Raw genomic sequence first — 1,118,045 nt, 5'->3', positions numbered from 1 at the left:
GCAAACTGAGAATTTTTCTTTGTGTATTGAACATAGCAATGATTAATACTGACGAATATAAACAATGGAAAAAAATATTACTTTCAAGATATTTCTTGTAAAGTTTAAAACATATATAGATACATTTCATAGCCTTTCTTCGTCATTCCACTACATACTTTTATTGAAAATAAGTAGTTGCTAGAAGTCATTATGATATATCTCCAACCCAGTCACTCTCTTTCTCATGCTACTTTAGCTTACCCTTTTAGCATGAAAACAATAAACTAACAAAACACTTTTAAAATGTTTTCATAATAAAAGAATGCGAGCATGTAGCCTAAGGTAATTTCTGCATATATGCATCCACTCTAAAAAACTGATCATATTTGGCTAAAAATACTTTTAGCATTATCTTTTGAATAATATATATTTGAAACATTAGATTTAATATTGTTCTAGATTTGTCAAAATGTTAGTCACCTGTATTTGAAGAGTTAGAGATGTTATTCTCTATGAAATACAAACGCTTCAGTTTCTTACATGTTATTTGCCACCTTTAAGCATAGAAGTGTTTCTCACTGAAATCCATCTGGGGAAAAACATCACTCCATTAAGGTGTGTCCCACAATGCCCTCTGATTCTGCCTGTTATTCTCAGTTAACTACAGGTGATCTAATCACTTTCTTCTACTCCTTTAACGATATTTTTTTCTTCTATGTCTAACATTTCCCTTCTATTTCACAGATGCTGACTAATCTTTTCTCCAGTGAATGGAGAAACACATCCAGTCAAAGGAAAACAGATATCCCAAAGTTTTTTGTTTGTTTGTTTGTTTGTTTTTCCAGGGGTGGAGGAAGTCCCAAAGTTTTTTGTTTGGTTGGTTGGTTTTTATTTTTGTTTTTCAGGCATGTGGGGAAGACACTTGCTCAAATATAAATGCAAATAAAAGTCTTTGCATGCTGAAGGTTGCCTATTTTTCCAACTGTATAAATTATTTTTTTTTCTGCACAAGCCTCACATCACCACCAATCAGTATTTTTCTGATTGTAGTAGAGCTCTCTGACAATGAGGGAATGGGAAAGCCAGAAAACAAAGCTGAGGACAAAACAACCTATTCTGAATTTCTGAATTCAAAGATTAAGAATTTCTGTCTTGCTATTTTCTTTCATACCTTATTTTTTTAGATGAGAGATTAATACTGTGGCCATGATGAAAAAGACTTCCATGTATATTCAGGTAAGACACAAGGAGGAAGCTTTGCAAACTCTACTAGAAATTTCTGATGGAGGAAAAAAAATGTTTGTTTTTTTTTTTTTGTTTGTTTGTTTTTTTATCATGTTCAGAATGTACAAAATATCCACCATGGGGGAAATAACTTTCCTACTGCTTTCATCGGTCTCTTGAGATTAGCTTTGTGACTCAGCGCAGAGTTGCAAAACAAAGAACCAAGCACTCCCTGAACATAATGCATGTATGAGTCACCTGCAAAACTAAAGAAAAAAAAGTGGAAGCAGATGACAACCTCAGCTGAACTGGAGCAGTGTTTTGGCCACTGCATTTCCTAAATCTCCTTCAAATATTCAAATTTGTGAAACCAAGTATGTGTTCTATTTGTTATGATCTGTTAGGATTTTTGATGTTTTATTTTTATTGTTATTTTACAGATAAGAAGGAATTTCTAGCCACGTAGTCAAAAAAAAAAAAATAATCACATCTTAAGCTTAATTTTCAATCTTATGGAAAAGTTGCAGCTGCTTACGTAAATAATGTGTTCAATTTTAGTTCAAGAAGTTCAAATGTGCGGGTGTAAATCCTACAGAAACTTTTAAATCACAAAGATGCATCTTTCTAGGAATTTGGCTTTTACTTTTCCTCTATAAAGCTCCTGGCAGCTCAGCTCCAGATTGGTTTTGGGTTTTAAAACCCAGTATGTTCAGAGTAGTTTTGTAGACACGTAGAACCTCGGCAGGCTTACTCTCCTTCCCCTGATCAAAACAAGCCAAATGCACTGTGTCTTGTCCAGTAAAGTTTTCAACAATTTCAAGGACATTTAAGCAAACTCTCCGGGCAACTAGTTCAGTTGTCCAAATACCCTAAGGGTGAAGAAGTATTCCCTAGTACCCAATTCAAATTTCCCATGTTTCGACTTGCACAGATCACCTCTCATCTTATCACTGTGCTCCTCTGAGAAGTATTTGCCTCCATTTTCTCTACACCTATGCCATACCATGTAGTAGTAGACAGCAACAAGATCTGTGAGACTTCCCTCCCTAAGGATGAAAAAAACAGTCTCCCAGCCTCTCCTTGTCCTCCAGGTGTGTCAGACCACTAATCACCCTGGTGTTCTTGTGTTCTTCCACTGCACTCACTCCACTAGGCCATGTCTTTCCAGTACTGGGCAGTCCAAAAACTGGACACACTGTTCCAAGTGTGATCTCAGAAGGGGAATGATCCCCACCCTTTATCTGTCTGTTGTCCATGCTTGTGCCGGTGTAGCCCAAGATGCACTTGGCCTTCCTTGCAGCAAGGGTACACTGCTGACACACATCTAATTTTTTGTCCACCTAGCCCCTGATAGGAGCAGTTACGGATGTAACCTGACCATCATGAGAAAACAGACATAAAACGACTGCTAAAAACTGTCAGGTGAAAATGCCCTTCAGCCTGGGAAATTAGTCTGGGAACTAGGCCTGGAAATTTGGCCTTTGCTGCCTGGGAACTTGGCTTGGGAACCAGAGGCCTCTTTGAAGGGTGCAGGTGGTGCCTTTGAAGTGCAGCTGGACACCTCAAACAGGGAGGAGCCAGCAGCACATGCGCACTGGTGTGTAGCTGGTGTGTCAGGGCCTGGGACCTCTGCACCAACTATTGTCAGTTTGCAAGATCACGCACTTACCATGGTGTCCACTAGGCAGAGAGCTCACTCCAAAAAGATTGTGGCGACCCAGACAGAGGTCTGCCCAGAGACATGGCTGTTCAGGCCTCTGGCTGTAGGGAGTGCCTGAGCCTGCCACTGCCAAGGGAGGGCAGTGGGGAGACCGCCTGTTCTCAGGGGGAAGGTCTGCTCACCGGTGGTGGCTGAGCTCAAGGAGGAGGTGGAAAGACTAAGGAGCATCAGGGTGTGTAAGCAGGAGATTGATTGGTGGAGTAACTCCCTGGCGAGCCAGAGAGAAGGGCACTGGTGGGATGACCCCTAGAGGGTGATGGAGCCCTTGCCCTGGCACTGTTGGGCAGATGGAAGAGACCAAAAAGACGAGGCGGGTTGGAAGTGAGCCCCAGTTCAGCGTCGCAGGCAACCCCCCTCCCTACCTACCCTGCTTCCCCAGGTGCCCCTCTGTAATAGGTTTGAGGTCCTGGATCTTGAAGGAGAGGTAGGCAAGGATTGTGGTCAAAGGCCAACCTATGAGGTCTCATCAGAAGAAGCAGTCAACACCATGCCTCAAGACTGCCTCCGGAAAGGAAGGAAGGAAGGAAGGAAGGAAGGAAGGAAGGAAGGAAGGAAGGAAGGAAGGAAGGAAGGAAGGAAGGAAGGAAGGAAGGAAGGAAGGAAGGAAGGAAGGAAGGAAGGAAGGAAGGAAGGAAGGAAGGAAGGAAGGAAGGAAGGAAGGAAGGAAGGAAGGAAGGAAGGAAGGAAGGAAGGAAGGAAGGAAGGAAGGAAGGAAGGAAGGAAGGTAATTGTAGTAGGAGATTCCCTTCTGAGAGGAACAAAGGGCCAGATGTGCAAAGTTGACCCTCATCATAGGGAAGTCTGCAGTCTACCTGGAGCCCGGATTAGGGATATCACCAGGACACTCCCCAGCCTGGTGTGCTCAACAGGCTACTACCCACTACTGATCTTCTGGGCAGGTGGGGAGGAAGCTGCATTCCATAGTCTGAGGGGAATAAAGAAAGCCTTCAAGGCCTTGGGACGGTTGGTGAAAGAGTCTGGGACACAAGTTATTTTCTCTTCCCTTCTTCCATTCTGGGATGATGACATGGAATGGAAGAGAAGGATCCGGTCTAAATGCTTGGCTATGTGATTGGTGCTACAGGCAAGGCTTTGGATTCTTTGATAATGGCTGGTTTTATAAGACTCCAAGCCTGACAGTAATATGCAGGAAAGGTTTATCTCACAGGGGCAAAAGGGTTCTGAGAAATCAATTAGCAGGATTCATTTGGAAAGCTTTAAACTAGATTCAAAGGGGGATGGGGTTGTAGCTGGGCTTGCACCAGTGGGGCAGTGCTCTAGCAGTGATGAAGACTGGGAGACCTCCCACCCCCCTAGGGTGAAATCGGCATGCTCAGCTTGCTCTCTGAAGTGCCTGTACACCAATGCACGGGGAACAAGCAGGAGAAGTTAGAAATCCATGTTTGGTCTGGAGATTATGATCTGGTGGCAATTACAGAGACATGGTGGGACGGCTCACATGACTGGAATGTGGTCATGGGTGGGTATGCCCTGCTCAGGAAAGACAGGCCAGCAAGGTGAGATGGTGGAGTTGCTCTTTACATGAGAGAACAACTACATTGTATCGAGCACTGTCCAGGGGTGGATGAGGAGTGAGTTGAGAGTCTGTGGGTGACAATTAAGTGACAGTCTGGCATGGGGAATTCTGTTGTGGGTGTCTGTTACCAGCCACCAGATCAGGATGAGGAAGTTGACGAGGCCTTCTACAGGCAGCTGATAGCAGCCTCGCAATCACAAGCCTTGATTATTGTGGGGGATTTCAACTACCCTGACATTTGCTGGAAGGCCTACTCAGCCAGCCATCCGCAGTCCAGGAGGTTCCTCCAGTGTACTGATGATCACTTCCTGGTGCAAATGGTGGATGTGCCAACTAGGAGAGGAGCGCTGCTGGATCTTGTCCTCACTAACAGGAGGAGCTGGTTTAAGTGATGAAAGTTGAGGGCAGCCTTGCTTGCAGTGTCCATGAGATGGAGGAGTACAGGATCTCATGTGGCAGGAACAGAATACTGAGCAGAATCGCAACCCTGGACTTCAGTATGGAGGACTTTGGCCTTTTCAAGCAATCGCTAGGGGAAATCCCATGGGACAAGGTAATTGAAGGAAAAGGTTTAGCAGTGTGGCCAGCAGGTCTAAGGAGGTGATTGTCCCCCTGTACTCGGCTCTGGTGAGGCCGCACCTCGAGTACTGTGTTCAGTTTTGGGCCCCTCGCTACAAGAAGGACATGGAGGTGCTCGAGAGAGTCCAGAGAAGGGCAACGAAGCTGGTGAGGGGTCTGGAGAACAAGTCTTACGAGGAGCCGCTGAGGGAGCTGGGGTTGTTCAGCCTGGAGAAGAGGAGGCTCAGGGGAGACCTCATCGCTCTCTATAGGTACCTTAAAGGAGGCTGTAGAGAGGTGGGGGTTGGTCTATTCTCCCACGTGCCTGGTGACAGGACGAGGGGGAATGGGCTAAAGTTGCGCCAGGGGAGGTTTAGGTTGGATGTTAGGAAGAACTTCTTTACCGAAAGGGTTGTTAGGCATTGGAATGGGCTGCCCAGGGAAGTGGTTGAGTCGCTATCCCTGGAGGTCTTTAAAAGACGTTTAGATGTAGCCCTTAGTGAAGTGGTTTAGTGGAGGACTTGTTAGTGTTAGGGCAGAGGTTGGACTAGATGATCTTGGAGGTCTCTTTCAACCTAGATGATTCTGTGATTCTGTGAACATTTTTATAAATTTAAACTTGACTTGATCTATTCTGTATTCATCTTACAAATAAAGTGTGTTTCTGTATTATGCTATATTTCTCTTCATTAAATATAAATTGTTTTTAAGTTGACTGATTCACATTTAGGTGACTCTAGACATTTAGACACTGAAGTTAACGGAGAGACATCCAGCCCATCCAAAGGTGAAATTCTGGCTCGTCATAGATGTCACCCATATGATAAGATGACCTGCACTTTGGAGGTATCTACTCCTTTCTATGTAAAATAAGTTCCAAATGGTTATTAGAAATGTGTATGTCTCTTTTCTCTTCACCTAATTTAGAGATGATTCTCAGCCTGTGACTGTTGAAGATGTGCTTGTACAGGTTCCCCAACCGAGCTCTTTTACTCCGGGGTCACTGTCATATCCAATTTTAAGCCTCATCTCATGTTTTAAGCCTCATCTTACCTGCAGCTGTAGCTATTTCCAAGACCATAAGTCTGTTCTAAGCTACTAATCTTTTAGTAGTGTGTGTGTGTGGGGGGGGGGGGGGTTGTTGTTTTTTTTCTGTTTGGTAGGTTGGTCGGTTTTGTTTTTTTTGTTGTTGTTTTTGTTTGTTTGTTTGGTTGTTGTTTTTTTTTTGTTGTTTGTTTGTTTGTTTTTGCTGTTTTCTTTTAGGATGGGTCTTGTTGAGGAAATGAAGCCAGGAAACCAAACCATTGTCACTCATTTCTTACTTCTGGGGTTTACCCTACATGGCAAGATGCAGCTCCTATTTTTCATAATGATTTCCATCACGTTCCTGTGCATCGTTATAGGTAACTCTTAATTGCAGAGATCACAACCATTGACTCTGTCCTACACAATTCCATGTACTACTTCCCAATGAATCTTGCCTTGACAGAAACCTACTACAGCTTAAGCACTGTGCCCAAGATGCTCTTGATTCTGCTGATGGAGAGAAAAATTACTTGCTTCACAGCCTGTGCCCTGCAACTCGGTTGTGCTATACTTTTTGTCACTTGTGTTTCCTCTCAGGTGCAATGGCTTATGATCGGCAAGTGTCAATATGCCACCCTCTGCATTAGTTCACCATGATGAACAGGGATCTCTGCTTCAGGATGGCTGTTGGGTCTTGGCTTACTGGTGTACCTGTTGCTCTGGTCTTCACCATATGGCTGTTTACCTTACCCTTCTATGGGACAAACAACATTGATCATTTTTTTTGTGATGTTTCTCCTATGTTGAAGTTGGTGTGAGCAGATACAGCCTTGTTTAAACTACTGATTTTTATTGCTACTGTCATGGTAGCGATGGTTCCCTTTTCACTGATAGTTATTTCTTACCTTCACATTATCCATGCTGTTCTACAGACAACCTCAGCTCTGGGCCAGAGGCGGGCCTTTTCCACCCATGCAGCTCACCCATTGGTAGTAACTCTTTTCTACAGCACAGCTGGCATCATTCACCTGCGACCTAAGTCCAGCCTCTCACCCAATATGAAGAAAATGGTTGCCCTCTCTTACACAGTTGTCACCCCCATGCTTAACCCCATAATCTACAGCTTGAGGAATCAGAAACTTAAGCAAAGCCTGAGAAGATGCATTGACAAAAGGCTGCTTAGGAAGCAGACAGCCATCTTTTCTCCGTCCAGGTGATGCATTCTTTGTATCTGTGCAGGAAATAAGTGTTTCCCTAGGAAAAATTCTTAAGGAAATTTTTAGTTAAGTGTCTTTCAAAAAGATCTGTGCTATTTTAGCAATACTTTACTGTTAAATCCATTCAATATCAAGCCTTTTTTTACTCAGCATATCAAAATAAATTATCGTGATCGTACCTCTGGTCTTGTAAACAACTAAGTAAACCTGACTAAGAATAGGAATATTCAAAAAGTGGATATCTTCATTATAAAGTTATAATCATCCCCCATCATTATAACTTATGTCCATAAATTTGAAAAGCCACTACCTTAAAAAAAGTTTTCCTCCTCAATCAAAGGAAAAGTGATAGCCTGGAAATTTTTCCCATTAAAAAAATAAAAATAAAAGGGGGAGTTGAAATGAGTTGAGAAACAAGTTAGTACCTTATGATTGCAAGACAGAAACTGTCTCCTGGAATTCTCCTTCCCACTGATTGGAGAGACTGGGTTCAAGTCTAGACTTGATTTGATTTTCTTTCTCTCAGAACAAAGTTCTCTTTTGCAACTAGCAAGTAACTTGCCCTGTTTAAAACAGAAACGATAAACTGAAACATTGCCAGCTATCTGCAGTAGCTTTGTTTTAATTATTTCCCTTTTCATGTAGGCTGAAAGAAAGTTACGTGAGGGGATTGTTTAACTCATTGAACTTGATACTTTCTGTCTGAATCTTGTTCTGGCTTGCCAGAAGGAGTGTTCATTAAAGTGAAATATGGTTTGTGCTTTTATTTTCTCTCTGCTTATTTCTAAGTTCCACACAAATTCTGGTGTTGCTTATATCTGAGCAGCATAGTCTCCTTCAATTTGTGTGATTAATACCTAATTTACATCTACTTCTCTTTGACCAGAAGTAACATTTTTCCCTAGAGCCATTCAGCTTTTTACATCACAGAATGATCTGTTCATCTAACCATCCAAATTTAGGCTTTCCGCATCTCTCTTCCCACAGAAGTGTCTTATCCTCGGTTTATTTTGTGGCAGAAACCCCATATGTATCCGTCTAGGCACATAGCAATTCAGCTTGAGACACAGTCTAAAAAGCTTGGTTTTTCCCATCACTCATAATGAGTTGCTCTTTTTCTTTTCTTTTTTTTAAAGCAGTAAGGCAGGTTGAGGAAGTGTGAACAAAAAGGAATAGTTCATCATCTACTCGAAGCCAAGCCCCAACAGGCAAGGCAATCCTCCTTCCTTAACTGCAATCACAGAGAACACAGCTGCACAGCACAGTGCCACCCACATAGTCTCTTTTCAGCTCCCCTTCTTTCCACACCATTGAATTATAAGCAAACAGTACTTTATTCATTGATTATATTACAATTTAATGCTTAAAATTTCTACTGTTTGGAAAAAGACAAGGAAGGAAATCAATAATGCATGACAGAATTAATTGTCTTGGGACTGGGGAATGTGTCTGAACTGTTCATTCCTCTTTTCCTATTGCATTTAATTACTTATATGACGACCATGACTAGAAATGTCCTCACCACTGTTCTGGTTTTGTTATGCTCTCATTCACTGGGAATCTTGACTTAGTTCTTGAAGGCCTGCTCTAGTTCTCTACCATCCTGCCCAAGACCGTAGCTGCCTTGATCACTGCAGACATCCCATTGTATTTTCCTCTCAGTTCAGGCAAGGCAAGTCCTTTAAGTCTTATATTCATCCTCAGGTCAGAGAAAGAACATAGGAAGAACAAAATATTTCAACCCTCCTGAAAATACCAGGAAAATCTCTAATTTCAACTAGCAGTAATACAAGCTCATGAAAGTTCCCTTGTGTGGGCTACAATTATAGCCATGCTAGAGTAAGCAGCTTGGCAATGACCTTAAGGGGTTATCTAGTCTATTCACCTGCTCATTTTTGTGTTTCCTGACAAGTCAGATCACTCCCCATTTTAATTTGGGCTATGATCACTTGCTGTCACTCATCCTGAAACAAAATCTTATGGCTTGTTCATATCCATTTAATGTTTTAAAATTAACCTTTTATTTAAAATATACATATCAGCCCAAATCTAAAAGAAAAAAAATATGTTTGGAAATTAAAAATATTAAAAAATAATGAACATCAATATCTCTCTTGAACTTTAATCCATTAATTTTGTTGCCCAGAATGATTTTCTAAAACTTACCAGAATCTTACAAATATTCCCTATGCTTGTATAATTATATTTTTCATTTGTTGAAAGAAAAATATCTCTGTGTACATGATACATTTGTATTCTTAATACTTTATCTGGCTAAATATCAACTGAATTTTCTTCTGCCTTTTTCTCTATTTATAAAAATGTCTATTTGCCTGCCTATCTATTAAACATTTTTTTCCATCATATTGATATTTGTACTACCTAATATTTGTCTGTTTAATTCTTGTGCATGTATCATCTCTAATTCCCATCTCTAATCTTCTCTCTGTCATATTAGGGTGTTAATATCTATGTATTGATTCATGTGTCTTCTGTCTAGCAATGCAGACAGGGTTCATTTTGTTCATATATCTTACAATCAATGTTGTAAAATGGTATTCCATTTTGATAATTCTATAGTAATCATGAGTTTTGGTACAGACGTATTTTTTCATCCCAGCTGAGTGTGCAGGTGATTATACAGAACAGCACTGGAGGGAATTGGAGCTGTTACAGCCTTTGCAATGCAGTGTTGTTTCTGCTATGGAAGGAGATGTCAACAGGGACATCCCTGATAACATCATGTCTTCTGAGAGATACAGCTGAAGGCACACAGTCCACAAGATGCTTGACCATAAATATGTTTAGGTTAATTTTGACAGTGTCAGCCCGTGCTGGAACTGTACATTTATTAAGTTCATTTGGAACCTATTAATTCAATGTCATTAGGCTTAAATATAAAACAAGAAATGCACTGTTGTGTCATGTGCCTATTTAAAACCTCAAGTCTAGAAAAACTCTTCATCAAATATGATTTCTCCTATTAGCTCTCTAATGATGGTACAAAAAATTGAGGGGGGGAGGCGGGGGGGGACACTTATTATTTGCTTGGTTTAATAAGCCATTAGGTAATATTTACAGAGTGTGAAGGGCAAACACAGGAGTAAAGTTTCCTGAAGTTTTAATGGGGCCTTCTGAGGCTGTTAGAGATAGAGCTGTTGCAGGAGATCCAAATGGCCCTCCAGGGAGGAGCTGATTAGAGCAGAAAAACAGAGCATGGTTACAGGTAAAGAAAGGAAGGAAAAAATGCTTTCATGAAGCAGCCCCTGTGAGGTGTCCTGTCAAAGAAAGGAGCAAGGATGCTCAACTTTTGCAGCCCTTGCCTGCCTGAGGTTTCTTTCTGATCAGCATGGAGCATGAAAAGGAGATTGCCTCTGCACTCCCAGGATCCTGGAGGGTGCAGAGGCAGCACAGTAAAGGTGTCTGAGCAAAGATCTCTTCCTGCTTGCCCTGCTTCTGCAGGAAAAAAGCAGCCAAGGGTCTGTGAAAGGGACATACCTCCCTGTCACAGTATGGCCCAATGATGCTCCTCTTCAACTACAATCACTGTGACTCCTGTCCCATATCTCCTACACCCACACAGCTGGTATCCGTCTGGCCTACACATCACTGCTATCCCAGCTGTGGGACTACCCTCCTCCCCTGTGCTCCCCCGCCTCAAGCACTGCTGCTCAGTCCTAAAACAGAGCCCTCAGACTCAGTTTTCCCGATACACCTCTAGCCTAACCTGCAGGCCCCCAGCAGTCCAGCCTCACAGAGATGGTAGCCAGATTCTCCACATAGAGCTTTGCCTGCCCCAGGCCAATTTCCCACCCCATCAGACCCCATTATTTCAGTGGTGCTTTGTAGACTGCCCCTGCAACCCCTAAACTTCCACTTGCCACAGACCATTTCCCTAGCTTTCCAGAAATGGATGGCTAGACCATCTTCTCCTAGGTGATGTGGTATCACCCTATAACAACTTTCAGGTCCCAGTTGTCTCATTCCTACCACCCAGCTCCACTCAGCTCCCATTTTGCATCATACCCTCTTCCCCATCCCAAAGCCTTGACCAATTCCCTGAAATACTGCCCACCCAGATCCACCCACCTCAGAGGTGCCCAGCTTACCGAGTGTTCCTCAATGATCTGCCATCACAATTCTACATGGGTCCCCAATGGGATGTTCAATTCACCTCTGGAAATGACTCTTTCAAAGGGCCATTGTAAACATTTTATTTGTCTGAGACCAGGTTATGAGTTCCACTCCACTAGAAAGTGTTGTTTTCAGAGCAAAATGCATACATGTTATGATGTGGGTGCTCAAAAAATGCAGTTCCAGGCCTCTCTCACTGTCTAAAAGTAATGTCTGCCCACAATGTCTTTGGGCCTGGATTCACAAATCTTAGGGATGCATGCATCAAATAACAACCTCTGAGACAAGTGAAATCTGATCTATTTCACCACAGAACGACAGGCGAGGTTCAGGTTGGGTATCAGGAAAAGATTCTTCACCAAGAGGGCAGCTGGGCAATGGAACAGGCTCCCCAGGGCAGTGGTCATGGCACAGAGCCTGCCAGAGTTCAATAAGTATTTGGACAATGCTCTCAGACATGTGATCTGACTTTTTTTTTAATGGTCCTTTGGGGACCCAGGTATTGGACTCAATAATTCTTGTGGGTCCCTTCCAACTCTGATATTCTATGATTCTATAAAGGCACAGCTTGCAAATCATAAACAGAAAAGAGGATGGAGTATTTGAAGTTAGGCTGATTTTTAACTCATCTTTTGCAGACAATAAATATGTCTTAGCTGAGAAAGCTCAGAATCTGCAGACAGTTCAGAAAAGACATCTCAGACCAGTATTAAATCTCTGGTGGGAGGTTTAATGGGAAGGAAGGAAGGAAGGAAGGAAGGAAGGAAGGAAGGAAGGAAGGAAGGAAGGAAGGAAGGAAGGAAGGAAGGAAGGAAGGAAGGAAGGAAGGAAGGAAGGAAGGAAGGAAGGAAGGAAGGAAGGAAGGAAGGAAGGAAGGAAGGAAGGAAGGAAGGAAGGAAGGAAGGAAGGAAGGAAGGAAGGAAGGAAGGAAGGAAGGAAAAAAGAGAGAGAAAGAGAAAGAAAGAGAGAGAAAGAGAAAGAAAGAGAGAGAAAGAAAGAAAGAGAGAGAGAGAGAGAGAAAGAGAGAGAGAGAAAGAAAGGAAGGAAGAAAGAAAGGAAGGAAGGAAGAAAGGAAGGAAGGAAGGAAGGAAGGAAGGAAGGAAGGAAGGAAGGAAGGAAGGAAGGAAGGAAGGAAGGAAGGAAGGAAGGAAGGAAGGAAGGAAGGAAGGAAGGAAGGAAGGAAGGAAGGAAGGAAAGCAGAGTTGACAAAATACGACCAGTGGTAGTGTTGTAGTCCTGGAATTGTATCCTGGGGACTCATAAAAGACAGCTGTGGTCACCTGCAGGCGCATATAAATCCTAAGATCATAAAACAGCCCAGGTTGCAAAGCACCTCAGAAGGTTCATCATCAGGTCTAACCTTTCATGGGAAAAGGGAGCCTAGAAGTGATTATCTAGCACCTTGTCAAATTGCATCTTGAAAATCTCCAGTGACAGGGATTCTACCACCTCCCTGTTGTTGTTCCAGTATTGATTGTTCTCACTGTGAAAAATTTCTTTCATATCAAGACAAAACCTCTCCCAGTGCAGCTCGTGCAGCACTGTTGTTCTCGTCTTCTGTTATGTGGCTTCTTGTGAAAAGAGAGCTTTCATCCACTTTGTAGCCTTCCTTTAAGTACTGGAATACTATGATGAGGTCCTCCCTAAGTCTTCTATTCTCCAGGGTGAAAAGACCTAACTCAGAATCACAGAACTCCTTCAGTCTTTATTTATAGGGCAGGTTTTCCAGCCCTCTGATCATCTTCATGGTCCTCCTTTGGATCTTCTTCAGTCTGTCTGCATCTTTTCTGAACTGTGGGAACCAGAACTAGATGCAGTGCTCCCAGTGCAGCCTGACAATTGCTGAGTGGAATGATCGCATTTCTGTCTCTGCTAGCAATGCCCGTTTGGATGCAGCCCAGGATCTAATTTGCCTTTGCTGCTGGATCAGCATGCTGCTGACTCATACTCAGTTTGCTGTCCATCAGGACCCCCAGGTCCCTTTCAGAAAAGGTGTATGGGGCTCTTTGATCATGTTATCCCAGATGCAGGATCTTACACGTCTTTGTTAAAATTCTTACAATGTTTGGTGTCTGATATCTGAATATCCTCCAGGAACACTTCTCCATCGGCTTCTAGACAGACAGCTTACCCCAAGGACAGTATTCCTGCTTTGTTAATGAACATGCTAGGCCAAGCAGACAGGACACTGTTTTCTAGAATCATCTAACTCATACTGTTAGCAACTCCCTTGGGACCATCTTCTTCAGGAAACAGGAAAACCTGGTCTCTGACTCCTCATCTGATATCTTCATCCTGATTGCAAAGGCTTGGACTGCTCCAAAATCCTCACCAGCCCACCTAAGACATATCATTATGGATATTTTTCTAAAAGTTTTCTGTGACATCAATTATCTTTCTTCATTTCTTCTTTTCTTCTTCTTTTTTTTTTTTTTAATTTTCTTATTTAGAAAGTTTCACAATATCCAGATTTCAGCAGGAAACAGCCTTCTCCTCCCCAATAAAAAAGAATTCTTAAGATGTAGATTTCAAATTTCCAACACATACAGTAAAATCACACCTTTCTATTTCATCAGTTCTATTCATATTTCTTAACTTAAACAGGAGTATCAATTCAGATTGCATGACCATTAAATTCCACAATAAATATTTCAGTTAAACAATTTCTGATTTTGCTGTCTATTTATACCTTGATTAGTACTTTTGTCTCTGTTGTCAGAGGAAAACATTTCAGAAAAGTGAGAAAGAAATATGTCACATTCATAGGATATTAGCTTCTCTCCCATCTAAAATCCAAATTGTATCTTCCCAGGTTAAAGCTTTGTTAGAAAAATAGTACTATTCTGGCATCTATAATTATTCCCAAAACACACATGGTTGAAGGGTGAGATAAGCAGAAGGAATGGGATTCTAAGGCAATGTACAGCATATATTGGATTATATGAAAGAAATTTTAGCAAATGAAATGAGGATGTTATTATTAGAGAAGATTATTTCAGATTTCTATTTAAGGATGGGATGAATCACACCTAAGAAGTGAGAATGTCTTTGTATAAAGGGAGTCTTTGTATTTGCACTTATTTACACCGGAGAACTCCAGGGTTAGTTATGCCCTTCTGCCCAAGCTGTGTTTACCACCATTTGCATAAGGCTGCCTAGTGTAGATGAAAGTGCAGTAGCTCCTATGCCTTCTCCATGAGATTGACTCTGCCCTTTATCTTCTGTGGAATGAATAACAGCAGTTCTGAAGATCCCTGCACACTTATGAGTTTTTATCATAGCAGCAGAAGCTAACATGAGATGAACCAAGATGTTGTCACTGTTATTTCAGTAAACTGCAAAATTCACAGAGGTCTGCTTACAGAAGCTGCTACTGCAGGTGATGCCAGATTCTGAATTTCAGCATCCACCATCTACCCTTGCAATGCAGATAAGAGACATTCTGCACCAGCTTGCTTGGAAACCACATTTCTCTCTCTGTTTCAGTCCACAAACACAATAAAAGTACATTTGCAAAGTATCTGAGCAGATTTTTGATCTTCACATGTCTACATGCAACATCTTTCTGCTTGTAGAACCTGCCTCTTCAACCACACCATCCTAGCACAAGCTTAGGAAACAGAGAGGGAAATTAAAGAACATTTAAATGTCTCAGGACTGAAGGCAGGTTAAGGCAGGCCTCACTCAGTGTTAAGGCAGATTGGTTTGCGCTGAGGAATTCAGATACACGCGAAAGCAAAGCTATCTAAATTAACGAAAAAGATCTAACAGTGAGCTGTGTTTCAGACAGCAATGGGAACCAACATGCAAACTTGAAAAACAGTGCCGTAGTTGGTATTCACAAAAAGCTACGAGAAACTATTGAATAAATACAAGTTTGAGCAGCAGTAAGGGCACGGCTTGTCTGTTCCAGAGGGAACTAGTTGCAAAGAAATGGACAAGTTGAATCCTGTATATGTACCCAAAGGTTTGGTATTTAATCTAGACAGTTCTGTATTGTTTAACTAAAGATAATGAGCAGCAACAATAAAATAGGAAACTATTTTGAGGATTCATTACACTCACTTCCAGGTTTAAAATCAATGTGAAAATCAGGGCTTTCGGATATTTTTGCACATGATTCTGTCTGCAGTTGCTTGTCAGTTCTTATAAGCTACCTGAAAGTTACAACGGGATCAATCTTTCTTGAGGCATGTCTATTGCTTACCAAGAGAATGAGAGGGGAAGTCTAGTTGACTAATTTGGAAGGTTTATTTAATTTGATGGGGATATCTGTGGCATAGGTGTCTGTATCTGACCCTTAGCTCCCTTTTTTTTGGACTAGATAAAATCAGTACAGAGAGCACAACCTGGTATTAGATTCATCTCCTCCTAGAGAAGACATAATTTAGTCATTTAATTTCATCCTAAAAGTACCTTTTTCTGGCTGTTGTATATTAAGGGAACCAAAAGCTGAAGTGTAAGTGTCTTACTGATATTGGATTAATTTACTGCATTCTTAAACATAAAAATTGGATATGCAGGCTCTGAGCTAGTCATCCTAGTTTCCTTTACAGTCAGTAGTTATGAAGAGTAGTTTGATATGAAGAGCAAACTAGTACTTTTCCAGAGAAGACTCTTCATCACCACTAGTCATAAAAGGAGCCAAGGGAATGAGCTCGGGGTCTGAACTTCTACATATAAAACTAGGTCGTATGAACCCTATTTTCAGCCACCTTTTTGTCAACACTGGAAAACAATGCATTCGATCATCTTACACCACTTTACTTATATAATCACATGCAGGAGAGGTGTTTGTGGCATTCCACTGACTTCTGAGGAGCCTTTGCATTCCTGGCATAGGTACAGCTCTTCTTGCTTAGTTGGCTAACCATAGTAGAAAAGGTGGCCACCCCTGGCCACACACCTGTAGTGTGCAGCTTCCTCCTGATCCCCAAGTAATTGGTGAAGGGACAGTGGCACTACTGATGGGTTTGAATGTTCCCTTCTTGGCAAAGCCTATTTTTTTCCATGACCTTCAAGTTAACCCAATCTATTGTGGTGAGAGCAGACAGACCTTTAATTTTCAGGTCCCTTTCTATCTGAAAGAATAGAGTCACTAAATAGAGTCACAGGCACAAATGTCTTTATCATTTTTGACCCCGGGGAAGTATTGCCAAGGTGCTAAAGGTGCCTCCTCAGGAAGTGGTACCCAACACCTGGACAGGTAGAGCAGGCTAGCTCTCACCCACACTGCCACAAGTTCCTTCTGGCATGAGAAGCACTCAGACATCCAAGACATGTTCACAAGGCAGGGAAAAATGACCTGTGCCTTATGAGGGATCTACGTGCTTTCAGAGCAGTAGGTGTAGTACAGCTAGGCATCCCAACAGCACCTAAAGGACACCATATCTCTGCATTCAGGCAGCTGAATCCTGTCCTTCATACACACACCACATAGCATTTGGCCCAGGTCATCTTTTGTGTCATACAACACATTTTTAATTCTTGCGGCTTTTGACTTCTAAGTAAATGATATAATTTAAAAACATGACAAAGAAGTTTTCAGTTTAATCAAAATTGTTTAGTTTTAAATAAACTTGTTTAGTTTTACAGTTTTTTGTAATAAACTTATTTCAGTTTAACCAAAAACATATATGTATTTCAAACCACCACTCAGCTCCACTTGTGACTGGGCAAATCATCACATCAATGACCATATGCTTGTTGAAGAAATTACCTCCAATATTTTATATTTTTATAGTCCAGTGCCCGCCATCGTCACCATGTAGATCACCAGCAAGAGAAGGAAGAGAGGAGCCTGAAGGTCAGGGAAACTGCCAAATCCCAGGAGCATGAATTCTGTAAAGTTGGTTTGATTTTGTTTTCCTATAACTGATACCATGCTGAAGCTTGGGTAAAGCAAATATTGAAATGTAACGTAAAAAATTTAAAAACTGTTTTCCATGCATGTATGTAAAGATAGACACACCATTCAAATCAATCTTTGGATCCAATCTCTATATCCTAGTAGCATATTTAAAATTCCAACTCTTAAAATGTTTTGGCAATGTGAAAAAAAATCCAAATAATCTTTCCTCAGTTTCAATAATAGTTGATAAGCCTCAGGGACATGACTGTTTTCTTCTTCTCTGAGAAATATGGACGAATACATGTTATTTTTTGTCTCTGTGTTCTGGCTTATTTCACTGTCTTGTAGGAACAAACCCCAAGTCCTATTTTCTGTGCTCTGGATATGCTTTTATGTACTTACAGTCCTTTGCAGATAACCCAGCTATGCTAATACAGGGCAAGTTATTACAAACTACTTACATCTGACCTGTGGTTTTAGCTTGAAGTCACATCACCAGTTTCCCAAACAGCCAATCTTCACACAAGCTTTCTTAAATTCTGAAACTTGAGTGACCCAGTTGGTTTCCCAGGGTAGGGAAATAATAAGCTTAGGAAAGGACTGTCTCACATTACATATATGGAATTTATTCAGTTTTCTCAATGCCTCATCATTTACAAATTACTGTGTCTTACAGATAAAGATGTAATTGGCATAATAAAATCATGTCTTTTAATAAAATCATGGCCTCAGGGGGCCTGTGTTGAGTGGTGTACTTCAGGGGTCTGTCCTTGGACTGGTACTGTTTAATATCTTTATTAATGACGTAGACAGTGGGATCAAGTGTGCACCCTCAGCAAATTTTCACATGACACCAAGCTGAGTGGTGTAGTCGCTACAATAGAAGGAAGGGATGCCATCCAACATGACATGGACAAGCTAGAGAATTGTCCCACGTGAACCTAATGAGGTTCAACAAGTCCAAGTGCAAGGTGCTGCACATGAGCTGCGGCAATCCCAAACGTGAGTACAGACTGGGAGAAGAACTCATTGAGAGCAGTCCTGCAGAGAAGGACTTGGGGGTTATGGTGGATGAAAAGCTCAACATGAGCCAGCAGTGCGTGCCTGCAGCCCCGAAGGGCATCTGCGTCCTGGGCTGCATCAAAAGAGGAGTGGGCAGCAGGTTGAGGGGGGTGATTGTGCCCCTCTGCTCTGCCCTTCTGAGGCCCCACTTGGAGCACTGTGTCCAGGTGTGGGGCCCCCAGCACAAGAAGCTTGTGGATCTGTTAGAATAGGCCCAGAGGAGGGACACAAAGATGATCAAGGCACCTCTCCTACGAAGAAAGGCTGAGAGAGGTGGGGCTGATCAGCCTGCACCTCATTGCAAACTTTCAGTACTTGAAGGGGTCTTATAAAAAAGATGGAGAGGGACTCTTAGCTCAATGAACTAATGACAGGACAAGGGGGAATTGTTTTTAACTAAAAGAGAGGAGATTTAGATTAGAGATTAGGAGGAAGTTTCTCACTCAGAGGGTGGTGAGGCACTGGCACAGGTTGCCCATAGAGGTTGTGGATGCCCCATCCCTGGAGGTGTTCAAGACCAGGTTAGCAACCTCATCTAGTGGGTGGCATCCCTGCCTAAGGCAGGGGGGTTGGAATTAGATGATTTTTGAGGTCCCTTCCAACCCAGGCCATTCTATGATTCTGTGATATCTTCTTGTCAGCCTGCTTGTCTTTTTTTTTTTTTTTCATTTGATACAGCTGAAACTCAGTACAGAATAAGATGAAACTCAATTTATAGTGGATAGACCAGTTCTTTAGTAATGTTAAGTTCTAGATTACTCTTAGTTCTTATATCTGTGGTGTAGATGCCTATATCAAAGGTAGTTGTCTGGTCTTCCTCAATTGCAAATGAAGAGAGTGAGAAAAATTTGTTTGAAAGTCGTTCATCTGATCTATTTTATATGTCTGCCTTATATGTCTGGGTAATATATATCATCAGAGTTCCTAATTCAAGAACTCAGTGACATCTATCTGTCACATAAATAGGTCAAATTAACCAGGCCCAGAAATGTCTATATCACTTAATTTACTATAATGTCTATCCAGAAAGCTAATTAATATTTATACATCTGTAACAAAAACTCTGCATGACCCTCAGTGCCAGCTACTGCAGTTAGGTCAAGGCAGGGCAGGCACCCCAGCCTGTGGTGTCAGCTGCTGGAGCGAGTGAGGATGTCTCGGCAGCAGTCACTGATGGGACTTCTGTGTGTGTGTGCAAGTGGAATTGGTGCCATCTGCTGGAGCACGTGGGGATCCTAACATCAGGAATTGGTGGGGCCAGAGCTCTCCGGATCTGAAAGGGTCCTACAGACTTTGAGCATGGAGTGCCAGTTGCTGGGAGGGAACTGTGTGAGTGGACTGGCTGCCAGCAACTGGAGCCAGACAAGGGGCACCTTTGCCCTATGGTGCCCGCTGCTAGAGTGACCGAGGTCTTAGCATCAGTAGTTGGAGTGAATGTGAGTCTTTTACTCCCAGCCATGGGGCGGGAGTGGTGTTTGTTCCCAAAGCAGCTACTCAGGGCACTGGTGTGAGCACAGACTCCTCACTAGTGGCTGGAACAGGGCCGCAGGTCACAGCCCGTGTGCCTGCTGCCTGCTGCTGGCAGACTGAGTGTCTGTATCTTCCCCAACCTTGTATGCGTGGTGTGTGTGTGTGTATTCACTAGCAAACTTTAAGCTGGACCAGCCAGCAAGTAGGGGGGGCCTTGCGTCTGGGTAGGGGTCTGTACTGGTACACTCAGAGGGACTCGGGGACATGGTGTGCCTGAGGGACAGCTGTGTGAGTGTGTGCATCTGCAGCGAACTTAAAGCTGGGCTGGCCAGCGAGAAGGTGACATGTGGGTAAAGGGGCCCAGGAGTATGGGCAGGGCTGCTGAGTGGTCAGAGGGGCCGTGCCAGGTACTCAAAGGATCTGCAAATGCATGTGTGCGTGAACTTGGAGAGTGCTCTGTGTGTGCCTTCACTAGTTAGTGAACTTCTATCTCTACCAGCCAGAGGGGGAAGGGTCTTGACTCTTGGTGTCTACATTTACGAGAGTCCTGTGTGTTGTTGAAGGCAGCCCTTCCGACCTGTCATGTCAGTGTCCTGTGTCTATCTGGTGTTTCTGTGTGGATCTGGGACACAACATTCAGCTTTGCTACCAGCTGAACCCGAAAAGGGGAAAGTGGCAGCCACATCCCCCAGCCTGGGCAGAGAGCTCAGGGTGTCCGCGCACCAGGGTGGGCATCAGGGGCTGGGCAGAAAAAGTCCTGGGACAGGACAACTGGAGGAGTCCGCCATCTTCAAATTGCTCTATATCTCCCTTAACAAACTTATTGCTTCTGTGCATTTAAGATTAAAAAATAATAACTTTCATTAATTTAAATTGTTCTTTGTCTGCTGCAATACCAAGGGAGGTGTTTTGTCTTCTGAGTATACTTGGTAATGAAGCCAGAGAGGAGTTGCGATCTCAGAAAGCAATATAAGATAAAATGTAGTTCAAAACAGCGAAACCTCACTGTCTCTTCAGGATCCTACATGAAACTGTTTACAGACTTGAAGTGTTGCCCAAAAGGCAGAAGAAGGTATCCCAGTATCTGAACTCACGAACAAAGGCGTCATATCAGAAGCTCTAGATGGCTTCTCATGAAAATTGAGGTATATGGGTATTTTCTGGACTTTTTGGTAACAAAAACTGTCAAAAAATGGTGTTAATATAGATGGCTCAAGAAAAAATAATTTGATTTTAAAGGGCAGAATAGCATGCATCTAAAAACTCTAGATATTTGTAATGCATACAATGTCTGAGCCATATTTATTTTATATATATATATAATTAAATATTTTTATATTTACATATTATTTAGGACTGACTGAGATGTAAGAGAGATATTACTTCCAAAGGATGAACAAAAAGAACATCTGAGAGTTCTCTTTCCTATTCATAGATTATAAGGGAAATTTAAATGGTTTTCTCAGCTGCTGTTTTGTCATACAGATGTTTGCAGAAATAACACAAGAGTTTTTCTTGATCATTCAGTAAAATGCCTTGTAAGAAGACAGATTTTTTTGCTCTGAAAAAGAATATTTTTTAAAGAAACAAAGTAGTTGCACACTTTGGAAAAGGGAGGTGCTACCCATAGCAGAGGACAATCAGGTTATAGAGTACTTCAGTAAGCTGAACCCACCGAAGCCCATGGGACTGGATGCAGTGGAGGGTGCTGAGAGAAGTGGCTGATGTCATTACCAGATTACTATTTGTCGTCTTTGACAGGTCAAGGTCATTGGGGGAGTTTCCCAGTGACAGAAAAAAAAAATAAAAAAAAAAATGTGTCCATCTTCAAGTAAGCCAAGAAGCCAAGAAGGAAGATCTGAGGAATGTCAGTTTCACCTCAGGCCCAAGGGAAGAATATGAAGCAAATCTTCCTGGAAGCCATGTCCAAGAAAATGAAGGGAAAGAAGGAATTTGTTAATGCACAGATTTACCAAAAATAAGTCATGCCTGACCATCACACTGACATGACTGGCTCAGAGTGGGTGTGATAGTGATGAGATGACTGACTACAGGGGAAAGTGGTAGATGTCATTTAATGACTTCAACAATTCTTGACACTATAGCCTTGTAGCCAAATTGGGAAGATAGGAACTGGATGAAAAAACTAATTGGTGAGTGAAAAAAAAAAATGTTTGGACCATCAAGCTTTCACAGGTACATTCAACAATATGAGTCTAGGTGGTAGCTGGCTCTAAGAGGCATTCTTCATGGACTGATACTGAGACTAATGCTTCTTCACATCTCCGTCAGTGACTGGGAAGATGTGATGGAGGAGAACATCCTTGGGAGTTTCCAGATGCCAGCAATTTGGGAATAGGGGAAAAGGTCCATACACAGGAATGTCATGAAGATAAATGCCAAGTCATGGCCCTGGCACAAATGATGAATCAGATTGGCATTGACAGTCTGGGGAGTAGTTCTGCAGAAAGGGATGTGTGAGTCCTGGCGTATGGCAAACTGAGCGTCAGCCAGCAGGGTATCCCTGCAGTGGAGAGGAATAACCACCTAGCCACCTGTGTTAGCAAGAGCCAGCCAGCTGGTCAAGGGAAGCACCCATTCCCCTCTGCTTTGCATGTGTGAGGCCACCTGTGGAGAAAGATGTCCCATTTTGGAGTCCCTCAGTACATGAAAGAGATGGATAATTTGAAGAGAGTTCAAAATAGGGCCACTAAAATGATCAGAGGGAACACAGGTCAAGATGGTAACATCCTGAAAGGGATTGTGTTGTATAAGAATGCAGATTTATAACTCCAGTTTACTGTGAAGAAACATAAGAAGGTCAAACAGTGCTGATGATCAAAGTGCATGTCAGAGGGTGCCTTAAGTTCAAGCTGTCAGGTAGGATCTTTCTCAGCTAATATTGCTTTCTGCAGTTCCTGTAGCTGCTCCTTTCTGTGCTAATAAACAGAGAACAATAAGCACTCCCAGATAGGGAAACCAATGAAAATAATGGGACTCAATGAAAAATACAGTATAGGTTTCTGACTTGCTATTGTAGCTGGTATAAACAGAAAAAGTACTTCAAATGTTTATCTTGAATATGGTTATCTACATTTCAATTAGCTAAATAAGGACTGATAGATTGCAGATTAACTGAAAGAGGAAAGTTTCTTAGAATACTGAATTCATAAACAACTGACAGTAGAGCTGAATAAAGAGCAATGATAGATTTTAAAAAAAAAAAAAAAAGGCTAGCAGGTCATCATTGTTTTATATTTTAGCAGTGACGAGACCAAAAGTATGCATTCTGTCCACTCTTCAAGCTATCAAAAGTATGGCTGTATCATCAACAATTTTATTGTCCTTTATTTATTTGAAATTTAGTTATGCATATATATGTATGTATGTGTGAAAATAAGGGAAAATATTTTTTCCAAAAGTAAAGCAGAGAATTTAATTAGATTTCAGTTCAGTAGGAAACAAACTCACATTTCACAAACAGAAAATAAAATACATGAACTACTGATGAAAACATGTCTGAGAAAATACTGGTTGAATTGATGTAGATGTGGCAATATTTTAGCTTAATTAAAAAGGGAAGTAGGAAAACAGCAAAGAAAATCCTAGCTCTTCTGCAATTAAGCACACGTTTTTTCTTATTACCTTATTTTTATGATATTTTACTTTTTTTAGTGTGCTTCTCAAAATGTTATATGCCCATCTATATTTGTTCATCCCACTTAGTTTATGGAACAGATTTCAGACACACTCAGTATTTTATCTTCATCCCTATAAAGATTTTTCTTCTTCATGTCTTTCTTATTGGCTGATACAGGCTGGGTTGTTCTTTCACATGGAAGCAGACGAAGAACTGGGTCTCAAAAACCAGACATACTTCACCTTGCAGGGGTTCTCGCACCTCGCCACTCTTCAGGTCTTCCTCTTTGAGGGAATCCTCCTGATGTTCCTAATCACAATGACAGGGAACTTTCTCATCATTTTAGTTGCAACCACTGACCCTGCCTTGCATACCCCCATGTACTATTTTCTCAAAAACCTGGCTTTAATTGAAATTTGCTTTACATTGAACATAGTACCCAAGATGCTTGTGGATTTGCTCTTGGAGAGAAAGGTCATCTCCTTTTCTGCTTGTGCCCTGCAACTTTACTTTGTCATATTCTTTGTCACTTCTGAGTGTTTCCTCTTAGGTGCCATGGCATATGATCGATATGTGGCTATATGCCATCCCTTGCACTACACCACCACAATGAACAGGAGAGTGTGTCTTCATATGGTCATAGCATGCTGGATTGCTGGTATTCCACTTTCTGTAGGACTCACTGGCTGGCTGTTTAGCTACCCCTTTTGTGGCTCAAAGGAGATTAAGCATTTCTTTTGCGATATTGCTCCTGTTCTAGATCTGGTCTGTTCAGACACATACTTATTCGAGCTTCTTGCGTTCATCGCCACTGTTGTAATTGTTTTGATTCCATTTGTCTTGATAGCAGCGTCTTACATCCAGATAATCCATGCCATCCTCCAAATGCCATCTTCTGAAGGAAGGCGGAAGGCTTTCTTCACCTGCATTGCTCACCTGGTGGTGGTGACGCTGTTCTACTGCACAACTGGCTTGATACATTTAAAGCCAAAGTCCAGACTCTTGGTAAAGAGCAGGAAACTGGTGGCTCTTTCTTATACAGTAGTAACTCCTATGCTGAACCCAATCATCTACAGCTTACGAAACAAAGAGGTAAAGCATGCTCTGAGAAAGACGTTTGGAAAGAGACAGTTCAGCAAGATGGATCTGCCCAGATAGACTCACTTATTTTCTAAAAATTGTTCGCACTTGAAAGGATAAAATCAAAGAATGAATGTTTTCCTCAAAGTCTATAAGGAGTTTGGACATTTTATCTTTTTTTTTTTTTTTTTTTAATACTGAGAAATATACATTCTCTATGTACTGAATAAATACTATGTTTAATGTAACTGTCCAAAACATTACAGAGACTACAGAAATAAGCCATTAATTCATTATATTAATTACAATATGTTTAGGCCTCTCGCCCTTTTTCTACACACTGTTCAGCTTTAAAGCGTATATAAAATAAATCACTGTCATAAGAACACATGACTCCAAAATACGTAAACCTAATGGGTAGCAAAGTACCATCAAAGTCAGAAAACAAAATTGCATATTTTTAGGAAGAATATGCCAAAAGATTGCTTGTCCCATGGACATAATTTACTTCCAACAGAGAGTAAAAATGAAGTAGAGAGATTCAGATGACTGGATATATGGCTGGGATTCAGTTCAAGATTATGATATCTGACTGTAGATGTCTATAGGTAAGTCAGCACCTACACCCCCATCAAAGTCAATGACAATCTAATCAGCACAATCGTCAGCATTTAAGGAGTGATTTGGTTGAACAGCTGAAAGAAACTTGATTTGGTTGCTTGAAGACAGATATCTAGCAGTGCTATAAAAGTCCTACATCATCCTGTTTTGCTTCTAGTGCAAAACAGTGTGACTTTCCCATAAGTCTGTGATATATCTGCCAGTCCAAATGTAGCAGATAACCCTGGGGATTTCAGGCAGCCAAGGAGGTTTCAGATCACGCCTATATTGCAGCATAGTTAAGGAATGCTTAAGCACTGTGGTGTAACCCAAAAGGACTCCAGGACACTCCAGAAGAGTGTCAAGAAACTGAATCCAGTGTCCATGGCCCTTTAGCCCTTTGGGGGGCCGGGGGGAGGATGACACACGACTGTGGTATTTCTCTGACGGCATGGGAGGTGGTTAGGGATCCTGCTGCATGAGATCTTAGAATCACTCAGTGGCTGAGGTTGGAAGGGACCTCTTAAGGTCATCTGATTCAACCCACCTGCTTAAGCAGGGTCACCTATAGCTGCTTGCCCAGGACCATGTCCAGATGGCTTTTGAGAATCCCCATGGTGATCCCACAGGCAATCAGAAGCGAGTATTGCTGTGTCACAGAGTTGCAAACCAACACCAGGAAGAATTACTCCAGAACAGCTCACAACCATATCAGAGAGCAAATGATGGTGCAACTCCCGCCCCGTCTGTGCAGTGTGGGAATATGGTTATGAAGAAAAACAGCATTTTGGGGTGCAGCAGTGGAGTGATAAAGCAGAGGCACCTCCAGGAAGACTTGTCTTAAAGAGGACCCCTTGAGAAGGAGGACTTCCCTGGGCTGTTAGGCTGTGCAATGGGAAGGACAAGGCTATAGATGCAAGGGTGTCTGCAGATGACTTGCCTGTGTGTCAAAATATTGGAGGAACACCCTGGCAAAGTGATTGGTGGAAGATACACTGGGCAGGGCCTCACCATGGCTTAGATCCTGCGCTTGAGGCAAGAAACTTGTGGTTTCCTGTGGGCCTTTAAGAGACCATCTCCCACAAGGGCTTTAACAGCTCTGTCTGACATCAGGCCCTGCCGTTGGGAAGGCACTGCAGAGGGTTGAAGGACTGCTGACACTGGACACTTGGGTTGCAAATGTGAGTTCATGCCTCTTTTCTGCATCCTTGTCTCCATGTTGCCTGGACTCGACAGTCTGAGGGTAAAGGAGCAGAGGGAGTATTAGGAAATGCCCAAAGAAAGAAAGGAAGCTTAGGAGAACAGAAATTATCTATTGAGGTGTCTGCATAGGTAAGCAGGCATCAGGATGTGTCCTATAAAACATTATTTTCTCTGAATTGGAGAGATATGGATTTGAAGGGTGGACCGTTTGGTGGGTAAGAAACTGGCTGGATGGCCACTTCCAGAGAGTTGTGGTCAATGGCTTTGTGTCCAAGTGGAGATCAGTGATGAATGGTGTTCCTCGGAGATCTGTACTGGGACTTGTGCTGTTTAATATCATTATTAGTGACATAGACAATGGGATCGAGTGCACCCCTCAGCATGTTTGCAGACAACACCAAGATGAGTGGTGCAGTTGACATGACAGAAGGAAGGGAGGCCATCCAGAGGGACCTGGACAGGCTTGAGAAGTGGGCCCATGTGAACCTCAACAAGTTTAACAAGTCAAAGTGCAAGGTGCTACACCTGGGTTAGGCAATCCCAAACATCAGTACAGACTGAAAGACGAATGGATTGAGAGCAACCCTGTGGAGATGGACTTGAGAGTACTGTAGATGAAAAATTGGACATGAGCTGGCAGTGCATACTAGCAAAAAGCCACTGGTGTCCTGGGCTGCATAACAACAAGCATGGCCAGAAGGTCAAAGGAGGGGATTCTCCCCCACTGCTCTGCTCTCGTGACACCCCACCTGGAGTACTGCGCTCAGCTCTGGGGTCCCCAGCACAAGAAAGACATGGACCTGTTCAAGCAGGTCCAGAGCAAGGCCACAAAAATGATCAGAAGGATGGAGCTCCTCTCCTGCAATGAAAGGCTGAGAGAGTTGGGTTTGTTCAACTTGGAGAAGAGAAGGCTCTGGGGAGACCATTCAATATTTAAAGGGGAGCTGTAAGAAATATGGGGAGAGACTTTTTACAAGGGCATGTAGTGATAGAACAAGGGATAACAATTATTAAGATAAAAGGGGGTAGATTTAGATTAGATGTTAGGAAGAAACTCTTCACTCAGAGGGTGGTGAGGCACAACAGGTTGTCCAGGTAAGCTGTAGATGCCCCATCCCTGGAAGCGTTCAAGACCAGGTTGGATGGGGCCTTGGGCAGCCTGATCTAGTAAGAGATGTCCCTGCCAATGGCAAAGGGTTGGACTAGATGATCGTTAAAGGTCCCTTCCCACCCAAAGAGTTCTATGATTCTGTACTTTGTACTGAACAGCCACATGTTTGAGCAGGGACATTTGGGGAGAAATGAGTTTTAGATATGGAACTGGCATGGGTGCATGGGGAGGGGATGGACAGGCGAGAGGAGAAATTACATGAAAAGTGTGGAAATTTCCCACATTTTAAACAGGAAATCCAGGTCCTTTCACTTCACCAAGTGTTTTCCCATGATGTGTGTCCATCTTCTGTCAATCTTGAACAGAAAAAAAATGCAAACGTCTGCTATATAGTGACTCAAATCTAAGATGAGGGATGCTGCTCCAGCAAGTGGCAGAAGTGTGGAGTACCGGCAAATGCAGGCACTTTCTTGTGGGGAAGAGGCAGAGCAAACGGTGTGGCTCTAAGGGAAGGATATGGGCAAGGGCTCCAGGAGCCAGCAGGCTCCCCCATGAGTGAGAAGAGCATATAGACACAGGCTGAGACAGAATAGCCCCTAGATGAGTGGAGGGACCCCAGGAGCTTTAAAGTCCCATCTCATCCTCAAAGCAGGGTCAGCTCTTGGGATCAGACCACATTATTCTTGGATTCGTACATCCAGATCCTGAAAGGAGAGGCACTACACTACCTTCCTGCAAAACCTGCTCCCTGCTTGACTGTCCTCAGGGTCAAAATGTTTGCCTTTATACACAGTCTGTACCTGTTTCTCCAGTGACACAGGTCTTGGACTTAGACATGACACAAACATGAGAGGTCCCACTCTCTGAGCATGGCCCTGGTGCATAGCCAGTACTTACATACACCCACAGGGACAAGGTCCAGAGTCTCACCAGCCAGGCAGCAAGTGCCCCATGAGCCAGAGTTGCTAGTACACATATCAAGCCCTTCTTAAGTGCTTGGCTGGCCTCCTTGGGTGATGAAGGTGAAGCATTTGTGAGATGGTATGTGGCAGCTGGTTGGCCCAGAGCCCTTCTAGTCTTTCTAGGTCCTGCACATCCAAGTAGTTTAAGCAGGCAGACCCAGAGGACATAGATGTGACTTGTGAAGGGTCTATCTTTGGCTCCAGAAAAAAGTCTGTTACCCCGCTGACCAGATGCTAGCAACCAAGTGCAGCACTGAAATTACACAAGGTGCCTGATCATCTTGATAGAGTCGGCAACCTTTGGGTCTGTCATCCCAGGAGACAAAAAGAGGAAATGGATTAACCAGAAGATCTGTGTACCACAGATGTTGTATAGCATTAACCCCCCCACAAGGTCCCCTCCACTTCCTTGCATACATTGGAAATGACCTGTGAGAGCAAGGAGGGAGGAAGCTGGGCAGTCATTGCCAAAAACCCACCACAAGGCCAAACAGGCTTCATACCAGGGGAGCCATGTGGGCAAGAGTCCCAGCTTCTCCTTCAGTATGAGGAGCCAAACTGCAGCACTGTTGAGGTGTCTTCCTTCTGCACACATGGAGCTGTTGTGAATACACTGATATGCTTTAAGGTAGATACAAGGTGTGTGATGTGCTGAGTAGTCCAGGTTTGTTGTTCTCTTTTGTATGTATGTGGTGGTTTGTTTGGTTTTTGGGGGGACGGGGGAAGGTTGTTGTTGTTGTTGTTGTTGTTGTTTTTCCAAAAACAATTAAACAGTTAACTCTTCAAACTGCCATTTCTGCAAAACCAAAATTTGTGAGAAACTTTGAGCAACCTGGTCTAGTGGAAAGTATCCCTGCCCCTGGTAGGGGGGTTGAAATTAGATGATCTTTAAGGTCCCTTTATATCCAAACCATTCTTTGATTCTTTAACATTCTGCGTAAGATAATTAACTTCTTTCCTAAATCCTGTGCAAAGGCAGTAGGAGCCAACACTGGGATGGCAGTTAACACCAGGCTGTCCGGAAAACAGGCGAAGATCACTGACAGGCATTTTTGCTGTTCACCTTTGGCAACATGCCAGGGGACTTTGATCCCAATCCCCAGGAGACGTTCAAGGTTGTTACTCACAGAAGATGGGGCAGCCACGCATTTGTCCGTACTCGCCCGGTTTTGAAAGCCAGCGGGGCTGTTATGTCGGCTCGCACCGCTGGGTGGCTGTGCTGCTGGGGTGAGAGCACCACGCTGCGCACTGAGCCCCACGGCACTACACCGCTGCAGCATCCCCCACCCCGTGGGGGCGCCCCCCGGGCTGTGCAGCGAAAGCAGCAACAGCTAGGGAAAGGTGGATATGCAACTCCAACAGAAAATAATTGCGGGAGCAGAGTGGCGCAGCGGAAGCGTGCTGGGCCCATAACCCAGAGGTCGATGGATCGAAACCATCCTCTGCTATACGTTTTGTACCGGTGTATTAATTGCCAGGATGACAGGAGGAGCTGTCCCCCCCCACCAGCATCTTATGCGAAAAAGGCAGAACCCGGGAAAGGCCCAATAGAGGCGCCGAAAAACCCGCTGGCCGACAGGGCCGGTTAGCTCAGTTGGTTAGAGCGTGGTGCTAATAACGCCAAGGTCGCGGGTTCGATCCCCGTACGGGCCAGAAATCAGTTTTCTTTCCTCTTTTTTCCTCTCCCGGTCTCGTTTGCGTTCGGCCAGCAGCTGATACGGATAGAAAATGCACCGGAAGGGCCAGCAGCAGCACCGTGCAACACAGGACGCGTGGGGAAAGCAGCTCAGGGTGACAGTTCTAAATAAAAAAAAAGAAAAAAGAAAAAAAATAATACACACACACAAATCCACCACTTAATAGAAAAAATCGTGTAATAATAACAATAATAATAATAACATAATTAAATAAAAAAATCTAATATGGAAACAAAGAGAAAAGCTACCACTAGCAGAGGATGGTTTCGATCCATCGACCTCTGGGTTATGGGCCCAGCACGCTTCCGCTGCGCCACTCTGCTGGTCGGTTTCAAATTTCTTCCCCAGTCCTTTATATACATACCGATAAGTCCCGTTTTTTTTGTGTTCTTTTCAGCCTTTGAGGATGTTCTTACATTCCTTGGGGGATGTTCCCCAGGAGAACTTTGTCCCTCATTTTCACTCAGGTCTCTCACTAGTCTTCTGAAGGTTTTCATTCATATTTGAAAAAGACAATGTTCACTGCATACTAAAGCCAACAGCGCTCATACAAGCAGCGGAAAAATGTCAAAAATCGCTTTGTACAGAAAGCGACTAATCAGTGTGCAACACATATACCCGATTAAGTACCAAATACTGTCAAAATGAAAAAAAGCAATGGTGACTCTGAAAAATATATGATCACCATCACCATGTCATCATCACAGCCTGCTGCACTGGAGGTGAGACCCAGGCAACTGCAGTGCTTCTTGTGCCAACTGCCCTCTGGATAAGTTTCCCTTCCTAAGTCAAGAGGGTCAGGTGAGCTTTAGTAGTTCCTCCAAAACATCCCAGATCTGGGTCTCCAGCAAGCAGCACACTCCTCTAGACAACAGGTCAAGCTGTCCCCCACAGCACGGAGTCACTGTGCCTCACCTGCGCAAAAGCTTTGAAGAAAAGGGATATAAAAGAATGCACTGCACACTTTTTTCATCTTGATAGCATGGAAAGGAGAACAGGAGAGTCTACTCAGGAAAACTGGACATCAGGAGAGGAAAAGTGATGATCCACAAGACTGAGGAGAATGCAGTAGGAGGATGTTGTAGTCACCTGGAAGCAGGTGGGTAGGTACAACACGGGAGGTACCCTGAGCTGCAGCAGGATAAACAGAAAAAATGCAGACACGGAACTAAAGAGAGAGGAGGCGGTGACCCTGCAGGCAAAGCCTCTGTTGTTAGGTACTGTTTATTCTCAAAGAAGGTCAATGTACTTCACAGAGTTTGAGTCATATCTCAAGCCTGCTCACTTGTATTCCATGGAAAAAGCAGCCCTTCATCTGCTCTCTTTTGGCAGCAAATTCAACTAGGATAACCAATACATTTGCCTCTACTAGGCAGCATGGTTCAGTTTCAGATATTTTTTCCTGGGGGTGTGAGGGTGGGAATAGGTGCACTTTCTTGCAAGATCACAGCAGGAAAAACCCAGACTTTGCCAATGATGAAAAAGCTCATAAACTCTCACTTAGATGTCCTTCAAAGCGTACTACTGCAAGATATTAACTAATTCACTCCCATTTCTAACTCCTACCCTTGAAAAGTTCTGATCTCCACAGATGGGTTGCAGACTCATGACTTCCACAGCTAGTTCTCCAGCAGGGCTTTTCATACACATACCAACACTAGCAAAACCCCGTAACTGTGCTGGACTGACAGATAGTCCAAAATATTCATGAGATCTCCATGACTCTTGGAAATGTTATCTATCCCCCACCAAGAATGGAAGCAATTTCTCCTAATCAGTGAAGCAGACTTCACTAACAGCTCCTGAGCTACTTAGGCCATAGCAAGTACCCCCACTGCCTGCATAGGCCCTGGAATGATGAATGACAACACTTAACACTAATAAATCCACTTACCTGTTTTAGCTACTTGCATGCACCTTACTGTAAAGTGATGAAGCTATTTTCCCCCTTTGTTTGGCACAATGCCCTCATTTAACCTAGCTCATTAGGCAAAGGGTTCTGTATCTTTAAAAAATGAATAATCACTTTACCATCGATAGAAAAACTAAATGTTACATGACTACGCTACGTGAGGGGTCAAAGTGGTTTTCAGATTAAAATGCTAAAACTCACCTGAGCATGCACATGAAGTGAATAGGGCAACCATCAGTTACAGTACAAGAACATACCCCCATCAGACAGTGAGGTTTCCACTGCAAGCTACAATCGTTGTACGGCTCTTCCTTTAACAATATATGACCTAGCTCAGCACTTACCTCATCTCTTAATTCAGCCAAACAGATTTTCTGCTGCTGAAACTAGAGCAAATATACCAAGCTGAGTTTTGGGGAAGGAATCAGTGAGATGCATTGGTTTATAAGATGAGTCATAACCTGCCTGGAGCAACCTGAGCATTACTTCAGGTCTTCTTAGGCTTCCCACCTCTTTCTCCATCCACCTTCAGGTAGTCTTAGAAGACTGCACTGCTGTCCTGCTTTCAGCTAGGATAGAGTTAATTTTCCTCCTTGTAGCTGGTGTGGTGCTGTGTTTTAGATTTAGGATGAGAATAATGTTGATAACATGCCTGATGTTTTAAGTGTTGCAGAGGCGTGCTTACACTGAGTCAAAGAGTTTTCAGCTTCTCATACAGCCCTGCCAGCAGGCAGGCTGGCGGTGCACCAGGAGCCGGGAAGGGAAAGAACGAGGACAGCTGACCCAAAACCAGCCAAAGGGATAGTGCATGCCATATGACATGATGCTGAGCAATCAATATGGGGTGGCTGGCCGGGGGAGGGAGGGGAACACCACTGCTCAGGGAATGGCATTGATCGGTCAGTGGGTGGTGAACAACCGTATTGTGCAGCACTTGTTTTGTACATATTTATTTTCTGTCCTATTAAACTCTCTTTATTTCAACCCATAAGCTTTTTACTTTTCTTCCCCCTTATTCTCCCTCCCATCCCACTGCAGGTGGGAGAGGGGCGAGCAAATGGCTGCGTAGTGCTGTGCTGCCTGCTGGGTTAAACCACAGCAGTTGCCAGCAGAATTTTTGGAAATAAGAAACAAAAGCTATGTTCCATGTGTTAAAAATCATGTTTGCCAGATTAATACACACAACACAATTTTTCAAGCACAGTTTATATACATCTTCAAGCATCAAAATACATCAGTGCCAAGGTCTTAGTTACTGTTGCCTCCACTGCTCTTCCCAGATGCTCCTGCTTTCTGCAGCCGGCTTGCACTTGGTTGCCGAGGCATCCTCTGGGCAGATCCTTCCCTGCTGCTCCTTTCTGCTATAACCTGGGTCCCGCTGACAGCAGAACTGGTTTTATTTCTCCCTGAATGAATGAAATACATACATTAGTGTCAGCCCTGTGTCACCCATACAGCATTTAAGCTGCAACTGTTTAAGAAATCATGCTAAAGGCAAAATTGTATTAGATGTCGCAAATGTATCCAGCATCCAACACAGAAAGCAAGTTCGTGAAATCAGGGCCACAAGAACAAAATAAGTTGCAATAGGAGCATTATTAGTTTTAATATACAAAGTAACCAGCCACTTTGTTCTTTAAATACCTGCTTTCATTTGGCACAGGAATACCAGCACCGCAAACAGCAATTCAAAAACATGAAGAGCACCTAACACCTCAAGGCTGGGATAAGTGAACTGATGCGCCATCGCCCACCTCCTTCTAAAGCCTGCAGTCAGTGTCAGATCAGAAAACCTCCTACTCATGTCACTTGCAATTTGACGAGCAAGTTTGGGTTTCCTATCATTTTCTGGGGTATCCGGGAATTCAGACGCCTACACAAAATCAGTTACTCTCAGATTTTCTTGGTGGGTTCAGAAGATAACAGAGCTGCCCTTCTGTAGGTGCAGCTGACCATCTCTACAATGCAATATGACAGCAGAGACAACAATGGGTAGAAAGGTACAAGTTGAAGGAAGCAAGGGGCATACAGTCCACCCTGCCAGATTCAGCCACAGGAGAAAGACTGACAGACCAAGATGTGCTGCAAACAAGTGACTGCAAGGGAAAAGTGAGGAAGACTGATGTTTCCTGGCAGAGAGAATTACTTCAGATGAGAAGTAATACTTGCATTAGGAAAGATAAAAATAAAGAACAAGGAAATTATGTAGAAGGGCTCAAGATAGTCACAGCTTTTATTAAAGATAGCAAGCACCAAGATGCACCACTAAACATGAATATAGTAAGGAGCAAACAAAACACAAGAAATCCAGTGAGCTGTTTTTCCCTGAGTATCTATAGTTACATGCATGCAATTAAAATGGAGAGCGACATTTTAGCAATCACGTCAGAGCAAATTGCAGAATACCAATAGCTACTCCCCACACGAGAGTCTCCATGGCCATCTGGATCACCTTGGATCTGTGCTGCCAGCAGGGCACACACTGGAGATATGTCTGTTTTGCTTACTGAACTGACCCGTCTCTCCTTGGAGTAACTGTCTGAAAACAGCACTCCCATCAATACTACAAACTAATGCCTCACATTACTGGAAGGACAACCTGTAAACTTCTAGATAAGAGTATGTGGCCCTTTCACATCTGTAAAATTTGACAAACTAGGGTAGAAAAAGAAATACATTCACTTATCCCAGCCAAATCAGGTGTTCTTAAAAAAAAATCTATTATTGTAAACCACACTAGTGATCTGCCAACAGTCATCAGCCCAAGCCAGCCAATCAGCCTTGCAATTTTTCTTTGTAAAGCTCAAGCTTGTAAGCACTTAAGCAGTTTTACTAATGCAAGTGCTGTCTATGAAAACAAACAAATTGCGCAAAGGCAATACACGATCTCACAGTATTTAAGAGAAAAGTCTCTTAACATCTCAAACAAAGCATTAGAGTTCACCATGATGCTTTTAGCAGTCCAGTACATCTCTATATGAGTGTTCTCCTCTTCCTCACATGCATATATCAAGTAAGAGTGCAGGTTCCCAGCCTGTGTATGATAACTCTAACCATGTGCGCATACAAACAACTGTACCGTTAAGTGCTACCAGGAGTCAGGTCCTTGATCTTCTGACCTAGCTGAAATGACTTGGGGAGAAAGATTCACTCTGTAAAGAAAAGCTATGCTCAGATAAAACATGCCCTCCATCTTCATAGCCTTGAAATCACACTAAAACAAACCAGTTACTTCCAACAGCAGAAAAATCACCTGTATTTTTGAAAGCATCATCTCTAGGCCTGTGCACTGGACAAGAGCAGCTCATCAAGTCTGCAGGAACAGACATGGTTTGTGAACTTCCACTATCAGGAGTATAAGGGTCCACTAGTGCAAAGCACAAAAAGTTTACCCTCTGCAATTCAAGCACTACAGAATTGTGGATTCCACTGCCATTTACGTCGCTGACACAAGATGCCCTTATCTCAAAGGTGTCTGGCTGTTCCAGAACAACTGTAGCCCAAGTAGTTACGGATGCAAGAGTCAAGTCAAGAGATTTCTCCAATAACCTCTCTGCCCAAAGACGACCCCAGAAGCAGCAGTTACATGTGCGCCTCCTCAAGAACCTTACATAGTTTGAGAGGAATGGATGTGTGTGCACTGTCTACCTCTGACCGCTAGTTCTCTTTGCTTTTAAAAGACCAGTGCAAGTTGTGCATAGGCTGCTCACTGAACACATTAATGCCAAACACCTCTAACAAAAATGCAATAAAAAATCCTACAGCTACCTCTAGGAGACCACCACCACTCCAAACTTTCACCAGATACCAAGAGAGGAGCCTGCAGGGCAAGAAGAGAGAGTCTTAAGAGGTAGAGGGAAGAAACACTCTCTTTGATTATAGCAGGAAGCAAGTGAAGACCAAACAAACTTAGGAAAGGAACCCCAAATATGCTTTCAGAATTGGAAATATAAAGTTCTTCTCCTACAGTCTACTCTCTCCTCAATCTTCTGTACCTTCCTCAGGGGATCCTTTCCCACTTCTGAGCAGTAACAGGAACTGCAAAATTTCTTCCCTCTGGCATGAAAAAGAGGGAGAAGCCATCAGGCGCTGCTGTGAGTACCTTTATTTGTAATGCAGTCAGGGAGGATTAGCATGTCAGGGCTGCAACAATCTCTAACACCTCCTTTACAGCGTATGGGCAATGACTATGGGCTAGAGTAGATTTAAATTCTCCACAGTCCTGCTCCTGTTTCTGTCTCTCAGTAGGGCTTACATTAGGCACAGGAAGCCAGCTGGCCTTCCAAGATGAACAAAGACTCAAGTCTGGATGAAAAAAACAGCTTGTAAGATTGGAATCTTGCAATTGTGACGTGGTTACCAGAAGGACTAAACTTTTGCCCACCCACTGGTGGCTGGCACAGCAATGGGACTTTTTTCATGATTAGGAAATGATGAAATTTGAAATCAAATCTCAGCCGCAGCTAGACCTCACTCTTCAAAGCACTTATGGCTCTCATTCTCAGTCCTTCACCACACAAACTGGCAGGTTCTCAAGGCCTCCAAAGCTGTCGAGGTATTTGTAACAGCTCATACACAACAAGGCACACTGGCTAAAACATCATCCCAGCTAACGCAGCCTCGCTGAGAAGACACAGTCAGGAGGCCAGGTACAACTGGCAAAAGGTGCTTCAACAAATCTATCCAACTAGTTCTGAAACAGAGGAAGGGGAAAAATAAGTTTTCAAATGCAGAAAAGTCATTTTCTAAGACCTTCAGTATGCATTAAGACAAATGGAGCAATGGATCATTATTTGAACACACACTTTCTCTCTTTCACACTTACATGTGAAAGTACATGGTTTCACACTTACCTGACAAGAAGAATGTGTAGAAGGAAGAGAACACAAAGTAATCTGCGACCTACACAGGCCCCCAATTCACCTGCACAGAACTTATAACCTCTCTTCTCTAACATGCCTGTTCACTTGAAACAGGTTAGGTATTCAACTTCATTACTAGCACTACAAAAACAAGCTGAAATTAACATAAATCCCAGATCCTATTCAATAACTTCCAGGGAATACAATCTGACAGTGTTTCCTATTGAACCGTAGCCTGTTCTAAAGCCTCTAGCTTCTGTAATGGACACAAACCACACATTTGTAGCCAAATCATTCGGTAAGTGTCCTGAGGCGTGCAAACACCTCAGTTTTACACACTGGGTAAGAACCCTCAAAAAGAGATGTCTGAAGGAAGGTTAAGGCACAAAGCAGTCTCCCTCTACACCCCAAGTCTGACAGACCTCTGTACTGGGTCTCTTCCGAGGCAACTCTGTGAACAGGTCTGAAACCATACCGTTCCCATCTGTTTCCCATTTTGCTGACCTTCATCACCACACATGGAAGAGTCATTTCCTCCACTTCTCTTGGACATAGATTATAGAAAGAACATGGAGAAAACATTACTTGTTTTTCCTCAGAGCACTTTATTCAGTCAAGATTTCCTGGGCGTTTTTTGGTTGGTTGAGGGGGGAGAAAAAGAATGATTTGCTGCTCATGATGAACTCACATCTCATTACTTTGCCAAAGTCAAATGACAAGTCTGGCATTTAGAGTATTCCTCTAAATCCCATTTCTTTGTCAATTTTTGCCTCACACAGACAGAGTGTCAAAAAGAAAAAGAGCTTGGAAGCAATCCCCAGAAGGTATACTAAAAGTTATCCCAGCACAGTGATAGCTAGCTCACAGTACAGCAGAGAGTTAGCTCAAGTATCCAGCACAGAGAAAGCCTTACGGCTTTAGGTAAGGCTGTAAACCTCCTGCACAGGAAACCTGACAGAAGGGACATCTACACTGACCAGAGATGACCAATGCTCTTTGCTACCTGTTCATGTTGGCAGCATGGTCAATGCCACAAGTCCTGGCTTTAATCATCCACGCGCATTAACTTCCCGATCCATGACCATCACACCCAGAGCATATGTAAAAACATTACACAGGACAACCCGGGCTGCTCTAGGGATCCCAATATTTCAGGGAACTCAATTTTACAACAGTGTTTCCCACTGAAACATAGTCTGTTCAAAAGCTGCTACCTTCTGCAATGGACACTGCCATGCATTTGTAACTAAATTATTTGCTAAGTTGATATCAAGCTCCCACTACATGCATAGCACTGCAAATAATATAGGACACCTAAAAAAAATTACATCCCTGGAAATGCCTTTTTCCCTTTAAAAAAAGATACTCAGATGGGAAGGAATATGTTATAGACTTCTCCCCCAAAACACAGTAGTGCATGCTGAGTCACAGCATCCAATACAGATTTTTCCCACTCACAAGATTCAATAAAATGACAAATATAAAGTCTACACTTCAGTTTTGAGAGCACATTATTTCCACAAAAATATTTTGCTCTAGGTAGTGAAGCCACCTATTCTTTCAAGACTAGGTCTACATCAGATTTAGAGTGTTGCAGCCAACAGCCTAGACTTTCTGTAAGTTACTTGCAGGACAAGGAAAAGAAAATAAAAGCTTTGTGTTCTGTTTCTGCAACTAAGGATAACCACTTCACTGTCATCTGCATTTTGGTCATACGAAGATTTGGTAGCTCCCTGGTAGAGAAGAGGAACTACATTTTTTAACCAGCCAAGAAAGCAAAAAGCTGAGAAGTTTCTTAATCATTTCTTAATCAGGAAAGCATTCTATCTCCTGCACAGACTAGGAGATTGCACTGGTGCCATGCAGCCTGAAAAAATCCATAAACCAGGTGAGAGCACAATGAAAAGCAAGCTTATGTTAACAAATCATTTGGTACAAAAAAATAGTTGGGGCAAAGCCCTGGAAAGTAACTTTATGGAAAGCATTTGGGCTGGAGAGTGGGAAAACATGGAAAAAATAGTGGAAGTAAAAAGAGGAAGACCGTCAAAGAATATTCACTAGTCTAGGAAAAAAAAAAAGAGCAGGGCATTGACAAATGCATGTTAATAGAGGGGTAGAAAACTGCAGAAAAATCACCAGCGGCTTGAGGGTGAGGTGAGCTGACGGGAAAAGCAAGCATGGAACAATACATAAAGCCATATTTAAGTACACAACAGCAAATTATACAAATGCCTAGTCTAAACTAAACCCTACACCACTGTCCTAATGGGTGTGCACAACTCTCCCTTGCATTTATGGGAAGAAATTGCCCAAAGAGCATCCCTTCCTTTTAAAATAAGCTCTTTCTCTCCCAAATCAATTATTTCAATTATTGCGATGACCAGTTTGGAATGCAGCTTGCATGAAGCTGTATCTAGCTAAGTATGCCAGATGGATGGTCTAACAGTCAAACAGTAATTTTGAGGCAGTTATGAATTGTTACCAACAAACACCTCTGTGCCACTGTTATATTCTATGGAAAACATAACATAAAGTCATTTCTATGATCCCCTGCTGCTTAAGAGCCTTAGCTGTAAAAAAGCTGAAATAACTACAGGGGTGAGGGGAGGAAAGCGATGTGCTTTCTTACCCCTACCCCCAGCAATGCTTATCAGAGTAAGTCTTTTTTTTTTTTTAACTGCTTTAAAAAACCTCCCTGTATCACGATGAGCTGAGAAGCTTAAGCCGATATCTCACTGTTACTGATAAAACTTGAAGGAAGCAGACTCAGCTGATGTATAGTGAGACCTGGATTACTTCAGCCACTTGTCTGTCTTCTGACAAAGGAGGAAGCACAGGAGAAAGAGCAAATATGCAGAGCTGAACGACACTGTGCAAAGCAGCTGGGCAAGCTTATGTACAACAATTGCTGTTCTCTGCCTCAGCGCAAGGAGCTCTGGCTACTTCAGCAGACAAGTCCCAGCTATGCAGAGGAGGCATCTCTCATCTCCAAACGCCTTGTCCTGCGCAGAAGCCACACCATCCTCTTCTTAAAAATAAGCAGCATCTTCCAACAAGAGATGGCAGGGCCAACAGCAGATACAGCTTTGGTTCCCCTTCCCCACGGCAGCTCCTGAAGGAAAAGAAGGCAAGGCAAACCAAAAACCCCTGCAGAACGGATCCAGCCCAGAGGACACCCCCGGTCACCCTGTTAACACTTACCCCAACTCCTGAACTGAGGCACTGATGATGGACTGCGTTCAGAACCAGAAAGTTCAGTGAATGAGTAAGCCTGATTCCTCCTCCTCTTCAGTCTGAGCTAACTACTTGCTTCTCCAATTTAAGGAGAGAAAATTAGCCTGAAGATACATTGATTTTAAAGGGATTTGTATGTCAGCAACACCCCTTCCTCTAAGGACTTCAGTAAAACAAGCTGCTGCCTTGACATGCAGATAGTTCAAATCCTAACACAGCCTCATGTGGTCAAGGGAAACACAGACAAGGCTGGCACTGATGGTCCAGTTCTGCTTTACTGCATTACCAGATCCCACAAACCGAAACCTCTGGAAGTCTGTTTTCACAACCTTCGACCGTGAATCCTACACATCTTCCTCCAACACTCCATGCACATTGCTCCAGGTGCCTACACCGCACTGTGGTACCAGACATAAGACAGCCAGAATCGTACAAAATTGCAGTTAAGGTGGCACAAGACTGTTAGCTTGCACTTGAAGACCATCTTCGGTCAGGCTAGGCACTCCACTAACACAGCCCCTCCTTGACTGAGTCACAGCAAGCACAAACATCTCCCTTCTGAGAGGGGACAGAAATAAATCCTCACAAGGACGTCTAGAAAAAAAAAAAAAACATGCTCTTCTCAATGTTAATGAGATCTCACTGGCACTTCTTATACTCACAGAAGTGAGGATGCAGGAGTAAGATTGTGATAAAACACTATCAGATGTAAAGTTCTGCCCAAAGAATTTCCAGAGATTTAGCTTTCAGTGGTGAATTTATTCACAAGGGCATTAGTCGCTGGTCATCATCAGGAGGTGCTGGGTGATGACAAAGTCACTTAGGCTGACAAACTAAAACGAGAAATCTTCATTTAAAGTTAGCTACTGCTACGAGCCCTAATGCAGCAAAACCTTCCAGAAAATTAAATAAAATAAAAAACACACCTGACACAACTGGGAAGACCAAACCTTCTGGCAAGCACAGCACTGCCCATCAGCATTGGGCCAGGGATGAATGTGTTGGGAGAGGAGGCCAAAGCTCTCCTCTACCATCAGTACTAAGCACCAGCTCAGTGAAAATCCAAGGCCAGCATTCTCTGCAGGTACCTGCGAGAACATTAAAACTGTGGCTTAATGGGGGTGATCCTCCTGTCTCAGTAAGCCACATACGATCCAGTGATCACAGTGCATTACGTAGTCCTGAAGACATGTGTTAGACTCATGAAACGAAGCAGAAATGTGAAATAAAGCACAAAAGCCCAAACTAACAACGTATTTACCATAAGCAACATAGAGCTAGGCTCATCTTTCTCTGATTTTCGCTACACTTCACCCTCAGTTCAGACAGCTCGTCACAATGTCCTCAAGGGTTTCAACGTGGTAATTTTAAAGAGAAACTACAGACATTAAGGACTGGCAGCACCAGGGGCCTGAGACAGTAAGAATGCAGTCAGGCTTGGGCATGTCTTGGACCAGGAGATGCTCTGCTTAAAGATGCAGAACGAACATCTTGGACTGATAACGGGAAAACTGATTTAAGACCCCAAGACGGATGTTAAGTCCTAGAAACTCAGGCTCTTTAATGTATTTGCACTACCTCTAGCTGTAGAAGGCAACTGCTGAGGGCAGATCAACTCTGCCATAGGGTTTCTGACTTCCTCTTGAGGAATTTAATGCTCATTAACAGAGGAGTCACCATCTAACCATTTCAAACTGGAGCTGGCCTACAACTAGCTAGAAGTAGCTCATGGCAGTGGCCCAGTATTAGAAGAAGCTGGTTTTTTTTGTTTTTTTACAGGAAGTACTACGTACTAAAGTACTAAACAGCATTATGAGAGAAGAAAAGCTACTCCATATTAGCAGACAAACAGGAACAAACATCACCCAAAGTTCCTTCATAGTTTGCAGGGCCCGTCACACCTGAAGCACCAAACTAGAACAAGAGAGCAGGATTTAAAGCATCTTTTGTTCGGAATTGCTACTCTCTTATTTTGAGACATTTCCTCTCAATGTGGCAAGGAACAGCAATCTGCTGCTTTCTTAAAATATCCAAGTGCTGTGCCCCTCTCACTTTGCTCCAGAAAAATAGCCAGGTGTCTTCTTTTTCCTCTGTGCATCTTTAAAAATCTCATACGCAAGTCTGTTCTCTTTACCACTCACATCCTCTCACCAGGAAACTTTTAATCAAGAACACCTCTTTCAGCAAGAAAGAGGAACCATCAGGTCCTGGGAGTCCAGGACACCTATCTGCACACCCAAATTCCAGTTAAGGCTTTAGTAAACTTCCTCAGCATCCATGCTACCCCCAGCTGCTCAATGAGGTGAACTGCACCCATTTACCATGTGGAAATACACACTAGAAGTAGCACGCTCTGCTACTGCGAAGGTGCATAATCAGTCTTACCCTGAAACCGACTGCTTGAAGATATTCAAGTGAATCTTGCCTTTCAGATCTGCTCTCTGTAGGACGCGCCATCAGGTACACAGGCCTGCAAGCACAGCCAGCTGCTGTACAGAATAAGCACTCCCTATCACCAACGCAGTCTCGGCAGTGAGACTAGACTAAGCTGCAGTACGATATCATGACAGGAGAACCTTACTTGCCCTCAGCCTTACTTATTACCTACACTGACAGCCAAGGTTTTCTTTTTTCCATCGTTCTGTGTTCCCAACACAGTGGCTGCTGGCAAAAGTTTTCTTTTTCAGTTTTACTACAGAATTCTTCACGGGTCAACATATACTCATCAGCTACAGTGAAGTTTTCGCCCTGGAACACTGAGAAGAAGGGAGAACAGAACATAACAATAAAATTCAGCTTGACCTCATCCATCTCTACACTCCCACTGAGCAACCACCAAACCCCCATGCAATCCTGAGGTGTGAAGCAAACCTATCTTTCAGCGTAGTTTTGTTCTTGGCAACTACGCAAATCATCCATGAAACCACGCTGTTTTGGCCATTACCCCTTTTTACTACGTTACTAAGCTCAGAAGAAGTGAGAGCTCTCCTGCGCACTGAATTTAAGCTTAGTGACAGCAGACATTTTAGTTAAGCCTTTCGAACCTTTTACAAGTAACCCACAGATGTGTCACACTACCAGCCAAAAGCCACTTCGGAAAGTAGAGGGAATAAAGTTTTATTAGAATTGGCTTGGAAAAAATATGGCACAGCTTCAGGGCTACATTTGTTACTGACCTCTGAGGTCAGAGCAGTAAGAATAATTATATTCCAAAGCAGTCACTGCTATAGTTGACAGCCCCACCCAGCCTCCCCTTTCCATTTCACATTCCCACGAAAAAAAACATTCATTCGGGCACAGGAACCCGACGGGTGAGCAGCACAAGCTGCTGTGCTACCACACGTGGATGGAGCAGATGAAGCACCACAGCTCCTGTTTTCAGTGATTCCTAGCATACCAGAAACTCGTGTTTCTGTGAGCTAAATACAAAATCGAAACAGCGTTATGCAGCATTACATATTCGGGGGGTTAGGCTGCTTGGAAGCCTCAGAGGAGCGAGGCAGGCCGCCAGCCTACGCAGGTAGGAAACCCAGCGCGAGTCACCTCAGCGACCCCTTCCTTTTCCTGACACCCCGCGCCGCTCCCGCTCCTCGCGAGCTGCTCCCTCCGCGGAGGGAGCGAAGCACGGGTAAAACACCGGGCTGCGACAGCGCCCGCGGGGCTCCGCTCGGGCCGGGAGGCGCGGCCGGGCCCCGCCGCCTCACACGGAGCGGGCGCCGCGGGCCTCCCGCGGAGGAGGCGGCCCCCGGGGCCCGGCCGCGCCGCCGGGCCGCGCCGCCAGCAGCCGCAGGCCCTGCCGCCCGGCCCTCACCCCGCGCCCCGGGGCCGCCGGCGGCCCGATCGGGCGAGCCCCCGGCGCCGAGCCCGCGGCGCGGCCGGCGGGCGGCGCGGAGACGCAGCGGGGCAGCGGGCGGCAGCAGGCGGCGGGCGGGCGGACGCCGGCGGGCCGCGGAAGCCGCAGGGCGGAGGCGAAGGCGAGCGGCTCCTCCAGGGGCTCTGGGCGGGAGAGACACAGAGAGGTCAGGGCCCGCCGCCGCCGCCCCCCGCCCGGCCCCCGCCCGCCTGCCCGCCGCCTACCTCGGCCGTCGGCGGGGAGCGGCGCCGGCGCGGCGGGGGCTCCGCTCTCGGTGCCCGCCGGCAGCCGCTGCCCGGCGCACATGGACTTGAGCACCTGGAAGACGGCGAGCGGCGCCACGTTCATGCGCAGCAGGTCCAGCAGCACCCTGCGGGGCGGCCGTCAGCGGGGGGCTCCGGGGAGGCTCCGGGGGGAGGGGGGGGGAGCTCCGCCGCGCCCCGCGCCGCCCGCCCCGCGCCGCCGCTCACTTGAACACCTCCGGGTCCAGCCCGCTGCCCGCCGCCTGCGCCAGCTCGAACAGCTCCGCCTCCTCCGCGCTCAGCACCTTCCGCCGCGGCCGCGCCGCCGCCGCCACCTTGCCCAGCGTCGCTCCCGACATGGCGGCCCCGTGCCGCCGCCTCGCCGCGCCCCTCCCGGCCCGGCACCGCCCCGCGGCCCCGCCGCCCGCGGCCGGCAGGGGGCAGCCGCGCCTCAGCCCCCGGCCCCGCGGCGGCCTCCCCGGCGGCGGAGGCTCGGCGGGGTTCTCTGGGCCCACGGTTCCCCTCGTCCCCCCTGTGGTGAAGAGCTGGAGGGCTTTGGTGGGCCGTGGCCTCGCGGCGGCGGTCACGAGTGCGAGCCCTGTGAGGTGCCCACCTGCGGGCACGCGCCCGAGGGAGGCAGCCCCCTGGGACGCCCCCGTGGCCGAATTTCTTGCCGTGTTTTTTTTCTTGAGCCACCTGGATCCTGCGCTGTGGGGGCCGGCTCGGGGTGCTGGTTTTACTCCCCTCACCCCGGACAAGGGCTGCGGGGGGCAGGCCTATGGGTGAAGGGAGCACTTTGGGCCCCAGGCAGGGCAGCAGACCGGGGTGTGTGGAAGGAGCCGTGCAGCCACGTGTGCCAGCTGCCCCAGGGGGCTGAATATCGATAACTGGCCGCATTCACACACCTGGCTGTCCACCTTTGCAGGGCTCCAGTGCCTCTAACGTGCTTCAGTTCCCAAGCCAGCAGGGAGCATCTGGCTTCGTGTGAGGAAGCAAATTGGAAATTTGGGTCTTGAGTTGCGAGGAGACGTCAAGCTGAGATTGAAATTCTTCTATCTAAATGGAAATCAGCATCGCCTCCGCCATCAGGGGAGATCGCCTACCCCACTCCCCCCACCTCCGTGCAGGCGGAGACCGCAGACAGACCAGCTGCACGGATGAACGGATGGCAGAGCTGGAGCGAGGGCACGATGCAGGGATGTCACCCCCAGGCACCACCGCAGGAGACCCCAGCCCATCCCTGCAGTAAGCCACAGGCGATGTACGCTGCTGCTTCGCACCCCAAGAAAGCTGCAACTGTGCAAAAATCAGCACCCGCCACAGGGTGACCTGACCGTGTGTCCTTACAGGCGTTCAGCCTCAGTAACAGACAGATATTTACTGTAGCTGCCAAGACAGGAACAAGACGTATGATGATAAAAAAAGGACCTTGCTGCTAATGGCCCTGAGCGGGACCAGCCCAGCGGGGACAATTATCACAGCACTGATAACGGGAGCAGCAGCTGCCAGTGTGAATTACCATGCTGTCTGTGGACCAGCAGCGCCACAGCTGCAAAGCATGAGGTAGCCCTGAACGATGGACTTCTGGAAGGGCCTTCAGCTGAGTGGGGCAGTTTGGGGTCTGTGTTGGTGAGAAGACTGGGTGACGTCCTCGTGCTTACTCTCTTGCCTGCTCAGGTATATGATGTGCAGGAAGCACTGTGGGAATGGCTGGAAGTCAAATGCAAGGGCAAGAGCCCTCACTGTGTAGGTGATGCACTCCCCAGCCCTTCCTGATCCCACCTGGACTACTTCCAATGTGGCATCTGAGTGCTCAGCTACAAGTCACAGCAGAACAGGGCAGGATGCTTTTTAGCTCAACCCTCTGGGGGAAAAAAAACAAAAAACAAAAAACAAAAAAAAAAAAAAAAAAAAAAAAAAAAACCAACCTTCCCTGCAACAAATTGGAGCTGAAAGCTCTCCCTGCATGCTCTGGCTGCCAGTACCACAGCCAGGGGTGAAAACCTTCCCAGGGCAAGTGATGGGAGATCCTGCCTCTCCCATGTTTCCCTCATGGGCTGTCGTAGGTCGTAGCTGTGGGTCACAACTTCCTCACTTTCCTTGGTGTAAGCCTGGATAGGCATGTTCTGCAATTTTTTTTTTGAGCGACAGCAGTCTCCTCTGGGCTGTTGGACATGTCGCATGGTCTCCTCTGCTCTCTGAAGCACTTCTGGTGTCTCTGATAGGACAGTTTTCCCCTTTTGCTCTACCAAGCCAACAGGTCTGTAGAGGAAGTCATTGGCAGCCCACAAACATCCTCTGGAAAGCCTTCAGTTCCTGGAGCTGCAATCTGAGTGGCACCTGAAGCTCTGGTCAAATGACGCCTGCTGGACATTTGCCCCCCAGAGACACCCTCCACTACCTCTGGCAGGACTTTTAACACCCTTGCAGCCCATGGTTTCCAGAGCAGGCCATCAGCCAGGGCAGCCAAGGGTGGTGGTGCAAGGCTGCATCTCAGCCCTTGTAAGACACAGTTATGAGAGGGGCAGGGCAGATGGTCATGGGCAGAGACGTCTCAGACAGCCCATGTGTGTGGAAGGAAAAGGGAATTGCGTGCAGCACAGAGCCCCCAGACTTTACCATAAATTGCTAGCTGGAAGTGTGGGGGGGGGGGTGCTCAGATGTCAGGACACGGTGATAGTGCTTGCACACACAGAGAAAGTAGCACTGCACTGCGCCTGCACAGGGATTGCACAGCACATGCATGGGAAACCAGGACCCGTCACTAACACACGTGATAAATTTGGATGTCATGAACACATGGAGGCCACACCACACCACATGGAGTGGCTTCCCATCGCACACGCTGTAAATCTGAGACTGCCCTGTGCACAAGTGGCAAATCAGGCAGACTGTTCCCCTTGGAGAGAGGCAGTGGCATGTGCGAGCAGCAAGTCAAGGTACTCTGCATGAGGCAAAGAGGTGGAAGACCCTGCCCCGTAAATCAGCACATACTCTATGCATGGTCAGAGAGCGCGCGCTGAGCACAGGCACTAGAACCAGACGTGCTGTGAATGTGCAGAGAGGTAGCCCTTAATGCGTGCAGTAAATCAGGACATGCTGTGCATGCGCAGAGAAGCCATAATGCTGCATATGGGCAGTAAATCACAGTGCACTGTACCTGCACAGCAAGCCCACCCCGAACATGAACAGTGAGAGAGGACACGCATGTGCAGAGCCATCGGTCCCACACAGACACAAATCAGGACTTGCTGTGCGCTGCCATTTAACAGAGAAAAAATCAGTATGCATAAATTTATCCTGGAAATGAAAGACTTGTAGCTGTGCAGGTCATCAGGCTGAACAAGATGTGATGGAGAGAGTGCCTGAGGCACAACCACCAGATGAGGACACACTTCAAATGCATGAGATGAGGCTCAACCAGGAGGTGCTGTGTGAGAGCAAGGAGGAAAGGAGCAAGGTCATCTCACTGTGAAAGAAGGATCAGATTTAGGATTACCTGGATAGAGCTCAAATAGCAAAGAAATTGAGCTAATGTGCCTCCCACATCCAGAATAGGGAAAAGGGAGACTAAAACATATATAGGCTTTCGTAACCTTGTGAGGCTCTGACCCGTGTTTTGAAGGAAATCCTTCAAGATAGGAAGGCAAATGGAAACAGAATTTCTCACAGATACATTGCGTCAGTTTAATATAATGATTTTTCTTTCATAATTGACTTCTTAGACAAGAAGATGCAGCATGTTTAGGCTGGTTGGAGTTAAGGAAAGTTTGATTTGCCACTCAGTAGGAACCAGTTTCCAGTGATGGAAGTGATGGTTATGGTTACAGCAGAGGAACCAGCTAATTAAATAAATGATGGGTTGTATTAACAGTAGTGTCTCCGAGCAGAGATATTTCTAGCACTTCTTCTCCACCCCCCCGTCTCAGAGCGACCCCACTAATACGAACAGCAAACAGTTCAGGGGTGAGTGACGGTGAGTTTTCGGGAGGGACACAGCTGCATCAGTAGCAAGGCACCGGGAAGATCTCACCTAAAAGATCTGCCCAAGCATGCTGTTTGGAGACATCCCTCCAAAATTGTGCAAGGAAAAGGGCGGAACTCATCACAAGCGGAGACTGAAAATGAGGTGGAGGCATCCAAGCACAGATATTTTTCAACAGTTTTTAAACAGCACCAGGAGCAAGTAGCTGCTTTGAGATGATGCTGGGGAAGTTCGCCAAAAGGACCGAGCAAGGGTGGTCTCTGAATTGTGAGCTGAAACTTGCCCCTTGTGTCAAATACGTTGGTCTCCACAAGATTTGAAAGGAGGCATTCAGCTGGGCCATGTGCGTGCCATATGCATGTGTGTGCTACGTATGTGCTACACCGCACGTTTTGCTGGTAGCCTGCAGGGATCGGGAACAATTTTCTCCACTTTGCTATAAACTTTGGCAGCGGAGCTTCGGGGTTATTTGATCCTCCTCCTGCAGCACTGGAGACTGCTGTGGCTGGAAACAGAATACCGGGCACTGTTTTCAGAGACATTCAAGTGATGCAGGCGTTGCTGGGAGGGCTGGGGTTTAAACTATTCACTAGACTTGGGTTTAAAGGGGCTTTTCCAGGCCAGGGGAGCCGGGAGGGGGGATGGATGATGGACAACTCCCTACACCCATCTGAGGGTTTTACCCAGCCCTGCAAGGGCCGGTTATTGGTGAGGCGTTCAGGAGCCCTGATGGCTCATGCTGGGAAGGGTGATGAAACCCAGGCAAGGCTTGGTGCTAACCAGTGTGCTTCGTTCCCAGCAGGTGGGAGATGTTAGGGGTTGTAATGGAGTTTCAGCAAACACACTCCAGCTTCCAAGGAGGGCAGGCTCAAATTCTGCCCTGAATCAGCTTTTCACCCCTCCGCGCTGCCTTCCTTCTGCAAGACTGTCTTCTGGCCAGTGGGGTTTTGTGCAGGAGTGAGCGCAGCCCTGAGCTGGCCCAAAACCAGGCGGAGCAGCACAGGGCTCGGGGGCTGTGCCAGCTCTGACCCGACCACCGTGCAAGAGCATGCTCCCAGCAGCACTAATCCAATTACAAAACAAACTTCTTTCATTATCAGGGCCTGCAGCATGCTAAAACAGCTTGGCGATTATGGAGGGCTTAGCAAGGGACTAGAGATCAGGTGATGAATGACAGAGCTGTTTCACTGACAGGGAGCAGGGATGGGGAACAGAGGCAGCTGGGAGGGCATGGGGGATTGCTGGGACAAGTGGGGTGGGAATTGCTACAAAGGAAGGTCTTTGCTCCACCTTCATGCCCTCAGTGGGGTTAATCTCAGAGCCACATCAGGCTTCTCAGGCCTTTGTCCACCCTGGGCATGAGCATACTCATGAATGGGAATCCCCTGTCATCTCTCTAGCCCTGTTACACGCCTGTCCCACTTTTATTTCCAAACAACACTCATTTCAGCCACAGGAGAGCAAATGTAGCACTAAAGTACCAGTTGAAGAGGGATTCAGTCCATCGAAATTTTCTGGGGAGCCCCTGAAGTTCAGCTCCCATCACAGAGGATGCAACACGTTGGCCAGACCCAGAGTTAAGTCCAGAGCAACGTACTTCCCGTGGGAATCCCCAAGTCAGACTCAAAATGTACAGGACCTGCATGGATCTGCTTGATTTGAGCAGCTCAGGTCCATCCGCTGACCCGACGTCAAGCTGCGGGCTGGCTCTTTGCTACGTCTCTGTGTTCTGCATGCCCTTCCCTGCAGAATCTCCTCTGCTGTGTGAGGGGCAGCCAGCTGGGCTGAGGTGCTGTCCTCACGTCGCAGTGAACGGGAAGCCCTCTTTATGCCTGCTGCCCAGTACCTTCTGGGAATGCTGTGAAGAGGGGCAAAAGCCTAGCTGGGCCTAGGGAAGTTCTGCTTCTCTCCAAAATATCCTTTGACTCTGGCCTGACCTCAAGGCTAACCCTGCTTGGAAGGTACAGTACAGAGGTGTGGCCTGCAGAGGGTCACTGGGGTGGCAAGGGCTGGAGAACATGATGTACAAGGAGATGCTAGAAAAGCTGGGCTTCTTTAACAAGAAGAAAAGAGGGCTGAGGAAGGATGTAATTTCCATTCCCAACTACCCATAGCGGTGTGGTAAGGAAGACGGAGTGAGTCGCATCTCAGAGGTACCCAGCCAAAAGACGAGAGGCAACAGCACCAACTGCATTAGAGACAGTAGCTGGACTCAAGCAAAAGAAAAAAGTTTCTGCTCTTCCCATTCCCGGGTCCTGGGAGGCCAATTTGCTGAGCCTTCACCTCCACAGCATCAGGAGTAGGTGCCAGCCCCCATTTGAGCTGCTTCCTTGCCTGATGTGAAATACTGGGGTGGTTGTACAGGTCAACTCCTTCCCTGCAGCTCAGGGAGGCATCCCCAGCATCCCCCTTCAGCGCAACAGGCCAAACGCTACAGGCAAAATCCTCCACCGTGATCAGCCTTTTGAAGCAAGAACCAGAAGTCCCCGGGGGCAAATGATGGCGGGGGGAGTGCCAGGACCTACACGCCCGTGAGTGTCCATTGAACACCAGTCCAGTCACACCTTGTCCCTTGTTTAAACCAGCTCCAGAGAAATAATCGCAGAAGTTGCCGTGCGCTTGGCAGGGACACCCCCAAGACACAGCCAGGCTGCGGGGGTGGGATTTCACCATCAGGCTGTTTGCTCTTTGCCACCATTTCTCGAGAAAAAAAAAAAAAAAAAAAAAAAAGAAAACCACATGGCGAGGCTCTCCTGTGCCTTTGTTCCCTGGGTGCACAGAGTCAGGTGGCCTCTGCTTTCCTTGCCACAGTCATAGAGGGCAATCCCCCCGGGGACAAGCACTGCGCTGGGGCCATCAGCACACAGCGGGGCCCCTTGACACCTTTTAAATGCAACAAGGGCATCTAAGAGCATCTCTGCAAATGTATTCCTGCACCTCCAGCCTTTTCCGTGGGCTCTGGTGCTCGCCAGCCCCCGCAGAGGCAGGGCCAGGAGAAAAAACCCTCTAGCCAAAACTCCATCCCCACTGGAAAAGGCTGGGGAGAGGCAGCAGGGGCTGCCAGCAGCCAAGCACTGCTGGAAGCAGACACCGAGCGCTTGATGAGCTCAAACCGCAGCCTTTTAGGGAGCGGGGGAGGCTGAACATCCGGGAACAAACCACCACAGCTTCTGCAGGCTCCAGGGAGCACGCCAGCCTCGCGCAATGCCCCGAGAGCGGCCCAAAACTGCGACGGGACAGCAATCCCCCAGCTACAGGCCGAGTCCTGAAAACCCCAGAGCCCACACTAAGTCCCCATGGTTCCACAGACCATCTCCATACCCCCAGCAAACCAGCAGGGGCAGTTATTTCTTGGGAGCAGGCGATGGGGAGGGCGATCGTTTCTCACACAACCACTCGGCAGGGCACCAACAGCCCCAGCGCTTCGCTCTGCCGATGCTCAGCAGACAAAAAATGTTTTGCTGGTCCAGCAGCGGACTTGCCCCAGCCAGCCCCTCTGTTGCATGTGGCAGGGCCACTCTAGGGAGAGGAGGGGAAAGGGAACGCATTGTCAGGGTCATCGTGGAGGAGCTGAGCTTATCACGAAGCCCAGATGGGAAGATATGTGCACGGGCATGGTAGCAAGCAACCACCAGGACCAAGGTTAAAAGGCAAAGTATGCAGCAACTGCTGCAGAGCACCAGATGTAACTTCAGCCATAGGAAGAGGAGGAACAAACCAGCCCAGAGACAAGGTGCCAGGAAGATGAAGAACAGGACTGGAGCTACTAAATGCCCAGAGAACAGACCTGTGAAATTCAGGTGTTTTGCCTAATTACAAGGGGTGAAACAAAACGAGGAGGCAAAAGATCCCAAAGAGCATCCCTCTCTGCAGAGCATAACAGTTACGTCCAAAAATCAGCTCATTGCTGCCCACAAAGGACCTCAAAGACGTTGCCAGGACAAGACCAGTGGCGTCCCTGGTCCCCCACGTACGAGAGTAAGCTGGTTGGACCACTCAGGTGCATGGGCCTCTGTGTGTGAGCGAGTGAAAAAAACCCAAGTAATTTTGCTTAATAGAATCCCCCTCCCTGCGGTTTTGCATGGCATAGTGCGACACTGATCCCCCGCCCAGGTGGTGGGGCAAGGGCACAGGGACACCACGGAGCAGGAGACGACCATGCACCGCTTTATTAGGCAGTGGTGCTGCACGTGCGGCCGAGACCGGTCACTATATACATTTGGCAAACGATGGCAGTGAGTACCAGTACCGAGCACCTGCCCCCCGGGCCTCACTCATACCCCATGCCCCCGCCGGGGACAGCACCAGCCTCCTCTCGTGTGGGCACAGGGCTGTCCTCTCCCTCACAGGACGTGGGCAGAACCAGGCACCCTCAGGACACACCTTGGGATGCTTTCTCCCCCTTTTCCTGCACCTTGCTCCCCCCAGGTCCTCTCCATGGCCCCAGTTCCAGTCCTTGCTTCCCAAGCTCTTCCCGGAGGGGGCGAGGGCAGCAGGCGGCCAACCCTGCTCAGCTCCTCGTGCTGGGCCCCCCTGCCATCATCCCAGCAGGCAAACCAGCACACAGGAACCACCGTACGAGGGAGCTGGATGAGGGGTCCAGCTGCTGCGACCCCCGATAGCACCGTCCGTGCCCAGCTCGCTGATCCAGAGCCCATCCTCGGCACCGCAGCGCTCGGCCCTGCAGACGGGCCAGCTTTGGGTCCACCCAGCCTCCAGCCCGGCTTGTGCAGGCTGAGGACTATAGGGTGCGGATAGCCACCGGGTAAAGCAAGGACATGTGCTCGGCCCCCTTGATGGGCAGCTTGCGGCTGGCATAGTGATGAATGATCTCCGGCACGCTGTCGAACGGTGGGCTGTGCTGACCCAGCACGTACTTGTTCTCTTGGGTCCGGGACAGTTTCATGTGCATGAAGCCCTGGCTGCTCCTGCAAGGAGAGATGAAGGCAAGGTTAGGGGGGGACAGCTGGCCCCCACCCCCCCACCAGCTCCTTCCCCTGAGCTGGGCAGCCCATCCCTGCAGCCGCAGGGTGACGCAGAGGCAGCGTTTTAACCCTTTAACCTGTGGCAAAACCCCTTTTACAACCACCCTGGCTCACACAGCAGCTGTGCCAGGAGGAGCTGGACTGCTGCACTGGCCAGCCTTACTGTGGCAAAGCAAGATTTTCTCCTTTGGGCAGTGGCCAGCCACGCAACCCACCCCCCCCCCCACCCGGCCCCCCCAGCTCCACACCACCACTGCAGGATCCATAAAACCTGCTCAGCGTAGCGAGGCCATTTCCCGGCACAGCACGGGCACCGAGCCATGCGCGGCTGCGCAGGCAGATACTGCCACGAGCGCTGATTCCAAGTGACGGGCTAATGGCCCTGTTGCTATTAATTTGCGTCTCCGAGGAGAGCCACAGCCTGTCTGCAGCGTCTGGAATGCACATTACGGCAAAATATTGATGACTTAAAAGCAGACAGGACCTCATCAGCAATGCTGAGCCGCTTCCAGCTCCGCGCAGGCCAGTCCCATCCCCCCGGCAGGAGATGGTGCCCGTAATGGACAGAGCGGCTGCATTAGCAGAATGGGTTTGCAATCCATTTAGGAGCTGATCAGCAGGGAGCCGGACCCCTGGGGACAGCAGAGGAAGCGGCACGGCGGCTCCCTGCCAGGGACCAGGCTCGGGGGGCTGCCGTGCTGCTGGGAGCGCCCTGGCTGCAGACCCGGGGGGTCCTGCACCCCAGCAGTGGAGCTGTGGGGGTTGCACCGCACACAGCCCCCCCGGCAGCGTGCACACACGGCAGGGACGCACCGCTAACCGGCACACGGCTGCCCGCAGGTGCTGCACCCCGTAGGAGTCCAGTGCAGGATTAGTGCCAGGTCCAGAGCAGGAAAAGAGGTAAAGCAGGCTGGGTTTTGCCCAAATCACTCTCTGGGTCTCCGCACCATGGCTTCAGCCCCTCTCGTGGAGGCACGAGCCACGGGGCAATCGTCCTCCGGGCATTTAAGGCAGTACAGCCCTGCCCGTGACAGGCAGCACGGGGTGGCCCAGCCAGGCCTGTCACGGCAGGGTTAAACCTCCCAACTACCTGACATGCTCCTGCTGCTCTCTTTTGTGCACATTTTCCTTTAAGGCAGCACAAAAGGACTGGAGGTCAGCACTGAGCTCTCCTTTCAGACCATCTCCTCAGCTGCTCCTCCTTCCTCAAGAAAAAAAGAGTTCGGAAAAAAAAAAAAAAAAGAGATGCAGGCAACCAGCTTACAGCTATATAAAAAGCATCCCTAGGGATTTTCCTTGAAAAGGCTCTATAGAGATAGGCAGTGCAGTAAAAATCATGTTCCTGAGGCTGTGTGCTCTCTGCAAGCATGGCTGGTGGACGTCACCTGAGCAGCTCTTGGATGGGATGCAGTCTCCTGCGGGCAGAAGCACACTGCTGCAAAGCCACATCCTACCCACCCACACCATTTGAGAAGAGGACTTGGCCATTTTTGCCATGAGGCTAAGGATGGGTAGGAAGAACTGGAGGGGGGGAGGGGGAGGAAAAAAAAAAAGGATGACTGGCTTGTAGAGGTAATGAAAAGGGAGAAATGTGCAGTATTGGTGCTTTCCACACTGGAAAGGGAGGAAGCTCCACCAACCCCAACACCACCTCTCAAACACAACTCACTGGCCACTAGAAGCTGTTGCTTCGAAGGAGCTCACAATCCAAGGCAAGAAAAAATGACTGAGAAAATTAAAACGTCAGTAAAAATTCTAACAAATACATGAAAACAGGGAGCTCTTCCAAAAAGCTTGACGTCTGATCTAAAAGCTACAACTGCAGAAGGAAGAATGATTTTTTTTCAGCTAAACATCTGCCCTACTTTGGTGCTGAAGGCAGCAGTAAAGCGTAAAAACTAGAGAGATGGAGCAATCTAATTCACAATTGTGGCACTGGGAAATAAATGGGGGAGGCTGAAATCGCCAGGGAGAAATGCAGGTACAGAGACCACTGGGAAAACTTAAAGTATATTGAGAAAAGCATAGGGATATGTGGGCTGCTGTTGGGCAGAGATGACTGAAGTGCTCAATAAATACTTTTTTCATGCTTGCCAGGAAGAGAGCTAATATACTCATCCTGCAGAAGGGCAAGAAGGTATTTCCTAATCCATCATCATTTGCTGGACAAGAACAGCTTTGTTTTGGGGGAGTTCAGGCTGCCCCAGTACTCCCAAAAGAGCTGAGCAAGTTGCTCTGGGCACATACCTCAATGCTTCATGCAGTTTTGGCTCTCAGGGAAGCTGCAAAACTCAGGGAAGGTGCTAAGATTACCCTCCAAAACCCAAGCAGAAACCAAGCTGTGCTGTGGGGGGTGAGGATTCCCTGCTGAGAAACCAAAGCAGCGCAATGCCCTCTCTACCACGTGGTTGAGTGAAAGCTTCGATGGTTATGTGGGCTGGGGAGGAAGGGATGGGTACCCACATTTTCATAAATAATGGCATTGTACAGACTTTATTTTCTCATAAAACTCAGCTACGAATGGAGGGAAGCAAAAAGCCAGAGCTGGAAGCTGTAATCAGACACATTCAAGTGAGTAATAAGGCCCATCATTTTATCCGTCTGAGGGATTACTAGCACTGCCAAGGGAAAAGCAGCCTGCCTCCAGCTCTGCAAGTCTTCCCGAGAGATGCTTCTGCCAGACACCAAACCAAATGTCAAAAGCCCGTGCCATCCCACAAAGAAATGCAGAAACTGCCCCACAGTTGTGTCCAAGCCACCCCCTCTCCCCACGGCACAGGCCCCCACTCACGTGGGCACCCCAGCACAAAGCCATGCGCCCACCCACAGGTGCCAAGCACCCACAGCGCTGGGGGCACAGGCACGCCGGCAGCCAGTTCGTGTGTGCCCCCGCAGAGTGCAGCTGGATGCATGTGAAACAGCACCATACGGGTACAAATCCAGATGTGAGCCACCACCCAAAGCCTAAGGCTCACCTTCTGCACCACCTAGCCACCTCTGGTGGCTGAGCGCAGCCTACAGGGAGCCTGCAACCATCCACCCAGGCAGAATATTTCTGGGCTGGGCTTGCTGCAGGCAATCACCTTATTCTGGGTGCCCTCGGCCAGGTGTTTACGCTCAGTGCCACACGGCAGTGCCACCTGCGCTGCACGTACGAGAGCAGCACGGCCCCGAAGGTGCGCCCGCCCTGCAGCTCACCCGGACTCACTCACTTCAAGGAGAGGGAGAAGTCGTTCTTGCTGGTCTCACTGTTGCGCACCAAGTAGCTCGCCTCCTTGCAGAGCCTCAGCAGCGTCTCTGCATCCGTCCGGCTGATGGCCCCGTGGTACCAGCTGCAGGCAGGAGTGGGACCAGCTGTGTGCACACCCTGGGCACGACAGAGCCTGCACAGGCTGAGCCCCGGGCAGCAGCGATGCCGGCCGCAGTGCTGGGGGTAAAGGATGCGGGTGGCAACACCGGGGCTGGGGGACAAAGGGCTGCTGGGCTCACAGCGGGGCAGCCTGGGGGATGCGGAGGGCACAAGGGGACAGCAGGACTCAGAGGAGGGCAGAAGGGAGAAGCAGCAGGTGGGAAAAGCATGGTGCTAGGGTAGAAGGCAAGGGCAAGAAGCAGGTCTGCCACCCTGCAGCATCACAACGTGGACAGGGGGAGGGCAGGCAGGACTCACCACTGGCTCTCCAGGGGCAGGGCAGGGTCAATCCTCTCTCCAAGGAAGGGGCCAGGCTCCGCACTCAGCGTCTTGGTGCTCTTGAGGCTGCTGGTGCCGTGTCTGAGGCCAGCCCTGGCCTTCTCCTCCCTGCAGGGCGAGGTGCGGCCATACCCCAGCCCCTCCGATGGCCCTGCAAGACAGACGGACGTCACAGCGGCCGTGGGGACAGGCTGACGGGCTGGACTAATTATAAACCCACCATGCTGCCAGCTTTCCCCACACAGCAGGGGGCTGTGGAGGTGGCCAGAAATGTCACATCACTGGGTCCCCTCTCAGTGCCCTGATGCCCTGCTCTAAATAAGGGGCAGGGCAGCTCCCAGTGGCACCTGGGGATGCTTAAGTGTGCATCCACATCAAGTCAGGACTTGGTGCAGACTGGGCTCCTGAGCCCCTAGATATATTTTTCAGGGAGGTTTCATAAACACAGAGAGGTGTGGCTAATGTAACAAGAGATTCAGTGGCTGCGGCATACAATTAGGCATTTCCATCAAGAGAATTAGTACTGAGAGGCTCTCCAATCTTGCATAAAAAAAGAGGAGTGGGAAAGATGGAGCTTAAAGGAGAGGCAGGCAGTTTGAAAACAAGGGACACATTTCCACCTCTGTTGCGGTGGAAAAAAAAATCCCTGGAGGGGAAGGGAGACGTTTCCTCTGAGAGATGCCTCCCTGACACCACCCTGCACACCGACGAACCGCAGTGGTCCAGCGCACGCCGCCCAGCAAGGGATTAACTGAGATGTGCCCTGGGGACCCAGCCTCCCACTGAATGTTATTTCCGTGCAGGATGATTTCAGCATTAATAATATTGTTTCTCCCTCCTCCAGAGAGTTCATTATTGCTCCCCTGCAAGGAGAGCCCCCTCGCACAAATTACTTATCGATCTGTCAGAACTGCCCTGATGCAAAGCTGCCGGTGGCTGCTGCCGCAGAGGCACAGACAGCCTGGGGGTGGCCGAGCTCCAGGACAAGCGGGACCCCGGCCCAAGGGATGCCCTGGCTGCTTGGTGGGCGTGTTTGGCATGGTTTTGTCAGCTCTCCACAACCTCCACAGCTTAGCACGGCTTAAATTCCCCCAGGAGTTGCTCAGGGCCGAAGTGCCCAGCATTACGGCTAGGCAAGCCGTGCCTCTGCAGAGGTTGGCTCTTGCCCATAACAGCCAGACTTCAATTTCAACTCATCACCTTAAAAAATTGGGACAATCGTTAAAAAGGCAGACAATCAAAACACTGAAGTGTTTGCTGGCTGCACAAAGTCATCATATTGGAGGCTCAGAAGAAATACATTGCACCTGTCAGAGAGCAGCAGAAGCATGCACATGATTAAACAGGATATTAAAAACAAGCCCCTAGGAGTAAGAAGACATCCTTCAAGAAGTTCAATTCAGCCCCAGACAGGCAAAGTAGAGAATAACACAAAACTCTGGCAAGATAAACTTAACACAACAAAGCAAATCAAAATAAAAACGAGAATTTGTGTTGCTAAAGCCAGGAAAAATGACAAACTGATGTGTTCATCAAGAGCAGGGTGCGTGTCAGAGTGACTGTGAGGATAAAAAATGATGGGGTAAGAGCAGAGGCTGTATAGCACAGAAATTAATTCTTCATGACGCCTGCATTTATTGTACAAAGAGGAGCAGGAAGTTTCCATTAGACCTTTCTTTTTTGGGGATTACTTCAGCCTGTAGCATCCCTAAGAGAACATTTGGGACAGTACCGGGACATGGCGCTGGCAGATCAGCCGCACTGCTCGGGGGCATCCCTACAGCATGCAGCAAAATCAGCAGTCACGTGCAACCTCGTGCTCAAACCCACCTGGGAACTTAGCAAAAGCCATACAATTTTTTTTACGAAGCTCTGCAGGGACCTGGGTAATTGCAGATAAGGAAATCAGACATCTGCACCTGGCACGTCGCAGCGCCTATCAGGAGCAGTGTTAGTGACGCACAGGCGGCACGGCACACCGGGGCAGAGCCGTCGGTTTGCAGAACAGAGTCACGTCTCACAGATCCATCCCAGTTCTCCGCAAGAGCGGTGGCACGTGAACAAGGCCAGCCCTGAAAGCCCGGGTGGGTTTTTGACAGAAGCCCCTTACCTGACGCTGTTAGGAAAAAAAACCACTAATCTACCACGGCGTAAGAGCAAGGTCCTTAAAAAATTAATAATGGGTCAAAAGAGAAGCAGCAGTCATTGATTTTCATAAGCGAGACAACCAGCAGAGTCCAAGGGGTACTCGCCAGGGGCTCTGCCTTTCAGTGTATGCAAAAAGGGCTCCGCTACAAGGCGAACCTGAGACGACAAAGTGTGCCTTGGGAGATATAGCTGTTCAGGCCAGCAAAAGCGAGAGCCAGGAATCCAAAGGGATCCCCTGCCATTGAGCAGCAAGGCAATAAAGAAAGCAGATGAAACAGAGCAGTGCTAAATGATGAAGTGATGCACTTGGGGAAAAAAACAACCCCAAACTTCAATGGTTGGATCTGAATTAGTGGTTATCATGCCTGTAAGTGACCTGGGTATTAAGAGTCACAAGAAAACATCAGCTAAATGCTCAGCAGTTGTCAAAAAAAGTAAAAGCAGCCATCAGATGGGAATTTGGAGGCAAAGAAGAGAGAACAAAGCAGACAATAATAGCTCTGCCACCGAATAATCCCCTGGTGCAGCTCAACTACCATGTGCAAGGAGGTATCAGGTAACCGGAGGAGGCACAGAAGAGGCAAGGACAAAGGTCTGGCATCCTGCGCAGGACAAGCAAGGGGCCAGGAGGAGCTGGGGAAAGGTGGAGGAGAAGAAAGAGGAAGAGGAGGAGGAGGAGGGTGGATCTGCACTGCTCAGCACAGAGCCGGCAGCATCCATCCACAGGCAGCCCTGCCAGGTCCAGACAAGCTCCAGCGTGGCAGTGTCCCAGTGCTGGCAGGCAGCAGGGCAGGGTTGTGGCGGGCACTGGCCACAGCCCACCCCGGACACCCCACTGTCATGCAAGACCCACCGTTGGCGTCTTCGTAGTTCTGCTGGCCGTGCTGCGGGGGGCCGGGGGCACCAGCCTCACCGTCCGGGGGCGTTTCACCACTGTCGAGCTGTCCCACCGGCGGTGGCCACGGCAGGTCTTTAATGACCTTGATTTCAACTGGATAAGGGGAGGGATGAAGGTGGGGAGGGTGGAAAGAGAGAGAGAAAGAGAGAGAGAGAGAGAGAGAAAGAGAGGGCTTAGAAAAAAAAAGTCAGCAACACCAAGCCCAGGGAGAAGGACAGCAGCTGGGAGGGTGAAGATCTAAGGTCTGAATTCCCAGGGGCCCTATGCCAGCCAAGGCTTGCTGGGACACACACAGGGGTACCCAGTACCCCAGCAGAGCTCCCGGGGACAGCCAGGCCACCCGAGGACAAGCTGCTGTCCATGACCGTGGGGCTGCAGGCAGGCTGCGGCAGCGGCAGAGAAGGGGGTGCAGACTCTGCTCGCCATGGATTAGCCTCATGCCAGTACCAGGTGCCCATCAGGGGGCTCGCAGAGGGGCCAGCAGAGAGCTCCCAGCTTCTCAGGAAAGGAGAAACACTCCAGAAGCCATAGCAGGACCTGCTCTGGAGCTGGGAGAAAACAGACTGCAGGTCCATGGCACCGCAACCTGCTTCACCACGTGCAAATTTCCTCCAGACTCAGAGCAAACCTGGAGCAGCCCGGGCAGAACCCACGCATGGGGCAGGCCCATGAGCACACCTCCTCCACCCAGGGGCATCAAGCGAATCTGCAGCGCACACCCCTCCACGCAAACCCAGCCCAGTGATTCACAGCAGAGCCCAAGAAGCTGAAATCTTGGCACAACTGTGCTGGGACCCAGGTCCTGGCCTCCCATAGGCACAACCAGACACTGCAGCGTCCGGTCTGGCACAAGCATTCACCCAAAAGGTGAGGAGTCACTCCCAAGCCCGAATCTCCACACCTCTTCACCGCCATCCCCGCGCAGCGCCAACAAACACTGTCTCGAGCGCCTTGTGCTTGCTGGCAGCAGTGCGGACAGACAATGCTGCAATTAAAATGCATCCTAGATATGAGCGTGGCAATTAGCCAGTGCTGGCGGAGGAGCCAGCGCTAATGCACAGCATGGATTTCCTCATTAACAAACACAAACACAATCGATCCTGCAGCACGGATAAATAGGTCAGGAGGCTGGACGTTTGCGCGGCCAAAGGCTCCTGGGGGGGGTGCCCAGCTCCTGTCCATACAAAGGGAGTCCCGAAGGAGGAGGGCTCTGCCTGAGCTGAGGATGGAGCCCCAGCCCTGCAATTTGGGGTGGGAGACGGAGGTCAGCTTGCACCAGAGGTGCAGATCAGACAGTAAGGGGAACAGCAACCGGAGATGAGCAGCGGACAGGCTGCCGAGGCAGCTCCCTCACCACTCCCCCCAGCCTGGCTCCCACCAGCCCTGCTGAAGAAAAGTAGCCACTGCGAGTCAAGGAGCGCTCCCCGAGCCATGGAAACGGGGAGGCTGACGCTGCCAATCCGACAAGGATAAAGGCACACCAAGGACCCATCTTCCCCCTTGCAAAACACTACACAACTACCGCTGCCTCCATCCTGGCTCACCTGCGAAGGCTTTGGAGATCCTCTCCTTCTTCCACTCCCAGGGCTGGTCGTACTCCTCTGGAGGCCGCTCGTCATCCTCAGGCAGCCGGGACTCCCTGGGCCTGGGGCAGGCGGGGCGGTCGCTGTCTGCCTCCAGCCCTCCGGTCACGGGCTCATAGGGAGTGTCGTAGAGGTGCAGCGGCCGGGACGGAGCCTCCCGCAGGCCCTTCTGGCGGATCTCTAGCGGAAGAGGGAAGGGACCACAAACTTTTCACCTGGCCATGCTCCCCAAGGGCTGAGTTTCACCCAAGGGCAACACAGGGAGCATTGGTGATGGAGCAGACCCCAAACCTCCAGCAGGTGCCTTAAACAAGCAGCAAAGCTGCTGGGTCCTAAGCGGTCCCCAGCACCAGGATGCCTTCTCTCCCCACGTTGCAGTGTCTCCCTGCAAAGCGGGGTCCATGGGGACAGACCGTCCCAGGAAATAAGTCCCCACAAGCAGCACGGCTGCTTTTCTCCCCTGAACATCCAGTGTGACTGGTTTAATAAAATGCCCTTCCCTTGAGCAAAACTGAAGCCTCTCTGCAGACACGAGACTCTTTGTCGCTTGCTGATTTTTCCAAAAAAGCAACAGTCTCCTCCAAAAGCCATGTGAGCTTTCCAGAAACCATTTGCTCCAGGAAAACCACGGGACTACAAAGCAGAGCCAGAGCCTGGAGCAGACACGCCAGCACAGCGGCCCTGCATGCGCTGCAGCAGTAAGAGCAATGCCTTTGGGAGCGTGTGCTCTCACCTCGCCTGCTTTCAAGCCATAAATGAGACCGCTGGGGACCCTGCTGCTGCAGCAGACAACGGCACGCTCTGGACCCATCATAACCGAATTAAACAGCTCCCACATCCGTCTTGTTTTATGCCAGATGCATCGAATGTCATGTCTCTCCTGGCTTAGCCTCACGGGCAGCACCGCAAGCAGAAGTATCGAGGTGCCTTTAATGCTTGGGTAGCCTTCACAAGTGCTCTGGCTATGGCCAGCCCATCCCACAAGCATGAACCTGTGAAAATTTGGCTGCAAAGTAGCTGTTGCACCACTGCAGCAATCACACAGGTTTGCCAGCCAGCCCTCAGAAGCCTTGTCTGGGCGACCTGGTGCCACCTCAAGCTGTAAGGAACAGAGCATAGTGGCCACCAAATTCACAGAGCAGCAAGGACCCAAGCCGCAACGAGCACAGTGGCCTTTGCGCAAAGCTTTCCACCTTACCAGCCATCATCTTCTGGGCTTCGTATGGCTCCATATATCCATCATTCTCCGTCACCTTCTCCAGCCCTGCCTGGCTACCAGCCACCTGTGCAGCGTCAAAGGGGTCTGCATAGTCCTCCAGGACAGCCAGCTGGAAAAGGGGAGGAAAGCAAAAGTTTAGGGGGGGGGGGGGTAGGGACCAGCTGAATCCCCTTTGAATACCACACCTCACCACCAGCTCTGCTAGGAGAAGCCAGAGAGGCACCCGGGACCCCAAGCCCCAAAGGGAAGGGGGACGGATGTGCCTTCACGCCACAAGTCCTGGGAGAGGGAGTGAAGCAAGCAGGAGCCCAGGATCGCCAGCGCAACCACGGTAAAGAGCACCAGCACCGGGGGCCTGGGACAGGGCTGCTGCCACCCCTTGCTTGCCCCTTTCGTATCCTCTTTTGGAACAAGGGCGCTGAGTGGGCTTCGCAGCACCAGAGCCCTGCCGAGCAGGTGCTGGCAGCCGGCAGCTTTCCAGGCACCCGCGCAAGGCTCTCAGCGGTGGAAACGCTCCAGCCTTTGTCCCGAAAGCTGGGCCGGAGCCAAGCAGAGCAGAAGGCGGCCCAGCCTCCTCCGTTAGCAGCGGCTTGGCACCAGCAAAGCCGCCAGCACCTGAACGGATGCCCCAGCAAGGTCCTCTCCGAAGGCACTGACATCAGCTCCCCACGCACAGCCGCATTTTCTCGTCCAAAGCAGGCCAGATCCCAGTACAGGGGTGTCAGCTGGCACAACTGGGAGCTTGCTGGTTATTTTCCAGGGCTCCTGCAGGCTCCTTTGGAGACATTCCTTAACAAAAGGGCTAAGAACAGCCTGCAGCTTCGTCTCCATCCCTCTCCCAGGACCCTGCAGCATCTCCACACATGCCAAGTGATGTCGGACGGGCTCCTCCATGCAACCAGGAGTCAGCAGAAAACAGCACCAAGAGCCTCTCAGGTACAGTATCTCAAGGAAAACAAAAACCAAACAAAACAAAAAAAACACCAAGGTTTGTCCTTACGAGCAACAGAGACACAACCCTGTGGCAGACAGGAGGGATGACCTGGAGCTCGGTCCCCACCCGTCCCCAGAGCCACGCTCCTGCCCCAGCATCTCAGCGGCTTCCCGGCAGGAGCGCTCCCATCACACAACGCCGTAGCCCTTTACAAGCCAGGAGCTGCACGTGCCACCTCGAGCCCCAGCATCTGGGACTAAAATAGGGCCAAGGAGATATTTCTGGATGGGTCTGAGCACACCCAAGCATCTTGTCTGTTGCCAGCTCACCTGCCATGCTGGGACATCCAGTAAGGTTTGTTGACCACAAAGCTGGCTCTGCTGAGCTTCCGCAGCACGAACCTGAGCACAGTGTGGCAGCAGCCAAAACCCATCCTGGTCTCGGTCCCCACAAGCCCAGTGTCACTGCACCCTGCTGCCCCGGGCAGAGCCAGCGGTACTGACCTGGGCAGCTTGCAAATTAATCTCAGGCTCCCATAATCCGTTTAAAACAAAACCCCTCTTCCTCCTTCCTGTGAAAAGCATCTGACAATAGCCTCGAGCAACAAAACACAGCAGGAAAAGGGGACAGGAACTGGAGCTGTAAACACCTCCCTGCTGCCTGGAGCCTTTGCATCTCTCCAGGCTGCGGGAGGAAAGAGGCAGCTCCTCTATCACCTACCTGCCTCCTCTGGCGGGCTGTGGGCTTCCCGGGCAGCTCTCGCTCACCCCAGGGCAGCTCTCCCAGCCCAGCCCTGCCACAATGAGGCACAAACAGCAGAGCGTCATCCCCCGAGCAAAGACGGCCAGCCCCAGGGCTTGCAGACACCCTGGATGGATGCACGGCGAGGGTTCGGATGTGGTAGCGAGACAATGCCCACGCTGCTCAGCACTGGTGTGAAAGCAGCAGCAGCAGATGTCTGCTCAGAGCATCAGCTTCTCTGGATAAGATGGAAAGAGCAAAACGTCTGCAGGCAGGGCCCAGTGCCAGCATGCCACGTCGGGGCTCCAGGAACAGCCAGGAAATCTGCTGTGGCTGCTTTTGCCTCCCTCAGCCAAGGGTGATGTAGGCTCACGGGGCCCCATGGGACCCAGGGGCAATACCGAGCCCAAGGGCTGCAGCCTTTTGCTCACCACCACTGGGGCAAAACCGCCCAGGGAAATCTGAGCTGCCAGTGGCTTTTGCAGCCGCTCGTCTGCTCGAGCTGCCCTCCCTCCCCAGCATGGGCTAGGGGCGTCAGCATGAAACCCGAATGCAAGCCGGCGCTGCTGCTGAAATCCTGGTTTGTGTTAATGCCTGCCTTTGAGAAGCCCCTCAAAGAGCTGTTTTCTGGACACCCTCACCCTCTGCAAGGCAGACAGGGGCTCAGCCTGCTAGTCGGATGCTGCCTGGGCGATACTGAGCAGGTTGGTGCCCGCCACTCCAAAGAGCATCCCGCAGGCTGAGCACACGTCCTGGAAAGCCGCAAAAACCCAGCCACTGCTGCAAGGACTTCTGCAGAGCACAGCCCGGAGCCGGTGACAGCTCATCTGCACAAGCACCAGTGCCGAGGGAGGCACGAACACGCAGACACGCACCCCGACATGCACAGGGGCAGGGGCTTGCCGTGCCAGGCACGCCGACAAGGAGCGACCCAGCGCCCACGTTTGCCTGGTTCTGTGCCTTCAGAGACACCGTGCTCAGCGCTCGCCCTTTACAAAGGGCTCTCCCAGCTCCGAGGTGGCTGCAGGGCTGTGAATGCAGCAGGCTGATCCTCCCGGGGTCAGGAAGGGGCTGCCTGCTCGTTCCTCCTGTCCTCAGCCAAACCCGCCTGCATTAAAACCTGCCACAAAGCCTATTTCCTAGATGTGTTTTACTAGATAGACAGACACCTGGCTTGCTGCTGGCACCAGTCCTGGACCCTCCCTCTCCTACCCCATGAACAGAGCAGCTTCAGACAAGACAGGGCGCCAGCACAGCAGCTTTGCAGCCAAGAGGCTCCTCCGCACGCAGTGTTCGCTCTTCCAAACAGGAGGAAAGCCCCTTCTGCACCCCCTGGGTGCCTGGGTCTGGCTCCCTGGGGAGGGAGGGACACACTCCAGGTCTAGAGGACTGTGGGGCCCGATCCAAAGCATCTCTGCTGAGAGCCCAAGCGTCCTAAAACTGGGCGTTTTGCTTGCAGGGGGCTGCAGAGATGCTCTGGAGCAATCAGATGGCCCTGTGCAGGTGGGATGTGGTCTGCTGGGCTTCGGTCAGGCACAGAACTAATGGCCCAGGTCAGGTGCTTGAGTCGCCAGGCTCCCTGGGTTTGGTGTTTTTTCTTGCCACGCTGGCTTTATTCCTCCACTACCTCAAAGATACCTCTTAGTAAGAGTCGAGCCCACAGGGCACTCAGAACGTAAACACTTTCATATCTGAACTGGTCAGGCACTACGGCAAAGAGGCAAGGCATGGAAAAGCTGAGAAGGGAACTGCGAACCACACACAGGAGCAGGCACACTCAGGGTGCAACACCAAGCAAGTGGCAACGCAGCGCAGGCACCGAGGAGGGGAGCACTGCACACCCAGCGCTGAGAGCGAGGCAGGGCTCCTGGAGGACGAACTGCAGCAACCACGCAGTTGCTGACTGTATCCCAATGCACTGGCACGTGGGGCCGAATTAAGGTTGCCTGGGAAACTGCATCTTTGACATTTCCTAATCCGAGCGCCGGACATCATGAACGGTGCGGGGCTCCAGAGCAAGAAGCCCCGATGCACATTTGCTCCCTCCCATACATGGGCTGAAGCCTTTGCTGTGTTTGAAACAATTTTGGTGCAAAGGGCATGCCTGACCTGCAAAGCCAGCACCACGGGACGGCTCTTGGTGCAGAGCAATCCTTTGGAGAACAGCTGGGCAAATCAGCACCTGGACCCCCCGACACGTCCTCTCTGTGCCCACGAGTACGTTTCATGCATTAATCTGCCACGGCAACACACACCCAGATCCCCGCTGCCGCACTGAGGCTAGTCTCACTCTATTATTTATGCCCACTGTATGAAAGGAAAACAAACCAAAATTAAAGGTAAGGGCCGGGTTCTAGTGTTAAAAGTGTTTTTACGCAGCACACCAGGGAACGGGACAGACAGCAGCTCTCCATGAGAGAGATCGTGGCTCAGACACCGAAATCCCAGGGCAGACCTGAGGCTCTGCACTACCTCACCTACAAACGCCCTACCTGCCACTGCCTTTTGCCATAACAAGACGCTCCACTTCATACAGAGGTCTGTCTCCAGCCAGAGGACACCTGGGCAGATCCTTCACTTTATAAACAAGTGGCTGGAGATGCGTGTGTTTGTAGTTCCCTAGGAAGTCCCCGTGTTTCACACCGGAGGCACTCTGAGTTCTAATTTAACCCAGTTCATTCTCTCCTTTGGGTGCAAGATTTCCCCAGTTTTACCCCCAGGACCTTTTCCCAAAGGTATCACCTTGCCGCTCAGCTTTTAGTGGGTGCCAAAGCCACACTTTTAGGTAAACCAAAAGCCGGCTGTCCAAGAAGGGTCGGATTCCCCGCCTGAGGAGCCGGACACGCTGCACCCAGGGCACAGGAGGAGGAGGGAGCCCGGGGCAGACAGCACAGCATCTTGCAGGATGACTCAGTTCGGGGAGGTTCTCTCAGGAAAGACACACGCCCAGGAGCTTCCTGGCCAGCCATTCCCACACCCCACGGTACTGACCCTGCCCTCTGAGCACAAACGTTGCATCTGGAGCCCCAGACTTAGGGTCTGACCCTAATCACACTGCGACTGAACGCTGGCAAACCGCAGGCAACTGGCAGCACCCGAAGCCACGCACCCCTGCGCCGCACAACCTCGTCCCCATCGTCACTGGCGTGCAGCAGCTCGAAGAGGAGAGGCAGATCCTGAGGAAGAGTAAGGTGTCACTGAGCAGGACAGGCTCCCAGTGCTCTGCAAAGGGCCTGGCCTGCAGCCAGCAGCACGGGGCCAACTGCAAGAGCCACCGGCTGGTCCCGACACGCATGACACAAAGCAACACTCCAGCAAGGCTCCGGCCTCGACATGGGTAAAGCCACATGTGGAGCAACAGCGCAGAGAAACAACCCCAACCCCAAGCGCGTCGTGCCCGGGGCTGAGGCACGGTGTCCCCACGCTCTCATGAAGGAGGTCCCTTCACTGAGAACAGGCTGAACCTCACCCGCGTGCATCAAGGGGAGCCCTGGTGACACCGTTTCTTGTGTCTTTTCCAAATGCGGCATGGAAGACATCTCAAGGGTCCCCCTTGCACAGGCGAGTGGTATCAGCCCTCTGTCTGCTGCTGGAGGGGAAGGACTGCTGAAGGACCCCTGCTGGTCCCCGCCACCTCCAGCAAGCTTTTGTGATGGGAAGGGAGCTACCGCAGAGCTCACCCTAAGCACGTCCCCACGAGATGCTGCAAACCCCACGTACCGCAGCACGACCTGATGACAGCAAATCACATAGCACGTACTCATGGCCGGGGCAGGAGGGATGCTGCTGCCAAGACATTCCTGCCCCTTCAGTTCTCCAGAGAGGGAAGGCACGGCACTACACAGGCACAGGGCTCCCAGGGAATGTGGTCCCCCTGCCTCAATGCAGCACCTGTGGCACAACCCACACTGCCTCAGCCTGCCCACACAGCCACGAGCCAGTGGCTGCTCCTTCCTCTTCCGTCCCTCCTTGTCCTTCCCGCTTGGAAGGGCGGCACATTTTATTAGCGTGCTTTTCAGTGTAACTCTTAACAAAAAACCTCTCTGCTCCAGCAGAGCCTTGCCTGTACCTATAATTAAACTTCGCCCTTCACCTTCGACATGACCACAACTCAGGACCCACACGCGAGCGCTTTTTGGAGTCCCGCTTCCCACTGCGGACATGGAACAGAGCTGGGAACAGGGCCCACCACCTCCTTCTGAGAGCGGGAGCACCGAGCCTGCCACAACCCCATTTTGGCATAAAGAGCTCATCAGGGTTCTCTCCCAGCCCTGACGTGCCTTCCCTGCTCCAGGACACTTTGATGTTGTGTCACCAAGAGCAAGTATCCAGCAAGCACCCTCCATCCCCCTGGACCACCTCCGGAAAGGACCACCGTGAGCATCACGCCCTTGCCGGGGCCAGGGAATCCTCCCACCACCCAGCCCAACTTCAACGCCAGCAGATGGGAGCCAGAAAGGGTGCCCAAGCCCAGCAGAAGCGCTCCACGTGGTGAACACTCCCCTGCTCCTCCAGGGAAATTGTTTCAATGACTAGCTGCGTGCCCTATCAAATATTCCTACCTTATTTCTGTCTCAACCGGCCTTTGGAGCTCTGCCTTTGTCCATCACCTACCGAAGCCCTGAAGAATTAGAAACCTCCTCCCCTCAGAGGCACGCATGAGACTGGGAGATAACCTAATCACGGTCTGCCACAGATACAACAAAGGGTCTTCTTCAGCCTCCCACTGTTAGCTGGGCTTCCCCAGATGCCTCCCAGCTCTTGGCTCTTCACTGAGCTTTCCAGCTTCACCCCCGTGCTCTGATGCCCAGGGAGCCCGAGCCAGGCGCGGCTGGACTGGCCAGCAGTCCCTACTCCACACAGTTCCTGCTCGGCCCTTCACATACCAAAGCCCACGTCCCTCCAAGAAGTGCAGCCTTCCCCTGGTCCCTTTCAAAATCATCTAGGTGCCAGGAGCCTGCCTCAGCAAAACAAACCCCTGCAACAGCACCTTCAGTGCCCTCTGCCAGCACCCTCCTCCTCTTCCTCCTCCACTGCCTGCAGCAGGGAACTTGGAGGACCTGAAGGAGGACCAGGGAACTGAACGGGCCCCTCTGGAAACCTCCCAGCGGCGCTTGCTCATTAAGAGCAACTTTCAAAGATCCGCCAGCTACAAGTTCTTCATCTGCGTAAAATACTCCCGAGCGGATTTTGCTCGGTGTGTGTTTCCTCAGCACGTCAGGCAACGCCAAGCCCGAGTCTGTGATTATTGTATCAACAATTCCCTCCATCAGCCAGATCTGCAATCTCGTCAAGTTCACTTGACAAGCCCCATCTTGCAGGCTGCGGCGCTGACGGGCGCTAATGAGCCCTCCTGCCTTTATTTGCGCAGTCCCCGTATCAGCCTCTCCGCGAGGAGGCCCAGTGCCCACGGCCGCGGCCCCTCGGGGTTTGCCCCTCGGCAGGGTCCCGGTGCCACACGGCTCCTGCCTCCCGCAGGAAGCCTCTCCCCGCTCCCGTCCCCTGCCCGGCGAGGACTTTTCTGGCCTCCTCGCCAGCCTGCCTGCCGCAGCGGCCCCGCTCCTGGAGTGGGAGGCACGGGCAGCACCCAGCGCTGCTCTCACCCCGAGAAGGCAGCTCTGAGGCGTCAGACAAAGAGGCACGGGCGCCTCCTGACAAAGCAGCTCCGAGGAGCCCGGCTGCAGCTGGCACAGCCTGGGCAGGCCCTGGCAGGCTCACCGAGGAGATCCGCGCCGCCACACGCGGGGCAGGAGGAGGCCCAGGGCGGCCGGTCCGACCGTCACGGGCCTCTGGAGATGTCCCGAGCTGCGTGGGGCCTCCCTGGGCCGGGAGGTCGTCGCCTCCGCGGAGCAACAAGCACCGGGCTGCAAAGAGGGAGCAAAAGGGGGCAGGCAGCAGGAGGCCGTGTGAGGGGCCAGCAGGGCCTGAGCCCGCACACCCAGCGCTGTACCTGCGGCGGGGAGCCCCGGGAGCAGCCCCCGTGCTGCTGCTGCTGCCGGCCGGCACGTCGCAGGGCAGGAGCCCCCCGGGGGCTGGCTGCTGCAGGGGGCACAGCCCGCTCCTGCCCGCCCCCGCGGACCCGCGGCCGGGCCACTCACCTCCTGCGGCGGCTCGTCGGGCGGCTCGGGGCCGGCGGGGGGCGAGCCGGGGGCGGCGGGGGGAGGCGTCGGGCTGGCGGGCGCCTTCTCGGCCGCCTCCACCTTGATGAGCCGGTGCTTGGGCGAGACGTAGCGGGGCCCGTCGGGGGCGGCGCTCGGCGGCGCCCCGCTGTAGGGGTCCTCGAAGTCGCGCTCCTTCTGCAGGCGGTACGCGGCCACGATGTCGGGCTGGGCCGCGGCCAGCGGCTCGGCGGCGCCCCCCGGCGGCGGGGGCGGCTGAGGCGGCCCGGCGCGGTAGTCGGGCTTGGGCGGCGCGGGCGGCGCGGGCTTGGCGCTGCGGAAGCCGAGGTGCTCGCGGAGCCAGCGGGCCATGGTGCCCACGCACTGCGGGGCCCCGCCGGCACCGCCGCCTGCCCCGGCCCCGGCCCCGGCCCCGGCCCCGGCCCCGGCCCCGGCGCCGCGCTCCGAGCCGGCCGCCGCTCCGCTCAGCAGCATCGGCACTGGCGGACTGAGCGCGGCGGCGGAGCCCGGGCCGGGCGGGGGGGAGAGCGGGGGAGGCGGCCGAGGGAGGCGGCCAGTGCCACCTGCCGGAGCCGCGGCGCCGGCTGCTCCGAGCGGGGCGCCGAGCTGCGCGCCCGGCTCCCCCCCGCTCCCCCGGCGCCCGGCCCGGCTTCCCCCCGCGCCCGGCCCGCCTCCCCCGGGGCCCGCCCCGCTCCCCCTGCGCCCGGGCCCGCCCTCCGCGGCGCCCGGCCCGGGCCCGCCCCGCTCCCCTCAGCCCCGCTCGGCTCCGCGCAGCCGGAACGGCCTCGCTCGGCGCCGCGGGGCTCCCCCGGGGCCCGGCCCCGTCGCTCCCTCGGCGCGCTCCGGGCTGCCCCGGAGCGAGTCCCGCAAGCCTCGCAGCCGGGCCCGGGCCCGCCGGGCTCGCCGGGGTGGCTGCCGGCGAGAGATGGCAGCAGCAGAGGGGCAGGGGCCGAGGCCCCGGGCCGCGTGCTGGGGCCGGGGCGTGCGGGGCTGGGCTGCGCGGGGAGGCGGCGAGCGGCGGGCCGCGGCTGCCCGCACACATCACCAGCCCTGCTCGCCCGCGGACCCAGGACCAGCTGTTTCCCCGTGGCCGCCTACCCCTCGGTAGCAGCTCCCAGCCCCGTCCCCGGACCTCCGCCCCTGAATCCTCCCCGCACCCCTTCCCCAACACCCACTGTCCCCACAGACTGCCACTGCTGCGGCTCGTCCCCGAGCCTCAGACGGGGACACAGCTCAGCAGCCGTGGTTAGAAGTAAATGAGAAATTTCATAGTGGGGAATACGGGACGCAAAAGACTTCAGGAGGAGAAAAACTGCCAGGAACAGAGCGAATACCAAGGCAGCATTTACACTAGCGGCAGCGAACTGAATCCTGGCAGATGGAGATGATGGAATTGTTATTAAAGTGCAGAAAAGGCAGAGGTTCTCAATAAATCTGTCCGGCCGGCATTTGGAAGGAAGCAGGATGCAGGGCTTGATGGCACATGAGAGTGAGAGTACTTCCACGGACTGTCAGGAGCCGAGGAGAACGTTCAGCAACATGTTAGCGATGGCTCTCGTTAAATCCTCAGGCCTGGAAAACACACGCTCTGCATCCCCTGAGAGGTGACCAAGGAGGGGTCTAGCTCTCTGTGATGTCTTTTTTTTTTTTTTTTTTAAATGACTGCCATACTGGAGGAATTGCAGAGGTCTTTCCCTCCCGTCCCGTGCCGTCACATCCCTCCCATCGCTCCCTTCTTGGTGAGGCAGCTGCATTGTGGCTGTGCTAGGAGTGGAAGAAGGTCTGCAGTCTGAGCACACCTATGGCTCCAGCACCTCCTCACCATATGCTGGGGCTGTTTTTCTTCCAAATACCTTTTGGCAGGTGGGCACCTGGCACAAGGTAGGCCCGCTCTCATGTCTCGGCCCTGTGGGGCATCCTGCTTTCACCTGAGGCTTCAGCAGAGCCTGAAGGGGCATCAAGGAGGAATATCCCAGGACACAGCTGAGCCTTCAGATTTGAGCACGATGTTATCTTCCCTTTCCTAAGGGAAGAGGCCAAACCGCCCATACAGCAACACAGGGCAGCAGGGTGAATGGACCATAGCTGGGGTGAGAGCCCCCTTGGGAGACATCTTTGTGCTTGGAGAGATTCAAAGGGCAGCCAGGGGCTGACCAAGTGAACTTTTTACACCCCACAAGGCTCAGCACAGGCATGTGCTGCTCATATCTTTTCTGCAGTTGCAATGAGACACTAGCGACATCTCTCCATTCACAGCAGTGCATTTCAGGTCTGAAGAAGCAGCGACAGATTTCTGCATTCGCACTGCCAAAGCCGAGCTCCATCTGCGTCTCTCGCTGCAGCTGGTGTTGCTCCAATCCCCAACTGTTAATATCCGTCGTCTCTGATGCATGTTGGAACTCGGGCTTGATGCCTGCACCGTAGAGGCTGGCTCTGGCGCCACATCCGTGGCCCTGATGCCGTTCTGCCTGCAAGTCCCCACGGCCGGGCGCATTGCCGTGACAGATGGCTGTCACGTAGCATTGCTCGTGTGGGGACTGGCAGATGGGAGAGGACCAGGGAGCACGCTTGCGTGCCAGACTCAACATTTCATCTGCTTTCCCGTGCAGTCGTGGCGAGTGGCCCCCAGCGGGATGCTTGTGCTGCCCTCGGCCCACTTAGCCCCAGGGAAGGATGGCAGTGGGGCCACTATTTGCAGCTGGGAGGAGAAAAAGCCCTGGCTGTGCGGAAGTGATTTTTGGCCCACTTACAGGCTGCATGAATGGGTGAGACAGAAGGCTGCCTGCGGTGACCTGTATGGACCTCAGGGAAGGATGTCCACCCGCAGGAGCTCTGCTCCCAGCCTCCATCTTGCACCATCTACCTCCATCTCAGGAGGGTCCAGGAGCTCTTCTCTGTTGTCATTGGGCTGGAGTTCACAGCATGGCCCTCTCTCCTGGGTAAACACTTCCCAGGCAGGTTGGAGCATAAGCCAGGAAGAAAAAGCCAGGCAAAGTCTTCCAGGCTCCTTCCAGCCCTGTGGAGAGCTGCATGTGTCCTCAGCCCTCGTCCGTCCTCCTGGGTGGTGTGAGGAGCTGCTTCAGCCACTCTGAGTGCTACTTGGGCTCACCCACAGCTGGGGATGGGAGCCCTTTTTGGCTCCCCAGGGCAAGAACAAGACACGGGACCCTCCCGGGAGTCAAGGAGGGCCCCGGCTGCATGGCCCCAGTAAACCTTCCCTTCCAGTTTAGTCCTGGCCTGCACGGACGCAGCTCAGCATGCCCCAGGCTCTACAGCCAGCAGAGGCCTGGGTTTGGTGCCCCACTCATGACTCTGGATTTTGGTGACTCAGGTGACGTCTCTGCTCCTGCATGCTCTGGAGGAGGTGCCAGAAGAAGATTCACCCACAAATGATGTGGGGGCTGAATTTGGCATTTGACACTCACTAACTACCATGTCGCTTGAGTCAGGCACTGGGTCAGCCGCTACCCCTGACACCAGTATCTCCCCTGGCTTGCAGGGAAGTGTGCAGCCCCTTGAATCTTCAGGTGCTTCTTCAGCAGCTTTGAATAAAAACCACCCAGCCTCCTCCGGGTGCTTAGAAATGCCTGTAGCATCTCCAGCCCCTTCTCTCCGTGGGAGCACCCCACACAAACCAAGATGGACCAAGAGGATCCTACAGCTGCTGGCCATGCACAGCTTTCCCTGAGGTCTGGGCAAAGCAAGGGACATGAGGACTGGGAGGTGAAGACTGTGACGCTAAAAATGCTTCCAAGGAGGCGGCCAGGGAGCCACAGACTGATAAATGACACATCTGTTCTCTGCAAATGAACAAAAACTGGCATAAGGAGTAGGAAACTGGCATCGTTAGGGGACAGATGGATAAATATGACATACTGGGAAGGAGTCAGCACAGCTCTTTTAAAGGGAGTTTCTTTCTTCCAAAGCTAGTGGCTTTCATGGAAAAAGCAGTGGGCACCTGAGGGAGATCCAACTGAGAGGTCACCTGCATTTCTACAAGCTGATTGTTTGATGAGAAATCAGTGGAGAAGTGACAAAATCTGCTAGTATTATTGAATTATTCTGGATACTGTGGATGAGTGCTAAGAATTGCAGGAGGACTTTTAAGAGCCTGAGCAACCTGGCAACTAAACAAGATGAAAGCCAGTGCCAGTGAAGTGACACACATGGAGAAACCAACCCTGGCCTCAGTGTCTAAAGTGATGGATTCTGAGACCAGAAGCTGACAGCTGTGAAAACGTACCCTCAGCAATCAGCAGAGGCCAGAACTGCAAAACTTCTCAATCAAAACTGATAGGAAAGGTTACAAAAAGGTAGAGACAACATCAGAGGTACCACCATCCTCTGGGGCAGTCCCAGGTACCCATGCTCAAGCGCTGTGTGTGGTCTTGGTCCCCCCATCCCAAGGACACAGCAGAACAGGAAAATGTGCAGAGAAGGGTGACAGGATGAACAAAGGTTTCTGCACGTGGGGTGTGTGATGGACTGGGACTTTGGCATGGAAAAGAGATGAGCAGGAGCACAGGGCAGAGAGCTGCACGGCTTGGCTGAGTGGGGAGAGAGCGGTAGTTGAGAGAGAAGCATGAGGAGGAGACTGTGCGGAGTGAGCCTCCCTCCGTGGGCTGCTGCAGATGCTACGTGGTTTAGGAACAAGACCAGACACATCCACAGAAAGAAATCCTTCAAATCCTGTGGTGGTTTTACTCGGGTGGGCGGCCGAGCTCCACCACAACTGCTCTCTCACTCCCCCTCCTCAAAGAGGAACAGCGAGAAAATACAATGAAAAGGGCTCAAGGGTTGAGATAAGGATGAGGAGATCGCGCAGTAATTATCGTGACAGGCCAAACAGGATCAGCATAGGGAGATAGTAAGATTTATTGCCTATTACTAACAAGCTAGAGAAGCGAGAAACAAAGGAAAGAAACCAAAAGCACCTTCCCCCCCATCCACCCTCTTCTACCTCCTCCCCCCGAGCGGCGCAGGGGAACGGGGGAATAGGAGTTATGGTCAGTCTATGGCGCTTCTTCTCCGCCGCTCCTTCTCGGTCACTCTCGTCCCCTGTGCCGTGGGGTCCCTCCCACGGGATGCAGTCCTTGCTGAACTGATCCAGCGTGGGCTTCCCACAGGCAGCAGCTCTTCAAGAACTGCTCCAGATATGGGTCCGTACCACGGGGTCCAACCATCAGGAGCGAACTGCTCCAACCTGGATCCCCCATGGGCAGCAGCTCCTGCCAGGTCACCTGCTCCTGCGTGGTCTCCTCTCCACGGGCTGCAGCTCTGGCCCGGAATCTGCTCCGGCAGGGGTCTTCCACAGGCCGCAGCCTCCGTCGGTGCAGGTCCACCTGCTCCACCGTGGTCTCCTCCACAGGCTGCAGCGTGGAACCCTGCTCCACCGTGGTACTCCATGGGCTGCAGGGGGACAGCCTGCTTCACCATGGTCCTCGCCACAGGCCGCAGGGGACTTCTGCTCCGGCGCCTGGAGCACCTCTCCCCCTCCTTCTTCGCTGACCTTGGCGCCTGCAAGGCTGTTCCTCACCCCTCTCACTCTCCCAGCTGCTCTGTGGCACAGCGTGTTGTTTTTTTTTTTCCCCTGTCTTAAATATGCTCTCACAGAGGTGCAAAACAACCTCACTTATTGGCTCAGCTCTGGTCAGCAGTGGGGCCCTTACCAAACAGGGGGCAGCTTCTAGATCCTTCTCACAGAAGCCACCCCTATGGCCCCCTGCTACCAAAACCTTGCCATGTAAACCCACTACAAATCCACAGAAAGAAAGTCTTTGTATTTAGAGTAGAGATTTTAGCATAGATATGATTTAGACAAGACTATTTAAAAGGTCCACTGACTTATTGTGTGAGGTCAAAACTGTTGTTTGCAGTACTGGAAATGTAAGATGTCTTCTTCCTTTCTCTCTCCCCTTTACCCATTCTAAATTTGCCCCCACCTCCCCCCAAACTGACATGATATATTTATAACTGACATGTATTTCTGTCTGGTGATCTTCTGAAACTTGGAAAGAGTCCAGGAGGGCCACTGACTCAGCCTTAAGAATTGGTTGGAAACAGAAGTGCTGAGGTACTCATAGGCCAACTCCGATTCTTACCCCTTCCAAAGAGTGTTTATCAATATGGTAATAGGTGCTTTATATATATAAATATAAACATATATGTATATATTGCTTTAAATTATTAAATTTAAATTATTAAGGGTGCCCAGGGAGGGCAGGGAGCAGGCTGGCACAGAAGGGATGCTCTGCACAAGGTGCTCTGCAGCCTCTGCTCGCCCCAGCGCGCTGCACTGAGTTTCACAGGGGTGGCGAGAGCCCAAACCGAGCGATTTGCTTGGAGGAGGCAATGGAGAACAGGGGCCCGTGCCAAGTCTTTTATATGATGTGACATTTTTCTCCTCCCAAGCATCATTAAGTAGGACATCTCTGCATCTACAAGTGATGCAGACCCAGATAAGTAAGAGTGTTTGGGCCGCTTGGTTGCTGTGTCCAGACAGGCTGGATATGCCCAAAGCATGCTTGTTTACCAAGTGGGGCAAATTCTGGCAGATATTTTTTGCAGCTCCCCAACCTTTCTGTCAAATAAATTGTTATGCAGTTGATAATGTAATTGAAACTATGCTAATTGACCAAAAGAAGAGTCGACAACTTGTTGACAGACATCTGCCAGTGAAATACATTGGTCTAGCCCCAGCGGCACCAAGCGCCTTCTCTGCCTCTGCTCTCAGCTCTGACAGCCCCCTGCACGTCCATGGCCGTGAGCATCACAATCGCTCTTTGGTGTGATCCGTTATTTCATTAACACTTGACAAGGTGTGGAGAGCCGTGGGGAGCTTCATTTCCACAAATCCAGGCGCTGCACCCTGGAAACTGGCCAACAAGAAAGCTGGGTGACAGAGACGAGAGAAAAATGACTTCAGGACTTACGCACGGTGTGAGAAATGCCTCTCTCACCAACAAATGCCAGGTACGGGATCGAGGGAAATTTCCAAACATCCACTGTGCAAACTCTTTGGGCTTATTTTTTTTCCCCCCTTTAAAATGACTGTGCATGGGCTCAAGCCCCTGAGAACTGCAGCCACATTTGGTGCTCTTGGGGATGGGGAGCCAAGCCACAGGGCCTCTCTGCAGCTGCCTTTGGTATTTCCCCAGCAAAACCAGGCTCGTGGCAGGGAAACCTCATGCCAGATGCTGGCTTGGTGGCAACAACCATGTAATATTATGCAGATATCATGGCCTCATCCAGCTACCCGCTTTCACGCTCCCCAGCCAGGCTGACTCTTTTAGGGCTCCAAGTCACAGCACAAATTCACCCCCTTCAGCACCGGGTCCTGAGGGCCAGTGGGGAGGGCAGGGAGGAACATCTGCATCTGTGGGGCTTGGCCTTGCAAGGGCACAGCAGCCTCCAAGTGGGATGAGATACCCAAATTCCTCTCCTGAACAAACAAAGCAAGCTGGGACCAGCTGGGAGAGTGCAGATCTGAGCCTGATAGCAAGCAGTAAAGTGGAATTGATTGGAGCCGCCTGCACTCATCGATCTGAGGCAGGGCAAACTAAGGAGCCAAGCATCTGCAGGTCAATCAAAGTGACGTGCCGCTTGGAGGCCAGTGCTCGGGGGCTGGCAGGGGACCTGTGCACCCCAGGAAAGTGTTAATGGCGGGTTTGATTAATCCAGCTGCAATGGCCATGCTCACAGGACTGAGTCCTTCCCCAGACAGATGCTCTCGCTGGCTTTACATCGCCTAGGGGCTGTGAACCACCCTGGTATCCCCCCTGTATCTCTTAAAAGGGCTGTCATCAGCCAGCAGGAGGATGGGAATGGTGCACAGGAAAAAAACAGGGGCCATTCCCCCATACAGGTGGTTTTGCCACCAGCCCGGCCCCGCGTCTCCAAAAGGGGTAGGAGGTAGAAAATGAAGGTGAATTCAGAGGGGAGTGCAAGTGGTGAGGAGAGGAGGACTGGGCGGGCTGCCTGGCGGTGCTGCCTGCCTGTTTTCTGCCCACTCAGCATCACAAAGAAGGGTTGAGAGGTGGCTGTGTGCAGGCTGTAAATCCCTGCTGCGGGAGGAGGCTCCGCTTGTGGTGCAGACAAAGGCAGAGCGAGAGCTCAGGCTGGCAGCTGGAGCCAGGCAGGGCAGATGCAGACACGTGGCAGCATTTATGCGGGGCTGTGGGGCGGCTCGCCTTCCCCTGCGATGCTGTCATCACATCCCAGCTCCCGCTGGAGGCTGGACCCACCGTGAAAGGGCTCAAGGAGCTTTGTGCTCCCTGCAGGTCAGAAGCAACAGCCCTGGGGAATCCCTACTCCATGCATTTTGGGGACCATTTGCCTTGATTTCTGGAGATCGGAGCCAAGGAAGGAGATCCCAGACAGAGCAAAGCACAAAATCAGTCTGATGTAGCCTGTTTGCCTGCCCTATGTAGCATGGTTAAACTGGAAAAAGGTCTTTTTAGTCAGGGCTTGGAAGAACCAGGAGAACATCTCATGCACTGTTGTGGGCTCATAAAGCCTCTCAAGAGACCCACAGCTGAAAATTCCTATCAAGAAGAGCTTGAGTCCTTCTCCTTCAGTTCTCAGCACACATCTTAGAGCTAAAAGGAAATGGGGAGTTGGACGGTGGGGACAGAACCACGTCAGGTTGTTTGTACCGCTCACACATCTCACAGACGTGCTTTCCTTCACCTCCCAAATCCCACCTTAACCTTTGCCTTCAAAATCATCCCAGACCTTTCTTCTTGCTGCTGCACCCTGCAAATTTTAAGCTGCATTTATGGCCTATGAGTACGATGGTGATGGCCTGCATCAGTGCATGGTTCTATATCACCAGGACAGGCTGGAGTTCCTCCTCACAGCACTGGCCATCCCTCCTGCTTCCCCGGGCACCGGCACCATTCCTGGGGATGTTTTGGGGATCTGAGGCAGGCTCAGGACTGAAAGAGGCAGCGGTGGGGAAGGCTCTGCCTCCCTGAGGGGGGGAAAGCAGGTGGGGGGCTGCCCCAGTGAGGGAACAGCTGGAGAGGCCGCTGTAGGGGCAGAGCGGCTGAGACAGCCGCACGGTGATGAATTGCTCTTGTCCCTGTGCCAGCTGGAAGATTTATGTTTGTGCCACGGAGTGGCAATGTCTGGGCCTGGCAGTGCTCTGCCTGGCTGCACCAGCATTTCGACATTGAAGGCACCTCTAAAATCCTTTCAAACACAGCCCACAGGCATCAGATGGCGTGGAGGAAAGCCACCGAGGGACACAGAGGATGGGTAGAGCTCAGGAGCCTGCCTGGAGCAAGCATGCTGCCCAGGTGCTGAGCAGAGGCCAAAGGGACCGGGTCACCCAGCAGATGGACAGTCCCCCCATACCACGCGCCCCTTTTCCCCTACATGCCTTGGCAGGTCCAAACCACCCAGGGAGATCAGCAACATCCTGTGGACAAAACTACACAGTAAAAAACCTGTTGGGGTCCTGAAAACCCGGCATGATTTCTTTAGGAGTGCTCACATCCAAATCCCACTGGGGAAGGCATCCCATGAGCCGGAAGCTGTGCTGGGACAGCCCCACCACTGCCAGTGACGGGTGGCAGCAGCTTCACACCTCCTTATCCACACCTGCCAGGCCCTGACTTATCTCCACATCCACTCGCCACCTCCCTGATCACTTCCATGTTTGGCTGATTCCTCCTTATCACCACAGTGTTTATCTTGGTGGTGTCTGTTCCAGCAGCTGAGATCATTGTTATTCTGACAGCCAAGCATCCGAAGCATGAGCCCCGCCACCTCCTTCCTGCCTGCAGAGAAACCAGCACCATGCACACCGAGTGTGCAGCACCCAGCGTGCAGCCGGGCGAACGCCCAGCTCAGGCTGAGAATCAGGATCAAGACCTTGGTGGACACCACGCTCAGGGAGGAATCCCCTGCTCGCTGCGTGCATCGCTGGAGGTCCTCCATCCCCACCAGGCACAGACAGCATGTCCTGCCAGAGATGCTCTGCATCTCCACACCATCCCACCTTCTCTTTTGGTTGCTTCTTCCCCACCACAGCCGCGCTGGTCCAACACAGCAATTGCCCAGGGCCACGTGTGTCAGCAGGCCAGTGACGCAGTGGAGCCAAGCTTGTCCTGTCCCTGTGACAAACCCAGCTCAGTGACATTGTGCCACCACCAGCTGGGTGTGGAAGAAGGCACAAGAGGCCAGGCACAGAACAGGACAAGGACTTCTCCCTCCACTATCCCATGCCTTGAGTTTCAGGGGTTGTGATGACCCCACCTCCACCGCTCAGTGACGCCTGTCCTGTCTTTGTATCTTCGTGTCTCCGTGGGGCCGACGACAGCGTTAAACTCGCCAGTCATGAGAGCAGACACACACACCTCTCACCAGGCATGCTGCACCCACTCCAGGCCCAGCATGAGGACACAGATGGCGACAAGGTTGGCCACAGATGAGCAGGAGCACCCCTGTAGCCCTGCGGGAGGGGTGGACCGGGACCCTTTGGGTGCAGACAAGGGAAGGTGAAAGGCAGCGCTGGGGCAGGAGGCGGCCAACAGCCACCCAGACACGCGGGGCATTCAGAGATACCACCAGAGAGCCCCTCATCCACCAGCTCCCGGGTTTGGTGTTGTGGAGACGCAGCGGTTCCCACTGCCACTGAGGGACCAGCACATACACCAGGGCCTGGGGCACGTTAACAGCAGAGGCTGAGGAAAGAAGGAGATGGACGTGGGCAAAGGGGGGCCGGAAAAGGCCCGTTCCATCTCCCTTCACACCTCCGAGCTCTTTTGGTGTGCAGGCACGGAGCGAGAGGAGCGCCTCCTCCGACGCAGAGCTCCTTTGTTGGGAGCCTTGGTTTTATCAAATCCAACCAGAACTAGATGGTTGTCACGAACGTGACAACGCTGTGACGGACCCCAGCACCGCCACCGCCACCGGCCCACACGGCGCTGAGGGCACGGCCGCGCGGGGCGCGCAGGCGCACACGGCCCAGCGGAGGAAGGGGCCTCCCCCTTCCCCCCCCCCGCGTCGCCATGGCAACGCCTCTCGGCCCGCCCCGCCGTGAGCTCAGCGCCCCCTGCGCTTAACAGCGCGCCCGGCGAGCTCGGCGCCCAGAGCCCCGGTAGCGCGCCGTGATCGTATAGTGGTTAGTACTCTGCGTTGTGGCCGCAGCAACCTCGGTTCGAATCCGAGTCACGGCATCGCCCAGGCGGTACCACGGCACACGGGCTCTCTTTTTTTTTCCCTCATTCCGCTCACTTCCCCACACGTTCCAGCGCGCCCTTCGCGTTCGCCTTTTACACTTTCGCCCCGCTTTTTGCACGATTTTCGCTCGTTCCCCCCGCCGCCACCGCTACCCCCGCCGGCTCCCTCCGCCGCCTCGCCGGGGGCTGCGGGGCCGGGCCGAGGCCGGGGAAGGCGCCCGGGGGCCCTGCCGCAGCTGCCGGGCACGGCCGGGGACCGGAGCCAGGCCCCCCGCCGGCCCCCGAGGCCGCGCCACCGCCGCGGGGCTCCCCATAGCGAAAATCGCGTGAACCGCGCGGGACGGGCGTGCAAGGCGCGACGGGGGCGATGCGATTAGGGGCGCGCTGGCGCATGTTGAAAGCAGAGGAATGAGAAAAAAGAAAAAAAAAGAAAATTTCGGAGCCCGTGTGCCGTGGTACCGCCGAGGCGATGCCGTGACTCGGATTCGAACCGAGGTTGCTGCGGCCACAACGCAGAGTACTAACCACTATACGATCACGGCGCGCTACCGGGGCTCTGGGCGCCGAGCTCGCCGGGCGCGCTGTTAAGCGCGGGGGGGGCGGGGCCGGGGGCCCCCTGCGGGCAGCGCCTGCGGGCCCGGCTCCCTGCGGCCCGTGCCCGGGAGGTGCAAAACCCCCGCCGCTGCCGCTCGGGGCTGACCACGGCAGCGGGCACTCGGCGCAGCGGGGCGATGCCGGCGCCGTGCGTGCCCGCGGGGGCGCACCCTGCAACGTCGTGCCTTGAAAAGTTGTTTCCAAGCCAGGCTTTGGCCGTCCACCCTGCGTCCTCCCGCCGCCTAACGCGACTTCGCGCCGCCGCATCCCTCTGCCTAGCACCCTTTTAGAATTTTTTTCCCGGCGTTTCTTCTTCCAGCTCGCTTCCTGCAAAGCTCCCTGCTGGGACGGGAGCACCGCAGGGGTTTGGCCGCAGGGTGCTGCCGTGGCTGCCCCGCCGCGCTCCTCCGAGCACCCTCGCGGCTGACGGGTGCAGCCAGGGCCGGGTGCCAGGGCGTGAGCCCGGGAGGAGCCGAGCTATCGCTATGGGTTGACCCAGCTCTTTGGACTGAGCTGTTAATCCGTAACCGCACGGCACCAGGCCGGAGCTGCGGGGCTGGCGGGTGAGCGCTGGGGCCCGGTGGGCACGGGGACTGGGGTGGGGGACATGGACGAGGGCCCTACGCGTGGCTGTGCTGTCCCACGGCCGGGCGGGGACCACGGGGGGCACCATGTCCCCACACAGGGGGCACAGGGGGCATGGGAGGGGGGTGTTGATTGTCTGCCTGCCCACCCGGCACCACTCCCAGGGAGGAGGGCGGCCAAGGCGGCCTTGGCAAAATAAAAGGCAGCAGAGCCACTGGGGGAGGGGAGTGGGCACTGGAACCCCCCTGCCTCAGGGTACAAGTGCCTGCGGCTCTGGGGGGAGCTGGGAGCACTGGGGAAACCCCGAGGGGGTCCCCAGAACCTGGGACTGGGAGGTGCTGTCGGGGTCCCTGGGCTGGAGGGGGCCTGCTGTCCGTGATGGAGCCCGATTCTTGCGCCGTGGGAAGCGAGATGTGAGCCTGGCCTCTCCGCCTTGTCCTTGCTGTCCTGACACACACACCTCCAGAGCAAGGACTCCTCGCCATTCCCTCTGTCCTCACGCAAAGGTGCTCCTGCAGTCACCCGCTGCCTTCTCTGTGACTTCTCTGCTCTCTGCACTTCCCCTGTTCTTCTCCAGGTAGAGATAGCGGGAGGGTGCCCAAACGAGATGCTGCAAGGAGCCCTGCACTGGTGGGAACACTGGTTCTTCTAGCTTTGCTGGACCAGTTCTCCCGGTACAATCCTCCTTTAGGACTAGTCCCCATGCAAATCACAGTTTACTCCTACCCATCACTCCTGTGCTGTACTAGTTACCATCAGGAAAAGACCTTCCTTATCCTCGTCTGAAGGACACGGGTGCTCCAAGAGCTCTTGATGGGACATGCGACCACTCTTATTTTTCGCAAACCCCCACAACATTTTTGCAAACATCTTCTCCACCTTGGAGGAGGGGTGCTAGCTCTTCCTGCAGCATTGCTGGGGTCTAATCCTCTCCTGTAATTCTTCGGAAGCATGGAAGAGCAAGGACCCTCCCATAGTTACAGGAGAACAAGCAAGCCAGCGCACCAGCCCCATGGCTTGAGGACACCACGGGATGGTCTGGTGCTTTGTTGGAGCAGGAGATGCTCTGAATGCTAACTACAAAGGGTGTTCTCCTCAGAGACCCCAAACTGTCATCAGGGGTCAGATATTTGTCCCTCCCAGAACTGATTCCAGCTTTCTCTCCCCGGCCAGATGGTCCCTCATCGTGCTGTTTCTCTAATGCAGTGAAGCAATGGCGCACCAGGAGATGGAAGAAAACCAGATATCCCTGGACAACTTTGAGAAGGGCATAGACAACCCAGCTTTCGAATCCCTGGTAACCCCCCTCCCCTTCCCCTCCCACAGGGCCACAGGAGCAGCTTGGGGTGCTCCAGCTAACAATGTTTTCCAGGGTGAGGAGAGACTCCATGAGGACCATGATGGTCCGCATGGTGGGAGCAAGGAGGAAAGGCGAGGAGAAGGGAAAGGGAGAGTCTCCTCATACTGCAGGTAGGATAACCCCTGTAGATTCGTGCATGTAAAGTATTTCCAGTGGTCATAGCAAGTCCGAAATTGGGCTGATCTTCAGGATAAATGGTGTGTGACTCTCCCCAGGAAGGCTCTGCAGCCAGCATCCAAGGCAAAGCGCTTCTGCAAGGCTCATGCCAAGGTACTGCGGATGGTCTTCTGGGGGATCCTTGGAGCAGGTGAGGACTTCCCAGCACTGAGACCCCATCTCCACATCCCCTGGGCTGGCTGTGCCCCCAGCCTCTGAGCACCAGGCACCACTGCTCACATGGAGGTTGTGTCTATGCTCACCAGCCCCATTGTCCAAGTCGCCCTCACCCCGCTGCTCCTGTCCATGAGAGCTACCTGCACCTCACTGTCCTCCCCTTTCTCCACTTACACAAAGAGTTTGCTCTGCCTCTTCTCACTCCGTGTGCACCCAGACAGCTGAGATGCTGTCACCAAGGAGCCTGGCTGCTCAGGTGGTGCTACCTAAATCCTCCCCACGCATAAACGAGAGCCTCAAGGGTGGCCAGGGAAGGATGTTTTGAGGAAACAGACCTCACTGTTTGCCACAGTTAGTATTGTGAATCCCTATGGTTCTGATGTTTTTGACCCCCTACGTGCCTTCTCCAGCCTACCTGTGCTACCTGATTGCGGCCTGTTGGCTCAACTTCCAGCGAGCCCTTGCCTTGCTCATCATAACTGCTGTGGTTGTCTTCTTCATCTTATGGAGCCTCTTCAAGAAGTACTGTGGGGCAAAGGTATTGCTGCTCCTCAGCCCCGTTCAGAAATGCTTCCAAAAGTCCTGGCCATGGCTGAAATGGTGAGTGAGGAAGAGACAGGGCCGCATCTCCCCAGAGCCTGGGTCCCCTATCCTGTGGTCGTCCGGCCAGAGCGGGGCAGGCGTGACCGATAGCTGGTGGCACTGGGCATGTGCCCTGGTGTTGTGCAGGCACCTCATGGGTGATGAGGCACGGCCCTGCCACGTAAAAGCCATGGCAGAAATGGCTTGCCGCCACCTCTCTACCTCAGTAGCCTGACGGCTAGTTGTACCCTTCATTTGCATCTGAGCCCCAGGTTTCATCAGATGCATGTCCCGTAGGGTGACATCTCCCGCACAATTAGCTCCTGCCTTCATGGGGACTTCCTCTCTGTGACAGTCTGGGATTTACTTTGCAGGCTGCTGAGCGTGGTCCTCCTGGGCGGCCTGGTCACGTGGCTGGCTTTGGACACCGCCAGAAATCCAGAGCAGCTCATCTCATTAGCTGGCTTCTGCTTTATTTTGCTGTTTCTGTTCATCTTCTCCAAGCACCACAGCGCAGTATGTGTTTCAGGTGTGGCATGGCCTCACAAGAGGTGGCCACCCAGCACTGAGAGCTGAGGAGGATGTGGGGAACAAATGCTTCTTTCCCATTATCATCCCCTGATGGCCCATGGCTGGAGCAGGGGAGAAGTCCACAGGCTCCCTGGAGGACACAAAAACCCAGCAGGGCCCCTGGGCAGAGCTGGTCACAGCCTGGGAAGCAGAGCCCAGGCTGGATGGCTGGAGCCCCAAAGCCACCATACTGCTCTCCTGCCTGCTGCTCAACCCAGGGCTCCCCCGTGGTACCCCCATCCTGTTTTCCACCATGTCTTTCGTACTGGGGCAGACCCAGAGACCCAGAACCAGACCCGTACCTGAGCTTCAGGTGCCTGTGGGTGGAGGGGCAGAAGTGATTGAAGTCCCAGGGGTTTCCAACCCTGCCCTTTTCAATGTTTTGGGCAATCCCTCCATCCCCTTCCTCCAAAGTGTTAGTGAACAGGCAGTTTTGCTCTAGGGGGTCTGTACTACCACAAGAAGGTCTCCACTGCTCTTCTCCTCCCTGGCAAGCCTGGAAGGTTACATTTCACCAGCCATTTCCTGACTCCTACCAACTTGTCTCCTTCCTCTATCACCAACCTGGTTTCTGAGGGGATTTCTGCCAAATAGCATCCCCATGACCATCACCCAAGAGCCACTGAAAGGGCAGGAAGCCAGAGAGGTAAGTCTGTAGGCTTTGGTAACACTTTGGTCCTCATTCTACTCTTGGTCCCCAGGTGTCCTGGAGAGCTGTTTTCTGGGGTCTTGCCTTGGAATTCTTAATTGGACTCTTCATCCTCCGAACAACCCCTGGCATCCAAGCTTTCCAGTGGCTGGGTGACCAGATCCAGGTACTGTTTCTGCTCACCCCATCCCATGCTTAAGCCCTCCAGGTAGCTCCCCTTGCGACCAGTAAGTAGAGCTGAGCGTGGCATGGGCTGGAGGAGTGGCAGGGAATGCACGCCAGCATTCTTAATGAGACTGGAGAAAAGCCAGCTCTTTCCTGGTTCTGTGGCACAGCCCAGGCCCTTTGGCACAGTGTCCCTTGCAGGCTGGAGTAGTGCCCCGTGCCTCAGGGACACCCCACCACTATCCCCAGCTTAGGTTTCACAGGGTCTTTATCTGCTGGGGCAATGAATCTAGCTGTGGGATTGCGGGGGCAGTCACCTGCTGGGCAGAAGACAGACGTCAGGGGAAGAGCTCATGGAGATCTCCCTCTTACCATACGACATCCCCAATTGCAGATCTTCCTGGGCTACACCAAAGCTGGCTCCGTCTTTGTCTTTGGGAACACGCTCGTTGAAGAAGTCTTTGCCTTTCAGGTCAGCTTGGGGAATGGGATGTGGGGAGGGAGAGGCAGAGCCTGGTTTTCTTCTGGCCTTGTCCAGAGCTCAGCCAGCTCAAGGATGGGTCTCCCTTAGCTTTGTTCCCACCCATGGACCTCCTCAGAGCCATGGGGAATTTATACTGGTCCCTGTCTCTCCTGCTGGCCTGGCCCAGTGTTGTGGCACCCCAATAGCGTGGGCTGGATATGCAACACCATGCTATGCCCAGCCCATGTGGCAGGGGAGCCTGGTCCCCAAGTGTACTTAGATGCGCTTTAATCCTGCACCCTGGTGTCTCGTTTGCAGACTCTGCCCATCGTTGTTTTCTTCAGCTGTGTGATGTCCATCCTCTATTACCTCGGTGCCATGCAGTGGCTCATCCTGAAGGTAGGGCCTCGTGTCTAGCTCTGTGATGGTGGTGGAAAGGAGAAGGAGCTGGTGGTTTCTGCAGCCACAATGAAAAGTTGATGGATATCCCTGGAAAATTGGGATGGTGCTAATTTGGTTTGACTTGTCCTGCTAAAATGATAGACACAGGACCCCTTTTTTGTGCACATCTTCCTGAGAAAGCCCAGCCCTGGTGTTGATGATGCTAGTTGGTCTTTGGGCACTTCTGGAGATCACCACCATGCAGCTTGGCAAGGGCAGGCTGGAGGACCAAACAGTGCTCTGCTTCACAGGGTGGGTGGTAGGGTGTCAGGAGCCTTTGGGAACACAGTGGCCTTGTCTTTCCCCAGATCTCCTGGCTGCTTCAGATCTCAATGGGCACCACCCCTACTGAGACCCTGAGCGTGGCGGGGAACATTTTTGTGGGACAGGTAAGGCTCTGGGCAGGAGATGTAGCTCCTCAATCCTTGCAGCTGAGCCTGCCCCAGAGGAAAGGTCTTCTCCTCCCTTCCCAGCAGACCTACAGCCCTGCATGATGACAACAGAGGCTTTTCTTTCACACAGACCGAAGCCCCACTGCTCATCCGCCCGTACCTTGCGGACATGACCTATTCAGAAATTCATGCTGTGATGACTGGGGGCTTTTCCACCATTGCAGGCAGCGTGATGGGAGCCTATATATCCTTTGGGGTGAGTGCATGGGCAGATATAAGCCACGTTTTCCCTGCTCAGGGGTCCTGACATGCCAGAACTGCCCTCAGATTGTGGGGGAAAAAGACCCACTGTGGTCCTCTTCCATAGGGGGCAAGGGGCCTCCATGCCCAGTCTCACCTCACCTCTGCTGGCCTCGCCAAAACCCCAGAGCTCTGCTAGGGACCCTCCCACAGCAATCAGGGTAAATCTTCTCATTGAATCAGGGAATAATTTAGCCTGGAAGACCCCTTTGGAGGTCTCTGGTCCACCCTCTTGCCCAGACTGGGTAATGGCAAAGCCCGAGCAGGATGCTCATCCAGGTTATCATCACCCCCCCACACCTCTCCTGTCTGCCCCACAGATGCCCCAATTCACTGGGAACAATTTTTTCCTTATGTCCAGCAGGAATTTCCCCACTGCATCCTGTACTGTGCTTCTCACCCTTTCACCAGGCACCTCTGAGAAGTGTCTTCCCTTCAGCCCCCTTTTAAGTACATGGGAACTGCAGCTCCCACCTGCTCGGCTCTCTTTTCTCCCAGCCTAACAAGCCCAGCTCCTCCAGCATCTCCTTGGCTGTCCTGTGCCGCAGCCCTCTGGGAATGCTCTCACCAGTTCATCGTTGTCTCAGAGATGGACGTGGTGCCCAGATGTGGCCTCATCAGTGCTCCATAATGGGGAATAAACCTTCCCCTTGACCTTCTGGCTGAGCTACTGCTATTTAAACATTAATTAGGCTCCTTAAGGAGGGAGCCAAGGGTGAAAGGACAGAGAAATGAGAAATTGCCACGCAGAGGGCAGGGGAGGGGTGAGACAAGGCTGTTACGGTAATACGCTGCTCCTGCTGGGAGCTTGGCTGTTCGTCGGGGGTAGAAGTTCACAATGTTGCACAACTTATGGCTCTGATAATGATAGAAAGGGACAGGGAGGGGACAAAAATCATCAAGGTTAAGTCAGACAACAACAGATTAACATCTCTGAGGTTATGATTGCTGCGGCTCCAGCAATGTCTCCATCCAGACCTACACACCTTCAATGGCCAAGATGGGAAATGCAGAGACATTTTCCGACCCTGAGCAAACAGAGAGCCCTGCACTGCTCCAGGTGTTGCTGGCCCTTGCTGGCCATGTCCTGGGGCAGCCCTGTGCAGCCTTGCACGGAGGTGCAGCGCCTGAGCCCACGGTCTGCCTGTTGCAGATAGACGCAGCATCGCTGATTGCGGCCTCCGTGATGGCTGCACCCTGTGCCCTCGCTATGTCCAAACTGGTCTACCCTGAGGTGGAAGAGTCCAAGTTCAAGGGCAAAGAAAGCATCCACATCTCCGGCGGGTGAGTGGGAGCAGAGGGATGGGGCAGTGGGGTCGCACACATCCTGCCACAGCAGGGAAGTTGCGGGAGTAATTCGGGTATCGCAGGTGGCAGAAGGTTGGGAGACCCTGTGGCGTGCAGACAGCGCAGTACATCCACAGAGCAAGACCAACCTTACACTGGAGATGCCTGGCCACGTGAGCCTGTCTGGGTCTTTTTTCTCCCAGGGAAGAGCAGAACATCCTGGAAGCTGCTAGCAGCGGGGCTGCTGCCTCGGTGGGGCTCGTGGCCAACATCGCGGCCAACCTCATCGCCTTCTTGGCGGTGCTGGAGTTCATCAACGCTGCCTTACTCTGGTTTGGGGAGATGGTGAACATCAAAGGCCTCTCCTTTCAGGTATCCCCAAACCCCCTGCCCATCCCCACCTTTGCCCGCTGCCTCAGTAGACTGCTGAGACCCCTCCTTGCCTAGCGTTCACCTTGCTGGTGCTTGGCAAATGCTGGCGGCGGGTGCCCAAGCTGGGGGCTACGCAGAGGCTCAGCTCTGCGTTGCTCCCTCCTGGCGCGCTCTTCCCAGATGATCTGCTCCTACGTCCTCATGCCCGTGGCCTTTCTCATGGGGGCAGACTGGGCAGACTCACCAGTGGTGGCCGAGCTCCTGGGGATCAAGATCTTCCTGAACGAGTTCGTGGCATACCAGCAGCTGGCCACATACAAGAAGAATCGGCTGGAAGGCCTGGAGGAGTGGAACGGGGGCCAGAAGCAGTGGATATCTGTGAGGGCAACTGCCACCCCGCCGGGCACAGGGCAGTGATGGAGCCAGCTGAAACGGGGCACGGGGCCTGGCATGGGGGGTGATGGTTAGGGGGATGGGAGGACACCTACAGCCAACTAGACTTGAACGTCCACTCGCTACTGGGTTCGGGGTCATCCTGAAGGACCCACTGAAGTCACGTCCCACTGGTTCTGCTCTCCAGCAGGGCAGATCATGATGCTGTAGGGCCTCCCCCATGGTGCCAGCCCGACCTCTTCCACAGGCAGGCTGTCCCTCCCTTACCTCCTTGCTGCCAAAAAAAAAGCTGAAGTAGAAAGGATTGGGATGGGGACTTATCTCCATCCCGGCTAGCTGGGCTGGGAGCTACAACACAGTGCCCAGCACAGGGTGCTGTGGGGCTGCTGCTGGGCTGAGGTGACTGTCACCTGCCTTTGTGCCCTCCAGGAGCGTGCCGAGACCATCACCACCTTTGCACTCTGTGGATTCGCCAACCTCAGCTCCATCGGGATCATGCTGGGAGGCCTGAGTGAGTGTGACCCACGTCCTGGGGGCTTGGGCATGGGGCAATGGGACCTGTGGGCGGGAGGAGTTTGCTGCCTTCAAGCCTCAGCGTTCAGTCTCTGATAGCACGCAGCTAAGGAATGGGACTTACATGAGATACAGATGATTTTGCAGCGTACCATGGGCAAGGTCACCTGCACATCCCACAAGCTGAGGTGTCGCCATGAACAGAGGTTCAAAGTTCAAAGTTCAAAGCAAGGAACAGAGACTCCAGCCCAAAGGGCTCTGATTGATCCCTCACGGGTGCAGGGCGGGCACGGCACTCTGCCAACACCCCCCACCACAGGCTGGGCAGACAGGCTGGGCCATGGCCAGGACCACCAAACACGATGTTACACCAGCGTGGTCGGGCAGGGCACTGGATGGCAGAGCCAGATGGGGACCTGGGACATGTCTCCTCTGTGTCCCTGACTGGGGCCAGAAGCAGAGCAAGGATCCGACTTGCCCTATTCTCTGCTTTGTCCCCGCAGCCTCCCTTGTTCCCCACCGTAAGGGCGACTTTGCCTCCGTTGTGCTGCGAGCGCTGCTCACCGGCATCTGCGTCTCCATGCTCAACTCCTGCCTGGCAGGTAGGTTCCTGGGGAGAACGGGCGAAGGGCTGAACACCCCTACGAATGCTGGTGCAGGTGTAGGAAGGCTGGCTGCCGCCCCCACGGCTCTGACAGGGCCTCCAAACCCTCTGCTCTCTCCCCCCTGCGGCAGTTTGTCAGCATCCCCCAAATCCCATTGCTCTGCTGGGGCTCCTCACCCTCATCTGGGCTGCAACTGGGATATTTCAAGGGTGGATTTTGAGGCACTGTGAGGAGCTCCCGCTGCTGCAGCCAGCTGGGAGGATGTGGTGCATGGGGCTGGGTGTGCAAGCTTGGGCAGGGTGTGGGATTTGAGTGTGTGGTCCCTCAGAGACCAAACCACGAGGCCTTGTCCCGCAGGCCTCATGTACATGCCAAAGGAGGTGAGCGACTGCGTGACCTTCCTCAGCACCGCCAACTTCACCTCTACCAGCTACCCCATATACACGTGCTGCAAGCAACTCTTTGCTAGGTGGGTGTGTGGCCAGGCCCTGGGAAGGGTCTGGAGCTATGTGGTCTTGCCTGGGGACCCGTGTGCATGGGGGTGGCAGACAGGGCTGGGATGGGGCTGGCTCGTGTAGCTCGCCCGCACATCCCATCTCCTTCACCCTCAGGCAGCTGGGCACAGTGGGCACCCAGCAAGCCAGCTCTCTGGCTCTCTCATCTGGGAGGATGAGGAGCCCGGCATGAGCCTCTGAACCATCAGTTTTGGGATGGGGGTGGTAGGGTGGCTCTAGGCCTGACCGTGCCTCTCTCTCCTTTCAGCACGGTGCTGGAGAACGGGACACTCTCCTTCACTGGAGTCTGGGATGGCCAGGCGGAGAGCATGCGATGCCTGACGCAGTGCTGCGGGCACTACAACCACACATCCTGCACATGGTGAACTCTGAAACTCACAGGCTGCTGCCGGCTCGAAGAGACATCGGGGTCTGCACGGGCGGGCCCAGAGGCACGAAAAAAACCAGCATGGATACGTGTGTCTGGTCTTCTCCACTCCAGTGATGAAAGACAGCACCATGCACCTTGCAACCAGCAGCCCTGGGTGTTGGCCCCTGGACACAGGGGAACTGCTCCAAAATAAACCTCAGGCTGTACGTACCCATGACTGAAGCTCCCCATGGCTGTTTTTTGCTGCAAACCTTGCAAGCCGAGCCTCCACCAGGTGCCAGCTTCAGGGCCCAGGCCCAGCCCCAGCCCCAGCCCCTCTCCTCTCCCCACAACAGGCGTAGATGGGGTAAAGCTGTCAGCTGAAGCTGCTTCCTTCCCCAGACACAAGCCTCCCCGTCCCGCCGTGCTTGGGTTCATCTTTTCCATAGCGACCACAGCGCCGGGGAACAGGCCAGTCCTTCTCACTTTATTGCACTCGAGCACACCCATTTGCCAAGGCGGCCATGTATGTACACCATTATTTTACAATGATCTGACGACAGCACCAGGGCACTGGAGCACACCTCACTCCCGGCCCAGCCCCTTCCCTCCTCTGCCAGGCTGCAGCGAGTCACCGTTTCAGATGCCACCACCCTCGCCATGCTTAGGTGTGGCACTGCTGTCACCCAGCACGCCTCTCCAAAGCCCTAGGGAAGGTGATGGGGTGAGACGAAGGAGGCTTGTCCCACTGTGGGGAGCTTTACTTCGCAGCAGGAGCACCGCTGCCCACTCGTCGATGCCTCCCACCACGGCCAGAGCACACGGCCGTGGGGCCCAGAACTGGCCTCTGTCTGGCACCAGGGCAGCAGGGACAGGGGCAGACACTGCCACTGGGGTAACTGCGCCAAGCGGGGGTGACGCTAACCACACGCGGCCAGCATTGCCCGCTCCTGGGCGCCCCATGTGAGGTAGAGCATCCTTACCTGTAGCAGCACCACCGCCCTCAGCATCCACCCGGCCAGGGAGGCCAGGAGAGGGGTGCAACTCTGGCCCCATGCAGCTGCTGGCACTGACACCAGCACCCTGTCACGGGGCTGGCCTGCACCCCAGAGCCCCAAGCAATAGCAGCAGGCAAGCACAAGTGCTGCAGCTCACCGCTAAACCCCACTGCAGCAAAACAATTTAAATCAGCATGCAAAGGACCAGTCAGGCTCTGGTTTGGTTCACACCCCTGACACCGAGCACTGTCTGGGCTTCACGGAGGACATGAAGAGGGACAGGAGTGGTGACACGTGCTGGGGGAGCAGAAAAGAGCTGGGAGCCAGGAGGAGAGCCCATACTCCTGCTCAGCTCAGGGGAGCGCTGGGGCACCGCCAGGAATGAGGCACGGTATAGGCAAAGCCTGAGGCAGCTGGTCTGACGGCCCATGTCTTGAATGCACCAGTTCAAGCAAGCCAAATGGAAAGAGGCAGGAGTGGAAAGCAAGTCCCAGTGCAGGGGTGTGCACGGCCCCACGCAGCTTCTACAGAGCGGTCTGTGAGAGGGGGCCCACGGGTGGGTGCCACAATGCCCACAGCTGTGCCGGCCCTGCTGCGAAGCCAGTCGAGTGGCTTGCGCTAGCACACACCACACAACACAAACGTGACGAGCCGGGGCAGGAGCAAAGGGATGAGAGCAGCTGCAGCACGCAGTTGCACGCTGCCCTCCGGCTGCTTGGGCTGGTGGGCGGAGCGGGGGTCCCCACGGCCGCAGCTCCGACTACTGCGGGCAACCAGACCCGCTGCCCTCTCCAGACCTGAGTTTGGAGGCTGCTTGGGCCTCCCCTGCTTCCACTGCTCTCCGGGAGCTCCTGGGGCTCACAGTAGCCTTCCGGGTGCCCTGGGGACTCGCCATCCCCTTCTTCGGAAGCTGGGGGCTGGACTGGGTTGATTTCCTGCCTGTGGAGGGGCTCTTGGAGCCCTTGGGTTTGGCCGGCTCCAGAGTCTTCAGGCCCAGGATGCTGCAGTAATGGTTGCACTGGTGAGTGGCTGCGAATTGCTCCAACAGGGAGGGGAAGCAGCTTTCCTTCAGCCCCTGGTACCTGCCAACACAGACACACTCAGCCTCACCTCGTGCTCGGAGACGTCCCACCGGATGGCAAGGATGGAGCCCGGCCACGCTTACTATCGTGCCCCACACCAGAAGCGGAGCTGGGGACAGCCTGAGGCCACCCCATGCCACCATCTGGAGGGTCACTCACCCTTTGAGGTTGGTAGCTATCCGCACGTTGGTCATCTTCCAGCCAACTCCTGCAATGAAAGGGAGGACAACCAGTTCCTGCCCAGGCAAGGATGGGCACTGGAGCCAAGGGCAGCTCATCACCCTTGAAGCAGGGCTCCAAGGCACATAGGGAAACAGTCAGGAGGGCAAGGCTGGGGCTAGTTCTCCTCCTTTTGCAAGCCCATGAGTGGTGAAGGGCCACGGGAATTGGGTGGGAATATCCCTTTACCTTCCATGTCAGTCACAAGGATGTTTCCATTCGTCCACTGGTATACCCAATGCTGGAAGGCACAGCATTTGAGCACAATCTCTGAGGTGCCTCGTGCCACCAAGCTGCCATCTCTCTCGGTGACACAGTACTGCTCACAGGGCCCACCCAGATCCTCCTCCATTGTGGCGTAAGGGATGTTGTTAGCCGGTCGGTAGATCAGGTACAGAGGAATTATCCTGTGTGGTAACACGCAGCTGGGGTAAGCACCAGCTTTCCCAGCTCAGCAAATGGAGATCCACACATCAGTCTCTGGCTTTTGCCTTCCCCCAAAATGTCTCCTGCTTGAGAGCAGGAGAAGTTGCTGCCCTCTGGTATGTCCCCAGTGCCCCATGGAGAACCCTCCCACCATCTCCCAAGAAGCTCTGCCCCACTGTCAAGCCCAAGGGGCTGCAGCACCCTACTTACTCAGGCACTGCTCCAAAATCAGGGACGGCTCGTGCCTCAGCAGCAAAGATCTTGCAGTACTCACGGCTAGAGTTCTGGATTTTACATTCCTGGAGATTCAAGCAGGAGAGTCAGGGCCCTGTCCCTCCTTGTGCCAACCAGCCTGCAACAAAGCCCTGGGACCCCCCTCCCGGGAAAGCATCCCTTGGGCCCGCTCCCAGTTGTTCCCCTGTCCCAGCAGTCAAAGGACAAGTGTCAGGAAAGCTCTGAGCAGCTCTGCGTTGCTCAGAGAGAAGGGCTGAAGCCCACAGGGATATGGCTTGACCCATCCAAAGCATTCAAAAACTGGAAGGAAATAAAGAAGGCAGGCATAGAGCTGGGGACCGTGGTGCCAACAGATGGGGAAAAAGTGGGGTATCCCCACAAGAGTGCCAGCCTGCAGTGCCCACCTGTATGGTGATATCATAGTTCTTCTCGATGAGGCTGTTCTCATTCTTGGTCCCAAAGACAATAAAATTGTGCACTTTGATGACGCAGGTGTGGCCGGACTCGAAGACGGGCTCTAGGCCGTAGATGGCTCTGGCACGGCAGGCTTTGCGCAGGAAGCCAGCACCCACTTCCATGTCCTCACTCACCACACGCCCGAAGAACTTATCCCCCCAGTAGCCTGCGTCAGCCAAGCCCTTCGCAAACACCATGGGCGTCATCTCGATCTCCTCTCCAACTGGTGGAGGGAAGAGCTGGTGAGAAGGGACAACGCAGGCACGTCCTGCCCACACCACAGCAAGGTGGGGTGGTGGGGGCAGCAGCTTGTCAGCACATCACCCTTACCTTCGATCTCTTCCCGCAAGATAAATCCTGACAGCACTGGAGGAGACACAAAGCAGGAGAGGAGTCAGGGTTCACCCAGGATCCCATCCTTCCTCAGGGCCCACGCACTTCCACACGGAGGGATGGCAAGGAGGAAGGCACGAACTGCTCACAAAGCAGCACGTGGAGGCAGATGCACCTTGCCAAGGTGGCTTGCAGGGCTCCTGCTCTGCAGCCCAGCACCAAACCCTCCCTGTGGCTCGCCGTGCCACCCCACCGCACACCCCGGCAGCTGTAAGAGCCCACCAGGCTGCTGAAGGCTCCTCACCTTCTGGGCTGAGCGGGAAATCAGTGGAGTCAGTGCCGTACTCATTGCTGATCACACAGCGGTAGACCCCGCAGTCCTTCTGGGATGCCTGCACGATGGCCAAGGCTGCCTGGCCCTCATCGCCAGCACTGGAAGAAATCAGAGCAAGGTGTCAGCCTCATGCAGTGCACGGGGACACCTGGAGCCCCGTCACCAGCCAGGGTGCTGCGGTGGGCACCGTGCTGACCTTGGAGGGCAGGCAGAGGGCTGGAAAGGAAGCCAGCCTGTGGGCATGCAGGAAGGCAGGAGCATCCTAGCTGCTCCCCTGGCACCTCACGGCATCAGGAGGCTTGCCCTTCATACTCACGGACGTGCACATCTCCCAGGCAAGCCCTGCAAACTCTGGCCAGGGTTGGGCTACATGCTGATAAAGGTGGTTGCCTCTGAGTGTGGCTAGGTCAGGGCTGTATCTGGCTAATAAATGCTTGTCTGGATGAGATAGCTGGAAGCCAAACACAGAGGTGTCCAGCTTCCTGCCACGTTTTCAGCCATTCAGGAGTGAGGGCAGACACTACTCCCCACCCTGCAACCTCTCCCTTTCCAAGGAACCAATAAAACATGAACCTGCAGAACCAAGCTTTGGGCTGGCATCCCCTGGCCAAGGTGGCAGCACACCGGGCAGACTGGTCCCCACAAGAACCAAAAGCCCATTTCTGCCTTGCATGGCCAGCGTGAACTGGCAAGGGATAACAGGTTGCAGAGGAAGGAGGTGAGACGTTCATCCCGAGACCCACGGCTGAGCTGGCCACACTGTTCAGCTAGAAGGAAACGGACACTCCTAGTCCATCTGCCTCAGCTCAAGTATCTGCTGCAGGACATTACTGGTGCCCCAGAAGCATCTCGTTCTGACTGCCCATTTTAAAGGATCCTCACTCACATGACTCTTAGAGGCATCAGGCAAATCTCATCCAATGTGGATGATGTTCTCACACAAGCGAGAGCTCACCTGGGCTTGAGCACAAGCTGTTCTCCATAACACACCCAAAGGAGCATCCCAGATACAAGCCACACAGAAGTTCTTTTCCTGTGCAAGGGCAGTGGCAAGGGGTAGGGAGAGCAAAACCAGAGCTACTTTTTTCTCCTTTGGTGCTTGCCAGTGTTGGTTGCATGGAAGTGCAGTGTGCAGGCCCTCCCAGCACAGCTACCAGCCCTCCCCTCCCCTGTATCACTTGGGGTCCCAGTTCTGTAGTTTGCTCCCAGCTTTCAAGCTCTGAGATGGGCACAACACTTTCCCTGCCCTCTCCAAGGTCTGGATCAGCCCCTGCCCTCCCCTGGGCTCCGTGACTCAAAGCATCAGCCCTTGAGCCAGACTCTAGATGAAGCATCAGTAGGACAAGTAGGGCAGCAGTTCCCTGTCCGAGCAATCCTCCCTCCCAGGGCACTGAGCAAATAAAGTTCACAACGTACCGTGCCATGCAACGAGCTTCCCATGCAGCCTTAAGAAAAGGGGCACCTTTACCGCAGTAAACACAATGGCCAGAGCTGGATTTAACACATAAACCCAGGGCTATGCACAAGGACTACAATGAAGTGGAGCTGGCAGGTTACCTCCTTTGTGCTTCTGCTACAGGGATCTCGTCCTTGTACCACATCAGCTTAGAATCACTCAAAATATTGAAGAACTGGCACCAAAGTTTCAGGTTTCCTGATGCATCGGAAAATTGTTCAGCCCTGATCTTACGAATCACCTGTGGAGCTAAGGACAGGGTGCAAAGAGATTGATGGTGAGACACACAATGCTGGCTGCAGCTCTGGGGACAGGCCAGCCTACCCCAGTGCTGCTGCATCGGACTTAGGTGGTGGGTATCACAAGTACATCAGCACAGCGTCGCCTGGTACAACGTTGCTTTCCCAGAGAAGGTCTCGGAGCTCTAAATATGATGGGATGTAAGTGGTACAAATGTTCTCAACGGCACAGCACTGCAATGCCTAGTGGGGCTCAGCCAGAGGCAAAGCAGAAGAACACTAGGCAATGTAGGAGGAAACATTTATCTACTAAGGTGGGTATTCAGTAAGGTTACCCTTACTTTTGCAAGAACTGGATTTTAGAGGTCTTTTCCAACCTAAGTGATTCTATGATTCTAAGAGTGCTGATTTCAGTGAGGCTATCAGCTGGCTCCTGCAAGCACCTCAACACCAGGATTAAGCCTTTTCTAAGTCATTGCCACCAGGGAACACATCAGCATGGACCACAGAGGCGGAAGAGGCGTGTGCACCCTGCTTACACCCACTGGAGCCCTGACCAGCACGAGGCACCATGAGGAAAGGGCATGCTGGCCAAGAACAAGAGAGTTAGTTCTGTCATTCCCTTGGGTTGGGAAGTCCATGCTGTGGACACAGCCAGTCTCAGCGCTACTCTCTCTGGCCTTCCTCTGCCTCCTCTGTGCTAACCGCGGCAGGGAACGGTGGCAGCAGATGTGCTTGTGCATCTCTTGTGCTCGGGCAGATGAGCATCTGGCCCATCTTACCCAGCTACATCTGACTTTGCAAATACTTGGAGCACACTTTGGGCTTTCATGCGGACAAAAGACAATGTTGAAAACCCTGCAAATGCACAAAACTCACATGGCCCCAGGTGGCTCTCACCAGCTTGGTTGGCCAGGCTCCCTTCATAGGCAACAGGGAAATGTGCTTCATGGGGATTACCTCTTTCCTTACCTTTAAACGGGTTATTTGCTTTCTTGGATTCTGCTGGCTGCCCTTCCAGCTTAGCATCTTCAGGGACTTCGGGATCATTGCTGCTGTCACCTGTGGGTTCATCATACAGCTTAGGAACCTCCAACGTGGCCATCTTCCTCATGAGGGTTGGCGAGCGTTGCTCTGCTGGAGGGGATGGAGCCTGGGCAGGTGTCTGCAACAGGGCTGCGTTCTTTCTGGATTGCCGCGGTGAAACAGTAGGGCTTCTTGCATGCCCTTGGCTCTCCGGGGTTGCCTCCTCTTCCTCCCCAGCTTGCTTCGTTTTTGGCAGGTATATTTTGCGACGGGCCCCAGAAGCAAGCTCCTCTGGTGTGGCACAAGGTAGCGCAACCAAAGGGTCACTAGGGCTCTCTTTCTCAGGGCTCACTGGAGGCAAGTTGGGAGCATTATTAGGAGGCTGTCCCGCTCCTGCTGCTGGCACGCTGCCCACCACGATGGATGGCACAGAGAGCTGGGATGACCCCTCTGCTTCGGGAGCCACCTTTGTACGTCTCTTTGGTGGCACAGGCCTGCAAGCCAGCATCTCTTTGCTGGTAACAAATTCCTCATGAATCAGGCCTGTGATCCGCCTGGTTGTCCTGGGTGTCAGAGGCAAATTCTCTGCTGTCTGGAAGAGCTGGTTGTTTTGTACCTTTTCCAAAACTCTCCTTGAGGTGCGGGGGCTCAGGCCTGCAATGCCTATCTCTGGGAGCGCAGCTTCCTCTGCAGTGGGCTGCTCCTCATCCCTGGGCTCAGCATCTTCTTTTGTGTCACTGTTGCTGCTATCTGACATTTTTAAAAGCAGCAGGAGGTAGCTCTTCAAGGAGGAAACAAGGTTTTTGTGCTGCATCTTCTCCTCCAAAGTCATTTCCTGAGGTTTCTCGGGGCTTGGTAGGACCAGTGGTGCTTGTGGCTGAACCTCAGTGCCTCTTTCAAAAGTGCCCGAAGGTGCTGCTGGCTCCTGGTTTGGAGCTGCAGCTGTTTGCTCTGCTCCTTCCTTCCTCTGAGGTACTACAGGCACCTGTTTGGCACTCTCCTCCCCTGAAGCACTGGCTGGAAACTCTTCCTGTGGGGCAGATCCATCTGCCTTTTTGGTTTCCGTGGCTTTGCTCGCAGGAGGCAGCAGCTGGGCTCCAGACGGGGCCTCCCCTGCAGCAGACTCCTTCCCCTGACTGCTGTGAGCTGCAGGCAGTGCCTCCTGTGCCGCCAACGTCCCCGCTGCAAGAGTGGGGACTGGCTCTTCTTTGGCCACTTGTACTAAAGCAGGAGCTGGTGTTTCAGCCTCCTGAAGCCCCAGAGGTGTTCCTCCCACCACAGGGGACGACTCTTCCTTGGCCACTCGTACTGAAGCAGGAGCTGGCGTTTCAGCCTCCTGAAGCCCCAGAGGTGTCCCTCCCACCACAGGGGACGACTCTTCCTTGGCCACTTGTACTGAAGCAGGAGCTGGTGTTTCAGCCTCCCGAAGCCCCAGACGTGTCCCTCCCACCACAGGGGATGACTCTGCTACACTGCTCCCTCTTGCCTCTGCGCAGGGCTCACTCCCAGATGTCTCTAAGCCTGCCTCTTTGCTCTTCCCATCCTTTACCATCACCTGATGTGCATTTTGCTCAGGAGGAGTATTTTCTCCAGGCTCTGGAGGACTCAGTTTCTTTGGCAATGGCTCTTTATTACCTTGGCTCTTGACATTTTGATTTGACAGTCCTTGTTGGGCCTCTCTGCCCTCAAGAGTATGGGAATGTCCTTCTGACTGTTTCCTAGAGGGAGGATGCTCCTTGTGGGGCTGTGTGTGGTCTGCTGGTGGTGGCTTTGGTGGCTCCCGAGGCCTCAGCCTGGGGTTCGTCCTTTTTCCAGACCCCCTGGTCTCCTGGCAAACTGGAGTCTCCTTCTTGGGCTCCTCTAACTTGTTGGCTTGCTGACCGGTATCTACTGTTGGGCCAGACACTGGATGTTTTAGGTCACTAGCAGACTGTCCCACTGCTCCTGCAACCTAGTCGAAGAAGAAAAAGGGAAACATTATTTTACTGTCTGGGTCTGCTCCGTGGTGCTTATGGTCCATCTGTACCATGCAGCACTGCCCAGCCTCTGCTCGAATCCTGAATCTTAACTCTGCAAACCTGGTATTGCTGGTACTCACTCATCCAGGGCCTTGCTGCTTCGCCATCGTCCCATGGTAGTGAGCCCCACAGCACCCTGTCACACTGCACAAAGTGGTTTTTCATTGTCAGCTCCAACTCTGCTGCCTTTCAACACACAGCAGTACAACCAAGAGGCAGGAGATCTGCTTCTCGAAAACACTCAGTGGCTTTAAATATAAGCTCCTTCAACACAGCACTTGTCCAAGGAGCAACGCTTTCCCGTTTTCAACAGCTAAGACCTTGTATAAAATTCATGCTCTTTTTTAAGTCAGTACTACCCTGACACTATATCTGCAATCTCCACTCTGAGATGGGGCGATTGGCATGTCACACAGTATCTGGATGAGGCCGCCTAAATGATTTATAGCGAAATTGTACACCCTGACGTTATCTGTGCTATTTGACCATCCTGTTTCTTTGACATTCGGGAAGCTCAAATGTTTCCGACTGCAGCTGCACACTAGCAGACATTTCAGCAAGCTGCCCACTGCGATGGCTGAGCTTTATCCCGAGGAGATCTGGTGAACTCTTCCAGCCAAGGGACACTACCTGTTTCTGTAGGATAAGGCTCAGGGGAGGTAGCGATACCGCCGATATATGCTGTGCCTGTTTGGTGCTCAGCTAGCAGCTTCAGGACAAAAGCATGGGAATGGGGCAGTCATACAACAGCTTCCCCATCCCCTATATATAGACCTGCCTGTCCTCCCCATCTCTGCAGAGGATGTCCTGCCTGCAGAGGATGAGAGCTGCTCAAGTTTTTCTCCTGAAGGAGTTTTAAGCCTCCAAAATGAGGTCCATGGGTAAAGAGGGTTGTGGCACTTCATACTTAGGACTGCAGTTTTTGGTCCTCAGTGGCACAGAAAGGGATGGGGATGGTCACTGCACAGCCCCAGTCCGTCTGTTCAAATGCAAAGAGTGCGAAGGATCACGGCACACAGAGGAAGCTTGGGGAAAACAAGGTTCACAGATGGACGCTCAGAGTGAGCTCTGTGCCACAGTGCTGCCAAGGGAGGCAACTCTTTGGCTGAAGAGGAGTTGGGGCTTGGGGGCACAGGAACTAAAGCTCATTCGGAAGAGCTTGCTGGGGGCTTTTTAGAAAAGCACCTCTCCTAAAGTAACTGTGAAACACCTAAACTAGGGGCATATAAAAGAAATACGATAAAAACACCATTTTCAAAATTATACAAGAACTACTGCAAGGGTGATTTTCATTCAAACCCAGTTTTACCTCTGCCCTTGTGCATGTGGATGTTCAGAACCTGGCTAGTGGCTGACGTTTTATAAAGTTCTTCTGCTACAGATAAATCCAGCTCAAAGAGAAGTGAGCACAAGGACCAGATAGGTCCCAAGACCAGGAAAACACTGCTAAGGCTCTGTCTGGCTTGCGGGAAAGATTTAAAAAATAAAATAAAAAGCAATCTTTGTCCTGGAGAGCATAAGTATTCTCAAACACACTTGGAGTCAGCTACAAAGGATTTTAAAATGGCTTATTTGCTCACACAAAAGCCTCAGTACTTCCCCCAGCAACACTAACTAGCTGAAGCATTCAAATTCAAATCAAAAGCTTTTTGTCTGCTCAAAAAGCACACTAGCTGTCAAGTTACAGGTTTCCTCTGTGAGTGGGTTTTTGAAGAGGAAAATACCTTGATGTATTGTCAAAAGCTGAGGGATGACAGCCTGGCTGCCATACACAAAGTTCCACCCTCCTTAAGAGCAAGGGGCAGAATAATGCAGGAGAGAGAGAAAAAGAATTGCTTTTCCATGGGCTTACACACACAGCAATAATTAATGCAGCAATGTGTGATGCTGATGGGTTAAAGTGGGCTTCACTGCTTTAAGCCCCGGACCCAGACGCTCAATTCACTGCATAAAGCAGCATATTTCTGAGAATAAAAAGTGCTCCTATCTATGGTTAAAGAAATCTAGAAGAGGAAGAAAGGATTTTTTTTTTACTGGAGCAGCCGGCAGTCCCACTTTCCATACCATGGATGTCCCCACATCCAGACGTATTGCGTTACCTACTGAGGGAGACGTGCTACACCCGGAGTGCATCGCCCGATAGCCTTGGTCTGTACTGAGAGTGTGCACCTACCCTTGCTCAGATGCCAGATCCTGATGGCATCTGCAAATTGGACTCAGAGAACCCTTTACCACAGGAGGCTTCATCCAATTTAAAAAAGAACACAAAACAAACAAACAAACAAAAAACTGGTAGCTTCCAGTCTAATATTTTCATGGAAAATGCTTCAGGTTAAGTGGTTAAGTGACAAAAATAGAAGTTGACTAAAAGACGTAGTGAGGGTCAGGAGCAGGTGCGGTGCTCTGGCTCTGCATGGCCACCACAATGAGTCTTGCAAGAGAGTTTTTCCAACAGGGGAGAGCCAAAAAATAGCCCAGATCTACTGTATACATGTTGCACTGTAAACAAAATTCAATGCCCTGCCCGGCACAGCTCACGTGGCATACCTGGCACGCTGCGCTCATTTGCATGGGGGGCTCATTAAACGCCGGCTGAAGCTCAGGCTCAATTGCTAAACTGAACAGATGTCATCAGTCTCACGTACACACAAGGCATCCACCCCCAGCTAAAAATAGCCATTCACAGCTCCCTGCTTAACTGATTTGGAAGCATTCTGCATGAGGTCAGGCTGCCGATTAAACCGGAGAGCTCGCAGCACGCCCCGGGCCGCTCGCCGACCAGCTGTCCAGCCGCAGGGCCTGACGTACATCTCTCCTCGCCACCTCGTCTGACATTTATTCGGAGATGGGGTGCTCAGCTGGAAGCTCTGCCACTTGGGCACACAAAGCCCAGACAGTTTCCTGGGTGTTTTTGCTGGAGGAGACCTGCGAAGCTGCAGCAGCAGCTCCCTTGGGGTGCACACAGCCTCCCAGGGCTGGTGCTGCACCACAACCACGTTGGCTGAGATCTGTTCTAGTTACCTCTGGACCGACGGCTTTATGTCCCTCCGACTTCTGTGCTGTGTGCTGGCTCTTCCTTCCCTCAGGTGGTGCAGGTCCTGCCTTTGACACCTTTGAGGATGGTGAAGCACCCTCTGTCTGCCTGCTGACACCCGCGGGCTGCAGGGCAGCCTCTCTCGCAGCCTCTTCCTTGGCTCCTGCCTCCTCCTTCTCTGCTGCTGCTTTCACTTGATTATCAAAATACATCTCTTTCAAAGAGAAGTGCACATCACCATTAATTTTAGCATCCTGATTCACAGCTTTCCCAGACTCTTTGATCTTTGGAATATTTTCCACTTCTTGATCATTTGCCACCCTCAGATGTGCATTCCTGCGTAAGGGGACGGGAGGGGCAAACCTTGGATTTGCTGAGGGTTTTGTCCTGTCTCTCCCACTTTCCTCTCGCTTTGAAACTTCCTGCTTTGCTGCTGGAGCATCCTCCACTTTCTTCTTCTTTTTAGCTGCGGAGTCTTTGGCCATTGGCTTAGCCACTAGGTCTTCCACTGTCTCGTAGATGTACGCAAGAAAGCCATTCCCATTCTCTTCTGCACTTTCCAAACAGGCATCTCCATTGGTGGTTACCTCTGCTTTCAAAGGTGCTACCAGTTTGTTTGGTAAGCCAGTCATCTTGTTTACTGACTGTTCCTTCAACTCAGCCTCGTGGAATCTGGACTGAGAATCACCGACATGCACTTTTGCTGCATCCTCTTTCTCCCATAGAGAGGCTCCCGACCGGAGATTCAGATCCCTGGCCAGCCTCCGCTTTCTCTGGAGCCGATCGGGGCTCATTCCCTGCACATTCTCCACCTCCACATTCTCTTTCCCTCGTTTCTTGCTCTGTTCTATCTCTCGCAGTTTTTCTTCAGCTTTTCTCTTAATTTTGGCAAACCACTTCTGATGGATTTTGAACTCCGTCATGGTTCCCACTTCCAGCACGCCTGAGCAGGACACGATGCCTTTGTTATTTCTAGCTGAGGCCTGGTAAATGCCTGCATCTTCCTCTCGGCACCTGGAAACCAAAAGCTCTGCATGAGACCTGCCCGTCCTCCCCAAGCACTACAGCTGCGTACACACACATGCCCTCTCCCACTTCTTGCCACAGAGGGGCCAGAAGATGCAGATGTTGGCCCAAGGTGCCTGCGGTAGGTCTGGAGGCCTGGGGCTGGCCTCTGTCCCTGGGCTCTGCCTGCTCTCAGCACTAACAGATAAGCAACCCGGATGTAAACCAGTGCCCAGTTCCCTTTGGGCTTTAACTCTGGTAACAGAGGGCTGAGATGAAGGAGGAACGGCCAGCACCATGCTTCCTGACTGTTCTCAGCCACATTCTTCCACAAGATCTTCTCCTCTCAGCTTTTCACAGACTAACTTTGCTTCTTACATTCCTGCTCTTCCTCTATCCTGCTGCCTTACCAGAGCCTTCTCACCTAACTTTGCAGGCGCAAGTACACGCACACCTCTGCCTTCACCCCCTGGAACTCCTGGCCCACGGAGCTCCCCGCTCCTGCAAGAACTGAGCCACGTGGAAACCTGGAGCGGCAGAAAAGCCCACGCTGGAATCACAAGGATCGCAGGACTATCAGCAATACAGGTCTCTGTCTGACATCCCAAATCCAGGACTCAAGCTGCAACAGGTCTCTGCTTGCTGAGGACATGATGCCCCTGGCTCTCCAGAAACACAGTCCTTGCCTAAAGTTAAAGGAAGCTGGTAGCCTGGGCTGAATAAAGGAGGCCCTCGACTCTTTCAGTGCAATGCCAAAGCAGCCCTTCCTTTCCCTGTCCTCTCAGTGGAAGCTAGGAAAGGCCCTCCTGGGGCAGGGCTACAGCCCTTTTCCCTCTTTTGTCTTTGCTCAGGACACTTGTATGAACTGCTTCTGTCCTTATTCTGCCTGATCCCTGAACCATCATCATCATCCTGGATGTAGCCAGTGCTTTCCCTTCGCTCACCTCGGGTTAGTCCTAACACTCTGCTCCCGTCTCTTGCAGCAACAGCACGCACTGTTACAGCACTGGAAGTCTCCAGGGAGGGGAATTTCTCCCGACCTTCCTCTTGCTTCCAGCATGGCTGCTGTCCCTGGATGCAGTAATGGACTCATCCTGATGTGATCTGGGAGTCATCAGAGTGAAGAGCTGACTGGGAAGGGTTGGCTGGGAACACTGCAATGGGGAGCACTGGCACTGGGGGGATCACTGCTGACAGCCAGCTTCTCCAAGTCACGAAAACATGCTCCCACCAGCAAATCCAACTACTCTCCAGCTTCCTTACTCACTTGTACAGCTGCAGGGTGTGGCGATTTCCATGGCGGAAAATCTCATACTTAGGTAAGCCACAGTAGCGGTCCATCTCTTCATCATCCTTGTACCATGTCACCTCTGGCTGCGGGTACCCTGCGGAGGAGACAGATGGACATCAGCGTGAGGAACACTGCAACCAGCCGCACAGCAAGTCTGCTCTTGCGGGGACAAGGAATCATCAGCAAAACAAAACGCTCTGGCAGAACAGGATATGTGTTATTCTGGGCTCACCGCATTCTTTAAATCACACAGCAGAAAAAGTATTGTGAGTGGAAAACAGATGGGCTTATCCAAGTCCTTTATCACTCCTAGGAATAGGTCTATTTTTGAGAAAAAAATCCCAACACTTCATTCCTGAACAGAGGAGAGCGAATCACATGGCCATCTCCTGTAACACTGGCTGGGAGCAGAAGGTGAGCGCACTGTCGCTTTTAGGTGAAGAGGCATGTTTTGATGAGATTAAGGCTAAGGTTAGAAAACAGGCATTCGCCCCTCCATGAAGCCCTCAACATTTTGCTAAGTGTCACAGCCTGTAAACTGATCCAAAAGTTTCCATTGAACAGAAGCAACCTTGATTGCATCACAGCCAGCTTGGTGTCCTACAAATGTCACTTGACAACAGATGTCACCTGCCTTTTCCGTAGAATGACATCATGACGTGTGTGACTGGCTGGCCAGCGAGCTGGGCGCTCGGCCACCTTCCCCACCGCACTCGGCGGTGGTGGATCAGCCGGGGTGAGCACACAGACCAGAGCTGGCCACAGCCAGCGCCTCCCACCCACCGCAGCGCTAGCTCGGAACAGGAGCAGCGCATTTTTCAGGGGAAAACTGCTTGAGCAAGTGGCCACCATTCATTCCTGGACGCTTCCCAATGGCTAGCCCACAGATTTCAGGGCTGGCCAGGCCCCTTTTAATCTCCAGGGTGAGAAGCCTCCTGTTTGCACCAGCCAGAAGAGCCGTGAACCTGCAGCAATGCCTGAGCCCAGCTTACGTCTGTTCCCATAAAGAAGGTCCCATAGCAGGAGCAAAAAGTGGGAGCAAAGACTCATCAGCATGCATTGGCTCTGGTGTTGGCTGACTCAAAATGCCTTCGACCAGACAGAGCTAAACCAGGATGTACCAAATCTCCTCCCCATTTATCATTTGTTTTCCTCACCATCCGCTTTCCAACACACTCCCTGCTCCCATCCCCTCGCTCATCAGGGCTCTCCACCATCTTCTGGCCTTTCCTAGGACTTATCCTGCTCCGACCAGAACAAGGCTGGGGAAGTACTCTCGGAGGAGTTTTCCTTTCCTGCTCTGCTATCAGATGAGAACGACAGCCACCCCTGTGACCCAGTCATTCCCACAGCCCAGATTTTACTCTGTTTTCTTCCTTTCCTCACTGAGGTCTCTCACCCTGCACTGCCTCTGGCATCCCTTTTCACCCTCACTGCCCTTAGATCTCTCACACCCTTCGCTGCCTCATTCACCCTCCACTGCTGCCATTTGGTTTGTGTTCATTAGTGCTCCCTCCTCTTCTGCAGGGAGCCAAGTCATGACTTTCTCCCCGAAGCCCTTCATGCAAAGCTCTCCCCTTGACCCTCACATACGTGTGGTTGAAGTGAACGAACCCTAAACTGCTAACCGCAGGAAGCCACAAGAGTATCCTAGCAAAGGAATCACCACGGATTGACCCTGCTGCTTATATTTTCCATAAATATTAGCTACTGACTACACTTGGCAGCAGGGCTGTGGACCGAACGAGCCCATGGTGGTTTCTTTCCTTTCTGTTCCAGGGACAAGGAACAAAATAGTTTTCATACACAGTTCACACTTCATCCGGGGCAATCCTACCCTTGCCAAGGGCTGTCTTGCACACAAGACTTTCAGGGCCCCGCCCCGGCTATTAGCACAGCTAGCTGGCAGGTAGATTTTCCTAATATTGTGTGAACAGCCACCACAGCACTTCATTCTGGGAACTGCAAACGTATCATTTCCAAGAAGTCCTGTGATGTCCCCCCGTGGCCTCTGCATCTGATTCCCATTCCCAGCTGACATCTGCCGGAAAGAACTATAATTTCTATAGCTGCACCGTGCCTCGATGAAAGGCTTTTCCTTCTGTTAAGCCTGAACTCTCTCTGGCTCATTACACTTGCATACACAAGGCTACCTGCTCCCCACCAGGAGCTACCACCGTGCCAGCCCGCAAAGCGAGGGACCAGCCCCCACTGAACACCCCAGCTGGCAGCAAAATGGAGCTACGGGCAAGCACTGGTTGGAAACCCGCAGGCTGAAAGGCTTCCCAACCCCACACACAGCCCAGTCGAGCGTTTGGGAACAGCAGAGCCCAGCTGCCTGCCTGTGACTGCCAGCCGTCCCTCCCCAGGGGCTGTAACAGGAGTCAAGCAGGGGATGGTGAGATGGGCACGCCAGGGAGCCTAATCCTGCCTGGGGAGGGGAGCCGCTGCTGGCATTGCAGGCACAGGCATCCATCTTCTGTCAGACAAGCTAATAAATTTAGGGTAGGCTTTGCCCCCGGTAGGTGCTTTGCACCACTGGTCATGCCGGCAGCTACAGCATCCATCCACAGCGCGGCGGCGGCTGCAAACGGCCCCTTTCAAGACAGAGCAGCCATTCACAAACCAGGCACTCTCCCTCCCCAAGCCTGTCCCTCTCGCAGCCCCCATGCAGCTGGTGCTCAGAGGGATTTGCCAGCAGCTGGTCTGCTGCGTTCACCAGCGAGCGCCCGAAATTTACAGACAGAAAGGTGCCACACATTCCTGGGGAGGAGGGCAGGCTCCCGCCGCGTTCCCCGGGTGTCTTCAGGCCCAGCAAAAGCTTTTGGGAAGTGTGTCTTCCGGCGGCATTGCTCCAGCGTGACAGCCAGGCACTGCACTGCACGGCCTGGAAGACCTTCTAAGCAGGGATTTTTCATGGAGAAATTGCCAAGTTTAGATCAAACGCTCTTTTTCCTGAAGCTGTTAAAGTCTGGGAAGCCTTCAAAGCTTTTGTGACCTTATCCAAAACAGCTCTTGAATCAGCCATCCAAAATCACTCAGAGAGTATGTTTAAAGCAATTTTTTATTATTATTTTACAGGGCAGAGGAGGGGGGAGTTAAGCTTCTGAAACTTGGGAAGGTGAAAAGAGTTCGGAAACAATTGCACATAATCTTGGTTTTCTGTTTCTGCTCTACACAAGCTATTTGAGGGCTTCAGGCAGTTTGGAGAGGAAAAGTCACACTAAGACCTGGCCCTTTCTGGCTTCATGAATTTAAAGATCCCCACCACCCCTACCCAAGGCTAGGAGACTTCCAGTAATGCTGACAGGGGGACAGACGCTCGCCAAAAGAAGTACCTCTCCATGCCCCCGGTCTGTGAGTGCCACTTGCTCCCCATTCTTCTCTCTTGCTGGCTGTCCCAAACCCAGGCATTGCATCTCCCACCTCTGCTTGTTACCTACCCCTTCCTCAGACCCACCCGTCCACCCCTCTTCACAGCCCCCATGTCTCTCCACACATCCTTGATCCAAGCACTTTCCTCTCATGAGACAGAAGTTTCCCTAGGAGGGCTCCCACAGATGCAACAAGCTGAAATCCTTGATGCTCGTTCCGTCCCCCATCCACTGCACTGCCCGCTCGCTCCACCTCCAGCCCCCTTCCCCCAGCTGCAGGCAGGGCCCTTTCCTCCCCATAGCTCTGTGATGAAACCGCACCGATTCTGGGCACTTTGCTTTGTTTCCATCCCCTCCGGGGATGGGCCACCCTGCACAAGTGCCACAGTGCAGATGGCAGCGTTGATCCAGCATCTGCAGAGCGTGGGTGAGTTACCAGGCCGGGCACTTGTTCAGCACAAGCACTGACCCACGGAACAAGTCACAGGAATGAGCTCCCGAGCCATTGATTTGGGCAGCAAGGTCAGAGGGGTAGAACCTGCTTAAGGAGGGCTGAAATGGCGCTGCAAGTGTAAGCTGGCACTCCCTAGTACTGACGTAACGGCCTTGGCTGGAGGCAGTCACTGCCTCACTCCCTAACAAGCGGTTACAGACCCAGGCCCCCTCATCCGAGCCCCTACACTTCATCAGCATGCATCGCCCTTCCCTATACAGAGTATAACTGAAAAGTTGTAAAATCCTTGTAGCACTACATTCAGTAAAGGGCACTCTCTAAAGAGAAGAGCCCAATGGCTACTGATAGGAAAGGATCTGCAGGATGAGGCCCCTGAGGTCTTGAAGTCCAGCCAGACCCACCAAGGAAACCACTTGGTGCAGAGAAGTAGGGCGCGCTCTGCTCTGTAAGAAATCACGCAAGAAAAGGAAGCGTTGCTGTTCCCTTTATTCTCAGAGAATAAAGGCTGAACTCATTTTGTCTAAAAAAATTAGAATATGTCATAACTGATGCACGATTTGACCCAAAACAATCAAGTCAGACTTATTAGGCGCTCTGGTAGTAGGCAGAACAGTGCTGGAGGAAAGGAGGGGTTGTGTGACCACCCAAGAGCATCAGGAAGTCTGCCCCAGACTTATTTTCTTGCTTGCAGCTCCCAGCAAATTTGGAGGCTGATTCTTCAAACACTGCCTTCCTAGGACGTGACCAGCGAGTCTCTGGTATTCACAGATGTGGGACTGCCCTGGAACTTGTTATCAGTCAAGAAGCAGCAAAAAAATATGAAGATGTTATTGTAGGTCATGTATCTGTGTATGGGGCTTGAGAGTCACAACAGGAGCAGCTGACAGTCTGCCCTTTGCCTCCTGTAGGGCTATGAACCAAAGTGTCCCTGGACTCCAGCCACAGCAGTGGGACTGAGCTGTTTCCACACTGGTCACTGGCCAGGGATGCAATCGCCACTTCCTTTCTCCCTGTAGTATCTCCCAGCTGAATGTAAACATCATAGCAGGGGAGATACCTGAACTCCTGATTAGACTTTACAACAGGAGTTTGATTTCCACCTCATGCCCCTCTGTCCCAAAGAGATCCCAAGATGAGCAGCCCACATGCAAGACGTTCGAAGTGGAACAGGTGGTCCAAGCTGCTTAAGGGCTATTCTGTGAAAATTCCTAACTGGGGAAGGGCGTCTCTTCATTTAAATGCATAAAGATGCTCCCCAGTCTAATTTACTAGGTGTAAAAATACTGCAATAGGTTACATGCTGAAGGTGTTCATTTGATGCTTTCCTTCACTTTATTAGGAAGTGAGACAAGTATCGGGTCAAGTTTTCAACTTGGTGTAACACGTCAGGTTGTGCTACACAGCATCAGCAGGTCAGCCAAAGCAGGAAGGCAGCCTCCTGCCTACAGACAGCAAGGGCAGACCACAGGAAAGGCTATAGACAGGAGAAAGACCATGTCTGTCTGTAGATGTACTTCCGTTTGGTACAAGCAGATGCTGTTATTCCTTGGCAGCATGTTTCCTGCACAGTGAAGAGTTTCTCCAGCATCTCTCCTGGAATAGCTGGAGAGGATATGGACGTGGCCTTTAGAAGGCTGACTGAAGTACCTCTCCCCTCTCCTAAAATCACACCCAGACTGTTGTCCTCAAATGCGCAGTGCACTTCCTACCCTGACAGCCAACTTCCAGTATAACTACAACTGAACTAGAGCTCAGCTGCACACATGCACCTCTCACCTTAGCAGGGCCCACATGGAGCTGAAAGTATCATCTGGACTTCAGAAGAAACAAGGCTTGTTAGAGGCAACTGTCCTCTGCAAAATGCAGCTGGTGGAGACTTAAGCCAGGACTAGGCATTTTAAAAAGGGACAAGAAATCCTGAAAGGTAAAGCAGTGCTATTGCATGTCTCTACAGGAAGCAGGCATGCCCTGGGTTCGCACACCTCCCCACTTTCAGGCAAGAATGAGGAGAGAACTGTGTCTGCTATTACTCAGGATTTCATAACGCATCCAAACATCACTCAGCTTTTGACCTGTGATACTCTTGGCTTGCAAAATGGTGAGTTACATGCCACTGCACAATATGTAAAGCTTCTCCTTTTAAATAACTTCAATCGGAAAGCTCTTGTAATGAAGCACTGAAGGGCATGGCTTGGAGGCATCCCTAGCAGCCCAGTTTTACCACAGAAGCAGGAAGTGGTCTATTAAAGTTAAGCATTAATGAAGTAAATGTACCAGTTGTAGCCTTGCAAGTTCAGAAAGTCAGACCTGTAAAACAAGTGTATCATATGAGAAGAGCCAAGAATTCAAAGCAGGCGTCTTTCAGAGAAGTGCTTCAGTATGCTCTTCTTTGTATACAGCTTATTTACAGCATCGTTATAATGGCAAACTAGATCCCCTAAATCTTAAGCAAGTTGTGGTACTTGTGACTAAGAGGCTCACTGGAGATAACCTCCTCCTTCCAGAACTTGCAAGCTTGTTCTCTCCCTGAGTAACCTGTCTGAATAAGTAACATATGCAATACCAGGAAGGATCAGTGTCATAAACAGATAAATACTATGAAAAAAAAGAAAAGGTTTTAGCATCCCTATATTTAAAAGACAAAAGCTCACCATCAAAGGAGTTGCGTGCCTTTATACCAGTGCGTTGCCATGCCCCATCACCATAATACCCTCTTTTTTCAGTCTCCCCCTTTTCCCCTCTTATTGGCCTAAACCGTTCCTGCTCAGGGTTAGATTTAAGCTCACTGGGTAGAAACTGGTCTTTATTTCAGACATTGACAGATATACACATTTGTCACCAATGCAAATTTACAGCCAGCAACCAGAGCTGAAGGTGGCTCCAGTATAACAGATTTAGTCTTTAGAACTGCACATTCCTAAGTTATGGAGTCCAGGATTGGGAAAGAAGCAGAGATTAGGAAGATAAAACGTCACTGGCCCAAGAAGTAATCATCATATTACATTTTCTGGTCTTTAATCTGCTCTGCTTAAGATGTTACGTTATGCCTTTGCTTCTTTATAAGCTCAAGTGTTTCCCCACCTTCCCCCCTTAAATTAAAGCTGAAATCATCTGCAATCACCATGCAATTGCTGAATCTTTACTTGGCAGCCTGACAACATTGCGCTTGTTATGTGCTGCCTTGTTATCACTTGCTCTAGAGTTTAACTAGCGCAAGTCCAGCAAGTGAGGCAGGACCAGGTTATTCACTGAAGACGCTGTTACCTGTCACTATGCACGTGAATCTAGCATCAGAGTCCTCGGACACAGAACGGGATTTGATAGTGGTTTCAAATAGTGGCTGGGTTTCCTCCGTCAGCTGAGAAATGATTGCGCAGAAGGTGCTCCTGGAAGATTCAAGAAGCATTTCTTAGAGATCAAAGTACTGGAAAGAAATCAAAGGGTCCCCTACCTATCTCATCTCAGAAATATGTCTGTGCTGTGTTCTTGCTATCAATGCCCTCCTTCCCTCCCATCATCCCTACAGTAGGCTTTTTACAAGTCAAGAGGCATGGTATTTGACTGTTTTTTCACTGCTAAGATGATTCTGTCAATTTAAAGTGTCATTTGGGAGACAACCCCTTTGTATATGAAGCTATCAGGGTAATGAATGTCAAGAATCATTTTAGTTCTGGATTATACTTGAGCATTTCTTTGATCAGCCAGCAGGCTCAAACTAAGACACTAACAAAGTTAGCTTCACAGTCCTGATACTGCACTATCAGCGTTTCAAGCGTTGTGCTCTATACTGGGATTTTATTTCATTTGTGAAGATTTTATATGGCAGTTTCAGGCCAAGTGTGAACTGAACGTGGCTCCTGAACATGTGGCACTTGAACCTGGCTCGCACCCTTCTGAGCTCAGGAATTATATCCAAAGCTGACACCTGCTGCTGCGGGTAGGCACTCATGCTATGTACTCCATGAGTCCATGCACTGCCCCCGAAGTTCAGGCTGGGACAAGCAAGTAGCCAGAACCACCCAAATAGCCAGTACCATCTGTGAAGCTCATGAAAATGAACCATAGATTCTCCAGTCATTTAAATACTATTCAGGGGTGGCACTAAATCAATGTATTCCTACAGCCAACCCTGTTGGAGCATCACCAAGAGAGGCTCCAGAAGATTTGGTCTTCCTTAAAAAAGGAAAAGAATTTAATTCCGACTTGGATCTTCATTTGGATAGTACTCTGGCTCTCTTGGAAGGGAAGAACTTCTTTCATTTTCTCCTCTGCAATTAACACACTACATGTTTACACTGTAAGAGAGGACCCCAAGTTCTCAAGCACCAGGACCTTAGGAGAAACAGCAAGTATTGTAATGTAACTGGTACCCAGCAGCTCTACTTACATCATTTTCAGCAGTGGAAGACACATTCCTTAAACAAATGATCAGCTTCTAAAGACATGCAAGAGGTGGAACAAACCCCCAGACCATTCCTGACACAGCTCCACCACGAGCAGAAGGGCTCTCAGCACGTAGTGAGGGCTCCATGAGGAAGACCCCAGCCTCACAAGCAGCCCCCAGCTCGCAGGCAGGATGCTGGCACTGTTGCTACTCATGCTCTACCTGCTGGGGAAGCAGTCTGCTTCAGGAGAAAACAAAATCCACACTTAGCATGAACCCGGCAAGGGCAGGTGCGCTGACAGGCACTGCAGCATGGAATGAGTTGCACGCACGGCTGGAGGTGCCAGGAGAGCTCCAGCCACAGCAACTGCTTGTTTCATCCACCCAGAAAACTTACCTGGAGGTTGCAGTGCTGCGATTTTCACTCTGGCTTCCCACCAGCATCAGTTTATGAGAGATGCAGGGAGATGAATCCCTGAGCAGCAAACAGCTGGTGTGCCGCGTGAGCCTCACCCAGCTCCCAGGCACTTTGCGTTGGGCGAGGGGAAGGGAAGGGGGCAGCAGCTAGGGCTGTTGCAAACTTGACTCATCTATTGAGCAAGGGTTATGAGCATTGGCTATATCCAAACACACTTGTGGGACAGATGGTAAAAAGCCGATGCCACAGCTTGGACTCCTTTCTGCAGAAATCAATGGTCCCCAAAGACTGGTCCTGGCAAGCAACTCTCTACCCAACCACGTGGCCACAAAAGGGCTGTGGATGCCAAAGCAGAGAAACCTTTCCATACCCCAAACCCAGGAGAAAAATAACTCCCATTTCCAAAGAGCAAGGCAGAAAATCCAGTGCCAAGGCAGTTACTGTTGGGGTTTGATGGCCTTTTCATTAAGGATCCCTATCCCTAGACCAGTAAATGCCTTTTTAGATCCACATAATGAAGTTAAAATGTCCCAAGCATCAATGACCATTTCATACACCAGCAAGAGAGCAACAGGATCAGCATCTTAAAAAATAAAAGGTGATGTGCACACACATAGTGACACACTCAGGACCAAGTTTAATCCCAGTAGCACGCCACTGCAGCACTGCGAGTAAGCCTGGTCCTTTCAGTGCAAATCCCAGAGTCAGGAGAAATACAGCAAAGGCTACTGAATGCTCTAGGAAAGCAGCATCACCAGAAGCTGGGGACTCCACAGGCACAGCAGATGAATCAGACGAGACTTGCCCAATGCTCACTTGGCAGAGAGCCCTGGAAAGTCTCTTTAATCTTTCAAAGAAACCATTGTATTAGTCACAGGCGGATTTTAGAGACTGCAGCACTGTGGGGCTCTCAGCTGACTCATTCCAGCTGCAACGAGACTTGTCCAATTCAAATTGCTTTCTAAACCAGTAATTCAGAGCATTCAAGAAATCTGATACAAGGCAGCAGCCACTCTTCCTCTGAGCCTTCCTGAAGCGGCACCTTTGCTGCAGAAAAAGCCCTGTAGACTAGGAATAGGACACCAGCAATTCAGTAGCCTTTTTACATTAAAGAGGGATTTCCATACAAAAGTAGCCTGCAGGAAAACAAGATCTGAGAAGTGTTTTCTTCTTCACCAGTTTTCTTTTCCTGACCTTTTGGTTAACAATCCCACAGCTACAGGGGTGTTCTGGAGAGGCCTTTCCATCCACAGTCAATCCTCTACCTGCTTCTGCAGCAAACCAGGAATGCCCACTGACTTCCAAATGTGCTCTTTTGCTAAAGTTCCACTGTGCAAGTGCATTTCATGGCAGAGTCCAAATGAAAGAGGATCCTCATGATAAGGCAGAGGGTGATGGGGAAAGAAGAAAATTCCTTCTTTGAAAGCGTCAGGGCAGGAACATCTAATTTTTAAGGTCTCTGTATGGAAGTCTCGCTTTAATATCAAGAAGTAGCTGAACAAACTGTACACCCATCCTTTGGCTAGGGAATATGAATATTTCTTGCACCTTACCGCAGGAATTACAATGAACATTCACTTTGCTGTCTGCAGTTCAGGCAAGTATTAGGGATGCATTCATGCAGGATAAAACTGTTAGACCACTCCAGGGCTCTCTTTAATTAGTACTAAAGCATTACAGATTAATCGTGTGCAGCCAGATCCAGCAAAGTGTTTGGTCAGAGAAGTTTAATGCAATGTAGTTTTACCTTCCTAAACTGGAGAGAGAGAATCTGCTGCTTGATAAGCTAAGCAAAAAACAGCATAAAAACCATTAGACAAAAAAGCATGGAAAGGAGCTGAAATAAACCGTTACAGAGACGTATTAATGTGAGTTGTTTTGCACAGGTCATAGTTCCTATTAAAAGAAGGTACAGCTGCCTTACTCAGGCTGACTGCCAGGACGAGCAAGCCACATTGTAAATTGAAATCAAAGGCTGTAAAAATGAAACATTCATTAACTGCAGAGAATAAGTGTAAGGACATTTATACAAGTAGGTTTCCAAGAAGCAGCACCTGAGCCTTCCATGCACCATCTGCAGCGTTGTGCTCGAAGCAGGCAGCTCCACCCAGGAGATATTCAGTTAAATGGCCCTCAAGAGTACAGCCTGCTGCAAACCCGCTTGCCTGCCCGCAAGCAGGTGGCCTGAGCTGGTCACCTCCGTGCTTCCACGGACAGAGGTACCAGAGTTTTGGAGAAGCTGAAAATGCTCCGGTCACTATACACTGCTTTCTGGTTTGTCAGCCAAGTCACTAATGGCTGGCCAAAAAAAAAAAAAAACAACAAAAAAATAAAATTAAAAACAAAACATTAAAATAAAATACAGACTTTTCAGGAATCTACAGGTTTTGTCTTCTTTGCAGGAAGATTGTATAAAATCAGCCATTTCAGGGAACAAAATCCAACACCAAACCCTACACAAGAGGCACCCAGGTGAGTTACTTACCAACAGCCACCAGCTCTCCCAGAGGAGTGTCTTCAGGGGCTCACATCCACAGCCAAATACCCACACTGTCATTTTGTGGCAGCAGCAGCCCTTGCGGGCTGTAGGAAATAAACTCAGCACAGACCCACAGCAGCCAGGAGTGGTTCATCAGACTGTGCCCTGAGTCCATCTACATAAGAATCAGAAGTCTAAAGCTAGGTACCAGCTAGTCTGCAGCATGCAAGCTCACTGACTTAATCACACTGAGATATATGATCGTTATGTCTACTACAACCTCGCCATATGGCCTCAGAGGTGACTGGAGTGGGGACATGCCCTGTGGGCTGTAAGGCATCACATTCCCACACTGGTACATGCAGATGGATCAGACCTTATCAGCCTGGGACACTGGAGCAGTACTGAGCAGCCAAACTGCTGGGCTTTATGATGATGGACAGCATAAAGAGCTAAGAAAGGTGAACACTTCCAGGTCTCCTACCCAAATTACCACATCTGGGCTCTGCACAACTCCCAGTTGCACGGAAGCCAGCAGAACTCAGTCTTGTCCTAAAAATGACTACAGAGGGCCTCTGAGAACTGCTACTGCCAACCCTGCAGCACTTCCACCTGTGGTTGAAGTACTTCCATGCAAATAACAACTAAAAAAGTAGTTCAGCTTAAAGGCCCTGCACTTTAATTGCATGCATAGAGACATTTACTAGAAGAACAGCCTTCTGAAGAGCTCACTGAAGCCTTTTGCTCAGATCAGGGGAGCAAGGACAGATCAGACAGAAGAAGTTTTAGGCAGCCACTCAGGAGCGGCTCTAACCCAACAAACACGGGTGGCACTTGCCCTTTCAGCAGCAGCTTCACCCTCCCCACCCCCAGCCACATGATCCTGATCCTTCCCAGTGCCAACACGGCTGTTCCTGCCACCAGAGGATGAGTGGATCAGGAGCCATCTGGCTGGAAAAAGCATCAAACACTAACCAGAACAGGTCGATGATCAGCTGCCTGATCCACCTTGCATGCGGTGGGTTGGTCCATGGGAGAAGTCCAAGGAACTTCAGCCTTTGGCTTTTGCAGTTGAGCTCCAGCACCTGGGGCATCTCTCTGAGCTCCAAGCCCTTTCCAGCACTTCAAGGCATGCCCTGGCAGTACCTGCCTTACTGACCAGCACATCGCTTTGCCTTCACCACTCCTACCCAGCCCAACGCTTTAGGAGAGCTCCAATTCCTCTTTGAGCCGCTTTCCAACAGTAAAGGAACCCAAAAGTGTTTTGCATACCCACTAAAAGGGAAACCATCTCCTTTTGACCTCCAGAAATATAAAGGACACAGGCATTGCTTGAGGAGCCAGGAGATCCTAAAATGCTTGCTGGAGAGTGCTATCATAAGCAGAAGCAGCGTTTCAATCATGCTTTCTTGCATAAGACCAACGGGGAGGTGCCTTGTCTCCAACGTAAAGCGAATCATTCAAAAGGCAAGAGTCAGAACGAAGGGTGCCTGTGACACAACCCCCTTCTGCTCACGTACGTGATCAAGCAGTGAACACAGTCAGCACTTTTAATTCCCAGCGTACAGCACACAGCCCAGGCTTTATTCACTGCATGTCCTGAAACATTATGCTAAATATTGGACTGATGGTCTCTTGAGGAGCCTTGATGCTATCAAAAAAAAGAAAGACACCACCATTAAGAGCACAGGCATTGACTAAAGTTTAACCTCAGTACGCTAAGGAACTAAGCAAATTTTTCTTTTTTCTTTTTTAACAGACTGGAGATTTAAGCCCAGAGAGAGTAAGATCAAATTCTAAAAGCTCCAGCTACAACAGCCCTGCCTGCAGGCAGCTGGCATTTCACTTCATTTTAATTAAGTTTACAGCATACCCACACAGAGCTGCACCAGCATAACTACATAAGAGTCTAAACCAAACCTATTAACTTGGAAATGCGGGACTCCTGTGCAAGGCACGACAGATGCCCCAGCACGCCTAGCTTGATACGCCTTGGGATTGGGCTGTCCGTATCCTCAGCTCTCCAGAGACTTGTTAGTGTACACAGCGCAGGATTCTGCTAATTAAATGCAGCATCTACAGCGGATGTGTCTCCTCTGAGCAAGCTTGAGGGATGTAGGATGAAGGCAGCAGTTTAGCTTATCCTGAGTCTAAAGCAGATGAATCAAGGTCTAAAGGCACTGGTTTCTCTCCACTGGAGAAAGGGGGTTCTGGATGCTTAGGTTGGAGAGGTCTGCTCCATGCATGTCCAACACTGGTGGGAGGAAAGTCTGCAGGCATCTCATCTCTGAGGTAAGGGACAGCTTGGTAAAAGCTAGCCCCAAAAGTACAGGTTTGGTTATCAACCGCTGTTGCACCAGCCCATGAGAATTACAACCCGCTGCTCAGCCTCAGCTCTTCTTAAATTTCCTTTCATCAGATGCTTCCAAACTTCTTTGGACGTTTATCATCCTTTTATAGGTTTTAGCCCTTCACCTGCTTGTAATTTCCTTCAGAAATGAAGACGGTCTCCCCCATTTTTCATGCACTTGCCGAATTTCAGTCTTGCTGCAAGGGCAGGAGGTAGAACCGTCAACACCACTCACTTCCTAATCACTAAAAATATTGCTCAAATTGATGCCCTACTCTGGTACATCACCCCACTAGGAAGGACAGGTTAATTCCTTTAAAAACAGACTTTAAATCCAGTATCTTTTCTAATCCCTCTCATGCACTCACTGCACAAAATCCTCATTTCTCTATTTCTTTATCTGGGGGTGAAGAAAGCATTCGCCTTCCAGCTCAGGTCCTCATATGGAAGTCAACAGGAGCTCATGAGACGCTGCAATATGCCTTGCAGTAGCTCCATCCACACATGGACATGGACTCGATCTGCTCGAGCTGCAACAGTCACTCATACATTTCAGTGCTCTTCCACAGCACAAAGACTGAGCTGCACTAGCTGTCCAGTGCAGCACTGGAACAGAGAAATGCATCAATGACAGCAAGCCCAAGACCTCCGAGTTATGTTTTGAAGGAAATAGCATTGCAGAAAACTCTGCAGAAGAACCCACGGAGAACGGGGCAGAACACCCCCAGGACAGAGGGACTGCCCTGACCGTCCCGTGCAGATGCTCCCTCCCACCGCCCCTCTGACCCGTGATATTACTGGGCATGTTTTGCACATGCAGTCTCCTAAGGATAAGATTTCACATGAACTTCTCTGCCTCCAAGGTTAATACTACTTGAGACAAACACAAGCCACTCTGAGCATTTTCTCAGCTGTCAGTAGCCAAGCATTTTTGATTTTTGAAAGACGACAATGAAGCTTTCATGTACATGTGGTTATGCTTAAGGCTTCTTTCCTGCCATGTGTCCCGCTTCTTATCAAGCACTTCATGCACACACGGAAAAAGTGTGTTTGTGTTTCATACACCGTGGCAGTAATTATCAGCTATCTTGTGATAAACTAGCTGTGAGTGCTGTGGAGTTGTACAAGACACGTTGTTATTTTACAGACTGGAAAATGGATGTATTGAGTCTTTACTTGTCAAGGTCACAGAACAAATCGATGTGAGAGCTGGAGAAATATGGTATTTTTCTGCAAGTAATTTGCTCCGAGACAAATGAACATGGACTGGAATGTTACAATTCAGAGCTAGATTTCATTAACAGGGAAGGTGGAAAACAATAAATTGAGTTACATGTTCCTGTATCAACCGCTGTAACACTCAGAAGATGCTGTGTATTTTAACTCACAAGTATCACTGCCTTTATTATCCAAATTAACTAGTAGCTAGAAGAAAGACATCAAGAAACAAGAAAGAACAAAAGGCTCTTCTATCTCCCCCTTCTCAGACCAGCTGATGCTATAAGACATGAGAGACAGACTGTGAAATAACAGCCTCATTCATCCAAGCCCTTCCTTCCCTAGCTGAGACAGGGCGAGGATGGAGCAGATTTTAATTTCTGCTCCCGGAATCTGCCTCTGTTTTGGAGGAGACAACGCAACCTCCCTCTACGCAATGAAAGGGGATTGCAGGTCTGGGAAACGTCTCCATTTACGAGGTTTCTGAAGAATAGCGAAGTTCATACCTGTGATATATTTTAAATTTGAGCAGTGCTCTTGAAGGACACTGTTTGTTCAGCTCCACATCTTGATCTTTCAGCTTCGGTTATCGCCTTATCAGTCTACACAACCAACTTTACCTAACTTTCTAACAGATGAGGACAGGACACCTTAGAAAGGACTGAAGAAAACACAGCTTGGGATTATTATTCATAGCATACAGCTGTCAAGGAGCCCACTCAAACCAGGCATGACCGCACATACAGTCGTACCTATAGGAAAGTGACATCTCTACTCTCAGGAGCCTACAGACTGGAGATCAGCCCATTGATGCCTTCATTTTTGTCTTTTGAGCAAGTATTGGATGAGCTTCCTTCAAAATCTGGGACACTTCCATTAGACAAGAGATGCACCAAATTCTCCCCGAAGCCACAGTTGGTTTCCTGTCAGGAATTTATACAGATCATTGCCAAGAGCGAGGTCTCACAAGAAGTTACAGATGCCCAGCTGCTGAAGAGGGAATTCCTCTGAACTAAGAAAGCTAGCCATGCTTTTCAGGAGCTAAGCAGCCCTGCATTTTCAGCTCACTTTATTATACTAACAGCTCTTTTCACCTTAATTTGTTATTATGTGCAAAGCAAGAGATAGAAGATAGGGAACCGTTCTTAGCCAGAAAAGCCAGGTGCATAGAAAAATGATGGCAAGGCACTCTGTTAAACTCATCTGCCACCACAGCCAGAAACGGCTGTCCAAGAAAAGATCAGAGGGAATGTCACTATACTCTATAAATATCTGCATATGACGAAGCTATGACAGCAGGAAGATATTTAAGCAAGGAGGCAATGCTTTAACAAGACCTAGTAGCAGACATCTGCGCTAGATGAGAGGTACTGATCGTTTCCAAGAGAAGGGTTGGCCTAGCACTCAAATGAAGCCTTTGTCATAAGTTTTTACAAAAAAAAAAAAAAAGTATCTCTCCGCACTAGATGTCTTCCAAAGTCAGCTATTTCTTACAAAAAGGACACTAATAGAGACTTTTTGAAGTTATGGCCCATGAATGCAGCTAAGGCAGATCCTGGACAGGACTGGCAGCTTTTCCTCTCACTTTGTAAAGTAATTATAGCCCAGTGCTTTAAGACATAAGAGTTTAAAAAACGACAAAAACAAAACCACTTGGTGACTGCAAGGGCAAGGTAAGTCACCATACCTGCTGCTCCTCATTGTCCGTTATCAGATAAATTAAAAGACAGAGGAGAGCCAGTAATTTATGGTCTCTGAACTGTCTGTTCAAACGGAAAGACTCCTCTTAAAGACCAGTTCTCAACTGCACAAAAGGTAAATATCCTGGATACTCTCTTTAATAAAGGGATGATATTCTTTATCATGGGGTGCATGAGGCACAGCATTGCTGGTCGGTCAAGGGCAGTGATTTTCCTGCTCTGCACTGGTGCGGCCTCACCTTGAGAGCTGTGTGCAGTTTGAGGTGCCACAAAATAAGAAGGACATAAGCCTATTAGAGAGTGCCCAAAAGAGCGCAACAAAGATGGTGAAGGGTCTGGAGGGCGAGATGTATGAGGAGCAGCTGAAGTCACTTGGTTTGTTCAGCCCAGAGAAGAGGAGGCTAAAGGGAGGCCTCGTGGCGGCCTGCAGCCCCCTCACGAGGGGAGCGGAGGGGCAGGCGCTGAGCTCTGCTCTCTGGGGACAGCGACAGGACCCGAGGGGACGGCATGGAGCTGGGACAGGGGAGGGTCAGGCTGGGTGTCAGGAAGAGGTTCTTCACAGAGAGGGTGGTCAGGCACTGGTCAAGGCATTGAGTGTGCTGGGGTTCAAGAAGCATTTGGACAACACTCAGACACGTGGTCTGATTTTTGCATGGTCCTGTGTGGAGCCAGGAGTTAGACTTCACGATCCTTGTGGGTCTTCCAACTCAGGACAGTCCATGAATATACAGTCAGTCATTCTCAACACCTCTGTTCTTCTGAATTCTATAGCATCACCCCAATGATTTCTCTAAGTTAAAAAATGGAAAAAGCACATACCAGTTTCCAAACAGGAATTCTTCAATTTACACATCACTTTCCTACTATGGGCTTAGGGAGGCCAACTAAGACCATCCAGACTATTCTCTACATGGCTCATTAATGCAAGTATGCTGGTGAAACTTTTTCATGTGTTGTCCCAAAGTACGGGTTCCTAACCTCAGTTTATTTTCACGAAGATTTCCTCATCTGCAGGTACCTCTGTCATGTTACTAGTCTCTCTAGTAATTTCCATTGGGAATTGGTGATGAGAGCATGCAAGTATTTCAGCTAAACACTCCACAAATACATACAGAGACAGCAATAGAGAAGCCTGAAAAAACCCACATACTTTCTTTGGATCATTGTATCCATTTCTGCTTTCCAACCACCAAAACAGCCTCCCACTGCAATTCTGTGTCTGTATCACTTGTCCCATGCTTGTCAGCTTCAAACCCACCAAATTCAAATACATTCTGCATTAAAGAAAACTGCTGAATGTTATCTGCTGTTCTGCACATCACTCATCTTGCTTTTCAAGTTCTCCCAGGCAAGCTCTCCAGATGTTCCTGGATTTAATTAAATTCATAATTGCTTTCTGAAAGCCTCCTCGCTACATCATTCCCACTCACTCGCTTTCCAGAATTGTTATGATACATTATTTAATTACAGGACAAAAAGCCCCACTTCATTCAAACCCTTGCCCTGCATCATAGACAGCGATGCAGTTTCACAGCAAGTTTCCACACAGCCTCGCTCAAATCTTCTGCACTTGCAGACATACTCTAGGCTGTGCAGGGAGCAAGACTTCTATATTACTCCTCCCCTGTTCATTAGCGGAAACTGGAAGATGTCACAAATACAGGGAAAGGTCAGTTTTGCTATTTAGCAAATATCTATTCACTGCTTCTTACAACAGAAGGGGCAGCCACTGAAGTTAAATGGCAAAATGAAATTACCTTGCCATAGGCTTCGATGACCAAGTACTTGAATGGGTTGAAAAAGGAATTGAACAATTTGTGGAAAATGAATCCACTGCCAATTTAATCTTTGCAGTACAGTGTCACTTTTTCTGCAAAAGCATAAGACTCCTACGAATAGAAACGGGTACAGCCAACACACAGTGCTAGCATGGCAAGATCAAGGTGTTCAGGGCTAGGAGCTTTGCGGTCACAGAGCAGTATTGCTGTGCTTGAGCAGCAGAGTCAACACATCCAGGAGATGCCAGGCTCACCCACATCACATCACTCTGCATCTTCCTCAGTGGCCTCGAGCAAAATTTCTGGGATCTGGGCAAGCCAGCTGGGAACACTGGAAGTATTAGTTGAGGACTGCTGAACCCTTCCTTATGGCTAAACAGATTAAAGCTGCAATTTGAACATATTGGGGGGGGGGGGAAGGGTGAATAGAGAATCAAGCTCTAGGCAATCAAAAGTCCTCAACATCTTACTAAAGACTCTCTACCTTTAATCTGTAGAATGGAGGTACTGGACTCAATTACACATTTCCTTTGCAACATTAAGCATGGTCTGAGGTCACAGGTTGGTTGTGAATGCTGCATGTGTATTTCTTGGTACTGAAGACGCTGGGGTACACAGCCAGATTGCAATTAGATTGCACACTACAATACAAGCACAAAGGAACTGAATTAAGGCAACTTAACTTTGGCATTACCCCAGCTTTAACATCTGACTGCCAGGCAGCATGTTTCCGTCTCTTTTGGTGCTGTATTTATTTTCACAAATCTCAGATTATTTCAGGCACCAACCCTTGACATGCTGGAAATGCATTATTTATAAATCGTCAATAAGGAAGATGCACACTCAATTCAAGAGCTTACGGGTTGAAGAGTGCTCATAGCAAATTCAAAGTAATTTAAAGGCTTTATTTTGAACAACTAATGCTGTAACCAACACCTTCGCCTTCACTGGCATGTTGCCTTGTATTCACTAACCTCAACCGGTCTGAGTTAACAACATGTTTATCATACCTTCTCCCCTGAGAACAAAGCCTCATTCCTACCACAGACCTCCTGCCTGAGGCCATTTCTAACCCAGGAATGTAGTTCTCGTCACTGCTCAGCCCATATCTACATAGTAGAAATGCCTTTTTGGCAATAAGATAAGGCACCCGCACAGCGGGCCCCTTGCATGGAGTCTGGTGTAGATAACACAAGCAGTTTCACTACTATGAAGCCAGAAAGGGCAGGGCAGTATCCTGTAGGCAAGTTTAACCTCGAATATTCTGAGGTTTAAAAAAAAAAAAAAGAGGAAGAAGAAGAAGAAAGACAGAAGCTTGTGTCTGTCAGGATTTCTCAGCATGAAAGTCAACTCAGCCCTGTTATAAAAAGATGCACGATGCTGACAACCCCTGCCCCAGCAACAGCCACGGAAATACACCCCCGTCTTCAGGGAAGCGAGGAGCCAGCCCTCCTGCAGCGAGCACGCACCACATCGCTTTTGAGAACCCGAGAGCGTCCCATCGCTCCAGCTCGCCTCTGCTATCCTGCTCTAACCCTGGAAGGGCCTCCGGGGGCAGGCAGACACGGCGCTTCCAGTTTCGTGCGCTGCCTTCGCCTTCAGGAGCGCCAGGCAGCCTCCAGCCGCTCGCCACCCGGGTGTGCCCCGCCGTGCGGCCCTGGCTCCGGGCTGGACAGCCGCCCGCTGCCCGGGACACCAGCCCGGCCTTCCGCCCCCGGCACAGCGCTGGCGGCAGCCCTTCTGCTCCACCTTTTAACACAGCTTGATTTCACCTCCCCAGCTCCCGCGTCTCTTTATCCAGTCATTTTGGTTCTCCACCGTCCTTGGAAGTTTGTCCGTAGGCAGCACCGCCCTGCCCAGCGCTTAGGGGGCAAACAGGAGAGGTGCCAGCCCTGGGGGTGCCCCCGCCACCACACTCGTCCCCGTCCCCGCGGCCGCCCCGGGCGCTCCCTGGCTTCGGGTGGCGGCGAGCCCATGGCTAACGGCCCCGGCGCGGGGCGAGCAGAGCCCCTCAGCTCCCCGCGGCACCCCGGGCTCGCCGCCCCCGGCAGGGCCCCGCCGCCCCCGGCCGCCCTCACCTGTTCTGGGGCCGGATGCTGAGCAGGTAGCTGCGCCGGTTGGGCCGAGAGGCCCAGGCCGCGTTTTCCGCCTCCTCCGCGCCCTCGACGCTGCCCGGCCGAAGCGGCGGCGACAGCCTCCCGTTGCCCGCGTACGAGTTGCTGAGGGCCCGGCGCGGCGAGCCCATGGCGGCGGCCGGGCTCCGGCTGCCCCTGCCCGGCGCCGCCGCCGCTGCCGGCCCTGTCAATCACGGCCGGCATTTATAGCCGCCCCGCACATGGCGCTGTCAGTCGGGCGGCGGAGCCGTGACGCGGCCCCGGGCTCCCCCCCGCCAGCCCCGGGTCCCTCGGCGTGAGGTGGCCCGGCCCCGGCCCCCCTCCACCCCTCCTCCCCCTCTGGGGACGAAACACGCGACGTTCGAGCGTTGGTTTTGTTAATCGTAACTCCCTCCCTGCCCCCAACGCGTTGGTCAGTTTGGGGGTTTGGGGTTTCTCAAAGGTAGCTGAGGGTCGGCTGCAAAACGCCTTGTTGCTTCAAAGGCACGATCGTTGTGCCGTGGCTGGCAGCGCTGTGCGCTGCGATCGTTGCGGTCACGTCCTGGTGGCGGTCCCAGGAGCGTTTCACGCTTTGGCAGCTGTTTTTCCCTTGGGTTCCCAAGGTGCTGGTATTTATTCGGTCTCCCTGAAGAGGACAGCGTGAAACAGGGCTGTAAGAGGTGGGTACACGTCACAAAAGATTAGTGAGAGTGATTTAATACCAGATGAAAACATAACCCATAATAGAATTGAATTTCCTCTTGTTCCACCTTCATCTTGCCTGTCAAGCGGTTGTATTGAGCGCCGCAGGCACGTCGCTGGTGACACTGCGGCTCTGCGGAGCGGGATTGACGGATAGAACAGCTTGGCTGTGCATCGGCGGTCTGCCCACGGCTGTGTGCCTGGAGTCTGCAAGAAGAAAACAACAGCAGGCATTGCTGCAAAAGAGACGAGATCGTGGCAGAGAGGTCCAGACTGGGAAAGACAACAGGCTTTGAGCCGATCCCTGCCTGGGCAGGAGAGAGAATGAACGTGACAACAAGCAGCGAGGCAGGTGAGGGCTGCGTGGGTCACTCGGTGCAGGACATCCCCAGCTCCTCATCCCCAGCAAACATTGTGGTTTGGAAGGTGACCTCTGATAGGGACTGGCACGACTGTGTGCGTCAACTATACACCCGGATCCCTCCAGGACCTGAGCTCATGCACTCAGCGTGCCAGGAGCTGGCACCTGCACCCTTTTTTTCCCATTGCCTCCTGCTGAGACATGCACACATGCAGGCGGGTCTCTGATACATCTACCTACAGTTCATCTGGGCATCACAGACACAAATCCTTATTACCCAGAGTGTGACTTACTATTGGCACTCAGTCCCCTGCACACAACCACACAGAATAGAGAGCCCCTCAGCCAGATGAATAGTTGGAAAAGGAGTTTATTTAGAAGCCAGGCTGGACTGCACTAATGAGGCACAGGGCATGGCCAGACAAGCATACTGACCACTCTGCTTTAGGTGCAAACAGCCCCTTTTGTTCTCTTACTACCCTGTGTTTTCCCACACTTGTGCTTCCCCAGACCACCCTGATTTCCTCCCTTCCTCCACCTTTAGTTCCTCCCCTAAGCATCCCACATGAAGTCTTGCACAGTTCCCACATGTTTTTCCCTTGCATTCCCTGATGAGCCTCTTACCTCTCAGCATGACTGGTGCCACCCCCAGGCCATGGGGTTGGCGACTGTCCTGGGACAGCCCTGGAAGGAACCAGGCTGGGGTCCCCTGGCTGGTTTATTCAGACAGAAACGTTCCTGCTCTGTTATCCTGTTCTGGAGTCCCATGGATAGTTTACTTCTCCCCAGGTTTATGATGGAAACACAGTATCAGTGTGCGTGGCACATGGAAGGGAGAAGTCAACAGGCCCCGATCAGCCAGGAACCCCAGAAAGGACACTAAAAACAGCAAAGGTGCTGGGTGACACCTGGACACGAAGCCACAACACAGATGTGCAGCAACAGCAGGTTGATATAACTCAGTCTGGACCTCAGATGCTTTTTTTCACTGGTATATCAAACCTTGAGCCAAGTGGAAAGGGAGGTTACAGCTTGAGCCAGATATGCATGTGGAGAAACTGATGGCCCCCAACGAAGTTATCAAGCCCAGCAGATGCCCAAGCCTGCTTAGAGGGGAGGGTGCTGACATCTGTGGGCCAAGGTGGGGGGAGAAGGTTGCAAGGAGTACTAGGGGAATCCAGACATGCAGTCTAGTAGAGCAGCACTTGCAGACAACACCAGATCCAAAGCCAGGACCCCCGGGTGAATTTTTCTCTCATATAAGGTTTCTTGGATCCTGTTAACTTGTCAGAGTCAGTGTATACTGGGTCAACAATTTTTTTTTAAGCTTACAGAAGTTATAATCTGGTCCGACGCAACCCAGATCTGGATACATCCAGTTGTTTTCTAGTGGCCTGAACAGAGTTGCAGTTCTCCACTCAAGCCGTGGTGAAAAACATTTCTTAGCTCAGATCTCAGCACAATCTTGCATTTGGGCAGTGTTTTGGAAGGAGCCTTGTGTCATTTCAGGTGTAGGTACTGGAGTTTGCTTATTGCAGATCTCTGTAACAGGTGATTGTGCTATCAAGCATGTAAATAGCTGGATGTGTGACACCAGAGAGCATACTTGGTCTTGGCAAATGCAAAGGAGATGGACCCCATCAGACTTTTGGATTTGTTCCTAGGAAATATGGGGAGAAAGGGTGGTCTGAGAGGGCTGACTGAAGATCTCACCAGGCAGTAAAATAACAGATGAAAGCCCGTGATGACAAATGTAACATGATTCATAGAGGAAGCAATGACAGGCATTTTCCATAGGCAGTGGTGGGGTCTGCATGGGCTAATGCCACTCAGGAAGAATCCATCTCAAACAGAATATAGCAGACCTGAAAAGAAAAGGGAAAAAAAATCCAAACCAAACCAAAACCAAAACCAATCAACCAACCAAACAAACAAAAAACACAACTCACAGCAGGGCAGGAAGGATGATCAGAGACCAGAACTGGCTGCCACTTGGAGAATACCTGCATAGGCTGGGGCTCCTCAGCCTGGAAGGAACAACTGAGGTGTATATGACAGAGGTACGCACAGTCCCGAGGGACAGGGAGAGAGTGTCTATCAAAATAAGTTCATGGGCATCAAGTGAAGTTAGCAGGAGGTAAAGTCAGTAAAAGAGAGGTGCTTCCTTACACACCTTGGCGTTAAGCTGCTTCCATACATTGCTCTGGTTGCTGAATGTTAGTGAGCTTAAAAAAAAATAGGACAAATCTGTGGAAGGCAAATCTCTTGAGATTTCCTCAGGACAAAGATACTAGCTTTGCTTTAAAAAGCTTAAAGAAGTGTTCAAGCTATGAGAAGAAGAAGAATATGAAAGAAGAAGAATATGAAAGAAGAATATTTGCTGTGTGCGTGCACCAACCTCACACCCTATGCTGTGCTTCAGCTGCTGCCCAACGTGACAGGCAGGATGCTAGGCTGGGAGGCCCAATGTGTCATTCTCCTGTCCCCATTTCTTTTTCTGAAAGGAGGACTTTCAGGTCCCACAGCTTCAGGAAACCTGAACTTAAGTCCCATGATATGAATTACGTATGTCATTTCACCATGCCATCACGCTGAGCCCTATCTTTTGGGGTGTTGCCCTGATAGAAAAGACACTCGCCTTGAGAATGGTGTGCAGAAGAGGTGAGTCTTTGTGTTGGGGCTGAAACTGTGTCCAGTTTCAGACTCTTCAATATAGGAAAGACATTGATATATTGGATTGAGTCCAGTGAAGACCACCAAGACAATTAAGGGATCTCAGGCACATGCCATACAAGGAGAGCCTGAGGGAACTAGGCTTACATCTTAATCAGAGGTCTAAATGGAGACCTTCTTGCTGTGTTCAGTACCTCATGGGTGGGCACAGACCAAACGGAGCCAGCCACTTCCCAGAGGTCCAGAGTGATAGACTGAGAGGCAACAAAGACAAGCTGCAAGGAGGAAAATTCAGATTAGATGTTAAGGAAAAATAAATAAATAAATTGCCCCGTGAGTAGGATCAAACAATGCAACAGGGGCCAAGAGGTAAGCGATCTCCATCCTTGGAGATAGTTAAATGTGGATGGAACAAGATGCTGGGCGACAGATACAGGTCCTGCTTGGAGTGAGGGGCTGAATCAGAGACCCGGAGGTGCTCCTTCTCACCCCAGTTACACTGTGGTTGTGCACCTCACCCCACTAGCAAACGGAAACCTGGGTGGCAGGAGCAGGTTTAGCACCTACCAACTTAAGTGCGGTGGGATGAATCCTGCTGCAGTGTTTGAGCCTTCCCCTAGACACATGGTGAATGTATATTTTTCTGCCCTTTCAGGCACTGTATGGTTCCTGTGCCAGTTACCCTGCTGAGACAGAGCTTTCTCTTACAGCATTTGCTCTCTAGTCATTCTGTTTGCAGAGTGACAGTGCCCTCTGCTCCTGTCTCCATTTGGAAACTCGCTCTCGCAGCATTTAGTTTTTGAAGTCTAAGCCAGTCAGCCACAAGGCTTCAAGCCTTGTTAGCAAAGCTTTCGTCCTCTGCCTGCAAATCCAGCGCTGACTCACAGCAAGCGTCACAGATGTTTTCTCACTCCTCTCACACAGTATATCCTTCCCTTTCTCATCCTGCACACATACACATGGGTTCCTCCCTTTCTAAAATAACAGGCTTCTTCCTGCTCTCCAGCACAATGTCAACAAACTACCACCATTGGCATGCAGAAAAAAACATATTCTTGACCAAATATTCATGCAGAATGTGCCGTGGCAGGGCTTTTAATGACCCAAGGACAAGCAGAACAGACTAGGCATATAATAGAGGATGTTAGCCTTGAAACCCAAAGAAGCGATCTATGGCGAATGCAGCAACCTCTAGCTGATTGAAAAGACACTGCATCAATCAGAAGTGTCATCTTTAGCTCACGGAAAGTGTTCAGGTTAATTTAATGATCACTTTTGTTAGCTACCTGTGCTGTATTTATGTTGACTCTGCATGAGATGTGACAGAGCTACTGGAACACGTTCAGACAGAACCTTCATTTGCAATACATTAATATCTGTATTTTAAACATGTAGGGTATATTTCTAAATATATGTGGAGGGAGAACATCCTTCTTCCATCCACCAATTCTGTTGGTTTTAGCTTTTTCCTACAAACTGCATCCCCATCCTTTTGAAGAGAAAAGCAGCAGGAAGAGTCACATCCCTGGAGAGGCATGGCTCAGCTTTGCTCCTTCCCCAGGTAAGCACATGGTGGTGGTCCCCCCTTGTGCCCAGGCTCCTCCTGCACACCCTCTCTCCATCCCTTTTCTCTCAGCCATAACAGCTTCCCCCTGCCATCCAGACATCCATCTGCATCCTTCCATACTGCTAGTGAAGGTACTTGTGGCAAGAGCTGAGGGAGAGACCCAGTGGGAATTTGTCTGCTGGTGGGAATTTGTCCACGCTGGTCCTGAGCCCAGACTTGTTTCATCCCCATTGGTTTTGTGTCACATTCCCTGCCTGGTCACATCGGAGAGCAACAAGTTTGTTGGGAATTACAGCCCCCCTCTTCTCCCTGTGTTCTCTCCATTCACAATTACACAGAGCTCAGGTTCAGCTCCAGCTCCTTTCCACTTGGTCTGGTCTTTTGAAAGGTGGTGAGTTTTGGTTTAATGAGTCTGTTCTTACAGACGCCACTCCAGACCTCACATTGCCTTCATCATGCTTCACGTACCATCTCTAACACCACAGCATCGTTCTGCAAGGGAGAGCAACTAACCACGACTTGGTTGTGCCATAGGGCCATGTAGCAAAATTAAATGTAACGAAATATAATGATGGCGAATCCTTTTTATTTCATTGTTCTGGACACATTTGCAGCCTCACCTGAGATACTGGCGGCAGAGGAGATTCTGCCTTTTGTCCTAACTGTGTAAATAAAAATCACAGCACAGCGATAACAATCGGTACATTCTGCTTCTCCAAGTACAGCCTGCATCCGAGTGTAATTCATTTCATTAAGCTGTAGCTCTAGAAGGGCTCGAAGGATCTCTCATCCTGCTATAAAGGACTGTTTGCGATAGAAATCCGACAGGCACAAGTGTTCTGGTCTCAGAAGGCCTCTCTGAAATTAACTCCTAAATCAATTGGCTGCTTTATTAATGAATCCTCAGACCCATTTCCATGGCCAAGGAGGGAGATTTCAGGAACCAGGGGAGCAATTTCACATTTTTCCTTCACCAGAAAGGTTAAGTTTGGGCTTTGAGTAGAAAATCAAATAACTCGGAGACTATGAATAGGGCCAGTTCCCAGCCCAGGCTCCAGAGCTCACAGCACCGGCCCTGCGGGGCTGGGCTGTGGGGCCAGGCTGTTCCCAGTTGTCCCCATCTGTCGGCTTTCTGCCCTGTCCTGAAGGGTCTTGTGCAACCTCCGGGCGGGCTGGCCCAGCGACACTTCCCCTAGAGCCCTCGTGATACCCAGCCCAGGCGGCGGGGGATTTCTCGGCGGAAACAGCCTGGCAGGTTGTCGTCAGCGCGGGCTGGGTCTCGCCCCACTTCTCCCAGCTGAAGGAGCAGGGACAGCACATCTGGGGTTCCACCATGAGACCCCGGGCTGTGGCCTCGGGGACAGAGGTGGGGCCGGCCGGCCGTGGGGATGAGGGGAGGGGGGCTGTGAGGACAGCGATGAGGGTGGTCGTGGGGATGGTGGCGAGGGAGGCGGTGGGGATGGGGGTGGAAGCGAGAGTGGGGATGAAGATGAAAGCAAGGGTTGGCGTAGGGACGGGTGAAGACACCCATGGGGACAACGGTGAGGGCTTGTGTGGGGATGGGGACGAAGACAACTGAGGGGACGCGATACGGCCAACTGAGGGGTTGGGGATGAGGACACCTGAATGGATGGGGCAAGGACAACTGAGGGGACGGGCTGAGGACACCCACGGGGACAGGGCTGCGGACACCCGTGGGGACAGGCTGCGGGTACCCGTGGGCGCAGGGTGACAATAGCCGTGGGCAGCCCGGGGCCCGGCTGGTGGCGCCTCCCGCCGCTGCCCCCGACGGAGCGGCCCCGGCCCGGGCCGAGAGGCGGCCCCGGCCCCGGCCCCGGCCCCGGCCCCGGCCCCGGCCCCGGCCCCGGCCCCGGCCCCGGCCCCGGGCGGAGCCGCTGGGCGCCGTTTCGCTTTCGGAGCGGGGCTGCGGGGCGGGCCCGGCGGCGCGGAAGTGCGGCAGCTGGGGCCCGGCAGGGCCTTCCCCGGGCGGCGGGGCCGGCGGCAGGTGAGTCCGGGGCCGCGTCCCCGGGCCCAGGCCCGCGGGCACCGGGCCTGCGGCACCGCGGTCTAAGCCCGGAGGGGGAGACACCCGGGTGGCCCCCGGAGGAGCTCGGGGGCCGCGGCGGGGCGAGCCCCGGTGAGCGCCTCCGCCTCTCCGCAGGGCCCGCGGGAGCCCGGCCGGCCCGGGGAGCCTGAGCCCGGCGCTGCCCCCCGAGGACGGCGGCTCCTCGGAGGCCACCATGCCGGCAGGTGAGAGCCCCGCACCGCGGCCCGGCCCGGCCCGGGGAGGCCGCCGCCGAGGGGAGCGGGGAGAGCGGGCGGCTCGGGCTCCGCCACGCCGCCCGGGGCCGGGCCGGGGGCCGGGGGCCGCCTCACGACCTCGTGCCGCTGCTTCTCCCCTCCGCAGGTGCTCGGCGGGGCGAGGAGCCGCCTGCGAGGCCGGCGGCTGCTGAGGGCGGCCGGGGCAGGTGCGGTGCGGGGGACAAGGCGTCGGTAGAGCGATGCAGACAGGTGAGCGGTGTTGGGCTGGGTGACCCTGGCGGCGCCCTTGCAGCTCGGGGTGTTGTGCAGTTCTCAGCGAGCCGCGCCGGCAGGGAGCCACCAGCACGTCGGCGGCAGTGGCGCTGGGGTCGCGGGTTGGCGCTTGGGCAGGCCGGGTGAGCTGCGCCCAAGAAACGCCTGCGATGCCGCCCATCCAGCTGCGGCACAAACCGTGCACCGCAGGGTGCCCCTGCCTGCGTTTAAGCTCCCAGAAGCCACTTTTAAAACAGTGTGGCAACCCACGGGGGGGTCAAGCATGCTCATTTTCCAAAACCTCCCTTCCTTGGTAGGATGGGCCCTGTCTGCACTGGGGGCCTCACCCCTATTGTGAGTGGTCGAGCACCGTGGGTTATGCTGGAGTGTTTCTCCTCTGAAGGAGAAGGAGTGACGCTTGCAATGCCTCCCGGGTTGTGTCCATGCTCCTGTTGCAAACTCACACCTCTTTCTTCGTAGCCATTGTGATCACCGAGCAGCCGGTCTCCGTCTCTGTCCCCGTTGGTTATTCCTTCACGCTGCGGTGCAGAGCCGAGGCTCGTACATCACTACAGTACCAGTGGTTTTGTCAGCGCCAGGTAATGCTGTGAGCAGAGATTACCCCAGTTCTTGTTTCGGGCTTGCTCCCTGCCCTGCGGCATGGTGGAGATAGCCCTCTGTGGGTAGACTGGGTGGGAAGCAGGAGGCTAGAAGAGAAAAGAGGAGAGGGGACAGGATGCGGTTACATGACCATGCTAAGGGCTTCAGTAGGTGCCATGGGGAGTGCTGTAGAAAACATCCTTCTCCCTGTATCCCTGTGGCTGGAGGAGGTGACAGAACCAGGGATCCCTGCTTTTCCTGCTTTTAGCAGGAGCCTGCTGGTCCCTTCTGCTCCCAGCAGTGAGTGGCAACTCGCTGCCCACCGCCTGTGTTTTCCCTTTAGTCTGTCTGCTGCCAGATTCCTGGTGCTACCAAGCAAGACTTGCCCATCACTGCACAGCAGACCCAACTCTACACCTGCAGAATCAATGATCTCTACAGAAATGCCGTCTTCTCTGACTGGGTGAAGGTGGAGGTTCATCCGTGTGTTGCCAGAGGTACTAACATGTCTTGCAGCTTTTCTCTGTTTTCTGCTTTGCACAGATATTGCCAGACATCACTACAGTGGTCCTCTGTGGTTCCTGGGACAGTGCGTCCTCCCAGCTTGAAAAGCACTATACAGAAAGATCACCCCAGTGATGTGAGCCTGCAGGTCTTAGCCAGACTACTGTGTCCATGCTGTGGGTATTTCAGGTCCCTGTCGTGATCCCAGTAACCCCAGCTGTATTTACCTGCTCCTCCTGTTGATCACTCGCCATGGGTTTACCGGAGGGAGGTTATACTGGGTGTGTGTTGTTTTGCATTGGACAGAGGGACTGTAAGAGGCAATCTGGCAAAAATACCTCTGGGTGTTGACTGCACCCTTGACAGGAAAGGGTGAGCATCACCAGGAGCCAGGGCATGTTTGGGACTGGGAAGCAAGAGGCAGTGCTTTGGTGTGTCATGTTCTGTAGTGGGTGTTGCTCTCAAGGATTCCCTGCAGAAGGGTGCAGCGGTGATGCTGCAACTACAGCCACCCCATGGGATGGCATCTCTTGGTGCGGATGGAAAAAGGTTCACTGCTCTGGCAATGCACACAGACTGCAGGATACAAAAATACCCTTGTTTTCTCTTCTCATGGATGGGGAACCAATTTTGTGTTCCTGCTTCATAGGATTGCTCCCTCAGCTCTGGCAAGGAGAACCGGTCATCATCCTCAACCCCACTGAGCAGAAGGTGGAAGTTGGGAAGCCACTACTGCTGCAGTGTGCTGCCATGGGGGTCCCAGCCCCCAGCTACCAGTGGTACTGCAATGGGAACGTGCTGGAACACCAGAAGAAAAAAAGGCTCTGGGTAATGTTACCTTGGGACGGTTCAGAAACTTTGGCTACTGGGCTGGGTGATGGGAGAAGCCCGATGGGACGGTGAGTGTGAGAGGGCTTCAGAAGCCTTGGAGAGACTGCTGAAAATTCTATGCTGTTGTCATCCTTGATATGACAGGTCACAGTCCTTAAGCCTGGCTCTTACCTGCGTGTAAAGGCTCAGGCATGCTTTGATCTGTGCCATCAGGTGAATGCGGTCAGAAAGCAGTCTCTTCTTGCCTGTCCTCCCCCTCTCTTCAGCCCTTGAGAAACAACCTCACGCTCAGCCGTGTTTCCCTGCAGTCCACAGATTACTCCTGTTGCTTTGATAGCCCTGACTGAAGGACTATGGTTGAAGAGGGAATACATTTTATGGGCTTCTTCCAAAGCTGTGGATGTTTCTGTAAGAAATAAGAGATTGATGCCTTGTGCTGGCATTGAGGGCTCTCAGCAGGCCTCTTGTGCTTTTTTGCAGTGGCACAAGAACAGCTATTGTATGTACGTGCAGGGGGCTGCGGGTGTAAAGTGATGGAGCTGCAGGAACAGTGTCTGCCTGCAGGAAAGATGGAAGGAAAAGTGGTTAGTTACAACAGGAAAGAGTCAGGGAGTCAGAAAAAGGTCGGGTTTTGTGGTCAGTCACTGGCTGAATGTGCTGTCTAGTCGGTGCTGTCTTCTGTGCAAGAAAGGCAGACTTCCTCCTGGGGCATCACTTAAAGCATGGTAAAGGAGCCAAGCTCTTCTTAGGTGGTGTTACGAGGGACAGTGGCCTCAAACAGAACTTTTCCCAGGGAAGTTCAGCGTGGGGACTAGGAATAGATTCTTCACTTTGGGGTGGGTGCAGTGGTGGAGCCTGTACACAGAGAGGCCACAAGATCTCTGTCATTAGAGGTTTTTAAGACTTGTCTAGACAGAGCCACAGCTGCTTTGACCCGCTTGTGCCTTTAGTTCCTCTCTGAGCAGGAGGCTAGGCTGGGCTGGAGAACTGCAGAGGTCCTTGCCAGCCAGAACTGCTGGCATTCTTGTCCTGCTTCAGGCGGGACGGATATGAATGAGAAACTTGCTAGAAGAGAGCAATGGGCATGATGGATATCTAGAAAATGCCACCTAAGAGGAAAAACAGGCAACCTTCTGAAGTTGGCCATGTGCTGTCCTGCTAGTGTGGTTCATGGGGCAGAGTATGGCTATGACACAGCGTTTCAGGGCTGCTGGATAAAGAAAAGAGGGCATCAGGGCAGAGCATTCTTGCTCTCTAGAAGCTGGGGTTTGCAGCAGACCTTAGCGTGTGGCCTTGCTGAGCTTCTTAGAAAGACAAAAGTCATGGAAAAGCAATCTTAGATATCTTTCTGAGGCAATAAATGAGGTTGCAGGAAGCAGCAAAAAAAATATATTTTATTCCCAAAACAAGGGTGCATTTGGCAGATACTGTTGAGAGGATGCAAACTGTCACCATAAATAATGAGATTTAACTTTTGATCTGTCTAGATCACCCACGCCAAAGTCAGTGACTCCGGCACGTACCTCTGCTGTGCCTCCAATAGCCACGGAGAGCACTGGACCAACGCAGTGGACATTCACATAGGTGAGCAGAGCCAACCCACATCTGCTTTGCTGCAAATCATCTTCTAGCTTGAGAAGTAGTTAAGAGGACTTCAGTGCTCTTGTCTGGAAATGCCAGGCCGCCAGGCCGGTGGACAAGGAGGCCAGTGCCAGGGTGTTACCCTGGGGCTCACTTTGTTCAGGGGAAGCTGGGCTGAGGGGTGTGGGATTAGGAGAAGTAGGGTGCATGGCTTTGCCACTCACACCTTTCTCCAGCTTGAACAGACTTTTAGTAACACAAAAAAATACCATTGGTTTTAAATAACACTGATGTGGGGAGCTGAACATAAGACACTTCAGAGTGGAGAGGCAGCGTGGGGCTCTGCAGAAACACGGGAGTGTCCTGGCAGTCCTGTGGCAGCTGTCACGGGAGCAGCCTGCAGAGCACAGTTTCACACCCTGGATATACTGGGTGATCTCAGCAGAGCTGCGTAAACCCTACTGAGCTGGGAATGCAGGCATCGGCCTGCCCCATGATAAATGGGATTACTTGATAACGGGGTTCAGATTTGGCGAGGGAAGTGGCAACTGTAAAAGAAAAAAAGCAGCATTCTGTCTGCCTGGCTGTACTGTGGCTTGGGACGCTGCTGGGTCCTGCAGATGGTAGGAAAACAGCCACATTAGGCTGCACTCTCAGATGCTCACTGCAGTTTTTCTTGCCCTGCCGAGGTGCGGGTTTAGTAGATCTCTCAACAAATTGCAATGGAGTCCTTCCTTAAAACTAATGCACAGCCTTGCCAAGACAAAGTGATGTGCTCAGACACATGGAGCTGGAGAGGATGGTGTTTATTTCAGGAAGGTTCAGGCCCATCAGGCTGGCAGCCTGGGGCTGATGCAGCGCGTGCTGTGTGACCTGATGGATCCTGGGGAGAAGATGGATCCCCGGAGCCTCGGGCATGCTCCACCTCCAGTGTGATGGCTGCTTTGGCCATCTGCCTTTGCAGTGAGTCAGGAATAGCTTTGTGGGCTCTTTACTCCATCTAGAGATTTTTCTATGCTATAAACTTCTCATCTGGCCTTACAGTCTGTCTTTAAAACCTCTCCAGGGAGCAAACTGGTCCTGTATAATCAGAGAGTGTTGTGTACTCTCCCTGCCTTCTTGCGTCTGGCAAAACAGCACCCAGGAGTAACAGTCAGCATGAAAGGGACATCAGACTGGGTTGGGTTCAAAATGCTATGCCTGAGTAGCTTTAAAATGCAACAGGTGGCTCTGTCAGAGGCAGAAAAGGACAAATAAGCTTGTTCTGATAGATTTCCCTGGAGCATTACCAGCACCGTCATCACTGTGTGTTCAGGTCTTCCAGACTCAGAAGATTTATGCAATTAAAAATATGCTCTTTCTTCATTTAGAGCCTGTAGGGTTTCAGGCTTTTCTCCTGTGCTGGATTTTTTTTTTTAATAGGGAAATCTGGAGCTGTCAGGGTAACGATGGTTTTCAGAGACTGCATGCTGGGAGCATTGAGGGGTGGGATTCCTGCATGGATGCCCCACAGGCACACCAGCACCCACAAAGCGCAGTGCTTGGACAGGGGAGCTGATGAAGCTCATGAAAGTGAGTCACATTTTGGGGTGGCCTTCCTGAGCTGGAACTGCTGAAAGGCAGGAAAAGACAAACCAGGGTGTTGAAGGTGCTGGGAATATTATCACCACCAAGAGCAAACAGCCAGCTTCCTTCCCGCTTGTGGGGAGCAGCTCTCACTTCTGAAGCTTATGTTGACTGAGTTTCTTCCTGGAGTCATCCTGTTTCCTTTGCTTTCGCTGCAGCGAAGGAGCATCTTGGCATCTTGGGAAGCACAGCAGTCCAGGCAGGGCTGATCCAAGCAGCACAGATGTCCTGATAGGCACCAGCTCCTCCACGGTGGCTCTCCTGCCTGCCCCTTCTCTCAGCTTTGCTTCCTGGCTACTCACACACAGGCACCCTCCTTCCCTGCATGCCCTACCTTTCAACTCTAACCACTTGCTGTTCCTGTTTGCTGCTGACACGGGGTTTCAGGTACCTCCCAAAGGCCAGCTCAGGCAGGCTCCTGAAATCAGCAGACAAGTGTCTTTAAGGTTACCAAGCAGGCAGTGAAAAACTTGCCCAAGGAGCAGCCTGTTTTACTTCTACAGATGCGGATGAGATGCAGATGCACCGCATGATCCAGCTTTGCATTGCCAGGGGCCATGGGAACAGGTTTCAGACCTGTTGTAGGGGCTGGCACTGGGATGCTGAGTGCTGAGCACTGGCTTATTGTTCCCCTCTTTCTTTTCCAGGTTCCTGTCGTTCAGAGAAGTTTTTTGGTGAGTACTGTCATCATTTCTTCCTAAGCAATTATTCCCTGAATTAAAAGGCAAGCTCCAGGGTGCATGGGAGGGCAGGGCATAGGGGTGCTTTTCTTGCAGAGGCCATTTCAAGCCTTTATGGCCACTTTGTCACAGGCTCCACTGGCTCTGTGCTTTCTGGATCAGAGCTGTGAGGCACAGGATGAGAGTCTTTTTCCCTGCCAAGACCTGATCAGTCTCAGCCAGTGGAGTAAGATTATTCCTAATGAGTAACCCAATCTCAACCTCTGCACTTGCCAAATGACTTTATGAAGTCTGGGTCACACAACGCCTTTTCCCTTCTTTTAAATACCTCCTTGGACCAGAGCAAAGCTCCTTCTCCCACAGCTGCTGAAAGCCAATCTGATTTTCCTACAGGGGAAGCTGGGGGCTGAAGTGAAAGCAAGAGGCTTGGCTTTCCCTCCTTCAGCCCTGTGGGGGGAAAGGACCTCTGGCTCAGAGCTTCCCCCTCCCAGGGGCCGCCAGCATGCGTAACAGTCACAGTAGGGCTGGTGCCAAATAGCCTCAGTAGTGCAGATCCTCCTCCACTCCTGCGGTTTTGCTTTCCACATGGAAACTTCTCAGGTCTTTCTTTCAAAATGATGCCTTGCATGTTTTGTCAAAGCGTTCAGAAAGCTGAGTGCTTTCTGGAGGGCATTCCAGGCTCGTGACAGGGTAAGGTCTAACCTTCCTGCCTAAAACTGAGAAAAATTTCCCGTCCTCACACCAACCGAAGGAAGTGAGACCTTGCCACTTGCTGTGTGCTTACAGCTTTTTCACTTGGTGTTTCTGTTAGCTACAGGCAAGATAGCACTTTTAGTGGGCAACAATCGCTACCAGCATCATCCAAACCTGATGGCTCCCGTCACAGACGTGTTTGAGCTGAGTGTTCTTCTGAAGCAGCTGGGCTTCCAAGTTGTCTCTCTTCTGGACCTGAACAAGGCTGAGATGGTGACAGCAGTCAGTCGGTTCCTGCAGCTCCTGGGAAAAGGAGTCTATGGTAAGGCATCCGTTTATGTACATGTAGCAGTGGTTGATACAAGGGAGGAGCAAAAAAAATAAAAAAATAAAAAAAATTACCTTTTCTCTTCAGGTAAACGTTTTGTCTAGGTTACAGGCAAGCAGAACAGGTTTTTCACTGTCACATGGCTACCCTTTGGCTCAATTAGCACGGGTTTCTGCTGATGTTTTGGGGAGTCAGTGCTTCCAATTGTGAATGGGAGAGGGTGTTTTAAAATTCAGGAGGTTGTTGATTGCCCCACCTGGTCCTTTGCCAGGACAGGAGCTCCTGTTGATCTGTCATGGCTACAGCTGGCCACAATTTGCTTGTTTCTCATTCCTCGTGGTCCAGTTTGAGCCTCTGACAGCCTTTTTGCAGAAGCACATATTCCCAGCTGCAGATGGCTTTGGGGCTGGGCTTCAATGGGAAGTGTTCCTTAAACATAAAACCAGAGAGCAGATCTTGTGGGTCTTAAAGCAGGTGTTCAGATTTTGGTGGTGAAAGTAGCTTCCTTTAGGTTTCTAAGGGTCTTCCAGCCTGATGGATACCCTCAAAACACCTGGCAGATGTTTTTTTTTTTTTCTTTGAAACCTCAGCATGAGGCACAGCCTGCTTTGGAAAGTGCTTATCGTCACCACCCTCTCAGCTGCATGGTGAACCAGGGTATTGAGACAGCAAAAGTCAACACAGGCCAACTCCAGCACTCGGTGTGAGGTTGGGAGGTTGTGCAATGGACAGGGACAAGGCCACAGATGGAAACATTGCAAAGCTACCTTGTTCCGGGAGGCACTGACTCACTCAGGGAGGCTGAGCTGGCAGGGAAAGGCATCATGCAGTTCTTGCTGCTCCAGCCGTGTGTCATCTGATGACAGCGTATTCCTATGACTTCACCTGCAGCTTCCTTTTGTGATTGCTGTCTGAAATCCCCTTGCATCTGAGGCTTTGCCTCTCCTGGGCCAGTGTCCTCCCTGGGGAGGTGCTGTGCTTTTTCCACGTCTGTGTAAGGCACTGCCATTCCTACCTGCTATCTTTAGCACACAAGGACCAAACGGCATTTTTTTCCATGACAATTCCCCTGTTTTCGTAAGCAATGGAGAAGAAAAAGATTTGGAAATGGCAAACCTTTCATGCTGTCATGCCTTATTTAAACTTCCAGTGCTTTTCTGCATTTGTGGCCATTGATCCTTCCTGGCAAAATTGATTTTGTGCACTGGCAAGGAAAACATTAACAGCTGAGTTACTGAACCTTGATAATCCTCAAGTGTTTGCTAGGCATAGCCTGCTTCAAATAGTAGTTTTCTTTACAGCTTTCTAAGCTGAGTGGTCTGCTATTATTCTGAGGCAGTGAACCTTGGCACAGGCTGGTCCCAGCCCTGTATTTGAGTGGAAGACTCTTGCAGTAGTTGGGTGGCATCCAGGCTTAGGGTGGGGTGTTGGGTCAGTCTGCCTGCTGATTGCCCCAGGGCTTCTCCACCTGAACTGTGCTGCATCTCGCTGTGATGCATCTTCCAGTAGTTTTTCAGCTGTTTTCTTGCATGAGATTAAAAAAACAGGTGAAGCACAAATCCTTTAAATTAACTTGTCTTGTTAATGCATATTTACAAGGAAGCCAACAACTCCTCCTAAACCCTATATGCCCATTTTTCAAGGCACTAGCTCCAGGATAAACACCTAGAACTGATTGAGAAGTTCAGGTTTCATGCAACTTGTACGTGCTGGATGATGGTAGTGAGGCTGCAGTTCCAGTCACAATCTAGGTAGCCTGTTAAAACTTCAAAGATCCCAGGGGTGCCCACGTGGGAACCGGTCCTGTACATCCATGTGGGTGTGCTGGACGTGCACCTGCACAGAGACATCTCAGTGCCTCCACCTGTGGGTGTTTTCTTTTTTGGAGACTCCCAAGCATGGAGCCCCCCACTTCTCCACATTCCCTTTTCAGGGCAGACTTCCTCCTGGGAAGTCTTTCCTGACCCTCTGGAGCTGAGGTTGCCCTGTGTTGTATGGCCTGTGCCGATGAGGAGAGCTGGGCTTTGCTGTCTCTTTAATTGCTCCTACAGCAGTTGCAGGCTCTTGTTAGACCCTCCCTTCACCTCCACGTCACCATCCCACCCCATCTCTCCCTGCTTTCTTCCCAGGCCCTGGACCCCAGCATCTCAGTAGCTCCCACTGTCCTTTTTCTAGCTTCTCCACCTTCTTCTTGAACTGAAGTCCCTAAAACTGGACACAGGACCTAAGTGGGGTCTCCTTAGGGCCAAGGAGAGTGCCAAGAACTTCCCTTGCCCTGCTGGTCCTGCATGTCCTAACATAGCTCTGTTCCCAGGTGCTGGCTCATCTTTAGCAGGGTGTCTGCTGTGACCCCAGGTCCTTATCTCCAGCATCGCTGTTCGATCAGCGCTCAGCCCCGGACAAAGCACTGCCTGGGGTTACCTGGACTTTGCTGGACTTTGTACTCTTATGTTATTGAGCCTCATCCGAGATTTCTCCATCGCAGAACAAAACCAGGCTTCGTTGTTAGGCACAGAGGTATCATATGTCTGGATGTTGGAGGTGATTCAAAGGCTTCTCTAATTCACTACATGGAGGTGGTGGCTCATCTGGCTGCTTTTCCTCCAGACCTCCTCTTAGAAATGATGATTTTGAAGGCCCCAGACATCCCCTGAATAGTCTAATTATATAGTCCTCAGATAAACAAGGAATCTCCCTAGTGGTTATTTCAAGCGTCCTAAAAAGTCCTGAGTCAAAAAAATGATGTCGGAAATGCAATAAGAGCAGAAAGTTACAAGTGAAATACTAGGAATAAGCTGTCATGCGTTAATTAAGCAGCATGCTGACATTTCCTGTATTATAAGCGGTGCCTGGAGCTTCCCCTTTTTAATTTGGTACTCGGAAGCTTGTCTCTGATCAGCAGTTTTGACTCACAAGATGTGGGAAGAGCACTGAAATGTGTCTCGGGGAAAACAAAACAAAACAAAAAAACAAACAAATGAAAAAATACCTTTTCCCCCTCTAGGCAAAATGTTGATGTTCCTGTTCAGGAAGAGAGATTAAGTCTAGGAAAGATTTGCAGCAAGGTTGTTCAGCTGATATAAAGAACCTGTCTTTCTGTTTGAACTTAAGTCTTTGTGGTTTATGTAGCACAGGGAGCGTTCAACAGTGTATTCAGGGTGCAAAATAGGACCCCCAAAGTTAGGGGACTTAATGATTTAATGATCCCTTATGGGCTTTTCTGTAATATTTCAGGTTTTTCCAAGTGTCAGTGACACTGTCAGGTAAAGGATGTCATCACCTCCATTTTATGTACAGAAATGGAGGCAGACAGACAAAAGCCAGAAGTGCTTGACTACTTTAGAGTCCAAGCCTGAAATGCCTGCATCTGATTTTTCCAGAATGCTTCCCATTTTATACTCTTTTTTGGAGTAGGCTTCTGTGGCTTTGATTTGTGAGTTATGAAAGTTTTAAACTTCTGCAAGTCAGAGCCCTCTGTCTCTGGCTGGCAATCCATAAGAAGAGGAACCCAAACCTTGTGGGCACCTGTGAAAACATCTATTTGAGTAACTTTCCATTGTACTCTGAGAATGGAAACCCCTGATGACTTTAGGCCTCCATACGATGAGATCATGCTTTCAGTCCTTCAGCTCCTGCCCCACTCATTGCATCCCTTCCAGCATCAGAGATCAAAGTGAATTTCCTGCAGACTACAGGGGCAGGAAGAGGGGAAGGAAAATAGAGGAGAGGTTACTTAATGAAGCGTGGGCTTTGGCAGGGAATCTGACTTACGAATTTCTCTTACTTTTGCCTCTTAGCTGCTTGTTCCCGTTTCTGACCTCTCATTCTTCACTGTCCTTCAATTGCGGTAGTGCAACTGTTTGCGTCACCTCATGGAGCTATTTTTAGCAGATTTCAGTTCCCCAAGTTGCCTTTCGACAGCATCCCACAAGCAGTTTTATCAGTGCTGGGAAGGGGTAGACAGCCACTGCGCAGCTTCCTTTTGGGAAGCTACAGCCCACCCGGGGGTCCCTGGGCAGAAGGAGAGCTCATCCCTGAGCACGTGTGCAGGGGCTGGAGAAGCACCAGCTTTGGCTGTGTCACTTTCCTCAGTGCTGGCTTTCCAAGCTGGATGTTCCCATGTTGCTGTCTCTTGTAAAGGTAGAAACCATTGTTATGTTTCATATGCTCAAGAGTAAAACTCAAAACCGAAATTCACATTGGATGTTGGACTTCCCACCAATGTCTGGATGAGTCCTGACTCCTCTCCCACCTTACAGGGCTGGTATCTGGTTTGAGATTGTTGAAGCACATGGTTCACATGGTCTGGACATCTGGAGAACTCATCTCTCTCTGTCTTTCTGAATCTCATTTTTCACTGGCTCATAGTTGTATAAATACAGGCAGACTTTTGAAACCACAGGAATGTTTCCCGTCACCTAAGCTGTTGATTGTCTCTCCTCCAAAACTAGGAAGCTGAGGTGTTTCTTATTTAAAAGGTTGTTAATGTGTTGTAGCACAAATGATTACAGTTTAGCTAATGTATACCCGGTGACTTTGGTGTCTCCTGAAGAACTGCTGGAAACCACAAGTACAGGAGAGCTTCTTGGGGCTACTGTCAGCTCTGCTGAAGAGAATGGATTTGAAAAAAGTTGAGACTGTGAGGTCAACATGGCTTAAGTTTTCCATTTGTAAGTGCTACTGGTGTAAGTCTGTCCCACGCCAGTATCCCTTCAGCGCAGGAGGTGGAAGATGGCCATGGGAAGCTGGTTACAGGCCTACAGGTTTGCACCGTGACTCATCCTCTCCTCTCCTCGTTTCCAGCTATATTCTACTACGCTGGGCATGGCTATGAACATCTGGGGAGGAACTACATGGTCCCCATTGATGCTCCACAACCGTATGCCCCTGAGAACTGCATCAGCGTGCAGAGGATCCTCCAGAAGATGCAGCAGCAGCAGACGGCCCTGAACCTCATCCTGCTGGACACCTGCAGAAAATGGTAGGGTGCTCTTCCCCCTTCCTCAGTGGGACAGGCAGATTGTGGCATCTCGAGGGCTTGGGGAAACAGCTGCCAGCCTCATCCCCCCTTCAGCAATGGGCTCCTGCACAGCCACATGAGATGTTTGTCCTCTGTTGCACTGCTGAGGCCTCTGTGAAAGGTTATCCGTCTGTGTCATAAAATCAGTAAGGCTGTCAGGTCTTGCAGGGTCTCATGGGAAGCACAGTCAGTCACGTGCTAGATGCAGTTTTGTAAGCATCAGATCCTGCCTGAGACGTGCTGGAGAGAAGGGGGATGAAAAAGCCTGACAAATACAGGCTATTCAGGCAAGTCAACTGCAGTCTGCAAAGGGCTGGCTCTACTTCGGCATAAAGCGCTAGCTGAAACGCAGCGTAGCTATAGTACAGATTGGCCTTTTATGTCTCAGCCACCTGCACTGACCCACCCGACCAGGCAGGCTGTAGCAGTGTCCCCATGTCATCTCACTGAGTTGCCCCACATGCTCAGCCTGGGGCCATTTAGCTCATCTCTTTCTCTCGGCTGTGTTTTTGTTAACATCTCAGTAAGAAGAGCGCAACACAATGTGGAAAATATCTTAAGCCATGCCACTTGATTTTACTGGCCTTAAAGGCTTCTGAACTCGTCGTGTGAAGTGGGACCAAGGCTGCTGCTGAGGTCGGGAATCAGCTTTTTTCTTCTCATTGTAGAAAACCTATCATCCTGCCTTGGCCGGCAGATCTCCATGGTGCATCTTGCGGGCTGCAGAAAGTTACTACTTGCCCATTTCCAACAAAGGTAGTTAGGCTTAGCTAGTAGAAGCTGTGATCGTTTCATTTATTTGGGGCTCCTGAGGTGGATTTACAGGACAGGAAGGACCTGGAGGTCAAAGGCAGAAAATTCTCCCTCTTCCTTCTGCGGTTCCTGCACTGAGCAATGGAAAGACAGTAAAGATTTTGATGGCACTGTCCCAAAAGAACCGCTAGCCCCTGGAAAGACATTAGATCTTTGACATCTTTTAGCTGCAGAGGTGGGAACACTTGCTTTGAATTGCTGGCAAGCTGGTTGCACTGGGACTTATCCTGCATTTTGCAGCTCTGAGTTGCCAACATTGATAGAGCTTGCTGTCCCGTGATACACGCCCCAAAAGCCCCATAGCGAAGCATCCCTCTCCTCCTGCTGTCTCACTGCTACTGCCAGCACACAGCGGGAGCAGAGCGCCTTGATTCCCTGCCCCGTGCTGCTGAGAGCCCTTGCTGAGGGGCACTGCTGAATCATCAGCGCAGCTCCTGCCAAATCTGAGGGCGGAGGTTAGGCCAGGAACTCACCCAAATGTCAAATGCTCCACCTGGAAAGAGCAGGGCAGTACTGCACTGGGATTTCTAACACAAACAGCGATAATCCATGAAGTGGCTTTAGAGCTGATACCTCCGTCCTTGGTGTTGCTGGCTGTTTATGTGCTCCGTGAATTCTTCCGGCGCTTTGGGAAAAGGATGCGATGTGAGATCTGCTGTGATGTTTAAGCGTGGCTATGTGGCTGTTTTTCTCTCTTCCTCCCCCAATCTCACACTTCTTTTCTACCCTTTCCCACAGCAAGTGCAGCACTTAGTGCAGAAGGTGTTATCCCTGGGCTCACAGGGGTTTGCTGCAGAAGCTCTCTGCTGGGCTTAAGAAGTCACTGCTTCAGCTCAGCAAAGCATCTGGATTTCATAAATGCATGTGTTTATATCACTCAGTAAAACAGGGCTCACAGGGCCTCCTTTCCCAACGCCCTTTTGGTTAAACTGATGTTGTGAATTGCAGATAGCTGTTGTCTTTTGGTGGCTTGCCCAGCTGTCCGTGAAGCAGGAGGAGCTGTGTGTGTGCTAAGAGGGATCTCACGCGGAGTATCTCTTCGCCCCATATGTCGGCATCAGAAATGCCAAGGCGATGAGAAATGCATATTCCTTTGCCAAGTGGTGGCAGATGTTCAGCTTCAGCACAGGACGAACCAGGAACAAGGAGCCTATGTGTAACCTAGTACATTTATGTGTTCGTTTTGGGTGGATGCGATTGCCTCTTCCAGGAATTCCCTGATTTATGAAGGTTTCTAGAGTGTGCTGCTTAGGATAGGAGGAGGACACCGTCTTCTGTCTGGGGTGCAGATCAGAACTGGGTTGTGTGAGAAGTGCTGTATGAATGAGCCTCTACTGGGGCCTGAGGCAGGAGGGAGCGCTGCCACCTTCTCTGATGTCAGACATCTTCCTGTGTTTAGTCATGGTTTGGAAAAACTTTGTCTTCTCATGGGGCAGGGAACCATGGCCAGAACTTCTGCTGCATGCACCAGCTGCATCTGGAGCTGTGGATGCCTGCTGATGCCATCACAAAAGATTTGCATCAGCTTTTGTCTGTGCAGCCTCGGGTGGATGTCCCCAGCATGTGGACAACAGGCTTATTTTGGGATGTGATGTCTCATTTCTTCTTCGACCTGGCATCCCAGATTTCTATATTCATTTAGGAGCACCTGGGAGGCAGATAAATCTCTCCATTCAGTGTTCATATTTAGAAGTGTATCTCCTTTTCAACATTTTCTCTTTTGATCATCTTTAGAAAACTTATACAAGCCAGATGAATAGTGCCATTGAACATCTTCTACAGGCTGTGCTACCAGTAGTAGGTAACTCACTGGCTGCTGGCAATACAATGATCCCTTCTGCTCGCCTTAGCGTGCCAGCTTCAGCCCCAGCAAGCTATGCTGGAATTGAATAACACCAAATAATGCCATCTCTGTGCCTGGCTTTTATCCCTGTGCGATTGGGAACAGCTCCAAATCACTGGTGTAGACCTCCTACCTCAGAAGCAACCAGTGCTTGTGCTCTCCAATATGTCTTGATTTGGGCGAGCTCCTAGGTAAGGCTTGCCAAGGGTGCTACCAGGACATCTGTTTTGGTGGAAACCAGGACTATCACTTCAGATATAACTGATTTTGAAAATAACAGGCCTGTGCTCACCCTGGTGTCAGAACCAATACTGGGCTTCCAGCTGTACTGATCCCATCTCTCAGTGAGACCTGGCCATGTATTAGCTTTGGTTTCTTGGGGCAGAAGGTATGTGTGTGGGCTGGAAGAGAGCTGTGGAGCACCCCAGAACCCTGAGGCAGGCAGTCAAGCCATAGCCACAAGCTGTGCTTCGGTGCGCACCTCCAAGTCCTTCAGAGACAGCAGTCCCTTGCGCCATGGTAAGCCCACGCATTCTCTGCAGTGTGCTGCTGCTTGAATTTGTGAAAAACTAGCCTCAGAAGGGAGGAGGCATGGTTGCACCCACAGCTCTGGGCTCACTTGCAGGATAGAGAGCAGTTACCAGTGTAGATAGGTCAGAGGTGGCCCTATCTGCTCGTTTTCCCATGGTTTGGGTTCTTAGGACTCCTAGGTTTAGTTTCAGTTGCTGCCCAAGTAACATGAGTATATTTGACATGGGTGTTAATATTATTGCCAACCACAGGAGGTGGATTTTGTGGAGCACACTGGCTCTCCCCTCCAGGCACACACTGTTGCTCTCAATACTGACTGGTACTTTCATCTCCTCTTACAGGTACAACTTAGAGTGTGCCCTCTCCCAGGTACAGCCGCTGGAGCCCTGGGGCAATATTGTGTATGGCTACGCCACGTAAGTGTATTTTGCTGTGCCCACACTGTGACACAGGCTCAAATACTGGCAGGAGCTGGCACTGTCCCAGCTATTTTCATACCTTCATGCCTGGGGGCTTTGGAGGCTTGAGACTGCATTTCTCATGTTTTCTCTGGCTCTTACCCTTATCTCTAGCATTTCCCGTTTGAACACTTCTTCTCTTCCTCCTGACATTGCTAGTGGTAGCCTGTTTATCAGTTACAGGTTACCTGTGAAGCTCCTGTCATCTGTCCTTCTAGACCTGAGCCTGATTCCCAAGGCATGTGTGCCATGAGCAGGTCACCAGAAGCCTCCCGAGATGAAGATGAGCATTGCCTACTGTTCTGGTGCTAGCCTTAGAGGCTGCTCAGCTGCTGTCACATAGCTAGGCTGACAAAAGAAGTTGTGCTCTTTTCTCCTGTCCCCTTTCACTACTTTTTCCCATCCCGTGCCCTTCTCATCCTCTCTGGGGCTAATGTCAAGCACTTGGCAGTATTGCTTGAGGAGCTAACTCAGACTCAGCCAACAAACCCTGATTCACCCCCAGGACTTCCTCCCCATTGCAGAAGGGTAAAGATGAATCATTACCCTTGCAGGAGTGAAGATGCGGAAGCCTATGAGTTGCAGGATGGGGAGTTCAGCTCTGGGATCTTCATGAAATATTTGAAGAAACATATTTTGCAGGAGAAGAAGGTTACACACATGCTGGAGGATGTGTTAGAAGGTAAAGGAGTGCTTTTAACCCGAGTTAGAAACCATTCATTTCAGCAGCAGGGATGAGAAGAGAGATCAGCAGAAGCCAAGTCCCAGCAAGGGGGACAGGGAGGATGAACACCCACACCCCCCCTGCCCCCAAAATCAAGTTGTGGGCCATGCCCCATGGAAGGTTTTAGTAACCTGGCAGTGGGACCAGGATGCTAATGTAGTGTCTGAAAGGCAGGGTGGCAAGTAAGGAACCTGGAGTGACCCTTGTGCCTCTAAATTGTCTCCTCCAGACATCGGCCGGGATCCCTTGGTCACTGGGAAGCAGGTGATGGAGATAAAACACACTCTGAAGGAAGCCCGCTCTCTGACAGACCCCATCCGTCCCTTGGGAGCAGCCGTGGAGCGCTGGGGATGTGGCCACGGTGAGCTGTGCAGGGATGGAGGGAGCAGGGGGGTCGCTGTGCCCCTCAGAGGCGCCTCTCTGCAGGGAGGCGGCAGTGGGATCACTGGAGGAACTGAATGCTGACCCCACTCTGCTTTCCCATGCAGAGCCACCGAGAGAAACAGTGACGTTCCCCTGTGGGGCGCGGGCAGAGCTCCGCTTCCAACACCTTTTCTCCAATGTGATGTCTGTCTGCGCCAAGCTGCAGGACCCCCCGGCCCATGTCGCTGATGCCCACCTCATGCTCCGCCAGCCCACCGTGAGTCTTGAATGGGGAGATGCTGGTCCCGTTCCCCTTGATTCCCACTGGGGCAGGAGAGGGAAAGGGGGTTATGGTGAGCCCGACGAGTCCCAGGGGCTGGAAAAGGCTGAACCCATGTGAAATAGGATCCCCTCCACTGTTACTGCTGACACCACCTCCCTGCAAGAGCTTTGTGCTCTTTAAATGCTCCTTCCACACGTCAGTGGCTGGCAGACTGCCTGCCTTGCTCCTAATGCATTGTGAAAAGGATTTAGTGCCAGTTTCAATGCCTTTAACCAGTTACTCCTCAGACTGATTTCTGGCCTGCCTGATTAAATTATTGCATTTAATCTGATTGAGATGAAGAGCCTGTCTGTTTTCTGTGTTTGGAAGCAGGTCTGGCTTTCTGAATGATCCCGTCTTAACCCGCTGTGCTAAAAGATCTCAACGCAATGATATATTCTCATGGACTTGTTCCCTGTTGAGCTATACCAGCTTCCTCATACCACTTCTTACACCTTTCCTAACAGACCGTGCTCACAGCGTGGTCTTTTCCAGTGGCCTCCACGCTATTGCTAAGGATTTAATTCTCTTGCTGATCCTTTTTGCTAACAATCTTCCTCATTTTTCTGTAGTCCCTTTGCTGAAGCGTAGCATGACTGTGGTGGATCTTTTGGCCCTTGCTGCTCATGGAGGGATGCTGCCCCTAAGTACGTTGTGGTCACTGATGCGGAGCAGTGCGTCCAGCGGGAGGTTTGGAGCCTGATCCTGCCCCTTACAAAACCAGATCATCGTTTCCCCTTGTGAACTCCCAAAACACACCTGAAAATTTTCTGTATGGGTGCGTGTATCCATGCCACAGCAGCACTTGTGGGAAAAGGGAGACCCATCTGCTTGCTCCTGTGTCCCAGACTAGTGCAAGAGGGATTAGGGAGACAAAAAAGGGACCCAGGACCCAGGAGTGGTAGGATCCTGTGTCCCCGTCCTGCTCCATGGCGGTGCTAGCCTACACTGACCTCCAGTGGTGTCTGCTGACATGGCAGCACATCCTCACGCGGTTGCAGTTCATCGGGCACCCTAGCCATCCACAGTGAGGCCACCCACACTCACCCTTGGGACCAACCCAGAGATTCAGGGGTGTCTGTAGGAGGGCACCGGGCTCCTTTGGGGATCTGGGCGCTCTGGCTGCATCCTTGCTTGCCAGGGACACTGAGAGGAGCCAGAGGACTGTGAGCCACACTGCTGAGATGCAGGAGCTGGAGGCTGAAGGCAGGCAAACGCAGGCGTGATGTGAGGTGTATGTTTTAAGCCCTGGGAAATGAGTCCAGGGAGCCGTTTGGCTGAGGAGATGGCAGTTTTTATAACATTTGCCATATTCTGACTATCAAAGCGACTTCAGCAGAGAGCCTGGGCTTGATGTAGGGCTTGTCAGAGATAATTATGATGGGCTTTTCCAACATTGTTTCATTTTCTTTAATTGTCCAGTGGTAGTGTTCTTTCCTGTCCCTTGTCTTGCATTTTCACTGTCCTCAGAGAGAGAAGCTATTTTAGTACATAGTTGGAAATGAGTGATGCTGAGAGCTAAGGCATTCCATTTTTTTTTCCTCTGTACTGTTTAAATGCCTACTTTTTTAAACTTTTATGTTGAATCTCCATATTTTCAAGTCAAGTCACTTGATCTGGAGCTGTTTGACCTAATGGTCTCCCCATTCACCTTCTCCCCATATTACTTAGAGTACCTGAATCTCTGGGCGCACCAAAACTCTGGCCTTGCCAATTCCGGGACATCATCCTCATTAAATAATACATTCCATCATGGGGAAACATTTGTCTGTAATTATGAATGGAATATAAATATTAATTCAGAAAATCCTTTTCTCCATTTCCTGACTCCTACCCAGCCAGAAATGATAAAGGAGACTAATGGAAGGAAATACTTGCCTGTGTGCATTGTAATTAGATTGTGGAAGTCATTGGCGCAGGAGGCTACAGAGGCTGGGAATTTAGCAGAGTGCATATACTTGTGGATAACAAGTTGCTGTCGGCAGAGAAGCTCTGAGTCTCGTATGTCAAGGCTTTAATTGATCCCTTGAGACTAGGTCACTCCTTGCCCAGATGAATGTCTTGAAGGTCACCAGGCTCAAGAGCTATTTTCTGTGAGACACAGTCCTGGAGAGATGAGAGGTCCAGCAGAGCTGGTGGGTTTTTTTTGTTGCTGTTTTTTTTTTTTTTTCCCCTCCTGTAAGCTCAGGAATCCCAATGAGCAGGCAAAGGCAGCAGGAAGCCTGCATGGATGTGCCAGGGGCTCCTAACTGAGCTCAGACATGACAAGCAGGAATGCGAGAGGTAGAAGGAAGGGCAGATGGCACAGGAGGACTGTAGAGACATGGATTCAGGGATGGGGTTAGGAAAGCCAAAGCCTGTCTGGAATTGAATCTGGTGGCAGCAAGAAGGGCTTCTACATCAGCAAAAGAAGGCAAGTAAAATACAGGCCCCTGCTAAATGGGGCACAGACCCTGGTGACACAGGACATGGTAAAGGACAAGGTACTCTGTACCTTCTTTGCCTCAGTCTTTACTGTTCAGAGCGGCCTTCAGGACTCCCAGACACCAGAGGGGAACTCTGGGGCAAGGAGAACTTTCCCCTGGTGGAGGAGAATCAGATCATGGAGCACTTAAAGAAACTAGGACATAAACCATGCCACGAGTGCTAAAGGATTTGCCAGATGTCACTGCGAGGCCACTGTCAGCTCATGGTGGTCAATGGAAGTTCCTGAGGCTTGGAAGAAAGCCAGCATCCCTCCTGTCTTTTAGAAGGGCAAGAGTAAAGATCTGGGAAGGTGATGGAGCAAATAATCCTGGAAGCCATTTCCAAACACAGTAAGGACAAGGTATACAACTGGAATCAGCCAGTGTGGACTACGGTGTGGACTACCAAGGGGAAGCCATGCCTGATAACCTGATAGCCTTTGTCGAAAGGCTTTTAACAGTCTCTCACATAACTTCCTCATAGACGTGCTGAGATAACGCTGATGAGATAACAGACTAGATAAGTGGACGGTGAAGTAGATTGAAAACAGACTCAATTGCCAGGTTCAAGAGGTTGTGAGTGCCCAGCCCAGCCCAGCCCAGGGACATGCTGTGGACACCCAGCTGGGAAGCAGCCTGGTGGAGAAGGCCCTGGGGATCCAAGGTGAGCAGGAGCCAGCAGGAGGAGGGAGGGGATCCTGCCCCTCTGCTCAGAACTGGGGAGGCCACGCCAGGAGCACTGGGTCCGGTGCTGGGCTCCTCACCAGAAGAGAGCAACAGGCGTACTTCAGGGAGTCCAAGGAAGGACACGGGGAAGCTGATGCCTGGAGCATCTCTGCTGTGAGGAGAGGCTGAGAGAGCTGGGGCTGCTCGGCCTGGAGAAGGGGAGGCTCAGGGGGCGCTCACCAATGTCCGTAACCACCCACGGGCAGGGTGCGGAGAGGTTGGAGCCAGGCGCTTGTCAGCGGTGCCAGTGCCAGGAGCAGAGGCACTGGGCACAAGCTGGAGCATGGGGGGCTCCACTTAAACTTCACAGAAAACCTTTCTACTCTCATACTCTCAGGGTGATTGAATATGTTTCTTCTGGAAAACCAGGGCTGTGGCATTACTTTCTGTTTTCATTAATGACATCAGTGATGTGCCATAGCATGAGCTTATTTAATGTGCAGATCCCGTAACATGGGAAGCACTGCAATGTGCTAAAAAAACAGGGTTGGATTTTAGAAAGATTTGGATAAGCTGGAGATGCAATCTGACAGCAAGGCTGTTACTTGGCAGGTGCAAGGTCCTGCACATAGGCAGAAGCAAGCATGAGAATAAGCATGGGATGGGAAATGACTCAGTTGCTCTGGTCAGTCCACAATGATTGGTGCAACCAAAGCAGGGCAGAAAACTCTGCCAAGAGCTCCCAGGTTTGTGTCCTCTCTGGCTCTCCTCAGTGTTGCTGAGGCTGGAGCACTGGGTCCTTGTTTGGGTCCATTTGCTCCCCCGGTCTGTGCCAGAGAGAAACAGCACATCTGATCTGGATGTTCAACGCTAAGGAATGGCTTTGTCCCGTTCAGGGAGGCTGCGTGGTTCTCTCCATCCCAGATTCCTGGTGCTGCTTGGCTTTTCACGCACCAAGTTTTAACTTGCATTGGAGTATTGTATTCCTGCTAGTCACATCTGCAATATTTGCTTTTTTCTTAGGTTGAAAAAAAGGGTAGCCCCGCTGCAAGGGGCTTGAAAATGCAGAACAATAGATGTTCAGGAGAAGAGTCCCGTGCATTAGAACAGATCTGAGCATCCCTGCCCTGCTAGTGTGAACCAAATTGCGATGTTAATCGCCAAGGATTCACGGTGTCCACAAAGGCTGGTAATGCAATTGCAAAAGTAGGCACTTAGAAGTCATCTGATCCACAGCACATCTGTGGCTGCAAGGAGAAAGAAGGGAACATGGCCCAACCCCAGCTCCAACAGGCTGATGGATCCCAGAGGAGGCACTCTGGGACAGAGGTTGTGGATGTGGGGATGCGCTGGGGAAGGCAGGGCTGCAGAAGCCAAAACCCGCTTGTGGAGACAACAAAGACGCAGCTGTGGAGAAGGCTGGAGGAGAATGACACATCAGAGACCACGTATGGGGAGGAGAGGAGACTAGTGGTGGGTGACTGAGGAGGAATTCTGGCCATGAACTGGATTATTTTTCTCTTAGTTATTCGGATGTTGTAGATATTATGAAGTCTAGCAAGGTTCAAAGATAACTTTGGCACCTTCGTAACAGTCCAGAGATGCTACTGAAAGCACAGGCACAACCTTTAACTCGAAAAGTTGGTGATTTTCCCATGGCAGGAGGCTGGCAGGGTAGGCTTACCCAAGGCAGGGCTGACTGCATGCTTGCCCTGTCCTTCCATTGCAGTGCAATGTCAGCAGCATCAGGTGAGGTGAAGCTGGCTGGGTGTGGTAGGAGCACTCTGCTCCTTTTTGCGGTCCTCCTGCTGAAGCCCTGCATTGGTGGCTTCCAGGCTGATCTGCTTTGTCCCTCTGTTTGGTCTCCAGGTTTAGCTTAACCCGGCTGCTGAGCGCAGCACAGCAGTGGCTCAGTTGAGGGAGCTCGGAGCAGATACCTGATGCGATGAGCCAAAGAAGGAGAGGGCAGGAGAGGGCAGTGTTCATTTGCAGAAGGTGCTCTGCATTGCAGTCTGTCTTCTGTTTCAGACTCAGTTCATGCTGGCTGAAGGAACCACGATGAGGCTCCCTGAGCAGGAGAGCTGTTCCATCCCCCTATGAGCTGTGTCCTCCCTTTGTTGGCACAGCCATCCCCCTTTTTGCAACTCCATTTGCTGCCCTGATCTCTCCTAAACACCCTCCAGTTTATCTTTATCTTTCCAGTAATGAGTAGCCAAGTGCAGAGATGGGATTTGGCTTTGCTTTGTCCAGAGATAAATGCTGTTTCTTCAGCCTGCCTCTGGTCGACCTGCTGGATCAGCAACAGACAGATGATGGACTGTTTACTCCTGTTCTGCCAGCCTTGCAGGCAAAGGTGACTCTGATGCCTGTAGATCCCAGCCAGCATTTGGGATCCAGCGTTTTTGCTTCCACCCCCAGTATTCTGGCCAGAAACAAATTGCTTTGGCCTTTTGCAGGCAGCGGTTCAGGGGAGGCTCCAAGAGACGATGGTTTCTGAAGAGGATCTCATAGAGAGGGAGCTGTTCTAGAAAAGTTTGAGTAATTAGGCAAGAATTGACAGTTCTGTAGATGGCAGGGGCTAGCTCAGCACCCAGCACAGCTCAGAGCTTCCTCCAGATCTGCCTTCAGAAAACTCCTTCCTCCCTCCTCGACACACCCCTTACACTACAGGTGGTTGTGATACGGGCTGTTGCTGCTATCTATACTGCTGGAAATCCCATTACACCACAGATTTCCTGTTGCTGCCCTCTGGGGATGTTTGGCTAGGTTTTCCCATTGATATACACAAGGCAAGTGTGTAAAATCTCTGTATTTCTGCTGTTTGCACTCTAGTACTTCCATTAGGGTACGCAGCATTGCCACTAGCCCAGGTGGCAAGGGCACAGGCCAGCCCCGGTCCCTGCTGTGTAGAGAAGCAGCATGTTTGATGGGCAGTTGTTCCTCCAGGCCTAAGCTGACACTGAAATTTCCTTACATTTCCTTTGTCTTTCTGACCCAGGAGGTGGATGATGTGGCCAACCTGGAGGAGAGCCGCCCGGACCAAGTGGAATCTCTGCTCGCATCTGTTTGCAAGCAGGAGGAGCAGGACTGCATCTTCCAGCTCTGTGGACTACAGAAAATTCAGGTAGAGGGCTGCGATGTGCAAATCTCTGCTGTTCCCTTTCCCCCTCACACAACTGGTACTCCCCATCCCCACTGGCTGTGCCCCTCTGACCATGCATCTCTTGGCTCCATGCAGAAAGTGGCCGGCATCTGGGCTGAGACCCTCCTGTGTTGCAGTGTAATGCCCATATTGATGTTAGAGGAGCTTGTTGGTCTCTAGGCCACAAAAGCTGACTTCTTTCTCTTGGTTTATCCTGTCCTTCTGTGCTGTCTGGCCAGGGAGGCTGTTCCTTGCCTGTAGCAACCTCGCAGAGGTCAGGACTAGCCCAAATGTTTTGGATGAAGGATATCTCACTAAGCGTTGTGCTTGCCTGAGAGATGGGCACATAGGCTGGCCAGGAGCTTGAGCAGCAGGAGAGTTTATCCCCTGCTGTCAGTGATACTACCAAACCTGAGCCAAACTGTGCCTCTCTGGCACACTTCAAAAGACTCTCAAACTATTTAAAGACCATGAGAAGGCAGAATTGCTAGTTGCCTGCCTTGTCTCTTCCAACAGATTCTGTCTTTGCAAATAGCAGCATGCACCTGGTTTCTCCCTTATTTTTTTCTCCCTCTACCACCCAGCCAGGGGATCTTGCCAGGTGCTTATCTGCTCTGCTCCATGCAGGCTCACCCTGAACATTGCTCTCGAGCTGCTGTGTGGATCTGCCTGTAGCGAGCTCTGTTTGCTGAGTACAGTACGTGCCTCGGCATATGGCAGCTCTTTCAGCCCTTGATTGTTCCTGGAGCTCTTTTCTTGAACCCTTCCCAAGCTGTTAAATGCAGACATGAGAGCTGGACCCTGTGTTGCCTGCCAGGCACACAGGAAAAATCTCCTTGCTGCATGATACATTTCCCTGCTTTGTACAGCCAGGCATCTCAGGCACAGCCCCACGCTAGGGTTTCACGTTCAGGGATTTGGCTGCCATGAAACTGCTATTTTCTGTTTTTTTTTCACCCTATTTTATAGAGATCTAAAGTAGTGCTAGACTGCAAATGGATCCCTGCAGAGCATTGCTGTTTTAAACTCTCATTTTTCACTCTGTGATGTGTGTTTTATATAAATGATTCATATCCCTGCCCTTGCATGCCTCCCTCTGTGTGCGCAGTGCCGTACTGTGGCCAGGACGGACATCATGACCAGGACAGAAACATGGCCTTCCTTGTGTGGGTGCAGTTTGCCTGGGCGCAGTCCCTGTCCCCTCCTGCTCCCCTGCACCAGCGCCCTGGGGTGACGCTCTCCTGCACTGATGAGGTCTTAAGTGAGGTGGCCTGATCTCAGGAGAAGTCCTGAAATCCAGAAACCATGGCTCAGGCCCTCGAATGCCACAAGTGTATGTAACAGCTCATCTTCTGTGGCAGCAGCATTGCTCCAGCACACCACAGCATGGGGCTGTGAGCCTGCAGAACAGCCAGCAGAGTCCGTCAGGATTTTTGACTGAGCAAAAAAGCTCTGTTTCAAGTCTTGGTCTCCGATTCACCTTGTGTCCTTTGCTCTCCCCTTCTAGGTGGATGTGGCCCTGCAGTTGGATTTGCATTACACCCAGCTGAGCACAAAGAAAAGGACTTGTGAAAGCCTTCAGAAAATCCTCCCAAAATCTCTGCTGGGGCAGTTTTTCAGCCAGAGGAACTATGCCCAGCCAAAGTACCAGAACACTCCCGCCTGGGCAGACCCGAAGGGGCAGCAGGCATCCTTGAGGACAGGTGCTGGCCACAGCTTGCCCAGCAGCAACCCCTCCAACTCCAGCAGCGAGCCGGAGGAGAATGACGAGAGCAGCCTGAGCGAGCTCTGCTCAGCACTGCTGCGGGCTGGCCCCGGGCAGGACCATCCGTGACCCTGCAGGCTGGCGTGCGCAGCTGAGGGGTGGCTGCCTTGTAGAGGCAGCAGTTATTCAAGTGCTGAACGCGGCAGAATTTATCTGCTTCCCAGCCTCAGCGATCACCCTGTCCAAATGAGGCCAAGGCTGCTTTTTTGGAAAGGCTTCTCCCATCTGGTCCTGAAGCCTGCTGGAAACGACCCCTGTCCCACACGAGGCTGTAGGCATCACCAAGGAGTCACCATCACATCTGGCGGAGGACCCGGCCACCCGACAAGTCATAACATTGCCAGGCAGAACCCAACCGTGCTCACAGTCAAGGGCACGGGATGGTGTTTTCTGCGAATCAGAGTTCGCGAAGCAAGTGCCTGAAAGCAAGCGTTGCAGCATTAATTGTGTTGAGAAACCCACAAACACTACAGTCCTGCACTACAGCAGAGGCACCATCTCAAAGCCCACAACTGCTGTTACTGCTTGTGCCAAGGACACAAGGAATGACCAAGGGACCCAGATAAAACTGTGTGAATATGTAAGCTTTCCCCTGGGGTTTCCCACTGGGGGTTTCCTTCCTTGCAAGTCCTGCTTGTGTCCAAGCAGGTTTTAAATTATGTGTTTATATATTTCTACAGAATGTATTTATACTTGAGGCAAGAAAAGTGCTTGCTAGGAAAAGGAGGCTCAGATGTCCTGTCGGGTGCATGTTTACAGTGGAGGCTGGTTTTCCATCAGTAGTAGCCCCTGGGCAGGTAAATTTCTGCATGCCCCTTGTAGCATGTTACATTGGGGCATAAAAGGGTGTTAAATTCTGCGTGGTCCTGAGTTCCTCTCAGATGCAGAATCTCTACATGTGGGAGATGGAAAAGACCAGGACGGAGAAGGAAGAACCTCAAAAATAGTTATTACTGCAACTGGTTTTTTGTTTGTTTGTTTGTTTTGTTTTGTAAGTGCCTGTCTCAGTGTGCATGCACTGTGGGCAGCCTGAAGCACTACTTTCTGTGGAGAACCAGCCGTCCAGGGAGGAACACAGGTGAGGAGGCCCAGCCTGAGTGGTTGCAGTCTCCTCCCTGCCTGCTTCTCTAGTTTTTCTTTAATAAGGGCCTGGGAGGACAATCAAAAAGCACACGGAGGCCAGTGACCCCAGTGAGGTGTGGCTTCTCCATCCCTGGAGACAGTCCCCTCCGGACTGGAGAAGGTGCTGCTGAACTGATGGAAGTTGGCCTTGCTTGGAGCAGGGAGCTCTACCAGAGAGCTCCAGACAACCCTTCTGGCAATTGTGAACCTGTGGCAGAAGGAATTTGGAGCTCAAAGACTTCTTGAGAAGTCAAGGATGGTGGGGTGAGATGGGGAGAGTGCCTGAGCTCTCTCTGCTGTCTTGTTCTAAAAGAGGGATGGGGAGAACATTTTCTGAGTTTTGGTTCTTCCTCAGCAGTGAAGATAACAGCATATCAGTGTACAGTGGGGACTGCCTATTGCAGCATGGAAAAATATGAAATGCTTCTTCCAGATAAACCATCCTACAAATGCTGGAAGCCTGTCCAAAGAGAACAGAGGAGGCTTTTATTCTCCTCACAGTGAGTAGAGCCAAGGGAAAGAAGAGAGGCCCCATCTGGCTGAAGTCTAGAAAGTCTTCTAGGAAAAAAAAGTAAAGCTCAAAAAAAATAAATAAATTACAGGATGAAGTTTAAATAAGATGGACTGATAGAGAAACTAAACCAGAAAATAATAAACTAACTGAGGGGAGAACCAAAGATTAAATCAACACCAGCAGAAATTTAAGACAGGTCAGTGGGAATTGCTATGGAGCCATTTAGGAGGAGTATGGTACTCAGAAGGAGGGATTATACACACCCTTCTATACTGGTGGGGCAAAGCGTGTCTCTGGCTCGTGTAATTATGGCAGATGTCATCTCATGTGAATGTAAATCTCATTCAAAGCAAGGCTGTTTATTTTTTCTAAATAAAACACTTGGTGTTTTTGAATGCATAGTTTCATGTGGCTCTAAGTTAATGGTCTTTGTTTTTCCCTCTACGTGCCAGGGTGTGATGTGTGATTTAATCTTGCCCTAATGCTTTTTATGCTTTGAACTGTGTCTTCTAGGATTTTATGCATGAGGACTGCTTCCTTTAGGTAACTGTGTACTGAAGTGTGGATTTAGCAAGTGGATCAAATGCCATTAGATAGGATAAAATAATGTCAGATGAAATGCAGAGATAATGTCAGCATTCGTCGTGAATTATCCACCTCCTTTGTAAAGGGTGGCCCTCAGGTGGCAGAGCCAGGCTTAGCAGGCCTCCTGTCCTGGTGCCAACTCTAGGACGGGGACTTGTCTCTCTCAGCAACTCTCCTGCTGATTCCAGGAGACCCTGCAGCCAAGCCCAGCCCTACCACCATGTTTCCACGTGCCTCAGTTGACAGTGTGTTACTGCAAGCACTTGCAAAGCTGAATTGCAGAGGTGGAGTTTGCGTCCTGGACCTCTGACTATGACAGCCTGCTCCCCTGCCGCCAGTTGTGTCAGCGATCAGCCTCTGCAACTGGAAGATCCTTCCCATCTGCCCGTTTTTGTCTACAATGTGAGCTGAACATTATTAGCCTGTTCTTCAGTCTTGCCAGCACTCTGCATTCACCCTCGAGGAGGTCCTGCATCTGCTTCACCCAGAGGTCAGGGTCATCCCCAGCCAGCTTGATGGTCACTCCCATGCAGGCCTGGATTCATTGTAGGAAAAGGTGAAGCTGTTTCTGTATTCCTACCGTACTGTACCCTACCGTACACATGAAATGCTGTGGTGGGATAAATGTTTAGCGCCAGTAAGTTTTCCCTTCAATCTGTGGTTCCGTCACCGTCGTCCTCTGCTTATCCTGATCCTGGCCCAGCACCGACCCTGCGGCCTGTGGCCATTCCTCTTACTGCATCCCTTTCTCACCTGACAGCACATATCCCACCCACCTTTCTGTGTCATTTCAGGTTATCCCTGCACCCCCATCAGTTTTGAGTAGATTTCCATGCCTGTTTGTACATTTTCTGAAGTAGTTGGTGATGCCTCCAAGCTTAGAGACCTGGAACTTTGATGCTATCCCACTGCATTTCTTTACGGGGTCAAAGCTTGGGCAGATCCTATGGCTGAGCAGTACGGGTGGGCTCACCTGTCTATCTAATTCACACCACCTTTACTGAGAAAACCACCCCATTACTTAGTCTGTTTCTCTGAGGACTACGAGACCCACTGAAGGCTGGGCTCCCTCATGAGCTGCACAGCTACAGGCAAGGTGGGACCCCAAATCAGCTCCAATTACGTTCCCTCTCTGCCTCCATACCTCCATATAACCATGGCCACCACCCTCTGCCTGGGGCTGTTCCTTGGCCAGTTCATGCCCAGGGGCTAAGAACAACAACTCGAGCGTAGCATTTTGAAGCATTTAAGTAGGTAATAAAGCTGACTTCCCTTTGCCAAAGTCTACTATGCTTTTTTAACTAGTGAACTGAAGCTTTAAACAGTCATTAAACTCCGATGAAAATAGCATCATCTAAACGTTCAGTAATTTGGGGGTTAATTTTCACTTTTTTTCCTCTCTCTTCTTACAAATGTGTTGAAGGGAAGGACCTTGCTCAACAGCCTGATGTGCTCGTCCTGTGCTACACGGTTTGTCTGGGATCAGTTCTCAGGTTTTTTTCTGCTGATGTTTGGCAGTTCCTGACAAAACAAGGCAGATGCACCCAAATAGGGTGAGAAAACAAGGCAGTAAAAAGCAGGGAAATGCCATTTTGTCTGTTTTATTTAGTTGCTGGAAAATCACTGGCCCAGCACGCAGTTGAGAATTGTGTTTTGTGTGGGCTGGCATATATACCCGAACCTGGCGTGCTTCCATAGGCAGCAGATTCTTCAAGGTTTGGTCTCAGCTGGCTTTTTTGTGAATGAAGCAATGAAAGGGTGGATTTGTCCCAGATCAGCCACTCTCCAGACTCAGCCGGAGAGCTAAGTGTAAGGCAGCTCTCTCTGCACCTGAAGAACTGATCATGCCTGTAAACTCCCAAGTTAGGGATAAGAAGAGAGCAGAAGCAATGGGTTCGTGTCTCAGGACAGGGACACCAGCTATTCTTGTCTGGTGGCACGAGCTGCTGCTGCCATGTGCTGGCAATGGGAGCTGCCTCTGAAAGAGCTGCATCTGATCACCAGCTCTCTTCATCCAGATGAACGTATCATTCCCGGTAGCTTTGGGCCTTCCATATCAGCAGCTCTACGGAGCATGTCCCCATGCCAAACAGATCTTCCTGGCACCTTTGGGTAGCTGAGACATCAGCACGCCACACCACCGGGGCATTAATGCCACGTACCCAAGAAGCAGCGTGGAGGTGGGGCAGAACGTGGGTTGTTTCTGGGTTAGAACAGCCCCTCACCGGCTGCCAATCCCGCCTGGATTCATCCCCGTTTGCTCTGGGTAAGAGCTGTTTCCTACTGGACTCATCAAAACTGCACAGGAGAGAGCCTGGGATCCACTGATGCCTATCTGTGAACATTCCCGTCCCCTGTAGTGCATAGGCAGGTTCTTCTCATTCTTACCTATCAACAGTGTGCAACAGAGGGACAGAAATGCCTCCACCAGCTCCTGGGTCACCTCTCAGCACAGTCATCTTAGTGGGACCAGAAACGACAAGCTCACATCCCAGCTGTGTTCACCTGCGGTTGAGTTCTGCAGCCTATCCAGTAAGAAACAGTGATACTTAGGTGACTGCTTATAACTTCAACAGCCCAGCTGACCAGGAGGATTTGCAAGCTGTGCTGTGTCTTGGGTAGGACACAGAAAAATGGCCAGCATGTATGCTGTCAGCATAAAGTGAAAATAATAAGCATACCTTATAGAGTGGTAAATATTGTGCAGATGAGACTGATGGATCACAGGACGATAGAACATCCCGTGTTGGAAGGGACCCCTGGGATCACCCAGTCCAACTCCTGGTTCCACACAGGATCACCCAATAATCAAACCACATTTTTGAGAGCACTGAAAGTTGCATGGACTTACCAAAGTGGCTTCAGCACAGGGGGAAATGTATCCTTCGTGCAGAGCGGCTGCTCGTTGTTTGCTTTCCCAGGGTGACGCTGCCAACGTGCAGGTCTGCGTGGTGGCAGGGCACCAAGGGAGCAGCCCAAAGCAGCTCCTGGGAGCTGAGGGAAAGCCCTAGACGGGGTCGCAAAACGTCTGCCATGCAGCAGTGTGTCAGCACACCTGGGGCACTGGCTAAAGCATAATGACCCCTCAAGAGCCATTTCTAGGGAGAGAAATATCTATATGGAGGAATGTTGAGCTGTTTCACTTACCTGCTCATTTATCTCCCACCATAGACCCTGTTAACTGTTGCTTATAGCTTTCAAACTGTTGAGCTGAAATTTTGTGTGTCATGGGCCAACCTCAGGCTGTTTTCTGCCCTTTCCCACCGTTATGCAAGCTTGAGAATTTTTTCTTTTACTCCAGCCTCCTGCTATGCAGGCAACCCAGTCGGTCTGGGCCTTGACAGCACCTTATGGAAAGGATGCATGTAGTGTAGCAGAACATACGGAAGCACGTATTAACGAACTGCAAGACTTGAAAATGCCTGGTTAGTCCTCTTTCCCTAGTTTTTGGAAGCAGCTCCTCATGTAGCCAGGAAGGATCCCGAAGGCATTAGCTAGTCATTCCTTCCCAGGGAAAGGAGTTTCCAAAAGGACAGTTTATCATTTTCTTTAGTGGTGACGGTCCCTTTCTTGTAGACAAGGATTGAATAAGATAATGACATGATCTCGTAGAGGAACTTCTCTATTTCTAAAGCGCTCATGCTTAACATTTCTAAAGCACTGTCATAGTTCGTGACTTCTGAAATAGGAGGCAGTGGCAGTCGACTTCCTATAGGCACAGCAGGACCATACACAAGATGGTAATCAAAGACAGCAGACTCAGGACTAGCAGGGAGCTCTTGAATCGTTGGATTCGGGTGGTGCTCTCAAAGGCAGCATGTCCCAGATGGCCTTTATCCATCATGCCTTGCACATGCTGACACCCACGGCTGTGTTCTCCTCTCTCCCAACGCTGGCAATCATCCTGCTTTGAACAGGAGGTTGGACTAGGTCCCTTCCAACCAACGCTTCTGTGATTCTCCTACCAGATCATATGTCCAAAAGAGTATACATGTTCTGGGTGACTCCGAACAGCAGGCAGGCTGGGAGATGCAAGACTGTGAAATATCCCTGCTGCCTGTCCAAAAGGCAAACAAGGACATCGGTTCAGCTCAACTGGTTCTGAAACTTTGTTTCAAAATAAAATAAAAAATAAATAAAAATAAAAATAAAAATAAAAATAAAAATAAAATAAAAATAAAAATAAAAATAAAAATAAAAATAAAAATAAAATAAAAATAAAAATAAAAATAAAAATAAAAATAAAAATAAAAATAAAAATAAAAATAAAAATAAAAATAGATCAGATCTAGAAGACAAGGGAAAGGTGGTGAAACAGCTCATTTGAAAATGTGAGATGGTTCAGATTCAGTCATTCCAGGCAACCTCAAGAAGCAGATTGTTCAGTAATGAAGCCAGGAGGATGGTTTTAAGTAAAGGGTGAGTGAAGTCATCCACCATGAAGGCAATAAACCCAAGACTGCTCAAATTAAAAGGGCTGATCTGCATTCAGCAAGCTATCCTTCTGCAGAGCGCTGGCATGCCTCTTTGGAAAGCAAAGGCAGGGGCAGGTTTGGTGGCATGGTAAAGCCTGCATACTAAGACTTCATCAATGGTGATAAAATTATTGATAGCACAGCCTCCTCACATGGTCACAGAGCTCTCTCCTCTATCAAAGATTATTTCAGTGACTGCTTTGCCATTGTTACTAATCGCTTGAAATTGGGTCTGTGACATCATGTGGCAGTGAAGAGAAAAGCATATCACTGAACAAATGAGACTCCTTGAAATGCTTGAAGCTGCTTCTTATCTTCACAGCTTGGATAACCTTTTGCATAGTAATCAACAATTTCAAATGTATTGGTCATATCAGCTCCTCAAAGAGATGGAAGACTCTCTTTGAAATTACAGACCAGACTTCATATATGCGAGAAGCACTGACGCGGTGTCACACAGTAACGATGAGCTAATGTCTCTTTGATAAAGCTGTCTTCACCAAGTTTGATTTTCTTGCCATGGTGTCAGGAATAGTTGACGAGACAGACGTGTTATTAAGTGGTAAAAATAAACAGATGGAAGAGGCAAGTGAGAGATTTCAGCTATGACTTTCCAGAATGTTTCAGCAAAGAATAACCTAATTTCCATTCCCTACTGGAGATGAAAGATACGAGGTACTTGCCCAAGCGTTGTGCGGTCGCAGATCTCGTGCACCAGTGGGGCCAACTTGCACCCGCTGTAATGCCTCTGCTTGAAGGTAAAGCAGTTGATGGAGCAGTTGGTGGGCCCAGAGAAGGGGTGCTGGTCCTGACCTGCTGCTACCCTTGGAGGCAAAGCCATCATTGTGAAGAGTGTTGCTGGACGTTCAGGTGTGTGCCTGGGTTCCTGCTGGGCATCACCACCTATTTCTGAGCCCCCCCACCTCTGTGCCCTGCCTCTTTTCTCATCCTCCCCCATCTGCAGCGCATCTTCTCCACAGCTTTCCATTTCGTCTCACCCTTCCCACCGTCGAGGACGCAGCAGTTTGGGCAGGGCTGTCGGACCGTACCTAACCAGGGGAAGGGCAGATCACAGGCAGGCTGAGCACTTCTCTTCCCCTGGGGTTGCAGCGGCTGGAGCACCACCTCATGCAGGGATGTGACGCTGGCACAGTGCTACGTGGTGACAGTGTGAGCTTGGACGAGCCTGCCTCTGAATCTGGGTCCTTGCCACAGACGGGCTTGAGGGAAATCCTTTTTTTCTATGGGGTCTGTAGAGGAGGGCTGTTGAGCCCCGACCTGGGCAATACATTACTGGAAAAGTAGAGGGCAGCTTCTGCCATGTCACTGCAGAGCTGCAGCTATCTCCAGCCTGCCTGTCGGATCCATCTGTGTTGCTTAATATCAATTATAAAATATTAAATCAGATAAATACCTTTGGCCTTTCTGGATGATAAGAAAATACATTGTTCTCCCTCCTCAAATGCTGTTGTTTTCACTGGAAATGCTAATGGGATTATATAAAGGTTATTTCAGCCTCCTCTCAAGACTGGAGACATGGCAAAACAGTCACAATGCCCTTTGTTTGTGCCTTTTTAATGACTGCTTTTATCTCCAGGTATAAGGCCTATGTGTCTTCTCAGGTGCTCACTTGCAGAGTCCTAGGGCTGAGTATGGGGGGGAACATCATGGAGAAGATAAACGTATCTGCACTGTCACGTTAGAGATCTGGAGGAGAGCTGGCGGAGCAGAGAGTCCTGGGCGTCTGGCAAGGGTTTGATGTGTATGCCTAGATGCCCTGGGTTACATGCCCTTCTGCATTTTTCATTACGAGCATCTGGGAGCTCGCACCCATGGGCCCGGCGTGCTCCTGCGGTACGTCTGCGCACCGGTGTCCGCACGTGCAGCCTGGGGCTCCGTCTCCTGGACTGCTTTCTTGGAGGCTTCTGTCTGTGAGCCTGTGCTAGGATGCACGCATGAGCGCACGCGGCTCTTGCGATGAGCAAGTAGCGCGGCACGGTCCCCGCGTGCGACCTCCAGTCTAGACGGGCCTTCACCACAGCGTGCAGAAGCGACAGGCTGAGTAAGAAGCGTAGCTCATGAGCCAGAGACAGCTGCAGAAGTAACTGTGGAGTGCCCTCCACTCTGTTCCCTGGGAGGGTGCTTCCAGATGCATAGTTTCCTCCATTTTTTTTTGTTTTTGCTTTTCTGCCCAGGCCTTTGATTTTTACCAATTCACTCCCTTACATCCCAAAAGCATCCCAGTGACATGCGGAGGGCTTGTGATGGCCTGGTAGCTGTGTTGCTTTCCAGAGAGCAGCAGTGTACCAACAGACTGTCAGAATTTGGGTGGTCCTGTGCGAAGCCAGGGGTTGGACTCGATGACCCTTCTGGGTCCCTTCCAACTCAGGACATTCTACAATTCTGCGATAATTTCCAACACCAGAAATGTCAGGAAATAATCTCTTCTCACTGGAGAACCCCCTCAGCCCTGCCTCTGTGTGGGCTGATGAATGCATTCCTGTAGGCTGGCACTGTCGTGAGGGATGGGGTCACAAACCTCGTAGGCATCAGGCTCTGAGCAAGCGGCTGCCACTCTGTCAGCAGCCTCTCTTTGAGCGGGAGGTTGGCCTGGGGACCTCCAGAGTGGCCTTCCACCCTGGGTCCTTCGAGGAATCTAGAAAAATTGCTGCAAAATTATGCTTGGCTATGGTCTCCTGCCTTTGTATGCTCTCCTGGAAGAGATGAAGACAAGATAAAACCGGGTATGTGGCCAAGGCAAGGACACCATTCCCTGCCCATACCACCTAAAACTTCATGTTGCTCTGGGTCTTTCACGGTAGTCAGTGGCAGATGGGCTTGTGCTGATACCCTGGGGGTTGCCGGAGCCATAGGATGGGGATCCACATTTTTCCTAAAAAATTCTTTTATTGGTTCCCTTGGTGTAGGCGGTGGGAGGAAGATGGTAGTTTGGGAACAATTGTTCTAAGTGTAACTTTATTGTGTTAACAGATCAGATTGAGAGGAATAAGAGGTCCTGGAGAGCAGGGGGGCACATTAGGTAGGACAGCCAGGATGACATCTTTCAAAGAGAAAGAGAAGTGGCTGTCGCTGTGTGTTGCAAAGAGCAACATTTGCTCGTTTAGCAAAGAGCATGGGCAGCAAAACGGGTGCATTCCTGGGTTCAACGGAGATACGAATTGTAAATGCTGTTGCTAAAAGTTGTAATTCTCTCTTTCGAAGTTATTTTGTTGGTGTCCCTGGAGGATCATGCCTGAGAGGTCAGAGACGGCGCAGAGCAGATGCTTTGGGAGGACAGACCACTTGCTGCCGATGGGGGGTTTCTGATGCACGTTGGCTATGCAAATTCAGATAATAGGTTTGGTTTTCTCACCTAATTTCTCACCTAACTTCAGTGAGACCGTTTGAATCCTCCCAGACTGGAGAATCACACAGCAGGGGAAGCCCACAGTTTGATCGTACCCTAACAGGCCGTGATCTTGGCCACGTCTGCAGAGGTGCATGGACAGTATTTGCGTGCTTCTGTGTGACTGCTGCTCCCCACCAGGCTGTTTTGGATGATCGTCTTGGTGTGTTTGAAGGGAGAGGAGGGAAAAGGCTTCAGAAGGCAGACAGCCCTTGCCAAGTTATGTCCTTAAACCACCACCGCTCCTGCTAAATTAATACCTTCATTCCCTATGCTGCTTCCCAAAGCCCCACTGCTGCTGAGTTGCTCTCATCCTTTCTTTTCCTATACATCTTTCAATAGAGTCTCCCCGGCACCTGTGTTAATTAAAGAAAGCCTGAAATCTAATTATTAACTCAACATTTCCAGTCTTGAGAACATCCTTTCAATTGCATTGCTGACATAACAGAGCCACTGAATTCCCTCCCAAGACTGCTGAGACCCACAAGATCACAAGGAGCAGCAAGATGGACCAAGCTCCAGCCAGCTCCCTGGAGCAGCACTGTGGGCAGGGAGCAACCCCACCCAGGGCTCAGATTTCAGTGAATTTTGGGTGCCCATGCACCGTCAACTCTTCTGTGCATCTTGCTCGTGAAACGGTAGGGTCAAAGCTAGAAGCTTCACATGAGAGGTGAGATCTCATCTGGAGGTCCAGTCTTGGCACTGTTTTGGGACAGCGCTACTGAGGATGTGATAGAGAACACCAAGAAGAATGCTGGAGAATGCACTCCATGAGGAAAAATGGAAGGATCTTGGTTTTTCAGATAAAGAGAAAATTCATGGAAGGCATAAAATCGATCCCTCCAAGTGGTCTGCATGCTTATTCTGTCAGACTTTAAAGTACCTCAGGTGATGGATGCTTACCACTCAGTGAGACAGAGCAAGAGCCTGTTTAACGCTCTTGCCTTTGACGTCAGCGCAGGCAACGCACCTCAACTCCTCCAGCTGGAAATCAGCAAACGCATTGCAATCCCACAGCATGTCAGCAGGCTCGGGAGGCTTCCTTTCAAGTGGCTGAATCAAAAGGACTGTCTCAGACACCAGCGGTCCCCACGCAACCCGCAGAAGTGCTTGTCCTGAAGTGCTTGCATAGCGTGCACCCCTTTTTGCTGGCACTGACTCTGCAGGGCCTGACCCAAAACAGGCCTAAGCCTGGCTGCAGAGCAATGCATTGCTCCTGCTCCCTGCCCTGGTGACCACTGTGGAGAAATGCAGAAGGGTAGGTCTGAAAAGAGACCACCATCCACTCCAGACCCTCCTCACCATGCTTTGAGTACAGGCGTGTTTTGGCCATGACGAATGGGTGCTGATCCTGGACATGGGACCTACCAGATCAACCCCCTCTACCTCCCACCTTTGAAAAGTGCCTTAAATCTGGGGGTTGTAGGAAACTGTGATGCTAACAGTGGTGTTAGAGGGCAAAGCACTGATGCTCAGAAAGGACTCCGTGCAGCCTGGGAGGAGATGCCCCAAGGAAAGGGGATACAGGAATGGAAAGGACAGTCACCAGGATCGCTTTCAGCTCAGTTCTTCACCTGCAGCAATGCGACACGGCAAGATGCTCCAGGGGAAGACTTGAGAAATCTCCACCTCCCGCACAGGCCAATTCATTTATTGCCTGTTTCCTTCCTACCTCAAAGCCATAGGTTATAATTTTGCCCTGTCTACCCCACTGTAATTTTACTCTTTGACTTTATCAATGTTTTAATGAGTTCTACTTGGCCCTTTCATTGGAAAAGGTGTTTTTTTTTTTGTTTGTTTTGTTTTTTTTCCTGTAATTCAGCAATGAAATAAGGCAGCTTATTCATTCCTGGCTCCTCTCCACAATTTTCTCTTGCAGGAAACACTTCTGCTTCCAGGTAGACTGCAATAAGAGTGCTTAGCACAGCTCTCTGCTGCGCTGGAATGAGTCAATGTGAGTTCAACCTTTGGAAAATTGTTTCTTGAAGGCCAGAGACATTTGTTTGTCCTACCCTTAAATGTCTTTCACTGACATATCACAGCAACCACAGCCCATCACTTAGCACCCTGAGTGACAGCACAGCGTAACTGATGGCCCAGCGGATGCCTAACAGGATAAAAAAGAACATGAAATACTCTAATGTCCACAGTTAATGGGGTCAAAGGAGGCCTATTGTAGACAACTATATCTTCAGATGACTTTTGACTATGCTAGTACAATGCTTTCTTATCATCAGAGTTCCTAGTGTTTTTAAGGCATTAAATATATAAAACAAAACAGAACAAAACAAAACAAAATAAAATAAAATAAAATAAAATTAAAAAAATAAAAAATAAAAGTCACCACAACAAATCCTGCAATTGTTCTTATTTTTTTCTTTCTGAAAAACCTGTTTGTCACAGCCCCTTTTAGTTTCCTATCTTTCTTCATTTTCCTACCAAAGCTTGGTTTGAGCAAAAAATACTCAGCCTCCTGCACCTCTTATGAGATGCTGTGTACTCATTCACAGTGTTATTTTTTTCTTTCTTCTTTCATAATGGACTTGTAAACAGACAAGATAGCTTCTATTGTTAAACAAAGCAGCGAAAGCCTCCAGGACAGGAGACACACCACCAGTAATCTCACTTAAAATCAGGTTTGAATTTAAGGACAAAGCAAAACGAGAATGGAAAGATATGGAGGATAAATTCCCAAGGTCCTTCTCTCCCTAGGGACTGCAAAACCAAAGGTCTGGAGAAGAAGGAGGAGAAAGCCACTGACAAGCGAAGATCAACTTTTAGGAAACAGATTTTGCATCTCACATGCAAGTACTGCAGGGCTGATAGGGGTTGCTGAAGGCTGCGACCTCTCCAGGGATGTAATTATTGCTGCTTAACACCAGCCTTCTGCTCGAGGTTTTTCTCGGTAAGGCCTACGGAGGAGCTCCGAGCCTCATGCTGGGCTGCCCCGAGCTGACACAGCTCTGCCCTGCCACAGCACGTGGGGCTGGCGGTGCCGAACCCAGCAGCATTACAGGCAGGGCAGAAGGGGTCTCCATCCACGGGGATCTTCCAAAAATGTCTGGAGGCGGCCCTGGACAGGGAAGCAGGGGTTAGACCCAGGGGTGCCCCCAACCTCAACCATGCTGTGATCCTGCGATTCCATGAGAGATCGAGCACGGAGGATTTCTGCCTCCCGTGGGATTCCTAGAAACTGGCAATGCTTGGAGAGTAAGAAGAGGCTGAAGGTGTTGTATTGCCCAGCTACAAATCCTCTTGGCTGCTTTCATCCCTAGCTACGAGGAGAAGCCCCTGCCTCAGACGGGGAGCGGTTTTACATCCAGCCGTGCTACGTGTGGGACGAGGCCTTGGTGTGGGCACAAAGCTGCCCAGCACAGTACGGCTGGAGGTCAAACTGCTCAGGTGCCTGCCAGTCCCTGGTGAGGAAAATCCCACACCAGCAGCACGGAGTGTCCCCACGTCTGCACCTACATTGCTCTCTCCTGCTTGTGAGTGTGCAAAGCAACTTTTTGAGCTTTCTTGTCAATGTTTTTCTAGGTACAACTGCACTAAAAATGCCGCGGGCATGCTACGGGCAATTTAGGACAGGGAGCCCTTGCAGAATTATTCTTTTTGCATTTTTTCAAGCTTTGGTTAAACTTTTCGGCAAAGCTCAGGAGAGTTTCCAGGAGCGACGTGGGCTGCAGCTTCTGATGCTGCTGGTCTGGCCTTCCTGCCCCAGCAGCTCCCACTAGGGCTGGTTCCCACCTGGGTGCCAGTGCCCCACTCCTCATTTTTGCCCACATGACCACTTGTGGGACTACATGAAAGATGATGGGGGAAGTAGTGAAGTTTAATTTCTTCCCCAAAGAGGTTTATAACGTCTGGATCAGCTCTCTTGTCCGCAGAGTGGTCCAGCTGCCATCACATTGTTCCACTGGGGGCACAGAGGTGAGAACAGCTCAAGCCAGCCTTGTCGCCAGGTCATTCTGCACCCGGATCACATTCAGCAATCAGGTGCAGAGCCCCACAAGCAGTTGTGTCAGCACCACTGAGGCAAAGCCACCCAGAGCACAGGGCTTTGCACTGTCTCTGCTGTCAGCAGGGAGGATTGTGCAAGGGACTTTGCCTGCCCAGGCCTTGGAGCATGTCCGTACTGCACCGGAGCCTGCAGCTCTCATGGGTGAAGAAGGCTGTCTGGATGTTATTCCTCCAGTTTTCTAGCTGAGTAGTAAAACGTGTTTGCTATTGCGCCAGTGATAGCTGGTACAGGAAAGTTGCACAAAGCCATTCCAGCAGCCCTTGACTACAACCTCCTCGTGAAAAATCAGCCAGTCTCACCACATCTCCAACCCCAGTAAATGGGAATCAGAAGAACGGCAGGGCACAAAACAGTACTTCTCTAATCCCAAAATCTAAGGGGGAGAACCCGAATTAGGGTTCTCACTGCAATTCGTAAACTCCCAGGGATACAGAGGTTTGCTCTGTGTGATTTGATGCAGGAATGGATCTGGAGCAAGGGCAAGATTTTCCGTGTTGGTGGTTGATCAGTGGTTATACGGGGCACTCTTTGTTGAGGAGTCATGTTGGCTTGTTGGTGTACACGCCAAGAAGCCAAAGGGAGAAAAATCTGTTTGGGGCATGCCCTTGGAGTCGCGGAGACCAAAAAGCCAGAGTGAAAGGTGTAAATGGTTTTAAATGCATAGAGATGACATCTGTATAATTAATTACCTTGATTTAAGTTACACTGATTTTTTTTGTGTGTGTGCGTGTAGACAATGCCGAAGGCTACGCTGTTATCTTAGAGAAATGTTTGTGTCTGGGGATTCGTTCTCACCCTGCCAATAATAAACCTTCCCTGGAGTTTCTGAAACATTAATTACAATTTTGTAACACGCAAGTTTTGCAACCAGCTCAAGGTAATTCTCTATAACACCACACTCTGACAGAAACAAATTAATCGCTGATTTGAAAAATGACAGTTGCCTAGGCATGAGTGCTCAAGACTTTGTTATGTTTGTTATGAATAAATAAAATGGGTCTCACCGTGCTTGCCAGCCCGCTTGCCTACATACGCACACGCACACCCTCTGACACAGCTTGCACCTGGGAAGAGCCCACCTCCCCCAGCCAAGTGCAAGCTCGAACAACCTCAAGCAGGAGAAAAAGTTGAAAGCGAGGCTCTCAGACAGCTGGACATCACTTGCAAGAGTGTTTCCTTTCTCTGCCCAAAAAACTGGGATGGATAGCTGCTTGACTTGTCAGCTCACCTTGGCCAAGTGGATGGAGTGGAGAGCAGTAAAAACCCCATTCTGAATCCTCCTCCTCATCCTGCTCCTAAAGCCAGCTCATGCTGTAGTGGGAAGCGTGATTCCCTTGGGCAGGAGCTGCCTGTTACAGGCCCATCCAGGTCCAGCAGAGCACAGGTCCCATCCAGGTCCACCAGAGCACAGCTGTGCCCACGGAAGCTGCTGTTTGCAGCATCTTTTAATCTTTTTGAGTTTCTGCTGTCATGTGGAGAGGAATTAGCCTCTCAGCCAGGCACTCTATGGCTGCCTTTCCTCCTCATCCATTTGGGATGGAGCTAAATTCCCATTGGCATTATATTTCTTAATTAGCACAATCACTCAAATTACAGTGGCTTCCCTGCAAGCCACAACGTGTTCAGGACTGTGGCAGCTCTTCATACATTGTATAAGAAATGTCAGCTATCTTAGTAGTTATAGCTTACAGCTCCCAAGTAGCTTTTTATAGAGAAAAAGACGTGCTAAAAATATAGGTACCAGTCGTGATATTGAAACTCTTTTCTTAGTGCAACTTCCTTTGCCCTTTCATTAGTTTCAAGGGACTGACTGTCACCTCCAAAAGGAGAAAGGTGATAACACCGATTCAGAAATGAAGGAAGAGAAGCGGTGAGTGTACACATATATATGTCTACATATAATATATATACACGTCTATATATAATATATGTATATATATTACCCACTGGACTGGGGACAAGGAAAACAAAGTTACTTAACTGAATGAGAAACAAATGCAATATGAACAGTACTGTACATGCAGTACGCGATATAGATGGTAAGGTTGTCGTGTCACAAGGAAGACAAACAATAATTATTTCTGGCTTTTATTTACAACAGAAGGAGAATGGCACAGTCACACCTTAACACAAAATGCTTCACAGATTCAGACTTGTTGAGGTTGGAGGCAAATCTGGAAGTCATCTGGCTGAATCTCCCTGCTCAAGCTGCGTGACTCAAGAGCATGCCCAGGACCACGTCCAGGCAGCTTTTGAAGATCCCCACGGATGGAGACCCCACAGGCTCTCTGGGCAGCCTGTGCCAGTGCTCCATCACCTGCACAGCACAGGAGTGCTTCCTGATGTTCAGATGGAGCCTTCCGAGCTCCAGCTTGTGCCCAGTGCCTCTGCTCCTGGCACTGGCACCGCTGACAAGCGCCTGGCTCCAACCTCTCCGCACCCTGCCCGTGGGTGGTTACGGACGTTGGTGAGCGCCCCCTGAGCCTCCTCTTCTCCAGGCCGAGCAGCCCCAGCTCTCTCAGCCTCTCCTCACAGCGGAGATGCTCCAGGCCCTTCAGCTTCCCCGTGTCCTTCCTTGGACTCTCTGAAGGTTGGATATTAGGAAGAACTTCTTTACTGAAAGGGCTGTTAGGCATTGGAATGGGCTGCCCAGGGAAGTGGTTGAGTCACCATCCCTGGAGGTCTCTAAAAGACGTTTAGATGTAGAGCTTAGTGACGTGGTTTAGTGGAGGGCTTGTTAGTGTTAGGTCAGAGGTTGGACTGGGTGACCTTGGAGGTCTCTTCCAGCCTCGATGATTCTGTGAAGTACGCCTGTTGCTCTCTTCTGGTGAGGAGCCCAGCACCGGACCCAGCGCTCCAGGTGTGGGCTAACTGGTGCTTCCGAATCTATCCGTAACTACAGAAAACATTGAGCACAAGCCATTACAATAAACTCTTTTTTTTTTTTTTTAACTGTAGGATTTAATAACGAGTACCCCAAAGTGTTAGCAGTTAAGGAAGTCACTGAGCAATTAAAATCAATAGTCAATAAATCCTAACGACTTGGGCAAGCTCCATAGGATCAGGGGAAAAACCCACCCCTGTACTCACATTTGTGAAAAGCAAGTGGGAGGATGTGAAGTCTAGACCCACTAACCTAACAAGAACCATAAATAAAACTATGTAAATGTCGGTTTGGGGTAGGACAAGGAAAAAAATAAGGAATTAATTAGGTGCTAATGAGCAGCCTGCCGTTCTAGAAGCCGGGTTTTGGCGAGCGAACGTTAACAACGGAGGCACGGAGCGCCTCGAAGCGGGGCCTGCTGCCTGGGGGGGGGGGGGGGGGAGCCGGGCACGGAGCGGGGCCTCCCGGTGCCAGGCAGGGCCCGCCCCGGCCGAGGCCCCGTCCCCGCGGGCCCGGCCCGGCCGCGGCGCCTCAGGCGGGGCGGCGGCGGCGGCGGGGCCCGGCAGCGGCGCGGGGCCGGGAGAGGGGGGGTGGGGGGGGCGGTCTCGCCGTGCCCCGTCCCGGCCCCGCCCCGCCCCCGGCCCCGCCCGCCGCCGCCGCCGCCATGTTGCGGCCGTTGGTGCCCGGTGCGGGGTGAGGCCTGCGCGGGGCCCCGGCGGCGGCGGTGGCCCGCGGAGGAGCCGCCTGCGTGGGTGAGTGCCGCCCGGCCGCGCCGGGGCCCGCCCCTCCCGCTCGCCCTCCGCCCTCCCCGCGGGTGCCTCCCGCCGCCGCCGCTGCTGCCGCCCCGCGGGCAGGGCGGGCGGCCCCGCCGCCGGCAGCCGGAGCCCTGCGCTCTCGGCGCTCCGGGCCGCCCCGCTCCGCTCCGCCCGCCCCGGGAGCGGCGGCGGCGGGAGGCTCCCGGCCGGCCTCCGCGGCCCGGCCCCGGCGAGCAAACTTCGGCGGGGCTCGCCCACGTGCGGGGCCGCGGGGCTGGGCCGCGGCGGGGCTGACAGCGCGGCGGCGGCGGCCGGGGCCGGGCCGGGGTCGAGCGAGCGGGCGGGCGGGCGGGCGGGCGGCCGCCGCCTGCCCTTTGTGTCGGGCGGGCCGCGCGGGGAGCGGGCGCTGCCGGGGGCGGCGGGGCCGGGGCCTGAGCGCTGCCCCCCGCTGCCCCCCGCGGGCTCGGCCCCGCGTCCCCTCGCGGGGCTGCTCAAAGTTGGGTGCGTGCGAAGGCGCTGCCCCCGCTGCCGGCTGCGCGGCGGTGCCCCCGGCCGGAGCCTCCCGCCGGCCGGCGGAGTTTGCCGCGCTTCAGCCTCCCCAAACGCGCTCCCTCCTGACAGCCCCTGGCCGGCTGCGCTCCTCGGCAGGCTGGGGCTGCCTCCGCCGCTGCCAGCTGGCGTGTGCTCCCCACGCTTCCCCGCTCCTGACATCCCAGCCTTCCCCAGGCGCTCCCCTGGCGAGCAGTCCCGGCCTGCCTCCGCACCCCCTCCAGGAAAAGCCTGCTTTTTCTGGGCCCGGAGTCGCACCGGGAGCCGCCGCTGGCGGATGTTTTCCGTTGTACCTAACTGTTGTCTTGCGGATTTATGAATATTTATTGTTTGAAGACGCCTAGCCTCGTGTAATTGCATTTTCATTCTCTCATATTAGGTGGCAATCTTGAACTTCCTCCTTGAGCAGCATGTTACACGCTGGTTTGAAGTCTGCAGAGGAGCCGCTGCGGATCTCCCAAAGTCCGCAGGAATAACGCTGCTGCTGAAAGGTTCGTATATACTGCGTGTGTGGGAGACGCCGGTACTGAGGTACCTCTGCGGAGTTGGGAAGCTGAAGCCAGAGCAGAAGGCCCTAGGCTTTGCCATAGCGCCTGCAGCAAGTTCATGGGTTTTGGGGATGGCATGGAGACATCTAGGTTCCCTGCCTCCTGGAGAAACATGCTGTTCTGCGGTTGGCTTTGCAAAGTGAAATACATGTATTTTACTCTGTGAGTCCTTGTTCTCTCCGTATGTTACTGATCTAACCCCTTGCTTTGCAAGTCTCAACCTCCATGTCTTTTATAGGCAAGTAGAGAGAGAAACTTGGCTTCAGAGCTTTGTTTCTAAGGCAAGTCTTCAGCAGTGGAAGGATGGAGTAAGGATGGAAGTCCTTATTTTCTGCTTTCCTCACAAGCCAGTTCGTGGAAAGTTTGGGCAGAATTTCTTCAATATACTTGTCCCGTTTGTTATCTAAGAGCAGAAATAAGTGGTGTTTAATCAGAGTTTTAAATTTATGTCACTTAAAATCTCTTCCATTGGCAAGATGCGTATGCGGTCTTCTCTAGAATTTGTGTCCAACTTTGCTTTTCTTAAGGAATTGTAGCTTTGACAAGTTTAAGATGCAGTTTTGTGTAGAAATGTTTGAATAGAGGCCTCTTCTCATAATAGCAAAGAGCATAAACCGGTCTTTTATAGGCCTGAAGACGTACACGAAATCTGAAAATGCAGGGTTTCTTCCAAGAAAAGCTTATTTTGTAATGCTGCGGATACCTTGGATTTATTTTGCCTTGCGTTTTAAAATACGCATCCAGAGAAGTGGATAGGTGTTTGGCGGTGAGAAGAGAAGGGTCGAGTGATTGGCAAGCTGATTTTTCTGTATATAAAACTTGGGCGTTCCAGGTTATGGAACAAAATGTCTTCCTCGCGTAGGGATTTGTGTGCCAGAAATCTCAGCAGCTGAACGATGCCTAGCTCCTGCCCAACTGGCACAAGTTTTCCCACCCGAAGGAAAGGGAGGTTTCAGGTCTGCGCTCCTTGCCAACTGTAATAATCTGTGATGTTTCTAAACTCATTATCAAGTGCTGGTGATTTGAAGCATATGGGTAATCCTCTGGGCTTTGGGGACTTGACTCAAAGCACCGTTGCCCTACCTTCCTGTGGGATGGGACTTGTAAATTACTGCAGAGCCCTGTCTGGACATTCACATTTGTGGTTTAATTTAAGAATGAGAACAAGTTTAAGCTAAACCACAGCGAGCCACTTTTAAGCCAAGTAAATCTCCACAGAAGTGTGTTGGAGTAGATTAACCAAAGCAACACCTCCAGGGCTTGTCTGTAGGCACAACTGAACTAACGCTCAAAGACCAGCATGCCCTGTTGTTCTGTGCTGCGGTGATTTCTCCTGGCCCAGCTCTAGAAATAGAAATGCTGGTTCCCTGTACCAGCAGTCTGGCAGGAAGAGTTGTGTTTTGTTTGCTTTTTAAATGTGGCGTTTGATGAACTTTTTTAACCCGGTCACAAATAATGAAAACAGCCTTCAATTAGCAGCTCCCAGCCTGTTGGGGGAGGTGTCAAACAGCTACTTTCTCTCCCTCATCCCGGGGTGCTTATTCCTCCCTGCCTGCACCTCTGCTTTCTGCTCTTCCCCCTTCTTTTGGGCTCTTGCCACTCCTTCCGTCTCTCTCACTTGCTGCTGGCTTTGGCAGTGCGGATGCAGCCCAAGTCAAGTGAGTGTGGCGGGACTGACTTTGCCTGTGGGTGCTCCTTGCCAAGCAGGAACTGGTGCTCTGCAAGCTTACTTGGTGCTCTTTGGGCCTTTTCCTCCCCTCATACATCAGGTTGCGTAAACGTGGCTTTCAAATGAAACGTGTTAAGATGATGGCTCATTAAAAGCTTGGGAAGTCTATTTATTTCACCAACGTTTTGGTTAAATGTGGGGGCAAACCCAGTATTCCGCACAGTAGTGAGCATAAATGTTCAAGCAATTCTGTGCTGTCAGTTTTCATCATGCATCTCATCAGAGCTTTATTATTGCTGTCGTAGGTCTCTGTGGCTAGTGTCTAAGCCCCGCTCCCTTCTGGAGGGCTTGTGAAGAGAACTGGCTGGGAACGTCGCTTCTTGTTACGATCCGGATGCGATCCTTTACTTTGTCTTTGGGCAGTTTTGGCCTGGTGGCATCATTACCTAATTAAGGATTGCCCCCTGTTTCAAATAACCCCCGCTTGGTTTACAGTGCTTTGAGCTGCTGTACTGAAATATTTACTGAAGACTTGTATTATTTAAATTGCCCTGCGTAGGGTAGAGAGTCATCTCAGTTTTCAGGCCTATTTCTCTTTGCCTGCCTGTTTACCTCTAGCTTTTCTTCCCTGAAGGAGGACTGAATTCTTCAGATTATTAGCTCTCAAAAAAAAAAAAAAGGCAGTAATGTACTTCTGAATCTTTTCAGTTGAAGTTCATGATGACAGTTGTTCTTGGAGCAATGAGGTATCAGGTTGAGAGAACGTCTTCCACATGGGCTCGGTGACGTTTAAAAGGTTGCGTTTGGACCAGAGGTGAAGGGGATGCTATCTCCCACTGCTTTGCTTGCAACACCAGGAGCAGCTCTGCAGACAGCCTGGAGAGGAGAGGTGGTGTTGCAGGACTGTAGATGAACAGCTCCTGTCATTTGTCATCTGCCTCTGCGGCTTGAGCAGGATGGGAACTGAGCTTTCGCTGATTGTCCAGGAGCAGTTCAGGTAGAAGAGGTTCCTTCCCCATGTTGCCCTCCAAAGCAGCACGGCAGAAGGGGTGAAGATGACACAAACTGAGAACTGACGCTAGTGGGAGACCCTCGGTGTGGTGAAAATTGCCTGGTGGCCGCAGTTTGAACGAATACTGGTCATTGATGGGCCTGGAGGAGCCAGAGCGAGTTTCCCTCTCCCTAGAGAGCTTGCTTGGCCTGAATACCTTTGTGCCAAGCAAGCTGTGCTTAAAAAAAGTGGATCCCACAGGGTGAATATCTTTGTGTGTAAACAGTCAATCTTGGAGTAGTTGAAATGGAAGTTGAAAGTGTCTGCAGCGGATGTTTCTAGCCTTTGTACCATGCTGCGTTCGTGTTTTGGGTAGTTGTGTTTTTTGTCACATAAGACTCATTTGCATCAACATCTTACAAAGTTTGTCCTTGAGAGAAATACACCTACCGCATTAAAGGTTAAATTTATTGGGAGCGATGCTCAATTCGTTGTTATAAATCCGGTCGCATTCAGAGCACTGAACCATCACGATTACAGATGCACAAATAGCGTAATACACCCTTAATCTAGTCGTGTTCCATGAGCTACCGCAGCCACGCTTGAAGAGTTTGGTCATGTTCAGTGAGAACTACCATGGCTAGATTAACAAGTAGTGCAATTTATTAAAGCAACAGACGCACAGGTTCTTTGGATTGCTGGTGATAAATTCACTGTCTGCAAAGCACGTGCAAATACCGAGAGTATGAGTAACACTGCCTGGCTACAAACGCATGAAAAGATATAAAGTGACTCTGTAGAGATTTCTAAGTTTCCCAGGGAGGTACTTGGCATAACCCAGGGAGGTGTGGTTACACCTTGGAGGCAGGTAGCTTTTGGGATGGAGGTGTGTTTTGGTATTGTAATGGACAAAGTTTATCAAAAGGACAGCATTTTGTCAAAACTATGGCAGGCTGTTGGCCCAGGGTAGCAAATATGCAGCTTATCGGTTCCGATGTACCTTCAAGTTCCCATCTTATCACAGAGCCTGGCTACGGCATCTCCACTCCACTCCACCCTCTGTACATTTCCTCTTAGAGTCAGCATACCAGGTTCCTCTGGTGTGGTCAACATCTAAAGTTAGAGGCCTAGGGAACTTCTGTGGAATGCAGCTACACTCTGCCCTGGAGGCTTCTTCAGTGATGTACCTTTTCTTTAAAATGTGAATATAAGTTTAATTTCTAAGTCACCTCTGGCAATTATTCCATAACAACTGACAACGTATTTTGCTTTTAATTGTAGCTTTCATCATGGGGGACATGAAAACCCCAGACTTTGATGACCTCTTGGCTGCTTTTGACATCCCTGATCCGACAAGCCTTGATGCCAAGGAGACCATCCCGTCAGCTGGGGAGGAGAACGAGAATCACCTGAAGTCATCGGGAATCTGTATAGATGAAAATGTGTCCTTGTCCCACTCTTTGCCTCCCTCTGATGCTCCTGTCGTGAGTGTAATAGTGAAGAACACAAGTCGCCAGGAGTCCTTTGAAGCAGAAAAGGAGGGAAATCACCTGGGGACTGGTCTGCTACACAACGGGTTTCGTGGGTCTGATCTGCCATCAGAGGCTCATGCTTTAGTGCATAATTATGGGAAGTTTGAGTCGACTTTTATTAATGGTGATAGCTCAAGAAGTTACTCTGAAAAATTGGACCAGTCCAAATCAGAGCCTTTGCCAACATTCAGTCAGTTTAGCCCAATTTCCAGCCCTGAACCAGAGGATGCATTCAAAGAGAACAGTATTGGTGATAAACTGAAACATGCCCAAACTCCGTATTTTCCACCACCTTCCATGTATATACCAACAGGAGCTTCAGTACTAGATCATTTTAGGAAGGTACCAGAGCCTGAATTAAGCATGTTTGATCAATACTGTAAAAAGGATCAAAAGATGGAGATCCACTTCCAGCCAGATAGTAGGCTGGAAATGAGCAGGAGAGACCAAGACAAAGCAGCAGAGAGGTTTGTGGAGTCAGGCAAGGACTTGGTAGATACTAATAGCTTCCTTGGAGAAGGCTTGGTGTTTGGAGATCTCCCTCACAATAATTTAGGAGAAGATAAAGGGTCTGTGCCCGATCTGAACATGTCTTCGTCAGTACCACCTCGCCAGAGGTTAAAGCCAACTCATTCAAAGTTGTCATCCTGCGTGGCTGCGTTAGTAGCTCTTCAGGCCAAAAAGGTTGCCTGTATTCCAAAAGGCGATCAGCCGAATCTTACAAAGGAACCTGGTCCTTTTAAAGATGGGACAAAGGGAAGTCCAAAAATGCCCAAGTCGCCAAAGAGTCCGCGAAGCCCCTTAGAGGTGGTGAGGAAGGCCAGCAAGCAGCCCGAGAGTCCTCGAAGCGTGTGCAGCGACAGCAGTGGGAAAGGCTCGCCTTCCATGGCAGCCGGCTCTCCACCAGCTATTCCCAAAGTTAGAATAAAGACTATCAAGACATCCTCTGGTGAAATCAAAAGAACTGTAACTAGAATTTTGCCAGAAAACGATGAGCTGGGTAAATCGTTAGAAGAGTCACCTGCAGAAACCTCATCCGCTGAAGAGTTTATCAAATCCTTCCCTTCCCCTGACACTAGCGCAGTTATGGAAAGCGAGGCTAGCAAGAACTCAGCCAAAAATGGGGCTGCTTTGGCTATCCAGCTGTCAAACATAGCGAGTCCTTACACAGATAGTATGAAAACAGATCTTGCTGGAAACAGCACATCTGCCGTGTCTTTATCTCCACTGCCAAACTGCAGCGGCGGTGCCATAAAAGTAGGTATCACTGGGCAGCAGCTGAGCAAGAGACAGCAGCAGAGTATCGTGGTGCAGCCATCCAGCGTGACCACCTCCAGCCTTCTTCCCAAAGCTGTGCACTTGGCAAATCTCAATTTAGTTCCGCACAGTGTTGCTGCGTCTGTTACGGCGAAGTCATCAGCGCAGAGGCGGAATCAGCCTCAGGTGACTCAAATGTCTGTGCCGCTGGTGCATCAAGTAAAGAAAGCTGCTCCTGTCATTGTGGAGGCATTTAACAAAGTACTGCACAGTGCCAATCCGGTGCCAATATATACTCCAAACCTTAGCCCTCCACCTGACACCAGTATTAATTTACCTGCCTCTGGGTACTGTTGCCTGGAATGTGGGGATTCGTTTGCCTTAGAGAAAAGCCTGACTCAACACTATAGTAGGCGAAGCGTTCACATTGAAGTCATGTGCACTCAGTGTTCAACTATGCTACTTTTTTTTAATAAGTGTAGCTTGCTTAAACATGCAAGAGATCATAAGAGCAAAGGATTTATCATGCAGTGTTCTCAGCTGTTGATGAAACCAATTTCCTTAGACCAAATGTTTTCACCTTCTACAAGCTCTTCAGCATCTTCGGCTCCTCAGACTTTGCACTCGCCCTCTCCTTCACGTAAACCCAATGCTACTTCAGGAAACGGGGTAGGAATTTCTACTAACACTCAGCCCGCTTTGCCTCTGTACACGGACCCATTGCGACTAATCCGTCAAGGACTTAAGTGTTTAGAATGTAACAAGCAGGCGCAGGATTACGTTGCTTTAGCGGCTCATTACCAGAGAACCTCAGAAGATAATGAGAGACTGGTAAGTCATCATTTTAATGTTATTAGTTAAATCTGAGTTTAAAGACACTGTCCTCTAGGAAAAAAGTAGGTGTCATAGTGGCAAATGAGTTGCTTTGTTTAAGTAAAAAGTGCTTGCAGGGAACGTTTGGGATATGTGTGGACCCGGATGTGTGCATCTGAAGGGATGTCTTAGCGTTGCTTGCTTACCTTCTTTTTACCCTTTGCCAGTAAAAAGTGGGTAGTGTCTTTAATTATGGGGATGACAAGAAAAGAGCTGGAGGGAGACTACGGAGATCTTCGAGCATCAAAGAAAGATGGTGTTGGAGATCAGAGATCACCAGCAAGCACATCAAGTGCTGAGCAGTGCCTTGAACAGGTTTTTGTGCTCTAGGCTTGGGTACAGGAAATCTGACAGAGCTTAATTTTACCTTTCCTAGAACGTGTGCCAAAATCTCTGCATTATACTTTGAAACTTTTGGTGCTGTTTTTTTTTTTTTTTTTTTACTTTTAGACTGGTAAAGCGTATATTGGGATGGAACTAGCTGAGAGGCTAGCAGCCTCTACTGATGAATAGGAAGGGGATGCTCTTCATTACATACTATGACGATACGCTTTGGTGTGTGTGTGTAGGGGTTTTTGTTGTGGTTGCTGTTTGTTTTTAATTTTAGAGGATATGGTCAATCCCACTTAACTATGAACCACCCTGAAGTTGAACAGGAGGAGGAATCCTTTTTGCTTGTTTCTTTGCGTGAAATGAAAGCTTTCCACATGCATCTGGCTGCCAGCTCCACTCCCAGTGCTCTCCTCCATGAGCTCTGTGAATGAAGACACCATGCCACCAAGTGACCTTTTGGGGTTTGACCACCGTTTTCTGCCATGGCCATTGTGGTGTCTGCATGCTCCAGAGCCTCCCTTTACTTGTTAAATGTCTACCAGGAACATTGAGGTTACTAGCATGGGCATACAGTGGCCCCGTTTCGATGCTTTATCTTTCTCTTAAATTCATCAGCAGCAAAAAATAGATTATGGCTGAATGGTTTTGTCATGAAAAATAGCAAGGCCAGAAGGGATTGACGTGGCCACATAATCACATTTCTTACCTGAGGCAGACCAGTAAGCACTGCACTCTTATCAACACCATAACTTGGTTTTGAACTATAATACATTTCTAGGAAATGTCAGCAGTCTGGAATGAAAAGCCTTCAGGTGCGGGGATACAGTGAGTGCTCCTAAGTGAGCTAAAATGTTAATCAGTGGCATTAAAAATGTATTTCCTATTTTTGTTGTGGGATTATCAATTCAAGAGCTCCTTAAAGAGAGAACAAATGGCTGATAGTATTTTTAGACTGTAATCAAATAATTTATTCTGTAACTTAACCAAGAAAAGTTTATGCCTCTCACTTTGAGTTAGGTTTGTTAGATGTGAGATCTTTTTTTTGAAGTGCTTTTCTGAATATAATTGTTGAAAAACTAGAAAAAGAGGGAACATGAGAGCTTGCAAAGCCCTCTCCTCCCTATTTGGTCTTCCCCTGCTTACACTCGAAGGGGTGCATTCATCCTCTCTGCAGTGTTGTGTTGGGAGTCCCTTTTCAGCGCATCTCCTGTCATCGCTCCCCATTACCCCCTGGTGCCCTGTTCCCTTCCCAGAATCACAGAATCATTCAGGTTGGAAAAGGTCTGTGAGATCACCAGGTCCAACCTTGAGCCTAGTACTGACGAGTCCACCAATAACCCATGCGGTGAAGTTCTCCGTCTACGTGTTTCTTGAAGACCTCAACGGGTGGTCACTCAGCCACTTCCCTGGGCAGCCTGTTCCAGAGCTGCACAGCCCTTTCAGTAAAGACATTTCTCCTTATATCCAACCTAAACCAACCTATCCAACAGAACATCCGTTTCAGCAAGACTGTTAACGTTTCTAAAGGAAAAAAGGACTTGGGCCTGTATGCCCATTACTGTTTGTGTCCAGATTTAGCAGTAGCTCGTGGAAGACGTCCCTCTGCCTTGTAGCAGTCCCCAAGGTATTTTGTGTCACTGGACTGAGAGCTGAAAGTGTTAGTGAAATTAGCTGGTCTTGGAGGGGGCCCATGCAGGAGGTGGGTGGCACACTCAACTGCTCTAAGTCATCACGGCGAAAAGGTGCCGACATGGTGTGCTTGGGGCAGGAAGGAGCTGAAGGCTTTACATTTCATGGAATGGTTTGGGTTGGGAGCGACCCTAGCGGTCATCTAATTCCAGCCCCCTTGGGCAGGGATACCACCAGCTCTGCATTTATTTGAGATTGCTACTCTTACATAGATCAGAAAAAAAAGAGGAACGTTGGTAGGAGCAGGAGATGACCTAACAACTAGTTTCACAAACACTTTCTTAGGTGGTAGAAGCAGCCACAAAATACTCCTGAGATATTTTCTCCCCTCTTGCAGGTAATGTAGAAGCCTAAATTGGACATAATTTCCATATTGTATGCTCCAGTGAATTCAGCACATAGTTGTGTGCCTGTGCTTGATCTGGAGCATGCTCCTGTTGTGGGACAATGCCAACAGGCAGAGGTGGTATAAAGAGTTGTGGACAACCTCAGACATGAACCACAACCCCATGTCTCAAGAGACTAATTATCTAGTATTTGTTGTAATTTTAAGCATTTGAGCAAAAACTCTTGTGTACTACTTTTGTCCCTGACGTTCTTCTCAGTGCACTGAGAAGTTGATTTAGAAACAGCTGTCTTTGGGATGGAGAAACATTGTCATCGTTTCTTAAAGCTAGCAGAAATCGCACTATAGTGTTTTGGATTTTTTTGGTGTTTTTCAATATCTTGCTCCGTGCCTTCCTCAGGATGCGTGGAGAAGAGCTTGTGTCTGAATTCTGGGACTGAGTATCTTGATATTTTCAAAGTAAAGTTGTGGCTTGGCTTACATATTCTAAAGAGCTTCAAGAAACAGAAAAAAAAATCCCTTTAACTTTGGTTGTAGCAGAGCAGGTCCCCATTGTGTTATTGCCTGAAGGTTATCATTAGTGATTATTCAGGTACCTGGTTCCAGATTATCCCAAGAAAGGGAATTCTTGGGAAAGGTCAGTGGCTGAAGACAAAGGGTGGCAGTGGCATATTTGCTGTTCCCAGGTCTGTACTAAAGGATGGTGACCTCTGACAAATGGAAAGTAAGCTGGGTTGATATTTGATTGGTGTTCTTTACAGCTCTTGTGTTAAATGACACTAAATTTGGATTATTAACTATGACACGTGCCAATCTAATGTTTGCATAACCTGAGAAACAAGAAAATAAAAAGCTTTCTAGCTTGGTATGGAACAAGAATGTCACCTTGTTTGGAAGGCAGGGAAGATGTCTTATCCAACAGGGCTGTTCAAGAAAAGAAGTAGAAAGCTAATTTTTTCAGTACGATACTTTCCAGTCACCCAGTTCCACGCTACAGTGAAATAACCGAAGGACAAGTGAGCTGCAGCGAGAGGCAGGAATGATCGCATTGGAGAGGGGACACAGCTTAAGCTGGCTTCGCTCCATGAGAAAACTTATCCTGTATTGATACTTAAGGCTTCTCACTTTAATTGGAATTTCTTACCGCGACTTTTTGAATTACTTAGACATCTTCATGTTTCTTGTATCTGTTCAAAAGGAAAGTAAGGCAAATGGTTTGTTCGTTCCTGCCAGTGGTTTGGAAAATACCGTGTCTTATCTTTCTGAATGGCCTTGGGTAAAGTCCGTATTAATGGGACTGATAACAGGTAAATGAGTTTCCTAGGTGAGGCCAAAATGTGAATGACATAGGTGGATCCTGGTTGTTTTGGGGAAGGGAAGAGGAATGTGGATGTGGTCCGGACAGTGGGGAAAGGAGGAGATTGGGAGCAACTATGAGGATGAGAAGGCGATGATGCTGCATTGAGAAGGTGGAGCGGAAAGACCTTTAGAGAAATGATTGAGAGCTTGACTGTAATATTACATTTTGGGCTTTCAGTGGCTACATGGTTGCAGTTACTCCAAGTACAGCAGGGAAATCCTACTGGACTTAGTTTCATATAGAATATGCGTAAGACGAAGGCAGCTAAATACCAAGGTGGGCTCTCCGGCTTTTAGTGAGGATATAGGATTACGAGCTATGAGTTAATCCATTTCAGAAATAGAAAGAACAGGACTTACTGGATGTGTGCTTTAAGTGGATCGTATTAATGGATCTCAGTTATTTTTACCTTTTTTTTTTTTTTGGAGACTTGTGAGGCCATTTTTGCAATCGTCACTTGATAGGATTTATTTACTCCTCCTCTGTTGCAGAAGCACAAGAAGAAAACAGTATGCGAACTTGAATATCTGGTAGGTTGGATTTTGATCACAGGGGATGCTGTGCTGCATGCAGGTATTACGTTTATCCAGTTGTTCAAAAAGTGGAAGCAGATGTTTCTTGTAACTTCAGGTCTGTTTGGTCTGACTATGGCAGTGTTATGTTCTAGAGCAAGTTGTTTGTTTTTTTTGGGGGGGTGTGATTAAATAGTTGCTAGATTATGCCAAATTAATCTGATATGCGTGTTCTACAATTTATTTTTGGATTGGAGAAATAGGTAGATCCTAATTGTCCAGGTGTTCAGTGAAATGGCTGACAAGAGTGCTGTGTGGGGAACGGCTGTACTGAAGAAGTAAAGTTAAGAGGTTGGAGCAGAACCAGGTAAAAAAGGAGGGCACTGCAACTGGGGACAGGTTGCCTGTAGGACTCCCCTAGGGGTGGCTTTATCCAGCTCAAACACCCTAGTTGATGGTCGTATTAAGGACCTTGGAGGCTGAATGTGCTGGTAAAACTTGTGGGACCAACAGAGTAAGAAGTCATCAGGGGGAAAACTGGATGTTTTACAGGAGGACCTAGGTGGTCATGAAGACTGCATAGGAATCGGAAGAAGCAATTGAAAATCAGGATATGTGTTTGGTCACAGGAAGGCTCTGAACAATCGATCTGTGCAAGGGATTTGAGTTAACCTGCAGTACCAGCCAGGGTCTTGTTAATGCTCCCTGTCGCTGCTAGCAATTACTTACCAGGAGAAACATGTATTGTTCCACGTTTATCAGGGAGAAACTGGAATAAATGAAGACTGAACGACTGGGGAAATGGAAAGATGATGTTATGAGGGGAAATTAAAAGACCTTTATGAGTTTAGCTTGGCAAAGAACTGAAACATTACAATGGGTCTCCTTCAGTACCGCACAAGACACAATATTAAAGGTGAGGGTAGTGGCACTTTCTTCCAGAAATCAAATCTTCAAAAATGAAGTGTTGCCCCTCAGGGATCACCCTCTGTAGTTTGTCAGCATCAGACAGTTCTTGTAGCCTTTTCGGAACTGAGCTCAAATTCCAGATGAACAAAAACCATGCAGATCCTCATGCTTTCATTATAGGTCTGCTTTTCCTCACAAAGTGAGAGTGTGTGAGGCTGCTCTGTGTTCACTATGATGTTTACAGAGTGGAGCTTTTTAAACCTACAGGCAACGTTGATGTGAGAACAGGCTCAGATAGATTTACATGGAAAATTGGGAGATGGTTTGTCATCATCAGAGGAATGAATTCTGGAAAAGGTTTCCCATAGAAGTAACGAACAAAGGATACAAACTGGTTTTGAGACAGAGCTTATTTGTTTTTTTGGCAAGGACAGAACAGTGCACAATAATGTGCAAGAATTCAAAGTACTTTCTGACCCTCTTGGGCATAATTGTCCATCTACTAGTAACCAGAGAGATTTCCTATTTCATTTTGTCTTTTTTGATACCATCCAAAATCCACAGAGGTAGCTAAGACTTGAAATACAACACGTAAACTAAGGACCTCTGAATTTTCCTCCACCTCTGTGCTTTTGTTCTTCCCCCTCTCTTTCTTCTTCTGTTGTTCTTTATTTGTCCAATAAGATTTTTTCAGTGAGACATGACGTATCCTGTTTATGCACCACCTACACTAGAGTTACTTAAAAGCAATTTTATGGCTGCCTTTTCTGTTTCTTCTTCCTTCCCCCTCTTAAATCAATGTTTTATAATTTATTGGCTAAAACTTGCCAGAAGCTAGTAGGACCACATGCTGCACTGGTAATCTCCCAGCAGTAAAGTAGCAAGTAAGAAAGCAGCTATATCTCTGCTTTTTTTTTCCTTTTTTCTTTTTTTTTTTCCTGCATTTTCATGTTTTAATTTGGAAAACAAGAAGATCGAAAATCAATAAAAATTCTCATGGCCCTGGAGAGTACTGCTTTCTTCCTCTCCCAAACCAACTGCGATTAATGCAGTTCCTAGGTACCAGCAAAGGCTGATTTTGTTTTGTTTTTGTATGGAGGTTTTCCCTCTGGATTTTATGGAAGCAAAGGGTTGGAGGATGTTATGGTGAAAGCACATTGAGGGAATGAAGCTGCAGGCAGGGATTGCTGGGAGCGCAGACAAAGAGATGAGCGGCAGGATAGGAGCCAGAGCCCATACCCTGAGGCCAGAACAGCGCGTTGGTGCGATGAGGAGGAGGAGAGGCTGGGGAGGAAGGAGGTTAGGGTGCAGCTCTATGGTCCGCTTAAATCAGCGTGTGGGCTGCTGCCACACAGGGTGACAATCCCACCCTCGTTTGGTCTCCCAGCCCTGGCAGCCCCACAGCCCCCAGGGGACGGAGGTCAGCACGGAGGAAGGGGCACGCAGGGGAACCAGCACGAGGGCAAGGAGGGGATCGGAGGCAGAGTGTGTCCCCAGCAGGATGGTGCGTGGAAGCTGTGAGGCTGGAAGCTGATGGCTTCTGGCACCAAGATGGAAGGCTCCTTCTCCCTCGTTGTTCCTCCATATGGGCCCCAGTGACGCTGACAGAGCGCCGGGGGCAGAAGGGCCGGGTGGTGGTGGTGGTCTCAAATCCTGCTGGTGCAGGGAAGGGTGCGAGGAGGAGGAGGTGTCCTTCTGAAGTGCCTGTGCACCAGCGCACGCAGCACGGGGAGAATACACGAGGAATTGCAGGTGTGCGTGCAGTCGCGGGGCTGTGATCCCGTGGGGATCATGGAGGTACGGTAGGATGGCCTGCGTGACTGGATTGCTGCATCAGAGGGATACAGGTGCTGTGGGAAGAACAGGCTGTGAAGGGAAAGAGTTCTCCTTTGTGTGAGAGAGCAGCTGGAACGTGCGGAGCTCTTCCTGGTGATGGGTAACTGAGAGCTTGTGGCTTAGGATGAGAGAGAAGATGAGTAAGGATGACATGGTAATGGATATCTGCTACAGGTTGGCTGTACGGGAAGAACAGGCAGGCGAGGCCCTGTACAGGCAGCTGGTAGCAGCCTCGCGCTCACAGGACCGGGTCCTCATGGGGGACTGCAGCCACCTAACATCTGCAGCGCTGGAGGGCATAAGCAGTCCAGGAGACCCCTGGACAGCGTCAGTGACAACCTCCTGACCCAAGTGAAAGGGGTTCCAACAAATGGCTTCTTGGAAGTGTGAAGGTCAAAAGCAGCCTTGGCTGCGGTGTCCATGAGATTGTGGAGCTCAGGATTCTGAGGGCAGGGAGAAGTGTGAAGAAGCAGCTTACAAATCTGCACTTCAGGGGAGCAGACTTAGGCCTCGTTAGGATCTGCTTGAAAGAGTCACAAAATTGTTCGGGTTGAAGGCACCTCGGGGTCCATCTGCTCCAACCCCTGCTCAAGCAGGGACACCTGGAACAAGTTGCCCAGGACCACGTCCAGATGGCTTTTGAAGATCTCCAGGGAGGGAGACCACAACCTCTCTGGGCAGCCCGTGCCAGTGCTCTGTCACCCACACAGTAAAAAAGCACTTCCTGATGTTCAGATGTAAGCTTCTGTGTTCCAGTTTGTGCCCAGTGCCTCTTGTCCTGGCACGGGGCACCACAGAGAAGAGCCTGCCTCAGTCCTCTTTACACCCTCCCTTCAGCTATGTACAGACATTGGTAAAGCTCCCCCTGACCACCACTTCTCCAGGCCGAGCAGTCCCAGCCTCTCCTCACAGGAGAGGTGCTCAGTCCCTTTGTCATCTCCATGGCCCTTTGCTGGACTCCCTCCAGTCTGTCCAGGTCTCCCTTGTGTTGAGGAGCCCAGCACGGGACCTGGCGCTCCCCGCATGGCCTCCCCAGAGCTGAGCAGGGCAGGATCCGTCCCCTGCCTCCAGCCCAGACTGCTGCTCGCCGCCTTCCCGGCAAGGCGCGCTGCTGGCTCGTGCTTGGCCAAGCTGATGGCCTTCTGTCGTGGTAGATGAGGGGGAAGCAGTGTATGCTGTCCAGCTTGACTTCGGTGCAGCTGTTGTTGCTGTCCTCTTCAGGAACCTCCTAGAAAAGCTGTGAAGTATGGGCTGGATGAGCAAACAGTGCTGCGGGCTGAAAGCTGGTTGTGTAGCCAGGCCTGGAGGGGTGGTGTGCAAGTACAAAGTCTAGCTGGAGGCCAGTTACTTACTAGCAGTGTGCAAGGGTTAGTGCTGGGTCCAGGCCTGTTGAACAGCTTCATTAATGGTCTGGGTGATGGGGTACGTTGTACCCTAAGCACCTTTGCAGGTGCCACCAAACCGGGAGGAGTGGCTGGTGCACCAGAGGGTCATGCTGCCATCCAGGGGGACCTGGGCAGGCTGGAGATGTGGGCTGGCAGGAATCCGATGAGGTTCACCAAGGAGAAGTGCGAAGTCCTGCCCTGGGGAGCACCCCCAAAACCCAGCCCCAGGACATGCTGGGGCACCCAGCTGGGAAGCAGCCCAGCACAGAAGGCCCGGGGGGGAGTCCTGAGGAACACCAAGGTGACCGTGAACCAGCAACGTGCCCAAGGAGTAAAATGTTGTCCTGGGCTGTGTCAGGCACAGCACTGCAGGTGGAGGGAGGGGACCCTACGCACCTTCCTTCTGTGGCAAGGGCTGGGATCTTGTAGTTGGGATTAACAAATATTTGGCTGGTGAAGTAGGAAGGGAGTCAGTGAAAAAGCAAAGTGGTGAAGATCACAGCAAAAATGGTGCGTGATCTGTCTTTGCTAGGACACAAAGCACAAGGAAATGCAGGGTGAAAAGAAAGAAGCAGAGCTGAGAGACTAGATGGGCATCAACCGATGGATGGGCGGAAATCTGCCCTGCAGGGTGGAGGGCAAGCAGAGGGCTTTAACATTACTGTCATAAGAAAGGAGAAGGAAAAGTGCCATGCAGTCTTAAGGGACGTACTGGTGACTTGAAAGTGGGGATGTGAAAGCCCAGTGTCATCCAGTGAGGGATTATTTTAGCAACTGGGAGTTCAGGTTTCGAGTCGCAATGCGAGAGGCAGAGTGGTTGGTTGGTGGCTCAGAAGAAAAGATGTGGAAACTGAAATTCTTAAAATTATGGCTGACATCAGGAGAAAAGTTCTGCAGACTGAGAGGGTTCAGAATTAAGTTTATTTGATGCAGCATTGTCTATACATGGGATACTGGTGTGAAATTTTGCATTGAAATTCCACTGTTTCCTACAGCTGTCAATTCCTAGATCTACACATTTTTCTGCAAGTGCAAAAATGTGTTTTGTGGTTATCGAAGAGCCTTAACTTCCAGGGAATCAGGTGTTACTTGAATGCCTTAGATGACTGGGGCTTAACCACCCTGGTGTCTTGGGAATATTTAGGGGTGTGTGTGTGGAGGGGTCAGTCTTGGTGGGGGTGTGAGAAGGACGCTGGGTTTGGGAGCGTTGGGCGGTGGACGAGGTGCAGGAGCACTGATGAGAGTGAACAGGGGAGGTGGGATGCAACGAAGAAGAGCAGACGTGCGGTGGAGAGGGGGAGTGAGCCAGAGCGAGCAGAAGAGGGGATAGATGGAAAAGTTCCGCATTGAATTGTAATTAAGTCCTTTAGGCTGACGGCCAAGCAGGTTCCCGTGGCGGCATTGGCCCTCTAGGCTGACACGTTAAAACAGGCAGCTATAACCAAGGAAACAGAAGTATCTTTGTACTCCCTGAGAGTATGGAGTTAATTAGGTTAAAAATGTCCATGTTAGGGCTGGACTTGCATGTTCCTTCACCAAAACTTGAATGCATTGGTCTTAGGATATCACTTTGGTTCCAGATTTTTCTTTTAATTAATAACTTTAGGTTTCTCGTGTAGCTTTTCAGATCTTTAAGTTGAACGTGCTAATGAAATGATACCTATTCATTTAAAGAAAGCCTGGGGGAAGGATACAGCTTAGCTATCACAAAGACTGCAGAAGAAATTCTCTGCTGGCCACTTCTGCTCGCATAGGTAAAATTTTGTGTAGCAACATTATAAACTTGAAACCATCCAAGTGAAAAATCACCCTGCAGGCGTCTGGTTTGCTCAGAGACGTTGACTGCAGGGTGGGCTGGGAAAAAGCTGTGCCCGCGGGAGGTGTGGAGCTGAAGGTGAGGGCTGGAGCTGCAGGCTGCCGGAGCCAGCGTGCCACACAGCACCGCACAGCCGTGCCGAAGGATGCAGGCTGCTGGCGTTCAGCCCAGTGAGGCAGTAAGTGAAAGCTAATGCAAAGTTAACGGTTAACTCTAAGTGGTAATTCCCTTCTATTTTTTTTTTTTATAGCAGAAACATCCTGCTAATCTACATTGCGCTGCTCAAACTGCCTGCGGTCCCTTGGCTGCCAGAAGTATTGGTTGTCCCTTCAGTTCTGCTAAAGCAGAAAAAATAAAAGCTATTGAAAGGCTGGATTTGGGAAGGACTGGGGCTTTGGGGCACCTCTGGTGGGGGATTTTTGGTATGAATATGTAAAGGACAAGTGCTCTTTAAAACACTTGTGTTCCAAAAATACCAGTTCTCTTCCCCTCTAACTGTTTCACTCTGAGTCCTTAATGATTTTTTTTTTTAACGTAGAGGTTGTTAGCCTTATGAAATTTTTCCTCTTTTGTAGCTGAGGTTCCATGCCTTGCAGTCAGCATGACCCCATGTTTCCAGCTGAAGCTACACAGTGGTCATGTCAAGGAGTCTGGGGGCTTCTCATTAAATAGATGTGAATTTTGTCGGCATCGTTTAACTTTCTATAGCAGCAAAGAGGGTCTGAACCTAATGTGAAGTGTCTTTGCTTGCACTGAAGCTGGCTCCCTTTCGGTTTGTGTCAGGAGTAGTGAAAGCGAAGGGTTTAGTGCCCCAGGTTCAGCCTCCAGTGGGGCGTTAATGGGATCGTGCCCTGGCTGGTTACAGACAAAGCCTGTAACCGTCGGGAAAATTGCCCGCCGGGATTTTGCGGCGATGCCTGTGTGTGAGAAGGGAGATTGCTCTGACTTTCTGATCCGGTGTGCTGTGCACAGCTGGGCTAGAAGAAAACATGCTTGTAAACGGATCAAATGTGAGGCAGAGTCATTTAGTCAATTGTTTTAATGAAGCAGAAGGGTCAATGACGCTGTCTCTATGCAGGCACTTCCCACAGCAAAACTGGGCTTTATCTTTGAATTTCCTGATTCACAAATACCTTTGTGGCTTCAGGATTGCAGTTAGCACTCTGAAAGAGTTGGTCTAGTATGGTTTTTTTTTCAACCTTAACTCTACTTCAGTGAGTATTTGGTGGTTTTTTTCCCTTCTGAAGATGTTAATAAATAGAAATGGGAATAAAATTAAGTATTCTGAAGTGTGTGAGCTTCTGAGCATTTTTCTGTGTGTGTGATTGTGACTTCTGAAAGAAAAGCCCGAATGCTGTGTGGCAGGCGAACCAGAATTAAATAAAACTTGTAATAAATAACTCTTGATTAAAGTGTAGGTTATGGGAGTATACGAGAAACGCAGACATTACACAACTCAAAATCATATCCTGGTAACACGCTTTAGAAATAACTGACTAATGAATGTCTCAAATTGCTGCCAGACTTCTTTGAAAAGTCATGGAAAACTAGGAGAGAGATAAAAATGTGACATCTGGAACCAAGTTAAAATTTCTCGTGCAAAGCAGAAGCGTTGCAAAAGAAAACGCCACTTGGGCTCCAAGATAAAGCCTTGGGGATGTGGGGAGCTGAAACGGGGCTGCCCCTTTGCCCCTGAGAAATGCGGCTGCTCCTGGTCTGAAACAGATGGGTGCGTGCTCCTGCACTGCCTCTGGGCAGCTGAATGGCAGGATTTCTGGGCTCAAGTCTTTTGCAGGCCTTAAGGAAAGGATGAGAATAAGCTTAAAGGTATTAGTTACTGGTTTTATTTTCCTCCACTGAACCTTTTTCAGCTCTGCTGTATACCTTGGAGTGAAGGAGGTGACCCCGATTCATACAGAAGTGAACTGTGGGAATTATGTACAGGGGGGAGATGTTTTCTGTCTCATTCCATGCTGTTTTTTTGCTTTTTTTAGTTCAATCCTGACATATTTTTTTTTTCTGATTGCTGCAGAACACTGTGCTGATGTTTTCTCAGGAGTGTCTCCTTCCTGTAGTGGCAATGCTCAGCTTGCAGACTGTCACTACGTGTGTAAAGCTAAGACTGCTTTTTCCCATGTAGCTCACTTTGATTCGATAGCCAAATGTAACCTGCCATGTGCTTACCTGGATACTCAGTCCTGTGTGGTCTTTTTGCAGTTTTTTGTGGCCAGTTCTTATTTGTAATACTCTGAGTTAACCAGGATATCATCAGCATTCTTTGCCATTTTACTGTTTGTTCCCTTTCCCAGATATTTTGCGAATATTTTGAAGAGCCCAAATTCCAGCAGACCTTTCCTAGAGCCCTTCCTCCATGAAAGAGCTGTTTCTTTCTGTCTTCTGACCAGTGATTTATCAATGCATAAGTCGTCTTTGTTTATGCCCTAGCAGCTAGTTCCCTTGAAAGCCTTTGGAGAAGGGTGTTGCAAAACTCTCTTTGGAAATCCAGGTAGATTGACCCATCTGGAGTTCACATCTTCCTTACCCTTGTGGTTTTGGAGCCCTTTGGAGAACTTGGATGAAGCAGGGAGGGAGAGGCCGTGTTGACTTTTCCCAAGTACTGTACAAGTAACGCTGGTTAAAGATGACAGTTTTCATTATTCTTACTAATTTGTCCGTGACTCATTGCTCTTCATTTTGTCTGTTTGCTCCGTAAATTCTCGTCTCTTCCATGAGACAATCTGAACTCGGAGGCTTGTTGTTTTTTTGTTTTGTCCCCACTCCGCAGCATGGTGTCAGTGTGGGAATCCTTCCAGCTTCTGCCACGGCATTCGTAGACGCAATAAATTCATTTCTCCTTATCCTCACCAGACTCTTGCTTTTTATTCCCCTATCATGCATGTGCACTCTCTGGCAGCCTTCCTGCTCTTGCAGGGTCTGAAGAAGATAACCATTAGCGTTGATGCCTCTTGCTAGCTGGCCCTCAAACATTTCTATCCTATGTCAGCATATTTTGGGTCGTTGACAGCCTTTCACGTAGTGGGGAAGCTCACTGCTTCTGGGTGTAGCCTGCGCATCCCCAGGCAGCACTGCCCGACACAAAGCCCATTAAACGCTGCAGGCAGAAGGGTGACTGGGGCACGTTTCGGATCAAGCACAAGCACTCTAGGCAGTGAAGATTCAGGTTTTTCTGTGTGTTGGTTGCCCAGAGGCCAAGGGAGCCTTTAGGGGTGCAAGATAGGGCATGTCGGGATGCAAGAGGTGAGCCCCAAACTGTCTCTTTGCTGCCTTAAAATCAAAATTTAATCAGCCTTGACAAGGCAGTTTTGGGGATTTGTGGAGAAGGTATTTCTCGCTACAACATGAGGGCAAAGGTGCTTTCTACTTGTGTTTGTGCTGAGTCTGCTTTAAATACTAGGTGGGATCAAAGTTGAAGAGTCCTAACAGCACCAAAAAGTGGCATTTCCCACTGCAAATCGAAACCCAGTTAAAAAAAATTCTGTAAAAGACAATAAAGAAAGCTGAGACTGCCCTGAACATCAGTTTCTACTTGTAGCTCTTCTTTGGTGATTTGAGAGTGCTTTGGAGAATTTAAAGTTGAGCTCAGAAGTTAAAATATTCCTTGCCTAGAAGTCCTGGGGGTATTTTAATTTCCCATTTTCTCATTGCCACTTGTATTTAACGGGTTCAGACCATGGCTGAGTAGTGCTGTTGTTCCTTGCTGAAATTAGGGCATTTTGGGAAGGGCTAAAATACCCTTGAATGTGGTTTAGGTTTGGGTGTCTGCGTGGGGATTCTACAATATAGTTCCTTCCAGCTGTTCTTCTCTTTCCTATGAAAATCTTTTCTGCTTTAAATTTATTTTGTAACATCTCAAATCATGTCTTTTGGATAGTTTGGCAATTTCTGAAGTTTCGTCCTTCCTCGAGGGCCTAATTTTTTATTCCCCCCTCCCCCTCCAAAAAAAAAAATAATCCTTTTTGGATTTGTTGTAGCTTTGCGTTTTATTATAAATGATGTTTTCTGATACCTGCAGTACTTCTGACAATTCCCTAATAGGCACTAGGTACTGGAGCATCAGAGATGTTCCATGAAGTACCAACGCTGTAGAAAACGTAGCTGACCCTCGCGGCATTTGGTTTTATTTTCCTTTTTGTCAGATTTAGGGGATTCTCTCCCAGGTTTCTACCCTGGTTGCCAGCGGTGAAGTCTGAAGGACTTAGGCTGGTCCACCTATGTGTGCACATGCTATATTAAAAGCTTCACTTGGCCACGAAGACATACTCCCTTCTTCAGAGCCTTCTTTAACTGGAGTGGAAGAAATGATGCAGTTAAATTATCCAATTTGATAATCCATAATTAGCTGCTTGCTGTAGCTCATTCTTAAGCTGGAGTTAGGAGCAGAAGAACAATTTTGCATGTGTTTATTAACGAAAGAAGAGAGTTTAAGCTCCTAGAGGGCTCAGATCGGAAGGTAGGTATCTATTATGGCTGTTCATATGTACATACTGTTATGGTACCGAACTTTATGTATCACATAAACGATGCTTGTTCTGCAGATCTGTATTGCTATGAAGTGTGGCCCTTCTAACAGCAGGAAGAAAAAATTGGATTTCATAAGAGGCACAGAAACAGGGAGAAAAAGCGTCTTTGCATCATTTCCAATACAAGGTTATCAAGAAGCACCTGTAAGGATGTCACAGCACACGTGGCTCGTGTTCTTTAAAAGTTCAGATTTGGTCCAGTTAGAAGAAATTTTGCAGGAGACCTAGATGTGGTTTTGGTAGGGAAGGCACGTCAGCACTGCGCTGCGTTCAGTGGTAAGCATTCTGAGCCAGTGTGTAGGGGAGTTCGTCTGCGTTTTTGGTGACTTTGGTGCAGGACGTGGGCATGTTGAGGAAAGTGCTTTCCTTCTCAAACGTCGTAATGCTGAAATGAGGGCAGTGACTGCGCAAGTTTTCAGAGCTAAGAGCTGAAAGTTTTTGTTTTCTTTTTATAGAAGAAAAAAGGAAAATAAATCATAGAGGGTGTGGTTTTAGAATGGATACACACACTTGAAATGGCTAATTAGAGAAGTTGTTTGGTTTGTTGTGGAAAAAGATGACAAAGGCAGGCCAAAGTGTGTCGTAGAGCTAATGCCAGGTAGGTAGGGGAACGTGCTGGAGCTTCCCCTAAACCTGAAAGATTTCTAGGATGAATTAGGGGGAGGGAAAGCAAATAGAGAATAAATAAATAACATAACATAACCTTTCTTCCATCAGACTTGCCAAGTGTGCCAGATGATGCTGCCCAACCAGTGCAGCTACTGCGCTCACCAGAGGATCCACGCTCACAAGTCCCCGTACTGCTGCCCGGAGTGCGGGGCCGTCTGCCGCTCTGCCTATTTCCAGACTCACGTCAAAGAGAACTGCCTGCATTACTCCCGCAAAGTCGGATTCAGGTTTGTGCAAGCTCCAGAAGGTCTGCACCGGGGCGGCAAGAGGGAGGGGGACGTTGGATTTAGGTCTTTGGAAACGTGTCTTGCTTGTGGCAGAAACAAAAGGGGATGTGTCACAGGACCACGTGGTTCTCTATGGGGCGAAACACATTTGGAACGGGAAATGACTAAAAGAATTTAAGGGGAGGTTTCTGAGCACAGAAATGATTTTGAGGCAGCTTTAAGTTGAAAGATGCTTGTATTAACTTCAAGTTGCAGGCGGTCCTCTCAGGATTGATATTTACAGCAAAAAGATTGCAGAACTTAATCCTCTAAATCTCTTTAAGGGTAGAACTTATATATATGTCAGTTGTAATGGACTGAGGGATATGTGCCTTCACAGGAAAGGCACAGATTATTTTACTGTACGTCCCTAAAACTTGGCAAATGCCTCTCATGAGCTGAGAGAAATGGAGGAAGGCTCCCAAGGTGGTGTGTGTGTGTGCTCGTGCTGTCCTTTTTCCAGCCAAATTGATTGCTTTAATAAAAGACATTACTTTTCCCTACAAGCCTTTCCTGCTCTGTATGTGTAGATCACCTCAGCTGCAATACGGCTCATGCTGAGATGCAGATGATTTGCTCAGGAGATGAATGATGGACTAGGTGACCTTTCAAGATTCCTTAAAGTCCTGTTTTTTCTCCGATTACTGTTAAATACTATGAAATGTAGAGTGCGTAGGGGCAATTTCTGCTCTTGGAGCTGTTCTTTTAAAATTACAAATTCAGGAAGCTTCCACTGTGTGGCTTCTTCTAAAATCACACTTAAGTTTTCAAGGGTGTTTTCTTTCGACCATGAAGACGAGACATATCCAACTGATTCTGAATTTAATTATAAACAGTTTTTTTTTAATGTGGGATCTGATCTGAGGGTGCACAGCCCACAATGAAGAATTAATTCCATTGCAAATTAAATGGCTCTGATACTGAGGCTGTTTGAAAAATGAATTAATTTGTGACAAGGAGGAAGGAAGAATGCTGGAAAAAACAAACAAACAAACTTTTCCCTGAGATGGAAAAATGTGAATGGGAGTAGATGTCAGAAGACTAGCTGTGGTTTTAATGTAGTTGTTCGTACCTCACTGGCACTTGAGAATCCCAAATTCAGGCATAGCTTCGTTGTGCTGAGCCACTTGCGTAGCATCCCCATCTCTGGAAATGCCCTACTCAGTAACGGGTCACAGGGTTACTCTGGCCTGAGCTTGCTCTTTTAGCAAGGATCCAGTGCTGGTCCTTTCTCTTCTGTTTCCAGTTAATGGGCTCACAGTCAACAGCAACCAACAGCAGAGGTTGCTCCTGATTCTTGTGTGACCTTGCATTTTTTTTAAACATTATTCATTCCAGATGTATACAGTAATATCTTTATGATGCCTCCTTAATGCTTGTCAGCAACGCCAGCTTCCATCCATCTACAGATGTCATAAGCAAATATCTGCTTTCTGTGCTAGGGACAGTAATGAAGATCTAAAACAAGACAGAGCTCAAGAATGGTACTTACGGTGTTTGAGCTTTAACCGGTTTCTCTAGAAGTTAAATTTCTTTAACTTCCCCAATTTGTATCTTCTGAAGTTCATCTTTGAAAACTGAATCCACTAAGTAGATGAACATCTGGCTGTGCCATCCTTGTTACCCTTCCTGTCCCTGCTGCGGGGTTGATGTCATTGCCATTGCTGAAAACAGAAGAAATAAATTCAAGTTGTAGAACGGTATCTAGATAATCCGTGGCATCTGTCCTATGGTCACGTAGGGACTTTTGTTCTTTCTTTTTGTTTTTGTTACTTGCAGAACTGCAAAGCCAAGGATTTCTTTTAAATCCTCTCCAGGGTCAGTTCAACTTTTTGCTGCTTCACAATATATATCTATTTTTCCTGAATTTCTGATACGTATGTTTGGTTTTGTTTTTCTGATCGGTCCTTGTTCTGTCTTCTTTTCTGCTGATATCCCAATGCATCCAATGAAGTTTGGAGTAGGGTTGTTTGAATTTGAGTTTTAGGTGTGGATTACATTGAAGATGAGAAAGGTCTTCTGCAGTTTAACGTTAAAATTAACAAGACTGTCCTAAATGCTGCTTTCCACTTGGCTCCAAGTGTCACCTCCCCCCCTTTCCAAGCACTGTCCAGCTGTCCCCACAGATGTGGCACCATGTAGTACCCGTTTTCCTTCTCGGTACCACCGGGAGTGTTCAGGGGCTGGATGATGACAGCGTAGGAAATATTCAGAAGGTTAAAACAACATCTTGTAGCCTTATCTCCTCTCGCAGGATTCTTTCCAAGACTTGTACGCCACCCTTCCTTGCCCTGAGGCTATCCTGGAGTCTTTTCTTGCAAGCTATTCCCCCGTGCTTGGGATATGATAGCAGAATTTGTAATTTACAGAAATTACATGGCAAGCCTCAGACATCCTCCATCCACTTTGCTCTGCTAATTAGTTTACTTTATCAAAGTTTGTCCTTCTGGCACTGGGATTCTTGATTACAAAGTGGCTTTTGTTTAAACTTCCATGTACTGTAAATTAAATTAACTTGTGATCATTTGACCCCAAGTTAGAACTTATTTCATCCCTAATTCTTTGTGAAGTCTTCAGTGCTTGCCAAAACCGAACGTACTGCAGAACCATTTCTTGTTGATTTGGGAAGTGTTTCTAGAAGAAGCCTGTTGAATATTCCTGGGTGTACCAGCTAGAGCTTACTGGCAGGATTAGTGCTTTTTCTCCCATTTATACTTGGAAATTTATTCTTCCATAATAACAGGGTTCTTGGTGTTACTATAATAGAAGTCTCTCTCCCTGGCTCACATGATTGAGGATCAGGCTCGAAGGCAGAACTACCCGAGCAGAATATTTTCATGTTTTTCCACGGACGATACCAGCTGTTGTCACCGCTTCCCTCTCTAAATTCCAGAAAAGAGTGTTTCTGTGTGTATTTTGGGGGGAGAGGGTTCGACTCCTCTGGGCTGGCTTCTGCCTAAGGATCTTTTGAAGTACAACTTCAAAGCGCAGACTGGTTTCCTAAGCGCTGTCGGGAGGCTCATTTGGAGGGAAGGATAATCTAGCGGCTTGTTTGTTTTTGATACGGGCTTGGAGCTCTTCCAGTTGCTAGATAGCTGGGGTCCATCTGCGGCGGTGCCGCTGGTGTGGCGTTTGTGCCGCGGCACTGCTGAACGCACGAACGCTGACAGCACCACGGGCAAACGGCAAACCTCAGAACGAAGGAAAAAAACATTCATAAAGCAGCTTAACTCCAGCCTCGCTGGAGGAAATTACCCCTTACGTGCCTTTCGCATCCCACCAGCACAAGAGTTGGCCCCACACGCGCCCAGCTGGGCTCCTCACGGGAAAGTTCCTTCGTTGCTGCAGTCAGGACGTGCAGCGTTTGGCTCGAGCAGAGCTCTGCTGCTGCTCGTTTTCACTGAATCTTCTTAGCAGCAGCTATTCTGGCCACGGGGATGGTGACCCCTGCAGCTGGTGCAGGCGAGGGCAGGTGCCTGCATCCTCGTGTGCCCCTGAAGTGTCGGCATGTGGCTTCCCAGCAGCAGGGTGGGTGCTCGGGAGGAGCGCTGAAGCCTAAATATAGTGCGGCTGCAGGCAGTTGTTGCTATCTCGGGGCAGGCCTGTCACAGGAGCGTGCTGGGTGACCCTGGCCCTCCTCCTGGCCCCAGGGCTTTGTTTTAGGCTGCCGAGAAGAATCCTCTGGCTCCACCTGCAACCTCTGCTTCTTCGTCGCAGTCCTCCCAGAGCGTCCCCCCAGCTCCCAGACAAGCAATATCCAGGCAGCACCTGGGTCTTAATGATTTTAATGAGCCTAATCAGTTTCTGTTGCTGTTTTCAGTACCTTTGCTGTTGCTGTCATCATTTGCTGTTGCTTAGTGTCATATGAGAAAAGCAATTGTGCAGGGTTACTGAAGATTTCTTAGCTGAATAATCTTTGTGTGTGAGTGTGCTGGGGATTAACTTTGTTTATGATGCTTGTTACTACCTGGAGACCTCATCAGATACTTCTACTTCAGTTCTTCATGTGCACCTGTAACACAATTGGCTTTCAGAGATACAGGACTGCATTTTGCTGTACCACGTCTTCCTTTGTTCTTTCCACATCATTGTAGTCTCTGAAGGCTTCTTTTATAGATGCGCTCACTTGCCAATTTGTAAGATCTGCCCAGCTTGTGAATTCCTGTATCGTATTCCTCCTTGATTCTTCTGTGCTGTTACTGAAGAGACTAAACGAGGACCTGCCATAGCCTGGTGCTTGCCTCCCTCTGTGCTGCTTTCCCTTGGTGTGTGCCTTTTGGAAGCAGTATTTCAGCTGTAACTCAGCTTCTTCTTCATGTGTCCCCCAGGTGCATCCATTGTGGCGTTGTCTTCATGACCCTCGCATTGCTGAAAGTGCACATTCATGAGAAACACTGCGAAGTCTTCCACAAGTGTTCTTTTTGCCCAATGGCCTTCAAGTCAGCGGACAGCACCACGGCTCACATGACCAGCCAGCACCCAGGAGAGCCTCACAAGACGACTCAGTGAGTATTTTGTTATTATCTGTTCTTTTCCTTTGCTGGCTAGTTCCAGAACTCCCCCTTTCCATCCCATTTTTTTCCTTTTTTTTGGTTTCTGTCCTCATATCAGAAGAAGGGCTGCCACTTTGTCTGCAGGCAGAGGTTTGATCCTAACAACAGCGTGCTCTCCTTGATACGAATGCAGTCTGCTCGGGTAGGGGGAGAGGAGTTTGGGCTCCGGGTTTTGTTTACATCTGTAAAAAGATCTTAATTGTTACGCTTTGTCCAGCAGGAGTCAGAGTGGCACCTCGTGGTAGATGGCTCCAGGGTAACTGCTGAATCTGGCACTCAAAGGGAAGAGAAAGCTGTGCCATGCAGCATTGCCGCAAAAAATCACTGGAGAGAAACCTCCTGTTTTTTCCACTCTGTATCAAGCCCTGAGCTAGTGCCAAAAATGTGTAAGGGAGGAACCATGGAAAGGGAGGATTGAAAGTAATGTGTAGCTAGTATACTTTTTGAGTCTGCTCCCCTCCGTCTGCGCTTAGTGACACAAACGTGTAGGTAGTTATGCATAAAAGTAAACTTATTTTTAGCAAGCTGTGGTATGTGCCTGGGGCATTTTGTAATTCTTCCCAGTTGAGTTAATGGTTTGGTGGTCCACGTGGGTGTGTGTTGACAATACGTTGAGAGCGCAGCCCTCATTAGAAGCCCATCCCTTTTTGAAGTTAACTTGCTGAGATAACTTCTTCCGCTGTCTTCTCAAGATAACTAACGAAGAGAGAGTGAGTTTTCTTTTTTAAATTGTTCCAGGGTGATCTACAAATGTTCTTGTGAGACTGTCTTTAACAAGAAGAAGCTGCTCCAAGAGCACTTTCAGCAGAATACCAACAAGTTGTTAGTGGGCGTGTTTAAGTGTCCGCAGTGTCAGCTGGTGTATATGCAGAAACAGCAGTTAATGCAGCATGTTAAGGTAGGTAACTCCCACCACTTACTGATATGAGGTCCTAGTTTTTGAGTTCACGGAGAGTTTGTGTCAACTGTTAAAGGAAATTGGTTGAAGAAGCGGAAGGTTCTTGAGCAATAGTGGAAAAATAGACTGCAAAAATTTACAGTATTATCTGGATACATCAGTTGAGCAATTAGTTGGTAATATTGCAGGCAGTTACTCTCATCTATATCTAATTTAGCTTTGTGACAAAGGCTTACTTTCTACAGGTAAATCTTTTTGATTGTTCAAGTATTCTATATTAAAGCCAAGGAAGTGATTAAATTTGGTAGGAAGCTTTATCTTTGCTTGGGAGGCAGGGAGAAGTGTTCTCTGCTCATGGTATTGCTGGATTTATATAAGAAAAGCTGGATCTCCCCTTTCTGATACTCAGAAAAAAAGAAGAGCTTTGGCTCTTTGGCCACTTCCCCAGCTGCTCCACTTGCCTGCAAAATCACAGCAGATCACGAGATGGGAATGACCAAGGCAGAAATAATTGCCCTGGAGTTGCCACCCATTGGGATTAGGGTCCCCTGCCCTATGTGTCCCTGCTGGCACCGCTCCATGGCAGGCCCAGCACAGCATGGCATGCTTAAGGAGATGGTCTGAAGAGTGATAGGTCTGGGTCAGCCCAAAAACTTGGTGGAAGTGGTGGTCCAGAGAGTGCTCCAAACCTGCACTCCCACAGTAGTAGCTCATATTGCAATAAGCAATGCAGTATGAGCAAAATTTCACTGCCATTCCTAGTTCGGTTATACTGGTGGGTGAAGTTGCTACGCCACTGTCCATCATATTTGATAAGTTGTGGCAGTCCAGTGAAGTTCCAGGTGGCTGGAAGAGGGAGACATAACACCCATTTTTAAAACGGGACAAAAGGAAGATCCAGGAACTACACGCCAGTCAGTCTCACCTCTGTGCCCAGCAAGACCATGAAGCAGATCCTCTTGGAAACCATGCTAAGGAACATGGAAAACAGGTGATTCATGACAGCCAACATGGCTTCACTAAGTGCAAATCATGCCTGACAAATCTGGTGGCCTTCTACAGCAGGGTTACAGCATTGGTGGATAAGGGAAGAGCAACTGACATCATCTACCTGGACTTGTGTAAAGCATTTGGCACTGTCCCCCATGATATCCTTGTCTCTAAATTGGAGAGACATGGGTTTGATGGACGGACCATTCTGTGGGTAAGGAACTGGCTGGATGGTTGCACTCAAGAGTTGTGGTCAACAGCTCAGTGTCCAGGTGGAGACCGGTGATGTTCCTCAGAGATTGGTATTGGGACCAGTGCTGTTTAACATCTTTGTTGGTGATGTGGACAGTGCACCCTCAGCAGATTTGCTGATGAAACCAAGCTGTGTGGTGTGGTCGACGTGCTGGAGGGAAGGGATGCTATCCAGAGGGACCTGGGCAGGCGTGAGAGCCGGGCCTGTGCAAACCTCTTGAGGTTCAACATGGCCAAGTGCAAGGTTCTGCACGGGGACTGGGGCAAACCCAAGCACAAACGCAGGCTGGGCAGAGCATGGATCAAGAGCAGCCCTGAGGAGAAGGACCTGGGGGGGTGTTGGTTGATGGGAAGCTCAACATGAGCCAGCAACGTGCGCTTGCAGCCCAGAAGGCCAACCACATCCTGGGCTGCAACAATAGCAGTGTGGCCAGCAGGGTGAGGGAGGGGATGGTCCCCCTCTTCTCTGCTCTCGTGAGACCCCACCCGGAGTCCTGTATTCAGCTCTGGGACACCCAGTGTAAGGGCATGGACCTATTGGTGCAAGTCAGAGGAGGCCACGAGCGTGGTCAGAGGCTGGAGCCACTCTGCTGTGGAGCCAGGCTAAGGGAGTTGGGGGTGCTCGGCCCGAAGAAAAGAAGGCCCTGGGGAGACCTCGCAGCGTCCTGTCAGTGCCTGAAGGGGCTGCAGGAGAGATGGGGGGGACTCTTTGTTGGGGGTGTAGGGATAAGACAAGGGGTAAAGGCTTTAAACTGCAAGAGGCTAGATTTAGATTAGATATAAGGAAGAAATTCTTCACTCGGAGGGCGGTGAGGCCCTGGCCCAGGCTGCCCAGAGAAGCTGTGGGTGCCCCATCCCTGGCAGTGCCCAAGGCCAGGCTGGGTGGGATTTGGGCAGCCTGGGCTGGTGGGAGGGGTCCCTGCCCACGGAATAGGGATGGAACCAGATGGTCTTTGAGTCCCTTCCAACCCAAAACGTTGTGTGATTCTATGATACGTGTATGAAAAGCATGTTATTGCCCATTTGGTGGTGATTTTTAGCAGGATGCATATGAGGGCTTGCAGAATCGATTATTCCGTGAACGTCAGCACCATGTTTTCCTGTTGTTTAAGTCAGTATATTTCTGTGCACAGTATCTAACAACACTGGAGTGAAAATCCTCTTGGAAGACTTGCTGGTGTCATTCTGAAGAAAGAGCTTGCAAAGTCTTATTTCCCTTTGATTTGAAAAAACAGTGACTTTTTTTTTTTTTAATTCGTGACTTTGTTTATACTTGCACTTAAAAAAGCCAGAAGATTCATTAGCTCACTCCTAAAAGAGAAAAACATTCAAAACTACTACTTTGCTCTCTCCCCCTTTGCCTTTAACGTGCAAATCTGGAAAGTCTTTGCATGTGTTAATGAATTAAAACTTGAAGCCCTCTTGTAAGTTGATGATTGCTAATCTTCCTGTATTATAGCTGGGAAAACAGAGTTGAGATTAAGGCTGGGACCTTCAAAGAGGCATTCAGCCCCAATGCTGATGGCTGGGTTTGAGCTGAAGTACTCGGCTTGTTGCAGCTCATTTGCAGATGCCAGGGACCTGCCTGCAGCAGTTTGTGCACCAGCACCCTGACATCGACAGTACAAAACTTGTAAAACCATTTTAACCACCGGGCTGTATTTGGCCATCAACATGTCTTTGAGATTTTAATTGAAAAAGGCTTTTTGGCTGTGGCAGGGTAGCAATTGCATTAACCCATCACTTCTCCTATTTGATCCCAGTCCTTTATGCAGTATAGCGTTTGTAGGAGTTGTTGTCTGATTTGTGCCCACATGAAAAACAAAGAAACCGTGTGCCTTCTCATCTTTCCTGACTTTCCGTTGTTAAAGCATAAAAGAGGAGTTGGAAGGTCTGGGTCCTGTTATTGATTCTGCAATGAAGTCAGTTCACTTTTCTGTGCTCCCTTCTTTTTCCTCCAGTGGTGTAATAATAGGAGGAATGGAATAATGGGTGCTAATGTACTCCTTGCTCATAAAACACTCCTGAGAGTTCCAGATGGGGATAAAGGTGAAGTGTTCATGTTACCCTAAATAGCTGGCCATGCTGCGGAGCAGCTGCCATTGCCCTGCGATTGCGTGAAGGAGCTTCTGCGGACAGCAGCTGGATCAGGTGCAAAGCACAGTCTTCTCAGATGAGATTTTGTGTTTTGAAGTGTGTTCGGTGTCTAACCCAAGGAAAGACTTCCAAAGGCCTGGGGCCTTCGTGTGTTGAAACCTTACCCGTTGTTAATTACTGTGCACAATTAAACCTCTAAATTATCCTTTTGTGTGGATGAACTGTTGTTGTTCCTAGGGGAATTTCTTGAGGTTTCTTTGGTATGTTGCTATTTTATTTCCTTTTGCTTTCCCACAGCTCTTCAATTCTGGATTATTTTCTTTATGTTCAATTTTCTTTGTTAAAATAACTTTTTGGGGGACAGGGATTTTGGCCTGTTGAACAACCAAAGAGCCTGAAAACATATTCCATATAAGGCTGGTTTCTGGCTTTGTGCTTGCTTTTATTTGTCAAGAGCAAAGTTTTGAACTGTGAAAATGTAAATAGCAGTAGGCATTGTGGAATTAAAGAAAATAGGGTTGGAGAAACTGAGAGGTTGTCTCTTCCCTTCCCCTGAGCAAAGATCAAGCAGCTTTGCAGCCCCCAAGATAACAGCAAACATTTCACTCAGCATTTACCAAAGCAATGTGTTTTTAGAGCTTAGGCTCTTGAAATAATGACAATTAGCATTTCTCTCTCATTACATCTTCCCTTTTTAACCAGAGTTCCCAGAGCTCATCCAAAATGTTAAACAGACAGCACCAAGGAGCTGCTGTTGTCACGCAGGAAACATAAATAGAAGCTTCATGTTTCTTGGGAAAATCTCTTGTTGGGGAAAATACTGCAGCCAGCTTCAAGGGGAAGTGGGACAATATACAACAGTAAGACATTAACATAGCGTTTGGAGGGGGGCTTAAATTATTTATTTAGATAATAGGTGTTAGTTATTTATAGATAAAGGTGTATAATACAAATTATATATTAATGCTATGTTTGATTTGATTTTTTTTGTTATCCAGGGTGTTCATGGAGTCCCCCAGAATCCTGAGGAGCTTTTAAGCTTTCGCCAGAAGTCTGAGAAGTCATCAAGGAACCAGGTTCATAACCTACCAAAGGAGCTGTCAGTAGCCAACGGGACTTCCCACTTGTCTCTGCCGAGGAAGGACATGAGGATGGGAGGACACAATCCCGAATCCAAGTCCAGACTGAGAAGAACTGGTTGGACTTGCAAGGAGTGTTCACAGTGGATTCCTGATCGGGAAACCTACGTGTCCCACATGAAGAGAAGTCATGGAAGGGTAAGGACTCTTATGAAACACTTCAGCTAGGTAACACAAAATTCTTAGCAACACAGACTGATAATCATTAATATTTGAGGCAAAAAGAAACTGATAATCTGTTTGCCAGCTCACTGAGGAATAAGAACAGAGCCAGAAGAAAAAATCGATGTAGCCTGTTGTAAGCATACTTTCTGTCCTTGATCATATACTCTACAACCTGTGTGCCTTATTGTTTTTTTTTGTTCCTTCTCCCATTACATCTAATGCCAGGCTTCGTTGTTTGGGTAAGTGGATGGAAAGTCGTGTCTTCTCCAGTTGCTGGTTCAACAGTCTGGTCTAAACAAAGCTGCAGAAGGACACACAGTTCCTCTCTAGTGACACCATATTATTTGGTAGATATCACAGTACATCTAATTGGGGAAGACTTCTGTAACAGATACATGCAGTGTGCAGAGGTGTCATTATAGGAACCATAAATCTCAATTTTGTTGGTTTTATCCAGCTCAGGCCTTGTGTTGCCTTGACCTAGTTCTGTCAAGTTAATTCTTAACTTGCTTGCAGAACACAGGCCAAGATGTCGTGTGCACCAGATTTCGTAGTACTTTGGCATCAGGACATCTTGTTTGGTGTACTGAGTCACCCTGTTTTGAGTCCCATGAGCAGAGGCTGTCAAAATCTGGATCATTGTCTTTGATTCCTTCTAGCTTGACTGGGGGAATGGAATGCTAGGTTGTCCACCTGACAAATATCAAGAGAAGAAGATTAGGGTAGGTTGAGAGTGCCATTTGAATTGTATAGGTGTAGGAGATTTGCCAAATATTTCAGTTCAATAAATACATGTATTTATTTAAAAAGTCTAAGGAGATTTTAAATGGAATGCACACAGGTTATATGAAGGACTGTAGGAAAAGGAGGAGGAGGCTAGCTACAAGGCAGAGTTGTGTGGGAAAACATGGGTATCATAAATGGATGACGAGCAATATTGTGCGATGCTCTCTAACATCCTGCCCTTTTGTTTTTCTGAGTTAGGAGGAGAGGGAAGGGTAGACTTGGCAGATTTGTACTTCGCACTGGGGTCTTGCCTTTTTCTGGGTGAGAAAGGACCTTCCCCTGAATTAATTCTGCAGAGTCCTGTAGTGAAATGAGCCCACAGCAGAAACATCTAATGCAATTCCCATTTAAAAATAATAATAATAAAAAATCAAGCATATGCTTTAACTAATCCTGGTTTTTATAATTAACCAACTGTTGGGCTGAGTAAGTGAAACCCCAAAATATCAATTACCTTTATCAGTGTAAGAGGAATATTTTGCACCTGAGAGGTAAGGTCCAGATGTACAGCATGGGAAAGTTAGAATCCGGTCAGTACCTTTTGTCTCCCTGTTACTAAAAGGTATTTCTGTTCTTCTGCTAGGCTGTGAAGAGGTATCCCTGTCGACAGTGTGAACGCTCATTTAATGCCTCCAACAGTCTGCGTAGACACATCCGCAATAATCATGACACAGCAAAGAAAGTTTACACTTGCTGGTACGTACTGAATACCACGTTTCAAATTTCTACTCAATGGCAGGCTAATCTTTCAAGTCCAGAGCCATTTGTAATAGATCGTGTCTGCTCCTATCTACTCCAGGATAGAAATTACTGAGAGAGAATGAGAAGACTATTTTAAACATGAGAGACTTGGTGGCTAAAATAAGTCCTTGGTTTGGACTGCATAATACCTTTTGGAAACTTAGGGTAAGGTTTGATTTGAGAGCTGCAGGTGCAAAATGAGAATTAAGTTGCATGGCCTTGTGGAACAGCTGATAAAATCTGGGGCCAATCCTTTGCTGCTTTGTGGCTTGTGTAATTGTGCGTCACTCTTGTGCCTTCCCCTTGGAAAAAAGGTGTGTAAACTGCTAATGAATCAGGGCACTAGGTCTTGCCACCACTTTGCACAGGCAGAACTGACTGCACAAACTGCAGGGCAGTGGAGAATTAAGCTTCCTGGGTTTGTTTCAGCAGATGCACCTCAAAATTGGAAAATGGATTTGGAGACTTCAGATGAGCTATGTGAATCAGCAGTGAATGAAAGTTGTTGCCGGTGAACATATTTTAACTGTGAATACAATGTCAGTTAAGGACAGAGCCCAGTGGTTACAAAACTGCCTCTGCAACTGTTCTCATCTACTGTTGCAGAATAAGTCATACAGTGAGCAATCATGCAGACTTGATTCCTGTCTCAGGTTCTCAGATATACTTCTAAAAAAACACAGAATTAAAGCACATTTGTGTATGAAAGGAAGTTTGCAGTGATGTAGGGTAGGGGATTTTTTTTAACTAAAATTTTGGCTTAATGCAAGTGTTTCTGAAGAGTGTGCTATAGCTTTACTGCACTTAAATTACTAAAAGCCTATTCTGAAGAGTACATCTCTCATGTACTCTATGTCTATGGACTGAATAGTGAGCCACAGTAGCTTTTTAAAAATGGATGAAGTATTGGCATCACCACAGGGCCTGATAGGAGTAAATTCCCAACTCATTTTCCGGCCAGGACTTCTAAATTTTCCATTTCTTGTAACTGCGCTGTGACTTGCAACCTCTGGAGGAAATAAAACATTGGCTCCCAGTATTCCCCGTATTCATTCTGCCTTAAGTTTGTGGACGATGGTCTTTGGAGTCTTTGGAGATGGTCTTTTTGTGCACTTGGTTTGTATAAATCTATTCTCTCTGGATCGGTTGTTTTTAAAGTGGGGTGTATCAGAATCAAAATGAACATGAGGCCTAGCCGGGAAGGATTTGTGTACAAATAACAACCTGGGGTGTGCCAACCTACTAGATTAGATGCGTTAACTTGTACAGACCCTAGAATCCAGTTTTTCTGTTACTTCTCAGCATGCAGTTGTGGATCCATAGTTTACCCAAGGGTTTGTGGTCATCCTATATTTACAGCAGACACAGCTACAAATTCAAGTGAATTGTGGTTGTATTTAATTCTCAAGTTTGTAGTTGCTCCTTCTCAAAATCTGCTGATGAAGTCATAATTGGACAGTGGTGGTGCCCTCTTTAATTGTTCTAGCGGAAGACTTACTGAAATCATAGCACCCTTCACATTAGGTCTCTTCCTTGAAGATCTTATGCCAGAGTCTCCAACAGCTGCTCTTTATTTGGATCCAAGGTCTTCTGGATGGTCTTCCCTTTGTCAGCTAGTTGACCTCAGTGCATCTCATTACCGAGCCTCTGTGGACATGTTCCTCCCTATCTACTTACCCTGTCTTTGTCTGCCCTTGGTGTCTCCTCCAGCTGCCTTCATGCCTGTGTGCCTTAGACCTGAGAACAGCCTCTACACCAGGAGATGCGGAAGACTCTCCGTCCCTTGGGTCTTTTCCAAAACCTGTTTCTGAACTGGTTCAATCCCTTTTAGGTTGTGCAGAGTGCTGTTATAAAACTCACCTTCATTACTACCACTTGTGATTCCTTCATCTCTTTGAATTCCTCTTTGGCTCCTTTCTGCACTCTGTAACGCATCACGTCTCTGCTGCTGCTTTCCTTTTTGCTTGAGTGCTGTTGTTTTTCTTTTTCCTACCAAGAACTTTGTATCAGTCCTGGTGCCTTAACTTCACATCATCCTCTACTCCTAAATTTCCACATGAAGGCCAGAAGTATGAGTGAAATTTGTTATTGAATCCATTAGTCAAGTATTTCTGAGACTCCGGTGTGCTGTCTTGTAGTTGCCCTCTCATTGCTAACATTTCAAGCTGTGATTTCCCCTTCTCCCGTGGCCATGCTTAGGCCTCTGCCTTCTGTTAACTTTGTAGGGAGAAATCAGTGCTGGAGGATTTGATTAAATACCCTCATGCAAAGTTTGTCACTGGAATAATTAGGAAAGCATCTTTTAGCAACTTTTCCCAGCTTTTAGCATCTTTTCCAATGAAAAGAATTCCAAACTAAAACAAATTGCAAAATATTCTGATGTTTTATGTATTTTCTTTCATAATGCACTTGGTTATTGTTATCGGAACTTGCTCTTATTTTCCAAGTCTTAAGTACAAACTGTCTGGAACGCTTGATTTTTCAACTTGTTTGGTTTTGATAAATGCCACTTAATAACCTCTTGTCTTGCCTTCATGAGGGAGAAGAATTCCATCATTATTAAATATTGATTTATCATCCAAACAGTTCCTGTTAAAAAACGGAAATATTCAGTGAGCACTTCTGTATTTTCATATTGTTAATGACAGTTGTTTAATTTCCATTCAGTAGAGAAGCTGGAAGATCAGTAGGAATCGTCTTCTTGTCTGCTGTTAAAAATGTCTTTGTTGCCCAGAGACACTTAATCTCCGATGTGCTGCTTTTCATCCCCTGCTGCCTACGTTTCAAGTGCAATTTGTGCATTTCAGAGAAGTCTGATGTTACTTGCCTCATTGCTCGGGTCAATGCATAGCTTACGGACCTTCCCTATGTCGTGCTGGCAGTCTGCAGAAGAGCACAAAGTCCATCCTGGGTGTCCCAGCTGCTAACGGAGTACTACTCTGCGTGCTTGACCATGCTGCAGAGGGGTGGTTTATGTGCCTGCGAGACCTGGCACTTACTTGCAGTAGACCTTGGTCACCCAGGAGGGCCGGTGAATAGCTGGCTCAACCCTTCCACATCTCCTTTTGAAATGTCACCGTGGTTTCTGGCACCTCTTGAAGCCATCCAAGTTTTAAGGTGCGATTACGCATAAATGATGCATTTGTGAGTGTTCCTGACTAGATTCTTGTTATCAAGGCTGGAAGTGCAGGGGTTTTGTAAGAATTTTTAAGTGTGCTGTGATAAATATTGTCTTGTGGATGCGGTGCTGCACTGGTGCGTGGGAATTCTGGGTGCAGGCCTGGTTCTGCTGCAAGGCTCCTCTGTGTTCCACAGGTCATGAGGTCTCTCAACTGAGAGCTGTTCTTCTCCCATTCTTTTTCCATCTTGATTATTTACCTTGTGCTTGTGTGGCATGTATCACAGTGGGCCTGATCTCCACTCATCCCTGTATTTATTAAGTACTGTACTGTAAATAATGTGTGTCCTACTTTCGTTCTCATTCATACTTCCTGTGGTAAACTCTAAACTGTTCTAGATTTCTGTCAGGGATAACATTGTATTATTAAAACGGTGATTTGCTGCCTCTTTTGGTAATCTAATAGTACATTACTCACCAGCTTCTGTCTTCAACGACACCTCTTAGTTTGGCACATAACGAAGAGCTGTTAGGATGAAATGAACAGTTGGGCATCTCCCTTAATAAATTTTCTTCCTTTTTTGTTTCCAAGGTACTGCACAGATGAAAATCAGACATTTCCTCAGCCATTCATGCTGGAGAATCACATCAGCCTCATGCATGGCATCAAAAACCCAGACTTATCCCAGATGGCCAAAGCAAAAGCTCCAGAGAGAGACGCAGCAGAAGTAACTGATATTTTTGTTAAAAAAAATAAGCGTACCTGGCGAGCAGCTGTCCACTTGGGGTGTTGTGTCGAGCTGCAGCCTTGCGGCAGTAAAGCCCTCTCACGTCCATTGGGCAGATTGCCCTCCTCTTCTGTAAACTCCATACAGTTTGTTGCTATCTAGAAGTGTTGTGATTTGAAATGAAAGCGCAGCTGAGCTGTGGCAGCACCAGGGCAATGTATTTTGCATTTTTTGATTATTTTTGAATGTGTGGCCCTGTCTCTAACTGACCTTTTTCCAGGCTGCTTTGTAACCAGAGCTAATTTAGGTCTGTTTTTACACTCATTTTCCCTTGCCATGGTGTTGTTTTGTTTAGATGTATGCGCATGGTACATTTTTCTGCTTTCTCCCTTGTTTTTTTTTTTTTACTATATGTTACCGTATGGTGTTCCTCCTAAGTAGGACTATGCAATTTTTTTTTCAGCAAATGTTCAACTGATTTTATTTTGTGTTGATTTGGAGTGGAGGATTCCCTGACTGGGTTTCTTTGTTCCATTTACTTTAAAAATAGGAAGTAGGTTTTCCTTATTACTGCTGTTTGTCATTCATCAGTACCATAGCACAGAGGGACTGCAACCAAGACTGAGTCCCCTCTGTATTTATGCTGTATTTGTATTGTGGTCACAGGCATAGTGAAAGGGAAACCTGGAATTCACTTCCATGAGCTGGTGGCTGCTTTCTCCAAGCAGAGCTGATGTGTCTAGGGCAGTTTGCTTCGTACAGCTCTAGCTGTGTCTGCAAATACAAGCCTAAGTGTGTGCAAAACAAAGACTGCACAATCCTGCTGGATAAGGAGATAACAAAATCACATGAAGGGACATATGCGAGCGAGCCATCCTCGTGGGAGGAAAAGCACGCTGCGGGATTATAAGGCAGAGGGGATGAGTTAATGAGAGATGGCACAAAGAAAAAGCCTGAGTAGAGGGGAAAATGTTCAAGTTCACCTTCCCATCATGTTTCTGCCCAGCCAGCCCCTCCCAGAGCTCCCATCTCACTTTGCAGGACAGCAGCTGAGATCCTGTGTGTTGGGATGAAGGATGGACTAGGCATTGCAGTAACCCCGAGGTGTTTAGGTGTTGTTAGGGAAGACAATGCAAGAAGAGCCCATAGGCATGCCATTATTTAGTTAGTAACAAAATACATACATATATTCGCCCTCATATGTTTTCAAATGCATGTGTGGAGTTCAGCAGTCTAAGACACTTATTCTTACATGGTTTCGAACAATAATGTAATTTTTTCCATCTTACTTTTTAAGGCAAGATCTCCAAAGAGGATGGCAACGGATGAGCTGGGTCAGGCAGAGACCACTGCAGGTTCAGACGCGCCATCAGCCAAAAAACTGAAAGCGCATTGGAAATGTGCTAAATGCGGATTTGCAACAGACATCAGTACTGAGTTTCAGGAACACATACCTCAGCACAAGACAGACAGCTCCACGTATCAGTGCTTGTTCTGCGGCTTGTGTTACACGTCTCACATCTCTCTGAACAGACACCTCTTCATCGTTCACAAAGTAAAAGATGAGGAGGAAGAGGAGGAGGAGGAGGAAGAAGAGGAGGAGGAGCAGGAGGAGGAAGAAGAGGAAAGGGCGAAGTTACAAGCAGAGATGAATGAGAACGGACATGAGGGGTATAATGGCGAGATGAACACTACGGTGGAAGAAAACCTGAAATGCAAAGAGTGCAAAACTGACTCAGCTCTTTGTGAACACAGGCAGACGTGTGGTGTGGAGGGTCCTAATAGCACCTCTCAGAACAATCATTCAAAGTCTCTTAAGACTTAAAAACAAAAACAAAATGAAACAAAAACCCTTTTGGTCTGTTGGGGTTTTTTGTTCGGGGGTTTTTACTTAAAATACTGGGTGGGGATGGGGCAAATCATTGAAATATTCTGTTGATTTCTCGGGATGGACATTGCTTTCCGTTAACTTCCATTTGTAAGGGAAATTTAAAAAAGAAAAAACCCTGCCATTTCATCCTAAGCACTAACTCTCTGCCAGATCAGAGAGGTGAAAAGGGAAAGCAGGGCGAGAATCCTCGCTGGAGCTTGTCCAGCTCCTGAGGATCAAGGAGCACTTTCTGCAGTTGCAGTTTCCTAAAGATGAGCTCTCCTCCTTTGAGCGTGCACTGCCTCAGCCTCTGCCCAGAGCCCCTGCCTTGCCTTCCCTGTCTCGCTTTCTTTCTTCTCCTATTTATGACTTATTTTTCTCTTCCCATCCTGCCTTTTTTTACTCATTTTAATTCATAATGCTGTCTCAGCAGAACACACTCATCAGGACCGCACTGGCCCATCTGAGATCGTCTGTGTTCTGCAGGACAGGCTCAAGCTGTACTCCAGCTTCCGTTTATTTTACTGCCCTAATAACAATCTTATTTTCTGAAAGGTAATTTAATGAAATGTCACAAATCTTACTCGCCCTGAAGGAGAGTTTCGCAGTCGCTGTCATCCTGTGCGAGAGTGGGTGGGTATGGCACTTTGCCTCTGCGCCTGGGAGGTGCAGTGGGGACGGGGTGTTGTGGTCCCCGGAGCAGAAAATCTCCCCCCCCCCAGGGCTGTCCGTGACCGCGGTGTCTCTGGGTGGCTGAGGTGCCCGCGTCCTGGCGGGGTTCAGTGGGGAGAGGTCCCCGGAGAGGTGCTGGCAGAGCCGGGCTGCCCCCGCTGCCACCTCACCCTTGGGCTCACGCCCCTTCCGTAGCGCTTCTCCCCCCAGCTCGGTGTCATCCATTTCTTCGGAGGCGTTTATTTCCCCGTGGTCATATTGACTTTGCCCCTGCTGTTCCCTCGCTCGTCCCCCCGGCACACACATGCTTCGTGTAATATAGTTATCTCCTGTACCATTTTTTATGTTGAGCCAGAATCCTGCTCGTTATTGTTTACTATGACAATGTTTAAATAATTTAAGAACTATTTATCTTATTGCATTCGAATTGCTCACTTTCTTGTCTCAATGTGTTTTGATACGAACAGTTTGGACTCTTTGTATTTTTTGATACTGTGTACATTAGCCTAGGGAATGTTTTACGAGGTAGCCTACGTAGAGTAACGATAGCGGGGGGCACTCCCAAGCCATCACATAATCTATTTAATCCGCAGCGGCGTTTGTGCCTTGCTACGATGTTTACTTCAAAGTATTTCAAATAAAAGCATCCAACAGTGCCCGCCCGCGCTCCGTGCTTGCTTGGTGGCGGCGGGGGGGGCGCCGGGGGCGACGAAGGGAGCCGAGGGGCGGGCGGCGGCCGCCTCCTGCCCCGTCCCCGCCTCCTCCGGTGGGGCCCCGGGGCCGCCCCTGTCTCCTCCCCGCGGCGGGGCGGGATCGGAAGCGGCGGGGGGAAGCGGGGGGAAGCGGAAGAGGCGCGGGGCCCGGCGTGGTGCGGCGATGCTGTCGCTGGACTTTCTGGACGATGTGCGGCGCATGAACCGGCGGCAGGTGCGGGGCGCGGCGGGGCCGGGCGGGGGGCGCCGGCAGGGCCCGGGCTGACCGCGCCGCCCCTTGTTGCCTTCCCCCTCCCTCCCCCCCAGCTCTACTACCAGGTGCTGAACTTCGGCATGATCGTCTCGTCCGCGCTCATGATCTGGAAGGGGCTGATGGTGGTGACGGGCAGCGAGAGCCCCATCGTGGTGGTGCTCAGGTACAGCCGCGGGCCTGCCGCGGGCGGCGGCCTGGGCGGGGGGGTCGGCGTGGTGGTGGTCACGGTCATGGTCGTGGTCATGGTCATGGTGGGGGTGATGGTCGTGGCCACGGAGATAGCCACGGTCATTCGTGGTTGTGGACATGGGCATGGTCATGACGGTGGTCACAGTCACGGTCGTTCATGGTTGTGGTCGTGGGCACGGTCACGGTCATGGTCGTGGTGGTGGTCATGGCCATGGCCATGGGCACAGTCATGGTCCTGCTCAGGGTGGTTGTGGTTGTGGTTGTGGTCATGGTCGTGGTGGTGGTGCTCCAGGCTCTCCAGCCCCGCTGGAGGACATTATCTAGAGACACAGGGCAGCAGCAGACCCTGCCTGCAGCCCAGCTGCCGGGCCCTGGCTGCGCAAGAGCCTCTCTAAGAGGGAAGAAGAAGTAATACCCGAAGGGAGGCTGCAGAGAGGTTGGTGTCAGGATCTTCTCGGTGGTGCCCAGTGTCAGGACCTTTCAACGTCAGGAAGCACTCCTGTGCTGTGTGAGTCACTGAGCGCTGGCACAGTTGCCCAGAGAGACTGTGGAGTCTCTTTCCTTGGATCTTCAAACCCACCTGGGCATGGACCTGGGCGACCTGCTCTTGGTGTCCCTGCTTGAGCAGGGTTTGGACCAGATGGCCTCCAGAAGTCCCTTCCAACCTCAGCCGTTCTGTGGAGTAGGTAGGCAGAATGTGTTGCCTGATGTAAGAATAACATCTTACTTTTCTGCTTCTGTCAGCTGGCAAACGTGTGTTACGGGGGTAATCCTGAGGAAGGGGACACAGAAGAAACTGGAGGACTTCAAAGAAATACGTCAGGAGCTCCACCCAGCCGCTTCTGCCGAATCTTGGGGAAAAACACTCGGCAGCGTGGGTGAAGGCAGACGTGGGGAAGGAAGGCCTTGGAGCAGGGGGCCTGGCACCAGTGACAGAGCTGCTGCTTGGGGCATCACCGCTGTATGAAAGCGGAGTTTGTGGCGGAGCTCGCCTTCTCAACGAGGCTAATGGCTGGCAGTCCCCCGGTACAGGCTGTAGCAGCAGGACATCACAGTGCAGTTACCTCCTGCCTGTCTCTCTTGTTGCTGCTACATGAATAGTTGAAGTATGTGACGAGTCTGGATTAATGTAAAAAGAGGTTGAAATCTTTGAGATGCCAGGAAACAAACTCTTACAGTGAGGAGGAGTTTATCTTTGAATGGGAACTGGCTTGCTGCTAAAATACCCAGTGAGCGTTATTAGTGTTACGTTGCATCCTCACAAGTATCCACTAACTGTCCTTTCACGGCTGCTCATTTTTTTCCCTGGTCTTCTCGCGATCTGTAGTAGTGCCAGGAAAAGGGGAGCTGTAGCCGTGCCCTCATATACGTGTGGCTGAAAATAAAGGATATCACCGTCAGTGGATGTGTTTCAGATGTTGCACATTGCCTCACAAAAGCATGATGCCGTGGGTACTACCACTGTTATTCGTGTCCTCCTGCTTACTGGGACAAATTCCCGTTGCTGGAGTTCTCAGGCAGCCGTTGGGTGCTGGCACTGTCAGGCGCTGCGTGCGTATTGCACAGGTCATGTTCTGTAGCTGCCTTGGCCTTTCGGTGCATTTCTACATCAGCATTAATTGCAGCGTGCTATTTAGTAAGACTCATACAAATTAAAGGAAGTGGCACTCCTGATGGATCTGTGAAGTTCAGGGGAGACGTTCCGCCCTGCACCTCCCAGTGAGTAAGACAGGGGCCGTTATGTCACATCCCTTCTTCGGCGATGCGATCTTATCTTCTGAAGAGCAGCTCCTGCACTGTCTTGTGATAAAACAGAAATACACGCGGTACTTAAAGTTCATCATTTCCTTTTGTGCTGCGTTATTTATTTGGAATTAAGAAGGTTAAGTATTTTGTAACAGTTGCCATTTACAAGACAGGAGAAAAATAACTTGAATAGCAGTGCCTGGGATGAGACGTTAAGCGAAGTGATGAATCACAATAATGAATTTTTAGCACACCTGTCTGTTTGTTCCAGATGGGAATATAAATGCCGGTATGTTTTCAGTGCTTTGCTCACAAAGACCGTGTATCTACCTGTAAAAAAGTAAAATTTAAAATGCTACCCACCACTGTAGTGCTGCCAGTGTAGCACTACGAGCTGAGAGCTCAGAAGCAGAGTTGCTGCTGCTTGTCGTCAGCCCAGCTGTTACGAAGAGAGCAGAAGGCTTTTCCTGTTTGGTATGTTCTTAACACTGACTTCTGGCAGTGCTCTTTTCCTAACAAGTCTAAGTTAAGGACATTGCAAGATCTTTCTTAAAAAACTATGAACTCCAAAGCCTGATTCTGAGTGTTTAAATATTGCTCAATTGCTTCTCTTCTCTTTTGCAGTGGAAGCATGGAGCCTGCGTTTCATAGAGGAGATCTCCTGTTTCTAACAAACCGAATTGAAGATCCAATCAGAGTGGGAGAAATCGTGGTCTTTAGGATAGAAGGAAGGGAAATTCCTATAGTCCATCGTGTCCTGAAAATTCATGAGAAGTATGTCAAAATTTGCTGGCTTTTATTGCAGTTATCCAATTAATTGTATTTTTCCTCATCTCCCTGGCTAAATGAACGGTGAAAGTTCAGTAACGGACATCCTGCTGTCGGAAGTAACATCGAAGTTTCAGACAGACCAAATCTAGCCTCTTTGGTTTCCTTATGAAGGTCAGCTGGCAGAATTCACAAGCTGGGGAGTCTGTACTAGTATCCCGAGCTCCCTGTGTCACTTAATGTCTCCTGTGCCATGGTTTCCACCCCAAATTGCTGTGTTGTCTCCTCTAGGTGTAGCAGGGTTTGTATGTGTGAAGTGACTCTTGTTTGTAGAGGTAGAACTTTATGGAAGAAGGGCATTTTGTGTGTAGCATATACTACTATTTCAAAACTTGTTTTTTTGGTCCAGGTTCCTGCTCTCATACAGGCGCAGAGTGTTTCTGTAGGAATTTTTGCATTGCTATGCTTAGGGCCTCTAGATGCGCTGCACTATCTGTGTACTCTTCATTCTCAACATGTTTAGCAGGGTGCATGTCTGAAGGGCTGAAACAATGTCATTCGGGTTTGGTTTTCCAAGCAAGGCTTTCTCTGCAGTTGTAGGCCTTCAAGGGCAGTCCACGGGGATATGAGCCAGCCCCATGAGGGATTCGGGTGAAAACTAAACCTTGAACCAAATCCCTCTTTCTTCAAGCAAGCTCTGAGAAGAGGGCAACAACTGGATGGCATCCCAGCACCTGCTTCTGCTGAGTAAATGCCTGCTGCATTATGAATGGACTGGAGCTGTACCAGGGCTCAGAGATCTGTTCATAGATTTAGTGAATCACCTGAATCATGTGTAAAGGTGGCATTTGAGGGTTGCTGTAGACAAATGAGGTTGATGGGATGGGGAGGTTCTGTTCCCCCAAGCATTTGTAGCATTCACAGCTACTGGGACGTGCAGACCACTTGTCTGACCCAATTTCAAGCTCAAACAGCTTCATGCATGTAAATAGTTCAGTTTAAATCTTGGCTAAGAGAGGGTGACATCTTCCCCAGTTGACAGAACAGATTGCTGTACCGAGTTGTTCTGCACCCAAAATTTGCAATGATGGTTTAGTCAGTTTTCAAAGTACTGGTTTTAATACCATTAATTTAAAAATCAAAATAAGCTCATTGTGTGTGGTAAATCTGGTATCTAACGCTGCACATGCGCTTTTTGAGATGTCTTGGGAACGCTTTTAAGTGAAACACTACTTTCCTTCTCCCCTGTTACATACAAAAGCCTCATCTGGGCTCCAGTGTCACTGCTTGGACTGATGATTCAAGAGGCGAGAAAAGTCAGGGTCCTCTCTCTGCTCTCAGTGTATGGGAAGGAGGAGCAGAAACCTACACGTGGTGTGACAGTTTGTCTCCATATAATTGCCACCTTTCTTTTTTGCCTGGCTTTATCTCAGCACTAGGTCTTAAGGTATCCAGCATCTCTTTTTTTTTTTTTTTTATTAAAATGTAACAGGACCATAGTAGCAGTCCTAGATTTTGTGAAATCAAGCCATTCTCCTGTATTTTTCCTTTCATTTTAAAATAAGACAAACCCAAAACTAATCCTTGGGTTAGTAAAGATAAAACTGAAAAACGAGTACTGTGACCTGAAGCTGGGCATCGAAAGCAGCTCATACTCTGAGGTATCAGTTGCTTCTCTCACTAATTGAAGAATATTTTTCTAGTGAGAATTTGGAATTCAAGAGTGTCCTCGGAGTAGGCAGAGTCCAGTTTCTTTCTGTAGTCATGGACAGTACGAAAACTGTGAAAAGTCTATGTGAAACCTAACGGGAGTGTCAAAATGAAGGAAAACAGGACAACCCTGTTGCCCGTGATTTTACAGCAACTTGGGTTCCAGTTCACATCAGTATTGTTTCAGTGCAAAAATGTTTTTTACTTGCTAGCCTTTTCTTCATGTTCAGAGTGAAATGGGGTTCATTCTTTATCACTAAGCACAGAGTCTGCCAAGTTATGTACTTAGTGGTTTTGGTGCAGGAAAGCCAGACCAGCTTTCACTTCACCTTTCGGACAGCAGAGCAACTCTACTGAGAGATTCTCACACTGGTTTGTGATACAGCATTGAATTTCAGTAAGATGTTGTGCTCCTTCACCATTAGTCTTCAGAACTGAAACTACATTATCTGCACCTTTGGGTATCTTCATCTTCTTCCAGACTGTATCTATAAGCTGCTAGGGTTTTTGCTGTCCCCACACTGTGAGCCAGATGTGCTTTGAAGAGAGATCTGTCCTGTTTTTTTCCTCCTCTTTTTCCCTTCCAAGCTTCTCATATCAAGTAACACAGATTGGTATTTGGACGTGATGAAAACGGTAGGAGCTCTGAAGGTCTGCCTGCTTTCCCGTGCTGTATTTGATCTGTTGTTTCTGTGAGGAAGCCGACAGAATCGAGCAACAGGAACGCTGCCGCTCAGCATCTGCCTTCGGGTGACACAGGGAGATGACGGGCCAGCTGATCCCTGAGCGGTGGCACAAGCTGCTGCGTCAAAACAAGCATTGCCAGGTGTCCAGCAAACAGGATGGAAATGCCTGTGGAAGTGTGCTCTAGCTTTACACACCATGCTTTGCATAACAGCAGCTGTTTCCGGGTCAGAGCAAAGGTTTGTCTACCACTGGATCCTATTTCTGACAAGCTAACTAATTCACCTAAGGACGAACTGAAAACTGGAGAGTGTGCAGTGGCAATTTCCCTGCTTTCTGCAAATTACGGTTTCAAGCAAGAAGTGATAGATCTGTATTAATGGCCCCACTTACTCCTTTACGTGGGATATCTAGTCACTTTTTGAACTGATGTAATTTTTTGCCATCCAGACTATCCCACCACAGAGACGTGGTTTAGTTTGCACTGCGTTAGTTATGCATTGTACTTTCTCTCACTTGTTTTAACTTGTTACCTCTGAGTTTTGTTTGATGTCCTGTAGGTGTTGTATCAGAAGAGGCAGTGAAAAGCTGCTTGATAGTTGCTCATTTAAATTGGACTACCACCATATCTCTCATCAGTCCTGTCTGTTCCAGGCTGAAGAGTCCTGGTCTGTTGCTTCTTGTATGGAAATGGTTCCAGACCTCGTTAACTATTTCTGAACCTTTGCCAGTTTTCCTCTCCATTTCAGAAAAGGATGTAGGGGGTTCAGAACTACACAGAGCATTCAAGATGCAGGCACATCGTGAGTTCATACAGTATCATAATGGTATTGTTTGTTTTGTTCTGTCCCCCTTTCTTAATAATTTCTAAGCTTCAGCTTGCTTCTGACTGCTGCTGAGTAGAGCTATATCCTTGAACCCCAGAATCACATTTTGGATGGTAGTGCAGAGCCCAGAGTCCAACATATGTATATAAAACACAAGAAGCATCAACATGAGAGAGGTCAAAAGCAAAGAGACAATAGCTACACCTTCACTAGAAATGGCTCATCCTGCTGGTTCTGTTCTTAAACTCTGCAGGAAGGCTTGGCTGGGGCCAGAATTCACTCTTCCATTGCATTTTTTTCCCTCAAACAATCTTCTTTCCTCTGCACTCAAGAGTTTCCCTCTTTCATTCTACTCAAACATCGAGAACACAATTGCTTTGATATCTTTGTGTTAGTCTCAACATGCTTGCTCTAAAACAGCTCGTGAAAAGTTCTTTTTCTCTGACTTATCTGTCCATCCTATCTTTGCTAGGCAAAACGGTGACATCAAATTTTTGACAAAGGGAGACAATAATGCTGTTGATGACAGAGGGCTGTACAAACGAGGGCAACATTGGCTGGAGAAAAAGGACGTAGTAGGAAGAGCAAGAGGGTAAGTGAAATTGAGGAAGTTGCAGCTTTTTGCATTGCTCTTCCCCAACGCCGGCTGTTAATCTCCCTCTCTCGCTGAACTCACCCTGCTGGGTTTTTGTGACCATTTCAAAAGGTACCAGTGAGAGTTAAGATGAAGGTAATTCAGTTCTGAGCTTGTTTAAGTGAAGGCATCAAGCTGTGAGCTGCATCCTGAGATTTTGACATTGAGTGGACACCAGTGCAAAGGCAGTGCATGCTCAGGCATTAAGGCACGATGAGAATTTTATCAAAATTATTTTGCAAGTCAGAGTCTTTCCAGGGAAGCGAAATCCAAATTTCTAATGTGGAATCCCCTGTGTGAAAGATAAGGTTCTCAAGTGGTACCAGTTATCATCAGTTGATGGAGGCCCGAGAGCCTGCTTGCTCAGTATTTCTTTCGTCCTTCTCATAGGAGGAAACAACCACCTGTTTCTAATCTCCATGGCTTGCTTGGTCTTTTCTTCTAAGAATTGTCCTTTTTCCTGAGGACCTTCCTTCAGTTAGACAAAAGAGCTCCAGTACTCACAATATTGACAGAACTTGGTCATCCTGATAATTGCACTAAAATTAAAACAAAAACAAACAAAAATCAAAACAAAACCCCTCCCCTCACCATTAAGCTTTTTTTCACATCCCAGATCATGCATAAGCACGTCACGTTAGTTAGCCATCAAGAGTATTAGAATAATTGGGATTAGATAGCTGACTCAGGGCTGTTTAGATTTTGCTCTTCAGTATAGCAGTCGCTAAGGTTTCTACGAGCTAAACTGTTTTTGTGCCAAATCCATCTATCCCAAGGCAGGTCCACTGTTGTTCATTTATTTTAAATCGATTCTTTGCAAACCTGATACTGATTACCCCTCCCTCCCTCCTCAGAAAACAAGCTGGTATTACAGCCACGTTTTATTTCCAGTGGTTGATGTTAGGAGCCTGCTGGCACCTGGATGTGGATTTACTGTGCTGAAAGGAGCTGGGGAAACAGGACCAGTGACAAGCTGCAGGTGGTGACTGCTGAACTTGGTTGAATTGCCTTGCAGCACACCAAGCATAATGAGCAATTTGATTGACTCTGCCTTGTTTGACCCAAGGGAACCTGCCTTTTGGCCAGGCCTCTGCTCCTTTTACAGTGGCCCTCAGGAAAGCTAGCCTGTTTGAAGGTGCAAGCAAGGGAGCACGGGTGAAATGGATAACCTTTTTCCTAGCAGTACCTCAATAGGTCTGATTGCTCCAAGGTGCCATTGAGCTCTTGAGGGCCAAGAACCTAAAGGGTTGATAGGAAAAAATCACCAGTTATGTTAGTAGAGGTAAAGAACCCCATCAGGCAGGAATGAAGGCAGCCTGCTTCTGCACCTCTGCCAAAGAAGGCAGAGGCTAAAACACGCACTGGGGTTGCATATCCACTCAGTGCCTGCTGCTGTGGCTTCCCTGCTTGTCAGGAAGAATCCCAAGATGTTTAACCATAGCAGCCAGCTATACAAAGCATGCTTGTACAGCAAACACTTCCTTTGTACAGGGCAGTGCCTATTCCGTATGCAATCCTGAATACTCTCTTTTTTATTTTTATTTCTGTCTTTGTAGATTTGTGCCCTATATTGGAATAGTGACCATCTTAATGAATGATTATCCAAAATTTAAGGTAAGAGTTCTTTCATCTTTTCCCTGCTTCTCCCACCCCAGCTAAAATTACCTCATGAGAACTTGGTAAGCAGAGTGCTGTTTGCCCTGTGTGTTTGCTGCTGTTTCTGCATCTTTAGATGTGAGTGCACACTCTTGTCTCTTCTGCTTTCTCTTGCAGTATGCAGTCCTCTTTCTACTGGGTTTATTTGTGCTGGTCCATCGAGAGTAGCCTGTTGCAGTGAAGTACGCAGCGAAGATGCCATGGATTTTGTAGAGGAACATTTTAAGTAGGTGATGGTCCAGTGTGCCGGGAGGAAGAAGAAAACATACATTTCAAAGCTTCTTGCAAGTTTGGGTTTGTTTTGTTTTATACTGCGTAAGGGCAAATGTTTGTCACAGTATTTCCAATGGTTTGTCACATTTTAGCATTTTTAGTGAGTTTTTATATTAAAAGTTTAAGCCAAACTGTTCAGTGTTTGTACTTTGAAGCTGAGCTTCCTCTCCAAGTGCCTACAGGACTGTGTCCTCTAAGTCTGTGCCTCCACTGGGCAAGACCTCTCCCCATGCTGACTGAACTGTCAAATAGTGACATGTGGAGGTGATTTTTTTTTTTCCAATTCAGAACTGGAATAAAGATTTTGCATCTCGCCCAGTATAAGCCCGCCATGTTCTTCGTTATTGCCCAGCTTCCCTGTGAGGGGGGTGGGCTTTGCCATCGCAGACTGACTCCTAGAGCCCAGTGAGTTGGCTTGTCCTCTCTTTACAGATGGGCAGCTGCTCCTCTCATTTGTTTTTGGAGAATAAGCAGTCCTGAGCTGTAGATCCGTTCAACTTTTCTGTGTTCCTGTAAATCACACCGAAATAATCTGCTTAAGGACTGCAATGTCTTTTGGGCAGAAGATGACAAAGGATTACTTTGTGCACAAGCTTCCAGAGTGGCACTAAGTAACAGAAGAATTGTGATGGGAAATATCCACAGCTGTTTAGCAGGGATGATTTAGTAGGATGGAATAGGCTTTTTTTTTTTTTACACTTTGCAAATGGGATTTGGGTCTCCACAGCTGGCCATGTCTTACAGCTCATCTGGAAGCTACTTTCTGGCTGAACCCCAACTGCACAGAGGTTTTAAAGAAGAAAACACTCATTGCCATGTGCAATTGCTTGTTTTCTGAGCTTCCCAGTCTGGTTAGTGATCGTGCTTGTGTAGATGTGGTGTCACAGGAGAGTCTGAGGAGGAGGTATAAAGCAGAGGCTCAGTAGTTACCTGCTTCTAAGCAAATTTGTGCTACTTGCACGGAGTGTGTGACCATTATAACTTAACTCTGTGCTATCTATACTGACTTATGGAAAGACTTTACTTTCCTTTTGTTAGGGCAGATCTTCATGAGAACAGCCACTGGTATCGCGCTGCAATTGCTGCCTCCAGCTAAGGCTGTCTGACCCCTTGTGCAGTTTACTTACCAGTTGCCTCACTAGACAGCTTCCCCTGGCAGCAGGAGCCTGTCTCCTCCCCCCTTGTGCTCTCCCTGGATCAACAGCTCTCTTCTCGATCTTACAAAACCTGCTGAGAGTTCAAAGCAGGTTTTACTTCAGGTGCATTTCACCGCATCCTCTATTTCCTCTTCTTCATGACTGCTCTAGGATTGCACAGCAACAGGGATCACTGAAGATGATTACTGCTGTCACACACGCAGCTTGTGTAGGGTAAAAGCAGTCAGGAAGGGTAAGGACAAAACCCAACAGGGCATTTATGGTCTGTTTTCAGATTCTTGCATATGTACCTTGCTAGGCTTGTGCCACCTGTAGAGGTGGATTGTGCTGTTAGCCATGACCGTGGGGCCATTTGTTTAACACTCGGTAGCTGTGCTGACCTGTGGTATCCCAAAATGAGTAGAGACAGTTGGTTTAACCACGTGGTTTGTTCCCTGGGTAGGCTGCAGCAAGGAAGTATCTTATATTTAGGACAGTGCTAAGAGTCTACAAAAAGGTCCAGCCGCTAGCACTGAGCCTTGGGCCTTGTGGCTCTTTGTTTTTTCTAACTTATGTTACTCAGTAATAAAAATCTATCTGCCACTCCAGTGTTGGAGTCCTTGAGAAGACAATTCGGACACAGTTTGTACAAGATGCTGGAGTGAGGGAGGGGATGTTTTGTCAAAGACAAACCCAGGCAGCAGTGAGGGAACATGAAATCTCTCTTTGAGGGCTGCTGAGCACCTTCCTGAGGACTTGGAGCAATGTTTCTGCATCTGCAGGTAGCGTTGAAGCTGAGGCTCTGTTCCCCATTTTGCCTTTGGCTTGAATTGCTTTGTGCAAAGATTGTTTTAACTTGGTATCATATAAAGGACGGAGTCAAGCTTTTCTGAAGTCTGCTAATCAACACCTCTCAGTGAAAGCCTGCTGAAAGTGCTGCAGGTGCTGTTCTCTGAGTCCTCTCGCTTTCACACCTTTTGCAAAAACCTGAGCACACAGAAGCAGTTGTATTACCGTCACTGAGAATTTAACAAAAAAAAAAAAAAAGCTAAAATGCAAAGGAATTCTGATTGTAGGGGAAGTAAGGATTAGCTCTGAAAGAGCATCTGCAGAACCCCAGCTCCGAGAGATGAGAAGTGGTCATTTTAGTTGTTTGGAAATAACAACGCACCTGTCCTGGTTGTGGTCACCCTGCTGGCGCTGCGGGCTGCTGGCAGCAGGTGTCAGCAGTCAGTGCGGCTGAGGACATGCTCCTTGCAAACGTGGGTGCAAGGCCACGCTTGGGCTCTCGCAGGAAGGTGTGCCTCTCCCAGCCTTGCTCTTGCATGGTGCCACACAGTGTAATTGAGCAGGAAGAGTTTCAAACACGCAGGGTGGCTGGGGTAAAGGGTGGAGTATTTCCCACTGCAGCCCCCAGCTTCAGTGTTTGTCAGGGCCATTTGGGAAATTACTTCTATGGCCCATGTTCTGCCTATTTTCAGCTCAGTGTAGCTGACAACGTGGTTCTGTGTTATCTGCAGTCATGAAATGAAGTGTTGACTCTAATTAGAGCGAGGATAAATAAGCAGTTAATCCACTCACAGCTCGAACACCCACCAGCTCCCGCACTGCCTCCCACATCACATCCCGCATCCGTGTAATGCCTCTCCTGCCGCTGTGAGAAGGGAAGGTGCCGGGGACGAGCCTGCACAGGCTGGAAACTGGGAACGTGGGGGCAGGATGACAAAGAGTTGCTGCTGGCTCTGTCCCCATCTCTTATTCTGCTTTGCTGAGCAGAAAAGCTACGGAGCATGCAGGATCTCTGGTTCAGCTGGGTGCTAATGCTGAAATGTCTGGTGAGTGCTGTTGTGCTCCCGCAGAGCCAGGGGTTTTGCTGCTAGGACATGCTGTGTCTTTGTGTCTTATTTCAGTTTTATTCTTCTTTTAAAGGTGAAGCTGCCTGGCCGGTTGCAGCAAAACCTTTGAGACTTAAGGATCTCAGGGTGGCTTAGGAAACATGGAGACCTTTGTGTCACAGCAGGAATGGGATTTGTTTGTAAAGTATGTGGGTGTTGAAAGGTCTGGTTTATAAAGACCAAAAAAAAATAAATAAAAGGAAAAAAATCCACCAGGTCTAAGACTGCCACAGGCTCTGTTGTGGTTACAGCCAAACAGAGCAGGTTTTCTGGTAGACAATGTCATTGCCTAATTACTGCTCCTTCACATCCGCAGTTCAGGGCACAGTTCTGCAATGTACAGATTCCTTCATGGGCAGGAGCTGTCTCATCAGAGCAAAGCTGTGCTGGAGTGTTTCTGATCACTGCTAGAATTCTGTTGGTGAACTCTTTTTTTCAAAGGAAAACTGAATGCTTAAGCGAAAGCACGATGGATGGGAAGTGAGCTGTAAGGAGTAACATGCTGAAAATTGAAGCTCCTCGAGACAAAGGCTGTCTTTGTAGGTTTATGATGCTTGAATGCATGGTTGTCAGTTAAGCAGTGATCAGCTTTACCCTGTTTTCATCTAGATCTGCCAAGGCGTATTGCTTAGCAGAGTGGTTCTAGAGGTTGGATTTGTAAGGTGATTGGTTGCGTGCTTTCTTTAAAAAGACCTGGTGATCTCATGGTGGCTTTACTGCCTTTATAACCAGAAGAGGTCAACCTTAGTTCTTCAGAGAAGACTCTGCAAGGCAAAGCCTTGTTTGTGTATGGTTAGAAGACAGCTTCCTGCTAGAGAAATGCGTGACCGCAAACCCACCATGCAGCTCCTGGGACAAGCTAAGCAGAGGTTCCAAGTGAGGAGAGGTGGCTTAGGCAGAGCTCGTCACTCAGAGGTAGCTCCTGTGCCAACGCAGAGCAGATGCGTCCATCTCCCCAGCTGAGGACCCACACGGTGCGGGTGACTCAGTGGCTGAATCAGATGAGGAGTGTCCTGGTTCCAGTCCTCCGACTGCCAGGTGCGCCTGGGTGATGCCAGACAGGCACAGCCTTCAGTTCCCATCCATGTCAGCAGATCCTGGTGCTGGCTGATGTGTAGTAGATGACTGGTCCGCATGTCTCAGCTCTGGCTGCTGGGAAAAGAGAAACAGCACCTACATTGCGTCTTGGGCCAATTTAATAGCTTCCTGCCTCCTTTACCTTCTGCCCTCCCTTGCAATACTTCCATCCCTTTCTGCCCTAGGCACCCGGCCACTCCACTTGCTCACCCACCAGAAAACAGCAGATCCGGAGTCAGCGTGTGGGAAGGAGCAAGGTGGATCTTGTTGGATCTTCTTAGCCATAGCCAGGTGGCTCCACCGCTGCTGGTAGCCTGCCCAGCCATGAGAAGCCCCTCGTGTGGCTTTGCTGGTGCCGTGTCCTTGGCCCCACTTGCCTCTCAGGTCCTGCAACAAATGCTCCTTTGCGCACAGTCCCACCTCACCACGGTGCACAGCCTGCCTGTGGGTCCTGCTGGCTGAGCACATCGTGTGTTAGGAGTGGAAGCTGTCCTGCTCGCAGGGCAGTTCCTGCACATGTTCAGTTCCAGCAGGTCTTCTGAATGCTTGATCTAGCAGAGCTCCCTAAACCTTGGGGGAAATCAAATCTCTGCACAGAGAGCTGCCTGATTAGGGACAGATTAGAAATGTACCCCCTGTGATCCAGGACTGCGCAGACACACTCGCTAGCTCTTGCTCTCTCTGCTGAGCTCCTCATCTCGACTTTTCTGCTCATTCTTTTTAATAATTTAAAAGCACTTCCTGGAGCACTTTCTGCTGAGTATCTTGCTATCGCTTTTCCTCTCCAATCTCTCGTTCTCCTATAGAAACCAGCCTTGCAGGGCTTTAGTTTCCAGAGAGACAAAAGTAAAAATAATGTAGAGAAAATGAACTTCAATTTAATTTCTCTAAGCCTCACTTCACTCAAACAGGGATGTCAGACTTCTGCCACGTAATTCTGGTTGGGACACTTCTGAGCTAGGCCTGGATTTGCCTGCAAGAAAACAAGATTTTCTTCTAAGTCTTCTTGCAAAGCCATTATTTGTACCATGTCCAGTGGGTGTGGAGTGAGTGGGAAACCTCAGGGAAAACCACAACTCATTTACTGCTTAAATGAAAATTGAAAAAGAGTTGAAAACAAGATGTGCGAGATTTCAAGATTTATCTTTTATAAACAACAGTTGTTGCCTGTGGAAGAATGAATGTAACAGAGGGATTTAATCTTTTGTAAATAAGAGACAAATGCATCAAAACAGACCCTCGGGCATACGACAGGACTTTAAATTTGACCTGGCTTTGGAGAAGCAGCGAAGAGGAAGCCGAAAGAATGTAGCTGCTGCTAAGAGTTTTATTGGCACCAGGAGCTCTGAGAGTTACATATAGGGGGATTTGAGGCCTTTGCTCTTTGTTTTTTATTAGAGCCATCGGTTTTGAGTATGCATTTGCCTGCCCAGTAGATATTTTCAGGGCCTGGGAGCATCTGCACTGTGTTTCTGGAGCTCTCCAGCTCAGAGTCCCTCCCAGGCCAGACTGGCCACCTCACTGGGAGATGCATTAGTCAATGCCAAAGTATCAAAGTGTAATTCAATAGCGAAGACACAAAATGGACCTTGCTTTAAACCCTATGAACCATGACATTTCCAGATTGGTCTATTAAGTTTGCCCGCTCTTAGCTCAGTGTTAGCAAGGCCTTCTTAGCTGTGCAGTTTTTTGATACGTTTGTTTTGCATAGCTATGGGAAGGTAGCTATGCTTTCCCTGGTGAAAACTTGCTTTGTCTTTGGTGCATCTGGAGGATTTTTTACTAGTGCCTGTTTCACAGGTCTGTTAGTACTCACATCAGCCCTACACAGACAAACATTGCTCTTTGATAAGGAAGGGGACACCCCAGGTGTAGTGTGCTGCCATCAGCTTCTGGACACCGGCAGTAGAAGAACCTGCAGAAGAAATCAGTGATTGAGAGAATGACAACAAAGACCCAGGCCTGGATGGAGCTGCTCGTGGGCTCAGATGGGACGCAAACCTGAAAGCGTCAAGCTATTAGCTGTGGCGAATACCTGTCCTGTAAAACCCACCATGGCACCAGGGGACAGAGAGATGGCTGGGCTGGAGACATGGGGATCTGCAGGCTATAAACCAGATCTGTGGGCTGGAAAGAAGTAGGACTTCTTGTCAAAGTAAGCTTGGATCCCATTGAAGGATTCAGGAGGTGTGTGGGCAAGTGAGCCCACTGGGATCATCCACCTGCATTTCTCAAAGGTGTTTGGCAAGGTTCATCAGCAAAAGCTCCTAAAGAAAGGAAGCAGACCTGGAATAGGAGGGGAGGTCTTTAGAGGGAGAAATCGTTTGCTAAAAGGTAAGGAACAAAAGGTAGGAGGAAACAATCTGTTTCTGTAGCAGAAAACACCAGGGAGCTGTGCAGGGACTGCTCTCAGCATATTCAAAAATGATCAGCAAAAGAAGGCAAATATTGAAGTTTGGTGCTGATACAAAGTTCTTCAGGGTTGTGTGGATGAAGGCCAACTGTGCAAAGAGACTGGGCAATAAAAAAATGAAATTCAAATGTACATAAATATAAAATGGTGCACATGGGGAAAAAACAATTTTAACTCTATTTATAAAACAACGGGTTCTGAGTTAAGTGTTACCATCTGGAACGCTGGGGTTGTAACAGACTGTGCTATGAAAATGTCATTTCAGTGGTCAGTAGCCATCGAGAAAATAAATCACAAGTGAGAATCATTAGGGAAAAATAGAGAGCAAAACAGACCGTCTCTGTTTCCTCCAACTGGAGGCATCAGGGGGAGCCAACGGTGCAAGCTGAAGGATCTTTAGAGACTTTAGGCTACTTTGGGTGAGATGGAACAGCTCCTGGAGGGTGTGGATCCATGTAGGGCTGCAGAGAGGTGCCTGCAGGCTGCTCTAGCCCAGCCCTGGGGGTTAATCCTGCTGGGAAAGGGGATGGTGAGTTCTGTGCAGACACGCTGCCTCACGGACAAAGCCATCTATCAGAAGTCCAGTGTATGCTGAGTCACCTCTGTCCTTCCCCGGCTCCACTGCAAGGCACTTGCAGGAAGCTGGTGGCTGACAGGCAACCACCTGCGGAAGCCAGTGTGGTGACCTTTGCTGGTAAAATCAATTTCTAAAATAGAATTTGTACTGCCTTTTTTTAATATATTAGCTGGGAAGATTTCTTTGGCGGCTGGTAGCAGTTGGTGAAGTGAACTGCTGAGTTGCAGAGAGCAAGCCACGGAGGAGCACTGGCGTGACAATTCCTGTCCCAAGTGCTGGAGGTCCCAGCAGGGCCCAGACCAAGGCTGTCCCATCAGCAGGCTCCAGCCCCCACTGCCACCAGGCACCGGCTGCCCCGCTGCGCAGCAGAGGGGTGTGCAGCCCCTGGGGAGCCCAGCTCTGCACGCCAAAGCTGAAGGAAGGCAGAGGCAGAAAATGTATCACAAACCACACCAGGGACAGGAGTTTGGGTCGCCATGCCTCCCCAGGCAGGTGCCCTCAAGTGTGGGTGCCAGTTATTTTTCCCGAATTAGGAACAACATCACCTCTTTGCAGAGACGATGCAGATTAAAAAACCCTGAGGAAACCTGGTCTCCATTTGTAAACAAGGTCACTTTTGTTGCAGCCGCCTCTCAAGCTGCATTTGTTCAGTCTCATGGTGACAATGGAGGAAGGAGCCCTCTTGCCTGCTCAGGAAGGGAGTGACTTCGCTGCAGTGTGACCAGCTCACCCCAGCCCCACGCTCGATTTTAACAAGACCACTGCAGAGGCTGAAGTCGGTGTTCTCAAACCCTGCCTGCACAGCTTCCTTTAGCACCAACACAGCTGCTCAGCAAGCAGTGAGCTCAGGTCACTTTCACAAACGGTTTTCCATAAAACCCCACTAGCTGCCATGAATCGTGCTCCCACTTCCAGCCTGCACCAAGCCCCTGAGCAGCTGTTCCCCGGCTTGAAAGCAGGGTTACGGGCCCGTGTCACTCAAACCTCCCCACACCCCATCTGGCCAAGCCTCAGTACTCGGCAATTAACACAGCGTACCGTCAGTTTCTGAGCATTTGTTACTATGCTCTGATGGGAAAGCTCCCCACTTTCCTTTTCCCAGCCTTTCCCAAGCCTGGCTTGAAACGTTGTGCCTTGCAGTCCCTCATCAGTAGCGTGGGGATCAGAAATATCCATTCCTCCTCTCACACCCTGGCTGAGGTAACACCTGCAGATGCCAGCTGAAAAAGAGGAAAGATCTTTGTCAGTTTGGCTGTGTGTCTAGTTAAAATCAGATCAGAACAAAAGCCTTCACCCTGTTTGAAATGCTGTGCTGATTCCTGCTGCTTGGAAGGTGACAGTCCCTGTCCCTCAGGCTGCCTTCCCCTCTCAGTTAATCTCCCAGGAGCACTGCGCTGCCCTGCAGGTGCAGGACTTAACCCTGTCACACTTCAGTAGGTGCTGTAATTGCCCACGACTTGTTTCTCTGCCCTCTCTGTAATTGGTATCACTTCATCCCCAGCTTCATCCTCCGTAATCCTACAGGTATCTCCTTGTCTCGCTCTAACCCGCTGCTGCTCGCGTGCAGTGACACAGCAGCTCATGCAAGTGCCAGACCCAGTCCTGCTGGCTTTGGACTCTGCCACAGGGAGAATTTTCCACACACCTTTGTTGTGCAGCTCCTCCACAAGACCGCTGGGCTGAGCACACCACAGCTGCCCCAGTAAAGCCTCGGTATCTGGGAGGGAAAGCAGTAGAAGAATCATTTGCACGTGCATGGAGCCAGCAGCACCAAAGCATTCGCAGAGGAACCGAGCTCTGCTTCCCAGATAACACCACAAATCTCCAGCACTTTTGCATCCATGGGTGACTTTAAAACGGAAACGACATGCTTTGAGCTATGTTTTAGTGGCAGCGCAGGGTACTGGAGGAGGAACACAGGCTGCAAGAGGAAAGGGGTAAGAAGCCTGCGTGTGCAGCTGGAGCACCGGCTGCAGCAGCAACTGCCCTGCCTTCTCCTGCCGCCTTCTCAAGGAGGCAGTGGTGCAGCCGGGGTTGTACAGAGCAACCTTGGATCAGAAATACCTGTTCCTCCTCTTGCACCCTGACTGAGATAACGTGTGCGGTCTGCAGCTGCCAGTTAAAACTGGAGGAAAGTTCTGTGTCGGTTCTGGTACTGTATCTAGTTAAAATCAGACCAGGGTGGGATCACGGGGATCACATCACCCCAGGCAGCTCCAATGCTAGTGAAAGCTTCCCACAGGGCTTGTGAGGAGTGACATGGGACATCAGAGCCAAAGCTGTGGTCACAGCCACGTCAGGAAAGCAGCCTGAGGGCTTTTTGGCTCTTCCCTCAGCTCTCCTGGTGGAGGAGAACATGCGGTGGAGAACTCCGGCTGCAGAGAGTCAGGGAAGGAGCGTGGGGAGAAAGAGGCACGAGATTCCCTGCTGCGGCCCAGGGCCACCAGCACACTCAGGCATGGGGCTGGCGGAGGCGGCTGCCTCCCCGGTGGGACCCACTGGAAGGGCATGTCTCCTGGCTGGCCTGCAGGCCCATCAGCACGGCACACCTCCCTGACAGAAAGGGAGCCCACAATGATAAGTGAGCCACCTCTGGGGAAGTCTGCACCTTCTGAATAGCCAGCCGGCATCCAGGGACACACACAATTAAGAAGTATGCATGCCTTGTGCAGGAGTATTTCATATCAGTTTTTTTTTTTCTTCTTGTAACGTTAAAGCTACATTTGCAGTTTTGTCTCTACCCCCTGCTGTGGCAGAGGAATGAATCTCCCTGAGACCTTTTCTCTTTCGCAGCAGTAAAACCTGAGAAGGGCATTGCTAATAAGCCTTCCCTGTGCCACCTCCCAGGAGAACTGGGTCATCTCAGGCATCTCCTCCCCCACAAGCCAGCACCCCCTTGCAAAGTCATGGAGCTGTAAATTTGGCAGAACCTGTCAGGGCCCTGAGGGCACTGATAGATGTTAGTGGGTCCCACCTGGGCTCATGGCCCCAGGAACTGATTTAAGCTCAGCCCTGGGTCTTCATTCTCTCCTTAAGCTATGTAGTGGGGGGTGCTGCTCTCCAGCTTAGCAGTGCCTGGCTATGGACTGACTTCTTGGCTTGATCTCAGACCTGCTGCATTGCTACGGAACTGGTGGTGACTGCTGGGCTGTGCCAGGCCATGCTTACCCTCACCAGATCTCATCCTAACCTGTAGGTTGACCTGAGACTTGCCTCTTCAGTGTGAACCTGCCTGATGACCTGAGCTCCTGTCTGAACCTGGTGACTGTCTCTGCCTGCATTGCTTCCCTCCTGGTGGGACTGGGCCTTGGCTGGCCAACAGGTCCTGCTCAGCCCCATCCCTTCAGACCTTTTGCTCCCTGGCACTGGTCTCTGTGTACTGCACAAAAGGGGAATCATTCAAAACCCAGCACACCAGGTGAGTTTTCTGGGCACTGTAGCTTATCTTTGGACTTACAGGTTTCTCTTGCACCTTGCTATTCACTGAGAACACCTTGGTATGATTGAGGAACCTGGAGGATCCTTAAAATCCCTGTAGGCTGCAGAAGAAACCAAGCACAATCTGTGTCTCGGGGTCCTCTCTGATCAAGTTTTATGTGGATTTCACTGTACTCAGCAGTCACTGCTTCAGGCCCTTACTATCACTGCTCCTGGCATGGCAGGGTGTGCACAATCTCATCCATGCTGTTGCTGGGTATGCATGGCTCTACCCTATTAATGCAAGAAAGACAATTTTTTGTGGAATGTGATAACCTATAGCAGGTGTGGCTGTAGTGGTAAGGTCTTCAAGATCCTGAAGTGACTTAAAAAGGCAAGCAGCCACCCTTTGCTTTGGGAAACAGATCTGCTTCCCATAGGAAGCCACAGACCAAAAGGGTAAAGGAGCTCAGGAGGGCTGGTAGGTTTAAGGACAGATTCTTCCAAGGCCATCCCAATAACCAGGTAAAAATGTACTGGAAGATGTCTTGGCTAAGCTGGGAGCTTGTGACTGAGCTCCAATGTCAGCAGGCTATATGCAGGAGATGGAAGCAGGGACAGGCTATAGAGATTTGGAAACATGCAGACATGTAGGGATAATGATAGGAAATCCAGAGCTCAGTTTGTTGGTATGTATCAGGTCTTCTGCTGCTACTTCAGTTGTAAAAGGCTGAGCAGGGAAATTGTGGGACCTCAGCTGAACGGTGCAAGCAGTAGCGGACATAGGGGAAGCTGAGGTTTCTCGGTGCTTTCCTTGTGTCAGCCTTTACCAACAAGGTCTTCTAGGCTCTGCACCTGGAGGCAGGGTTCACAGAAAACCAGCAGTGGCTGAGAGTTGAGATGGGCGTTGTCTGAAGGTGCTGAGAGCTAGCCACTGGTACTGCTTGATGTCCTTGCGAGGCCACTCCCTTAAGATCATGAAGAGAATCCCAGAGCAAGCCCTGCTGGAGCATGTTTGCGGGCAGATGGAGAAGCGGGAGGCTATGGGGAGCGGTGTGACCCATCTCGGTCACCTCCTGTGACTGAACCACGGGGTGGATTACTGGGCGAGGGCACAGCAGCGTCGCCATCCTCCTCAGCAGCAGACCCAGCACCACCTCCCACCACGTTTGTGTTAGGGTTCGGGACGGGTGGGCGCCAGAGGGGTGCGTAGGGACAGGATGTCGGTCCCGGGGCTGTGGTTAACGGGTCACAGGCGGGCTCCGCAGGGGCCGTCCCGCTGAGGGGGCGCGGAGGGCGGGAGGCGGGCGGCTGAGGGGGCGCGCGCGGCGCCACGGGCGGGAAGCGCGAGGAGCCCAACGGTCGGCGGGGGGGGGGGGGGGGGGGGGGGGCGCGTGGCGGGAAGGGCGGGAAGCCCACGCGCTGGGGGCGTGGCGCAGCGAGGCCCCGCCCCCCGCCCTATATAAGCCGGGGCGGCGGCGGCGGCGGCGCCAGGCGGGAGCGGGTCCCGCCGAGGCGGCCATGGCGGCGCTGCGCTGCCTCCTGCTGCTGCTGTGCGGCGCCGCGCTGGGGCCCGCCGTGCACCTCGACTTCGCCGAGCACCGCAGCCAGGCGGCCAAGATCAAGGTCAACCCCCGCGGCAACCTCTGGGCCACAGGTACCGCGGCTCCCCGTGGGGCTGGCGGCGAGGGCTGGTGCCCCTGGCCGAGCGGGGCTGCGGCGTGCAGGGGGTGGCCGTGCTGCGGCGGGGGGTCCCGGGGTGGTTCCCATCCAGGAGGAGGGTTGGGGGGGTCTCTGGTCACGCTGTCGTTTGAGGTGGTGGCATGGGGACGTGGGACTTGGGGTACCTGCCTGCACAATCACGAGGCAGGTAGCATCTCTCGGGGATGGTAACTTCAGTCCCCTGAAGTCTGGTGTGGAACGAGGACCTGGGATTTCTGGGTTTCTCCTCGCTGCATTGCATTCGGCTATTTTAGACGTTAGGCTTGCTTGGTGCGTCTCGCTGAATGGTGTCAGCATGCGGTCGCAGATAACAGCTTAATGTCATTCAGCCAGAGCCTCTGCCTCTCTCTCCAGCCGTTTGTGTAGACACACAAGTGCATTGTATTGCAGGCCACTTCATGGGGAAGAAGAGCGTCACGGGCACTCCACGCCTGGAGTCACCAGAAGAGCCTGCAGCGCCCATGGTTTTTGGTCCCTCGCTCAGAGCCTTGCTGGAGGACATGATGGAACTGCTTACCCGTGAGCTCCTGAAAATCCTCTTGCAAGAAAGACTTTTGGATGAGAACCAAGGAAAATATGACCTCACTGATCAGGTGAATATTGACTAATATGGAAGGAGATGGCCAGAGCAGGGAGGTGGTCGTGATGTTAATCTGCAACAGCCAGCCTTGCTGGGAACACCTGTACAGCTGCTATAGGTTTGTTTCCCCTCTTGCTCCCTTTAACCCTCCTTAAACTACTTCCCTAGAGCAGCCACAAAGGAGCAGATAAATCTGTCAAGGCTTGCGTCCAGCTGGACAGCGGCTAGTAGTCCCAAATATTTGGGAAGGGTGTGAGGCTGGGCAGGGGATGTCACGATCTCCAGCCCAGGGGTTGTTAGTGAGCTTCTGGGTCCTCCTCAGGTGCAGAAGAGGATGGCTGGCCACTGCGGCTCTCATAAAGAAATGTCTCCTTACCCAGCCACTGCAAGGACATGGAAATCCTGCCTCCCCTCGCTTTCTATAGAGAAAGGCAAAGAGGGACGTGGCTTTGCATGTACAGGGAAAAGAGTCTGCCCTGTAGAGGTCTTGGGCTTCTGATTCCCCCTTCTGGGGTGGTTGTGTTGCTATGGTCAGGATGCCTTGTTACTGAAGGGGCATGTAGCGTTGTTAGCTTGGCTTGCAGAAGGGAGGTGTGTGCTATTCTGCCACAGAGTGGGAATCGGGCAGCAGGCAAGTGCTCTGTCTGCAGCAGGAGCTCCGTTGGTGTTGTATGTCAGCAGGTCCTCAGCCTCCTCTTTTAGCTCCTTGGTATGGCTTTTGCCTGAGAGCTCACCAAACTCCTAGTGGAAAATTAAGCCACTGGGAGCAAAGCGAGCCCGGATCCTCACTTAAAACATAGAGATGGAATTGCTTGGTCCATGTGGTTCTGCCCATTTGCTGCCTCATGTATGCTTCCCTGGTGTCTTGCCATTTCTATTCACAGCAGGAAGTAACGGAGAGCCTTGAAGGGATGAAATCCACTTAGGTGGGTCCTGTGTGTGCTGTACCACTGAGCTGCTTGCTTGAGGAGCTTATCCAGTAACAGTGAATACAGGTAAAGCTGCTTCTGTCATCCAGGTTTAGGCAGTTCTTGCTCCTATTATTTGCTTTTTTGTAGGGAAGGCACAGGTGGAGCACAGCTGCAGGGAGGTCAGCCTGAGTGGTATATTCAAGCACCTTCCTGACTTGATTTCTTCAGATTAAGGTAAACTGAGGCTCTCCTAGGGAACTAGTCCCAGTGGGATAGAGAGGGATAGAAGCTGGATGTGGCCGAAGACATCCTGCTCCCCTCACGTTGTGCCGTCCACTGCAGTGCCGCAGCTTGCGCTTCTTAGATGCAGCTGCAAGGGAGGAGAAGGCTCTGCAGGTCCTGGACTCTTCCTCAACCAGCCTGGGGAACCTTTGAGGAGGAGGAGGGTATTTGCTGCATTAGCTATCTGAGATGTGAGAGCTGGATGTGTGATCCTCGTGGATCTCCTCTGTGTAGGTAAGTCGCTCTGTCACTGCTCTGTCGCAGGTGCGCTTGGGTGGATGTTCCTCAAACACTGGTCCCGTGGCTTAGGCTGCCAGCTGGGGGTGTCTGTGCTCTGCCAGCCACAGCCGTGCTCATTCTCAGTGCTCAAAAGCAGGTCCTGGCCAGGGTTAGCACCCACTGTTAAACATTCACCGTTGGCGCGTGATCTGGGTGTCGAAGCTCCATTGCTGGAGAGCAGTTTGGCTCACCATGAAGCAGACACTGGTCAGCTGCCTGCCTCATTGCTCTGGTGCCTCTGGTGGCTGTGTGGGAGGTGGTGTTGCAGCTTAGGTGCCTGGTGTGCAGCTGGCTCCTGTCCCTCAGTCTCTTCCCGGAGCCTCTTGCCTCTCCTGCCTTGACCTGGCAGATACCAGCCATCCTGGTGGCAGCAGGGACCTTGCTCTTTGCAGGCGTTTTGCCTGGTTGTGTCTTTCAAGCACCCCTGAGCACCTCTCTGGACTCGGCTTCTGCCTTCCTACCGCTGCCTTCTCGCCCTCTGGGGTGTCCTTGCCTCAGAGCTGCTTGTTGATGTTAGTTCTCCGTGGTGCCTTTGAGCACTGCTCTCGTTACACTTTTCTGTGGGACTATACTTTTTGCCCTTGTGGGTGACACGATGCCAGTGCAAATTCCTGCCACTTTTACTGCTTTCTCCCTCACTCTGACTGTTGTTGGACACCTGGGGTCAGCAGCCAGTGTGTGCCTGAAGTGATCTGTGTGCAGTGTTTGCTGCCTGCCTAAGAAGGTGCTTAAGAGCTTTATGTTGTGAAACTCTCTATGTGCCCTCTACTTGGGGTCTGTCATTTACATCCTGACACGGTTTAGAAAAGCCAAGATGCTTCCCCCTTCGTTGGGACCTGCTGGTCAGCAGAATGAGAATTAACGTGCTACGTGTTGCTCTGCTGCTCCAACACACAAGCTGTCCTTTGTAGCAGGATAACTATCAAGGGAATGCAGACTTAATGAAAAAACAAGCAGACTTTTCCCTTCCTGAGGCTGTTGCTGATCATTCACAGAATGGTTCTTCCTTTCTGTGGGGCACCTTTAGACATTAAACAAGTCCCAGGGCTTAATATTTTTGCTTGCCCTACCTTTACATGGGTAAGCCCTACCTGTTGCCAGTGGGATTTATCCCAAGATGTCCCTTCCCAAAGCAGGAGCATGTATTTCATGGTTAGTGATGGAAGAAGTCTCACAGAGCAGAAGGGGTTTGCAAACAGTATTTTTTTTCTTAATCTTTCTAACTACATGCAATAGGCAGGGCTTGCACTCGGGGTTCCTGGTGCTGCCCCAGTGCTGCGTGTGACAAATCTTTGTCTGGGAGGGGAGGATCCTCAGTGGGAAGGGCTGGCATCTCCTTGTGTGCGTGGCAACATTTCTTCTGGAGGCAACCACGGTGAGATCTGTGTGTGGAGTGCGATGACTCCAGGGTAGGGGGAGAACCCCTCTGGGTGAAAACAAATGCTGCTCTGTGTAGCTCTGGGCAGTATGCAATCCCTCAAAATCCATCTACAACTTCTCTCTGCTGTGTTTTGTGTATTTTTTGCCTTCTCATGTAGCTCCCTGCTGGATTGGGCCCTGAGGCTGCCCTCATCCCTGAAACCCAAGGCAGTGGTGGCTGTCTCAGCGTCAGCACAGTTCACCTCCGATGTCAGCTGTGATCCAGCTGTTGAGCCCCATGCTGCCCAGGCAGATGATGTCAGCCAAGGCTGCGTATGGGACCAGTGGCTCACTGTTGTGCCTTTTCTTGCAGGAGACTGGGCTTTTGACAAAGGTGCTGGAGAAGTATTTTTCAAACTGAAGGAGCAGAGCAGTGGAGGATGGAGTCTGTAGGCTTGGCCATGCACGGCAAACGGAGGAGATCATAATCCTTGTGGGTTACTGTAGCAACATCACTTTTTATTTATTCTTTCTGTAATACTGTTAATAGTGATTGCTTGTATGAAGAGCAGAGCCACCCTGTATATTTCCTGTATGTTTTCTGCTTTCTTGATATCTGATGTGCCCCTGCAAATAAAATTAGCTCTTTGCAAACAGCAGCTCAGACTTTTATTTGGGGGTGGAAAGGTTGATCCCATGGCTTGTGAAGGAAGAATGGGGAATGGAGGGAGGCTCCTGGATCTCAGCAACCAGGAGGCAAGAGGATATGTTCCCTGCTGCCCGTGCTCACTGCTGTTGGATAAAATTACAAGCGTGGGTAAGTTCTTACAGCACCGTGCTACTGAAGCACCCTATAAACCCTCCTTGCTGGAGAGATTATCAGCACGTTCCTGTGAAAACAAAAAGCATCTTTATATCATGGTGGTTTCTGGTTTGAGCAGAACCCCAGGGTTTACTACATTCCTCTGCTGTCCTTCAGGGTGCAGGCTGTGACCACTCATCCTGATTTGGGATGATCTTTTGTCCTCTCAGCTAAGCCATCCTGCACAGGTACAGCCCCAGGGTCCTCTAGGACAGCTGAAGAAGGCAGGCTACTTTTTAATTATTCTTTTATATTGTTTTTACGATGTGGTTAAAACGGTGATTGTGCTGCCTTTGAGGTGCTGAAGTCTGGGAAATGAGCCTTGCAAAGAGAAATAGCAGAACCTGTGTCCGAGGTTCTTTTGCTTCTGAAGCTGCTGCTCATACATGAGTGCTCCCAGCCACCCTGGGCACATGCTGATGTGTGCAGAGGGAGGGGAAAGCCATGGTAGGAGTCTTCAGTCTTAGGGTTTGGAGCCTGTTGTGGGTGCAACCAGTCCAGGTGCATTTGCACTGCTCATGTTTGCAGAAAATGAGCCTGCAGGCTGTTGGCAGAGTTTTCTGTTTGTCCAAGTGCCTGCGTGATGCCCTTCTGTCCTTTACATGTCACTCACTCCTGGGGTTTGCTGGCAGCGATTGCCCAGGTGTAACAGGGACCCAGTATCCCCAGTGCAAATACACACCAAATACAGGTTTTAGACCAATAAAAGAGCATCTTTTCTCTCCCACTTATAGCCCAGCTTTCGAGCCGTTGGAGTTTTCTTAGCTATTTGAAGGTTGGTTTTGGTAGGTGAAAACCAAATGTCCTACAACTGGTTTGCCCCCAGCATTGTCTCCAAAACTTGGTGCTCCCCATCAAACGCCCCAGCACAAGGGTACTTCGTACTTTGGGGAGATGTTTTCTGGGAGGCACCTTTCTTCAGTTATTTTTTTAATTTTTTCCCCCAGCTTGTTGCTGTGTGCTGGGTTGTGGGTGACCCCAAGCTTGCCTATCATTAGCTGTATCGAAGCCTTTTCTTATAAGCTAATTATGAGCAAGAAAAATAATGACATAGCTTATCATGTTTGACGCTGGAGCAGACCAGATGCCTCTCAGGCGGCAGTGTGATGGAGTGACAGCCTTATGGGATTCCTGACCTGATGCTCAGCTGTCTCATGACGCGCCACGGAGTGGGACTGCCAGCTCACAGCTTGCCCACGGAGGCTCAGGGGAGGGTAGGCAGGTTTCTGGATGTCACAGCAGAAACCTGCCATGAGATACCGAGGTGAGAGCCTCCCTCTCCCAGCAAGAACCTCTCCATTTTACCTGTCTGTCTGTCTGTCCATTGTCTGCCCCAGACCCCAAGATAGAGATGAATTGGTCACTTAGCAATTATTATCACAGGCAAAACAGACTCGATTGAGGGAAACTGATGTATTATTTGGGGAACTTAATGTATTGCCAGTTAATGTAATATAAGTATTTGAATACTGACTCAGGTGCTGAGCGCCTAGGAAAGGTGGTTGTCCGAGCAGAGTCTCTCTGAATGCAGATCAGCTAGAAGACACAGGTACTTCTTGCCAGACCTATTCTTCATCTCTGGAGCATGAGGTGGCAGAGGATGCATACATCTTCATACGTAGTGCACCAGGGCTGCAGGTCAAGACACAAGAGAGGTCTCTGTTGGGTAGAGGATCCAGAGATCCAGGCCATGTTGAGCTGCCATGTAAGACCCCTGGAGCTGTGTTGGCCCCGCAGAGCCCTGTGTTGCACAGAAAGAAACCTGCCTTGGGCACCATCCTAGGAGCACAGGATAATTTGGGGTGGAGAGGACCTCAGCAGGTCTCTAGTCCAGCCACCTGCTCAAAGGAGGGCCAGCTCTGGGGTCAGACCAGGTTGCTCAGGGCTTTGTCTTGTCGGGTCTTGAAAACCTCTGGGGATGAAGGCTGCATAGCCCAGTACTGGACCTGCTGCTCCACCGCTTAGCTGTTTCATTGTTTCTCGCGCACTCATACTGGCAAGCAAACAATCAAGCCCAAAGCCCCCAGTCCTTCTTCAGTTTTGATTAAAACTGAGGAAGTCAGAAAAAAAAACATCTGAGAAATCCCCAAATTTGGCAACCTCCCTGTTCTGCCCTGGGCTCTGCTTTCCTGATCTGGTTGCTGGGCCACAGCATTCACAACCTCCAGGCACAAGTTCCCTTCGCTTACCAGGTCATACTCTTTGGGAGTTTCCAGGACCAAGCCCTTGCATCCAGGCTAGGGAAACTAGCATTTTATTTTTATTATTATTATTATTTTCATTTTTTCCAGCTTTGCATTTGCTCCCCTTGCCACTCCTCCACGTTGCAGCTTGGACTCCTGCTCTCCAGGCTCTCGTGCCTCAATGTTTTCCAGAACCTGCTCAGAGCAGAGCTGGCTACTTCTGCACATCGTGAGCAGAGGTGCAATGCGGCCACTGACTTGACTGGTCCCTGGGATGCCCCCAGCCTGCACAGACCCTCAGCATCGGAGGCAGTTCGGAGCATGGGTGTCTGCAAAGTGATCACAGCAGGTCTCCTGGACTTCCCCCACCCCTGTAGCCACGGCATGACTGCAGAGATGGGAAAGGAGTGTGAAATGACAAGAGAAAAAGCGATAAGCCACTGTCACCCCTGACATTTGTTTCTATTTAGTTGTGGGACTGCCCCGTGAGGAGGAGCTGGCTCAGAGCTATGTGGTTGAAGGTTCACTGCTACCACTTGGTGTCATTAGTGTCCCAGGCTTAGTGAATTGCTCCCTGTCATGCTCAGTTGCATAGGACTGGCTCTTCTCCAACCTCAGCAAAGGCGTCAGGCCTCAGGTTGGTCTGCTCCTTCCTCTGCAGTGTTTTGAGACCCCTCTTCCATAGGAGACCAAGAAACCAGGCAATGAAGAAGAGGGAGAAAGGGGCAGAAAGGAAAACAGCTTGTCATCAAGAGGCAAAAATGATCTTCGTCTTCTAAACACCATTGCCACCCCCCCATGCACCTCCAGGGAAGCCCCTCTCATCCTGATATGGCCACTTAAATCTGAGCTGAACAAGTTAAACCCAATTAATCCAAATGCTGAGACAGCTTCAGAAAGTGAGTGTCCAGTGTTTGGCACCCCTATTGTCTTGAAAATGATTTCCAGGGAGCAGGACATCCTGGTGCAGAGGAGCCAAGGCAAAATGCAGAGTAGGGGTGCAAACCATCTGGGTAGCTCCATCAAGGGTATGACGGTAGGATGACAAGAAGGGCCCAGAGGGATCTCACCAAATGGCAAAGAGCAGAGAGCAAGTATTTGTACCCTGAATCCAGCACTGTTTTCATCATAGTCCAGCCCCATCATCAGCGCACATGTGGCCAGCTTTCCTTGGTCAGCTTTTGGGACTGAGGATGGGCTCACCTGGGAGCTGACGAGAAGGGAGATTTAAGCCATGTACCAGCTCTTCCTGTCTGTCTGGAGCATGGCAGAAGCACTTTGGAAGAAAACAGGTATGGGACCCCGATGTGGATTTAGCTTTGCATTGCGTCAGGTCCTTCCACCTGAGGCCCCCAGGAAGAGGGTCAGCTGAAGATGAGCAGGAGCTGTGTTCTGGCCTGACAGAGATCTACCTCCATGGGAACCCTGGCAGTTCAGAAAATGGCTCCATCTCACACTGGAGAGCTGCCCAACAATCTCAACAGCCACCCAATTTCACTCGGAAATGAGGGAGCCACACTCCCCTGGTCCCATTCCATAAAACTTGACGTGCAGCCTGTTCTTACCACTCAACTCTTTGTGGGAAACTTCTCTTATTCCTTTCCTTCAGTCCTGGAGATGCATTCTGGAGCATGAAGTGACTCCAGCATTGCTTGTCCCAAGCCAGATCTCCCCACAAGAGAGCCCCAAGCAAACAGCACAGCTTGTTCTGGATTTGGGTGGTCTGTGGACAAGCAACTGAAACAAGGACATCCTGAAACACAGTGTCTGGAAATCTGGTTATTTCTGCAGCTGTTTGCACTGAGGGAATTGCATCTCCCTGCTAGTTCGGGAGGCTTTGGGCCATCTCAGGACTGTGTCTCACCCAAGGTCCCCTATGTGAAGCGCTCAGGACAGTCTTGCAATGTCCATGCAGCAGATGTTGCTGCCCAAGGCTAGAGAGAGATAGAGAGACCTTCCCAGCTACAGACCCACAAAAACTTTTTACAGGCTTTCTTTGCAGCATTTGTTCCTGGCAGACAGAAATAAGTCTTCAACGGATGGAAAAGTTTCTAGAGCAGCAGGGGCAAAACCAGACACAGGGCCAGGTAAGAGCCTTCCTGTGTCCAGCAGGCCCCCAAACCCATCAGGGTGATGATGTGTGGAGGGGGGAGGTCTGTCATAATGTCATTTCCATTTTCTATATACTTATGCCACAGTTTTAATTTCTGCATGGTGATAATAACCAGGAATAAGAATAAAATATTCATATATTAATTGGTTTTTCGAGCTCACGGTTTATAAAATATCTTGAGAGGGATAAACTTGATGTAGCACACGGGAGTTGCTTTGTGCAGCACTGTTCCTATAGCGTGTGTTCCCTCCTTCCAGGTCTGCTTTAGAAAAAATGAATTTAGGACATTCCTTTCTCTCAATTTTCCTCCACCAGGATAAGGACAAACAAAGCTCCCAGTAAACTTTGGGAAGTTTCCTTTCCACAATCCCTCCAGAAATCTGTGCCAGTTCCAGCTGGAGTCAGCACTATTTGCAGCTATTTGTTGCGTCTAAGCTAAGGCAACCTTGTCTCTGCTTGCAGACTACCTTGATCCTATTGATGATGATGATGATGATTATTATTATTATTTAAATATTAAGCAAGCAGTTGGTTGCAAGTTACCTTACAATACTTCTACCCACACACTGCAGAGCAGCCCTCAGGACTTTCCACCACTTTGGAATGGTTTTCTGTTACACCATGTGCTATTGGCATTTTTGCCTGGATGGAGGATGCAGATATTCAGATGATCTTCTTCCCACAGATAGGATATGGGGTGTAGAGTGCTAGTGTGTGCTTGGACACAGACCTGAATCCTAGGTAGGGTAGCACAGCTCTGTTCATTAATTTCAAGGCTGGTGTGGTGCCACTCAACACAGGAGTTCCATGGAAAAATGGGTATCGCTTCAGTTAGGCCTCTAACAGCAGGGATTATGAGAGAAAGCTTCTCTCTAAATTGCAGCCTGGGCTGAAAGTGCTAATTACCACATAGTGCATCGTCAACAAGCCCCAGCAAAGCTTGGAAAGAGGCAGCTCCCTCTCTGCTACGTCAATCTGACAGAAAGGGTTGTTATCTCCAGGAAGGGGTTATCCAAGCTGAGGTGGTGAAATCCATGATGAAACGTGTCCCAAAGTCTCATGCCTTTGTCACCTCCTGCTAGGAGGATGAAGGCTCCTGCTGAGCTCCATCTCGCTGTTAGCCCTCCTGTGTCTCCATCACAAGATACTAATCCCTGGCCTGTAGCTGCATCCCAGCACCCAGCAAAGATCCCACCCACTGGCAGCCTTCTCCTGTCCTGATCCCATCCCTCACCCCATGCTGCAATCTGGCCACCAAGCTCACTCCTGATGCTCCTTGGAGCAAAGCAACTGCACAGGAAGACCTTGGTGCAATGGCTGGCTTTTGCCAGGGCCAGGTCAAGCAGTGTACTGGCTTTGGAAGCGAAGATCATGGTAGCTCTTGCCTCCTTCTTATTAGCCATATGTGTGCAAGGACAAGTCTTCGAACTTTTATACCTGTTCAGCAGTGTGGACTGGCACAGGAACATGATCTTGCTTTCAGGGTTTTGCACTAGGATGAAGCATGAAATAATCCAGGTTGGCCTGTTTAGCTTTTGGCATTCTAGGCAGCCCTGGCTCATGGGTTTGTGTTTGCTGGTAGGGAGAGAGCCAAGTCTATCATCTCTCTGGATAAGGGAGTTGGAGAAACTTCAACCCAGGCAGTCTGGGGCATTTCTCCACTCCCTGGCCGGTGAAGGTACCCAAGCTGGTAAGGCCAGCCGGTAGTGGGCCTGGCAGGAGCTGTGGCTGGTGGAAGAGATGGGTGTCTGATCAGAGCTGCTCCCCGTGTCCTCAGCACCGCTGCCCAGGAAGCAGGTGGGCAGGGACGTGATGCACGGCATGATGCATGTTGGAGGTGCGACCAGCCTGCTGCCCAGGCCAGGCTGCTGGGATGAGCCTGCTGTGGATGGAGGCCACGAGTCAGGAACTGAGACAGGCAGCAGTCACAGGGAGGGGAGAGGAGCCATGCCGTGCCCTGGCCTCTTGGCCGGTCTTGTTTTGCAGGTCTCACGTGCTGAGATGCCTGGCCTTTTCCTCTCACGTTTGGCACCACAGCAGCCGCAAGCGCCTGCCCCGCATCACCTTCATGGTGATCACCTTTGTGGTTCCATGGACACCATGCCATTGCCTACCTGGCGGGCACCCTCTGCTGGGGAGATGCTGGCAGGTTTCCCTTGGGCTGGCCAACAGGAGGCCTTTCCCTCTGACACCCAGACCTCTTCCAGCAATGGGATGTTGGATACGGGACGTTAGATGGGCTGCACAACAACAGAGCCACAGCCAGGCCCCAGCTGAGGTGTCCGTGTCCATGCTTGGGACCAGGAATGGGGATGGCTAGGGTGACACTTGGACACAAATATCACATCTACCCCATTGGCTCCAACAGGTCGGGCACAAATCCCTTGTGGTGTCCTCCTGGGCTCCTGATGTGTCCCCAAAGCCACCTCCTTGCCTAAGCACATCCCCACGCTGTCCCCGCCTTGGCTCCCAGCACTGCATGAAACAGTGAGGCTGCTTGCACAAGAGGGGCTGCTCCCACCGCCCCCCTCCCTCCCGTGGCCTGGGTGGGGTGACTCACCCTCATCCATCACTGGAAACAGGATGAAGCAGAAGCAGCTTGATAAAAGATGTCTCTCAAACTGTGGGCAGGGTGCTCATGGCAGGAGCAGTGCCCTGGGCATGTGGCTGTGAGCTCCTGCACCTAAAACTCACCCCTAGACCTGCTCCCTGGAAGGTGCCTGGCGAATGGCATGACTGCACCACCATTGTCCCCAGAAAACAGGAGAAATACCCAGAGCATTGAAAGGAGAGGGGGGAAAAAAAAAAAAAAAAAAAGCTTGAGCTGTCATCGTGGCCTCAGTCTTCCCATAAGACCTCTCTGTGGATGCAGAGTGCTGGGGAAAGGCAAAGCCAGCTGTACTCCCATGACCCCACCAGCAGCCCAGAGGCGTGCATGCAGCATCCCCCCGCCACTGCCGCACCACGCTCCCATCCACCACGCTCCCATCGCCGCTGAGGACGGGGGTCACTGGGGAAGGACGGCAGCTCCATCTCGCAGGGTTCTTCTCCAGGGAGAAGCACAGCTGTGCTGTGCGTGAACCATCAGCTCCCACCCCATGGGGGAAAAGGGTTGTGTGCTAAGTGGAAATTCAGGGAAATCCTGTCTCTGGGAAGCGGGATTCCAACAGCTGGACCGGGCAGCTCCTTGGTTATCCCACTCCCACACCTCTCCAAGAGGCCCAAAGCCAAAAACTCCAGCGATCGCCCCCCAGCACCTGCCCCATTTGCTCTGAAGCCCACATCTCCCTTGCTTTGCAGATGCTTCTGGATCTGGAGCTGACTCCACATCCAGGCATTGCCTGCGCCAGCAGATGCGCCCGCAGCACAGTTCTGCACATGTTTCCCAGCCACGTCACCTTTGCCACCCCTTTGTTCTTTTTTTTTTTTTTTTTCTTTTTAAACAACCCCCAGGGAGGGATTCAGTGTTCAGATTGAGTAGCAACAGTCTGGGACTTGAGGGGACATGGCAAAGTCTGACCAGGAATGCCTCATTTCCTGCTGGGCATGAACTTGGTAAAAAACAAGACGTGGTTTTAACCTCCCTCCGCCAAGGGGGTTGGAAGCACAAGAAAACTGCTGGGAGAAACACGCCAGGCTGGCTTCTTGCCCACAGTCCCGGGAGGCGGCGTGGGCAGGCGGGGAGGCAGCACCTCTGAGCAGCAGCCGGCCCTGGGGATCGGCGGGCGCTCCGGCATCGCCGCGGCAGAGGTAGGCTCAGCACGGGGAAGGGGCGTGGGTGCTTCTGCAGGTGCTGCTCAGATGGTCCCCACTGCCCAGGGGTGTCCAGCAGTGTCTTGGCCAAATGCCTTGGCCAAAACCATGACAGCATGCTTGTTTTCCAAGTTCTCTGCTTGCTGTGGCACGGTGCTGCTGCCAGCCAGCTCTGAGGATGCAGGGTTGGAAGTAGTGACACAGGGCAGCTTCTCCGTTGCCTCTTCATTAGTCCTGTTCCCTTGGGGTTGCCTCCATCTGGGGGTTGGAGAGGGGCAGCCCCGATGCACCGAGTGCCCCCTGCACCCACAAGCAGAAGCTGGATTTTCTGATGAGAAGCCAGCCCAAGGCAGGGTGGGAGCCCAGGCTGGGTCCCATGGGGGGTGCCTGAATGCACTCCCAGATGCGAGGTGGTGATGTTCATAGTGGGGGATCCAGGTGCCAATTTCCAACCCCCCAGGCAGCAGGATGACTCTGTGGAATGGCTCCTTCCCCTTCTACCCTGGCACCAATGCTTGCTTCCCCTTCAACACCACCTCGGCCGTCATCGCCTCCGTCTTCCTCTCTGCGCTGGCCACTTCCATCATCATCCTTCCGGGCATCCGAGGAAAGGGGGTAAGTGGAGGGGCTGGGAGGGCTCAGCCCCATTCTGGGTGCACCCCATGTGCCGCCCCCTTCCCTGCCTCTACAGCAGACCTGGGAGCAAACACGCCCCTGGGGCAGGGGCCTGCCGATGGCCAGGGCTATGGGATCTCCAGCGAGCCCTGAGGACGAGCTCCAGCCCAGCTCCCATGCCGGAGGAGCCAGACTCCACCACCCCAAATTTACAGACAGCCCAGATCTGAGCTTGGCAAGTTCTCAGTTAGATTTAGCCTGAATGATTTCACTGGGTGAGGCACAAAGAGCTTGCTCCACCTTCCTGAATCCCCAAAAAAACAGGCGGTGTGCACTGTGCATGCCTCAGCACTGTCAGACAAGCCCAGGGGGATGTGTGGCAAACCCACCTTGCCCTGACCCCACCGCTCGCACATCACAAGCCTGCAGAAAGGTGTTTCCCACCCAGCAAACCCACTGCCCCACTGCTTTTGTCTCCGGCTGTGGCCAGCTGCCAGCACATAAAAACACATGAGGTTTGGATAAGTGTGGAAACTTCTACTCAGGACTATTAAAGGGAGTGGCTCCATCTTTCTCAGAAAGGGAAAGGCACAGTTTTCCCAAATGGGCTGTTTTGACCTTCTTGCCCTGCCTCGACGTCCCTTCTGCCTTCTTCCCCCAGCTGTCCCCATGCCATGGAAGGGAAGCCCAAGCCATGGGTCCTTCTCCTCTCCTACCCACCCACAGAGCCTGTGGGGTCGCTCCTCAGGCTAAGGATGGACCCATTTCTGGTGGGACGTGCTTGGAGCTGAGGGCCAAGTCACAAAATCTGAGACCTCTGCTTCCCACTTGCAGCGACTCTTCTGGCTCCTGCGGGTGATGATGGGACTCTTCATCGGAGCGGTGGTCCTCAGTGAGTACGGGGGTCCAGGGGCACTCAGAGCCAGGTGGGGAAGAGCAAGAATGTCCAAGATGTGTGGCATGGAGGAGCAAGGTGTGGGGGGATGAAATGAATGGAGCAGCCAAGCCCAGCCTGCAGGATGAGCTCACAGGGAAGACCAACCCATTTCTGTGCCCAGGACCTGGCTCCCTCAGGGCAATCAGCAAGTCGTGGGAGCCATCTCCTCTCTAAAGGTTGGTGGTCAGATGCACAGAGCATCTCTAGCACAGACAACGAAAGCCTGCTGCCATCTGCCAGGGGACCCAAACAAACTGGCAGGTATTTAGATGGGGACCAAAGCCTGAAGGGTGCCCACAAACCAGCCCCATTGCCAGTAGGTCTGGGGGGCTGAGCTGGGAGAAACCATCCCAAATGGGGCTCCTGAGCTCATGGGTAGGTGTTGGGGAGATGACACGCAAGCACGTGTACCTTCTGCTCACAAGCCAGGCTTACAACCTAGGCTTCACCCTTGGGATGGTGTTCAGGCCATGATGGCAGTCACAGCAGGTACTCCCACGGACATTATCACTAGATGGCTGGCCACCAGGCCGTGGCTAACCTGTCTTTACAGCCATACAGTTCACCAGGGACTGGGAGAGCGGCTGGGTGACAGCAAACACCTCCTACAAGTCCTTCAGCAGTGCCATGGTGAAGGCGGACATCGGGCTGCACATCGGCCTGGCGGGGGTGAACGTCACGCTGGTGGGTGAGTGCGTGTCGCAAACGGAAGGGATTGGGCACAAGCTTGGCTACCCTGCACATACCGGGAAATCTTGGAGCTGTCTCCAAGGCTGAGAGAAGACCTTAGGCTTCCTCCTCTGGCAGGAAACCCGGTGAATCAGGTCAATGAGACCATCAACTACAACGAGCACTTTGCCTGGAGCTTCGATGCGGACTATGACCACAGCTACAGCAAGGGCCTGGAGAAGGGGCTGCCCAGCCCCATCCTCTACGTGGTGGAGAAGTTCACCACAGAAAGCCCCTGCAACATGCACAGGCAGTACCGCATCTCCGGCCACTACGCGTCCATCACGCTGTGGTAAGGTGGAGCAGGAGGTCAGTGCCATCTCTGCTTAGTCAGGAAGTAGGAAGAACCGAGTAGAGCCAAGAATGCTTGGTGGAGCTGCTCTCTTCCTTGGAAGTCCACAACAAAGCCTTGGCTGGTCTCAGGGACCCTCCCTTCTGAAGAATTAGAGATGCTCATGCCCATGATTGGCCATCTCCCCTGTAGTCCTTTTCTAACTCCTGCACCCTAATGCAGCAAGATGGTGAAAATATTCTGCATTATCTAAAGGAAAGCACAGGAAGCTTCATGTAGTGTTTTTTCCTTCCTGGCCTGATGAACTCCACCACAACCGTTCCATCACCTCCCCTCCTCAGAAGAGGGCGAGAAGAAAGTATGTTGGAATGGAAAAAAAAAAAAAAGGCTCAAGGGTTGAGATAAAGATAATTTAATTAAAGGGAAATGGAAGAGGAAAAAAAGAAAAGAAAAAACAACAACAACAACAACAACAAGCAAAGGCTGTGCTGAAGCACAAGGAGAGGAAAAAAAATTCTCTACTTCCCATCATTGATTGATATTCTGCCATGTCCTGGGAAGCAGGACCTCAATATGCATAGCAGCTGTCTGGGAGGACAGATGTCTTCATAACGAGACCCTCCCCCCCTTCCCCTTCCCCACGTTTAATTGCTGGGTGTGACACCATGCAGTATGGAATATCCCTTTGGCCAGTTTAGGTCAGCTGCCTTGGTGATGTCCCCTCCCCACCTCTTGCCCACTGCCTACCTACTGGCTTTGGGGGGCTTTGGAGGGAGTCCCAGTGCTGTGCCAGCACTGCTCAGCAGCAGACACAACACTGGTGTGATACCAGTGCTGTTCTAGCTACAAGTGCAGGCACAGCACTGTATGGGCTGCTGCAGGGAAAGTTAACTCCATCCCCGCCAGACCCGGTGCACTTCATGAGGCTTCTGGCGCAAGGTCCTCTCCCAGGGCACCTGGCTGAAGACGCAGAGCCCTGCTGAGACCGCTGTGGGGGTCCCTCCAGCAAGCTGGAGCAGGCGTGAGATATGCTAGAGGGTAGCAGGAGGGAACATCGAGAGGGTGCTCAGGAGCTGTTTGTGGCATAAAACAGGGATCCTTTGTGTGCGCTGTGACTGCAGGGTCTCGGAGCATCCCCATGTGTCTCAGAGATCACGAGAAAGGCTGCAGGGACAAGGGCCTTGTAATCCTTGCAAGGGTGCCAGCACCCAGCCCCAGCTCACGTCCCCCTCTTCATTCTCAAAAGTAACTGGCCATGCCTAAACCTCTCTGCTATTGAGAAGGGAGTTATTTCAAGGCAAGGAAGTTGATGTAAAAGTATTCTTCTTTATTGTTCTTGGAATCAGAGTAACTTCTCACCTACCCGTGAGATAAACGCAAACAGCACGCACAGGGCAGGGCTGGGAGCTGGGTTCACTCCAGATGCTGAATCAGAGGCAGGCAGGGCTTCTTGTTTGGTTTTTCCTACAAAGGTCTCCCTTTCTGCCATTCTCCCTTTGAATAGGTGGGAACCACCTGGAGTTGGCCAGTCGTGGAGGACTACAGGGTCAGAGAAAGGCTTAATTTGGAGGGGACCTTTGGAGGTTTGCAGATGAGTCCCCGCTTCAGAGCAGGGCTGGTGTCAAAGCCAGATCAGGGTGCTCGGGGCCTTGTGCAGTTTAGTGCTGAATGCCCCTGGGTGCGGAGAGGCCCCTCTACCACCGCAGGAATTTTCATGCCCAAGTGTGATGCGTGCAGCTCAGTTTTGTGGTCCTTTCACAGGATGGCCTTATGCACCTGGCTCATTTCCATCTTGCTCTTCTCCATGCCCATCCTCCTTTATGGTGGCTACATGCTCCTGCTCACTGCCGCACTGATGCTCTTCTCACTGCTCTTCTTTGTCACTGCGAGGAACACCCCGAAGTGTCCCATCCAGTTCGGACCAGCCTCCCTGAAAACAGACTACGGTGGATCCTTTTGGCTGACATTAGCAACAGGTGAGTGCTCACCTTGCTGCTGGGGCTTTTGTTGCCCATCTCTGCACCAATGATGCCCCCAAAGTACTTTGTCCACACGCATCTGAGTGACCCCAGTTACCTGTGCGGAGGTGTGTGCTGGGAAGTGCTATGAAAGTCCTGAATCACTAAGCTGGGGAAAGACCTGGCCTGGAAGGTCCCTTGGATATCTCTCACACAGCCCTTGCCCAGAGCAGGGTTAACCACAAAGCCACATCAGGTTGTCCAGGGCCTTGTTCGGTCTGGTGGTGGATATCCCCATGGTCAGAGACCCCCTCCGCCTTTCAGAACCTGTCCCACGGCTGTTCCACTCATGGAGAGCAATTTTTTTCTGTATATCAAGGTGGAATTTCCCCTGTTGCACCTGTGCACCTCTGAGAAGGGACTGGCTTTTGTTCAGCAGAGGTTCCCCTGAAGACTCCTCTTTACCTGGCTAAACAAGCCCAGCTCCTCCAGACATTCCCCATACATGGTGGACTCCAGCCCCATCTGTCTTGGCCTTCTGCCCCAGTTTACTGGCTAGTTTCTTGTACTGGAGAGCCCAAACTGACAGCAGTGTCCAGATGTGGAGGTGCAGTAGGAAGGTGAGAAGGGAAATTACCCTTCCCTTGACCTCCCAGGTCTGGCCTCCATCCCCAGGTCTGGGTCTGGATGGGATGGGACATGTTAGGAGGAAGCACAGGGTCCAACGCTTGTCTTCACACTGTGTGTTTCAGGGCTGCTGTGCCTGCTGCTGGGGCTGGGCGTGATCATCCTCAACTCCGTGCGGCCACAGAAGCTGAAGCTTGTCTTTAACCTGGATGAGGGAAAGGGAGAAAAAGCAGAAGGGTGGGACAAGCCCCACCTGCCAGACGAGTCCAGCTCCTCTGAGCAGGATGTGCTGATGGTCCCCCTAAATGAGCTTTGCGAGGTGACGACCACCCAGCTGTAAGGCACAGTTGTGGGGGGGCAGGAGAAGGAGGACACTGTCCCCCCCGAATACGTGTTCAGGTCCAAACCCCCAGGAGCCCAGGTGAAAAGAGACACATCAAGAGCTGACTGAAAAGAATATCAAAATCTGGAAAGATTCCTCAAAAACAGCAATTGTATCCCCCTCCCTCACCCCCCCCCCCCCCATTTAATTTTTTTCAATTGTTGAACTCACCAGCAGCTGGAAGAGATTTTAGGGTGAGGTGAATCCTTGTCCTGTCCCTGGCTGCCCAGTTACAGACACTGGGCTACTGCCCTTCCCTTTAGCCCATCCATCCGCAACAACACCTGGGAGCGCTCCCTACGATATGGAAATTAAACCAGAAGAAACTAGAGATAAACCAAATAATTGCAGAAGCACGAATATGAACGAAAGGAGGAGCAGCGTGCCCCCGATAGCATTATTACCCCAAAGGCCTCCAAGAGGCCCACTCTGCCCGTCGTCAGGCAGTAAGACGGAGCAGAGCCGTGGTCACCAGGGTGCCCTGTATCCATCACCTCGTGGTCTGGAGTGAAGGATGGGTTGTCAAGGAGGCCCATGATTTAGTGCCACGTTGGATGTCCCAAACCCTGATGGCGTCCTGAATGCTGGAGGCACCAATTTCTGGAGGCATCCTGGATTTCAGACACATCCAAGCACCCCACTGCTGAGGCTCATGGGCAGTGGGTCAGAGACCTGCTGGGCTGGAAGCAGAGCAGTCAGAGTTGGTTGGTAGGCTCCTGCTTCTTACACTGCTTATAAACACCCCATACCACGAGCCTGTGAGCAGCCTAGGAGGCTGGATCCCAAAGGAGCATCAAACCACCTGCCCTGCCCTACAAAGAGCCAGGAGGGGGCCCAGGGCCATCTCCTCGCCCTGCTCCCCTCCCTGGCTCTGTACAAAGCTCTGGATGCAGTTTCACTCACATTTGGTGTCAAAGGCTGGAACATCATCGATGGTCACAGAAAGTGAGTTACCAGCACTCTTGCAGCCCTCTGACAGGAAGACAAAACATTCCAGTGGGAGGGAGGGAGAGGATGAGATGGGAATGGAGGTGCTACAGTGCCCCGCAGAGTGGCTGTAAGCAACGTGCAAGAGGTGAGCGTCTGGGAGGCTAGTTTCGCCCTACTTAGCTGTGGAAATGAACTTGTCATGGGGCATGCAAAGCTGGAATCCTGCAAATCCAGGGTGGATGTGGCCACCCACTCCCAGCTACCAGCAGCAAGCAGGTACCTTGGCCGTGCAGGGAGGCTGGGGAGGGAATGCGCTTCAGGCTTGCATTCCTTCAACTCTATGCAACGCTTTTTTTTTTTTTCCCTGTATTGTATTCACTTGCTGTTCCCTCTGTCTTAGTAAAATAAGTTGGACTCAGTCTTTCTCTTTTCTGTCAATAAAGTAGTCCCTCTGAGGGCTGGAGGGCTGGGGACGCTGTTCCTTTGACATGGCCGTCATAGGATAGGGAAGAAGTCACAGGCAGAGCCTTTTTGTGGTTCAGTATGGGACATCTGACCATGGCTAGTCAGTTCAGGGCTACAGGGGCAAGCTGACACTTGGGAAGCAGAGTATCAGAGCAACATCAGGCAGGTGGGATATGGGAGGGCTGGAGTGATCCTGGACATGAGGAGGTCTTGATGGGAGCAATCCCCAGCCCAGCACAGGTTTGCAGACAGACCACCGTGGGGCAGGCCCTGGGGGGGGGGAAAGAGGGGTGTTTAGGCATGACAACTCATCCCACCCCACTCCAGATGGAAGACCCTTCAACAAGGACCTCGAAGACCCAAGAGGCGTTTACAAAGAGGCTGGAGCTGAACTCCCTTGGTCCTGGAGACCTCAGCCAGGACATTCCCAAAGGTGTCTACTAGGAGATGCTTCAGCCTAAAGATGCAAGGTGTAACAAAAGACTTTTATTTATCAAATTGAAATTCAAGTGTGTTCCCCCTTGCAGCCCATCCTGGGGGCAAGGTAGCAGGCAGCTCTGGTGCTTGCTAGGTGGCACGATGGCTGCGTGTCCTGGGGCACTGATTACCTCCAGGCACGGGGACCGTGGTCCTTACAGGGCCCCAGAAGCTGTGCTCTCCAAGTTGCTTAATGGTGTTTGCTCTGTCTGTTGCACTGGCTGTCTGGTGAGATGCCAGGTTCTGTCCAGCCATCAGACCCAATCTGGGCAGCATGGGGCCAGAAGCAGCCTGGGCTGAGAACCAGGGCTTTGTTGGCAATCACTTTACATCTTGTAATGTAAGTGTAATGTAAAGCCTGTGAGTCTCATCCTTCCTGGGGGTGCCTCTGCCAGGGCAACCCCCATGGAAAGGATGCCACCGCTGGGAGCTCACAAGCATTTGCCTGCAGACAAGGCCCACAGCCCCCACAGAAGAAAACAGCCCCAGAAAATACCCAACATGTTTCCAAGAAGTACTTTTAAATAAAAAATTATTAAAAATAGTAATTCTTGCCAGTAACAAATCATGCTAAAGCAACATAACCATCTCGTCAAAGGAATAAGTAGTCTAACTTAACAGCAAGAGTCTTTTCTCAGGAAGAAAAGAGTCAAAATACTGAAATTGTCTCCTTTACAATTAACTGGACTAAAGCTCTTCAGGCATCATCCAGATATGACTATCACCTTGCACATGCCAGTGGACACCTTGTGAGGCTGATGGATTTGGTTCCAGAGCCCATCTTTTATTTGTAATTGTGCAGCTTGGTGCACTTCATTTCTGACCTCGGCTACAAGCAGGCTGAGTCTGACTCAGGGTTGCATTTCGTGGTAAGCCCAGCCAGTACAAGTGTGCTCCAGCTGGACGGGTGTAATTTCATTCTTCCTTCCCCTCTGGCATCTTTTTGGCCCATGTTAGGCTACAGTTCTTATCTAATAAAGCCCAAGTTTAAAAGTGAAAACAATCACATCACCACATTCCCCCTGGCAAGCTCCACGGTATGTTTACTCAGTCTTTATTTTTGGAGCAGCTTTTTTATTCTAGCTCATGCAGCATCCAGCCTGGGGGAGTCTGGGTCTGTGCCTGGCCTTCCTAGGTACATTTAAAGTTCTACGCAGTCTACATCAGTGCTTGGTAAAGAAAAACTGAACAGGTTTGATCACTGGTTTTTGGAGTCACAGGTGCTCCCCATGAGAAATCTCTCCAGAAAACTCAGTTTCTGGTATGGGAACTGGCCACCACAGACTCCCTGCACCAAGCTGTAGCAGGAATGGGCACTCCTCCTTGGGACAGATTCCCAGGTGAGCATATGGCTCAACTTGCTGGGGATCTGAGCTACTCAGATCGCAGCCTGCTGGCTCGTTGCAAAGCCTGCCCTTTTCCCAGAGAGGACAATCAGGGAAAGAGAATCTGCAAAGGTACTTCTGAGCAAGTCCCCATCCCATCATGGACTCATGCACTTTTTAAAGGCAGATGGACAGGGAGATGGGTGTTGGGAGACACCAAGAAGGGTTTGAGCTCTGCCCTCTTGGGCCTGCCTTCAGGGAAGGAATGGGAAAAGCTTTCTTCTACATGCCACCGGGGCTAATTCTGGCGGGCTGAGGAGGAGATCGTGCGTTGCTCATGAACTGAGGGTTGATGTACACTTCAGTCATCTCTTGGCAGTCCTCTGTTCTGACCTCATGGAGGTCAAAGAAAGTTTTCAGTAGGTCTGAGTTGAAGTAGTGCAGTGCGACAATAGTGATCCCAGCCACAAAACAGAGCAAGCCTGGAAGACAATGTGCTCTCTGAGAGCAATCCTGTAAACACCAGCACATTTCCCTCCCCTTATCCTACTCTGATGGCCCCCTGTTGAGGGACAATACCTTCTCCTATGAAAGATGGCATACTACTTTATGAGGTCACTTCAGCTTCTGTGCTGAGCATCATAAAAAACAAGTATGTGTCTTAAATCGCAGGCTTATGGTCCCCAATTCCTTGCACTGCTGCAATTTAGGGACTAAAAACCCCTCCACCACCCTCAAGACAGGGACAGTGCTCCCAGTTTTGCCAGCCCTCTCCATATCTCTGCTGGGAGCTGCTGTGCCAAGACACAGGGTGAGCCTCCACTGGGCTGCACTCCCCAAGCTCTCTTGCCTCCATTTATGAGGAAAAAAATCTGGAACTCTTGCAAACCCAGACAGACTCTGCGGTGAGTCCTGTTGTAGCTTGTACTTACCAATCACTAGCGTGAGCCAGAAAGATCCCCCATAGTCTATGAGCAGGGATGCGGTCCCAAATTGGATCGGGCATATCAGGGAGTTCCTCACAGTGGAGAAGGAAAGCAATGAAAAGATCATGAAAGCCCCTGTGATCAGGACCATGTAGCCTCCATAGACTAGGACAGGCATGGAGAAGAGCATGTTGGAGATGAGCCACGTGCAAAAGGCCACCCTGGAAACAAGAAAAGACCACTGGATAAGATGTGCAAGTGCCATAGCCTAGGAAGTTCTACGTGAGGATTTCCATGTGGAAGCAGAGATTCGTGGTCATCATGCCCCATCCCTGGAGGTGTTCAAGGCCAGGCTGGATGAGGCCCTGGGTAACCTGATCTAGTGGGTGGTGTCACTGCCCATGACAGCGGGGTTGGAACTGGGTGGTCTTTAAGGTCCCTTCCAACTCGAGCCATTCTATGATTCTTTGTTTCCCGTGTCCTTGCATCTCCCCTGCAGAGAAGGACTCACCAGAGAGTGGCCGACGCGTAGTGGCCGGAGATGCGGTACTGCCTGTGCATGTTGCAGGGGCTTTCTGTGGTGAACTTCTCCGCCACGTAGAGGATGGGGCTGGGCAGCCCCTTCTCCAGGCCTTCGCTGTAGCTGTGGTCGTAGTCTGCATCAAAGCTCCAGGCAAAGTGCTCATTGTAGTTGATGGTCTCATTGACCTGATTCACCGGGTTTCCTGCCAGAGGAGGAAGACTAAGGTCTTGCTGTGTCCCAGCAGGCTGGGCACTGCCAGCCAGGAGCACAGGCAACCCAGTGATGACATCGGCTCAGAAGCCTCCAGTAAAAGCAAGGCCATCCACAAAGCACTTGGAGACCTCCCAAGGCCATGGCCTCCAGAACTACAGGCAGGGACATCAGACTCACCCACCAGCGTGACGTTCACCCCTGCCAGGCCAACGTGCAGCCCGATGTCCGCCTTCACCATGGCACTGCTGAAGGACTTGTAGGAGGTGTTCGCTGTCACCCATCCGCTCTCCCAGTCCCCCGTGAACTGGACAGCTGCCAGAAACAATTGAAGGGCGGTTAAAGAAGGGTTGGTCTCGGACCTTGCTGTGCTCCAGGTGGGCCTGGGATGAGCTCAAGCTGCCGCCTTCCTTCTGTGGCACCGCAAGGGAGTGTAAGAAGGGCAGGAGAAATGACTCAGCCGTAAGGACGTGCCTCAACCAGCTCCCACGCCCTGGCAGAGCTCTTGTCCTCCTCTTGCTGAGCATCCACTCCCTCAGTCCTGGAGGGGGGGGAGCTCAGATTCCCAGGAACGAACCCCAAGACCTGATTCCTCCTTGGACATTCTCTTCAGGACTTCCCTGCAAGCTCCCCACCATGGCAAGCACCACAGCCCCCAAGGACAGGGCTCAGAAATGAGCCCACTCCTCAGCCTCAGGAACAGGGGTGAGTTTCATTGCCATTATTAAGCTCCCTAGGAAGCAGCATATAGCACTAATAGCAAAAATTGACTAGAATTTTTGTCAAATAGAGGTGGTTGAGAGGGGTGGCAAGCACCATTGCAGCTTTTGCTTGTCATTTCAGTTGGGGAAAGAAGAAAAACTTGAACCATTTTTGGTATACTTATTTTGAAAAAAAGCTTGTTTTTCTGAAACACTTTCACTTTGCCGTGGACTTAATTTTCCAGCAATAATAAAAGCTGAATGTAAAGACTATGATTGAATCTCAGGCTGCACAAGACCTTTCAAACCTGCCTGAAAATAAGTTCAGCTGCTGAATCAACTTGTGAGAGCACTGATCCGGTTGCAGCTTTGTAGGAACATTTTCTAGCTGCAGGGTTGAGTGTGCCCAACTGAAGACAGAAATCCTGACGCTGGCTTTACAACAATTAATTCCTCTTGTGTACCCAAGCAGCACCTGGCTGCATCCTTGTACTGAGAACAGCACTGTATGGCTCTCCAGAGCTGAGTGAGTGCTGAACTGGTTCAGGCTGTGGAGCAAGCCACGATCTCCTCCCCTCCTCCAGCTGCAACCTGGCACCGTGTTCCCTGGCAGCTCTGGTGGCATCTCCCAGCACTTAGACACCCCCAGGTGGACGACCACCACATGCCAGACTGGGCCCCATAACCCATGTGTCAGGTAGCAGAGTCAAGCAGCTGGTCACAGTTCGGCTATCCACTTCTATCCACTTTTATCCTCAAGTCGTTTCTCATTTCAGCTGTGCTTCATCATCCCACTCCAAGCAGTCTTATCAGTCCTGTACTTTAAAGCTAGGGTTTCTTTGATTTAGGGTCAGGACTGGTTGCTCTCCCCGCCCATCACCTTCCCTCTCCTCACTGCTGCTTATACACCCTGTAGCCCTGTCCAAATTTGAAATGCCCACAGCCTGGACTTTGCAGGTTCCAGCTGTCAGTCCCATTTATTACAGAAGATTTCCTGTTTTCTGCTCAATCAAATCCTCTCCTTTGCGTACTCCTGCCTTGCTCCTTGGAAAGTCTGTACCCCCTGCTTTCATCCTGACTACATTTTAGTTTGTCCTGCTCTCTACATCACTTTCACCCTCCAGTTTTGCCTGGCCGCAGCCCGAGCTACTTATCTGTGCTCCCGTGGCACCAGGTGGCTCAGGAAGGCTTGTGCAGCTGGAGGAACATGGGGCTCTTTGACCTCCTCGGTGCAGTTAGAGCAAGCAAAGTGCCTTCCCAATTCAGAAGTGAGCTCGGGCACCTCTAAGAGCTCTCAGCCCCTGTGCGAGTGGTGGGGGAGCCCAACTGAGGAGCTGCACGGCTGCTTTGCATAGTAAGGGAAGGGCAAACAGCCTCTGCCAAGCCACGGCTGTGATCACCAGCTCATACTCCCCAGACACAGACCCTGCCCCAGGGTCAAATCCTGCCCTGTGCCCGCCCTCGAAGGGGTGCGCAGCACTTACCAACAATCACCACTCCCACCACCAGGCTGAGGAGAACTCGGAGCATCCAGTACAGCCTCTGCATGGAGAGAGGTGGGATGTCAGGCACGGAGGAACAGCCCCTGGCTGTCCTCCCGCCTTGCCCCAGCATCCAAAACATGGGCAGTGGACGCTTATCCCCAGGAGGAAGGGTCACACACCGCCCGTCCACGGATGCCTGGGATGATGAGCAGAAAGCTGGAAGCGAACGTCAGGAAGACAATAATCACTATGATGGTGCTGACATCGAACACAAAGTGCTTCCTCTGCTGCAGGTAGAAGGGGTAGACGCCGTCGAAGAGAGTCATTCTGCACCTCCAGGAGCCTGGGAGAGAGAGGCAGTCACGGCAGAGGCTCAGACTGCCTCGTTCGCTTCTTGAGCCTGTGGTCACCAGCTCCAACTCAGCTCTGGAATAACCAGCTGCGGGAGGTCCACCTCAAAACTCAAGGAAATGACGCTGCAAGGAAATGGACACGATGAAATACTCCCCAGAAGAGAAACATGCCACCCAAAGCCCTCAGGGGAGGAGAGGAAGTGCCTAGGTCAGGGCTTAGCCAGCCTGAGGGGTTTGTGGCTGCGTGGCGGACCGCAAGGTGCTGTCCTGCTGCAGCTTGAGGAACAGCCCAGACCCAGAAACCTGCCGAGCAGCTCCTCCCCAGACAGAGCCAGGTTTTTCCCTCCAGCAGATGTGGCCAGGGCTTTCCACGTTGTGGTGTGCCCTTCGAGGAAGTCTGCAAGACAGCAACCACTGCTCCTCCAAGCTGGCACATGCAGACTTCCTCCAAAATGACAATGAACTACTGAGAACATTGACTTCACAAAAGCAAAATTATCCCAGCCAGGGGCACCATCACCAAGCACAGCAAAGCCCACTACCTCCATTGCCACCCCCTCTCCTCAGAGAGGTTTTTCCCCAGGAACTGCAAAGTACAGTCTTAGGAGTAGCAAAGTATGATCTCTTTCTATGCTCGGTCCAGAGTGGCCCCAAAGGAACAGAAGCAACCTGTGGACCTGGGATGCGGGTCCAAGAATGGAGCACTGGCACGCATAAGCATCAGGGGCAAGTCTTTAGGTTATAGGAGACTGAGCTATACAAAATCAAATGGCAAAGTGTGCAGTTCCAAAAGATTGCTTTGAACTCCCACCAGCACTTTAGTTCCGACAATTACAGAAATTCACACATTTCTGGGCTAGATATTTTCTACCAAAACTGATTACATTCTTAGTCCTTTCATTTTGCTTATTTAATAGCATCTCTGCATGTAAATACCCTGGGAAGTCTTCAAAAGTCAAGGAATGCCAGAACTAACATGACTCACAGCCAAATATAATTTCATTCTATCCTTGCATGGAGGAGTTGATTTTATTCTTATTTTCTGAAAACAGTAATAATCATATTTTTAGATAAGATCCAAACCAAAGCAATTCAGCCACAAAAGCGCAGGTCTCAAATCCCTAGAAGTGGGTGGTGATTACTGTAAGTATCTTAAAACGATTTACCAGGGCAGCTGAAGTCACTTTTCAATCCATAAAGCAATATTTTGTTTCAGAATAAATCTCTGTCAGGAAACCCAGATCATTACAGCAAACAGTTTAACAGACATTGAGTTTTACAGGGAAATTGTCTGGCTCACAACTGATCTAGCTCTCATCTTATCTAGACTCTCTGTTCCAGAATAACAGAGCTATCAAGTATACCTATAAATCTTGTTTCATATTGTTTTGTTGTAATTATTCCGGCATATTTCCATGGACAGCCAAGCACGGAGCAGGACAGCCTTCAATCACCATTCCTACTAGGATTACCTGATGAGCAGGAGCTGTAATTGAGTCCCAATGTTACAATATCAAACTGAAGTCCAGGGTTCCCAGATCAGCAAACGTGCCCACAGTCTGAGAGGCTGTAAGAGAAAGAATAAACAACTAGTTTAGACTACGACTAGTTAACTCTTGTTTTCTTTAATTTCACTGTTTTCATTTTATCTTTGTCCAAACTTCAAAAGATGGAAACACTTGGGAAGGGACACTTTCCAAGTCTGCATTGACTGAAATGCAACTCTTTGCAGCTTAAAACAGTCATCAAAAAACCAGTGATATATAAGAATTGAAAACACGGAATGTAACATGGAAAATGTTTCCTTTTTTAATCTAATTTAACTTTCAAACAATATCAAGGGATGTTTATACTTTGTCTACAATATAATTTATAAGAACAGTTCTGGGGGGAACTCCTAGGGAAACAGTGCTTTCTGTTGCTGCCTGTCCAATCTTTCTTTGAATTTCCTGCATGGAAGACCAGTTCCTTGGCATTTTCACAGCTTTGAAGTGGAAAACTGGGGCCCGCAGCTCAGGGCAGAAGAACTTGAAGTTGTTGCACCTTGGAAAGCAACCTCCATGCAGAAAAAAGTATGTGCCCTAGAGCCCTTGTCATCTCCTCTATCGATGTATGGAGACAAAGTCTACAGACATCTTCAAGGAAAGGTTCAATAATTTAGTAGCAATGGACATAAAAGTATATATTTCGTTTAAAATATTCTGGACTAGCAACCATGTTTTTCTGTCATAGAATGAGTCAGGCTGGAAGGGAACTTTCAGAGGACTCCAGCCCAAACCTCGCAGCAGAGGCAACAGCAACCCTAGATTGGGTTGCTGGGGGCTGCAGATTGGTATTTCCCATCAAAATTTCCAAGGGCATTCTCTTGGAAGTTCAGGGGTGTGGGGACCCCCTGTACTATCCCACCCCTAAAGAAAAAAAAAAAAAAAGTCAAATCAGTGTAAGGAAAAACTTCCGCGTTAGTTCAGGATGGAGACCCGTCCTTTCCTCCCCACCCTCACCCATCCGGGACCCCTTAGGCAGGGTAGCGAGCACCAGGGGCTGCTCCCCGGAGCTCGCCAAGGGCTGGGGCAGCAGCGGGGCGCCCCGCGGCGAGGCGCCGGCGGCGGGCAGCGGGGCGCGGGCGAGCCGGCGCGGGGGGCGGCGGCCCTTCCCCAGGCACCTACCTGCTGGCGGCGGCGGCGCTCGGGTGGTACCGGCCCGCGCAGCGCTCTTATAGGCGGCGGCGGGCGCGGAGCCCTATGTAAATGCCGGCGCCGCCCGCCCCGCCGCACAGCCCGCAGCACCGCCAACACGGTGAGTGCCGCGGCTCGGGGACCGCGGCCACGCGTGTCCCGCCCGCGTGGGGGCCGCGGGGGTGATGGGGGGGGGGTCGGGGACCTTGGGGGGTCGCGGCTGCGCCTGGCCCCGCCTGCGTGGGGGGCTGTGGATGGGTTCCACGCGTGGCCCCGCCTGCGTGGGGGCTGTGGATCGGTTCCACGCGTGTCCCCTTCCACGCGGGGGTGATGGGGGTCGGAGCTGTACGTGTTGCTGTTTGGTTGGGGGGCCACTGGGGTCAGCACCATGCGTGTCCCCACCGAGCGTGGGGTGCGTGGGGTAATGGGGCCAGAGCCACGAGTGTCCCCGACTGGGTAGGAGGTGCCAGGGGATCGCTTCCACGTGTCTTCCCCGTTGGTGTGGAGTCAGGGGGATGGGGGCCACGCTTGTCCCCCCGCGTGGGGGAGCAGGAGCTAGGGCTGCGCATGTTGCTGCCTGCCGAGGCGTGGCGCGGGTTGAGCTGTGCGCGTGTTGTTGCCCGGTGGGGGGGCAGGGGGTTGTGCTACTCCTCTCCTCTGACACGGGGGTCAAAGTGTGATGGGGCCATACATGTCCTTGGCTGTGTGGCGTATGGAAGGGGCTGGGCCATATGTTTCTCACCTGTGTGAGGTATGGGGTGAGATAAGGCCTTATGTCGCCACCTCCATGGGAGCTGGGCAGCCAGGCCACTGGTGTCCCTACCTGTTTATTAGGGGACAGGGTGAGATGGGGTACATGTCCCCATCTACACAGGAGACCTAGGGGCCAGGGCTACTGGTGTCCCTGCCTGCTTGGCGTATGCACTTGTACAGGGTACTAGGAGGTTGGGACCACCCGTGTCCCTGCCTGCGTGGAGAACTGGGGGGGCTGTGTGACAGCAGAGTAGTATGGGGTCATACATGTCCCCCTCCTGCAGGGTGCGATGGAGCCCTGCATATCCCTGCCTGTCAGGGTTTGGAGCCATAGGACAAGGTGGGCTGAGGACATGAGATTTGGGCTATGCAGGTAGGACCCCCCTGGGACTTATGTCCCACCAGAGGAGGGAGTCCCTGCTGTGCTCTGTGGTGACCTGAGGTGGACAAGCTGGAGACGCTGCGGGCCCCTGTGTCATCACTATCCAGAGTGTGTGCCCAGGTTTGGGTTTTTGTGGACAACATCCAAGGCTGGAGAGATGCAGTCTGTTCTCAAACCCCAGGGCTGGCTGGCTGGTGGGGGAAGGTGGCGGTCCCCCAGCCTGTCCCACCAAGACTGGGGTGGGGGGGAGAAAAAAAAGCTGTGACTAACAGGGGCCATAAGGACAAGGCTCCAAGCTTCTCAGATGCCTTGAGTCTGCTTTACCTGTATGGTCACCCTCAACTCAGCCACAGCACTGCCACTCCTCCGGTATGCTGACGGGGTTCACAGTCCCAGCTGACACATGCCTCTGGGGAGAGCTCAGGAGATGTTTGAAAGATGAAGCCTTAACTCTGGGGGAGCCAAATCTGCTGAGATCAGTTAAGCTGGAGGTTCTGGCTCTGGGGGAAGCCACATGCATGCACCCTCTGCAGCAGGGTTTCAACATACTCAGGGATGTGAAAAAAAACAGGTTTAAGATAGGGCACAGGTTTGCTCTCTAATGGGAAAAGACAGGGCTTGGGAAGCTGGTACTTCCTTCCACTAGGTGCAGATGGAGGGAGTGACTTTCCCAAGGTGGCACAGGAATCTGTGGAACAGCAAAGCCTGGAGGGCTCATCAGACCTTACAAACTTATTGGTAAACTTGATAAGACTATCGAGCTAATCCAAGCTTGCAAAACTTTCAATTGGCAAGCTGCACCATGGGCTTCCAAGGTCAGCCACATTTCGTTATGTCAGGGAAGCTCCTGGGTGGATTGGCAGGTTTGGAGGCAGATCTGAGGGCAGGAGGCTCTTTCTGGAGAAGCCAGGTGATGGGTCCTCAAAACATGGAGAACACACTGGAGAGAGTGAAGGTGGAGCTCTCAGCTGCAGCATGGCAAAGCATCCTGTAGGACAGCTGAGTGCTGCTCATGGGATGCCTGTCTTCCTTGGGCATGGGGCCCCAAGCTCAGATGTGCGTCTTCCCCTTCTTGAGAGTGTCCTATAAAGATTCATGTTACTCAGTCTTGCCTTTGAGGAAGTTCCCAGCAATGGCTGGAGAAAGTCTGATAGGGGAGATGTAGTGTCATGCCTGCACAGTCCAAATACTGCCATGAAGAGGTGCTCCTGGAAAAGGGAAATGGCTCTTGAAGTTTGGCTGGGAGAGACACGCCGCAGATATGCCAAATATGTCATGGGAAGACTTAAAGGTAATGGAAAGATATGGAAGAGAAGTTCAAGGTGGGTAGAAAAGAATCTATATTTCAGGAGTCTATAGTCCAACCTACTGCTCGGAGCAACAACACCACTGTCACTGTATCATGCTGGCCACAGCTTGTTCTACCCAAGGCTGGAAGATCTCCAAGGACTCCACAGTGTGTGAGACTGACCAGGCAATAAATGGGTTTTCAGTGCCAGTCCACTGACAGATGAGAAATGTGTGAGCACTGGCATGTTGCCTCTTGACTTGAATCAAGAGTAATTCTCACAGCTGAGGAAATGGGAGGTTTGCTCAGTGACAGAGGGGATTTTCAAAATTACTTTCTTCTGGAGCCCTGCAAGAAGAAGTAAGGGGAAGGAGAACAGGTGCTGTGCTGTGACTATGGTGATGTAGTTTGAGTCTTGGCTTCACCCCACATTTCCTGAGTGACTTTGGTAAATCTTCACCTTCACGTCTCAGCTGTAGATGAGGGTTTCAGCTCTGTACACTGCAGATCAGCGGGAGATAAGTCCAGCTGTGTCTTTGGGGTCTCCCTTTCCTACAGCCTGGGAGGTCATGCGGACTTCTGCGCACAAGGAAATCACAGGTGCTGCTGGTTGCTCAGGTTGTCTCCAGACATGCAGCCCTTTGCGTTGATTTCAGCAGGGAAGAGGAAATATCTCTGGTACAAAAGTCCTGTGTGGTGATGGTGGCTGGGCTCTGCCACTCCTGGCAGAGGTCCCAAGCATCATGGCAGTTCACCCATTGGACAGACTTTTGAGTTTCGTCTGTGGTTCCCACCAGCTGCACAACCCAAATCTCACATCCTGAAGACCAGCCCAGCAGAGGGCCGTAGGGTGGAAGAGCTGTGGGGCCCCTTTCACAATGGGGTACTTCAGGAGGGCAGGGACAGCACTGTGTGCCTGGGGCCACCCTCTGATGACATCCTTAGCAGCTCCGAGGCTTGCTGCAGCCCCCAGCGCAGCACAGACCTGCTGTTAGCCCTGGGGCACAGCTGAGGGACTGTGCCTGAGCCGTTTGCCAGGTGCATGCTGCAGAGGAGCTGCAGGATAACCCAAGCACCACACAGCCACCCTGGCACATTGTGCTGCTGTGAAACTGCAGGGTTTGCTGGCGAGAAAGAGCCACCTCAGGGCATGCGGCTCTTTGCGGGCGTCCCACAAAGGTTTCCCATAGAGCCAGGTGTGGGCTGGACACCGCACTGCTATGCGCATGGAGGTGAGAACAGAACTGAAAAAGCAATCAGTGCTGAGGTATTTCAACAGTGGTTTAATTTTAAAATCCATGTTATGAAAAGATAATAGAGCGGTTTGTAAGAACATTCTGTGACTTGTAGAGAGAAGGTGAGCTGTTGTGAAGGAGGAGGAACAGGGAAATGTTACTCATTGAGAAACACCTCCTTTTCTAATGTAAAAGGCCAAAAGTACAGAAATCTTTGATGGAAGTGGGTTAACATGGTTCATATGATATACTCACAGCCTGGCAATGAACGTCCAGTTTTACAAATGCAACAAACTGTGAGCACAAATGATAGCATTTAAATCTCAAACCACTTCATTTCTGAAGTGGATAAGGTACTTAGTTACCTGTATGCTGTAATTTGCACCACTGGTAATTATCAGTGATAAATCCCCATTGCGATTCCCAGGTAATCAAAAATAAAACCTACAGAACTACTGGCAATGTGTAAGCCTTCCTGAAACCAGTGTTTCTTAAGGTTTGATTAAAACAATGACAAAAAGAAGCTAAAAGGATGCTTTGTGACAGAGCAATGTAGGAAGAAGAGATGTTTGACACAGAGAAACCTGTGCATCTCCGCATTTCTTGTCAATGCAGCTCATCCAACATGATGTTAGCCTTTGGATATGCCTCTACAGTTCTGCTACTTAGCCATAGTGTTGGAACAAGTGGGCAAAGACCATGTTTAGTTGAAAGCCCTATCCTGGAGTTAAATCCATGTTTAGCATTTCTGTGCATGGAAAGCCAGTGGCAGCTTTATAGCATTTGTGGCTGAAAAATGTAACCTTTGCTTTTTATGGCCGGGAATCTCTCTGTTCTGTTATGTGTTGGCTGGGGATCTGAAGGTTCATGTCCCACTGATGACATTTGCTCTGGATTCAGGATCTTTGTGGAAAGTAAGATGGTAAAACATCATGAGAATGGCTGGTCTTGAGTCAGTGGTGTTGGACACTTGTTTGGAGATAACCCAAGGATGACCAAGAGATCCTTACTGCAGTATTCGCACATTTGGGGGCACCTGGCTGCATGCTGAGGGTGTTCCCATCATGTTCACAGCTGGATTTTGTTTGGATGGGACAATGTGCGTGCAGAGAAACTGCCAGTTTAAACGTGTCTGTTTCTGTAAGGAAGAGCATACTTCTCTTAACTGAGCTGGCAGGGCTTAACATCTTCCTGCCGTAGATGATGAATCGTGAACCCACATCTGAAGCTACCCCGAGGCAGGGGTGCTGGTCCTGCCTCATCAGAAAGGCCATCTCAGGCCAGATGGTGCCTCCTGACAGAGCTTTCCCAGGGTGATGGGCTCCCATATGGCCCCTGCCACCATCCCGCAGCCTGAATCGGGCGATGCTGCTGATGGGTGGCAGCGGAGGTTTCACTGGAAAGTAGGAACCACAAGAGGGAGCTGACGTCGTGGTCTGTCGATGTTCCCAGACTGTTGGAACAGCCCCGCTCCAGCTCGCTCCTTGTCCTCTTTATTTGCAGGTTGTTTCTTCCAGGATCCAGTGGCCAATGCAGCCCACAGAGATGTTGTGTTTGACTGTGGTTCTACTGGTGACCTGGACCTTGGGGGGTAAGGACAGTTCCTGGGAAGGGGGTCCAAGAGTAGATCCTGGATCCAAAGTAGTTTCATCGGGTATCATATTAGAGGTGGGGATGATTCTGTTTGTGTGAAAAGATAAGAAAACTTTGATAAGAAAACTGACCAAAATCCTGACTGTGTGGATCCTGCAGTCTGGGAGACTCCCCTAGCGTGTTTTGTGTGTGTACACAGCTTGTAACCAGGAAATGGAGCTTCTTCCTAGCGTTATAATGGAATAAATGAAAATTAACAGAAAGGAAACAAGGCAAATAGTTATTGACAAAGGTTTGCTCTTAAAATACAATGCAAATAGAAGAGCATAACCTCAGTGTCAAGGCTTTCACTTGACTCACGTAGGTAATGTGGGGGTGAGAAGTCAGGGAATACCTCTGACACAGAGGAGAAAATGAAGATCCTTCGGGAGTAGACTGGTGGGAGCCAGAAACCTTACGCACTGATTTGGGAACAACGGGATCACAAGCATGAATTTCTTATCTTAGACATTCCTTATCCCTCAAAAGAAGGAAATTCTCAAAATACCTGTTTGGACAGAAGGTTTCAGAAAGAATATGGGAAAATAGTACAATATAGTTCTGTAATGGAGATACTCTTTTCATGCGTGTTTTGCGCTGCTCACCAGATGGATCTGGTCTTTTCCAGGTGCCCAGGAAAACATCTTCTGGGAGGTCCAGCGCTATGATGGCTGGTACAACAACCTGCTGCACCACAGCCGTGGCTCGGTGGGTGAGTGCCAGGTGGGGATGGGAGTGGAGGGGTGGGGAGAGCTGGCACTTTGACATCCGGACCGAGAGAGAAACCCTTTCCCACTTGAGCCCAAACCCAGGAGGTGACCAGGTAATTCCTGTCGCTCGTGGTAGATCCCTAGATGCGCCTGACAGCCCTGTTAGAGCAGCCCGAGGGGGCCAAGCAGCCCAGCTTTAGTGCTGTGGCTGCGTCACTCTTCCCGTCTGCACAGGCACCATCTGCGGGCTGTGCTGGGGCTGGATTATGCCAGAGTAGAGCCATTGTGGGCCAGTTCAAAATATCTGAGGTAGGGTGGACACAGCTGTTCCCAGCAGGCATTTCAGTGATGGTCAGGGATCCCAGAGACAGGAAAAGGCTTCATGAGCCAAAACCAGCATTCTGTTTGAGCAGCATTCGACACCAAGTCAGAGACAGACAAGTTCACCGTCCAGGCATTGTGCAGACTATTCTTGTGACATGAAAGCCCATCAGGGAGTTCCAGTGGGTCCTGACAAACAAGATTTCTCTTTACCAGAGCACACAGGTCAACCCTTAATATTTCAAAACAAACCTAAACCCGAAACTAAGTCAGTAAATTCAGGATTTCCCCCAGTTTTAGGGATCCCCTTCAATGGAGATGCCCACCACACAGAGTCTTTTGAAATGAAGAGTCTTTTGAAAGTCTTTTTGAAGAGTCTTTTGAAACGAATTTGCTCATCAGTGAGAAACGAGCCCCCACCTCCCAGCTTTTCAGTTATGGGTCAAGCAGCGGGTGCCAAATCAGGGTGCTCTTCTCCCTCATTTCTGCACTTCTGTGGCTGTTACTGCTCCCGTTTCCTACAATGTTGGCAATTGCCATGTTTACACACGATTGTATAATAAATACTGGCAGCTCAACAGCACTCCAGTTACCACCTGGAGCGCACCACTGAGCTCCCCAGGTGCCCAGAAAGCAAAGGGGATGCAGAGGGAGAGGAGAAGGACAACCAGAAAGTAACATGCCCACAAAGGATCCCTCATTTTAAGAGGACTGATCCCTGTGCTGTAAGAAGTTTGGGGAGTTGGTATCAGCACCAAAACTTGCATGTCCTTGGCCACTATAAGTGCCTCCAGTCTCTTTTATACCTTCACACACACTGGTGCACCCTGCTGCTACCATGGCTCCATGTGTCGTGTGCCGCTGGCCCCACACCATGTTGCTCTGGTGCCTCAGGTGCCCGGCTTCTGCGTCTCCTGCCGGCCAACTATGCGGATGGTGTCTACCAGGCTCTGCAGGAGCCCCATGTGCCCAACGCTCGCCAGCTCAGCAACGTGGTGGCACGGGGACCCTCTGGACTGCCCTCCAGGAGGAACACAACCGTGCTGGCCGTCTTCTTCGGTAAGAGCTGGGGGCTGCCAACAGGAGGAAGACGTAGGTTTCCTATGCCCCAGACTGCACATCAGAGCAGTCCTCACACCTACTGCTTCAGAGCAGACCCACACCCAAAAGATAAAGCCTTGCATATTGCCAACCACAGTGCTGTCCAGCATGAATTTTGGTGACCTTTGACAGTTGCCCCAAATGCTGATATTTGTCATTTGGAAACTTCCACGTTTGTTTTAGCGGTAGAGTTATCTCATTGCAAAACATCCAACAGACTTGATAAGAGCCACACAGTGAGTGATTGCTGGGCAGAATTGCTACAAGTCAGAGCAGTTTCTGCTGTTGCTCTGGAGGTTGGAGGGGTCTTTGGTCACTGGGAAATACTGTTGGCTCATTGAGGAAACAGGCTGAATTTCTCAAAGATGTGGAGCACAAAGTTCTTACACGTCCCCAGATGCCCCAAGATGGGCCACTAAAGGGCAGAAGACTGTTGTACAGTACCATTGAACTTCTCCCTGGAGGCAGATATGCCTGTCCCACTAAGCCTTAAGTTTGCCAACAGCAACAGTAGCCACTGAGCTCAACATCAGCAGCAACCGTTGGTGTTGAAGGCCACCAGCATGGAAGAGCTCAGGGAAGTAATGGCTGAGCCTTATTCCTGGAGAAATGGTGGCCTACAGATGGTCCAGCTGCTGAACCACTGACTGAATTTATCCACCCTGGTCCCTGGATGATCCTTCCCTGCTCATGGTGTCTGGCTAGGAGCACCAGGAGCACCATCTGCTCCAGGTGCCAGTGACCATCCTCCCAACAGCTGCTCCTGCTTGGCTCTCTGGCAGGTTTCCATGTTCTCTCGGACATCCTGGGGACAGAGAAACCTGGCTGTCCCGCTGAGTTCCTGAACATCCACATCCCGTCCGGGGACCTCGTGTTTGACCCTGCAGGAACTGGCGACATGGTCCTGCCCTTTCAGCGCATCCACTGGGCGCTGGAGACGGGGCAGAGCCCCAACAGCCCCCGAGAGCAGGTAGGAGATTGCATCTCCTTTACTCTTCCCCTTTTGGCTAAATTCCTCTTCACCAGATGTTTGGAATTATAGAAGCTGAGATAGCATTTCCAAAGAAAAGGAGAGCACTGCTGTTTCTTTAAAAAGATAATTCTCTCTAGTGTTTGAACTGATTACAGATGAACCCAAAGCACAGCCTCCCAAGGTATTGCTTTGCATGGAGCAACAGCTGTTGTTGCTCAAGATCAGAGCTTTTTTGGGGAAGGGGGAGAAAAAAGGAAAGATACTCTAGATCTGCTATGACACTTATTTTAATCTTATTTTAATGCACATTTGAGTATCTGGCATGGTTTAGCAAGAGCAGAAGAGAAAATGTAAAGGAACAGTTCACAGTCTTCCTGGGCTGCCAGAGTTTTTATTGCTTCAATCAAAATGATCAAAGATAAGTCCGTTGGTACTGGATAAGAAACTGGTGAAACAAGTGATAGCCAGGACCTTTTTATGGCACGTGTAAAGAACTTCAGTAACAGATTTTTACATTTGTACCACTCTAGAAGATCAGTAATTAAGACATACATACTAGGCAACTCTGTTCTTTAAAAATGTATCACGAAACTGAGTTGGTACTGTCATAAAGTTGTAAAGCCTCTTGATTTCCACGTCACCATACTTTGCTGTGCCGAGGTTGGATGTGTTCCAAAGTCAAATGTGCTGTTTCTTTTAAATCTGGGAAGTTTCCCAGCCAAAATTGCTGAAGCAAAACCACTCTGCCCCAAACCTTTCACATGACAAAGCGTGATGAGACCAGATTAGCAGGTCACATTTTCAGCAGTATTTCGAACCTTAGAAAAGTGAAAACTCCAGCATGCTTTCAAAAGAAAAATGATGTTTTCAAGGAAATATTTGGCAGAGGAGATACTTCAACATGCTGCTAGGGTGGTAGGACTGCCGGCTGCGAGGACAGGAATCCCCAGAGGGCACAACCCCAATGTTTCCAGTATCCCCAGAAATGAATTTAGCCCCTTTCCAGCCCTGCCTTGCCTACGTTAGGGATTCACTGACATCCAGTTCTGGGTACAGCCAAAAATAATCAGGGAAAATATATATGTCTATATATATACATATATAGATTATTTATATTATTTACTATTATATAATATAAAAGTACATATATGTGTACTTTTGAAAACCCTGTGATAGTCTTTTCCTGTACTTGTCACTAACTCCTAGTTAGTCCATCAGGTTGCACAGAGGTTGGCTGTGTTTGTACTTTCACCCTGATAGCTTGCCCTAAAAAGAGGGGATGGGGTGGCTTGCAAGACCAGACGGGTCGGGATGGGACTTTTCAGATGTTTTGCACCTTTTGACGCTTGTTCTCTAGACCAACGAGGTGACAGGCTGGCTGGATGGCAGCTCCATCTATGGCCCCTCGCACTCCTGGAGCGATGCCCTGCGGAGCTTCTCGGAGGGACAGCTGGCATCAGGGCCCGACGGGCGCTTCCCCAAGGAGACGGATGGGAGGGTCCCCATGTGGAAAGCTCTGGATCCATCCACCGGACTGGGTGGTCCTCATGGGATCTACGGTAAGGGGCAACCTGCAGCCTCCCTGGTGGTTTTCTCACGTTTGCCCCAGCCGAGTGACTCAGTGGAGGCTTTCCCCATCTCGGGGTGGGATGAGTCAAGGAAGGGGTCACCCAGTGCTGCCTTGCAGCATCCTCCCCCTCATCTTGGCAGGGAGCCATGGCCGTTAATGAGCATGGCCAGGGCAATGCCTGAAGGTGACCCAAGTATGGGGCGGGGGGTACGGGAGCCCCGTGGGACAGAAGGCAGCATCCTAGCCCGAGGGGGAGGAAGATGCATGTCTGGCAAAGATGTGCTGGGAACTGGAGGTGCTGTGTCCCCAGAAGGCATTGAGTCATTTTCCAGCGTGTGCGTGGAGGCTGGCGGGTGCTCGTGCCTTGGATCCGAAGCAATCTCCTCTTGGGAAAGAGGATGAAGATGATAAAAACCGGCTCAGCTTGCTTTGAATTCCTTATCTGCCTGACCTTCGGTCAGTGCTTGGGGCTTGTGCTGCCTCTTGCTTGCTCAGGTTGCTCACTTCCCCAGCGAGAAATGGTGAGGGGAAAAGGGCATGGGGCTGGGAGCCTCTCAAACCATGGGCATGGAAAACCCCTGGATGGGGAGCAGGAGGTGAAGGCAGGAGTTGCCCAAGTCTCCACCCATGGCTGTGTCTCCTTCTGATGTCCCCGGTGGCTCTTGCAGACCTGGGGAACGCCTGGGGGAATGAGAACCGCTTCCTGCAGGCCGAGAGCATCGCTTGGTTTCGGTACCACAACCACCTGGCCGCGGAGCTGGCCCAGGCGCACCCCAGCTGGTCCGATGAGGACATCTTCCAGCACACTCGCAAGAGGGTCATCGCCACTTTCCAGGTAAGGGATGTGACCCCACGGTCCCCAGCATTCTCCCTGGTCACGTTCCTGACCTGGCTCCCTGTGCCCTAGAGCATCGTGCTGTACGAGTGGCTGCCAGCGCTGCTGGGGAGAGCTGTCCCGGAGTACACAGGTGAGAGTCACAGCAGCAGTGGGAACAAGGGGTGTGTAGGGACTGGGGGAGCTTGGGGTCAGGGCTTGGTCCCCTTTCCCTCCGTCCTGGGTGCTGGATCCAGCCACTGCTGCCACCCTGCAGGTTACCAGCAGCACATGGACCCCAGCCTTTCGCCGGAGTTCGTGGCGGCAGCGGGGCTTTTTCTGGCCACCATGGTGCCGCCGGGTGTCTACAAGAGGTAGGAGCATCTCAGCTGGGCAGTGGGAGCATGATGCCAGGGGAGGGGATGCCTGAGATTGGGGTCAGGGCTGGGGATGGTCCCTGCCCGGCCCCAGCTTGGGAACATCCCTGGCCAGGGGCTATGTGTCCAGCCCTTCTCTGCTGTCTCAGGGACCCCAGCTGCCAGTTCCAGAATGTGTCCAGCCCTGGTGGCCCCTTCCCAGCGATGCGGCTCTGCAACAGCTACTGGAGCAGAGAGGTACGGAGAGGGGAGTGACAACATGCGGTAGAAGCTCCATTTCTCCCCAGATTGTCTTTTCATTGGGAAGATCCCTCTGAAGAGTCATTTCCCACAAAGAGAAGGGACCATCAGTCCTTCAGCTGACGAGGTCAGGGATGTGAGGACAAAATCTCTCTGCATGGTGCAGAAACAAAACAGTTACTGCTGAGAAGTGCTGGTCTGAAGAGCAGCTCTACCTCCTATCCCCTGCTTTGGGGTTATTTTCCAGCTTGGTCCAGGTTGGGTCCCTCTTGGCTCCATGGCTGGTGGTGGTGGATCCAGCTGTGTCCCCAGGCTCTTCAGGACATATGTGCCATGGCCAGGAAAGTCCAGTGGTCACTTGGGTCTGTGGTGGATGTGCCCTGCTTGGGCAGTCTGTACTAAAGCTGGCAGAATGACCGGGGGGCTTCATTCAGTGCTTTACATTATGGAGGACCACACAGGGGGCTGAAAGGGAAACTGGGCACAGAGTGTGATGGCCAAACACAGAGTGTGAGAACCTCCTCATCCAGACATCCCCAGATACCTTCTTTAGCCACAGTGGCCTTAAGACCTCAAGGTTGAGGTGACATAGAGGAGATGAGCCTGGAAGACCCACGGGTCCCCCTTTGCCTGGAGCCTGTACCACTTTGGGCACTGGTTCAAGGGTGTGGGGCAGCCCCACATCCTTTATCTTGTCCTTGTCTTCCCCTCTCCCCTCAGAGCACTGGGATGCAGCAGGCAGAAGATGTGGATGGCCTCCTGCTGGGGATGAGCTCACAGATTGCTGAGCGGGAGGACAACATTTTGGTGGAAGATCTCCAAGGTCTGCACTCCTCTACACCTCAGCTGGTGCATTTTTTGAGGGGGGGAACCCTCTCTCCTGGGGCCATGTGGGGGACAAAGAGGGGCGGCAGGTCCCATCCCCACTGCTGTCAGCACCCAACCACTTGCTCCAACCAGCTTCAACCCTGTTAATGGAGGGGCAGAGAAGCCACAGGGCATGCGAAAGCATGTCCCTGGGGCCATCCTCACAAGGGCATGGAGGTGATCTCTATGTTCTTCAAGGCCTGTGGCAGAGCGACAAGGCCAGCTAGGCATCCAGAACAGTTGGGGTTGCCATTTCACTTTACCTTACCATCACGGTGGTTTTGGTTCAACCTGCAGATTACTGGTACGGGCCTCTGAAGTACTCCCGCACTGACTTCATGGCCAGCTGGCTGCAGCGCGGGCGCGACCTTGGCCTGCCCACCTATAACCAAGCCCGGGAGCGGTTTGGTTTGCAGCCTCTCCAGAACTGGATGGACCTTGCCCCACACCTGGAGCAAGAGGTAACAGGAAACTGGCCCGGCATGGAAACCGTGCATGTCGGGGCATCTTGGGGCAGTCCAAGCGGTAGCTGGCCTCTCCAGCAGCGTGTGGAAAGGGACATCAGTGCGCATCCTGCTCCAACTTCTGTGCCCATGGGGCTGCTGCACTGGGGTAGCCATGCAGTTACATGGTAGGAATAAATCTGTCGTGCCCAGGTGCTGAGCTCCTGTGCTGCTGTGTGCTCTGCTCCTCCTGGGGCGGATGTTTAGTTGCTCATGTCCAAGCTATGAGCTCAAGGCTGCATGGGGCTGAGCAATCTCCCAGCCCACAGACATGATGGCTGGCAAGTGCATTTTCCTTGCTCCTTCTGAGGCTTGCCAGGACTTTCTGAAGCCCTGACAAAATCCCCTCTGCTCACATGTGTGTGATCTGGGTTTCTGGCCAGGTCCTGAAGAACGTTGCTGACCTGTATGCCAACAACACAGCCAGGCTGGAGATGCTCCCCGGAGGCATGCTGGAGGCTGATAGCCCCCTCTTCAGTGCTATCATCCTGGACCAGTTTGTGCGCCTGCGCGATGGCGACAGGTTCTGGTTTGAAAACACCAAGAATGGGTAAATGCCTCTTCTCCATCGGGTGGGCAGAGCAGGCTGCCCACTGCTCTACCAACTCCCGCGAGACAGCTGCTGGGGCTGGAGGAGAAACCAGCCTCCAGCTCCCTCGGTTCCTAATGCAGCATGGGGAGCAAACCCCAGCTCCCCAGGTCTCTGGGCTGAGCTGCGGCACCCCGGGGCCATGCTTGGCTCCGCCACTGTTTCCCCAGGCTCTTCACAGCGGCAGAAGCCAGGGACATCCGTAACACCACATTCCGTGACGTCCTGGCTGCAGTCACCTCTGCAAACCTTGCAGACTTCCAGAGCAACGTGTTCGTCTGGAGGGAGGGTGAGTGCTGCCTGCCATGGCAGGGCAAGGGGGCAAACGGCACCAGGCTGCAATGCGTGACAGCGAGGAGCATGCAAAACGCACGAGTTGCTTGTAAGCAAGGCAGGCAGCGCTGCTGTTGAAAGTGGGCTGAAGTCCAGGCATCTGCATTGCACGAGTCCTGGAAGGATCCCCAGGTACAAAAGATGCAACGATGCCCCGGGAGGTTGTGCTGAGGTTAAGGCTTGGCCTCTGGCTACCCCGTGCTGTGTCATGCTCCTCACTGACGTGTCCTTTTTCTGCTTTCATATACATGCACACACAGGTCTGCAGGTTAAACGTGAGCAACCTGAAACACAATGAAGTTCTGTAGATGACTTAAGCCTTGCGTACCGTAACTGTGTAACTCTGCCTCCTTCTGCCCTTCATCGGCTGCCTGGGGTTGGTTAACTGGGGCTGCTGGGAGGGCTGGCAAGGCTTTCCTGGAACTGTGGTTGCAACAACACCGTGAACTGCACCAGCCAGATTTCAGCCCGCTGAGGGCTCAGGGCTTGCGTTCCTGTGCAGTTTTGAGTTCCCATCAGGCTAGAAGCAGCCTTAAAGCCCCAAGTCCCGCACTTATGCGGTCCATCACCTGGGTTACCTCCTGTGCCATCCTTGCAATGAGGTTTTCTCTCCCCACTGAGACCCAGAGACTCCTGGCACTATCCACAGCCTGTCTTTTCCTCTTGGGATTCGGCCACGCCTTTTCCATGTACTGAGAGCCTTTTATCTAGCACACATTCCAGCCCTTGCAAGGCGTTTTGGTCCCTTGGCAGTGCACCAGGAGGACTCCCTGGATTTGCAGCACCCAGCTGGCAGCCCAGACAAGCAGAGGCCCTGAGCCCCAGCTTGCCATGGCCCAAGGTGCTTTTTAGTCATTGGAGAGGTGATGGTGCTGAGCTCCACAGAGCCCAGTTCTGCATGCGGTTTGGTGTGACATGCGAAGGTTCAGCCTGAAAACAAGGCTTGTCTCCTAAAGATCTCGAGCAGCCCCATTTGCAGGGTTTCCTGGGTCACTTGGCAATGAACCTCACCAGCACCTCAGTCGCAGAGGTTCCAGGAGACAATGGAGGTGAGAAGGGTAAAAGCGCTGTGACACTCACTGCCTGTCTCCCCCCATGCAGGGGACCCGTGCCCCCAGCCCCAGCAGCTGACATCTCAACTCCTGGCCAACTGCACGCCCATGACTGTCCTGGACTACTTTGAAGGCAGTGGCGCAGGCTTTGGGATCATCATCGTTGTCCTCTTCTGCCTGCCTTTAGGTTTGCCTCCCCATTTCTTTACCCATCTCCTCTTCTACTGGAGAAAGGGGCTGAGTGGCCGTGGGACCCTGCCCACCTTTATCATACAAGTGATGCTGCCAAAGCAGGAAGGAGCTTTGGGGCATCTCATGCCTCCTCCTCCCGTGTGTCCTCAGTGAGCCTGTTTGTTGCCTGGATCGTTGCCGTTCTCCGCAAGAGGGATTTCAAGAAACTGGAGAAGAAGAAGGCCAGCGTGCGGCGGGAGGTGGCCAGCGAGGCGATACATGGTGAGGTGGCATTGTCGATCCCGTGGTGGTGCCTGGTGATGTTCCTGAAGTCAGGGCACATATCCAAGCATCACAGCTATTTGGCTTGGAGCTTATAGCTAAACTGGATATATTCCAACCCAAGCCATCCTCTGACCCAGATTGCTCCTTACCTGAAGGAAATCCATGTAGGCAATTGCACTAGTAGCTACAGAACAGGCACTGTATCTCTTTGCTCTGGACACTGGAAAAATCTTGCCTCCCTGCTCCATGAGCTGTACGTGAGCTCCATGCCCATGCACTTGAGGTCTGTGTTTGGGAGATCATCATTTTAACATGAGTCTGGTCTCCTGGCAGATGCTCAGCCAGCAGTTAGAGAATAAATAAAACTGAGAACTGCTAGTCTGAATTTTCAGAAATCGGATGGGAGAGCTTACCCCTGACACAGCTAAGACTTGTGCACACTTGTACCGTTGCACCAGCGATGGCACAGTTATTGCAGCAAAGGCAGGCTGTGCGGTAGCAACCCAGGTGGCCCCCTGACTGTTTTCTGTGCCGTGTCTGTAGTGCGCAGCACTGGCAGGGAAGGAATGAAGGGTTGCCAGCCCTAGGTCGCAAGCTGAATGCAATTTCTCACAAGCCACATTGGCGCGAAGGAGGTGCTGGGACGAACAGAAGCGCAGGTGCACCTTTTCGACTGCGTGCTGTGCTCTGTCCCCTCAGCCATGGAGTGGCACGGTCCCAAGACAGACAGCTCTCCTGTCTACATTCAGCTCCAAGCTGACAAAGTGCTCAAAGTGCTGGATGGGAGAGGGTCGGTGTTGCGGAGCATCAGCCTGAAAGCCCATGGAAAGGTGGAGGTGATCCTCTCCAGCAACAAAGGGAACAAAGCTCTGCTGCTGAAGAGCCCCAAGGAGTATGACCTGGTGAGTACCATGACGCCTGGAGAGAGCCTCCTCTGGACCGTCCACCATCCTCTGCTGCTGCTCATGGCACCATTCAGACCTTGGCTCTGGGATCCCAGGGCAGGGTAGGTCCCTGAAGGGTGGTTGTGGCCTCCTGAGAACCACCAGGTCCAGCTCATACCATGGAGTGTCCACGGTGGTGAACAGCAGCAGATGTTTGTACCAAGCTGGGGGAAGACACCTTCCTTCAGACTTTAGCAAACTGGGTCTTGGGTGATACCCGTGGACACAGAAATGGCATGCAGGGGGTGGATTTGGTAGGGGAGGTCAGGCCAGCTTGGAAACAGACACTAAAATCTGCTGAGGAGAGCATGGGCTTTTAGCTGGTTGGGTGCAATGTCCAGCCCCAGCCTGGCTGAGCCTCTGCCACTCACAGCATTTGGTGGGGCCTCATGCAGGTGCTGCTTTTCAACGAGGAGGCAGATAGGAGCAACTTCATGGGGAAGCTACGAGAATACTTGAGAAAGAGCTGCCTTGATCTGCTTGTGTCTGAGATGAAGGAGCAGAGCCTGCTGAAACGGGCAGTCACCCAGGAGCAGAGGAAACAAATTCTGGAGACTTTCTTTAGGCACCTGTTTGCTCAGGTATGTTTGGGTGTGGCAGGCTCTGATGCACGGAGGAAGGTATTTCTGTATTGACTGAGCAATGAATGTTGCTGCTGTTGGGCTCCGTAAGAGCTGGTAAGCCATGCACAAGGAAGCTGCCAACACTTTCAGGACCAAGGGACCTTTTCCCTTGTAGAAAACAAAGGGATTTCTGCTGTGGTGATACAGATGGTTAAAGTTGCAAAGAGACTTTTGGGTGATTCAGCCATGGTCTCTGTTATGGTCAGTGATGTTTAGTGTAAAAGTTGTATTGTGCAGGAGAAATACAGGACTTCCCCGTGGTATCTGCCATGAATTCTGTGCCAAGAGAGCCACTGGTCTTTGTGCAATAGGTTTTCCATGTGAGCACCAACCTGCTGCTCTGCCAGCACTCATGAGGTTTGTTTTGTGGGACATAACTTGTAGGTGCTGGACATCGACAAATCCGATGCTGGAGAGCTCAACTTTGAGTCTTCACAGAAGGCAAAGGAGTCTCTGACATGTGAGCTGAGCAGGGCTGAGTTCGCCGAGGCCCTTGGGCTCAAAGCCCACTCCATGTTTGTGGACTCCATGTTCTCCTTGGCGGACAAGGATGGCAATGGCTACATCTCCTTCAGGGAGTTCCTGGACATCTTGGTGGTCTTCATGAAAGGTGGGAACTGGTGGGGGTTAGTGTCTTCATCTGTTGCCCTGAGCCCCGTTTCTAGGCTGTGGCAATGCCACCAGCAGAGTGAAGGACAAGATCCATCCAGCAGGTCAATCTGTAGGCACTTCTACAGGTTACAATTCCCTTCAAGGGGCAGTGACAATGTAATGATGTTTTCTGTGAGGCTGTTCATGAGGGGAGCTGTCTCAGAGCAGCGATTTGCTGATCAGTGACCTTCCATGTGCAACTCTGCCCTACCTCGAGAATGTATCATGCAGCTATCCTTGACCGCTGATAACAGCCATATCTGATATCAATTCTCATCCTCCCTAATGACCACTGGAAAGACAGATTCATAGGTGGAGGTGGTGAATGCCAGATTCAATCACAGCAGCTCCCAGAATAATTCTTTGCTATGCAAAAGCGCATTCTGAGTTTGCAAAATAATGCCCAACAAACAATGTGTATTTACCCAACTTTTCACCTTGCACTTGAGAAAGTCAAGCAGAAGGGCAGCACAGGGCTCTGAAAGCAAATTCAGCTGCCATTCAGACTGATCAGCAGTGTGGTTTCAGACTGTTTAGAGCTGTGTGGCGTCACTGATGCTGGTCCAGACTCTCGAAGACATGTCTGAAAGCACCTTTGTTGGTGAAACTAGGATCTTGTTGTTACTTTACCTCTCTCCCTTGCCACCAGGGTCCTCAGAGGAGAAGTCCAAGGTGATGTTCAGGATGTATGACATTGATGAGAACGGGTTCCTCTCCAAGGAGGAGTTTCTGAGGATGCTCAGGTACTTCTCTTCAGCCCGCTAGACATTTTCACAATGTCTGAAGTTACAGGTGTCTTCACAAGCAACTTCTGTGCCTCAGACCCCAAGGAAGTTACACGAGAGCCCCTGGGCTCAACACTGACAGCCAGAAGCCCATTTCTCCCGTGAAACTTGTCTGGGGCTCTGCCCTGTGTTATTTCAAGGACTCAAGCTATGGTCCTCTGAAGTTCTCATCTCTCCTCCTTGCTCCAGGTCCTTCATTGAGATCTCCAACAACTGCCTGTCAAGGGAGCAAGCAGAGCAGGTGACCGAGTCCATGTTCCAGGCCTCAGGGTTTCAGGACAGGGATGAACTGACGTGGGAGGATTTCCACTACATGCTACGGGACCACGACAGCGAGCTTCGTTTCACCCAGCTCTGCATCAAAGGTCAGTGGGAAATGGGCAGGAGCTCTGGGTCGCCCCAGGGCCAGCAGCATCTGTACATAACTCCCCAATCTTGTCCTATCGGTCTTTCCAATCCCAGTTCTCCGTGGGGCAGTAAGCGGGCATGGGCTGTCACTCCTCGCATGACACATTTTGCTCTGTGCAGAGCCTCTCCCCAATGTAGCCCTGCCCAGCAGAGGTGCCAACAATTTGTCCACCACATCATCCCACTGTAAATGGCTGTTTTGTCCTTTTGGCTCCTGAAAGGTGTCCCCGAGGTATTCAAGAAAAACCTACACAACCGTGTCTCCTTCATAAAGAAAGAGCCCAGAGGGTAAGCGCTCTTACTCGTGCCGCTGCTATTTCTTCTCCTCTTTCTGCCCTTTTGCACATCCATCCTTCACCAGAGCTTCTCCAGCAAACGCTCCTCCCAGGCCTTTGCACCCCCCAGTGCTGGGGATGGGGGGCCACCATGTGGGGACATGGCTGTGAGCACGCCACCACTGCGGGGCTGTTGCCCTCTGCCCTCCCGTGGCTCCTGCAGAGCCCCCGCTGCATCTCCTGCATGGCTGGGGTGTCTCGGAGCGGCGGTGGGAGTCCGGCCTCGCTTGTCAGAGGGACAGCGGGTTGTCTTGGAGTGAATCCACCCCGTGTGCTGGGCAGTTAGGGTTCACACCAGCAGGACACCTTGGCAGCTGAGCCTGAGATGGAAAGTGTCCATGGGGTGGTAGTAGGGAAAATTTTGGCGAGGCCAGGCTGGCTGCTGGCTGACCGACGGCCCTTTGTGCACGGACAGCTTTAGGTGAGACATACCCCTCTTTCTGGCAGAACCGTCTCAGACGGGGAGAAAGACCCAAACCTGGACACAGTGGCCCACTACAAGGATCGAGAAGGGCAAGAGCTGAGGAAGAGACCAGGCAGAAAGTGAGTATGCTCCTCTCCTCCTCGGGTTTCTTGCATCTGTTCACACCATAGGTCAAGTGGCAGGGCTGCAGGGAGGGGGTGCCAGACCATCACTGCAGGGGATGCTCCAGCCCCAGCAGGCACATCAAGCCCTTGCTGAGCACCTACTGTGGGGGCAGCAAAGGGCTGGCTGCTTTCCTGCTGTAGCTGGAGAGGTGTTGGTGTCTCTCTGATGACAAAAACAAATAATAACGAAGTGGTCAGCTCTGGAGAACATGACTAGTTTTTGGGGTGTATGTCTTACCCATGGAGAGGGACATCTCATAGCAAGTCCTGCCTTCACTCCTCTGCCCCTCGAGACTCTGCTTATTCACATGTGGGCTGTCTGCAAGATCTGCAGGAGAGGCTCCTGTCCTCACCACTGTGTCACTGCCAAATACTTCCACAAGGAAGCAGTTCAATGGCTGTTTTTCATGGCCAGAAGTAATACGTTCTTTACAATAACCTGGTTTGCCTTAACAGTTCCAAGAACCTTACCTGACCCTGGGATATTTTTGAAGGTTTAAATATTACAACGAGAATCATCTTTTATGGTTCTTATCTGTGGTTTCATTTGTGAGTCACTACCTGATGATTTGTTATGATCTTTCACGTAGACCAACTGATGGCCTGAGATCATCTGCTGGTACCGTGTGTTGCAGGTCACTGCAGTGGCTGCCGTGCAGAGGTGGTTGTGGTGCTGCAGAGGGAGGAAGATGCATTAATCTGGACCCTGCAGCCTTTGGTTGAACCTCAAAATGACACCAGTCTTCCCGTTTTTGCCAGGGCAAATCAGTACCAGCTGCATTTGTACACCGAAGCACAACGGAAGAAGTACCAGCGAAACAAAGTTCAGCAGAAGATCCAGGAGTTCAAGCGTTTCATTGAGAATTACCGGCGCCACATCGTCTGCGTGGTCCTGTTCTCTGCCATCACCGCCGGCTTGTTCGTGGAGAGGGCATACTGTGAGTGTCCCCCCAGCCCCAGACGCTCCTTTGGAGGAGCTGCTCGCTGCGTGGGGCACGCCGGGGTGCGAAAGGTCCGGGCACAGCTTTGAACAACAGCATTGGTCTTCCTCTGGGATAACCAAAGAATTACTGGGGTCAGAAGGGACCATTGGGGGTCCAGTTTCAAAGCTGAACCAGGCTGCTATCTAGAGAGGGCTTCAGGAGCTGTTAGGTCGGAGAGCTCACTGCCTTGCCAGGCCTGTGCCAGTGTTTGGTCATCTTCCCTGTGAAGTGTTTTTATTTTACGTCTAACTTGAATTTCCTTCTGTGACAGTCATGTTGTTGCCTCTCATCCTTTCACTGTGCAGCCCTGAAAAGGAGCATGGCTCTTTCCCCTCTGTAACACCCACTAAGTGGTGGCATACAGCAATGTGCTCACTGCCCCATCTTCTCCAGCCTGACCAAGCCCATTTCCCTCACCCTCTGCCCTGTGGGACATGCCCCAGCTCCCACCCATCCTGGTGGCCTCTGCTGGGCTTGTTCCCATTCACTGATGCCTCTCTTGTATTGGAGTGCCCAACTCCGGACACGATATCAAGCCGCAGAATCTCAGTGCCCTACAGAGGAGACCACTCACCTCCTTTCTCCAAGGAGACCCTGTCACCCAGTAGCAGCATGTCTGGGCCTGACGCAGCGTATCGTGCCTCTGGTCCCACACAGCCCCATCCAGATGACATTTTCTTGGTGGAGCCACACAAGTGGCTGTCCCCTTGGTGCAGGAAGGGGCATGGTCCTCACCACCAGGCACGTGACGTGTACTCTGCTCTCTTCCCCCCAGACTACGCCTTTGCATCCCCCAGCACTGGAATTGCGCAGACCACCTTTGTCGGGATCATCATCTCCCGAGGATCAGCTGCCTGCATCTCCTTCATGTACTCCTACATCCTGCTCACCATGTGCCGCAACCTCATCACCACCCTGCGGGAGACATTCCTCAATCACTACATCCCCTTTGATGCCGCCGTGGATTTCCACCGCTGGATTGCCATGGCAGCCCTGATTTTCTCAGGTGGGTGAGACGCTGGCAGCAGGAACAGGAGGACATCATGGCACAGCAGGACCAGGTAGGAGCTTGAAGACTCTTGTGGAGCATGGAGATACGCAGGCCCCGGAAAAGAGGAGGAATCACCATGTCCCTGGCACAACAGCAGGGTTGCCAGATCTCCACCCACTGCAGCGGTGATGCTTTTCTCTCATGGTTTCTGTCTCTTACAGTGCTCCACACTGCGGGTCACATAGTGAACGTCTACATCTTCTCAGTCATGCCTCTCAGCGTCTTGTCCTGCCTCTTCTCCAGTGTCTTTATGAATGACGGGTAGGTGAAGTTTAAAGTAGAGCATGTTAAGCGTAGATGGGAGTGAAAGTGGAAGCCAGGAGTTTGGTTTCTCCCAGGTCTGCCGACTCCATGGTGCAATTTCTTGTCCCCCCCTAGGTCACAGCTCCCTCAGAAGTATTACTGGTGGGTCTTCCAGACCATTCCAGGTGAGGATGGCAGGCAGTCCTCTGCCCTGCTCCAGGGGAGCCCCGTGGGGCATCCCAGATCCCCACCAGCACCTCCCAACCCCTTTCACAGGCATGACAGGCGTGCTGCTGCTCATCATTCTGGCCATCATGTATGTGTTCGCCACCCACCACTTCCGACGCGTCAGCTTCCAGGCCTTCTGGATCACCCACCATCTCTACGTGCTGCTCTACGTCCTGGTAAAACCTATGGGATGGGGAGGGACAGAGGGAGGGGCAGCGTCAATGTACCACAAGCCCGTGGGAGCTCCCAAGGGACCCAAGGGCCCCAGTCCTAGCACCCCACTGCTCCTGAGCTGCCACCGAACCAGCAAAGGCTGTGCCAAGCCCTGTGCTGATGAGGGCTGCCCCCTGCCCTTGCCCAGGTCATCATCCACGGCAGCTACGCTCTGGTCCAGCAGCCCCGCTTCCACATCTACTTCATCATCCCAGCTCTCATCTACGGTGCAGACAAGCTGCTCAGCCTGAGCAGGAAGAAAGTGGAGATCAATGTGGTGAAAGCCGAGCTCCTGCCCTCAGGTACTGCATCCCTCTGGCCGCACAGTGCCAGGTCAGCCCAGGCCCTTTACAAGAGCGTGGAGGCTGCAGGGGTTGGAGGAACCACAGCTCCCCCAAGGGTGGGGGTCTGTGGGGTGCCCCATAGCAGCAGTCCCCAACCCGGTGGCATGCAGGTGACTCTGGCCCCGGAAATTCGCTTGCTGATTGTCCTGCAGGCTGGTGGCTTGGATTGGCACCTCCAAGAGGCAGCCACGTCCCACTACACGATCCCCTGATGCTTTCGCAGCATGCCTGCATGGCAAGGGTCTCTTCTGCATCTCCCAGAGTTAGGGAAACTGAGGCACAGAGCTCAGGCCATCACACCCAAGCCCAGCACAGCCTCTCCAGCATCCTGAGCACTGTGCCTGGCTCCACCGTTTGTCCTCAAGCTCTGTCCCAGCCATCATTAGGACTGCTCTAGCGCCCTGTCTTTCCTTGAGCCTTTCCTCCACTCAACATCTCCACCTTAACGACAGAGGTAACGAAGTCCCTGTCCCCCCTCCAGGCGTCACCCACCTGCGGTTCCAGCGGCCGCAGGACTTTGACTACAAGTCCGGGCAGTGGGTGCGCATCGCCTGCATGGCCCTGGGCACCACCGAGTACCACCCCTTCACCCTGACCTCGGCGCCCCATGAGGACACTTTGAGCCTGCACATCCGTGCCGTGGGGCCCTGGACCACCCGCCTGCGGGAGCTCTATGCCCCGGAGAGCCTGGCTCTCCTCGGCAAGCTGCCCAAGGTGAGGCATCTCTCTGGGGATGGGAACACCCAAGCCAAGGGCATTTCGGTGCCCGTTTGTGCCTGGGCCAAAACACTTCTCTAGCCCTGAAGGTGACCGATCCCTGGGCAAGCAGAGGAGGGAGATGCTCTGCTGATGGCTGGCTCCTTTCTAGCTCTATCTGGACGGGCCCTTCGGGGAGGGCCACCAGGAGTGGCACAAGTTTGAGGTGTCTGTGTTGGTGGGAGGAGGCATTGGGGTGACGCCCTTCGCGTCCATCCTCAAGGACCTGGTCTTCAAGTCATCCATCAACTCCAAGCTGATGTGTAAGAAGGTAAGGGGAAGCATCTGGAGGGCAAGAGCCCTCCTGAGATAAAATCCCCCGTTACCCAGCTGAGAAGAGCCCCATGGATCTATGGAGGGCTCCCAGCCCTATACAGAGCCTCATCGCTCTCTTCCGCAGATCTATTTCATCTGGGTGACACGCACGCAGCGGCAGTTCGAGTGGCTGGCGGACATCATCCGCGAGGTGGAGGAGGCAGACAAGAACGAGCTGGTCTCCGTGCACATCTACATCACGCAGCTGGCTGAGAAGTTTGACCTGCGCACCACCATGCTGGTGAGCCCCGTGCCAGGACCACCCGTGGGGAGGCTGCCAGGCCGTACTGGGCCACCTGACGTGCGCTGATCTCTCTTTCAGTACATCTGCGAGCGGCACTTCCAGAAGGTGCTGAACAAGAGCCTGTTCACGGGGCTGCGCTCCATCACCCATTTCGGGCGCCCGCCATTCGTACCCTTCTTCGACTCGCTGCAGGAGGTGCACCCCGAGGTTAGTGCCACCAATGTGCTTGGGGCAGGAGGGGGACACGCACCTGCAAGTGTGGAGGACACTCATGGCACCACTCCCAGCCTTTCCCCAAGGTCCTTGGAAACCTCAGTGACACCTGCACTGAAAGGAGGGCAGAAGGGCCATAAACCCTGCTTTCCCTCCAGTGCTGGGATGAGCCGTGAGGGTCAACAATGCCCCACCACAGCCATATGTGCCCCTCCAGTGCCTGTAGCTGGCAGAGGCCCCAGGGCTCCAAACCTGAGGTCCCCATCCTTCCCCCATGCCCCTGTAACTCCCCAGGGAGGTGACAACCTCCCCAAGAGCCTCCTCAGGCTGGTGTCCGTGCCTGAAGCTGCTGGAGGGCACGCGGCCAGAGCAGGCTGACCCCTTTGGCTGCCCTCCTCCCCCAGGTGCACAAGATCGGGGTGTTCAGCTGTGGTCCACCTGGAATGACGAAGAGCGTGGAGAAGGCTTGTCAGCAGCTGAACAAGAAGGACCAGGCCTACTTTTCACATCACTACGAGAATTTCTAACCCTACCCCCGTTTTACTCCCGTGGGCTGCAGTTGCCATGGGAAATGTGTGTTTGACCCCCAGCACCCATGCAGCGAGGCTTCGGGTGGTTGTGGTCCCAGGCTCCCACCTGCTGCCAACCCTGGAAGAAACCCACCCATGACCATGAGCAGCCTGGCACACACAGGAGCTGCGACACGGTGCTCGGTGCACTGGCAGAACACTGCCTTCCTGGCATCGCCCCACTGAGTCCCACGTGCTGGCGGCTTGTGTGTCTCAGTGCAGGAAACCCAGAATTCGGTTCAAGCCCAGATTCGCAACCTTGATCCTGCAAGCCGGAGGCCGTGCTCTGTGGGGTCACGGGGGAATGGCTCTGAACAACTTCAGGAAAGGGGCTTGGTGCCTGCACAACTCCAATTCACAGCACTCTGCCCACAGACCTGGGCAGGGGGCACACACATGGGGTGAGGAGGCAGTGAGCTAGCTCCCCACCGCCCTTCTCCTGCAAACGGGCTCAGCTTCGCTACTGTACGTGCTCATCAGTGCTCTGAGCCTTCCCTGGGTTTGCTTAGGGCCTTAGCAGTGTTTGTGTTGGCTTCTTTCAGCAGCATCCCCATCCCTTTGATCAGGGATCATTTTTGCTTGTTTAACTAATGCCTGGCTATGCATCGCTGGGCTGCTGCTCTCACGGGCTGTGATTGAGCAATAGGATTTTATCTTTGCTTAAATAAAGTTGACTGAAGTTTTAAATCACTTTCTGGGTCCTGTGTTGGGTCTCAGTCACCTGCAGACTTGCAATACTTACAGCATCATGTTGGCCTTGCTCCCATTACAGAGCATTTGCACCATCCCACTGGGAAACACATTGAACAGAAGCAAGTTTCCCCTCCACTGGTAATACAGAAGGGCTGGGGGTGGGAGGGATAAGGGCTTGAGCCCCATAGACTGTGTCTTAGCATCCTCAGCAACGCCCCTGCAGTTGGCAATGCTCCCAGTGAAACCTCGCTCAGGATATGTTAACCCAGTTATCCTGAGCGGTACTTTGACCACTTCTACAACGACTAAGGGAAGTCTGCCCAGGCTGTACCATCCCCATAAAACACAGCATGACGTTGCAGGCTTTTCCTCTGCCTAATCGCCTTTGCCACCTCTGCAGTCAGCCCTGATGCATAAGCACTTGGGACATTTAAGGTTTCACTGAGCTCTCCCACAGCCTGGTGGGACTTAGCAGCACAGCAGCCCAGGTGCTACACCATCCCTGGGGCCCAAAGTCACAGACCCCCTTCAAACCACCCACCCCACGCTTCAGAGGACACAGAGACACCAGGTAGGTAGCATTTATTGTGGAAAGTCCAGTACCGGCCCAAGAAAGGGATCTCAGATTGATCTCCTAGTATTAAAATTAGCATGACTGTAATCTAAGATTATATTTTACCTGCAACATGTCCCCTCGCTTAGTACCTCGTTCATGGCTCACTAACTCAGCAGGAAGGACTGATACACCCGAGGAGTTACAATTCCTTCATAGTGGTAAAACCTTTGAGTGATGCTGTGCTCCTACTATGTCCCCCCATGCTAAAAGCAAGCTGTGGCCCCCACCAGCAGCCCTTCCTTGGGAGCCATGTAAGGACCAGGATCTGGTGTCCAAGCCAAAGACAGGGCAGGGTCCTTGCAAACACTCCAGCCCGCTCTGTAGCGGTCATTTCTGCCCCACAGGGAGCTGCTGGGGGAGGACTACACAGCAGATATGGTCCCAGCTGGCCTCCAGCCTAGCTTCTCCTTAACCAAGCCCTGGGCTTTTGGGGCCTGCAGTTTGCTGTTTGTAAAGAGCATGGGGAGAACGATCTGACTGCACAGATGCACCCCGCCAAGACAGGCTGGCTGGGTTTTGTTCCATAGGCTGTTACAGTCCCTGAGCATCCCTGAGGGAATGTGCAACTGCAAGGCAGGGTGCTCACACAAGGCCATTCCCTGCCCAGGGATTGCCACATAGGAAGAGCTTCGGCAAGCACCTCGGTCCTCGCTTCACCCGTGTGACTGGTGACAGCCTCCCACAGTCTGCCTGTGCAGACAAACCCGTGGCCACGCAGGAGGCTGTGTATGGCACACGCAGAGAGACCCAGGCTCATCCGCATGTGTGGTCTGCTGGAGAAGAGCCGTCTGTGTGATCCATCTAATCGAAGAGCAGTGTTTTGATTCAAACTAGTTCCTATTGGTTCTCCATTTGTATGTGCCTGCTAATACTTGAATCATGTACCCCTCAGTGCCATCCACCCTCATTATCACTGGATTTTTTAGCTCTATTACAAAGCACTGCCTGCATAAGGTGACTGTGTAAACATGCATCAGCCATACATCAGCCTCCTGTGGCTTCATGCTTTACATCTCAGGCAGGCGGTGTGATGGGGAGAGGGCCGGGCACCGCGGCATATCAGGGGTTGTGGTCAGTGGGGTCACACTTCAGCATAACTTTTACCCCCTCACCCCTCTTCGTGGCCTCAAATGCCTCAAGAGCCTTTTCCAGGGGGAAGCGGTGTGTAACCAAGGGCTTGACATTGATCCGCTTGGATGCCAGCAAGAAAATTGCCACAGGCCACCTGCAAGAGAAATAGCGAGCAGAAGATGAGAGCAGTCACCAGCTTGGAGCCCTAAGGAAAGAGCATAGAGGAGCCTGGCTTCATTACAGTAATTTCCTCAGCCCAGGCAACCAAGGGAGTTTTGCCTGGAAATGATCTTCTGGAGAGGGAACCTCTAGCATCAGGTACGTGAGCTGGGACACGCCAACTGCTTCAGGCTGTCAAGCACCATAAAGGCAGGCAGGGCTATACGCAGACAGCTGGCTGTGCTTCACCCTGGGGTGTTTTTACCACGCTGGGCAGCTAAAGTCCACCACAGCCACTCTCACTTCCCCTCCTTAGAGGAAAAGGGGGAGAAAATATGATGAAAAGGGCTCAAAGGTTGAGATAAGGACAGGGAGATCACAATTATCGTCATGGGCAAACAGACTCAGCATAGGGAGACTGATGTCATTTATTGTCCATCACTAGCAGACTAGAGCAGTGAGAAACTAAAAACAAACTAAAAACACCTTCCCTCACACACCCTCTCCTACATCCTGCCCCTGAGCAGCACAGGGGACAGAGGAATGGGGGCTGCAGTCAGTCCCTAACACTTTGTCTCCACCGCTCCTTCACGGTCCCTCCCTGACCCTGCTGCACGTGGGGTCCCTCCCACGGGATGCTGTCCTGCCCAAACTGAGCCTGTGGGGGCTGCCCACAGGCAGCAGCTCTTCAACAACTGCTCCCACACGGCTCCGTACCACGGGGTCCATCCCCCAGGAGCAAACTGCTCCAGCACGGGTCCCCCACGGGCGGCAGCTCCCCCCAGACCCCCTGCTCCTGCGTGGGCTCCTCTCCACGGGCTGCAGCTCCGGCCCGGGGCCTGCTCCTGCGGGGGCTCTCCATGGGCCGCAGCCTCCTCCAGGCCACATCCACCTGCTCCACCGGGGGCTCCTCCACGGGCTGCAGCGTGGAGATCTGCTCCGTGTGGGACCCATGGGCTGCAGGGGGACAGCCTGCTCCACCAGGGGCCTCTCCACAGGCTGAAGGGGAACTGCTGCTGCGTGCCTGGAGCACCTCCTGCCCTCCTGCTGCACTCACCTTGGAGACTGCAGGGTTGGTTCTCACTCTTCTCTCCCAGCTGCTGTTGTGCAGCAGTTGTGTGGTTTTTTTGTTTGTTTTTCCCTTTCTTAAATCTCCTCTCATAGAGGCACAACCAGCATCGCTCATGGCTCAGCTCTGGCCAGCTGCTGGTCCCTTTTTGAACTGTCTGGAGCTGGCTCCGATCTGACATGGGGCAGCTGCTGGGCTTTTCTCACAGATGCCACCCCTACAGCCCCCCTGCTACCAAGTCCTTGCCACATAAACCCAATACACACCCTCAAGAGGCTGAGTAAGTGAAAATCACAGGAAAAAAAAGGATATTTGAAGCACTGAATGAAAAGCAAAATTGCTGCGTGCTGCTCTCCTCTTGTTCTCCCTCCTTGCTTGCAGACTGATTGCTGTGGAGTTCAAACTCACCAACTCAGTGCAGGGAGAAGAAAAGAGAATTTCGTCAGCTTCCAACCTCTTCTTTGGCAGAGACTCACTCAATTTGATTGCCTTGCCATTCCATTTCAATGGGCCAAATTAGAGCGATGGGAGATGCAGCAGCTAATCCAATTCCCAAACTGCATACTTAAAGACATCTCTCATTTTAAGGAGCTTGGCAGTGGCTAAGACTAAATCCTATAAAGCTTTCCTGGAAATCAACCTCTAAAGACCAGACAATGATTCTTGCTCAGCTAGCAAGAAACGGAAGCTCTGAGCAGAGCAGAAGCCAGGCTGCAAATGTGCAATGCTGTGTCTCAAGCCCCGTAACAAGACTAAAGAGGACAGCTGGGTTTCTCCTGCCTTCAGTGCTAGGCCAACTTTCAGTACACTCAAAGACCTGCTTGTCTGCAAGCTGTGCAGTTCAGTTCTCCGTAGAGAGTGCATATGCCTTCAAACTGGCTCATGCCATATCTTCAGCTCCAGCAAAATATGAAGACTAAACATGGCTCTTGCTCATGCAAGTATGCACTGATCTCCACCAAGACTGATGATGTGGTTTCCTTCCATGACGAGCAAGGCGAGCAGAGCCAGGCACCACCAGCAAGGCTGGGTATGCATGGCTTGGCACAGGATGTGGCATTTGGGATTCTGACTCTTTGCCCAGAATTAAGATTCCCCATATCCTTTGCCTCAAAATGGACAATACAACACTTAGGAAGGCAGATGCCAGCATGCAGACAGCTTTTCACAAAGCAGTGTGGAGGGCCGGTACCAGGCCAAGCTGCTGCTTAGATACCTCCCAGCACAAAGGGTTGAAAGCAGCTAAAAGCTTTGTTGCTCTCAGGCAGTCTTCTCAATGAGTCAGCTCACTTGTGGACAAGTCAGTCTCATTCAAAACACCTCTAGTACCTCGACTTTCCTTTCTACAGGGCACAGGAGTTGAAGGCACAAATGTTAACTACGTATTTTTTTTTAATTTTGGCCTGCTTGCTTGCCACAGAGCAAGGGTTTTTTTGTGTCTGTACCTCTCTTTATGCCAAATGGTGCGTGAAATGGGACTGTAGGTGGGCTGGTTGTTGTGGTCAAGTCTGTAGTGAAGGGCTCTTCCAGGAACCAACGGATAGAATGCAAGACATATCAGACAGACAGCCTGCACTGCAGCGCTGGTATTTCAGAGTGAGTGAAATGAGGTTTAACCAACTGTATGGAAAAACAGCCTTTTCCATGCCCTCTCTCTTTGTGGAGAGCAAGAATTTCTTAAGGACATCGAGGATGAAAGACTCAGAGACACATCAGCCCACCCAGCCCTGCACAAGACTCACGTGTTGCAGTAGCGGAATATCCCCCGGATATCCACCTCCCGCACAGCAGCGTTCACGATGGGCACGGTCACCATCTCAGGCCCCAGCCCAACCAGCACCAGTGTCCCACCAGAACGAGTGGCCTGAAGAAAAGACACACAAATGCATTATATTTTGCAAAATGCAATTAGTCGCCAGAGCCTGCTCAGCTGTCTGTAAAAAAATAAAGCTGTTCTTGTATGATGGACCGCCTGGGGCACGGTGGAGAAGCTGGGGAGAGGCAGGATGCTGTCAGGAGGCTCTAAGTGTGAAACATGTGATAAACAAGGCTTAAAAACAATCTTTCGAAAATCCCTGAAGGATTTTGGTATCTAAATCTCATTCTGAAAAATGACTGGCACTTAGAAGTACAATAAGTACTTTTGGGTTTCAGTCGCAGAGATTTAAAACATCTAAGGGGCTGATGCTTCACTGGAATTTTTGTTTTGGCAGCCTGTCCCATTTGTCTCTTGTCCTTTCACTGCCAACCTCTGAGAAGAGTCTTCTCCACATCCTCCCTTTATGCAGTTCATGACAACAAATTATCCTGTCCTTAACTGCTTTCTCCACCTGATGGAATTAATTTTATTAATTATTCTCCTTACTGGGACATAACGAAAGACCCTGTCCTATTTGTACCAGCTCCCTGACGCTGCTGTGTTGCCATGCTTCGGTCTGGGGTGTTACTGTGGTCTCTTTGGTAAACAGTAAATCAGACAATTATCTGCATGCTGTCTGCAAAGACCAATTTTTTTGAATCACCTCTCCTGGTTTGTAGTCTAACAAGCATCTTCTCTCCCCTGCACTAAAAAGACTGAAATAAGCACAGGGGTAGTGAAACAACCATCACTCACCACTGCAGCCCAGAAAGAGAAAGCAAAAGCCAGCACTGCTCTAGCCTGGGGACAAGTGGTACTCACGTAAATGCCAGCCTGGATGCAGGCTTGCACTCCTGTGCACTCCACAGTTATCTCAGGCATGCAGCCAAGCAGACTTTCCACTTTGGAGGCCACCTCCTGCGGGGTCTCGTTCTTTACCTGAATGGTGAAATCTGCCCCCACCTCCTTGGCTTTTTGCAGGCGAGAGGCAGATAAATCTGCGGAAAGACAAAATGTCATGAACTGGAGCATTATAAAAACCAGAGGGGGAGCAAGGACCTCAGCTTGCAATCTGCTTCCTGCCCATCTGACGTCTCAGCAGGGCGACCTCGTTCGGTGACCAGCTGTCAAGTACCTCAAGATAGTTCTCAAGGATTTATGCAGCCCACCCAGACCAAAGGGCTTCCCAGCCTTGATGTAAGTCAATGACCACCATCAAGGAGCCCTGCTGGAAGCATACTTCTCTGCGGTCTGAACATGGGTTCACAGGGCAGCACACAACTAGGAAAGGAAACAGTCTATCTACATTTCCTCCCTGAAATTCACTCAGGCTTCAGTGAGGAGGTAAGGAGGAGACCTGTTCATTTTTTTGGGAAAGCAGAGAAGTATGAGCAATGAAGACACTTGAAAGACCCAGGAGATGCCAAAGTCCTTCCTACAGGGGAAGGTGTCCTTCAAAGATGCTAGACTAAAACCTCACAAACAAAATTCACACCACACGAAGCAGGGTCCAAGTGAAGGAAGAGCTGCCACCACTAGACTCAAGGTGTGTCTTCTAAGATCAGTTCATAGATTTCTCAAATTCACTTCAGCACCGACGAAGCACCAAGAGGCCAGAGTGCTAAGACAAATCTGCAAGCCAAGCTTAACTCCAAAGGGTGTGTGCATCGATCCTGCAAGCAGAAACAGCCACGGCCAAGCACTGGCACACAAATCCTACCTGTGCTGCCATGCCTGACCTGGGCTAATGAGTGCCACAGTCCTGATGCTCACAGCAGAGCAGAGGAACCTCAGTGCAGGAAAAGGCAAAAGGCAGTACAGGAACAACGCTCATCCTGCTTGAAGTGCTGCGGTGTCTTTGCAAAGCTACCACTGCCTAATCCTGCTGCTGCTCAGTGCCTCTTGGCAATCACCCTTTCATGAGGCAGCTTCACTAATTCACGTGGAACCTCAGTCCACTAGTGAAAAGGGATGGTATGAAAAACACAGTGCACACGCTCAGCGAGTTAACCTGCAGTGAGGCAACATCCCAACACTCACTTCTTTTGCATTTTCCTTCCCTGGCTCTCAAGGTGCTTGGCTATTGCTGACACCATCAAGCACATCTCTCTAAAGGGCATCTGCAGACCAAGACATGGTCACTTTGACTTTGCTCCCCAACGCCCACAGATGATGTGTGTGCCCTTTCTTTCACATGATGCTACCCAAACCTCTCAGGCACCACTGGGGATCAGGACATCTCCAGAGATGAGGAGGTGGACAGAAGAAAAGAAGAAGCATTTCTCAGGCAGAAATGATCTCTCTGCCTGCCAAAGCAGTTGTCTAGAGGGGCGTGTGTTTGCACTAGAAAAGAAGTTTGGATCGAAGGTAGAAACTGGGCTACAGCAGTAGACCCAAGGTTGAGGGGTTGGCAATGTCTCCTGCCAGAGGTCCTAGGCTTGAAGACAGAGAAAATCACGCCTTTCCCAGAGGAACACTTCTCTCCAGGACACACAGCACACCCACCACAAAGAGGAAAATACCCTTCTCACCAGGACACAGCATCTCTTCCAGCTTCAGAGAAGTCAGAGATGGGGCTGGAGTGGAGGAAACTATTAAGGAAGAAGAGAAGGAGAACTGGAGACAGAGCTATAACCGTGGCGAGGCTGCTGCTCTGACACGAGCCGCTCTGACTCAGCCCCAGCACTGGAAGGAGGCAAGGCCAGAGGACCTGCCCTGCTCCTCATGTGGGGAACGTGACGTTACTGCCAGGGCAGGCGATGGACGTGTCCCTGCCGGCAGCGAGAGGGCTCGGGAGGCCAGCTGCAGGCACACCCACCGACATGAGCACCCAGGAAAGCTGCGGAGGGAGTTTCAAGAAGGGAGAACAAAGGGTAATAAAATGCAGACTATGTAGGAAAACCCAAGGATGGAAACTAAGCGCAACATCACCCTGGAAGCCCTGCCGTGAGCTTCCTCTCCTGTGGCAGCAGGAGGCATTAGTCACCTCTGCCCTTCCCAAGCTCCGAGCGTTGGGCCCCGGGCCACGTGTATGGTCACGCTTGACATAGAGCTGCACCCAGAGCCAGCAAGAGCTGGTATTTTTGAAGCACTTGAAGAGCTAAGGAGCAGTTCTGCCTGGCATGGCTGGTGTCTCCCAAATCTCACAGTACAGCAAGGATGCTCCCTGTGAAGCACCCCAGACTGCAGCACACGTAGCTGGATCCAACCGTTTGCATTACCTACCCATTTGCTAATGTATTTTATACTGTCTCTTTGGCAGAAATACACCCAGAGGCGGTGTCCTGCAGCAAAGGAAAAGACAGCCCACCCTGCCAGCCAATGCATTTCAAACTGACCACAAAAGGAGCTCCCAGGCTCCAAAGTCTCTGGAGAAAACCCACACTTCTGCAGTTGGCATCTAGTTTTCTGACCCACTTGTCAAGGAAGTCTTTGCATAGGAGAGGAATGCAGGACACAGCAACAATACCATCAGACTCAGTCAGGACTCTGGTAACATCTTTGTGCACTTGGCCTAAGTGAATCACTGTTCAGCATTTACTAAAGCTGCTAGATCTGCACATTATCAAATGAGAAGGCTATCGTAATGTCCAGAGCTCAGACACTCAGGATGGAGTCGTTCAGGTTCTAAACGTTACTGTGGCAGAACCCCACATAGCTCTTGGGCAACTGTTCAATTACAGAATTAAAGGGTTGCATCTTGCCTTTAGGCAGAAATTTGTTTTCACTTCCTGGCTGCTGGAGCTAATTAACGTTTTCACTGCCAGACTAAGTGGCCCAGTCTTGTGTCTCTACTCCCACAGAAGTTATCAAATCGTACTTAAGCCAATAAGTAAATTTAACCAGCAAATATCCTTGAAGCTGTTACATATTCTATGTTGATCATCCTTCATAAAGGAGCTGCATTCAGTCCAGTTATTCATCTTCCCTAACATTGACTTCCAGGATTTTCAGAGGCATTGGCACCCAGGACTTCAGACTTATACAGTACAAGCAGAATAATTTCCCTTAATAAGGAAATATTAAGTGTACTTTAAGTGACAGAGCAAAGCAAGACAGCCTGATACTGTCATACAAATACCCAAACTGTCACTTCACTTGCTGGGTATAAGGCTGCTCTTTTACATGCCTTTAAGGAGAAAAGCAGCTTTTCAGAGCAACAACAGTGTCCACAGCAAGGCAGCAGGACAGGAGAAGGTTGCCCATAAATATCAAGCACACCCTTAGCAATGGAGTGGAGAAAGCTGTAGATCCTAGGGAATAGGAAACAAGGAGCCATGCACAAATTCAGCTTCAGCACCCAACCACCAGTCATTAAATACATCAAAAGCCTCCCAAAAAGGAAAAATGTCAGCCTTCTGGGAGAAGTGCAAAGGTTATCAGAAGAACTAATACTTTGTACCAGGTAAGCTGCCATAGCTAGTAAGAAAGCCAAGTTCTGGTTCACACAAGCCTTTGGGAAAGGTATGGCCAATTGTTAAGTCTCTTGGAAAAGCCAGCCTTTCTTAAGGAGTCACAGAGAAGGGACCCGACCCCTCAGCAGCGATGAAGCTTTCTCAAATTCACTGAATCCAGCTATGCCAAAGGCACTCAATACAGTCATAGGAGGTGAGTTCTCCCCAGGTCAGAAGAAAGCTCTTCTAGCTATTTCTACATTTGCGTGTAATTTTTCAAAACAAACACAAACATTTAAAATAATGAGCTTTCAGTGTGCTGCACAGACAAAGCTCTTCACAGACAAACACATCATAAAAGCTCTGTGCGGTGAATTAAAAGAATTTGATAGCAAAGGACAAGAGAGCCTTTGTGAGCAGACAGTCACCTCACAGGTATGGGCTCCTGAAGCTGACGCAAAAAGCAGTTCCTTGAGAAGCACAGCAAATTCCCCAGAGGCAACAAGCCAAACTAAACTCTTTTCTCAGCTCGTGTAATGTACAAATATTTGACTAGAGACAGCACCTACACGGGTGTCTTCGAGCATCTCAGCCTGCCAGGTGGGGGATGTGGAGATGCCTACAGGTCCAGATCATTAGCTAGACAAAGGCTCAAAGATAAAAAGGGTTTAATTCACATAGCCAAGCTTGCTCACCCTACAAACCAGGTACCAGGAACGGTACCTGGTTTCTTATGGCCGCCTGGAGCCCGGTGGCACGTACTGTTCAGATCTGACTGCCAAAGGCCCCAGGAGCAGTTCACAAACTGAGGCAACAGCAGCTCCCTGCTCTGCAGGGAAGAATATGACCAGACAGGAGCAGGGCTGCGGCAGCAGGATGAACCAGCAGCCCTACCACCCCCTGCCAGCTCACCAGTCCCTTCCCCACCCAAGGACTGGGTCACCCACCAGCCCCAGCACCAGCTCAGCTCTGCAGCAAGGTTCCTCAGATGTGATTCAAGAGGTAGAGTTGATCTTCCTGCTATAGCAACCATCATCCTCAGATGACAACACTTAGCAAAACGTAAGGCCTGGACTGATTACATCCACTAAGCACACCCCAGCAGGGTGGGGCCAGCAGAGCAAAATATGCCCCAGACTCGGCAGCAAGAGGATTTGGGGAGGAGAAGGCAATAATCTGCCTTAGGTTTTGACACAAGCTACTACTGAAGGATGCTTCCGCAAAGGCAAGAGGGTGGAACCTTAATTCTGTCTCTCAACTTGAAGACTGGAAAACAATAACTGAGAGGTCAAAGTAAGCTTCGTTCAAAGCAGAAAAATTGAGGAACAGCCTTCTGAAAGGACCAGGTTGGGACTTCATCCTATGAACACTTCAGCAACCTCTGCTTGTTGTCTAGTCATACCTGTAACTGCTCCTCCCAGCCACCATCACTCAGAAAGGTTCAAAGAGTAGCAGTGGGAGATGGAAATACCATTTCCAGGCCATGTTCAGGTGGAAATTTTAATGAGGGAACCTTATGAGGTTACTCCAGCTGTCAGTTCTTCTGGGCAAGATACGCAGAGAAGAGCTTGACCTTTGAGTAGAGGTGGAGGGAGCTGGGCTGGGTCAGCATGGCAAAGAGAAGGGGGGATCGAACAGCTGTCTGCAACCAACAGCTGCAAAGAGGATGAAGACAAACTCATTTCAGTTGCTGCAGAAAATGAAAAGGGAAAGAGCCACAAATTGCAGTCTGGGAGGTTCAGAATGGGCCCCAGGAAAAGCTTCTTCATTAGGAGGTGGTGCAGTCCTGGAATAGGTACCCAGACAGGTGGGTTCCCCAACTTCAGAGGTTATCCAGACCGAGCCAAACAAAAACATGGCAGCAAGCACTAGTTGGACTAGATATCTCCAGGACACAGGATTTCTGAAATGCAGGGGGCCTGAAAAGGCCATTTTGATCACTGCAGATAACCAGTGGAAAATGAACCCCCCAGCAGGACAGCAGCAAGAACAGCAAAGGAGGACTGGAGAGGGACAATGTGGCTGGACACAGAAAGGACTGTGAAAATACTATGTACAGGCCACCACTTAGCACAACAAGAGATAAAACTCTGCTCGTAGCAAAGTTCCAAGAATAGCACCAAGCAGGGTATAAAATATGCTGGATCTGCCTGCCTTATCAAGGTGAAGATTAGAAGCAGATAAAATTAATGTTTATAGGCATGACATAGAAGAGGAAAATATAATAAGCACGAAATATAATAAGCAAGAAAACTTTATCTATAAATCAAAGGCACAACACAAACCAAAAGCTGAAAGCTGAGGTCAAGAAGAGATCAAAACAGAAATAAAAAGAAAAGAGCCAGTGATCAGAGGCACCATGAGCAAGAACAGCATCTGTAACTACAAGGCCTGTCATACAGATGCATTGCCTCTTCTCAATAGACCTCCTCAAAGTCTGACAGAAGTCTAGGGCTTGATCCAAGGACCACTCACTAGCCTCTGGTTTATTCTTAAAGCACTGTAGCAACTCCACCCGCACAACCTGTCTCTGCTAGAAAGGAGAAGTAATTAGCCTGGTCCGCTGACCTAGCAGAGAAATACCAGTTGCAACCTGTATGTTTTATAGATTCCAATTAGTGCAAAGATCAATGTCTTCTCCTGGGGAATGAGATGTGCTTGGGATGCCCAATGGAATATTAAGGAACTAGTCAAAGTGTTTGCTGTATTATGGGAAAAAGGCACACTAGTAAGTGTTTAAAGAACTTACCTGTAACTACCACAGTTGCTGCACCCATCATCTTGGCAACAATCACATTAACAAGGCCGATTGGTCCTGGGTACAAAGGGGAGGAAAAGAACATATACAACTGTCAGACAGCACCAGCCATAGGCTCTGAAGGTGTCCAGAGCTCGCCATGTTCTTGGGCTAAAGGAAGCTCTGAAAGTGTTTCCAGGTGGGCAGCTCTGGGATCACAGCATCACCTCAATCCCAGGGTAGTGAGACAAAGTATTGCTACAAGAGGGACTCTGCAATGAAAACACCACCCAATCCTCTGCTCCCTCAAGGTGGAAGGAGCAGTGTGCCCCTTGTACTTTGTCTTCGGGCTGCTCGAAACGCAGCGTTATAGCGCAGCATGGGCAAGAACAGACTTGAGGACCCGCGGCACCCCCGTAACTCTGCCATGACCCACACTTACAGCTGAGCCTAGAACCACAGCGTGCACCCTGTCCATCGCCCCCCACACCACAGCTGGCAGAGAACCCAAGGACTGAGTATGTTCCACCATACCAGAGCCACACACGAAGACTTTGCTTCCCAGAGTGACTCCCGCTCTTTTGCAGGCATGGATTCCCACCGAAAGGGGCTCAATAAGGGCCCCTTCTTCAAAGGTGACATTATCTGGAAGCCTGCAAGAGCCAGACACAAAACAACAGTCACCGAGGAGGTTTATGAAGGTGATGAGGAAAGCAGTGATACCTGAAAACCAAACACGGGTCTAAATCACAGCTGCAAAATACACTCTTACCCATGGCCTGAGAGGTGCAGGGCTGGAAGGCATTCCAGGTTATGTTTTCTTTTTTCCCCACTCTGAAGTACCATCAAGTACATTTCAGCCATTTACCAATGAGGTCTGCCTAAGCACCAAACAGAGGGACCCACAAACTTCCCCATACCATCTGTCTGGTGCTTGGCAAGTCAACACTAAAACTCTTTTGCTGCTCCTTCCATTTGGAATAAACCACACAGCTGCAAATGCATCACCCCAAATGCTGCGCTACATCTGGGACCCATCGGTGAGATCCCAGCCCCCTCATTTGGGCCAAGTCATCTACCTCCACAGTTCGGCAAACATCTTGCTGCCTGCAACAAGCCAATGGCAATGACACGTAAAGCAAAGGCAGCCAGAACCAGCTCTCCTCATTGTGCCCTGGATATGATGCATCAAGTGTTTCAAACAGTGGACTGGTTTCAGCTGTGCACCCTCCCAGCAACCAGGGTAAATGTGTACAGAAGGTATCAAAACACCTTTTGGACAGAAACAGCAGTGTAATGCAGCAAGCAGAAGTGACAGAAAAAAGCAGAGTGGTGTGAAACTCCTCTGAAGTGACAAATAAATCCCAGACTTCCAGAAAACCACCAGTGTGGCCTCTCACACAGCAGGTACCAGGACAGTCCTGGGAAGCTTGAGGTCAGAGATCAGCCAGGCCAAAAGAAGCCAAAGTAACGTAAATGACAGTTATGGGAAGGCAGCTGTAAGACATCCACATGTCCCTTATCTCCAGGAGGCTGACTCCAAGAGTTTGGTTGCCTGAGAGCTTGGCATAACATCCTTCAGAAGGACAGACAATACCTGCCCAAATGTGCAAAAGCCCACTGAGCTCTACCATCAACTTTTCTTGGAAAATCTGTGCAGAACAACTTCCTGCTCTTGATGCTCTGCTTCAGATGGCCATGGCATTGCTGAGCTGAACCCAGGAGCACCAGGCTTTGTATTTCACAGCTTAAGCAAAAACGTTTAGCCAAGTAATATCCCCAGTTATTCACACTGGGGGAAAAAAAGCAGATCTTTCCTTAGAAGACAGCTACAAACCAGCCAGTTCCTCCCAAGCAAAAACTTGTGATATGTTGTTAGCAAATGTTATTTTACTGGAACACAAGAACCAGTGACAGGGGGTCTGGGCAGCAAGAAGCTGGGCCCATGCAGACCAGCATCTCATTCTGCAGCAGCTGCCTGTGACCCACTTAGAAAGGAGCTTCCTGCCTGAAGACTCTCATGAGAAGTAAAAGCATTCAAATGCCTCCTTCAGGATAACTTGATCCTGAACGCTACCTCTGCAGACACCAAAGACAAATCCTGAGGATGTGCAAGGAGCTGCTCCTCCCTTCCTTCTCATGGAAGAACAAGCTCCACGCAGTCTGAGAAACAAAAGCTCCAGAGAGAGACCAGTCTCATATGACCACTACCTTACACTATTTTAACTCCCTGTGTAAATATATTTAGGTGGGTACAACGTTGCAGAGGCTTATGCAAATTTCTAACATATTAATTTGCCAGAGGACTTAAGCACACACTTGCGTTTAAGCAAACGCGTCAGTCCTGCCACAATTAAAAACACACTCAAGTTTGATCAAGTGGATATGAAAACTGATGTGTGATGCTGGCAGCTTAGTGGAGCCTCTCAGGGGCACATAAAAAGATGAGCTTAGCAAGGACACTGCTTTCTCCTCCTCTTTTGCTGTAACTAGGATGACTTTGTTTCAAATGCTAGAGCGAAGTGTCAGCAGTTGATACAGTGCTTCCTAAGAAGCAACAATAAAGCCAGCTCAGCTCAAACAACCAGACAAAGACCTTCAGGCACCGGTGTAAGAAGGCAAAGATATAAAAAGACAACAGAAAAGAAATCGAAGGCAGGGACCAAATAAGAAAAGGAAAGTAATTATAGGGTAAAACAACAGTGACATCCCAAGAAACATGCTAGAAATGTCTGTTTATGTCTGGCACCAGAGGGGATAGCTACACCTGCCTGATAAACCCTTTGCAAAGTGGTTACCATCCGAGCCTTATACGTGTTATTCATGGATCAGAAAGCAATAAAAATTGTGTTCAAGTAAAGAACGCTCACTGTGACACTCAAAAGGGCCAAGGGCAATTGCTTCAGCTATTCCCCCCGGGGAGTATCTATTGCTCCGCAGAGGGCGCAGCGACTGACTTGTAGCAGTAACTGGCACTGTGCTTGTAGTAGCGGCACAAGTTCCCATCGTCAGGAGGCGTCGCGCAGAAGAAGATGGTTGGAGACAGGTTATAGCGGCCAGTTTTGCAGAACTCGTCTGTTTCTCTCGGGACGCCGGGCTCGATGGCCACTCGATCACCTGCCAGGATGAAAGGAGACTGTCAGTCAGGGAAAAGGTGGGCACACAGGTACAAGTAGCTGAGAACAACCACAGAAGAGAGCATGAAACCCTGGCACAGAAGCATGAGGGACATCTGCTAACTGAGAAAGATCACACTGCACACAGCAGGCAAGTTCCTAACACTTCCTTTACAGTGGCCTCACCACCAAGATCTTCACAGTTACACGAAAAGAGTTGGTGTTTCGGAGGCACAGACACCGAGCAGATGGAGGCTCAGTCACATACAAACCTCTCTCCAGCTGCCATGCACTCAGTCTTAGCAGATGAAAAGGCAGCCCTCACCCCAAGCAATCGCATGGTGATCACATTTTGTTCAGAATCTCTAGTCAGAACAGGAAATAATTATGCCAGAGCAGGGGAGCTCTGCTGGCCACCAAGCTGCCAGCTGGAAGGACCTGCTCCTTGGCAGGGGAACTCAAGATGCAGAAGTGGCACCCGGGAACCAGGCAGAACTCAACAGGGAACAGAGGTATCTTGATGCTACAATACTGTAGTCCAGGTGGCTGGAAGGACACATTGCAGGACAAAGAATAATTATTTAATTGCAATTACAAGGCAGAATGGACTAAGGTAGACAACAGTGGGACCACATTGCAACCTGCAAGTACACAAGGGACACAAGACAGCCCTTTTTATTTGGCAGAGGAAGCCAGCCAATGCCAAATCTCTCAGTATACCTCTCCACCAGGCTCTTAATCAGGCACAGTGACAAACAAGAGGATGGATCAAAGTAAAGATCCATTCTAGCCCACTACACCGTTGGAGATATGGCACACAGGGAACATCCAGTAAGAAGAGGAGCAGGATATGCTGAATGTTCTCCCAGCCTCATTACATTCACTTCTGGGGACTCGCAAGCATGTGGTTTCTCTGTATTTAGCAACCCTCACCAATTTCTCTGTCAACTTCCACCACGTAATCTTTTATCATCTTTCATGATCCTTTGCCAAGGAGACCGGTAGGTCTGCTACATCTTAGGTGAACACCACACCCAGATTCTATTGTCTTTTGCTCTTACATTGGAAGAACCAGAGAAAACGTGATCTTTATTATCTTTAAGATAGTATTTAAGAATTATAATCTTTAGAAAACAAAGGTTGTTTAATATTACAACCCTCTCCCTGTCCTCCATCAGCTTTCAGACGTCTGTCATGTAACCTGGAGTTGTCCATTTAGCTCCTAGCTTGAGCTCCTAGCTTAGTCAGTTGTCAATGATCTGCTGCTCCACATCTCCGACCACCTTGTTGTCCTCTGAATCTTTTTCACTTCTTTTACATTGCTATGGAAAGGAGGAGAAAAGACCTGCATGCAGAGCTCCAGATGTGGGGGTGCACACAGGGTGCAATGACATACTCTGAGCCTCTGAGCCTTTCCTAACGCTGATTTGCATTTTCTCCCTTACTGAGCCAACAACCCCACGCACTGTGTCGGAGCCAACGGCCTCACTCGTCAGCAGTGATGGTCAGCCCATCATTTTAAGGTACAAAGCTGGTTTTGTTTCTTCTGCCATGGGCACCACTTTATGTTTATCTGCATTGAATTTCACCTGCACCCCATTGCCCAGGCACCCTTAAAGTCTCTCTGCAATGCCTACTAACTCTCCCTTGTCCTCTTCACTCCGCCTAACTTGCTGTCATCAGCAAACTGCAAAATTCCATTTTCTAGGACATTCATGAGCACAGCAAACTGTAGAGGTCACAACACAGGGCCTGGTCCAGTTGCTCCAGTGACCTCTCTCCACTGCAGGAGGTCCAATGCTCCTTCACAAACACACACAGTGAAAAAAACATTAACAGCAGGTTGTTGGCAAGAGTACATGGTTTCTGAAGCTTTCTCTAGCTTATTCAAAAGGCACCTTTTATCGTTGTGCACTCTGACCTGCATTAAAATAAGATCAGAGCAGCTCAAGATATAGTAAGATATCAAGATATTCCTAAAAAACACCATACGCCACTGCAGCCAAGTTGGGTGATGCATAGCACTGCAGCACTCTTGGAAGGAGAAGGTCAGACCATGCAGCTCACAGCAGATAAATCACTACCACGGAAAGGCACAGCCTGCTATCACTGCATTCACAGGAACCGATTAGCAGGAAAGCAAATAAAAAGAGAAATTTGATTCCTGTCACCTGGTTTCAGACGAGTTACTCCTGATCCCACTTTGACGACAGTCCCGGAACCTTCATGCCCCAACACCATAGGATCCTTTACAACAAAATCCCCAATTCGACCATGCTGCCAGTAGTGCACATCAGATCCGCAGATCCCAACAGAATGCATCCGCAGGAGGACCTCTGCCAGAACAGGATGAAAAGTACCTTGTAGAAAAACTTACCTTCTTGAGCACTGGGAGAGAGTCATGTTTGCTGTCCCTGCACCCCAGAACCATGGCCAAACCAGCGATGAAACATCCACATTTACCAGCATTGAATAAACGTACCAGAACCACACATACACGCTTTAGGACAGATGGCATATTCATGAGACGCCTGCTGAAATATAAAACTACAGAAGGATTTGCACCTCAGGAAAGCTTAAAATATGGGGAGACCCCTGTCAATGAAAGCTAGTACAATCTAGGAGGGGCATGACTATTATTGGAGCAAAAAGAAAAGAGCAAGCCCATTTAATTTCTCCCTAAGCTACAATTTCATCCCTGGAGAGAGTTAGTGAATCAAATTCCTATCAGCCTATACACCTGGTCTACTAATATTTAGTCCTACAATTAGATCACTTGACCAGTCCCAAGAGCTGTGTCATGTCAAATACATGAACTGATGAAACGGGATGCAAAAAAAAGCTGGATAATGGGATGTATCTGTGGCTGCTCCAGCAATTCTTTTCAAAGGGAAACACAGCATTATCTGCTTCAGCTGCAGATTTTTTTTTCTTGGATTATTTTATACTTTCTCAGAAATATTTTATGTTTATAGTACCATGGAGATACAAAAGAGAATGAGAAAAGAAAACAGACTGGCAAAGGCAGCAGGCAGAAGCAGTCACCTCTAGACCTACCATTGGGACCCGGTTCTGGGATCGGACGGTTTTCCTGTGGACAAACAGAAAAACAAAGGGATTCAGGTGCTTGTGCACAGCAACGGGAAAACCTTGTGGAAAGTCAGTCCAGGTTGCATCAGTCAAGTCCACATGCTGATCAGGTTTTTGGTTCTGCCTGCTTGGTAAGACACTGCTGTGGAACAAGGCAGGATATAAATGTGCAGTCCACACTTCCTCGCTAAGCTCACCTTATTTTTCTTGCACAGAGGCGTAACGTGAGCATCCAGGAATGAGCACAGTCAGTTTGTAAACCCACTCTCTAACTTACTTTGCAGTAACTTCCCCTTCCCTGCACAGACAAGAGCCATGTACTAAACCTTCCTGCCCTGGCACAGCCTCAAGTTTCAGCTGAAGCCCTCACCCCACTCACTGAAAAAAAATAAATAAAAAATCAATCTTACATAATCGGGAAGATTCCGAGCTATGTATTTCTGTGAAGTGGTAATATTTCAATGTCTGTAATATTATAAATAACAGAAAATATTTTTTACTATAGAATAACAACTAACTGTATAAAACAATTGTAAATATAGTGTAAACCACATTTAAAGTCATGTCTTCTTGTAATTGGCATGACAGATCTGCATGGGATAAATGATAAATGCCGGCTTATAGAAATAGTTGCAGAGGGCTGGCTATTGGCCACAAGTCATCCTTCCACCCCAAAGGTCTAAAAACATTTCTTCTTCACTGAACTCCCCCAGCTACTTCAAAAGACAAAGGAATAATTTTGTTGGGTTTTACAACACCAAGAGGGCATGATGCAATGTTGCACCACTGCACATAGCACTTCCAAACACCTCTGAAGTTTAGGGTGAAGGAACTACTGCAACACAGAAAGGACCCACGAATTTCCCAGCTTTAAACAGGCTCAGCCATACATTTCTTCCTAACCTCAAGAAAGAAAATGGGAATACATTCCATTTGTTTTCAAATCAACAAGAAATCCACCTAAAACCCACCTTTAGGGTCACACCTCTAAGAAAGTCCCCACCAAAGTTTGCTGTGCTAACCACGACCTCTTTAGAACCCACTTGCTGCTCACATCTTCATGCATCCTCACGCCCTTTGCCCACAGCCCAAAACTGAGCACAAGACCTTTGAGCAGACCTCTTATTGACAGGGCTCCTGTTTAAAACCTGCAGCTAATAGGAAGAATTTGGTGGACATCACAACAGTGAGCCCATGGCTGGTTATCGTCCCTTGCAGCGTTACCTCTGGCTGTATCTTTCTGCAAGAGCATCTTAGCAAGGAAATTGACGCCTGGATTCATGCGATGAACAATCACTTTATAGCTTCTAACTACACCAATTAGAAGCTGCCACACAACAACATGGGATTTTCTGCTGCTCTACTGCAGAGAAAGTGGGGTACTCCTCCCTGCTTTTGAGGAGTGCTGTTTTGCATTTAAGCTAATTAAATTGCATTCTCAACCCCGGCGGTACTTCTCAACCCATTCATCGTACTTCACTAATCTAAATATCAGAAAAGCAAAAAAAATCTAGAAAATTAAAATTCCGGCAACAAAATGAAATTTAATGAGTGCAAAAACAGACACACCAATCCTGAAGCTCATCTGTTACCAAGACCGCAACCCCGCCGACTGATTACACAGGGACTGCATCACAACTGAGAACCAGGGGACGTGTAAATGGGGCAAGGAAGGGAAAGCTGGACAAAACCTGATGCATACGTGCAGCTCACACAGTGCAGCTCTATTAAAACACCTGCCGAATAGCTACAGTGCTGCCTGTGGTCAGGATGGCCCAAATTCTGTTGACGAGAACATAAACTGAAGCACAGCCCAACCTACTGAAATTTTCAATGCTTAGAACTGCACTTATGTTTGTGGGGGATGTTTGTTTTGTCCCACCAAGGACACAGTACAGAACATCAGTTTTAAAAGAAGTTGATCTAGATGTAGCCCCTTATGTAAAAAACATCTAATGTGTGTGCAGTCTGGTAACACATCAAAGGTACAGACTGCCTCAGATATCTCAAAGAGATCAAACAGAACAGTCCATGGCTAGAGATTAAATAAAAAAAAAAAAAGCCAACTTTTGGCTGAAAATGTATATGTGGGATTTCACAGCTCCCCTCTCAAAAAAAAAATAATATTTCTTTCTTCAGTAATATCTGTACTGAAAACAAGATGTTTTGGTGGAAAGTGAATCCTCCAGCCTGATTTGTAAAAAATAGAGTGACCCAGCTGGAAGCATTTTCTGGACACACATTCTGTTTGCTGTCCATTGTTCATGGAGAAGTTCAGAGACAGCAACAGGTGTAAGTGAGGATGTAAAGGAGATGTAGCAAACGTTTTCTGTGAAAGGAGACATATTTAGTGAAGACATGGTAAATGCATGAGAAACAATACAACCTGAGGTGGCAGCAAATGAGAGCCCATTGCAACTGTACAAGATCTAGAGAAGAATTAACAAAACAGACGCCAATACATTTTCACATAACACAGCCCAGCTACTGAATGACTCACGGTGACTCTCCAATGGCAAACAGGTGCCCAGGATTGAAGAAGGGTGTGGGGTGCGCATTACAGGAAAGATGATCTCACCTAACTTTAGCCATCAATAATGCAGATAAAAAGCTCAGCGTTTACTGTCTAAACTCCTTACGTGATCAGTGGGGCAAAGCTATGAGGGCCATTCACGCTGTGGCAAAGAAACAAAGAGAAGCCTGAGAGGATCACAGCTGGGGAGGGCTGCCCGCAGTGCCAGGGGAGCACTGATGACCACCTCTGATGTCTCTAGCAGTAAGAAAATCCCAAAGAAAATTCATGTCTGGGTGTAAGCCCCTTCAGAAACCACAACACAGATGGGATGAGCCAGCATCCGCTGTCACAAGTCTCATACACCTTTCTGAATCGCACGACTCTGCGAATGTGTTCCTCCAATAGAGGGACCGACCCAATTCTCACTTCCCGTGGCAATGCCTTTTACTCCTAGTAGGAGTCAGGCCGCTGCCGTACGTTCTTCAAGCGAAGACTGCAGATGTGTCAAAGCTGGCAGGGAGCCACGCAGGAATTACCCACACGAACACCGCCTGGCCTTTGGCACGTGCTGCTTGTGTTGTGCAGATATGGTAAAAAATCAACTGTTTCCTTAGCAATCAGCCCCCCAGGCGAGCTGCTTAGGTGTCCAAAGTTCGTGACAGCTCTCCTGCCAACTCCGTTTGTACAGAAAACTGCCTGTCACTGTTTGTCCACGCAAACCTCACCGCTCTGACTTGGCACACACCGAACCGCCGAGGTACAAACCCCCGGCAGCCCCACACCCGCCTCGCCACCCGGGAGCGCCCCGGAGAAGCAGGCACAGTTTGAAGCCCCGGTGAAAAGCAAACGCCCCCCTGCCCGCCTGCAAGGCTGCGCTGAGAGGCGCACAGGGCTCGGCTCCTCCGAACCCTCCTGCCGGGCAGCGTTTGCGTGCGGCAGCCGGCAGCAGCATGTCACCTCTCGCTTGCTGGGAACGCCTTTGCTCGGGAGTGCCCGCCGGGACCAGGGGCTCCGTCCCCTCCTTCCACCCAGCGCAGGCCGCGCCGCTGCCGCCTTGTGCGCCGCCGGGCGCCCCGGGGAGGCCGCGCCGCCTCCCCCCGGCCCCGCGGGCCCTGCCCGCTTCCCCCCCCCCCCGCCGCCAGCCCGGGCCCGGCCGCGGCGCTGCGGGGCCGTCCCCGAGCCCCGCTCCCGGTCCCGGTCCCTCCGCCCGGGCCCCGCCGAGCCGAGCCGAGCCCCGGGCCCGCTCCCCCCCGGCCCGTACCAGGCGCAGGTCCCCGGCTCGGTGCACCACCACGGCCAGGTTCTGCCCCGGCGCCGCCATGGCTCGGCTCGGCTCGGCTCGGCTCGGCGCCCGGGTCCAAGGGCCGGCGGCGGGGCCTCCGCCGGCGGGGCCGCCCTCTGCCCCCGGCCGCCCTCCGCGCAGGGCCCGGCGCCGCCCCCAGGCCCCGCGGCCCCTCCGCCGCCGGGGCCCGTCCCTCCGCGGGGGCAGCCGGGGAGCCCCGCTCCGCCCTCCCGGCACCCGCGGGCGGCGGGGGAGAGCGGGCTCGGTGCCCCCAGCCCCGGCCCTGCCTCGGGCCTCGTCCACCCGGTGCGAGACGAGCGGGGGCCCCCCGCGGAATTCGGCAGGAAGTCGGCGAAGTGCGGGCCCGAGGCCTGGCCTGCGCCACGCGGAGCGCTCGTCTGAGCATCGTTTGGACGAGGAGAGCTCGGTGGCCAGGATCGCTTTTTGGGAAAAAGCCTGAGATTTCAGGAGGTTTCAGGGATAAGATGCTTTTCCACCTGGGATCTTTTGCGAGCGGAGTTGGCAGAGATGTCAAGGAGGTCGTTCACGCCAGTGTCCCCAAGCAGCCTGAAGCGAAAGCTTTTTGAACTGGCACTTCCTTGGAAAAATAATAATAATAAAAAATGCTCAGGATGTGTCATGCAACAGTTGACAGAACCATTTAAAAATAGCTTGAATTTCTAATGCTACTACGTTTTCCTGCTGTATTTGCTTGCTTACAGGAATGGGAGTATCTATGAACTTGCTTTTGTTTTTGTAACTGCATGTGACCTTGAAGGCAGACCGGGGCTGATAACGTTTCTCGTCTTCATATCAGGGTCAGCTGTATCAGTCATTCATGGCAATGCTTATCGGAGTAATAGTCAGCGTGTAATTAGTGGCCATGAGCAGTCCCTGTGGTTATAACAAGCGCAGGAGTGTGTGTACGAGGGAAGCCGTGATGAAATGTGTTACTCAGTGTTTACACACCAATACAGCTCCTGCTGAGTCCTCAGTGGAACAAGCCAGAGTATTTACATTTCTGAAAATTGCAGAAAGACGGTGAGAGGCCACCTCCTCCTGCACACGCTCATTTTTTTTGAGGCACCAGCTCATGGCTCCCCTTTGTGGGACGTAGTGCTGTTAGCCTCCAAACTACGCTTTGCAGAGAAAACCGCTGATTTTCAAATAAAACCCTGAATAAGCAGAGTTGTCCAGAATCAAGCATGACCAGGGATGCCTATGAAGCTGGCGATTTCCATGCAGCCTAATCCCTCCTTTTGTCACAGGAAATTTCTCACAGGCTCAATGTTTGTCCCGGATAATTTCTCTGTTTGAAACCACTCCCATTTCTCGGAGTCCCCTTGCGATAGCAGCTCTGGCTCCTTGCATTTTGCAGCGCACACCAAGATTTCCTCTGTGTGTAACAAACGGGCCCAGAGCGACAGGCCAGGCTGATGGCAGGTGCATTCAGCAAGCTAAAAAAAGCGTCTTTCAGTCACCATGTGCTTTGCCTTACTGCAGAAGTGACTTTTCTGCTGCTTAAATGTGCTTTTGCGCACCAGGGGATGCTTTGAAGAGCCCAGCAGATTTAAAGTTCTTCAGTGCCGTCTTCTCCTCTTCCAGGAGGAACTGGTGGTGCTGGCTCTTCTCAAGGTGCAGTGATACCCTCAGCCAACACGGCCACGTGGCCAGACAGCCTCTGCTCCCTGCCCTGCAGCAAGATGTGGAGGAAGGTGGATCCTTGCCAGCGTTTGGGCAGACAAGCACCTTTTTGTTGAGGCAGGAGAACTGGTCCCTTCAGCTTTTCTGCTCCCCTCTGCTATGACTGTCAGCACCGGGTCTTTGATGTCCTCCCCTTCTCTTTCCCACTTTCCTTCTGGATCAGGTGCACTTCACATTTTCCATATTTTCTCTGCCAGTATTTGCTGCCTGGCAGGTAGGTCCAGCGTGCAGACTGAGTCTGCTCTTGCTTCAAGATCATAAGGACTTTGCCAGCTTCAATAAAGTCCTCAGGCATCCTGTTTTAAAAGCAGTTTTGAAGCTCTTGCCATGGCCTATTTCTCTTTGTTTGCCTTCATAACTACCTGGCAAGGTCTTTTGACTGCCAACCAAAGAAAGCTGTAAACAAAACAGACTTAGGACTTAGTTCCACATTTGTTTCTTTTTCATAGAAGCATATGGGCATCCAACTTTTTCTAACCACAGAGGTCATACATATTTCCCTAGGGCACACAGTAGTGGTGCTACAAAGGTCATATTTTAATCATAAATTGACCTTGCAAAACAATCCTTTTTGACAGAACAGCTTTTTTTTTTTTTTTTTTTTGTATTAGCTTAACAGAAATATGTTTACCTAAATAGAATCATTGTTGCCCTGCTTGATGAGAAGATAAGTCTTTGTTGACATGGCTGTAACTCTGTTCACTTATATCAGTCAATATCAGCATTTTCCTTGTTTGCAAGTTATGAAACACTCCTGGACCATTTCAGATGTGGAGAGTGGTGGCATGGGCTCAGGGGACTCATCCACGGGTCTTGGAGGAAGACACCCAGTGACTGAGCGAGAGGAAGCAAAGAGCAGCATTACAGGTTGCACACCCGCTGGTTCTCCACACTGAGGAAGAGGACAGTTCCTCGGACCCCAGGCTCCCTGCAGTAGGTAGGAGGTAGCTACTGCAGCTGTCCCAAATGATGGGGCAGCCTTGGGTCTCCCTCATGTTGGCTTGGGGGCCTTGTGTGGAGCAGCCAAATACCTGCTGTGAGCTTCGACTTTCAGTGCAAGCCTCTGCCCGCTCCAAAACATGGCTTGAATTCATGGCTGAATTCCCTGTAGCCAATTTCTCTACGTCTGTAAGCTTTCCATTTCCATGCATAGCTCAAGCAAGACCTATGTTGGAGCTATCTAATTCTATTTCCCTTCTTATTTCCCTCAGAAAATAGCATGTTTCCCTTCTCTAGGAAGTATTGTCATGCTCAACAGGGTTCCTCTGTGGCTTCTTGCACATCCCAGCATAACAATTCTATTTCTGACAAACTGGAGCAAAAGTTTTCTTCCGAATTTAAGCAGAAAATGCTAAAACACTTGTTCAGATCTACCAGCACCTTTGTCAACAGTTAGAAATCAGTCAAAAAACACAGTAGGAAGTTCTCTCTCCTGAAGAAAGGAAATTCCATGACTACTTCTCAGCCATAAAGTCATCATCAAGCCCTCATAGTTTTATCTCGAGAGGATTTCTTCCAAAAATGTGATCCTCTGTTGCCAAACATGCAAACAGGGCTGGAGCTCAAAATATCTACCAGCATTCCTTACTTTAAAATATTTACGCACCCACAACCAGACACTCCAAAGCAATTCCTTTCCTCTATTTGGGTTTTGAGGGCTCCACAGAGTTTGCTTCTGCTCCTTGTCCTCCGAGCACTTCACAAGATGCTCCATCAGGAAGACAGATAGAGGAATACAGGGAGATACAACATTTCTAACTGCCCAGATAGCTGGGTAATGACAAGAGAAGATCCATCCTGGGAGATTTTGTGGCTACTGGTTATCAATTTTTGCAGCATCATTCTGCTCTGAGTCAAGACCTTCACCTATTGTTGTGTGTACGTGCCATCACTCACTCTGCCTTTTCCGTGGATGCTGTGATTCAATCAATTAGGAATCTCCTAAACTTACAGTTATTTGCATAGCTTGTGATTATGATTTCATTGGAATTGATCCTCAGCTGCTCACTTCCTTATCCACACTTACAGAACATCACACTTCAGATCCTCCCATCAATTAATATTTAAACTTTTTTTTTCACTTTTTTTTTTTTTTCCTGTAATGGTCAGACAATCATTTGCAATCTCATTGTGAGACAGTTATTTGGAGAGCTTGTGGCAGCCTTTCAGGAGCATGAAGGGCATGCTCTTTCTCCTGTTCTGGCAGAGGTGGCTGTAGCTTTTGTCTCAAAGGCAGGAGCAAACTGCCCAGTAGTCACCCAAAACAATTTGGTGGCATTTAGTGATCCAAGGCCAGGGCTTCAACCCAGAGAGGCTCTGCTTTACTCCGTGACCAACTCCTACTTCACTTGCCTAGAAACACCCCTCTTCAGCCAGATTTTCTAAGCCATTGGATGGTGGCAAATCTCTCTACATTTACGTAAGTACCTAGTGGTAGAAGCACTATCTCAAGTACATATAGAGAAGGGTTTGAACCCAAGGCTAATTGGAGCAGAGAGCCCCAGGCTCTGGTCCTGCTCCCGGAAGCTTAAAGGGCAAACTTTTCTCCCAGGTGTCTGCAGTCATAAAATAGCTTTACAAGCAGCAAGATTTGTTTGCTAGTGCATTTCAAAGTCTGACATTGTCACCCCAAAGTCAGGTCAAGCCCAGCATAGCATGCCCATGCAATAGCAACATTCTGTTATCAGTTTTCCTGTGACTCCCTGCTCCAGTCTTTTTCTGAAGTACAATTTTACTGACTTTACATCCAGTTTTCACAAAAGACACTGCCAAATCTCTTCTAGCAACTTGCCTCCCCACCTCTCCACCATGCATGAGAGCTAAGCATGGGAGGTTGGTCCAAGCCAGCTGCCCAGATGTGGCAATTGGGCAGCAAGTGTCTTCATCCAGGAGAGTCGCCTGGATTAACTGGTAATGTTTAATCCACAATCATCCACATGCCCTACTGAAATTCCTGCCTGAATTCAATTTCAGTATTAACCCTGCAAAGGTGAGCAGGAGACACCAGTAGTCAAGTTTTTAATGCCTTATGAGCAGTGGCCTCTCTAATAGAGAACACATCAAAACAACAAAATAAAATCTAGTTACCTGATCCTTTCTGGCCCCACAGGAGCTTTACTCATCAAATTAAGATGAGATAAGTGGGGCAAACAAATGCAGTTATCAAAGTTTGTCATCATACAATCACAGAGAGATGTAACCTAGAAGGACCCAGCAGGGGTCTCCTGGCAAAGGCAGGGTTAACTTCAAAGCTACATCAGGTTGATTGGGGCCTTCTCCAGTTTGGTTGGAGATGTCCTCGTGGGTGGCGATCTCCTTCCAAATCTTTGGGCTTGTCCCACAGCTGCAACACACATGGTGACAGTTTTTTCCCTATGTCCAACCAGAGTGTCCCTACTGCCGTTTGAGCAGTTGTCTCTTGTCCTTTCTCTGGGCACCTCTGAGAAAAGTCTGATTCTGTCTTCTCTATAGGTAACTGAAGGCAGCAACTGCATTCCCCAGAAACTTTCTTTTTCCGGGTGAGACATGCCCAGCTGCTGCAGCATCTCCTCATATACCATGTTCTCCAGCCTCAGCCATATTAGTGATCCTCTGCTGGATCCTGATTCCATGAACGCAGGCAAAGTCAAGCAGTCAGTGACGTTACTTCCCCTCTGTTGTGGCATCCCTTTCTTTGTGTACAGCCCTGAAGCCACCTGCCTGTATAAGCATGATTATCGTGCTCATCTCTTTGCCTTTCTTCAGTTTCTTCTGCTTCTCTTCACACACCATTAATACCAGAATGGTTTAAGACCTAGCCATGTGGTATTTGCATTCACCCACAGAGAAACAGCTTGACACATATGACTACAAAGCACAGTTCAGCAATACAGTCAACAGCCTAAATTTGGGGCTGTTTGTATGTCACCATCTTTTTCCAGAAGAAAGAGCCATGTCCTTTGATGATGGAAGGACAGAGAAGCTGCTTGGATGCTTATCAGAGCTTTTTCCAGGCTAGTGGCACAGCCTGGAAATCACCATTAAGTCCTCATGGGAAGCTGGGCACTGATAGATAGATCCATGCAAGAGAGATGTGGCCAGTTTGGGAGGAGCTGTTTCGTACCTGCGGGACTGGATGAAAGAGCAGAAAGTTCCCTGCAGGTGGAGGAGAGACATGGGATAACAGACCACAAAACAAGCAGGGCTTGGTGAGAGCTGTGGACTGATGACCAGAGAAGGAATAGCTACAAGGAGGCTTGGAGGCAGACAGGGAACGCTGGACCATGTGCTGGAGACAGGGAGGGTGGTGAGGAGCAGCAGCAAAGCATGGATAACGCATAAGGAAGTTACCACGTTCTCCACACAGGAACCAGGCTACTCGGAAAACCGAGCTGCTTCTCAGCAGGGATCAATACCCCAAAGTAGGCTGTGGTTGGTATCAGATTTTGCATTTTGTCTCTTCCTCGTGCCAGGCCATTCCCCACAGCATGTTTCCTGGAAGAGCCTGGCCTTTTTTAGCACTAGCAGCAGCAGGCTGGAGGCAGTTGTTTGCTTTGCTTTGTAGTCATATCTCATCCATGCCTGCACCATCCGCGGTGAAGTACAACACCAGCAGTGCAAAGGGATGCCATAAAAACATCACGTCTTTAAACACATCTCAAATATCTAAGTGCTGTGAAATGAGTCATAAACCACACTCCCTCAACAGATGAGGAAACAGAGGGAAACAAAAACACCAAGTGCAGCAAGGAAGCTAGGTACCAGGTTATTGACCTACCGCTCAAGGTTTGTTTGGGAAGTTAGAAAAAAAAAACATGTTGACATTACTTCTTGTTAAACAAAGTGACCTATTTACAATGAATTCAACCACCCAGGGCTAGAAATGAATTCTGGATCACACAGGGGCCTGAATAACTTCCTCTTCTTAGGAGGTGAGGCTCTCGTTTCTAATCTGTCATGTGGACCCAGTTTCTGAGACCAGTATGAGTAGGAGGATAAGTGTTGGCCCCAGTGGGATTTCCCCATCTTGGTCCCCAGACAGTGTTAACAGTCCATATGGTCAAAATAGGTTGAGATTTCAACAAAAACAATTTAGAGTATTTGGGTAAATGTCCAGGGGAAAGATGCTGAGGAAAGAAACAATTCTGCACCATGAGCAGATGAGATGAACACAAGTGGTCCATGCTGTGAATGTCCCCAGCAGCAGGGACTTGGAATGTGCCCAGTGTTGGGGCCCAGGGGGCTCCTGAATGCCTCCTGGGTCCAGGGGAGATTGCTCTTGGGCAGGGTAGGATGCCACTGATGTAAAAATCTCCCCAGACAGCAGGAGCCCTGCAAACATGGGACAAACCCCGGTGCCACCTTAAGTCCGCCTGAGTGTTGCACAGAAGTCCAGCTCCTGAAGCATCAGAAGGACTCAGGGAAACCTCTCTTACTGATGACAGCAGCAGAGATTGGGGACAAATGATCTCCTTCCCAAAGACTGTTGATCTTCTAAAAGCAGATGTAGTTCCTGATTGCTGTCAGGACTGCCAAGGACTCAAGGAGTACCTCTGCCAAGGGGGAAGAGCAGCCCAGGGAGGTCACAAAGCACTGTCCACTCTGAAATATTCAGCCACAAGGGAAACACAGTTCCCATTCAGTCCTTCTCTTGTATACTGTTAAATGGCATTCCCGTCCTGTCCCTGGCATATCATCCCACCCTTCCAGACCTCATCTTGGGAAGTATTTCCCCTTTCCAGATGATGCCAAATGTCCTTCTAGGGAACCTCCTCTTTTCCTGCAAGTCCCCCTCCTCTCCTTCCTCTCAACCCTCTTGCCCCTTTGCAGTCTTGTGGAGAGTCGCATGCAGCCCTGTCCCTTGCCCTTAAAGGTAACACCCAAAGTGCAAATATCTCTCTGCAGTCACCCACTGCCTCATTCCCCACTCCTGCCGGAGTTCTCCCTTGGCTTCTCTTTTGGTTCCTCCTGGTCCTGTCACCTACAGGTATGGGGCATGTTCCCTGTCTCCTCTGCAAGACATGGGGAGTCCCAGATCTCTGCATCTCTTTTTTGCTACTCTACTGTCTCAGTCCTGAGTGGCTCTCTACCAGTCTGTAGGGATCGATGATTAAATTTTCCCCATCCAAGTATTGTTCTGCAGCATGACTTCAGAAAGTCTTGTAGTACCTCCAGCTTATGGAAACTACCTTGGCCAGATATTCTGACGTTCTTGGTGTTCCCACATTTTTCTCTGGACACTTTTGGAGGTGTGAAGCTGCTGATCTCTCACATACTGGCCTTGCTACATATTTTTTCCATTTACTGTCGGCTTTTTTTCTGAGGTGTTTGTATTAGGAGGTGCCAGAGACTAGGCATTACTTTTATGATAGGTATGTGGGACTTGCATACTCACCCTCACACTGTGAGAAGCTGGTATGATCTGGAGCATCCTTTTTGGGCCAAACAACTAAAAGCTGGGTGTGGTTGGAAAGGTGAGCTGGGCTTGGTGAGAACAGCGCACAGTTCACATACAAATGGCATTCCTTGAGAAATGCAGTGGAAGAGCAAGTGCTGGAAGAGCAAGTGCTGAAGGAGGAGGCTGAGCATGGAAAAACAGTTTGAGTTGAGCTGAGGAGGAAAACCATGCATGCCAGGACATTAAAGCAAGAGCTGTCCCAACGTAGGGAGCCGCAAGCCAGAGAAGATGTCAGGCTGCCAGCTGGAATACGAGGTAGCTCTGATGAATGCTCAGCTTTTTTCAGCGTGTGGGCTACCAACTTCTCCCAGTGGCAGAAGATACCCATGGGCTGCAACTCCTCTGCATAGCTGAACTGACCTGCTCATGTAGGGTGATGCATCCTGTGCCGAAGCTTGCCCTGGAGACCAGTCCAAGAGCCTATCTGCAAGGCTTCCCCCAGACAACTCTTAGCACTGTGTGATTTGCTTCTTCTAATTTTGCACATCATGTTCCTTCTGGAAAGCAGCGACTGGTTGGCTCCTTCCCCAGGGAGCAGTTAAGCCTGTCTGGGGAGAAAGCCCAGGACCAATAACCACAATAAGGATCTGGGAAGCTGCACCTCCAGAAGCAGCTGCAAGGAAGAGCAGGGAGCAGGCATCAGGGTGATGGGAAAGGACTGGTGGCCCCACGCAGAGCTGGACTCAAAGCCATGGAGCTCACTAAACCCAAGTCTGGAGGCAAGGTCATCTGCAAGGAGGAAATTTCTTATAAACCTCTTATTTTTTGATTCCAGCCTTACTACTTTGATTCCCTTTAGTTGAAGAATGATCTCTTCCAGTTTATAGCTGGGTTTGCTATGCCATGATATGTCTTCATGGTGTGTTGGGAACTCTGAGATCCACCCTAAAGTTTTGGCTGACTCGCCTGCAACATGCCCCAGCAAGAAGTAGAAGCTCAGAGCCTAGAAAGAAACAGGATGGTGCTTGAGAAACCCTGCAAAGGCTGCATCAAACTTGTTTGGTGGATTGGTGACACAGTATGGAGGCTGCTCTTTTAACCCTTGGCAGACGGCCACCTTTTACATCCCTGGGCTAAGATGGAAAGTGGCCAGGAAGATGTCAAGTCTGGCCCTAACTTGCAGACTGTCGGTAACTGCTTGGTCTTTAAGATGCCACGTATGACCTGCTCATCCCCTTCATCTTTCCAGCATAGCAGCTGGGTTACACATTAAGAGATTTCAGGATTGACTCACTCCTGTATTTTCTTGTCTACTAAAGCACTGACGGAGCTGGAAGCTGCTCGTCTTATTAGAGAAGCTCTTTCGTAATTGAACACCAGGCCTGTGTCCTTGTTTACCTGCTCACTGCTTACTCCTCGGGACAAACTCAACAGAGCACTGCAGCTCTTGCCCACAGTTTGCATTGCCATCCTGTTTTGGCAAGGCCATGTGTCTCCTTCCCTAGATCTGTTATTTCTGTATTCTCACAATGTTAGCCACACAGGGGGGGCAGAAAACCATCTCTGGCCATAATCCAGAGTGCTTTGGGGTTCTTAGAGATGAATATTGGTGATAAAAAAAAATATGTAGTTTTAGACTTGAGTACAGTAGAATTAAAATCTCAGTGAAAATGATCGCGTGCCTTGGATTCAGCCACCCTGCTTTGGATCCTTCTTGATCTTGGCAATGGCTCCTTCTACACAGGGCTTTTGGCAATTAGCTTTACAAACCTACAGTGAGCCTCTGACAGAATTGCAGCTTGCATTTTTTTTTCTAATGTAGAAAATGTTGTTTTCTAACCTCCCTGCCAGGAACCCATTTGGTCAGGATCCCTGCATACCCATCACCAGCTGAGGGATGGGAGAAGACTGCACCGGGACAATAATGAGGATTTCACTGGCATTTGTTACTATGGGACCTGGCGTGCAGTAGGACAAGCTGTGCTTCTCTCTAGGACTTTAGCAGAAGTTTTAATACACAGATGTTTCTTGCCTGAGCCTGGGGGCTAATTCTCTACTTAACAATCTGAGTTTGCAGTAGAAACTTCTCCAGCACAAAGTCCTGCAGGATTTGTCTGCTCGGCATGCATGGAGACCCCATGTCCCAGGCCCAGCCTGGATCACTGCTGACACCCATGGTATCTCCTGTCCCACCAGTACAGCTGCAGCTCTGCGAGGCAAAGTCCCTGTTGACATGGATGTGTCCAGAAGTGTCCTTCCTAGCTGGAAAACAGCCCATGGAGAAGGGCAGCCATGCGGTTTTGGAGGAGCAAGGCCAGGGGGGATCTCAGGATGCAAAGGGTCGGAAGAAAATGAGATATCAGAGCTGGGAAAAAGCCCAGAGCCTTCCCCTACTGCTGGGATAGTCCAAAATACTTCATCTGAGGAAGAGAAGAAGAACCTGGTCTGGCTGTTGGCAAAGATGACTCAAAGGGAAAGGCACGGTGTGGCTCCACGGGTGGAGGAGCCACCCTCTCCAAGAAGACAGCAGAGGTTTTGTGTTGGTTTTTGGTTTTTGTTTGTTTGTTTGTTACTGTGAGCTGCACCAAGTTGCCCGTTGTTTCCATCAGACTGGAAAGGAGAGGCTGCTTTGAGACACCTCGCAAGCAAGGCAGCACCGACTTAACAAATACCTCCATCACCACCCGTCAGGTCCCACCTCCTCCTGCTCCTGCAGGTTGCCACTGTTGGCAGTGAGATGAGCATCGTGGTGCTTGAGCCTCGCCCAGGAGGGGCTGTCATGGGGGCAAGCAAGGAGCGAGGAGAGCAAAGGCCCAGGTACCTGTGAGAGAGCACGAGTCACAGAGACACACTGAATTGCTTGCAGCACTCTGAAAGTGCTCCGCTGGGGCAAATGAAACCCAGTCCTTCAGTTTTGTGATTTTTTCACACTGGAAAATATCTAGAGAGGCCACTTCTGTGTGAGTCGAGCATGACCTCGGTCCTGCGCAATGTGCCTGACTCACCAGTTCGGCTTATCCTCTCTGCTGGAGATCTCTGTGCGATTATTAGGAGAAAATTGATTTATACACATAATGGCACAGAGAGGCTGTTTAGTCCTGAAAATGAGGAAAATGCATTCTGTGCATTTGCTTTTATTTTTCTATAGTCATCTTCTTACAGGGTTATTTTTAATGACATTATTTTGAAACAAATGGCCCATGTAGCATTTCTCTACCAAAATACATGTTTTCCTGCACAACGCTTCTTTGTTCTTTAGCCCAGGCTTTGCTCCCAATGGTCCCAGTCACACGTGCATCGATGCTGGTATTAAGTCTATATGCAGAATTTCCTAAAAGAATATTTTCAAAATGATTTAAAACAGCCGACATCATTTTTCCCCACAAAGAGCTGATATGCATTTACATAGTGACCAGAAATACCCACAGCAGTGGGAGAGCCCAGGAAAAGAGTAAAAGGGTGGGATGCGAATGACAGGCAGACAGCATTTGGGAATCTGTCCAAAATCCACGGGAGGAAAACAGACACAGCAGCATGTTCTGATGCTGGAGATCAAGGTGCACTTTTCCCTAGACCCATAAGTCTTCCTGAGAAGAAGTTTGGTGGACCTTGGACCTTCTTGTCCAAGGAAGAGCACATGCTCCACTAGATGCTGACTAGAAGTCAACATCTTCTCTCCTAGTACCTCCCCATCATCACGAGCTCAGGAGAAGGTGTTCCTCTCTAGTTCATAGAAGGCCTCTGTCACTTGGGTTTCTTCTGTAGCTGCCCCAAAACTGCCTCGCATCCTGCCTTGTTCGTGCAAGAAAGTTACACTGGAATGACATGAACAGTCTGAATTGAAATGGAAGTAGCTATAACTATACTGTTTTCCACAGTCTGCTGAAAAAAAATAAAAAATAAAAAATGAGTTGTGGTGGCTGGGGATGGTTTTATCCACAGCAGCTCAGCCCAGGTCTCCCCTTCTCATCTTGACTTTGACCTTGGCCATCTCCTCCCTGTCCTTTGGAGCTACCCCTGCAGATGCTTCCAATCTAACATTCACACTCAGGACTTTGCCCAGAAACAAAAGCCCCATAGTTTTGGCTATCCCCACTCAGAAAATGTGAGAAAACCTGTCTTGTTTTTTCCAAGCCTCACTCAACACCATCTTCTGTGAGTGTCACCAGTGTTTGCTTCCACTTTCTAGATCAAGATCCTTAAGTGCTCCGCAGCTTTACTCTGATCCGATACACAAACAAATACCTCTGGGAGATTGCCTTTCACGTAACCACAAAATATTTTAGACACCCAAGGCACTTACCGGCTTTAGCTTTGTGTGTGTATGTGTGTAATAATATTTCTTAAGAATATAGACGGTTCAAAAAGCTGTTAGCTTCCATTTTCCATTTACATAGTGCTTTTGTAAGGGCATGTGTGATGAGAAGTGCCTAAACACTAAGAAATGCTTAAATTCTCCAGAAAATACTGGCTGCATTCAGAGGGTAAGATAAATGTAATCCCTAAAACAATATGTATTTTTTGTTCTGAGCTAGAAACTTACTTTTTAGAGCAAAGATCTGTTAAAACAAAGTTTATCCACATGTATTAAGTGATAAATGACTTCCTATGGAGCGTGGCCAGAGAGAACTGCTCAGCCAGATGTATCCCTTCTCCCCTTCAATGTCTCCATAAAGTGCAGGAATCAGAGAAAGTCTGAGGGCTGAAGGGATCTCCGGGGAGCTCGGTCCACACTCCTGCTCCAAGTCAAGGCAGGATGCCCAAGGCCTTCTCCAGGCATGCATTGTAAGTCTCCAAGGTTGGAGATCCCACTTCACTTCCCTGTCCCTGTCAGGCAGCTCCATCAATCTCAATGTGAATTTTTTCCCTTATATCCAACTGGAAATTCCCTTTCTTTCCCAAGGGGTTTTGTTTTTTCCCTAACCACAGGATTTCTCCATCAGAAGTAAAAACTAAACATTTTAAAATAGAACAGAGACGCTTAAGATAAATGTTAAGAAAGACTATTTAGCCTTAGCACAGTATTAAAATAGTTTTAAGCTTCTATGACCTGTTTTTTGTCTGTTTGTTTGTTTTTTACGTCTATCAGATATAAGCTTTCTTTTGTCTGTTTAATAAAGCCATATCCATCTTCTGAACTCAATACTTCCCAAGTTATTATCTTTCAATCTTTAACAATGGTAAGGGTTTTGTTTGTTTGTTTTGTGTTGTTGTTGTTTGTTTGTTTGTTTTGTTTTGTTTTCATTTTGTTTCATTTTCTTTTGTTTTGAGAAAGGAAACCAGGACAACAGGCCCAGTGGTCCCTGGGATTTCCAAGTAAACCTTTTTTTTGTTTGTTTTTGGACCTTAAGAAAAGTCCCTGTCCAAGTGCTCAGCTCAAGCCAAGAGATGGCCAGTTTAAGATGCAGCTGTTGAAAAACGCAGTGATTGTGTTTTAGAAAGATGCTGCTGCATCTGGGCTGATCTGCAAAAGAGAAATAGTTCATCTCAGTTTCCCCAGACCACCCCAAAAACACCTCTGTAAAATAGGGAATGTCCTTGCAGGTGGCAATTTCCCTGGAAAAGCAATGTTTCCTTACTGATCCCCATCTTTAAGTGCCTACACCAGAGGGGTAATCCAAAAACAAGGGTATTAAATTGAAATGTAATCAAGTTTTACCCTTTCTCCTTGTCAGCATTTTGATGTGCTCAGGACACAAATGCAAGGAGTGGTTCAGGAACAGCAGAGTCACAACTTGTGGTCAGTGATTTGCTCGGGAGCACTTTTCTTGCAGAGATGAGCCCCTGGGACTGGAGATGCTCTTCTTAAGTAATATCCTCATAAAGACTCAGCCATGGGGCGTGGGGGGTGGTGGTAAGCCTGATAGATGCATTCATTTCTGGGTGAAAAACTCGCTCCGTGCAGGCGATTCAGCAAGGCAGCGCTTTCCATGCCCAAAGCTCTCAGCCACTCCACCTGCGAAGCCTTCATCCCTGGCTGGCCTTGATTCATCCAAGAGCAAGGATGAAAACCAAAGGGTTTTGTTGAGTGGTCTGGCCTCACAGACAGAGCAGCAGAGATCTTCAGCACGTTTCCCCATGCGGCGGTGACACCGGAGGTGACGCCTGCTTCCCAAACCCCTGGGCACCACGAGGGCCGCGTGCTTCAGCATCTTGGAAACGACAAGCACCCCTGGGGAGCCATTTTCACCCAGGTCCTGCTGCCGACTGCCCAACCCTGGCATTTCGGGAAGCATTCCTCCAGCACAGAAGCCATATTTCCACATGGCAGTCAGGCCTGGGACTTAAAAGCCAAAACGCTGGCTGTGAGAGGCTGGCAGGAAGGTGGGTGAAGCCACAAAGCTTCCTGCAGTACAGGGATGTGCTTATCAGGCCGTCTATCAACTCATTAGCTGCCTTAAGGAGCCAGGCACGCGGAAGCGGTGCTGGCTGCTGTTGACTTTGGCCAGTGATGGCACCCGCGGCTCGGCCTGTCGGCAGCACCAGGGCCTGTTCCCAGAGCAAGGCGCTGGGAGGAAGCGGCTGGAGCCACCGGCGCCAGCAGGCACCTCATACAGGGCCCTGCGTGGGCACCCTCAGCTCAATGGCTTCTCCCAGACGTTTGCAAGGGCCAGGTTTTTCCACCAAAACTTCTCTCAGCTCACCCATTGCTTTCATCTTTCCCTACGGCCACCTCTGTGCCACCGAGTGCCACGGTGCAGATGTACGGGCACGGCTTTTCCCCTGCTGCCTTGGAAAACAGCCAGAAAAGCCGTTTTCAGGGGAACTTCCAGTACTGTGCCCACAATTTCCCAGCTGGAAATACCCAAAAGACCAAAAGTGTGGGCCTGAGGCCTGGGTCACGACTCCCCAGCACTGGTCCTGTAGGCGCCATGAGATCAGCTCCTGGCTGCCTTTTGGTGGGGCCGGACGATCTCCTGAGAAACTCCACCACATCCTGCATGAGCTTGGCCCACCACTGGGGTTGGACAGAGAAGGGGAAGCCTCTGCAGAAGAAGCAGGTACCCACCTCACCAAGGAAGCACGAGGAAGGCTATGCCATTTGGCTTTGACATTTTTGCCCAAGCTGAAATCCTCACCTTGCCTGCTGAAATTCCCATCCTGGGTGAGCGGCATGGAGATTTGGTTCCCAGGAGATTTTTGAGGGTTCTGTCACTCCAGTGACTTGGAGGAGGACACCAAGAGTGTGTCAGTCACAGTGATGCTCAGGGGATGAAGCCCACCAGATGAAGCCCAGTGGATGAGGCCAACCAGGTAACGTGTGCTTGGTCTGCCATGCCTGGAGGGTGTGGGAAATGGAGGGAAGGGGTGAGCTGTGGATTCCCATAGCAGGACTAACATCCAGGAAACCCCCAACCCATCTTTATCATAGAGAAGCTGGGATTTCTCCTGTTTTGAATGCTCTGGATGAAGGGAGCAGGACGTTTTTGCACACATTTGCAGAACTTCTAGGGGTCTACCAGGGTCTGGTGCTCCCACGCTCTCTCTGGCCCGGGTCTTGGGTTGCTGCAGTCGATTCTTTCCTCTTGATCTCCTGCCCGGCAGCATTAGGGTCCATGAGCTGCAAGTCCAGAGGTGGCTTCTGCTCCCTCCAGGCATCCTGGCCTGCTCTGTCCTTCCTGATCTCCTAGTGCCATCTGCTGCCTCACCCCAACACCGCCGTAGGGTGGTGGTAACACCCGTTGTCTCCTCATCCTCACTTGCAAAAAGGGATGGACCAGTTTGCCCACTGCTAAGCCCCGCTGGCCCCCTGACATTTTCTCTCCTCTTTTTCAGGAAAAAGGACCCGAAAGGCCCGTGGGGTGGAGGACTGTGTGATCGCTACACCACGGTTCCTAATGAAGAGCTGAATGTGCCATTGCCATGTCATCACATAAGGCTGCTGTGGTTTTCTGCCTTTTGATTTTAACAAGGAATACCAGAAGCTGCTCCCTGGGACACGCACCCGGGGGGCTTTCCATCCTCTGGGGTCCCCCCCCGACCTCGGACAGTGCTGGTGCCAGTCGCACTGCAGACAGATTGGGCTACACCTGTCCAAGAGCCTCCCAGCAAGCCCACTGAGATCCAGTGGATTTTTTTTGGGTGGAGTTGCTATAGCTGACCCCCCCCCCCAAAAAAAAAAAAAAAAGAAACAAAAAAAAAGAAACAAAAAAAAAGAAAAAAAAAGTGAGCTCTTCCTCTGTTCACATAATACAAAGTGTCTTTGTCTAAGTGCCTACACTTTGCCCCTCCCAAGGGGAAGGGGAAGGTGCAGGACAAAATCCAGGTGTGTGTTCCCCTTGCCCCCTTGCCATCCCAAGCTGCAACCTCCTGCTAAGTTCTTGCTTCAGAAATGTGTCCAGCTATCATGTGCTCAGGTCTTGGATGCCACCTCCTGGCTTTCCCACTGTACTGTGCAGCTCATTAATGCGCCTTGACTCCAGGCTGCTTGTCTCAATGCACACGGCAAGGGCCTTTCCCGTCACGACAATTTGTCCCTACAGGTTTTATATGACCCCCGTGCAGTCTCTTACGTTTCACCTGTGTCCTTCTGTGCTCCCTGTTTGGGATATTGGGATGCTGCATCCAAGTCTCGACAGACTTCTTGTGGGGTTGGGGAATAATTTAACACGTGGGTGGTTAGGGAAATAGCAAATCAGAGGGATTTCTGGAGCTGTAAGACAGTCTGCTGATATACCAGCCTGGCAGGTAAGCAAAACTCATTAAAGGGGGCACTGTGCAATAAGGAAATGCAAGACAGGGTGCAAACAGCGTGTTCCCTGCATGTTCTCCAGCATATCCCGACTCTTTCTGCCCTCACAGTGATGTTTCTGGCTTGGGTTAGCCTACCTGTATGTCCACCAGCCAAACCCACCTCTTCCAGAGGTGTGGTATCAAGCGCCTCCATCACTAAGCAGCTTGGCCAGTCAATTTTTATTCAGCCCCACGTGCAGTGGCTGGGCTGGGGCTCTACAGAGCTGGTCCACGTGCTGCTCCCTGGGCATACAGACCTTCTCCCCATCCCATGGAGCAGGTCCACGCAGGCTTGCCAGGGAATTCCCACCACCGTTACGTGAGCTGCGGCTTCCTGGAGGTCACTGGGGAGCAGCATCTGCTGATGGCAGAAATTTTGGCAATCTCTGATCTGGAGCCATCTGAGACATCTCCTCGTGGCTGAGGCTGTTGACGTCTGTGCAGCATATGAGGAACTGGAGGACATCACTGGTCCCGCAGAGCTTGGCTTTCCAGCCAGCTGAGCCACCTGATAGCATCTGCAGGAGAGGGGCCACCAGCAGGACTGGAGGTAACAGCAGCAGTGCCGCACTGAAGGCAGTGCTCGGCTTTAGAGACAGCCCTGTCTTGGGCCTTGGAGGCTCACAAGTGTTGTCCTCCAGCCTGAGGTAAAATGGTCTTCAGCCATGAAGGACTTTGGCCTGAGAGAGGAAGGATGTCATGGGGAAAGACCGTGACAGAGGCTTTTCTGCCTGCGCTGCCGCTGCAGACCAGCAGATGGAAGCTGCCGGGCTTTGCAGGAGCCATTTTAATTACTTGCAGAAGCTGTTTGCATTGCTTTCATCAGCAGAAATGGGGTGAAGGTGCCAGAGCACGCGACCTGTGCGGCCTAGAGGCATCTGGGCACTCTCAAAGACCAGTGACAGCAACAGCACCGAGAGATCAGCAGCTCTGCCAAACACTCCTGGCCTCAGGGACAGGAGCTGTGGTCCCCTGCGATCAGCTGGTCTGTGGACAAACACGGGCGTTAAATGTTTGCTATCCTTTCCTATGAACCCCCTTTCAAGCAGGAACTAAGTTTTGCACCCGGATGTCCCACTGGCCTCCATGAAGAGGCCCTGGCTTGCTACAAGCGTGGCTGAGCTGCCCAAGCTCTGCGCCCTGGAGCTCCGTGCCACCCGCAGACATCCCCTGCCCCAGGCGGCCCTTCATGCAGGACACAAGTCACAGCCGGCGTTGGGGTCAGGGTAAAAGCCAGCAGCACCACGGCTCCGCACCCCTGGAACGCAGCAGGGCAGGGGCATCGCTGGTGCACGCACGGTGCTGTGCCCCACGCACGCCCACGTGGACACAGACACGTGCCCACTCCTCGCCCACCCGTGGTGGCACAGGCCCAGGGACCCTCGGCGCAGACGTGACCTACTTTAGCTGCGAGGCGAGCCACGCTGCGCCGGTCCCGGTGTAAAAGCTTAATAGAGCCAGGCATAAATTATTCATTGCCTGGCCATGTTAATGCATGTGCTAAAGGCTTTCTTTTTTTTTTTTCCAAAAAAAAGAAAATCTCCTTTATAATTTAAAGCCTCGCACGCTCCCATCGCCGCGGATGCTCTCCAGAGGTGTTTCCGCTTAGGCGAGCAGCTCTGTGAGATGCGGGTGGAGCTGGCAGGGCAGAGCTGCCCTGCAGCCAAGCCGGCCCCGATTCAGGCAGCAGCAGGGAGGGCAACCACTGGCCCCGCTTGCTTCACCCCATGACCCTGCTCTGAGCCGCTTCCCCGTGCGGCCGAGCCTGTTCCCAGGCACGGTGGCCAGTGGAGCTATTTTTAGAGCCGCCTTTTTCTACTTTTTTTTTTTTTTTGGTTTATTTTCCTCCCGCTCCTCGCCTTGGCCAAGCAGCCTTGAAGCCCTGGGGAAGAGAGGAAAACACCGAGCCCCGGGGCAGGATGCTGCACAGGGTCCCACTGCCACCACAGCCCACCCCGTGCGCTGCGCCACGCAGGAAAGCCACGGGTGGCAGCCCCTCCTGCTGCGCTGATGGGGAAAAGGCCCTCGTAGGGTGGCAGGGATGGGGGAAGCTCCTTTACAAGCACGGGACTGCCCTCCCGGCACAGCGAGAAGCCCCCAGCAATGATTTTGTGCTGTCAGGGCCCGTGAAAAAGCAACTACCCCTCCGCCAGGTCCGCTGCTCCCAGGGCTGCTCCGGCAGGTATTGATAAGGGCAGAAGCGCCGGGGGAACCTCTCGCCCTCCTGCAGCCCCAGCTCGCCCCGAGCCCAGCACCGGAGGAGGAGCTGGGCGCTGCTGCAGCTCCCCGGCCGTTTTGCCTTCTATGGACATCTCTGCAGCAAGGAACGGCGCTGGCACAGAGCAGAGGCCACCCCAGGCCCCAGGGAGGGGGAAGAAAAACACCCAAGCCCAGCGTGGTTGCCTGTTCTTAGAGGCCTCCTGGAGAAGCTCAGCACCAACAGCCCCTTGACCACGCTGCCCTGTGCTGGGGGGGTAAAAGGAAGCCCCCCAAGCACCACTGGCAGCGGACAGAAGCCCCACACACTGGCCCATGCCCTGCCCGGCCCCAGAAGAAAACACTCCAGACCACCAGAAAGAGTCACAGCAGCCTCTGGGTATATTTTTTTTTGTTTGTTGCATTTCATATATTATCCAGTTTCACATTCTCATAGGATCAGCAAGTATAGAGCAACTTATTCTCAAATCTTTTAATACAAGCGAGACAGCCATGGTCATATAATACTTAAAGCACTTCAATACCAAGCAATAAGATGCTAAAACAAAAATTGCACAATTTCTTGTTTACTATGCCTGACTGAATCATTGTTACAGAAGACAACCCTTCTCTGTTCAAGCTTTTAACTAAACATTAACTTATCTTACAGGATTACAATTTCTCTTTTAATAATAATAATAATTAATTGCACACAAACACACAAGAAATTCTTTATGATGCATAAATATTTCCTTATTACACATGGTACAAAAATACTCGTACTTTTTTTTTGTTCGGTATTCCCATAAGGATGGCTGATTATTTGGCAGGACTGGATGCTCTCCAATCAGAGGGATGTGGAAAAAAAGAAAAGAGGTTAGATATTTTACAGCCTTTCTATATATAGCAGTCTGAAAAAATAATATAAGAACCCTGACTTTAAAACAGGAGAATGGATGAGAACAGAAACCCAGTGCATCGTACTTGGAGGAAAAAAAATAAAAAAACATTTTTCAAATTCTTCTGGTTGTACTGGGAAGGGGGAGGGCGGAGGTGGGCGAAGGGGTGAGACAAGGACAGTTAGTATTTCTCAGAGCCAAGTCTTCACCGACGCAAGATGAAAACCTTGATGGATCAATCCGTTGGGCCAAGACCTGTTGCTAACGGTTACACAAACGCTAGAACAAACAAACTTACACTCACACATACACAAGTTAAGTGTTTTAATTCATGCCAGAAAACATGCAAAACCCGATTTGCCTTTCGTTTCCTTCAGCCGAGCCGCGGGCAAGGCGAGCCCGGCACCAAGCCCCTGCCACCCCGGCCGGGTTTCGGCGCGGCCGGACAGTGAAGCTCAGCCAGGGAAGAGGTCCTGGGGATGGACGGACGGAGGGACAGCGGGACGGAGGCGGCGCGCGGCAGCTTCACAGTCCGGAGGGGGATGCGCCGGGGCCGGGCGCCTTGTCCGCTGGCCGCAAACCAAAGCGAGAGGAGTTGGAGCAATCGTCCCTGGCACATCCCTCCGCGGAGAGGCAGGGAGGAGGAACACGAGCCGAGGAGAGACGCTGCGGGAGAGGGGCAGCAGTGAGCGGGGCCGGATGCATCCGTGCCCCAGCCCCGTCACCTCATGCCCCCCCGTGCCCACCCGGGGAGCGGGGCTTGACCCCGCCACCCGTTAACGAGACCCAAGCACGTCCTTCGTGGGGTGCGTAGGGCTGGCGGCGGCCCAAGCTCCCATCCCTCCTCCCACCGGAGCTCAAGGACAGGCAGGACAAGGACAGGGCTCCAGGAGCGATTACTTACTTACTAACAAACTAACAAAACTGACGAGACTTCCATCCTTGCTGGGTAGCTTCAGAGGGAGGATACCAGCGCATCTGGAAGAAAAGAAAGCCACGCCAGAGGTCCGTGATCCAGAATAATTGCAAACCTTCAGCTCCATTAGGCCGCCTGAGAGGCGCCCTGAGCGGAGAAGGCTCCAGCATGGGAAAGGATGTGCCCCAAGGAGCACCCCAAGGGCTGGAGGCTCAGACAGGCACCGGGACCTTACCACGTCCTCCCTTAAGGAGCACAGCAGGATCCCACAGCTCTGAAGGGAGCTGGCTCCCCCCTCTCATGGCCTGCCTCAACATCCCCAGTATTTTCCATAGACAGAAAATAGCGTCCAAACTCACACCCAGCTCGCTACAGCATGCTGGGCAGCACCATCCAGGCTAGGAAGGGTCCTCACCACCAAGCCACATGGGAAGCTTATTGCTTCGGAGCTGTGCGTGAGGGGGCACACCCCAGATTTACATCCCAAATTTACAGCTCTCCCTCCCAGTGCAGGCTCAGGCAGGGCAGAGGAGGCTCGTAGCAGGCACACAACGCCTCAGTGTGGTGGTTGCTCTGCCTTCAGCCACCACAAGGCCACACACTTAAACCAGGCAACCTCCACTTGGCACGATTAAGACCTGCCTCATCTGCAATGGAAGAGACCCGGAGCAGTGATCCGGCCATCCAAAGAGGCTCCAGGCAGAGCACCAAGCCAGCAAGACACAGAGGCTTCCCTGGTCTTTGCAGCAGCATCTGCTGCTCAGGGCTGCTCCTTGGCAAGGAAGGACCCAAAAAGCAGACGGGTACAGAAACCAAACAGGCACTTCCAGCCTGTCAGTAGAGGCAGCAAGCTGGCAACATCCAGTAGAATAGCATCAAGACATCCAGATGCTCACGTTCAGTTTGCAAGACCAGTACTTGGGCTGGGCCACTGCAGGCTGGGATGGCAGCTGGCGATGCAGGGGACCAGGAGGTGGCTGCTCCTGCAGCCAGCACGCTGCCTAACAGATGCACTGGGGTGCATGCAGCAGAAATCTTGCTGCAAAGTCATCCAGCAGTGGAGATGCAGACCTGCGTCCCTGACCCCAGCTGCACGAGACCTTCCAAGGGCTGTGCACAGGTCTTCAGAGCTCTGAAGACAGCCAGAGGCTCAGTGACAGCCCTGGAATTACTCTTCAAGATAGGAACATCCTTGACAGCCCCTCCAAACCCCACTCCCTGGGAGCAGCAGAGGTCTGTCTGTTGATGGAAAGGCTTTGCACGCACTGCTGTAACACAGAAACACACAGCAAGTGCCAAGACCTTGATACGGCAGCCTCCTTACAGAGGCTGGAAGGGACAACAAGGTCACACCTCCCAGAAAACACAGCTGCCTGCGACGGCTGCATCCTCCCTCCACCAGCACAAGAGCTGTGACACCACTAACAGAACAGTCCCGAGCAGGAGCCTGAGGACTTGGGGTCCTTCTTGTGATGCTTCCCAGAAGGAGAGAGCCCTGCAGGTTTCCTCAGCTAGGCGAGGGCTGCTGGAAGCCAGGCTCTGGTGCCTGCATCAGATGGACCCAGCTCAGCCACATCCTCGCTCCGCTGCCACCACGCTGCCCCAGGGCGCAGCCATCTCCTTGCACCAGCACAGGCCAGGCAGGCTCCCAGTGCTGCTATGGCCTGGAGAGGGCTGACGCACCCAGGGGGCTGCCACAGCTGCTGCCAGCACCAGGACAGGGCAGGATCAGCCCCTTCCCCCCCATGACCAGGAGGTGCTTGCTCAGCAGAGCCACAGCCCAGGTCCTCCTCCACTGGCTGACATCTCCCACTCCAGCACCCTCCCCTCGACAGCTGGAAGCAGTTTCCTCCTGCCCAGCAGCAACAGGAAACTCCCCCGTCCTTCACAAGGCTGCGAGTGCTTAACCCCGAGAGCGGCCACCATCCTGCGCCTGCCCAGTTTGGTGCAAGCACATGCAAGGCAGCCACCCCGGTCCCCAAACCTGGTGGCTCTCCCACCCCTCCGCAGGGGGTCCGAACCAGCTCCTGCCCCATATGCAACCCACAGCCTCCAGCACCTCCAGTTCAACAGAAATCCTGCTTGTTCACAGCTCTGGCACAAATTAACCTTCATCTCTGCTGGCCCTCCTCTCCATGCTGGGCAGGGACATCCCAGGCTAGGAGCCAGCAGGAAGCACCAGAAGAACCAGATCTGCTAGCCAAGGGGGGACACTGCTGGAAACAACAGCCCATCAGGACAATTTTCTCTTCACATCTCTCTTGGGCACCTTGCTTGTCCCGGGAAGCAGAGGTGCTGCAAATGGGGGCACTGCAGCCACCTGAAGGAGGAGGCCAGGTACACAAGGACGTGGCAGGGTTGTCTCAAGGACTGTGATGCACCAAGCCAGGTCAGAGCCCGTATCTGAGGGCTTCGGGGAGGTCTGCTGTCTCTCCAAGGGGACTATCCGTCATGTGGGAAGCTGAGGCAGGGAATGGGGACAGATATCCAACATGGGGCCAGGGAAGTAGAGCAAGGGAGGCTTTTACTGGAAGACACGCAGTTGTTTCTGGAGCTGCATGAGCTCACAGTTGGAAGGGAGTCTGGCCACACCACTGCAAACATCCCCTGCTCGCCTGCCCACAGGGACATGACAGACACCGCCAGCCAGCTGCGGCCTGCCTCAGGTCCCAGAAAACAGCTGGAGAAGAGCAATGTGTGCCTCCACTTGCCACCTTCACAAAGCCAGGGGGAAACAACAGGATCAGCACATGGGGGCAGAGACATGCCCCATCAGGGCTCCAATCTCCTTGTGAAGGTCTGCTTCAGCTCTCCTGGTTGTGCTCATCAGAATTTAACAGCCCCTTCTCTTGATTGCCTTCCTTATGGAGAGCAGGAAGAGCAGGCCAAATACACATGGCCATCCTCAAGCCATCTTTAGCTTAGACAGCCCGTCCTTCCTCCTTAGTTACTTCTAGGTCTGCCCCGCAGTCAGCCCCAGTCTCTCAGGGAGCTCAGAGCTGTACCTACCCCTGGAACAGACCTGGCAGCTCCCCAGGTACCAGAAAGGCCTCCCTGTGTGGCAAGGACAAAGCAGCCCCTTCTCTGGGCTCCCGGGAGCTGGTAGGACCTCAGCAGCTCACTCAAGAGCTGCTCTGCTCCAGCTGGGAGCAGAGAGGAACACGACCCGCAACAGGCGAGGACAGCCTGCAGAGGTACACCACAAGCACTGACACCAGCCAGCAGGGCTCTCCGGACACTTCCAGCCTCACTTCAGCCAAGCCTCCTGCATCCAGGGTCCTGCAAGAGGGCTGGCTTGAGGAGACGAGCACGAGAGCACTTGCATGCTCTGCAAGACCCAAGCAGCTCAGCCTACCGAGAAAAACCTCACTGCAGCTGAACCAAGCACTCCCCATGCGGCTGCTGTCAGGGAGGGTCTGCACATCCTGCGCCGTGCTGAGAGGCACATGGAGGAGGACAGGCAGCAATCCAGCCCTGTTCCTCAGAAGGGGAATTTCAACAAGCATCCAACGCTTTGAAACCTTCTGGGTCAACTGCCTATGCTGCAGGTACTGGAGACCTCAAGCAAGCATGTGTCCTTTTCCCAGAGCAGAAATGAGGTGGGCTGCTTCCATTTGTTGAGCCAGGGAGAGCTGTGCCAGTTGCAGTTCAGGAAGTCCCTTCTGACAGCATCTTGGTCCAGTTCACTCCTCAGGTGAGGCAGAACGGCTGCTCAGCAGGTACCCTAAAGAGCTAAGAACGTCTCACATTTGTTTTTCCTCTGTCTAGGAGGAAACAAATGGCTCGGGGAGAACTTGCTCAGGGCTCCTTAGCCAGCACTAAGTCACTGGATTTTAGGCAAACACCACAGCCATGAAGTTCTTGAAGTACTCTTCACACTTATAAGGATCCAAGCCCTGAAAAAAAAATCCTGGTAAATCCTATGTGACAGCCCCAAACAGGCAATGGGTTATTATGCACAGGAAATCCACCGTGGCTTCCAACCTCCCATCGCAGGGAGGGTCCATCACAGCTCAGCTGCCACAATATGAAGTCCAGCAGATTTTGCAGACGGGACCCTGAGATCAAGCCAAGTGGTACACAAAGGGAAATGCCCATGGTCTGCAGATTGCCGTGCTGCCCACCGCTCCCAGACTCTACCAGGCTGGTGGCACCCAGGTGGTCACACGTCACAGCAGACAGCAGCATCCCAACAGGAGGCAGGTACTGGAGGAGAAGTGCAGCACCTGAACCCCTCCCAGCAGATCTGCTCCATGCTCTCAGCTCTTTAGGACCAGCACCCGGTAACAGCCATTGGGACCAGCCTCATGTCCATCCACAACAGCAGCCACAGCTCAGGAGATCCAGCTTGCCCTGGGCAAGCTCAGGCAGCGATCACAAGGGAAAGGTTGGAGAATTACTCAGAGCACTGGCTTCCTCTTCCATCGATGGGCTCTGCCTCAGCTCTATGCTGGGAAGACTCAGGGTCCTGCTGGGCTCTGTGTCACCACCACACAGCCACGAAGCAGAGCTGGGACTGCACCTTCCACTCCCTTGGGCAGTCCCAGCTTCAGAAGCCCACCTTCACCATCTCCTCAAAGCCTCCAGCCCATGTTTCTGCTGCTGGCAGCAGCTTTGAGGCTCTGATGGCACCTCAGGCGGCCTAACCCCAACAGGATGGGCAGCTGGGAGCTTTCAGTCCATGATCTCCTCCCTGCCCTGGAAGCATCAGCCACAGCCTGCCTGCTGGGTACCCAGCATCTGTCTGGTGTCCTGCATGCACCATGCAGCGACTGCCACCAGCCTTACCCACAAGTTTACGAGATGCTCCTCTATGCTGATCTCGGGGCAAGTACTGCCCTCAGGGGTGCTGCCACAGCTGGAAGCATCACTTTGCAGAAGAGCACTGAGCGCCCCTGGTGTCTCCTAGTGCTCGCTCAGAGGCTGGCTTAGGGACACTCTAAAGACCATGGTTCCACATCAGAGACATGGTCACACAGACGCTAGATGAAACAGTGCAACAGGTCTAGAGAGAACAGGTTTCCACCCTGGTGGAAAGACCTCCCTCTTCCCAGGGCACCGTCTCAGCACATCTGTGCATCCCACAGTCTCCCAAGGACAAAGGCAGACCTCAGCCCCCATCCTTGATGACGTCTTTCCCCAACATCACTACCACAAAGAAGGGGAGGGGAAAAAAAGTCTACCCAGAACCACTGCAAGGAGAAGTGATCCCAGACTCAGTTCCTTCAGTAGATGACCACAGCAACCATCCTCCCTGCCAGCCAGTCCCAGGCTGGGCCACCTTCCCTCTTCCCAGCCTCCCAGTTCCCTACACCACTCCCAGGCCACAGTTTTCCCTCGTTGCAGCTCACGAGACCTACATCCTGCCTGTGATTTCAGGCTGCAAAGAGAAGCCAAGCTCCAGGTAGGAACTTGCTCCATTTCCAGTAACTGGAGAGGAAAGAGGTGAGATTAGACCCATGAGTAGGAGCAGGGTCTGTCCCGATATGCAATTCTGGAACAAAAGTGACCGGCAAGTGCTGTTGTCTAACGTGCCCGGTAGAATTTAGTCGTGTGCTATCACTACCACGTCACTCACCTCCCCCACCGTGTGCCAGGAGTGAGGTCAAGGTGTATTTCTGGTTGCCCTCGAAGGGTCGTGGTTGGGGAGAAACCAGGTTTCTTTCCTGCCGAGGGGCAGGATCATCTCTGCCGCGGCTCAACCAGGCTGCTCCCCTCCCGCCGGCAGGACCTGGCTGAGCCTGGCTCAGCTGGGAGGAGTTGATGTAAGATGGTGCCATGCTGTGTGCGCCATGTCATGTGCTGCCAAGTTGGAGATGTGGGTTAGAAAGAAGGCCTGGTATCTCATTCCCCAGGCTCTGGTGGGTGGGTAGCGTGAGGCCCATGCACTGGGTGGGCAAGGAGATACGGGCTAAAGAGATGGGCAGAAGCTTGCAAATCCCATGGTGCACCTTGGAGGAGAGATGGTTACCTTACCAGTCTTTCCAGACGGGGCTGCCATCATGCTTAACACTTCTAGGAATGGAGCTGTAGTACAGCCACTCCACTAGCTGCAATAAGGCATCACTAGGGCGTCCCATCTCCAGGGACAGCTCTGAGCTTCAGGGCTAGCCTGCGCTGGCATCATGGCTGGAGTTCACTAGGGACATCAAAGGAGGGATTTGAGAGAGGGTGGGAGGGAGGGAAGGCAGATGGGACAGTCTTAAAGTCAGTGGCGTCCCCGCAGGTAGAGGCTTTCAGCAGTGCCACAGTCACACCGGCAGCACGGAGGGACCCCATCCCCGCGACACGGCGGTGCCGGGAGCAGCGGTCAGTCTTCTGCGCGCGGCTTCCCGAGGGCACCCGGTGCATGAGCCAGGGCCAGCAGCCTCATGCCACCTCCTGCCAGCCCTCCGAGCAGCTCTTCAGAAGGCCGCATTGGTGCAGCACAGATGGCAGCCACTCTCCTCTCAGACTTGAGCACAGAGATGCGAGAGGATGAGCTCTTAGAGTTTAAACCTTTTGCCACAAGCTCTCTTTAGCTGCTGCCTCCACCTACACGCTCCCTCCGCGATTAATGGAGCTGCTGCAGCTCCAGGCACCCCATGAATGCCCTCCAGCCAACACCAGTCTCCAGAGGAAGAACTGCTGCTGCCCTGGAGAACAGCCCATGTGTCCACCACACTGACAGCGAGGTGAACCAGCCTTACCAGTGAGAACACAGGGCTCAGCACACCAGGACCAAGGCTACAGCTTTCAGCCCGGTTTGAGAGCAAAAGTCATCTCATCTCACGCTGACTCAACTCCACCCTGCCTCAGCTCTGCAAGGGAAAGGCCTCCAGCCTAGAGATCAGGCAGCTCAGAGCGGCCACCCTGAGTAATGTTTAACCCCATAAAACTTTATTGGTAACGTATACTGCGCCAGAATGTCTCCTGCGAGGTCACCGCCAGCTCAAGCACGACGCAGCGAGGAGCAGCCATGGCTGCTCGGCCAGCCTGCCTGCTGCTCTTCAGAAGAGGGCCGGCCCTGGCTGCAGTTTGGAGGGGCTACACTGGCTCCCTAGTGCTTACAGGAGCATAGCCTGTTACAGACCTGCTTGGGCAGGGAGTCCCTTGTCCTCCTGAGAGCTCCCTGGAGCTCAGGGGTCATCCTGCAGGCCAAAAGACATATTTGATAGCTAAGCTGCCTGCCCAGAGCAAGTATCTTACCAGCTGGAGGACATGAGCTCAAACCCCAGTGGGAGAAGATCTGGCTGAAGGCCTCCTTCGTTTTGGGAGAGAAGAGTTCTTTCCTCCGCCCAGCACACACCATAAAGTTTTGTGTCTAACCCTTCTGTCCCTGCACAGTCACTGATGATCATCCTTGAAGGAACCACAGTAATGGTTTCACCTTCCTCAATTGTCCCCCGATTGTCAACGGAGGGAGTGTTCCTGGCCCTCCCTGCTGGGGCAATTCTGGCAGCAACAGCCCTTGGCTCCTCCACCCTATGCAAGGGGCAGGGATGGAAAGGAGAGACTTCTGCTCCCCTGGGCTGCCCAGGAGCAGAGCACATTCAGATGCTCCAGGAGCTGTGGGCACCATCAATAGCTCTTGGAGAACACCAGCAAACAAAACCTCCTGACTAGTACGGACCTAGTGAAGGACCAGCCTACCTGGAGGCCTTTGAAAGATGGGACCAGTGTCTGGTCCTGCCCTAGGCCCCATATACCTCTTGCCTACCCTGCAGGAGCTTCAGCCCACTGCTAGCTCACCAGCAGAAGGCCAAAAGCAGCAGAGGACAAGCCTATGCAGGCCAGAAGCTTGCATCCCCTCCAGTGTTTCCATATTGCATTTGGACACAAGCTGGGGTTGAAGCCATTCAGTTACAGTCAAGATGCTGGCAGGAGCAAGAGGATGATGAAGGGCCAGCTCAACTGCTGGCCAGGTAGACAAGGTGATGGGACACAGCTCTTCTTCCTTTCAAGCTAAGCAGGGGAGAGCAGAGCTAAATGCCCTGCTTGGTGGGGCAGAAATAGCAGAGGCTAAACCCCGATGCTCTGGGGACTAAGCCCAGAGCCCCACTGTCCTGGCCCCACTGGCACTGTTACAGGAGCAGAGACAGAAGCAGGCAGAGCACAGCTGGTGATAACACCAAGCAGGGTAGGGACAGGGGCTCCAGGTTCTCCTACACAAGTTCTCCAAACAAAGCACCTTAACCTGGGGTGATGACATATCTTCTCTGCTTTGGCTTTCTTTTTGCATTTCCCCAGCTTCAGGAGATGTTATACTCAACAGGGGTGGTGGTGTCTCAGTACATTAAAACATTCCAGTATCAAACCAGTACAGGTACCCCTACACCTCCTGCTGTCAGCAAGCATACCCCAGGGACACCAGGCAGCTGGATGCGCCACCACCAGCATCTCCATAGGCCCACACACAAGCGACCCTCTCTAGCCTGCACCCAGAGGAGCTAATGGTGACCAGAGCTCCTTGCTCTGGCAGGGCTCTGGTCACTCATCCCCTACAGGACATTCCCCTCCAGCTTCAGAATTGTTTCTAAGTTACCTGGCCCACAGGGTTCCAGCTGAGCCCCTGAGCTTCAGCACTGAGCTAAGCCTTCACTTCAAGGAGGACATCTCCTAGCTATTCTACTTGCTGGCACATCGGGTATCCTACCAGCAGTCACACAAGGTTCTCTGGCCAAAGGTACCAAAGCCAGCCAAAAATTGAGTACTGACTTTCTCCAGCTCGCCTGCCTGGCACCAGAGGAAGGTTGGACCTGCAGGGTCAGAAACCAGCGCAGAGCTCTGGCTGCACTCAGGTCACCTATTTATTCAACAGGCTATGGCTTCGACATCTGCCCTGTGCTTTGTTCAGGGCTGGGGGCCCCTGCACATGGCAACTGGGAAGAGGCTTTGCCCAGGAGTCAAGGTGCAGAGGCCAGGGTCGAGCTGGCCAAGCAGAACCCCGAGAAAGCAAGAACCAGGAGAAGGGGGGAGAGGAGAGCGCAGTTCTTGGCGAGCAACTCACCTGAGCGTGAAGAGCGGCAGCCGCAGCAGCGGCCGCCGGGTACGTGAAGGCGGCATGGGGGATGGCTGGGGTTAGCTCCGTGGTGTACAGGGGGTAGGGAGCCCACGCTTCTGGGGATGCTGGAATAAGAGCTGCTCCAGTCAGGTCATCTGGACAGGGGGAGACAAGGTGACAGCCTCTCAGTTGCCAGAGCCAACAGCCTGCTTCAGGGATGGACTCTGGATTTTTCACCCCAAACTAAAACTCTGCACTGCTGTCCCAGCAAGGTTTAAAATATATAATGCAGGTAGTCCCCTGCATTCTGCTCCTCTGGCCTCCCAGCCTTGCCAGCAGAGGCCAGGAGCATGTCCCATCCCTACTCCGCACCCCACATGGGCGCTAGGCTTTGTGCCTGGGCCACCACCAAGCCTCAGCAGGGCTGCTTGCCCCACCAGGGCACGCTGAGGGTGCATGGCACAGGACCAGCCCTTTATGCTTTGCATCTAGCTTAAAGCACTTGAGCAGTACCACTTCAGCTACCAGAACCAACTCTGCTCTCACGATGCTTCTAGTGTTGCTGTTAGCCAGAAGCCTTGGCAGATGCCTGTTGTTCTCCTGCAACCCCAATATGCTGACAGATTTCAGCCAGAGCATAGGTGGCTATGGTTCCCTTGTTACCCTGGCTGCACCAGGCTCTGACACCAGCATTCCCAGTGCCAGGCATCTCCCAGGCTGGGCCAGACACTGCCTCAAGCTGCCCCCCCAGCATACTCACAGGGGTCCCGTGCAATGAAGTGTGCGCCCAGGGCAGGGTGGATATTGGTGGGGTTTGGTGTGGCCATCAGCTTGCTCTTGGCCATCTTTGTGTTGGCTTTAGCAAACTCTAACCGCAAGGTCTGAGGGTTCTCTGGGTCAAAGCGGATGCCCTGTCACAGAAGAAAGCACAGGAATCTCTCAGAGGAAAGGTTTCCCATCCAAGCACAGGACGCAGCTACTCACGGAGCAGAGCCCAACCAGGGGATCAGGGCCACCCCCCTGCAGTCACACACCCAGTTCTTGTCACCTCATGTTTGCATTTCCATGTTTAGCTGGCCCAAGGCCACTACTTCCAAGATGAGGGACACAGCTTTGCTCTTTAAGTGCAGTTTGCCAGCCAGCAGAGCAGTGATGTAGTGCTGGTCAGGAAAGATGCCTCATCTTCTGCCATGGAAATATCAGTTTGGAAGGCTGCTCTCCTCTGCCACATCTTTCTAGAGCAGGTACCTTCTGGCTGCAGAGATCCTGGCAGTCCAGAGTGCAGGACAAGGACCCGCTCTGCTGAACTAACATGCTTTCCATCAGGACATTTGGTAAGTGAGGCTTTAAACGAGGCCGCCAGCACCAAGCAAGCCTTACGGCCATTTGACAGAGCTTTGCGGCGAGCCTGCTTCACTGCCCAGCTAGGCTGGTGAGCCAACCTAGAGCCCCACAGAACTGCTGCGGAACACAGGCTGAGCACCACAGGCCACGACAGAGCACTGGGTGTTGCTGTACCTGTTCGCTGAGGCTTGGCCTCCCAGAGGACCCTGCATCAGGTACCCCGAGCCAAGCACGACTGACATCAGCCCTAAACATGACTAGCTCTCCTGCCTGCCTGGTGCTGCAGGACCATTTATCTTTCGTATTTGTGGGCACAGCTGAGACTCCCTGACCCTTCCCATGCTACAGAGAAGCCACGCATCACCCCTGCCCACAGCTCCAGGTCTAGTGACTGCAGGGTGTACAGCCCCCAGCCCTCCCAGTACTCACATTTAAGGCGTTCTTTGCTGCTTCAGCACCAGCCCGGCTGTCAAAGGTCACAAAACCAACTGGCTAAAAGAAACAATGCCGATTTCAGTTTGGAAGCCTCTTCCCACTCCTCAGACCACCCTGACACCCTCTCTCACCTAGACAGCTTATAGGAAGCAGAAGAAACCACATGAAGCTGCACAGGGCTTTCAGGCAGAGCTTGAAGGGGCTTGGGTCAATGACCCCTGCTCTGTCTGCTCCCACCACACCAAAGTGCTTTGGCATTCCTACACGAGTGGGCACTTTTCACCCTAGCAGCCCCTCAGCAAAGGTCCCCCTTGACCACAAAGGGAACTGTTGCTGCCTTGGTTAGGATGGGTCTAGGGAAGGTTTTCTGGTGTGAGGCTGAAGTACCATTCCTCCTGCAGCCCCCATCAACACGGCCAGCCATGGGCAATATGGGAATGCTCAGCACGTGCTGAGAGCTTGGGGCCACCAGGATAGGAGGCAGTGAGCAGAACCCAGCTGCGTACGTGGCGCTGAACACAGACAACGCTTTAAACAGTGAAGTGGCATCTGCACCCCTTCCCTCCCAGCACATCTAGCAGAAGCAAAAAATACCCCAGCACTGGAAAAAGGAGGTACCTGCTTTGATGTTAGCTTGATCAGTGACCCTTCATAACCCTAGAGAAAGGAAGAAAGCGAGTCGGTGTCAGGTTCCTGAAGGAGCCAAGCTACAACCGAGACGTGATGCAACAGCTCCAGGAGTTCCTGCAGCACCAAACCCTCCACAAGGCAAGGTCTGCAGCAGAGGTAGATACATTAACCCATCTCCCAGGGAGGCATCCTTCTTTCCCACCAAAGACGACAGATCAGTCACAAAGCAGAGCAGGTATCTCAACTAACCCGTTCTTCTAGTCCGCTCAGTAAGAAACCCTCTTTTCCAGCTCCTTGTCAAGCTATTAAGATATGAAACCCTTGCCTGGGTAGCACGCAGGGAGCACAGAGCACCCTGTGCTAGAGGAATGCAAACAAGGACTCCTGGGGAAGAGGTTCATTTTGATGTAAATTTCTCTCCCCATTCCCCAGCTTCCCAGGTCCTGCACAGAAATGAGCTGCAAGCAGCAGCAGGTTGATTTGTACGCAGCATCACTGAAGCAGTACAGCACAGGTCCCAGACCAGGTACAGCCAGCTCACCTACACTAAACACTCAGAGCCAACCACTCACGACTAGGCAGACTGCAGAAGGACTTCCAGGACATTAAGACCAGACCTTCCAGAACCTCGAGCTGGCCACTTCCAGCAGCTGCACAGAGCCACCAGCACTGGGGAGCAGCAGTACATGGGAGGAGAAATGCTACCCCAGACCCCAAGGCGGCCAGAGAGGAGACACCTAGTGAAGGCTGGATAGTAACTGGGTCAGGACAAATGGTAGAGGAAGGGCTGGTCCAGCCAGGCAGCAGTGCTGACCAAACAGTCAGCATCAGGCTTGGAGACAGCATGATTCCAACAACAGGCTCTAAGGGAGGCTGCCAAGCTGAGCACAACCCACAGGATACCAGCCCCATTTCCTAACAGGTTCCCAAAGCTTTCACAAAAGGCCTCGCTTCCCACTTCACCCTTGCTTCCTTCTGGCAGAGGTCTTTTCTGCGAGGCTGGCCATAAGATAGCATCTTTCCCTCCAAAGCCCAAATCTGAAGACTTTCTTACCTTGAATGGTCGGAAGAGTAGGTAGAGCTCTCTGGGTTTGATGTCCACAGGAAGACCACTGACAAACAGAGTCCGTACCTAGGAGAGAGGTCAATGAGATGTACTGAAAGGAGACGTTTAGTACTGAAGTGGGAATACAGAGGACAGTTCAGAAGCTCTGTGTGATGGAGGCAGGGCATCTCGCACCAAAGGTGGCCTCGCAGGCACTCACACTTCCCTATATTAGAGGATTGTCACAGATGAGATGCACCCAGCCCTTTTCTTCTTTCCCCAGAGGACTTAGACCTTCCCAAAAATTCAGACTCTAGAACAGTTTGGATTGAATAGGGTATGGACAGCAGCCCCAGTCTTTGACTGGACCTTGATGACTAAGACAAGACCGTACACTGTCCAAAGCACTAAAGCCAAGAGTAACACACCTCACAGCTCCAGGAGAGACTGGTACAACTCCCACTTGTCTCTCTAGCTCTTCCTATGACATGAAGTGCTAGATCTCGATCTCCTTTCCCTAGCCCATCCTGGCACCTCACTTCAGCCATGAATTCAGAGACAGCCCTCAATTTTGCGAGCCACCTCACTACTACATGCACATCTTTTACTTCTGCAAGAGCCCCAGAACATCACTGGGAGGGTGATTTTGGGTCCACCCCAGCTCCTTCACCAACACACCCCAGACCTTTCAGGAGTCACTCTCAAACCAACTCATAGTGTCCATCCTGCTACAGCCAGCCGTGAGCCAGCTGTGCTGCACCAAGTCCAAGGAGACCGCTGCTCCTTCCAAGCCGTAGAGATCACGCAACAAATCCAAAGACATTTGTACAAGCACGAATCCAGTACCAGAGGAAAATTTCAACCGACAGCAATAGAATTCACATGAATAGCCAGGAAGCTGAAGCAGTATTAAAGGCTGATGGAGAACATTGCTGAAGTCAGACCATCGCAGCCACCTTCTCCCTGCACTGGGAGATGTTGGCTGCCAGCCTATTTCCATAGGAAGCAGCACAATGAAGCTGCCAAGATTTCTTGTAAGTCAGCACTGAGCTGGAAAGGGAAGTTATGCACTACAGAGGTCACCAAGACTCTAGTCATCGTTAATAAGGACCAGGAGACCGCAAGCTCAACTCAGCCAGCACCAGAGAAGCAAGGAAGGCAGAAAACTATGGGAACAAGATGGAGCTCTTCATTCCTTGCTCTTAATTACCTGGCTATGCCACCCACTGAAGCAATCCCAAACACGTCTCTGGAAGGTCATGGGACAGCAGTAGGGCATCAGCGCTCAGAGTGACGCCGAACTGCACCAGACGCATTTGGGGTAGACACAGCACGAGCAGAGCCTTTCTCCTGGCCCACTTCCAGTCGGGAGTTTACACTCCCATTACGTTCCCATGGCAGAAGCATTCTGCTCCCACACTTCAGTTTTTGCTTGGGCATTTCCCCTTCCCCAGAGGAAGGGGGTTGTACCTGACACCTCGTTAAACCTCTTTTCCCACCAAAGTGAGCAGCACACTCTTGCCCTGCTCCTGGGCTGCAAGCTGTGGACACCCAAAAAAAAACAGAGGCATGCAGCACAGCCTCCACACCCTGCGGGTCTTTGGGAGTAGCCAGATCCAGACTCCTCCAAGCAAGGAAGCTTCTGCTGTTTTGCCACAGGAAATACATATCTCCTTGTGCTCTTCTGCCCAGGTCAGCGACACCCATCACATCAGCCCAAGTGGCAGCGTAAGCCCTCCAGGATGGACGGTGATCACCAAGTCTTGGGGTGCTCTGCCCCTCTTTCTCTCTACGACCTGAGACCAAAGGCTGCCACCACCCCCGTTAATGCACAGAGCCCTTCTCCAGTCCAGCACATCTGGGATGCAGTCACTGAGCATCCCTCCTATCCCAAGTCCCAGCATTCCCAGGCTCAGTCCTGGGGTCTTCCCATCCCACCCAGCACCTTGGGTGACATCTCAATGCATTCCTCTGGGGCCATTTTATACCCAGGCAGAGCGGGCAGTGGCAGCCAGCAAGCCACGACAGCACCTCAAAGACTTCGGGCTTCAGCCTGAGCTATGCAGCGCGGCTGCTGCGCGTTCCCAGAAGACGCACAGCCATCTCTTGCAGGGGAGGACTGCGTGGAGCACGGTGGCACACATGTGCCTCAGCCATGTGAAAGCACCATCCCTTTTCAATATTTCAGGATTTGAGTGCGTTCAGCCCCCAGAATGGATGTTTCTTCCAAGCAGATAGAAATCTGCATCCCTGTTGGGTCTCTAAATGGTCCCGTGATGTGCGGCTGGGTAAGTCCTTGCGACAGGCGTGACAGAATAGAAGATGTGCAGTTGCTTGGGGAGGGAGAAAGTCAGCTACTCAGAGCCCTTACAACAGCCTGAACAGAGCAGCACAGGTGCCTAGGAAAGCTCTTTGTCAGAGGCAACAAGCTCCTAATGCTGTCCCCATCAGTTGCTGCCAAGGACAGGAACAGGAGACCTCCTTTCACAAGCTTCAAAGCTTCCCTTGGCCTCCAGATTCAGTTTGTCACTGCACATGGCTTTAGAAGGGGGACCCACAGCACCCTCCAAGGACCGGCATTGCCCCAGAGCAAGCCTGGCCAGTCCTGCATGCCACCAGCTAGGATCTGCAAGTGAGGTTTCCCCAAGGGTCTTGAGACAGACTAGGGAAGGGCCCTGCTCAGAAGAACAGGTTAGGAAAGGAGATGAGACCAAGTGGGTGGTTCTCCAAGATCCCTGCAATTCAGCACATCTGTGAGTGATCTGGCAGAGGGCAGGGGGAAGTGGGACCAAGTAATTCAGGGAGGAGAGCCTGGGGCTGGTGAGAGACCCAGTCAAGGCTCATAAACAGAGCAAGGCAAGCCAGAGACCATTTCTCAGACCAGGTGTGAGCATGAGATGAGCAGCAACCAGAAAGCAAAGGAGATCTACGGTGTTCCAACAGGAAGAGAGCAGGACGCATCTCGCCAGTCTAAGCACTGGGCATGCACTGTGGGCAGCCTTGGTCCAGCCTCCTACACCCAAGAAAGAGGAATTATATAGAAGAGCATCAATAAAGGGTTTGGACATGCATCTTCCAGTGTATTAACTGCACTGGGACTCTCAAGACACCCCTTCGCAGCTCAAGTCCTGCAGGCTGAGGCCACCAGGAGTGACACATCCACCCTTCTGGCCCTTACACTCGTCATGCCACAACGGGGTGCTTTAATCAGCCTGCCCTGCTTCACCAAACACCGGATCCACTTTGACATTCAGCTTACCCACAGAGCAGCCGGAAAAGCCACAGGGCAAACTTATGCGTGTGTGTGTGTGTGTGTGTGTACAGGGCTAGATCAGAAAGTACCTAAGTCAAAGTGGATGTTCAGCAGGAGTTTGGAGAAGATACGACAGAAAGCTCTCCAGGAATACCTTGTTCTGATGCTCTGAGACTCAAGTGACCAGCAGCAGAGCGGAGGCAGCAGCTTGGAGCAGCCCCTTCTCGCCCAAGCTGCTCCTCACCATGCACACAACCAGAGAAGCAGAGCAGCTCTTGCCTAGGACAGCCCAGCAGGGTCACGCTGCTGGAGGCCCTGCAGAAAACGCGCTCTCTTCCCTGTCCCTGCCCCCTCTGGGGATGTCCCCAGTCCAAACACCCGGCAGAGATGGAGAAGAGCCATGGAAAACAGGATTCGTGCCAGGAGGGACAAGACCATCTAGGCCATCTCTTAAAGAGGGAGGATCCCAGCACAGCTTCCCACGCAGGAGCAGGGAGGGACAAGGACAAAGCCAGTCAGTGCTCAGATCCTCAGAGGCTCTAAAGCAGTCCTTGCACAGCTGCATCTCCCAGAAGAGAAACACATCCAGTGCAAGCATAGCCAGGTGCTTAGCAAAGTTTCAGGCCAGCACAAGTCCTGTTACATCTGCATCTCCTGACTATGTCTGCTTTAAATAAGCGATCGAAGGGGAGTCCTGAGAGCTGCCAGACGCTGCCCTGCAGCCCAGCAAGGGTCAAGTTATGTCAAAAATGCAAAAGCACAAGCACCCGTCTCCTGCAAGGCTGCTCTGGTAGTTCTCTGGGCTTTCATTAAGAGATTGCTCCAAATCCTCCCACAAGCAAGCAAGGCAGAAGGGGAGGTTCTGCAGGATGAGGCTTTTAGCTGCATTTCCCACATCCCTGCTTTCACAAAGCTGTGGCCACTCCAGCTCCCAGCAGAGCCCTGGGGTCGTGCCGACATAGGAAGGGAGCCCAGCACCCAACAAGCTCAGACCGCATCCCAAAAGCTGTCCCCACTCCAGGCATGCAAGCCCATCACCCGTCCCCTGTCTCTGTGATGCCCTGCTGGCTGAGCCAAGCTGCCCCATAGCCACGTCCTGCACCACAGCTATTCCTGTGGGAACGCAACCCCAGCTGGGCACCCAGCACCCCAAGGATTGGGGCTGCAGCCCCCATGATGTTGCTGAGCCCCAGCGGCCGCGATGTGTCTGGGGCCACTTGACACGAGGCTGCTGGAATGCAGCGAGGCTGCAGGCAGCCCCAGGAGCAGGGACTTATAAGGCATGGATGGGAAAGGCGGGGAGCCAAGCGTGCAAAACTCGGCTGCAGAGAGGGGAAGGCTCAGGAGCGCTGCTGCTGGAGCTGAAAACCGATGGGGACGCTCCAGATGGGCTGCAGGGCTCCTGCCACTGCTCCAGGTGGAGCCAGCCCTGGGCAGTTTTGCTCTTCTGCACATCAAACACCCCCCACAAATAAAGAAAACAGAAGAGAGGCAGCTGATCTGCAGCTCACGGGCTGGCTACCACTGAGCCCCAGGGCAGGATCAGACCAGGAGTTGGGCACCAGCACCTAGTCCCCTGAGGCTGGAGTGTTCTGCACAGCTCTGCTCCCAGCTGGATCAACCCTTCTCCAACAAACCCGCAGCAGGCAGGGGGACACCACCGGGGCTCAGCCACCCCTGTGGTCAGGGCAGGAAGCAGCTCAAGCAAGGGGGGAAGCATGGAGAGGCACCAGCCCCTGCCTGGAGGAGCAGGAAGCACATGGGTGCCGATAAGTCCAGGCACAACGGGGCAGCACCCAAGAATAGGACGTGGCCGGGGCAGAGGAAGTGCTGCCAGTTACTGTCCCAGCGGGGCAGCTCCCCAGCTCAGGAAAATGCCAGCACAGCATCCCCCCTCCCTTCCACCTGGCCAAGAGGTCTGCTGGGCTAGGAGACACACGAGTGGCGCAGACAACACGCTGGATGCTCACCTCCACACTGGTACCACCCAGCCCACGGGCTCCAGCAGCCCATGTGCCACCATGAGGTGGCAAGGGACCTACAGACCCCTCACCAGCAGCTGGAGCCATGGGCCTCACCCATGGGGGGGGCTCAGGAGCACACGCACCACGGAAAGCTTCTACAGACCAGCTCCTCCTGCCCGCACCCAAGCATTTGTTCTCCTGGCGGGAGACACAGAGATGTGACAAGTTCCTGCCCTGACAGCAGGGTGTTGGTCTGTATGCAGGACCCTCAAGAGGAATATTCTCCCCTTGGGTCCTCAAGCAAGGGTATCTGTGCCCAAGGTCTCTGCCCAGCCACAAGTCAGATTCCTGGGCACCCTTCAGTCCTGCATCTCCTCTACTCACACATACAGAGCACGACTGGAGGCACACGACCCTCTCCTCAAACCAGCCTGATGTAGGGCAGCACACTTCTGGCCACGCTTCGCATCTCCATGGGCCAACACCAAGCAAGTCTTCCACAAAACCTGAGCAATGGTGAGCTGAAGGGCTGCAGCAGCTCTCTGCTATTAATGATAGCTATGGGACCATCACCCTGATCCCAGGGAACCTTTTGGGATTATCAGTAGGATGCCACAGCACTGAGCCACCATTGCATTAGTCCAGTTCCGGGCAAGACAGGGCTACTAGACAGTGGGGAGAGGCCATGCTACCCAAGAACAGACCCTAAATGCCAACCCTAAGCAGCACCAAGCCCTGGCCTCCACACAGCACTCTTCCCCACATGACCCCAAGTGGGCAGCCAGCCTGTAAGAAACAGAAAACAAGGCAGAGGCAAGACTATCAGCCCAGACGGAGAACTTCTGTTAGCCCCCAAGACAACAGCTTTGATATGCAGCCAAGTTCTAGGACCTCACCCCACACTAACACGAGAACCCACCGCCATGTCCTTAGCAGGGAACATGCCATCCCAAACCGGGAGGTGCAACCAGTCCACAGCCTGTTCTGAGCTACGCAGCAGGGCTGGAGGTCCTCCGCATGAGTAAGGCTGTCCTACCGGTCCCTTGGTTTTGAGCAACCACAGCCTGTGCCCAGGAACAGAGGAGAGCGTTGTGTGAGGCCAGCACACGTGGTGCCATGCAACCATGATCCAGAGGCACACACCCCAGCAAGCACCGAGCACACCAAGGAAAGGCTGGAGGCAGGAACTCATACCAACACCCCGCCTCCCTGTTCTACCAGAGGGATAATATCCGCCTGGTTGGGCTTGAGACCATTCCTTCCCATAGGGCACGCAGCAGAGGTCAACATCCTGTTCCTGTCTACATATCCAAGCAACTGAGGGAGCCCCAGGGCCAAAGAAGTCCTTGTCACCCTGGACACACCAGGCAGAGCCCAGAGCTCGCAGAAGTGCCCTACCTCCACACCTGCCACCATCCAAAGCATCGCAACACAACACCCTTCATCAGGGCTGAACCAAGGGGGACAGCAGGCCCTCAGGCCTCCCAGACACGCCAGGACCCTACAGGACAGCAGCCAAAGCACCCTTGCCAAGCTCATGGTCTCTGCTTTTGCCACACTGAGGGCAGGTTCACCTGGCACAGACGCACTCACGGCATGAGGGCCACCACTTCCCCAGGGTCCCTCCTCACCAGACGCACTGGGCTGCCTCAGGACCACAACTATGCTTATGCACAGCAGTGTGACCCCAACCCAGCATCTCCAGCACTGGGGCTGCACCCCTCTGCCCTGCTCCCTAACCAGGAGGGACTTCACAGCACTCGGCACACAGGAGGGATTCAGCTTCAGACATCCCACGTGGCATATGGGTGTTTTAAAGCACAAACGGATTCTTCCCACTTATGGCCTCTGCCACATGAGACGTCCCTGTGTAACAGTGACTGCTGCTGTAGAAGGCACTGCCCTCTTCCAGAGGTGGCCTGTGGTGTAGGGACACGTGGGGAACAGACACCTCAGGGCCTCCTGACAGGCTGAGGGAGCTGGGGTGTTCGGCCTGGAGAAGGAAAGGCCCTGGGGAGACCTCACAGCGGTCTGCCCATGCTAAAGGGGGCTGCAGGAGAGATGGGGGGGAGACTTTTTGTCAGGGCGTGGTGATAGGACAAGGGGTAAAGGCTTTAAGCTGAAAGAGGGTAGATTTAGATTAAATATAAGGAAGAAATTCTTCACTCAGAGGGCAGTGAGGCCCTGGCCCAGGCTGCCCAGAGAAGCTGTGGGTGCCCCATCCCTGGCAGTGCCCAAGACCAGGCTGGGTGGGATTTGGGCAGCCTGGGCTGGTGGGAGGGGTCCCTGCCCACAGCAGGGAGGTAGAATTAGATGGTCTTTGAGCCCCTTCCAATCCAAACCATTCTAGGATTCCACAGCATAAAAGCTTTCGAGACCACTCTCCTCCAGATCTGAAAAGACCAGCTCCCAGGCCAGGTCTCCTAGAGAGGAGGTGAAGCGCCTGAGCCTTTATTTCAGGCACTCGGGGCCAGGACAGGCAGAATGAAGCATTGCTCCACGATCCAAGCAGCTCAGTCTTCGTGACTCAGCAAGGCTTAACCTGGCGGAGACCAGCAAGCCCACGAGAACTTCTAGCTCCAAAAGCGTTCTGTACCAGCACTGAGGAGTCATGCTCGACTTCACACAGTGCCAATTCCTCTAGCAAAGACAGGGCACCGGGACAGGAGGAGATAACAGGGAGACTCCCACATCCCTCTCCCAGGAAGGGCAGCTCATTGGTAGACCAAGAGGAATGGGAACACTCCAGTTCCCAGACCCTCCACGTGCATGGTGACTTCAGGGTATTTGCTGGGCCAACTATCTGTCAGTAACAGAAAGCCGCGTTTAACATCGAAGATACTCTCACAATGCACAGAAACATCTCTGAAGTGAATCACCAGCCAGACAGAGCAGAAGAAGATTACCAAGTAGTGACCACAGCTCCTGCACCCGCAAGCTCCGCATAGCAAAGAGCAGCATCACAAAGTCATTTGACTTCAGAAATCACATTAATCTTATTTGTTTCAAGTCAGAGAGCTAGAATCCATGCATGCAAGAGGTATCTAGGTCCACTCAAGTAGAGATTACAGAAATCAAGAAGTGTCTGGCACCAGTCCATGAAGGGCTACAGCCACCCAGCACGTAACACAGGCTGCTCACCAGTGGCATTCCTGGATGCTTCTGGCAGCCCCAGCATGCTACAGAGCTAAGAAAGGCCAGGGACGAAGTACTCGCTACCCGTGCCCAACCAGAACTCTGCCCGTCCTCCTTCTGGAGGCTGCACGGATGCCAAGAGCCTCCTGCCTCCCAGAGCAGGGTATTCTCCAACTGCTGGATACCACCACAGCCTCGCCATGGACCAGCAGGGAAGATGCCCCTCTCCCAGCAGAGAGGCCCCGAACACAACGCACGGTGGTGAGCACGCAAGCTCCCCCGGCTGCGCGACGAGGGCACGCAGCACCTAGGCAGCTGCCAGTCTCGCGCTACCCCTGGGGAGTGCGGGGACATATGCTGTCATGCAGATCGGCGGCTGCCTGGAAAACTAAACAGAAGATAGCAGCAAGTGGGGAGGGATCGGCTTTGGGGAGGTGTCGGGTGAGGAACAGCAGGGACTGACATTCGGCCCTGTTTGTTTAACATTCCCATTAACGACCCAGAGAGGAGCAAGAGGCATTCCTGTCCTCCGCATGTCACCGGGCAGGAAGGGGCTGCGAGATGCGGGGGCTTGCAGATTAGATAAAGGGAGAGGCTGAATTTGGGAGCTTCATACCACTGCATCTGGGGCACACAGTGCCCTTCTGAGAATGCTCTGGGAAGCAGCAGAGGAGGCTTGGGGCGGGGTGCATCCACAGCACCAGGATCTGGCGACATTATCAATGCAGCTTGGGAAGATATTCTGGCATTCCCTGCTACTTGTGTTGGGATTGAAGGATTCGCCTTTGCATTAAATGCAATTATTGACAGAAGGGAGCAAACAGATCCAGAGCAAGGGGAGCTCTGGGCAAGCATCTGGGCTAGCCCAGAACACAGCTGAGCCCCGGACCACAGCAGTACCCTGAACACAAGGCCGCTCCTGGTCCTTGTGTCACCATTAGCTTCCTCTGCTGAGAGGATGGCTTCTGCTCAGCCACAAAAAAAACCCTTTGGAGGGCTCGGAGTGGCCACCGGGGAGCCCAACGAGCAGCTAACACCATAATTTGTGGTGACAGCAGGACCCCAGAGGAGGGCTTCCCAACAGCAACCCCACCAGGCACAGGGACACCCCCACCAGCCCATCACCTCTCAGTCATCCTAAGCCACCTCCAGGACGGTCAGACATCCTCCGCACCCCTGGGGGCAGGGTGATGAACACAACCACGATGCAGAGCTAGCGGGGTGGGCCGGACTGTCCCCCTCCCCACACACAGCCGGAGGCGGCACGATGGAGAGCAGGGACACCTCTGCCACAGAGCTAGCCCCACACTCTTTAATTCTGTTTTTCAGCCACTAAGCATAACCCTGGAGAACACCAGACTCCCGAAACATAATAAGGACAGGCCAGCTTCCAGCACCCAAGTGGCCAAGCCACCGCCAGGCTCCCTGAGCACCACGAGCTCACCCGGCCACCACCGAGCCAGAGCTGCGATGCACCACACGGCATCAGCCTCGGAAAGCTTTGCAGGCCAGTGAACAATCGGATCAAGGAGCCGCATTAAGTCTTCTGTGCGCACGTGACACCCCCTGGTACTGAGCACCCAGAAAGCTGCGTGGGGCCCCGGGTGCTCCCTCTCCACCCACACACACCAGTGCCGCCCAGTGAGGCAGGGACGCGCCACCAGCAGCATCACAGCCACGTCCCATCGCGTCACCTAAGCCTTGCTCAGCAGAAGCTGAGCCGCGGCCACCACCTGCCCATCCATTCCACCCCATTACCCAGGACTCCACGCCAAGGGTCGCAAGGGCCCCCGGGCAGCTGGTGCACGGGGGCTGTCCAGCCCCGGGGGTGGCAGAGCGGCCCGGGCGCCATGTTGCGGCGGCGCGAGCGCACGGCGCGCTGGAGGAGAGCGAGGGGAGGGGGCAGAGCATCTCCCCGCTCCCCAGGGCTGGGTGCGGAGGACTGCAGCAAAAGGCTGCCAAGGCTTTTTCCAACGGCGTCTCCAAGATGGAGGAGAGCAGGCAGCCCCACCAGACCAACGTCGCCCCAAGGCACAGCGGTAGCGACGATGCTGATGCCCAGCCAGTGGCCAGAGCGGACCCGCAGCCTTGAGGGCTGGGCTCCATGTGCTTCGGCAAGTGGCTATGAACGAGCAACCCTCGTGAGCCCTCCCAGCGCAGGATCCGGCTCATGACGGCTGTCCGAGGGATGGGGACGGCAGCCAGGGCGGCTCCCAGCCCTCTCCAGCCCCAGCCAAGCTGCCAGCACACATGGCACGGGTTCCATCACCCAGGTTTGTCTGTCCCTACAGCCCACAGTGGTGCCTGGATGCCAGAGCCTGGTCCCACCAACCATGGGGACTTGGGAACAGGACTCCCTCCCCCAGGGCAGCAAAGTCCCTGTCCCGTGAGGCTATGAGACCACCGGGCTGCTCTCTCCCAGGGCTCACCACATCAGCGCTGTCAGTCAGAACACCCTGCCCTCGATAACCCCGATGCCCACCGTGTTCCAGCCCCAGCTCCCTGACCCCCCAAATCTCCAGCTCCTGCAGCTGGACCTCGGTTCCGCAGCCCAACGAAGGGTCCCTCAACACCCCCACACCCCACCCCGACGCTCCAGATCCCCAAAACCCCGGACCCCCGAGGCTCCGGTGCCCCCCGCTCCCAGCGCTCCGGGCCCCCGACGCCCCGGTTCGCGGCCCCGCCGTGAGCTCCCACCTCCTCCTCGACGTTGCCGCCGCCGTTGGTGTGCTCGGTGTCCTTGTTGAGGTTGCTCATGGTGTGGGACCGGGGAAGGGGGGAAGAGAGAGACAGAGAGAAAGAGAGGGGCGAAGGGGAGGGGGCACAGCTGCTCCGGGGCTCGGCGGGGCCGGGCGGGGAGCGGAGCGGTGCCGGTGCTCGGGGGCGGTGCGGGGCGGTGCGGCGCTGCCCTCCCGGTTCACATGCGGTGACCCCCGGGCTCCGCTCCGCTGTTAAGGACCGGGCCGGGCCGGGCCGGGCCGGGCGGAGCTCAACGAGCCGCAGCTGCGGGGCCGACGCGCCCCAGCCCCAGCGCCAGCCCCCGCCGCTCCCGGTGCCGCCGCTCCCGGTGCCGCCGCCGCCGCGCACCGAGCAGCGGGGCCGGGACCCGCCCGCCCCCGCCCCGCCGGCCCCGGGGCCGCCCCCGGGCCGCCCGCCGCCAATCCCGGCCCGGCCCGCCCCCGGCCGTCGAGGGGGTGGGGGGTGTCGCGGGGCTTTTTTGGTCGGGTTCTGTTGTTTTTTTTGTTGCGGGTTCGGGTTTTTTCTTGTTGTCGCTGTTGCCTTTTTTTTTTCCCCTCCCTTTCCACGAAAAACTTTCTCAACTTTGATGAACTTTCGGGCTTCAACTTTCTTAAAGGGACCGGCGGCCCCCGAGCCGGGACCGATCGCTCCGGGCTGTCCCCGGGGCCGGGGGAAGGCGCTGGGCTCCCCCCTGGGGCTCCAAGGAGCTCGGGGCTGCAGCTCCGAGCGCCGCCGTTACCCCCGTGAGAGCCCCGAGCCCCCGGCACGCACCCCGTGGGCTCAGGATGCGGGTCCTGTACCCTAGAACAGCATCCCCAGGGCAGCAGCCCCACATCCCTAGGCCAGCAGTCCCTAATTCCCGAGGACAGCAGCCCCAGTCCTCCTGCAAGAGCAGCCCCGTGTCCCAGGCGCACAGCCCCGCTCTCAGCCTCTCAGCCAGCGCTGATCGCCTGCTCAGCTCCAAGGCTGGGTGAAAGGAGGGGAAATGTCAGCCCTGTTCTGTCCCCCGTGGTCCCACTGCTCCCCCGAGCAATGTGTGCTCCCAGTCCTTGGCTTCTAGGGTTGGCCCCGCCTGGAAGTGCTCTCACGCCCAGGCTGAGCAGCATCACTGGTCACAAAATCGCAGGATCGCAGCACGGTTGAGGTTGGAGGCACCTCTGGGTCCACGTGCTCCAACCCCTGCCCAAGCAGGGAGACCCAGAGCAGGTTGCCCAGGACCACGTCCAGGCAGCTTTTGAAGATCCCCACGGATGGAGACCCCACAGGCTCTCTGGGCAGCCTGGGCCAGTGCTCCATCACCTGCACAGCACAGGAGTGCTTCCTGGTGTTCAGATGGAGCCTCCTGTGCTCCAGCTTGTGCCCAGTGCCTCTGCTCCTGGCACTGGCACCATTGATGAGAGCCTGACTCCATCTTCTAGCAGAGATGTTCCAGTCCTTTGACCACGTTGGTGGCTTCCTTCATCCAGCCCCACAACCATCACTGCAAAATCAAACTTAGTCCATGACAGACTCCAACCAACGCTTTGCTTCCAGCAGCAGCTCGGGGATAACATTTAGTTCATGTGTGTGTTGTGAAGAGGTGCGAGCGTGGCTGGGTGCAATCACAGCTGATTTCTCTGCTGACACCTGGGTTTGGTGCCCTGTTCAAGCTCCCGCTCCTGACTTGCTTCTCCACCTGGGTACGCAGAGGCTCGTCAAGAAAATTTCACCCTAAACTCAGCCACTAGCATGACCAAGGAGCTTTGGGTCCAGCACCATCACCAAGGGTTCCCGTAGTCAAGCAAATGCCCACTAGGCCATGTCTTCATGGGAGGTGTCGTGGTTCTCATGTGGCCAGTGGCAAGGAGATGGCTTCTTTTTGTAAGGCTATGCAATGGAGCTTCTAAACCCGAAAGCCTGATCCGTGCCAGGATGCTGTCCTCCAGGAGGGGGGGAAGGAAAAACAAAAAAGCCCTTTTTAATTAAGAAAACCAATTATTTACAGTGCTGATCTATGGTATTTTTTTCACCTTTACACCCCCAGCCCTGCCAAACCCAGGGAGAGCCCCCAATCCACCCCCACAGCCGGGTCATCGCCAGGACAGGGGTGGCCGCTTCTCCGCTCAGCAGCGATGCAGCGCAAGAATGTCGAGCAGACACGGAGCTCTGCCCGGCTCTGGTGTTGGCAGGATGCCTGCTTTGAGCAGCTGATGGACCACCCGGGTTCTTCCAGGTGACACTTCTCTCCCTTATTGTAGGTAGCAGCCTAAGCTTGGCCATCCGATGTGCGCAAGGTGGTTCACTTGGTAGGAAAGTTCCTTGTGGGGTTGTTGGGCAAGAGAGAAGCATCGTGCTTGCACAGCCACCCCTCAGAGCTGCATTCGCTGGCAGCATCCCGATGTCCCAGTGTCCTGTGGCTCCTAAGTCCCACTGATGTCCCCAGCAGTGTCACAACCAGGCAGCCTGTCCCCTCCCAAGGGGCTTCAGTGAAGCGGTGTGTGCTGCAGCAAGGAGCCCCTGCTGGTCCAATTTCTTCTCCATGGGGAGAAGATGATGCTTCCCATCCCAACAAGCTCACAAATGTGGACAAAAGCTGGGACAAATGATGCAGTTGCTGCTTCCAGCTTGCGCAGGAGAGCCAGTCCACCAGAAAAGTGTGGGATTTGGACTGAGGACTTTTTCTTTGGGTTGCTCTCCACTCCCCGCATCCAGTGGAGCTGCTCAGCTTCAGCTGCATCATCTGAGAGCACATCAGCTGGACCTGGGTGACACTGGTTCAGGACAAGCTTTACAGCAACATGTTTTCATGCCAGCACTTTGCACCCTGGAGCACCTCCTGTCCAACAGTATCTACCTCTGCAGTCTGGCCAAGGCCTGCATCGGGGCAGTGTCCTTGCCGTACCATCCTTGGTGATGCAGTGGTGAGAAGGGCAGAGATGACCCCCACCAGCCTCTTCCACGTGGCTTCCTGTGGGGCAGGGCCCACTCTGGCAGGTGCTGGGAGGCAACACCAACAGGGCTTGGAGTAGCCAGCACTCACTGTCAGCTGGAAAACTGTATTTCCATCTCCAGAGCAACCCCCAGGTCTCCTCCTGCTTCTTCAAACACAGGGATGTGCGGCGTGCACAGGGGCCTGCCCCGCTGCCTGTCCCATGCAGGTACATCGCTGTGTCCTGTAAATGATGGGAATTTGGTGATGGCACTCACCAGGGAAAGGTGCTCAGCTGTCAGGTGCTCACAACCATCAAGCAGGTCCTGGGGAGGGTATTGCTTAAGTACTTTAGGTTAAAATAGTTTGCAATCAGCTGAGAAATCAAGGTGAAACCTGGTGAGGTTCACCAAGGAGAAGTGCAAAGTCCTGCCCTGGGGAAAACAGGCCCAGGACATGCTGGGGGCACCCAGCTGGGAAGCAGCCTGGTGGAGAAGGTCCTGGGGGTCCTGATGGACACCAAGGTGAGCAGGAGCCAGCAACATGCCCAAAGGAGTAAAACGGTGTCCTGCACTGCATCAGGCAAAGCGCTGCAGGCAGAGGGAGGTGTCAGGACGCAGAGGCACTGGGCACAAGCAGGAGCGCAGGAGGCTCCATCTGAACACCAGGAAGCACTCCTGTGCTGTGCAGGTGATGGAGCACTGGCCCAGGCTGCCCAGAGAGCCTGTGCGGTCTCCAGCCATGGAGAGATTCAAATCCCACCTGGACATGGCTCTGGGTGGCCCTGCCTGAGCAGGGGTTGGACCAGGTGCCCTCCGGAGGTCCCTTCCAGCCCCAGCCAGTCTGTGGTTCTGTGGAACAACTGGGAGTCGTTCACCCCTCTGTAGGGATGCAAAAAGTTTTACCTGGGGGACCTTGGGGGTTGTCATGGAGGGTGCCTCGGGTGCCTGCTAGCCCCGAGCCCATCACAGGCTGTGCTACACTTTGCTGTGCTGTTTTGCTATTTCTCGCTGTTATCTGGGGCAACAGCTGAGCCTTGGCACTTGTCCCGGAGCAGAGAGGACGTTCCCGTGTGTTTGAGGTATGGGGATGGGAAAGTGCTCGTCCTCCAGGCACAACATGGGGGGATTTCCTCTGCTCACTGCTGACTCCGATTTCTCCTCCCCTCACCCTTGTCTGGAAAGCTTCATGTCTCCCCAGACCACTCCAGCCAGCACCGCTCTGCTGCTCTGCTCCATCCTGCCCTGGAAAATCCCCAGTTTCCAAGTGAGCAGAGCAGAGCAGCCAACCCCACCGTGCTGACACTGCTGTGGGGAGCGATGGGCACGTGCAAGCTGGGTGCTGGGGTCACCAAAGCCTCTTTACGGGACCATAAATTAGCTCTTGGAGACCTTTCTGGCCACCAGCAGGAGGAGGCTTTAGGGCTGAGACGATGCTTTTGGTATTAATTGACATCCAAACGTCTGGAGACTCATTATCACAGAATGGCTTGGGCTGGAAGGGACCTTAAAGGTCATCTAGCTCCAACCCCCCTGCCACCCTGGAACCCCCCAGAATGCCTCCCCACTCCCCCAGGTGCCCATCACAGGGCTGTACCTTCCTGTGGGGAAGAAGCCTTCCCTAACACCCACCAAACCCTCCCAAGCCACCAGCTGTGGCCGCTGTCCCATGTTGTGTCATCTACCATTCCCAAGGGACGTGTAGCTCCATCAGCTTTCTGAATGCCAGCCCAGGAGCTGTAAGCTGCTATCAGGCCCCCTTTTAACCTCTTTTTGGCCAGATTAGCCCAGCCCAGATCCTTGGTGACCCTTCCGCGGTTCCTCCACCTCCCATTCCCATCCCCAACCTGCGCAGGGAGTTCCCTCTGGCCCCACAACCTCTTTACACCTTCCCAACCCGCCGCAGTGGGGACGGCAGCCAGGCAGGGCAAGGCTGAGAGCAGCCCCCAACCCTGTGCATGCGTTGGGCTGAGCACCGCGTGGCCGCACCGCTCCCACGAGGCCCAGGTGGATGTGTATTGGCCTGGCCCATCTACTCCAACATGTGAGCCCTGCTCTGGCACTTTACAGCTTTGTGTTTGTGAGATCACCACGAGTTTAATTTCTGAGCGTGCTTCAGGTCTGTTGGTACTAAATCTCATTTCCTGGCTAGCACTTTTTAAAAATCAACTTATCACAGTGATGCCCATTTTACAGATGGGGAAACTGAGGCCTAGAGCATCCAGCATCACGGAGCTGGTAAGCAAAAGTGCCGTGGCCTCTCCGGAGACTGAAACACTGACACAGACAGGGTGATTGTAAATAGCACAAGGGCTCCAGGGCAGCAGAAGGATGCCCGAAGGCAGCACTGCAGCAGTCACCCCACTCGGGCTGCTCTGCGCCCCAAACCGGTCAGCTCAGCGAGGCGCCGGTGGCTGCGCTCCCCTCTGCAGCCCGCTGCATCCCGAGGAGCGACAGCAGCACGGCTGAAGGGCGAAGGGTGAGAGTCGTGGCAGGAAAACCGGCACCGAGCACGGCTGGGATTTGGGGGCACCTGGGTACCGAATGACGGGATGCAAACTGCCCAAGCAGTGCAGGATTTGGGGTGGCCCATAAAGCAGCAAGGGTGCTGGGCAGAGACAGGGGGATAGCGGGGCTCATCCAGCATCGTACGCCTGCAGCAGCTACTCCGAGGGTGGCAGCGAGCGCTTTCAAACTTTAATTCCTTCCCGCACGTCACTGCCCGTCTTCTCCGGCTCTGCCTTGCCCCAGGAGGACGCGCTGAAGCTAACCAAGAAAGACAGGGGCTCGGAGGTGTGCGCAAATGCTTGCTCAGACGCACCAGATCGCTGCAAAGCGGCTTTTATGGGCATTTCGGAGCAGCTCCTGGCAGCGCCGCCGGAGCCGAGGGCCGGGGATGTTCTCCGCTCGCCGCGCCCCGTGACGTTTCGAGGCCGCTGAGTGGGCTTCGGCCCAAAAAGGGGCGAGGAGAGCTCGTGTTTACGAAATTTGAATAAAAAATGCGCCAAACAGAAATGCCTCTCTGGAGCCAGGAGCGTGAACAATGAGCCCACACGCTTTTCCCTGATGGGTTGCAGATGCAGCATGCCTGCAGTCCCCCGGCGGAAGAAGAGGAGGGCTTTTGCAGTTTATTCACCCAGGAAATGAAGATCTCGCTTTAGTCTGCCCCAGAACTCCTCTTTTTTTTTTTTCTTTTTTTACCTTGAGGGTGAAATACGCAGGGGAAAAAAAAAAAAGTCACAGCATTTCCCCAAGCTTGTGCAGTGCTTCAACAACGCGTTGTTATCCCGTTAGTTTCATAATTAATGTGTTGTTCGAGCTGTCATATTAATTACAGGGGAACGAAGCAGCGGGAATTTTTTATACAGACCCTTGTTAAAGGTCCCAGAGCCAGCTCTCCCTGGTGGCAAGCACTTGTGGAGGAGGGCACTGTGCTGGGACACTTCTGGGTGTCAGCAGCAGCAAGCAGCAGCCCCTGATCCCAGCCAGGATCACCCCCTGCCCTCGGATGGGAGCGGATGGACCGTGTGCCATCCTGCTCAGCAGGCCCACTGACCATTAATTCTCTCCCGACCTGCATCCTCTGTTAAATCATCTTCGGACCTAACCAGCAGACATCGCAGAACATGCTGAAGGCAGAAGTGCTCCCAGCATTCGCCATTAAGCAGCTACAAGTCGAGAGGGGTTGCGTGATACATTCCCTGGTCATCCCAGAAAAGAGGACCAGATCTCTTCCAAGAGAAAAGGCGGCCCATTTTCACGCAGGGTATTAATGTCCAGCCCTTTTATGCACTGGAGACCTTGTAAAACAAAACAAAAGGACTTGTTGTGGATGAATCCTTGGCAACACGGCCAACATACACATGACCTTCCGACTTGGAAAACAGATGGCCAAAAACCCAAGCGAGCAATCCCACCGCACGCAGCGTCACTCGGCTCCCCTGGCGCCGTGACTGCGGCCGCGGGCTGGGGTGCGCCGTGGCTCGCGGAGCCCAGCAGAGCAAGCAGGCGAGCGGGATGGGACGTGCAGGGCGGCTGTCGCTCCAGCCTGGAGCCCGCTGTGGGCTGCTTTCTCTGTCTCATGTCCTTCCCCAGCACCCTCGGTGCTCCCACGGGCCCCCTGCACTCAGTGCACGTGTCCACGGGTGGCTTCAAGGGTAGGGAAGGAGCCTCCTCGCAGCCTCGTTCCTCCTCCTTGCTGTTCTCTGGGTGAGTGTGAAGTCCCGTTGGGCGGCGAAGTGCTGAGCGTCGCTGAGGACACCTCAATCCTCAGCCCCACCACAGGGGAAATAACAGCACCACCAAGCATGGCATGGAGACCTCCTGGTGGCTTTGGCCTCCCAGGTCCTGCCTCACTGGCCAGAGCCACCCATGCCCTCCTCCCGGAGCCAACGCTTCCCATTCAGGGGTTGCTGGCTGCTCCTCGGTCATGTGGATAACGAGGGATTAGCGAGTCAGGGGAGGATGGGAGCTAAATGAAGCATCACCACCGCCTTGGAAGCAGCTGCTCTATCGATGCTGCCAGTCTGGATCCAGAGGGCAGCGCGCGCAGACGGCCTCCACGAGGTGGGGGTAGGAAAGCCACCATGGCACGGCAGCACCGTCCCGCAGCCCCTCGTGCCACCCCTGTGCAGAATACCCTTGCCACGGCTTTGGCCAAGCCGAGGAGCCTGAGCAGGGGCTTTCAAGGGCTCCGCGGCTTGGCCAAAGCCAGGGGGTTCCTGACGGGAGCAGGGAACATCCCGTCTCTGTCCCCAGGGCACCCCAAGCTTCTCCTCTTGGCATTTCAAGCCTTGGCAGCAAACCAAAGCCATCTATCTTTCCAATCCTTAGTCCCAGAAATGCCAGACTTGTTTAAAATGGGCTGTTTAGACGAACCCGTTTACGTTGGTATGTTGGACACCCAGCATGAAAGACTTCAGCTCGCGATTAAAGCTTGGCACAGCCCTGAAACCACAGAAAACAAAGAGTTTTATCATGGGACGGTCCCTGGGATGAGCTGTAATTAATTCTGCTCTGCTTTGACCACAGCACATAAACACCGACGGCAGTGAGCGCTGATTTTCCAGGGCTGGCCGCTATTGATCGTTTCAGCTGATGGGGCAGGAGGGGACAAGCTGCATGTCCCCACCAGCCCCGGGCTGCATGCCGGACTGATGCTTGCCTCTAGGCATTTCCCCAAATCCCAAATTCCCGGGAAACACCCGCTGCATCACTGGCCATCAATGCTCTGAGCATCGACTGCACTTCCAGGACAGAGCTTTACTCTGGTAAAGAGTAAAATTCACTTGTTTCCCCACCACCCCTCCAGTGTCTCCCCATCCATGGTTCCCCACCACCTCCAGCCCCACCGTTTCCCCTTCCTCCCACCCCAAAGTGTTTATGCGCAAACTTCCCAGGAATCATCCATCTTCAGGAAGGGAATACGGCCTGGAAAATTCCAGCCTCAGCAGGGAACAACAGGCAAGGGGCTGTGATGGAAACTGTTTTGCAACCTTCGTTGTTCTACCCCAACGCTGGCAGCCCCGGCAGTGCCTCTCGCCCCGTTATCTCATTGGTCTCCGCGCCTCCTCGGAGCGCCTGACCCACGACAGCCCTGGTCTCTCTCCTTCTACACCCGCTCGCCGAGGCGCCCAAAAAGCTCCCGTCCGAGCCTGGGGAGCTTGGGGGTCCAGCGAGCCCCCCATGCACGCGCCCTGCCAGGCAGGTCCTGGGAACAGCTGATTTATAGGCTTGTGCCTCGTTATGTTTACGCCAGGCGAGTTATTTAAAACGAGGAGAGCGAGAGGAGCCGGGTTTTGTTTAAAGTCCAGCGAGGAGATTTGCCTTAAATAGGCAAGAGCTGAGATTGGAGGGGAGGCCGGCAGCGGCGCAGACCTCCGGGGTGGGAGCGGAGCCGGGCACCGCGGGGGGAACCAGCGGGGGGAGAGGTGGCAGCAGGCTCCCGGTTAACCCTTGGGTGCTGCTCATGCCCCCGGCACCGCAGACGCTTCCCCGCCGGTCACAGCGGGGAGAGAACAGGCTGGCATGTCTGAAACGCACAAAACGGCAGCCTTGGGAGAAATGTAGCTGGCTCTCAGGAGCCAGTGTTCACTCTGAAGCCTAATGAGGGCAATTCAAAAAGCTGTTTGGTGGACTATGTTGGAGCAGCTACTGTGTGTCTTCCCCCAAGGGAGCCCCCGCAGCCCAGCACGGCCCTGGCTATGTAGCCCCAAGCAGTGAGCCCCCCAGGCTGCCCCACTCCAGCCCTCGAGGCCCCCTCCATAGGGGCGAGGAGCCGCGCTGATGCAACAGCATCCCGCGGGGCATGACACGAGCTGGGTTTGCTCAGTGCTGAGCACGGATCTGATAGCTCTCTATAAATACATCCGGGGTCACCACCAGGGACGGGGCAGAGCTATTTAAACTCAAGAGGGACACTGGCAAAAACAAAAGGCTATATATAAACTTTCCATGAGCGGCGCCAGGCCGGGGGGGAAGGTTTTAACTCCTGGAGAAAGGAGGTGGAGGAAGAGCCCCCAGAGGAGTGGGGCGAGGCAATGGGATGGGGCCGGACACGTGCCTCTGTGTCCCCAGGGCGGGCAGTCCCCACGTCCCTCCATCCCCATCCCCAAGACCAGCAAAAACAGTGCCGGCAGAGGGGACGGGGTCCGGCCTCAGCACCGCAGCCACAGCTCCCAGCCCCGCTCCAGGCAGGACAGCAAGGGGCAAGAAGCTATTCAGATATTTTTCCACTTTCTTGACTTATTTGGTCAAAGCTGCTGATGCATTAATCAGAATAATGAATAACGTGGGTGCCTCCGAGCACTCGGCTGCAGCGCTCGGAGGGGGGAAGGCAGAGCTGCCAGTGCACCCTTTGCTGATCCCTGTGGTGCTGCTGGTGCCTGCGCTCCCCAAAGTCCCCGCACCCTTGCTAACCCCTGCACCCACCACCGGCTAATCCCAAACCCTTGCAACATCGCTGATGCCTGCGTGCCCGGCTGGTCCCTGCACCCTGCCTCTCCACCAAAGGCTGCAATCCGCGTCACCCTGACGCTTGCACCCTAAACTGCCGGCACTGCCACCCCAGACCCCGAACACCCAGCGGGGGCGGGCAAAGCCACCTCCCACCCGCTCCCGCTGCTCTGGTGTCCCCATTGAGTCCTTCTGCCCGTCCCCGTGAGCTTTGATGCTCACGGGAGTGCCATGGTCCCAAAACATTGCAGCCAGGGGAGAGGAAGAGGACAGGGGATGTGGCTGTGAGGTGACACAAGGAGCAGGCAGGCGTGTGGGACATCGCTGGTTCGGGGGGGGATCTGGGCTTTGCGGTGAACACCAGTTCGGGATCCCTGCCCCGCTCACCCCCTCGGAGGTCGCTCTGCTCCTACACTGTCACTCCACTATTTTTGGGCTCTCTGGGGGTTGAAGGGAGGAGGCAGCAGTGCTTGGCACAAGGGATGTGCGCACCCTCAGGGAAAACCCCTCTGCCCGCACTAGCCCTTGGCAATCCACCCTGTCCTCGCTGGAATAGGAGGAAGATGACCACAGAGGTGGATGAAGCGTGGGCTTTCGCACGAGGCCCATAAACATTCACAACCATAAATTACAGCAGAGCTGCCCGAGCCTGCCACGCTCCCAAATCCCCTAAGCCGCAGCCCCGATAGCAGCCCTGCCGGCACCGGCGTGAGCAGAGTCACATCCGTGGCAAAAAGTTCGGCCCCGAGCAGGAGGTGCACGTGGAGGGCTGCAGGTGCTGGGGTGCTGCACCGGTACAAAGGCTGGCACCGTGCCCTCCCCCGTCCTGCGGCCAAGCCACCGCTGGGATGTCCCCTCTGCTGCACGACCCCACGGTGCTGGAAGTGGCTTTAATTCTCGCTCCTCAAGCTGAAGAGGAGCTGCGAGTCCTCGGGGTCGCCCCATGGAGGAAATCCCCGCCAGCAGTTTCTCCCCCAGGACTCGGGGACATGCACAGCATCCTTGGTCTGGTGAGGACCACGGACACAGGTCTGGGAGCCTGGCAGTGAAATCTGGGGCAGGCAGCATCGCTGCTGAGCCGGCGCTGGGGCCGCATTCCCCAGGGACAGATAAAAGCACCGGCCGGGGTCCTTGCTACCGTAAAAGGGTTGTCCTGTCACTCGGGCTGGCCTGGCTTGTGTCAGCGCTGCAGGAGGAGCTGTGCATCACTCAGCGAGCGGCTGCCACCGCAGCCCTGGTGGCTTGATGCCACCTTATCGGCGTGGCGAGGAGCCGCCTGCCTCGGCCACCGGAGCATCCCTGAGCTGTGTCACCCGCGACGGGGCCGAGGATGCCAAGGACGGGCACGGGGCAAGCAGGCAGAGCCCAGCAGCGGCCCCGAGTGCAGCCGCACGCCCGGCTGGAGCCGTCGCATCCCATCAGGCTCAGCCGGCTGCCGAGCACTCAGCCCCTGCTCCCCTGCCCTCTTCTCAAAGGGAGAGCCGCCCACGCTGGGGCGATGCAAGAGGCAATCTTCAGGGTGCCCAAACCCCCCCCTCCCCATGCTCTCCAAATTCACCTCCTTCCCTTCCCCAATCTCTGGTCTCCCCCTCAGCTCCCTGCCTCATTCCTCCCTCGACCCGATGACAGCCTCCAGCTGCCGGCCCGGCCCCCACACATCTCTTGATGCCCCCGCAGCCTCTGCCCACAGCTTTGCAGGGCTTGGCAGGGGGACACCACGTCCCTCCGTCCCCGTTTTGGCACGGCCCCGCTAGCCCCACTCCATGCCAGCACCCCCCCCCCCCCCCCAGCTTTTCCTCCACGAGCTGGTGGCCGCTATCAAATATTCATGGCCCTGCGTGGTAAATAAGCATTACAAATTCATGACTTGCTGAATTAACAGGGTCTGTCTTGGGCCGCTCGGCCAGGCGGAAGGAACAGCGGTACGCCGGCACCAGGCAGGGCAAAGCAGGGATGGAAGGGGTGTCCGCGTGTCCTCTGTGCTCCAGGCACCCCAAAACCTACGGCATTCAACCCCAAAGCAAGCCCCTCGTACCAAGGCTCAGCCACTGCCCGCAAATCCTTCCCGGACCCCACAATCCAGCTCGCCCCCGCGCTGCTGCCGCCTACAGAAAGGAAGGACGCGAGGCTCGGGTTTACAGGCTTGAACAATATTTAGTCGAGCACTATGGTTACAAGACTAAAGCGGGTTAATAGATAACAGGGCAAGCGTTCACCCAGTGCAAGAACCAAGCGCAGGTGGTTTTGCTCGGCACAAAGAGGCGGGGGGAAAGTCACCAGTGAAAGCAGAGCTGTCGGAAGAAGCTGGGTGTCTGTGGCTGGTCCAAAGCACGAGGAGAGGGTGAAAAGATTGCGTGGGCACGTGAACGTCTTCGCGCATCCGCAGAGAAATGGGATGTAGGGACAAGGAGGGGGCAGAGGGATGGGATAGGCACTGCAGCACGAGGTGAGCCGTCACCCCACCTGGTCCCACAGCATGTATGCTGAAGGAAGGGATGGAGGATGGGATTTCCAGGCCTGGCACGACACGCAGCGCGGGGAAACACACCAAGAGCAGCACCAAAGCCTCTGTGCCAATGCCGCCTCCTGAGAGAGCAGCATCCAGCACTGCCTCTGCTTGAGGAAAAATAAAAAACCCAGAGAAGAAAACATTTCCGCCTGAGCAAAAGCAGCGCTTCCCGTGCCCCTGCCACGCAGTGAGGCCGGGACACGTGGACGGCAGCCGGGCAGGCCAAGATTTGGCACGCTCAGCCCCAGCTGGGCTCTTTCGCCGCCACTGAATGCAGCGGCGCAGCCCCCTCCTCGTGTTATCGGTTCCCACCGCCGGCCGCTCCCCCCTTCCCCTCCGCCCCCTCCAAAGGGTCAGGAAGTTCCCGTGGTCTCGCCTACCCCGGGGCGGCTTTCACACGGGACGGCAGCGTGGCCGGACCCCCTGAGGATGCTCCCGACCTGCCGCCCCCGTCCCCTCGGCCACCGGGGAGCGGACTGCGGCATCAGCCTGGTCGGTGCTAAGGCCGAGCTGCTCAACGCGGTGCCACCAGCTCCTCTCCCACCATGGTGACACCAGGGAGGTGTTTTGGGGACTGCAGGGGGAAGGGAGCAGCTGGGGAAGGGGAGAGCTGGGGGAGGCAGCAGCCAGCACCCCGCCATCCGGGGTTTGGGGTGCCCAGGAGGGGGCTGCAGGGACAGTGACAAATGCCACGGGGGGAGGCAGCCACCGCGAGCCACGGCAACGCCACCCCAGCAGCGGCAGCATGGGGCGGCCGGGCAGTGAACAGATCCCAGCTCCCTTGCTGGATCCAGACCCAGAGAAACCCAGGGAGCTTGTACACTATTTTAGCAAACTGCTGAATCCACACGAAAAAGCTTATTCCCGCACGCTTGCGCTCTTTAAAACCAAAGGCGCTGTTGATCTTTTTCCAGGGAAGGCAGCCCTGAGAGCTCGAAATCCTGGCTGGACGTTAGCGGGTTGCAATACTAAGCTCGTCGTGCCGGGAGGAAAACGCTTGTTGTGAAAGAGTGACCCCAACCGTCGTGCTGGGAGGAAATCTCCGCCGCGTCTCAGCCAGGCGGGACGGCGAGAGCAAGGCGAGGCGTCGGAAATCCGCTGCGGGGAGATGCGAGACAGGGACAGAAGTCACGGGGTGCTGTCGGTGAGGCAGGGAGGTCAGTGGGGTTTGGCCAGGCAGAAAGGGCTGCAAGGGTCTGGTTTGGAGGGGGACCTGGTTTTGCATTAAGATGTTTGAAAATGTTTTGGAGACCGGAGCGCATGCAGCCCGGTTCCTGCTGTCACCTCCCCAGGGCCAGGAGGCTTCCTGCTGCCCGTGTCCCCAGGCAGCCACAGGAAAACCATGCAGGAGGTGAAATAAACCCCATAAAATGGAAGAAAAGACACTAGTGGGAGCTTAGGGGCGCAGAGGGTGAAGGGAGGAGCACTGCTGTATCCCCAGCCCCAGGAGCTCTTGTGGAAGGATGGGGGCCCCAGGAGAGATTTTGGGGAGGACAGACACCAAAACTCAGCCTTTTAGATCACCTGCAAGCAGGACTTGGCAAATAGCTTCCTTTAAAAAAACACGCTAGCAGATCCTAAAGTGACACTTTAATATTCTGTGGAATATTTGGAGGTTTTAGTGTTCAGAAGATCCTCTAAACTTAATTAAAAAAAATAGGAAAATGATGAAAGGCGCATGAAATCTTTCAGCTGGTTCCTAACAACCCACCCCTTAGCCTGGCTTCACACAGCGACCAGACGGGTACGGATGCTGCGATGACGGCCGAGCAGGGAGCAGGGCACATTTCAGCGGGGGAACACAGGCAGGATCCGTGCCGCAGCCGCCGGGGCCGGTTCCCACGACCCTCTGCGCTTCCTGTTCCTCATGGCCCCGGGACACAGAGGCGGAAACGCTGGGATCCGCGGGGATGGGATCCGTGGGGATGGCCGGGACCAGCACTTCCCCCGCACCGCCGGCCACGGCACCTGGGGCCGGGTCCACTCCGCACGTTGGCCCCGTGGTGCCCGACTTGTGCGCGGATGCTCGGCGAGAGCGCGGGCAGCAGGTTATGCCCAACGTGAGGATCTCCCATCGCGGTTTCGGCACGCTGCGTTAAAAACAACCGCTGCATTTCTCCAGGATGAGCGAGGCTGAGAGCTGCAGGGCGAACCCGCCAGCCTGCCGCGTCTCACAGGTGCCTGCGAGGGAGCCAGGCTGCGTGCGGGGCTGGCCGCGAGTCCCCAGCGTTGGCTCCAGCCCAAAGCCACATCCTCTCGCTCCCGAAGCTTGGGCCGGAGGGGCCACGCCGGGAGGCGGATGCCGGTGCTGCACAAAGAGGTGCAGGAGGAGGCAGGACGCTTCCCACCGGGCTCAGCCCGGTTTGCACGCAGCGGTCATCGGCACCTATCGTGGGTACTGGTCACACGCACTGGGACAGAGCTACCAAAAAAAAGCAAAGCCAAAGGATCCCAGTGACAGCTGCCCCTTGCAGCAACTTCACGAGTCCCTTCTGCATGACACCACGCTCTTCTACCAGCAAATACTCTCAATTATTATGCCATTTCCAGTGGGTTTAATACCTTCATCCACAGCCTAAGGACATGTGAGAGCTCCAGCATGATGCGTATGCTGTGGAGTGTAGCTTTTGGTACCGTATTTGGGAAAGTCCTCCATGAAGGTATCTCATGGAGCTTTTAACCAGTGTTTCAAAGGACTACAGAGAGCCTGCTCACAAATCCCTTTCTCAGATGTTCGATGGGCATTTTCTGAAGTTCTTCCATGCAAAATATTTAGGCTTTTCCCAAGCTCAGGTTTTCTGGGCAGCTGGAATTGGAGACCCAAGGACTACAGGCTGCATGTGAAGACAACAGCCCTGCAGCACAGACGTGCACAGATTTGGGTCACACCTGTAAAGGAGAGAGGTCTCTGGAGATATTTTTAGATGTCGGCTCTTGAAGGAAAGGTTTTTGGTTTCCTAGGGACTCCTCAGCAGCTGACGCACCTGCAACACAAAGGTGTTTCTGTCCCAAATCTGTGCAAAGCTGTGCAGAACCCAGAGAGGCCCTTTTCCTGTCTCCCCCTCATTTCTTTCCTCTCTCCATTCTTCGTGCAAAGCTTTGTTCAAACAACACTTCCCAGGAACAAGGAGAACTGCAAGGTAATCAGTATGAAAAGTTTTGGCATCTGAACGTGTTCTGAGCTGAGAAACCCTCACCAGTTTTCCATTGCTCTTCTAACAATGCTGGAAAACAATGTTCAGCACACACCCCTGCAGAGAACCCGCCAGCGAGAGCGCTCACACGAGACGGGGCAGGCGCTGCACGTCGGGCGGACGCAGGCAGCAGAGCACCCAGCCTCACCTCAGGCACGTACAGGCATCCGTGGCTGCTCTGCGAGGCAAATAAATGGAGAGACGGGCACCTCGCCTAGGAGGAGAGGCTGAGAGAGCTGGGGCTGCTCGGTTTGGAGAAGGGGGGACTCGGGGGGCACTCACCAATCTCCACCTGCAGGGAGGGTGCAGAGAGGTTGGAGCCAGGCTCTTGTCAATGGTGCCAGTGCTGGGACCGGAGGTGCTGGGCACAAACTGGAGCACCAGGAAGCACCTCTCTGTGGGTGACCGAGCACTGGCACAGGCCACCCGGATATGTTGTGGAGTCTCCACCCATGGAGATCTTCAAAAGCCACCTGGAAGAGGCTCTGGGTGGCCCTGCTTGAGCAGGGGCTTGGATCAGATGACCTCCAGAGGTCCCATCCAGCCTCAACCATTCTGTGAAATGTGATGGTGATCCTCCTCTCCCGAAACCTTTTAATTTGTGTTCCTTTCTGCCACCTGCAAGATAAAAAACAGAGCCACTCATCACCTGTCTTAAAAGGAACCTACAAGAGAAACAGACATTTCATTTTACTTCTCCAGAGTACAAGAGGTTTCTTCCTCTCTGCATGCCTAAGCAGTGATTTCTGAGATTGTTTCAAATAAAGAATGCAATTTTATAAAAGTAATTTAAAATGCATCTAAAAAAAAAACCCTCAGAATATAGCAACTCTGAAACACTAGTAAAAGTGAATTTGGTGGTTTTGAGGCAGCCAATAGAAAAGCTTGTAAATTTGTATTTGCATCAAGCAATTTAGCTATGTCATGAATAAACAATTGACCTGCCTCACTTAGAAAAATATCCATTAAACCTTAAAGAAGAAAATTCTAGGAGACAAGTACTGATGCCTATTTATTCTCATTCATACTAAAATCATCCAGAGAGCAGTTTTAACAGTATTTAGAAGATATAAAGGGGCCCATCTCAAGAAAATCAGCAACTTCATGGTTAGCCAGCACCCTGGCTTGCAGTCGAGACGCAGCAGCCACAGACCAGAGTCAGAAGCCGCGCTTGGGCTCCCAGGCTGCGAGCGAGGCATGCGACTTTGTGGGACAGTTTTCTTCTCTGTGCCTCTGTTCCCAAGCGATCCGGAGGGTGAACACACAGCCAGCCTCAGCGGGGAGCCCCGAGCGATTTCACTGAGCCTGCAAATTCCTGTGGGGCCACAAAAACATGAACTTTATGAATCCAACCGCACGGGAACAGAAAGGCACCGAGCAGAAGCCCTTGCACGTGCAGAAAGCCACGAGAGAGATGAATGTGAGCACACAGGTCGGGGGTTTTGCAGAGAGCGCATCCCCAAGCTCACGTGCACAAGCAACATGGAAAAAGAGGAACGATGTTACCTTCTCCAGAGCAGTGCACGGGATGGGACAGAGGCAATATTCGGGAAATATCCGGATACGAGACCTCAGCTGCAGCCTCTGAGTGATCCAGAGCATGAAAACAGGCCCGGACACATTATTATGGGGGTGTAGAATTGAGAAAAACAATATTATTACAGCAAACAGAGGAGGCGCTTTGCCTGGACAGGTCCTTGAGCTCCTCGGCTCTTTGTTTCCAGCAGCTTCACCGCCAGCTCGGGAGGTGTCAGCAGGCAGGCACTGTGCAGCCACGAGCAAACCCATGGTCCCGGAGCCATCAGGCTGCCCAGGGGAACGGCCAAGCCAAAGCATCCGGCACCACCTCCCATCCCTGAAACCCGGCCCCCAGCGCCAAAACAGAAGTAAAACCAGCTTCCGAGCGAGTCTCGTTGTGCCAGTGCGGGGAACACAGTACAGCCTGGTTTGGGCTAAGATCTGACAGCTCGATTAGAAACACCTCGGGCTCCACTCAACCCGTCTTCACACAGTGTCAAGAAGTGGCCGAGACGAGACACCCTGACAGTGCCTGTTTCTCCCCGAGGACAGCAAGCGGAGCTGCTTGTTCCCAGCTCACGTGTGGACGACTAAAGAGAGGTGCAACGAAGCCTGCCATGCCTGTGTTAAATGAGCAAGGGAGTGGAGATGTGCCAGAAAGGATGAGCTCATTGCAAAAATAATTGAAAGGGCTTTTACAAAAATCAATACAAAGACCTAGCTGGCTTCAGATGTGCAACATGTCAGCCGCAAGACACCTCCTCACAGCCCCTGTCTGCTTTCCATTATTGTCCATGCCACATCCACCAGCCTTTTTGCCTTCTGACAGCCACAGCATTTCCTTCGCACCCATCAGTGTGCAACAAAAACAGGCAGCTTGCTTGACATTAGCTGGAGGCACACGCGTGTTTCTGTAATGCCAGGAACCATGTTCCCGGGTTTACATTTTTAACAAAATATTTAGCTTTCCAAATGCCTCCTTTTCCCTGAGCAGGTCTCTCCAGCAGAGCACCCCTCTCTCTTCGTTACCAATTTGCCCTCAGCTGTTTCCCCAAGGCTCATTGTTGGTACTTGGGGCCAGCCACCAGACCCTGCACTGAGAGGTTTTGGCCAGATCTGGGGGCGCAACCTACTCCGTGAGCAGCCAAGGAAAAAGGGCTCTGGGCACACAAGAGAGGGGATGCTGAGATGATGCAGAGAAGAAGCTGTGGGCATCCTCCCGTCCTGGCAAAGCGAGGCAGAGAAACACAGAAGCCTTTATTCTGACCGAGAGAGGAGCGAGCTAACCTTGCGTTGCTGCCAGCCAACTGCTCTCGGCCGACGCAGCCGCAAGCTGGGAGCCACATGCCCGAACCTCGCACCTACACGTTCCTGACTTTGCTGCAGGCTTTGTACTTCACGGCTTACTTTTTCCATCACGCCCCGTTCCCAGGTTGTGTTATGCCAGGCAGTCAAGGGTGGAGGAACTGCCTTTTTCCAGTATTTGAGGAAAAACCCTGCCCGCCTCTCCAGGGCAACCAATCCCAACGCTTTGCACAGGTTTGCTGGGGACTTGCTCCGGCATGTCTCTTAGCAGCATCTCACCCCATGGCCATCCCATCGATTCAAGCAGAGCCCTCTCTGGTGTCTGCAAAGGTGCTGGGGCTGGCCCAGAGCACCTTCACAGGGCGTGGGGCTCATCACTGATACACAAGATCACGACGGACCATCTCGTGGTGGGTCTTGTCACACGCTCTCATCCCCATGATGCCATCCAGCTCCTTTTTCTTCCCCCCCACGCCCTAAATTTGTGCTGCACAGCATGACCTGCACTTGCTGCTGATGCAGGAAGAGGGATGATGTGCCTCACCCCAGCACAGCAGAGGAAAGCCATCCGATGCCATGATGTCTACATTCTTCTTCTGCCTGTTCGAGACCTTGGATGCACCAGTATCGCCTCTGCTAAGCTTGAAGCTCAGCGTGCTCTGAGACAACACGTTCCTTGACCTGCTTTTCTCTCATCACTAATTCACACCTAGCAGATTTTCAACTTAGCTCATGCATGAACTCTTCACTGGCACCACTTAATGGCTAAGTAACAAATTCTGACAAAGCTCATTAAAAAAAGAAAGCCATCGACGGCAGCAGCGTGCCTCAGTTCTGACCCCCAGCTCCAGGCAGGTCTGCCAGGGAATCAACTCCTCGCATGGAAATGTGAAGGAACAGCAGAACGCCGTATCAGCACAGCTCGCTTCAATCGTTAAAATCCATCTCTGAGGTAGACACTCACATGAAAACCTTGAGACGCAATTCCAGGCTCCCAGCTGTACAGACGGACCAGCTTCCATGAACTTGTCCGCGGCTCACCCAGAAACACGGGAAGCCAAAATCAGGTGTCAGGAACGCTCCTGGTGCTGCTACAGTTGTAACACGATCCAGACGTGTCGGCACAGGAAGGCCGAGCTGGCAGCCAGGCTGGGAGGACCGAGGTATGAAAACAAAATTCCCTGGCAGCGTGTTTTTGTTTTTTTTTTTTCTCCTAGCAAAACAAGATCCTAATGTAGAAAAAGAGCAATCACAGGAGCGGGGATGAAAAGGCTGCTGTCGAAAACATAATTACATTCCCAGATACGTTTTCAGCCCTAAAAAGTTCTGAATGACATGTTTCTAAAGATGTTTTTTTAAATAACTACAGGTTATTAATTCCGTGGAAAGCTACCAACCTTTTTCTATCTTCATTTTGAAGCCTCTGTTTGGAAGTGTTTTGCATTAGGCAACACCCTTCCAGCACAGGCAGCTAGGCAAGGCGGCTGTGGGTACCGAGGGACGGGCTCAGAGGCTCTGGCTCCAAAGGGGAGGGCAGAGCCAAGGGAAAGGCACACGGTACCCACCGGGGAAGGAAGCAGGGGAAAGCTTCCCTGTTACCCCGCCTCTGCAGCAGCGCTGCTTGCCTTATCTGAGCGGCTGCATCTCCGTGAGGTCAGCAGGAGACCCGGTGACTGCATTGCCATGGAGCCGGTCAGAGAGGGTGAACGCGCTCCTGGACGTTTCTCACACGAACTCGAGGACAGCGCAGCTGGGATTGCTGCCAAGGAAGAGCACAGAGCGAATGTTCGAGGGATGGCCCGTCCCGCAGGGACCCGCTGTCCTCAGGCCCCAACATCTAGGTAGCGTCTCTGCTGTCAGCCCCACGTGCAAGAGGGCTGTGACCAAGCAGCTGTCCTCCTGTCCTCTTCTCCTCGCCTGTCTCCACCTAGTGTCTTCTGGCTCAGGCAGCTCCACAAGGCTGGTGCTACCTGCCTGCCAGCCCCTCAGATCCCGTCCGTTCCACATCTGGAATCCGGGATAACTGATCCTAAAACCGGCATGATGAACAGCAAGGCTATTCGGCCCTACCTTGGACTGGTTGCAGCACAAGAAGCGTTCCCAAGCCGGGAGAAGATACAGGAGAACCAGCCAGAGCTCTGCTGGAGTGCCATGCAGGATGTTGTGCTAAAATAATGCGCTTCGGGACCTGGGAAGCTGCCGGCAACTGGCTTTTATTTGAGAAGTAAAAATGGAGAGAAGGTTGACAGCTCACCAGGGAGAAGGGTGCCGGTGCCCTGCAGAGCCTCACAGCTGTTTGGCAAGGACAGCAAACAAGGGACAGCAGCAACACCCTAAGGACAGCAGCGGTGCCTAGCTTTCCAGAGCAGGTGAAGGGAAAAGCCACAAGTGCCACAAAAACCGCTGGCAGGCGCCAAGTGCCTCGGGAGCGAGGCTGGGATAAGAGTCCAAACAGCACGTCTCTGCTCTGCAAAACATCCAGAGGTGTGGGAATTACAGATGTGGGCATGCTACGGACACAGGCATACGCAGGCAGAGACACACGAACCGTCTCAGCAAAGCGTTTGGAGAGCTGCAAGCAGCAGCGAGAGACCTCGTGCTCGGCAAACCTTCCTTGGCGCAGATGGGGACATGAAGGGACGCGCAATAAAACCCTTCCCGGGGGATACAAAAATAATATCGTGTACATTCCAGCTTCCCGAACAACAATCGCCTGAGAAGCAGGCACTGTGGGAAAGTCTCAGCTCGCTTTTCCTGGGTATTATAAATAGAATTACGGCTGCGAGGCCATTTAATGGGCTCCGTTTGAACTCAGGCCCTGGCGGGAGGCCAGCTCCCTGCACAACAGCTGGTCACTTCCTGACAAACCAACACACGCGCTGCGGCGGCTCTGGGAATCAGGAAGCCCCGACCGAGCGCTGCCTGTCAGACCCCGCAGGCTACGAGCCCGCAGATGAGGACAAGGAGGCACGGGGGCGGGCGAGTAGGTGTGAGGTTTCCCAAGATGTTCTCCAACCTGTGTCTCAAAGGCCTGAAGAACTTCTCTTCCAGAAGGCTGCCCGCTTCCTGAGCCCACTGAAGCCTGCAGCTTGCTCACCAGGCTCCGTGTCTTCGCCCAAATGGCTGGCACTGCCGTTCCCTTAGGAGATGCTGCTCATCACGAGAGCCTGCAGAGCCCTGCAATGGGCAGCTCAGCACACTGGTATCCACATTCCTCTTGTCCTGCTTCTAGCTCCTACTCATCTGTAGGTCTGTACGTCCTCAGATCACGTCTGAAGGAGCATCTTCATATTCTAAGCAGGGTATCGCACAGCTCAGCCAGTGGCGGGGTCTGCAGAGACACCACCTGGGCCCAATTACTTCACAGAATCGCACAGAATGGTTGAGGCTGGAGGCACCTCTGGGTCTATCTGCACCAACCCCTGCTCAAGCAGGGACACCTGGAACAAGTTGCCCAGGGCCATGTCCAGGTGGGGTTTGAAGATCTCCCAGGAGGGAGACTCCACGACCTCTCTGGGCAGCTCTGTCACCCGCACAGTAAGAAAAGCACTTCCTGACGTTCAGAGGCCACCTCCTGCACTCCAGTTTGCGCCCAGTGCCTCTCATCCTGGCCCCGGGCACAACTGAAGAGAGCCTGGCTCCCCAGCCTTGTCGCACACCCAACAAAACCCTTCCAGAAAGCCCTCCCTGCAACAACCCCGGGCTCCTCCACAGGCAGGAGAGGTGCGGAGCCGCCTCACCCCACCACCACGCAGCCCCACGGCACACCGCACGTCCCCTGCTCCTTGGCAAACGCTCCAGCACAAGGACGTGGGGCTGTTAGAGCGGGTCCGGAGGAGGGCCACGAAGATGATGGAGGGGAGGGAGCACCTCTCCTGTGAAGAAAGGCTGAGGGAGCTGGGGGCGTTCAGCCTGCGGGAGAGAAGGCTCTGGGGTGACCTCATGGCAACCTTTCAGTACTTGAAGGGGTCTTGTAAAAAAGATGTAAAGGGACTCTTTGCTCAATCGGATATTGACAGGATGAGGGGGAGTGTTTTTTAACTAAAAGAGATTTAGATTAGAGATTAGGAGGAAGTTTTTCACTCAGAGGGCGGTGAGGCACAGGCTGCCCAGAGGAGCTGTGGACGCCCCATCCCTGGAGGTGTTCAGGACCAGGTTAGGTGAGGCTCTGAGCAACCTCACCTAGCGGGCAGCCTCCCTGCCTGAGGCAGGGGGTTGGAACTGGGTGACCCTTGCGGTCCCCTCCAGCCCGAGCCGTGCTGGGACCCGCACCCCCAGCGCCCCGAGCCCCCCCCCCCCCCGCGCGCTCCGCTCCCCTCAGGGCTCCTCAGGCGTCACCGAGAGGCGGGGGTGAGGAGGGGGCGAGAGGAGCGCAGCGCGCATGCGCCACGCGCGCCTTTGTTTGGGGCGGCGGCGTTACCCAGCGGGCCCGGCGCGCTGGGGAGGGGGGGGGGGAGCGGGGAGCGCGGTGGGCGGGGCCACGCGGGGTGGGCGGGGCCACGCGCGCGGGGGAAGGGGGCGTGGCGCGGCGCGCGGCGGGGTCAGTTGGAGCGCGGCGGCGGTGGAGGGCGGAGGTGCGGAGCGGAGCGGAGCCCAGAGCAGCCGGAGGCAGCCGAGGATGATAAACACCCAGGACAGGTGCGCGGCTCGGCTCGGCTCGGCTCGGCTCGGCTCCTCGGCGGGCCGCGGCTGCTGGGTTTGGGGAGCCCCAGCCGGGTGGGCCCGGCGGGCCGCGGCCTTCCCCCGGCGGTAGGCGGGCGGGGGGCGGCCGGGCCCGGTGTGCGGGCAGCGCCCTGCGGGGCGGCTCCGAGCCCGGGGGACGCGGGCATCCCCGGCGGGGGGCTCCCCCGGGCCGCGGGGGCTGTCCCCGTGCCGCCCGGCCCGGCGGTGAGGGGCTGCGGGCGGTGCGTGCCCTGCTGCCCGCGGGGCCGGCACCGGGCCGTGCTGGGCTCCTGCGGGGTGTTTGCGAGGTGCTCCTCTGCTGAGGCTCCTCCGTGTGGGGCTGACAGCGCGGGAGCTTGTTTTTCTGGGCTGCGCTCATCTGCATCCTCAGAGCCGCCTTTAAAAAGAAAACAGGTTTGTTTCCGTAATGCCAGGGGGCTGCGTGGGTCCGTCCACCTGGCACGAGTCTTCAGCGCAAGCAAAAAAAAAAAAACCACAAAAACCCAACCACAACCAAATGCGGAGCCTTTTAGACCCAGCGGTGCCGTTGTTGGCATGGACAGAAAGCGGCAGCGGCCTGGAGGTGGTGGAGAGCCAGCGGGAGCGGGCTGAGGAGTGGAGTCGTCGTCCCCTGCGCTGCCCAGGGCCGGGGCACGGATCTGGGACCGCTGGCAGCGCGGCGAGTTGAAATGACACCCGCCGGCTGGGCAGGCGCGCTCGCCAGCAGCTCCCGTTTCAGGCAGGACTTGGTCAAGAAGCTCTGGGAGCCACTTCAGCGCAAGGCGCTTGCTGAGCTCGACGCCTTTTACCCTGGGCTGCTGGAAAGCAAAAAGAAGAGGGGCTGCAGCGGATGGGAGCGCAGTTCCTAATTTTAAGCTCTAAACGGGGTGCGTCGAGGGATGAGGCTTTGCTGGGCCGTTGCATGAAGTTCTTTGCAGGACTGCTGCCGATGCACATCAGGATGAAGCAAAACCTCTTAATTTGTGCCCCCCCGCACATGCTTGTGCCCCGGGGCTGCTTTTAGGGCCCTGCCTGGCTGCAGCTGCAGAGTTTGGTGGGAGGAGAGAGGCAGCGTGCAGGTCTGGGCTAGGCAAAGCCCTGGAGGGCTCAGCGCTTGAAGGGGTCTTGTGTTTTGACTTCTGCGTGTGCCAGAGGAAGCAAAACTGGGAAGTGCCTTGAGCTGCTTTGCATGAAAACTGCTGCCTCTTTTTTTTTTTTAATTTTTTTTCCCACAACTACACTTCATTATCCAGCTTCTTGATGCATTGGCCGCAAGTTGGAGAGAGCTATCAATAGTACATTGTTAGCTGGGGGGTGAGGGAGGAGGGAAGGGAAAAACAAAGCTGCCAACAGCTTTCTGGGGGTGGGGAATTGCACAGCAAAGTGCTTTGTCATGCCTCTCCACATCCACTACTACTGAATACACACTGGTCCATTGATAGCCCCAGTCATGCCGTGCGGAGGGACTGTATTAATACAGAGCGCAACTGAGCATGTGTGGAAGGGATTTTGCCCTCAGACATCTTCGATGCAACTGCTTAAATATCTCTTCCGAGCGCGTCTGAGCAGCCTTTTCTGCAAGCAGCATCGGCTATACGCCGCAGCCGCGTGGGAGCACCTCTGGAGAGCCCTGCCTAGCAAACCTGGGGGAGAAGGAAACACGTGGAGGAAGAATATTTGTGTTTCCTGTAGAAAGATTAGTTCGGTATGAGGTGGATAGCCAAGATCTTAGCAGATTCCGCCTGTGGCGTAACCATGTTGGCAGGCTGTTGGGTTGGTGTTTTTTTTGGCATCCGTAAATGCTTCGGTAGTTTGTTTGCAGGCTGTTGGTGTGTGTTCCCTGCGTGCTGTTTAGGTGGCGCAGCTCAGTGCTTGGTCCTTTGATACCGAGGACTGCCTCGCTCCTGGAGAGGCCCTGGGGTGAAAAACACCATCCTGGAAACACCTCACCTGGGCAGTTTCAGGACAGCCAGCCGGTTGTGAATGCTTCTGCAGAGGCTGTCCCGTAGAGCCGTGTTCCTCTGTTAGTTTGCCTACTGAAAACCCTCCCGTTCCCCTTTATTTCTCAGGAAAGCTGTGACAAGGTGATGTTCGCATAGCTCTGTGCTGGCGTGTTTCATCGTGGGAATGCTGGAGAATGACTGGCGTCTTTGCGTTGCTTTTGCAGGCTTTGGGAGCGGAGTAACTGCTGCTGCCCCGTGCCTTGGCAAAGAGCTTTTATGGTGCTGGTAAAGGGAGCAGCGCTCCAGGAGTAAAATAATTTGATTCCATGAATGTGCTGAAAGCTGATGTTAAAGCCTGTGTTAGAAGTGATCCTAAAAGAGCATACAGATGAGATCCCAGCAAACTCAAAGACCACAAGGGGAACTTTTTCTTCTTGCGTTAAGCTCTTAAAATAGATCTTAGGACAAAGTCTGCGGGGTGAACTCCTAATATTTAGGGTTGGGCTGAAGGATGCTTGTACGGTGTTTCACGTGCATGTGAAAATGTCAACTGGGATGCTGCGGAGTATGCTCAAGGTATCTGAAGAACCAGCCCTTTCGCCTCCTCCCTGTTTTGAAAATGTGAAACTTAAACCTCCTCCTTCTGGGCCCTGTTGATCTATTTGTAGATATTTGTCTACAGAAAATGTGTGCTCATCTGGTCATGCGTTTCCAGCCATCTGCTATTGGCAGTCTTCCAGGCGTCCCTTATTAGCATGAGGTTGCTCAGCACTCTCTGGGATCTTGGCTGCAAAGCCCCTCCTCCATTTCTAACAGGACGCTGCCCTTCTGCGATACGACAGCGCTTGGGCAGCGAAGTGTTTTACCGTAGTCCTCCAGGCTACCAGGGGCAGCTACCAGAGCTCGGTAGCTGCCCCTCACGTGCCGCAGGGGAGCAGGAATACAGGCGGTTTGGGGTTACGGGGAGCTGGAGTATCAGAAACTTTGACCCCTGCTAACATAACCTGGTGTTTCTTTTGTTGTCCCTTTTTGTCTTGCAGTAGTATCTTACCTTTGAGTAACTGTCCCCAGCTGCAGTGCTGCAGGCACATCGTTCCAGGGCCTCTGTGGTGCTCCTGATGCCCCTCACCCACTGTCGAAGATCCCCGGTGGGCGAGGGGGTAGCAGGGATCCTTCTCTTTCAGCTCTGATATATAAGGTGAGAAAGACTTGATGTCTAAACAATGATCCATGTAACAAATCTGCTCGCTTCCTTCCGCAGCCTGATGGGAATAAATGCAAAAGTCTTCAAGGTAATAAATGGGGAAACTGTTAGCTTTTTCGGCAGCCCTGCTGGCAGATTACTGAGCTGCATGCAGCTCTGCCTTGCTTAAGTATCACCTGTTTATTAAGAAACTTCTTATCAGAGGTGTGCAGCAAATGACTGGCCAGCCCAGTTCCCAGAGCCTGTTTCAGCTGCTGCCTGCGGAGCTGGCATTATCAGCATGTGAAGCAACTTCTTACATCTTGTGTGAAAAGAGGAAGTGGGAAGCAGAAAGGTGAAATGCCGAGAGAGAAGGGTCGATAAGCTCCTTCCCGTGCCCTGGTCCGGAAGGTAACGCTGCCTGAACCTCACAAAAGCAGGAGGCTCACAAACTGGAACGTTTCTGGAATGCACACAGAGAGTGAGGCAAGATCGTGGGGTGTTCGTGTCTGCAAACTTGCCTAGGAGTACGTGGGTCTGTGTCGCTTTTGTTCTGTGGCCACCCTCATCCTAAAGGATCTTTCCTCTTGGCTTTCAGATGAATTGGCTCTTTCTGGGGAATAATCGGCACTTGTGCAGCTTCTCTGTGTTACGTTACAGTGCTGCACATCTGTCTCCCTTCTGGGACAGGCACTGTTTTTCCCCAAGCCAGGGTGTAAAGTGCTATCAGATGAGGCTGCCTGAATTTATGCTAAGCTTGCAGATTCGGCTGCTCAGACGGAATTGCTGTCATAGGTGTTAGACTTGATTTTAATTACCCCGTGGGAGGCAAGCAGCCTTCGTATGATGAAAGGATGCGGGCCCTTTCAGGTCGCAGCTACCAAAGTCTCCTGTGGAAATTCATGAGAAACGAGAGACCTCACGGCTGCTTTCAGAGAAGATTGCTTTACTGCAGAGCTGGTGAATTTGTAGCATGTGCCTTGCCTGCTTGCCTTGTGAATAAACGTCAAGCTCTAGCCTCTTAATAACAATGCGACATCAGCTTAATGCTGCTGAATTGAATTGTCGCAGATGTTAGAGGGATGTGAAGTCCAGAGAGGCGGCAAGCAGCTCAGCTGGCTTCATTTCACACAAAGAAGAGACGTGAGCAGCTTCAGGAGGGCTCAGGACGTGAAGTGTATTCTGTCAGGGTCTGATGGATGACAAAGAGGTGACCCTGCAACTTAAACTCCTGCAGGCCAAATTTGCCAGCCCTTGTATACACACCGAGCAAGACCAGAGGTGGAAAATAGTCTAGACGTGGAGGAGATGCTGGTGGAAAGAGTCACAGTTTGGAGGCTTTGAAGTACTTGATTTCAGTACAGCCTTGAATTAGCACAGAAGCTTTTGGTGGTGGTGTGTAGGCAGGGCTTGCTGCCTGTGGAGATCTCGTCCAGATAGCTGCTTCTCAGAAGTAAGAACACAACTTCTTCCAGGGTTTTGCTGACAAAACCTACCTTGCCACCAGAATCTGTCAGAGGATTGGCCCCTTCCTTAATGTAGCTCAGCCCAGGGTGGAACAGGTTGTGTTTTTAAACCACCTCCAGTGGTTTAAAGTCCCACCTCTGATGTGGCAATGGGAAATGGCCTCAAGTTGTGCTGGTGTGGCAGGGAGTTGGTTGGGTATTAGGAGAAGTCTTCACTGAAAGCGCTGTGTGGCGTTGGAACAGGCTGAGTCACCATCCCTAGAGGTCTCCAAGAAGCATGTACCTGTAGGACTTTGAAGCATGGCTTAGTGGTAGGCTTGCCAATGCAAGGTTCAGGGTTGGACTCAGTGATCTTAGAGGCCTTCTCCAACCTGAACGGCTCTGTGATTCTCTGCCCCTCTCCGCAGCGCGCTCAAGCCGGTGGCACAGCAGGTATGGCAGGCTGGGCTTTTCAGCCAGCGTGACCTGGAAAGGCATCTGGGCCCAAAAGCTTAAGTACTTTTTTCCAGCTGTGTCAGCTGTTCCAGTTCAAGGGGTGACCTTTCTGAACGAGCCTGCTTCCTCCTGAGTATGCAGCACAGCGCTTGTGTACAGCAGCGGTACGAATTAGGCAGCTGGGGCTCCCGATAGCTGTTGGTATTTTTACTTTAAGAGACTTGATGCTCGGCCCTTTGTCGAGGGAGCTTTGTAGAGCTGGGAAAGCTACGGTGGTGGGAGTCAGTGCTGGACAGCCAGGAGGGGCTTTGACAAACGGCTGTGCTCTGGCTAGCAAACTTGGCAGGAGGCTGCAGGTGTAGCGTGTGCTGACAGCAGGCTGCTTGCGTGGGCTTCTGGAGCCGCCTGGCTGTGGCAGGTCACAGCGTACATCCTTCCCTCCCTGCCAGCACCTAGGGGCCTCCCTCCGTCCTGATCGGGGTGCTCGAGGAGCGTAACTGGGTTGGAAAACCCAGCTCTTGGTGAACTGTAGCTGACGGGAAGCCGGTCCTCACGGCCTCGAGTCGCTGAAATGGAGCCCGGGGTTGCAGAGCGGGGATTTGGGCGGCTGGGGGTACAAGGCAGCGTGGCGGGGGCGTTTGGCAGGGGTGGGCTGAAACCAAATGATGCGTGAATGGGGTTGTGCTCTGAGCAGGTTCCAGTGAACTCCGGGCTGCTGCTTCCCAGGAACAGCTCCTCTCCTCGGGATCTCGCTAGCTCTATTTTGATACACGGGAATAAAACACCAGCTGCCCGAGACAGGCTGCGTAAGCATAACTCTCACAGAACCAGGGGAACTGGTTCTGTTAATCCCTGCGGTTACGCTGCCTTCGCAATAGCGGGCTGTGTATCGGGGGGCTCGGAAAAAGCTCCCGAGGCTGGGAGCCTGGGGAAGGCTTCGGAAGCGCCCGACTTCTGGTTGCAGCAGGGCTACGTGACGACAGAAAAGCTCTTCCCCTGCTCTTGCAGGCTTCTGCCAGCCTTCCCACACAAACGCACGCGTGTGCCTCCCCCTCCAGCGTGTCAATCCCAGCCTGCTTTACTCAGCTTCCTCGCCCTGTTCTTGTTTTTGTGAAGTATGAGAAAAGCATCTGTGAGCTTCTCTTGCTTGAGAGAGATCTCTTCTGAAATGGAGACGTTCTCTGCACAGGAAAACAACTGTAAAAGGCTCCCATGAAGTCACTGGTGAAAGATGTGCGTAATCCCCTTGTTTTGCTCTGTTTTTAAATAGACCTTTGCGGTGCAGAGCTCTCGCTGGGCTCAAACCCGACTCTTGCCGCGGCTCTGTTGTGGCTCGATCGGCAGCTGTCTGGTTTAACCTCTCCTGGAGCAGCTGTTGGTGGGCTTCTTGCTGCACTTGGCTTAAAACCGTGGTGAAACCTGACAGCAGGCACAACCACGCAGGCTCCTTTCAAACTCAATGAATAAACTTATTTCCTACAGGATATTTACTCCGATGAAGTGTAAACTTGTTTTGCAGTGGGCCTGCACTCAGCTTTGTGTGCTTCAAACAAACGGCAGCTTCCTCTGCTCCGGTTACCAGAGCCAGGCAGTTCCTGATTTACATGCAGAGCTAACCTCGTCGCCAGCATTAACATGCCCGATGGCTTCTCCCTTGTCACAGCAGTCAAACCAAGAGAGTTGGACTATTTCAATATATGTGGTAATAGGGGTTAAAACACTGGGAAACACGGTGGAGGAGCCCAGGAATGTTCTCAGATGGTTTTGCTGAGCATTGCCCTTTCTGCAAAGCTTACACCTTGGTAGTATAAAACACCTACAAGGCAATATCCCCTGCCCACCAAGCTGCACTAAATGTCCCCGAGTGCGGGCGCTGTGGTCGGAGATGTGTAGGTGTGCCTATATGGGATTTATAAGGACAGTCCGGTGAGGTGCTGTCATAATGCAGCCAAAGCACTTGTTCTGCTGTCAGCCCAGCTGCCGGTCAGCAGATCAGAGCTCATAATGAGCTGCTCAGTTACTCACCCTGATAAAATAAAATGCCCAGAGGCTGGACAGACACCTGCCCAGTGACCCTGTGGGGTAAAGCACTTCCCACCCAGGTGTTCCTGAAACTCGGGAGCAGCACAGGCTTGGCTTCTCCTCCCTGGTTTGCTCCTGCCCGTCAGAGCTGCACAAGTGATGTGCATGGGACAGCGTGCACAAGCCTGCGGCCCAGCACATGGGAACGATTTAGCCTTTGCTGGAGTTGACAGTGTTAACTCTGGAGCCTAATGAATTTCTGTAGTTGTTTCACTGGGGCTTTTCGAAGTTAAATGTGGAAAACATTATTGGGTGAGCCAACTGCCTACAGAGACTGCCAGGAGAAGGAATGGCATTTAACCACGGAATTGTTTTCTAGGAACTGCTAAGCTGAATTTGAGGCTGGCTGCATGCTTGTTAGAGAAGTGTTAGAGGGGACATGTACGCTTGTGGTCTCTGGAAAAGACTTTGTCACAATTTTCACATCCGCGTAGCTTCTGTCTATTTTGGGGGTCTCTCTGTGCTATGTATTCTCCTCCCTTATACCGGGAGGCAAGCCATTTGCCATACCAGTTGGTTGTAAAATCTGGGAAAGCAATTTGTGGTCATCCCTTAAACAAAAAGACTGTGCTGGGGACTGGGGAGACAAAAGCGGTCAGGCTGCCACAGCAGATGCTATTGCAGCTTGTCGGTTGTGTTCTTTGAAGGGTAGTTCATGAACCGCCCTGCAAAGATGTGGCTGGGAGCTGCGGTGAATGAATGGACTCTTGCTGCCCAGAAATTGAATATAATGGGAATATGCAAAGCTGCATTCTCTTGAACAGAAAAGCATGACTAGAAAATCACTCCAAGGCCGGAATACTCGTTTTGGTGCGTCCCCGAGCCAATGAAAGGGGAAGGGAAAAGTATAATGTTCTCAGTAAAATTATTATAGCATTTATTTTGCATTTGCATCTCCCCTGCCTGTTAGGATGTAGGGTTTTACTTTTCACTCCTATTTCTTTGTTAGACCAGAATAAAAGTGAGGTGTTCTGGGAAATACAGGCAGCTTAAAACAATGGCTCTTAACCCCTTGGGGGTGTGAGGAGCGCTGAGACTCGGGTCTGAGTTTGTGCCTCGTGGTGCATACCTTTGTGAGCTGTGGTGGGTCTCACGGGGCTGAATTTTAGTGGCTGGCGAGACTTCAGACACACACTGGTGTGCAAGGGCTGATCCCAGTTTTTTGGGAGGGCACTCCCATTGAAAGCACAGCCCCTTTGCATGTTCACTTAAGCATGGTCTCTTACATTTCTGGTCTGTAGTTTCATACTTAGTTTTCTTTAACCTTAAAGCATATTTCACGAGCTCTCCTCCCTCCTCTGTCTAGGATGAGAAGATCACTGTTAACCAAGATGTCCCAGTGCACGAAGGGAAGCCTCATATTGTCCACTTCCAGTACAAGGTCACAGAGGTGAAGACCTCCTCCTGGGATGCAGTGCTCTCGAATCAGAGCCTCTTTGTGGAAATCCCTGATGGATTATTAGCTGATGGAAGCAAAGAAGGGTGAGTTTGGCATCCCGGAGCTGTGCCCGCAGGGAGCAGCGTTTCTCTTATGCTGGTGATGTTCCTCCCATGTGTGGGGAGAACAACCTGTACGTATGAGTGGCACCTCTCTTCCTGACCTGCACAGCTAAAGCATGTCTTTGCTGCCTTGTCTTCAGGGAAGTGTCCTGTTAGTCCTCCATATGTATTTTTTCCCCCCTTAGAGATCATTTGAGACGAGTTACTGTTTTTGAGGTCCTGTGCTAATGAAAAATAAGCAAGAAATGAGTGGAGTGATTCTTTGCATACTTTGTGGAAAATTCTGTTCCGCTGGCCAATTGGCAAGTATTTATTTTGGCAAGTGTCTTCCTCTCTTTCAGGGAAAAACTCCATTATATTGATGTGCTCCTTCTCATCAGTAGGTGGTTCTGCTCTTGGGCTGCTGCCATGCAGGCTTCTGGCTCTGCCAGAATCTGATTTTTCTCTGCTGGCAGAATACGGTAGTGTTTTGTCCAGACAGCTCTGCTCTGGGAAGTTTGTGTAAACGCAGCTTCCAGAGCAGCTACTTCCTGCCAAGTGCTTCGCCAGAGATCTCTGCTGGCAGGGAGCGCTGCAGCGTAGATGTGGCTTCACCAGATTCCTGTGCAGAGCTCTCTGAAGTCCTCCTAAATTTCCAAATAGGTTTTACCAGCAAGCGACACGAGCTAATTACAAAAAAACATCATTGGGCACCTTCAATAAGTGCCAGTATTCCTGCTGTCTCATGCTCGTCTCCTTGGAATCTGAGTCCAGATAAACGTTTCTGCATAATTTCCGCAGTCAGCCCATAAATCCTTTGGCCGGCTGTGTGCCTGATCTCTTGGGAGCAGGTTCTTCCGTGGGGGTATTTACCCGCCCAGCTCATCATGACTTAAAGCACGATTTTGCAAGATTATTTTTAGCTAGGTAAAACAGCCTAGTAGAGGCTATAATTAAAGTAGTTCATTACCATATTAACAAAATCCTTGCAAATTTAATCTCCCTTGGTGCACTCCAGTCTCACTGACTGCTGTTTAATTAGATCTCGATTCGAGCCCTGTTTGTCACCGCTCTAGCAGCCTGCATCGGAAATGGTTACAAGGCCGGCAGCGACCGCGGTGGCAGCACCGCGCGGATCCCTGGGGCTCAGATGGGGTCAGTGCCGCTGTGCTCCCGTCAAGAGAGAGGGCAGAAATAATTCAGCTGGAAGGAAGCTGGGTTTCACGATGCAGCTTCTCAGCTGTGCCATCCAGATGATATGTTCAGGAAACAGCTTTGCCTGTGCACATGCTCCTGCAGCGATGGTTTTCTCTTCTCTTCTGCCTGGCATGAGCTCTTTTATTTTATTCTATTTTTTTAAATCTTTACGTGAAGTGTAAAACTTAGAGATCCTGTGTGGTGCCAGTGAAGGGAATGTAAACAGCTGCAATATTCAGCTTCCCACGTCTGAAGACTTGTATGCAAAACTCCTGGCTGGTGGGGCTGTGCGTGCTGGCAGGCGGGTGCCAAGGACACGGACTTGTTGGGTGACTTGGTGGAGGACAGCTCTTGGTTTTGCAGGGCTGGACATGAAAGCAGGAAGTCCATTGTTTCAGCACCCATTGTTCGCTGGAAGGCATCTGTAAACAAGTAATCTTTCTGCCTGACAACATCCAAACAGTTGATAGTGCTCAGTGGCTTCCTTAGGACAGGACTTCCTATAGCTGATGTTCTTTTGTCTTCTTCCTCCTTGGCAGGTTATCAGCACTGTTGGAATTTGCTGAAGAAAAAATGAAAGTAAACTACGTCTTTATTTGCTTCAGAAAAAGCAGAGAAGATAGAGGTGAGAAATCAGCCCTGCTGTGAGGTTTGCTCCTTAGATCTGAAATGGTGCTGCTGGATCTGTACGAAAATCTGGTCATCCCAGGGCTTCAGGGGACGCTTCCTGCTGCAGGAATTGTTATGTGCAGAATTTCTGTGGTGTTCTTACAAATCAGAAGTGGTTTCTCATGCAGTAAATAAGCCCTGTCTTGAGACTGAGGGAGAAAGAATATCTTGATTTCTCCAGCTGGATATGCTTTACTGTCCTGCAGGTAAATTATTACTAGTACTCTCAAGGAGAAAGCTGCTCCTGAGTAACTTGGAGTACTTTCCTGTCCAGAAGGTGGTTAATAATCCTTCTTGGGTAAGGAGTGAAGGCATTTGGCACCAGGATTCCGTGATCATCTGTGATTTGCAAGGGGAAACCCAGGAGAGGTTAATGCATGGTAAACGAATACTGGTAGCTTGTTGCCCTTGTGCTCATCTGCTTTTTAAAGATCTCCTGGCACTTTTGCCCTTCCTAGACCTACAGGTAATCCTGACCCTGGCTAGAGATGCTTAGGGCTTAAGGGGGCTGCATTAGGATCTAAAGATAGATGTGTCGGATGAGCGATTAGAGCACGGAAGTCTGAGATTTGTGATGAGGTACCAAGCTACGTATGTGTCACTTCAAATCCTACTAGACGCAGGCTAGTAACCAAGCAATTACCATGGCAGGAATAATTCAAATCTTAATTCTAATTTTACTCTGCTGCTTTGCAAGCTGCACTGCCTTCTCTGAAGTGAAGCACGTTATTACAGCTAAGCTGTGCTGACCCCAGGAAGATGTCGCTCCACGTTACGATACCAAGATTAATTTCCAAACAGAGTTCTTGCTCTAGTGTGTCACCAGCAGTGGCTGCGTAGGTGACCTCCATGGTGGCTGTTTACAGGGGACATCTGATGCTGGGTTTTGCTCCTTTTTAAAAAGCACGGGGAGTGTTGCCATTGAACCTGGCTTGTTTGTACGAGCTCTAGAGTGCTCCAGGCTCTGAGTCTTTGTACAGCTGAACTTCAGCGTCGCCTTGAAGGCACGTAGGAGCTGCTCTGCATGACTGCGCAGAGCTCTGAGGCCAATCACCAGAAGGTGTTGCAGCGATGAGGTGCTGTGGCAGGGTGGCTCTCAGAGGTCACAGGGGAGCGGCCGCTGTAGTAACAAGGGGACGCATGCCCCGCTAGTGCCACGTAACCTCGGCTGACCCAGATGAGCATGCGTGGGGCTCCTGCGCTGCAGCTTTCCTGGGGCAACATGCGCAGCTGAGCTGAGGCTGCAGCGAGCTCCAGGTCCTCCTCATGGAGACAGCAGATCTCTGACTGCTCCCTGAGCAAGCAGGTTCCCGTCCGCTGCTGCACGACCCGCTGTCAGGGCTCAGCGGGTGCTGGGAGCAGCCCCCCAGTTAAGCACGGAACAGAGACATCAACGTGCTGCGGGCTGGCTGCGTGCGTCCCGGCAGCGGGGCTGTGCAGCTGGTGGGTAGCTGGGCTGCCGCAGTGGAGTGCACAGCTCAAGTCCCCCTCTTGGCCAGGAGTGATGGTCGTGGCTTCTAGGGCAACACAGGTACAGAGGATTATTCCTGATGGTAACGGATTTCCTTCTCTTTGGTAGCTCCGCTCCTGAAGACGTTCAGCTTCTTGGGCTTTGAAATCGTGAGGCCTGGTCACCCCTCTGTCCCATCACGGCCAGATGTGATGTTCATGGTGTACCCCCTGGATCAGAACTCTTCCTCTGATGAAGAATAGTTGCAGCGGGGGACGCGCGTGTGACCTGAAAATGCTTTTGAGGGGAGAGAGGGTTACATCTCCTTTCTTGAGGAAAGGGAAAACAAGCTTCTGTTGGACTGAAACTGCATTTCTCATTGTTAGATTGGCCTGTGTATCCTCAGAGTTGACTATCTCATTGAAACGTGTTGCCTAGAGAACTATATATACACACATGTAATCACCAAATAGTAAATGGAAGATGTTTATGAACTGGCATAGGAGCTCTTTACATGCAGCTGTGTGGTGTGTTAGCCTAGAGGCGCCTCATGCCCCGGCCACGTGGGGGCCCGGCAGCGTAGGGGAGCACAGCGGTAGATGCAGCATCATCAACTCCTTGACTTCTCCACATCAGTGTTGGTTCTTTCCCCATCACCTGATGTGCGGTGTACGCTCATCTGACCAGCTACTTTTTAATTTTCACTCAGACTCTTAAGTATAAGGCATGTTTGGGGAGTTAGACGCACGGAGATGTGAGTTAACCTTTAACACTACATTAAAACCCCTGTGCATCTCTGCTTTGGGGCAACCAATGCTGTTTTAACTCATCTAACTTTTTTTTTTTTTTTTAAGAAAAAACACAAAACCTTCTTGCTCTTCCAGCTTTTGTTTAAACAGTCTTACTCTGTTCAATGTTACCACTGCACTATCACAGCATTTAATAAAAGGGGCATTCAGATTAACTTCACCCAGCTGGGGCTGCTTATTTAAAAGGAACGGAGCCTTTTTTGTGCTGCGATGGTACTCTGCTCTGGTAGGGTCAAGCGAGCGTTTGGAGCAATGCCTCAGGTCTGGGGGAGCGCTCCCTTCACCTGCTGGAGTCGCACTTTCCGTGGTTCAAAGAGCACGTGAGCCTTGGGTCTCCTGCCCAAGGCAGGGCGAGGAGCAGGCGAGGGGCTGCCCTCACACCTCCGTCCTGCGGGCCCTTCCAAAGAGACACGCTCGAGCCCCGAGAGGAGAGAACAGCTGTACCGAAAGCAAAGGGAGTCGTGCGGGGGGCAGCTCGCGTTTCACTCGTAGCACTGGAGAGCGAGGCTGTGCTCTTGTCTTCGTGCCACGTGGATGTAACCTGGCTGGCTTCCTTCGAGCACCACATGAGAAGGGTGTATTTATAAACCGGGCCCTGGAGACGTGTCGCGAACTCTCTTCCTGGCCTGGCTGCTTGCGTGTGGAATTGTCCGTGTGTGCTTTGTTATGCTCTCACTCTTCTGTGGAGGATTTTGTTAAAAGCTGAAGCCAAGCCATTCCATAAACATCGTGGTCAGTGTTTTCTGTCTGGGGGAGAGAGGTGGGGCCGGGCTACAAGTTTGTGTGAATAAATCATCTTAAAGTTTGTGTCTCTTTGCCCTCCTTCCCCTCCAACAGTGAAAGCAGGACAGACGTGGGCTCAAGGGGCGAGGAGCTGGGGGCTCTAATCCCTTTTAGAAGGGGACTTCAAGCCCCCATGTCTGGACCTTCTGGTGGTGGTTTAAAATCGGGTGGATGCTGCTTGTCCACCTCTGTCTCTCCCTGTCCCTAACCTGCCGGGGTGGGAACTGCTGTGCTCCTTCCATGCTGGTGGGGCATGAGGTCCCAGGTGTGGCTGTTATCCTGAGCTCGTTAAGGACCTGCAGTTATCGGTGCCTCTCCCGCAGGCACCCCACGCTCTCGCAGCTGCTGGCACTGTCCCTGGCATTCTGGACCTGCAGCGTGGTGGCCCTGGTGAAGGGCTGAGGCTGCGGGGCTGGTTTCGGAGGAGGACAGGACCCTGCTGTGCGTGCCTGGTCAGGGCTCTCACTGCCCCAGTTCCAGCACACCCGTCCCATTAAATAGCTGTTGCCTATTAAAGCCTCAATTACTCTCAGCAGCGGACCTTCCTGACAAGTCCCTCATCAGTTATCCCTTAAGCTGCATTTCTAGGGCTTTTAATGGCACTGGGATGCTGTGCTGGCAGGTCCCCACAGGCTGGGTCCCCAGGCTGGGCACCAGCAGCTGCCCATTGTCCTCGGGCCATGTGCATCCACCTTGGGGACGCTGCCTGGGCATGGAGACCGAGGCCGTGATGGCAGTGATGGCCCCCATGTCCCCCCCACCCCAAAGCCCAGCGTCCGTGTTGCTGGGGATGGAGGAGTCAGGGGGAGCAGGGACAGGAAGAAAAAGCCACCCTCACAGGTTTGTGATTGTCTCTTAAAAAGATTTATTCTCTCTCCTTGCCCAAATGTACAAAGGCAAGAAGAGTACAGTTTGTATATATATATATTTATATATATATATATAAAAAACAAGGAACTTGGTAATAATGTACACTTTACAGAAGGGCAGAATCAGGAAGACTGAAATGAAACCCAACACAGCAACTCCAATGGAAACGAGCGCTATAAACATCAACGGTGCAACACCCGGGCGGGTGCCCGCTCGCGGGCAGAGGCTGGGGACAGGGCCCCAGGGGGCTGGGGGCCCCGCGGGCAGGATTTGGCCCTGGGAACGTCCAACGGCCCTGTTCTGCTTCAGCTGCTGGCTCACTTGACACCTAAAGGGAGAGGCAACCAGGTCCCAAGGAGGCGGGGAGCAGCCCCCCACCCACCCAGGCACCCTCCTCGTGCACTGGAGCAGCCTCAGCGGGGTGCACCGAGGGGCTCCCCGCGTCGCCCTGACCCCACCACCTTGCAAAGTCAACGAAGAGAGGAAGAAAAAAAAACTGAGTCGAACTAAGAGGCGTCGAGGAGAGCAGGCTGGGGCCACCACGCTGCCATGGTCAGAACCGGGGCCAGCGAGCGTCTCTCCAACCAGGTAAAGTGGGTGAGGGGAAAGGGCCGGGAGGATGGGACGGGACAGGGGAAAGAAAACAAAACCCAAAAACAACAGCTTTCAAACAATTGCTTTTTACAGTATGTACAGAGCCCGGCGGGCAGAGCATCCCGGTACAGCGACCCCTCAGGGCCGGGTGTGACGCGCGCGCACGCACACGACGGAGACTGCCGCAGACCGAGGGGACCCCCCCCGGCACTCCCCCAGCCTGGAAGGGATGGCGGCGGGCAGGGATGGTGGGGAGAGCCGGGGCGGCCGCGGGCCGAGGTAGCGAGCCGGCCCGGGGGGAGCCACACCGCGGCTGGGGCGGGCAGAGGACCAGAAAGCCCCTGTCCTGGGGCGCCGGGAAGCGGCTTCGGGGGGGGCTGGTGCCCTGCACCCCGGCACGGGGCTTGCGCAGCCCCAGGTGCCTCCGGCAGAGCCTAAGTGTGCTTGTTCCTCGCTGAGCTCTGCTCGCAGCCTGGGGAAGTCAATGGAGACAGGGAAGAGAGGATGCGAAGTGTAGCCGCTTTCCCTGGGGCACAGGGCAGAGGAAAGGCCCGGGGCAGGGTGGGTGGGTTGCAGAGTCACAGCTCAGAAACCAACTTGGAAGCCTTGGAAATGAGCTTCAGTCAGGGCTGGACCGTAACAAGGCACTGGGGAGAAACCCTGGCAGCAGGGCCGGGTGGTGGGTGCTGCTGGCGGCAGCCCCCCGCGCCCCGTCCCGCTGCCCGTCCCGGAGCCGTGGGGCTGGGAGAGAGCGGAGGCGCCTGGAGAGGGGCTGAGGCCGATGGAAGCAGGATCGCTTGACCCGCTGATGTGCACCCCCCCCGCGCCCCACGGCTGCATCCCGCGAAGCTGCCGTCCCCCCCATCCCCGTCCCCTGCCTTGGCTCTGTGTCACCCACGCGGTGCTGCTGGAACTTCCTCTCCTGAGACCGTGCCTCCCCTCGGCGATCGGCCCCGCGGGTCGAGCCTCACGGGGGGCGCAGGCGGCAGCGTCCCAGCCTGCACCGCCCGCCCCAAGTCCTGTGACGCTCAGCCCCGACGGTGACGCGGCGACTCGCAGGGACACAGCAGGGCCACAAATCCATGGAGAAACCTCAGTGCTTCCGTTTCCTCTTCATATGCACCAGGCAGGCGATTCACTTCCATCCCAAGTGCCGGTGCCCAGTAGAATAAATATTTCCGTAGGTACCAGCTTGCCCACTCGCCAAAGGGGAGGGTGGGGGGGGGGGGTGAGGGGGGGATTCAGTGTGTGTCCGACGGGGGGAGAAGACAGAGTCTGCCTCAGATCACGGCAGGAACGTCAAGCAGAACAATTAACACCATTCAACTGATGTCTAAAGGAGTCTCCAGCGTGTCCCCATGTGAGCCAGTCACATGTCTCGTACAGCCCAGGCGTCCCGGCCTCACGTCCTGCCGAACCCAAGGCCCTGTCAGCCCCTGCCTCTGCCAGCCCCCGCCGAGGGGCGAACCCCAAACCTGCGGCTCGAGGCGGCCCCGTGTCCCCCACCCCCTCACAGGCAGCCTTACCATTCTCACCTCCGGGGCGGCGGGTATAGGGAGGGAGCGGAGCCCTGCTGGCTGGCCACGATGGCTGTGGAGGACAGACCTGCAGGGAGAGGCCGCGTCAGGAGGCTGGGGAGCGCTGGAGGCGGCCAAAGCAGAGCTTGCCGCAGGGGCTCTGGCTCCCCAAGCCCCGGCAGGGACGAGGTGAGGCTCTCACCTGTTGCATAGGGCAGGTTGTACTGCGCCGGCAGCAGCGAGTACCCGAGGTGGTGGTGGTGGTGATGTGTCGAGAGCAGGCGCTGAGATGGTGAGGTCCGGGGACGGTCCGCGCTCCTCTCCCCGCTGCCAGCTCCCCCGACGCTGCTGCAGCTCCCGCTGCCCCCCACCACTCCGCAGCCGCCGCGGTCCCTCTCCTGAGATGTCTTCTCGCTTATCTGCAGAGGAGAGAACACCGGGCGCTGAGGGATGCACTGAGGCCGGCTCCGTCCCCACCACCCCGGCTTGGCATGGGCACCCCGGGCTGCACAGCCGTCCGAGCGGCTGCTCCACCGTGCCAAGGCTGCCCCGCTGGGACAATATCGTCCCTGCCTTGTCTAAAGGCTCCCCACGGCGCTGCTGGCACAGAGTGGAGGTGATGGGATAGGTGGCAACCAGCCCAAAAGCTATGGGGAGGATGCAGAGCTGGTCAGCAGATCCCAGCCAAGCAGCTGGGACCCAAACCAGGGGTCACTCCAGGGCTGAGGACACATGGAGTTGTCCCAGTGCCTCTGGACCAGCACATTTGGCTCATCCATCCCAAAAAGGGCTGCATCATGGGACTACCCTACAGCCCCACGTCTCCTGCAGGAGTTGCTCCAGGCACCTTCCTGAAGCTGCTGCACAGAGCTAGGCAAAGCCAGCGTCCTCCTGAACCTCACCGTGGGCGATTTGCTCTTGTAGTGGCTGGCGTGCTGCTGCAGGATGTCCAGGGCCTTGGACTCAGAGCTGGATTTACAGCTGACGCTGGGGCTGGCTCGGGACTTGTCGCTGTCATCGCTCCCGGATGCCTTGCTCCCATACGGGGAGAAGGAATAGCTGGAGGGAAGGTACGATCCTGGGGGGAAAGAAGGCAGTCAGGGCATGGGGACAGAGTGGGTTTGCTGCTCTGTCCAGCACAGGAGCCAGTAAGTTGTGGCTGCAACCTGGTGAACATCCCAGCAGCAGCGGCACAAAGACCCCAGCAGAGGCTCCCCTGCCCACCCCCTGGTTGCTCCCAGAGCCTGGCCCACAAAGACTACCGCAGCTCCGTCCCGCAGCCGTCCCCTGCTCCAGGAGCACGGGCGGGACACAGGCACAGCCCGGGAAAGGATGTCCCCCCAGGGTGAGATGTCCCTGAGATGGCCGTGGCCCCCTACCTGGGTAATTCTGCATCATGACCGTGGGCATGGCCCGGTAGCTGGGGTGGTTGGGGTCGTACGACTGGCTGTAGGAGTAGCCGTGCATGTAGGGGATGTAGGACTGATGCTGTGTGAGGGGTGAGGACACGGGGACGTGGACACTGGGTCTGGGGTCCTTTCCCACCATGCGAGCCTCCTCGGTGGGGGTCAGTTTGCACTCGGAGCTGGTGCTCTCTTTCCCATCCTCCTTGGACACGTCTTTGCTTCGATTTCTTTCTTCCTTCAACTTTCTGTCCCGCTCCTCTTTCCACCGCTCATCCTCCGTCTTGATGTCCGAGTACTTCGCAGGGTAAACATAGGTCCACATACGGGGCTCTGCTTCCTGCAAGAAAAAAGATAAATGTCAGAGCAGCTGCCTTCCCCTGGTTCCGTGTGCCCCAAAACTGGGCTGGACTGGGAAGAGACCAGAGCAGCCCTCCCCCCTTCCCCAGGCTCCAGGCTCTCCTTGGTGGCCCATCGGCCCCATGGACTCCCAGCCTCATCCTTGCCAGCCCCAAGAGAATCTTGTGGAGTCCCATCACGGCAGGAGCAAGTCCTGGAGCAGAGGACAACACACGTCCTCCACACTGACGGCCCCAGCCAACCCCACCGAGCAGGCAGTGAAAGAACATTACGTTACCTGTCTGTACCAGAGCACGGGGTCCACCTCCGCTTGCCGGCCGCACTCGGAGCCAGCTTTCGTCTCAGCGGTCTCCTTTCCAAGGTGGCCGGCCTCGCTCAGCTTCACCTTCAGTCCCTCGGCCACCTGGCTGCCAGACAGCTTGGACGAGTCCTCCAGCTTGGGGATGATGACGGATTTGGCCATGTCGGCACCTCCCTGCTCCTTGGCCTTGCTCAGCCCCGACTTGACGAGGTCCGTGAGGCTCGGGGCCTTGGTGAGCGTCGGGGGCATGGGCGGCTTTTGCTTCCACTCCTCCTTGAGAGCTGCCTCCCTCTCCTTCAAGCCCAGCTCCGCTTTCTTCTCCAGCCCTCGCTGCTGCTGCTGCTCCAGGCTCTGCCGCTGCTTCTGCTGCTCCTCGTACTGCTGGCGGTAGGCAGGGTTGGTGCTCAGCAGGTGAGCGTGGTAGCCCTGCTCGTTGTAGCCGTAGGGCGGCACGTAGGCGTACTGGTTGTAGTAGAGGGACTGCATGTACATGTTGGGACGCTGCTGGATGACCGAGGGCTGCTGGCTGGAGCTGCTGAGCTCTGCCTTCTTCTCTTCACTGCCCTCACTCTTCACCTTCACCTCTGGGTTCTCCTGTTCCTCATCCTTCTTCAGCTTCAAGGCTTGTGTCTCGGCCGCAGCCTGGCTGCTGGGGTTCAAGGGACCTGGGCTTGCCTGGGGGTAGCCAGGGGAGTAGTAGGTTTCAAAGCCTTGGTAATAGGGAGACTCTTTGCTCTGTGGTTGTGGGGGGAAAAGAGCTTTTTTGGCGCCTTCCTTGACCAGCTGCTCTGGGTCCTTCACCTTCACGCTCTCCAGCTTGCCCTCCCCGTCCTCCCCGGCGTCAGAGATGTCCGAGTAGGCTGGGCTGTTGGTTTTCACTGAGCTCGCCTCTGCCCCATTCTGGGTGACGACGTGAAGTGGGGTCATGGGTTGGGCCGGGTTGGTGTTCTCCAGCCTGCTGGCACCACCGATGGAGGGGCTTGGGGCGTTGTCAGTGAAGCTGTAGATCTTATCTGCTTCAGCCTTGATGCTGGCAAGCCGGCTCTGGTGGGGGTCGGACGAACCGTTCAGCAGTCCCTCACCTTTCGTCCCAAGGTCACTGGATTCTCCCCGGAAAGGGCTCTTGCCTTCCTCTGCTCTGCAGACCTTGCCAGGAGTCAGAGGATTTTCTACCTCTTTGGGCTCCTTCTTCTTCTTGTCCTTCTTCTTCTTCTCCTTGGAAGGGGTGAGGGCAGGGTTGACAGTGAAGGGCTCTCCCATCACCGTAGGTTTGGGCTGGATGGGTTTGAGCTGAGGGCTGTTGGGCATGGTCTGGACCACGGCGGTGGTGAGGCCCGTGGAGGACCCGGGGCTGGCTGCGGTGAGGGTGGCTGTCTGGAAGGTGTAAATCGGCTGGGGGGGAATGGCTGGTGCAATGGGTCTGGCAGACTTCAAGCTTTTGGAAGGCATCTTTTCCTGCTTAGCACCAGATGCCTTCTTGGACTTGTCCTTATCAACACACCTCTTCTCCAGCGAGTCGAAACCATCGTTACTCGTTTCATCGGCCACCGAGGGACCGTCCTCAGAGCCATCGTTGGACAGGGCACCCGGGTCGGTGTCTCCTTCCCCCCCCAGCTTCTTCTTGCAGGGGACCTTGGCGCTGAACTTGCTCGACGGGGACGGACTGTGGGGCTCCATCAAACGGACCTTGGGGGTGGCCGAGCGAGCCGGTGAGAGTGAGCCCTTCTGCGAGACGGCGGCACCGTTGCAGCTCCCGATGTCCGTGTGCAGGGAGGGCTCCTCGCCGTACTCGCTGTCCACATCTGCCTCCAGCTTGCTGTCATCATCCGTGTGTGCGTGGGCCTGGTGGTACTTCAGCCCGTTGATGTGCTTGTACTTCTTGTTACAGTTCGGGTGGGGACAGTCGATGAGGATGGGAGAAGGGCAGTTTCGGTCGAGGACAGCCGGCTCCACCTTGACCGTGGCGGGGGGCACCGCCGCCGAGCCCATCGAGTTTGTGCGGATGCGTTTGCTGCCCTTGGAGTCCTCCGAGCTGGAGTTCAGCTCCATGTCGGAGAGGGGTTTGCTCTTCCGCTTGGTGACGGAGGAGGGACTGGCCTTCACGTCCTCCGCCGTGCCGCTGGGCGGCGTGCGGTGGTCCGAGGAGTTCTGGCTTCCCCGGCGCCCTTTGCTGTTGGCTCCTGCCCGGGTCTTGCTGCTGTTGCTGGTCCCTTTGCTGTCCGAGGCGGCGGCCGTCTCGTTCACGGGCGTGTTGCTGTTGGGGCGCATGCGCTTGCCTCTGCCCCGGCCGTTGCGCATCTCCAGGTCGCTGGTGGGAGAGTCGCAGAACCTGCGGAGAGGAGGATGAGAATTTTATCACACGACTGCCATGCCACGCTTCCCAGGGGAAGGGGCCCAAAGGCGGATGGGGCTGAGCACCCACGGTGCTGCCGGACCCGCCGGGCGCTTACCGGGGAGGCGCCCAGTCGTGCTGCGTGCAGTCGAGCAGCGTCCCCACGTACGTCTTGTTCCTCCAGGTCACGTTAACCACCAGCATACCTGCAAGGCGAGGGGACAGCGTCACACGCATTCACGGCTTGGGGGGCACTATGAACGGTGCTGAAAGTCCCCGGGCTCCACGGGTGGTGGTGGCGGTGGGGAAGGCGACCTCCAGGGAGCGAGGGTTGCCCGTGTCCCCACGGAAAGGCCAGCGGAGGGGACGCTACCGCCGCTAGATGGCAAGCTGAGCCCGGCGTCCCTGCGCAGCTGCCCGCCTCTGATGGCCACCCCAGGGCCCCGCACTGGGGCAAGGGGAAGCCAGCTTTGGGGAAAAGCCCAGTCCGCTGCTTCGCTTTGCTCCTGCGCTGCCCCAGGACAACCAGCGAGACCCCCGGCGAGGCGTCAGCCCCGCGCTGCCGTGCCTGGGGCCGTGCAAAGGTGTCAGGCAAAGCTGTGCAACGCCGATATTGAAAACCACCGGGCGAGTGGACGTTTCAGCTTTTGGCAAGGAAGAGAAACAGCCTAGCGAGCACAGGGCCGGAGGAGAGCCCTGCCAAGGATGCAGCCTCAGCCTCTTTCTTGGGGGTCTTGTGCAGCATCTCGCAGCCCTCCCCACTGCTGCAAATAGGGAGGACCCAGCCCGCGCCCACCCCGGCACTAGCACCTTCACTGGCCTCTCGTGGCCAGCAAGCTGCAAGTGCTTCCACAAGAAAGCAATTACACTAAATAATCTCAGGCCATTAGCGGAGTGAAACTCAAGTGGATATTTCCTCCCAGCGATGGACTGCTCTGATTACTGCATAACTAATTTGACCAGGAGCAGAGTCCATTGCGCTGAGTGCATTTATCTGAGCAAGGTAAAACTTGGGAGATAGAAATCTCATTTACAAGGGCAGACGAGTGCAGCTAGATATACAGCCGCACAGCCCTGGAAGATGGATGGAGCCAAGCGAGCCCAGAGCAGCTGTGCCTGAAGCACATTTGTAAATCTCGGTCCACATCCCCGCTTGCGAGGTGCCAGCAGCCAGCTGCAGGCTTTGGAGTGATAATGTATGAAACGGAGAGATGTTCGCGGAGCTGTGGCCCGAAACGCGGGTTTCCTAAACAACAAACAAAAGCCAAGTCCTCTCTGTTCCTCCTCCTGAAACACACTGGCAGCTCCCATGGCAGCAGGTCACGGGAAGGGGAAGCAGATCAGCAGGAGGGGAGGACGCGTCCTGGCTCCGGAGCAAGGCGCAGACCTCGTGAGGCAGCGGATGCGGGCAGGACACACGCAGAGAACACAGCAGGCGAGAAACGAGCAGCGAAACCGATGTGGGGGCCCACAGCCCCACACGAGGAGAACGTGGGGAGAGAGGGGATGCCGATCCCAGCACGAAGGGTGCCCACGACGCCCGGTCCTCGCCTGTGCCCCAGCACAGCTCATCCTTCCCCCCGCCAGCTCTTTGAAGGCAAGCTGCAGCCAGAGACATCAGCCGCACGTCCCCCTCCGCCTTCCCGCGTGCTGCTAGAAGTTAATTGCGTGACAAGCCACCAGAGGCTCTGCACATCCCAGGGCCGGCGTGTGATATTAGAAAGGACGTTCTGGCGTTCCTCCCCGCTGCCGCGAGCGCGGCAGATGAAAGACGGGGGCTGGCGCAGGCCGGCGCGCTCGGCGGCCGCCCCTTCCTCCCCTCCGCAGCAGCAGCCTGGCGCGGGGCGCAGCACAAACCCTCCGACACGTACCAGCCTATATTTAACCCGCTGCAACCAATCGCACCAAATCCCCTCCTAATCCTCCGACAATAACCCAGGACAATTTAAAGCACGGGGATAGATGCTAAGCAGCTTTTTAACCCGCCGTCCCCTGCGGCTGGAGAGGATGCTCGCGGATGCAAGGACGGAGAGCAAGGAGCGAAGCCCTGCGCTCGGTGTAGGATGGCAACATGTCACTGGTGTCCCCATCAGCCTTTGTCCTTGAGCAGAAAAGCCCTTGGATGCATCGGGCTCTGCTTTAGGAAGCTCTCCCCGTTCCCTCGGAGGGCTGGAGATGCTGAGGCACAAAGAGCCAGCAGCCTGCAGCCCTTGCGATGCTGCCGTGCTGTGCGAAGCCCGCTGGGATGACTCCAGCCCCACCTGCTTTCACGGGAAGGTGACACTTTCGGAGCGCTCCAGCGATCGATACCGCCCAAGCCTGGCTGCAAAGCGCTAATGTCACTGCAGCAGGGCAGAGTCACACCCGGCAGGGGAATTAAAGGAGGGCTGACGCTGCTGGGCTGCTGCTGAGGAAGGCGGCAGTGGTTTTTGCTGTTTTGCTCCACAAATAAAGCCAGGGAGAGGCAGCCTGCGCAAAGCCGGGGGAGCTGGCACGGGAGCGGGGCCCTGTGATGGATGCTTCAGCTTAGGTCGCACCAGCTTCAGCCCAAGGGACGAGAGCCAGCAAGGCTGTGCAACGCTGCTGGAGGATCCGTGCTGCAAAGGGAGCCCTCTCCCCGTGGCCTGAAGCTCCTCCAGAAGATGCTCCCAGGATGGTCAGGGATGGAGCGGGGCCCCAGGGGTCGCACCAAGCCCCCCTCCTCGCCCTCCCCGACAATCGACCCCAGCTGAGCCCCCAGAGAAGCGTGGCACAGCAGGTCGCAGCTCAAGAGCCTCCTTGTAAACAAGTCCTTTAATCCAGCGCCCGGTGCTTAAGGCGAGCGCAGCTGCTGTTACCTAGGGCAGCTACATGCGTGCCTTAGGGAGTTCGACACCGGCAACAGTCCTGTCTGGAGCAGAATATTGCTCACCTGTTGATAAAACAGCCTTCATACAAAGCTGACAGATGCTGAAATAAACAGTGCTTTGAGAGTGATAAGCAGTGCATTAGCTCTTCTCGAGCTCCCTGCCTCCCCACACTGTCAAGCATTCTGCCAGCAAATATTAGATAGGAAGCGGCCGCGCTGTGGGAGTACCAGGAAATTATGCATAATAAAGCTCCACTTCTCTACGGCGACGTGCGAGCGGCCGCCTCGCTTCCAGGGCTGATGCTTCCCCTTCTGCGGGTGAAAGGGGACGGCAGCACCGGGGAGGAGGCGTCCCTTCACCTGACATCGCTGATCTGAAGCCGAGAGCGGTCACGGCCACGCCGTAATGGTTTTTGGAGGCTTCAAAGGACTGCGCTGAGCCCGGGCAGCCTGCTGAATGGCTCGGCAACCTTGGAGGGGATTTACAATCGCTCATGGCTTTTGGAAATGCCATTAAAGCAAATGAGAAATCCACATTCCCAGGCTCCTCTCCCTTGCTGCATAATGCTTAAAAACTCATCTGTTTCTGGGTTCAAGTTCTCATGGCTACAAATGATGGATTTTGCTCACAGGGGATTGTGTACCCAGCTCTGAAGCCCCAAAGCCCAGCTACGAGCAGCGCAGTTGTGGCCCACCCCCAATTAAAAACTGCCCCAACAGGACCCTCAGCAGCAATGACACTCCCAGCTGCAAGTTAAGGCTGCGGGTACCAGCGAGGCAGCACGCCGGGTATGCAAAGCCAGCAGTTTGGGAGAGGGCTCCCTCCTGGTCATGGTGAGACCTTCCAGTGCCTGCCCTCGCCTCCAACCCTGCCCATCCCTATCAATCACCTCCCAACCCACTGCATCCCTCCTGCTCCTCCCTCAGCTCACACCACGTATCCGAGCTCGTGCTGGGATTTTGCAGGTTGGGCAGAAAGAGGAGGGCTCAGAGAGCAGAGGCACAACGTGCACGAGAGCGGGGCAGAAACTTTCATGGGGAAGGGGCCGACTGAGCCTGGTGGCAGCTGAGAATGTCCTGAGGGCTGCACAGCGCAGCTGGGGAGGGGAGCAGTGCTGCAGGACCGGGCACGGTGCAGGGCTGCGAGGGAAAAGCAGTGGGAGCTGCACAGGATCATAGCACGGTTGAGGTTGGAGGCACCTCTGGGTCCATCTGCTCCAACCCCTGCCCAAGCAGAGCCACCCAGAGTAGGTTGCCCCTCACCACGTCCAGGTGAGGTTTGAAGATCTCTGGCTCTCTCAGCCTCTCCTCACAGCGGAGATGCTCCAGGCCCTTCAGCTTCCCCGTGTCCTTCCTTGGGCTCCCTGAAGTACGCCTGTTGCTCTCTGCTGGTGAGGAGCCCGGCACCGGACCCAGTGCTCCTGGCGTGGCCTCCCCAGTGCTGAGCAGAGGGGCAGGATCCCCTCCCTCCTCCTGCTGGCTCCTGCTCACCTTGGTGTCCACCAGGACCCCCAGGGCCTTCTCTCTTCCCAGCTGGGTGCCCCAGTTCTCCCCACAAGCAAGACTCTGCACTTCTCCTTGGTGAACCTCATGAGGTTTGCACAGCGAACCCTGCCCCACCGCTTCCTCCCTCTCTTAGGACTGAGCATGGCATCGGCATACCCCAAGGAGACGCTTCCAGAAGTGCAACCCCAAACCTCCGGAGCGTGCCACAGGGGCCCTGCACCAGCCGTCCCGGCATGGAGCTGGAGGAGGGACACAGAGAGAGCTTGCCACCATTTCCTTTGCACAGCCCCATCGCCACGCTATGTTCCTCGTTGCTACAAGGGTTTGAAGCCCAGACACCGGCTTGTTCGGGCCGCACACAGCCCCGCCAGGCGGGATCCGGTCTGGTTGCTGCTCCTGCTGAGCACGGGCAGGGATCTGCTGGCCCACGGGTGACACACGCTGAGCCAGGTGACACCAGCGAGGAGGATGGAGGAGAGCCGAGAGCTAACGAGGCAGCGAGCGGAGCGATGCTCTCCGGTATAATTAGATCAGTTAATAGTTCCTGCAGATCGAAATCGCACCTAACAGAATTAGGGAAACTGCCAAGACAGCTGCTCCCATGAAAGGCATTTAACAAAACACATTCCCTGCACAAGACGGGCTCGGTGAAGGGGCGGCCGTGCATGGAAGCTTCACCATCGCGGTGGTGGGACAGCACATGTGGCCAGGGGTGGAGAAGACGACGGTCGTGGCCACAAGACCCATTGGACAAGGTAGGAGGATGTCATGGAGCTCCTCGGAGCTTCACGCTCCCTCCTCTGATGTACTGGCTCTGCTTGTCCTTCCGAGGATGCAGCAGGCTTTGTCTTTATGACACCTTCTCCACAATTTCATGGCCATGAGGACAACCCAAAAAGCATTTCGTATGAAAAGGGAGCCACGTTGCCTTCCTCTGTGCAGCCGACCCCTTCCAAGCAAGAGTTCACATCTTCAGCAGCCAGAGCCAGCCGTGAGGCAAACGCACTGGAAGAGGAGCTGTGAAGCTGGATGAGCCCAAACACACTTTTGCCGGCATGCACAGAGCAGCGCTGATCCCCTCAGCTTCTTGACGTGGTCAGGAGCAAGTGGAGAAGAGCAGCTGGCAAAAAGGTCAGTGTTGGAGCGACTACCGCGGGGCAGCGAGCCCTGAAGGCCGGCTCACACAGCCGAGCTTCGCCGCTGCTCCCACTGCCTTTCCGCACTGCCTGGTGAGGCTGCGGCCCACGGAGGCTCTGCTGAGGCTGTGGCATCGCGAGGATGGGGGCAGAGACGGAGCGTGGTGGGGTGGAGATGGGAGGTGCTGCTCAGCCCAGCAGGACAAGGAGGACACGTCCAGCCAGGAGAGACGCAGGGGGCCGGCATGCCCCGGGGGTAAATTGCAGCTTACACGAGTAACCCGATGGCAACTTCAGCCTCCCCTCTTGGGGATGGACTCGGGCCACGCAGAGGGACTCAGCCGTGCCGAAGGACACCTCGCTTGGCTTTGCAGACGTGCCTTGCCCTGCAGCCCTTCTGAATCAGTGGGGCGAGGAGAGAGGCTCGCCACATCTCCTCCAGCAACGCCCCTAACCCTGCCAGGAGAGAGATGCCAGGCAGGGAATTGGTGAGAAGGGGATGGTTTCACCCCGAGCTTCCAGGTGTACACAACCGAGCACGAGCGGTGCCACTGCTAGGGGAGCTGATGTACGTGGCAGACTGGAAACGACCGAAGGAAACAGCAGGATTTGCATTCTGCATGACAGGAGTGCAGGGTTTGCTGCAAAAGCCATCGCTCCTGACAGCAGGAACCAAGCCGCAGCCAGCAGAGGCAGGCAGAGAAGGATCTTTGCACAAGTTCATTGAATTACTGCGGACTAAAAATAGCCGAGCTGCAGGAATCGCAGCGCGCCTCCGAGGCAGGGTCTGAACCGATAGCTGCACAAGCGAGGGGTGATGCGGAAGGACAGGCAGACAGGCTGCAGAGCGCGGCAGCTCGGGAGGAAGGGGAGGCTGGAAAGAAACGCCCAGCGCCGACGCTGCGGGAGAATGGCGCTGGGAAACCAGCGGCGCGGCCGCCTCCTTTGAAGGACTGGAGGGCCCCGCGCAGCCACCAGGGCTCGCGCGCTTTATGGAGCGATCCGGAGCCGCTGTGAACGCGGAGCGTGGCGCTGGCACGCGCAGACGGTTAGCACTTGTACGCAGCTCCCTAACGTGCCTCTCGTAAACCCCCAGCCCCGAAAGCCTGGACAAATCCTGCTCCGCTGCTCGCACTTCAACGCCTCCCAGCCAGCCGAGGGGGTTGCGGGGAGATGTTTTGGCTCCCGGCCTCCTGTGGCATTGAGGATGCTCTGTTTGTTCCTCCTTGCAGGGCCAACGTGGGCTCCTCTATCCACCACACGCACCGTTTTCCGATTTCCACCAAAAAAAAAAAAAAAAAGCTCTCCAAGCTCTCATCGCCCCTCCACATGGGGGGCTCCAACAGCGTCAGTAAAACCAGAGCCCTGGGGCTTTCCAGCTGCAGCTCAGGGGGTTTCTGGAGTCACACAGGACCTCATAACCTTGGAAGCACTGCTGCCGTGCTGGTGCTGACCCTGACGGCTTCCCAGGCAGATCCCACAGCCCTGGGACCAGCAGAGCAGCAGCTGCATCCCGAGCACAGCCGCTTGTTCCCTTGTCCCTACCAGCAAGGCGAGCTCCAAGACGGGGATCCCCGGGGTCCGATTTTACAGCCCGTGGCTTCCTCCTGCCTCGGGAGCAGCAGAAAAAACACACTGACGGCTCCCCGCTGTCTCAATTCAGACGAATTTTTCCATAGCGAGCAGAAGGGAAAGCAGGGAGGGCTGAGGAGCGTGAGATAGCTGGAGGTCCCCATCCCAAGCTGTGCTGGAAGCAGGCCTCCGAAGGAGCTCGTGGTTACTGGCCGAGGGAACCTGTCAGCTGGCCCCTGTCACCTCTGCTCCTCCTCACCTTTGTGCCTCTGGGCTCTGCTTCTGCTTCCAGACCCAGCTGAAGCCAGACAAACACGAGGAGTTCACCCCAGGCCTCCAGAAGCAGAAACCTCCCATGTCCCGAGGAGGCTGGAGGGAAGGCCAGGTTCCAGCGCTCGCCGTGGTCCACTGAGCCACCTATTCATCCCTGTGTTGCTTGGCAGAGCCCCAACAGCAACTAAAACCCATCAAAGGAGCTGGGAAAGCAAACCAAGCTGTGCGCAGATGAGACGAGCTCCAGCGGAAAAAGGTTCGATTGGCTTGGCAAGAGAGACGAGAGCCTGATCTCCTGTCGAGTCTATTTTGAAAGCTCCGCTGGGGTTTTTTAATCCAGCAGGAGATTTCTGCTGCCTCCCAGGGCTTGAGCGCTTTTGTGACAGACCTGCAGGTTGCCAAGTAGAAATGAAGTCAACTCTGTCGAGTTCCCATTCAGGCTGGCATGGCCTCTCCTCTGGCACCTCCAGGAGCAAGTTAGCTCTTGCAGAAAGGCAGAGAAATGGCAGCTTAGATTTTCGCCCACTGTCTGGGCGACAGGATAACACAACGTGCTGGGCTGACGCAAGTTTTGGCCTGTTACTCCCTTTGCTGCGCAGACTAAGAGCTGCTCCCACGCAGCTACTCTGTCCTGACCACCCAAATTGCAGCAGAAAGCCCAAGATGTGCCAACGAGCAGCACAGCAGGGACAGAGGAAGAAAGGCATTGCCCGAAATCCGAAATTTCATCGTCAGAGAGCAAAAAGCTGGCCGGTGCCACTTACCGTCCTCAGTCTCCTGCCAGACGATGCCCTCCAGGTTCACGCTGGTCCCAGGCTCGCAGGGGCCGAGGCACTCGGGCTCGGTGGCCAGGGCCACGTCGCAGGTATTCACCCCCACGGAGCGGGTGCGCACCATGATCTGCTCGCAAGGCGACGAGATGTCGTTGTTGACAACGGGGACGAGGAGGTGCAAGGGCAACACCGCGGGCGTGGAGACCGGAGACTCCATCTGCAGGGAAGGAGAAACACGCCGGTCACCACCGGGAGGGGAACAAGTATCAACAGGCATCTACATTTCTGGAGAACCTCAAGCCCAGGGCGAGCGCCTTCTTAACGCCTATGCCAGGAGGCAGTTCGAGTCCCACACCCCAACGGAGGACAAGGATCTCGTTGGTCTTTCCCACCCTGGCGTGCCCACAGCCACGTAACCCCGAAAAGCCAGCGCTTTGTAGTCATGCAGATCACGCCCCTAGTCCCTCCGCGGGAGATATCAGCTCTGCTGTTGAAAGCTGGTGCCAAGTTCCTTCCCCGACCGCTGTTGCTGGTCAGCATGCCTTTTGGCTATCGCTCAGATGTTAACGCAGTCAACGACTTTGGACCCAATGGCTCATTAGAAAAAAATTACAGGCTTCTGCTCAACTGGCAGGACAGGACCAACGAGCAGCGGTCTCTCTGCAGTGCCCATGAAAACCAACATCCTCCTCCTCCCACATCTACCCCGTGACCATGCAGAGGCACACATCCCCCTCCTCCATGCGAGCATCGGCTCTGGATACCGAGCACCAGCCACCTCGCTCTCCTCGCACGCAGAAAGCTTGGAAAGCCAGCAGCCCGACACGCCAAGCGTGGCCGTGGCCAAGTCACGGCCGAGCTCCTCGGCTGCTCTGCCACGCTACGGGAACGACGGCGCTAGGAGAGGGATGACTGGCGCTGCTTTTTCTGCTGGTCCTTCAAGCCAAGCCACCCGCAGGCGGGCAGCAGCTGTGGGGCTGGCTGCTCCTCCCCTGCTCAGGTCCCCACTCTCACAAGAAGGTTCACAATCTCGATAAGACGCCGAGCAACCTCAGAACAGAAGCAGGCTGCGGAAAATAATCAAATCATCAGCAAGCGCTGACCTGGGTTTCGGTTTCAATCAGGGGATGATCTCGCTACAGCATCCAGCCCTGCACTGAGATGTCTTCCGAAGCCTCTGCTGAGATGAGATGATTACGGCCCTGCAGAGGCCAAGCTTGCTGGTCACCGAGGGGACACAGACACCCCCATGGCCACATCCAACCTCACTGCTGGCTCAACTTGGCCAACACCACTGAGCACAAAATCGTCAGCCTCAACTGGCGCCAGCTGCCAAAATTACCTGTTCACACTCTCGGCACCGGTGGAAGCTCACACGTTACACCATCCTGCCACACGGTTTACATGCGGCCACACTGCAGCTTCCCGTACCCCCAGGTGAGCTGCAAAGCCTCTCCAAATCCTCGGCGATGCAAAGCACCCAAGAAGGAGCAAAGGCACGAGCAGCAGACCTCTGCGCCGCAGTAACCGTCTGACGGAGCGGATCGCGTCTGCCAGCAGGGGACACGAGTGTGTCCCTCTCGGACAACGCGGAGGTCTTCAGGCTCTGGTGGATGTTTGTGCTTCCAGCCGTGTCCTCCCACATCCGTCCTCCTCCTGCATGGCTCATCGGAGCGCTTCCAGCCCGCGAAGCATTAACGACGGCCCGGAGGTTTAAGGCAGCAGTGGCTGGACCGCGCTCGCTTGCTCTGCGTGCCGGCAGGACCAGCTCCCCCAGGAGCCCTTCCCCAGGTCTCCGGCGCAGCCTCCGAGGCCACCCAAGGGCCAGCTAGTCCTGCAGGAGGTTTTTGGCAGAGAAAGCTCATCCACAGACAGCTCAGCCCCCCAAGCACGCCAAGCCCATCCTGTGCATCTCAGCGGATCCAGGGCAAGAAAGATGCTTGAAGGAGGCAGCAGGCTCCTTTGGAGGGGGTCCAAGAAAGCAAACTGCTCCTGAACGCTATGTTTTCCGAATCCGCTGCAATAAAATACGTGGAGAGGAGCAGGGAAGGGATGCCTGGCTTCGGTGGAGCCCTCGCCCCCAGCACCCTGAGCCTGCGAGCAGCGGCCAGCTGCTTGCTTGTGCGTGCGGAGGAGAGGAAGGGCACCTGTGGGTTTTGAAACTGTTCAGCTTCCTTCCACTTTGCAACAGAAACCACAGTGCAGCACAGGAGCGTTTAATTACAGTTCCAGCTCTGCTAATTATCGCTTGGTCACATTTGTAATCTGCATTACGCCACAGCGCATAATAAGCAGCTCGCTGCGATCTCTCTAATAAGCGAGGAGGCTTTATGGGATTTCATATTTCACCCTGCACTGGAACAAACAGAGCCTCATTTATCAGCCATTGGGAAAAGAGGCAGCTTGCCTGCTCTTGCCCAGAGCTCGAGAGCAAAAAAAGCCCGGGGGCCGGGCAGGAGCAAAGCCCCCAGAGCTGGGGACACATCCCAGGCAGGCGACAAACCTGAAAGCCAAGGCAGAGGAAGAAGCGGGCAGGCAGATCAATCCCCAAATTCCCCCCCGCCACCCCCCACATGCCTCTTATCTCCCAGTGCCGCAGCTTTTCATCCTCCTGCTTTATCGAGGCGAGGCGATTCGCCTGCTCGAGGCTGGGGGCAGAGAGGCAGCGCACGAGGACTGATGTGGGAAAGGAGAGAGGCAGGCACTCGTTAGTCTCGCCGTGTGAAAAACTGCGTGGCACGGGGGCCCCTGTACCATCGACCACCCTCACCCTCTGCCGTGCCATTCCCTACGGGGCCGGGTGCCAGGAGGTGCTGGTGCCTCTGGCATCTCCCCCAGCCAGCGAGCGTGGGGCTGGGGAATGGAGCAGGCTCCTTAGAGCAAGCCCTGTGCTGTTGTGGCTTCCAGCATCCGACACACACTCCCCTGGGCAAATCCCTTGGTGTTCCTGGGCCCGGGATCCCCTTTTGGCAGAAGGGAATTTCTTTCTCTTTCCTTGCAGGGTAGGTGCTAAGATTTGGGAGCGCAAACGCAGCCGGAGGGAGCTTGTTTGTCTTCCAACAAGAGTTCAAGCAGGACGATGTTTCCCATGCCGGCTCCGGCCGTCCACCCGCCCCAGCTGAAGCCTCGCTAATGAAAGCCCTTTGTGTTCCTCGCGGAGGCTTTCCCATCACGAGGAACGTGCTCTCACCGCCGCCGAGGACAGAGGTGGAACGCAGCCAAGCCCAGCGAGCGGCAGCCAGCACGATGGGAAAATGCAGCTCCTGCCATCCTGGAGCCGCACGGGCTCCGCCGCCGCGGCCTCGTTAGCGTCCTTTGCCGTTAAGAGGACGCTGCGTCTTCAGGGCAGCGATCGGCTAATGGGAGAGAGAGGGATGGGCACGAAAAAATAAAAACACGGTGCTAGTTTTGGTGCCAACCTCTGAACCACCTTGCTTCGTGCAGGGTAAAAGCAGGACTGGTATTTATCAATATTTTCATTCGCTCCCAGTAACCAAAGTCATCCAGGCACGAACAGTGCGTTTCTGAGCACCGAAAGCCAAGAGGTGCGCCAAAAACCAGGAGGGCAACCGGCACTGCACCTCGGAGGGCAGAGGTGTTAGCGGCCGCGCGGTGTCGGCGTGCCGGCGGAGCTGCACCGCGACGCGCTCGTCAGCCAGCGTCTCGCGGCGTGAGACTGCTCGTGCACGCGCGGCAGCGTCAGGCTGCCCCACGCTGACCGGCTAGGCAGCACGGCGGCCCCTTTTTCTCGTCTAGAAGGGTCCTGCAAAACCGGAGACAATAAAAGAGTGTAAGTGCTGGTCACAACCTGGGTGGCGAGGACCACATGCGGACCAGAACTGCTCCATCACAGAAGAGTTGCTTGAGGCTGCAGCCAACGCTTCCCACGTCCTCGCAAGGCTCAGCCCGGCGTTTGGGAGCTTCAGTGTTGTCACTCCTGTCCTGCCTGGTCACCGCATCCCCAGCAGCTCTGCTTTTTCATCTTACGGCCTGGGAACAAGAGTTTCAGTCTCCTTGAGGTGAGGTAACCGTGGAGGAGATTCATCCCTCAGGTGAGCACCTTTGGTTGGCATCTCCAAACCTGAAAACCACGGCACCTGAGGTGCCTCTGCCCCGTGCAGGTGACCTCGGCTTTCCAAGGATTTCTAAGAGTTCTTCTCCACCCTGACCCCCAAAGTTGGGTGTGCAGAGCATGAACCACTTGCAGAGCACACTGGGGACAGGAGGAGTCGAGCATCTCTGTGGCAAGGAGCTGCAAGGTTCCTGTGGACCGTGTCCTGCACCCCAGTGTCACCAAATGCCACTGGCACAACCCTGGGAGCAAGGACGCAGCTGGCAGCAGGGTCCCAGGCCCCGACCCCAGTGCTGCCGCCCACTGCCCTTCCCTCCTGCCCACTGGAGAGGGAGGCTGCTGACATCAAGATAGGAGGAAAAAAAAAAAACATGTTTTAGGAGAAATTTCCCCTTCCCCATCCTGGACAAAAGCCAGCTTCAAGCCTCACGTCAGACATTTTAATGCATAATTAAATGCTGTTTGGGTAGGAGATGAGGATTTTTCCAGCCCCTGCTGCTCAGCGTGCAGAGTCCTCTAAGGAGCGTTTCTTGGCCCAGATTTCCCTCCTCGCCGGCTCGTCGCTGGGAGCTGCTGGGTCAAGTGCAGCATCGCCGGTGCCAGCCCTGAGCTGGGAGGGAGTCAGCGAGCCCAAAACCACAGGATTAGGTCTCTCCGGTTTCTTCCCGACAATAGCAATGAGGCAACCGGCTCCCGCTTCTCAGGGATCGCGGCGCTGCCCCAGCTGCCCTCTGCGAGAAGGCGGGCCCACCAGGCAGAGAGATTTGGGGTGGACGCCTGGGAAACCAGCAGCCCAGCAGAAGAGATTTCCCTTCCCAAGGAAAGCCACCAGGTCTCAGCTCCACACGGGGGATGGAGCCACGTGCATCCTTGCAGCAGAGCTGGGAAATTGCCCCCTTTCGGGAGCAGCCCCCAGGCTTCATCGCCGCCCCCCCGCAGACCTGCGCCGTGCTTTCTCTCCCCGTCGCTGCTCTCCGCTGGGTAAATCCCTGCTTGAACACAACCAGGCTTATCTCAGCACTTGCAGCATTTCGAGATCAAGAGGAGGCAGACGCCGCAGAGCCACAGTCTTGCATGTTTCTGTGCCTTCAATAAAGCCAGGAATAGTACCCAAGACAGACGTGCTGGCACCGAGTCACCCGCTCCAACCATTTACAAGACTACCAGAGCTGCTCTAGCAAAAGAAAAAAAAAAAGTGCCTCGTATAGGAGAGAGGTGGCAAAGAGCAGCGACAGAGGGGACAGGTGACATGAGCAGGAGGAGTGGGGAAGGAGAAGGCCCGGATGGCAGCCCTGCGGGGTGACAACGGGTTTGGGTCTCGGGCCACCTGCCGCCACCAACCCGTCTGCACTCCAGCGGGAGGCGCAGCAGGCGTTGCGAAAAGCACCACGGCTCGCTCCGACACTGCGAGGTCAGTGCAGGGAAGGGGACAGACGCTGGGATGCCAGGCCAAGGGAGGACGGAGCTGGGTGGACACGCAGGGCCCAACCGCAGATGGCCGCGAGCATCCTTTGGCCCCCTCCTTCCCATGGCATCTGGCCAGCCTCTCACAAACCAAACAAAGCGGCCCGGCAGCCTTTAAAAGCAGGCTGACAACCACCAGGTACATAAAACCCGGCCGAAGGACGCAGGGGCTGCGAACAGCCAAGCTAGAGCCCACCCTGAAGTCCAAATCCGCACATCCTAGGCATCGGGACAAACCGGCTGGGAACACCCCAGGCCCGGTCCTTCCTGGAGAAGACCTTTCAGTGTGCAGGTGAAGACCTTGCTGTCTTGGAAGAGGTGAGAACGCAGCGTTCCCTACGTGCCCTGGGGAGGTGATGGGAATCCAGAAGTTCACAGAAAACCTTCGTCAGGATCAGCCACTAACGACCTCAGCCTGTGGCAGACGCTTGCTGGGTGCGGGAAGCTGGCAGGGCCGCTCGGCCGGCGGCAGGACGACGGCGCAGCTCCGCTTCCTTGGTTCACCCTTTTCGTTGTTTTTCCCCCCAGTTTTCCTACCTCAATCTCGCGAGTCTAAACCTTGCTCAGCCCCAGCACTTCGCACCATGGCACGACTACACAGGCACACACGGCAGCGTGCAAACTGGGAGCGTTAATAATTAAGTCGTTTCATTAATTAATGATGCTCATCCAAGCACGAAGTCTTGCACAGTCCAAGTTCTTCTCTTTAGAAAGCCGCAGTATCCCTACGACTACAAAGTCTTAGGAGGAGGACATATCCGGCAGCAGTATTTCCAAGGCTGCAGTATCTCTAAGACCACAAAGTCTTAGAAGTATTTCTAGTATTTCTAAGAAATATTCCTTAGAAGTATTTCTATGACTATAAAATCTTAAAAAATAGCTTGACCAGATGCAGACCAGTCTCAGAACCAGGAGCTGAAGCGGCGAGAGCAGCTTGCGGGAGACCTGGTGCAGGAGCAGCAGATGGGGCTTTGCTCAGGACACCAAACCCTCCTCGCCTCTCCCAGCCCCGACTCGGTTTGGACGCAGTATCAGAGGAGGAGAATTTGATGGTTTTGTCCTGGTGGCTGCCGGGAGAGCAGCGATTGTGCTCAGCTCTGGACATCTCGTTCCCAAAGAGGATACGGATAAATTGGAGGAAGTTCCGAGAAGAGGACAAAAACAAGGAGGAGGCTGAAGGGATTGATCTGGAAGAGGCAATTAAAGAGCTAAAAATATGGATAACTTGGTTCAGTGACAGCTAACAGGGGACACGGCCATAATCGACAATTCCGTGAGGAATGAAAACAAGCAGGAGGAGAGGAATTGCGCAGGGTGATGCAGAGGGTAAGAGCAAGGAGGAATGGGATGAATTAAGGATGGCAATGTTTAAGAAAGGCATTGGCCACAGCCTCCTGGCAGTGAAACTGTTCCTGAGCACACGAGTGCTTTCCAAGCGGGAAAATCCTTCATCCTTCCCCGCTCTCCTCCTCCTCCTCCCCACGTCCCTCCACTGCTGGACGAGGAGGTTCATAAACAAGCAGATACAAAAAAAAATCCTTCATTCATCTCAGCGGCCTATCTACAAACAGCAGTTGGCGAGCTGGAGTGTGTTTTAAGCAGCTCTCCTGGGCAAGAAACCCAACTGCCTGCAGCTACAAGCAGCGCTGGGTATTTTAAGGTCTCGTGGCCTCCTGGCTCCGAGGCAGGAGAAGCCAAGCTGTGCGCTCAGCACTCAGGCGTAGAAAATCTGTTTGGGGCTGGGGATAGAAGGGAAGGAGATGAAACGAGGTCTCTGCAAAGCAGGACGCACCTCCGGAGGCACCGGCGCAGCTCCTGGGGCAGCTCTGCCGCCTGAGAGCTCTGCTCGGAGGGCACCTGCCCCGGCAGCACGCCGAGAAGTGCCGCGGCTCTCTGCCCTGTCCGGGCCACTACGGATCTGGGGGGAAATAAGCAAACCCGTCTGCCAGGCGCTGCGTTCGGAGTCGTGCCGGCACGTTGCACGCACGTCGCAAAAGCGTTGCACGCGCCTGTCGTAGTTGGGTATTCGAGGCTCCTGGAGAGGCTCAATTCCAGGGCGAGAGAGACGTATTTCAATGTGATAAGCGGCAAAGTCTACAAGGAGTTTCAGATCTATTTATCCCTCAGGCAAGAGGAGACATCTTCCTTCCATCTATTTAATATTAAAGAGCTATTTTGGTATGATTTTCACGTCCCAGTCCTTGCAGGCTGCACGTTTAGGAAGCTGCCCGCTTGGCTCTTATCTCTTCTTCTTTGTAGGTTTTGCTCGAGTTGCCAGGAGAGATGCTCGTGGTTTCTAGTCACAAAGCCAGCTCTGTCTGATGGCCTGATCGGGAGATTACAGGAGGGGAGCGAGCGAGAAATAAGCCAAATCCCATGATATCCACGGATGGGGGCAAGCAAGAGGAGGACGGCATCACGCACCCATGTCAGGAGATGACAAACACCTTCCCTCGTGCTGCCTTTCTGCGCTGCAGGTCCTGCGTCTCCCCCAGCTCCCCACACCCCAGCAACCTTTCCAAAACTCCCTGCTTTGAAAGCAGCGCGGGACAACGCCCACGCTCAGGTCAACGCACGCCGCGCTGCCCCTGTCCATCCGGTGGCGGCTCTCAGGTTGGGAACAGGCAGGTGTCGGTGCCTGCAGGACACGGCAATTTAGACGGGAAATTCGTCAAGCCCGAATTCGTCAAACCTGCCAGCCCCGACAGCAGAGGAGCGCTCGCGGGGCAGCTGGGGAGAAGAGCTGGAGGCAGAGCAGCCCGGTGCTCGTCCTGCCCGCAGCCTCACCTGCTGCCTCCGGCGCGGGCCGAGCGCGGCGCAGCCCGGCGGGATGTTTTCAGCACCTGTAAGAGCGCAGAGCAGCTCTGTGCTTCAAACGGCAGCGCTATTACACTTGCAGCCATGCTTCTCCTTGAGAGCACTCGATGTAAAAATAGAAAAACATCTTCAAGTGACTGCTTCATCAGCTCCTCTGGTCTGCAGCAAGGGAAAGAGCTCAAGATCTGAAATCCAAATAAGCAGGGGGACCCTGAGAAGCTCCACAGGGATGGGAGCAAGGGGACGCTGACACCACCCAGACAAAGCTCTCCTCCAGCCCAGATAAGCCCCAGGAAGCTTTTTACCCTCCAACCGTGCATTTCTCAGCCTGCGCACGGAGAAACCCATCGCCAAATTTAAGCTAATGAGTAATTGCTCTCCTTCGCCACAGAACGAAGCCCGACACTTGCTTTTAACGAGACAGAAGATGGTCGCCGCCGAAAACAATCCCATCCCATGCCAGCAGTGGCCGTGCCTGACAGGCAGTATTTCTCTTCCCACCCAGGGAACCACGACCCTGCCGCGCACATGGGCACGCACGCTGGGGCGGAACCGCAGCCCGGGTCACGCTCGGCTGGTGCGTGGGATTTGTAGCTGGCACCCCTAAAACAAAGCAAAGATGCTGTCAGACAGAGCAAGCCCACCACAAGCGATCCCAATGTGGCAAGAAGGAGCAGGGTAATAAAAAGACGGGCATTTTTAGCACCAAACCCTTGTGGCCAGGCTGCTGCTGCCCTCTTTTCTCCGCCGAGCGCTGCCTGGCAGAGAGCTGCTGTGCTCAGCCCGTGTCGGGGGGAGCCGGTGCACCCGCACAGCGGCAGCCCGTGCCTGGCACCACACCAGCAGCATCTGCGTCGGGCTGCTTCGCCCCGGTCCCAGCATCGGGGAGTAAACACCAAGGGTTCAGCGCTGGCCTGGAGGCCGCGGCCAGGCATTATTCTGTAAAGGGGAGTCCTTACCAGACAGGGACCCTGCTGCCCCACAGCACCATGTCCCCAGGCTCCTCGGGAACACGTCCCCAAATCCCCCACACCCCCACAATTCTTCATCTTTGGTTCCTAAACTGGGATCTTCTTCCAAGTCTGGGTTCCTGGGGTGTGGAGGAACCAAAAACACAAAACCAAGACGACTGGGGCATCACAGACCCTCCCGGGAATGCCACTGTCACCACCTGTCACACATGGGTGCCGCGACCCTGCAGGAGAGGATTCACCGTTACCTACGGGACAGACCTCTGACTACCGCAATGGTTGGCCAACAGCACTGGATACCTCCACTTCAGCCTGAAGAAGCAAAAAAAAAACATTTCTGCCCCCAGATCCCTGCAATAAACCCCTCTGACCTCCAGCTACACCCTGAAAACACAGAGCGGGCGCATCCGTTAGCACTCACCCGCTCCTGCCTCGTACCCGATGGAAAGGAAGGATAATGCTTTAGCTGGGAAAAGCCACACAAGGCGCAACACGGACTGAAGGAGAGGGCCCCAGGCACCAGCTGCGAGCTCCAAGGCAAAGAGCAGCAGTTCAAGGCATCGGGCTGCTCCGGACCTGAAGGCAGGGAGGGAGGCTGCTGCCCCAGGGATCAAACGCGCGCGGAAGCAAAGCCTGCCAGGACAAGAAAGGGAGACGGCGGGCGCATCAGCGCCGAGATACGCTTCTCTGTCGTGGAGGCAGGAGACAGAACACCCGCGTTCGAAGGGCACCGTCTCGGAGAAGAAAGGTGATGGCTGGCAGATAACAGCAATGATGCTGGATGGGGGGAGTCTGGCACAAGAACTCAAGGCGTGCAGGGATGAAAGCCTCGGCGCAGGCTGCGGGAAGCTCGAACGCGGCGGGGAGCCCAACTTCTGCCCACAGTGCAGCACAAAGAGCAGCTCCTGCTTCCTGCAGGAGCCCCCCGGGAGGCCAGCAAGCAGCGGTACCTGTGCCGCTTGGCTGAGGTGCTGCTCGGCCTCCTCCTCGCCCCGGCAGGCAGAGGAGAGCGAGGAGAGCGGATGCGAGCGTGGAGGCTGCAGACATATCTTGTGTTAATTGCATCAGCAATTGCTAAGCAATTAACGGCAGGGAGGAGAAGGAGGAGGAGGAGGTGTAGGGCAGCAGAGAGGAAGGGATGCAGCAACCGACCCTTCCCCGTGTGACAAAGCTCTCGCACGCTTCCCAGGAGCCACGAGCCACCGCAAGCCCCTGGCTCAGGAAAGCATCCCCACCACGGACAAGCGGGGACCAGAGCTCGAGCCTCCTGCCAACGGGACGGAAAGCGGAGGAGCCAGGAGGGCAGAAACCCACACAAAGATCGCCGGCCAGGAGCAAGTGGAGCAGCGCCAGGAGCCGTAACGGGGACAGAGATGGGCCTTGCTGCATCCTTCAGCCACGAGGAGCAGGTGCTGAAGGAAAAGCCCCAAGACAGCAGCACCGACAGCTGGAGCAAAAACCTCGGAGGCAAGGGAATCGAGCGGGAGCTACTGGTCTGATCCACAGCTGGAAAAGCCAGCCTCGGGTGGCAGGCAGACAGGTGAGGAGAGCATCCATGGGAACAGGCCACCGGATGGTTTGCAGCCTTCTCGCCTAACCTTCCTCCTCGTCGTATCCGGCAGCCCCGCCAGGCCCGGTGGCTGCAGCCTCCCCACACCGCAGCTCCTGCTGCTGTTGGAATAAAGCAATACGGTGATTTTTTGCTCTGTTTATAGTGAGTGCCGGTGCCTGCCAGCGCTCACAAAGCTCAGGGCCTGACTGTGCCCCCGCCAAGCGAATCCGCCTGCAGTTCATCCAGCGACATGAAATGGCTTTCAGCTCATTAACGAGCCTGCCGAGATCAAGGGAAGTCAGAGCTGCTCCATCCTCACCGGCTGGAAAGCGCTGCAAGCACGTACGCCTCCAGACCAGCACTGGGATGTCACATTTACAACGCTCCCTTTGCTCATTTCCCCTGCTTCCTAAAAGCCTGAGACACCCCAAAACTCAGCTCCGGTGATCCATCATCCAGCACAGGGGCAAGCTGAATCCTTCCCAAGTGCTGGGCCAGATCCCAAATCCTCTGGCTCTGGTTAACAAACCTGCTGGCAGATCCAAAACCCCCTCCCCAGAGAGCTGGGCTTCAAATTCAGGAGGAGGAGAGGAGAAAGCTGCCGCACGCTAGAAAGCAGCCAGGTCCTATCCAGCCTGCATGGGAGCAGAAGTTTCTCCCCTGCCTGCACCCACCAAGGAGACTCCAGACCAGTTTTGCTGCGTTGATCTCCCTGTTTCTAATGGGGGAGGAAAAGGATCAGCTTTAAGCAGGGATGCACAAACCCCGCTTGCAGCACGTGGTTGCTGGCACACTCTAACCCCTACGGGCTGGAAACCTGATGCACCCCCAGTCTGAGCACCAGGCAAACACTAAGAACCCAAGCTTCACTACAGCAAAACCAACACCAAACCTCCCTTTGCTCTCCGAACTCAGGCTTTTAAAGATGTGGAGATCTTCGAGATTGCTCTGGGTCGCGGCGCGCTCGCCCAGCGACGAGGAGCGATGGTGAGCTCTGCGGAGGGGCAGCGCCACGGGGCAGGAGAGAGGCGCGACGCAGCGACCTGCGCGGACCGCGTGCCATTCCGGGTCACCTATCGATAGGAGCCTCGCCTCCGCCGCGGGCGGGGAGCCAGGCCGATTATCCGTCATATGCTGCAAGATGCAGTGCCAACAGCCCGGCCGAGATCACCCAGCTTGTTTGCTATGAAAAAAAAAAAAACAACTCGGATGCAGGCAACCGGCTTGTGTTCAAGCCCTTGCTTGCCTGCGGAAGGTGAGCAAGCACATCAGCCTGCGTTAAAGCATGTAATGCCTGGAGGCTGATCCTCCCTCGCACTCCTGGAAAGAGCGATGGAGAGCAGCAGGCAGGAGCGCTGCCAGCGGGGCAGCCCCCTCCCAACTCACCCCGACATCGGCCCCGGGGCGCTGGCAGCCTTACGGCTCCACTGGCTGCTCCCCGAATCTTGCTGCCGGTGCGGCCAAAGGGCTGGTGCTGGCGGTCGTCTCGTGCTCCTGGCACCAGCTGGATGGGAGTCGCTGAGAAAACCATCTCGGCTTGCGGGGCGCAAGCTCTCACGGGTGCTACCGCCGTGTTAACCTCTCTGACTCCCTTCTCCCTACTTCTCCCCAGACACAAGTACTCAGCACACGATGCCATTTCGTACTCCTTGGGGAGCATCAGAGCCTTTCCTCCCCTTGGGATCAAGAGTGGGAAAAGGTTCGTGGTGCTCCTTTGACAGCCCTAGAGAGAAAGTACAATGCAAATCTTAGCACTGCGAAGAGCGTTTCATCCAGACTTTTAAGAGAGAAACTGAATTACATGGAAGAGAAAGTCAGGAAACGACGGCAGTGCGACTTCAGAAGTGCTTGGTGCTTTTTGTTCCCTCGGGTTCTGCCGAGCACCTCAGAGGAAGCCGATTTTCTGAGGGTGGATATTCAGAGCTCCCCAAAAACAGGGCGCACAAATAACCAAAGCGCCCTTCCTAACCACCTCTGAAAACCCGGACCAAAACAGCATGACCTTGTGTTTTGAAGGAATCCATAGGCCTGGAAGACCCAAGCAGCCCACACACCATCATCACCGTTGCTCGGAGTGAAACCTCTAAGTACAGATTTGTGGGTTGACGTACAGGGAGCCAAGTTTTCCAGCCTGTAGCCCCCGAGCTGCACTGTCCAGCCCAAGCAGAGCAGAAGCAACACACGCTCCACGAGGCTCCTCGAAGGGCTGAAGCCTGAGCTGCCCCGCATCTAAATAACAAATCTTCACCTGCGACTTCAAAGGCGGCGGCACGCCGGGAACCTGTCATTAGGTAATTAGGAACCTGAATTTTCACACCCAGGATCTATCACTGCAGGTCATGCCGCAATCAAGCCACCCACTGCACCGGGCTGCAGCCATGGGGAGCAGAAGCTCCGGTGCTGGCAGAAAATGGGAGCTCAAGGATCCGGGAAGAGAAATAAAACCTTGGGTTTGCGAGCCAGGCTCTGTCCCAGCAGGGCTTGCGTGCTAGAAGTTTAAGAAGGGGTTTGTTTGCTGACAGCTTAAAGGATTTAAGGGAAGGATTAACCATGGCTTTGCTGATGAGAGAACCGGTGGCAAACTCGGAGCAATCCCATACACATGGGGAGAAGCTGGAGGAGGATGGGGAAAGGAGAGCAAAACCAGCAGGGACGGCCTGCTTTGCACAGTGAACTTGACGGGGAGCTGCTCTTCCCAGCGTTACCAGCCCAGAAGATACAGGGAAAGCCTAAGGACAACCAGGCGCAGGGCCTCATCTTCACGGGAGAGTGCTGGGACTGAGCCCCGTCATTCGGGGAACCAAAGGTGCCCAGATGCTGTACAGGCAAGGCGTTTACAGCCAGATCAGGCTCACCTCCAGGAGGATATCGGAGAGAAAAGGCAGCAGGAGGCGGATCTGCTCCAGATTGGCCACACGCAGAGGAAGATGCCACTGGAGAGGTTCCTCCTAGCACAAGATGTCCGTCACCGAGCCCAACGGGGCTTGGGAGCAGATGCGGACGGATCGATGGGCTCGTCTGGCAGGCTGGAGCCCTGCGACAAGGACGTGCTCCAGCTGGGAGCGGCTAATCCGCCCGCTCAACCCATTCCAGCCGCTCGGCAAACGAGCACGGCCCCCTTAAGGGCAAGCACCATCCACGCGGATTTAGCTGGAAGAGGGTGGGGAGATCGCTGAGCTTGAAGCCACGGTCTGAATCTTATCTGCTGCTTTAATACCTATCAGTGTTGATACAGATTAAAGGATTAGTCGGGATTACTGAAGGCAACCCCCCTGGCACCAGGCAGCCAGGGTGCAGCGTTCCCCTCCTGCACCCACAGCCCTCCGGAGAGGAGCTGCCCCCTGAAAAAGGATGCTCTCTGTGAGCGACGGCAGCCCTGCAACCTCAGCCCATCCGCAGGGGAGCAAGGCTGCGCTTTCCAGGAAGAAAAAGAAGGCTCGCCAGCTCTCACCAGGCTCGTTGCCCCTGTGGTTGCCTACCAGCACAAGTTCAGCAAGTCTTCGGGGACCGCTGGCACCAACACCAGGAGAAAGCATCCCGCCGTGCTCCACCCTGCTCGTTCCTACCCCAAGCCCTCTTTTACCAACACGTTTGTGCAGCCCTGGGAACCCGCCTGGTTAAAACCTGCCTTTTTTTTGCTGCTCGGCATAGCTTTTAATTGGATCATTTCCCTGACCCAGTTCCCCACATGGCTGCACAAACCCTCGAGCATCAGTGTGGGAGGACGTGGCCAGGACACCTCCCGCGACGCCCCAATGACCGCACAAGGACGCAGAAAAGCTCCCATGCCCGAGCCCACGCTGAGCACGTGCTGGAAAGAGATTTCCCCTCGAGGTTCCCTGTCTTCCAAGAGGTGCCCACAGCCTGATGCTGCTGCTTTCCCGTGCGAGTTGGCGTTGGTGGAGACCCCACCAGTGGGGCAGGTGAAGAGGAGCGTGTCACCGAACCAGCGTGCCTCCCTTACCGGTGAATCCCAGAGCAACCATCTCCAGCCCTCATGGCACTGCCCATCTGAGGCGCTTTGCAAATGAGATACCAAAGGTGGAACCGTGTCCACGTGCTTCCTCCTTGGGGATAGCTGGAGGAAGCAGAGCACTGAAGCAGTCGGAGACATGAAGGCAGGCTTGGACAGGGGGGAAGCCACCTCCAGCGCCTTCCAGAACAACCCTGCTCACGTCCACACTCCCGCATCCCGCTGCGATTCGAGCAGGTCAGCCCTCAGACTAAACTGCAAACGGAGGGAACAGAAAACAAATGAGCAACACAACCCTGAGATTTCAATTTTAGACTAGAAAAAGCAAACAGTGTTTGCCCCCCCCTCCCCGGGAAGGCACAAGCTGCAGAAGCTGCGCCGGGCGCGACCGCCTGCCAACAGCAATAAATCCGGGGCTGGAGCCGCGCTGCAGCCCGCAGCCAGGACGGATCCATCAGCCCCTCCGAATTCTTGGCCCCGACCAAACAGTGGCTCCCTCCGGAGCTCGGAGGGCCTCCTCTGGGTTAGCAGCAAAATCGTTTATGGAAGCGAGGCGCTCAGAGTTGGTCCCAGTTTTAGTCCTCCGCACATCTCCAACAACTCCCGGCTGCGCTCGCGCTTTGCTCCCGCTCCCTCCGGCGCCGCCATCGTTTTAAATGAAGCACAGCGGTGGCAAGCTCAAGGCCCGGGAGGTGAACTGCTCACCGGGATCTGACGGCCGCTGACATTGTCCCTGGGAAGGCCAGATGCCAAACACAAACCCCATGGCGTGACGGGATGCGCACGCCCAGCCCAACTGATGCGGCAGCTGACAGGAGAGGCAGAGCGCGTCTCCAGGCCTGGGCTGGAGCCCCTGCGAGTCAGGAGAGCGCGGAGCTCCCTCCGGCAGATCCCCCAAAGCACGTGGCTTTATGCGGTTTTGCTGCATTACTGTATTTTGGAAGTATTTTGCTTCACGGCCACGCCGCTTTGGAGAACACATGCTGCGTGTACCTACACGGCTCGGCAGGGAGGAGTGTAGCTCCTTGTCACTGCGCCATAGTTGTCAAACAAAGTCAGAGCATACGGACGTGTGATTTTTAGTGCAAACACTGCCAGAAGGAACATGACTAAGGGGGCAGAGTTGAGGCTGCTGCACTCAGCTCAGCCCTGCACCTCCCAGGTGCAGAGCGCCAAACACTCAGCGCCGGTACCGCACCAACCTACTTCTCGGACGGCTCCCCTCTCACACCATACCCGCAGGTATCTGTGTCGCGTCGTCACCGCTGCCTCCCCAACACCCGAACGCTCTGCCAGCTGTCGGGCTCGGCGCTTTGGCTTGGCGCAGGATCCGACGTTGTCCTGGCGGAGCAATTCGGTGCGCAGGGGGACACACGGCTCTGCAGGCTCCTCGCCGTCCCCACCAGCCTGACCGCGTGCGCTCGGGCCCCTCCTCGCATGGAGCCAGACGCAAGCCCCCGCATCTTCCCTGGCCGCTCTGCGATCACCTCGCCAAGCAGGTGACAAACTCAGATGCGCTCGCAGAGCAGTTACAGTCCTGTGACCCTCAGCGGGAGCACTCGGGGGCTTCCTCCGGCTGTTCGTCATGCCCACACACAACGGGTTTTACAAGAGAAAGCCCTGAGAGCGGCACTTTGTCTCAAGCAAAGATTATTTTTGGCAGGTTTATCAGAACAGCTCTCACTCCCTTCACCTCTTCTTGGATGAAAGCACATTTAGAAGAACAGTCCAGATGTTGGAGTATCAATAAAACACAAAGCAGCAGTACAATGCAGTTTTGAAAAGCCCGTTATAAATAAACAACTTGGGGGGGGGGGGGGGGGGGTTGCTCTCATAAACCAAATCTACATGCTCACCTCACCTGGAATTGGAAATAAAAGTTGCCTTGGGTTACCCATCTGCCGGACACGTGCACAAAAATGCTCCTGCAGCTCTCTTTCCCCTCGCTGGTCAAGCAACTCGTACTGCTACATGGATTTTTAATCAAATTTCCCAAAATAAAGATTTGCAGGAGGAATCACAGAAGAGTCAAAGCCCCAAATGAGGAACTCGAGCCACGAGAACACCACGAGAGAGTCGCCACCAGTTCTCGACCAGGTCTGGAGGGCTGAGATGAGCCTCCCATCGCAGCAGCGGCTTTGTCTGAGCAGGAGGACAGCTCTTCTGGTGCTGGGCTGGCTGCAGACCCCACGACCCACCGCTGGAAGCTCTCCTTCGCTGGCCATCCACGGATGCTCTGGACCTCACACCACCATTCCCCAGTCCCGCCAGCATTTACCCCTGCTACCAACAACTTCTCGAAGAAACCCAACCATATCACACTATCGCCCCGATCTGCACGGCCACTAAAGCAGTTATTTCTGTAAATTAAGCCATCCTCTTCTCCCAAGCTGGTGCTGGACATCTCCAGCAGATCTGGGATGCCTTTCATCAGCTCACAGCAAGCCTCCAGCGCTGGGAACAAAGCTCACTTCTTGGTCCCCTCTCCCAGCATGCGGGCAGCAGAAGTGCTAAATGATCCGCTTTAACGGGCCAGAAGAAACCCAACCCAGCCCTGCGCCGGCCGCAGCCCCTATTTTCACCCTTTCCATTCATCAGCAGTCTCAGCACGAAGCGGGGTTGTCAGAAGATTTCTTGGATTTCCTTAAATTCTTCTGCCAAGTTCTGATTAAAATCCTCCTAAGTGGTTTTCTCTTTATTCGATTTCCTAGAACTGAGAAGTAAAGCAGTCCTGATAGCGGCGCTGAGTGCCGGCGTTAATAGCCACCGACGCGGCCGGGCCATCTCAGGCTCCCACGCAGGCTCGTTAGGATCAATGGGAAATTGAAAGCGATTCTCTTCCCATCTCCCCTATCAGGCCATCAGCTCCCAGAGGAGACTGGGTTTTAATAGCCCTGCTCGTGCGATGCTCGAAGCGCTCTGTCGACGTGGGCCCGTCTCACGTAGCACCTCCGGGTACCGCTTCGGTGCTGGGTTTGGAAAGGTTTGACCAGGGACGAGGGCTCCCGAAGGCACCGCAGTAGGGGTCCCGCTGCCCAGGAACGGCCAGCTCCACCAAAATCCCACACACTCTGCTCGGCGCTGGTGGCTTCGGAACAGATCCCCCTGCCGGCACTGAGCCCTGCCAAGCTGAACTCTCGTTACGTGCCATCAAGTTTGGAGTCCGTGCCAAACCACGGCCCGCCTTGCCCAGAAAATCTGGCTGCTTCGGTGGGCCGCAGGCTGAGGCGGTTGGTCTCCTGCCCAGACACCAGGCACCTGCGAGCCCGGTCGCGCTCGTTCTTGCCGCCGAAGGCTGGAGACGCGAGGGACGCCGTGAAGGTGCGGCACCGCTCAGCCAGGAGCGGCCGAGGAAGCCCCTTCCCTGGGGTCTTCGACCCGAGGGCTCGCACAGGCCCCAGAGGCAGAGCAGCAGGAACCCCGAAGCAGCCCGCATTCACACAGGAAAAAACAGAAAAAACGGGATCTGCCGCTGCCCCTTCCACCGCGCCCTCCGCCTCTGAAGGGCCCCACAGAGGGAGGCGCTCCTGCCAGGAGCCAAGGCTGCGCCGAGTACGCAGCCTGGAAATCCCAGAATTGCCATTTTTGTTTTGGTTTTAATCCCCACGTGCCAAACCCACCTACAGAGAGGCGCAGCCCCACTCGGGCAGGATGCGTGCAGGTCCGAGCTCCCGCTGGGTTACCCATCGGGGAAGAGCTCCTGCCTTCTGCGGCCGTAGGAGGTGGTAGAGAAGGGAGGCTGCGAGTCCCTCGGCGGCGGCGACCTGCTGCCTCCCGGCTGGGACACAGCTCCACCAGGAGCGATCCCAGCTGACCAGGCACATTTGAGGGTGGTTTCGTGCACACAGCCTTTCTGTTGTTGTTTTTCAATGCAAGATCCGACCTCGCCAGGGGCCGTGGCTCTTCCCCCAAGTCTGGGCAGCTACAAAATGCTCTGCTCGTGGCTGTAGGGTTTCTACGGAAAGGCTGCTTTCCTTCAAAGGGGCATTCACAGCCCTTCCTGCAAAGGCTCAGCCCCTCCAGCTCCCTTCACCCTTGTACACAAAGTGGAGTATTAATAGCCAGCCTGGAAGACCATAAAACACTAAATACCTAAAGGGTTCCTGTGCCTTGAAATGTTAATGCTAAGCAAAAAAAAAAAAAAGAAGAAGCCTTCCTGTTAGCAAACTGCTCAGGTCTGTGATATATATACACGCTTGCCTTCCTCCCCTCCAAGCCACAGAACAGCAAACAGCACGCGAAGCGCCGAATCGCCGCCCCGCTCACAAGGCGCCCCATAGATGCTCTCGGCTCCCCTGGCCGGGCCGGGCTGGCTTTGCCAGCTCTTGCTGATGACTTCGTTACCACCTCAAAGAGCTCGCTGGCTCCTCGCCATCCTCCCCTTACAGGATCCTTTTCAGCCTTCAAAAGAGGTTTCCCGGCCTCGCCCCAGAGCTTTCCTCTTCTTTCAAGCCTACCTCCCAGCTCGGCTTTGGTGCCCGTGCTCCCTCGGACTCGCCAAGGTCACCTCATCTGTGCCGGAGGAGATGCAGGAGCAGGGAGGGCAGGGAGGGCTCCCACGCTGCCAGGCCAGCTGGAAATACTCGCTCAGAGCCGGTACGGCTGCGTTAGCTGCATCCCTCGGCATGCCCAGCGCGGGACGGCGCGGCTCCACCACCACACCACGTGGAGGTTTCCGTGCTGGGCCAGCCGGCGTGCGGTTCTGCCCCGGCTGAGCCGTCCGGCCATTCGAAGGATGAGAGGGGCTGCGCCCAGCACAAAGGCAGCGAACCGGCACCCGAACGACTGGAGGCAGGGACGGGGCGAGAGGGGACGCTGGGAACAGCGCTCATTTGCATAGCACCTGGGAAAAATCACATCGCATTTACATAGCTAATTGGGGGAGCGAGCTTCCTGGAATGAAATTGCTTTCTGGCTTGGGGTAGGAAAAAGAAAAAAAAAAAATAAAAAGAAGAAAAATAAAAAATGCAACCACCATTTGTAGCTGTAATTGTGCGCTCCCCACCTGCAGCACCTGCCAGCCCGCCGGCTCCCGGCGCGTATCCCGCTGCGTTCAGCACGGCGCCGCGGCTCCCTGCGGCGGGGGGAAACTGAGGCAGGGAGAAGGCGGCAGCGGCTCCACATTCACCCCCAGGAAGGGCAACCGAGAGCAGCGAGGACTCCTCTTGGACGCAAACCGCCTTGGAGTTGCATCGCATCCCAGCCCTCTGAAGGGGTGGGGAACGTGACGACCTCCTCTTGCTTGCTCTGCTTGCTCCCCGTGCGACTCACTGCAGCGTGTTTCCAGGGACCCCAAGCGCACAAGGGACAGGCAATATTTTAAGATCAATCTAGACAATTAACGAGTTTTAAACCAATTTCAGTGTCAAGAGCAGGGGAAACATCATCAGATAGGAGCACGCACTGTTACCACAGTGTATGAAAAAGCTTTGTGGTTAACTTCATCCTGCAAAGGGACATGCCTGGCCACAGCACGCCAGGACGGACCCGGGACTGTCTCGGTCAGCTCGGATCTCGCAGTGACCTCTGGCTCAGTGGCCATGAGGTCGGCCACAGATTTGCCCGGCTGCCCAACGAGGGTGCTCTGAAGCCACCCGGCCGTGGCCCCGCGCTCACAGATGAGATATCGCAGCTCCAGCAGAGCAGCGGGAACGCAGAGCCACAACGGCGTGGGGAGTGAATGGCACCAAGGACACCGCACCCACAGGAAACCTGGGGAAGGTGGCAAGTGCCTGATGAAGCAGCCTTAAAAAGCAAGGGGAGGGAGAAGGCAGAGAGCGCTGTGCTCCGCAGCCCTTCCCAGCGGCCTCCCCGGCTGCCAGGTGGAGGAGCAGATTTGCTCATTAGCGGATTATTCCTGGCACACTCCCCTTGCATCAGCTCCCCGGAAGGGCTGCGAGAGCAGCTCGCCGGTTTTGAAGCCTTCGGGGTTGCGAAGCGCTGGAGACGCCAGCGAATCTTCCTTTAAAGAAATCTCGCTCAGCCAGATAAATGGTGCTGTGTAGCAGGGGTCATTAGGCTAATAAGCAGCCACCGCCAGCCTGGAAGCAAAGCAACAAACACAAGAGAATCTACCAAAGCCAGTTAGCCTCCAAATCTGACCCATCTCAAGCAGTTACCATCTGCTAAGGAGTCTCCTTTGGAGGAGAAACCGGGCACATGAGTCAGCAGGATAGGTCACACGCTGGCCTTTTCATCCAAATCTCAAATCGCAAAGTGTCTGGGGAGCCGCAAAGCGCGCAACGGAGCGGACTGATAGCTTTTCTGAGCCAGGGAAGCAGCGTGCACCCAGTGCAAACCCCCCCGACACGGAGCCCCCCCGCCTCCTTCAACCTCCTCGCTCCCGCGTTGCCATTCTGCCCCTGTGCTTTCCCAGCTCCTCCAGCGCGGCCGTGCTTCGTACCGCCGTGGCCTCGACGGGGAGCCGCCGGTCCTCGCCTCCGGAGCGCCGGGGACGTGCGCCGCGACGGGGCTGCGCTTTGAGGTGAGACCCCGGAGCTGTTCGGTCGGCTACGGCAACGCAAACGGGTCGTGCGTGGAAGCTACCTCAGCGCCTTGACTCGCCCTTCCTTCCCAGCGCTAACGCGGGGAAATCCAACGGGAGGAGATGCAGTTTTCCCCTGCCTCCACTATGGAATCTTACGAGGTGGGATCAGCCAAAACTCCCAGCCTGCTACATCTAGCAGCTTTAAAAAAAAGAAAAAAATGCACACATATAAATAACCTCTCAGTAGGAGCCAAAACTCAAAGACTAACCCCATGGTTTTAAGTGAACAAGTCCAATTTCCTCCTTTGTAGCTCTTGACACATGTTGGCTGCGTGCCCCCTCCTCGCCTTGTTCCTGCAGCAGAAGGCTCTGCACTGCAGGTCAGGGGACGATAAGGAAATGAGCAGTGTAATTTCCAAGGCCTCCAAACGCAGCCCTGTCAGCAGCTCCGGAGGCGGCTTACTCAAGCATGGCTGGAGAAAGGAAACCGCAGCGAGAGGAGCCGGCAGCTGCTGCCGCGCGCTCCCCGCCGCCTCCCGGGCGCCCTTGGCTCGGCCTCGGCCGGGGCTGCCAAAGCCGCTCCAGCTGCCGCTCCCTGGAAGGAGCCGGGGCGAGGGTGGGGAGCGGTGCGAAGCCTCGGCCTCGAGCGGCTCGCTGGGCTGGGAGCGCAGGAGTCGGGCGCACGAGGGGCTGCCCTGCATGCCCCCAAATCCCTGCGGGAGACGAGGCACAAGAGGGGACAGACACCGGCCTTCGTGCGCACAGCGAGACGCACGCAGCCAGCCATGAAGCACCAAGTGTTTTCCCTTTGGAGCTTTTCCTTCCTCACTTCAGCCCCGACAGAAGCAAGCCCACGATGGGCACTGCCCATCCCTCACACACGGGTCAAAATCTCAAGCGTACGCCCAAGCACGAGGCTGGGGCAAGCGCACGAAGTCACATCAGCTTCCAAGGGCACCCTCTTCATCCTCAGCGCGATGGGACTCGCCGTCAGAGTGGCCTGGGTCTTGCCAAAGCCTCACACGGCACGGCAGTGAGCTCGGAGGGTTTTGCAGGTTAAGGCAGAGAAGCTGCTTGAATCATTTGGTATCAGAGCAAAAGATCTGCCCACAGCGGGGTAAATACTGAGGCCAATAAATGGTGTGCGGACAACAAAGCTGGAAGCTACGAGCGACGTGAATGTGCCATGCCGCTCTACCTGTGCCGTCATCAGCCAGCCAAGAAGGGGGCAAGCCAGAAGCTGGCGATGGCTGAGACACCGTGGCGGAGACGGAGCCGCTTACACCAGCGGGATGAAGCAAGACAGCGGCACAGGGTTGAGGGCCGCGTGCAACGCGCTGCTCCCAAAATCGGGTCGGGTCCAAGCCCACAGCAGTCCCTGGGCTCTGCACAGAGCATCAACCTCTTTGAGATGCAAAGCTGCAAGAAAATGCAATATCCAAAGTAGAGAAACGTCCCTACATGGAGGGGAAATGCAGGGCGAAAATGCACCGGTGGCTTCTGACCAAAATGACCAGACCCACCCCCCTCGCTGCCCGAAACCGCAGCGCATGTGACGCAGCGAGGGTTTTCTGAAGGGCCGCATCTCCAGCGGCTTCTGTTTGCCTTTTCCTCGTTTGCAGCAGCGTCACATCTGGACACTCGTCAGCAAAAACGCCCTCCTCCTGCTGAACAACCTCTCAATCAAAACAAAGCCGGAGCAGCAGCCAAGAGCTGGGAGGCTCTTTTGTTCAATGCTTGACGTCCCCTGGCCGGCCAGCACCGCCGTGCTCCCCCAAAATGCCATGCCCCCCCCCCCAAAATGCCGTGCCCCAGCATCAGCAAGCCCAGCCACTGGTCCGCACGCACCGGAGACGGGCGAAGCAGCACAAGGCTCCCTGCGAGCATTAGGCTCCCGATCCTGCCCCCACAAACATATCTGGGGAGGGGCAGCGCCTGCAAGACTTGTGCCCAAGCTAGAGGAGGGCACGTGGGGGGCCAGGGCACTTCGCCGGGGAGGGCTGGATGCGGCCAAGCGCAGATACACACCTAGAAAAAGGGTGCTGGGGCTGTCGGCACCGGGTACAGCATGGCAGCTTCACCCCGGGCAGCAGCAACCACAGCAGACATCTGGTCACAGCGGCAAACATCTCCTGCTCGGTTCGCTGCCGCGACGCACAGATGTGAGAGGATGTCGGAAAACCAACGCAAGGCTCCCTTCTACACCCGGCAAGGACTCGAGGGCTGCAACACCCTACCGTGAGGTATTTAAAGAGCACAAAAGAGGAAGGAGGGGCAAACGGCGATGTGCCTGTGGCACCGAAGTACCTTGTCAAGAAAAAATACTCGCTGCTAAAGTGCTCTTGAATCCAGCCGGGAAGGCACATCGAAACCTCCTGGCCGCGGGCTGGCGGCTCGGTGCACGCGGGATCCCTGCCCCTCTTCTTCGCTCCCCGGACGGAAAGCAGCCTCCCCGCCACGCACCGCAGCCCAGACAGAAGCGGGCGCAGCGCAGGGTGAAGCGGAGGACAGGTTGCCGGAGCCCAAAGGTTGGGCTGAGTCACGCCGTGACCGTTCCTGTTTCGCTCTGAGCGAGTTTCTCGCTTCCCAGCAGGGTTTGCCTCGGGGCGGGGAGGAAGCCGTCGCCCTCCCGCAGCCGGCACGTACCTCCGCTCGCTCTCCAGACCCCGCGTGCCGTTGTAGATGGGTACCGGCAGCTTTCCTCCCCAGCCCAAACCCCACAGACCTTCCTCCGGACCCAGGCTGTTCAAACGGGGCTCAGCCCCTCCCGGCTGTGCCTCCACCTGCGTGGTTTTGCCCGAATCGGTGCAGGTAAAGCAGCACGGCTGGCCTCCCGGTGCAGCTGGATGACGTTTGCTCCCTGCCTTCACAATCCCTACCTCACCTCGGCACTTCTACCCACAGGTAGGGCTTCTGCAGCTGAATCGGTGACAGAAATACAATTTGAACTGCAAAATGCAGACGAGGCTGTACGGGGTACGACCGAAGGTCCAGCCAGCTCCCACGCGGGCTTTGGCGGCAGCCAGCAGCAGATGGCTGCTCAGGAGCGTAGCAGCCAAGCACGCTGTGACACTTCCCAGGCTCCGGCCCCCCTCGGGGTCTCCTCAAGCCAAAGATGTTGCCCCAAACAAGCGCCCAAAGCATTCCTCCTCCACAAACGCGCCCAGGCACCCGAGAGCACCAGTAAACGTTCAGCACCCGCGGCTTTTTGCGGCCATTCAAACCCATCACGCAGAAGAGCATCCGCTCCTCTTCCTGGAACCATTCACCCCAGGTCTGCTGCTGGACAGAACATGGAGACAACGCGCCTTCCCCACGCCACTCCTTCATTTTACAAGCTTCAGCCGACTGCCCCAGGAGTCTCCTTCCCTGACACACTCAGTAGCTTCTCGCCCCGCGACCCACCATCCCCACCAGCCTTTGCTCCAGATTTTCATGCTCTGCGTTGTTTTTTTCTTTGCAGATATCTCCCCAACATCTTGCTGATCTCAGCAACTCTCCCAAATCTGCTGAGCGCGGCCCCTCCTTGCATGCACCAATCCCTTCCTGGTGCCCAAAATCCCCCCGTCGCGCCCCGAGAGCATGTGCAGGAGCAACCCTTCGGGGCGCAGGCCAAGGCCGCACCGCGCACCTGCCAGCCCCACAGCTCCCCTGCTCGCCACGTGCATCGACAAGAAAATCGACCCGTGGGCGCACCGGGACCGCTTGGATTCAGGGGCACGGTGACACCGCGCGTGCGAGCGGCGCAAATGAACTTTTGTAGGCATGAACACAGAGATGCGCGTACCTGAGAGTAGCCAAAGCGCTGCTCAGACAGACGGACAGACACGAGGCCAGGGCACGCTCCACCAGCAGGAGCTGCGGGGCTCCTGGAAGAGCAGAGGGCGTCTGTAGGCTGCTCCTGCCCAGACACAGCACCAGCTCGGCATCGCTGCCGCACATTAGCAGAGGAGCAGCACGTAGAAACCACCCACGGCAACACGGTGGCCCCAGGCTGATTGTCACTGCGAGCGGGACAAAGCCCACGTACCAACAGCAGGCCAAGCAAGGAGGCTCCTGTCAGCCCTGCACCTTGTGCTTGCTCGCACGCCCACACGGATCCCGCGTTTACGAACACACGAAGGTCTGCTCTGCACATGATGCAACTGGAGAGAAACAGATTCCTCGGGGAGCTGCGGGGAGCTCCAACAGGCGGGGTGAGGCCGCTGGGAAGCGGAGCGTGGCAGCCAGCAGACTGGAAACCCGCAGTGCCCTGCTCTGCTGGAGGTGGCATGGGAGCAGGGCATCGCCCTCCCATCTGCCCAGGCTCCTCCTGCACAGCTGCAGGGACTGGGGGTCTCACAGGTGCTCGGCACCGCCACCGCCTCCACCCGCGCCCCGGCCCCTTTCTTACCTTCTCCGATTTGACCTTTTTCAGCTGCCGGCACTCGCTTTCCCCGTCCTCCAGCTCCGACTTAACTCCCAAGGGATTGAGCGCAGCTCCCGTGTCAATAGCTATACTCCCAAGCTGCTCGGCAGCAGCAGGCTCTGTTCCCTGGCCACCATCGTACTGTCCCACCCTCACCGCCAGGGCCAGGGGCTGCAGCACACCAGGCTCCTTCTCCGGCGGAGCCCCCGCACCCTCACTCCTTTCCTTCTTGCTTTTGGATGAACCACCCTCCTTGTCCTTCTTGGAGCCGGCCACGCTGCGAGATGCCTTGGCCGACTTCTCCGAGCCCTTGGGGGTGACGGCAGGCACCAAGCCACCAGAGTTTGCGCCGTCCCCAGAGCGTCCTTGAGCCTCCTTCTTGCCGCCAGCTCCCTCGCTGGGGGTGAACAAGGAGGTCCCCGGGGCTGGCTTGCCACTGTCCTTACCACTCTTGCTCCTTTTCGACTTGGATTTGCCCTCCTTGCCCTGCGGGCCTGGCACCGGGCTCACAAACTTGATGTTATCGGGCAGGGTCGCCACCGCGTTGGGTGCCGGCAGCCCCACCTCTTTGGAGCCCGACATTTCCAACTTCTGCTGATCCTTCTCCAAATCAGCGTCCAGATCAATGATGAGATTCCCTACGCCAATGTCCCATTCATCCCCGCTGTCGTACGTCTCTACCGGGTTCGCATCGATTCCTTTCCCTCCGGAAGCTCCGCTGCTCAAGGACATCTTAGAGTTAACGGCCCCTCACGGTTCAAGGCTCTTCCCTGCCTCCACGCCCCGGGGGTCCGCAGCGCGGCTGCACCTACGTCCTTGGGCTGCCAGCGGTCAGGGTCTGCCCAGGTGACGGCATCGCTGCTGAAAGGGAGAGCAGAGAGAAGAGTTACAGGCGAAGAGCACGGCGGGCACCAGACAACCCCTCTGGGCAGGGAGACGCACCACGGGCGGCGTGCAGGCAGGGGACCGGGACCAAGCCGTCCCCGCGCAGCAGGTCCCCTCCAGGCCACCGGTGTCGCTTTGCATCCCCCGTTACCCAAACCCCGCGTCGGGCCCAGCCAAACCTCCACCGCCAGGCAGCAGGCTCCCGCTGCATCCCCGCCGCGTCCCCTCCTCGCCGTCCCTGCAGCAGGAGCCATCTGGCATCGGTCCCTCGATCGATACGAGGCCCTGGCAGGTCACGGCTCCCGGCTCCAACAAGACATTACTCACACATTCCCCGCTCGCCATTTCCCTCTGAATTATTGAGCGCTCCCCGCGCGCTGCCCCTGGGATGGAGGATTGATTCCTCTCCTGCCAATGCCACCCACGGCCAGGGGCTGCTTGGGGGGGGCTCCTCCCTGCTGCCAGGGACGAGGTTTAGTGCCTTGGTGGCAAATAAATCCCAGCCCTGGGGCACCCACGACGCAACCGGCACTTGGAAGCATGAGAGCCGTCACCGAAGGCCAAATCGCAGAGGAAAGCGCCGGCTCTCCATCTCACATGCCCCAAGCCGGGACGGCGAGAGGCAGCACCGTGCTTTAGGGCCGTGCTCCGAACCGTCTCGCCCCGAATGAGGGGGAAGGCCGGGCCGTGCCACGCGGGTACCTGGTTTTCAGACAGCGCAGGGCCGGCTCCCAAGGCACTGCACACCGACACGTCCCTGGGGGCGGCGGGGGGGGGCGAGGAGAACAAAAAAAGAAAAGCCAACGCAAGCCGGGAAAGTGCCAAAGTCGCTCACTGCAATGAGCTGGTGGCAATTACATTTACGAGACGTAATTAACACATGAAACGGCCTCTTCCCAGCAGCCACCCGGCCCCAGCCGTGCAGCCGCCCGCTCTCCAGATCCCAGAAGAAATCCTTGACCACCCATTTGGATGAAGCTCCTCTCCAGCACCATCGTCCTTCCCCTTCCCGCCGAGCTCATGGCCTGCTCCTGCTACTATTTACGAGCAGCACTTCAAAAAACAGGTGACTTAAAGAGAAACGAGAAAAAACACACGCACGCACACACAAATTTCTTCAAACCCCAGCAGGCAGGAGCCTGGAAAGCAGCTTCATGGTGCGTTTCCAGAGATGCAAACACTGTAAAAATGCCAAGGATTCTTTCATCAGACAGGCTGCCGCAGCCAGACCATTTTCCATCTGCTCCCCACAGCATCCCCAGCTCTGCACAGCTAATAATCCACTCTCTGACAGGTCATTACGGAGATTTTTAACCCCAGGAGCCAGGGGCTAGCATGCAAGCTGAAAATGAAAAGCACTGACCTCTCATTTCAGCGGCAGGGAAAGTGCCGAATCAGGAGATCACTTTGTGCACCGGAGTCGCTAACGGCTTGCCAAAGCCACCCCGCGCGTTTCTCTCGCCTCCTCTTCCTCCTCCTCCTCTCCCGGAGGCCCGACTCACCAGCATCCCCAGAGCCCCTGTCCCCGGCCGAGCTCCCCGAATCACCGCCAGGCCGAGGAAGGCCGCGGCTCCTCGGGGGCACAGCACGGCCTCCCTCTGTGCCGTGGCACCCGCGGCGATTCCTTCGGATGGAGGGGCGAAGGACGAGGAGCCAGGCGGCCCAGACTTAGAGCCGGCAGCGGTCCCGTTCCCCAGGCACACAAGGGCTCGGGGACGTGGGACCGGCGCAGGAGGTAGTGAGGCTCGAGACCGAGGAGCAAAGGGCCACGCGTGGGTCGGACGCTGGCCGAAGGGGCAGAGATCCGGCCCCGCAGCCTCCAGCAGGCGATGCGCAGTCTGCCGGGCCGTACTGCAGGCGGCCCAGCGTCACCCGCTGCACGTGAACGAAGACACTGCAGACAAGTATTATTTTTATACAGAAAACAAGAGGAGCAGATGAGGAGGACTTTGGTCTGAAGCTACGCAAACAGCAGCAGCGTCTGATTCCTCCCACAACAAAAGGAACGAGCCCACAAGTCCACCGGAGAGCCAGGAACAATCGAAGGTTTAGCAAACAAGAGGAGAAAACATTCATCCGACGCAGGAGGCGGCAAAAGGGAGCCCGGGCCCTGCTAGGGCAGGGAAGGGAACCGCAAACAGGACAAACAAGAACAGGCTGGGTCTGCAATAGGGAAGGAGAGGCGCGTCGTGCCGCAAGCGCTGCAGGAGCCGGCCTCCAGACGTGCCGCTGCCGGAAGAGCGAGCGGGGATCCGTGCGTTCCAGCCTGCGGTTGAAGGCTACGACCCCAAAATGAGATTTGGGTTGGTGGCTCCCTCGCAAGCCAGCCTGCATACGTGGGTCCAAAGCACTTCCCACAGCTCCCCCAAATGCCAGGTGCTGCTCGGGTGCTCCCCGCTCTCCTGTCGAGAGCAGCACCGCCGCAAACCCCGGCGCCTCACAGAGCAGACCAAAGGGATTGATCCAGCTATAAACGTGGCCTTCCCCTTACCTCCTGCCATCGCAGGATTGATCCCCGCACAACATGAAAAGCATGTGCTCACTTGTTGGCCTGGAGACCTGCCAGCAAAGCGTTTTAAGAGCAGTCCTGGAGCACAGATCCGACAAGGAGACAGCTTTCTGCTTGGGAATGCTGCACACACACAGCACCAGACATGAATAATTCAGCTCCATTAGGTGCCGAGACCTCTACAATCCACATCTCCGCACTGGGAAGGAGCCAACGTATTAGAGACAAACCTGAAAGTTCACTTTCTGAGCTAGCAGCCAACTGCAAACACACCTAGAGAAAGCTATTCAAACAGGGCCAGGGAGCACTTCAAAAAGCACCAAGCAGAGAGCTGGGAAACCGCATGAGCCCCGGCTCTTTGTGCTAAAATACGCGCAGGATGCTCCGCAGCGCGTCGGCCGAGCCCGGCTCGCCGTGGCGCTACCAGAGGCCAAGAAACCAAGCTGGGCATCGGCTGGAAGGCCAAGGGGGGCGAGGTGCAGGAGAAAGCGCTTCTCCTGGCGACAATGCAGCCGGCCCACACGTAGAAAGGCTGTCTCATACCCATGTGCTCCAGCCCGCAGCGCTCCAGGATCAGCCCCTGGTGGCTTCCAGACATGACTGACTGCAATTTTCACCCTGATTAACTTTCAGGAATGCCCGTGAGAAGGAGCGGCAAAGAGGACGGAAAAATCTCCTGGATGCGGCGCTTCCTCCGGCTGGGAGCGGAGGGCTCCGGCGAGCTGGTCTCGCGGGCATCCCCGGGGAGGCGCGGGGCGACGCGGGAGCGTGGTCCCCGTGTGCCACGAGGCCTTTCCTCCCGCCGCCCCTCGCTGGCAGCCAGCCTGCAGCTTTCCCCATACGCCGCCTCAACACCAGATCCCTTTTTGTTTCCTTTTACGACTAAAGCAAACTCCGAGGGGACGCGCCTCCCTTTCCAGGGCCGCCGCGCTCTCTCCCAGCTCGCCTCCTACCGCCGCGTTCGTAATCCCCCAGCTGGGCTTGTTTGGGTTGGATTTTTGTTAAGTAACTCCCGTGTCTTTTCTGCAGATTTCTTTTTAAGATGTTCCTTTTCTCCCCGCCCCCTCTCTCTAGAGATGGGGGGGGGGGGAGAGAGAAAAAAAAAAGAGAAATGTTGAATGAGAGCCAGCTGGCACGCACAAGAGGAGACGGAGAAATCTGCACAAAGGAGCTTCCTCACTCACTTGCTGCTTTCAGCTCCAGAAATCCGGCAGGGGAGGAGGGTTTGCTCTCCCCCGTGCATCAGTCAAGCCGAAGCAGACAAAGGAGATTTACCATGACACCCTCCAGAACTGCCACCCGACAGGGGCAGGGTTCCTCGATCGCGTCCGCGCGGCGGGAGCCCGCGACGTTGCGAAACGCGCCGAGGCGCGGGGCTTCGAAACCAGCTGCTCAGCGCGGAACCGGGCACGACCCGAGCGGAGGAGCCGCGCTCCTGCCTCCGCGCACCGGGAAAACTTCGGTGGCTCCCGGCTCGAGCGGGACGGCGCGGGCGAGCTGCCAGGAGCCAGCAGGCTGAGCCCAATTTGAATAAAATGGAGCCACCCTTCTCGTTTAATATGGAGGTGCACCCCACCGAGACTACATCTTCCAGCATGCAATGCAGCTGCAGCGCCCGGCGAGCGCTCCAGAAACTTGTGCCGGGACTCCAAGTTTCCGTCGGCTGAGCCTTGACACCAGAGATGAACCTGACGCGGGGCATGAGTCATTTGCTGGCGCTCGGTAGGAAAGCCTGCGGCGTCCGAGCGCAGGCCGGGGAAGGATGGGAGCGGGGAGCCTTTAGCCGAGGGGAGGCCAGGAGACTCTGCCCGGGTGCCCCGGCCTGCCCGCGGCGGAGTTTCGGAGGGTTATCAGTCGTGACACCCACCTGCACCCAAACGCCCGCGTAAGCGTCAACATAACACTCGGCATCAGTCAAAAAACGTGGTTCAGATCAAAACTCAAGCTCGCATCCACCCCTGTATCTGCTGGGAACCTTAAAACACAACCTTAGCGGCAACATTCAGTTGAGATTATTACAAAGAAGCACAGCAAAACCAGAGGTGCCACAAGATACAGGTACACGGCGCCAGGTCTGAAGGAAACGCTTTGCTGGGTTAGCTACAACTCAGCATTTACCTCTCCTGACACTTATTTAACACCGACGCCAAAGAGGCATTTAGGAGAAGCTCGGTCGGCGGCTGAAAACCCCCAGCGTTCTCGAACGAGGCTCGACAGCAAAGCCAGCCCCGGCGGACCCCCGCGCATGCACACGCTCCCCTCAGCCCCGAACAAGCCAAACGCGACCAGCAGCGACGTCACCGGTGCGTGAGGCACACAGAAAGGGGGGAACGAGAGGGAGGAAACGTTTCAGGCCTTCCTTGTATCAGGAAACAGGAAAAGTGGAACAAGCTCTTCTTTAATCCTCCCATCGCTCTTGGAAGTGTCAGCACCAAAGTCACAATCTTCTGTTTGTTCGTGCCTTGAGAGCCCGCGGTTCTTCAGATTTACAGGTATTTCATTCTGGTGCTTCTCAGCCCTCGCATTTTTTTCAAGCTACCTACCTCTGCACTGAATCAAACACAGGCTTCCTCCGCCGATACGCAGGGAAATCCAAGAGCTTCCTATTTCAAGGCAACGAATGGCGAGAGAAACATCGCTCACACGCACGATCCTCGGCACCATCAACAGAAGGCACCTTGGTACCTACAAACCCACGTGAAGGCACCAAACACCACCTCCTTCCATTGCGATACAGGACAACAGACACACGTCACCTTCTTGGCCCTCCCGCTTGCTCTCCGCTTACCCACAAACACGGAGTCACCCCCGATACCCGGCTTGGCACCTGCCCAGCTCACCAACACGCACACGGGGAACATACGTGAATTAGGGGTGCTCAGCAGGGATCTACCCCTTGCACCAAAGCTCCACCTCGACTGGCACGTGACGGTCCGACAATAACCAGAATTACAGCACCGTCCTCACCCAAAACCCACAGCCCCTGCCCCGTCGGTGGGGATCGCAGGTGCCGCCAGCTCCGAGCACAGGCCTTGCAGGCGCTGGCAGCTACGTGGCGGCACGAGCAGTCCCTGCGAGCACCACCTGGCCAGGATGAGCTCGGAAACGCTTCGGAGCAGCCTGCAGAGCAGGATGGGTGCTACCAGCAGCGCCAGACCCAGCACGGGTGCTCTCCTAGCACGCCGCAGCTCGCTCCCGTTGCACCCAGTCAGCCACGCCGCTGCCGGCTGCGTCCAAAAATAACATGAAACACTCGAAACGGGACATCTGAGCGAAGCCGTTTGACTGGCACCGAGCTGTGCATCGTGACGCTTCCCACAGGGACATATGGGACAAATCTGGGGGTTGATTCTCCCTCATCCACGGAGCTGTTCTCCATTAGGAAACTGGAACTAACGCAGCCGTGCGGATTTCAAACCGGTCTGGTTACACCCCTGCTAACCCCAACGCAGAAATGAGCTGATTTATGAGAGGCTTAGAGATATCTGAACTGGTGGCCTGTCCTCGCCCACAACCTCCAAGGGGGACCGGGCCAGAGAGCACTTAGAAATAACCAAGGCGGCTTACAAATTTCAGATAAAGCTCCGCGCAGGCTGGAGGGACGCCAACAGCCTGCAAAAGTCGGCAGCAAAAGGAAGCAGCAAGATGGATGTGATCAGGAAAGATCCCCGAAACATCAGTCACGGAGATGGGAAGAGAGAAAAGCTGGCACCGAGCGGAGGCGTGCGATGGGCATAAACAACTGGCGGAGCAAGCGCCGGGAAAAAAGCAGCTCGGCCTTCCCCTCCGCTCACCCAACGCCATCCGCAGGGCTGCAGAAGCGCACCGGCAGTTTTGGCAGCAGCCCGAGCTGCTGGGCGTTGGTGGGAGCAGACCGGGCACGTCTCGGCAGCGAGCTGCGCCCTTCCTCTCCGGGCCTTCGGAGGCAGGGAGGCTCCTCGCCTCGCCCCCCGCCACGCCGCGAGCATCGCAGACGCCGGTGGGAGAGCGCCCGGGCAGGGGGGCAGCGCACAAGCCAACCTCTCCCTTCTGCCTTCGCCACCCCAAGGGAGAGCCCCGGGGCGATGCAAACCAAGGGCTCTGCACCAGCTCCCGGCCACGCTCCCACCTGGGTATCGACACAAAGGAGGCACCGAGCGCACGCCAGGGCCGGGCAGCACGATGCTTCTCCACGGAGGAGGAGGGAGCACTGCGTCCCGACCGCTCCCGGGACTGCAGAGCAGAGGCAGCGAGCTCCTAGGTCTTATTTTAACTTGAGGAGAGAGCACTGGCAGCCTTGGCCCTTTCCCAGGCGTCAGAGGAGGAAGAACATCTCTCCGCCGCTCCAAAAATGAAGGAGCCGCCACTTCCCCTATTAATGCCTTTAATTCCCCTCATTCAATAACCAATTAGGGCACCTTGGCTACACGAGCAAAGGCTTCATTTGCAGCAGAAGACTGTACGTGCGGCTGTAATCCCTCTTGCTGTCAAGCCATCAGCCTGGGAACACTTTGGGAAAAACCAGCCAGACTGCAAAGTGCGGGAGGAGGGAAGGCAGACGCAGACAGGGACGAACGCAGGCACAGGGAGTACCAGACCAAGAAATCCCTCCAGCGCTTTATTTCCCCACCACCTTTTTTTTTTTTTTTAAACGAGAGGGATAATAAATAGGTGTGTTTCACAGATTAATAAAGCACATTTGCAGAGCTATGATATACATCAGAAAGTTGCTAATTCACGCTAATGGCCCATTGCAAATTACCGAATTTTGTGAATTAGCCAGCACGTAAAGGAATACAATACAAAAAAAAAAAAGGCAAGAATCATGCATCAAAGTGTACTTGGCTTATTTTGGTAGCTGTAGTCCAGCTGTAATTACTTGCGGCAATAAGTACAAAGGGAAGGTATGGATTAGATGCTAAACCAGAAAAAATGAAGAGAAAATCTTCAGGACAAGAACCTTCACTGCCGCATCGCCCACCAAACCTTTTGGGAAGGAGCGTGAATCCTCCTGGAGACCAGTGAGCCTCCACCTCTTCATCCGGAGCCGGGGCAGTTTGCGCCAGCCCCCCTCGCGCCTTTAGAAGCTGCGGGCAGGCTCCTGAGCTTTCGTTGGAGCACCAGATCCCGGGGGAACTCAGAGCCAAATCTTGAGAGTCAGCCAACCAGAGATGCTCCATTTCACCAAAACCCAGGAGGGGCTCCCCAGGTTTATTAACAGCGTTCTAAAATCGCCCTGTTTTGTTACCGGTAAATCACCGTACCCATGTAAAACGACGAGATGGCGCACCCGACGAAGCGCAGTCCGCAGCCAACGGTCTTCCAGCTGTCACGAGAGGCCGAGCAGACCCACCAACAGCTCAAAGGGAAGATCTGATGCTGAAAAACTTCTCCGTGCCCACGACACACTCGGTGACAGAGCAGCGAAAAGGGACTTCATCTTCCCTCTTTCCTTGCGACCCCTTCCTTGCTCCAGAAAACAAGGAAATGAATTGCAGAAGTTGAGCACTTAATGCTTAAATACAAGATCAAGATTTTCCTCAAGTTATCTTTCCTCATCCACAACCATGCGCTCACATCCTTCCGTACCTCTCTGCACACACACACCCCCCCCTCACGCGGCATCAGAGCTGATGTTTAAACAGGTACATCAGAGATTTCTTTGCATGTGAAGGACGCTCGGCTGCAAAAAAAGCAAAACAACATCTCAGCTTCAATTAGGAAACAGATTTTTTTTTTTTACCGGGACCCAGAAGTGAAATAGGCATTTCCTTCAAAGAAATTAATAAATTTGACACACAAAAAAAAGAAATCTCAGAAGCAGCCAAAGTCACAGCCACGTTTCCCAGACAGACAGCCGTCCCCTTTTCCCTTACTACAGGGCCATCAGAGCACAAACTTAGCCTTTTCCCTGAAACCACGCTGTACCACGAGGCACCGATCCCAGTTAGCAGGAAAGCGCGTTTTTCGTGCGATCGCCAGCTGCCGTGTCCCGACGGATCTTTTCTTTTCCTTCCCTCACACGAGAGCTGCCGAGGTCGCACCGCTCCGGTCTGCACCCGTCCTGCAGAGCGACCCCGAGAGCTGGGGAGGACGAACGGGACCATCGGGCTGGGTGCCAAATGAGCTCGCTGGCTCCTCACCTGCTTCTGCAAGGGCAGCCAAAGTACCCGTGCGCTCCGAGGCCACCTCAGGGACCCACCCGAGCCAGCAGAGCTCCGCAGAGCTCTCTCACGCTTCGCTCGTGCCCACAGAGCATCAGCAGAAGAGAGGTGCCAAGGGGGAACCACAGACTAACGCTGCCTGGCCATCTCCAGGAGCTTTGGGAAGGTCGGCGTGCACAGACATCTCAAAAAGTCTTCCCATGAACAGCCACCAGCTGCTGGGAAACACGAGGCGGGTTTGGGAACAGCCCAGTGACCCTCGCAACACAAACTGGGGAAACTGCCGTCCACGTCCCACAGCACGCACCACCAGGCTTCCCTGAAACAACATACCTGGGACCATAAACACCATCCTCTTTACATAAGGCTCTGGATAAAGGGGACAAAGAGGCTTACTGCCTTACAGCTGGCACCAGCATTGCATCAGCGCCCCGAGGCCTTAATCCGAATCCGAGCACGGCCGCGTGGGAATGCAGCGAGGCTCCGGCCCGCCGGAGCGACCGCGGGGTCGAGAGCGATGCGGCTCAGCCCGGCTCTGCCCACCGCCTCGACGAGCAAGCAGAGGGAAAGTGCGCCCGGGAAATACCAAGGCAGTCGCGGTGCCAGACACCGCTGCCTTCGCCAGGCGGCTGAGCGGCCCCAGCGGCAGCTCCCAGCCTTTGTCACAGCCACAGTTACCGGCCGCGCACACGGACAGCGATCCACGTGCGCAGGGGCGCCCGCGCAGAAGCGCCAGGTCCACGAGGCAGCTCCTGGCGTTCTTTAACTTACGCGAAAGGCAAAGAACGTAAAAAATACTGCGAATGCAAACCTAGAGGCAGATTTAAATTCAGCGGTGCCCAGTTCTCAAAGAGAACAAACCTGACCGACCTTGTTCATACATCATAAAGACACACAAGCTGCTAGGTAGCTTCGACGTGGCTTCAGCATCCCCCCACTGCCCTCCTACCTCGTGAGCCATTTCTTCCTGCAAACGCTTCCAGAGAGCCAAACGACTTAAGAGGAGAAGCTCTGGTGGCCGCAGAGTTGCGACCCGGGGTCACGGCCGCATGGCTGCGGTTCCTGCACGGGGACTTTGCAACCTTGCGACTGCACGGAGGGAGAAATTATCCGCCGTTACCACCCGGCCCACGGCGCAGGGCTGCAGATGGATGCGCGCCCCTTATTTGTGACAGCTTCTCCCCCCAAGCCACGCTCTGCAAAAAATAACGCTCGCTGCCTTCCACGCACGCAGAGGACGCGGCGACGGGGTACCGCGTGCGCTGAGACACCTCCGCGCACGCAGCGGCACCTCCAGCGAGCGAGCAGCCGAATGGCGACTCGCAAAGCACACGGGGCCTCCGCTGGAAATGAAGTCCAAGCACGAAAAAAACCCCAGCGCCCCGGTCATACTCAATTACAGGTCATTACAACTTGCTTGATAATTAATTTCCTCTGGTGGCTCTAAACTGGCTCGGGGCCCTCGTCCTGAACGCGAGGCCGGTTTAGGTAAAACATTAAATCCTTGTTCTTTCGCACCAGCGAGATGGCCACGCTCCTGGCGCTCTGCACGTCTGCCTTCCTCAGCGAGCTCTACCCCGCGGGGAGAGGAGAAAACGCTGGTGGATTACAGAGGGCGGAAAAAGGACGAGGATTTTTGTTTTCAAGACCAAAACGGCTTCGGAACAATAAATTATAAATTATCCCGTTCAGAAGCCAATCAATAAAATAAGCTGGCTGGATTTTTCGAGCGCCGTGCGCGGCTGTGTACTGCCAACAAAGAGCCAGAAATGTGCGGCATAATCCTACGCCGGAGTCATCACACAAAGCGTGGAAATAGGTTTTCCTGAGGATGTCCAGGCGAGGAAGGCTCGCGCACCAGCATCGCCCCTGCTCTGAAAGTCGGCCCCGACACCGGCATCCTTATTCTTCTGGAGGGGGAAAAAAGGGCCCGCGAGCTCTCGGCCGTACGTCACACAAAAAAATTTGTCTAACACCTCCTCCGAGGGAACGGGCCTACCCAGAACGGGGGGGGGGGAAGGAGGGAAATAAAAAAAAAAAAAAGAGGAAAAAAAGAGGCCTGCTGGGAGGTGGAGGGGAGCCAAGTCTGACAGACAAGACCTGAACCTGTGACCTTCCCTGTGTACACAATGGGCGGGAGGCAGCGCTTTATCTCAGGAGCGGCCGTTCTCACCCCTCCGCTGCACCCGGAGAAAACCGGAGCCGTCCGCGGCCGCCGTGCCCGGCCGGCAGCTTCGGGGCTCACCGCGGCGGCGGGGGCTCGGGGTGGAGGGGGGGGGCTCGGGGGCCGCGGGCCCGGCCCCACGCACCCTCAGCGGGACGGGGCTGCAAGGGGGCCGGCGGCTCCGGCGCGGGGTGCGCGGGGAGCGGGGCCCTGCACGCCGTGCCCTGAAGGAAGGGCAGCTGGGGGGAGCCCCGGGCCCTCCGGCGGTCCCCCCCCGGCCCGCAGCCACGGCTTACGCCGGGAAACCGCCTGCCAGGAGGGTTTCGCCTGCTGCCGGGCGGGGGGACGACACGCGCGGTCCCCGCGGCGCTGCGGTCTCACGGGCGCTGGGCGCGAGGGGAGCGCCCCCCCCCCCCCAAAAGCCGCCCCCCGGGGGGCTCCGGGCACCCCGGCCCGAGGAGCCGGGGCACGGCGGGGACGAGCCGCGGTCCCCACGGCAGCCGGGGCCCCGCGGACACGGGGGGCTCCGTGCCGGGGAGGGGGGCGGGGGGCGGGCGGCCCCTGCACCCCCCCCCCCCTCTCGGTACCCGGGGGCTCCGCGCACAACGCGAGGCCCCCCCGACACCGAGGGGCTGGGGGGGGGGGGGCAACGGCCACGGGAAGAGGGGGGGGGGGGGCGTGAGGGGGAGCCGGGACCAACGGCCCGCGGGAGGAGGGACCGGGGGGGGGGGGGGTCCCGGCCCCAACGGTGCCGGAGGGGGGGGGCAGCGGGGAGACCCCGGCCCCAACGGCCGCTGGGGGGGAGGGGGCGGCCCAACGGTCACCGGCGGAGGGGGAGGGGAGGGGAGGTGGGGGTCCCGGCCCCAACGGCTGCAGGGGGGGGGGGTCGGAACGGGCTCGCCCCGTGACGATCCGCGCGGGGGGGCCCAAATCCGCCCCCTCCCGCTCCGCCGGAGCCGACGCCGTTCTCCGCCCCCCCCCACCCCCCCCGGTAGTCGGGGCGCCGCGGGGCACGGCCGGTCCGGGCCGGCACTCACCCGGCTCCGCTCGCGTCCCGGGCGGCCCTAGGTCTCCTCCATGGGGCCGCGGGGCTCCGCTGCGGGCAGCTAGGGCCGGGCCGCCGGGCCCGCCATGCCGCCGCGCTGGGCCCGCCGCGCCGCGCCGCTCGGGCAGGCCGCGCCGGTGTCCGCCTGGCGGGGCGGGGCGGGGCGGGGCGCGGGGCCGCGGGATCGGCTCCGCTCGGCCCCGCTCGGCTCCGCTCGGCCGCGTTCGGCTCCGCTCGGCCCCGCTCGGCCCCGCTCGGCTCGGCGGTGCAGCCCGGAGCCCGGAGCACGGAGCCGGAGCGCGCCGCCTTCCCCCCCCCCCCCCCCCGCGGCCGGCCGCAAAACGCGGAGCGGGAGTGAGCGCGGCGAGGAGTGGGGGGCACGGAGAGGGGCCGGCGGGCTGGGGCATCGCTGCCCGGGGCCGGGCCGGGGGGAGGAGGAGGCTCCGCGGAGGGACTCGGGGCGCGGGGACGGGAGCCGGGGTAGCGGGGCAAGCTGAGGGGGAGGCGTAGGGCAGGTGCGAGGCAGAAGTTCTCCCTGGGAGGCCCTGGCTGCCCGCAGCAGCCGCGGGTCCCGCTCGCTCCGAAGCCGGGCAGCCCGGCACAGCCCCCAGGCGAGGAGAGCCCCGACGGCACCCGCGGGGACCCAGGGCAGGGCAGCAGGCGGGCGCCTGGGGCGCGTTCCCCAGCTCCAGCCCCCCACAGGTGGCAGAAGAAGGGCCAGAGGCCGCCTCCCGGCACCGGGCACCTCGCTCGGGGCAGGTTGCGGGGGGGGTCCGGGAGCGCCCCCGGGGAGGAGGAGGTGGCTGCGGACCCCCTGGAGCCAGGGGGCCTCCAGGGACTCGGGAACAGCGGGGGCACGGTGAGGCAGAGCCTGGAGCAAGGCGGCACGTGGGGCTCACAGCCCAGAGAGCACCAGCGCGTAATGAGCACGGGCACGTCAATGCGGGGAGATGCTGAATATGAAGGATTAAAGAAAGGGGGAAATTAATCTTGTTCGCAAGGCACAGAGGGTTTTTAACTTGCACACGCAGCTGCAGCAGGAGCAGCTTTTGCAGGGAGGCTGCGGCTTCGATACAAACCGGGAGAGAGAGATGCACGGCCGGGCACGTCCCAAAGGCACCAGGAGCTGCAAGGGCGCGCTCCCGCTGGCAGCCTCACGCACCAAGTGTCCGAGCAGGCACGGACCAGAGCCCACCTCTCACCCCCCATCCCCTAGATGTGCTGTGGGGCTGGAGGGCGCAGGCATCACAGCTGGCTGGAGCCAGCCCATGAGCCCCACGTGCTTTCTTGGCCCAGCAGAAGCCATCGTGCGCTGCAAGCCCCGCCGAGCACCTAGGAGCAGTCATGGCGCGCTGTCCTGCAGGTCCGGTGCCACCACGTGTCCCAGTCCAGCTAAAAGGCACAAGCTGCCTCTTCGCCGAGCTGCCCGGGGAGCGGGACGCCGCCACAGCTGGGACAGAGACAGCTCCGATGGGCTGGGACGGTGGCCGGAGGCCGTGCTGGCCGCTGCCCACGTGCTCCCTGGGACCAGTCGTGGGACTGCTGCATCCCCATCGGGGACAGACGGCAGCACTCAAATGTGTCATCGCATCGGCTCCATCTCCCACCCACCCCTTTCCGTGGCGCTGGGCCCTGGGCAGGGAAAAAGCTTGGTGAAAACACTTCTCCTTTTAATGCTTTTCAAGTACAACAGACAGAGCGATACCCAACGGCGGCGGCGGATCCTTCTTCCCGCGAGCACCTGCTTCCAGAGTCGAGGGCCACGGCAGCACCCGCGGGTGGCGGTCCCGGTGGCAGTGCCCGCGTGGGAACGTGGCAGCTCACACCACCGCTTTCTGCTTCATTAACCCCTTCTTTGCTCCCTGATGGATCTTTGAATCCAGCTTCCCTGTAGAGGGGGGGGGGAAGAAAAAAAAACAACCCTCATCACTCTTTATTTTTAAATGCTATTTGCATTGCAAATCAGCTGGAGGCAGCGAGGTCTCCTAGTTAGTGTGTTGCTGTCACATTCAATTATCGTGCTTGAGGAGCCAGGCGTTTCCAGCCGCCATGGCTTTCCTCCGCAGGCGCGACACGGGAGCCGGGGCAGCGCGCAGCACACAGGCGCCGGGGGGGCTCCAGCAAGGAGGAGAGCAAATTAACATCCAGGAGGAAAGCGATCTCTTTGCTCGCCCCCAGGATGCATGTCAACACGTTCGAAGGAAGCCCGCAGAGAGCGGGGACAAGCGCCGTGGCAGGGACGCGGCACAGCCAGCAGGCGGGGAGGGTGGCGCGCTGCTGCAGGGGAGCAGCCCTGTCCCCCTCTCCCTGCCCAGACCCCAAATTCTCCAAAGCAAGGTTGGTCTCCAGCCCAGCTACAGCACGGCCAAGGGAGCTCCTGGGGATGAGATGGCCCAGGCTCCAAACCTTTGGGCACGGCTCCTAAAACTGCTGGTAAATGCCAGTGTGCCAGGAGAAGCAGAAACTTGGCCAGAGACAACAGCTCTCATCCAGTCAGAGAGCGTCGCCTTCTCATCACGCTGAGAAAACTTCTCGTTTTAGCCCACAGAAGAGCCTGACAGCGCTTTTTTCCAGGAGAGGCAGATGACAAAGCCGCTTTGCTCATGATATCCCATTAGGACAACCCCCCAGCCTCCCTGAAACTGCCTCCTTCCTTCAGCTTGAGTCATGGGTCAGCCTTGCTCCTCTCTGAATACAGAAACCATAAACGTGCACAAAAACCCACATGAGCGAGCACTTGCAATTCACTGCGCCATCGCCCCGCAGATGCCTACACGAGGCTATGGCTGGGGTTGAAATTGGTTGCAGGAACCAGGTGCTGCCGCTGCCTCCCAATCTGCACCTCCCAGGACACAGCAGGGTGTCTGCAAAACTCCTCCGCGCTGCTGCTGCCATCAGAAATAAACAGCAAAAGACCAGGCACCCAGCGGGGCCGAGCCAGAGCGTCCGGATGCAGCGCATCAGACCTCCGAGTCACCAAACTGTGGGGTTTTGGCAGGAGAAAGGTGGTGAGTTCGTGCTCGCTCCGTGCTCTGGTCTCCCACTGCCAAAGCTCTGTCACGTCCAGAGCTGTTAGCTTCGTACTTAGCATGCCTGCCTGCTCCTCCCGGGTCCCAGAAGTGATCAGTAGGCTCCTCTGCTCTATCAGCTGGCAAAGATAAAACGTCACGTGGGTAACCTTTAAGAAAAGGCTAAAAATAAGGCAACAGCCCCAGGGTCCCCTTCTCTTTACGCTCAGTGATTTAAGGACTCTCATCTCGCAGTCAGTACCGTGATGTGTCCCCTCTCCCAGCCCCACTACCACGCTCTTCCAGCCATCGGCTGTTCAAGGGAGGTTTGGGAGCGCTGCTCCAGGGGGAGCTTTGCGCAGATTCAAGGAAATCTACCACGAGAGCCACGGATGAGCTTTGTCCTCACACGCTGAGACTAAGCAGGGACATGTTTGGGGAAAGCCATGGTCACAAATGTGACACAAACACTGTGCCCATCCCTTCCATGCAAACAATAACCCTGGCAGCAAATCGAGCTCTGTTTCTTTCTTCCTTCCCCAGGCTGCTAGAAACGACTAATTTGCAACGGAGAGGCATTCAGATGTCATTGCGGTGAGGTCCATGCTGTTATCTGGCAAGGAAAGCCGCTCCGGCTTGGCTTCCCAACAAGACAAACTGGCATTTTGTCACGGTTGAGCCAGGCTTCAAGGAGACTGGGGCAGCCAGCGAGCTCAGGTGGGGACGCGAGCCGGTGCCTGCGCTCCCAGCTCGGAGAGGCACGCTTTTGACCGGATCGCATGCGAAGCCACCTCCTCGTAAAACGGTGTGCCACCACAACGAAAGGTCAAAGGCTCCCCCGCTCCTTCCCCCATCCGTCACAAATATTGTCTGCGCGACCTGAACGACTGTGTCTCCCCCGGAGGGGGACGTGCAGCTCCACGACCTCTGCGCCGCAGCTCCCGCGCTCTCGTGACAGGTCCTGTCGGGAGGAGGGCAGGGGAGGCGAGGCCAGCAGCGGGAGCGGGCCACGCGGGCAGCCGCGAGCGCAGCCGGCTTCCTTCCAGGCTGTTAGGCTGATCCTGCTCCAAGCAGGAAACTGTCACAACACAAAGGAGACGATGTGACAGATGGGGGGGCAGGCAGCGCCCGTACCCGGAGAGGCAGACGTGCAGGAGTCAGCCAGCCCTGCGCTGGCACGATGCAGCCGCTTCCCCTTCAGCCACCGCAGCCGGCGGGCAGCTCCCCCGACCGCAGCTCCACGGAGGCAGATGTGAAGGGGAAGGGGCATGGTGGCCAGAGCCTGAATGAGAGCGGAGAGAAGCTGAAAAAAAAATAAAATAAAATGAAGGACACAGCAGCTGTTCCAGCGATGAGGCTGTTGTACCGCAGCACACACATTTACATCCCAAATAACTCAGCACAGCCCTGACGGCTCACCGGCGTGCTGGAAAAGACCTGTCCCCGGGGGAGGACAGTGCCGCTAGCAAGATCCAAGCCCTCACATGAGCTCTGCAGCTGCAGATCACCGAGCATTGTTTGTTGCCATCGGCTGAATGCACCTCCCAGATGTTGCTACAAAAGCCAGGGAATAAACCAAATTGTTTTGCCCTTCCACCTGCTCGGTACCACTGCAGGGAAGGTATACGCCGAACGCCCAGGGAGAGATCGAAGCCACGGGAGAACAGCGCTCCTGTGAGTGGAGAAGGAGGAAAAAAAAACACCTCAAAAACAAGACAAAAACCCACACCGTGCTTCAAAAGGCCTTATTAACCAGTCCTGAGAAACCCTGCCGCTCCTGCGCCACTAGATAACTACTCCCTGAGAACCACGCTGCAAATGAGAAAGAAAACCCAGCCATCAGCTCTGCTAAACAAACAGCCAAGACTATTTCTGCTTATGCTGCTTTTAGCCTGTCAAATTAATTTTTCACATCCCCTGAAAGCATGTACGGTGCCTTCCCCAGGCTGTGTGGTGGGGAAGCTGCTAATAAGGATGGAGCTGACTGCAGACTCCCCAGCTGCTGCATCCGTCCTCCATTCTTTTTACAGCAGCGGGCAGGAGTAACTGGCAGCCTGCGGAGGGCTGGTGGCTCGTAAAAGGGACTAACAACACTGGCAAGCAGAGCGCGGACAGATGCTGTAGCGCTTCCCTGCGAGCTCTGCCAGGACATCCCATCCCGCCAGCCCGCGGCTGGGCCGGGGCCGTGCATCCATCTGGACCCGCAGCCCTCGCTGCCTCAGCCCGGCCCTCACCTCCTCACAGGCGGTTCTGAAAGGAGGGCAGGCAGCCAGCACGGGTCGGCCTCGGCACCGTCACGCCCCCCTCCTCTTGTGAGGATAAAGGGAGGCTTCTGCCTCGCATCCTGACCCAGGCTCTGAGAGCTCGTGCCAGACGCAGATCAGCTGCAGACATGCGTTTCCTCAGAGCACGTGAGCACTCTTTGACTCCCGAGTGCTTGCAGAGGCAGGAAGAGGCATGTATTTAGGAGGAAACAACATCTGGGGAAAGGGGAACTGAAGACGAAAATATTACAGATGTATTTGAATCATTAAACAAACACCTACAGATCAAAGAGCGTGGGGCAGAGGTTGTGAACTCATATGGCAAAGGCAAGCAGAGGTGGTGATGAGAGCAGGCAAGAAAGGCCAAGGGGGGCATCTGTGGAAACTTTACTACTTACAGATTTTGGGTTTTCCTTTGATGGGAAACTTCACAACCATCTCCTGGGGATTAGTGCAGATAAAGACAAATGGAGACCCAGACTCCTGGCTCAAATCCGGATACTGCAAAACACAGACACACACACACACACACACACACAAAACAGAGTCAGACAAACTGCAGCGGGTGTGAAAAGAGCTCAACAGTCGGGAGCAGCACAAAAGGAAGCGCTTCCAGACAAACCATTATTTAAGCGATCAGCTATATATAGGCTGTACCAGCTCTGACTGAGCCAGTTCAAGAACTTTTAATGAAAGCGGTACGATTGCAGGTTTGCCCCTTCTCATTTTGCCTCTGCTGGGGTTCGCCCTCTGTTTGGAGCCGCCCACAGAGCAGATCCCTGCACACTCCCTCGCCCTGCTCAGCACAGACCTGCGTTTCGCTGCCTAAAGGTGTGGTTTCACACTTGGCTTACGCTGACCTAAAGCGTGGGCTGTCGCTAAAAGGCTCTGCCCTCCCGAGCTCGCCGGCTCACCGCCTACTTTGTGCTGGCTCTAACGAGCACAAGTGATTCTCAGCCTGATGCACTCCCAGATGTGGCTAAACCCCAGCTGACTGCAAACAGCACACCGGCACTTCAGCCAAAACAGCCTGGCCAGCCAACCCAACGAGGCGATGACCACCAGAACAGCAGCAACCTCTTCTGCTGAAGCAGCCCTCCCAGCTCCAGCTACATCCCCATCCACTCCCCGCGAAGCAGATCCGTGCTTGGTCCAACCACACTGATTTGGAGAGTGTGCACCGTCCTGCTGTGGGACACGACCCTCGAGAATCATCTGCATCTAACGGGAGAGCAACCAAGAGCAGCGGGTAGGAAACGGGGCTTTATGGTACAGCAACAGCTCGGCCCCGGCGCCCTTACGCAGCTCGCAACGAGGCTGGCTCCTCTGGGCCAGGCACCTCGGGACAGGAGCTCACACCAAGGTCTCCTGAGAGATTTCACTGTGGTGAAAACATCAGGGAATTTCACAGGAAGAGTGTAAAGTGAGCACTTCTCTCGTTAACCACAGGGAAAGGGGAAAAAAAAACAACACTTGGTGAGAGAAGTGCATGGAAGTCCTGTCTGGATGCAGCTCAACCTCGCTGGTGTTAGAAGGGAAATGCAAACTGTGACAAAAAAATGCAAATACCAACCATCCCTTCAGACCCTCCATTAGTCACAGACCTTGTGCTGACAGGCGTGCTATCTGCCCCTCCGGGTGAGTGCAACGAAGGAGCTCCAGCCCAGGAAACGCTGTAGAAACAGGCAGGGGAAGCTGTTTCCCTTCCAGGGGAAAGCTGCCTTTTTCTCCCCTGCCTTCCTCCAGCAGATCCGCTGAGGCTGGTGTACGGGAGAGGATGCCAAACCAGATGGAGCAGTGTGTCCTGGCAAATCCCCCATTTGTTACTAACAAATGACTTCTAGGCTGAGTGTTTGAAAAGCTCTCCCTCTCTCACAGATCTGCCAAGATGAGTTTGGATTTGCCCTGGAACAGCTGGGCATGGAGAGCAGAGCAGGGAGCAACCCACTTTTCCTGCGCTGTAGCAAGGTTTGGCAGCGCTGCCGGCAGTTAGGGGAGATTTACAGAAGCCTGACACTAGGAGTGGATCAACTGGAAAGTGTTTCCAGCCCCCTCATTTTACAACAGCGTGGGCCACGTTCGCCGAGCGAGAGAGATGTACACGCACTTAACTGCTCTGTGCAACACCCGCGCTGGGACAGAAAGAGCTGCACTCGTCTGTGCAGCATGCAGACGCCCTGCTGCACTGATCTGGCATTGGACAGGTTTCTTCCTTTCTTTTTTTTTTTTCTCTAAGCCACGTTACTTGACTTGCTTCCATGGCTCCACGCCGATGCCAAGGATTTTCATTTCCCATCTGCAGGGAGGGAGGATCTTGGAAGGTTACAAAGCGCCAATGTGAATATCCCCGGCCAACGCCTGGTGAGTGCGAAATGCTAGCCCAGCTTTATTGCTCTCGGTATCACACGGGCAACTGGTCGCTCTTCACAGCCAGGCATCTGACTTCCCCAGCAGCTCCCACACCAGCGGCGTCTCTGAAGCTCACCCCATCAAGCTGGGGGGAGACTCAGCCCCCTCCCAAACCCTCTGGTGACAGAGGTGGCATGTCCCTGCTCCGCGACACGTGGATCAGCCCCGGCTTCTTCAGCCAGGTTGCACATCCAGCATAGATGTGCCATGGAGGGCTTGCTGCCTGCAGTGGCTTCCCGAATCCCTCCCAGGTGGACCTGAACAGCAGAGTGTCCCCCTCGCCCCTCTCACAGGCCCCCCCAGTGGGGAATATCCTCCTAACAGGCATCCAGGCACTGGCAGCCAAGAAGCAGCCAGGCTGCTTTCTCCGCTGACAGATTTCATCCAAAACCAGGCTCAAACCTTCAGTTCCAAACGCTCAAAGCTCAATCCAACCCCAAGGCCGAGACGGATGCCACAGCTGCGACTTGGGTTTACGCTTCCATGCCACAGCCTTTCATCTCCTCTCCCAGGGTACGTTTCTGTACGTGCGCCAAAGCTGCGCAGCCTCCGTGTCCCGCATTTTAAAAGCCTCGGCCCTTCCTCTGGCATCTCGCCCCCAGGAGGCAGGGAAGAGCGCCTTAGCGAGGGGCTCCGGTCTCAGGCTCCCTGTTGTACCTACCCCAGAAGTCTCCTGCCCCGTTCTGGTGAGCAACAAAGGCGAAATATTCCTGCCTCTTGGGGCCAAGAAAAAGCCGTCATCCTTTCATCTGCTTACAGCGCGATGCACTCAGGTGGAGAAACGGGGGCTGTGCCTTCACAGGCGGCTGAGCCTCTCGAAGGGCCAGGCCCCGCTCTTCCCCCTGCTCCCAGATGCACAGGCACGTCCCAGGGACTCACCGGTCCCTTCTGGCACGTTGATTCAACTCATTCGTCCTGCAGAAAGTTAGGGAGGCTTCTGGCAAAGCCTGTGCCCATTGCTTCCTTGAAATGTCTGCCTGCAAACTAAGCAGAGAAATGGCCAAATATTCTTTTGCCACGTGCATCACTAGGACCTAGAGTACAGCCTCTACCTGGTGCACATGTAACTGGCGTTTGATGTGTTTAGAAACTACCTCCATGGACTTCATTCCCAAAGATCGCTAGAGCACTTCATATTTCCTAGCTGAGATCTCTCACTTGCTATTTAGTCCCACCACCAGCACCCTCCTGCAGCACTGTGCAGTCACCATCCCAGGGAAGAGCAACGTAAAGAAGCCATCTGTAGACACCGTACCTACCATACCAGCGCCAGGCTATCCTGTCCAGCCAGCAACAGGACCACGACAGACATTGTGGCAGCACAGCAGGCTCTCCCCGCAGCTTAGCTCAGTGCTAGGAAATCAGTTCCCACCCGCCACGCTCTGAAGATGTCTCTCCTATCGGCGACTACTGGTTGACTTATTTTCTCATCTCAGCCACTGGCACCAGGACGTGGAACACATATATTTGTCTCTGTTAAATTTTCCACAGCTGCCCAAGTGCCTAATGAGTACAAAACTTGTTTCTCAAAGTGCCTTTGGCGCTTTGGATGGCTTTTAATGGCGGTTACACTCCTTGGCCACGCTGAGAAAGTTCTCCTTCTGTTCAGGTTTATGCAATTCTTCCCATCCAATTTCCTCCTCAAACAATACTCTGATTCCTCCCTCTCCCAAAAACCATTTCCCCGAGGCAATGGGGTTTCCATCCCACTGTTTTTATCAACTGTGTGCAGCTTTTCTGGACCAACAACTGACCCCTCAATGCTTCTGCTTTGGGCTGCAAGAGGTCAGCCGAGTCAGTCTACAACCTAGAACACAGTAAGCTTAGGAGGCAAAGGAAAAAAAAAAATCTGCTTCCAACTACCATGGCCCACAGACAGCAACTGCTACCCATCAGCGCTTCAGCAAGTGTGAGACTTGTAGGAAAAGGCCAAAAGCCAAGTCTAGAGTGCCAGAGAAAGAAGACAGAGCATATCCCCGGTAAAGAGGGCATGCAACAGCTTTTTTTTTCTTTAAATAAAACTCCAAGGTGAAGAGAAACGGCAAACTGCACTCCCTCACTGCAAGAGGCCAAGAATCCAACCTAACCAGGAGTTTTCATGGGGGATGTTCCTTTCCAATGCGCTTGTCATATTAATCTTGAACGTGTTAAGTAAGACAGGTGCCAGTACTCCAGGGCTCTGGCATTGCCTCTCTGGGGAATCAGTTCGGCATTTAGGAGATGATGGCTAAAAAGGCTCTCCACAAGCCCAGAGGCCAGGTTGCCCCTCAAAAAGGGAAAAAACCCACCCTCCAGTTCTGCGGATAAGCCAGAAAGCTCTACAGAAAGGGGTTGCACTATGTAACGACAGCGTAAAAAATAATTTAGTCTCCTTCCAGCCCTTCTGCCACCTTGTAGCAGGCTTGCAACACGGCTGTTGGGAGGACGGTGGGCGCCGTGGGCTGCAAACAGCAGGCACGGTTTGCCAACTGCTGCTCCAGCCCACGTCTCCGCGCGGTCGAAAGCCCCACGTACGCTCCGCATGCGGCTGCGTCAGCGCAACCACCGCCCTCCTTGCTCACCCCAGCCACAAGCAGATGCAAACTCCCATCTCCGCAAGCACGCCACTCAGGCTTCCATTTGCTGCTAACAGGTTTGTAAGATCCTAGCTGTGAAGAGATTAGCAGGGAGGAAAAAAAAAAAAAGCAACAACAACAACAAAAAACAGATCTCAAGGCAGCTTAACACACAGAGAGAGCTCGAGGTTAAATGGAGCATCTGAGCACGAGCTGGAAAAGGGAGCTGCGTGCTGGGCTCCTCCAAAAGCCAGCCACCAGATTCGCCAGCGCCCGCCCTCTCTCTGGAGCCAGCGCTTTGAACATGCATTAAGTGGCTATCAGATGTCCCCAACAGCCACCCCAATCAGGCTGCAGGCAGGGATAATTGCTAATGAATGTTCCCTACACTTTGTTTTCGCCGTCCCTCATCTCCCATCACCAGCTTGTCAAGGCCAGAAATAGCAGCAGGCCTGCCTTGCCTCCCCACTCCACAGCCCACAGCAAAGAGCAAAGGAGGAGCTCAGAGTCAGCACAGAAATGAACCCATCCTCTCTGACATTCAAAGAAAAATTCGTATTTCTCTGCAGTTTTTCCCCCACCAATCTGTTAAGTAACTATTTTTCCCCCTAATTTTCCCCAGCTGGATGTGGGTGCCATGCAGGGTTGCCCAGACCCCACTGGACGTTTTTCCTCCCAGACGATATCCCCGCTTTCCTCCCGTTTCTCCCTTGCTGCCTGTCCCTCCCAGAGCTCCCAGGGCGAGCGGCTGGCTGCCAGGCGAAGCAGCACGGACGCTGTTTCTTTGGGAACCCGCAAGAGCGCTGCCCTCGGGCCAGCCCGCTCGCACCCTCCTGCCCTCTATTTCTTCACCCCTCTCCCTAAAGCTGCATTTGCTTGAACCCAAGCGCCTCGAACAGAAGGCAGGGGACTGAAGCAACCAAAGGAAAACGTGCCAGGGGAGCAGAGCCGTCGCTAACTAGATGAGCTCTGCTCCGGTGAATCCAACGCAGGAACAAAGGCGCCGCGTGCGACGGAGCAGAGGTTCTGCGCAGCACAAAGCGCAGAGCAAAAACATTCCCCGGCAGCTCCGCTGGCGACCTTTCGAGCTCCTCTTTCGGTCTTATTAAGACACAAAAAGCCGAAGGAAACAAACAGGAGCCGCGCAGGAGATCGAAGGCTAAAAATACTGTGTGGAAACAGCCCCGGCGTTCCCCCCCCCGCCTCAAACCCAGAGCTCTGCAATGCGGCCTGCTCTCCTCGCTCGCTGAGCGCGGCGGCACAGCCCATGGCGTGCAGGCCCCGGCAGGCGGCCCGGCTTCGCCGGAGCGCGGCGGCGCAGAATTGCACTCTGGAACCTGTAGTCCCGCTGGGCCGGCTGCCCTCGCTCCATCTTACGGCCGCTGGGGCAGGGGGGCCGCTCGGGTGACCCCAGCGGAGCACAAAAAGGAGGTCGCGCCGAGGGGACGGAGGCGTTCCCCGGGGTGAGCGGCGGAAACGGGTGAATCATTTTCCTGGCATGCCTCCGCGGAGCGCTGCGAGGGAAACGCAGCCGGTGCTGCCAGGCAGCGCTGGTCCAGGACACCAGCTCGAGCCCTGGCCTTCGCTTCCCCCGCTGCTCTCTAAGAGCTTCAAAATAAAAGAGGCAGCACTGGAAAGCAAGGCTGTCTGGAAAGAATAAAAGCGAGCAGAACCGATGTGTTGGCAAGAGCGCTTGATTATTCCTCACCGTAAAACACATTCAAGAAAGAAAAAAAAAATCTTGGCAGAGACGGTGTCCCTCCAAAAGAGCTGGGCTGCTGTAAGCAGGCCCGCGCGCAGCAATAAATCAGCCTCCCCCAGCAGGCAGAAACACGCACCGGGCTCTGCCCGGAGCGCTCCAAGAGTTACGAGAAGCCGCTGGGCCGCGCGCGAGCGAGGGGAGCAGGAAGCAGAGCAGCAGAGCGCTGTGCCTGCGAGGGGGAAGGCTCGGGGAGGTCTGCGAGCGCGTCCGGCCTCCGCGCAACTTCCTTCACCCAGTTCTCCTCGTGATTTGTGGGAAAGGCAGATCCACTCTTCTTTCATGCCTCATAAGCTTCATAGCTGTCAGACTAACATAACAGGTAATTAACTACTAAACAGCCATTTTCTCCTCCTCTCCTGAGGGAAATTGCTCACCATCCAGCTAGAAAATGTTTCTTTAGTGGTTTGCAAAAAGAGAAAAGAAACTCAGTAGTTCCTGGCAAGCAACAGGGCTGCTGCGGCCAAATGGGGGCATTTATGGCAATGCTCGCGGCATGGACGCTAGTCCCTGTGCCTGTAGGATTCGGGAGAAACAGAGTCCTCAAAACCGAGAACGAGGGCACTTATCTAGCCGCGTAGCTGCCAGTGCTGCAAACTCCCCGATTCCAGTTTGTGCGCCATCACCAATAACCCAGTGCCCTGCTCACAGCTGCCCTGCGGGCTGCAAAAGAGCGGCTTAGGTACAGCTGCAGACAAAACGGATCCTGTGCTTGAAGCTCAGTCAACAGCCCTGCGATCAATCAGCAGGTAGGAGTTATTTAACACCAAGCAAAAAACATTCCCCCGTTTCTCGCTGTGTGCGGGTCCAACCTTCGGTGACAGACAGCCCCAGCAGCGTCCTTCCTTGTCGCTTGTCCAAGGACAGGCACGTTGAAGCAGCTTTTCCCCATCTGTTGTTCTGACAGCGGTCGTCTCCACCGCCTCGTTACACGGACGGTCACTTTCGGGGATTATCTAACCAATCTTCGCAAACCAGCCTGCACGCTGAAGCGCTCGAGGGCGCAGCAAAGACGACTCCGACTGGCAGCAGGAGCCACCACCTGAGCCAAGGGACGCGGGTTTGCTGCTGCTCCGTGCGGCCTCTTCCCGGCGGCCAGTTTTGGGAAGTGCTCGCAGAAGACCAAGTGCTTTGCTGTGAGTTTTGATCTCCCTCACAACAGGGTCTTGCATCACGCGTCCAACTTTCAGCAAGCGTTCAGCCATCATCTTTTAAGGACCCATTCCCGCTGCCTCAGCCCAGGCCAAACAGGCTTCCGGCCCATGACAAACACAACGTTTTCCTAAACAGAAATCCCAAAGCAGATCCAAATTTCTAGAAATGCCAGATTTTATAGCCTGAGGCAGAAACATCCAGTACTGCAGCCTTGAGAACAGGCACCTGAGGAGCTCGGCGCACAGCTCTTGGGCAAAGACCACCGCAGAGATACAGAAGGGAAGGCTGGGTTAGAAAAGGGATGCTCAGCCACGTTTGATCCAAATCAAGAGAAGAGGCAAAAGAAAAAAGCAGGATGGCAAAAAACAAAAACAAAAGCCGGCAGCCAAACTTTTGTTTGAAAGCCTGTCAGGTCTAGACTGCAACGTGTGAGGAAGGAACAGCTCAAAACCACAGCTGCTAATGGTTATGGATTTGGCAATCAAAATGTCTTTGTTAAAAAAAAAAGTTAACTGCCTTACTATTGAGGTTACAAACCGCAGCCTTGATGCATTGTTGCAGTCAACATCCTCCCTGCTGTTTTTGAGAGCTTACATCTGCTGCTGGCAGATAATGTGCTGGCATAGGCTCCCTTCATGAGAATGCACAAGGAATTTTGCTAGCCTGCCTTCCTTTCCCCTTCTTCCCACAACGATGCCTGTCAGTTGTTGCCTGTTCTGCCCCTCGCACGCCTAGCTGGTATGCGAGCAGATGCGCAGGCAGCAGGGATGGCAAGCTGGGATCCCCGCAGGATCCTGCCCCCGGACGGTCTGATCCATCCGGTGGGTGTTCTCCGCCTCCCAGCCCGGCTCGAGTTGTGCTTCTACACCACAAGCTGTACTTTGATTCAAAGGGCAGGGGAAGCAATTAAAATGTAATAACTAATAACAGGACTTTGAAATGTAGATTTAATATTTAAGCTCGTTCTGGTGCGCTCGATTTTAAGCACTGAGCAGTCTGCCAGGGCCCCGGTCCTCAGGGAGACCCGGGGAACCCAACAGTGCCAGCAAAGGCAGGGCATGTCGCATCCCCTCTGCTCTCCCAGAGCCAGCACGCGACACAGGACCCAGAGCCACCAACACCCTTCTGCGGCTCAAATCTCAGCCCGAGAGAGCACCCGCCCGTGGTAAACCTACGAGCAGCGCAAGAATGGCCTGAGACATTTATAGAGTGCCTGACGACCATCGGGGGAAACTGGGTGGACTTGGAAAAATATTCAGTAGTGTAATAGGCTCAGCTGAAAGAACCATTTCATCCTCCTGTGCCAAGGGACCATGGAGGCAGGGCTAACCTCAGCTGCAATGCAGCCCCACTGCTCACGCTGTCAGACGAAACCACGGCAATAAGGAGGAAAGAGGCAAAAGGGGGGGCGGGGAGTGAGGGGAAACCAGGGCACCTGCTTCTGCTCAAGCCACTCAGAGCGCCTGCACCCTGCTAGATGCAGCCAGGCATTTTCAATCAGCTTCATAAAATCCTTACCCCTCGCTTTGAAACTCTGATTTATGGAAGACCAGCACAGCCAAGCTCAGCAGGTGAGGAAGATTATTTGAACTTTGAAAAAAATCTAACTTTGGTGAACACAGCTCTGCGCAGATAAAGCGTCCACATCCCTGCCCTGCTTTATTTCAGCAACCCACCGTGCCCCTTGCTGCTACCCCCCGAGGAGGCACGACGCCGGCGGCAGGCTGCCTGTGCTATCGATTCACTCACACCAACGCTGCGCCGCTTCTCACGGTCGAAGGTGTGACAGAACCAGGATATGCATCTGAATGGCCGGTCTGCTCGGGGTTAGGAAATCGATGCCATGCGGATGAAAGCTGAAGCAAGCGTAGTCCTCGAGCCCTCGCAGGCTTACGGCAGCGGCTGTATTTTGTAGCTGCCAGCGCCCTCCCCACCCATTTAGGGTCACCACCTAAAGCATGGTCACGGCTCAGCCCAGCGGAACTACGACTGGAAAGCCAGGGCGCAGGGCACCTGAGCAGCAGCCAGGCTTGAGGTCGATTTTATCTAATCCTTGGTTTCAGGATTAATAAAAACCAAACAGCAAGAAGAAGGCAAGTATCAGTGACCACATCTGAAAGAAAAAAATTCCCAGATCACTGACTAGTTTGTTAAAAATGGTAGCAGAGGCTAAGTCCACAGTCATCATTAATTAAGTCATATGCTTCAGCCTTGGCTTCGTTTTTTTCCCTAGGGTCTATGAAACCAGAGGAGAGGGCAAGCTAGCCTCTATCATTCGATTTCTTTGGCATGTTAATGCATTCCTAAATTAATCATCATCAAGTGACAATCTCTCCTTCATCTTAACAGACTGAGCAGTGGCCTCAGTAAACCTGCTGGCTTATGCAAGGCAGCTGGAGCATTAGAACAGCCTCTGATGAAAACCAAAGCACTTCACATGCGGAAAAACTCCCCCGTCTCTTACCATCTATAATCCAAACCAGCTGCATGCCTACTCTGCTCTGCTTCTATAACCAAGAACCAGAGGTGCTTTATGCCTTGAGGAAGTACAGTGAGAAACTGAATAAAGATACGCGTCACCTGTAGGGCCCTGCAAGCCAGGCTAATGCCTAATACCACTGGATCTTGCATCAGGCTCCACGTGAGAGACAAATTCAGCTTAGGAGAACTCAGGGACCTGTAAAGTTCAAAGGCCTTTCTGTCGGTTGCAATCATTAACAGCCACCTAGATATCTCTCCTTCTGTAACAATCTGATCTAGTCCTCAAAACCCTGATACCCTGCTAAAAATCATGCATTGGCAGAGGTGCGATAACCAAGCCACGGGAACCAGAAGGCAAACATCCCGTTGGCAGGGGCGAGCAAAGGTGTTTCCTGCCAACGCGTGCCGGACAGCCAGACCACTACAAGACAAAACATTTGTCTCGCTTGCAGCCCGTGCTAGGAAGCCTTTACGTCAGGGAGAAGGTCCTCGTAAAAAGTCATACTTAAATCTCTACATATTTATACTGTTCTCCAAAGTACACTTCAGTGTACGCATTCACGTTTCTCCCTCTCATTAACCTATTTCTTGGGAAAACACTACTAGCTTGCTATTGTTCCTTTATCTGCAGATAATCTAAAAAGGCACCTTCTGGATTCTAAATACAGAAAATTTCTACCTCCCTTCTTCACTCCTATAGGAAAAATTAAATCGAGCCCTGTACACTTGTCGCCCAAGTCTCATTTTTCTGCTGCTATTTTCATTGGGGAGGGAAGAGGAGGACAAGAGATTAAATGTAAATTTCCTGAGGGGGTAAGAAAGAGCCTATTTAAATGATAGTTGCAATCTCGTGGCACAAAAATAGCTTAGACATGTTCCCTTGTGCAGATTTAGGACACTAAGCGATCACCTCGGAATGAAAAATAAACACTTTACACCCGTCAAACATAATTACCTGATATTTCAATCCAAGATTATAGCTACCGCTAGGTATCAGTATCTGTGTGTGCCTGCATTTAAAATAAGCCCAAACACACCTATCAACTACTAAAATAGCAGCAACGGAAATGTTCTTTTTCCAGTTAAAATCACAGCCTCTCTGATCAAAGTCATTAGCAAAATGAACGTGGACTTCAGAGCACGTTAAAGCAGCATAAACGTAAATCGTTCTGTGCTTGCTTTAGACTCTCGCCAAGCCCTGCCTGCACCATCCCGTGTTTCCCCAGTTACCGCTGCTGAAGTCACCGACACCTAATGCAAGAAAAGAAAGGCAGCTCCTTGCTCTGCTCGAGGTGTCGGTGACGTCAGCCCGCAGCAAGGAAAAGCGGTCGTTAACGCTCAGATCTTGACAGGGGAAAAGTTTCCAGGTCACCTTTCGCGCCGAAAAGCGTAACAAAGGGATCATTCTGATCTGAACCAACGCTTTTTGGGTGGCTGCCATTAATAGGAGGAAATGAGTTCAGAAATGAGTCCAGAAGGCACTCCAAGGAGGTGCGAGATGTCTAAAGCTCCACTGGAAATACTGAGATTTAAGAGCCACACGGAGGATCTCCTGGCACCAGCTAACCACCCGCCCTCAGCAGCGGGCTGGAATCAGAAAGCAGCTTTTGCTCCACTCCCCTGTGCACAAAGCAAGCTGCCCCGAGTACCCTGGGTGGACTCTCCTACTCGGTAATAACTTGGGCTCCGAGAGCAGCCTCTACCCAAAGATCAGAGCACAGCTTCGAGCTACAAAATTAGGTGTATGTAATCTCCGACAGGGAAGCAGTGCTTTATTTGACACGTGGGAAAGACACCCAGAGGAACTGATTTAACTAGTCCACACAGTAAGTAGCACAACTGGGATTAGGGCAATGTCATTTGAAATGATGCTGACTTTAATCACAAGGACATCTCTCCTCAGAAAACATCTTCCTCTGCTCCCTGCCAGCTACTGCATACGAGATCTTGTTCTGTCATCACTTTTCGCACAGCCCTGCAGATCTGCAAAGCACTTCAACAAAGTCAATCTGCCTTCAAACACTGTGCACAGGGGAGAGCTGCAGGGCAGACCCCTCCAAAGGGGTTACACGAGGCTAGACGTGTGTGTCCAGTAATAATGCGGATAAACAACCAGTCCCTAATAATAAGGCAAGCTCTCGGGGCTGGGATTTGGTCCGACTCTGTTAGCGCAGCGCTCTGTGAAAAGAGGCACCATTGCTTGATTTTGGTTTTTGAGCACACGTGTGAAAAATATTAAACGATGATAATGATAGAAAAATACTAGCAGGGTGCCACTAACATCTTCATTAACAACCTGACAGAGGATGCAAACAGCAAGGAAATTAAATCTGCAGATGGTACTAAACAGGGAGTGGATGACAACATCAAAAGGACAGAGAAATAACAACAGTCACAGGAGGGACGGCCCAGGAAGAGTCTCCTTTGCTTATGGGAAAGAATGGTCATAAGAGTCAAAACAAACTCCCGCGGCTGCAGAAAAAGGCAGGGCCACCATCAACAGACAATGAGCACGACAGGAAACTATTTCATCTTCAGCTGGTGGGTATAATCCACAAATGTGGTTTGCCCTGTACTTGTGAAATGGTTTCTTCTGGAAAACGCAGAAGCTTCACATAAAAGTTGGCAAAGAGGAGAGGTGTGAGTCTAAGCACAGCGCTTGAAAAGAGCTCTGCTGTGGCTTCATCTCCGAGAGGTCCCTGCTGCGGCACCACGTCACTTACCCGCTAACATACTGCGGGTCTTGAGAAAATTGGCAATGTTTTTGCATGCTGTAAGTGGGGGGAAAAAAAACAACAACATTCTCCTTTCCTGCTCCCCCAGAAGCTCGGAGGAGTCTTCGTACACAAGAAATTGCTGGATTATGCTGCTGACAAGTGGCTTCGGTGCTGCTTGCTGATGAACCTCAGCTGAATCATCAGTGTGATCAACAGGGATTTCCTGCTCCCAGCGAAATCCAACTCGGATTTCTGAGTTGGCGCTCCACACATTTTCATCTTGCTAGCACTTGCAATTAAATTAATCTCAGCTTCTTTCAGATGCACTTGCTGCTCATGCTACTCCAAAAACACACACATTTTCTCAAAAACCAACTTCAGAAGGATGCTCACATCTCTGAATTCAATCTTACAAGCTAGAGAAACGAACACTGCATATAGCGAGCCTGGGAAAAAGATTTACGAAAGCACCCAAATAAGACAACAAATTAGGAATTATAAAAATTTTGCAATATAGGAGCAGCAAAAAGCTGTTGAGATATAAATCTGCATGTGCCATGGCTTTGTGGCACCAAGGAGAGAAGAAAATCTGTTGCCCGTAGGCCTCATAACAGCGCTCCTGGAATATGCTACTCTTTTCCTAGTACCTCTGCAGCCACACTGTGTCAGCAAACTGGGAGAAATTTATAGGGAACATTATTTATTGTGAGGTTTCTCTGTGGGAAGATTAAAGACTAGTTACCTATAGCTCGATTTCAAGATTTTAAGAAGTTGTAGCTACCATTTTACCGATGCCTAAAGAACAAACACAAAGGAAGAGGGGGAATGGTGGTTGATAGTGCAAGATACAGGGGGAAAAAAATCTTATACTGACCCCAGTGTCCTTTCCTCTTCTCTCTGCCAAGGTTTGCTCCCATACAAAGGCCAAATACGTGCAGATTGTTGTAATCCAGTCCCAATGCTCCCTCTGCTGCTCGTACTCTAACCTCTCCCCCTTCCTGAGAAAACTGCCCCTGGATGAACAGAGAGGCAGCCTCATCAGAAATATTCTCTTTATCTGTAGTTTCCAGGCATCTCTCGTAACTTCTGCTTGACAAAACCTCAGGGGTTATGGGAAGGCCAGAAAAGCACTTCACGAGAAACAGCCCCCAACCTCTGATGCCTCTCCAACTCTTCATGGCTAGGAGGCACCCACCAGCCTGGTGCGTTCTCCTTCTCTGGCCCAAATAATCCATTTATTCTTTCTCAAAAGCCAGTCTCGTTCACTACCTAGCCCTACGTGTCGGTGTCTGGTGACTCCCACCAGACCAAACCTGAGCTGTACAAGGGGCAGCGGAATGAACAGACACGATGCAGTATCGAGAACAGCCCTGCTGTGCATGGTACTAAGCACAGGCTTTGTAAGTTAATAAAATGCGCCCTGAGGAAAGCAGTTACTCCAGATTTGGGCTATGGAGGCAAGTCACAGCATCACAGAACACTCAGACTCCAGGAGGCCTCTGGACCTCCTGATCAAAGCAAGGTCAACACTGAATTCAAGCGAGGTCTCTCAAGGCTTTGTCCTGCCAGGTCTTGGAAACCTCCAAGGGTGGAGACTGCACAACCTCTCTGGGCAAGGCCTGCTCTCACAGAGAAATATGTTGTCTTAAGTCACACTGAAACCTCATCTTCCAATTTACAACCTCTGCCCTCATCCTCCTGCAACATACATCAGAAAAGAGCCTGGCTCTGTCCCTCTGTAAGTTCCTGGTAGGCAGTGGAAGGTCTCTACAAAGTCTTCTTCCTCAGCCCATCCTCTCAGGGCGCGTGCTCCAGCCCCTGACCACCTCGGAAGCCTCCACTGGACTCACTTCAGTTTATCAGCCTGCTTTGTAACCACAGCAATCCAGGTGTGGTTTAAATGATGCTGAGCACCAGGGACTAATCACTTCTGATGGCCGTAATCCTGCTGCTGATGCAGCCCAGGATGCTGCTAGTTCCAGAACTCCACCTTGCCCTCCAGGCCACTGCTAAATCCATTAAACAGGAGGTTTGAGGAAAAAAAACCCGAGGAACACCACCTGCAGCTTGCCTCCAGGGAGGTTACAAGCCAGCCACCACCACACTTGGAGCTGAATGGCCCAGCCAGTTTTTAACCCTGGCAGTCCACCGCCCCAGGCTATAATGGCTCATCTCGGATACATGCACGTTGCAGGGGATCCGACAGAAAGCCTTGCTAAATACAGAGTAGAAGACATTCACTGCTCTAACCGTTTGATCATAGAAGGCAGCCAGATTAATGAAGCACGACTTACCCTAGGTAAATCAACGCTGGCTATTCCCAGTCTCTCTCGTGTTCTCCAAAATGGCTTCCAGGAGCCGTTACAAGAGCTCTAGCAATTTCAAAGGACCAAAGTGAAGTTGGCAGGCCTGAAGTGCCCGGGATCATCCCTCTTGCCCCTTCTAAACATGGATGTAATATTCACCTTTCTCCAGGTATTGGGGTCCTCTTCTGATCTCCACAACCTTTCAAAGATAAGAGTGGCCTCAAAAACATCTGCCAACTCTCTCAGCAATTTTGGATGCGCAACATCAGCACCCACAGACCTGTACAGGCTGAGATTTCGAGACATTCCTAACTCAACACCCCTGCACTACAGGTAGCTGCTGTTCTCCTTGAACCTTGCCGCTAGGGACAAGATCTCGGGGAGACCTCGTTGCTGAAGCCTCAACCGTACCTGTGTCCCTGGTCATCAAATCACCTGCTTCATTCAGCAGAAGCCGCACTTAAGCCTCCCTTGACTCCCTTGGGTGTCTTGACCCACTGTATTCTCCAGCTTCCCCCCTTCGCTGCACCTAGGGGCTCAGGAGGTCGACAAATCACTGTAATACCTGCAGTCTCTGCTGGCCGCACTCAGGGAGTGGTTCGCTGTCCTCCAAAACCAGCCAGACAGGTACTTGACCCTTCCTAGTGCAGAGTCCTCCCCAAGATGGGAAGATCAGTATAGTTATCCAGTATGGCTAGGCAAAACTTTGAGCCATTCTTCCTGTCAGGATCCCATGAAGTTTATTTAAGAGAAACAATAGGTGCTTTAGAAGAAGTCACATCCACGTGAGATGTAAGCTCCCTGAATTTGCCAAACGAGGATGAAAACCAGAAATACATTAACGCATGCCCGTTTTCCACAGTTCCTCACAGCCACAGCATTCCGGGGCACATCTGTCTGTGCAGCAAGGGAAGCAACAGCTGTCAAGAGCCACTGCAGCATGGTCTCTCAAGCTAGCGTTGGTTTAATTGAACAGCTACAAGTCCTTATTGAAAAGAGCATCACAGCACGTGAGACACTAGTTCCAACGCAACCGTCTCGCTGCCAGAGAGGCTGGCCGGAGACTGAGTCTTTATTAGCCCACCGCGCCCTTCCAGCGCTGCTCAAACACATTACCTTGCACAGCCGCTGGCTAGCCACACGGGACCGCATGGTAGCAGCATCTTCTCTCATCGCGCTTTAAGATTTTTATTCACCGCCTTCTCTAGAGCATCTCACAGAAGCAAGTCATACCACTTTAAAAGTTTGCTGCTAATGCAGGCTTGTAAAGGTCTATTTGCTGTACTTACCTGCTCATTAAATTGCTCTTGTGATAAACAATCAGTTATGTCCACACAGCCTAGGAGGCACCCCGAGGGATAATCGCTTGGAAATTCCACATCTGCATCAAAAGAAACATCTTTTAAGGGCTCCACATCCCTACACACACAGCTGGGGTCCTTCCAATCCCCAGGCGCCCTTCCCTCCCTCCATGCACTTGTACTTTCTGAAGCACAAGAAAACAAAGCAATTTTAACACTCCGTAGTTCTTTTTTCCATTTTTGGAGGAGAAAGAGCACACCGCGCAGGACAGCCTAGCACTAGGGCTCTGTCATAAGCCACACGTGCTGATAAAGTTAAAGGGTGTGCACAGCCCTCCTCACACATCCTGAGCCTGGCATGTGCAGGGCTGGGGGTTTTCATCAGCGTGCCCTGCTCTCAAGCTTAGATGCTCCATTTTACCAGTCTCAGTCTGATAGCTCAGGGGGATCTTAAGGGATCAATCCGCCCCAGCAGCCCACAGACAGCAACAGCCAAACATCCACACAGACCCACAACCAAAGCACTCATTTGCTTCCAAGCACAGCAAGAGGTTTCACTAAGTAAACTTGCACATCGAAGCAAATGAGGAGGAAGGGTCAAGAACAGAATGAAGCTCAGGATCCTCACCATGACAGGATGAGGGCTGGGAGAAAGAATGACATACACAACCTTCTCTGCTTCGCTTCTGAGAAAGGAAGACGTAGTGCAAGAAAAGCTCCTTGCTCTGACGAGGGAGCAGACAATCATGCTGCATGACTTTAAGTTGGGCGATGTGCAGGAACACTGCACAAACAAGTGTGCAGTGCAGCCACCCGCATTCACCTACCCATGTGAGAGAATAACACCACGGTAACCTGCAGCTTTTCCATCCTGATTCCCGCAAGGTCAGAACACATGAAAAGCCTTTAACATCACTGTGAACAGACTGAAGCACAAGCCACTTCACGCACACACAAGCACACACTCAGTATCTTATTGCGTGAGCCCAGAATAAAATAAAGTCCTTTGCTGTCATAAGTTACCACAGAAGTCAGGTGCAATTTGTCAGTGTTTGTGCTTGGAGTATCTGACCAGTCTAAGGACGAGCTAAAGTCTGCTTCCGTACCCATTCAGCTGATGAAATGCAGAAAGGATGAAGAGAATTTCAAGAACAGAAGGTTAAAAAGTGAAGCAGCAATAACTGCTCAGCAGAGAGGGCTTTCTGACACTGCTCATTACGTGGCTCAATGTACCAAATAATACAAAGATCCAAGGAGAGAAGTTCACCTTTCCGGAGCAGCATTCTGTAGGTGGTCTCCAGTTCAGAGATCTCCTGAGGGGAAGGTCTTTTAGCAGTAGCTGCAATCCATAACCGCCCTCTATGAGATGTGTACCAGGTCCTGCCCTCCACCCTAGAGAACAAAGGAGAATTTAGGACTTAAATTTCAACAGAAATCCCACACGGACAGATTTTCAACCTATAGTTTCGCTATGTAATTCCTGTTGCTAAGCATTGTCCTCACTATATAAACCTCAAGCAACTCGTCAGCACTACAGAGAAAAGCTGAGAGGGGCAAGAAATAACGCCACAAGCAGAGCATGTCCTCATTCCTTTAGAGTAACAGCAAGAAGGGACATCAATCCCCTGCAAATACAACAGTATGTCGGATGCGAGCAGGACAATCTGCTCATACAATTTGCCTTCAAGCTCCAAAAGTTACGCACAGTGAGCATGCAGTCTAGGGACTAATAAAGGACCACACATCCGTATGAAGCAGTCGTTAGCAGCGGCTCTCAGGGATCCCAGCATGGGCACTCGACATCAATGCTGCGGCTGTATCAGAGCAGCTGACAGCATCCCCAGCCCACCTCGATGCAGCTAAGATTTTTGGCATCTTTAGCTGGGGAAGTGAAAAAGCTTTGCTCTCTAACATGAAACATTCTTTGAAGGAAAGGAGAATAAAGACTAAAGAAGAATCCTTGTTCTACATTAATGGCAGGAAAGGCGAGTTAACATGCCAGAGATGCCCCAGGTTGAAGGAGCTTCTCGTTGGAATCTGATTCCTAGGCCAGAGGGGAAAGGTGATGGCAAGATGTGGGGTGTTTGTTTTTTGATTGTTGTCTATAACAAAAGCCGGTGCCACTATCAGCTTATTTATGATGGACAAAAAGACCAAAAGAACATTTTCATCTTATTTACCTTTCAAGTCACAGAAAGGTATGCCCTGACTATACTGCAGAAACCTCAGCCTCTCTCTAAATTTACCCTCTATAAGAAGCTTGTACCTTCCAGCTTAGCTACTTTCATGAAAAGCTGGTGAATCTGTTTTCTCCAACCACCAGTACGCTGGATAAGAAGCACAGCTTCCCATTTTACACATCCCTCACAGTTGTTTTCCTCTCAAGAAAAGGAATGTTTCGAGTGCTAGGTAAGCCTAGGTGGATTAACAGCTGGCAAAAACCAGCTCTGTACAGCCATTGTACAAAGCGAGTCTGCAAAGGTCCTCCGAGGAACTTCACATCTTGCAAGATGTGAAACAAGAGCTGGTCAGAGTAAGCCATGGTTTGTGCTACCCCTTTACCTTTTGATTCCTCTTGTGAGCAAGGACGCCCAAGGCTGGTGCATGCTGAGGCACCAGCCGTCATCTGAGATCTCCTGTAACTCTCGATCCTGAATCCGCAACCTGTTCCGCTCTGAGCCAAGTTCATCTCCAGCGTCCATGGACCGGATGGCTTTCCTGTGTGGGAGCAAACCAGTTTGGTCCACCCACTTCAGTGTTCAAAATAAACAAGAAAAAGGTTAGTACCTCTCTAGTACCAACGTACATATATCAAGTGCAAATACTATTTGAAGTTTCCCTTCCCTTAAGGACAGCGTTAATATTCTCATGGGGATCATTCTTTCTTCCTAACAAGCAGGATGCCGCACTTACACGCCATACTTTGGCAGAAGGAAAAGCAAGGTAGTGAATCCACTGCGTGGCTCTTCCTTTCTATTCATTGCAGCTAAACGATGGATTTAAAGAAAAAAACTGCATGCTGGTGTCTCAAAGTATTCATAGGAAGATACAAAAAAGCATAATCACTGCTGACAACACCCAAAACTGGTAATCATCCAATTTCCAAAATGCTTAGCACATACCCATCATGTCATGATTGAACTGGAATTAGAGGCTAGAGATTATGCCCACTGAGAACTGGAAATCTGGCAGAAAAGGCTTCATTAATAGAGCTGCAAAGTGACACTGCCTTAGGAATTCTTCCAAACTCCTGAAGAGGAGGCAGGAGACTAAAACCCAGATAAACCAAACCTCTCAAGGGCTGGGAACAGAGGTTTGCCAGTGCCCTACTCTATCTCCAACTCAGATGGCTAATGAGGATCTCTGAGACAGGGGAGGAACGAGGAGCTACTACAGACATGCTAGAATTCACAATTCTTAAACTCAGCTCCCCCCAGATTAGCCAGCTCTCTGGTGTAAAACATTCATCCCATACTGACCAAAGGAGCAGGCTGAAGAAGATGGGGATTCACTAAAACACCAGAACTCGGAGTCATCTTTGTTTCTGGGCTCCCGGCTGGCTTGCTCAGTGTGCCGCAGTTAATGGCTTCAATGGTTTCATCCAGTCTACAAACACAAACAAGAGGCATGAGAATATCCTGCTTCCCTCTGGCAACATCTCCCTCCTCCCTGAGCAAACAATTCTGACCCAAGGCATTTATTTCTCTCTCTCTCTCTTTTTTTTTTTTTTTTTTTTTACCACCTCCCCTAACTAGACAATTTCCTTGCTTAATTTGAACAGCCAGTCTTATCTATCACAGAAACTCGGCCTGGTTGGAAGATGTGACTACTTGGTTCTGGTGAGATAGTCCTGCAACATCTCTTTCCAGAGCAGCTTTATTTTTAACAATGCCAGCTCTGTGCAAGTCTCACACAGGTGGGCATCTCAGCAGACCTGTGCTGGAAGAGATATGTTGCAAGCCAAAGAGACCCCGGAAAAGAAAAGGATGGAGGAGGGCATCCTAGCATGAGAGGTGCCCTTCAAGAGAATGGCTTGTTCAGCTTTCCTTACACTTGCTCGTCTGGATTCAGCCAGACCACCATCTGTAATGATTTTCACCTCCCTGCTCTGAGGCATGCCTTTGTGCTGCCAGTTCTCACTCACTTGCTGTGGTATTCAGCCATACCGCTGTCCTCCTCCAGGATCTGTCTACCAGCAAAGTCGATAGTGATTTTTTTGGCAAGCCGGGAGGCATGGCGCAGCTCCCGCAGCTCCTGCTCTCTCTTCTGGAGGGCCTCCCTTTCTTGCTTGGAGAGCCACTGGTTGGAGTCCGTAGCAAAATAATCCGATTCATCGTCAATGACCTGGGTTCGACGCACACTGGCAAGAAACAAATGCGATGGCAGATCAGCACAGCAGGACAGGCATGCAGCGCTGCCTGCCCCAAAGCTTCCCTTCTACCTGCTCCCTCCTGCTCTCTCCAGAGAGCTGGACTGTCAGGGACACAAAGCAAGGACATCCAAACAGGACACATTTCAGGGGCTCACTCTTGTTTCAGTGAACGTGAACACCAAAGTCCAACGTTAAGGTGTTGGTAGCTACTGCCCAGGTTTTATATTACGGAAGGAACTCCACAACATTTCTGTTAGAGGCAGCTTTGCCTGCCAGATAGTTTATTTCACTATAGTCACAGCTAGTACCTTACCTTGTCCTGTCAAATTCCAACAACTTGTCTTTGTGTTTCACAGCCATCTCCAGGCCTGCTTTGAGTCTAGCTTCTTGCCGAGGCAGTAAGTCTTTGCTTATGGCATCCAAATTCCCTGAACTTTCAGCACCTGAGAGAAAAAATAAATCACAATTCAATATTCAGGGACGGGATAGTTGTTTAAAGCCTGGTCTTGGTGGGGCTGGCTGCAGAAATGCCCCCTAAAACAAATGCCATTCAAGGAGCAAAAAGAGGCACTGGGATCGGCACCTTTCTAAACCAGGTTTTGATTTTCCCTCTAGCCCCTTTTCACAGACTCCTTCCTCCAAAGAGGAGAAAGCACTTAAATGCTAGTGACAATGTCAAGGCAGTGTTTAGAGAGAAAATCTTAGCATTTGAGTCTCTGTTAGCCTTTCCCTAACAATTTGGTCAATGCAAACTTTGCCCATTGTCAACCGCAGGCCAAATTACCTCCTAAGCATTGTTACTGCTACAAAGAGACTCTTGGCCACAATAGATCGCTGCCAAACGCTAGTTGCGCACAGAGCAAGCCTTGCATCTGCTGCTGTATGAGCTTCTCACAAATGAAATCCTCCCCCAATACACCTCAGCAGGTTTTTGAGACCAGCTATTGTTAGAGGAAGAAATATATTCCCAGCAATGACCTCTTATTTCTTACCATTTCTGGCAAGGAGCCAAAACCCAACCAAACAAACAAAAGGAGAGAAGGTCTGCCTCACAGCCACAATGGAACAAGCCAACGTATTTCACAGAAGCAACACGCAGCGCAACGCCTTTATTTCAGGGAAACAAAAAGGCCTGTATTCCCCTATCTCCACCAATCCCCATTTTTCCACTCCTGAGCCAAACAGCTATCCACATTTCAGCCTTCACCTACACAGATAACGTTAACAAAGCAAGATCCAGCAGAGCAGAAGTGAAGGCCAATAAAATATGTAACAAAGTGGGATCCTGAAGTACAACAGGATCTCTACAGGAAGATTATAAACAGACCGACTGACCAGCTATTATTCCCGAGGACTTACAGGACCTCCTGCAGCTCTATTCAGAAATTGACACCGAGACACAAAGTAAATACTTCCCCAGCTCCTCAGCAAAGTTTATTTTTCAACCAAGAACACCGTGACCTTGGCTATATTTCAACTAAACTCAGACAAACATCCCCGTAACGCACAGGTCTTCACTGGGAGACTGGGTATTATTTCCTTTTGCTTTCCTTTACTCTGTTCTTATTTTTAGCTCCCAAGATAAGTGTTAGATGAGAAAAGCCATTAGAAAATATTAACCAACACCTCTCTAGACCCAGCAAATCAGATAGCAGCACTTCATCTTCCACAGCACACATTCCACATGGGACTTATCCTAATTTTCAAGGACTGCTGCAGCGATCCAGTTCATATGATTGATTCAGGAATGCCTAACAAGCAGCCTCGGGGCCTCTGGGTAAGGACATTACACGCTGCCATCTGACACTTGCACTTATCGCCTCCGCTGAAGTCCAGAGATGCTGTCGAGCGGATACAACGAGCCAACATCCCCGCTACCGTTGTACACCAGGCAGCAATGGAGGCAAGTGGCTCAGTGAAGCCTGAAGCAAACACAGCTCACAGCCTGTCCTGGCAATTTATGTCCCCGAGAAACATTAAGGTGCCAGCCCACAAGAAAATATTTCCCTTAGATTTTGCTGGCAATTCTTTATAACTCAGGTGAACAGATCTAAACACCTTATACACCACGACACAGACGCTCGTTCCTTCACATCAAGGCAAGTCGGACAAGTAGCAGAGCGAAGCACAGCAGGGCTCCTGCTGCTGCACAAGGGATTGGATTTATTACTTTACAGCTTGCTACTAACCTGCCATGAGCTTCTTCAGCAGCTTCTGGCTCTTGTTTGAGTCCCGCTGAAGAATGTCCTGCTCTTCTTTAGTGCATACCTAAGGGGAAAAAACAACAACAAAGAAGGCTAGGAAGGACATTGCATGCATGACCAGCATCAGAGCTTGGGGCAACTGTTCAAAGAAAGCTGTTTAAGGTGGCCAATGTAGCCCATGCCTTTCCTCCTTCTGCATCATCTACGTGGGCAGAATCCTGAAAGCTTGCTCTTTACTACAAACAATCCCTGAAATCTGTACAGCCTGCCTTTAATTGGTTCTGTGGACAGACATACCGCCGGGGTCTCTCAAAGGACAAGAAATGCACTCTGAGCTTCCCTGAACAGATAAACAATGCTTAACTCATGGGTCCTTTCTCTTGGTTGACCGCTAGGAGTTAAACAGATCTTTGAAAAGAGCAACAAATCTGATTTCTAATGTTTTCTTCATCCAACCAACATTTCCTCTCTGCTGAAATTAACCTTACTGAGCCTGTAGTCACTACCTTGCCCCCTTTCTCACAATACAGGACACAAGAGACATCCCAAATGACGCACACAGCACAAGTGCTGAAGGAAACAGCACGTTACCCTGGCCATGTCTTCTCTCCCTTACAAGCCTACCATGGCTGCGCCCAGGAAGCGGCTGAAGTCTCACATGCATTTTGGGCACTGCTGCACAGGAGACAGCCATAAATCAGGCAAGCTTCAAAGCGATGCAAATTATAAGGGCAACCTCTCCGCTCTCTGAAGCCGCACATCATAAAACCAACACAAAAGTGACTTAAAACCACAACGGTTCTTCTTCCCCTGGAAGGAGATGGTACAGGTTCTTTCCTGCACAGCTTCAGATTTTCGAGCACTTTGCTAAGGGAGCTTTGATCTGAGCAGAGAGGCTAATTCAGCCCCACGCCATTTCCAAACCCTGAGCAAACCCCGCTGCATTCCAGCACGGCAAATAAAAAAACAAAACACCTCATTACTAACCAGCGAGCCACAAAACAAGCAGGGTCCGGAGCCCTCCTGCTCACAGACAATGCGCCCGCAAACCAAGCAGTTGTTGATGAGCTTGTGCTTCTGGCCCAGGCACTCGCAGGCGTGACGGCCGGGGATCAGGACGGCCAGCCTGTCTTGCCCTTCCTTGGTATACAGGCTGACATATTTGGCCTTTTTCTTACAGGAATTGTTGCTGCTGCCGACTCCGGTGCTGTTCTCCTGTGCCTGAGAAGCAAAAATAAAATGAACAAACTGTATTCAGACTGTAATATCAGCAGCAAAGAGACAAGCATTGACACCTGAGCAGGCTGGGGAGACTCAGATAATCATTATTCTGCCTAAATGGAATGAAACTTCCCCAGATTCACATCAAGACAACTGAAAGGCAAGCTTAGACCCACCAGAAACGGTCCAAGGGCTCTTAGCAAAGCAAGGACATGAGGACGTTGCAGGCCCATTTGATCTCTTTGCTGCCTCTGAAAGCTGAAATTGCTTGGGCCTGGATGGCAGGTGTGCCGTCTGTCCTCTGGCCCAGTGTTATCAACCCTCTGGTATTTAACAGCTTCAAACAGCAGCTCAGCTACTCCCGGACACACACTCTCACGGGCTATTTAGATTACAGCAACCCCCTCTTTGTAACTGTGAAGTCCTGTGTGCGCCTGTCCCCAGAAACAGAGCTGCTGCTGGCAGATGGGACCTCTTCCCTCGCAGCCAGATCACCAGCAAGAATTGTTTGTGTTTTCTGCCCAGCACAGCCACTGGAGCAGAGGTTTGCCATGCCCTGCACGTTCAAGTTTTTAGCTGCAATGTAAAGTCTTCTCGTTCATGACTTGGCATCAGTGATGCTATAATTCACTGCTCTGAGTTTCAATCAGGGACCACGCATATGGGTTTTGGATTAGGCTGAAATAGAGAAATCCTGATCAGAAATGAAGTAAGATACTTTAGACGATGGCTGAATTAATAACCTGACAGTGGAATTCTCTATTTTCTCCCTCAGCCTTTCCGTCTTGATCAAAGAAACAAATCATTCCCCCACCCACCTGACGTCTCCAGCAGGTACCAGCTGAGAAGCAAATAGGTCTGGAGGAGTTAATCCAGCGCAGAAATCATTCCAGAGGGACAGAACAAAGCCACATCAATCCTGCTACTGTTTTTTTTCTGGCAATACTCAAAACCAGATGCTTTGAAAATAAGCCCAACAGACTCCAGGCACAAACCCATCTCGTAACACTAGTTGAGGCTGGTTTCAACCAAGAATTACACACTAGCCATGACCAAGAAAAAAACAGGACTTACTGCCCTTGCCTATTTCAGCAAGCATCACCCCTACATAAATGCACTCTCCAGCCTTTACTTGTCCTACCTATGACACTTGAAATTTCTCTTGCAGCTCAAGCACAGCATCTCTTTGCCTCTCTCAGTGACAGTAAAGAGGATTTCTAGGATCCAGAACGCCTGTTTTCTTTCACCCCTGAACAACAACTCCCTCCCTCCTTGCAGCACACTCAAGAATCAACCCGCTCCCTGACCCAGCCTCTAGCTCCCATGTCACTTTTCCCAACAAGGGCGCCGAGCTGTGGCATTAGGACACCTTTTGTCCTGACTGCTTTCACCAGCTTCCTCCACGCCCCGCTCTCAGCCACGCTACTAGTTTAGAGACAAGGAGACAACGCGTTTCCAGTTCCTCCAGCTCTGCCCAATTGGCTTTGTTGCCACTACCAGATCCAAACACTACTACTCAGAAGAAACATAAGCAGATAAAGCAACCTTGGTTAGCAAACCTTGACAGAGCGTTCTCAGCATTTTTACTAAGTTGAAAGATAACTGCAAGGAAATGGCACATCAATGTCCATTTTTAACTGCACAGTTCCAAAAAAAGTTATTTTTTTTTAACCTCTACAAACATTTTAAGCACTCGCACTTTCCCCACTACAAAAACATCAGTTTAAAAACATAACTAAGTTCCGCTATTTATTCAGGTGCAGCCCTGGCTTTTAGGATTTGGATGATGCTCCACAACTTCGTGGCAGGGTTGCACCTGGATAAATCACAGGATTCAGCTTTGGGATGTGCAACGCGCTTGACATTTGCAGCACAACGGACACTAAATCTCACTGCAAATCTAACAAGGCAAGTCCAACGCAGCACGCTTCCACACACTTATTTCCACGGAGCACACTCGTACGCTTCAGACAGCGACGCGGTGATCTGCTGCATTTGATACAGAGCAGGAGCGCAGCTCTCCAGCTGGATCCACCTAAGGAAGGAGCTCAGGTTCCCAGCAAGTAGCTGTAACGCTCTGGGTCAAAGCCCACTGTAGAAGAAATAAAATCCAGAAACTCAGCCTGGGCAACTATCACAATATTTGACCTCAGAGATCACCACGTTTGATGTGCTTACCCTCAGAAACAGTTCTGTTGAATGGAAAACAAGTCTGCTACAAAATGTGTTAACTAACAAAAAGAAAGGCAATGAACACTTGCTGCATGGGTTTGTGCTGCCTGGAAACCGCAGGATTCTCATATTCTGCAAGTTCTTTTGTTGGAATTTATGCACACTTCAAACCATTTGTCCACGGAATCGAACAGCATCTCAGGAGGGAAACAGCCAAGCCGGACTGCCAAACCAAACCCAGCCTTAGCTCTCAGGTTCCTCTGCCTGGCAGTCAAGGCCTCCTCTCTGCAGCAGCAGGAGCCTGGCAGCCAGAAATGTGTCAGTTGTCAATTGGAGCTTTATTTGGTATGACTGGCAAGTTTTAAATTGAGCAAGGAGGAATGTTTCACCCACGTGATGGATTCTTTAACTCCACAACCTTCAGAACTCCGCTCTCGCCCTCTCCAGGTCTTTTCTCTGCCCCATGGCAGTGAAAGACCCCCGGACGCATACAGACAGACACACGCACACAGTATGAGCGCTGCCTGTCCAGATTGCAGTCAGCTTCGAATCGAGCTGCTGCACCGGAGTGGCCGCCCCTCCCCATCCACTGGGACGCGCCGCCCCACAAGGCTGGTGCTCACGTACCAGCTGCACCCACCTTGGCCAGGTCGAGGGGAGTTTTTACTTCCTCCACATGTGCGCTTGGCTCCACATACGCAGGTGTTTCCTGTTTGTTCCTGCCTTTGCGTTTCCCCTTTTTCGCTTGGTCTCCAGCCCGAGGCACTTCTGAAGTCTCTGGAAAAGTCCGTAAGCACAAAGAAAGGCTCAGGAACTGACAGCAAGAGGAATACGTCCCTGATCCCCCGCGTTCAGTTGGGGAATGAAAACTGACTTCACAAATAGGATCGGCCACTGGCATTCACGGCAAATAATTCTCTATAAACAGAATAACTGAGGCAAGCTCACTTGATTTTGCAATTCCTCCCTCCCCATACCACTCACCATCCTTTTTCCGATACGCTGGTAAGGGCTCAGAAGGCAGCTGTGAGGATTTCCGCCACCTGGACAGCAGTTCTTCTACAAACCGACTCTTCTTCCCCTCGGTCCCCTGGAGGAGGTCAACGACGTACTCCCGGATCTCGTCCTCGTTTGTTATTGACAAGATGTAGCTGCAAGGGGGCAGGATGCAGAGGAACGGGTAAGGGGGCCTTGGTTCTGAGGGCACCGGCAGCCTGATCCTGTAAGTTCTACTACCTCCATATGCATCTCCCCTCTTTGTAACAGGTTTCTGTGTAGTTTATGGTAAGGAAAAGGTTTTCTAAGAGAAATACTGAGACAGACACTTGGGGAAATCCCTTATGGCTTTCCCTGAAAAAAAAAAAAAAAAAGGAGGGGGGAACAAGCTATCTTTCTTCCCCCTTTCCTGGCCAAATTGACATTCCCACTGCCCCTTCTGCCAAATACTAAAAAACTCTCACTCAGACATTGCTTCTTCTAGTACAACACACACAAAATAAATAAATAAATATATAAAAATAAACCAACGACAAGCTCCTGGTTAACCACACGGAGCCAGCATCACCCCCCCTCTCCCCTCCCTGCCACCTCCCGGTGCCCTCACATCTCAAGGGACGCCAAAACCAAGAACAACCCGCGGCACAATATTTCCCGTCTGTGTTGGCCCGCACAGGCTGAGAGGAAACGGGGAGAAAACCCAGGAGGACCAAAGGACAAACCGAGGAAGCTGAAGGGGACCACGGGCCGGAGGGGGGGGAGCTGAGGGGGAGCGGGGGGACCCCAGGGCAGGGACCGAGGACCCAGAAGCGCCGCGAGTGACAGCTGGCAGCGGCAGGAGGGCCCGCTGGGTCTCGGCAAGGGTTGAGGGCGCCGAGCGGAGCCCGCACGGCCCCGCCGGCTCCCGCGGCCGCTCACCGCACGACCTCCTCGCCCACGTCCAGCCCGAAGTCGCCGCGCAGGTGCTGGACGCACCAGGCCAGCAGCGGGCTGGGCGCCGCCATCTTCTGCGGGGGGCCGGGAAGCGGCGCCGCACCGCGCCCGGGCGCTCCCCCCGGAAACGCGGCCGCGGCGCTGCCGTTCCGGGCCCCTCCCGGCCCCCGGCTCCCTAAAACCACCCCTACACAGAGATCGGTCTGTCGGCCAGTAGGCAGCGGTTGTTAACCTATTTGTCATGTATACACGCGTATATACGTGTTTATGTTTCCATTCGCGCATTTCAAAGGGCTTGCTGCTTTGGGCAACGCAATAAACAGCAGGTGGGCCTCTGCAGCTTGTGCCATAGTCCGCTTTTTGAAAAGCAAACAAAAAGACACCCAAAACAGAGTGATAACACATGGTTCTTAGCTCACGGGTCTGTTCCGTGTGCGCCAGCACCAGGAGAGAGAAGGGAATGGGGAATTAATCCACCATTAAAGAAAAAAAAGACGACACTAAAAGCCCGATTAGGAAAAGAGGCATTAACGTGAACATAAAAACACTTTTAGATAAGGGAGCAATAACTGTTGGAAAGGGAGGGAGTGTGTTTGCAACCAACATCTGCTGAAACATTGGGCACATTGCAGAAAGGGAGCGAGGTCTCTTCATAACACAAGTAACAGAGGCGGCACAGCGAGGCCCTCGCCTGCCCACGCCTGTAGAGTGCAGCTGGGAGATTCACATCAGGGAGACCACGATGAACTTGTTGGAGCACAATCTTCCACTGAAACCACCCCCCAGTGTCTGGGCTCCACGCGTGGTGGGATGAAACGAAGAGCCATCCTTCCTCAGGCAGAGCAGTTCTCCCCCCCGGTCCCTGTGTGCCCGCCAAGCATCTGGGAACCACTTGAAGTCTGGTGTTGGAAACGAAGTGCAGTCTTGGACCAAAATGTGACACGTTGTGGGGCTTTCCATGCTCCCAGCCAGGGTGGCTCTCTGACTTCTTTTAAAAAATGCTGTAGGCAGACAGCAAACTGTTTGGAGCTAAGGCTTTCACATCTGCGAGTGCCTTGGATGGGAACAAACTTCCCTTGCCGGTGTTGGCGGCACTGCCTGGCAGCTGAGCACAGCCATCAGGGCTGGTCGCAGCGGGGAGCAGTGTCACTCCTTCTCCTCTGTCAGTTCATCCAAATTTGCACTGTTCAAAAAAAAATGGTGGAACAAAGTTTTCGTTTGGAAAAATAACGATTCCTGCCAGACACCTCCCACAGAGAGACAATAGCATCATTGCTCCAAGCCAAGCACAGACTGCGAAACAACTGCGAGAGCGTGATTGTGCCCTTAAATTAAGTGACGGGGAGGAAGGGAAGTGCCCGCAGAGCAGGAGAGGCTGATGCTGCCTCTGGGACAGAGCTGAGCTGCCAGAAGTGCGAGGAGCCGGGACGGAGGGCAGCGTGCCCTAACGCTGCTCCAGCCTGGGGGTGGCCGTCTGTGGGGCAGCACTTAGCCTCAGCTCCCAGGCTGTGCCTCAGTGGAAGGGCAGCCCTGAGGAGAGCTGGCTGCCACCTCCTGCCTGGGGACCCGCCGGGGCTGCTCAGCCTGGCCCAGAGGCCCAGCAACCAGCTGCGGCAAGCATCGGAGGCCTTCGGCAGCGCTCTGGCCTGTGAAGGGAGCGGGGCCAGGGGCACACCGCCCCAGCAGGAGGAGGTGGGTGCCCACCCGCATCCTGCACGGGGCCGGGGTTCGGTCCTCCTGCAGAGCTCTGACCCAGCCGGCCAGACCCTGCCGAGCGGGTGTGCGATGAGGTGAAGCTGTGGGAGGTGCAGAACCGCGCCTGGGGCGATACCTTCGTGTCCTCGGAGAAATAATGTCTCGCTATGAACAGTCTCTTCTGGTGAAACTCAGCTTTGGTATCCAACGATGTCGGGGGGGTGCCTAAAAATGGGTGCGGTAATTGGTAGTTCAGGCAAATTCTCTGTGCTCAGACAGGCTGTGTTTGCATGAAGGCAGCAGCAGCGCGAGTCTCCAGAGCTGTCAGCCCTGTTTCAGAAAAGCTTTGGGGACTGCCAGCAAGTTCTGTGTTTCTGAAACAATTGCTCTACCTAGCTGACACTTCAAAGATCAACTTGTAGTCAGTGCTACTGACGAAAGAGGTAATGGTGTGAAACATTCTTTAAGACAATATCTCTGTTCTCTTCTCAAAGAACTTGAGTGTTTCACAAATACAGATAACCCTAAGCTGTTAGGGAGGCCCTGTAAGAAGCTCTCCCAAATTATCTTGAAGGCCCCGCAAAGCAAATGAACAGAAAGACTTTTAATTGCCTCCTACCTCTTGGAGAAATGAGAGATGCTTGTGCTGTAGTGCTCCAAAGCTTTCTCCTCTTCCACTTGCAATTTGTTTGCCTGAGTTAGGACTGGGTGCTGAAAACACTATAGAGAACACTCAGTCCCCTTCTAAAACAATGTACATCCTCCCAAGGTGTTCTGGAAGAAGCAGGAGCTGTGCTTACTCAATTCTGCAACTTTTTTTTATCATTATTGGAGCCTTGCAAGCAGCTGCTGGTCAAGTCCTGCTAACTCTTGCATTGCTAACACTTCTTACAGAGCTCGCCCCCTGCCACCGGACCCTGCAGAAGATGGCACGTCCTCTGAAGAAGAGCAGGCGTGATCTGACCCCGACTTCCATAACACATCACGCCCTCTGTCTGTGTATATAGTTTTTTAAAAATTTGTTGTTTACATTTGTTACTAAACTTAAGAGTTGTTATGGCTTATGTCCAGCTGTTGAACAGAACCAAAAGTGTAAGTTTTACAGAGCACAAGAAAATTGCGGTAAAATTATTGTGAAATTAATATATGTTTTTGAAGCTTAGCATTCAGAATGAGTCACTGCTTTAATTTTTACCTTGGTTCCTTGACTTCCTCAGTGACTCCTGCACTTATCTTTTAATTGCTTTTCGCTTGTCTGAGACTTGCATGATCATGCTGTTTCTGTTTTTAAAACACAGATCTCTGATTTTCTAATACACAGAAGCATTCTGAAAGTCCATCTGTCATGTCTTTATTGAATTAGAAATTGTTAATGACAACCTCTTTTTCAGAATAGGGGAAATCTGGATTTGGAATGGGACAAAAAAAAGTTGAGGTGTAAGGGGAGTTGTCACTTGCTAACATCTTGTACCGCACCCCGGTACACAAACACAGTGTGTGCACGTCCCAGGGAGCAGTGGGGTGAAAAGATGGGCTTGGGGATGGGGCCAGAGCCTCAGAACACTTCACCGGAGGGAGACACCAAGTACTCATGCATTTTAAAGGAAAATAAATTACTGCAAAAAGTTCTGAGCTCAAAAGAGGATGTGACTTAATTAGAGTGGGATACGGCAGTGTGCTGGTGCGAGGAGCCCTGTCCTCTCCCTGCTGAGAGGAAAGAGGATCCTTCCCACCCCTCACAAGCTGTTTGGCCTGCTAGAGGTTAAAGGTGAGGTTGAATTAAAAACCAACTGTGTTGTTCTAATGTTTGTCCCAGGGGAAGAGTAGCACAGCCTCTGGGTTGCTCTGACACACAGGTCACTGAAGAGCTGAAATAGTATGGTGTTGAAAACAAATTCAAGACGAGGATAAACTGGCTGTGTGCCTGTGCTTTGTGTGACTGCACCACATGACAGAGATTCCCCCATGCTGTGGCACTTCCAGCACTTTGGGGCAAACACTGTTTTCTAGAGAACTTCTTAGGAAAATCCGTCAGCTGCAAATTGAGTGTTATTATTGCTACGATTACTGTGAGGTAGTATTCACTTTGGAGTTTCAGGTTCCTGACGCCACTTCTCAATTGTTGTAAGTTTAAAGGATTACTTGATAGCAATACTCTCTTGTTTAAATCCAGATGAACGCTGCTACTTTTTTAATGGGGGGGGGGGGAGCGGGGAGGAGGAAAACACAAAACCAGCTAAAATCCAGTGGTCTTGAGTGCCCTGCGTAAGGAGGTTCTAAGATTTAGTTAACAAAATAGGGGCAAGCAGGGAAATGCCAGCAAATGTAAAACCAATTACTGTGTCCCAGCACTGGCTGATTTATTAATCTCAACTCATTAACACACGTATGAACATCCACAAAGAAAACAAAAAAGAAATACCCCGCACTGACAATAGATGTCAGCAGCATCTCCAGCTATCAGGTACTGGGCCATGCCAGTGGTTAGGGCAGCACACATTTTGCCCTTTTCTGTACCAAAAAGTGTCCGTGCTGTGAAGAGATTTGATGGCACGTAGGAAAGGGGCATCTGTGTAGGTGATACGTGCGGAACATGTAAGCAGCGGGATGTGGGACTGGAGCTGCTGATTGTTTCCTGAGACTCGGCATTTCACAACAGGTAACAGTGTCACCAAAATCTCCCATTTTGCTGCCTAAATTGCTGCGGGTTTCCCAAACCCGGCACGGGAGGGAGCCTGCTCCCCCACCAGACCTGCTCTCATCTCTGACGTGGGGAGTGTTCTCCAGAGAGTCTGGCTTGGTTTTCTGAGCCCTGATCTTGAGAACGTCACAGCCAAGAGAGCATGGATGAGTGCCGAGCTGCCCTGAGGGGCCCCCACTGGGATGCCCACCCACGTGTGACAGGTCCAGGTGCCCCAGCCCCGGTTAGAAGGAGCACCGGGACCTTCTCGGGGTAGTGTTGGCCCAGCCTCATCCCCTGGGTGGTCCCACCATCGTCTCATCTCATTGCTGGTCCCACCCCCTTGGTGGGTTTTGGGCCATCGAACCAACCTGTGCCTGCAGAAAGCAAGGAAGAGGGTTGGTCACCACTGGGGTGGCCCAAATTCCTCTTCTCCCTCTGCACTGCCGCTCCTGGGGATGCGGCAATGTGGGGATGGAAGGGGAAAAGGGCTCAGAGGGAGGCAGGGGAAAGAGCAGGGAGGGCAGCGTGGAGATGGGGAGATGCCGGTGGGGTTTGCTGCCAGGCAGAGGGCCTGCGTGCTTCTGGAGGAGCTCCTGGATGCTCCAAAAGCATCTGCAAAAAGCACAAACGGTGCTGAGAAAAGGAAAGGGTGACGTTTAGAAGGTAAGGAAAAGGGCGTAACGCATCGAACTTGAGGTCCTACGCTGCAAAATTGTCTTTGTTTGGGCAGCACAGCCGGGGAGCCCTCGTGCCGGGAGCGGGACGGAGCAGATGGCGCTTTGTGATCGACGTGGGCCGGGCTGGAAGCACCTTCTGCCTCTGGAAGGAGGCCGCACGGGGAGGAGGCCGCTGGGTGTGGGAGCTGACGTCCCCACGGCAAGGAGGCAGATGGGGAGGAGGGGAAGGGGCCGCCAGCTGCCGTGTGACCCTGCGGCTGTAGGGCCACGGCTGTTGGGGCCAAGCTGCCTGCAGCCCGCGTTCGCAGGCGGTTTTGTGATTCCCTAGGGGAACACGGCTGTTAGCGGGCTGTGCCACGGCGTGCCTGGTGTCTGCGCCCCACCGCTGGCCTTCCCTGCCTCCTCCCGGGAACGAGGCCTCCCCGCTGCCGAAACTGCGGCTGCGGGTTCAGACGGCAAAGGGGCTGCACAAAGCGCCCTGCCTCGCACGGTTCCTATGGATTTATGTAAACGTGAGGCCTGGGGGACCGCGCGTCCCGCTCTGGATGGGACGGTTACCGGTTACCGCCAGGGCAGGACGAGAGCCGGCCTCCCGCCGGCCTCCCGCTGCCACCCTGGCGCTGGGCGCACGAGGGGAGCCGCTTTTCAGCCCTTTTACCCTCGTTCTCTGCCCCTGCTCCCAGCTCTTCTCCCAAATCACCCCACAACAGCAGGGCTCCCGGGGCCGGGCGTCACGGGGGTGCTCCGCCAGGTGCTGCGGGAGCCCGATCGAGCCCCGCGTGCCCGCACGGAGCCGGGCAGACGCGGGGGCCGCTTGTTTCGCCCCCTCCCCGTCCCTTGTTCCCCCCCCCGCTGCCGGCCGGGCCCCGCCGCCCGCTTCCGCATGGCAACCGCACGCCGTCGCCAGGCCGGGCCCGCCGCCCCCGCGGCCCGGAAGCGGAGCCGGGCGGCCCCGCCGCTTCCCTGCCATAGGGCGGTGCCCGCCGGGGGGGCCGGGCCGCGCCGGCCGTTTCCGGGTCAGCGCCCGCCCCGGCGAGCGCGGCGGAGGGAGGAGCAGCGGCGGGCCCGGCCCGGCCCAGCCCCGCGCCGCCGCCGCCGCCGCCAGGTAGGGCCCGGGGGCCGGGGGGGGGTTCCCCGGCGCTCCGCTCGGCTCCCCGCCGCCGAGGGGCTGCGGGCGGGCAGGGGGTGGCCGGGGCTGGGCGGCCCGGGCTCGCCCCGCGTTCCGCCCCGCGTTCCGCCGGCTCCTTTGTGCGCGCCGGGGCCGGGGCTCGGGGGCGCGGTGCCCGCAGCCAGCAGGGCCCGGCCCGGTCTCGCCCGCTGCCCCCGCACCCCCCCTCCCACCGGCCCTGCCCCGGGGCTCGCCGCCGGTCCCCGAGCGGCCCGGGCGCAGCGGAGCCGCGGGGCTGAGCCCGGCCCCGGTCCTCTCCTTTACCCGTGACCCGGCGCGGGTGGGAGCGGCTGTGCCGCTGCCCGGCTGCCGGCCGCGATCCGCGCCCGCAGAGCCCCCCCCGTGCCCCCCGGGCTGGGGCCGGGGCCGGGGCCGGGCCGCGCGCTGCGCCCCCCGGCCGGCATCCCGCTGGCCGCGGCGGTGGGCGAGCGGAGAAGGGGAAGCTTTGTTCCCTCCCGAGCCCGTGCCAGACGTTAGCAGCGCTCTGCCCCGGCCGCGTCCCGAAGGCACAAAGAGCGCCTTTGAGCCCCGGCGGCCAGGGGGTCGCCGCCTCACGGCTCTGGAGGCCGGGGAGCGGCCCCTCGCTGCCCAGGTTCTGGAGGCGCTGCCTGCGCAGGGGAGCGCTGCTGGCGGCGGGGCCCTGCTCTTACCCTGCGGGCTCCTCTCGTCGTGCGCGGACGCGCGGAGGTCTTCGCCGTGGGCAGGCCTGGGGAGCTGCCGGAGGTGCTGCCGGTGGGGAATCTCGGTGACCGCCGGTGAGGTGCGGCTGTCAGCATCCCCAGTGCAACCGTCGGGGCGTTCGGCAAAAGGGAATTCCGCTTCAGCGAGGTTTAAAAAGAAAGGCGTGCCTAGAGAACTTGGAGGATACCAGTGAGGAACCACCAGGAAAATCTGCTCTCGGTGCTGAAGTTGCTGCTACCGGCGTGGTGGTACCCCAGGACAGGTGGCACGGAAACCTTTTGGCAAAAAGCGCGCTGACTCTAATGAAACATTAGACCCTCAGGTGACAAAATCGGTGCCGTACACTCGCGTCTTGCATACGTAGCTGTGCTCTGTTTAGGTACAAGTGTTTCTTCAAATGCTGCTTGCCCTGAAATTGCTTTTTCTGGACTCAGCAAAGCGCCCAGCTGGTGCCTTTTCCTTGTTGCTCTTTTTTTGGAAGAGCTGTTGGGTTGCGAAGACGAGGCGCAGCCCTGCGGAGAGCTTGCTCTGGGAGTCCCCCTAGCAGAGTGTTTTCAGTCGCTTACCTAAAGCCCGCCCTGGTTTAGGCCAGTCTGGGTTTCCTGCTGTGTTGTTCTGCATGGGAAAACTCTTCTGCTCTCCTCTGGCCATGACGGTGGAGAACTCGCTTCGGATTCTTACGGCAAACTTATTTCCAGGCGGTATGTGCCCCTGTCTTTGCACCAGCGTTGCCTTTTTGAAAACACCTCTCCTTTCCTCCAGCACTTTTCCAAGAGTGCTCTGCTCTTGGCTTCTTATTTCCAAGCCACCTGCCCCAGCCTCCTAGTTGCTTTTTTCCAGATTATCTGCAGATCTCTGCTCCACACGTGTTTCTTTAAACTAATCCCTGAACGTGACTGGCCAGAGCAGGGCGTGCGGTGCGGGGGCAGGTCTCACGGGGATGCCGCGCGGTGTCACGGATCATTCCTTTGTGCCAGTGTCTCTCACCACTCATTCAGGTCGGTGGCTCTCAGGTCACAGCAGAAAGCGTATATCCCGTGTCTCTTTCTCTTGGATTAAAGAGCTTCCAGTTGCTAGTCCAGCTTTTTGCAAAGCCTGAAGCACCTGCCCTTACCTTGTTCTGTCCTGTCCTATCTATATTTCTCTTCCGTAGGAGGCTTTATGCTGTTCCAGCTCTCTGTATTGCCAACAATTCAACTTTTTGTGCCAAAGTCACTGTTGCAAAGTATTCAGGTAAGACTGATCCAGCAGCCAGGGCTGGAGAACAGCACTGCGAGGGGAATTGTTAGCTGGCTGAGGGCAGCCTTGTCCATGGCCAGTTGCTGCCTACCGTAGGCTAATTTACCCTTTTTTTGTGGTGGATATCTTTTAAACTGAATTCCAGCTCTTGTGAAACAACTGGTTACTGCATGTCCTCAGGTTAACAGATGGAGTCCTGTATGATGCCCGAAAAAGGGCTTCCAGGGGAGACCGGTGATCCATCTGGCCCAGCGTCCAGCTAACTGGGAACCAGCAGCAGATGCCCAGGGATGGGAGCGCACAAACATGGCAGATCTAATCTGGGGAAATAATGCTCTAATTTTTCCTCATTCCAGCAGTTCATGAACTTCGAGGTCATAACACTTGAATTTAGTGCCCTTCCACAGATCTGCCCACTCACTTTGAATCATCGTGGTTTTTGCAGGGAGGCACAAAGCTGGACGCTGAGCCTGTAGCCTACACACAAGGAAGGGACAAAAAACAAGAACAAGGTTGTCAACTTAATAAGTTTAATAAATAAAAAGTTAATAATAAAAAACTGACAAGAAGCAAATTCAGAACAAATTCCTTCCTCGCTTTCCCCACAGCGTTTGGGATTGTAGGAAGCTGCTTTTCATCCTGGCGGTCTCTTGTCCTGTCTGAGCTGTGCTGCTCTGCTCAGACTTTCCTTTCCACATCTCTCCTTGCTCTTCTCCTCGCTCCCGGCCACGCCGCAGCCTTCCTGCCAAGGGGATGGATGGCACTCGGTGTGAGGCTGGTCATCCCGTCAGCTGGTGTCTCTTTCGAAAACGTCATATGCTGTGGATTTGTATTTCATTCTCTGTTATTGTCTTCATAATTACAGGCACTCTGCCTGTCCCTCAGTGATCAAAAGCCGCGGTGCTGCTGTTTTTTGTGGAATACGCTGCGGTAGCCCTGGTGTCCCGGTCCTGGGCATTGGCCTGAGCTCCCTCTGTCGCTTTTCATATTTGAAGTTCGTCGTTCCTGGCGTGCTGTGCTTTGACTCTATCACCCACTCGTATCCTGAGGTTTTACTGCAATTCCTTAGAGTCATTGCTCTTATTTACTGATAATGTTAAATTATTCAGGGTGGCAAATGTTGTCATCTCGGTATTGCCTTCCCTTGCACAGTTCAGTAGAGTTGAGCAGGGTGCTGCGGTGAGTCCCCTCCGCTACAGAACTGACCAGTGATGCTTTTCTTTCCCAATTTTTTTTTTTAAACCGGTTGCTTATATATGTGAAGAATTTTTCCTTTTATTCCACGGTAGTTTTGTTCCCTGAAGAGCTCTGGTGAAGGATCTTGTTATTTAGTATACTTTTTTTTTTAATGAAATATATCAGCTGCCTCTTTCATGTACTCTCACTCCTTCAGGGGAGGAAAAAAAAAAAAAACAACTCTTAACTACTCCTGAGACATGACTTCATTTTATAAAATATAATTAGCCCAGTGTCCATTTAGTCTGCTCTTTAGGACAATTCTGACTTGCCCGGTGTGGCTGCCTGGTTTGCGGCTGCTCAGATACCTCTGAATTGCTCTCTGTTCCTGACTCTGTCGTGTCACTTGTACCATGCTGATTTTTGTTTTTTCTAGCTTTGATTTTCATGTTACTAACCGTAATCCCAGTAGGATTTTTTCGAGGAGATGAGGTTCTTGTGAATCAGCTTCTCTTCCCCCAAAAGCTGCATCATCCTCAGACATGTGCTCTTCTAGCTGCTGGCTCTCTGCTGAAGTGTCAGAGGAGTCTTTAATCTTGATTTCGAGTGCCAGTATCCTGGTGCTATTTTGATTAATTCAGACTTCTCGTTCTTCCAATTTTCCCCAAAACTTCTCGGTTCCTAATGAGTCGGAGCCTGAGTGTGGGAGCAGTTCTTTAAAATGCTGTCACAGAACTCTTGGTCATCAACTTCCCATTCTCAGCCCCCAGAAACTTCCCTTCCTCATATGACAGCAGCGCTCGCTCCTGTGGACCACGACCAGCAGCTCCTTCCCAACGTTATTTAAGAGCGCGTTCCTCCAGAAACAGGCGGCTGCTGGACAGACCCCCACCTGGGGCTACGCGGGGCTCATGGCACTGAGGAAATGATGGTCATCGCGTGGTCGTCTTGATCTGCAGAGAGCCGAGAAGACCAGAGGCTTCGGGGTCTAGTGGTGTAGAGAGCGCAGCCTGCAGGGTATGCTATGGCGAGGTAAAATCTCAGACTTGTGCCTCCTTAGTTGTTATATTTCATACTAAATCCCCATGACCTTTCTCTTAGAGGGAGGAGGTATTCTAACGCCTTGCTAAAATGTCTCTTAGATTTCTGGTTCATCAGACGCTTCTACCTTTTGAAAGGCCGCTTATAGAAATAAGGCAGTTGACAAAACCAGCACTGAAACGCTGCTAATCAGGGTGAGATCGCCACCATTTTCTCCTGGCTCTTCATATGTTATTTCTTCCTTTAAAATCTATTTAGAGAGGCTCGCTCTGAGAAATGGATGGGTGTCTCTTACCTGTCTGAATCTTCTGTTTTGGTTTGCTCGTCTGTGAGCAAATCTCTTCTGGATAATAACTTAATAGCCTAAGGAGTTGACAGCAATTCTACCCAGAACATTAGTCTGACAGTTTGTGCTTTGTGGAAGACAATTGAATGGCGTGGATGCGTTCCTCTTAGCATTTAATGCAGAAATTGGAGGTATTCGTTTGTGAGATGGAGAAACTGTTTTCCTGTCTGCCTCTGCTTTCCTGCTCCTCTTTTTCTCCCTTATGATTGTATTATGACATTCCTTTAGGCTGGCAAAATTGCAGCTGTTTATAAAGTGAAGTTTTCTTCGCAGTCCTGAATCTGCAGTCATTTTTCTGAAGCTGTCATGTTTCTGTAGTCTTCTAAGGTGAGTTGGCCATATAGCACATGGTACATTACAGAAGGCCACAGAATTTATTAATATCTTGAGTAGTTGTTGTCCCCTACGTGTGTTTTAATGTATATTGATGAGTCCTGACAAGTCTGTGGCTTGTGATAAAGCTGAGAAATATCTGGAATAGCAGTATTCTGCAGAACAACTCCTATTTTTCCCAGTTCATGAGAAATCACTGTTTTAGTGCCAAAGTTCGGTTAAGGAAGTTGTAGGAGAAATGTACTTAAACTCTGTGAAGCCAACCTGCTTGAAGCGTGTATTTCTCAAAGCTATTCGTTTTATGTTGCAGAATACGGTAACTTCCATCTTAGCAATTTGCTGCAGAGCTCAATTCATAATTTAAATTGTCTTAGGTGGCAGTAAACCTTGCCTGCTTATGAGGTTGAAAACTGCATGAGTTTCTTCTCAAATACTTGCCTTTGTTACACCTGTAATGAGGGTAACGTCCTGTTTGCAGAAATAACAAACAAACTGTTCCTTTGCACATTCACTGAGTTAGGAATCAGAGGGTGCATTCATATGCAGCCTTTTTTTTTCCCTTTCACATTAATAGAGAACACTACAGGAAAAAACACTACAGGCAATTTGTTTGCATATGTCTAGTCTTGCTCATGGCAAGGAGAGGAATAGGAATTGAGTTACTAATCTTTGACAGTGTTTTTTCAGCGAGTTTCTGATGTGTAGCAGTCTCAGCGTCTGTCTTGCTGGGTTTTCAAGTCTTCATTCCTTGTCAGTCAGAATTCCTTGTAGGTTTGACTTCTGTTTATTTAGGTCTATTAAAAAATATAAAAATGAGGGGAAGTCCTGTAAAATGTGGCTTATAAAGTTGTTCCATTGACAGTCACAGTTCTGGCAAGTGTAATGAAACAATTCAGCTTCTCTGAAATTTGGTGCAAGTTGCTTAATTCCAAGTCCTGCAGCAACCCTGCTTTAGCTACTCTGGCTGTCCTTAGGTACCTTCTAACTGTTCTTGTAATGCACAAGGCTGACTTCTACAGCTTCGTTTTATTTCCTAGATCTTAAGAGAACAAGTTTGAGCGAACAAATGAAACTTATTAACCTGTAACATCTTACTTTAATGAGGCAGAGACCGCACACTTTGTAGTTGTCTCTTTTCAAGTGTGTTAGACTTCAAAGGTCTCACCTTCGGGAGGCTGATGGAGGCTGGCTCCTGCTGTTGCTCCGCGGCAGAGCGCTTTTGGCAGGGCTGAAGCACCAGGTAGCACCGCGCTGCTTTGCCATGGGAGGGAGGGACTGCGGCAGCGCTTGCATTAAGCAACTTCTTGGATGCTTTGTGAGGAAATTCCAAAATGCTCCGTGTGCTTCCACCAGGCAGTGCGGTTCTTCCCCGTGCCAGAAAGTGCTTGCTGCCTGTTTACACGTTCATCTTGCTGGGTGTGGATTACCTTGGCTGGCTTAGTGAGCTCCGGAGCATCGGTGCCAGGTCCGATGGTTTGGGGGTCCTCAGGTTCTTTGGGTCATCATCCTGGGGCCGAGATCAGGCCTGCAGCCACTCAGGCATCTGATATTGCTTCCCAGCTGTCCTCTATTTGGAGAGGTTTTGACAGGTTTCTAATCCTGAAAAAGCTCTGTGCAGTGTTGGCAACGCTAAAGCTTCAGTTTTACTGGTGATAGATGCAACACCAGTGCTGGTAAATCAGAGTTAGGCGGTGTTCTGCTCCTGCAGAGTGTCTGTGCTGAAATTTATGTTATTCAGTGGTTGAGATTCAAAGCTGGTATTAGGCTCCAAACCACTACGCAGCCCTTTGTTTTTGTCTGGACTTACTGGCTACAGCACTGGTACTCGGTGTTTTTTTATCGCTTGTGTTAGCAGTTACTGTGTGTGCCAGAGTGCCTTCGCTTGTCGAGATCTATGGTTTGGGGCGTGGTGTGCTGGAACCACTTGTTCCGTTCTTTCGGGTCTCTGCAGAAAACAGAGCTCCGACAGCAAGGAGACAACGCGATCTACGGCAGGCTCTGGGGATCCCTCCTGGCCGGGGGTGCTGCAGTGGTGGGCTCAGGTGCAAGGAGCTGCAGGGGTGAAGGTCGGATGTTCAGGCAGACTCCTGTTCTCGAAGACTCAAGGGAATGGAGTGTGACTTACGGGTGTCTAGCTGGACCCTGCGTGCTCAACATCCAGCACGAGAAACCTTATGTTCTTGTTGATTTGGGGCAGTGATCTCAGTAATCCTAATTTTGTTCTATTAAGTGTGATTGAACTAATGCTCCTGTTCAAGTGTTTTGCACCAAAGTAGGTTCTTCAGGGTCTGCGAAGTCGTCAGGGCTGAGACAGACGGCGTAGTTGTATTCCTCAGTGAAGTCTTCACACCAAACTCTCAAACTTCCATTTTGAATGTAGGTTCTCTCAAACGCTTGCAGTGATCCTGGACTTCGAACCTCGCTTGAGCGCTGGGATGCTTCCGTGGGCTTGCTGCTGATACTGATCCGAAGACCCAACGCAGCTAGTGCTGCTGCTGGAGAATCTGAGTCATCCTCGTCTTTCTGGCTTGGGAAATTAGTAAATGTGTCACAAAGCCGTTTGCTGTGACACCTTTTGGTAAACTGGAGCTTGTCTTCGCAAACTGTTCAGTCAGTCTCTGGTAACATTTACAAAAGCTTGGAGAAATCCCTGTGTTGATCAGCTCTTCCATGGCGTTACGCTTGTAGTGCATGGCGTGTTAGAGTCGGAAATATGCTTGCTAAGGAGGTGTTCTAAAATACATTTGTGCTGAAACCCCATCTGTTAAACCTTCTTGAACTCCTCTCTTACCAAATCTAAAACTGAACGTAGTAATAGTTTACGCCACTTGAACAAACCTACCTTAAAACGGAGCGGCGGCGTCCTGATGCTAGTTCTGTGTAGTATTTAAATGTCTCCTCTTTCGATGAATTGCGATTGGGCTCCCTGCTAATAGCTTTGAGATCATCTGCAATTAAATGGAGTCACGTCTTCCGGGGAATTTACCCTTGGACCCCTGCTCAACACCAGTACCCTTTCTTCCCAGAACTAGTAGAATTGCCTGAGGCACAGGTGGTTAAATTTAGTCTTCTAGCAAGCTAGGTATGACCTTGTAACAACAAGGACTTTTTCCACTCATCTATAGATGCCTAAATCAGAATGTAAAGGCCGAATTTCTGTGGTGGACAGAGCTTTGGGGATCAGTGACGCTGAAAAGCTTTTTGTGTTGGATAATCGGCTGCTGCTTGCAGTGCTGCTGCTGGCAGTAATTCCGTGTCTGGATGCGGTTCAGAAGGCCTACAAGTGATCTGCTGGTACAAAGTGATCCTCACCGATGGGTATTAAGGCTTCAAAGAGGACAGGGATGACGTGGTGTGTAGTGGGGATTACTTGGTAATGAACACTTCCAATTGACAGCTATGCTGAAGATTAGGGATGGGAAGTGGAAGTTGAATCAAAGTGTCTTCATATGGGTGCTATTTCCGAAGCCTGTGAATGGTAATATTTGCATTCAGGGTGAGGTTAAATTCATCTGTACAAAGCAGTGCATTATTCCAGCTTCTGGGAGAAGTTGTCAGGGTGTGAGACGGTCTCGCTTTGCACAAGGAGGTAAATCCACACGGTACAGCACGTGCCAGAGCTGCCCAGCTCTGTGTGCCGTCTGCCTGATCCTCTGTGTTCACCTTAACAGCTTTTTGTTACAGCTGATTCTAATTAAATTCATAACTCGTCCTACGAGTGTAATAAGGAGGTTACCTTAATGTATAATGGGGTTTCTGGAGCTCTTCTGCCGTCCCTGAAAAATGCCACGCTTCTCTGCAGATGGTAGCACGCTGCCAGCTGAATGGGAGAAGCTGGTGCTGGGAAGTAGAACAGGATTTTCGAGTGTCTGCTGTGCTTCATTGGGTGCAGGAGTGCAGTGAGTGGTGTGGTTTTTTGGCTTGTGAAGGAAACTCTTTGCAGGTGAGTGGGCAAAGCCCTTAGCAAGGGCACGGCTTGCTGTTTGGGGCTGACAGGATTTATCTATTCTCTCTGCCCTTGACTGGGTTGTTGTTGGCATGCTGGTCTCTTGCTACAGGTAGTATGTGTTGTTGTTTTAATTTTTTGGAGGGATGAAATCTTAATCTGATTAAGTACTACGGTCATTGAGTAACGCTGAAGGAATTTCAGTGCGTGAATGTCTGTGTAAACGTATTGCGTTCTGCGTTTCTGCCTGTTGCATCTTCAGTGGGAAACACAGAGAAGGGCAGCTGGAGGCAGCGGAGCGTCTGAAATGCCTGAGCCTCTACAGTTTGGAAGCATTTCTTTGAAGAGCAGGCAACAAAGCTCTGGATCTCACTGTTCTAGGAGTCTGTGGAGGCTGCTCGCTTAGATGTGTTCAAAAAGTGGTCAGAGAAACCCGCGGTCCACAAGATGAACGCTGGTAGGACGGGGTAGGCATGTCCGTGCCAGCATCTGTGATCTGCTGCAGGAGCTGGCTGAGCTCACTGCTCCGCGCTGTCGTGGAGGGACAGAACACCAGCAGAGGATTTCTTGTTGTGTTCAACTATTCCTGCTTCATGAACCCCCTTCTTTGGAAATATCGGGGAGAAAATACTTGCGAAGAGCTTGGGAGGATGGCTTATGGATACCTAGAAGAGGGGAGCTCTTGAGGTGCTTCTCAGCATGCCATACATAGCTGCAGCTCTCCCGTCTGTGCATAAGCAGAGGAGATTTCGTATAGCATACTGTGGTTTATGTGTAAAGGCATTTCAAGGTGGGATGGGTAGAAACTGAAACTGGAGAAATTTTAGAAAGGGACAAATTAGGTGATTGAACAAGAAGTTCTCGGTCACTTTAAAAGGGAAGATTCTTTAGATTCCACCTTTTTTGTGCAGCGAGTGGGAGGAGGTGATCATAATGCTTCTCTTCAGCTCGCCTAGTGTGGGATTGTGAGCAGCAGACAATCAGGCGTTCCTTCGCAGGCGGTGATGGGCTAATAGCCCAGAACTGGGTCGTCACAATAACCAGCAAGGCATGCACCTCCTAATGTCCTGCTCTGTGTCATACGAATTACATAAGGTCCCCACAGCGATGATCACAACACTTCACCAGTGCTGTTTGGCTGGTGCTCGTGGCGTGGCTGCCCAGCTGGGGATTGCTCTTGTGGTTTCTCGGCTTCCTGATCCACGCCTGCTGAAAATCTACTTCCAATCAGAAACTGGGCTGTCAAAGCGTGCGTTTACCAGTGAGAACGTGCCTGGGGTCTTTTCAGCACGTTTGAGGAGCTGTCGATGTAGCTTTGCGCCTAGACACTAACCCCGCGGAGCTTAATCCTCGCTCGGGACTGAAGCGTGCAGCGGTGGAGCAGAAAGCTCCTGAAGGCTGCGGCTCCCAGTGCTGTGCCCAGAAGTGGAGGTTTGGGTCCTGCCTTTCCCATGCACTGCTTCTGGTGCTCGTCAAACCTGTTTGTGAGCTGCTCTGCCTCTAACCTGGCACAAAACTCTCCGGGTATGGTTGGGTTGTTTTTCTCCTGTTATTGTAATGAGGCAGACTCCTTCACAAGCAGGCTGATAAGAGAAACCAGCAGGAGTTCTGCTCGGGGTTGCTGCAGCGCTTGGGTTTGCTGCGTTTTGTGGGGAGCATGCTTTGAGTTGTCTTCAAAGATTGTGTTGCGTCTTTGTGCGAGTTCCATATTGCAGGCATCTCCCCAGTTTCTAGAGTGTATTACGCATTTATTTTTGTAGGCTCTTAATGTTCTCATGTGATTTTTTTTTAACTACCATTAGCCACAACTATGTGAGTTTAATTGAGGGAAGTATCACAAGTTTCCAACCTGATAGGCACTTAATAAAGCCATCTGGCTGGCTAGTAGTTGTTAACTGTGTTGTTGGCCTCCACTAGAAGGAGACAACAAGTGGAGGAGGAGAACCAGGAGAGATAACGAGAAACTGTGGAGAACCTAAAGTCTGCTGGAACGAAGCTCTTGAGGAGCAGCACAAGTGCTGATGAATGGAGACTCGTGGGCTTCTTCTGGAAGGTGTCACCCAAGTACGTGACAAGCTTTGTGCTCTGCCATGGTCATGGCCTGAGCCTGTCAGGTAGGGAGAGCAGACCCCAAATAGCAGCTTGTGCGTTACTGGCTTGTGCTGCAGGAGGAGTATCAGCTGAGCGGGCAGCTATGCTGCAGAATGTTAGGAGCGTTAATGACTTGGTGAAGCAGCGTATGAAGTGGGGGAACGTTGAGCAAATCATCACAGCTAGGAGAGGTAGGTGCTCTAACAGCTTGATTACACTTTTCTTCAAAAGTGCATGAAGAACTGAAGTATCTCATCATCAGGTGTCAATCAAAGGCATCTTGCAAGAAAACTTGGACTAGATGAGATTCTTAATTTTTCTTTAGATATGTGCTTGCATGTTCTAGGCTGGGATTGAAATCTAGGAGTGTGAACTTGTGTAATAAGACAAATCCCGTTTGACATGACTTCTTTTAGACTTCAGAGGGATTTCCAACCCTTTCTAGGAGGGACTGGGGAGTGGAAATACTCCTTGTATGGATGTTGTCAACTTCAGGAGAGTATCGGCTGTGTAACCTGGAAAGGGATCCTAGGGGAGGGAAATCCAAAGTCTGAGCAATGTGCACGGTAACGTACGTGGTTAATGGTAACACACAGCGTGATCTGGGTACTGGGTGCTTCAGAGGAAGGTGCCAGGTGAGTGGAGGCACTTCAGACCAACTGTGGTCAGAGTGTTCCTTAATGCCTGCTTTGATAAGATAACGAAAGTTCAAAATCCCACTTCTAAATATAACTGGCTATATATACGTCGTGTTTGGTCAAGGTGTGTGTTCTATTTCAGTCCTTTTCTCTGAGCTCGCCTCGCGCTCAGACCGTTAATCGGTGTGGTTTGGTTGGTGGCCCTCTGCTCCTGCTTCAGGGAAGCCAAACAGGAGGCTCGTTCTCTGCTCTGTGGTTGATTTGGGTCCTTATAGGCAAGGAGGGCAGCCCTGTTCTAACTTCTCACCTATCACTCTGGTATATTTTTGTCATCGGAATAGGGCTGTCAAGCTAACTGTCTCCATAGCAGCCTCTGTGTGAGTGAAAAGTGGATGTTTTGTGTTCGGGTGTGTTCTTGTTTCTCCTGGAGCCACACACCATCTTTCAGACTCCTGTTTCTTGCACAGCTTCTGCAGTTGTCTGGGGGAAAGGTTAAGTCATCTGGAAGCAAGAAGTGAAATACTGCTTGGGTGGGCTTTGCCCATTTGATTTTTCCAGCTTTGGAGGCTGTGTTAAGCAGGTCAAGGTTTCGGGAGCAGAGGCTGGTGTCTGAAGGATAAAACACAATTATTTTTGTGAACATCTTCCGTGAGGCTGTAACATCTTTGTCCACTCAGGCTGAGGTGTCACTGAACCACCTAATACCAAATGATTCATTGCCACTGGAAATGTGTGGTCTAGCTGCCTGTCGGGAACACCTCAAGTAAGTATAGGCAGTGAAAACTTCACTTAATGAAATTTAGAGTAAGCAGGGCGCTGCTCTGAATGATTCAAGATTTAAAGAATTTCCTTTCATGACGTTCACGTGCTGTAAGCAGGGCTATCTGAACTTGTCTGCGTGTTTTCTCTGAATTTTATGGTCTCCTTGACTTATTCATGGCACCGTTCTGTTCCCTTTCATCATGCAGGCCATTGGCATCAGATTTGAAGTCCTCAGCACTTTGCTGCTAACAAAATGTAGGCTTCCTGCTACGCAGGCTATTAGAAGTACGTGCAGGTTTCAGCAGTTGTCTGCAGCTTGTGTGTGCAGAGATTGCAGTTTGGCATGCTGCAGCGTAACACCAAGTTTTGGTTGCTGTTCTGCTTTTGTAAAGGGAAAATTGAGATCGAGACCTGCTTGCTGTACTCTGCTACATTTGAAATGTGTGGGCTACTCATGAGACTTGAGGGAATCGAGAGGGAGAAGTTGAATGGTATTTGCAAGGCTTTGCAAGCAGCAGTGTGTTTTTTTTTAAACTTGTTTTTACCCAGGTGTCAGACGATAAATACTGTTCTGAGCACTGCCCAAGTACAGTGCCAGAATAAAAGCTGACTTTTTATTCTCCAGTTGAGCAGAATAAATGTAGATGTCAGCTTTGGGGCGTATTCAGAGAGGAATTTGCAAATTACTGAATCCACACAGGGGCTTTGCTTCAAGTGTAGTGGTTAAGGCTGAGAGCTGCGTGCCCAGCTCTTCTCCAGGTGTTGAATGCAAGTATTTATTTCTAGTGAAAAGACAGGAGAATACCTGACAAGGTAAGATTTTTCTTCTTGACACAGCTACTTTCCACATTCTGCAGGCAGACAGCCTTAATGTGCGGCTTGAGTCTTTTCTGCTTTTATGTCCGCTAGGCATAGGTTTTAATATCTCCTGATAAATAAGCAACATTTGCTAATTATTCACTGATAGCTGGCACACAATGCTGCTTATTTAATCTATGCAGTGGATTTTATGCCTGCGAGGAGGCTGTGCTGAATAGCCAAAAGGCCAGACTGAGGTGGGAAGGCCCAGAGCTAAGCGCAGTGGGGGCCGGAGGGGTGCGTGGAGGCGTTACGCGTGCTTGCCCTCTTCTTTCCCCGCTCCTGGGCTCTCCTTCAGCGAGCCTTCCCCCAGCCGCTGCCGGACCTTCGTACCTGTGGAGGCTTCAGAAACCTCCGTACGTTTCCAGGTTCTGAAACTTAACATCTGGGGTTTGTCTCTGCTGTTTGAAGTGTCCCAGGTTTTCTTTTAATGCTCTGGCTAAAGGCCTGTGTGAGAGGAGAGTGTAATACAGGGCCACGAGGCAAAGACCAGGAGCGCGGTGTGTACCTGCGGATTGCTCGCTCTTGTGAAGAGAAATGATGTCTTCCAGTAGGGAAGGCGAGCCTTTCTCTAGACAAAGCTTTTGAACACTTATATGTTTGACTTGGAATAGAAATGTTTCAGGTTTTTATGCCCAAACTGTCCAACAGCATTGAGGTCTCCTGAAAAGTCTCCTGCGCACCAGCAGTGGCCTACAGAAGCCGTGTTTTTCCATGTGGGTGTGGAGCTCTCTGGTTAAAAATCTGCTGACCTAAATGAATGTCGATCCAGGTCTGATGGGTGATTTTTCAAATTAAGCACTTGTTTCTGTGGAGCTACAAATTCTGCACGTGACCAGTCAAATTTCTCCTTGTTCAAACTTGATGCCAGCGCTGGAGCGGTGTGTTTGCCCTTGAGGTTTTGCTCCCTCCTAGTGCCTCTGGGAGCCTTTCTACCCTTTTGCAGTGCTGGATGGATGGTGTGAAGACTTGGGAGTGGGGTACATCCATTAGGCCCGAATTTTGCTATTGCTCCCATGCTTTAATTTGTAAGGCTGTAGAAGCCTGAAGCCTAAAGATAAGTGTGTGTTTTTCCAGCGTTATCCAGAGCTTTGTGCTGCTAACTGGCAATAAAAGAATAATGAGGTAAAGTACAACAGATCCAAAACCTGTCTGTGTACCAGCTTCCCGAGAGCGCCTGTAAGGAGGGGTTTTGTGGAGTCATCTTCCCTGCCCTGGCGGAAGCGAGGTCCTCCCCTGGGAGCCGAGCGGCGTCAGCGGTATGCCCTGAACTCGCTTTGGAAATCTCATCTCTTGGTTCTGACTGTCAGAGATTGCCACGGCCCCACGAGGAGATGAAAGATCTGGCCACGTACATTAAGGTAGCAAATTCAGCTATTCATGAGGTGCCTTCAGGGATGTTAGTTTTGACTCTGAACCTAAAACAAACTGCAAAGTTGGCTTCTTGACTGCTCCTTGCTTTGAGAAGTAATGGGGAAAAATATCTAGCGATACTGAAAACCTCTGGTGTGTCCTCTTCCTCTCACTGACAGCTAGAAGGGGGTTTGGGTGTCCATGGGGCTTGCCCGAACAATATGATGTTATCTAGACACGGTTTCACATCCCTGAATGCTTCCTATCTCTCTGCTTATGGCACTCCAAAATAAGTTTCCTCTTCCTGAAGTCAGTTGCTTGGTGGGAACCAGAGCGACCTGGTTGAAGGATTCTGCATTATTTCTGCATGGCCATGCAAAGCCAAGGTCTGTTGCTTTCAAGCTGAGATGTATGTCCCCAAGCCTAAGGCCTATAGCTAGTGCCATCAAGGAGATGTCACAGGAAGTGCGCCAAGTGTCTGGAGGTACTAATTAAGCACACAAAAATTTAATTATCTGTCAAAAGCTGGAAGGGGTCTGTCTTGCTGTTTGTGGTTTTGGACAGCCTTTCATTCTCATTCCTTCTTTCTGTAGCAGCCTCAGTCTTCCCATAAAGAACAGATGCGCTCACCTGTCTTCTGCATAATTTTAGGTTTTGGGCCGTGAGGCTCTCTGAACGTGGAAAGGCTGGAGCTCATTACCATAATAAACTTGTGCTCCAACCGGGTTGTCCACATATTCTTGCGTGTTAACCATTGCTTTTTCTCACTCCAAGAGGCGGCTTAATTTTGTGCCACGCTTAACAGCTGAACGAGGTTGCTGGCTTCTAGTCCAGGTTTAACGTATGTTGCAGCCGTGAGCTGGATCCTCCCATTACTCCGGGGTCCTCCACACGTTGCTTGAGCGATCTCGCTCCAGAGCGGACTTCTGGGTGAGCCCAGCATCGTCAGTGCGTGGCTGGGTTAAGGCTGGAAAATGAGCTCCATCTTTTGAGCTTCAAATGCTCCTAGGAGGCTGGAGTCCGTCCGAGGAGGCGCTGTTATGTGAACACGGGAGGAGCTGTGTTTGCTGTGCTGCAGGTCGAAAGGTCTGTTAGCGAATGTCTTGTGCGAGGTGGGGACGGGTTTTCGTAACTTGGCTTTGCCAGCAGGAAATGGCAGGGATGGACCTGCGCTGGGGATCTTCTTACGTTGTACTTTGACTCTTTTGTACTGTGCCAGCGTTCCCGTTCTTCAAGCAGAATGTGAATAATGTCTAACCCCTGGTTCAAACTTTAGCCTTAGCAGAGCATGAAATGATTTAGTTTTATTCCTAAAGTAAATCACTGTGACGTGGAGCAGGTTATAAATAGTCTCCTGTCTAGCTTCCTTGTTGGGAGATGCCAGTTCTCAGTAGAAGTTGGTATTTATGTGGAGATACCGAGGCAGTCTTTGGTCAATGATCCCTGTTAGGAATTTGAGTGCGTTGCTTCTGTTTTCCTTGTAAGTTTAACTAGGGCACGTTCAAGGTGGTGAAAGAGCAAGCTTCACTGGGCTAAAGGTGCTCAGCGTTTAAATATGTGGACGGCCATGTTAATGGGCTGCTCCTACCCTTTGCCCAGGAGTGCTGCTCGGTACTTTGTCAAGCAACTGGAGGACGCTGCAACCCCTCCTCTGCTGTGAATAGAGGACTCACAATTTTCTGTTTCTTGTAGGGCTTGGATTGGGACGAGTTTGGCTGGTTCTTCCTTGCTGTAGCCTTTGGCCTGGTCAAATCACGTAAAACACTTCTACTTGAAGTTTGCCTTACGTGCTTTGCAATAAAATATTGGGGGATGTACTCAACCTCACGCCTCTTCATTCCACTGGAATGGCTGTGCGCTGGAGTGGTCGGGCTGCGCTGTGTTTTCCTCGCCTGGGTGGCTTCCTTGACAAGCTGGTGCTGGGTAATTGTAGGCGAGGATTAATAACGACGCCTGCTGTGAGCTCAGTGGGGCTTCTGAAGTCCTGTGCAACGCCAATGAGCAATCCCCGTAGTTCCTCGAGGAGAGAGGTGGTGAACGCCTCTGGAGGAACGTGTGCGTGACTGAGGCTGGGCTGACAACAGGTTTGTAACAGTACAGGGCAGAGGGGGACCAAAACCTTGTGTGCTTTGGTCAAAGTGGTGCCTCCTGGCAGCACGGTGATGACTTTGTATCTTGTACTTGATGTTGGAAATGGGAGAAATACGTTCCTGGCTGACGTGGAGTGCAGGCCAAGTGACAGACATCCCCTTCTGCAGTGGCCAGCGTAGGGGGACCAGTTCTCCCCATGTGCCTACAGAACAAGCAGATGGAGGGGGCCGTATAGACCCTTAAACTTTCCCTCCTGTGATAGTTATGAAAATAAAAGTGCTAGCTCTGCATACCCCTGGACATTAGGGAGCCTGGTTGCTTGTAGTCCATTGCAGAGCAGCACGTGTAAGGGAGTCTGACATGGCACTGCAGCGTTTTGGGGCCTGTTTTGAGCGGACTGTCAGCTTTTTTGGAACTTGAGGTTGCTTTTATAATCATGATTTTGGTTAGAACAGCCCATGCTCTTTCTCCAAAGGAAGTTAAGCACCTAAGTTTTGAATGCAGAACAGAGTAACCTGTATTTGCTCATTCGAAGCAGAGCTTTCCAGAAATATTTTCGAACAGTTTCATTTCGGTTCAACCTTCACCTCCTTGTCACAGGGGCTACGTGTACTGGAGGGTGTTTTTTTTTTTTTTTTTGAGGAAAAAGGCGCAAACAAACAAAGCCTCTTGTGCTGACCAAACTGCCCGGAGCATCGCAGGAGGTGTAGTCAGCCCAGGGATGCTGCTGCGTGTTTGGGAACCTGTTTCCCAAGGTGGGGAAATGCAGTTTACCAAAAACAAAAGGCAGAATTTCCAGAGACGGAAACTTGTGTTTTAAGAAAACCCTGTTGTCTTCTGAACTGAGGTTCATGTTATTGCACAGAAGGCTGTTAGTTTGCCGAGACACGGAGGTAAGAAGAAACACTAGATTTTTTCTGTAAGAAGTGCTGTTCGGCTCAGTTTCTTCTGCAGTACACATGGAAGTTGTATTAAACTGAAAACTGGAAACCGTGCTTTTATTTCTTAGCAGAATAAAGCAAGACTGGAAGTTGCTAGCTTTAGCTGTTGCCTTTAGATTTTCTAAAATGTTTTCTTTTGCCTTCCAGATTCATTACAGATATGACTGGCTAGCTGCTGTGCTGCTCCTATGCCCCAGCACTTCCTGCCCTCTGATTTCAGATAGCAGACACAAGAAGTGAATTGCAACACGTGTGGTGAGTACCATGTGGCTTCATATTCTGGAGGGTCTTAGCATGCAGCTCTTTCCTCTGTTCCTAAGAAGTATCTAATTATTAAGTCTGTGGAGTTATGCCAGGAGACTCAAATGCAAGAAGTTCAATTCCTATGCCTTATTTCCTTTTTAGTATTTTCTCTCAGTTTTGCCAGCATTTTTCTTACCTGAAGTAACTTCTCTGGGAACTTGCATCTCTGATCTACTTTCCGTAGCTTTATTTATTTTTAGAAATGTGCATGTTGAGCTGAAAACTAGGTAGCTGCAATGCTGCCTGTCAACAATGAATATCTTCAACAAGGAAATGGGGCAGGATAGTCAGGGAGAGTCCAAAGTCTTTTGTAAGGAGCTGAAGCCTCTAGACAAGTGTTTTAGCTCTGTTACCAGGAGGAGAATTGACGTGCTTTGTAAATGAGCATTTGTTCTGGTGTGATGTGTAAAATATGGGCTGGGTTACCTATTCTGCTTGTTTCATTGGTTAATTTTAATAAAAAACCTCAAAAGATGCTGAGTTTTCTTCTCCAGAACAGAGAAAGCAAAGGAAATAACGTTCATAGGTGGGTATTTGACGTCAGTGTGGATAGATACCTTGACTTCACAAAATAGGTGGTAGTGATGAAAGTAAACAAAACAAAAAAGCAACTGTTTTGGTTTGATAAGAGAGGACCTTTAGAGAGCAATGTGCCTCTGCTTGGCATGCATTTTTGGGGTGTTTGTAATGAGTACTGCAGGAGTGAAAGTGGCACTACAGTTTCCTTTTTGGGCTTCTGAAAAAAGGCAACAAACTTTTTTCTGTTGTTTGAACGTAAGCCAGTGCAGACTAAGTAATAGTGATTAAATGTTTTGGGTCTTTGGTTTCAGATCTTAATGGTCTCATCCTTTTGGGGTACTGTTTCTACTTTTGAACAAAATGGCTTCACAAAACAAATTCTTTCTAAATTGTAATTTTCATTTTAAATAATTTTCATTTTAAACTTTGTGTAGTTAAACTTTGTGTAGATAGCCTAATAAACTTTTGACTTTTGGTAATTTCAATGGGGGCAGGGGGAACAAATGAGCAGCTGATAGTTCGATGCTTTCAGTAGCTTCAAGCCTGGAAGAGAAATCGGTTTTCAATTTTGCTTTGTATGGTATGTCCAATTATTATGCAGTTTCATCCCCTGAAACTGATTTATCTCTTTTTGGTGCCAGTAGTAGGAGTGCCATTAATTGTTTGAAAAGTCTTTAGTTTGAGCAATTCAGGCTGGTGCAGTACAGTGCTTTTAATATCTTCATGTGAACGCAGCAGTCTGTAGGCATCTGACTCTGCTTCGTTTTTATATTGTTTTGTCTTAAAGATAAGCAAGCCCCTGGAGTCTGAAGCTGCCCACTTTGTTGATGTGATGTTGCGGAGGGTTTCTTTCATGACAGAAGTCACTGGCTTGTTTTTCTTCTTCCCTACCTGCAAATCTGGGATCTTGAGAACTTTATCAGATGAAACTGTTTCCATGGGGTTTGGGATCATAGTGTGCTTTTCAGCTTGAGAGAAGCTTCTGCCCAGCTCACAATGTTTAACTTGCCTCCCTCGCTTGCTTTCTGTTCAGCCACTGACACAAAGATGTAGATTTTTAGCACAGACTGCTAGGCAATGTGAACGTGAGATCAGATGCTGAGGAGACCCAAGTGCATGTTGTTTTCTGATTGTTGATAATGCATTACTGAAACTCTTTATCGGTTCCAAGACACTGAAAAGTGCTGCTGTCTCAGCCACAGATCTTGCTCCTGAGCTGCCTACGCTTGTATCCTGTTCCTGCCTCCTGTCTTATCTTTGTGTATTTTAACACTTAAACCAGCTCTGGTTTTCCTATTTCACGACTTTCATTCTCCCATGCTCCTCTGTAAGCCAGCACCTTACCCATTCAGGGAGCCTCCATCTGCACGCTCCCTCTGTTGGGATCCCCAAGCAGAGGCACACCGGCATGACTCTTCCCAGCTCCAGTGAAACCTGTGCCAGGCCCTTCTGCTTGTGTGTCTATGCTGCGAAAACAGGCTTTGGCTGTACAAGAGAGGGGCTAGCTCCCCAGCCTGCCCTGTTTTCCTCCAGTATGCTTGGTGAACCTGCAGTGCCACCTTAAGTTTGAGGAGTGTGGCTTTAGGACCAGATTTTATCCCAGGTGGCACAGATGAACAGGAGCAACAGCAGCTGATTAAATGGTGAAATTCCCAGATTGAGCAGTTGCTTGTGTGGCACATCTCTGCTGTGCTCAGTAAGTGGAGCTTTGGAGTGGCTTTCTGCCTTGTAGTAGATGCGGTGTGTGCCGGTATGTGGTAGACCTGGACCAGTGGCGGCTTGTGCCGGACGGTACTGTGCCATCAAATCGATTGGGGTGGGTTGCAGGTGGACTTCTCCATGCAATACCAACGCAAGCCAGCTGGACCCAAAGCCTGAGCCTCGATGCCCAAAAAGGGGGACAGCAGTGAAACCCATAGGTGCCTCTGCTGCTCTGGGGCTGTGCACTGAGAGTCATCCTGATGATGTGTGGTAGCTAAAATATCCTTCTGCACGCGAAGCTTTCTAGTTGTATTAGTCATCCATCAGGCTTCTGGATTATTTAAGTGCTGAAGCTCTCCTCAAAGAACAGCAATATCTATTTGTAGAAAGGTACATAATGTGAAGTGCAATTCCAGTATATTCAAGTTACGCGGTTTGAGATGTTCTTGGGAATGCTGCCTCCCCTGTTGCGGGACTTCATGATCTGTAGAGCCTGTATCAAAGATCTGTAATCTTATAAGGTGTCCTGGGGACTCAAATGGTGATGCCATTAGGGTTCCTTTTCAGCTATGAACTCTTTCCACAGTCGCGCCTCCAGTTCAGCACAGTGTGGCTTCACCTGTTGGGTGTTGGTTGTAAAGCACTGATATACCCAGAAGGACAAGGGGACAGTGACCAAAAAGGTGCTCAGCAGCTACAGGAAAATATTCTTCCACAAAGTATGGGGGGCCTAACTCAAACTGTTAATGACCAAAACCACCCTGTTTAACTCTTCAGCTTGTACAGACTTGATCTGAGCCTGAAAATGCCTGGAGCTGAACTGGTCCACCCCGAGCTGTAACTCATCTCTAGCAGACTGCCTAAGGAAGGTCTCGAGGACAGCTGCTAGCCAGAAGGTTAATTACAATACAGCACGATTATATTTCCATACATTTAGCAAAAACTTGAATCTTTATTGCTTTTGTAATGCATACAAGTTAACTTCATGATATTCTAACCCCAAAATTAAACACACAGGTTCCTGTAATGTTTGAGATTCGTAGGCTGGCAAAACGCTTGTTCTTCCTTATGCGGTCTGGCTTTTATGTAACTCATTATTTTTGCTCAAATGTTGCAGATAGTCTGTTTCCTCTAGCAACAGCCACCAGATGTTTAGCTGAGCAAGACTTAATTCTTTAAAATTGACCTGTAAGAAATGTGTGAAGGCGAACCCGGGGGTGGAACAATTGTATGTCAGCATGATTTCCATTTTCTCACTAAGAACCCAGTGCAAGCCTTGCAGTTTCATTTAGCAACGATGGATCCTTATTTTTTGTGGTACAAGGCCTTTTCTATAGTTTTTAATGTTTCCATAAATGTGGTGTTTTAAGGTGGGTCGGGAGGAGGGAAGTTGAGCTGTCTAATGAGGGTTAACGTGGCTTGGGCAATTAAGGCTGTATGGGCTGGGTCTGTCTGGTGCATCTGCAGCCGTGCAGATCCTGCGATGAATTCTGGTTGTCAGCAAGGTGTCTTACATACCTGAAGGTCACCTCTTGTCAGCCCTTGGTCTTTGCTGGGCTGATTATTTCACAGTTCCAGGGGAAACTGACTCCTGTCTCGGTTTCAGTGGTGGGTGGAAAGAGTGCCCCAGTGTTTTAGGGGGGATAAAGACAGGACAAGGGGTAACAATTTTAAACTGTTTTTAATAGGTTTAGACTTAGACATTAGAAATTCTTTATTTGTCTGTACTTGAGAAGTGCATGTGGGGTGGAGAAGTACAGCTCTGCAAATGGTTTCAGAGGTCTCAGTATCTGCTGGTTTAGGTTAGAGATGCTTCTGCTGGAAATGATGATTATCTAGTACCAGAAATGCTTCAGGACATGGTGCACATGCTCCAGCCTTCTCGTTTAGGGATTCCAGCATGTGTTAGCCTTTGTTTTGGTGCTCTTTCAGAAATTCTAGATGCCTCCCACAAAGTTTTGACACAGCTTAAGGGGGAGGTAACTTGAATATCCTTCTTTTCTAGTGAGGTGTGAGGCTGGTACTCACAGTAATGCTTCAAACTCCTATCCCCTTGTGCTGCTTGCATCAGGCTCGTACTTTCAGTAATTTTCAGAACCAGTGCATGATGATACTTACAGTAAGGCCTTGCTAAAATGAGCTTGTGAGCAATGTGCTCGCTGGCTACTTGCTGGATTTTACTGCTGTCACCTGATGTTGTCATCCTTGCACAACAAGCTCCTCCTTTAAGTATATTCTAGATATCAAAAAGGAGATGGTATTGAATTATTTTGCTTACTATTTGAAGTTGATAACTGAAATATTACATTGAATTGAAACATCAACTAAATAATTGAAGTTCAGTGTCTGCTGTCCTAGCTTCCCCCAGTGGGAAGGGGGAGGGAGGCTGTGCCACATCCTAGCATTTCAAAAACGTGTGAGGGTGGAAGATGTGGCTGCAGTTCTAGCAAAAGCTGTTGCTACTGCAGTTAACACAAAGGAAAGCCTTTATGTCCTTGGCATGCTGCTATTATGCAGCGCACAAAAAGCGCTTCCCCTGTTTGGTAATTTTCAGTAGCTAAACTCCTCAAACATGCGTCTGTTTTGAGTTGTTAGAGGAATCATAATGTCCAATTGTCTGCAAGCTCCTTAACTATTCATTTAACAGAACAGCGCTGTGACAGCTTGCTGTTGCTGAGAAGGATGATAGCATCCACCTGTAGCTTTCCTCAGGCTTTCTCCAAGGCTTTTTTAACCTCTCAGTAGGGATTCAGCTCAGGAACCTGATGGAAAGCCGTTCAATTCTGGTAGGTGAATTGGCTTGCCGAGAGGTCAAATGAGTGCTAGAGCCTGGAGAGACTGAGAGGGTTTGATGGATGGAGGAGCAGGAGTGTGCCTTTGAGGGTAAGTAGACGTTAAATGGGTTAAGCAGTCTTTAAAACACTTCTGGTGTATATGGACCACAAAAGTGCCCAAGGCCAGGCTGGATGGGGCTTTGGGCAGCCTGGGCTGGTGCGAAGCATCCCTGCCCATGGCAGGGGGCTGGAGCTAGATGGGCTTTGAGTCCCTTCCAACGCAAACCGTTCCGTGATTGTGCTGAGCACTCCCTGCCCCTTCTAACCAGCTCGTCTGTCTCTTGCAGCCCCCAGGAGGCAGCTGAAGCCTGGCTTTGGCTTGCATTGTCCTCCCTCCTGGGACGTGGGCAGGTCGGAGGCTAGCACCAGGCAAGGTCAGGATGCAGTGCATGGGAGCAGGGAGGTGGCGGCGGCTTGGGAACATTCATACTTGGCGCCTCCCATTGCCTGGGGAGCTGCAGGTCTGTCCCCAGGCACATCGGCTGGTACCGCCTGTGAAGCTGCTCTGCCTTGTGGGCAGGGTGCTGCCTCCGAGCTTTTGGCTGAAAAGCCGTGACCCTGACCTAAGGCTTCTGGCTCTGGGAGGCCTCTTGGGGCTGGAGTTGCCTTGTCTCTACTTAATTTCAGTTTTCACGCCTTGGTCTGGCTGCTAAACTACGAAGGTTGTTGCAGCCTAGACTAATCATGGTGTGCTACATCCCTGGGGATGGGGTGGAGAAGTCTGAACTGTGGTGTGGAGGCAGCGTTTCAGACTTGCTGGGTGCTTTAGAGGTTTTGTGGAGCCGCTTGGGGATTCACCTGAAGTTGGCCACTAAGAACAATGTGAAAAACAGATAGAAAATGTTACAGGGATAAACAGATGGCTGGCTGAGAAAGGTTTGCATGCAGCTTTCTTCCCTCAGGTTATGAGAAATCTGGAGGTAAATGCTTAATTGTGTTTCACTTTGAAGGCTTTGGAAGTTTTTCTCGTCACCTTGAACCTTCTCACTGTGCTTCAGCACTTACAGCTTATGGAATATTAAACATGTCACCATGTATCCGAGCTGCTGTAAGAACAAAACCAAAAACCAGAAACAGAGTACATATGGAGCTTTCACTCGCACCCAAACTCTGTCGTTACGCTGTCATAAATAGATCTGGGAAGGCTGTTTTCAGGCAATGCATGGATGCTTGCTTAGCCTCACTGATTTTGCTCAGAGAGGGTTTGTGTGTGGCGGGAACACCAGGAAAACGAAAGCTAATTAATTCATATAATATGTATATGATCACCAGGTGGATCAGGTATAATCTGCTTTCTTATACAAATACTCAAATTGGAAAAACTGTTGTGCGGTAACTGATGTTTTGTAAAAACAAAAACCCACCACTAACATCCACCTAGCACAGTAATCCAGCAATAATTCCTGGATTAAGCAATTTCTAAAGGCAAATACACAGTTGCTGTTGTCTGCTCTTCCTCTAGCAGCTGCAGAAGTTTGAAATCTTGTACCTCATCACAGTAACAAGGGTAGGTAATGAAGCTTCTGTAGCTCACCTCCCAAGGCTGTGGCAGTTGCTTGACATCTGTCTGGGCTCTGTAGACGTGGTCAAGCAAGGATCCGCCCCAGACCACGATGGAATCAATTTAGGTAGGCTTTCCCCTCAATTCCTCCTTCTCAGACAGCCCGTTGCTCTTCTAGTTGCTTCCTTTTGCCCTTGGTGGTGGTGTCTTCAGGAAGTCTCTGGTTCTTAGGTACCCTTAGGCTGCACTTGCAGGAGGCCAGCAGCGCCTTGCAAGGATGCTGCGCGTTGCCAGGCGCGGTTCCCCAGCTGGCAAGCATTCTCTTCTGCCAGGCTTTTAGGAGACTTTTGCTGTCAGCCTTTTTCCCAGTCGGGCCAGGTCACCTTTGTGGCCGCTCCCATCCCCAACGCTTTCCCATTCCCATGATGACTTCTCATCCCCCAAATGACTTCTCATCCCCAAGTCTCACTTGGGGACCCGCCACTCGCAGGCATTCCCCGTCAACAGCAGACATCCCCAAACCACCACTTTGCGGCACGGACAGCGGGAGAGGGCTGCGTTCAGCACCGCTCCCCTCCCCCCCCCTCCCCCCGACCTATGCAGGAAGAAGCGCAGGCAGAGGCTTTGCAGGGTGGAAAAGTCATAATTTAATAGTGGGTTAATTGTGGCTGCCACCCCCAGCCCGTCCCCACGTGAGGCGCGGCCGCCCGCTCAGTTGCGGCGCCTGGCCTGGCGGCCCGCGTGGTCGCCAGAGCCCAGCTCCTCCTCTTGGATCCAACGTAGCCAGGCTAGGTCGTCGTCATCGTCGACGTACCACAGGGGCTGTGGCAGCATGTGTCTGTCCCGCTGCAAGCGCCAGGAGCGGCTGCGGAAGAACTGTTGTGCTTCGTCAGGGCCGCGCTCCCTGCGCCGGGGCGAGATGCTGCGGGAGCGGTAGCTGGAAGGGCTCCTGTGGCGCCGCTGCTGCTGCTGCCGCCCCATCTCCGCGTCGCGATGCAGTCTTCCGCGGGGCTGGTGGGCCGAGGCGTCGCGCTGGGCGGGCGGCAGCAGGCGCACGATGTCCGCAATAGGCCCGCGGCACAGCGGGCAGGTGGCTCTTTGAGCGGCCCAGGGCTGGATGCAGTGCAGGCAGAAGGAGTGCCTGCAGGGGTCCACACAAGCCGTGTTGGCCAGCTGGCCCAGGCAGATGGGGCACGTCTCGTCCCCAGGGGCCTCCTCTGGCTGCTCGTGCTGTTGCTGGCTCATGGCGCCTGCAGCTGCCCTGGCGTAGAGATGGTCTTCCCCTGGGGTAGGCTGCCCTGGTGCCAGGTGGTTATCAGCAGCCTGCGGTCAGGATGGCTCAGCGCCGCCTCGCGTCTCGCCGGCAGGACCTCGCCGCCTCGCGTCTCGCTGGCTGGACCTCGCCGCCTCGCGTGCCACCGGCAGGACTAGTACAGAGAGAAGCAGGAAGAAAATATTCTAGCAGCAAGTATACACGAACTTTCTAGGTTCATCCAAGTTGTCTATAGTACTAGAGCGGGAAAGATTCTTAGTATGGACTACAGGCATTGCTGTTACAATGGCAGCTCTGCTTATGATAGGTTATACTTCGAAGGCAAGACTATACTTAGGATAGGTGAGGTCCATAGAGGGACAGATATTCGATAACATTACCGAAGGACCTCGATGGCTCGTGTGCAGAAAGAAGGGCTTTGCGTGTGCCTCGTGCAACAGCTCCGCCTCTCGCCTTCCAGCAGTGGGACCTCGAGCTCGCGAGTACCACCAGCTGGACTGGCCGGGGGCGCGCTGCTCAAGGCACTTATGGCCAGCCACCTTTTGTGAGGCCGTAGGGTGACAGTGACTCAGCGATGGCATCACAAGGGTCTCGAGGTGGCCCTGATGTCAGCAGTGCCAGAGGTTGCCTGGCTGCGGTGAGACAATGGTGATGTGAGATGGCTGCTCCACGCTGACAGGAGCCGTGTCTGCCAGGCTGGGGTCCAGGCCAGGAGCTCGTCCCGCGGCCTGGGAACTGCCCCTGGGAGCCGGGGATGTCCTTGACGCGCAGCTGGACACCCGAGCGTCGGAGACATCCTGAAGAGAGCATGGAACCAACGAGTATAAAGCACAAAATGTGTAACAATAACCTGAAGGGATGTCTGAGATTGCTTAAGCGTTGTATTGGCCTTGCGTCGTGAGAAGACTCACCTCTATCCCCAAAATCCAGGCTGAAGGTGCTCTGTCACCCTTACCGTGAAAAAGTTTTGTCTCGTATTTAAGTGGAACCTCGTGTGTTCCAGCTGGCACCCATTGCCCCGTGTCCTGTCGTTGGACGTCACCGAGAAGAGCCTGGCTCCATCCTCCTGACACTCACCCTTTCCATATTTACAAAGATCAGTAAGGTCCCCCGTCAGTGTCCTTTTCTCCAAGCTAAAGAGAGCCAGCTCCCTCAGCCTTCCCTTGTCAGGGAGCTGCTCCACTTCCTTAGTCATCCTCGTGGTTCTGTGCTGGACTCTCTCAAGCAACTTGAAATCTAGATGGGTGTGAAAGTGCAGAATAGAGGGCTTTCAAGAATCTTTTTGGTTTCCTCTTTGTAGCTGCATGGGAAGCTGGAACGGCTGCCGGTTGTTGCGAGGCTGATGTTTGGGACTTCAGAAGGCTAGGCTTTGAGCAGCAAAATGTCAAATCGGCAGAAAATCCTGGAGGCTGATATTATGGATAAGCAAAATGGGAAGAGGCATGCGTTCAGCTAGTCTGGTTTCCAATTTAAAAGTCAGTCGGTGTAGCCAGGCACGATTCATAGCGAGAAATATTTTCCCCAAATGTATCCACGTTGTCCTTGGGCTTCATTTAGGTAGGCTTTCCCGTCTTCCACGCACAGGCTCGTTCCGCAGAGGTATGAGTGTCAGACCACCGTGATGGAGAGTTTATTTTGTTTTAATGTTGAAGTCCAGTTTTTAGCATTTCCTTGAAAGGAAGCAGATGTCAGATTGTCCTCAGTGCCCGTCTCTCCTCAGCTTCTTCCTCCAGCTGAAAGGGAATCAAATTCGTACGGTGTCTGTGGGAGAACAGTGTCCTCCAGTTCTTGTTCTGTTGCTTCTTGTTCTTCTCTATCAATGGAAATGTCACTTAGCAAAAGAAGGGAGTTTTCTGCTGCGGACGTCTAAGCTGGCCACACCAGCTTTCAGGTTGCAAAGCACAAAAGGTGACTTTTGACAATTTTGACGGGCGATGTACAGGCGAATATTGGGCATTGTATATAGATGCTATCAAGAGATGCTGCCCTGCTCCTTTATTTTGCCTTGTGGAAGAGCTGCTTTGTAGGCTGAAGAATTGGACTTAAACCCTCGAGAAGGCTGAAAAAAATATTGTTTGCGTGGAAGGGAACGGACAGAGTAATGAAGTCACTTATCTTGAAAAGTAGAGTTTAAAGATAGTGCCCAAACATGATCTGCAGTTCTGGGAGGCAGGGTTTCAGAGGGTCAGCCGTTCCTTAATTTACCCAAAGACTTGTTTGTGGGGAAGGGTTTGGATGGGACTCGGGTGCCTTTCAGAGGACAGAAAGACGTTTGGTAGCACGAGTGGTATGACTTGTCTGTGGTTAGGAGGTAAGTTTGCATGGGACAAAATATCACTTCTGATTGATCGCAACCTTGTGTGTTTTTATTATTAACAGCTCTGTACTGGTTTGTCCGAGAGAGCTTTGGGCTTCCTATGGAAGAATTTAGCCCCCAGATGATTGAAACAAGCAATCTGCTGGCCTTAGGAGTCAATTTGGAACCTTAGGTTGCTTTATACTCCTAATTTAACTATTTTTCGGGTTTTTTTGGCAGCCTGCAGGGTCATTGCACTAGTGGTTTTGGTGGTGAAGGAGGGAAGAGAAAATAATTTGTGCTATGGTATTAAGAGTAACGGGGTGGAATAAGATCTTGTCTGTGCTCCATGAGATCGGCACTCATGAAAGGAATGTGAAAGCTCCACCTGAAGAAATCTTCAGGCAAAAGGCCACGTGTTTTAGGGCAAAGTGATGTCATCATCAGGATCTGCATTTTCTGCAAATACCTGTTGTTAATTTCAAAGGTGAACTTTTCACAGAATCACAGAATGTTGGGGATTGGAAGGGACCGTGAAAGCTCCTGTAGTCCGGTCCCCCTGCTGGAGCAGGAACACCTAAATGAGGCCACAAAGGAACTCGTCCAAGCGGATTTTGAAAGTCTCCAGAGAAGGAGACTCCCCAACCCCCTGGGCAGCCGTTGACCACAAGTCACCACTAGGCAATGTTCTGTGATTAAAGGCAAGCATTGAGAGGGGTATCAGGCTAATTACGAAAAGCCATCTCGGAAGAGACCGAACCCAGGAGTGGGCCCCGACGAATCAAGAACAAAGTGTCACTTCAGAGACGTGAGACTCCCATCACGGAGCTGGGAGTCAGGCACGCATCCCCAGCAAAGGTTCAGTGGGTTTCGGATGGCGTGTAGGCAAGAACAGTTTGTGCAGCGCAGGAAGCTCTGAGGGAGAGAGGCGCTCCATTTTGGGTGGAAAAGGAGTCCTTTTTCTATCAAAAGAGACAGAAGAAGACATAGGACACCACCTCCTTTGGGCAGCTGAAAGACGCTGCTAATTTCTGTGTTTCACCTGAGACAAGCGATAGGCACCGCTGCTTCCTAGTCTCTGAGAATGGCACCTTTCGCAGAGCAATTCCTCCTGCTCAGACAGCCCGTTGCTCTTCTAGTTGCTTCCTTTTGCCCTTGGTGGTGGTGTCTTCAGGAAGTCTCTGGTTCTTAGGTACCCTTAGGCTGCACTTGCAGGAGGCCAGCAGCGCCTTGCAAGGATGCTGCGCGTTGCCAGGCGCGGTTCCCCAGCTGGCAAGCATTCTCTTCTGCCAGGCTTTTAGGAGACTTTTGCTGTCAGCCTTTTTCCCAGTCGGGCCAGGTCACCTTTGTGGCCGCTCCCATCCCCAACGCTTTCCCATTCCCATGATGACTTCTCATCCCCCAAATGACTTCTCATCCCCAAGTCTCACTTGGGGACCCGCCACTCGCAGGCATTCCCCGTCAACAGCAGACATCCCCAAACCACCACTTTGCGGCACGGACAGCGGGAGAGGGCTGCGTTCAGCACCGCTCCCCTCCCCCCCCCTCCCCCCGACCTATGCAGGAAGAAGCGCAGGCAGAGGCTTTGCAGGGTGGAAAAGTCATAATTTAATAGTGGGTTAATTGTGGCTGCCACCCCCAGCCCGTCCCCACGTGAGGCGCGGCCGCCCGCTCAGTTGCGGCGCCTGGCCTGGCGGCCCGCGTGGTCGCCAGAGCCCAGCTCCTCCTCTTGGATCCAACGTAGCCAGGCTAGGTCGTCGTCATCGTCGACGTACCACAGGGGCTGTGGCAGCATGTGTCTGTCCCGCTGCAAGCGCCAGGAGCGGCTGCGGAAGAACTGTTGTGCTTCGTCAGGGCCGCGCTCCCTGCGCCGGGGCGAGATGCTGCGGGAGCGGTAGCTGGAAGGGCTCCTGTGGCGCCGCTGCTGCTGCTGCCGCCCCATCCCCGCGTCGCGATGCAGTCTTCCGCGGGGCTGGTGGGCCGAGGCGTCGCGCTGGGCGGGCGGCAGCAGGCGCACGATGTCCGCAATAGGCCCGCGGCACAGCGGGCAGGTGGCTCTTTGAGCGGCCCAGGGCTGGATGCAGTGCAGGCAGAAGGAGTGCCTGCAGGGGTCCACACAAGCCGTGTTGGCCAGCTGGCCCAGGCAGATGGGGCACGTCTCGTCCCCAGGGGCCTCCTCTGGCTGCTCGTGCTGTTGCTGGCTCATGGCGCCTGCAGCTGCCCTGGCGTAGAGATGGTCTTCCCCTGGGGTAGGCTGCCCTGGTGCCAGGTGGTTATCAGCAGCCTGCGGTCAGGATGGCTCAGCGCCGCCTCGCGTCTCGCCGGCAGGACCTCGCCGCCTCGCGTCTCGCTGGCTGGACCTCGCCGCCTCGCGTGCCACCGGCAGGACTAGTACAGAGAGAAGCAGGAAGAAAATATTCTAGCAGCAAGTATACACGAACTTTCTAGGTTCATCCAAGTTGTCTATAGTACTAGAGCGGGAAAGATTCTTAGTATGGACTACAGGCATTGCTGTTACAATGGCAGCTCTGCTTATGATAGGTTATACTTCGAAGGCAAGACTATACTTAGGATAGGTGAGGTCCATAGAGGGACAGATATTCGATAACATTACCGAAGGACCTCGATGGCTCGTGTGCAGAAAGAAGGGCTTTGCGTGTGCCTCGTGCAACAGCTCCGCCTCTCGCCTTCCAGCAGTGGGACCTCGAGCTCGCGAGTACCACCAGCTGGACTGGCCGGGGGCGCGCTGCTCAAGGCACTTATGGCCAGCCACCTTTTGTGAGGCCGTAGGGTGACAGTGACTCAGCGATGGCATCACAAGGGTCTCGAGGTGGCCCTGATGTCAGCAGTGCCAGAGGTTGCCTGGCTGCGGTGAGACAATGGTGATGTGAGATGGCTGCTCCACGCTGACAGGAGCCGTGTCTGCCAGGCTGGGGTCCAGGCCAGGAGCTCGTCCCGCGGCCTGGGAACTGCCCCTGGGAGCCGGGGATGTCCTTGACGCGCAGCTGGACACCCGAGCGTCGGAGACATCCTGAAGAGAGCATGGAACCAACGAGTATAAAGCACAAAATGTGTAACAATAACCTGAAGGGATGTCTGAGATTGCTTAAGCGTTGTATTGGCCTTGCGTCGTGAGAAGACTCACCTCTATCCCCAAAATCCAGGCTGAAGGTGCTCTGTCACCCTTACCGTGAAAAAGTTTTGTCTCGTATTTAAGTGGAACCTCGTGTGTTCCAGCTGGCACCCATTGCCCCGTGTCCTGTCGTTGGACGTCACCGAGAAGAGCCTGGCTCCATCCTCCTGACACTCACCCTTTCCATATTTACAAAGATCAGTAAGGTCCCCCGTCAGTGTCCTTTTCTCCAAGCTAAAGAGAGCCAGCTCCCTCAGCCTTCCCTTGTCAGGGAGCTGCTCCACTTCCTTAGTCATCCTCGTGGTTCTGTGCTGGACTCTCTCAAGCAACTTGAAATCTAGATGGGTGTGAAAGTGCAGAATAGAGGGCTTTCAAGAATCTTTTTGGTTTCCTCTTTGTAGCTGCATGGGAAGCTGGAACGGCTGCCGGTTGTTGCGAGGCCGATGTTTGGGACTTCAGAAGGCTAGGCTTTGAGCAGCAAAATGTCAAATCGGCAGAAAATCCTGGAGGCTGATATTATGGATAAGCAAAATGGGAAGAGGCATGCGTTCAGCTAGTCTGGTTTCCAATTTAAAAGTCAGTCGGTGTAGCCAGGCACGATTCATAGCGAGAAATATTTTCCCCAAATGTATCCACGTTGTCCTTGGGCTTCATTTAGGTAGGCTTTCCCGTCTTCCACGCACAGGCTCGTTCCGCAGAGGTATGAGTGTCAGACCACCGTGATGGAGAGTTTATTTTGTTTTAATGTTGAAGTCCAGTTTTTAGCATTTCCTTGAAAGGAAGCAGATGTCAGATTGTCCTCAGTGCCCGTCTCTCCTCAGCTTCTTCCTCCAGCTGAAAGGGAATCAAATTCGTACGGTGTCTGTGGGAGAACAGTGTCCTCCAGTTCTTGTTCTGTTGCTTCTTGTTCTTCTCTATCAATGGAAATGTCACTTAGCAAAAGAAGGGAGTTTTCTGCTGCGGACGTCTAAGCTGGCCACACCAGCTTTCAGGTTGCAAAGCACAAAAGGTGACTTTTGACAATTTTGACGGGCGATGTACAGGCGAATATTGGGCATTGTATATAGATGCTATCAAGAGATGCTGCCCTGCTCCTTTATTTTGCCTTGTGGAAGAGCTGCTTTGTAGGCTGAAGAATTGGACTTAAACCCTCGAGAAGGCTGAAAAAAATATTGTTTGCGTGGAAGGGAACGGACAGAGTAATGAAGTCACTTATCTTGAAAAGTAGAGTTTAAAGATAGTGCCCAAACATGATCTGCAGTTCTGGGAGGCAGGGTTTCAGAGGGTCAGCCGTTCCTTAATTTACCCAAAGACTTGTTTGTGGGGAAGGGTTTGGATGGGACTCGGGTGCCTTTCAGAGGACAGAAAGACGTTTGGTAGCACGAGTGGTATGACTTGTCTGTGGTTAGGAGGTAAGTTTGCATGGGACAAAATATCACTTCTGATTGATCGCAACCTTGTGTGTTTTTATTATTAACAGCTCTGTACTGGTTTGTCCGAGAGAGCTTTGGGCTTCCTATGGAAGAATTTAGCCCCCAGATGATTGAAACAAGCAATCTGCTGGCCTTAGGAGTCAATTTGGAACCTTAGGTTGCTTTATACTCCTAATTTAACTATTTTTCGAGTTTTTTTGGCAGCCTGCAGGGTCATTGCACTAGTGGTTTTGGTGGTGAAGGAGGGAAGAGAAAATAATTTGTGCTATGGTATTAAGAGTAACGGGGTGGAATAAGATCTTGTCTGTGCTCCATGAGATCGGCACTCATGAAAGGAATGTGAAAGCTCCACCTGAAAAAATCTTCAGGCAAAAGGCCACGTGTTTTAGGGCAAAGTGATGTCATCATCAGGATCTGCATTTTCTGCAAATACCTGTTGTTAATTTAAAAGGTGAACTTTTCACAGAATCACAGAATGTTGGGGATTGGAAGGGACCGTGAAAGCTCCTGTAGTCCGGTCCCCCTGCTGGAGCAGGAACACCTAAATGAGGCCACAAAGGAACTCGTCCAAGCGGATTTTGAAAGTCTCCAGAGAAGGAGACTCCCCAACCCCCTGGGCAGCCGTTGACCACAAGTCACCACTAGGCAATGTTCTGTGATTAAAGGCAAGCATTGAGAGAGGTATCAGGCTAATTACGAAAAGCCATCTCGGAAGAGACCGAACCCAGGAGTGGGCCCCAACGAATCAAGAACAAAGTGTCACTTCAGAGACGTGAGACTCCCATCACGGAGCTGGGAGTCAGGCACGCATCCCCAGCAAAGGTTCAGTGGGTTTCGGATGGCGTGTAGGCAAGAACAGTTTGTGCAGCGCAGGAAGCTCTGAGGGAGAGAGGCGCTCCATTTTGGGTGGAAAAGGAGTCCTTTTTCTATCAAAAGAGACAGAAGAAGACATAGGACACCACCTCCTTTGAGCAGCTGAAAGACGCTGCTAATTTCTGTGTTTCACCTGAGACAAGCGATAGGCACCGCTGCTTCCTAGTCTCTGAGAATGGCACCTTTCGCAGAGCAATTCCTCCTTCTCAGACAGCCCGTTGCTCTTCTAGTTGCTTCCTTTTGCCCTTGGTGGTGGTGTCTTCAGGAAGTCTCTGGTTCTTAGGTACCCTTAGGCTGCACTTGCAGGAGGCCAGCAGCGCCTTGCAAGGATGCTGCGCGTTGCCAGGCGTGGTTCCCCAGCTGGCAAGCATTCTCTTCTGCCAGGCTTTTAGGAGACTTTTGCTGTCAGCCTTTTTCCCAGTCGGGCCAGGTCACCTTTGTGGCCGCTCCCATCCCCAACGCTTTCCCATTCCCATGATGACTTCTCATCCCCCAAATGACTTCTCATCCCCAAGTCTCACTTGGGGACCCGCCACTCGCAGGCATTCCCCGTCAACAGCAGACATCCCCAAACCACCACTTTGCGGCACGGACAGCGGGAGAGGGCTGCGTTCAGCACCGCTCCCCTCCCCCCCCCTCCCCCCGACCTATGCAGGAAGAAGCGCAGGCAGAGGCTTTGCAGGGTGGAAAAGTCATAATTTAATAGTGGGTTAATTGTGGCTGCCACCCCCAGCCCGTCCCCACGTGAGGCGCGGCCGCCCGCTCAGTTGCGGCGCCTGGCCTGGCGGCCCGCGTGGTCGCCAGAGCCCAGCTCCTCCTCTTGGATCCAACGTAGCCAGGCTAGGTCGTCGTCATCGTCGACGTACCACAGGGGCTGTGGCAGCATGTGTCTGTCCCGCTGCAAGCGCCAGGAGCGGCTGCGGAAGAACTGTTGTGCTTCGTCAGGGCCGCGCTCCCTGCGCCGGGGCGAGATGCTGCGGGAGCGGTAGCTGGAAGGGCTCCTGTGGCGCCGCTGCTGCTGCTGCCGCCCCATCCCCGCGTCGCGATGCAGTCTTCCGCGGGGCTGGTGGGCCGAGGCGTCGCGCTGGGCGGGCGGCAGCAGGCGCACGATGTCCGCAATAGGCCCGCGGCACAGCGGGCAGGTGGCTCTTTGAGCGGCCCAGGGCTGGATGCAGTGCAGGCAGAAGGAGTGCCTGCAGGGGTCCACACAAGCCGTGTTGGCCAGCTGGCCCAGGCAGATGGGGCACGTCTCGTCCCCAGGGGCCTCCTCTGGCTGCTCGTGCTGTTGCTGGCTCATGGCGCCTGCAGCTGCCCTGGCGTAGAGATGGTCTTCCCCTGGGGTAGGCTGCCCTGGTGCCAGGTGGTTATCAGCAGCCTGCGGTCAGGATGGCTCAGCGCCGCCTCGCGTCTCGCCGGCAGGACCTCGCCGCCTCGCGTCTCGCTGGCTGGACCTCGCCGCCTCGCGTGCCACCGGCAGGACTAGTACAGAGAGAAGCAGGAAGAAAATATTCTAGCAGCAAGTATACACGAACTTTCTAGGTTCATCCAAGTTGTCTATAGTACTAGAGCGGGAAAGATTCTTAGTATGGACTACCGGCATTGCTGTTACAATGGCAGCTCTGCTTATGATAGGTTATACTTCGAAGGCAAGACTATACTTAGGATAGGTGAGGTCCATAGAGGTACAGATATTCGATAACATTACCGAAGGACCTCGATGGCTCGTGTGCAGAAAGAAGGGCTTTGCGTGTGCCTCGTGCAACAGCTCCGCCTCTCGCCTTCCAGCAGTGGGACCTCGAGCTCGCGAGTACCACCAGCTGGACTGGCCGGGGGCGCGCTGCTCAAGGCACTTATGGCCAGCCACCTTTTGTGAGGCCGTAGGGTGACAGTGACTCAGCGATGGCATCACAAGGGTCTCGAGGTGGCCCTGATGTCAGCAGTGCCAGAGGTTGCCTGGCTGCGGTGAGACAATGGTGATGTGAGATGGCTGCTCCACGCTGACAGGAGCCGTGTCTGCCAGGCTGGGGTCCAGGCCAGGAGCTCGTCCCGCGGCCTGGGAACTGCCCCTGGGAGCCGGGGATGTCCTTGACGCGCAGCTGGACACCCGAGCGTCGGAGACATCCTGAAGAGAGCATGGAACCAACGAGTATAAAGCACAAAATGTGTAACAATAACCTGAAGGGATGTCTGAGATTGCTTAAGCGTTGTATTGGCCTTGCGTCGTGAGAAGACTCACCTCTATCCCCAAAATCCAGGCTGAAGGTGCTCTGTCACCCTTACCGTGAAAAAGTTTTGTCTCGTATTTAAGTGGAACCTCGTGTGTTCCAGCTGGCACCCATTGCCCCGTGTCCTGTCGTTGGACGTCACCGAGAAGAGCCTGGCTCCATCCTCCTGACACTCACCCTTTCCATATTTACAAAGATCAGTAAGGTCCCCCGTCAGTGTCCTTTTCTCCAAGCTAAAGAGAGCCAGCTCCCTCAGCCTTCCCTTGTCAGGGAGCTGCTCCACTTCCTTAGTCATCCTCGTGGTTCTGTGCTGGACTCTCTCAAGCAACTTGAAATCTAGATGGGTGTGAAAGTGCAGAATAGAGGGCTTTCAAGAATCTTTTTGGTTTCCTCTTTGTAGCTGCATGGGAAGCTGGAACGGCTGCCGGTTGTTGCGAGGCTGATGTTTGGGACTTCAGAAGGCTAGGCTTTGAGCAGCAAAATGTCAAATCGGCAGAAAATCCTGGAGGCTGATATTATGGATAAGCAAAATGGGAAGAGGCATGCGTTCAGCTAGTCTGGTTTCCAATTTAAAAGTCAGTCGGTGTAGCCAGGCACGATTCATAGCGAGAAATATTTTCCCCAAATGTATCCACGTTGTCCTTGGGCTTCATTTAGGTAGGCTTTCCCGTCTTCCACGCACAGGCTCGTTCCGCAGAGGTATGAGTGTCAGACCACCGTGATGGAGAGTTTATTTTGTTTTAATGTTGAAGTCCAGTTTTTAGCATTTCCTTGAAAGGAAGCAGATGTCAGATTGTCCTCAGTGCCCGTCTCTCCTCAGCTTCTTCCTCCAGCTGAAAGGGAATCAAATTCGTACGGTGTCTGTGGGAGAACAGTGTCCTCCAGTTCTTGTTCTGTTGCTTCTTGTTCTTCTCTATCAATGGAAATGTCACTTAGCAAAAGAAGGGAGTTTTCTGCTGCGGACGTCTAAGCTGGCCACACCAGCTTTCAGGTTGCAAAGCACAAAAGGTGACTTTTGACAATTTTGACGGGCGATGTACAGGCGAATATTGGGCATTGTATATAGATGCTATCAAGAGATGCTGCCCTGCTCCTTTATTTTGCCTTGTGGAAGAGCTGCTTTGTAGGCTGAAGAATTGGACTTAAACCCTCGAGAAGGCTGAAAAAAATATTGTTTGCGTGGAAGGGAACGGACAGAGTAATGAAGTCACTTATCTTGAAAAGTAGAGTTTAAAGATAGTGCCCAAACATGATCTGCAGTTCTGGGAGGCAGGGTTTCAGAGGGTCAGCCGTTCCTTAATTTGCCCAAAGACTTGTTTGTGGGGAAGGGTTTGGATGGGACTCGGGTGCCTTTCAGAGGACAGAAAGACGTTTGGTAGCACGAGTGGTATGACTTGTCTGTGGTTAGGAGGTAAGTTTGCATGGGACAAAATATCACTTCTGATTGATCGCAACCTTGTGTGTTTTTATTATTAACAGCTCTGTACTGGTTTGTCCGAGAGAGCTTTGGGCTTCCTATGGAAGAATTTAACCCCCAGATGATTGAAACAAGCAATCTGCTGGCCTTAGGAGTCAATTTGGAACCTTAGGTTGCTTTATACTCCTAATTTAACTATTTTTCGAGTTTTTTTGGCAGCCTGCAGGGTCATTGCACTAGTGGTTTTGGTGGTGAAGGAGGGAAGAGAAAATAATTTGTGCTATGGTATTAAGAGTAACGGGGTGGAATAAGATCTTGTCTGTGCTCCATGAGATCGGCACTCATGAAAGGAATGTGAAAGCTCCACCTGAAAAAATCTTCAGGCAAAAGGCCACGTGTTTTAGGGCAAAGTGATGTCATCATCAGGATCTGCATTTTCTGCAAATACCTGTTGTTAATTTAAAAGGTGAACTTTTCACAGAATCACAGAATGTTGGGGATTGGAAGGGACCGTGAAAGCTCCTGTAGTCCGGTCCCCCTGCTGGAGCAGGAACACCTAAATGAGGCCACAAAGGAACTCGTCCAAGCGGATTTTGAAAGTCTCCAGAGAAGGAGACTCCCCAACCCCCTGGGCAGCCGTTGACCACAAGTCACCACTAGGCAATGTTCTGTGATTAAAGGCAAGCATTGAGAGAGGTATCAGGCTAATTACGAAAAGCCATCTCGGAAGAGACCGAACCCAGGAGTGGGCCCCAACGAATCAAGAACAAAGTGTCACTTCAGAGACGTGAGACTCCCATCACGGAGCTGGGAGTCAGGCACGCATCCCCAGCAAAGGTTCAGTGGGTTTCGGATGGCGTGTAGGCAAGAACAGTTTGTGCAGCGCAGGAAGCTCTGAGGGAGAGAGGCGCTCCATTTTGGGTGGAAAAGGAGTCCTTTTTCTATCAAAAGAGACAGAAGAAGACATAGGACACCACCTCCTTTGAGCAGCTGAAAGACGCTGCTAATTTCTGTGTTTCACCTGAGACAAGCGATAGGCACCGCTGCTTCCTAGTCTCTGAGAATGGCACCTTTCGCAGAGCAATTCCTCCTTCTCAGACAGCCCGTTGCTCTTCTAGTTGCTTCCTTTTGCCCTTGGTGGTGGTGTCTTCAGGAAGTCTCTGGTTCTTAGGTACCCTTAGGCTGCACTTGCAGGAGGCCAGCAGCGCCTTGCAAGGATGCTGCGCGTTGCCAGGCGTGGTTCCCCAGCTGGCAAGCATTCTCTTCTGCCAGGCTTTTAGGAGACTTTTGCTGTCAGCCTTTTTCCCAGTCGGGCCAGGTCACCTTTGTGGCCGCTCCCATCCCCAACGCTTTCCCATTCCCATGATGACTTCTCATCCCCCAAATGACTTCTCATCCCCAAGTCTCACTTGGGGACCCGCCACTCGCAGGCATTCCCCGTCAACAGCAGACATCCCCAAACCACCACTTTGCGGCACGGACAGCGGGAGAGGGCTGCGTTCAGCACCGCTCCCCTCCCCCCCCCTCCCCCCGACCTATGCAGGAAGAAGCGCAGGCAGAGGCTTTGCAGGGTGGAAAAGTCATAATTTAATAGTGGGTTAATTGTGGCTGCCACCCCCAGCCCGTCCCCACGTGAGGCGCGGCCGCCCGCTCAGTTGCGGCGCCTGGCCTGGCGGCCCGCGTGGTCGCCAGAGCCCAGCTCCTCCTCTTGGATCCAACGTAGCCAGGCTAGGTCGTCGTCATCGTCGACGTACCACAGGGGCTGTGGCAGCATGTGTCTGTCCCGCTGCAAGCGCCAGGAGCGGCTGCGGAAGAACTGTTGTGCTTCGTCAGGGCCGCGCTCCCTGCGCCGGGGCGAGATGCTGCGGGAGCGGTAGCTGGAAGGGCTCCTGTGGCGCCGCTGCTGCTGCTGCCGCCCCATCCCCGCGTCGCGATGCAGTCTTCCGCGGGGCTGGTGGGCCGAGGCGTCGCGCTGGGCGGGCGGCAGCAGGCGCACGATGTCCGCAATAGGCCCGCGGCACAGCGGGCAGGTGGCTCTTTGAGCGGCCCAGGGCTGGATGCAGTGCAGGCAGAAGGAGTGCCTGCAGGGGTCCACACAAGCCGTGTTGGCCAGCTGGCCCAGGCAGATGGGGCACGTCTCGTCCCCAGGGGCCTCCTCTGGCTGCTCGTGCTGTTGCTGGCTCATGGCGCCTGCAGCTGCCCTGGCGTAGAGATGGTCTTCCCCTGGGGTAGGCTGCCCTGGTGCCAGGTGGTTATCAGCAGCCTGCGGTCAGGATGGCTCAGCGCCGCCTCGCGTCTCGCCGGCAGGACCTCGCCGCCTCGCGTCTCGCTGGCTGGACCTCGCCGCCTCGCGTGCCACCGGCAGGACTAGTACAGAGAGAAGCAGGAAGAAAATATTCTAGCAGCAAGTATACACGAACTTTCTAGGTTCATCCAAGTTGTCTATAGTACTAGAGCGGGAAAGATTCTTAGTATGGACTACCGGCATTGCTGTTACAATGGCAGCTCTGCTTATGATAGGTTATACTTCGAAGGCAAGACTATACTTAGGATAGGTGAGGTCCATAGAGGTACAGATATTCGATAACATTACCGAAGGACCTCGATGGCTCGTGTGCAGAAAGAAGGGCTTTGCGTGTGCCTCGTGCAACAGCTCCGCCTCTCGCCTTCCAGCAGTGGGACCTCGAGCTCGCGAGTACCACCAGCTGGACTGGCCGGGGGCGCGCTGCTCAAGGCACTTATGGCCAGCCACCTTTTGTGAGGCCGTAGGGTGACAGTGACTCAGCGATGGCATCACAAGGGTCTCGAGGTGGCCCTGATGTCAGCAGTGCCAGAGGTTGCCTGGCTGCGGTGAGACAATGGTGATGTGAGATGGCTGCTCCACGCTGACAGGAGCCGTGTCTGCCAGGCTGGGGTCCAGGCCAGGAGCTCGTCCCGCGGCCTGGGAACTGCCCCTGGGAGCCGGGGATGTCCTTGACGCGCAGCTGGACACCCGAGCGTCGGAGACATCCTGAAGAGAGCATGGAACCAACGAGTATAAAGCACAAAATGTGTAACAATAACCTGAAGGGATGTCTGAGATTGCTTAAGCGTTGTATTGGCCTTGCGTCGTGAGAAGACTCACCTCTATCCCCAAAATCCAGGCTGAAGGTGCTCTGTCACCCTTACCGTGAAAAAGTTTTGTCTCGTATTTAAGTGGAACCTCGTGTGTTCCAGCTGGCACCCATTGCCCCGTGTCCTGTCGTTGGACGTCACCGAGAAGAGCCTGGCTCCATCCTCCTGACACTCACCCTTTCCATATTTACAAAGATCAGTAAGGTCCCCCGTCAGTGTCCTTTTCTCCAAGCTAAAGAGAGCCAGCTCCCTCAGCCTTCCCTTGTCAGGGAGCTGCTCCACTTCCTTAGTCATCCTCGTGGTTCTGTGCTGGACTCTCTCAAGCAACTTGAAATCTAGATGGGTGTGAAAGTGCAGAATAGAGGGCTTTCAAGAATCTTTTTGGTTTCCTCTTTGTAGCTGCATGGGAAGCTGGAACGGCTGCCGGTTGTTGCGAGGCTGATGTTTGGGACTTCAGAAGGCTAGGCTTTGAGCAGCAAAATGTCAAATCGGCAGAAAATCCTGGAGGCTGATATTATGGATAAGCAAAATGGGAAGAGGCATGCGTTCAGCTAGTCTGGTTTCCAATTTAAAAGTCAGTCGGTGTAGCCAGGCACGATTCATAGCGAGAAATATTTTCCCCAAATGTATCCACGTTGTCCTTGGGCTTCATTTAGGTAGGCTTTCCCGTCTTCCACGCACAGGCTCGTTCCGCAGAGGTATGAGTGTCAGACCACCGTGATGGAGAGTTTATTTTGTTTTAATGTTGAAGTCCAGTTTTTAGCATTTCCTTGAAAGGAAGCAGATGTCAGATTGTCCTCAGTGCCCGTCTCTCCTCAGCTTCTTCCTCCAGCTGAAAGGGAATCAAATTCGTACGGTGTCTGTGGGAGAACAGTGTCCTCCAGTTCTTGTTCTGTTGCTTCTTGTTCTTCTCTATCAATGGAAATGTCACTTAGCAAAAGAAGGGAGTTTTCTGCTGCGGACGTCTAAGCTGGCCACACCAGCTTTCAGGTTGCAAAGCACAAAAGGTGACTTTTGACAATTTTGACGGGCGATGTACAGGCGAATATTGGGCATTGTATATAGATGCTATCAAGAGATGCTGCCCTGCTCCTTTATTTTGCCTTGTGGAAGAGCTGCTTTGTAGGCTGAAGAATTGGACTTAAACCCTCGAGAAGGCTGAAAAAAATATTGTTTGCGTGGAAGGGAACGGACAGAGTAATGAAGTCACTTATCTTGAAAAGTAGAGTTTAAAGATAGTGCCCAAACATGATCTGCAGTTCTGGGAGGCAGGGTTTCAGAGGGTCAGCCGTTCCTTAATTTGCCCAAAGACTTGTTTGTGGGGAAGGGTTTGGATGGGACTCGGGTGCCTTTCAGAGGACAGAAAGACGTTTGGTAGCACGAGTGGTATGACTTGTCTGTGGTTAGGAGGTAAGTTTGCATGGGACAAAATATCACTTCTGATTGATCGCAACCTTGTGTGTTTTTATTATTAACAGCTCTGTACTGGTTTGTCCGAGAGAGCTTTGGGCTTCCTATGGAAGAATTTAACCCCCAGATGATTGAAACAAGCAATCTGCTGGCCTTAGGAGTCAATTTGGAACCTTAGGTTGCTTTATACTCCTAATTTAACTATTTTTCGGGTTTTTTTGGCAGCCTGCAGGGTCATTGCACTAGTGGTTTTGGTGGTGAAGGAGGGAAGAGAAAATAATTTGTGCTATGGTATTAAGAGTAACGGGGTGGAATAAGATCTTGTCTGTGCTCCATGAGATCGGCACTCATGAAAGGAATGTGAAAGCTCCACCTGAAGAAATCTTCAGGCAAAAGGCCACGTGTTTTAGGGCAAAGTGATGTCATCATCAGGATCTGCATTTTCTGCAAATACCTGTTGTTAATTTAAAAGGTGAACTTTTCACAGAATCACAGAATGTTGGGGATTGGAAGGGACCGTGAAAGCTCCTGTAGTCCGGTCCCCCTGCTGGAGCAGGAACACCTAAATGAGGCCACAAAGGAACTCGTCCAAGCGGATTTTGAAAGTCTCCAGAGAAGGAGACTCCCCAACCCCCTGGGCAGCCGTTGACCACAAGTCACCACTAGGCAATGTTCTGTGATTAAAGGCAAGCATTGAGAGAGGTATCAGGCTAATTACGAAAAGCCATCTCGGAAGAGACCGAACCCAGGAGTGGGCCCCAACGAATCAAGAACAAAGTGTCACTTCAGAGACGTGAGACTCCCATCACGGAGCTGGGAGTCAGGCACGCATCCCCAGCAAAGGTTCAGTGGGTTTCGGATGGCGTGTAGGCAAGAACAGTTTGTGCAGCGCAGGAAGCTCTGAGGGAGAGAGGCGCTCCATTTTGGGTGGAAAAGGAGTCCTTTTTCTATCAAAAGAGACAGAAGAAGACATAGGACACCACCTCCTTTGAGCAGCTGAAAGACGCTGCTAATTTCTGTGTTTCACCTGAGACAAGCGATAGGCACCGCTGCTTCCTAGTCTCTGAGAATGGCACCTTTCGCAGAGCAATTCCTCCTTCTCAGACAGCCCGTTGCTCTTCTAGTTGCTTCCTTTTGCCCTTGGTGGTGGTGTCTTCAGGAAGTCTCTGGTTCTTAGGTACCCTTAGGCTGCACTTGCAGGAGGCCAGCAGCGCCTTGCAAGGATGCTGCGCGTTGCCAGGCGTGGTTCCCCAGCTGGCAAGCATTCTCTTCTGCCAGGCTTTTAGGAGACTTTTGCTGTCAGCCTTTTTCCCAGTCGGGCCAGGTCACCTTTGTGGCCGCTCCCATCCCCAACGCTTTCCCATTCCCATGATGACTTCTCATCCCCCAAATGACTTCTCATCCCCAAGTCTCACTTGGGGACCCGCCACTCGCAGGCATTCCCCGTCAACAGCAGACATCCCCAAACCACCACTTTGCGGCACGGACAGCGGGAGAGGGCTGCGTTCAGCACCGCTCCCCTCCCCCCCCCCTCCCCCCGACCTATGCAGGAAGAAGCGCAGGCAGAGGCTTTGCAGGGTGGAAAAGTCATAATTTAATAGTGGGTTAATTGTGGCTGCCACCCCCAGCCCGTCCCCACGTGAGGCGCGGCCGCCCGCTCAGTTGCGGCGCCTGGCCTGGCGGCCCGCGTGGTCGCCAGAGCCCAGCTCCTCCTCTTGGATCCAACGTAGCCAGGCTAGGTCGTCGTCATCGTCGACGTACCACAGGGGCTGTGGCAGCATGTGTCTGTCCCGCTGCAAGCGCCAGGAGCGGCTGCGGAAGAACTGTTGTGCTTCGTCAGGGCCGCGCTCCCTGCGCCGGGGCGAGATGCTGCGGGAGCGGTAGCTGGAAGGGCTCCTGTGGCGCCGCTGCTGCTGCTGCCGCCCCATCCCCGCGTCGCGATGCAGTCTTCCGCGGGGCTGGTGGGCCGAGGCGTCGCGCTGGGCGGGCGGCAGCAGGCGCACGATGTCCGCAATAGGCCCGCGGCACAGCGGGCAGGTGGCTCTTTGAGCGGCCCAGGGCTGGATGCAGTGCAGGCAGAAGGAGTGCCTGCAGGGGTCCACACAAGCCGTGTTGGCCAGCTGGCCCAGGCAGATGGGGCACGTCTCGTCCCCAGGGGCCTCCTCTGGCTGCTCGTGCTGTTGCTGGCTCATGGCGCCTGCAGCTGCCCTGGCGTAGAGATGGTCTTCCCCTGGGGTAGGCTGCCCTGGTGCCAGGTGGTTATCAGCAGCCTGCGGTCAGGATGGCTCAGCGCCGCCTCGCGTCTCGCCGGCAGGACCTCGCCGCCTCGCGTCTCGCTGGCTGGACCTCGCCGCCTCGCGTGCCACCGGCAGGACTAGTACAGAGAGAAGCAGGAAGAAAATATTCTAGCAGCAAGTATACACGAACTTTCTAGGTTCATCCAAGTTGTCTATAGTACTAGAGCGGGAAAGATTCTTAGTATGGACTACAGGCATTGCTGTTACAATGGCAGCTCTGCTTATGATAGGTTATACTTCGAAGGCAAGACTATACTTAGGATAGGTGAGGTCCATAGAGGTACAGATATTCGATAACATTACCGAAGGACCTCGATGGCTCGTGTGCAGAAAGAAGGGCTTTGCGTGTGCCTCGTGCAACAGCTCCGCCTCTCGCCTTCCAGCAGTGGGACCTCGAGCTCGCGAGTACCACCAGCTGGACTGGCCGGGGGCGCGCTGCTCAAGGCACTTATGGCCAGCCACCTTTTGTGAGGCCGTAGGGTGACAGTGACTCAGCGATGGCATCACAAGGGTCTCGAGGTGGCCCTGATGTCAGCAGTGCCAGAGGTTGCCTGGCTGCGGTGAGACAATGGTGATGTGAGATGGCTGCTCCACGCTGACAGGAGCCGTGTCTGCCAGGCTGGGGTCCAGGCCAGGAGCTCGTCCCGCGGCCTGGGAACTGCCCCTGGGAGCCGGGGATGTCCTTGACGCGCAGCTGGACACCCGAGCGTCGGAGACATCCTGAAGAGAGCATGGAACCAACGAGTATAAAGCACAAAATGTGTAACAATAACCTGAAGGGATGTCTGAGATTGCTTAAGCGTTGTATTGGCCTTGCGTCGTGAGAAGACTCACCTCTATCCCCAAAATCCAGGCTGAAGGTGCTCTGTCACCCTTACCGTGAAAAAGTTTTGTCTCGTATTTAAGTGGAACCTCGTGTGTTCCAGCTGGCACCCATTGCCCCGTGTCCTGTCGTTGGACGTCACCGAGAAGAGCCTGGCTCCATCCTCCTGACACTCACCCTTTCCATATTTACAAAGATCAGTAAGGTCCCCCGTCAGTGTCCTTTTCTCCAAGCTAAAGAGAGCCAGCTCCCTCAGCCTTCCCTTGTCAGGGAGCTGCTCCACTTCCTTAGTCATCCTCGTGGTTCTGTGCTGGACTCTCTCAAGCAACTTGAAATCTAGATGGGTGTGAAAGTGCAGAATAGAGGGCTTTCAAGAATCTTTTTGGTTTCCTCTTTGTAGCTGCATGGGAAGCTGGAACGGCTGCCGGTTGTTGCGAGGCTGATGTTTGGGACTTCAGAAGGCTAGGCTTTGAGCAGCAAAATGTCAAATCGGCAGAAAATCCTGGAGGCTGATATTATGGATAAGCAAAATGGGAAGAGGCATGCGTTCAGCTAGTCTGGTTTCCAATTTAAAAGTCAGTCGGTGTAGCCAGGCACGATTCATAGCGAGAAATATTTTCCCCAAATGTATCCACGTTGTCCTTGGGCTTCATTTAGGTAGGCTTTCCCGTCTTCCACGCACAGGCTCGTTCCGCAGAGGTATGAGTGTCAGACCACCGTGATGGAGAGTTTATTTTGTTTTAATGTTGAAGTCCAGTTTTTAGCATTTCCTTGAAAGGAAGCAGATGTCAGATTGTCCTCAGTGCCCGTCTCTCCTCAGCTTCTTCCTCCAGCTGAAAGGGAATCAAATTCGTACGGTGTCTGTGGGAGAACAGTGTCCTCCAGTTCTTGTTCTGTTGCTTCTTGTTCTTCTCTATCAATGGAAATGTCACTTAGCAAAAGAAGGGAGTTTTCTGCTGCGGACGTCTAAGCTGGCCACACCAGCTTTCAGGTTGCAAAGCACAAAAGGTGACTTTTGACAATTTTGACGGGCGATGTACAGGCGAATATTGGGCATTGTATATAGATGCTATCAAGAGATGCTGCCCTGCTCCTTTATTTTGCCTTGTGGAAGAGCTGCTTTGTAGGCTGAAGAATTGGACTTAAACCCTCGAGAAGGCTGAAAAAAATATTGTTTGCGTGGAAGGGAACGGACAGAGTAATGAAGTCACTTATCTTGAAAAGTAGAGTTTAAAGATAGTGCCCAAACATGATCTGCAGTTCTGGGAGGCAGGGTTTCAGAGGGTCAGCCGTTCCTTAATTTACCCAAAGACTTGTTTGTGGGGAAGGGTTTGGATGGGACTCGGGTGCCTTTCAGAGGACAGAAAGACGTTTGGTAGCACGAGTGGTATGACTTGTCTGTGGTTAGGAGGTAAGTTTGCATGGGACAAAATATCACTTCTGATTGATCGCAACCTTGTGTGTTTTTATTATTAACAGCTCTGTACTGGTTTGTCCGAGAGAGCTTTGGGCTTCCTATGGAAGAATTTAGCCCCCAGATGATTGAAACAAGCAATCTGCTGGCCTTAGGAGTCAATTTGGAACCTTAGGTTGCTTTATACTCCTAATTTAACTATTTTTCGGGTTTTTTTGGCAGCCTGCAGGGTCATTGCACTAGTGGTTTTGGTGGTGAAGGAGGGAAGAGAAAATAATTTGTGCTATGGTATTAAGAGTAACGGGGTGGAATAAGATCTTGTCTGTGCTCCATGAGATCGGCACTCATGAAAGGAATGTGAAAGCTCCACCTGAAGAAATCTTCAGGCAAAAGGCCACGTGTTTTAGGGCAAAGTGATGTCATCATCAGGATCTGCATTTTCTGCAAATACCTGTTGTTAATTTAAAAGGTGAACTTTTCACAGAATCACAGAATGTTGGGGATTGGAAGGGACCGTGAAAGCTCCTGTAGTCCGGTCCCCCTGCTGGAGCAGGAACACCTAAATGAGGCCACAAAGGAACTCGTCCAAGCGGATTTTGAAAGTCTCCAGAGAAGGAGACTCCCCAACCCCCTGGGCAGCCGTTGACCACAAGTCACCACTAGGCAATGTTCTGTGATTAAAGGCAAGCATTGAGAGAGGTATCAGGCTAATTACGAAAAGCCATCTCGGAAGAGACGAACCCAGGAGTGGGCCCCAACGAATCAAGAACAAAGTGTCACTTCAGAGACGTGAGACTCCCATCACGGAGCTGGGAGTCAGGCACGCATCCCCAGCAAAGGTTCAGTGGGTTTCGGATGGCGTGTAGGCAAGAACAGTTTGTGCAGCGCAGGAAGCTCTGAGGGAGAGAGGCGCTCCATTTTGGGTGGAAAAGGAGTCCTTTTTCTATCAAAAGAGACAGAAGAAGACATAGGACACCACCTCCTTTGAGCAGCTGAAAGACGCTGCTAATTTCTGTGTTTCACCTGAGACAAGCGATAGGCACCGCTGCTTCCTAGTCTCTGAGAATGGCACCTTTCGCAGAGCAATTCCTCCTGCTCAGACAGCCCGTTGCTCTTCTAGTTGCTTCCTTTTGCCCTTGGTGGTGGTGTCTTCAGGAAGTCTCTGGTTCTTAGGTACCCTTAGGCTGCACTTGCAGGAGGCCAGCAGCGCCTTGCAAGGATGCTGCGCGTTGCCAGGCGCGGTTCCCCAGCTGGCAAGCATTCTCTTCTGCCAGGCTTTTAGGAGACTTTTGCTGTCAGCCTTTTTCCCAGTCGGGCCAGGTCACCTTTGTGGCCGCTCCCATCCCCAACGCTTTCCCATTCCCATGATGACTTCTCATCCCCCAAATGACTTCTCATCCCCAAGTCTCACTTGGGGACCCGCCACTCGCAGGCATTCCCCGTCAACAGCAGACATCCCCAAACCACCACTTTGCGGCACGGACAGCGGGAGAGGGCTGCGTTCAGCACCGCTCCCCTCCCCCCCCCTCCCCCCGACCTATGCAGGAAGAAGCGCAGGCAGAGGCTTTGCAGGGTGGAAAAGTCATAATTTAATAGTGGGTTAATTGTGGCTGCCACCCCCAGCCCGTCCCCACGTGAGGCGCGGCCGCCCGCTCAGTTGCGGCGCCTGGCCTGGCGGCCCGCGTGGTCGCCAGAGCCCAGCTCCTCCTCTTGGATCCGACGTAGCCAGGCTAGGTCGTCGTCATCGTCGACGTACCACAGGGGCTGTGGCAGCATGTGTCTGTCCCGCTGCAAGCGCCAGGAGCGGCTGCGGAAGAACTGTTGTGCTTCGTCAGGGCCGCGCTCCCTGCGCCGGGGCGAGATGCTGCGGGAGCGGTAGCTGGAAGGGCTCCTGTGGCGCCGCTGCTGCTGCTGCCGCCCCATCCCCGCGTCGCGATGCAGTCTTCCGCGGGGCTGGTGGGCCGAGGCGTCGCGCTGGGCGGGCGGCAGCAGGCGCACGATGTCCGCAATAGGCCCGCGGCACAGCGGGCAGGTGGCTCTTTGAGCGGCCCAGGGCTGGATGCAGTGCAGGCAGAAGGAGTGCCTGCAGGGGTCCACACAAGCCGTGTTGGCCAGCTGGCCCAGGCAGATGGGGCACGTCTCGTCCCCAGGGGCCTCCTCTGGCTGCTCGTGCTGTTGCTGGCTCATGGCGCCTGCAGCTGCCCTGGCGTAGAGATGGTCTTCCCCTGGGGTAGGCTGCCCTGGTGCCAGGTGGTTATCAGCAGCCTGCGGTCAGGATGGCTCAGCGCCGCCTCGCGTCTCGCCGGCAGGACCTCGCCGCCTCGCGTCTCGCTGGCTGGACCTCGCCGCCTCGCGTGCCACCGGCAGGACTAGTACAGAGAGAAGCAGGAAGAAAATATTCTAGCAGCAAGTATACACGAACTTTCTAGGTTCATCCAAGTTGTCTATAGTACTAGAGCGGGAAAGATTCTTAGTATGGACTACAGGCATTGCTGTTACAATGGCAGCTCTGCTTATGATAGGTTATACTTCGAAGGCAAGACTATACTTAGGATAGGTGAGGTCCATAGAGGTACAGATATTCGATAACATTACCGAAGGACCTCGATGGCTCGTGTGCAGAAAGAAGGGCTTTGCGTGTGCCTCGTGCAACAGCTCCGCCTCTCGCCTTCCAGCAGTGGGACCTCGAGCTCGCGAGTACCACCAGCTGGACTGGCCGGGGGCGCGCTGCTCAAGGCACTTATGGCCAGCCACCTTTTGTGAGGCCGTAGGGTGACAGTGACTCAGCGATGGCATCACAAGGGTCTCGAGGTGGCCCTGATGTCAGCAGTGCCAGAGGTTGCCTGGCTGCGGTGAGACAATGGTGATGTGAGATGGCTGCTCCACGCTGACAGGAGCCGTGTCTGCCAGGCTGGGGTCCAGGCCAGGAGCTCGTCCCGCGGCCTGGGAACTGCCCCTGGGAGCCGGGGATGTCCTTGACGCGCAGCTGGACACCCGAGCGTCGGAGACATCCTGAAGAGAGCATGGAACCAACGAGTATAAAGCACAAAATGTGTAACAATAACCTGAAGGGATGTCTGAGATTGCTTAAGCGTTGTATTGGCCTTGCGTCGTGAGAAGACTCACCTCTATCCCCAAAATCCAGGCTGAAGGTGCTCTGTCACCCTTACCGTGAAAAAGTTTTGTCTTGTATTTAAGTGGAACCTCGTGTGTTCCAGCTGGCACCCATTGCCCCGTGTCCTGTCGTTGGACGTCACCGAGAAGAGCCTGGCTCCATCCTCCTGACACTCACCCTTTCCATATTTACAAAGATCAGTAAGGTCCCCCGTCAGTGTCCTTTTCTCCAAGGTAAAGAGAGCCAGCTCCCTCAGCCTTCCCTTGTCAGGGAGCTGCTCCACTTCCTTAGTCATCCTCGTGGTTCTGTGCTGGACTCTCTCAAGCAACTTGAAATCTAGATGGGTGTGAAAGTGCAGAATAGAGGGCTTTCAAGAATCTTTTTGGTTTCCTCTTTGTAGCTGCATGGGAAGCTGGAACGGCTGCCGGTTGTTGCGAGGCTGATGTTTGGGACTTCAGAAGGCTAGGCTTTGAGCAGCAAAATGTCAAATCGGCAGAAAATCCTGGAGGCTGATATTATGGATAAGCAAAATGGGAAGAGGCATGCGTTCAGCTAGTCTGGTTTCCAATTTAAAAGTCAGTCGGTGTAGCCAGGCACGATTCATAGCGAGAAAGATTTTCCCCAAATGTATCCACGTTGTCCTTGGGCTTCATTTAGGTAGGCTTTCCCGTCTTCCACGCACAGGCTCGTTCCGCAGAGGTATGAGTGTCAGACCACCGTGATGGAGAGTTTATTTTGTTTTAATGTTGAAGTCCAGTTTTTAGCATTTCCTTGAAAGGAAGCAGATGTCAGATTGTCCTCAGTGCCCGTCTCTCCTCAGCTTCTTCCTCCAGCTGAAAGGGAATCAAATTCGTACGGTGTCTGTGGGAGAACAGTGTCCTCCAGTTCTTGTTCTGTTGCTTCTTGTTCTTCTCTATCAATGGAAATGTCACTAGGCAAAAGAAGGGAGTTTTCTGCTGCGGACGTCTAAGCTGGCCACACCAGCTTTCAGGTTGCAAAGCACAAAAGGTGACTTTTGACAATTTTGACGGGCGATGTACAGGCGAATATTGGGCATTGTATATAGATGCTATCAAGAGATGCTGCCCTGCTCCTTTATTTTGCCTTGTGGAAGAGCTGCTTTGTAGGCTGAAGAATTGGACTTAAACCCTCGAGAAGGCTGAAAAAAATATTGTTTGCGTGGAAGGGAACGGACAGAGTAATGAAGTCACTTATCTTGAAAAGTAGAGTTTAAAGATAGTGCCCAAACATGATCTGCAGTTCTGGGAGGCAGGGTTTCAGAGGGTCAGCCGTTCCTTAATTTACCCAAAGACTTGTTTGTGGGGAAGGGTTTGGATGGGACTCGGGTGCCTTTCAGAGGACAGAAAGACGTTTGGTAGCACGAGTGGTATGACTTGTCTGTGGTTAGGAGGTAAGTTTGCATGGGACAAAATATCACTTCTGATTGATCGCAACCTTGTGTGTTTTTATTATTAACAGCTCTGTACTGGTTTGTCCGAGAGAGCTTTGGGCTTCCTATGGAAGAATTTAGCCCCCAGATGATTGAAACAAGCAATCTGCTGGCCTTAGGAGTCAATTTGGAACCTTAGGTTGCTTTATACTCCTAATTTAACTATTTTTCGGGTTTTTTTGGCAGCCTGCAGGGTCATTGCACTAGTGGTTTTGGTGGTGAAGGAGGGAAGAGAAAATAATTTGTGCTATGGTATTAAGAGTAACGGGGTGGAATAAGATCTTGTCTGTGCTCCATGAGATCGGCACTCATGAAAGGAATGTGAAAGCTCCACCTGAAGAAATCTTCAGGCAAAAGGCCACGTGTTTTAGGGCAAAGTGATGTCATCATCAGGATCTGCATTTTCTGCAAATACCTGTTGTTAATTTAAAAGGTGAACTTTTCACAGAATCACAGAATGTTGGGGATTGGAAGGGACCGTGAAAGCTCCTGTAGTCCGGTCCCCCTGCTGGAGCAGGAACACCTAAATGAGGCCACAAAGGAACTCGTCCAAGCGGATTTTGAAAGTCTCCAGAGAAGGAGACTCCCCAACCCCCTGGGCAGCCGTTGACCACAAGTCACCACTAGGCAATGTTCTGTGATTAAAGGCAAGCATTGAGAGAGGTATCAGGCTAATTACGAAAAGCCATCTCGGAAGAGACCGAACCCAGGAGTGGGCCCCGACGAATCAAGAACAAAGTGTCACTTCAGAGACGTGAGACTCCCATCACGGAGCTGGGAGTCAGGCACGCATCCCCAGCAAAGGTTCAGTGGGTTTCGGATGGCGTGTAGGCAAGAACAGTTTGTGCAGCGCAGGAAGCTCTGAGGGAGAGAGGCGCTCCATTTTGGGTGGAAAAGGAGTCCTTTTTCTATCAAAAGAGACAGAAGAAGACATAGGACACCACCTCCTTTGAGCAGCTGAAAGACGCTGCTAATTTCTGTGTTTCACCTGAGACAAGCGATAGGCACCGCTGCTTCCTAGTCTCTGAGAATGGCACCTTTCGCAGAGCAATTCCTCCTTCTCAGACAGCCCGTTGCTCTTCTAGTTGCTTCCTTTTGCCCTTGGTGGTGGTGTCTTCAGGAAGTCTCTGGTTCTTAGGTACCCTTAGGCTGCACTTGCAGGAGGCCAGCAGCGCCTTGCAAGGATGCTGCGCGTTGCCAGGCGCGGTTCCCCAGCTGGCAAGCATTCTCTTCTGCCAGGCTTTTAGGAGACTTTTGCTGTCAGCCTTTTTCCCAGTCGGGCCAGGTCACCTTTGTGGCCGCTCCCATCCCCAACGCTTTCCCATTCCCATGATGACTTCTCATCCCCCAAATGACTTCTCATCCCCAAGTCTCACTTGGGGACCCGCCACTCGCAGGCATTCCCCGTCAACAGCAGACATCCCCAAACCACCACTTTGCGGCACGGACAGCGGGAGAGGGCTGCGTTCAGCACCGCTCCCCTCCCCCCCCCTCCCCCCGACCTATGCAGGAAGAAGCGCAGGCAGAGGCTTTGCAGGGTGGAAAAGTCATAATTTAATAGTGGGTTAATTGTGGCTGCCACCCCCAGCCCGTCCCCACGTGAGGCGCGGCCGCCCGCTCAGTTGCGGCGCCTGGCCTGGCGGCCCGCGTGGTCGCCAGAGCCCAGCTCCTCCTCTTGGATCCAACGTAGCCAGGCTAGGTCGTCGTCATCGTCGACGTACCACAGGGGCTGTGGCAGCATGTGTCTGTCCCGCTGCAAGCGCCAGGAGCGGCTGCGGAAGAACTGTTGTGCTTCGTCAGGGCCGCGCTCCCTGCGCCGGGGCGAGATGCTGCGGGAGCGGTAGCTGGAAGGGCTCCTGTGGCGCCGCTGCTGCTGCTGCCGCCCCATCCCCGCGTCGCGATGCAGTCTTCCGCGGGGCTGGTGGGCCGAGGCGTCGCGCTGGGCGGGCGGCAGCAGGCGCACGATGTCCGCAATAGGCCCGCGGCACAGCGGGCAGGTGGCTCTTTGAGCGGCCCAGGGCTGGATGCAGTGCAGGCAGAAGGAGTGCCTGCAGGGGTCCACACAAGCCGTGTTGGCCAGCTGGCCCAGGCAGATGGGGCACGTCTCGTCCCCAGGGGCCTCCTCTGGCTGCTCGTGCTGTTGCTGGCTCATGGCGCCTGCAGCTGCCCTGGCGTAGAGATGGTCTTCCCCTGGGGTAGGCTGCCCTGGTGCCAGGTGGTTATCAGCAGCCTGCGGTCAGGATGGCTCAGCGCCGCCTCGCGTCTCGCCGGCAGGACCTCGCCGCCTCGCGTCTCGCTGGCTGGACCTCGCCGCCTCGCGTGCCACCGGCAGGACTAGTACAGAGAGAAGCAGGAAGAAAATATTCTAGCAGCAAGTATACACGAACTTTCTAGGTTCATCCAAGTTGTCTATAGTACTAGAGCGGGAAAGATTCTTAGTATGGACTACAGGCATTGCTGTTACAATGGCAGCTCTGCTTATGATAGGTTATACTTCGAAGGCAAGACTATACTTAGGATAGGTGAGGTCCATAGAGGTACAGATATTCGATAACATTACCGAAGGACCTCGATGGCTCGTGTGCAGAAAGAAGGGCTTTGCGTGTGCCTCGTGCAACAGCTCCGCCTCTCGCCTTCCAGCAGTGGGACCTCGAGCTCGCGAGTACCACCAGCTGGACTGGCCGGGGGCGCGCTGCTCAAGGCACTTATGGCCAGCCACCTTTTGTGAGGCCGTAGGGTGACAGTGACTCAGCGATGGCATCACAAGGGTCTCGAGGTGGCCCTGATGTCAGCAGTGCCAGAGGTTGCCTGGCTGCGGTGAGACAATGGTGATGTGAGATGGCTGCTCCACGCTGACAGGAGCCGTGTCTGCCAGGCTGGGGTCCAGGCCAGGAGCTCGTCCCGCGGCCTGGGAACTGCCCCTGGGAGCCGGGGATGTCCTTGACGCGCAGCTGGACACCCGAGCGTCGGAGACATCCTGAAGAGAGCATGGAACCAACGAGTATAAAGCACAAAATGTGTAACAATAACCTGAAGGGATGTCTGAGATTGCTTAAGCGTTGTATTGGCCTTGCGTCGTGAGAAGACTCACCTCTATCCCCAAAATCCAGGCTGAAGGTGCTCTGTCACCCTTACCGTGAAAAAGTTTTGTCTCGTATTTAAGTGGAACCTCGTGTGTTCCAGCTGGCACCCATTGCCCCGTGTCCTGTCGTTGGACGTCACCGAGAAGAGCCTGGCTCCATCCTCCTGACACTCACCCTTTCCATATTTACAAAGATCAGTAAGGTCCCCCGTCAGTGTCCTTTTCTCCAAGCTAAAGAGAGCCAGCTCCCTCAGCCTTCCCTTGTCAGGGAGCTGCTCCACTTCCTTAGTCATCCTCGTGGTTCTGTGCTGGACTCTCTCAAGCAACTTGAAATCTAGATGGGTGTGAAAGTGCAGAATAGAGGGCTTTCAAGAATCTTTTTGGTTTCCTCTTTGTAGCTGCATGGGAAGCTGGAACGGCTGCCGGTTGTTGCGAGGCTGATGTTTGGGACTTCAGAAGGCTAGGCTTTGAGCAGCAAAATGTCAAATCGGCAGAAAATCCTGGAGGCTGATATTATGGATAAGCAAAATGGGAAGAGGCATGCGTTCAGCTAGTCTGGTTTCCAATTTAAAAGTCAGTCGGTGTAGCCAGGCACGATTCATAGCGAGAAATATTTTCCCCAAATGTATCCACGTTGTCCTTGGGCTTCATTTAGGTAGGCTTTCCCGTCTTCCACGCACAGGCTCGTTCCGCAGAGGTATGAGTGTCAGACCACCGTGATGGAGAGTTTATTTTGTTTTAATGTTGAAGTCCAGTTTTTAGCATTTCCTTGAAAGGAAGCAGATGTCAGATTGTCCTCAGTGCCCGTCTCTCCTCAGCTTCTTCCTCCAGCTGAAAGGGAATCAAATTCGTACGGTGTCTGTGGGAGAACAGTGTCCTCCAGTTCTTGTTCTGTTGCTTCTTGTTCTTCTCTATCAATGGAAATGTCACTTAGCAAAAGAAGGGAGTTTTCTGCTGCGGACGTCTAAGCTGGCCACACCAGCTTTCAGGTTGCAAAGCACAAAAGGTGACTTTTGACAATTTTGACGGGCGATGTACAGGCGAATATTGGGCATTGTATATAGATGCTATCAAGAGATGCTGCCCTGCTCCTTTATTTTGCCTTGTGGAAGAGCTGCTTTGTAGGCTGAAGAATTGGACTTAAACCCTCGAGAAGGCTGAAAAAAATATTGTTTGCGTGGAAGGGAACGGACAGAGTAATGAAGTCACTTATCTTGAAAAGTAGAGTTTAAAGATAGTGCCCAAACATGATCTGCAGTTCTGGGAGGCAGGGTTTCAGAGGGTCAGCCGTTCCTTAATTTACCCAAAGACTTGTTTGTGGGGAAGGGTTTGGATGGGACTCGGGTGCCTTTCAGAGGACAGAAAGACGTTTGGTAGCACGAGTGGTATGACTTGTCTGTGGTTAGGAGGTAAATTTGCATGGGACAAAATATCACTTCTGATTGATCGCAACCTTGTGTGTTTTTATTATTAACAGCTCTGTACTGGTTTGTCCGAGAGAGCTTTGGGCTTCCTATGGAAGAATTTAACCCCCAGATGATTGAAACAAGCAATCTGCTGGCCTTAGGAGTCAATTTGGAACCTTAGGTTGCTTTATACTCCTAATTTAACTATTTTTCGGGTTTTTTTGGCAGCCTGCAGGGTCATTGCACTAGTGGTTTTGGTGGTGAAGGAGGGAAGAGAAAATAATTTGTGCTATGGTATTAAGAGTAACGGGGTGGAATAAGATCTTGTCTGTGCTCCATGAGATCGGCACTCATGAAAGGAATGTGAAAGCTCCACCTGAAGAAATCTTCAGGCAAAAGGCCACGTGTTTTAGGGCAAAGTGATGTCATCATCAGGATCTGCATTTTCTGCAAATACCTGTTGTTAATTTAAAAGGTGAACTTTTCACAGAATCACAGAATGTTGGGGATTGGAAGGGACCGTGAAAGCTCCTGTAGTCCGGTCCCCCTGCTGGAGCAGGAACACCTAAATGAGGCCACAAAGGAACTCGTCCAAGCGGATTTTGAAAGTCTCCAGAGAAGGAGACTCCCCAACCCCCTGGGCAGCCGTTGACCACAAGTCACCACTAGGCAATGTTCTGTGATTAAAGGCAAGCATTGAGAGAGGTATCAGGCTAATTACGAAAAGCCATCTCGGAAGAGACCGAACCCAGGAGTGGGCCCCAACGAATCAAGAACAAAGTGTCACTTCAGAGACGTGAGACTCCCATCACGGAGCTGGGAGTCAGGCACGCATCCCCAGCAAAGGTTCAGTGGGTTTCGGATGGCGTGTAGGCAAGAACAGTTTGTGCAGCGCAGGAAGCTCTGAGGGAGAGAGGCGCTCCATTTTGGGTGGAAAAGGAGTCCTTTTTCTATCAAAAGAGACAGAAGAAGACATAGGACACCACCTCCTTTGAGCAGCTGAAAGACGCTGCTAATTTCTGTGTTTCACCTGAGACAAGCGATAGGCACCGCTGCTTCCTAGTCTCTGAGAATGGCACCTTTCGCAGAGCAATTCCTCCTTCTCAGACAGCCCGTTGCTCTTCTAGTTGCTTCCTTTTGCCCTTGGTGGTGGTGTCTTCAGGAAGTCTCTGGTTCTTAGGTACCCTTAGGCTGCACTTGCAGGAGGCCAGCAGCGCCTTGCAAGGATGCTGCGCGTTGCCAGGCGCGGTTCCCCAGCTGGCAAGCATTCTCTTCTGCCAGGCTTTTAGGAGACTTTTGCTGTCAGCCTTTTTCCCAGTCGGGCCAGGTCACCTTTGTGGCCGCTCCCATCCCCAACGCTTTCCCATTCCCATGATGACTTCTCATCCCCCAAATGACTTCTCATCCCCAAGTCTCACTTGGGGACCCGCCACTCGCAGGCATTCCCCGTCAACAGCAGACATCCCCAAACCACCACTTTGCGGCACGGACAGCGGGAGAGGGCTGCGTTCAGCACCGCTCCCCTCCCCCCCCCTCCCCCCGACCTATGCAGGAAGAAGCGCAGGCAGAGGCTTTGCAGGGTGGAAAAGTCATAATTTAATAGTGGGTTAATTGTGGCTGCCACCCCCAGCCCGTCCCCACGTGAGGCGCGGCCGCCCGCTCAGTTGCGGCGCCTGGCCTGGCGGCCCGCGTGGTCGCCAGAGCCCAGCTCCTCCTCTTGGATCCAACGTAGCCAGGCTAGGTCGTCGTCATCGTCGACGTACCACAGGGGCTGTGGCAGCATGTGTCTGTCCCGCTGCAAGCGCCAGGAGCGGCTGCGGAAGAACTGTTGTGCTTCGTCAGGGCCGCGCTCCCTGCGCCGGGGCGAGATGCTGCGGGAGCGGTAGCTGGAAGGGCTCCTGTGGCGCCGCTGCTGCTGCTGCCGCCCCATCCCCGCGTCGCGATGCAGTCTTCCGCGGGGCTGGTGGGCCGAGGCGTCGCGCTGGGCGGGCGGCAGCAGGCGCACGATGTCCGCAATAGGCCCGCGGCACAGCGGGCAGGTGGCTCTTTGAGCGGCCCAGGGCTGGATGCAGTGCAGGCAGAAGGAGTGCCTGCAGGGGTCCACACAAGCCGTGTTGGCCAGCTGGCCCAGGCAGATGGGGCACGTCTCGTCCCCAGGGGCCTCCTCTGGCTGCTCGTGCTGTTGCTGGCTCATGGCGCCTGCAGCTGCCCTGGCGTAGAGATGGTCTTCCCCTGGGGTAGGCTGCCCTGGTGCCAGGTGGTTATCAGCAGCCTGCGGTCAGGATGGCTCAGCGCCGCCTCGCGTCTCGCCGGCAGGACCTCGCCGCCTCGCGTCTCGCTGGCTGGACCTCGCCGCCTCGCGTGCCACCGGCAGGACTAGTACAGAGAGAAGCAGGAAGAAAATATTCTAGCAGCAAGTATACACGAACTTTCTAGGTTCATCCAAGTTGTCTATAGTACTAGAGCGGGAAAGATTCTTAGTATGGACTACAGGCATTGCTGTTACAATGGCAGCTCTGCTTATGATAGGTTATACTTCGAAGGCAAGACTATACTTAGGATAGGTGAGGTCCATAGAGGTACAGATATTCGATAACATTACCGAAGGACCTCGATGGCTCGTGTGCAGAAAGAAGGGCTTTGCGTGTGCCTCGTGCAACAGCTCCGCCTCTCGCCTTCCAGCAGTGGGACCTCGAGCTCGCGAGTACCACCAGCTGGACTGGCCGGGGGCGCGCTGCTCAAGGCACTTATGGCCAGCCACCTTTTGTGAGGCCGTAGGGTGACAGTGACTCAGCGATGGCATCACAAGGGTCTCGAGGTGGCCCTGATGTCAGCAGTGCCAGAGGTTGCCTGGCTGCGGTGAGACAATGGTGATGTGAGATGGCTGCTCCACGCTGACAGGAGCCGTGTCTGCCAGGCTGGGGTCCAGGCCAGGAGCTCGTCCCGCGGCCTGGGAACTGCCCCTGGGAGCCGGGGATGTCCTTGACGCGCAGCTGGACACCCGAGCGTCGGAGACATCCTGAAGAGAGCATGGAACCAACGAGTATAAAGCACAAAATGTGTAACAATAACCTGAAGGGATGTCTGAGATTGCTTAAGCGTTGTATTGGCCTTGCGTCGTGAGAAGACTCACCTCTATCCCCAAAATCCAGGCTGAAGGTGCTCTGTCACCCTTACCGTGAAAAAGTTTTGTCTCGTATTTAAGTGGAACCTCGTGTGTTCCAGCTGGCACCCATTGCCCCGTGTCCTGTCGTTGGACGTCACCGAGAAGAGCCTGGCTCCATCCTCCTGACACTCACCCTTTCCATATTTACAAAGATCAGTAAGGTCCCCCGTCAGTGTCCTTTTCTCCAAGCTAAAGAGAGCCAGCTCCCTCAGCCTTCCCTTGTCAGGGAGCTGCTCCACTTCCTTAGTCATCCTCGTGGTTCTGTGCTGGACTCTCTCAAGCAACTTGAAATCTAGATGGGTGTGAAAGTGCAGAATAGAGGGCTTTCAAGAATCTTTTTGGTTTCCTCTTTGTAGCTGCATGGGAAGCTGGAACGGCTGCCGGTTGTTGCGAGGCTGATGTTTGGGACTTCAGAAGGCTAGGCTTTGAGCAGCAAAATGTCAAATCGGCAGAAAATCCTGGAGGCTGATATTATGGATAAGCAAAATGGGAAGAGGCATGCGTTCAGCTAGTCTGGTTTCCAATTTAAAAGTCAGTCGGTGTAGCCAGGCACGATTCATAGCGAGAAATATTTTCCCCAAATGTATCCACGTTGTCCTTGGGCTTCATTTAGGTAGGCTTTCCCGTCTTCCACGCACAGGCTCGTTCCGCAGAGGTATGAGTGTCAGACCACCGTGATGGAGAGTTTATTTTGTTTTAATGTTGAAGTCCAGTTTTTAGCATTTCCTTGAAAGGAAGCAGATGTCAGATTGTCCTCAGTGCCCGTCTCTCCTCAGCTTCTTCCTCCAGCTGAAAGGGAATCAAATTCGTACGGTGTCTGTGGGAGAACAGTGTCCTCCAGTTCTTGTTCTGTTGCTTCTTGTTCTTCTCTATCAATGGAAATGTCACTTAGCAAAAGAAGGGAGTTTTCTGCTGCGGACGTCTAAGCTGGCCACACCAGCTTTCAGGTTGCAAAGCACAAAAGGTGACTTTTGACAATTTTGACGGGCGATGTACAGGCGAATATTGGGCATTGTATATAGATGCTATCAAGAGATGCTGCCCTGCTCCTTTATTTTGCCTTGTGGAAGAGCTGCTTTGTAGGCTGAAGAATTGGACTTAAACCCTCGAGAAGGCTGAAAAAAATATTGTTTGCGTGGACAGAGTAATGAAGTCACTTATCTTGAAAAGTAGAGTTTAAAGATAGTGCCCAAACATGATCTGCAGTTCTGGGAGGCAGGGTTTCAGAGGGTCAGCCGTTCCTTAATTTACCCAAAGACTTGTTTGTGGGGAAGGGTTTGGATGGGACTCGGGTGCCTTTCAGAGGACAGAAAGACGTTTGGTAGCACGAGTGGTATGACTTGTCTGTGGTTAGGAGGTAAGTTTGCATGGGACAAAATATCACTTCTGATTGATCGCAACCTTGTGTGTTTTTATTATTAACAGCTCTGTACTGGTTTGTCCGAGAGAGCTTTGGGCTTCCTATGGAAGAATTTAACCCCCAGATGATTGAAACAAGCAATCTGCTGGCCTTAGGAGTCAATTTGGAACCTTAGGTTGCTTTATACTCCTAATTTAACTATTTTTCGGGTTTTTTTGGCAGCCTGCAGGGTCATTGCACTAGTGGTTTTGGTGGTGAAGGAGGGAAGAGAAAATAATTTGTGCTATGGTATTAAGAGTAACGGGGTGGAATAAGATCTTGTCTGTGCTCCATGAGATCGGCACTCATGAAAGGAATGTGAAAGCTCCACCTGAAGAAATCTTCAGGCAAAAGGCCACGTGTTTTAGGGCAAAGTGATGTCATCATCAGGATCTGCATTTTCTGCAAATACCTGTTGTTAATTTAAAAGGTGAACTTTTCACAGAATCACAGAATGTTGGGGATTGGAAGGGACCGTGAAAGCTCCTGTAGTCCGGTCCCCCTGCTGGAGCAGGAACACCTAAATGAGGCCACAAAGGAACTCGTCCAAGCGGATTTTGAAAGTCTCCAGAGAAGGAGACTCCCCAACCCCCTGGGCAGCCGTTGACCACAAGTCACCACTAGGCAATGTTCTGTGATTAAAGGCAAGCATTGAGAGAGGTATCAGGCTAATTACGAAAAGCCATCTCGGAAGAGACCGAACCCAGGAGTGGGCCCCAACGAATCAAGAACAAAGTGTCACTTCAGAGACGTGAGACTCCCATCACGGAGCTGGGAGTCAGGCACGCATCCCCAGCAAAGGTTCAGTGGGTTTCGGATGGCGTGTAGGCAAGAACAGTTTGTGCAGCGCAGGAAGCTCTGAGGGAGAGAGGCGCTCCATTTTGGGTGGAAAAGGAGTCCTTTTTCTATCAAAAGAGACAGAAGAAGACATAGGACACCACCTCCTTTGAGCAGCTGAAAGACGCTGCTAATTTCTGTGTTTCACCTGAGACAAGCGATAGGCACCGCTGCTTCCTAGTCTCTGAGAATGGCACCTTTCGCAGAGCAATTCCTCCTTCTCAGACAGCCCGTTGCTCTTCTAGTTGCTTCCTTTTGCCCTTGGTGGTGGTGTCTTCAGGAAGTCTCTGGTTCTTAGGTACCCTTAGGCTGCACTTGCAGGAGGCCAGCAGCGCCTTGCAAGGATGCTGCGCGTTGCCAGGCGCGGTTCCCCAGCTGGCAAGCATTCTCTTCTGCCAGGCTTTTAGGAGACTTTTGCTGTCAGCCTTTTTCCCAGTCGGGCCAGGTCACCTTTGTGGCTGCTCCCATCCCCAACGCTTTCCCATTCCCATGATGACTTCTCATCCCCCAAATGACTTCTCATCCCCAAGTCTCACTTGGGGACCCGCCACTCGCAGGCATTCCCCGTCAACAGCAGACATCCCCAAACCACCACTTTGCGGCACGGACAGCGGGAGAGGGCTGCGTTCAGCACCGCTCCCCTCCCCCCCCCTCCCCCCGACCTATGCAGGAAGAAGCGCAGGCAGAGGCTTTGCAGGGTGGAAAAGTCATAATTTAATAGTGGGTTAATTGTGGCTGCCACCCCCAGCCCGTCCCCACGTGAGGCGCGGCCGCCCGCTCAGTTGCGGCGCCTGGCCTGGCGGCCCGCGTGGTCGCCAGAGCCCAGCTCCTCCTCTTGGATCCAACGTAGCCAGGCTAGGTCGTCGTCATCGTCGACGTACCACAGGGGCTGTGGCAACATGTGTCTGTCCCGCTGCAAGCGCCAGGAGCGGCTGCGGAAGAACTGTTGTGCTTCGTCAGGGCCGCGCTCCCTGCGCCGGGGCGAGATGCTGCGGGAGCGGTAGCTGGAAGGGCTCCTGTGGCGCCGCTGCTGCTGCTGCCGCCCCATCCCCGCGTCGCGATGCAGTCTTCCGCGGGGCTGGTGGGCCGAGGCGTCGCGCTGGGCGGGCGGCAGCAGGCGCACGATGTCCGCAATAGGCCCGCGGCACAGCGGGCAGGTGGCTCTTTGAGCGGCCCAGGGCTGGATGCAGTGCAGGCAGAAGGAGTGCCTGCAGGGGTCCACACAAGCCGTGTTGGCCAGCTGGCCCAGGCAGATGGGGCACGTCTCGTCCCCAGGGGCCTCCTCTGGCTGCTCGTGCTGTTGCTGGCTCATGGCGCCTGCAGCTGCCCTGGCGTAGAGATGGTCTTCCCCTGGGGTAGGCTGCCCTGGTGCCAGGTGGTTATCAGCAGCCTGCGGTCAGGATGGCTCAGCGCCGCCTCGCGTCTCGCCGGCAGGACCTCGCCGCCTCGCGTCTCGCTGGCTGGACCTCGCCGCCTCGCGTGCCACCGGCAGGACTAGTACAGAGAGAAGCAGGAAGAAAATATTCTAGCAGCAAGTATACACGAACTTTCTAGGTTCATCCAAGTTGTCTATAGTACTAGAGCGGGAAAGATTCTTAGTATGGACTACAGGCATTGCTGTTACAATGGCAGCTCTGCTTATGATAGGTTATACTTCGAAGGCAAGACTATACTTAGGATAGGTGAGGTCCATAGAGGTACAGATATTCGATAACATTACCGAAGGACCTCGATGGCTCGTGTGCAGAAAGAAGGGCTTTGCGTGTGCCTCGTGCAACAGCTCCGCCTCTCGCCTTCCAGCAGTGGGACCTCGAGCTCGCGAGTACCACCAGCTGGACTGGCCGGGGGCGCGCTGCTCAAGGCACTTATGGCCAGCCACCTTTTGTGAGGCCGTAGGGTGACAGTGACTCAGCGATGGCATCACAAGGGTCTCGAGGTGGCCCTGATGTCAGCAGTGCCAGAGGTTGCCTGGCTGCGGTGAGACAATGGTGATGTGAGATGGCTGCTCCACGCTGACAGGAGCCGTGTCTGCCAGGCTGGGGTCCAGGCCAGGAGCTCGTCCCGCGGCCTGGGAACTGCCCCTGGGAGCCGGGGATGTCCTTGACGCGCAGCTGGACACCCGAGCGTCGGAGACATCCTGAAGAGAGCATGGAACCAATGAGTATAAAGCACAAAATGTGTAACAATAACCTGAAGGGATGTCTGAGATTGCTTAAGCGTTGTATTGGCCTTGCGTCGTGAGAAGACTCACCTCTATCCCCAAAATCCAGGCTGAAGGTGCTCTGTCACCCTTACCGTGAAAAAGTTTTGTCTCGTATTTAAGTGGAACCTCGTGTGTTCCAGCTGGCACCCATTGCCCCGTGTCCTGTCGTTGGACGTCACCGAGAAGAGCCTGGCTCCATCCTCCTGACACTCACCCTTTCCATATTTACAAAGATCAGTAAGGTCCCCCGTCAGTGTCCTTTTCTCCAAGCTAAAGAGAGCCAGCTCCCTCAGCCTTCCCTTGTCAGGGAGCTGCTCCACTTCCTTAGTCATCCTCGTGGTTCTGTGCTGGACTCTCTCAAGCAACTTGAAATCTAGATGGGTGTGAAAGTGCAGAATAGAGGGCTTTCAAGAATCTTTTTGGTTTCCTCTTTGTAGCTGCATGGGAAGCTGGAACGGCTGCCGGTTGTTGCGAGGCTGATGTTTGGGACTTCAGAAGGCTAGGCTTTGAGCAGCAAAATGTCAAATCGGCAGAAAATCCTGGAGGCTGATATTATGGATAAGCAAAATGGGAAGAGGCATGCGTTCAGCTAGTCTGGTTTCCAATTTAAAAGTCAGTCGGTGTAGCCAGGCACGATTCATAGCGAGAAATATTTTCCCCAAATGTATCCACGTTGTCCTTGGGCTTCATTTAGGTAGGCTTTCCCGTCTTCCACGCACAGGCTCGTTCCGCAGAGGTATGAGTGTCAGACCACCGTGATGGAGAGTTTATTTTGTTTTAATGTTGAAGTCCAGTTTTTAGCATTTCCTTGAAAGGAAGCAGATGTCAGATTGTCCTCAGTGCCCGTCTCTCCTCAGCTTCTTCCTCCAGCTGAAAGGGAATCAAATTCGTACGGTGTCTGTGGGAGAACAGTGTCCTCCAGTTCTTGTTCTGTTGCTTCTTGTTCTTCTCTATCAATGGAAATGTCACTTAGCAAAAGAAGGGAGTTTTCTGCTGCGGACGTCTAAGCTGGCCACACCAGCTTTCAGGTTGCAAAGCACAAAAGGTGACTTTTGACAATTTTGACGGGCGATGTACAGGCGAATATTGGGCATTGTATATAGATGCTATCAAGAGATGCTGCCCTGCTCCTTTATTTTGCCTTGTGGAAGAGCTGCTTTGTAGGCTGAAGAATTGGACTTAAACCCTCGAGAAGGCTGAAAAAAATATTGTTTGCGTGGAAGGGAACGGACAGAGTAATGAAGTCACTTATCTTGAAAAGTAGAGTTTAAAGATAGTGCCCAAACATGATCTGCAGTTCTGGGAGGCAGGGTTTCAGAGGGTCAGCCGTTCCTTAATTTACCCAAAGACTTGTTTGTGGGGAAGGGTTTGGATGGGACTCGGGTGCCTTTCAGAGGACAGAAAGACGTTTGGTAGCACGAGTGGTATGACTTGTCTGTGGTTAGGAGGTAAGTTTGCATGGGACAAAATATCACTTCTGATTGATCGCAACCTTGTGTGTTTTTATTATTAACAGCTCTGTACTGGTTTGTCCGAGAGAGCTTTGGGCTTCCTATGGAAGAATTTAACCCCCAGATGATTGAAACAAGCAATCTGCTGGCCTTAGGAGTCAATTTGGAACCTTAGGTTGCTTTATACTCCTAATTTAACTATTTTTCGGTTTTTTTTGGCAGCCTGCAGGGTCATTGCACTAGTGGTTTTGGTGGTGAAGGAGGGAAGAGAAAATAATTTGTGCTATGGTATTAAGAGTAACGGGGTGGAATAAGATCTTGTCTGTGCTCCATGAGATCGGCACTCATGAAAGGAATGTGAAAGCTCCACCTGAAGAAATCTTCAGGCAAAAGGCCACGTGTTTTAGGGCAAAGTGATGTCATCATCAGGATCTGCATTTTCTGCAAATACCTGTTGTTAATTTAAAAGGTGAACTTTTCACAGAATCACAGAATGTTGGGGATTGGAAGGGACCGTGAAAGCTCCTGTAGTCCGGTCCCCCTGCTGGAGCAGGAACACCTAAATGAGGCCACAAAGGAACTCGTCCAAGCGGATTTTGAAAGTCTCCAGAGAAGGAGACTCCCCAACCCCCTGGGCAGCCGTTGACCACAAGTCACCACTAGGCAATGTTCTGTGATTAAAGGCAAGCATTGAGAGAGGTATCAGGCTAATTACGAAAAGCCATCTCGGAAGAGACCGAACCCAGGAGTGGGCCCCAACGAATCAAGAACAAAGTGTCACTTCAGAGACGTGAGACTCCCATCACGGAGCTGGGAGTCAGGCACGCATCCCCAGCAAAGGTTCAGTGGGTTTCGGATGGCGTGTAGGCAAGAACAGTTTGTGCAGCGCAGGAAGCTCTGAGGGAGAGAGGCGCTCCATTTTGGGTGGAAAAGGAGTCCTTTTTCTATCAAAAGAGACAGAAGAAGACATAGGACACCACCTCCTTTGAGCAGCTGAAAGACGCTGCTAATTTCTGTGTTTCACCTGAGACAAGCGATAGGCACCGCTGCTTCCTAGTCTCTGAGAATGGCACCTTTCGCAGAGCAATTCCTCCTTCTCAGACAGCCCGTTGCTCTTCTAGTTGCTTCCTTTTGCCCTTGGTGGTGGTGTCTTCAGGAAGTCTCTGGTTCTTAGGTACCCTTAGGCTGCACTTGCAGGAGGCCAGCAGCGCCTTGCAAGGATGCTGCGCGTTGCCAGGCGCGGTTCCCCAGCTGGCAAGCATTCTCTTCTGCCAGGCTTTTAGGAGACTTTTGCTGTCAGCCTTTTTCCCAGTCGGGCCAGGTCACCTTTGTGGCCGCTCCCATCCCCAACGCTTTCCCATTCCCATGATGACTTCTCATCCCCCAAATGACTTCTCATCCCCAAGTCTCACTTGGGGACCCGCCACTCGCAGGCATTCCCCGTCAACAGCAGACATCCCCAAACCACCACTTTGCGGCACGGACAGCGGGAGAGGGCTGCGTTCAGCACCGCTCCCCTCCCCCCCCCTCCCCCCGACCTATGCAGGAAGAAGCGCAGGCAGAGGCTTTGCAGGGTGGAAAAGTCATAATTTAATAGTGGGTTAATTGTGGCTGCCACCCCCAGCCCGTCCCCACGTGAGGCGCGGCCGCCCGCTCAGTTGCGGCGCCTGGCCTGGCGGCCCGCGTGGTCGCCAGAGCCCAGCTCCTCCTCTTGGATCCAACGTAGCCAGGCTAGGTCGTCGTCATCGTCGACGTACCACAGGGGCTGTGGCAGCATGTGTCTGTCCCGCTGCAAGCGCCAGGAGCGGCTGCGGAAGAACTGTTGTGCTTCGTCAGGGCCGCGCTCCCTGCGCCGGGGCGAGATGCTGCGGGAGCGGTAGCTGGAAGGGCTCCTGTGGCGCCGCTGCTGCTGCTGCCGCCCCATCCCCGCGTCGCGATGCAGTCTTCCGCGGGGCTGGTGGGCCGAGGCGTCGCGCTGGGCGGGCGGCAGCAGGCGCACGATGTCCGCAATAGGCCCGCGGCACAGCGGGCAGGTGGCTCTTTGAGCGGCCCAGGGCTGGATGCAGTGCAGGCAGAAGGAGTGCCTGCAGGGGTCCACACAAGCCGTGTTGGCCAGCTGGCCCAGGCAGATGGGGCACGTCTCGTCCCCAGGGGCCTCCTCTGGCTGCTCGTGCTGTTGCTGGCTCATGGCGCCTGCAGCTGCCCTGGCGTAGAGATGGTCTTCCCCTGGGGTAGGCTGCCCTGGTGCCAGGTGGTTATCAGCAGCCTGCGGTCAGGATGGCTCAGCGCCGCCTCGCGTCTCGCCGGCAGGACCTCGCCGCCTCGCGTCTCGCTGGCTGGACCTCGCCGCCTCGCGTGCCACCGGCAGGACTAGTACAGAGAGAAGCAGGAAGAAAATATTCTAGCAGCAAGTATACACGAACTTTCTAGGTTCATCCAAGTTGTCTATAGTACTAGAGCGGGAAAGATTCTTAGTATGGACTACAGGCATTGCTGTTACAATGGCAGCTCTGCTTATGATAGGTTATACTTCGAAGGCAAGACTATACTTAGGATAGGTGAGGTCCATAGAGGTACAGATATTCGATAACATTACCGAAGGACCTCGATGGCTCGTGTGCAGAAAGAAGGGCTTTGCGTGTGCCTCGTGCAACAGCTCCGCCTCTCGCCTTCCAGCAGTGGGACCTCGAGCTCGCGAGTACCACCAGCTGGACTGGCCGGGGGCGCGCTGCTCAAGGCACTTATGGCCAGCCACCTTTTGTGAGGCCGTAGGGTGACAGTGACTCAGCGATGGCATCACAAGGGTCTCGAGGTGGCCCTGATGTCAGCAGTGCCAGAGGTTGCCTGGCTGCGGTGAGACAATGGTGATGTGAGATGGCTGCTCCACGCTGACAGGAGCCGTGTCTGCCAGGCTGGGGTCCAGGCCAGGAGCTCGTCCCGCGGCCTGGGAACTGCCCCTGGGAGCCGGGGATGTCCTTGACGCGCAGCTGGACACCCGAGCGTCGGAGACATCCTGAAGAGAGCATGGAACCAACGAGTATAAAGCACAAAATGTGTAACAATAACCTGAAGGGATGTCTGAGATTGCTTAAGCGTTGTATTGGCCTTGCGTCGTGAGAAGACTCACCTCTATCCCCAAAATCCAGGCTGAAGGTGCTCTGTCACCCTTACCGTGAAAAAGTTTTGTCTCGTATTTAAGTGGAACCTCGTGTGTTCCAGCTGGCACCCATTGCCCCGTGTCCTGTCGTTGGACGTCACCGAGAAGAGCCTGGCTCCATCCTCCTGACACTCACCCTTTCCATATTTACAAAGATCAGTAAGGTCCCCCGTCAGTGTCCTTTTCTCCAAGCTAAAGAGAGCCAGCTCCCTCAGCCTTCCCTTGTCAGGGAGCTGCTCCACTTCCTTAGTCATCCTCGTGGTTCTGTGCTGGACTCTCTCAAGCAACTTGAAATCTAGATGGGTGTGAAAGTGCAGAATAGAGGGCTTTCAAGAATCTTTTTGGTTTCCTCTTTGTAGCTGCATGGGAAGCTGGAACGGCTGCCGGTTGTTGCGAGGCTGATGTTTGGGACTTCAGAAGGCTAGGCTTTGAGCAGCAAAATGTCAAATCGGCAGAAAATCCTGGAGGCTGATATTATGGATAAGCAAAATGGGAAGAGGCATGCGTTCAGCTAGTCTGGTTTCCAATTTAAAAGTCAGTCGGTGTAGCCAGGCACGATTCATAGCGAGAAATATTTTCCCCAAATGTATCCACGTTGTCCTTGGGCTTCATTTAGGTAGGCTTTCCCGTCTTCCACGCACAGGCTCGTTCCGCAGAGGTATGAGTGTCAGACCACCGTGATGGAGAGTTTATTTTGTTTTAATGTTGAAGTCCAGTTTTTAGCATTTCCTTGAAAGGAAGCAGATGTCAGATTGTCCTCAGTGCCCGTCTCTCCTCAGCTTCTTCCTCCAGCTGAAAGGGAATCAAATTCGTACGGTGTCTGTGGGAGAACAGTGTCCTCCAGTTCTTGTTCTGTTGCTTCTTGTTCTTCTCTATCAATGGAAATGTCACTTAGCAAAAGAAGGGAGTTTTCTGCTGCGGACGTCTAAGCTGGCCACACCAGCTTTCAGGTTGCAAAGCACAAAAGGTGACTTTTGACAATTTTGACGGGCGATGTACAGGCGAATATTGGGCATTGTATATAGATGCTATCAAGAGATGCTGCCCTGCTCCTTTATTTTGCCTTGTGGAAGAGCTGCTTTGTAGGCTGAAGAATTGGACTTAAACCCTCGAGAAGGCTGAAAAAAATATTGTTTGCGTGGAAGGGAACGGACAGAGTAATGAAGTCACTTATCTTGAAAAGTAGAGTTTAAAGATAGTGCCCAAACATGATCTGCAGTTCTGGGAGGCAGGGTTTCAGAGGGTCAGCCGTTCCTTAATTTACCCAAAGACTTGTTTGTGGGGAAGGGTTTGGATGGGACTCGGGTGCCTTTCAGAGGACAGAAAGACGTTTGGTAGCACGAGTGGTATGACTTGTCTGTGGTTAGGAGGTAAGTTTGCATGGGACAAAATATCACTTCTGATTGATCGCAACCTTGTGTGTTTTTATTATTAACAGCTCTGTACTGGTTTGTCCGAGAGAGCTTTGGGCTTCCTATGGAAGAATTTAACCCCCAGATGATTGAAACAAGCAATCTGCTGGCCTTAGGAGTCAATTTGGAACCTTAGGTTGCTTTATACTCCTAATTTAACTATTTTTCGGGTTTTTTTGGCAGCCTGCAGGGTCATTGCACTAGTGGTTTTGGTGGTGAAGGAGGGAAGAGAAAATAATTTGTGCTATGGTATTAAGAGTAACGGGGTGGAATAAGATCTTGTCTGTGCTCCATGAGATCGGCACTCATGAAAGGAATGTGAAAGCTCCACCTGAAGAAATCTTCAGGCAAAAGGCCACGTGTTTTAGGGCAAAGTGATGTCATCATCAGGATCTGCATTTTCTGCAAATACCTGTTGTTAATTTCAAAGGTGAACTTTTCACAGAATCACAGAATGTTGGGGATTGGAAGGGACCGTGAAAGCTCCTGTAGTCCGGTCCCCCTGCTGGAGCAGGAACACCTAAATGAGGCCACAAAGGAACTCGTCCAAGCGGATTTTGAAAGTCTCCAGAGAAGGAGACTCCCCAACCCCCTGGGCAGCCGTTGACCACAAGTCACCACTAGGCAATGTTCTGTGATTAAAGGCAAGCATTGAGAGAGGTATCAGGCTAATTACGAAAAGCCATCTCGGAAGAGACCGAACCCAGGAGTGGGCCCCAACGAATCAAGAACAAAGTGTCACTTCAGAGACGTGAGACTCCCATCACGGAGCTGGGAGTCAGGCACGCATCCCCAGCAAAGGTTCAGTGGGTTTCGGATGGCGTGTAGGCAAGAACAGTTTGTGCAGCGCAGGAAGCTCTGAGGGAGAGAGGCGCTCCATTTTGGGTGGAAAAGGAGTCCTTTTTCTATCAAAAGAGACAGAAGAAGACATAGGACACCACCTCCTTTGAGCAGCTGAAAGACGCTGCTAATTTCTGTGTTTCACCTGAGACAAGCGATAGGCACCGCTGCTTCCTAGTCTCTGAGAATGGCACCTTTCGCAGAGCAATTCCTCCTTCTCAGACAGCCCGTTGCTCTTCTAGTTGCTTCCTTTTGCCCTTGGTGGTGGTGTCTTCAGGAAGTCTCTGGTTCTTAGGTACCCTTAGGCTGCACTTGCAGGAGGCCAGCAGCGCCTTGCAAGGATGCTGCGCGTTGCCAGGCGCGGTTCCCCAGCTGGCAAGCATTCTCTTCTGCCAGGCTTTTAGGAGACTTTTGCTGTCAGCCTTTTTCCCAGTCGGGCCAGGTCACCTTTGTGGCTGCTCCCATCCCCAACGCTTTCCCATTCCCATGATGACTTCTCATCCCCCAAATGACTTCTCATCCCCAAGTCTCACTTGGGGACCCGCCACTCGCAGGCATTCCCCGTCAACAGCAGACATCCCCAAACCACCACTTTGCGGCACGGACAGCGGGAGAGGGCTGCGTTCAGCACCGCTCCCCTCCCCCCCCCTCCCCCCTCCCTATGCAGGAAGAAGCGCAGGCAGAGGCTTTGCAGGGTGGAAAAGTCATAATTTAATAGTGGGTTAATTGTGGCTGCCACCCCCAGCCCGTCCCCACGTGAGGCGCGGCCGCCCGCTCAGTTGCGGCGCCTGGCCTGGCGGCCCGCGTGGTCGCCAGAGCCCAGCTCCTCCTCTTGGATCCGACGTAGCCAGGCTAGGTCGTCGTCATCGTCGACGTACCACAGGGGCTGTGGCAGCATGTGTCTGTCCCGCTGCAAGCGCCAGGAGCGGCTGCGGAAGAACTGTTGTGCTTCGTCAGGGCCGCGCTCCCTGCGCCGGGGCGAGATGCTGCGGGAGCGGTAGCTGGAAGGGCTCCTGTGGCGCCGCTGCTGCTGCTGCCGCCCCATCCCCGCGTCGCGATGCAGTCTTCCGCGGGGCTGGTGGGCCGAGGCGTCGCGCTGGGCGGGCGGCAGCAGGCGCACGATGTCCGCAATAGGCCCGCGGCACAGCGGGCAGGTGGCTCTTTGAGCGGCCCAGGGCTGGATGCAGTGCAGGCAGAAGGAGTGCCTGCAGGGGTCCACACAAGCCGTGTTGGCCAGCTGGCCCAGGCAGATGGGGCACGTCTCGTCCCCAGGGGCCTCCTCTGGCTGCTCGTGCTGTTGCTGGCTCATGGCGCCTGCAGCTGCCCTGGCGTAGAGATGGTCTTCCCCTGGGGTAGGCTGCCCTGGTGCCAGGTGGTTATCAGCAGCCTGCGGTCAGGATGGCTCAGCGCCGCCTCGCGTCTCGCCGGCAGGACCTCGCCGCCTCGCGTCTCGCTGGCTGGACCTCGCCGCCTCGCGTGCCACCGGCAGGACTAGTACAGAGAGAAGCAGGAAGAAAATATTCTAGCAGCAAGTATACACGAACTTTCTAGGTTCATCCAAGTTGTCTATAGTACTAGAGCGGGAAAGATTCTTAGTATGGACTACAGGCATTGCTGTTACAATGGCAGCTCTGCTTATGATAGGTTATACTTCGAAGGCAAGACTATACTTAGGATAGGTGAGGTCCATAGAGGTACAGATATTCGATAACATTACCGAAGGACCTCGATGGCTCGTGTGCAGAAAGAAGGGCTTTGCGTGTGCCTCGTGCAACAGCTCCGCCTCTCGCCTTCCAGCAGTGGGACCTCGAGCTCGCGAGTACCACCAGCTGGACTGGCCGGGGGCGCGCTGCTCAAGGCACTTATGGCCAGCCACCTTTTGTGAGGCCGTAGGGTGACAGTGACTCAGCGATGGCATCACAAGGGTCTCGAGGTGGCCCTGATGTCAGCAGTGCCAGAGGTTGCCTGGCTGCGGTGAGACAATGGTGATGTGAGATGGCTGCTCCACGCTGACAGGAGCCGTGTCTGCCAGGCTGGGGTCCAGGCCAGGAGCTCGTCCCGCGGCCTGGGAACTGCCCCTGGGAGCCGGGGATGTCCTTGACGCGCAGCTGGACACCCGAGCGTCGGAGACATCCTGAAGAGAGCATGGAACCAACGAGTATAAAGCACAAAATGTGTAACAATAACCTGAAGGGATGTCTGAGATTGCTTAAGCGTTGTATTGGCCTTGCGTCGTGAGAAGACTCACCTCTATCCCCAAAATCCAGGCTGAAGGTGCTCTGTCACCCTTACCGTGAAAAAGTTTTGTCTCGTATTTAAGTGGAACCTCGTGTGTTCCAGCTGGCACCCATTGCCCCGTGTCCTGTCGTTGGACGTCACCGAGAAGAGCCTGGCTCCATCCTCCTGACACTCACCCTTTCCATATTTACAAAGATCAGTAAGGTCCCCCGTCAGTGTCCTTTTCTCCAAGCTAAAGAGAGCCAGCTCCCTCAGCCTTCCCTTGTCAGGGAGCTGCTCCACTTCCTTAGTCATCCTCGTGGTTCTGTGCTGGACTCTCTCAAGCAACTTGAAATCTAGATGGGTGTGAAAGTGCAGAATAGAGGGCTTTCAAGAATCTTTTTGGTTTCCTCTTTGTAGCTGCATGGGAAGCTGGAACGGCTGCCGGTTGTTGCGAGGCTGATGTTTGGGACTTCAGAAGGCTAGGCTTTGAGCAGCAAAATGTCAAATCGGCAGAAAATCCTGGAGGCTGATATTATGGATAAGCAAAATGGGAAGAGGCATGCGTTCAGCTAGTCTGGTTTCCAATTTAAAAGTCAGTCGGTGTAGCCAGGCACGATTCATAGCGAGAAATATTTTCCCCAAATGTATCCACGTTGTCCTTGGGCTTCATTTAGGTAGGCTTTCCCGTCTTCCACGCACAGGCTCGTTCCGCAGAGGTATGAGTGTCAGACCACCGTGATGGAGAGTTTATTTTGTTTTAATGTTGAAGTCCAGTTTTTAGCATTTCCTTGAAAGGAAGCAGATGTCAGATTGTCCTCAGTGCCCGTCTCTCCTCAGCTTCTTCCTCCAGCTGAAAGGGAATCAAATTCGTACGGTGTCTGTGGGAGAACAGTGTCCTCCAGTTCTTGTTCTGTTGCTTCTTGTTCTTCTCTATCAATGGAAATGTCACTTAGCAAAAGAAGGGAGTTTTCTGCTGCGGACGTCTAAGCTGGCCACACCAGCTTTCAGGTTGCAAAGCACAAAAGGTGACTTTTGACAATTTTGACGGGCGATGTACAGGCGAATATTGGGCATTGTATATAGATGCTATCAAGAGATGCTGCCCTGCTCCTTTATTTTGCCTTGTGGAAGAGCTGCTTTGTAGGCTGAAGAATTGGACTTAAACCCTCGAGAAGGCTGAAAAAAATATTGTTTGCGTGGAAGGGAACGGACAGAGTAATGAAGTCACTTATCTTGAAAAGTAGAGTTTAAAGATAGTGCCCAAACATGATCTGCAGTTCTGGGAGGCAGGGTTTCAGAGGGTCAGCCGTTCCTTAATTTACCCAAAGACTTGTTTGTGGGGAAGGGTTTGGATGGGACTCGGGTGCCTTTCAGAGGACAGAAAGACGTTTGGTAGCACGAGTGGTATGACTTGTCTGTGGTTAGGAGGTAAGTTTGCATGGGACAAAATATCACTTCTGATTGATCGCAACCTTGTGTGTTTTTATTATTAACAGCTCTGTACTGGTTTGTCCGAGAGAGCTTTGGGCTTCCTATGGAAGAATTTAGCCCCCAGATGATTGAAACAAGCAATCTGCTGGCCTTAGGAGTCAATTTGGAACCTTAGGTTGCTTTATACTCCTAATTTAACTATTTTTCGGGTTTTTTTGGCAGCCTGCAGGGTCATTGCACTAGTGGTTTTGGTGGTGAAGGAGGGAAGAGAAAATAATTTGTGCTATGGTATTAAGAGTAACGGGGTGGAATAAGATCTTGTCTGTGCTCCATGAGATCGGCACTCATGAAAGGAATGTGAAAGCTCCACCTGAAGAAATCTTCAGGCAAAAGGCCACGTGTTTTAGGGCAAAGTGATGTCATCATCAGGATCTGCATTTTCTGCAAATACCTGTTGTTAATTTAAAAGGTGAACTTTTCACAGAATCACAGAATGTTGGGGATTGGAAGGGACCGTGAAAGCTCCTGTAGTCCGGTCCCCCTGCTGGAGCAGGAACACCTAAATGAGGCCACAAAGGAACTCGTCCAAGCGGATTTTGAAAGTCTCCAGAGAAGGAGACTCCCCAACCCCCTGGGCAGCCGTTGACCACAAGTCACCACTAGGCAATGTTCTGTGATTAAAGGCAAGCATTGAGAGAGGTATCAGGCTAATTACGAAAAGCCATCTCGGAAGAGACCGAACCCAGGAGTGGGCCCCAACGAATCAAGAACAAAGTGTCACTTCAGAGACGTGAGACTCCCATCACGGAGCTGGGAGTCAGGCACGCATCCCCAGCAAAGGTTCAGTGGGTTTCGGATGGCGTGTAGGCAAGAACAGTTTGTGCAGCGCAGGAAGCTCTGAGGGAGAGAGGCGCTCCATTTTGGGTGGAAAAGGAGTCCTTTTTCTATCAAAAGAGACAGAAGAAGACATAGGACACCACCTCCTTTGAGCAGCTGAAAGACGCTGCTAATTTCTGTGTTTCACCTGAGACAAGCGATAGGCACCGCTGCTTCCTAGTCTCTGAGAATGGCACCTTTCGCAGAGCAATTCCTCCTGCTCAGACAGCCCGTTGCTCTTCTAGTTGCTTCCTTTTGCCCTTGGTGGTGGTGTCTTCAGGAAGTCTCTGGTTCTTAGGTACCCTTAGGCTGCACTTGCAGGAGGCCAGCAGCGCCTTGCAAGGATGCTGCGCGTTGCCAGGCGCGGTTCCCCAGCTGGCAAGCATTCTCTTCTGCCAGGCTTTTAGGAGACTTTTGCTGTCAGCCTTTTTCCCAGTCGGGCCAGGTCACCTTTGTGGCCGCTCCCATCCCCAACGCTTTCCCATTCCCATGATGACTTCTCATCCCCCAAATGACTTCTCATCCCCAAGTCTCACTTGGGGACCCGCCACTCGCAGGCATTCCCCGTCAACAGCAGACATCCCCAAACCACCACTTTGCGGCACGGACAGCGGGAGAGGGCTGCGTTCAGCACCGCTCCCCTCCCCCCCCCTCCCCCCGACCTATGCAGGAAGAAGCGCAGGCAGAGGCTTTGCAGGGTGGAAAAGTCATAATTTAATAGTGGGTTAATTGTGGCTGCCACCCCCAGCCCGTCCCCACGTGAGGCGCGGCCGCCCGCTCAGTTGCGGCGCCTGGCCTGGCGGCCCGCGTGGTCGCCAGAGCCCAGCTCCTCCTCTTGGATCCAACGTAGCCAGGCTAGGTCGTCGTCATCGTCGACGTACCACAGGGGCTGTGGCAGCATGTGTCTGTCCCGCTGCAAGCGCCAGGAGCGGCTGCGGAAGAACTGTTGTGCTTCGTCAGGGCCGCGCTCCCTGCGCCGGGGCGAGATGCTGCGGGAGCGGTAGCTGGAAGGGCTCCTGTGGCGCCGCTGCTGCTGCTGCCGCCCCATCCCCGCGTCGCGATGCAGTCTTCCGCGGGGCTGGTGGGCCGAGGCGTCGCGCTGGGCGGGCGGCAGCAGGCGCACGATGTCCGCAATAGGCCCGCGGCACAGCGGGCAGGTGGCTCTTTGAGCGGCCCAGGGCTGGATGCAGTGCAGGCAGAAGGAGTGCCTGCAGGGGTCCACACAAGCCGTGTTGGCCAGCTGGCCCAGGCAGATGGGGCACGTCTCGTCCCCAGGGGCCTCCTCTGGCTGCTCGTGCTGTTGCTGGCTCATGGCGCCTGCAGCTGCCCTGGCGTAGAGATGGTCTTCCCCTGGGGTAGGCTGCCCTGGTGCCAGGTGGTTATCAGCAGCCTGCGGTCAGGATGGCTCAGCGCCGCCTCGCGTCTCGCCGGCAGGACCTCGCCGCCTCGCGTCTCGCTGGCTGGACCTCGCCGCCTCGCGTGCCACCGGCAGGACTAGTACAGAGAGAAGCAGGAAGAAAATATTCTAGCAGCAAGTATACACGAACTTTCTAGGTTCATCCAAGTTGTCTATAGTACTAGAGCGGGAAAGATTCTTAGTATGGACTACAGGCATTGCTGTTACAATGGCAGCTCTGCTTATGATAGGTTATACTTCGAAGGCAAGACTATACTTAGGATAGGTGAGGTCCATAGAGGTACAGATATTCGATAACATTACCGAAGGACCTCGATGGCTCGTGTGCAGAAAGAAGGGCTTTGCGTGTGCCTCGTGCAACAGCTCCGCCTCTCGCCTTCCAGCAGTGGGACCTCGAGCTCGCGAGTACCACCAGCTGGACTGGCCGGGGGCGCGCTGCTCAAGGCACTTATGGCCAGCCACCTTTTGTGAGGCCGTAGGGTGACAGTGACTCAGCGATGGCATCACAAGGGTCTCGAGGTGGCCCTGATGTCAGCAGTGCCAGAGGTTGCCTGGCTGCGGTGAGACAATGGTGATGTGAGATGGCTGCTCCACGCTGACAGGAGCCGTGTCTGCCAGGCTGGGGTCCAGGCCAGGAGCTCGTCCCGCGGCCTGGGAACTGCCCCTGGGAGCCGGGGATGTCCTTGACGCGCAGCTGGACACCCGAGCGTCGGAGACATCCTGAAGAGAGCATGGAACCAACGAGTATAAAGCACAAAATGTGTAACAATAACCTGAAGGGATGTCTGAGATTGCTTAAGCGTTGTATTGGCCTTGCGTCGTGAGAAGACTCACCTCTATCCCCAAAATCCAGGCTGAAGGTGCTCTGTCACCCTTACCGTGAAAAAGTTTTGTCTCGTATTTAAGTGGAACCTCGTGTGTTCCAGCTGGCACCCATTGCCCCGTGTCCTGTCGTTGGACGTCACCGAGAAGAGCCTGGCTCCATCCTCCTGACACTCACCCTTTCCATATTTACAAAGATCAGTAAGGTCCCCCGTCAGTGTCCTTTTCTCCAAGCTAAAGAGAGCCAGCTCCCTCAGCCTTCCCTTGTCAGGGAGCTGCTCCACTTCCTTAGTCATCCTCGTGGTTCTGTGCTGGACTCTCTCAAGCAACTTGAAATCTAGATGGGTGTGAAAGTGCAGAATAGAGGGCTTTCAAGAATCTTTTTGGTTTCCTCTTTGTAGCTGCATGGGAAGCTGGAACGGCTGCCGGTTGTTGCGAGGCTGATGTTTGGGACTTCAGAAGGCTAGGCTTTGAGCAGCAAAATGTCAAATCGGCAGAAAATCCTGGAGGCTGATATTATGGATAAGCAAAATGGGAAGAGGCATGCGTTCAGCTAGTCTGGTTTCCAATTTAAAAGTCAGTCGGTGTAGCCAGGCACGATTCATAGCGAGAAATATTTTCCCCAAATGTATCCACGTTGTCCTTGGGCTTCATTTAGGTAGGCTTTCCCGTCTTCCACGCACAGGCTCGTTCCGCAGAGGTATGAGTGTCAGACCACCGTGATGGAGAGTTTATTTTGTTTTAATGTTGAAGTCCAGTTTTTAGCATTTCCTTGAAAGGAAGCAGATGTCAGATTGTCCTCAGTGCCCGTCTCTCCTCAGCTTCTTCCTCCAGCTGAAAGGGAATCAAATTCGTACGGTGTCTGTGGGAGAACAGTGTCCTCCAGTTCTTGTTCTGTTGCTTCTTGTTCTTCTCTATCAATGGAAATGTCACTTAGCAAAAGAAGGGAGTTTTCTGCTGCGGACGTCTAAGCTGGCCACACCAGCTTTCAGGTTGCAAAGCACAAAAGGTGACTTTTGACAATTTTGACGGGCGATGTACAGGCGAATATTGGGCATTGTATATAGATGCTATCAAGAGATGCTGCCCTGCTCCTTTATTTTGCCTTGTGGAAGAGCTGCTTTGTAGGCTGAAGAATTGGACTTAAACCCTCGAGAAGGCTGAAAAAAATATTGTTTGCGTGGAAGGGAACGGACAGAGTAATGAAGTCACTTATCTTGAAAAGTAGAGTTTAAAGATAGTGCCCAAACATGATCTGCAGTTCTGGGAGGCAGGGTTTCAGAGGGTCAGCCGTTCCTTAATTTACCCAAAGACTTGTTTGTGGGGAAGGGTTTGGATGGGACTCGGGTGCCTTTCAGAGGACAGAAAGACGTTTGGTAGCACGAGTGGTATGACTTGTCTGTGGTTAGGAGGTAAGTTTGCATGGGACAAAATATCACTTCTGATTGATCGCAACCTTGTGTGTTTTTATTATTAACAGCTCTGTACTGGTTTGTCCGAGAGAGCTTTGGGCTTCCTATGGAAGAATTTAACCCCCAGATGATTGAAACAAGCAATCTGCTGGCCTTAGGAGTCAATTTGGAACCTTAGGTTGCTTTATACTCCTAATTTAACTATTTTTCGGTTTTTTTTGGCAGCCTGCAGGGTCATTGCACTAGTGGTTTTGGTGGTGAAGGAGGGAAGAGAAAATAATTTGTGCTATGGTATTAAGAGTAACGGGGTGGAATAAGATCTTGTCTGTGCTCCATGAGATCGGCACTCATGAAAGGAATGTGAAAGCTCCACCTGAAGAAATCTTCAGGCAAAAGGCCACGTGTTTTAGGGCAAAGTGATGTCATCATCAGGATCTGCATTTTCTGCAAATACCTGTTGTTAATTTAAAAGGTGAACTTTTCACAGAATCACAGAATGTTGGGGATTGGAAGGGACCGTGAAAGCTCCTGTAGTCCGGTCCCCCTGCTGGAGCAGGAACACCTAAATGAGGCCACAAAGGAACTCGTCCAAGCGGATTTTGAAAGTCTCCAGAGAAGGAGACTCCCCAACCCCCTGGGCAGCCGTTGACCACAAGTCACCACTAGGCAATGTTCTGTGATTAAAGGCAAGCATTGAGAGAGGTATCAGGCTAATTACGAAAAGCCATCTCGGAAGAGACCGAACCCAGGAGTGGGCCCCAACGAATCAAGAACAAAGTGTCACTTCAGAGACGTGAGACTCCCATCACGGAGCTGGGAGTCAGGCACGCATCCCCAGCAAAGGTTCAGTGGGTTTCGGATGGCGTGTAGGCAAGAACAGTTTGTGCAGCGCAGGAAGCTCTGAGGGAGAGAGGCGCTCCATTTTGGGTGGAAAAGGAGTCCTTTTTCTATCAAAAGAGACAGAAGAAGACATAGGACACCACCTCCTTTGAGCAGCTGAAAGACGCTGCTAATTTCTGTGTTTCACCTGAGACAAGCGATAGGCACCGCTGCTTCCTAGTCTCTGAGAATGGCACCTTTCGCAGAGCAATTCCTCCTTCTCAGACAGCCCGTTGCTCTTCTAGTTGCTTCCTTTTGCCCTTGGTGGTGGTGTCTTCAGGAAGTCTCTGGTTCTTAGGTACCCTTAGGCTGCACTTGCAGGAGGCCAGCAGCGCCTTGCAAGGATGCTGCGCGTTGCCAGGCGCGGTTCCCCAGCTGGCAAGCATTCTCTTCTGCCAGGCTTTTAGGAGACTTTTGCTGTCAGCCTTTTTCCCAGTCGGGCCAGGTCACCTTTGTGGCCGCTCCCATCCCCAACGCTTTCCCATTCCCATGATGACTTCTCATCCCCCAAATGACTTCTCATCCCCAAGTCTCACTTGGGGACCCGCCACTCGCAGGCATTCCCCGTCAACAGCAGACATCCCCAAACCACCACTTTGCGGCACGGACAGCGGGAGAGGGCTGCGTTCAGCACCGCTCCCCTCCCCCCCCCTCCCCCCGACCTATGCAGGAAGAAGCGCAGGCAGAGGCTTTGCAGGGTGGAAAAGTCATAATTTAATAGTGGGTTAATTGTGGCTGCCACCCCCAGCCCGTCCCCACGTGAGGCGCGGCCGCCCGCTCAGTTGCGGCGCCTGGCCTGGCGGCCCGCGTGGTCGCCAGAGCCCAGCTCCTCCTCTTGGATCCAACGTAGCCAGGCTAGGTCGTCGTCATCGTCGACGTACCACAGGGGCTGTGGCAGCATGTGTCTGTCCCGCTGCAAGCGCCAGGAGCGGCTGCGGAAGAACTGTTGTGCTTCGTCAGGGCCGCGCTCCCTGCGCCGGGGCGAGATGCTGCGGGAGCGGTAGCTGGAAGGGCTCCTGTGGCGCCGCTGCTGCTGCTGCCGCCCCATCCCCGCGTCGCGATGCAGTCTTCCGCGGGGCTGGTGGGCCGAGGCGTCGCGCTGGGCGGGCGGCAGCAGGCGCACGATGTCCGCAATAGGCCCGCGGCACAGCGGGCAGGTGGCTCTTTGAGCGGCCCAGGGCTGGATGCAGTGCAGGCAGAAGGAGTGCCTGCAGGGGTCCACACAAGCCGTGTTGGCCAGCTGGCCCAGGCAGATGGGGCACGTCTCGTCCCCAGGGGCCTCCTCTGGCTGCTCGTGCTGTTGCTGGCTCATGGCGCCTGCAGCTGCCCTGGCGTAGAGATGGTCTTCCCCTGGGGTAGGCTGCCCTGGTGCCAGGTGGTTATCAGCAGCCTGCGGTCAGGATGGCTCAGCGCCGCCTCGCGTCTCGCCGGCAGGACCTCGCCGCCTCGCGTCTCGCTGGCTGGACCTCGCCGCCTCGCGTGCCACCGGCAGGACTAGTACAGAGAGAAGCAGGAAGAAAATATTCTAGCAGCAAGTATACACGAACTTTCTAGGTTCATCCAAGTTGTCTATAGTACTAGAGCGGGAAAGATTCTTAGTATGGACTACAGGCATTGCTGTTACAATGGCAGCTCTGCTTATGATAGGTTATACTTCGAAGGCAAGACTATACTTAGGATAGGTGAGGTCCATAGAGGTACAGATATTCGATAACATTACCGAAGGACCTCGATGGCTCGTGTGCAGAAAGAAGGGCTTTGCGTGTGCCTCGTGCAACAGCTCCGCCTCTCGCCTTCCAGCAGTGGGACCTCGAGCTCGCGAGTACCACCAGCTGGACTGGCCGGGGGCGTGCTGCTCAAGGCACTTATGGCCAGCCACCTTTTGTGAGGCCGTAGGGTGACAGTGACTCAGCGATGGCATCACAAGGGTCTCGAGGTGGCCCTGATGTCAGCAGTGCCAGAGGTTGCCTGGCTGCGGTGAGACAATGGTGATGTGAGATGGCTGCTCCACGCTGACAGGAGCCGTGTCTGCCAGGCTGGGGTCCAGGCCAGGAGCTCGTCCCGCGGCCTGGGAACTGCCCCTGGGAGCCGGGGATGTCCTTGACGCGCAGCTGGACACCCGAGCGTCGGAGACATCCTGAAGAGAGCATGGAACCAACGAGTATAAAGCACAAAATGTGTAACAATAACCTGAAGGGATGTCTGAGATTGCTTAAGCGTTGTATTGGCCTTGCGTCGTGAGAAGACTCACCTCTATCCCCAAAATCCAGGCTGAAGGTGCTCTGTCACCCTTACCGTGAAAAAGTTTTGTCTCGTATTTAAGTGGAACCTCGTGTGTTCCAGCTGGCACCCATTGCCCCGTGTCCTGTCGTTGGACGTCACCGAGAAGAGCCTGGCTCCATCCTCCTGACACTCACCCTTTCCATATTTACAAAGATCAGTAAGGTCCCCCATCAGTGTCCTTTTCTCCAAGCTAAAGAGAGCCAGCTCCCTCAGCCTTCCCTTGTCAGGGAGCTGCTCCACTTCCTTAGTCATCCTCGTGGTTCTGTGCTGGACTCTCTCAAGCAACTTGAAATCTAGATGGGTGTGAAAGTGCAGAATAGAGGGCTTTCAAGAATCTTTTTGGTTTCCTCTTTGTAGCTGCATGGGAAGCTGGAACGGCTGCCGGTTGTTGCGAGGCTGATGTTTGGGACTTCAGAAGGCTAGGCTTTGAGCAGCAAAATGTCAAATCGGCAGAAAATCCTGGAGGCTGATATTATGGATAAGCAAAATGGGAAGAGGCATGCGTTCAGCTAGTCTGGTTTCCAATTTAAAAGTCAGTCGGTGTAGCCAGGCACGATTCATAGCGAGAAATATTTTCCCCAAATGTATCCACGTTGTCCTTGGGCTTCAGGAACCAGTGGCTGCCTCTGCTCGTCGCTCCTTGCGTGTTGTGTATTTCTGTGGGCATTGGCTTTGTTTCTCCCCATTGGTAATTCAGGGGAAGGCACGAGATGTCTTCTAATCTCTTTATGCCAAAGTCATGTCTTCGTGTTGTTACAGGGAGTTGTTTGGGTTCTTGAGGAATCGTTAGGCTTCTCTCTGCCATGTTGCTAACTGATTCCATTACTGGATGGGAAATACAGTTGCGTGGAGCTCTTCTTACTACAGTTAAAACTTCCTTGTGTTTTTGTGGTGTTCTGTTTTGGAGACCAAAGGATAGTACAAGCCTTCTTATCATAAGATTGCACTGGATGCTTGTTTTCAATTGGACCGTCAAAATGCTTCTCAGCTTCCTTTTTCCCTTTTCTGTTCACTCATCCCTCAGCAATCCTGTTCTTAAGGAATGGCTCTGGATTTGGCTGCTCAAAAAAACCATTGAAATTCATCTTAAATTTCATTGTTTGCTGTACTCCACAAACTTTAGGGCAATAGACTTTCATCAAGCTTTCACTTTGGGACTTCCCTGAACGGGGCAGGCATCGATATAGGCTGGGAGCATCCCTCAGGAGCTTCTCTGGGGACCGACGGTCACTCTTTTCCTGTAGCTCTTTTGTGTGCTGTTGGGACTCTTCTCCCATGTGCATTCCTTTGTGTTCTGCTGTGTAATGGGGCTCGTGCTTCGTTATTTCTTTGGTGAGGGAACGTGTGGATCTCTCTTCTGGCTTTGTCAGAACAGCTGCAGAAATGGAAGGTCTTTGAAAACTACGTCAGATGGGATTGAAACGCATGAATGGGTTCAGAAGCTTGCAAAACAGGAATACTGACACATCTGAGGCCAACACAAATCTGATTTCTTTAGGAATGGAGCAAAGTGCTTCCTTTTTTTAACAGCAAGACTTGGCTTTACTCATGTTCATACTGGCTGGCCTCTATAGGTACGTGCCTTGCCTTTCCTTCTGAATAAATTGCCGGACCATAAGTGGGTGGATGATTTGTTTGTTTTGGCATAATGTTTGCTTTATACAGGCATTTCTCAAGTTTACAGCAAACAGAGGAGCTAGGTCATGAGCTGTGCAAAGTCCGTAACATGAGGGAAAGAAGAGAACAAGGAAAAGCTGGCTTGTGAAATTGTCTCTTCGAAACTGGAAAAATCTCTTCTCCCCTTTTCCCCTGCTAACCTGCACACCATTTCCTTAAGCTGACATTGCTACATCAAATGCCTGCAAGCCTGAACGATTGTGTCAGTGCTGCTTGTTTCTGCTGCTCGCAGTCATTGCTCGAAACCGAGTGCGCTGTAGGTGGGCATCCCGTCGTGTCGGTTCTGATGCAACGCGTGGAAATGCCCGTTCGGGGCGAGGGGAACGGCAGGCACCTCGTGGTGTGCTTGTTCTCCGCATTCGGTAACCTCAGTGGTGACCTCCTCTGGCCCGGGGGGTTTAAATCTGGGTAGAAGGAGGCAAGATGGCCTGGCAAATGCGTTAAGGCAGCTGAGATGTTTATTTACTAATAAAATAGCATTTCTTTATCGTAGAAATAAGCATTGTGTGGTGCTGGGATGCAGACAGAGGGGTATTGGTACCAGCTGCAGAGGTCTGCATTACTGAGTTTGTACAATTACTGTGTCCTTAAGAAAAGGGAGAAACTTGACTGTGTTGGCTAAATGGGTATAGCTGAAAGCAATCTCCACAGCTTATCTCAAGACAAGTTTGAGAAACCAGATAGTACTTGTTGCTATCTCTTGCTCTCCTCGTGCCACCCAGGCGTCGAGCAGCTCTGCGTCATGTCTGTCAGCACAGCGTGCCACGCAGACCTCCTGCGAGTGCCTTTACCAAGAAGCTGTGCCTCGTGAAGCACGAGTAGAAGAACGACAGTTCCTTCTGCTACATCTGGAAGAAGCACTCTTCCAGCACATGAAAATTTTCAAACTGCTGTCAACTTCATCTTGGCTTTCCCTGTGGGTCAGTGATCCGGGCTGGGCCCTAGCCATATCAAGGGAGTAACTAGGTACAAACGTTAACTCTCTGAGCATATGTAATTGTCTAATCGTGTATCTTGAAAATATGATATCTAATTGCTCTGCTGAGGAAGTGCAGGTTTTTATGGAGCTGGCAGTGTTTGCGTAGGTGTAGCCTGTCCTGCCGCTGGTGGGCACAGAACGAAACCAGTAACCAAGCCTGTACCTTGCACTGGGAGGAGGCAGCTTGTAGCTGCCAGCAAAACCGCAGCAGTGACCTTTGCTTGGTAAAAAAGCGAGAGGCTGGATTATTCCACAAAACTGTCACAGAGCTCCTAAGCATCTCGTAGCCCTCCTGCAAGGGGGCTGTACATCTCCAGCAGGTATTTTGCTTTGTCTGTATGTCACTCTTGGCACCTTTTCAATTGCGTAACTATCAAAATCAGTCTCTTTTGACAGCTAAACTGCTTCATAAGGATACACAGTTGAGAGCTTGGAAAAAAGCAAATCTTAAATTTCAGAGAAAGGAAAAGGTTATTCTTGATGGGCTATAAGGATGCTACCCTGTAGGATAGGTGGGCTTGGGGTTTTTTGACAGCTTGTTTTGGGAGTATAGCACAGCTGCAGCAAAGACTTCATGAAGTTTTTATAATCCCTTAATGGTAAGGGCAGACAGATTGCTGCGGCAGGTTTCAGGCTCCGAGTGTAACAGTGCCTTAAGTATTAAGCTCTGTCTGTGAAAATTGTTCCTGGGGTTAACAAAGGACTGAAGAAGACAATGCAGACACTTCTAGTCAACTTTTTTGCCTGCCTGCTTAGTGCTACAGAATCCCTTTTTAACTGAAGCAAGCTGTACCAGTAAAAACCTGGCCCTACAGAAACAGAGGGCTGGGGGAGAATGAGGTGCTTACGGCAGGGAATTGGTGTGCTGGGAGCTGCTGCCCTTTCTTGAATGTAGCTTTTAGATTTGCTTATACTGTAGCAGCATATTTATCAGCCCTAAACAAGCATCATTTCTTAACCATGAGCAGCGATTCTTTCCTCTTCTGCTGCATTGTGCTCTCTGACCTGTGCATGTGGCTGCAAGGTTTGTCACCTCTGCCTGCGTCCTAACAGTGCGTTAAGGGCTTCGGGAGATTTCTCTCCGTGTGCTCTCAGGTACATGGTTTCCTCCTTGAGAAGTAGCTTAGCTGCAAACAAAATGTAGGTAACGTCAGTTGAATTCCTGCCAAATGTCTAATCTAATTATATGAAGCGAGGGCATGGCCCTGTGGCTGCTGGAAAAGGCAGCCCCTTCACGTAAGGAGAGGGTGGAGTTCAGGCATTAAAATGAAAAGATTATATATGCTAAAATTGCTCAGTATTTTTATATGTTCCCTCTTACTATGCTATTGTGTCCCCTTTTGGCATCGCCATGACTGTTTTTTAAGAGCCAGCCATCTCTCCGCTGCAATTCCATTCTGTTAACCGGCTCCTGGGAGGAGTTTCCAGCGCCGAGCTGCCCAGAGGCAGGGACCGAGAGACATCCGCTGGGCAACTCCGAGAGCCTGCAGGGATTAATCCTGCCTGGTTTATGGCGTGTGTCTCTTCTCAGCGCCTAAATCCTTGTACAGAGCTAGAGACGCGCATAAAGCTCCTTCCGGAGGGACCTGCTGTTGATGCACCTTCATAACTTCATTCCTTTCTCACGCAAGTAGTAGCTTCTCGAAGGCTTTACTGCCTCCTGCAGTGCTGGCAAAGCCTTACCCAGCTCGTCGACGGTGAGCGTGCTGCTGCTGGGACGGCGTGCAGATGCGTAGGGCTCAGTGCCCAGCGAGGCCAGACGAGCTTCCCTGTGTCTCCTGAGCCGTCAGGTGCTCAGCAGGATCACCAGGACGTTTTCCCCCTCGGCTGGCTGTCTCTTGGTCTTTGCAGCTGTGTTCAGGGCATTGTGCTATGTATGTAAGTAACTCGATTGTGGATCCTGCATCTGACCAGCAGTGTCTGAAGTTCTTTTTAAGAGATGTGCGCCTTGGCAGAGATTTAGTATCCTCCTGATCCAAGACAACCAAGAGGCTACTCTGATCATTCGTGCTCTTTTTGAGGCACCCTGAGTGTTGGTGGGTCAGAGGAAAGGCAACGGGCGTCCTTGTGACTGCCCCGTGGAACTCTGGAGTCTGGGGACCTGGGGCCTTCCAGCCTCCATCTGAGTTCCATTTGGTTGCTATTTAGTAATGATGCTGTTCTTATTGATAGTAGGTGGCACTTGACATGAGCTTGCTCTTTCACAGGGGAAACGTGTACCTGATGAGTGTGCATGTTCATTTTGGTGCGCAGCCAGGTCAGAATGTGCTTCTCAGCATCGCTTTGGATTAGTCAGGGCTGCCTGTCAGCTCGAGCTGTGTTTAATTAGCACGACTTCTACTTACTCCTTGCTATTAAAGGGTCATTGGTTTTCTGTGACCCTCTCTGTTCAAGTTCAGGAGGACTTTTCTTCTAATAAGAGGCATTTCCCCCCGCACGCGCACACCGTGAAAGCCGTGTTGGCTCTGAACATGATACTCGCGTTCTTCTCTGAAAGCAGAAAAAAGGCATTTCATGGTTTGGATAGTGCAAAGGATTTTTTTTTTCTTGCCTTTAACTGCCAAATCACCAGTCTTTTCAAGCTCTCCAAGCCTGTCTGCAATTCATCCTCCAGGCTGCTTTTCCTTGCCAGGCAGATGAAACAGTCTCAGACTATTGAGGTGCATCTGTGTTAAATTACGCTATAAATCTGCAAAAGCAGCATTACTCCCAGTGATCCCAGCCTGCTCCACAGGTGAAGCCGCAGCGGTGGTCTCATCGAGTGAGGACTGCGCTCGTTGGTGGTACCAGTAAGTGCAAACTACGTCCCGCAGCCGCTGTATGCCATTGGAGCACCTGAATTTGCCTGATGGGGCTTATTCCTTGGAGATGCATGTGGCTATCTGGAAGTAACCTATTCTTTGGTAGGCTTGCCCCTTTTTCCTTCAAAAACCATTGCTTGAAAGGAAGGAGGTGGCATAGGTGTGCCTGAAGCTCTTTTTGCTGTTAGGTAACCTGGTATTTTAAGATTGGGAAAAGAAAAAAAATAGATATGTGTGGAGGCCAGATTCAGAAGAGGACGTCTGCTGAGTTCTTGTCCTGCTCAGTGTCTTTTACAGACCCTTCACCACTGCCAATTTTTGTCTCATTTCCTCTATAGCATCCTCATAAATATCTGTTTCTGCTGGAACCTGATCCGGCACGGCTTTACGCAGCCTGTTTTTGCAAGCAGATGGTATCTTAAATGTCATGCTTCTGCTGGTCTGCGGGAGCCTTGCAGAGGCTGGGGTTGGTGACTGTAATATCAAGGTGTAGATCTCAAAAACGGTGTGTATGCGACGGTTCCCTCATCGGGCTGCAGCGCCGGGGTTGTGCGTGCAGCTGTGTGTGGGCAGCGCACCTGCACCGTTTGCAGCGGGTTTGGCTGGCTGTCAGGCCTTTATGCAGGGGGCTGTGCGTCTGACGTGTGCAGCAAGCCTCGGAAGATGGGCTGGAGCTGGGCCGGCAGTTGCTCTTTGTCTTTCTTCCTCTTCCCAGCCTAAACAAACAAACAAAGCCTCAGGTTTCATTAGGGGATTTTTTCTCGTTTTAAGCATTCAGCTGTTCGTCTAGCTGTTCCAGCTCCATGCAACTCCTAATGAAGTGCACTAACCCTCTCTTTCTGGCAGACTGAGGTCTTTAGCCCTTTGTTACGTGTGTAGGAATACACACACGTGGCTGCTGCAAACGTTTGGCTTAAACATGAGTGGGGAAGGGGAGTCGAAGACTCTGCCCTGCGTCACACAAACCACCTCCCCGAAAATGGTCTGTTTTGTTCCGAGATTCTGCGTGTGGAAGAACTAGGTTACTTTTTCCCTCTGTAATGTTCCCAGCTTTCACACTGAACTTGTATAAAGTCTTTGGAGAACAGAGTTCAGGAATGAACGTACAGGATGCTCTTGGTGCTGCTCTTGGTGAGATGATCAACATCCAGCCTGAGCCTCACTTAGAGAAGTCACCTGGCAACGTGTTCAGATGGGGGTTACACAGTTAACATTTTTAGGAAGTTCACAGGATCTTGGGAAAGACTTCAGTCAGTTTGCTTCCCAAGTAGGGGAAGTGAGACTTCATTTGGGTTCACCCCTTCCTGTGAAAACTGGAATTGTAGTATGTCAGCTTGACAGCCCTGTGCATCCGTGAGTAAGGAGTGAGTGTCGTGCTCTGCGGTTGTCCATCCCTGTCCCTTCCCAACAATTTAGACTTAAATACTGTTTGTATGCCTCACCTTTTTTTTTCCCCCCCTGCCTATGAAGCACTGAACAAAACTAACTGCATAAGCTGAAGATTAAGTCATTTGGTCAAGTGATTCAACAGAAGCGACTCGTAGTGTTTAAAAAGCATCTGTAGCATTGATGTGGAAGGAGCCTCCCACATGTGGGACATCTGACATGGCATGCAGCCGCCTGCTGCAGTCTGCAGCCAGCTTTGCCACTACCAGCTTTAAACTGAAACAGAGAATATTAACCTACTTTTTCCAGTTTTTCTGTTGTTTTTCACAACATTGAGGACGCTAAAACCAGGTCACTCTAGTGCTGTTTGTGGCTCTGAAAAAAAAGAAATATTTTTTGTTGGGGCCAGTTGGGAAGTAGCACGGGCAGAGGCAGGACAAGAGGTGGGAGGTCATAGAAGGACGAGGTGAGGCGCTGGGATGAGGAGGCGTGAAGGCGCTGAAGCTGATGGAGGTGTTTGTGTGGAAGAGAGCAAAGCTGTAAGTGAAAGGTTTGCTAATCTCATTTTAATAAAGGAAGAGCGCTGATGCCTGGGAAGCTGTTAATGTATGCAGTGAAACACGGGACACAAAGCCAGCTTGTTCCTCTAAACTTAAGAGTGTAAGCTAATAAAAGGAGTTGACAGGTGCTGAGAATGTGTGTGAACGCATCATGTGTCCTGGTTTCAAAAAAAAAAAACAAACCAAACTCATAACCTTCGCACTGGCTGTTAGACCTTCTCCAGAGGGTGGAGGGCTTGTCCCGATCCGCGGCAGAGCAAGTGAAGCTTTGTGCAGCTGAAGGCTTCACTTTTTGCATGGAATGAGCGTGCAAGTTGGTGGTCTCATATCCGTACATTTATAACATCTCAGTTGAGAGCCCTGGAGGATTTTATAGTGTTTGAAGTCACATGGAAAAGAGCAGATCTTGCCTGGAAAACACTCCCCAGATCAAGACACTTACCAAAAGTATTGCGTGCGCACATGGGGTGGACGTTGGAGGAAACAGTGGGAAGGCACGTGCCATGTCCTAAAGCAAGAGTTGTGGAGATGCTTTGAGAAATGGAGTCCCTGTTTTCATACAGAGTGGGATGAGGTCACTCATCCCAACAGAATATGGGGCTTTCTTCAAGATCTTGGCTTTAAAAAGGAGGATAAAGGAATTGTAGGGTTGAAGTGCTTCCACTTGTTAGCTGGGTAACCCATACACCACGCGTTTGCAGCCTAGTACATTTTGAATCCCTTGTGAATCGAAAGTGCACATGGAGCTGGATCAGGCCTGCTTGATTTGATTTGAGGAAAGGATTCACTTGCGATATTGATTCAGACAGATACTGTCTGAAACTGTGCCACAAAGCAAGACTGACAGCTCTTGTCCTTGTCTCAGAGGTCTCCGGAGCATCTCAAGCAGGTCAAAGAAATTTTTGGTGCACGGGAAGCAAGCTTTGCCTTCGAAGGGTAGAAGTAAGGATTGCTCTGACTTGTTTGCGCTAGTGTCATTTGCTTTGTCCTTCGCTACTGCTGCTTTCAAACTGAGGGACTTTGTTGGGGAAACAGGGTGGCTTCAAGCAGTGTCTGTACTGAAGCAGAGCTGTGGCGTGCCTGTGCTGTACGCAGCGCTCAGTGAGCAGTGAGCCTTTCTTCGTGAAGCCTTTCTTCGTGCTGCGGCTGATCGCAAGGGGAATGACAGCTGCCTTCCCCACCGGCTGGTAGCTGGCGTGCAGCTCTAGCCGGGTGGTTTTATTGGTGCAGGAGCGGTAGTGATTTACATCTCAAGTCCTAAGTGTTTGGAAGCGTGTAAGATACTAAGTTGGTTGCTTTATTTAGCTAACTGTGCTTTAAGTAATTTCCTTTCAAGCCTGTGTCTTTTATTAAATAACTGTTCCCCTGTCTTTGAGCACATTGTAGTGAAATGAATACTGGAATTGAACTGAGTCACCATTAGGCAAATATGTTCCTGCAGCTTTCTTTAAATGCACGTAACTTTTGGGAGCAATCTTGCTGAGTGGGTGGAAAGGTAGGAAGGAGAATCATTATGAAAAAGTTTGAATCGTGGCAGGAAATAGTCCTGGTGTTCTGAGTAGTCTTTAAATTTTAATGCGACTGACTTCAAATTACGGTCTAGTCTTCATTCTTCTGCCACCCCTCTTCCAAAACCAAGTGCTTTTACTTTGTTAGCCTTCAAAAGCCATGTTTGATGCCAGATACTACTACTTTCACTATTGCTACTATATGCTCTTAGTATACTGTTAGCATGTAGTAGCAATAGTGAAAGATCTTTGTGCAATTTGGTGTACTGACAACTGGGATCAGGATGGCCGTAATAAAGATGTTGTCAAACCTCTTATTCACTGCTGATCTGAATTCCTGTTTGCAGGAAGCTTCAGCTAAGAAAGAGGATGTTTCGTGTTCTCAGATTCAGGCGTGACCTTTCCATCCTTCCCCTTGGGAAGACCTTATACAAATTAGCGAAACGCTGGGGAAGGATGGGGGTGTAGGAGCTTGTAACTGTTAAAATCTTATTTCACAAGCCAGAAAATGCATGGTGGAGCTCTGTGTGCTTCATCTGCCTGTGAAGAACGGAGGTGCTTGTCCCGCCTGAGGAGCAGTGAGCAGGACGGTGCAAGCATCAAACAGAGCAGCGTATTTCTGCTCTCGGATCTGAAACCTGGCACATGGAGCTTGGGCTGAGCTGGGACTTGACCCTGGAGGAGGGGGAAGCCGTGTTTGTTGAGGCTCAGAGGGGCTTGTGCTTGCAAGAGGCTTGAGCAGCCCTTATGGGAACGACGTCCTTGTGTCATGGAGCAGTGACCAAGCAGCCACTTCAAGCTGAGGACAACTCAAATATCAGCTGTTTGAAATATGTTAAACTGTCTCTGCCCTTGGTGGCTTTCGGCTCCACTTTACAATGGCCAGTGAAATGCCTCCTGTATCATTGCCGTCTTTTGCCAGCAGGTAGCCCGGCGCTTTGAACAGATCTGCGCCCAGGCATCAGGTTCTGCTGCAAAACAACCTCGTTACTGGGACGCGTCTGCTCTCAGGTAGGAAGCTGGTAGTTCTTCATGGCAGAACGGGCAGAAAGAAGGTTAAAAGGTTTCTGACATCGTACAGCAAAACAGTGAGCTGTGGTGCATCGTTCAGCAGCCAGTCTCTGCCCAGTCCACCTAATGCTCATCACGGTTGTTCTGAAGCCATTTCTGGTGGCTTCAGCGTATATTGACTTTTCTTACTCTTTCTGCTGGCTGGGTAACTGTTAGCTGAATGAGCAAGAAAGTCTCAAGAAAGAAAAGGAACTTGTGACTTTACCAAAATTGTATCATTCGTCCTTCCTTTGCTCTAATCAGTCCCTGTCATGCAGATTTTGTTTCTTCCTCTCAAAGTTTTCAGCCCACCTTCCAAGTGTCTCCTCAGTCTACAAAGCTGTGTGCATTGATTTTTTTTCCAACAGTAAACTGGGAAGGGATCTAGCTCTTGCTAGAGGCTTTTTTGTTACCCTTTTGTGAGGTTTGCAGTTGTTGCCCATGGATTTTCCAGCCTAGATGAAAATAATGACTTCTGTCTGCAGGGAGAAAAAAATTCCCCTCTGGCTTTGGTAGGATCAAGGGTGTTTTCTTAACTTTTTCATTCGTGGGATTCCTCTGTTCTGCTCATCTTGCTAGTCTGTAGTCCAGCCCCAGAAGCACCCCTTCATCCTCAGATACTCGATTTCTGTTCTTCCTTAGTTCCAGTGAGGGACCCTTTTTTGTGGGTTGGTTTTTGAAGCGAGTCTTCTCCCAGGGCAGACTGGGGTGGGGCCCAGTCCATGTGCTGTTCTGATGTCTGGTAGAGCATCGTCATCGCTCCTGCAAGCTGATTTCACAAAGCAAATAAAACCGTGCTGGCATCTACGTAAACAGCTTTGAGAAAGAGTGCTACCTCACCCTGTCGCAGTAAGTGCTGCCGCTGGAGGGTCTGCTGGGGATATCTGTGATGGGAACCAGTTCGTCCTGTTTGCCTCTAACGGTTACTTCCTGCTAATCCATATTCAGTTTTAAGTGTTGAAGCTTGAATTACGTGTGGTGGAGGTGCAGCTACAGCCCGGTAATGCTGAGCACTGGGTTCCTTGCAGGTGAGCATCTTCAACTGTTCTCTCTCTGGCTGGGCCAGCGGTGCCCGACCGTGGCTGGCAGCTCGCTGGGAGCTACGTGCTGCTGGTGTACGACAGGCGCAGCACAGTTCTCGGATGGTAGCAAGACCTCATCTGCTTTTCTCTCTGGAGAAGAAGCTGCTGAGTCATGGGCTCGATACAACATCCTGTGGGTTGTAGCCTGCGCAGCCTGAACTAGGCTCCTAGCATTAGTAGATACACAGTTAAAGGTGGGTGTTTTTGTGGGACTGTCATCCTGCGTGAAGCAGATCCACGTGTGTGGGTATTTCCTGACCCTGTTACTAGCTCCTCTTCAGTACTGGAGGTTTTCTAATACACTGCAGACTAGCACCTTCCTTTGAAGAGGGGAGTCTCTTCAGAGTCCTGCTGCAAACTCCCTGTCCAATGTAGAAGCCTCCAGTGACGTATGAACAAAGGCAGTAAAAAGTAACTGCAAAGTGGTGTTAGAGCTGCGCGTTCTCCTTGTTTAATCTTTGCTTTTTTTGCAGAAGTATTTCTGATCTAGGGGAGGGACTTCTGATTTAGGGGAGGGAGCTCAGGCTGGGGAGAACTGTACCTTTTATTTTGTGTGAGCAGGCAGAACTGCAAATGGAAACGAACAGAAAAGGTCAGAGTTGTGCTAAAGACTAGTTTAGTGTTCAGAAGTTGGAATTTCCAGCTTGTAGCTAGCGACCTGCATGCTCTGCAGGACCCGTTGTGGATGACTTCTGCCTTGTATACAGATGCCTCAGATCAAAACAAAGTTTCAAGAAATAAAAGCACACCACAGCTGAAGGTTAGGGAGAACATACTCATATTTCAAAAGAGTTAATGCTTTTGTTCTGTGCCACTGGTTTGTGGATGTGTAATAATTCTTGCCTTTCATTTTTGGAGGACTGGAAGTAAGTAGGTTAGCTTCATTTAATTTCATAAAACAACCAGGCAAAGCCTGGCTAAATCCTCTGAAAAATAAGCTACAAATACATTGCTCCAGGAGGACTGAGTCTATTGCCGTAGTAACTTTTGACCCCTCGTAAATATGGTTGGGTTTCTGGGTGTACCTGATGGTGTTCTACTGCTGGTGTCCTTCCACGGTGACTCCTGTTCCGTGGTTTCATGCAGCACATCTCTGCTGACTGTTGAGGTGTCTCCTGACTTCCATGCAAGCGCTGAAACTTCAGCGTCCACGCGGAAGTAAGAACGCAGACCTAGAGGGACACAACCCAGCGCCTGTAGCCCTGGGATGTGGGGGGATATTTCCAGCTATGTTGATTCTAGTTGCAAATAATACTGCTTTGTTTACTCATTTTGGTCATCTCTGATACACTAGCTTCAGTTGGCAAGTATGTTGGAGGTCAACTTAAGGACCTAAAATGAAGGAGAATTTGACTTTTTAGTGTGATAGATGCATGCAACTTTGTAAGTGCTTCAGTATTTTCTTTTCTTGACACCTCTCCATTGCTCCTTTCTATTTTTTGTCTGGCTTTTGTATAATCCTTTAAATATGTATGAAGCAAGAAGAAAAAAAAATTTAACAGTTGCTTTAAAGATGGAACGTGATCGCCTTGTGGCTTCCACCTGACGCACCGTTGTGATAGAAATCGCTTTTGTCATTATGGGCAGTGTTTGTCCTGACAACTTCAGCAGCAAGTGGTGGATGGGCAGCACTTACTTCCCATCGTGATGTTAAGGCTTTTTATCAGAAAACTGTTAAGAAAACGATAAAGTTCCTATATAGCTGTTAATTTCCTCGAGGCCTAAATAGCTTTGGAAAGTACTGGAGGTTTGCCATATTGTACATTTCTTGCTTGGTATTTTAAAATAATGATTTTTACTTCATATATCTTTTTTTTTTTTTATTTTCCCCAGGTGAGAAACCAAAAGCAACTTGCCTTTATTGAGTTCTCAAGAACATAATCGACCACTTGGTACACTATAAAGATGCATTAGGAAACTGGATACGGTGCCAAAAGAACTCCACGCGTTTCCATGACTCTCTTGGACCCTGACTGAGATACTTTTGGATTACCTATTTCTATTCCAAGGACAAGAGTGCACGCTCAGATTCCTTTCTGCCAGCTCGCTGGCAGAGAGATTTTTCTAAGATCATGGACCATCCCAATAGGGAAAAGGATGAAAGGCAGCGGACGACGAAAGGGATGCCGGGGAGGAGCGGTCATGGTTCTCGGCCGAGCTCGTCTGCGTCTTCAGGCGTTCTTATGGTGGGGCCCAACTTCAGAGTGGGCAAGAAGATTGGGTGTGGCAACTTTGGAGAACTCAGACTAGGTAAGAACTAGCTGTTGTAGTGGCCTGCATTATCCAGATTAGCATTTCACCACTGGAATATAAATACATAAAAACTTACCCTGGCTTGAGAACAGCATGTGCTTGTTTCCCAAGTGTCGAGCTACCTTACCTGAAGCTTCTGACTCAGAAGATGTAACTGTTAGCATTGTTTTTATTTGCATAAAGTCAAAGTGAATACACTGGAGAGGCCAAAGATGCAAATTTTGAACAATCCCAACAATGAAGACTGTTCTCAACGCTGAATGTCTTGCCTAAGGTGAAAAATCTCTCTAACTGTCTGGATTGCTAAATCTTGCTCTCAATCTCTTTTTCGTAAGCTAGGACACCCTATGAAAGTAATGACTGAGACCTGTTTCCTAGCACTCTCATCTTCCCAGTTCCACCTCCTTCACTGTCCCCAGAGCCCCATTTTCTGCCCTGTCGCCTGCTCCCTGACCTGCCCCCCGTGTCTGAGCGCTGGCTGGCGAGGAGCGGGGCGTGCAGCCTGCCCATCTGGCCGCTTCGTCTGCCTGCATCACGGCCCCTGCTTTTTTCTTGGTCTGTTGGTTTTCTGACCCTGTGCCTTGCAGCTGGCCGCCCAGACAGATGGCTTTGTGGGCTGCTGCCTGTTGGGCTTGTAAGTCAGCCTAGACAAAAGGCCCGTTAGTGGTGCGTTTGGTTGTTTTTTAAATGAGGTGGGGGAAGCAGGCTGTGTTTTTAATTACATGCTCCTGAGCTCCCAGTGTGTGGTTTTGGGGTAGCTTTTTCAGATCAGAAGCAGCAGCTTGCGGTGGTCTTGATTGCCTTAAAACAGCTGCATTTTCCTTCTGTCTGCTGAACAAAGTGGTTTGCTGTGCTAATAAACTCGAGGGTGCTGAAGGCAGGTTGGCTGATATAAATACCGCTTTCCCCAGCCGTGGTATCTACTCAGAACTGAAATAGTCTGTGCGTCAGGCACAAGGGATGATAGATAAATTGATCGGGCAGTTGCTTCAGGTAACCAAAGGGTTATAACGCATAACTACCCATGGCATCTCTGTAGGTTCCTGTTCCGAATCTGTGTGATTAATCTGTCATTCCGAGGTGTAGTTACCGCATCTGTAGGACACGCGGCTTCTCCGCAGGATGAAGATCAACCGGCTTGTATTGGTAAATGGGTGGTCTTGGTTTCAGCATTACATCAGAGAAGTTTTATTGATTTGCAAGAGCAGAGATAATGCTCCAAAGGCGGAAATGCTCCAAGAAACCAAGGGAGGGACAAAATTTTCCAATTTCCTGAATGTGAATGCACATTATCTACAGCTGAAGATAGTACAGTCTGGATCCTTACAGTAACATAACTTGCATAGCTTCGTAGCATTTTCAAAGACCCCCCCCCAACAGCAAATGTCACAATATAGCAAGATCCATATGGAAAGAGCCATTTAATTGCTTTGCCATCCACACAGCATCGAGCATTCGGCAGCTGTGTTGGTTCTCCGCAGGTAAATGGTTCCTGCTTTTGTTCAGCTGGAGCCCAAATGCTGCTTTTTGTCTCTGTGGTTGCTCTTCTCCCCACATTTCTCTGAGCAGTATTGGATTTCTGTACTAACATATTGTTTCGAAGGACTTCATGTAAGAGATTTCACTTGTGAGAAGATCAGTTTACAGAGAAATTTGGTTTTAATCAGAGGAAAAAAACACCTCTTAATTGAGTGGTCTTTTTTTTTTTTTTGGTTCAGTGGTTTGGGGTTGGGGTTTTTTTGGTACACTGGTAAATGTTTTGCTAATATGTGTTAACCAAATATGCTGCAGCCCGCTACATTTGGGCAGCGGGCTGTACATACCGATAATGGCAATTAGACAGGAAGTCTGTATAGAAGCTATATATGTTTTTTTAACTTCTATTACTTTTTGCCAGTCACTATAACTGTAAGAACTCCTCAACGCCTTTTTGGTTAATTATCAGATCTTTCTGTTGCACAGATGTGATGCTAATGATTGCTGAGTTGTGCAGTGGGGAAGGAGAAGCAGTGTGTCAGTTTGAAATAGGAGCAAACAAGTCCCTGATAACAGTTTTGTTCTGCAAAGATGAATGGCGTGCCCTCTGCTTTTTTTTTAAAACATGATTTCAGAGAAGTAAAGTGTCAGCGAATGCTTTTAGTAACGCAGGAAGAACAAAGTTGTGCACAGCCTGTAGACTGACGAGCAAGGGGAAAATACATTTTCCAATTCTCCGAAGGATTTCTCTTTTCAGGTGCTGTGTTTTCACTCAAAGCTCTTCCCTAGCACCAGACAGAGGGCTGATGGCTCCGGGGGAGGGAGGGAGGTGCCGTGCATCGAGGCACTTCTGTGAACGCCAGCTGAGCTGCTTTGGGTTGATCTCTTGCTCCAAATACAGATAGCCCCGGGGGTATTACTTTGTTGAAGCTGTTGGTCACGTGGAGCAGTGCAGTTGGATTCCAGCCTGCAGACGAGCTGGGATGGGAGGGAAGTGAGCACAAAAATCAGTGCCTGGCCCGGGGTAAGACAAAACACGCTTAACTGATGGCTGTTTCCTTGGGCAAGCTGCTCAAATCCTTGGGTTGACCTCAGAACTCACCAAATGGATTTTTTCTGTCTTCACTGGAAAAACCTCTGGAGCTTAAACAGCTTGTGGGCAGGTTCAATGCATCGACTGTCACGTCTGTACTTACCTGAAATCCTGAACCATAAGAAATGTTAAGGATAAATTAACCTCTACGATGGTCTCATTTTTTCCCCAGTGTTTGGCACTCTTATTTAGTAAAGCATAAAACAGATGCTAATGTGAAATTATTTGAGATTCTATAGGTTTCCTTCTTTTTAAATAAGCATGAAGTTCTGGACAGACCAGTGGCTTATTTTAATGCAGAGATGTAGACTGGAGCCCAGATCTTTTTGCTCCAATGCAAACATAACCTGGCATTTTCAAAACTCCGCATCCACTTATGTAAAAATGAGCTCATACAGCTTTTCTCCCTGTTTGAAGGAAAAAAAATGTTAGGAGAGCTGGATCCAATCTGTTGATTGGTGCTGTAGCTTATTAAGAGAGGATACAAAGGGATTTTTGGAGAAGCATGTTACCCAGAGAAATTGTGTAGTGTTCTGAAGTCAGGTGGTGGCCTGAGTCGTGCGCAGATCTCATGAAGTTCCAGCATCTCAGCAGCGAGGCGGTGATCCGTGAGCCCCAAGGGAGGACAGGCTGCTCGCTTGCTCAGTGCAGGTAGATGAGATCTGGGAAGGCACCTTGCTGGGAGCAAGAACTGCCCAGCAGAGCCCGTGCTGCAGCTTGAAGTCCTGCTTTAAAAAAGGAAAAAATTATAACGGCATCTGATACTGGGGCTGGTTATGTCTTTGCCCTAATAATAAAATTGTCATGTGCCTGCCGGGCTGGAATAGTGCTAGATGGGTTAAGAGTAGAGTATAGGAAGGATCTACGCTACTGTCCCTTTTTTGGAAAGACTATCCCTCTAGAAGCGATAGTGAATGTGGTGCTACAAAATCAGTGTGACCTCGTGTTTCAGGTTCCCTTGGGATATGGTCGCAGCAGACGCAGTGCTGTCTGGGGCAAGCTCTGCCTGGTCTTCAGGACGGCTGGGTGGGCGTTTGCTCCACTGCCCAGCCCTGAGCTGTCACCAAAATGTCATCCGTACAGTTTTGAGCTGGACTGAAAGGTCGAGGCATGACTCGTCTCAGTCACAGGAGGTTTGCACTTATGGCTTTTCACTTTGACCTGTGGGAATGTGCCCATGTGCTTGGCGCATCTTGCTGCCAGGGCTTGGGAAATCCACGCTGCCAGGTTTCCCACGTTAAAGCATCGCATCTCATTTAGGACATATGGTTCTTAATTGTCAGTGGATCTTCCCAAAACTGAGGCATGGAGTTAATCGCTGCCCCATCAAAAGCTTTGCCTGAACTTGAAGGGCCTTTGTTAGCACAGTTGTATCATCTCGGTTGTATTACAGCTCCCTGCTGGCAGAGATAAGATGCAGCTTCCCTTCATGACTTACTGTTCTGTGCAGCTCTGTCCTGTGAGCAGTACAGCCTTCACTCTTCCATTTAAAACCTTTTCAGCTTTGTGTAAGGAGGAAGAAGAAAACATGACACCTTGTGCAGTGTGATGGCAAAACCCAGGGGCAGATCTGTCTGGAGCGAGCCGGTGGAGAGGTCTCTGGCACTTGGACTTGCTGTCATAGCTGGCAAAGCCTCTCCCACTGCAGCTGTAGGAAGGGTTTTGGAGGTCTGAAGGTGGACCTGGTAGCACCTTCATGGTCAGAGTCTGCCCCACGACTGCTGTGAAAGGGCTGAGCTGGAGGATGAATTCCTTCCCTTACCTCTGGCTGCTGGCCTTGCATCTCGTGCTAGAGTTTTGCCAGTCCCAGGTTTTCAGCTGGGGATTTCACTCTCAAGGATTTCACTCTCAAAATTCTCTTCTGCTTAGTTCTTGCCCTTACGAGCCAGACCGCAACAGCCTGGATTACGGCCCCCCGTACATGGAGGCTGCTGTCAGTGTCCTTCTTCACCTTGCAATGAGTTGAAGGGACGCTGTTTTCCCAGTGTCATTTTGCTGTTTGGGTGGGAGAGCCCAGGAGCAGGCTGGGGGGCCCTGGATGAGCCGTACCCCTGCGTGCTGAAGCTGCGGTGAGGGTCCTGCAGTCCGCAGGGCACCCGTGCTGCCTGGATTATTCTTGTTCTGCTGCTTGAGGCGTGTAACTGCCTCAGGTACCTGGGCTGGAGCTTCCCTTAGTCTGTCTCAGCATCCTCAAACTGAGCATCTCGAAGCGAGCTCAATCCTCCTTGAAGGAGGAGGGGAGTGTCAGTGGGAGAGCTGGAGCTGCTGGTAGGGCTAGATCTCTGGTCGCTAGTAGGGAGCAGATAATCAAAGTGTACTTAGGCTGCCTTCTCATTGTACCCTTGCAAGTTCTCCTCCTGCTAGCCTTTGGATAGCATCAGGCTGGAGCCCTTACCTGTCCCAGAAGGTGCAGCCATTTATCCCACCACCTGCCGGTGTGCTGTTTTGGCCTTCAGGCTCTCCCAGGCCGTGCTGTGAAGCCACCTTCCAGCTCCTGAGTGTTCTTGATGCAGCTGCAAACCTGCTTTCTACCAGCCTGGACATCATCGCTTTTCATAACAGATCTGAAGAAATAGTAGGGTGTGTTTGGGGTCTCGAGAACGAGTTTTGTTCTTCTAGTGTAACTTTTAACATCCTGGGAACAGCTGCGTAGTTTGCTGGTACGGTGTTGTGTGAGAGCTGCTGGCCGTAGCAGATGACGAGGACTGCCTTTCTGCTGCCACGAAGGCAGCGTTTTGCCTGTCGCGCCTGCCTGTTCGTAGAGGAAGAAACAAAAGCCGTGTGTTGGTACGGAAGCTGTTTGTGTTGCCTACTTGCAGTAGTCTCTGATCCGTAGCACAATTATGCTGGTGAAGCTCCCTATAGATCATAGGATAAAATTGCTCAGTGTCCGGCAGAATCAAGCCACTTCTGAAAGAAATGATACTGACTCTTCTTGTTTTTTTTTGTTCTCTGGGCTTTTTTTTAGCGTGGTGTGGATAATAAAACATATGTCTGCGATACCTCCTCAAATGCTTGCACTGAACATAACTGCTACTGTAAAACACAGTTACCTTGTGCTGGGTATAAAATGCTGTTTGTCTGTCCTGGTGAGCTGCTGCAGCTTCTTACTTTGAGACTGAAACAGTTGAAGGCATGAAGCTGAGAGAGTAATTGAGAAAAGACAGACAGATCTTTGCAGTCAGTGATCAGTGACACTATTCTGTGTTGTCTTCCGAGCTGGAAGTGTTGAATGTGCAACTAAAAGATTTTTCTTTTTCCTTCACAGGCAAAAATCTCTACACCAATGAATATGTAGCGATCAAACTGGTAAGTAGGAGCTTCGGGTGTTCTTAAATCACTTGTACCTGGTGCTAGAAACTCAGACAAAAAGCAGCTTCCCCACTTGGTGCTTATTGCTGCTCTTGATCTCAGCCAGATTAACAGGTTTAAACAGAGATAAGTTCTTGAGAATGCTGTGAACTAGGAAAGCACCCAGCCCTTCACAGTATGTAAATGGTCAGTAGCTGCGAGCACCTTGTTCCTCTTCCCAAGGTGGCAGACAGCACTGGTGGCAGGTTTGTCACCCCTTCCTCGTCACCAGGACCAAGCCTTTCTGTTGCAGACCCCATCAATTCTCTGGGCCATGAACCTGCAGATGCAACAGGCAAAACAAGATCCAATCCAGTGAATCCTCCCTCTGATTTGGATGTCCAAGGATATATGGTCACAGCCTCTTCAGTGTGATTCTTTCCTTTTACATTACAGGATGGTAAAAATGAATCAAACCAGCTCACCAGAGCATGGCAGGGATTGCATTTAAAAACAAAACCTTGGCCCCAACAGTAGCAAACTTCAGAATTTGCACATGAAATCAAGTTCACAACTCCTCATCCAGTTCTACCAGCCTCGGTACCCAGTTATCAGTTTTTCTGCCTTGCAGTTGATGCGTGCCTCCCCAGGTGGATGTGGTGGCAGTGTTCACGTTTCTGCAGTGCCCTGGCTGGCTCAGCTAACGCTCCTCTTCTGAAGGAGCATCAGGGCATGAGGGCACTGTGATCAGCTGTGGTTTGAAGCAGGAGTCTAAGGGATGGGCATGCTCCTAGCTCCGCCAAATTTATAAAACCATACTCTGGGAGTTTGTTTTTATGCCTTAACTGTCTGTAAACTAAGACTTTCAGTAGTCTCTTGGGGGGCTTTGAAATTTGATGCTGAAAATACCCAGTGCTCGTCTTTCATCTGCGTGTTCTTTAATCACAGATCCAAACCCTAGAATCTGAAGTTAAAGTTGTAACACTAATTTGGTATTAGCAGCAAGTGTGCCTGTTTTTCCAATCGATGTCTGGAAAAATGACAGCAGTCATTCACATTAAAGAAGATCAAGATGGACTTGATGCATTAATTCTGATTCATGTTCAGATGCCACAGATCTTACATCTCTAGTGTTCTCCTTATATGATGCGTAGTAGCTGAAAAATAATTAGTGCTCTGCAGAAAGGACTTGTTTTGAAGCCCGTTGGCAAATGTCAGAATATAATCCCTAAAATAACAAAATAAATGTTTGCAGTGCAGCTTAAGGTGTGTTTGGATATGGCTCCACATCAGGAAGAAGGACTGGTGCTTGTTGCATAGCTCGCTCTGTAGGCAGATTGGACAACAGAAAATGTGGTTGTGTGGTGTTTCATTGAATCAATAGTGCTTCTAATTTTTTTGCTTTCAAAGATAATCCCACAGAGTTACAGCCTTGGAAGGAGCAAGGAAGTAAGAATACGGCAAACATGCAGCTGTGTTTGTTCACAGGATGCTTGCTTCTCTCACAGCACTGCCCGCAGTGACACCTCCCCGTAACCTGAAGCCTTTCAATAGCCAGGTGGCATAAGACACAGGCAGCAATAAAGCTAATCCATTTTTTCCAATAGCATTTCTTCTCATTTTTTCAAAGTATCTGAGTGGTTGAGTGTTAGCACAGTTGCTTTTCCCCACATCTTATTTGCGCTGTTACAATTCATGCTTCAAAACCTCCGACCCTGATTCGAAGGATTGTAATTGCCATCCTGTGACTGTCCTGCATACCGTTGCCAGTTTTGAGAAGATCAATGAGGGATCAGAAGCAAGGATTTTTTTTGTCTCCTAATCTTGGACCATGTTCCCCAGGAGTGGGAATTACTCTTCCTCCTCAGCAGCAAATGTGTTTCTTTGTGTGTATTTAACTGTGATCACGAGGGAAGCAAGTACTTCTTAGGTGGGAGATGTATTTTCTTCCAGGCTAGGCAGTGACCTGCTGCCTAATGCCAGGGACACCCTGCTTCCCCTGTGACTACATTGTGGATAGCAAGCTCAGGGGAAGAAGTGCTTCTTTTGACAGAGAGAACTCCAGTTCTTTGAGGCAGCGCTTCGGCTCTAGACAACGTGATGCAAGAAATCAGTGAGCTAATCGACTTTGTGCCCATTTCCAATGTGTCGTTCTGGGGCTTGAGTAAAAATAACATTCCTGCTTTTCAAATATTTTTCTAAACAAAATGGCATTTACAAAGCCAGGTTAAATGCAGGGGGAAAAGGTCAGGAGAGCTTGGGACCAAAACCAGTTATAAGTAGTCTTGCTTTCTTCCCTAGGGAATACCTGCATTAGATCTTGTTTTCAACTTTTTTTGTAACAACCTGCTAAATTTCCAAAGATTTTCTTTATACTTCAGGTAATCTGCAGACTAGTGGCTGCATTTGCTGTGCTTGAAGGCAACATTTTCTATTTTATCTGCATCGTTGGACCAACTCAAAGCTCTGCTCAAAATCCTTCTAGCTGCCTGAGATTCTTCTGCAACTGCAACCCTGCTGTCCCAGCTGTTTCCTCCTCCCGTCATTATGTTAAAGATGAATGGAGGAAAAATTAGAGAACTATGTGATGGGTGCCAAAGAGTTGATCAGAAAACGCTCTGAAATTCTGTGCTCATCTCTTGGCTTGTCTGCAGGGGGTGAGGATGTCTGAGATTGTGCTGCGTCTTGGAAAGTGGGGAATGCTGCCTGTCCTCTGGCTTGTGTGGTGTCCCTGCACAGCTCCTCGTCCTGCTCGTCAGCTGAAGATCGTTTGGTTATGGGCGTCTAGAGTGTGGAGGAGGCAAAATGCATTAGCCATGTTTACTAGCTTAATCTTCTAGAGGTTTTTAATGCTGACTTGTATGTCGTAGGAGTTTCTACAAAGCTCCCGATGATGCCCGTCAGTTTGAGTTGTGGGTTTTGTATGCTGGGCAGCAGCAATTCCATTATTTTCAGCACAAATGCAACATCTGCCAGCGTCCTTAAGTCCTTGGCCTGCGGGACAGCCATCTGCTCCGGTACGATCTTCTCAGGAGCTGCCACGACTGGCAAGCGTCCAGAGCTGCGGCTCCAGCAGCTCCTGATGCGGAGGGGCTCGGGCTTGGCTTTCCTGTGCTTTGTCCCAAGCAGCCTCACATCCTCACACATTAATCCCTCCACCTGTTTGAACAAATGTACTGCTCGCTGCATAGGCTTGAGCTCCTGTTGCCCTAAATGTCTTTGCTGTGGAGGTGTCTGGAGACTCTCCATCAAACCAGCATTGACAGTTATCTTCATGTGATAGTGATTGTACAGCAAACGGGTTTTTGCATTTCTTTGTATCTGTGTTCAGTGCAGGATCAGTTTTGCCTTTCGAATACTTTCTAAATAGCCATGTGTGACTAGTGAACCTTTTAAATATCAAGGTTGAGAAGCAACCAGGAGCAATATTCCCCTTGCTGGCGAACAGGGCATGACTTGAGCAGGTGATGAACAGCTTGGCTGAAGTCCAGTTGCCAGAATTCCTGTACAAAAATTGTTCTTTTAATCTGAAAAAAAGTCTTTAATGTGGAATTCAGGCCAAATGTGGACATTAATCTTAGAGTACAGACCACAGGTGGAACAAGACAAGTGGATATGCTAAAGCCTTGTGTTCTCCTGCGGACAGCAGAGCTGCTGAAGGTGCTATCTCAGACTCCTGGCTGGGCTGAACTTCCTCTGGGTGCTCTTGCTGTAACTCACTGGAGCTGATATGAAACATCATTTTAGGGCTACTCAGCAAGGTTTTTAAATTTAGACTAGTTTTGGTGCCGTGAGATGAATTTTATGTAGTTTGAGCATGGAACATTTATCTTCTGACATGCAAGAAAGCAGCGGCAGCAACAACAACAAAATTGAGGCCAGGATTAACTTCAGTTCCAAGATGTCTGGGCAGGAGGTGAATCCCCATCACTGCCTACAAGTGCGGTGTTATTGAAAATGTAATTACTCAGGTCTCTTAATCTTCTCCATGTTAACTTCGTATTTTTAGAAGCTCTGTAATCATGCATGTTAATGCACTGCAGATTGTAGGCATTAAGTTTTGTGCAGGTGAGTGGCAGCTGAGAAGTGTAGCATTTTGAGTGTGTTGCAGGCTTATCCAATTTTTATCCTGTGTATAAAGACGAAATATTCTTGAGTGCTTTGAAATGTCTGAATGACACCTGCTAGTGGAGAGACTTCTCCCTGCATTTCTGTCAGATCTCTGGCTGTGCTGTCGTGCTTGTTGCAAACAAGATTATACGTTTATGTAACTGCGGTCTGATTTAAGGCACGGTATATGACTCAGTATTTTTCAGAAATACAGGCTAGTGACCAACAGAAATATTGTGGGCAACCACAAGTCCACAGACTGAACGTGTGACTTAATCTTTTGCAGCTTTGACTTTCCTCCTACAGATGTACTGCCTGTTCAGGGTCATTCTTCGAGGATCAGGAGCTTTGTTGAACAGTTGTTGAATTTGACTTCCATGAATGAGTTTTTTTTAAATAAGGAAGTTAATTCTCCTCCAGAGCGCCTATTGCAAGTCTTTCTTTTCATCTTTTTGTTCTCTATTTGTTTAAATGACGTCTTAAGGGTGAAGTCAATTGTTAGACTACGTCTAGGATGTTTTATCTAGAAACTTGAAGCACTATGTATTGTCACAAAACTCTAAGCATATAATTAAGTATATAAATATTAAGTAATTAATATAAGTATATAATAAAGTTTTTTCAAATATTTCAGGCAACTTTTTTTTCTTCTAGGAACCAATAAAATCACGAGCACCGCAACTCCATTTAGAATACAGATTTTATAAACAACTTGGAAGTGCAGGTAAGTAAACCTACCTTAAGCTTATAGAAGGCTTGTGATTTCTTTGTTAAATCAAACGTTGCCATCATGTTTGTTGTGGACCTCTAACTTGAAACCTCTAACTTGAACTTACTGATTTGAGCAAGTTCTTTTAGTCACATGCAAGTTTTTGGAAGAGATTTGGTCAGAATAATGTCATAACGATACTGGATAATTATTCAGACCTAGAAACTATCATTAGTAAACCGGTTATTGTGTTAGTGAGGATTGGTTGTTATGGGAAATACCCATTTAAGTGCATCTGTAAAAACACAGGGACCTTCAATGGATGGGAATTTATTTCTGTGTAGAACGATGCTTCAGGAAAGTGATGTAAACTCTTAAAAATCTAGGAAGCCGTGCAAGAAGTATGGAGCTTTTCTAATAAAATACTGAAATACCTTTTTAGTTGAGATTTACTAAATCATAAATGTGTCTAAAAGCCCACTAGCTCAGTGTGACAGTAGCATATATAAAATATGAGGAAAAATACAATAAACAAAAATTGTGGGGTTCTTTTGTTGGTTTTGGTTGGGGGATGGGGGGGACCAACAGTAAGCTCTTTGATTTCCCAAATATGAGGCTTGAGCTTGTGTCTAAATAGCATTTAGATTTTTATTCTGTGAATTTATGGTTGCTCTTTAAACCTGTGTAGACTTTTAACACGCACTGTTTCCAATGGTGAGGATTTCCACAGCTGCACAAGGAAGATCATCTCTGCTTTTTCTGTGCCTTGATAATATATAGCCATTGTTTTTTGGCAAGCTTCTTAAGTCACTGTAATTTTTCTTACACGTCTGATTTTTGCCTTGTCTTCCCTGGATGGACCCGACTTTCACTCGCAGAGGATGTGTTCTCATACCACCAAGTGGTAACAAAATACTAAGCTGAACAGAATGAAAGGTAGATCTGCTCTGAGCTCATAAAATGTAGTACCTGAGCAGTCATCCCACAGCTTTATTTTGCTTGTTCTAATTTTTTCTAATCAGTTTACTAAATCTTGTGTACCACATCCTCTGGTGTCTGGGGTACTATTGTACTCTTTTTTTTGCAGCTTTGTTCTCCTCATAGCATGCAAAATCTGGGATGTGGAAACGAAGTGAGTTGGCACTGTTAGAAAAACTAAAGTATTGTTGTTGATTTCTATTTTTCTCTTTTTCAACAGGTATTGTCCACTAAAATATGGTGCTGTTTCCTATGTACTTTATATTCTGGTGTTTGCACACAAAACTTGCGATAGGTTAATGTCATCACTTAATTACAGTTACCTCTGCTTTTAAGACTTAGTGCATTTCTGCTGAAGCCTTTATAGATAAGTCAAATATAGGTTCACAGAGTGAATTCTGCCCTTCTTTCCCTTCTTGAGTTTTGTTGATGCATGTGGTCTCTGTAATACCGCAGTGGACATCTCTCATGACACATGAATGAATCTCAGTGTGCTTTTTCTACACCTGCCAGCTTTCTACCACTCTTTAAAGATGTTATTGAGGAACTTAAAAACTAATTGAATGATGGAGGCTTTATTTTGTTTAGACTAAGTATTTTTTAATGGGTTTTCTCCAGTTCATAATGAATTTAAATGTCTCATCATGCAACACTCACCCAGATTTCTGCCCCGTCTGATCCTGTGCATGCTGATGGAAGTATTTCTGAATATGCTGCCATCAGACATGGAAATCTTGCCTTCAAGATCTCTCTTCTCATTACATGGGAGGATGTCTGTCATCTCGAGCTCTTTGCCAGTATTTGTCAAGAGACTGTTGGGAGGTCTCCTGAAGGACATGACTTTAATTCCTAACTCTGTATGGTCCCACAGGCATCACAAACCCGGCTCTGATAACCTGTTGAATGCCATTAGAAGCTCTCAGGCTATAGTTTTGCTAAAACAACTGGAAATAGGCCAGAAGCAAGGTTGGAGGATCTGAGCTGTATCTCTGGTCTCTCCATGAAACTTGGAAGCTTAACAAAATAAATTTTGGTGGAGTCAGACTGCCAGGACCAGGGAGTCTTCACTTGGTGCCTGCATATCGTGCAGAGATTTAGGGGAAGACCGTCTGTCTGTAAAAACAGATTGGTGCTACGAGTGTGCCAGCCTTGGAGAAATAGCTGGGACTGTTCTCAGTGATATCGTTAGTGCCAGGCTCTCTTCAGAGGTCCTTGCTTCAAAAATTTCAACTGCTCAAGCAGCCAGCCTTGAGCCTCCAGTAAGCAGGACTGGTTACTTTAAATTATCTTAGACTTGCCAAATTGAGGCTAAAAGTGGCCAAACCCATGGTGTGTATGACTCAGCTGAGAACAACAGTAGTGTTGCGTGTGACATACTGTTCAATAAATCAGCCAATTAATCTTGCCAAATAATGTGTCTGACTGTGAACCTCCCACCGTTAACCTGAGAAGTAATACTAGTAAAAGCATTGCTGCACCGCAGCAGTAGCAGCGTCGTCCTCTTGTTAGTGCAACTGCTGCGTTCAACTGCCTGTACAACCAGATGGTCTCAGTGAGCAGCATCTCTAGGAGAAGTCAAAATCGTCATCACTGGCTTTTATGTGCAGTACTTGCAGACAGAAGGTATTTTTTCAAATGAGAACAGCTTTGGTGATTTCCCTGGATGCTCAGAACAAACATTTTTAAAGTATATTACTATAAAATCATGGGAAAAGCTAGGTTGGAAGGTAGCAGCTTACCATGGATCAAGCAGGAACGTTTTTATAGGGTGTCTGCATGTATGTGGGTCTATGATGTATTTCATCCCTAGCAGGCGAGTGGATGTGTCCGGTGAAGGTGGTTTGCTAGTGGGGACATGGGTAGCTGTTGCCCAGGAGCTGCTAGTGAGCTGCTGGGTTCGCCCTCATCTCCTTTTCCACCCTGTCCTCTGGCACAGCACTGGGATTTATGACTCTTTTGGAAGTAAAGATGTGTTTTCGTGATTGTTCCTTTAACTTTGCTACCCCTCTGAAGAGAAGAGGCAGGGGCCTGCTGCACGGTGACCATCTGCTGGGTTCTTCTGTCTCACTGTGGAATTAAATATTTAATAACCTAAAGTAGTGTATGACTGCTTTACCTTAATGTATGCAATGAAACGAGTGAAAATCAAGCAAAAAACACAGGCATGGAGTCAAACTCCTGATGGCCAGTCCATATGGTGCCTCAGGAAAGGGTGAGTATTCCTTTAGGTTTCAGGTAGTCTAGGAGATTCTGTTTGCAAGAAAACTGGAGTAGTTTTACCAATTTCTGCGCAAATTTCTTGTGTTGCTCTATGATCAGTCCTGCAAGATGCTGGTGTCATACGCTGAACTGTTCCATGGTTCTTTGCTGTAAAGTCCGGGTGAGCATGCACGAACATCCTGACATACGTATGGGCTTCGGTCTTGCCTCGCTGCTGCATCTCACTCCATGGCTGGTGTTAAGGTCCGTCCCAATTTTTTTTTTCTTTCTGGATAGCAGCTACCAGCAAATGTGAGTAGCACAGCTGTCCAAATATGTCCAAGTGTGCTGGGTATTCCCCCAAACTTATCTTGTGTACAGCCACTTAAATCCGCTGCTTCTGTGCCTTGGGGATGAGGTGAACTCACCCTCTGACTCAACTGGGTGCTGCTGTATCTCCCATGGCTGCCAGAAGTTCAGTTCTCCAGTGCGTTTCCCTGGACGAGACATTTGACCACATAATTTGTCCTCTCTGTACTTCAAGTTTGTGGAGTGAAGGCCTGTTTTCTTATCATTCACAGAAAATTTTGCATCATCAGGCCATGCAGCCCGCAGGATGGCAAGTGGAGGAGCTTCGTCCCCACTGCAGGCTGGTGTTAGTGCCTGGTTCCCCGTGAGTGCTGGGGTGCTGAAAGCTCGTGTTGGGAGAGCAAACTGATTGCTTTGCCCATGGTCAAACAGACCCAGCTCTGCGCTCCTGCGATGGTTGTGTTTCCTGGGCGGTGCACCAAAGGACAAAGCTTTTGCTTTGCTAGATTGGACCCCTGCTCATCCAGCAGCATCCCAGGGAACTCTCCTTGGTGTGTGGGGGGGAATAAAGCAGTTCGTGCAGGCTGCAGGATCGCTCTGGAGCCCTGTTGGGCCACCTTCATTACCTGGTGGCACACGAAGGTCTTAGCAGTTGCACTGACTTTCTTGTGGGCTCTTTTTGCTTATTGGCCTGGTTTTAGGAACTTAAGCGGAAACAGTCATATTTTTTCTATGTGAATTCTAGATTCTCACCTTTCCTTCAGATTAAACTCTCCTACAGACTTCTCAAGGAGGACATCTCTTCCAAAGTTTTTACTGGAAACTCATCTTTTATCAGCAAATAGTGCCCGTATTTCCCAGTCTTTCTCAGCCGTCAGCAGCCTTCGGCTTGAGCCGCTCTTTCCCATGCGTAATGTGGGCATACAGGAGAACGTGGCCACATTTTTTCTCTCTGCCCATCCCATCATTTGGATTTTGGCCGCAATCTGCAGCGGCTCCTCCTTTGCATCTGCTGGCATTCCCAGCCAGCTAGGCTGTTACACGTGGAGATACTGGACTCTCCTGTTTGCTGGCTGCTCTGATCACGATCTGGGCGGCAGCGAGGAGCAAGCAGCGCTGCTCAAGCCTGTTGTGTGAAAGGTGGATCCTCCTGCTCTGCGCTCTGCTGGAAAACTCTCCAAATGTGTTCTGTATTTGTAAACTTAAAACGCTGCTGTGTTTCCTGCTGTAGTTAAGTTGCTGGAGCTGAAGGGCTAATATAGTGAATACAGAGATGTTTTAGAACACCTCTTAAACACCAGCCATTACTTTAGATGGAATTAAAGATCAAATGGAGTCTGGAACCTCCGTGTTCCTACTCAGTGCCATAAGCACATCTCTCATCTGCTAAGTGTTTAACATCACTTTGCCAATGGGAAGCTGAAGACTCTGTTCATGACTGCGTGCAGAAAACCATTGCGTTCAAAGGCACAGGAGCATGGTGAAGCTGTCTGCACACTGGGGAGCCAGGCAGCCCCACTCTCCTGGAGGCTGCGGCACAGCCACGAGGCTGTTCCACATCACTTCGTGTGCTGCAGTGAGATATCTGGAGCTGCGTCGTGTGCTTGTGCAGCCACAAAGCTGATGCCTCTCCTGATCCAGCCACTGTCATATCCAATGTAGCTCAGCCAAAATGGAGGCCAATTATGGAGACCTCGAGGCAATCTTTGTCCAAAAGCTGTTCTCCTTTCCAGCTGTGCTGGTTGGAGGGGAAAAAGGGGTTATCTCCTCCTATAAGCCTTGCTTTGCTGAGTAATAGAGGCAAACCTCTCTGCTGCATGGATATATCCTCACGAAGCTTTAACTATTTCCCCAAAGTTCAGCATGTTTGTCAGCAAACTCTAAGCCTTTTCCTGAGGATGAGGAGCCCGCTGCCACAAGAGAGTTGCTGTATTGCTTTTAGCCCACTTCCTCTCTCTAAGGATGTGATCATGGCTGAAAAACATCTCCAAGCAGTCAGGAAACTGCTTTTTGATCTTGTGCTTCTCCGCAAATAAATAATTCACCGTGGGCCTGGGAAGTATTGACTTTCCAGCAGTGACCAGGAGATGTACAGGACTGAATTTTTGTTACTACATTTCAAAGCATCCCTGGCACCTCTCCCCTGTAGTTGTTAACAACATACCTAAAGCCTTCCCCCATAAGCTCTGCGTTTGGGAGGTAAGATGGAGTGCTGCTTATTTTCAGGTTTCTGCTGGCTGCGTGGAGCTGATGATTGAGTTCCTGCATAGTGACAGCTTCTGCCTGTGCACATGGTGTGAAGGAAGTCATGCATTTTTGATTCAGTAGTAGCTTATTTTTGTATCAGCTGGCAGATGAGTCACGCCATCCCCAACTCCCTCGCAGTCCCACCTTGACACATGTGATTCATCACAGCCCGGTGTCAACACGCGTTTGAGTTTCACGCGATGGCTCGGCTGACGGGCTGTAGCCAACGCTCTTCCCCAGGACGGGTTGGTAATATTGGCAAGTGGATGTCAAGCGTAATTAGCCTCTATGGTGTCATGTCGGAGAGGAGCCGGATGCACTGGAGAATCCCAGGAAACCGAGAACATCTCCTCTCTCCCCAGCCCACGCAGTACATGAGTCACAGCATATAAGCAAAGCAGAATATACTGAGTCAGGGAGGGATATGTTGTTACATATAGAATATCGAAGGGTTCTGTAGTTTTGTTTTAATCCTTGCTCTGTAAACAAGTTCACCTCTAATGAAGTATCGAGTCTGTGTGTTTACTTTTGGACCTCTTTCTGTTGCACAACTCGCTGGAGTGAAGCAGTCTGTTTACTTGTCAGGGAGCAGGACCAAGAAAAGTGAAGGTGGTATAAATAACCGAGCCTTTTACATAGTCTAGTCAATATTTGCATGTATATTTTTCAATGTAGCTGTAGCTGTCTGCTACTCCATACTGTGTATTAAGTTGCTTTTCAGGATTGCCTACGTTTAACACATTTTTCTTATCCTGTGTTGATCTTGCTTTACTCCTGACCTGCTGCACACTTGGTACGTACTGGTCTCTGTAGAGAAATTCTTTCCGTGCCGGTTGCACAACGCCATCATTCATCAGCAATTAGGCAGGGGTCATTTCAGTAAGACCTGCTACGTGGATGGCTGTAAACAAGTTACCGTGGTGGAGCGTGCTGCCAATACCTGCTGTTTCGTGGGGAACTCCCTGTGTGCAATGCTCTTCCCCGAGGGAGCGGGAGTAACTTGGGGCTGCGTAAGTGAGGGCTAATGCAAGATGTCTACACCCCTGCCTAATTAACGAGCGCAAACATACGCGTTAGCTGTTGCTGTGGTCGCTTTAATCTTCAGAAATCCCACTCGTGTTTGCCACCTGCTTTGAAGTGCCAGAAGCGCTTCCACGGCCGGGTGGTGATCAGGGAGCTGGTCTGGGGTGTGCCGGGGTGCCCCTCTGGGCTGCGGAGGGGATTTGTGCTGGCACGGAGTGACACAAGACCTGAAGCAAGCTTGTGCCCTGCTTCCTTGTAGAGCAAACGTAGTTTGTAGCCATCGCAGTGAAAACTCTAGATGAGTACTGCAACCTTGTAGTTCGGGGTATTTGGAAATACCTTAGAATGTAAATGCTTAGTTGCTGTAAGTATTTGATCGGCAACTTCTTTCTGTGCAAGATAATACAAAGTTGACATCCACTTACACTGAAAGCAACTTTTTCTTTTGGATCACATCCCATGTTTAAGCAGTTCCCTATTTCAAATCCCTGGTATAGACACTAAGCTATACTTTAAAGCTGTTGGGTTTATTTTCTAACAGCAAGCAAAAGCTCTTGTACCTTCATTCTCAAATCTTGCGAGGTGTTGCAAAGAGGCTTGCCATTGAAGTATAAGTCTGAGATGCCTCAGCAAGACGTGGTAACAGGTATGGCTTTTATTCAATTGAAAATTAGTTTGTTTAAACAATGGGCAACATACAGAGGTCCCTGACAAGGTTAGCTGTGCCCTTGAAGAATGATGATCAACATCTCCAACCATTTGTATGTGTTCGTTTTAAAGTCAGGGTAGTCCGATGAAATTCTGAGCCTGTGGGATCACTAACTTCAGAGCTTTTGATTTGCAAATTGAAACACAGTGGAGTACTGTAACATACCCAGCTACAGCCTGCCTGCTTTCAAAGCAGGCTTGCTGTTGATCTCTGAGGCATAATATTTTGCTATCTAAAAATATATACATATATTTTTTAAATGTGGCAGTTGCATTGCTAGGAAGGGCTTACTGAACATGCACACTTCAGCATCTCTTTTAACATCAGAAGTTTTAACTTCCTTGGTCTAAATTTAGGCTTTGTCAATTGGAAGCTATCAGATGCTTTTACAGCAAGGCCATTAATATTTGAATATGAGATTAGGGCAGTTTCCTTTTTATATTTCAGAAAGTCCTTATGCATCTCCTACTCTTCCGGTATTCGTTGCAGTAATTGCAAGTCAGAACCCGGCGACACCATGCAGCGCAGGGAGGGGGAAGGCTGGGAAAGGCAGCGTGCTGGGAAGCTGAGAAATGCCCTTCCTGCAGACAGTTTTCCTCGAAGCCCGATGGGCCGGCAGCGGTGGTCGTAAATCTGTCACAGCCAGGCTCTGCCAAGTCATCCAGATGCCTCCGCAGGTTGCTCTGATGGACAAACAGCCTAGTAAGGGCAGGCTGTGCGATGTGCTGCTTGCTCAGCTGCTGCAGCGATCCGGCTGTCTTTGTGAGATGCTTCAGGTACACAGCTGTAAAAACAGATCAGTTTTTTGAAGAGCCCGTGTTGAGTACTGTCTCGATTCAATCCCCGATTTAGTGGGATCCTTTCCCATATTGGTTTGGAGTTTGCATTTCCAAGCTCTGCCCTGCCTGCCAGTCAAACTGTGCTCCTCTTCCTTCTCCCATCTCTAAAAGAGGAGCCATTGACTCTGCCCCTGCATCTGTACGGGGTCAAGCTATGACAGCAGATTGGTCAGCGAGGTCTGCCCTGCATGGAGGCTTGTGGTTCCATAAAGCTTTTGTCTGAAAGTGGCATCATTTTTCTTTCAAAACTCTCTTCTCACCCGCTTGTACTCAGCTTTCTTAAGGTGAAGCGATGACACAATACCTGGAAGTATTATATTATTTAGTGCATCTGAATTTGTCCTGCAGGAGAACCTTCTGTAACAGGAGGGGCTGGGAGGCTTTCCATCAGTCTTAGAGGACTGTGTGGGTAACACTTACCTACTAATCTGACAAATTCTTTTCTCCCCTCAAAAACTACAACTGTTTGTATAGTGGGACTGATGAATGCCAACCTTTTGAATTGTTGTGAACAGCTTAGGTGTGTTTGACTCTCAGCATCCATCACCTACTAGTTTGATGCTATTGCAGGAGCGAACGTCGATCTCGTGGCTTTTCAATCAGTTGCTCTGTTGGGTCCTGCAATAAAGCATCTTTGATGGCAACACTGGCACAGGAGGGTTCATGTGGCCGAGCTGCACGGGTGCCAGCAATGCCACGCAGCCTGTCCCCCTGTGATCGGGTGTGCAGGGTCTGGCCAGCTTCAAGGGTGGCTGAGTATTGTCTCGCTCCTGGGCACTCAAAGCTGGGGCTCGTGCCTGTTAGGCTTTATCCAGCTACATTGGACCTGTCTGATCTGTCATCCAAGAACCAAATGTTGTTGGATCAGCCGCTGATGCTGATCGTACATGCCAGCTTTGCCTTATGTTGCTGTACCATCCTGTCTAGAACAGCTCCTGGTCACTGCGCAGAGACGTGGGTTGTAGCTGAGCTGTGATTTACGCTGTCAAATTCCTTCTGCGGTAGCACCGCGAGGCAGCAGCAGTGTCACCCTGTTTTGCAGCTGGCCAGCACGCTGTAAGCTTTAAGTATCACCTCACTCACACGATAGGTTTTTGGCATGCGGATGGGGAGGAAGTAGGCGCCAGTAGGAGCTCAGCCTCCAGCTGACAGTCTCCAGTGGAGAGGAGCTGATGAAGGGCAGGGGCCACCTGGGATTTGGTGGGATCAAATCAAAATGTTTCTCTGGACAGCAGAGGAGCGATTCAGCAGAGGTATTTTATTATTGCTGCTTTCTTAGCATTTTTATCTCCCCAGGATTGAGTAGCCTCTTCCTTGCCAGTGCTTCTGAAGTTAAATCTGTGTGCAGCTGAGCACTCTCTTGCAGCCTAGAAGCTCTGTTAAGTAACCTGTAGATTATACGTGACATAATGCACATAACTTGTTCTCAAAGCACAGAGTACAGTCAACAGAGGATGCCCTTAGTTGTCTTAACTCCCCTTAAAAATGAAGGAGCCAAAGCCTGCTGCTTCATTCCCTTCCAGCAGCTAGAGCTGTTCCAATGCCAGAATTGCACAGCAAAGGAAAAAATGGCAAACAGTTTCTATGCTACTAACCAGCAGAACCAAGTCAGTCATCACAGACATGATCCAGATTTGCACCAGCAGGGCAAAACTCCCCCAGCGCATGGCTGGTGGCACAGCGGGAGCAGGAGGCGGCGCGGTGGAGCGACGTACGCCTTGAAGGCAGAAGCGTTGTGATGTGGTTGTAGCTGGTGATGAAAGGGCTTTGAGCTGCTGCTCGTGGCCGTAGCGTTGTGTTCAAGGTGTGACACTGTGGCCACCGAACTGCTGTGTTCGTTTTAAGTGCTATTGTGCAGGCACTTGGCTTTTGATGGCTTTAGAGAGAGGCTTTGGAGGTAATTTTGATGGTTGGATCCTAGCGATCTGAAAAGTGACCTTTTTCTGCTGTATGGGAGCTTAAAAACAGCCTGGGAAGCTGATTCACTATGTGGCTGTATTTTAATTGCACAAGAGCTTTTTTGTGCGAATCCCACTGCCTTCAGCAGGCTGCTGTAACCCTTCACTTAACCTGCAAGAAGTTCAGAAACGGCAGCACCACAGCTTCTCACGCCTTTCAGCAGAGACATAGGCTCCGCTGAGTACAGAAAGAAACCCAGAAAGCAACGCAGACTGGAACGTGAGGGTAGAGCAATAATTACATGAAGTTAAACCTTTTGATATTTTCTTCCATCCATGTCCCTGTGTTTGCAGGTACGTGGGAAAAGGTAGGTAATTACCTTAAGCCAGAACTTTTTGGGGTGGTTTAACATAACTATTCTAAAATTCTAGTGTTTTGATCCTCCTGCTGAGCTGTTGCCTTATGTGCCAGCTGCTGCTGTTGCTGGAACAAGAGAATGTGCAAAGAGTTTAGCAGCATAAAATGCAGCAGTAATGTGGAGACTTGTGTGAAATCATTTCCCTTGAGCCCTGGAGGTGAAATGTGGAATTCGGTCTCCCGAAACTTGCCAAAAAAGCAGGTCGTTGTGTTGTGCTTTTGTCTTTGTAAAGAACTGAAACAAATTCACTCGTCTGTAGTTTACTCACTTACAGCTAAAAAAACCTGCCCATGAACAGGTGTTTTTGGGTAAATTTTGTGCCTAACAGATTTGAAAGCCTTCCTGCAGCTTAGCCTTCCCAGCAAGGGCTAATTCTCCTCCCTATCTTTTGGCCAGATCAAGTGCTGGTGTACTTCAGTCATCTAATGCCATGCTGATAGCGTTTGAGCAGAGCTCTCTCTTACTGTGCATTGTATCTGTTTGAAATAATCTCAGGATAAAAGTTTGTTTTAGCTGGGTCATCAGTGCAACTGGCTTTGAACTTCTGCAAGGCTTTGAAAGGTGAGCGCTTGTGGTAGCCAAAGGCTGAGCAAAAAGTGTTGGTTTTACTGCACGGCTGGATTTGACTTTATGAATACAAATTTGAGCATCCTCTGGGTAGTCTCGCTAAAACTGCTTCTTTGTGGATGTGAAAAGTGGTTTAATAGAATCTAGCCATGTTATCAGGAAACCAGCTTGTACAACTCCAGGAAAATGAAATGCTGCCCCATGTTAATAACACAACGATTGTGAAAATTGTTTTTCTGTAACTGAAGTAAAATTAAATTGTTTGGATTTATACCAGCAGAAAGAACAAATATGTTCTTCCTTCTGTCCTTCCCATGTCTGTTTTTCTTCTGTTCCTTTTCCCGTACCTTTTTTTTTGTAGATTCAAACACAAGCTACTCAAAACACAGCGGGGACTCAATACATCCTGTATGTCCTGAGAAGAGGCACAAAATCTGCTAGCTTTCTGGAATTAATTTGGAGTCTTGAAGTCTGTGTAGCAGCCACACTTAACTTGCAAACATGTTGAAATGGGAGCAGTTCTGTCTGCTGGTGGCTCGAACACGACTGCTGTACCTCTGAGTGCTATCTCTTCCCTTCAGAAACGTCTGGCTTGGTTGCTCTGTGATCATCAGGGGAAGGGGAACTGGTCAAACTACGGTTTTGGGACATTTTCCCTTGCTCTGTTCCCCATGGGCTCTCTGCTGCAGCCAAGCAGCAAGTCCTGCTGCAGCTACTCCTGCTGGGCAGTAACACTAAGGCACTTGGCATTTGCTAGAAAGGAGATGATTCATTGCCCAACTGAAGCAGGAAAAAGATGTTGCAAAAAGCTGGCAACGGAGAGCTTGGTGTCTGGCAGCAGTTGGAGCAAACAGAACATGGGGATGTTGGGGGGAACATGAATAAGAGGAGCTCGTAATGGTGCTGTAAAAGGGCTGCTGAGATGACATCTGGAGCAGGGGGAGCAGTTTGAGCTCCGTGTTACGGTGATGTCTAGAATAAATGGGTCTGGGAACAGAGAAAGCCAGCACCAAGGCCAGTTGAGCTTCGAGGAGGTGGCTTGTCTTAGCAGCAGCCCCCTCGGCTGCCTTCCTTGGTAGGCTGTGAGTGAGGGAGCTGGGTGGGCTCTCACTTCAGCGATGCTTTGAGTGCCCTTCTCCCTGAGGAGCCAAAGGAGGAAGGGGACAGGAGACGAGGATGCTCTGGGCAGGTCCAGTTGCTCTTCTCCCCGTTCAGATAAGTGAACGGAGGGTAAATCGGGGCTCTCAAAGCAGACTGTTGAAGCTGAGGAGGGCAGGAAAATAATCCAGAAGCTTTGCAGCCCTAAGCTGGGCTGAAAGCACTCACGATTCCCAGGCAGGGTTGGTCACCTCTGTGATCTCCATCAGAGCAGCGGGAAGGGAGCAGGGAGCTGTCTCCATCCCAGGCTGTTCCCATTAAGGGTGTACCTCTGAGGAATGAAGGAGGTTAAAATGAGAATCTTAATTAAACCATTTATCACGTTTTAAATTTCCTGAAGAGATTAAGAGCACTTGATCGTGCTTGTAGTAAGTGCCTAGTGACGAACGGCATATCGAGCACTTTGCTAGGTATTCTAAGGACTCGGCTTGAGTGGAAGATGCTCCTCGCTGACAGATCTGACTGGTGGGATCTTCGCAGGTGACTGGATCACCATCCTTGTCACACAGACTTTTTGGTCTGAACAGTTCAGTTTCACCTGTTAATGAGAGGTTTCACTGGCTCCTACAGTTGGCCTCTTAAAGCAGTGCCACATGGCCACGGGTCTGGACCTCACCAAATGTGACCTTCCTGCAAAGCAAGGGCCTTAGGCGATCAGCAGCAACACCGACAGGAGGTTTAGGAGGTGTAGTAAAATCTGTTTGTAAGAAAACTCACAAGGCTCCATCCTGTCTTGTGGAAGACTTTTACAGCACATCCAGTTTGGAGTCAGCGTGCTCCTGGGCTAAACCTGGGCTACTGCAGGCTTTCCTCGGGTTAGCAGCGTGAGCAAAAGCTTCATCCACTGCAGCCTCTTCAGCTGAATTGGATATCACTGGGCTAAAAATAGGCTATTTTTAAAGCAGTGTGTTGACTTCCTTTTCCTAGACTCTCGGGACTTGGGTATCTTTCAGTCCTTACTGTTAATGATTCTCCACTGCAGCAGTTCAGGTTGAAAGGCTGCCTGTTCTCGGCTCAGTTACAGATTTACTTTTAATCACTTGAGCTTGAAGAGTGAACCACAGTGAACACACAGCTGATTTTTCTAAATAACCGTGCTGGAAAGAGGTGATGTTGAGGGACCTAATGACAGCTTGAAGGGAGTTAGGTTGTGAGGAGCCCTTAACATTGCTTGCTCGTTATTGAAATCCAGGAAGGTTCAAGTTGCTGTCGTTTGAAAGCCATGCCTTTGTCTTGCTGGCTAATTGGCTTGAGGCTTAAAGCCTTCTTCCTGGGCTTTGAAACTTCTGCAACAAAAGTTCCCCATCCCTCTCCTGTAGAGGAGCTTGGAGGCTGGCATGAAGAGGGAGGAGCACCAGATATGTCTGGACCTGATTCTGTCTGTCAACAGCACTCCGAAATGGTCTTTCCAGAAAGCTGTGGATGTACACGATGTGTGCTTCACGCTGCCATGTCTCATCTCCTCATTGCTGTCACTGAGGTCCCAATGCAGACTGTCGGTGGAAGTCCCGCTCAGCCCGTGCTGTGGCTGCGGCATTTCCACCTTCTCTTTAGCCACTGGTCCCTCCGAGCGCTCGGATCCGTGTGAGGGCTCGCTGGGGCTGGTTTTCAGCTGCATCCCCAAGGTCAACCTGGTCTGCAGCCGCATATGTCTTGCAGCCCACGCACAGAAATCGGGCGTTAAATCAGTGCAGCTTCACTGAGTGTCCTGTGGCCAGCTTTTGGCATATTCCAAAATTTTCATCAGTGTGTTGTCATGGACACAGCAAAGTACCTGCTGCTGACTTTAGGGAATGAAAGCATTCAGCTTAATTTCATCCGCCGTTGGTAGTGATTGCTCTGATGACACTCAAACATGCTAAAGACAAGCAACGTGTGCTATTTTCTATTTTTATTTTTTGCCTAAAGCTTTGTTTCAGACCTGAAACAGAAGCAGCCTCGGTGAGGGGCTGTACTGAAAAGCCTTTGCAGTCTCACTTGGATATAAGACATCTCCAAAACCTACCATCAAATGTTTGAAAGACCTTTCAGACAACTTTATTCCAAGTAACAAATCTATCTTAATTTTTCACCTCTGTTTCTATTTTTTAAGTAGATCCTTCAGAAACCTGAAGGTCAGAATGAACCTTTGTAATTTCAGCCTACAAAACATGGCTCGTAGACGTAACCTGTTAACCAACATACTCGGGTAAATTTAAAGCTGCTGCTGCAGGGTGTGTTTCAAGAGGTTAAAAGAAGAGATCTTGGCCCAGCTGATGTTGATAGCAAAGCTTCTGTTTCGGCTAGGATGTTATTCTGATTTGAAAATTAAGAGAAGGGTAGATCCTCATTAGTGTAATCAGCTTAAATGGGTTGACTACTCTAAAGCAATTTGTTTAATTTGTTTGAAACATGTTTAATTTTAGCTATAAATGTTCAGCTCTCGCACAGTTGCTATTTATGCTGTTTATCATGTAATTTTGTGTTCTGTGATTTGTAAAAATAAACCTTTTTGCTCTGAATGAGAATTCTGTGACAATCTACATCCTATTCATCAGTGCTGCTTTAAAATCTTGCAGAACTTTTTGTGCGTTAATGCTGCAGGGGGACTGTTGTGTCTCTGGATGAGTTTTTATGAGGACTTGTTCTTGCTGCTCACGTAGAGCACGTTCCTGCATGGAGCATCAGCCGTTTGCTTGATGTTGGATTGCTCCCCTTTCCCTCTGTCTCCGGGTATCTCATTTGGGCTTTCTTAGCAGTGACCTTCCCCGCTATAGTTTTCAGTTTTGAAGCCTGTATGAACCTTAATAGAGGAATCAAGCTATAATTGCTCTTGAAGCTGAAGACCTCAGCTCCTCGGTATTTGGCCACACTACGTCTGAGGGCAGCGTAAGCCAACTTACAATGGGAGGAAAAAAAATGGTGATTCAGAAGCTAACAGTTTTGTTCACCTTTTATGAAATGTGGCTGTTTCCTGTTGAACTGGTGGATGGGGACTCAGGTTTTGCACCTCATCTGATGTAGATGCCACGTATAGCTTTCTGTGCTCACCTCTTCTTGGGTGCAGTTTAGGTTGCTCACTGTTGCACTAGGCTTTGTCTTAGCCTCTGAGAGCATCAGTACGTATTCTTTGTATTCACAGCAGATGGTTTTTGCTTTCCGTGCCTTCCACGTGGAGCAGATGCTACAAAATCAGATTTCCCTTGGGCATATCCTTTGATTGGCATCTCTGCCGTTCCCCATTTCATAACTGGTGCTGGAAGCCGCTTTGGACTGCCTGCATGGCTTGCACAGCTGACGCCTGGACTGACGCGGCTTGTTGGAGCATGCCAAATGTTGGATGAGTTTCTGGGGCTGTTGGTCCCATCTGCACTGCCCCGCTCTTCCGCCTGTCCCTTTTGGTGGCAGCCCTCGGGAGCTGCGCAGTTGCAGCACCTTGGGAAACCCAGGGCCGGAGTCGCGTGGCAGCACGGGAACGTGGTGGTGGCAGCAAAGCTTGAGTTTGGGCTTTGATGTCTGCGTTTGCTCTCATTCCAGCAATGATGCTTTAATCTCTGAAATGCTATGCTAGGTTTTCGCTGCGCTCAGCTTGAATTTCTTCCAAGACACCGCACTGCTGAATTAGCAGGATTTGCCTGTGGATTCCAGCGCAGTGATCAGTCTCTGTTTATTGCGTTGATAAACTTTCTGCAAGAGCAAAGGTGGAGTGGGACCTCTTACAAATCGTCAAGCCAAACCACTCAGCAGCACAACTGAAGCCGTTAAACAAATTCCGATGACTTCTCAACTGTAACAGGCTGCTTTTTTCTCCAGAGGAGAACCTGCACGTGTCATGCCTGGATTTTCTTGTGTTAATGTGTTGGTCTTGTTTAGCGCCGTGCAGAAATGACTTCTTTAGAAGTTATTTCGTGCATTAATTGGGTTAAACTGGTCATGGTTTGTATTTGAAGTGTTGAGTTGTATCATTGAATCCTCCAAATAAGACTCTGCTCTGCCCGTGGCTTTTCATCCTGCACTCCTTGACTCCAGGCGTGCTCACCAAGGACAGGCTGCTTCACAGCACAGCCTCTTCCCTCGACCTTCCCAGTCCCCTGCCAGCACCACTGCTTTGCATTAAAAACCTCAGGTTTGACTGCCCAAACAAAAGATACTCCTCCTTCAATCAATCTCTTGTTAAAAAGTTCTTCTCAAGTATTTGCAGATCTACGGGTGATGTTTGTGAGGTTCCTGTGGCAATGGACTTGGGGGGGATCAGGACACGTTGCTTGTTACTGAAATAGAGCCGAGCTGCACTCTGAATTACACAACTGAGCTCTGACTAAATTAAATTTTACACAGATTTTCCTAGGTTTGTAGGAAGAATTGGTTTGGAGATGCCTCTATCTTAAACTTGCCGAGGACCACCCTGAAGCCGTCTAGCCTGGTCGGCCTGCTCAGGCCCTGCAGGTAGCAGGCACCATTAATACCACAACTTCTGCTTCCAGCCGTGCCCCTTCCTAAAAAGATACTGCATATTGACTTATGTTTGAGTGAGCTGAGGCTGTGTTACCCTGCCTTCCTCCTAACTTTATCGCAAGTGCAGAGCTGAGGAGCCCTGGCTTGGGCTGGGGGGCCCCAAAAGGCCGGCCAGTGATGCTCCTCTGGAGCCAGGATGCGTGAGCGATGCAGCACGGGGCAGATTCCTCCAAACACCCTCTGGAAAGGAGAGATGTTTTGCGGCGTTTTTATTCTAGCAAAGCCAGTCTGTAAGTTCTTGACTGCAGAGCTGGCAGCAGCGCTGCCGAAAACCCTCAGAGAAAAATCGAACCCTTAAAATATGCCTGGAACTAATATTGTCCTCTGTAGGCTGGCACTTAGGATGTTTTTTTTAATGTTCTTAGCTACAGCTTCACCTTGCAGGAGCTCCCACCTAGGGCAGAGCCTTCCTGAGGCTTTGTCCTGCTGCGGAGGCTGGGCAGGGTGCTCCAGGCTCGTGGCTCAAAGCACTCGCAGTTGATGGTGAAGCGAACTCGAGGGGCTGGGACCCCAGAGAGCACTAAGTGGCTGCGTTGCTTCCTTTCCCACGTGAAATCCCCGTCTTCTGGGTCTTGCTGTAATCTATCTTCCTGGTTCTTGTGTCCAGTAGGAATTTAATTTTAATTGCAGTGAACTCTCTTTACCAAGTAAGGCAGTAAATTTATTCCTTTTCCCCTTGCTCTGGGAATGGGATTCTTTGCAATCCTTAAGAGCCTTTCTGCAATTTTATTCTCTGCTATTCCGTAATTAGCACACTCCTAGCCTGAGTGGTTTCCTTCCTGATTTGTACTTTTCAAGACCGTTCTCCTGATGTAGAAACTGTGGTACAAGTACTCAGTGTATAGACAACTTGAATTTATAATGGTCTCAGTTTGAACTTCTCGTAGAATATTCTATTATTTTCTAAAAAGTAGATGATTTTTAGTATTAGAGAATGTTTTTGAAAACAAAACAGCAATTCTGTTTTGATTGTCTGCCATTATGGCTGCCTTTTTTGGTGCTGAAATACAGGTTTGTTTCAGTTCTGAGTCCTTTGTGTGTTCAGTCCTTTTTACAAAGTAACATAGGTAAGTCCTCATCAGGTTTTACTGAAAACATGATGGCTCTCTGTAAGCTACTTCAAGATCTATTGCAGTTGTTCAAGCCTGAGCTGATGGCGTTGAATTATCATTTATGTTTGTTTGGGGTATTTGAAAATGGTTTAGAGCTGCCTGGGTCACATCCCATCATTGCTTTCTGAATTGCTTCTATGTCAGAGCCCCGTTTTCTCAGAGGACCTTACTGCTGTTAATGCTCACTAAAATGCAAAGCTCTGGTAAGAGCAGCAGCCTCCCAAGCTGGGATTGCCAGTGCCAGTCTGGGTAAATGTTTTACGCAGGACATGAACTCTGGCTGGACTGGGAATTCCTGCAATACTCCGTAATACCTCATTAATGCATCCTGACGACTGATGCCTAATATGATTCCCCAAGCATGTGACTTAACGAGATTAAAACCATCCTACAGTAATCTTTGTCATACCGTGTTTTGTTCTTTTTGAGTAATTCATGAGAGTATAAGTTCTGTAGTATTTAAGCGTTAGTAATCTCAGTGCCACATTTATTGTATTGGTGGGTTGATGAGCGCCACTGGGCAGGTTAACTAGCTTTCTGAGCCTGCAGCAGGGGTAAAGCTGTTGTGTTTCTGACATCTCCAGTTCTGGTGTTTCCCTGATTTGCTGCCTTTACCTCTGCTGAGCTAGGCTGCCTGAGCACAACACAGGGCAGATAAAAGCAATCATCTAATTCTGGTGTCTGATAAATAGTGAGTTTCTTTTTCTACCTTTAATATTTATCTCTTATGTAAACACAAAGTGTGTGATGAAGCTTCTAAATGCTGTCCTTTCAGGCCCCATGCTGTACGATTTATGGACCTCCAAGGAACTTGTTTTGTGCAAACAGGCTGCATGCGTTGTAGTGCTCCCTGTGCTCAGCCATTGCACCAAGCAGCAGGGCACTGTACCTCCATGCGCTCAAGCGAAGATGGTGTTTTGACATAGGACAAAGACGTGTATTTCCAAATTAAAATCCTTCCATTGTGCTTTGGAAGTGCTTATGAGACATAGGCTGGAAGTACGCTGACAAAAAAGTCTGATGCACAGCTTGATGCTGATGCCAGGAGGCTGAGCGCCTATGCTAGATGCTGATTAGAAAAATTTGCAGTTAGCTCTGCACTGTGTCCTCCCCTCTGTGGGCTGGTCTGACTTTTCTTTTTGACTAAAAGGTGATTCGGGTAGTGCTGTGCGGCTCGGTGAGTGTTCAGACACAGCGACTGTTTCTTGCCTTTGCTGGTGCCTTTCAGAAAGCCACTCGGCGCAAAGACGCTGTCAGCTGGGCATAAATATTGCATGCTCTTGCTGAGAAATCCATTGCTGAGCTGTTAGGTGGGAAGGGTGGGCTCTGACTCCTACCAGTTGTGCCGAGTTCTGTGTGCAGCTTAGCAGAATGTTTTACACATATGCTTAATGACTGGGCTTGTTTATTTTTATGTGGTGATGAATGAAGATTTAAACCTTCGCTCTTTTTTAATGGAAAACTTTTGTTTTCCTTTCTTATGAATGTAATACACGTAAATTTTACGTAAGATTGTGCTGAATAGCAACAATGGATTAACTTTGTTTAAAAAGCTGCCTGTTTTTGGACGTGCCTGATGTTCTGCAAGGGCTGTCATCTTCTGACACTCATCAGAGAAGTCAGGCCCACATTCGGGTTGTGCTCTGCCTGGTGTTAGTGCAATGCAGGGAACTCCTTGTCTTGTTACACGAAGCCCAAGCCTTTGTGCTGCCAAAGCTAGACGCTTTCATGTGGTCGTGTTAGTGCTTTGAAATCCATTTGTCTGTTCGGGGTGTAGCTGAGAAAAGCCTGCACTGATTTGGCCTTTGGTTCGTTCATGGTACATGCTGAAACTTACTTGCTCACTGGGTGAGATCAAACAGAAAGGACACTCGAGAGGTAAAAACAAAGGCTCTGCACAGCAAAAGACTTACACCCAGGAGGAAGGGTATTAACGTCGTACCACTGACTGATTTCAATTCTTTTCATGTTCTTCCAGCTGAAGGGCTTCCCCAGGTTTATTACTTCGGACCGTGTGGAAAGTACAACGCCATGGTACTAGAGCTGCTTGGTCCTAGCTTGGAAGACTTATTTGACCTCTGTGATAGGACGTTCACTCTGAAGACGGTATTAATGATAGCCATCCAGCTGGTGAGTAGTAGGCACGGCAGCCTCCGCGAAACAACCTGTGCTTGTGTCAGGTCTGCATTAGCCGAAGGGTCGGGCTGGCACAGCGTGAGGTTCGGGGATGTCTGCTGGCTGGAGAGAGTCGTCCTCCAGAGAAGAGAGGAAAAACTCTTGCTCAGGAGGGGAAGGTTAGCTTATGCTCAGAGCAACCTTGAACAGCAGAACCAGTGAAGCTGGATTCCTATGGACCTGTCCTGTGTGACGTGCATGCCCCTGCCACAGCACCTACCCCAGCTCCTTCTCTCTGCTGGGACATCCCCCACAACATCTTATTTCTTACCCATGACACGGGGAGCATAGCATCCTCCTGCACTCCCACCAGTTTTACTGGTTTAGTGCTACCAGGGTGCTCGAAGTCTGAAGCCTTTCAGGGCGGCGAGAGCTGAGCTGTCCTTAACCAGAATACCGGCATTTGAAGTCTCTCTTGGTCAGATTTGGTCAAAATTGGCCAATGTGTTTAAAAAGCTAATAGTTGGAAGATGATATATCTGTGGGCACCATCACAGAGACTCTTTTTGCCTAAGGAAACCTAGTTAAAAGGGGTAGCTTTGAACTGTGTTTGAGTGAACCACATGAAAATTGAAAATACTAAACATGGTGAGTGGACTTCCACAAGTGGGTTGTGCCAGTCACTTCTAATTTTGGGTTGGCTTGCTCGACTTCAACCTGTGGCCTGCAGATACCTAAGTGGCATTGCAGAGGTAGAACCATGTGTTCACGTAAACAGATCTGTGGATACAAGTGTTAACAGAAAAAGTAAAGGAGCAGAGAGTGTGATATTATTCTAAATAAACTGAACTTTGCCACTTGACAGAATCTCAAGTGGAAAATTTAGTCACAGATGAACAGGTTTGAATTGTGCTGGCCTGGTATTGGGTGCACATGGCCGAGCAGTCCGGTTTCGTTGGGTTTGAGTGGTCCTTCATCACTGGAAAACCAACTTAGAGTTCTGTTTTTGGTTAAGTCAAATGGCATCAGTTGGCAAAGCCTGGGATACAATTTGTGTAACCTTTCCATTGTGAGGGTGCACTCCAGAAACAGCATTACCATTTTGGGTAGCTTTTCTGCAAGTGTTTAAAAAAACTCATAGTCCTTCTCATAAGCAGCGGGAACAGAATAGCAACATGGATATATTTTTAAGTGCATGTATATAACATAGGGCAAAATTGGGCTGGAACAACCTACGTCAGTCGAATTTGACAGACTTACATCTCCTACAGTTGTGCTAGTGAAATTTCCTAGTACTTGTAGGAATACTTTTATTTCTGTGAGGCCACTGAGGAAATAGAGACCAACACAGAAGGGTCCCCCTGCCTTTTAGCAAGCCCTGTGGTTGCAGGTTAGTTCTGTACTCAGAGGGTCTTCGCTGGCATCGTCTGCTGATGTGACCTCGCCTGGCCTGCCAGCTCATCGTGACACTGACACCAGTTCGGGAAATGGATGCTTGAGGTGAAGGACAGGAAATGCAATCACAAACGGAGCCGATTTTCTCTGTAGGCAGTCGTTCTCCATTTTCCCTGGGGAGATGCGTTAGGACCTTTTCAATCTTTTCATAAAGATTTCATGAGATACCAGCTTGGAGTGTACGCATTAAGGAGACACGTTTAGCAGCTTCAGGTGTGCCCCATCTCCTTCCCTGGAAGGTTTCCTGGGACAAGGGCTCAGCTGGCCCCGAAGTGTTTTCCGAAGGGATTGCCACTTGATGCTCGACTGGAACAAAAGCCCTTCACTCCAACCACAAGGCTATGGGGAAAATTGTCTTGGATTTATCTCAGTTCCTACGCTAAATCATTACAGTCACTCTGTCACACTCCATTGTGAGGGAGACATAAAAGGAGTTGAATGTCACGTTCAGTGGTTTTGCCTCCATAAATTGTTTTGCTGTTGTTTTTGACCAGCCAAGGCTGCTTAAGCTGCTGCTGTTCTAATCTCAGTCACAAGGAGACATAAAACTTCACTGCCAGAATTCAGTGCACTGCACCAACAGCATTTCTCTCTTCTGATGTTTGACATGGCCGTTAACAAAGCCGAATGTCCAGGGAGACTTCCAAAAACGTGAGCAGCGTGGTACCACGCAGAGAGCACCTGCCCTGATGCAGGGAGGGAGGGACTTCACAGAGCGGTGCTGTTCCAGTTTGGTTCTTGACAAAATGCCATCAAATCACTGTTTTTTAGCCCAGGAAGACCACCCAGAGGTAAAGCAGTGTTACTGGTTGGTGAGGCCCCTCTGCAACGCTCTGGGAGCTCTCCGGAGATGTCCCCAGTGCCAGGAGCTGCTTTTGCAGTGCCTTTCCTGCCTTGGGCTTGGTCCCTTCTGGAGGGGAGGAAGGAGAGGTGTACTGTGGATAATTTTGCACATGTGGAGCAGCAGCAGCATATGTCATTCTTCCCTTTGCTAGTTCACAGCAGGTTTCTGCAGTAAAAGCATGCTGTCCCTGAGCTAGTGGGATAATAACAGCGTGCGCTCCTCTGTCCCCTAATTTTTTCTCCCCTCGCTTGCATCCCCATGACCACAGGGGGGGTGCAGTCACTCCTCTGCTGTCTGTGTGCTCCCTGCTGTTGCCTGCGGCAGGCTCAGCCCGGCAGCAGCCAGCTGCTGTTTTCCACCTCCCCTTCAGCTCCCTTCTCCCCGTGCTCCCCCGGCAGCCTGACCGCTCTGCACAGCACGTCTCCGACTCATCCGTGCTTATGCCGGCTGCTAAAGGTAGGAAGGAAGATTGAATGCAGTGTGATGGCACTCCATCTCCTTTTCCTGTGTCCAGTGGTCAATTTTTAACCAGAGGCATACACAAAAGATGTTTTTTTTTAATAAGCATACATGCTTGGCTGGTCTTAGCTTGACAGGTAGCGGCAGCTCGGGGCTGGGCAGAACCCTTTAACTCCACAGATTTTAGGAGAAAGAAAAGCCCTCAAGGAGAAACAAACACCTGGTGATGGTTTTAAGGAGTGTAGCTTGAGATTAAGGGAGAATTTAAACTTCGTTTCACGTCAAGAAGAGTCTGCTGGCTGAGGGAGATAGAGCCTGGATGATGATGAATCTTCAGAGAAAAAGGAGAACCCATTCGGAGTATTTTCTGGTCAGATGACACAGTGGGGAAGTCCGCCTCGGCCGGGGATGAGACACAGCCCTCAGGTTTGTCACTAGACTTGGGTGTTTTTCTGGTAGGCGTGTGCTGTGCTCGGAGCTGTGGCAGCAGCTCAGCAAGCACAGCTTGGTGGAACCAGAAGCACTTTTTCTTAGCCTAATTCACTGCTTCACACATCTCAGTGAAAACCTGTGTCAAAGGAGTCCTCCTCCTCTGCTTTTCCTTCCCCAGTGGAAGTTTTGGAGCTCTGTTACTCCTGTAACTCGTGCATTCATGATGCTTCACTTTGTTCTGTTAAGAGTATCAAATGGGAATCTCGTCCTCCACGTGCAGCTGAACAGATCGAGTGGCTGGCGTTCCTTAGCTGCACAACACATGGAAATTAAAAATGGGTTCACTGATGCCAGTCCGTAAAGCCTGTAAAGCAGAAGAGATCTTAGCTTTGCGGAGCTGACTCAGTGATCGGGCTGGAGAAGAACGCTTTTTACTCTGGCTTCGATTTTTCACTCTTGGCTGCATCCAACATCTGTGATGCTGCATTGACAACTCAATTTGTCAGGAATAACGTGATTTTCACCCTTGCTGTACGTGCTCGCTGTCGGAACCAAGGAGCACAAGGCCCCTTGTGTCAGGCATTGTGCAAGTACTTCTGGCTGTGATCTAGACCAAGTTGTGGTGAAAAGTGACTGGTGACCATCAAACTCTGGCCATTAAACGTGAAGAATTGCTAATCTCTGCTGATCTGATCTGTATTCAAGCAGGTGATCTGCAGAAAAAGGGCTGAGATTTATCACGAGGATGTACAGATAAGACTGACAGCAAGATCAGATGATCAGCAGCTACTTTTTGGGATAAAGAGGGTTTATCACAGTTCTCCTTGACATGAGAAAGGAAAATAAAAGCATGGTTTTATTTGGCATCTGGTTAAATGTCACAAATATCCTTGCATTTCTCAGCCACAGGGCAGGGGTCCTGCTGTGTGCCAGGGGATGCTCTCCCCTCCCAGGGGGTTCTCTGATATCTGAAATGGATATTTGTGGCTCCAGAGATGGACCCCTGAGTAACTCGGCCAGCTGTGGATGTGGAAATCCTGCTACAAGTCACGAGCAGAATCTCCCACACACTGTTACTGTACCTTTGCCCTAAGACAAAATGCCATAGCCTGTTCTAATTATTGTTAAAATAACAGAGCAGATGTTAACGCTGCTTCACAGTCACTGTTTTTCAGCGTAAAAGCAATTCCAACCATTAGTCCGAGCTCCTTGCAGTGGCCTGTCTGTATGTGGAAGGACAAACAGGCGGGTATTAGAGCCTGTAGCTCAAACACGCACCAGTGGGCACTGTGGCTCTGCTCCATCCCACCTCTGGACTGGGAACTCACGCTAGTCTCCGCTCCTGCACTGACCTCTTCTTCTTCAGCTGCACCATGTCTAGGCCAAGGCCGTGCCCGGTCGCTCTGGGGAGCAGGTGCTGCAGCGGCACGGCACGTTTCTTCTCAGCAAGCCTGGAGGGGAGATGCAGCACAGATAGGCACCAGCTCCCCATCCCCAGCAGACATAAGGAGGGCACACATCCTGTCACACCAAATAAAGCACTGAGGCTGCTTCAGGAAGCATCTTTCTGACGTGGAGAGCCTCTTTCAGCCATCCCTGGCTGCGTGTGGTTTTCCAGCAGCACATCAGGAGGTGTCCAGGCAGATGGAAATAAAGAAAAAGGACAATGAAAGACCTGACAGCGTGTGTCTGTGTGATGGGAGCAAAAAAGGCAGGTACATAAATATCTCGGAGTGCTGCTGGAGTGTATTGTTTCAGCAGACATCTCAGCCATCCAGATTGTTGTCCTGGCCAGAGCAACTTGCTGTCAATTAAAAAAAAAAAAAAAAAAAAGCTTTTTTTCCACAGTTGTGTAATTGCTGTTGTCTGTTTCAACAACTGGGCTTCTCCGGTAGCAGAGGCAAATCAAATGAGGTAGTCAGGCTATGCCTGAAAGCTTGTTATGTATGGAGAGGCTAGGAAACCCTTTGTCCCCATTTTAAGGGTTGCATCTTAATTTGAATTGCCTCCCCATATACCTTTTTGTCTTCAAACCTGCTGATGTGTCATGTAGGTGATTTAAAGCGTGAAGAATGGCTGAAGTGCAGAGCATCTGCTCTGTTCTGCATCATCCTGTAATTGATTAGAAATAATGGCTCTTAGCCGTGGAACCCATTTTCTCAGTACATTGAAATAAATCACTACTTAAAATGAGAGAGGAGGGGAACTGTAACACGTGCTGTTACCGTCTTTGAAGAGCCTTTTAACAGTCCTGTTTTTTTTCTTAAGACCGAGGCACCTGTAGTCAGTTTTTTCCTGTCGCCTGCCCTCGCTGTGCAGAACTTTGTTTTTATTAGGAGAGCTGCACCCTTCTGCCTGTTACTTCTTTGCAAATGGTGAAAATGCAGCAAGTTTTCCTTAAAAACAAGGTGTCTGATAAACCTCTGGGAGCAGGATAGAGTAATCTCACGTGCCCCTGCAGGGACGAGGCTCTGATTTCACTGCCTGCAGAATTAAAGAGCTTCATTTGTTTTGTCTTGGCAAACATACTTAGGTGCCTGAAATGGCACCCGGGCTGTCAGATCCGGGCAGGTGGAGCCTTCAGCCAGGCAGGCATCCAAGATCTGGAAAGAAAAAGAGATGGGTTTGAGCGCTGAGGATGCGTCCGGATTCAGCAAGGAACAGACAGCAGTCGGGGTCTGTCGGCCGACCCCAGCTCGCAGTCGGAGCAGGCCCCTGAGTCTGCTGCCATCACGCCGTGAGGCTGCTGCGGTGGTGTGGCAGTGACCTCTGCGGACTGACGCTCGTTAATACAAAATCTGGAGTTTGTGAGAGCTTTGCCATGTTTTTTATAGCATCATGAGCCTGCATGCAGATGGATAGGTCTAAACGGCCTTTCCAAAGTGTCTTGCTAAAAAATACATACCCTCTGATGTGTGGGGCAGCCGTGGACCAAGGTAGCCTTAAAAGGGGATTTAGATCTTTTCAATTAAAACCTAAAGAGGAAATAAACACGGAATAAATGGAAGTAAGTTGTTAATTATCTTCACTTGGAATGATCTGATAAGTCAGGAACACAGAAGAGAACTGCTTGCAGACCTACTCTAAAATCACCTGCAACATATTTATTTTCAAAAGTGCTGTTAATGGTGAGCATCTGAATAAGGAGAGTGGTGAGAGGGGGAATGGCCCCTTCAGCCCTTGGAGCTGGGGGTACCTGACTGTTTACTTCCTCTTCAGGGGAAGAACAAAGTTAGTCAAAAGCTGGAAAATATTCCAGCTATTTCTGGTTGACAACTGGTGAGATGAATTATTATTTTTGGTCAGCATCAAGGAGCGTAAGACTCCTACCTGCCCAGAATCCCCCTCCGTGGAGGATCTGGTATGTCTAAGCCAACATATGGGTCGAGGGAGGAAGGTGGTAAGACACAGAGCAACAAGGGAAGGCTGTGGGCAAGGGAAGAGCTCTTGGTAACCAGTTGAAGAGCTCTTGGTAACCAGTATATTTAAAATCAATATCAAAAGGCTGCTGCTGCAATCCTCTGTGGAATCCTTCCAAGAACGGTGTTCTGGTGGTAGCGTTTCAGAACGAGCCTGTCCAATTTCTTTTCAGTTCAAGTCAGGGAGCACAGTGTGGTAGCTGGAGAAAGGAGGGGATGACAAATTCTTTTTCCAGCTCTGCGCCGATTAACGTGACCCAGCTCAAACAGTAACTTCTGCCTTGGTGTACTCCATCTGTTGTGTTTCTTGTAGGATATCTGAGTTCTCAGATAGCACCAAGCACTTTCAGGAGATTTTGTGATAGGCTGGCAAAACCTTGCTGTGCTGTTAGTTGGGAGAACATAACAGCCGGTCTGCTTGGGAATAACTTTTGCCTCATCCTTTTGCAGATATCTCGAATGGAATACGTGCATTCGAAGAACCTCATCTACCGAGATGTCAAGCCAGAAAACTTCCTTATTGGCCGGCAAGGCAATAAGAAAGACCACGTCATTCACATCATAGACTTTGGATTGGCGAAGGAGTACATTGATCCAGAAACCAAAAAACACATACCTTACAGGGAACACAAGAGCTTAACTGGAACAGCAAGATACATGTCCATCAACACTCATCTTGGCAAAGGTCTGTGCAGTCGGCGCGAGTTTGCCATGCTCAGTACTGTAGAGCTCTGATTGTAGCTTGGTTTACAGTTCTGTTGTGCCTTTTGAGGTCTTTGCAAACCGTGCAGCATGGTGATGCTGTTTACAGCTGTAAGGTTTTACAGTTTGGGGCTTTTTTGAGGCATTGAGACAGCTAAAATGTTGGAACTGGAAGCCTTGTAATTATAGTTTTTATTAGGAACTAAACAACTGGTAGCAACCCTGCTCTGATAAAAGGCAAGTAGGCGGGTAGTAACTGCTGCACTAAATGATGACCAAATAGATTTTTATAGCACAGCCCTGCACAGGTACCTTTCAGTTTCAGGTGTTATAGTTCCACGTTCCCTGACCTAATAATCGGTTGGAGAAAATTAATAATGTTTTCCTTAATGATTTAACTCATTTTAAACCTGTCTTCTGTCTCTTCTCCTCACTGTCTTGCATCTCTCTTTCATATTAGAAAATTACATTTCTGTGGCTGAAAGGCAAAAAAAAATAAAAATTGTTTATATTCACTTAAGCTCGTAAGGGTAGTAAGATAATGGAATATTCCTTGAGCAGCCTCCCAGCTAGGAGATCAGGGCGTTGCTGGCTTTTGGATCTCTCGGAGAGCTCTCTCTTTGGGCATTAAGAAGGGACGGGCCCAATTTCTATTTTTGGAAAACCCAGCGGAGATTCAGGAAGGGATGGAGGAAGTGAGAGGCTGCAGTGGGAACAGGCCGCTCGCCAGGCTTGGAGGCTGCGGGTGGGATTATCTGCAGGGCACGGCACTGCCACCACCTACTGGCGAGTGACCTTTCCGTCCCCACGGCCAGCCGCAGCCACCAGCATGCCGATGCGTTTTCTCATCCCCTGCTTTCATCGTGTGGGAGGATTGGGAAGGAGTGGTGGAGTTGTCCCTTCCGCATTTCAGGACTGAGCAAAGTAAAGCAGATTGATTACAGTTTTTCAGAAAGACAAGTGCTTTCAGCCATCTCCCTGAGAAGTTTATCTGCATCATTGCACTAAATTACCGAGCTCTCTCTTTTTTTTTTTTTCCCTCCTTTTTACAGCTGTATCAGGGTGACATGCAGGAGCCATTATCCTGATTCCCATATGCTGAGCCTTCTCACCTCCAGACCGTTTTGCAAGTTACATTTGCTGCTACATGAAGGGGAGTCATGCTGTGCAAAGCGCTGCCTGTTTCTCCCCTTGCAGATTATGCAGCATCGGGGACAGCTCACGCGCAGTTTGTTTTGGTGTGTGGGCTGCATGACTCGATCTGCTCCGTACTGCGGGTTCTGAACGCGTTATCTGCCTGCAGGTGGAGGCTGGCAGGGGAGGAGGTTGCACCAGAGCACTCTGCAAGCTCTGTGAACCCCAGTCTGGTGCTCCCTGGGAGAAGGGCCCGAACTGCAGCGCTCTGGCCTTCCCTGTAAACACTTCTCTGCAGCACGCTGGGAAGCCAGAGACAGCAGATGACAGATTTTGGGGTCCCCGTGCTGTTGAGGAGCTCCAGGGCTATTTGCTCACCAAGCAAGCCAAAGGGTCACGCTGCCACGAGGGCAGCCTGCTTGGGGCGTTTAAGGATGCTTTTCATTTGGCGTGAGGCCCCTCTTTTTTCCCCTCGTCTATAATCATAACATCTGCATGGCAACAGCAGCAAGTGTCTCACAAGCAAAGCAGTACTAAAAGGAGCTATTTTTAATCCGCTCTGATGCGATGAGCTACAGAAGCAGTCGGGAGAGGGCTGGCACTATGCAGCACAGTAGTTCCCTGCAGCTGGCTGCAAGTGTCCCCTGCCTGTTCTGCATAGTTCAGAGGAAATAACACAATCCAGCGCAACATCGCGGCTGTACTGTGAGCACTGGCAGTCCTGGGAACAACTGGGGAACTGCTTTATTCCTCTGCAATTAATACCTCCATCTCCCACCCTTTGTGCCTAATGCTGGGCAGTCTGGCTTGCAGTTCTGTGCTGCCTCACGTTGTTTAGCTGATATGTTCATGTATTTTGTGTCTGTTGTAATAAGTTTTCAGGTACTTCTACTCCGAGCTGCAGACAGCAAGTGAATTTCCCTGTGATATCTCCGAAATATGTCTGGCTACTGGTCAGATCCCATTCTGCAGCTGCAGCAATAATTTGTCATCTCTTCTGTTTTTAGAGCAAAGTCGTCGAGATGACTTGGAAGCCCTTGGCCATATGTTTATGTATTTCCTCCGAGGCAGTCTACCCTGGCAAGGACTGAAGGTAGGCTTGAGTTTTAGGTTTTGCCCTTCAAAACTTTACTTGGTTTCTGCCAAAATGTGAATCTGGCAGGAGAAAGTTTGCAGAATCCAAGCAGAAGAACTGTCCTCTCTGTCTGTCTGCCAACAAGACGTTAGCTTTACCTACAGAAGGTACCAGGACAGAAGCATGTTTCCTATCACATCGGGTTTCTGTAGCTTCACTGGGTCAGTACAGCTCTGGAGAGAAGATGCAGCAGAGGCAAATGAGCGACTGGGACAGGGACAGTAATGAGAGGGCTGCTGAGCTGTCGGAGCGGCTTAGCTGTAATGTGAACCTGCCCTGGGAACACAACGGTTGTTTATGAAATTCCCATTACGGCACACAATGCCCCAGCTGCATCTGCGATCGTGTTTATAATGGGAGCCGTTTGATGGTTTTAGACGTGCAGATGGAGTTCAGCCTGAAAAGACGTTTTTCTGGTGCAAGTATGGAGCTTGGCTTCCTTCCAGAGACACTGGACACTCGCTGCTTAGTTCTGGATTAGAAGTTTATGAAATATCACGTACCATGTGGAAGGTTGCAAGCAATTGAGTTATGGCAAGTGCAGCTACCATCTGTCCGCTGAACGAAGTAGTCGTAAGTCGTCTGCTGGCTCTGGGGATGTTGGTAGTTGCATCTTCTGTCGCCTTCCTGATGATGAAGCTACTGCATTCACCTTTGGAATTGGAGTGAGTGAAGGGACTGAATGTGATCAGGTTAGGAGAGGGTTTATTAGTGAAGACAGTGACTCCTGGTAGGCCTGTTAGTAGCGTTTGAAAAAGCAGATGAGCCTTTGGGCTCACAGGCTCCTCAGCAGAGTGCTGCTATGGTCAGTGGCATGACTGAAGCTGCTAAGCTGCTCTGTCACCATCAATCCAGAGTTAGCTTCAGCTTTGCCTTGTCAGACATGTGCGGAAATGTCAGTGACAACTCAGAAAAGCACAAGAGGGTTCTTCAAGCATGAAAATGCTTCTGAAAGGAATCAGAATCTCTCTGACGTTAGGTGCGCCTCCTATGGTAACTCTGAGTTTGTTACTCTAATAATATATTTTGTTTCTGGTTCAGTTGAAATTATCTGCTTTAAATTGATCCTGAAAATTACTCAAAAATAATCCCAGGTTTAGACAAGGCTCAGGAGAATTTCCTCAGATTAGTGCTGAGACTGCTTTTTGAAGTCCTGCATTTCTTTAGCTCCAGAGCACACCCAAACTCTTCAGCTCAATCTAGAATATGGTGTCTTCACTCTTCTAGGTTTCTTCAGCTTATTCTTTTGGTCTCTACTATCAATTCTGAAGTCTTGAGAGGACAGCTTACAATGCTAATTGTGTGGCTGGCAGGTCTAACTGGCATATTTTGAAACTGAGGCAATAAAACATGTTCTTAGGGTGCCAACTGGAGTAGTGCTCTGCTTCAGGAGGGATTCAGGTGGGGAAACCATAATTGAAGATTGTTTCATTTTTCTTGGCGACCGGCTGTTTAATCAATGCTAAGTGATAGGCACTTTGGGGGTGAAAGGACAGGTGGTATGGAAGTAGCATGGGATTTGGGAGAATTGTGACTGATATAAACTGGTTGTTTGACTTTGTGGTGGCTCAGTAAAAACCCAATGTGTCAAAATCGTAACAATTTAACTACTTTTACAGTTGCTTATGAAGCTGTTGTGGTTGCAGATGGCTCTAAGCCTCGGTCTGTTCTTTGCTAGAGTGTCAGGATCCTGATGTGCTATCAAAGTATATACATTTTTTTTTCTTGTCCCATGCAAGCTTCCCTATACAGTCTTCAGGACTGGGTTGGTAAGAAATGAGCCCTGTGAAACACTAACCAACGTACTCTCTTTCAAGCACTGAAGCTATTTTGAAAGCATCACTGGATATTCTTTGCTGATGGAAAATGTACAGGGAGAATTACAACGGTATTCCTGGTAGTGTAGTCTAGGATGCAGTTCAGCTACAAGTAACATTGTCTGGTACTACTGAGGCTCAATATTAAATACTTTGTTTTTCTTCCCATACAGCATGTCGTTTATCACATGGTTGAACTCTTTCTCCACAACTGTTTTGTCTTTGTGCGCTACAGGCTGACACCTTAAAAGAGAGGTATCAGAAGATTGGGGACACAAAGAGAAACACTCCGGTTGAAGTTCTCTGTGAGAACTTTCCAGGTAAAGCCCTGATGGGATCACTGGAGTGCAGCTGGAGATGGACGTACCTTGTTAAGTAGAATGGTTCTGAGCAGTTCTGGCAGAAAGTATTCTGATGATGTGCATCTGTTACGTCGTCGTCCCTCAAGCAGGCAAACAACTGGAGCTGCTGCTATAAATTAGCACATCCTGTGAGCTTGTGACTGCGGCTTGTAATGAGCATAACTTTTCTCATTGAGGAGGCCAGACAATGCCTCATGTTGCTTCTTTTCTTTTTGGCTTCCTTCCCCAAGAGGACCTCGTTACTGTCCTTCTCTCAAGTGACTGTGTTCAATCTACTGAGTTAACCTTTTCCAAATGAAAGGATTTACATGTGCTAAAATTTTAGGTGGCCAGCTTAGAAGATGGGATGATATCTGGGCAGCCAGAGCCTCGTTGCTGCTGGAGCTCAGGGGTGCTCCAGGGTGCACAGCAGCATCTCCTGCTTTCCTTCCCCACCTGGTTGCTGAGCATTCAGATGAAATTGCTGTGGCTATTTTATGTCTGTGTGAGCAGGCGTATGCACGAGCATCCTGTTGGCAGGCTCACTGAGTCGTCATTTATTGTACAGTGTGTTTTAGTGTTTGTTTTATACAAAGGTATAGAATACAACTTGTTGTGAAACTCAGATTCAAGGTAGAGCAGCAGCTCTCTGGAGCAAGTGTGGGACTTCCAGCTTTGTCTGAGAAGCATTTGAATTGATTTGCATTGCAGACCACTGCAAAAAAACAGTGCTTTTTAAAGGAAGGCCGGGGTTAGAACTGGCAGCCCAGACAATCCTCTCACAGCTTGAGGATCAATGCTGCAACACAGCCCTTGGTTTATAGCCACTCATTGAGAAGATTCAGAATAAAAACAGACTATTCTTAGACTTTGGGCAGGGCAGGAGGGCTCTAGAGAGCTGAGTGAGATTCATCGAGCAATAAAAGACTGGGTAGGTCACTGAGGGTAAAGACCTGCTGGATATCCTCAGCTTCTATCAGTCTATGGGGCTCACCTAATTTGGCGGAGCCTGGACAATTCTCGGCTCTGGGGATCTGGTTGTGGGTCCAACTTCGAGCAGTGCCTTGCGTAGTGCCATGGCAAGGCCTCGCTGGAGTTAATGGAGAAGCACGTTTCCAGCATGCGCGTGTAGCCTCTGCTGAGAGGCTTGCAAGTGATGCAGCTCGTGTGTGAGCAGAACTAACGCTGCTTCTGTTTTCCCCTTTTTTAACAGAGGAGATGGCCACGTACCTCCGTTATGTTAGGCGATTAGACTTCTTTGAGAGACCAGACTACGATTATTTACGAACCATCTTCACAGAGCTGTTTGAAAAGAAAGGCTACACCTTTGACTACGCCTATGACTGGGTCGGCAGGCCAATTGTAAGTCGGTCCTGCAAAATGCAGTGTTTTGCCTTCCAGGTGCTGCATCCCAGCCACCCGGCTCTTGGTTTGTCCGAATAATCCCAGTTAGTGCCAGCGAGCTCAGGATCAAATCGTTCACATCTTTTCTGTAGCTAGCACAGGCTGAACACAGTGAGAAGCCTTGACGTTGTGTTTGGGGGTTCTTGTGGTGCCCTACGTTTCCCTAAGGAGCAGAAGGCCCCTTCCCACTTCTTTGGGTTTATCCCGGTGTGGGTTGTTCAAACCTGATTTTCTCACTTGAGGCCGTGAACAGGACTAGACTTAATTTGCTCCGGTCTAGTGCAGGATTGGAGACCTTTGTAATCGATATCTAAAGACATCCATCTTACAGCAGGAGAGCATACTTGCTACCTCAGCACTGAATGATGGAAGACCTCCCTAACGCTTGGGTTCTCATAGAGAAGTACAGATCTGGGCAGGGCTCTGACAAACGCTCAGAAAACAGTAAACAGCAAACCCATTCTGATCTCAAAAGATCCTGGGGCTTACCCCATTCCAGAGCCTGGGCCAGCTCTAAATAAAGCACATGGCAAGGAAATGTGGGAGTATCCAAGCTCCATTTAGCAGCTTCATGACACCAGGTGGAACACAACTGTGATCCTGATCCATCTCTTCTATTGTCAAAAGCCATTTGTATTCAGGAAGACCTTGGCCAAAAGATGTGTCATGGGGAAATCTGATAAAAGTGTCTAAAGCTCTTCCGCTGGCTGCCTGTCTGATTTGTGTCCGTGGTGCAGCCTGTCGCTTGTATTTTGTGTTGTGCTGCTGATAGCCTTCTTGCTAATAGACAGTCACTGTGCGCCGCCAATGGCAAAGGCGCCCGTAAATTAATTGTCACTGGTGCCAGATCAAATGCCTTCGGCGCTAAACCTGGTGCCGTTGCCGGTGATTTCCAGTCCCAACTATATTTAGCGTTACCAATGTTTACCGTGCCCAAACTGGTTCATTTTAATAAGAAATCATTCCGTGAAATCATTACGTGATTTTTCTCCTCGTTTTTGTTTAATTACAAAGGCAATTGATAAAAAAGCCCCCTGTAAGACAAGCTGGCTGTTGCTGACAACTGCAGTGGTTGCTATGGAGATTTGATGTTGTGAGCAGGGATTACGACTTTGGTGAGAACAGAGCAGATGAAGCTTTAATTTTAACACGTCCTGTTTCTATGCAAGTGTGGTTTTTAAAAGTTGCAAGACAACGAGATGAGGAAAATAAGCCTGTATATTTGCAGTCACAATAATCTTATTTGAGGCACATTTGGAGTGATCTGCCATTGGTACAGATACGCAGCTATATCTTTTTGATTCAGTTTTCTGTAAGATGTTTGGTGCTGGTATCCAGCAAGCCACCAAATCACAGGGATTTCATGGCCCTTACTGTAATTATCCTTGGTTGCTGTCAGTACTTGTGGGCAGCATTTTGATGTTTTCCTGCATTGTCCTTGCATGATGGGAGCCATCCCGACAAGTTAGGTTTGTACACACGTGAAGAGAGATGTGTTGTAGGCATTGGCATCATCCTAACAAACGCTTTATTTTCCAGCCTACTCCAGTGGGATCGGTTCACGTAGATTCTGGGACGTCTGCAGTAACAAGAGACAGCCACGTCCATAGGGATCGACCATCGCAGCAGGCCCTTCGCAATCAGGTGCGTTGTTCGCCGCTGCTTTGGCAGGACTGCGTTGTTTGGCATCTTTCTGAATTCCTCTTGGTCTGGAGAAGCAGAAACCCTGTGCCAGTAGAAATAGCTGGGGCTGATTCTTGCTTTGTTTGTGGCAAGTGCGTTTCTTGCTTAACTTAGGAAGACTGTGATCTGAGCAAGACTTTGTCAAAGCAACAAATTGCTGAAATACTCTGTCGGTCAGTGGAATTCCTCAGGACCGTGAGCCAAACAGAGTACAACTTGGAATGGGTCATAGTTTGTGGGTAAGCTCTTCATTTCAGCTGTCCGGCCTGGTCAGACTACCTGACCAACCTGGCCAAGAACATTCTTTTGGGTGCTTTTACTCACAGCACATGGACTGTGGAGCAGACCAACAGTTGTGGCTATGGTAGCCTGCTCCCAGCTGCCCTCTTTCCAAGGACCGTGCAGCTGTAATAAGATGTCCCATGGACACGCACTATATCCAGCTCGGGGTGTCCTGTTGGTGGCACGGGTGTTGCACAGCAAAAAGGACTGCCAGCGTAGGGTCCTGTGGGGAGGCTGGGCATCATGGTCCAGACAAACTTCTAGTTTCTGAATTTCCCCGTTTTTTTCTTTCTAGTCGTAATACTTTGTTGGTGTTGTTGAGAGTCTGGATTTTCTGTATTAACAGAGCTGATCAGAAGTTCAGTAGATCTCCAACTGCTGGCTCCTAGCTAGAGCTATTGGTGCTCTTACCTCCCTCCCAGTGAGTGGTTCTGGGCTCGCTCTGCTCCTCTAACTGCTGTGTGCTGTTCTAGCTCCTCGTCTGTGGTCTCTGTGCCCACGCAGCTCATGCAAGCTGGGGTTTGCGGGCACAGAATTGAGTGTGAGATGAAATAACCTGTCTGGGCTCAACTTTCCTTGCTCCATGCAGCTGGGCTCTGAATGATAGAGCACTTAATATAGACTAGAATACATCTAAAGTCATCAGCTACAATCAGGATGAACATCCCTCATTAGAAGTGTTGCTTGTAAGAAGCTGGATTGTTTGAAGCATGTGCGCAGTACTGTATTTATGCATGCTTATTAGTGTGGACTGGTATGAGAGTACTAGTAGAATAATCTGCTTTAATATATTGCCTGATTAATGCATTAACCCCCTTTTTGGGTGGCAGTTTCTAGTTGTCCGCTTTGACAACAGACTTTCACGTTGTGTACACGAGGCATCTTGTTTCCTTTAACAGACAATGACGCCTGGCTTCATTTTCAAGCATATTAGTCCACAAATTATAGTATGTAGTACAAAGACAGCTGTCATATTCCTAAAATACTATTCAGACAACCTTCAGTCCTTGTTCTTCTGAGCTTCTCAAATTATCTTAATGCTGTACTGCGGGCACCTTCTGTCATCGTTTTCACCTAGACATTATTTAGGATATGCTGAATTATGTAACATTCCTGATATACACTGCAAATAAGTTTCCCCTTGCCAAAACTTAAAACAGTTCTCTTCCAAGGGATATTCCTTTTATCTGTTGAGAAAACTATTTCTCTTAAAAAAAAAAAGGAGAAAAACTAAATTTCTAGAGCAGTGGATTGGAGACATGGGTTTGGGTCAAGTAACTGCCTAGATCTCCAGAGTTAACAGCTTTATTTTTATTTCCAAGTATACTAACAGCAGATTCTCTTTTATAATATTTGGTTTCCCAGTAAAGACACTGACAAGAGAGCGGTCTCCTTGTTGTAGCCTTTTCCTGTAGGAAGAGAAGATACTCTCTATCAAACATGGGTGAGCCCTGCCCCGTCTGTTTTTAGATGCCAGTCATGTCTTGAGATCTGGTAGCTGGTAGGAAGGTGATGAGTGTTGACGGGAACTTGATGCTCTCAAATTCACAGGCATCACTTCCTCGGTGCCATTGTTCAGGCTGCGTTGTGGACTGCTCAGCTCAACCCTACTTCAAAACCAGTTTTGAACCCACGTACTTGGGTGTAGAGCCAAAAGACAAAAATCTGGCTCTTGTGGTTTCTAAAGCCTTTCCTAGAAACTGCTTCCAGGCTCCTAGGCAGAAGCGTGCTCCTCCCCGTGCTGACATAGGTGATACAACTTCAGCACCTGGGCTGACCAAGCGACGTGGTGGTATAGTGCTTTGTAGGAAGCAGCACTCAAGATTCGTCTTCTACTAGCTCTTAAAACCTGAATTTAAGTTCTCCAGTCATCCATATTCTTGTGACCTGCAGCAGCTAAAGAAGAATTCCAAGGAAAGTGCTTCTCCAGTAACTCCTTTCAGTGCTACCAAGTACAAAAAGTGTAAGCAGCGTCTCAGGCTGGTGGGGCGAACATTTAAAAAGATTTACGAGGACAAGCCTGGACAAAGCCACCTCTAGGGAAATACTGCCTATGAACTGGATTTGGTGACTGCTCGGATGGAGGAGATAAACTATGAGTAGCTCAGAGGGAGACTCACAGGTCACTCGCAAAGGAAATGGTGGCTCATGCTGTATGAAATGCAAGCAGACTTCTTTTCTGTTCTGCTTCTTTTTGCACATGCTCTTGCTCCAGTGCAGTGACAGTCTGCTAGTTAGTGTTGTACAAGTTTATTGAAAGGTTTCTGGAGTCATCCTGTGTGGAACTGCTTGCAGTCTCTTTTTTTTTTTTCCTTTTTCTTTTTTGCTTTGACTCAGGCTCATCTTCTGCAACTGCAGGGAGTAACACAAAGCAGTGCTGGGGAAAGGCAGAGTCTGGGCACCTCTCTTTGAGTAGCCAATTCAGCTTCACTGCTGATAACTTGGTGTTTATTCGCTTGAGCCTCTTGTTTCCTGCCCTCTAGCTGGATTAAAGCTCGTTTGTGCTGGCCAGGTCCATGATGTCTGTTCAGCATCCATTCTGCCAGGTGCGTGTGCGCTGTGGGGACTCTGCTTCTCTGCCCTCTCTTCTTTTGCATTTGTGCTTCAGCTTTGAAACCTTTGCTTACATTTTTATATGGTGTCCAAGGAGACACCTTTTAAATGTGTCCAATCAGTAACTTCTTGCTTGACTACATCCTCTGCCATTGGCGTGAGACCTGACACAGATCTGCCTGTTTGTTCTGTGCTTCCTGGTCTTGGGAAGCAGATGTGTTCCTTCAGCTGGCCACCTGGCTTTAGCTGCACTGAGGTACATTGGTGCTAGGTGACCGATGGATGTGTATCATCAATGCTGGACAACCCCTAAGCAGCTTCACATGCATGTGCACAATGGTTCTTCTAATAAAACAAATCCAATTCTAATAATTTCTTTGTATCTATTGGGGATGAAAAGGAAACCTGATAGTGAAAGTTTCTGCTGTAGTTTTCTGCAGAAAAACAAGAAAACACCAACTCCAGTAGAGGAGGTGTGGTGGATGTTTCCTTCTGCATTGTACAGGTGAATTAATGTGTGGAACTGGCTTTTGGTGAAATAAAATGTGGCTTCATTTAAGGTTGCAAATTTGAGTTTAAAAAATGTATATTTTAGGGAGGTCAAGCTTGTGTATCCAAACTTGCTGCCATGTCCAGTTCTCTGGTGCGTGACCTGACATGAACAAACATATTGTCAGCATGTTTATTTCTATGCTGAAACACATGGAAATGAAGCCGTGTAAAGAAATAACTTGCTGAGTAGATCTGAGCTTTCTCGTCATTTATTACCTAGAGGAGAAGAAATCCACTGCTGCAGTGGATAGAGACAGCTAAAGTAAGGAATGGTGTGTACTTGGTAAAGTGAAATTTTAGCCTAGCTGAATGTTTAAATGCCTTGCTTTTTGCAAAGACAAACAAAACAAAGCACTACTAACTCACTAACACGCACCCTTTCATTTCTTCACCTCATTCACCTGTTGCCCTCTCTTCTGTTTCTTTCCTGCTTCTGGACTTGCGAGCAGGCGTCATCAGATCGCCGAGGAGAGTGGGAGATCCAGCCAAGCCGGCAGACGAATACCTCGTACTTGACATCTCATTTGGCTGCAGATCGGCATGGAGGATCAGTACAGGTACCTTCTTCCCATGGTCTGCACAGCCTTGTTGTGAGAATCTGTGTTAAATGCCCTGAAGTCTCCTTGAATTGCAGTTATAACACTGGGGCCAGGAAGGCAGTTTCACAGAACACTGGTCCTGTCCTGAACGTAGCGCTCACATTTTGTGGGGTCCAGGCTGTGGTGTCCAACACAGCTGCTGTTACTGCTTCTGTGAAGCCTTTCCTCTGAGAGCTGTTTAGGACCAGTGAGTGCTGGGTGATGGCACTGTAGAAGGTGGAGGAGCAGAGGATGAGTGACAGTGACAGCATTAAAAGGTGCACTACAGCTAAGTTCTGAAATTCCTGAAAAGACTGCTTGTGATCCTGAAAATACGCCTGCCTCTGGTCGTCGCTCAGGCTGGCTAATATTCTTGCAGTATTGCCAGAGTAAGATGGCTGGGAATGCTAGAGAAAAGATGCAAGGCTCATTCAAGCAAACAAGAACTGTCTAATATTGCTGGCGAGGTGAACTCCTTGGCAGAGGTTTGCCTGTAAGAGCTGGTTCCAGTGCCAGACACAACTCTAGTGTGACTTTGAAAATTGGCTGTGGTGAAAGGGGAAGTAGAGCCTGGTGTGAGACAGGGCTGAGCTGAGGAGACGGGAGGACTTACTTCTGGAGCAGTGTCTGCGTCTTACAACTGTCTAGTTTGTTGTGTACTCTTCCTAAATATGTCTTGAGACTACTATTATGCCAGTATGAGACCAGATGCTTGGGAAAAGCCAAATGCTGAGAAATTCATAGATAAGGAGGAACCAATGTATGTATAGCTCTGATCTCGGATGAGAGCAGGCGGTAAACGGGAGTTCCTGTAGCCCTCAGGAACTACAGAGTGGGTGTCTTTATTGGTATTGTTTTACATAAGGGGAACAGTTTACTTGCGCAACGCCAGCATGAGCTTCATCTCCCCACAAACAATGCCTTGCCAGAGTAACTACAGCAATAAGGCAGTCCTACTCTGAATTTGACCATGAGGGTCGCCTACCTGGGCAGCTTACAAGCGTGTGTGCTACTGTGAGCATTAAAATTCTGCTTATCTGCAGCCAAGAATGGGAAGTCTTCTGCTGTGCATGGCTGCTCTGCCTGCAGCGTGATGGATGCTTATATTTTTTCTCAACAGATGCCCCAGCTAATGCTGAATCCCTGGGAAGTCAGTAGTTTCAAGAGGCTGTTTTCATTAAGGGAACGGTTGAATTTGCCACATCAGAATGAAGTGGCAGCATTCCTAAAAAATCCTCCTAAAAAAAGGAGGAAGAAAATCAGAGACTTTTGTAAATTGAGATTTAACAAGAAGTAGCTGAAGAAAGTGTGGGAAGGTCACTGGGAATAGCACAATTAACTGCTCGTGTTTATCAAAGTTGTGTGAGAAGTGTGAGGGCCTGGAGAGCCTGGGTGGGCCTACACTGTGATGGGTCTGGGAAGGGGGCATGAAGAGAAGCTCACTTGAGAGGAGAGCTCTGAAAACCCAATGAGCTTGGTCCTGACTTCCCTTGGTGCAGAGACTGGGCATGGGACTTGATCTGCAGAAACAGCAACTGCTGGTAGGACTTGAGTATTCAAAACAAATGTGCAGATGCACTTAATAGTGAGGAGACATCTTTATAGATCTGGCTTCTTTCCCTTCATCTCTGGTGCTTAGTGGCACTGCCACCTGCAATAGAGCAATCATGAATTATCCAGAAAATTGGTGTTCTCCTGGCAGAGGAACAGCTGCTGACAGCTGGGGATCTGGATAGTTATCCCTGTAATGGGAATGTTGAAGTAAGCCATAATGCAAACTGAAGCAGAAAGGGATCATACAAATAGCTTTTGGGCAAGGAGGTAATTCCAGAATCTGGCTGTGTATGGAGTGAGATTTGGGGGCTCTGGAGTGAGTTTACCCCACACTAGTGGCAGGTGACAGGACTGAGTCACTCACCTCTAAAGGTGTCAGGAGAATGCAGTCAACACAGTGCAGTGCATATAAGGCTGTCGATTAGTCTTCACACCGATTTTTCTTCATAAGACCCCAAATTGTAGCTTAACCTCCCACAGACATTCAGACCTGTGCTGGGCACAGCACAAGTGTGAAGTAGTGAACGCAGAGTCCCCTGCCTGGCGTTCTGCTCTCACAAGCCAGATTATTCTCTCCAAATGGCTGCTGGAAACACAGCACGTGATTTCAAGGCATCCCAGGAATCCCACAGCCTGCTAAGAGGGTGCCGGGAGACAGGAACAGAAATCATTTCGCAGACTTTCCATTCCTACAGTATCCCTTGTTGAGGCAAGTGGAGACACGTCACGTGCCACCGTGCTGTGTCCAGGGGCTTTGTTAACGGGGCGTTTGTTTCTCTTCCAGGTGGTTAGCTCGACCAACGGGGAGCTGAACGTGGACGACCCGACGGGGGCACACTCCAATGCACCCATAACGGCGCAGGCAGAGGTGGAAGTGGTGGAGGAAGCTAAGTACGTTCGCTTTACAAACAGGCTTTCCACTGGTGTGGTCATTTATCCTCCTCCTGTGAAACGAGTGGGGATATTTACCCGTGGTGAAGTACTCGATGCTCGTGTCCCATGACCTTTTCCTGCATATTGCTGCTTTTGTGCATGGTGCCTTCGGTGCTGCTGCTGCTGCTGCTTCTTTTTACACTTGTCGTGGCTGGAGAACGTAACTCTTACTCAGAGCATGTGTTGCAAAATAGACAGTAGCAGAAATACCAAGGTAATGTGAATTATTTCAGGAATCCCGGTGAGCATCCCCTGTTCCAAAAGGAGAACTCACTGTACGCTCATGCTGAGAGCGTAGGAGTAGCTTGAACACAGCTCAGTGAAGGAGTTGTTGGTCTGAAAGTTAACACTTTATTTCTGGCTGCAAGAAGTGGATGCCAGGTATCCATAATGGTCCTAAAGTAATTCTTGTAGGGACTTGATTTTTTTTCTCTGAATTCTCTCGGTCCAGTTCTCTAGAAGCTGAGAGAGAAAACAGTAGCAGCCCTTCTGCTCATGGGGAACCGTGTGCTCGCTCTGAGCAGACCTCTCCTCCATAGCTTGTGGCAAAGAGTGAGAACTGATGTACAAAGTTGCTGGCTGCTTTGACCATTTTGGCCTCCATCTGGCACCATCAATATCACCTTTTGCATGATCCTCAACAGGAGACCTTGGTGCCTCTGAGCTAGAGCAGGACCACAGCAGGGTCACGGTGTAATCCCAGCTTCCCAGTACGAGGGGTAAGCAGGCCCTCGAGCTGGTCGGTGCTGTCACGTCACCCAAGTGCCTGGTTATGATCTGACTTGATGGTGTTGGTGCTGCTTGTCTCAGCCTTTGTGGACTCTTTTGTTAGGAATGACTCGTGGGAGCGTAGAAAGGAAAACTGGCAGCTGCGAGGAAGGGTGTGTTGATGGAAACCGTCCCTAGGTATCTGTCAGGCCGAGGCCTGCTTTCCCACCTCATCACTGTTGTGCTGAAGGTCTTTTGCTGTCTGTTCCTCCGTCGCTCGGGAAGCACTCCCGTGTGCTGTTCCTTGCTGGTTGCTGGCCTGGCATGATCCTGGCAGTGAACTGTCCGAGCAATGAATATGCTTTCTCCTCCCAGCCAAAGGAGCGAGCCGTGGGTTTGGTACAGGCTCCTCCTAAAGCGTGGCAGGGAGGGGGAGGTCTTGAGGTGCTACTTGCAGAGTGGAAAATACGCCTCTTAAATTTGGGTAGCGTGGCCTGCAGAGAATGCAGGCTCAGCGTCACAGGCCGTGTCTTGGTCAGGATGACTGAACTGGGGCCTCCTGGGCACGTGGCTTGGGGCTGCTCCTGGGAAGGACGGGGCAAATCGCCACCAGAGAAGCATCAAGACGGATGAAAAGAAGCGTGCAAGGGCTGTGTTGCCCAAGCTGCGTCTTGTGGTTTGTTCTGTCCCTTTCCAGGCCCTGTCTGGGTGGTTCACAATTGGTTTTGGAGGGTTTAACAGGTTACTGTGCAGCAGAGCACAGGCTGCTCTGCACCAACAGGTCTGGGGGACTCCTGTCATAATTCCCTAGTGTGCTGATTCCCTAGTGCTTCATTCCTCTTGCCACGAGGAGGGCTGCCTTCATCTTTCCTTGCATCTGTGATCATAAATCCCCTTGGATTTTCAGACTCAGAAAGACTGCTTTGCTGTAAAGCGGGCCAAAAAGAGTTAGAACTAGATGGAGTTCGGGCTCTGTGTTTCGAGATGAGGTGCAATGCTGGAAAGGGAAAGACCCTGGCACTCCCGGCAGGCAGAGGAGCTGTGCAGTGCTGCTTGGGGTACTCTGGAGACAAGCTGCCAATCCCAGCCTTGGGTTTCACTGAACAGCGGGGCACACACGTCCATCCATGCTCTGGCCTTCCTGCGGTTGGAGCTGCAGGGGACAGAGCAGTCTCCTCTTCTGGTGGCCCAGAACCCTCTTTGATCTCAGCCCCTGAAAAGAACCTCACGGGGCCTGTGCCTCCGTGGAGAACGTGCAGTATTTACCCAAGGCCTCAAAACCCCGCAAAACTTGGCAATTCTCAGCGGCACCGTGGCAAGGGCAGAGGTGGTATGAGGGCTGGGGGCGGGTGGTGGGCAGGCATGGTGTGTGTCTGCCAGTCTGCACTGCATGTTTGCATGGCTGCAGTGACATGCTTTCATCCCACCTCTGTGAACTAATTGCTCTTTCTTCCTTTCTGTGTTTTTTCTCTACACTCTCTGTAGCTGCCTGAAAATGCTCAACTTGTGGTGAGTCCCTCTCTCCAGTCCACATGCAAGGGGGAGCGGACCAGACTAGACTGGGGTTGGCAAAATCCAACCAACCAAGCCATAAAAAGGCACAAATTCAAAGCCAACCCAGGGCTGTTTTGATTTAGGACTCTGCTGAGAACCACATGCAATACTGGGGAGGGTGTGGGCTGTGTCTGAGAGGCCGCATTAGGCCGAGCAATCAGACTGATCTTTGAATTGATCTATGCAAAAGACAGATTTTAATCCTCTTCTATTTGGCTTACCATCTCCCCTAAACTGTTACGTCCGTGTGCAGATGATGTCTAATGGAGCTGGGCAGAGTCGGGACCAGGCTTGCCAGGCATCTTGCAGGAATTCCTCACGCAGACGGTTACGAAGGGAAAGCCTTGCTCTGGCTATGGAGGGGAGGGGAGCAGTCACTTCCTAGGAGAGGTTCCTACAAAAACACAGTCCAGGGCCTGCATCGTTAGAGAGGGTGTAAAGAAATTACATTCATTCATGACATTTGTGACAGACACCCAGCTAGAGCTACTGCTTGGAGAGAGTGGGGGGGAGATGGCTGCTTCCCAAGCAGGCTGACGACTCGGGGTGGGAAAAAGCCCTGCAGATGAGAGCGCAGGTCAACTGTCCGCAGAGGGTTTGGGGTTAACGTCAGTCCAAGCCCAGCTCAGGTACAGGTACAGTTTATCAGGCTCTGCAAGCGCTAATCCCGGCATCAAATTGGCCCGTGGAGGTGAGCGGGGGACACAAGGTGCTGAGCCGAGGCTGGAGGCGTTTTAGGCCCAGGCGGCACCCTGGGGTGCTGGTGGGTGGGAATTGCTGCAGAGTGAGGTGGTAACACTGCTGTGTGGTGAGGATTGTCCTTGTTTGATGAGAGACTGACCCGCCTCTGCCCTGCTCTCCATAGGCATTGCCTCCGATACCTCTGGCATCTCTGGCTTCTCTGTATGTCATAGTCTGGGGCTGTTCTCTTGGGCATTGTCTGCATGCACAGAGATCACGTTCTGTAATTGTCGGCCTGCCTTATTCTTTTGTTTTGGTGTTCTGCCTCTGCCTGTCTGAACTGCCAGGACTTCCTTTCCTGAACCCTTCCCTGGACCGCTGAGTAACAGCCTAAAAAGACAGTCTCAAAGAAAAACAGCCAAAAGTCAGCCAGCTCCCTTCGTACAGTGCCCAAGGAAACAAGCGCTGCTCAGCCCTCTTCCCTTCCCAGCTGCATGTCAAATCATAACTCGTGCATTTCCATCACCTCTCCCCGTAACAGTCCTCCCCCCTACTTACCATTGCCCAAATCACGAAGGAAGGTGGTTGCTGTGGGAGAGAAATACTGTGACAGGTTAACTAGAGAGGGTGGCAGGCGGACTGGGACAATAAAATACATGCCCAGTCCTGGAGCAGGGGGGAGACAGTGCCAGTAGTGTGCAGGAGCCTGTGCTGGGTGATCATAAAGCTTCAGACAGCTCGCTGCAAGCATCAGACCAGGTAGTAGTGATGGAGTCACCACAGCTGACAGGTCGCTCTGGGACAGCGTTCCTGGAAGGACAAGTGTGCTACGTTTATTCTCGGCTCACCTCCAGACTGGACCTGTTAGGAGTGCCTAAAAGAAACCTAAAGCCAAATCATGGACATTAACCTGCCCCCGGCTCTCAGTCCATGCAGGAGTGTGTAATGGGAGGTCGCCCTCCTACAGCTGTGGCTTTGAGCTCTGAATGTTGCAGGGGATTTCAGCCTCCCCAGCAGACGATCTATGCTGGCAGGCTTGGCTCATGTGGTGGTGGTGGTCACCACTGCTTTTGCACCCCGAGGTAAGGCTCGTGCTTCCGGGGGCAAGCACGCTCTGGGGTGAAGGTGAGAATCTATTCCTCTAGTGCTGAGAGGACAGAAGCTTAGTGCCGGCTTTTCAGAGCTGTGAAGGACCCAGCTGAAAGTAATTTGGAGACGTTGCAGTGTTTTTGAACACTTTCGGTCTGGCTGTTGGTAAAAGATGCTTGTAGGAAAAAATGGTTGTTGCATACTCACATCTGCTCTTGCTGCTTAGCGCCATGTCCCTTCCACCAGCCTGGCAAAGGGGGCTTTCAGCTTCACCCGGGCTTCTCTGGAGATGGCTGTAATGGCAGAAAGAGAAAGATACCATAGCTCAGGAGCAAAACTTGCACAGAATGAACATGTTTCTTCTGTGCAGAGGGTTCCTGACAGCAGACCGAGGTTAGGAAGACAAACATATCTTAAATGCCAAGTCATTCAGTAGGAAGCCAGCAGGACTAGAAAACCTGGGCGACTGCTTTCAGTATTCTCCCATAAGTGAAGCCACCGCTGCTCAAGGTTCAGCTGTGCTGAATGTTTTTCTCACCACCTCAGTCTCCACTCTCCATCCTTTGCTTCTCCTAGTCCCCGGGCACTGTGCATCTCCCTCGCGTTGGATGAGGGAAGAAGCAGGTGTTCTGCATACCTGCACTGAATAACGCTTTATCAAAGGTGGAAGCTCTGGTTATTGTGAAAGGTTCAGTAAAGAAACCTGGTCCCTGATCCAAGATCTCTTTGGAACTTGTCTTTTTAGTGAGCAGTGTTGAACCCCTGTGTCTCATAGCGGGGAAGAGCCGCCAAGGCTCACTGTCCCTCTGGCCAAGAGGGAACGGAGTATCTGGATCCTTGTTTCATTGCTTTCCCATTTGGCTCCTCTTGTTCCTGCCCCAGTTGAGCCTCTAGAGGATGTCAGCCCGGCTCCGGGGCTCTCACCGGGCTGTAGCCCGCTGTTGCCCGTGGGCAGCAGGACCAGGACCCGCAGCGTTCGGCCGCTGGCGTTTGCCCAGGCACGCGTCGGCCGTCCATCCGCGAGCTGCTGCCCACCTCGCGGGCAGGTCCGGCGGGGCCTGGGGCCGGGCGTGCGGAGCTGCTGTTGCATGTCAGCGAGCGGAGGGAAGGCCGCCGCGGGCGCCGGGTGGCGGGGGCTGGCCGGGGAGACGTGCGTGGGGCTAACTGTCCTTCTTCTTTGTGCTCCAGGTGCTGCTGCTTCTTCAAGAGGAAACGGAAGAAGACAGCTCAGCGTCACAAGTGACCGGTGCCTCCTGGGCCTTGCAGGAACGCCACCTGCACCTGCGGCTCCTGCCCTGTCTAACTGGAAGGGGCTTCTCTTTAGGGGGGAGGAGGAGGCATAGGAGGAAGAGAAAAAAAAAAAAGTGACATTTTAAACCAAAAAGAGAAGAAAACGTTCCAAAACAAACCACTCTGGGGTGGATCTGCTGAATGGTCTCCCTCGTTCACTCCAAGCCTGAAGCTCCTTTTGGGACCAGGACTGTGGCTGGCTCAGGTCTTGGTCGCCCTGGGAGGGGGGCTGGCTGGCTGACCCTCCTTCCCGTTGTTTACGGCGAAGGCATCGTTCATGCAAACCTGAGGACTGTGCTTAGTTCCTGCTCACTTTACTCCCCTCCCTCCCCTGCGCTCTCGGCTCCTCCGTCCTCCTCCCTCCTTAATTAAGAAAAGAAATACTGTCGGCTCGATTGGCTCTCGAGAGGGCAGGAGGATGCAGTCTGGGCGAGAGAGTCGCGTGGGAGAAGGGCCTGACTGCTGCAGCAGTAAGACACAGGTTCCCTTTTAGGCTCCTTGGGAACAGTTACACTGTAATGTGCAAGCTGTGAGAAATTTGCAATCTACTGTTCCAGTTAGGTTTTCTGGCTCCCCTCGACACCTCCCTCCTCTGACGGTAACAGAGCAATGTGGATTGTTTTAAAGAAACTGACGTTGTTGCACTTTTTATTATTTTTAGCATTACAGATGCACATTGTATCTGTGGATTTCTGCGTGGACAAGTGGTGCCAGCGCAGACAGACATTCAGCTGGGAATGCGGTGGGGTGCAGAGAATGCCCACAAGTGGGGATGTTGACAGCATCCGCACAACCCTCGTGCCAGTTTGGGGCTCTCAAAGCCCGCCTTGGGCCGTGCGCTGAGGAAAGCATTACTTGAATTTTCAGTCACCCTTTCTAGCTGCCAGTGAATGTCCCTACCATGGTTTCCTACGCCGTGCCTGACCCAAGCAGCCTGGAGAGGAAAGGCCGCCGCCGGGTGTTGGCAGGAGGGAATGGTGTCAGCTTTGCTGAGCTGGAGGAGGTCGCTCTGGCCAAAGGGGCAGATCAGGATTGAGGTACCTGGGAACCCGGTGTTTCCCAAACCGCAGGCACCTCTCGGTGTGTAACCGGGCAGCCTTCTCAAACCCCTCTGGTAGGGTGGTTGTGAACACGCACCTTCTGCGAGAAAACGTTAGCAGGAGCAAAGCTTCCCCAGCAGAGGTGGGAATGCTTCACTGCCTTAATACTGATTTCATCTCCAGATGGTCAGATGGGTTTGACTGGAACAGCCTTCACGTCCCCTCTGCGAGCTCCCGCCCTGCAGAGGAAGCCACGGTTCTCATGCACCGCTTTTGAGCCAAACCCATAGCTAGCAAAGGGCTTGGGGCACTTTGTGCAGGCGTAAAACCTTGCATCCTGCTGCAGCGTTTCCACCTTGAGGAGGCTGAGGTTGCTCGAGGGTTATCGTGGATGTGGCAGGGCTCTGGGTGAACTCGAGCACCTTTTGGGGAGGTTGTGAATAGGTTCCTTGTGCTTTCTTTTCACGCGTGACACCTGACCAGGCTGGGACTGTTCGCTTGAGGGCCTTCACTTGTAAACTCGGGCCTGGCTCACCCCAGTCCCTGAATTCCCTGGAGAGTATGAAGGGAGGAAAGGGCGAGACTGGATCTCATTACCTGTTCTTAAACGATGATCTGTGCAGCTTGGAGCTCGCGTAGCGGCACTCACGGAAGGTTTGGTTCCCCTTGCTGGGCAGAAGCAGGCTGAGGGGGCAGGAGATCATCCTGAGCAGGGAGCCCCTGGGCTCGCTCTCTGTGCTTCCTCAAAGCAGGCACGCAGCGGTGCGGCATCAGCATGGCAAAGCCTCGCTTCTTGGCCAGGATCCCTTTTGGGTGTCTCGTAGCCATCCTCTGCCAAGTTCTCTCGATGCCTTACCCTGACGGAGCACGGCTCTCAGGTGTGGCTGCACCTTCCTCTCCCCGGCAGCACCCTAGGCTGCAGGCTGGCTTGCTCTCCGCTTGCGCACCCACCAGGAGATGCGTGCACCCCCGTTCTCGCTCTGCAAAGTGCTTTCCTCCAGGTGTAACGTGGCCCGGGGCAGGAAGGGACCGTCCATCTCCTGCATGCAAGTGCCGGGGCACTTTGTTCTCTCTTCCCCTCCCACTAGAGGGAGGACAGGGACCGGCTGTGTTCCACCCTTCTCTTTTCGAGCTCCTCCGCTGCGGGTGGCTCCCAGAAGTCCCACGTCTCTGGCACAGGCTGTAGGAAACCTCTCAGCTGTAGGAAACCATGGTTTGGCGTCTTGGGGGGGAAGGGGGCACAGGCGCTCCCTGGGGAGCGGCCCCGTGTGCTGCAGATGGAGCCGGGCCCTGAGACACTTCTGTTGCTGCCCTCCCAAGCCCCACTAAGTGCCTGTCACCAGAACTCGATTCCTTCTGCATCTCCTGCCGTGTTTGGTCATTCCTCGCTGCGTCCGCTCAAGGAGCAGCTTGTAGTTGCAGCATATGTAAGTGTTTGCAGGGTGAGGGAGGGCGGGGGGAAAGGGGCCATCTCAACAGTTTTTGTTCTTAAATGTTTTTTTTAAAGTGAATGTATTTGATTGTTTAGAAACTTTCCTGACCTTGTTTTTAAGTGGGTTGGTTTGAAAGCTATTTCACGATGACCCGCTACTGCTTATCTCTGGAGATACGATGTTCTTTTAATCCTATGAAGATGTGTTTGTAGGGGAGGACTGTCCCCCCACGGCATGCTGGTAATGCTCACTTGTACCAAGCCCTCTTGCACTATAATCGTACGTTGGACTCTTCGAAAGGGCAAAGATGTTGTTGTGTGTTTTTTTTTTAAAAAAAAAAGGAAAGAATGCAGGTTAACAGTAAGTCCCGTGCTTGAGGAATCTGCTGTCCCCAGGGAGTCTGGAGGTGATGAGGAGACACAAGCCAGACTGAGCCAACTGTTCAGTGCTAGGAAGTAGGGCATTAATCCTACCTGGGCAAGCTCCCCTTTCCTCGCTGGAAGTCGCTAGCACCTGGGAGACCCCCGGGGTGCACGGGGGGCTCGGGTCAGCTCTGAGCAGCCTGGCGGGGAGCGCCTGGCGCTGCACCGGCCTCCCAGGCATAGCCCTCCTGCAGTGTGGCCCACCAACGTTGCGATGCAGTCTTCTGAGGTGTCAAGTGAGATATTTTTTTTTCAATAAAACATTGCACTGCTGCATTGTTCTCCATGAATAGATGTATTTATTACCCCTTCCTGAAAACATTGCTCGCTGAGTGTCTTCTTTTCCTCTGCCTCTGTTGGGCTGTCTTGGTAACCTTCCCTTTCGGCGGGACACTCTGAGCCCCCCTCTGAGGGGATGATGCACGCGTGGGATCTCATGGGAGCTTCTGACCACTTTGTGCTTGACAGCCATGGACAGCTCAGCCCCACAGCGCTTGGCCAAGGAGAGGTGGCACCAAGTTCTCTTCTCCCGGTGCCTGCACGTTCCCACCTCAAGCATCCTGGGTAGCAGAATGGCTTACTTGGAACACGAGGATGCAGACTAATCAAAAACGTGCTGCCATACGGTCCCTGCGCATCCGCAGCTACTGCCATAGTGACACGGCTTCAAGTGTGTCTCCCCCGAGTGGAAGGCTTGCCTCCTGGCCAGGGCATGCGGGAAGCTTTGGGGACCCGGCTGCAGCGGGACCAGCCCCCGCCGCGTCGCTCGGGGCGCGCTGTGCCTGCAGGGGTGGCGATGACCCAGCCCCAGCCGCCGTTGCCCCGAGTGCCTTCTTCCTCTGCCACTCTTCCCACCTCACAGGCTCTTGCGTAGCAAGCCCTGAGTCACTTCTGTGACGGGCTGGAAGGAATCGACTGCTGTGACTGTGAGGGTTTCCAGCATGCAAATAGCTGGATCTTCGAAGATCCTTCAAATAGGATCTTCATTGGGACACCTTTATTCTGTTTTTAAATGTAATATTTTAAGCGTGAGCTTTCATTTCCTGTTCCCAAAAATCAGCCTGGGGACATTTGTGCTCCGAGAAGGAAGAGAAACCTCAGCACTTCTTCCCCTGGCCCTCGGAAATTTGCATCTCCACCAGGCAATTCCTTTAACAGTTGCTTCTGGTAACAGATGTGCGGGTAAAGTGCGGGTATTTGGCTCCGGTGCTGGGTGTGCAGGGGCTGGCGCTCGGCTGTGTACCGGTAAGCGTTAGCTGAGCGTGCCCCTGGCTGGTTTGGAGGAAGGGGCGGTTAAACCCCCCCAGGAGCCGTGCTGCGAAGGCAGCAGCCAGCCCAGTAGCCACCGTGTGCGCGCCTGGGCCGCCCCGTGGGCAAGAGGCGATGGAAAAGGACGCGGTGGGGGGGCGGCTCCCGCCCTGACAGCCCCGGGGGGGCCGCCTCAGGGCTCCCCTCACGGCGCCCCCTCACGGCGCCCAACGGCCGAGGGACGGGGGGGGGGGGGGCGGTGCGCGGAGCCCGCCGGGAGCCCGCCCCCTCCCCTCCCCCCCAATCAGCGTCCGCCGCGCCCCGCCCCCGCTCCTCATTGGCCGCACCAACGCGGGGGCAACGTGGCAGCCGCCGGGCGGCCAGCGCCGGCCCCGCCCCGCTCCCCCTAGTCCCGTCCCCCCCCCCCCGCCCTCCGTCGTTGGTCGCGCCCGGGCGTGCGCGCGGCGGGGCCGGGACCGCACCACCTGACGCGGCGGGGGGGGAGGACGCGGCGGGGAGGGGCCGGATGCAGGCGGCGCGGCGGGCGCTGCGGCCGGGCTGCGAGCGGCGGAGGATGAAGGCGCTGGTGGCGGCGGCGGCGCTGGGCGCAGCGCTCCTGCTCCTGCTGCCCGCCGCCTCGCGGGCCGACGAGCGCAAGAAGGGGCCCAAGGTCACGGCGAAGGTCGGCGGGAGCGGCCGGGGTGTGGGGGTGTGGGGGGGGCGGGCCTGAGGTAACGGGGAGCGGCCGGGCCTGAGGTAACGGGGGGGGGCGGGGCTGAGGTAACCGGGGGGGGGGCATCGCTGAGGTACCGGAGCTGAGGTAACCGGGGGGGGCATCGCTGAGGTACCGGGGAGCCGCCGGGCTGAGGTAACCGCGGTAGGCCCGCGGGTAGCGGTCAGCCCTTTGTGTCCCGGCGGGCCCCGGGTAACGCCCCTGCCGCCCCCAAGGTCTTCTTCGACCTCCGCCTGGGCGAGGAGGACGTGGGCCGCGTCGTCATCGGGCTCTTCGGCAAGACGGTGCCTAAGACAGTGGAGAACTTCGTTGCGTTGGCCACTGGAGAGGTGAGGACGGCGGGTGGGCAGCCCTGGGGGGGCCGCGTGGGTGCCCTGGGCCCTCCCTGGGTCTGACCCCGCTTCTCTCCCCCACCGCAGAAAGGGTTCGGCTTCAAGGGCAGCAAGTTCCACCGTGTGATCAAGGACTTCATGATCCAGGGAGGAGACTTCACCCGTGGAGATGGCACTGGAGGTAACTCGGCCTGCAGAGGCCTTGGGGAGATGGTTGGGAGGTGGAGCGTGGTGCCGCGGTGGGGACAGCACACGGCCCCGGGGGATGCGGCTTGGGGGACCTGGCTTTAGAGTGGTGCTTAAAGCTGGGGAGGGGTGGCCGGCTGCAGGACCTGGGTGTCCCAGCTGCTAGGTCCCATTTGGTCTGGTATCGACAAGCCTCCTACCAGCACTTAGCAAACATCAGTGAAATCAATAATGTCAGCAGCAGAGTGTTTTGGGCTTGTTAGCTCTTGCCTGACCTCCTTGTCACGCTGCAGCCTGGGGTGTGTGGAGTCAGGTCTGCTCTTGCACAGCCTCTTGCACCACTAATTTGGGGGCACAGCCCCTTCCGTCCAGCTCATGGCTCAGCTTTTAGCTCCCTCCAGCTGCCAGTTTCTTGTGGCTCCCAGCAACCTTGTGGTGCTGGTGCATAGATGTGCTTAGCAACCCCCCCCTCCCCCCCCAGTACTCAAATCCTGACATATTTCCAAAAGTGCAATGCAGTCTTTTCCCCCACCTTAGGGAAGAGTATCTACGGGGACCGCTTCCCTGATGAGAATTTCAAGCTGAAGCACTACGGCCCAGGCTGGGTGAGCATGGCCAACGCTGGCAAGGACACCAACGGTTCCCAGTTCTTCATCACCACAGTGAAGACACCGTGGCTGGACGGCAAGCACGTGGTGTTCGGCAAAGTGCTGGAGGGCATGGTAAGGGGGAGAGCAGCACCAGCGTGGGAGGGCACGCTGGGAGGTGCACACGGCCACTGTTATTCCTCTCACATCTCTGCTCTCCCCAGGACGTGGTGAGGAAGGTGGAGAACACCAAGACAGACAGCAGGGACAAGCCCCTGAAGGATGTCACCATCGCCGATTGCGGCACCATCGAGGTGGAAAAGCCCTTCGCCATCGCCAAGGAGTGATCCACCCTGCTGGCTCAGCGACGCGGCGGGGCCCTGCGCTGTGGGGACCCGGCTGCAAAGGGCTGCGGGCCTGGGGCGGCCCTGCTGCCCCCGTGCATTCCCCCGCGGCCTCCCGGAGCACGGGCAGCCGCTGAGCCCCTGCTCCTGGCCTTCCAGCTGGCCAGCAGGCAGGACGGAACGCTGGCTCCTCTTTCCAACACTTTTGTAAGAAGCACATGCACCAATAAATGTGACCAATGTGTTTTTTATAGAGGTGCCTTGTCTGCTCTGTTGGGGGGTGGGTTGCATGTGGAGGCCCCAGCGAAGCAGACAAGGGGGCCTCCTTGTTCCTTCTGGTTCTCCTAGGCACTAAGAACGGACCGCCACTGGTCAGGTTGGCTGGGCTTGTGCCTCCCAGCACTTTCCCCACAAGCCCACCCTCGTGCTGCCAGCCCTCTCCCCCCTTCTCCTGGGTCTCAGAGCAGCACCACGGCTCTGGCCTCACATTGCAGAAGTCAGACACAGCCACCTTTGGCCACCAGAACCGCAGTGATTTATTGCACAGAAGCCCAGGTGCTGAGAGTTCTTGGCATGGTTCAGCCCCCCCCCCCCAAAGGCTTCTCCCACAACCCCGACACAGCGCTCCTGCATGCCACACTAAGGCATGTTGTTGGAAAGTCGCTGTGGCAGGGCTTCTCCCACCGCACCCTCATCAGCGCTCGCTCCGCAGGCAAGGTGTTACTGCCAAGATCCTTCACGTGATCCTACCACCACGTCCCTGCCCTCCGCGCTGGGGGTGCTCAGGAGCCCGGCTGTCCCTGGGACACAGCTGCACGGGGGCAGCAGCTCCACGGGGCGTAGAGGCCCTGCAGCACCCCGCTCAGCACGGTGTCGGGGAGTGCATCTGCAACGAGAGGAGCAGGCACTGCTCTGTGCCCCCCCCTCGCAGCCCCGTTAAATGGAGGGCGAGGCACAGCACAACGCCCAGCACAACGCCCAGCACCGGGGGACAGCACGAGAGGACAGCAGTGTCACCCACGGCCCTGCACCTTACCCGTGCCTGGCAGCCGCACGTAGGGGTCAGTGTGGAAGCCAAGGACAGGTCGCTGGGAGGGCGGGTGGCTGCTGCTGCGGTGGGAGAAGAACCTCAGCACCTGCAGTGCCCTGCTTCCACCCTGGGGAAAGGGGGAACCCCTCAGACTCACGGGGGGCTGCTGCCCTTGGGGTCCTGCTGGCAGCGCCGCACCTTCAGGAAGTCCAGCACGTCCTGGGGCAGCTCCTTGTTGCGGCACAGGACGCCCTGAGGCAGGGACGGGGGGAATGTCAGCACCCCCAGGACACGGGGTGCCGCCGCCGCCCGCTGGTGCCTCACCTGGATGTAGAGCTCCAGGCCCTGCCGGCGCTGCTCCAGCACCTTGGGCACCCAGTTGGGGACCCGCCGCGGGGGGAAGTCGGGCACCTTGCAGGTCTTCTTGATCTGGGGCGGAGCAGGACGCAGCATGGACCAAGGGCCGGGCGCTGTGTGTCCCCCAGGAGGGTCCCTGGCTGGGGACACACGCCCCAAACGCTGCCCCTTGTCCCGTTGGCCCCAGGTCCTCACCCGCTTGTGCAGCGCCTGGAACTCGCTGTAGCGCTTCGCCACCGTGTGCCGCCGGCCATTGCACAGCACCTCCACCAGGAACACCTGCACCTCCTCATCCTCACCCTCACCCTCCCAGGGCAGGAGCCCCCAAACCCATCCTTGGGACAGGTGGGACACCCCAACCCCAGGACCAAGGGGGGCTTGCAAGGACCAACAGCCCCCCCAACCCCTTCAACAGTGGGGTCAGGGTCCTCAAAGCCTCTGGAGATCATGGGGCCACCACCACCACATGGGGCAGACGGGGACCATTGTCTGACAGGGTAGACGGGGCACCCCAGGGGACAAGCAGGGACCTCCACCACCACCACCCCGCACCCCTCACCGTGTGCGCCTTCTCGGGGCTGCGCGCCGTCGCCTCGGGCTCCGCTGCAGGTATGGAGACGACGATCATCGCCCGCTGCCACCACCGCCACCGGGACCAGCTCCTGAGGGGCCGCCCCGTCCCGCCCCGGCTGCCGGGGGCCAGGCCCAGTAGCAGAGCTGCCTCCTGGGAGCCTTCGTGTTTTGCAGCCCGAAGGTAACGCAGGGATAAGAGGAAAGGAAAGTGGGAAGTCAGCACAAGCTCGCTTTCTCTTTTTCAGTTGTTTTCTTCAAGGCAGAAGACTCGGTATCGGTTTTGATCAGAGCTGCTGCAGCCTCAGAGCTGGGGCTTGAAGGCGTTCCCTCTATCGCGGGGAGAGGAGCATCGCAGCCCCAGGCTCCTGCAGCGCCAGCTCCCGCCCCAGGCTGAGCTCAGAGCCTAAAAACAGCCACCTGGCCTTATTGAGAGAGCTTAATCAGAAGCCGAGACAGGTGGCTCGGCCAGGCCCAAGGTCAGGGGTTTCTTGGTCACAACAAAGCCGGAGGCACCGCAGCCTCCCACCAGCCTCTCTCTCCCCCGCCAGCCCTCATCCCTCCCAGCCCTCTCCCAGCACACCACACGCCTGTTTGCCCTGATACAAGTTTTATTACATAGTCGTAATGGCACTGCAGGAGTAAGATAGTCGTTAGAGCCCTAAAACCCAGCCTGAAAAATATACATTTACATATGTCGTTAACCCCCCCTCGCTCTTCGCCTACTGCAGGGCTGGTCAGAAAGCAGGAAACTAGTTTCTCTTCAGTAAGAAAATATATGTTGCTAAATGAAAAATATACAGTTAGAAGAGTTACTGGCTCGTAAGCTGCTTGTTGGGGGGGTTAAACCTCTACCAGCTCCCGCGTGTTTAACTAGGGTTCGTTCACATGTAAAAGACAGAGGTATAGTGTATAAAAAGGCAAAGTTCAGGTGTGCTCGTTTGCTTGGTCCAATTAAGAAATGGCCTTGGCTTCAGGCAGGAACGCTTCCCAGTACTTCACCAGCTGCAGAGAGAAGGAAAGAGTCAGGAGCCAGCACAGCTCAAGTCCAGCACTAATGAGCTTTCAGCAGGACTGAGAAGCTTTTAGGGAGACAGAAGCTCCTCCAACACACACAGCTTGCAGTCAGGGCAGGGTGTGCAGCCCCCCAAAAAAGTCAGGCATCCAGCAGGGTGCAATTTTTAACGTGCAGCTCTCCCGTTAGCTACTGTGGGCAACGTGGGGGGCAGAGGGGAGCGGGATGCTCACCACCGCAGGGGTTTGTGCCTGTGGGGGCTCACATGGAGCTCCAGGAGGTAAAGGAGGGCTGGCTGCCGGCATCGGGGACACTCACCTGCTGCTGAGAGTTTAGTAACGTCTCAAGGTACTTAGTCACGTGTTTTCTGAAGTCCTTGGATTTCTCTTTCTGCAAGAGACAGTTGCAGAAGTGAGCAGAAAGCTGCAGCAACCACCAAAACCCCCTGGCCTTTGCGGGGAGGATGAAATTCAGGGGGAAGAGACCAACAGGATTTTCCTGTTCCTCCTGGGGCCATGTCGGAGGGTCCCAGCTGCCTACATGCCGAGTGACCAGCACAAGAGCTGGAAACGCACAGGGTGAAGCTCAGCCCTGGCTGTGACAGCAGCAGGACAGATGAGCAGGCCCGGAGGAGTTTTGCACAACCTGCCCTTATTTTGATGAACGTGCTCACCTGCATACTTTGAGCAGGAGAAAATCCCTCTTTAGCCAACAACAGCAGCTCTGCTGCAATGATGCCCCATTCAAACGTGCCTGAATTTGCAAATATTGCCAGCTGCTGTGGGAAAATCACACACCGAGGTTTGGGGCTCACCTACCTCGAACCGTATCACTTCCTTGCGGATCACGGCAGAAATCCGTTCAAAGTCCCTTTCATACTGCGTCACGCGAGACTCCCACTGCAGAGAGAGGAAGCACGCTGTTTCCAGGGTAAAGAAGCTTTTCGCTTCCTGTCTGAATAGTTTTTGACTGCTCGCAAGAGAGCTGATGCCAGCACTTCTGGTCCTCACATCGACTTGCCGCATGGCTGCATCCTGTGTCTGAGCTTGCTGCGAGCCCAGCACCCCTTATGCAAAGCCACACAAAGCGGGACCATAAGCAGCCCCTCCTGCAGCTTTTGCGGCTTCCCGAGGCCTTGCTAAAGGCTGGCTTCTCCTCTTTGCAAGCCTGGCAAGAGATACCCACCCCTCCAGCTCAAAACGTCTCCTCTCACACTGCTCAGAGAGCACAGCACGCCTCACCTCTGAAATCTCCTCTTTGGCCTGCTGCAGCTTGTCAGGTTTGTTGGCCCAGAGCAGCCTGGCCTCCATCTCCCTCTTCTTCTGCAGCATGGTCTGGGCGTCCTGCCACCGCTGCCAGGTCTTCATGCGCTGGTCAAAAGCTCCCTGAAAGGAAGGAGCAGAGGCTGAGCTGGCACGTCCCCAAACAAGCTGGGAGCAGCGCCTCGGGTGCGCAGGGCTCAGCACCAGGGCAGCCCGTGAGCAGCACAGCTGTACCCTGTGCCACCTCACAGCAGCTGTGCTGGTGACAGTGACATCCACGCCATCGGCGAGGGGGACACCAGCTAACGGCAGAGCTGCTTCATCAGCCAGGTCCTGGACCTGAGCACAACTGAAGCTCCCAAAAAGGCCAGAACACGGAGGTTTTTCCTCGCTGCTCTGCCAGGGAAGGAGCCCAGGCACTACAGCACCCAGCTTCAGGAGCAGCTCCAAGGCCTCCCTCGGTACAGAGCCCCTTTTATTACTTCACTGGGAACATCCAGGGCAAGGAGCTGCCTTCACCAGTCCCACATTGGTTCCCCTGCAGAGCACAGTGACCACGAGTCACTGCAGAGCACTTGAGCACCTGCCAGGAAATACTTTTTGTAAACCACCAGCCCAAGCAAGGAAGATCCATCAAATTTCTGAGTGCATCCAGCCAGATGGTGGGGAAGAGCCAGAAGAACAGAAAGCAGTGCCTGACAGCCTGGTCAAAAGGACAGAGCAGCCAAAAGACAGGTGAAGTCTGAGGCAATGTTACAGCTCCTTAGCAGAACATCCCAGACGAGTCCTGTTACCTCCAGCACTATCAGAGGTCTTGGTCCTGCCCTGCAGCACCCACCTCTCCCAGTAAGGAGCACAGCAGACCAAGCAGGCTGCGTTCTGGCCTCTGCAGGTTCCAGAAACAGATGCTCCGAGATGGGACAAGTTTGGGGCAGAACCAAGTCAGCCTGCCAGACCTGGAGGTCACTTGGGGCTTGTACCATTCAGCCTCCAGCACAGCAGCCTGCGCACCAGGCAGGCCGCAAAGACTTCAAGACCCGGGCTGTTCCCCAGCAGGTGCCTGGCAGCTCTATTTGCAACACAGATCATACTTTGCAGCACCTGCAGCCTTCTCTGGAAGGGCTGAGGCCACCTACATGCCACGAGCTTGCTCCTTATCCCCCCGAAGGACAACAGCATAGCCAGGTCTCACCTACCCTGCTTTCCTGATGCAGCAGCAAGTTTGCCCTCTGCCTGGAGAGATCAGAGGTACCATGCCCTGCACTTGTACTCAGAGGACCAGCTGCCTCCTGGCACACCTAGGCTTAAGATCTGCACTAGCACCAGTGGTTTGCCCTACAGCTTGGCTCTGAGGATTACCCCAACGGCGTGCTTACCCTTACAACTGAGAGGAGGCGGATGTAGTCTCCCAGGAGCTCAGCCAGGAGGAAGAAGTCATTGTTAGCCTGTTCCTGGTGCAGCTGTTCAATCTTCTCTTCCACCTCAGCCAGCTGGGACAGTGCCCGGGACAGGGCCGTGTTGTCCTCCGAGCTCCCCAGCATGGCCAGACTCTTTGCAAACTGTGCTGTATTCAACGCTAGCTCTGGTGAATGGAATAAAAGAGTCAACCACGGGCTCTGCCACACCGGGTGCTCCATGAGACAAGCCCCAGCCTAGAGTTCAGCCCTGGGAGCTGCTTTTCTCTAGGCCCAGGAAACATCAGCAGGCAGAGCCAGCACCACCTGAGAGCTGGCAGCTTCTGCAGGACGATGGGAACCCCAGCCAGGAGAAGCAGCAGTGGGAGGACAGGCACAGGTTTGCAGAAGTCAGGCAAAACATGCAGAGGAAGGAAAAACATTCCTGCTCCTTGCCAGAGGACAGCTTGGCAATTAGCAACAAGATCAGCTCTGCTCTGGTTTGCTACAGCAGCTTTCACCCACTGGGGCACTATTTCACATCCTAAGCTTGTACAGCTGGACAGAAGACGTGGAATTATCATTTTACTTCTGTTTCCCATGACAAAGAGGCCAAGAGCCCCTTATAGCAAGGAAGCACTGCCGTATCTTCTCACACCTGATCACCGGTGGTCTCCAGCCAGGCATTGCACACGGCTTAACTGTTACGGCCCAAGCTACAGAGCAAGTGGTACCAAGCTCGTTACCTTTCCTGTGGTTCACTAGCGTTTCCACAACAGCATGCAGCTTCCGTAGCCGCTGCTCCTCACATTCCACCTCCTGCAGCTTCTCCTCGAACCACTGAAATGGACAGACCCAGAGCTGGTTCCCACATCCTCTGCAGGGCTGCAGAGCTGTCCTTGCATCTCTCACCAAAAGCTGAGAGCAAGGATGAGGACAGCCCAGAGGTATCCCAATACTTACTATGTCCGATTCATTCATCTTAATGGTCATTTTACTGACAGCATCGGTAGCTTTGTTGAACATCTTCAGTATTCCTGCTCCACTCAGGGCCTGGGTGCCTACTGCTCTCGGCAGCTGTAGAGAAATAGGGAAGTTTGCTCTGCCAGGAGATAAAAGTCACTTTTGAGAGCAGCCACCACAGTGGCATTATTTCCGTATGTGGGCCCCTGGACATTGGTGTTTCTGCAGCACAGCTATGGCAAAGGATTAGCCAGACACTGCCCAAGCAGTGGCACAGCCTGCAGAGCATTTCAAATAATGGGACTGGAGTTTTCAAGCAAGTAAGGAGTTCCTGAACCCTACACTGTATCTGGGTCTGTCTGGTCTGCTTGGCCAAGGTAACACATCTGCAAGAACCAGCTGTCCTTCCTGAATCCCTGAACCAGCAACCCAAGCTTCCACAGGTCATGCAGGCACACAAGTGCTTTGGAGAATCCCTCCAAAAGCCAGCAGCAGCTCACACCGCTGGGGACACTCTAGCAGAGTGTGCCTTCATGCTGCGAAATACTCTGCCACTGTCATTTTTCAGACCGCTGGTTAGAAGTGAGGCATTTCCATGAAGTCTGCTCCTACGCCAGAGCCCTTCAGCACAGCATTGCCCAGATGCTCAGTCTGGAATGGTCGTGCTCTCCTTGCGGGAGCAGGGACCACCTCAGCCACCCAGTTCAGCAGAGGCAGCTCCCCCCTAACAGCTGAGCATCAGGCAAGTCAGCACCAGCCCCGCTCACCTCAAACAGCAGGCTACGCTCCCACCGTGAATTTCAGAACACTCAACCCCTGTCCTCAACGTGTGTCCCCACCATGATGTAAACAAGCTTGGCCACAGCTTGTTATCCGTGTATAGTTTTTAGATATGCACTAACACACAGAAGAGGTCCTGTTCTCCCCATCGCTGGTTAAGAGCTCTTAGAGGATCCTGCTGCTTCTCACTGAGCTTTGAAGCATCACGCCTTGTTAACTTCTTGTGCACTGTTAGCTTCTGTGCTCCCAAGGTACTCATAGCTACATCATTCCACCCCACTGACCTCCTCCTTTTCCAAGAACTCCCTGACGTCTGGGTCTTGCAGCATGGTTGGATGGCTGACAACTCTCCGTAGGTACCTGGGGAAAGGAACGCACCAAGAGTTACCTCTGTTGGAGCAAGCCTGGCTCCGAGACATCTCGGTGAGCTGCAGCATGCTTGTTATTTACTCCGAAATGGCAGTTCAGTAGCTGAAGCCAGACCCAACAAGCTGTTCTCATCCTCCCACCAAGAGCCCTCCCTCCCTGGGGACTCTTGTGAGACGAGTCAGCAAGACCAGGCCCGCACTAATACTCTCTGTATCAAGGTTACTTGATACAACAACTGACCGAGATCCAGTCTTACATTCCTTTACAATGACACTTTTACCAGATCTTCGGAGGCTGAAGCTGGAGGTGTACAGCATCCTGGTGCTAACTACAGCAGTCAATTCAGGTGGCAGAGCAAAGGCCACTGGTGGCTGGATAGTTAGGGTGGCAGTTAAAGAGACCAAGATATTTCTCACCTGATCTGCTCTGTTTGTACTGCTATTTAACATCCATATTTTTTGGCTCAAGACAGCTCAGTTTCCTCTCTGCCTTGTCAGCAGAATTTGGCCAGATTTGGATCAAGCACCAGCAGGGGCTTTTGAAGCAGGAGACAGTTTTAAAGTCAAAGCAACCTTCCAGTTGCAACTCTTCAGTGGCCTTCAGGTTCACTCTAAGCCTAGCACCAGACTGCTTTTCTCGTGTAGGGAGGAGAGTGCAGCCAGGCTGACCTTTCAGAGGTCCCTTGCTTGGCTCAGGCACGAGGGGATAGCTGTTGGGATCTGTACCTCTCTAGAGCAGCCCGTCTTTTTTCTAGGAACTCTGCAGAGGAGGAATCTTCTTTCCCAACTTTCACTTTGGTCATTCCTAGCATAGAAGGAAGGCGCAATTAAGGAGTGGCTTCAAACTGAACGTACAAGGCTGTGAGGTCTGTTACAGAGTACAGACTACCAGGGTGATGGTAAAGGATTCTGACCTTACATCAACAAGAGCTACTTGGAAAATTAAAATCTGCTTATGCCTACATCTAGCACAAATCTGCATCCAGAAGAGAGACAGAGCAATGCTAAGCAAGATTTGAGGGCCTACAGGTCCAGACCCAAGTGACCAACAATTCAGTGACAGTGCAGAGGACAAGGTTGTACTCTGCTTCAAGCAGATGCAGAGCCACCCATCAAATTTAACAAGGCTTTAAGCCCAGAGCTCCAAGTATGGAGCCAGCAGAGTTTTGTTTGTGCCACAGAACCCACATTATTTTATGTGCCTGCTTCCCATACTGCTCTGCAGCTTGCCTCTCAGCTTGGAGACTGCAGGCAGGCCTGTTTTTGGGGCACAAGGCTCAACATCAGAAGGATGAGATCTACAGCAGCGCTCTGCACCTCCACCACTCACCTATGAGACTCTTCTCAGGCGGTGGAGGCACGATGAACCCATTTTGGGCATGCTTCTCCGACAACTTCTCATAGAGACCCAGAAAGTCACTGAACCTCCTTTTCACTGAAAACTGCTTGCTCCTGAACATTGGCATGCTCGTCTGAGGGAAGAGACGAGACTCAGGTCAGACTCAGCCAGGGAAGCTTGCCTGTGCATGCACTATGTGCACTGTCACTTCTGGGGATGGAAATAGGACAGCTTGAGCTCTGTGGGATTGGAGGAGCACGCCAGGCTGCACTGAGCAAGCTTTGGCCTAGGTTTTCAGCAAATCACCTCCTAAGAGCCCTCCCTGTGGTGATGCTGCAGTGTTAACGCCACTAAATAACAGAGCAGCTGTTACTGTGGCCACAGGAAGCCTGCTAAACCCTGCCCACTGCCTAATCCCATCATCCCTGCTCCCCACAAGAACAGGGACCACTGTTAGGTTGCACATAAGGCTTCAGGGGCCATCAGCAGCTTTTGACAGTATTTGCAGAGCAAGGCTGGAGGCTAACAAATCCCCTGTCCCCATCACACACCAGCACCTTTGCACCACAAGACGCAGTGCCTGTGGCCCAACAGCTGCTGGACAGACAGCTAGGAAAGGCTTTTTGGAGAGCTCAGAGAAGTGCCCAAAGCTCCAAAGCAGGGCAGCAGCTGCAGAAAGCTTGATTTCTTGCGACTAGCCCAAGAGAACAGGTCCTGACAAGAGGCTAGCTAGCAAGAGCTGTGTTCACATCAGCCACAGAGCCAGCATCTGGGGCTCTCCCTAGCAGATGCTATTCCTGCTGCTCAATCCAATGCTGAGCGGAGGTATCAGCCAGGACTGCAGTGGCTGGAACTGGCTGAAAGTCAGTCCCTTTCCAAATAGATTCAAACCTATTTCTCAGCTAGGCTCATCCTTTGATCTGTAGGAGTGGATTATAACTCACGAATCCATGTAGATTCAGACCTCCCATCTATTTAGGTCACTGTTGACTTGATGTGGAAAGGACAACCCAGCTGCCTCAGAGCAGGGAAAAAAAGGCATCTTATCTCAGAAGCAACGAGTTACACCTACCTGTGTTGACACTTTGTAGGCTACGTACGCATTCATGCCATCCCCTATGGGAAACAAAAACAAGGCGTTAGTAACCCAACATCAGACTTCTGCATCACCTGGAGGCTTCGGTGACTGCAAAGCACCAGGTGCCAGCCATCTCCTGGCCTTTGCCTGCTTCACTGGTTCTGATCCGAGCCCCAAATCTGCATGCAGATCCTCAGGCGGCATCCTTCTGCAGGACCCTGGACCCCTGCCCACTAGGCATTTCCCCAACCTGACTGCTTAGCTCTCCTTTTCCTTCCCCAGGCAGCCAACGCTGACAATCAGATGCTTGTTAAGCTGACGGCGTTTGGGCTAACTCCACACATCTGCTCAGCACGTAACAATTCAGCGGCTGTGCAGCACATGAAGTAGTCTATTCAGAGGATGCAAGTCAGACGGCCCCTGGCTGCGTGTGGTTTGATTCCGAGACATCACAGGCAGTTTTTTTCTCCAGCTAATACAGAAATCCCCTTGTCTGGGGAAAGGAGGGTTTACCTGGTAGTTCAATCAAAGGGCATCCTCAGAAATCAGATACCGACCCAATACACCTCTGATTTAGAGGTCAGCGCACCTCCCAGCTCCGGACGTCACAAGCTGGCTGGGCTCAGGTGGGTTCTCTGCAGACTGCCCTGGAGCTGGCTAAGTTGCTCTGATCCCCACTATCAACAGAGAAAGCCTCGTGCTTCTCAGAGCCCCACAGCTGCTGGGGAAGGTGCCAGAACATGGGACAATACACTTGATTTTAGGCTGAGGAAGTTCTGCCTCCTCCTTGCCAGCTGCACACAGGACAGCGCTGCCTAGAGGTCAAGCAGAGTTGTCACCATAATCCCAGACACCAAACTCTGCTAGTGTTTGAGCAGAGTTTGAGCATCATGCTTCCCCCTCCTAAAACCCATGCCTGGGTCTCTGCTTTCGAGCTGCCTGGTTTACTGAACCTGCTGCCACCTTGCTCGTTGGTCCTACACTTTTTGCTTTCTTTCGCTTCATTTCCTCGAGATGTTGGAAGAAGTTTTGCGGAAGTCACTCAACAGTCAGGTTTGTGTTTGCAGAGACAGCTCGAAAGCATGACGTGTGGGGACAGTAGCTGCACTCAGTCCTACCGCCAAGCCTCGCTTGCCTAACTGTGCTTCACCCCATGCAGCAAGACAGGACGGTAACTCACCAACTTTCTCTGGGTCACTCACTCCTACAGTCAGCTCAAATTTGTCCTCCTGTTCCTCTTCTTCCAGCTGTTTAAAGTAAGCACACAAGGACAGCAAGTTAACACTAGAAATCCAGGCTTCAGTCCACTCCAAACCACGAAGTCCCACACGTTACTGCGCTTGTCGTACTGCCGAGGCATCTTTGGTATTTCAGTCTAGCCAAGGTAGCTCTGTAAAGCCCTTGGGCTTCTCACTTATGTTGAGTCTCCGCGTCTCAAGTATCCCAAACAGGCTTTGTCTTTACAATGCTGTCTGCTCAGACTGGTGCACAAACTGACCAGTGCTAAGCGGAAACTCTGCGGAGTGGAGCCTCAGCCCAGCTCTGCGCAAGATGGTTCCCTCTGGGCTCCTTTACGTCATGATTTCTGTTTTCATTTGAAACTGCAGAAGACACTGAATGCACACAGAAGGTAAGTTATACTGCGCAGGCACGCAGGGATGGAGAGCCACGACAGCAACCGGCAGACCCAGTCTGCGCTGGTCTTTCAGTCAAATCCTGCTTTGCTGAAGGTCAGCAGGCGGCAACAGCAAAAGTACTGCCTCTGACAGCCCACGGGGGCTTCAGGCTTGCTCAGAGAGCATTATGCTTCCTTGTTAGCAGGATGGTAAAGCACCAGGCCTCACACGGCCCCTGGTTTAAGAGCCTTAAGGTGAGAGCGTCTCAGTTCACCGATCAGCTCAGCATCCTGCCCTAGTTCTGCACTGCTTCTTCACTTGAGCTGGTTGGGAGCTGGCCTGAGACACACTGACAGCGAGTCAGTCCTCACAAGCTCAGAGGTGCTTGGGGCAAAAGAGGAGCTCTTTATTCGTCTCCAAAATAGTTTTAGTCTCCATACAGGAGAGGACACAGAATTAGGCCAAGTGTCACCTAGCTAGGCTTGGCAACCAGACCACAAGTTCCGCTGAAGGAGTCTGCACTCCCGTGTTGCCCAGGAGACTTATTTAAACACACGTAAGAGCGGTTACACCACCTGCCCCATCTGTGGCAACAGGGGGTGCTAGAGCTCTGAATCCGAGCTCAGACCCCCAGGGACCAGGTCAGCTGCTTGCTCTTCCAGCGCTGGCAGCAGCCTGCACCAGCGCGTTTCCACATGAGCGAGAATGCTGACAGGCTGACCTCAACCCGCTTCGGTGGTATCAGCCCCAGACCGATGGCCTGAGATAGAAGCCAGGGCATCCAATATGCCAATTACATTAACTGCATCGTTTAAGATGCAGGTTTACATCGAAGTAAACAGACAGGTTCCTGCCAATTACAGTCCCAAACCAGCAGGGCAAGTTGGAAAGCTCAGAGCAATTCTCACCTCCTCATAGCTCTTTGGAGGGTTTCTAGAAGAAGAGCTTGCAGCTACTTCTAATGAGGGGGCAGGATTGGATGCTTTGGCCAGTTCCTTCTTCTGGTTGTTTTGCGTGCTGTCTAGAGACAGCTCTACAGTGGCATCTGTCAAGAGAAGTTTGCAAGGGTCAGCCTCTCTACTTTGTGTTGCTGGAAATTTCAATATTCTCAGAGAAGTTCATGGGATCTAGGCAGTAACAGTAGTCTTAATTAGCACAAAAAAAAAACACAGGGAGGACATCCGTATGCATCGGCAAGAGCATGACTTCATGCACCTTCGCTGCAGCCAGAGCATCTGATCAAACCTGCTGGAGAACGTTTCGTTAATCCAACAGACTTCTTATTCTAGGGACAGCCAGGCAACAGTTCCTTGCTGCGTGTGTGCAGCAGCAGCTGCACACTAGAGCAGCTACAGGCGAGCTGGATTTTTACACAGCACGTAAACCTGCTCCTTCCCAGGACGTTTCTCCACCCAGAGGAAGCCAAAGCTTCCCTCTGTTACCAGGCATCTCCAGAGCTGACTTTCAGATGTCTCTGCCAGAGGTGCCACACCTAGCCGAGGAGCAGGGCTGCTAGGGGAGGTCTGACCCTCCTTGTTTCCCCTGCTGAGGGTCGTTACGTTCCCTGTCCTGGGAACAGCCACGTCTCAGCTAGAGATGCTTCCTCCACCTGCATGGAAGGAGGAGAAGGTAGAGAACAAAAAGCCCTTCAACTCTGGGAGGACACTGCCTTGCAGTTTAACAAAATTCAAGTGAACCCCATTTTTAGGCATTTTCAGCTTCTAAACAGTTAATCCTGCTGCACGATTAAGCTAGAGACCTGGAGGAGGCGGCATGGACCTTCCCAAAACCACCGCTAGCGCTCAGTGCTCCCAGAGCAGACTGCAACACAAACTTCAGATAAGGACCAGCGATACTCCACAGTAAGCACGGTCTAGCCACTCGCAGGTCACGGCTAGACTGCAGATGACTCCCGGCTCAGAGTGCGGAAAGCCCCGGGGAGTGCTCAGGACAAACAGACTCACCTGCAAATAAGTCCTGATCATCTTGCTCTACGCGAACCCCATTTTCTTTGGAGCTGCTGCTCACAGGGAGAAGTGATTCCCTTTTTGGAGCCGGGGGCTTGCTCTGAAAAAGAATTTAAAGAACACAAAGAGGTTATCTCTGCTGAGAAACAGATGGTGGGGGACCAAACGGCCCACTTTCCTGGCCACTACCACACAGGGCCACCACTGCAGACCCAGTGCGGACAGAGGACATCGCAGGCTGCTTCCCTCTGCTTCCCTTCCGCCCCCCTGCGGTCCCAGCAGAGTACACATATTGCGACAGCCACGACAGGCCTGGCCATGCTGTTGGCGGCACCTGGAGCCTCGTGCACAAGAGCTACATGGGGCTTAGCAGACCTCTCAGGAAAACCAAGCTTTTGCTGTCAGTGGCAGAGACCCACGGCGATTTGCTTCCCAGCTCGTGCCCCCTCCGCCAGCCTGTGGCCAAGCAAACAGGGGCGCTACCCCCAGCCCCACGTTAGGTGCATCGGGGAGTCATTTGGGTCCTCTGCTCCTGCAGGGGCTCCTCGAGCTGGGAAGAAACTCTCTGTGGGCAGGGTGAGGCAGGCACTGAAGTTTCCCTACGAGCCTTGCAGCTCTCAAAGATGGAAAGTTTCTAGGAACAAGAAAGTATCACGCCCTGTTCCACTTCTCCATCTGTTAGCACGGAAGTTAAGAGCTGCAGCCTCTTTCAGAGCAGCCCATGACACAACGCCCACCACATCCGAGGCCCAACGGGGAGCACCCCCTGACCACCCCGAGGCCCCCCGATATCAGCCTGATGCTTCCCACAGGGGAGCAGATCTTGGAGCTGACCGCTCAAACCCCTCGCTAGAGTTTTGTGGCCAGCAGGGATTGATGCTTCACAAACAGATAAGTTCCAGCTCTGGTTAAAAATACGCTGGCCCCAAACATTTCTTCGCTGCCACCCCCAACGCCCACAGCTCTGCCTCGCCAGCAGCTCCCCGACTGCACAGGGAGTGTTTTGCTAACACTCAAGGGCAGAGAGACAAACAAAGCCACCAGGGCATGCAAAAGAGCCAAGTATTAGTTATGACAGTTGCTTCAACAACAACATTAAGCACTTGATAAGCTGCTTTAGCTTAACAGACTTCAGATTCTGCTAAGGGCCACCTGATTTGCACAAAAGCCTGTAGTGGTCAACACCCATCTGCTTTAGCAGGCTGCCCCCACCACAAAGCAACGAGCCACAAAGATTTTCCATTTCTTCAGTGAAGAACGGTCCTGAGAAGCTCCAGACCATCACCATGTCCTGGTGCTGGCAACAGGTCCCAGCATTTTTGGGCACCTGCTGTCAAGTCACGACCATGCTTTCCCGTGTTATTTTCAAAACATGGGACTGCTCTGTTCTGCCCAGACCAACACAAGAGCTTCACCCTCACAAGCAGACACAGGGCAGCGTGTGGATAAGAGGCATGTCCCAAACTGCCCTCTTCTCTGCTGCGAAGCCACCAGCAGTGACACGCAGCTCCGTTCCCTGGTGGTGGACAGCTTTGTGTCTTTGGGCCAACTCAAAGGAGAGTGAGATCTGTGCCCTGGGCAAATACCTGGGCTGGGAAACTGTAAACAGGTGACGGCTTTGGGGAAGATTCCTGCCTTGCCTGCTGGAGCAGGCTGGAAAAACCGAGTGCACCACGCAGACCACGGTGTTGGCAATCAGAGGGGACGACACGCTCAGCCTTGGCTCATAGGGCTGAAGAGATCAGTCCCGGCACCTGCCTGAGGAGCTGGCCTCCCGGCTGCCTTTAGCAGAGGCTGCCACTCAGCTCAGCCTCCGAACCCAAGAAGCAGTGGCTGGGTGCAGAGGAGGGGGGGGCAACCCTCCGGGAGAGCGGCCGGGACAGGAGCTGCCGTGCGACGCCCCCCCCCCCCCCCAGAGCCCCCAAAGCCGTGGTCGGGGCCGGGGGGCGGCTGCTTCTCGGTTTGAGGCACCCGCCCCAGCCCAGCACTCAGCGCCTGGGCCCGAGCTGCCGCCCCCAGCCCCAACGGCGGGGCCTCCGCCAGGCCCCGGCTCCGGACCCGCCTCCCCGGCCCCGCCCCGCACTCACGGTGCCGGCGAAGATGTCCTCCCCCTCCGTGTCGCTGTCGGCGGCCTCGCCGTCGCCGTGGGGCGGGGGAAAGGGCGGGGGCAGATGCGGCCCGGGGGAGGGGGAGCGGGAGCCGCCGGCGCCGCCCGACGCCATCTCCGCGCCGCCGCTTCCGCCCTGCCACAGCCGGGACCGGAAGCCGCCGCCGCCACTTAAACCGCGGGGGCGGGGCGAAGAGGCGGGCGGGGCTCCGCGATTGGACGAAGCCGCCTCTCGGCCACCAGGGGGAGCCAATGAGCGCCGCTGTTCGGCGTCGGGCCGTACCATTGCACCGGGGAAGGGGGGGAGAAGCCCCCCCCAGCAGTGGACGAGCCCCGAGCTGAGGGAGGGGCGGGAAGCCGCGCTGAGGGACGGCCCGGGTGGTCCCGCCCACACCGGGGGTCCCGGCCCCTGCGTTGAGGGGAGCCCACACGGCCGCCAGCCCTCGGCGTGGGGACCCCGCTGCTGCGGGTCCCAGCCGAAACTGTCCCCACACCGCTCCTGCCAACACAACCACCACCCCAGTACCAGACCGTAGTCTCTTAAGCACCGCAGCCGAGCTGGCCGCCACCCCCTCAATGCCGTGACCAACATGGCTGTGCCGCCCTCAGCACCACAGCCGGGGTGGCTGCCATCGTGTCACACCGTGACCACCCGGCCATGTCTCACCTCAGCCAACAGCTCCTCACCACCGATGGAACCCCCTTGCCCCCAGCCCAGCCGTCAGTGGGTGTTTTGGGGATCTGTCCTCTGCCCCATCACAGGGCACCCACCCCCCCCACGCTGCTTCCCACCTCGGAGGTGGGTGCTCGTCTCCAAGACACACCAGCATAGCTCCTCTGTACCTAAGACAGCAACCTCCCTTTGTCCAGCTGCTCACAGTGACTCACGATGATCGGTGTCACCACCAGCCCATGGGGCTGGCGGCTCTTTCGGGGAGGTATCAGGAGGAACAGACTATCGGTAAAGCAGAGCCAGGCAAGAGGCTCAAGGCTTTCAGTTTTCTGCACCATTTGCATTTGAGTATTTGGTGTCATATGTGACTGCAAGTGTCCTGTGTCCCTTTTCTCCTCCATCCCTACTGGCTGTGAGGAGAGGAATGTTGGTGCTAGGGCTGCGCCTGTGCTAGGCTCCTCTGTGAAACAAAAACAAAACACCGCTTATCCTTATCTTGAAGGCCTCTCTGCTATCCTCCTTTCTTTCTGCAAAGCCATAAAAATGATGCAGGGACATTACCAGAACGTTAAAGCTGATGCTTTTCCACACTGGTTCACCTTACTAGTTTTATCTTCTGAGTATCTGACTTCCCTTGACCCTTTTTCCCATGCCCTGAAGACAACCTGCCAAGTGTCACCCCCTTGAAGTGACAGATCAGTTGGTGGCTGTTCAGCAGACCACAGATTTGGAGGTTAAATGCTTCATTCTCATTTTACACTGCCTTATTTCTGAGGATGTACATTACAGGGCTCAATATAAGGGTCACCATCCAGGGTGGACACTAGAGGAGATCATCTTGAGGATAGATTAATCTACTCTAATTTACATAGGATTGGAGCTTGGAATATATACTATTGCTATTAGCCAGAGGATAAGATGACTTTCTGGTGTGAAAACCTCTTTTGAATATAGAGGAAGCTTTGGGGGTCAAGTTTAGACCTCTGTGTGCCATAGACGTCCATCCAGATGCTTAAACATAGGTGTCCTAAAACACTTCGGGTGTCCCAGTTTGTATGAGAAGAGCAAATGGGTGTCTCCTTTGCACAAGAAGAAGGAATCTCCCATAGGATTAGGAGAAATCCCACTGCACAGCTGGAAGCCAGGCAGGAAGCACAAAAATTTCTACACTAAGACCAAACATTATGGCTAGGCACCCTCTCATGCCTAGATGAGGACCTGAGGATAAGCTTGTAGCAGCGTTCTAGTTAGATTCTGGGGGCTGAAGCTGAAGGTGCAGCTCAGCAAGGATCACAAAAGAGCTGTGTGTGTATATAAAGTAAGCAAACTTTCTTACGAGCTATTTACATACATACCAGCCCCAGGGTGATGACAAGGGTACCGATGAGCACGGTGCTTTTCCCAGTCATTGGTGTCCATCACCGTGAGACCCAATAGTCCATAGATACTTAGGCAGGTTGTGGTCGGCATCCTGCCGGTGCAGTAGGCATCAACATCTTGTGGGCGCCCCCACAGAGGCAATGCTGACCTCAGTTGATGTTCCTGCCTCACGGGACACAGAGCAATTTGCTCCGTTTATACCCCTGCACGCTCCCAGACCCGGAGCAGGCACTGATTGGCAGCCCTGGTCCCAGGGAGCACCCAGCAGCCCCTGATAGGTTACTGCAATTATGCACAGCACAAGCAGCCAGCGCGTGCGGTGCTGATGGCAGTATTTTCTTCCACGCCAGATGACTTATGGCCTGGCACCATATCTGCTGAACAAACAACATGCGTTATCACAAGGACAGAGTTCCACCTTGTTCGTGTCACAACAGCACGACAGGGCTTTCCACGGAATGTTTGTCTTACCCTGCTGCAGTTTCACACCAGGCCAACCTAACGGGGTTTTTAGTCCTAACACAAGCAATCATGGTCTATTAAGGTATCTCAAGGAAGACGTGGTAACTTCAAGGTGTTCTGTCATGACCATGTCTCTAGATGTCTTAGACTAAGACCTCAGCAGAAAGAGGTTCTTTGTCCCTAGCCATGTGTTCAGACCCCCATCCTCTGTGCACACCCAGATGCCCTCTATGTCCCCTCCTGTGTGCATAGACCTTTCCTTTCCCCTTATACGCACTCATCTGACATTGGCCTCCATGCAAGCTCTGACCACAACCTCTCCCCTGCTGATGGGCTTTTTTTCCCCCCTCCTCTGTTTCCCATCAGGTCCATTTTCATCATTGCCTTCTCCTCCATCCCCCTATATCCTCTTCCTGGGTCCCCTTATATCCTCTTCCTGGGTCCTCTGGGTCTTCCCCCCCTTTGCTGTCTTTTCTGCCCTCTTGGATCCCCCTCCATCCCCAACCAGGGGGTCTCAGGGCCCATGCTCCAGTGATGCCTCTATTAGAGCCAGGGGACTCAGGCACAGCGGTGGCTGCCCACAGGAGCCACAGGCGCTTGTTAATCACCTTTTTATTTTATTCCAAGTGCTGTACAGAAATTCACCCCCATAGGTGCTCCCAGTGCCCCTGTGCAGACCGGCCTCAGCACCCGCCACACACTGCTGCAGGGCGTGAGGCCGAAATAAATTACCCGTGTTCCCTGCCAGTGCACCATGGCTCACCCAAAGTGCCCCACACCCAAGTTCTGGTTGCTTCAAAACTCAAAGTCCTTTTATCAGGCCCTGCCCCACTCTCAGGGCTTAGCATGGCATGGCAGCCTCCGATGGCAACGGGGAGCACCTGTGAGGAAGGAGCAAGGTTGAAGCATCAGGCTGTCACACCATCACAGGGGCAAATTGGTCAACATGGACTTGTGTCCTTCAGCACAACAGAGTTTTGTAGACTCATGTCCAACAGGGCAGTGAGAGCCACCAGCACCAACCATCGCTCCTCTCCCAGGGACGTGGTGTCCCCCCGCCAGGTCCCCTCTCTCCATCCAAGAGGGACGGTGGGCACGGGGCAGTGCTAGGTGGTACTCACTCCATCTTGGCCTCCAGGTGGTGGACAGTCTGCTTGTCCAGGTAGCGGCAGAAGAGTGAGAGGAGGTTGCTGGGCAAGAAGAGTGGCTCTACCAACGAGGCCTTGGGGACTTGTGACAGCTCCCGAGCGACCAAGAACACTGTGTCTGTCCTGGAGACACCAAGGGGACAGTGAGTGCCCTGTTGGGCAGCCAATCCCAACCCTACTCACATGGCCCCATCCCCTCACCATGTCTCAAAGTCTCTGCCATGTGGCTCCAGTGGTGTCTCAGAAGACAGCAGCCCCTCACCACGGCTCAGCAGGGAGTAGAGCAAGGTGATGCCAAACTGCAGAGAAGCACCAGGAGGAGCATCATGGCTGTGTGTCCATCCATGATGCCCCCTGCATGCTGGGGATGCCCAACATACCTGGTTCTTCAAGGCCATAGCGAGCGGAAACTCGTCGGACTCAGGCAGGGGCCTGGTAATCTCCTGCAGGACCTCGATGAGCCTGCTGAAGGTCATCCTGCCCACCACCTCATTCAAAGGGCTGTAGAGCAGGGGAAGAGACTGGGCAGGGCAGAGGGGAGAGCAGGGATCTGAGACCGCTCAACCCACCATGGACACAGCCCCATCTCCACCCCACCTTCAGGGTTTCAGGATGATGCTGCATATCCCAGGAGTATACAGCCACCAGGACTGCTTTAATTCCTCCTGAAGACCTTTCTTCCTCCTCCCCACAAGGGCAGAAGCAAAGCCCTGAACCTGCCCTTCACAGCAGCCTCTTCCCATGTCGACCCCACCATCTACCCAGCCTTGCTGGGACCCATCAAGATGGATGCCCACAGGCAGGGTGACAGGGAAAGGATGCAGCCCAGTAACCCCCTGCCCCAGCTGGAGGTGCTCGCCTCATCCAATGCGTCTTTCTTCATGAGGAAGGGCAGGTGGTGGGTGATGGTCAGCAGGATCTTCTCTGCTTGCTCTGAGGCCAGGTGGGGCAGCAGCCGCGCTGTGAGCTTCTTGCCTTTCCGCACACACAGGACCTGCAGGAACTCATCCTCTGCCTCCCTGGGGACAAAGGCTCTGTTGGCACAGACTCTGAGGGACCTGAAGCCCCTCTGCCCATCTGGGTGAGGAACCAGCATCACCTCCCTCACTCCTACATAGCTCCAGTGGAGGACAAGACTTTTATGTAGGGTCACTACAGAGTATGGTGACACATGGAAGACGAGAGCCTATCACCTATGACTTGGAACTCAGCTAGGACCAGGACACGCTGCCCACCCCCACCTCACCACAGCCCAAACTCACTCCTCACTGCTGCAAGCTCTGATTTTCAGGGCCTGGTAGATACGCCCCGCTTCCTGGGTCTTCTGCTCCTGCTCCTCTGGGGCCAGGGACACCTTCCGCTGCATCTCCTCCACCTCCAGCAGCTGCAGGAAGAGCTGGAGGAATAACATGGGATAAGGTGGCAGCTTGGAACATCAGACATTCCCCACAGAGCTCCTTGGACAAGACCCAAGCCCCTGCTACATCAGCACCATGCCCCAAAATCAGGACCCTGGCCACTCACCCTCTCGATCCTGTGCAGCGCTCGAAGCCGGTGGCTCCCCGCAGCCTTCAGGAGGGGAGAAAGGAAGGCACAGTTACAGCCAGCACCAGACACCACCGCCAGCAGAGCACTGGGCCAGCTGCTCCCTGGGGATCAAAGTGACTTCAGGACGAAGACCAACCCCACACGGAAGCCACGGCCACCTCCGGCTGCCCCATCCCACCCTGCTGATGCCACCAAGGTGTTACCCAATCCAGCTGTGCACCCCATCCCATACCCAGAGCCAAAGCAACACCCACGCTGCAGCTCCTACTGCTCCTGCTAAATTGCTCCAAGACCTGGAAGACCTGGAGCCCAGTGTCCCCTCACCTACCTCCTCCACCAGGGCATGGTGCACAGCATCAATGGCTCGGCGGGGGCTGTAGCAGGTGGACACAGCGACCTGGCCCAGCGAGCCAGCAATGCGCACCACTGGAAGAGAGCGGGGGGCACAGTGAGAGTGTGCCCCACATCCCACACCCCACCCCGGCCACCACCACGGCCCCTCACCAGAGTTGTAGGTCTCTACTTTCTGGATGAAGGGTGTCACCAGCTTGGGGGGCTCCTGCTTGTTGCGCCCACCCAGGAGCTCCTCTTCCGCCTGCTTGCGCTCCAGCCGATGGTAGTAGGTCTGCGGGGGAGCCAGGTGGGCAGCTTGGGACCATCCAAGCCCTTTTGCCCCCTGTGCCAAGCCCATTTCTGGATGGGGCTCAGCACCCCAAGCCCCAGCTCCCTCCAGCTCCCCAGGGTGGGAAGCCACAGCCCCAAGGAGCTGCGTGACCCACAGGACCTATGGTAGAGGCTCACCTGGTAGTAGTAGTCATCATCCATGTTCTCACTCTGCAGCTGGATCATCTCCACCTTGACGACCCAATCCTTTTCCTTGCAGGTCATCAGCCCAGCATAAGGGTCAGCTTTAGGGGACCACAGCTTCTTAGGGGAGACACTGTCACGGGGGAGACCACAGCCTGCCGTAAGCACCCAGAGCCCCCCCAGGGCACTCCCAAGACCCCCGGGCCCTCCATACCTCTGCACCGTCCCGCCTTGCTGCTGCCGCTGGGTCAGGATGCGCTGGTGCTGGGGGTGCAGCTGAGTGAGGTGGCTGGGCATGCTGGGAAGGGCGACAGCGAAGGCTGAAAACACTGCGGTGGCTCCAGCGCATCCCCTGGAACATCCCCTGGTCTGTTCTCAGCATGGTCCCACAAGGGCCCCCAACTCCTTTGGTTTGCAATGGTGGGCAGTGATGTGCTCATGGCACTCCTGTCCATCCTGAACTCACTCGGACCAAAAACCTCCTTGCCATCACAAGCAGGGCTCAGCACCCACACTTGAGCCATCCCCATGGAGCCACCAGCTTCTCTGGGGGCTGCAGCACCCCTCCCCTGCACCCAGCTTCAAAACCCGACTCGCCGCCCCTTCTACCTGAAGTTGAACTGGCTGCTGGCTGAGGGGCTGAAGAAGGGAGAGGGGTCCAGAGATGGAGACATCGGGCCGAAGTGCATGGCAAGGGGCCGCGGCGGGGTGCCAATGTTGGGTGACAGGGGCCTGTAAGGGGTTGGAGGTGCGTACCCCGTGGACTGGAAAGGAAGGAAGAAGCAGTCAGGTGGCAGGACACCCTGCTGTCACCTCCAAGGGCTCCTGGAGGGATGGCCTGATTCTGCCAATGTCACATTTCATGCTCCCATCCCAGGCAAGGGTACCCTGGCGTCATGCTGCTGCCCAGCACACCCCAGATCCATCAGCAGTGCTCCAACATGCCACCAAGCACAAGGTCACACCCAGTGCAGGGACATCAGAATAAACAGGTTCATGAAGCCATAGCTACACCCTCCCCATCATGTATGGAGAAGGGCACCCAGGATGAGACCAAGATGGAAAAGCTGCTGCCTGGGGAGGTGCTGAGCTGTGCTTGGAGGTGGCTCTTCCAGGACATGGTACCATCTGTGGGGACAGTGGTGGCCTGCTGCATTACCTGGTTGGAAGCAAAGAGAGAAGAAGCTCTGCGGGCTGGTGGGAAGGGCCGAGGGGAGCACGTGGAGCGCGGCATCAAAGGCGGCTGCTGCAGAGACAAGTAGACATTACTGAGACCAGCTGGGCACTGGTAATGTGGTCACAGCCACGAATCCCAGCCTGATGGTGGGTTTCATAGGGGACAGAGGCATCGCAGAGCTGGGGACAGCTTCTGGAGCAGAGAGGGCAGAGGAAGGGGTGAGCAAGACACCCTGAGAGCCCGTACCTGCCGGAGGAAGCGCTGGGGGAAAGACTTGGGGGACATCCCTCTGAAGTCAGGGCGCTTGAGCCGGGGAGAGCCCGCATACCCCCTCTGGACAGGGGAGCCGAGGAAGTCGAGGGCCACGTTGGCGGCAGGAGGGGGCGTCTCCAGGACCTGCAGGATGGCTTTGTCCTGTGGGAAGAAGCAGCAAGAGATGGGAATGCAGCCCTGTCCACATGCCACAACAGGGGACAGGTGGGGATACCCCTAGGACCCACCTCCAGCATGTGGTGGGGTGTGATGCTGCTGGGGCAGGAGCCCCACACCATGGGCTCCATGGCCAGCTGGAAGACAGAGACAGGTCAGCATGGGGAGGAGAGGGGCAGGGAACACTCAGACCCTGTCACCAATGAGGAGGGGACATTTTTACCATGTCCTCTTTGCCAAATTCTGCCCAGACAGAGCCAATCCTGCTGTCCAGCACTGCTGAGTCCTGGCTCTGGGAGCAAAAAGGACAGTTAATGGCACACACTTGGCCACAGCACCATGGGCCTGCCCTTGTCCCTCCCAGAACCACTCCTTGCCCTCTGTAGGGCACAACCCACAGTGTGTGGATGGAAGGACAAGCGGCAGGTCCATATCAATATCTTTGCTTGGACACTGGGGGCTCAGCACCTGGGTCCCCCTCCCACCCCACTCAGGCATCACCTCCAGTGTGGGCTTGCTCTGCACAGCTCTCATCACCGCTGGGTCTCCCAAGTCGTTGGGCTCATCCTCATGCTGTTCCTCAGCCCCCAACTCTTCTTCCTCTTCTTCTTCCTCCTCGGAGCCCACCTGCTCAGCCTCTGGCTCCATCCCACCTTCACTCTGGGGCTCTCCCTGCTCCTCTGATGGTGGCTGCCCCTCATCTGCTTGGGGCTCCTCCTTGGTCTCCACAAGCTCAGGGCTCCTCTCCAAAGGCACTTGGGTTTTCGCAGCATCCTCCTCAGTGGAGTCACGGTCTTGCAGGGGAAAGCAGAGTGTGTTGGGGGTAAATAAGTGCCCAGGAAAATGCCACCAGGCTCCCTACTGAACTCTTTGTTAGGCATAAGGACACACCCCACCTGGGGAACACCTTCCTCACCCCCAACCTCTATCCTCATCCCACCAGGTGCTGGCTGGTCAGCCCAAGTCTGGGGCTCCCCTTAACCTTACCCAACCCAAATGTCATCTCATTGTACAGGTCAAGCTCCTCATCCTCCTCGGCCATCTCCTGCAGCAGAGGCACATCTTCCACTAGCAGGTAGTCCTCAAGGATCTGGGGGTGAGAAGGCAAAAGCAGCATGGACACCACCAAAGGAGACAGCTGGGGAAGAAGAAACCCTAACCAGCCCCCATAACGGCGGGACACCCAGCCCTTCCTTGCTGCTAGTCCCACAGCTCATGGCTGCCCCGCAGCTGGAAGAGAAGAGCAGGAGCAACCCCCAGGCACCAGCACGGGTCAGCCCGGTGCCAGGGCCCACCTGCTCCCCAGCCCTGCCACTTGTGGCTCCCAGGGACCAAGCCTAACCCAGCGAGGACCCGCTGAGCTCAGCACAGCGCAAACACCCACGGAAACACCCTGACACGAGAGCACCAGCACCGCAGCTGCCAGCAAAGAGTGCCGTGAAGAACCCTAGCGGTCCCCACGCGCCACCATTAGGCTTCAGAGTGAACACCCCGCCGCGGCAGCGAGAAGGACAGCGGAGGGAAGGCTGCCCCGAGCAGAGCCGTGCCGGGGCGGAGCGGGACGGGGCAGGGCAGGGCAGGGCGGGCACTCACAACCGGCTCGCCGCCCTCCGCCATGCCGCGGCACCGCCCGCCCCCGCCTCCCTCTACGGGGCCGCGCTGCCCCCGCCGCCGCCTTTTACCGGCCGCCGGCACCGCGCATGCGCGGCCGCCCCGCCCCGCCCCCTCGGACAGGCCACGCCCCCCCTCGTGCCCCGCGGGGGTCCGAGGGCGGGGCGGGGCGGGGCTGCGGTTGCGGGGCTCCCGTTAGGGCGGTGGAAACGAAAGCGAAAGCGAAAGGCACGCACTGCGCACGCGCGCCGCGCCGCCGGCTGGTTTCTCCAACCTCAGTGCTGCCCGTCTGCATGGATACCAGTGACGCGGCGGAGAGGCCGCCTCGCCATTGGCCGCGCGCCGCGGCGGTGATAAATAGGAGCGGGCGCGCGGGCGGAGCCATTCGTCGAGGAGAACGGAGAGGCGCGGGTCGGGTGGCGGAGACATGGAGCTGGCGGCCAAGGCGGCGATCGTGGCGCTGGTGGCGCTGGTGGCGCTGCTCGGCCTGGGGCAGGCCAAGGGTGAGTGCCCGGCGCCGCGAGGGGCGCGGTAGCGGCGGTGACGGGGCCGCCCCCGGGACTTCGCCGTCCCCGGTGGCCCCGGCGCTCAGCGCTGCCTTGCCCCCCGCAGCGGCACCCAAGGTGCAGGTGTACTCCCGGCACCCTGTCACCGCGGGCTCCGAGAACGTCCTCAACTGCTACGTGGAGGGCTTCCACCCCCCCAAGATCGACATCACCTTGCTGAAGAATGGGGAGCCCATGAAGAACGTCAAGTATTCCGACATGTCCTTCAACGACGACTGGACCTTCCACCGCCTGGTGTACGCCACCTTCACGCCCACCAAGAGTGACGTCTACACCTGCAGGGTGGACCACGAGGCTTTCACGGAGCCCCAGTCCTTCCGATGGGGTATGGTTTCCTCTCTGCTTGTCACTGTTGTTCGTGTCCAGAAGCCAAGCTTCACTGATTTCTATCTCAGCCTCTCTAGAAACAGGGTGCTGTAACGGGGTGGGTTTTGAAGGGCTTGTTCTAGACATATGTGAGCACCAGCAAAATTAACTTGGTTTCAGCCAAGGCCTGAAAAGACTGTTCCAAACCCATGCGAGAGTTAGTTCGCAGCAGATAGGAAAGGTTTGCTTTGGTATTGCCAAAGGTTCTCTAGGTAGTTGGTCCCTGGCTTCCTGGCCTGCCTATGCTGTGCCTGACAACTGTTAATGGAATTCTCTGGGTGGATTTATCTAAAAAAGATGGGTGATGCAATGATTTTTGGCTTTAATCTAGTGGTAAAGAATGACACTGTTTAGATCACGCTTACTGAAATTCCTGTCTTCCAAGCCAAGACTTCTGGTGCTCCTCTTAATGCTGATGGCAGCATGTGAGCATGAAGTTCTGGTCTGAGGGCTGCTGGGCATCTCCTGAGGCAAACCAAGATCTTTCCAGCCCTTGGTTGTTGGGTGAAGCCTTCTAAGAGTAAAGCGTGATGCCTGGGGTGAGCATAAAGAAGAATGCAACAGTGGGGAGTGATTTTTGGTGACCTGGTCTGTGGTTGGTGGCAGGAAGCACAAAGCCAAGCAAGGGTAGCTCTGTGAGGCTGTTCCCCACAAGGGTGGGCCCTACAGTGACTGCAGGGAGGGACTGCTGTTTGCTCTGAAGCCTAATGCTCTGTGTTTCTTTCTTGTAGATCCAGACTACTAAGATGTGTTTATCACATGTGATAATCACGGTGAGTTACACTCGTATTTTGTGTGCCGGTGGTAAAGGGAACGTGGACTGCTCTCTGTGGAGGGAAGTATGTAGCTTGCAGAGTTGAGGAACAAAAAGAGCGACCACAAAAACCCCTCGTGTTGCCACTGAATGGGGACAGAGCTATTCTGAAGCTCTTACTACTTACTAAATATGGTTAATCCTGCGCTGGGCATAGGGTGTTATTTTGGTAACTTGTGATGTGCGAGGCACAGATCGGTGTAAACAGCTAGCTTAGCTCTTGATAGAGAAAATTGAGGATGTGTGGCTGTAAGAGCTGCGGTGCCAGCTGAAACTGAAACTCCTCTGTTGAGTACTCCGGTTGAGGCTGGATAATTATTGACGATGTGCAGGACAAGCCTTTGCCAGGCCTTACAGGAATTACCCCCGTCCCTCCCGTTGGTTCAGAAAATGTTAACAAAGACTGAGACTGAGTCATGAGTCACATGGACTTTGGAAAAACCCTTGGGCATCGCTTCGTAAGATGTAGAAAGATCAGAGTCCTTTCCTTGCCACTGTCTAGTGCTGTTTTCCCTAAAGGTCTCCAACAAAGGCTGGGAGGGGTGTTGGTCTTCAGGGACAGAAAACTGGAGGTGAGGTCACCAGCTTTCTGGGATGAGGAACAGGATATACTCTTAATTAGCAGCAGAAATGTGTGTGGTACTGAGGGATGGGGAAAGGCTCAGGAAATTCACCCAGAGTGGAAAATGGTTGGATTGGAAGAATATTTAGAAGGGATGCCACAAGCGGTTAGATACTTTCTTGTAGCTGCTGCCTGGGACACATTGCTGAGGTAAATGGGCCTGTGATTCGATGCAGTACAGACAATTCTGGGTTACAGAGCTCAGACAAATGATATGGCACCTCTGCCACTTCCCTGGGGATGGAGACCCAGCCGTAGAGCTGGGCCTGGGGTATGCCGTGCCCCAGTGGTTTTAGTGGGATGTCTGCATGAAGGTTGCTGATGGTGAGGGATGCCAAGCTTGGTTGGGCTGGGACTGTAGGGCAGCGACAGTCCTGACTTTGTTGGAGTCTGGGGGTAAGGATTTGCAGAGCTGGGTTAGAGGAGGCGAGAGCAGGATAAAGCAAGAATGTCTGTGCAGACAGTGTTTAGGGTGCAGAGCACTGATCATCTAAGCTTGTTGAAGTCTGAACCCCCAGGGCAGAAGGGATTGAAAGTGGTTTCTGCAGTGTTCAACGGTGGGTCTGTGTGCCTGTAGCTGGGACTCTGCAGTTAGAATTCCCCTGTGGAAAGCTCTTCCTAAAAAATTATGATTGAAGCTATGCAGAGTGACTGATGCTAGTCTTCTCTCTCCCATGCAGGTCTGAAGATTTTTGCCCTGCAAGTCAAAATGAATTTGAGCTTCTGTCCTTTCTGCATATGATGGAAAAGAGCAATTGTCTTCATCATGAAATTCCTTCTCTTTACAATGCTAGGGGTCACCTACAGTTAATAGTGGTTGTCTGAACTCGCTGTATTATGTTCCTGGCCTTTTTCACTATGAAATTAAAATGCTGAGGAATTGAGAGGAAAAGTGGGCGGAGGGAGGGAGGGAGGGCTTGAACACTGAGGCATGTGGCAGATGTTCTGCAAGCGCAGTCATGCTGTACTGTTGAACCACCCTGACCTGGTGGTTAGAATGGAGATGCAAAGTGAGCTGATGTGGGGGGAAGGAGGGGGGAATTCTGAAAATTTGGCTATGTACCAGGAGATTTGTAATGCAAATTCACACCTTCAAAACGTGTGCATAACTACCCCCCCAGTAATATAATTAAAAAAAACAACCTCTGACATCTGCTCTCCATAAACATGTCTGGCTGTAGCGACAATTGGTTGGTTTTGTAGAATCATTATTAAAGAACTATTATTACAGCTTATCATTAAAATATCCTTCACCCCAAACTAGTATGCTAACTAGGCTTTTCTGAGCACATAGGTATAAGTGTCTGCATTACCCATTAGAAAATTGTAGCTCTTTAGTGGTCTGAAGTGTACGTAATTTTTATCTAAATACAATCAGAAAACTTAAAAGGAGTCTGTCTTTCTGAAGTGTATTTGTCTTTAAAGTATTTCTCCAGAGTCCTGTACCAGCCTGAACCAATTTTTTGGACTCTGCTGGCTGCTGGGTCATGGGCTGATCCAGAGTATGGTGGAGCTGCACTTGGCTGCACTTTTTTTCCCCCACTGAGAAGGTGCAAGCACACTTTCCTTTTGGGGGGGAGCCACTTAGTCCCTCAAAGGGGAAAAAACAAACAAAAACAGGACATCTGGCTAAGGCTTTTCACGGCATGTGGTGTCAAAGATGGACTGAGGGGAAGCAGGATGTATCAGCTAGTTTCATTTCCTCTTTTTTTTTCTTTTTTTTTTTTTTTTTAATTCTGCAACGGGCTAGCTACAGCACATGGCCTTATGGGGGCTGTTCTGTCACACCTCAAGCTCAACAAGAATTTGATGGCATTACCCAAAAATGGTGATACTGCAGGAGCTGTGCTGCACAGCTGGGCAGCCTGCTTTAATTTTATGAAGCAGCTGTTGTGATTCCTTGGTCCTGCTAGATCAAGGGGGATCTGGTTAGCACAGAGCTCATACCTGAACAAAGATTCCTAGCTACCTGGTGTGTGTGGTTTATTGCACTTGCTCTCATGGGTAAAGATTCACTGAGGCTTGCATATGCCAAGGCATCACATACTCAAGGTTTACCCAATCTCAGTTTACTTCACAGCCTTTTCTGTTACATTTGCACTTTCCATGATGAACACGGAGAAGAGAACCTGCCATATGCAAACCTCTGGCTTTCTGCTTTGCTTGAAACTATGTTTTACTCAAATTGTTTACTACAAGGGGCACACTCTCCTAGCCTCGGATTAGAATCAGTCAGGAAATGCTAGCTGCTCTGGGAATTTCTATCCAGCAGGAAAGGTGTGCTGGTGGGGCACTGGTCTTACCCAGGGGTTGCTGTCCATCTTCTTCCGGACCCTTTGTTCAACCCAACAGTCTCAGGTGGAGGAGGCAGATGAAGACCTTGGGGTCTCCACTGGGGTGTTGGTGGTGGGTTACATGTTCCCTATCCAGAAAAATCCTGTGTGAGTACAAAGATGGGTTCAGGACCTTGGGGGGGGGGGGGGGGAGGGGTGTCGGTCTGAGGTGCTGTCCTCTGCAGGAGCAAGGGGAACCCTCAGGAGCATTCAAACCAGGATGTCACGCCTGGGTGGCCATGCAAAACACACATTGCCCAGCCTGGGACAGCAGAGCTCACCCAAGCCACTGCAGAGCTCAGCTTGCAAAGTCAGCCATGCTCTGAATACCAGCCAGCCGCACCAGTGGTAGAAGATGGTTTGGGAAGGAAGACAAGGTTGGGAGTTTCCCTCCAGAGACCCTTCTGGAGCAGCACAGCCTGCTGCAAGAACCCAAGGTGGCTTGAGCCACAGACCGTGTCCTGGCCTCCTCTGATTAATGGAGAGCCACCAGGTACCTGCCACCACCCTGGCTTTCCCTTTACTGGCTGCAAATGCATCCAGTGATGCCGGGTGTATTGCACCAATAGGAAAACCTCCTCCTAATTAAGACGTGAGCTCTGCACAAGCTGAAAATGCTACGGCACAGGTGGTGCAAAAAGACCACATTGCTGAAGGAAACATCCAACAACATCATGCTGCACTAGGGAAGTTGTTGCCCTGATTGCATCTGTGGGCTTTTTGTGGTATTACTTAGGAATTATTTTGTCAGCGTACTCAAAAATCCCCTTTCTGGGGAGTATGATGCATGGCAGTCCCAAAGGCTGGCGAATTTTGGCTAACACCTGACTTTTGGGATCATTTCTAGAAAAATGTTCTCTGTTTGAGGGGGGGTCCAGCTGGGGGGGGGGGTCCAGAGGTATCTGGGATGTACTTGCACTACTGCTGCAGTTTTTTCAGTGCGAGTTCCTAGGGGATGGAGTTGTTGAGGGATATCTTGGCAAGTATGAAGCATGAAACAAGCCTCATTTGTGCTTTATGAATTACGAGCAGTTTTGCTGAAAGCAAGCTGTTTCCCAGATCAACCAAGTATGTGTTTTTAGAACGGGTTACTTCTTCAACGCCACGTCCCCTTAGAGTCTCTGACACTTCCCCAGTTCCTGCATGACAGGGAGAAAAAAAACAAAGGGCTCAGGCATAAGAGGAGGGGAAAATCTTTCAAGACAACTGAATATAGACGTCCTCCTGGAAAAGTGGAAACAAGCAGAAATCTCCAGATGCTGGTGCACCTCCAAATGCTTATCTTTACAACTTCAGATTGTGTAAAAACCTGATGAAAAATGAGTATGAATCAAAGACCAGGGCTTTCTGCTTCACTTTTCAGTACTGCTGACATATCACTTGCCTGTTTGGGGCATATTCAACTCTGTTCAGGTTTCCAGAGGTGTCACCAGCCAGGCTAAGTCATGGAGCATTTCTGGAGGACATGGTGGTCAAGCCTTGTACGTAAACCTACCTCAGCTGGTTAAAAAGTCCCACTTGGCCCATCTGTGTGTCTAGCTGAAACCATCCTGAGCTATTTTGGGGCTCCAGAGGCGCTCAGAGCCCTCAGCAGGTCCCTTCCCGCCTCCCCGCCCGGCTGCCCCTCAGCGCTTCCCGCCGCCGCCATTGCCCCTCAGGTTCCCGCCTCACCTCAGCGCCTGCCACCCCTCAGGGCTTCCCCTGCGATGTTCCGGGGCCGCCGTGCCTGGTTCTCCCGCAGCGTCCAGCCCGGCCCTCAGCAGCTGTGGGGTGAGCCCTCAGTGGGGCAGGGACCCCCTTTGAGGAGCCCAGGATGGGTCACGGGGAGACCCATGGCTGTGGGGCCCATAATGGGGCCTGGCCTGGGATACCCCAGGCGCACTGGGGCGTGTGGGGACATGTTTGGGGTGTGGCGATGTGTCAGGGTGTGGGGACAAGGGGTATGTAGTGCCCCACTGGTGTGTGTGGGGACACATTGGGGTGGTGGGGGGACACACTGGGGTGTGGGGACACATTGGAATGAGTGGGGCTTGGGGAAACATTGGGATGTGTGGGAATGTGTTGGGGTGTTTGGGGACAAAATGGGGTGGGGAGGGCTCTCGTGGCATGTGTAGGGACATCGAGGTGGGGGGCACATTAGTGGGGGGCACATTGGGGTATGTGGGGACATGTTGGTATGGAGACACATTGGGGTGTGGGGATGCAATGGCGTGTCGAGCCATGGAGTATGTGGAGACCCACAGGTGTGTGGGGGGACACATTGGGAGGGTGTGGGGTTGTCTTGGGGTGTGTGGGGGCACACTGGTCTGTGGGGACACACTGGGGGGCACACTGAGGTGTGTGTGGGGGAACACATTGGGGTGTGGAGACACATTGGGGCATATGGGGACGTTTTGGGGTGTGGGGACACATTAGGGTGTGTGGGGACACACTGAGGGTCTGGGGTCATGTTGGGGTGTGTGGGGCTGTCTTGGGGTGCAGGGGGACACATGAGGGGGGTGGCACATTGAGGTGTGGGGATGCATTGGTGTGTTGGGGGGCACACTGGGATGTGGGTGAACACACTGGGGTATGTGGGGACACGTTGAGGGTATGTGGCGACATGGAGTGTGTTTGGGGGGGCACAGTGGGGGTGCATGGAAATGGGGTGTGTGGAAATTCGTTGGTGTCTAGGGACATGTTGGGGTGTGCAGGGACGCATTGGGGACATAATGGAATGTGGGGACAAATCAGGGTCTGAGGATGTCTTGGAGTGTGTGGACACACACTGGGTTGCCTCCCGTCGTCCTCACCCTGGTTCTTCCTCCTGCAGTGGCTGGCGGAGGGCTGCTCACCCGCTGGCAGGATGCTGACTACCTCTTCAGCAGCGATGCCGCCCACCCCGACACCCGCAGGTTGTCCCTCTCCCCAGCTGTCCCCGCCACTGCCACCTCCTCGCTGCCCGGCACATGCTTGGGAAGTGTCTGTGGTCACTGTTAGCCCCTTCCATTGCATGCGTGGTGTGCTGGAGGGGCTCAGCCGTGCGGCCATGTAGAGACAGCAAAAGTAAAAGCACAGCTAACAGTTGTGTTAGCCCAGTATTTAATGGGTGTAAACATCCTCTGCAGGTCAGGGTGGTGTTTTGGAAGTGCTTTGTACAGTTACTGCTGCGGTCTGCTGGGGTTTTACTGCTTAGTCTGGTCTGATACAGAGCTCATGCATGTGAAAACCTGTACCCACAATAAAGTGTATCCAGAGCTATCCCAGACAAAACATAAAATGGCTGTGAAAATAATGCAGCTTTCCATGCATGAGGCTGGCTTCAAGCCAGCACTGGGGACGGTGTTGTGAGAAAAGGACGGCGCTGATACTGGCATAGCTTTTTGTGTGGGAAGCGGAGCAAGGTAGGAGCTGATAAAACTGCATTCACACTCCAAGCAGTACTAGCAAAAATAAAACCCACCTACACTTAGCGCTGGTACAAGACCTCTGCACAGAAACAACTGATAAAAGATGCCTTCAGTTGTGTAAATCAAAGTAATGGTGCTGCTTTGTTCTTGCTACCTTTGACCTGACATGCTAAAAAAGCTCAGGGTCTAAAACAGAGCTGACACTATTCCCAAGGCCACAGGGTAAACAAGGAAGTAACCACAGGCAAAAAAAGCCAGGGCGGAACATTGTGAAAGCAAAACTGGAGACAAGAATAATCCAGCAGGAAAAGGGTTGAATTGATATTTTCCTTCTGCTTCATATAAAAAGTAAGAGAGCTTGACAATGTTTTTACAGGAGAACTACAGAAGTAAGAGAAGACTATCCAGGATCTTCCTCCAACTAGTTAATAGCTGTGTAACTTATCACGCAAATATATTTATGTGAGAGAGAATGGTTTCTCCTGATCCTCTGCACCAGGCTTTCCTAGTGGCTGAAATAAGCAGGTTGTTTTAACACATTATTGCTTAGAATTGGCTTAGATTTTGTAAGCTTTCAGACACCGAGGCCAGCTTTGGGAGTGGAATCCAGCAGATCCTTAAACAAAGCCCTTCCTTCAGCCACAGCATTCCCTGGCCCATCCTGCTGGAACAGGACATTGCTGGTAGAGTCTCAGAGTTAGAAAATAACAGTCTTTCCTAGGGTACTTTTTCACCCTGCAAAAGGGCAAAAAGATCCAAGCAGGTCAGTTTTAATGACAACACACATCCTTTTACACTTGTTTTACCCAAAGCTGCCCCCTAGCCCTGTATCTCCAGATTGATCGAAGCCAAAGCTGTTTCTGTTCTGCTTTTATTTCAGGCTTACCGTTAGGAACCATTCTTTTTCAGAATACACGAGAGCCTGGAGTACTTGGACGGCAGAGCTACAGTTTTCCATTCCTGCTACCTCTCTGCATGGGCAAACACCAGTGCAGAAATGAAGGAGTCAGTGGTTCTGGGCCACTTTGTTCTGCCTCCTGCCTGCTTGCAAGAAGGTGAGGGAGAACACCAGGTGGGTGCTGCGCTCTCTATTCCCCAGTACACACAGGGGTGCCAACCGGCATCAATCCTTGGTCCCCTCTGCCCTGAGGGTGGGGGATTTCCTTCTGCTGGGAACAATTCTTCCTCCCTGAGGCTGAGGAGTTAATGCTCCATCTATTATACTGTGTTAGGGAGCAATGCCACTCGGTGAGCTCCTGCACCACTGGGCAGTCTTCTTATTTCATGCTTTTACAGTCATTTACTTTTGTTCATGGCAGAAATCAGAAGAAAAACTGGTGGCTTTATTTGGGAGCAGATGGATGATTCCCTTGCAGAACAGGTAAGATGAGAAATACATACTGCAGGAGGTGATGTAAAAATCAGTTGTAGCAACTGGTTTTCATCCCAGACCCTCAACCCAAATATGGGATGAAATGTTCTTGCACTTGTGCTGCATGTGTCCCTCTCAGTGTGACAACACAGGGACAGAATATTAGGACATGCAGGAGGGATTTTCTCTCTTGCCCATGCAGGCGCACAGTCTGCACATTCTTCTGGGGACTGCCTGTTGCTGAGGTCTGAGTCCAGCCCTTTTGGTGCAGCATTTTCTTTCCCCATGACAATTCCTACTGTGTGCTGTCTTCTTGAAAGGATTTCTCAGTACTTTTGAATCAAAATTCATCATCATCTTTAAAACTTTATTATAAAATATGCTGGAAATCAGGATTTCTAAAACTGCCTCAAGTCAAATGGACTTGGCGCAATTTTAAACTAACTCTGTGCTGACACTAGCAGAGACCTAATGAAGGTCTTCAACCTAATGAAGATCTGCCGGACGAAGCAGAGATGGTGAGAAAAGACTGCAAGCAAGATGTGATGGAGGATGTACTGAACCTCTCTGAAAGGTATTTCAGGCCTCGATGGTAGGATTTGGATATGCCCTTGCCTTTCAGAAGACATCCAACATGAAGGAAATAACATCTTTCTCCCCCAATACAGCAGTGAAGAAAACCCAGGCTCAAGAGCATCGACCCAGGGGGAATTTTCATACCATGCACTTAAGGAATACCCGATGAATAACATGGTGACAGGTAATGTGTAGCATAGGTAGGCTTGTAATAAGTGGAAAATTTGCCCGAAAACAGCTGTGGGTGCTGATGAAGTCATACTCACCCCTTGGGATTGCTCTTTTCCCTTTTACTCTTGCTGGACTCAAAAATGGCTACAGGTTTAACCTGAAAGATTGTAGTTTTTTTGTAGACACTGCTTGTTTCTGATGGAAACTGCTTATTGCTCATTGTCCTAATTTGCATGGCATGTGCAAATATCTGAAGTGGTGCAGCAGTTGTGTAGGGTAAGAAGGTTGAAATTCCTGGGTGGTAGATCAGAGCTCTGTTTCCCTAGACGTTATCTGACACCAATTTCCAGTCATTAGAAACTTGAGAGCGCGATCAGCCTTTGCTGTAATTCCGAGGGCACAGCTGGAATTGGTCCCTTCCCCTCAGCATTTCTCATTTTCCATAGTTCTCATTTCAGCTGAGAAATGAGAAATTAGGTAGCTCAGGGCTCCCGCGGTGAGACCAGCACTTTCCATTCCTAGGCTACACCTCTGCTCGTGACATGAAGAAGTACGTCGGAGAGCTACGTGATTTCATTCCTGGCACCTCGGGTTACACAGCGTACTGGATTCAAAATGAAATCAAAGTTTACTCTGATGTGAAAACAAAAATGAAAAGAAAATTGTAAGTAACAGGTTAACAGCTGTAAGTAGCTGTAAGTAGCTGTAAGTAACAGCTGTAACTCAGCTTAACTGAGTGCTGCCAAAATGCTGTCAGCCATGTACGGCAATTCAATTCTGGTTAGCAACATCCCGCAGTTAGATTTTCTGATGCAGACTTATGGTTATTTTTACTGTCAGTCAGTCTGTGTTCTCACCGTGTTTTAGTTAAATAGTGAAGAGATTGGTGGTATTGAGCTGAGAATTCTGTGGTTAAATCTCCGTGGTGTTTGGGGGAATTTATAAATTAGCCCTGTTTCGTTCATCCTGACTACAGCTCAGCATGTTCAGTGTACATTTAAATACCCGGCTACATTTGTTGTAAACATTTTATTCCTAACTATTTAAAACAAATTCCACAGAACACACAAATATAGATGCATCTCCAAAAGACCAAACCCTTTGCCTTTTTATTTGTATGGAGTACTTAAGTCAGTCGACCCATGGCTGCAAACAGCAGCCTTGGAAGAACACGCAGAGCGGAGAAGGAAGTGGCTTCTCATCACAGCCCTGCCTGTAGGACCCAGTGCCCCACAGCACTCGTGGGCTTGTATGGGTTTTGAGAGCAGGCCCTAAACTTCCCCTCAGTAAAACCCACACCAGTCACAGGTGCACTGAGCACTGCAGGTGGTTGTGCCAAGACCCCTCGCCTCACCAGGGGTGCCCAGGGCACCGTGACCACAGGCTGTGGTGCTGGATGATGCCAACAGCCACGGCAGGGACTTGTAGGTCCTCTGCCTGTGCATACAGGATGGGAGAAGTCTTGGGGGTGAAGATCACAGCTCTCCCATGCCTGCTGCCCCCTGGGGACATGGCTAGTGGATGGGGTGTCTTGCTGGGGGCTTTGGGGCCTGTCTCCACGGGGGAGCTTCCACCCCCAGACACAGTGCTCTGCTCAGCCCAGTTTGTTCCCCTCATAGAAATAAAATCAGATTTCTCCCTCTTTCATTTAAGCACTAAAAGTCACAAACGCGGTTATAAAAGGCAACTTTTATTCTGGCACAGCACGACCCTGAGAGCTACCCACTCACAAGCAGCACAGCACAAAGCTGGGAGGCGCTGACGGCGAGGACACACCACGCTCGCCCTCTCCTGGCTGCGCACCGCCATCCTGAGAGCAGCAAGCACGCATGCCTGCAGGAAAACCTGTAAAATAACAGCTTTGCACCTCATGCCCCAAGAAAAGACCCCCAAAAGGCACTCACAAATGTGAAGGTGTCAAGTCCTCTTCACACAGTGATGCCTCAGATACGGCACCCCGGGAAAAACTACCCTCCCCTCCTCACCCCTGCGCACACAGGCTTCGAAAGACCAAGCAGTCCGAGTTGGTTTCCCACGTTTATTGGAAAAGTGACATAAGAGCGACCGCCTCAGAGAGCTCCTCGGGGTGTTTTGAAGTTCATCCCCACCGTGGGCTGTGTGACCTGCAGGTTGGACAGGCTGCCGAAGTCCTGGAAAAGAGACCGGGGTCAGTCACCGCACTGCCTGCCCTAACCCTGCTGAGGGAGGAGGCAAATCCCTCCCAGCGACACCAGGCAAATCCCTCCCAGCGAGTACGGCTCAAGCTACTCACCAGAAGCTTCAGCATTTCCTTGGTGTCTGGGTCCACTTCGATGATCTCCTGATCGAGGGCAGAGACCTGGGGACAGAGGCGAGACAGTGGTGGGGCGGTGCCGCGCAGACCAGCAGGAAGCCCCAGGGGCCAAGTCCGCGCTACCACTGCGAAGCCCCAACCCAGCACGGCCCAGCAGCATCCTCCTCGTGAGCCCTGCTGACCAGCATGGTGAGCAGCTCCAGTGCCCTCACCAGGATGAGCCAGGAGTACCCCGACCAAAACACTGCGGAACCATCTCAATTCCCCTCTCCAGACCCCAACCCTTGGTCTCTGCGTGCTCCCTTCCACAGAAGGCTAGGTTTCACCAGCATCTTCCTAAGAAACAACGAATAACCCACGTTCAGCTAACACAGCTACAGCTCCAACGCTCCCTCAATGCTCAGGAAGAGCTGTGACCTTCAGGGTGACTTCTTTCACCAGCATTACCACACCCGGCCTTTGAAAGGCAGCTGGTGTAAAACACCCCAGCTGTTTCCTCCAGACCTCTGCTACCTGCAGCGTACTGCAGGAAACAGCTCTTCAGGTCAGCACAGCTGTGGTCACACCTGAAATTTGGGGGACATGAGAGCACATAGAGCCGCTGGTATTTCCTGAGTCATTTCTGGATGCCAGGAGCGAGGAGTCACACCAAGCTGTGGCACCAGGCTCGTCATCCCACCTTGGGCTACAAAACTACCTGTTCTTCCCCGACCCAGACTCTGAACATCAATAAAATCAATCTTCCACATAACCAAACCCTGTGCCAAACCCCAGCACCAACAATTTTGGAGAGCTGAAGAGCAGAGATAATGGTCAGACCGACCACTTCTTGTACAACACGGAAGGTAACAGCATTACAAGCAGCTGATTAAGGAGATGCGGAAGAGCAGCGAGGAGCAGCTTGTCTGAATGCTACAGGGTTTGGGAGGGACAGGAGCAAACCCACCAAACACGGGAAACGCTTTCAGAATTCCTCTCCCTGCACTATCAATGACCAGGCCACGCACCAGACCTTGATCACTTTCGAATGCAGGTTCAGGAAGAGGGACCGGGGAGGGCACTTCCGCGCGAGGACCATCAGAGCTACATGTAGGCAACGCGCTGCCTGGCCGGAGGTCGGGGTCCTGCTGCCCCTCCACCAACCGGGTCAGCTCACTGGGATTTTACCGATCGCCTCTCTTTAGCGACATCTACTGCACAGCTGGCTTTAAGCCGCTCTGAAATATTTTTCTGTGTATCTGGTTATTTCTTTCATTTAAAGCGAGGAAAATGGAGAATGGGTATCATCTTCTGACCGGCAGCAGAGCTGAAACGCAAGAAGTCAGCTGCTCTTCCCATCCCACACCACGGAGTTTTTGAGGAAAAGCCCTCAGGGAGGAGGCCAGAATCTGCTTCAGCCCTCCTCCTTTGACCCAAGCCCTCCTCAGTTCCTCCTCAGCGATGTTTAAAGATGTCTGGAGCCAGTAATGGGAAAACATTGCGCCTGGGTGCTCTTTAGCACCCCTGTGACAGAAGACACCCCAAAGCAGGATGGGCAGGCCCCACGGTGTCCGTGTGTGAAGACAGCCGCCGAACCGGGCACTTGAGCGTGGCCGCGAGCTCACCTCTGGGACGTAGTTGTCCCTCCTCTCCCTCTCCTCCTCCTGGAGTTTGATGGAGATCCCTCTGACGGGTCCCCTCTGGATCCGCTTCATCAGGTGGGTGACATACCTGCGGGACACGGGGCTGCCAGGGGCCGGGGGGCGACACCGCCCCAGCTCGGGGTCCTCGGCACCTCCGAGAGCACCGGGCGCGTGGGAAAAAAGGGAAAACGTGCAGGAATAACGGGAAAGCGGGTAGGAAAAAGGAGAAATTTATAGGGAAAAAAGGGGAAAACATAGAGGAAAAGGGAAAACGTAGGAGAAGGGGAAACACGTAGAAGGGAAAATGTAGGAAAAAGGGGAAATGTGTAGGAAAAAAAAGAAAGCATATAGGAAAAAGGGGAAAACGTGTAGGAAAAGGGAAAACGCATAGGAAAAAAGGGAAAACGCGCAGGAAAAGGGGGAAGCGCTTGGGAAGCCTCACCCCGCGATCTTGTTGCGCAGCTTCTTGCTGGGGATGATGGCGATCTCCTCGCACACCCGCTTGTTGGTGTGGAAGTCGTTGCCCAGCCGCGTGTAGTACTTCTCGATGATCACCCGCGCCGCCTTCTTCACCGTCTTCGTCCGCACGCGTCCCTGCGGGGGCAGGCACCGCTCGCTGCCGCCGCCGGCCCCGCTCCGCCCGCCGCCGCCCCCCGCCCGCCGCCCCCGGGGGCCCCGCCGCGCCCCGCGGCCCCCGCCCCGCTCCCCCCCGCTCCCCGGGGCCGGCCGCAGGCGGCGGGGCCGCGGATGGCGGCGGATGGCGGCCGATGGGGGCGGATGGCGGCGGCACTCACCATGTCGGCGGCGGCCGCGCAGAGAGAGAGAGCGCAGGGGCGGGCGGGAGGCGCGAGGGGACGCCGGGAGCGGGCGGCGCCCACAGCGCCCCCTGGCGGCCCGGGGGAGCTCGGGGACGGGGCGGGTGGGGCTTGGTGCCGTGGCCCCGCCCCCGGCGCGCCCCCGGGTCCCCCCGCCCGCCCTCGGGGTCCCGCCCCGGCGCCTCCCCGCCCTGCAGCCTCCCCCGGCCCCCTCTCACCTCGCCCACCAGGGAGCCGCCCTCGGTCACCGCCCCAGCCCCACGCTTCGCCCCCACACCACCTCCTTGCCCCCAGGAGCCCCTCTGTTCACAGCCCTGCTCTGTGTCCCCCCCCCCAGCAGGCAGGACACCCATCCCCAAAGCGCACATGGGCAGCAAAGAGGGAGCACACAAGATTATTTTTTTTTTTGCTGCAACGTGTTTATTATGTGCCAAAAACTACACCACAGCTTACTCCACGCATCTGTAGGAGAGTGCAGTCTTGCCTGCATATACTACAATGAGGTAGAGACTTCACACACAGCTTCACGAAAACCCACAAAGAGCAGCTGGGATATGCAACAATGCAACATCAGCTCAGCAGGAAAGAGGGAGAAGTTATGACACTGGTTCTTTGGCACACAGCTTCCGATAGAGGGGAAAGTAAAAAAAAATAACTATAAAGTTCTCAAATCCCAGCAGCATTTCAATCGACTGCACCGTTACTTCATACATTTCTTAAACAAAAGGAAAAGTACTTGTCCCCTCTAAGAGAAAGGGCTCCTATGAACCTTCATCTGTCCACCGAAACGCAGCCCTTTTTTAGCTAGTTACAAAAGAAAAGTAAGTCCTGTGACTTTGTGATTAAAAACCTCTATCAACCCCCCTTAAGTGCAACTTAAAAAAGTGCAACAAACTATTTAAAACTATATACAGCAGCTCAGAGATCGTTTATCCGGTCCAGTTTCAAATCCAAAAATCCTGTCCTGTTCTGTTGCAAACACCTCGATTTACAACTTTCCACCAGCAGCCCCCAGACACAAATTGCAATAATGTTAAAAGCTGCCAGGAAAGAAAAATCTCTCGTTTCAAACGACTTAAAAACTGTTTAAGAGTGTAAAAAGGAACTGGTAAAAACCCTCGAGCGTAAAATATGAAATATGATTTGGTTTAAATGAAGAGCAAAGTCTCCTTGTTGTTACAGTAAAAAACGCCAGCTGAACATTCAGTTTATGCCGTTCAGATGGGGGTTAAATGAATGGAAAGGCACTGTATGGCAACTGCAAAAAAATGGAGCCAATGAGACCTGCATTATTACCATCAGTATTGCAAGGAATGTAAAAAAGCGCCTTTAATAAATAAAAAACCTAGGTGAAGGCATCTGCATAAACACCTTCTCAACACGCGGCCCTTTTTGCTTCTCGTCAGCAAACTAGGAACCAAAGTCTGGGAACTGCAGAATCGCTTGAGGGGTGCTCCCCCCCTCAAAAACCCCAAACAAAACCCGACAAAATTCACTGTGCATTAGTGCAGAAACAAAAAGACCAGCAAGTGCAAACGTGAATGTAAGATTTCCCCATTAGTCCTCAGGAAGCGCGTTCCCAGCCTGGGTCTGGCACCAGCAGGCACGCTCGTGCGCTCTCCACTTGGCAGGTTAACAAAAGGACTTTCTCCTGCGCCCGCGGCGGCCCCCGAGCCCCGGCGGCCGCTTTAGCTGGAGTCTCTGTTCTTCTGGTTGCGCATCAGCGGGCGGTGGTGACGCAGGACCTCCATGGAGTGCTGCCAGTGCCAGCAGGAGCGACAGAAGTACTTGAAGCAGATCTGCGGGGAGAGCAGAGGGCAACGCCACCGGTCAGGACGGGCGGACACAGCGCACAGCAGCCTGCGGGCTGGCAGCCCCCTCCCTGGTTTCACAGCCCACACCAACGCAGCAGCTCCGAGGGCTGCCTGAGCAGAGGGAGGGAATTCCAGCAATGCTGCCGGAGGGCTCCGCCAGCGCTCGCTGCTCTCCCACTCCCATCTCCTCTTGGTGAGGTGGAGCAGAGCATGCTGCTGCTGCTCCATCTGCCATTGAGACTCCAACAGGGAGCTGCTGGACTCTGGCCCAGCTCCTTCAGCAGTGAGCAGAGGTCAGACGGCGTCCTCTACATTTTGAGCAGGCTCAGGACAGCAGTGGAAGGCTGCCTCTGCCCCGGCGAGCAGCAGGACTGCCTCCTCCAGAGTTCTTGCTTCAACACCTCATCCTCCCCTGTGGGGGAGCACGGACAACAGGGAACCACAAACACCGCAGCCACGAGGAGCGGAACCCGCTCTTCCTTGAGGAAGTCCCCGCATGGGGCTGCCAGGAGCAGGAATGGCGCCAAGGGAAAGCATTACCTGGTCTCTGCAGAAGAAAGGGCCAGGCTGAGCGCTGCAGACTTGGCACATGGAGTCCTCCAGGTATGGGTCAATCTGAACCTGCGCAAGAAACCAGGCAGCTGGCACAAAGCGGTGGCTCCGGGCAGCCCCAGCAGGGCCATGCCACACAGGTCACCAGCACCCCTCACAGGGACACGGGGCAGGCTGTGCTGCTCGGGGTGCTCCCAGCAGCATCGCCCATCACACACACACACACGTCCAGCTCCCTGGGCTGCCCCAAAGCCTCTCCCACCAGCTCCTCACCTTTTTAGTAAACTTGGTAGTTTTGATTTCCACAAAGGCAGCGGTCACCGCCTTCAGGTAACTGCGCTGGTTGTTAAAGGTGACACGGCCAGACCCTGGAAGAAGCCAGACCACGAGCATTACACCAAGCCCACGCCCCCAGGCAGGAGCCAGGGGAGATGAGGAGCCCCACACACCACCTGCCTCCTCCACCAGGCAGGCACAGCAGGCAGCTGAGAGCAGAAAGGATCTTCCACGCCTGCACGAGCTCTGGGGCCAGGACAGGAGGAGCGGGAGCAGCAAGCTCCACGCCTGCACCTGAAATAAGCCGGTGCCGAGACAGCTCAGCAGCTTTTATTTTAAGCCTCCCACTCATCGCAGAGTCTTGCGTTTTTGCATCTTCACTGCCAGTCAGCAGTGCTCCTGCACCACTCATTTCCAGCCGAGTTTCGTTATGCTGCAGAAAAACCTATCTGTGCTCACCTACGAGTTTCCTTTCTTAGAGTAATAAGAGCTTTGGCTGTTACACGACGCTCCTGCGTGCTGGCAGCTAAAGCTGAAAGCAGCAGGGATGGGCACAGCGCAAAGTGCCACCCAGAACACATTTATGTTGTCCCCTCAGTGCTCACCCAGCGTCACAGGACAGAGGCTGGGAGACCTGGATCTGGTCTGGGGCACAGAGATCAGATCTGGGGACCCTTCCTCTCTACAAGGGTCCCTTCAACCTCTTAGTGGGATCTCTTGGGACTGCCCCCAAAAGCCACTTCAGCAGTGCCACGAGCACATCCCAAACCCAGGCCTGCACCCAGCCTTCACCAGAAAAGCCGGAACGCTGTCCATGGACAGTGATGAGCAGCAGGCAGCTCAGCATTAGCCAACTCTGAAGTTGTTCCTGCCTAGTGACAACCAAGAGACTCACGGTCCCTTCCAAAACACAGGGACCACTGCAGCCTTCCCATAGCTTGAGCCTGGAAAACTGCTCCTGATGTTCTGTTGCAGGGTTTTTCCCACACAGACCAGCGCCTTCAGTGCTGAGGTCAGCAGCCAGCGGGCTTGAGTTTGCCCCAGCTGTGTAACAGCCACAGCTGTCCCTGCTCTGGGGATGGAAGAAGAGCTCAAGCAGCATCTAAGGATCATTAGCAGCTGACTGTCTGTGCACAGCACTGAACCAAGGCAGAAAACCCTTCGGCAACACTTGAAGAGGCATTAAAAACCTTGAGCTGCTGCGGAATAATCTGGGAACTGGAAGGTGCCAGGCACATCATCTCTGCCAGCACCCCCGAGGCTTGTCTCACATCCCCACAGCCAGGTGAGGAACGCTGCTGGTAGAAGAAGCTGGCTGGACATCTGCTCCCAGAGAGGGGGAGGCAGATGGCCATCTGTCCTGCTGGCTGCTTGTCCTGCAGAGCTCAGCACCCTGGGAAGGGACCAAGCAACGGGCACCGCTGCAGCCTGTGCGTCTCCTCAGAGCGCTCCCTGGCAGGAGCAGCACTCACCGATCGGGTACTTGTGCTTGTCCGTGTCAATGCCAGCGTAGACCACCCCTCCGAACAGGTCATACATGACGGCTGCCAGGGCCTCTGCATTCAGCATCCCATGCAGAGCCCCCACGAACACTGTCTTGCTGGGATCCAGCCGCTGCGACGGGCTGCGCACAAAGTTGCTGTCTGCCAGCACCCACGGGATCACCTGCACCTGAAAGCAAACACGAACAGGTCAGCAGGCCAAGGGCCTGTGATCCCACCACCAGGCTGATCCTGCACCCTCAACTGAGGGCAGGAACCCTCCCAGGCCCTCAAGACTTCATCCCCAATCTGCAAACACCCCTTCAGTTATTGCTGTTTAGGATCCACATCCAGGACATAATAGCTCTGGAGCTTCAGACACCTCAGGAGAGCTGGGGCCTGCCAAGGGAACACAAACACTCCATGCTGCTCTGTTTCAGCCAAACTGGAATCCAAAACACCAGTCCATTGGGGCTGGCAGCCAGGAAACAATCCAGGCATGACCGATTTTACCTACTGCCTGCACCTATGTTTACAGCCCAGTCAGATGCCTCCCTGCACAGAAGCCTATTGTTGGAAGGGATCGATGAAACAACCCACCCACTGCCAATTTCAACAGGAGCTTCCATCTGCTAGACAGCTGATATAGGGCTCTGAAGAGGAGAAACTTCTGCCAGAGCTAAATCACCAGGCACAAAAGTGCTGCCAATAGCCAGACACCGGGAGAGCTGTCTGGAGTGCAATTAGTTTGCGCCTGTCCAGATAAGACCTGAATCTCAATTCTTTAACTCTACAAACTTGTGCAGCTGTACCTGATCTACAGCTAAGGCCCCGCACACCAGTGTGCCAGTCCAAGCCCTTGGCTGCCACAGCGCCTCCACCGCCAGCGCACCGGTCAGCCAGCCAGGGCTGCGCTGGGCAGCAACTGCAGATCCAAAATATCTGCCTGCAGCATGCACAGGAGCCATCCATTCTGCGAGCAGGCAAGGTCTAAGAGAACCGAAGGGATGGAAGTGTCTCTGCAAACAAAGGGATGCAGAACTGATGGGCCTGCTCACCTCTTTGCAGCGCATCCTGCGGCTGGACATCTTGAAGTAGTATTCACTGAGCCCGTCAGGACTCAGCAGGTCCTGGGAGCATGCCTGGAGCAGAGCACGCACAGATTTCTCTGACTCAAACACCAGGTAAACATATCCTTTAGAGATGAAGGGAGAGGAACCACTGTTAGAACTGCAGTGGGGGAAGACCATCCCAGCTTGCAAACACCTTCAAAACCACTCTCAGATAGCACTCAAAGTATCTGCACTGCATCTCCCTTGCAGTCCCCAACCCTTCCTCTTGGGAGGCAGCGTTACTCCTGCTCGAGCACCACATACAGGATCCACTGCTGATGCACAGAGCTGGGGAAGAGCCCCCTGCAGCACGGGGCTGCTCCTCTCCATCAGAGGTCACCACGCTCAGGGACATCTGGGCCACCGCCTCCTGCAGGCACATCTAGACATGGCACGTGGCCGCAGCCAGCCCAGCCACAGCACGGGCCGCAGGAAGGCAGGCTCAGCTTCACACTTCAGAAGTCTCATCCCAGGAACATCAACACAGAGCTTTATACCACTGTCAGTGCCAACACTGTGCCTCGCGTTGCTTTGGTGGCTGAGCAAGGCCACTAGGCACTGCCAAGGCTACAAACCAGCCACCGCGTTCGTTATGCTTTAACTCATTACTGCTTACACATCAGCCCAACTATTTCAGACAGGATTAAGCCACGGGGCCATTCAACTCGCTGGTGCCCGCAGCTTGCTGCGAACACATTAGTATTCACTGTGGGTGCTTTACACCAGGGGCACACATGCCTTGTGTGCCTGCACCAGCAGAGGAGGCTAACAGCCACCACTAGAGCAGGACAGCCCCACGCTGGGCTCTGGAAGCACCAAACAGGGGTTCTGCACCCCCACGCTTCCACCCAGCCCTCCTAGGGACAGGTTAGAGGTGACAGTGCTCCGCAACCCTGGTGCTGACCCCAGTGCGAGCGGGACATTTACCCTAGGGTGCTCTGTACCATCCAGTCACCAGCATGCAGCCGTACCATCCCAGCATCCGTGCTGTAACATAGCATGGGAAAAAAGTAACCCTACCGTGTCGCTATTACCTTTAGGCATATTACCTTTGGGAGGGCAGCGTGGGTGTTTGCCATCCTTACCAGGCCACTCCACACTCAGTGAGCCAAACACACGGAAGGTGTTGATCAGTCCAGCTACACACGGAAGGAGAGAAGTCAGTGCCCCCTCAGATGGCTCCCCCCTGCAGCCACCTCCTCACAGGGCTCTCCTGAAGGCCTGAGCAAGCTGTACACACACCGTGCCACATGCAACCGTCCACTGCGCCACCATGTGCTGGCAACTCCAGTGGGAGTTGTGGCTCTTTTCACACAGCTTCAAGCTCCTTCCCTACCCCCAAGCTCTAGGGGAACTGGCAGCAGCACCCCAGGGAGGATGGGAGCCCACCTGATGCCAAAACCCAAGGCCCGCGTGCATGGCCACGGCCTGCTCACCTTCCGTAATGTCCCAGGGGACTCCACCTAGGAACACTTTGCAGGAGTAGACAGGGTTCTTGTAGTTTCGGGGAGGCAGCTGCCCGCTCCAGGTGCAGGTTGCTTCATTCACAGCTTGGACAAACAGGCAGCACTCAGAGGAGGACCGTAAGGACCACATCCCCCCAGTTACCCATTCAACAGAGCTGCACCAGCAGTGAGAGGCAGCTGCCCAAACAGCCTCTGCCTGTTTTTCCACCAGCTCATGGACCCTGGAGGCCTGCATGGAAGGTCTGAGCTGCTGCAAGCTCAGGGCCAGGCCACCCGGTCCCCTCCCACAAGCCACCACCAGGCACTGAAGGCTGCTGAGACCCACCACCTGACTTACCTGCTGCTTGCCTATGCAGCCTGGCTTCTCTTTCAATACTGAAGGGGTCTTCTGGAGAGTCCAGGAGATCCCAGGAAGGCCACGCAGAAGCTCCAGGCCATCTTTTCGATGCACTGGCTGGGGAGGAAGTTGCTGCAGCCAAGGCAGCTTGATCTTGATCCAGCCGTGACCCCACTCCCATCTTGAGGGGGTCTCTTGACACCCCACTGAGGGGCAGGAAGGGCAGAGGCGGGGAGATGCGAAGGCTTGACTGCAAGAGAAACTCCACATTAAAACCCGGCTTCCCAGCAGGAGGACGTAGCACTTGAAGTCATGCACCACACCAGGAGAGGAGGCTCTGGGGATGCTCCTGCTCTGACTGAGGTCTGGCAAAGGCAGGAAAGCCACTGCCTCACCTCACTGGGGAAGACCTGACCTTCCCAGAGGAGAGTTGTGCTGCCTGCCACCAGAGATCCCAATCCCCACCCCATACGGGAGTTAAGGAAGCAGCAGTGCCAGAGCAGAGCCAGGTGCAGCTGAGGCCCTGGCTTTACACTCCAGTCCCACGGAGGAGCAGCCCACGCCATGTGCGGAAGCACAGGGCACCCTGCTGGCACCCGGAGCTGCTGCTCACACTGCAACGCGGGCGGACCCAGCTGCGCAGACTGGGTCAGCGAGACAGGCGCTCGCCTTGCTTGCCGGCTTCCAAATTTAGCTGCGCTTTAGGGAGCACAAGCAGGCTAGACCCAGTTTGCTGTGGAAGAAGCAGGCCTGCGATGGAGGAGCGCAGTCAAAGTGGAAGGGCAAGGAAAGGCAGAGACTGGAGCTCTCAAGAAGCCCAAGCTAGAGGCAGCTGCACTACTCGGCCACCTCACTAGCAGAAGCAGGACAGACACCCTGCCACACACCAGCTCAAGCACTCAGGCGCTCTGGGAGCTGCCTTAACCCATTAGGGCTGCAGGCACTAGGGCAGCAGGCACAGAGCAGCAAAACATTTAGAAGAAAAATAAGGATTCTGCTAGGCTGTTCTGAGGGAGGACCGCACAAGCTGCCCTTCTTCCAAACCCTGGGCTGCAGGAGAGCCTTGCTGCATCACTGCATGCATGACAGCTCCCTCAGCATTCCCCTCCCAAGCAGGCAGGCCGCAGCCCCACACATCTCCTGCGCTCTCCAGAAATGCAGGAGACACCATGCACCAGAGCCCAGGCTGCAGGGAGCAGGTGCAGGCCCGCGACTTACAATCAAGTCCGAGAGGTGGTCGGAGCCCGAGCTGAACCCGCTGGTGTCTGAGTCGGAGGGGCTGCTGGAGCGTGAGTCCAGGAGGGAGCGGGAATCCAGGCGGGAGTTCCTCAGCGCCGGAGTGGAAAACTTTTCCGACAGGTCTGAGCCGATGGGGTCTAGGGGCAGGAAACCCATCGGGGGCTTCCCCAGGACGTTCCCCAGAGGGTTACTCAGCATGCTGAGAACTGCAACAGAGAAACGCAGCCTGTCAGCGCCGCAGCACAACGCCTCCTTCCTCCTGGGCAGGGCCCAGGAGATGCTGGGTGCCATCGCCCTGCATGCGGGCGGTGAGGGAGGTGGCAGGCTGGGAAGAGCAAGGCCTGACCCACCCACGTGGGATCCCACGGGGGCATGGCTCCAGCCAGCTCTGGACAAGAGGAACAAGTCTCAGCAAGCTGAACACGTCCCCAAATCAAATGACAAGAGCAAAGCATTCAGAAATGGTTTTAATTATTCAGAGGCTGCGAGACAAGGCAGCCTGCCCTGAAGCTTACAGTTTTCAGCAAAGCAAGTTCGGGATACACACGATATCCTCAGCCTCACAAGGTTTTAACCCAGGTTTTCAGGAGCTCTGGTACAGAAGAGGAGTAACAGTCTAAAATGCTGTCCAAACCAGACATTAAAAGAAGTGCTACCACACTGAGGTGCACTACAGCCACTAGACACCGGTGTCACCCCAGTTCCAGAGAGCCGCCGAGGGTACGCGCAGCGCTGGGATGTACCTGCCCCAAGCCCCACGCCTGCTGGGAGCTGGCACCTCTAACCTCACACTGCAGTGAGGAGCCTCAAAACAGCAACAGAAAACTCAGCCAGGCACAGGCAGGTCCTCGAGGCATCTATCTGAGGCAGAGCCGGTCCGCAGGAGCTCTCAGCTCCATCCACAGCACCTCCCTGCATTTGCGGAGCTTTATCCCCAAGAATTTCCCCAGGAAGAGCACAGACCTCTTCCTTCCCCCATTTCAGCTGTGGCACAGGACTGAACTCAGCACTGTGCTAAAAGGAGACTTGGAAAGAGACCATCTGCAGGGTAAGGTCACGGGGAGCTTTTCAAAAATATCTGCTCAGCTCCCCCCAACACACAGACAAACCAGCAAAAGCCAGACTGACCCCGCAGCCACAGGAAGCCTCAGCAGTACTTACTGTCGGCGGAGCTCGAGCAGAGCAGCCCCGCGAGCGGCAGGAAGCCGAGGGAAAGCTGCTGCAGACGGCTGAAGCCGGGGAGGAGACTGCTCCCTCCTCGTCGCAGCACAGAGCAGGGCAGAGCAGAGCATCTCCCAGCCCAGGCGAGCCGCACTACGCTGGTTCGCTGACTTCTCTGAAGCCACGTGATGTGTTTAAAAATACAGCCAGCGTATTGTTCAAGGGAGACAGCTGAATTTGTTAAACAGGCTCAAAAATCTGATTAGTCACTAAACAGTACAAGAGTCAAAGCAAAGCAGCTGATCCCACGGCCCAAGCTGCACAGCTGACAAATGCTCCAGCACTGATGCCCTCCTCCACCGGGCTCAGCAGGTTCGTAGCACTGGTCAGCAAGCAGCCCCACACCGACCCCGTGTGCGGTGGCACTCCTGGAGTGCTACAGCAAACACCATGCTGACAGCTAGCAGGCAACGCAGTCCTGTGCCTCCTCTCCTGGCTACAGCGCCACTTTCGGAGGTTCAGGACCAGAACCCCATCCAGGCAGGACCAGCAAGGAGTCAGGGGCACATCAGCAGCCCCCGGAGGTGTTACGGGGCTATCAGTAGTGTCACCCCTCATCTCCGCCACCATGCTGGCTTGCTACAGCCGCAGCTTACACATTTGCTCCCAGGATTGCTGGGATGTCACTGCAGCTAGAAATAGAAAAACAACGAGGCCGAATCCAGTGTCCGCAAGAAGCGGAATTACTGGCCTTAAAAGGATCGAGTGCTCAGGTGTCTGAAGAGCATGGGGCACCTGAGTTTCAGCACCTACCACCACGCTGGCTACAACTGACCCACTCCTGACCTCTGGCCAGGAAGCGCTGGCATCCTGCTGTTAATGCAGACAGGACTCCATCCACTCCAGCAGCTTTCCGACAGATCCCACAGGCAGCACTGAGCTATGGGCTGTGCTGAGCTTGTGGCAGACCCCCACGCCCCAGTGGGTCCGAGGGCTCATCTCAGCACCTACAGCCGCTCACAGAGCCACGGAGAGGAAGAGCTGCCAGCCAGGCTTGGCATTTGCTCCTTCATGCTCACTGAGCGATCAGGTTGCATCCCCTGAAGCCAGCCCTTGCAGGTAGCCTAGGAAACATCCGCACTGGAGACCAGATCTTGTTTCTCGCTGCACCCCTCCACCAACCTGGAGCGCTCACACGCAGCTCCCTGCTGGCAGGGTCACCCGCTGAGCCCCCTCCTCAGGGAGGGCCCCACCAGAAAAAGCCACCCACCCAGACAGAACCTCTCAAGTCATTTGGACCACTCGACAGACATCCAGGGATGTTGCCTCATCTCCCCTCCTCCCAAACAGGGAGCCTGCAGGAGAGGAGACTTTAACCATCTTTAGTGCATAAGCAAGATGCATCAGCAATTTCCGGTGTCAGGAGCATCCCTGGAGATCCTGAAGTGGAACAGCAGACACCAGATCATTTTCTTCTTAGTCTAAGCAGTTAAAAGCCAGTTAAAAGCAAACAATCAAGTATTTTTCACACTTATGTGGGAAATTCCAGCCTAAGGGTCCACACGATTCCCATCCACCTGCTCACACAGCAGCCCCAGCGTCCAGAGCACGACGGGTGGCAGAAAGCTTCTGGAACTTTTCAGGCCACCACTCGGAGCTGCAAGAGAGGCACATGCCAACTCTCCTTTGCAGGGGACAGCAAAACCAGTAGCTTTTAATAGAAACTCCGCTCTGACTTTTGACTCACTGCTGCAGCTTTAATGACTGAATTCGGAGCCAGCATGCTCCATCTCTGAGCACGTCAGCCAAACGCCGACAGATTTAAGAGCTCTGTGGAGCAGTCTCGACACCCGCATGGCACTCTTCCAGATCGCAGGCGCTCAGGACGCTCTCTAGAGAATGAGCATTGGAAGATCCAGTCCTGCTTTTCCTAGTAAATGCCATCAGGACACTGCTGCTGCAGTGTGCCCTCTTAATTCCTGCATCATCCTGGGGCCCCGAGAGGTACGAGCATCTCGGACCCATCACACCCAAGCCACACGTTTCACAGCAGAAGTACGCAGCCACACAGCCCACAGCCACGGCCAGGCTTAACTCTTTCAGCCAACTCCGCCCTGCAGACCCCAAGTCATCTCTTGGCCCTGCTTACAGCCACGTTTCACATGAGCCCACCCCATCTCAGACCAACAACTCCCCCAGCACAAGCCGCTGTTTGCAATGTGCTCCCTGGGAAAGGAGCCCCAACAGCAAGGCATCCAACACCCAACGCAACCAGACTCAGAAGAGCTTTTATTCTTGCATGCTCCAGTTAGATTTACAATTTAAGATTTTCAGCACCTGCTCAGGATCTTGAAGCATATGGCTTTCTTCCCCGCATACTGTTATTTACAGCCACTTAAGGATTAGACCTTCCTGGTAGTTTTGACCAAGCCTATTTTACAAGAAATGGCTGTAAAGATGAGCCCTGAGCAGCCAGGCTTACCACTGCCAGCGGTTCAGGGAAGGACTCTGGGCAAATAAACCACCTTACCGCTATGCTGATGACAAATGACGCTTTACTGCCTTGAATAAGACCTTAAGATAAGCAGAACACTAGAGACAGAGCAGCCACTGAATTTTTATTCCCAGTGACTCGAGCTGACAAAGAGCCCTGCCACCATTAAGCTGTTCTCGAGGACTCCGGCCTCAGCTTTGGGCTGCAGGAGACCACCCAGCAGAAGGAGCCTACAGCACATTCAACACAGCTGCTAGCAGAGCAGCGCCTCTGCCCCGTGGTGCATCTGTTCTAGGCAAGTTACCCAGAAACAGTCTTGCCCAGAGCAAAGGCACTCATGTCACTCTTCTCACATCCCTCTGCTCAAGATCTTCCCCATGCCATCGGAACACCAGTGGAGGCTTCCCCACAGAAGAAGTTTGCTGCAGGGCGGCACACACTGCTCTCAGCCCCCTCACAATTGCAGGTAGCCGCGTGCACGCACACGCACAAGAGACTCCCGTTCTGCCGAGCATAGTGCCAGGCCCCAGATTCCTGCATTACAGGCAACGTCTGGCACCTGCATGCTTAATGTGCGTGCAGTCAGACACCGCTTTTGGCAGTGGCACCGAGTGCTAGATGAGCACAGGCACCCACTTTTTGAAGTCGTGCTCTGAATACATATTTCAGCCTTTGAAAGCTCGCTGCAGGGCTGGAGGAAGCCTATTTAGAAGGGACCAGAACTTGTACAAGCAGGTCAACAACGCTGAGATGGTCGCTTCTGCTGGCTGGCACCACCAGCAAGGGTAGAGGCAGGGACATTTCAATCTCCAAACACTACTCACATTGCAAGCCTACCCCTCTGCCCTGATCTCCTTTTGGAGGCAGGGGTGAAGAGATCAATAGGAGAACTCTCACCAGGAGGAGCAGAGGAGATGATTTTCAGAGCCACAGCACTTCTGCTTCCACTCGGTGACACCTGCCATGCCCAGAGGCTGCAGAGCTGCATGCACATTTGGGGCACGGCGGCGGAGGAGGGAAGCAGCGTGACCAAGGCCCTGGAGACTGAACACAGTGCAGTTTCTTTGTCATTCGCCAAATAAGCTTGTAGAGGGGAAAAAAGGCTGATGTCCCAAACAATAGCCTGCTGCAGTTCCAGAAAAACAGCTTGTCTGCAGTTTTTACCGCCCAGCCAGACTCTACCCATGTGGGGTGGGAGCAGGCTGACTGTTTTAGTCAGCCAAAAAGCAGCACCTCCTACAGACACGAAGCAGCTTCATGGCATGAGAAACATTTGCATGTCTGAAAGGCAAACGGGCACCTTAACCACCTCCTACAGTTACAGCCAACGTCTCTGTAGTTACGGCAGCGACGCAGCCAGACAGGCTGCCAGGGTGAGTTTTCCCCCTCCATCACAAACAAGCACCAAGCTGCTTAGAACTCGGCCTGCTCAGCACAGGGAAGGGGGGATCCGTATTCCAGACTAACCTCAAATGGGGTTTCTGCACTTCTCACCTGCATCCATGGCACCTTATGCTGCCTGGGGGAGCCAGCATGCCTGCAGTTACAAAAGACACCCAGGATCACAAAGAAACAGGTAAAATCTGCAAAGAACTGCTAATGGCAAAAGAAAAATCCTTCCTCCTAAGCAGAGAAGCAATGGGACAGTGCCTGGAATGGAAAAGGGGGATCTGCAGCCTTAAGTGTTCAGAGCTCACCCGAGCAAGACCTAGTGCTACTGATCAGAGCGGCAGCACGGATACCTCCCGAGGTCTTGCTGAAATCCTCCTCCTTCCATTAAGCTCCCATCACTCCAGATGGGGAAGAGTCACCGCTGTTACGAGAAGAGCTACCTGAAGGCAGAGGCACAGAGCTGCACATCACAACACAAGTCTCAGTCATCTCGAACCAAATGCCAACATTCAAGAAAAGTAGAGCCCAGACCAGATGTGATCAAGCATCCACTTTGCCAGCAGTAACCACTGTCTAATCAAGAGACATCACACAGCCCTTTTTTTTTTTCTGAACTACAGAAGAGGAACTCTGCCCTGACGGATTCTTCATTTGGGACAAAGAAGAACTGAGGATATTCAGGCAGCTATTTCTGGTTTGCTAAGAAGGGGCAGGGGAATAAAAAAAAGCAGCATGATCCCACAGCTGAACCGCAGAATTAGAGTCAGGACACCTGAGGTCTATTCTTGGTTCTGGCACCAACATGGTAAGTCACTTCCCCGGCGTGCCCTGAAAAATGGAAACAGCAGCAGAACCAGGAACAGAGGCTTATTGCATTAATGTTTGAGAGCACAGGTCCTCCTCCTGCTCCGAGTGTGCAGGACCTGGCTGACAGCAAGCTTAACTGCTTCTTGAGGCAGGGAATTTACTACGATGTTTCTGGGAGGGGAAAATGGATGCCCGAGGTAGATGTAAAATCAGCAAGGACAGCTAAAACATGATTCAGGATTTTAGAAGCGCGCAGGTAATTGCATTCACTAAGCAGACTGCCACAACTGCATTCGTCTTAAGAGATCAGAACAGTGAAATACAGCAAGGTTTAACACGTATCAGTCCCAGAGATATTTAAAAGCCAACATATTCAGGTCAAATTCTGCACAACAAGCTTCAGTTTTGCAAGCCTCAAGAACAAACACTTCTATATTTAAGTACTAAACTCCTCTCAATTATCTGCTGCAGCGTCCAGGGTGCAAACTCCGCAGCATGTGTTAGTTTCCGTGATAACAAGGCTGAGGCTGACTCATTTTCGCTGCTCAGCTGTATCACAGTTTGTGGGGTGTCAAGTCGATCAGGATACCAGCTTGAGGAAAAGGGAGAGCTCTTTGGAGAACGATGGGGGAGCAGCATGCTGGAAAAACCCCTCTGGGCAAAGGGAGAGCAACTAAAACAGGCTGTTGCCCCAAACACAAGCCTCTTTGGGAAATGGCACACAAGGAGGGGAGCCGGGCATTTCTCCATGGCCATCTCACAGGGATGGCGGCTGCTGTGCCCGAGAGCAGCCTGAGCTGGCAGCAGCACAGCCCTCACCTGTGATTCAGCTGTTCTGCCAGCACCTAAGGGACTGTGCACAAGAGGCGCAGACATGAGGTGCTGAGCCTCAGGACGTGGTGCTGGCTGGAGATGCTCCGTGCTGGCCCAAAGAATGTTTCTTTTTCTTCAGCCCCCTTGGGCTATGCTGCTTTTCCCAGCCTGTCCCATTCCCCATATGGAGTCTTGGAGAAGGCAATTTGTCTTGAGCCCACAGGCAGGCAGGTTCAGACCAGCCGCCCTCCAGCAGTGCCCTCACACAGCTGCAGGTGGAAGCACTCAGCCTTGCACACACTGCAGGGTTTGTAACAATGCATGGAGATAAAAACACATTCGGGACTTCTTCTAAGAGCTATCATGTTACAACAGATGAGCTGCAGCAGACAGAGCCTTTCATACCTCGCTCTGCCCAGCAAGTAAGCAGCCCTTCCACTGCTTAGACACCTAGCAGCTCAAGGGCTGGAAGAAAACCTGTCTGCCCTATCCCTCATTTGATTGGCACAATTTTGGGGATGAATTTTACCCCAGGCCAGAGCTTGCACGCATCATCTGAAACACCCTGCCACCACCTCCAATATCAATCACAGTGGAAAAAAAGACTAAGCTGCTAGTCGCCTAGGGCTGCTCAGAGCCACCGAGGAGCAGCTCCGATGCTCTCCTTGGGAAGGCACACACTTGTAAGGCTCATTTCAGCAGCTAGATGAGAGGCACATGCTTTGAACTACAATCTGGTGTCAAAAGCTTATAGGGAAGCTCCACAAGCCCCATGTATTTGTATACACCGGCATCACCAGGCGATGAAGCAACAGACAGCTTGTCTATGAAGGGTGGAGATCTGCCAGTGCTGGAGCATTTTCTCCACCACACCTCCACCAACAATCAGATGCTTGAGAAGTCTGTGCCTTCCTTGCACCCACACTCATCCGCCGTTACCTCCACAGGCTCGGTGGCCAGGCAGCAGCAACAGCCCCTTGGATGCTCAGGAGAGCTCACTCAAGCATCCTTCCCTCCCAGGAGAAACCAAGGGAAAGGATTTTTGGTGGGGCGTGCCTGCTCCTGCAAGCCATCTCCAGCACAAGCCAGGAAGCTGCCCTGACCCACTTTAGCTCCTGCTGGATGCAGGCAGAGATGCTGGGTAGGTTCCTGTTCGAGTTGCTCACCTATTTGCATCTTCTGCCTTATAGCATCAGTGCAAAAAAATCTGTTTAGGAGAAGCTGCTCAAATGGCAGATCTAAAAGCTGGATTAAGAGCAGCTTCCATTAGAAACCAATTGCAAACTTGGAGTTTGGATACTTGTTTTACTTATTTGATACATAAGTTATTCTGTTAAGGATCAAGCACTGCTGCCGCATGAACAGCCTGCAGCTATCAAGTGCTCCAGGCTTTCTGCTCCTCAGCACGGCCAGCTCTGGCCAGCAGCTGAGAAATCAGCCCGTGGAGTGTGATCAGCCCTTACTGAGACATCCTCAAGAAACAAGTGCCCATTAAGCATCCACACCAAGTACGTCCTCAGAAAAGCCCTACAGGAGCTAAGAGGGCACAGGGCAAGCTTTTAGGCAGGCCGTTGCATAGGCACCACTGCAGTACAATGGGCACACAGGAGATCCTGCGAGGCAAGCCAGCTTCCAGCTTGGAAAACTGGATATCCTCCCTTATTGCGTTATTATAACTAATCTCCACATATGAGGCACTGCAACTGTTTGTACTCCACCAGCAAGCCCTGAACAGCAGGCAGTCTTCCCCAAAAGGGCCAGGGCTCAACATAGAGCCACCAGGCAGCTCATTCTCTTCTGAAGACGAAAGGTGCTGAGCACACGAGACCCAGGATCACGCAAGATCCAGGATCCCCAGCGCCAGCAAGCCTCTGGTTATTGCATTGCCCAAGTCACACACAGGTCTGAGGCCAGCAGGAGGTGATCACCACCTTGGGCCAGCACAACAGATATTTTGAGTCTTTCCAGACAGGCTCCCCCATCACTAGGGAGTTAGAAAAGTCCTTCCCAGGTGCTCTGGTGGCACACAACCTGGAGTTATCTGATGCTGAGCTCTTGTCACCCAGAAAGCCTCCTCTAGCACAAAACAAGACCTTTGCTACAGACTGGCTGCTGAAGCCACTTGTCCACAACACAGCAGGTGGACACCTGGACAAGCAGAGGGGCACTGGAGAAAGCACCAAGCTGCTGCCCTGCTTGGGAGCAGGCACTTCGCACCGTGCTGCAGCACAGGTTAGCCCAGCAGCAAATTAAACAGAATGGATGCCCTGGGGACTTCCTCACCCAGATCCTGTCCCTCCAGGGTCTTCCTCGAGCTCTGCAGCTGAGCACTCCAAGCAAGCAGCTCCAGCCCTGCAGGAAGGGCAGCACCAGCTGTGTCATGCTCGTTAGCAACAACCACCCCAGACTGATCAGCACCACTCACCAACCTCCTCTGTGGCCATGGCACACACCAGGACAGAGTCTGGATCACCCTGCAGAAAGAGGGGTGCTTCCTTCTGCCAAAGCTAACCAGCTCCGGAGAAGGTGTTTTCTCAGGTGCCTGCCACCACAGATACAGCATGTTGAAGACAGTCTGCGAACAGCTGGTCCTGGGGGAGCAATGTGCAGGTCCCTCTGGCTGTTATTGGGAAGAAAGGCTAGGAGTCCATGGAAACAGACGTGCTTCTTCCTGTGCAACAGGTCTTGTGTCTTGAAAGACATCCCCCTTCAGGAGATGATGGGCTTTTGCCTTGCAGGCTTTAGAGCCTCCTAACAAAGGCCCCGGCTCCCTGCCAGGCAGCGCACAGACGGCCTGCAGCCCTAGCCCAGCAGACTTTAAGCAGCCGCAGATGACCAGCACATTCACACTTACTACAGAAAGAAGTCGCTGTGCTCTGGGAAGCAGCGGAACCGAGGCTGGGGACATCCAGCAGCGCTGTCCCACCACAGCCCACTGCCCCAGCTCCAGAGCCGTAACTTTCAGGCTCAAGAATGAGCTGGCCTCATTCTGAGACGGACATGGCTGGAGCTGCAGCCTCAAGAGGGGATCCAAGACCAAATCCGAATCCGTTGCCGCACCAGCAGCTTCAGGGCGATGCTTAAGAATTCGGTGACATTTAGGAACTGCACATCTGCTCAGGCTGTACTCACCCAAAGACAGCATCCCATCCTCCAGGATGGAGGCAAAGCCACCATCAGCAATTTCCCAAGACACTGATAGCAGCATTCAGAACTTATTTAGGGGCAAGGGAACAACAAGGGTGACATCGCAGAGCAGAGCTGACCCTCCTGAAAACACCCTGGCAGTGTCATCCCACCCCCCCAAGAGCCTGTGCTCAGCAAAAAGCCTCAGAGACTGCAGATCTCTGAAGAGGGGCTGAAGGATTAAGCCCTCTCTTTACAGAGACATGAGAAGAGCAAAGAAGTCTGAAACTGACACCAAGCACTGCTCACACCTGTGCTAGAGCCTATAGAGGCCACACAGCTCAGGGAACATGACAGAAAGCTCCTCCAGTGCACTGGTACCATGGCAAGCTTCACATTAACAGACTGGTTTTAGGATGATTTCCCAGTGGGCGAGTCTGCCTGTCCCACATAGGGAGGCTGAGACTAACCCAATATAGGGCAGACCAGGCCAGCCAGACCAAGCAGCTGGCACGCAGGCAGAACACCGGTGAGGGAGCCGTGAAATCCACACTGCCTGGGTGCTGCTGTCACCAGTTCTCTGGGCAAGAACTGGAACAGGACCCCATTTGCTCGTGCTCCTTTAGGAACAGGAAGGATAAAGGATGCCACCAAGGACAGTCCTGCCTTGCTGCCTCTTACCCCTTCCTTGCCTCTGCAGAGGGAGGAACACAGAGGTCTTGAGGCAAGCGGCTGCCTGCTGCTGGGATGCTGTAAAGGGGAAACGCTGCCTCCAGAAAGACAGCTGGGATGCCAGCACTGGAAGTGCTTAAGGCCAGTTTCCTGCAAAAGCCCCTCCCCAGGCCACCGAGCAGCTTTCTGGGGCTCGATGAAGTACTTCCAGCCTGACAGATCTAGTGGCAGCAGCGGGTTTGATGTGCCTTCCCAGCTATGAGACAGCAGTTCACTCCTACAGCCAATAAATGCAGGCGGCTCCAGCCTGCAGCAGCTGCTGCCTCCCGGGGAGGCTCTCTCCAGACACCAGCTTCAGGGGCTGGCAGCGCGTCTGGCACGCTCTCAAGGGCTAAGTACCCATCCTCGGTGCGTTACGGTGCTGCACCCAGAAGGAAGGCGCGTTACAAACAGCCTGGTCCAGCACGGCAGTTCCAGCATCCCTTTGGGAAGGGGGACAGAGGCAGGAGCAGAGCATACAAACCGGCCTCACCGCACCCTGGCCTCCTCTGGTGTTGCATCGGGTCCCGCTGCGCCAAGCCGTGCCATGCCACCGCCCCGGGTGCACAAGGTGACACCAGGAGGGTGTGCAGCCAGCGGGTCCTTCCCTTTGGCTCAGAGCTCCGCACTGGCAGGGACGACAGGCAGCAGAGGAGGTCCCAGCTCATCAGTGCTCAAGCACAGGCACTGCAGGGGACCACATCAGCAGTATTTTTAGCCTGATTGTTACTGTTTTTTTTCCTTTTTGCACTTCCACCCTCCCAGCCACCTCCCCATGGGTCTGCGCAGCTGAGTCACTGCTGGAACCTTCCAAAGGCATTGGGTGCCAGCAGCACCTTCCCTCCCCAGCCCCTAGAGACTGCCCAGCACTGACACAGCCTCACCTGCCCGCAGAACACCCCCAAAAGAGATCCCAGCCCTGGGGAGCAGGCTCATGCAGCCTCCTAGGCTGCAACGCTGGGCGCTAGGAGTGCCTGGACATGAAAGCACCCGGCCCATGTCCTCCTTTCAGCTACAGCATGGCGAGGCCACCCGTGAACGTCCGCCAGCTCCTCAGATCTACACAGCTCACAGCCCCAGGAGCGCTCCTCTGCCACCCGGAGAGGAGCTCCCCAGTTTTCAGGAGGTGCTCCTGAGCTACACGGCCTCCCCTCCCACGGAGCTTCACACTGCTGCTCCAGGGCCCTGGCAGAGCAAGCAGCCATGGCTCTGCAGCCGCAGGGAGCATAGGCAGGCTGAAGCCATACCACAGTCACACACAGACCCCCAACATTTCACTTCCCCAGTGAGCAGATACCATCCCCACAGCGCTTGGAAAGGGACTGGAACAACTGGGCAGGCCAAGGAGCACGCCTGGCCTAGCTGCTGCATGTCCTGGAAGGGAGGGTGGGATGGACAGGGGGAATGCGGTCTCAGGACACCCCAACCATACAGCAGGGGCGCTCCGAAGGCCTGTGTTGCTTCCCTGGAGGAGCCTCAGCTGCATTTGGGCTGGTTTATGCCCCAGTCATCCCCACCTCCTATACCGAGGGAATACCAGGAGTGAAAGTGAGGAATTCTTCTCCAGACAATGCTGGGTGCCACCTCCTAACAGCTGCTGCTACCACAAGCACCCAGAGGCTGCAGGCCACCCAGGCACAGCCCCTTTCCACCACTCCTCCCAAGCCTCTGTGGCAGGAGCTTCAGCACAACACACTGCAGTCCGCAGGGGCACTAGGCACAGCCTCTGCTCGCAGGGAGGTCACCACAGCACCTCCAAATCACCCCCAAAATTCACCTCCCTTACAAAACCAGAAGCCCCCCACCCTTGGAAGCGCACACATCCCCCAGCACCACAGTCTACGCAGCTCAGCCTGCGGCACACAGAAGCCTGCCACAGGCTCATGCAAGCGCTGCTGCCTGCCTGGCAGAGCACTGCAGAGACGTCCGCACCTCTGCCAACGCAGCCTGGCAGGAAGCTGGCCAAGAGAGGGCTGGGGACGGCCGCACCACATCAGGTGGGGCTGGGACACCAGCACAGAGCAGCCACCCCAGTGCGTGACAGCCCCAGCCCTGCAGCGCTACGCCCCAGCCCCACATGCCATGGTTAGTGCTGGAGGGACGGTTCAGCACCGACACGGCCTCCTTTAAGTGATCCTTTACATTATGGTCCTATAACACAGCTCAGGGCCCTATAGTCTGCTGGCTGCCATATGGGGCTCCATGCACAGCCTGTTCTAAGGCATCTGTCCAGCCCGCAGCACCGATAACTCCCATTCCTCCATCCCCCCGCGATGCTTCAGCGGGGGTTGAGCTGGCAGTGAATCAGGTACAGGACACGCAGTGAGCGTGGTGTTCCCTGGCTCGTTCGGGGAAACCCAGAGAACCATGTGCTGGAGACTTCATACAGCAACCGCAGCCCGACCGTAGCAGACCCTGGTTGCCTGCGCTAGGGCCCGTGAGCTGTCTTGCGGAAACTGGATGTGGGAACTCGAGCGAGCTGCGCTGACAAAGCTGTCATTTCAAACTCCGCCACCCCACGAGCGATTTTTACGACCGATGCAGTGACATGCTGTGCTGTGTCCCAAAAGCTCAGCTCTGCCTGTCCAGGGGCAGCACCCCATCAGAGCACACACAGTGTAAGCAGCTGGGCATTGGAGGTGGTCTGCAGCACCCCCTGGCCCCCCCAAACACCCGCACGGCACTGCCCAGGGGCTATCTACATTCCTGTCAGCAGCAACTTCATGCCTGGGGCCTCTTGTGTCACCCAAGTCTGCGCAGAGATGCACTACCCTTTTAACAAAGCAGCAGCGTGCTGCTATAAAGGGATGAGTTTCTGTAGCAACCAGGCTGAACTTGTACAAACTCTGCCAAAGCACTAGATCTTTCCATGGACTGCTACTTGAATGAGCACGCCAGCGCTGGAGAAGCCGGTCCTTACAGCCCCACAAGGCTGGGAAATGAACACGTCCCTCTCTACCACACCCCCTGCCCCGCAACAGGGAGCTGCATCGAGTTTGTGCACGAGGCGCCCCTTCCTCATCCTGCGCGCACACGGTTTGACAAAGAAGGCCGGTACCTCTGCAGGAGTTAACCGAGCCTTGTGTGGTGCTGGGGAGCGCCCAACACCCCCAGGACTCCCCTCCCATCCCAGCTGGGAATGCAGCACTAGGGGAAGGGAAGCCAGCAGCACGGCTGTAAGCCCACACCCTGCCGATCATGTAGGTTTGCACCGGACCACAGGGGTTCAAGCGAGAAGCCATTCCGCTGCACCTCCTCCAGCCCGCTGCTCGGAGCGGACCGATGCTTCCAGCCAGGGAAGGCTCCCTCCGAATCCTCCAGGCTGAAGTTGTTTGCCAGGTGCTGGCTGCACCTACCACACCCCAGAGGCAGTCGTGCGACCAAGCACTGCTGTGGCGCAGGGGCGAGCACTGCCGCCGGGACTCTCACGGCCAGGCAGGGGGTCTCTCCGCAAACACACGGCTGCAACACGCCCCGCCTGCCGCTGGGGATTTTCTCTGGCCACCGGAGCGAAGTTGGGCCGTGCTCGCAGGCGGCATGCTCAGCGCCCTAGCACCACACCCCCCACCCACTCCATGCAGGCTCAGGGAGAGGATTTCTCTTCTCCTCTCGGCTGCGTTATTCCTCCAGCGGCCTCACAGCGACAGCGAAAGATAAGCCCGGGCACTTCTGCCTGCAGTGAACTGACAGCAGAGCAGAGGGGGCTGTGGCACAGCCAGCCACAGCCTCCCCAACTCAACCCTACCCTCGCCACCACGTTACACAAGCACTACAGGGCAACGAGCCCCCCTCGGAAACTGCCAGCACCCCGTTACACAAGCTATCACTGCATTAGCTTTAAAAGGGCAAAAAAATAAAAAAGGAATCCAGCAACTGTTGCTGCGTGTGTCAGACTCACCGGACTGTGTGCTGGTTTGTGCTGCAGCATCAGAGTCCTGGGTGCTCCAGGGTCTGTCCCACCCCGTCAGGTTGAGGGACTGCAGGCCAAGGCACAGGTCATTGGTGTCGGGGAGGCCACGGGAAGACTCTTGCGTGGATGTGGGGAAAAGCATCCTGCTTGCCACTGCTTCTTCAGAGTCCTGGAAGTCTGCTCAGATTGAGAACAAACAGAAGCTTGAGAGTTCAGGGCTGCTTTTCTTTCGAAAGAAGGAGTTTTCCGAAGCGTTAAACCCCAAGGCAGGTCTGGCGCTGCTCTGAAGCCACTGCCGCTGCAGCCAGCGGTTGCACCCCAAAAGGGAGGGCTACCATATGTCCAGAAACCAGCCCCCCACCCCCCTCAGCCCCTCCACCTTCCTATCCCGCCTGCATTACTGACTGGGTCAGCATGTGACCAGGCTGCTGATGCTTACTGTGCTGACAGTGACGTCACTCAGCCATGCAACAGAACCGCATCAGCTCTTACAAAATAGGGGTAAGAAGAAAGGATGGATTCCCCCGAAAGACAAGGCGGCAGGCAGGAGGAAAGGGGTGCAGCTCCGGTAAGCCAGGCAGCACAAAAGCAGAGCTCCACAGCACAGCAGACAGCGATCCCCCCAGCGACGACGATCGCAGCAGCGACAGAGCAGACAGTTAGTTTTAGTGCTACCCAGCTCTCCTGTCCCCGCCTCCCTCCACCCACAAAACCCAAAAACACTTTAGTCCTGGACAGCCTCCAGCTGCTGGCTCCAGTTCAGAGCCCAATGCAAAGCTTCACAATTCTGCTAGCATAATCTATTCGGTTCAGCTCGGCCACTCTGCCTCCCTGACTCTGCATTGTTTACCACTGAGTAACAAGGATAACCTTCACCCCCTCCCCGCTACCCAGAGGGAAGCGCGTTATCCCTGTCCGGTCCGCGTGGGCACATCACACCAGCGTAGGGAGCGCAGGACCCGTTTCTCATTGGGAATTTCCGTGGCCTATTTATTTCCCTTCCGCCTGCCCGGTCCCCCCCCTGCCCTGAGCCCTCCCTTCCCCTGCGGGAGGTGCGCAAGCCTACGGTACTGGAGACGCCGGATTCCTGCCTCGGTTTAAGCCCGTGCCAACAGCCTAAGGAAATGCAGCAGGTTCATAGTCTACGAATTCCAGCTTAATGCGGGATCTGGGGGCTGATGAAACCACAAGATGCTCAGCCGTGCTACCCGAAATCTGAGTCAGAGGGCATTTATAAGCCAGCTCCAGGCAGTGGCAGCTGTCTCCTCCTCCTCCCCCTGCCCCCTTCCCTCCCACTGTGCCATCAGATGTGCACCTCGCGCACACGCTGCTCGCGGCTCTTCAGCGACTCCAGCCTGTCACGTTATCCCTCACGTGCGGCCCCGGCCATCCCAGGCAGCCTGCCGGCCTCCACAGGCCTCCTTTTCTGCACCCATGGCCGGATCCCTCCTCACTCACCACCCAGCACAGCCAGGCACCGAGGTGGGGCCCTTGCCTGTGCCCCGCGGTGGTTTCAGCAGCTAAAACACCACAGTTGGGATGCAACCAGCTGAAACTGTACCTGCCGACAACCAGCTGCCTCCCTGGCCACAGCCTCCTCCATGGTACTTCGCTGGCATAGCATCCACACGGCTTTTCCTACTCCCCTAGTAGTGCTAGTACGAGCTGTAGCACGCCAATTCAGTCGCATCACTACCAGGCGCCTGTAACAGCATCGAGTATTTCTCTGAAAGCATCGTGCCGCATCTTCGGCTGGGTATTTTACTGCATTAATTCCTCCTGTACAGTTTTCAGATTGCTCGTTTTGGACAGGCCCTAAAAACATTTATAATGCAGCTGTAGGGAGGAGAGGATAAAGGCACATTGCTCAGACAACTCAGTTCCCACAGCAACCATAACTTGCCCATATGAATATGCAACATTTCTGTGTTTATGGAAATGCACAAGTGCTCTGCCTGAGTCCCCATCCCTGGCTGGAAGAGGCTACCATGCGCCTGGGGAGCAGGATCTCACAGGTTTTGTACTGTCTTCACCATCAACTCCCACCACACCTGATGCTCGGACAAGCATGGACACAAGCGGAAAGTACTGACAGACAGCAGAACTCAAATCCCATCCAGAGCCCCTCTGGAAAAACCCACCACTGAACAAATCAGGAAAAGAGGGAACAAACTCAAAGCGCTCATGCCACAGCATCCTAAGCCAGACATGCCAGCTTTCCCTCGCTATCCCTATTTCTCAGGAAATAAGCTATTTTGTTTAATTGAACCCAGTCAGATTTGGGTTCAGAGCCATGTTTCCTTCTGACGACTTCAACCTACACTGAAGATGAGCTCTCTGCAATTCAGTTTACGTGCATAGCTGCTGAAACACAAAGCAGGATTTACTTAGATAACCAGCATTTCTTAATTAGACCTTCTCCCAACCGAAGCAAACAGCCAGCACAAGCCTGCCTCCCCTTTAACGGCAAACAGCCACGCTGAAAGATGGATATGGGTCATCAAGGAAAAAACTTAAAAAGGGAATTTAAAATGGATTTCTGGAATGCTTATTTTCAAACTCAGAATGGAAATTTGTTACAAAGCAGACGATTGTTAATGGCACACATGTAAAACTAATAGGATGTAGGGCAGGAGGAATTAATTTCCTACAGAAATCCAGTCTGAAGAGTCACAACCTCAAGTTAGTTGCAAGTACATGCCTACCAAATATTAGTTTCACTTTGCAATCTGACCCAGCCCGGCCCAGCCCAAATGCTTTGCCGCAGACTTTTCCAAGCCCCGAGAACCAGCCCGAATCTTTCCAACCTGGGTTTTTCCCTGGAGTTGCCCCTGGAACCCAACCATCGTGGCAGAGGGAGCCGTGCTGCTGCGCTGGGCTCGTGCCCGAGCCGGTCGGGTTTTGTTTCAGCAGCATCCTGAGAAGCAGGTCCTTAGCAAAGCGCTCCTGTGCGAGTCTCGGCAGCTCTCCCAGGCAACGTCCTCCCACCGGTCCGGGACATCCCCAGAGCCTGGGCACACGGCAGCACAGGCTGGGCAGCTTTCCACACCGTCGCCCCGACAGAAAGCTGCATTTTTCAGACTTCAAATGTTAGCCCCGCATTTAAGGCATTTCAAAGGCTTCTTAACAAGGAGCATCTCCACGCAGCTCAGCCCTTAACTTGCAGCTCAACCCTACCAGCAGGCTTACGCAAGCCCCAGCCACTTGTCCCCACCCCAGCACTCCCTCCCCACTCACACCAGTTTAGGCAGATGAGCTTCCACCCTGGAAGCTGGGCTGGGGCACCGATCTGGTTAAAGCCGCGCCACCAGGAGTTAGTTTTAGCCTGGCTCGTTTCCTCCATCTGGTATGCAGTGTGGCTGCACCAGCCAGGCATTTCAAACAGGAAAATATTTAGAAAATTACAGCTTAAGCCTGAGTGGAGAAGACAAGGGAGGACTGGCACCAAGCACCACGGCCCACAGGCAGCTTGCAGCAGAGGGGTTAAGGCAGCACGGGGAGCTGAGCGCAAGCCAGGCCCTGCCCCATAGCAGCAGCATCCCTCAGTGCCAGACTTGTTCTGCAAACTGATACATGCAAGCACCAAGGCATTCAGACATCCAAGCCCTCCAGACGCAGGCCACCTGCAAAGCCAGCTAAAATCCAGCAAGCACGCTTTGTCTTGAAAACTGGGAAAATTCAGAGGGGAAAAAAAGGAAGCAGAATGGTTAAGCACACACAAACCAAATGCTCCTCCTGCTGCTGTGGCCATGCAAGGTCCCCCTTCCCTCCCACACACTAATTTCTAGCGGAGCCTGAATGCAAAGGAAGCCCCTCCACAAACAAGCGTGGGCACAGGGGAGGGATAAGAGCTCTGCTGTAAAACAGAGCGGAAGGAGCTCTGTTCACCAAGAGATGCAGCTCCAAGGCATCTTTGCGTGCAGCAGCATCGCAAGCTATAGCTCTGAACTTTCAGATCAAATCTAGAGAAGCAGGAGGCCAGGCAAACCCTGCTAAGCCCTTCGGGTCACAAGCGGAAAGGCAGCTCACAGCAGGAGTGCCCTTTTGCCTTTCACACCTTTTTATCCCTCCGGTTTCAAAGGCTAGGAATTGCATCCATGAAAATTAAGCTTCTCAAATACATTTTGCGTACAAGGCAGACTACAACAAATCTTGAGCGAAATCCTGTAGAGGATGAGCCAATTGTATTCCTCAGGTACACCGGGGATCATCAGGGGCTTAGGAAAGCTCTTGTTAGGCATAAACCTACTAGTTACAAGAGGTTTTTCTAATACACAACTAAGCATCTTCCCTGTAATCTGAAAAACTCCTCAAGTGGAGAAATTTGTTGCTGCATGAACCATTTCACAGCCAGCTGAAGGAGTTTGACTTCTTTTGGTAACCACAAGCACTTCAAGAGCTAGCAACCAACTATTTAAGAAACTAAGAGCAGCTGCAACTTAGGCTCACTGCTCTACCTACTTCTGAGATACTGCCACAGGATTAGTGCCCAAAAACCTGAACAACCAAACACCATCTCAGCATAGCATGTCAGGAAACCCTCAGGAAACCTGCTGGATCTGCAGCGACATCCCATTCAGCTCTCCTGGGTTTGTGTCCTGGGCATATGGCACTTATCTGGGGCAAGCCACAGCCTTGCCCTGGTTCAGGCACCCTGCTAACCCCACGAACTCGAGGCAAATGGTGCTATGCTTTGGGTCACCGTCCAAAATATTTTGTTTCCTCATCCCAGATGTCATCTATCCAGTGCTTCAGTCCTGGTGGCTGCAGGGCAGTGAAGGACAGAGGCATTTACATTACAGTACCAGGGAGGACTTTTTGGGTGGCTAAACAAGGGATGCCATTAACAGCAACTGATGGCAGGTAACAAGCTGATTTAGTCTTGGTCAGCATTTGTCCTTTAGCTTTCCTTAAATAAAGGAACTCCCCAGAATCATTAAGGGCTGATGGGTCTCAGCTAGCAGCCTTTACACTCATCTGGGCACCCCAAGCCACAGGAAGTGGTTTAAGCATCCCCCAATCCTCTGAACAATGGACTGTCAGTTTACAGACAACACACAGCTACATTTGGGGTACCTACAGCCATTTCAAGCCCTTGTTTTCAGTCCACATTGCCTTTAGTTGAAACAAGTCCGTTTAACCAGGTGAATAAATGGGCATACGAAGGCTAAAGAGAAGGAGCTTTACTTGCTGTTCCACTTAAGCTGGAAGTTGTCCCTACAGAACACCCTGGGATTTCAAAAGCTGGTTGGGCTTTCCTACCCAGATCTAGTAGCTGCACCTTCCACCCAGCAAGGCCGGGCTTTGAAGCCTGGCAAAGAAAGCCACCTGAACATCTGTGCAACAAAAGCTACCCAAAGAGAACGGCTTCGCTCATGTTCTTACCCGGACTGGCAGCGAGCACACATATTAGCTTTACATTTCAGGGAGTAGAACCAACACCAGAAGCTGTGGCACGCAGGGCCACAACAAGCTGATGTCTGCGTGACATGCAGCCATGCTGAAGAAGTTTTGCCTTTCAGGCTGATTCAGTGCTCTCTGAAGAGAGGCAGGTGTTTTGAAGCACCGCACGATCCTGTCTCGGAAGCAACCAGACAGGTTCCACAATTACAGCCTTCATGGCCAGCAGCCACCGTGCTGCTGCGCTGTACCCTTCAGTTTGGGCCTGACCTAAGCCTTGTGTTTCGGAAACTCCTGGAGCAAGCACCCATAAACGACTGTGGTGTCAGGCTGGGCCTGACAGCTCAGATCATTTTGACGAGGCAATTAAGTTCACCAAGGATTATCATTAACTGCAAACTGATCTTTATAGAGATTTAACATTAGGTATGCCCACTTAAGTCTCCAGTGGCAGTCCCTTCCGCCATCTGGATAACTCTCCACCTGTGTCAGGAACAGGGCCCTGAATAAGCTCGTTGTCTCACATTGCTCAGACCGATGCCGCGTCCATCTCCGTGCTGCCTTGCTGCGCACTTCACCACACCAAGCAGGGCATCTCCACACGTGTCTCCCCAATAGCATTAGTGAAAGGTCATGAACTTCTGCAGTCCCTCGTCCACCACACGTAATCCTCTTAAGGCTGAATAGGGCTTCTTAAACACACATCCAATCCAGGATAAATTTAGTTTGACCTGAGGAAGACAACTGAAAAGCTGGAGGGACCACGAACAGATTAGAAGTACAAGTTTCCCCCACTGGAATACATCTCTTCCCCAAGCCCTCCCACTGAAAGAGGGGAAGTTGAACAAAGGCAGTACTTTTAACTGCTACAGCTACTACGTTAAGGGTGGATCTCCAGGCTCGTTAAGTTAAGAGGCAGTAGTGAGGACTGCAGAAGCTATGAGCTTTATGTTAATGTAGCCTAACTACTATGCACAATGCACAAGCTGTTCTTGCACTGAGTAAAAGCACCAGACTCAACGAATTCGTCAGGAGTGATTTAACCCAGAGCCAAGTCACCACGTGGCAAGTCCCCAGCTCTGACCAAGGGACAGCTCTGCAAGGCCACCTACCCAAAAGCCAGGCTCACTAAAAGACCCTGATCCAGCAGAGCCTTGTCCTGTTCACTCAGGAACATGGAGAACTGACCTGTAGAACTGCAGCACTCAGGCCCTTGCTACCTCCTGAGAGGTCCCAGTGCAGACTAACGAGGCAAGGCCAGGACCACTGGTGGGCTAACAACATGCACCAGACAGACGCTGACCCACTCCAAATATTTGCAGTTGGCAGTTGCTGGACCAGTCAGGACAGCTCAGGTTACTTATTTTCAGTCTCTTGTGCAGCCCAGAGGCAGCTTCTGGAAAAGTCACGTTCCCATTAAATGGTGAAGGCACCAAAGGCAGCCACTTCGTAGCCCTGGCTCAGCAGCACCCAGCATCACCAGGAAGCAAGTCCCACCTCTCCTTGTGCCGTCGCACACATCCATGCAGCTGCACAAGAAACTCAATGCGAGCCCAAAACCTCCATCAGGGTGCTGAGATGGGCCCCCACACTGGTCCCCAAACTGCACTGTGCCAGCTGTCAGCACCTACCTGTGAGACCAGCCTCACCCGCCAAGCAGGAACAAGAAACATTTATTAGGATGTCCCAGAAAGCACAACTTTGCTTGCACCACAGCAGAAATAACACGCTACTGGAAGCCTCCTTTTTCATGGAGAAGTACCATCATACCTGTCCTACAGGATGGTCTTCCACAGAAGTAACTTGCTGACAGCCTGAAGCACACAGCTGAGCACCACAGAAGGGAAATTTACCCACTTTCCAATTAAGACTCCACCTCAGCAGCCCTGTGACAGGAAAGACCCCACTTCATCTAAGAAATACCACAGCAACTGACAGACCAAGAGAGATTTACATGCAGAGGGTCATAAGCAGGTTCATTTCATGCCAGTCCTTCAGACAAGAGCTTTGGAAGACAGCACTGTAAATCAGCGTTGTTACAACAGCTCTAAGCCCAGACCTAAAGCCAGAACTAACCCACATCTTCACCAGGTGAATCTGCTCTGGTGGGATGAGGTACATCCAACTAAGTTAAGTTTCAGCTTACTTGCCAACATTAATTAGGAAGTGCTCCATTCACAATTAAAAACAGAATATGAAGGGCTATAGCTAAGACTTCAATGAAGCAGCCAGAAGGAGCCCTCATGAACCCAATGAGGGTATTTTCCTTTGTTTTAGGTTTAATCCTCCCTTATTATTCCAGCACATCAAGGTCAGATGCAACACTGACAACCACTGTTTTAAGGGACAAAAATTTCTAACGAGCTCAGTACAACAGCAATCTCAAAAAAAGCACCACTTATACACACCACTGACCTGAATGAGTTAATATTCTCTATGCAACTGCTCAAAAGTAAACAGCATATCCTCCAGAACTGTTTTGCTTGCCATGTTTCAAGCAATGCTGGGTATAGATTCGTACCCAGAAGCGAACAATTCACTTCCTCCAGCATTTCTGCAGCGCCAGCACAGGATCACATGGCCAGATCAGCCCCTGGTCCGCAGCGCTAAACCCTTCAATACGCAGGAGATTAAGCTGCACTGGAAGTCATCTGGTAGCAGTCATTTCACTAGGCCAGCACAACATCGCGCTGCACAAGTGCCCAACCTGACCACAAGGTGTCCAGAAACCAGTCTGGAGCTTTCCGTGCCCATTTGGTTGAGGCTATCCACCGGCACGAGCGGCTACAAAGACAGCTTGCAGCAGCCTGCAAGGTCACCAGCTGGTGAGGTTTTTCCTTTACTTCCCACTTTGTTTTGGGACAAGTCCAGAGGGTCAGTTTGCTTCCAATAATGGCAAAAGTGTTTATTGACCCTATAATTCAGAGGCTGGAGGAGCAACAGCAATCTCTTTCAAGCACCCAAATCCTTGGCACAGAAGTGCACTGGCAAGAGGAACAGCAGGCTCTGGGCAGGTACATTTACTGGCAGATCTCATCCACTGTAAAGGGACAAAAGCACGTCCTTCAGTTACATAAAAATAAGTCTGGACCCAGTACTCTTTGCTTTGGCACAGAGCCTCCTGTTTTGAGGCAAATCAAGTGCAAGGCAGCAGAATATTCCCACCGCCCTCAGCCCGCACAAAGCAGGAACTTGCGGAACTGATTTCATAATCTCAAGCTCCTCTTTGAGAGAAAGTCTTCTACATGCACTGCTCTGTGTGTTCTTCAACACGAGATTAACTAAGCTGTAGCAAACCAAACACGGTTATTCAAAAGCCTTTTGCATTTTATGTATGCAGCAGATCAGCCATAGGAGCCACCAAGAGATATAATCCTGCCTCCAGGAAAGGCAGACTGCTTTACTGCTGGAACCACCTATGCCAAAAGCAGCTGGCAGATGATGCATTACACACAGGTCAGGCAGCGAGAGCTCACATCCTGCCCACACAGGACCTGGGGGAACATGAAGCCAGCCTTCCCAGGCACCTCCACACTGCCAGGGAACACAGGGTTACCCATCTCAGGCTCACAAAGCCCCCCATCACCAAAAAAGCATTAGCCCCAACTTCAAGCAGCTCTTTGTTCACAAGCAGGTGCCAACCACCACACCACCAAGGAGCGTACCATGTTTGCCAGGTCCCACTGAGCAACTTCCCCATCCTACCAACCCCTGGCCCTCAAACTCGCCTCTAACCCAGCCAAACACATCACCTGGCAAGACGTCACGTTTGCTTTTTGTGACAGGAGTGGTGCAGACTCCACTGAAATCCAAAGAGTTGTCCAGCATGGCGTTTATTCGGCGAAATATATCTGCATTGCTGCACGTGGAAAGAGCAGGGGCATCCGGGCTATCCCAGCAGTCTTTTATGCTCCTCCCAGTATCTTCCTTCTGGTAAGAAAGAACAAGCATTAGTGTTAAGCACGCTACTACTCACCACCCTACTTTCAACACATTGTGGAAAGCCTGGATTGCCTCCAATACTCATATTAGCTTTAGCTCCAGGTCTTCGCAAGGTTCAGACACAATTCTTTGCACTAAAGAAACAGTTAAGCAAAAGGGTCAGCAATTTGCCAGCACTGCACGCCAGACCAGGGCCGCCCCAGTCACAAGCAGGCACCAGCTCACTGAAACTGGGTGAACTTTAGACCAAGAGCCACAGCACCCAAACCCATTCAACTGCTAACACAAGCTCCCTGCCTTCCTTCCGCACAGCACTTCACACTGAGGCACAGACTGCACTCCTCCTCCCCAGGATCAGCTTCCTGACACTGGGGGACACTCGTGGTCAAGGCAGCCACCACCTGACACCACGGGGGTTCCTCCCGCACACAGTACAGCTCACTTCACCGCCCTCATTTTGGAGCTCCGGACAACATCTTGGAAAAGTCAAGTCAGCAGCCACGCAAACGCTTCAGGCTTATGGAAAAAGCCAGACTTCCCAGCTAATCGAACAGCCCCAAAGTCCTGAGGTGTCACTCAGCAAGGTGAAATGAATCCCAGTCTTCTCTTTAGTTAGCAGCTCCTTATCAGAAGGGGGTTACCCAACAACAGCTCTGCTTTATCACAATCCTCCACCAGCACCGACCTACCAGTTTCAAGGTTTTTTGGGTCTGACCATCCTACTACAAGCCAGGGCTCCCAGTAAAGCTTCTTCTGCATGCCAAGAGCAAAACCCTCCTGCTTCTTGGTGCCAGTCCAGAGACCCAGCAGCAGCAGCTGCTTCCCCCAGCTCTGCCTGCAAGCCACTTCCACACCCAGGCTTGCTTCAGTGCAGCTGCACAGCACTCAAGCCCTTGCCACTCTAGAAGCTGCTAAACAATCTCCATCCAGCATTTTTGGACCACAGGCAAGTCTCCCCGCCACCCAAAAGCTACTGCAGCAGAACCCTGCTCCTGAACACGCTGAGCAAGCAGTATTGCCATCAATTAAGACGCACATTAAAGAGAAGTGCAGGAAGGCACAGCCACTCCGGTTTTGGCCTCTGGACCAGAATCCCTGCCATTAAGCAAATCTAGCTGGAGCCAAATTCAAAGAACTGAATCACAGCTAGGCTGGCAAACAAGGCCTCTGCTACTCCAAGACACACAAGAGCCTATAGCTTTAAATTGGGCCATCTGTATTTGTCAAGGAGCCGTTTAATCCATCCACCATTTGGATGTGATCCTGCAAGTTTGGGGCCTGCCTTCCCCACACTTCTGCTCTGCCCAGCAGCACGCCTGAAGCACCGAGCTGGTTTTCCTTTTCAAATGATCCTGTACTGATCTTTCCAGTGTGTGGCCTGTAACTGGATGCAAGAGGCAAGCCTAAACCAAATTTCACATGGAAATGGGAACTTGGCCCAGCCTGAGCACGGGACTCACATTTCCCCCATTCCCCACCTTGTGGGCAGTTTTACTGCCATAAAGCACTCTCAGTTTTCCACGTCCCGGTCAACTACAAGCAAACAAACCCATCCAGGAGGAGGCAGCAATAAGCCAGGGAATTGTCAACTCCTGTGATGCCTCCAGGTAGGAGGCAAGCAACTGATTCAGGATTTCAGCCTGCTTAAGACTATTGCATCTAATTCAGCACCACTGCCTGGGATATTTGTCTGGTAAAAGACCCAGCCCACCCTCAGATAAGGCCCTGGAACTCTGTCAGCACAGCACAGGAGCATTTACAAGCCAAGAATAAACAGGTAGGGCTCAAAGCAAGCTTCAGGCAAGAGTAAACAGGCAGAGCAAGCTTTAGGTCATCTTTATAAAAAGCAGCTGAGGAGTACAGAAGCTCAATTTAAGAGAGTATTGCCAGTCATCTTTAATAAAAAGGAGTGCCGCATCAGGCTGTTCTGGCACAAGCGTGAAATGCCATATTCTCCTCATGTTACTGCTACAGAACCTCTTAAAGCAGGAGGCAAAGCTTTTTCCTCGGAGTTTGTGCTAGCAGGACAAAAATAAACTCCAGTGGCCAACCAAATGCCCGACCTGTTCCTGCTCATTTAGCATTTGATGCTTCCCACAGCTGGCAGCACCAGTCCTGCCACAAACAAGAACAAAAAACAGCAAGAGGATGGCCAAGCATTTTTACAGAATTTCCTTTTACTTAAAGAGCTTTTAACTTTAAAGACTGAAGGATATCCTAGAGATACTGCAGGCACCACCGACTTCAGAGCTGGCATCCAACGCTTTGTGTAGGCAGTGGCTCGTGTCTCTGCATCTTCCCTGGTGAAGCTCACCCACCTCCCTGGCCCCCCAAGCCAAAAATACTCCTTTAAAAGAGCTCTGCAGGTCTCTGAAGCATGCAGGGTCCAAACGACTAGACTACACAGGCTGCTGAACAGAAGGAATTCACAATACATAGCTGGAGAAAACATCCACATCCCTTAGTCTCACCAGGAGTTAACACCAAAGCACAGGGAAATGTTTGAGGCTGCGTGCTCCAGAACCTGCTCCATTCTCACTTTGAGCAAAGAAGCATTTTTGAATGCAGCGAGGATTAGCTTTCAACACTATCTTGAAGGACTTTGCTGACCAGAGCAATACATCAACAGTTACACTCTTGCTCCTCTGGACCACACCACAGCAACTACAGCCACAGCCCACACTTGAAGCTGCCCCCCCCGCCTTCACCAAGGCACGAAGATCTGTGCCCAGTGCGCTACAAGGCTCTGAAGCCCCAGGGAGGGACCATCAGGTGCCAGACACTTGTAGCACCACACTCCAAACAAAAGCCACCTGAGCAAGATGGGGAGCACCTGGCTTGATGTGAAACAAGGCAAGAAGGTGTTTCTGCTCCCAGAGAGCAGCAGAAAGACAACTAGCGTGCCACCTCACCTGCTTGCTCTGCATCCAGAAGCTGGCTGCCAAAACATCATTGTACCTGCAGCCATCAGGTCCCTGGGGTTCATGTCTTACCAACCCCTCAAAACCATGACTGCAGCAGCACTTAAAGGAGATCCCACACAGGACACCCACAAGACACGGACCTGCAGCAACTCAGTCCGTGGAACAATGTCTGCTCACGTAAGCAAAAGCCACTAAAGATATCTAAGTGGAAACAAAGGCACCTCCACAGCTCTGACATAGACACACCTGAAGGAAACCTAGCATTTAAACAGCAGATAATGAAATCCCATGGCCAGGCAGCACCCCCAGCACTGTGCAGGATTAGGATATCCTAATCCTGAGGGAAGCTATTAAACACAGCTGAGCTGCCAGCATAACCAAGATGTGCATTAGCTCCTTAGGAACAGGCAAGGCTCGTCCACCCCAGCTGCGATTCAGCCTTTACTCATTATGCTTTCCATGGAAATCCCACGGAGGCAGCATCATGCTGATGCCTGAAGGGGTTCTCAGCCAAGAGGGTCTTGAATCCTGAAAATTTAAGACATTGTTAAAATAGCATGAGTTTCAACATAACTAAATCAAGATGGCTCTACACTTCAATCAAAAGCAGCTCCAGAAGTCTCTTACTGGCATGTTTTGCTTCCCAAACCAAAGTCAGGTACACCAACAGAAAGCACTACTCTGATGCAACTGTTCCTACAAATCAACGCTGCTTAATGAAGCAACAATTTAACATGCCCAGCCCATCCTGTCCAGTGCTCTCACCACCAGCGGGGCCACACTTCAGCAACTGCTCCATGGTTTGCATGGAGAGAGCCTCGAACACATCTGCCTGGAAGCAACCCTGTTTGGAAAAGACTTCGTTGGATTTACTTTTACGTGGGAGCGCTGACTTCAGAATTACAGCAGTTTTGCCAAAATTCCTGTTTTGAAAGAAGTTTCACTGCTAAGCACCTACTTTTTGGTAGTTTGTTTTTTTTTTTTTTTCCCAGAACTGAATACTTCGAAACTATTATCCAAGCTGCCTTAGAAACAAGTAGCAACCCAAACAGAGGCTTCAGCACACCATCAACATAGAATAAGGCCCAGGGAGAGCACTCCAGCTGGAAAACCTAAGAGCCCTGAACATTACCTGAATGAAACATTACCAAAGCATCACCTCCACCCTTCGCACAGCTGCAGCTGCCACCACTTACATCCCCTTCTGTTGCCACACGGCTAGCCTATTAACCAACCCACCTCAACGAGCACTGAGTTTAGCTGGGTATTAAAAAAAAAAAAAGAAGAAGTGAAGCCTGGAGAACACTCCGCACAGGTGTGGGAGCACAGAGAGGGTGCAAACTACTACTAAGTAAAAAACACTCAGACCTCCCTCTGCCTACAAAAAGGGGTTTTAAGCCATTAAGTGAGACCATGATACACCAACAACTCTTCAGGGGCGACCCCGCGGGCGGGGGGGGTTTCGCCTCAGCGCTACGCGCTGAGGCGAAACCCCCCCGCCCGCGGGGTCGCCCCTGAAATCTCCTCAGCGCCCCCTTTTCCCGCCCAATCTCCTCAGCGCCCCTTCCCGCCCAGCGCTCACCCGCCGCGCGCCGCCAACGTGCGAAGCCACGTGAGGGGGCGGCGGGCGCGGCGAGGAGGGGGAAGAGGAGGAGGAGACCGCGCGCCGCGCCGCGCCGCCCCGCCCCTTCTCCCCCCTCCTCCTCCTCCTCCTCCTCCTCTTCCCGCCCGCCGCGCGCCGCCTCAGCACGGCGCTCGCTCGCTCGCTCACCGGCGGGAACGCCATGGGCGCTGCACAGGGCGGGGGGGAGGGGGGGCGGGTCTCGAGGGACCGGCGGCAGCGCCGGGCTCCGGCCCCCCGCCGGGTTTTTAACGCGGCCGCGGCGCATGCGCGTGGCGGCGCTGTCCCGCGCGGCCGCCTCGCGCCCCCTCACGACGCCGCCGCCGCCTCGCGCCCCCTCACGACGGCCGGCGGCCGTTGGGCGGCTCCTGACGGGGGGGGGGGTGGAGAGGCTGGGAGGGCTGGGGCTGCGCTGCCTGGAGAAGAGGGGGATCGGGGGGGGGGGGCTCGTCCCTGGCTGTAAATACCCAGGGGAGGGTGCGGAGGGGACGGAGCCAGGCTCTTGTCAGCAGTGCCAGGACCAGAGGCGCTGGGCGCAAGCTGGAGCCCAGCAGGATCCGTCTGAACATCGGGAAACGCTGTGCTGTGCCGGTGGTGGAGCACTGGCGCAGGCTGCCCAGGGATGTGGAGTCTCCGTGGAGATTCACATCCCACCTGGACACGGTCCTGGGCAACCCGCTCCAGTGGCCCCGCTAGAGCAGGGGTTGGACCACGTCTCCCAGAGGTCCCGTCCAACCCAAACCACCCTGTGGTTCTGTGGTCTGGCGTAGCCTGTGCTCGTTCTCTCCCCCCCGTGCCCGGCTCCCAGGGCTTGTCAAGGGCTGAAGGCAAAACTGGGGCTCTCTGGAATCTCACCCAATTGCTGGGAGGGGAGAGCTGGGTAAAGAGACGTTTTTCCTTCTTTTTCTCTCCAGTTTAGAGACGAAATGCCTCCTGGTGCCGGCCCTGCAGTGGCATGGCAGAACAGACACAGCCCTCACGTAGCAGGCATTTCTGCAGTCAAAACACCAGCGATTCTGCTTTGAACAGACGCCTGGAAGCCTCCCAGGTCTCCTCAGGTCAGGGCCAAGCCTCCTGCCCTCTGCCAAGCAAGTGCAGGTGTCCCTGATGTCCCTGCAGCAGAGCCCGGCGGGGGACATTTGGGGACTGGCCCTGCCACTATACACACAGAGTAGAGAAGGGTGCGGGTTTGAGGAGAGCTTTATTGGCCATAATAAATAAGGTTACACTGGGTGACTGTGGCAAGAGGTGAGGGACTAGAGCCACCGTGTCCTCACCGAGCAGGACATTGTCCTATCCTGCTCCTTCTTCCCAGAGGCAAAGCCAGCCTGGGTATCACTGCCTCCTGTCCCACTTGTGCCGCCATGAGTACTGGGGTGGGGAATAACCCCGGAACAGGGACAGGAGGGTTTTGGGGAGTGGTGTGGGGCAGAGGGGATGGGGGTGTGTGGCAGGGCCTGGCTGTCACTGCGCCAGGGCCTGGACGATGTCCTTCACCAGCATGGTGCCGATCACCATCTTCTCGCTGTTGACGGTCAGCTGGGCTGCGGCTCCCTCTCGCCGCTCCAGGGTGACGAGCACCAGGCTGCCACTGGTCACCGTCTTGGCCGCAAACCTGCCCGCCAGCAAACACAGGGCATCAGGGTGAGCTGTGCTCCTCTGTCACCCTCCTGTCCCCTGTCCCCAGCCCCTGGGATGCTCCAGTGGGGGCTGGGGAGGTGTCTGCCACCAACAGACACTGTCACAGTGGGTCTGGGTGTAGGTTCCTGCATGCTCCTTGTCCTTATGGAAGCTCTGAGCGTCCCCATAACTGAGCTGATTTGATTTGGGTCGGACTGCAGGGGTGACAGTGCCTGCCCAGTCCCCAGGCTGGACCTTGCAGTGGGTCACTGGCATGGCACAGTCCCCAGGGAGCTGAGGTCCCCTGGGGTGTCTGGTTACCTGTATTCATTGTCAGCTCCGCAGGGCACACGTCCCACGTTGGCAGCCGAGGTCACTTGCTGGACGATGGCGTGGTCACTCCGGCATTTCTCAGGCAACGTCAGCTTCTCCGTGATCTCGCTCATGCCCGTGAGCTTCCCTGGAGCAGGCAGCAGAGCCCCTGCCTGTCTCTGGCCATGCACCCAACCCTGCGCCCACCACTGACAGCAGTCGTATCCCCACCAGCTCCCATTTTGCTGTCCCCAAATCAAGCCCTGGCTCCTGTCCCCTCCTGTCCTGCCCCAGGCTGAGCTCTGTCCCAGGCCACCTTGTTCCTATGGTTTGCGCATGGCCTCACATCCAGGTTCCCATGAGGTCCCAACATGCTGTCCTGCTTGCTCCTCTCCAGCTTGGCAGAGATGGATTTAGGAAAAACCTTTCCTCCGTGACCCTTTCCGGGCTTGTCCCTGTCACCATGCCCGGTGGCAGCAGCCTGCAGCCACGTCCCTAGAGACGGGCTCCTGCAGGCAGCAGCACTGCGGGGCGATGGAGCCAGGTACCACAGGGCACTGAGCACACCCCAGCATCTCCAGCTCACCACAGACCCCGTCTGCTCTGGGAGCGTGGTGACGGAAGGCCAGGGTGTCCCCGTCACTTGCCACAGGGTGACATGAGGTTCCTGTGCTGGGCAGAGGTTTGGGGACCCCGTGCAGCCCCGTGGCACTGTGGGGCAGGACGGGACATGGGGGTGTCCCACCGCCCCCACACCCCATTGGGGCACCCCGGTGCCCGGAAGGGAACAAGGGGAGCTACTCTAGGGCCAGCCGACCTGCCACTTACCCTTGCCCTGCCGCGTGAGGTGCTCTGTGCCACGGCACGGGTGGCAGGGGGACAAAGCATGCAGTGAGTGCCACCGTGGGGACAGTGGGTGGCCCCCCACCCTGGCCCCGGCCCCCACTCACCCTGCTCCTTCCTGAACTCGTTCTCGCTCATGAAGACGGGGGCCATCAGCTCCCCCACTGGCGGCTGGATGGAGACGTAGAAGTGACGCGTGTGGGTGCTGGGGACACAGGCAGGTGAGAGGGGATGCACGTGAGGACCTCCCCCTCCCCCTGCCTCAGGCAGAGGGACAGCTGGAGGGAAACTGAGGCACAAAATGGCTCAGGAATAGGGAACCCATCAGGCTGGACCTGGGACTGCTGCCACCTCCTTGTCCCCTGGTGCCTGTCTCACTGTCCTCTAGAGCACCCCATGTCCATCCCCGTGTCCCCTCTGCCCTGGAAAGACCCTGGGGCGCATCCTGGTGTCCCCATCCCCTGGAGAAACCCTGTACTTGTCTCACTGTCCCCTGGAGCTCCTCATACCCTGTGCTGCTGTCCCTTGCCCCCCAGTGCCCACCCAGCTCTCCCCAGTGCCCTGGAGGACCCCACGCCCTATCCTTCTGTCCTCCAATGCCTCATCCTGCTGTCTTTGTCCCCTGCAGTTCCATGTCCCTTGGAGAGATGTCAGTGCCCATCCCACTGTCCCCATCCCCTGGGACACCCACCCTGTCCCCTCCCGCCTGGCGCTGGGCACTCACCACAGCTGGAAGTTGGCCGCCTGAGTGGAGTCGCAGAAGTCGATGCCCATCACCACGCTGGTCGTGTCCCCAGGCGCCAGGCACTCTGAAAGCACACGGCTGTCACCGTGTCCCACCTCCCCTCCGCGGGCTGTCCCCCCCCCGTCCCTCCCGAGCACCAGTGCTGTGCCGTGCCGTGTCGTACCGATCTCAGGGAACTCCTGGATCCGCATGCCCGAGAGCGGCTTGGGCTCGCTGACCCGCAGGCTCTTCACCTCGGCGTCGGTGTTGTTGGAGATGTGGATCTGGACGGCCACCATGTGGGGGTCCCCCGGGAAGGGCCGGCGGCTGAAGCAGTACTCAACTGAGAGCCCCTCGCCCGCCATGCGGTGCAGCAGCTCGTAGGTCCTCACCGCACCGAACGCCGGGCTCATCAGCTGCCGGGGACCGAGGGACGATGTGGGCCACTGAGCCCACCACATGGCACCCGTTGGGTGTTAGGGACCCGCAAGGGGATGTGAGGGACACTTACGGTGGGTGCCAGGGAGGTGTCGGTGAGCGTGAGGCCCTCCAGGTCGGTCACCAGGCTGGTGGAGACGATGCTGGTGGAGGGGACAGGCTGGGGAGGTGGGGGAGTGACTGCAGGGAGAAGAAAGATTTAACAAAGCTCCGATGAGCCACAACCCCGTGGGGACACCATATGGGGACAGCCTCGGTGCTATAGCCCCCTGGGGACAGCCGCATGGGGACACCACATGGGGACAGCCTCAGTGGCATAGCCCCATGGGGACACCACGTGGGGACAGCCTCAGTGCTATAGCTCATTGGGGACAGCCCCATGGGGACACCACATGGGGACAGCCTCAGTGGTGTAACCCCATTGGTACAGCTGCATGGGGACAGCCATGTGGAGACAGCCCTAGTGGCACAGTTGCAGGGGGGAAGCCCCTCAGATACCACCCACAAGGACAGGCACGTGGGGACAATCCCATGGGGACAGCCGTGGTGGCTCAGCCATCTGCTCCACAGCCATCCTCATGGGACAGGGGCCATCCAACCCCCAAGTCCTCACGTTCCTGCTCACCCAAAGACTCCACACAGCCTTGTACCTCCCCACCCCAGGTGTCTGTGCCTCAGTTTCCCCAAAGCCAACACCGTGACCATCCCATGTCCCCTGAGGCCACTCACAGTCATCCAGGTCAAGCAGGGAGATCTCCTTGGGGCCAGCCCTGCTGCTGGGAGGCTACAAAGAGGCAGAGAAATGGGGAGGGGTGAGCAGGGGGGCTGGGGTCCCCCTGGCCTCCCTCCCAGCCCGGTCCTCACCGCCTTCCTCCGCTTAGCCTCCACCATGGCCGGTGCCTCAGTGCCAGATTCTGACCCTGAAGAGCTGCTCTCGGAGGCGCTGGCCTCCTCTGACGAGGTCTCTGCATGGCCCTTCCTCCCCTGAGGTCCTGCTGCCTTCTTGACCTTCTTCCCCTCAGTCTCCTCCTCCTCCTCGCTGGGGCTGCAGGGAGAGGAGGCTTTAGGGGAGGCCACCACAACAACTCAGCCGGGGGGGACACAGCCTCCTTGGGGTACCTGCCCGCACTCCCCGGGGAGGAGGCCTTCCGGGGGCCTCCCTTCTCCTTCCTCTTCTTCCTCTTCTCCTCCTCCTCCTCCTTGTCCTCTGACTCCCCGCTGCCTTCCTCCTCATCCTCCTCATCCTCCTCCTCACTGCTGGAGCTGGAGCTGCCGGAGCTGCTGCTGCTGCCGCTCTCCTCGCTGACGGACTCAGGCTCTGCAAGGAACACAACTCAGCCGTGCTGCTCTGTCCCCCCACGTCTCCACCATTCTTCGCTGTGTCCCACCACATCCCTCCACTGTGTCCCATGTCCCCACAGCTGCCCGTGGTGCCTTACAGCGTCCCCACATCTCCCCCCACATCCCTGCTTCCCCCTGCCAGATCCCTCCATGTCCCCCATCCCCACCACGATGGGATGTTCTCATCATGGTGTCCCCTGCCTGGTGTCCCACCATGGTGGCATCACCAGGTCCTCACCACTGTCTGCAGACTCGGTGGGCCCTGACTCTCCCTCTGAGTCAGAGTAGAAAGGTTTCTCCACCTTCTCCTTCCTCTTCTCCCGGCTGGTGCACTTGGTCCACTCGGGAACCTGCTGGCACAGGGCTTGTCAGGATTGTCACCCATGGGTGGGGTCCTAAACCACCGCCTTCACCCTGCTCCTGCCCCCAGGCAGTTGCGTGGTCACCAGAGAGGGGACATGGGGCAGCTGAGCAGCACCTGGGCCCCTTCTGGGGCTCTCCCAGGGCCCCAGTGTGACCACCCCACCATAGTCCCTCATGCAGCCCAGGTTGCCCCACGCACCTCCACATTCCTCACGGAGGGGTCAGGGGCTTCATCTGGCCAGTCCGGCAGCTCCTGGTACCCAACAGCCTTGGTGTTGAGCAGGTGGGACAGGGAGCCCAGCTGGAAATGGTCCCGATCTACGGCAGGACGAGAGGTGGCGGCAGCTCAGGGCCAGCTGTGCAGCACCAGGGTGACATCTCTCCCTGTGTCCCCATGCCCTGCAAGCAGGGTGGGTACCTTTGAAGGAGGACTCCAGGATGGGAGCAGGTTTTTGGGCCAGGAAGAGCTTCTTGGCATACTTGTTGAGGGCCCCACTCTTTTCGGTGGGCACAATGAGCTGGCGGATGAAGCGAGCCCGGTCGCGGATGTCATAATTCTGGTCGTACTTGGCCAGGTTGAGCACGTACTGGGTCAGCAGCTTGCTCTGCATCAAGGGGCACGCTCAGGGCCAGCCTCTTCCTCCCACTGGGGAAACTGAGGCAGGCCATGGGACTGTGTCCCCAGGAACATGTCCCCAGGTACCTGCTTGGAGTTGGTCAGGTAGAGCTTGGCCGCCAGGTTGATGACCTGCAGCTTGACGATGTCCTCCTCGTTGGTGAAGGACTTGGCCATCTTGCGCAGCACATCGGGTGCTATCTTGGGCACGTGCTCACAATACTCGCCAATCAGCCACAGGATGCTGGCCCGTGCCATCGGCACCTGCAAAACACCCTCGGGAGTGTGGCGTCGCTGTCACCCCCTCTGGTCCTGGGTGCCACGCAATGCCCCAACCCACCTGGATGTTGTCGGTGAGCTTGGCCATGTGCTTGATGATCTCGCTGTGCTGAGCCGGCTGCATCTGCAGCAGCTTCTTGATGACCACCACGGATTCAGCCACCACCAGCTCTGTGAGCAGAGACCCGGCCTCAGCGGAGTCCTCCCTGAGGGAGATGGAGCCCCCATTTCACCCCTGCCATGAGTGCTCACCATCCCGGTTGGAGAGGAGCTGGACGAGGCCGTTGAGGCAGGTGTCCCGCACTTTCCCGATGTTGGTGGCACAGCGCCCGATGGCTTGGATGGTGGCTGCCACAAAGTCCTTGTCCATACTGCGGATGTAGGTCTGTGCAGGCACAGCATGTCACCCGTATGCCAGCACTGGGTGTCCCCCGCATGTGGTGGCCACACATCAGGGCTTTTGGAGCCATTCATGGAGTTAGCACATCAGTCCTTTCCTCCCAGTGGGATTCTCCTCCATCCCCCCTGTCCCCCCCAAGGAGGTATTTTGGCATCCGTAGCCACGACAGTGTTGCATCCTCAGACTGCCTGGGGTCTCAGCATACCTGAAACTCACGCAGGATGGTGGAGATGTTGGTCTCGTTGGCCAGGTTGGTGAGGACCTCCAGCTGCAGGAAGGAGAGAAAGACTGTCAGCTTGAGACATGTCCCGAGGACACCAGATTCACAGTGTCCTCCTGTCCCCAGAACATGGAAGATGGCTGCTCCATGGGGAAGAGCTCCATGGAGCCCAAAGCCACCTGTGATGGGTCATGCCAGGTGTTTCCAACTCACCTTGAGGATCTTGATCTGTGTGGGGTCTGTGGAACGGATGTAGAAACTCTTCAGATAGGGCTCAAACATCCCCTGTGCAGAGAGCCAGCAGTATTAGTGACACTGATGTTCCCAACATGCTAAGGCCACCCGTGGGCAGGTGGCCCTGGCAATCAGCTGCCAGCCAGCCCTCATTTCACTCCAGAGTTAACGGGGCTGACTCCTCCCGTACCACGGCCAAGACTCACCCGCCTTTTAATGGACATGGTGGCCACATTCTGCAGCACAACATACTGGACCTCGCTGTGGAGACACAGAGGGGACTGCCATCAGTGGGGCAAGCCACACGTCCCTCCCAGCATGTCCCCATGAAGACAGAGCAGGACCCACCACCAGGGTGATGCCACCGTGATGCTCCCACCCTTTATCTGGGTTGGGATGTTTGGGAGTCTCCCCCAGGGTCTTGGGGCTCCCATGGGTCCCACTGGCCATGTTCTGTGGGGTGGGAGACCACCAAAACCCAGGTGCCACAGACCTGTGACTCCGCAGGAGCCGCACCAGTGCCTTGGCGATGACACCAACCTCTGCCTTGGGTGCCAGGTGGAAGTAAAGCTGTGCCACAGCCATCACCACCTGCGGGGAGACACCTGCATGTCACACATGTGGACATGGGGACATCCCAGGGGACAGCTGTGTCCCCCAGTGTCCCACCCAGCAACAGCCAAAGGAAACCCAGCCCTTGGGAAATCTACCACTGGAGGTTCCCTCAAGACTTCCCCAACACCCTGGTGGCTTCTTGGCTGGTGGGGACATCATGAGCCCAGGTTGGACACTACTGGTGGCCTTGGGGACAGGGCGGGGCTCACCGCGGCATTGCGGCTCTGCAGCAGGGGCTTGGTGTTGCGCAGGAGCAGGCGATGGTCAGGGTCCATGACATAGGGCTTGCGCTTGGCCAACGAGGCTGCCTCCGCCTTGGCGTCCTTGGTGTCCTCTTCCTCAGAGCCATAGAAAGCCTTCTCGGCACTCTCCTCCAGCAGGGATTCCTGCCAGCAGCACTCACCTTCACCCCACCACCCCACCCCAACCACAGTGGCAGAGCAGCAGGATGCACCGTGACACCAGAGCATCCTTGGTACCAAGGTGGCCGGGGGCACCCTAAGGCGTCCAGGACACCCTGAGGCTCCCAAACTCACGTTCTGGTTGGGGCTGAGGAACTGGGTGCGCGCGTAGCGGGTCAGCATGTTGATGATCACCACTTGGCCCCACTCCTCCACATCGATGAGCAGGTTGCAGAGCTTGCGGTAGTTCTTGTGGATGAGGTCGATGCGCTCTGGGCAGACCTCCTCAAATGCCATCACCACGCTGCCGGCCACCAACTGCGGAGGTAAAGCTCAGGGTTGCTCACTGGGTTGGTGGCATCTCCACAGGGATGCTGGTTTGGTGGGGATGGTGACATCCCCATGAGGGATGGCTTGGTGGGGACATTGTCACCCCCACATTTTGGGGGATGGAAGACATGGTGCCCTGCTCACCGTGGTCTTGTCCGCCAGCAGCTTCTCAATGACTTCGATGAGCTGGTCCTTCTGGTCCGAGTCGAGGCTGTGAGGGAAGAGTGAGATTGGTGTGGGTGGGAACACATCCAGACCCTCAACTCCTCCACCCCTGCTGGCACGAAGCAGCTGGGACCCCCCCACCAGGGTCTGCATTCCCAAAATTTAGCAACAGAAAGACGCACAAAGCCTTCCATGAGTTTTCCCTGTTCTCAGCAGCCGTCTCGCATCCCCCCGTTACCTGTAGAGCTTGGGGATGGCATGGGCAGCCGTCTTACGCACGTATGGGGACATGTCTGATGCGGCCTCCTTGATGGCCAGCATCATGATGGGTACGATGATGGGTACACGGATGCTGGAGAGGACACGCAGCGCGCTGGCACGGATCAGCTGGTTGGGGTCCTGCAGGGACATAGGCATTGCTGAAGCGAGCTGGGACAGCCTCGCAGCCTCCCCTTTTGCCCCCCAAAGCATCCAGCATGCCCACCTTGAGTCCTCGCTGGAAGGTGGAGATGGAGAGCAGGGCCAGATCCTGCTGCTCCTCCGCGTAGCGCACCAGGTACACGTACACCAACTTCTTCACCTGCGGGGTGGAGTTGGCCAAGGTGGTAGGGACCCCCAAACACCCGCAAAACCCTCCCAAACAGGGAGCATCCCAAGCCCCAGGGACACCCATGGGTGCAACCTCACCTCAATGTTCTTGCAGGCGACGTTCTTCACCACGGCCGGGAAGAGGTCAGAGGCATTTTTCCCCCGGGCGATCATCTAGGGAATGAAGGAGCAGTGTGACATGGGGTGGCTGGCACAGCATGGCACGGCACAGTACGGCATGGCATGCAGCAGCTCACCGCCACGATCCTCTTCATGGCCTCCAGCTTGAGTGAGTCCTTGTTGCTATCCAGCATCTCCTTGAGGTCATCGTGCCTGCACCGTACCAGGGTGGAAAGTCCCATAGGCCATTTCTAGCCATTTTTATTCCTTTTTTTTGGCCCTATCCCGTGGGAGAGATGCCTGCGCCGTGCCAGCAACCTGACCCTCCAGTGCCGTGCAATATTGATGGGGCAGGAGTTGGGTTACAGCCGTATGAAAAAGGAACCGAAGGGACTTGCATGGCACTGGCCACCAGCTCTGTCCCCATCCCGGCCACCAGCTGGACATCCCTTGTCCCCTCCTGGGCATGGTGGTGCAGATGTGCCAGTGCACCCTAACAAAGAGTGCCCTGGAATGGTCAAATCCAGCACTTTTGTCACCGTTGTTACTTCTTATAAGGCTGTTTGCCATCTATGTTCCTTTTATAAGGCACATCTGTCCCCACCAAACCAGAGGGGAGGGTGCAGGGGGGCGCTGCAAGTCTGCATCCACCCACAACAGCCCCATCATCATCAAGGGACAGCAATTTTCCCCAAAGAGCACAGATTTGCACCAAACCAGCCCCAGCATTTGGTGACACCCTTCTGGGGCATGCCACATCCCAAAGCCTGCTGGAAAGATGCTCAGCCCCAGCCACCGCTGCCACCATCCTCGGGGGGGCTCCCTGGGGGGAGGTCTTACCGCGGCGGCTGCCCAGTGCTGGTGGCCACCTCGTCCTTGGGGACAGCCAGTGGCCGCAGCTCATCGGCGCGCAGGGCGCTGTAGCAGGTGGGTGGCCCGGCCTCAGTGGCCAGCACTGGGCTGGTCACCTCCTCGGTCGCGTCACCACCTCCCACTGTTTTTGGCCGCAGCAGCTTCTGCACGGGTGGCAGCGAGAGCATCGCTGCGGCCAGGGGTGGCACTGGGGACAGCAGGGACAGTGGCAGGGCTGTGGCCCTGCTCCTCCTCCTGAAACCTGATGCTGGGCTGGGTTGGGTTGCGGTGTCAACCCAAGAAGGCCACCACGGGGTCTCGCGGTCCCAAGTGCCACCTGCCCCACAGCTAGGGGGACATGGCAGGGACATGCTTCCCCGGGGACTTCCAGCGGCTCATCTGCAGGTGGGGACATCCCCAAGGGGATGGGACAGATGTGGGTGTCCCAGCTGGGTGATGGGGTGGCACCTGGGGGGCACGGGGACAATGACAGATCCAGCATGGACACTGCCGGGCTAGGGGACATTGCCAGGGGCTCAGAGCTGGGGAGAGTGACAGAGTGGGAGACACTGCTGGAGTGGGGGGAAAGTGACAAAGTGGGGGACATTGCCAGGGGGTCAGTGATGAGGGACAGTGCCAGCAGGGGGGACGGCCAGGGCGTGAGGGGGGGGAGATGGTGACAGTGTGGGGGATGCTGCAGGGGTTTGGGGTAAGGGACACTGCCAGGCTGAGGGACACTGCTGGGGGGGGGGGGGGGCAGGGGGAGAGTGACAGAGTGGGGGATGCTGCAGGGGCTGGGGAGGGGGACACAAGGAACCCCACTTTCCCCTTTTACACTGCCTCCTCCCCTGTCCCCCCCCCCCCGCTGTTCTGCATCCCTGTGCCCCCCCAGCAGCTGCTGGCCGCAGGTGACATCCGCCGCCCCCGCGCTGCTGGGACCGCGGGCTTGGCGTGGGTGGGGGGCATGGGGACTCTGCAGCCCCCCCGTGCCGCAGCAGATCTCAGATCTCCGATCTCCCCCCGCTCCCCCCCGATCCCCTGGTCCAAAACCCAGCTTTTTCCCCTCAAACCGCCACTGCATCCCGGTGGCCTTTGCAAAAAGTGATGCGTCCCCATCCTTATCCCCAGGCGCGTCTCCATCCCAAGGCGGGGGGGGCACCACCAGCCTGCTGCTATTGTCCCCAAGGCGTCCCCGCGTCCCCCCCCGCCCCATCCCCACCTCTTGTAGTCGGAGGCGAAGATGCCGCCGCTGGCGGGGTCGTGGCCGTACTCAGGCTCCCCCAGGCTGGAGGAGCCCCCCTTCTCCTCGCCGTAGGCCGGGCTGGCCGCCATGGCGGTGCTGGCGCAGGCTGGGATGCGCAGGCCGCGGACGCCGGCACTGATGTCAGCGTCGTGCGGGGACGGCCACCGCTTAAAGGCACCGGGGAGAGTGGGTACCCACGGCACCCACCCTACCCACAGCACCCGCAGCACCCGTGGCACCTGCGGCACCCACGGCACCCTGGGGGGATGCTCGGCGTAGCGGGGCCGTGTGGTTCTGGGGGATGCTCCCACGTGGCTCCCCCCCTCCCCCCAAATATAATAAAAGGATAGGAGAGGTGGGTTTGCTCCCCCAGAATGGGGTGGTCCCCAGTCCTGCGTTTTAAAAGTGGGCATCGCTTGGGATCTTGTTATTTCGGACACTTGTTTTTACTATTTGCGATATCATTATTTGGGATATCATTATTTGGGATATTATTTGGGATATTATGTCAGGATATCTTTATTATTATTCAGAATATTATTATTATCATTGCTGTGATTTTCACCATCATCATCACTATCATTATTATTATTATCGCTTACTATTATTATTTACTATTATTATCATCATCATCTACTATTATCATCATTTATTATTACTAAAATTATTACTACCATTGTTATTTTTATTATTTACAGATAAGTAATGCTGTTCAGAGATAAGCCTCATTACTATTAACAAATAATCAGTATTTTCAGAGAATTCAGGATATCATCATTATTTGCAGATAATTCAGAAATTCTATTTTTTTCCACATTTTAACATTTTTTACTTCATATTTTAAACACAGAAACAACGTCTTTCAGCTGGGCAGTTATTTCACCCAATCACTCAGGATATGAAGCAGCAAATATAAGCAGACTAGGTGGAAATAATTAATAAAGCAGCTGATTAATGTTTCTTTCCCCACGCAGAGGGTGCTGAGTGGTGTCTTTGAAATGATCCAGCGCAAAATCTAGAAAGGAACACCCCCAAAAAGTCACGGTTTGCAGGAAGCAGATGTGTGGAAAGGCAAAGCGTGGGGACGAAGGGACATGGCCGCCCTGGACGTGCTGGGGAACAGGCCGCTGGCCACCCCCTCACACCATCTGCTTGCTCCCCTGCAACACGAGCGGCCTGGTGACCTCAACCCTCCTTGGAGACCCCAGCAACTCCTTGGGGGCCCAGCCCTCCTGGGGACCCAGACAATATAAGGGGGACCTAAAACCTTTAGAAGGCGTCCAAAGGAGAGCAGCAAAGGTGGTGAGGGTCTGGGGACAAGCTGTATGAGTAGTGGCTGAGGTCCCTTGGTTTGTTCAGCCCAGAGCAGAGGAGATGAGGGGAGGTCTCATGGCGGCCTGCAGCTCCCTCACGAGGGGAGCGGAGGGGCAGGCGCTGAGCTCTGCTCTCTGGGGACAGCGACAGGACCCGAGGGATGGCATGGAGCTGGGACAGGGGACGGTCAGGCTTGGTGTCGGGAAAAGGTTCTTTACCAGGAGGGTGGTCAGAAAATGGAACAGGATCTGCCAGGGTCACTGCACGGAGCCTGCCAGAGATCAGGAAGCATTTAGACAACTCTCAGAAATAGTTTCATTTTTAGATAGTCCTATGTGGAGCCAGGGGTTGGACCCCATGATCCTTGTGGGTCACTTCCAACCTGGGGTATTCTATGATTCTGTGACGTTCTTATGGACCAGGAGCCTCTTGGGGAACCCAAATCTCCTTAGGGACCCCAGCCCTCCTTATGAACCGCATTCCTCCTTGTGGACTCCAGCCCTCCTTGGGGCCCTCAGCCCTCCCTGGAGACCCAGCCCTGGAGGGAGCAGTGACACTCATGCAAACACTCACATTACTGCCATGGCCATCATTCTTCTCGATTTTAACCTGCAGGAAAAACATGTCCGTTTGTCTGGGGACTCGTCTGGCCCACTGCACATGCACTGCCCTGTCTCCATACTCACCGCCTCTGAGTAGAAATCTGCCAAGTCCAGCAGGTAGAGTGCGAAGTGGATGCAGTTGTTTTCCGTGAGACTGTACTGGGCTGTGCTGTTCATCACCTCCTTGACTTTTTTCTGGAAAGCATCAAGGTCAACCCCAGCCTTTTTCCTATAAATCTGGCATTCCCCCCTCTTATTTAACATAGCATGGAAGCCTTCCTTGCTGATTTGTCCTCCATTTGCATGATTGTCTGTGTCTGGAAAGGAAAGAGCTGGCCATTACCATGTGCCTTCACTGGCCACGGCCATGACCTGAATGGAAGATGGGGAGTATGGGCTCACTCTGGAAGTGGATGACCTCTTCATCCCCACAGTAGACAGCAGCATGCCTGAAGAGTCTTGGGAAAATTTCATATTTGTCCTGTATGGAGAAGAGCAGGATGTCCCCGGGCTGCAGTTTGCTCTCCAGCGGCACCTCTTCAAAATTTGTTGTGAACCAAGGCACAGTCATCTGGAACAGGAACTTGGTTGCCTCACTCGCTCTCCAGGAAGAACGCTTAGGAGAGAAAGGGAATATGCAGCTTCAACATGGGGCAGAAGTGGCCCTCATTGCCCCAAAACACTGCCAGTGGAGGTCTCGCTGTGTACCCTGCCCCAGGACAGCACATCCCCTGCAGAAGCACTTGGAGGAAAGGTGAGAAATCCCAAATCATTCTACTCACAAAAATGTACGACATCCTCAGGCCCACACTGGGAGTGAAGAAGAGCTACCCTGCGTCAGGCTGTCCTGCCCTGGTTCTTTGTGTGCTCAAACCTGCACTTTACCCTTGCAATCTCTGATTGTAGGGCTGGTTTTCAGCACACCTGATCCATCCTGCCCCTGTCCTGATGCCCTTTGGCACAGAGCTGCTCCTTTCTGCTGATTCCTCCTTCCCAAGCCACAGGGACATTTTCTCCTCCCTCGGGAACCCTTTCATGGGCATGAAGCAGCCCAGGAGCTCTCCCACGGGTGTGGGAGCTGACCAAGTCCCCAGAAGAAAGCCCAGAGAGACCTGGAGCAGCTGTTGTGGTTTTGGCTGGACATCCTGGGACCCAGACTGAGCTCAAGCCAGTGGGACTGTCACCTGTGGATGAGTCCACGTGGCAGCATGCATACTCTGTGGTCTGTGGTCTGTGACCACATCTACTCTGGAAAAAGTCCACACCAGGGCAGGTAGACCTTGAAGCATCTGCAGCCGTGGATTAGTCCATGACACAGCAAGTAGACCTCTAAGGGACTGTGGCTCATGGATAAGGCCACACCAGAACAGGTACACCCCTAAGGGACTGTGGCCAAAGGAAAATCCCAGGCTGGATCAGGGACAAGGGTTGGAGTTAATTGCAATGTTAAACCCTATGGCCTGGTCCAAAAGAGCAAGGGGTGGAGACTGCAATGGAAATGCCTTTAAATTGTTGTAACCCATGATCTGAGTTGCGTGTTATAGGAAGTCCCGTATCAGGACTATAGGACTGAGGTGGATGGGCCTCACAAGAAGCAGTGCAAGAACAGCAGTGACCTGACCTGAGATGGCTTTGGCATCCAATAGCTCCATGCAACACACCGCCCCTCCTGTCCCGAGTGACTGCCGTAACAGATAGAAGCTAATCATGGACTAAAAGAACTCAACAGACATTTTATGGACATTTGGCAGGGGTGGTCCATAGACTATGGCAATTATCTTTGTGTATTGATCAAAGGGTGGTGGTTAATAAGAATGTCTTAGAAAGCGTGGGACCTGAGCATGGTGTAAGTGGTATGGAATAAAGGGTGGATATTGTCATGGTTTTGGCTGGGAGACAGTTAATTTTCTTTGTAGAGGCTGGTATGATGCTGTGTTTGGGATTTTTGATGAAAATAGTGGTAGAAACACACTGGTAGTTCGGTTGCTGCAGAGCAGTGCACACAGAGCTGAGGGCATTTCTGCTTCTTCTGCTGCCCTGTGAGTGAGGAGGCGGGGAGTGCACAAGGAGCTGGGGGGACTGGGAACAAACCATGACATCGGGGCTCCTCTACCCTCTCTCCTCCAGGCAAGAGGCAGCAATCTGAAGGGCAGAGGTGAGTTTATCTGCAGGGGACACCAGGAAGCAGCCACTCTCTTCTTGGAAGGCAGGAAGGGGTGGTGGCGTTGGGCTCCTCAGAAGGGAAAGCAAAAGTGGAAAAGCCAATGCTGGTGCTGGGCATCTCCTGCTGGGGCAGGCGGTGGCCGAGGGGCTTAAAGCCAGCATTTGTCCCCATGACAGACAAGTTGCTGTGGTGTCCTCATGCTGCAGTAGTGCGGGCTTTCACATGCAACCTTTTATTGAAAAGGTGTGGGCACATGCCAGCACCCACATCCACACCCTGCACCCATCCTGCACCCCACATCCACACCCTGCATCCCACACCTTGCATCCAATGTCCCGCATCCCACACCACAAAGCCTGCATCCCACCTGCACCCTGCATCCCCCAGCTCACATCCTTGGCCTGCACCCCACATCCCATACCCCACACCCTCCAGCCTTTATCCCACATCCCGCCGGTGGCCCAGAAAGGATGCTCCAGCCCTGTGTGCTTCCCAGGTCGCATCACCACCTTCTTCACTGCAGCTCTAGGGACATCTAGGAGAGAAGACAGCTCCAGTGACACTCAGCCGGGGTGGGTATTGCGGTCCCGTAGGCTTTGGGATGATGGCACCCACCATGTCCCCAGCGAGCTGGCCCAGCCCGAGCAGGGCAAGAGCGAAGTGGACACAGTTGCAAGTGACAGCATCATACTCCAGCACCATGTCCATGGCTGCCTGGACCCGCTGCTGCAGGGTGGCCACATCCAGCCCCCGCTTCATCCGCAGCACCTTGGCAGGGCCCCGTGTCCGCAGGAGGTGGCTCTTACTGTGCTTGGCCACGATCCCTGTTGGGGACGTTCCCAAGGTGCCTGTGGGGTGGAGGTGATGTCCCCCAGGGAAGGTTGGGGTCACCAAGAAGCATTGGGGTCACCAGGAGGTTGGGTCCCCAAGCAGGGTTGATGTCCCCAAGGACGTTTGGGGTCATCAAAAAGGGTTGAGGTGCCCAAGGAGAGTTGGGAGTCATCAGAGAGGGTTGAGGTGCCCAAGGAGAGTTGGGAGTCATCAGAGAGGGTTGAGGTGCCCAAGGAGGGTTGGGAGTCATCAGAGAGGGTTGAGGTGCCCAAGGAGGGTTGGGGTCATCAAAGAGGGTTGAGGTGCCCAAGGAGGGTTGGGGTCATCAAAGAGGGTTGAGGTGCCCAAGGAGATTTGGGAGTCATCAAAGAGGGTTGAGGTGCCCAAGGAGGGTTGGGGTCATCAAAGAGGGTTGAGGTGCCCAAGGAGGGTTGGGGTTATCAAAGAGGGTTGGGGACACCAAGAGGGTTAGGTCCCCAAGCAGGGTTGGGGCTATCAAACAGGTTTGGGGGGCACCAAGGGCATTAGGGTCCCCAGGTAGGTTTCGGGTCCCCAAGGAGGGCTGGGGACACCAAGAGGGTTGGGTTCCCAAGGAAGGTTGAGGTCACTGAGTAGGATTGAGGTCCCCAAGGAGGGTTGAGGTCACCAAGGAGGAGATGCTATGCCCCATGTCCCTTGTGCAGGGATGCTCCCCCTGCCACTCACCTTCCAGGTGGATGATCTCCCCGTTGCCACAGTAGACACCGGCATGGGCACCCCACCAGCCAGGGCCACCCGAGGCCAGTGGGAAGAGAAAGAGGTCCCCAGGCTGAGGCTCCACCACCCCGTTGGGCACAACATCAAAGTGTTGACCGAGCAGCCCCTCACAGAGGAAGAATGCCGCAGTGCTCGCCACTCCTGCCACTGCCTGGGGACACCACCATGTGTTACCTCCAGCCAGGTGCTGTGGATGGAGCACTGTCCCACTGGCTTGTCCTCATCCCACAGTGGTTTTGGGTTTCCATGGACCAGGAAAAGGATTTGGAAGTCATCTCCAGCTAGCACAAGTAGACTAGGTCCAGAGCACCCATGGGTGCTGAGTAAAAGCCAGTTTTGCCCTGTTATGTGATGGGATGGGTGGTGTGGAACGCAGGGGGGACACTGGCACTTACCTGCTTGGAGCTGCTCACCTGGAAGGACAAATACTCACGGTCACCCCAGTGGCACTGGGACCCAACCTGCCCCAGACGCAGAAAAATTTTGGGCAGCGTCACCAACGTGTGTCCCTTGATGCTCCCCCCCCCCCCCCCCCCCCCCCCCGAGCACTGCCACCCAAACCTGCCGCACCCAGGAGCGCAGCCAGTGCCAGGGCTGGAGTAATGGCGGGACCTTGTCCTGCAGGGTCTGCAGCATGGAGCTCACCTGGGGGGAGAGAGTTGGACCAGAGCTACCCTGGTGTCACAAATCCTGGTGGCACCCATCCCTTGTGGCACCCACCTCATCCTCAACACCCTCCCCATGCACCCACGGTCCCTTGCCCCCAAACTCAATGCAGATGGTGCAGGGTGTCAGGACCCCAGGGTGACACCATGGGGACGGGATGCGGTGGCCTCCTTGGTGGCTCCCCAGCTACCTGTGCCAGGAGGTTCATCTGCAAGGACAGACATGGTGGGGGCCACGGTGCTGTGCCAGCCCCAGCTTGGGGACCGCGGTGTCCCCAAGTCTTCGGTGGTGCCACGTCACTGAGCACTGAGCCCTGGCCTCGGGCACTGCGCCATCACTGGGGACGTGGCTTCACCTGTGCCCCCCCTCGCCACCCTTACCTTGGGATCGCCTCCGTTGTCCCCTGGTTCTGCTGAGGTCCCCAAGCCGCAGGACCCCGACTTGCTGGCAGTGCCCGTGCCCAGGAATGTGCCCAGACTGTCCCGACCGGCCCCACCACTGCCAACGAACCCGCCCCATCCTGGTGACACGGGGCCCTCCCAGGGGCGTCCCCCCCAGTGGGACATTTCTTCAGCAAACTCCTTGGGTGACCGTGAAGTTGTCGCAAGATGCCCTCAATGATGGACCTGAGCCCAATGCCACTGGGGTGGTGCTGCCACCCGCCTATGGCCACCAGAATGTCCCCAGGGAGACACTTGCCCCTGGGGCCTGGTTTCACGGCCGGGTCAACCCTGGAGCCACATTAAAGTTTTAGCTGGGGGTCAGCAAAGGCTTTGGCAAGGATCGGCGTGGGTGACCTGGGAGCTGTCACCACCCCCTGCCCGCTGCCACCCGGCGTCATTTGTCACAGCAAGGGCACAAAGGGAAAAGGAGCCTCCGGTAAAGGAGAGCTAATGATGGGTGAAACCGGAGCCTGGACTCGACACGGCTGAGTGCCGGTGTCTGCGTTAACCCATCACAGCTACCACTGGTGCCACCAGGGGCTGCGCCAGGCCGGCAGAGTCCCGCATCCCTCTTGTCCCCTTCCAGAACTTCTTGTTTTCTTCTGGTTGCTTTTGTCCCCTCCTGATCCCCACCACCAGCTCCTGGTCCCCATCATCCCATCGTGGTCCGCACCATGCCCTCCTGCACCTCACTGCCTCCTCCTGATCTTTGTCATCCCCTCCTGGTTCCCATTGTCCCCCCCCGGTCCCTGTTGTCACCTCCTAGTCCCCACCATCCTCTCCCATGCTCCATCATCATCTTCTGGTCACTATAAAATCCTCCAGGTTTCTGTTGACCCCTCCTGATCCCCTCATCCCCTCCCAGAGCCAGTCAGGCCTTTCTGGTCATCATCACCTGCCCCCCAATCCTTGCTGTGCCCTTTTGGGCTCTGTTATGGCCTCCTGGTCCCCACCATCCCCTTCTGGTCCCCACTGTCTCCAGCTGTGCTTCACCATCTCTCTGTGGTCTCCATCAGGCCCTTCTGGTCACCATCACCCCTGCCTGAGCCTTGTTGTCCCCTCCTGGTCGCTACCACCAGCTCCCAGGCCCCATCATCCCCTTCTGGTCCCCATCACCTCCTCTTGGTCCCTGTCACCTCCTCCTTGTCCTCATCACTCCCCCCCAGTCCTCATCGTCTCCTCTTGGTCTCCACCATTGATCCCTTCTGGCCCCCATCACCCACTCCTGGTCCCCACCTTGTCCCCTGGGTCCTCACCACCCCCTTCAGATCCCCACCATCTCCTGCAACCACCAGAAGGAGCAGGGCTTCCAATGTCCCCAGCTGAGCCATCCCCTGACTGGAGAACATCCGTGTGCTCCCCATGGCTGCTGGGATTAGGGCACGGGTCTCAAGACCGCCAGCAGCATCTTGGGGTAATTAGTAAATTAGTAATTAAATGCTGGGGAGAAGGGGGGGGGGCGATCCCAAGGTTTTAGGCTGGGTAATCCCGCGGCATCTGTCACGGAGCTGGGTCACGGGCTTTAACGTTTGCTCCTTCACGTGGGGACCCCAGCACTGGGGCCACTGGCAGCCCCTCGGCGGTGGTATCAGGCACCGCCAGGTCCCTGACCAGCCCTGCTGCCCCAATGGGGTGCTGGTGGGGACACTGCAGTGGGAACCCATGGGTGGGGGACCCACAGCTGGGTGCAAGGGCAAAAGCGGGGCTGGGAGCAATATTTTTGTAATTATTGGATTTCCTCGGTGTGATGATTATTGGCCGGCAGCAGATGGCTGCTGGGGCTAATCCCCCTCCCAAATCCTGGCTCCGGAGCTGGCTTTTTACCGGCGGCACAGAGCAGAGTGCGGTGGGGCGACAAATTAGCCGAGTCAGCGCCTATTGCCATCCGCACGGGGCTGAAAGCCCCACCGCCATGGGGGGTGCCCCTTTATGCCGTTTCCCCCCCCCACACACATAGAATCATTAAGGTTGGAAAAGAACCTTCAAGATCATCTGGTCCAAACATCCCCCTACCACCAATATTACCCAGTAGAACATGTCCCTAAGCACCACATCCAACCCCATCCCATTCCCCATCCCCATCCCCATCTCCATCCCATCCCATCCCATCCTCATCCTCATCCCATCCCATCCCATCCCATCCTCATCCTCATCCCAATCCCATCCCATCCCATCCCATCCTCATCCTCATCCCAATCCCATCCCATCCCATCCCATCCCATCCCATCCCCTCTTCATCCCATCGCATCCCCTCCTCGTCCCAATCCCATCCCATCCCCATCCCATCCCATCCTATTCCCTCCTTATCCCAATCTCATCCAATCCCATCCTATCCACATTCCCGTTCAATCCTCATCCCATTCCCTCCTCATCCCAAGCCCATCCTATCCCATCCCATCCACATTCCCATTCAATCCTCATCCCATCCCATCCCCTCCCCATCCCCATTCCCATTCAACCCTCATCCCACCCTATCCCAATCCCACCCCATCCCAATCCCATCCCATTCCATTCAGTCCTCATCCCATCCCATCCCATCCCATCCCGTCTCAGTCCCCCCCAACGCCACCCCCCCCATCCCATCTCCAGTGGCCACGGGGGGGTTTTAGCACCTAAAGCCCTCAAATCCCAAATTGTGCTGCCCTGTCACGGCAAGGGTTTAGCAGCCGTTGCATAACCCCGGGGCCACCTGGCCCCCACGCTGCCGCGTCAGCAGCCGCGGCCCAAAGCCCCGGGAGCCCCCCCGGGGGGGACACCAAGGCTGCTGGCCTCAAGGAGGGGGGGAAACAGGGACATGGATGTGGGGCACAGCCCCACGCACCAGCAGTAAGCTGCTTGGGGTGTGTGTGTGTGTGGGGGGCTTCAATCATCTCCCTCGATCGGGGCTTGTAATTAATTGCTTGGGAGCAGAGAAGGGGGGAGTGTCGCCCCCCCCCCCCCCGCACCGTAATTACCTTTTTTTTGTTGTTATTCCCCTCTAAACTCCTTAGCAAGGGGCTTATGCGCTTACAGGGCCTGGTGGGCGCAGCATGGATGGGGGGGGCCAGGACACCCCCCACCACAACCTCCCTCCCGCAATCTCAGCCCTCCACTTTTGGGGGCGGCTGCATCGCAGTGCCCCCCCCTCCGCCCCATGTCCCGCCACAGGTGGCTTTGGTGGCTTTGGTGTCGCGGGGTTTAGGGTTACAGGGAGGCGGCCAGGCTGGGGCTCAGCACCTTTTTAATTCTTCATTGCGTGGCTGATTGATCGCCCCCCCCCGCGCAGACACTAAAGATTAAGACGGTGACAAACAGGCGGCTGCTTACACAGCGCCCGGCGCTAATCTGCCTTGAAGAGAGCACGGCCACGGCCCCCAGCCCGCAGAGCTGCCTGGCGGTGGGAGCAGCCCCGCGGCGGGGACAGGGACGGGGACAGCCCGGCATGGCTGCGTCGCCGGAGGGGTCGGTGGTGAGCGCCGGGCTGGAGGACAGCCCCTCGGGTAAGAGCCAGTGCCCCGCTGCACGGGTCTGCCACCGCTGTCCTTCGGGATGCTCGGGGTCCTCCACCGTGGTCCTTCTCAGGGATGCCTGGGGTCCCAGTGATGGTCCTTCTCCGCGATGCCCAGGGTCCCCCGTCCTTCTTCTGGATAGTCCCCGGTCTCCTGTCAGGGTCCCTGCAGCCCCCTGCTGTGCCCCTTCTCTGGATTGCCTGTGGTCCCCGAGCACAGCCCCTTGCTGGGACACCCAGTGTCCCCAGCCCTAGGAACACCGTTCCTTCCCCATTTAAAAGTCCTGTGAGAGCTCATCACAGGGCATCCCGGGGAGATGCTGAGCCCTGTGGAGTCCCCGTTCCTGTCCTCTGGGACATCTGAGGTCCCCCGGGCTGGACCTGTGGAGGTGGGAGTGACCGCATCACCTGGGTGCTGGGGACAGTGGGGAATGGTGGAGGGGGACAAGGGACACGGGGGTGCCCCCAGTCACCCCAAGCATTGTGGCTCTGCTCCTGCAGGGCTGAGCCCAGCCCCCGGCAAGGCACTGAGCCCTGTGCTGCTGTGCAAGGTGTGCGGGGACACCAGCAGCGGGAAGCACTACGGCATCTACGCCTGCAACGGCTGCAGCGGCTTCTTCAAGCGCAGCGTCCGCAGGAAGCTCATCTACAGGTGGGCAGCGGGGGGACGGGGACCGGGGGACAGCCAGCGGGCAGGGGCCTGTGGGGATGGACAGAGACTGGGGGTACAGATGGGGACATGGCGTTCACTGGGGTAGGACACCCACCAAGGGAGGGTTTTCACTGGGACAGGGCACCTGTAGGGCACAGGGCACCTAGAGGGGACAAGGCTGACTGGGACAGGACACCCATGGGGGACAGGACACCCATGGGGACAAGGATGTCCACTGGGTAGAGGCCACCCCCCAGAGGACAAGACACCCAGCAGGGACAAAGCGCTCCCAGCATGGGACACCCCTGGGGGGGACAGGGCCACCCCTGCAGGCACAGCCGGGTGCCACCTCTCCTCGCAGGTGCCAGGCGGGGACGGGGCTGTGCCCGGTGGACAAGGCGCACCGCAACCAGTGCCAGGCCTGCCGGCTCAAGAAGTGCCTGCAAGCCGGCATGAACAAGGATGGTGAGCACGGGGGACGCGGCAGGGAGGGAGGTGACAATGGGGGGGTGGCCGCTGTTGATGCCACCGTGTCCCCCCAGCCGTGCAGAACGAGCGTCAGCCCCGCAGCACGGCCCAGATCCGGCTGGACAGCATCGAGCTGGACACCGAGCTGCCCCCCGAGCATGTGGCTGCCACACGCGAGGTCCCCTCGGTCCCCTGCCCAGCCCCGCGTGGCCCCGGGGCCACTGCTGCTGCCACCACCGTCCCCCGCGCACCCACGCCGCCCACCAACCACCGCTTCATGGCCAGCCTGATGACGGCCGAGACCTGCGCCAAGCTGGAGCCTGAGGACGGTGGGTGGCTGCCGGCAGTGGGGGACACGGGGGTTGCGTCCCCACGGCAGGGTGACACCATGTCACCATCCCCACAGCCGATGAGACGGTGGATGTGACGGGCGGCGAGCCCGAGCGGGCGGGTGGTGAGTACCAGGTGGCGCCGTACCCGGCGGCTGGCCCCGAAAACGTCTATGAGACCTCAGCACGCCTCCTCTTCATGGCTGTCAAGTGGGCCAAGAACCTGCCTGTCTTCTCCAACCTGCCCTTCCGTGACCAGGTGGGGACCACCCCAATACATGAAAGGTGGCAGCGGGATGGGAACGGTTGGAGCCTCCCTGAGGTGTCCCTTCCTGGCCATGGGGGATGTTCCTCTGCCCACCTGCGGGTGCTCCAAGGGGGGTTGATAGGGTTTTGGTCGCCCCCAAGGTGATCCTGCTGGAGGAAGCATGGAGCGAGCTGTTCCTGCTCTGCGCCATCCAGTGGTCCATGCCCCTGGAGAGCTGCCCACTGCTGGCTGTCCCCGAGCCATCCCCCGGCAAGCTGCTGCCTGCCACCATGGATGTCCGGGTGCTGCAGGAGACCCTCGGGCGCTTCAAGGCGCTGGCAGTCGACCCCACCGAATTCGCCTGCATGAAGGCTGTGGTGCTCTTCAAGCCAGGTGAGGGGACACGCCTGGGTCCCCCACGGCCTGTCCCCAAAACCCGCCCCCCCCCCAACACCTGCTGTCCTCACAGAGACCCGTGGCCTGAAGGACCCTGAGCAGGTAGAGAACCTGCAGGACCAGTCGCAGGTGATGCTGGGCCAGCACAACCGCTCCCACTACCCAGGGCAGCCCGTCAGGTATGGCCATCCCCATCCCCAGCAGGTGCCAGGGACACTGGGGGTGGTGACACCACCCACCACCATCCCCTCTGTCCCCCAGGTTCGGGAAGCTGCTGCTGCTCCTGCCGGCGCTGCGCTTCCTCTCCTCCGAGCGCGTGGAGCTGCTCTTCTTCCGCCGCACCATCGGCAACACCCCCATGGAGAAGCTGCTCTGCGACATGTTCAAGAACTGACCACCCCCCGCCGCCACCCGGCCATTGCTCGTTGGCTTTCGGGACCCCCCCATCACACCCCAGGGCTGTTTGTCCCCTTGTCACTCCCTGGGGCTCCTCATCCTGGCCTGAACATGCCCGAGGTGGCGGCCAGGTCCATGGGATGCACCTCGCGGACCAGCTCCCAACCCTGGGGGGCTCGCAGCCCACCCCCCATTTTGTACTCAGAATAAAGAGGGCTTTTGCAGCCAGTCTCCCTTGCCCTTTGTTTGGGGTCTGGCACTGGGGACACAGGAGACACCAGGCTGGGGTGGCCGGTTGAAAAACCAGCAGAAAAAACAGATTTCCAGCACCAAGCGGAAAGCCAAGAAGCAAAACCCACCCGAGGACATGGCAACGGGAGAAAATGTCACCTTTCTGGGGCACGTCCCCACGGCGTCAGCCCCCCAAGCATCCCCCCTGCACCAAAGACATCACCCAGTGCCAGGCGCTCCTCATTACAGCTCTTTAATAAGCGAGGGGTTCACTCGGCCACCAAGCCGCTTTGTACAGCCACACGGTATACGTCGGAGAAATATTACACAAAAATTGCACTTTATACAGAATGACGGCCTTATTGCAGAAGGGAAGGGAACAACATTAATTAAGAAATTAAAGAGAACCGCGGACGCGACATGACAGCTTGCCAGCTGCCCCCCTCCCCGGTGCCGGGGGAGAGATAAATCATTCTCCTTTATATAATTACGCTTTTATTTCTTTTTTTTTTCTTTTTTTTTTAACAGGTAAAATTTATAGCGAGTATGACACAGGATAATATATCCTCTTACAATACATACTTTGTTTTTTTTCTTTTTAATTTACACTCAGCATACTTATAAATTACTTAAAAAAATTTCTGTTAAAAATAATAATTAACAACACGCAGCCCATGTCCTTTCCAGTAGTAAGTACATTCACTTGGTACGAGGAACGGATCGTCTTCAAAACCTAACCTTTTGCCCCCAAAAAACGGCCATTTACCCTTGAGGGGGAGCAGCTGGGCGCTGGATCCATGCCGGGTGGGAAGCGGCTCAAACACCCAATTTTCCATGATTTCTGGGGACCTAACGCTGACTGCACCAGGCTCTTGCTGGGTGCTCGCGCCATTTCCAGGCTTTTCCCCAGTAAATTCCTGCCCTTGTGAGCATCGCCGCCCTCCCACCGCGCCCCACTCCGGTCCTAGCAGGGCCCCGGCCCGTTTCGCCCAGCGACGGGGGTTTCATTCCTCCCGCTCCCACGCAGGGAGGCAGAGCAGGGACAACTCTTTCTTCCCCCATGCAGCTTAAATCATTTCTCCTTTCCAAATTTAAAAAAAAAAAAAAGGAAAGAAAAAAAAAGAAATGAAAGAAATAAATAAAACATCCCTTGAAATAACTGGCACTTGGGCTGGGAAGAGGGGGCTGCACTGCAGGACCGAACCAATGCCGCGAGCGCCGAGGGCAGGAGCAAGACTGGAAGGAGCCGAGCATCCCCAGCCCCAGTCAAACTAATGCAAAATACCCAGGAAGACGCAATTATTGGTATTTTCCCTCTTCTTGGTGTTTAGGGAAAGGAGCTGAGCCTCAGCCCGCACACGCACGGAACGAGCAGCCTATCCGAAAGGGCAGATCCAGCATTTATTAATCCAATTAGCATCCCCGTGCTCCTAATCTCTCCTCTCTTCCAGCGACCGTGGTGCATCTCCGAGCACCCCGGCTGCAACCGAGCTGGTGCGGGAGGGATTAAGCCCCCGGTTGTTAGCGAGCACTGATAATTAGCGCTATTGCGGGCACTGCTTCCAAGTGACGCTAATTACAGCCCGGTGGATTTCTCGCCAAAGACGATGTGCGCAGTGACGTGCGCGCTGGCGCCAGGTGACGGGTAGGGACAGTGGGATGCCCGTGGTGACCCCACTTTGCCCATCACTTCCCTTGCCCTGGCACAGAAAAATAAAACTCCTGTCTGGGGAAAAATAGTTAAAAAAAAAAAAACTATAAAAAATATTTACAATAAACTCCAGTAAGCCAGAATATAAACAGATAGAGCTTCAAGTAAGTCCTTGATTATTATTATCATTTTTTTAATACTGATGGTCTCAAAAAACAAAACAAAACAAAAAAATAAGAGGAGGGTGGTTAGGTCACATTGAAAAACAAACAAACAAAAAATATGACTTTTGGCAGATTTCCTTAACACTTTTCCATGCACTTGGCTTTTGCTTGAATGACATGATTACAGCGCAGGGGTCTCAGAGCCCACTCCTGCCGGCAGCGCGGCCGGACGCAGGCGCCTCTGTGGGCTTTTGGGCTTTGCTTTCTATGCATTCCTACTTCCTCGCTTGATGATGGGACCTCCGTCCACGGGCGGCCCGGCACAAGGGTTCGGCTGCTGCACTGTCGCCCGGACAAAGAGCAACGCGCCCTTCCCGAGACGGGACCCAGGGCTTTCCATTTCCCCACCGACATCCCTCTGTCCCTCCTCTGTCCCTCTGTCCCCAGGCCGCCTGCCCCGGCCGCTCCCAACCCCACACCGTTAAGGCCACTGCTGAATCCGTCCCCACCAGCCTTCTGGATTGAGCGCTCGTCTTCCTCTGGCGCTGGTGCCCAAGCAATTGGTGAGGAAGATGGTGACGATAATGATGGTGACAACAGGGGATGCTCGAGGCTTCGCCACAGGGCCGGGGGCTCGCACCTCACACCATGAACTCATTGTTCCCCAGGAGGACGAGCTGCTGGCCGGCGGCCCGGTCGGCCTCGGGGTTTCTCTTGCGGCCCGTGCCCCCCTCCGGTGGCTCTTTGGTTTTCGGGGGGGAGTTCTTCACACTCTTCAGTTTCTGCTTGCCCTTCTCTGGGTTGAAGGTCCCGCGGGTGGTGAACTGGGGGCGGTCGTCGGGTTGCCCCGAGGTGGGCTCGGGGGGTTCGCCTGACCCCCCCGCTCGGTAGAAGGGCGATTTGGAGTACATCTGGAAGCGCTTGCGAGGCAGGTGGGGTAAGCAGGAGGTGGATGACTGAGAGGAGGAGGAGGAGGAGACGATGGAGGCATCCGCCGTGTCCACCACGTCCGGCCGCGTCCTGGGGTGCCTTCGCAGCCGGCTGGGCCCCTCTGCCTTGGTGGGACGCAGGGAGCTAAGTGCTACGCTTCGCTCTGAGGAACAGGGACCACAGGAGGGTTAATGGCCTGGATCTGGCCTTTGACAGGCACCTTGTTACTGCTCGCCCATCTCACTAACGCCAACCACGCTGCTACGTGCAGAGCAGGCAGGCTGACTGTGGAATGGCTTAACCAAAAAAAAAAAAAAACAGTTCCAGGGAGGCTTTTACTCACCCGAACGATCGGAGATGGCTCCTTCAGAGTCAAAGTTTAGGTTTTCAGAGCTGTCAGCAGTGCCGATGGAGGCTTCGGATTCGAGCGTTTCATCATCAGAGGCACGGGGCTCGAGCGTCAGCATCTCAAACGTCAGCTCCTCCCTGTGAAAACCAACCCCGTGACCCAACAGGACTGAAAAAGGGGGGAAGGAAAACAAGAGGGACATGGAGAAGTCCTCCAGCTCATCCCAGGAACAGCACACCAACCCTGGAATGCAACCGCGCTCAAGTCATGCCCAAACTGAACCTATAGGCATCAGGCGTGGGAGTGAGCATGGCTCGAACTGAAGGCCAGACTCACTTTTCCTTCTGCAGGCTTTCGATCTGCTCAGTCAGCACCCTCTCCTCCTGCTGCATGGCTGCTTGCTGCTGCTCCGTGACGTCCATCTCCATGGCCTCCTCGCTGCTCATGGTCTCCTCAGGGACATCTGACACCGAGGGCAGGCGTACGGCGACGGGAGATGTTGGGCTGGGGTAGGTGCCGCGCCGTATGCGTCCTTTGCCCTGGAGATAAATGTTGGTGTCAAGCAAGACCCCAAACAGGATTACTTGGCAAGCCTGCAGGACATCTCAGGTGCCACCAGCTTTCTCCCCTGAGTGCTCCACTCCCAAGGAGTGGAGGAGATGGCCCCAGCCTCCACTTGCACCCCAGAGGCTTCAAATCTCATGCCCAGCTAGGAGATGTACCAGGAGCACTCAACGCACTGGGGAAGGTGGAGATGAAGCCAATGCACCTTGACCAGCTACGCATGACCCAAAAAAAGCCAAGCACATGCTGCTTCTACAAATCTGGGCGGTGTGAACAACGGTGTTGGCTTTGGATGGAAGGAAATGCGGGCATGCACATGGGGACACTGCCTGTTCTTGGGGTGCTCACCCTCCCTGGCAGGGAGGTATCACAAGACTCAACACAATGGTGCAACGGGACGGCAGGTTGAAGAGGAGGGTCTGCTAACCAGGTGGAAAATGGGAGGAAGCGCTGCATGAGAAAACTGGGTGAGGAACAGCTGGAGAGCAGCAAAAATGAATGGTTGAGAAACATCTGTGAGCATCCTTCAAAAGTACAAGCCCCTGCAGGACACCTGTCAAATGCAGCAGTGCCAGAGCTACTGACTTCCACCTGGAGTTAAGGGAAGATTTAATGCAGCTGTGCCAGCAGCCCCCCTGTGCTGAAGAGCCCTGAGGAATCATGTATTTTTACTAGTATTAAAACTTCTGACTATGAAAATGGTCTCAAATAAGGGTATCATGGATGGAGGAATATTACACATGCAGCTGGACTCTGCTTTAACTTTGGAGGAACAGCTCCACAGACTTGCTCCACAGGGTAAAAGAAAAATGCTGGTTTTTTGATACGAAGGATGCTGTGGAGTAGCTGCCGGGGCTCACACGTTAGAAAGATTTTAATCACGACTGAGTCGTAACTGAACACAACCCATCATCCGAATTCAGGATCCTGAGATGACCAGGTCTTAGGACACCAGTGCAAGGCGGAAAACCCATCACTTGCCTCCACTCCACTCAAAAGCTGCCCTCGTCCTTCAACCGATCATTTTTTTCTTAGGTGGTGAATACAGATCCCCCTTCTAGTTCTTGCTGTGCTCTGCCCTGTTCACAAGCTCATTGCAATGCATCTTCTCTTCCTATAAGGCTATATAAGCACTGTAGCTGGGACATCTCTTGGTCTTTCTCATAACCCACATGCCCAGAACACAGTAAAAGAGACTCTTTTTTTTTTTCTTTGAAAGCAAAAAACTATCAGAAATGTGAGCAGGGATCTTTCTTCAAGCTGCAAAGCATCCCTATACTGATGTCAATGGGACACAGCTTGTGTGGGAGGCAATGCTGAGCATTTCTCCCATCTGCAGTGTCTGTTAAGTTCTCCACCCCGTACAAATGCTGCTGCTTGGTGCTGAGACATGAGATTTGCTCCATTTTACCCTTTCATCTCCCAGTGTCGCACCTGGGAGAGCTTTCTCCAGCTGCAAAGAAGCTTCTGCGCCCCAGAGCAACGTTACTCTGATGGCAACCTCATCACGTGGGCTCCTGAGCTGAGGCACAGCCACCTGAATCCTATTAGCAAAAACCCCTGAGCTCTCAAAGATCCCCAGCACCTCGTGTATTGCCCTCCCTGCCTACGGGGTGGTCAGCAGCGAGCGGATGCTGCGGTGACGACGTACACGTGGGCTTTCAGCAAAGCCCTCTTCTCTCCCAGCTGCCACGAGTGGAAAATTTCCTGGCGGCTCGGATGTGCGTTTGCTCACAGCACAAGGGCTTGCGCCTCCGCTGCTGGCTTTGCTGCGTCAGCCGAGCACTTGTCTGGGCTAAAATGAGGAAGGCCATACCACTTTCTGGTCTATTTAATGTGTCTGCTAAGACTGGTGTTTGCTCCAAAAGCCCCTGAGCAGAGGGCTTGCAAAACAGTGTCCAGGGTGGCATGGTTCAAACCCAGGTCTCCTTTTTCCCCAAACAATTGTGGATGCAGAAGGGTGGGGAGAAGCATCATGGGCTGAAAGTGGTGTAAAGCTCCACAAGCTTCCCCCTCATCCTAGGGCAGTGTTTGCGGTCTGTGTCTATCCTATGTCTACCATGGTCTCACTGAGGAGCGCATTGCTGTAGTGGCTCATGTTGGGATAGAGAGGTGAGGGAGGGGTGGGGACATTAGGAGCTGCTAGGTCCCCAGATTCATCCTGGGCTGTCCCAGCCATCAGGGTGCAGCTGGCCTCACATCCAGAGCCTTTTGGTGGATGCCTCGCCCTCCCCACAGCCTGCGGGATTTACCCACCATAGCCAACGCAACGCCTTCATGGCACGGTGCCTAAACGCATCCCGAGCAGAAATCGTGGATGGAAGGGAAGAGTCAAAGAAAGCTGAAGTCAGAGAAGCACAGAAACAAAAACACTAAAGAAAAACAAGATGTGAGGGCAAAAGCTGCTTTTCACGGAGCTGCATGCAGGGGCGAGGGCAGCCCTCGGGGGAGCCCGGCAGATGCGACCGCTCCTGCTCCTGGGTGGGAACCAGCTGGTCCGAGAGAGGCGCCTGCACGGGGACAAGACGGGAACGTCACGGACAATGGCCGGTGGCACGGGACTGGAATGAGCGGCGGTCACACACAATGGAGGGACGCGGCTGGCACAGAGCACCGTGCAGTTAATACATACCGGGATTGAACTGCGGGTTATGCTCATAAATCTAACTGCAATTAGTACGGGTTTCTGGATTAGAGAGGACATGAAAAGGAAAGCAGAAGGTTAGAGTGCACATGCCATCGCCCTCCAAAAGAACCATTTTTTGTTCATTTTTGTCTTTTTTTTTAACCGGGACGAGTGAGGCAGCTCTCTGCTGCATCTGCGCCAGCGCACGGCCGAGCCCCAAGCTTGGCAAAATGACTCTGGGAATTGCTTGGGCTTAGTCCCAGAAGCAGCACCTGTGGTCAGAAGTGCCTCGAGGGCAACAGCGGGCAGCTCGGCCCCGTAGCACAAACCCAGGCCGAGTCTGTCCTGATCCCACAGCCAAAAAGCCAAACGTAGCGTGTGTCGGCAGCCCGCTGGTGTGCCGGGGCGAGACGGACCCAGACCCCGCTGTCGCTCACCCCAGAAGCATGGAAGCTCGATGAGATGGTTCAGGAAGGAGCCTTGGGGGAGCTCGGTTTGGGTTTGGATAGCATTATTGAGCTTGTCTGCACCAAAAAGAGGACAAAGCAAGGCCGTGGTTATGGGTTGCTTCGGTCCAGGTCTCCCTGGTGTTTGTGCATGAGGTGACAGCAAGGTGGTTGTAAGCAGAGGGCAACCAAAGGCTTGATTCAACTTAGGACCCAATTGTTCAAGTGAGCAAAATAAAGCCTGAAATGTAACCAGGAGCCTCTGAGCTCAAGCGACTACATCTCCACGGTGCCTTCTCTCAGGCTTCTGGCAGACTTATCCCATCGCCTTTGCTGAACTCTTGTTTTTGTAAAACTCCCTGAAAACCCGGGGAGCTGCCATAGGGCTGGACACAGGTCCTGTGCTGCCTGGGGTGGGATGGTTTGGCAGGTGCAAGGGGGCAGGGAGGCTGGAATAAGCAGGGGGAGGTACGGCAGGGTTGCTTTGGGTGAGAGGAGAGGACAGGAGAGAAGAGAGCATCAGAGCCAGAGGGAGGTCTGACTTTCCCTGCAGCAAGACAGAAATCCTCCGGGGCTGTGACGGACACACCATGGGAACACCCGATCTCCTCCTGGCTGCAAATTCCCTTGGAGCAGGGAAGGGGACACGAGTCTGTGAGCAGCAGGGACGGGCGCAGCATCTCACCATCGACCTGCGGATCAGGGACAGGCGGCTCTTGGCTTTGTTCTCAGCGAACTCCAGGCTGTTGATGTCCTTGAGGCGAGCCTTGTATTTGTTCATCTGCTCGATGACAATTAGTTCTACGCAGCTGGGGGGTAAAGAAAAGACAAAATTGGTGTCGGAATGGATTTTATCTGAGCTGCCCCTCCCTGGCACAAAGATCTGCCTTGCTTGAGAGCTCCAGCGTGCAAGGATGGAAAAACCCAAGGAAATTCCCTAAAAAGGGTGGTAAAGGACTTCAGATGGACCAAGGAACTTGGACTAGGGGAATTAAAGACCCCCAAGGGTTAAAGCAGAGAAACTCCTGCCCTGGGAAGGGAGGGATGGGACAAGGAAAGGAAGATGCAAACCTGTGAAAGGAAGGTTGCTTCTGAGCTGCAAATGCACGCAGACTTGTTTGCATGCAGCTGAGACAGTAACACAGCAACACAAGCTCATTTAGCTGTCTGAGCTGACTTTTTAATGCTGTTGGGATTGTGTTTGTGGAAAAACTTTCCGTGTAATAAAATTACAGGATGTGCTATAGCTGAAGTCTACAAGAGAAAGTACAATGAAATCCCTTGCTGGGACAAGTTTAGGAGATTTATTCAAACTCACTCAGAGGTAGGCAAGGGAGTCTAACAGGAATGTTTTTGGTATTTAAGGCCAAAAAGGGTCCCACCAGGTGGGTCTCCAAGCATGTTCTGCTCTTCAACAATTTAATACACTTACTGGAGGCAAAAAACCTCTTTAAGTAGCCCAGCCCTTCGCTGGATGGTTTCCCACTACAGTTCATCTCAGATGTCTCCATTATCCATTTTTAAATCTATTTAGTGAGCCAGACTGAATTTGTGCAAGTGCTTCACTTTTTGTAAAACCTTTGCAATTATGTCAAATATTTTAAAGAAATCTAAGTACACAGTATTGCTGCCTACCAAAAAACCTCATCTTCTCCTCAAAAAACAAAACACAACCACAAACAAACAAAAAAATCCCAGCAAATTAAGTAAGAATAAAGACTTAGTTGTCTAAATAAGATTAACCACATCAGCACAAACTCCACTTATTCCTGCTAAGATCTGCTGGGCATGAAGGGTGCAGAGAGCATGTTTTAAAATCCTGGAGAGCGAGTTGATCTGCTCTGGTGGATCCTCCCTTACTTAATAATCCCCATTAACCACCGCTTGGCTGTTGAGAAAACATTAAATACTTCCTTAAGATGCAGTTAATATGCAAAGCTGTACAGTGTTTGTCATTTCCAGGCTAAAGCTCTCTATTTTTGAGCCATCTGACGGTACTAAAGGTTATTGAGTCGTAAGTGGTGACGTGGCTGCAGTCACAGAGCAGGAGCTGGACCATCCCGCCCAGCGCCACATCCTTACGTGGTTGTTTTACTGATGTCCTGAACGCTCTGCAGCGGGTCCGTCGTATCGGGGCAGCGGAGGATGCAGGGAGCGAAGACGATGGCCAAAGCATTAGCTGACATTCGGTTGGTCTCTTCCTGGAGGGCAATCCTAAAAAAAAAATAAAAAAATACAAGGATTACTGGAGAAGCCAGGGATGAAGGCAGCTCCTTCGCCTCTGCCACTGGCAACGAGGAGTTGCAGCCTCCCCACTGGTCCCGTGTACCTGACGAGGTGGAAGATGAGGCGCTCCAAGGTGCTCAGATGGGTGCGGGAGAGCTGGTCGATGACCGAGTAGACTCCCCGCACCGTCTCCTTCCTCTCCTGCAGGCCTGCAGAGAACACACCAGCCTTGTCACAGGCACTGCTGGAATCCTCACTGCAGCCCCTGCCACCAGTAAGACATCTCCAAGCCATGGGGGCTGCAGCAAGGGCTCTCCTCCCTCTCATTCCTCTCTCAGCAGGCTCTCTCTGCCCTCCTTGCACTTGGCACACTCTCAGACACACTGATTTCTTTTTTTTTTTTTTTTTGAAAGGGTTGTTTGTTACAGCTGGGAGCTGGAAAGTATACTGTACTGCTAAAAATGATGTTTCTACTTCTTTCTCCTGTTTAAAATGGTACATTCTTCATGCTTACTATCACCATTTAAAAGACAGACCTGGAGAGCAGGTTGAAATCTGCTGAACTCTGATGGAAATGGATGCTACCAAACACAGGGCTGAACTGCCTGTGGCTTTGAGTAAAAATAAAACAAAACAAAACCTTACAGCAAAAAACAGACTTTGAAACGGGACAAATAAGACTGGGGCAAATCAGATGCTTTGGGACTGAAGAGCAAGCAAAGAGTTAGGCACATAAAGCAGCTGACATTTCCCTTAGGAAATGATGATCTGGAGATGATCCGTCCTTTAAAGATCATCTTATCCAATGCCTCACCATGGGCACGGACACCTCCCACAAGACCAGGTTGCCCAAAGCCCCATGCAACTTGGCCTTGAACACTTCCAGGGATGGGGGGGGGCTCCACAACTTCTTTGAGGGTGGTGAGACCTGGGAAGATGTTGCCCAGAGTGAAAAAATTCTTCCTTATACCCAGTCTAAATCTACCCTCTTTCAGTGGCAAAGGATGCTCCTTACCCATCGCCCGCAGAAACTCCTCGTACAGCTCAAAGGTCATGAGAGGGTTGGGCAAGTCTCGGAGCCACTGCTTGAAGACACTTGCAATGACGTGGATGTTGTAGTCATCTAAATTCACATTATCAATGTCTGTTCATTGGGGTTCAGCAGTGCATTGAGAAGAAGGCATAAAAACAAGAGATAATGATCAATATTAAACTGTAAGTGAAGCCAGTGTGTGGATAAGCTATACCTCTATGACAGAAAACATCCATGTGCCACCACACTGCATTCAGCAGCAGGAAATCTGGCATCTTATTTCAGCTTTACACATTAAGACTAGAGGAAAACACATTTTCCAGAGCAAGGAACCTTGGGTGGGATCAGGATTTCTTTTCTTGCTGGCACCATTTCTAAGACGGAGCTTTCCCTCAACTATATTTTTTTTTCTGCGTTGCACCCAAAAAGAACAAGCCAGTGACTCAAAAACATATTTTGGTTTGAGCACTTGGTTGGAGACGTGAAAGCAATGCTTGCTTACACCAAACCTTGCCGTGGCAGAGATTTTTCTTCTGTCTTTTTTCCCTTTTACCTGTATCAAGTCCTTGCCGCAACTCCTTGATCTTGTTGGTGGACCCTGATTTTCTGTAAATGCCCTCTGTGTACAGCCCATGCATTTCTATGTAGTTGATCAGCTTCTCCACCAGCACTGGCACAGCTCGCTCCTCACTGGTCAGCCGGGAGAGCTCCACACCGAACTGCCGAGACGAGAGCTCGGGATCATACTGATGGGGAAGAGAAAAACGCAAAAGGGCCTAAATGCCTTCCAGAAAGCAATGTGTCAATGTTCAGGCTGTTTCAACTGATCCAGGTTACCTGCAAGTCACAAGCCAAGGACGACAGGACACCCCTGGACCTTAACCTCAACCTGATGTTTTGCTATTACCAGCAGCCCCATAAATGTGCATAGTCCCAGCTTGCAACACAAAATCAGACTCTGGGCATGCACCTGAAGTCATAAACATTTGGGTTTTCTTTGTTTAACCACCACACCGTGGTTGCAGTGTTTTTAGCCAAATGCAGCTGGGCATGGTCCTCTTACCTCCTGCTCCTCCAGCACCATCTCCAGGAATGACTTCACTGCCCAAAGATGATGCACAAAGCAGACCTAACAAAATTTTGACACAAATACCCAGTCCCGGCAAAGGCAATGTGACACAGCACGCACTGCAATGCAGTGATGGGCAAGATGACCCTGAAACAGGTCACAGCTCCTCTTACAACCACTCCTACACCTTTGCTTTTCCCATTCAATGTTGTCCTTTCATCAAAGAAAACATTATCAACCTCATGAGATGATGTGAGGAAGATGACCATGGTATGCTCTGCCGCAAAAACGCCCCAGGAAGCAGGTGGGGAACATCTAGTCCCAGCTACCAGCTGAAATTCATGGTCTGCTCTTCTACCAGCCCACTTGGCTGCTGAAACCACCATCAGATGTAATGCCACAAATGCTGCAGCCTACTTCACTCCAGTGGGAAGTCAAGTTAATTTAGAGACATGGACAAAGCAAGGGCAAAAGCAGTTCCACGTCCACCAAGAGAGATGAGCTCAGCATTTGCTCAAGCTCACCACTGTAAATCTGGAGAAACAGATCTACTCCGGGAGAAGGTTAGAAAGCAGTTACAAAATCAGCCATTGCCGGAAAACAAAAGACATCCTTCTTAAAGCATAATACACAGCTTGTGGCACTCTGTTGCTGAAAACAACCCAAAAAAAGTTAATCCACCAAGCACAGACAAGCCAGAGCCTTCCTACAGGAGGACCTCAAACTGCCCGAACGGAGACACTGTAAATTTATTTCCTCATGGACTGCACAAAAACTTTGTTGCGCAGAAAAACAAACAAACAAACAAAAAAACAGGAAATGAGAAGGTTCCAAACATCTCTGAGCAACCATTTAGAGCTGCAATTATTTTTAGGTTTCATTTTTCATGGAGAGGAACGAAAAAGGACTGAAAGATCAACTTAGGCAAAACACATCAGTATCTCTTTCACAACATTTAAATAAGAAACTCACTTCAAGTAGTGCTATTTTCCTGCAAAATTCCCCTATTGTCCTGCAAAAATTTCATGGCCTCAGCTCCCTTCCTGCTCCATTTCTGGGTGGGTGTCATGGAACCATGGCCAAGGTGATGGGCTCGGACTGCAGACCCAAGAGCATGAGGACCAGCCTGTGAAATAGTGGCATCTAGCAAAGCCTAAAGGTCTCCTCCCTGTAAACAGGAGGCTCGGTTGTTCAGATCTCAAATCACAGATGCAAAAGGTCTAAAAACATGCAAGGCAACGTCTTTGAAAAAATCAGTGATCTCATTAAACTTCACAGATTTGTAGAACAAAACCTCAGAGAACCCATTCCCAACTCTTACAAAGGTGGACTGCCAGAAAGAGAGAAATTGCAGAAGAAATATTGTATCAAAGCAAATATATTCATATATACATACTTATATATACATATATATATATTTTTTTTTTTCAGATTATTCCTTGGGAAAAATGTAATCATAAGGCTTTATGGAGGCTGTACACCTGAGAAGCCTCTTAGGGTCTGATAAAGCTTTGCACACATTATTATCCTGCCTGCATTATTATTTTGGGGGCATATGCAGCACAAAATAAACTATTCAAAACAAAAAAAGAAAGCTTGATGACTCATTGTTAGCTGGGGCGACCTGCTGCATTCATTCACTGTCAAACATATCCTTGAATGCGGTAAACAATACTTAATTCACCTCTAATGAGCAGAGTAAGTGCTTCAGCACCATCCACCCACCCTTCTCCTCTCGCTGTCCCCATCCTCAGCTGCAGTGCCACGGCTGTTTGGGGACTGCGTGGGGAGCCCTATCAGGGAGCAGCAGGGTGAAGAACAACCTGTATTTTTGCCTTTTGTACTGGGAACAAAGGCTTCAGCCTTGCAAAACTAGGGCTGGGGGTGCTGCAGCGGGTTATGCTTCTGGCTGTGGATTGCAAGAACCCCACCGGCCACAGGGGAGCATCCTGACCTTCTAAGAATAAACATAAAACCATGGCAGCCAAAACTGCAGCACCACAGAACAAAAAAAATTGCGCACCATGAAATGCGCTGGACATTGAGAGTTCTCTGTGTAGCACCGACTCTGTTCAAAAACATTATCTTTTTATACCAACCACATTTTGAAGTACTCGAAAGCTATAAAATGAGGCAGCTTTCAATTATTCAGCACGGTTACAAGCCAAGAACATCACTGCAAGAGGTGCTGCATGACTGGGCAGATGTCTATCTTGATGCATCTCTGTATTACTACTGAAATACAAGCAGTCACAGAAGCAGTGGCTGGAGAAACCTCCAGGGAGCTCCAGCCCAACCTTCTCTCGATGAAGGGTTATTGCCAGCATTGTACCAAGTTCTGTGCTCGTAAGTGTTTGTTAAAAAAGGCTAAAAAAGATTGGGATGACAGTCAGAGAGGTATTTAATGAGAGAAAAGGAATGAGAGAAACTTACCTTTTTGGAGCACTTGGTCGTGGTTTTAAGACAGCACTTCTTGTGACAAGCATATTTACATACTGCAACGAAGAAAAAATAGTTTTTAATAATTCAAAACTTCAGACCTCTGCACAAATGTGAATTAAGTAGCTCTTCTTAGAATTTGTGCATGTCAAAAGCATGTTGAATTTGCATTCTTCAGGGGCCAAGTCTATATTAGATTGACTCAAAAAAAAAAAAGAAAAAGAAGCCTTTAATTTTAAAGGCCCTATATTTAAGTTCCTGAAACGTTAAAAAAACGACTTGACAGATCAACTCAGAAAATAGCCCATGAGTCACTCTGAGCTATCAGACATGCATATAACTCATAGGTTGGAAAGAGCACCTAATTTGTATTCTTCCTGCACTGGATACCAGCCTGAAACACCACAGGGCTGATATTTTCAACCTAATAAGAGAATCATTGAAAAAATTAAAATTAAAAAAAAATGTCTCAACCTTGCCTGTTCCTCCTCCACTTTCCTGGGCTCCCCAAAAGTTCAAGTACCCAGAGGTCAAATGGTCTAAGTCCAATGAACTTGTGATGGTCATGAGACTCACAGCATCCATCCCACAGGCTGAAGCCATGGGGTACGTTTGCCATACCTGCCACAGACTCTCTTTACCATCCCTTCTGAAAGCACAACTTAAACGTGGTTTCAACAGTTTGAAGACTTGGGTTAATATCCGTAATGCAAAGCTCCCACGCACAGAACTAACCATAATGTAGGTTCTGGAAGGAATGCCAGTATGAACTTACCAGTGGACTTCAGAAATCCTTAAGGTTTGTCTCAAAAGCTATTCTAATGTGAAAAATCCCAAATATTTGAGAGTGGGGTTACAGGAAACAGTAGCAAACACCTTTCAGAGCCCAGAACCCCAAGACTGTAACAGAAACTCATGAAAAAAAGCCAAATGGAGCATGCTTACATTTACAAACAGAAGCCCTGTCCATTATCCAGATCAAGGAAGAACAATATTCACAGTAGGTGGGGATGCTGTACTGGGTCGCCTTAAAAATGTGCCCATTGTGCTCTTCCACCTGCGATGAAAAAGATTCAGTGGTGAGAAAAAGAGCTGGATGCAGAGTCTGCTGCAAAACAGGGAGCCCGACATGGCCTGCTCTCCAGTGTGGGCTTTTACATAGAACCAGCCTGCTATTTGTGTTTCCTTTTTGGACCAATAACCCTGTGGACAGCTCAGACAGAAATCCTGCCTGCATAGGAAACAAACCTTCCTGTAAGCAGGTTAGAAAACAGCTGCATTTGACTGTGGTTGACAGGTCATCCTCTCCATGTTGAAAGGCACTTCTGTGCATCCACTGCCCCTTTTTGCTCTGCATCTTTCCCAGTGCTATTATATCCTTTAGGACAAAAACCTCTATCAGAGATGTAAGATACGTGCTAAGTTTACGAAGTAACCCAGAGCAACACTTTCTGCTTCATTCCCAGTTCTTCTATAATAATTCCTGACATTATATTTACTGTCTTGACTGATGTGGGACATGTTTCCAGAGAACAACCTATAGCAGTCCTTGATATGAACAGAAATGCTGATTTACAGGCTCTTGTTTTTGCCTACAGCCATTCGCAAGCAAACTAAATTCACCTTGTCCATCTTTCTAGCACATCTTTTCAAGACTGCATGTGCACTGGGGTGGGATGTTCAGATCTCACCATAGGATATGTCATGAGCACGTCTCTTATCACTTGTAATTCTGGCCAAAAGGACATTAATTCTTTAATGCACAGGCCCAGAGTGCTCAACTCACCACATCCGCTTCTTTTTTCCTTCTCTTTTTTCGTTCCGTTTTTGGCACCTGGTGTTAAAAAGAGAGTCAAGCGTATTTATGGGCAATTCCCACAAGTAAAGCCTGCAAAGGTCCCATATCTAACTTTTTCTACCTCTTTCCAGCCCCATCCTCCAGTGCACCTGCGGCCCCATGAAATCCACTCCAAGAAATGCTCCTACTGCAACCAGCCGCCCGGTGTTCAGAAATCCCCTGGCCAACTGTCTCCGTCTCCATCTCAGAGCTGGGATTAGCTGCTGCTCTGGCTCCAAGTCCAGCACCTGTGACCTAAAGCTCTCTGATCTCAGGCAAGACACTCAAGGGCACAGCACTGCAGCCGGAGCTGATGCTCAGCCTGCTCAGAAGAAATCCTGTGCAGAGAGCCTGGGGAGGACTTGCAGCAGAAGAGCTGGAGAACGGGATATTTGCTTTCCCTGTTCCACAAGAAACACCATCTCCCAAGCCCAGCCTGAGACCCAGGGGTGGTCCCTGCAGACAGCAGGGAGAAGAAAGCAAGGAGCTCAGGTTTGTAACAGACAGTGCGAGCTCCGACTGCTTGACCAACTGCACCTAGACCCTGAGGACAGTCACTACCATGTAGCCTGCTCCTGCCACCAGACCAAGAGCGATGCATGTGGTCACTTGGGAAAAGCTCAAGAGACTAGGAAAGCACAACATCTCATAGAAAAACAAGACGATGCTTTCACACATCCCTCAAAGACGGGAGCTGCCTTTCCAACCATCCACAGATGGTTGCAGATTTGCCCTGGAGACAAAGTTCACGTATTGGCAGTGGCCAAGACCCAGCTCAACCCAGATGTGAGCTCAGGCTTGCTGAGCTCAGTGAAACACAACCAATGACTCACTCCTCTTGTGCTGGCTTATGTTGTCCACCCCAGCTTACAAAAGGAGAGAAGACAACAGACTTCAAGGTGTCTGCACAGAGCACAGCCCCACAGAAAGAGAGCTCAAAATCTTCAAGGACCTTGAGAAAATGCTGGCTACCTTCACTGCGGTGTAGTCCAGGGGTTTGTACTCTATCATATATTCGTCCAGGAAGACTTTGAAGGTATTGACCCAGACTTTCACTGGAGACTCACTCCAGTCCCTCTGTTCAAGCCTCATGGTCTTCTCAAGGATCTGCTCGAATAAGGCGTACAGGTCCTTATAGCGGATGCTTTTCCCATCATCCATCTTTTATAGAAACAGAAGCAAAAAGAAAAAGGATTTTTATACACATTAGACTGCCTCTTCTGCTCCAGACAATTATTTTAGTTTGACTGGCTTCCAACTGCTTGGGGAAAATACAATTATGATTAAAAGACAGAAAAAAAATATTTAATGGAGAGTTTTTCGTGACCTTTGTCAGGGTGGCTTCTCAGCGCACAGAGCATACGGACAGAAATCTAGGCAGCTGCTGTAAGCCAAAAAAAATGACAGATCAAATATTACCACAGAGGGAACTTTTCACGCAATCTGGACAATGAAATGGCTTGGCTCAGCAATCACTGCTAGGATTCGGAGCAGCAGAAGAGCAGAGCACCACATTCCTCAGATGTTCACAACTCACAACTTTAACCCACAGGTTTCCAGACAAGTTGGGTGTCAAACAGGAGTTTATTGACTTACTGTCATCTCCCTTTGACTGAGAGCAAGCTGTACGGAAGGGACTAGAAATCTCTTCTCAAAGTATACTGAGAGCTGGCTAATGAAGAAGCATTAGTCCAAGTTTACAGCTTTGTGGGACTGAATACAAAGGAAAAGCATCTTCCCTTTGGGATAAGGAGACCAGGAATAAGGCTCAGCAACATCTCTACCACCAGGACTCACAGCATCTCATTTCTCCTGGAGGTGGAAGTTCCCACCTGCTGTCCAGGCACTTACCGCTAACGCTGAGGAGTAAAAGCTGAAGATGTTTTGTCGGAATTCCTTCAGCGCTTTCTTGAACACTACATCCACCAGCGTGTCCTTCTTGCTGTCCTCATTATCCAGCTCATTCATCTGGGAAGAAACCAAAGGGTGTTATGCACCGATGTGACTGTGCTGTGGCAGAGCACTGCATTAGGTGGAGCACTACTAAATGAGCAGCTGCTCCACCACGGGCAGGTGATGTTAATAACTATGTGTGTCTACAAGGCAGTTTCTCCTGCACGCAAACTTAGCACGTAAAAACATGAATGCTTCCCTGGAGCCTTCAGCTTCCGCCCTCTTGGGTCACCCATTTCTGATGCCACCAGGGGCTGCTCAAAGCAGTGGAAGTACCAAAGCTACTGCGCTCCCATAAAACGACCGTGCTGTGCGTGCACAATGCACCCATCTTCTCTCCCAAGCCTGCCCTGGTGCACACTGTGCACTCTTCGCAGTTTTGGGAGTGCAACTAAAGCTCTCCCCTAGGTGGATTATAAGTTTCACCTTGCTGCCTTCAAGATAATACTGTTTTGTTGTCTCCATCCGCTCCCTGATGATGTAGCTGGAGCGGCAATGACAGGCATTACCTTTTTCAGGAGAAACTCATCCATGCTCTTCAGGTCGCTAGCACTGGTTATGATCTGCAGGGAGTCATTCTGCCATTGCACGGGCTCCAGAGCCACGTTGCTGATTTTGACGCTGCGCTTGCGTTTCACTTTGGGAGAGGGCTCCTTGTTCTCCTTAAATTCCCTCCGGTAGATTCCTGACAGCTCAGGACTCCGCGGGGGTGTCAGATGGTGAGGACCCAACTCTACGGGTGGTAATTAATAAAGAAGAAAACGAACAAAATGCAGATTAGTTAACTTGCTCTCTGCCTGACCAAAAATGCTGTAGCAATGTTTGTTTGGTATTTCATTTCACTGAAGCTCTGCAATATGTTTTGCTTTTCAGCATCTCCTGAATTAGGTGAGATGAAGCTGTAAGCAATAAAAATGCTTTTCTCCATGCTCCATGCATGGCATGAAAGAGAAGTAGGGTTTGTTCTCAGGTAATAATAAAATTCTGTGGCTCCAGATGAATTCTCAATAAGTAAAAAATCTAGGGTCATCTCCCAGAGCTGCACTGGCAGCAAGACGGGAAGGTAGCACAACGGAAAAATAGTCCTGTCACTAAAATAAGGGGACAGGCTTCAGAATAAACCTGCAGAGGAGAAAAGTACTGTGCAGTGCTTATAGGAAGATTAAATGTCACTTCTCCATTGGTTACTTCCTCTATCAAGAGGGGAAACATCTGTTGGTGTCCAGACAGCTGCCTGGAGGATTAGCTCCACAGTGGAAGATGGAAGGTGCTGGTGACAGCACACAGCTGGCTTCAGGGGGTCATGTAGAAGAGTTTGTCCTCTGTCCTTGTCCCCCCTGCCTCCCAGAACAAAGTGACAATCCCTACCTGTAAAATTTCATAGAAATTTTGAAAGAAATAGTATTTGTTTGGTTTGCCGCATACTATCTTTTCTGAATGTTTTCTGAATTCCTTCAGACCCATTTTGTGCCATAGAATCTAACTTCCTTGCTGCTGTTTCGTGTTCGTGTCACCCATGAAGGCAAGAGAAGTGAACCAGCTCGTCATTTCTATTTGTGCAGTTTTCCAACTCGTTCTCCTACACCATCCTCAGCTAGACCATACAATCATACATGATATTCTAATTTACAGGTATCCTAACCCTACAGATAAATGAACTTATCAGTTCTGCATCTTAACCCAAGCCACCATACACGGGGCTACACTTAAAGGTAGTGCAAAGCCAGGCTTAAAACAGCTACACATTTTATCTCTGCCATGACAGCAAATGCAATTTCTCTGCCCCTTACAACACATGTGATCCTGCTGCGTGCTCGCCCAGCACTCACCTTCACCAAGCTGCAAGCCAGAAATCACCTCTCTGTTGGGTGCTTCTTGCTCCGCGTACAGCTCCAGCAGCTCAGACTGTGTAGCAAGCTTCTCCCGAGGGGTCTTCTTCTCCCCCTGCTTTCCCTTCACCCAAAATCTCATCTTGGCTCGTTGAGGCCTGGAAATAATTTGTGGAAAGAACTGCCTTAACTGGGAAAGTGTCCTTCAAGCCAAAACCACCTAAAGTCTCCCAGACCTTCATGTCCTTTTAGGAGGAGCTAAATGTGTACAACTGCTTACAGGAAAACCAGGCTATTTGTCCCCAGGAAATGCAGGAAACTCCAAGTTTCATGTATGCTGTTGGGTGGTTTGGGATGGGATGCCTGGCATATGGCTTCAAAACTTTGTTGTGACATGAACTTTATCGCCCCTTCTAACTGGGTGTGTTCGTGGTCACATATGAAGAGATGTGACGAGTAACTCATTCTGATTTTGGCTGGTTGAGCCAAAACCACCAAGCTGGGGACTAGTGCAGCTCAGCAGTGTGAAGGAAATCAAAAAGGGCTCGGGGTGGACTCGTCCCCCAGCTCCAGCCACGTTCCATACCTCCCGTCTGGGGCCAGGGTCTTCTGCGCGGCCGCCAGCTTCCCGATCTCCCCCTGAGACATGGTTTTATGGAGTTTTGTTTGGCCTTCCCCAGAGGTGAACCGCTGCACCGTCTGTAACAATTCAAGGATGAATCATTCAAAAATGAGACAGTTCTTGGAATTCCAGAACTCTTTAAGCAAAAATTAGACATTTCACCTGTTACAAATGAAATCTTTATTTCTATCTGCCTACGGGTAAAAATCTATGTCCCTGTCGAGCTAGCTGCAGCTCCTGCAACTACAGAAATATTTTAATGGCTTCTAAAACAGAAGGACATTTCTCTTACTCCAATTCTATCTCGAGGTCCAACCTTCTTCCTCCTTTAGCAACAAATGCTGGAAGTCGGTGTGCACTGAGCCATAGGCCCTCATCACCAAGCACACAGAACTGCTCAGCCACCTTGCTCTGGGCAGCCCGGCTCTCTGGCCAAGAAGAGCCCCGTTAGCCGCAATCGTTAGCCACACTTAAGTGATTTGTGGTGTTCCCCACTTCAACCTTGTGCCTGCCATCAGCCTCTCTTGGAGACTTTGCAGAAGGAAAAAAAATAAATCTTTGTGCCAAGGACACATTAAAATGTACCCTTACGAAATAAGAGATTAAGCAGCTTTAATACAAAGGCTCTTTGCCTTTGTCACCTCTTTAAATGCCCCCAGCTCATTTTTAAGGGTGACAGGAATTTGCAATAATCAGATGTTAACAGGGTTCCATGAATAATAATATCTACTAAGTTCTAAAAATGTGGGTTTAAATTATTCTGCATTATACAATGATAAGTTTTGCACCATTTCTATTATCTTGCACTCGGTAGGAAACAAGGCAAGCGATGGTGCTTTCCTCCTCTCCCCAGAGGCCGCAGAGGCCACAGCCATGATGCTGTATTTTAATGACTGGCAGTTTCTATCCAAAAAGCATGTCCCAAGCGGCAGCAAAAATGGAGATGTTACCTTAGTCCCTCTCTTGTCACACGCTCACAAAGCCTCCACCACTGTGTTATATGAGCAATGTTTTTTATCTTGGGAAATATTACTAAAATCTCTCTTTGTTTACTCAGCATGGAGGAGGAAGCCATCCAAAGGCAGCCTGGCAGCGTGCAGCCCAGAAATATTCTTGCCATATATATATATATATATATATTAATACATTTTGGCTCTTGAAGGAGAGCCTTTCAGCACAATGAAAGCAGGGAGTCAGGCTGTATGAAATGATTTGGGAGATCTCTTCTTCAGCTTTCCCTTCACATAGATGTTTCAGCTGAATGCACCGTGCTTTTAAGCATTTCCTTTTCACCAATAAAAACATTTCACATAAAATTCAATAAATTATGGGCTGCAGGGCAGTCACATTTACCACACTTACTCTCCCATTCTTTATTTTTCACCCCTGTACTAACCTCCCTGCCAGCCAGAAGATGGCAGCACACAAGGCAAAACTGCCACTGCAAAAGAAAAAGCTGCTTTCATCATAGGGTTTTTTGTTCCTGTTGTTCTTACATTTAGGTGATGATTACATATAAATTGTGGAGACTTGCAAGGGAAAAAAGGACCTCAAAACCCATGAAGGTGATTTCCATCCAGTGACCCTATTAAAATATTTGTCCCCATGATATAACATCTGTAATGCACTTTTTAGACAAAACTGAAGGTTTTTTTTTTCTTATTATTATTAATCAAAACATGATACAAATCCTGTTCTTCATCAAGGGGATATATCCGTGAGCCAAGGACCAAAGTTAAAATGACTTGGGGTAATTAAATAACTAAGGAATAACTGGATGCCAAATAATACAAGCAATGAAGTACTTGAATATAGAGGCGTAATGGACATTGTGATTGCTCTGTGCAGGCGATTCGGCGTGTTTTCCTGGAATTGCCTTGGCTTTTCTGAAAGATAAGGGGATGCATTTCAGGGCAGAGAGGGGAAAAAGACTCTGTGAAATTCTGTTGAAAAGTGCTTTTTGTAAAGCAAAACGCAGCAGGGACATCACTGCCCACTGGATGTTAACGGATAGGGTCTGAAAACAGTCCTCATCTTTACCAGCGTGGAATAAAACTGTGGAGAAGAAATGCTCCCTAACATCAGAGCATATGACAGGATGCAAGTGGCGTACAGCCTTGTCGTTAAGATTAAAGATAAGGCTTTGGACTTACTTTCATCCCATGTAGACGCCTCAGAGACTGCATGCCTCTCTCTGAAGGCAGGCTTTGTGGGGAGATGAGACTTCCTACCAGACCTCACCTCCCCATCACCCTCTGGCCATTACCACTACAATCTCTCCCTGCTCTGCCCCTATTTTTGATCTATTATAGATCAGTGTTTCTTCTGCTACCACTGCAAATTCTCCACGCTTTGAAAGAAGGACTGAAGGCATTTTTGGCAGGAGACCCTTCTGTTTGAGGGACTCCTCCAAGAAGTTGTGAAGGGCAAGGTCCTCAGCTGGATGGGAAACTTTCTCAGCTCCCAAGACAAGCCCTCTTCCATGCAGGGAACACCACAAAGCACCATGTGCGTGCAAACCGCGATATCCAGGGGGTCCGTACTCATCCCATAGAGCAAAAGGGGACCATTTTTTTTTTTTTTTAACTCTGAAAGAACAACCTCTATTTTGCTTGCCCATGCTAGAAAGAGGCCAAGCGAGATGACTTGTCCCAGCAGGCAGCAGTGCTACGTGCTGTGTTGAAGGGCTTCCTAAAGTGCAACGCTCCCTCTGAACAGCTGAGGACAAGAGCTCTTCTTCCATGGCTGGCTCTTCAGGGATGCTTGGGATCAGCTGGTGACAAATGACAGAGATACTCAGACTGCTGTTTGTCAATTCATGGCTTTAGTACGGACGTTGGAGCAAAATATATCACTGCTTCAATATCCAGGGCCCTCTCTAAGAGGCTCTGCTGAAGGGAAATATATGCGGAAGGTATTTCTGGTGTGGTTTCTTTAACCAAGGCTTTCTTTCTATCTGCTGGAGGGAAGTTCTCCAGGCGTAGGTGCAAAACACAAGTGGTATTAATATGCACTGACCACAGCCAGAAGCTATTCCTCCCACTTGTACTTGTCTCACGGCAAGGCAGGTATATCCTTGGCCAAAAAACTCAAGCAACCTTTGAAGGCTTGGTCTCGTCAGGAAGCCCTTTATCCTTAAAGACACCTTGGCTCTTTGCAGATAACTGTACCTTAAGCAGCCAGCTTGTATACTGGTGCACCTTGGACTTCAGCTCTGGCTGAAGATGCTCTGGGCTACCCTGCACTTAGGTCAGGAGCATCAGTCTCTGGTGGCCCCACACGTACCAGCTGGTGACACTCAACCATTGACTTAGTGGTCGTGAAACCAATGGGTAAAACAGCCGGGTTCGCACCAGCGAGGAGTCTCATCACATGCTTAACTTCACAAAGTCACACTTGATCTTTGTTGTGTATCCAGCAGCCCTCGGCCATTGGGCAGCACATCAAAAGAGGCTTTTTGGAAAGTTGTAGCTGGGGGCAGGAACCCTATGAATAAACTATTCACTAGGAGGGCAACCAGCCTGCGCGTGACAACTGCCTGGTGCGTCTTCATGTGAGCATCACAAGACATGAGGGATATGGCTACACACACATTCACCTACTTGAACCCAAACCAACATGCACCAGTACTGCCCTATTATAGGCTGCTTCATCATTTGCAACACCCGAGCAGGCTCTGCTAATAAATATGAATAAGCAGCTGGATTTTGCTGCTTTAAAGAGCTCTGCCCTACGGGTGTGGCGATCCTGACACAAAGAAGCCACAAGCCAAAGAGCTGGTCCCAAACCTGCAATACAGAATACAGACGGAAACACTGTACATGTGGTCAAGACATACAGACATACGATACCACTGGGCACACAACTTTACGAGCAACGTTTGCTAGAAAGCAGAACTCAACCGCACAAGGGGTTGCGTCAAGGCGAAACCGCTGGCTAAGCCTGACCACCAGTTAGAGCTAGTGATGGAGCGCAGAGAAGAGGGATACAGGAGGAGAGACGATACAGTTGGCACCTACTACTACTTGCATGCAGTGAGAGCTGTTAAACAAAGTGAGCAGAGGCCCAGGAGCATCTCTAATGAGTGGGATGAGCCAGGTCCCTCCCAAGGATGGAGTTTCCCAAGCGTTAGCCCAGCACCTTTTGCGTCTCAGCAGAGATTGCCAGTGGAAAAGACTTCTACGGCTAAAAGACTAGGGCTTTGTAACAGGGTAGCCTCCAGGAACACAGCATGGCAAAGCCCAGGACTCTTGCCACGCTTTTGAGCTGCTCCTTCCAGCATTTGCAGGGACCAGGTCCATGTGCCATTAGACCAGGAAGCGAGACTGCGGCAGAAGGAAGTCCAGATGAAAATGCTGGCATTTAGCATCAACCAAGGAAAAGTTTGTTGCCTTCTTGCCAAGGCTCCCTCGGGCTCCTGGCTGCACGCACCGAGCATTTACAGAGGGACACTCCGGGCAAGCGCGGCTTTCCTACAGGTCCGCAGGTGGATTTGGACCTACACCTCCATATTTGGCTTCCTGTTCCTCCCTATCTATCTTTTTTCCCATCTTAATGGAGAGTCTTTGGTTCTTTAGTGTAAGGAAGTTGAACATTTTCTTTCTCATTGTGTCTTCAAATGCGTGCCTCAAGTGAATGTAAAGGTGCAGGATAGGAGGCACTGCATTTTCATGTGCAAGTTTATTTAAGCTGACTTCTCGTCAAATAGGGGACAAAAAATAAAAGCTGGTCCTGATATTACTCCTCTGTAAAATTCTCCCTTTCCTGTTATAAAAACAGGGAGATGAACTAAAGCACAGCCAAGTGAGTTCAGTTCAAAGAGCCACGTCTTTCAACCATGTTTCTGCCAGACAGCACTTGAAGTATTCCTGGCTCAAAACCCTTGAAAATTTATCATGAGTAACCTTAAAAATTCAGGGAATTTGTGAAACTCTGCCCCTTCCCAGTGAGGAAAAACGTGTTGTTTATAATAAAAACTGCTAACAGAAAAGTCATGAAAAGCCCTCCTTAGCCATCTGACTTTCTTGCAAAGGCAGATTTTAGGATCACACGAGATATTTGCTAGATCTGTGGCAATGTGAGCACTTATGGCACGAGACACTGCCTTGGGTTTATCCGCACATCTACGTGGACACCTCTGCCACCTCCTGCTGCAGAAAAACTGCGAGAGAGGTGGAAGTCACTGTCCTCTTCCACTCCTGAAACCTCTCAGTTCATGGTTTTCTGAACACAGCTTATCCAGGCTGCCATCTCTCCTGAACAAAACCACTAACATGCTTTTTCTCTTTTTTTTTAAAATCACGCTATGTTTTATTGCCCAATTTACAGGTTTTTGTTTCTCAAAGACAATATCTGCCAGTATTACTCCAATAATTGAGGACTGAATAATCATCAGATACCCTAGGTAAGGATACCAAATCAAAAGTTATAGGAGGTGCAAGGTTCATATTGTTTTCTTTGTTCTCTGTTACTTTTTTGTCCAGTGTTTGCCTTGATCTTTTCTATGCATTTCTGTAGATAATTTTGCTAGAGCCAAAGGATCCTAGTGGGACTTTGTAATGGAGGTAATCCTAGTTAAAAATCCTAGATAAAAAAACAAACAAGGTAGCTGTGCAGTGAGTTGCAATGCTACATAAAACCTATGGAAACCATGGAAGCTACTCTCAAATCATGCCAGCAAACATCCCCATGGCTGACAGAAATTCAAATAATTTCCCTTTCTGTTTTGTACTCATTTCTGCTGTGTTCTCTGAGTTTACCCATCTACAACATCCGTGTGAGTGGGAGAAGAAGCGGTGTAGGATCCGTGCAGCTAAGGTTAGCAAAGAAATGCTCCCGCAGATCTGCTTGCTCCCTTTTTTTTTCCAGCCCCAACAAGTTGGAAAATTACCATTTCGGAGTCACTGTAACAGGCCTGCCCGAGCCGGGCTGCAGGCCCTGTCTCAGGATGAGGAGGTTGGTCAGAGGAGAGAAGGAACTCAAAATTGCCATCGTAATCATCTTCCTCCGTATCCCCCTCCCCATCAGCAAAAGTACCTCTAGTCAAGAAATCGGAGCGCGTCCGCGCCATGCGGGCTTTCTTTTTATGGGTCGGTCTGGGAACCTGCTTGACCAAATGATAAAACATAACAACAACAAAAAAAAGGTTTTAAAAATAAAAGGAGATTCTATAAAAGGAGATTCTACCAGTGTTTGGCATCACAGCGTAGCTCAAGTACAGCCTTACAACATCGCTGAGTAACACTGCACTCCACAGAGGACACACACTATTACATGTAGTGCAAAAACAACCAGGAAAACAAAAGCCAAGACAGCACGGAGAAAATGGGACAATAATGGATGTTACTAAAATGGACATTAAAGCAAACAAGACAAGACTGCGTACTACAGTGTTTGCCATCAGGACTGCAAGATCCTTTTCATCCAGAGCAATTCTGTGCTGCTACCCATTAATGCTATGGGGGCTTTTTTCAAGAGAAGGTGTGAAAGTTGCCTTAGTGTGACATCCCCCCCATCCCCAAGAACCCTGTGCAACCCTTGTGCTTTGTACTTCTCCAAAGCACTTGAGGGAAAGCTGGCAGAATAAAGGTTTGGGATTTTTTTTCCCCTTTTCAATTAAAAGAGAAAATAAGAAAGCTGCAACTTACCTCCCCTCTGCCAGACCCAGGCATCTTAAATGGCTTCCTAGTTAGCTCACCCTTGGGAAGGCATTGATGACTTGCTTCCCTGCTGAAAGGCAACAAAACAGAGATGTTTCATTTTCTCTAAAAGCTTTCCCACTGCGCCAGCCCAGCTCTCAGCAACGCAGAAGTATGCAGCCCAAGCAATCAAGAACAAATCACTGTTTGAGGTCACAGGTTTTCAGAACTGCTTCAAATTCTTCAGGATTTGACTTAATACCAAAGGACAAGAAGATATGAATTTCTTTTTGCCAGAGCTGCACTCTACCCTTCATGGTGGTTACTGATGGTATCTTTCCAGTTCTGTACTCTGAAATGTGATTGCTCTGTTGCAGCATTAAAATTTTTTAAGTTCCGAGCAAACTAAAGATGAGGATTTTTGATATATTTTTCCTTTTCCTCTTGCTTGTTCTGTGCATGAACAAGCCAGGAAAAGAAACTGAAAGGAGCGTGGGGAGAAGACTGTTCTCAAATACTCACTTTCAAAGCAATTCTCCAGGACCTCCTGCAGATTTCAACTAAACTGGCTCAGAAGGAGAGCATCCTCACTTTGCATCTAACACAGCATTCAAAAACATTCCCATTTAACTTGCTCTTTGCTCAGCTCACTCTTTCTGCCATCATTTCTGAACAAAACTCTACCATGCCCATGAGTGAGGGCTCCATAAAGCCCTTCACTGCCTTCCTGCTCATGGGATGCTGCTGGCTCTATTGGGGACAAAGGAGTATTTTTATCGACTGTTAAAGACTGCTAAACCCATTATATGTGTAACTTTTTATGCAAGTGATACAGTGGCAAAGTGCATCCACATCCTAAACTCCCTTTGGACAGTTGCTGCTTTTTCTCAGCAATCGTATAATCACCTTTGCTGATTATTTTAATTCTACAATTAGCAAGAAAAATCCTGAAATATTCTGACTTGTCTAGTCATTCCTGCTCTGGCCACCCAAAAATGCTTTGTTGTTTTTTTTTTTTTTCCTCTTAATTTTTTACCTTTCAAAAGAAACCCGTATCACTGTTCATACTTAGGGTAAATGAAACAAGTGTCAACTCTCTCTTGCTATTAACGCCTTTCACCTGCTAATAGCTATGAATATCTCCCCTGGCTTATATAATGCCCAACACACAGGAAACTTAGAAATAGCATTTCAAGCTCTTTTTCTTTGTCCCCTGATTTCTGCCCACTCACTGCTTTAAGATCATAAAACCTGACACTGGTCTGTTTCAATAGTTGGGTTGTTGTTTTTTTTCAATCTCCAGAAACCACATTCTGCCAGAGACTATTTTACCCAACAAAGGCCTACACGGAAAGCCCATCATATTTTTACTCACTGGAGGCCGAAGGGATTATCTTTCGGTGTGAAGAACAGGGTGCTTGCCCTCGCCTCCTCGGTGGCCTGGTGTGGCACTCGGGGCTGCCGGAGGCGCTCTGTCCTAGAGAAGGGGCTGCCCGGGACATCCCTGGGGTCCGGAGCCAGCCTGGAGCTGCAACGTGACTCCAGCGCCGTCCCCGCCTGACCCTCCCTTCGCTCCATGAACATGCTGACAGGTCTGTCTTTGGCAGCACCATGGGCTGGAGAGCCTCCCCTGTTCCCAACGGTGAGACCTTTGATGTCCACTGATGAGGTTGGCGTTCCAGCTGTGGTTGTGCCCTGGGGGTGCAGGATGAGGGCTGACTGAGGCCGGCTGTCTGGTTTTTTGGATGGTTTCAAAGTGGGGTCCTTCGTTCTGCTCAGCTCAGCCCTCTGCAAAGCCTCCACACGGCCTTGCTTCTCAAGCTGCTCGAAGGCTTTGCGCTGTCTCTCCAGAATTTCCTTCTGCTGACGGATCTGCTCCATCATCTCCCTCTCATTTTGCAGCTGAAGTTGCTTTTGTCGCTCTTCCTTCTCCACATTGAGCTTCTCCAGTCTCTTGATGACGGAGTCTGGAGAATGGGTCTGTGTCGCAGCAGCTGTCCCACGTTCCTCTCTCTTGGCAGAAGACTTTTCTCCTTCCTCCCTTCCCAAGGCTTTGCCCTGGTCTTGCTCAGAGTCCTTCCTGATCTCTGAGAACGTAACTGTTTTCTCCTCTCTTTCCACTGCTTTATTCCTCAAGTTATTCTCCACCAGTGACTGCTTTACCTTCATGTTGTCCTGTGGTGGAATGTAGAAAGTAGGTAGGTTACTAGAAAGGAAAGTTTCTCTTGGATGCATCTTGTATAGGTAATTCTGGGGGTCACAGACCACATGCTCCTTTGCAGTGTGGTTATCGGGCAGCTCAGAGTCTGAAAGCATCCTTCTGCAACTGGATAAATTGCTGTTCACATCAGCTGTGCAGAAAGACTTGTCCTGCAGATGGGGCTGGGGACTGCTAGGCACGGAGTCCTGAGTCTCAGGGGAAAACGACTGCACATCTTGCTCATCTAAAACTAAGGAAACTAGTTTACTTGGGGTATCTTCACAGCTTAACATCTCTAAGCTCCCTTGAGAGCTTTCACTCTCCGGGGTTCCCTGAGGGGAATGAAGTGCCTCTGATACCAGCTCGGTAGACCACCGTCGCTCTTCTGAAGGCGACAGCCCTCCGGTGGACCGGACCTTAAGCAATTCCAAGCTGAATTTTGCCTGTTCCAGCTCACGCATTCTCCGGCTTTCCCTTTTTGCACGAACGACTTTCTTCTGGTTAAGATCCTCCAGTGACTTGGGTCTCTCTCTCACAATTACTTCCTCTTCAGTGTCCATACCACTCTGGCTACTGGCTCTCTCATGCCTTTTGTACAATAAATTTGCAGAAGTGTCCAGTGGATCCACATGATTCACCCGATTATTCTCCATCAGTGATTTATGTTCCTCTACAGCTCTCACTCTCTCTTCAAACGAGCCATCCTCCCACTTGGATGGGTCGGAGCCCTTAATTTCCAAAGCACCATCTGCCTCCAGTCCATCCTCTTCGCTAATTGACAGGCCATTCTCCAGCTGCATCTCTTTTAACCTCTGCTCTTTCAAAGCTCTAAACCTGCAAGAAAGCAGAAAAGCAGTACATTGTAACCCCGTGCCCATTCACATTGTTCCAAGGCACCACACTGGAGGCATCTCATCACCATCATCTCACCACCATCAGCATCTCGAAAAATCCTCCTCGCCAGTCAGGTGCAAGATGATGCAAGTTCATGGTCAATGCACCAAGTGCACTTTCAGTCTTCTCTTTTGCAATCTCAGCTACTCAAGAATTGCACCAACACACCTGAAAGCTTCTCCTGTGCCAATGACAGCAGTTCCAGACTTCATCCCTGGTGTAGACAGTTTGTAAGCCAGGAAACCGTAACACATTGCATCACCTTGGCTTCCTCATCTTCACCATCATGCCTGGGATGCCTCTGGCACAGCTAACAGGCACTCATACCCTGCACTAAGAACTATTTCCAGCTCCCAATTCTTTGTCAGTCATTCCACACCTTACAGGCAGTGCTTCCTGAGAGTGAACCAAGACCTGCCCTACAGCCAGCGAGCCAAGGCATGGCAGCAAATGTTTTTCTCCTCGCAGCAGCTGGCTCGAGTAACTCCTGTCCCTGCTTCTGCCCTCACCCCACTTGCTGACTGATTGTCTGTGAGACAGTGCAGCAACCAGATTGGCAGCCAATCTGAGTTAAAAATAGGCTACTTAAACTGGTGCTGCTGCCAAGAAAAAAAACAACTCACAAGTATTTATGTCCTCGGCTTTCCACTGCCTACGTGCTCTAACCTGAAATAGGCTCTGCTTATTCTTAGAGTAGGATGTGCAGCTAACTGAACTCCTCTGTTAGAAAGCGTGGACAAGTGAAGGATCAGGGCAGGTCAGGACAGTGTCAACGATGCTATGAAGGGACACCATCATCTGTAAGTTACAGTGGTCTCAGCAGTGCCAGAATTCACATCGACCTTACTTCTCCCCATTGGGCACTATCAGAAAGCACTTCTTTACTTTTCTTTATTCATTTATTTTAAGATCAATGTTACCTTTGTCGTGCTAGATATCCTCTGCATGCTGCTTGCAAACTGATGATTTTGCTTCTGCTGACTCTGTAAAGCCGCTTTGCGCAGTGCCCTCGCCAGGCTGCCTGGATGCTGGTGGCTGCATCGTGCCTCCGCTTCGAGTGCTCCCGCCAGCAGCTCTGGATGAGGTGAGCAGCAAACTGCATCTGCAGAAACCTCCGCCTCTCCACGAAGCCTCGCCAGTGGGTCTGGAGCACAACTGCGGCTTTGCTGAGTACCAGGGGGTCTGGGGATGGTTCGCCTTGCTTTCGGCTCTGATAACTACGCCAGAATCTCTGCAAACACAGCAGGCAGCTCCTTGAAACATGAATGATTTGGGAACTGGAGAGCACCTGCCTCTATGCAAGCTTTCCAGCTCTGTCTCTCCCATGCCCGAATTACCACTCTTCTAGGAGTCAAACTCTGATGGTAAGCTCCTTCCTAGGAGAGGGGAACTGATTTTATGCCTCAGATACACCAGCTACAGCCAGAGCTGTAACTACAGGACTTACAGACTGTAATTTGTGATGAAATTAGGCACCACCACCTACCTGTATGATTACTGCTGCTTGCCTTAAGCTCAGAAACTGCCTCCTGCAGAGCATGCTGCGGAACCAGCGCTGCAGCAGTGTGATCCTGCGCAGTACCTCCTGATGGAGCAGGTCCTGCAGAAGCTGCCGCTCTCGCTCCTTCACAAAAACCTGGAAAAAAAAACACATCAGTCATGAATTACAAAGCCTTTGCCTTCCCCTCTGGGGAGACAAAATGATAACAACAATCATTTGTCTGCACACAGATGAGTTTGTAAGGCTATCTTGTTATAACCTGACCACTGTGACTTGGTCAGAAGAAAACAACAATGTTCCTCACTATTTTGTGTTAACAATATTCAAAGCATCAATTAAGTCATTGGCTTCTTGCAAACAGAATAAAAAATAGTTTCATTAGTTAAAAACATATATGAAGATGTTAATATAACTGTGCACAAATGCAGGCATATCTTTATCTTAAACTGATAAACATTTACCATGGTTCTTCCAACTTGGTAGTTGTCTGGATTGAGTTTTATTTTCCTGAAGAAATCATGGATATTGTGCTTAGACGGGCTGATTCCTTGTGGCAGAAGGACATGGAAATGATTCACAAAATCCTGAAGAAAAAAAAACACACAAGATTGGATTAAATGGGATAGGTACTGCTGTGTCACCTTTTTGCATAAGTAACTTGGATTTGCGCCACTGGGCACATGAAAAAAGATCTGTCAAGGAGCAGAAGGACAGATAGCATTTTATGGACTGGAAAACACCAAGTTTCCTCCATTTGTGGTTCAGAATTGCATGGAAAACACATCAAAGCAGAGGCCCAGGAACATTCAAACGTCTTTCAGTGTGGGAGGAGAGACTCTGCACAATCTGCAGAGGTCATTTTGAGCAAAAATGCTACAAATTCTCAGGAATGGCCACTACAAAAGGGAGTTACCAGAATCTGCAATACATCACAAGAAAGAGGTTGCTTCAATCGTTGCTGCTGTGAGGACTCAGAGAGCAGAGGTATCAGATGAGTGATCCTCCCAAGTAAGGTTGGGATTCATTCTTATGGCAAAAAAAAAACCCTAAGCAGTCCTCCTTTCTTAACAGCTGCTGCACGGACATGACATCTGGCTGAAAGGAGCTGCCAGCAGGAAACAAATCAGCAACAGCAAATCATGAAAGAACTGACATGTGCACAAAAGCTGGCAAAAATATGGAAAAGCAAAAAAAAGAGAAGCTGGCTAACTCCTGAGTGATTTAGAGGATCCCCATCAGCCTCCTGATGGGATGCAGCCAGTGGCAAAACAACAGGGAGAATGCTGCTCCCAAAGAAACAAAGGAAACGAGCATCGAAAAGCAGCTCAATGGCCAACGGTAGGCTTAAACGTAAGAGAAGGGACTTTGTCACTTGTCTGGGTCACACTGAGGAGGTGTCTCCTACAAAACATTCTTAAAGCTTTTAATATTGATCTAAAGGAACCCATATCTTAACTCTTACATTTTGTTGACCTGGCCTGTTACAGCTCAGACAGGGATCAGCCATCATTAGTCTGAACTTCTCATTATCACTCTGAAGGGATATAGATTTGTCTAAGTGATTTTGCATACATTATGAAAAAATACTGCATGCATTATGAAAAAAACACTGCTTTTGTTCAAAAACCATAAAGTTATCTGCAGAAGGACTTGTAGCCTTTGTTCTAGAGCAGCTTGCAATAACTCAGGCGTAGCAAAACAGCCCATGACTACTCCCTTCCCAATGTCATCCAATTACATCCACTGCCTTGCACAAGCCATAAATTCATTACTTTGTAAAACACAAATATACTTACAAGCTAGCAACACTCAGACAACTGTGATAGTGATGATAAAAGTGGTGAAAGACTGAAAATGTTTAGCCAACCTGGAAAGAGTACTTGCAGCTGTATCCTGACTGGCGAATCCGAACAGTCTCCAGCATGCCCGTGTACCGCAGCTGTCTGAGCACCAGGCTATCGCTGAACCGCAGGGGCAGCTGGAAGGGAAAAATATTTACAGCCAATATTTCCTTGAACTCCAAGCACTTGGTGAAACTTCTAAACATGCAAATGGGTCAATGGTTTCAGCACATGTAACACATCTGCATCACATGCACGTTGGCAACGATGTTGAGAGGGAATGTGGGTTTCCAGGAACCACACTAATACCACCAGGGTTGAATCCTCTGTGTTTCCGAAGAGCCATCAGATGGAGACTTTCAAACATCTAATTAGACGGAAAGCTACCACAAAGGTTTTATGGATCTGCTGAACTGAATAAAAAAGATCCCCTCAACGGCATAGCCAACGAGTAAGGTAAGATTGTGCGTAATGAAACAATCTGCTCGGCATAAAGCTTCACCTCGTATTTTTAAATGTCTGGATAAGACTCCAAAGGACTAATGTAAAAAAAAATGTTTCTACAGCCTTGTTTTTAAATTAAGGATCCTTATCCCATGAGACAAATGAGTCTCTACATCATATTTCTCAAATTTGGCTTTATCTCTGAATCAGCCTGAATAACATGGATTATTCTGAAAAAAATGTGCTTTTACAAATAATTTAAAAAAAAAAAAGCATTAGAGTTCAGTAGGGGCACAAATGAATTCACAAATCTGTAAATTTCTATTACAGGTGGCAGAAGCTTCAGAGGAGTCAGATTGGTTTACTAAAGATTTTTCATCTAGGTGCTTCTATTACAAGAAAAGACAGTGCACTTTATCAAGAGCGATCCTACACCCAAGTGATAATGTCCATGCTTTCCATTACTAAGGTACAAATACCTTATAAATCCAACTTGATTTTGAGCTTTCATTTCTTTTTTTTTTTTTCAATTACACACTTACAAAATATTTTTAAAATTATTTTAAACAGGAGATCAGGAACTAAAGACCAACTCTAGTCAATTTCACTATTTGCTTCCAAACCCAGTAGCTATGCTGCAGAAGGATCTCTATTTCCAAAACATTACAAGTTTGGGTTGTTATCTCCAAACAGTGACAGAAGGAATCAGTTACGCACAAACAAACACCGAGAGCGGGTTTTGCAATCACACCCTTCACAGCACTAATCTTACAGGTCAGGGTTTACCTTTTCAGCATTGGATCGAATGCACTTGACAAAATAAGGCTCTGCCTGGCCAAGAGTCTCCATCAGCTTGTTGAGCGATGCCTGCAATAGAGGAGACATCTTCAGTTGGGAAACAGAGAAGGGAACATAAAGAATAATGAAAAACCAGGCACTTATGTCAGAAAACAAAATTTTGAACTAATGATGAGTAAACCACGCAGATAGGAAATTGTTCTCTGAAACAAGCATCTCAGATGTGCTACAACTTGGCTGCTTTTGTCTTTGTACCCAACAAATTAGCAACAGGGAAATACAACCCTGTTTGTTCAGGGCTCCTGCAGAAGCCAGGACGGCACTCACAGCAGTACACTGGGCAGAAATGTATTTTGAGACCCCCAGTTTGACATTTCTGAATCTGCCACTGGATCCCAAAGTCACCTCCTGCTCCGCACCAGTAAGCCACGTACAGGTATTGAGTGGGTGCTCCAAGATAATGACCTAACCCTTTTGTACCCAATGGTTGCTGATGTCTTTAAAAGACAAAGAGAATTTTCAGCTGTCAAAAATTATTCCACTTCTTAATTCTGAGAACATCATTACTGGCCTAGAAAGAAATTCTCTTAATGATAGTTCTGGAACAGGAAGTCAACCTGACTGCTTGCCGAAATAACCGCTTTCTAGAGCTTGCCTGCCCCGTTCTTCCTGACTGAACTCCCATTCTGTCAAATAACTGGATTTACAATGATTTTTAAAGTTGCAAACCCTAAAAACTTCATAGGCTGCTTTGACATGAAAGTAGTTTCAAAGCTGGCATACTCCCGGCCATACTTGTCTGCTGAAAAATACAGCTGTAATCACCGAGAATCAAGGTTTTGCCAGCTTCCCATTTCTGACACTGAGATTTCATGGCATTTTCATTTCCCTTAATTTCTGTGCAATTATTAAAAGCGTAGACCATGAAAGTGAATTGGTATTGGTATCACTGCTTCATACAACCCCTTCAGTGGGATGTCATCCCAAGTTATGCCTCCGACTTGCAAAAACGCAACAAAGCACAAGCTCTCTGAAATAACAACACATTGACCGCCTTAGATCAGAGCACACACAGTCACTGAGTCATTCTGCGGCTGGACCAACTCCTTGACTGCATTCTGCATTTTATTTTTTTTATGTGCCCTGTAAATGCTTTGGATGTCTCTAATTGCAGAGCACTTTACTGATGTGGTATTAATAACGTGCTCCGGAGTTGATTACTCACAGCAATGACCCGATTTTAATAGCATCTAAAACTCAGTTATTTAAAGGGTATTCTGTTGTGTATTTACTATATGCAGCTACAAATTTATGAATATACATGGTCATAAACCTGTGTGCACAAGTGCATAATATTAGCAAGATGCATGTTGTCTACAGACTGGCTTGCAGAAAGCCTTTTATTCTACTTCTGATCATTTTAAAGCCACCCTTATGGGAAGCCTTTCATGTTAATAAATGTTTATCTGCATGCAGCATCTGGGGAAGAGGAACTGGTGAAGCACACACGTGTGGTGCAGCTGAGCCCCCGGTTATGCCAAACACCAAACAGCCCCCCCGCTCCCATCCCAGGGAGGCTGCGATGCCGCAGACCTCAGCGGGGGTGGGCGTGTTCCTGGATTTCTGCCTCTGGGTGTCTTTTGCGGAAGGTAGATTGGAAAAAAAAATCAATTTCTATTAAGAAATAACCAGCAGCGACGTACATGGGTGGTGCTGGGAATTGCAGCAGAGCGCGGTGTTTCCGTCCCATCGGCAGCCACCGCCACACCGTGCGTGGCAGATGGTCCCCCCGCTGCATGCCCCCTGCCGCCATCTGGCCTGCCCCGAGCATCGGGAGCATCGGGAATCCGTAAGGCACAGGCGGGGTCCACGGATTAACTCCCTGCCCTGCTCCTTTGTCCGCTGTCCGCAAAACCTCCTTGGCTCATGCTCTCGCACTGCTGGGACTCAGCCTTGCAGGGTGCGATTCGTCATTTCTGCATCGCCCTGCGCAAGCAAGAGCAGCCTCCTTTTGCCAGGGAAAAACACCTGAAAGCCGGGTAACAGGGAAGCCTGTACAAATCCCTGTCCTTCCGTTTAGTTTTTTTACCAAGAAAGCCATCAGTGTCCACTAAATACAGGCAGCAATGACTCAGAGCTATTTTGCCCATAGCGCAGCGTAACTTAAGGCATGGTTAAAATCAATACGAGACAGCGCAGCTGCAAGCTCCCTGTCCAGGCATTAGCCACAAGGCAGCATTTATCTGAAAAACAAAACAAAACAAAAACCCCATGATAGGAAACATTTGTATTTCCTGTCTGTGACCCAGTTGCATGCTCTGCAATTTTATTAGCGTGCTCTTGATAAAAAGCTATGTGGCAGGCTTGCACCAGGCTGGTCTCTAGAGAAAATACTTCTCCCTTACGAGTGTTAAATGAAATTAGGGCTGGAGCGCCCAGCATTTTTCTAAAAGGAGAAGCAGGCAGTAACACCAGAAGCCAGCACACTGCCTCCGACTTAAATATGGTTTCATTCATTTAAATAAAAGAGGATGTGTTGTAGGCACAGCTCCTACGTTGTCAAGTCACTGCTGGGGAATGTCAGAAAGCATATTTGCTATTTGAAGGCTCTGCTTTGCTGCACAGGAGAAAGGGGGAATCTTCATGGTGTTCAGAGCTCTGTAATTTTTATGTGCTGGAAAATATATCGGAATCTCAATCCTGCACCCTGGTGCTTTTCCACATTTCCTTGGAACGATGAATGGGTTTCAGGAAGACATCCTCACTTCAGCCCCCCCATGTATGTATTAATTATGTATGACTTAAACTCTGCAGACATTTATTTTAACCAGGATACCATTAGACTAGACTAAGCTTAATATATATATATACAGATGTGCATTCTGCGTATTATATATACACAGATATACATACATATATATATATATATATTAAATTACTTAATCTTACCCAGATCTATGCATGGAGACTTTCTAAAAATGACTCACTTCTCAAAAAGAAAAAGAAAAGTAGAAAAACAAGCCAGACTTCCTTAGAAAATGATTTTTAACTGAAATGCTGCTTTCTAATATTACCACATGCTCGTGCATGTGTCTTGTACCAATTTCCAAGCCCTGATGCACATTTCTGAGAATTATTTTAGCTGCAGCTATTCCCAGGGAAGGCTGGCTGGCGCACAGCACTGCCAACACAACAAATGCTGTATTGATCCCTCCTCTGAATTCCTCTGCGTGCCTTGAGATAATGCAGCAATATTTTGACCTTTCTGCACCTATTAAAATTCACATTCTGGCTGACTTGAAAACAGATTGAATTTCAGATGCTGAATGCAAGTAAAAGAACACTTTAAAATGTCATTGCAGATTTTTACTAGATTTCTAGATACAGCAGAGCAAACACCACGATGTGATTGCCTTGAGAGCAAGGCACCAGAGAAGAGGGCATGCGAGCACACAGAGCTACATGCTACATGCATCAGTTTGGTCGGGTATGTCACTACAAGGGCACTTAAAAAATCGCAGACATGAAGGAGACCAGAATCAATCCACCCCAACACAATGCTTTCCCTGCTGCTTTGCCCACTGATTTTACACAGATGTGACTGCCTTTCTCCCAGCCACCTTCTGCAGCAGATTAAATTCTGTTCTGCAGCTCATCTTCATGTCTCACCAATGCTGTCTTGGCACATCACCCCCCTGCTCATCACGACACCTGCCATAACTTGCTTCTCTTCATTTCCATCATTTGGACAAATGCAAGGCGCTGCACTCCATCCCAGCTTCCCCAAACCCCATCTTTAGCTGAATTAATGTCCTAAACAAATAGTGGTGAAGATGGGACTGCACTGTGCCTGCAAGTGCTCCTGTGGGGAGCCAGAGCAGGTATCTGCCTATTATTCAAAACCACACAGGGTGCTGCATTACCTGGAACTGGGCACTGATGCTGGGTGGTTTCTTCTTCTTATGAAGATGGAGAAGGGATTTTGTAATGCGGTCATGCAGCGTTAGGTTGGTCAGGTGCTTCAGAGATTTCACATCCAGCAGGTGCTGCAGAAGAGAGGGGCTTAGTTTGTTCTTTATAAATAAAACTAGGTCTTACCGCCATGCTATGCCCCCCTTCATACCCTCTGCAGGGCTTCCTTAGGGTAACCACCCTATCCTATTTCATCTCAATGAAAAACATCAAGATCAAGGAACAGCTGAAAACGCCTGCTCTATTTGGTCTCCGAGGACTTGCCAAGGGCATTTCTGACCATGTGAATTTTGGCTTTCTGACCCACTAACGTGCAGTTGCAGACAAACATAAATACATCGCTGGAAAGCTGACCCTTTGTTGATTATTTTCACGGCATGTTAACAACAGTCTTGAATTGTGGCCACTGCAAATAATTCATCACACGCATATAGAAAATGAGACATCAGCCATAATTAGCAAGCCCGGGGGCTTCATTCCTTTGAACAGGAAACCATGGATGGAAACCACGTGCTTGCCAGCAGGGCACAAGTATCTCCTCTTTGAATAAGTGTGGGGGTATGAGAAAGTCCACAGGAGGACTGGGCCTGCTTGAAATGCACATTGTGCAAGAACTAGCAGAGAAATTCACTTGAGTGAGCCAGAACCATGAAGGCATCAGCCCACAAAACCTACTGAAAGCCTCTTTCCTTGTAACTGCTATGAAACAGTTGCTTCATCACACCCAATTCATTCACTATTAATGAAGAGTTCATTTATTAACTGCTTCTGTGTCTCTCCTGGTGCAATTTGCATGTAGGAAAATAAAACTAAATTTTGTTCCTTCTCATCCTTTTGGAGAGGCAGAAATCAAAACTGAGAACAAAGGGCAGCCAGTGTCAGTGCTTTGGGCTAACAGAAGACGGAGGTGGACCGAAAACTATTTCATAACTGCACAATCTGTAATGTCAGTCAAAGGAGTAAAGGAGTAATATCTGCCTGCGTAGAAGTTACATGGGTCTTAGTACAAGGATGCTCTGGTCTGGGCTGCACCAAGCCTGCCAGGGCAATTTGTGCCGAGCCGCTCTTTTTATCCAGAGATCATTTAGTAATGGGCAAGACAGAAGTTTTGGGCACATATTAGTCCTGCTTGAAGCTGTAGCCTGCTTCATTCTGCCATTATCCTGAGCCCTCTGCAAGTAAAATCCTTATCAGAAGCCAGGCAGTGACCACGAAAACCATTATTCTTCCAGTTAAAACAGATTTCTCAGCATCTCTTGTCTTACAGTACAGTAAATGCAGCCAAAGTGGAGGGAACCTGAGAATTAGACAAGCTATTAAAAGATTACGGGGACTCTAAGTCACACACAGCATGCAGCCATGCTGTAGGGTAGGGTGGAAATTTTGAGATTTTCTTCAGACAAAACTGGGTAGGCCTCATGGAAACAACTTTGTCTGTCAGGTACCAGCCATCTTGCATAACCTACTTGCTCATTTTAGAGATTTAATTATCAAATTTCCCCAGCATGTACATACTCCTCCCTCAGGAGGAAAAAAGGAGCCTGAGCAGGTCAGAGAAAGGAGGGTGTGAGTGCTCACACAGTCCACTCCCAGCAGAAATCAGAAATCCTTCGGTTTTACAGAAATTAAAGAACTCTGAACAGAGCAAAACAGAGCAGAGATGACGATGGTCCTGAAAGCAGCCACAGCCACCTTCCTTACACACACATAAGCATCTCAACACTGTACCTACAGCCTTAACCCAGGGACTGGCAAGGTCAAAACGTTGCTTCTCTCTCACCTTTGGGAGACTGGGTTTGGCTTTGAAGTTCTTATTTCGCCTGGGGAGATAATAAATGGCTCAGATTAATCCATGTTGCAATTGCAGAAGAGCGTGTATGGTTACCATTGCGGTATTACAATAGGACAGCTCAACTTCTACCATTTAGAAATAATTTTTTTCTTTTTTCTTTACTGTGACACTGTACAAGCAATAACAGAAGATTCAGAAAAATACAAGTTTCTGAAACAAGCCCTTCAAAATCCCCTTTAGAAACTCCTTCCTACAACCTGCACTGAAATGAGGTTCCTTCCGCAAGCTGCAAACTAGTTTTCCAAATTTATCTCCACAGCTTGGAGAGGAAGGCATTCAATTAAAGCAAACTGTTACATCAGGAACGAAGGGCTGACTGGTAATTTGGGTAGAACAGGGAGCGGCATCACAGAACAACTGACCACCCTGCTTTCTCATGCCGCATGTTACCTCCAGGCACCCTGGTGATATTTTCTGAAACTTCTGATGAGGCTGTAGCCTGATTCATCAACATCATTTCCACATCTCATTTGTAATGGAAACTTTGATATCATGTTAAAAAATGTTACTGCATAACATCACTGTCATCTCTTTAGACTGGTTTAACAAGACTCATCCGTTCTCTTGCTTCCCCGTACCACCTTCCTGTGTCTGTCATTATAAATGGACGATAAGAAATGAATAAATCAGACGCATAAAACATACCAGGGTCGCTCTGACCCAACTGTGTCCAAGTCCACTCGAAACTTGAATTTTTTGTTGTTGTTGTTTTGGCTATTTACATTCCTCTTATTACCCATACTACTCACTATACTCTAGAAATAAAGCCAAAATCCACTCCTTTTGTACTAACATGAGAATGCCGTGGGCTCTTTCCAGCAGCTTGCTGTTGGTTGTGTTCACGAATATCCCATCTTTGTCTAGGAAGGAGCTGGGGCTGGCGAGCCTGCTGTGCCGCATCCCCATCCGGCCATTCCAGCCGACTGCGTAGGCATCCCTGAAACGCCAAACAGGGCAGTCAATGCAGGTTTAGGAACATATATAAAAGGTGGTTCTAGGACAGAAAAAAGCTTTCGGAGCATTCACTTAGTAACCACCACCGCTTTCTAAAGTGGAAGATCATAAAATTAACAACAATAGAAAATGACAGTCACCGATTTATTCTTTTCACCATTTGTTCACTCCCAAATGATGAGGTCGCGATGCCAGATGCAGCATGTGAAGTGACTGACTAGTTAAGCATTTTCCAAAACTCAAGTATTCATAAAAGGATCTATCTGTCAACAGGATAACTTCCTGTGCTCTATGCCAGAATGCTTGGCTCTGCAGATACTCTGGTGGCCCGAAGAATACGACACTATGACCTCTGCTTAGCAGCCTTGCTGTCATTAATAGCATTCACTACTTTAGATGCTGCTGCTGCTGACCCTGTCTTTTCTAATTCATGCAGTACTTTCACTATGAAAAGAAAAAGAAAATAGCATTTGCAATAAACTAATTGTTCTCCACAAGCTGAGGATGTCAGTCCCAGCAGGACAGAGGGGTCAGCCCGGAATCGCTCAGTGGTACCCGACTGTGAAACCATCACGCCACCCACTCACCCAGTTCGTTCCTCTCTGCCGTGGAGCTGAGACATGCTGGTACCCAGGAACGCTCCCCTGGCAGCCCTGGCTCGCAGCAGGACTGAAGGGGATGGCGAGAGGAACCAAATTCCTCCCTTGGAGGAAGGGAAAGCCTTGACAAAGCTTCATGTCAAGGAAAATAACTTCAAGGGTTGCGGAGGCCAAGAGGAGCCTCCCTCCAGTGCCTGGGGTTACACAAAGCCTCTCCCTGGGCTGCAATACTTTGTTTGTTTTTGTAATTCTGTACCAGCCTTGCAGAAACCGCCACATGAAATAATGCTGTAAGCTGGTCTAAGGAGGGATGTGGGGTCTGCAAGACCCCTGGAGATACAGGAATAGGAAGAGACCCAGCACACGGAGGACACCAGTAATGCAGCCTCAGTTTTCTGGTTATGAAGATGCTGATGGACATGTTGATTTAAATGGGGTCTCGGGCATCACTTCTGAGATCTAGCAATGAAGCAGTTATTTGCCTTCAAGTCTTGTTTTGAAGGAAGGGGAAATATCATCAAGTGCCACATGGAAAGAAGAAATTAAGCAGGTAAAGTTGTTAATTCAGCCAGCTCAAAGCCTATAGCCAGATCCTTGGAGCAACATAATATTGAAGTCCAAGTCCCCTTATTACCTTGCCGCAGTGCTTTTAAAATTCCTTCCTAGTTCCATTAAATCTTTATTTTGACATGTACTGCTATTAAAAGAAAGGATGAATCACAGCAAAGCAAACCTGTGATGGAGCACTCAAGGATCTGCTTTTTTTTTTTTTTTAAGCGTCCCATTCAATGCAAGGAAGGCCAGTGAGAAGCTTTAATGACCAAGTGATGTCTCCAGGCCACCTTCTTTACCTTCACAACTAAGGTCCCCAAAGCCTCCTGCTTGCAGGGAAAAAACATTACCAGTTGACCAGTTCCCCTAAACCTCAATGGCCACTTTTGGGATCTACAACCTGTCATTAATTTGGCCAACCATAACATACTCTCTAGCTTAAGACAGGTCGCGGTTATACGGACTCTGAATGAGGCTAAAAAAAGAAAACCCTAGGAATTTCCATGAAGTTTAAAAAAAACAGAGGAGAGAACAACCCTCTTTATTATGGACACTTTGGGACGAATCCACACAGTGACCAGCGCAGCTGTCTTGGTGCTTGGGAAGGCAATCATCTCACCGGGCAGAACCAACTGTTTCAAGGTGGACTGATCAACACCTGCCTCCCCGCATGCTGTGCAGACATCAAGGAACTTAAAACGGCTTCTGCTGCACAAAAACAGACAGCCCAAGCGCTTCTGGTTAGCGATGGCATGGCTTTCATTACTCGGTGGCCGTTGGAGGCACTTCCAAGGCATGCCGGCTCCCCGATGCTCTGCTGAAGCCTGGTTTCCTCCCGCTGACGTCGCAGCATGTGTGAACCACACGGCCACTTTCTTCCAAGGAGATCAGAAGAGAGAGCAAGGCTCGCTAAGCCCTCCCCATGACTTCCTGCATGATGTCATGCCTGAAATTTGCTTTTAGACGAGAGCCCGGGGCTATCCTGTGGGTTGGATGTACAAGGCAGACTTATCAGCCACCACATGATAATGAGATGTCTTTAAAAGAGGACTCCTCTGCTTAATTTAGCTCTGTAAATCACTCACCTGCTTATCTGTTGGGAAGTATTAGGAAGCTACAACTCTGCACTTCTGAAATGAGGGCTAATCAATCAGCAGGGCTGTTAAAGTAAATCTCTTTTCTATAGGTGTTACCTTTATCTCTGTAGTTAGCCCCTCTTTTCTGACAAGTGCAATTTAAACAAAAAACCTACATTTACAAAGTGTAATTCACACCTCTTCAGATCAAAATTACCCACAATAAAAGGTATTAAAGTCATGTGCCTACTCCAAAAGTCCATTCTGGATTTTAAAGATATCTTGACACATCACACTCTGGTTTGCACTTTCAGATGGAAAGGGCACAGACGATGACTGGGGACTGGTCACTCGTGATGCCCAAGGCTGCATCACCCAAGGATGCCAAGATTATGGCCCATACTGCTGAACCACCTCACCGGGAGAAACATAGGCGTTACAACGCCCTTAAAAATACATTTTCTGCCAGTCACTGCAAACGTGTCTGTCAAAGGAATAAATGTCTGTCCTGACTATTGTTAGGATACAACTTCTGAGGATGAAGGAAGGAAGACACGGAAGGCACAGCAGTTGCTACCCTTGATCCTGGCTGTTCAAGGGAACTTGTGGGCTGTGCTGGCTTGTTTTAAGCCAAATAAATACAGCTGACCACAGACTGAACTCCACAGCGAGTAGTAAACAAATACATCCTCCTTGTTCCCTGGGACAGTAGGAGTTCCCCGGCCTTTACAAGATGTGCTATCAACATCTCCAGATAATTAAAATGTTTTGGGCTATGAAAATACTGCCACGCTGACAGGCCCTGAAGTTGGAGCTGTACAACCTGAAAAGCCCCGTCTTACTCCAGAGACGTGATCCAAGCACCAACATCACATCTGAAGGCTTTCTTCCAATAAGCATCCTCCTTCAGACTGCTGCGAGATTGCAGCTAGAGAAACTGCAGAACGCCTCTTATCTACCCAAGATCTTCACAGCGACAAAGTTTCATGTTACATCACATTTAGGGAAACCTGTGCAACCAGAGAAGCTAGAAAGAGAGAACCATCATTTCTGGAGACAACAACCTTCTCTGCTTCAAATGCTGCCATACGCCTGCTCTATGTAACCCAACGGATCAGATCTGTAGCAGCAGGAAAAACAAAAGGAGAGGTGGGAAAGACTAGCATAAGGAAAGACAAGGTAGTAATCTCCTTTCCACCAGAGGATGAGATTGTTTTCGAAAGCAGGATTTCTGCACAAAGCCATGAAGTGTCACAAATTTGCAGGGATGGATTGAATTCCTAAAGGATCGCGTATCAGCTTTACAGCTGCACATCCTCTACCAGCCTGCCTTGCTCCCTGTAGAAAAGGTGTTACTCTGCAGCAAGACGTTCCTGTCTGAATGGCTCAGTCCTTTTAGGTAATAACTTCACAGAAATAGCATCCTCTTTGGCCACAAAATAAGCCAACTTGTTGTTTGAGAATATTCAGTGCTCCTTCAGCAGGGTGCCGTGCATGATCAGCAGTATGCTCATACCACCTCTCTCAAAGGGAAGAAATTCAGGGAAATTCCGAGGGCATGTGTTCAACAAAACAGACAAACAAAAACAGACAATAAAAGGCCCTTTTGTTCCCCTAGATATTCTTGCTTTTCTGTAATTTCTATCTTGGCCATTTGACATTAAAGTAACTAAACCAGAGATTTCATAAGATATTTGGAGGCTATTTTGTGTCACACACACACAAAAGAAACAATACACTGAGATGCAGGCACCATGGTGTTTGGTGAGCATCCTCTGGACTTGTTCTGTGCTTCTCATGAAACTCAGAGCAGCCATGAAGGCACACCTGGATGTCCGCAGCTCCAAGCAATCAAGATGCTCAGTAAACTATTTAATTATTTTTTCCTTGATATTGGCACTTCTCTTTTTTTTTTTTTGCATGCTTCTTACCACCTTGTACATCAGACCCCCTACAACTTCTGCCTTGTGACTGAGGAAAGTTGCTTTCTGTGCCTGCTGTTAAGTCACATAAAGATATTTCGCTATGACCACATGGCAGCACGAGAATGAAGAGAAGACAAAATTAATAAGCATGCTGGGAGAAACATTAATGCAGTCATTTGTAACAACTGATAGTGCTCTCCCATCTGACATTTCCATGCCGTGGCAATGTAAAAGCAAAGAGACTTACCGCTGGGTCCTCTCGTTGATGGTATTGACTCCCTGGAGATCTGAGAGCGGTGTTCGTGGGCTTTTCCGGGTAATACCTAAAGCAGCACATCAAGAGAGAAGTTTCTACCTGGCTCTTCACCAGAATGCAATTAGCAGAGCCATAGCTTAGTGTTGACTACAGCGAGGAGGAGTATGTACGTGTCATGGCACATGCTGGGCATACAAACAAGGGTGCCAAGGATGCTGACATACCCTTCATCTACTACATCGTACCTCTCTGCCCCCGAGTCATCATCCTTATGAGTAACACTGTTTGCTCAAGCATATTGCTTTCCCTCCCACATACGCACCTCATGTTAGGGACACGTTGTCCTGGCTTGTAAGCAAAAGGGGTGAAGGAAGCGCTGCTGTGACGCTGAGGACTGGCCACCCATTTCCTGCACGTCCAAAATACTCCTAAACAGTAACACAAGGTCCCCACTGCCCATGGGACAGCGTGGTTGCTTACACAGGCAAAATACCTGCCTATAAATACGGTGCTTGGAGAAAGACGGGTATTCAGATCACTGCAGGGAAATGGTAATATTTTTCCTTGTATGCTTCTTCCCCTCTTGCAGATAAATGGGTATGGATGTGCACAGCAAGTCGTGCTGCGCGAGGAGATGTTACTGAGCTATATCCTTTGATAGGGGTAGTTTTAGAGCACCATACATAAGAAATAGCCAAGGAAGTCATCACGCACGGCTACAGAAGCAGATGTTTCGTCTGTTACCTTCCCCAAAGTGAAAATGTTTTGTAACCAAGCATTTACAATGACAGAAGGCAATTTCTGTAGAAAACAAAACACCTTTCAAGTCACTAAACTACAGATATTTAAAGACCCACAAAGCTTGGATTTGACAAGAAAACAGCCAAGCAATTTTTAACTGTCTTGAAATCTCTGTTGTGAGACAGGAAACATTGTAGCACTCGTTTAAACACAAGAAAAGTGTATATTCCTTTACCCTGACACTTCTCTAGTGGGACAAAACTGGAGAAAAAAAAAATTAAACAGAAAAGAAGTCTGAAATATAGTTTGTAGCTGAATAGGAAGAAACAATAGCATATTCCCTGCCCAGATTTATCATTTTTCTCTCTCGTACAGCCCAGTTTCTGAGCTAAGAGTTGCCATAGGGATCTTTTCTGAAGCTGAAGACAGAAGTGAGCACACGGAGATTGGAGCCAGCCCCAATCCACTCCTTACAGCCTGGTTCCCAAAGAGAAGCTGAGCTCCCAGCAAACCTCAGCATGCAGCATCCCTCCAACGGGACACCTGCTGGCCTCTTCCACCTCCTGAGACGTTATAGTATGGAGCCTGAACACCAGGCAGAAAAAAGCTAACAGTACACTTGGTTAATATTACGTCTAAAGGTGCAAGTGTCCAAATATCCTTGAAATCTGAGTGAAAAAAATTGGGACTGTGCTGCCACAGGCCATCTAAAGCTTCCCTTGCTCCAAGGCAGAAACAATTCCTGCTCAGGAGGTTTTGCAGTCTCTAACTGAAGATTTTTCAAAAGCAGGCCAGATAATCTATTCTAGTGCTTAGCTATGCCTAGAGTTTAAAGCTTTCTTTGAAATCTCATTGTTGCAATTTAAGCCATTTTTTCTGTTACATTACTCAACATCAGAGGTGCATTCTTATACCTCTTTCAAGACTTGCATTTCTGTGGTACAAATTGCTTCTTTAGACAGAAACCCAAGAAAAAAAAAAAAAAAGAGAATAGTCAGAAATCTGCAATAATAAACCTTCAGACTTCTGTTTCTGGGGCCCATGCCCAGAGAACTGCAATGCCAGCAGAGGATCAGTGATTCTGCTAGAGGTGGGTGGTTTCAGGCACTGTTTAGGTATCTGTCCTTCTCCTCTTTGAGGACTTTTCCACTATTTGCTGATTTTTTTTCCCTCCTTAAAATACTGTCTTATTATTTTTTGCAGTTACCTTTACAATAGGAAAGCACCTAATGTCTGGCTGTGTCTATTTTTTATATAGCACACACGCCTTGATGCTTGCCCATTAATGCACAGAAAGCTCCTTTAACCTAAAGCACTTCACTTTGCTTGCAGTGTTTAGTGACCCATTCTAGCAATCACAAGCAATGAGCTTTCACTGGTACTGCAAATTTTTTTTTCTCTCCTTTTCGGAGCAAACTCTGTCCCCTCCTTCATTCCCCACCAAAGAAATCCCTAAAACAAAAATCCCAAGTCACCATCCAACCAAACAGGTCGGACCAAACTTACGAAGGCAAGGCTGCATCAAAATATCACTGCATCTGCACCTGGCATTGATCAGGAAAAGGGATTTGTTCTTTCAGGCTTCCAGATAATAGCTGCATTAGAACTGCATTGTAATTCTGCCAGCTTTGCACCTTAAGTGACTTTTTGATTAATAAAAGTTACGGTGCACAATGGTACAAGCTGGGTTAAAGAGGCTTGATTTCGACATACAACAAAAAGACTACAGCATGCCACCCCTTGGTTCTCAAAAGCAGACCTAGAGTAGTCAGGCACTGGAACAGGTTGCCCAGAGAAGTGGTGGCATCACCATCCCTGGGGGTGTTCAAGGAGAGGTTGGACCTGGCGCTTAGGGACATAATAATATGGTGATATTGGTAGTAGGGTGATGGTCAAACCAGATGATCATGGAGGTCTCTTCCAACCTTTATGATTCTATGATTCTATACATGCCAAAGCCAAATAAAAGTTGCCATACTGATGTAGCCCCTCTTCTGGGAAACAGAGAGGGCTTCCTATGAATCAGATGATTTTAATCAGATGATTTGTGTATGGCTTACAGAATTATGTAAAATTATTATGGGTTAACAAGTTGTACATACTAATATGCTGCATGCCAAGGAACAATGGTGCGAGTAGGAACAACTCATTCCCTGCACCCAGATCAGATGCAGGATGATCAATTTTATGTTTCAGGAACAAAATTATTCCCATCTCCAAAACCTATTCCCTTTTCCTCAACTGTAGTTTCAGATATACTGATTTGCCTAAGGGACGTTTTCACTGGGAAGAGCTTTGGACAATGCCCAGTTTGCTCACTGCTCATGAGCATCAACCAGCAGAGACATGGTCTTAAACTGAGATGTCTAACCCCTGGGCCTTGTTCTTGAAGACAAGGACACAAAGATACCAGTGAAATGGCCAGCGTGGTCAGGGAGGGGCAAGGCACGGGCAGACCAGAATGATTTCTAAAAGGAGAACATGAAGTACTCGTTTGTCAGGTCAACTGCTCTTGGCCAATTCACAAGACCGTGGCAATGTTGCTTGTGGATCCATGTCTTGTTCTTATTTGAGGGACCTGTATCACAAACTGCATGGACTACTAGACTAGTCCGTAATGAACAAGGTTTTAGAGCAGTGAGCTCAACAGCCATATACATATGACTTCCCTGCCTCACATTAATTTAAGACTGTGTTTCAAAGTAGCTCTGTATGAATCCCCTCTTTATTCCCAAGCAAACTGCAAATTAAAAACAACAACAACAAAACAGATTTCCTATACTGCTGAGCTAACCTACACATCTTTACCTGCAATTAAAATTGCTCAATTGACAATTGCCTTCACTAAGGACACTTAGCACAATGCTACTTCAGAAAATCTATTGCTGTGTTTGCTCCATTGCTTTGTATTTCCTTGTAGTAATAAAAGCAACGGTGGGAAGTTGCAGGAAAAATCACATGGGTAGACAAAAGTCTAAATTAAGAATTAGCATTCTTCCTCTGCTCCCCGAGTGCTGCAGGAAGCAGAAAAGAGAAACCTAATCTGAAGTTTCTAGCAAGAAATTGCACATCTGTGGAGAGTTAACATGCAACTGCTGTACTTACCATGCTCATTTCTGCAGAAACAAACCTCAAAATTTTGCATTCATGCCTAAGTTGCAATGATGGCAAAGTTAGCAACTTGGGCAGAGAATTTGCCCTTGACTGCATATAGCAATGCTGCATTTCTGTAAGCTTTGATATGCAAAATGATGGAAGATAATAATGGCACAAAATCATACATCTAAAGCTGCAAGCACGAAATAATACATCCATATATATATACACATACACATACTTCTGAAGGTTCACCTGTAGGTTTTTGCATCACTCCCTGAAAGCAGTGAGGCCACTCCTAAAATTACATCGTTTCCTATTCTCCGACTGCTAATTACAGGGTCTGCAGCTGGAAGTGGCCTCTCAAGTGATGCAGTGGCACCGTGCTCACGAGCAGCAGGACGTCCCTGCGCAGTGTTATGCCACTGACCGGCCCCGTGCCAGCTCCACAGCACAAGGTTATGCTCAGACTCCCTTCTCCTCCCACCACACAAGTCCAGCCCTGGGAATTAGTAGCGCAGGCAGAAGTGTACGTGTTGTCATGCAGAACTAGTTTATTACATGACAGAGGAGTGAGGAGGCAGAAATGGAGACCAAGTGCATCTTTACCTGCTCAGTCTTTTAACATTGCCAAATGCTTTATAAGTAAAAGCCCTTGGAGACCACGTTGGTGCTTTCACAAGCTACCATTATTTTTAGAGTCTGATGAAATTAATGGAGGTGCAATCGAGAAACAAATCAAACCAGAATGAGATCTGTCTGCAAGCCTGAAGTCAAATTCAACTGCATCAAGCCACATGCAGAGATATTCCTAATGCATCTGCAGCTCTTTGGGCTTAATATCAGACGTGGGATAACAACAGAACAAGAATACCCCGAGCTTCAGCATCCTGACTTAGGTCAGCAACAGGGAAAGCACTTAGCAAAACCACACCATGTCTAAAGAGGCATGGGTTTGTGTTTGATTTTACTCTCCAAGCTCTGCCTAATAATTTCCGATGGGCTCAAAATTTCTTGTGGCAACCAGCAGGTTGTCCTGGAAGGCTCCTCGGGTGTTGTCACCCTTTCTATGCCAAATGCACCTGGTTTCCATTTCCTGACGTGTGAGTGTGGTATCAGAGAGAAGGGCGGGATGTGGAGCCTTACTGTACTTCTCCTCCTTGCATCTCTGCAGGATCTCTAAGCTCCTCTGGTGAACTGGGTGATGGAGAAAGCTAAAACTATCCACACTTTTCAAAACCGCACATGGCACTGCATCATCATGCCCTTGGGAAGCAAAATAAAAACAAAAAAACGGAGAGAAGAGAAAGATTACATAAGCAGAAATCAGGAGAGAGTGAAGAACAATGCTGCCAACTGCCCGAGGGACATGAGAGCTCAAGAGCCGCGCGCTTCTTGCGCCCGGATCAGAGCTTCCCTAAATTGCAGCAGTTCGGACCACATGCAGCGAGGACACAATTTAACTTCAGTTACCTCATGACACGGCAGCGGGGCGATGGGGCTGGATGGCATCCCAACTCCAGCACTCCCCAGTGCCGTACGGTCTTTATTAGCCAGAGCACAATAACTTCGTAATTACTCCAAGATTATTTGGACATAAAATAAATGATTACACAAATCTTTGCTTTTATTAACTGCTATTCAAAATCCTTTCCGTGCCTCTGCCAGCTGTTAACTGTAATTTCCTGCACAGATGCTTCCAGGCACGGCCACCTCAAATTCTCATCTCATCCCAGTTCTGGGCTTTGCTCGGATATTGACAAATAAAGGGAAAAAAGAAATTACTTGTATTAACAAGGATTCGGTATTCCTTAAGGGACATTGACTGGATTGAGGTGGGACTGTTTTTAAGGAGACAGAAACAGTGTTGGGTTGAGGCCAGCAGCTGGAAGAAACCATCTCTGGGAGGACTTTGATGGCCCAGCTCCAGCCCCGTGTTGGAGGAGAGGTTATGCAGGTGCCACACTGCGACCAGGCAGCACCTCTCCGTCGGCGTTCAATTAATTGATCAAGGCAGTCATAACCCCCCGAGATACATCATGCTCCTGTGTGATGAGGTCACTGAGGAGTTACCTTGTGCCAGCACGTACGGAAGCATTTATACCAATGCATTAAAACATCAGAAAGGACCGAGCTGAACTTTACAGAGGAACACTGTCAAGGGTCGTCCTTCTCCATTAACACCCTTTCTTACTGCTCAGTGGAACCTCCACGATCATTTTTTGCAGTTTAACTTTATTTACCTCATGACAAGACAGCTGGGCGATGGGGCTGGATGGCATCCCAACTCCAGCAAAAAACAAATGGGAAAGCTCGGAGTCCCAATAGCCTGATTTATATGAACAGCACCAACTCTTCTAAGTTTTCACTAGCAAAAGTATTTTTTTTTGCATAATAAATTCATAGCAATGATATAGCAGACCACAAAATATTGTCAATCAGCCAAATTTCTTTCCTAAAAAGCTTGATAATGTTCCTTTCATCAAAGTTCATTAAAAACAAATCTACTTCCAATGTATAGTTCTTTTGGACTATCTCAATCCTCCCTGATAAATTAAATAATAATAATAACAACATCCAACTATGGAAAGAGTCCACGCTTCAGCTAATTGCATCTGGCCAGATCAAGGAGTGGTTCATTTGCAGAGGGTCGGCAGCGCCTTGAGAGCTATCTCTTGGGGAGAAGAAAGCTTGCAGTTATGCTGCTTTGCTGCTATTCGCCTCCAAGTTAACAGGGACAGTCACACAGTCGCTAAAAGCTGCACTACGAGAATATTAGGAGCATGAAAAAGAAAAAGGAGAGCCCCAAAAACACAGCGGGAAGCAAGTGCAGTCATCCCTGCAGCAGCACAGATCTCACAGCACCGCTTGGCACTGCTGGCACAGAGAAGATAACTGAAAGGCTGATGGAAAAAGAAAGCAGAGCAAATTTTGAAAAGCTGCTTATGCACAGGCTACAGATTTTTTTTTCACGAAAATCCCCACTGGGTATTGCAAGCATGACTCGGACAGGCCTTCAGACAGGTAGAAGCAGTGCAGATCAATTTGTGGTGAAGACAAAAGAATACAAAGAGGCTTGAAAAAAAGCAACATGCTTCAGGCATTTTTCTGTTCATTAGTTACACCTGCCCGATGGATTGTAGCAGCAGCAGACAGGGCTTCAGAAACCAAGAGCTGGGCAGCACGCCTTTTAACAAATTACATAAAATTATAACGCATGCCACACTTGCGTGAATGTACAAGGTTATTTGTGTGAGGTTCTTCTCAGCTAATCCACCATAATTTCAACAAAAGCTCCACATTCACAGGCACTCAGGCATTCAAATCAGGCTAATTAAAGCCAGTAAGGTTTGGTAAAAATAAAATAAACTTAAAACATATGCTGTCTTCAGTTGCCTGCATTTTCCAGAACAATTACCAGGTAAGTTTAGTGCCAAATGACTCTTTAATAATTTATAAATGCCTTCTGCCGTAGGTGCCCCATCCAAAGCGTCATGTTGTGGCTTTTCAACATTATTTTGGGGAGCAGGAGGGTTGATAGTCCTAGACACTGGCCAAGCCTTCTGCTCAACTACGTCTCCTCGAAAGCCTTTTGCTTTGGGATGCTTCTGCAAGACAGATGGGATTTTATACCAGCTACGTCCTCTGCAGAAACCCAGGCACTGTCACTGCCCCTGCTCAGCCATTGCTTGAAGGGGAAGCAAGAGATGTTCTCTGACAAATTAAGGTTTACTTCATCACAGGAATTAAGCTTTAGGCAAACTCTTCCCATTACTTCTGTCTACAGAATGGTGAATTTCCATGACACTTTCCCAGTTCAGGAATTATTCAGTAACATCCTGCATGCGGGCAGAAATTCAGCATATGAATTGTCGGAGGATTATCAGGAAGTTTAATGTGAACCTAATCTATCCGTCATTTTGAGAATTCTTGGTGTTTTTTTTTTCTTTTCTGTCTTTTTAACTTTGAAAAAATAGAGGCTTTGAAGCAAAAAGTGGGGCAATGACACTTGAAAGTGGTCCAAATTATCTAAGACAGATAAAATAGCAGCACTGTGTGCCAGAAAAAGCTTGAAATTATCTCAGCATTACCGGGTACTGGTTAGTTGGAAAAAGAAGGTGGTGCAAGAACTGAGTTTTCCAAAATTGTCTGAAAACCTCCTGGACTCTGATTTATATCTATACATTGATCTATATAGACATAAGCAAGTCACTGCCACAAACTCAAGGCTGAGAAGGCAGAAAGCTGGCTATGGAGACAAGCACAGCAAGAGGCAGAGAAAGCAAAGCAGAGCTTGAAACCAGCTGGGGAAGAGCTCTTACTTTCAGAGCTTGAACATATATATATATATTTATTTCCTTGAACAGCTTGCTGTAGCTCAGCCTGGGATTTGTAAAAGATTAAGAGGTGATGCTAGGAAAATGCAAATTGAGATTTTCAAAGCCAGCTCATTTGAGCGGCCTTTCTCCCAGTGCCAATGAGAAGCTTCAAGAAAGCTCCAGTGCGCAGGGAGGCTGCGGTGTGAAACGTCCCTGCCACCCTCCTTTTGGCATGGCAAAACACCGATGTCGAAGTGCCGCCTTGATGTGCCAGGCAGACACAGGTTCATGAGAAATGTCCTTTCTCATTCCCCTCCGGAGCAGTTTGGGGGAGAGCCTCAATAGCTGAAAGCCGGTTTTGTCTCCTGCTGTTCTTGGTATTTGACCAAGAGGCTGGTATTATTCTCCCCAAACAAGAAAATTATTCTTCCTGCTTGAACAGCTTCCCTATCTATGATTCTTGTCCCTTGGCTCTCCTGACGCACACCTCGCCATGTCTCAAACTGAAAATGAATGGGGCAGCTCTGTGCTTAATTTTAACTCAGCTGACGCTTTCCCTGCTGATGTTCTAATTTCATCATGAATTTCAAGCCCTCTTGTGCGCGGAAATTAATAGTAATAGCTTGTACCCGTCTTTCCAAAATTGCTTTAATGCAGAGAAATGTTCTAAAAGCACAGCCAAGTATTGCCTGCCACAGCATGATGATGCACCATTACTTTCCTTTAATTTAATGCCCCCATGTTCTGCATGAGGACGGATAGGTGGTTCTGCATGACTGCGAAGCAATGAATTTTGCTAGACAAGAGACACGCTCTCTTTCAGCTCAAAGGGTGAACAGCTTGAAAAACTCTAAAGAAGAATTGCGTCCCATTTTCTTCCAGATGTAACCTTAACAGCTAAAGAACTCCTAACTAAAAAGAATTTGCCTTATTTGCTGAATAATTTTTATGCTTCTGTTTGAATTTTTCTGGATTTCCTATGCATGCATTCTACAAAATAAAAGAAAAGTTGGAGCAGCAATAAAATTAATATCTTTTCTTAGAGTGCTAAAATCCTACTGCAAACACAACTGTAAATGTAACGTTTGGATATCAGCTATCTAAACATTTCTGGTAGTCATTTTTATCTCCTGATAAGTCAGTCTGGCAATTTAAAATATTGTAGTAACATATCAGATCCATGCTGCTGGTGGAAAACATACACTAGAGTCAGGAAATTGGCACACTTACCAGTTTTCTTCTCAATGTGCCGTTTCCCAGCCTCCCTAAAAGCAACCATTGCCCTGAAAAACGCCCTGAGGACTGCCCATCGGAACACAGCCACCGGGTCAATCCCTATCATCCCACAGATAAAGGCGTTTTTGCTGCTTCGCAGGAGAGCTACGATGTCTGGACGCATATGATCTGTGTTTTTCTCACGGAAATCCTAGGGAGAAAGAGAAACAAGGAGGAGAAAGGAGTGAAATAAAGAATATCTGCAAGATACATTAAGGAACAGGGCTACTGAGTCATGCTTTTATCTTTTTTTCTGCCTCCGTATCAGACACTTCTTTATCTCCAGAGAATAAATGTTTTATTCCAAGGCACTGCTCCCTGAAGCATCTCAGAGATGATGCTTAAGTTTCTCATGTGTAATTATTGCATCAAAAGCATGATTACAGATTTGCAATTGTAAATACCAATGCAGTTTCTTATACAAGTTCATCTTCCCATCAAAAATCCTTCTGCTAAAAACTCAGTTGGCATGCAGGTAAATGGGATCAACTTTGAAAACATTTGCATGGGATTTTAACATTACCTGCATCACTGAGATGATGAGACCTGTGCTCACATAACCTCTATGCTCTAAGGCTAATGATGAAACTGTAAAAGACATTACGTTCTCTAGATGAACCAAGCCCAAAAATGCTACCATACACCAAATTTCAATGCATTGCTGGGATGTAGCGTCAGCCTGAGTGCATGTCCTTAATTCTTCTCCAAAATACCAAGAGTTTGCAACATGGAAGAGAACAGGAAGACACAATCCCCACCACCACCTTCCCCTTGCATATTTTAGCCAAGCTTTTCACCAAACACTTCTCTCCCAAAGTCTGCTTCTTTTCTCTAGCCAAGTACTCTTCAAAACATCTTTACAGAGCCTTTGGTGCTCTCTATCCCATAACAAGATGCTTTAAATGAAAGCAACCACTGGGGAACAGCTGGGTGACAGACCTTCACTCCATACTTGACTTTGCCTGCATAGTGTTTGATGATGAAAGCTGGCTCCATCACTGCTGGAAATTCAATGTAGGAGTTGCCTTCGTGTTGTCGCTTAAACTTGTCCAGCAGAGTCTGGTTGGTAGCTTGAGGAAAGCTGGAAAGAATTAAAGAGGACAGCTGTAAACACAATGAAAGAACTTCACTTCTTCCTTGACCACAAATATTAAATAGAAATATTCCAAGCCTCCACTTCAGTGCTTGCAGATGCTAAACACACACTGAGTGCTATTTTGTATACTGTCAATGGTTATATACAAATACAAGATATACACGGTGTCTGAAGAACTCTTAATTGACTTAGTAGTGGTCTGAAATCACTTATGAAAGTATAAATAGGCATATATTTATTGAGGGATACTGCACTGTACTCCCCCATTGCATGTAAATTCTTTGAAGTAGCTGCATGTATGTGAAGTTCAATGTTTCTGTCATTGGTTTTGAGGCTTTGAATGCTAAGTCCTAGGTCTATGGGGAATTCATATGTCAAGGAAATCCTGAGCCATTTTACCTACAAATGCAACTTCAATTACAGGAGCTGGCCAACTGATCCTGGCATAGGAAAGAGGAAGGAAAAAAGAGAGTGTGAGCCCCACCTCTTGATGACAGCAAGTCAATTCTTCATCCTCAAACCGCACATAAACCTGCAACACGGGGGGGGGGGGGCATTTCACAACAAACACCTGAGTGTGTGATTCTCAGCCGCATCCCTGATGTGCATCAAACCCTACAGAAGGGCCATCCCTATGTAAAAGTGCCCTTGGTTCACTCAGGCTTAAATTTAGGATTGAACTGATGAAGCCACCTTATAGCTGAATAACAACATCCATACAGCCTTAGTGCATACGCTTGGATTCTCCATTCACTCTGTTTAACTTCAAGCATCTTCATGTTGTTACCCCCCCGAGAGAGGGAGATAGAAGCAAAGCAAAGGCAGCCTTTGTCCTTCCCTCTAACAGAGAAAATTATTGAAATATAATTTTAATTATGATTTTGTCAGGGACTTAGCTTGCTGATTCTTCACTGTTTCGTGTTACCACTCTGGAAACAAGAGTCCTAAGAGGATAAATCAGCCCAGATGGCTAAGAGCATCCTTGTGAGAAAAATCACAAGAGGAGATACGACTCGAGGATAAACTCTTCCTAGGTGAAGGTCAAACACCATTAGCAGAAACACCACTTTTGGATGTTTCCCCTCTACTAAGGCACAGCATTTCTTTGCCCTGCTCGTGTGGGACTCCGTGCAGAGCAATTATCAGCCCTGACTCGGGGATAGGTTCAGCATGCCTGGCTCCCACTTACTTGCTTTCCTCATCCAGCAGATGGAGCAGGCCCGTCGGCTTCTTGCTGATAAGGTTTATGCAGCCAGAGTTGTCTATGTAGTCGATGTTGTGCCAGCTAATCCCTTCTGCTCTGTATTCCTCCTACAAAGAAGAACAATTAGATGTTACAACGATATTGGGTGCAAGTAAAAAAAAATCATAAGGCTAAAGGGTTTCAAAGAAAGCGATGCATCATTTAGCAAACCAAACCCGCTCTTCCATTGATATGTCATCCATTTTTTCTGATGCAGAAAAAAACAGGACTGGAACATCTGCACAACTTCAATCACAGGGAACTGCATGGCATTTTACAATTTCAGGTGCAGCAATCTTTAAAATTGCTTCGCGGATAGCAGGGTTGGCACTTTTTGGAAAGAATAATCACTTTTGACCCTACGTTTCTTTAAACTGCAATAAAAAACAATTCTGATTTTTACCTGCTTTCTCTCTGAGGTAGGCTAGCTATGTTGCAGACCATGCCTAGTGAAGATGTATGGCATGCTACACATCGTTTTTTATTGCTTTCCTTTTTCTGACTTGCTGTTAAAGCATCATACGAGACAGCAACATCAACTTCAGGAAACTACTATGACAGCATTTAAGTGCACATGAAATTACTGAAAGAAAATGGTGGTACAATACATTCATTTAATTACATGGAAAAAGCAGTATAACTCCCTTTCCTGCTTGACTGGGCTCTCCCCTTCTGTATCTAACAATATTAATGGCTGGTGCTATAAAGGCTAACAGAGGGGTCTCCAGCGAGCATAAATCACCACTCCCACATCAGCAGAGCCACAGAGCTGTACAGTGAAAATGAGGGTCTGTCCCCAGATTCACATTGGGGAAAAAGAGCAAGCAATTTATTTTCTGCCAGACAACTCTGATCCTTGCTCTTCTGTAAGAGGTTATCTCCGCCAAGATGGATCTGCAACTGTATTACCTAGAAAAGTCTTCTGGAGAAATTATTTTAGCGCATCTGGAAGAAAGTAGAACTGCTCTGCTCATAAAAATCATAATCTTTATCATATGCTTTTAAGTAACAACTTGTGACTCACTCTCGAAAGAGTGATATTGAAAATGCATGTTATTCCATGTGTTGGAAAAAGTATCACCACTCCAAGCTGCATTTTTACTTCTCTATTGTAAGATGTTATGATGATAGAGTTGGAGAAAAAAAAAAGAACTAAAAAAGAAAAATCTCAGTTGCACTAATAATGTGCACATTTATACCAATCCAATTCATTTTTATTGCTCCTTCTGCTTTTACTGTTGAGTGCAAACTTTAAAAAATAAGTATATTCTTCCAACTATCCAACATGTCTTACCCAAAATTAGCACAAACCCTTCATATATTATTTCAGGGAACTAGATAGCTTTGGGACATCCCACAACGAAATTTTTGCTAAAAAAAAAAAAAATCAAGATATGTCACGTCACGATCAATGGTATTCAATATCAATCATGCAATGATGCTCAAGATTGAGGCTTGGCTTGGTTTTATGACTTAACTGAACCTCAGAAGAGTGAGCTTTTCAAGTTGTTTTTAAGTAGAAAGTGTTCTAAAGGAACAGATTTCAGAATCCCCACAGTCAATAAATCTTTCTAGAAATGTCGCACCTACACACAGAAGGTGGAGGGTGATTTTCCATTGCCATGAGAAAAAGCTTTTCCCAAAATCTCAGAAACTGAAATTCTGACAGCATTCACCCCAGGCCAATCAAGCTGTATGCTGAATTCAGTATTTGAGGCTTCATACAGCTTCACACCAAAACCACCCATTGCATGCACAGGTGTGCATGCGTAGAAGAATTTTGAAAATGGTAGAGTTGGAAATGGAAACCGCTATTTTGTTCTGAAAAGCAAACACACCTCACTTCAAACCTAGGAGGTGATGTGCTCCTAGCAAACCTTTCCCAATTTTGACCAACAGATGCTTTTGACAGTAAAAATACTCTTTTGGAAGACTGTCAGCCCATAAACCCCTTCCATCTCTGCTGTGCTGACAGACAACAGCGAGCAATCAGAACAGTTTCCCTCGGCAATCCCAGTGAAGTATGGAGGATAAAGCCTTCTGTGTTCAAAACAGAACACATCCCACCCACTGGAACAAAACTCCCGATAATAAGCAACAACTCTGCGTTATGAATTTTGTATTTGTTTTTGCATCTCAGGTCTCTGTGGAGCAACCAGAACACGGCAGGCATGCAGAACAGCAGGACTTTCACAGGTCCCTGCTAAACTATAGGTATTGAAAAAATATACTTATTTGGAAACCCCGCCAACTGTAGAAGAATGAGTATTTCTTGAGCAAGCGTGAGCTTTTCCTGAGTGATTCAGGAGGGAGAGACGGCGATGCATGCAATGGTAACGAGAGCCAGCACCATTCATCAGCCGCCTGCTCCTGACAGCTGCTTAATGGGATGCAGGGTCCATTAGCCCCAGCTTTGCCTGCTCAGGACAGGTCCTTTCTGCAGCGCTGAGCACCCAGGCAGCAATAAAAGAGGAGCTCTACATGTGGGTTTTTTCCCCAAAAAAATCACCTAGATCTTTAAGTCTGCATAAACCTAAACTGGGCACATGCCATTGCTCTGCTCTACACGTTTTCCTGAAAGCCATTTCAGCTGGTGTACACTGTTCTGCATGGGATGGTCAGCAGCTGCACAGCTGATGTTGCTGTGAAATTCTTCCTAAAAAGTTCTGCTAATCCAAAGATTTGTACAAAATTACTAATTAGCATTGCGAGCTGTTTTTCCTTAATAGACCTCAGTAAATGACCAAAAAATACCACTGAGTATACTGTAGTTTATCAGTTTATTCACACTTCAGGTTGCTTGTTACTATTACTGGCTGGGGAAAAATTATCTAATGATTAATGCTTGCACCAGAACTCCACTTATTCAGGCTCCTCTTCAGCTCTGCCACAGTGTGTGCGTGACCCGAGACAAAACATCATGTACCTCCTGGCCTCAGTTTCCTCAACTGCAGAATTTTGGCTAAAAACGTGCTCTTCTTTGCTATTTTTCCCCATCATTCTCAGGCCGTGGATTTATTCCCCACATCTGTCCATCTGTTGCTCCCTCCCTTCCATCCCCAGTTCAACTTCTGGCCAAATATGAATTGGGATTAAAGTCCTCAAAGAACAACCTTTTCCACAAGAGCTTGGATGTAAGCTCTCATTTCAGGACAGGCGTATACGCAGCAGTAACTACACCAGAGCATTTGTTCCAAAGCACAAGTGGAAAAAAAGTTCCCTTTATTTCTTTTTTCCTAGCATTTTTCCAGTTATCAGTTTGGTTATCTTTAGAAGGAGTCACAGTCCAGGAGAAATAACTATGATTTTGTGATCTACCAATATAATTTCTTGGACCTTTGCTGGCCTGCAGAACACGATGAAAATTGTGCATAAGAAAACAGCAGCTTTGGGGGAACATTCTTGCTGTCCATATGTACATGTTAAATTTACTCTCTTAAGCTTCAGTTACTAATCTTCAATACAGCAGTAACTGTCTTTCTGCAGAATTTGGGAGACATCCTTAAAAGCTACCTTCAAAAATTCCTTCATCTCTAAGTACCACGAAGAAGTCTGTGCCCTTTTTGATGGATGCGGGGTCCCCACAGAGCACTTGAAGATGAAGGAATTATAGCAAACCAACATCAGGTTTTCATTTAACAAACATACGGTTGAGATGAAGATGAAACAAAACATGTATAAGGCCATTCAAAGAGAAAAACTCTCATACCAGAGATTAACACCTTGCAATTAAAAATCTGCTACAGTTTATACTTCAAATTAAAACTAAGTTATTTTTAAAGACAAATTAAAATTTCCTTTTTTTAAAGTATAAGACACTGTCATATCCCATTCTCAACAGGGCTCTTTTGAAACAATGTCTTAGGACTTATTTGGTATCCAAAATCAGCAACCCCTGGGAACTCCAGGCCTGTTTGGATGACTCTTGCATGGACTACCAAATTATCATCCCTGAGTAAGAGTGGTCAAAATTGCTTTTCTCAGCAGAAGGAACGACCTGCCATGTCTCCTGTCTGCGTGTGGCCCCTCCAGCAGCATCCTGCAGCAGAGGATGTGGATGAAGGCAGGCATCGCTCCCTGTAGCCTTGCCAAGAGCACTGTGCCTTGCAGAAGCAGGACCACAGCTCCAGGGAGAGACCTTTGTGCATCCCACCAACAGCCCGTTGTCCTTCCTGATGGTGGGACCACAGCCCTGTCTGACAGTGGCTGGGGAGAGGTTAACTCTGGAGAAGAAATTTCCATATTTTTGTGCTGTAAGAAGCGAGTCGACAACACGCAGGGTATTCTCAGACCCCTGGGGGATGACAACATCTGCATCTCTCCATCCTGATCCAGCAGCTGGGAGTGACAGATCATTCATCACGGTGCTTGGCTGCTGGACAACATGCTACGGGAAGGTGAATCGCAGCATTTACACACCACATTCACGGATCACCACAGACTCCCCGCAGCCATCTCACAGCCAGGTTTGTTTCTCAGCACCCTGAGGTATGGGCTGGGCGGGGAAGGGTTTGATGCTGACAGACGGCGCTGCCAAGGATTTGTTGTCCACTTGGCTCCTTGATGGAAGCACAGGTCTCAGTTCTTTTGCCAGCATCAATTATATCAGTTCTGCGGGTAAAAAACCCAACTTTTTGAGACTTACAACAAGGACCCCTGACAGCGAGTCAGTTATAAACAACCAAATAAACCATCGACATCACCAGGATCTACAAAAGTTTCTAGTGCAGTAACATCCACAGATTCCTATTTTTGGCACTGTTACTTCCAGGAAAAACGCACAGCCTTACTCTTCCCAGCCCCAGCCCACTGAAACCTGCTCTGCTGGGAGGAGAAGCAGTGCAGGTTTGCTGGAGAGGAGTGTGGAGCTTTGGCCATGCTCTGAGCTCCCAAACACAAAACTCAGCGAAAGGAATGGAGCAACGAGCCAAAAGCATGCACTCAGGTTTTGCAGAGTCCAGCAGCTCCATATTTAACCCTATCAGGCAAGAAATTACTGACTGCTCTCCTCTCGAGCACCCCCACGAAGACAACTGCCTGTCGATTTTGCCTCTAGAAGCTCCTCTGCTGTTCCGGCCAGGCCGGCGTGGTGACAGGGTGCCTGCGGGGACGCGCACCACGCGTCAGCGGAGGGAGTTGTTCTGCTGGCACAAACACAAGGGCTTCTCAAGCGACGTAACCCAAAGTGACGGAGCGGAGTTTTGTTGCCATAGCTGCATCAGCGAGCTTGCTAACGCAGCCCGGTCAGCAAGGTTGCATAAGATGGACTTGACCTCAGCTGAAGCTCGGGGGAGAAGGGGGTCAGTGACTTCATCTCACCTCTCACTAGGGAAAAAAAATACTTACATGTGCACTTCATAACTGCATTCAATATTTAGAAAGATGTGGCTAGGCAAGGAGCTGGCTCCTTGAATTTTTCTTGCTTGCAAGGCATTTTTGAGAGCTTAAAATGCTCAGACTGATCTGAATGCTGTGACACAAAACATAATTTGCAATGTTCAAGTAGAAGAAAAATAAAAATGAGGGTCCTGATGTTGAAACGCACACAAAATGACAGCCCAAGTCTCTACTGAATTCAATATGACATTATTTGAGGAGTATAAGCATGTAAAATTTGGGGTACCAAGTAAACAGAACGTGGCAGAATTTCCAACATCTTCATGTGTGAAAATTAAAGGAAATATAGCAATCAGACAGCTAAGCAGTATTAAAGAGAAGCACTGCCTGCCTACAGCTGACCAGAGTGCAAACACTGAAAGAACTGCTTATGCCAGTATACAAGGATGCAGTGCAGAATAATGAACTGACATTGAACACGTGTGATTTCTCTCTTCTCTGTCTCTGCAATTTCCAGGATGAGTGAGAAAAAAGATGATGCTTGGGATTTTCACTTCTGCATTCAGCATCAGAACTAAATTCATTTCCTCCAAGGAGAACACCACATTTATAATCTAAGTCTTGCAACAACTAGGAATTGCTCCACATCCAGCTACAGTCAACAGTAAGGGATACCAAATGCTAAAAAGGAGAATGAAAGGGGGCTATTGCTTCCCAAACCATAAGGTGAAATTAAGAGATGGTCAGAAGGAGTGAACTGGTGCTTGAAAAACTTACAGAAGGGAGCATGGAAACCCTGAGACCACCTATATCAGAGAAGTGAAGCAGGAGAGACGTGATATAAATACAAAACAAAAAGCAGCATGAAGAAAACATAATAAACAGAAGTTTCCCATCTGTCTTAAAGCACAAAACCAAGGGAGTGGGAAATGAAATCAAAAGGCAGTGAAAAATTCAGGCCTGAATACAAAGGCAGGGGGGTTTCCACGATGTATGGAATTTGTTGCCCTATCGACGGATATCAAAGGTCAAAAATTTGTCACAATCTAAACACGTCTGGAGCGTTTTGGGCATTCAAGTGCCCAGCCTGCAAGCCACGAGCACAAAACATCTGAAAACTCTGGTGACCACGATACGGTTGTATCATGCAGCACAGCTACTGCCATAAGGTGCAGACTGGGAAGCAGCCCAAAAAGATAACACTTATAACCCAAAGAGCCCTGACAAAGAGAAGGTGACAGGTTGGTTGTTGCTGAAATGGTTTTGCACCTTCTCCTTCTCATCCCATCAGAAAGTCCACACTCATTGTGCTGTTCCTGAGCTGTGCAGAGGTACGTGACTCAGAGCTGTTCATGATCCAGATGCAAAAGCTATCAAAGCTGGTTTAGAAAGCAGGGAAACGTGTGAAAGGCCCTCAAATCTGGGGCTTCATCTCTCTTTGGCATGTCCCCATCAGGCACAGCGTTCTCTCCTCTTTCCTTAGAATGGGGCAAGGATGAAGGTAAAAAAGAGGGGTGAAACCAAAGGGGCAAACCACTACCTAGCATGTGGTGCTATTCCAGCTTTTATCGAGTCCAACTGCAAAATTAGAGCAGATTAACAAGGAAATGTAAAGCAAAATGATTTGTTATTTGCATAGAATTGTGTGCAGGTTCCATATGGCATTTGCTGTTTTCCAAAAGCAGGAAAATGCCTGTAATGCTGGAGTAAATCCCCAAAGCAGAGGAAAACCTGACTGGCTCATTCGTTTCCTTCCCAGATGGAGCCAGATAAGCCCCCGGAGTTTATCTGCCAGAGCTGATCTGACGACTTTCATTACCGAGGCATAAGAAAGCCTTGTTTCCACATGAAAATTCCCCAAATAAAGAGGGAAATCAGCTGAAAATCCTTCTTCCAGAGTAGCTTACTCCTATCACAGGCTGCTCGTGAATAACCTCCCATAACCCACGCCCAATGCCGTACACTGCGCTCGGATGCCATCAACAGACAGACGCTTCGGGGTTTCTGTACGAATGCGTTTTTCCCAAAAATTTACAACTGAACAGAAGGCTGTGAAATTCTACTTGGCTCTAGCACCGTCTGCTTTGGTTTGAGATGACATTTACAAAGTGAGAAAGGAGGAATGAAACCACTTCCACATCTCGCTTCATTCCTAGTCGGCGTCCCCAGCTTGCTTAAAAAATATCACAAGTTGATTCAACATCCACCAAAACACAAGCTTTCTGCAAATACAAGCTTATAGCCAGCAAACCCAAGCATTTCATCTGCTTCTCTTGATTGCTTACCCGATAACAACCCATCAGCTGTGCAGATTCTGATGGATGAAAAAGGTGAAACATCTAAGAGAGCCCGGTTCAAAAACTGGAACAGAATCCTTATTTTTCATTCTATATGAAAAACTTCTGGGAAAGAACATATTATTTTTCTAAAAATTACATCAAAATAGGTCAGCATCATATGATACACTAAACAAGCTAAACTTTTTAAAAGGTTCCTTAAAAGCTCCTCTCTGGAACTTTCTGGATATGTCAATCTGGAATTTCACAATATATTTGTGCTGATGCTTTTGTGATTGTGGCCAACGAGAGAGCATCAGCTGGGACTCAGAAGGACCCAGCAAAAGGAAAAGCTTTTCAGGGGAAACCAAACCATGGTAAAAGAAACTTCACTCTGATCCCTGGCAATCTCATGCTTTTTAAAAGAAGCTTTGATCTTTACAGCTAGAAGGTTTTGTTCTCCTCTAAGTGAGTAAGGATTCATGAAAAGTCTTATTTACTGTCACTGCATTTTTTGCTTACATTTAAAAATACTTAAATATATTTAAAAAATATTGCTTTTCCTGCAAAATCACTGACAGATAACACAGCAAACCAGAAGAGCCAAAAGCTGTCCTAGGGAAGGGCTAGCAAAGGTAGCTAGAGCTCCTGAAGTCCATCTTCTACAACACAGAACTGAAGCAAAATCATCCCGGTGCAATGTATTCATTAAAATGACCCTAAGGTGACAAATCCTCAAGATGGGAAAACGTCGCTGTGAGCGAGCTCCCGAACGAAGGAGACCCACGGCCGCGGGCAGCAGATGACACAGATGCCTTGAGTTCCTGACGCCCCTCCAGACGTGCGTGCCAAGGCTGACGATGCCAATGCTTCATTTAGGAGCTCGCCAAGTATTTTTTGTTTGTTCTCAAGCTAAGTAGAAAAGGAATTTATACACACAGCATTTTTTTTTTAAAAGCGCCCACAGACAGCATATATAAATACATATCCACATGCTGTATAAATACACCATCCATAAACAGGTTTATAAACTGTGCTATTTTTAATGACACCATCTGGTGATGCAGGGGTTCTGATAAACAACCTTCACTGTGGACCATTCAAGCTATAAACAACCAAGTCATCATGCCTTTGGGTGCCTGCAAAAACTTGCCTGCTTGCATGCAGCACATGGTTTTGCATCGGAGACATCAAATCCCCATGGGACCTTTGTAAGAGAACAAGCTACTTTTATTTAAAGAAAAAAAAAAGTGAATTACCATTTTGTATTCAAAGCACCTGAGATGAACACTGAGCTGTCATTAAATCACAATTAGAAAATCACGGGGAAATAACTGCCAGGGTTTGTATGCAGACATCATGCCCTGCGCTCCAGCCAGCAGCACCACCAGCAGCCGACAAGCACGAGCTGATGCCCTTGGGTTCGCCGTTATTCAACCCAATCCGAAGCCATGGTTTTGTGGTATATGGGCTCTCCATATGAGCCCATATCAGTTTCCTACACTAGTGGCAACAGAAGGTGTTGCTCAAAAATTGTGTTTTGCTCTCAAAAGATGGAAAACTGGGTTTGTGTCATTCAGGTTGCAAAACACACATTGCCACGGTCCCACTCACTTCTTTAGCATCCTTTTTCCCAACTCTGTCCCTACAGCCAGGTAAAGCAAGAGTCTGACGATGCCACATGATCTGTGGGTAACTTGTATTGAAACCCTAGAGGAAAAAATGTATATAGCAATGGTTTTCACCATCAGGCTTGGACAATGTGAGGGGAACCCCAGCTAAATGCCACCTTCCCTTTGTGTCAATAAATACACGCTCTCCCATTTCCTCTTACATTCATCTACTCTTGCAGTGGGCTCACAGCTCTCCCTGTTATAAAAGTCATCTTAGGCTGCCCCTATAAAATCTTGTTACAGTGCCAAGCCAGCTGTCCAGGCAGGAATCTCGCACATTGCAGACCAGCCGTTCCTGCCTCGATAAGGCATCGTTTCAGACAAACCGAAATATTTCAGAGGCTTTCTGCTTCCACCGTTTCCTCGCTCATCATCGTGCCCAAAAAGAAGGGCACTCACGTTGGACCTGTTGGACCCCCATCCTGCTTAGGAAAATCCGCCAAGATGCATCCAGATTTTTTAAGAAAAGCCATTGTTTACAGATACTTGCTAGTGACTTTTAGCTGAAATAATCAAGTATTTCATTAAATCCTTGCCTAGTCTAACCAAAAGGTACAGAGAATGTGCAAGAATTTCCCTATAACCATAGCTCTGGTCAAAGACTCAGGGCTTGGACCCAAAGCACCTGAGGTCCATTGGGGTGTGGAAAGAAAATAGTTCTGTACCATTAAATATAAAATGAAAGTTACAGAAGTGTTTATTTCATCTTTATCTGGTCCTTTTTTAATACCTATTTTTGTCTCTGTTGCATAATATACGTAATATCAGTACAGTAGCATTTTTTAATTTACTTTTTAAAGAAGCTTGGTCCTTCTGTTATTTGAATCCCAAATCAATTCTGCTTCTTCCTCTTTCTGCTAACCAAAATAGGAGCTTGAGCCTTAAAATTAACACACTCCCCAGCCTGCAAATTGGAGCTCTCGGTGCGTTTACCTTGTGAGTTTTACACAGCCAACCATAATGATGATATTTGCACAAAAACTAAATCCTTAGTGGGCTTCACAGACACAGTACTTCTCTACATTGGGCTTTAAGCAAGTGTCAAGGAATCAAAAAACAAGGACAAAAACAACCCAAAGCACCCCAAGCTGTTTCTTATGGATAGCTAGACCTAGTGTAGAAAAGATGCAAAAAGCCTTGGAGTCCTTTAAGCCACTACATCACTCCATGAGAGCTTCCCAGAACATTTTCTAATAATATTTTAAGCACGTTTTCCAATTTGCCTACCTAGGACGCTGCTGTGCAGATTTAATAAAATCAAAATATGCTTTTCCAAACATTTTTTGTGCTACCCCCAACCCTAAGCTCTCCCCTGCCCCTCTCCTGCTCGGACCTTTGCCAAAATAGAAGTGAATCACCGCATCCGGCACGTGCTCATTGCTTGAAGGAGCCTGGGAATGGGCCGGAGGCCAACACAGCCCCTGCAGACCCCAGCTCCTCTTGTCCCAGGAGGGGACTGGCCACAGAAAACATTTTAGGGGGCTGGTGGCAAACAGAGACAGATTTTCTTTCAATCTTCCTATTCTGAAGATAATGTTTAAGCAAGTCAAAGCATTCTTTTTTTCCCCCCCTCCACGTGTGAGTTATGTAGGATGGCATATTTCCAAATAATAAATCAATAACTTCTGCAGCTTGTTATTTCTCCGCGTGTCATGTGGAATAGAGCTGAGCACAGCATTTTTCAGTGAGCACCCGCCAGCCCATCTCCAACGAAAACAGAAACCCGAACCCAGCCTCCCAGCACTCGACGCTTCACTTCTGATGGTCGCCCCTTGTCTCCGGCCACGATAAAGATGAAATACATTCATGCCTAAGTGGAGCGATGAGCCACTGGAGGGAAGGGAAAAAGCCCTCCACACATTAGGAGAAAGAGCCTTTTTCATTAGTTATTTCTCTTCTGTTTTCCCTAAATGACATGCACGGAAGGCTGCTGGGATATGGAGCCGCATGAGAAATCCTGAATATCCAAGATGCTTTAAAACATTGCAGGTGATAACCATGGCTACAGACATTTCACAGACCATATAAACTGCATATCACCCCATCCTGCAACAAATTCAGGACTTTTTGCGTTTGTTTTTTGTTGTTGGGGTTTTTGATGTTTGTTTGTGTGTGTGTGTGTGTTTTGTTGTTGTTGTTTTTGTTGTTGTTTTTTGTTCTTTTAATTCACTCCCACCGTGATGAACAAATTTTTACATCATCCACGATATAGTCCGGACTGTCAACCTTCTCCACCTATTTTCCAGAAACAGTAAAACCTCTATAGCTCTGGAAATATTTGCAGAGCTTTAGGTGACTGAGCAAACATTTTGCAGGACATGTTATCTTTATGAAATTAAGTTTTTCTGTGTGAGCTGGCTGGGACATCAAACTCACCAGGGACCGTGCCAGAAAATAGACTTTGCTCAACACCTGAGCACGTGCCAGTTGATCATGCTCCAAGTCTTTTTTTTTTTTTTTTGAGGCTCAACCTCAGTTATTCATCAATTTTTAAAACAATAAAAGGATGTCCTCGAAATTGAAATCTGGCATTTAAACAAACCGCGAAGTAGAAAATTAGGCAGAGAAGTTTCAGCAGCAATGCCCGTGGGATGGAAAGCTGCAGGACTTCTCAAACTTTGCAAAAAGTCAGCTGAAAACAGGAAGAGGAGGGTAGGGGTGAGCCAAAACAATGAGTACCAGAAGGCTGCCTAACCATCAGGACAGCATGGGATACGTAACGAAATAAACCCCTGCGTTCCTGGCCCTCTAAGTGCCAAGGATCTGAAGACTCGGTACTCAGAGTAGAGTTCTGCAGCAGAAGTGAGATGCTCTGAGGGCAGCTAACGAGACAAAGCACCGTGAGGACATCTTGCCTTACACTAGGGCCGCACCAGTCAGGGGGAGGCCATCTGGAAGAGCAAACCACGTCCTCGCTTTGTGAGGAGACTGCCAAAGGACACACATCCTTCTGCCACCCAGAGGGCACGGCACTGATTGGGGGAACACCCCTAGCAGCCAGCAGCGGCAGGAGCACAGCCCCTCAAACAGCCTGCGGACGACGACCTGCTCTGTGGGGCACACGGGAAGGAGAAAACCACCCCAGCTAAACGGTGAGGCATTCCTGCAGTAACTATCTTTCTGTCTGTAAATCATTACCCTTCTGAATCCGCAAGTTTGCCTACACAAATATACCAGAATTTATGAGCCCAGGCTTCACCGCGTGGTTAGCGCTGGTCTCTCCTGCGCTCTGCTGTCATCTGCTAAAGCGCATTGCCATGCATTGTGAATCACCACCGGGTCTTCCTTAGCTATCCAGCCAGGGGCTGGCTGTCGATGAGGTCTTTGCATCTGCCCCGGCCTGGAGCAGGCTCCCGGCACACAGCACAACCGCGGCCACACTGACAAGAGGCACCAGGCTGAAGACAGACGGCCAGAGGATGCCTCGGACGGTTGTTTGCGAACAGCTGGAAATAGCGCTGTCTTCAGACAGACGGTTTAAAAAAAGATTCGCAACGCACATTGTGTTAGGTTTCACCAGGAATCATAGAAGGAAAAAAAGAAAATGAGGTTAAAATAATCCCACCCCTGCGCTAGATCGCTTTGCGGTGGGGATTCTGGTTTCCATAACATAAGGGGTATGTCATAGCAACAATTACATCATTGCTAAATACCGTTCTTGCACACAAATTCTACTAGAACTTTAAGAAAAACCCTTGGTGATTACTTGAATTTGTCCTTTCTTCTGGCAGAAATGTCCAAATAGCTTGGATCATGCTGTCTGCCACTTCCTGTGAGCTCTGAAGATACAAGAAGCCTCTCTGTGGAAGCAGAGGACACCTGCACATCACCAATAACCCCACTAGTTTTTCAGCACAGAAGACATCAAATAAACCCTTGCAAGCACCAAGTATCTCAGACATTTGCAGCTCAAGGAAATGCAACTACTTTGCTATCTTGAAACACAATATTAACTACCCCGTCTTCATTTGTAGACTGGCTATTATTATTAAAAAGCAGATTAATCTTTGGGCCAACAGGGAATGAAGGATGTTCTCAAGTCCCAGAATCTGAATATGTATCAACACTTTTCTTCTCATCAGATGCATTCCTCTACATGCAGCACATAACCCTCAGGAGAACAAGAGAAAATGATTTAACTGTGAAAGTCAACCAGGAATTAGCACTCATGCGGCTGTGCAGTGTATTTATACTTGCAGGAAGCAAAAAATGAAGAGATGAGCATATTTTCCACTGGCAGAGACTGCAAATGACGTGCTCCAGCATTAAGAATCGGAATGAGCACTTGGGAAACAGATGCCCCTGAAACTGTTCCTCTTGTCCATATAGAAAATATGGACTTCAATGACTTCATGCACTTGACAGATTTATAGTAGAAAGCTAATTAGGTCATTGGTTATAAGCTGGCCCAAGGAGAATTAGGGGCACATTCCTTCCACCGAACTGCTGCCGTCAGGAGCTCTGTATATACCCCAGACCCAGGGAGGAGCGCTGACCTGCTAAGAAATCCCAGCCCGAGCACAGGAATTCCCTTAGGGACGCTGGCATCTCAGCTTGCTCCCGCGACTGCCCTGAAATCGCACCTCACCAACGTGCATCCTCCCTCCAGCTTTCAGGAAGGGTCCTTCCTACCCAAATCCCTTCTAGAAGGTCTATTGGTTACCTTCATAGAAATAAAAATAGCTATATTGACTTTGCAGCAGTCTCTTAGTTTGTTCTTTTATTGTGGCTAATTGTAACCCAGACCTGTTTCCTAGAAATACAGTCAGGTTTCCTCAAGAGCTTCTCACAGCATCCATTGAAGGGTGCATCAGAATATAAAGAACCAGCTACAAAACTGAAATAAAACATTTAGTAGCTCCACTCCATCTTCTTGATGAAGAGAGCTAAGACAGAAGGGTCAAGCTCTGCAGCAAACAGCCCGCAAATGATCCATCTGGGGCTACATTGCTCATTTTTGCCCTTCCTGTATGCCCGTCCCTTTTCTGGCTTTCCAGATCTCTTGTATTGCTTATCTCTTATAATGCAGGGGCCCAAAGAAAAGCTATCAGAGTTTCTGGGAAGGGCTGGCTTAATTCTCTGATCTCAGCTGGACTCAGGCTGCAGAGTGCAGTTCATCAAATACCAGCTCTGACGAAACTAATGATAAGGAGGATTTCCATTGACCCCACCCAAAGAAGAATTTCACCTGAAAGAAGGGCATGTGGACTGGCATTTAAAAAAAATAAAAAGCATTTTGAAGGTCTATAACATTTACTTTACTTTTTAATATTTCTTTATATATATATATTCATATTATATATATATTTAATTCTTCTCAAGGCATCTTCTATCAGTCGCTGTCAGAGACAGGACACTACAGAAGACAGACTGCCTTTTATTCAGCCCAATTATGCACTGTGCGTTCAAAAAATGACATGTACTTTAGCAGTTGTCGTGTCTTGCTTGTTAGTAACTAACAAATGATGTTTGGAAAAGCCTCCTCTCACCCTACTGAGAAGCTATGTCATTTTGTGGTATATGTTACCTGTTAAATTATAGCCTGTACTTTTGTCATCTCTCTCACAGCCCATTAATCTGAGGCTGAAAAGAAACACCCAGTCTTGACGAACATAAAGTAAAGCTTAAAGTTCAACCTCTCCTAACGTGACACTGCTATCAGAAGGATTTCAAGTCCGACCTTGCAGGATGTGTTAAATTTTCAATAGATGCAGACATATAGTACATGAGATATTAAATTATACAGCAGCAAGTCCAGACAAAGGCAAGAAAGAAATTGCTCATTGACAAATCCTCCGAGCTTATAATAAAGAGACAAAAGAACAACAGTTCAGGTCTCCATGATGTTTGGGGCTAGCTTCTGTTCTGCACTCACAAAGGGCCAGGAAAGCAAGCATTAATTTGCAACAGCAAATCTCTGGATTTTATCTTACAGGTAGCAGTAAGTAATCTGATACATAAAAACATGATGATAGAAGGTAAATATGAGTAATTTACACTTTTAAACAAAGGAATTAATGACACAGTTGAAGAACTCTGGGTCCATTGGTGCCACAAATTCATGCCTAGGCTCACTGCATTACAGAGTAAATGTTTACAGACCTACCTGTTCAAGTTTAAAGATGTGTTGGTTGAAGTAGTGCTGCAAGCGTTCGTTGGCAAAGTTAATGCAGAATTGTTCAAAACTGTTATTCTCATAGTCTTCAAACCCAAAAATATCAAGTACTCCAATGGATAAAGTCTGGAAGGAAAATACGAATGCAGTTTAGAAAAAAAACAAGACCCAGAGTAAATGGATTATTTGTATGCAGTATATCATCAAAGGCGTATAAACATAGTTAAATATACTTAATAGCAGGACTTTTAATTTTTATTGGAACTGTTAATATTACACCATCTGGAAGACTTCACTTACATCAGAGAGACAACATGTAACTTTAGATGTCTGGACAGATGGCCTTTTTCTAAAATAAAAGTCCTTTCAGAGATTATTTATGGAAAAATGGCCATCTTTGAAGAAACTTGAACCCAGTTCCAGGTTACTCTATTGGATCTAATATAGCAGTTTGGGGAAAAATGAGGGTAGGATTGGAAAAGAAGCTCGCACCATGAAGACAGTGCATAGAAACTGGCTTACAAGATAGATAGAGGGTGTCTAAGTAAACACAGCCCAGTTGTAAGCCTTCCAAACTGCTCCCCTGAACTTCCTCTAGCCTGCCACGACTTCTTGAGACAGGCATCAAGATGTGGGTGCACCAGGGGTTTTTACACGATGTTGCCTGTTCGACATCACTGTGAGTTCACAGCTTTCTTTGCAACCTGTTTCTGCTATACGTGGTTCCTGTCTTTCACAAAACTTGAGAATCCAGAACCTCTGCTGTCAGATGGATTTGAGGAGTGCAAGGGAAGAGGGAAGTGGGGATGTGGCAGCATATAAACCTTGCTTGCCTTGGTAAAGGGCAGCTGAAGTAAGCATAATTCCTGTTGCAGCATTCAAGCCTGTATAGAACTGTTCCATCAAACAAGTAATTAATAATCAGTTACAAATAAAACTCAGCTTGTCCCCATCTAACAAGTCTATTGCCACCTCCAAGAAGAGCACAGAGCATGAAGGGCACGTGCACAGAGCTCCAGCAGCTCACCATTAGCAGCCTTTGCTCTGCAACGAGCTCCCACGTCTAACCATCATCCCACTTGTGCACAAAGAGCTCTGTTCATACATTATAATTAATTAAATTAAAATAATAGTTAGAGAAGTAAAAGCACTGGTCAAGTGACCCAAAGCTCAAGCAAGGAGGAAAAACACCTCTCTGCTCCACCCATAAGAACCCACGAGCTGCTGGGCATTATGTTTTTAATTTTATTGGTCTTATCTATGCTAAGGATTTTATAAAACCTCCTTCCTAAGGCTGGTGTTATTCCACTGCCAGAAATATAAACCAGACTACCCACAAGGCTCTCCACGCTGCAGTTTGACAGTTTTCAACAGATCACATAATGTGGCAGTAAAATATTCCTTCTGTGCTGGGTCCTTAAACAGAGAGACACCTAAAACTGAAGGAAATGCAGCTGCCGTGAGCTGGGAAGCCACACGGCTTGCGAGTTGAAGCTCTGGGGACTGTGGCTATGCTAACAGTCATACACACAAAAGCACAACTGAAAAAGCATATAAAACACAGCAAGAACATTCCCAAGTGTGCCTAGCCCATTTTTCCAAAAGGTCTTTGGCCCCTTTATCCTCCTCTTGCCTGATGTTGAGGTTTTCCTCCCTATTCCAGGGCTGGATGGGTTTTACCTCCTCACCCGCAGCCTTGCCTGTTACAAGGACGACTGTTGAGAGCCCTTGGCCAGCTTCCCAGAGGTTTGAATCCCCTGGCAAGACGCCTGCAAGAAACAGCCATTTGGCCAGGAGATGGAAATTGGAAGCCTCAGGACCAAGGATGGAGCCTGGCAGAGTGATCGTCTCGTGCTCCTTCCCCTGCACATCCTAACGATTGGTTCACAGACCATTCGTTAACCCTCAGACTGAGAGGTAAATATCATTTTTTTTTTTAAATCTCCTTTAGTTAGCAGATCACTTGTTTTATCTACGGGATACATAAAGATGCTGATGGAAACACCAGATAGCGACTATTTTGAATCCACGGTACTGATCAGCCATCCGTATCGCCCTTGTGTAGGCAAATCACAACCCCAACTCTTCCACTCCCATTCAAGCATTTCTGTACAATGTAAAAGAGCTCCCAAAGTGACTCAAGATCAACGTCTCTATTACTGTGACTGAAAACAAGACTTACAAGAAATAACTGCTCCCACTTTCAGAGTCCTCATCCTAGTGCCTATGCCAGCTGCACGTGTTTTCATAAGCATTGCGTTGATGCTGTGTGGACATTGCTAAGCCCCTACCACAAGTGAACACTTCAAATTAAACACAGACAGCCTTTCACAACAAAATTTAACATGAAATAGCTGAGCACAAATAACCTCCCCGTTTTTAGTGCTGATTAAGTTACTGTGTCCAAACTGCTACTGAAATACTTTTTAATGTGCTGTATGCAAATAAGTTTATAAAGCAAAATAGAGGAGTTATTAGATATAGAAAAAGTGACTATTTCACTTGTAAAAGAAGAAGCCTATTAAAAACATATTATATTTTAAAGTTCCTTTCCTACAGGTTTCTATGAAAGTGCCACGAAAAACAAGCTCAGAAGTAAGATGCTCAAACAATGCTGTATTTGACATCACTGCAGCCGTACAAGATGAGCATGGTTGGGGCTGCCCTGGTTGTCCCACCGGGCAAAGCAGCAGTTCCCTCTTCTCACCTCAGTTGTGCCCAGCTCCTGACTGCCTCCAAACCAGGAAGTTTGCAGTGTGGCTTTAGCCACACACATTCACGCAGGAGAAACAAGGGCAGTGCTCTGTGGTTTGCTTTCTGGTGTGGGAGGCAGAGCCGTGGAGTTCCCAAAAGAAAGAGGTCAACGCGTTCAACTTGGTCAAACTTTTGAAAACAAGAAATCAGGAATTTGTCTATTTCTCTGCCTCCCGAGCTGCTATCCTCCAAAAATCTCACTCTATGTACACACAAAAGGGTTGTATTGTTTTTTCCATTATAAAACAGTACAAAACCTTTCACCAATACAGCCTCTTCTTACAGAAAGTTGAAAAAATGATTTCCACTGAGGTATGAATAACTGAAATTATTCTGTTAAAGTGCCAGACTCCTGAAAGCATGTAATCTGGGATTAAGTTTACAGTCCAATATATAATGAAAATAATCTAAGGAGTTTTAAATTTAAAAATCTCTAATGCTTCAGTTTCGAATTCAGACTTCGAACAAGTGCCATGTGGAAATCATGCCAAGATGCAACATAATTTAGATTTCACGAGCCCAAGTCTACCTTATGTCTTAATCTTGTTCCTTTACTGAAACTAACATTTAAAGAGAACAAGTGCACAGCAGTGACAAGCCTGCGAGTGCGAAAGCCTGCAGCAGGACCAGCAGCAGACGAGCACACCAGTGTACCAATCTATAGCAAAACTCTTGTAATTAAAAGCCTACGTCTACAAGGATTTTGAAATTTGTGCGAGCCCTGGGCTAGGAATCACTCTGTAGTTGAGCTAAAGTTGCCTCGCTCTTTTCTGGAAATGCCACAGCTGTGAACCAGGGAGCTAAATGCCACGCAGGGGCCTCGAGGGCATTCTGCAAATGACAGCCTTGGAGCTCAGTGCTCCACAGCTCCCAAATTACCTATAAACATCGACTGTCAGAGCTGACTTATGTTACCCTGAATGCACGCTGGTGATGTCATTCCAGTGCTGAGGTACGCTTTGGCAATTACAAATGGGTTTGTTTCAAATTCTGGGGAAAAGGAATAAAATTAAACAATATTCCAATGCAAGCCAATACTGTAAATACAGAAAACCATCACCAATAAATCTAAAAGGATTACTCCGATTTATATCACCATAACATACACGGTGACATATGATATCAAGTGCGAGGCGGAGATTTGCTATGAATTTGGAAGTTGGGACCTGAAAACGATGAACAGATGCACGCTAAACCCATGAAGCGCTCAGCAATTCTTCCTCTGTTTCAGGTCAGACAGCCAGGAATGAACTTAGTTGATTAATTTAAATTATTTAGAGGCCATGAATTCACATTCACCATCATAAACACTTACAGAGCACCTCCACTGAACACAATGGGGTTATTTAGCAAGAAAGGAAGATGCTTCACAAGAACCAAATGGGAAAGCTTAAAAACCCCCTTGAAAGAAACGTCTCTCATTCAAACATGATCTGTACTATATCATCATTTTAAGCGGCAAGACGGACCTCTAACAATTCTTAACCTAATTTACGGAGGGGAAATTAAATAAAAGACTCTCTGAGGTTTAGTAATCTAGTTCTCATGAGGAAGAAATGTCTCCGACCTCGTTAATAAAGGTCAAATTTCGGACAGCTTGTAGGGTATCACGAGAAAAGCCATTATCAGAACAGAAACTAAAAGCTAGAGGGAGAAGACCAAGGAAAACGGAGAACACACCAGCAGCGAGTCATAGAGAAACCCGTACGTAGCAGTGCTGCTGTAAGCATAAAACAGCCTGTTTCAAATGACTATTCACAACTCAGCTCAGAAATAATGCACTATAATTCCTGCCAGCAAGCAAGATAAGCCAAATCCCACTGTGCTTTCCCAAAATAATTCACTGTACATTTAACTGAATTTGGATATCAAAGGTCTGATTTACATCTTGCAAATACTAGCTTGAAAAACAGTGGAAGAGTGATGACCAAGTGTTTATTTTTTTTAAATCTAGCTTCATCTCTTGATCTTCTCCTTACTGCTGATAACAAATAAACACACATACTGGGATATAAAAAATCTCTCCATTCCCATTGTCCCAAGTTCTCCTGGGGCCACGGACTTTGTTAGGACCTAGGTCTTCTTCCCACCTATCAACAAAACAGTCCTCCAGAGATTCAAAAACCACCACCAGTTTGGCCAAGTCTTGGTCTACAGAGGTTGGCTTCGGTGGCTGGCACAATGCTGCTCTGCCCCAGCAAAAAGGCTTTGCAGGGTACAGAGATAAGTTTTTACCTCATGCAGAGCAGGGAGCAATGCAGTATTTCGTGTGCCTGACGAAGACACAGCTATGTGTTTGAAATATTTGTCTCTTTCTCCAACTTCCATCATGCACCAGCAAAATCCTGATCTACCACGACCATGCGAATGACACGTCTGGTCAAGCCTGCTCCTGCAAAGCCTATACGAGCTGGAATCAAGGGCTTTTAAAGGGCAGCTGAGTACGAGCACTGAAATCAGACTTTATGCTCATAGACATCCTTTCATCTTCACTTCTGTCACCAGCCTCAGATACAGTTCTGCTCCCACATACACTCTGAGTTCAGATGGTTTTGAGTCGTATTTTACCTATGCAAAACATGCCTGCCACACAAGACAGACCTCTGCCAAAAAAAACATCATTTGACAACTTTCAAAACCTTCAAAAACCGCAGGATTATTAGAAAGAACGTCTTAAAAGCCAAACTAACACTGGTGACAAGCATGGTTAGGGTTAGGGTTACCCAGCGCACTTGCTGCAGACTGAGTTGCACACAATTCCCTGCAAAATTTGGAGTCAGCAACCTTTTGTGGAAGGGTGCAAGGCTACACTTTTCTTTTAGAAAGCAGGGACTAAATGTGTATTTGGTTGGGGTGCTGGCAGATGCCAGCATTCAAAGCTGTAAACGTTGCAATCCAAGTGCTGGCTTCTTGCCTTCACGGAGAGGAGCTCTTCCCATGGTCTGGAGATGCCCCTGCTCCCAGCCCACCTCCCAGCTACTTGTTCATGTTGACAAGCCCCAGGACCACATGTGAACTGTGAAGTGGTGGGAAAAAACCAGAAAGCACCGTCAGCTTGGTTCCTGCGGGACAGAGGAGTGAGACAGTGTTAAGGAACAGTTGTGCATCTCAGCAGAGCCGTGGGCACCTTTAGCAGCTTGCTAGAAGTGATGTTATACTGAGTTTGAGACCCAAAGTCTAATGGCCTGTAAGCATCTACAGTTCTGCCCTGCTGCAACAGGCTGATTGCAAGCAAATGGTAATGTCCCAGTCTGATTTTGTACGTAAATATTATGGAACACATACTATCTGAAAAAGAAAATCACCAATATTGGATCATTAAACAAAACAATCAGTATCCGAGATGCATCTCCTTGCCAAAGGAATCTACCTTTCGTGTTTCACCAAATACACAACTGTCTTTTTTCCTGATGGCCCAGACAAAACTTTTGATGACTTGAAAAAAATCAGGGAAGAACACAGTGTTTTCTGTAAAACGTTAAACAGGAGAAGAAGCACGTGCAGGCTGAAGATTCACTGGATATCAACAGTTTTAAAAAACTTCTCTTGTCAGTAGTGTCACCGCCGTATATTAAAAACAAACTTTATAAAAACACATTTATTTGCGGCCTATAATTACTCTCCTCTAATCACCACAAGCATTTCTGTGCAGTTAAATGAAGGATTGGCTACACTGCAAGCCGCTGCGACTTCGCTCAGTCCTCCAGCATGATTCAAACACGTTAGCACTCAGCGAAACAATCCTCTTGGCAGCTTCAGCCTGGATGTATGACCCAGAAAAGAAAAAAAAAAAAAAAAAAAACACAAAAAACACAGTGCTGGCCTGCGCCCAAAATTTCCAAGCCAAGGGTAGCTGGCGAGCTGCAAGCGCGTGAGTGCGTGTCCACATATATACATGTACATGCTCAGAGAGCTTCTCAAGGGTCAGCCCCTGCTCCGAGCGTGGATGAACGTGGGACAGGTTCGGGAACACTGGAGCAGAGAGGATGTCCTGGGTCACCGTGTCCAGCCCCTGCTATCGCAGGAAACGTCCTGTAATCCCTTCCATAAATTCTTTGGGAAATTGGTTAGGCACCGTGCTGACTTCACTCTTCCCGTCATAGAGCTTTTTCCTAACTTTGCTCTTCTGCAAGTCAGAGAGATCTCCAACCTTGCTATCTCCCAATGCAGCAGGTTTTTCACTTTTTCGGATTATTCTTATTGAACAACCTCATCAAAACACCTCGCGTTAGCAAGATTTCCAGTTTTTCCCTCAGTTACATAGGGTCCTATAGACTTACATGAGGAGGAAGAAGGACTTGGCATTGCTCCTGGAGGGGGTGGGGGACTAGGCTTTTGTGACTAAACCAAACCCTTTTTCCCAGCTGCTTTGAGGATATATTATTCGAGGCGCTTCTCTGTTCCTGGCTCAGCAAACACCACTTAAAATAACTATATACTCGGTCCGAAATATTAACAGCAATGTTCCACGAGGAAAAGTTAACTTTACGTTAAGCAATTTGCCATTAGCAGCTTGTGTAATGTTTTATCCCGTAGTTACCTATTTTAAAACTGAAGTGCATAGCCAAAATAGCTGGCAAGACGTTACCTTGGTGCTTTCCTCCATGTCCTTCGAGTTCAGGAGTGCATGGTTAATCCTGAAAACTATCCAGTCGAAGAGGGCACTGTATAATGATTTAGCCATGGAGTTTCGCACGGTCACAGCCTGAAAGAAAAAAAGAAAAGGGCGATTGGAAATGATTCATGCTCTGCACTGAAACGTGTTTCACTTCTTAAGCAACCACGTACAATGTTCGTATTTCGCCCTCGCCAAAGCTTTTGTCTACTATTCTAGTTTATGTTGCATACACTACTGGTCCTGAAGCCGTCGGGTGTTTGCTGTGATCCCTGCACTGTTCTGCTCAGCCGAACCATGAGATGTGCCCTGGACTTTAGCTTGGCTTACTCTGGTGCATTCAAGTGGATGATGCATGAGATCACGCAATAAATCCCATCACCAATGGAGAAAGGAAATAAAAACAAAACGTGTATTTAACTTCACCAAGATGACCGCAGATTTATTTGGGGAGAAGAGAAGAGGAGGGGGAATACTGCACAGCAACCATCCAGCAGGGTGGAAGCGTGTGTCGGGGCAGGCACCGCCCGGTGCCAGTGGGAGTCTGAAACCCACACAGTAGATCTGTGAATGGTGCTGAATATCCCAAGCTTTCCAGGCACTACAGATCTCCTAGAAAGAGAACTAACGCTTCCCCAGAGGGGCCTCAACATCGCAGTCCTCTCAACCACGACGTGAGAGATTTCTCTCAATTGACAGTGATGAAGAAGACGTGCGAAGGAGGGTCACCAGCCCACGTTTCTCCACACCACGCGTGCTTTGGCACAGGTAAGTTACACACCAAGCCAGAAAGCAGAAATTCATACTTAAGGGCTATCTTTGCTTGTGATTCCTTGGTTTAAATTTTTACATTGAGTTGTATTATGGTGCTTCTGCACATAGTAGTCACCCAAAACCTTGCAATACCAGCAGTGACCAAGTCATGGCTTGGTTTTAGCTGCTATGTAAGAAGAAACAAGGAAACAGGGTTCATACACAACTGCTTCAGTAAAACCTTGAACCATAACAAATCAGCAGCTTTGTATACATCGCATTGAAACCCTTCCCACCAGACCTCTAACCAAAATATAAGAGCTGTGTGGCCTCATGACACCGACCTGAAGCAAAAGAGCAAAGCTCACGTAGCATCATTTGTTTTCTCTCAGCTTGCTTCCACCAAAAGCTCCCTCTTTTCCCCTAAATATTTTGGGATGACATCTTTAACCGTGATTGCATGCTCTTCTGCCAATGTTTTGCTCCTACGTGCAATTAATCCAGTCTGTGGTCTCTGTCTAGTAGGTTGCAAGTGGGGTACCAGGAGCCCAAGCATGCCAGCCTGAGGATGTTCACAAATCTGTGCCTCCGTACAACGTTGACCGTCAGCCTGATGTGGCCACAGCCATCTCTTGCTCAGTGGCAATAAACACTGCCAGATAAGCAATGTAGGAGGGCTAATTATGAAACATTACAACAATTAACAAGGAATCATTTGGGGAATCACTTGTCCCAAACCAGCACTGCAATGAACCAAAACCAAGGGCAGGATGGAAATATGTGAGCAGCAGGGCTGAGTGGGCTTGTTGTGCTGCAGACCAGCACGGTGCCTTCAAAGGCCCTGGGCGAGCTGCTGAAACATCGGGGTTATCCAACAAGAGCACTGGAAAACAGCTGGCACCTGGAAATGTACACAGGGCTGTATATTTTCCAATAACAGCTTTCTCTTCCCTTTACTGAAGGAAAGGCTTGGGGGAGTCCAGAATTTTTCTTGTTTATATTATAAGCAATATGGAAGGGGTATTTTTTTTCCCCCAAAAAGCGTGTGGGGAAATATTTCAGTGATTAACGCAGAACTACCTCCATGCTCTCTCTCAGCCTAATTAATCTGGTAATGCTGGAAAACAACTGGTGCCACTGTCACCCGCTGCCACCAAATAAACCTGTCCCTGGGGAAGGACAAAGGCTAAGGCAGAGACGCTTCTCACTGCTGTAATGATCCGTCCAGCATAAACCAGTCCAATTAACTGGTCTGACACAAAGGCATGCAGTTAAAACCAAAAAACATTTCTATATAAAGCCAATGAAGAAGAGCATTGTTTCCTCTGTACAGTCCCATATGGTTTTCTATTACAATAGACTGGTTTTTTCCCCCGTGTTATGACGGAGAACTGCTCTCCTTGCTCTGCTCCGGACCCAGGAGCCCCAGCATGACAAAAAACCCCGATCTCTGATTTTCAACAGTTATTTTTAGACACCGTGGCTGTAGCATACGAGCTGGCAAAAGCAACGTATATAGAGTAAGAGGCGGGGGGATGCATATGTACACATGGATCTCATTTGCAAACTTGTTGGCTCCTTATAAGCCAATTTCTTCTCTCATTTGTACCAACAAATCCCGATAACTCTCGGCAGCCGTGCTGCCACCCCAGGCTTGCCGCAGCGCCTGGCCCCGCGCACGCAGCATCGAACTATGCAACACCTGCAGAGACGTGCACCTATTGCAGCTAACTCTGGTTTTTAGCACTTCTTCCCACTTCAGTAACATATAAACTGCATGAGGGAATATTGTTTCTTTCCAAATTAAGGAGCTGCTACAATTTCAAGAACATGATATCAAGTTTTCCCCCAAATTGCTGGAATGGATCGCTTTGGAAACAAGTCTTCCACCTCCTTTTTTTTTCCTTTTCTTTTTCATCTGTGGCATTCATCTTGCATTGCCACATGCCACCGTGCAGACAGTTTAAAATAATGTCATCCCATAAAGTCCTTTAAATACAGAAAGGCTAAAAGAAAACCCACACGGTGACTTGTCCCCTTCAGCACGTCTCGCTCTTATTTTCTCTGCTCAGTGGGGTAGCACTGCTGAGGAGAGGCAGCGTAAAGGATGCTCTGCCTGCCCAAACCTCCCAATTGTTCACAGCACAACCTGGTGTGCAATATTCAGGACTTGCGCATAATTACTCAAGAAAAGATTGAGCCACACACTCACATCCACTCTGATACAGCAGAACATTTAAAATACATGCTTACACATCCTTTCTATCTGAGGCTTTAAAGACTTTAACTTTTCCTGGGTGACTTAGTGATGGAATTTGTTTCTTTCCAAACTGCCGGCGCTTGGATGTAATCAATGCCGCCAAGCTCACAACATGGAAATGCTGTGTGCATCATACGCAGCTGAAACAGTTTGTACCTGGATTTATTATAGAAGTAAGAGAATGAACACGCATGGCCTGCTGAAGGCAGCACACAGCTTTTAACTCATACGTATGTTAACTGGGGATGCCCTTTGAAATACATGCCACATAGTATGTATGGCTTGTCTCCACCTAGCCTCCCTTCCTTTGCTTTCACTGATTTATAACCTAACTCCTCTAAGATCACCACCTTAGAAGTCCTTCTGATTTAACTCAGATTTTTAAACTGAAAAAAGGCAAAAAACTTGCTTGCAGCAAACTCTCAACTACATAAAAACAAATAGAAGCTCTACAGGCTGCTCCACCAGTTTCTTTGGTCTTTGCAATTGTGAAAATAAATAGTCCCATGAAGTTCTTCCAGGGAATGGTTCATCTCAAAATTCCTGCTTGGTATTTTGAAGCAGCATTTGTCATCTCCAGCTTCTTGTCTCTTGCATGTCTCGTTACGTGACCATTTAGGCAGATCTCTAACACTGCGACACTCATAAAATTCACTCACAAAGCAAAATAAAAATAGCTCATGCAATGCCAAAACAATCTCTCTGGGATCAAAGCAAGCACAACATCTTGCACACACACAGAAATATTGCTTACTGATTCAAAAACAAAATAGATCAAACGCACTTGAACATGGTGATGCAGGAAATAAACTGAAGACAAGGTTTTAATCAATAGGTTTCCTGCAGATAGGACTGGCAAGGAAGAATATTTGATTACAGGCATTGCTGCTTAGACGCTAGAGGTGCCACTTGCTAGGGCTGGCTGACATTCCCTCCTAAGATGCTTGGTTTTGTTTGTAAGATTGCACTGCCAAAGCAAATGGCCCATGAGTTTTCATGATGGGCATTAGATTCAGGCTAATTTAAAAGCAGATCTACTTTTGGAAACGTCTTCTGCCACAATGAACAAGGGGCGACAGACTGAAGAATTACAATCTCTTTGAAGCGTTTTGGAGCACGGACTTCAAGTCTCGGTAGCGGCAGCCTGTGTTTTAGAGATGGCAGAAGATATAATCTCAGAAAACCAAATTTGCTCAAATTAAAAGCCTCTGCGAAACACACTGGTAGACATTCAGGTTGTTAATTCCTAAGATTACAAAGTCTCTTGACATACGAGCTCATCTTCTGTCTGCTGGTGCTCACCAGACGCCGTATCTGCCACCCCCAGCACCATCGCCCTGGCACTGGCCTCTCAAATTCCTGCTGCCCTGCTCAGAAGCAATGACTCAAACAGCAGAAACCAGAAAAAGGCTGTACGTGGTGACGTACAGGGTGGTATTTTAGCACACCCTCTTTCTGCACAGCTTCTGTGAGGCACTGTCGAAGCCTGTACAGCGGGCGGGATGGGCAGAGCTGGTACAAGAAGAACTCAGGTTGTTAATAAATGCCAGAATAGTTTCTTTCACCTTGTTACATATTCAGAAACCGCAGCAGCTTACACATAGACAACCTAGTTGAAAGCATCCTTTTTGTTTCCTAAACCCCTGGTTAAACCAGCAGCTTTTTACTCATTCTGACACAATCTTTGCTTTAAAAAAATAATAATTGAAGGGAAATAATTTAATGCAAGAAACTGCAGTTTAGCCAGGTTAATTTTATGGCTTCAAATACTGAAAAGAAAAAATGCCACAAATTTAGTGCTTCATGAGCAAATGTGTCCCTTCACTTTCATGCTTGTGCACTGGAGGTACCAAATCTAAAAATCTGAGTAAAAAAATTATTCTTACTTCTTATTCCTCTTTAAACCTCAGGCCTTTCCCCAGCGTGCCTCCCTGAACATACTCAGAGCTCCAATACTGCCAGAAATTGTGAAACTCCTGCTTGGGGCTAGTATTTGTGCAAAGTCCATGCTGTCACCGCAGTGTCACAAGCTGCCTGTTTTGTAGGCTCTGGACTTGATCCTGGAGCCAAAACCAGGGCAGTCCTGCAGCTCAGCTCTGTGACCCCAACGCATCATTAAGGCAGGCTATGGGGGTAGCACCTGCACTTAAGCTGCATCTACCTGTCAGCATGCAATCTGATGGGAAATCTATCCCAAAACACACCAAAATGAAATGCAGGCTGCCAGCAAGGTAGCCCGTCACATCTCAGCTGAGCTCATTCCGCTTGTTACTCATTTATAGGGCTGGATGCATTTGGTGCCCAGTGAATCCTTACCAAACACAGCTCTTGACTTCATACTCTCGACAGAACCCATTTGAGAAGAGGAGGTGGTGTCAGACCTCCACATCGTGCCCTGCTTTGGGATTTTCAGCTCCCTGCAGGCACGGGTGACTTTGAGACGCCCTTGTGCCGTCACACAGAGCCCTCAGTCGCAGTGATGCCAACGCTGGCTCCTCGCCCTTTACCAACCTAATGTGTCAGCAAGCGTGATTTCAGTTCGAACAGCAAAACCATAAATCTTTAGAAAGTTTTCAGCCTAAAGGAATAAAAGCCGGGAGAATGGAGGGTGGGGGAAAACAAATCCTGAAGGGCTTTTAAAGGCAAAGAGCGCCAGTTCGTCATGCAGAACAGCAGCAACATCCCAGGGGCTGCACAGGGACCAGAAGACAAACAGAACCTGCTGCAGAAAAAATGAGTAAGACGATATGGAAGCGATATGGTTTTAATCAGGTGCTCCTGTGGCCAAGACGAGCATTTTCTGGAGTGCAGACCCCATGATCTCCAGTGATATCTAGAGTGAGACAAATTCTAAATCCTCTCCCCACCTACTCTGTCCAAACCAAACAAACCAAAGCCCGTATCTGTAACAGCAACCGGCCTCCGACATCCAACTTTAAACATTTTGACCAAAACAAAAACACAGCATAAAGGCCTCTTGCAACCAGTATAAACACTTCCACTAACATTCTGTTTAAAAAATGCCTGCACAAAATAAATAACCATTTCTGCACGGTGCATCACTCGACACAGAGCCTCCAAAAATTAAAGGCAGCAGAAGCAAAATGAGGTTCATCACTTTTGCTATCGCTTGGGAAGCGCGTTGCATCAATGCACTGAAAAGGCTGGGTGATGTACACTTTGGTACAGGCAGAGGCAGATCTTATCACCAGTTTGAAATCTAATTTCCACTGAGTGGCTCCCTTTAAGCCAGGCACATTGGACAGCAGAAATCTGTTATTGCAGCTTTTGGGTCACTATTGGAAGAAAGGTGGCACTTTTTTTTTTGACCCTGCTTACTAAGTACAGGCTCGGATTATCAGAAGTGAAATTAAAAAGCAGAACAGGAAAGCAAATGTAAGCACCAAACTGAACTGAAGCCCTGGGTTAGATTAAAACCCTATAGAGTTTAATAGTGGGCAACCCTTATCCTGCTTCTTCAGCATTAAACAAAACTATGAAACATCCACAAAGATGTGCTGAACAATGCTGTTGGTCAACACAATGTTAATAATTCAGCAATTTTGGGTCAACTTGATGTTATTACATCCTCTCCCCATTTTTCACCAGGGGACAAAGCAGACCCAGGAGCGAGGTCAATGCATCCACTCCAGAATTGCTAAAAGCCACGAGTACTTGAAAACAGGATGTTTAAATGCCATTTCTCAGGCACAAATTCACAGGGTCTAAAAGAGCAAACATGTTAGAAATGTGCTTTGTGTATCAAGGTCCCTCTTTGTCCATTTTTCTGTGGTTCCTTGTGTGTGTGTGTGTGCATCTCATGATAGACACTGTCGGTGTTATTTGCTCACGCAGGATAAAAGCCCGTAGCCAGCCCTTGTATTCTACAAATGCAAAATTCCCACTCATCCTCCAAAAATCTGACTTCACGAGCAACTCTTACTGCAAACTTCCCCATAAGAACTTGCACTGATCTCCCCAAATCAATTTGTTAGAACATAAATGCTCTCAATACAGCCATAGAAACTACCTATGAACTTTCGTCTCTCACTAAAGCCAGAAATCCGCCGTAGCACATACGGAGCTACAAACACACGTGTTCATGTGTTTCCTGCCCTCCAGGAAGAAAACAAGCAGCACCCGCTCTCCTTTCAGGCTGGGATTATCGAATACTTACAAAACCAATCACAGCAGTTCCAAGATGACAAGTAACATTTCTTTGCGATGAGTGCGAAGTTTGCGAGAGTTTATGTAAAACGCTGTAAAGGCGCATGTTAATTTCTTTAAGTAAAGCCACTCACCATAAAACACTTAAGGTTTGCTGCTTGTGTACAACAGAAATGGAGATTCCTATTCTCTACAGGAAATAAGATATGAATGCAGGAAGAGAGGAAATATCCCGCTCTTCCTTAGGGCCTTTGATAGACTTCCTATCATTTCTACACAAGAATGAACGGTGTTTCCAATGAAATATTCAGGAAAAAAAAAATCAGGATTCTTCCTCTTCAGGAAATCCCTCAAAAATCCAATCTGTATACATATTTATAGTGGCTCTATGGGGGCTTTGTTTGTTTGTTTTTCTTTTAATATGTGGAATACATTTTCTGTGTGTTATCCAATGAATCAATTCTCATTTCTGCTCGCAGGGATTTGGCAGTAAAACCCAGGAACCTGCTGATAGCCTACAAAAAAATTTAGAGAGCTATTATCTGCAGATCATACACAGGATTTGATTTTTGTTATAATTTGATGTCTGTTTTAAAATCCTTATCAGCCGTTCCCCTTTTTTCCCCATTTATTCTCCAAGGTGAAATTCAGCTTCATAATTACATTTGTACTAATTCTAATATAAATATCTTATTCCAAGATGACTCAGAGGAAAAAACACATTTTAATACACACTGAATTTTGCCCTTGGTATTCAACTAATGTTTTCTGCTGTTGCCTCCTTCAGTCACTGCTGTGGGTTTGAGCAATATCTATAATTTTCAAGTAGGGGGAAAAAACAGGAAAAGAAATATATTTGTTATCTTATTGCACTCAAAGTATCCACAGAATTATGCTGCATGTGTAAGTAAACGCTGGAATAAATCAGCTCCTGTTCTTAAAAACATTTTACTTTAATATTGGCAATGCTTAGCAGGTGCGATTGGCAATGGTTAACCAGCGAGATCAGAAACAGCAGAAACAAGAGCACTGCCAGCTCCTGTAACACACCTACTTTTCATCTCATAGAGGGGCTGAATCAACAGGAGCAGGTCTTGGGCATTCAGCACACTCAGGCACCTAGGCAATGACATTCTCTGCAGCTAGCATGAATTACGTGAGCACATAAAGCAGACACAAAATACAGTTTTACTTAAAACTATCTCAGAGGTGCTCAATTATCAGGTTACTAATAAGACCGAGCGTGCATGCACGTGGAGTGCTCGTGTTGGGGGAGTACCGCAATAATGTTAAAATTAAATGTTCATCTCTGCTGCTGTTACTGCTCAGTGAGGGCTGGGGAAGAAAAACATTTGTAAGGTGGATTTGGCTTTTTTGGCACTTGAATGGACAGGAGAACAGCTGAGGCACTGGTTGTTAGGTCTGTCACCCCCGCTCTGAAGTGGAGCGGCAGATAAGAAAGGCAGAGACTGTGAGGCTGAGCTAGGGAAGGAGCAGAAGACAAGCAGGCTGGTGATGAAGTGTGGTAGCACTGCATACAAAGCCTGGCTGTGCATCAGATCCTCTCTGTGGCTCACCGAAGCTGGGACAGCATGTCACTGGTCTGCCAGGTCTGCAAGACAGATGCATAAGCTATAAGCTGCTGCTATTAGGCAAGGTCTTTTTGTCCAAGTGCAGGTTTCGGTGACTAACTCTTATCTAATGTCGGGTTCAGTGGGTCCCAAGTCACACGTGTGCACGGAGAACGAAGGCTTCCTGCTGCTCTGCTCACTTTCTGTGCATTACCCAAAGTGTCGTGCGTCTGGTTTGCATTCACAGCCGCGTCCTGGGGCAAGAGATAGATTAAGCAGCTTTTGTGGTTCCCCTTTGGGTCACAGGACATAGGCTGAGACAGGCAGCCTTAGCTTTTTTTTTTTTTTTTTTAAACAGGGGCTTAACACCCAGAGGAAAGTACTCTTGCAGGATATCAGACTTGAGCTTAATCCCTATCTTGGCATCAAGGAGTATTATATCATACTCAGGCTAAGCAAGTATGATGTAATTTTCCATGCTCATATTTTATCTTAGCATCATATTAAAATCCTGTCGTTCTCTGGCTTGCTTTTCCTAAGAGACCTCGGATTGTTAATGCATCATGCTGACTTGAGGCTGGAAAAGGCTTTTTATGATTTTTGTTTGCATTGATTAAGGACGAGGAAAATCTTTAGAAGGGTCACAGGAAGAAGAGAGGGAGCAGCAGATGTAAGAGGAGTTTAATCACCAAAAAGGAAAAGTTAGTTTTGAAATGCTATGAGCTTTTCTATAAAGGTTCATTTTTAGGTTTTATTTCTATGAATGTAGCAGCAAACAATATACCCCCAAAAAAAACCTAAGCCCGGCACTGCCCCAAGTGCTGGTGTCTGAGCTCCCAGCTGGCTGCCATGTACCTGCAGAAACCTCCTCCTGTCACCCTGAAGCCAGGGGACAGCAGGGGGTGGCCTGCCAGGGGATCAGTAAACCCAGAAGGTATAAGTGTCCCTCATGCTTTCCAGAGCTTGCTTTTCGTTTGGTGGACTTTACAATGAGAAAAAAATAGACTGGAATGTCATTGCAACACTGAATCGTTCTCCAGTGCAACACTGAAAGAAGCATTTTAGGTATTAGAGATATTTTTAAGTCACTTATAAGAGGCAAAGCTTTTTATTGTACTAGCTTCCAACTTACTTACCAAATGCTTATTAACTTTAACTCGTCTTGTGCTCTCCCTTCACTAGCCCTCATTTCCCAGCGCCTTCCCCGATCTCTTCCATCCAATGGCCTGTCTCCCATCCGCCTGCCTGTATTGCTCAGAGGTGTTCAAACCATGCAGACACTTCCCAGAAAATCCAAACCACAACCAAAGAAGTAAAATCAGTGGTTCTGCCCAGTGAGACAGTCTTCCTGTCTCAATATACCATTAGGTTAACAAGACAGTCCTTCAGAGCTTACCTGTTAGTCTAGCAAACAGGAAAACCCAACCTTTATTATTATTAACTATTTTTTTTTTTTTAAAAATGTCATTCCACTCTTTTCATCATGTGTTAATTTGCTCATCCTTGCTCCACTCTCTATCTCACTTATGTTCCCACTGAAATCGCCGTTCCTGTACTAACACGACTCCCAAGGAATAACCTTCCCCTCCTTACTCATCCCTCCTGTCATCATACGTACATAAATAGGGAAAACGAAGTGGAAAATCTGAAACAAGAACAACAACATCTCCTGTGGGTGTCAATTGTATCTCAGCTGATGGTAGGCAGGACTGAAGAGGACAGATGGGAGACCCGTCATTCCTATCACGAACTGCAGCCTGCCTGCTATTTATTTTTAGAGCTGTTTTGCAAGCTCCCGTCTTTAATATTGTTGTATTGGAGATGAATATTTGTAACATGCTCTGGTCATGCTTTTCAGAAAAATCACCCAGGTTACAGTCAGAACCAAACTAAATCAACAAAGATCTTTTCAGTGATTTTCTCAGTCTCCACGATGGAGCCATGTGGTTGCAAATGTCATCTTCCTAAAAAGATTTTAGTCAGTCTCCAGCCTTTGTACAATGTGGTTAGAAAATGTGATCTGTAACAAATTAAAAGAGAAAAGGAACAAAAATACCCTCTCTTCCTGAAATAAAACTCCTCCAGAAAACAAGTCCATGGTTCTCACTTCTCCCCATGGAGGCAAGGATGCAAGGAGAGATGTCCTACTGAAGGGGCGATCGTGAGCTCAGCATAAAGAGCTGCCGAAGAACAAAGTCACCGGGCAGCCAAATTTGAAGGCAAAGGAAAAGAGAAGTGCTTTTCTCCACCTGTGTTCACCCAGAGTCTGTTGTATCAACAACTGAGATCACACTCAGACTTCCAGGTCTTCCTTTGTCCGTGTTTTCACAGTGGAACTGGTACATAAATAAATTAATAGGTTACTCAGTGACACAACACAAGGCATGTGACCTAACCCGAGGAGGAAACCATAGGCTACACTTAAGGAAATTTGTTCCCAAGCTCACGGGCACCATGTACCAGCATTCCAACTGTGAAGCACAACACATGGCCAAAAATAGCACTTCAGCTATAACAGCCAAATCCTGCTTTCTGTTGGCCCTCCCCAAGCAAAAGATGCGATCGTAAAAAAACTTGTTTTGCCAGTCTATCATTGTCCTCATCACAGGTGGTTTTTTTTGTTGTTTTTTTTTTTTGTTTGTTTGTTTTGTTTTGTTTTTTTTTTTGGCAAGCCTCCTCAATGTGAAGTGCGTCCTCATCACACCTCAACTGCTCCAGCTACGGAGGCACGGTCTGTGCCACACACTCCATCCAACCACTGAGCTTCTACCCCTCGTGCTACATCACGTGCTGATGAACGGCCTTATCAGATGGCTGAGAAATCAACCTGAATTTACCCATATTGAGATTATATAGAAAATCCCATATTCCTACCAACAATACCAAAATTTCATGCTGCGTGGGAAAAGCTGACTTGCTAATTCAGGAATGGGTGGTTTCCATTCTTACAAAGCTTTGAGTTTAGTGTAAATTTAAATCAAGAAACTACTGAGGACACATACTAAGGGGACTCTATGAAATTAAAGCACCTTTTCAGTAATCAAATATAATTAAAAGAACCTTTAAAAGAGTCTAGAATGGATTTGATGACAGAAAGGGCATCTGGAGTGGGGAGGCTGACGATGGGCAGAGCACTCCATGGAAAGTCACCATTTCTCTTCCTAAAGTCCTTATTTTTGGAGTCTGCTCAGAATTCCAGAAAGCTGAGTCTTCTATTTTCCAAACACCAGTGCCAACTTGATAGCACAAACACTGCTGATACACAAGAATTTACAGGGCTGCATGGGCACAGAGGAGAGGAGTGAACTGAACAGCTCTAGCACAGCAGTGTTCAGATAGATGCTGTCACCGTGAAGCTCTGCAGCTTTGGGAAATTCTCATAGACACGAGCTCCATTCAGCCAAATCTCTGCAACATCTGCCATGCACAGCTTCATGGAAACATGAGGGCACATAATCACATTATACTTAAAAAAAAATCATCAAAGCAGGTTAAAAAAGACCCGTCATTGATGGACTTGGTCTTCCTAACAAAGGAAGGATGCTGCATCTCACAACGAAATATGTGCAGCCCACCCATCCTAGAAAACCAGGAGTCTTGGCTAGTCCATGCTCTGCCACCGAGCACGTCTGTTCCTGGCATTTTGAAGAGAAAATGAAAAACCTAATCCCATAAAGAAGTTTCTTTTGAAGTTCTGCATCGACAGTGCCTTCATATCCTGAAGCAGAGACGCTTGCAGGTCTCTTCTAAGCTTTGTGGGGTTCCAGGCTTATTCTATTAATATTTTTCTGTAATTCTGAATATACTCATCAGCGTACCAACTCTTCAAAGGAATCCTGCTAAGCTCCAAACGTTAATGACCTGTGGTGACAATGAGTCTCATAAGCTAATGGTGCCTGGTATAAGTAGGTGCTTCCAGCAGTTTTGCTCCTTTCTACTTTATTAAGTGTCCTTATACTTCAGGACTGAGAATATTCATCCCATTTTTTGCATGCTATTATTTTGTCTCCTTCCCACTTTTTCCCCTCTGTTATTTTCAGTCTGTTAAATATTCATAGTTAGTTGCAACTATGATATTTTCCTTTGTGCTTTTTTTTTTTTAACATCTTAGATAATGTCATGCCATTTGAAAACTTGGCCGTGAAACTCCATTCCTTTTCTCTCTACAATGGTCTGAAAAAGGCATCAGACAGTACCACCACTAGCACATGAGCTAATGAAACATCACTCAGCTCTTTGCTGTAATGGAATACTTTTTTCCTCTCATTAAGGTCTGCTCCACAAGGCTTCGCTATCTCGCATTTCTACCAATTAACTGTTACCTCGCTGAAAATAAAGTGTTCCCTGCAAGCTCAACCCACAAACACAGCACAGTTTATCATCTGAAATAACCATCTTGGGAGTATCTCCATGAACACACCAAAATTCATCCCAAGTAAAGACAGCTGGGGTGAAGTCACACATCATGACATGAAGAAGAGATCCGATGGCTTAGTGTTACCAGCAGGGAGGGATGTGCCAGCCCCATCAGCCACCCCTGGTCCTGGCTCCTTTCTCCTTTTCTGAACCCAGCACAAGGCTGGTGCTTGCTGGCCTTTTTTTGAACCAACTGAACTTAGCCGAAGGACACAAACCCAGTGGTGCCTCTGCTCTCAGACTCTCTCCAGGCTGGCTAATTGAGTCAGCACAGCCCCAGGGATGACAAAGAGAATAGCAAGCAGCAAGAGGCAAGTAACCTCAGCCCCTCTTCACATCATCCTCAGAGGGACTGCCGAACTGCCACCTCCTGCTTTTTCATCCCACTGAGTACGCAGGTTCAATGCTCATCGCTCTCTGGTCTTTTCTGTACCTAGTAGATTTTCACGAGCCTGTTAGCAACTCTGACCTGAATTGCATAAGCGCTTTTCCAAGTAATCATCAGATGATTTCACACGGACCTACAGCTGCACGTAATTATGCAGAATAAAAAGCATTTTGCAGATTGAGAATACATTCAATTGCAATTTGGGCATTCAGCATCCATCACAGAACGGTTACAGTGTGCTTCCATGGCCATGCACATGGCCTGCATCTAAGAGCCATGTGCTGAGTTACTGGCATGTAGCCATTTAAGCAAAGATAATGACAGCACGTTATATCCTGTATGAGCTTGGAAATAAACATTTCCAAAAAAATATTATCGCTACATGGAGTTTTAGATCTAGGGACACTCACAGCCACGCAAAGGGACTAAAAGCATCCCAGGTCTTGCTGTCACCATAAAGACAAGTGCCACAGTGGCAGGAAACTGCCTGCCTTCCTTCTGTTGTGCTCCACCACCTCTGCTTGCAGGGATAGCCTAGGACACACCACCCAGTCCCTTTCAGGTCCTCTGGCTTTTAAGATGGCTATTTTCCATTTACAACGATGAATACACATTCACTTAACCAGAAGTCATGTAGTGACACTCATCACATCAAACAAGCAGTTCCTAACAGCTTTCCAGACTTGAAGGAATTGAAGATTCGGGTTACTTGTTGCCCAAGAAGTTGTCTCACATCTTTCATTTCCCTTCTCTTTGGTGTTTTCACATCAGACTTCTTCAGAAAGTGTAAATTGATTAATTAACTAACCCTTCAGGGATAAAACCTCCTTGGTCACAAATAGCTGACAACTATACAGGTCTGTTAAAACAAAGTCTTTTTGCAAAGTCATTGGCTTAAGTAATGCCAACGGAACTAAATGAATTGAAGGCATCATGGAAAAATCTGTTTTCTGGAAAGATGTAAAAGAGGATTCATTAACAGACATATTTACTTTGATAACGAGTTTCTTTCGTCATCTGATGAAGAACATGGAAAAAAAAACACTGAGGCTCTGGTGAAAAACAGAGAAGCAGGTGACAGATGCCAGCACGATAAGCAGAACAAACGGGATGGAAACGAGGTGGGGACGGGTGATGAGCTCCGATACGGGGCTTGACTCCGGCGCCACGGACAGGGGGAACAAGCTGAAGAATGCGGTGGTCGATCGGAGAGAGAAACAACAGTCAAGATGGATTTCAGAGAGGTAAAAGACTAGATTAGACAAGGCACAAAACAATTGTCTCGGAGCCCTGCAGTAAGCTGAGGTGGAAAAAAGCAACTGAATTCTTTGAATTATTTAGATAGAAGCAGGAAGACAGATGTGGCCCAGAAGGGCAGTTCTTTGCACAGATTAAGCTTAAGAAGATGCTCAGATTACACACATAAGGAAGAGCGAATTTTTTTTTTTTTGCTAGCAGCCCCCAGGTTGTACAACAAAGCTTTGATTAAAGTGCTTTGCTGCTGGACCCGCTGCATGTTCCCTACCAGACTATAAGTCAAGCCGCTTAGCATTCAGTACGTCTGTTGTTTTTTCTTTTGGACACCTGAAATGTGGCTTATGAAACTTTTCGACCTGTCGGGGAGGCTGCAAAAACACATGTAATGATAGATGAAGAAACAAAGTCTGGAGTTGAGGGGCACAGCAACTCTCAGAAGACATTACTGTTCTGCTACCATTAAAGTCCCATTTTTCTCCATTTCATTTACGTGCCTGTTGCAGTTCACCTTGTTAGGAAGGAGAACCACGTGGGCATTTCTGCAGCCACGGGGAAGGCAAACCTGAAGCAAAACACCACCCGAGAAATCACCGACTGCTCTTTTGCTCCCGTAGTCAGATCTTCTCTTTTCAAAGGGTCCTCACTGTCGCATTTTGTTTGCTCACTCAAGAGGAATTGGCCAGCTCACTGTTATCAAACACAGCGCTCGCCCCGCACAGACACACCGTGGTTTCTCTGGAAATCCATTAACTGCTGCTGGCTACGTTAATACACAGGCTCGCTCCTGATAAAGACGTTAGCAGCTGTTTTGGGCAATGAACCTAGACCTCCGAACAAAACTACAGCATTTTATGTCTGTGCAGCTTTTTCTAAGTTTATCTGCAGCACAGAGCTTCTGAACCTTAGCGCTAGACCAAATTATGCAGTCATTTCAAACACTGCATTAAAATACCATCAAGCTGCTATAAAAGGAAAAATGAATGGTTCCAGGAGGCAGCTCCACGGCAGACAGCCCACTGTGGGTCTGAAGATAAGAGGCAGCTGCCAGAGGTAAATATAAGCATTATTTATGGATGTGGTGTCCTTGCTCATCTGAATTTCGACAGCCATTGGAGATGCAGACTGGATGTGTACAGGAAACTCGCTCCCCACAGGGCTCAGCTACACAGGGGGTCCAATCAAGCCCACGTTTGCCATCAGTTCCAAAAAAAGGATTGCAACTACAAAGCAGGGTTGATTTTTACCTTGTAATAGCCTGAGGACAGGCAGCTTGAACTGGGAACTCTGTTCACAACAGTCTTTCCACTCCTGGTTGCATCCCTGCTCAATAGGTGCTGCTGTCACACATCTTGCATCTACCTGTGTGACACAAGTAAGATGAAATCTGTACACGTTGGGAAGAACTTGCTCAGCTGAAAACAGCACCAGCAGCTGCTGGGGCATGGGAGGGCAGCGCTTTTGCTTTTTGCTGGAGTCTCACCTTCCTATTGGAGTTGAATAATTATATGTTAATCTGATTGAGATCCTCCAAGGCCACCCATCTTATGAAAAGAAACCCAGAGTCGACAAAGCCAGCATTTCTGCCTAACTGAAAAATGGCATGCAACTCTTAAGAATAAAGCCATCAAGAAATGTTGTAATAAAGAAGTACAATACGAATAAACACAGAGACAGTTGCAGCTGTCATCTTCAATGCCATGGGCTTCAGGCCACTGGGATCTCCCGTTATAAATTGTCATCACAAACACTGCTCGAGGACATTTTGCAATACCTTTTACTGAAGCATCAAAAGATGTCAGAATAAAATATCTAGTTTTACTTAAATTACTGCAGAGACGAACAGAACAGGCTTACAAAAAGAGTCTGATATAAATTTAGAACTGTTATGAAGGAGAATATTTCAAACGAGGAGCTGCCAAGTGCTCGAACCACAGTTTCAAAAAAAGCCCCAAACCACACAACAGTGTTTCTAATCAGCGTACAATAACAACGCAGCGAGCAAGCATGCGGATGGGGAGGAATGCGGCATCGCTGCAAATCCAACAAAGGCATCCTCTTTGTGGGGCTGCAGCTCGGGACAATCGAAGAGAAAAGACTTAACTTTGTATAATAAAGCCCGATCTCAACTCTGATGCTTCCAAGCCTCTGAAAGAAAGGATTACTCCAGGCTGGCTGCATCTCCTCTGCCCATTCAAGACTATTAAGGTGGGGTGGCAATTGTCACGGTGGGACCCTGAGGTTACAGACCTCACAGCAGCCGGGCTGCGATCAGACAGAGAGCATTTGCCATTTCACATATGGTATTTCCCATGTCAACTTGTCAGCCACATATATTCCGATGCTGTTTGATGGAAGAGATCAGCAAACATCAGCCCCCGGGCAGTGCTCACAGAGAAACGGTTCCTGAACCCGGGCTGGAAGCACGCTTTCTATGTATGAAAAATACTTATTTGAAATTAGAGCTCCTTACTTATAACTCCTCTCCAATAACCAAAGCCCAAGAAGCACAAGACAACCAAGGTCTGTAGGTGCCTGGTCTGCAGCAGGGGACACACCACCTTTCTCACTGTGCCAAGGAATCTCATCAGTGGTACTGGAGGTAGATGCCCAGTGCTACCCCCAGAGCCCCAAAAGTTGCTATTTCCACTCACAGTTTACACAACGGGTTTCAGGACCATAAACCTCACTTCTTAGAGTCCCTTCTTTCAGCGTAACTTTCGCTGAGTTTTTGCACTTCTTTTAGTGACTGCTGCTCTGTCCAGACATTTGGGTGCAGGCTGCGCATATAAAATTCTTCAAAGCCTTACAAGGCACTTAGTAGATCCAAGCTGCTCTTCTTGATGGTGTGAAAGAGCAAGTATATGCCAAGATAACATTTTTACAGTCCTTTTTTGAGAGCCACTGCTGTATAGCCTTTTCCAGACAAATTCCATTGAATTCCACTAAAATTTTCAGACTATCAATGATCTATGAAAAAAGCATCAAGCATTTTAGCATCTGGAAAATAATGTAGCTGCTACACACATCATTGCTTTATCAGGAAAGACAGCTATGAGCTGTAGGAGTCGTGGTGGGACAGTCATGTCTGCAAATCCTCAAACCTCAAGCACTCCATCCATTTGAGCCAACTGTAATGCTCTTTTGTAAAGCACACAAAAATAACCGGTCGCTTGGATCCCACTAAGGCCAACTGTGCTGCTGGTCCAATTAGTCATGAGTGGGACGATCAGATAGTGGTGTCCTGTGCAAAGCCCTAAAACGTCCCACAAATCCTACGCTTCCTTCCTCATTCAGACAGATTGGGATGACTCCTCTCCTGCTCCCCAAGACCAGGAGGAGACCTCTTAGTGCAGTGACGTTGCAGTTAGAGCAGCTCAAATCCTGCTCTAGGCTACGGAGCAAAAGCCAGTCGGTGGTGAACCACAGAGCTCATTGGCAAATACATTTTGGCAGCCAGGGCACTAATGCTGTAGGGACAGTGGACAGAAAGTGCGTGCAATGCCTGTGTTTTCTCGATGAAATTCATGGCTTCTTACTTAGTGATTTAGTCATGAGATTACTTTAGAACATAATCATCGTGTAATGAGCCACTGGAGTCTGATGCTCCTCTGTCTTCCCCCTCACCACACCCTGATTTTTCTTTTTCTTTTTTTTTTTCTTTTTTAAACCAGATATTAGTAACAAACCTTTATCAGTGAATACCTGAGATTTGTGACCAGAGACATCACCAAGAACATTTTGGAAAGCACCTCTGAAATTCATGCTCAGAGAGTTTTGGTAGCAACAGGGTCCTTGATCTCCACAGAAGAAACATATAAGTAAGACTGTTTCGTACAGTGTCTGGTGACTAAGCATAAAATATTAGAAGAAACAGTTTAATCCAACCTGCCAAGTTGTGAGGTGAGGTGGCTGAAGGAGCAGTGGTGCATTTTGTTCCATGCTCACTGCTACTGGGAAGTAACCTCCAGCAAAAGGGTGGCAATGTTTTAAACTGTTCCAGCAATTTCCTAAATCTGTGCCCAAGCCATAAGGGGAAAAAATAAAAAAAATAAAAACCCCACATTTATTATACATCCATCACAAAGACGCAATAAGAGCATATGTGCCCTTTGTTAGGAGAGATTCAAACTTTGCACATAGGAAATAATTTTCAACATGAGAGTTTGGTTTCAGTTACTGAACTTGAACAAATGATCTCAAAAGGGGAAAAAGAACAACACAAAAATCAAAATATTTACAGCCGACCCTAAATACATCACATTAAGCATTTACCTAATTGCAACATAACAGACTGATCTCACGGACATTGCTCAAGGCATTGCACATTCTCATACAGCCATATGACAACAAGAAGGAACCAGCTTGGGCCACGCTCTACGCTCTTAAATTGAGGAATACAACAACAGTAGGTGCAGAAACAGCCAAAACTAGTCTTGCAGCAGAACAGAGCTGATATACTTTGGAGAATATAAGAAGAAAAGAGAAGTATTTCTGTTTACCAGCCACAGAATGTAATTCAGAATTCCTGGAAACCATGTATTTAGGAAAAACACAAATTTGCTGACATTATAATCCAAGACAGACCATAATAAAGAAGTTACTTCATGCAGTGCCATCCCCAAGGCTAGCAGCAGCACAGACTACCCTTGGAACAAGCTGAGAGAGGCTGATCAAGTCGTGGCCACCCCAAAGCACTGCACAAGGGCCAAGGACAGGAAAGGTCTGCAAAAACGATAATGGGAATTTTCTGCAGAGGATCTCCAGCTCCTCCCATACAGGAACCGTGACTAATGTAGGCACTTCAGCACCACACCAAAAAAGTCCTGGAGGTCTTAGATCACCTTTCTGTTGTGGGATGAATCAGTGCTGCAGTTTAGGCAACGATGTGTGAAGACTACTACTTAACTCGTATCACTCACATACATTCAGTGATGCACAACTCTGCTCTGGAGAACATTTACACAACTGTAAGTCATTAAAACAGTTAAATGCTATCACAGAACAATACGTAAATCTGCTTTCCAAGAACAGAGTAGAAGGCAAAGTCAACTGTTTTCTAGCTCCACACACATCAGCTTCTCCTACATTTACTAATTTTTCTGTAAATAAATAAATACTAAAAGAAACTCTACCAGAGCTAAGTGTATGTTTCAAACTCATTTCAAAGCTCTGAAAACCATCCCAAGAGTTTTCCTTATAAAAATAAACATCATGTACAGACCTCTGCTAGTTTGTAGGGTAGGATGAGCTTCTCTCCTACTGTCACTGTCTTTCTGGTAACCAGGGCCTCAAAGAGCATTTCTTCTTTCACCTGAAACAAAAATCTTGATGTTAACAATTATTCTAGGAATAAGTTTTTTTAAAAAAATCCATTCTGTTTCACCAGCCTTCACAAAGTTAATGTTCCATGCATAAGAATGAGCTAGATACTGGGAGAAGATAATTCAGCCCATAAATCCAGCATCAGAAAACAGACACCACAGTATTCAAGGGAACCTGATTTTCTGCATTCAGCCACCTCATTTCTAGCAAGTTCCCATTGGCCTCCTTTGTTCCTGCTGTAGCTCCTCCCTCCCATGCTTTTTTCCCCTTTGTTGGCAAAATAACTCAACTTTCTAGTGTTATCAAGATGACATCATACAAATTACTCTACAAACAAACCAAACAGTGTCACTGGTTTAAGAGATATATCTGGATGGGATTGGGTTTTAAGTTCTTGTTTTGTTTTCTGTTTTTCAGGGTGGGAAGAAGGCAGGAATTAGAAGGAGAAAGAAACCTTTTGAAAAGAAAAGCACCTGATATTTGCTCTAATATTCACGCCTGATATTTAACTCCCTAAAGAAACCAGTTCCCAACCAGGTGACAACCACTTGCTAATCAGCCATTTGCAGAAAAGTCAGTTGTATAAACACAGACACTTGGGCAAACAGGTAAACGGTGCCAACAAATTAAACATTCCCTGCTACTAATTGTCAGGAGAAAGCCTCCTGCTCCCCAAGATTCAAGTCCCTGTTATTTTCATCTTCTCGAGAAATCCCAAAGCGTGTCCTGTCTACCAGAGTAGATGATGATATATGCTCATGCATAAGTTAGACCTAAATACTTTGAGTCATTCACTCCTCTCTTTGCTAAATTCCAATGTCAAAACAGAAATTCTTCATCTTGGTGAAAATCTTTGAGCCAGGACTTAGCGGCTATGGCTTGACCCAGAGATACTGCCATTGGAGGATATGTAACGCAGGCTGTACAAGCTGCCTACCCTAACTGAACAACCCAATGTGGACACCAGACCTGTTCACATCATCTGTATGGAAGGTTAGAAGCACCAAATCCATATTTCTGAAACCACCCTAGGCCTTTTTTACTTTTATTTATTTTTAAACACAGGTACATCCATTTATGATTTGACATTGATGATGCTAAACTTAGCAGTTCATGTACTTTGACTTATCGGTTTAACCCAATAATGAGTGTTGAGATCAATGCAAATAAGCCAGTTGAGCCTAAGCTCACAAACCATTGCAAAAATGATTCCACTCTGGACAAAAAAAATATTTCTTTGTACCAGATGTACTGTCACAGGAGTTTCCCTGATACACTCCAATGCATTTGTATACAACTGTTTTTTCCTGCAACACCCAGTAACAAAAACTTTTTGCGTCAGAGAAGCAGAAAACAGCAAGTCACCTGGCCACAGCCTTCAACTACCAACAAGTCCTTACCATGAGGAATCAAACTTCAACACCTTGAGATTAATTTCACTTGTCCTCAGTTAATAGCCTAGAGCCCCTGGTTATTGCAATCTTATTTTGCCTTTCAAAACAAAGTGGGGGAAAAAAGTATCTTCTGGTTAGCCTGGAAATCCACAGCAAGTTTTCACATTTGGTTTCTATTCCTCTACATACACCAAAATGGCAATTTGCTAGGTTCTCCAGCCAGAACGACTGATCATTTTCTGCACGTGCCACTAAAGCACGACCTGAATCGACCCAGTCCTCGTCTCGGCTCCAGGTTCCCACTCGGTTCCTCTTCAGTCCCAGGCTCACATCTCATTGAACGCAGTTGGGTCATTTGCTGACTCGAGCACGCAGCCAAAAGCAAAATGTGGACAATTTTTCAGCAGCTTGCAACTGCAGGACATCAGCTGACATCCCTCAATTGCAAAGCCTGGAACAAAAGTGAGTTTTACACCGTCCATTTTGCCGCATGAACAGCAAATGCACTGAAGTAGGAACAAGGGAGGACTGCTGCAAACCTACAGCCTGCATGCTGGCTTTTTTTTTTAAACTAAAAAAAGCAATAGGCAGAGGGGTATCAGATGGTTACTAATCAAAACAGTCCAATGCAATGTTCTTGGTGCCCAGACTAAACAGCCTGAATGCTTCCAAGTCTTGGATTTGTCAGTAAACATAGGCATTGTAAATGGTTTGAACAACTACCCGTACCCTTCGCCCTCCCCATGTGTCTGTGGTTCTCCATAGCTTCCTCTTCCCTGAGCTCTCCAGATGGGTAAGACCTGCAGATGTGTGTCCTACATCCCAACCCTGCTGATGATCTTTTCATGAGAAAACATACTTGGCAAAGATGGGAAATTCAGCCCCAGAAGGGGATCCTCCAGGTCTCTGCCTACAACTAATGCCCAGCAGAGCTTGGTCTGATTACTTCACTGCTGAGAGCCAACACCTGACAAGGAGTACTGCTGACTTCGCCAAACTTTAATTGAAGGTCAGAGCTTTAAGGTGTCTGATTTCTGATGTCCATAGGAGCTTTCTAAAGATGAATTCAGCATATGCCAATGACTAAAGATGCCTGGTGCACATGGTTGCAGTTTCCAAAGCATGCATCCCAAGCTTCCTCTGGCATTCAGTATGCATGATATACTAAAATGGAGACAAAACTAACCTAGGAGATGAGCAAAGAAGAAAACGCAACTTATTCCTTTAGTTTGTTCCCTGGGAGTCATACTTTTAGGTTACGTTTCATGGATGTTTGCTTTCCAGTGCTAAAAGGGCAAGTCTCAAAAAAGCTACATGGCCTGTAGGAGTTCCTACCTTAATTACAGGGACAAAATACAGATGTTAGAGTTGAATGCCACATGCAAGTTGAACGGATGCTGGGATGGCTGGATGACTAGATGACTAGACCTCTAAAATGCAGTGAAGGATGACCTGCAACCCTGCCACTGCTGTAAATGTCAAGAGAGGGAGGCAGTAGGAACAGCAGGGACAGCTGGGCAGCCTCCCGCAAAGGCTAGGCAGGAGCCCAGGCAGGCTGCGATTACTCCTTCTGTAATGCTAGGGTATTGTGTTATGAAGTAAAAGGAACCATTTCCAGCTTGAGAGCAAGAAATCTTATCTTTTTCTCTCTCCTTCCAGTTGCTTCCATATTTGAGAACAGGATTGAGATGTTCAGTGCTCATTCAAAAGCTGCTTGGTATGGAACATAAATTCAGGCAGTGCTAGGATGGACTTTATTTTCTATCAGCTCTTCCTGAGAAAGAGCAGAACTTTCTATTCTGACTTTCTTTCAAGCCAAGCTATCTGACTGGAGATCTGGCTCAGAGCTTCACAACCCCAAACTTAACCAGAGAAGGGATGCAGAAGAAAAGGCTGGATGCCATGCTGAGCGCAAAGCGCCAGCTGCCCCATAAACCTCACCTCCTTTCCCCCGCTCTGTTACTTTCTGAGATGTCTATCACATGAGGAGCACGCTGTCTGTGGGATTCCTCTGCGCAGCCAAAGATAACTTTTTAGTAGAAAAAAAGCTTCACCACAGTTTCCTGTGGAGGTAGATGTTGGCTGCAAAAGCCAACATAGTCAATGTAAAAGAGAATTGGCAAAACTGATTTTGGATAGCTCATAACTTATATTTACCATTATTTGCATTGAGTCTGGTTATCTAAGCCTAACAATTGAGTATAAAACTATTCAGTGAAGACAGAATTTGTCTTCCTTATTCAGTGTTCTCCATGGAAATAATTTCCAGTATTAGTAAATGCACATAATTAAAACATTCTTGCTCTTCTAATAAAAAAAACAGTAAACTTTAGGGTGATCTAACACTCGATCATTTCTAATGGACGACTTTTGATAATTATTCTTAGGAATTCACAAATCAGAAACATACCACAATAGTTTAATAAACCCACAGATCCTTGCCGACTTGCAGCCCAAAGATTGAGTTCAGCTATGAGTTCTGAACAAACAGCTCCTCAAGCTGAAATACAGCTCAGGATGAATTACACATCCAAATACAAAACCCCTGCTGTTTTAAGTCCATGTTGAGAGGCCGGAGAATTTTTTTGTTTGGACTGATGGAAAGAGATGGATACCAATAAGCCCACAGAAGGAGCACTTCCAGGTTTTTCCCCAGAAGAGTTTTACACAATCCTCCATGGTTTCTGAAGAGGATTTCTCCCTCTGCCTGCAATAATTTCACTGCTTGCACAGACTTCCACGTCTGTTCAATCCATCAGGCAGAACTGACATCACGCTACAGCGCCGTATTTCAGCAAAGTTTAAACAAAGGCCGAGAAAAACCTGCCAAAACCCTCACATAATCCGCACGCTATGTCTATTCTTGAGGAAAGGAATCAGGGTCTTACTGTAAATGAAACAATGATCCACGGAGTCTGGCCAAAATCCTATATTGCAGTTTGCTTTTTCAACAAATGCTGGTCTGAACGTTTTAGTAAACTAAAAACATATTGGACTGGGCTGTCAGTATCTAAGAAAAATAAAATCCATCTCAGGTCATCAACTCCTCCCAGATTCCTTCAAAAATCTGCATATTAGCTTCATTTTATAGGATCAGAAGTCTCTTGATACAGTGGAAGGATATGTTTCAGAAAGAGAGAAAGAAAGAGAAAACGAGGGAGAGAAAGAAGGGTGATTCAGTGCTGTTGCATTAACTACTGAAGTTTCCCCAATTGTCCTTAGAAACTCAAAGGCTCCATTCTTTCTAATGTAGAACAGCAAGCTCATGATACTTTTGGTCAGACTTGCCTTTGGAGGGGGGAAAACATGGCTAATTTTGCCTATTTGTTTCACTGCAGACAGGCTGGTTGTTCCTCTCCCCAAGAAAGCAACTGCCCCCTTGGTTTTGTGCATCAGGACCTCTGGATCCCTTCTTGGCAGCTCTCAGATACAACCAATTCAGTGCCCGTTCACCAAACCCAATTAGATTTTTTTTCTTCTCTTTTTCTCATCAAATCCTTGAATGGACAAATTGAGCAAGTCATTTAAGAAAAAAAAAAAAATTACACACAGGATTTTTGTCTGTGTCAGACACAGAATAGATGGTTCCTTGCATCATTTTGCTACACCCCTGCCTGTCCTGTCAAGCACCCAGTGGCTGTATGAAAAGAAATTGAAGTATTTGTCAACTAATATTAATTTTCTTCTGAGATGGTTTTTCAGTCTTGGTAAGTAACAGCAAGAGCTAGGGAAGGAATTAGTAACTTTTTAAAGCCAATTCATATTTTTAGTAACAATGGCATGAAAAGCAGAACTGTATACTTTTCAATGACCACAAAATAAATAAATAAAATTAATTACCCAAATGAGACAAAAATACAAAGTGTCAGATTGTTTCAACCAATATTTTTGGTCTCTGGCTAAGATTTCACCACACTTAATTTGGACAGCTTTAAGTAGCTAACTAAGTGCAATGTAATAATGCTTCATCTGTCTGAACCCTTTAGTCCTCCCTTTGGTCAAAACTGAATAAACATTGCAAAAGATTTATTCAGGTCTGCAAATGCTGAGCATTTCAGAAACAAATCAGCTTCTTCTTAAAAGGCATTTGCTGCCTTTATTTTGGCTGATCGGGGAGTGGGTCTATCAGAAATTTTACACCTGCAGGCAACGTCTGCACTTCCATCCAAATAAATGCAACTTAAAGAACAAGCAACACCGCTTACCCAAACACAGCAGCACCTTTCACAAACCATACCTAAGATCTGCACTGCCGTTATCTAATTAACAAGCTTTTCATACTGTATAGGATCAGTTTGCTTGCAAAAGACTTACCAAGAGCAACAGAAAGAGATCATTTTGCTCAGCTACACCAGATTCTAGTGCTTTTTCAAAATAGTAATGTTTATATATAAGTATGTACATATGTATATTTTCTAAACATTGTTGACACTATCTGCAAGTGAGCATGGTGTCCATACCTGTGCTGTACCAGAGCATGGCACTAAGCCACCGTTGGATCTGTATGTCTCAACTGATGCATAATTTCAAATGCACACGTGCAGAAAATACCCTGATACCTTACAGCACACAGATGTTGCAAAAGAATTTGTTTGCAGAAGAAAGCCAGGGCAAAGACCCAAAGCCTGGAACTTCTTCAGATCTCTAAGTCACTCTCTTATTCAAAGCTTTTTTAAAAAATGATTACTTCTTAAATGACTTGGCTCTCTTGCTACAACTTGATATGGCCATTTTTAACAGGGTCAGATCAACAACATTCTAGTCCAAACTCATATTTTCCTTCTGTTTATTTCTGCAGTCTGAAGTCCAAAATGCAAAGAGCATCCAGCTGCTTACACCCATATTTTACAGAAGCTTTCCCCTCCCTAAATTCAGAGCATTAATGAAGTGCTATGAAAATCTGCAAGCCAACTCCCAAGAGTTCACGGAGTAAGACAGCACAACAGCTGTTTGAGGGAAGGAATGAGAGAGCCTCACATGTGCATGAAAGGACAACAAGTTATCTTCTGATAGGAACATAAAATTAGCAGAAGTTAACCTTCCACACCGTCCAGCAAGTTTTGAGATGGACCAAGGAAATCCAAGACAGCTGGAGTTAGAGTGCTTTCCTCTGTTTCAGCAAGTTTGGATACAATGGGAATTGGTCAGGTGAGATGCGACAAGGACAATAACAAAGGAGCAGAGATTGCACAGTTGTTTTAACCAACTACAAGGATAACATTTCAGGATCACTTGGAGCTGCAAGTGGCTTAGATGGCAAGGATTGCTTCTGGCCCTCTGTATCCACATCAAGAGGTTTTGCCCATTGCTCTTGAACACAGAAAGCAAGCACAGGACAACTTGGCTCGCTGCAGTAAAAACTCCTGAGCAAATAATGCCACAATTTCATAACCTGCACAAGCTAACAGGGCAATCTGGTTAAGAACTTCTGCGCTGACCTGCATAACTGGATATGGCCCAGGACCATCAAGGCTGAGACACTGAAACCTGTCCCAAATGACACTGGCACAGCAGTCATCCGCAGAGAACAAAATCCTCTTTGTAAAGGCTCTTACACAGTAAAACAGCAGATAGCATCATCAGGCTCAAAACAGAATTAGATAAATGCACGGATAGTAAGTCCATAAATGGGTACTACAGGAAGCAGACTGAGATGCACCCTCCAGCAAGTCTACCACGACCTTTGTGGATGCTGGCAGAGTAACAATAGACTGCAAAACGTGTTGAATTCACTCAGAATCTCCTATTGCCACTACGTGAAACAGAAGAGTGGATCTTACAATTGCTCCAGTTTCTTGAATTGTTTCTAACACAAATACTGGAACAGATTTCAGGAGCATTGGGGAATTCTGGTGAGGGAGCTAATGGTTGGCAATTAAAGAAAATAGCACGTTGAATGGCAGGTTTTCTTTCCACCTAGAACTGGCTTGCAATCTTTCAAATTTTAATCAAGGTAACACTATTTTCAGTCAATTGAATAAGTGTATTGAAGCTGAAGATAAGGAAGAAAAAACTTCACATGAAAAGCCTCATAAGAAAATCCTTGTAACGTCTCACTGGCAAACACAAACAGGCTATATTAACATAAGACAACTTACCATTCATTGTAACTGGAAACAAATTCTATTATAAAATAAAGGTAGTTCATTAAGTGTGAAAGTCACAGGACAGAAAGCAAAGACTTACCTCCAGCAGGTCCGACACGATAGGCAGTATCTCAGGGTTACAAATATCGATGGAATCATCCCGATAGGTCTTCTTTTTATAACGGATGTTTCCCAGATGTAGTATTGCAGACAAGAGAGAAAAAATTCTAAAAAGAAAATAGAGAGATCTCATTTTCACTTTTTTTTCTTTCCTTTCTTCTTAGACCTAATGAAAAAGCAAACCACATGTTCAATGCCAAACTTGGTTGCAAAACATTTTCAAATATTTATCAGGATCCCATCACCATGAAAGCTGAAAAGCTACAAAAACACTTCCAAATTCTGTTTAAAAGAATGCAGCACTTCTCAGTCCACGTCTTGTACAAAATATCCTGCCCTTTCCACAATCCCTTCAATTCCCAGACATCCAAGTGCCATCTTCATATTTGACTCATCCTCTAATTTTTAGTCTGAAGCAGTTTCTGTCCCAAATCTCCAAGTGTTTCTTAAAAATGATGCTCAAAATAAGCATCCACTTTGTATTTTTTTTTTTCCATTTAGTCAAGTACTAAACTTGCATCAGTACAGCCTTCTTGAGAAGTACTCTGCAAAATCATTCAGGTCACCTAATTCTCAGCCTGAAGTTCAACACATTGAACCCATGGTTACAAAATGGCACCCCATATGAACTACAAAATGAAATCATCAGGGATGAATGATGGCTGACTTCAGCTATATACTCCATTTGTCCCTCATTCTACACACTCTGGGGAGCTAAAAATGATTAAAATTGAGTTTGATTCCTAGCCATGTCACCATTGCGTCTGGACAACACAACTTCACCACTCCAAGCCTGTCCTTCATTATCTCTAAAATGGGGATACTGATTCCTCTTCATGAATTACTTGAATGCCTTTATAAACAATTTTCTTCTGTAGCTGTTTCCACAAAGGTGAAAGCCCATGCTTTGCTATAAACAATCACTTTAGAAAGTAATAACAGCACTTAAAATGCCCTTCCCTTTTTTGCTCAGCTGGAGGTGGTTACTTTTTCTTGTTGAAGTTGCACAATGCCAAGTAGAACAGATTTGCTCATACAGCGAAGAATCTGCTACATTTTTTTTAAGAGAGGCAGACATGCTTTTGACAACACGCACTAGCAGAAATACAAGAACTTGTCCGCCGAGTAAAGTTATTGCACAGTAAATCAAAATGACATCCTACTCCATTCAGTCCAGACACTTACCGATTGCTTTACTCTGCCAATTAAAGTACCTTGCCGTACTGCAACCCTGAGCTGTAAGCAGGCTTTAGAAAACCCTTGTCTCTGAAACCTGATTCTTGCTGCGTAACAAGTCACCCGGGGCAGAATACAGGAAGCAATTTGGTTCTGCGCTGTTAGCTCCTTGCTGCTGCAGTATCTGCAAAGCAGCTTTGTCTCAAGTGGGCTGCAGTGGCATTTGCTCATGGAGCGAAGATGCGTGATGCTTGCAGGAGAACGTGAGTGTGTGCTTGGTGCAAAGCAGACACACGTGAAGAATAAGGACCTATACTGACACATACCCTATTCATAGTAAAAGCATGTATACTTGGCTTATCTATTTGTGTGGAATATATAGAGAAAAAGCAGTATTGATTTCAGAATTAATTTGTTATGCTTGGGATAAAGCATGAGCTTACGAAAATTATTTTTGGGTAGGTGAAACAAGTTCTTATTGGAACAAAATGCAGGACAATGTCTCACACTTAAGGGCTTCTAGCTGCTGGCTCAGACACGTGTTAAAAGGAAAGAAAAACAATGCTTAAAAAAGGAGGGAGGTAATCCACCCAATTGCAAAATAATGTTAGATGTTAGCATCTTAAATGTCATCTACCCAAGGGTTTCAAAGTGCCATTAGCACAAAGCAGTAATTCCTTGTTCCCACATAAACCTCCAGGATTTCCGATAAAGGAACAAGGTTCATTAAATTACCATTTGAACATTTTTACCTAAAAAAGCACAAGCTTTCTCACTGTGTTCCAGCTACTGATTTGCCTTTCAGCAATAATTATGATGTCAAAAAAAAAAAACCAAAAAACACAACAAACTCACTGTAAGATCATTTTTCAATACCTATTTTTCTAAGCCCGTTCCTAACCTTAGTAACTTACTTGTCAAGTTCATTCAAACCTACTTGAGACTTTGGAACAATGAAGTCAGTCAACGATTAACACAACAGGAATTACTTTGTGGTTTCAGTGAAGAACAATCTTCATGTAAAGCATGTAATTCCTTGCACTCGGTGGAAGACAGTATTGCAAGCCAACTACAAAAATCCAGGTTTTCAACTGGCACCTTCACTGTGTTGGTGAATGAAGGCCAATTGGAAATGAGCCCTCAAAACCAGCAATTGCATGGAAAGGGATTAAGCATGATGACTAATAATCCGGATTTCTAATTAAAATGGGATCTGGATTCATGACATGCAGAATAAAGCATAACTATTCATGAACAGTACAAAAAATATTTCCAGGTACCAACTTCCTGCCAACACTCAATTTACATAAAGAGTCATTAACTACACTAATGATGGGCATAGTTTGCTTATGTCTTTATATTTTACTTCTTTATTGTACGAATGGTCAAGCACCATTCTTCTTTCTCTCCAGCCTGAAACGTTATGCAGAGCAAAACAGTTATGTTAGCAAAAATTATGTGATTTTTTTCTCACTAACTAGGGAGATTATATTTACAGTAATATTTTATACGTATTTTATACTATCATATTATTTCAATTAATCAATATAATCTCTAATATGTTAATATATGTTAATATGGAAAAGAAACTCACTGTCTGCGAGTCTTGGGAAGAAACCCCACCATCTCCATGGCGAGTTGTAGACGCTCAAAGTCATGCTTCAAGTCCTCCCCTTCAACGGAAAAGCAGTCCTGTTGGGGTCAAAGAGAAAGATTAAGCATTGACACAAATTGAGGTCAGAACAGGTCCAGATGGCCAACTCAGCACTTCATAAATATCATCCTGTGACTTCCAAGCCTTTTATCGGCAACTAGGACATTTCCAATCTGGCACTGGGAAAATGAGATATACAGGAGGCCCTGTTAACACGATGCAGACTAATGGTGGCTAATTACCCGACACCCACCCCCTCGGACACTGCTCTGAATCCTTCCCGAGACAGAGCACGAATGCACAGCACCACAGCAGACAGAGCAAGAAGCACATATGCGATGCAATAAAAATCCAGGATTAGCTCCAGTGGTAAGGCAGAATTTTTCTTCTTAAATATTGGAAAGCATGTACACAATTTAAAATCAAATAATAAATAACAATAATCAAGCTGTCTAGGAGAATCAGTTTTTCAGTAGTCTCTGTATAAGCAAATCAGAGTTGTCATATTTAAAGTAGCGCTACTTGGCAAGAGTTTTGGACAAAAAACATAGAGAAAGGCCGTGAATTAACAACAATATGCTGTGCATTGTTAACATTTACAGGCAGTTTATTCCACATTAAGTCCCGGTCCATTAAGAGTTCCTGTAAGTAAATGGAAGAGTTCTGTTTTAAACTGCTTCAAAATAAAATGCATGTAATTCCATGTAAACTAATCAGTGAGTGAAATGCTGCATAAGGAAGGAAAAGTTTCAAACATTTTAATCACTATTCTAAATACTGGTGCATTTTCTTAGGGAATTTGAAGTCCACCACTTTTTATATCTCCCAGAGGCTAACGTGCCATGGCTGAATGCTTTAGTTATCCAGATTCTCCCCAAACTGATGGCAGTCACTGATGCTTTCAAAGAAATCAGATGACTTTCTGAGTCCAAATAACACCGACCTACACCGATATTTAGAGAACATAGTGAAACTTACTCTCCTTAACTTAGTAAAGGAACTAACAATGCCAAGAACCTTTTGCAGGGTTTGACTCACCTTGGGTCCCCTTGCATTATTTATTATTCTCTCTCTTCATAGCCCAGATTTAATATTTTTTCCCATTGCTAGCTACAGAAATCCCGGATCTCCAATTAGATTATTATGTATCACACAATATAGTGTTATCTTAAGCATCAAAATATTTAGTAACACTTAAATAGAGACTTTCTACAAGTTAATCCAGGTGTATAATTTAAAAATTGTAGCTGCTGCTGCAGTAACAATGAATTAAAGCAGCTGCATCCCCATATTCTTTTGGTCATTTGTCTGTGAATCATCCTTACACTATGAGCAAGTGTGCACAGACTTCTGCACAAACAGATCACAAAATCTGCGCTAAGCAAAGCTACATGAATACAACAGTGAACAACATTGAACAGATACAAAGTAGTCTTAAAATACGTAAAACATAAATGTAGAATATATAGAATTATTTTATCATATCAGCTTTGCATCTCACAGTAGATGCAAAGCAGACATTTTAAGCCTTACTGGGGTATCAGTGGTATGTTCTTCATCCCACTAGGTAGTATCAGTACAGTGATAGCTACCAATTATAGAGAGAAATTCTTATTTAAGATATTTATGCCAACATAAGTAATTCCTCAAACAGTAGCCCTGTCCCCTCAACTAAACATTTGAGAAGCTCAGAGCATTGCCATAAACCCAGATAACCAAAAATAAAATCTATCATCGATCCTCAGGGGCAACAAGTCACTACTGCACTGCCAATCTAGAGATGTTGATGAACAGTAGAACCATTTTGTGTAATTTTTAAAACCATACCAACAATCAATGAACACAGAGTTTTAAACTAAACTAGAAAATACCATGTCTGCCTGTTCTTAAGAAACACTCGTTAATGATTGAATCTTTCACCTTTTGTTACAGGCTATTGAAATTTGCCCTTTGTAACAGATGTATAGGCTATTTGCACGATTTATTGAAAGGAGTGCTGCATTGACAACTACACTATATATCAGTAGGGACCAGCAATGGGGTTATATAAATCATACAATACCAGGATAAAAGGATCCTGGCATCCTTGGTCACTACAAATACGCTGCAGATAACTTGGAGGAGTTTTCACCCTCACTAAGGCAGGACCTGGAGGCTGCAGAACAAAAAATGCCTCGCAAACTCTATAAATAAGGTCTTTTTAAAAATCTTTTTAAAGGGATAAAAAGTGCCACTTCTACTGGCCATCCACAGTCCCAGAAACAATTTCATTTTGTGGCATCATTCATGCAAAATTGAGTCACAAGACAACACTGAAATACCATAGCTGACTCAAAAGTAGTACAATCTATGCCAAAGGCAATTTAATGAACAATTTACATAACAATTCCCAAACTCATTAATCTGTATGGAAAAGCTTTTTGGAAATTATCTACTTAAAAGCAGATGCACTCGATAGTATTCCAGGTCTGTGCTAGGTACTGTTTCCTAATGGATGATTATATATATATATATATATATATATATATATATATACACACACCCACAAATACATATATATACACATGTGTGTGTATATATATATATATTGTGTGTGTGTGTAAATACACATACATATATATGAGTTTCACTGATATTAGGGCAGACGTGTTATAAAATCTATGCCCATGTACCAAAATATTTATTAATATTCTGCTGGGCCAATTAGTTTCCCAGAGTGTTCAACACTTCGAAACAACAGTGAGTTCCCTGCTTACTATCAAACTGAAGCAATCCCTGGATTTCCAGGAAACCCTTAAAGAAGATACAGAAGGGTTTCTTTATAAGCTGAAAGTCTGCAGCAGGTAGAGCCCATTCCTTTTGCCACTAGTCCCTTGGAGGGAAAAGGCCAGAGGATGTTTAAGAGCAAATCTTCACTGAAGCCAAGACGTGATATACCAGGAACATCATGGAAAACAACCCTGAACAAATAAAATACCAGATCAACAGCCAAATTGTAAGGGCGCACAGTTTTGCTATGCAAAATAAGGCAACAAACCTGGGGCTTGGTTTTCTTGGTATTCCTCCAGTCGATTGTCCTAACCCACTCCTAAAGCGATTAAAGGCTTTGCAACTCATTACAGCATCCTGAGGCATACAGAGAAGCATCCACTCTTTGCTCCCTGGTCTCATAGGGCCTCATAACGATGCTAATACAATATTTGACATTTTTAAACCTCCAGAGGCTAGACTCCCTTCCCTTCCTCCTCTCCTAACGAGGGTTTGCATCTGAAGGCGTGCTGGTACTGTGCTGATTTAGCCTCAGAGAACCACAGTTCCTCCCCAGATCACCTCTTCTTCCAGATACATTCACTGGGTTTGGCAACCATCAAGTGAACAGCAAAATTAGCAAGGACAACATGCAGCTGGTTGAAAACATGCTTTCTGGTGCAAGACACAACTGACACAGACCATCATGGGGACACAGCTGCAGGCCACACAAACCCAAAGCACACCACTGACCAAAGCCACCGCCTCTGCCTTAGATGCAAAAGAGGAGCTGGGGAAGGTAAGAAGCATCACGGTCCCTTTTTTGGGTAGATCCATATGGAAAGGACAGCAGAACTATTTTAGGAGAAGGAATTGTTTGCATTCTCAGTAATAGCAGGATTTGATTGTCCCATAGATGGCTGAGGGGTGCTTTTGGTTTTGTTGTCCTTTTCCTGGAAACTGGACGGCAGATAGGCTGCGACAATCACCATGAGCTGATGCTAAACAAGCCCTCTCTTAGCACTTCCAGGGGCTGATTTGCAGTTGTATCAGGAAGCAATTACACTTCTCACAATGCTTCCACATCACAAATTACTGTGTGATGATCAATTTACATGAAACAATGTGTATTATATACCAGGAAGGAACGACTGTGAAAACTAGGTGACCGAATCCAAACCAAGCTGCTGAAGAAGCTTTCCAGATGGAAGTAAGCAAAAAAGGGTAACTGGAAGAGCATCCATGTTGTCACCAGCTAACACACAAGCAGCACCACCGCAGGGCAGGGGGGAGGGTCATTAACAGGTTAAATTTCATTTCATTTCTGCTTGTGGTTTGGTGCACCTCCCAAATTCAAGTGAGCAAAAGGAGCAGCCCTGCACCAGCAACACAGAAGACGCGTGTACTTGTACTGACCGGCTCAGAGTCATAGCAATACTCATCCCAGCTCTGTCTGAGGGGTTTCTTTGTCATCTGAAAGCAAGGCAGACCGAGTTAAGTAGCATTCAGACCAAACATGACTCCCACCACCGGCTCTTCAGGCAGAGCAGCAATGGCGACCTCCCAAGTAAAATAATTGTTATTATTCTGTGCAGTCATTCCTGATCTTTTTCAGCATGAAGTAAGATTTACAGTTCTTTTCAAGGCCTGTGATGCTCTGATTTCTGCTCCTAGTGTTTTCAAGGTAGTGGGGATTTCTCAGGCTATCAGCTTAATGATTTTTTAAGAGAATTCAACTACCATGGTTGGAAAAATCTTTGCTTTGCCTAGAGCAAAGAGGTATTCAAGCAGAGTTGATCTTTGTTTCCACTCTCAATCTCTCTCTAGACCCATATATGTGCTGCAAAACTGAGTTCTTGGTTGAAAGCACCATCTTTTTCTGAGTTTCTAACTTTTTCCTATCAGACAGTGACAGACTTGAAAGGCATCACAGGAGCGCAGGACTTGCCCAGGCTCAGCACTTGGTGCTCCTGTGAGGGAGGCAGACACAGCACCGCAGCTCCTGATGCAATTAAATAAGGATCTAATCCTGCAAATTACTAATTCCAGAATGGATAAATATGGATGTAGAACACAGAAAATATTTAGCAAATTGCAGGGTAGGCCTCTTATCATTGGTATGAGACTGAGACGTCATCCAAACTCAGGGGATATTTTAAGTAAATTTGCTTTTAAAAAAACAAAAGTGAAAATATTTTTTGTCCAACCTGCTTCCTACACTTACAGATCAACAAAATGCTCTGTTATTTCGTTGAAGTATCTGAATAGATTATTTCTCATATGAAATGCAAAATACATTTTTATTTTGCATAACAATGTGAGTTGAAGAACCTGGGAAAATAAAATAATGCTTGAGTTGAGGATTAAGTCAGTCCTTGACTTAAGGGGCCTGGTTCAGTATTTTATAGCTTTTAAATTTTAGTATTTAATTTTAGTTACACACTTATGCTCACTTCCAGGCTTGTTCTTTTCCCTCTCTAAAAGGCAGGGATTTCTCTAGGACACATTCAAGAACTTACTGAGAACGCTCAAGGATCATTTTATTAGTTTTCCCTTTTATGTCTGCAGAGTTTCTCTCCCCATTCCTCCATTACTACTTTTTCCTTCCTCCTCATTTTCCTTTTTTCCCTTTTTCCTACAGGACACAGGAAGGCAGTTACTGCATTGTTGGGAATCCTAAATATTAAACAACGCACTGAACTCATCTTTAGGAGCCATTTTCTCATAGTTGTCAGTGTTACCTGGTCTCCCTAACATGAACGCTAAATGCAGTAAAATGATTATAATCAAAATACCCCAAACCCCCCAAATGTTACTACTCTCCATAAACTGTGTTCAGATAAGTCCGGAGCCTGCTTCCATCATCTGCTGGATGTACCTCAGCACCCTCCTGCAGCCTTCTCACCCACAGCAGCGTAATTTTGATTAAAATAAACACTTCAACCTAAAATATCACACTCCTATCAGATCTACACACTACGCACCATGAAATTCATTATTATGCTTTAAATATTAATGACCTTAAACATTAAAATGCTACTAAATAAAGGGAAGGACTATAATTAAAAGCAATATTTTAGGCTAACATAGAACTACCGGATTGCCCAACAAAATCTGTGAATCTGACAAAACATTCCATCCAAATTATCTTGGCACTTTTGAGCTGCAAAACTGCAGCGCAGATGGTCGCAAAGAACACACCACGTTCTCCAACCTCTGCACTGCTTCCGAGCACAGGAGGCACAAACAGAGAGAGCAGAAGCCTTAAACTCTTAGTATGTTCTTCATCTGAGCAAATTTCCTGATCCTGCTAAGAGTGGGTGGTAGTCATTAATATCACAATATATTTTGGCTTTGATAGTCCACTTTAAAAATCTTTAAAAAGCCCTGGGTAATTGAGATATATTACAGAGCTAAATTATATTTCTAGAAAGACTAAAAGTTATTTGCATTGCACACTGCACATAAGTTGCTCTCCAACTTGTGGGCTAAATCAGTCTCTATTGCTAATCATGTCTCAAGTCCAAGAAAACAGCAATTACAGTTAAAAATCAACGTGTAACCTAAGTGCTGTTCCATGTCATCCTACTCCATTAATTATGTTTTTGAACAAAAAGCGGTAAATTCCCTCTTTACAAGCATCAATGCATATTAAACACCTGACGTAAATTAGATTTTCTAAAGTTTGAAGTTAACTGGCCATTGGTAATACCTCACACATTTTTAATTCTGACATTTTCAATAGTTTTTATGTTTTTACATTAAACTTCTTGTATTGTTAAATTCAAAGTCTCATGCAAACAGCCAGCCAAAATTAGGACTATCTCATTTAAGATACTACTTCTTAATGGTCTACTGGCATCACACATTTTTCTCTTTTCTTCTGCTCAGCAGACAGATGTTAATGACTAAACATTCATTCAGAGAACAGGTAGGTTACTACTGTTTCTCCCTTATATGCATTGTGTTTATAGTCATCTATTTAACATATCCCAGTTAGGGGACAGAAAATGGAAAACACTGATTTTTCCATACTATCAGGCGTTCAGATTGCCAACGCAGATTAATTTCCAATGTCGGACCACTGCCTTTAGAGCACTGAGACAACCCATTTTCATTACTGCACACATTTTCTTCATTAGCATTAAGCTTCAGTGGTGGAAAAGGCAAGACCTTGTACTGCCAGCACTACTGGTAGAGTATTCCCACCTGGTTGAGGTAATGATATTCCTCAGGCTGCTTAAGATGAAATGCTGATCTCTCTTCCTCGCTCGCTCCTGCCAGGAGGTAATAAAATACATGGTAGTTCCTGGTGACAAAGAAAAAAAGATGTTAAACTTGAAAACAACCAGCAGCATTGAGTAGGGAAACACATAAACCTCATAACTTCATTTTCCAGCTTCTGAACTTAGATCTGTATGTAGTTTTAACTCACAGATAGGGAGAAGTCCTGTGGTTTTTAGCTAGTAGGGCAATTTTGAATTAAATTAGAATTTTAGGGAATAGAACAGCAAAATGAACTAAAAAACTCATAAATTTGGAAAGGATAACAGCCACTGAGTCCCATGTCACCAAAGCCCTCCAAATAAGAGACAAGCCCAATCTCCATCTAGTATTGGTCTGATCTCGCTTTGATGCGGAAACAGATGAAAGCTCCAAAGATGATTTACAAAGATTTTTGTAGATCCAACATATAAATATACAATAAAGCCTTCTGCAATGACTGGAACGCTCAACCCTGATGGTGGTTTAGGAATGGCCTGAGACCACTGTACACTGATGCAAAAGATTAAACCAATTAATGGAGAATTAGATCCGCCTCTCCATCCAAGGACGCCCACTCTCCAAGAATATACTTAAAGAATTCCTAGCTGACATCGTCGTGTTTTCCTCCAGAAACATGTGCAAGGCCTACATATTTATTGGAATCAAAACACTTTTGCAATGCAGAAATTATTACTTTTTAATACTTCATTGCCACAACAAAGTAATACTTTTGCAGTTGCAGTTCTGTATGACAGAATGGAAAAATCTTCAATTTTTATGGTTACTCAAATACTTGGAATACCTGAATATTACTAAAAAAACACAAGTGACACTCATCTGTTTTGCTTCAAAACAACTATGACATGGATTAATGCTAACAGCATAACAGAATGTAAAACCACAACTTTGGTTTATGCCAGACATTTTCCAAGAGAAATCAAATTAATAATTACAGCACCCAACAGCGCATTTATCAAGGCTGAGGCTGTGTGTGCCATCTAACTTTGGGATCGATCCATCAGCATTAGAGAAAACTTCCCGCACATCTATCCCAAAAAGGAAGCACAGACACAAGTGCCAGTAGTTGAAAGACAACAGATGATGGAGAGTTAGAAGCAGCAAATTTGTTACAATCAGAATAAACAGTTACTGAAGAGGACACAGCAATTAATATGTTGCAATTAGGAAAGAATAATTTGCTTAAATTTGTTGTCTATATAATCTTAGCTTTTTCTAGAGGCCTTTCTGATGTTTTCAATCTGTTAAGAGCTATAAAATAGAATTAAAATGTCATCTTGTCCCCAAATTAGATATTAAGTAGTTTACAAGTTGTGCAAGAAAACAAATGGTATGTGATAATCCATATGACATTAATCATACAGACAATGGAAAATATAAGTCAAGGACTGTTAATAAAATAACAAAGTCTCTTTTCCCTCGGTAGTACATTCTTCCCCAAACAGGCAAGGAGACAGCAAAAACAGGCTTCTGTGGCCAGACAGCATCTTAGGAAACAAAGCCTGAAACTAGACAGACTTTGGTGCCTCAGTCCAAAATTATGAATAAACACATGCATATAAATATAATAAAAAAACAGCAGGAGTAAACATAACAAAAATTGCAATGAATAGGATTTATTTTTCAGTTTCAGATACACCTTCCCCATCACCCAGAGCACTACCAGTGGTTCTGGTCGCAGCCTCCTCCATCTGCCTGGGCCTTCAAGAAGCACAAAGTCTTAGGCCTTGAAGATGACCAAACAAGGAGGGTTTGATGAAGATTTAATGCAGGACCTGTTACGAGGATTGCTTTTACGCTTTAACCCCATGCAACCAGGAAACGTGCCGCAGGGCTGGAGCTTTCCAGCCCAGCAGCTGGGTGCCCGCAGGCTTGCTGGCTGGCACAATGCACCCCATGCTCTTTACTGCCCCATCCCACGGGATGCTCCCTTCGGAAACGGGAGAGGCAAGTTTCCAACAGCCCTGGCTGCAGAGAGCAAAACACCATTCCCCCTTGGCTGCTGTTCTCCAGGCTATGACAGCAGACCCAGTGCCTGCAGCCACCACCATTTGAAAGATGCAAATCCTGCTCAGTTATCTCAGCAAGTTTTTGGCAGCGTCCTTCCCTCCATGCACTGGTATTTGCTGCTTCACTGAGTCGTTACAGTGTGCGTGACCACTGATGGCTTTTTTTTGGGTAAAAGACGTTTTCAGGGGGCCAGCCCATGTGATGATACAACTTAGTGTCACCCACTCTGAACCCACACTAGCAGAGCTGTTGGAGTTTGGGCTTGTCTCCTCAAGCCAAGATGGTACAAAATGTAAACAGGGACTTTATCCGCGAAGCACATGGTTAGAAGTGCGAAAATCCTGATTCCCCATGCCAGTTCAAACAGGGATTTAAGCCATCTGCGCCACGCTATCAACACATTCAGGAGTCAAAGCCAACCATGGAAGCAAAACACAGACACCTACCGTTCGTTGTGCTCCTGGTAGACGAGTCTGGACTTCTCCAGCAGATACTTTTCAACATAAGCACTGGAAGGAGAAATAAAAGCGTTATTCATTGACCCAATATTCAACTTAAATGAACACAGCTTTACTGGGACTTTTCAGTTTTAGTACACAAAAAAGTTTCAGCCTTGTTTCACTTAGTTATATAAATTTCTTCCTAGGCAGAACAAGCCCAATATTATGTTTGGCTTTTGAGGTTTTTTGGTTTGATACAAAGCCAAAACTAACTTGGATATGAAAAACATGATCTCAGATGAGTTAGCCTATGGGCAGGGAGTGCAGGGGGAAATTCTGACAGAAACTAAGAATCTCTGATACCTATTTAATCCAAAGCCAGCAAAATAAAATCGCTTGCAGACTTAAATTCATGCACAAACCCTAGTTCAACAAGAAATACATCTGGATGCAGAAGTTTGCAAGATAAGATTTAGCTGCAGATTCATTACCCAAATTACCACCCCCTCTCCCACAACAGCCACTTCTCAACAAAAACCTGGGTTATTAACTTCTGGCTATGGTCAGAAAACAACTGCAGAAGCTCCTTACTGGCGCTTACATTTATCCTAACAGCCTCATAATGAACTTATTTCATCTACATATTAATACAAAGCTTTGCTAGCTGAAACAAGCTTTGGCGTGTTCTCTGTTTGTTTGTTTGTTTTCTGTGCAATACCAACCAGTAACGATAGGGATTTAGAAACCGGAGCTATAATTGCCAACAGCGATGATGTAACATGAAACACAAAAGCAGAGGCTGTGCTTTTCCAGCTACCAGCTCGCAACGGGGTGGCACTGACACAGGCAGCAAGGTGCAAGCCCAGAACCCAAGGAAGCTTGGACATGGTGGGACAACGCAGTGCTCGCATCTCCACCTCCAATGGGGAGGATGTTACTGGGGGCTCAGTCCCTCTCCTCTGCCTTCATGGAAAAATCAGCCATGTGGTCGTGCCCAAAGGTGTTCGAAGACTCCTAGGGCAGGCAGCACTGAGGAGAGGCCACTGGAAGAGGCACACCCTTGGGAGGCTCTTGCTGTGCAGAAGGAGTAAGGACGGGCAGACAGGCTACAGCACAGCACCATTTTCCTTTGCATGCTGTGCACCAAAAGGTTTTTTCTTGTTTATTCCCAGTGAGGAAGCTGACAACAGCTATGGATATTCCTCGCCAAGAGGTTTCCTTTGCATCCCCCTTCTAATCTTAAGCACGGGCTCGTGTTTTACCAAGTTTTCAAGCCAGGACATGAGGTTCCCTGTAGACTCAGGGAGTAGATAGGGTGACCCAGGAAGGTATCAGAACGTCTGCTGTAGGATGAATTGGATTGAGTCCACTGTTCCTGACGTTTAATCCCTTCCCCTGTGATTTCTGCTCTTATTATAGACCCAAAAAAAGTCTTATACAATAATTTAGGTTGGAAGGCTCCTCTGGAGGTCATCTGGTCCAACCCAGTACTGAAAGCAGGGCCAATTTTTCTTTTTTTTTGAGGTGGGATGGGGGGTAGATGCACGCAAATGCTGTTCTGGTAAGATGTTCTTTGCTCAGAGAGAAGGCCATAAAGAATACACGTCCAAGGAAGAAACTATGCCCCCTTATTTCAATAGGATAGTGAAAAGGAAAAGAACCAATGTATAAAACAGCAAATCCCCTCAAAATGTTTTCTTTCTATTTACTGCTGTCAATGATATAGAAACTACCTTATCATTACTCACAGTTTTAACAGTAAAGAGTTTTTGAGAGTATGATTTCATGCAAAATATTCATTTAACCACGCTACAGAACCTGTACCTGGTATACCAGGTAATATCAACCGAAACTTGAGAATGAATTTCGCATACAAATACCACCATGCAAAATACCCAAGCACTGTGTTTGAAAGTGCTGCCTCTTGCTGTTTGTGATACAGCCCCATGCTGCTGCGCAAATTTAATTAAAATGTCTCCCCATCTGGCTGTTCTGCAATTTTAAGGAGTATGTAAGATGTTGAGGCTTTTGATCATCTTAGGAGGACTGAACACGTTGCAACGACCTTCCTCCCAGTTCACTTATCACTGAACAGGACATAATAAATTCATAAAGCCTTATGGGAACACACTTCAACGTAGCTATTGCTCATGCTCCACTGATTTCAAACGCATCTTCAAAGGCTTCATTTCGTGGGGTGGGGTTGGCTGCTACTAAATCTCTCAGCTATTACATCTCTTAAGTTGAAATTCCCTTCAAGTTTGGGTCATTATCTGCATACAGTTTGTAATCAAATATCCAACTGCTATTTTCAGCCTATGAACGGAGCAAAATTCTGATTCGGTACTGCAAATTGCACTTACATTAACAAAGCAAATTGCATGCACAAAATGGGGACAGAGCTGATTTGTGTAAGCACAGATTTTAAGCACACAGTCTGACAAATTTTAAAAGAGTACTTGTGATCTTCCTCCTAAGATTACGGAAAAAAAAATTTACTGTCATAGGCCTGGAACAGCTCACAAGTTGTTTTTTTTTATTTGTTGTTGTTGTTTTTGGTTTGTTTGTTTTTAAGAAAAGGGAGAAAAATTATCTTTATTTTTAGGACTGGAGCATACAAATGCAATGCTATTTGCAGGTAACTGCCAACCATCAATAGAGGCCACTACCAGAGAGCTGGCACAGCATGCCAAGATAATATATTGTTATGGCATTTGCTGGATTCTACCCTATGCTTCCGTTTAAGTAGGTATTAAAAACAATTGAGGCTTATCCTTTTAAGAGAACTGTTCACCAGAGCTAATAACAGAAGAAGAGAAAAGGAAAAGAACATCAGATTAGAAGTTGGATGAAAAAAACAGTTGCCTGACTGCAAAGTACGCAGAGTACCCAAGCTCATTTGAAAAATTAATGGCATCTATTTGTGTGATACTGTTTGCTGGAAAGTAAGAAAGAAAAAAATTTAAAAGCCATTCTCTACAATAACAATGAAGTCCCAGCAAGAGATCTCTTAGCTAGCTGCAAAAATTACCCAGCCCCTGGAATGCCACATCTACTCTTCGCTTCTCCAACTGAGTTAATTAACCCAGCCAAAAGGCAGAGTTAAGGCAGCACTGCTCTCTTAGAGCTAGTTTGAGTTGCTTCACGATACGCTGACACCCTTAGGAGAGGCCAAAGAGAAATCCGGGTCCAGATCTGCCACCCAGAAGCCTTCATCCAGCTGCAGCTTTGGGAAGCAGCAGCAACACTGGAAATAAATCCCGTGGTGGTAGAGTGGAAAAACACGATGGAGACAAGCATCTCCTTGCAACAGCCCACGGAAAAAGATGCCCTAACTGGTCATGGGTTTGGTTCAAGAGGCACTTCAGGGTAGAGACAGAAGCATATGGAAAATTAGACCACGATGCTAAGTAGTCTGGCTCCATCTTCTCCGTAACACCCAGCAGGCAGCTGGGAGATTAAATCCCCCTTGGCTTTCTCTTCAGGAGACTGCATCCAGCCTCTTCCTGCCCATTGCATGCTCCAGTCCCCCAGCCCGTCCTTGTGGCCCATCCTAGCTAAAACAATCCCCTTCCTGCCTTGCCAGCAGAAAATGTTTCTTCTTCTTCTTTGGAAGAAAAATTCTATTTCAGCTTAATTACAAAGTTGACATCATGATTAATGAGAGCTGGACTGGCTTAAAGCCAGCTCAGGTGTATTCATACTTTAATGTGCAGCATAGGTACGCCAACATTTTCATAACATTTAAATATGCTAAAAAATATACGCTGTGAATCCGATTTCCGCTTACCCTCGCACAGTGCCCGTCTCCTGATAATTCACTTGAATAAATTTTCCAAAGCGACTTGAGTTGTTGTTATGCGCGGTTTTTGCATTTCCAAAAGCCTGTTAAAAGAAAGAGATACCATCAGGACGTTTGAAAAGCCACCACCTTTCCTTATTTATACGCTCATCGCTAACAACTGGCTTTCCAGATTTTGTTGTCATCGTATCATTAATTAAAAACACATGGCAAAAGTTAGTTGAATGGGCTACGAAATAATATGATGAGCTTCTGGGGACCACATTCATTTTCAGTTTGGGATTCATGAAGGACAGATAAACACTCTTTAAAAGTAAAGCACAGCTATACATGAGATTTAATGTTTGAAGTTATTATATTCTATATTAGGGTTACACTTTATTCATTTAAATAGATATAAAAGTATGCTGCTCCAACAAGACTAACTTTAATGAGCTAAAGGAAGCTGCTTTTTAATTATATATGGAATTAGGGGAAAACACTTTGAAGGCTTCTCAGATGTTCGACAACGTTATATGTAACACCGACATAGCCTGTAGTATCCTCAGTATTTCAGACACTGTCGCTTCGATTTGTCGCCACTGTTTTTCCAAAACTGAAATGCTTTTAAGGCTTTATGACACAAAGCTTTCATTAAAACCCTGCCTTACTGAAGCACCTAATACAGACTCATTTACCATTGGTTAAAAGAAATCCCTAACCACAAGAACTATTGCAAACCCATAAGAGCTGCATCTCAAACCAGCTTAATTGAGAACTGGTATTTGCAATTGTGCCTAAATCACTTTAATAATCTGGCCCACGGTGACAGAAACTGTCGTGCTGCCAGGTACAATTAATGCTTCATTTATTACATCGGTTTTGGTAATCATTCACCTTTACTCCTAAGCCAAACCTATTTAAGGCAGTTATACACAGAGTAGTTCCTGGAGCTGCATATGTACATTGATTCACAGACACATTTTGTGCTGATGTTCAACATTAGTGTTCAGCTCCGAGCTCCCAGCAGATTTATTTCCTACTCAGCTATTTATTAGAAAAGATTAAAAAGGCTTTACATCTATAATCCCAACTTTCTCAAATGACCTTTGCAGGTTTTATTTTGCACCTAAAAGCTAAAAAAGAAAGGCTTAATGAAAGGAAAGGCACTCCTTGAAGGCACTTGCCACCTCCCATGCATCACGGGCTCCCCATCAGTGGGACACAGTGGAGTGGCTCCAGGCTGCAGAGATGTGGGTGCCCGGCCCAGTGTCACCATATCCCTCGGGTGGCACCAATAACCACGCACAGTGTTACATCCCAGCCCCGGAACTGCAGGTTTGCTAGCATAATAGTGACGGACCTCCACCCCCGCCCCATCTGAATACACGCATTTGTTTCAGCTCATGCTGTTGCATATGAATTTGTCTCGGTTGACTAAAACAAGTTCTGCAATAGCAGAAACCTGCCAAACGAGCAGCTGATGGTTGTGCTTGCACAGAGAGGCTGGTTTCGTAACACTAATGAGTGTTCCTATACACAGGTTTCCAACCTTTTCAGGCTGTACATACTTTGTTTTCTGATTTTTCCCCCCACATCACTGCTGCACACAGTGGCTTTTCCCCCAGCACCCTCATCCTCTCCTGCAAGAGCCCTGGAACCCTCCCCATGCCCCCAAAACCACCTCCTGGCCACTGAAACTCAGGCATCCGCTTCCCTAGAATGTGCATTTTCAGATTAAAAGTCTAAAGTTATTTCAGTGTTGCCAAAGGATTTACCTGTCCCTTGCAGGTGTTTCAGCTGAACAGCTCAGCAAGCACATGCAGCAGTGTTTAAGCAGAATATGGTGATATTCAACACAACAATATTAAAAGGGTTTTCTGGTTCAGCTCCCTGTGCTATAGGACAAGGAAATGGCCCAAGGGGAGAAGCAAGTCTGTTTATTGGGATTTCTTTGAGAAGAGAATAAAACAGAGAAAGCTTCCCACCAGCTGCGATGCTTCCTCCTTGAACGGGCGCAGGACCCGCGGTGATCGCAGCCCCACCTCCATGCGGCAGGGCTTCTACCTCAATGTGATGTTGTATCGGCAAATTCCTGAATCCCCTCACGTCCCAACAGGGTGGACTTCTCTTATTTCTGTTAAAACAGATTCAGGATAAAATGTGTCGAATGTGGGAGTGGGAAACTGCAGGATTCCTTTTTTTTTTTTAAATGAGGAATAGGTTTCATGGCTTTTTCTGGATTAATACGCCAAATCACGTTATATTCTATAACCCAAACACCCACAGAAATCGTAAGCCATAGTATCACTCTTTCAGGGATTTTCTGTATTCCTTGCGTAAATGAGAAAGCTCTCTGCATCCTGCCTTGTTAAAGCTTAAGCTTACTCCATGGCATAGGCATGCTGGTAAAGGGCCAGTAAGTAGCTCAAGACATGTCTGATGTTTAACTTGAGACAACTTAATACATTTTTGTTAGTTTTACTCACTGCATTTCTTTAACAGAACTAGCAGATAAAAAAAAAAAAGCACTATTAATTCAATTTATGCACATCTAGTCTACATATGCTTGAACGACACCCCACATTCTTCTGCAGCCAGTGATGATGGGGCACAACATTGTTCAGCCTCGGAAAACCGAGAATGAGTTACAACTGCTTCACTAAAATTAGGTTCTGTTCACATTATTTCACTTTTCTAACCCGTCGATTCTAAGCTGTTCGACGCTTAGCGGAAAAACTCAGTAACAGCATTCCTCAAATTCTTGGGGAGACCAAAGCTTGTCCTGGCTGGAGCTCAACGCTCTGAAGGAAACGAATTCAATACGCTCCTCTGTGCGAGCAACGCGTCCGTCTGGAGCGGCTGCTGGTGCTCCAACGGCTCGGCAAACGCAGAGGAGCAGGCAGCCCCATTCCTGGTACCTCCTACAGCACTTCTGCACAAAGAGATGCTTATCGTGGACCGGGCTGGGAGCTGAACGTTTGCACCACAGGCTAATTCACCAGGCAATATTGTTGGCGATGAAGACTCAAAAATGAGCTGTGTTCCCGAAATTGTGCAACTGCATCTGATTGAATCTCAAAACCTCCTTGTTCAGCTATAATCTGCTCCGTCGCCTTCAGGAACGCTCAGCGTTTGCTCATTCATGGGGCCCAGGAGGCAGGAAAAAAAACCACTAACGTTTTCGTGGCTCAGTACCTGCCCTCCCTCCTCTCCTGATCCCCAGTGCTCACGGTCTCTTCATTTTGGACTCGATACCAATGCAATCTGGAACGATGATCTGGAATAAGGACTATCTCTGGGTCTTTCCTGAAATAAATTTGTTTTCCAAACACCTGCATCTAGGAAAACACTGCACTACCTTGCTCTCCTGTAATGACAGTAACATGGCATTTTATAGGTAATTCTACCCGAATATCACCCCTGCATAGAGTAAGACCTTCTGCAGAGCAGAGCGGGTAGGAAGGTACATGCCTTCTCTCGGGTATTTAAGGTCCCTTTTTTTGCACAGCCCTTTGCAGATGAGCCTCCAGCACTCAGATCTATTTTTGATGCTGCTGCCCTTAGAGTGAAAACTAAACAAATCCAGCATTTTATCTTTGTTATTTAGAGCTATGTATTAACAGGCAAAAGTTTGAAAACGCCTGACACGCACAGCGTGGCAAAGACTATGAAATTGGCACAGAGATTCACGAATAAAGCCTCTGAGTAAAGCAGGACTGCTTACAGCTACTGCGTAAACCAGGAGGAAACTCAAAGCGTGGGCGTAACAAAACCCAAGACTGAACTTAGACCACTGAGCATGACGTTTGCTGTCACAGCCACATGTTTAAATCCCCACATACATCGGTGCTGTTAAAGCACAGCAGCAAGGTGATGAGTCCGCCCAACCAGATGCCCAAAGAGCCCAAGCCCTAAGACATGGGGAATGCAGTGGAGAGGAGGAAAAAAAGATGAAATTGGAAAAGCCTATTTGCCATCAAATAGGTTCAGCAAAGGACAGAGCCAAAAGGAGGTGGACAGGACAAAAGCTGCGCAATGCTAGGGACACTTATTTCAAAGAGAGCCTCCATAAAACTTAATTAAAAACCCTGACAGAACAAAGACTCTGTTATTAAAATATATATATATCATTAATATTGTGTTTGCTGACCTGTAACAATAGCTACTGAGCACAATAAAACAAGCACATCATCACAAAAAGTGATTAATAGCAGGAAGTTCCCTTTGCAAAGCAAGTCAACTAACTTCTATGCAGGAAAGAACAGCCCACAGGAAAAAAAAATGCATCTTTACATTTCTCCATGCTGCTAACACTGCTATGTCTGTGTGAGCACCACACAGAGCACTCATGGGGTTTTTAACTTAGCCTCTGCAGTTAGGAACTCCTTTCTGCATCTTCAGACATAAATATGCAGATGTTAAAGACAACTTTTTGCTTGATTTGGTTCAATCTGCGACCAATTTCACAGCATCCATCCTGACAGGAATCTTTTTTTTAACAGAAATGCACTGAACTGGGACCAGAACAGCGATCACTTCATCACCCAAAATGCACCTGGATGACTTGAGTTAGAGCTTCCCTAAATTTTCTCTCGTTATATCTGCCACAATAACGGCAAAAGTATTTCTTTTATTTAAATACTTTTATTTTAAATTCTCTTGTTTGAAGACTTCCATTTAGAAGAAATACTTCTTTTAAGCCTGCAGCTCACTGCATGATATAGCCCGTCAACCTGAACTGCACTGCTCGATCGCTCCAACAAACCTCACCCGACTTTCAGTTTCCATAACCTGTGTGCAGCAGAGAGCAGGGCAGCGAAACAAGTGCTGAAGCCAAAAAGCATGAGGTGCAACTCGAGTTCCTGCAAAGCAAGAGAGGATTTACGTTTATTATGTTCATCTTGCGGGACATTGTTCTGCATGGGCAAGCACCAGCACTCAATGTCTAGGCTACAGCAATTAAATACCAGGCCGAGTGCTGACACCTCACCCTTTAATTCTCCTCACTAGGGCTTGGCGCTTCACACAGCCTAATGAAACCATTTATGCTTTTATCGTAACCAGCACAAACCACCAAGTATTTATAATGCATGTGCTGCGATGCTTGAGCTGAGCTCTTGCCAAGAACGGACCTGCAACGCTGTCCAGACCTGGCAGCACAAATCTGCTTCATCTTTGGGCTAACTTCTAAACATTTCTCCTTTAGTCAACATGCAGCATATGTATACGACAACCTATAACATTTGCACATCAATATATTATGCCTATACATCAAAACAGCATTATTCATCCCTCAACCGGTCACTGAAACACATCGCATAACCACAACACAATTTTCCATTTCAAACCTCAAAGGTGCTAAAGCAGCTTAGACTTAAGGTCTATAATGAGAAAATGCTTTTATTTTTTACATTACAAACCGATGGTGTTTGTCCTTGATTATTCTAGCAAAAACCTCTCCCGGCTGTTGCCATGCCCAGAAGAACTGAAGGGCACTCAAATCTCTGCAAGCCCTGCAGAAGTCGTTTGCCCAGCAGCAGCTAACGAGGCTGCTGGTGACTGGATCCATCGCAGGAATCCAGCTCCGCTTCAGCAACTGCTACTGGAGAGGAAGGTGGTTACTTGCACAGCACAGGAGAGTGGAAACCCTGAATGCACCAAAATTGGCTTCAGTTTTGGGCTCCTCGGTACAGGATAAACTTAACACAGAGGAGTTCAGGCTGCTGAGCTGGCTGGGGGCTGATCCTCCCTGAAACACCCACGGAGGCTCGGAGATGGATCAGCAACAGGCACAAGTAACAGAAGGAAAATTCTGATTATATGGAAGAGAGGCATGTTTTCAGCATGAGGGCAACCAAATACTAGAACAGGGCCCAAAACAGCTGTGGGATTTCCCTCTCTGGGGATACTCAACACTCCTCTGAGGCCACTTGACCTGCACAGCTGGACCAGGGGACTCCCAGAGATGCCTGCCAACCTCAGCCGTCCTAGTTTCACAAATCTACCCACGTTACTTGCCCTTCTGGCACAGAGGGCAGCTCTACACAGTGCCTAGAACAAAATTTTATAGGTCAAGGGCAGCGCAACCGCCATAGGCTTACCCTGTGCAGGATTAAACACGGTGTGTTCTTTCAGCATAAAGCACATCAGGTATGTTAAGAACAGTTCAGAGTAACAGCTGGAAAAGGACCGTCACTGGGTGGAAGCCAAATGAGTTCTACCAAATTAAATTACTTTTTGTAATTTAAACCATATATAAAATACCACTTTTTCATGATACAGGCTATGAAGCACCTGGCTTTTAATATTTATTTTACTGCTAAGTGTCTGCCAGCTCTAAGTGTCTTGTCATTCTAAAGCATTTGCACTAAATAGCCCCCTGACCACAGCAAAACAGAATATCTGGGGGAAGAAATTCCTCCCCTCTCCCAAACCACACGACCACCCTGGAACTGAGCAATTAACAAAAAAAATCTTTTGCAGCAATTAGGCTTAAGATAGAGGGTCAGTTATGACCACTTATCTTTATGCACTTCAAGTTCACACTCCCAAACTGAGATAAGGGAGAAAATTACTTTTAATCTGCGAGTACTCCACTGGAGAAGCTTTGGGTGTCAACTGAACTGAATAACAAGTTCCAGTGTATGCAATGCAGCTTTCAAGAGAACCATTACGTAAACTCAAATAAGATACTCTAGATACAATTATTATAAAAGTGATTACAATACACAATTTGGGGGGAGATTTCAAGCTCTGCTGATGCAGGTGTTCTATCAGTCATGTAAGAAATAGGATTTAATGCCAGCATTAAGGGCAAATGTTCCAACCTTGGCAGCACGTTCCTTCTTTTCCAGGTTAGTGCTTAGGCAAAGGATCAAGGAATTGCCACGTAACCACAAAGGAACAAAACCAATGCCAAACCAAGGCCTCCTACTTGAGTCCTCTTCCCAAATGGGGATGCTTTCCCTCCACACACTGTAATGGGGAAAAAAAGGTGGCTGAGCACTCAGCAGGCATCGGCAGATGCTGGCACGGATGGATCCGGGAGGCAGAGGCTGCCAAATCTGTAAGGTTTTCATGCACATAGTGGATGGCCCTGGGCAGAGCAGCCAAACACAGGTGTTTTCCAGCAATTTCAGACACATTGGTAAACAACCGTTTTGGTGGAGAACCTTCAGCTCAGGTTCTGCTTCGTATTTATAAAGTATCCCAAAACGGTGCTTGGTAGCTCACTGGTGTTGTGCCGGTCTCCCTGACCCAGGGGATGTTTAGGCTTCTCAGCTCCACATGGTTATTTGGAGTAAAAGAACATTTTACTACATCAGCTGGCTGATGCAGATAGTAAGCGTCTGGCAAGTTCCAGGATCAAGAAAAATCTCCTTAACTAGAGCTTCAAATAGCTTTTTCATACCGATGGAGATAAAAAATAACCACAGAACTATAAGATGAGAGGCTGAAAACAAGACACAGCTCAAGGAGGAGACTTTCCTCTCCCCCAGCATGCAACGCAAGCATCCCCACTGAGCACAAGAGAAGGAAAAGCAGCCTGTAACAGAATACTGACAGATGAAAAACACTTAATATATACTTAAAGTGACTGGCAAATAGGTTATGTAATATATTACAGCATCAAGCCATACCACAGGTTCCCCACCTTGCAAAATCAATTTTTACAGACCGAGGTTGAGCACGGTGATCTATCACGAAGAGCTGATTCTACAATAAACTCCCCTGTGATTTCTAGAAACACCACCAGCATGTGCCAGGACAGAATTCCTTCACAAAGGCCAGTACGTGCCCCACTGCAAGTAACGCGACGGCTCGTTCCCTCGAGACGCGTACAGGATGACGCATGTGGCACTGAGGCTGCCCTTGCTGGCAGAGCTATTGAAAATATTGAAAAATTAACAAGACCCAAATCTCAAAAAGCATTTCATACAGGCCAGAGACCCTGAGACATGCCACTCAGTGCTGGGCTTGCCTCTTCTCTTGGTAGAGGCTTCGTCGTCTCCAGAGCTGCTGGCCACCCACATCTCACCTGCCCTGAAGCTGCCGCTACGAATGACACAATTTCTCCACTTCCAAAACTGAGCGGCCACGCAGCTCGGTGCTTGGCTCATGCTGGGGTCTGGCGCTGCTGCCCGAGCATCTCCCATAGCTTTGGAGCTCATCGGGCACTGCGTCGAGCTGTGCAGGGGCAGCCCTCGCCCAGCGCCTCACGTGCTTCCAGGAGTGGGGTGGCGCGGGTCCTCCGGCGCGCTGCTTGGCACAAGACCAACCCTCAGCCTCTAATTTAGGGAGAGGGACACGGTCTGGCACACTCCCCCTGGACACCCGCCAGCCCCTGGAGGAGGCCTCTCAAGGTCCCTTCAAAGCCCTGTTTTTTCCTCTTTTTTTCAAGTAATGATTCCACAAGGGGCCATAAACGTCTAGAAGCCAAGTTTCAGCTTCCCACTACATACTTGGACAGCCCCGACAGCACTAGAAACTGAAGTGTTCCCTGCTCAGGCCTGACACAAGTTTTCCTGTAGTTTGTCACCAAAATCAGTGCCACAAACCAAAATGCAGGAGAAAGCGTCCCTAACGTCAAACCTTCCATCTGGAAGCTCTTAGCGGAGGCACGGGGTCGTTATGTATATTTTACACACATATTTTTGTGATTTTCCCAAGAGAAATATGTGTAATGAATAAAAACAAAAACACGTTAGCAGCAACAAAAACATACCACTGTAATAGGAAACCCAGCTTGGCTTCTGCGCGTGTTATCCTTCCTTTTAGACCTCGGCTACTTTTTGCTAGTTACAGGCAAAAATAATACACCCTCCCCTAAAAAACTGTCCGAGCTCTGCCATTGAGCCGACGCAATAAAAAACACATTTAAACTCTGCCATGGAAAGCCATGTTGCACAAGAAAGGACGTGGTGAAACGGCAAGACAGAAGCCTCCACCTCATCGCTGATCTTCTCCTGGATTATATAAATAATCCGCACCTTCTCTTGAGGAGATTCCCAGATTTCAAGTGCTGTTTGTGTACGCGCCACATCAGAGTTGGGCGCAGCATGCCCAGGGAGGATGGCTTGCTCACCCAACAGCAGCTTCGCATGCTTGGTGTTTTCTGCCGATTGCAACACTTCGGAGGCAGTTCCTGTCATCCAGCCCGGCCACAAGAACGCCTTTTCCCCTTCTGCAGCGCAGTTCGAGCAGTCAAATGGGAGGAAAGGGAACTTGAACATGGCTATTGCTAAGTATTTACAATGGACCACAATCTTCTCTCTGGGTAGCACTGAGCAAAATAAAAAAAAAAAAAAAAGGAACAACTGGCTCAGCTGCGACCAGAATATTTGATAAACCCTGGGAAAATCAAGGGCTGGCACTGGCTGCTCACAAGCAGCAAAAGGGAAGTCTCAGAGATCAATATATTTTTATTGACCTAAAACAAACAGATAATTTGTCTGATCAGAGGACGTGATTGCTTAAAAAAATGTATTTTCAGCCATTAGGTAAAGCAAAACAGAGAATTTAACAGGTATTGCTTTCCATTTTCCAACAGCATAGGATTGGAGCATTTCTGAGGCTGTGATGGAGATATTTCCTATGAAATGGAAAAGGTTGCGAGGGCAGGGTGAGCACGACACCGCCCCGTTGGCTACCTGCGGAGGAAGGAGCAGCTGCGATGCGTGGCGCAGAAGCGGTGCAGCACGGGCATGGCACCAGAGCGCTCTGCCATGCCTCCCAGCAGAGCATCGGCTCTCACCGCAGAGCACGCCCTGCCCAAATCCCCTGCTCGGCTTTGCACATTATTTTCCATTGCCATTGAGGCCAGTATTTATGAGTTAAAAAAAAATCTGAAAAAATAAAGCCCTGAATGAATCAAACGAAGGGGAGCATGCTAAGACTCGTGCTCAAGTATTCATGGCAGCGAGCCATGCTGCATCAAACACAAAACCAATGCGGATGCTCGTCCACCGTTTTCTAGCCTAGCTTTGCTGAAAGGTGAGCATTTGGGACTTCGCTTCAAGTACTGAATTCACCAAGTTTGCAGTGGAGGTTTGATGGGTAGCAGAGCAAACCAAAGGCGAAGGAGCGCAGTTTTTTTTTTTTTTTTTTTTTTTTTTTTTTCCTAGAGCCACATCTGTGAGCCATCGACCCTCCTTTTGGGATCTCCCTCCTTACGTTGGGAAACATTTCCAAAATTTTGCAGCGAAGGAAACTGGGGTCCTCCCAGCAGTAAGCTCATTTTACTGCACGAATTAACCGATCCCCAGCTGCAGGGAGCCAGGAGGAACATGCTGCATCCTCAAGGATGCCTACAAACCGCAGCGCAAATTACGTCTCCAGAGGCATTTAATAGCACTTAGCTTTGCAATCTCTTCAGCCTTCATATGTAATGGCTTTCGCTCGTTTTGGGGAGAGCAACCATTTAAATCCTGATTGTTCTTCAAAAGAATGTAGCCACTGCTAGAAGTACAATACAGTGTGCGTGCATTTAAATCATAAAATTTTCAGAAATAAGGGTGTGCGATGGCCGGACAGACCATGGCTTGCTCAGGATGAGTGATGTTCTGCTGCTTGTGCGCCAGGAGCCGTGCACCTTTATTCCATGCTGCAACACTCACGTGCCTGACAGCACAAAATACGAGGAAAAGACACTGGGAAATTCATGGGGATGCTACTTGCCTTTCACCAGTGAGTTAACGGGAACTCACACTTGGTTTTCCAAATAATTTCCTGCGAATAAGCGATGGCTGCTCCAAAGACGCCTTCACTCGAGTACACGCTCGTGACATTCCCTATTTTCCGAAAGTGGGGGCTTCCAGCTGACAGCTGTATGCAGAGCTTCTGTAACCTCTTTTCTGTTCAACTGCCTGATAAACCCTCTCTGGCTAGAGGTCTTTGAGATGGGAAACAGCCATCGCGCTCCATCTCTGTGTAGTTACACAAACAGTGCACTCAATTTGCTCCCCTTGTAGAAGCCTGCAAGCTCTGCACCATTACTATTTACACCGACCTTCCTTCTTTCAAGCTTTCAAGAACCACTACAGCGTGCTGAAGCATTTCAGCAGTTCTTCTCTAACAAAACACATTGTAAAGCAAGAAAAATCACGGCCTGATACTAGCGTTGTGGTAGCTGGAATGGGATAAAGATAGATGTGCAACAAATTTTGCAGGCGAAAGTAAATTTGTCTGTCATTGAAATAACTGGAAAAGCGAACAAGGTTTCACATACACACAGGCCTTCTGCCAGCCTGCAGCAAACCTCAAAGCTCGCGTACAAATTCAGAGTAGTTTTTCTCAATTTAGCACGAGATTCATTGGTAGAACCCAGTGGGAGAAAAAAACCCTTAGCCAGAGGAGCACAGGAATGTGAAAAAGGGAGCCAGGAAGGGCGAAACCCAGCACTCCCTGTGCTAAGCAGCGATATGCAATTTATACCCTACACAAAAACGCATTTTCTTCTGTTATTTGGAAGTGGGAGGCTACATAACACATAGCAACGGCTGCACCACGTCGGAATAAAGAGTGGGCCACAGATAACCATGCTTATCTTGTAAAAAAAAATGAACTGTGAAGCCACATTTGCAAGGCAAGGGAAGGATTGCACTTGTTCCCTGGATGGGAAGGGGCTGTGCCGAATCCCTCCCAGCAGGACTGAGGCCGGAGAGCGACACACAATGCCGAGGGTACGAGCATCCTTCCCAGGTGAGAAGCAGAGTTTACTTGCTCCTTCGTGCATCACCCGCTTCTGAAGCCCTGACTCGGATGGCAGGCAGCAATCTGTTCTCGTTACACACCGCCCCAACGTGCCGAAGCCGATGAGGAAACCAAGGAGGTGACTGCTCAAGCGTTCTGCAGTGCCTGCCACAGTGCTAGCCATTATCCGCACTTCACACCAACCTCCGAGAACTAAACGCTGGAAGCAATGCCTATGGCGAGGGAGAACGGTGGCTCTGCGCAGCCAAAAATCTCCACGTGCATCACTTGGAGTGATCTGGAAAGGTTTCTTGGGGTAGAACTGAAGGAACTTTCCCTTAAACAACACAGGACATGCTGTCCTGAAGTGGAGTTCAAGTGACAAACTCAGCCACTCTGTTTGCATTTGGGATGATGTGAATTGATTTGGAAACCACTTAGAATTCTGTTTCCTTTTTGCATATAAAAGATGCATGCAGCACCCAGCAGAAATTGCTGGAGCACATTTATTTATTCCAAATGGGAAGCACAGGGCTGCTGCTTCAGCCTTATAAAATAAGAAGACCATTAGTGGTAGCTAAGGGGAGTTTGCTTGCATCTTTGTCTTTGAAGAGTATTAAATGCATCTCTTTATTGACTTTAATCAGCAAGCAAAACACTACATTAAAAAATTAAATGCATCTGAAAACAGCATTTCTTCTCTACATAGCTCTGCCTGCATTTTAAGGAGGAGGAATGGCAAAGGAAGCTAAAAACTGACAAAAAGGAAAAGTACAGAATGAAACCTTTCTCTCTGCTAAGTGGGCATTGCTGAGCCTTCATCCGCTTGTTTATAACCACCGGGCAGAACAGCAGCACGATTGTCCTACCTCGCGCTGGCCTGCTTTCAGCAGGAATGCTTTGGTCATTCGGCCCCTGGCATCAGATACACGACGCTTTTACCCTGGCAGTCTCTCCTTTCTGCCATTTCTTCCCTGTCTCTCCCTTTGGATGCCATCCAGGCACGCAGGATCTGCTGAAAATTCATCAGCTGCCTGGCTCAAAGTGGCTGTAATAATTAAAAGTGAGGTGGAAGCTGAAACAAGGCATGGAAAAAATCCCACGTTGTCAGGGATTGTACAGAAAAGGAAAAAAAAAGGGGGGGAAAGGAGGGGAATGAGTGCTGAGGAGCTGCATGTACCTAAAAACATTGTTTGAAGATCAGTGGTGCTGAACAAGAGCATCACCATTAGGGGGTCACACCTGGGCACCATGCTGTGAACGGGATCAAGATCCCGAATGAGCCTAAAAACAATGCATTTAGACCCAGTACTCTAAAACACCCCACAGGGGCAGCTTTTTTCTCTAACATGAAACATTTAGTGACACATCATGGTTTGTATTTGTTTTGTTAAGCCTTGTCCTTTTCTACTTGCCTCTGTCTCAGACGCTACCTCATTTAACGTGGCAATCTGTCCTCAGAAAGACTTTTTCTTCAGAGGCAATGACTGTGCAGGTGAATTCACACAAATAAAATCACATTCAGTGTATTTTCTCCGCTCACCGGGTACTCTCTGCCTAAAGTCATATTAGAAATCGAAAAGAAGCTGCATGTATAGGTTACTGCATTTATAAGTGCATTTATAAGCTACTGCATACTTAAGTAGTTCAGGGAGTATTACTGCACTTGAAATTCTCTCCATGCCATGCCAGAAAACAAATGCATCAGAGATAACTCATGTGATAGGCAGAAGCAGGTATTAACATCTCTACCTTGAATTACTGACGGATTTTAGCACTGACTCACCGAACTATTAGCCTTGCACACCCCCTAACCCAGCCCACGGCACCGGACTACAGCAAGATGGGCACAAGGAACTGGGCTGATGTGCAATTCGGCTGTGAGGAACAAAATGGCACCCAAAAAGAAAACGTTTCCCTAATTTCTCATTAAGAAACTGTCAGCATCTGCAAGTGCCCTATCCAATGATGCTTCCTTTTCCAGAGAAATGCTACTTTTGCTATCTCATGAGCAAAATAACGTGTGGATCCGGCTACTCGGGAAGCAGTGAAAGCAAACTAGAAAGGTAGAAATGCAGAGGTTTCTCTCCAAGTACAGAACTTACTATTAAGTTAAGACCTATTTTACTTCTCAAATTTCCAATTGAAAGCTAGCGACTTAATTAAACTCTCAGGAAAAATTAGTGCTTAAGATCTTTCAACACTACAACCATAAAGCAATTTAAGAATTACAACCATTGAAGTCCAAACGCAAACTTATGACTCCTGCAGACTTCAGCACAGCTCACACAGATCCTTTATAAGCTAATGCTTAGGACAACCTAGTTATTCAGAACGCTTCGTACTCTGTCAGAGTAGGAATAACCAGAAACCCTCTCTTCTCAATAGCCATTTCTCCTCTCAGCTAGCTACATGCAATTTTCCTGCTGACTAGATGCAATTAATACAGAAAAATAGAAATATTTTGCTTATTTATGATTATACTTTAATGAAATTTTCCCAGCATGAAGAAACAGTGAGGGCAGAAACAACTGATCTAATTGATCCACAAGAGTTTTGCAACCTAAATAGGGGAAAAAAAGACTAAACATTCCTAGAGTGCCCAACTGTTCGGGTCAATATTGCTCGTAGCACGACAAACACTCCATTTTCACACAGCGAAGACCTCGCTAATAGCTTATGGAGTTCTTTAAAAGCCTAGCAATCAATAAAATGCAATTTAAAAACTTAGTCAAAGGGGTCCGCTAATGCCATAGAGATTAAGCAGACGCTGACCCAACATTTCCTCTAAACTCTAAAATTAGCCTAAGGGACAAGCTTGCCATTGCGATCAAACTTAGAGGCAGAGACGTAAAGAAAAAGCACTACATTTTGTATTCTACCATTTTTAAATGCATCCAGCTCCAGGCTCACACCATGCAGATATTCTCGAGCGGGTAATTCTTACATGGATGCAGACAGTCCCACCAAGATGAGGCTGTGATACACGGGGTTGTGACTGCATTAGTGCTTGGCTGAAACGACAGCACGGTGGTTTCCCAAAACTCAGAGCAACCCCAATCCCAGTTATTTATTATTTCACACCCTCGCATGGTACCAACAACAGGAAAAGCCTGGAGCTCTGACCTCATTAAGCTGTAATTGCACAGTCCGTCAGCAGACACATTTACTCATCCAAGTAAGCGTCCACTCTGTCAATAACCCAGGCTGATAAATTTAATTAATAACCCCGCTTGAAAAACAGGCAAACTTCAATAAGTGCTTTTTTTTTTCTCTCCCAAAATCTTTCTCTTTTCTCCCAGCTTTATTGAAATTATTCAGCTTTCCTGTACCAGATGAAAACCAGATGTCCTACAGAGTGAATGGCTGCACAAGCCAGGAGAAACCAAGACAGCAACAAGCAGGTCCCACCCATTCATTACCCCTATATTTCACTCATGCCATAAGGCTATTTATATTGCATCTCTATTATTACAAATATTATAATTGTGATGTAATTCTGGAAACCACAATTTTCTCCTCTGTAGCAGAGGAAAGGAGAAAGCAGCAAGCAAGTTAAAAGGCTCCAGCAAAGTTTCTTTGTGCTGCATAAGCACTTTCAAAAGCTTCACTCACATTTTGCGGCATTAATGCCAATATTATGGTTTGTAATCCCTTTTGAAGCAGCCCAAGCCCAGTATTAATCCAGGCTTACTGGCTCTTGGATGCCCACTTGCTGTACTTACAACAGGAAAAAAAGGAAAGGAGCCTGCGCACACACACACAAGGCAATTCAGGAGGTTATCGCCACACGTGTTTTTCAGGGAATACTGAAGGTGATTCTTCATTTACAGTCTGCATCGGGAACGGAGCTGTACTGGCAGTGGGCAGCTGCCTGATGCAAAAACAGGGAGTGAGAGAAAATCACAAGTGATTCGCACACTGCCTGTCTACACACGTGGGCAACAGCAGGGCAGGTGACCTGACCTCGGTGAATCTCCAGGCGCACATCCCCAGGAGGGCACAGTTTTCTTGCAAACTGCTCCATCTTTGCTCACCCAAAGGTTTTGGCAACAGAGCTCTCGGACTAGAATCACTCGTACGAGGGCCATTAAGAGCAGCTGCGATGCAGAACACAGGAACAGGTTCTTCTCTGCTACAGTTTGCAGAAAAAGAAAAGTGAGTGGAGAAACAAGCCCTGTCAGGCTGGATTTGCTGCACAAAAATCAATGGCCAATACGTGCCTGTGTACAGGCAGCCTATGCATAGACAGTAATGCTCAATGGCAATCACAGATCACCATCGGGATACAGAGCTCTTATTTTGGGCAATTCACCTGATTTCTTCAAAACTGACTTAATACTTAAAATACACCAACAGCAAGCTAGTTTTGACATCCTATTCAGCTGCCAGTTACACACACGTGTCCTGCAGTCCCACCTTCAGCTCCTCAGCAGGGCCACCTGCGAGCAGTAACACCCCTCGCCTTCAGTCAAACACGGCAGGTAAAACAGCAGGGACGTTTCACCAAAATATTTTCTGTATCCTCCACAGATGGATGCGCTTTCCCATCACAACAAAAGGCTTCGCTTATGTTATCATCTGCGTTCCTCCGCAGCTTGAGAATTAAGTTTAGGTACTGCGTTTTAGGAGGAGGATGCCAAAGCACGACACAGAAAATTTTCTTGGTTTTAGGTGATTGACCATTTTTTGGTCTCCCGCATGGCGCCTGCGACGCAGCCTCGCGTTCAGCATCCATGATCTCAATGCATGCAGAACACCAGCGTGTGCCCTCCTCAAGCTGAGATCCGGCAAAGGTGGAAATGTTTCCGTGCTGTAGTTTCTCCTGGCAAGCAGCTTGTGCTGCGCATCAGCCGGGCCCCATGAGGCACACAGGGAAGAGCAGTGCCCGTGTCCCCTTCTGCAGGGCTCATCTGCTCTGGGACGGAGGGGAGCGAGCTAGAATTAACAAGAGCAACCAAATGCAAAAATTGCATGTTACGTTTGGCAGCAGGCTGGTATTAGATCACTGCGAATCCCAGCTTAAGCCCCTTAATAAAGTTCAAACATGAATTTCCTGACTAAGGTAAAAAGCCTGGCTAAAATTTATGAACTGCTGGCAAGTTTACCGCTATCCCAGAGGCCTCCAAATACCAAGACAACTCTGGCCCACAAATGCAAAGTTCAGGCAGATACCTTGGATACATTCCTCTTTTAGCATCACTGGAGCTAGAGCCTAGACAATGAAGAAACAAAATTTAGCAAGAACAGAAAGGTACTCTGGTGAAAATAAGAGGTTTGATTAATCCACAAGAGGCAAAATATCCATTTTATGCATTATGAGACCATCACTGTCTGACAGCAGTGATTTCAGGGCTTGCTCTGAAGCACAGCTGTGATGAGACACCCGCAACATTTTTTTCTGTTTTTGCAAATGATCGAGTTACTTCAGCAATAAGGACACAACTTACTAGAAGGCACCCCTACCTTTTCAGAGCCTTAAACTAAATGGCAGAGCATTATTGCCAAAGCTCACAGAGTTTATTTTCAATTAAGGAGTGGATACAAGCCTTGCACAGAAGGGCATTTAATTTCCTGCTTAGGGGAGGCAACCCAAATCTTCCCCAGCTCCATCAGACACAGCCTACTCCACCTACCACGCAGCTGATTCATATCTCTCCCTTGAATAATGCCTTACAAGAAGTCTCATTGTACTCACTTCAGAGCTCGCTTCTTATCTGCAGGGTGAGGAGCATTTACAGTCAAGGCGAGGATCTGCAGAGTCTGGAGAATTCAGAACGCCAAGCTGGCAGCATATGCAAAAGGGCAGAGAGAGGCAGAGTCGTCGATCAGGCTGCAGCACTCGGCAAATGCAAGCTGCACACAGGAATATGGTTCTGCAGGTTGTAAATAAAGTGGGGCTTGCCCCACTCAATTCAGAGGTGGAAGAAATGCTGACTTGCCTGATATTTGTCACTAAGTATCTATTAACAGCAGCAGACGCTCTTTCCTCTGACATTTTCATTTATGTTTTGGAAACAAACAAAAAACACCAGAATTTTCTGCTCCTCAGGATGACTTTCTAGAGCAACAAGATCTCCTTCATTAGAAGCCACCAGTGCAGCACATAAATTCGGAAGTTTCACAGTGAAATTTGGAAGCTGTGGGAAGAAAATCCCTAAATGAACCCCACACACCTGTAGCGGAGAGACTCAGCATTGCCCCCTGTATCTGCCCCCACCAGCCTGCGTTTCTGTAACTCCAAATATAAAGAAAGCAGGAATTCTGCAATAGAGAAACTAGTTTCATGTTTTATTAAAATTAGCTTGATCTCTTCCTCAGTCAGTTCAATGTGAGCAAGGAGGGAACAACAGGGATGCGGTGGTACTACCAAACAACTATGAACCATTATAAGTTGCCTATCACAAAAAAATGTAAGAACCAAAAAGGTGACGTCAGAATTTTATCCTTTCCTCCAAATTTGGTAGAATTCCACAGAACAACGGCATTGCTGACGCCGCAAGGGTCATCTGTAAACTTTAATTATTTTGGAAACCAGAGGCTGGACCAGTTTTTGCATGTGCAAGCCCAGTTACGGCTATCGCCGGCAAGCACGCAGCATCACTCCTTCCTCAAACTCTCCTGAAACCACTTCCACTTCCCAAGGCAGCCCTCAGATTTGAAGCAGATGAAGGCTTTAACACCTGGCCCTCACCTTGGACACAAGCATTTTTATTCACCTGCTTTCATTCTCACCTGGTGTCCCTCACGCAGCTCCTTGTCCACGATCCTGATGAAAAATAAGTAAGTACATCTGCCTACTTTGGGGCAATCTGCAGATATTTGATCCCTACCACAGTTGCTGCATAGGAATCCCATGTCTCTGCTTTCATTCCCTTCAACCAAACACAAGGATGCTACAGATCTGGAAAATGCTGACAAAATACAACCACATTTTGTTATTGCACTATGGCCAGAAATTGCTTTCAGAACCAGAAATTGCTTTTTTTTCAGCTTTCTCTCCCTGCCACCAAACTCATCCTCTTCCCCCACAGTTACTGGTACAGCCACCCATTTTCTGAGACGTGCTCTCTCTCTGCAAAACCTTGCTTTCCTGAAAGTGGCAATGAGGGGAGTTTTTGACACAGTGAGGGCCTTTCAAACAAAGTTACAGATTTTGCACTGCTGGGCTGAACGTAATAATTCTTCATTCACTGCAAGGCACCTAAAATATATAAAAATAAATTTCATGCACTCTTAAATTTTTTCTTAATCGCTTTTTTCTTGAAATTCATACTTTGTGTGTGGCATTAGCACTTCTTAAGTATTTTAATAGGAACTGCTTGACAACCATTACAGTACACCCCGCTACCAGTCTGCCCATAGCAGACTGTACTGCCCCACACTAAATTGACCACTTTGATAAAAGTATTTAACACATCCAAAAATGCTTAAAAAAATCAGAAATAATCCTGATTCCTACTTCTCCTAGTAGGATTAGTGGATTATATGGTTTCTCGGTACCTTTTGTAATGAAGCTGACACAATCAGCCCTCATGACTGTAAGTAATGGTTCTCCATAACTGCAAACTGCCCCAATTTGGCTAAGTTCGGAACATGATTTCAATTCTTAAAAAACATTGCAACATCTCTGGTTCTATTCTGGCTTTACCCACGCCTGTTGTCAGGGTTAAGACTCTTGAAAACTGAAACACATCCTCTGAAACCTGCTCAGCTCTCGCAAGAAGGAACTGAATTATTCATCTCGGGTCTGGACGAGCACACCCGCGGAGGATGACTGCCGGTCCTTCCTCTAGGCGCTGTTCGTTGCATCGGCTCTGCAGTCATACCAAAAATGTTAAGTGTCACGTAGCTGTAAGCTGAGTTTTTATGGAACTGCTGCAGGGTTGAAAATAGGAAACCCTTACTGGCTTAGCAGCCGGGAGCACAACAGCAGGCAGCGCGCCGGTGGTGCTGCCTGGATCAAGATCACTGACAGCAGTCAGCACAGACTTCACGTAGTCCAACAGACCCCCTAAAGTCCATCCAGACCTACCACACTGATTTCTGACGCCAAACGAGGGATTCCCTGAGCCCCAGGTGACTGAAAGCCATGGGCCAGCAGGGAAGCATCACCTGCCCTGCTCACTCTGCTTCCCAAGGACACGAGGAAGGATGAGGTGAAGCCTTCATCGCGCAGCCCAGACTTCCCAGCTGTAGGGAAGGAACAGGACCTTGTGGAACATCATTTGGGGGAAGGATTGTTCCCTCGCCCTCTCCACATGCCCAGCTTTAACTGGGCTTGACCTCCGAGCAATATTTAACTTTGGGGGCTGCAGCAGCTAAGCAGCTACCTGCCTATGCCCCGCTGCGCTGCCCCACTCACTGATCTGATTCCTGTTAAAACCGCCAGCAGCAGAGCTGTTTGGTCAGCGCGTGACATACTTTGTTTGGCTTTGTATTCAGCAGGTGCTGGGACCATGACGAAGCAGCAATCTTCTCCAAGCTGCGGAAGAGACCAGAGCAACAGCAGACCTACAGCTTCAGGGCTCCATGAGATGGTGACAACTGCTCATTTGGTAAGTCTTGGTTTTAGACTTTTTTTTTTAAATATAAACCTAAATAATGGTCATTATTCCCACAGATGCTCATGTTCTACTTGCAGTCATTAAAGAACACGCTGACTTCGCTCTTCTTACAGGAAGATGTAAGGGAAATCAAGCAGAAACGTCGCGTGGATTCAGTTGGCTCCCAGGTGGGTCTTCAAAGGGAACCTCCTGGCCATCCCCACCTGAGTTTCAGTGTTCCAAGACCGCTCAGACCCAAACAAAATCCATGTTTTTATCAGAGTACAGTGCAATAGGAGGCGTTCAGCCACAGGACCAGGTTGGGGCTCATCAGAACTAAAACTCTGGAGACACACGTGTGGACTCGGCCTTGGCTGCTTCCCTCAGCACAACAGCTCCCTGCGGTGCTGAACTGCTTGCTAACGTACACGTACTATATATACACGCCCCGTAACATATGCTTGCGTACTTATCTTCTAATTCCCATCAAGGGCAGCTAGGTAGTACAGTACCTTTAAAAATAACAGTGCTTGCAGACCTGCCCCAGCTCATACAGAGAAGCAAAGCAAAGGAGGAACAGGAACAAAAGCCAGGCATGTGCACCCACTCTGAAAGCAGCCCTGGTCGCTTAGGTTTATACAGAAAAAAGGTTGATTTAGAAGAAAAATAGTTAATTAATCATGCTTACTCTGTCTCCACTGCACAGCAAAAATGAAGTAACAAAACCAGCTACCATATTATAAATAGCAAGGGCAGGGGGGTTGGAACCAGATGATCTCTAGGTGTCTTCCAACCCAAGCCATTCTGTGATTCCATGACTTGAGGACACTGAGACTTGACTCCGAAGCTTTTATCTGCTGTCTTGGAAAGCAATGTGTTGGCATTCCCAGTGCTCAGGAGGATGCTGTAGCTGAGTCTTCAAGCAGGCAAGGGGCTATCGCAGGTCCTTGGGCAACACGCAGGGTTTGGCAGCGAAACCCTGCACTCTCCAGAGAGGTTTAATGGGGAGCACTCGTGTTGTGTGCCTGTAACAGCCACATGGACAGCAGAAACAATTAAAAAGCCAAAATTCATCAACTGCTATTTTGCGTTAATTACCAATTATTCTGTAACTAGAACACCACGGCTTTTTCCAGTGCTGTACCAACCACATAAGGGCTGGGACTTCTGCACCTCTGTTATCGATACTGAGTCCTCATAGAAGCCTCACTGAGTAGCAGCAGCTCGATCTTCCTTTAAAACATCACTTACCAGGTGCTACGTTATCACTGCACAATCTCGTGGAAATGAAAGAAAAGCTTCATAAAGTGTGCGCTTTCAAATTCAGGTTAAAATAAAAAGCTTAACGCAAAACCAAATAACAGATAAACTGAAGAAATATACAGGCTAAGCCACTAGAAGAAAAAAAAAGCATTAATGAAAAATCAACAGTCCTCTAATACCATATAACGCTGACGTAATTAAAAAAATGCTGCTGCAAAATAATTCTGAGGGTGACAATGCACATGCTTTCAAACCAGAAGTATTAATCTGGATTCACTATGGTAGCACATAAGCATGAACACACGGCCCCCTGCTAGGGACAGACTCAGGATTATATACCTCAGTAGAGGAAAAAGGTGAAACCCTGAAAGAATGAAAGAAAACTAAAGAAAGAGGATAAAAATGGAAGGGTATGAATGAGAGCAAATGGCAAAGCAAAGTAATTTGCCCAAAAAAGATGGTGAGGGGGCTAAGGAACACAGGAGGGAGGAAAAGACAAGGACGTGGGGAAAAAACGGGATATTTGGACTTGAAGGTTCAATAAAAAGCACTGCACTCATCAAGGTCAGGGCTTTACTTGTTGTTTCCACCAGGGGAAACAAAATAGCTGCTTATTCTTAGGGGTAGAGAAAAAGGCCCTTTCCCATAAACCTGCTTTAGTAACTGATCGATTTTCCTGCAGCCACCTCAGGTCAGAAATCACCATTTCCGTCATTCGAACATAATAACATGGCTTTTGAATTGGGGTAGTGAAATATTTGCTGAGGATAGCAAATAATGGAGAAAAAGAAAAGTCAAATTCCACCACCGATGCAGTCAATCTGGCTGTTCCACAGCCTCTAAAGAAAAAGGACTGAGTAATTCCGAACTGGAGAAGTGGATGAATGGCACACTCTGACACAGAGGCAGAAAGTGTAAAATATCACGAGCTAAAGAATAACAGCATTTTGGAAGGACTGCTGAAAAGCATTTAGTGCATGGGCATTGCTGTATGACTCCTTTGTGTCGCTGCTGCTGTCAGAGGCCTGCATGAATTCTTCTCACATTAGACATAATCTGTATAATCTCTGCGAGCTGTTTCCCCTCTGGCCTTCCCGTGCATTTGGAAGAGGCGAAAGCAATGCTCAAATCCCAGCTGCTGCACCAAACTTCCATGCCTAACTCAGACCACACATGAGATCAGTAATAATTGTACATACTACAGGCCAAAAGTTATCAAGAGCAAGCAAAGAGCGGATGTAAATCCCTATTTCAGATGTAAAACCTCTCGAGACACTTGGCACAACCTCATGACTTGAAATGCTGCGTGCAGTTGGCTTCTGGTGACAACCTTGTCCCGTGCTGCTCAGGTACCCCAAAGGTCCAGCACATGCCCAAATCTTGGAGCTCACTGATTTTTTGCTCCATTCAAAAGCTCTTTGTTGCGCTCTGAAGCATTCAGAAGCATCTACTGCACTTCTGGCAGGGAAGCAGTGTTTTCTCCTAGCCTCAGCCAGCTCCTCAACTGCTGCGAGCAGCTCCCTGGCTTGACTCAGCTCAGGAAGAGGAGGGACGGAGCCTGCTCGTGACAACGGCCAAGTTCTATACAATAAAATTAAATACCTTTTAATTGCTGCTTACGTATTCCTCCAGCAATCTAACAAGTAGAAGAAAAAGAAAAGATGCTAGACTTCCAGGCCTAAAGGTTGAAGCTGTAACTTTCACAGATCTGCTGGAGGTGTAAAATTGTTCCAGAAATTAAAAAAAGACATTGCTACGGCGCTGTTCGTAACATCTCAGTACAACCCCCCACCTATTGGGAAGGCACGTAGCATTGCCACCACTACGAAAGGCTGGCTGTTATTTTCTAAACGCAATTCAAGCCACCAATTCTTTTTTTTTTTTTTTTGGCACAGACGATGCAACCACACATCAGTGAATGACAGCAACAGCTCCCATCCACAGCCAGCAGTGATCGTTAGCCTGTCACAGAAACATTTCTTTTTGTTATTCTTTTTTTTTCAAAAGCAATTGAGAAATCCCCACTGGGACATTTTTAAGATGCATGCAAACAGCTGCTTAGAAAACACGTCTGGTTTTCGTAGCTGCAGTGCTTCTTGCGACAACTGAGATGTCAGCAAAGCTCCGGCTGCTGGATCGATCCGGCGCAGGCTCCTGGAGCTCCGGGCATGTCCCAAACCTGCCTGGGGACATGTGGCCATACCAGGGCCAGGGGGCAGTTTACTACTGTTTGCATTTATGCTGAGAAATAAAGAAAAATCACATGGTCTGACAAATCAACTTGCACTCAGGCCACTCCAGTGGAGCTGACACGTGCGGTTTGTCTCTCGCTGTCCTGAGCGGAGGAGGACACTCATGATCCTGCTGGGGCTGGGCTTTCCACCTGTACAAGATTTAAGACTATGAAAATAAAAGTTCATCCTGATGTTTTTAGCTAATATAATTAAAGGGAAACCAGCATCTTCAGCCACTGTCATAAACAACTTTTTAAAGTTCGTATTGATTAGAAGTAGAATGAAACGATAGTTAACGGGAAAACGCTCCTGCATTACAACTCTACATACAAGATTTCAAACGCTGCTACCATTTAATGGAAAAATCTGGAAGAAAATCCCAAGAGTGAAGTTACTGCCACGTCACAAAGATCAAGCGTCTACAGTACGAACTTGAACTCCTCCATTAAATGCTTTGCAAAAACCAAACGTGCATTGTCTACAAAGCTGTTGTGTACCAGCTTGCAGAGATCCACCCCCAGAAGTTAACAGAAAATACAGGGATGCTTCCAAACAGACTTCTTCCTTCTCCTCAAGACCCATAGCAGTGGATAATGACTTTCCCAAAGCCAAAGGAACGCTTTCAAGAAATAAAATAAAATCCAGTTAGCCTCCCAAAGTTTGTATGGCCACTAGGAAAAGCTCTTCAGAACTTATAAGCATTCCTAGTCTGAAGCCACTGTAAGAAAAAAAGGAAGACCCGACCCTCTTGCCTTCCTCCTCACCCTGCTGAGGCAGCCACCAGGAGCAGGTCTCCCTACCTGAAAAGAAAATCCGTAACATTCCGATTTTCTTTCAAAACACTAGGTTAAAGTTAGGACTAGAGGAGCTTAGAACCAACCTGAAAGCCTCTTAGAACCAACCTGAAAGCCTCTATGATTTTATGAAGGTGAGCCACCCAAGGGCTATTTTCCAGCTGGACATTCCCTGAAGCCACTAGCCTCTGGCTCCCAAGGTTTACATGACCATGATCCGTCTCCAACAGACCTTGACGAATGAGAGTGAAGCGCGGCTGTGGCGTGCATTGCACCTTTCAAGTCAAGAGTTCCAAGGAAAGAAAGACAGGAGACCTAGGTTTCCTGGTCTTCCCCCAACATGGAAAGTAATGAAGCCCCATTTGCAATAAAAATGTCTAATGTTCTTGACAAGTAATAAGCCCTTGAACTATTAGCGTATATCTAAAATCTTAACTTCACCTTCATACCTTGCACCTTCGGGTTAGTATTTATATCAAACACTGGCACAATTTTCATCTCTTATTTAGATAGGAGAGAGAGATCTAATTTCAGACAAGCTCGTGCTTTTATATGCTTGAGTCTTAGCTAATTATACCCTAGCTCAACTATCTGGGAATTAAAGTGGGTCCCATAACTTCTCCCCATCGACTCCCCTGCTGGAGAGATAACGCACTATTAAAAACCTCCCCTTGAAAAGGAATCGGATCCTGCATAACTTCTGGAGCCACAGTTCGCTGACTCCATACTGGAGAGCCACAGCTTAGTGGTTCTGAATAAATGCTTCGTGTGCGGTGTAAGCAGCAGAAACGGAATCAAGAGCAAGTGCCTATTTTATTGCATGCATGTTCTTCCCAAATATTCCATAATTTCTGTCAAAACTGGCAAGCTTCAAGTCCAAACCTAAGTTGGAAAACGGTCTGGTGATTACAGCATGGAGAAGAACAGGTTTTGATGCTGAACGACGTGTAGGAAAAAAAAACACCCCAAAATCACTCAACTCCAATCAATCCATGACATCAGGCTTGGACAGTTCTGGCCAAGTAGCTCTGACCTATTCAGTTTGGACTGTGAGCTGTGAATATTTGGGTTAGGTGAATTAATTCAGTGAATTAATGCCATCAAGAGAGGCTGAGCAGCAGCTCTGCCAATGCACATGCTCCTGAAGATAAAAGAGTGAGGAGTGGCTACACTGCATAGGAAGACCTCAAGAAACCCACCTCTGCTTCCGTCTCAGGACGAAATATCATAGTGGGACCCTAAGTGATTTGAACAGATTTGTAAGGTAGAGATGATTGTTACAAAACTGGCAACAGTCATTAAAAGACCATATAATACACACAAAATACCTTAATTTTTCAGTGCAAGATAACTAGAGGGGAGCAACCGCTTTGCACGTGATGTTTATTCCATGGAGTTCCGCTATTTTACACTAGGTTAGACACACTAGTGTCTGGAAAATCCTGCGATAACAGCACTTTTCTGTAGAGCAAACCTTTAACCGCAGCTTTTGGAATGCAAATGGAAGTGGAAAAATCTCTTGTTCTGTGTGTTGCTTATTTCTCTCCAAAAAAAAAAAAAAAAGAGAGAAATTATTGGAGTAAAATGTTTCACTAAAGGACATATATACAAACCTACATGCACACGAACGCCTGGCACACTTCCTTGATGCTTCCTTAAATAGTATCAGGGTTGGCATCTAAATGAAAAGTAACAATCTATATGGAAATTAAGCAGCAAAGCTATGCACTCCGGGTCCCTGATGGAACATCAAGCTGAGTGTAATGAAGTTTTCATCTGTAGTACTGCATGAAGTAGATCAGAAACAGAACTCAATTGCACATGCAATTATTCCTCTGATATCTGCATAAAACACCTGAACTTAAGAACTGAATTTAGCACTGAAACTAAAAAAGGCAGAGCAAAACTTTGGCCAACTCAGCTCTACTAATACCCTACTGGAAAATGGACCTTCTGCAGGCATACTGTGGCCTCATGTCCAATGCACAGTGCTAGCCGCTGCTGTATACGGCTCTTGGATGACACCACCACACCTAGATGGCAATAACAGCTTGCCTTGACAGCCATCCCAAAAAGCACAGCTTGGACAAGGCTCACAGGAATCTCGTAATGACCTCTGCAAGAAAAAAAAAAAAAAAAACACAACAAAACAATAGCCTTGGGCTATTCCAAAAGGCTAACCTGGGAAAACAGCGAAGCTGCAGAAAACCTTAAGTTGGCCACGCTTCCGCTCCTTCCATGCGAGCACGGCTGCAAAGGCATTCCCAGGGATGGGGGGAAGAGCTCGTGCTGCTGGAAATGCTCTGCAAGCAGGCAGAGAGCTCGACAGGAGCGAACACGCTCTGATTTGCTGTGCTCCAGCCCCGAAATAACAGGGGTCGACCCACCAACAGGTATGTTGCAGCACATGTGCCTCCCAAAAGGCAAGCCTGAGCCCAACACAATTTCATTTTGAATGAGCAGAAGGAGAGAGAATGAGAGGGTCCAAGAAGGCTTCTGGAGAAAGGGAGAAGAATGGGAAGAAAGAGGAAACGTAAATGAGATGCACAAGTTTAGCATCAACCACAAATGGAAGGAATCAAAAGAGGTCAACCTGCAAACTGCTCTCAGGGTAACACAAGCCATGAGAGCTGATCTCTGAAGATCCCTTTTTTAGGCAATTTTAGGAAGCAGGGAAAAAACAGAGGTATGCACATCTTATCTTTCAGACTGCTTGATTTGTGACTATTTTGAACTGAAGCGGCAGACCAGAAGAAATTCTGGATTAACCTGACTTTCTCAGAGCGACCTGGAGGCAGCTGAAGTGCAAGAAAGAAGCACAGCTGCCGGAGCTGAAGAATGCAAGCTTCTGTCCCCAAAGCAGAACCAGCCACCATTCCCTGAACCATCAGTGCTTCAGGGACAAATCCCAAGACAACTGTCAGGAATTAGAATATTCCCAAACAAATAGTTTTCAAAATAAAATGCAAACAAACCAACCAAACCGTGAGTTTTACTATTTTTAGAAGACACGGTCAAAGCCATTTTTTAAGACAAGAAAATGCAATCCAGCATTTCCTTCTTAAAAAGAAAAACACACAGAGAAATTGCTAGAGGTTTGTAGCTAAGTGAGGCCAGGGCTCCTGTGACATCCATGCAGAGGTTTCACCATTGTCACTCGGACTGAGAATTTTGCTTGGTTGCCTCTTTGACTGAGGCAGCCCTCACACAGACGCAGCCAAAAACACAGTTTGCAATAACAGCTGAACGTTCGCTTCGAAATAATCCACCGGGGAGCTGACTGCGAGCTTTTCTGAGGCGAGAGGAGTGTTTTCCCCGCCCGACAGCAGCTGCCTTTTCTTAGAAAGCCAGCCTGTGCCCCGGGTTTCGGGAGGGAACCTGGCCCAGCTGAGGCAGCTCTTCCACGCCGATGTGAGCCCGCCGCCCACACCGAGCCCTGCGCAGCCAGGCTGCACCAACAGAGCTCCTTCTGCAAGCAAAAATGGACAATCCTAAGGGAGGCTGTTTCCAAGAATTACACAGCTGGCTCAAAGCAAATTAACTAATGACTACTCGTATCCCACCTGTAGAGTTTCATACCTGTGACATTAATGATCCAGTTATCTCATCTCCTTTCATCACCAGGAGAAATCCTCATAAAGTACCCACTCACACAGGCTAAACCAAGCACTAATTATTAGAAAATAAACTTTTGACTATTAAAATCACTTTTGATCTATTCCTCAGCTCAGTCAAGCTGCGGGTACAGAAAACCACCCAAATCCGACGCTATCCATACGCTACCCGACGTCAGCTCAGTTTGCAACATACTATGTAAGAGGCCACCGTTAATTCATTAAAGGTTTTTTCATTTCCATTTTCCAACTGAAAAATCACTGAGATACCTTGGTATGAAAGAACACTTGAGTGAAAATACATGCATTAATAAATCTGTCAAAGCCACTTACTGCAATTCTTTTCCCTGTTTTGAATCACGTAGTGTTCCTTAGGCAGAGAGGCTACCCCCTCTCATTACTCATTCTGTTGTAACTCTGTTTATTATCAGTGTTTACTAGATAAAAACGTAATAAAACCACAACTACTTGGGTTTGTTGTGTGTGTGCTGTTTTTTTTTTTACACCATTAAAAGTTTCCACACCACTATCATTTTCATCTTACCTCAAGCACTGGTCCAGCTCCAAGAATAATCTGTTCTACTCCGCTAGCAAATCCCTTCTGGCTGAGGGCAGTGAGGTGATGAATCAGAAAGTTTGTGCTCTGTGTTTTTCCTGACCCACTTTCTCCCGAAATCACGATGCACTGGTTCTTCCTCCGCTGAAGCATGGCATGGTAGGCCACGTCTGCCACGGCATAAATATGGGGCTCCAGCTTTCCCAGCTGATGGTTATCATACATTTTGACATATTTAGGATTATAAATAGGTAGAAACTTGAACGGGTTAATAACTATTAGGATGCTGCCTACGTAGGTGTAGATTTTTTCTTGCTTAAAGCGGTTTCTGAGATTTTCCAAGAGCGTTTTCTCGTTTAAGTCCGGCAGGCTGCACAAGTCATCATAGTCCTTCTGCTGCGGCTGGGGCAGAAAGCCCCGTTCCACCATCCTGCGGCGCTCCTCCGTCACCCGCAGCCATGACTGCAGGCTCCCGTAGTGGATGGACCCATCGAGGTTCTTCTCCCGCAGAAGGAAGCGGTAATCCTCGCCACTTATCCTGTTCTCCAGGGCCATGCGAGGCCACAGCATCATGCGCTGGACTGGGCAGTCCGTAGGGTTGAGGATCCATTCCTCCCCACCGAACTCCTTCACTTCTGCAAGGACGTAACATTTTGTTTTCTCGAGCTGGAGTTTATTGATGAGCGAATCGATCACCTCGGCAGCCGTGGACGTTTTTCTGGCGGTGATGGGGCAATAGATCGTCCCTTCTGCGATACTCCCGGGGTATATGTGCAACGTGTACTCGCTATCCTCAAAGCGTCGTCTGCCTCCAACATCATTTACACTCATATTGGATCCTTTCCCATCAGTACCTGCACTGCATAGTTAGGACGTCCTGTACCTTGTCAGGTCATCATGTTATCAGCACTGAAAATGAAAAATAAACAAATAGGTTAAGTATTTTATCTTTATCTATGAGATGCAGTGCAACACAGCAGCTAAGTAACGATACCAAGCACCTAAAAGTAACCGATCATTCCCAACTGACACCTGAAAAGAGAGCAGGGTAATATACAAAAAAAAAACAACTTAATATACCAAAGCTGTGGCCAAAAATAAACCCCACACAGTCCGCACGCATTTGACACCCAAACACAGGCTCAGTTCTACCCAGACACAGCCACCCTCATCACCTCAAACTTTGACCAGTTTTTCCCTGACCCTGAGGCATCAAAGATGCAAGCAGACCTCTGCTTTTCCATCAACATACCTTACTGAGAATAAAATCAACAAGAAAAGCATTATTTTGTGAACAACATACTGGACAGCACACCGAATCCGAATCAACAGTGGCATTCTGCTCACGTCAAAAGTTGGTTCGGTTTAATCAGCATTACCAAATAACTTCTTGAGAATTAGTGCCTCTACTTCCATGTTCACGCACTGCATGAAAACCCAGGCAAAGTATGGCTCAGCTAAATGTGACTTTGGAAAACACTCCATGATTTTCCCAACGCTGACTTCCTGTGCACACAAACTACGTATTTCCTAGACACTGGAAGAGAATTAAACCTCTTGAGATTTTGAACAGTTGCATAAAATGCTAACTTACAAAGCTCTGATGTGTCACCTTGCAGGCATGTTCCAAATGAAAGGAAAATGCCGCCTTTGTCAACTCAAAGGCCTGAACAGGAATGCTGAACAGCATTTAGACTCTTGAAACAATGATTTGCCCAGTCACAAGTTTTTTAAAAAAAAAAGTCGATTACTCAGCTGTCACAAGCTTCACGTTGTCTCAGGCTGTAAGACATCACACAATTCCTGCGTTGCTCTAAGAACACAAACTGCTGATATGCCCAACGCTTTGCTGCAGCACTAATGGGACCAGGAACTTGTATCGATTTAATTTACCTCCTCTGACCGCCGCTCTGAAATCCAGACTGCAGTAAGAATCACCAAGTTATAGCGTGTATTTATGGAACACAACACCTTCAAGTTGCAGGGTATTGCCACCCCATCAATGGCCCTTTTCCCCCACGATGTCCACCTTCTTCCAAGGTGTCCACATTAACATCAGATGTGAAATGTTACAGCCAACTCACTCATACAATCTCATCTTCTTTCTCTCTTGCTGCTTAAAAACCAGAGAACTCAAACCTCCAGTGTTGAAACATGCAATGCAGATAACTTCCCAATCCCTATGAGAACAAGGCACCCCACCACTGGCCCCAAATAAAGGCAATTCCAGACTTAGCGGTCCGCAGCTCTCCAGCGATGGGATGCTGTAACAAATACACCACTCCCCTCAAAGATCTCCAAGTTATTCCAGCATGAAGACAAAAGAGAACCAAGGCAGGTGAAATTTAATACAGATAAAGGTTTGTGTAATGGACAACCTCACGCTGAGCTTTCCATCGAGCTCTGCCTCATAGGAGTGAGATCCTGCATCTATTACTGCTCCCTGACAGCACCAACAAGAAGTTAGTAGTGGTTAAAAAAAAGAGGTCAAAGCCCAACTGGGTTTGGGGTACGCCTGAGCTTCAGGAAGTCGGTGTTGGGAAACATTCACGGGGAGGGTTTCGAATGCTCACCCTTTCCCTGCGCTCTTCCCAAAGTCACCGTTGGCACCCGGAGCCGAGGCCCCCGTCCGAGCACCTCCACCCTCGTGTTCTGCAGCAACATGAGGCAGAGACTGGGCTATTTGTTTGATTTATTGTGCATGTTTCTGAGGTCCTCAAATGAAAAGCATTATTTTATGTTGCATTGTTTCTTGCTCCAATATTTCACCAAGTGTATTATCCCTAGCCACACGCTATTTGAAGCAAAGAAATTAATATGTCACAGTGAAATACATCTGGCGTGGCTCCGCAGTGCAATGCTTGGTAGCAGGACATATATAATATACTGGGAAGGGCTCCAGCTGCTTTCCTATAGGTTTAGGCTACGCACAGATGCAGCAGAGATGATGTCAGTTAAGTGCTGGGTTGGGCTTTCTTTGTCTAGCTCCTCGACTCCGGTATCAGCCTTTCTTTAAGGAGGAAAAAAAAAACACTTAAGCTCAGTAATTCCTCACCAAGATCTCACTTCAAAGCTTACCACAAGATGGTTGGCTATTTTTGTTCAGGTTATTTGAGCGTATCGAAGGCTGCTGACTCACATGAGAGCTGCAAACAGTACTGCAAGTCAGCCATCCAGAGCAAAGCCTCCTTCCCTGCTGCCTCCTCCCTCCTCCAGATACTCACAAGCCCAGTAAGTTCTTCATAAAGCAGCATCAGCAGCCTGCCACTCTCCCCCACCTCCCCTAAAGCTTTCATCCCTACAGATGCTTACTCCACCTGCACCCAAACAGCTCCAGGACCGAGTGCCAAAAGCGCAAACCTCCTGCAGAGCCAGGGCCAAGTCTCCCGGAGCTGCTCCAGCGCCAAGAGCTTCCACCAACCACACAGAAATTCGGCAAGGTGAGAAAGTGAAGAGGCGTTAATTTGAGCCTTATAAATCCCAGGAGGCAGGCTACGTGATTTGCTTTTAACGACGTTAAACGCGGCTCGGAGTATTGTGTCAGGTCAAAGAGACGTTAAGGAAGGTAATTGCTTGTGGTCTCCCGGCCGCTGAGGTGCAAAAGCCTGGCTCTGCTCAACATCAAACGCGCCTCCAGCAGACAGCGCGTTTTAAAACCATGTTGGAGAAAACATTGCACTGAAACACGAGTAAATGGTAATTAGCAGGTGTCGGGAGAGGGGCTCTCTTCGTGAAAGGTGCTCTAACAGACTGTCATAATCAGCTTTTTTTTCTAACTAAACACTGTTTTTGCGTTCGGATGCAAATACTTTAAATATGGTCATGAAAAGTACAAAACAAGAAGAGGCGCTCTGCAATCCCTGAGCACCTGCCCTACACACTGCTTTAATTACAGACATCCAGTGTCGCTGTGTGTTTGCATTTAAATGAGAGCGGATCAAAGATGACGATACATCTAAGTAGGCAGGCCTCTTACGAAAAGCTATTATCTTACTAAAACAGGATGCCTGCCTCTGGCCCAATCAGTGGCAGATTTTAGGAGTACCTGACTTCACCACCAAGCTATCTTTCAACTGCTTCACTAGCACACTGGCTTTGGCAAGGATGAAGGATGCTGATGCTGCAGAGACTGACAGCTGGAGGATGCATGACAAATAAATGCAAAAATCTTTGGCCAAAACGGGACCAAGGGAGCAGTGTTTAGACCAACTGGGACAAAGCCACTGCAACAAACCAAGCCAGGCCAGTACACTGCTAGCAGGATGCTCCAGAGCATACTGCTCGCTATCTATGAGCAGGCACAAGGAAGCACTGCAAATTTTATGGGGCCAGATAGGTAAAAAGCAGGGAGAAAAGGGGGCTGGGGCCTCTGTGATAAAAGTATTTACCACAAAGTGCATGAATGGAAGCTTTTGGTTGTGCTGTTTCCTGCTTTTCTGCCCAGAAAGACAAATCTTAGTATTTCCCTTTTCAGGGACAGCGTAAGAAACATGTAGCAAAAAGCCAAAATAAACTGTCTAGTGGAAGCATCAGTACCCGCCATAAATAATTTGAGACAGCTATAGCTTGAAATCATGGCCAGGGTTTGCCAAATGTTGAATGACCAAAAAAAAGAGTAGTGTCAGTGTTGAGACTGCTAAAAGAGCAACTCTGGAAGCAAAGTTCACTTTGCTGTATTATAGCATCACATAACCCAGACAAGTGGCTACAAAAATAGCAAAACTTTCTCCCCCTTCCTAATCCTCAGACGACTGCAACGGCCTGGGTTGCTCAAGACAGACTGGGTTCACCCCTCCGCTGGTACGTCAAAACACATACCGCGTGCCGCCGAAATTCCTGAAATAGATAACTTAAAAATCCGAAACAGCCAATTTAAACATACTTCACCGTTTAACCTGAACATACTGGCCTGAGAGCTCTCTGAAATTCTCTTAGGCAGCAGCAAATGGTCCAGGGCCGCCGCTGCCTGAAACACAGGCAGAGCAACCCCCTGCCACGCAAGCGTTACCAGACCAAAACGACTGTGACAGCTGCCGCTGGAAAACTACAGCATCCAGAAAGGCAGAAAAGCCCATCTAGATGGCACACCTCTCCTTACACAAGGAGGAGAAAAATAAGGGCAGAGAGCTCCCTTCATTTACAAACAAAAATGTGCATCAGTCACACAGTCTGGATGGTTTCAGTCATCCTGAACACGGTTATTGCGTACAGTTTTACAAACCCATTCATTTGGCAACCTATACAGTGCTAATCCTCTCCTTTTTATGGTCTCTCTCTTCCATGCTCATCCTGATTTTCTTCTTTCCACGATGGAAGAGAAATATCCCATGGTAACTTAGTCAATGACTTCAGTGAAACTCTCTAAGAACCTCATGGTGCACATGCTACCTAAAACTAGCATTTCTGTGCCCAGGTATTGGTGCAGGGACAACAGGAGGTGCAAAGGGGGGTGCCTTGCAGTAAAGCTGTCTGCAAGAGCTCCGTAAGAAGAGTTACATCCAGAAAGAATTACAACCACCAAAGGAATTAAAATGAACACAGGAAAAGTGAGACTTGTAAGCGTTGTTGTGCCAGTTTGTAATCACAGGTCAAACCGAGCTCTTCAGAAGGCATAAGAAACTTGGAAAGCAAAGAACTCAGCCCTCCAAGATTCTCCATATTCAGAGAAAAGCTCTCTCAGATAAGTTTCAGAGCAGCTTATTTGGACTGTCAGGTGTCAAGCAAGAACTGATACGCGACTGCCACAGCCACCTAACAAACCTGGTGTCCCCTCACTTCCTGCACCTCAGCAAACCCAAACGATTCTCTCGAAGCCTGCAATCCAAGGCAGACTCGTAAACCCCAGAAGTTGTTTTTTTGGCTGTTATTGTCATGAGAAAAGGAGAAACAGCATTTGTCAGGCATCAACCTCCATCCCTCTGGTAGGGGGAAGAAGGTGGAAGTATTTCCACAAGCAGGGGTCACCCACCACTGCCATGCCTTTGGGGTCAGAGATGTGCACTCTGCCCAAAAGAAGATTCCCAGAATATGAAAGGATTTGTGAACACTCAGCTAAAACCATGTAAATAGTTCCCAAAGGTTTGCAGTTGCCCACATTAAGTATAACCTAAAACAGGTTGCAAGCGCTTTGTGAGCTGCTCCTAAGCTCACTGGCTTTTTCATTGACTTGAAAATTGAGAAAAGTCATCTCAGGCTTATTTTTCCTGTGTTTACATTTTTATTCATCACTTTCAGCAATGGCATCAGCATCTTGTTTATTCCATCCTAAACAATGAGGCTTACACCTATTTAAGAGGCCCATGGATACACAGAATACCTCTGCAGATGACTCCCCCTTCCAGAACCTGGAATTACCCCGCATTGAGGTTTTGCTATTCCCCTGTGCTCCAAGAGCTATGAACACTGCTCAACAGTTCCTCTCCTAGCAGCTGGAAGCAGGGCTAGGACACTGGTACCCATTAATCATCCTCTTGCTGATGTCTCGTGTGGAAATCTGTCAGATTACAGCCAACTTTTCTCCAAGACAAAATGAAAAGGAAAAGTATCTAGATATACACACCTAAAAAACCCACAGGAAAAAACTGTTGCAAAGCAAATCACTCCTAGAGACCGCTGCAAACGAGGAACTGAATTAAGGCATGAATAATATCACAATCACTTACTCTTCCCCTTAAGGTCAAAGCACCTTCTGTGCAGAGAATGAATCAGTGTTCAAGGAATTAATCACGGCCGCACCGTGAATGAAGCTCTTGTCTGCGGGGTTCCTGCCTCGCTCGCTGGAGAAGCTACAGTAGGCACAGAAGAAGGCACGCTGTAAAACAGAAAAAAGGGACTACAGGAAGGCAAATTGCGGTCTTGTGATTCAGGCAACTGAATGAGAGAAGTGCCTTCCATCCCTGCTTCCGTCACACGCTTTCTGCATGATGCTGGGAGGCAAAAGGAGCGGTGCAAACAAAACCCGACGCATACAGCCCCAGCTGTTCCTCTTTCTTAAGATCCCAACTTGAGTCACAGCAGCTGAAGCAGAGGCGTATGTTGCTTTTTTTGGGGGGGGGAAACCCTAATAAAAGCAGCTGGAAGCAGCGTCATCATCCAGCATCCATCAGCATTTCTGCAGAAACTCCTTTTTCTTAGATGTTTCCTAGCTTCTGAAAGTTGGACCTTACACATATAATGTTACCTACGTAATACTATGGTTTGTGTTTCTAATATAAATTAGACTGTGGTCACAAATGAGCAAACAGAGTGACTCTGGTCTTCAGAACCAGAAAACCCACCCTGTGATGGATGGGTGATAATCCAGGACCACAGGGGCCAGAAAGAAGCGCAGACAAGAAAAAATAAGGAATAAAATCAAAGGAGGCATGCCAGTGCTGTGCCTTTAGCGCAGCCACCAGAGATCCCAGAAATATTTGCTGAAATACTCTGAATGCACATAGCATCTTCCTGTCATTTCATGAAGCACATCTGTAGTTATTTATATTTGTTTACAGCTAAAATTTCACGTATCAAGCCTGAAAAAAAAACACCCAGTGTTTACAATAAAAATCTCAGGGAACCTGCTAAAAATGAAGGATATTGAGTGTTAGAGCAGAGAGAGACTGCCAAGTGTCACAGGAGTTCACGCTGAGGACATCCCACCAGCCCCAAAACAGACACCAAGAACACCTATTTCGGAGCTCAGGGATTACACAGGTGTTAAAGACAAGATGCTTCTATCCTACGGAGCTCAAGAGCTTCGAGCCCAGGAGAACGAAGGCATCCTGCACCTTCTAATCCAGCCATGCAGGCACTGGTGTTAAGAGAACCTGGCTACAGCCACCTGGAAAGCGTGCTGAAGGATGCAACTGCAGCAGGGGAGGCAGCACCCTTGGTCCAGAACAAACAGGCCTGAAGCAGGAGATGGGCAAAGATGATCCCTGCCTATGCAGAAGCATTACATCTCACACGACTGCACGACACTAGTGCCCAGGTGTCACTGCATCGCTGCATTAGAAAATGTCAGAAGTTAAGTGAAATCGGCGATTTGCGTAACAGTATGTCACCACGCCGTTTTTGAGTAGTGAGTCAAATAATCTCATGATGATTTCAGGGTGTTTTCTTCTCCCCAGAGATTTCAGGAGCACTGATGTTATCTGGCAGAGGTTCACACAATCAGGCTGCAAAGTCAAATTCACGTGCAGTAGTGCTGGGAGGAGCTGCAGCTTCACGATTGCTGGTCTCTCCTTCCTCAAGGACTACAGATGCAACCGACAGTGGAAAAGGAAGGGTTTTACAGCCTTCTCACTGAAAACTCTTTTTGGCTATCTGTCATATTCAAATACAATATTCCAGTGTTCCCAAGTCAATTTTACTACATTGCACAAAAAATTATTACCCATCTGCTCCCGGAGATCCATCAATACATAAAAACCTGAGCTTCCTCTTCCGCCAGAAAGACATTTCCAGCTCTCCTACTGATAGGATACATCCTGAAAATACATACGCTGAGATTAAAACAAATGATAAAAGCCAACTCTCATTGGCCTTAGGCCAAATACTTTATAAAAAAAAAAAAGCTACATTTTAAGTACAACATACCTTTTAATAAACTGCAGTTCAAATAGCCAATTCTCCAACAAAAACCTTTTCTGTTCCATTTGTCTCCTATCCCTTAAGTGACACTACAGTTCAGTTCAAACTCTCTTGCAATGTCATTTCCAAGCAGTGGTTTCTTTTGCTGCAACTCTCACTTCGGAAGTACGAATCAGCAAGGCTTGGACACCATCCACCCAGGTTCTTTCAAAATCCTCCAAATCCTCAAATGTCATTTCCATAACGTTATGAATGAAGGCAACCCTCGCCTCGCTGCAAAGCGCGTATGGGTTTCGCCTTCCTGTTTGCCACTTCTGCTTGCTTCACCTTCCTGTTTTCAATCCACCGATGAAATCATTTCCCAAAAGAGAATAATCTCCTCTGCGGTAAATGAAAGCCAGCCCTCAGCAGCAATGACTGCAGCCTCACCAGAAAAAAAGCAGCTGCTCCTGGCTGGAGCTAAGGTTCGCATTAAGTGAGAGATGACACCATGCATCACCCTAACGCGCCCATCTCAGAGTTCAGCAGCCCAAACAGCCTCGTACACCCCAAGCCAGCAGCTACAGCACCATTAGCTAAGGGGAAAATAATGTACATGGGAGCACCGATCCTCTAAACACCGCACCATCGAGGACTTGATCCCAGGAACACAATAATCCTGAACGATTGTGTGCCAAGCACGGGGTGCTGCGAGCCAAGGCACTTGTGGAGAGAGGTTTCCTTTTCCGTGGGGGACTCAGTGGTATCCAGCCACAGGGAAGCCCCTAGCAGGACACCTTCTCCAGGTGGCCATCTCACAGCACCCCTCCTGGCACGCTCTGGACGAGCTAACTCATCCTGCAGCCTTCAACCTTCTCCTCCCTCACCTTCAGGTTCCTCCTGCAATTCGCTGTTCCTTAACATTACCAAGACCAGCTTTAACCAAGAGTTTCAGCAATCAAAACTCTACGGACAGAAGCAAGAGAAACGCTTGTTCCATTGCTCCTTTTAGTACAAGGCAGTACATGTTCAACTGTTTTGGATGCTCGCAGAGATTTGCATCAACCAGAACAATTGTTTTCAGAGGGTCAGCAGGGTTTCTTCCAACAGGGTAAGCTTCACAGCTACTTAACAAGTAGTTTATATGGGAAAAAAAAAAAAAAAACACAACAAAAATACTTACTAAATTAGAAGCCGCGGATTATTTTCCCCTTCTACAAATTGACCAGAAAGCTGTTTGTTCTGACCCCCTTAGCCAAGCGGAGCACGCTTTAAGCAGAGGGACATCAGACAAGACACGGCGAGGCAGAGGCCGGTTTCCTTCCCTCCCCTTTCTCACCATCACCGAAAGCTGGAAGCCCCAGAAGGACCTCTGATTTTAGAAATTGCAGACACAGAGAGACAAAGAGGAGCTTCCACCCCGATAAATGGAGTACACTCCAACAGCATCCTACAAAACCAGTGCAGAGCCTCTTGGCAGAGGCAGAAAGGAGCAAAAGGTCCACGTAAGTGGCAGGTACCCCGTCCCGTCACCTGCACGCTGCGAGCCCGTGTGCGGTCTGGAGCGACTTCAGCCTCCGTGCTCTCCAGAACAGCAAAGAAAAAGTCTTGGCACATTTCTGAACACGTTATCAGACATGAGAGGAAAAGGAATATTAAAACTGTACTGCCAGATCTGCTCTGTTACCTTAAAAACAAACAAGAAGGGTGAATCATATTTTAAACAAGACTTCCAGCAACTAGTTTACGAAAAAAGAAGTCTTTTTCCTCTAAAGGCCATATTTCAAAAAAAAAAAAAACTCATCCCACAGATTATGATAATTTACAAGGGCACGAATAGGTTGTTGCATTTAAACTAACCACAAAACAATATAATCAAACTCAAAATTAAATTGTCAGCTAAGTGCCACAACACCAGCGTGCCTTTTAAACGTGAAGATGAGTACTCTGAATGCAGTCGGACATGAAACTGAAAACAAAGCTTTCTTGCAGTCCAGGAAGTACTGAAAATACCTTGAATTATAGATGACAGCTTCACTAAAAATAGTCATTGTCAGGTATCTGACAACACAGGCTTTGTAGTTCTTGGAAAACATTAATATCTAAAGGAGAAGCAAAAAAAAAGGGAGGGGGGAGACATGCAAGTATTTAATAATGTATACCACCTGCCTTTTGCAAAAATATTTCAAATCCACTGTTTCAATCACTATTTTAAAACTGAAGGGATAGCTTGTTCCAAATACCACTCAGCATTTGCTCTCATCCAGGTTACCCCAATTACCACTTCCAGCTCGACTCTCTGCATGGCAGCAAGTCTTTTACCCACTGAGCCCCAACAGGGGCAAGGTTTCCTACAAGAGTTTTGTGTTTCCTAAATTCCCCGCTTGTTTCTGGGTTCTGCAGCTGCAGGAGCGAGCGGGCAGCTCCCACGAGAGGACACAGAACTGCAATCAGCGGCTGTTTTAGTTTTTCATGGTGTATGTGAAACGAGCTGTGCATTTCTTCGGAAGGCCAAAGCAAATTGGATGCCATCCTGGCAGCACTGCCAACATTTTTAATAGAGAAGGCAACAACTGGGCAGCCTGTAAGAAAGGAATATTTGGGGGAATTAGTGATCTTTCTAATATAGGAGGTGAGTTGAGAAAGTTTTCACCTCCACTGCTCGTTTATGTACATGCACACAGAGCAAAGAGAGACTGGGAAGTCAAGCTGCGTTTTGAAAAATGGATCTGACACACTAATGCATGAGAAAGATGCCTTGCTCCAAGCCCCTATCTTCTGTAATGCCGTCAGACAGCAGATTAACTCACTCGCATTGCGGCATGGCAAGCTAAGTGCACCAGAGACAGTGAAAGCTGGTTGGGAAAATGAAAACAGAAGTCAGCCTCATGATCAGAAGCCGACAAACACCTATCATACCGAGTGCGCTCCCTCCTGATCTCAAATCAAAACAAAAAAGCCAAAGTTCTCCGCAAAAGAATCCCAAATGGGGATTCTGAACAGACGGCACCATCCTTATGAACACAACAACCCCAAGCCTGCAGAAAAGGCCCACATAATGAGAAATCAACGCACCAGAAATCATCTTTACTGCTCTTTACAATGAAAATGACCAAGTATTTACAGCAGCAGCTACGACACAGCACACAGCCATCATAAACACGGATTTTAGGATACAAGCCCTTCAGGTTTCATTGGCCTTCATACGCCTTTTGCTAATGGTACATTGCTGAGAAGGATGAGGAAGAATGCATCCTGAACTCCAGACCCATCTAGAGTAAATAAAGTTCAAAAGTACAATTCTAGGTTCTGGAAAAAAAAAAAAAAATCACAGAATCAGTCCAATAAGGTAAGAATAAAGCTGACTGAGGTAACAGCCTGAGCCTCAATGTGTTCTCCGAAAAAAAAAATCAAAAAAAAAACAAGCCTGTCTCATCTGATGGTTGGAGATCTGGTTTCTTTGGAGATGAAGCAACAAAAACTAGCAACATTCACAAGATCGGCAGCGGAATGATTTCCACGCTTCAGTGGGCACAAATTGAAGTGAGCATATTCAGCTGGAACCAGCAGAAGCTATCTGCTTTTTCTCTCCCAGCCAGACTGCCTGACACTTCCACAAGCCAGCCCCATCCTCAGAAAGGCTACTTTCCACCCAGAATAAGAAGGCACGAGGGAGGTGGGAGGTAAGCATCCCACTTTCTTCCATTGGCAGGCGTAATTCCTCATTAGAATAGACCAACACTAAAAGCCATAGCAGAAGACAGGCCTTTCCCTCCACCTCATCCCCTCAAGTAACAGAACAGATTCACCCAGCCAGAAACATAAAATTCTGACCTGGTCCATCCTCAGAAAGAGAGCATTTAAAAAAAACAGGCACGGAGCACACAGCTCAGGCAGCCGGCACCGATAAAGGTCAAGCATCCCCCAATGACTTGAGAAATTAGACGAGATTGCAACAGAAGAGTACCCCAACCTCAAAGACGATTCCACATCCTGAGCAGAAATATCTCGGGGAGGAAGAGGGGCTGTTAAGCGAGGCCTGCAGAAGTGCTTCTTCGACATCTGTTCAGGCATTTACCACCCAGCGGCTCCTAAAGCTGCTTCAGCAACGGCATTTGCCCTAATTGCAGGCGGTGGATAATCACATTTATCCCCAAACTGCTCGCTGCTGCTTTGAGGGGTGCCAAATGCAATATGAGAAAAATCTCCCACCTCACATATTCATTTTCTTTAAGATCTGCTATAAATCTTAAAGCCTCCCTGAGGATATTTTGGTCTGGAACGTTTCAGAGGTGATTCTTCTCATTATTCCATGAGTGCTACCTTCAGTTGCTGTTACAGGGTTATTCCCAGGGGAAGTCAGTCTGAACGTCTCAGAGGAGCCCACACAGGCAGGCACCTAAGAAAACCTCACCGTCCATCTCTACCGACGTATTAGGAGCCCGCTAGAAACATTTGTGTGTGTTGTACCTTGCAGAGCCTTCTTGCATTTCTCTGGTTTTCACCATAATGCTGGCTCCTTCAGCTGCCCTGTGCCCTCCCTTTCCCCTCCTACTTCCCATCACAGGCAATCTGTCTCCTGATTTCTCTTTTACCCCTTACAGAAGAAGCAGAGGCATCTTCGCCACGAATCCTGCAGCTGTCTCGGCCCCCTCCCAGCACCAGTGCCAAAAACTATCAGTGCCACGGACACGGAAGATGAGATACAGACATCCCTCAACAAGCTGCAAGACACCGGCGTCTTAAATCTCTTTTTTTGTAAAGAACAGTAGCAGTATCTTTGAGATGCTTTCTTTGCTAGTATAAAGACACCACCAGTAAGAAAGACTATTGCATTTTTGCTAAATGCAGAATTAACAACTGATTACACACTCCTTTATGTTTATTTTTCCGATTATTAGGACTTCTAAATTAGAGAGCAACCAGATGACTTACGTAAGTTTGAAATGATTTATCAAGCTTGTTTTCTATCTCCACATTTCCTAAGAGAAGGGCTCCATAAAGAAGCAAGGTCCCTGGAATGACCACCTCTGTTTCTGTAAGGGAACCCGGATTCAATCCAAACCCTACAGAGGATCATTTCCACGAGCAGACCACATTTTTCAAAGCGTTGCCCCAACTCTTGCTGTCACATCCGGGATACCAAACGTCCACATGTAAAAATTTACGTTTAACACGTAAAATTTTCAGCTGAAGCATTTTCAACTTTGTGTGTGCATACTGCATACCTTTTTGATACATCTTCCATACTCACAAGATTAATTTCACAATACTCATCCACCCAACTACACCAGCAGTACCTAAAAGCTTCACGCGTTGCAAGCAGAAGTAAGGGGAGGGGGTGCTGAGAATTTAACATAACCCATGTTAACCGAACGCTTCCAGGTTACGACAAAGTATTCAGCTGGCATGAAGCCAGCAGGACTCTCCATCAGAGAAAGAGGTCAGCGAAATCCAATAACAAGTATTTAAAAAGACAAGTAAACAACATTAGTTCGATTTTCTGGCCAGAGGCAAGGCAAGTTCATTATGAAACGGGGAGGAGGGATGGAGTGGAGACACAGCAATAAAATAAAATAAAAATCAGAAGATTTAACCTATCATTTTTTTTCTCCCCCAATTACTTGCACTCCATTTCACTGGCAGAATTAGAAATATTAGGACATCAGCGCTCGCCACAACAGGCAGCTGCCCGGGGCCATAACACACAACAAGCCATCCTTCCTCCTGCAGGCTTTCGCTACGGCGATAGCGGGTCGGGCACGGAGCAGATGCTGCCTCTCAGCTCTCATCAGACACACGGAGACACGGCGCTCGCCAGATGCACGGCCAGCTCCCAAGACGAGATGCTGCACTCACGGACCCTCCAAACGTGTGTTGGAAGCGAGTGCAGGTGTGTTGTCTCTCCTCCTGCAAATTTGGGTATGCACTCGGCAAGAAAATTATGAGGCGCGCGGGCTGATCTCACAGCAAGGTTTTTAGGACTCATCGTAGTTCATCGCATCAAGAAAATGCGACAGGAATACCAAGAGGCATCCATTTTCTGTTACCGTAAATGCACTGGCAGAAAAGGGACGAGCGAAAGCCAAGTTGCCACTAATTAACTCGCATTGTTCAGAGGGCTGAAATAGATCTCGCTATTTCTTCACCATCACCGCTTTACACGCAGGCTGTATTATTTGAAAGATAAGAAGAACTTCTCATATTGTCTTTCTATCTGTTCATTGGTAATAAGCTTTAAAGAGCTTTTTCACCCCCCTCCATAAAATGCTGTCCCTGATACACCACCTCCACCTCTGCTGCATGCACAGGAATCACAGCCCAAGATTCAGATCAGAAATCCGAGATTTCGCTGACTTTTCTGAAAGGCGATATGTGCTGCTCTTGCCATTTTGGAGGGCTCAGGAGCTGCCGGAGGCTGAGGTCAGGCAGCAGCAGTCGGGCATTTCCCACTCACAACACAGCCTTGATTTTCCCTGACAAAACTGATGAAGTTTTCCATGCTTGGACTCAGCCCAAAAGTCACTTTCTAGAGAAAATGCATTTTAACCAGCTTATTATTGTTGTTATCAATACCTCAATCGCAGGCAGAAACTAATATCAGAAGTTTCACACCCATTTAAGGGCATCAATGGTTTTTAGCTGTTAATGTTTGGCATCTGACACACGCACGGAAAACCATTTGTTGTGTTCTTGGTTATTCTAATTGACTTCAGCCTCTGACTCGAGTCTCATCGATTTTCCGCTCTCCTTGATCCTTTCCAATCAAGCCTGCAGTGAAACTCATCTTCAGTTTGACTAAAAGCAGCATCATTAACCCTAACTTTTAAAGGGTAATCAGGTTTGACAGACCACAAGTTTTTAAAAGAATGAAGGCAGAGGGCTTTTTGTTGCCTGTTTTTAAACATGGTTGTCTGAAACTGCGGTCGGCTTTTGTTTTGATGGAATGAAATGCGAGACCAGAAATAAGGATTTAAAGAGCTTAGACACCAATAAAACACTAGTAAGCTGCACGAAGCTGACAACACCCCCAGGTCTCAGACTCCGGGACATTTTATTGTCCTTGTCCTTTCAGCTTCTGCCACATTTGCCCATTTCTCCCACTACCTTGCCAACTGCTCCTTCAGATACATAATATTATTGTAAATTTTGTTGCCTTATTCATCATTCTAATCCATAAGCTGCTGTTTTGCACTTCCCCCTCCTCAAAACTCATCCCAAGCTCTCAGGTTTTCGACGGGGAGGCACTAACTACATCTCCATCTTCCAAACCACCGCTACTAAAGGAATTTCCCAGTTTTACCCTCCTAACCAATTTCATGTCCCTTCTTCAAAGTCTCCCTCGTCACCCTTGGTAACATCAAACCCACTTTCTGTTGGGAACTGAACTGCTGGGACATCTCTTCCACATTCAAGAGGAGCAAGAGCAGGTTCCACAGTGGCAAACCACCTTCTATTTGGCACTGATCTCCAAGAGAAAACTTCTTTAAAAAAGAGAATCCAATGAGATTTGGGGGTCAAAAGACACAGGCAACAAATACTTTACAACCATTTCCCAAGAAAGGACAGACGGACATTTTCTAGATAACATTGCACATTGATTTTTCAGTCATCTGTAACGTCGAGCCACCTTGATTTTAGGTTATGGTTTAAAAAACTATTAGTTCCGCAGAACACCCAGTACCACACTATTTCACATAGTTTCCCTTCATAAAATGCGAAAATCTTGGTCACATCTTTCAGCCTTTTGGACAATGATGGTTAATTCACTCAAAGACAGCCAGGAAAGCTACACAAACTGCTTTTCACCCCGCACCACCCCCCCCAAAATAAATAAATAAATAAATAAATCTGGCAATCCTCTAAGAACCAGAAAAGGAGGGCACAGCACTTAGATCCCAGTCACAGGCCTGAAATCTTCTAGTGAGAGGTTTCAGCTTCAATAACCTAAAATATGGTAATAGATTTCACGGAGTAAAGTTACTCTCAGTAACAGAACACTACTTTCTTTAATTAGACAATTTCAAATTTATTTTCTAATGCCAATTATTAGCAAACATATTTTCAGAGCGTTTCAAGATTTCTCCTCTACTAAGACCACAAAGTTTAGCATTTATATTTAAGGACACTAATTTCTACAAAACAAACAAAAAAGCACTAATGAAGTATATGTGAAGACGTTTCCCAACCTATATTACCAAATAATCAAATATACAAATCAACTTTAGTCACTCCTTGAGTCTAAGGACAACCTATTCATCTCCAGCACAAAACCACTTAAACTACTGCACATGTTTAAAGAAAGTATTTAGTACCCTCCAGATGATGTTAAATTTGTCAGCTTCAGTACCTTACTCTGGTGATTTAGCAAAATTTGGTGTTTTAGTGAAGCATCAGGGGCAGCTTGTAATTGCAGCTCAGCTTATTCTTCAGGCACCGATCAGAGTTTCTTAGATAGGAGAAATCGCATCCTTCCCAAATGAGATCGTGTTTTCCCAGAGTACGCAATTCAATTTTGTGATTTACGCTTACAGTTAACTATGGCAATTTAAAAAGCCATTCCCGGAGTCTTTTACAAGCAATGTAGCGTGCAGCCCCAAACACTTTTCTCCAAGAAATCTGAAGCAAAGCCCCTTTTCCAACCTGAGCTGAAGGAAATCCAGCGCCGCTGCGTTCCAGCGCTGCAGGGAATGCTGCTTTTCCCTCTCCTTGCTATGGCCCTGGACCTTTAAACTCGCTGTGACACTTACAGCTGCTGCATGAACTCCTCCTTTTGCAATAATCAATGTTACATAAATTAAGGTTTAGAAGTCATTCATCAAGGTCACAGTGAAGGGCTAGGGGGTTAAAGAAGTCCTCACGTCCCAGGTGCCATCCTTCCTGACTGCTCTGAAAGACAACGGGAGACGGCACCACTCAGGGGAAAAAACAAAGCATCTTGCTCAGAGCTTCTCTGAAGACCTCCTACCTCTGTTACCTGAAAAACGGCGTACATTCTGGTATCGTGTGATAAAATAAAATGTATAAGCATTATCATTATCCGTCCAAAATGTCTTAGAGAGCATATGGTATGGAAATGAAACTGCCTTAAATCTATTAACTTTGCTATGTGATGAGATCAACAGAAGGAAGCGTGAAGAAATGTTTAAAAATATATTCAGTGTAGGATCACACAACTGAAGAACATTCATCATCAGGATAATGTAATGACACTAGGAAATGAGCTAAGTAAATTTAAGATTGAAGTTTCATTTTTTTCTGAAGTGCATCTGTTTGGCTCATATCAACCTGAACCTCATCATTTAGCCACGCTGGTTTTCATCTCAGATGCATACATGTAAAAGATCCAGGAACATAAATCAAAAAGGCTTCTTCGACAAGCACTCATGAAAAATATGCTTTTAATTTATTTTTACAGTCCTGCTGAATAATCTGGACCCCAGCAGATCCTAGTCGCAGCCCTCCATGCAAGTATGGAATGGATGACATCTCCTTTCAGGTCGACCCTTACTGGTTTGCCAGGCTTTGTTTGTTTCTTGGTGTGTTTGCGGGGAAAACGTGTCAATCTTCACTTGTAAAAGTTAGACCAGCTGCTTTTTCAGTAGATGAGAGGCACTGGAAGAAGCCAAGGACATCCACAGGCACAGCATGTTCCTGCAGAGGAGGTGACATCCTCCACCACTCTCATTCCCATTCTCATGAGACCATCGCTTTCCGAAAGGGCGTACACAAAACTCTAGTGGGCTCACCGGGGAGTCATAAGAGGCTGGGAAGGTCTCTAGGGATTCCCAAGCTGAGCTTTAAGGAGATGTCAAGTTTTTAGTTTTTTAAACATTTCATGCACTAAGAGTACAAACACCTGGCTGAAAGTGTCCTCAGTGGGACACCAGGTGGAGGAGGGCTGGCTCTCTCCAACGAGCCAGGGGGATGCCCATCACACCCACCACCAGACACCCAGTTTGTCTGAGAGAGGCTTCTCCTGGTGCCTACAGAGCAACCAGACAGATCCAGGGAAATTTCCGAAGGAAAGCATGCATCAGCTTGCCTTTCTTCTCCCTGCCCCAGGCACACAAAGAAGGTAGTTTCCAACTCCTCTATCAGTTTAATTTTAAGGTGGACGACACAAGTAGAAGACAACTCACCCGAGAGCAACGAGAAGATGTTAGGCAGCTGCAGCCCTACCAGTTCTGCTGGCAAGCATCCTCAGGAGCACAAGTGAGACGAAAACCAAGCAAAGACCCTGATGCAAGGAAGCTTTCAAAATTAACATGGAATTTTTGATGCACACAAAAGGAATTTTGAAGTGCTTCCTCTCAAATTACCTAAATTAATGACGACTGCTTTGTATATCATGCAACCGTCTCCAGAACGCTGAGCTGGTTAGTAATTTCACCAACCACGGGGTCTGCAATATCACCTTCAGTACTGCCTCACCTCCCGGAGGTTATGGAGGCTCCTTTGTGCTGCAACACATCCAGAGCAAACTGAAGCACCAGCAGTGCTTTCCCAGCCAGTGGAAAGAACGATTGAGTTAGATGTTAAAGGCACCAAATGATGGCACTAGGACATTTAAAGCAGGAATGAGGAGAAATATAAAATGGAAAAGGTTAGCTATTTTTACAAAGAAATATGTAAAAAAAAGAAAAAGGAAAAAAAGAAAAACAAGCAAACACCATTTAGTGGGTTGGGTTATGTTTTGCAAAGGTGGGAAGCCTTCCAAGGGCTGTCTTGGTGTTATTTTAGAAAAGGTTACCCTGCACCATAAAGCTCGGACATGAATTTTGCATAAGAACAAGACACCTCATCTGTCCGTGACACCTGCCACTTCCACCCACATGCTCCCTCAGCAGATCTCTCCCATCAGCTGCAGGATCATCTCTGGAAGCAATTTTCTCTTCCTCTTCCCCTTACCAAAGAAATGCCAAAGAGATCCCCATTGCCACCAGCAGCACTCTGGTGCTATCTCCTTGAAGCTTCGAGGCTCTGCACAGCTCAACTCACTTGCTCTGCTCCACTGCCCAACCTCTGGGATATCTGGGCTCGGGACAGGGCTGCGGGATGGATGAGTGGTTTTATTTGCAATGGCAACAATCTGCTGCTGGCCCCCGCCATCCTCCTCCTCACCAGGTCACTGGGCTGCGGAGGCGCCGCGTGAACGAGCTGCGCATATTTCAGACGCGTTGCTGGAAAGCCCAGCCTGGTGCAGAGCTGCCCACAAACACTGGATTCTTTATGCATTTTTCTGCGTGCACGCCGTAGGCAGCACCAGAAATATTGCACACGTGGAAAAGTGGGAAAAATATTTTACTTGTGTGACAGGGAAGGGGCTGGAAGCGGCCATCTAGCCGAATCTGGCTTTGTTCAGGGGCAGGAGCGCTCACTTTGCGAGAGGGGTAATTCGGGAACGCAGATAAGTTTGTTCTCTGTGCATAAATAACCTGCGTTCAAGCTCAACCACCGTATCTCGGCAAAGGATAAAGACCTTGGTGGTAATGCGCTAATATTTGTCTACTCGCTTATCAAGCAGGAGCCTTATTACCAAGGCTAATTGAAGCAGAGATTAGATTTCACGTATGAAGGAGCAGACAATAGCATCAGATATTCTTTGAACAACAGTAAATAAGATAAGCGTGAGTGCCACTACTGCGAATTTTCCCCTCAACAATGCCTCCAAAGAGCAGGAAAAGGGCACAGCAGAGCGGGGCAGACAGACAGACCACTAGGAACAACCTGAATGCCATCCCCAGTGATTCCTGTGCCTCCGGTAAGACATGTCTACTCAGACTTCCTCTGAAATGCTGCCAAGCCACGCACGTTATTCGTGTGTCATGTTTCTGCTATTAAGAAGCTACAATGCTTTGTTTCATCCTCACCTCCTCATGAAGATGTCCAAGCAGCTACAAGTAGGTCAAGCCTTAATGCTGCGGTCTTAAAAGTCTTCTGCTTTTGGCAAAGCACTGAAAACAGGCATTTTCCCTCCGAGACAAGGCTGCAGCCCGCCCTTAATCCCAACTCTCCTGTTCTTGCACAAATGTATTAAATGCGAGCGCCCTGAGATATGCTCAGCCTTCGCTGCTTCCTGTCCTGAGCGTGCAGCTGAACGCAGAGCAGGAAGGAGAAGCCTCAGCATGAGTTCCCAGGGCAAGAAATGGCACCAACGGGGTCTCTGAAGCGGCCGAGAACCGGCACCACGGTCTCTGTCTCCGCTGACAGTTCCCTAAGTAAGAGTGATTCTCAGCAGATTTCGTTTTGGTTTTGTTTTCCTACGCCAACAAAAAAAAACCAACACCCCGGTACCTCCAAACTAATTAAAGAAGCCAATGAATCAACGGAACAAAAACACTTAGTTTTGGCTCATCCACAGAATCCAAAAGCAAGCTGCAACAGCGCGAGGAGGAAGGTGATCAGCCGGAGGGTATGGAGAGCCCTGCTCCTCCACCGGCCGCTGGCAGCTGCGCCGTCCCAAGCGGAGCGCTCTAACGGGAGCAGAAATCGCACGTGGCATCTGTCTCAAACCGCTATCGTGCCCGGCTGTATCATGCTAATCCTAGAAAAGGAAAGAGCTAATCCTCCCAAACACTTTATCATATTTCATTGCATAGACATCACCTCACTCTTCTCCGCCAGCAGCAACTACAAATAGTCTACAGGAAGCCACTAATTTCCTGAAAAGAGGGTTAACTCAGAATCATAGGAAACGGAGAAAACTAAAGCTGGTTATAACATTTTGACTGGGCTGAGCATATTGTAGGAGGAAAAAAAAAAGTCTATCAATCATAGTGCTGAGCCTGACCAGAAACCTAGAGTCATACAAAATTAAATAAGACCCTCATTTATTCAAATCATTAACACAGACCTAGCAAAGTAGTGAGAATTATCTTCTTCAGCGCACATACCTACTGAAAGCCACTTTGCAGGCTTGGGTAGTTTTAAAGTGTTCCTTTCTAAAGGGGACCATGCAAAAATCTCAATTAGAGACAGAAGTAGAGCTATCTTGGTTGTCAGCTACCCTGAGCATCTCACAAATCCTAATACGTTGCTATTAAATGCTCTCACCTAAATGAATACTTGAAAAACTGACTGGCAGAAGAACCACAGGTTAAGCCACAGGAATAATACACATCTCCAGTTCTTCACTTGACTCTGCTCCCAGGAAAGCACATGCTTCAACCACTGCAGACTTTCGAATACCCCAAAGCTTACCCTGTATTCTGTACTAACAGTGTAAAAATAATGCAGTTTAAGAACTGCAATGCAGTGAAATCTCACTTGTTCAAACACTTCTCAACAGTTGTGCTGACAGATCAGAGGCACGTGGAAAAGAAACTCAGTGCTGTCGCTGCCAATCGCGCGTTGCTCTCTGCAGAAAACAAGCCTAAATAAAACCTGAAGCTTTGATGACTTTGCAGGAAAGTTGGATGTAAAATGCCATGATTGTCCCAAAACATAGCACACAAACGGAGAAGGGAACACACAAACCGACACACAAACACCATCTGAAAAAAGGACGAAAAAGTGCTTAAACATACCTGTAAGTATTATAGCAGCCCTCCAAAACTCCAGGGATTGCCCAATGTCAGATGCAGGGTAAGCAGGTGATAAAAAAAAACCACACCTCTCCCAAGCAGCTCTGGCCTGTGGACTTTGTCACGCAGAGGAAACAATTAAGATGTGGGCGAAGGAAAGAAATGTGTGTGCAGTGTGGCAGCAAAAGGGGAACCAGAACGATCCCATCATTAAAATGTCACTTTCAAAATAAAAATTGAGGGGGCTAATATAATAGAGACAGTAAAAAAAGGTCTCACTGTTAAGCAAGAACAGCACAGACCAAGTTCTGGAGCTCAGATACAACTTCATGATGCCAGTATTTAAAACCACATCTATCCAGTTTTGTCCTTTTCCCTTAGCATACAAAAATCTAAAGATAAAGGTTTTTCACGTTCATCCACACTTGTAAAACTCTCATCACAGGCACTAATGTTGGCTGCCAGAGCAGCTTCCCTCTGACCATGGCAATCTAACCCTGTCTCAACCTGACAGAAAGTTGCTGCAAAAATAATTTATTTTTTTCTCTATGACCACAACACTCTTTTCTTGCACCCTAATGCATTCTTACTGAATTCATTTTACATTTTTATCTGCACCTTTAAGGCTCTTCCTCGTGTGTAACTTAAGATCCCTACCGAGAGGCTGGCTCCTCTGCCGGCTCAGGATGCCAATCTCCATTTCCAACCCATTACGAAAAAAACAACAACCACTTTCATGGTTTTCCAAGAGCCTTCCTTTGCCCGTTTGAGAGAAGCAGCCTCTAAGCATTTACCCATCCTTCTCACGTTCTCTCCAGCATTTCCCTTCCTTGCGTGACACCTACAGAAAAGAAATCCCCCAGTTAGGGCAGTGCCCACACCTACCCGGACCTTTTGGCTGCTGTTTCGCTGCCCTATGCATGTGATGAAGCTGTTCGCAGCAGCAACCAACTTTTCTTCTCTCTAAGAGATGCTGGGTTGTAACTGGGACACACAGGCTATGCAGTAAGTAAAAAAAAAGTCTACAAATACTATATAATACTGTAAGCCATAAAAGAATCCCTCAAAACATTAAGAGTACATTTCAGTTGAAAAAAATCCCTAAGAACTGGAGTAGGCCCCATAATGAGGAGGTGCTTGTATCATGCAAGTCACTGGCAATATATTCCCCAAAATCCCCAAGCTTTCCACAAGGCAGCCCTAAATTCCAAAACAAACCTTCTTCCAAAATCCGTGCTGCACATCCTTCAAGCTGCAGACTGACATCCTCTCCTGGATCCAGCCCTGTCTTTCCCTGCCGGTGGCACCATCCCAAATTCCTCCAGGTGGAACTGCTCATGCTCCCGAGCCATCTTGCTCAGAATAAGCTTATGAAAAAAAAAATGCCATTTTTAAGGCTTACAGCAATCTTGGTTTTAACTATAATGAGAGAGAAGCGTTGATATTTTTAGTTTTGCCAGGATGAAGGAGAGGAGGGCAGGAAACTCTGCTGGCATCATAGCTCCGAGCAGAGAGCAGCTCTACCTGTACCTTCAGGAAAATTAATTCCCTTCCTAGTCCAGGAATTTTTTAGCTGACAATTTTTTTAGCCTGGAAATTGAGCTAAAACACTAAATATGAACTCTACGAAAACAAGAAACAAAGAGGAAAACCAGCTCTGCTCTCCAATGGTATCATAGATCTGGGAGGGGTGGGCAAGACCCTCCGGACAAGCAGGTGCCTTGCTCAAAGCAGCGAGAAGAAACCTTTCTCGACCTGAATTACCCGACTTCACCACGAATTTCCCTGAGAGATGGGCGCATCCTGCAGTCTCCTGCACATGAAAGGTTCCAGGACAAGCAAAACAGCCTTCACTCAAGGAAAGTCCTGGTTCAACTACGGTCTAAAAGCATGGGCTTCTGCTTTGATGCGCTGCCAGAAGTCGCCTCCAGCGAGGAAGCCTGGGATGAGTCACGGCACCGGCAGAAGGAACTTGCCAATCTGGATGGAAAAGCATGAACAGAACTTTGCATTTTCTCCCCGCTTTTCCTCCCTGCTCCACCATATTAGTTCCTGCACAGTAATTCTGAGTAATTGCACGCTGCAGGATGGTCAAACCAGCCAAAGAAAAGCAAAAATACACCGCAGAAGTGGGGAGGGTGTGCCAATCTGTGCCTTTTTTTTTTTTTTTTTCCTAAAAGGAGAAAAACTGAGACAAGGGTGTGTTAAAGGACTAAAGGGTCATCTGGTAAGAGTGCAGCAGAAGGTCTTCTTTACTGGCTTGTATGAATTATGAATTCCAGGCAGCACAGCAGTTTATTACTTTCCACACCTGTGCAACTACAAGCCAAAAGCTCATACTGCTTCTACATCACCTCTTTAAATGCCATTTCCTCTAATCGGAGTTAGTTCACACATAAATCCAGGAAAAAAGCTTCTAAACCCTGAAGACAACGTCAAGAAAGACAACCCTACCCCCAGTATGCTCTCAAACTGGGGATAAAACACACCTCAGATTGATCCATTTCACATTTACATAGACATATGGCTTAGTCTTTTTTTTTTTTTTTTTTATAAATTAAAATACAGCATCTTGAGTGCAGAAGACAATTCCTTCTTCACACAAGTCCACATTACTCATATGCTGGGGGCATGGCATTCCCTCGCTTCATTCAAACCACGGTCACGACCGGTTGCCGTTGGGAAGCCTATTAAAGGAAAAGCAGTGGTAACATCTTTTCAGTCCCAAAGCAATCTGGCAATTCAGTAACACAACTACTCATTCAACACGTTCTTTACTTACAAACCAAACCGAAATTGCAAAACATCATCTGCTGTAGCTGCTGGCAGGACTCCGCACCAGAGCAGTTGAAATCTCACTCCATGCTTCTTTATTGTTTTTATCTCTTCAGCCCAACTACTAATTTAAAGGAAGCTGTGCTGGATGCTCTAATTGACCCTGTTCTCTTCCTTCCCCAGTTTGTCTCTATAATTAGCCCTTTCCAGCTCAGCCTAGCAAACAGAACCAGAAACAAGACCTTTCGCAGCCACACCCTGCAGACCACAGCAACTGGCTCGTATTGTTTGCCCAAATCAACATCTCTCTGCATTAACTGCTTCGGGACAGAAACAAAATTGAAAAAGAAAAAAAAAAAAAAGAAAGAGCAAACGTGTCTCCATCATTTTCAGGCACAGTGGAGTAACCGAGGCAGCTAACCCAAGTGAAAATTTCACCTGCAACACTAATCTGCTGGGGATACTTCAGAACAACACGAGCGTAACTGATACAAATACAAAATAATAGCCAGCACTGAATTCACGTACATACGACTTGCACTGCCGCATATTTTAACACGCACAAAATGTAGAGAACAACTCAGCTACGCGTCGAGTAAGGCACCAGAAGGACCCACACCTTATTTGCTTGAGAAATTATACGGCACGTAGAGAATGAGGAAGGGAAATGCAAAAAAAAAAAAAAGTCTTATTTTCCTACTTGCCTCTACAATTGGCTATGATCCCTGCCAGGTGACCAAAGTTTTGTTTATTTTCAGGTACCTGGGCAGAAAAGCCAGTTCGGGCCCCAGTTGGCAGAGGTGCTGTGCCCCAGCAGGTACAACATTGGCCCCAGTAGCGCCAGCAAAACGTGGGGAGCTCGAGGAGGAGCCCAGAGCTCAGCACCCTCCATCACCCCGTGGGTCTTTCCATCTTCATCTTTGCATTCATGTAAGGATAACACTACAGCCTAACCAACAAATCTCAGCTAAATGAGAGGATTTTGAGCTTTGTTTCCCTCCAGCTTAGGTAGAAGCAGCCTGTAACCCCACACTTGGGGAGAGGCGAAGCGCTGAGGTCGCCTGCTTCTTCCCCAAGCGCTGAGCAGCTCCCAGTACCTGCAGGAAGATCACAGAATTTTGAAATTAACAACTGCCCCGATGCTTGGGCTCAAATGGGGATGATACCGGGTGCAGCGAAGAGCTAACTTGCTGCTCAGTTTTCACGCTTGCCTTTGCAACTCGAATTTTTACCATAATTCTGCAGACAGACTGCCCCACGAAGCTTTTAGCCTCACAGAGCTCAGAACCAGAAGCCTTTGCCTTTTGGAAGATGAACTCGCATTACCACGTACTTACTGCCTAATCACAGCTGAGACTGAAGTTCTCGTCTTCGAATTCATCTGCAGTACTTAGCTAAATATTATTCCAGACTTTCAGAGCTATAGCTCCCTAAAGCACACAAATATGCATGCTTCTGTAATGGCCACACAGTCTTCGCTTACTCTAAAATGAGGTTTTTAGCTCTGAAACATGAAGATTACACGCAGTAAAATCCTAAAGGACTGCCAGTGGAAAATGCCCCATGCTGCCCAGACTCCAGCTTGCCCCGCGCAGCAAAAAACCTTTTTAATTATAAGTCACAGTTCAATGTTCACGTAGGGTAAGAGTCGTAACCCATCTAGTTTTCCCTCAGATCAAACAGGACATGCTTATAAGTAAGGATTACTCCCATCTCAAGTGGGAATTTTCTCACCTTTGTCTCTCTCTTGCTTTAGAAGTCCCTGTGGTTTTAAATTTATAATCTAGATCCACAAAGCTTCCAATCTCATATCTTACCTTAAAATGGTCCAATATAGCCTAGACTACAAACGAATTCAGGGGATAAATGGGGATGGAGGGAGAAGGAAAAGAAAACTCTTCCTTAGCTGAAAGTGTCTGCTCAGCCCCATCTTAAAATCAGCTCCAACAACCCTGCGCAGCCAAAAATAACTTTTTACAATGGAAATGTTTGTGCAACGTAACTGAAATAGTCGCTTTTCTTGCTCATCCTGCAGCATTCAACAGACACTTCAAGTCTCCAGACCTTAAGAAGCTCAAGGACTCTTAGAAAAGGTCACATCAAGATGCAGGAGAGCATATCATAAGCAGGAATTTTGACATGTAGAAAGTTAAATGGTAGCTGACAGGAGTCTTACTAATAACAGCGGGATCTACACCTGTAATGATCCTTCACCTAAGGAAAATTGTTCAAGTTTTTTGAATACTTGTCCCCTCCACCCCCTGAACAGCATACCTGAAACAAAAGTATGTAGATTAACGCTCCCAGAAAACCTAAACACAAGAAGAGAAAGTCACTCCACACCAAAGTCCTCCAAAATCTCCCTTTCAGTCCACGCTTGAGTAGAGTAAACTTAAAAAGCACGTGGCATACAGAAAAACTGCACACAAAACACTTGCAATCCATGTCTACAGGTTGGGGTTTAATTTCAAAAAGGCACTGGTTTTTTTTTGTTTGTTTGTTTTTTGCTCGAAAGAAGAGATTCTTCCAAGGAATTCACTTTTACTAAAAAAACACAGTGCAAGAGACAAGAGTGCAATCTTCATACCAAGTCTCAGACACTGAGCTACTTCTAAACTGAGGTTTAAATGAGCTTTCTGTGTAATTGAAAAGCATCCATATTCAGCACCAGAGAGCTCACACCGGAGCCATTCTTCAAACAACAACAATTGCATAAAACTCTTCATTCAGCTTTAATCCTCAAGTTTCACAGGCTCCTGAACAAACCAAAAATGAAAGCAGCAGGAGGGCTTGCATTAAAATAGGGCAGCAGCACTGATGAGAGGTAAACCAGAAGAGGAAACCTTAACAAAATATAAAAACCCAAAAGCCAAGTGGCCCTCCAACACTACAGGTGATGCTCAGATCTTCTTTCAGGAAGAAAAAAAATACAAGAAAAATATAGGAATACGTCTTTCCCTGTTCTAGTTTTCAGATCATCTTTCTCTCCCGCAAAGACTTTTAGGTGTGATGATGAATTCTCAATACCCCAAACCAGGCATGTTCTTCAGTGCTCAGCTTCTTCTGTATTTCATTATTCTTCCCCCATTCACTGGAGGTGCTTTATTTATTTTCCCTCGTGTTTATTGTATTGTTTATCACAGCTGAATATAGCAACAGCACTGGAAAAGCATTTAAATCAAATAAATGGAGGGAGAGGGATAGGAACAGAATGTATAGTAAAACTGAACTCAGAAACAATACTTTTCGAAGCAGGCTCGCCGTTCCCTTTCTGTAATTAAAAAGGGATTTGAGAGTGAAACAATGCACATGAATCCACAACACTTCTACAGAGTGGTAGGGGCAAGTGATGGGCAATTGCTGGTAAGTAATTCGTCTTGGTAATTTACTGCTTAGAGGTATGATTTCAGTCCTGCAGGAAGAAATATTACAGCTCAAGGTTAATAAATTCCTTCATCAAATCTCTGCATAGAGCAGTGAGATCACAGAGATGTACTAGGAGAAGCATAACTACGGCGTCAGCCTTGAAATGGATCCTGTGCTTTGACAAGTCATGATGAATTTGACAATCCCCTATTTAGAGGTGAACAAGACAAGGGTATGTAGTCAGCAGGAAAAGCAATTTTTTGTTTAGAAAATCATACCTGCAGACTCCTTGATTGCTTTTGGGTAGTTAATTCCATTCATGATTTAGTGAGACTCTTAAGATTCCTCACTGGCATTACATTCCTAAACAGCAACGAGCTCGCATACTGCTTCCCACCTTCTTCAGCTGGCAAGGAAAGTCCATGTTCCCCCCAAAAAACGACAAACCTCCCTCACTTCTACCTATTTGAACCACCTCTGGGTCTGTCTGCAGCAATGTCCCGAATCCAGCTGCAGCCATCAGAAACCCCCCACAGCACAAACCTCTCCTCAGGGATTTATCTGCCGCAAGCAAATCTACCCCAGCCTCTGCTCTGCATTGTCTCCTGACCTCCGTGCTTACCTTCCAGGCACGGCGAAGTGTCTCTGGATAAGATTATCTGAGGTGATGACCACGGCAAACAAGTCTGCTCTCCTGACGTAAAGCCCAAACGCCTGCCCGCATGGATTACCTCTCAAACAGTCTTCCCATGGAACTTGGGAGGATAAGCACGTCACGCGTGCCCTTTTTGCTCACCGAGACGTTTCACCTCACTCTGCAAGTAGGATGGCCCAAACCCAAAACAAGCTGCCTGCCTGCTGCATCCTTCTCCAAATTCCTGCAGGCCCTGGCCATCTCAGCCGGCAGTATCTTTATTCTCTGATGAAAAGAAACGGAAGAAAAAATGGTCCCGCTTTTAGATGACACCCACCAAAATCCCTCTTCAAACAGGAGTTGTTCAGAGGCCCTTGCCACCGACAGCAGCAACAAAACCCACAAAATTATCCACCACTTGCTGAATGATTGGCAAATGGAGGCTGAACACAGCCCGAAGGTGCGGGGAGCAGCCTCCTACACAGCTCTCCGGCACTTGGTTTGTCAAAGAAACCCCCAAAAGGATTATTTACAAACACAACCCTGCTCTTCCAACGGCACTAATTCCAAAACTTAAAAAGTTGCTTAACGTCATTTCAATCGAGTGCTAAATTTCTGATGATTTATTGCCTTCAATTTTTTTAAATTTTTTTTTGCACCTAATGGGACCACATTCCTCCACAATTAAATCATTGCCTAATTCCTTCCAGGAGAGGTTGTCCTACACACCCAACAAGCACAAACCAACGTAACAGTTCTTTACCTCAGACAAGCCTTACAAAAGTAAAAACGTCAATGTTTTTAAGAATTGTACTTCAGTCTATGTACTTATGCAACGGAAGAAAAAACAGTAGGCTTACGGAAGCCTTCTAAAGTAAATATTTTAACTGTTTTAAGTTCATCACTCTAAACAAAACCAACACGAAGATGTGGAACACAATAAAAGAATGCTTGGCTGTCTATCAAAAACATTCATAATGTGCGTTGTTGGTTGTTTTTTATTTCTTTTTCCTTAAGAGTTCAGGTTTTTCAAAGATATCTGCATGGATTAGACACTCCGCTCCCATTAACACTCAGCCACCACTGGCCAACACGGTATATCTGGGATCGTGTGTAACTTAAAGGTCATTCTTTACAAGTAATATAGTCTTGAGAATTTTGATTAAAAACAGCATAGAGGCTGTCAGATGATCAGCATTTGATGGACATAAGCAGGGACTCTAAACAGCCATCCGGAGAGGGAACAACTCTACAACAGACTCAAGGTCACGTTGCGGTACACCAGATGTGATTCAAGGTGAGACAGCAGCAGAGAAGATTCACACCCGACTGAGAAGCCCGTAGATTATTTTTTTCCTTAACATTAATAAAGACAGTAATCAAAGCAGCAGCTGACACAGGAGAAAAAAATAATAAATCATAAAAATAATAAAGCATTCTTTGTATGTTTAGTTAGGTCCTAACTACTTTAGTTTCAGGTAGCAGAAATATTGAACACCAGCCCATTACACACCGAACGCAGTACCTACACGCATTACGTTGGTTATTTTTATAACACATTTGTCTTCTGCTGCTGCACGCAGGATCCAAGGGGGCAGCCCACTGGCTTGTTCCCCACCAGCCCTAAAAAAAACACTGGTATCAACACCAGCAGGGGCTGGAAGGGCCCGATACGCACAAATTGAGAGCGGGTTTCGAGGCCGCAGCCAAACTGGAACACGCAATCCGTCTGGCTGCATGACAAGAGCGGGATAAGTTCGTGCCTCACCAGTTCGCATTGCCCCCACCCACCTTCTTCTCTGCAACAGCATCGTGTGCCGAGTCGGTGCATTTCCCAAGGCGAGGAAAACGAGCTTCAGCCCTCTTCCCCGTGCGGCAGGCTTGTGCCACGGTGAGGAACGGTGGGGACCTCACTGTTAAAACACTACACATGTGTTGTTTCGGTGCCGTGCTGAGGCCCTGCCGACAAAACGAAATCAGAGCAAGGAAATGGAGCAGCCTACAGCAGTCAACGGCCCAGCGAGCTGCGGTGTCATGGGACTGACAGAGCATCCCTCGCATCGTGGGGCTCTCGGCCCATTTCGTTTCAAAGGCTTAACTCGGCTCCCAGTCACAAGGGCAAAAGGAAAACCAGAAAACGCAAATGCAGAAGTCGCTGCTAATCCTCTCCCAACCGCACGGAAGCAGCACGCGAGCTGTCAGCATCGTCCACACATAACACACGGCCCTGTCCTGCACCAAAGCCTACCGCGCTGCACCCAAGGTGCCCGGGGTTGCGTGGGTGCCCAGTGGGGCTCAAAAGCAACAATGAGACCCCTCAATTTAATGGCAAGTAGTGAGCAATGACAGTTCTTGAAGGAGCAGCTGTGTATTGTTTATTTGTGTCGTTTCACCTAGAAAAATGGAGCACGACCACCCAGAGCACGATCGTTTCACCCCCAAAGAGCTCAGCACCGTCAGCGGGCAGAGCTGCCTGCCTGCCAGCTTCAGACCGCTGAGCAAGGAGGTATCAGCAAACTGATCCGGCTGAGAGCTCTCTCCTTTCCCCTCCCACGATTAACTTCAGCCAGCTCAGATCCTCTTTGGGCAGGAGCCTACAGCTCCATCAGCTTAACGGCAGCACAGAAATGCCATGCAAGGTGGCAGCACGTCGTGCCGGTGGGCAGCGAGTGAGGGATGCGCCCTGCAGAGCTCCACAAAGCAGGGATCAGGGATAACCCTGCTCTCCCCCGACACTTTTCATCCAGCACTCGGATGCTCGTACTGCTCCCTGCCCTTCTTTTATTGCAACCTGCAAGCCACAGGGCAAGGAGGACCGATGTGAGCCAGCTACAGCCACAGGCAGGATTTTGGACCAAGTGACCTGCTCGGGTCGCTTCCGACCCCGATTATCCCGATGTCCTGTGAACGCAGGAATGCAAGGGGGTGCAGGGAAAATGATGAGGCAGCTCATCGGCACCCCACTCGCTGCAAAGCAGCTTTTGTTCCATCGGAAGGAAAGTGGTTGCACTGTAGAGGAAAAAAAGCTAGAAGCAACAATACACAATTGCGCAGCATTAAAGTTTGTGGTTTAAAAAAAAAAAAACACAACAAAAAGCATTTGTGGCAAAGACGGACAGGTCTCACCTTGCCTATAAAACTTTTCCGTGGGTATCTGCTTGCTGCACAGTTCCTCCCCACAGAAGAAAATCGCTACTCACAGAGCCCCAACTCTTGCTAATATGCTAGAACAGATACACGAATCACTTCAGTTCTAAAAATCACCCCGCAATGTGCCTCCCTTTTTGAATTTTGACATTTTCTGAGGACACATGGCTTGTGTTTGCTTAAGATACAGAGGTAAAGCATTTCGTGCAGTCACACCAGTGAGAAGTGCATCACTGTGGTGCTCAACCTGCCAACCAGGACGGCAAGATAATACCAAGTCCTCCCCAGAACACAAAGACAATTGCAATTCCTTTTTTTCCCCCTTCATCCTTGACAAGCATTTCACCTGTGTAGCTTACATAGGCTAAATCCCAGGCACCTGTGCGTCCACACCTATCGGAAGCATACAGAAAAATTTGGCCTGTGTAAAAATAAACACAGAAAACTGACCATAAAATTGACCTCGACCAGGAGACAGTCGTGACGCTCTACGCACATCCCATCAGCAGCACTTGACTCTCACGGCTCCCTGCGAGCGATAATCCCAGCCGCCCAACCTGAAAACACGGCGCAGCATTTTAACCACCACCACGTAGGAGGAAGTCCCAACAATTAACAAGCTGCGCCTCGGAGCAAGGAGCTCTCCAGACACAACCGAAAATCTCTTATTATCCTGCTCTTGTCTAAAGGAATGCTAGAGAAAGTCTCGAATTTGCAAACTTGAGCCGCCAGCCTTTAAATATTTATGCTCATGTTTACTTTTAGAAAAGAGAGAAATCCCATTCACTTAAGAGGAAGTTAAGCAAATGTAGGCACACAGGACTGAAGCCTGAGAAAATAAGGCACTCTTTTTAACCTCAGAAAAAAAAAAAAAAAGAAAAAAAAAATCTCTTCTTCTGAAGCCGGAACCTGCACCCATCCCGTCCTGGGGAGCCGGCCTGCAGAACGCAGCCAAACGTCTCATAAACGACCCGACGAGCGTGTTTTGAGCCTCACGGTCACACAGCAGCAAAACAATTCATCTAAGGAACGGTCGGGTTTCTTCCTGCAGACAGCAGCTCTTCTGAAGCACTTGGTTTGTGTTACTACTTCTCAAGTATTTCACATGCCAGCGGAACCGCGATTCCATTTTATTTAGGAAAGAACTGGAAGTGGGAATTTCTACAAATCAAGTTAAACCAGCTAGGACGCTTCAGCGGAAATAGCTCAACAGCATCGTTCCCCCCCCAATAAATGTACTTTTAAAGGAATTGTACTCAACAGCTCCACGGTTTGAATGAGAACCAGAATTTGGCAGAAAATGGCCTTCTAATCAGAGACACGCTGCTTGTTGTGCCCACTAAGAAAAAACAACTCCAAACCTGACAAATGCCTTGAGAAACACTCACATCACTTCTGCTCACAGTTTTGCTAAACGCTGGCAGCTCGAGACCACGAAAACTTCGGGATTATGGAGCAAGCTTGGTCCCTGACCCCATTCTTCTTGCTGGCTTTGCGTGTGGAGCCGCGGAACCAGCGCGGGGAGCAGCATCGTCCCTGTGCTCCCAGTACTCCCCCTGTTGACTCACGGCCGACGCGAAGGAGCGATGGATCCATCCCCACTGGGATCCCGAGGTGCCGGAGCTGGAAACCATCCTTAGGGAAATCAAGTGGCGGACAGGCAATTAGGATTTCTGGTACAGCCCTGCCTCGAAATGGGCTAAATTATGGCTGTACAGGTAACCTCAGGTTTCGTGTTTCTCGGGCGCCTGACCTCGCATGCTTAACATTCTCAGAGGTTTTCTTGCAAACCTGATGAACGCTCACTAAAACGGACATGAGAAGAAATAATTCAGGCGCACAGCATTTAGATGTTTGGCCCAATATGAAAAATGGAATCAAAGGTTCCCAAAGATTTGAGCAGAGTACTACTAGGTGGCACATGGAAGCACCCGTGTTTTTAAAAGATACTGCAACAGCAGACGTCATGTCAGCCACTTGATACCTTTAAATCTTACAATGCAGATCCCCAAAAAAGAAAAAAGAAAAAAGGCAAAACTGAACTTTACAAATCATAACTGGAGCTGTGGGCGCATAGAAGAAATAACTCTGAGGCACGCACACACTGCAAAGCTGAATCTACATTTTCATACTCTTTAAGAAATAAGAGAATCAAGCGACCCAAATGAGGCAGCAGCTTGGTTCCCTTCAGATTCATCAAAGTTGCCACTGAATGGGATTTTAATCTGTAACGTCATCCCCGTTTGTACACTGCTAGTATCGAGTCGCACCATCATTGATAGACTGGGAAACAAGAGCTTATCACTCGCCTGTCACGCTGCTCAATTATCTCCCCTGCTCCAAGCAGCCCGGACCAAGAGCTTTCAAAACAGCCTTGAGGATGGAAAAACGGGGCCAGAAGGGAGAGCTGCCATGAGCAGAGCAAGGAGGTCAGCCCGCAGGTCCTCTAGGGCAGGAAGCACAGGGAAACACCCCAGAGCACGGCGCGGGCATCCCGGCGCAGAACAGCCCTCGATAAGGGAGAAGAGCACAATTTCTCACTTAATTTAAATTTAAACAACTGGATAAGCCGCCACAATTGACATTTACCCAAAAACGTCAGGGCAAGCGTGATTATCACGCGGCCCCGGAGCAAGTGACCGAGGAGGAGATGCCGCCTGGCGATAACGCCTGCCTCTTTGACCCCAAAGGCAGCCCGGCACGGCGGTGCTCCGGCCTCGTCCCTCGCTCCCGTCATCCCCGCCGCCGCCACGCACGGGAAGGCGACACTCACGCGTCGCCTCCAAGCGCTCCTCGGGGAGGAGAACCCGCAAAGTCAGCCCGAAAGCCATTTCCCCAGCCAATAACCTATTTACGGCGACGGAACGGTTCGTTCAAGCGCGGGCGGCCGCGTTATGGGTTTGGCGCAACGCCGCGCTGGGGCTCTCTCCCCGCAACGGAGCTCTCCTCGCCGCCACGCCGAGTTCTCCTGAAATCGCTCCCTCCTTGGCGCACCGGGCGGCGTGGGCTGCAGCAGGGGCTGGGCGAGCCGCGACCCCCGCTCCGAGCAATGCCCGGCCCGGCTCCGGGGCACGGAGCGCGACAGAAGGAGGCTGCGAGGATCTGCGAGGCGAAGCCCGCAACAAAAGGCAACCAGCCGCCCGCGTGCCCGGCTCGGGGCACGTCCCCGCCTCGTCGCGAGGGGTATTCCTGACGGGAGCGAAAAAGGGGACGATTCTCACAGATTTAGGAAAATTCCAGAAAGCAACAGTGCCCGCACCTCCCCGGGAAGGGTCTGGGGGGCCGCGGAGGGAGGCGCAGGGGAGCGGGGGCACGGGGATGGCGGGGGGACGGGGGGGGACGGGGGGTGCTGAGGGGACCGGGGGGGTCCCGGGGGAGGCGGAGGGGACCGGGGAGGGGATCAAGGGGGGGGGCCGGGGGGTGCCGGGGGTGACTGGGGGGGGACCGGGGGATGCCGAGGGAGGACCGGGGGGTGACGAGGGGTGCCGGGGGGATACCGGAGGACACCGGGGGGGTACCGGAGGACACCGGGGTGCCGCGCCGAGGACCGATTCGCCGCGGGGCGCTCCCCCGGACACGCCGCCCGGCCCCACGGCCGCTCCCCCGGCGCTGTCAGCCCCCCCCAGCGCCTTCCCGCTCCCTCCCCGCCGGTACCTCCGCGGGCGGAACAAAGGCGCGGGGTGCGGGGGGACCCCCCCCGGCCCCCCCTCGGCCCCCCTCAGCCCCCGCCGCTCACCTGGGGGGTGCCGGGCGCGGCGCATCCCGGCCGCCGCCGCTGAGGGGCCTCGCGCCGCGGGCGGGGGGGGGCGGCGGGGAGGGAGGGAGGGAGGGAGGGAGGGGCGGGGGGGGGGCGGCTCGCGCGCTGCCCGCCCGCCTGCCCGCGCGCCGCCGGGTGGGGACGGGAGGGGAGGGGGGAGGCGCTGGGGAGGGACACGCCCACCCCGCGCGAGCCACGCCCACCCCTCTCTAGCCACGCCCACTACCGGGCAGCCCCGCCCCGCTCGCCCCGGCCCCGCCCGCTTTACGACGCGCCGCCCGCTCGCTTTACGGCAGCGCCCGGCAACCGGCCGGCGCCGAGGCGGCAGGTGAGGGAGCGGCCCCGCGGTTTTGGGGCGAAAAGCGGGGAAAAAGGGGCTGGGGGGGGGGCGGGTGATGGGGACGGGCAGCGGGGTGCCCGCGTTGCTCTGGGGGTGTTTGCTTGCCGGGGAGGCTGAGGGGGGAGCGGGAGGGGCGGCCCCGCAGGTCCCAGCCCCCCCGGGCCCTCCTCAGCCCTCAGGAACCGGCCGCAGGCAGCGTGAGGCGGTGCCCGGAACGCCCCAAAACAACAGCCCTGCGCCTTCTGTTGCCAGCTGCTTCAAAACCCAGGCTCTGCCTCGCATCAGGAGCCCCAGCCGGTCACGGAGCAAGCTGGGGCCGGCAGCCGCGGCCCCCTCGTCCCGCCGCGGCGACCCGGAGATGCGAGGACGGCGGCCGCCTGCGGGACCCGTGTAAGAGCGCGGCCTTGTCGGGTCGGTAACCCTGCGGGGGTCCCAGCGCGCGGGTGGGCTTGCTCCTGGGGCTGGGTTGTGGCTGAAGTGATTCTTTATCCCTCTCCCCACTGCTCCTGTCAATATCAGGTAAGCCAACACGGCTCTGAGGAGCAGGGGATGACGGCTTTCACAAATCCCAGCTGCTGACACGCAAATAAAGCGAAGGAGCCAGACTCCTGCTTGTAACCCAGAACAAACGTTCCAGGCCTGCATCAGAGTTTATTCCTATTTTCATGAAAATCTTTGAACAGAGCATGCCAAAGCCTTCAAGGAGGCAAATCCTGGCTGGGTTCGAGCCGAGACACTTGGAGCCCAAAGCCCCTTAATGCTGGATGCAATGGGATCCACATCCTGGCTCCTCTGTGAGTTCGCCTTTACCATCAGCGGGAGCTCTCCAACAGCGGATGCCTTCCGCGACGCGGTGCTTTTGGTCCTTGCCGCTGGCCTCGAGCAGCTCTGAAGGGCGCGTGGGGCTACGGAGGGTTTTTCTGTGAGGTACCCAACGCAACTCACAAGCAGCTTCACAAATGCCAGATGGCGGTGAAATTACAAGTAGTAGCTCGTGGTGGTAAGGCACTTGCTATAACCATTCTCCCTTCCTGACTGTAGGAGGAGGCCAAATGTCTCTTTTTTTATCCTTGACAAAAAAATAAATAAGGCTGTGTTGCTGCAGAGTGGAAAATTAACAGAACACAGGATGCCCGCATCTGTCCATTGCCTGTAATCTCATTTCGACTTGCCTGGAAAGCTACTGGGTGTATTTTGTACATCTCTGGGAGATAATGATGCAGAAAAAAAAATGTGGTAGAGGAGAACTTGGGGCTCCATATGGGTATGTGTAAAATTATGTGAGCAGTGACCCTCTGACCCCCTTAAACTGGTCACTTTAGGTTTGCATGATGTACAGTGCGAGAAACAGGGTTATAATTAGGCACGGTACTGTGTTTCTGGGACTTGGTTTGGATTTTTTGTGTTGTTTTTATACCACAGGCTGTTGCAAAGGATTTGCTCCATAAACTTGGAAATGGTTTGAGTTCATTAACATAGGAAGCGTGTCCAAATACCATTGTGCTTGACTCAGTGTAAGTAACAATGAGTGCTCCCCTTCCTTTTCAGTGACTCCTGCAGCTTGGCATGTGCTGGATCTATCGGTGATACACAAATAGTTATTAGCTCGTCAAGACGTTCTACCTCGGCCCTTCCTTCCGACGTATGACACATGCAGCATGTTTCAGCCATTCTGTTACTTGCAAGTCACATGTGCTGCAGCCCTGCCAAGAGTTATTAGATATAAATCTCTCTCAGTTTATGCATACCTGGACAGGAAAGGCTTTTTCATGATTCACGTTGCAGTGAGAAGCACAAATCATCTTCCTGAGGTGTAAACAACAACACGTGATTTCTTTCCCCTATCATAATGGATAATTAGTGTCTTCTTTACAGTGAATCATACCGAAGCAATCTTATCGTTATTAGTTTGCACACAGCGCTTCAAGAAACCCCAAGATGTTTTCGTGCCGCGTTTCACACAGACGAGGAAAGGGTGAGGCAACAGCACTGCTGCCGTCCTGAGCCGCTTTACTCCCAGACGGCCAAAGAGAAGCCTGGGGGCCGATGGTGCATTGCAGCAGCGGAGCAGCCCAGGCAGAGGACGGGGGAGTGGAAGGAAAATAGGGCTGCTGCAGTGGGGTGAAAGCAGCTGTTTCTGTTCATAAGATCCAATGGCTAAACCCCCGTCTGGTCGCAGATGGTTCACCATCGCCTGCTGAGCAGCACCTCCTAGCGTGCTGCCCAACCTCCTCCTGAAAACACTTTAATCCTCCCAGCCAGGAAGGCAGCAGCTTCTGAGAAGGAGCTGTATGTAAGATAGAGGTGGCCCTGTCGCTGGGCTGAGCGGTAGGAAACAGGAAAGAACAGAATTAGTGGGTGCACAAATAAAACAAAGCAGAAAAGAGGCAGACGGCTTGCCTGGCAAACCCAGGCGAGTCCCCTGGAGATGTCCTCAAACATGTGGGTGGGGAGACCGAGGTGCTAGCGTCTGCTCGCATTTCCAGATGGCTCCTAAGGATAAGCGGCCACTGTTTGTGGTAAGCAGGCACAGATTAAGAGGGCAGAGTGTAGCCTGGACAAACAAGGAGGAAAAGCTCGAACAGAGCGGGTCAGGGCGAGGCCCCGCTTCTGTCTGGAGGGATGTGAGCGCTCAGCGCGTCCAGACTGATGGGGGAGGGTGGTGAGCAGCCAGGTGGCCGCATTCGCCTGCGACGGCCAACAGCGAAGACGAGCAAAAGGGCTTCAAAAACAAGATGGAGTGACTCAACCTGTGTCCGTGCTCAATTTCAAAACAGCTTGGAGCTGGGAGAGCTTGAGGCATCTGATCCATGTGGCCGGTTGCTGTGCCCTTCACCAGGTTTCCCTGCTACCAGAGATGGGAGGGTCTGACGCAGTACTGACACTCTTCCCTTCTCAAGACACCTTCATAGCCATGATAATACACCTGGTGCAAGAGAACTTCCTGAACCAAAATTCAGGAAGCTTACAATAATCGGTATAAGATGTCTTTTATGAGCAAAATTTTGGTGAGTTAAAACCCAAGCTGAAAGACAGAGATACTTGGCGGACTTCAGAGCTTCACTAGTACAAGAACTACTGATATCTCTAGCAGGTATCTAGAGAATTGTCCTAAAAATTCCCACAGTAGGGAACTGGTTTGTTTGTGATCCTGTTGTGCTTGGCTTCTCCTTACTCACCGCTGCCGTGCCTCCTGTGCTGGCGGACCAGCAGGTTTTCCTGGAACAGCTCACGCGTCTGGCACAGAGCTGCGGCACTGTCTGCTGGGCGAAGGGGGACGTATGCCATCAGTCAGACTTGAAAAGACTTTTTCTAATGAATACCAGTGGTGCAAAGCATTACAGTGGTGGTCACTACGCAGGTAAAACACTGCAATAGTGACTGATTTCTCCTAGGTGAAGATTTATGTGGTTCTTTTTTCTGTGCAAAGCACGGAGCTGAAGGAATGCCGGCAGTTTCTGAGCAGGAACTGCTTTGAAATCACCCACAGCACAAATGAAGATTGTAACCATGAGACTTTTATCTCATCAGAGACACACACTGCTCCTAGAGCAGCACGAGGGGCCAGCTCAGCCTGTCACACGCTGCAGATGAGGAGCCCGTCCTCAGCCTTGCCTTCTGGCAGGTGGTGCCAGTGCTGCTCCTTCAGCCTGGGAGACTTGGTCTTCTGCTAGCTGAGAAGGAACACGAGACAGCTGTGGCTCTGTGTCTTGTCAAAGGCATGGTCTAATTGCCTAATTTCTCTTCTACCCTTTCTGTGTTGCAGCTTCTGAAGTTGCCTGGAGCGCAGCGGCCCCTACCCACGCAGGATGGACCCTGTTGTTCTCAGCTACATGGACAGCTTGCTGCGGCAGTCAGACCTTGCCTTGCTGGAGCCCCCGAACTGGCTTAACGATCACATCATTGGCTTTGCCTTCGAGTACTTTGCCAGCGACCAGTTCCAAGAATTTAGCGATCAGGTTTGCTTTATCAGCCCCGAAGTGGCTCAGTTCATCAAATGTGCCCTTAGCCAGGAAGAAATAGCCATATTCCTTCAACCGCTAGACCTTCTCCACAAGAAGCTGGTGTTCTTGCCCATCAACGACAACTCCAACCAGGCTGCTGGGGGCACGCACTGGAGCCTGCTGGTTTACTTCAGGGACAAAAAGTGCTTCGCCCACTATGATTCCCACAGTAAGTGCAACTCTGTCCACGCCAAGCAGGTGGCGGGAAAGCTGGAGGCCTTTTTGGGCAAAAAAGGGGGCAAAGTGACCTTCGTGGAGGAGAAGGCGCCGGCCCAGCAGAACAGCTATGACTGTGGGATGTATGTGATATGTAACGCAGAGGCTCTGTGCCAGGGATACTTCAGGGGCCACCAAGAGCCTTTGCTGCAGCTCCTCACCCCCTCCTACATCACGCAGAAGAGAGCAGACTGGAAAGCCCTCATCACCAAGCTCGCCCAGAAGTGATGCTCGTCCCCACCACCGCCTCTCCTGTCCGCAGTCACCACCCCCAGTGCCTGAGGGAGGTGCCCACGCGCAGGATTTTCCCCAAAGAAGAATGTAACCCCTCCAGCACTGCCACAACCCGCAGTGCCCTCCTCCCAAAGCCTTAGTCTCCTCTGGAAATCGCTGGCCTTTGAACTTCCCACCAGTAAAGCCCCTTTGCTTTCAAAGGAATCTTCCTATCAGTGCTGATTTATTTATTTATTTATTTATTTTACACTAATTGCTGTGGCAAAATGAGGTGCTAAAGATAGTTCTCCACCTCTGCCCAGCAGGCAACACGCCCTCATTAGGTGGCTTTAATTAGCTGTGGGCATTGCTCTTCTGGCCAGGTTTAGCAATCCCCTTTAAAACCAAGTCCAAAACACTTTGTTATGGGCTTTCCTAATTTGTGCCTACAGCTCAGTGTGTTTGAGAAGCCTAGGATTTAGCAGCAAGGCTGCAGAATGCATGACGCTGAGATGATTGTGTCAAGTAGTGAGACTCAAAAAAGAATGCTGTGATTAATTAAAGATTGGGGCAGGAAAAAAAAAAAGCTGTGTTCTTCAGATAGGTGCTCCTAAGCTGCGTGAAGGTTGCCTTTTTTTTTTTCCCCTCACCCTTTTTTCCCCCGTCCCCACCCCTGCCTGCTCTGATTACAAATTAAAGCCTGCCTCTGAGCTGCTGGAAGATTAATAGGAAGCTGAGAAAACAAATCCTAGGAAAGGAAACTTAATTGAGATGGAAAGTGACACTCAGGCTTTGAAGTTTCTTTTCTCATTACAATTTTAGGTCATCTCTGTTTGGTGGGGAGGGTTCTGCAGTGCTCCCCCAACTCTTGTTATCATTTGCTGTGCTTTCTCTAGCACAAAACCAGTTCTTGCATTGCTCCAGATTAAAAAAAAAAAACATACCAGGGAGAACAAAGGGGCAGAATTTGAGGTATAAAAGCCAAAGATAAGCGCGGTCTCCTTGAAGCTCAAGATTCAGTCCTTAATATACTTCTCTCACGATCGGCCTACACGAAACACACCTTTTCCTCCAGTGCTGGACTCCAAAGGGGATCTAAGAGCAGATCCTGTTAGTAAGAGACAGGACTGGCAGCGAGAAAGCAAACAAGATGGCGTTGCAGGATAAGGAATAACCTACAACCTCCTGAGAAACGAGGAGCCAGTTGTTCGGGTGGTGTCTGGCAGAGCAACCACACCTCTGGTGCCAACTGGATCAGGGAAATCCAGGGTAAAAATAACCCGCGGAAGAGGTGAGGGTTTGTTTTCAACCTGCAGCTCCTCACCTGGCTCATCCACAGCCCAGCCCCCGAAGTGCTGGTACCAGCACAGAGTATGGCCAACTGTAGGATGGGGCGGAAACATCAATTTCCCTTGTTTTTAAGAAAAAGGTAAGTAGATGCAGCCCCACAGGCTCCTCCAGAACCCAAGCAAACCATCGCAGACAGCGGTGGGGTGAAACGAGGCTCCGAGCCGTTACTGACAGCAAGCAGCCAGCAGCACGGGGCTCTCCTCCCAGCACCAGCCCTCCCTGGAAAATCACCTCCACCACTCAGACAGATCCAAAAACACAAAAGTTGCCCAAAAGGGCATCGAGTTGCTTGCCAAGGGGATTTCTTTTTGAGCATCGGGCCCGCGTGGCTGAGACGGAGCTACACCACTGCCGCCAAGGCTGAGAGTGCCATTACCCAGGTGTAACACCTCCACGCCCCACCGCCTGCCCCGCAGCACTGAGTGCAGACAATCACTGCTCAGAGACTGCAGATGAGCTGCTCATCGAATGCAAATGAATACTTCTGTCTGTGCTGTGACAACATTAACTCCCTCATCTTCCTCCCTGCCCAAGCAAGAGGAGGGAGTGAAGGAAGAAAACACCTCCTGGGTCCCCCTTCTTCCTGGGGGAACCATGAATAAAATTTAATTTAAGCCCTACACTTGTCGTCCTTTCTTTTGAGAGTACTTACAGCCAGCACCTAGCAGAGCGGTGGCTCCGGCTGTCCCGCAGCACCGTGGCATCGCGTCTGTGGTGGCTGTGACTCGGTGGTAGAGTCCTCCTCTGTGCAGGCACTGCTCCTGGGGCTGGTAAAACAGTAGAGATTTGTGGAGCCGGTGAGTGCAGAAACTCCACCAGCACCTCGTGGAGCCTGTGTGGTCTGATTCAACCGCTCACGATGGACATCTGCCCGCCCGAGCCTCTGTCCCACGCCAGGAGGCTGCCGGAGACGGTTGGTGCACCCCGGGCTTTTACGTGGTGTTTCTTTACACAAAGAAAAGTAAATACGCTCAACCAGGCGTCACCGAGCTCAGGAGAACAAACAGGAGCAGACAAACACCCTCCAGAAAAGAAAGCAACCAGCTTCCGGTAGAAAGGAGCTCCCAAATCACACCAGGGTCCCAAAAAAATTAGAAAAACTCCAAACCTTCTCTGCAAGCATATATGGGAGAGCAGGGGAAACCAGGAGGGGCAAGTTCCCAGTGCTGGGACAGAGAAAATTCCTACACAGCCTCCAGAGAGACGTGCGTGCAGTGCTCACACACGCCTTACCTAATCACCCCGTGAGCACTTGCGCACGCCCATGGGGCAGGCACAGGGTGGTGGCAGCGCCCCGTGGCTCTGGCCAGGCACCTCGCCGCTGCGCTCACCTTCGTGGCTGGGAAACAAAACCCAAAAAGGTGGTTTTTGAGGGAGAAGCGGGGGGAGATGGTTCAGTATCTCCTGCTTTGTGTTCGCTGTGGGATGCCCTTCCTGGAGTACAAAAAGGTCAGCATGGAAACCTGCTCCAGAAGCCTCCTTTCCCACCTGAGGTTTTATCCAGTCCCTGCGGTGCTAGCCCAAATAAGCCAGGTCCTGCATTTACCCAAACCGCCCTTCGCTTCTGCCTGCCCACTGCCGTGACTGAGCCAAAACCTTTTTGCAGCATCCCTGCCTTCGGTTCAGCCACCAAACACACTCCCTGCTGGGCTAAAACCACCCAGAACTGTGCAAATACAAGAAAATAATAACAAAAAGAGCTTGGCATTGCACAAATAACCATTCAGGGAGCTGTGCCAGCCAAACGAGAACGAGCCCCTGAAGAAAGCATCGTGGTGCTTTTCCTGTGCCAGTGAAGGATGAGGAGCACCCCAGGGTGCTGAAATCTCCCCAAAAACCAAGGTGGTGAGGTGCCACCCGGCCTCATCCCATTCTTGCTGTGCCCCCATAACACGCGCTGAGGGTCAAGGGGGGCGCTGGGTGCTGTAGGGCCAGGCTGGGAGGGGGATTTCTGCTGTGGTTGCTTAATGAGGAGGAGGAGGAGGAAGAGGCAGCTCGAGCCTGTCCCCCCGGGCCCCAGCAGCTCAGCACCCCACCAGCAGGCTGACACTGTCCCCAAGGTGCCCCTGCCACCCGCCGTAGCGGCAGTCCCGTAGTCTTTGCTGCCACCTAGTGAAAAATCCCTCCCTAGCACTTCACCCCCTGCTCCCCATGCTCTGGGTTTCCCAAAGGCTGTCCCTGGCCCTGTAATTTAGAGAAAAACCCCGGGGAACCTGTCCGGAGATCCCTGAGGACCCTTCGTGGCACTTACCTGGCGCTGGAGAAATGGCACTGAGCGCCCCACGCACATCCCAGCGTCCCCCAAACGGTGCCAGAGCACTCCGTGTACCTCCTGGCCTCTCCCACACGGTGACGTTTGGGGCTGAAGATACGTCTGCCAGGGCTGGCCCAGCTAGGGCTGACCCAAAGGGATGCCACCGGTCCCAAGCCATGGCATGAGGACGATAACCAGGACCTCCTCCCAACACCAAAATGTAAGCCGTGTCCTCGCCCTCCTTGCACAGAAGGGACACGGTCAGCAATGAGCCAAAGCTCCTGGGACAGCCCAAACACGCGGGAGCACCGAGCACCCCGCCCCGGGGCTCGCAGCCCTTCCCCAACCCCAGCATCGACACAAGGATGCTCGCGGCAGTGCTAGAAAATCGTGGTTTTATTTCATTTAAAATACTTTCACAGCCTTGAGCCAGGCAGCGAGCTCTTTCCCCAGGGCTCAGGGATTTGGCCCCATCAGCACTTTTAGTTCCCAAAAAACAGGAAAAACAAAAAAAAAAAAACACAAAGAAATCGCACAGGTATCCCCTGCCTTCCCGACACGCCACACAAGGGAAGGGTTCAGACAAATCCTGCTCGTTCCGCGCAGTGACGAGGGTTAACACACGAAGGGGACATGTCGCCATCCCGGCTGTTCACCCGTGACAGCCAGGCCTTTTGGGACATCTTAACGAGGCGAGCGGGGCTAACGAGCCCTTGGTCCAGCACCATTCCCAGGCACGGTCCCTGCAGAGGACGCCTGTTGTGGAGGACCCTAAAGTGCTTTGCATGGGGCCGCGCGCCCCGAGAGGCCCCTTTACTCCAGGACAGAAGGGGCTGGGGGGAGCCCAGGCTGCGCCCCCATCCCCGCGGTGTCTGGGCTGCAGGAGGGGCTCACAGAGAGGGACAAACAGGCCGGTGCAGCTGCACGTGCCCCAGAGCTTCACCCAGGGCAGACGCAGCTCATCCATGTTTACAGGGCTCCCGGTGAGCCTCAGGTCATCTTTCAACACGAAAACCCACGTCTGGAGTAAAAACCAGTGACCATTTTAGCAGCAAGTCTTAAGGGGGGGCTCGCTTCCCTCCCCGAGCCATCATCCGGTGCTAGGGCACATCGGCGTCGCGGGGAGGAAAGGGGTTCGTAGTGGTAGGGGGAGTTGGCACCCGCGGCCGCAAGCCGGCCGGGCAGTCCTGCGGGGAGCAGGAGGCAGGAGGAGAGGTGTTTGGTCCCGTTTTACCGGCTGAGGGGAAGCCGGGCCGCGTGCGAGTCGCGGGGTTCGGCTGGAAGACGGCACCGGTCCCCCCTGGAGGGACGCCACAGCCATGCTGGCCCTGTACACAAAGTGCTACCGTCTGGTCCTCGTCCTGTGCTGGGGGTGACGGTCACCTGCAGGCAGAGAGCGGGGTGAGATGGGGTGAGCACAACCCGCCTCCCAAAAACAACCCCGTCTGCGGCGCTCGCGCTGCCCCGAGGGTCCTCACCTCCTGTGCCCGCGGGAGAGGTAGTCCCGGTTCAGGGAGCAGAGCTGCTGCTCCAGGCGGAAAATGCGGAACGCCAGGTAGGAGGAGGACACGACCAGGAGGCAGATCCTGGGAGAGGAAGAACAAGCACCAGTGCTCAAGCACACCCTGCGTGCCCCACCCTCCCCAGACCACGGCCGCCCGCGGCACGCTTACAGCACGATGAAGATCTTCAGGAGCTGGTAGTCGGAGGGTCTCAGCTCCGCCACGCAGCTCTGCTCCACCTCCAGCTCCTCCTCCGTGTTTATTGCACTTTCTGCAACGCAAGCCGAGAGTCAGTTTCCGCGCCTCCTCCCACGCCGCGTCCCCAGCCGGGCGCAGCCCTCACCTGAGGCCAGGGGCTCCTCGGAGGTGAAGCTCTCCTTGGCGCTGAGGCTGCTGACGGAGGCCCGGTGGATGCACTGGTAGTCAGCGTCCGGCAGGGACAGGGAGAGCGACGCAGGCGACACCTTCCTCCACTTGCCCTCGGGGACGATCACCTCCTGTGGGGAGGAACCGGCGGTGCCGAGGGGGCCGGATTCACACCCGAACCCTCACGCAGCTCCACTGAGCACAACCACGTCCAATGCATCATCGTGACGTCCTCCGTGATGTCCTCCACAGGGACAAAGGTCCCTTGGAAGCACCAGGAGATTGCTGCCAGCCACAAGTCACGCCTGGAAAAACGCCTTCAACCCCTGGGATGCTCGATGCAGCTCCCAGCTGCGTACCCGTGGCCTCGCCAAGGAGTGATGAACTTCCCAAGCTTGGGCTAGGGAAAGTTTTGGGACATCTCCACCATGTTTACTGGGGAGCTGCTGGCACCACAGCAGCCTCCTGAGCATGTCCAGCAGAGGACACGGCACTCCCCTCACCTTTAAACCTGCATTTAAAACACCCGAGGGCTGTTCCCCAGTGCAGTCGAGGACCTTCGCGTTGCTCTCCAAGCTGCCAGCCGAGCTCTCGCCCACCACACACCTGCCAGACCTCGCCGCGCGCCCACAGCTCCTCTCAAGCTGCGTGCCGCAGAAACGCACTCGCTTTCTAAATGTTTTGACAGAAAAATTACACAGACGCTGCACAGCTCATCCCAGGCTAAGCGGAAAACCCACTCCCAGCCAAAACTGCATTCGGTGCCAAGAGACGCTGGGGAGGGCAGCAAACGGTTCGTCCCCTTCGCCTACCGCCTGGCTCGGAGCTCGCCTTGTCCTTGTCACCAGCCTGCCTCTCACGTCGCAGCCCCTTGCCTGCCTCCTGCTGGGCCAGGGACCAGCACGGCCCTTGCTTTTGGACGCAGCAGGGCCACCAAGACACAGCAGACACCCCACTTGTCACCTCCTGGTCCAGCATGTGTGGGTACAACGCCGAAGGTTCGGACCAGCAGCCCCATCGCTGCCCAGCCCCGCGATGGCTCGGTGCTCACAGCAGTGTCACCGTGCTCCCAAAGCCACGCGGGACCAGCACAACGCTGCCACAGCCGCCGGGCACTTCCAGCCAGCAGCTCCCTGAGGACCAGCCAGAACAGAAAATAAAACACTTTCTTTTTTCGGGGTAATCCAATCACATTCACAAAGTATTATCGGTGTTCTCAGCTGGGAGCTGCATCAGTTTCAGAGGTCGCAGTGAGAGCTGAGAAGCGTTTTGCACTTCAGTCAGAATTTTATGGCTATAAACAAACCCCAGGGAGTGGCTGGCTGTGCCGGTGGCTGGCGTTCTGCTGCAGACTTCCCAAATCCTTCTCTTGACTCTTTTGTTTTTTTTTAAAGCTGTTTCTGCCCCATCACGACAGATTGCTCCTGCAGTGCCCTGGGCTCTGCCAGAGCCGTGGGTGAGCCCCAAGCCTTACCAGGGACACGGCATCAGGCTCCTCCGTGAACTCCTTCAAGCTCAAGCTCTTCTTACTCGAAACCTGGAGGGAGAACAAGACGGGCGTTACGACCCACCTTCCTCCTCTTACCGCCTGCCACCCCTCTCCCTGCTCCAGCTGGAGTTACAAAATTAGATTTTGAGGTTTTCGACTGGTTCACTGGTTCCAGCGAGTCTATGAAGATGAGCTGCTTTAAAGCTTACAAGCATCTGATGGAGTTGCTTCACATTTCAAAAAAACAGAACAAAACAAAACAAAAACACAACACCCAAAACCCAAAAAACAGTGAAATGCAAAGGGTCCCAGCCAGGCAGAGGGGATGAACCAGCAAATAGGGGGAAAAAGGAATGTTAGAACAGAGCTGGGTTTCTGACCGAGGTTTCTCACAACTTTTCATCCACCAGGTGAAAAGCTACCCTGAGAAATCTCATATTTGGGAAATCGCACTGAGCTTCTGGCAGCACACAACCTGTAAAATGTTTCTTAATGGCAAACCAGTATTTCCACTGGATAAATATCCACGCAGGAGTTTCGGGGGCAGAGCTGCTGTGTCCCACTGGGTCAGGGATGGGGCTGAGTCACCCAAATCGCTGTCCCCGCACACCCAGGGGACACCCATCCGGGCAGGAATGGCTCCAGCACCACTTCCCACGCACTTCAAAGGCAGGGAGAAGGAGATTCGTGGTAATCCTCACCTCCAGCCCGAGGACTGATGGATTTCTTCCCCACCGCAGGCTTTTTAATTCTGATTTTTTTTTTTAATTTTATTTTACTTTATGGCATTTCCCACCCCCCACAAACTTTAGAAGATCTGGGGAAAAGTCAGCGATGCGCATACTGGCAGAACAAGTACTGCTAGCAGATTATAAATATAGCATCTACACACCCTGGGAAAGCGAGAGGAGAAACGCTGCGGGCTCTGCCCCACTCAACCGTGACCCAGAACAGGTCCCTGGTGGCTCACGGGGACAGGACACCTCCGTGACACCCACGCGACAGGGACAGGCTCTGTCCTGCTGGGATGCTGAGAGTGGGTCTGGCCCCGCGATGCTCACCAGCACGTCCCAAAGCAGGACACAGCCACCGCGACACTGAGACGCAGGACGGGGACAGCGGGACGCGGAGCCGCGGCGTGGCATGGGGTACCTGCAGGTGCGTGCAGACTCTCCGCAGCACGTCGTACACGCTGTCACGGGAGATCAGCGACACAAAGATGTACTGAAAAACAGAGAGAAGATGCTGGGAGACGTCTCCCACCACCCCGAGTCTGATCCTTCCTCCAAAAGCGGTCTGACGTGGCCGAACAATTTCTGCTGCCAGGGGTTTGCTGGAGCACCAGTGCTCCAAAGACAGGGATAGGCAGAGACGTCCCGCCCTTGAATCTTCCCCCTTCAGGAGCTGCGTCCCCCTGCCCTCCCCCAGGTATTTATCTCCCTGCTGAGTTTTTCAGCTGCTATTTTTGCTGCCTGCTAAAACACGGAGCAGATTTTTCAGGGCCAGTTTTGCTCAGCTGCTGTCCCCACAGGCTCTGAGCAGGACGTGGTGGAGAACGGGGTCAGGAGAGACCAAAAGCATCCCCCAGACCGTGGCTTGGTCCGACACGCAGAGCCCACAGGATGCACGGCGCAGCCAGGACGGCTGCAAAGGGCAGATGGATTTAAATGCCCAAATCCTGCACTGTGTTACCCCCTGCTAAAATGCCATCCGCGTAACGTTGCCACGAGCAGCAGCCTTGGCAGGCAAGGACTCGGAGCACTGAGCAGGACTACGTCAGCACATTTCAGCAGAAAACAAGCAGCGCATTTTAAAAGCTCAACCACAGCTCAGACTCAGCCCATTAACCAAGCTCTCCGCCAGCTTAGGTTGTATTGTGGCCCAAACCCTATCCCCTCCTCGGGTTTAAGAAGTTTAAAGGTTTTACTCAAGCCTGGCAAGGATCTGCCAGGCTCGGCCGGGTTTTGCTTGGGGTTTGCTTCAGCCAGAAACAAAGTGAAATTCAGGAACAAAAGCAGAGCTGCAGTGTTTGCCCTGGCCAGCTGCCAGCACAAAGAGCTGCGCTCACTCCCTAAACAGCCCGCGGCTTCAGCCAGCGATGCGAGACCTTCGTCCCCCCATAAATGCCGCAGGGATCCCCGGGGAGGGCCGCGTTACCTTCCTGCTGGCGGTGGTGGTGATGGCCAGGCCGTTGGGCAGCAGCCGCGCCGTCTTGTGCTTTTTGATGAGCTGGACGGAGACCACCGGGATGACCACCTGGAGGGGAAAACACAGGGCGAGGGGATTTAGCGTTTCCCCGAGATGGGTTTGTCTTCACTAAAGGTCATGGCAACCCCCCAATGTTAAGCTCAGCGTGGAGTCGATCTCTGCTTGATGAAAACAGCGAGGACGCGGGGAAACCATCACCCAACACAAACACAGCAAGTCCTTAAGGCTCATTGCAAGAGTTCCTGTAAGCAGGGTTAAAAACAAGGCAAGCTGCAATCTGTGGCAGAATAACTTCATCGAAACGTGCTTAGCTTTGGAAGTGCAGCACCTCACTTCCATCAGATATATTTGTTTAAAGCTGCCAATGTAAATAATTCAGTTCTTCAGCCCAGCTTTAAAGGAAGTCATTTCTCCCAAAGATCCCCGTCAGCCACAACGTTAACTGGGAAATGTCAGAATGTAAATCAAGCAGAAAAGTGAAAAGAGATTCAAATCTCCCCACGAATCCTCTGGAAACCTTTGATCTTCCTTCAGACACCGTTGCGGCTTTTATGAGGTTTTGCATTGGGGAATTTTACACCAAACCAATATTTGTTTTCCCGAGGCGGATCCTGCAGGTTATCGGAAGAGGCAGAGCCACACTCGATGCAAGCAGCTCTCCCCGTTGCATCGGAGGCTTCTGAAGGCAATTCCAGTGGCACTTGGGTGTGGGAAGGGATAAGCAGGCTGCCACAAGAGCTGTTTGGGACGGGGCGAGGGACACGCAGGGCACCCTGCACCCATGCACAGCATTACCTTGATGTCCTTCCCGAAAAGGTTCGCATAGAAGCAGAGCCAGTTGGGGGAGATGTAAAGCCGTCCCTGGATGAGGATGTCCCTCTGGAGCGCACAGGAGCAAACTGCAAGGCAGAGCAGGGTCAGGCCGGGTGCCAGACCCCGTCGGCCCCTCGCTGCCCTCCCCTCGCCGCGCTGCCCACCTTTCAGCACGCTCTCCTCCGTCGGGATGTCCTTGAACAGCTTGTGGTACTGCGAGTTGTACTTGCTGGCGGCCTGGAAAGAGAGCAGAGCAAAATTACCCGATGATGAGGAAACCCAAAACCACCCTGCTGCAAATGTACCCATGCTGGGGACATCGGGACCCGGCACCACGGGGACAAGGGGCTCAGGAGGGTCTGCAACAGCAAACACCGCCCTCCCGAAAACATTTCCACCAAGCGTTTATCTAAGGAGACGCCCAAGTTTCTGCTAGGATAGTTTTCTGCTGGGCTCATCTGCAGCCCATTTATTTTGCCCAGCGGATTCTCTCTCCTTCCGCCAGCTCTCCCCCAATGCTGGGCACGGCGACGACACTTGCTTTGCGCCCGTCGCGCCGCGCCATCCCGCTATTTATAGTCCCGGTGCCTCCTCGATGTGCGGCTCGGCAGCGGTTTGCGCCTTGACACGGCGGTTAAATAACGCTGAACGCCAGGTAAATGCACAGCGGAAGTTCAGCTCTTCACGTTACATCCGCTCAATTGCTCCTCCAAGGCTGTGCGGGCAGATTTTCACCCCTGTCCCTCCGCCGGCACAGCTGAAATCCAGGGCAAATGCACGAGGGAAAAGATGCTTTCCCAGGACACGGAGAAATCCAGCACAGCCCTCCTGCGACAAGGTCACCCCCGCCCCGCGCACCTTGTCACTGGATGAGCTGGGTTTTAAGAGGATCAAGGCTCAGCATCACCTGGGGGCGGCTTAGGCACCCTCCAGAGAGCCGCCAGGCTGGTGGTGAACATCGGTGGGAGCTTCTCAGGGCTTTTAGGGGGGACAAAGGGGACCAAGCCACCCCTGGACGTCTCTTCAGCCCACAAAGCACCTCCAGTCCCAGCACAAACCCGTTGCCATCTCAGGAGAAGCACCCAGCTGCCTGGCGGCCTGCCCGGCACTCAGAATCCTCCCAGATGCCTCTGAATAATCGGCAAAATATTTTGCTAAATATATCCGCTCCGGCGCAGCGGGATGAGGAACGTCCTCGCCGGGCGCGGGCAGCAACGCGCCTGCTCCCTGCCAAGCGCAGGAGGCGAGGCAGAAGTGGGACAGGCCGCCTGTTCTCCTGAGAAACCCCCGAGCGAGGCCGAAGGAGGGGTCAATTCCCAGCAAGGCTGGGCTCATTTCCGAAGAAAACACACCCGGGCCCTCAAAAAATGAAAAATAAACGACGGGATCAGGAGCAAGCAGGGGCGGCTCGTTGTGTGGGGGAAGAGGAATTTCTCCATGCCAGCCCCTTCCCGACGCAGCGATACCCCGCCACGCGGGGCAGCCCGGGTGCCAGCCCCAGGCTCCTGCTACGTTAAAGAGCTTCTCCTGGGCACGGGTCTGCTGCCGCTCCAGATGTCCGCCTGCTCGTACGGAAGCTTTGGATTACCCGGGATGATCTCCTGCGTCACGCCGCCAGCTGGAGCGGGTTCGGCTTTGCCACCATGGTCCCACGGCCAAGGACTGCCCTGGTCCGAGCACGCAGAGCGGGGTCTGTCTGGGGAGCTGCTGCGTGGGGACAGGGCTCCGTCCGCTGGTCAGGTCCTCCCTGAATTGCTTTCAGAGCCGCAAAGCCCAGCAGGGAGAGGTCTCCTCCACTCCTGTCTCTTCCTGAATTGCTTTTGTCAGTGAGTGAAAAGTTCTACCTCAGATGCGATTTGAGCAGCCAAAAAGGCTCAACTGGAAGTAAATTGATTCGCTTACAGTCAAACTTTCGGCTTCCTCCTTTGCTCTGGAGAGAAAACCCCCAAAACATTTGCAGGGCAGGTCGTGGGTCGCACACAGACACGAAACGGCCGCCGGCTCCCCCTGACCCAGGCCGCTGCTGCTTCACCTTCAGCTCCCGCAGCCCAGGGCGAAGCCCGAGGCCCCGCAGGCTCCTCTCCTCTGGCACGCTCGCGCTCTGCGACGCGGCAAGCAGCCGGAGCCGGGGCTGCCGGCGAGGGGCACGGGGCAGGCATGACGCAGAGGGCCCAGATGGCCGCGGGTGGGGAGCCGCCAGCCTCCGCGCCTGCAGGTGCGGGAGGTGGGAGCGCGGGGCTGGCTTCGTCAGCGGGGAGCAGGCCGGGGCAGGAGCCGGGCCTGCAGGGACCGAGCTCGGGAAGGCAGCGGTGCGGGGTGCGGGGCGGTGCCGCGGGTCTGGCTCTGCTGCGTGGGGCACCTCCGGCCCCGCGGCGGGCACGGGGGGCTGTGCCCCGACTTACCGCCTCCCGGGGGCATTTCTTGATGTCCTCGTCCTTCAGGGCTTCGAGGCTGCGCGACAAGACGAGAGCCGGGTGAGCGGGGAGCCGCGGGGCTGCCGCCCGCCCCCGGAGGCTGGGGGGCACGGGGAGGGGCCGGGCCCCGTGCGCTGAGCCCAGCGGCCTTACGGGGACGGGGCCGCGGCTGCCACAGCCTCGCTCCCCGGGAAGGGGGGGGGGGGGCCGCAGGAGCCGTCCGCGCCCCCCGGCCCTCACCTGCCGTCGAGGGACTCCAGGCTCCGGTGGCCGCGCGCTGCCTCCAGCTTGTGGCGGCCGGGCATGGGCTCGGGGCTCCGCGGGGGCGCCGCCTTCTCGTGCATGGGCGCGGCGCTGCGGGGGGAGGCGCTGAGCGCTGCGGGGGGCCGCGGCACCGGGGCCCGCCCGCCCGGGGAAGGGAAGGGGCGCCGGGACCGGGACCGGGCACCGCACCGGGACGAGCGCGGCCCCGCGGGACCCCGGCCCCCGCCGCGCCCCCCCCGCCCCTCTCAGCGCCCCCCGGCCCCGGCCCCCACCTGCGCGGCCGCCCCGCGCTGCCCGGCGCCGTCGCTGCCTCGCGGCGCCACGCCGCCCGCCCATTGGCCGCCCGCCGCTCCGCCCCGCCCCCGCCCCGCGCCCCCATTGGCCGCCGCCCCGCGCCGCCGCCCCGCATCGCCTCACGCGCGCGCTCCGCCCCCTCGGGGCAGGGAGGAGGAGCCTGCTACGGCCCCGCCCCCTTCTAGCGTAGGCCCCGCCCCCTCCGCCCCACGCCCCGCCCCTTAAAGGGCCCGCCCCGCCCCGCGCGCAGCAGCAGCAGCCGGGCCGTGCAGGGGTGCTCAGCTCTTTATTGACGCGCGCGGCGCCCCGCGGCCCCGTACACCCGCGGGAGTGCGCAGCGCCCGGACACGCGGGCAGGGAGAGACTCGGGGGAAGGCGACGACACGCACGGCTGCGACACGGCGAGGGAAGCGCGCCCACGAGCCCGCTGCAGCCTCGAGTCCCCCCACGGGGACAAATAGCAGCGTGCCCCGAGCACGGGGTCGGGGTGTGCCGAGGCCACCCGGACCCCGCGCACACGGGGACCAAACCACATGAGGTGCTGCTGCGGGCACAAGGCGGGGGAGTTGCGGAGTGTTACAGCGGAACCGTTCACCACACCGCGCCTGTTCCCTTCCCCATCACCCACTACGAGGGCAAGGAGAGGCACGGCACACCCTGAGGACAGGCACTAGGCTACGGGGAGGTGGAGGAGCAGAGTCCCATCAGCATGCAGGATCCTCCCGAACCTGCTCCGACAGAGAAACTACGGGGAGAGGGTGGAAAAAAACTAAACACTTCAAGTATCGGTAGTGATGGAAGGTTTCTTCCCCCTGCTGCTGCACTCGGTGGCGTGGAGCAACCTAAATCCAACTCTAGAGACAAGGAGAACATCGCAAGCGACTGCTGGCCTAATGCACGGGGAGGGGGAGCGGGGGGAAGGAAGACGGTGCTGGTTGAGGCAGCGCTTCAGGGAACAGGCACCACCCGCATGGTGTTGGTGTAGCCAGAGCCGGGGCGCCAGCCGGTCAGCACGATCACCAGGTCGCCGCTCTTGAAGAATCCACGCGCTTTGCCTAGGGGAGAAGGAGAGGAGGAAGATGTCAGGGCTCAGGGGCTCCTTCGCAGCGAGGGGAGCATCACCCCCCCTTCATGTGCTTGTTAAAATAAACCTGGTTCTCTGCTGGATGCTATTTAAAGGCTGCCGTGACGAAACCCGTCCCATTTCCCAGTTAGATGCAGTGTGCTTATGCAACCGCTGGCCCCCATCTCCCAACCAGCAGCTGCCTGCCTTCCCCAAAATGAGGGTTCCCAGAGCACCCCTTCTGGGCTCAGGGCGACCCCAGACCAGAAAAGCCAAGGTGGGAGCAGCGCCACTCACCAACATTCATGCCCAGGTTCACGCGGAGATCCACGTCCTCTGCCCAGGCGTCATGGGCCGGCTCTTTGCACAGGACGGGGAAGATGCCCCGGTAGAGGTGGGCCTGGCGCGCCGTCTGGTCATTGCGGGTGACAGCGATGATGGGAGCCCGCGGGCGGTACCGGGACACCAGGTGTGCTGACCTGGAAGGAAGGACAGCAGGCACAAGGTGAAGCATTGCATTACAGCTGTCCCAGAGCACTTGAGGGAGCCCCTGTACAACCCGAGGGGCACCTCCACTCCAGCACCAGGAGCAAACTGCACCTCCTCTGAGGGCTTTGCAACCCCAAAACCATGCTGGGGATGAGCAGGGGGATGCTGGCACAGTGTTTCGCAAGAGCCAAGCTCTACCAACAGAGCTTGATGCTCAAGTGAATTCCAAATTTAGCAACTGGGTGGATCAACACCAGAAGGCAACAGACCCTATTCCAGTCTTGGGGAGGGAGATGGCCTCAGCACCAAGTTCCGGCAGTGCCATCTGCACGTTTTGGTCCTGAAAACAAGCGCTTATTTGTCTCGGTTGCTATGTAAAGGTGGCTAGGAGCCATTTATTCCGGCCTCTGCAAGCAGCCCTTGGCATCTCAGTGGGGTCCCTGCAAGTTCCTGCTGTTTTGATGAGCTCCCGCTTTATGGGATGGCGAGCGCCTGCGCCAGCAGGGCTATCCAGAGCTTGCCAGGGAGGATGCTTTCAGAAGCATCGCTACAGGGGAAACTGTGTCAGGGAAAAGCAGAGCTGCCCCAGAAACGGGTTTAACTACACCGATCGCTTGATCCCAGAGGAGTGGCAGCCAATGTACAACCCCGTACATTTGTACTCCCACCCAGCCAGAAACAAAGCCATTCCCCTCTGGAAGCCATGCAGACAAGTGCCTCTCATCCCAAAATGGGGGCCCCATACGCCGGGGGAGCCAGGCAGCCACCAGGCTCCTCTCCAAGAGGAACTGCTGCCACCCCCGGGTGGGGACGCCGATGCCTTAACATGGCGAGCAGCACGCTCTGGGCGGGGACAGCAGCTCGCCCCTCCGACACTGCTTGCTTACAGAAGGCACCTGCAAAAAAATGAGGTTAAAGCTGCAAGGCCAGGACATTTAGAGCTCCATGGTTCTGACAAGCATGCCAGCAGCTTTGCTAGTTTTTGCGACCTCGTTTCCCAGAGCCAAGCTCAGCAACACTCTGATTCAAAGACCGCTGCTTGGAAATAGGCAGCAGCCTGCTTGAAGCGCCCAGTCACACGTGCCAGCTCTCAGACAATCCTTCCCACACTGACCACGGAGCTGCCCAGTAGCTCTACGGGACTCAGGTACTCAAAAGCTGTAACAGAATCCAAGGCTAAAAATATTCAAATATCAGAGTTCAAGTCTTTTCAAAAAGGTCAAGTGTAAGACTGGAACCTTTTACAAAGAAACTTTAGAAGTACAGGAGTATCCAGAAACTCAGTCGTTCCTCATCTCTCCAGAAAGCAGCTACTTCAAATCATTTTAAGCTGTAAATTTACGTGGAGGATTCACTGATGGTCTGGTTCTTCAGGTAGACCGTGCCCAGCATGCACACTGTCACGTCTCTGCCGCAGCACTAGTTCTGTTCCAAATTCAGACTCTTCCAGAAAGCAGCCTGAGACTTACGGTCCAACACGCTTTGAACATGGGGCAGCCTGGTTCCTCTAGATGGAAGAGCTGATCGCAGCAAGGCTGCGGCTCTCTACTTTGCTTCCTCTCCACAACTGGAAGAGCGAGTCTCTACACAGCAGTTGTCACCATCGCTGGACAGAAATCCCCAGCTATGCAGCTCACCTGCAGCCAAGGCGCTGAGCTAACCTCACAGTGCAGGCAGGCACTTGGCTGCTGGGTGCCCGCCTCTTTCAGCGAGGCTACTCGCAGGCAGGCATGAGGAAGGAAACTTGCAACACTTTCACATTCCCTCTTCACCCCAGGGCTTAGGCAAGCTGTGCTGATGCCCGGAAGGTTCAGCAAGGGACGTCTAGTTTGGACGACACAATGAAAGGCTAAGGCCTTGATTAAAAAAATAATAATAAAAATCTGCCTCTGCTGAACTTCTGTCTTACAGCTAAGTTGACGATTCCTTGCTTTCCTTGCTAAGATGTTTGAATGAAGCTGCAACACTTATTTTCCCTCTACTCTTCCAGCCAGCACTGCTGGCAGAGATGCCGTGCAGAACAGGAAGAGGAGGCAGGGCCTGGTGCTGGTGCCACGCTGGCAGGGGCAGGCTCAGCAACTCGGTGCTTGCGTACGTGCAGATGTCTGAGATGTCTGCCCATCTCCCGAGGAACTGGCACTGCAGACAGGCAGCCCGGGCTCTGAGTCGCTGCCAAAACCCAAGCTTCACCGTTACAGCTCTGGGCTTTCAAAGAGCTCTTTTTGCAGGTCTCCTTCCCCCACCCGGTCACGAAGTCCGTGTGACCTGAGGGAACCTGTCGCCTCCTACCTTCCAGACTTGGTGAGGACAATAATGGCCCCGCTGCAGCACTTGAAGGACGCTTCCACAGCGCCAACAGCAGCGGCCTCAGTGGGATCGCAGTTCAGGGAGGTCAGACGACGCAGTTCCTCAAACAACTGCCTGTGAAAGATGGCGGCCTCGGCCTCGCGGGCAATCTACAAGAGCAACACGCGTTCGGGAAGACAACACTCACGTCAGTCACTCAGGACAGCACAGGGGAAGGTGAGGTGCTGTCAGCAAGCGAATGCTGCCAGCTGCTGATGTTCAGAAGAGTCGCCAATTAGCCAAATTCAGCTCTGCGCCATGGTGATGGGGTCACCACCCCAGCAAAGGAACCCTTTGATTCTCAAGATTTCTCTTCTGGATTGGAGGCACCTCACCCCGCTGATCCCACACTCAGGTGACATCCATGCCCAACTGCCAGGCACTCGTGCTCTGCTCCTACCTACCTGAGTCCTGCCCTGCGGGTATGCGCAGCTGACACAGAGCTGCATGCTGCTTGCTGAATGTTTGCAGTGTTAGCATGGAGCGTGATTTTATTTCCTGAAACAACTGTCACAAAGCACGTGTTGGCACTCTGAGCACCTAACCCACATGCTGGGAATGAGCGTCAGTTATCTTACAGAGCCTAAACCTCTCCCCTCTCTGAGCCCTACCTGCCGGACTCGGTCAGAACTATCAGAGCTGCAGCTAAGCACTTAAAAGAAGCCTCCACTGCGCCTACTGCCATGGCATCAGCAGGGTCCCTGTTGTTTACATTGAGGCGGAAAATTTCTTCGAACAGCTGACGATGAAACATTGCGGCCTCAGCCTCACGAGCGATCTGCAGGCCCAAGTAAGAAGGGAGGAGAAAAGAGGAAAGAAAAGGAAAGGTAGACCAGAGTAACATGAGATCACGTTAATTTACTTGATTTTCATAGTAATGCATGCAAGAGGATACTAAAGGACAGGCTGTGAAACGCTCATTGGCTCTCAGGTTGTGAGCTAGTTGAATGCAACTGTCTACCACACCAGGGCTGCACAGGCTGCTCCACCACACCATTTATCCGGGGGCCCCCGTGAGCTAGGCAGGCATTTCGAAGGTGGCATTCTGGCTGTAATTTGGAGTCCTTTCAGAGCAACCAAATGCAGATCGCTTCTCAAGGACCAGAGCAAGCCAGTTCAGAAAACACTTTGTTGCAGGTGCTTGTTTTACTTCCTTGCCCACAATGCCTTTAAAGTACTCTCTGAAGCTGTTCATGCCCCCTTCATACTCTGAGCCAACAGGTGAGCAACTTGTTTCCTACCTCACCCCCAGAAAGGGGAGATGGGCTCCCTCCCACCTTTGTTTAGTTTCAGAGCCAATGAAGTTTCACCTCTGAGTGCTATACCAACTTCTTCCAGTAAGAGAGGAACAACAGAAACAAGCCTTCCTTACAGGGCTGTCACACAGCATATGCTGGGGTGTTTGTGCAGTGCCAGATTCAGACCAGAGGTACACAAAGAAGGGCTTTCTGGTCACCGACCACGCATTTGCAACAAGCTCTGTAACTCATTCATCCCGCTGTGCTGAGAACTGCTCACATTTAAGGACAACTCTCATCTCAGAAGGCTGCACTTGCCCTTGACAACCCGATAAAGAAGGCTTGCAGAGACTAGAAAAGCATGCAAAGGCTGATCATCTTTTCAAGGACAACTTCATTCAGTTACTCCCAAAGCTGAACAGCTGCTACACAAAGCATGACAAGTTGATGTTTAAGCAGAGACTGTAGTGCCATTGTCATGAAAGCTTTGTAGTTAGACCCCTTCCAAATAAGAATTTTGCTACTCTAGTGTTAATGGATTACTTTTCATGATGCTGAGAATTATCCCTCTTCCACAGATATCAGTTTAAGCCAAAGCAGTTAAGTGTCTTATGGCTAAATATAACTGCACACGTGACTGGCAGAACAGGAGTGCAGTGCCAACACCAGGACTGAAGTGGTCAGTTTTGTTACTGCCGGCTTCACGCTTCTGTCAGATAAATGAAACGTGCGTGTCCACCTCACAACACTTACTCCAAACACAAGCGCTGGCAGCCAGGCAGTACGTCGTCAGCTCCTGGTCCAGAGGCAGGCAGCTTTGCACAACATGCAGAGTGAGCCTGAGTTCAGCAGGAAGCCTACATCCCCCGTTTGCGGAGTCAGAATACGTGTGTACGTGTTCCTGCTCTGACAATGGCTACAGAAGGGCACAGCAATTCTTCACACCACAGCTGGCTCTATTTGCATGGAAATGGCTACAGGGTTTGCAGTTGGCATGCGGGCAGAGATAGTGGGTAGAAGTGGGAGAAGTGGAAGGAGAGAAGCACCCTGTACACCCTGGTCCTGTCAAATGGCCAGGGCAGCACTTGAAGACTAAGGCAATCGTGGATCATGAACTGGAATTGGAAGGAAGCCCACTCCCAGAAGTAGGAAACGGCCTGCCCAATATTTGGAAACTTGCTACCAAACTCAAGGCAATTGTTTTTGTCACAGAGATGCCAGTCAGGGAACAGGAAGCTCACTTCTGGGAAGCTGGCTGGAAAGCGATTGCTACTTGAAACCACTGCAGCAACCCCACAAACCACTGGCATAGACAGGTCAAGTCACTGAGACAGAGGTGCAATGGCACTACAAAGCAGACGCTGCTTGTTCTCAGTGTCACAGCCCATGTTTGTGGTCTGCATCTCCTTAGGGAGAAAGCTTTACCTGAAATACTCCTGTGGCAGGGCTGGGTAAGCAAACCATGAGCCTAGACCAGCCTGAGACCAGACAACATATACAAGAGCTGCTCCATGCCTGAGGCAAGGTGCTCTCTCTGCACTGTGACTGCCTGGCCACTTCAGATAGAAATATTAGGGTAAAAACCTTCTGTATTTCTCCGGGGGCCTGGCAGAACGAACACTGTTACTCCTGGGTCCAGAGAAGAGGGAAGCACAGGCAGTGGGTACTGGGCTCAGACTACAGGCACAGCACAACCTGCCTGTGCTGAAGCTTTAATGCCACAATTTGCTGTAGCAAGTTTCCAAATCTTTGTAGGAAGTCAGCCACCACAATTTCGGGGTGAAAAACTGAGGAACTTTTTAGGTTAGAATTTGGCTTGTAAGCCAGCAGTCACTGCCCGGTGATCATCAGGTCATATTTTGCATCTGCCATGTGCAAAGAACACCACTCCATACTGGCCAGATAAAAGGCATTTAGGTAACGCACTGCAAACACAAACAGTCGCTCGGTTTATTCATCTATATAACCTGAACTGCAGGTGAAGCTGCTGTGATTCACAGCCCTGGTAACTGGGGAGAACCAGTATCTCTAGATGCTTGGCATCACGCTTTTTATCAACTGAAACACAAGCTGGGTGAACTTGAAGCAGAGCAGAGGTTTCTGGCAGTTCAGGCATGTAAAAATACGGTGCTGTCAGTAGTCATGCAACAAACACCCCCACCAAAAGCACCAGGTGCCAAATGCAACAACAGTGCTGTAAATCAGACTCACCAGCCTCCCTCGTTCCCTCCCACAACCCAGAGGAGTTAGCTGATACTTTTCAGTATCTAGAGATAAACTGCTTAAGGAGCTTCCTGACCTTGGAGAAGTTTAAGGAATTTAATACACTAAAAGGAAGAGGGCCTTTGAAGAAACCTATACCAAGGTAACAGCAAAAAAACTTGACCTTGGCATTAAGTCAAAATTAGCATTAGGAAAATTTTAGAACTCAGAGCACTGCAAAGCAGTGCTCAGCTCTGCCTGGCAATAGCATGCAGCACACCTTGTGAGGTTTCAGGCCCCTCAGGACCATGCTACAGTAAAGGAAACCCCATAGAGGGAGCATGAACCAAAAAATGACTGGTTTATGCTGCTAGGTGCTGCCACCTAGCACGAGACATGTTTAGATCTTCAGATGCAGGCTCAGATCAAAGACAGCGTGCTGTCACCTCCACCTGCGGGCTGGGCTCCCACCCAGAGCGCTACTCACAGCGTGCTGCATGCGCACAGCCTCCAGCGGGTAGTCTCCCTTGGCGGTCTCTCCGGACAGCATGATGCAGTCCGCTCCGTCCAGGACAGCGTTGGCAACGTCACTGCCCTCGGCACGGGTTGGGCGAGGTTTCTTGATCATGCTTTCCAGCATCTGCAGGAGAAAAAACCCGAAGTCAGGGCACCACGAAAGGAATCAGCTGCTTTTTCACTAGACACTTGACTGATGGCATCGAGGAGGTTTGTTTTGGGGTTGTGGTTTGTTGTTTTTTCATCTAAAACCAGGTCAACAGCAGGTCTGCACCAACTAAAGTAATTTTCATCTAACACAGGATGTTTTTTTTTTTTTAATACAGGGTATGTAAAGGCTCAACCTTAGTACAGCTGATAATGTCAGCACCCATACTAAAGCATGAAATCAGACTGCTTCCTGAGCAGAGCTCTTCCTACCCTTCTCCCAGAAGCTGGTGCAACTCCACATATTGCTGTATCACAGGCTGGCCAGCTCGTGTCTTCCTCAGGTGCTCAGCTTTACCCCCGCTGCAGTGTGCACAGAGGAAGCACAGCTCAGAAGTGAGCCCTGCCAGCACCTGAAAACTGTCTGAAAAATATTTGTTCATGATCCCTACTGGAATACATAAAGCTGAGGAGTGGCAGCTCCCAGGCTAAGTTGACTTCCCTCCCCCATTTCCTTCTGATGCAGCAGTGTGGGTGCAACTTGCTCAGAGTTGCCATGTCCCTTGCAAGAGTCCCTGTGACCTTACTGGGACAGATAACAAATCTCTGAACAAGTGCCTCAAGTTGAGCTATTCAGCCACTGCAATGCCTCTTTGCTCTTGGTTCCTCATCCTCTACCAAATGCCATCGAGGACGTGCCCCCAGCGTGCCCCCCACAGCACGGGGTGACAGCTACTGACACTCATGCCCTGCCAGACCCACAGACACTCTGGCAGTTACGAGCTAGCTTTATGTTTCAAGTACCTGAGTGGCACAAATGATGGGTTTGCCAGCCCTGTTGCAGCGCCCAATCATCATCTTCTGGGCAAGGAAAACTTTCTCAGCAGGGATCTCAATTCCCAGGTCACCACGGGCCACCATAATGCCATCGCTGGCCTCCATGATCTCATCAAACCTGGCAGCAAGAGAAGAGGTTCGTTATCCCTTTTGTCCTGAGGGCAGACTGCCTGCTCTGTCCTCCCCCTTCTGAAAGGGAGCACTGCTCTAGAGCGCAGTGCACTGCAATGCCATGGGCACTCTGCCCTTCCAGGTGCCATTTTGGTACCCTGTAACACCGCAGTAAGAGGGAAAAAAACAAGACCATAGGACATAGATAGTTTACAAAGCTATACAAAAAAACCCATCAGGAGGAGCATGAGTTGATCGCTCACCTGCGCACACCCTCGTGGTTCTCAATCTTGCTGATGATCTTGATGTTCTTTCCCTTTTCCCCTAGCACCTTCCTGACAGCATGGACATCAGCAGCTTTACGGATGAAGGATGCAAACACCATGTCCACGTTCTGCTCCACACCGAATTTCAGGTCCTGAATGTCCTTTTCAGAGACGGCAGGCAGGTCGACCGCAGCACCAGGGAGGTTCACGCCCTTCTTGCTGCCAAGCATGCCACCGTTCTCGATCTCGGTCATGACATAGTCCTTGCCTGGAACAGAAGTGCTCCCACAGTCAGCGTTTACCAGCAAGCTCCCCGCTGCCAGCTCCCACACCACCACCTGCCTGAGAACAGCACCACTAACAGCATCGATGCGATGAATGCACACCAGTGCTTCTCTTCAGTGGGCTCGTGTAACACACGAACTTGCAATTCACCCAGAGAAGCACAGCAGACCAGTTTAAAACCACTTCTATGCTGCTCTGGGGGAAGACGCCATTTGTTCCATGCAGGAGTGGGGCTGCCTCCCTGAAGGGCTGCCAGGCTGCATTTCTGCATGTAGGCACCCCGTAACATCAAACCGAGTACCCGAGAGCCTCACCTCCCCACTCCTGCACCCTCTGGGATTGGAGGCAACACCTCCACGCTGAAACAGTTTATGCACCACCACCAAGGGAGTGGCGTGGAACTCACCTTGCCCCAACATTACCACTAAAGCTAGTTCCATCTCTAGCTACAAAACTTGGGGTTTATGTTATAAAATATTAAATCCTGCATAAAAAGAATGAAATAGCCTGCCTGAACAGGTGTAGGTTACAAGCACAGGTACACCCCCCACACCTCTGAAGAGAGTTTTAGATCAGTCTGGTGAAACCCTGCTCAAGTTAGTGACTGAGAGCTTGCTACAATTGAAGTAGAGATAGTTTTGCTCAAAGTCTTGCTACAGCATTAAGTCTGGCAGCAAAGTGTTCCTTTCTTTAATGGAAAACTGCAAGTTAAACAACAGTTGCTGAAAGAAAAGTCACAAAGATGTTCTTAGGAATGAGCAAACAAGCAGAGCTGGCAAATCCTGGAAGGGCTGTTACACACCTTTCTCCTTAACCAGCAAGGAAATGAGACCATCATCCACGTAGATTTTGCTGCCAACATCTACAACTTTGGTGAGATTCTTGTAGTCCAGCCACAGCACGTTCTCATCGCATTTCTCCATGAAGGCATCATCCAGGGTCACTTTAAGAGCTGCACCCTTCTTGAGTTCCACTTCTGCTGTGCCACTCTGTGTCAAAACACACATTTTCAGCAAAACCAGCACAAACAGGCACCCAACTGCCTCCCAGCTTGCAGCAGTTCATCTTAACTTTTGGTACAAATGCCAGATAATGCACACAGTTACTTTGTTCTCACAAAACGTCATTTGTCTGGGGAAAGCAGGACACAGGAACAACATTATGTAGTCTTATGCACTGAAAAGGGTGGAAAAAAATCAACTTACTCCCTTGATGAGTCCAGTTCGGATTTCAGGTCCCTTGGTATCCAGTGCAATAGCCACAGGTCTGTAGGTGATCGGATCAGAGGCGAAGCTCTCTGTAGCTTCTCGCACGTTCTTGATTGTGCCCTCATGATACTGGCAAGGAAAAGAGATGGAAACTTTAACCTCACTTCTACTCTACCACTGTGTACCCCAAAAACCGCCCAAGCTACCATTCAACGTGGCAGAACAGCAGCATGACCGGGTCTAGGATTCCACTGTCAGGCAGATGGACAAACGTTTTTAGTTTTTACAGCTCTGGCTTAAATCTCCTGTACAGATAAGGGATTTACTCAGAGGATATTATCCAATTATATTTCAGGAGCTAAAGCAATCGCAGGCGGAAGTTCAGGACTCCAGCACCGTGCACCAGGCTTCAAAACCCTTTCACGTGCTCACATCCTGCTAATACTGCTGGTTTCAGACACTTTTGCGGGGAAATTCCCATCTCAATTACCTTGAATGAGCTTCAGATGATCAGCAGGTCAATTTACTTTCTAGTTTAAACAATATTAGAGATAACCTTGACAAAGTGATGCAACACTTGACAACTTTTGAAGATAAGAAATGTCCTTTCCCCTCTCCGTGCCACGGGCTGACAGTGCATGGCCTGGCTCACCCGGAAACGTGCGACTGCCCCCATAATAACCTGCCTCGTGCTCGGCCTCGGGACCAGAATCCAGCACCAGCAAGGAACAGGAACAGACTGTGCTCAAGTTGGGCTGCATGCCCTCGGCCAGAGATATGCCGCAGCTAACTCTTTAGAGGAAGGAAAAATTAAGGTATTTACTGATCAAGCGTGCAAGCTGAGACTGAGGAGGCCCCTGATCCTTCCATATGCCACAGCCTATAGAGACGCAGGACAGGAAATGCGCCTGAACAGAGCCATTAGGTTTATCTGGCCCTAGTCACCTGGAATTTATTTATTTTTGATACAGATCAATGACTGCCTCCTAGGGAGGCTGACTTCCTGAAGAATGACGTACGCCAAACAGGAATGCAGACAGATGAAGTAAAAGCCAACTTCCTCTATAAAACAACTGCTGCCAGGTGCTGGGGCTTTAAGTTGGTAATTCAAGCCTTATTGAGTGTTTTAGGGTAAACACTATAACTGAAACACATGCAGCACATAAAAACCCTGCCTTCACTGGAGAATGGAGTGCTTCAGAGGAAGCAGCAGGGAACACAGACTTAGCCTGGCTACACTTGACAGTCAGACTAAACAAGAGATGACAGCAAGACAAACTGCTGTCACCTAACCTCATCTGTACGAAACACACAATTAGAAGGGACTTCACCCAAAACCAAGCCACGCTCCCTGTCCTTCACCCAAAAGCAAGCCACACTCCCTGTCCTTCACCCCAGCTAACAAGCACACAAGCCACAGTGGCAGCACTGTGTGAAAATTCGGTATTTAATCGAGTCAAGGTCCGACGGCTGTCCACAGCTAAGCACCAGACCTTTTGGTTTCTACAGTGCCCTGTGGCCTTTAAAGGCCACAAGGGTGACAGGCCGAGCTATTACGCACCTCGAAGCTCCTGGTTCAGTAAGCAAAGCCACCTACAGCTGTCACTTGGTTACTGTTTGACATTTTGAAAGCTGGAGGGCAGCCAGCGTAAAAACGCAGCCTCAACACTCAGGGCAGCATTCGAGGCAAGCTGGAATGGGATCCTTGGCTCCCCCAGCATCGCTAAGGATCTCATCTATTTTTATCAATAAGGGCTCGTCGTCCTCAGTGTTGATTTCTTTTGACCTTATTCTTATAAGTTTATCGCCCCAAGACCCGCGTACCGTGGTGCTAGCCCCATGACCACCAGGAGCATAACCTGAGCAGCTGGTTAGCCAAGCAAACCCAGGAGTTCAACTCTTCCAAATAGGCACAGTTGTGACTTCAAACTGCTAATAGTTTTCTTTTGAGACAAGGTCACTCATTGATCACCCGCTTGCAAAGCCCCCAGCAGTAAAGCAAGATCAACAGGACAGTTGTGTACTCCTGCTGAGGTGCCCAGCACCGTGAAATAGCTCTCAGCTTCCGCAATTAACTGGGGAGCAGCAGCCTTGTGAAGTGAGCAGCAGAGCATGAGGAAGAAGTGAAGGACCTCACGGCGAGCAGCTGGCACACACGTCTCTAACATCAGCTACCTGGCTCCCGGGTACAGGTGGGTGCACAGAAGGGTGTGGAACCAACCTGATCTGCTTCCAAAAGGGCTTGGAAAGCGCACTAAGGTGTTACTAGCAGTCTCACAGGCTCAGTATTTACATCTGGCATGCTTTCCCCAAAGGCAGAGCTCAGTCTTGTCTTGCCTCATGACTATGGCTGCTCTGGAACAGGCTGGGCTTCCCTTTGTATCCTCTTCCACGAGGGAAGGGGTCAGCAGACACACGTAAGGGCCTGCTCAGGGCAGCATCAGCTCAACCGCCACCCTTACCTCGTGGGTGCCGTGAGAGAAGTTGAGGCGGGCAACATTCATTCCAGATTTAATCATTTCCTTCAGCTTCTCCACGGAGCGGGAGGCTGGGCCTGGAAGAAGGAAGCAGTTAGAATATTAACTCTGTAAAAAAAAAAAAAAAGAAAAATATAATAATGAGATAACCCACAGACGTCAAGACCGTTTCATGTGGAAGGGATAAGTAAGGTATGGTGGATACAGACTTGCTCAACGCCGGAACAGCTCATTTCTACAGCAGCAAGTATTGTTTTAACTTGCCTTTGGGAGTGCATTTGAACCCAACCAGTCCAGACTTCCCTGGCTACTGGATCCACTCCTAGCAATACTACGGGTTGGGCAGGCATGGGAAAGTCGTGCTGTTTCAACACACGGAGCCAGCCTTGGCAAGGGATGAAGGCTCAAGTCGTCCCACAATTTCCGCAGCAAGTTTCACCAGCACAGGGGTTCGCAGCTTAATTGCTGCGGAGAGCTGCAGCTCCCTGTTATCTAGGAACCACCTACCGATGGTACAGATGATGCCGGTGTTCCTCGCAATGGTTGGCTCGGAGTCGATGTCCAGGCGGCACATGTGCTCCAGGAAGGTGTCCGCCATGGCAGCGTGCAGCTGCTGCGTCTGGATGAAAGCAGTCCCCGCATCGTGGTGCTTCGACATCGTTACTGGAGTCTTGTGTCTGGAAGAGAAGGAAGCCTTGCCAGGTTTAGGGATCACCCACGCTTGCTCGTCAAGCAGAGACACCAACACACCCACGTGATGAATATGGAGGTAACAAGAAAGCTGCTACTGGGTCATACTATCTTTATGTTCCTACTTGAGAGTCTCGGATACAGGCAAGACACACTTCTATTCAAATGTCATTCCCCACATAGACCACCCAAAGCTCACCTGCCTTCTATGCAGAAGTTCCCTTCATAGCTTCTCTTCATTGCCAGTCTTCCCCTGGAGCTACACAACGCAACAAAATTCAAGCACTTCAGCACACAGGCAGCGTTCTGCCTCCTCCCTCCCAGCTCTCAAGTCCTCTCTCCTACAAGCCTCGACTGCGGTGCCTGTCCCAAGTGTGGCCACAGCAGCTCGCTGCTAGCGCGGCCGCAGACGTGCTCTACGCAGGCAATCTTCTGCAGGGATGCACCTAATCACAGCGGGGTCCACCTAAGCTTAACACCCGTCCTGTAGCCTGCACAGATAAGTAGACTTGAGTTGATTAAACACAACACCGTGGCAGAGAACATGGAAAGGACTGAAGATTCCTTTAACATCCTCCTCAAGGTCTCTCTTCAAACCAAAGACACAACATGGCTGCTCCCACCCCCTATGTTCACCCTCACCCAGGGTGGCAGAAAGCCACCGCAGGGCTCGAGACTTTTTTTTTTTTTGGGATAACAAACTGTGAGCTCCGCCTGCTCACTTGTACAGGACAACAGCATCCCCAGAAGAGTGGGGAAGATCCCCATCCCATAAGAAAGCAAAAATGAATCTCACAGATGTCTACTGTGATGGGGGGGCACCCCGTTCACAACCGTGTCCTCTTCTACCTCCCATCTTCCTTCTGCTTTTACACCCAGGTAAAAGACGGCCTGGCTGCACTCCTACCCTCTGGCTGGGCAAGGCTCAGCTGCTTCCTTTGCTGGTGCTATCACCTGCAGAAGTATTTCACCACCTCTGCATTCAAAAAGCTGTCAGCAAACGTGTGATGCGAGGTTTCGTTAAGCAACATGGGGTTTTCTGCCTGCCCCGAGCACACAAAATGGTGCTCGCTGTGCATGCCAGCTAGCCCAGGGCCTCCAGCTTTGAAGCAGAGCGCTAGGAAGCTGACAGCTCTGCAGAAGAATGAAACCGTGCTTCTAACGCAGGGGCAGGGAGGTCCCCCGAGACCCCGCCGCGCCTGCCCGCTCCGGCGCTGTGCTGCCAGACCCTCCCTCCCTCCCCACCTACGTGCGGATCCTCTCGCAGGCAGCCCTGAGTCACCCTCGCCTCATCGCCTCGCCGAACGGAGCGAGGAGACAGGCCAGCAAAAACCATAATTTGTCCTGGCAAGCGTCCTTCACCTCAGCCCTGCCAGAAGCTGCTGATTCACTGCAGTCAGAACAAGAAAGGCTGCCCACATAAAAAGCCTCGACAAAGTCACGTTATTACGGGAATGCCCGCTGGTCAGACCTGAACACTGTGTTTCAGCCCTCTAACTGCTGCTGCCGCATCCCGGAGCACCTGTCTGACAGCACCAAGCACGAGCTAAGAGGCTCTGCTGGGAAACGGCCTCCACGCACCTCCGAAGAGGATGTGGAGGAAGATGAGACAGAGGCTGCAGCCAGAGCACCACTGGTGCAACTTTGAGAACACGCAGAGGAGCTCTGCCTCGCTATTTCATAAGCGGCTCCTGTCTCCTGGAAGTCCCCCACCCACTCGAGCCATTTGTAATGCTAATTTTTTAACCCCCAAAGGCTCTACAAATTTACTAAAAGGGAAAGTGAAATTGCCTTGAGTCAGAATCCCCTTTCCAAGATTTTCCTGCAAACCCAGGGAGATCAGAAAAACTGCGGTGCTGTGGCCTTGTCTGAGGGGGAGACAAGAAAAGCAGCAGCAAAAAAGAAAACCAAAAAACTCATCTGCCTGCTACCAGCAAGCTTCTTGTTCTTCTACTTCCTCCTGCCTCCCTTTACCACGCGTTCACAAAGCGCCTACTGAATTCTCCTGGAAGGACCAGTTTTATAAAACTGGCAGGAATGTCTGGCATTTCATAAAAGTAATGGGAAAGCAGGACTTCACGGACACCTGAAGGCACTGTGCACTCAGTCTGAGCGGAGCTAGGAAGGGGGAAAGTAATACCCTGCAAAGCCTGATTCCCTGGATAAATCTCATTTCCTTCCTCGGGGCACAACTCATAAATCCCCACGCTGATTGCGAGCTGTCTGTGCTTCAGGCAGGGTGCACTAAAGATGGCTGGCGTCTCCCTTGCCGTTGAACGTTCTAGAAAGCCGGGACCGTTTGAGGTCGGCGTGACCGGTTTCAGCAGCAAGGTGACTAAGTCGAGCCGCCTCATCCTGCGGTCGGCAGCAAGAAACGTTACGTCTACGGCATCTCCAGCCCTGCCCCGGGGGAGGAAGAAAGCAGAGGCTGCGCAGAGCGGCAATCCCCGCTGCTGCAACCCCCTTCGCTGTTATCTCAGCCTGCAACAGAGGGAAGTGTGACTTTGCACGGCCGGCGTTAACCACCGCAACGCCGGGCAACGATGGTTCCCTGCTTCAGGGTCTCAGCTGCAATAAAAATAAAATTCTGTTGCAAAACAGGCTTTTAACAGGGTCAGCTCCTCTTCCAGGGAGGGAAGGACAACTCCCAGCTGCAGCAGGATGCCACGCCACATCCTTACGCAACTGTGGGATGCCTCCCAAAATGCGAGGCTTTTGGAGACCGGCTGCGACCCCAAGCACGCCCGCAGCTCTCCCATGGCTTGGGCTGCAGTAAACTGGTTGCTGGGACTGGGGAGGACGTGCTCACCCCAACAGTGCTGGGTGACACCGGCGCTTTCCTTGTGTGCCAGTGGGTGAGCTGTCAGAGCCACATACGGCTTGGCTGCGCCTGCCTTCCCCGGAGGGCAAAGGTACACAGCAGGCTTAAGTAAAATAAATCAGTACTATCAGTGATTATCAGGTGTTTGCTGGTGACAAGGAAGAACTTATCTAGAGGATACAGCCGGAGCAAACACACCTACCAACTTCACCTTGCGGTGCTCCAGCACAGGCCAAGCAGCCCTCCAGCCACACCAGCACAAACCAAACCTCCCCGCTATCAAGTGGAGATCTTTATAACACTACAAAAAAAGGCCTTTTTTCCTTTAAATTTATGCATAGTTGGGGGTGGAAACTGAGCTCCCCCAGCCACACGCTGCCCAACCGCGTGAGCAGCCTGGGGATGGAGATGTTGTGCGCAGGGTCTGGCAGCGGCGGCAGCAGGGTACTGCAGCCCCATTCCCTACGTGCCGGCCATCACAGCATGCTGCAGCCGCCCCGGCCCCCTCCCAGCAGCCACCGGCTGCCCTCAGGGACAGCCCCGGCCAGGGACGCAGGGAGATAAAGGATTAGCACGTGGCCCATCCCGCCTGCTCAGCCGGAGGAACATTTTGTCTGTGTTAAATTGAATTACCAGCTCGGGGCACAGAAGGGGAATTAACGCCGGCTTCGCGGCGCTCCGGCTAACGGCAATAAATTAAAGGTTTTAATAAAACGTGTGTTTAGTTGGAGAAAAAACAGACGGCTCCGGTGGGAGGCCCGGATGCGGCACTGCGGTCTCTGCCAGCAGCAGGAAGCGTGCTTTCGAGTGAAAGCAAAGTTTCTGGGGAGGGTTTTGCCCTGAATCACGGCGTCCAACACCTGGCCAGCAGCAGAGCGCCCTGTGCTGAAAGAAAAGATGGTTTTTAACCCGGCCGCAGCAGCACGGCACATGGGGCCACCGAACCGCAACCGCAGGGCTGTCCCTCCCTCGAGCACACCTAGCGCTCTCGCAGCACCACGTGCGGGCTTCTTCCTAGAGATACTTTCACTTAAGTCCTGCTTCGGAAACGGGGCACAAAAACGTGCTTACGACGGTGGGGTTTTTCAGTTCAGCCCTTGGGGTTGCACAACCGGCCCCGGAGCTTCCCCGGAGGCACTGAGTTCAGCAGAGCAGCTCCGCGCCGCCCAGCCCAGCCTTCGGGCGCCGGTGCCAGCCGCCGTCAGGAGCCGTCCTGGCAGCGGGGGGCGGCCGCTTCCCGGCGCGTTAGTCACCGACATCCCGGGGGCTCCCCCGGACGCATCCCCGGGCCTGCCGGATGGGTAGCGCCGAGGCCGGAACAAAGCACGTTTCAGACCTCGGCTGCTGCTTTTACTGCTCGGGGGAGGCAGCCGAGGGGCTCCCGCGGCCCGCCCCCTCCTCCCCCCCCGCCCCATCCCCGCCCCCCCGGCCCCAAACCCGCTGCGAAGCGGCCCCCGGAGCCCCCGGCCTGGGGGGGGGGCAGCGGGAAGGGCCCGGGGCCGCCGACACGAGCGCTGCCGCGCCTCTGCCTCAGCGCCCGGGGGCAGGGAGCGGCTCGGGGCGGCGGCGCAAGGCCGGGCACCCCTCCGGGGACACGCGGGGCCGCCCGCACCCCTCAGCGGCCCCTCAGGGACCGCTCCCCACTAACGGCCGCTCCCCTCAGCGGCCCCGCTCCCCTCAGCGGCCGCTCCCCCCTAGTGGCCGGCCCCGCGGGGAGGCCCCCGCCTCGGCACGGGGACCCACGGGCACCGGAGATGGCGGCGGCCCCCGGTACCCGCCCGCCGCCTCTTCTTTCCCTGTCCGGGGCCGCCGTTACCTCCTGGTGCTGCTCCCGCCGCCACGCCCCGCACCCGTCCTGCCCGAGAGCCGCCGCTCCTCTGCGCGTGGCCGCCCCGCGCCGCCAAGGTGATCCCGGCCGCAGCACCGCCCCCACGGATCCCTCCGCCGGCTTCGCGCCGCGGGGGAGAAGCGGGGACTTCTTTCTCCGGCGGACGCGCAAGCTGCGGTTGAGGAGCGAGGCGGCTCACGCGCCCCGCAGCCAATCAGGCGGCGGCGCAGCAGGCGGGCACGCCGGAGGAGAGTGGCCGCCGCTCTTAAAGGGGCCGCGCCTATCTTAAAGGGGCCGCGCCGCTCTTAAAGGCGCCGCGCCCCTCAATTGACCCCCCCGCGCCCGCTGCCCGCGGTACCTGCAGAAGCGCTGGGCGGCCGGGGGGCACCGTGGGGTGCCTCCCGCCGCCCCCCCGGCCACCCCGCGGTGTCCCCCGGCTGTCCTTATGGTTGTCCCCAAGTTTTGGGGACAAAACAGCCGTTCTGGGGAAAAAAAGGCCCCGTGCCCACGCAGCTCGGTCCCGCACGGTGCCCTACACGCCGCGGCACCCCACGGGAGGTGGAGGCAGCGGGGGGCACACGCCATCCCCAGTGCTGCCAGCGCCATGGTCTGGGGACAAAAATAGACACTTGGGGACAAAAATAGGAGTCTCGAGTTACGCGCCGGGCCTGAGTGCCCAAAAATCTCAGTGGCCCTTGGGGGGGCACCAAAATGCTGCTTTTTGGCCCCATTTTCCACCAAACCTCAAAGTCGCGTGCGTGGATTGAGCCATTTGGCTGTTTTGCCCAAAAAGAGGAATTTTGGGGGTGGCTTTGGAAGGTGGTGACACCATTGTCACTGTTGGGCTTGGGAGTCTTGAGGGAGCGTCCCCTGCTTTTCTGTTACCCCCACGGAGGGGACATTTGGGGACCAGGGTGGGGACAGTGCCGGGTTCATGGTGCGCAACCCTTGTGTCCCCTCCGCCAGCTCGTTGTCCCCATGGGGCAGCAGTGCCACCACTGGCGACAAGCCATCCGTCCCCGCAAGCACCCACAGATGCTTTGGCCCCACTCACACTGGTGGAAGCACAAATCTGGGGACAAAACTTCCTCCCAGGTGTGGCACATCCCCGTCCCACGTGTCCTCCTGCCACCTTCCTCACGTGCCCAGCGCCTGGTGGCACCTTGGGTAAAGTCCAAGGCGGTGACAGGGACAAGGTGTGGGGTGTCCTCATGGCACTGCGGGGTGCGGCAGGGTGCGATGTCCTTGTGCCCTGCCGAAAAGGGGGGACAGAGGCAGGAACACTGGGCTGGGGACGTTGGGGACCCCATGCCAGCACCGTGGGGACCCTCTGCTGGGACCGTGGGGACACTGCTGGGGACACTGGGGACCTCATGGGGACATTCTGCATTGGGACCAGGGGATCCTGGTGCTGGGACAATGTGCCAGCACCGTGGGGAGGGGACACTGGGGACCTCATGCCAGCAATGTATGGACCCACTGTGGGCACCCAGTGCCGGCACCTCAGGATCACTGTGCTGGGGACATCGGGGACACTGAGTTATGACCAAGGGGACACAGTGCGGGGTTGTGAGGGACCGCGGGGACCCTGTGCAGGGGACATGGGGGACACTGAGTGGGGACCATGTTGAACAACATGGGGCCGTGAGGGACCACAGGGCCCTTGTGCAGGGGACATGGGGACACTGCGTGGGGACCAACGTGGGGTTGTGAGGGACCGCAGGGGACCAGGGGGACCTGCACCGGGGATGCCGTGTCCCCCTCCCCCCCCCCACACACGCACACTTGGGGTGTCCCTAGGGACACCGGGGGACATTTTGGGGTTCGGTGCCGGGGTCCCCGCGGTGACGTCACCGCCCGGGCGGCGTTGCTGGGAGACGGAGGCGCCGGGGCCCTGACGTCAAGGCCCGATGGCCGCCCGCCCGCCCGGCAGCATGGAGGCGGCAGGGCTGGGGGCAGGCCGCCGCCAGCGCTGAGATGGTGAGGGGACGGCGATGGGGACGGGGATGAGGGGACAGGGGGACGGGGACAACATCCCCCCCCCCCCCCTTCATTCGGGGCCTGGCGGTGGTGGCGGGACCAGGCCTCGCCACACAGGCCGGCATGGGGATGGCGGTGGCAGCGCTGAGGGGGGGACGGCAGCGAGCGTGGGCTTCGGGTCCCCCCGTGTCCCCTCCATGTCCCTTTGTGTCCCCCTGTGTCCCCCACAAATGGCCCCTGTGGGGTGGGAGCCCCCCGATGAGGGAGGGAGGGGCGAGGTGCAGCTCCCCCCCTTCGGCTGCAGGGTCCCTGGGTGGTGGTGTGCGGGTCCCCCCCTGCCTTTACCCCATAACCTGAACCCTAAACCTGTCCCCAAACCCAACCCCTAAACCTGCATCCCCAAATCTGTCATCCAAACCTGCACCCTCCTGCCTGCACCCCAAGCCTGCACTCCGAAACCTGTCCCCCATACCTGTATCCCCAAACCTGCATTCTCCTGCCTGCACCCCAAACCTCCACCCCCAAACCTGCCCTGCAAACCTGCACCCCCAAACTTGTCCCCCAAACCTGCACCCTCCTGCCTGCTCTGTAAACCTGCACCCACAAACCTGCCCCCCAAATCAGTCCCACACACCTGTACCCCCAAACCTGCACCCTTCATTATGCACCCACCAAGTCTGCACCCCCAAACTGCTTTCCCTGCCTACACCTCAAACCTGTACCCCCAAACTCGCACCCCCAAACTGCTTCCCCCACCTATACCCCAAACCTTCCCCATGCCTGTTACCTGGACCTGAATCCCCAAACTTGCACCTTCCAATCTGCCCCCCAAACCTACACCTCCAAACCTATATCCCTCAATCTGCACCCCCAAACCTGCCCCCAAGCTTGCTCCCCCCAATCTGCCTCTCCCAAATCTGCCCCCCAACCCAGCTTCCCCATCTGCTCCTCGAAACCTGTACCCCCAAACCTGGCCCCCCAACCTCCCTGCAGTCTTCCCCCTCAGTCTCTCCCCCCAAACCTTCACCCTCCTCAACCTGCAACCACAAACCTCCCCCCAAAATCTCCCCCCCAAAACCTGCTCCCTCAGCCTGCCCTCAAACCCATCCAACCTCCCTTTCCAACCCCCCCAATCTGTTCCCTGAAGCCCCCTCCCCCAAATTCTCTCCCCCCCCTAACTCTCTGCCCCCCAATCTGCTCCCCCCAGGACCTCAAGGGCCAGTACTGGACGGACGATGACTCCGACGGGGACAATGAGTCCGAGGAGTTCCTCTACGGGGTGCAGGTAAAGCCGCTGCTGGGGACAGGTGCCACTGGGCACTTGGGGGGCTCAGGGAGCCCCTGCCCCCTTACAAGGGTCTGGGGGCTCCATGTTTGACAATGCCACGGGCGCTGTGCCGTAGGGGACCTGCGCCGCCGACCTGTACCGCCACCCGCAGCTGGACGCCGACATCGAGGCCGTGAAGGAGATCTACAGCGAGAATGCCGTGTCCGTCAGGTGTGCACCATGACATCCCTGGGGCCCCTGGCTGTGACAACAACTTGTCACCCACTCGTGGCACCCCCAGGTCCCCTGCACTCTCCCCATGCCACCCCGGGACGCAGGGAACCACGTGTGCCCGTCACGATGCCCACAAGGCCACCCGCTGTGGCACAGGGGGCATGCCAGCCTCACCCCGTCCCCTCACCTCATGTTGTTGCAGGGAGTATGGGACCATCGACGACGTGGACATTGACCTCCACGTGAACATCAGCTTCCTCGATGTGAGTCCCCGTGGCACAGGGGGTGTCCCCAGCATGGGATGCTGGTGGGGTGTCCCCTGGGTTCCCTGGATCCAGCTGGGGTCCCCATGGCTGTCCCTCGGCAGGAGGAGGTGGCGACAGCGTGGAAGGTGCTTCGGACGGAGCCCATCGTCCTGCGCCTGCGCTTCTCCCTCTCCCAGTACCTCGATGGCCCCGGTGAGTAGGGCTGGGCAGTCGGGGCGTCCCCGCGTGCCCGTGGGACGGGCGCTGGGTGACGAGCGGCTCGCTCTCGGCAGAACCGTCCATCGAGGTCTTCCAGCCATCCAACAAGGAGGGCTTCGGGCTGGGTCTGCAGCTGAAGAAGTAAGAGCCGAAACACCGCGGGGACCCGGGGTGGTAGGGAAGTGGCTTGGGAGTGTTTTGCCTCAAAAGCATCCGGGTGCCCCTGTCCCCATCATGCCACGTCTGCTTGCCCGCCCTACAGCCCCAGGATGGGATTGTCACAGGGTTTTGGTGACGAGGAGCTGGGGGGCAGGGGGCACCCGGCAGAACACCCCCAGCTTGGCCAAAGCACCCTTGGGTGCTGGCACCCTGCTGGGGCACCCATGCCACCTCTCTGCCAGGATCCTGGGCATGTTCACATCCCAGCAATGGAAACACCTCAGCAACGACTTCCTGAAGACCCAGCAGGAGAAGCGACACAGTTGGTTCAAGACGAGTGGCACCATCAAGAAGTTCCGAGCGGGCCTCAGCATCTTCTCCCCCATCCCCAAGTAAGGTTCCAGCCGTGTCCCCAGGGTCCCAGCCCCCGTCACCTTCACCAGGGACCCTCGCTCCTCTGTCACCATGCCTCAGTTTCCCCATTTGCACCTCGGATGCTGCTAAGGAGAGCGGGAGCTCCCAAAAACACACAGGAAGGCACAAATTGGGTGCTGAATTTAGGGGGAAGGAGAAGCCAGGAGGGAAACCGCCATCTGGGGAGGGTGACGGTGACAAGCGTCCCCCCGGTCCTGTGCCCGCAGGTCGCCCAGCTTCCCCGTCATCCCGGACTCGGTGCTGAAGGGCAAGCTGGGCGCGCCCGAGGTGCGTGTCAACCGCCTGATGAACCGCTCCGTCTCCTGCACGGTGAAGAACCCCAAGGGGGAGGTTTTCGGCTACGCCCCCAGCACCCAGGCAGGTGTCGCCCCCTTCAACATCCTGGTGGGTGCCAACCCCGCATCGGGGCTCACTTTGCTCTCCCTCCCCTTCTCCTACCCCCAGCCGCGTGGCATCGGGGCAGGTGGCACGTCCCCGGTGCGGCCGTGTCCCCCTGGGAGGGTGTTGGGGGCACCCGGGGCCTTCGGGGGCTCCCGATGCGGCAGGGGGTGTGTGGGGAAAGGGTAACACAGCTGGCACTGCTCCGGCTCTGTCGCAGGTTGGTGGCCACTGCAAGAACGTCCCCACGCTGGAGTACGGCTTCCTCGTCCAGGTGAGCGCCCTGCATCCCGCTGGGACCTAGCCCAGCACCCAGAGCGTTGTCCGCTCTGTCCCTTGTCGCACTTGTCCCCATCCCGCTACCCAGAGCATCTTCTCCACTGCCCCACATCCCACTGGGGTTTCCAAAGCAGGGTCTGGCTCCTGCCGTGGTCCCTCGCAGTGGTCCCAAAAGTCTCCCAGGTGCCAGGGGCCCGAGTGGCCGGGCCACCACTGCCACCATGGGGCTGACTCCCACATCCTGCCCCGCAGATCATGAAGTACGCGGAGCAGCGCATCCCGACGCTCAACGAGTACTGCGTGGTGTGCGACGAGCAGCACGTCTTCCAGAACGGCTCCATGCTCAAGGTGCGGTGCTGGCAGTGGCCGGGCGGGCACAAGTGTCACCCCGTGTCGCTGTCACCAATGCCACACGTGGTGCCTGTCCCCTCCACAGCCGGCCGTGTGCACCCGGGAGCTGTGCGTCTTCTCCTTCTACACCCTGGGCGTGATGTCCGGCGCAGCGGAGGAGGTGGCCACAGGTGCTGAGGTACGGGGACCGGGGGTGCGGTGGGTGCGTGGCACGAGGGTGGCATCTCTGGGATGACCAAAGCGACGTCTCCTTGGGGTGCTGCCCTGACCCCGTTTCTGTGCCACTTGACCGTCTCCATGCCCAGGTGGTGGACCTGCTGGTGGCCATGTGCCGCGCTGCACTGGAGTCTCCTCGCAAAAGCATCATCTTTGAGCCTTACCCCTCTGTGGTGGACCCCAACGACCCCAAAACGCTCGCCTTCAACCCCAAGGTAAGCAGCGGGGCAGCAGTGGGGCAGCGCTCCCCAGTGCCAGGGCTGGAGAACCCCTCCGACGGCCGCCCCTCTGCTGCCCCATGTGCAGAAGAAGAACTACGAGCGGCTGCAGAAGGCCCTGGACAGCGTGATGTCCATCCGGGAGATGACCCAGGTATGTGGCGTGGCCCCAGCCCAACATTTTGGCCCCGTGTGAGACCCTTCATGCCATTGGCTGGCATTTTGGTGCCCTTCACGGGTGGGTGGGTGGGTGACAGGGGCTCTCACCTCCACCGTGCCTCTGCCAGGGCTCCTATCTGGAGATCAAGAAGCAGATGGACAAGCTGGACCCCCTGGCACATCCCCTCCTGCAATGGTAAGGCCGAGGGTGCTGCAGGGGACGGGGTTGGGGCTCAAGCCCCTTGCTCCATCGTGGTTGCTTTCTCCTGGGGTTTGCGACCACCCACCAGGCAGCACCCGAGGCTCAGGGACAGGGTGGGACTCGCATCCTGGGTCAAACCACCCTGTCTGACCTCTTTCTCCTCCTCCTCCTCTTCCCAAGGATCATCTCCAGCAACAGGTCCCACATCGTCAAGCTGCCTCTCAGCAGGGTAAGTGGCCCAGCTAGGACGGGGATAGAGCTGCACGGACATGGGATGCAGGATGTAGGGTGTGGGATGTAAGGTACAGGTGGTGGGATGCATGATATGGGATGTAGGATGTCGCTACGGGATGTGTGCCCAGAATATGGGGCATCGGATGCAGGCTGTGGGACAGAGGATGGAGGGTTTGGGATGCGGGAGGTGGGATACAGGACAAGAGCCAGGAGATGCTGCAGACAGCGATGGGTGAGCTCCGATGGCTCCTGGCCCTTGTGCCATGGCCAAGCCCTCCGGCTGGGCTCTGGGCAGTCGCACTGGGCTGGGGTGGGCGTGGGGTTGGGGACTACCGTGCATGATCTGTGTCTGTCTGTCTGTCTGTCCTCTCTCCCTGCCGGCGCCGCCTTTGCTCTTCCCTTTCCGCTGGTAGCAGCTGAAGTTCATGCACACCTCACACCAGTTCCTCCTGCTGAGCAGCCCCCCGGCCAAGGAAGCCCGTTTCCGCACTGCCAAGAAGCTCTACGGCAGCACCTTCGCTTTCCAGTGAGCTACCGGGGGGCGGTGGGGGGCTGGTGGGACCCCCATGGGGCACCGCGGGGCTGGGCGCTGTGGGGCCGGGGCTGACACAAAGCTGGCTCTTGCAGCGGCTCTCACATTGAGAACTGGCACTCCATCCTCCGCAACGGGCTAGTCAACGCGTCCTACACCAAACTGCAGGTACTGCTGGCTGCCGCCGGCCCCAAATCCGGGCGGGAGGGCAGGGAGGGATGTGGGCAGCCCCAGGGATGCTGCTCGCCGCCGCCGCGGCCCGTGCCCCATGCCCAGGCTGCTGTGGGCCCCGTGTCGCTCACCCCGGTGTTTTCCTGCAAGCTGCATGGAGCAGCCTATGGCAAGGGCATCTATCTGAGCCCCATCTCCAGTATTTCCTTTGGATACTCAGGTAAGAGGCTGCCTGCACCGCTCCATCCCGCCTGTGCTCCCACCCCACTCCCTGCATGGGCCCGGGGCTGCTCGGTGCCGTGCCGGCTGGAGGAGCTGCGTGGGAACAGGGTGCTGAGGCCTCCTGGCCGCATCCCGCATCCATCCTCCCCACACCAGCCTCTCCCTGCCAACCCGGGGCTTTCCGATGCACCCTTTTGGTCACCGGGGAAAAAAATACAAATAAATCAGCATTTTTCAGGCTCAAAAAATGACTTTAAGGTGTCACAATGGCCACTTCTTCCTTTTGCCAGCTCTGAAAGCCGCTGCTCCCTCTGTGGGGGTTCCCAGGGTTCAGCTGCGGGACGGGAGCATCCCGCATGGCCGTCCCCGCGGGTGTCTGTGGCATGTGTCCTCACCTGTCCCCATGTCACCCCGGGGAGCTTCTGCCCGCTGGCCGCAGCATCCCCCCTGGGGTGCCCTGCGGGCGGGGAGTGACGGCGCCGTGTCGCTTTCCACAGGGATGGGGAAAGGGCAGCACCGGATGCCTTCGAAGGACGAGCTGGTGCAGAGGTACAACCGGATGAACACCATCCCCCAGGTGACGTGGCGGGGGACACAGCGGTGGGGGTCAGGGACGGGGCCGGGGAGGTGTCGGGGACCGGAGCAGGACGGGGGGTGACGCCGTCTGCTCTCCCCGCAGACCCGCTCCATCCAGTCCCGCTTCCTCCAGAGCCGCAACCTGAACTGCATCGCGCTTTGCGAAGGTGCGGGGCCGCGTGGGGTGGCGGGGGGACGGGCAGCGCCCACCTCCCCAGCTGGGCACCACAGGGGGCTTGGGGTCCCCAGCGCAAAGTCCCGGTGCCCGTCCGTCACCCGTCACCCGCCTGACAGCCCCTTCCTCCCCTCGGCAGTCATCACCTCCAAGGACCTGCAGAAGCACGGCAACATCTGGGTCTGCCCCGTCTCGGACCACGTCTGCACCCGCTTCTTCTTTGTGTGAGTCCTGCCGCCCCCCGCACTCGCGCCCGGCCCCCACGGGCCCCCCTCACCCTCTCTACCCCTCCAGGTACGAAGACGGCCAAGTGGGAGACGCCAATATCAATACTCAGGACCCCAAAATCCAGAAGGAGATCATGCGTGTGATCGGGACTCAGGTGTACACAAACTGAGCGGCTGGGACCCGCCGCGGCGCTCCCGGGCGCTGAGCGATGGCCCCTGGCCGAGGATGGGCGAGCGGGTTTCGTGCCGGCCGGGCGACACGCGCGGCTCCGGGCAGGGCAGAAGCGGGGGCACCGACGCTGGCGGCACCTCCCTGTACATAGGCGTAAAGCGGCGAGCGCGCAGCGGGCGGGTTGAGCGGTCCCTTGTCCCCACATCGTCCCCGACCCAGCGTGGGGCACGGCGCGTGCCCGGTGGTGGCTGTCCCTCCTCACGTTTACAGCGACGGCGTTTTTACCGAAGTCGAGAAACTGAAGCAAAAAAAAAAAAAAAAAAAAAACATGCAAAAACAAAAAACAGACAAAAAAAGAGAAAAGAAATCTGTCATGGTGTATTAAAATTCTTTGAACGCCCTGGTGGGCAGGGGCTGTGGGGAAGGGACGGGGATGTAGCTTCGCGCCGCGGTTAACCGTGGTCCTGGGGTTAACCCGAAATAAATAAAAAACCCAAACTGCCCTTCCCCGCTGCACTGCAGCTGAGACCATGCCATCGTTTTTTGCTTAGGTTTGCGGGCTTTTTTTTCCCTTAAAAATAAAATGAATAAAGCCACTTTCCCACGTTTACTGAAGTCTCCCAGTGTGGCAGCGAGGGGACACCCAAGGGGACGCGGCAATGCCCTGCGAAAGCTCCCCATCGCTCCGAAACAATGCTGACGCTGCGGGCAAGCGGTGCTGGGGGCCTGCTCCTGCCCCAGAGACGCTGCCCGCACCCACTTCTCTGGCTTGTGGGGGCAAATTCCTTCAGGAAATGTCAATTTCCAGAAAAAAAAAAGCAAAGAAAAACCCCAAAACAAGAGGCTGCTGGTGCACGTTGGGTCCCGTCCCATTTCCTTCTCCAGGGAAGCGTGGCCGCACCAGCACCGCCCTGGCTCGCAGCAGGACTCCAGCATGCAGTGATTGCTCCAAAGAACAAACCAAGGTGAAGATTTTGACAAAATAATTTTATTTTGCTTCGCTTCATTTCTGCCGAAACCTCACATTTTTTATTTTTTAATTTTTTTGGCTGAAAAACAAACAGAAAAAAAAAACACAAAAGGGCCAAAGAACCAAATCGCTTCGCCGTCTCCCGCAGGCGACCGAGGGGCTCTTTTGACCAGATTTGGCTGCTGGGGCCACTGCAACCACCCCAAAATCCCTCAACATCCCCCCTCCCCGGCGCTCAGCCGCAAATCAGCCCCCCCAGACCGAGCCCTTAAGCTCCTCTTGGCGCCGCTCGCAGCTCTTGCGCCCGAGGTTTTTCTTAAATCTTTTTTTTTTTCTTCTTCCTGTTTTTTTTTGTGTGTTTTTTTTTAAATTAATTTATTTATATATATATTTAAAAAAGCAATAGTCCTTTGGTCCCTAAACTCTAAGGAATGATATGACTCTGAAACAAGTAATCCTATGTCCCTGTGCCAGTGACAAGCAGGGGGAAGTGCGTGTCCCGCCACCCTGCTCCATGGGATATATATATATATACTTATTTATATATATCTTCTGTAAGTCCAACATCCTTTTATCCTTTTTTTTCCCTCTTTTTCCCAGCCAGACGTGGAAAAAACTATCACGATTTCTCTTTCCAAACAACCATCCTCCAGGTGAAGCGCCCAAGGCTGGTCCCTTCCCGCTGCCTTTGGTTTAAAGTCCGCGTGGAGCCTCTGTTCCTCGTTCCTCCTGGGAAATTTGTAGCAGCAAATGAGTGCTTTAAAAAGGTAGCTCACGTCCCGGCCGCCCGGGCCTTGGTCCTCTCTCCCGGCGAGGGATTTGGCGAGTCCCAGCGAGCGGCCAGCAGCGAATCTGAGCCCCGCTACCACTGCCGCGTCGCTCTCCTTCCTGCCTTCCTCGCTCTCTCAATCCCGTTAAGAAACAAACAAGACCATTTGGATTAAAAAAAAAAAATCAAAAAGGAAAAGAAAAGCTACGACCAGAATGGCTCTCTTCTTCGCGTTTTTTTCTTCATCGCCTCCTCCTCCTATTCCTCCTCCTCCGGGACATGTTGCAAAGAAAGAGAGTTACGGGTTTGGATACTGCACTTGGGGAAGGGGAAAGTCGTCAGACACCGCGGGACGCCCGACCTGCAAGACAGCGAAGGCTCCGTGAGCGATCCACGGCTGCTGGGCAGGATCCGGCCCACCCCGGCAGTGCCCAGCTGAAGCACTAATCCCACATCACTGGGATTTTACCCAAAACAGACGCTCTTCATCCCAGGCGCCCAGCCCCACAGACTCTTCTGGGAGCAGAGAGCCCAGCACATGCATGAGGGCATTTCTGGAGAAAATCTGGCTCAAACCAGTGGTGCTGCAGGTGACACCACCAGGTCCCCACCTTACCTCTCCGTAGGGCCAGGGTGGGCAGGGGTCAGTAGGGTCTGTTGGCATCTTTCGGCCGCTTTAGCTGGACTTTTAGCCTCTTCATGCCGATCTGGAAGCCGTTCATGGCCTGAATGGCTGCCTGAGCGCTAGTCGGATTGTCAAAACTGACGAAACCTGGGGGCGAGGGACGGGGCGACAGAAGGGGGGACAGTTTGTCACCACCAGCATCACACCTCGCTGCTCGACTTCAACAGGGTCACGGCCCAACTTCATCATGGACCCCATGCTCCCCCAGATGGGCTCACAAAGCCCAGGAATGGCCTCTGGGGTGGGGAGGTCTGGGGGGACAGCGAAGCCCCAAACTGCAGGGCGCTGGGTGATGACATCTCTGGGGACACCAAGGTTTGTGAGGACATCAAGGTGACGGGGCCTGTGGGGACTCTGGGGTGAGAGGATCCACAAGGACACGGGGTTGACAGGGTCTGTGGGGACACTGGGGTACGTGTGTTTGCAGGGACACTGGGGGTGATGAGGTCTGGGGACACGAAGGTGATGCAGTGACATCCTAATTAGCGGCAGCAGGAGGTTATGTCCTTCTGTCCTGGCACGGTGTGGTCCTTCAGCCCTGGGGTGACAGCCACCACGCTGCTTTGGGTTTGGTCACCCATCGGTGCTGCCCGGCCACCGGGGAGAGCCCCAGACGGTGACTTACCAAAGCATTTACTCTGGTTGGTGGCACGGTCCACAAAGACTTTGGCAGAGATGACATTGCCGAAAGGCAAGAACATCTGCGTGAGCTCTGCATCCCCGAACTCCTGGGGCAGGTGATAAATAAACAGGTTACAGCCTTCGGGACCTGGGTGACACACAAAGGACAGGGCCACATGTCAGCCACGAGGCGGGGGCCACCGGGAGCGGCAGAGCAGCCGGCCCCGCAGCGGGGTGCCCCCCTTACCTTCCCGCTGCTGCTGCGGGATGATGGGCGCTTGCTGGGGGAAGGCTTGGCTGATGGGCGCGTAGGCGGTGGGATATGCTGCTGGAACAGAGAAACACGGCGCTGAGACCCTGGCACAGGATGGGGACCGGCCCCCGGAGGGATGTCCCCAACTGCCACCCTCGCTGGCCCCAGCGGGGCTTCATCACCGCGTCCCCAGCACGTGGGGTTTGGTGGCACAGAGGTCTGAGCAGAGCCATGGTCGCTGCTCGGGTGGTGGCTGCTTCCTGAGGCCCCGTTCCTCCCTTGTGGCATCGGGGTGGGACGTGGCACCGTGGGAGGGCGCAATTGGGCTTCAAAAGCCTTTCTGGGGTGCTGGCTCCCCCTGCAGTGCAGCCTGCCTCTGCCAGCAGGGCCCTGGCCTGCGGAAACGGCTCTCCCAGTAGGGATGCTGAGGGCACCAGTAACACGGCCTTAAGGTGGAGGAAAGAGGCTTTTATCAACTTTTGGTTGGCCAAAATAATGACCAGGGGTCAGAAGCTTTGTTTTCTGTTGCAAAGCTGGAAATCGCCACTGGTGCTCCTAATTAAATACCAACTGCCAGGCTCAGAGTACTTCCACAGCTTGCTCTGACATCCTTCTCTCTCTGCATTACTGCGCTAACCCGTGCCCGGGACACGTGGGGCCGCGCTGCCCAGCTTTGACCCCCCCGCGGCGCTCACAGCCCCCCTCCAGGAACCGGCACAGAGCAGAGCTGGGAGAGAGGGAGACGTGCAAGCGAGGTTTGAGACCTGCATAGTGCTGCATGCCCGCGTAGGCTTGCTGGAGGGGATCTGCCACTGTGGGGCTTTGAGCTGGGAAGAGAAAAGAAGGGAGAAGGAAGAGAGTAAGCGAGGGAAAGCCGAGGATGACCAGCTCCCAGCACGCGTCCCCGGCACTGGGGAGGGTGTCCGAGCCCCCCCACGCTGCGTGGGGCAGTGTGAGGACGGCACCTGGGTAGGGGTGGATGCCGTTGGTGTAGATGGTCTCAGAGGCGGGCTGCCCGTTGGTCTGCGGCGGCAGGGGGCTGAAGCCGTTCACCCCGATCGGCGTGGCGATGCTGGGCACGGGCGCCGTGCTGATGCCGGGGGGGGTGCTCGTACCTGCGGCCCCGCGGGCAGGAGGGAGGGCATCAGCGCCAGCGTCCCCCCGCCGAGGCCACCAAGGAGGTGGGTGGTGGGGTGAAACCAGGGGCTGTACCTGAAGAAGGGGTGAGGGGGGCAGCCACCAGCCCGCTGACGTTGAAGGCGGCCATTTGCTGCATCTGGGCGGCAGCGATGGCGGCCATGGGGTTCAGGCAGGTCCCCTGCGCCGCCGCCATCAGGGCCGCCTGCTGCTGCATGATCTGAAGGGGGAAGGAAAAACAAAGGGAGGAAAGAGGGAAAAGTGAGCGAGGTGCAGAGGAAGAAAGAGGCAAGGGAGGATAAATTAGCATTTCCAGCACGTTCCCCGAAAAAAGACGTGTCCCCTCCCGTGCTGACCCCATGCCACCTCCTACCGCTTGCGTGTAGGCCCCGTAGGCACCGAACTGGATGGTCATGGGGTTGAAGATGCCCAGCTGCCCTGCCATCTGATGCATCCGCCGCAGGGTCCTCTCCTTGTCTGTGTCCGCAAACTTCACCACCAGGCTGGATGAGGCGCCCTACAGCGGGGGCGAGATGGGGCTGACAGCGGGGCCACCGGCCTGGCGTGACCCCAAAATGTCACCCTGTTCTGGGGACGACCTGCTGGCTCCCGGCAGCCGCAGCGTCCTCGCCCCGCAGCCCTGGGATGCCGCCTGGTTGGCAGCAGCAAGCAGTGATCGATGCGAGGTTTAATTACAGCCGTCTTTCCTCCCGGCGGCTGCTCCCTGACCGCTGTTTTCCTTTCCCCCTCGCTCACGGTTTTGACCTTCGGTGTTAATTAAATCACACCTTTCTCCTGGAGCGAGGGAATTAGCCCCACGCACCCACCCCCAGCGTGAGGAAAGGATGAACCTCAGGGTGATGTGGACAACAAACTGGGATTTTGATCCAATTAGACAGATCAAATTAGCCCATGATTGGATTATGGAGACAGCACAGGGGGTAGGATGAGAGCCACGGGGCGCGCCCGGCGCTTACCGGCATGGTTTGGCTGCCGTGCAGGCTGTTGATGGCAGCCTGCGCCTCTGCGTGGCTGCCATACTTCACAAAGGCACAACCTGCGGGCAGAGCGGGGGCACGGGAGAGGTGGTTTGTGGGGGCTGCCCGGCTGGCAGCTCCCATCCCCCACCTCCCTGTTTCCCACCTTTGCTGGCTCCGTCGGGCCCGCGGAGGATGGTGCACTCCTCGATCTGGCCAAAGGGCTCAAAGAGGCGCCGGACGTCGTCCTCGCTCTGCTGCTTCCCCAGCATGCCCACAAAGAGCTTCCTGTCTTCTAAAAGCAAAGCAGAGCCCGTCGGCAAGGGGGACGCCACGCGCCGTTCCCTCCCCTGTGCCAGGTTTGCAAATGGTCGTGGAGGAAAAAGAGGCTGGGGAGGGAGGGAGGCCAGCAGCACCAGTGCAGAACCCCGTGGTGGAGACGCAGGGTTCTTCCTCCCCATCCTACAAAACGCACGGGGTGGGAACCCTCTCCTGCGGGGGGGTTTCTTAGGGGTGAGGCAGGGCTGAGGACCAGGATCCTGCTCCCGTGGTGCCGATGCTGTCCCGTGCCACAGGACGCGTAGCGATGTGGCTGGGGAACAAAGCCCACAAAACCCCAGCAATTGCATTCGTATGATTGACTATCAGAATAACCCGCAGTCCCCGGCCGTGCCCGGGGGACATCAATAACCCAAACACGAGAGAAGGGAGAGTAAATAATGAGAATTTCATGATTATTACCAGCATCTGTCTTGCGCGGCCGCACGGTCCCGCCGCGCGCTAATGGCATTTGACAAAGAAAATAAGGTGCCCTGTCAGAGCGTTGCCGGGGAAATAAATAAATAACAGCAGGAGACGATTAATGCACCGTCCGTTAAGGTACCGGGAAAATTAGTTAAGGGAATAGGGCTCACGCATTGTCTGGTTAAACATAAACCATCTCCCCGCGAAGGCGGCCGAGCGTCGCCTCCTGGGCGAGGGGGCCGGAGCTGGGCACCCGAGCTCACCCATCGATTTTTAATCCCTCACCAATTATGCTCGGTAAGTGGGTAATTTATTTGCTGTGTCCCTCCAGGACGCGCTCGGAGCAGCTGCGTTGTGCCAAAGAACCGCGGCGTGCTGTGGACGTGTGGATGCCCGCCCCGGCCAGAAGGACAGGGCGCAGCTGGCCGTCACGCCAACATCCTGCGGGTCCCCGCGCGGCTGCGGTCCCTGAGGGCCTTTGGGACTCAACAGCATCATGAGAAGTGCCAGGTCTCAGCCCTCTGACTTGAAACGTTGCCGAGCCACGTGCTCAGGGCATCCATCGGGCGGCCCCACGCCCTTTCAGGTGGCTCGGGGGGTGCACCTACCTCCTCGTCCCTCGCTGTCCGCCGGCTTCACCTGGATGGGGCGGTTCATCTGCAACACACAACCGGGAGCAGGCGGTCGGCGGCAGTGCCACAGCCCCCGGTGACACCTTCCATGGGGAAGGGCAGGATCTGGGGGCATGGGACAAGGGCACGGCACGGGGACAGAGCGGAGGGTCCAGCCCCAGCCCTGCGGGGCTGGCTGCGCTTTGGGGGCGGCAGGTGCCCCCCGCTGCCTGGTGAGGCCACGCGGTGGCAGTGAGGACGTGCACGGGTGTGACGCGTGCCAGGCGCTGTGTCGTCCCTGCACCCATGGGCGTGACGTGTGTGTGCACCAGGACGCAGGGACAGTGCGAGCGTCCCCACAGCCGTGCCTCCCTTGGCCCAGTGCCGCACGGGGCCATTTCTCCTTCCCACCTCTCTCCCCCTCCTCTTCCCCCCTTTTTTTCTGAAAACGCGCTACAATTACGGCAGTTTCCACGGCAACAAGCGTGCATCCCCCGCGCTGCCGCGCCATGTGCTTGATATGGTCGTCACGGCAACGGCAGGCTGACACGCGTGCACCCAGCATGCGTGTGGGGGGTGTCACGCATGCAACACGCCACGGGTGTGCCGGGAACGTACTGCACGGCCTGGGCGCACGACAGTGGCGCGCGAGGACGTGCGTGCAACGGGCGTGTAAAGACGGGCACGCGCGTCAGGCTGGACACCCGCAGGAGGCAGCCACCCATACAAGGATGTGCCCCGAAATGCCACCGCCGCCACCGCGGTGGCACCCCCAGAGCTGGGTGGGGGCAGCACCGGCCCCCAGGTGATGATGATGAGGAGGAAGGCTCAATGAGGAGGAGGAGGAAGGCTCGGGAAGAAGAGGAGGGCGGTTTCCACGGCAACCGCCTCGTCTCCCGGGAAACGCGGGGAGGAGATGTCAGCGCAGAGGCAGGGATGCTCGGGGAGGGGACCGATGGACACGGGGTCCCTGCATCCTGCTGTCACAGCCGGGAGGAGGGACCCCATTTTGGGGGGCGGGGGGGAGGCGCTGCCGGTCGCGTTCACCAGCACGGCGGCCTTTGATGGAAGATCTTTCCCGTTCCTGCCGTGATACACTCAACATAATGAACCCAGTGCGTGTGATTTAGAATAACATTTCGGAGCCGCAGAGCGCCGTTTCGATGTGCCTCCCGTCTCCGCCTGCCGCTTATGGACCCACATCGGTCCTCCAAGAGCGGCTGATGTTTGGGAACACCGGGCCGCGGGGACCCACCAACCTCCCCCGGGGCTGCGTTGCGCCGGGGAGAAAACCAGAAAGGGTTTTTCGGTACCCCCGGGCTCGCTGAGCGCTCCCACACGCGTCTGTTGTGCCCACGGCCTCACACCCACACTTGCACGCGTGCCGTGCACGCCCGCAGCCTGGTGCATGCCCGTGCCAGCACGCCTCCGTGCACCGCCGTGCACGCTTGCGCCCGCGCAGCCCCACGTCCGCCCGTCCTCGCACGCCCTCGGCGCAACCGCACGCCCACGTGCAGCCGCACGCCGGCCCCACGCGCACGTGCAGGTGGCCGTACGCCCCTCTGGGTGTGCGAGCTGCACCGCACGCACACCCACGGCCCCCGCGCGCAGACACCCACTTACCGTCTGCACGCCCGCTCGCTCCCACCAGCACCCCCTTGCACACCCCACTAAACCCTGCGTCCCCCCGTCGCGCACCCCCTTGCACACACACACACACACACGCACGCACAGGCGCACGCACACACGCGCTGCCCCCCCGCAGCCGGGCGGGGCCGTGCCGAGCCGTGCCGGCGGACAAAGGCGGGGGCCCTACCTCGATGCAGAGGATCTTGGAGCCGGCGGGCACCCACAGCACGGGCGGCCGCGGGCCCGGCGCCGGCACCTGCGGCAGCTGCATGGCCCGGCTCGGCCCGGCCCGGCTCGGCCCGCTTCGAGCCGGCCCGGCCCGGCTCCACCCGCGGCGGCTCGGCTGGGTCCGGCCCGGCTCGGCTCGGCTCGGCTCGGTTCGCGCAGCGGCGCGCGCGGGAGGCGGGGCGGGGGCGGGGCCGAGCCGGGCCGAGCCGGGCCGGGCCGAGCCGGGGAGGGGCGGGGCTTCGGCGAGGCCACGCCCCCCTCCCCGCGCCAGGGGGCGAGCACGAGCACGGGGGCGAGCGCGAGCAGCGCGCACCCGCAGAGGCGCGCCCACGCGGCGAGGAGCGGGGCCCGGGGCCGCGTGCCCGGCGCGGGGCGGGGCGGGCGGGCTCGTCCCGCAGCCCCCCGCCGTTCACTCTGAAGCCTACTGACGTGCAGCGGGAAGGCGGGGTGGGGACGGCGCCCTCGGCGGCGCCCTCCGGCCCCATAACAAAAGGGCTCCCCGCACGCCCGAGGTCGGCGTGTGTATTTACAGGCCTCGCGCTTTCCCCAGCCAAGCGGCTGCCCTATCGATTTTGATTTAGGAGAATAATTAAATATTTATTTTCACTTTGTTAAAGCTCGGGAGGTCGGAGCCCACAGAAAGCGCAGCGGCACGCGGGCGGGAGAAAATCAATGCCTCGGTTTGCGGCCGCTGGAGCGGCTCCTGCACCATGCGCTGGGACCCCGCTGCGCCCTGGCACCCTGGCGTGTCACCCAGGGGTGACAAACCCACCCCCGTGGAGGGGGATTTGTTAAAATGTGACGAGCCTGCGTTTAATTGGGCTGCATTTGAGCACGCACCCAGCACCCACAGAGCTGGTGTCATCCCCAGTCTCCTGGCCACTCCGGCGTCGTCCCCAAGCGCTAGGCTGAGTGCTCTGAACTCATCACAGCGGTGATGCGGTGACACAAGGCACAGCTGAGGCCACAGCCCCCCACAGCAGAGCATCCCCTGAGCCAAAGCGATGCCTATGCACGCTGCATGTGCCCAGCACAGCACCCACTGCACCCATGGCACCGCGGATGGGCAGGGGAGGTCGATGCGGTGCCAACCCCTAAATCTCGCCCCGATTCCCGGCTGTCACTTACCCCTGGCAGCGTCTTCTGCTCGTGCAGGGCACTCTGAGCCTTCAGGGCTGAGTCGCGGGCGCAGTAGGTGAGAAAGGCACAGCCTGCAGAGATGGGGAGACAGGATTAGCGTCTGGCCTGGTACCCATCGCAATGCCCCGAGCACCCCAAATTCCAGCACCCGGTGGCTAACGTGGCTCTGGGGCGCATCAGCACCCGGACACCCATCCTGGGACCACGTGCACGTGAGCAAAACCGCCAGCCCTGAGCTCAGCCCCAAAGCAGAGAGGGAGATGTTAATGCAAAAGAGACGAGGGAGCAGCAGGAGGAAGGTGAGGGTGCACAGTGAGGCCAGCAGCTCTCCGGCCCCAAGCACAGCACCGGGGAGCCCTGGGGAAAGCTGCAGCCAAAATCCTCCGGGAAGCAGGTTTCCAAGAGTCGATGCCGCGCACCCCGGAGCATCCTCCCCGCTGCGGATGGCATCGCGCCGCGAAGGCTCCTCCAGCATCACGTCGCGGCGCTTCGGGAATCAGAAATGCGCCCGGGGCGAGGTTTTCCCACGCTGACTCACGCTGCCGAGCGCTCGCTCACCCCACGGCTCACGCGGCAGGGACGGGGCCGGCTCTCTTCTGTCCCCACGGGAGCATCCCGGGTCCCCGTGCCGCCGCGCCGCTCCCTATCCGAGGGCTCCCCGTATTTGCCGAGGTCACATCCATAAGCTTCTGAAAGTGATATTAAAACAGCAGCAAAACAGTTTCCCTTCAACAAAGTAAATATTTAATGAATAAAATTGACATTGATGCATTTTTAATATTGGCACAATTAAATCCGCCAGCTGATTAAGTATTAATAACTCTTAATAAGTACAATCAGCGTGCCTCGGAGGAGAGGGAGCGTGGCAGCGGGGCGGGGGGCGCCGAGGGATGGGGTCCTTCAGCCACCCTGGGTCCTGGGCACATCAGCCCCTGTGGGGGCAAAGACAGAGCCCCTTTGGTTAAATATTAGGTGGAAAACGGAGGTCGATGCAGTGGCTCGCTTCAGCCCCGAGCTGTGGGTGCCTCTGCCTTCCCAGCCGCCTGCGTTTCCAGTGTTTGCCATTTGTAATCAAGCTGGCTTCCTCCTCTCTGCTCTCTTTTCCTTTTTTTTCCCCTCTGCGGGCAATGATGTGGACGGTGCCCAGGAGAAGTTCGGAGGGCAGCAGCGGCAGCCACGTTTCCCCTCAGAGGCTCGCCAGGAGCAAGGACAGCATTTGATTAGAGGAGCATCCGCAATAACATTGTGTTCCTGGGCCATGGCAGTCAAAACCTGTGCTGGACAAAGTGCCATTGGGGCCGGCACGGTGCAATCCCCTTGTCCTAGGGCACAAATTCAGCTTCGGAGGCATTTTGGAGGCCTTGGTGCTGAGAATGAAGGAGTCCAGGAGTCGTCCCAGGCCAAAGGGTACCGATACACCAGCATCCGCTAGCGCCAAGTTTCGGCTTCCAAAAATGTCCCGGAATGCGGTGACAGCTTGCGGAAGAGCACGAGGTCCCATCCAGGTGACACCCAGAGCTCCACGGTCCCACTCTGGTGCGGTGGACCCAGGTGGGCATCCCCAGCCCAGGCAGTGCCCAAAACAGCCGGTGGCTGCTCCCAAGGCAGGTGGGAACACCCCACATCTAGGTGGGTGCCTCCTGCTTGGGCGGTTGTCCCCGTCCCAGGGGTTTCTTTGCTTCAGATGCGTGCCTCCACCTCAGGAGTGCCCCTCTACAGGGGTACCCCAACCTCAGAGGTACCTGCACCTCATGGTGCCCCAGCTCTGGGGTACCTACACCTGTGGGGCACCTACACACCTCATGGTGCATTTACCTCAGCGATGCCTCCACCTCAGGGGTAACTTCATCTCACGATACCACACCTCAGAGGTACCTCCACCTCAGGTCTACCTCGAGATCGGGGATAACTTCACCTCATGATGTCCCATCCCATGGAGCCCTACCTCAGGGGAGCCTCCACCTCATGGTACCCACCTCAGGGCTGCCTCCACTTCAAAGGTGCCTTCCCCTCAGGCATACCTCCAGATCAGGGGTGCCTCCAACCCACTGTACCCACCTCAGGGGTGCCTCCAACTTGGGGGTGCCTCCACCTCATGGTGTCCCATCTCACGGAGCCCTGCCTCAGGGAAGCCTGCACCTCATGGTAACCACCTCAGGGTTGCCACCACCTCAGGGCTGCCTCCACCTCATGATGTCTCACCTCAGGGGCACCTCCACCTCAGGGCCGCCTCCACCTCACGGAGCCCCACCTCGGGGGTGCCCCCACCTCATGATGTCCCACCCCATGATGTCCCACCCGAGGGGTGCGTCCACCTCACGGAGCCCCTACCTCACGGAGCCCTACCTCAGGGCTGCCTCCACCTCAGGGCTGCCTCCACCTCAGGGCTGCCTCCACCTCAGGGCACCCACCTCGGGGGTGCCCCCACCCCGTGATGTCGCACCTCAGGAGCCCCACCTGAGGAGCCCACGGCCGCCGGCGCCCCGCCGCGGGCCGCCCGTACCTTTGTGCATGCCGGTGAAGCGGTCCTTGAGCACGGTGAGCTCGTAGATGCGCCCGAACTCCTCGAAGAGCGGCTTGAGGTCGCTCTCCTCCAGGTTGCGCGGGATCTGCCCCACGAAGAGCTTGATGGCGTCGTGGTCCTTCATGGCGATGGCGCCGGCCGGGTGGCTCAGCCCGTTCACCCGGCCGCTGTTCGCGGTGCTGAACGCCGCCCCCGCCGGGCCCGGGCCCGCCCCCGCCTCCGCCGCCGCCGCCGCCGCCGCCACGCCGCTGCCCGCCGCGGCCATGGCCGCTCCGCGCCGCGCCCCGCCCCGCCCGCCCCGCTCGGCGCCGCTCGGGACCGCTCGGAACCGCTCGGAACCGCTCGGGACCGCTCGGCGCCGCTCGGCTCGGCCCGGCCGCGCTCGGCCCCCCCCCCTCCGCCCGGTGACGTCAGCCGGCCGGCCCCGGCCGGGCGCGGGGCATTAGCATAATGAGGGAGCGGCGGCCAATCCCGCGCCGGCCCCGCCCACCGCTGCCTGCGTCATCGCGGCCGGGCCCCGCCCCCGCCCGCCCCCCGCCCTCGGTAGGCTTCAGAGTTAACGCCCGGGGGCCGTGAGGGCACGGCCCGGGGCGGCCGCAATTAGGCGGCAGCCGTTAAGTGGGGGCGCGCGGAGCAGAGGCCGGGCGTGGGGCGCTCGGCTCCCCACAACGGGGGGCAGGCGGCACGCGGGTGTGTAGCCACATGCGTGTGTGTGCGGCCATAAGCATGTGTGTCTGCAAGATACACATCCTGCAAGTGTGTGCAAGTGTGCAAGCCGGTACATGCTGCAAGTGTGTGCAAGTGTGCACATGTATGTGTTACAAGTACGTGCAAGTGTGCGAGCATGCACGTGCATGTGTTGAAGGTGTGTGCAAATGTGCAAACATGCACGTGTTGCAAGTGTCTGCGAGCATGCACATGCATGTGTTGCAAGTGTGTCCAAGTATGCAAGCATACACACGTGTGTGCAACTGTGCAAGCGTGGACATGCACGTGGTGCAAGTCTGTGCAAGTATGCAAGAATGCACATGCATGTGTTGCAAGCACGCACATGTTGCATGTGTAAGTATGCAACTGTGCGAACACATGCATGCATTGCAAGTGTGTACAAATGGTTGCAAGCACCTGCAAACAGTTGCAAGCACATGCAAATGCAGGCCTGTATTGCAAGCCAGTGCAATCACACACTTGCACAGACACCTGTGTGAATGTGTTTGCGACTTGTGTTTGCAAGCATATGTGTGCATATGCATGCAAATGTGGACACAGGTACAAGTATGTGCACGTTCATGCAGCACATGCATGTGCACATGCACCCAGCTGCACACGTGTGCGTGCACGGGCAGGAGCTGCCTCCGCGGAGGCTCCCGCCCTGGGCAGGGCTGAGGCCGGACCTCCTGGCGCTCCCAGGGGGGCAGCTTCATACAGAAAATGAAAATTAATTCCTACAGCACGGAGCAGCATTTAATTCCCAACAAAACCCAACGGCAAAACATACTTATCTCCCATCGCCTCCAACCGAGCCAGGAATTATCGATTCCTGCCGCCTGTTGCACCAAGAAACCCATTTGTCCGTCGGCCCAGCTTTGGTAATTACTTTTTTAATCTCGTTTTTGAAACGTTTTTGCATAAACACAGTCATTATTTTTTTTTCCACCCTCCTTTGCTGCCGGCCCTGCTTGTGGGCAAATCGTGCCCTTGCGCGTGCACCCAGCGCTGGGTGGAGGCAGCACCCATGGGTGCCCTGCGTCTGCGGCGGGTGTTTTCGGGGAGCGGAGCCGAAATCTCGGGGCTGGGCAGGAGGCATCTGCCGCTCCTCAGCGCCGCTTGGGTTTATTTTTAAACCCGTTGGCCCCGAGTGATTCACACGCTGCATGTTCCCGTGTTCTCCCCGGCAAGTTTTACATGACAAATCCCGGGTAAAAATAGATGTTCTCGAAGGAGCCGACACGCCGCGAGGATGCGGCGGGGGAAATGGGGGGACCGGCGGCACCCCGATGGTTGGGGACCCCACGCCATGGCAGCCCCCTGGTCCCCGGCCACCAGGTCACCCCGCAATGGGGAAAAAAGCAATAGGGCTGCTTTAAAAAAAAAAAAAAACAACAACAAAAATCAACATAGGTTAAAGCCAATCCCAAAAGAGATCCCAGCGGGATACTCACTGGGAAGGGGCTGCTCAGGAGCATTGGCCGGAGCAGAAGTTGTCCTCGGGGGGCTGAGAAGCTCCTGCGAAGTTTCGAGTGTTTGCTCCTACAGAAGGAGCTCGGAGCTCTTTAGGACGTGGCGGTGCATCGAGCCCCAGCAAAATGAAGCAGCTGTTATTATTATTTACATCTTTTGTGTTACTCAATTTAAGAGAAACAAACATCACGGGAGGGGCAGACGGCAGATTGGCAATCCCGGCTCACCTTCAACGCCCTACCTCAAGCACCAGGCAAGGACAGCAATTATTGACCAAAACAACAGAGAAAAGGGGCACGAGTTTCCCAGGGAGACCCGGAGGAAGCAGAGGAGCATCTTCACTCAGGACGCAGCGCGCAGGACGGCCGCCCTTCCCTTCCCTTCCCTTCCCTTCCCTTCCCTTCCCTTCCCTTCCCCTGTCCAGTTGGAAAAAATACCCCCCTTTTCCCCCAAATCTGGCCATGGGCTACGCTTCCCTGCTCCGTGGTGGTTGGGCTTCCCAATCTTTTCCCCGTAAGACGGGGGCAGTTTTACCACCACAGCCAAGTACTGCCTGGGTACCCCTATACAGGAGGGTGAAGAAACGCAAGGCTCGACAATTTAGGAATATTTTAATTCTAAGTAAACAACAGTGAGAAGCTTCCATCCATAACGGAGAGCAAACAGCAGACCTCACTCATTTCAGACCGGGACACACGCCCAGCAGTCCTGGCCTGGGGGAATTCTCCCCGAGAGATCCTCACGTTTGAGCTGGCCGGGATTTCCAGCGGGGCAACCCCAGCCGTCAAACGACGAGAACCCCGGCTGTCCCGGCTCCCTGGGACAGCAATGGGGCAAGGACCGTCTCTTCTCCAAGGAAAATACTGTCCAAACCAAGCCACTTGGGTACAGAGGCAGAGCTGAGCCCCTCCGAGGACAAGAGAGCAGCAGGGGGACACAAGAAGCCTGAGCAGAGGCAGCAGCCGACAGCCGACGGAAGAGCTGAGCGGTGCCTCGGGAACATCCGCACCCAGCTCCCGCGCTCAGCTCAGTGGCTTTGCGAGGTCTGAGAGGCTCCGGGGCTCGTCTCAGGAGCAGCCAGCCTGGGAGCAGACAGGGTTTAGGGACACAGCTGGGGCACAGAGAGAAGCGATAGGGAAAGGCCAGGAGGCAGCGGGTGACACAGCAGTGCTGGTGACATCCCAGCGCAGGCAGCGCCTTCAGGGGCCAACAGCAGGAGGTGGAAAGGAAAAGTGAGGGAGCCCACTTGGCCTGCAACATGAGGATTCCCCCCCACACACGTTACTGTGCAACTGGACGCCACATTCTCTTAGCAGGGAGGAAATCTGGGATACTGGCAGAGAATAAGCACGGTTAACCCAGCTGAGCAGGCACCCGGCGCACTGCAGAGCCAGCAGCATGAGGCACAGCCAGACGCTCCTCCACAGGAATCCCTGCAACGAGCCTGCTCCAGGGCAAGGCCTGCCCAGCAAAAAGCCCTCGCATGGTCTTCCCAGGCCCCAGCTGGGTATGAAGAGGCACCTTTTTCTCTTTGGGGTCATTTATTTATAGATTTAAAGAAACTAAAATAGAAAAAGGGGCAAGGAGTGCATACTAAGGAAAAAAAAACATTCATTGCAACAATGCAAGAGCAGAAGCAGGGGGAGTAAAAGGGTCCCTTCACCATGCCAGCAGCTTTTGAGGGAGAAAGAGAGATCATTCCTCCTGTGCGCAGAGACCGAGGGCAGCAGGACTCTCCCTTCAAAACCCGTCGAATTCGTGGTCACAGTATCCTACGAAGAGAGGCTGTGCCTGGACACCACGCCTGGAAGCAGAGCAGGCAGCGGGCGTTACGCGGAGGACACAGAGCTGGCGGTCGGGTCTGAGGGGTTAGAGGAACCCAAAGCAGCCACCAGAGCCCCGACTCAGATTTGTGCAGTTTGCATCCTGCGCTTACAGGTTGGGTTTTTGCTCACATGTGGAAGCGAGGCCTAAGGGCAGTTTTCCTGGGGATGAAGCGATGGCAAGTGCCACAGGGCAGTGCCTGATGCCGCAGGGGGGTGGCAGGAGCTGACGGGGCCCCCTCCCCAGCACAAAATCCTCTCCCCCGCAGAGCCACCAGCCCCCACCGGCAGCAGGGACCCCCTTTTCCAGCACAGCCCAAAGCAAGCCCTGCCCACGCACAGGCACGAGAAATGCTCTGGACTTTAGGGGTCGTTTCACACCCAGGGCAGCCCGCCTCCCCCCCTAGCACCCTCACGGCCCTGCCCAGGGTCTGTGTGGAGGGGGTGTCCCCTGCAGTGTCCCCCCACGCTGCGAGGAGGGTCGGTTACCTGAGAAGCTCGCAGCGGAAGCTGGCCAGCCGCACGTAAGCATCTTGCAGGTTCCTCACGGTCGCGTTACTCCACAGCCTCTCGGCTACGGCCCCAGCTCTTGGCCTTAAGGAACAAGCCACAAAGGCGGGCCGGTCAGAGAAAGCTTCTCACACACTCCCATAACACTTCCCCAACCCAAGTCCTCCAACACACGAAGGCGTGTGGCTTCTGAACGTTAAAAGCCCCACGCCTAGATGGGTGCAGGTCGGGAGGTGTCCTAACGACAGGACAGAGACCAGCAGTGATCAGACTGGCTGCAGCAGCAGGTGGCACAGGAGCAAGTTTTGCTCTTAGAGATGGCCACAGAACCTTGTTTAAGCCTCAGTGAAGCTGTTAGTGCCACAGATGTGCTGCCAGAGGACGGATACGAGTGCCACGAGACCGAAGCAGCATCCCTGGGTGCACACCACGCCGCGCTGAAGGACCAAGCTAACCTCCCCAGGACATCTCTTACCAGAGCCTGGGGGCCAGGTTGGTGACGTCCACGTATTCGCCCCACATGCACGCCTCTCCGCCGATCACCAGATCCTTCTGCTCAGGGCTGCCTGCCAGAGGACACAGCTTTCAGGTGATCGGGTGCTGTAAGGTAACAGAGCACCTTCCTGCCCCGCACGGGGGGACGACTGTAACAGCAGAGAGCTGGCTCAGCTACAGAAGCTGTGATTTGCTCTTCTGGAAGCCCCAGCTTCAAACCCTGGGGCAGGGAGAGCTGAGGCGCAGCCTGTTTGCAGCAAGGGGACAGCACGGAGCCCAGGAGCCAAGGCACGGTGACTCGAGCACGTTCACACCACCAGTGAGAACAGAGCATCACGAGAGACAGCCCCGGAACCACCTCTGAGCAAGAAGCCAGCTGCCAGAAGGAAACGTGCCCCGAGGAACGCACCTGTGAAATCCAAGGGCTCCACCTGGTAGGCTGCCATCCAGTCCTGCCCGTAGGAGATGCGGTTGAGGTACCAGGGGGCAGAGAGCAGAGCCCTGTAGCCAGCCTTGGTGACGTTCGCCATCTCCTCCTTGTAAGGCAGGGAGTTCTTCCACACGTGGATGATTGTGTCCGGCCTCACCTGGACCCGCAGCACAAACACACGTGGAGCCCGTGCACAGCATCAGTGCAGCAAGGGCACCACCTCCCCTCACGAGCAGAGTGCCCCGGAGACATCCCCAGCTCCAAACACCTCCTGATGCTCTGGTGACCAGGTCCTGCACCAGAACACGCCATGACCCGTTATCATAATACTGGGAGGTACAGTTACACCCACCCACCTCCATCGCCACTGTCCTGACACATCCAGTCCCCCCAGGGAAGCTCTCCTTGCTCCGTGCTTGCTGTTTCATGGCAAAAGCCCCCCAAAGGGCCAGGGCACCAAGGCGGGCACTGGATCGACTTCTGAGCCACGTCCAGGCTCACTTGAGTGAGCAGCACCGGCACCATTTGCCCAAGCGTTAGGGAGTTGTGCCAGGGAACGCAGGCAGCTCTCACCTTCGCTCCGTTGTCGAACACCTCCTGCCACACCATGTAGCCTTTGCCAAGGGAAGAGACGATGTCCAGAAGCCTGGGGTGGAAACATTACTGAGTTTGGGGTCCTCCCAGCTACATTCCCCTCTCGTTGCCAGCCGCACGCAGCCAGAGCAGCAGCACCAATATCCTCGCCATCCCCAGGGGGACAGGAGGGTACTGCTCATGGAGAAGGGAGAAAGCACAGCCCCTCCCAGGGCTCTTTTGTCCCTCAGCCCCAGACATTTTTGCAGTCAGTCTCCCCCCAGAAATGTGGCTAGGCTACTCTGTTCAGGGACAGAAAGACAGGCCCAAAGGACTACACTCCTACACTTGAAAAGGAGATTCGTTGTCTGAGACAGCAGGAGACATTTGTGCCTGTCATACTGCAACTGCAGGCGCAGCCATCCTCACCTCTGGATGTAGAATGACTCCAACTTTGTGTAATCTTCACCAAAGCCCATCTCCTCCATGAAGGCACGAATTTGTGGATTGGACTTCCTGCGTACCAAAAAGAGGAGAATAAAAACCCCAGGCACCAACCCAGAGAGCCTCTCTCTCTGCCCAGGGGAGCAGGGCACCGAAGATCTGCAGGTGATCGTGGCCATGAAGCATGGCTGTGACTAAGGGGGCCTGTGCCAAATTTCTGGCTCCCTCTTCCACAGGAACAACCCTCTGCTCTCCCCCTATCCATTAGGGGGGCTGTTCTTTCAGGCACCCATCCCCAGGCATGTGCCAGGCACCCAGGCAGCAGAGCACCAGTCTTGTTTCAGACCCCAGGCCCCCTCCAGACCGATCTCTGACCAGGCATCACTCACCAGCACGTGAAATCCACCTCATCGCCACCGAGGTGCAGGAAGTAGTCTGGGAACACAGCGCCGACCTCTTGAAACAAACTGGTCACAAACTGGTAGGTGCTGTTGAGGATGGGGTTGATGGGCCCGTAGGTCCCAGAAGGATCCTTGCCCAAATAACAGGGAGTCAGGAGGTCTGGAGCACCTGGGTCACGACAAACCCAGTACAGTGAGGAAGGGGCTGAAGGGGGCTGTATCGCCTCGTGTAGCCACCCAGACCGCCCTCGGCACAGCCCAGTGACCACTGGGGGACAGAAGCCCCAAACAGCGCACCAGACGCATCCCTGGCAGCAGAAAAGTGCTCTGTGACTTGGGAAGTCTGATGTGCTGGGAGCGGATCCGCATCCTGCGCTGATCTGCGCTCCCCACCACATCCACACACTCATCTCGGGCAGAGGGCAGCGTGTCAGGACGGGGGCACAGCTGAGAATTTGCACTTAACCCCTGCGGGATGTGGCTGCCCACGCCCTGCTTCTGAGATCCACGTCACAGAGACCCCTCCCCAGCCAGGTACAACCACAGCTCTCACACCCACACCCCCAGGAAGGGTCCGCTCCTCACCTGGCCCCCAGGACATGGTGTGCCCGGGAGTGTCAAACTCCGCGATCACCCTGATGCCACGGAGCCGGGCGTACTCAATCACCGCCTGCACGTCACTGGCTGTGTACACGTGGGTCATGGCATTGAAGGCTCCCTGGGGGAACACGTGCGGTCACTGCGACCAGCACCCAGCTGGCCGGGGGGCTGCACGATGGCCAGCAGGGGTTACCTGCTTGCTGAGCTCTGGGAAGGTGAAGCTCTCGTACGGGAAAGACGGGTCGTCCACAATGTGCCAGTGAAACACGTTCAGCTTGTTGTAAGCCATGACGTCCTGGGAAGGAACGGGAACACAGATATACGCACCATGCTCCTTCTGAAAGGTCAGCCTGCTTGTCACAGGAAGGAACCACGGGATCTCAGGTCGCTGAGTAACGGACAACACAACGGACGAGCACAAATGCTCCCCAGGACCCAAGAACGATTCCAGCACCACAAAGAGCTGCAGAGGGCCATCAGTGCTTCTGCTCGCAATAAAATCCCTGCTCTCCTTATACCAGAGCCAACGGTTGAGATTTGAAGTTTAATTCTGCCTGGGATGGATGCAGAACCGCCACCCACTTTCATCTAATGCCACTGGGAAGTGTTTTTCCCTTGCCTCAGAAAGGATCCAGCCTTGGAAAGTAAGCCAGGCTGCAGGAATCTGAGATACCTCAGGGCTTTTTCTTCCTTCTCCCACTTAGAAAGGGAGCTGAGAAATCACCTAAATCAGCTGTGAGTTACACCAGGAGCAAACACAGCCACAGGCACAGAGTACTGCACTAGGAAAGACTGACAGCACGGAGGCATTTTTCCATCATGCAAATCTGTGTACTAAGAATCCAGGTCAGGCTGCCATCCCACCCCAGCCTGTTGCTTCATCCAGAAATAAGCAAGCTGGTGTTCCTCAAAAAGCTTCCGTTTGGCAAGCTCTTCCTTGATGAGAAGTGAACGCAGTGGCCCATGCACAGCCGCATGGCTGGCTCTCCCTAGACAGCTCCTGGAACCATCAGAAATGAGCAACACACACCCCAAAAAAACAAAAGAAAACAGAAATGTGGCCCTCCAGGCTATTCAGGGAGGCTCAGTTGTCAGAGAGGGACACCCAGCTAAACCACTTTGCCTGCCAGTGGGGCAGACACATGCCTCCCAGTCCAGGCACCCTACCAGGGTCTGCAGGATGGCTTTCAGAGGCAGGTAGTGGCGAGAGGTGTCCAGCAACAGGCCTCGGTGAGGGAAGCGGGGAAAGTCCACAATTTCTGTCTCGTTGACGTAGTACTGCAGGAGGAGAGAGGACAAGGAAGAAGTGAGCAGGGCTCCAGGCAACACAGCCATTAGCAGGAGGAAATCAGGGTCATCCTCATCCCCAGGGCAAGCAGGACGAGCAGCGTGCGAGCTGGCCAGAAAGAGCTGCCGTGCTTTACCCAGCTCAGGAGGCAGGACGCACTGCCCCGAAGCACAGCTTGCCCCCAGGAGACGAGGCAAGGACTCGTAGTGCTGCGGGAGTCGTGCTGGGCAGCCCCCGCACGAGCCACCCACTCACTCACCGTGCCGTTCTCATCTCTCCCAACAAGCTGGCTGAACGTCTCCAGGCCTGCAGGAGAACCACACACAGTCACTCGCTCAGCACAGATTCCAAAGAGAGCTCAATTAATTAAGTCTATGGGAGAAGAGAGGCACAGGGAGATGTCCCGGTCTGCAGGGAGGGCGGGAATGCCCAGCAGAAAGCTCCGTGACTAAGCACACCTCACCTCTGAGAGCTCCCCAGACAGCATCGGCGTAGAGCAGCAAGGAGTCCCTTGAGATGTGCAGCTTATCTGAAAAAACAGCATCGGTTGGACTGGCACAGGCATTAGGTTCCTCGCACGCTGCCTGAGGGCACGAGAGTCCCAGCTGTGGGGTCACAGCTGGACCAGCAGTGGTTTTGGTACAGGACTGCACCCCTGGGTCCCAAGGAGCTGATTTTGGGGTAGTTTTTTTGTTTTAAAACCTCTCTCACACTACCAGCAACCTCAGGTAAGTTGCTCGCCCCTGTCCCAATTTCTCAACAATACAGTGAGGATCCCGCCTCTCCAAAAATAGGATTAAGTGCTGTAGGGTGTTATTTCCAACCAAGAGGCAAAGAAATACCTGTGCTCTGCTCCAGCTATCTCCTCCCCAGTACTTACAGCTCTCGTTGGAGTCCAGGCTGGGAAAGCCATCGCAGCCCGGCGTGGAGACCAAGACAGAGAGCTCACTGCAGGGCTTCCTCCAGGGCTGCTTGCTCTCTGCAACACAAAAAAAAGGTTGAAAAAAAAAAAAAGGTCAAAAAAGATCAAAAAAAAAGGTTGAAAATGAATGCAGGTGTATTGCAAAGTTGGGCTGGATTAGAGGCAACTGCAAAACCTGGCCTGAAGCTTTCCTAGCACAGAAAGGCCCCTGTCTGACTTCATCTTCTGCAGAGCTGGTCGCAGGCCCAGCAGCTGGAAAAATAAACCCAGCTGGAGCTCTGGCTGCTCTTCCCTATCTGAAGAAACATTCTCAAGCCCAAATCTTCACTGGAGCACACGGGAGATGCTGCCCTGACTCCCAGGGGAGGTGCTAATCCTGCTCTGAGGTAAGTGGGTCTGCTCAGAGCCATCTCTGGCCAGGAGGAACGTTGGTGGGGCGCTGCCATCACAGCCGTGGTTCACACCTACAGCCCCACAGCATTCCCAGGGACAGCCAACACTCAGCACAGCCACCAAAAAATAAGAAGCTTGGCTCTGAGGGAGCCTCATCAACAAGTCAGACACCAAGCTTTGGAGAGACCGTGGCACCACCAGCATTTGGGTGAAACATGGAGAGCACAGGAGCCAGAGACCCCAAACGTCCCCATGAAGGAATGGTGAAACCTCTGTGGCTGGAGGGAAATGGCTCAAAAACACTCCTCCATTTTCAGGTTTCCTCTCAGTACAGACAAGCCGGTAGCCAAGGCAACCTTGCAGACGTGCGAGCTGGCACATGGAGCACAGCAAGACCAGCTCCCTACGCTTGGCAAGGCAGCAGCTCAGCAGGGACGGCTGCTCTCAAGCCTGGCGACACGGCAAATACTCATTTTCTCCCTAGGGCCCTTCCCAGGATGAGCACTTCCCAGCCTACGCCTCTCACCTCCGGCCGGATGGAGATTTTGGTTTAGTCGCAGGAACGCACCCTCCAGGAGCAAGCAGCAGCCGCTCCGAGGACGAGGGGGACTGCGTTTAAGGTGAAGATGTTTCCAAATTTCCTACCAAGCACCATCAGCCCTTTCAGCAGCCTTGAGAGGAAGGAAGTTACTGCCCGGCAATAATCCAGGCGCTGCACAGCACGGCCTGTTACACGCCCTGCAGCGTGCCACGGGGAGTACCAAAAAGCACTGTAGCTGGGCAGCGCAAAGGGGAAGTGAAGCAGCAACAGAATCGGTCCCCCCACCACACTTAAACCTGCCTGAGAGACATCCCTGAGCACGACACACAGTGCAGAGAGCACAGCACGGGTAAACCTCGCTTGTCTGATCGGGGAGGGAATCTGCAGAACGTGTATTTGAACAAATGTACTGACATCTCTGTGCCAAACCCAAAGCAGCCTCCTTGACCAGGGAGCGGCAGGTGCCAGCACCACCAGGCTGGGAAGGCAACGCGGACGGGCCCAGAAGGAATCGATCGCCCATCAGCCAAAAGTTCACGGTTAAAAACAGTGCTACGGAGGTGCAAGTTGAGTTAATTACTGTCACAGGCTGGAAGGACGCTAAAGCAATGGTCACAGCGGGTTATTAGCAATAAGGCATCAGGGATGAGAGGTCCTGGCTTCAGCTCCATGCAGGGTCCAGGTCACACGCTCACAAGCGTTTCGGAGGCACGCAGCTGAAGGACTACAGACGAAGGAAGAACAGCAAGGGAAATCCCAACTAGAGACAATGAAAAGTAATATTCTTCACCTTGAGGATGGTCAAACCCTACAGTATGGACTGAGCTCTCCATCCTTGCAGATATCTCAATTTCAGCTGGACACAGCCCTGAGAAGCCTGACCCTGCTGCGAGGCTGGCTCTGACCCCAGGGCTGGCTCTGATTTGAGCCAGGGGTTGACCAAATACTCCCCCGTGTCCCTCCTAACTTCAGTCAGCCTGCTTTCACGCTTGGAGTCCAGCAGCGTTTGGGCATAATCCACAAATCCCCAAAATGTTTTCAAACCCTGGCAACACGCAACTGCCCCTCCAAGTGCACTACGGTAACAGCTGCTGGATCACCCCACCTGCGGCAGCGGTCGCTCGGCTTCCACTCAGAGGGAGAAAAAGACTCCGAGACGCCTGCTCTCGGGGCACAATCCACACCTGCTGGATGTGCTGCAGAGCTGATCAGCTCACACAGGAGGGGATGGCACACTAACATTTGGAGGGTTTGAAGAGGACCTTAAACTTGTTCTGTGGGAAGTCCAGCGCTGCCGTGGCATGCTCTGAAAGCAGGTCAGGAGAAGATGCTGAAGTCTCCTTAATTCTCTGCAGTGGGATCGGCATGCTTGTTTGTTCAACTGACATAGCTGCTTTCTAAAACAGGAAGAAAACTCTTTCTGTCATTTATTTTCTCTATTAATAGAAACTATTTTTTTTTCCATGCAGGGTTCCCACTCCTTGCTATTACTAACTACTCATGTGGAAAAAAAAGGAAGGCCGAGAGGAAAAAAGCCCTAAAATTAAGCATGCAGACTGAACTCCACATAAAACAGTGTATGGAAAAGGGTGAGTATGCAGGGAGAGCTCGATCTGGTGATCACAAGAAATTGCTCCAAACGATGTGATGGCCATAGCTCCCTCTGACAGGAGCAGGAAAACGTGAAAAATTGAAACGATGCGGTCTTTGCAACCCTCAAATGGAAACTTATTTCTATTGCTACCTAGAAGAGTCAAGTTTAAGAGATAAGCCAAATGTTTCTTCTCAGTGTTTCACACTTGCCTTTGTCACGGTGCACCTGAGACAAAGCAGGGCAGCTTCCAGTGCTGTCACCCTACTCTACTCTGATCAGCAGTGACAGAGTTCACGCTGACATACCGGGAAGCAGAGTTACGAGCTCTTTTTGATGAATGGAGCGTTTCACACTTCGTAGATGTAGCTCTTCAGGCTGCCTGCAGACCCACGCAGGCACTCAGCCTCCATGCGTGCCGGCTGCTCGATGTGTGTGCTTGCCCTGCAAAAGCAGCCAGGGAGTTCGCAGCATTTCACCTCAGACATGCAGCAAGACAGCACTATTTCACAAAGAAGCCCAGGTTGCAAGGATGTAATGACCGGCCACAAATCAAGCCTAGGCTCCCAAAGCTTTTTGCTTTTTCTCATCTTACACTATAGAAAATTTCAGGGTGCATCCAAGGGCTGTTACCTCTTTGCCAGAAAAACCACACCGCCTCGGGATGCTGACCTGTTCACCTTGTGAGAATAAATGGCAAAAAAAGCCCCAAAACAAGAATACGTACTTGTGAGAAACAGGCAACAGCAGTTCTTTCTCAAGGCAAATCTTTGCACTGGATGCACAAAGAGCTGCTAGAAACGGGAAGAGCCAAGACTTGTGAAAAGCGCTGGTAAGACTGGCAGCAGCTCTCCCCGGTCACGAGTAAGAAAAGGAAGCAAAACAAAACGCTGCAGTGCTGAAATGCAGTCTGGGGGAGATAAAAACGAGATAAAAAGAACAAGCTGACCGAATGAAAGAAATTTCTTTCCTTGAAAGAAATGCAAGATGACTGGTGCTCACCGTGCTGTGGAAGGTGTCTAGCCTATGTTTGATTTTTATTTTTTATTAAAAACAAAAACACAAGCACAGCAGGCACTACCCTGCACATACAAAGCAACAGTGGCTTTTGCTACAAGACTCAATTCAACCAACCAAGTCACCAGACTACAGCCACCACTTCCTCTAGCCATCAACCCCAGGTGAATTAAAGAAGCAGAAGGAGGGAAAAAGCAATACGTGGGATTCACGCACCCAAGATAGGAATTTTCAGACAGGAGCTGGGCACTGAAGCTCCAGGCTGACTTGGGCTCGTGCTCCCCAGTGCAGAATCACTAAAAATTTAACAAGTTGCTTTATTTGAGGCAGTTAGTTAGTTTGCTGATACTGCAAAGTCCCCTGAAACTGTTGTACAGGAGGTGGTGACACCATGAGCAGACCAGGCTACCAACCCAACAGTGCAAACTGGGACAAGCTGCAGCACTGGAGATTTCCTTATCTTGTCATTGAGTCAGCTCATCCCCACTCACCTTTAGGAGCTGATTTTCAAAAAAAAAACCAGGGTTTAACTCAGAAAAACACAATCTCTGTTTCAACAACCACATCATGGAGAACAATGTCCTTTTGCTGAACAAGGATTTGGTGAAACCAAACTTCCCAGTAACAAAGTTTCTGCTGGGCTGAGCCAGAACCGAACAGGTTTTGGTGCACCTTCCAAGCCAACACGAGGCTGGTCTGCCATGAACCAAGCAGGAGCAGCTCTCGCCTGCCACAATTACCGCATTCAACGCCTAGGTGCAGCTCTGTCTGCCGCTCCTGGAAGCACACACACCGCTTCTTCCCCACACGGATACCCAACCTGAAGCAAGGAGCCCTTCTACGGAGCCAGAAGAGCTTCTTTGGCCTGGGGAGAAGGACTTTGACAGGCCGAAGAGCCATGCCCCACCTGGGCACTGTCTGAGACGTGGACCTTTGGTTTATTACGGTGTGAGGCTAGAAGGTCCCACCGCAACACGGGACACCTGCGCGTTAAGGAGCAGGTTTCCACAAGACGCACACAACTTTTTGGAGACTCAAATCTCCGTGCCCGCTTCCCCCAGCGGCTCCTCGTCCCCCGCCAGCCCCAGGAGCCCGCCGGGCCGCTGGGTGCCCCCCGCCCCGAGCCCTCTCCCCTCGCCTCACCCGCGGGGCGTGCGGCGCCGAAGATGAGCGCCCGGTACCGCTGGAAGGCCTCGTCCAGCACGGCGCAGCCCGGCCCCACGGCCGAGCCGGCGGCGTAGGAGAAGCGAAAGCGGCCGGGGGGCAGCGGGCAGCGGGCGGCCGCCGGCGGGGAGAGCTGGCGGAGGGGCTGCGGCCACACGGCGGCCGCCGGGCCCAGCGCCGCCAGCAGCAGCAGCAGCGCCCGGGCCGCCGCCATATCGCGCTCCCCGCCCCGCCGGGGGTGCGGCTTCGGGCCGAGGGCGGGCGGCCCTGGGTCCCGCACGGCTCTGGGCTGCCGGAGGAAGGGGTTAAATGGGAGGTTGGCGGGGTTTCTGGGGAGAAACTGAGCCCCCGAGCAGCTTCAGGCTCCTTCCTCCCAGCTCCGTGCTCCTCAAAGGGAAATGAGGGTGCTGAAGTCCTAGCCGTTAGGTGCAGGGCTTACGTGTTTAAGGCCCTAAAATCTCACCCAAACAGCGTTTTACTGAACAGTCCTCCTCTGCAAAGGAATTAAGCTTTTGAGCATCGCAAAAGCATCATCAGGGGCTGAGGGAACGGGGGTTTCTGTGGGGCCGGGAGGGTGGAGGAGGATGCTCGCCACAGCGAGGGAGCCTGGGGGCCAGGGCACAGGAGAGGATCGCGGTTCGGTTGGGGTCTAAACATGAGTGTAGGGATTTCATGGGGTTGCCACAGACAGGTGGGGGAATTTCAGGTGGAGGGGGGCTGTGGGGCACCCCCAGACTGAGGAAGCCTGGCTCCGTCCATGAGCTTAACTCCTGCACAGCACCGCAGCCTCCTTCCCCAGCCCTGAGGAGCCCCCCGGAGCTGCCTGTCCCCTCCAGGACGAGGTGAACCAAGGATGGACACAATGCAGGCAACAACCTCACCTGCTGGGCACAGCCCTGCGGCACCAAGGCCAGGAGAGCAGAGCAGGGCGGTCTGTAGCCAGCAGTCCCCATGCAAAAGCAGGGCACCAAGGTAAGCCCACGATCAGCCTTGGGAAGCCCGGGAGGACAGCCCCACAAACGGCTGCCCAGGCCTGAGCTTAAACGGAGCTCCTTTCGAAACCTTCAGGGCCCCAGGTGGCCTGCACTCAAACCTGTGAAGTGCCAGCTGTTGCCACTGCTGCTCTGACCAGTTCCAGTATCTCTGGGCTCTTCCTCAAGTAGCTTCACTGTGTTAAGATTGCAGGAAACAAAAAAACACGGTTTGCTGCTGTGTTACAGCAGGCAATGTCAGCAACATCAGCAGGGCTGTGCTTCCCAGCATGTGAGGCTGAAACGCAGGAGTGCCTTGGCTTATCTCCCTGGGGCTGCTGCCCTGACTTGAAGCGAATCCTTATTTCAATCTGTGTCGGGTGGCGTGTTCACCAGACTTATGTAAAATGTTGTGATCGTAGCCCGCAGTCGAAATATCCAAGCCTTTCTACGTATTCTGTTGTTGTTGCTATTTTAGGGGACCCTGATGTCTCTGGGGGATGACTCAGAGAAGTTGGGCAGCATTAATCCAGACTAACAGTCTGATTCAGGAATGCATCTTTACGTAAGAAAACTGCTTGAGCATATGCTTATCTTTGCAGCCTCGAATTAAACTGTCTCACACACTATCCTGCTTTGGGCATGGAGCAGCAGTAGCCAGAATCTGCTGATGCTCTTCAGTAGCTCCTCAGTAGCCAGCTCCTGGTCTCAGAGCATTTCTGGAGGGCCATACATCCATCTGGCAAGTTTGGCTGCTTTTGGCGAGGTCAGCAAAGAACAAGCACAGGATAAACTGAGACACGGGGTTCAGAGCTTACCTGTGCTCCCCCACTCCTCTGCTCGCCCTTGCCGAGATCTCCAGCCCCGCAGCACGGTCGTACCGGTTCAGAGACACTAGGATGCAAGTGGCCACAGATGTCGGTGCACTGGGCTGAGAACATCGCAGTGCGCCAGCCGGCTGATGCCTGTTGCAGAGGTACCTGCAAACACCTCTTGTTTGACTGCAAGAGCTGTCCTGTTCCAGGCAGAAAGCCAAGTTGCTGAGGGACTCTGCAGAAAACTGTGCTCTGCACCAGGGCTGTGCTGGATCACCTGTTTTCTGCATGAGGTAGAAATACAAATTTGTTATTCTAGCAAAAATTGTGATAAAGTCTGGCCAGTGTCACACTTGGATCTTTCTGGTTTGTCCACCTTTGGTGCCTGAGGGTGGCCTTTGGGCTGTCAGTGCAGTTCTGTGTTCCACAGCATTTATTTTTTTTAAGGATAAAACCACCTATTATGCTGCCTAATTCCCTGTAACATTGGCTGCATCTGCATTTAATCGGGAGGATGGTTTGCATACAGATTCCTCCGCCAGTGGGAAGCATGCGAGCCGGTGAAAGGGGAGCAGAGGAAGCGGATCGGCCCGTGGCCCCAGTCCACCCCAGCACCTGCTCAAGTCCTGCTGGATGTCAGCACGTGCCTTAGTGTTTCGCAGGGCTGGAGCCTGATCTGTCCTGCCCGCTATTAAATCAAGCTGAGCTCGCTTTCTGGGATCAGTTTGGTATGCGTGATCATGGAAACCTCCACAGGGCACTCCCAGGACTTTTCCGGTTTATTTTGCTCTTTGAGCCAAACGCTATTTAAGTACACTCGTTCCTGAATGAAGCCGGCTCCCAGGTCAATAGACCTGCTGCTGCCGTGGCTGGAAGAGGGCTCTGGAAAACGCAGACGATCTTCTGGAAATGCCTGCAACTGCCTGCAGATCTCTGACTTGAATTTTGATGTCTCAGAAGCTTTCTGGGCCAACTTACTCTCTCCATTTGCTTGTTTACCTCTTATTTAATCCTGGTAAAATAATTATGGTATTTGAATTGGAGCCACAAGGGTTGCAGTGATGAAGTGACCTTACTTGTGGTGGTGCTCTGGGGGCAGTAGTGGTGTGTGTGTACAGGGGCTTTACAGGCATGGATCCTCCTGTCGCCTGTCTCCTAATTTCAGGGAGGACAGTGCTCAGCGTGGTGTCACACAGGTGCTGGCAGGGAGCGAGCTGTCTGCATGAGTTGGTGCCGATGCATCTGTTGTTCCAGCTTGTGGCCGCTCCGTGTGGACAGAGCATACGCTCCGCTGGAGGTGGGATGACAAGAGAGGACTGTTGGAGCTTTAGCATGTGCACCAGGAAGATCCTAAATGAGAGGTGGCCCTAAATCCACGTCCATTGTAGTTTCATCACTTGATCCCTCACAACAGCTCAACCCATGGGGAACATCCACATTTTGGGGGGCTGAAACAGGCTGGTGCATGGCAGTCTGCTTTCAGAGCCACAGGCACGTATCCCAGCACTTTTCAAAACACAGGATGCCTTGTTCTTACATCTCTCCATTTCCACCTTGACCACTGCTTGTCATGCTACGTGCTGCCATTGCATGGTTTAGCAGATGCACGTGGTAAATGAATTTCTCGGCACAGATGGAGTTTAGCAGAAGGCACCTCTTCAGATGAGAGAGCACAAGCAAGGGGAGCAAGGCCTGGGATATTCAGTGTTAGCAGGCAGGAGTGGGGCTCGGCTCTGGGCATATTTGCAAAGAGCAATATTTCAACAAATATGAACTTAAAAGCAGAGTCCAAGGCAAAAAGCTTGAGGCAAGATGTGTTAATCAGTCAGAAGAATTTGGGTTCCTGACTCGGTAAGTGCTGCAGAGCTCAGCCAGGTGGTATTTGCACTACTGCCATTATTTGCAAAGCCTTCTTCTGCTGGAATTTCTCCAGCTTGCACAGCTTCTGGACCACGGTGATCTGAGGGGCACCTCAGCACACACTCGGGGTTCAGGTAACTAATGGGTGTGTAGGCAGCCAAAATCAGCCCCCAGGGAGAACAGCAGAAGCTGGGCACAGGGAACTCTCTTGAGTTTCCCTCCACCAACTGCAGGAATTCCACAGGTCTCAGGGGATGGAGGAGAAGGGTTTTTTTCCAGAGATATTTGCCCAGCCCCACCTGGGCCAAGGAGCAGCGGAGCAGGAATGAGGCAGGGGTGCACTACTGAAATGGGTGAGATTGCTGGCATACATCAAATCCCCAGGTCTCCTTCTCAGAACAGAGCCTCGGTGCAGTGCTGGGGGGCACCAGCACTTTTGTAGCATTTTGGTACAGCAAAGAGGGGCTCATGGGGGTGCCTGTGTCAAGGCTGTGGGGCTGGATGGCAGATCATTGAAATGTCAGGCTCCATGCGGTGCTATCAGAGAGAAGGGAAGCTGCTGTGAGTTATTGTGCAGGGTGAGTATTTGTGGCCGCCGTCCCTGGCTGCTCTCAATCACATCTGTGGGCCTGAGCAATCAGCTGAACTGGAATCAATCAGGCACCCGTGGATGTGCAGTGAAGAACTCCTCCATCTGGAAATGAAATGAGCGTGCAGAGAAGCCCTGCTCCCGTAAATCCCTTAAGCATGTGCTTAACTTCATGGAGCAAGGTGATTGCAATGCAATATTTTATTCTTGTCAGCTTCAGTGTTAGCAGTTACTAGAATCACTTGCGTAATTAAGCTCTTGCAAGAATAAAATGAAAAAGCACCAGGTGCCTTTGGAGATCTAAATCATTTTTCAGATTGGGTAGAACAGCAGTTTTCAACTTTCTTAGGTAGCTGGAATCCTAAAATCCTCCATGGCAGCGCAGATCCCCTCGCAAGGAATTGAAGGCAGCAGCCATGCTTCTCTGGAGTACCTTTCGCCAACCTTTCAAGGAGACAGTGAGCACCCAGGGCTCTGCACGTGACTGGGTGAACCACTGGGTCAGAAGCTTTGTAGCTTTTGCAAAGGGCATGGCTATAACTTCATACCGAGACATCTTTTTAATAACTACAGATCAGCGTTTTAACCGTGCTCGTTAAAACAGACCAGTCTTGTCATTAGCACAGACTGACACACACAGCTCTGGGCCAGCAGTGAAGTGCTGATCCGTGTCTCACGGGGAAAAAGATAAGCCTGGGACCGTAGGAGGAGAACCACGTCTCCACGTCTATGGGATGGCGTTCTTTGGTGCACAGGGAAGATCCCATCACTGTTTGTAAACATTTAGTTCTGGAATTAGACATAAAAAGGGAGACAGTCGGGTTTGGAAGGCAGCAATTGTCTGAAATTGCCCCTGCACTGGGTGGGAGGAAGAGAATTGAGGGCACGTTCACTGCAGGTGTAACGGAGCTGCTGTGACTGACGTTTATTGCGAAGAGAAGGTGAAGGTTCACTGATGCCGGGAGATTTGTTGACACACTGTGAGCCCGAACTCAACCTGCCTTCCTTTATATATACATACCTGAGAAAGTTTAAATGTGTTTCTAAAGGACTATGCACTACCGAATGGGCTGCAGTATTTACCCTGTGAGATGTTCAGGTGGGAGGTGACACTGCCAGGTCCCTGGGGGACAGTGAAGCGGTGCTCCTGGCACTGTGCATCGCTGCCCAGGGCTTAGGACATCCTTAAATTAAGCGACATTGACTATACCCGGTACCCGGCCTCTGGAGAGCTGCAGGAAGCCGGAGGGGCACAAGGGCACCGTGCTTGGAGGAGGCTCCGGAGCTCTGCAGCTTCGGCAGGGGCCAGGAGAGGGCAGCGGGGAGGCGCTGGCGGCACGGGGCGGGGGCGCTGGGGTGGCTGCCGGGCTTCAACTGGTGGAGGGCTCGCTGCCCCAACACCTGGATGACCCCGTCCCGGAGAGAAAGGTCAAGCACGGCCTCTAGGATGCTGCCTTGATAAAAACCCTGCTGTCCGGTCAACACCTTTCTCGGCTCCTCAGGCCCAGTGGGTGCTACAGCAGACACGCTGCCATAAGCCTGCTTGCTTGTTGGTGACCCATGTCACCGGCTGGGCAGGACACAGAGCCCCCGGAGGTGCCACACACCCCCTGGGGACACTGCACCACTCTGTGACCCCTTTTGCACCAGGACATGACACGGAGTTGTGCAGCCAGCCACCGCCTGGCACAGAGGGTCCTGGAGCCACATAGAGGTCAGAGCGTGGGCTTTGTGGCACCAGGTGAGGACCTGTGACAACCAACCGAGCCACCAGCGCTTGACATGTGAGATGGCACCAGCCTGGCAAGTGTCCAGCTGGTAAGTCCAGAGCTAAACAAAGCCAGTGCTATTTATATTTATGTAGGGCAGGATGATTAATGCCCAGGCCTTCGCCATTCTAAATAAGTAGGGTAATTAAGGAGCTGGCTTTATTTACTAGGTAGGTTGGCATGAGGTAATGTGCGTGCCCAGCCCCGATGTCTCCCAGCCCAGCTCGCACCCACCTGTGCCACTGGGATGCACTCCTGACCCAGCCACAGGCACGATGCTGGGGCAGAGCAGGACGCGGGGACAGCAGGCTGCCCGTGGATGGAGACCCAGGGCTTCAGCAGGTCCCCCGAATGTAGGTGCTGCCCCTCCTGCCTCCTGGTACAGCGCAGTCAGAGCTGGCATCTGTCACGTTGCACCACCAGGCCCTCTCCTTCCTCTGGGCACCCTCTGGGCTGGGGAGAGAACAGGGCACTGGTGTAAGAGGGGTGTTTGCACAGCAGCTGTTTGGGGCGGACAATGGGCAGTTGCAACTGGAGAGAATTCACTGGGAGCAGCTGTGGTGCTACAAAACACCTGGAGCTGATTTTTGGAGCTACTTGTAGATCTGAAAATGCAGACCGGTACCCAGCAGGGCTTCCAGAGCATCTGCCCAGGAAATCAGACACCTCATCTGCTTGGGTCCCCAAGGGCACCTACCTGCCTCACCCTGAACTTCAGCCCCTGACACTGTGACCATCATTACACTTTACGTGCTCCATCAGCAAATAAACACCCCTGCAGCTTTTGGGCGGCAGCTTCTAATTTTCTGCAAGTGCCACTGCCTGTTTCATAAGGTATTTGTTGTTTGTGCTGCATTAGGACAGCGGAAGCACAAGCAGGAAGCAGGATCCCGCTGTGCCAGGTGCTGCACAAACACAAAGCACCGCGGTGACTCCTGTCCCAAAGAGCTGATGAAACTCATCACTCCTACGCTGCATACTGCAAGGCTGAGTCTCCCCCGCCCTCTGGGCACAGGGTCATTTTCATCCAGGTAAAGTGGGTGAATAACGTTACCACATCAGAATGACCTGCTTCACCAAGGTAGAAATGATCCCCCAGGGCACGAGGAAGCAGAGGATTAGTGCCTGGCGGCGGCGAAGGTAGCCCTGGAGTCCTCCCGGGGCTGTGCAGTCTCCTCACATCCGCAGTGAATAGCAATGGAGGATATGGTATCAGCTGGCTCTCTTCTGGGCCAGGCTACAGCCTGTTACCAAGCCAACCGGAGTCCCTCACACTCCCCAAACGGCTGCGAACAATAAGCCCAGCTCGCCTCCTCCGTCCCTCAGCTGTACCAGGCCGAGCACATCTGATATTGGAAACAGAGCTGCCCTAGCCGTGCCACTGCAAAGGCAGGCGGTGGTGGAGAAAGCTGGCGGGTGGGGTGCAAGCTGAGCGGTCAGGGCGCTGTGTGACGTGGGGGGCAAAGGGCACTCAACGCCTGCCGCGCCCCAGACCCACAGCCTGGCGTCCAGCTCAGTGTCTGTCCCTGCCCTCTGTGAGAGCGTCCAAGAGAGGCCCCAGCAGGGACAGGGGCACATGAGAGCAGCGCTGGCCCTACGTCCCTGACCTGCCCAGAGCATTCTCGAATGGCAGGCTCAGCCCCAGCTGTTTGCAGAAGGGAAAGGTCTGTTTGTGAGCACGTTACAAAGCCACTACTGCATACTCTGCCCCCCTGCAAAATGCCAGATTAAATAATAAACAGCTCTAGACAAGGCTGCCTCTTTTTATAGTACCTGCCCTGCAAGGAGCCTTTTTTTGGGTTATGCAGCCCACTGAAGAAAGGGAATCATGCCCAGCAAAACTGTGAAAAACTGAGTATTTTTATCTCCGCTGACCAGAAAGCAAAGCTGGAGCAGAGATGCCACCTGGCATAGCTGGGGTCACACAAGGTTTCATGGTTGGGAACCAGGGAAAAACAAGTGGCACAGAGGCGGGATTACCTCTCCCTTTGTCCATGGGCAGATGTTGCTGTTCCACACTTGAGCAGTGTCTGCATGCCTGCTGCTGCACGATCTCTCCCAAAGGCTGAATGACCTGCGTGACCCACATTAAGTCAGTTTTCCTTGGGAGATGTGTGTGGACCTGCTCTCCTTGGAAAACATGGGCTGTGTGTAGAGATCCACTGCTTGTAATCACCATTGCCCACGTTCTTCCTGGGACACTGGAAACAGGCCTCTGAAACACAGAGATGGAGGGATCTGATAAACCCTGACTGGTAAGGGGCTGCCCCGCATTTGGGCAACATCTGCATCAACCGAAACCTGTGAGGCATCAAACAGAGGGGTCAGGGCCAAGCCCACATACCCATACTGGTACCAGCACCTCACTGAACCTATTTTCCCTCACATTTCTTTACATTTTCCTGTAATTTCCCACACATTCCCTTCACGTTTCCTTCCTATTTCCCTGTTATTTTCCTCACACTTCTTTCCTTCACACTTCCCCCATATTTCCCTGGGATTTCCTTCCCATTTTCCCTTTAAATTTCTCTCCTATTTCCCTCACACATCTTTCCTTCACATTTCCCTGTCATTTTCCTCATTTTTTTTTCTTCACATTTCCTCATATTATCCTGTCATTTCCCTCACACTTCTTTCCTTCATATATCTCTGGGATTTCTCCCACATTTTCCCTTCGAATTTCTCTCATATTTCCCTCACACTTCTTTTCTGTGCATTTCCCTTATATTTCCCTGACATTTCCCTCACACGTCTGTCCTTCATGTTTCCCTCATATTACCCTGTCATTTCCCTCACATTTTCCCTTTACCTTTCTCTCATATTTCCCTCACATTTCTCTGGGATTGTTCTCATATTTTCCCTTTACATTTTTCTCATATTTTCCTCACACTTTTTTCCTTCACATTTCCCTCATGTTTCTTTCCTTCACATTTCTCTGGGATTTCCCTCACATTTTCCCTTCACATTTGTCTCATATTTCCCTCACACTTCTTTCCTTCACATTTCTCTGGGATTTCTCTCACATTTTCCATTTTTCTCGTATTTCCCTCACGCTTCTTTCCTTCACATTTCCTTGGGATTTCTCTCACATTTTCCCTCTACATTTCTCTCCTATTTCCCCTCACACATTTTTCCTTCACATTTCCCTTATATTTCCGTGTCATTTTCCTCATGTTACTTTCCTTCACATTCTCCTCACATTTCTCTGGGATTTCTCTCACGTTTTCCCTGTACATTTCTCTCACATTTCCCTTACACTTCTTTTCTTCACATTTCTCTGGGATTTCTCTCACATTTTCCCTTTACATTTCTCTCCTATTTCCCCTCACACATTTTTCTTTCACATTTCACTTATATTTCCCTCTTATTTCCCTCACACTTCTTTCCTTCAAATTTTCTTCACATTTCCCTGGGACTTCCCTCACATTTTCCCTTCACATTTCTCTCCTATTTCCCTCGCGCTTCTTTTCTTCACATTTCTCTGGGATTTCTCTCCCATTTTCCATTTCTCTCCTATTTCCCTCACGCTTCTTTTCTTCACATTTCTCTGGGATTTCTCTCCTGTTTTCCATTTCTCTCCTATTTCCCTCACGCTTCTTCACATTTCTCTGGGATTTCTCTCCCGTTTTCCATTTCTCTCCTATTTCCCTCACGCTTCTTTTCTTCACATTTCTCTAGGATTTCTCTCCCGTTTTCCATTTCTCTCCTATTTCCCTCACGCTTCTTTTCTTCACATTTCTCTGGGATTTCTCTCCCGTCTTCCATTTCTCTCCTATTTCCCTCACGCTTCTTTTCTTCACATTTCTCTGGGATTTCTCTCCCATTTTCCATTTCTCTCCTATTTCCCTCACGCTTCTTTTCTTCACATTTCTCTGGGATTTCTCTCCCGTCTTCCATTTCTCTCCTATTTCCCTCACGCTTCTTTTCTTCACATTTCTCTGGGATTTCTCTCCCGTCTTCCATTTCTCTCCTATTTCCCTCACGCTTCTTTTCTTCACATTTCTCTGGGATTTCTCTCCCGATTTCCATTTCTCTCCTATTTCCCTCACGCTTCTTTTCTTCACATTTCCTTGTGATTTCTCTCCCATTTTCCATTTCTCTCCTATTTCCCTCACGCTTCTTTTCTTCACATTTCTCTGGGATTTCTCTCCCGATTTCCATTTCTCTCCTATTTCCCTCACGCTTCTTTTCTTCACATTTCTCTGGGATTTCTCTCCCGTTTTCCATTTCTCTCCTACTTCCCTCACGCTTCACACTCCCCTGACGTCCCCCCATCACACCCCTCGCACCACACAGCCCCCACAACGACCAACCACACCGACGACCCCGGCGGTGCAGCACCCCCCTAACCCCACGGCTGAGCGAGGCGCCACGCTCAGCATGGCGGCCGCGCCGCACTCAAGATGGCGGCGGCGCGCGGGGCGGGAAGGAAGCGGGCGGGGAGCGGCGCGCACTCAAGATGGCTCCCGGCGGGGCGAAGGGAGATGGCGGCGGCCGCGCAGGCGCGGCGCCTGAGGCGCGGCGGCGTGACGTGCCGTGCCGTGCGGCGCCGTGCCGTGCCGTGCGTGCGCGGCGCGCGGTGACGGAGCGGGGCGGCCGCGTCCCTTTGTTGGCGCTGAGGCGGCCGAGGCGCGGCGGCGCCGGGAGCGGCAGCGGGCGGGCGGGCGGGGAGCCGCCGCTTGGCCGCCTCGCCATGGACTCGGACGAGGGCTACAACTACGAGTTCGACGAGGACGAGGAGTGCAGCGAGGACAGCGGCGCGGAGGAGGACGAGGAGGACGACGAGGAGGACGAGCCCGACGACAACCTGGACCTGGGCGAGGTGGAGCTGGTGGAGCCCGGCCTCCGCGTCGGCGGCGAGCGCGACGGGCTGCTGGGCGGCGAGACGGGCGGGCTGGGGCCCGGCGGCGGCGGCGGCGGCGGCCTGGGCGGCGGGCCGGGCCCCGGCGGCGGCGGCGGCCCGGAGCAGGAGGAGGACTACCGCTACGAGGTGCTGACGGCCGAGCAGATCCTGCAGCACATGGTGGAGTGCATCCGCGAGGTCAACGAAGTCATCCAGGTGCGCCGCGGCCGCGGGGAGGGGGCGCCCCGCGGCTCCCCGGGGGGTCCCCCGGCTTCGGGGGGTCCTCGGCCTCCCCCACCCCGACCCCCCCCGCTTCCCTCAGGTCGCTGCCCTTTGTGCGTCTCCCAGCCGGGATTTCTTTCCTTTCGTTATTAATATCATCGTTTTGCCTCCTCCACCCCCCGCGTCCCCCCCCCCCCCCCCCCCCAGCCGCCCGGTTACCGGAGGCAGGGCAGCGGTTGGCCGCTGTGGAACGGGCTGGCTTTGGTGCCCCCCCCCCCCCCCCCCCCGTCGGTTGTGGCGTTTTAAAAACGAAGCGGGGCTCCAAAGAACATCCACTGACTTCCGACGAGCGTATCTAATCTCCCGGCTCTTGTGCTGTTGGAAGAAATTCAAGCTGCTGAGGCTATCTAGCATCCTTTTCTAAATATTTACAGCTGGGTTTTGCTCCAGCTTGCCCTAAGTTTCTGGTGCCGTCCGCTTTTCCTTGCAGGTGACCAGAATGCGTGGGTTTTCTTTTGTTTTGGTTTGCTCGGTGTTATTCAGAGTTACAGCGAGCAAACAGCAAATGCTTTTCCTTACCCAACAGTGTGAACAGCAGTGTGAAAGTATTAAATTTCTGAAGTGGTGTGAGGAGACTAAATTTACTGATACTACATAACAAAGGACACCATTCCCCCAAATCAGTCGCTTCCTCGGTGCGTGTACTTCCAGCGTTAAATACGAGATGCCTCACTGAATGTTTTTGCCCAGCTGTCCTGTGCTCTACAGTGACTCCATGAGCAGCTTTAAAATGTGGCTGTATGTGCTGTAAAGCCACTGCAGTTTATGGGGAGCTTGATGCAAACAACTGCCCGAGTGTTCACCTAGGAAATGAGTAAATGGCAGTTCTTCAGTGAAATTAAAGTTTATAACTTTAATAATAGTACCACTCACGTAAGGCTTATAAAGGAGTCTGGCTCGATTAGCTGATTATGAGAGCGCTCGGCTAAAGAAGATCTCTTGGTTACGTATGGATATTTCCTTGCTACCAGTTATTGATCCTACCGGAGGGAAATAAAGATGTGCAAGTGGGAAGTAGACATGCAAACACTTGATAAAAGTTTTTAACTCTTTGAAGTAGTGATTAAAATGGTGAGTGTGTGTATAATGACTAAGACTGTTAGAATCATCATCCGTACTGGTGGTATTGGACAGACTCAGCCATTTGCCCCAGCTTTGAATAAGCAAAGTGGTGGAAATGTTTCTGCTGATGAGGAATACTGAGCATCCCGCTCCTGTGTGTCCCTGGCCTGATGAATTCACCTGTGTGTTTTTTAGGAGCTGACTTAAATGAGGTCCTCTTTTCTAGTCCATGGTTTTTCTTCCTTTTTAGACAGCCCTCAAGCTGTATAACTTGAGCACTGGGCCTCAGCATAGCAGAGCTAGTAGCCAGAAGTTGAGGGAGGTGGAGACCCTTCTCCTGTTCTTGCACCCAGGGTGGGGGTGGGAGGCCTGACCCTCCCCTGAGCTGGCTCTGTGGGGCTCTGCAGAGCACAGCTGGTCTGCAGGAGCTCTGTGGCTGCTGTTTTAGGTCTTGGTGTTAGGTTTGTGGTGGTTATTCCTGGTTTAGCAGGGTGCAGAAGGCCAGTTGGTGTGGAATATCATGAGTCAGCCTAGGACCTAACATCAGCTCAAGTGCTGGGAGACATCAGAAGAGGGTAGAAAAACATTAGGCTACTCCAAATAGCTTTGAAATGGCACCTTACTGCTACTGGATTTCTAGTCTCTTCGGAGGTAAGTGAACTTAATTCAGTCAGTGCCTCAGCATTTGCTCATCCTCACTTCTCTTGCTTGCGCTGAAAGCTTCCAGGGCTCCGTTCTGTATATTTCTTGCTTTTGGCGCCCAACCAGGATTGCTGCTGCTGCTTTTCTGGTTCAGTAAACCTTTTCTGGACTCACATTGGCTCAGGATCCTGCTGCGGATCCTTGGTTGCAATCCTGTGATTCACTTGTTCCAGTCTAGAACTGGATGGCTTTGGTTCCTGCGTATCTAAATTCGGTTCTTGATATTGAATGATAACGGTTGCAGTTGCCTGTTGCAGTCCTCAGGAGCTTATTTGTTACCACGCGGAGGTACCTGGTGTCCGAAAGCTTCAGCTGTAGGGCCTGTGCCCTCTCATCAGTGGAGGTACCAATTTCTGGTCAGAAGTAAGTCATGAATAGGGCTTTATTTTTCAGTTGATTGTTTTGCAGGTGCAATGAGAAGAAAAGGTATCAGTGAGCCATGAAGTATCTGCAAGGGGGGGTACCTGAGCTGCAGATACAGCTTCCATGTGCAGGGACTTGGGCCTTTGTCCCTAACAAAACACAGGGCCTGCGGAACAGTTATTAGCTGATATAACCACCAGTGGAAGGAGTTGAATTAAATCTATTTTCCCATCCATTTAATCGCTTCCCAAATGCGAGCTGTGTAAGAACAGCCCAAAGTTCTCAGGACGGGGATTTGACCTGACGAAGGCTTTGCTGAAGTAGTGGCTAACGTGTGATAAACTTCCTGGCTACGAAGCGTGTGATTTGTGCTGGCAGCAGGTAATGTGCATGTGAAGATGGCTGCTCAGTGCTGAGCTGGTACCTTTTTCTATCACTTGGTCATCTAAGACCGCTAAACTTGCAGTGAACTCGGGAGGTTTCAGAGTGACTCAGATACTCAGCATGTTTTGCATTCACTCTCTCTTGTCTGAGCATAAGGGGGATTTCAGGTGCTTAATGATGATTTTTGCACAGTATTTAGCATTTATGCTGATAATCTGATTTGACTCTCTGTGCCACATGGCAAGAATTCCCCTTCTCCTCCAAATGCAAAAATAGGGGCATGAACAAACCTCTAACCTTGCACTGTTGATTGGCTGAGACGTTCAAACCCCACCTCAGATCCGAGTATCGCTTCCATTATATTGCTATAATTACACAGAGTAGAGAATCATTCCACAAGTTATTTTGGTTTTAGTTGTCAAAGTAAATGGGCAGACTTCTGGGGTGGTTTTTGCCAGCTGCTGGCAGAATAACTGACTGAGCAACTGCAAAAACCTAGACATAAAGGTTCTGGTAAACAAAAGGTTGTGTCCTTTGAAAGGCATTTTCCCACAGTTGGATGTCGTCCCCGTATTCTTCCTCTCCATACTTTGGGATGAGGGATTGTCCAAATAAGTTTCTACGATCATTACGTCTTTTTTTTTTTTTAATATCAGACTGCTATTTCTGTCTTTGCTGTAGATTTTCTGAAAATAAACTTGGAAATGTTTAGAATAGCATGTTTATTTCTACTCTGAATAGAGCACGTGATAGTCGGTGTCTCTCTAGTCTTGCTTGGCTCGGTGTTTTTGCCTTGTTGCAACTTTGTGCAACTTTGGTATTTCTAAGCTGGGTTCATTTTCCACTCTCGGTCAGCTTTTTCTGGAGTGTTTGACATCACTGTGACGTCAACTGACAACATTTGTTCTTTTTGGACTTTAGCAGGGTTAAGCACTGGAAAACTCTCAGGGTGAAGCTTGGAGATGGTTGATGACATTTAAAACAAAGCACAGAAAAGGGAGCTGAGCCCTTGCTTTTTTTTCCCACCCAGAGCAGCATCCTGGACGCAGCTGGGTGTCGTGCCTTGTGAGCACATGAAACCCCCTGGCTTTGGAAAGAGACAGAAGCACCGCATCTCACGCAGCTTAGTCTAGCTCAAAAATACCTTTTCACTTTACTGCAGGCTGTGAAATGAGGTTCTGCAGGGTAGAACAGGTAATGTGCAACATCAGAACATTTATACTGAATACTGGTCCTCCTTTAGAGGACCAGGCCGGATAACTTCTTGCGAAGTGAGTATCCTTACCGGCTAAAGCTTTGATGTTACAATAAGCCAAAACCCCAGGCTGCTCTGAAGTTACAAAGCCGTGCTTGTTGAATTGGGTGAGGGGCAGCCTTTTTGTGACCGGGGCAGTGCAGATACCCCCAGAACACTGCTTTGCAGTTAGTCAGGCTCTGTTACAGCAAGTGTCAGTCCAGTGTGGCTTGGGAAGAGCGGTGTTACTACACAGTGGCTTCTCTTGCTCGGACAAAAAGTGCTGATTTCCAGTTGTAACTTAGGAAATCTCCCAAGTAGTGGTGTAATTCAGTGGTCTTGGCAATGCGTTCAAAATACTTTGTCCAAAATAGGAATGACTTTCCAGCGAGCAACAGGCATCGCTGCTGTCATCCAGGGCTGTGCTTAAAACTGGATTTCGTGTTAGAGATGACATCTTGAAAACCCCAAGTGCTTGAAGCTGCTTGACAAGCATTAGGTAGGAGTCTGTGGGAGGAAGCACTTGAGGCTGATGCTGCTTGCAGTGCCTGTACGAGGTGAGTTTGCAAGGCTCTGACTTCTCTTACTGTGTGGTTAGCTATTTGATAATAAAATTCAGTTGGGGCCCTGAATGTTATGATGCTGGAAGGAAATGCTTTGTTAAACTCCATGGTTCTGTCACATGGCGTTTATAAGGTGTTTCATTATCGGAGGAATGCGCTTAATGTTTCCAAGGAACGGAATAAACTTTGTGGTGACAAAGCACTCCTGAAATCTGCTGAAAGCCATCACTGTAAGGCTTTTGGAAATGACATCCTATCTGTTCCCTGGCTGCTGAGACATGTAATTCTGAATATAATAAAGCTAAAAAAAAAAAACAAAACCTATTATAAATTTCAGAGTTAACAGGTCTGTTCTATCTGTTAAGTCTCCAGAGTAAGCTAAACCTCATGCTTAAATGACCCACTAGCTTTGTGCTTTAGATTTGTTTCTTTTAGGCCAAACATAAATCTCATGGCTGGCCATGAGTAAAAACTGATGCCGGGCTCTGTTGCCCCAACATCACTTTGCCGAAATCACAACAAAGCAGCTGTCTCTCAGGGGGCCTGTGGGTGCAGATGGGGACTGCTGTGTCCTGGAGATGTTTGCAGAATGAAACTGAAAACAGTTTGTTCTGTTTTTAGTTACTTTTAAGCATTTGTTTATGGGGGGGGGGAGGAACAAAAGATATGTGCAGCCATTGGTATTCCCTATGGGTTTAATTTTAGTTAGCAGAACCATACATGCCACGCAAAGCAGAAGTGGTGGTTCTGCTCTAAATCGGTAACTGTTGTGCCACGGAGAAGTCATAATTGAGACTGCAGCACTCATGCTCCTTGATATGAAACAATAGCTGTGTTAGAAGCACGTTGTTCAGTCATATGCAAGCTGTGGTTTCCTATCTATCTGCTTATCCCGAGCTCTTACTCCTTAGTTTCAGACTTGCAGGAATTTAAACTTCATAATAGGAAATAAAGCCGGACTTCTGATGCTTTCAGTGTTCCTGTGGCGTGGCATGGAAGTGTAGGGCAGTCCTGTGCCTATTCAGAAATACTTTGCATACTTGCTTAGTGCTGTTTGGCAAGCAGTATTAGATTTAAGAGCATGGTGCACAGAACTGCAGTTTGACAGTGTGTGCTTCTTATGATGAAAACTGAGACCTGGAAGACTTCAACTTTTGTTTGGAGTGAGGCTGTAAGCTCATAAATTAGAAGTAGCTCCCTGTACAACACCTCCCCAAGCTCCCCCGCCACCTGTTGAATTTTTTCTCTTTTGAAAACAAGCTCTCTTCCCCCTTACTTCACGCATGAGGCAGAGTAAACAAGGAATTTTGGGTCAGTTGCGATGGCTCTCGCTGAACTCTGAACTGTGCTCTTCTTATAATGAAAGTCCTGTCCGTGTCATTCAGTCTGCACCTTATCTGTTCTGGGTTGTGTTTTCAGTCCTCTGGAGTTAGAGGGATCAAAAAATACTGTAAGTGATGTTTTCTCTTGCTTGTGGCTGTGTACCCCATGTTATTTGGCATCCATGAAGGTTGGGAGGCTTTTTTCTGTCTATACGTGTGTAATGCTACTCAATGTCATGAAGTCACTCTGGCTTCTGCAATTGCAAGAAAATTGCAGCCTCATTTATTGTAAAACGCGCACGGCAGGTTCGTAGCTACTTGGTGATGCCAAATGGTGCATTTGAGTGCAGCCCAGAATACAGATGCCTGCGTGTTTGATAAAGGAGCTCACGTAGGGTACTGCAGGAGGCTCCAGCGTGAAGGTGAAGTGACCAACTCTGAGCTGGAACAAAAACTGTGGTTTGTAATCTGATGATGGAAAATCCGCTGATACTTCAGTCTGCACCATCCCAGGTATTTTTTGGTTGGGAAAGTTGAACGTCTTGCCTTTGCCTGGCTCATATGTGATTCCTCGGCTTGCTTTTTAGCTTTTGATCTCGAGCTGTGATGGAAATACTGGCTTAAATGAATGCATTGAGAACTGCTATTCAAGGCTTCCTAAGAAGCTGAGTTTCATCTGTAACTTAGTTCAGCAGTGTTTGTGCTTCACAAATCAGAGCCTTTTAGAATTTGAAATGTCCTTATGACTACAGACACTCTTTCAAAAGAGGTCCCTTGTTTACATGGCATAGTAATGCTGAGTAATTGGTTTTGGTATTCAGGGTAGTAATAGTGCTGTGCGAGTACAGTGGTTCACACAGCTAGCTGCACCAAGTCTTTCCTCTGTTTGCAGAGGCTGAGATCTGCAAATGCCCGGAATAATTTCAAATTCCAAGTCTTAGGCAGATATTTTCAACAGTATCTAAGTCATTTGGAACAAGGAGGAAGCTAATAAGCCATTTAGAGACTTTTTCAGGGAAAAAAATGGTTCTTGTAGCTTAGGCACCTCCCTCTGAGCACGCTGGCTTGCCTTGTGCGAGTGTGGTGGCATCAGGGTCCCTTTTGGCAGCAGCACTGGTCTCGCCAGCTCTTTTAGGCAGCGCTTGAGAGCTCATGGGAACAAAGGAGAGCCCTGTGAGCGGGCAGTTTCTGGCCATGAGCTAGGAGAACTGGTGTGGTAGCCTGTATGCCTGCCTAAAGCTCTGCTTCGTGGCCTTTTCCTGAACTGCTGATGGAGCCCACTGCTCATGCTAGCATGTTCAGTTCCTTCCCTTCAGCCTTTTTTAAAACATTCTTGGGTTTCTACCTTCCTCATTTAAAACTTTTACATCCTAGAGCATGATGTGGCGCTTCTGATTTCCAGAGATGGGAAAACACTGAGACAGGTGGTGTGAGGAGCCTGTCTTGGCTGTCTTGCTTCAAAACCAGGTGATCGGTGAAAGTGATTGTGGCTGAAACAAAAAGGCTAAAATCTAAAGGAGAAGTTTATTTTTTTGTACGACTTGCTCAGTTTTTTGAGGGCTTGAGTTTCCCTCCACGTTCTGGGACATCACGAATGTGCCTCTTCTTGTGGAGAGAGGGTGCATGTTAATTTACAAAAGACCCAGCTTCGATTGCTTTGTAATTCGAAGAATTTGGGAGCTGGAGGGAGGTAGTCTCCAACACTAGGAATTCAAAGCTTGATTGTTCGCTTACTGCCTTCATAACATTTTGAGAAAAATTCCCTGTGCTTGATAGAATAATGTTTTGCTTGTTGCTTCGCCAGGTAAAGGATGCAAGCCCTTAACTGTTTTCCAGCAGGTGAGCAGGGGAGAGTAGGAGCCCTTGCTGAGGGGTTCTGCTTGGGCACAGCTCAAGTCATCTTGAAGTGCAGGACGCATGCTAAAAATGCCGAACTAGAAGAGTTTGTATGGTTGTACCTGAAAGTAGTCAGCTGGTGAAACAACTGACTGCCTTGGGTGTTAGCGCCAAGATTTTCAGTGTGTGTATCTCCACCTGGAGACTCGGCTTCCGTGGCCTGTTTTGGGCACGGATGTACTGATGGGTGCGTACGGAACTTCTGGAAGAGCTCGGCATGGCTGTGGTAAGTGCAGATCCCCTCTGCAGCCGATAACTTTGGATTGCATGTGTTCTTGTGTAACAAAGCACAAACGCAAGCAGCATTCCTTTGTCTGGCAAACAAATGTGGAGAGGGATTGGGGGAAAATAGGAGAATTCTTGTGAGCAACGGTCTCCCTTGCACTACACTTCCCTCTGCGGGAAGATTAACATAAGAAGTTAACTCTTAAAAATTTACATCCAATTCAGGCTATCGGATCTGCAAACTAGGGAGGTGGAAGGGAGTGGTCTGAAAACACAGAGTTCAGGACCAAGAAGGGAGCGTGCATGCCAGACCCGTGTCTTGAGGGGCCTAGGGAGAAATCTCCCGAGGCATCGCAAGTTCAGGCTCCAGAACAGGGAGTGACAGCACTTCGCTGATCAATGCATTTCAAAGCTAGAATGAACACCAACTTCTTGATAAAAAGATGGAAGAGCTCTCCAGCATGTAGTCAGCATTTCATTTCTCTTCTGGGAGCTCTGACAAGCTCTGGTAAGCCCAGGCAATGAGTCCTTGCCTTAAAATGAAAAATGCAGGTTCTCGTTCTGCATTCCTCAATAAACGAACCCAATAGGTGCTATTAATGTGAAATTTGTTTTCGTGTGAAGTGGAAGTCTTCAGGGTAGAATCCCACCTGGTGTGTGCACACAGAAGATTAAGTAACAATTTCTAATTACTATGAAGATCTGATGAACAAACATGTCTGACATCCTTGTTTGGGTAATTAGCAATACTTCTGTGATGACTTGAAAGGCTCTCTGAGCAACTTGGGTTTATTCTTCAATTTCATACATATTTTATGTATGCATTAGCATGTGCTCTAACAACCCTTCTCATGCTCAGCTTTATCTTACTTGATAAAGTGATGTGTTTGAAGCTTCCTTATTTGTTTTGCTAAGAGGTGAAATGAACACCCGAAGATATTTTTGTGTTGGACAGAGATAGCTGATCATAAAGGCGAGCGTAGTTAGCTGTGACAGTTAAGTATAACTTGATAAAGTCTTAAACTATTGCATTTAAGCAATGAGATAATTTGCTTCCAGTTGGGAAATCTGTGCTGTGTATTGCAAATGGGTTTGAAAGCAGTATAGAAACTGGTATAAATTTTGGGAAATTGGTTAAATAAATAAATACATGCTTCTTGGCCTGCCGCCTTAATTTCTGAATCTCATCTGCCTTCTCGTGTTAATCCTCTTTGGGGGTCACTGTTTGGGATCGAGCCTTCTATCTCTGGTGTTGACGTTTTTGGCTGGGATGATGTGTGTTCTGCACGTGAATGATAAGGACAGTTTTGAGACGCAATAAGTGCTGTTTTTTAACAGCAGCATGGCTTGGAGGAGTTCTCGTGGGTGCTTTGTAGGTAGCTTATGGGAGCGTGCAGGGCTCGGTGCTGTTGCTGCCAGGTTTTGCCGTGTTCCTTAGGGACCCTTCAGCAGGCTCGCAATCGTGGTGCTAACAGAGGATGCTTCCTGGAGGAGATCGTCATGCAGAGACCCACGTTGCTTTTTGGGGTGGCTGGTATGGGAATTATCTGGAGGGAGGGTGTTGGAGATGTGCAGCAGTTGGAGGCTGCAGTTACAGGTGTGACTGTGCCTTGTTCAAGGGTGTGAACGAGCACGAACAGAGGAATCGCCAAACTCTGTGCCTCCAGAATATCCTTTCTTCACTGGTGGCTCCTGTGGAGGAAAGTTTTGAGGTGTAAACAGGCAAAATCACCTCTCCAGTGGAAGTTTTGGCTCATAAAATTTGACGTTGCTGGGGCTCTGTTTTGCTGGCTGTAAAACCAAGTACGACTAAATGAGCATAGTGTGGTAAGTAAACTGCAAAGTCATCAGTAAGAAGTGGTCTGAGCTAGAAGAGGCTTGTTGGGGAAAGGATGCTGGCAGGCTTTCCTGGTGCAGATGCAGCTTCTGCCAGAAAATAGTGCTTTTGCAGGTAGAGCTTCTTTTCTGTGGGGGGAAGTGATATATGCTGTAACCACATCTGCTCTGGGGCTTTTGCCAAGGTGAGAACGTTGCCAGAGATTACGTCCCCAAGATGCACCAGCAGTGACTTCCTGGGCCTATCAGGTTGAAAAGCACTAAGATCACTAAACTTGTGTTTTTGTGCGACTTGAGAGTTGCAGGCCCTGCTAGGGGAGACTTGCTCGTCAAGGTGACGTCGCGTGTGTGCAAAACCACATTTGGCCAGCAGATACTTCAGAGGGTTACGTTCTTCCTGTTTCGCCTCGCAGTTCGGCGAGACTGTCCGTCTTTCTGCCGGCTGCTCCAGAGGTAACGCGTGGTGAGGGCTGGAAATGAGAAGGTGGCAGCAGCAGCAACACGAGGAACTGAAGTCAGCCCAAGCAGTGTTTCTGCTCGAGAATTACGGTGCGTGTTGCTGTTCTGGTGAGCGGCGAAGGCTTCTCTCTGCCCACGCGTGCAGCACTGAGTAAAAGTGTGTGCTGCTTTGAGCAAGGGACGCCACTGGAAGCAATAAGGGCTGGAGGAGAGAGATACGGAGCTTTTGGATGCTCACCAAACCCGGACCTGAGGAAGAAAGATAAGATGGAAGGACGTTAAGGATTTCTCCCGAAAAATTAGCTTGTGAAGTGCCGCTGGCTAAACATTCTTCTGCTGAGTCTGTGTGTCATCAGTCACATTGTCTCTGACAGGCTTAGCGGCTGCACACCACCTGTGACCCTGTCTCAAAACTTATTCGAGTTAACCTGGCCACTGAGTGAGAGGTGGTTTTGTATTGGGGTGGGATTTGTTTAGCTTTCGTGGTAGATTTTTAACTGGTTGATTTTTGAGTGCTACTTGAATGCTGCTCATTGAAGAAGTTACTTTACCGTACCGTTTTCTACTCCCTGTGTGCCTTCTCTGTTGGAAAACGTTAATTGCAATGTTCTGAAGTGGAAGCCTGGATTCAGGGCACAGGCTGCACACGTGTGGTACTTGAAGATGTTGGAGCAGTGAGCATTTCCCCCTGCAAGCACCTCTGAGCCCAGGAGCTCTGGCTTTTGCTATGGGGAGTTAGCCTGTCCTTTTGTTCAAATTTCTTCTCAGAAGAGCAAAGCGCCGTGTAACCAAGCACTGCACCAGCTGCCGGGACAGGAGAACCGCCAGTTTGTGCCAGCAGCATCATTTGGGGTGAAGGTGTGCTCAGGATAAACCAGGGTATCTGTGGAAACGATTGATTTTTGAGGAGTCAACATGAAGGCAGTTGGCTCAAGGCAGCCCGCGATTTGGTTGGATTATCTTTCTTCTGTGATAGACCTCTCATCTGTCTTTGTGTGTGAGCATGACGTGGTGGTATAGGTGTTCCCCATTTTTTCCTGGTAAAAGCAGGTGGGAGACAGATTCCCCAACAGTTTGAGACGTATTTGGGCTGAATATTCCTGGGTTCTGATCCTCTGCTTGCAGACTGTCTGAAGGCAGCTCACTCTTTCTTTAATAATTATCATCTCGAAGAACTGTTGAGACTAGGAAAAGGGCAGTTGGAGATACCAGAGACTTTTGCAGAGAGTTTGCAACGCTTAATCCAGAAAATCAATTAGTTGTTATTGTTTTCTTGGCACACGTTTGAGCCTACAGGCAGATATGCTATAGAAATTGTCTACGGGAAAACAAGCACAAGTTGTCAGGAATTTGCCCTTCCCGGTGTGCGTGTCGCTGCGATGGGTGTCAGAAAAATGTCCTCATCCCCTCTGCCTGACTTCTGCTACACACTTTAAGTATGCCATGGTATTGTTACTTCTTCAATGGATTTTTTTTTTCTCCCAGAAAAATCCAGTCTTTTGACATCACAAAAATACCGTAGGGTACTCCTCCGGGAAGGACTTTGGTGCAGGTACTTCTTGGGATAGACATTTTTCAGTCAGATTCAGTTCTGTTCTAGCATGTAGATTTTTAACGCAGAGTAGTAGATCTTTGGGAATGAAGTGTTGGGCTGGTTTCTTTGAGAAGAACACGTGGAATGTTCTTGTTTTCTAAAACTGACATTAAAAAAAGGGTTTCGTAACCATTGTGTGTGGTTGTACGACTGGTGCTGTACTGATTCCTTTCTGGGGTGAAGTCCAGTTTCTGACTTCTTCACAGATCTGCTAGCAGCATCCTTCTGGGGCAGCAGAACTGCCTGTTGAGTGCTGGAGTGGTTTAACCAGGTGCTTAAGCAGCAAAATTGAAGTTGTGTTACCCAAGGGCATGCCAAACCCACGGAGAAGGCCCAGCTATTGCTGACCAGGGTTGAGGCAGCCTGCTCCTTACGTTCGATGAGCTGCTGGACCTCGTGAAGCTGGCAGAGCAGCGGCTTTGCTACCTGATGGGGAGGAAGAGTGCCAGGTTCCTACCGGGATGTATTGAGCCTATGAAATGGGTGAAGTCCTGTGCATGAAACTGGCTCTGGATCAGAATCTGGCAAGGCACAATGCTGACTGTGGTGAAAGAGCAAAATGAATGTTCTGATACACATTTGAGGGAGGAAAAAGAAGCAGGGACAGCTTTTTTTGCGATACCTCACACTTATGTAAAATGATTTAAAGGAAAAAGCATTTGTACAGCAGTGTTCCCTCTTCAGCTGTATTCCTTTAGCACCTTCTCCCTGCACACAGGCCAGGCTCTGTGGGTGCCATGGGCAGATCTGGGCTTTCCCAGCAGCAATTTGTTCCAAAGTTGAAGTGGGCAGCCAGAGAAGACAGCATTTCCCCCCAAACCCCAGTGTGCTGCTTTGGGTCGCTTCCCCTTTATCCACTTGATGAGTCGCTCGCCTGACCTGTGCCACTTCTGTAGTGTTTCCAACCTTGACTAATAAAAGTTTGTTTATTTATTTTTTTTAAAGTGGACTCTGTAATGAAAGTAGGGTTAGGTCCTCTCAGCAGGCACTTCCATCAAGGTCTGTCTCGCAGTAAGGTGGCTTCTGGAGAGAGGATGGCAAGCTGTTGGTTTCACCTGGCTGAGAAATGAGCTTTCTGGATGATGCTTTCTGGGATGGTTGCTCATGGGATGATGGAGGAGAAGAGTGGGACCTCTGCAGTAATGTGCATCAGATTGTACCTTGATAAGCTTTCAAGCCTTCAGGACCAGAAGATCTGGCAGGAGAACCCAACTTGGACATGTCTGGCACATGGCTCTGGGCAGACCGATCTGCCAAACAGAAAAACTTCTTGGGAACAAGACCCTCCTGTCCAAGTTGTGCCAACTCAGCTGTCTGGCCTCACTGTGATCTTGGTCCTGGAACTGGTCTGGGTTAAAATAAACCAGGAAACCCCTTCCCCTGGGTCAGTTCCTTCGTCTGCTTCACTTGTAGCCGTGCCGGCAGTCGTGCTCCCATCACAGAGAGGTCAGCAGTTGCACGAGCTTGTGTTGCTGCCAAAATAAATACTTCCAGAGCCGCTTCTGGTAGCAGTGGGATGCAGCTGCTCCAAAGCAGGTTCTGAAGAGCCCGTTTTACTGCTCTGCCTGGTCACTGTCCTGTTTGTTCTTCCAGTCAAAGGTACTGTTGTTGCACAGGCACTGGAAAGGGTTCAGGAGGGCTTTTTCCATTCTCAGAGTGTTTCTTCTAAGAATGCTGCTCTCTGCAGTCTTGTTGCAGAGCTGAGGGGTTGTGGTACCCATTGCCCCCTCACTAAATTCCACCGCTGTCATTCAGGGTCATTTCTTTCTGTAGCAAAATAAGCTTTTGTATTCCTCATGAATCAATATTGTTCGCTTTCCTTCAAGCTCCACGCTAGTGAGTTGTCTTACTGCTTTGAGACAAGAGTTGAACCCATAACCTTGCATCTCTTCTAGGCTGTGGGACTAAACGTATCGATTGCTGCTGCTGTCTGCTATTGAGGTGCTTGTGGTCTAGAGAAAACCAACACTCTTCCTCCGTATTTGGCACAATCGGATCAATTTGCAGTACATTTACATGAACGGTGCAGCAACTGGTGGGTCAAAAAGTGGAGTGGGGTGAGAAGCTTTATAGTGCAGGTTCATAGGGGACAGAAGAGGAAGAATTGGAGCCTGGAGGTCTGGAAGAGCAGTTCTGTGTAACAGCAGGAGGGAACGGGGCCGAAATACACCTTGGGGACAGTGCTTGTAGTGATACACGATGGATGAGCAGGGAAAGGGACTGCACCTTGTTGGTGATCTGGGAACCAGAGGGCTCTGAGTGCTTTTTCCGAATAACCATCTGTTTGTTTCATTGATTTCTCATCCTAACAGCAGCAGTGCTGTGAGGCACGAGATGTTGGCTAAAGGTTTGGCCTGAGGGGGAAAGTGGTGGTTACTGAAGACCTGACCTCTACCTGGATGAACATGTGGGTCCTTTGCATTCAGGATTGCCAGAACTATTTTTGGGTCACGTATGGGGCGCTTAAATTCACCCTTTCTACGGCTCAGCTGCTGCGCCGTGTGCTGTTTTCTTCCTCAGCAATGGGAGACTTTAAGGAGCCACCAAAATAGTAAACTGAACGAATTATATGGAAATGATGCCATCACCTTCTCCTACTCTTTTAAGGCACGTCTTTGCAAATTTGTGAGTGGGAGGCAATGGGTTGAACAAACCCATTCTGAAACACGCTCGGCACCCGTGCGCTCCCACTCCGGTTCTCTCTCATTATGTCAGCTACAGTCGCTCGGCGGCAACTCCGGAAACTGTAGACATGGCTTGTTGCTTGCACAGATCTGCTGAGCTTTTGCTCACACGTTGCGTTCTTGTGATGGGAGACCCCAGAAGGAGCAAAATACTGGGTGTGATGCTGCCTTTGGGGAAGGGTCACCTTTACACCCAAAAGCTGGAGTGAGAAGTAGTAGAAGCCAAAATGTTCTTCATACAAAATGTGTGAAATAGGGGCTGACATCTTCCCATATCCTATTATCAAACCTGGTATAGAAGCAAATGCAGGTGAAGCACTTAACAACAGCTTCCCTGGCCGTATCCCACATGTGGTTTTAAATCTGTGTCAGTTGGTGGTGGGGCTTCAGCAGCCATCAGAGAGTCAGAACTGCCCAGAACACCGAAGCATGGCAAACCCATCTGCTCTTCTTTTATTTGGAAGTATTGCAGTGTGAATGCAGTTTTTGCATTTCCGAATTTGCTAATTCATCCCGGAGTTGTTGCTTGAGGATTTTTTTTTGATTTAAAAGCTTTGTTACACAATGGATCTTTGTTGTGGCTCTTAATCATTAACCTGAAAACTTTCCAAAAGGCTCGGAGAAAATGTGAAGCAGCTGACTGCTTCGGTTTTGTCTCTTGAACCAATTAAGTGGAGTAATAAAGTTTTCTCCAAAGTTGCTTTTTATTATCTTCCTCTGCTAAAAGAGTGTATGTTCATCAGCTAGAACCAATCAGTAAAGTGCAGATAAGTAGGTTACTACAAGCTGAAATCTTCATATCAAGCTGTCATTTGGTGCCAATGTGTAATGTTACTAATTCAATAATTCTGGGAGACTTAATTTTCAAAATTAGAGATGATGTGCGAAGGGCGATTGATGAGATGAAGTAAGATGTGGGAAGCTAAGGAGATGATCAGGATGCAAGCTGAAGCTCCTGTATGTGTTGGGGGAAGTTGCAGTAGGTACCAGCCAGAGGACAGCAGTGCTGGGCGGTGTTGCAGGGAGGTAGCCTGTCTTCGAGCTGAGTTGCCTGGAAATGCAGGAAAAAGGGAAATTTGAGTGATTTGGAGCCGGATAATTTGAAAGGATCGCTTCAGTGCGGCTTGAGGATGCAAAGCCCATGTCCTCAGTGGGTGCACAGAGATAAATAGTGCCAATTTCTTTTCTTATTTCTTACAGGCTTTGGAAGCTGAGATCTCTGGTCCACGTGTGTTTGTTGACCTGGCCCTACAAACCATGAGATGGCGCAAGGCAGAAAGGCACCTCCGAGTAATTCTGCTGGCCTCAGGGGATGGCAGAGGTGGAGATTGTGGGTGGGCAGTGGTGGGCTGATAGCTTTAGCTGCTGTTCTCATCATCTCACAGCAGCACTCACGGTCTGTCTGTAATCGAGCCAGGCAATACTGGGTTACACCAAAGTCTTCTAGGGTCTTCTCGGAGCTCTTGGTTGGTGTTGTTAAAAGCTAGTAAGTTTGAAGGTAAGCCCTTCAGGAGATCAGGTCCTGGAGGTGCTCAGCACTTGTCTCATCTCCCCTCGTCCGTTCTTGAGGATTTTATTAAGCTGCTAGAAAAGGAGGTTCGTGTTTGTAAGACTTCCTGTAATTGTCTCCTGCAAGAATAGATGTGAATGGATCTTCACAAACAAAGGTCGCTCGGCACATGTGTAAAACAATGCAGACCTGATGATAACAGCGTTAGTGTAACATGATTCTGGCTAAAAGCTTATCTAAAACGCTTCCAACTCTGTTTATGTCTACGGTTACCTGCACGGGGCCGGGAGACGCACAGATGAAGAGCCGTGGTGTTAGCAACAGTTGGTGACCTGGTTATTGCAGGGCTCGCTGCTGGCATTTGCTCTGTTATTGCCGGACTGAGGAAGCAGCGGTTTGGTGCCCGGTGTGCTTTGTTGGCTGCCCTCGGCCTGGAGATGGAGGGTGAGCTCTTGCCCTTGAGAAAGCGGGCTTGGTGTAAACCTGGTCAGGTTTGAAATGAAGGCTTATTGGGTTGTGCTGCTCCTGCTCGGTGGTGGCATTAATGCAACCGACACTTGCCCACTTGTGCACATCAGATGTGACTCGGGTTAGGGCACGCAAGCCTACGGTCACCCGCAGGGCAGCGGGGAGAAGCGTGGGGCGCATCCAATGCTGATTCTGGCCATCATGAGAGCTACAGCTAAGGCAAGCCAGAAATCTCCTTAATTTATCAAGAAATCCTTCAAACTTCTTCATGGGGAGGTGGCTCTCACTCCACCTGCTAACATAAGACGTGTCACGTTGGTTATTTTTGTTTGTTTCTGCTTCTTTCCATGGTGTGTGCAGCGATGCGGCAGCAGGAAGCTTTGGTGCTGATCGATCCTGCACGTGCTTGGAGGGCAGCTGGAGTTTCCACTTGGTGCTCCTCTGTTGGCAAATGCTGTGGTTTTGGCTGATTAAATATTTACAGTGGTGGCGTGACATGCTGCCTCCTTACTGGAACACATGTTGGTTGGTTTCTTTTTTTTTTTGAGCAAATGCTCCAAACAAACTTGATTGTTCCAAATAGGTGTAGTTTTGAACTCTTTTTGGCAGCCCTCTGCTTTTTCACCTGCGGGTGTCATGTGTCACCTTCAAGCACAAGTATTTGCCCTCAACCGTCTGCCCTGAAGCCAGTTGGTTTCCTTCTGCCAGGGAATTTAAAATACAGTCTTGTGGCGTTTATGTGCCCGTGGAAAATAGCTGTGGATGCTGCTGAGGCTCAAACCATTCATAGATGTGCGGGGCTTGGGTGAAGCCAGTGTTTCTGGAGCGTCTGCTCTGTGTGCCAAAGCAGATTCATAGAAAACCGCCCTGGAAGCAGCATCAAATTCATATCGATGCACAGAGTCTGAGAAAGCCACTGCTAATGGGAAATAGATGCTGCAGTTAGGATGAAAACTGTTGAAATGCCAAAGCTGCCATGATTAAAAAACAAAACACAAGCAAAGCCATGAAATGGGAGGGAACAAAATGAAGAATTTATCAATACCAGGTCTCAGGGAGGTGTGAGAGAATTTTTCTGGAGAACGCAGTTTAAGGCGAGTTGTTGTTAAATGGTTTTTATCTGCAGTGAATGCTCAAATTGGAACAGCAGCTTACTCTCAGCATGTGCTGAGAAGCTGAAGTCTGAAGTATGCTTTTGTCTGTAATAACTGCAAGAATTAACTGTGCAGCTCGTCTTGACAGATGAAAACATGAATGGATCAAGTGCTGCAAACTGTCATTCAGCAAATTATGCTGCTTGGAAATTCTGATTTAAGCTAATGTCCCAATAATCTTCGATTCATAATTCATTTATAGCGTTTACAGGCATCCGTGTTCCTCCTTCCAGTTTGTTCTTTTCTTTTGGTGGCAAAAAGAATTTAACTCAGGTATTCGTGACCAAGCTTCCAGTTCCTCACGTTCTGCTAAATCAGGGAGTTTTATTTCAGTTTGTGGTGCTTCTTTGGAGAAGTCCAGATCTGATTTCTGAACCTTTGTAGGGTTTCCAATCCCTGTGTCTCCTGCTTGCATCAGTGTGTCCAAAGACGACAATGTAGCTGAGAACAGTAAACGTAAATATCTCCGCTGAGAAGCAGTAGTCGAGTGGAATCTGTTTGAAGCAGATTGGGACTTGGCTGCTTTGTTAACCTAAAAAAAATCCCTGCTGCAGGACTGCCTGCATTTCTCTGTGGGCAGAGCTTTATTCTGAGTGTTTTGTTAGCTAGCTAGTTGTGACAGCGAGTCTTTGAGAGTGCCCTGAGAATTTCAACAAAATGGCTGCTTTCCTCGGGTTTCATTTATATCTGGGTATCAACAGGCTCGCTGCCCCGAGCTCTAGGCAGTCTTCCTCGGCTTGACATGTAAAATTTAATAGGCGACTGCTATAAATTAGATCTGCTGTTTCAGCTTTCATCAAACCACATCTGAATGGAAATTGAACGTTTGAATGTGTTAGCTTTTCCCTAGTTTACCATCTGTTTCTGGCTGCTTTACTTCTTTTTCTCGGTAAACAGAAAGCACCCTTTGTAAAAGCCCGCTTCTTCGGCCGCAGCTCCGAGCCCGAGCGGTAATCCCAGCTGAGCAGCCTCGTAGCCTGTCCGTAAGTGATCTTTGTGGGGTGACACTCACACACAGCAATCCTGGGTGAAAAATGAGAAGCCTGTCCAGTTTTGGGACAGAAAACATACTGGCACTGAGTAACCCAGCATCGTTTGGGAGTTAATTCCCCCAGGTGCCTGGAGCATGCCTGAGGTCTCTTAGCAGTGGCCATGCTGATGCAGGGCTGCAGCAGAACTGGTGTCAAAGCAGGGTTTTGGGTGATTTTGGTGCCATTTTAACCCATACACAACTGAGCAGGTGACAGGACATAGCTGCTCTGCAGCAGCTGGCTCCTTGGGGTAGGTGCGGATGATTTACCGCAACCAAAGCTGCTCCCCAGTAACTGGGAGAAGTGTGCACATGCCAGCAGTTAACGCTGAGCAGCTGTCACCCGGCTCCTTGCAGGTGTGCCCAGCCTTAAATTAGAACAGCCCTTAATGCTGGAGGTTTGTGCATTTGTGTTTAAGGGTGGCTTGCATTGTGTAAACCAAGCCTCTCACGGCTGCCTCCCTCCCTGCGTGCCACGGGCTGGATTACGTTGCTGCGCGCGCAGCCTGGGGGCAAGGGCAGAGCTGTGTTAATCCTCAGTGTCGCTGACCAACCAGTCAAGTTGTAAATACCCCGTCTTGGAAGGGGCAAGCAGCTATTGGTGGTGGGAGCTTGTTGTGCTGCTGGTGTTTCCTTTTTTTTAAAAAAAACACCACTGAACAAATCCTGCAGTAGCTGAAGCCCACCAAGAGCTGTGTGTTTGCATTACGATCCACCCTGCCAACAGCGCTCCTCTCTGAAGTGTAATCCTATAATAACACACTGGTTTGTGCGCTGTCACAGTGGAAAAACAGCTTTTTTGTGTGTGTGACGCTGGGATGTTTGGGGCAGCTGATCAGGAGAAACTTGTCCTGCAGTGGCACTTAGTTGGGAAAATGGACAGGCCCCAAACGAGATGCTCCTGTTCTTCGCAGCCGCGCGTCCTTCGGTGAGCGGCGTTTGCTGGATTTGCCTTGCAGCGCTCGCTAATCACTGCAGAGCAATCGAGTTCCGTGTTAGCACAGCATAATTTACCCTCCAGAGCGGGGAGAACTTGTCTGTCTGCCTCCTCTGAATGAGAAAACTCAGGCTACTGCATCCGTCACCTAGCCTGCAAAGCAATTGATGGGTGATCCTTGAGGCCTTAATGCAGCAGCCAAGGGGGTTGCTGTAGCAGAAGTCTTGGGGTTAATTTAAAGCTCTCAGTGTTGTTGCTTGAGAAGTTAAGAAAATGTTGCTTTGTTGTGCATCCTTTTGGCAGATCGCTGGGCCAAAGGATCCTTGTGTCTGAGGGAGCCGCGCGCTTTGCTGCCCGAAACTTACTTGTAGATCTGGAGCGCAGGCATGGGTGGTGGGCCCAAGGTATTAGATGGAGAGAGCTGTGCATGGCATGAGGCTGGTATGTTTAGTGGGTTCCCTGGTTTGGGGCAAGATTTGCTCTATAGAAATAGAGATTTATTTAAAAATAAATGTTGTACTGGCTATTTGGTGCAGGAGACTTGAGCTGCTTGGAGGCAGGGCTGCTGTGAAAAACTTTTTTCCTTTTTAAAGGGGGCTCTGTGCTGGCTTAGCGCATCTCCTGCATGGGTTACGGCTCCAAGCTTACATCCACATCGCATGTGAGACCTGTTCAGAGGGGGACTGGGGCCGTGTTCACAGTAGGGAGTGGTTGGCAGTGCTGGCTTCTGGGTTTTCGGCTGCAGACTGACCATCACAGCTGCTTGTGGGGCTCCACTGGATCATCTAACCTTTTTAAAGTGGTTTTGCTTGGGCTTTTTAAGCTGGAAAAACTTCTTAATTTGGCCTTAAACAAGCCATGTTGGCATTAATAAGAGTAAGAACAGGCTGAAGAGGGAGAGGATCATCACTTTGTACAGCATAAACTGCAAGACTAGTTCTTTGTGCTCAAATTTTGACTTTGGGGCTTTATTTCAGGGAACGTGTTCGATGCTGTCACTGCTGGAAGATGCTGTCCCGCTTGTCCCAGGCTCCTTATTCCTGCCCGCTCCCTTGTGCTGATGCAGCTGTCTGTGTAGGCAGGCAATAAAGCAGAGGGTGAGGAAGGGGTGGGACTGTTGCTTTGGGCAGCAGTGTTGGCTTCTGGCAGCTTCAACTTGTAGCTATAGCCTGCGGGCTCAGAAAAGCACATTGCTATTTCATGTCCTACTTTTCAACAGCTTCAGAGTGTCCATTGAAAATCTGCCCTCAGGCAAGCTTCCATTTTGGTGTTGAATGGCAGAGGACGGGCACCCATTCTTAGGGTGCTTGCAGTTGTGTGTAAATGGTCCTCGGCCTGAGCCGAGACAGCTCGGATTTAGGGAGCTAGGGCACAGTGCTGGGGTGTAACAGAAGCTACACGGGGTTTCATCTCGTGTGCCCAAAGCCTTGGCTGAAGATACAGGTGTAGCTGGAAGCAAAACTTGAGTAAAGTGAAAATTGGCTTTTATTTGTAGTGGTGTTTTTGACCTTTCCAGGCTGTATTTCTTTGTGTTGGATAATTACATAGTGCTTTTGAACCTCGGGGTGCTTTGGGATCGCCTGGAGACTTCATGGACATCGTCACCTTATGGCTGGTTACTTTCTGGGCGAGTTTTCAGCCCAATGTTTGGGGGTTTGAGGTTGGGACAAATATGGAATATTCTTGTTCTGCAAATACTGTGCAGGAAAAAATGGCAGGGTAGATGCCACAGTGAGCCCTTCCCGCATCTGAAGGGCATCCTGGGCTCACACTGCATGAGCACGTGGGACATTGAGATGGTGGGGCTTGGGCATCTGTTGTGGCAGCAGTAGCTAACCAGTTCCTGAAGTCTTCGGCTGTACTCTCGTTGTGTAGATGTTTTGCTTTAGAGATGTGTTGTGGTTTTTGTTAATTTTTTCTATCTGTCAAGACAAACTGTTTTCCAGTATGGGCTGACAGAATTTGTGCAGGCAGTCCGTTATCAGCCACGCTGTTCTCCCTATCTGCTTTTTCAGAACTCTGCTTGGGATCCTCACGATACAATATCAGCTTGGTAAACAGTTTTACTCAATTATTCTTTTTCTTTTTTTCTCCAGAATCCAGCGACTATCACTCGAATACTGCTTAGCCATTTCAACTGGGATAAAGAGAAGCTGATGGAGAGGTAAGCAGCCACACTTCACGTCGTACCCGCAAGAAATGTTTATTACTGGATTAGTGTGAGAACGGACGAATGCAGTGTGTGTGGTAGGAGAATCTCTTGTGTAAGCTCTGGATGTTTCCTCCTCCAGCAGCTCTTACTGGCTGAGTGACTCCTTGGTTTAATATTAATAATGCCTTCAAGACTTGAGAAGGTTTGGAAGCTAGTTACCTCTTGGAGCAGTGGGTGCGTTTCAGCTTCAATACGTAGAGCTGCTGGATTTTTGCAGACTCTGGACTAAAGCAAGCAGGAACAGATTCCTGTTATCTCGCAACTGTTTTGGGTTTGGATTTAGTTGCTTTTACATCTTATCCTAGCATGCATGTTCCTGACTTGATTATTCTTCAGTCTTGCCGAGACCAAACTCATCCTGACTGATGAGGGGTGCTGGTAAACTGCATCTGCCTTCCTGGTCTTTGTTTTGCAGCGCTAGTTTTTTCCTTTGGAGGGTGTGTGCGTAAATAACGGCTGGAGTTTTGTCTCTCCCTCTGAGCAAAGTGTTTTATGGCTGCTTCTCTTATTTGGCTCTTAGCTCTTGGAAGGTGTTGCTGGTAAAGGTGCTTTCTAGTTTGTGTCTTACAGTGGAGGTCAAATCTACCTGCAGTGGTAATGTACCTTTAAAAAAAAATTTCTATGCCAGTGCTGCTGTTGAAGAGTACGAAGGACCTGGAGAAATCAGTTTCCTTCAGAAGCCCGTGGAGGAATTAGGCTGGACCAGAAGGAGCAGTAAAGGCAGCATGGTGACTTAGGGTGGTTGCAGTCTCTGCTGGTCTTTACACCAAGAGTTAGGAGACATGGTTGGGTCAAGGGGTGAGGGCAGAAGTCTGTGCATCTGTAGGGTTGTTTCGTTATTCAGCTTCTTCTCAATTACCATTTCCTGATGATCAGGGCAGGAGAAAGCAGGGTGCTTTGCGCTCTGCGGAACAGTATGCAGCAGGAGTTGGTAGTCCTGTGAGCTGGACCCCTACCAGTTAGCAGCCTGGAGCTCTGTACCGTGGGTGGAGGCAGGAACTTCCACGCGTGGTCATTTCAAGGCTGTCTGACTGACTATAACTGTTAAGCATTCTGCCTTAGTTCCTTCTGTATAACTTCTCCCCCTTCATTTTTTTTGTTTAAGCTTCTTGTGCTGGTTCTTCAGGCTAAAGTTCACTCTCCTAGGCTATCTCCTTCTCACTTCGAGATATCTCTGCCTAAGTGTACTGAAATATCATTCATTTATTCAGAAGACTTCTTTTTTTCCCCATTCTCACCGAAAGCTTGTTAAGGCTGCCATCCACTTAAAAAAACAGTTGGCCTGTGGGTTTTTTTGAAGGGGGGTGTCAGCCACTTCTTTGCAAGGTATTATTGTTAAAGGCTTTTACAATTTGCAGCCAAAACATTTTAAGTAAGTGTAAATATTTACAAAGTCCACAGGTAAATATTTACTCTGGGTACATATTCATTAAAATACTTATCTTAATTCCATAGGATCACCCCTGTGAGTAATGTAATACGTGGCCCTTGCTTATGCAGAGCTATTGCACACGAGCTGCAGTTTCGGTGCAGGTACCCTGCTGTACTAGAAAAACATTAAAACGTTTTCCCTCGAGGAGCTATTGCTGCTTTCTGTCATCTCTTCACCAAATGAAGCCGTCTGCAGCCCTCCGCTGGCACCCAGCTGCGTGAAACAGGAGCGGGATGCTGGGGCAGAGGCTGGGGGATGGCTCGTTGCAGAGGGTTGAGGAAGACTCTGCGATTGCTGCAGTATTAGATGAAGGTGAGGGTGGGAGGCGAGTGGTCATGAGCTAGCTGCAGATTGTGTCTTTTTGTCGAAGTGGAGGATTTTGCTAAAATAGATGCTTTGGAAGTTTTTCCTATTTAGACAAAGAGGAGCTGATTAAGCCCAAATCTAGACTTGGTTAGTCTTCCAAAATAAAGATGGTTTTTGAGTCTGGCTTGGCTTTGTGTGTTTCCAGCAAATCTTAGGGCAGCATTGTGCTACTGTCACCAAGCAGAAAAACATGACTGACTGGGAAGCATCCACAGTGAGTGGAGAGGCGTGCTGTAATCGGGCAAAAAGTTTGATTCAAACTCCTCCAATTCAGAAGCTCCTGCAGTGTGAATGGGTTTAATGCTGGCTAAGGTGTAATGTTTGGGTGCAGTTTGTGGTAATAGCTGTCACACCAAGTCTGAGCTCGAACTCAGTTGCTTAATGGCGTGTGTTTACAGACCTAGGCAGTGCCTCTCGTACCTTAGCTCATCGTGAATCAGCATGACCTGCCGGGCAGCCCGATCGGACTTCGCCTGCAGGAAAGCAGATAAACCAAGTGGCTTTTTTCTGATAAGTGCCGAGTGCTACCAGGTCTGAGCTCGTGAGATGAAAATGTTCATGTTTTAATACACACAAACCTCTTTGTTGCTTTGTTGTATTGTTATGCACGTTTTTAATACGCAGGTTGTTATGGTCTGTGACAGCTTTGTCATGGAGTAATTGCCTGGAGTTACTAAGAGGGCAGATATGTTACAGGTGTTTATTCCACCTCAAGTGAGGTAATATCCACAGTTCAAAAGCTGCCCTATCCGCTCCTGAAGTACTAATTATTTGACTGGCTCTGAAAGCCAAATTGGTGTTTTGGGGTGGGTTGGCTTGAAGGATAGAAGTGGGTAGTGGAGGAAATACTCCAGCTTCTGAAGTGTTGCACGTGTCTCAGAGAAGGATGTTATTGTCTTGAAGAAAAGCAAGTCAGAATATAACCAAGGGCCCAATTTGGGATACAGAGAGAGATTTGAGGTCCCTCATAGGTGCTTCTTGGTGGCTGCATATCTGCATTCTTCTGAGCAGAGGACAGATGCTCAAACAGCCTCGGTGGCTTGGCTGCTAGCCCAGGCTGCCTCTTCCCCTTGCTTTTGGGATCCCCCTCCTGGCTGTAGGTGCCTTCATGCCTCCCTCCTTTCCCTTGGGCATGTAAGTGCTTTAGACTATTCAGCAGGGCTGAACAGGTGAAGAAATTATTGCTTACGGCCAGCTTTTTGGTGCGAAGGTATCTTTTACTGTGAGTGTGCTGATTTTCTGACATTCACAAATACCCTTTCAATAAAGTAAATAACCCAAAGTGTGTACTAGGAGCTTTTTTTGAGTGGAAAGGGTTTTTGTATTGAATACTCCCTGGGATGGAATTTGATTATGTCTAGAAAATTGTTATTGGGCAGTTACCAGCAGCGGTGTCTGTAGAGATGGATGCTGTTTTGAGTAAATAAAGGAGTCGACAGCCTGATCCCTCTACCAACAAGACCTGATGCTATTATGGACTTGGTTTTGGTAAGCTAAGAAGAAATTCTAGAAGAACTTTAAAAGAATTTTTGCTGTGTGGCTGATGAGTTTAAAGTGGCAGAGAAAACATCTTGGTCTGTAATGAAAAGAATGAACATCAATAACTGGCTTTATTAGTTTTGCAGTCAGCTGTATTGAACAAAGTCTACTGCTGAACAGACCACAACACTTAGGCCATTCACGAAGTGCTGGAATTACTGAATTTGTGAAGAGATAAGGAGGGGAATGTAAGGGATTTAATACAGAGGGGTGTTAAAGATGCTGTGCTCCTACCTAGGATGGAAAGGAGGACCAAGCTACCAAGAAGCAACCCTTCGGTAATGAGAGGTCTAGGGATGGTGTGGGAAGAGTCAGAACCCAGGCTCGGTTACTTGGTAAAGCATCCACAGCCAAGAGAATGAGAAATTAGGGTAGAGGAACACTCTACAGTGACGATATGGTGCAGAACCTGTGCTATCAGTGAGAACAAAATGAATCTTTGGGTTTCCTTTGAGAAATGACTGTTGCCACGTGGCTAAGGTGAAAGAGGAGATTACTGCATCTGCAGTGGAAGCAAAGCCCAGGGCCCTGCAGGTGAGTGGGGAGAGGAGCGGAGGGTGAAGGGGGTGGGATAACTCTGGAGTCCTGAAGGAGAGGAGACGGAAGTAAAGGTTTTTTCTCCCAGGTTTCCCAGCAGAGATGATGGCATGCAGCTGTATGATATCAAATGTGGGGTATGCGTTATGGGTACAGGGTTTAGGAGGGTGTGCGTGGAGTCCCTTTGCTCAGAAGGCAGGGGTAGTAGACCAGATGGGACGCGTTAATAAGTCCCTTATCAATTAATTTGGGGATGAATGTTTGTTAAAGTGTTAATGAGTGACTTGGCACAAATCTGTTAGGAGGCATTTGGCTCAGAGGAAGATCCAGACGTCATATGGGGGAAAAACAGACAGCCGGAGCATCCTAGCGATGGAAGTAGTACAAAGTGTCATGATGGGTCTCGTCAGCACAGAGCTGGAAAAGAATCTGGGATTTCAAGTAGGTTGAAATGGAGCTGCTAGCATGAAGGAGCTCTGCAGAAAGGTGGGCGTCACTCAGGAGGCACTAGGTGGACACCTGCAGGAGAAATCCAGGTGAATTTGTATGAGAGCGCAGTGATAACTTGCCAGGACTGCATTTGCTTTGGCCTCCTTGGATTTGAGAAGGATGAATGGAGGTGGAAAGCAGCAGTCTGCTGGGGTGGTTGGGGAAGTGGGGAGGTGTCATGCAAGGAGCTGAGCTGTGGTGCCAGGAAGGGTGCTGCAGCATCCATCCCCCAGTCCCTCAGAGGAAGAACATAGAAAGGGCAAAGGAGGAACTTTGGGCATGTGGTTTGTGCTGATGTTGGAACAAGTGGGGAAAAAAGATGCGGTGGCTGAAATTAGGAGTCATCCCTAACCATGGAAGGGGCTGGAACAGTCTTGTGGATGGGCAGCAAGTGCCTTGACATAAGAAGTGGTGGAGCTGCTGGAGAGACATGGTTGGACTTTGGAGTTCCCATTTCAGTTGTATGTTTTCAGGTATTCGTAGGCATTTCTTAGAGTTCGTGTTCCCTTGCAGCAGCATTTTAAGTCTGAGATGCGTGCGTACGTGCAAATAGTTGTGGAAATCACTTGCTCAGAGCATCCTGGCGCAGCAAAGAAAGTAAATGCATTAAATGCAAACAGCCTGTGGGCCCAGCGTGGAGGAGGAGTACCCAGTGCCCTGTTTACCTCGACATCAGTAAGGTTAATGTCTCATTCCCTCTATGGGGAAAATAGGGAAAGCCTGGGAAGGAGGTGGCTGTTGTGAGTTGGGTCCTGCTGGTATTTAGAGGAGATAGGCAACTCCAGGTGAAAAAGCAGCTGCTGGCAACTTCTGTCTGTGTTTGTTGGTGTTGGGCAGTAGGTGTGGTGGCTCAGAGTAGCTTTTTCAGAGACCTTATAAGAATGTAGCTAAAAAGATGAAAGTGCTAGAGCGTTCCTGATGTGGTTATGCGCTTAAAAACCAGCTCACTGTTACAAACATCGCCGCTATTTCCATAAGCGTTGAGCTGACCACGAGTGCCGGTCTTGTGGTTGCATTGTAAGATTTGTCTTCAAAACTCTTTTCTTTGCAAACATCCCACCCCGCTGTCCGTCTGCTCGTTTTGGGCAGAGGATGTCCTATGCTGATCACCCTGCAGGTAAAAACAGTTTCGATGATGGAAACTTTTTGTAGGGTTAATAATTATCCATTATAAATATGGTGTATAATGGGACTGCACTGAATTCACTTGCTAAAGTTTTCTAGATAAAAGTAACCCTGAAGGCAAGCAAAATACCTTGGGTAAACCAAATCCCTGAGCTAACGTTGAAGAGCAACAGCAAAGCCCTCGTGCATGCTGCAATTCCAGACTGCGCCAATACAATACGTTCAAAATTCAGCGCCTTGAAAATTCAGGTGTAAAGTATGTGAACTGCATCAAGACGCTTATAAAACAGCCGTGAACCATTTTTGCGTGGCACGTTGCCCCGTTGCATTCATGATTTTAAAGCCATTGCAATCAGGTGGTTTGGCAGGAATGCCAAAATACCGTGTTTGTTTGCAATGGGATTGGAATCATAGGATTGGAGTGGCAGTAGCTGAGCATTCACTGATGGGAGACAGGAGACCTTTTCTTAACTCTTCAGAAACAGGTTTTCCCTCTAAGAAAGAATTAACCCTTTAAATCAGATCTTGTTGGTAGATAGAGCTGTACGAGAGCTGCTGCAGATCTGGGACTTTCTGGGAATACTGCAGGATAAGACCCCTCTAGCAAGAGGCCGTTTGGTTAGGTGATGTATGTGTGCCTAGTCCCAGATCTTTGAGAGCCACCTGGTAAATTCTCACCCTGGCAGAAAGACTTGGTTGTCTTCTATCTGTTGGTGGACAGCAGACTTTTTTTTTTTCCCTGGTCTGTGAGGAGTTTAAAATATGCCTTGTAAAGAACCTTTAACTTCAGTCTTGCCTGTGTGCTTCGCTATAGGGACAGTTGCTGGGACTAAATTTGCTGCTCTTAAATGCGACTGTGCTATGATCAAATGTGTGTTCTCTTGGTTTTTGTTGTTTTTTCCCTTAGGTAGGTGCCACTTTATTTGGATTTAACTTGATGATGGAGGAAGGGAGGGGAACGACTTGTTTACTGACATTGAAAGGGGGATGTTCATGCAGGCAAGGTTAGCTGGTTAATTGTCAGATTTGATTAGTTCTGTGCAGCTGCTGCAGGCTGCAGGAAGGCGTGGTGTGGTGTCTTGGTATCGGGAAGAGGCCGACTTGCCTGCTTGTGGCTCTTTCCAGTCTGGCCCTGCACCAAGGTGAAGAGCTTTCTGTAAGACACTGAACCAAAGCAGTGCTTTTTTTCCTTAAGGGGCGAGTAGGAAATAGCAAGTGGTCTTTCATCTCTCCCCCCCCCCACACACACACCAATTTTATGTCCTCCCTTCCCTGACCTTTGGAACCACTGCAAACCTGGAATTGTATTTTCTTAGGATCTGGTTAAAATATCTCTGAATTGGCTGGAGGCAGCCGATACTTCAGTGGCTAGGGTTTTAGCCTGAAATGGCTAGGGTTTTAGCCCGAGAGGAGGGCCGTGCGTTCTCTTTGCAGGCACGGATGTAGGCAAGGCGCTCGGTGTGCAGCTGCAGCCTGCTCTACCTGGAGATGGATGAAGGGCCTGATCTCATAGGTGCCTGCCCAGCAGCCGTTGTTCCCAAACTCTGGAGATGCTTGGAGCATGTGAAATGCACTCCTGCAGTTGCCTTAATTGGACATCAGTGAACATGTGTAAGCGCTCCATCAGCTGAACCAAGCGTCTGATCCTGCTGGTGCGTTCCTTCCTGGAGAGAAGTGCTGAAACCAGAGTCAGGACCTCTCTGAGACACTTCACATAAATGAGCACGCTGAGGAGAACACAAAGCAGAGGAGCTAGGGACCTGTTAATTCTTGCGTGATGACCGATTGCTGTTTCCTGCCGCCTCCTTAATGATTTTGCGATGAGAATGTTAGCAAGAAATGGAAGGTTGGAGCTGAAAAGAGGACTGAACCTGAGAAACCTGTGCTTTAGGAAGGTGCCCTGATGCCTGGACTGTGAAGTCAGATGTTCTTGTGCCAGTTGTCTGTCTTGGAGCTTTAATGCAAAGCAATCTCTTTGAGAATTATGAATTACTTGAGGAGTTGAAGGTACCTGAATTTTCAGGAATATGCAATTCAAGCCCAAACCTCTGACGTTCTGGATTTGTCTAATAGACACCTCTGTGGCCAGGGAAGTGTTGTGATGTCGGTGAAGAGCTTGTTAAAAGAAGTTGATATGTGTGGTGGTTTTTTTTTTTTTTTGAAGCATTAAAACCAACCTTGTACATTTAACTGCTAAATGGAAATTGAAAAGTGGCTTAAAGGGAAGGGAGTTACATTTTCATTTTCTTCTGTGTGTCATGCAGGTACTTCGATGGCAACTTGGAGAAGCTCTTTGCAGAGTGTCACGTAATTAATCCCAGTAAAAAGTCTCGAACGCGCCAGATGAACACAAGGTCATCAGCCCAGGATATGCCTTGTCAGATCTGCTATCTGAACTACCCAAACTCGGTGAGTACGTGGCATCCAAAGCAGTTTCTGATGGGTAACTCCCCCAGTTTTGCTGTCTGAAACTCAACATTTTGAGCACTTCTGTAAGGACTTCTCCAACAGCACTTTAGAAAAGCGTTTGAAAAGGAACTGAGGTTTCATTTTTTGATGGAATCTTCTTATCTGTAGTATAAGACATAGAAAACTGTTCAAGATGGTTTCTTAATACAATAAAGTGTCTTGTGTGCTGCAGTTGATCTGAGTAATACAGCAGGGACCAAAGAACTCAGTAATGCGTTTTGTATTCTCTTTAATTTTTACTCTGTGGTTTGACAAACTTTTTTTTAAGCAAACCTCAAACAGTATTAGTTTTCCTGAAGTGGCATTGTATTTCAAGCAGAAGGACTATCCTTTCTGCAAAAACCTTTGAGGATGCTGGGTTCTGCGCAGTGGTGTAGTAAAGTTACTCAGAAAAAAGCAAGCGGTGGATTCAAAGGTCAGATACCAATTGAGACGTGCAAATAAATGGCAGGCGAAAAAAAAGTAGAAAGCATGACAGGCAGAGCGATTTACTTAAATAGAATGGCAGGGCAGGAAACAGCTTATAATAGTAAATCATGATGCAATACAGTCAAGCTAGAAAGTTCAGAATAAAACTAGGTGGGACTAGGAATAAAAGTTGTGCTCTTCAGAGGAAATAATGGGTATTATTTATTGTGCTCCCACGATACCTAGTTACTGGAAGAAGATTAGGGTAGAAGGGCTTGTTGGGGCTCTCATTCAGACTTCTGGTTTGTGTTAAGATCGGTGATAGTGCTGCTTTTGGGTAGCTATTCACAAACACTAAGTTTGGCGTAAGTGCTGATGAGAGGTCCAGGCTTTTACCCTGTTTTGCTCAGGCAAGCAGCTTGCTGTTGACCTTCCTGGGGCAGAACACAGTGATGGGCGATCCGGGAAGAAAAGGAGATTAGTGGAAAAGCTCAGTCATGGGAGTCCAACAGTGGCTTTGCCAAAAGGCAGGGTGCTGACATAGGTGAGGAATTCTTTTATTGGAACTTACTGTTCCTGGTGGAGCTGTTCTGATCCTCCAAAACACCGTGACATCTGCCTGACCTTTAAGAGAAAAGCAGCCCATACATAAGACTTCCACTCTTGCTCTGGGTGTGTTTATGAGCTTGCTTTTCAGCAATAATGGAAACCATTATGAGCTTTGGGTTTTATGAGTAGCCATGAATGAAGGGCTCTTGCTTCCATGACCTCGCTTGCCAGCCTTTTCCTTGCTCTGGAGCAGACAGAGCGAAGCAAAGCCCAGTTTGAGGCAGCTGAGATGCTCAGTGTTAAGATCGCTGTTGCTCTTGGGCCAGTAACCACAAGCCTTTATGCATCTCCTTTTAAGCTTTGTACATGCTTACAACTTCCTTTTTAGAGAGTATCTGCAAAGCAGAATCGTTGCTTGCTTTGTATAAAGAAGTGCTTTTAAAAAGCAAGACATGTTTGAGAAATCTGTCTATCCCTCTACCTTATGCTGCAACCCTGCTGTGTAATCACTACAGGCTTCTCCATGTTAGACGGTGAGGAAATGACTTAGGATCTGCAGCATTTTTGATGAAAACAGGAGAAGGACTGAGGGGCAAAACAGGGGGAGACCTCCTCAGTTGTCTTAACGTCCAACTCCAGAAAAGGTCCTTTTGGAGATTTCAAGCACAGGTTTTATGACATTTAATACGTATTATTTACCTTCTTTTCAGTGTAATTGCTGTGCTGGACGGGAGCAGTGTGCCCAGCACTCACACCTGACACACTTACGCTGCCTGGGAAGCGTCTTTCTTGCTGCTGGAAAGAACTGCACAAAGCACACTGATTCTTGCTTTTGTAGTTCGAGTAGATCATAAAAATAGCAGTGGCCCAGTTATTAGAAGAGCCCTTCCCTAACTGGAGCAGTGAGGTGTTACAAGGGAGCAGGGGTTTCTCTGAATTGTTAGTGTTGATTAACGAGAGACAACTGAGGGGAACCTCTCTGTCTCTTTGCTGTATCCAGGAGGTGGAAGCACAGGGAAATTGATGCTCACGGCTGCTTCTGTAAGGGGCTGTGGTGTCTCTGTGTCTAAGGTGACCGTAAGCCATCTGCTTTGAAGTCTGTTTGGAAGTGGTTTTAGTCAATGTCAATTATAAATTCTAGGATAAGTTATATTCAATACCTGAGTCTCCGTGAGCCAATGTCAAGTCCCAGTAGTTAGTGCAGACAAAATCCTTTTTGGTGAAGCTGGGAATTGAGAGGGTGGTGGCTTTGGCCACCTCCTCTCTTGCATCTCATCCTTCAGATCCCATTTGAGTGGAAAGCTGCCAGGCTGGGGGTGTTTGGGAGACATCACGCTGTTGTGAAACCGTTCTGAGCACACGCAGCTAACGTAAGGCTGTGCTGCCATCCTTACGGACCTAAAGAAAGCCCGAGCGAAGCTGTCACGGTAAGCGCATCCTGCAGCAGCTGGTCCCTCCTTTGGTGGGCTTGGTGCTGCTAGGACAGCGTGCTCGTGCCTGGCATCCCAAGAAATGTAGATGATGAGTATAGGTGGGGTGACAGCAGAGCTGTTCCCTGAGATAATGTGCTGTGCAGAACGCGCTGTTACCCCTTTCACTCCTTTCCTGTTGGTCTTTTTTGCTTGCTCCTTTGACATCTGCTGTCAGCTTGGCCAAAAATAATTGGGAACTCCCTCAAAGTAAAGAAATGAGTTAAAAGGTGCTCTGAGTTCTTTGCAGCTTGGGAGGAGGTGTGGTGGCCCGCCTTTTATGCGGGCACGTAGCACATGTTTTCACTGCCTGTGTTTTTGCCACACTCCCCTTGTGTGCTTGCTGCAGGGGCATTTAGGTTTGTTAAGGGGTGATCCCCTTGTCCCTGCTTTCTGTCCATGTGGAGAAGCCTTAATTTGAGGCAAAACTGATGACTTTAGGCTGGTTATGTGCTGTTAATAGCTCAAAAAGTCGCACAAACCATGAGACTTTTCAGCTGTAACCCTGCACCTCCAGGGGACGTCATTTGGTCACTGCAGCATCTGTGGAGAGCATCAGATGCCTTGTTAGCCCATTCAAAAACTGGCAGCAAATTTCTTTTCCAGCCTTGAGGCGTTAGTTACCTTGGCCACGTAGGTACCTGTGGCCAGTCTCCCTGACACAACACACAACTCCGATTTGCAGAGGGGCCGGGTGCCTGTCTCCATTTCCACCCAAAACACAGCCAGATGCTCTCAGCTCCTTGCTGACCGCTCAGGCCAGTTGTCACCATCCTCCTGCCGCCGGTATGTGCTCTCTGGCAGGGCCGTGGGGCTGGCACGCAGAGTCCTGTAGCCCATTTCCAAGCCTCAGGTCCAAACCTGTGCCACTGCTGATGGTAGGGGCGCCAGCCAAGCGTGAATCAGAGAAAAGCAAGGCCGTGGGAAGAAGGTGCTGAGGAGTGCTGTGCAGTCCCAGCGTGGTAGCAGTGGAAGACGAGTGTAAGCTGGTGTTGGATGGGCAAAATGGGCAATGTGAGTGATGACTGTCATCTTGAGTTTTGCATGGACAAGGAAGCTGTTTAGGGAGAATGCTTTTTCAAAATGGACTTCTCCTTTTCGTGATGAACAGCATCCTGCTGCTGGTTTGGGCTGTTCTGCAAACAGCTTTCCTTCGTTTACGGAGGTGCATCCAAGATGATGACATCTTGGGGTGGAGCTCTTGTTTTATCTGCAAGTGAGTTTGAAAAGCTCGGCCGTCACCTGCATAGCACTACGAGGGCACAGTTTCAAATACAGCTTGCCCCTGCCCCTGGCTCTCAGTGTAAAGTAACTTTTAAGATGACCTTAGAAAAGTGACTTAGTTTCAGTCCTTGCTGAGCACCGTGTGCTCCTCCACCCCTTGTGTAACCGCTCAGTCCCAGATGGTATCTTGACACACTCCGTGTAGATGATGCATTCACAGGTGAAGCTGTCCTTGTTTCTGTCTGCAGCTGCTTATCAGAGAATTTTATTTAGTAATTTACACCTGCCAATTAGGATCTGTAGTGTCCTCATCAGATGAGCATCTGGGTTTCAGAGGGAAGCTTACCAAGCAAGTTGGCAAACTTTGTGTGCGCATTAAAACCATAAGTGGGCGCGTTTTTATTTCTGTTGTTCAATGCTTGCTGATCACTTCTTGTTTCCTGTACAGGAGGGCGGTAAATTAGTGCCTGCGCATAGCAGGTAGGCTTGTTCTGGGAATTAGGGGCAGCACCCATGTGCTGCAGCAAGCCAAGCGGACAAACAGGAGGCACGACTCATCATATAACTGACCTGTTTGGTGGTGCTACGTTTATTTTATTGAATTCCCAGAGTAAAACAAGGGGAGAGCCGTTTCATGCTCCTAAGATGAGGATCAGTGTGAATGGGCAGGCAGGATAGAAACATCAGCCACACCTTTCCTTGCTGCTAGGGCTGGGGATTGAAGTCTGGCTTCGAAAGTGTGTCTAGAGCTGTGTTAGCGATGCTCCGTGGTGGTGGTAGAAAATAAATACTAGAGGCTCAGGTTTGGTACAGGGGATGAGGGATGCAGTAATCTGCACAGCATCGAGAAGGCTGGAATACATGATAAAATGCCCCGATGTCTGTGTTCTTTGTCATTGCAGTACTTTACTGGCCTAGAGTGTGGACACAAGTTCTGTATGCAGTGCTGGAGTGAATATTTAACTACCAAAATAATGGAGGAAGGCATGGGACAGGTAATACGTCAACTCGTACACCTCATGACTTCTCAACATTCTGTGTACTGGAGAGGAGGGGGAAGGAAGAATCCTTCACTAAAGTTTGAAAAAAAAAACAAAAGAGCAACAGTTAAAACTACAAACCTGTAAAAACTTTGGGGGCTGTAGTCTTTGCCATGAGTGAAGCTGAAGGGAAGCTTAGTTTGTAAATCTTTGCTCTGGATGGGAGAAATCGTGCTGTGCAGGGTGGCACATTGGGATGTGATGATAAAGTCCATCTACTATTTTTGCTGTGGGTTGGAGTGAAGTCTGTTGCCTTGGAATTCTTTGTGATGCAAAAAAAAATAAGATAAACACTGTTCTTTTTATGACCTTTCTGTTTTTTCAGACCATTTCATGCCCTGCTCATGGCTGTGATATCTTAGTTGATGACAATACAGTTATGTAAGTATGATGAGTTGCTACCTCTTGGCTTTCTTTTCTTTTTTCCATTTTGTTATTCATGTGCTATTCAAATATGTACTGGCTTATAAAAAGCTGGGTAGAAGCTTAAGGCACTAGGGAGGTTGGCGCTGAAGTGTCTATTTTGATTCTGGTATGTTTCTTAACTTCCCGTTTAGGTCTGAAAAACCCGTGCCCCAGTACTTGGAGTAAAGACTCCTTGACCAGTTGGGTCATCGAGACAGCATAATAAACATCAGGCAGTCTTTCTAAACCCTGTTTAACAGCTTTGTGCATTTTGTTTCCTTTGATTTATGTAGGAATTTGACTTCCTACCTAGGTCAACCCACTGGTTCACCAGGTCCTATAGCTGTAGTTACTCTGTGAGTCAGAGGAAGTCAGTCCTGTGTACAGTCTGAGGTAGGGGATGTTTTATGCCCTCTGATAGAGAGCAGTTGACCCTCAAACATAAGATCTGATTAAACTGGTATGTCAACCTGTGTCACTTAGCTTATTAAGTTGTCTTGCTGAAGGATGGCTGCTTGCACAAGGCGAAGCAGTGAATTCCACAAGCTTCCTCCCCTTTTATGCTGTGTGATGTTACTGCGTGAGTAATATCCTTCATAATGCTGAACCTTGATTAAGTTCATTTTGATTCTTCATGCTAAAAAGCATCTAAATAGAAGCTCGTTCTCTTACCTTATTCCTTCCTTCCTGAAGTCTGACTCACTCATTGATATTAATTTGCTGTTTTTTCTATCAGTTGCTTTCAGACGAGTGATTTCCCATATCCCTCTGCACCAGTGGCTCTGTTAGTCATAAAGTGTAGGCTGAAGAGAAGTGGAAGTAGCTGAAATATCCTCGTGCCCCGTTGAGGGGTGGTTTGTGGAGTTCAGTGGGTGGAAACCGAGCCGAAGTTGGCATCTCTTGAGTGACTTGATGGAGATTTTTGTTTACTGGAGTCTGAGCTCGACTTGTGGTGTCACACGCTCTCAGCAGGAAATCGCTCGAGGGCGTTCCCGATTGCAGCTCTCAGTGAATGAGATGTGCTTGGGGGTCCCTTCACATAGTCTAGCTGGGGGTCTTCAGGTCAGTGGAGGCTGTGGTGGCAGCATTAGAAGGGGGAGGAAGAGGAAGATGGAAGCATGTGCTGTGCCCCACCTAGAACCGATAAGGATAGCTGGGACTTTAGGCAGTAAAACAAGCAAGTTCTCCTTGTTTAAGTGAAATGTTAAATGCAGAGGTGAAAACCCTCCTTTCCCTCCTCTTATGGGGGACACCTGCAATTTCTGGGGGGAGGGAAGGTGCATTTTCTGTGAATGCTAGTGCTTTGCCTGAAAAGCAACAATGGTGATCTGCAGCTATTTTACAAAATGGCAGGAACAAAGATGTAAGTAATACCATCTGGAATCTGCACCCCCTCCCATGTGCTTAGTTTTTCTCTTTTTAAGTCTTGTTCTTTTTACGAAGTCTCCAGCTCTAGAATTCCAAGCTATAGAAGCCGAAGAGTAATGTGCAGTGTGGAGAGACATTAAAGTTTCCTTATCCATCAAATCAGAGTAGATAGGCCAAGCTATTCACTTACTCCCTTCTTGGTACTTTCCCTCAACAAGGCAGTACATCTCCAAGTTGTATTCTCTCCGTACAAGTCCAAATTGAGCAATTCAGATGAATTTCCTTGATTTGTGAGTCTTCATCTTCAGCTAGCAGATTGCTAGCTCTCCTGCTCCTGCTCTTCCTGCTGACCTTAAGCAGGAAGGCTGCAAAGACCCTTGGGCTCTTTTGAGACCTTCAGATTGGCTGAAGGTAGTCTGTTCCCATCCCTTGTTCACTCTCGCTAATGCTGCTGGTAATTGCTTTATCCTACATGCAAAGTTCTTGATTTCATTAAGAAGCGAGGCAGGCTTACCTGGTGGCGGCTGCTGGTGGATGGCAGCAGGCCGGTACTAACCTTTAAGAATCAAACCACTCGGGGGAAATGGGTCAATTTTGGGTTTTCTTCTGGGAAGTCATATGGAGCACCTCCTCGATTTTAATCTTCCTTTGCATAATTGCAAAAAACATTGCTGCTGTGTCACTTCAGAATGCAGTAGGGTCTTGGAGTAATTCCTGTGGGAAGGTGTTTGAATTCTCACCTGATACGGGGCTTGCAAATTCACTGATTTTGCTTCTGAGGAGTTTGCACTGTGAAAATGGAACAAAAGTGTCAAACTGATGGCCTTATAGAGGGTAGCTGCCATCTTCAGATGGATCTGAAATTGTTCTGAAGACATGCCAGTGTGTAGTACTCTTTCCTGAACCTTGTTGCCGGAAGAGATCAAGGGATAACTTTTTTGTTTGCAAGCAGTTTGCTTTTTCAGCCTGGCAGCTTCAGTGAGGCCATTTCTTCCATAGCTTGGCTCATGGAAGAGTGAGCCCCAAAGGCTGGGCACCGGGATGGGTTTCATCTCGTATATGCATTAAATGCCACTTAAGGAATTTACTCTACTTCTGTGTATCTAGAAGGTTAGGTATAGAGTAAAGTGAGATTTATAATTCATTTTACAAATTTATTTTTATTTTCCTTTTTTGGTTAGTTTCACTCTGAAATTGCAGGCTCGTCACGGACAAGGGCCTGATGAGCTGCTTTGTCAGTCGATTTGTTTTATTTTAGCACTGGGAATTTGGCTGTCACGTGCTGTGTTTATGTAATAACCAGCATGTCATTTGGTGAGGAGCTCCCCAGACTGCTAAGGGCTAGGATTTATGCAACATCGCATAGTCACGTGCACTGCGTGATAACATGCAGGAGCATGCTTGATTCTGGCTGCACCCTGAAATGGGTAGTGTGTTAATTAGAATATTTATATGTGGTATGGCTGTATCAGGCTGTACTACAGTTTGATTTAAAACAGAAATACCACAACGTGCGTACTAGTCCAGCTTTATGTTGTGAAGCTTTATAAATGCAGAAGATGTTTCTTTAATAACCAAAAGACGTATATGACAGTCTTCAGCAGTACATAATTAAATTATTTATAACGCATCTAGTGTGGACAGTCTGCAAATGCCAGCTGGATCGTTGTGTCAAGGAGAAAAGCGGTCACCATGCTTTTAAAGGATTCCTGTCTGGTTGTCTTCTGCTCTGAGCTGACTTAATTCAGAAGTGAAGTCGATGCTGTGGACACTATCGCTCTGTGCTGTCGGATTTAAATCAGCTTTGCCTTTTTTGTGATGAATATAACAGATTAAAATCACATTGACTTTCAAACTGAAATTGTTGCATTCTGTTGACATCCAGCTAACATAAGGTCTACCAAAGTTAACACAGCAGTTCTGAAGCTTTTTAAAGGAGTTTGACACAAAATGCACATTTAATGTGAACGAGTTAATGAAACTTGTCTGGTTATTGGGCTCTCTAAGAAAGTGACTTTTTTAAAGCAAACATCCTCACACTGAGAGGTTAGTTCCCTTAAACTTCATGAGCTTTGTCTGATTCTGAAATTAGTATTATAAGTTGAATACAGTATCTGTAGATTTCATAATATAATAGAGAAAAGGTAAGTGCAAAAAAAGTGCTTGCAAGCATAGAAGGAAGAATCAAAATCATTTGTGTCTGTGTGTACTGGCTATGTGTGTGGGGGAAAAAGTTGAATTTACTACAATTTTTTTTTCCATTTCCACAGGCGTCTGATCACAGATTCCAAGGTTAAATTAAAGTACCAGCATTTAATAACCAATAGTTTTGTAGAGGTGAGTTTTCCTTTGAAATTTGTAATGGCTTCCAGGGTGTCTTTTGTCTTGCATGTGTACTAAACCAGAGAAGTGAGGCTAGTTTGTAGCTGTAGAATAGGATTTCTTTTGCATAGTCTCTAATCAAATGTAACTACAAATTACAGGCTTTGTGGGGGCTGTTTTTTAGCCCAGTTAGCTACAGATACAGTTGTAGGAAAAGAGTAAAGATCTATAGGACAAAAGCCATGGTGAGGTTACCTAGAGGTATAGCCAGCTGTTGGAAACTGCAATTGCAACAGTTGTTCAATGTATAAGTTCTGAGGAGCGCTTCATGTTTATGGTTCTTGAATGTTATCTGAGATGCTTCAGACTGAAAACCAGGAAACAGCATTATAAACAAGAAAGTGCCTTTAATGTTTGCCATTTGAAGTCAAGCTGTAAAATTGCTTTTAGCAAAATTCCAATAGTTTTACACCCCCAAAATCAGAATTATCTTAGAGAAGGGTGTTTTGGAAGACATTCCTCTGTCCCCATTTCCTACTTGCATGCGTTCACATTTGTTGCAGAGCCTGGTATGCAAGTTGTTACTGCGATTAAGCTTCCACTCCTTGTTTGAAGTGATGCAGTGGTAGTAAGAGCTAGGTACTGTGCATAGTTGTGAGCTTTTTAACTTTCAAAAAGGCTGTGGGAGCAGTGGAACAGAAGTGAGTAGTTGCAGACAAGTTTAAATACGCTATGTTGGTGGAAAGCTCCATAACTTCAAATTACTCAAACGTGTTCTCTGAGTGAACTCTGAGGTCAGCAGGAGAGGTGGTGCTCCTCCTCCTCTTTCATAAAGGACTCCATTTGGCAGTGAAATGTTGATGGTTGTATTCCTGCTTTCTTTTGCTAGTAAGAGAGCAAATGCCTTGGCTGAGGAGACTTATGGTAAGGCAGGAGGAAGTGCGATTGAAGCTCAGAGTTGAAAGGATGAAAAAGGGCTGAAGGGCAAATGGGTAAGTTTCTTGTGCAGCATCCTTTTTCTATCACGTTTTTTTGGCTTTGTTTTGTAGTGTAATCGACTGTTAAAATGGTGTCCTGCCCCAGACTGCCACCACGTTGTTAAAGTCCAATATCCTGATGCTAAACCTGTTCGCTGCAAATGTGGACGTCAGTTTTGGTAAGAACAAACAAGTAAAAGAAGTTAATGTTGCTTTTTGTGTTCAAAGTGTTTTAGTATGTAATCCAGAAGTCTTCGTATTGAGATGGGTTTAAATGTGGTGAGAAAAGCACGGGGAGGAGGTGGGCATGGGGTGGGCTTCAAATGGCAAGCCAGGATTAGGCCCAGCTGGTGTGTAGTTGTTGCAGCTGGTGTCTCAAGGCTCTTTTCACCAGGCTCCACATCTGGCTTTCACTGAGAGATGGCCTTCAGCTGAGTGATTTTGAGTTAGGTGAGGTTCTTGGTTGCAAACAGAGAATCCCAGTGATTTTTAGGTTTATACTGTCCTGAAATTGCATTTGTCCATTAACTTTCAATAGCAAGTTTGCCTGCAGCATATATTTTTATAATAATTAGTTAAGTCAAGTATCTTGTCCGGGTGAGGTCCTCTTGTTAGCTTTTTTTAAGATATCTGATTTATTTTGCAAAGCTGCCCGAGGTGCTTGATGGAAAATAAATCCCTGTTGCGTCTAAGCATCTAACATTAGCACCGAGATTCATGAATGTGGTATATATTCCAGTGAGGCTGTGGGATTTGAGGTGTTTGACATGTGTAATTTTTCCTTGAGATTGTCCATGGTCTTTGAACAGAACGACCCAGAAGATACCCATGGTGTTAACCAAGTTAAATAAAAGTATAGCTGGCTACCTAATTTGCTTATTTTTCCTTTCTTTCCCTTTCAGCTTTAACTGTGGTGAAAACTGGCATGATCCTGTTAAATGCAAGGTGAGCGTCTCAGAGCAGTTTTCCAAATGCGTGACTTTGAAACAATTAAAGTCAAGTTATGTGTAAGACACGCAGAAATGAAGCACAAGCTTTGCAGCTGTTCACATCAAGAAGCATATTAGTTCACCTGCTTAGATCACTTCATGAGAAGAATTAGAGAAGTCCTCCTGGATTTCTTTAGGATGCCTGAAAGTTTCTTTTTGATAGAACAATTCCTCAGCCACGTGGGGGAACACCCAGAGGAGGAGGCTGTACAACAGAGACCCTGGAGGAGAAGTGGGTGGCTTCAGAAGTGAATGCCTCACTTTACAAAGAGCATTCCTACGCTCAGCGTTTCTGTTGGTGCTTCTGCAGGGTTGCGGTTTGTAGTAATGAAGGAATTTGGTCCTGGTTCATGGACCTGCTGCCATGCAGTGAACTCTGGAACTGGGCTGTTACTTTTCGCGGGGCTGCCAGAAGCTGCAGTTAAACCTAGGATTCCTGTGGCCCTGTGCAGAGCTCACACAGATGTTTCATGCCTCGAGGACAGGGTGGTCTCTGTTCTTAGTGACAAATGCATAAAAACTTCACTGGGGAGGGGAAAGGGAAGCCTCACCAGAGGTGTAGCATGGTTTGGCTGGTCTTTCTGGAACAGTAGTGGTCAGTTTGCTTATCTAGCAGGTGTAAGCAGTCCTTTGTTTTTGTAACTTGCATTCACTTGGTAAAGCCACGTTCCCTCCAAGGTTAAGAAGGGAAAAAAAAGATTGAGGTGGATGGCAAGGGAAAAATATGACATGGCTTGGTGTAAAGATAGCCAGCGCAGAGGGTCCGACTGCGGTTTTGGCAGATCATTTTTAAAATATCTATAATATCGAGTCCCACTTGAAGTTTTAGCTGGTTGAACTTCAGGAACTGTAAACTCGTTGCTGAAGTGTTAGTGCAGTGGTCCTGCTCACTGCATTAGGTTGGTGCTGCAGGAAGTGTCTGCAACTAAATTAGTTGCTGTCTGCACTGCTTTCTAGCATCACCTGTGCTGTTTCCCCATCCCAATTTACTAGAAGATAATTTCCAAAAGGTAGGATTTTGGAATAGTAATAATTGCTTAGACTTCTGATCCTATCTTCTTCTCTTCTGGTACATATCTAGTAAGCAAGTCAAAGGATTTGTATCCGCTCTAGGAAGCTTTGTGAAGTTGTACTTCAGTGTGGTAGCATTGAGCTCTGTGTTCTTTGCTATCACCTTAATGTAAGCAGCTGTCTTGGGACCCTTTACAGTTCCTCTGTTTTAATGTAACTTTCTGCATTTTTCTAACAGTGGTTAAAGAAGTGGATTAAGAAGTGTGATGATGACAGTGAAACTTCTAATTGGATTGCAGCAAACACAAAGGTGAGGGTGTTTTCCTTGTGCTTTATGTACGCTATCAGATGAAAAGAAGAATAGCAACCTAATTTGTCAGTACTAGGATTCTTTTTTTCTGCTGTTGTCATTAAATCAGGCATTAAAATCCTCAGCTCACTGAAATACACTTGTTTGAAGTGCAAATAGGTGTTACTGCCTTGAATCAGGGGACATTCTTCAGGTTAGGTAGAGTTTGTTCATGTAACAAAGTTGACTGGAGACCCAAAGGAAGCTCAAGTTTTAAGTCTTTGGGCTCCTGTCTGGCACTGATGGCTTCCCTGAGCAAGTCAGTGCCTCGCTCCAAGTGTGTGAAACATGTTAACACCACCCGTGGCTTGATATGGCTGTGATAATTTACATCTGCCTTTAAATCCCCTGGGCTGGTCTCTTGAAGAGTTGTTCATTTCCGCTGGGCAGCATTCCAGATAGAGACTGGCAGAACAGCTGTTAAGATTTTATTATGTAAATGTCTTCGTTCCAGCGAGCCCAACTTTGTGTGAAACTTCAGCAGGTCTGCGTTTGTTGGGAATAAAAACAGCGGTGGGGTGGTGGTGAGGAAACAAGAGAAGCAGATGTCATCGGGAGGCTGGGGCTAGGAGCAGACCCAGGTCTCACTTCTGCCGGCAGGGTGGAAGAAGGTGGGGAGGGTGTGAGGAAACAGCCGCTTTGTTTTCTTAGCCCCGTTGTGTAACTGGTTAATGGCATTGTTTGCGGCAGCGCTGCTGCTTTCTGGGGCTGGCTGCGTGTTTTTCATTGAACTGGAATGTCGCATTATGGTGAGAGCAGAAACACCCATCGCTGAAACGCACGGTTAAAGTCGTGCTGGAATTGTGCAGTCTCGGTGCTTTTTTGTTTCACGGGCTGAGGCTTCTGTGGTCCCTGCTTGGGGGCTGAGCACTGCTCAGGAAAGTGAACTTGGCGGTTTTTGGGGTGAACATGTTCAGAGATGGATCGTGGGTCGAGAACCGAACCAAGTTTATTCAGTTTGCTTGCTCTTCAGATATTGCCTAAATTAAACCTGAGGAAGAAGAACCAAGTAACTTGGAAAGGGTTGAGTGCAAGCACATGTAAAGCAGCTATTTTAGCCTTGGGAACCAAATACTTGGAATATCACAATGGCACAGCCCTGTTTTCCTGTTTGACAGCCCTATCTTGCTTGTGATGGAGCCCTCGGGAGCCAGAGGAGGAGCTGCTGCTGCCCCTCGGGGGTGACACTGTCCCTGGCCTTAGGGCTCTCCGTCTCCTACCTTGTCCCTAGGTGTCCCTACCTGGGCATGTGCTGCAAAAGGCCGACGTCTGAGCTCTCCTGCTTTGGGTGCAAAACAGTTTTGCCTGCCTTCCTGGAGAGCCTCGTGCTTGTGGGGTGTTGGCACAATCTCAAGTTAAGCTTTCCCTTACTGGGTTCTGTGCTCATCTTAAAAAAAAAAAAAAAAGGCCAAAATATACTTGTGTGTGTTCTGTAAATGAAACATGAGTGATGTGCCACTAAGCCTGGCTGCTGGAAATAGGAAGCTGCTTGTCTTATTTTATTTTTTGGACAGGTATCTGCAGCTTGCTTGCCCAAAGAGTATTGTAAAGATGGTCATCCCTTTTTTAATTGGGATCTAGACTGTGTCAGCAAGGAGCCATGCTAGGGGTATTTAAAGCATATCTCAGACTATCAGAATTAAGTTTAAATGGCAGGAGCAAGAAGTTCCTTTTTTTTCCTGGGAAACACCCATCCAGAGGAGGGTGAGGAGGGGAAACAAGTGTGGCCAAGCCATGCTGGCATCAGCCCAGCTTATCTGTTACTGCCTGGTGTCAGCAGCAGAAGGGCTGTTGTCCTTGCACATCCCTGTCTAAGCTACTTCCTCTAAAATCGTAAGAGATGCTCCTGCAGCAAGAAAATACGTTGGAGCCCAGACTGTGCAGTAGCACCAGGAGAGAGGGGAAAAAAAAGGCAGGGTAATTACACCAGACATCTGAGCAAGCCAACTGTCATGGGGCCCTGTGGTGTCCGTATCGATTGAAATAACTAAAGGACAATATCACAATTCTCCTCTCTCCGAACTGATGCTAGATTGAATTCGGGGGAAAGCTGGCAGGAAACGTAACCCTCCCCCTTCATAATGATCTCTGCCTTCTCGGGGGCAGCGAAGATGGGAGTTGTGTGCTGCTGCGATGAAGTGTGAGCGGGGCTGGCTGTTGGAAGACGCATGGTTGGAGCTTTACAGCCTGCGGTCACAGAGGAGCCAAGTATTTGTACAGCTCGGGAAAAATCCCTTCCTGCCGTAGCAAGACATTGGGGCAAGAGTTGCACAGTCTGGGTGCACGTATGTCTGCCCTTGCTGTCTGTCTCCTTACTATTTCTACAAGGAAAGCAGGGCAGTTGTGTTTGGGGAGGGATGTCTTGAACCTTCTTCACAGCTGCTCACTTCAGTGAGCACGAGTCAGAGACCAAATTCTGCATCAAATTTATTCATTTTGAAGAACCAAGAAGGGAGTCGGATCAGATCCCATCAGATGCAAAACCCCATTTTAAGGTGGGGAAGAAAACTCAAGTCATTTAATTGCTGCTGTGTTCCTGTTGCTCCTGCTGTCTCCATTGCCATTTCTAGCTTTTGAAAAGTGTTTTCTCAAGTCCTCCGAGCGTGACGCTGAGCTGCAGTCCTGTCCCATGTGGTCTCAGTTCAGGGAAGAACACTTCCCATCTCACCGCGATGGAGGCGTAACAGAAAAATACCAGTCTTCCTGGAACGTGTGCGCTTCAAGTCTGGGTAATCCTTTGCAACAGGAGAATGTGAGATACGTTTGTTCCAGCTTGCCCTCGGAGACAGGATAGGAAAGGAAAATGAGGCAATTGTTATATGAGAGAGCAGAAAAGTGAAACCTAGCTGAATTGGAATTTGTTTCTGTTCAAAAACCAGAGTGGTGTGATGCATTTTTCTGACAAATTTGGAGTGGTCTGAATGAAAAATGAGGAGATTTGAGGAGTGAGTTTTGTGGCTGCCTCTATAATTTTTTTTATGTGTACTTAGGAGACCTATACACTAAATTCTTTCTGCTTATTCAAAAGATAGAGCTCTTGCAGCATGGTGTGCTGAAGTAGATGGCTTTTAGTTTAAGTAAATGTAAATTCAAAATAAGCCTAAGCAAGTTCTTTACCAAGGCTTTAGTTCTCAGTATTCTTGCAGACAAAGGGTTGAATAGTTGAAGGTTTTGTGTGTTTCTTTTCCTCAGTTTGTTGTATAAACTTGGTTCTTAAACAGTTCCTTTCTTGAATAAACTAGGCAGCTTTCTGGTGGTGTTTGGTTCGCGTGGCTTTGGCAATAAAGAAACCACATAAATCAGTTACTTCTATTAAGTGGACCTTCAAAGGATGAAGAAACAAAAACAGAAAACTTGGATTTGTGTGCTTTTTTGGGACTCCTGAGGTGTTTCAAGACTGCCTGAAAGGATCTTAGAAGGGTTGGAGGGGGAACAAAACCTTTTTAAACCTGAGTTTCAGTGATGTTGGTTTTGCGGTATCTTTGAGCACTAAGGGGAGAACAAAGATGTTAACGGTCTGGTCTTCACCCAAGGCATTGTTTTTTGTTGAAGTTAAATTGGAGTTAATGAAAGTTGTTCATCTGATACTAAAAATGCCCCTGCCTTACCACTTCTGGCTCCTGTCATGTCACCATCTCATTATCTTCTGGGCTAGACAGGACTTGAACGGCTGATGTATAAAAGAGGCAGATTTTTTTTCTTCCACAAAAGCTATTGGGCATTTTTCTCCTCCAAGCGAGATAAAATGGCAAAAACCCAGTTCTCTTCCTTTTCAGGTTGCTTTTAATGCCTGAACATGTACTCCATCTGTACTTTCTGGAAGTCCTACATTTGTTCTAATGCATGGAAATTCTGGCAGCCGCCTGGATCCTCCCTGGGCACCAGCAGTGAACTTTGCTCTTTCATTTCTCACCAGCGCGGTTTCGTGCCAGAACTGTGAACAGCCTTCCCTGAGATGTCAAAATGCCATCCTTCCTCTCAGACAAGCAAGCGTTTAAAATATCCTCCTTTGCTCGGCGATTCTAGGTGGTGTCACAGTGTGCTACTTTGCACCAAGTGTAATTAAGTTCAGCTGTGGATTTTGTTGAAGTGCTCACCCTGGTGTTGGAGGATTCATCTTTTAGGGCTGGTTATAGGTGAAGGCATTGTGGTGAATACGTCAGGGAGGCTAATGTGTGTCCCTTGCCTCTGGGAGTCCCGGAGAGGACTAATCGGTTTCACCTGCATGGAAATATGAAAGGTGTTTCTATCTAGCCTCCTGTTCACAGGGCAGCTGCTGAGGTTTGTGGGGTTTTACATACACGCAGCCTTTTAGGACAGAATGGGGATTGTTCTCCTTGGCCAGGTTTGCCTGGGCTTTTGTTGCAAAGTGCAGCGTGTAAGCAAACACCGAATTGTTCGGAGTGGAACAATGTTAATGAGGTCACTTCTGCATCGTGGCATGATAGATAACGTGCAGAATAATCTACCGGTTTAGTAATTTGATTTGCTGGCTATTATGTTGTTGCATGGCCGTAATTCTCAATAAGAACTGCCTTCCATATCCTCCTTAATCTATAAATCTCCTCCACTCATTGCATTAGTGGCTTGAGTAGTTGCTGCTTTTTTTTCTTTCTGCTAGCATTCGCTGTTTCTTTCATACATCCTTCTCGTAGCTTTTCCATAATTTTTAATAATGTTCAGCTTCTTCGCTTTCTCAAAACTTGCACAGCACACTGTGTAACCTCTTCCTTGCGCTTTGCTTAGCAGAGTGTAAAAGCATGACCAGGGTGGCGTTCCGTGTACTGCAAGGGCTGTGGTTAGGGTCTTTTTGTTCTGGTTTGCATCACCGTGCTGCCTGGGAGCTCCAAGCACCATCATGTTGAGACACTGAGGAGCTTGGTCGCATCTTCCAAGACCCAAGAGCAGAATTTCAGTGCTCCAAAGTGAGCGTAGCTGTGGGTGAGGACGGCCCCGCAGGCAGTGTGGATGTCCCCCGCTGTGCGTAGGCAGGCTGTTTGGGAGCTGTTTCTCTCTCACCCCAGTTGTGGGGTTGTCCTAAGCAGGAGCGATGGCTGCAGCTGTTTGGCTATAGCTGCGTCTTCCACCGAGGCACTCGAGTGTTGGCACCTGAGCAGATGAGACACGTGGCTGGGGGAAGCCATGCAGCTCTGCTACCACCATCTCCTCTTGGAAAACCATTCATTGCTGAGCACAGGTAGCTCAGAGCACTTCAATTGTGATGGCCAAAAACAAGTTTGGTTTCATGCTAGCATCTTCTCTTGTCTTTTTTTCCCCTTGGAACCTGCTCATCTAGTGAGAAAGGTTGCCTCTGACAGGTGGAGACCCTGATGGTCTTTGGCACCTCTCAGCTATACTCTGAGTACCTAACTGTGCAAATTCTGCTCTTTTACAGCACAAACAGACCAACTTGCATGCAAATGTAGCTTACGTGGTAGTACTTGGGACATCTGGAGTGTGTGTATATGAATGTGTTGGGTTGTGTCCTGTATAGCTTCACAAATGCTGGTGTGGCTGTGTGATGAGCTGGGCTGATCCAGGCTAGATGTTTTTTCTCCAACTGTACTTGTTGCTTGGTTTTAACCTGAGGAGTTCCTCAGCTCAACTCTGGTATAGCCAGCATGAGAGAAGTGCCAGAGGGGCAGGAACAAGCGGCAGACGAGCTGGACTGGCTTCCTTCACCTGTAGATGCAGCTCAGTGTGGTTTTGCTACTTTAGCTTTGTGTACTCAGTAGGACACTACAGAAATCATCTTTTTTATATTCTGCATGAGATGAATGTTGTTTTGGAAAGTGGCCATATTCTGCTGATATAAGAGAGTGATACTGGTGTTATTAAAAAAATATATATATTATATATATAACTTCCCTGAAGATTTCCCTGTACAGTGCTGCTCTTTGATATCCTCATACTCGACAGAAGCCTTACACCTGAAAAGGAAGCCCCACATGGACTTCTGTAAGAAAAGCCTTCAGTGAGGTGTTACATGAAGAGGGAAAAAAGGAGCCTGACGGGAAGTGTGGAAATGCCCCAGGAGGAGCATTGTCTTTTTAGCTGACAGAGGCTTCTTTGAAGCACGATGGATTCTTGCTGCTAGTTTTCGGATACTTTTTGGACGACATTTTACAACTTGCAGGTGTCTCGGATTGATAGCAGCGTGATACCAGCTCACTGTTAGGCTTTTTTGAGGTTTGAGTGCTGCAGTGGACCAAACACTTGATGGTGAGGAAAGCCAGATGCCTTCCCCTGGGCAATTATGAACCATCCCTGCTACCACTGTAACCAGTACCACTGGAGAAGGTCATGAAATTAGCCATCCCGTGTACCACTAGCAATGTATGATAGCAACAAAGGTGATATTTGTTGCTTCTTTTGGTCTGTCTAGCTGCTCTGAGTTTGGAATTATTTGGAGACTTAACTTTGAAGAGGACCTTGGTGATCAAAGGGAAAAAGTAAACCGCGTATTTCACCTGATGTGCAGTCTCTTACTGCCATGGGAACCCTTCCAATTTCCTAAGATTTTCAAGGGATGCCTTGCTTTCCCTGCTGACAGTGCTCTGTGTCCTGTCCACAGGAGTGCCCGAAATGCCACGTCACCATCGAGAAGGATGGGGGCTGCAACCACATGGTCTGTCGGAACCAGAACTGCAAAGCCGAGTTCTGCTGGGTGTGTCTGGGCCCCTGGGAGCCCCATGGATCTGCCTGGTGAGTTCAGAAGCGTGCCTGGTGGGAAGGCGAGGCAGCCACGAGGGAAACTGCATCGAGTTTTGAATTGAACTCTGTGGAATCGGTGTCCCCGTTACAGGTACAACTGCAATCGTTACAACGAGGATGATGCAAAGGCAGCAAGGGATGCACAGGAGGTGAGTCCATAACCTTTGGCGGTGAGGGAGATCACCAGCTCTGTGGCGTGCTTTTAGGCTTTCTGTAAACCAGCTGTGAGGAATTTCCTGGATTTGGGCATGAATCCAAAAGACAGTTATGTTCACCAGCAACTTTGGATTCTTGCCTTGCGCTGGGTGGGGAGAAGGTTCAAAATCACTTCAGTGCAGCGAAGAGAACATGTTAACTCAGTTGTTACCTGTCATGCTGCCTTGCCTGTTTTATAGCAGCTCTTGCATGAAGTCGTCATAATGCTGTGGGTCTGAGACAGCAATCCTAACGCCCTTTGGAAAATGCTCTTCACTGCAAAGTTCTTAATGCTAATCCTGAGGTGTTTAAACACAGCAGACCTTTTGAATGTAAATAGAGTAGACTTCAGTTGTTCCAATACCTATACTTGGAGGCCTGACAGAAGTAGAAATTGGGAGTGAAGCTGCAGCTACCTTGAACTGCTTTGTGATATGGCTAGCAGAGCCAAAACCTCTTTTAATGGGGAGGGATTGCATGCTGTGTGCTGCAGCTTGCAGAAATCCATTTCCTGCATCTCTGTCAAAGTACCGTTACAGCCAAGAACCAAAGTATTTCCTGCAGCCCCTCCTCCTGCAGATAGGGATGACTTTGGCTGGCGTGTGCTACCTTTGTACATCCACTCTGCAAGTTTAACCATGCCCATGTTGTCCTTGTTTTCAGCTGATCTGTCAGTGAGAAGAAAATAAGATTAATGGCTGTGTATTGAGTCATCTTGGTTCTCTTGTACTACTTAGCACATCGCGTCTTTCCCCTGCTCTGTAATCGACATGCCTAGGCAACCTAAGGTTGCCCTCTTAACACAAGCACAATAATTGTTTAATTAGAATTCCTTATTAGCCAAAAAAGGAAAATCTGCTTCTGGCTGTTTGTCGTGACACTGGAAGCATTTAAGTCCTTGTAACTTGAGAGGGGAGGCTGAAATAATAATAATAATAATAAAAAAAAACACAAAACTTTAGGCTTCAGCAATGTGATTCCAATTACTTTCAAGGTTGGAAGTGAGGATGCTGCAGCTGTGCTAGGAAGTCCCCTGCATGACAGGGAGCTGCAGTGGGTCTGGCCTCTCCTCTGTGCACAATGTCAGGGTTAACAGTGCCGCACAAAGTGGCGCCATCTGAATCTGGCCAACGTGTGAGGAGAGGAAACACCTTTGGAAAGGAAGCTCGTTCTCAGGGTCAGGAAGAGCCTTGTGAAGGGCTTACTTCTCTTGCAGCCATTACTTTGTTTTAACTATTTGTTCTCTTTTTCCCTAATGGGAATTAACACAGCGATCCAGAGCAGCCCTGCAGAGGTACCTATTCTACTGCAACCGCTATATGAACCACATGCAGAGCCTGCGCTTTGAGCACAAGCTCTATGCTCAGGTGAAGCAGAAAATGGAGGAGATGCAGCAGCACAACATGTCCTGGATCGAGGTGCAGTTCCTGAAGAAAGCAGTCGACGTCCTCTGCCAGTGTCGTGCCACACTCATGTACACTTACGTCTTTGCCTTCTACCTCAAAAAGAATAATCAGTCCATTATCTTTGAGGTAGGAGAAAACATGGTTGTCAGGAGTTCAGATCACAAAGATAAGTGGCATAGGGATGTAATGCTTGGAGAAGCTGTTGTCCCCAGTTGTACAGAAGTGAGTCTTTCTGAATATTGTTGTCTATAAGGTAGAGGCCCTGCTAGGCATTTTGTAGATCCTCTGCTGGGGGATGAAATATCGCTACTTGTTGCTGCAGTCTGAAACAACAAAAAAAAGGATTGAGGTTCTGGCTTGAACTGGCAAAAGAATGCATTAAAGCTTAACGCTGGTGTTTTGCCTTTCCCTGGTGCTGGCTTTTTTCCAAGGGCACTACCATTAAAATTGCTCTTGACAATCTACACAGTCTGTTTCACACGTGAAGCTGTATTAGCTATTTAAGGTTTACAGCAATCCTTCACTGGTCTACGTGCAGAATTTAAGCATAAGGTTTCTGGGCTGTGTGGTCAGGGTGCACAGAACTACTGAACAGTAGTCAAAGCTGTGTGTACCAGGAGTCAGTAGAGCTGTGCCAATGCTGGGGGGGGAAATAGACTTAGGGGCATAATGGGAGACCATTTGGCTTGTACCGTGCTGTAGTAGTAAGGAAAAGATTCCTTAGGCTTGCCAGAATATTGCAGATCGAGGAAGGAATAGGGCTTGCTGGTAGGTGTAACGGTTCTCTTCTGATCAAATAAAATTTCTACTTTTTCAGTCACGGTGCTCAGAGCAGGTTACTTGAGTGTTACATGGCTTATATCTCGCCCTGTTTTTTTTATTTTGGTTGGATTGACAGAAAAAAATCTTTCCTTCCACCTAAAAATACATATTTTTTTTTGTCTTTGCAGAATAACCAAGCAGACTTAGAGAATGCTACAGAGGTGCTTTCTGGGTACCTTGAGCGAGATATCTCCCAAGATTCGCTGCAAGACATAAAGCAGAAAGTACAGGATAAGTACAGGTTTGTTTCTGAATAATCCTCGTATCTCAAAGCTGCTCTAGCACCTGTAATGCCATCCCCTGTGGTAGGTAGCGGCATCTGTATTTGCCAAGTTGTTTTCTTCAGAGTCATGTCCCTGGGAAGCTGTTTGCTGTTGGCCCTCTGCCATACATTGTGATCATCAGCCTGTCCCTGGGCATCTCAGAACAGCAGCGTCCTGTGCCAGAGCCTGAAATCGCTGGCGGTGAAGCCCTCGCACAGATGCTGGCAGCGTGTTTTTATGCCCCTGTTGGGACCAGCCCTTGGGGGAGGTGGCTCCTAGCTCTTCCTTGCATCTGCTCTGCTGAGCAGTAGCTAGAAGGTTCAAGCCCAGAACAGAAAAATCTTGTGACCAAAAGCAAAGGCTCCATGCACTGCACAGAAGGAGCTCTGGGGAGTGGCCAGGACCTGCCAAAGAAGAACAAGGAGTGACTTTGTTGTTCCCAACTGACGACTTTGGCCCAGGTTGCGTTGCCATAAGAAAGCAGACAGCTGTTTTCATTGTCTTGCTTGCACAGTGTGTCCCCTGAGCAAAAAGTGGGTGCACAAAAGCTGTACTGAAGAAGGAGAGAGTAACCTGCTGAACCCTGAAAGAGAGCAGAAGTGGGGCCCAGGTGACAGAAATGCCAGTGCTTTTTATGGTCCCTGGGGAATCGCTTCTGCACAGTGGAAAAGTACCAAGCTGTAAATGTGGATGAGTCACAGGATTATGGCTTGCATTTTTTTGAGGCATTTTGCCAGAGTCGCTAAACTTGTGATGTCTAGGTTGGGGGCAAAAAAAAAAAATGCCCAAGTAGGGTAAGCTTCAGTGATTAAGGGATGCTGGGGAGTGGAAGAAGCAGCCATTAACTCGCAGTGGGCCTGTGGCCAATTCTGCCAAAGGGTCTGGCAGCAGGGCTGGGACTGGACAAGGCTTTCAGACCTTCTCTTCAATTAAGTTCTGTAAGTTAGCCTTTAAAATGGCTGCTAAGTTGGTATCTCAGCTCAAGCAGCGGTTTGCTTTGGTTCTGTGAAACTGGATGCTCTTCTAGGGATGGTTACAGCTATCCAGAAGAAATAAAAAATTTTATAGCTTGAATTGCCTGACAACATATATCCTAAGTCTGCCTTCAGGTTTCTGGGAAAACAGTATGCATCTGTCAAGCCTGTGCAGGTCCCTAATTAACTAGTTCAGTCATGTCTTAATCATGTCCTGCACAGTGCTCTTTGTGTACTGGTTACAGTGATGCAAGATTGAGACCAAGGATGTTATCAAGGTGGTCAGATGGGGTTTAAAGAACGGGGAAGCTGATTTCCTAGCTTGCAAAGGTATTTCTAGAAAACAGAGTTGACCCTCTCATCAACAACAAAATAACTGAAGTTGGGAAAGCAGTAACTGTGCATGTTCATTATTGCATGCTTTGTAAAAATCGGTGGGACTTTGTGTACAAAGACTTGTGTTGCAACAGCTGATGGCAAGGAGAAGAGCCAGAACAGTTTTATTCAGATGAATCTGTTGATCTGATCTGATACTGAATGCTAACAGTATTAGGGCATTAAACATGTCTGAGGTGAGGCTGCTACGATGTATTTCTTGCACTCCTGCCTGCGTGTTGGCATGTGCTATGCTTGGATAGCTTTCTGTTAGGGTCTCCTGCACTGTGCTGTGGGTCTCGTCCTGTGCCTCTGCTGTGCAGCTCCTTTTAGTGAGCAGAGGGACATGCTCCACTGGAAGGGGATTAATCCAGAATTGCCTGCTGCTTATTTATAATTTGCTTTTGGAACCTGAATACTTTAAACATTTCTCTGCTTTTATCTTTTTAGTTGGCTAACGCACCTGAAATGAACATGGCATCTTTTGATATGTTCCTATGATATCCCTTTTCCTCACTATCATTGATCCTGGTAGGACTGTACCTAACTCTGGGATCAGCTTTATTTGCAGCTTTGTCAGTTTAAGTGTGTAGGTGGGAAGATGTTGCAGGGCATAGCGCCCCTCTGAGGCGCAGGAGCTGTGGGGTGAGACCTCTGCCCTCCATCAGGCCAGTGCCCTTTTTGTAGCCACCTCTCAATGCTCTACCACTTCGGTCTCTACAGGGATTTTGGAGGGGAATAAAACAGGGTCAGCATTCCGGGGTTTGTTTTGCCCAGCTAGCTCCTGGAATTGTCTATATACAGCTCAGTGAGCAGGCATCAGCGCACCTTTGAGGAGAGCTCCCTCCTGTTCCAGGTGTCACCGCTAACCCGTGCTCTGGCTTCTGCAAATTGCAGCCACCCCTTCTTCATTTTTCAGTTATCAACGCAGATTTCTCAGCTATAGGGGCTTTGGGGATATTTTTGCACGGGAAACTATACATTTGCATGGTTTTCCAGCCAGGGACCTGAAGTGAGTGACTGGCGTAGCTGAAGTCTTAATTAGTGCTGTTAACTAACTGGCTACAAATACAAAGCCCTTCTCAGGGGATCTCCCCTTTGGAAGCAAGGCTTAATGTAGGTTTGCATTACTCAATGCTTGGGACGAGCAGTGTCTCCTAACCTGTCTTTTCTGTGCTGTCCCCCTTTGCTGCAGATACTGCGAGAGTCGACGAAGGGTTTTGTTGCAGCACGTGCATGAAGGCTACGAGAAGGACCTGTGGGAGTACATTGAGGACTGAGACTGGCCCCGCATAAAACGAACTCTGAAACCTTTACCATCTAGAGTGCTCATGCGATAAAAATAAAAACACACACAAGGCACTACGCCTGTTACACCGCTGGTCTGTAGTACCGGGATTCTGTTTTGTTAACAGAAAATTTAAGTAAATTATATTGTAATAAAAAAGGTAGATAAACCATTGTACAACAGTATTCTAGGCGGCCAATAAGAGTGTGACAGACGCACTAAAAAAAAAACCCTCCAACTTTAACTTGTAACGTAGCTTCATTCTCCAAGCCGACTCCTTTTTCTTTTCTATCTTTCTTTTCCTGTGTGTAGTACAGATGAAATTTAAACCAATTTCTTGACACTGCTTTTCATGTCCAAACCAGCCATTTTGATGTACTTTGGTAAGGGGGGATGTCTCTCCCGCCCCCCTCCTCCTCTCTGCCACCCAAGTACACGGATGAATGTCGATTTGGCTCCTTGTAAAGGTGATTCTTGGGGAGGGGAGGAGGGGGGGTACACAGCAAGGAAAAAAAATTTGTATATGACTTTTAAAACAAAAAGAGGACAACACAGTATTTTTCAAAGTTGTATATAGCGCATATGCATGGACAAAGAGCAAGCGTGGCACGTGTTTGCATAATGTTTAATTACAAAAAAATATTTATTCTTTAAAAATCTTCAAGATTATGTCTATTTGCTGTGCATTTTCTTTCAGTTTGATTATTTTTTTTGTTTTGTTCTGTTTTCCCTGCGATGGGGTGGGGGAAGCGTGTGCTGGTGTAGTGACTTTTTTTGAAGGCTTTTACCAGAGAAGTTGGGTTTCTCCTCTTCCTGCAGTTCCTTTACATCCCTGGCCTCTGTGGTTTTGTGTGTACCTATTGCTGGCGACGGACCCGTCCCCTCACGCTCAGCTCCTGCCACTCGGTAACCCGGTGTGCACCGCATTAGTGACGAATGTACATTGTGGTTCAGGATGCTTTGCCTTTTTTTTTCTCTTATTTTTTTCTCTCCCTACATTGGTACTGCTTGACCTGCCCCAACCAGACTCAGCTGTTCCCATCCACGCACGCAGGACACGCGCTCTGAACCTGGAGGAAGTGTGTGTATGTGTGTGGTTAGAGTTTTTTTTATTTTCCTTAGTTCTGAGGCAGGAAAAGGAGGGGTATTTTGCACCACTTCTCAAAAGATTCTTCCAAGGTTTTGGCTGTGGATCTCCTCTCCCTCCCCCTTTCATCTGTCAAATGGAGCGTTCCTTGCTGTTAAGTTTCACTTACATTATAACGAGTCGTAACATTGAAAAGGAAAGATGATGGAATTGTCTTTGTGTTTGTTTTGGGCTCGATTACTGGGCATACTGTCCTGGCAAATATTTAACACTCCATCTAGTGCAGTAGAAATTGAAATCAGTGGGGGTATTTTTCAATTAAAAGGGGAAAGAACTAATGAGTTAGCTACTGAGTCCATTTTTATGATTTCTGTAACAAGAGCTATGTTAAAGTAAACAATTGGTGGTGGTTTTATTAAATTTACTCCTGTATAGGAATTCCTCCTGTGGTATTTTTCGCCAGGCTAGTGTCCTCTGAGCTTCTTCCCACTCTGCCAGCCTCGAGGGGGAAAAATGGCAAAGGGGCAGCTCCCAGGCAGGGCGGTGATGTGAAATGCAGGTCTCAGCTGCCACCCCACTCACTATTTTATTTATTCCCTGTGGATGGCAATACCTACACCTGCTGCGATTTCAGTGCTGGCGGGTGAGGGGTGGGATGATGCAGATCCGTCCCTGCCTACTACCATGGCAGTGGCTACTTCGGCTTCAACTATTCAAAATGCGTATTAAAATGCCTCTGTAAAATGCCTGCTCATGGAGCAGTGTGGTTTCAGCGCGGCTGGGCCTTTACCCTTGGTTTTTATTCAGCATTTCCCAAAACGTGTACCCAAGCCACGGGGCTTCTGCTCCTCAGGGGAAACCTCTGGTGTTGTTTGATCGTAATCACGATTACGAATCAGTCACGTCTTTTAAATACTTTTCAAAGCGGGGGGCGGGCAGGGTGACGCGTCTGTAACAAACAGGGACCCTCTCCTGTGCGGGCTCTGGCGCTTATGGGCGCGGAGCTCCGGGCACGAGCCGGGCTCCCCTCAGGGGCCGCGGACTCCCCTCAGCCCCCGGGCGCGGGCCGGCTCCGTCCCCGCCGCCTTCCCGTCGGGCGCCGCGCGGCGCCGCCGCCATGGCGGGCCCGGCGCCGGAACTGGGCCGCGCGGTAACCCCGGCAACGGCGCCGTCCGCCCGCCGCCGCCATGGCGGAGCCGCAGGGCCGGCCGGTGAGGGGCCGCCGGGAGCGCGCGGGGCCGAGGGGCGGGCGGGGGAGCGGCCCGGGCTTAAAAACCCGCTGAATTTAAGGGGGTGGGGGCTGGAAGGACGCCGCGGGGCGCTTCTTGAGGCGATTCTAAGGGTTTTTAGGCGTTCCGTGTGGGAAACGTCGGGGGGATTGGCTTATTTCTCGCTCCCAGGAGGGTGGGGAGGTATTAAAAGGGCAGGAGGAAGGAGAAAAGGAGGTGATTTGTGGAGCCGGCCGGTGCCAACCCAGCCCAGCGTGTTTGGGGTGGCGGGAGGCGAAGAATTGGAGAAGCCACTGAGCGACAGTTGGGGGTGATGTGTAGGTAAAAAAAAAAACACTGAAAATATATCAAAAAAGAAGTTCTCTGCACTCATTACTGCTGCTTGGGAAGAAGATCTTGGAGTTAGGTAGTTCTGTGAAAGGACCGACACTGCACTTCTCATTAACAATCAGAAAAGTGACTAAACATTAAAAATTAAGAAACAAAGCTGGTAGGAGCCAGAAAACTAGACCTAAAAATGTTCCCAAAGCACTGAAAGGAACGAGTAGGTAGGCTGAAACCGGAAAAAAAAAATGTTAAGTTGGGACAAGTCTATAAAATCCTATAAGAAGAGGATCGAGGACTGTCTGAGGACTGTTCTCTGTGAGACCTGGAAGGCAAAAATGAAAATATTTCCCCTGGGTGATCCCGTGTAACTTCTGCGAGTGCTCAGTTTTGATGCAAAGTAAGAAAAAATCCCCAATGGGTTTGTTTTCCACGAGCTGCCTGCTTGGCCGCGAGCTGTGGGCAGTGTCTGTGGGGTGAGGTTTGCTGCCCTGCGTGGCATGGCGTCGCTGCACTCCCAGCGCGATTAGGGCTAGAGTCTGCCCTAGGTGTGCCTTTGGTTTTGCCCCTGTGTTCTGGAGCATGCGCTTCTTTTCCCTAAAAGACTGCATCTTCCTGAAGAGTAATTAAACTTCTTCTCAGGAGAACATCAAGGATTGGTTAGCAGCCTGCAAGTGTGTGGAGAACGCACCTGCTGGGAAGAAGGCACTTGGCTTTCTCTCCTCTTGCTCTGGGTGACTTCCACGTTGTCGTTTTCTCGACCGAGAAAAGGCAGAATGTTGAGTGTTTAATTAGGTCACCTTGGCCCTAAATAAATCCTTTAAAGATGACCCCAAAACGCTTTAAGATGCACTGTGAAACTTACCTTTCTCTGGAGTGAGCTCCTCTCAGGTGTGCTCTGAGCCTGCACAGCCTTGTGCCTGTCATATAGGTCAGTACAGAGGCTGTCTATGATTTTCCTTCACTTCTCAGAAACCACTTTGCTCTGATTAATTTTATAAACGTTTTTAACACACTTTTAACATTTTGTCCTGTGATCTCTAAGTAGCATCTTAAATGCTTGATTTTTTTTTTTTCAATGTGAACACGTACAACATGGATTGCTTTCTGGAATCCTAATCAATAGCAGTGAACCTACAAAAACTGAACGATCTGTAAAGCAAACAGGTTTATTTAATCTACATGGTGAGTGGAAATCTCAAACGAGCTATGGCTACGGAAGATTAGTGCTTGGCAGGGCAGAGTTTGTCTAGCAGCAGTGATGCTATTTTTGTGCACTCTTTTGGGGTTTGCCGGTTGTCCTTTCTGATTATTTTGTGGAATGTGCCTTCAAGAAACCTTGCCTGGTGTATTTAATACTTCTCTTTTCTGTCTTTTCAGGTTTCTACATTGCCAGTGGCTAGACAACCTCCAAAACCCCATCCTAAGAAAGGTTTGTTTTAAGATACGATTGTGTTTCTTGGCAGATTGATTTTAAGATTTCTTCATAGTGTGTGCAGCTGTCTAGTAAGAAAGAAATGTCCGCTGGGAAAAGACAAGGCTTTCTAGACTGCAAGCTGCTGAGTACAAGTACTTTTTTTGTAGGGTCTATGTCAGCACTAGCTCAGTGCTTTTGCTGGCTAACTGATTGTACCTACAGGCTGCATCTTATAATCTAACAGACTTTATTTTAGTGGTTACATACTTCTTGGCTTGCTAATGAGTTGATATTCATCTGCCTTCTTAAATAATATGACTTTTTTCTCCTTTTTGGTTGTGTGTATACTTGCATTCTTCAGAATAATGTTTTGCTTTAAAAATGGAAAACTAACATCATGTCTCGTTGATTTTTTCACATCACATTTTCCAAGTTTTGAAGTAAAAGCATGTGCAACTGGGATCAAACCAGTCAGGTTGTAACTGGTTTTAACTATAGGTTTATTTGTTTTTTCTTTGTTATATATCGAAAATAGGCGTTAAGTCTCTGAGTTGTTCTGAAATCTTGGTTGAATCTGAACTGGATCAGTAGCATTATGAGTTATTGATTCGAAATATTTGACTAAATCCTGATACTTTGTAAAGGGTCTCATAAAGCCTGCAGCGCAGCGTGGTGGTGCAGCCGCTCCTTCCCCCTCTTCCCTCACTCTTGCGGTGTGACTTGCCCCAGTGCCCTCTGTGAGCGTTTCCTTCTCTGCAGTTCTCAGCTGTGCCCACGTTCCCCGTATGGATCTGTTCATTGTAGAGACCTTGTACCTGTGAGGTTTGGGTTCTCTGCATTTCCCTTACTCAAGCACCCCCAGGGCCCCATCAGCTCAGGTTATGATGAGGAGTGAACTCTGCGGTGTTGCCAGAACCCCAACATACTGACAGCGCGAGTCAGAAGCAGGCCGCCTTTTCCCTTGCTGTTTAGTTCGGGGACGCTCAGGTAGGGAGCACTGCAGTTTGGCCTTTTTCTACCCTGAATGTGTGGTGTTCCTGTCAGAGCATGCTTTGGGAGGAAATCTTCCATGTTTCTGTATCCCTCGTGATGGAGAGTGCCCCGGTGATAATGCTGGCATTAAAAAGGAGCTTGTTTGGCAACTGGGCATTGTGTTTTCTGCCTAAAGGTGAAGTTCTTTGTCTTGCATGTAGGCGCAGTGCTATAACTGGCCCTGGGAAGCTGGAAAAGCCTCTTTGCCTTTTTTTTGGGGGGAGGCCAGGCTAACCTCACCTAGCCCTGTATACACCTACTGTTGTTGGCTTACACGAGTGTGAGCCTCTGGTACGTTGCCCGGAGCTAAGAAGAGATTGCTACTGCTGCGGGCCCGTATGCAAGTAAAAATAAATCTAGAACTTTTATCTCCACCAGCAACTCTTTTGGGGCAGGGATGGCTGTCACTTCACAACAATTAGTATGGCTTCCATGGAGGCACTGGTTGGTTGCTCTCCATCCAGTTCTATAAAGATTGTGACTGATCCCCTTATCCGCAGTAACCCCACCTTGTTCTGCCTTCTCATGCAAGCCACATCTACGATATTTGCCCTGACCCTGGGAGGCTGCGTCTTCTGCCTGTTTTTTCAGGACAGCATCCCCTTCAGCTCTCTAAGACAGCTGCAAAGGGATCAGGCTGATGGTGTTTGCCGAGAGATGGACTATCACTCCGCTGCTCTTTCCTGGAGGGCTGAGGTCTATTAAATCAACTCTGCATAATTCATGAGCGAACGGAATAGCTGAGCAAGAAAGATGGGGCCATCAACCTTACGAACAAGCTGCGGAGGTGTACTGGGTAGAAGCTGCCATGCCTCTGTCAGCTTGCTTGTTAAACTGTCAGTCGAGAGCCTTCCTGCTTTTAAGTGTGCACAATTTAATATTGATTGTTTGGGAGAGCGAACGGAGGCAGTTGTGACTTTCTTAATGGGACCGCTTTTGCGGATCCTGCCTGCCGTTTGATCAAGCGCTGCTTGCTCGCGGCTGCCGAGGAGGAGTTTTCTTTCCCACTCAGCAGTTTGCATTGACAGCCTCAAAACCGAGCCGGGCGCTTCTTTAAAAAGGGCCACCAACGCTCCTTTGGGTTTTCAGGCTGCACGGAAGAATTGGTCTCCATCCGTCACTGCCCGATGTTCCTTCTGCCTCCTTGATTTGGCATGGGTGTTTGCACAGCTGCCTGCCAGAGGGGAAAATTGTAAATGAAATCCAACTGTTGGTGCCCCTGGGTCTCCCTTGTACGACTCTTGAGTCAAAATGAGCTATCACGAAGACACAAATTCTAGCCTGTGACTTGTGTAATTATGTCTGTGTCTCAAGGTAAATTGGGGCACCTCCAGGACCTGGCTCACCACAGGTAGTTCTTAAATACTTTGGAAGCCTTTGCCATTTAATATTTGACTCTGTTGCCTTCAATACAGTGGGTAAAAGCTGATTTAAGCTGCCTGTTAATCTCTAGGAATGAGGGCAGCTGCAAGGTTTGTTATAGGAAGTGATATAACTGTCCTGTGTGAATATGATGCTGGGGATATGTAAGAGAGGAGTGGAAAAAATGAAAGTGATGTTGTGTATTCTTCTGGGGACTTTGGCAGGGAAGAGTAGCATCTCTTACCTGTGACAGATTTTTTTAAACAGGATTTTTTCTAGAATTTCTTAATGAAGTCTCTGTCCCGATGTAGTTTGGCTGAGGAGAGTTGTGGTAAACCTTAAGGAGCCAGGCAAATCTGCATCAGGTGTGTTTGTATAGAAGAGCACTGCTAAAGTTATCTTAAACTGACATTTTTAAGCACTGAACAGTAACTTTCTATTGCAGCAATCTGTCTTTGTTATCTGCATTGTATTTTCAGGTGGGAGGCGAGAAGAGTCTTAGAATTAGTGCAAGCAGGTCGAAGAGATATGAGACCGTGTAATACAATAGCTTAGGCCCTTCTCCTACAGGTGGTTTGGTGTGGATGAAATTTGTGCCTGAACAGAGCGTGTATTATAATAACTAAATAATGTCGTCGCACGCAGGTGTAGTAGACTATGACCGAGTCATCGCTGAATCCTAACTTAAGTCATCGCAGTGGCTGGGTTCAGCTTGCCCGTGTTTGTCCTGGGTAGATGTAAGACGTTAAATGGATGGTTCTGAAAATGTCATCTCAGATTTACAAAAATTAATTTGAATGAGAAGCTACAAACGTGAATTTGTTGCTCAACCGGAAGGAACGCCGCGTTTTCAGTCTGAATTGTGCAGAAGAGAACACGTCGAGTGGTGTCGAACCGCACGGCTGGAGAGTCCAGTGACTTCCCCTCGCTGCTGCCTGCTTCTCCTCACAGGGATGCTCGACTGATCCTGTCCTGGGAGACGACTTAAAATGGAAACTTCGAACCAGTGTTTTTCACCCTGGCTGTTAAACAAGGATAACTGTGAGATAAGAGGCAGAAATTGCTCTTGAATTAGCAGCTGTCGGGACCGATGAGTCAGTCACGTGGCTGTGAAAGCCCGAGGGGTTTGGAGTGAAGAGAGCCCATCCTGCAGACAGGTCAGCCCAAAGGGAGAGCAGTGAGCATCCAACACGCGTGCAGAGGGTCTGCAGCAGGCTGTGGCGGTCCTGGGGAAAGGCACTGCAGCAATCGGGGTCAAAACCTCTGAACCTAGCAATCTAAATTAAAGGGGGTGGCGGAAGGCAAGCCCCTCCGAGTATCTTGTAGCTGCACTTGCTGACAACCATTATTCAGTAACTGACACGTTAGTAGCTAAAACCGTTCATTATTTTGTCCTTTACCCCCCGTGGGGAGAGCTGCTCTGAAAATCAATTCCCTTTGTTGCTATATCAAGATCCATAACTCTCCCTGTGTTGATATTTTCTCCCCAAGCAATTGGTGGTGGAATAAAGGAAGCTCTGTTCCTTGAAGCAATGTAGAGTTAATATCTGCCTGCTGAGATGGGGTTTTAATCTCCCTGCTGCATTTTAAATTAATCAGATATTTCCCAAAATGCTGTACTGGTTTTTGAACTCGACTGTCTCCCAGCTCTCCACTCTTTTTGCCACGCAGGCCAGTCAACTCATTTTATGGTAACTGATAGTGCCGCAGCAGAGAAAGTCAACAATGCAAGCTGGGAATAGAGCTTTTATGGAACTTGAATTTATTTCCCTTTGTCATGAAAAATATTATTTAGAAAGCAAGTTCTGGGCTCTCGTGTTAGTCTAATAACAGTTCAGAGGTTAATGGATTTGCATTTGGATTTCTACACAAATATTAGAGCCCAGCTTTTGCTGAGATACAGTGATGGATTTTTAATAACAGGATAGAATCCTAAAAAAAACCTAACATATTAAATACACTGTAGCAAAGTAAAGTGGAGTACACTTGAGTTGCTGGAATAATGTGGGCCAGAAGCCCTTAAGACTGTGAAGAAGGCGATTCTGAATTGTTACCAAGCCCGCTACGAGTACCCAAGGACGGGGCAGGTTGATTATATTCAAAGAGAAAATCTCCCACTTGAGAATTGCAAAAGGATTAGCAAGGATTAAGTGTTCTCCCCAGTCCGGGGCATTAGGATATTTTTTGGATCCATTGTAGGTATGATTTTTCTAATGTTTATAGCAAAGGAATTCTGCTTTGGATTAGCTGTGACCTTTGGCAAAGTGCTTCAACTTTGTTTTTTAACATTTATCAAAGAGAAGATTGGTCTAACATTCAGTGACAGCGTTTGGATGCTGCAGGTTTTCAGTTAACAAAACATTTGGAGACGTTAAGTGAAAAATATTATATAAAAGTAATATACTGCAGAGTACTACTTGACCTGTTTGAGTGCTGCTAAAGATAGTACTGAAGGGTGCAGGCAAGATGTATGAGCGTACCAGAAGGGAGAAATTTTGTGTTCCCTGTTCAGCTCTGCCCGCAGGGTGATTTAACACACTCATCGCTTCACATCAGAGCACTTCTGTAAAATCAGCCAGGTGTCTGGCTGTTTTCTGGCTGCTTCAAGGCTTGTGAGTCTTCGTCTGATTTCTTTTTTTTTTTTAATGTGGTTTCCACTTCTGTCTGGTATAATTACAGCTGAACTAGCCAAAATGGCTTGTAAGGCCAACGTGGGCCACCGAAGGGGAGGAAGCAAAGTTCCCTCGGGTTTTATAGCACTCTCCTTTCCAGAGACAAAGTAAGGTACTGACCCAAACAGTCGATGAGACAGGTTTAGCAGTGGTGAACACACAAGTGCTCAGTGTTGCTTTGTACGTAATAGCGAAGTTTGGTGTAGACTTGGCTATTACAGCCAAACTAGATAACAGAAGTGGGGAAGCATATAATGTGAGCAGATGTTTTAAAGCAGTGGCTTTGTCCTGTTCTTAAACTCTGCGGTAAGGAGGGTGTTCTTCTTTGTGGCTCAAAGCTTCTCAAAACTCTTTTACCACACAGAAACCTGAATTTTGGATAGATGACAAAGCCCCAGTGTTCTGCATCTTACCGGAGTAGTTTCTTTTGCTTAATTGAATTTTGAAACGTTCTCAAGTGCCGGCTATTATTCTTGTCTAGCTATTCTTGTCCCCGTCAATATTTAGCTCAAATACTGATCGTGCTGTCCTTTTCACGTAGGTCCTCATTCTTGAAGACAAGGATGTCGTCATTGGGCTCTAATAAAAAAACAGTTGCTGGTGCCAATTTGATGGGCAGTAAACTCACTTTATCTGGAACTGACTGTAGTTAGGAAGTGCTGGTGACGATCTCAAAATGTGACTGTTGCATTATAAATAACTTCCAGCTTATGCAGAAAAAGATAGGCGTCTTTTATGCTGTGTCCTGCAAATGCATCTCGCTTTCTCTCTAGGCGGCTCATGCAGATGAACCGATGGGCATCCCTCCTGCTCCTGCACGTATTTTAATGGCTCGAGCGCTCTGAGGAGCAGGAACTTTGTAATGCCCTGGTGAGTTGGTTCTGTGCGCTGCAGATCCGGTCATTTCTGAATTCCTGATAAATCAATATAAATCCATTCTTTGAGCCAGCTTCAAAGCTGCCTTTGAACTTGTAAGAGTGAAGCTGCCTGAGAAATCCAGATAAAAAACGACGCCCTTGAGTTAAATTAATTAGTACTTTTAAGTGTGTCAAAAAGAAAATATGTTAGTAGAAATGCTGGGGGGGGACTCAATGACACAAATGTGGTTCTTGGTTTCTGGACATACAAGTTTGGTTCCATTTGGCCATGTGCAAGCCAGGTTTTGTAGCCCATTTGAACCTAAAAACTTGCTGAAAGAAAATGATTTCTAATAATACAGATTGGTTGGTGATTGTTTTCTATGGAAAGCTAGTATCTTCATCTCTGATACGTGGGTAGCACTGCCACACGTGTTTTGTGCAGGATCTGATGCAGATGTTTTTAGTTCTGTAGAGTGCTGTTAAAAAAGGTGAGTTACCATTTTGGGTTAATTAAATTGTGTAATACGCTTCATCCTCTTTGCCTCAAAGCAACAACCGCGCACCATAAAGAACTGGAAACATTTAAGTTTGAATGTGCTAGTACAGCTCTGCCCTCTTGTGTGTGTACATTAATATCTGTGATAACACGGGGACTCGTTTTAGATCGAGTGTGGTAGGTGTGTTGTTCTGTCAAGGCTGGTGTCACCGTAAAATTTTAGTGCAGACTTTTAAATCAGATGTTTTATGGTTTCAGTTCTAGTTTTACATTTTTTGGCAGCTGTCAGCCTAATTTCATTTCCCCCCTGTAAAAATAAAAATTCATATCTGCTTCTTAAACCTATTGCAAACTTAATTAGACAATGAAAAGTGCCAGAAAGGTGCTAACTCTTGTAGCAAGCAAGTATAATCTGAGTGCCTTCTGCTGATTTGATAATTAAGAAATATCTAACCCTATATATATGGGGTGCAGTAGCCCAGCTTTAGGGGATCTAGCCGTACGATTGCAACATACTACTTTAGGATGACATTTAAGTTGGCGAATTTATTTTTTTGATCTTCCTTTAAAAGTTCTCGGTGCTAGGCAGTTTCTTTTGTATTTTAAAGTATTCAGTTTAGTTTGTCTGGTGTACTGCTTACAAATGAAATGGCATCTCCTGCTGTGAAATTAATAAAATATATACTAAAATAGCAACAAACAAATTTAGGAAGGGCGGGATTAATCTTTCTTAACTTAGATGGCTCTGATATCCAGCTCCAGGTCAGAGCAGATCACCTGTGCTCGTGTTTAGTAAGTGGAAAGCCCCATCCAATGCCACCCTTCTGATCTCTCCCAGCCACCTATCTCAGGGTGAGATGAATCTCTCCCCGAGGATGCGTATTCCTCTGCTTTACTGCAAAGACAGCCCAAGGCAAATAACTCAGCTGTCTTAATTTTGTGATGCCTAAGTTAAGGGAGGTGCATCCCACTCAAGAATGTCACAATTAACCTTGTCTGCGCAACATTAATCCAAGCCCCTGAGTCTTTCGTGACAAAATTACACGCTGGCTTTTGCCCAGCTCTCCAACATCACCCATTGCACAGGGATGAGGGCACTCACCAAAAAGGGAACAGCTCAGTGGGAGTGTTAAGTCAAAAATATCTCCCTTATTTAGGGTATAGCCAGATGTCTTGTTTATCCCAGCACAGACAAATTCCCTGGTGCTGCAAGGTCATAGTCAAAAGTAGGTACTGATGCGGGGTTCCCTGATGCTCGAGGGCTTGCTTTGCCGGAGTTACAAACTGTGTGTACGCTAACACCGTGGTAGACACGCATCGCTGCTGTGCATCGTGCTTGCTGGAGTCAGTGCTGGGAGGTACCAGGTCTCATGGGCAGCCAAAAATGAGGGATGGGCACGTGGTGGCTGCCTTGGGGAAGCTCTGGTAGGTGATTTATCCAGCATCAGAGTGAGGTTTCATGTCTCATATGCAGCATCTCAGTGTCTTAACAAAGAGACTTAGTTTCTTCCAGGTTCTGTCCCCTTTGCCCCATAAGGTTTAAGCTGTGTAACAGAAGTCCTGCAATTTAGTCACTGTATCGTTCATATTTTGCAGTAATTTCATTCAACACCCAACCTTGATTTATTTTTTTGTTCATCCTAATAAGGATGAGGCAGGGCACCTGGTGAAAATATCAGTGCTGTAGATGTGCTCATGTAACCGAAGGCATGACACCCGTGCAGTAGAGAAGAGCAAATCTTCGTTCTGGGACAGATGTCTGGCGTGGAAAACTTCATCCTGAGGCAGCACGTCAGGAAAAACTGCGGCATTCAGAAACAGGGTCTGGTAGCAGGAAGCGCTGGACCATTTGCAAGACCAACTCTAAAATGTCCTTCTTTTGCAAGGGATGAAACGAGGGTAGGTTTTAGCTGTTACTCTTGGTTGAGTGGGAAGTTTCAGAGGCTGTCGGGATTGAATTGCCGTGCTATTCCTGCCTTAATTTTGTTTTGCTTTTAAATGGGAAAGCTTTTTCTTACAAAGGCCTTATAACAATTTTGGTTTCAATTTCTATGCAAAACACCTCACACCGTAGACAGAAAAAGCCTAAGCATAAGTATTTAAGCCAAAAGAAGGATTAGTTTGGAAATCCTGAAAGCACTGATCGCTACTGCGCTCCTGGTACTGGAATTAATGAGAAGCTGGTTAGGAGGGTTATTTTGGGAACGTCTGCAGCCAGCATTACTTCTTTTGTGGGGGAAATATCTTCCATCCCTCAGACCTCCTGTGCAGTTTTATTCTGGGGCAGCGTACTCTGGCAAACAAACACCCAAAGGGAGCTCCCTCTCCCCATTGCCTACCAGGGTATCGAGCGCAGGGCATCAAGCAGGGTGAAAGCTTTGAAATGGGGAAGATAACAGTGGGGGGCTCTGCCAGGGGCTTGAATCCTTGAATATCTCCAGCGTAGAGTTGAGAGCTGTGTCGAGTCAGCCTGTTTTTTTTCTAGATTAGCTTGTGTTTAAAAGCAAACATGGCAAAAGTTGTTTCAGACTTGTTTTTCTTCTGTTCAGCATGCGTGCTGCTGCTCAGCAGACAGCATCAATGCTCAGAATTGGCTTGTGCAGAGGAAACAGATGGTTGGTGTCTTTTTTGAGGCCAATAAACGAGAGTCTACTTTTTTAGTTTGCTTTTGAAGGTATGTGTGCATTACTAAGCTTCACCCCAAGGCTGCTTGCTCTTTTAGGTCTGAATCAAATGCTTCGTGTCGCAGTGCTCAGGGTAATGTATTCGTGCTTAGGGAAATATAATTCCCCACCTCTTGTCGAAAGGAGTCAGGATTGCAGAGCGGTATCTCGCCAGCCTCGTGCTGGTAGTGGAGGTTTCCCAGTAAGCAAACTGATTGTGCCACTGGGAGGTCTGGGGTGGTCGCAAGCATTGGTTCCTTTACTTCTGTAACCTTCTCACTTCACCTTTCAAAGGTTAAACTTGAGCAACTCATGCTATGGAGGCATTTATATTGAATAATTTGTGCAGGTATTTGTTTTGCAAATAAAAACATTTCATTTGGAGGAACTCAGACCTTAAATGTCTTAACTCAGGAAAACCACTGACTTTGAAGTCTGAGCTGGCTGCTCTTCAAGATTTATGCAATGTAAACTAGCAACAAAAATTGCCCCCACCTTTTTTTCCTAGTGTGTAAATCAACTTTTAAGATACAATTTTCATCTCTTTATATAACTTTGGCTAATTTTCCTGCAGGGGGAGGTGTAGAGTCAGAAATGTTGCCTTTTTGTTTAAACCTGCTCTTGTTTTTCAGCCTTCTTCCAGTTCTCTCTGTGTCTCGTGAAGCTATTAATAAGTGATAGTAAGATCACAGCTATGAATTATGGCTTTCTTTCCAACATCAGGATACTACATGATGAGTTTTACTAACCCCAGCTGACTGTAAATAAGGAGGAACCATACGGGTTTATCGTTTGATTTAAAGGTGTTCCAGCAGCAATTTGCAAAAGGGAAAACAGAGAGAAGGGAATTAAACAGAGGGAATGGCTGCAGCCATGCGAGGAGACGGTTGCAAAATCCTCTCTCCTTTTTTCTGTTGTTTACAGGTATTTTACACTTATAAACGTTTCTGCATTTTACAGGTATTTTTGTGTACACGAACACCTGTATTCTCACACATGTATGTATGCATATATACACATGCAATGAGTGCAGTGTAGCATAAACAACCTCCCCTGGGTGGTGATTTTTTGAGCTATTTTTTATCATTACCGAATTTTGAATACATTTTGTCTCCATTTATACTCTTTTCGAACTCCAGAGCGGGATCTGGGCGTAGGCAGGATGATGTTCCTGTACTAGTTTTCTTCCCAAGCTATAATGTGTTTATATTGCCACAATCTCAACAAAAGCCTTTGGGTGTCTGAGTAAGGAAGAGGATTTCTTGTTCTTGTGTCTGTGCACCAGCCTAGCTAGGGATTTGTAGGATGCTTCACTGCTGTCAAAGCAGTCTGTTGTTTTTAAATTTAAAAAGCTTGAGAGCTTAAAATGCTTTCTATCCATAATTTGTACCTTATTTTGGAAAACAAGGTTCCCTGGTACATTGTTCTATAGCAGCCATTTGAGTTTGTTCCTTATTATTTTAGTATTATTTTTATTCAGAAGATGCTCATTACCTCTATTTCATCAGCTTTACCATATTTCCCCACGTTGGGAGCTTGTGAAGCTCAAGGCAAGAAGGAGAACTGCACAGCTGGTTTCATCCTCGCCTTTCCCTTCCTACTGGTGTCTAATTAAACACGGTTGTGGAAACACCAAGCTTCATTTCGGGCCGTAACTGCAGCCATGCCCAGCAGCAAACCTTCCCCAAACTCTGCAAGTGGGAACGATCACATCCCTGGCAATAATGCCAGCAAACGTCTCGAGGAGACTGAGCTGGGAATCACGGGGTGCGGTGGATGTTGGCATTGAAAGACTTAACCACGCGTCGCATCTCAGGTGTGAGGAGCCTCCTCCAGCCGCAGGTGAAATGTTATGCCGCCGTGAGTTTGATGCTAAGCTGATGACCAGAAATACTTGCAACTGGGAAATGAATCCCAAATCAAAAAGATCAATCCAGCTTTTGTGTCTTCGAGGGAGCCGTGCCCTCTCCAGTGGCACAAGATAATAGCCTTGTGTCTTTGCTGCAGCAAAGCTCCCCTCTTTTTCTTTTTGAGCAAGATGCACTGTCCCAAATATTTTCTCTGGTGCAGCTCTGCTAATAGCAAAACACCATGGTAGTGAAAGACTTGAGTTATTCCATCCTTGTTCATTAATCTTGAAAGTACCTGTGTGCTGGTGTGCTTTCTCAAGACTGCAGGGTTTTGTTTTACAGCATCCAGTTTTTAAGTGGGATGTAACTAGGACGGGTGATGGGCTGGCTGTGGCTGCGCCCGTGTGGTTACGGTGAAGTCGGCTTCGTCTGGCTGTGCCTACAGCACAAGTAGTCTCTGGGTACCTTCTTCGAGAGGACAGCCAGTGCTTTAGCAATCGCTTCCCCCTGAAATTTGGTTGTTTGTGCTTCCCCCCCCACACCCTTTTTACACTACAGCAATTTCAATAGGCTTTTATTAAATCTGAAAACCGCTGTTTGATAGTTGGTATCTAGGCTGTAATTACCCAATATGAAGACACAAGCACAAAGTAATTTCCTAGGGAGGTTTCCACAAAAGGGGACAATTCTGATTTTATTTTTTCCAGTCCTTTGAGAAAATCTATAACAGGATGAATGGAGTGAAGAGTGATGATAGTGCAGCGCAGATACAAACCTGATGATCTTCCTCCGATTCTGTCGGGTTTTCCACTCCAGTGACTTCCGTAAAGGCGCATTGTCAGAAAGAAAAATCACGTTGCTGGGAGCAAGTTGGGCAATCAATCACTGGCCACAGAGAAAGAGGGGGATCAGATGGATTCCCTTTTGAATTCAATCAAAACACTGCAGAGCAACTGGCCTGTCTCTTGACTGAGGTATTTAATCATATATTTGGTGCCTGGCACCCTGTCGCAGGTGCTTAATGAGACTAGACTTTTGTACTCTCAGAAAAGAGAGGCGAAAAGATAATTACACAAGCTATAAACCCTTTTCACTGTAAATACAGTTTGGGGATAATTGTGTTTTCTTTGACTGGCCCTTGATCAGCATGATTTACAGAAAATACGTCTGTTTTCACTGCTAGAATGGTCAGAAGCAGCTTTTCTAACCTGTGGTCCCTGCATCCCCGCAGGGACTGGATTGTAGGTGAGGGCTGTGCGAAAGGTGGCAAAGAAAAGCGTGTTTTCCTGCGCTCCGCAGCAGTTACATACGAGGGACTTCTGAAGGTCCGTGTATTGAAAAAGGTGGAAAATTGGATTGCAGGCAGCCTGAGGGACGTGATGAATGTGCTCAGCTCCTCCCGGCAAGGCCAAATTCAGTAGCTTTTCCCTGTGCAGAAACCGGTTGCAGTCTCTAATTAGGGTGAGATTGCAAACCGCTCTGTGCCACATGAAAACTCCACTGTTCCCCATCATCCCTGCCCTTGAGGAGTCTGCAGCGTGGTGCCGGCGCTTCTTTCCTTTCTTTGTGCCCCTCGCAGCAGCCCCGTGGCCAGATCCAGCCACGTGCTGCTGTCGAGGCCAATGCAGCAAGTGCTGCGCGGCACGGCACGCCTCACCCATTTTTGTGTTTGTAGGTACTCTGTGGGTAACATACAGCCCAGTTAACAGTCCTTTGCTTCCCATAGCCCTTTTCGGGTGGATTAGACAAGTTCTTGTCTAATGATTTATTAGTTTCCTCGCAATTTCTTTGTCTTTCCTCTCTTCTCTGTCCTCTGCGGCTTCCACACCAGGTTTGGTACATAATGTTTGTCTTGGAGTTCTTCACAGAAAGGGTCAAACCATTGATGTTTTCTTTCTGGAGTAGACTCAGGGAGTCTATCAACATTCTTCTATGAATCTTTGTGTTTCTTTTGTGCTCAGATCACTTTTATCTACGAATTAATCCAGACATCTTTTTCGAAAGACATCAGAATTTATTTATCTTTTTCAATTTATTTATCTTCGGGAAAAAGGAAAAAGGATGCTGATGTCATCTCAGTCAGGTTTGTTGCTATTTCCAAATGTGTTTTAGGAGAGTAAAAACTCCATGTGTTTTCCCAATTCCACATGGTTATCCGAGGAGATAGCTCAGCGCATTGCCGGGGGGAAGCAAAACCCTTTTATCTCTGCAGATGTGAATGCCATTCACTTGTGTGTCTCATGGCCTTTTTGTTTCCTCTCAGTTTTATTTCCAGCCCAGCTCTTCTAGGTAACTCTTCTGGGTTTTGCAGTCTCAGACCCATAAGGCAGATGGTGTTTGTGAGATGTCAGTGTCCATTTTGTCGTTTTCTTTCCATTCCTGCTTGTTTCTCAGCAGCAGGACAATGGCAGAGGGACAAGGAAAGAAAACACTGCCGTGGCTCGTGCCTGTCTATGCTGCAGATGTTTGAGATAGATTATGGTAAATTGATCAAGCTCACGCTCAAATCCATTATAAAATCTGTGTTCATTTTCAGGTGGCTTTGTTCTCTTCAGTCTCTGATGCCTTTTTCAACGCTAGGAAGTGCATGCGCAGGATCAGTTGCAGCTCGATACCCAGCTCAGTGCAGTGACATTTAGCATTTGTGTTGCTGGCTTGGGTGAATGTCGCCTCTGTCTTCGTTCCCAGCACTGCTCTCAGCAGGCATTGCCGTCGTGTAGGCAGCACTGTAATGTCCTTCTGGTCCCACAACTGTGAAAAAGCCCTTTCCTTCAGGAATTCAATAACCCATCTACCATCCGCTCGCTGATGTGCCATCCTTATCCCAAAGCATTCATCTAGGGTCTGACGTCATTTGGTCTTTCCCACCCCAGCTGGAACACACCCGAGCCAGCTCAATTTTCTGTATGTTTTAAGGTTTAATGGTGCTCTCTATTTCTTTTCGACCTCTCTGTAAGGCTTGCAGTACTCCTGGCATCAGGCTGGAGACCAGGTGGGATTTGTCTGGAGGCCCTTCTGATTGTTTCCTATTTAAAACAGTTTCCATTGTTTGTAATGATACAGGATTTTGTAATTTTAGGCTGTATTACTAGCACAAATTGGCAAAGGGTACTTTAGTTCTGACTGGAATTGGAATGTTGATGGTTAAATAGAGTTTGCAATGCCTACCTTTAAATCCATGATTACAAAAGAAGGTAAGGAGTACCTGAATAGGTCAGGCCGATGTTCCATCGGTTTCAGTATTTTGTGTTGGGTAGTGGCAAGAGGAGATGCCACGCAGGGGCAGCACGCAAGTCTGGCTGCTTTCTGCAATTCACTTCCAGTACCCCGAAGTGCTGTATTTCTAGGAAAAGAAAGTTCTGTCAGAGCCTGGCATCTGCAATAACTTACACAAGGAAGTCATTACAAGCCTGCCAATGAATTAGGTAACCACCCGATGCAGTCCAGAAGAGCAGCCCTCTATGCTCTTTATGAAATAGTGCTTTTTTAAAAATCATTTTGTAGCCACTTTTAAATCCTTACTTGCTGGGAAACCACGAGGAAGAACAAATGGAAAACATAAAGCTATTGGAAATCAATTAAACTGATCTGGGAGTGTGCGTGTGCAAAAGCCGTTCTTACAAAGGTCTGAGAGGGAGCAGCATTTGATGTGAGCTTTTGGATCCCTGATCCCTGCATTGCCTTAAGTTGGTCACATCAGCTTTCCATCTGACCCTGCCCCGTGCCGCAGGCTGCCGGTGGGGACCGTGGGCCATCCCTGCGGCCCCGGCCCCTGCGACAATCTTTGCCTTCCACGCTTCTGTCACAATATTGACTTGCAAACATACAGCTTTTTGCCAGTTGCTATGGTTACCTCTCAGCTACCAGCATCTGAGCTGCAGAAACGAGTACCAAGCAATACATTTCGAGCCTTAATGAAATGCACAGCAGCGTGTTAAACTTTTAAACCCAACACGAATTCACTAAGCAACATCCATTCGTGATTTGCCATAATTTCTGCTGCAAGCTCCATACGAGTGAAACACCGGAGCACAAGCCTTTCCCTTCCACTGCATCAAATAGGTTTTTCTGCCAGTAGCTTCACAGTAGCTCAGACCTGTGATGTTTCATACTCCCTTCACAGTTTCAAAGAACCAAGCCTGACCTCTCTAAATTATTCACACCTCGAGAATGGCAACATCTCCAAAGTCTCCTTTTGTGTGTGGTGCCTATTTCCTTCTCATTCACTCCCAGAAATTTATTTTAAAGAAGTTTGATTCTTCTGCCCTACTTCCAAAATGTGAATCTAACTCATTTCCCCAAGCTGCTTCTTGCGTATTTGGAAAAACCAATCCCATCAGACCAGCGTTAGTGCTAAATTAAAATGTGCACGTAGCCAACGTGTTGCTGCTCGGTGCTGCTTGCTCCTGTAGCTGCACCAGAAGGAGCAGATGCCTCAAGCCTTTTGAGGTGGTACCTTTCTGTTTTCTGCTAAGAGACCTCATTTAGTGTCTCTGTCTCAAACAACGCATTTTACACATCAGTTTGAGAAATAAAATGAAACTGGACATGGGTTGTATGTCCAGGCTCCAGGTTTCAAGTCGGAAGTTTAATTGCACCGACGGGTGCAATTGCTGTTCTCAAATTAGTTGTGCTGTGCTTGCAGACCAGGCAGTTCAGAATCCCTCTCATGCTTTGCCCAGGTTCCCTGCTGATCAATCTCATTTTGTATTTTACATGCAGTGCCAGAGTTACCCGTCCTAGAGAGGAGAAACTGGTACATCTATCTGCTCTATGTTCGCAGAGACTACGACGAGTGTAAGGTAAGAGCTGCTGCCAAGACTTTGCATGAGGAAGTACTTTACTGCTGTTGTCAAATGATAGTTTTCATGCCTGGCCTAGCTGTGCCGTGGACAGGGGAGGTGCAGAGCTATGGCCTTGCAGGTTTGCCAGATCACCTGCTGTGCCACAGGGTCGTTAGGACCCCTCCTTTCCCCATAAACCAGTACATCACCAACATAATATCCCAGCTTTGAGGTAAGGCTGAGCCCTGGCCACCCTCCTTCCTGACTTCTCTTGGAATCAGGGGACCAAAAGAAAGTAGAACTAAGACAAGGATCAAAACAGCTTTAATTTTATTAAATCCTCAACTACAATCAGGATTCATACATGCAGTTTTCTAGAGTGCTCCATAAACTCACCATATGTTTGGAAGTGGTGAAAATGAAAGGATTGCAAGCTTCTCTTGTTCCAGGTGATACCCAGGGTCTTCCACACTGATTATAATGCAGTTCCGTAGTGCAGGTCTCTCAAGGGTCCTACAGAGCTGCTATGAAAAGCACTTCAATCAAGTAATACTTTTCTACCAAGTCTAAAAATACATCTTGGCTATCCTTGAATGAAATTCTTTCATTTTGCATGTGATACGCTGCACCCTTTTATTTCTCCTGAGTTTGGTGGGTATCATGGAAGTGGTTGTTTGATTTGAGATTTAACAGTAAGTGGACTAAGAAAATGACAAGTTTATTAACCAGTGTGTTTTCCTGACATACTGAAGATGATGGGGCCAGTGGCAGGAGGAGGGGTGTAAGAGTTGCCTTTCTGTTTTTGTAATGTGCAAAGAAGATCTGAAAATATTTCTTTCCTCCTGAAACATCAGGATCGGCCAGGACTTGTCTCTCTCTGTTGGAGAACTCCCGGGGGTGCTTAAGAAAGTGGTAGGCCAGAGGAAATTCATTTAGCTCTTAATTAATGGAGCTGGAGGGCTCTATCGTCAGCAGAGTGATTTCCACTCAGATCTTGGTTTAAATAGATCTAAGCAGAGGCTGGACTAGTAATCTAAATAGAAAATTGCTTCCCTTTTCTGTTGATCTGACTGCATTTCGTTGGTTTCCTGTTTTGTACGTTTGCTGGTTCCCTGATGGGATGTAGACTCGTGGAGTGCAGAGATGTACAGCTCAGGAAAACAGAAAGCATCCGTGTGGATGGTCTGAAGGGAGCACTGACTTCTCCAAGTTGTCTTCAGTCACTGAAGGAAGTAAAATATGGGGAAAAATGTAGAGAAGACAGCTAATATCATTTCCTGTGGCAGACCAGTTTCGCTGTAGCTGTCAGCTCCTTCCTCCTGGCTCACAAAACCGTGTTTTTGTGGTAACATTGGGAGAGTTTGGCACCGGACAGTAGCTGGTTAAATAATCTTCCATCCTTCCTCCCAGATGTGATGAATGTGTGCTCAGAGGCCTGGATCTGTCCCAAAGAAGATAAGAACATAAGCACGCCAGGATCCTCCTGCAGTCTCTGAACCATAGCCGTGTCCAGAAGGCAATGCAGATTCTAGGTGGGCTGAACTGCCCTCCGGTAGCCTCTGGCTCTCTCTGCTGGTGCCCGATGGGGTTACAGGTCTACACAGGATGCCCCAGGTGCCTGCCTTTACACGCAGTGAGCATAGGCAGCCCCAGACATGTTATTCAGGGCCAATACCGTCAAAAATGAAAGGTGGCATCCTTATCCCTGATGACTGAAATGGCTTTAAACTCACTGATTTCAGTATAATTTTGGCATTTGTTAAATCCATCAATTTTCTTTTAAGACTCAGCTAATAAACAAATGACCTGTGATGCTATTAATTTTGGCCTGATCTTGTACCCTCCTTCTTGCTCAGTGCCTTGAGATGCCTCCTCTGTAGCGCAACTGTAAAAGCTCCCCTATTTGTCAGCGGTGTAAAAGCCCAAGGAAAAAATGTTTCCTAGCATTGACTCCCTGAAATCCAAGCATTAAATTGGTTTTAACCCTTACAGTGCTGCTCCTGCATCTATTCCGGCGTTGCCAAGCTTCTGACCAATGTTGCTGCTTATTACAGCGCGAGATTGATAACTCCGGCTGCTCGATTCCGCTACCCAGCGAGGCGCAAGGCAAACATCCCCTGGAGCCAGAGGCAGCAGCAGCCCTGCTATTGCAGTGCAGGCAGAGTGGATCTGGGGGGTGACGAGGGGGGAGCACAGGGACGGGCCCTGCTAAGCAGTCGTCATCACTCAGCTCTTGCTCTTCAGATAGGCAGCTCATAAACTGTGCGTTCTGCTTGCAGCAGCAACTCTAGCTCTTCCCCCTAACCGTTTTTCATAACAGAAATCTTCTGTTATGTGTGAGGGAAGGATTATTAAAATTACCAGATGCTTTTAATTAATTAAAATCACTCACGCTGGTTGGTCTCCTGCCAATACATCTAAATTCTGTCAGCAAGTTAAATAAACTTGGGAGGAAACGCTGGGATTACAGATCATATTTCTCAGCTCAAGGCCTTTCACTATGGGATTTTTAGGGCTTAAAGAATTAATCAGATCTCTATAAAAGATAGCTCTCTATTGCCTGCTCTTGCTCTGAGACTGGTTTTATGTAGATGGGGCAATGTAGCATGTCTGTGTTCAGAAGATCCTTGTTTGTGTCTGAGCTGAATGTCCGATGATAAAGTACTTGGTAAAGACTAAAATGTAGGCTCGTGGAGGGTCTCTGGTCAGGAGATCAGAGGGCGTTATGTCCAAGGGGAAGAGCAGCCTGCGCTCGTTCTTTTTTTTCCTTCCTTTGTTTAATTTTCTTTCTGTGAGTGAGGTTTCTCAATAATAACTCTCCTTGCCTTCACCCTACTTTCCATGTGCTATGTTTGAGGTTCAATTTTCCTCCTTGTTTTCAGGTCCTTTCATTTCTATTCGTCTCGGAGGCAGGGGATAGTGGTACGGATCACACAATTGACAGAAGTGCCAGACGAGCGCCAGGTTATTGTTAGCCCAGAAATCCTCCTTTCTTTCTCCTCTTTGTCTTCTACGTCAGAGCAAAGGAGGAACCTCAAAGAGAGCAGAAACAGGGCATTTGCTTCGTAGTCAGAGTTTGCATCCTGCCCAGAGTCACTCATTTTGGCTACTTTTATAATTTCAGGTCATGTGTGACTATGGAATTTAGCCAAGCTGCACCCGCACCCCAAGCTGTCAGCTGCAGGAGTGCATCCAACAAGAATTTACATTTTCCTCAGTTTTCTTCCTTCCTTTTCCCATGTACTCATCATTTGTTCATTTGACTTTCACTGACTCAGCTGCAGTTGCTCCAATTCAATTTATTTCTTCACAAAGGGCCTAGAGTAGATACCCTTATCAGCAGAGGATGCTTTCGTAGATTTCTTGTGGCATTTTCCCCAGGTAATATCTAATTATCTTTGGTAATGGGAACGAACAGAGAAGCACTGAATGGCAGTGGTATTCCTGGCACCATGCTCTTCACAAACAATGATGAATTTGCACTCTTACACGCACTCTTGTAGTTGTCCCAGATGCAATCCAGTGCCTGTCTTATATGTGCAGTTGTGGTTTATGTAGCTGAAACCAAATCTCTTTCACTAGTTTTGTTAAAATGTTGAAAGCTGACCACTTTTGTAGTATTTTAATACAGCATATTGCAAAAACTAGCTGCGAATTCTGTCATAATACTGACTTTTCCAAGCACAAAATTTGGTTACGTGAATGTTGTATTTGTCGTGTCCTGTGTGATACCACCGTTACTGTCACGAAAGGAAGCACCGTGTCTCCCAACATGTCGCGTTATGTTTGAAGTCAAGGTATTTCGGGGCACTCTGCTGTGCGCCCAGGTACAGCACAGCTGTATGTAGCACATGCAAAAAGATTCTCCAAATCAAGGCCGCAGGAGGCATTTGCTTGGTCAGAAATCATTTTTCTTTCGTAGAGGTTGCCTTTATTAAAAAATTTGAAGGGTTTATATTCGTTTGAAAACTTTCATGCTGCAGTTTAGAAAGGGGGTGATGGTGACCCAGTAAATGGGCTTCTCAGAGACGGGGATTACATTTACCCTGTGGTCTTTGCACTTCCTCATTTCAGGCTGTCATCAAAGAGCAGCTCCAGGAGTCTCATGGAAGGTGCGAATATGCTGTCTACGTTCAAGGTATGTCACATGAGGCCTCTGAAAGTCTTAATATTGCTAAAGCCACTTACTTTTGATACAAGATACAGTGAACAAGTGGGGACAAAAGAAGGAAACAGGAATAAAATTCATATGTAAGTATATTTGGCTTTCTTTCTACCTACCTTCTAGTGTTGAAATTTGGGATTATCACATGAACAGAGACAAGATTTTCTGTTTTCTCTTCACTGATGAGTTTGTCATCAGTTCCTCCTTGGACTCCTGGCTCTTGGCCTTCGATGTGCTGGTGTTCGATTGGGTCGTGTTTGATCGTGTGCTGTGAAACGTATTGTGGGTGTGTGTTGTCTGTCAGAGCTACGTGCCTCAGGTGGCTGTTGTCTTACCGCTGGCTCTAAGAATGGTCTTCCTCTGCCTGTCCCACCCTCTGCCCTCTCACAAACGCCCTCCAAACCTGGGCGTTGAAATTCAAAGGGCTGTGTGTCACCTTGGCAGGCGACTGGCCTGGGGGACAGCTGAGATTTCTTGGCCAAGGGCTTATTGCAGCCTGTAGGAGGAGGGGAGAAATCCAGACTGCATCGTAACGAACAGTTGTCCAGGGTTTCAAGATGCCTGTACCATTAAGAACAGATTTTTTTTCCAAACGAGCACGAGTCCTTTGCGTGTATTTTCATTCTGTCCTCACACACAGCTTCTGCATGAGGTTGCTGCAGGAGGGGAAAGACCAAACAAGTACTGCTATAATGTATCTGTACTCCCTGTTAGTTCCCTGCTGTCAGAGGTACATTTTTCCTGCAGATAATGGACTAATTTGCCTGGTATATGTTGTCTTGCAGCTTTGATATTTCGCTTGGAGGGGAAAATTCAAGAATCTCTTGAACTCTTTCAGACATGTTCCATTCTGAACCCTCGAAGTGCTGACAACCTCAAGCAGGTGGCACGATCGCTGTGAGTGGTGTTTTTATTGCTTCACTTTGATGTGCTACCCAGGACCTTCCAGGTTTTGTTTTTCTCCCAGGCATCAAGTGGAATCCCTGGCTGCTTAATTCCAAGCATGCTTCCTCCTTATCAACACTTGAGATGCTTTCCAGAAGCGTGGGCTACCCTTTAAAGCACATTCTCTGTTATCTGCTTGGCTGCTATTGTTGTGTTTTTTTTTTTAATTATTTTTTCTGTATTTTTTTTTCTAATTTGTGTTTGTGCTTTAAGTGAGAGAAGTAGCACACCAATTTCCAGGTCCAGAGCTAAAGATGCAGCCTTGAGCAGTGTAAACTTGCCCTGCAGACCCCTTTCTGTCTCTGAGAGTCCAGTCTGCTTTTGATCACCTGTGCTTTTCCTTGGAGACAAAGGCAGATGACAGAGCCTGTGGATTCATTCCTTGTATCTCCAATAATGTAAGGGAGTGCAGAATTAATGGCCTTGGTCCTGAAAGGGAGCAGTGCTGACATGATTGGAAACTTCTCAGGGCTTCTCAGGCAGGTCTCTGGAGAGCTAGCAAATAGCATCATTTCTCACTGGCAAAGGTGATAGTGGTTGCACAGCAGGGTTTCAAAGCAAGAAAAAATAAAAATTGAAATGCTTTCACAGGTTTCTTTTGGGGAAACACAAGGCAGCCATTGAAGTGTACAACGAAGCAGCTAAACTCGATGAAAAGGACTGGGTGAGTGTTGTGTTGATTTGGAGATTACTGTGCTATGCAGATGTTTCTGCAGTTTTATGGAGACAGCTGCAAACGTGTTCCAGGCAGAGGGGAGCTCATGCTGCCTGCAGTGCGAGCTGCAGGGCTGAGAGGCAGCATGATGATGCTGATGAGGCTCTGCAGCCGCTGGTTTGGATCGCAGGAGCAAGGCATGATCTCAGCCTGCAGAGACCCACACCTTGTCCTGGGGCACGAGCAGCAGAGAATCTAGCAACGTGTTTGAGCTTTGCAAAGTACTAGTATTAACACAGCCATATATAGTACAAAGAGCTAGATGAAGTTAAGGACAGTATGGGAAGTGCCTCCTTCGGTCATCATTAAACCCTCATTATCACTAAAACTTGCTCGAGTAATTGGGAATCCTTTCATAATGCAAAACACCATTGAAAAAGATCACCCTCAAATTAGCTGAAAGGGTTACTTCTTATCTACCAAGCATTATCTACTTGGACAAAATACAGGCTGATAACTACAGGAGCAATAATAAATAAGCTCTTTCCTCTTAAGAGGGAAAGAATGAAGGAAGAACACTGCAAAGGGAGATGTGTGACAAGAGGGGTGAGAAGAGAGAGGACACGGCTTGCAGTTAGCTGTGGACAGCCTTCTGCAGGTGGCTGTTTTGCCTGCAGAAGTGCTGTTTCTAAGACAGGCTCACCACATGTGATCTTTTTTGCTAAGACATGATGCACTTGCTGACTTTAGCTGTACTTTTGGTGCTCAGTGTGTCTAAAATTGAGTCTTGATACAAGGATACATTTGACGTTATTCTCATCAACTCATCAGTGCCAAACAACTCGGAAACCTTTTATGCTGTGGATCTTCCCTTAGCTAACCAAGCTACCTGCAGTATGTGCTTGGCATGACTATAACCCTATTTACAGCCACAACAGGCAGACTTCAGTGGGCATTTTGATCAGTTATTTCCTATACCTGGCTCAGCACTGGCAGCAGCCTGTGCTCTTCGCTTGTGCTGCCTCATTCTGCAAGCCGCAGTAACCAGGAGTAGCTCTTTGATTCATTACTGTTCTCCACAGTTGGAGAGCCACATCGAGGAAAGTGTCATTGTGAGGGTAAATAAGAGAGTTTCCTCTGAAAGGTCAAGGCCGTCTAAACTGATGAAGCAGTAAAATGCTTACCAGAATAGAAACGAGGAACTTGTGGACCTTGCTTTTCAGCTCTGCGGGATGTGCCAGGGTGAGGAAGATGACAAGTAGCTTGGCTGTTACACTGTTGGCGATGAATTAGAGGCATGATTGTTCCCTACAGTGGCACTAGAGTGTTTAGGATGCCAAAGTGATCTTCCTACTGTGTTGCAAACATGTTTCAGCTGCCAGAGATCCTGGATATCAGCCCTTCTGATGTTTGACTTCTATTTTGGAAAGTTAGATGCATCTTTAAATTTTGTCCAGATGGATGCAGTGTTGTGTGTGTCTTTGTGATTGTACAGGTAGACGGAGAGCCACCCATGAGGGCAATGGGTGTTAGCTTCAGAGATCTCACTGGGAACTGAGTCACATTAAAAAAGCGCTCTTTGCTCCGTGTTCTCCAAAGAGACCATTGTCATTTCTGTGCTGTAGTCTTTCCCATCCTGTCGCACTTTAGCTCTGTAGGTTGCTGGAGCAACTGGAATTTATAGGTTTATTTGAACTAAAGCAAGAAGGGTACGGGCCGGGAGTCTCCCTGTCCCGGTCAGCGATGACTGTTGGCACTGGTAGATTACATATCGCATCTCAAACCTCCTGCTGATTGGGTTTTATTTTGCTTTGTTTCATACAGGAGATCAGCCACAACCTGGGGGTGTGCTACATGTACCTGAAACATTTCAACAAGGTAATGCAAATGCTCATCTTACAGATGGGAAGCGGGGTCCTGGAAATTTCACACTCTGGGGGTTTGAGGTGGACCTTTCGCAGTGCTGGGTATCAAGGAAGCTTTTTGCTTCGGTGTTCATTTCTGGGAGCAAAAGTTTGTGAGCTGTGTCTGTTCTCATTTGCATGTTGAATTATTTTGAGTCAGCTGAAAGTTTGTGAACTTGGACAAGAGTGAAACTGAGCTTAGCCTTGTTGCTGGCCAGGAGGCTTTTTCTGAACTAGGATTTACAGAGAGCATTTCTGTTCTTAAAAGGAATGTTTGAGGAACCTCAAAGAGCCGCCTCAAACTAGGCAGAAAACCAGCTGTGCTCCATCAAGAGCTGCATCTGTTTCAGAGCCTTTTAAAACCAGTGTGGTAAACACTGCAGGTTTTGTGAGGAGCAGCAATCCACTGAGCATGCCAATTCCATCTTCTTGCAGCAAGAGAAGTGTGATGGTTAAGACCCAAACTGTTTCCCCAGCATAAAGCTCAAACTGCTGCATCTTGTGCATGGTCTCTTTGGTCTGAAGGAAAATCAGCTTCCCCTTGTCTCTGGCGGGATTCAGTGAGAAAAGTCATGAAGTTTGTGTGCTGGAGGTGTAGTGGGAACCTCTTTCCCTTCCCTCCATGGACAGGGTTTGCTGCTGTGTCTGAAGCTCCTTTTGCACCAAGCCTGGAGCAGAAGTTGCAAAGAAGCATAGCTGCAGTGTGGACAGCACTGTTGCTGCCTTTGAGGCAATAAGGAACTTGAAATGGACTTTTGGTCCCTGGTCTGAGCATGCCTTTCCCAACTCTTCACTTAACCCTCCTCATAGTGCTCGTGGTGAGCACTGAGCTGCCCTTGATCCTGTGGGGTTACTTTGTGAGGGAAAACACAGCATTTAGAAAGCCTTTGTTCCCAGTTTGGCCCAATTGTTCCCTGCCGCTCTTTCTGGTGGAATGCTGTGGTCCTTGCAGGCAAAACCCTGCTGCGTTCCCCGTTGAAGGCATTGCTGTAAAGCAGGACGCTGTGGAGTGTAGGTTCATACATGGAATTTGTTATCTGCACTAGCAGTTTCCATACTGGGACCTGCTAACCTGCCAGCTTTCCCATAAGTGAGAGGTACTGGTCACCCTGGGCAGCAGTGTGTGCTGAATACTTCCTGGAGGACATCTAAAACACAACGAAGCCCATGGGGATGGCTATCTTTTCAGTAGTTGTTGGTAACAACTACCCCATATTGCAGAATTCCTTTAACACATCAGCATTTCTCTTTCTAATATATGGTGTGTCCAGAAAGAGCAAATGTTCTTTGCAGTCCTGCTGGCTAGGCCTGAGGAGGTAAGAGGAGGACATGCTACAAAGCGTCTCCTGTTGGAGGGGAGCGGTGGGTGCCTGACAAGAGCTGATTCATTCCCCTGGTTTACTTGGCAATCCCTGCTTGCTGCTGGAGTAAGCATTTTAGCGAGGAATAAACTGTAACGTACCTGTTAACCTCACAGGTCTGAGGCTTCCCTTAAAGCAAACAAATTCAAGGACAGGAACAGGCCTGTGCTCCTCTCTTCCTCGTGAGGTCGTTGCCTCTTGTCTTGGCTTGGAGCGTGCTGCTTTGCTTTTTTCTGTCCCAGAAAGCTCATGGCCCCCGATGCAGAACTTGTTTCAACAATTAGCTGGGCTGGGCTTTGCTAGCAGGGCCCTCCGAGCTCAGGGGGTGCTAGCTGCTGTTCGCTTTCCCTTGCTGCTGTGGATTGCTCTTGGGCTATTGCTTCACCAAGCAATAATCACTGATTATTTTTTATTCTCTCTGGTTGTGTGTTCAGGCACGAGACCAGCTAAACAATGCCCTGGAGCTCAACAGACACGATCTGACTTACAAGATGCTGGGAAAAATTCACCTCTTGGAGGGGGAGACTGATAAAGCCATTGAAGTCTATAAGAAAGCAATAGAGTAAGAATATGTTTTTTTTTGTTTTTTTTTCTCTGTCAATGTCCCATCTTATGCCAGGATAAATTTGATGGGTGTCCCAGATCTGAATTGAGGACACAGTTAAAAAGCTAATGGTAATTACAGTGTCTCTGTGCAAAGCAAGCACTTTGCAAGCTCTTCAGCTGTCTCTGCTCTCAGCTGTAGTCCTCCTCCTGCTGACAACATGTCAGGGAAGAAGGTAGCTGTTTGAAGGTCTGCCAAGAAACAGTGGAAAACAAATGGACAGAAATGCCTCGGAGCAAACATATCCCAAACGGACTTCATAAATCCCAAAGGTTTTTCTACCAAAAAGATCTAACCCCGGCTGTCTCTCTAACCCCGACTGTCTGCCAAAACTCAGTTGCTGGGTTTCACATGGAGTGATTTGCGTTTGAAGGAGTGTGAGTAGGCAGACTGGAGATGGGCTGGTGCACGGTGAGTTTCTCCCACCCTGTCACCGTTTCTGAGTACCAATCTGTCTTTTTTAGGACATTCCTGAGCGTCTGATTTACAAGTGCTTTTAAAAATATAGGCAGAAGACTAAAGGAAGGCAGGAGCATGTCAGAAACCACTGGAGGATCTGCATTTTGTACTAGCTATTTTTCCTTCTTACACATCTGCTTGTGGCTGCTCTCTGGTAGTATATTGGGTCGGGTAGACATTTGGATTAATCTAGAATGTTTATTACGTAAATAATCCTTGCTAGGCATTTTACCAGGTTTATTCTGGTTATCTCGGTGCTCCCCTTCCCTCCCTTCCTCCTTGCTCCTGCTTTTTTCTTTTTGTTCTCATCTGCCCACTGCATTTAGTCTGCTGTTACCAGCTGCAGGTTAGTCTGTCACTGCTCTCTGTTTATCTTCCACCAGGCACACAGATTTTGTTCCAGTTGAGATTTAAGTGTGCCTGTGTGATTGTACATACTAGATTTCTTAAGACCTGATAGCAGGGACTTGAAAATTCACTTCTGTTAAGCGAGGTCACAAACATACAGTGTCCCTTTCTACTTTGTTGTTGCTATTCTTTTCATGCTATTTATCTCTTCAAAACCTCCTGGGAATGGGGATGCTTTTAAAAGTGTTCACAACATTGCTGCCTGAACCCCAAATTAGCCATGAGGGTTTGGGAGTTGCATACAGTAACTGAAAACACTAAGGGCATCCTTTTTGAATTTGAAGCCTTGCTGTGCTGAACAGTGGTGTATATTGTCTGAGGTGTGTTAACTACCAGAGCAGTGCCTGTGGATTGCAGTGTACCACAAGGCCTTGGTGAGCAGTCCACAGCTTGTAATCTTTTTGTAGCGTAGTGAATGGCAAGTCTGATGATGAATGTGTGGGATCCATGAGAAACGCTGAGGATTGTCTGTCACATGTGGCCCCAGAAGCTGGGGAGGGATTTACAGGATCATTTATGGGAGATGAAGGAGAACCCCATTTTCTATTTCCAGGTCACTGTGCAGGCTCACTGTGAAGCTTAATAAAACCACATCCTCTTATCGTGCTTCCAGACCCATTTCAAACAGCTACCTTCACTTCTTATTAATATCTATAAGGCATTTTGAAATCATAGATGTAGTATTGTTCAAAGGAAGTCCCCATGATGGTAACTGTTCTAATATTTGGGTATTATTAATAATAACAGTTAATTTCCTAGTGTGACGCTAGGGTACTGTAGCATAGCGATGCCATGTTCTGTATTTACCTTGTTCTAGAAGTGCCAATACACAGTGCAGCTCTCTGGCTTTTGTGTTACAGGTTCTCACCAGAAAATACAGACCTCCTTACAAAACTGGGGTTAATTTATTTGCAGGTACTGAAAACTTCCCATGTCTATTACAAGAACTTACTTATTTACAAAACGACCAAGACTTTTTATAGAGTTAAATCCTATCCATCTTCATATGACTAGCTTGCGTTTCTGTAAGGACCGTATTTATCATGACAGAGCTTGCTTTTCTCTCATTTCTTTTTTACTTTTGCTGCTAACAGCAAGTTGATCCTGGATCTGAGCCAGAGCAGGAATTCTGTCTGGCAACTGCCCTAATTCTGTTATAAATCCTCCAAGTACAGTAAAACATGACTTGTCATTACCTTACTTCTGGAGCTGGAGTCCAGCAAGTTAATCTACAACAAAAGCAGCCCTGAAATTATTAGCATTAACGCACCATAGAAGAAAATCATTGATTTAAATAACAAAGGCATGCTTATCACTTATTTGTGAAATGTATGGGCAGGACCATCGGATTATTCCAAAAGTAAGCTACCCAAGGAGCAAACGGGCAAAGAAGAGCTAGCAGTATCAATCCTGGCAGGACTGATGGGCTAGAAAACTTGCACTGAGTGCTAATTCAGAAAGCTCCTTAAGCATTTCCCTATCTATTTAGATGCTTGAGAATAAGATGTAGATCTTCATAAACATTGCCTTGCTCTGGAGATAGGGAAATTGGGATGGAACAGTGTATCCTGCTCAGCAAAATCCATTTTTAGGATTTGTTTTGTAAATTATCAAACAAGAATGTGCATGTAAGTAAATAATTGGAAGCCCTGCAAAAGTCACTTTTCTGAGTCCTTTTTTTAGCTTAACAGAAATTCAGGTGTTCATAAAGCCTATGTTTTCCTTTCTTATTCCTGATTTTCTGATACTTACTTACTTCTTTTCCCAGCTTGGGGATTACCAGAAGGCTTTTGAACACCTTGGAAAGGCACTTACTTACGACCAAGGCAACTACAAGGTATCAGGAGGAGTGGAAATGAACCAGCTGACCTCTCGAAACTAATTCCAGTATCAAAGCTTTGCTGTCTGTATTGTTGAGAGGCTAAAAAGGATTGTGCTCCAGAAAACTTTTTCCAAAATACATTTGTGGGACCTTTCCCCGGAGAGTGAATTGGATGTGTGTGGAAGCAGAGAAAGGGAACTGGGCAGAGTATGTGGTGTTAAATGGATCCCTTGGCTTTTAATCTGAAGTTGCACCTAGTTTAACAAACTGAATTTGCTTTGCAATGAACGTCTTCCAGACATTGCTTTAAAAATCCCAAGACCTGTGCCTGGGTCACTGTGATTCCTATGCATGGAGCACAGGTACAAGTGATGTCCCATTACATTATTCTCCCATCTGCTAATAATCCTCTGTGTTTCCAGCTGTTACATACAAGTGTGACTTTTCCTTGGCTCCGGTCCGGAAAGCTGAGCTTGGCATCTAGGTTTCATTCCTGACTGTGGAACTGCTTCCCTTTTTAGACATGTTACTTCATTTCTCGCTGCCTCCTTTAGTACGATGTTAGCAAAGTAGAATATTGAAATGCATGGTTGACAACTGATACATGAATGCAAGCCAAATGTTATTGTGAAAACACCTTTACACTTACAAATTTTACTTGTCACTGTGAAGTATCATAAATTACTTAACTAGCTTAGTGTGGTTTAAATATATATGTGTTGCAGCCACTTGCCTTTTTTTCCCCCAATGCATATTTCCATTAATTTGCAGTATCAACTGGTTGGTATGAACTAGGCTGCTTTGTCTCGCTTGTGTTTTTTACTCTCCAGATAACTTACACCAGAACTGTTTCTGTCAGTACTTGTTGGTAAAAAGAAACTAGTAGTGCATAGATCTTCTCAGAGACCCAGGCTGTAGAAGATATGCTGTCACCCCAGAACATACCCTAAGCACTTTTCACATTACAGGATTTCAGAGACTGCCACGATTGAGATAGGGCAGGAAAAAGTGCACTCGAGTCCCTCTTTACCTTGTCTTCACTATATGCTGAGAGGTTCTGGAGTCTCCATCAGCCCCTCACTGTTGGTTTTGGCAGCCCCTAGAAGAAAATAACTGAAAAAGTTAAATGGTTGCTTTTGAGATGGCTTTAGCTTAACAACTTTTTCCTCTCATCATGTTTGGGGAAACGCAGTTCCTCAGCTGGTCGCTCTCCTCTTTTCTCAAAGGCCACCTTGGCGGCTGGCAGCCTGATGCAGACCCATGGAGACTTTGATGTTGCCCTCTCCAAATACAGGGTGGTGGCCAGCACCGTGCCTGAAAGCCCCCCGCTGTGGAACAATATTGGGATGTGCTTCTTCGGCAAGAAGAAATATGTTGCAGTAAGTATCTCGTTTCCTTACTTTTTTTCATGTTTTTTCATGTTTTCGATTTTATATAAGAACATGAGTCCTGTTGTGGCAGAGACAGGAGGTCTGCTTGGGTGGGCTGCGTTACAGCACGCTTATTCCTTTTTGAAGGCTATCAGCTGCTTGAAGCGGGCAAACTACCTGGCTCCCTTTGACTGGAAGATCCTGTACAACTTGGGCTTAGTCCACCTGACGATGCAGCAGTATGCGTCGGCTTTTCACTTCCTCAGTGCTGCCATCAACTTCCAGCCCAAGATGGGAGAGCTGTACATGCTCCTCGCAGGTATGCGACACGCCGTTATGCAGCTCTGGTATATATCCAGCTTAGGAGATGCAGCGTTTTGGAGAGGGAAGGTTTGGGCTGAAGGCAAAAAACATTGGACAAAGGCTATACCAAGTTCCCCAGCAGGTCACTGGTGGGTGTAAAGCCTGAATAGTCTGTTCTCTCTCGGTGGTGAACAGGAAGGTTAAATTGCAGTTAGATCCAGGTTACACATTTGAAAACAAAACAAAACAAAACAAAACACTTTTTACCTTTAAGAGTTTGGGTTTGAGTTGGCTAGAGGGTGTGCATGTCCAGCACTGGACATTATTGTGATTTGGTGAGATGAGTAGTTGTAGAAGAGATAATCCTCACCTGCACAGGGGGCAGTAATCCAGACAACCCTGCTAGCACCTATTTATTTCATGATTTAATGACAGAATTATCCTAAAAGTAAAGTCCTTGTGAAGTATCATCTTGTGTGTGTACCTTTTCCTTTGGTACAGTTGCTCTGACAAACCTCGAAGACATTGAGAATGCAAAACGTTCCTATGAGCAAGCTGTGGCATTGGACAAGTAAGTCTTTGTCACATCTTTTAGCTCTTTGATCATGCTGCTTTTCCTCCCTGCACCTGGTTTCCTTCACATGCTTTGTCGCTCTGACTACTCTGACCTAAGATGGTTTTCATTAGGGAAATATTTTTATTCCTGAGGCAATGCAAATCAGTTTTAAAACCCTTTTTTTCCATTCAGGTCAGCTCTGAAAAATGAAAGAAATTTTGTTTGAGACCAAACCAGAGCTGATTTTTATTTTGCTGTTTATTTAGTGAGTCAGTGATGATGACTTTGGATTCCAATCCTCCTTTATTTACACACAATGGAGCAGATTCAATAGAAGGAAACCAGCCATCCCAGAATATTTTATAACCTGAAGTTCAAGCACTGGCGAGAGCATTGAGAGGCTTGGGTTAAAGCCTGTTCGGAACTGGTCAGAGGGAAGATTTTAGCTGGGAAGATGTGGGCAAGAAGCTAATATAAAGCATATGAAGGACAGTGGTGCAGCCCTTTCTCCTCCATTTTGTTAGCAATGTCGGTGTTTGCAATCTAGCTCTTAAAATCAGAGCACTTGCTTTCAGAAATGTTAAAGTGAGCCTTTCAGTGGTAAAGATAGTCATTTGCGTCATTTCAGGCAGGAAAAACAGATTTGTCTCAAATTTAGGAATAGTTCTGGCTGCCTAGGTCTGCTTTTCTTTACCTTTCATTTTTCACTTTTCACATTTTAACTAGTAGGTGGTTTGATGGCGATTCTTCTCCCCAGTTTACTGCGAATATTTGCATACTTAAAGCAGCCTGCACAGTGAGTCTTAAGGCAGGCTCTTTTCCACAGTGGCCACCACAAGGTGGCAGGAGAAAATACTGGTCCCTGTCCCCTCTAACCTAGGCACACAGGCCAGGCTTAATTCTGGGAATTCTAGAAGTTCCCAAGCCCATTAAAAAAGGCAGCAAGTTTAAAAGAATAGTGTTTAATACCTTAGTGCAGTTCTTTTTGCAGAGAGGTGCTTTAAATGCTCTCGGCACTTTGCTGCGAATTGCCTGGCTTGCATGCATGACAGAGCCCTTGAATCAGTCAGCCCGGCGCCATCAGCACACATCTGGCACTGAGGTTCATAATTCTGCATCAACAAAGTTACAAAGCAAGATTTAAATATTTCTACTTCTGCCTCAAATGTCAGGACATCTGGGCAGCCTCCTCACAGGAACTGAACCTGTGCAAGCCATAGTCAAAGATTTGCACGTCTTGCTGTGTGTTTTGCAATTACGCATCAGCTGTTCTACCAAAATCTCCAACCAAGATCCAGTCGGCTCCTTTGCCTGGCTTTCCTAATCAGAACTCCATGTCTAGCAAAGGAGTACGGGATATTAAGCTCATTCAGACTGCTTAGTCATGAGTTTGTGTGCTTTGATCAAAGAGAGGGAATAGAAATCGAGCTCCACAACTTTGCCTAAATATCTGGCACCAGTAGCATCCTACAGCTTTATAGTTTTACCAGGAAAATAAAACCTCATCAAAGCAAAAATGAATACAAACTGCCACTGACTGCTGGGAGGAATATCCAGGCTCTGTCAGGCTCTGATCTTTGTTTCTCGTTCAGCTGACATGCCTTGTATTCTCTACAGTTATTTTGTGGCGGAATCCGTGTCCCCTCAGGCTTTCTTTGCTGGCACATGATGAGCTGTTTGGCTGGGATGAAGGTAGCTGTGTCTGTTGCCATTGCCATAAATACTTTTATAGCCACGCTGTGACATTTGGTCTGGGTACCATGCTGGGGTCTGGAAGGGAAAGTGTTCTGCCAAAATCTTCAAAAAAGATGTTTCTTCATCTTAGTACTGGTTTTAGCTCATAGCTGTGTTTTTTTTTTCTTTGGTTATTTAGCTATTGATTTTTCTAACCGTTATATTGCTTCTCAGCTCTTGAAGGACAACTAGCATGATAGGGTTCAATTAATTTTAAAAGTAGCTGTCCAATTTCTGGTTTTGGTGTTTTGTTGTGTGGGTCTGTTTTTTTTTGTTGTTTTGTTTTGTTCCCTTCCCCCCCCCCCCCGTTTTTATTCGCTTTCTTCCCCCCAAGAAATCAGGTTTTTATATTTATTTGCTCATGCATTACATCCTTTGCTTTGGCAAAGACGATGAGGAGGGTGGGTTTTTTTTATTATTATTTTTATTGCAGGATCAGTGTTCCAGTTTCTCAGATAAAGGAAATCCAATGGTGATGAATGCTATCGGATTTCTTCTAATAGTCTTCTTCCTTGCAGCACTGTCATATAACTTACTGAGGATGGATAGTCATGGCCTGCAGACCACACTTTCTATTTGTTGAACAATGATAGCAGAAGCCTTTCCTTCTGCACTTTTCACAAAGGAAGCTCTCTGTCTTGGCCCCCTGGGTGTGGGTGCTGGAATCCTTGGATGGCTCCAGCTATCCCTGCCACGCTCCAGGAGAGGGCACCAGTCCCTCGCTCACATTTATTGAGCAAACTCCAGAGCATCCCTGGCTGACCCGTGTGCAGGGATACATGTACACGCCGCGGTCTGGCCAAATGCAGCCTCTGCTTTTCCAGGTCTCAGCCTGCAGCCAGGATGAGCCGAGTCTCTGCCTGAGCTCCTGCGGTGCCCCTCTTGCTGTTCATTTCTTTGTCAGATAACACCTATGTGCTTTGCTTCACCAAGTTGAGTGCGGGATTCAGACTGCTGAAGAACGGTCAGAGCATTTTGCTGAGTGTAAACCTTGGCTTGTGAAGCAGCTAGAGAAGGAAGAGGTCTCCGAGGGGTTCACTGAATCCCAGAACCCAGGGAAGCAGCTCGCTTCCAGCTGAGTTTGCTCACACTCCTGGCTAAGCTGGAGGAAAAGCTGCTGCTCTGGTTTAATGTATCCTGGTGAAGAAAATGGGTACTGTAGAAAATGAGAGCACATGGAACAATTCTATTCCATATAAAATTGTGTTCTTATGCTGTTCTTCATCAGGAAGGGAGGCAGAACTGCACAGGATTGCAGTGTTACCTGCAGTGCTGGGCTTCCTTTTGAATCCCTCGTTAGCAGGCACTGTCTGCTGTTCCTCTGTAACCGTACACACGCTGTGTATGGTTTTACTGGGTGAATGAGAGAGAAGAGGCAGGGAACGTGAAGCATAAACAGCATGTTCTGCAGCATGTCAGTTCGTAAAGTATGATCAGTATGAGCCAGTGCCACTGTCCTGTCCCATGACAAGCTGCTCTCCTACAAATGTGGAGCGCTATGAGAGCCTGAAATAAGTCAGAGTAGAGATCAGCTTTCACCGTGTGACAAAGCCCCCATCACTTCACCTGCCCCAGGCACCAGCTCTCACATGGAGGTGCCTGCTCGCTGCTCATGGACCTTTGTCTAGGACTTACTAAAACCAGTCCTGAGATGGTCCCCAAGTGCAAGGAGTTGGCTGGTGCAGAGAAGATCCTGAAGGGGGTGAAGCAGTCACAAGAGTCGTCATGCTGTCACTGTCACTGTGGAGTGCTTTGCTGACCCTGGGCTCTGAGTGTTTGGCCAAGCAGGCCGGACTCTGTCTTGTTCCCAAAGGTGTAAGTGGTAGCACAGGTAAATACAGCGCAGCGCTGGCTTCTGCTCTCAGCCAGGCTTCTGCCGCTGCCTTTGTAGGTCTGAAAAGTGCAAAACTGTTCTGCAGGTCTTTGCAGCTGGGTATCAAACCAAACTCTAGCACAGCATGGCTGCGTTACGCTCCTCCACCCTCCCACAGGCAGCCCAAGTAGTTCTGAGGCTGGCCCCAAATGTAGCATACATTTCAGGGAGAGCTCTTGCCTCCTTCGAACCAATCTTGCGGACGCTGACAAAGCCAGCTCACCTACCTGAGAACAGAGGTCACTGCTCGGGGAGATCTTTGTAGCCCTCACCTGAAAGCAACTGAGACTGGGCACTGGAGAAGCGATGTAAGCAGATGTGACTTCAGGGCCAGAGCACCCTGTGGCTTGTCTGCTTGTCAAGCTTTGCTGCTTGGGCACGTCTTAGCGTGATCTGAGTCCGGGTAAGTGCGATGCATCCCGTGTGTTTTCCGCAGGTGCAATCCCCTCGTCAACCTGAACTATGCTGTCCTGCTGTATAACCAGGGGGACAAGAAGGGAGCCCTCTGCCAGTACCAGGAGATGGAGAAGAAGGTCAACGCAGTGAAGGAGAGCAGCACTCTTGACTTTGACCCTGAGGTAGGTGCCTAAGAGTTGTCAGCAGGAACTAGATAGCCACATTAAGACTCACAACAAACAAGGAGGAAATTTGACTTTTGAGTCCAATAATTAGGAAGAAATTCTGCTTATGAGATTTTCTGAGCAGAGCAGTCGCCTGCTGAGAGCTGCTTACTTCTTTTCTGCTCTTTGAAGCCCAGTTCTTCAATCAATACACAGCAAGACAAGATTTCCTCTTAATTAAGGGAATGAATTAGCGGAGATGTTTCCCTCGAGCACCAAGGCAGTTGCCAGCTCTGCACAGCTCTATTTCTTTGTTGACTTTATTGTTGTGTAAAGTATTCCTGTTTACAAGGGTCTCCTCTTTTTGTTTCTCGAGAAGATGGTGGAGGTTGCCCAGAAGATGGGAGCTGCTCTGCAGGCTGGGGAGAGCCTGCTCTGGACTAAGCCTGCTAAAGAGTCTAAATCCAAGCAGCGAGCTGCTCCATCAGGGAAATCATCCAGTACTCAGCAGCCCTTGGGCTCTAACCAGGCCCTGGGTCAAGCCATGTCCTCAGCTGCTGGGTATGGAAGAAGCATGCAGCTTCCACCAGGTACCCCTCCTTTGCACCACCGCAAAGTGGAACTGTGGGAGGGGAGAAGAGAAGCCTCTGTCCCTTTGGGTAGGGAGTTACAACGTGTGTTTAGGAAGGTATTTACTCACTTACAGAGCTCCATTCAGACATATTCAGCCTTAGAAGACCTAGGCTGATAGCTGCATGTGCTGCTTCTTGCTGGGGGCTTGGTGGGGGCATCTCCAATGCCTGTGGCCTGACCTGCTCTTGCCCCTTGGCTCCCAAGGAGGAATGCACTCAGGATACTGCTGATTGTGGTGATTTTCTGTCACTGTTAAGTTCTGTTTCCTGTGGATTGGAACAGGAAGGAGGTTGTGTAACCCAGGCCTCTTTCCTTGGCACCCCTGAGGACCCATTCCATTCCTCACACATGGAATAAACTTTCCATGCATGGAAGATTTGGAGGCTGAAAAACAAAAACATGCAGGAGTTTGGGGCTTACCTGAAGGACTTTATCACCCACGTCAGAGGAGCTGGTTCATAACATTAGCTGTTGGCCTAAGTATGTATAGATACAACTGCAGCGTGGCATTATCCTGTTCTGATTTTATTCTGTAAGGAGCTACGTTAACTGCCTGGAAACTCTTCCTGAGATTGCTAAAACTGAACTGAAAACTACACTGTGGTTTTGGTTCCAGTTTGAGTATAAACCAGCCTTATTGGGACAATTTTCCCTTCCAAAGCATGACTTAATTCCTAAGTTCCTACTGACTTCTCACAGCAGCCTGGCTGAATGAGACAGTGCGCCTCAGCTGCCTTTCAGCAGAACCCCAAGTACTATAAGGTCTCTGGCTGGATAGCTCACAAAAGAATTGAGTGCTACTGATAAGCTAATGCTAGACAGAAGAAATCTGAGAACAAAAAATAGCTGTGATTGTTTTGCATCTCCATCCTCTTTGGAGGGGCAAAAGAACAGACAAAACACACAGTTGTTCTGTAACTGTCTTCTCTCCCCAGGTGCTGGCGCATCAGCTCCACTTGCAAAGCCTCCCTCGCTGCCCCTGGAACCAGAACCGGGCTCAGAACCGGGCTCTGAGGAGACCACAGCACCAACAGAGGCCGAGGAACAACGGAAAGAGAAGCGCAAGAGCCGGCAGGCAGCGGACTAGAACGGACTCTGGTTGGCATGGGCAGGTGTGGGGACATCTCCAGCGCTGCCTGCTGACCTGTGGGGAAGGGGACCTGCCCTCTCCCCCGACCCACGGTGGCTTCACCCCACTGTCAGTTAGTCTAAATGCAGTTGTTTTTGGTTAATGACTTTAGCACGTGCTCTCTGCCTTGTCCCAAGGAGTAGTTGCAGCGGTCAGAAGTGGTTCCCATGTAGCTACTGTTAGCGTGGTCGCACCTTACTGCAAGAGACCGGAGGATGGAGACCCGGTGGGGTTGGATGTCTTCAGTGTTCATCTCTAAGTCCTCCAGAAGGGCGCTGAGGCATCCAGTAAGTTTAGAAAAGCCAGCAGTAGTGACTTAGCATCCTGGAAAATGAGAACCCAAAGAGGCTCAACCCCTTCTGGTGGCTGAACTTGTAAGCTGAGGAAGCCCTGCACAAGCCGTAGTAAGGTCAGTGGTAGTGCACTCAGAGAAGGGGTGAAGGAAAAACACCAGGGTGATTACAGAGCTGTGAGCCCGGCATGGGCCTGGCACAACTTGGATCCTGGCAGGGATGTGCTCGTCACTCCAGTTTCACGAAGGCAAGACTTCCTAAATGCTTTTTCAAGGCTGGGCCAAGGAGGTTGCTCAGGGAGGGAGCTGAGCTGGGAGGTCTCATTCCTTGGCAGGGCCATGTCGTGGCCATGGAGCACACGAGCACACCCTTTCTGTAGTGGTGACAGCTGCGTGGCAAAGCCGAGCTGTTTGGTCTTGAGGCAATCGTTCTGTTAACGGTGCAGCCTGGTGGCAGCACGTGAGTCGGCCAGCCAGCTGAGCCACCTCCTTTAGGACTGTGGTCACACTGATGCCAAGATCACTCTGTGTATTTCTTGAATCCAACAGGAGAGAATCTATTTTAAAGCATATGTGGTAGCTAACAACAGCCAAAGAAAACTGCAAAGCTGGGTGAGAGCAAGGTAGGTGCTCAGGGGCCAGCTATTCTGGAAGCAGGCTAGCTGCAGCAGCACAAAAGTCTGCCAGAACCAAATTCCTAATTGTTTGCTGAGAAACAGGGTGAATGAGCCTCAGTGAAGCTCTGTGCTCATGTGATTGGAGTTCTTCCTTTAGAATTAGTGTTGCTCAGCACGGGGGAAAAGATTGGTTTGCAGGAAAGAAAGATCCTTTCTGAAAAGGCTTGCCATGGTCAGCTTCAACACTAAATTTAAATTGTTTCAGTATGACAGCAGCTGTGCTCTGAATAACTCAGTTATGCCCTCCTTACAGGAGCATTCAGGAGAAATCATTTCTGCTAGGTTCCAGAAGGCAAAGCAGCCTTTTGGTGAGCGGAGCAAGGAATTTTAATGCCCATGTGATACTTGAGATGCTTTGAAAATGTTTTTCTGTTCAAGGATAAAAACCTTAGCCTTCCTTTCTCTGCTCCTGTCAGTTTTTTGCCCCTGGGATTTATCCAGAGCTTGATACAGGTCCTCAAAGCAACTGGTTTGGGGAATTAAGGCAGGACCATCATGCTTTACATAAAGAACCAGTAACTGGGTTAAGAATGTCTGTTTTTTCCTCTTTCTCCCCTCAGTGTGCAGAGAAGTGCACAGAGCTAACGTTGCTGTGGGACTTCTGATCCGAGTTCTCTAAGCAGAATGTCTAGCACTTGCCAAAAGCAGCTGAAGCTTCAGGATCAGCCTATTTGCTGGTTGGGCTGCTGAGCTTTTTAAAATACATTCCTGCTTTTTGTTCTGCACCACTGCATTCTGTCTCTCCGTAATCAACAAGTCCAATAGGGCAAGGTTAGTAATGGAAACTTCTCTGTAGCAACTTGTAGCAGCAGCCTGAGGAAGGCTCTGGATGCATTAACATCCTTCAGTGGTGCTTTCTGGTTAGCTGCTATTATCCAGAGTGACGTTAATGCATCTTTAGAGTGCAGCTGGGAACTGAAGTGCTATCCTGCTCCCCAGGGGACACTAAAAGAGTAGGAACCCTTCACTTTCTCTCTTTTGATTGCCAAAACTGCTGGCTTATCTCAAACGCGTTTTTTTCCACCTCTCCTCTATGGGCTGGTTTTGAATTGGTGCAGCCCTGGGGTAGCACTGTGGTGAGGTTTTCATCATGCTAGGAGCTGAAGAAATCACAGTTTCTGTTGTGGAGTGCTGGCAAATTTAAACAAACCAGACAAGAAGCAGCATAAACCAGGTACAGTGCAGTGATTTTATTCACATTAAACTTTTTACACTGGAAGTTACTGCAGCATAACTGTAGCTGTGAGGAAGGGGTTAAGATTGCAGAGCAAGGGTAGGCAGGGTGTGGGAACTCTCTATCTCACCCCCAGAACTTTAGTTCGTGACATTTTTTTCCTGTGGCAATTGCTTGTTGTAATCATTTGGTCTTACCATGAAGGCTCGCAAGCTGTGGGAGTTGCAGTGACCTGAACAGAGTGCTTACAGGCAAGCGATCACCAGCACTGCTGATAGCGGAAGGTTTTCCCTCCAGCTGCTCGATCCCCTTGTTTTCATGTCACTAGTTGCTTTCCCCTGCCTTCTGCCAGTTGTACGAAGGGTAAGTTAACTTCAGGACTGCAGCATTATGAAACCAACTGGCTATGTGCAACAGCCCTTGGCCCACAGGTGCTGTGGGAACCAGAACTGCCGAGCAAGAATCTGAGCAGGCTCTTTTCTCACCCGGTCCCACTGGTGCGACCTGTTAGCTTCTGGGCTGCTGGGCTGCTTTTTAGGGTAATTGTTATGTGTCACTACCGAGGGAGTGCTGCATTCGGAGGTGCTGTCAAGGTAGTTAAAATACACCTTCTGGTAAAAAGCCTACGCAGATGATTAACTCCACTTCTATGAAAAGAAACGGTAGCACCTTGTTCTTTCCAGATTTCAGCAAAGCAGAAGGGAGCTTCACATCTAAGGAAGTGTTTTTAAATCCGCAATTACAGTTGGATAATAAATAAAACTGCAGTTCCTCGTCCCGTCTCCTCTCCTCCTCCTGGGTACTGTGATGACAGCATTTGCATGCCATAAATTTGCAGTATCTTTATGGAAAGTTTTTTATTCTATCTAATGATGAGAATGAGGCTGGACTGTTCTTTCAACTGAAATTAAGCAAGGGAGTTTTCAGCAGGACTGTACAAAGTCATTTAGGGATTTTGGAAATCACACCTTATGTTCTAAAACCTGCTCCTGGCATCAACCATAATTCTAATTTTCTGTTTTTTCCCCTGTAATTGAAAACTTAAGATGGAAAGTAATAATGAGCTTAATTTCTAGGGAAGCAGAAACCACCTGCTTTAGGACATTTTGTTTCCCTTTTCAGGAAAAAAAAGTGTTATAATTAACCAGGTTAAATCAAACTGCTTACAAGGTAGACTGCAGCTTGACTTCATGACAGGAACAAATCTAGAAGACAGTTGAAAAATAAAAGCCTGGGCAGCAAGACCTTGTTTCAGCCAGGAATAATTATCTATCCGTCCAGCAACTTGCACTAAACCCAAGCAACTCTGGTTCTGAGGTCCCCGAGACAACTGGATGCTGGCTGATGCACTGTTACCGTGTACTCGCTGGGTTCCTGTATGCCCTCGTTTGCCCAGTTGTGGTCACTGACAGACAATAATGGCAAGAGCTTGGGTCCTACTCTAACGTCCTGTTCTTGCAAAAAACACCTAAAATTTAGACTTCCCTGTTGGGAAGTGGCAAAGCCTTTTCTACAGAGGCAGAAAAACCTCAGTGCTGAATGAAGAAAAATGAGCCTTATTAAAATAATAAGCTCCACACCTATATACACTACAAGAAAGCACATAATATTACAAGTACTTCATCTGTCAAGACTGGTTTCTGTAACAGAAAACAGCTGTGCTACAAATAAAGCTGTACCACTCTCTCAAACTAAACTGCACACAAAAAATCAGTGTTTTCTGCAGGGGTTCTTTATGAAAGATGCAGGTGAGATTTGAATCCAGTTTTAACCAGGCTGCACTGTACAAGGAGCAGCTTTCCTGAGACGTTCACAGGTGAGGTTTTCAGGATTTTGTTGTTGTCGTTTCCTCCACTTGCATTTTAATGAGATTATTCACCCTTAGCTGTCAGTATTTGTATTCTTCAGCTGCTATGAGCTCAGCAAAGGCTGATACCAGGTTCAGTTTTCAAAGCGACAGTGAGC

At 50.7% G+C, this 1,118,045-nt stretch overlaps 39 protein-coding genes, 2 long non-coding RNA genes and 1 pseudogene across 154 annotated transcripts in view; 19 read left to right on the top strand and 23 right to left on the bottom strand.

The window, feature by feature from the left end:
- The window catches only part of LOC308201093 (olfactory receptor 12D2-like), a 3,983-nt gene extending 3,494 nt beyond the window's left edge, over positions 1-489 (bottom strand). Inside the window, exon 1 of the mRNA XM_080607858.1 lies at positions 463-489. The gene's annotated coding sequence lies outside the window, so the exon portion shown is untranslated. The remainder of the gene's footprint in view (positions 1-462) is intronic.
- Positions 490-6,194: 5,705 nt separating this feature from the next.
- On the top strand, positions 6,195-7,264 carry LOC308200945 (olfactory receptor 10A7-like; annotated as a pseudogene). Its single transcript has one exon. The product of its transcript is annotated as an olfactory receptor 10A7-like (transcript).
- A 15,851-nt stretch (positions 7,265-23,115) lies between these two features.
- Positions 23,116-25,164, top strand: LOC308201092 (olfactory receptor 10A7-like). The gene has a single exon (XM_080607857.1). It carries the CDS (start codon positions 23,470-23,472, stop codon positions 24,577-24,579), a length of 1,110 nt encoding a protein of 369 aa, XP_080463983.1. The 5' UTR covers positions 23,116-23,469; the 3' UTR covers positions 24,580-25,164.
- Positions 25,165-33,128: 7,964 nt separating this feature from the next.
- LOC308200939 (mitotic-spindle organizing protein 2B-like) lies at positions 33,129-44,580 on the bottom strand. Of its 4 annotated transcripts, XR_013955956.1 has the most exons (5): positions 44,406-44,580; positions 44,160-44,305; positions 42,691-42,838; positions 39,768-40,676; positions 33,173-33,392 (listed from the first exon to the last, which is right to left on the bottom strand). XR_013955956.1 is itself a non-coding variant. In XM_080607558.1 (3 exons), the coding sequence occupies exons 1-3, from the start codon at positions 44,534-44,536 to the stop codon at positions 33,235-33,237; spliced, it is 435 nt and encodes a 144-aa protein (XP_080463684.1). In that variant the 5' UTR covers positions 44,537-44,570; the 3' UTR covers positions 33,129-33,234. The 4 variants fall into 4 exon arrangements, 2 of the variants coding, with proteins under 2 accessions (XP_080463684.1, XP_080463683.1); XR_013955957.1 differs by lacking the exons at positions 33,173-33,392; positions 39,768-40,676 and adding an exon at positions 43,626-44,078 and having other exon boundaries at positions 42,687-42,838; XM_080607558.1 differs by lacking the exons at positions 39,768-40,676; positions 42,691-42,838 and having other exon boundaries at positions 33,129-33,392; positions 44,406-44,570.
- Positions 44,581-47,839: 3,259 nt separating this feature from the next.
- LOC308200938 (SH2 domain-containing adapter protein F-like) lies at positions 47,840-71,140 on the bottom strand. Of its 3 annotated transcripts, none has more exons than XM_080607554.1 (7): positions 70,457-71,136; positions 62,663-62,792; positions 61,426-61,644; positions 59,837-59,974; positions 56,815-56,986; positions 56,360-56,479; positions 47,840-53,090 (listed from the first exon to the last, which is right to left on the bottom strand). In XM_080607554.1, exons 1-7 carry the CDS (start codon positions 70,949-70,951, stop codon positions 52,904-52,906), a joined length of 1,461 nt encoding a protein of 486 aa, XP_080463680.1. In that variant the 5' UTR covers positions 70,952-71,136; the 3' UTR covers positions 47,840-52,903. The 3 variants fall into 3 exon arrangements, with proteins under 3 accessions (XP_080463680.1, XP_080463681.1, XP_080463682.1); XM_080607556.1 differs by having other exon boundaries at positions 52,953-53,090; positions 56,346-56,479; positions 70,457-71,140; XM_080607555.1 differs by lacking the exon at positions 59,837-59,974 and having other exon boundaries at positions 70,457-71,134.
- Positions 71,141-82,317: 11,177 nt separating this feature from the next.
- Positions 82,318-92,369, top strand: LOC308200960 (sodium/nucleoside cotransporter 1-like). Of its 3 annotated transcripts, XM_080607592.1 has the most exons (18): positions 82,318-82,820; positions 84,016-84,139; positions 84,215-84,312; positions 84,418-84,509; positions 84,946-85,135; positions 85,492-85,633; positions 86,389-86,502; positions 86,896-86,973; positions 87,283-87,363; positions 87,714-87,794; positions 87,928-88,053; positions 89,251-89,381; positions 89,588-89,756; positions 89,937-90,134; positions 90,579-90,660; positions 91,166-91,264; positions 91,625-91,736; positions 92,030-92,369. In XM_080607592.1, the coding sequence occupies exons 2-18, from the start codon at positions 84,056-84,058 to the stop codon at positions 92,145-92,147; spliced, it is 1,995 nt and encodes a 664-aa protein (XP_080463718.1). In that variant the 5' UTR covers positions 82,318-82,820; positions 84,016-84,055; the 3' UTR covers positions 92,148-92,369. The 3 variants fall into 3 exon arrangements, with proteins under 3 accessions (XP_080463718.1, XP_080463719.1, XP_080463720.1); XM_080607593.1 differs by lacking the exon at positions 85,492-85,633 and having other exon boundaries at positions 82,320-82,820; positions 84,946-85,073; XM_080607594.1 differs by lacking the exons at positions 82,318-82,820; positions 84,016-84,139; positions 84,215-84,312; positions 85,492-85,633 and having other exon boundaries at positions 84,392-84,509.
- Positions 92,370-92,597: 228 nt separating this feature from the next.
- On the bottom strand, positions 92,598-126,770 carry ALPK3 (alpha kinase 3). The gene is given in 14 exon segments (XM_080607576.1): positions 92,598-94,211; positions 94,371-94,419; positions 94,620-94,837; positions 95,067-95,155; positions 95,495-95,769; positions 95,877-95,912; positions 96,184-96,311; positions 97,771-97,918; positions 98,881-100,885; positions 103,974-105,000; positions 106,259-106,376; positions 113,375-113,496; positions 126,516-126,715; positions 126,717-126,770. Coding segments are annotated over 14 exon segments (4,776 nt in total). The 5' UTR covers positions 126,756-126,770; the 3' UTR covers positions 92,598-93,889.
- Positions 126,771-133,046: 6,276 nt separating this feature from the next.
- LOC308200961 (mucosa-associated lymphoid tissue lymphoma translocation protein 1-like) lies at positions 133,047-161,337 on the top strand. Of its 4 annotated transcripts, none has more exons than XM_080607596.1 (16): positions 133,053-133,199; positions 133,995-134,083; positions 134,241-134,344; positions 134,828-134,946; positions 135,291-135,444; positions 136,101-136,279; positions 137,770-137,866; positions 140,137-140,163; positions 140,981-141,184; positions 145,994-146,171; positions 149,739-149,813; positions 150,410-150,537; positions 150,809-150,940; positions 151,068-151,219; positions 157,394-157,519; positions 159,045-161,337. In XM_080607596.1, exons 3-16 carry the CDS (start codon positions 134,335-134,337, stop codon positions 159,369-159,371), a joined length of 1,908 nt encoding a protein of 635 aa, XP_080463722.1. In that variant the 5' UTR covers positions 133,053-133,199; positions 133,995-134,083; positions 134,241-134,334; the 3' UTR covers positions 159,372-161,337. The 4 variants fall into 4 exon arrangements, with proteins under 4 accessions (XP_080463723.1, XP_080463722.1, XP_080463721.1 ...); XM_080607595.1 differs by lacking the exon at positions 133,053-133,199 and adding an exon at positions 133,771-133,838; XM_080607597.1 differs by lacking the exon at positions 133,995-134,083 and having other exon boundaries at positions 133,047-133,199.
- Positions 161,338-176,931: 15,594 nt separating this feature from the next.
- Positions 176,932-218,808, top strand: ZNF592 (zinc finger protein 592). The gene is made up of 10 exons (XM_080607570.1): positions 176,932-177,061; positions 177,993-178,104; positions 182,103-184,441; positions 199,928-200,106; positions 204,474-204,650; positions 205,437-205,596; positions 209,934-210,212; positions 211,609-211,721; positions 215,477-215,612; positions 216,910-218,808. Exons 3-10 carry the CDS (start codon positions 182,111-182,113, stop codon positions 217,435-217,437), a joined length of 3,903 nt encoding a protein of 1,300 aa, XP_080463696.1. The 5' UTR covers positions 176,932-177,061; positions 177,993-178,104; positions 182,103-182,110; the 3' UTR covers positions 217,438-218,808.
- Positions 218,809-218,922: 114 nt separating this feature from the next.
- SEC11A (SEC11 homolog A, signal peptidase complex subunit) lies at positions 218,923-227,738 on the top strand. Of its 2 annotated transcripts, XM_080607571.1 has the most exons (6): positions 218,924-219,081; positions 219,174-219,283; positions 221,680-221,829; positions 225,517-225,636; positions 227,235-227,292; positions 227,452-227,738. In XM_080607571.1, the coding sequence occupies exons 1-6, from the start codon at positions 219,031-219,033 to the stop codon at positions 227,500-227,502; spliced, it is 540 nt and encodes a 179-aa protein (XP_080463697.1). In that variant the 5' UTR covers positions 218,924-219,030; the 3' UTR covers positions 227,503-227,738. The 2 variants fall into 2 exon arrangements, with proteins under 2 accessions (XP_080463698.1, XP_080463697.1); XM_080607572.1 differs by lacking the exon at positions 225,517-225,636 and having other exon boundaries at positions 218,923-219,081.
- An 11,816-nt stretch (positions 227,739-239,554) lies between these two features.
- Positions 239,555-243,914, top strand: NMB (neuromedin B). 8 transcript variants are annotated; one of them, XR_013955962.1, is made up of 6 exons: positions 239,598-239,779; positions 240,235-240,437; positions 241,309-241,350; positions 241,483-241,569; positions 241,678-241,851; positions 243,629-243,914. XR_013955962.1 is itself a non-coding variant. In XM_080607573.1 (3 exons), the coding sequence occupies exons 1-3, from the start codon at positions 239,644-239,646 to the stop codon at positions 243,674-243,676; spliced, it is 387 nt and encodes a 128-aa protein (XP_080463699.1). In that variant the 5' UTR covers positions 239,555-239,643; the 3' UTR covers positions 243,677-243,914. The 8 variants fall into 8 exon arrangements, 1 of the variants encoding a protein (XP_080463699.1); XR_013955958.1 differs by lacking the exon at positions 241,309-241,350; XR_013955960.1 differs by having other exon boundaries at positions 241,312-241,350; positions 241,483-241,851.
- A 7,767-nt stretch (positions 243,915-251,681) lies between these two features.
- DUOXA1 (dual oxidase maturation factor 1) lies at positions 251,682-260,091 on the top strand. 2 transcript variants are annotated; one of them, XM_080607152.1, is made up of 7 exons: positions 251,682-252,163; positions 252,627-252,781; positions 253,616-253,673; positions 254,272-254,406; positions 254,526-254,739; positions 256,501-256,715; positions 257,450-260,091. In XM_080607152.1, the coding sequence occupies exons 2-7, from the start codon at positions 252,635-252,637 to the stop codon at positions 257,662-257,664; spliced, it is 984 nt and encodes a 327-aa protein (XP_080463278.1). In that variant the 5' UTR covers positions 251,682-252,163; positions 252,627-252,634; the 3' UTR covers positions 257,665-260,091. The 2 variants fall into 2 exon arrangements, with proteins under 2 accessions (XP_080463278.1, XP_080463279.1); XM_080607153.1 differs by lacking the exons at positions 251,682-252,163; positions 252,627-252,781; positions 253,616-253,673 and adding an exon at positions 253,681-253,894.
- A 144-nt stretch (positions 260,092-260,235) lies between these two features.
- DUOXA2 (dual oxidase maturation factor 2) lies at positions 260,236-267,788 on the bottom strand. Of its 3 annotated transcripts, none has more exons than XM_080607154.1 (8): positions 267,767-267,788; positions 266,573-266,667; positions 264,927-265,223; positions 264,748-264,805; positions 262,743-262,877; positions 262,341-262,554; positions 261,836-262,050; positions 260,236-261,385 (listed from the first exon to the last, which is right to left on the bottom strand). In XM_080607154.1, exons 3-8 carry the CDS (start codon positions 265,071-265,073, stop codon positions 261,186-261,188), a joined length of 969 nt encoding a protein of 322 aa, XP_080463280.1. In that variant the 5' UTR covers positions 265,074-265,223; positions 266,573-266,667; positions 267,767-267,788; the 3' UTR covers positions 260,236-261,185. The 3 variants fall into 3 exon arrangements, with proteins under 3 accessions (XP_080463280.1, XP_080463281.1, XP_080463282.1); XM_080607155.1 differs by having other exon boundaries at positions 264,927-265,090; XM_080607156.1 differs by lacking the exons at positions 264,927-265,223; positions 267,767-267,788.
- Positions 267,789-267,844: 56 nt separating this feature from the next.
- Positions 267,845-293,154, top strand: DUOX2 (dual oxidase 2). Its single transcript, XM_080607149.1, has 34 exons — positions 267,845-267,896; positions 272,937-273,024; positions 273,694-273,777; positions 274,991-275,155; positions 275,980-276,167; positions 277,528-277,729; positions 278,409-278,575; positions 278,648-278,708; positions 278,832-278,928; positions 279,081-279,168; positions 279,892-279,994; positions 280,336-280,499; positions 280,925-281,091; positions 281,301-281,419; positions 282,565-282,702; positions 282,858-282,968; positions 283,671-283,873; positions 284,311-284,496; positions 284,923-285,148; positions 285,839-285,932; positions 286,164-286,339; positions 286,604-286,670; positions 287,165-287,260; positions 288,065-288,243; positions 289,064-289,294; positions 289,501-289,600; positions 289,718-289,767; positions 289,859-289,986; positions 290,172-290,325; positions 290,849-291,081; positions 291,236-291,394; positions 291,524-291,679; positions 291,761-291,889; positions 292,300-293,154. The coding sequence occupies exons 2-34, from the start codon at positions 272,964-272,966 to the stop codon at positions 292,420-292,422; spliced, it is 4,605 nt and encodes a 1,534-aa protein (XP_080463275.1). The 5' UTR covers positions 267,845-267,896; positions 272,937-272,963; the 3' UTR covers positions 292,423-293,154.
- A 570-nt stretch (positions 293,155-293,724) lies between these two features.
- On the bottom strand, positions 293,725-315,217 carry SORD (sorbitol dehydrogenase). 2 transcript variants are annotated; one of them, XM_080607150.1, is made up of 9 exons: positions 315,044-315,217; positions 311,235-311,268; positions 310,349-310,513; positions 308,019-308,178; positions 305,596-305,714; positions 305,074-305,139; positions 298,753-298,928; positions 297,815-297,936; positions 293,725-294,998 (listed from the first exon to the last, which is right to left on the bottom strand). In XM_080607150.1, exons 1-9 carry the CDS (start codon positions 315,101-315,103, stop codon positions 294,833-294,835), a joined length of 1,068 nt encoding a protein of 355 aa, XP_080463276.1. In that variant the 5' UTR covers positions 315,104-315,217; the 3' UTR covers positions 293,725-294,832. The 2 variants fall into 2 exon arrangements, with proteins under 2 accessions (XP_080463276.1, XP_080463277.1); XM_080607151.1 differs by having other exon boundaries at positions 298,753-298,883.
- A 19,235-nt stretch (positions 315,218-334,452) lies between these two features.
- On the bottom strand, positions 334,453-359,803 carry RBPMS2 (RNA binding protein, mRNA processing factor 2). Of its 4 annotated transcripts, none has more exons than XR_013955905.1 (9): positions 359,375-359,782; positions 348,335-348,412; positions 347,269-347,307; positions 346,645-346,707; positions 345,632-345,782; positions 344,878-345,026; positions 341,865-342,027; positions 335,877-335,950; positions 334,453-335,638 (listed from the first exon to the last, which is right to left on the bottom strand). XR_013955905.1 is itself a non-coding variant. In XM_080607431.1 (8 exons), the coding sequence occupies exons 1-7, from the start codon at positions 359,432-359,434 to the stop codon at positions 335,888-335,890; spliced, it is 603 nt and encodes a 200-aa protein (XP_080463557.1). In that variant the 5' UTR covers positions 359,435-359,803; the 3' UTR covers positions 334,453-335,638; positions 335,877-335,887. The 4 variants fall into 4 exon arrangements, 2 of the variants coding, with proteins under 2 accessions (XP_080463557.1, XP_080463558.1); XR_013955906.1 differs by having other exon boundaries at positions 335,881-335,950; XM_080607431.1 differs by lacking the exon at positions 341,865-342,027 and having other exon boundaries at positions 359,375-359,803.
- A 22,603-nt stretch (positions 359,804-382,406) lies between these two features.
- OAZ2 (ornithine decarboxylase antizyme 2) lies at positions 382,407-395,985 on the top strand. Its single transcript, XM_080607398.1, is given in 6 exon segments — positions 382,407-382,441; positions 385,449-385,524; positions 385,526-385,606; positions 390,881-391,056; positions 392,790-392,875; positions 394,499-395,985. Coding segments are annotated over 6 exon segments (573 nt in total). The 5' UTR covers positions 382,407-382,421; the 3' UTR covers positions 394,633-395,985.
- On the bottom strand, positions 395,112-450,072 carry ZNF609 (zinc finger protein 609). Of its 5 annotated transcripts, none has more exons than XM_080607386.1 (10): positions 449,929-450,072; positions 437,176-438,048; positions 411,438-411,663; positions 403,457-403,544; positions 400,983-403,335; positions 400,322-400,685; positions 399,845-400,020; positions 399,145-399,361; positions 398,961-399,030; positions 395,112-397,159 (listed from the first exon to the last, which is right to left on the bottom strand). In XM_080607386.1, exons 2-10 carry the CDS (start codon positions 437,920-437,922, stop codon positions 396,817-396,819), a joined length of 4,584 nt encoding a protein of 1,527 aa, XP_080463512.1. In that variant the 5' UTR covers positions 437,923-438,048; positions 449,929-450,072; the 3' UTR covers positions 395,112-396,816. The 5 variants fall into 5 exon arrangements, with proteins under 5 accessions (XP_080463512.1, XP_080463511.1, XP_080463514.1 ...); XM_080607385.1 differs by having other exon boundaries at positions 437,176-438,051; positions 449,929-450,069; XM_080607388.1 differs by having other exon boundaries at positions 396,803-398,834; positions 398,952-399,030; positions 437,176-438,051; positions 449,929-450,069.
- On the bottom strand, positions 413,133-437,169 carry LOC308200896. Its single transcript, XR_013955898.1, has 3 exons — positions 436,813-437,169; positions 436,570-436,651; positions 413,133-420,402 (listed from the first exon to the last, which is right to left on the bottom strand). It is a non-coding gene; the product is annotated as an uncharacterized lncRNA (long non-coding RNA).
- Positions 450,073-451,589: 1,517 nt separating the features above from the next.
- TRIP4 (thyroid hormone receptor interactor 4) lies at positions 451,590-483,938 on the bottom strand. 3 transcript variants are annotated; one of them, XM_080607394.1, is made up of 13 exons: positions 483,775-483,933; positions 482,845-483,011; positions 482,501-482,637; positions 479,455-479,688; positions 478,453-478,531; positions 476,577-476,706; positions 476,036-476,251; positions 475,371-475,497; positions 474,454-474,641; positions 473,159-473,283; positions 471,880-471,971; positions 455,607-455,709; positions 451,590-451,824 (listed from the first exon to the last, which is right to left on the bottom strand). In XM_080607394.1, the coding sequence occupies exons 1-13, from the start codon at positions 483,858-483,860 to the stop codon at positions 451,757-451,759; spliced, it is 1,752 nt and encodes a 583-aa protein (XP_080463520.1). In that variant the 5' UTR covers positions 483,861-483,933; the 3' UTR covers positions 451,590-451,756. The 3 variants fall into 3 exon arrangements, with proteins under 3 accessions (XP_080463520.1, XP_080463519.1, XP_080463518.1); XM_080607393.1 differs by lacking the exon at positions 451,590-451,824 and adding an exon at positions 452,912-454,247 and having other exon boundaries at positions 483,832-483,935; XM_080607392.1 differs by lacking the exon at positions 451,590-451,824 and adding an exon at positions 452,913-454,247 and having other exon boundaries at positions 483,775-483,938.
- A 5,892-nt stretch (positions 483,939-489,830) lies between these two features.
- On the top strand, positions 489,831-644,740 carry CSNK1G1 (casein kinase 1 gamma 1). 2 transcript variants are annotated; one of them, XM_080607395.1, is made up of 14 exons: positions 489,831-489,949; positions 507,656-507,763; positions 583,809-584,225; positions 590,066-590,106; positions 594,853-594,922; positions 614,838-614,989; positions 622,034-622,268; positions 624,427-624,512; positions 626,607-626,691; positions 627,926-628,074; positions 629,656-629,760; positions 633,636-633,743; positions 636,103-636,209; positions 641,472-644,740. In XM_080607395.1, the coding sequence occupies exons 3-14, from the start codon at positions 584,048-584,050 to the stop codon at positions 641,524-641,526; spliced, it is 1,371 nt and encodes a 456-aa protein (XP_080463521.1). In that variant the 5' UTR covers positions 489,831-489,949; positions 507,656-507,763; positions 583,809-584,047; the 3' UTR covers positions 641,527-644,740. The 2 variants fall into 2 exon arrangements, with proteins under 2 accessions (XP_080463521.1, XP_080463522.1); XM_080607396.1 differs by lacking the exons at positions 489,831-489,949; positions 507,656-507,763 and adding an exon at positions 580,769-580,854.
- A 1,467-nt stretch (positions 644,741-646,207) lies between these two features.
- PPIB (peptidylprolyl isomerase B) lies at positions 646,208-648,149 on the top strand. The gene is made up of 5 exons (XM_080607397.1): positions 646,208-646,398; positions 646,665-646,778; positions 646,869-646,962; positions 647,505-647,689; positions 647,779-648,149. The coding sequence occupies exons 1-5, from the start codon at positions 646,243-646,245 to the stop codon at positions 647,899-647,901; spliced, it is 672 nt and encodes a 223-aa protein (XP_080463523.1). The 5' UTR covers positions 646,208-646,242; the 3' UTR covers positions 647,902-648,149.
- Positions 648,150-648,416: 267 nt separating this feature from the next.
- Positions 648,417-650,402, bottom strand: SNX22 (sorting nexin 22). 3 transcript variants are annotated; one of them, XM_080607400.1, is made up of 6 exons: positions 649,845-650,392; positions 649,481-649,564; positions 649,253-649,357; positions 649,086-649,180; positions 648,935-649,005; positions 648,417-648,784 (listed from the first exon to the last, which is right to left on the bottom strand). In XM_080607400.1, exons 1-6 carry the CDS (start codon positions 649,911-649,913, stop codon positions 648,681-648,683), a joined length of 528 nt encoding a protein of 175 aa, XP_080463526.1. In that variant the 5' UTR covers positions 649,914-650,392; the 3' UTR covers positions 648,417-648,680. The 3 variants fall into 3 exon arrangements, with proteins under 3 accessions (XP_080463526.1, XP_080463525.1, XP_080463527.1); XM_080607399.1 differs by having other exon boundaries at positions 648,935-649,008; positions 649,845-650,386; XM_080607401.1 differs by lacking the exon at positions 649,086-649,180 and having other exon boundaries at positions 648,935-649,055; positions 649,845-650,402.
- A 46-nt stretch (positions 650,403-650,448) lies between these two features.
- On the bottom strand, positions 650,449-664,045 carry SNX1 (sorting nexin 1). The gene is made up of 15 exons (XM_080607391.1): positions 663,725-664,045; positions 661,635-661,737; positions 660,579-660,715; positions 659,235-659,301; positions 658,049-658,092; positions 656,968-657,109; positions 656,364-656,442; positions 655,554-655,629; positions 654,490-654,603; positions 654,273-654,366; positions 653,509-653,714; positions 652,112-652,255; positions 651,689-651,769; positions 651,189-651,260; positions 650,449-650,860 (listed from the first exon to the last, which is right to left on the bottom strand). The coding sequence occupies exons 1-15, from the start codon at positions 664,028-664,030 to the stop codon at positions 650,810-650,812; spliced, it is 1,716 nt and encodes a 571-aa protein (XP_080463517.1). The 5' UTR covers positions 664,031-664,045; the 3' UTR covers positions 650,449-650,809.
- Positions 664,046-666,854: 2,809 nt separating this feature from the next.
- Positions 666,855-673,088, bottom strand: PATL2 (PAT1 homolog 2). Of its 4 annotated transcripts, none has more exons than XM_080607383.1 (19): positions 672,962-673,088; positions 672,356-672,458; positions 671,870-672,162; positions 671,592-671,660; positions 671,440-671,505; positions 671,186-671,353; positions 670,922-671,008; positions 670,372-670,526; positions 669,977-670,060; positions 669,757-669,895; positions 669,460-669,580; positions 669,284-669,381; positions 668,932-668,976; positions 668,670-668,803; positions 668,267-668,426; positions 667,788-667,928; positions 667,609-667,706; positions 667,381-667,530; positions 666,855-667,140 (listed from the first exon to the last, which is right to left on the bottom strand). In XM_080607383.1, the coding sequence occupies exons 1-19, from the start codon at positions 672,983-672,985 to the stop codon at positions 667,101-667,103; spliced, it is 2,175 nt and encodes a 724-aa protein (XP_080463509.1). In that variant the 5' UTR covers positions 672,986-673,088; the 3' UTR covers positions 666,855-667,100. The 4 variants fall into 4 exon arrangements, with proteins under 4 accessions (XP_080463509.1, XP_080463508.1, XP_080463506.1 ...); XM_080607382.1 differs by lacking the exon at positions 672,962-673,088 and adding an exon at positions 672,753-672,946; XM_080607380.1 differs by lacking the exon at positions 672,962-673,088 and having other exon boundaries at positions 672,356-672,947.
- Positions 673,089-673,322: 234 nt separating this feature from the next.
- On the top strand, positions 673,323-676,739 carry B2M (beta-2-microglobulin). Its single transcript, XM_080607384.1, has 4 exons — positions 673,323-673,482; positions 673,592-673,870; positions 674,643-674,684; positions 676,028-676,739. Exons 1-3 carry the CDS (start codon positions 673,407-673,409, stop codon positions 674,654-674,656), a joined length of 369 nt encoding a protein of 122 aa, XP_080463510.1. The 5' UTR covers positions 673,323-673,406; the 3' UTR covers positions 674,657-674,684; positions 676,028-676,739.
- Positions 676,740-680,220: 3,481 nt separating this feature from the next.
- On the top strand, positions 680,221-685,072 carry TERB2 (telomere repeat binding bouquet formation protein 2). Of its 2 annotated transcripts, none has more exons than XM_080607376.1 (6): positions 680,221-680,574; positions 681,979-682,124; positions 682,389-682,450; positions 682,903-683,015; positions 683,110-683,201; positions 683,711-685,072. In XM_080607376.1, the coding sequence occupies exons 1-6, from the start codon at positions 680,423-680,425 to the stop codon at positions 683,854-683,856; spliced, it is 711 nt and encodes a 236-aa protein (XP_080463502.1). In that variant the 5' UTR covers positions 680,221-680,422; the 3' UTR covers positions 683,857-685,072. The 2 variants fall into 2 exon arrangements, with proteins under 2 accessions (XP_080463502.1, XP_080463503.1); XM_080607377.1 differs by having other exon boundaries at positions 680,438-681,417.
- A 140-nt stretch (positions 685,073-685,212) lies between these two features.
- RPS17 (ribosomal protein S17) lies at positions 685,213-688,032 on the bottom strand. Its single transcript, XM_080607379.1, has 5 exons — positions 687,898-688,032; positions 687,546-687,697; positions 687,086-687,191; positions 685,461-685,526; positions 685,213-685,338 (listed from the first exon to the last, which is right to left on the bottom strand). The coding sequence occupies exons 1-5, from the start codon at positions 687,898-687,900 to the stop codon at positions 685,258-685,260; spliced, it is 408 nt and encodes a 135-aa protein (XP_080463505.1). The 5' UTR covers positions 687,901-688,032; the 3' UTR covers positions 685,213-685,257.
- Positions 688,033-688,360: 328 nt separating this feature from the next.
- Positions 688,361-724,739, bottom strand: CPEB1 (cytoplasmic polyadenylation element binding protein 1). Of its 11 annotated transcripts, none has more exons than XM_080607365.1 (12): positions 724,647-724,739; positions 719,762-719,939; positions 710,598-710,786; positions 696,175-696,401; positions 694,957-695,206; positions 694,590-694,703; positions 694,188-694,292; positions 693,100-693,236; positions 692,033-692,231; positions 690,558-690,652; positions 690,273-690,353; positions 688,361-689,717 (listed from the first exon to the last, which is right to left on the bottom strand). In XM_080607365.1, the coding sequence occupies exons 1-12, from the start codon at positions 724,659-724,661 to the stop codon at positions 689,607-689,609; spliced, it is 1,701 nt and encodes a 566-aa protein (XP_080463491.1). In that variant the 5' UTR covers positions 724,662-724,739; the 3' UTR covers positions 688,361-689,606. The 11 variants fall into 11 exon arrangements, with proteins under 11 accessions (XP_080463491.1, XP_080463494.1, XP_080463497.1 ...); XM_080607368.1 differs by having other exon boundaries at positions 694,203-694,292; XM_080607371.1 differs by lacking the exon at positions 724,647-724,739 and adding an exon at positions 724,458-724,531.
- A 941-nt stretch (positions 724,740-725,680) lies between these two features.
- Positions 725,681-736,626, bottom strand: AP3B2 (adaptor related protein complex 3 subunit beta 2). Of its 2 annotated transcripts, XM_080607707.1 has the most exons (28): positions 736,177-736,626; positions 734,243-734,318; positions 734,085-734,159; positions 733,882-733,977; positions 733,636-733,796; positions 733,377-733,443; positions 733,038-733,220; positions 732,711-732,887; positions 732,380-732,477; positions 732,093-732,147; positions 731,866-731,937; positions 731,638-731,700; positions 731,285-731,417; positions 731,094-731,203; positions 730,841-731,017; positions 730,556-730,742; positions 730,337-730,455; positions 730,013-730,124; positions 729,553-729,751; positions 729,298-729,478; positions 729,163-729,217; positions 728,507-728,613; positions 728,180-728,411; positions 727,996-728,080; positions 727,379-727,476; positions 727,257-727,280; positions 726,438-726,576; positions 725,681-726,111 (listed from the first exon to the last, which is right to left on the bottom strand). In XM_080607707.1, the coding sequence occupies exons 1-28, from the start codon at positions 736,611-736,613 to the stop codon at positions 725,961-725,963; spliced, it is 3,669 nt and encodes a 1,222-aa protein (XP_080463833.1). In that variant the 5' UTR covers positions 736,614-736,626; the 3' UTR covers positions 725,681-725,960. The 2 variants fall into 2 exon arrangements, with proteins under 2 accessions (XP_080463833.1, XP_080463834.1); XM_080607708.1 differs by lacking the exon at positions 727,257-727,280 and having other exon boundaries at positions 736,177-736,619.
- Positions 736,627-738,594: 1,968 nt separating this feature from the next.
- On the bottom strand, positions 738,595-743,202 carry LOC308201010 (uncharacterized protein). Of its 10 annotated transcripts, none has more exons than XR_013955997.1 (8): positions 742,914-743,195; positions 742,724-742,741; positions 742,429-742,512; positions 742,263-742,328; positions 741,817-742,018; positions 740,896-741,128; positions 740,702-740,815; positions 738,595-738,732 (listed from the first exon to the last, which is right to left on the bottom strand). XR_013955997.1 is itself a non-coding variant. In XM_080607711.1 (7 exons), exons 1-7 carry the CDS (start codon positions 743,097-743,099, stop codon positions 740,795-740,797), a joined length of 810 nt encoding a protein of 269 aa, XP_080463837.1. In that variant the 5' UTR covers positions 743,100-743,202; the 3' UTR covers positions 738,739-740,794. The 10 variants fall into 10 exon arrangements, 8 of the variants coding, with proteins under 8 accessions (XP_080463837.1, XP_080463835.1, XP_080463838.1 ...); XR_013955998.1 differs by having other exon boundaries at positions 738,596-738,732; positions 740,208-740,815; XM_080607711.1 differs by lacking the exon at positions 738,595-738,732 and having other exon boundaries at positions 738,739-740,815; positions 740,896-741,125; positions 741,814-742,018; positions 742,914-743,202.
- Positions 743,203-746,138: 2,936 nt separating this feature from the next.
- NR2E3 (nuclear receptor subfamily 2 group E member 3) lies at positions 746,139-750,329 on the top strand. 4 transcript variants are annotated; one of them, XM_080607353.1, is made up of 8 exons: positions 746,139-746,455; positions 746,965-747,115; positions 747,477-747,580; positions 747,658-747,912; positions 747,990-748,171; positions 748,321-748,552; positions 748,629-748,734; positions 748,817-749,083. In XM_080607353.1, the coding sequence occupies exons 1-8, from the start codon at positions 746,398-746,400 to the stop codon at positions 748,947-748,949; spliced, it is 1,221 nt and encodes a 406-aa protein (XP_080463479.1). In that variant the 5' UTR covers positions 746,139-746,397; the 3' UTR covers positions 748,950-749,083. The 4 variants fall into 4 exon arrangements, with proteins under 4 accessions (XP_080463479.1, XP_080463477.1, XP_080463478.1 ...); XM_080607351.1 differs by having other exon boundaries at positions 748,629-750,329; XM_080607352.1 differs by having other exon boundaries at positions 746,139-747,115.
- MYO9A (myosin IXA) lies at positions 749,420-937,367 on the bottom strand. Of its 16 annotated transcripts, none has more exons than XM_080607332.1 (44): positions 937,228-937,367; positions 901,479-902,399; positions 872,799-872,893; positions 869,015-869,077; positions 866,484-866,583; positions 863,691-863,747; positions 859,467-859,564; positions 856,677-856,803; positions 848,996-849,085; positions 828,936-829,052; positions 821,585-821,719; positions 806,139-806,260; positions 804,793-804,934; positions 803,809-804,004; positions 799,406-799,525; positions 794,414-794,489; positions 789,854-789,997; positions 788,989-789,028; positions 787,160-787,282; positions 783,225-783,305; positions 782,021-782,131; positions 780,615-780,737; positions 780,139-780,288; positions 779,573-779,883; positions 776,934-778,592; positions 775,568-775,649; positions 774,811-775,026; positions 768,885-768,997; positions 768,299-768,456; positions 766,979-767,202; positions 766,368-766,484; positions 765,489-765,677; positions 764,466-764,513; positions 763,625-763,736; positions 762,674-762,735; positions 759,725-759,917; positions 759,154-759,282; positions 758,242-758,347; positions 757,995-758,126; positions 756,598-756,721; positions 755,473-755,526; positions 752,613-752,815; positions 752,271-752,413; positions 749,420-752,090 (listed from the first exon to the last, which is right to left on the bottom strand). In XM_080607332.1, the coding sequence occupies exons 2-44, from the start codon at positions 902,319-902,321 to the stop codon at positions 751,639-751,641; spliced, it is 7,980 nt and encodes a 2,659-aa protein (XP_080463458.1). In that variant the 5' UTR covers positions 902,322-902,399; positions 937,228-937,367; the 3' UTR covers positions 749,420-751,638. The 16 variants fall into 16 exon arrangements, with proteins under 16 accessions (XP_080463458.1, XP_080463466.1, XP_080463471.1 ...); XM_080607340.1 differs by lacking the exon at positions 937,228-937,367 and adding an exon at positions 908,153-908,262; XM_080607345.1 differs by lacking the exon at positions 863,691-863,747.
- Positions 937,368-937,451: 84 nt separating this feature from the next.
- On the top strand, positions 937,452-943,991 carry SENP8 (SUMO peptidase family member, NEDD8 specific). 11 transcript variants are annotated; one of them, XM_080607361.1, is made up of 4 exons: positions 937,452-937,576; positions 937,841-937,976; positions 939,011-939,102; positions 941,355-943,991. In XM_080607361.1, the coding sequence occupies exon 4, from the start codon at positions 941,398-941,400 to the stop codon at positions 942,034-942,036; it is 639 nt and encodes a 212-aa protein (XP_080463487.1). In that variant the 5' UTR covers positions 937,452-937,576; positions 937,841-937,976; positions 939,011-939,102; positions 941,355-941,397; the 3' UTR covers positions 942,037-943,991. The 11 variants fall into 11 exon arrangements, 7 of the variants coding, with proteins under 7 accessions (XP_080463487.1, XP_080463485.1, XP_080463488.1 ...); XM_080607359.1 differs by having other exon boundaries at positions 937,841-937,999; XR_013955894.1 differs by lacking the exons at positions 939,011-939,102; positions 941,355-943,991 and adding an exon at positions 939,137-940,738 and having other exon boundaries at positions 937,841-937,978.
- A 2,012-nt stretch (positions 943,992-946,003) lies between these two features.
- Positions 946,004-955,052, bottom strand: GRAMD2A (GRAM domain containing 2A; the record flags this gene model as incomplete). 3 transcript variants are annotated; one of them, XM_080607354.1, is made up of 12 exons in its annotated part: positions 954,954-955,052; positions 954,658-954,771; positions 954,406-954,454; positions 952,168-952,240; positions 951,986-952,089; positions 951,140-951,238; positions 950,135-950,206; positions 948,968-949,030; positions 947,471-947,624; positions 947,299-947,398; positions 947,104-947,211; positions 946,004-947,008 (listed from the first exon to the last, which is right to left on the bottom strand). In XM_080607354.1, the coding sequence occupies exons 2-12, from the start codon at positions 954,759-954,761 to the stop codon at positions 947,005-947,007; spliced, it is 930 nt and encodes a 309-aa protein (XP_080463480.1). In that variant the 5' UTR covers positions 954,762-954,771; positions 954,954-955,052. The 3 variants fall into 3 exon arrangements, with proteins under 3 accessions (XP_080463480.1, XP_080463481.1, XP_080463482.1); XM_080607355.1 differs by lacking the exon at positions 954,954-955,052 and having other exon boundaries at positions 954,658-954,916; XM_080607356.1 differs by lacking the exon at positions 946,004-947,008 and having other exon boundaries at positions 947,100-947,211.
- Positions 955,053-955,242: 190 nt separating this feature from the next.
- PKM (pyruvate kinase M1/2) lies at positions 955,243-973,621 on the bottom strand. 4 transcript variants are annotated; one of them, XM_080607319.1, is made up of 12 exons: positions 973,488-973,554; positions 969,050-969,109; positions 968,668-968,837; positions 968,146-968,237; positions 965,681-965,812; positions 965,278-965,464; positions 964,188-964,458; positions 963,781-963,931; positions 962,801-962,953; positions 959,485-959,651; positions 956,336-956,517; positions 955,243-956,030 (listed from the first exon to the last, which is right to left on the bottom strand). In XM_080607319.1, the coding sequence occupies exons 2-12, from the start codon at positions 969,088-969,090 to the stop codon at positions 955,924-955,926; spliced, it is 1,653 nt and encodes a 550-aa protein (XP_080463445.1). In that variant the 5' UTR covers positions 969,091-969,109; positions 973,488-973,554; the 3' UTR covers positions 955,243-955,923. The 4 variants fall into 4 exon arrangements, with proteins under 4 accessions (XP_080463445.1, XP_080463448.1, XP_080463447.1 ...); XM_080607322.1 differs by lacking the exon at positions 959,485-959,651 and adding an exon at positions 958,817-958,983 and having other exon boundaries at positions 973,488-973,550; XM_080607321.1 differs by lacking the exon at positions 969,050-969,109 and having other exon boundaries at positions 973,488-973,621.
- A 1,727-nt stretch (positions 973,622-975,348) lies between these two features.
- On the top strand, positions 975,349-982,517 carry PARP6 (poly(ADP-ribose) polymerase family member 6). Of its 7 annotated transcripts, none has more exons than XM_080607316.1 (22): positions 975,349-975,479; positions 976,687-976,764; positions 976,883-976,977; positions 977,183-977,243; positions 977,348-977,438; positions 977,519-977,585; positions 977,846-977,995; positions 978,245-978,395; positions 978,637-978,690; positions 978,948-979,043; positions 979,132-979,224; positions 979,352-979,477; positions 979,569-979,634; positions 979,768-979,835; positions 980,022-980,070; positions 980,492-980,601; positions 980,703-980,775; positions 980,929-980,998; positions 981,498-981,577; positions 981,680-981,743; positions 981,891-981,975; positions 982,046-982,517. In XM_080607316.1, exons 1-22 carry the CDS (start codon positions 975,477-975,479, stop codon positions 982,146-982,148), a joined length of 1,833 nt encoding a protein of 610 aa, XP_080463442.1. In that variant the 5' UTR covers positions 975,349-975,476; the 3' UTR covers positions 982,149-982,517. The 7 variants fall into 7 exon arrangements, 4 of the variants coding, with proteins under 4 accessions (XP_080463442.1, XP_080463441.1, XP_080463440.1 ...); XM_080607315.1 differs by having other exon boundaries at positions 980,489-980,601; XM_080607314.1 differs by having other exon boundaries at positions 978,245-978,422.
- A 601-nt stretch (positions 982,518-983,118) lies between these two features.
- On the bottom strand, positions 983,119-994,703 carry CELF6 (CUGBP Elav-like family member 6; the record flags this gene model as incomplete). Of its 9 annotated transcripts, none has more annotated exons than XM_080607323.1 (13): positions 983,119-984,250; positions 984,506-984,661; positions 985,200-985,343; positions 985,443-985,523; positions 986,213-986,275; positions 986,414-986,563; positions 986,661-986,805; positions 986,959-987,102; positions 987,563-987,642; positions 987,729-987,857; positions 988,915-988,963; positions 991,903-991,985; positions 994,418-994,703. In XM_080607323.1, 12 exons carry the CDS (start codon positions 994,701-994,703, stop codon positions 984,534-984,536), a joined length of 1,482 nt encoding a protein of 493 aa, XP_080463449.1. In that variant the 3' UTR covers positions 983,119-984,250; positions 984,506-984,533. The 9 variants fall into 9 exon arrangements, with proteins under 9 accessions (XP_080463449.1, XP_080463450.1, XP_080463451.1 ...); XM_080607324.1 differs by having other exon boundaries at positions 985,443-985,520; positions 994,418-994,698; XM_080607325.1 differs by having other exon boundaries at positions 987,729-987,854; positions 994,418-994,672.
- A 2,510-nt stretch (positions 994,704-997,213) lies between these two features.
- HEXA (hexosaminidase subunit alpha) lies at positions 997,214-1,009,054 on the bottom strand. Of its 2 annotated transcripts, none has more exons than XM_080607305.1 (14): positions 1,008,791-1,009,054; positions 1,004,064-1,004,162; positions 1,003,647-1,003,712; positions 1,003,443-1,003,489; positions 1,003,063-1,003,173; positions 1,002,089-1,002,190; positions 1,001,881-1,002,013; positions 1,001,284-1,001,464; positions 1,000,880-1,000,966; positions 1,000,451-1,000,523; positions 999,857-1,000,034; positions 999,428-999,518; positions 998,932-999,036; positions 997,214-997,701 (listed from the first exon to the last, which is right to left on the bottom strand). In XM_080607305.1, exons 1-14 carry the CDS (start codon positions 1,009,023-1,009,025, stop codon positions 997,647-997,649), a joined length of 1,563 nt encoding a protein of 520 aa, XP_080463431.1. In that variant the 5' UTR covers positions 1,009,026-1,009,054; the 3' UTR covers positions 997,214-997,646. The 2 variants fall into 2 exon arrangements, with proteins under 2 accessions (XP_080463431.1, XP_080463430.1); XM_080607304.1 differs by having other exon boundaries at positions 997,214-998,423; positions 1,008,791-1,009,053.
- A 2,882-nt stretch (positions 1,009,055-1,011,936) lies between these two features.
- Positions 1,011,937-1,019,319, bottom strand: LOC308200869. Of its 2 annotated transcripts, XR_013955886.1 has the most exons (4): positions 1,019,166-1,019,319; positions 1,016,796-1,017,030; positions 1,015,050-1,015,268; positions 1,011,937-1,013,835 (listed from the first exon to the last, which is right to left on the bottom strand). It is a non-coding gene; the product is annotated as an uncharacterized lncRNA (long non-coding RNA). The 2 variants fall into 2 exon arrangements; XR_013955887.1 differs by lacking the exon at positions 1,011,937-1,013,835 and having other exon boundaries at positions 1,014,775-1,015,268.
- A 141-nt stretch (positions 1,019,320-1,019,460) lies between these two features.
- On the top strand, positions 1,019,461-1,075,205 carry ARIH1 (ariadne RBR E3 ubiquitin protein ligase 1). Its single transcript, XM_080607291.1, has 14 exons — positions 1,019,461-1,019,874; positions 1,041,460-1,041,527; positions 1,049,328-1,049,472; positions 1,054,085-1,054,177; positions 1,054,548-1,054,603; positions 1,058,266-1,058,332; positions 1,059,367-1,059,473; positions 1,060,197-1,060,239; positions 1,061,533-1,061,604; positions 1,068,218-1,068,348; positions 1,068,449-1,068,506; positions 1,069,824-1,070,084; positions 1,070,909-1,071,021; positions 1,073,588-1,075,205. The coding sequence occupies exons 1-14, from the start codon at positions 1,019,509-1,019,511 to the stop codon at positions 1,073,670-1,073,672; spliced, it is 1,665 nt and encodes a 554-aa protein (XP_080463417.1). The 5' UTR covers positions 1,019,461-1,019,508; the 3' UTR covers positions 1,073,673-1,075,205.
- A 668-nt stretch (positions 1,075,206-1,075,873) lies between these two features.
- On the top strand, positions 1,075,874-1,117,776 carry BBS4 (Bardet-Biedl syndrome 4). Of its 6 annotated transcripts, none has more exons than XM_080607292.1 (16): positions 1,075,874-1,075,978; positions 1,077,701-1,077,752; positions 1,093,395-1,093,474; positions 1,097,531-1,097,594; positions 1,098,407-1,098,518; positions 1,099,158-1,099,230; positions 1,101,046-1,101,099; positions 1,102,921-1,103,048; positions 1,104,818-1,104,872; positions 1,105,726-1,105,794; positions 1,107,006-1,107,158; positions 1,107,297-1,107,468; positions 1,107,954-1,108,023; positions 1,112,052-1,112,193; positions 1,112,555-1,112,765; positions 1,113,744-1,117,776. In XM_080607292.1, the coding sequence occupies exons 1-16, from the start codon at positions 1,075,955-1,075,957 to the stop codon at positions 1,113,893-1,113,895; spliced, it is 1,611 nt and encodes a 536-aa protein (XP_080463418.1). In that variant the 5' UTR covers positions 1,075,874-1,075,954; the 3' UTR covers positions 1,113,896-1,117,776. The 6 variants fall into 6 exon arrangements, with proteins under 6 accessions (XP_080463418.1, XP_080463419.1, XP_080463421.1 ...); XM_080607293.1 differs by having other exon boundaries at positions 1,075,876-1,075,978; positions 1,098,460-1,098,518; XM_080607295.1 differs by lacking the exon at positions 1,075,874-1,075,978 and adding an exon at positions 1,076,133-1,076,313 and having other exon boundaries at positions 1,098,460-1,098,518.
- Positions 1,117,777-1,118,045: the final 269 nt, after the last annotated feature.

This window comes from Anser brachyrhynchus, assembly GCF_964034855.1.
Source record: "Anser brachyrhynchus genome assembly, chromosome: 11".
NCBI lineage: Eukaryota > Metazoa > Chordata > Aves > Anseriformes > Anatidae > Anser > Anser brachyrhynchus.
The sequence above is the reverse complement of the archived record's forward strand: the minus strand, read 5'-3'. Positions and strand labels throughout refer to the sequence as shown.

Excerpts from the sequence above, each read along its gene's own strand:
- LOC308201092 (XM_080607857.1), top strand. The coding sequence starts at position 23,470 with ATGTTATATGCCCATCTATATTTGTTCATCCCACTTAGTTTATGGAAC.
- LOC308200939 (XM_080607557.1), bottom strand. The coding sequence starts at position 44,536 with ATGTCGGGAGCGACGCTGGGCAAGGTGGCGGCGGCGGCGCGGCCGCGG. Across the intron at positions 44,306-44,405 it reads CTGGACCCGGAGGTGTTCAA|GGTGCTGCTGGACCTGCTGC; the intron begins GTGAGCGGCGGC and ends GCCGCCCCGCAG. Across the intron at positions 44,079-44,159 it reads GCTCCCCGCCGACGGCCGAG|AGCCCCTGGAGGAGCCGCTC; the intron begins GTAGGCGGCGGG and ends TCTCCCGCCCAG.
- LOC308200938 (XM_080607554.1), bottom strand. The coding sequence starts at position 70,951 with ATGCTGCTGAGCGGAGCGGCGGCCGGCTCGGAGCGCGGCGCCGGGGCC. Across the intron at positions 62,793-70,456 it reads CCGACGAGCCGCCGCAGGAG|CTGGCTGTCCTGGAGGACTA; the intron begins GTGAGTGGCCCG and ends CCCCTTTTCCAG. Across the intron at positions 56,987-59,836 it reads GAACTACGAAGACGCCAACG|GGCCATCGGAGGGGCTGGGG; the intron begins GTGGGTCTTGCA and ends TCTGTCTTGCAG.
- LOC308200960 (XM_080607592.1), top strand. The coding sequence starts at position 84,056 with ATGGCGCACCAGGAGATGGAAGAAAACCAGATATCCCTGGACAACTTT. Across the intron at positions 87,795-87,927 it reads GGAACATTTTTGTGGGACAG|ACCGAAGCCCCACTGCTCAT; the intron begins GTAAGGCTCTGG and ends TCTTTCACACAG. Across the intron at positions 88,054-89,250 it reads GAGCCTATATATCCTTTGGG|ATAGACGCAGCATCGCTGAT; the intron begins GTGAGTGCATGG and ends TGCCTGTTGCAG.
- LOC308200961 (XM_080607597.1), top strand. Across the intron at positions 140,164-140,980 it reads TCGTTCAGAGAAGTTTTTTG|CTACAGGCAAGATAGCACTT; the intron begins GTGAGTACTGTC and ends TGTTTCTGTTAG. Across the intron at positions 157,520-159,044 it reads GTGGACTACAGAAAATTCAG|GTGGATGTGGCCCTGCAGTT; the intron begins GTAGAGGGCTGC and ends CTCCCCTTCTAG.
- ZNF592 (XM_080607570.1), top strand. The coding sequence starts at position 182,111 with ATGGGGGACATGAAAACCCCAGACTTTGATGACCTCTTGGCTGCTTTT. Across the intron at positions 200,107-204,473 it reads TCCCGCAAAGTCGGATTCAG|GTGCATCCATTGTGGCGTTG; the intron begins GTTTGTGCAAGC and ends TGTGTCCCCCAG. Across the intron at positions 210,213-211,608 it reads TGAAGAGAAGTCATGGAAGG|GCTGTGAAGAGGTATCCCTG; the intron begins GTAAGGACTCTT and ends TTCTTCTGCTAG.
- SEC11A (XM_080607571.1), top strand. The coding sequence starts at position 219,031 with ATGCTGTCGCTGGACTTTCTGGACGATGTGCGGCGCATGAACCGGCGG. Across the intron at positions 219,082-219,173 it reads GGCGCATGAACCGGCGGCAG|CTCTACTACCAGGTGCTGAA; the intron begins GTGCGGGGCGCG and ends CCTCCCCCCCAG. Across the intron at positions 219,284-221,679 it reads CCCATCGTGGTGGTGCTCAG|TGGAAGCATGGAGCCTGCGT; the intron begins GTACAGCCGCGG and ends TCTCTTTTGCAG.
- NMB (XM_080607573.1), top strand. The coding sequence starts at position 239,644 with ATGGCGGCGCTGCGCTGCCTCCTGCTGCTGCTGTGCGGCGCCGCGCTG. Across the intron at positions 239,780-240,234 it reads CGGCAACCTCTGGGCCACAG|GCCACTTCATGGGGAAGAAG; the intron begins GTACCGCGGCTC and ends ATTGTATTGCAG. Across the intron at positions 240,438-243,628 it reads AATATGACCTCACTGATCAG|GAGACTGGGCTTTTGACAAA; the intron begins GTGAATATTGAC and ends CTTTTCTTGCAG.
- DUOXA1 (XM_080607152.1), top strand. The coding sequence starts at position 252,635 with ATGACTCTGTGGAATGGCTCCTTCCCCTTCTACCCTGGCACCAATGCT. Across the intron at positions 252,782-253,615 it reads CGGGCATCCGAGGAAAGGGG|CGACTCTTCTGGCTCCTGCG; the intron begins GTAAGTGGAGGG and ends TCCCACTTGCAG. Across the intron at positions 254,407-254,525 it reads GGTGAACGTCACGCTGGTGG|GAAACCCGGTGAATCAGGTC; the intron begins GTGAGTGCGTGT and ends CTCCTCTGGCAG.
- DUOXA2 (XM_080607154.1), bottom strand. The coding sequence starts at position 265,073 with ATGACTCTCTTCGACGGCGTCTACCCCTTCTACCTGCAGCAGAGGAAG. Across the intron at positions 262,051-262,340 it reads TACGCGTCGGCCACTCTCTG|GGTGGCCTTTTGCACGTGGC; the intron begins GTGAGTCCTTCT and ends TCTTGTTTCCAG. Across the intron at positions 261,386-261,835 it reads CTGGCTCACGCTAGTGATTG|GCTTGCTCTGTTTTGTGGCT; the intron begins GTAAGTACAAGC and ends ATTGTCTTCCAG.
- DUOX2 (XM_080607149.1), top strand. The coding sequence starts at position 272,964 with ATGCAGCCCACAGAGATGTTGTGTTTGACTGTGGTTCTACTGGTGACC. Across the intron at positions 278,709-278,831 it reads AGCTGTCCCGGAGTACACAG|GTTACCAGCAGCACATGGAC; the intron begins GTGAGAGTCACA and ends GCCACCCTGCAG. Across the intron at positions 279,995-280,335 it reads TTTGGTGGAAGATCTCCAAG|ATTACTGGTACGGGCCTCTG; the intron begins GTCTGCACTCCT and ends TTCAACCTGCAG.
- SORD (XM_080607150.1), bottom strand. The coding sequence starts at position 315,103 with ATGGCGGCGCCGGGGCAGAACCTGGCCGTGGTGGTGCACCGAGCCGGG. Across the intron at positions 308,179-310,348 it reads AGTAACTCGTCTGAAACCAG|GTGATCGAGTGGCCATCGAG; the intron begins GTGACAGGAATC and ends TCATCCTGGCAG. Across the intron at positions 298,929-305,073 it reads AGCAACTGTGGTAGTTACAG|ATTTATCTGCCTCTCGCCTG; the intron begins GTAAGTTCTTTA and ends GTCTTTCCGCAG.
- RBPMS2 (XM_080607431.1), bottom strand. The coding sequence starts at position 359,434 with ATGAGCAACCTCAACAAGGACACCGAGCACACCAACGGCGGCGGCAAC. Across the intron at positions 348,413-359,374 it reads GCGGCAACGTCGAGGAGGAG|GTACGGACTCTGTTTGTCAG; the intron begins GTGGGAGCTCAC and ends CCTCTCTCCTAG. Across the intron at positions 345,783-346,644 it reads CAGCAAAGAACGCCTTAAAT|GGCATCCGCTTTGACCCAGA; the intron begins GTGAGTACTGGG and ends CTTCTGTGACAG.
- ZNF609 (XM_080607386.1), bottom strand. The coding sequence starts at position 437,922 with ATGTCCTTGAGCAGCGGAGCTTCCGGAGGGAAAGGAATCGATGCGAAC. Across the intron at positions 403,336-403,456 it reads CACGACTGGGCGCCTCCCCG|GTTCTGCGACTCTCCCACCA; the intron begins GTAAGCGCCCGG and ends TCCTCTCCGCAG. Across the intron at positions 397,160-398,960 it reads CTATACCCGCCGCCCCGGAG|GTGTCAAGTGAGCCAGCAGC; the intron begins GTGAGAATGGTA and ends CTCTCCCTTTAG.
- TRIP4 (XM_080607392.1), bottom strand. The coding sequence starts at position 483,860 with ATGGCGGCGCCCAGCCCGCTGCTGGCCTGGTGCGTCCAGCACCTGCGC. Across the intron at positions 476,707-478,452 it reads GCTGAAGAAGCTCATGGCAG|GTGCTGAAAGTTCAGGGAAT; the intron begins GTTAGTAGCAAG and ends TTTTTCTCTCAG. Across the intron at positions 455,710-471,879 it reads AAGAGCAATTTAATGAGCAG|TATCCGGATTTGAGCCAGGA; the intron begins GTAAGTACAGCA and ends TGTGTTTTGCAG.
- CSNK1G1 (XM_080607395.1), top strand. The coding sequence starts at position 584,048 with ATGGACCATCCCAATAGGGAAAAGGATGAAAGGCAGCGGACGACGAAA. Across the intron at positions 584,226-590,065 it reads CTTTGGAGAACTCAGACTAG|GCAAAAATCTCTACACCAAT; the intron begins GTAAGAACTAGC and ends TTTCCTTCACAG. Across the intron at positions 594,923-614,837 it reads TAAACAACTTGGAAGTGCAG|CTGAAGGGCTTCCCCAGGTT; the intron begins GTAAGTAAACCT and ends ATGTTCTTCCAG.
- PPIB (XM_080607397.1), top strand. The coding sequence starts at position 646,243 with ATGCAGGCGGCGCGGCGGGCGCTGCGGCCGGGCTGCGAGCGGCGGAGG. Across the intron at positions 646,963-647,504 it reads CCGTGGAGATGGCACTGGAG|GGAAGAGTATCTACGGGGAC; the intron begins GTAACTCGGCCT and ends CCCCCACCTTAG. Across the intron at positions 647,690-647,778 it reads GCAAAGTGCTGGAGGGCATG|GACGTGGTGAGGAAGGTGGA; the intron begins GTAAGGGGGAGA and ends TGCTCTCCCCAG.
- SNX22 (XM_080607399.1), bottom strand. The coding sequence starts at position 649,913 with ATGATCGTCGTCTCCATACCTGCAGCGGAGCCCGAGGCGACGGCGCGC. Across the intron at positions 649,565-649,844 it reads GCCCCGAGAAGGCGCACACG|GTGTTCCTGGTGGAGGTGCT; the intron begins GTGAGGGGTGCG and ends GAGGAGGTGCAG. Across the intron at positions 649,358-649,480 it reads TCCAGGCGCTGCACAAGCGG|ATCAAGAAGACCTGCAAGGT; the intron begins GTGAGGACCTGG and ends GCTCCGCCCCAG.
- SNX1 (XM_080607391.1), bottom strand. The coding sequence starts at position 664,030 with ATGGTACGGCCCGACGCCGAACAGCGGCGCTCATTGGCTCCCCCTGGT. Across the intron at positions 661,738-663,724 it reads AGGACATCTTCGCCGGCACC|AGCAAGCCCCCGGCTCCAAA; the intron begins GTGAGTGCGGGG and ends ATTCTTTTTCAG. Across the intron at positions 651,770-652,111 it reads CCAAAGAGGAGATTTCAGAG|TGGGAGTCTCGCGTGACGCA; the intron begins GTGAGGCGTGCT and ends CTCTCTCTGCAG.
- PATL2 (XM_080607380.1), bottom strand. The coding sequence starts at position 672,485 with ATGCTGCTTTTGCCTTCTCACCCCCAGATCCTTGAGGACTACCTGCTA. Across the intron at positions 669,581-669,756 it reads ATGATGACTACTACTACCAG|ACCTACTACCATCGGCTGGA; the intron begins GTGAGCCTCTAC and ends GCTCCCCCGCAG. Across the intron at positions 668,804-668,931 it reads CGCTGCACAGGATCGAGAGG|CTCTTCCTGCAGCTGCTGGA; the intron begins GTGAGTGGCCAG and ends TTATTCCTCCAG.
- B2M (XM_080607384.1), top strand. The coding sequence starts at position 673,407 with ATGGAGCTGGCGGCCAAGGCGGCGATCGTGGCGCTGGTGGCGCTGGTG. Across the intron at positions 673,483-673,591 it reads CGGCCTGGGGCAGGCCAAGG|CGGCACCCAAGGTGCAGGTG; the intron begins GTGAGTGCCCGG and ends TGCCCCCCGCAG.
- TERB2 (XM_080607376.1), top strand. The coding sequence starts at position 680,423 with ATGTCTTGGAGTGTGTGGACACACACTGGGTTGCCTCCCGTCGTCCTC. Across the intron at positions 680,575-681,978 it reads GCCCACCCCGACACCCGCAG|AATACACGAGAGCCTGGAGT; the intron begins GTTGTCCCTCTC and ends ATTCTTTTTCAG. Across the intron at positions 682,451-682,902 it reads ATGATTCCCTTGCAGAACAG|CAGAGACCTAATGAAGGTCT; the intron begins GTAAGATGAGAA and ends TGCTGACACTAG.
- RPS17 (XM_080607379.1), bottom strand. Across the intron at positions 687,192-687,545 it reads CTGCGCAACAAGATCGCGGG|GTATGTCACCCACCTGATGA; the intron begins GTGAGGCTTCCC and ends CGTGTCCCGCAG. Across the intron at positions 685,527-687,085 it reads GGGACAACTACGTCCCAGAG|GTCTCTGCCCTCGATCAGGA; the intron begins GTGAGCTCGCGG and ends CTCTGTCCCCAG.
- CPEB1 (XM_080607365.1), bottom strand. Across the intron at positions 692,232-693,099 it reads GCAGGATGCGCTGCAAAGAG|GTGCAGGTGATCCCGTGGGT; the intron begins GTGAGCAGGCCC and ends GTTTGCTTTCAG. Across the intron at positions 690,354-690,557 it reads CTACCAAGTTTACTAAAAAG|GTTCAGATTGACCCATACCT; the intron begins GTGAGGAGCTGG and ends TTTCTTGCGCAG.
- AP3B2 (XM_080607707.1), bottom strand. The coding sequence starts at position 736,613 with ATGCCCACTTTTAAAACGCAGGACTGGGGACCACCCCATTCTGGGGGA. Across the intron at positions 731,938-732,092 it reads CCATGTCCATTAAAAGGCGG|GGGATGTTTGAGCCCTATCT; the intron begins GTGAGTCTTGGC and ends CTCTCTGCACAG. Across the intron at positions 727,477-727,995 it reads GCGGCCAACTTCCAGCTGTG|CACCCACACGCGTCACTTCT; the intron begins GTGAGTGCCCAG and ends CTGTGTCCCCAG.
- LOC308201010 (XM_080607711.1), bottom strand. The coding sequence starts at position 743,099 with ATGTCCCACTGGGGGGGACGCCCCTGGGAGGGCCCCGTGTCACCAGGA. Across the intron at positions 742,019-742,262 it reads AGGTGAGCAGCTCCAAGCAG|GCAGTGGCAGGAGTGGCGAG; the intron begins GTAAGTGCCAGT and ends TGGTGTCCCCAG. Across the intron at positions 741,126-741,813 it reads GATCATCCACCTGGAAGGTG|CCTTGGGAACGTCCCCAACA; the intron begins AGTGGCAGGGGG and ends ACCCCACAGGCA.
- NR2E3 (XM_080607350.1), top strand. The coding sequence starts at position 746,781 with ATGCTGAGCCCTGTGGAGTCCCCGTTCCTGTCCTCTGGGACATCTGAG. Across the intron at positions 747,913-747,989 it reads CAAGCTGGAGCCTGAGGACG|CCGATGAGACGGTGGATGTG; the intron begins GTGGGTGGCTGC and ends CCATCCCCACAG. Across the intron at positions 748,553-748,628 it reads TGTGGTGCTCTTCAAGCCAG|AGACCCGTGGCCTGAAGGAC; the intron begins GTGAGGGGACAC and ends CTGTCCTCACAG.
- MYO9A (XM_080607332.1), bottom strand. The coding sequence starts at position 902,321 with ATGAGTGTAAATGATGTTGGAGGCAGACGACGCTTTGAGGATAGCGAG. Across the intron at positions 783,306-787,159 it reads GCATCAGTGCCCAGTTCCAG|GCATCGCTCAACAAGCTGAT; the intron begins GTAATGCAGCAC and ends CCTCTATTGCAG. Across the intron at positions 759,918-762,673 it reads CGACCAAGTGCTCCAAAAAG|TATGATCCCGAGCTCTCGTC; the intron begins GTAAGTTTCTCT and ends CTTCCCCATCAG.
- SENP8 (XM_080607362.1), top strand. The coding sequence starts at position 941,398 with ATGGACCCTGTTGTTCTCAGCTACATGGACAGCTTGCTGCGGCAGTCA.
- PKM (XM_080607319.1), bottom strand. The coding sequence starts at position 969,090 with ATGAAGAGAAGCTATGAAGGGAACTTCTGCATAGAAGGCAG. Across the intron at positions 965,813-968,145 it reads TCTCTCACGGCACCCACGAG|TATCATGAGGGCACAATCAA; the intron begins GTAAGGGTGGCG and ends TTTCCTTGCCAG. Across the intron at positions 965,465-965,680 it reads GAACTGGACTCATCAAGGGA|AGTGGCACAGCAGAAGTGGA; the intron begins GTAAGTTGATTT and ends GTTTTGACACAG.
- PARP6 (XM_080607313.1), top strand. Across the intron at positions 978,423-978,636 it reads TCGCCCCCTTCAACATCCTG|GTTGGTGGCCACTGCAAGAA; the intron begins GTGGGTGCCAAC and ends GCTCTGTCGCAG. Across the intron at positions 979,044-979,131 it reads AGAACGGCTCCATGCTCAAG|CCGGCCGTGTGCACCCGGGA; the intron begins GTGCGGTGCTGG and ends TCCCCTCCACAG.
- HEXA (XM_080607304.1), bottom strand. The coding sequence starts at position 1,009,025 with ATGGCGGCGGCCCGGGCGCTGCTGCTGCTGCTGGCGGCGCTGGGCCCG. Across the intron at positions 1,003,174-1,003,442 it reads GGAGAGATGAGAACGGCACG|TACTACGTCAACGAGACAGA; the intron begins GTGAGTGAGTGG and ends CTCCTCCTGCAG. Across the intron at positions 1,002,014-1,002,088 it reads TCCCAGAGCTCAGCAAGCAG|GGAGCCTTCAATGCCATGAC; the intron begins GTAACCCCTGCT and ends GTGTTCCCCCAG.
- ARIH1 (XM_080607291.1), top strand. The coding sequence starts at position 1,019,509 with ATGGACTCGGACGAGGGCTACAACTACGAGTTCGACGAGGACGAGGAG. Across the intron at positions 1,058,333-1,059,366 it reads TAACCAATAGTTTTGTAGAG|TGTAATCGACTGTTAAAATG; the intron begins GTGAGTTTTCCT and ends TTTGTTTTGTAG. Across the intron at positions 1,060,240-1,061,532 it reads ATGATCCTGTTAAATGCAAG|TGGTTAAAGAAGTGGATTAA; the intron begins GTGAGCGTCTCA and ends TTTTTCTAACAG.
- BBS4 (XM_080607292.1), top strand. The coding sequence starts at position 1,075,955 with ATGGCGGAGCCGCAGGGCCGGCCG. Across the intron at positions 1,093,475-1,097,530 it reads GAGACTACGACGAGTGTAAG|GCTGTCATCAAAGAGCAGCT; the intron begins GTAAGAGCTGCT and ends TCCTCATTTCAG. Across the intron at positions 1,108,024-1,112,051 it reads CAAGCTGTGGCATTGGACAA|GTGCAATCCCCTCGTCAACC; the intron begins GTAAGTCTTTGT and ends TGTTTTCCGCAG.